The following is a 1,140,280-nucleotide window of genomic DNA, read 5'->3' on the forward strand; positions in this document are numbered from 1 at the left end:
GTACAGTACAGTAGGCCTATCTTGCAGCTCCATGTCACTGCAAGTATCCATTCCATATCTGTGCTGCATTTTTGTGAGCAGTATATACAGTGCTTAAAGTGGTCCTAGAGAGGTGGTGGAACTCACCCCCCTCCCCACGGCGCCCATGAAATAAAGGTATTGCGCGCGCCTACGGCGCGCGCAGCAAAAAGGGGGTGTGGTCTCAAAAAGAAAGGGGCGTGGTCACACAATAGTAATAATGCCCACAGTAGTAGTACCCAAGTGGAAATTTTGAAGTGGGGGTATGGAAAAGTGAAGGGTGCAATTATGTGCGCGCCGAAGGCGCGCGCACTCCTGACAAGGGGGCGTGGCCACGCAAAAGGGGGCGTGCCCTTCAGTGTAGTTTACCACACCATATACCCCTTATACACATTATGCACCACAATAGTAGGACCCCTTTCACATTATAGCTCACAGTATGAGCCGAAATTCACATTTATACCACACAGTATGAGCCACATTCATATTACACCACACAGTATGAGCCAAATTCACATTACACCACATGGTATGAGCCGAAATTCACATTACACCACACAGTATGAGCCGAAATTCACATTATAGCACACGGTATGAGCCGAAATTCACATTATAGCACACAGAATGAGCCAAAATTCACATTATAGCACAGAGAATGAGCCGAAATTCACATTATAGAGTGACAGAGTGACAGGGAGAGTGACAGCAGGGACATGGAAAGTGACAGCAGGGACATGGAAAGTGACAGCAGGGAAATACAGTAGGGACTAGGGAGAGAGAAAGGCAGCAGGGTAAGATTACCTGTTTAGCAGCGGCGGTGGTCTGCGGTGCTGTGGATGAGTAGGCTGTGGTAGGTGTGACGTGGAGGAGGCTGTGGGCCTCGGAGATAGTGCGAAGGAGGAGGCTGTGGGTGCGCAGAGGTCCGAGGGAAGAGCGGCAGAGGAGGCTGAGGGCGGCTGCAGTGGATCTGGAACCAGGCTGGCTTTATTATCCCTGCCGCCGCATCGAGCTCCTGTGACCACGGCGCTAATATTTCAAAACTGCTGCGGACCGGCAGCCAATCAGCGACAGATTTGAACTAGTAGTGCCGCGGTCACAGAAGCTCGATGCAGCGGCAGGGATAATAAAGCCGGCCTGGTCCCAGATCCGCTGCAGCTGGGAGTCTGGAACCTGGGCTTCCAGTGCGGCGGCGATGGTAGGGGCGGAGCGACGAAGGGCGGACCGGGAACGCAGCTTCTTTGTCGGCCCATACAGTAATGCCCCCAGCAGTAGCATCCCTTATACAATGCCCACAGTAGTAGTGCCCCTTATGCAATGCCCCCAACAGTAGTGCCCCTTATGAAGTGCCCCCTTTACAATGCCCTCATTAGCTGTGCACACCATCAGTAATGCCCTTAATGGTAATGCCCCTGTGTAGTATTGCCCCTAGTCGTTTAGCCCCTGTAGTTTAGCCCCAGTAGTCATGCCCATACTGGTAATGCCCCTGCAGTTATGACCCCAGCAATTTACAACCCCCCCTTCCCCCCTCTAGTTTAGCCTCTGAGTGGTAATGCCCCCAGTAGTTTTGCCCTCATGTAGTTTGCCCCATGTAGTTTAGCCCCCAGTGGTAATGCCCCCTGCAGTTGTGCCCCCAGTTGTTTAGCCCCTGTAGTTTAGCCCCCATGTAGTTTGCCAAAGTTAGTAATGTCCCCAGTAGTTTGCCCCCTTGTAGTTATACCCCCAGTAGTTTAGCTCCTGTAATTATGCCCCCTTGTAGTTTAGCCCCCAGTAGTAATGCTGCCAGTAGTTTGCCCCTTCGTAGCTTGCCCCCTTGTAGTAATGCCCCCAGTAGTTTGCCCCAGCAGTAAAGCCCCCCAGTAGTTTGCCCCCAGTACTAGAGCCCCCCAGTAGTTTGCCCCTCTGTAGTTTGCCCCAGTAGTAAAGGCCCCCAGTAGTTTGCCCCCAGTACTAGAGCCCCCCAGTAGTTTGCCCCTCTGTAGTTTGCCCCAGTAGTAAAGGCCCCCAGTAGTTTGCCCCCAGTACTAGAGCCCCCCAGTAGTTTGCCCCTCTGTAGTTTGCCCCAGTAGTTTGCCCCCAGTACTAGAGCACCCCAGTAGTTTGCCCCTTGTAGTTTGCCCCAGCAGTAAAGCCCCCCAGTAGTTTGCCCCCAGTACTAGAGCCCCCCAGTAGTTTGCCCCTCTGTAGTTTGCCCCAGTAGTAAAGGCCCCCAGTAGAAACGCCTGTGGTACACATATAGGAAGGAGGGAGGGAAAGAAAGAACTATACTTACCTAGCCCCGCTCCCGCCGCAGTCCTCTCTCGCCGCCCGCTCCTCTGCACTATGAGAGAGACGTCATGACGTCTCTCCCATAGCGCGCACTGACAGAGCCGGAAGCCGGAGCTCAGTACTGAGCTCCTGCCTCCGGCTGCCGCTGCGGAGAGGGAGACGGGCGCCCGCTGGTAACGCGATCTCAGCGGGCGCCCGGCATCTCCCTGCAGCGCCGCCCGGGACATCGGGTTAGGTGAGCCGAGGGAGGCGGAACTGCGTTCCGTCTCCTGGTGGAACTGACGGAACGCAGTTCCGGCCCGTTCCGGCTCACTTTAACCCCTGAGTATATATAGTAGTTCAGTGCAGCATTTTGGTGACCAACAGTATATAGTTGTACAGTACAGTATTGATATAATATTACTGGCATATAATTCCACACATTAAAAATGGAGAACAAAAATGTGGAGGGTGAAATAGGGAAAGATCAAGATTTACTTCCACCTAGTGCTGAAGCTGCTGCCACTAGTCATGGCAGAGACGATTCAATGCCATCAACGTCGTCTGCCAAGGCCGATGCCCAATTTCATAGTAGAGAGCATGTAAAATCCAAAAAACAAAAGTTCAGTAAAATGACCCGAAAATCTAAATTAAAAGCATCTGAGGAGAAACGTAAACTTGCCAATATGCCATTTACGACATAGAGTGGCAAGGAACGGCTGAGGCCCTGGCCTATGTTCATGGCTAGTGGTTCAGCTTCACATGAGGATGGAAGCACTCATCCTCCCGCTAGAAAACTGAAAAGAGTTAAGATGGCAAAAGCACAGCAGAGAACTGTGCATTCTTCTAAATCACAAATCCCCAAGGAGAGTCCAATTGTGTCGGTTGCGATGCCTGACCTTCCCAACACTGGACGGGAAGAGGTGGCTCCTTCCACCATTTGCATGCCCCCTGGAAGTGCTGGAAGGGGCACCCACAGTCCAGTTCCTGATAGTCAAATTGAAGATGTCACTGTTGAAGTACACCAGGATGAGGATATGGGTGTTGCTGGCGCTGAGGAGGAAATTGACAAGGAGGATTCTAATGGTGAGGTGGTTTGTTTAAGTCAGGCACCCAGGGAGACACCTGTTGTCCGTGGGATGAATATGGCCATTGACATGCCTGGTCAAATTACAAAAAAAATCACCTCTTCGGTGTGGAATTATTTTGCCTTTGTCAAGCTGTAATAAGTAGGGGTAAGGACGTTAACCAACTAGGAACATCCTCCCTTATACGTCACCTGGAGCTCATTCATCAGAAGTCATTGACAAGTTCAAAAACTTTGGGTGACCAGCGGAAGCAGTCCACTGACAACTAAATCTCTTCCTCTTGTACCCAAGCTCCTGCAAGCCACCCCAACTCCATCAGTGTCAATTTCCTCCTTAGACAGGAAAGCCAATAGTCCTGCAGGCCATGTCACTGGCAAGTCTGACGAGTCCTTTCCTGACTGGGATTCCTCCAATGGATCCTTGAGTGTAACGTCTACTGCTGCTGGTGCTGCTGTTGTTGCTGCTGGGAGTCGATCATCATCCCAGAGGGGAAGTCGGAAGACCACTTGTACTACTTCCAGTAAGCAATTGACTGTCCAACAGTCCTTTGCGAGGAAGATGAAATATCACAGCAGTCATCCTGTTGCAAAGCGGATAACTCAGGCCTTGGCAGCTGTGTTGGTGTTAGACGTGCATCCGGTATCCGGCGTTAGTTCACAGGGACTTAGAGAATTTCTTGCGGTAGTGTGTCCCCGGTACCAAATACCATCTAGGTTCCACTTCTCTAGACAGGCGATACCGAGAATGTACACAGAGGTCAGAAAAAGACTCACCAGTGTCCTAAAAAATGCAGTTGTACCCAATGTACACTTAACCACGGACATGTGGACAAGTGGAGCAGGGCAGACTCAGGACTATATGACTGTGACAGCCCACTGGGTAGATGTATTGCCTCCCGCAGCAAGAACAGCAGCGGCGGCACCAGTAGCAGCATCTCGCAAACGCCAACTCGTTCCTAGGCAGGCTACGCTTTGTATCACCGATTTCCATAAGAGGCACACAGCTGACAACCTCTTACGGAAACTGAGGAACATCATCGCAGAATGGCTTACCCCAATTGGACTCTCCTGGGGATTTGTGACATCTGACAACGCCACCAATATTGTACGTGCATTACATGTGGGCAAATTCCAGCATGTCCCATGTTTTGCACATACATTGAATTTGGTGGTGGAGAATTTTTTAAAAAACGTCAGGGGCGTGCAAGAGATGCTGTCGGTGGCCCGAAGAATTGCGGGCCACTTTTGGCATTCAGCCACCGCGTGCCGAAGACTGGAGCACCAGCAAACATTCCTGAACCAACCCCGCCATCATCTGAAGCAAGAGGTGGTAATGAGGTGGAATTCAACCCTCTATATGCTTCAGAGGATGGAGGAGCAGCAAAAGGCCATTCAAGCCTATACATCTGCCTACGATATAGGCAAAGGAGGGGGAATGCACCTGACTCAAGCGCAGTGGAGAATGATTTCAACATTGTGCAAGGTTCTGCAACCCTTTGAACATGCCACACGTGAAGTCAGTTCAGACACTGCCAGCCTGAGTCAGGTCATTCCCCTCATCAGGCTTTTGCATAAGCAGCTGGAGAGATTGAAGGAGGAGCTAAAACGGAGCGATACCGCTAGGCATGTGGGACTTGTGGATGGAGCCCTTAATTCGCTTAACCAGGATTCGCGGGTGGTCAATCTGTTGAAATCAAAGCACTACATTTTGGCCACCGTGCTCGATCCTAGGTTTAAAGCCTACGTTGTATCTCTCTTTCCGGCAGACACAAGTCTGCAGAGGTTCAAAGACCTGCTGCTGAGAAAATTGTCAAGTCAAGCGGAACGTGACCCGTCAACAGCTCGCTCCTCCTTCACATTCTCCCGTAACTGGGGCTGCGAGGAAAAGGCTAAGAATTCCGAGCCCACCCACTGGCGGTGATGCAGGGCAGTCTGGAGCGAGTGCTGACATCTGGTCCGGACTGAAGGACCTGCCAACCATTACTGACATGTCGTCTACTGTCACTGCATATGATTCTGTCACCATTGAAAGAATGGTGGAGGATTATATGAGTGACAGCATCCAAGTAGGCACGTCAGACAGTCCGTATGTATACTGGCAGGAAAAAGAGGCAATTTGGAGGCCCTTGCACAAACTGGTTTTATTTTACCTAAGTTTCCCCCCCCCCTCCGGTGTGTACTCCGAAAGAGTGTTTAGTGCAGCCGGTCACCTTGTCAGCGATCAGCGTACGAGGTTACTTCCACAAAATGTGGAGAAGATGATGTTCATCAAAATGAATTATAATCAATTCCTCCGTGGAGACATCCACGAGCAATTGCCTCCAGAAAGTACACAGGGACCCAGTGCCGTAACTAGGTACAGCGCATGTGCACTGAGGGCGCAGGACCGCCGGCAACACCTGCAGGTCCGCGCTGTCTGCAGAAGCACTGTACCTGCAGCGGCGGATCAGGACGCTGGAAGTGATTGACATATGTCCAGTCCGTCCTGCGCCTCGTCTCCTGTGCCTCCTCTTTGCAGCCTGCCTATCGGTGCTGAAAGGGGGCGTGACCACGGGTCCGCGATTAGGCCACGCCCCCGACTTTGCTGTTTGGTCTCTCACTCAGTCTGCGGCCGTCTCTGCTACAGCTCTCCTGGAGGTAAAGTTGGCGGGAGGGGAGGGGAGGGGGGGAGGATGTGTGTGTGTTGTGACTGGAGGTGACAGGCTGTGTGTGTGGTGTGACTGGAGGTGACAGGCTGTGTGTGAGTGTGTGTAGGGACTGTCTGCCATAATGTGTGTAATATGGGGACGCTGTCTGCCGTAATGTGTAATATGGGGACGCTGTCTGCCGTAATGTGTAATAATGGGACGCTGTCTGCTGTAATGTGTAATAAGGGGACGCTGTCTACCGTAATGTGTAGTAAGGGCACGCTGTCTGCCGTAGTGTGTAAAAAGGGGGGCGCTGTCTACCATAATGTGTAATAAGGGCACGCTGTCTGCCGTAATGTGTATTAAGGGGACGCTGTCTGCCGTAATGTGTAAAACAGGGAACGCCGTCTACCATAATGTGTAATAAGGGGACGCTGTCTGCCGTAATGTGTAAAAAGTGGACGCTGTCTGCCGTAATGTGTAAAAAGTGGACGCCGTCTGCCGTAATGTGTAATAAGGGGACGCTGTCTGCCGTAATGTGTGAAAAAGTGGACGCTGTCTGCCGTAATGTGTAAAAAGTGGACGCTGTCTGCCGTAATGTGTAAAACAGGGGACGCTGTCTACCGTAATGTGTAATAAGAGGACGCTGTCTGCCGTAATGTGTAAAACAGGGGACGTTGTCTGCCGTAATGTGTACAACGGGACGCAGTCTGCCGTAATGTGTAATATGGGGACGCAGTCTGCCGTAATGTGTAAAAAGGGGGACGCTGTCTGCCGTAATGTGTAATAAGGGGACGCTGTCTACCGTAATGTGTAAAAAGGGGGACTCTGTCTGCCACGCCCCTATATATTTTTGGCGCGCCTATGGCGCGCACTGCCCCTGTTTTGCATAGGGGGGGCGCCGAGGCCGTTTCTTGCACACAGCGCTAAAATGTCTAGTTACGGCACTGCAGGGACCTGAGATGGTGGATTCCAGTGGGGACGAATTAATACTCTGTGAGGAGGGGGATGCACACAGTGAAAGGGGTGAGGAATCGGAGGATGATGATGAGGTAGACATCTTGCCTCTGTGGAGCCAGTTTGAGCAAGGAGAGATTGATTGCTTCTTTTTTTGGTGGGGGCCCAAACCAACCAGTCATTTCAGCCACAGTCGTGTGGCAGACCCTGTGGCTGAAATTACGGGTGTGTTAAAGTATGCATGTCCTGTTTATACAACATAAGGGTGGGTGGGAGGGCCCAAGGACAATTCCATCTTGCACCTCTTTTTTTATTTTTTTATTTATCTTTGCATCATGTGATGTTTGGGGCCAATTTTTATAAGTGCCATCCTGTCTGCCACTGCAGTGCCACTCCTAGATGGGCCAGGTGTTTGTGCCGGCCACTTGGGTCGCTTAGCTTAGTCATCCAGCGACGTCGGTGCAAATTTTAGGACTAAAAATAATATTGTGAGGTGTGAGGTGTTCAGAATAGACTGGAAATGAGTGGAAATTATGGTTATTGAGGTTAATAATACTATAGGATCAAAATTACCCCCAAATTCTATGATTTAAGCTGCTTTTGAGGGGGTTTTGAAAAAAAACACCCGAATCCAAAACACACCCGAATCCGGCAAAAAATATTCAGGGAGGTTTTGACAAAACGCACCCGAATCCAAAAAAACGGCCGCGGAACCGAATCTAAAACCAAAACCCGAAAAATTTCCGGTGCACATCTCTAATATAAATATATATAAATTATATCTATATATATATCTATATATATATAAATACAGCAGCAACCGGCACTCCTATGATCTGTACAACGTGCTCAGGTGCCAGGATCAAAATAATAAAGAATCCAATAGAGCACGGCACTCAGAGACAGCAATAGTGAAAGTAGCCAACTACTTGGCTGATACTATGTTGTCCTGACGACGGAGCGTGTTACTCCGAAACAATTGTTGACATTGGAACATAAATTTAAACTTTCACTATTGCTGTCTCTGAGTGCCATGCTCTATTGGATTCTTTATATATATATATATTTATATATATATATATTTGTGCTCATAAGATTACATACCCTAGCAGAATTTGTGATTTTCTGGCCATTTGTCAGAGAATATGAATGATAACTCACAAACTTTTCTTTCACTCATGGTTAGTGGTTGGGTGAAGCCATTTATTGTCAAACAACTGTGTTTACTCTTTTTAAATCATAATGACAACAGAAACTACCCAAATGACCCTGATCAAAAGTTTACATACCCCAGTTCTAAATACTGTGTATTGCCCCCTTTAACATCAATGACAGCTTAAAATATTTAGTGGTAGTTGTGGATGAGGCTCTTTATTTTCTCAGATGGTAAAGCTGCCCATTCTTCTTGGCAAAAAGCCTCCAGTTCCTGTAAATTCTTGGGCTGTCTTGCATGAACTGCACGTTTGAGATCTCCCCAGAGTGGCTCAATGATATTGAGGTCAGGAGACTGAGATGGCCACTCCAGAACCCTCACTTTATTCTGCTGTAGCCAATGACAGGTCGACTTGTCCTTGTGTTTTGGATCATTGTCATGTTGGAACGTCCAAGTACGTCCCATGCGCAGCTTCCGGGCTGATGAGTGCAAATTTTCCTCCAGTATTTTCTGATAACATGCTGCATTCATCTTGCCATCAATTTTGACCAAGTTTCCAGTGCCTTTGCAGCTCACACATCCCCAAAACATCAGCGATCCACCTCGTGTTTCACAGTAGGAATGGTGTACCTTTCATCATAGGCCTTGTTGACTCCTCTCCAAATGTAACGTTTATGGTTGTGGCCAAAAAGTTCAATTTTGGTCTCATCACTCCAAATGACTTTCTTTTACTTACTTCATGGCAGCCATACGATGGGTTAACGACCCATTCCCCTAGCATAGACAGGAGGTTCTTTCTTCTAATACATGCCCACTTTGGCTATATGAGTGCGCCCCTCCCCCTATTCCCTGTCTTTTTTTCCTGTCTCCTAGTAGTATAGACAGAAGTAGGTTTATTATTTTTGTAGTGCGGCGGTGCCGCTGTTTGGGGCTCCTAAATTAGTTTATAGGCCCTTTTTATAGTGAATATGGCAATTCGGAGTACTTACAAGCCTGTGGTATTCAGTTAAGTGAGCAGCGTCAGTGCTGGAAGCTCACTATGGTGACACGGCTTCTGGGGGCGGAAAGCCGTTCGTTACAGATCCTCCAATAGCCGGGCGGAAGTGAGCGGCGTCAGGGCCGTATGCTCACGGGGGTGACGCAGCTTCTGGATGTTACATGGAAGGCTGCATGTAACTTCCTTCCTGTGCCTAGGTGGAAGTGAGCGGCGTCAGGGCCGGGGGCTCACAGCGGCAGCGCAGCTCCCATGGATGGTCCTGATAGTCAGTGCGGCGCCGGTCTGCGCATGTGCGGGGACCAGAGGAGGTAGTGAGCGGCGTCAGTGCCAAGAAAAGCTCACATGTTTTCATCACATGTCAGTTTCAAGTGGGAAGTGATTGATCAGCTGGAGTTTCAGGAAGTGATTGCTCAGCTGGAGTCAGTGGGCTGCAAGCAAGGTAAGATTTTATGTTCCCTGACACTGTGAAAGTGCATGTCAGCATTTTGAAGCATGGATGAGCCTGTGTCCCATAAATCACGTGATAAGGTCCAGCCAAGGTAAGTCCTCATAGAGGACTACTTATGTATATTCTTGCTTTTAGATAGTTAGGTGATAAGGTATTTTTTATTTTCTTTGAATATATTCTCTGCAAAAAAAGAAATTATGCAAGAGAAAGAATGTGGCTAGAAAATGTACTGCATGTGATCAGTTCTTTTCTGGGAATCAGGAGGATGCTATATGTAGTAATTGCATGGAGAAAACTGCACCCAGTGTACCAGTGAAAGCTTCTGATCAGCTCACTGAACTGATGGCGTGGATGAAAAAATCCTTTGTAACTAAGGAAGAATTTATGCACAGGCCTAAACGGTCTGGGTCGCAGTCTAGTCTAGATTTTGATGAAGAGTCCCCATATTTATCACTGCAGGATGATTGGGATAAGGTTTCCAGTGTAGAATCTGGACAGGTTCAGGATGATGACAGGTCATTTAATACCGAGTTGGTGGATGTCATGCTTTAAAACATCTACAAGACAATGAAATATAAGGAATCTGTTCAGGAAGGCGAACAAGATCCTTTATTTGAGGAAAGGACAAAGAAAGCAAGGTCCTTTCCTGTGCACAAGGTGGTAAAGGACCGCATTCGTAAGGAGTGGCTGCAGCTGGATAAAAGGGTTGGCAGTTTTAAGGGAATAAACCATATGTATCCAGTTGTGGATAAGGAGTTCCTTACGTGGTGTGGTATTCCTAAAGTTGATGCGCCGGTGGCGGAGGTAGCAACTGGAACCACGACACCCCTTGAAGATGGCGCGTGTTGAAAGATTCTATAGATAAAAGGATGGAAAATGCTCTGAAAAGGTTGCATATTTCTACATCTGTGTCCTTAAAATCTGGTGTGGCCATAGCCTCTGTGTCCAGAGCCTTGAGGTTATGGTGTTATGCGATTCAGACAGATGTGCAAGATGGTGTTTCTAGATATTGTCTTTCAAAAAATTTGAGTATTATACAGAGAGCAGTGGAGTATATCTGTGAGGCGTCGCTTGATGTTCTGGAATATTCCACAAAATCAGTGACCTCAGGTATTATGACCAGGAGAGCGCTGTGGTTGCGATCTTGGGCAGCTGATGTCCATTCTAAAGATAGGTTAGTTACGCTTCCTTATGAGGGATCATTGTTCGGAAATAAGCTGGAGACTATGATTCAGAGGATGTCAGGTAGAAAGTCAGTGCGATTGCCACAGGATAATCATGGCAGGTATCCAGCTTCGTCTTCAAAGCAGCAATTTAGGCAAGCAAGATCGTACAGGCCTGGCCGTCCTTATGCAGATCGTTTCGAACGTCAGTATGAGGACAGATATCATTCAGGTGTGACACGTCAGTCCTTTCGTAGAGGATATAGAAGAAGTGGTAAGAGGAAATGACGGTGTATGTCCCCTTACATCAACACCGGTATGGGGCAGAATCTCAGAATTCACTGCCCAGTGGCAGGCAAATATTTCCGACAGATGGGTTCTGGATATTGTTCCAGAAGGATACCATCTCGAGTTCATGGCAATTCCAAAAAGGGACAAATTTGTAAAGTCAAGAACACCATCTTTAGTTCAAGAGTTGGCTGCCTTAGAAGAAAGTCTCCAATCACTATGCTCCTCAAAAGCGGTGGAGGAGGTTCCAGTCGTAGAGAGAAAGAGAGGATTCTATTCTCGTCTTTTCCTAGTGAAGAAGTCCTCAGGTAGCTTCAGAACAATTGTAAATTTGAGGGATCTCAATCAAAGAATACAGAAAGGAACATTTTATATGGAGACGCTAAAGTCAGTCCTATTGGGAATAAGGAAGGGAGATTTTTTGGCGTCAATAGATCTCAAGGATGTATATTTCCATATTCCAATCAGGGGAAAAGACAGAAAGTTCCTAAGGTTCTGCATAGGAGGAAGGCATTTCCAGTTTACGTGTCTGCCATTCAGCCTCACGTCGTCACCGAGGGTGTTTACAAAGGTATTGGTAACCCTGATAGCCTGCCTCAGAGAAAGAGGGATAACTATTTGGGCATACCTCGACGATGTTCTTTTAGCGGCGAGTTCAAGAGGAGACGTACAGCAAATGTTAGATCAAGCTTTGGCCTTTTTGCAAATTCACGGTTGGCTAGTGAATTGGAGCAAGAGTCATTTGGAACTGACACAAGTTCTTCAATTTCTGGGTGTCCTAATAGATACGCGGCAGTATGTGATCATGCTTTCAGAGGACAGGCATACGAAGATACAGGAGCTGATCCACTCTGTTCAAAGACAGGACAAGGTTCCTTTTCACACAGCATTGCGTCTATTAGGGATGATATCTTCCACGATAGGCGTTGTGCAGTGGCAAGGTGGAGAATGAGAGTGTTGCAATGGAACACCCTGAAATTTTCAAGAAGATTCACTGTCCTGGTGGAAGACCAGTCAAACATACGAGCAAGGTGTGTCACTGATGGAGCCCCAGTATGTAGTTTTAACTACGGACGCAAGTCTAACAGGTTGGGGTGCTCATCTGCAGAGGCAAAGTTGTCAAGAAGAATGGTCCCTGACAGATGCAGGTTATTCGTCAAATCAGCTCGAAATGAGAGCGGTGTGGTTGGCCATATGCGAATTCCGGGATCAACTTGTAGGGAAACATCTAAGAGTCTTCTCGGACAGTGCGGCAGTAGTGGCTTATTTGAATCACCAAGGTGGGACAAAGAGTCGAGCAATCATGTTGGAAGTCTCGTACATCATGCAGTGGGCACAACAACATTTGAAGTCCCTGACGGCTCTACATGTTCCAGGCGTAGACAACGTGTTGGCAGATTATCTAAGTCGAAATCAAGTTCAGTCCGGGGAGTGGGAGTTAAGTACTCAAGTATTCAAAGGTATAGTAGACAGGTTCGGGCAACCCGATATAGATCTCATGGCTACTGACCTCAACGCAAAGCTGCCTCGATTCTTCTCGAGGTATTACCTTCCAACGTCAGAAGGAGTGCCCTGTCTCTAGTGTGGGAGTTCAGACTGGAGTATGTCTTTCCTCCTTTTCCTCTCATAGCCAGAACACTGAAGAAGATCAGAGAAGAGAAAGCGTAAGTAATTGTAGTAGTCCCTTATTGGCCGAGAAGGACTTGGTTTCCAACAGTACAGAACATGTTGGTGGAAAAAATGTGGAGATTACCGGTAGTCTGGAGGCTGTTGCATCAAGGCCTCTAGAATACCCAAACCCGCAGAGTCTTCAGCTTACGGCTTGGAAATTGAATGGAGTTTACTAAAAGCAAGGGTCTGTCCGAATCGGTTGTTCAGTTACTTTTAAAAGCCAGGAAGAAGGTCTCTTCAGACGCTTATTATAGAATATGGAGAGCTTTTATTGTCTGGTCGGAAGATAAGTTTGATGTGTTGAAGGCTGAAACCGCACAAGTTCTGCAGTTTCTTTATGACGGATTTGTCAAGGGTTTGGCAGTTTTCAACTCTCAAGGTGCATATATCGGCTCTGAGTGTTCTGTTAGACAGAAAATTATTTCAGGATGAGTTAATTAAGAAGTTCTGTCAAGCCATGAAAAGAATAAAACCAAGAGTTAGGTTGATAGTGCCGCCCTGGGATATAAATGTAATTTTAAATGCTTTGACGCAGCATCCATTCGAGCCGTTACAAGAGGTTGGTGTGAAGTTTTTCACTTGGAAGGTAGTTTTCCTTACGGCCGTTACTTCAGCAAGGAGAGTTGGAGAATTGCAAGCTCTGTGGGTAGAAGAGCCATATCTAAGAATATTATCTGATAAGGTTGTGTTGAGAACAAACCCGTCTTTCCTGACAAAGTCGTGTCAACCTTTCACATCAATCAGGAAATCATCTTACCAGCTTTTCTCTGACGTCCTAGTGGATGCTGGGAACTCCGTAAGGACCATGGGGATTAGCGGCTCCGCAGGAGACTGGGCACAAAAGTAAAAGCTTTAGGACTACCTGGTGTGCACTGGCTCCTCCCCCTATGACCCTCCTCCAAGCCTCAGTTAGATTTTTGTGCCCGGCCGAGAAGGGTGCACACTAGGGGCTCTCCTGAGCTTCTTAGTGAAAGTTTTAGTTTTAGGTTTTTATTTTCAGTGAGACCTGCTGGCAACAGGCTCACTGCCTCGAGGGACTAAGGGGAGAAGAAGCGAATTCACCTGAAGTGCAGAGTGGATTGGGCTTCTTAGGCTACTGGACACCATTAGCTCCAGAGGGACCGAACACAGGCCCAGCCTCGGAGCTCGGTCCCAGAGCCGCGCCGCCGGCCCCCTTACAGAGCCAGAAGCAAGAAGAGGTCTGGAAAAATCGGCGGCAGAAGACTTCGGTCTTCAACAAGGTAGCGCACAGCACTGCAGCTGTGCGCCATTGTTACTCAGGCACACTTCACACTCCGGTCACTGAGGGTGCAGGGCGCTAGGGGGGGGCGCCCTGAGCAGCAATGTAAAACACCTTGGCTGGCATAAATACACCACATATAACCCCCAGGGCTATATGGATGTATTTTAACCCCTGCCAGAACTTGCAAAAAAGCGGGAGAAAAGGCCGCCGAGAAGGGGGCGGAGCCTATCTCCTCAGCACACAGGCGCCATTTTCCATCACAGCTCCGCTGGAAGGACGTCTCCCTGACTCTCCCCTGCAGTCCTGCACTACAGAAAAGGGTAAAAAAGAGAGGGGGGGCACTAATTTGGCGCAGTTTTGATAATACAGCAGCTATAAAGGAAAAGCACATTTTATAGTGGTATTCCTGTTTATATATAGCGCTCTGGTGTGTGCTGGCATACTCTCCCTCTGTCTCCCCAAAGGGCTAGTGGGGTCCTGTCCTCTATCAGAGCATTCCCTGTGTGTGTGCGGTGTGTCGGTACGATTGTGTCGACATGTTTGAGGAGGAAAATGAGATGGAGGCGGAGCAATTGCCTATTATACAGTTGTCACCCCCTGGGAAGTCGACACCTGAGTGGATGAGCTTATGGAAGGAATTGCGTGACAGTGTCAGTTCGTTACGACAGACAGTTGACGACATGAGACAGCCGGCTACTCAGCTTGTGCCTGTCCAAGGGTCTCAAACGCCATCAGGGGCTTTAAAACGCCCGTTACCTCAAATGGCAGACACAGACACGGATACTGACTCCAGTGTCGACGATGATGAGACAAACGTGACTTCCACTAGGGCCACACGTTACATGATTGAAGCAATGAAAAATGTATTGCATATCTCTGATAATACAAGTACCACTAAAAAGGGTATTATGTTTGGTGAGAAAAAACTGCCTGTAGTTTTTCCTGTATCCGAGGAATTAAATGAAGTGTGTGATGAGGCGTGGGTTTCCCCCGATAAAAAAACTGATAATTCCTAAAAGGTTATTGGCATCGTACCCTTTCCCGCCAGAGGATAGGGCACGTTGGGAAACACCCCCTAGGGTGGATAAAGCGCTCACACGTTTGTCAAAACAGGTAGCACTACCCTCTCCTGATACGGCCGCCCTAAAGGAACCTGCCGATAGAAAGCTGGAGAATATCCTAAAATGTATATACTCTCACACGGGTGTTATACTGCGACCAGCAATCGCCTCAGCCTGGATGTGCAGTGCGGGCCTCGCGTGGTCGGATTCCCTGACTGAAAATATTGATACCCTAGATAGGGACAGTATATTACTGACTATAGAGCATTTCTATATATGCGTGATGCACAGAGGGATATTTGCCGACTGGCATCAAGAGTTAGCGCGCTGTCCATTTCTGCTAGAAGAGGTTTATGGACGCGGCAGTGGTCAGGTGATGCGGATTCTAAAAGGCACATGGAAGTATTGCCTTATAAGGGGGAGGAGTTATTTGGGGTAGGTCTATCAGACCTGGTAGCCACGGCAACTGCTGGAAAATCCAAATTTTTACCCCAGGTAGCTTCTCAACCTAAGAAGACGCCGTATTATCAGGCGCAGTCCTTTCGGCCCCATAAGGGCAAGCGGGCAAAAGGCGCCTCATTTATGCCCCGTGGCAGAGGGAGAGGAAAAAGGCTGCAACAAACAGCCAGTTCCCAGGAACAAAAGCCCTCTCCCGCCTCCGCAAAGTCCTCAGCATGACGCTGGGGCTTTACAAGCAGACACGGTGGGGGCCCGTCTCAAGAAGTTCAGTGCGCAGTGGGCCCACTCGCAAGTGGACCCCTGGATCCTCCAAGTGGTATCTCAGGGGTACAAATTGGAATTCGAGACGTCTCCCCCTCGCCGTTTTCTAAAGTCTGCTTTACCGACGTCTCCCTCAGACAGGGAGGCAGTATTGGATGCCATTCACAAGCTGTATTCCCAGCAGGTGATAATCAAGGTACCCCTCCTACAACAGGGAAAGGGGTACTATTCCACACTATTTGTGGTACCGAAGCCGGACGGCTCGGTGAGACCAATTTTAAACCTAAAATCCTTGAACACTTACATACAAAGGTTCAAATTCAAGATGGAGTCACTCAGAGCAGTGATTGCAAACCTGGAAGACGGGGACTATATGGTGTCTTTGGACATCAAAGATGCTTACCTACATGTCCCAATTTGCCCTTCTCACCAAGGGTACCTCAGGTTTGTGGTACAGAACTGTCACTATCAGTTTCAGACGCTGCCGTTTGGATTGTCCACGGCACCCCGGGTCTTTACCAAGGTAATGGCCGAAATGATGATACTCCTTCGAAGGAAGGGAGTTTTAGTTATCCCTTACTTGGACGATCTCCTGATAAGGGCAAGATCCAGGGAACAGTTGGAAGTCGGGGTAGCACTATCTGAGTCACGGTTGGATTCTCAATATTCCAAAATCTCAGCTGCTCCCGACTACCCGACTCCTATTCCTAGGGATGATCCTGAAAAAGGTGTTTCTCCCGGAGGAGAAAAGCCAGGGAGTTATCCGAACTAGTCAGAAATCTCCTAAAACCAGGCCAAGTCTCAGTGCATCAATGCAATCCCATTCGGCAGATTCCACGCAAGAACCTTCCAGTGGGATCTGCTAGACAAATGGTCCGGGTCGCATCTTCAGATGCGTCAGCGGATAATCTTGTCACCAAGGACAAGGGTGTCTCTCCTGTGGTGGTTGCAGAGTGCTCATCTTCTAGAGGGCCGCAGATTCGGCATTCAGGACTGGGTCCTGGTGACCACGGATGCCAACCTGAGAGGCTGGGGAGCAGTCACACAGGGACGAAATTTCCAGGGCTTGTGGTCAAGCCTGGAGACATCACTCCACATAAATATCCTGGAGCTAAGGGCCATCTACAATGCTCTAAGCCTAGCAAGACCTCTGCTTCAAGGTCAGCCGGTGCTGATCCAGTCGGACAACATCACGGCAGTCGCCCACGTAAACAGACAGGGCGGCACAAGAAGCAGGAGGGCAATGACAGAAGTTGCAAGGATTCTTCGCTGGGCGGAAAATCATGTGATAGCACTGTCAGCAGTGTTCATTCCGGGAGTGGACAACTGGGAAGCAGACTTCCTCAGCAGACACGACCTCCATCCGGGGGAGTGGGGACTTCACCCAGAAGTCTTCAACATGATTGTGAACCGTTGGGAAAAACCAAAGGTGGACATGATGGCGTCCCGCCTCAACAAAAAACTGGACAGGTATTGCGCCAGGTCAAGGGACCCTCAGGCAATAGCTGTGGACGCTCTGGTAACACCATGGGTGTACCAGTCAGTGTATGTGTTCCCTCCTCTGCCTCTCATACCCAAGGTACTGAGGATCATAAGAAGGAGAGGAGTAAGGACTATACTCGTGGCTCCGGATTGGCCAAGAAGAACTTGGTACCCGGAACTTCAAGAGATGCTCACAGAGAAGTGGCCTCTACCTCTAAGAAAGGACCTGCTTCAGCAGGGACCCTGTCTGTTCCAAGACTTACCGCGGCTGCGTTTGACGGCATGGCGGTTGAACGCCGGATCCTGAAGGAAAAAGGCATTCCGGATGAAGTCATCCCTACCCTGATCAAAGCCAGGAAGGATGTAACCGTGCAACATTATCACCGGATTTGGCGTAAATATGTTGCGTGGTGCGAGGCCAGGAAGGCCCCTACAGAGGAATTTCAACTGGGTCGTTTCCTACATTTCCTGCAAACAGGACTGTCTATGGGCCTAAAATTAGGGTCCATTAAGGTTCAATTTTCGGCCCTGTCGATTTTCTTCCAGAAAGAACTGGCTTCAGTTCCTGAAGTTCAGACTTTTGTCAAGGGGGTACTGCATATACAGCCTCCTTTTGTGCCTCCAGTGGCACCTTGGGATCTCAATGTAGTTTTGGGTTTCCTAAAATCACATTGGTTTGAACCACTCTCCACTGTGGACTTAAAATATCTCACTTGGAAAGTGGTAATGTTGTTAGCCCTGGCTTCAGCCAGGCGTGTGTCAGAATTGGCGGCTTTATCCTATAAAAGCCCTTACCTAATTTTTCATACGGACAGGGCAGAATTGAGGACTCGTCCTCAATTTCTCCCTAAGGTGGTTTCAGCATTTCACTTGAACCAGCCTATCGTGGTGCCTGCGGCTACTAGGGACTTGGAGGACTCCAAGTTGCTGGACGTAGTCAGGGCCCTGAAAATATATGTTTCCAGGACGGCTGGAGTCAGGAAATCTGACTCGCTGTTTATCCTGTATGCACCCAATAAGCTGGGTGCTCCTGCTTCTAAGCAGACTATTGCTCGTTGGATTTGTAGTACAATTCAGCTTGCACATTCTGTGGCAGGCCTGCCACAGCCTAAATCTGTAAAAGCCCATTCCACAAGGAAGGTGGGCTCATCTTGGGCGGCTGCCCGAGGGGTCTCGGCGTTACAACTTTGCCGAGCAGCTACTTGGTCAGGGGCAAACACGTTTGCTAAATTCTACAAATTTGATACCCTGGCTGAGGAGGACCTGGAGTTCTCTCATTCGGTGCTGCAGAGTCATCCGCACTCTCCCGCCCGTTTGGGAGCTTTGGTATAATCCCCATGGTCCTTACGGAGTTCCCAGCATCCACTAGGACGTCAGAGAAAATAAGAATTTACTTACCGATAATTCTATTTCTCATAGTCCGTAGTGGATGCTGGGCGCCCATCCCAAGTGCGGATTGTCTGCAATACTTGTACATAGTTATTGTTACAAAAATCGGGTTATTATTGTTGTGAGCCATCTTTTCAGAGGCTCCTCTGTTATCATGCTGTTAACTGGGTTCAGATCACAGGTTGTACGGTGTGATTGGTGTGGCTGGTATGAGTCTTACCCGGGATTCAAAATCCTTCCTTATTGTGTACGCTCGTCCGGGCACAGTATCCTAACTGAGGCTTGGAGGAGGGTCATAGGGGGAGGAGCCAGTGCACACCAGGTAGTCCTAAAGCTTTTACTTTTGTGCCCAGTCTCCTGCGGAGCCGCTAATCCCCATGGTCCTTACGGAGTTCCCAGCATCCACTACGGACTATGAGAAATAGAATTATCGGTAAGTAAATTCTTATTTTTTCCCTCAACCAAAGAATGATGAGGAATGCAGGTTGCATACTTTAGATCTGGTTAGGGCAATAACCATTTATCTGGACAGAGTAAAATCCTTCAGGAAAGAGAAGAGTTTGTTCCTAGTATCTGTTGGGTCGCGCAAAGGGTGTATGCCGACAAAGCAAACCATTGCGAGATGGATAAGAGAGCTGCTCACGTTCGTATATCAAGGAGATGGTCGTGAAGTTCTGGAGAATATCAAGGCACACTCGACTAGGGCAGTTTCTGTCTCATGGGCTAGGAATGTGCAGGTGGCGATTGAAGACATATGTGCAGCAGCACGTGGTCATCTGTACACACCGTCTCTGGGCATTGTGCTTTGGATATTGTTAAAGCTCATTTTGGTAACCAGGTCCTACAACAGGCCTTGGTCTAATTAAATATTAAGCATCAAATGTTTTGTTTTGTGTTAGTCCCTCCCATAATTCAGCTTTGGTATATCCCATCGTATGGCTGCCATGAAGTAAGTAAAAGAAAGCAGCAAATTATACTTATGATAATTCCATTTCTTTGAAGTACTTCATGGCAGCCCATGAATTACCCACCCTGTGGGAGAGTTTCTCTTCTAGACATAATGGAGACACTCAAAAGACAGGGAATAGGGGGAGGGGCGCACTCATATAGCCAAAGTGGGCATGTATTAGAAGAAAGAACCTCCTGTCTATGCAAGGGGAATGGGTAGTTAACCCATCGTATGGCTGCCATGAAGTACTTCAAAGAAATGGAATTATCGTAAGTATAATTCGCTGCTTTGTTCCAGAAGTTTTGAGGCTTGTCTCTGTGCTGTTTGGAATATTGTAAGTTGAATGCTTTGTGGCATTTGCGTAGTAATGGCTTTCTTCTGGCGACTCGACCATGTGGCCCATTTTTCTTCAAATGCCTCCTTATTATGCATCTTGAAACAACCACACCACTTTTTTTCAGAGAGTCCTGTATTTCAGCTGAAGTTATTTGTGGATTTTTCTTTGCATCCCGAACAATTTTCCTGGCAGTTGTGGTTGAAATTTTTGTTGGTCTACCTGACCGTGATTTGGTTTCCACAGAATCCCTCATTTTCCACTTCTTAATTAGAGTTTGAACACTGCTGATTAGCATTCTCAATTGCTTGGATATCTTTTTATATCCCTTTCCTGTTTTATACAGTTCAATTACCTTTTCCCACAGATCCTTTGACAATACTTTTGCTTTCCCCATGACTCAGAATCCAGATATGTCAGTGCAGCACTGGATGAAAGATGCAAGGGTCTTTCAGGAGTCCAGAAACTCACTGACCTTTTATACACACACACACTGATTACAAGCAAACAGATCACAGGTGAGGATGGTTACCTTTAATAGCCATTCAAATCCGTTTGTGTCAACTTGTGTGCATGTTATCAGGCCAAAATCTCCAGGGTATGTAAACTTTTGATCAGGGTAATGTGGGTAGTTTCTGTTGTCATTATGATTTAAAAAGAGTAAACACAGTTGTTTGACAATAAATGGCATCACCCAACCACTAACCATGAGTGAAAGAAAAGTTTGTGAGTTATCATTCATATTCTCTGACAAATGGCCAGAAAATCACAAATTCTGCTAGCATAGAAACTTATGAGCACAACTGTATATAGTATAGACATATACACACATGATGTTATATACATACTACACTAAAAATCAGAACTTTCTTAAACAAAAAAAATACAATCATAAAGGATTCCCTGACAATCCCCTCACCCCCCCCCCCCCCCCTTTCCCCTTCCTCCCTCTGTAGCATCTCATTGAGCAATTACTTTAAAGCTTTAACCAACTGGCTGGCGTCCGACAGGGAGGAAAGTTTATGCTGTACCTCCTAATGCTCTTTATTAATTGCGAGCCACAAGCAGGTTTAGGAGGAGGGAGCGCACAGTGCGCACCCGGCGTGATGTCTTCACATCACGTGCGGGCGGGTTCCAACTTCGCATTTGTGACTAGGCAGGGATAGGCAGAGCTCATCGGCGGGGGCTGGGAATATTGGCTGTCAATGGGGAGCACAGCGCCGCACCAGAGATCGGTAATAGAGAACCGCCCTGTGGTAGGGGGTCCTTTCAGACAGGGGGGCCTGGGGTACTTACCCCCAGAGGCCCCCCCTTTAATCCGGCTCTGACCTCTAGGAGTCAGAGAGTTGCAATGAAGACATCAACTAGAGCTGATACTGTGCAGCCCAGTCACCAGACTTATGCAATTGTGGATTAAGGGTAACATTAAAATCTCCACCCAAAATATTGGACCAAGCAGCCCAATCCTGTAACTGAACATACAGTATACTGTACATCAGAAAAAAATGCATTATTAGGATCAGTCGGAGCACACATTTTAGAAATTGTATACAAGGTCCCTTCTAAATTTAATTTAACAATAAGCTACTTTCTGAATCACATAGCTTATCTAATATAGGATAATGGAGGGATTTATTAATAAGAAGAACCACTTCTCTTTGCTTGGAATGGAATGAAGCAGAAACATAGTCATTAAACCTGAGTGTATTAGGGTCCCCCTCCTTCCAGTGTGTCTCCTGCAATACAGCTTTATCTGGCTTAAGCCTTTTCAGATGCTGTAACACTTTCCGCCTTTTGAGCGGCGTGTTTAAACCGTCCACATTCTATGTGAGAAACTTAACGTGTTCTTTTTGAGTAACGGGTGTGACCTGAGAGTGTCCATCATCAACCATCACCTTTTTGTGGAAAAAGTTGTATTAACCAGTTAAAGGGAAAAAATAATAGCTCCCCATATCTCAGCAAGTAAGGGAACCATAACGGTGACAGGCGCGCGGCCTCTCAACTCCAGTAACAACCCAATTAGTGACAACAAGAAACATAAATGCAAAGCAGTTCTATCATTTTTCTTAATTTTAAGAACCCAATCCGCAGGCCTATATGACCAATTATAATCAAAATATGAAAACCTGAGTTGGAGAAAAAGGGAGGGAAAAGCAGAATTGAAAAAGGGGAGAAGGAGAAAGACACAGAACCATAGTTTTGTACCTGTACAAAAAGTCATGTTAAGAAGCATGAAGTCAGTTCCAAGAAAAAGCATAATAATGAAATACATCATTGCAGTAATCAATAAGATGTGCAAATGTAATCTGTATACTTTCTACTTGCGAACTAGCAAATAGATCAGTCTACATCTGGAGATGGATCCATGGTCAGTGCAGGAAGAAAATCAAGGAATGACTTCGCTGATGACACCAAATAAAAAAAAATACTGCTTGCAATTATTTTGCACATGTAATTAAGCTGGATAAAGAAGGGCAAAACGACTTGCAGCCTCAAGGAGTGACTTTCACATTGGAGAACACTCCCTGCGTTTCATCGCTACTTGATATGAGACATTTTTAAAGGAGCTGTTTGTCCCCTTGAAAAGCCAGTCCTTGCGACTTTCGATTAGGGATGAGCAGGTTCGGATCTCAGAGATCTGAACTCCCCTGGACTTCAGGATCCGAGCCCAGATCCGAGTCCAGCTCAGTACTTCCCACCAGACTCGGATCCCAGAACTAGGCAAAACGTCATCATCCCGCTGTCAGATTCTCATGGGTTTTGGATTCCATATAAGGAGCCGCGTGTCACCGCCATTTTCACTACGGAGAACTTAGAGAGTGAAGGAGACAGACCTCTGTCTCTCTGTGGGTGGTGGCGTCGGGTGGGGTCAGTGTGTGCTCTGTAGGGGTGTTGCTGTCTTGTGTGATGTTAGGGGTGCTGTACAGGGGTGCTGTTCTGGGGATGTCCTGTGCCGTTTGGGGTGCTGTACAGGGGTGTTGTTGTCCTGTGCTGTACAGGGGTGGTGTCCTGTGCTGTTTGCGGTGCTGTCCTGTGCTGTTAGGGGTGCTGTACAGGGGTTCTGATGTCCTTTACTTTTAGTGGTGCTGTCCTGTGTGCTGTAAAAATAAAGGGGCACTGTCCTGTGTGCTGTAAATGTGCTGTAAAAATAAAGGGGTGCTATAAAAATGAAGGAATGATGTGGCCCTGTCCTGTATGCTGTAAAAATATAGGGGTGCGGTAAAAATAAAGGAACGCTGTGGCCCTCTTGGGTGCTGTAAAAATAAAGGAACGCTTTGACCCTGTTAAGTGCTGTAAAAATAAAGGAACACCGTGGCCCTGTCGGGTACTGTAAAAATAAAGGAACGCTGTGGGCCTGTCCTGTATGCTGTAAAAATATATGGGTGTTGTAAAAATAAAGGACCGCTGTGGTCCTGTCCTGTATGCTGTAAAAAAAATAAAGGGGTTGTGTAAAAATAAAGGAATGCTGTGGTCCTTTCGGGTGCTGTAAAAATAAAGGAATGCTGTGGCCCGGTCCTGTATGCTGTAAAAATATAGGGGTGCGGTAAAAATAAAGGAACGCTGTGGCCCTGTCCTGTATGCTGTAAAAAGATTGGGTGCTGTAAAAATAAAGGAACGCTGTGGCCCTGTCCTGGGTGCTGTAAAAATGTAGGGATTCTGTAAAAATAAAGGAACACTGTGGCCCTGTTGGGTGCTGTAAAAATAAAGGAATGCTGTGGCCCTGTCCTGTATGCTGTAAAAAAGGAGATTTATGGTAGACTTACCATAGTTAAATCTCTTTCTGCGAGGTACCCTGGATTCCACAGGGAATAACATCGGGGTGTAGAGTTGGATCTTGATCCGAGGCACCAACAGGCTAAAGCTTTGATTATTCCCAGGGATCCACTGCACTGCCTCCTCTATAACATCGCACTGGAGCTCAATTTCGTTAACCAGTCCAATGCAGTCGGAGGTAAAAGAGATGGCAGATGTTAGTCACATAGAACCACTTTCTCACAACAGGAGAAGGGACCAGCAGCTAATGCCATACAAACCCAAAGAAGCTAAGTGTGTCAGGGTGGGCTCCCTGTGGAATCCAGTGTACCTCGCAGAAAGAGATTTAACTATGGTAAGTCTACCATAAATCTCCTTTTCTGCAGCGGGGTACACTGGGATTCCACAGGGAATACATCGGGGATGTCCTAAAGCAGTTCCTCATGGGAGGGGACGCACTGTAGCGGGCACAAGAACCCAGCATCAAAAGGAAGCATCCTTGGAGGCGGAAGTATCAAAGGCATAGAACTTAATGAACGTGTTCACTGAGGACCACGTAGCCGCCTTGCACAATCGTTCAGCAGACGCGGCTCAGCGGGCCGCCCAAGAAGGTCCAACAGACCAAGTAGAATGGACTTTGATAGCAGCAGGAGCTGGAAGTCCAGCCTGTGCATAGGCTTGTACAATCACCATTCTAATCCATCTGGCCAAGGTTTGCTTATTCGCAGGCCAGCCACGTTTGTGAAAACCAAAAAGTACAAACAGGGTATCTGACCTCCTGATAGAGGCAGTCCTCTCCACGTAGATACGGAGAGCCCGTACCACATCCAAAGACCGTTCTTTGGAAGACAAACCAGAAGAGATAAAAGCCGGAACCACAATCTCTTGGTTAAGATGGAAAGAAGATAGATACCACTTTAGGTAGATAACTGAGGCGAGTTCTAAGAACTGCCCAGTCACGGTGAAAAATCAAAAAGGGGTGGACGACAGGTCAAAGCGCCTAAGTCTGACACCCTCCTAGCAGAGGCAATAGCCAGCAGAAACACAACCTTAAGTGTAAGGCATTTAAGGTCCACAGACTGAAAAGGTTAAAATGGAGACTCTTGTAGGGCATTTAAGACAACAGACAGATCCCATGGAGCCGCAGGAGGGACATAGGGAGGCTGAATCCGTAAAACACCCTGAGTGAAAGTATGAACATCATGAAGAGACGCAATTTTTCTCTGAAACCACACCAACAAGGCAGATATATGAACCTTGAGGGAGGCCAGACGGTCTGGGTGTTGAGGAAGTAGAAGAGGATGATCTATCGATAGACCCTGCAGGTCTGAGAACCAATGCCGTCTGGACCACGCTGGAGCGACTAGAAGTAGCATTCCTCTTTCTTGCTTGACCTTCCGTAGTATCCTGGGCAGGAGTGATACTGGAGGGAACACATATGGCAGCCGAAAGTTCCATGGAATTGCCAGTGCATCCACGAACACTGCTTGAGGATCCCTTGTCCTTGATCTGAAGACCAGAACCTTGTGATTGTGTCGAGACGCCATCAGGTCTACATCTGGTAGGCCCCACTTGTCCACTAGGAGTTGAAAGACTTCCGGATGAAGACTCCACTATCCTGCGTGAACATCCTGACGACTGAGGAAATCTGCTTCCCAGTTGAGGACTCCAGGAATGAACACTGCCAATTTTGCCGGCAGATGGCGTTCTGCCCAGTGGAGGATTTTTGATACTTCCCGCATTGCCATGTGGATTTGAGTGCTGCCTTGATGATTTATGTACGCCACCATTGTGGCGTTGTCTGATTGTACTTGAACAGGCCTGTTCTGTACCAGAGGCAGGGCCAATGTAAATGCATTGAACAGTGCCCGCAATTCCAGAATGTTTAACGGGAGGAGAGATTCCTCCCTGGTCCACCGACCCTGGAGAGAGTTGCTCCAACACAACGCCCCAACCTTGCAGACTGGCGTCCGTTGTCAGGAGGACCCAGTTGGAGATCCAGAAGAGAAGGCCCTGCTCAACTGTTGGTCCTGTAGCTACCAGCTCAGTGACAGATGGACCTCCGGAGTCAAGGAGATCATTTGAGACCTGATCCGATGAGGCAGGCCATCCCACTTGGAAAGGATTAACCCCTGCAGAGGGCGGGAATGAAATTGAGGGTACTCTACCATGTCGAACGCCAACACGATGAGACCTAGTACTTGCATTGCCGAGTGGACAATATGTGGCTGTAATGGCACAGGAGGTCCCACAGGGGGCATAAGATGCGTCACAAGTGTACTCGGCATACTTGAGAACGCTGCCCAAGGTGGATCCTGATTGGCGACATGTGCTGCAGGTTGACTGGGAGGAGTATGGCACCCAGTGCCTGAACCATCAGCTAAAACTTCCCCCTCAGGTAAATCCTTGGTGCCAGCACTGCATGATGCAGAAGCGTCCGTGGATTTCCTGCCCTGTGTGGCAGACATTATAGGGAATGTAGCCTTAGAGCGTAACAGTACAATATAGCCAGACAAACACAATACCTGCAAATAACCCACTGTGTTATGTGACAGTAAATACAGGGCACAAACAGAGGATTTAAGCGGTATGAGGTGACTGAAATACACAGTAAAAATACCAAACCGTATATCATGTGTAGCACTAATATATATATATATATATATATATATATATATATGAGACCCTGATGCACCTAGCTAGGGTACAGAATATAGTGATAGCAAGTAGTGTGATACATGAAAATTAAATCCACACAGCAGCTACAGGCACACTCAGTCACAGGTACAATGCAGATGTTATAACAGATAAACAATAAAACTACACTGGACTAGTAAAACTACATATAGATAATATGTATGAATATAGATATAACAATGCACAGTAGATACTGGATGTATATCACAGAATACTTGTACTAAATATTCAGATAGCAGTACACTTGTTCTTAACTAACACTGTCTAACATGACATGTAGAATACTTAAATGCCTGTAAATGCACAGTGCTGATGAGAGAGGTGGCTTTACAGAGGAGACCGTGCCCTGCAGTCCCGGAAATCAGCTCAGCTATTTGTGAATATGGCTCCAAATCTCTGTCAGGGAGTGTGAAATGCCACTCCAGGGTGGGAACACCAGCAGTAGATGGCGCCCGGAGCTGGGGGAGGGGCTACAGGTCAGCGCCTTATCCCCTATGCTGGTCCTCACCACCGGGTACTGTGGAGTCTGTGTAATACGGATTTTAGTAAATACGACCTGTGCTCCCTGCCCTGGTGGATATAGTGGGGTCAGCGGTGGTGTGCCTGATGACCGGTGCGCCCTTTGCTACAAGTACCCGGGAACCCGGCCGCAAGAGTATGCAGGGCTTCTGGGGAGGTGATGGAACCGCAGCACAGAATGTCAGAATTACATAAACAGTGCTGCGACCCTTGAAGTCTTCTTAAAAAGCGATTTTCAGGGCTGCCTAGCGCAGCCCCACCTGTTAGTGACCTGCTCTGAAGGCACCAACTTACAAACTGAGCTTCAGGGTTATAGAGGAGGCGGTGCAGTGCATCATGGGAACAGTCAAAGCTTTAGCCTGTTGGTGCCTCGGATCAAGATCCAACTCTACACCCCAATTTATTCTCTGTGGAATCCCAGTGTACCCCGCTGCAGAAATACAGGATGCTGTAAAAATAAAGGAACGCTGTGGCTCTGTCCTGTATGCTGTAAAAATATAGGGCTGCTGTAAAAAGAAAGGAACACTGTGGCCCCGTCGGGTGCTGTAAAAATAAAGGAAAGCTTTGGCCCTGTTCAGTATGCTGTAAAAATACAGGGGTGCTGTAAAAATAAAGGGCACTGTACTGTTTACTGTAAAAATAAAGGGGCACTGTTCTGTGTGCTGTAATAATAAAGGGGTGCTGTCCTGTGAAATGGAGAACAAAAATTTTGGGGGGGAAATTGTGAAAGATCAGGAACCACTTCCTAGTACTAGTGCTGAAGCTGCTGCCACCAGTTATGACATTGACGATGCAATTCCATCAACATCGTCTGCTAAGGACGATGCCTAATGTCATAGAGGGCATGAAAAATCCAAGAAGCAAAAATTAATAACAAAAAAAAAAAAATCTCATGAGAAACGTAAAATTGGCAATATGCCATTCACGACACAAAGTGGCAAGGAAAGGCTAAGGCCTTGATCAGGGGTGGATTTACCGCTAGGCAACCCAGGCATTCGCTTAGGGCCCCATGAGTCTGAGGGGGCCCGGCCACGGCCATGAATTACTATCGGTAGCGGCGCTGCAGAGGAGTTTTTTTTATAACATACAGTATATCGAGGCTGAGCTGGCCTGGCCCCAGCAGGCTGTCAGCGCACGCTGATTGGACAGCTGCCGCTGGGACCAGCACCAGCTCATGCCTACTCACAGTCTGTCTCCGCTCAGCCCGCTGTCCGTCACGGTGTAGCCCCCTCCTCCTCTCCTGCACAGTGGCACACGTGACTGACCAGCAGGGAGCTGGAGCGGGACTCAGGAGAGACTGGAGCCCAGAGGAGAGGACTGTCCGCTGAAAGGGATCAACGGAGGAGAGGAGAGTTGTCAGTGAGTAACTATCGCAGCTGCCTTTACAGTGTGTGTAGCGGCGGCAGGAAGGGAGGGGTTAAGGGGGCGATCGAGCTTGTTGATAAGGGTGGTGGTTGGGGTGCCTGCCAGTGTGTGTGTGTGGGGTATAATCGGGACTTGTTGAAGGGGCCAGGGGTGAGACTGCCAGTGTGCCTGCTGGTGCCAGTACTGCTGGAGCCTGGAGGTGAGGTTGTGAGCTGGTGATGCAGTTTCAAGCATCAGATGCCCACAAGCAGGGTGTGGGGGCAGTGTATGGCAACAACAGAGGCAGCGGTGAGCAGCAGGGGGGGCACAGTGGGGACATGTATATCTTGCACTGAGAACAGTATGTATCTGGCAACATAGGCGTGCGCAGGACATTTTATTAGGGGGTGCACGATTAGAAGGGCATGTCTAACATCACTTAATGGGCGTGTCTAGCACCACCTATCAGGCGTGTCTATCACCACATATTGGCACTCAATGCAAACTAAATAATATAGAGGATTGATGCACAGATAGAGAGATAGAGAGATAGAGAGATAGAGAGATAGATAGATAGATAGATAGATAGATAGATAGACAGATTGTGCATGGGCCGGCACTCATCCCAACTGCTTTCACTTACCCCGGTGCCCTCTGATAAAAATTCTGTAGATTCCCAATAGATAGATAGATAGATAGATATAAAAATCTGTTTAATATATGTTAAATTTGTATATTTTATTACCATACATTATATCCTAATCTCTCGAAATATATATTGATATTGAATTTGAACTTGTCCTCCTCCAAGAGGAACGCTGTATTCTGTGGCGTTGGCACATGATGAGGAGAGAGAGAGCATGGGTGGGAGCATGAGCGGGCATGCACGCGGCATGACATCATCACGACACATCCCACAGGTTAGAGGAACTGGGAGTAGTATTACGTCAGTAATAGCGGAGGGGGTGGCAGTCGCAATGGGCGGGTGGAAATGAGCACACTTGCCGATCGCCGATACTGCAGCAGGTGTGTGTGAGGGGGTGACAGACATTAGGGGGTGCCTGTGCGCACCAGGCACACCCCCTGCGCTCGCCTATGTCTGGCAATGTGGGGCAATGTGTGTCTGGCACTGGGGGGGGCCCCAGTGGCAGATGCACATTGCCCCACAGTGCCAGATACACATTGTCCCACAATGCCAGATACACATTGCTCCACAGTGCCAGATATACATATGCCCCCACTGTGCCAGCAGCGTGTGGGGGCAATGTGGGACAACAACAGAGGCAGCGGTGAGAAGCAGGGGGGTACTGTGGGGCAATGTGTATCTGGCACTGTGGGGCAATGTGTATCTGGCACTGTGGGGGCATATGTATATCTGGCACCATGGGGCAATGTGTATCTGGCACTGTGGGACAATGTGTATCTGGCACTGTGGGGCAACAACAGAGGCAGCGGTGAGCAGCAGGGGGGCACTGTGGGGCAATGTCTATATGGCACTGTGGTAGGGTTGCCACCTCATCCCTTTAATTCTTGACACATATTAATTACACAGGTTCTGTAGGAGCCATGTAGAGACCAGTTCCATCAAATCCTTTTATTTGACCAACTCAGGTAGGCCTATCAGGCATAGGTTATTATGGCTGTTGCACTTCTCAGGATCCTCCGATTTGTTTTGTATGACTAAGAGAGAGGCTTCCTGAGTATCAATTAAATATTTGGCCACAGCGAGGCCATCTTCCAAGTTGGAGATGCGCTATTCAGCTTAATCAAAGCGAGCACTGTGTTCTTTAAGTTAGACTACAGCGAAGTCAATGGCTTTCTTCAGGCCCACAAATTTTTTGTCTAACAGAGATAGGAGGTCAGAAACTTCCTCTGCCATGGCTACAGATGCAGCACTGAATTTAGTGAGGTCTGGGACATCCTACAAAATGTCATCACCAGCACAAGAAGAAGTGGTTCTAGCAGACACAGAAGTCGAGGCCCTGGTCTCTCTCTATATGGCAGCCGCTCCACCTCTGTCACCTCTTTGGGATTTGGCCACAAATGTATCCGTTGGCAGACTTTAGTAATAAAGGGCAGTGTGATATAGTCAAATACAACAGGTATTGTGTAGTCCTGACCAGCAGGTGGAGTGCTAAACGATTAACACGCTATATCCACAATGGAGAAGGGAAGTTATGAGCAGAGAGGCACAGTTATTCCCAGCACGTCTTTCAGATCCTAGAGGAAGTCCCCTAGCAACTGAGAGCAGGATCAGGGGGTGCAGTGTAAAGAGAGGAACAGTATGGTGCTGTGAATGGGAGGCAGGTGAAGTGCCCGAATGAATCCCGAGTTGGCAGCCATAGGCAGTGGCATGGTTACAAACGCCTTGATTCTGGTGTAAAATGGGTGGTGGGGAGCCGAGGAAAGTTCCCACTTACCCACTGATATTTCCCGTCCCCGTGGGTGTCATAGCAGGTCATGGCTTCCAGTGCTAACGGCTGTGAACAGTGCCGTAGACAGAGGGGAGCAGAGAGCTCTGTAAAATGCAGCCAGTTGCGAGGTTCACCCACTGGAAGTCCATAGTTCTGTTTTTGATTGTAATTTTCCCAGGACATTGTTGATAAAGCTTGCACTGTAGTCCTGATAGCCATATTGCTATAAGTGGTATGGGTAGTTCTGGGTGCACATCTTAATTTGTGGAAGTAAGTGAAACTTGTTTGTTCAGAGCTCATATGGCCAGGTGTTTAGAGATACAAACATTGCTCTGTAGTCACAGCTCTTCAAAGGCTTAAGGTCTAGTCAATCATATCTAATGAAATATTATCTTAAGCAATGGCTCACAGTACATAGCTTATTACACTATGACAACATTTTCCTTGGTTGGGCAGTTTTCATATACTGTACTCTTTAATATATAAATGTGATTTAAAATTTTTTTCAAGCTTCCTCAAACCTCTTTTCTCTAACGTCCTAGTGGATGCTGGGGACTCCGTAAGGACCATGGGGAATAGACGGGCTCCGCAGGAGACAGGGCACTTTAAGAAAGAATTTGGATTCTAGTGTGTTCTGGCTCCTCCCTCTATGTCCCTCCTCCAGACCTCAGTTTGAATCTGTGCCCGGACGAGCTGGGTGCTACTTAGTGAGCTCTCCTGAGCTTGCTATAAGAAAGTATTTTGTTAGGTTTTTTATTTTCAGGGAGATCTGCTGGCAACAGACTCCCTGCATCATGGGACTGAGGGGAAAGAAGCAGCCCTACTCTCTGAAGATAGGTCCTGCTTCTTAGGCTACTGGACACCATTAGCTCCAGAGGGACCGTACACAGGATCTCACCCTTGGTCGTCCGATCCCGGAGCCGCGCCACCGTCCCCCTCGCAGAGCCGGAAGACAGAAGCCGGGTGAAAGAAGCAAGAAGACTTCGAAATCGGCGGCAGAAGACTCCAGTCTTCAAACTGAGGTAGCGCACAGCACTGCAGCTGTGCGCCATTGCTCCCACACTACACCCACATACTCCGGTCACTGTAGGGTGCAGGGGGAGGGCGCCCTGGGCAGCAATTAGGACCTCTTGGCAAAAGTGGGCATATATACAGTTGGGCACTGTATATATGCATGAGCCCCCGCCAAAAATTGTACATGAATGCAGGACAGAAGCCCGCCGTCGAGGGGGCGGGGCCTCTTCCTCAGCACTCACCAGCGCCATGTTTTTTTCTCCACAGCACCGCTGAGAGGAAGCTCCCCAGCCTCTCCCCTGCAGTTACACGGTAGAAGAGGGTAAAAAGAGAGGGGGGGCACATAATTAGGCGCAAAAATCAATATAAACAGCAGCTACTGGGTTAACATTAAGTTACTGTGTTATTCCTGGGTTAATAGCGCTGGGGTGTGTGCTGGCATACTCTCTCTCTGTCTCTCCAAAGGGCCTTATCAGGGAATTGTCTTCAGATGAGCATTCCCAGAGTGTGTAGTGTGTCGGTACGTGTGTGTCGACATGTCTGAGGTAAAAGGCTCCCCTAAGGAGGAGATGGAGCAAATATGTGTGTGAGAGGGTGTCTCCGTCGACAACGCCGACACCTGTTTGGATATGTGTAATTAAGTGCTAAGGTGAATTTATTGCACAAAAGATTAGAGATCAGACAGGGAATCTACCCATGTCTGTCCCTATGTCGCAGAGACCTTCAGAGTCTCTTAATGCTCACTATCCAAAATAATAGACACTGATATCGACACGGAGTCTGACTCCAGTGTCGACTACGATAATGCAAAGTTACAGCCAAAATGGCAGAAAAGTATTCAATATATGATTATTGTAATAAAAGATGATTTGCATATCACTGATGACTCATCTGTCCCTGACACAAGGGTACACATGTTTAAGGGGAAGAAAGCTGAGGTAAATTTCCCTCCTCTCATGAGGAAAAAGAGCGGGAATCTCCAGACAAGAGACTGCAGTTTCCCACAAAGAATTTTCAGGGAGTATCCTTTCCCTACTAGGGCCAGGATACGATGGGAATCTTCCCCTAGGGTGTCACGTTTGCCCAAAAGGTAGCCCTGACGTAACAGCTATTCTCAGGGATCCTGCAGATAGCGTGCACATTCTGGTACACTACTCAGACCGGCGATTGTGTCGGCATGGGTTTATAGCGCTGTGGCAGCGTGGACAGGTACCTTATCAGCAGAGATGGAGACCCTAGTATGTATATATATATATATGTATATATATATAGAGATATATATATTAAAGATGCTGTCTTAAGAGATTTATATTTATAAAACATGCCCAAAAAGACATGAGTCTACTGGGTCCTAGAGACAAAGCTATGTCGATTTCTGCTTGACGTGTCCTGTAGAATATGCAATGGACAGATGATGCCGACTTAAGAGGCATATGGAAGGCTGAGGATTGTGTGGAGAAGGGTTCTCGGACCTGGTCTCCACAGCTATAGCTGGTAATTCTGATATTTTGCCTTATATCCCTGCATACGACATTATCAAATGCAGCCTTTCGAACAAAGAAACAAAAAAGTCTGAGGTGCGTCCTTTCTTGCCAGAGGCGGGGGCAGAGGAAAGAAGCTGCACAACACAGCTAGTTCCCAGGAACAGAAGTACTCCCCGGCCTCTACAAAATCCACCGCATGTCGCTGGGGCTCCACAGGCGGAGCTAGGCCCGGTGGGGGCACGCCTTCGTAAGTTCAGCCACAAGTGGGTTCACTCCCTGTTAGATCCCTGGGCAATAGATATTGTGTCTCAGGGATATAAGCTGGACTTTGAGGAGATGCCCCCTCACCAACGGCCCTGCCGGCTTCCCCCCACGAGAGGGAAACAGTGTTAACTGCAATTCACAAATTGTATCTTCAACAGGTGGTGGTCAAGGTTCCCCTCCTTCAACAAGGAGGGGGTTATTATTCGACCATGTTGTAGTCCCGAAACCAGACGGTTCGGTCGGACCCATATTGAATTTAAAATCTCTGAACATATACCTGAAAAGGTTCAAGTTCAAGATGGAATCGCTAAGAGCGGTCATTGCAAGCCTGAAAGGGGGAGATTAGATGAGATTTATGGTGACTCTGGACATAAAGGATGCATACCTTCATGTCCCCATTTATCCACCTCATCAGGCGTACCTCAGAATTGCGGTACGGGATTGTCATTACCAATTTCAGACGTTGCCGTTTGGTCTCTCCACGGCCCCGAGAATATTCACCAAGGTAATGGCGGAAATGATGGTGCTCCTGCGGAAGCAAGGTGTCACTATTATCACGTACTTGGACGATCTCCTCATAAAAGCGAGATCAAGAGAGCAGTTGCTGAACAGCGTATCACTTTCTCTGGAAGTGTAACGGAAATACGGCTGGATTCTATATATTCCAAAGTCGTAGTTGGTTCCTACAGCTCATCTGCCTCTCCTAGGCATGATCCTAGACACAGACCAGAAAAGGGTTTATCTCCCGATAGAGAGAGCTCAGGAGCTCGTGAACTGGTCAGGAATCTATTAAAACCAAAACAGGTGTCAGTGCATCACTGCACTCGAGTCCTGGGAAGGATGGTGGCATCATACGAGGCCATTCCCTTCGGCAGGTTCCATGCGAGGACCTTCCAATGGGACTTACTGGACAAGTGGTCCGGATCACATCTTCAGATGCATCGGTTAATCACCCTATCCCCCAGGGCCAGGGTGTCTCTCCTGTGGTGGCTGCAGAGTGCTCACCTTCTCGAAGGTCGCAGATTCGGCATTCAGGACTGGGTGCTGGTGATTACGGATGCAAGCCTCCGAGGGTGGGGGGCAGTCACACAGGGAAGAAATTTCCAAGGGCTGTGGTCAAGTCAGGAGACTTGCCTTCACATCAACATCCTGGAACTAAGGGCCATATACAACGCCCTACGTCAAGCGGAGTCCCTGCTTCGCGACCAACCGGTTCTGATTCAGTCAGACAACATCACCGCAGTGGCTCATGTAAACCGCCAAGGCGGCACAAGGAGCAGGGTGGCGATGGTAGAAGCCACCAGAGTTCTTCGCTGGGCGGAGAATCACGTAAGCGCACTGTCAGCGGTGTTCATTCCGGGAGTGGACAACTGGGAAGCAGACTTCCTCAGCAGGCACGACCTCCACCCGGGAGAGTGGGGACTTCATCAAAAAGTCTTCACGCAGATTGCAAGTCGGTGGGAACTGCCACAGGTGGACATGATGGCATCCCGCCTCAACAAAAAGCTGCAGAGATATTGCGCCAGGTCAAGAGACCCTCAGGTGATAACTGTGGACGCACTGGTGACACCGTGGGTGTTCCCGTCGGTCTATGTATTTCCTCCTCTTCCTCTCATACCCAAGGTGCTGAGAATTATAAGGAAACGAGGAGTGAGAACAATACTCATTGTTCCGGTTTGGCCAAGAAGGACTTGGTATCCAGATCTGCAAGAAATGCTCACAGAGGACCTGTGGCCTCTGCCTCTAGGACAGGACTTGTGCAACAGGGGCCCTGTCTGTTCCAAGACTTACCGCGGCTGCGTTTGACGGCATGGCGGTTGAACGCCGGATCCTAGCAGAAAAAGGCATTCCGGATGAGGTCATTCCTACGCTGATAAGAGGCTAGGAAGGATGTGACGGCTCAACATTATCACCGTATATGGCGAAAATATGTGGCTTGGTGTGAGGCCAGGAATGCCCCTACGGAGGAATTCCAGCTGGGCCTTTTCCTTCACTTCCTACAGTCGGGAGTGACTTTGGGCCTTAAATTGGGTTCCATTAAGGTTCAGATTTCGGCCTTATCCATTTTCTTTAAAAAAAGAACTGGCTTCTCTGCCTGAAGTTCAGACGTTTGTAAAGGGAGTGCTGCATGTTCAGCCCCCTTTTGTGCCTCCAGTGGCACCTTGGGATCTTAACGTGGTGTTGAGTTTCCTGAAATCACACTGGTTTGAACCACTCAAAACGATGGAAGTAAAATATCTCACGTGGAAGGTGGTCATGCTATTAGCCTTGGCTTCGGCTAGGTGTGTGTCAGAATTGGCGGCTTTGTCACATAAAAGCCCTTATCTGGTTTTCCATGCGGATAGAGCAGGATTGCGGACCGCCCACAATTTCTGCCGAAAGTGGTTTCATCCTTTCATATAAACCAACCTATTGTGGTGCCTGTGGCTACTACTGACTTGGAGGATTCCGAGTCACTGGATGTAGTCAGGGCTTTGAAGGTTTATGTAGCCAGAACGGCTAAGGTCAGGAAAACAGAATCTTTGTTTATCCTGTATGCTTCCAACAAGCTTGGGGCGCCTGCTTCAAAGCAAACCATTGCTCGCTGGATCTGTAACACGATTCAGCAGGCTCATTCTGCGGCTGGGTTGCCACTGCCTAAATCAGTTAAGGCCCATTCCACAAGGAAGGTGGGCTCTTCTTGGGCGGCTGCCCGAGGGGTCTCGGCATTACAGCTTTGCCGAGCAGCTACTTGGTCAGGTTCAAACACCTTTGCAAAGTTCTACAAGTTTGATACCCTGGCTGAGGAGGACCTTGTGTTTGCTCATTCGGTGCTGCAGAGTCATCCGCACTCTCCCGCCCGTTTGGGAGCTTTGGTATAATCCCCATGGTCCTTACGGAGTCCCCAGCATCCACTAGGACGTTAGAGAAAATAAGATTTTACTTACCGGTAAATCTATTTCTCGTAGTCTGTAGTGGATGCTGGGCGCCCGTCCCAAGTGCGGACTTCTTCTGCAATACTTGTATATAGTTATTGCTTAAATAAGGGTTATGTTATGGTTGCATCAGGGTTGATCTGATGCTCCGTTGTTGTTCATACTGTTAACTGGGTATGTTTATCACAAGTTATACGGTGTGATTGGTGTGACTGGTATGAGTCTTGCCCTGGATTCCAAAATCCTTTCCTTGTACTGTCAGCTCTTCCGGGCACAGTTTCTCTAACTGAGGTCTGGAGGAGGGACATAGAGGGAGGAGCCAGAGCACACCAGAATCCAAATTCTTTCTTAAAGTGCCCTGTCTCCTGCGGAGCCCGTCTATTCCCCATGGTCCTTACGGAGTCCCCAGCATCCACTACGGACTACGAGAAATAGATTTACCGGTAAGTAAAATCTTATTTTTACCTTTTTAATGATATTTTTAATTTAATACCAACTTATTATTTTCTGAAGTAATTCTTGGGGCTGTAAAATAATGCCCCATGATATAGGAATGCATTTTGCTTCTAGTGAAAATGCAGTATAATGTTAATGATCTTGAATTACCAGGAGGGGCAACATGCACGCAGCTAATCTGACACAAAACTGTGTAGGATTTGGATTCAGTCTATCAATTGGGATTGGTCGTTCCAAAAGCAGAGACGCGGAGTCTTTGCCAGACCCTTTGCAAAGCCCAAAAGGCATCGCCAAGTATTCATAGTGACAAAAACCTGGTACTGAATGCAGTCTACCATTCTTCACCGTGTTCTGATAAGATTGTAGACATCTCCCAAATAAAATATCCTAAATATAGATGCTAATTTTAAATGGAAATGAATAAGAGCCCTAAAGGTAATGGTGTTTAGTCCTACATAATCAATTCAAGGCCTGAGGCTACCATCTTTCTTTTTGTAGAAAAAAAAATTCCATCTCCAACTGGTAAATATGATTCTCTGATAAATACCCATGCAAGATTTTTCTCTGATGCAGTCTGTCTTGACTATGGGATTCAGCAAATAGAGGGGACTACCATCCATATGGAGGCAATGTCCTCTGTATGAGATTTCTGTGTGAATCCCATTCACTGTGGAAAGGTGGTGTCTCCGCACTTCTTTCCTGATTCAGATGTGGTTGGAGGCGTGGCACATAACACAAAATACCAAGGTCCTGCATTGTTGGACGCACTATGGCAGCAGACTGTCAGTGATTGTCAATCTTCTACTATTTGGGGCTGGGAAGGAGATAGCAATGGCCCCTGTTTTTCAAAACCGAGGCATGCCTCCGGGGATTGCTGAGGCCATTATCTGTTAGAAGATAGAGATTTCCTGGCATCGTGGTAGAAACTGACAGCTGCCTTGCATAACCCCATATGTCACACATCCGGCCGATGCTGCGGTGGATACCAGTTACACTATAGAAGTGGGATGAGTGGGAGATTTAAACGTATACCAGGGTATCCAAATGGGATCATATTTAGCACCTTTACCCTGGAGAAGGTAAATTATGCGCTCCATGGAGGCAATTAACCAAATTTTGTTCTTCACAAGCTGGAGATGAAGTGGGGAAGGATTCTTAAAGAATTTAGCTATGGAGTATTTGGCAGCATTAAGAATATGTGAAATAGGATTAGTTGCAACCAGAGCTGCCATCAAGTGGGGACAGTAGAGAGCATTTTGTCCCTCTTGGAATAGGTCATGTTAGCAGGTATACACAATCTAATATAGACCACTCGCTTCCCCTGGGGCCCCCTGACTTAAGTGCCCCAGGAATCCAAGTCCTAATCCAGCCCTGACTTTAACCTACGGTATGTGCAAACACCCCACAAGTGGGGTTGTATAGCGGTTCCATCGCAAACGTGCACTCCCGGCGTGACTAGGCGATCCGTCCGCCTAGTCACACTGGGAGTGCACAGAGACGCTTCCCATTCTGAGCATCTCTGTCTGGGCGCGTGCCCGCCCGGACGGAGATGCCCTCCATTCAAGTGAATGGGACGCATCTCCATCACGGGCGCATGCGGCCGACCAGACGGAGACGCTCACAGCGTCCAGGCACGCCTAGTCACAAACGGAGCCACAACTAGCGTGGCTCCATCTGTACTTGCAACTCTGAATTGCATGTAGGAACATGTGTACATGTGTACTACACAAAACTAGCAAGATGTGTTTGCAAAATAGACTTGTATGCAACCCCAAAATGTGTAAAAGTAGTATAAGCTAAATATTCCATGGACTTTTTTTCAACTCATCCCTAATAATTATTCCTTGCTGGAATTGCACCAGAAACTGGTTTAACTGAACAATAAGTACACACAGGGCTATTTTGTAGCCGGAACTCACCGGAAAGCTATTCCTGCAGGCATTTTGAAAAATGACATCCTCGGGAACCTCCTATTGTCAGCAAAATTTGCCAACAGTTTTTTATCCTCTAATAATTATAGTCTACACCACAGTGCAACTGCCAGGTGGGTGGGGAGGATCACACCCTGGCCTGAAGCAAGCTCACATTGCTTTTAAGTGGGATGGCGTGAATAGAGCCACCAGTACTGATGGGGAGTTGGGGACGGCAATGGCACAGTGTTGCATTGTGCACTGCCCCTCACTTTTAACCCCAGGACTGTAGAAAATGATGGGCTTCTCCATTCAGAATCTATGTGTACCTGTGCCCCGCCCTGCTTCCTTTACTTCACACTGTACATCTGTCTGCCCAGTCACCAGTATATACTGTATGTCTCCATGTACCCTCTCACGCTGTGCCCCACCCCCAGTCTTCAGTGTGCGTGTCTCCATGTCCCCCCTACTCACCAGCAGTGTGTATGTCTCTATGTCCCCACTCAGGTCCCAGTGTGTATGTATCCATGCTCGGCCTCACCAGTCCCCAGTGTATATGTCTCCCAACCTTTCATCACCTTGCAAATGTCTCCATGTCACCATCCCTATCCCCCCACACCTTCCGAGTCACCATTATATAGGTCTCCATGTCCACCCAGGCCCAGTGTTTCTCTGTATCATCTCTGTAACAGGTGTGTAACTGGCCTTTCTTTTTCTTCTTCTTTGCCTGTGCCTCCTATAACTCCTCTTCATATAGCGGTACCTCACCTACTTCTAAAATTTATCCCCCCAGCACCCATTTTTTCCCTGTGTCCCCACAATCCAGTTTTTCCCTGTACCCCTACCACCCACTTTTCCCTGTGCCCTGCCCACCACCCCTTCCACTTCTCTGTTGTTCACCCCTTACCACTCTGCTCTTCTGTTGAAAGCAACAGACTCCTGCTGGCTAACGATTAATAGCAACAAGGAGAAAACGGAGTATGGCAGGTAAGCACCATCTTCTGATATAAATATTTTTTTCTGTCTAACACTGCTATCACTGAAAAAAAACCCTGATGGCAGTAACATTTGCCAGTTTTCACCAGTGAAGAGTACTTTTATCTGCCACACTGCTGGTTCTCTAAACCTCTTATCACAGCCTCCGCTGCCGATTTACTGGCTGGCATGTTCCTGCAGACCAGTTGTCTCAGGATTGATACTTCAGTATGATGTTGCTGCTGCAGGGGCACAGCCATCTTGTCTGAGGTCAGCTGACACTATTGTAGCCAGTCACTACTCCTCACATGACTCCAGTGTCCAATCCAGGTGCAGAGTGCCCTATATAGACCATTCCCAGGCACCTGGCAATACACTTGTTCTTGGTTGTTGCTCAAAAGTTTGACTACTGACTCATGCTTCAGACTGTACATTCTACTGTACATCATCCTGCCTATACTCTATAGCTCAGCAATGTGTCCCTTTATCAGTTACTCACTGCTGCCTGTTCTGTGCACATTACGTGCAAATGACTTCTCTGGCTCCTAACTTCCTGCATTTCTAATTATGCTCCATGCTTCCAGCTAGACCAGGTGCACATCGTTACAGATCCTAATGCACATCATTACCAGCCTGCAATACCTGTTACTCTGTTCCAAACAGTGTGTCCATGTCCAAGCACTACGCTAGTGCTTCCATGCTATTCTTGCTATGTATACCTCTCCAATAAATATCCTGGGTTTTTGCTAGTGAATGAGCAGCAACCCGATATATTGTGCAGTGTAAAAGCACCCAGCATTTCAATCCAGCTTGCGGTGCAGTGTAAACAGGTAAGCCGGGTCAATGTGACCTGACACCTGTTCACTGCATAGAGAAGAGGCAGCGCTTAAGTGTCATACCCAAACGCGTTGGCAGTGACATCACCAACCTGGCTTATTGCCGGGTCGAGCCGCCTGTTGCACCCAGGAAGGACCCGTGCACAAATCCTGAGTGCAACTCGGAAATGCAGTATAAAAGTGGTAGTAGTCTGATGCTCAGCCTTCCCTAAGCCTACAACATGCCTGCCTGTGGACTTACCTGTACTTGTGTGCACAGTCTCCACCAGTATATTCCTGCATGCACTTCATCACTGTCTGCTGATTATTGGGCAGTCTTTTTCAATGTATTGTATCATGTGGATTTGTCTTTTTCAATGCATTCTGGTTTTCTGTGTGAATGAATCTTCTCTCCTATAGGGGGACATTTACTAAGCAGTGATAAGAGCGGAGAAGTGAGCCAGTGGAGAAGTTGCCCATGGCAACCAATCAGCACTGAAGTAACATCTATAATTTGCATACTATAAAATGATACAGAGCTGCTGATTGGTTGATGGGGCAACTTCTCCACTGGCTCACTTCTCCGCTCTTATCACTGCTTAGTAAATGTTCCCCATAGTTCTCTATTTGTGTAGTTTTATATATTCTATCAGTGGTTCCAAAACTCGGCTCAAGGGTCACTAACAGTCCAGGTTTTAAAGATATCCATCACTCAGCACAGATGGTTAAATCATATTGACTGAGGTACTAATTAAGTCAGCTGTGGGCAAGCATGGATATACTTAAAACCTGGACCATTAGTGCTCCCTGAAGACTGAGTTTGGTAACCACTGTATTATATGATAGATTGACATGTTTTAACAACAGCCACCCCCACAGCCAAACTTTCACCATTTTATAAAGAAAGAAAAAAAGGGTTTATGAACTAATTAATGCCCTACCCACTGTAGCTCCTCCCACATTAAACACAGCTCCACCCACCTCTGCTTTTCTCTCCCCCCCCCCCCTCCCCCCCCCCCCCCCCTTCCCCTTACCTGGCAGCAGCAGCAGGAGCTCTTCTCCTCAGCCCAGTACACGCTGCTGTGTGCTGGGCTGCATTGTGGCCAGGGAGCTTATCTCTGCCTGTGCGGGTAGGGGTAGCGATCACATGACTCCCTCCTGGATGTGGGGCTTAATGCACCCAACCACCACCCCACCCCATCCAGCGTGAGCCCTTAAAATACTTTTTTTTTGTTAATGTTGCCTCCCACGATGAGGCTATTCCCCCTCCCACCCCTCTACCCTTCCCCGAAAAGCATCTGGGCCTGGCCAGGCTCTCTACTGCCCTGAATGTAGTAATCTCCTGGCAACCATTGGAATGACATTCTTCTCTAAGATATACAGGTAAAGAAGTATTTGGAATAAGGAGTAAATGATGATAAAAGTGGACAAACATTCAGAACAGTTTATTTCTGTATAACTTTTAACAGGACAAAGAGAATGCTGACACTTCCAATCATTATGTTTAGAGGGTTATGATGTATACAAACTATGGTCCAAGAAACAGGAGGGCACATATTACTCATAACAATGCAACTGCATTGAAAAGATGTTCAGTTATTTTTGCTTTTCGCTTGGGTGTTTATCCAGTGTTATTTTGTATGACATACAGGTTAAAAACGCAATCATTGCATTATTACTGGTATGGCGTTCCAGTACATATCAGCCACTTTCAGAAATGGTTGTATCTTTATTTTGTTTCCAAAAAACGGTAATGTCTGATCTACAAGGTAAGCGGCCATGTTACTGCTGGTGGTGGGATACATTATCAGAAGATATATAGAGAGTCCTGAAATAGGAAGGAACACTACAAATGGAACACAAAGAACTTCATCCACAGGCTACAAGCCACTCTAATGCCACAGACACCACAATACAGTTACTGCTGGGTTTATTGGCCTTTTAAAACTAAAACACTGTTACTGCAATATACAGAATGCCGGGCATTTGTTGAGAAGCTATTCACAGTTCTTAATAAGGGAAACTTTCACGATCACACATTGTTATCAACATTTTTCCATTACTCTCCAATACGTATTTCAGCTGAATTCAAGATATACATTATCTTAAAAAGGTCAAGGACTTGATATCAGCGTGTACATTCATTGGGCCACAAATCACGCAGGAAATTGTATTGTATCAATGCAACAGATACCAGCATTTTTTTTTGTAGGAGTACATAAAAGACAAAAACATGATAATTTAATTTTATAAAATATGATACATAGATGAAATACAGTGCACTTAAATATCTAAGTGTCAACTTTTTGTTAAATACTGTTTATACTGCGCTTTTCAAATGCTCCAACAAGTCCTTGTGCTTTAATGATGTTTTCATGTTAAACAGAATACATTGCATAACAGAAATACTGCAGAGTACACTGATATTACAACAGATCACAAACTTTTACAGGCACATCAACATTATAACATTTACTGATGAGAAAAGACGTTACTTCTCATTAGTTCACAGTGCGAAAAGTGGATTATGGTCAGTCTTAAAGGAATATTGGTTATTTAAACCAATTACAGGAAAGTCTTGAATCTGGACGTAGTGTTTTGATTGGACACAATGAAAAGCAACACTTCACATGATGGCAGGAATGAAACACATTTCACTTCTTCATGGGTAGTGTGCCAGAGCCCTCCGCCGCCTGTTGTAGAAATGCCTGAGCCCATGTTGCCGTGAAAAATTCATCATGTAATTTTGTTTGCGAGTGCTGCAAAAAGGGATCAAGGAGATAAAATAATGAAACCATGCTGGAGAGGGCATGTCAAAGCTTCGCACAAACTTTTCACTACAACAACTGGTCTATGACATCACAGTAGTTCAGGTATACGTAAATGAAACGTCAGAGCATTAGTGGACATTCTGATTTGTTCACAAACATACAGTAACTGCAATACTTTCCTTTCCTTGAAAAGTGTACTAACGTCGCACATAGAGATGTGACTGACAGTGTTACTTGTAAATGCAAGATTCAGATTGGCCTAATTTGTACAAAATATAATAATAATTCAATGAATTATCTTATACATAAATATAGTCTAGTGGTATATTTACTAAGCATTGTTTTTTCAAAGATACCAATTCTTGGCAGTTATGAGTGCTGGCTTTAAAAAGCCAATAGTAGTAACACATGCATAATCAGGGTTATTTTACATGTACTGCTAATGCCCCTTTAAATCCAGCTCTCACAGCCGCCAAGAATCAGCGATTGTGAAAAAACAATGTTTAGTAAATATATCTCTAGTGTCTTCACAGCTATTAATAAATGCAAAAGTTGCATTTATCATATAAAATATAATTAAATACAAACACAAATAAAATTAAATAAAGCCATCGATTATTTACTTTAAAATCAAATGGGAATATTATTTCGATGAAAAGTCAAAATGGAAATATAATTTAATTAATGCAAATAGACAGCCACAACATCATATAATTATTAAGCAGCCACACTAATGAATTGAGTATTTTTAACGAGAGAGGTCAATCCGCAATAATAAGCAAATAGTGCTGCTGCTGCTGTCATCATCACCATTACTGGATCTTGTCGCATCAGCTCTCCAGCACCCACAAGACACATGTACAATTACATGACACAATTACATGTACACAGCCTTACTGGGTCCGCCAAGTGCTCCCATTCCACCACTCACAAGCATAAGGAGCCAGAAGTATAAAATGTGTCAGGATCGGAATACTGATATATGTGTATGCATTTTTGGTGTACATGTGCATTACAGAATTGGTTATTCTATGATATAAAATGGCAAATGTCCACCACTACATAGGCTCCTTTATTTCTGAGTTAGCTCAGAAACTACCTGAGAGACTTGTCCTGCAGTACATTTCGGAAAGCTAACTCTGGTAGTTATATACTGTATGTGACGTCTGCATTCTAAAACAGACACCTGTACCTTTTGATATCACTTTCCTTAAGCAAGAAGCTATTCTCTCATAAAGAAGGCTCCATCTCATCCTGTTTCACTGTGTACTATTTGAGGTTATAGGAATAATTAGAATACGCACAAGCTTTTTGTTTGCACTCTATTCTTATAAGTTAGCTTGATTGCTTTGCCTTGATAGCCCGCAAGCCGTGTGTGAAACCGATGTGACCTATGTGTAAAGCTTTTATGCGCAGTTAGGAGATCAACTGATCTTTATGCTGCTCTAATTCCTCAGTGGTTTTTGAAAGCAGAGAAAACGAGAGGAAAACAGGAAATTGTGACTTGACTGAAACTGAAAACAGATGACAACTAGGTTTTCTTATATGCTAGCTTTAAACATATATTATAATTTATAGTATTCTCTAAGAGATAAAAATGGAATTCAAAATATTCTTACAAGGTGAGATATTCCTGCTCACATATAGGGGTATATTAAATTAATGTCAGATCCTCTCCGACATGTCAGTATTAAATAGCAGGCCGTTTCCGCACGTTTCCCCTCCCATTCTGACCATTCATTTCCGCCCTCTCTTATGGGTGAAAATGAATGGTCGAAATGGACCGTTTTCGACTGCGGTGGGGTCAGAAACACATGGATTCCGCTCATACATGTGTTTTTTGACTTGTCAGAATTTCTGACATGGCGGAAAAACAGCACTTCAATTGAATATTGAAGTGTCGGAAAGTTACAATTATCAGTGAAAAAATCCATCTTTCCGCCCTGTCGGAACTTCTGGCTGCAATTGCCTATACCCCATAGACCATAGGTCTGCAAACTCGGTCCTCATTACCCCACACAGTGCATGTTCTGCAGGTCTCCTCACAGAATCACAAGTGAAATAATTAACTCCACCTGCGGACCTTTTAAAATGTGTCTGTGAGTCATTAATACACCTGTGCACCTGCTGGGTTACCTGCAAAACACGCACTGTGTGGGGTAATGAGGACCGAGTTTGCAGACCTATGCCATAGATCATAGGTTCTCAAACTCGGTCCTCAGGACCCCACACGGTGCATGTTTTGCAGGTCTCCTCACAGAATCACAAGTGACATAATTAACTCCACCTGTGGACCTTTTAAAATGTGTCAGTGATTAATTAATACACCTGTGCACCTGCTGGGTTACCTGCAAAACATGCACTGTGTGGGGTCCTGAGGACCGAGTTTGAGAACCACTGCCATAGATGGTTCTAAGTAAAATGGCTTTTTTTGTGACTATCACTTCCACCTTTCCCTTTTTGAGTTATCATTTATGTGCTTAACAGTTAGTTTTCAGTAAAAATAATAATTAATTTTAAGTAATAATAAAACACAAATACACAGAGCCGTAACTAGTTGTGTGCGGAGTGGGCACCGCACATATCGCTGCAGGGTAGGAGGCACTGTTGGCAGAACCTGTCAATTATCTTTTAATTACTTTCACTTGAAGCTTCCCCCCTTTTTGAAGACCAGCATCTCCTGACTACCCCTGTCTCCTACCCAGACCACTTCTGTCACTAATACCTATACAGCATATATGAACTCAACTTGAGATTTCTTTGTTATTCAGTCACACTGTCCTTTATTAAATTTCAAAATGCTGACATACCTGGTATTCAAACCCATCGCCTGTGGCATTGCAGTCAGACAATTTATTAATTGAGCTATCTGCCCTTTTCATAGAGAGCTAGAGAATTCTAAGTTAGAGAATTCTAACTATTTGAAGCTTACCTTGTACTTTGTGAAAATGAAAAAAGAGGAGAACCAGAATGTGGTTACTTAGTTAGGCGCACTGAAACAATTTTTTACAAATTATGGAACTGAATAAAACTTAGCTTTTAATGCTTGTTCTTTCTAAAAGTAGAGCCCCATTTTCTGGGGGATACACAGCAAAACTTAGAGGTTAAAAAAATTGAACACATACAGACAAATAAGTGAAAAAGATAGAAATAATGTGCAAATAGATTTAAAAAGCGGTACTTCCACTCATTACTCCTGCCAGGTGTATGATTGAATATATTAATAAAGCCTCTGAGATTTTATAGTGTGTTGTATGGCCTGATCCCCTAACTCTGTTGTGCTCTTTTAAACATATTTTATTATAAAACTGTATATGCAATATACAAAAATCATGAAAGTATCAGACCAAAAACCCAATCAGATACAAAGACAAACTTTGGGATACCAACATGACTAAAATAACATGGTAATAAGAATAATAATTGGGTGATTACACACAACAGAGGAAATGGGTGAATAGTACAACTCACAAAAATCATTTAACTTCCCTAGAAAGGAGGGCGGCCTAGCGTCAAGGTCTCTAAATTATACCAGGATGTCAGGTGTATTGCGGTACGGAGAGTATCCTTCCTACGCAAGGAGAAAGTGTGTATAAACGGTAACCATATACCGAAGAATCTTTCCGCATTGTGTTCCTTATTAATAGAGGTTTCCAACCAGTCCATATGAAATAGGTGTTCTATCCTAGGCATAAGTAGGGTCAAAGACAAGGTGCCCGAGGAGACCCACTGCGACAAGATCGTTTTCTTAGCAGGAGACATGGGCACTGTAAGAAAGACTTTAGGTCTGGGTGTGCACTGGCTCCTCCCTCTATGCCCCTCCTACAACTTAAATTAGTTGATTAGTGGCAATATTTGCATACTGTATCATGTATGACATTATATTGTTAAACAATGTTGGAAATATGACACAAATAATTTATAAGTTTAGGGTGGTCACAGAATGCTATTGTTAATGGCAACACCATGCACAATGATTTTTCACATAAATCATTCAGAGAACTGGGAACAGGCAGGCCATGTTTGTTCCCTTAACACTATCAGGGCTTTTCCATCAAGACTGTTGCTGACATATGTAATTACTTTATTACCCCTAATTTCGGAGGGTGTCAGTAGCGGTCTAGTAATGCTTTCTATGTGCTTTCTTTCTACACCATTGCAAATAACAATAACGGAGCGTGGCAAGCCGCTGAAACGCCAACGAACAGGTGGTTACAATCTCTAAACAGTTGTCAATGAAAATACAACTGCACATGTGTTGCGAGCTGACCACTGGCATTTCATGTAAACCAGTGATTATTATATGCGCAATACAGTACGTGTAGGGCAACTGCCTTTCACTACTACATTTTGTTCCCCATTATGTCAGAATGATCTGATGTAAAAGGACCTTATATTGTGCAAACTATACAAGTGATGTGGGTAGATAATAAGATATAATTCAACAATTATCACACTCATATAAGAATCGGTCGGTATATTCTTTACATGGTTCTTATTGAAACATAGTTGTGGCAACACTAGGAATTTGCACCTGTTGCTCTTCATTTAAAAGAGCACAACAGAGTTAGGGGATCAGGCCATACAACACACTATAAAATCTCAGAGGCTTTATTAATATATTCAATCATATACCTGGCAGGAGTAATGAGTGGAAGTACCGCTTTTTAAATCTATTTGCACATTATTTCTATCTTTTTCACTTATTTGTCTGTATGTGTTCAATTTTTTTAACCTCTAAGTTTTGCTGTGTATCCCCCGGAAAATGGGGCTCTACTTTTAGAAAGAACAAGCATTAAAAGCTAAGTTTTATTCAGTTCCATAATTTGTCAAAAATTGTTTCAGTGCACCTAAGCAACCACATTCTGGTTCTCCTCTTTTTTTCTGGTTCAAATTACGGTTGCAATAGGGCTGCACCACCATACAGTAAGGTCTACTATTAGTATTATGATACCAATTTGGGGTCCAATACGAAAGACATGACTCAATAAGTCTATCAATATTTTTAAGTGTGCAGATATAACTCTCTTTCCTATCCAAAACTTTGTGAAAATGATCAGCATTGTGGCTGAGTAGATTTATGTAGGGTGTGGCGCAAGGAATTGGATGTGTGGCTGCACACTACATAGATCCGCTCAATTGCAATGCTGATTTTTTTTTTTTTACAAAGTACCAGTAGCTTCATATAGTGTTCATAGATTTTATGTAGGATCAAAAAAAAGATTTTAAACCTACCGGTAAATGTTTTTCTCGTAGTCCGTAGAGGATGCTGGGGACTCCGTAAGGACCATGGGGATAGACGGGCTCCGCAGGAGACATGGGCACTGTAAGAAAGACTTTAGGTCTGGGTGTGCACTGGCTCCTCCCTCTATGCCCCTCCTCTAGACCTCAGTTAGAGAAACTGTGCCCAGAGGAGATGGACAGTACGATGAAAGGATTTTTGTTAATCCAAGGGCAAGATTCATACCAGCCACACCAATCACACCGTATAACTTGTGTATCAAGTAAACAGTTAACAGTATGAAAAAATAACGTAGCATCAGTCCAACCTGATGGAACTATAACATAACCCTTATGTAAGCAAAACTATATACAAGTCTCGCAGAAGTAGTCCGCACTTGCGACGGGCGCCCAGCATCCTCTACGGACTACGAGAAAAAGATTTACCGGTAGGTTTAAAATCTTATTTTCTCTAACGTCCTAGAGGATGCTGGGGACTCTGTAAGGACCATGGGGATTATAGCAAAGCTCCCAAACGGGCGGGAGAGTGCGGATGACTCTGCAGCACCGATTGAGCAAACAGGAGGTCCTCCTCAGCCAGGGTATCAAACTTATAGAACTTTGCAAAGGTGTTTGACCCCGACCAAGTAGCAGCTTGGCACAGCTGTAGTGCCGAGACCCCTCGGGCAGCCGCCCAAGACGAGCCCACCTTCCTAGTGGAATGGGCCTTAACCGATTTCGGTAACGGCAAACCTGCCGTAGAATGCGCCTGCTGAATCGTGTTACAGATCCAGCGAGCAATAGTCTGCTTTGAAGCAGGGCCGCCAACGTTGTTGGCTGCATACAGGACAAACAGTGCTTCTGTTTTTCTGATCCCAACCGTTCTGGCCACGTAAATTTTCAAAGCCCTGACCACATCCAGGGACTCGGAATCCTCCAAGTCACGTGTAGCCACAGGCACGACAATAGGTTGCTTCATATGAAAGGATGAGACCACCTTAGGTAGGAATTGAGGACTGGTCCGCAATTCCACTCTATCCATACGGAAAACCAGATAGGGGCTTTTAGCCGCCAATTCCGAAACTCGCCTAGCCGAAGCCAAGGCTAACAACATGACCACCTTCCAAGTGAGATATTTCAACTCCACTGATTTAAGTGGTTCAAACCAATGTGACTTAAGGAAACTTAACACCACGTTAAGGTCCTAAGGCGCCACCGGAGGTACAAAAGGAGGCTGAATATGCAGTACTCCCTTCACAAAAGTCTGTACTTCAGGTAAAGAGGCCAATTCCTTTTGAAAGAAAATGGATAAGGCCGAAATCTGAACTTTAATGGAGCCTAATTTTAGGTCCAAATTCACTCCAGATTGTAGGAAGTGAAGAAAACGGCCTAGATGGAATTCTTCCGTAGGAGCATTCCTGGCCTCACACCAAGAAACATATTTACGCCATATTCGGTGATAATGTTTAGATGTCACGTCCTTCCTAGCCTTTATCAGTGTAGGAATGACCTCATCCGGAATTCCTTTTTCCGCTAGGATCCGGCGTTCAACCGCCATGCCGTCAAACGCAGCAGCGGTAAGTCTTGGAACAGACATGACCCCTGTTGTAACAGGTCCTGTCGTAGAGGAAGAGGCCACGGATCTTCTGTGAGCATTTCCAGCAGATCCGGATACCAGGTCCTTCTTGGCCAATCTGGAACAATGAGAATTGTTCTCACTCCTCTTTTTCTTATTATTCTCAATACCTTGGATATGAGAGGAAGAGGAGGAAACACATAAACCGACTGGAACACCCACGGTGTCACCAGGGCGTCTACTGCTACCGCCTGAGGATCTTTTGATCTGGCGCAATACCTCTGTAGCTTTTTGTTGAGACGGGATGCCATCATGTCTATCTGGGGCAGTCCCCACTGACTTGCAATCTGTGCGAAGACTTCCCGATGAAGTCCCCACTCCCCTGGATGCAGGTCATGTCTACTGAGGAAGTCTGCTTCCCAGTTGTCCACTCCCGGAATGAACACAGCTGACAGCGCGCTTACATGATTTTCCGCCCAGCGAAGAATCTTGGTGGCTTCCGCCATTGCCACCCTGCTCCTTGTGCCGTCTTGGCGGTTTACATGAGCTACTGCGGTGATGTTGTCTGACTGGATCAGAACTGGTTGGTCGCAAAGTAAGTTCTCCGCCTGCCGTAGGGCGTTGTATATGGCCCTCAGTTCCACGATGTTGATGTGAAGACAAGTCTCTTGACTTGTCCAGAGTCCTTGGAAGTTTCTTCCTCTTGTGACTGCTCCCCACCCTCTGAGGCTCGCGTCCGTGGTCACCAGGATCCAATCCTGAATGCCGAACCTGCGTCCTTCCAAAAGGTGAGCACTCTGCAGCCACCACAGGAGAGGTACCCTGGCCCTGGGGGACAGGGTGATCCACTGATGAATTTGTAGATGTGATCCGGACCACTTGTCCAATAGGTCCCATTGGAAGGTCCTTGCATGGAACCTGCCGAAGGGAATGGCCTCGTATGTTGCCACCATTTTTCCCAGGACTTGAGTGCAATGATGCACAGACACATGTTTTGGCTTCAATAGGTTCTTGACTAGAATCATGAGTTCCTGAGCCTTTTCTATCGGGAGAAAAACCTTTTTCTGGTCTGTGTCCAGAACCATGCCCAAGAAGCTCAGACGAGTCGTAGGAACCAGCTGCGACTTCGGGATATTGAGAATCCAGCCGTGTTGCTGTAACACTTTCACTGAAAGTGACACACTGTTCAGTAACTTCTCTCGTGATCTCGCTTTTATGAGGAGATCGTCCAAGTACGGGATAATTGTGACACCCTGCTTGCGCAGGAGCACCATAATTTCCACCATAACCTTTGTGAAAATCCTCGGGGCCGTGGAAAGCCCAAACGGCAACGTCTGAAATTGGTAATGACAATCCTGTACCGCAAATCTCAGGTACGCCTGATGAGGTGGATATATGGGAACATGAAGGTATGCATCCTTTATGTCCAGGGATACCATAAAATCCCCCCCTTCCAGGCTGGCGATGACCGCTCTGAGCGATTCCATTTTGAACTTGAACCGTTTTAAGTATAGGTTCAGGGATTTTAAATTCAATATGGGTCTGACCGAACCGTCCGGTTTCGGAACTACAAACAGGGTGGAGTAGTATCCCTTCCCTCTCTGAAGTAGGGGAACTTCGACCACCACTTGTTGAAGACACAATTTGTGAATAGCATTTAACACTATCTCCCCTTCCAGTGGAGAAGTCGGTAGAGCCTATTTTAAAAATCGGCGAGGAGGCACCTCTTCAAATTCCAGCTTGTATCCCTGAGAAACAATTTCTATGGCCCAGGGATCCACCTGTGAGTGAACCCAGATGTGGCTGAAAAGTCGAAGACGTGACCCCACTGGGGCGGACTCCCCCAGCGAAGCCCCAGCGTCATGCGGTGGATTTTGCAGAGGCCGGGGAGGATTTCTGTTCCTGGGAACTAGCTGTGCTGTGCAGCTTTTTACCTCTGCCCTTACCTCTGGCAAGAAAGGACGATCCACGCACTCTTTTGCTTTTATGTGAACGAAAGGACTGCATTTGATAATGTGGCGCTTTCTTAGGTTGTGAGGGAACATAAGGCAAAAAATTCGATTTACCTGCCGTAGCTGTGGAGACCAGGTCCGAGAGACCTTCCCCAAACAATTCCTCCCCCTTGTAAGGTAAAACCTCCATATGTCTTTTTGAGTCGGCATCACCTGTCCACTGCCGAGTCCAGAGGACTCGTCTAGCAGAGATTGACATAGCGTTTATTCTGGAACCCAGTAAACTAATGTCTCTTTGAGCATCCCTCATATATAAGACGGCATCCTTTATATGGCCTAGGGTCAATAAAATGGTATCCTTATCTAGGGTTTCAATCTCCGCTGATAAGGAATCTGTCCATGCTGCAACCGCGCTACAAACCCAGGCCGACGCAATTGCTGGTCTGAGTAAAGTACCAGAATGTGTGTAAATGGATTTCAAGGTAATCTCCTGCTTGCGGTCTGCAGGATCCTTGAGGGTAGCCGTATCTTGTGATGGCAGCGCTATTTTTTTTGACAAGCGTGTCAACGCTTTGTCCACCTTAGGGGATGATTCCCACTGTACCCTGTCCGTTGGCGGGAAAGGATACGCCATAAGAATCCGTTTGGGAATCTGCAGTTTTTTTGTCTGGAGATTCCCAAGCTTTTTCACATATTTCGTTCAACTCATGTGCGGAGGGAAAAGTTACCTCAGGCTTTTTTCCCTTATACATGTGTACCCCGTGTCAGGGACAGGGGGTTCCTCTGTGATATGCAAAACTTCTTTTATTGCAATAATCATATATCGAATACATTTTGCCACTTTCGGCTGTAACTTTACATCATCGTAGTCGACACTGGAGTCCGAATCCGTGTCGGTATCAGTGTCTGCTATTTGGGATAGTGGGCGCTTCTGAGACCCTGAAGGTCCCGGCGACATAGGGACAGACACGGGTTCACTCCCTGACTGTTCCTTAGCCTCAGCTTTGTCTAATCTCTTGTGCAATTAGTTCACACTAGCACTTAAAACATTCCACATATCCACCCAGTCAGGTGTCTGCACCGCCGACGGAGACCTCACATTCATACGCTCCCCCTCCTCTCTAGGTGAGCCTTCTACCTCAGACATGTCGACACGCGTACCGACACACCCCACACACACAGGGAACCTCTTATCTGAAGACAGTTTCCCCACCAGGCCCTTTGGAGAGACAGAGAGAGAGTATGCCAGCACACACCCCAGCGCGCTGTATGACCCAGGACAAAAACACAATAATATTATGTTTACCCAGATAGCGCTGTTTACATATACAATATGCGCCAATTTTGTGCCACCCCCCCTCTTCTTTAAAACCCTCTGTCTACCGTGGTATAAGCATGGGAGAGTCCGGGGAGCTTCCTCTCAGCGGTGCTGTGGAGAAAAAATGGTGCTGTGAGTGCTGAGGGAGAAGCCCCGCCCCCTCGGCGGCGGGCTTCTGTCCCGCTGAAAATCTCAAAATTTGGCGGGGGCTCTTATATATGTACAGTGCCCAGCTGTACATATACCTATTTTTGCCAAAAGAGGCCTACATGCTGCCCAGGGCACCCCCCCCCCCCCCCGCGCCCTGCACCCTTACAGTGACTGCCGTGTGTGAGGTGTATGTGAGCAATGTCGCACAGCTGCAGTGCTGTGCGTTACCTCAGTGAAGATCATGAAGTCTTCTGCCGCCTCTGAAGTCTTCTTTTCTTGTCATACTCACCCGGCTTCTATCTTCCAGCTCTGCGAGTGGGACGGCGGCGCGGCTCTTGGACGGACGGCGAGGGTGGGACCTGCGTACCAATCCCTCTGGAGCTAATGGTGTCCAGTAGCCTAAGAAGCAGAGCCTTGAAACTCACAGAAGTAGGTCTGCTTCTTTCCCCTCAGTCCCTCGATGCAGGGAGTCTGTTGCCAGCAGGCTCCCTGAAAATAAAAAACCTAACAAATATACTTTCTGAAATATAGATTTGCACCTGGCGCTGTCACTCACCAAAGTGAATGCAGCTGAACTCTGAGGGATGATCCCAACCCCTCCAAAAACGAATATGCAAACAAAATGAGACAGCGCTACCCACTTTGGTTTTTCACTTTTTTATATATATATGTAAAGATGTTCACAAAAATACAAATACAAACATAAAGATACCGGCCAGTATCACACTAATAAATATAATTGAAATTTAATCATAAAATATATGTACCAATTGATTCAAGATCTATCCTAAAAAAGCTTACACTCCAATTGATATTATATCATTTAATACTAGCATTGATATTGTATTAATAATGATTCATGCATAAAAAATGCCCTAACAGTATGATAAGAAGGAGTATCCAGACTTATAATATAAAGTGCAAAAGATGGAAAGTACTGTATTGAAAGTCCAGGGAATTAGCACAATGGATTAGTAAGCACCAGTAAGCAAGCATGCATTCCTTTTATCCAAGCAGCCTTCTAATCATCCATATTTAAGGGATATATGGCAGAGTTAGTATTATTATGTAGCCACACAAAGTTATTTCAGCCCAAATGGATGAAGCAGAAATGATATAAATGATTTCCTGTAAGACTGCAAAGACTGGCAGCCCAATTGCCAAAGGATAGAAGCAGAATTAGTAAAATAGGTTAACCCACATCTTGCATTGATCCAGGATTAGAGCACATTTAGCCAAAGCACTCAACATAGATTATATCCTTTCTGGCTGTACAAGCTAGCAGCATATGATTCAAAGGGTAACCAAAACTTTAAAACACTCATTCCCCTGTGCACTGGGGTATGAATGAAAACAGTTCACCGGCCGGTCAGTGGAGGTTGTGAGCCACACACCCGGTATTGCAGGGGGTGAAAGAGATTCTCTTAACTCACAACACCTGTCGTTGTCCCTCACAAACGCGTTTCTCCGCCTCAGGGTCCGTTTTCAGCGGCTTCATCAGTGTCCGACCTCCACTGACCGGCCGGTGAACTGTTTTCATTCATACCCCAGTGCACAGGGGAATGAGTGTTTTAAAGTACCGGGTGTGTGGCTCACAACCTCCACTGACCGGCCGGTGAACTGTTTTCATTCATACCCCAGTGCACAGGGGAATGAGTGTTTTAAAGTTTTGGTTACCCTTTGAATCATATGCTGCTAGCTTGTACAGCCAGAAAGTATATAATCTATGTTGAGTGCTTTGGCTAAATGTGCTCTAATCCTGGATCAATGCAAGATGTGGGTTAACCTATTTTACTAATTCTGCTTCTATCCTTTGGCAATTGGGCTGCCAGTCTTTGCAGTCTTACAGGAAATCATTTATATCATTTCTGCTTCATCCATTTGGGCTGAAAGAACTTTGTGTGGCTACATAATAATACTAACTGCCATATATCCCTTAAATAGGGATGATTAGAAGGCTGCTTGGATAAAAGGAATGCATGCTTGCTTACTGGTGCTTACTAATCCATTGTGCTAATTCCCTGGACTTTCAATACAGTACTTTCCATCTTTTGCACTTTATATTATAAGTCTGGATACTCCTTCTTATCATACTGTTAGGGCATTTTTTATGCATGAATCATTATTAGTACAATATCAATGCTAGTATTAAATGATATAATATCAATTTGAGTGTAAGCTTTTTTAGGATAGATCTTGAATCAATTGGTACATATATTTTATGATTAAATTTCAATTATATTTATTAGTGTGATACTGGCCGGTATCTTTATGTTTGTATTTGTATTTTTGTGAACATCTTTACATATATATAAAAAAGTGAAAAACCAAAGTGGGTAGCGCTGTCTCATTTTGTTTAAATATACTTTCTGTCAGGAAGCTCAGGAGAGCTCCCTGAAGTGCACCCATCTCCTCTGGGCACAGTATCAAACTGAGGTCTAGAGGAGGGGCATAGAGGGAGGAGCCAGTGCACACCCAGACCTAAAGTATTTCTTAAAGTGCCCATGTCTCCTGCGGAGCCCGTCTATCCCCATGGTCCTTACGGAGTCCCCAGCATCCTCTAGGACGTTAGAGAAAAGCTCAATGAGTATGGTGTTTGATTAGAATTCAACAAGTTATATGGGCATGGCAGTATATTGAAATGTGTTATATAATAAAGGGTATTGTAACTGAATAACAACAACTCTCAAGTTAAGTGCATGAATGTGGTACAAAGAGCATTTGTGTAAAAATCCATCTTGTTGCAGTGGTCTATAAATGTCCCTTATGTCCCTATTGAAAACAATAGGTGGGGTGAAAAAAATGGGGGGGGGGGGGGGGGGCGCAATTCTCTCTCTGGCACAAAGCACCAAAAAGTCTAGTTACAGCTCTGCAAATTCAGTACATGCATCATAAACTCACATGCAATAAAAGATCCAGGCCCCCCAAAGTCACTGTATGTCAGAACCATGAAATATGCTCATTTTGCCTGTACACTGCAATCTGATCTAATATGAAAAATGTTACTTATTCCATAGAGGTTATATAAGGACTACACATAGAGATTTCGCTGGTAAGGTTTTTTTTTCTCACGCAGGAATGCAGAGATGACGGGTGGCGTGGACTTCCACAGTCACTGTACGGTTAGTTAGAGAATGGAAATCACTGTTAAGGGAAGCAGTAATGGCTAAATCACTGTATTGGGTGTGCTGGTATTAGTGGTTACTAAGAGCAAATTTAGCAGCTGGAAGACTGATCGAGACAATGGGGATGATTCTGAGGTGGGAGCAAAGTAAAGAAAAAAAGCAAGTTACTTTGCACCGGGACACACTATGGAGGTGATTCAGAGATGGACACTAATTGCAATACTGCTGTGTCTTTGTACGTAGCAGCAATGCTAATATATGCTAATGTAGCAGGAGCTGTCTGATGGTAAAAGACGCCTACTGCTGGCATCGCAGATCTGAGTGCTGTGTCCAAAGATGCAGCATTGGATCACTGATGTTTGCAGCATCGGCCATCTGAGTAAGCCTAAGGCTTCTCAGATTGGCAGCCTCATATGCGCTAATTAGGCCAATGAATCTGTGTTGGAAGAGGCAGTTCCAGAAAACGGGAATGACACATTTTCGGGAATGCTGCGCCACCTCCTCCCCACTCCCCAAACATGCGCAGTCCACCCAATATCATAGCTGGTTTTGCATACAACTTTGAATTAAACCCTATGTTACAATGCAAGGGATGCAAATACATTGATTGTTTTTGCATGCAGGGTAAATACTGACTGGCTTACCATGTAGTCCACAAAAACTAGACAGTTATTTTTACACTCCAATTCAGATTTCAGTTTGGACACACCCCTCTCTATCTCTATGGTAAAGAACAGCCAGATAGTTGTTTTTTTCCCCCTCTACAATGTGTCGGGAAACAGAGCATTGCTCCGCCTCCCCAACACCCATCCCCAGTTGCTGATTGGCCCGCAGCCCATTCCATAGTAAAGCAGGGATGACCATCAGTGGTAGAAACCATTGATGTTTCCCTAACAGATGGTTTTGTATCATCAATGTTATCTATCAATGGAACCATCGATGGATAACCCACCGATGGCCATCCCTAATCAGAATCAGACCCATGAATCTGACTGCCAGGTCTGGGGTCAGGAAAGTTAAATTGACTGAAGCTTCTGTGGGATTATTTCACCTTAATCTAAATTAACACATCTAAGGGGGTGATTCTCTTAGGCCTGAGGTACGGTAGTAACATTAACTGTTTTGTTTCTTTGCAAATTACAGCAATGATAGAATTGCTAATTTTTTCTTTCAGCCCTTGCGTCTTTTGAATCCCACCCACCTAGAAACTTGCATCTTTTGAATCCCACCCACCTAGAATTTGAAAAGGTTGAACCTGATTAACTTTTCTACCTTCTCTGACAATGTCATCTTTAACAGCCATTATGCAGTTATGCTGATACTAAGCCTGTCACTACATAGTTTATAGTATGCTTTTGCCGAGTTACTGCACAAGTCACGGTTTAAGTATAACCAATAACCCTTAGAGCAGTGGTTCCCAAACTGTGTGCCGTGGCACCCTGGGGTGCAGCGGGACACTTGCAGGGGTGCCTCAGGTTGGTGGTCAAGGACCAATTCAAACTATTTATTGTCAATTTAATAGGCAAAACCAGTGCTGATGGCTTCCAGTTATAAAATATGTGGACAAACAGAAGCAAATCTTGTCCCTCACCACATAACTGACCCTAAGGATGACATATAAACATAATTTACTTAATCTAATATTTTTTTCTAAATTTCTCAATAAGAAACTTGTGGCCTAGGGGTGCCGTGAAAAAAAATCTGACACTCCAGGGTGCCGTGACTCACAAAAGTTTGGGAACCACTGCCTTAGAGGGTTGCAATTTCTTTCATTATTACCAATGTGTACACTGACATCTAGTCTCAATACGCCACGTACCATGAGATGCCTGGTGTGAGTGAGCTGCCAGGTTCCGTGCAACTCTGTAGGGCGTCTTTTCTTTGTGACTCGGAAGCAGGAGGAGACTGTGCTGATCTACGTGATATATGACACCTGTATACTGTGTGTGACTGAGTCTGTACACGGAGCAGAACAGAACTTGCATTGGGAATAAAGCTGCAGCTGCTACATTGTAACACTTTGTGTACAGATTCAGAGACTCAGTCGCTCACAGACATACAAGTGTCAATATATATGAAATTAATCAGCACAGTCGCCTGGTGCACCCTAGTCACAATGCATTGTGACTAAGATGCATTTTCGGCCAAATAGATGACTGACGCTAGAAGATTCTCATGCAGCCTGGCGTGCCAAGACCAGCAAAGATGTATGAGAACATAAATGTATATGTTCTTTTATATATGGCATAAAAACTCTTAAAGCACAGCACTTACCTTACTCTATTGTAGAACCAATGCAAGCAAATAATGAAATATAACACAAGTTAGAAAATGCCTTTCTATGCATGCAGCACTGTGATTACTCATAAAAGACGGATGAGGTTTAGAGGCAATAAACGATGTTTCATCTCTTATGAAAAGAGAAATTAGAGACATTACTATTGTAGTTGAAGACATTGATAATGCTTGTTACATATGCCATGCAGTATTTGCTCACAATACAAAGATGTACTGGACATTCATGAAGTAATGACAGATGTTTGTAGGTGGCAGCAAGTGTCTACTTTATATTTCTATCAATTCTGTGTACAGTAACATTTTACACAGAAGTACTTTCAACGCACATTTTGCAAACAGCCATGTATACACAGACGGCTCTCAAACAGACTGAAGCCGTAAATTATTAGAACTGTCTGGATTCTCACATCATAGCTAAACCATCCACTTTTCTAGTTGAGAACAAGATATACACACATAAGGCCTCATTTAGAGTTGGGACTATTTTACTCTCTGAACACAACATTTTTGTGGGTTTGTTGATTCACTCACACACTGAAGCTACAGGCATCTCAATAACAGTGAGAGTCACTGAGAGGCCAACAGTTTCTGAGGTGTGGTGCTGCGACTATGTCATTGTAACCCCCTCACCCATGCATTTCAATGCTGCGCCATCAAACCTCTGGGCCGTCCACTTCACTAACACCTTGCGGTATATTTACTAAAGTGCAGGTTTTTAGAAGTAGAGATGTTGCATATAGCAACCAATCAGATTACCGTCTAGAAGGTGCTAGATAAATAATAAGTAGAATCTGATTGGTTTCTATGGGCTACATCTCCACTTTAGTAAATATACTCTAGGGTTCCAGTACCTACAGAAGATGCAACTTTAAAAAGAATATATGGGACTGCATCAAAATCCCAAAAGGTTGCATCTCCGTTGGGTGTGCTAATGCACACTTACATGAACACTCCTTTTATGGTACTCCTATTACACTTGCCTGACCCATTCTGCCTCTTCAGGTGTAAGGGCTCTAAGATATGCACAAATCTAAATTCATGTACATTTCAGTGTGCATACAAGTTATGCACATGTGTGAGACCCCTATAATTCATGTACATCCAACTGTAAATGAGGCCCATATTGTACAGACAGGAGTGTGAAAGTGTCACATTTTATAACATAACATTTTCTCATAATTATAATGCCAACATATTGCAATGACTTCCAGATGCGCATGCAGACATTGTGTGTGTGTTTATTATTGCTACTAGTAACAGCTAAAGATGATGTGCAAATGATACATACAGGCAGTTCCAGCAATTTACAAGTGCATATACATAAATAGTGATAGCATCTAAAAGGACCTGAAGAGTGCATCACATCAAGCGTCTGCCCTTTGCCCAGAAGATTGTGCAGGAATATATAAAAGGGGGGAGCAAACTAAAGTTAACTGTTTAAAATAAAAAAGTTCTCTAGATGAAGAGAAAGGCGAACCTACAGATTCTGGCTGAATTGAAGAGATTGTGAAGAGCTAGACATACAGTACTGATCTTTTTATTCACATAGAAATAACAGGGCAATCTAAGGGATGCAGTTAATATCCCGCCTGTTGGGATCCCGGTGTTCAGGAAACCGACAGTCGGTGAAACGCAGCTTGTTAGAATCCTGGTTATTCCACCTCGGTTGGTGGGTCCACGCCACCAACCGAGTGGAAATATAAAATGTTGCGAGCGAAGTGTGCCACCGGGCCCGAAGCGTGGAGGGTGTAGTGAGCCCGTGAGGTGACTCGCTGCCAGGATGAAGACAGATGGGATGCCTCTGTCGGTATAGTGACAGCCAGCATCCTGTCTGCCGGGATATCATATGTAGTCCCAGTCTAAGATCACGGTGAGTATACAAACTGAAGAAGGGGGTGAGGTCTGTGTTAGCCAATACCCAGTTTGTATTGTATAGTAGGCAACAAATATCCCTGATTGGAGTCGTTTTCATAGAGACCATTAGACTGAGAGCTGCATTGATATGCACTGAATAGCGATCACCAGAATGTGCCCTGCATTACATAATGGTAACCAGAAGGATGCTGTATCGTAATCTAATCACTAGAATGTACGTTATATTTGTATTTTGGGTGCTAGATTGCTCTCAGTGTTGCATATTGGTCATAGAATGAGATGGGGTTTTTGTATTAAATTATAGCTCTGAAATAACCATTTTTCATATACTTAATTGGTTGCGTAAACCTACTGTAGGTAAACACAAACAAACCCCACAGTGTTCTTGCCACACAAAGCACCCTACAAAAGTATGCATGATTTTGATCCTTATGAATTGACATCTCTGCTGTTCTGATAACATTGTGGGGTATATTTACTAAGGTCCCGATTTTGACCGAGATGCCGTTTTTTCATCAAAGTGTCATCTCGGTAATTTACTAAGCAATAATCACGGCAGTGATGAGGGCATTCGTAATTTTTTGGAAGTCCAACAAAAAAAATACAAATGAATACACCATCGGTCAAAACGCGGCTGTTTAAGTATGAATCTCGGTAATTTACTAAGAAGTGCAAAGCAAAAAAAAAACAAACACTGCCGTGAAAAATTACAACTCGTAAAAAAGTGCTAAAAAAAAACAGACCTGCTTTTTTAATCCGTGATTGTATAGGCATGCAGGGATCCATGAGATCCGTGCATGTATATCAGTGGGAAGGGGTGGGAAAGTGGTTATTTTCTTAAAAAAAATTGCGTGGGGTCCCCCCTCCTAAGCATAACCAGCCTCGGGCTCTTTGAGCCGATCCTGGTTGCAGAAATACGGGGAAAAAATTGACAGGGGTTCCCCCATATTTAAGCAACCAGCATCGGGCTCTGCGCCTGGTCCTGGTTCCAAAAATACGGGGGACAAAAAGAGTAGGGGTCCCCCGTATTTTTAAAACCAGCACCGGGCTCCACTAGCTGGACAGATAATGCCACAGCCGGGGGTCACTTTTATATAGTGCCCTGCGGCCGTGGCATCAAATATCCAACTAGTCACCCCTGGCCGGGGTACCCTGGGGGAGTGGGGACCCCTTCAATCAAGGGGTCCCCCCCCCCAGCCACCCAAGGGCCAGGGGTGAAGCCCGAGGCTGTCCCCCCCATCCAATTGGCTGCGGATGGGGGGCTGATAGCCTTTTGTGAAAATGAAAATATATTGTTTTTAGTAGCAGTACTACAAGGCCCAGCAAGCCTCCCCCGCATGCTGGTACTTGGAGAACCACAAGTACCAGCATGCGGCGGAAAAACGGGCCCGCTGGTACCTGTAGTACTACTACTAAAAAAATACCCCAAAAAAGACAATACACACACACCTTGAAAGTAAAGTTTTATTACATGCATCCACACAAACATACATACATACTTACCTTATGTTCACACGAGGGTCGGTCCTCTTCTCCAGTAGAATCCATGGGGTACCTGTTGAATAAATTCTACTCACCAGATCCAGGGTCCCAGGCTCCTCGTAGCATCCATTTGTAATCCACGTACTTTAATAAAATAAAAAAACGGAGAGCCGAGCCACGCACTGAAAGGGGACCCATGTTTGCACATGGGCCCCCTTTCCCCGAATGCCAGAAACCCACTCTGACTGATGTCTAAGTGGGTTTCTTCAGCCAATCAGGGAGCGCTACGTTGTAGCACCCTCCTGATCGGCTGTGTGCTCCTGTACTGTCTGACAGGCAGCACACGGCAGTGTTACAATGTAGCGCCTATGCGCTCCATTGTAACCAATGGTGGGAACTTTGTGGTCAGCGGTGAGGTCACTTTCGGTCAACCGCTGACTACAAAGTTCCCACCATTGGTTACAATGGAGCGCATAGGCGCTACATTGTAACACTGCCGTGTGCTGCCTGTCAGACAGTACAGGAGCACACAGCCGATCAGGAGGGTGCTACAACGTGGCGCTCCCTGATTGGCTGAAGAAACCCACTTAGACATCAGTCAGAGTGGGTTTCTGGCATTCGGGGAAAGGGGGCCCATGTGCAAACATGGGTCCCCTTTCAGTGCGTGGCTCGGCTTTCCGTTTTTTTATTTTATTCAAGTACGTGGATTACAAATGGATGCTACGAGGAGCCTGGGACCCTGGATCTGGTGAGTAGAATTTATTCAACAGGTACCCCATGGATTCTACTGGAGAAGAGGACCGACCCTCGTGTGAACATAAGGTAAGTATGTATGTATGTTTGTGTGGATGTATGTAATAAATCTTTACTTTCAAGGTGTGTGTGTCTTGTCTTTTTTTGGGTATTTTTTTAGTAGTAGTACTACAGGTACCAGCGGGCCCGTTTTTCCGTCGCATGCTGGTACTTGTGGTTCTCCAAGTACCAGCATGCGGGGGAGGCTTGCTGGGCCTTGTAGTACTGCTACTAAAAACAATATCTTTTCATTTTCACAAAAGGCTATCAGCCCCCCATCCGCAGCCAATTGGATGGGGGGGGGACAGCCTCGGGCTTCACCCCTGGCCCTTGGGTGGCTGGGGGGGGGACCCCTTGATTGAAGGGGTCCCCACTCCCCCAGGGTACCCTGGCCAGGGGTGACTAGTTGGATTTTTGATGCCACGGCCGCAGGGCACTATATAAAAGTGACCCCCGGCTGTGGCATTATCTGTCCAGCTAGTGGAGCCCGGTGCTGGTTTTAGAAATACGGGGGACCCCTACTCTTTTTGTCCCCCGTATTTTTGGAACCAGGACCAGGCGCAGAGCCCGATGCTGGTTGCTTAAATATGGGGGAACCCCTGTCATTTTCCCCCCCATATTTCTGCAACCTGGGTCGGCTCAAAGAGCCCGAGGCTGGTTATGCTTAGGAGGGGGAACCCCACGCATTTTTTTTCTCAGTTTTACAGTGTTTATTTAAAAAAAAAAAAAAAAAATGAACCCCAGCACGGATCACACAGATCCGGCCGAGATTCATTGTGATAAAGTCGGCAGTGTTTTGCTAATCACTGCCGTAAAAAACGGGAAATAAACACGAATGACATCGACATCGGAACAAATGAAAAATCCGAATACGGCAGCTTAGTAAATTAGGCGTAATAAATTCAAAAAGTTGCAGTTTTACACTTTCGATGTCATTCGTGATTGAACTTTGACCTTTTTCCGAAAATTACGAATGTTAGTAAATATACCCCATTGTTGTAAGAAATGCAGCTGTATCAGGAAGTATCCCATTGTTAAAAGCAAATGTGCAGGGAGCATGAATCAAATTACATATGAGGTCCTGAATTGCAGTACCAGCATCCTAGATAATATATTCCACAGCAATGACTTATCTACATGAAGCCTGATGCCAAGTACAACTTATGCCAATTTGCGAAGCATAGATTGCACAAACTTTGCAGTGCGCATGCTTAGAAAGAGACTGCACCATATGCAAATGTAGCCCGAGAACAGCAAGTGCACGTTCAAGCAGCCACAGACTGTTCATCAGGCCACTGAATCCTCCAGGACAATCAGGCCGCAAATAAAAAAAAAAGAACACCCTCCTAGAAGAAGACAATCATGTGCTGAAAACAATTGGTCTCTTCCCAAATATCACTAAGGAGGTGGGATGTGAGTTACTAAACTTTAAATAGTTAAGTCTATATTTTGGGGGGGAGATCTACAAGCTCCAGCTTGCCTTGGAATCCAAAGCCAACTGGACCTTACAGGCAGGGTAAACATCAGGACGACCGGCAATCGTGCCGATGGTCAGGGTGATTTCCCTTTACCCCAGGCCATCAGAGATTGCTGGTACACATTACATGATTTAATGAACAACGTAATGATCTCTTGTTCTGTCCTTTCTTAATACGCGTAGCCGCACACACGATATCATTTGACTGACCATGCAGCACAGTCAGTCAAACGATCTAGTATGTCATCACGATGTCGATGATTTGTCGTTCCAATAATACAAATCATCCCGATATTGTCCTAGTGTGTACCCGGCCTAAAAAATAAAGCAAAATAATCTCACCCCATTAAAACAAATCCTTCCATATGCCCTTGTTCATCACTTTACTGTAACTCACCTAATTCCTTAAGCAGGATTCTCTTCTGTCTTGCAGCTTGGCAATCCATTTTGGAATAGAAAACAAAACATGTGGCACACTGATGTCAGACTCACTGCCTTTCAGACAAATCAATACAGGGCACCTACACTCTGATTATTCAGAATGTGGGAAAGCTGATCTGTATTGGTTAGTAGTGGGATCTCAAAACTGCTGGCAATGAGCTACACAGATACAATATAGCCAATGTACACATCAATGCATCTTTATGGCTCATTGTGAATAATGGTAAGACCCTACATGGTGATGATGATTACCGGTGTATCAATAACATGATGATATGCTTAACTGCATAAACTCATGCTTCACTCATAGATACACATTAGGGGAAAAAAAATTGGGTTGGGTCATGGTAATGATGTTCCAGACTCCAGTTCCAATGCTCTGCTCTGAAAAGAGCAGAGCGGGGTCTTATTTTTGCCAGACTGGTATGCTCAGAACAGGCTTCTGGACTTTTGAGAGCAGAGCGGGGGAGCCTTGCAGAGGGGTGGAGCAGGGCCTCACCCCGTGTAGTTTACCACTGGATTGATGATTAACTTATGTGTGAAGAACTAGTTTATGTTTGCGTGGAATAGCTTAAAATTATTTTTTATTTGGAAGGCATAACAAACGGAACGCAGGGCTGAACAAAGTGAACAGAGAACATATCTACCAGTATTAAACAATACACATACAACAACAAATAATACATAATTATACAACATAAAATTATACAATGACCAATAAACCACAAATTAAGTTTAAGTAGAACATAAAATTGCTAATTCAGCTAGAAAAGATGGTGAGCATCATTGACAAGTAGGAACTGTGTGAGGTGGTCCAGTGCTCAGGAGCATGGGCTCGAGAAACAGGGCTGCTGAGGCAGGAGTGCAGTGGTACAAAGGAAAACACAAGGGAAGAGGGCCCTGCTCATATGAGCTTACATCCTAGAGGGAAGGAGCTGACACAAATAGGGTGGAACAAAGTAGGGAGTAGAGGTAGTAGCAAAGGCAGATGAGTCACTGTGGCTTGAGTGATGGTGTGAGTGTTTAGGGCAAGTTTGATAACTTGGAAACTAGTGGCTAATCTAATAGAACATGGTGAGTGCCACAGGTCAAGAGTAGCACAGGCAAAATCCTGGAGGCAATCATTGTGGTAGTGAGGCGGCAATTATTGGCAGAGCAGCGGGTGTGAAATGGTATGTACAGTAGGTAGAAATGAGATTAGAGATGCAGGAGTGACTGAGAACTTTGCAGATCAGTATGATGAGTTGGAACTTGATTCTGAGAGAGACAGGGAGCCAGTGTAGCGATTGTCATAGAGGTTCAGCTGAGGTAGAGCTGCGATATAGGAAAATAAGGTGGATTGGGGCATTTAAAATAGACTGAAGAAGGACGAGGTGGGATTTTGGGAAGCCCAGACAGAAGAAGGTTACATAAATTGAGACAAGAGATAATGAGGGAGTGAATTAAATTTTTTGTTGTTTCTAAGGGGAGAAATGGCCTGATCCTGGATATGTTGCAGAGGTAGAAGTGGTAGGAATAGGAGAAAGGAATTTAATACAGAGAGTGAAGGAGTGGGAGGAGTTTAGGTTGATCCCCAGGCATCAGACTGAGTGAAAGTGGAGAGCGTATTGCCTTAAACGGATAGGATGCAGAGAGGAAGTGAGTGGAATTGGGAGGGAGAAGACAATGATGTAAGCTTTAGACATACTACATTTAGAGAGAGCTGGGACATCTAGGATGCAACGTCTAAAAGACAACTGGAAATATGATACAGGAAAAATTGGGAGAAGTCAGGCAAGGAGAAATATACATATATTTGGCAGTCGTTAGCATACAGATGATATTGCAGGCCAAAAAAGCTAATGAGATCACCAAGGGAGGAGGTGTAGAGGGAGAAGAGTAGAGATCCAAGAACAGGTCCTTGTGGGGCTCATATCAGTAAGGGAGGGAGGGGAGGAGCAGTTAGGAGTAGATACAGAAAAGGAACGGTTGGTTAGGTAGAAGGTAAATCAGGAGAGGAAAGTATCATAGAGGCTGATGGTATTGAGGGTTTACAAAAGAGGGTAGTCAACAGTATCTAAGGCAGCAGAGAGGTTGAGAAAGATAAGAACAGAATGTTGACCCTTAGACAATGAGAAAAATATAAAAGTTTAATAACAACAAAATAAGGCTTAAAGATTTGACTTAATGTCTTTATTTTTTCAATAGGTGCATTGTAGTTTTGTTTAAAAGTTCAACTTAGTATACAGTATATAATACATTACTGTGTAATAAATGTAAAATAAGTGCTAGGATATTGCTTACTTAAAATTAGCTTTATGCTTTGGTTTAATTTTTTATTTCTGCTGGTAGTGGGTGTCAAAAACACAAAGGTCTTGGATTTTTCATTCTCTCTTTACTTCCATGACTCACGTGAAAACCGTAACACAGCATTTTGTGCCTACAGAGCCTTGTGTGTCTTATACAACACTTGTGGCTAATTTACCACAGATTAGAATTTGTATCTTTAACTATTGGTCTCTTCTGCACAATATAACCATAGTAGCAGTGGATGCAGCTACTACAAGGTCTACAGCTGAATGGAGCCCTCCTGCCCCATGAGAGGTTCATGGAGAAATCCAAACTCTTACTATGGGGCCCATAAATATCTAGTTATGCCTCTTACACTAAACCTTTTTAATGAATCAATTTTACGCCTATTCTTAATAATGTCTTTGTTCTTCATTATTCTTTTATTTGTTTTAATATGTGCTCTTACAGGATATTATCACACCTTAGGGGGTCATTCCGACCTGATCGCTAGCAGGCTACTTTTTGCACGGCTGCGATCAGGTAGTCGCCACCTAGAGGGGAGGGGGGATTAGCTGTGCAGGGCTGCGATCCGCTGTGCAGAAACTGCAGAAGCAAAAACTTTGTGCAGACTCTGCACAGCTCAAGACTTACTCACCCACTGCGATGATTCTTCCTGGAGCTGACGTCAGGATCTCTCCCTGCATTCGACTGGACACGCCTGCGTTTTCTTCAGCACTCCCAGAAAACGGTCAGTTGCCACCCTCGGCCGGCCTTTTCCTGTCAATCTTCTTGGTTTCGCCGCTGCAAACACTTTCTTAATTATTCTCGTTGCTGCCCGGCGATGGGCGTCGCCAGGCAGCGACGCACCTGCGCATTGCTGCCCACGCGCATGCGCAGTTTTGACCCTGTTCGCACGGCTGCGAAAAACTGCAGCATGTGAACGGGTCGGAATGACCCTCTTAATTCAGTATTATATCACTTTAATGCAGTGGTGGCCAATTCGGGGCTCTCGAGCCGCATGCGTCTTCTTCCTCCGCATGCGGCTCGGAACTCGAGTCCTGCCTTCCACTGCCTCCCGCTACCCGACTGCAGTGCCCGGCGCCGGCACGAGAGCCAATCGGAGCTAGCGGACCAGCAGCCAATCAGGAGTCTTAGCTGCCGGTCCGAAGGCTCTGATTGGCTCACGGACCTGCCTAATTGGAGACAATGCAGCCAGAGACTTAGGGGCAGGAGAGGCGCACGCCTCACAAACAGCAGAGCAGCAGCGCGGTGAGCAGCACGGGGGGGGGGGGGGGGGAGAGCACACTGTGGGGACATGCTTATCTGGCACTGAGGGCATATCTGGCACTGGGGGGTAATGCATATCTGGCACTGGGGGCCAGTGACGTGCGGTGGGGTGAGGCAGGTGAGGCAGAGCCTTTCCTGTCATACTAACGTTTGTGCCAGAGCATTGACTGTATGAAGTATATGAAAAATACAAAGAATATGTTTGAAATATCTTCTTTGCATTATTCTAATAATTTCTCTAGAGGATGCTGGGGACTCCAAAAGGACCATGGGGTATAGACGGGATCGCAGGAGACATGGGCACACTATAAGACTTTGAATGGGTGTGAACTGGCTCCTCCCTCTATGCCCCTCCTCCAGACCTCAGTTAGATTCTGTGCCCAGAGAGACTGGACACACACTAGGGGAGCTCTCCTGAGTTTCTCTGGAAAGACTTTATGTTTTTTATTTTCAGGGAGACCTGCTGGCTACAGGCTCTCTGCTGCGTGGGAGTGAGGGGAGAGAAGTCAGACCTACTTCTTCTGAGTTAAAGGCTCTGCTTCTTAGGCTACTGGACACCATTAGCTCCAGAGGGTTCGATCACTTGGTGCGCCTAGCTGCTTGTTCCCGGAGCCGCGCCGTCAACCCCCTCACAGCAGCCAGAAGAAGCCGGGTGAGTATATAGAAGAACAGAAGACTTCAGTAACGGCAGAAGACTTCAGTAACGGAGGTACAGAGCAGCGGTCGCGCTGCGCGCCATGCTCCCACACATATTTCCAACAGCACTTACAGGGTGCAGGGCGCAGGGGGGGGGGGCGCCCTGGGCAGCATGTTACTGAGGGTCAGACTGGCTAAAAAAGATATGTTATAAGTGCCTAGGCACTAAATATAAGCTCCCGCCAGTATAAAGATTCAAAATTGAGCGGGACTACAGCGCGACGAGGTGGGGGCGTGGCTTAGCCCTCACAGCTTACCAGCGCCATTTTCTCTCTTCACAGACTTGCAGAGACGCTGGCCCGGACCGCCACTCTCCTGATCAAGTACAGGGAGCAAAACGGGGAGGGAGGGGGGGGGGGGCACAGTGATTTGGTGCTATCATTACAGCGCAGACATCTGATATTCTTTCTCAGTATTGTAATTGGCGCTGGGGTGTGAGCTGGTAACTACCTCTGTGTTTCTCTAACAGGCTTCCCTGTGGGTCTGTCCCCTATAGCCAGTGTGAGTGTTTGCGTGTCGGTACGGTGTGTCGACATGTCTGAGGCTGAGTGCTCCTCCCCGGAGGAAGTTAATGGGGGCGCAGAGAAGGATTTGGGAGTGACTCTGTCGGCACCGCCGACTGCTGATTGGACGAATATGTTGAGTACATTGAATGCAAATGTGGCGTTATTGTCTAAAAGGCTGGATAAATCTGATTCTCAGACATAAATGTGGAGAAAATCCATGGAGGACGCCTTGTCCCAGGTACAAGTCCCCTCAGGGTCACAAAAGCGTTCATTTACCCAAATGGCTGATATGGATACCGACACGGACTCTGACTCCAGTGTCGACTATAGTGAGGCTAGTTTACATCCAAAATTGGTTAAGAGTATTCAGTACATGATTGTGTCTATTAAAGATGTTTTACATATTTCTGAGGTACCTGCGGTTCCTGATACAAGGGTTTGTTTGTATAAGGGAAAGAAGCCTGAGGTGACGTTTCCCCCCTCTCATGAACTGAACGCTCTTTGTGAAAAGGCTTGGGAATCTCCTGATAAAAGGTGGCAGATTCCCAAGAGAATTTTTATGGCATATCCTTTCCCCTCTGACGATAGGGAAAAGTGGGAGTCATCACCCAATGTGGACAAAGTTCTGTCACGGCTGTCCAAGAAGGTGGCGCTTCCGTCTCCCGACACTGCTGCCCTCAAGGATCCTGCAGATCGTAAGCAGGAAACAACATTAAAGGCCATTTATGTCACTACGGGTGCACTCCTCAGACCTGCCGTGGCGTCGGCATGGGTAAGTAGTGCTATTGCTAAGTGGGCTGATAATTTGGCATCTGACATGGATACCCTGGATAGGGATAACATTCTTTTGACTCTCGGATATATCAGGGACGCTGCGGCTTACCTAAAGGATGCGGCGAGGGATATTGGCCTCTTGGGATCAAGGGCCAATGCCATGGCAGTCTCGGCCAGGAGAGCGCTGTGGATTCATCAATGGAATGCTGATGCCGACTCCAAGAAAGCTATGGAAGCGCTCCCATTTAAAGGTAGTGTCTTGCACCCCATTATCGGCCTAATAGATACAAAAAAAGGAAGAGGCTCGTCCCTCCTTGCTTCCAAAGGTAGAGGAAGGGGAAAAAGGTTGCCCGGTGTGTCAGGCTCCCAGGACCAAAAGTCCTACCCGGCCTCTGCCAAGTCCACCGCATGACGCTGGGGCTCCCCTACGGAAGTCCGTACCGGTGGGGGCGCGTCTCCGACTCTTCAGTCAGGTCTGGTTTCACTCGGGCCTAGATCCTTGAGTGTTAGACATAGTGGCCCTCATTCCGAGTTGTTCGCTCGGAGTTTTTCATCGCATCGCAGTGAGAATTCTCTTAGTGCGCATGCGCAATGTTCGCACTGCGACTGCGCCAAGTAACTTTACTATGAAGAAAGTAAGTTTACTCACGGCATTTTCATCGCTCCGACGTTCGCATTGTGATTGACAGGAAATGGGTGTTACTGGGCGGATGCACGGCGTTTTAGGGGCGTGTGGCTGGAAACGCTACCGTTTCCGGAAAAAACGCAGGAGTGGCCGGAGAAACGGTGGGAGTGCCTGGGCGAACGCTGGGTGTGTTTATGACGTCAGCCAGGAACCAAAAGCACTGAACTGATCGCACAGGCAGAGTAAGTCTGAAGCTACTCAGAAACTGCTATCTCGTTTGTAATCGCAATATTGCGCGTACGTCGGTCGCAATTTTAAGAAGCTAAGATTCACTCCCAGTAGGCGGCGGCTTAGCGTGTGTAACTCTGCTACATTCGCCTTGCGAGCGAACAACTCGGAATGAGGGCCAGTGTCCCAAGGGTACAAAATGGAGTTTCAAGAGGTGCCCCCCCCCCACCGATTTTTCAAATCAGCTTTGCCAGTTTCTATCCCAGAAAGGGAGGTAGTGAATGCTGCGATACAAAAGCTGTGTCGTCAGAGTGTCATTGTCCTGGTACCCCAGTCCCAACGGGGAGAAGGTTTTTATTCGAGCCTCTTTGTCGTGCCAAAGCCGGACGGCTTGGTCAGACCGATCCTGAACCTAAAATCCCTCAATCTGTATTTGAAAACTTTCAAGTTCAAGATGGAATCTCTTCGTGCAGTGATCTCCAGTCTAGAAGGGGGGATTTTATGCATCAGTCGACATAAAAGATGCCTACTTACACGTCCCAATATATCCTCCACATCAAGCTTTCCTAAGATTTGCGGTGCAGGATTGTCATTACTAATTTCAGACGTTGCCGTTTGGTCTTTCCACGGCCCCGAGGGTCTTCACCAAAGTGATGGCAGAAATGATGGTACTCCTACGCAAGCAGGGTGTCACAATTATCCTGTACTTGGACGATTTCCTGATAAAGGCGAGATCAAAGGAGCAGTTGTTAAGGAATGTGGAACTCTCCCTGACGGTTCTGCAACATCATGGTTGGATTCTAAATTTGCCAAAGTCTCAGTTGATTCCGACAACTCAGCTGCCTTTCTTGGGCATGATCCTGGACACGCAACTGCAGAGAGTGTTTCTTACAGCGGAAAAAGCTCTGGAAATCCAATGCATGGTCAAGGAGATTCTGAAACCGGCAAGAGTGTCGATTCATCAATGCACTCGAGTGCTAGGGAAGATGGTGGCGGCTTACGAAGCCATTCCGTTTGGCAGGTTTCATGCCCGGGTGTTTCAGTGGGACCTGCTGGACAAATGGTCCGGGTCTCACCTACACATGCACCGGAAAATAAGTCTATCTTCCAGGACCAGAATATCTCTCCTGTGGTGGCTGCAAAGTTCTCACCTTCTAGAGGGACGCAGGTTCGGGATCCAGGATTGGGTCCTGCTGACCACGGATGTAAGTCTCCAAGGCTGGGAGGCAGTCACAAAAGGAAGAAGTTTCCAGGGAAAATGGTCAAGCCAGGAAACTTGTCTCCACATAAACGTTCTGGAGTTAAGAGCCATTTACAACGGCCTTCTACAAGCGGAACACCTTCTTCGAGGTCTACCTGTCCTAATTCAGTCGGACAACGTAACAGCAGTGGCGTACGTAAACCGCCAGGGCGGAAAAAAGAGAAGAGCGGCGATGGCGAAGGCCACAAGAGTTCTCCACTGGCCGGAAAAGCACGTGAGCACTCTGTCAGCAGTCTTCCTTCCGGGAGTGGACAACTGGGAAGCAGACTTCCTCAGCAGACACGATCTCCATCCAGGAGAGTGGGCTCTTCATCAAGAGGTATTTGCAGAAGTGACAAGGCGTTGGGGAATTCCTCAAATAGACATGATAGCATCTCGCCTCAACAAGAAGCTTCCAAGGTATTGTTCCAGGTCAAGGGACCCCCAAGCCAGTGCAGTGTACGCCCTGGTGACTCCGTGGGTGTTTCAGTCGGTATATGTGTTCCCTCCACTTCCTCTCATTCCAAAAGTGTTGAGGATCATAAGACGAACAAGGGTTCCGGCAGTACTCATCGTTCCAGATTGGCCACGGAGGGCCTGGTATCCGGATCTTCAGGAATTGCTCATAGAAGATCATTGGCTGCTTCCTCTCAGAGAGGATCTGTTACTGAAGGGGCCATGCGTATTTCAAGACTTACCGCGGCTGCGTTTGACGGCATGGAGGTTGAACGCCAAATCCTAGCTCGAAAGGGTATTCCCGGAGAAGTCATCCCCATTCTCCTTAAGGCTAGAAAGGAGGTCACGGCGAAGCATTATCACCGTATTTGGAGAAAATATATGTCGTGGTGTGAAGCCAAGAAAGCTCCTACGGAGGAGTTTCAGCTTGGTCGTTTCCTCCATTTTTTGCAGGCAGGCGTGGACGCAGGCCTGAAATTGGGTTCCATTAAAGTGCAGATTTCGGCTTTATCTATTTTCTGTCAAAAAGAATTGGCCGCCCTTTCAGAGGTTCAGACTTTCGTGAAGGGAGTGCTGCATATCCATCCTCCGTTTGTGCCACCCGTGGCACCGTGGGATCTTGACGTGGTGTTACAATTTCTTATGTCTCACTGGTTTGAACCTTTGCGAAATGTTGAGTTGAAATTTCTCACTTGGAAGGTGGTCATGCTTTTGGCCTTGGCATCCACCAGACGGGTGTCGGAATTGGCGGCTTTGTCTCACAAGAGCCCATATTTGATTTTCCATGTGGATAGAGTGGAATTGCGGACTCGTCAACAATTTCTGCCGAAGGTGGTTTCTTCGTTTCACATAAATCAACCTATTGTGGTGCCTGTGGCTACGGATACCGTGACGGTGCCAAAATCTCTCAATGTCGTAAGAGCTTTGAAGATTTATGTCGACAGAACGACTCGTGTTAGGAAAACAGAGGCTCTGTTTGTCCTGTATGCTTCTAACAAGATTGGAAATCCTGCTTCCAAGCAGACTATTGCACGCTGGATTTGTAATACGATTCAGCACGCTCATTCTACGGCTGGATTGCCGTTACCAAAGTCACTGAAGGCACATTCTACCAGGAAGGTGGGCTCATCTTGGGCGGCTGCCCGAGGGGTCTCGGCACTTCAACTTTGCCGAGCAGCTACGTGGTCGGGTTCAAACACTTTTGCTAAATTCTACAAGTTTGATACCCTGGCTGATGAGGACCTCGCGTTTGCTCAATCTGTGCTGCAGAGTCGTCCGCACTCTCCTACCCGGTCTGGAGCTTTGGTATAGACCCCATGGTCCTTTTGGAGTCCCCAGCATCCTCTAGGACGTAAGAGAAAATAAGAATTTACTCACCGGTAATTCTATTTCTCGTAGTCCGTAGTGGATGCTGGGAACTCCTTAAGGACCATGGGGGATAGACGGGCTCCGCAGGAGACTGGGCACTCTAAAAGAAAGATTAGGTACTATCTGGTGTGCACTGGCTCCTCCCTCTATGCCCCTCCTCCAGACCTCAGTTAAGGAAACTGTGCCCGGAAGAGCTGACACAACAAGGAAAGGATTTGGAATCAAGGGTAAGACTCATACCAGCCACACCAATCACACCGTACAACTTGTGATAACCATACCCAGTTAACAGTATGAACAACAACTGAGCCTCAGTAACAGATGGCTCATAACAATAACCCTTTAGTTAAGCAATAACTATATACATGTATTGCAGAGAGTCCGCACTTGGGACGGGCGCCCAGCATCCACTACGGACTACGAGAAATAGAATTACCGGTGAGTAAATTCTTATTTTCTCTGACGTCCTAGTGGATGCTGGGAACTCCGTAAGGACCATGGGGATTATACCAAAGCTCCCAAACGGGCGGGAGAGTGCGGATGACTCTGCAGCACCGCATGAGCAAACTCAAGGTCCTCCTCAGCCAGGGTATCAAACTTGTAGAACTTAGCAAACTTGTTTGACCCCGACCAAGTAGCAGCTCGGCAAAGCTGTAAAGCCGAGACCCCCTCGGGCAGCCGCCCAAGAAGAGCCCACCTTCCTTGTGGAATGGGCTTTCACCATTTTGGATGCGGCAATCCAGCCGCAGAGTGAACCAGCTGAATCGTGCTATAGATCCAGCGAACAATAGTCTGCTTCGAAGCAGGAGCGCCAACCTTGTTGGCTGCATACAGAATAAACAGCGAGTCAGACTTTCTGACTCCCGCCTTTCTGGAAACATACATTTTCAAAGCCCGGACTACGTCCAGCAACTTGGAATCCTCCAAGTCCCTAGTAGCCGCAGGCACCACAATAGGCTGGTTCAAATGAAACGATGATACCACCCTAGGAAGACATTGGGGACGAGTCCTCAATTCTGCCCTGTCCATATGGAAGATTAGATAAGGGTTTTTACATGACAAAACCGCCAATACTGACACACGCCTAGCCGAAGCTAAGGCCAATAGCATGACCACTTTCCACGTGAGATATTTTAGCTCCATGGTCTTAAGTAGCTCAAACCAGTGGGATTTCAGGAAATCCAACACAACGTTAAGATCCCAAGGTGCCACCGGTGGCACAAAAGGAGGCTGAATATGCAGCACCCCCGGAACAACGTCTGAACTTCAGGCAGTGAAGCCAGTTCATTTTTAGAGAAAATGTATAGGGCCGAAATCTTGACCTTTATGGATCCTAATTTTAGGCCCATAGTCACTCCTGACTATAGGAAGTGCAGGAATCGACCCCGCAACCTATTTTCGCCATATACAGTGAAAAAGTCTTGCTGTCAAGTCTTTCCTAGCCTTTATCAGCGTAGGAATAACTGCATCCGGAATGCCCTTTTCCGCTAGGATCCGGCGTTCAACCGCCATGCCGTCAAATGCAGCCGCGGTAAATTTTGGAACAGACAGGGCCGCTGTTGCAACATGTCCTGTCTGAGAGGCAGAAGTCCTGAGTCCTCTGAGAGCATTTCCTGCAGCTCCGGGTACCGAGTCCTTCTTGGCCAATTCGGAGCAAAGAATATTGTTTTCACTCCTCCTTTTATTACAATTCTCAGCCCTTGGGTATGAGAGGAAGAGGAGGGAATACAGAGACCGACTGGAACACCCACGGTGTACTAGTGCGACCACAGCTATCACCTGAGGGTCCCTTGACCCGGCGTAAAACCTTTTTTAGCTTTTTATTGAGGTGGGACGCCATCTAGTCCACCTTAGGCAGTTCCCATCAATTTGCAAACTGCGTGAAGACTTCCTGATGAAGTCCCCACTTTCCCGGGTGGAGGTCGTGCCTGCTGAGGAAGTCTGCTTCCCAGATGTCCACTCCCGGAACGAACACTGCTGACAGTGCGCTTACTTGATTCTCCGCCCAGCGAAGAATTCTGGTGGCTTCTACCCTCGCCACCCTGCTCCTTGTGCCGCCTTGGCGGTTTACATGAACCCCTGCGGTCTGACTGGATCAGAACCGGTTGGTCGCGAAGCAGGATCTCCGCTTGACTTAGGGCGTTGTATATGGCCCTTAGTTCCAGGATATTGATGTCAAGGCAAGTCAGTTGACTTGACCACAGACCTTGGAAATTTCTTCCCTGTGTAACTGCCCCCCACCCTCGGAGGCTTGCATCCGTGGTCACCAGGATCCAGTCCTGAATGCCGAATCTGCGGCCCTCGAGAAGGTGAGCACTCTGCAGCCACCACAGGAGAGACACCCTGGCCCTGGGGGATAGGGTGATTAACCGATGCCTCTGAAGAGGTGATCCGGACCACTTGTCCAGTAAGTCCCATTGGAAGGTCCTCGCATGGAACCTGCCTAAGGGGATGGCCTCGTATGATGCCACCATCCTTCCCAGGACTCGAGTGCAGTGATGCACTGACACCTGTTTTGGTTTTAATAGATTCCTGACCAGTGTCACAAGCTCCTGAGCTCTCTCTATCGGGAGATAACCCTTTTCTGGTCTGTGTCTAGGATCGTGCCTAGGAAAGGCAGATGAGCTGTAGGAAACAACTGCGACTTTGGAATATATAGAATACAGCCGTGTTGCCGTTACACTTCCAGAGAAAGTGATACGCTGTTCAGCAACTGCTCTCTTGATCTCGCTTTTATGAGGAGATCGTCCAAGTACGTGATAATAGTGACACCTTGCTTCCGCAGGAGCACAATCATATCCGCCATTACCATGGTGAATATTCTCGGGGCCGTGGAGAGACCAAACGGCAACATCTGAAATTGGTAATGACAATCCCGTACCGCAATTCTGAGGTACGCCTAATGAGGTGGATAAATGGGGACCTGAAGGTATGCATCCCTTATGTCCCGATTCACAATAAAGTCTCCCCCTTTTTAGGCTTGCACTGACCGCTCTTAGCGATTCCATCTTGAACTTGAACCTTCTCAGGTATATGTTCAGGGATTTTTAATTCAATATGGGTCTGACCGAACCGTCTGGTTTCGGGATTACAACATGGTTTAATAATAACACCCTCTTGTTGAAGGAGGGGACCCTTGACTACCACCTGTTAAAGATACAATTTGTGAATTGCAGATAACACTGGCTCCCTCTCTTGGGGGGAAGCCCGCAGGGCCGTCGGTGAGGGGGCATCTTCTCACAGTCCAGCTTGTATCCCTGAGACACAATATCTATTGCCCAGGGATCGAACAGGGAGTGAACCCACTTGTGGCTGAACTTACGAAGGCGTGTCCCCACCGGGCCTAGCTCCGCCTGTGGAGCCCCAGCGACATTGGTGGATTTTTGTAGGGGCCGGGGAGGACTTCTGTTCCTGGGAACTAGCTGCCCGGCTCTGACAAGAAAGGACGCCCCTCAGACTTTCTTGTTTCTTTATACGAAAGGCTGCATTTAATAATGTCGTGCTTTCTTAGGCTGTGCAGGAATATAAGGCAAACTAGCAGAATTACCAGCTATAGCTGTAGAGACCAGGCCCGAGAACCCTTCTCCACACAATCCTCAGCCTTCCATATGCCTCTTAAGTCGGCATCATCTGTCCAATGCATATTCTACAGGACACGTCAAGCAGAGATCGACATAGCTTTGACTCTAGGACCCAGTATACTCATGTCTCTTTGGGCATGCTTTATAACTATATATCTATCACTTAAGACAGCATCTTTAATATATTTATATTGCATACTAGGGTCTCATCTCTGCTGATAAGGTACCTGTCCACGCTGCCACAGCGCTATAAACCCATGCCGACACAATCGCCGGTCTGGGTAGTATACTAGAATGTGCATGCTATCTGCAGGATCCCTGAGAATAGCAAGTGCTACCATCTGTGCAAACAGGACACCCCAGGGGAAGATTCTCAACATATCCTGGCCCTAGTGGGGAAAGGATACAGCCTGAGAATTCTCTTGTGGGAAGCTGCCGTCTCTTGTCTGGAGATTCCCGCTCTTTTTCCTCATGAGAGGAGGGAAATTTACCTCCGCATTCTTCCCCTTAAACATGTGTACTCTCGTGTCAGGGACAGATGAGTCATCAGTGATATGCAAATCATCTATTATTTCAATAATCATATATTGAATATTTTATAGCCATCTTGGCTGTAACTTTGCATTATCGTAGTCGACAGTGGAGTTAAACTCCTTGTCGATACCAGTGTTTGTTATTATGGATAGTGAGCATTGAGAGACTCTGAAGGTCTCTGTGACATAGGGACAGACATGGGTAGATTTCCTGTCTGTTCCCTAACCTTTTGTGCAATAAATTCACCTTAGCACTTACACATATCCAAACAGGTGTCGGCGTTGTCGACGGAGACACCCTCTCACACACATATCCGCTCTATCACCTCCTTAGAGGAGCCTTTTACCTCAGACATGTCGACACACGCGTACCGACACACCACACACACAGGGGATGCTCTATTTGAGGACAGTTCCCCCACAAGGCCCTTTGGAGAGACAGAGAGAGAGTATGCCAGCACACACCCCAGCGCTATATAACCCAGGGATTACACTACAACTCAGTGTTTACCCAGTAGCTGCTGTATATACAAATTTTTGCGCCTAAATTTATGTGCCCCCCCCTCTCTTTTCACCCTTTGTGTACCAGGATACTGCCGGGGAGAGCCTGGGGAGCTTCCTTCCAGCGGAGCTGTGAAGAGAAAATGGCGCTGGTGTGCTGAGGAAGAAGGCCCGGCCCCCTCAGCGGCGGGCTTCTGTCCTGTTTCTGACTAAAAATGGCGGGGGTTTTACACATATACAGTTTTCCAGACTGTATTATGTGTATATATTGCCAAAAGGTATACTTATTGCTGCCCAGGGCGCCCCCCCCCCCCCAGCGCCCTGCACCCTACAGTGACCGGAGTGTGTGGTGTGCAGTGGGAGCAATGGCGCACAGCTGCAGTGCTGTGCGCTACCTTAATGAAGACCGGAGTCTTCTGCTGCCGATTTTATCTCCTTCTTCTGTCTTCTGGCTCTGCAAGGGGGACGGCGGCGCGGCTCCGGGAACGGACGATCGAAGTCAGGCCCTGTGTTCGAACCCTCTGGAGCTAATGGTGTCCAGTAGCCTAAGAAGCACAAGCTAGCTGCACGCAGGTAGGTTTGCTTCTCTCCCCTCAGTCCCACGTAGCAGTGAGTCTGTTGCCAGCAGATCTCACTGAAAATAAAAAACCTAACAAATACTTTCTTTCTAGCAAGCTCAGGAGAGCCCACTAGGTGCATCCAGCTCTGGCCGGGCACAGATTCTAACTGAGGTCTGGAGGAGGGGCATAGAGGGAGGAGCCAGTGCACACCAGATAGTACCTAATCTTTCTTTTAGAGTGCCCAGTCTCCTGCGGAGCCCGTCTATCCCCCATGGTCCTTACGGAGTTCCCAGCATCCACTAGGACGTCAGAGAAAATAGGATTTTAATACCTACCGTTAAATCCTTTTCTCCTAGTCCATAGAGGATGCTGCGCGCCCATCCCAGTGCAGACTGTTACTTGCAGTTGTATTGTTATTTTGGTTTCGGTTACACGAAGGTTGTGTATCAGTTATATTCAGCTTGTTGCTGTCTTTAGTTCATACTGTTATCTGGCATTCCTGGTAATCCAGTTGTACGGTGTGGTGTGGTGTGAGCTGGTATGTATCTCGCCATTAGTTTAACAAAAATCATTTTCCTTGAAATGTCCGTCTCTCTGGGCACAGTTCTTATAACTGAGGTCTGGAGGAGGGGCATAGAGGGAGGAGCCAGTTCACACCCATTCAAAGTCTTATAGTGTGCCCATGTGTCCTACGGATCCCGACTATACCCCATCGTCCTTTTGGAGTCCCCAGCATCCTCTACGGACTAGGAGAAAATGATTTACCGGTAGGTATTAAAATCCTATTTTTTATAGCCAAAACTCTGGAGTAAAAAGTGTATGGCAGGTGAGGCAGTGCCTCACCTGGCTAACTTTTCCACACATCTCTGATCAAAACTCACCAAATTTCCAGGAGTTTATACTGCTGCACCTTTGTGTAATGCCCAGATGTACGCTTTGGCTCATATATTGCATGTTAATCTGGCTCTGGTGCTAGTCAGTGCCTCCTGACCTATTTAGCTCACCGCATGTCCCTGCTGGGGGCATATCTGGTACTGGGGGAACATGTGTATCTGTCACTGGGAGCATATCTTGCACGGGACATGCATATCTGGCACTGGGGGTTTATCAGGCACTGTGGGGACATGCATATCTGGCACTGGGGGCATATCTGGCACTGTGGGGACATGCATATCTGGCACTGGGGGGACATGCATATCTGGCACTGGGGGCATATCTGGTACTGGGGGAACATGTGTATCTGGCACTGGGAGCATATCTGACACTGGGGGGGACATGCATGTCTGGCACGGGGGGCATATCTGGCACTGTGGGGACATGCATATCTGGCACTGGGGGCATATCTGGCACTGTGGGGACATGCATATCTGGCACTGGGGGCATATCTGGCACTGGGAGCATATCTGGCACTGGGGGCATATCTAGCACTGTGGGGACATGCATATCTGGCACTGGGGGCATATCTGGCACTGTGGGGACATGTATATCTGGCACTGGGGGCATATCTGGCACTGGGGGGACTTGTATATCTGGCACTGGTTGCATATCTGGCACTGGGGGGACATGCTTATCTGGCACTGGGGGCATATCTGGCACTGTGGGGACATGTATATCTGGCACTGGGGGCATATCTGGCACTGGGGGGACTTGTATATCTGGCACTGGTTGCATATCTGGCACTGGGGGGACATGCATATCTGGCATTGGGGGTATATCTGGCACTGGGGGGGGGGAATGCATATCTGGCACTGGGGGCATATCTGGCACTGTGGGGACATGCATATCTGGCACTGGGGGCATATCTGGCACTGTGGGACATGCGTATCTGGCACTGGGGGCATATCTGGCACTGTGAGGACATGTGTATCTGGTTCTGGGGCATATCTGGCACTGTGAGGACATGTGTATCTGGTTCTGGGGCATATCTGGCACTGGAGGCATATTTGTATCTGGCACTGGGGGCATATATGTATCTGGCACTGTGGGGACGTGTATCTGGCACTGGGGGCATATATGTATCTGCCAATATGGGGACATGTGTATCTGGCACTGTGGTGACGTGTATCTGGCACTGGGGGCATATATGTATCTGGTACTGTGGGGCATATATGTATCTGGCACTGTGGAGGCACCCATTTTTTGGCGTTTTTATATGTATGTGGCACTGTACTGGGGCATTATTTGTATGTGGCACTGTACAACATGTCTAAAAACGGGGTTATTACACAAGGTCATACTCCTACAAACGTCATACCGAAAGGTGTGTGCACGAAAATGGGGTGTGGCTTTGTGACAACTAGGCTATACTCCCATTTTTGCGAGAACGCGTGCGCCATGATAGTGGCTCTTACCCTTTACTACAAATCTTTTCTGGCTCTTTGCCTCTGACTGGTTGGCCATCCCTGCTTTAATGTATCCAAAATCACTAAAACCCGAACAGTTTGTAGAATACTAAAGCAGATGTACGTCTGTCTGTCTGTCTATCACTGATCAGCAAAGAATGGCTGCTCCAGTCAGTCTTATTTTGCCTTTATGAGTATATTAAGACTGCGGATATCACATATATTGGTATTCTAAGGAAGCAAATATTATTTAAAGGTCATGAAGTCTCAGTAATGTTTAGGTTATATTTTCCAGATAACATAGCACAACATATGGCACAGGAATCCCATGCATTTCCCCCCAGTACTGGTTAGACAACTACGGCATTTGGAAAAGCAGTTTTCAATAGTTAGTGCAACCTGTAGTCAAACATGCTTACATATGTCTCTAGAAGATACAGTAGTAAAAAAGTGTGTGAAAGGTGGATACTTACACATCCACACAGAGATAGATGAATGAGGTTTAACTGTAGTGATGGAGTTGATATGTTTCTATTAAACCAATATGAGTGTAGCAGATACTCACAGTACAACTTCTACATGGTCCAAAGCCCACTGATCATGACCTGTTCCACTATGGCGTGGCTGCCACCAGCGTAATAAGACTCCTTTCATACGTGCTTCCCTATAGTAACACAGCAACATGAGATTCACTGAGTCAAGGAATGTCAAAAAACATATCTATGGCCCTCATTCCGAGTTGTTCGCTCGCTAGCTGCTTTTAGCAGCTTTGCACACGCTGAGCCGCCGCCTACTGGGAGTGAATCTTAGCTTAGCAGAATTGCGAACGAAAGATTTGCATAATTGCGAATAGAAATTTCTTTGCAGTTTCTGAGTAGCTCCAGACTTACTCAGCCACTGCGATCAGTTCAGTCAGTTTCGTTCCTGGTTTGACGTCACAAACACACCCAGCGTTCGCCCAGACACTCCCCCGTTTCTCCAGCCACTCCCGCGTTTTTCCCAGAAACAGCAGCGTTTTTCCGCACACACCCATAAAACGGCCAGTTTCCACCCAGAAACACCCACTTCCTGTCAATCACACTCCGATCACCAGAACGATGAAAAATCCTCGTTATGCCGTGAGTAAAATACCTAACTTTTGAGTAAAATAACTAAGCGCATGCGCTCTGCGAACCTTGCGCATGCGCTGTAAGCGACTAATCGCAACATAGCGAAACTTGGCAACGATCGAACAACTCGGAATGAGGGCCTATATACAATGATTTAACAAGCAGAACAAGTTGCTGTCCATAGCATGGAAACACAACAGAACAATTACAGTGCAGCCGATTAGGTGATCAATGGTTACTTACAGGGGAATGTTATAGGAAACTCTTTGTGCTTGTATAAAGTCTTTAGGCTGGTGCTGTGCAATAACTTGCCATGTTATGCCATTATTGACACTGTACTGTAGCAGCACTGCCTTGTCTACAGTGTTTGGATCACTTAGATTGGTATTACAGCTCTCTGTCTGTGCAATGCTTCCGATCTGAAGCACAAACATGATTTTACTGTAAAGAGAAAAACAAAGAGAAAGATATGTTGATCATAATGCGTGCTTGTCAATAGATATGTCATACTCAGGGCCGGATTAAGGCTGGTGGGGGCCCGGGGCAACAAAGTTGGGGGACCTCACTACAATTTCTGCTAAACACCCCTGAGCACCCCCCCCCCCCCCCCACCCGTGTGTGCACAATCATTAAAAAACACACAAACATATTATCTGGACATTACGGAGCAGCAGAAAAGTGTGCAGTAACAGCAGACGTGGGCGGCTCAGGGTCAGTGTCTCGTGGGATTTCACTTCACTATCCCGCAAAACTGACTGTACATGGAGGAGCTCCCCGGTGGCCCCTGTTATTGAACAGCTGAGCCACCGGAGGGGGACTGCTCCAATTAAAATAGCAGGGTGTGGGGGCCCCTAATGTGTGGGGTCCCGGGACAACCTCCCTTGTCTTCCCTCCTTTAATTCGGCTCTGGTCATACTCATTATTGGGTCATAGGGGTATATTTACTAAAATGGGAGTTCTATTTAAGATGGGATGTTGCCCATAGCAACCAATCAGATTCCAGGTATTATCTTATAGAAGGGGCTAGATAAATGAGAAGTAAAATCTGATTGGTTGCTATGGGCAACATCCCATCTTAAATAGAACCCCCATCTTAGTAAATTTACCCCATAGAATTCTAAAGAAAATGTATGAAGAAGAACCATGATTTACAGTATATACAAACCAATTGTTTTATTTAATAACTCACTTTCTTCATTTCACCCCTTCTTCACTTTACCCTTCTATCCCTCCTTTGATCCATTTACACTATTTTTGAAATGTGTATTAATTTATACCGGCTGAAGGATTAAGTGTGCCTATGATGAGTCAAAGAGAGTAGGTACTATAAAACATCACGTTTATTTTTGGTGGAAGATGAGGAGGGCAATGTAGGGAATGGAATATAAATACAAGCTGTGGCTTTTCAAAATGTCACATTTACAGTACAAAATTATTATCTTGTATACAAAAGAGGAGGGACACCTTATGCAGCAGCCTGGCTAGAAAGTGCGTACTTGAAGTCTCTGACGTTACCTGGCTCTTGTAAGATCGAGCGGCTTTGTTATGGCTTGTCTTATTTGGCAGCCATTAAAGTAAAGGGAGTCTCCGTGAGCATAAGGAGCCAGCTGTCCACATCCATTTCCAATTATACCTCCTTGAATGCTTTCCCAGTTGATGTCTGTCACTTTTTCTGATTCAAAATTATCCTTAATGTAACTTGGAAGGTCATGACTAAAGACGGAGCAGTCATCACCTACAAGCACAAGATCAATTATTGAATCTTAGTTGATCAGAAAATGAAATACATTAGAATATATCATCAGACTTTGCTACACAATATCTCAATTGAATGTGAGTATGTGACAGACTAAGGGTACAGCCCAGGTCCTAAAACACTGACCTCTTTCTGGGTGTCTTTAATAGCTATAATCACACTAGCACTCTGTCATTTGGTTCTTTAAGTACTGACTGTAATGTTCAATATCATCTGCATGTAACCAGGTCACAGATGTACATGCTGTATCCATGGGACACTCTCAAGGCATTTGTTCCTGATATAAAAACCTTATAGATACGTAAGTAAGTGATTTCTGTGTGTATTGTGTATACAGTATGGTATGTAGCCATAATGCTGACATTTACAATGTCAACTTTCATAATGATATCACAATGTCGATACTTAACATGTCTATATTGTTGAAATGTTGACATTAAACATGTCAGCATGTGCAGAATTTGACAAGTTCAAAATGTTGACATGTGAAATGCTGACAATCTGCACAAAGGATTAGGGCTAGGCTGTGGAAGGGAGGTTATAGTTAGGCACTATGGGGGGTTAGGGCTAGGCTCTGGGAGGAGAGGTTACGGTTAGGCACTATGGGGGTTTAGGGCTAGGCACTATGGGGGTGTGTGGGGGGTTAGGGCTAGGCTGTGGGAGGGGAGGTTACGGTTAGGTACTATGGGGGGGTTAGGGCTAGGCTCTGAGCGGAGAGGTTACGGTTAGGCACTATGGGGGGTGGGGGTTTAGGGCTAGGCACTATTGGGCTGTGGGGGGGTTAGGGCTAGGCTGTGGGAGGGGAGGTTATGGTTAGGTACTATAGGGGGGTTAGGGCTAGGCTGTGAGAGGAGAGGTTACGGTTAGGCACTATGGGGGGGGGGGTTACGGTTAGGCTGTGGGAAGGGAGGTTACAGTTAGGCACTATGGGGGGTTAGGGATAGGCTGTGGGAGGGGAGGTTACGGTTAGGCACTATGGGGGGTTAGGGCTAGGCTGTGGGAAGGGAGGTTACGGTTAGGCACTACCGGGGGGTTAGGGCTAGGCTGTGGGAAGGGAGGTTACAGTTAGGCACTATGGGGGGTTAGGGATAGGCTGTGGGAGGGGAGGTTACGGTTAGGCACTATGGGGGGTTAGGGCTAGGCTGTGGGAAGGGAGATTACAGTTAGGCACTATGGGGGGTTAGGGCTAGGCTGTGAGAAGGGAGGTTACAGTTAGGCATTATGGGGGGTTAGGGCTAGGCTGTGGGAAGGGAGGTTACAGTTAGGCATTATGGGGGGTTAGGGCTAGGCTGTGGGAAGAGAGGTTACAGTTAGGCACTATGGGAGGTTAGGGCTAGGCTGTGGAAAGTGAGGCTATGGTTAGGCACTATGGGGAATGGGAAGTTAGGACTAGGCTGTGGGAGGGGACGTTATGGTTAGGAACTATGTATAAGGGGGTTTAGGGCTAGGCTGCATGAGGGGAGGTTACGGTTGGGCACTATGGGGTGGTGGGGGGTTAGAGGTAATGACTAGGATTAGTCATACTTACTGCATACCGAAATACCGACGCCGGAATCCCGACCACACAATCCCGACAGGGGTGGCGAGCGGAACGCAGCCCCTTGCGGGCACGGTGCCTCGTTACGCTCGGCACACTATTATATTCTCCCTCTATGGGTGTCGTGGACACCCACGGAGGGAGAATATGTCGGGATTGTGGCGGTCGGGATTCCGGCGTCGGTATTTCGACTGCCGTGAACCGGTCCAGCGGGATGTTGACCGCATCCCCTCCACCTTGTTCCACTGGTTTACTCAGCTCATCATGTCAAACAAACCTTATTTACTTTTTTGATGGTGTGACTAAATTGATGGATAAAGGTGGAGCCGTAGATATAGCTTATCTAGACTTTAGTAAGGCTTTTGACACTGTTCCACATCGCAGACTGCTAAATAAACTCAAAAGCTTAGGATGGATGCTAAGATTGTTGAATGGATATGATCTTGATTGCAGGATAGAAAACAGAGAGTTGTAGTAAATGGAGTGCATTCACAGGAGAGAAATGTTACCAGTGAAGTACCCCAGGGATCTGTACTTGGAGCAGTGCTTTTTTATATTTTTATTGGTGACACTGCAAATGGCATTAAAGGGAAAGTATGCCTTTTTGCAGATGACACAAAGGTATGCAACAGGGTAGACACACCAGGAGGGGTAAAACAAATGATTGAGGATCTAGGTAGACTAGGGGAATGGTCAAGAGTGTGGCAATTACAGTTTAATGCCAAAAAAATGCAAAATCATGCACTTGGGTCTTAAAAATCCAAAGGTTAAATATAGTATTAATGCTGGCACTATACTGGAAACTACTGAGGAGGATAGGGATCTAGGAATCACTATTTCAGGTGACTTAAAGGCAGGTAAGCAATGTAATAAAGCAATGAGGAAGGCTAGTTGTTAGGGTCTCCTGCCCTGTGCTGCCACGTCGTCATGGCAACCGGGAGACAAGTGCTAGCGGAGTAACCTGAGCGCAGCTGATACTCCGGTTCGGGTCTTTTGCTGTGCAGTGGTTATAGGCTCTGTGCACGGCAGGGGATCCGGTGCTGGTTTTTGTGCTCACAGTCTGTGAGGTCTGAGTGGGGCGTGGACAGCACCTGCTTTATAAGGCCTCTTTTCAGGTTAAGCAGATGCTGCTGAATCTTTGTTGGTTAGTCAGTTCCTGAAAGTTAACCAGTACTGTGTAGCTTTGAATTTGTTTGTTGCTTACTGCAAATAGGCCTGGGGATTTGGTATTACACTCTGCCAATCCAGACCTAGCAGTAAGACTGGAGTCAGTCGTTTAGCTTGCTGGGGTTCTGTTACTACTCTGTGAACTTAGCAAGTTTGCGGCTGTATTCTAAGACTTGCCTGTCTAATCCTGTCTCACTGTGCTAGGTGTCAGGGGTCAGTTTAGTGGCAGTAAGCTGAACCTGTGCACTGCAAGTGAGAATTAGGATTGTGGAGACTCTCCTTGTGTCTATCATTCCATCTCTGACCAAGGAGTTTACTGTCACACCCGTTGGTAACCCTTTAGGGTTTTGCTGTTGCCCTTAGCAACAGCATTTCGGGTTCTCTACGTATTAAAACACAACATCTTGCTTTTCCCATCTGAGCATTTCTAATACAAGGGAGATACCCAGTTCCTTAGCCTCTGGGCTTCTCTGTTCACTTTGTGTGTATTTTGTTACCCTATCACCTTCTGTGTACGTTATGTCATATTCCCCAGTCTGTCTGTGAGTCCATTTGTTTTGCATAACAGTTCAAACACCAGTACATTCCTGCAGGCACTGGAGTGCATAACAGTTCTGACACCAGTACTTTCCTGCAGGCACTGGTGTGCATAACATATTCAGCAGCCTAATACTCCTGTTGAAATTTTGTGGGAATATGGAGCATACCCCTCAAAATACGTTGCAACAGGTGGTCGATCAGGTGCAGGTCCTGACTCGACAATTTAATGATTTTTCCATTAAAATGCACACCTCCCAGGCTGCTGGCGGAGCTCCCGCAGCAGCAGCACCTGCAGGGGTTAAGGAGCCGAAAGTAAATCTCCCGGATCGTTTTTCTGGAGATCGCTCGCAGTTCTTTTGTTTCAAGGAGAGCTGCAAGCTATACTTCCGGCTTAGGCCTCAGTCTTCTGGGTCGGAGATTCAGCGGGTGGGCATAGTGATTTCCTTGCTACAAGGAGACCCACAGGTCTGGGCATATGGGTTGCAGCCTGACTGTCCGTCGCTTAAAAGTGTTGATGCTTTTTTTACGGCACTGGGCATGTTGTATGATGACCCTGACAAGACGGCCTCAGCCGAGGCTCAGATTTCGATCCTTAAGCAAGGGCGAAGGCCAGTTGAGGTTTACTGTACGGAGTTTCGGAGGTTGGCCCATGATACCCAGTGGAATGACCCAGCCCTGAGACACCAGTACCGAAGAGGTCTTTCTAACCAGATAAAGGACCAACTGGTACAATATCCCTTGCCTGATAGCTTGGATCAGCTCATGCAGTTATCCATCCGGGTGGATAGACGGCTGAGAGAGCGTAGGCTTGAAAGGGAGACTGAGATTTCCTTCCTTCCCAAGGGAACCTCAGACTCTGAGGAATTTTCCGAGGAGCCTATGCAGATTGGGGCTACCCGCCTCTCCTCGCGTGAGAAGACGCGGAGGAGACAGCAGGGGTTGTGTTTGTACTGTGGGAATAAAGGTCATGTGGTAGTATCATGCCCAGAAAAGCCGGAAAACTTCAGGGCCTGAGGGTGATGGGAAATATCCTGTCAGGCCAGAAGTCAGAATTTCCCAAGAAGACTTTTATCATTCCGGTGACCTTGAAGATCCTCGGTCAAACTGTCAAGACTGAGGCCTTTGTGGACAGTGGGGCCGACGGGGTTTTTATGGACCGCCAATTCGCCCTGAAACACTCTGTTCCCTTAGTACCCTTGGCATCGGAAATTGAGATTTGTGGGTTAAACGGGGAACCATTATCCCAAGGTAAAATTACCTCTTGCACTAGCCAGATTTCTTTGTTTATTGGAGCCACACACTCTGAAAAATTGTCCTTTTATGTGACTGTCTGTACTTTTGCCCCATTGGTGTTGGGGTTACCCTGGTTAAGGGCCCACAATCCTCAATTTGACTGGGTCTCTGGGGAGATTCTTAGTTGGGGTACTGATTGTTTCAGGAGTTGCTTGAGCCTTCCAGTCAGGCTCTCGCAGCTAAGTTTGCCAGGATTGCCAGGGTGTTATGCAGATTTTGCGGACGTGTTCTCCAAAAAAGTTGCAGAGGTACTACCTCCCCATCGCCCCTATGACTGTGCCATTGAATTGTTGCCAAATGCTAAGCTTCCCAAGAGCAGGTTGTACTCCCTGTCACGTCCTGAGACTCAGGCTATGGCAGAGTACATTCAGGAGAACTTGGCTAAGGGATTTATCAGACCTTCACAGTCTCCAGTTGGGTCGGGGTTCTTCTTCGTGGGTAAAAAGTACGGTTCGTTGCGACCCTGCATCGACTTCAGGGAATTGAACCGTATCACGATTAAAAACTCATACCCACTGCCTCTCATTTCGGTCTTGTTTGACCAGCTTCGTACTGCCACCATTTTTTCTAAGATTGACCTACGCGGTGCGTACAATCTAATCCGAATAAGAGAGGGGGATGAATGGAAGACTGCCTTTAATACCCACTCAGGGCATTATGAATATTTGGTGATGCCTTTTGGGCTCTGTAATGCCCCGGCAGTCTTCCAGGATTTCATGAATGATGTGCTCAGGGAATATTTGGATAGATTCTTAGTTGTATACTTAGATGACATCCTAATCTTCTCCCATTCCCTGGAGGAACATCGGAAGCATGTACGCTTAGTCCTCCAGAAACTCAGAGACCACCGGCTTGGGGCGAAGCTGGAGAAGTGCGAATTTGAAGTTCAGCAAATCGCATTTCTAGGATATATTATCTCCCCAGAAGGTTTCCAAATGGAGGGTTCCAAGGTACAGGCAGTCCTGGATTGGGTGCAGCCCACTAGTTTGAAGGCGCTTCAGCGTTTCCTGGGCTTTGCAAATTTTTATAGACGATTTATCGCTGGATTTTCGTCTATAGTGGCGCCCTTGGTGGCACTCACTAAGAAAGGGGCGGATGTTGCTCACTGGTCTTGTGAGGCTAAAGCGGCTTTTGCCCGTCTCAAAAGGGCATTTGTTTCGGCCAAGGTGCTGCGACACCCAGATCCAGAGCATCCTTTTGTGGTGGAGGTGGATGCCTCTGAGATGGGTATTGGGGCAGTGCTTTCTCAGATGGGAGTGTCTGATAATCGCCTTCATCCCTGTGCTTACTTTTCCCGTAAATTTTCGCCTGCCGAGATGAATTATGACGTGGGTAACCGGGAATTGTTGGCTATTAAGGATGCACTCGAGGAGTGGAGACACTGGCTTGAGGGGGCTAAGTTTGTGGTCTCAATTCTCACTGACCATAAGAATCTGGCATATTTAGAGTCAGCGAAGCGTCTCAATGCCAGGCAGGCACGATGGGCTTTGTTTTTTGCTCGCTTTAATTTTTTGATAACATATCGCCCTGGGTCAAAAAACATCAAGGCTGATGCGCTCTCGCGGAGTTTTGCTCCAATCCAGGAGACCACCGAGGAGCCGTTGCCCATTGTTTCCCCATCATGTATTAAAGTGGGCATTACCCAGGACCTCTTATCATTAGTCCTTAGAGCACAGGAGCAGGCTCCTCCAGACCTTCCGGTAGGTCTTTTGTTTGTGCCTCCTAGGTTAAGACAGCGAGTGTTCCTGGAATTCCATGCCAAGAAGTCGGCAGGTCACCCAGGTATTGCCAGAACTCGGGAGTTGTTATCTAGGGCGGTGTGGTGGCCCTCGGTGGCTAAGGATGTGGATCAGTGGTTTCGGGCATGTGACATCTGTGCCCGAAATAAGACTCCTAGAGGGGTTCCTGTTGGCCCATTACATCCACTCTCTATCCCATCTAAGCCATGGACCCACATTTCAATGGATTTTGTGGTGGACTTGCCCAAATCCTCGGGGATGACAGCCATCTGGGTTGTCGTTGACAGGTTTTCGAAGATGGCGCACTTCGTTCCACTGGTTGGGCTGCCATCGGCCAGACGCCTGTCTGAATTATTTATGCTGCATGTTGTGCGTCTCCACGGGTTACCACTTGATGTGGTCTCTGACCGCGGATCCCAGTTTGTGGCCAAATTCTGGAGGGCATTTTGTTCCGATCTCCAGATTTCTGTCAGCTTGTCGTCAGGCTACCATCCACAGTCTAATGGGCAGACTGAAAGGGTGAACCAGTCCTTGGAGCAGTTCCTCAGGTGTTATGTCTCCAAGTGTCAGACTGACTGGGTTGCTCATCTGTCCATGGCGGAGTTTGCCTATAACAACGCGGCTCACTCTGCTACAGGGATCTCTCCCTTCCTTTGTGTGTATGGGCATCATCCTAAGGCCAATTCTTTTGATCCCCTGGACTCCACGCCTGGTGGTTCCTCTGTGGTTTCGGTCCTTAGAGGTATTTGGCGGAAAGTGAAGAAAGCCCTTGTGTCTGTGTCATTAGTGACCAAAAGGGTTTTTGATAAGCGGAAAAGACCCTGCAGCTTCAAATTAGGAGACTTTGTCTGGTTGTCTACCAAGAATTTGAAGTTGAGACAGCCATCTCATAAGTTAGGCCCCCGGTTCATCGGCCCTTATAAGATCACCAGGGTTATCAATCCGGTGGCATTTCAGTTAGATCTGCCCCGTTCTTTGGGTATCAATAAAACATTTCATTGTTCCCTTTTAAAACGGGCGATTAGTAATCCTTCTTCCAGTGGAAGACCTTCCCCTCTTCTGATACGTGGCCAGAGGGAGTTTGTTGTTGAAAGGATTCTTGACTCCAAGGAGGTTCGGGGTCGGCTGTCATTTTTGGTGCACTGGAAGGGGTATGGCCCGGAGGAGCGGTCGTGGGTGCGCAGTTGTGATCTTCATGCCCCCAGACTGATACGCTCTTTCTTCTCGCAGTTCCCCGATAAACCCGGTGGTAGGGGTTCTTTGACCCCTCGTCAGAGGGGGGGTACTGTTAGGGTCTCCTGCCCTGTGCTGCCACGTCGTCATGGCAACCGGGAGACAAGTGCTAGCGGAGTAACCTGAGCGCAGCTGATACTCCGGTTCGGGTCTTTTGCTGTGCAGTGGTTATAGGCTCTGTGCACGGCAGGGGATCCGGTGCTGGTTTTTGTGCTCACAGTCTGTGAGGTCTGAGTGGGGCGTGGACAGCACCTGCTTTATAAGGCCTCTTTTCAGGTTAAGCAGATGCTGCTGAATCTTTGTTGGTTAGTCAGTTCCTGAAAGTTAACCAGTACTGTGTAGCTTTGTATTTGTTTGTTGCTTACTGCAAATAGGCCTGGGGATTTGGTATTACACTCTGCCAATCCAGACCTAGCAGTAAGACTGGAGTCAGTCGTTTAGCTTGCTGAGGTTCTGTTACTACTCTGTGAACTTAGCAAGTTTGCGGCTGTATTCTAAGACTTGCCTGTCTAATCCTGTCTCACTGTGCTAGGTGTCAGGGGTCAGTTTAGTGGCAGTAAGCTGAACCTGTGCACTGCAAGTGAGAATTAGGATTGTGGAGACTCTCCTTGTGTCTATCATTCCATCTCTGACCAAGGAGTTTACTGCCACACCCGTTGGTAACCCTTTAGGGTTTTGCTGTTGCCCTTAGCAACAGCATTTTGGGTTCTCTACGTATTAAAACACAACATCTTGCTTTTCCCATCTGAGCATTTCTAATACAAGGGAGATACCCAGTTCCTTAGCCTCTGGGCTTCTCTGTTCACTTTGTGTGTATTTTGTTACCCTATCACCTTCTGTGTACGTTATGTCATATTCCCCAGTCTGTCTGTGAGTCCATTTGTTTTGCATAACAGTTCAAACACCAGTACATTCCTGCAGGCACTGGAGTGCATAACAGTTCTCACACAAGTACTTTCCTGCAGGCACTGGTGTGCATAACACTAGTTAGATGCTTGGCTGCATTGGGAGAGGAATCAGCAGCAGAAAGTAGTAATAATGCCACTATACAGTATAGCTCATTGGTACGGCCTCATCTAGAATACTATGTTCAATTCTGGAGGCCATATCTTCAAAAAGATATTAATACATTAGAGACTGTACAAAGAAGGGGAACTAAAATGGTGCATGGCCTAAATCACAAAACATACCAGAAAGACTGAAAAATGTTAAAATGTAGAGTTGGAGCAGAGAAGGGAAAGTGGGGACATGATAGAAACTTTTACATATATCAAGGGTTTTAACAAAGTCCAGGAGGGAAACATTCTTCAAATGAAGAGAAGCAATAGGACACGAGGACACGCACTGAGACTGGAGGGAGATAGGTTCAGGGGAAATTTGATTACAAATTACTTCACAGAAAGGGTAGTGGACAAGTGGAATAGCCTCCCATCAGAGGTGGTAGAGGCTAAGACAGTAGAGCAATTTAAACATGCATGAGACAGACATATGGATATCCTTACAAAGAAAGAAGGATCAAATAAGGTTTGAGATAAAAATATGGTTAAAAAAAAGGGTGAGACTAGATGGGCCAAGTGGTTCTTATCCTTCTATCCAGAACAAAAATTTCTATCAGGGACTGGGGCTCCTTTTTGTATTTAAATTATCACATAAAAATACCTTGATATCCCTCATCACATATACAAACAGATCCGGTTGTACAGTATCCATGTCCACTGCAGAGTTTAGGACAGGCTTCTCCAATGTACACATGATCCACAGCCCAACTCTGCTTCTCAGTCTCATCACCTTTCTGAATCCAGCGGAACTGCGTAGCACTATGGAACAAGAAAAAGTATTATGATTTCACTCAGTTGTTTACCATCTATCTTCAAAGTAGCGTTGTTCATATATACAGTATATATATATATATATATATATATATAAAAGAAACAGGGATTAATATTGCGCCACTTGTGATAAAAACAGATATGTTGTATGAAGGATATTGGCAAATTAAAAATGACACTCCCCTTAAGCTACTACCGGGGCGTCAGCTGGATCCCTCAAATATGTACAGGGATGGTGATTCCCTGAATGGAATTTACGAATAAAAGGGGGAATGAAGGATATATAGCGACCACGGTGTCAATATAATAAGTATAAAATTGCCAAATCTATTCAATAAAAAAGTATTTATTCATGTACAATTAAACATAAAACAAATATAAAAAAATGGGACAATAATAAAACCACAACTGAACTAAAAGCACTTAAATGAATTTGTATAAAACTACAATAAAAACAAGTATAAAGATTTTTCCTTATCTTAAATGAGGTAGGTGAAGGTTACCAACGCGTTTCGTCTGATGAGACTTCTTCAAGGGGTCTTGAAGTCTCATCAGATGAAACGCGTTGGAAACCTTCACCTACCTCATTTAAGATAAGGAAAAATCTTTATACTTGTTTTTATTGTAGTTTTATACAAATTCATTTAAGTGCTTTTAGTTCAGTTGTGGTTTTATTATTGTCCCATTTTTTTTTTAGATTTTTTTTATGTTTAATTGTACATGAATAAATACTTTTTATTGAATAGATTTGGCAATTTTATACTTATTATATTGACACCGTGGTCGCTATATATCCTTCATTCCCCCTTTTATTTATATATATATATATATATATATATATATATATTTATTATTACATGAAATATTATGAAATATACAAAGAAAATATTAGTAACATCTTTGTATTATTCTTATTATTTTTATATTCAAATGTCTATGGTAGGGGTGAGGGCCTAGCTTTTCCACACATCTCTGATCATAACTTGCCATATTTCCAGTGGTATGTACTGCTGCACCTGTGTATAATGCCCACATGAACCCTTGGGCTCATATACTCTGTGTGAATCTGGCTCTAATACTAGCGCCTCCTCAGCCATTTACCTCACCGCACATCCCTGATATAGAGACTAAGAGGGCCCTTGCAGCAGCCATTTCAGTGAGAATTGTGATGTGTGTGTGAAAAAGCTGCAGTATCTACCTGTATTCAGTAAGGGGTCTGCAAATGTCTGCATTAGTCGAATCTCGATCCTTGCATGCGCACAAATCAACAAGTTGGCTTCTAGGGACTGCAGCCCCTACAAGCTAGAGATGGATGCCATAATAGTAGGGGTGTGGCTTTCCACTGGAAGCACTTTCTACCATTGAAGTCCAAACTGGCAGTCCCAGGGATGTTGATGTATGAACCATGTTGATGTATGACAAAGGAATTTGATATGTGTGTTAGCTCTCTTGAAATGTACGGTAGGCTCTCTCAGACACGCAGAAGAATAGCCAAGTCTCTTGGAGGCTGGTGGAGGCCGTCCAAAAATATGCACTTTCCGAGTGAAGTGGGCAGTCTGATTAGCTTAATGATGTTATTCACGATGTATAGCAGGGGTTGGGGCCACGATGACGCAATTGCACTTTTATGTCCCCCACACTGCCCGCTTTACTACATCACCAAGCTGGCTTCCCCCCTCCTGGAGGAGTTGACTCTCTCGTTCTATAAATGTATTTATATACAGATGTGCCCTCCTACATCTTTGCTCCGTGCGCTACAAGTCGCGTTACACATAAGGCGTGAGTGCCATGTGACTCAGTAGCGTTGAGTGTTTTTTTTTGGGGTGTTTTTCCAGCGATAATGCTTATTAGATGCAAAGTAATGTAATAGAATGCACCAAATGATATGCAGCATGCCTATATTTTGTGTGTGACTGTGACTGCCAAAGTACTTGCATAGAAAATGCTATGCTACAGGGTTTTCATGGAAAACACTGTAACTTGGAATTTCGGATGTAGAAAGAGCCGCATTTATAAATAGAATATTGGATTTGGGTATGCGTGACCGGCGGTCAGGAGATTGCTGGCTAGCATACCTACGCCGGCATCCCGGCAGTGGAATGCTGGCGGGGAGGGAGCGAGCGAGCGCAACAAGCACCTTGCGAGCTCGCTGCGCTTGCCACGCTGCGGGCTCTGTGGCGACTTCCCACTCTATATGGATGTCGTGGACTCCTAAGAGTGGAAATAGTCCCTGCTAGTTGGCATGCCGACTGCCGGGATTATCAGGGGGCGGGATGTAGGGTGAGGTGTCCTGACCGCCGGTCAAATAACTAGATCCCGAACATTGGCATGCTGCATATAGGGGGTAATTCCAAGTTGATCGCAGCAGGATTTTTGTTAGCAGTTGGGCAAAACCATGTGCACTGCAGGGGAGGCAGATATAACATGTGCAGAGAGAGTTAGATTTGGGTGGGTTATTTTGTTTCTGTGCAGGGTAAATACTGGCTGCTTTATTTTTACACTGCAATTTAGATTGCAGATTGAACACACCACACCCAAATCTAACTCTCTCTGCACATGTTAAATCTGCCTCCCCTGCAGTGCACATGGTTTTGCCCAACTGCTAACAAAAATCCTGCTGCGATCAACTTGGAATTGCCCCCATAATTTTAATCAACAGAAGCTGCTTGTGTGTCCTATTACATTACTTTGTGTCTAAGATGCATTTTCACAGAAACAAATGCAAAAAAAGATGCTCAGCGCTACTGTGTCCTGCCACGGCAAGGCGCAACGTCAAGGGTTATTTAGCATGACTGCGGCAAGGATGTAAGAAGGACTCATCTGTTGCCTGACACATCCTTGTCATTATGCACATGACATTTAACTGTAGCTGTGGAAACATGAGTCGCTTGCTAATCTGCTTGAAGGAGACTAAGAAATATTATAAAGAGAGTACTCTCTTACATATTATTTTTACACTTTATTTACATAGCGCCACCAATTATACAGCCAGGGGCGTTTTAAGAGAGGAGGAGGCCCGTGTTCAGCCTCCTCCGTTCGGGCCCCCTCCTCTCTGCCCAGAGCACTGTAGAGACTGAGCACTAGAGGGCTCAGACTTTACTGCGCATGCACAGATCTCCGGGAAAATGTTGCGGTGGCCATTTTCCCTGAGATTTCTCTACTGCGCATGCGCAGAACTACATGAAAATGGCCGCTAAGCCATGTTCACGGAGTTCTAATAGCGCTTTGGATGCCGGCGCTGGACTTCGGAGGGGTGAGTATTTTAAAAATGGGTGCAGTGTGTGCGTGGAGGCCCCCTCTGGACTCAGGGGCCCGTGTGCACCACACACACTGCACCCATTATAGAAACGCCAGTGTATACAGCGCTGTACAGTGTAAATTCTCGATTACACAGATATAGTCATATACTGTATAAGAAGAGTTCATAATAGGGTACAGTTTAGACAGCAGTATATCTTTGGAGTGTGGGAAGAAACCAGATGACATGGAAAACAGTTAGAATTTATATACTGCACAAAGATAAAACTGTGGTCTGGAATCTACTGCATGACCAAGCGCTAGGAGTTAGCAATACTACCCACTGTGTCAGCATGCTGCATCCCAGATGCATACCTCCCAACATACCCCCTGGTTTTGTGGTGCTGACAGTTTATACAAGAGATCGCTAGCCTTTGTTCTCTGTTATTATGCTGCTTCTTTGTACCTGCATTTGCAAATTGGACAATATTTGAATGTAAAGGGGGGTACACACGGAGCGATAATCTAAGCAATCTGACTAGATTGCTTAGATTTTCAGCAAGATCGCTCCATGTGTAGCCCTAACAGCGATAGCGATTCGCAGCCCCGCGCATCGCTATCGCTGCTGCTAGATTGGCCTGCATGCAGGCCAATCTAGCGGGTCGCTCACTTCACCCGCTGGGTGAAATGAGCGCCCCCACCGTCTCCCCCCGCACGCTCAGCACAGATCGCGCTGTGCTGAGTGGCGGGAGAGATGTGTGCTGAGCGGTTCGATACTGCCGTATAAATCCAGTCCAGTGGTACTGCTGTATTATTCCAGTGGTACTGGCGTATAAATCCAGTGATACTGCTGTATAAATCTAGTCCAGTGGTACTGCAGTATAAATTTAGTGGTACTGCCGTATAATTCCAGTGATACTGCCGTATAATTCCAATGATACTGGCGTATAAGTCCAGTGATACTGCCGTATAAATCCAGTCCAGTGGTACTGCCGTATAAATCCGGTATCCGGACTCCAGGTCGACAGCACAAAGGTCGACACACCTTAGGTCGACGCCAATTGGTCGACACACCTTAGGTCGACATGGACAAAAGGTCGACAGGAACAAGGTCGACATGGAAAAAGGTCGACATGAGTTTTTCACAATTTTTTTCTTTTTTTGAACCTTTTCATACTTAACGATCCACGTGGACTACGACTGGAACGGTAAAGTGTGCCGAGCGAAGCGGTAGCGGAGCAAAGGCACCATGACCGAAGCATGGCGAGCGAAGCGGTGCACTAATTGGGGTTCCCGGTCACTCTACGAAGAAAACGACACCAAAAAAAACATAAAAACCTCATGTCGACCTTTTTCCATGTCGACCTTGTTCCTGTCGACCTTTTGCCCGTGTCGACCTTTTGCCCATGTCGACCTAAGGTGTGTCGACCAATTGGCGTCGACCTAAGGTGTGTCGACGTTTGTGCTGTCGACCCTCAGTCCCAGACCCATAAATCCAGTGGTACTACCGTATAATTCCAGTGATACTGCCGTATAATTCCAGTGACCCTGGCGTATAATTCCAGTGGTACTGGCATATAAGTCCAGTGATACTGCCATATAAATCCAGTCCAGTGGTACTGCTGTATAAATCCAGTGGTACTGCCGTATAATTCCAGTGATACGGCTGTATAATTCCAGTGATACAGCCGTATAATTCCAGTGGTACTGGCGTATAACTCCAGTGATACTGCCATATAAATCCAGTCCAGTGGTACTGCCGTATAAGTCCAGTGGTACTACTGTATAATTCCAGTGATACTGCCGTATAATTCCAGTGATATTGCTGTATAATACCAGTGGTACTGCCGTATAAGTCCAGTCCAGTGGTGGTGCCTTGTGCTGCATCAGTCCAGTGGTGGTGTCTTGTGCTGTATATTATTTACTCCAAATAAAAGGGTTATATACATTACTTATATTATTATCCAAATAATTTTTACAGGATTTGCCCTGTGTGGTGTAGGGATATGCTCGCCTGTGCTGCATATTATTATAATAGCTCCAAATAAAAGGGTTATTACTATCCAAATTAATTTACAGGCTTTGCCATGTGTGTGTGTGGTTTAGGGGTACGCTCTCCTGTGCCACCAATATTTTGCGTGTATTACATCTGGGCAAATTCCAGTTTGTGCCGCACAATTGTGTCGCTTAGCTTAGCCATCCAGCTACCTCATTGCACCTCTTTTTCTTTTTTGCATCATGTGCTGTTTAGGGACTATTTTTTAAATCTGCCATCCTGTCTGACACTGCAGTGCCACTCCTAGATGGGCCAGGTGTTTGTGCCGCACACTAGTGTCGCTTAGCTTAGTCATACAGCCACCTCGGTGCAACCTTTTGACCTAAAAACAATATTGTGAGGTGTGAGGTGTTCAGAATAGACTGGAAATGAGTGGAAATGAATGTTATTGAGGTTAACAATACCGTAGGATCAAAATTACCCCCAAATTCTGTGATTTTAGCTGTTTTTATTTTTTCCCCAAAAATCATCCAGATCCAAAACCAAAACACAAAAGGGTGGTTTTGGCAAAACCAATCCAGATCCAAAATATGAGCATGGAACCAGAACCAAAACCAAAACACAAAACACGAAAAGTGCCTGCTGCACATCTTTGTGTGAGGACTCCAGCACCTCCACTGGAACAGTAAGGGGATCTTACAGCACACAATCTTAGGGAAAGTCAGGTTTAACAGGTGGCGACTGGCCCCTATTGGTGCAGAGATGCCCTTATTCTGCATCCAATGGGGATGCATCTCTGGATCACACAGCTGCTTTGAGCTGGTAGATAATCACAAGAGTGGCCATGCAGTACAAATAGTCTTCTCCTGAAGAGGACATACTGTAGGTTCAGTGAAACTAAGCAGCAAAATCTTTCTCTAATGGGCAAAACCATGGGGGTAATTCAGACCTGATTGCTCGCTAACTGTTTTTTGCAGTCCTGCGTTCACATAGTCGCCGCCCACCGGGGAGTGTATTTTAGTTTTGCAAGTGTGCGATCACATGTGCAGCCGAGTGGTAAAAAAAGATTTTGTGCAGTTTCTGAGTAGCCCAGGACTTACTCAGCCGCTGCGATCACTTCAGCCCCACGGGACCGGAACTGACGTCAGACATCCACCCTGCAAATGCTTGGGAATGCCTGCATTTTTACAACCACTCACAAATGCCTTCTTCCTGTCAATCACCTTGTGATCGCCAGTGCAAATTGATTTTTCGCACAAACCCATTGCAGAGCAATGAGCCGCTTTGTACCTGTGTGACGCACCTGTGCATTGCGGTGCATACGCATGCACAATTCTGACCTGATCGCAGCGCTACAAAAAAACACTAACGAGCGATCAGGTCTGAATTACCCCCCATATACAGTGCAGGTGGGGCAGATGTAACATGTGCAGAGAGAGTTAGATTTGGGTGGGGTATGTTAAAACTGAAATCTAAATTGCAGTGTAAAAATAAAGCAGCCAGTATTTACCCTGCACAGAAACAATATAACTCACCCAAATCTAACTCTCTCTGCACATGTTATATCTGCCCCCCTGCAGTGCACATGGTTTTGGCCATTAGAGAAAGATTTTACTGCTGCGAACAGGTCTGAATTAGGCCTAGGAAAGACAGCGATGACTGTCGTCAGCGGACTGCCTTAAGAGTTCTACAATGGTGGATTTAATATTGGTGGCTGACAATGCTTCCTTCTTACAGCCGCCACACACTTTCCTCTCTAACCACTAAAGTTGTTATTTCACCTCTTCACTTACACACCTCAGATTCCAAGATAACTTGGCAGGACTATCTTTACCATCTGTTTCATGTTATTTATAGTAAGATCATGGATACACTATGAGGATCCAGTCAACAAGGTATAGGGGTGCCTAAAATAATGAATGAGTGATATCATTCATTCAGTATGTTTATTGTCACCTCAGCATTCCACACTAAGATCCAGGTGCTAACATAGAGGGACAGCAGTTGGCAGTGCCTTACCTGTGGAGTTGTCAGGTGATGATCTTCTATGACTGCAGTGGGCTGGGAGTGTGTGTTGCTTAGATATAATGTCATAGCCAAGCACCACACCCCAAAGTATAGAAGACTCTGTCTACCCCCACTCCATACTAGGTAAGAGAAGGGGAGCGAGTGGCAGTATAAGTGGGGAGAGGGTGATTTGAGCTCTGGGTTTATATAAAGCAAATCAAACGTTTATAATGTAGATCAGGACTAGTCATAGAGACGGGTGGTAATCATGTCCTCCGGCATGCCGACCAACAGGGACTATTTCCACTCGTGGGTGTCCACGACACCCATAGAGTGGGAATAGAACCCGTGGCGACCGCAGGCTTGCTGCACTCGCCCCTCCCCGCCGGGATCCCGGCGTCGGTATGCTGCCGGGATCCCGGCGTCGGTAAGGTGAGCGGCGGTCAGGAGACCGCCGGTCACCCGTACTACACCCATAGAGACGTATTATGTGATCTGTTCAATATGTAAATCTGCTACCGCTACACACTGGTGAAAATGTAAGAAACAAAACCCTTGTTTTTTTTTTTGAGCAATCGAAGAATACAACATTACAGAACAAAAACCATGACAGCTGAATAACAATGATACAGCGTATATCAAGTGCATGTTATGTTACCAAATGATTGAATACCTGGATGAGACATAGTCTGGAAGTTGCAGCGTTACTCTTTTCCACACTGAGCTATTGATGGAGTTATAGATTGTGGCTTCATGGAACTGGAACGGGGAGCAGCCAATGCTGTTTGAGGAGGAAGGAAGGCACTGCGTCTGAATCAGCTGCCATAAATCTGTTCTGTTAAAAAATATATAAACATGGCAAGAGATCACCTAAAGAAACAAAATTCTGATTGGAAGTAATGCAATGTATGTGTCAATTCATAGGGTCAGTAGTTCTGTGTCATGGATAGATTCCATTCTGCAATATCTAGGGTTGATATTCAATTATCACTGATGTTTGTTCATGATGTGCAACAATGCCTAGCACCACAGACTTGGATGGCCACTAATTGAATACCCTCCAGGAAGAAATTGTTTTCCATGTATTACACATTTATATATTGTGCGCAAACAAAATATGGTTGCACAGATTGTTCCTTATTATATGATATATCGTCCTTAAAAAGCCACACCACTTTAGGGGCTGATTTTGAGTTGGACGGAACTGCTTAGGGTCTGATTTTGAGTCGGACTGGCCCACAGGAGTACAGGAGAAATTCCCGGTAGGCCCCACTGCCCAACCCCTCCTCTAATGTCAGGTTCCAGACCGTGCACTGTAATTAAATACAGGTTGAGTATCCCTTATCCAAAATGCTTGAGACCAGACGTGTTTTGAATATTGGATTTTTCCGTATTTTGGAATAATTGCATACCATAATGAGATATCATGGTGATGGGACCTAAATCTAAGCACAAAATGTATTTTTTGTTGCATATACACCTTATACACACAGCCTGAAGGTAATTTTAGCCAATATTTTTTATAACTTTGTGCATTAAACAAAGTGTGTGTACATTCACACAATTCTTTTATGTTTCATATACACCTCATACACACAGCCTGAAGGTCATTTAATACAATATTTTTAATAACTTTGTGTATTAAACAAAGTTTGTGTACATTGAGCCATCAAAAAACAAAGGTTTCACTATCTCACTCTCATTCAAAAAAGTCCGTATTTCGGAATATTCCGTATTTCGGAATATTTGGATATGGGATACTCAACCTATATTATTACTCTGTAAAAGGGTCAGTTACCTGAAGCAGGACCATGGAACATGGGTGCTTGGTCCATTTCTATAGAAACTTCACCAAGATTACCCCCTACTGCCTATCAAAATGAGCAGTTGGGATAACAGATCTAATGTTTTCTTGTGTGAAAATTAAATAACATTTAAAATATAGCATATTGCTAACTACAATGTTGTTGTAAAAATAGCAACCAACACTTAAGTTATCCAAGTAGTAATAACTATAATTGATAACTGAACCTTTACTAGATTAATTCAGTTCCCATTGAGTTGGCTGGTGTGTGCAGGGGCCCCCTATCATATGTAAAGTACATTAATGTGCTATATATAGACAGGATCACCACCATGTGCTTATTATACATATGTTACATTATACAGTACTTCTTTCCCGGGACAATGGTGCATTCACTACAATGCATAATCCGGTAGATTATACTGCATGAGCTATCAGTATTTTCTATATACAGTATATTCATAAAGGGACCAGGACCATGAAGTGTAGTATCCATGTTGTCTGCAGGCTATGTCCTCTTTAGTGGCTGGGCAAGCCTCTGTTGGGGCTGGCTACACCCTCTAACCATGAGCCCATACCACTGCATTCCCTTAATGCCCCAGTCTGATACTCTATCCATCCCTGTGCCTTTTGCCGCTCCAGCGCCTGTGACTTTATGCTAATGCTGCTACAAAGCCTTTTTATGGTGTACAGTGGTGACTCCGAGTGTGCAAGGACCGAGACATCCACTTTGAGCATCTTTAGACACTGAAATACAGCTTGTTGTGTCTTTAGATGTCATTTTCGGATGCACACTCGAAACTTGCACCAGTCTTGTACGCAGCCACTTTCAGCAACACTCCCATAAGGCACAGCATCTCTGTGTGTCTGATTAGCTGTCTCACTGTCACATGCCAGTAAACGCCCAATACATCTGTAATAAAGTCAGAGACCGTGTGTCTGAATCAGTACAGCCACTCTGTGCACTAGCATTCGGCACGCATTTGCAGTGCGACTCAGATGCATGCGCAGTAGATAAACATTGCTCCACTGCGTCCAACATTGGCAGTGCATGCAACTCAGAATCAGGCACTTAAAGTTGAATTTGTTCCAATAATGTGGCCTACAGTAGATATGGAATTTCTGCATGGTAGCAATGTTACAGCAAAAATAAAGATAATGAAAACACTCTTTAGTTTACTCATTAAATCACCATGTAATATTGTATGCTGTGACACTGTAATTACTTGCATCTTACCTGTCATCCTTTGTATACTCAAGCATTACTGAATGAAGATCAATGCATGAATTCACTTCGCAACCAACCACAATCTGAAAAGATCAGACACAAATTACTAGCACAGTACATATTGCATAACTTGCAGTGTTACTGTCAGAATACTTAGGGGTATATTTACTTCGGTACAGGTTTATAGAAGTGCAGGTGCTGCCCATAGCACCTAATCAGATTCTAGCTATTATCTTCTAGAAGGTGCTAGATAAATGATAAGCACAATCTGATTGGTTGCTCTGGGCAACATCTCCACTTCTATAAACCCACACCTTAGTAAATATACCCCTTTATATCTCAAAGAATTGGGAAATAAAGCAGGTGATACAGAAAATAATGATACAGCATATGGCAGTTGGTAGTCATTATATCGATATGAATAGTATATCCATGAGAGGATGCTGTATACTATATTTGACTGACTAGCAATGGTACATGTTGTTTCAGGCAATGAGATGCTTTTATGTTTATACTATTAATTATTGTCTGTGTTTATTATAAAGAAATGTAATGTTTGTGTTGAAAGAACAACATGTGGCTAGCAGCCACATAACATATTAGGCATAGAGAGGACAGCAGTTTCATGGTCCATAATTCTCATTTCCATAGTGTACTCTTATTTTTTTATTTTATGAAATGTACAAGATAAATGACCGCTACAAACAAATTGGTTGTTATTGGCAACTTCTATTGTCACCTAACCAGCCACTGTGCTCCTACATGACTGCAGCAACCACTTGCCTATATGTTATTATACCAGGTTGGGGCTGATATACCCACCCCGGGATCCCAGCCGCCAGAATGCCGGCAGGAAGGTCAAGCACAACGGAGCCCCTTGTAGTGCGAGCCCACGAGTGGGAATAGCCCCTGTTAGTCGTGTGAATGCCAAATTGTTTCCTTAAAAATATTTAAAATGCCCGCTCTAATATATATTGTAGACGTCTTATTACCATTTGCCATGAATGTGCGATGTACATCGCAAAACACTGCATCCGATAAGAGAAAACAATACACCCACACATTATCTGAGTTCCAAAGCTCATTGATGTATATATTTGTTATTAAAAGGATATGGATTCACTATATTACAATGTACAGTATACCTATAGTTACATGGTTTCAACTCACACAGTAAGCAGTTAAAACATACAGTTACAGGCCAGCATACAATACCATTATCCTTAAATTATATAAATTCGTCTCTCCATATCACTCACTCTCTCTCTCTCTCTCTGTAAAATCATGCAGGAACTGGTGTAGAAGCAACTCTAGGGCGCAACTGTAGGATAATGTGTGTCATCTGAATCGCTCTTACAGTGCTGTAGCAATTAATTTGATTACCGAAATAGCACTCAAAGAGGTGTATTTACTAAAGTGTGGGTGTTCAAATGTGGAGATGTTGCGCATAGCAACCAATCAGATTCTACTTATAATTTATCTAGCACCTTCTAGAAGATAATAAACAGAATCTGATTGGTTACTATTGCCAACATCTTTTGTAAACCCACACTGTAGTTAATATACCCCATACACTCCAGAAACACTCTGCACTGTCTATATGCCAGTCGCACAAGTAAATAAATGCCAGGTATAAGCATATATCACATTACCAAGCTCCTGTTACCTAGAAGAAAACACCTTAGTAGGACCCGTCCCATTCACAACATGGAGCTCCACTACCATGGACCAATAAGAGACACTACTGCAGCACTGAATTAAATTTTCCCCCACATCTTTAGCTTGGATTGGAAAATAGTTATATAAACATAGAAATATGGAATTTGACGGGATACAGTTGATATACTGGCGGTCGGGATCCTGGCAGTCAGGATGATACCGACACCAGAATCCCGACCACTGACAATGGCGCAAGCCGGAATGCCGGCTAACAGGAGCTATTCTCACTCGTGGCATGAGCGGGGGGAGCTCCGTTGCGCGGTATGCTGACCTCTGAGATCCCGACCGCCAGCATATCAGCCCCAACCTGAACTCGATTGCAGATAAGAACCACTTGGCCCATTAAGTCTGCCCTAGACACATTTACATGCACACTTACACACTAGGGTTATTTTCTTTTTATATCAGGAGCCAACTGACCTACCAGTATATTTTTGGGCAGAAACCAGAGTACGTGGCGGAAACCCACGCAAGTATGGGGAGAATATAACAACTTAGTTAGGGCCATGGAGGGAATCAAACCCTTGACCACAGTCTGTGAGGCAGTAATGCTAACCATTACACCATCCATACACAGACAGATTTGTGGACCTTATTCAGTAAGGATTGCAGATTCTGCTTTTTAGCAGAATTTGTAATCCTTTCAATTGCATGCTGGGGGATCCCTATCGCAGAGCAAGGCCATCCAGCATGCTACCCACCGCCCACCCACTGCGATCATCATGTAATTGTAGCCTGGCTGCTACGGCAGGAGTCCCGCCACCATTTTTTTAATCAGATCATCTGCGTGTGATGACATGCAGCCACCCCGAAAACACTGCCAACATGCCCCCGTTATCCCGACGTTGCCCCAAAAATGCCTCTGCCACCTGCGGGTTGATACCGGGTTAGTTGTGCGGTGTGAAAGGGGTATTACTGATCCTATATGCCACCAATTGGTACCAGGTAGGGCCTTGCTTCTGAATTGTAGGATATCCAATAGCAACTTTACCTTTATCAATGTATACACTCCAAATAAAGCCCAACTGGCGTTCCTTATAAAGTTCTCAATTTGGCTCAATCTCATATAAAAGTGGCTGTTATCTTTGGTGAGGATCTAAATTGGAATTTGGACCCTCGCTTTGACTCTTCTAACTCTTCACCCTGATACTCAGATAAGCTTCACCGTAGGGTAAGGAAAGTTCTTCATGATTTTCAGCTTATAGACGTATGGCACATTCAACATCCCTCCACGCGGGACTATACTTTCTACTGACACCCTCACAACACTTACACTAGACTTGACTACCTGTTTATCTCACATAGATTTTTTGCAGCTAGCAGCAGCTTCCTCCATAGGCAATCTTTCCTGTGCAGATCACGCCCCTAACTCTTTGAAATTGTGTCTGTGGTCAATTCATTCAAATTCATACAATTGGAAATTGCACAAATTGCTCCTTCAGGATCCTTATTGTCAGCAGCAGATTAGGGAGGCGATTACCGTTTACATCAATGTTAATGATAATGCTGAGGTCTCTAAGCTTATGGATTGGGAGGCGCACAAGTGCATTATAAGAGCCAAACTCACTCAGTTGGGCGCTTACATGAAAAAGCAACGGCTGGCTGCTAGAGATGCCCTAGTAAAGAAAATTCAAGCTCTGGAGCTCTTACATAAAGCAGCTCTTTCAGAAGAGGTACTCCAATCTCTTTTAAAGGCCAGAAAGGAACTTAATTCCTATATGTTGGACAAAATTAAACTAGATTCGCGAAAATGTTGCAGTCACTACTTCCTTTGGAGAAAGAAACCTGGGAAGCTCTTGGCGAAGGCTTTGCGAGCTCAAAGGGCAGCAGCATTCATAACTCAGGTTAAATCACATACGGGGGCTGTTTGTAACACTACAAAAGAGATAGCTGTGGCCTTTCAGCTTTTCTACTCTCAGTTGTATAATTTGCGTGATTCTAATGGGACAGAGGCCCTCATTCCGAGTTGATCGCTCGCTAGCTACTTTTTGCAGTCGTGCAAACGCATAGTCACCGCCCACGGGGGAGTGTATTTTTGCTTTGCAAGTGTGCGATCGCATGTGCAGCCGAGCAGGACGAAAAAGTTTTTTGCAGTTTCTGAGTAGGTCTGAACTTACTCAGCCCTTGTGATCACTTCAGCCTGTTCTGTCCCAGAATTAACATCAGACACCGCCCTGCATTCTTAGTTACCTGCTGCAGGCAACTGCAAAGTTCAATGAGCTCACAGGCTTTAATATGGTAATGTTTGATCCCCTCTACCGAGCTAATATCAAGGAGATCTTTGGGGAAAATCCTGTACAGTTGCTGTATATGTACTGTCTCCAGTTGCTAATTCTGGTAGAAGAGGTCTTGCTGAAGCTTCAGAATGCTTGCAAGGAGAAGAAGAACTGTAGATGAACTGGAGCTGCAGCACGACCTCTTCTGTTGGCCGTACTTGTAGGATTTGCTAATACCCTTAGGAGACGTAGAATATGATGTATCAGTGGTTTTACCAGGGACACCTCCAACTAGGGGGTTTGGGCTTTGCAAGTGGTGGCCCTCCTTTGTACAGGGCTGGTAGACACTGGAGGCAGTTAGTTACACTGGTCGCTATAAGGCGTACTGGAGGGGATATAGTTATGAGACCGGACGTCGGGATCCTGTCGGTCAGCATACCGACGCCAGGATCCCGACCGCCAGAATGCCGTCAGGGGGGCGAGGGTATTCCCACTCCTGGGTGTCCACAACAGAACCAAGTGAATGTTGCGATACCAGGGGACAGGCAGAATCAGTTCAGTCAGAATCAAGAGATTATTAGAAACACTACCAGGGGAGCAGGCAAAGAGAATCACAAAATAGACTAGATCAGAACAATGGAAATACACTGGGAGCTCTAAAAGAACCAGAGGCTGGATCCTAATACTCTGGAACTTGAACAGTGCTCAGAGACTTCCTTTATAGGCAGGAAATTCAAACTTGGTTTCAAATCTGACAACACATTTGCTCACACCTGTGTCTTTAAGGAGAGGGGAGAGTGGCATGTGTGCCCCTATGGGAATGCCTGCCCCCAGGAGAGAGAGAGACGGAACCTGCCACACAGCAGCCTGGAGATAGGAGATGCCGGGCAACCCCTCAGCAACTGCCAGCGGGACTGGAGCCAAAGCCGCCTGCATTGCGGCCAGGGAGGTCTACCATGAAAGTTGCAATGTTAGAGTGACTCAGAGGCTATGCCAGAGTGCAAAGTGTCAATAATCAGATGTCATGACATTCTGCATGTGTTAATTTATTGTTACAGGTGGGAAGCCAATAGGATTTGGAAGAAAGTTAGCTTGTCAAGGTATTCACTTTCTGTAGACATCCTGATGCTGAAGCGTTGGCCTGTTATATCATTTGATCGCTTTGATTAACCACCAGCTTGTCACTATAAACAGTAATTAGATCCAATTTCAGGGAACACAGAGTCTGTTTTCTAAAGATGGAACACAAATATTGGCATAAACAGTCTGAGGAAGCGGGCAGTTTGCCCATGAAACACGTTACAGAAGTTTATGTGCACTTTACTCTGATAAGCTAATGTGAACTGATGTCCGCCTATCCGTGTTATGATGTGATGAACTCACAATAAATTTTGGATTAAAGAAGTGATTGGGAGTTTTTAATTGTTAGGACCAGGGCCATAAAGAATCACTATTACCAAGTTAAAGCCTGTGATCTCATTGAACTTTCCAACTGCCTGCAACAGGTAACTAAGGATAATTTATGATGCGTGTTTCCAGTACAAATCCACTCAGTACTGGGTCAACTCAATACGTAAATAAATAATGTTATTTAAAGAAATCATAAGCACTGTTGCTATTTTACACTTTTAATATACTTGATAGTTTATAATGTGATATACTTGGACCATGAATGTTTACTGCATAAACCATTTAATTTTTTTATTGTTCATCTTACCAGTTTTGATAATTTTTATGTTATACTGTACTGTGCAATGCATTAATTATGCAATTAAAAAAAAGTTTGGTTTATTTACCCAACACGCGTAACCACTATTTATTTAGGCCCTAGCTCTCGCCTAATGTTATGAGTAGTATATAATTCTAAATCAGAGCTACTAATTATAAAGAAAAAAAGACAGACACTTGTACAGAGAAAACTAAATAAAAAAACAATACCTTGAACTGCATCATGTAACCAGGTTGTATAATAAGCTCCCTAGAGGACAATATATTGTGTGTCTTGTCCTTCTTCTTATTCGGCCAGTAGAGGTGAAAGGAGGGGTTACCACAGAAACCTGCTGTCCTTACAGCATTGGGGTAAAAACTCCAGTGCTCATCATGAGACGTACCTTCTAAGAAGAGAGGAAATGTTAATTGCTGTTCAATAAATCACTTTACACTGAGTTGACTTTGTCACACAATGCAATTGGTCATCACCAACTAATGTGGCATTGAACTATCTTGACCTCTCACTTGGCCCCTCATACTGCAGGATGTTTTACCAATTAAAAATGAAGAAAGTGAAACATTTCCGATATTTAGGTATCACATATTTATCAATAGCGCAGTAATGACTATTCACAGATAGCTGAGTGCTGTTGTGTAAAAGGAAAACACAACAGAATGATATAGTGAATAATTTGCATAAGATCATCACTTTGCACAAATACTGTTATTCCATAAACTGGCCAACAGCAGCAGCTCCAGAGGTGGGGCTGGGCTGCAGTATAGTCCAAAATTCAAATAGGGGAGCCACACCAACTGCCACCCCAAATGCTGGTAAACATCACCGTCCAGGGCTAACTGGCAGTTGGTGTGGATCCCTACTTGAATCTAAAGGCCCATACACACTTGACGATAAAATGAGCGACGTCGTTCATTTCAGCCCTCATCAACGACATCGCTCATTATATCGTCAAGTGTGTATGCATCCGACGACCACCGATGCGCGGCCCCGCGGGACGTTAACGACCCTCGCTTATCTGTGGAGCATGTATGCTCAATTTCCACTATGGTCGTTACCGACCAGAGACGTCGTTGAATGTGTATGGTGTGAACGACCAACGACCAAGCCACTGTTCACCAGCCCTGTTCCCAGCTCATTATTTTAATAAACTGTTCAGCTTGGATGCTTCAACGATGAATGGTCTTTGGTCGTTGGTCTTTGGTCGTTGGTCTTTGGTTGTTGGTAGTGTGTATGCTCATGTCGTTTGCTCAGCTGTTCAAGGGAAGTTCAAGGGAAGTTGTTAACGACGGTCGTTAACGACGTGTGCATCGTCAAGTGTGTATGGGCCTTTAGACTGTGCAGCAGCCCCACCCCTGGAGCCACAACTGCTGGCAAATATGGTCTAATTAACCAGAGAAAAAATAAACAAATTTAAAGATGTTCTTAAGACACAATCTACACAGCAGTCACTTGTACACAGTATATAGAGAACCACTAAAAAACCTGCTAAAAAATAATAATAAATAAAATAAAAAAAAACCTTTCACGTATACAAGAGAAGCACATCAGTAGTGCTCCAACACCACTCCAAATATTGGCCGGGATGTAATGGGAGCGGATAACGGCAAAATGTCCGATGTTTCTTCTCAAATGTTGTTAGTAGCTTTCAACATAAAAAAGATACCAAAACATAGCATAGATCTATAATATAAAATGTCCACCATAGTGTCAGCAGGGTAACTCGGTGAGGAAAAGGAGCCCAACCAGGGTGCACACCGCACAGGATGGATACAGAAAACAGGTACTTGTGAAAGATCTGTATTTGGAGAATCTGTTTTTTAGAAATTTCTTTTGAAGTCCCATTGGAACACTACTGTAGCACCGCTCTTTCTTAATTAACCAGAGATGTATGCTACAATATTCATTTTGTGGTCAGTTACAAACATACCATCATCAAACGTGTCTACAAGCTGGCTGGGGTTGATCTCAGCTCCTCCTATTAATAGATTATCCAGGGCCCACTGAGAACGATCTGGGCCTGGGACCACATAACCGTTGTTGATGGTAAAGGGCTGCCACCAACGCAGACGTGTTGTGTTGGTCTGGGCATGCTCTGGAAGAAGTATGTAGTCATATCGCACTGTCATGTATTTCTGGTAATCCATCTCGTGAAGCAAGGTCCAAGAGATACCTGAGACAAGAAGGATAAACATCTAAAATATTTCTCAGTTTATTTCTTTGTAAACTGCACAAAGAATGGTAAATAATATTAAATGCTTGAATTTAGTCAGAGCATACCAGAAGTCTATACAACCAAAACAGTTTTAGTGAAATATAATGAATAAGGACATTAGGGACATATCTGGAAAGCTCCGGTACACAACATTATTTTTATGCAACGTCTTAGGAATTACTATTGCCCTGTGCTGACCACAGCACCAAGTGCATGATGTCATGTGTGAGGGGTGGGGCACCCATCGCCGATAACCCCAGAACTGCACAGGGGCTTGTTTGGCACTGCAGTATGAATTTATGGAGTGTTCAAAGAATGCCTTGGTGGTGGCTGCACCAGTGATTCTGGCTTTGAGCTTGAACATCCCTAGTTACTGCCCTTGTTTTGGCATAGGAAACATTTGTAATATAAAACTGCTAAAGGCAAATATTATAACAAGAACTTTAAATTATATTTAGTATCAAATGCATTTTATGCATTCTACAACCCCCCTCCCCCAATATTTTGTGTCAAGAAAAAAAATTGTAAAACAACATTTCTCTTTGTATACTGTACGTCAAAAATAGACAACTTACCACCATCAGTTGAATAATCTAACAGGACTCCTTCTTTCCTGCATGTAGGTTTACGGCAAGATGTTATATTTTCACTTCCAATCCTTGCCCAGTATTGAACAAACCTGTGAGAAAAATGATTTGTAATCTAATTACTTGCTAACGGTACATTTGTAAATGTATGTGTTTTATTTTTAAAGAAAAATATAATTTTTTTTGTTAGGATATAGTGCGCTCTGTACCTGTCTCCTTCTGTGTACCAGTCTATGGGTGCATCCCCTAGTGTTAGACCTCTAGTGCCAGGAGTCACTGGGAGGCGGAGTTATATGATGTAAGTTACTGTTTCTCCATCTCAGAGAGAGTAAGGAGAGTGTGACACACACAGAGACTGAGAGTCCTGGTGTGCAAGTGTGCAGAGATGAGACTGGGAGCAGATCTACAGAGACTCACAGTGTACCAGTGCATACATCATCTTCTCTACAGTGGGAGTCAGGCTGCATGGCTTTGCAGTCCTCCATGCTTTACCACCACAGACATCTCCTGATAAGTACTGCTACCTAATGCTGTTACCTTGTGTGATATATGGGCTCCTGATTACCGATATCAGTGTTACATCCGAGTCACCTGTGTACACTAAATAAACCTGCAATACTGTTTAAGTCACTAAGGAGTCTATTTACTAATCCTTGGATGGAGATAAAGTCGCTGGAGATGAGGTACCAGCCAATCGGCTCCTAACTGTCATTTTTCAAACACAGCCTGTGGCGTGGCAGTTATGAGCCGATTGATTGGTACCTTATCTCCAGCGACTTTATCTCCATCCAAGGATTAGTAAATAGACCCCTTTGTGTGTGGACTGACGTCACTGCACCAGGTAGCCCAGAACAATCTGCCAACATTTTTGTGGAACACAATTTCAACGTAACACTTTGTAAAGTGAGTAAAAGTCTTTTGCAACACCTGCAGGCTATGACAAAGTGCGGCACATTGGAAAACTAAATACCTTTGTATAAATGTAAGTGTAAGATATTTGGCCTTGTTTTGCATTGAATATTATTTCCATTCTAAATTCCACCAGTAAAATTGCTCAGCGCCTGTGAAGACCCAGCACTTAGTTAATACACCCTATCATAGAGAATCCACATCATGCAGTGAGACACAAGATAATACAATAACAATGTGACCTACTTTGCCCCTCTTAGATCTAGGTCCTGGGTGACTGTTTGACGTACTGTAGATGACCCAAAATAAAGGGCAGTATCCTCAGCCAAGATGCCACAGTCAGTACATGTTTTCCCTCCTTCCATAGATAGCCAGAAGTCTGGTTTTAATTCATCACTATCAAAGCGCTCTTTCAGGAAGGTCTGTCAAACAACACATTCATTTTACCACATACAGAAATAATAAGTAAAATGAGACCACAAGTGATTGTAGAAAGTACATATATATGCCTAGTGATGTAATCACGTCAGTATTTAATAAGATTAAGACAGCATAAGCCAGTGATGGGCAATGTGATACACTTTAAGGGCCTCCAGCCTTAAGAAAGGACTGAATGTTTTTGTTGTTTCTTCAGTAAGAACAACCCCAAAATAACCGCAGTACACCCAAATCACTCCAAAAAATGCCCCTCGCCCACTCAGACATATGGGTGCTCTTGTTCTGTCATATTCTTTGCATTACGATAAAGGAGAGAATAAGACAGACCATTGACAAAAAGGCCAACAGTGATGTGAGCCTATTGGTTTATGCAACTATTCAACTAATGACTTCCTTGATGGCTCCTGAAACCTACCAAAACTCACTGTCTATGAATATTATAATGTATGCAATTACCCCTGTATATAGATTACTCACCTTTAATGGATGTGTCAGATAACAGTTCGGGCCAGAGTATCCTGGATCACAGATACATTGCTCCTTCAAACAATCTCCATGGCCATTACAGTTGTCCAAGCAGCCAGGTCCGATGTAGAAATTGTCAATTGCCCATTGCATATCTGAATATTTTTGGTAAAACCGAAACCTGATAGGGCTATATAGAATGATATGCAACACGTTACAGAAGAGACCAACCTTACAGATAACAATAGTCTGCATCATGATTTTTGATCATTTAATTACTTATTGGTGCTACCACTGTCCTAAATACTAATTAAGATTTAAGTCTGAATATTTTCTATAAAACAACTGGGTGCTTAGAAGGAGCTGCGAAAGTTCTGGATCCCAAAGATCCTCCTCTAAAATTCACATGTAGCACTTCCACCCTATTGATTCTTACACTGGCATGCAAGAAGTGGAGGCAGTATCCTTATTCCTCACAGTAACAGTGTGGTACTTGCTGTATGCCACAGTCCCAACGTAACACTGACATGGAGAATTAGCAGCCAGTAGATTCACAAGTAAGCTGCTGGCTGCTTCACCTTCCTATCAGCAGATGGGACTTGGTATGTGGGCAACGCTGAGCATTGCAAACACTGGGTGTGAGACACAACAGTATGTCATTTGGCGCCCTACACAACTGCCTAGGTTAATCTAATGATAATGCTGGCACTGGTGCGTGTTTAATATTCAGAGCTTAACTACACAAATGTGATGTGAGAATGGACTGCGTGAAGACATGTTTTAGTAAAGCACTTGGGTACACACTATATGATTTTCATCCATGAAAAAAGGAGATTTATGGTAGACTTACCATTCTTAAATCTCTTTCTGCAAAGTACATTGAGTTCCACAGGGAAACATTAGGTGTAGAGTGGTTCTTGATCGAGAGAGGCACCAGCAGGCTAAAGCTTTAGGCTGTCCCAGGATGCATTGTGGGGCCTCCTCTATAACCCCACCTCCAGGCACTGTGAGCTCAGTTATGTTAACCAGTCCAATGCAGGAGCAGGCAAAAGAGAAGGCAGATGTTAGTCACATAGAACCACATTCTCACAACAGGAGAAGGGACCAGCGGCTAATGCCATACAAACCCATAGAAGGTAGATGCGTCAGAGCGGGTGCCCTGGGGAACCCAATGTACTTCGCAGAAAGAGATTTAACAATGGTAAGTCTACCATAAATCTCCTTTTCTGCAGCAGGGTACATTGGTTTCCACAGGGAAACATTGGCTGATGTCCTACAGTAGTTACTCAAGGGAGGGGAGGAGCCTTAGCGGGTATGAGAATCCGGTGTCCAAAGGAAGCAGCCTGGGAGGCGGAAGTATCAAAGGCATAGAACCTAATGAACGTGTTCACTGAGGACCATGTAGCCACCTTGCACAAATGTTCAGTGGACACGCCACGGCAGGCCGCTCGAGAGGGTCCAGCAGACCGAGTAGAATCGGCAATAATAGCAGCAGGAACTGGGAGTCCAGCCTGTGCTTAAGCTTGTGCATTCAACATTCTAATCCATCTGGCCAGGGATTGCTTATTGGCAGGCCAGCCACGTTTGTGAAAACCAAACAGTACAAAAAGGGAATCTGACCTCCAGATAGAGGCATTCCTCTCCACGTATATATACAGAGAGCCGGTATCACATCCAAAGACCGCTTTTTGGAGGACAAACCAGAAGAGATGAAGGTTGGAACCACAATCTCTTGGTTTAGGTGAAAAGATGACACCACCTTAGGTAAATAACCAGGGCGAGTTCTAAGAACTGCCCGGTCATGGTGAAATAACAGTAAGGTTTGACGACAGGACAAGGCACCTAGGTCTGACACCCTCCTAGCAGAAGCAATAGCCAGTAGGAACAGGACCTTGACCGTGAGCTATTTAAGGTCCACAGACTCAAGAGGTTCAAATGGAGACTCTTGCAGGGCATTCAGGACAACAGACACAGGGGGGACATAGGGAGGCTGAATCCGTAAAACACCCTGTGTGAAAGTATGAACGTCAGGAATAGATGCAATTTTTATCTGAAACCACACCGACAAGGCAGATATATGAACCTTGAGGGAGGCCAGACGAAAGCCGAAGTCTAGGCCTTGTTGCAGAAAAGCCAGAAGTCTGCAAGTTCCGAATTTGTATGCATCGTAATTCTTAGCAGCACACCAGGTGAAGTAAGAATTCCAGACCCTGTAATATATCCGTGCAAATGCCGGTTTTCGAGCCTTTAGCATAGTTTGGATAACCGCCTCGGAGAATCCTTTGGCCCTCAGGAATGATGCTTCAAGAGCCAAGCCGTCAAAGCCAGTCTGGCCAGGTCCAGGTAGACACAAGGGCCCTGAACGAGGAGGTGTGGGTGTTGAGGGAGTAGAAGAGGACACTCTATAGATAGACCCTGCAGGTGTGCGAACCAATGCCGTCTGGGCCACACTGGAGCGACTAGAAGTAGTATTCCTCCTTCTTGTTTGAACTTCCATGGTACCCTGGGCAGGAGTGACACTGGAGGGAACACATAGGGCAGCTGAAAGTTCCATGGAATTGCCAGTGCGTCCACGAATGCTGCTTGAGGATCCCTGGTTCTTGATCCGAAGACCAGAACTTTGTGATTGTGTTGAGACGCCATCAGGTCTACATCTGGTAGGTCCCATTTGTCCACTAGGAGTTGAAAGACTTCCTGATGAAGACTCCACTCTCTGGCATGCACATCCTGACGATTGAGGAAATCCACTTCCCAGTTGAGGACTCCCGGAATAAACACTGCCGATATTGCTGGCAGATGGCGTTCTGCCCAACAAAGGATTTTTGACACTTCCATCATTGCCATGCGGCTTCGAGTGCCTCCTTGATGGTTTATGTATGCCACCATGATGGCGTTGTCTGACCGTACTTGAACATGCCTGTTCTTTAACAGAGGCAGGGTGAGAAACAAAGCATTGAACACTGCCCGCAATTCCAGAATGTTTATCGGGAGGAGTGATTCCTCCTGGTCCACCGACCCTGGAAAGAGTGTTGCTCCAACACCGTGCCCCAGCCCCTCAGACTGGCATCCGTAGTCAATAAGACCCATTTGGGGATCCAGAAGGTACGGCCCCTGTTGAACTGCTGGTCCTGTAGCCACCAGGTCAGCGATAGACGAACCTCCGGAGTCAAGGCGATCACGTGAGACCTGATTCGATGAGGTAGGCCATCCCACTTGGAAAGGATTAACCTCTGCAGAGGGCGGGAATGAAATTGAGCGTACTCTACCATGTCGAAAGCCGACACCATCAGGCCTAGTACTTGCATCACCGAGTGTATCAACACTCTTGGGAGAGTGCGGAAGTATCTTATCCTGTCCTGAAGCTTCAGGACCTTCTCTGGAGACAGAAACAGCCATTGACTGTGTGTGCCCAGCATTGCCCCCAAGTGCACCATGCTCCGAGCAGGGACCAGCGAGGACTTCTTCCAGTTGATGAGCCATCCATGGGCTTGTAGGAAGTTTACCGTCAGTTGCAGATGACTGAGGAGGACATCGTGGGAGTTTGCCAGGATCAGCAAGTCGTCCAGATATGGCAGGATCCTTACTCCCTGGCGACGGAGATGAGCCGTCATCATGGCCATAACCTTGGTGAAGATCCGAGCGGCCATGGCCTGTCCAAACAGCAGAGCCTGGAAATGATAGTGAAGGTTGCCAATAGCAAACTGCAGATATTGCTGATGCGATATGGCAATAGGTATATGCAGGTAAGCATCTTGTATATCCAGGGATACCATATAATCTCCGGGTTCCATGGCCAGTACAACTGAGCGCAGTGTTTCCATACGGAATTTGGATACTCTCACAAACTTGTTCAGTGATTTGAGGTTGAGTATAGGCCGGAAAGACCCGTTGGGTTTTGGTACTAGAAACAGGGTCAAGTAGTATCCTCTGCCTCTCTGGGATAGAGGTACCGGCAGCACCACTCCTGTATCCAGAAGGGAACTCACAACCATTTGTAGAGCTTGCGCCTGTAACGGATCCGAAGGGATAACCATTGGCTTGTCCCATCATGCAGCAGGCTTGTGGTGTTTAGAAGCAGGCTGACGGGATGCCCAGGACTGTTTAGCCTTGGGCTTTGTGGTTTTGGAAGCACGCGATTGTCTCAGGTATGCCTGACCTTTTGCTTTCCCTAGAGGCCGAAAGGAGCAAAAAGTGGTACCTTTTGCCTTCTGTGCAGAAGGAGTAGTGATAGGTAGAAAGGCAGTCTTAGCAACCGCCAAGTCAGCCAAAATTTGATTGAGGTCTTCCCCAAACAGGATGTCTCCCTTAAAAGGGAGTACCTCCAAGGTCTTTTTGGAGTCCAGGTCCAACTTCCATGACCTCAACCACAGAATACGGCGAGCCAGGATGGATGTAGTCGATGCCTTGGCCGCCAACACACCTGCCTCAGAGGATGAATGTAATAGGCGGCAGTGGTCACGTGAGACAGGCACTGTCTGGCAATGTCAGATATATCCTGAGGCAGCTCTTCCTCTAATGCCTGAACCCATGCTTCAATAACTTTTTGCATCCCAAGAGGCTGCTATAGTTGGTCTATGTACAGCTCCTGTAAGGGAGTAAACAGACTTCAGGCATCCTTCCACACGCTTATCTGTCGGTTCCTTCAGTGAGGTGACAGTGGTGACAGGCAGAGTAGACAACACCACTAGACGGGTGACATGGGAATCCACCGGTGGTGAATTTTCCCACTCGTTACACAACTCTGTAGGGAGAGGATAGTGAACTACCATCCTTTTAGACAGGGAGAATTTAATTCCTGGAAAAGACCAGGTTCTTGTCGTATGTCCACTAGATGATCAGAAGTATTAAGTTTTAGCTACCTTCTGACGTTCAAACCTATCAGGTTTCTTAGACACCGTAGCGGAATCCTCGTCATCATTAGTGCTTGGTGGGATCTGCTTAATAGCAACCACTAAGTTAGGGACATCAACCCGAATAGTGGACTCCTCGTCAGAAGCAGCTGTTTCAGTGTCTGACGGGACAGTATACTCCCCATCCTCATCAGAAGAATCTCTGAGAGATTAGTGGATTGTGAGGAGGAAGTAGCCCGCTTAGATGACCCCGTGACGCGAGAGTGACTTGGGGCAGTTTTATGTCTAACCAAGGAGTGACTCCATTGCTGCAACTGGGTAGACAAATTATCCGCCCGAGACAGATTTACCATAGGGACAATAAGTGTAATTGCACAGGAGGTCCTATAGGGGGCATAAGGTGTGTCACAAGCGTATTGAGCATAGTTGAGAACGCCGCCCAAGGAGGCTCCTGATTGGTCACAGGAGCCGCGGACTGACTGGGAGATGTATGGCACATAGTACACAGACCGTCATACAAAACTTCTCCCTCAGGCAAATCCTTGGCGCATGCGCTGCAGGATGCAGGAGCGTCCTCGGACTTCCCGCCCTTTGTGTTAGACATTATTAGTGAATGCAACCGCAGAGCGTATTAGTACGATACAGCCAGACAGAGTACAATACCTGCGAATAAATTCCCTAGTATGTGACCACATACACAGTACACAAACACCAGCGAATAAGTCCGGTATTATGTGACTGAGCCCGCAGTACACAACACCAGCGAATAAATCCAGTACTAGGTGACTGAGTCACAGTAGAGTACACTTTAACACGGCGCTGATGTATAGGCGGGTTTACAAAGGAGACCTTGCCCTGCAGTCCAGGAGACCAGTCGCATCTATTTTAGAAAATGGCGCCCAGTGTCTCAGTCAGGGAGTGAGGGAGAGTGTGAGGCAGCTCCAGGGTGGGAACACCAGCAGTAGATGGCACCCTGGGCCAAGTGAGAGGCTACAGGTCAAGCGCCGGTTCTCCTATGCTGGACTTCACTACCTGATACTATGGAGTCTTATTAAAATGGATATTAGTATATCCTACCTGTACTCCTATGCCCTGGTGGAAATAGTGAGGTCAATGTTCGGTTACAGTGTCCATTCCAGCGTCGCAGTCTGTCTCCCTAGACTGTGACAGGAACGCGATTTAGTGGCGGGTCCCACCTGGGGGACCCTCTTACCTCCTCCCCATAGCAGCCACGCGAACCAGGAGAGCGTCTGCGACTGTGTGCCTAGAGCCGGAGCGTCTCCACAGCAAGTACCCGGGAACAGGCCGCGGAAGTATGCGACGCCGCTTGACAACGCTGACAGCCCAGTTTTGAAGACATTTTCTGTCAGAAAAAGCTTTTTCAGGGCTGCCCAGTGCAGCCCTCCTGTTAGTGACTGCTTCTACAGGCACCAACTCAAAACTGAGATCACAGTGCCTGGAGGCGGGGTTATAGAGGAGGCCCCACAATGCATCCTGGGACAGCCTAAAGCTTTAGCCTGTTGGTGCCTCTCTGGATCAAGATCCACTCTACACCCGATGTTTCCCTGTGGAAACCAATGTACCCTGCTGCAGAAATAAAGAGTTCCCTTCAAATTTACCCAGCTGCAGAATGAACGACATAGTGCATACACGGTGAACGATATAGGTAATGATATCGGTCAGTGCGGTCACCCCTCACAGCCCCGAACATGCAGTCTTTAACGATATATCCTAAATTTGGCTGCATGTTCACTTGATAAAGACTGACAATAACGACCTGCGGGAGTGTGCATCGGTATAGTGTGTACATACTAGGCGATATGCACGATAATGTCGTTATCATGCATATCAATCATCGAACTTGCCTAGTGTGTACGCACCTTTCCAGCATTATCCATAATTTTGATCTTATACCAGTACAAACTATTCAATAAAGCAAAAATGGGAATAATCTCATAAGGAACCATCAATAATTTCAGTGCAGTTTTCAGGTCTAATCAGTAGCTGAAAAGTATATTAACAGCGGATATACATGAATAAGCCATTTTAGACATGCTTGGGTGCAAAAAGTTGAGAAACCCTAACATATACTGTACAAATGAAACTGTAGCCACATAACAGAGGCAGTATAAATGTTTAAGATGTGCTTACTTTCCAATGAGATTGTCAGGCAGTGGGTAGAGGACTCGTTTCCATCCTTTAGCTGGAAAGAACACTGATGCTTGGGACACACTTCCAGAACATTTTGGGTCAGCAGGTAAACATTGTGGTACTAAGTAACTCCAGCTCACTCCAAAGTCTGTGGAGTACTGCAAATGTATATGGCTCGGTACAGTCTTCTCAGAGGTCTTACAGCCAACTGCGATCTGTTGTACAAAATGACACAACAATCAGATGTAAAAGTCACTGCTGCTGTGGTGGGGAGATAAAGGGCTATACTGGCTGCCTGATGTACTGTAGCTGAGAGGAAAATAGGGATTAGTGGAGCTGGCAATAAGGTAGTGGAGGGGAAAAGGCATAAAGGGAAATAAGAGGAAGGGGGTGAAGTGTTGATAAGAGGAAGAATGGTCAGAGTAAAGGGAAGGCAGCACATAACTTTCAAAATAGAATGTCAGTATTTTTAATGGCCATAAACCTCAGTTCTGTAAAGTACAGATCAGTGGCAGAACTTTGAGCATACAGTGCTTTAAAGGATTTTGGATGATTTATGTGAGCAGCTCCTATCAATGACATTCATAGAAGGAAGGTTGTAAAATCCATTTATGTGCAATTCAGAACTCACAAAGCAATTTTACACTTCTTATTGACAGTACTAAGTCAACTAACATATATTAGTCCATATATTAATATTATTATATAGAACTGCGATAAATATTGTTTTGCAAATACTAAAATATAAAATCTTTTCCTGTACATTTACCTTGAACTGCATGATCCAGTTTTCTGCAGGTGTTAGGTCATGCGTTACTGTGTACACTTCTCTGCCATCATGGCTGCCACAGATCATCACGCCATCAGGTGACTCACAGAATCTCTCAATGCTGCAGTCATCATGGAAAAGCCAGTGCTCATTCACTTAAAAAAAAAACACATTGAAAGCTTTATAATTCAGAAACTCTTCTTATGAAATTGTATAGTCAGATTATTGTTATTATATTTTGCTTTTATGGCACCACAAAGTGGCTCTGTACAGGCAAATTGCAATCAGACACACAAAGAATATAATTCATTTAAATGGAGCAGTACATGGGGGAAAAAAATCAGTGTGAGATTTCTATACAACTGAGGGACAGAAAAAGCAACAGCAGTCAGAGCTGCGGTGCTCATTGACAGGGGACAAACTTCAGACAAGAGTGATATCACGACTCTCACTGGGATGAAATGAATGCTGACCATACAATTAGGATTAACATAGAACCAGAACAGAGGTGCAAAGTCTAACATATCAGTGGCCTTCACCAGGGAGGGGGTTTAGGCTTCACTGTGCCTAATACACAGGTCAGGCCCTCTGAATGGGTTCCCATCTACAGGCTGGTGGGTATGATGGCAGGCAGTTAGTCTAGTTGCAGTGCTGCGTACTGGAGTGTAGTTGACAGAAACAGGTGAGAAGCAGACTGGAAGTACCAGGGGACAGGCAGAGTTAGGTCAGAAGAATTGTCAAAGTCGGAACCAGGCAGTCACTTGGAGAAGTACCAAGGGAGCGGTCGGACAAGGAAAATCATCAGACGGATCAGAACACAGGTGATTACACTTGGGACTCTAATGGAACAGAGTACAGAATGTGAGCCTAATACTCTGGCACTGAGTATTCCTCAGAGACTTCTTTATATAGGGAGGAGATTTGAATTTTGCACTTAATATGACGTCACATTTTGTCACGCCTATCCCTTTAAATTGTACACAGAGTGGCTTGTGCATTCCTATGACAATGCCTGCTGCTGCCAGGGAAAGGAGCCATCTGCACTGCAGCTGGGTAGAAGGAGTGCCAACCAGCCTCACGGGTGCCAAGCATAGAGGAAACAGAAGGCTGATACAGGTGCCAGAGAGTTGGAAGACTGGTACCTGCCGGCTGCAGCACCACTGCTGCCCAAGAAAAACCAGTGCTGCTGGAACCAGTAAGAAGGAGTCTATCTCCGATGAGCTGTGGCAGGTGAGAATCAAGTGGGAGGAGGGCAGGGTTGGACTGACCCACAGGGGTACAGGGAAAACCCTTGGTGGGCCCCACTGCCTGAAGGCCCACCCACTCCTCTAGGGATCAAGTTTCAAACTGGGCACCTGAATTATATCTATGTTATATTAATCTGCCACAGAACTGTGGTGTATTTTCTAAAGTGCATTGATGTTCTGTCACTAGCAATATTTGCTATATATATTCATTAAAAGGCCCAGACCATGCACTTCCTAATGGTTACCCAAGCCTTTATAGAGGCTAGCCACACACCCCTAGAGGCTGGTCACACCCCTAAGAATGGGCCCCTATAACTGCATCCTCCCAGTGGGCCCATCATCTCCCAGTCTGACACTGGAGGAGGGTACTGTCTGTGAGAGCTTACAGACTAGGGGAGTGGGGGTAAAGTCGGAGGTAAAACTGGAAAGAGATAGTGAAGATTAATAGAGCAGGAGTTAAGACAGTGAGGAAGGCTGGTAGGCTGTTGATCAGGTAGTAGAGTATAGTGGGGGAGTTAGTTCCAGCGGAGGGGAGCAGCACGGGAAAAGTCTTGGATGTACAGTATGAATGAGAGAAAGGGACGAGTGTGGAGAAGAGGTGACAGAGGAAGATCAGAGAGAATGAGTTGATGCACTTTAAAGAAAAACATAGTTGAAACAATGAAAACACTGACACCATGAAAGATATTAAAAATTGCAAGCACCAACTAGAGGCAAAAGAGTGCCCTGATGCTAGTACTAGAGTGCATGACATCACTCACTCACATAATAGTGCAGTCAGTAATATGGTGCCCAGTCGTGCTGGTTTTTAGTCTGCTTTAACATATGTAAATCCATATAAGAAGTAAATGTAATAAATATAATCTAGATGTGTGAGTGGAAAAAGTCTATGATAACTAACATCAATATGATTCTAGTGGTGTTACCTGCAGTTTTGTCTTCACCAAAAAATTCAAACGCTATCCTGCCAGTAGGACCGGCATCAGCCGCTGTGCGCTCATGCTGTAGAAGTGGAGCACTACTGAATGTGTCTAACATCACTGTACTCTGATCCACAGAACCAGATATCAATACATTATCAATGGCCCAATCATTCTGGTCTAATCCATCGTGCTTGGGCTGCCACCAGCGGAATCGAGTCCCCACAGTCTTAGCACTGGGTGGAAGGAGGATATTTACAAAGCTGCAAATATATAACAATAACATTATAGCTTGTACGTGTCATTAAAGAGTCATTTTGCCGTAGTAAAAAAAACTAAAACAATAGAAATACCCAGACCACACCCACATCAACTTAGTTCATTACGGCTCACTAAGCAGAGCATGTACAGTAGCTTGTCTATGCAGTATGCACAGGAAACAATGGGGCATTTGTCAGAAGTGCCAGATGGGCAGTCCGGCCCTGAAGTCAGGGAAAGCCCAGCCTGGTGTGGTTGCAACTGATGCGCCCTCGCCAGGCAGGTGGTTAATACAGCAACATTGGAGGGTTTTCGAGTATGAATTGCCTGTTTAAGGTCCTGCATCTAAACTGGATTAAAGTCAGTACTTTGACTAAAGGGGGGTACACACGGCCCGATTCGGGCTCAGCGTGATGTGTGCTGAGCCCGATGTGGGCTTAGCACACATCGCAGCAGGTGTCTGTACACACGCTGTGGTGTGTGCTAGCCCGATCCTAACTAGACCGTAAGGCTCAATGAGAGCCTTGCGATCTAGCCAGATCTTGACTACATGCAGTGAAGATCTGGGCTAGCGATAGCGCTGTGCGGGGCCGCGCATTGCTATGAGGCATACACACAGAGTGATCCGTGCTTAAGGCCTAATTCAGACCTGATTGCAGTAGCAAATTTGTTAGCTAATGGGCAAAACCATGGTGGTCATTCCACAAATAACGTCACAGATTGCAGATGTTCACACCCCCTGGGATCTTACGGGTCAATGGGTGTATTCGTTATGTTATTACTTCCAAATTAGTTCATGTTGGATGGTAGGTGTCTTGAGGAAGCTTCCTCAAAGGTTACTATTCCTCTTCTTTCCCTCAAATAAACAGAAATGGAGGGATATAGTGAAGTACAGTTTTATTGATAACAATTGAAAGGTAATTAAAATAGTACAAGCAGTTCCACCACCATGTGTGGGGCAAATGTGCGTACCAGAATGTGTGGGGTGACCAATAAAGGCTACCCTGAAGTGCTTGTGGCATTTAGTAAACAGGTACCTCCCGGGAAAACAGCACCGTCTATCCCCTGGCTACCAGACTCCTGGACACTTCCACCAATTTTCTGGTCTGCTGCAGTCTGTCCCAAAACACCAACGCGTTTCTGCTCTTGAAGAGCCTTTTTCAAGGTGTGTGGTGGATTCCAAATTGCTGGGCTATTTAAACCCTGTCCTCTGACGTGATTGGCTCAGACTGCTCAGTCCCAAAAGGTATATCCAGAATAACGACAATTGTTATAAAGCACTGGAACTCCCAAAAAGGACCCACAGTTGTATCACAAAGGATCTCCTAAACGGCAACCATGAGTGTGGAAGTTTCAGGATGACTGAAACCTTTGTGATACAACTGTGGGTCCTTTTTGGGAGTTCCAGTGCTTTATAACAATTGTCATTATTCTGGATATACCTTTTGGGACTGAGCAGTCTGAGCCAATCACGCAAAAGGACAGGGTTTAAATAGCCCAGCAATTTGGAATCCACTACAAACCTTGAAAAAGGCTCTTCAAGAGCAGAAACGCGTTGGTGTTTTGGGACAGACTGCAGCAGACCAGAAAATTGGTGGAAGTGTCCAGGAGTCTGGTAGCCAAGGGATAGACGGTGCTGTTTTCCCAGGAGGTACCTGTTTACTAAATCCCACAAGCGTTTCAGGGTAGCCTTTATTGGTCACCCCACACATTCTGGTACGCACATTTGCCCCACACATGGTGGTGGAACTGCTTGTACTATTTTAATTACCTTTCAATTGTTATCAATAAAACTGTACTTCACTATATCCCTCCATTTCTGTTTATTTGAGGGAAAGAAGAGGAATAGTAACCTTTGAGGAAGCTTCCTCAAGACACCTACCATCCAACACGAACTAATTCGGAAGTAATACCATAACGAATACACCCATTGACCAGTAAGATCCCAAGGGGTGCACACATCTGCAATTTGTGACGTTATTTGTGGACTTTTGGGAAGTGGGGGTGACCACTTCGGCAGAGGGCGCGACATCATTGGCACTGGTTTGGAAAATTTCTGTACTTCCATGGTGGTCATTCCGTTTTTCGCAACGCAGCAATTAGGTGGAAAATGCGCATGCGCATGGTACGCATCGCGCATGCGCTAAGTAATTTAACACAAAACTTTGGATATTTACACAAGCTCGAGCAACATTTTTTTCATCGCTCGGGTGATCGTAGTGTGATTGACAGGAAGTGGGTGTTTCTGGGCGGAAACTGTCCGTTTTCAGGAAGTGTGCTAAAAGACGCAGGCGTGCCAGGTAAAAACGCAGGAGTGGCTGGAGAAACGGGGGAGTGGCTGGCCAAACGCAGGGCGTGTTTGTGACGTCAAACCAGGAACTAAACGGACTGATGTGATCGCAGTCTAGGAGTAGGTCTGGAGCTACTCAGAAACTGCAGTAAATTATTTAGTAGCAGTTCTGCTAATCTTTCATTCGCTATTCTGCTAAGATAAGATACACTCCCAGAGGGCGGCGGCCTAGCGTTTCCAATGCTGCTAAAAGCAGCTAGCGAGCGAACAACTCGGAATGACCACCAATGTGCACTGCAGGGGGGGCAGATATAACGTGCAGAGAGAGTTAGATTTGGGTGGGGTGTGTGCAAACTGAAATCTCAGTTGCAGTGTAAATATCAAGCAGCCAGTATTTACCCTGCACAGAAACAATATAACCCACCCAAATCTAACTCTCTCTGAAAATATTATATCTGCCCCACCTGCAGTGAACATGGTTTTGCCCATTAGCTAACAAATTTGCTGCTGCGACTGAATTAGGCCCTTAATTTCTTAGCAATCTCGTCAGATTGCTTAGAAATTAAGCAAAAATCTCTCCGTGTGTACCACCCTTGTCTTAAGCCACTCCAAAACCTTAATTTTTGTTTCTTTTTAGAAGTGGACTTGCTCTTGTGTTTTGGATTGTTGTCTTGCTGAATAGCCCAATTGCTCATGACTTCAGGACTCACAACACTGCCAATGAAAATACACTGCTCAAAAAAAATAAAGGGAACACTTAAACAACACAGCCTAGATCTGAATGAATGAAATATTCTTATTAAATACTTGTTCTTTACATAGTTGAATGTACTGACAACAAAATCACACAAAAATAATCAATGGAAATCAAATTTATTAACCCATGGAGGTCTGGATTTGGAGTCACACTCAAAATTAAAGTGGAAAAACACACTACAGGCTGATCCAACTTTGATGTAATGTCCTTAAAACAAGTCAAAATGAGGCTCAGTAGTGTGTGTGACCTCCACGTGCCTGTATGACCTCCCTACAACACCTGGGCATACTCCTGATGAGGTGGCGGATGGTCTCCCGAGGGACCTCCTCCCAGACCTGGACTAAAGCATCCGCCAACTCCTGGACAGTCTGTGGTGCAACGTGGCGTTGGTGGATGGAGTGAGACATGATGTCCCAGATGTGCTCAATTGGATTTAGGTCTGGGGAACGGGCGGGCCAGTCCATAACATCAATGCCTTCGTCTTGCAGGAACTGCTGACACACTCCAGCCACATGAGGTCTAGCATTATCTTGCATTAGGAGGAACACAGGGCCAACCGCACCAGCATATGGTCTCACAAGAGGTCTGAGGATCTCATCTCGGTACCTAATGGCAGTCAGGCTACCTCTGTCATGTCTGTCACATGTGCTCAGTGAGAACCTGCTTTCATCTGTGAAGAGCACAGGGCGCCAGTGGCGAATTTGCCAATCTTGGTGTTCTCTGGCAAATGCCAAACGTCCTGCACGGTGTTGGGCTGTAAGCACAACCCCCACCTGTGGACGTTGGGCCCTCATACCACCCTCATGGAGTCTGATTCTGATCGTTTGAGTAGACACATGCACATTTGTGGCTTGCTGGAGGTCATTTTGCAGGGCTCTGGCAGTACTACTCCTGTTCCTCCTTGCACAAAGGCGGAGGCAGCGTTCCTGCTGCTGGGTTGTTGCCCTCCTACGGCCTCCTCCACGTCTCCTGATGTACTGGCCTGTCTCCTGGTAGTGCCTCCATGCTCTGGACACTACACTAACAGACACAGCAAACCTTCTTGCCACAGCTCGCATTGATGTGCCATCCTGGATGAGCTGCACTACCTGAGCCACTTGTGTGGGTTGTAGATTCCGTCTCATGCTATCACTAGAGTGAAAGCACCGCCAGCTTTCAAAGGTGACCAAAACATCAGCCAGAAAGCATAGGAGCTGAGAAGTGGTCTGTGGTCACCACCTGCAGAACAACTCCTTTATTGGAGGTGTCTTGCTAATTGCCTATAATTTCCACCTGTTGTCTATTCCATTTGCACAACAGCATGTGAAATTGATTGTCAATCAGTGTTGCTTCCTAAGTGGACAGTTTGATTTCACAGAAGTGTGATTGACTTGGAGTTACATTGGGTTGCAATTTCCTTTCTAAAATGATCTCCGTTATTGCACATATTGCATCCATAGTGATTAGGTTTAGCTGTGTAAAGGGTTGGGTGCCTCCCTTCTTCGTGGGTAGCGAGCTGAAATAATGATACCATGCCCTTGAGGGAAGAAACAGAACGGGTGTGAAAAGGGGTGAAAATAATTGAATCTCCCCCATTGTGTTGTTTAAGTGTTCCCTTTATTTTTTTGAGCAGTGTATATATGCTCCGAATTCACATACATGCCATAGAACCTAGTTATACCGTCAGCAAAGTACGCCCACAAAAGTTATAGCATTTTTGTCTTGTGTGTGCTGTGTTCATGTTGATGGGGCTACACAGCTCTTTGACCACCGTTAGGATTACCAGTCTACCTTAATTGTACATTGTCAATAGCATGCTTTTTTTTAATCTCATCTAATTTTCATTTACAATTACCAAAAGTGAGCAGCAACTATTTTAGTTAAAGTGATTACATCTGGAAAATGGGAAAATCAGACTGGTGCTACAGGTGTGTGTGCTACAGGTGGGGCAGGAGTGCCGTGGGTGGGGGAGGGGCGTCTGCTGCTGATGGGGGAGGGGCGGGAATGCCGGGGGTGGGGGAGGGGTGGGGGGTGCTGCAGATGTGGGTGCTATGGGTGGGGGAGGGGGTGGGAGTGCCGCAGGTGGGGGAGGGAGTGCCGCGGGTGGGGGAGGGGTGGGGGGTGCTGCAGATGTGGGTGCTATGGGTGGGGGCGGGAGTGCCGCGGGTGGGGGAGGGGCGGGGGGTGCTGCAGATGTGGGTGTTATGGGTGGAGGAGGGGGTGGCGGAGGGGCGGGAGTGCCGCGGGTGGGGGAGGGGTGGGGGGTGCTGCAGATGTGGCTGCTATGGGTGGGGGAGGGGCGGGAGTGCCGCGGGTGGGGGAGGGGTGGGGGGTGCTGCAGATGTGGCTGCTATGGGTGGGGGAGGGGCGGCAGTGCCGCGGGTGGGGGGTGCTGCAGATGTGGCTGCTATGGGTGGGGGAGGGGCGGGAGTGCCGCGGGTGGGGGAGGGGTGGGGGGTGCTGCAGATGTGGGGGAGGGGGTGGGGGAGGAGCGGGAGTGCCGTGGGTGGGGGAGGGTGCTGCAGATGTGGGTGCTATGGGTGGGGGAGGGGCGGGAGTGCCGTGGGTGAGGGAGGGGCGGGGGGTGCTGCAGATGTGGGTGCCATGGGTGGGGGAGTGAGTGCCGTGGGTGTTGGGTGCTGCAGGTGTGGGTGCCGCGGGTGAGAGGGTGCGGGGCGTGTGCCGCGGGTGGGTGGGGGGCGGATGTTGTGGAGGCTGTGGGTGCCGCAGTCAGAGTTCGTCCACGGCATTCTCCTCCGGACTGTGCGGCAGCTGAGCAGTCACCGGCAGCAGTGTCACCAGGGTGCAGGGAGTGTGCAGGGAGGGGGGAGAGAGGGGAGTGGGAGGAGATGGGGAGGGGACTGGGCGGGGATGGGCCGACCGAGGGAGGGGACTGTTCCTGGCCTGCAACCAGCCACCCAGATCTGTGCCTGTGACTCCGCCCAGCGTTCGAAATGCAGGCACAGAGTCACAGGGCTAATATATAGGATATAGATATATATGTATATATATACCCACAAACATACACACACACACACACATATATGGACATATATATATATATATATATATATATATATTTTATTTTTTTATTTTTTTATAAATGTATGTGTGGTTTTTGTATAGCCTTTTGCAAAAGTGATATATTATATACATACCCTGGTTTGCTATACTGGTCATAGAAGATTTCCATTAATAAATTCCAAGTGATGCCTCCATTTACAGAGTACTCCAGCAGAACACCCTGGTTGCGGCTGTGAGGTGTTATCAGGCATCCATACATGAAATAAAACTGAATAAATTCAGCACTAGTAAGGTTCAGATCCACTGAAACTAAGATGCGGCTACAACCCTGTAAATATAACGCAAAAAGCTACTTTAGTTCTGAAAATAAGCGAATAATTAGAAAAGAGACAGTGCACCTGACCAATGTAGCAGGAATCTGCGAGTAAAATGAATTATAATATTTTTGGTGGTGACTCCTTCTAAAGTGCTGTGTGTAGTTTGGTCACAAAGACTTAATCTAGTAACAAATCATTATTACATTTGAACAGAAAGAAAGCATACATACTGTACTTGTAATGTACGGTATTATGTATGATTGTTATCAACAGGAAGACTTCCTGTTTGTATTCAGAGGTATCATCTAATACAGGGGTCAGGGAACTTTTTTACCTTTTACCCCAAAATATATTTAGATACGCCGACTTTACCCCCTTGATTTGAAAGGAAGGAAATCATATATTATTGTGCATAGATACTGGTTATCACTGTTTATATAGCATTTCCGAGATACTGTGCACATATATACATATATATATATATATATATATATATATTATATATATATATATATACAGATGGAGGGTTCCTGCAGGCAAAACAGCGTGTCCCCTAGCTGCAAGAAGGAACCAGGCGGCACTCCAAGGATTTAGTTCAACAAGTGACACTCTGTATTAAATAAATGTGCAAAGCTATTTAAACAGGCATAGTGCAAGCCACCAACGTTTGGCAACACACACATTGCAACCATATATTATACTTACCCCTCCGGAGTCCCGCAGCGGCGGCCCTGCAGTGTGGGCACTAAATCACTTGGAAATTGGCTGCCGCGGCTATTTCCGAGTGATTTGCGCATGCGCACTGGAGATGTCCCCGGGAATAAGGCACAGCCACCATATTCCTGGAGACCTGCGCATGCACAGTAGACTCTGGCATTATGCCAGAGTCTACTAGCTGCCGGAGAGGAGGGGGCCCGCAACGGAGGCCACACGCGGGTCTCCTCCTCTCTTAAAACGCCCCTGCTTGAGGGGCTTTCCTTGTACTTGAAGTAAGGGTATACATACACCTTTAAATGATCTATCTCTCCCTCCACCTAGAAGGAAGATACTTTCACCTAATTATTTTCTTCTTACAACTGGGCGGATTGAGTTACGTTATAATACACAATGGGGGGTATCTAATTAGATCCGATCCATTTTTGGCAGGTGAAAATGAACAGATATCGCGATTAATGACTGATGGGCATTATCGCGGTATCCAATTAGGGTCCGTTTTCATCAGCCAAAAACAGACCCGCGATCATGCAAAAACACATGGGATTGGAGATAAGTCCCCGATCCCATGTGTTATTGTGGCTCCGGCAGCCACTTATTGCAGATTATGCTTCGGGTGCATAATATGCATAATACACAAAAGTGCCAGCATTGGGGTGGGGGTTGGGGGGGGGGGGCGGGATTGAACCCTCCGCACGGTGCTAATAGGATTGCCCCCAGCAATACAATTACCCGGTAATTGGATACCCCCCTATGTATGATTTAATCTTTTTACATGTAATACGGATTCGTTGCTAAATCATTTGTGAGGACAGTACCCACAGCGCTTTAGAAGCCACCCACACCAAAAGGATTATGCATTACATATACGAGTCATTAAACAATGGTGTGTAACAACACCTGATACACAATATACATCTGACACTGCTTTACATGGAATATAGGCTGAGACAATGTACGTTAGCTATGCCAGTACCAGGGGGCACAGTTCCTGACATACGCTCATCGACTCCAGCCCCCTTGCTGGTACCCAGGAACGACTACAGGGAACTGCATGGATCTCCATTCAGTTCCGATCTGCGCCTGTCGGCAGTGACCATCAGTGTGCCACGGACACAGGCACATAAGTTAAACATTGTGTGCTTGCGCCCAATGTATTACTTGTGTATGCCTCTGAATCAGTCTCATTATATCTACAAACATATTTACTTGCATTTATTGCCTTAGATATTTCAGGTTGCTTGTGTTTAACACATTGTCATGTTTACCCTACATCCAGCGAGACCAGAACTAACACACAAGACAGTACTAGGAAGAAATGAAGAAGAAAAATGTCAGACTGACCCCGCTGAAGTGTAGAGCCATTCCTGAGGCTACGGCCCCACAGACACTGCTTAGCTTGCCACCGTTAACAGTCAGCCAGTTCTGGCTAGCTGGGGCTCGGTTAAAGGTGTCCTTAAGTTGAGTTGGTAAAGGCACTTCTGGCTCATCACAGTAAATCCCACCCCAGTAGTCATCACACCTGCAAATCAATAATAATATATAATGTATTAGTAACATAAATGGTTGTTCAAAGTTCTAACCAAGAATAGCATTAACGTGTGCAAATCGTATACATACAAATGTTATAAAAAAACAGGGCTGAGCAAAGCAGTGCTACAGTATGTACTAATTGGTATGTAGTCATTATGTCGACATTCAGAATACTGACATGGTCAAAATGTTGATAGTGAAAATGCCAATATTCACAAAGCTGAAATGAACATAATGTCAACATGCTCATTAAGATAACATTGTGATTGTCAACAGTCACAGTATCGACACGACAGGTCAGTATTAGATGTAGGGTTATGTCGGCATGCACAACCTGCACATTATGATAATGTCCACATAAAGTCAATGTAGACAATCTGAATGCCGACATTTCATATCACACCGCACTAATTATAAACATAACATAGTGATGACTGACAATGACTATATTAAATAAAACGTTGACTAGATTAGGCTAACATAAGGTACTACTCCATTCAATAAATTACCAGAGCATTACTAGTATGGTTATGATAATTATGATCAGAGTCAGGATATCAGTGTACTATCTCAAATCTACTGTTCTTACCAGGTCATGTGTGACATGAACACTAGGATACTACTACACATTCAGCATGATTTGAAAGTATTTTTCTCGCAGTAAAGGTGATCTTATAGTTTTGTTACATATATCTGACTAGATTGCTTAGAATATCAGCATGATCGCTCCGTGTGTAGCCCCCTCAGCGATAGCGATGCGCGGCCCCGCACATCGCTATCGCTGCTGCTAGATTGGCCAGCACACATCTCTTCCTGCATCGCCCCGTCTATATGGGCCTTAACAACTGCTTTTCCATTATATTGAGAAATGAATGTTTATTGAGGTGCTATGCCTACATTATCTACCTTAATTAGCAGAATCTGGCAAATTGCGTTAGGAATTAATTTTTGGAGAAAAATAAGCACATAGCTTTAGGAGTTGAAACAAGACAATTTTTGTGGGGTGTCCTAAAATGAGACATAAGAATGTTACACTGTTCTGGCTACACTGACCAATTTTACAGAGGTGCACTGAACGGGATCAGTATGAGATCCCGGCGGCCAGGAGACAGATGGCGGGATCCCGACAGCCTTGATCCCGGCGGCGAGCACAGCGTGTGGCCTCGCGGGCTCGCTGCGCTCACCACGCTTCGGGCCTTCGGCTGCCACAGGGTTCTATTCCCCTCGGGTGGTGGCGTAGACCACCACCCAAGTGGGACTCTGACCGCCGGTATGGCAGCTTGTGTCGGGATTCCGGCATCGGTATACTGACCGCCGGGATCCCATCCAGCCGTCAAATGACTGCCTCCCCACTGAACACCGGGTTCTTCAACTCTATAAAATGTGGGCTTCTCAAAAGAGAAAACATTTCATTACATGATTCGGCTTACAGGAAAGAGAAAATGTGCTCTTGTCAATGTCATTTTTAATGGTCTAAGAAGATTTAAAAACAACTGTCCACAGATTAAACAACCATTGGATATTTAGGTTAACTATGGGCACTCCAGCTGCTGTGGAACTACATGTTCCAGTATGCCCTGAAACAGTTTTAGCATGCCCTAACAGCAAACCTGTGGCCAGGCATGTTGGGATTTCTAGTTCCACAGCATATGACGTGCCACAGGTTGCTTTGCCCTGATCTAAAATAACATGACAAAGTAGATTCAGTAAGAACAGTATGACCTCAGGATTTTTTCTCCAGTCACATATTTTGAAGTCAGTAACCACTATTCCCAATAATTTTATATAAGATAAAGTAGCACAGAGTTTATACTAGCACAGGACAATCCTGCAACTTGAAACTCGGGAAAGATCAGTGTCCCATTTGACAACACTTGTATGCCATGCACACAGGTTGTCAAACTAGCTTAATTGAGGTTTATTTAGTTCAGGTTGTTAGTGCAGTTGGCGTATGATACTATGCAAAAGGGCAATAGTGGCCATATCTTCTGCTTGCATTTACAATCATGCCCAACAATATCATCACTGATTTCAGTTGAATCATTATAACAGAATATGTTTTCTCCACTTGCAAGACAAGTACACATTGTATCACTAGAACACATTGTATCACTATACAAAGGGCAGTATTCAAATGATATATCACACCCAATCTCCTTTCTAAAGTGATCCCCGTTATCGCTCATATTGCACCCATAGTAATCAGGATTATCTGCATAAAGGGTTGGGCGCACTCGCTACCCCAGAGGTAGTGAGCTGAAATGACTATACCACGCCCGTCAGCATAAACAGAATGGGTGTGGAAGGGGGTGAAAAGAATTGAATATCGCCCAAAGAGTCCAAAAATATGTATGATCACTTTACTAGCCCATAACGCTATAACAGTTTTTATTTATTTTGAGAAATAATTTTATTGAGGTTTTACAGGGAAAAGCAATATGGCCCAGATTTATTAAGCTTTAGAGATTGATAAATTGCACATTGATAAAGTACCAACTAATCAGCTCCTAACTTCCATGTTACAGGCTGTTTTTAAAAAATGACAGTTAGGATCAAATTGGCTGGCACTTTATAACCGTGCAATTTATCACTCTCCAAGGCTTGATATATCTGGGCCACTATTCTCAGCTGAATTTATAATGTTGCAAACAGCATACAAAAGAAGCAGCAAAGCAGTGGCATGAGACATACATGTGTATTTTGAATGGGTGGAGGGAGGGGGAGAATAGGGTAATAGAGAGGACAGAGGGAAAGGAAGGAAAGGGGGTATGTTAGAAAGGGAAATGAGGGGAGAAGAAAGGGAGACTGTTGGCTGGTACTGTGTATAGCGTAGAACTAAAGTTTGCGAGTACAAGACTCAATATACGAAATCCAAGGAGACCAGATTCCCGTGAATTTGTGTGGGTATTTGTGCAAACAGCTAGTAATATGTTCAAGATGGTACTGTAAGTGTGCAAAATTGAGGTGTGCAGAGCAGAGGAGGAGGGGGGTCTACCTTCTTCAAACAAGCTGCTATGGAGCAGTTAGCCACATTGAGGATGTGTTGAATTAAAGTTAGGGTATTTTGGTCACAACTGGGTATAGGCCATAGTAAGAGGAAGAATGAGAGTCAGGGTGGGAGTGAAATGCCCGTGAGGAAGAGGATTAAACAAAAGCACCTTATTTTAAAGCACCTTATTTTAAAGCAGTGCCACAAAGGGTGCCCTTTTCTCCACAGCCACTTCAGTATCTATCTGATGATTGGAGAAATATAGCTAGATGGTACTAGATACCATCGGTATAAATGCTTAAAAGTATTTTCCCAAAACCCGAGAAAGATAAATTATTTAGATGCAAATTCTCTAATTTTAGCCCACTCCTTCAGCTCTAGAGTCTCTCCAAGGTCCCTCTCCCAGGCCAACTTGTAGAGTTCTTGGGAGGTTGGTTGTGGGCAATCAGGAGACTGTAGAGAGTAGCTATGAGATCTTTTGACTCAGAACGGCATAGACAAAATGATTCTAATGGAGTATAGGTCTGACAAGATCGAGTGTCCAAAATCAAGATATAGATGTGATGGATTTGGTGATATTAGTGGAAGCATTTGTGGGGAGACTGAGTCTATCTTGAAGAGTGAAAAACTCAGGGGAGACTTGGAGGAGAGCGATATCTCTGAGAAATGTTATATTGTGATAAGTCCAGTAAGCAAACGGTTTGGGGTCAAGACCAGGTAAGAACCCTCTGCTGTTCCATAGACGGGTCATGGGAAGATGGTTTTGGACCAATAACAAAGCTTTACTACGATAGTCTCAAATTGACAGGGAGAAGTGGAGGGTAGGAGGGAGGCAAGAAGAGTGGGGCTGTATCTGGGCTAAATCCACTAAATTGAGTAAGGGGAGAGGAAATTGACAAGGTGAGCTTCAAGGTCAACCCAGTCTCTGGTTTGTGGGTAACATTTTTAACAATTGAGATAATGCATCATTTAAACAACACATGGAATGCTTTTACATCTAATGTTTATTGCAATGTTTAGTCTTAATTATAAATGGATTGAATTACATTTAAGATAATAAAAATAGCATTTGTTACAATCAAAGTGTGTATACATTTTTTGGGACACCATATATATATTTATATGCAGTATTATATGTATAGAAATATATAAATGTAAACAAATAAATAAATATGTAAGATGAGACATCCTAATAGATTTATTTATTATTTGTTCCCGAATAATCTATGGTGTGTGACCCCACTATATTCTGTTGCACATTGGTACTGAAGCTGTAATGTGTTATTCCAAAAATATTGCTCTATTTTTGTTTTGTTTTTACAGTAAAGATCAAAGAATCCTTTGTGAAAGGTAAAACATGTTATACTCACACACAATTCCCCTGTACACATCGTCCATGCCCGCTGCACATATCTACACATCCATCTCCTATGTAAACATTGTCGATAGCCCAGGTTTGCTGCTTATCAAAAGGTGATGGCTGGTTCCATCGGAATCGAGTAGCCGGAGATCTACAAAAATGAAGATAAACATAAATACGCTAGACCACTTCCTAATGACCACTTCCTAATGACCACTTCCTAATGACCACTTCCTAAAATACATATATGTTTCTGATGAACATTATTCTAAATAAAAAAAGATGACAAATACAAAATGAGTAAAACTTGTCTTGATAGAATGATGAAGGTTTCTCCCTGTTACCAACCTGTAAACAGGTTTCTCTCAGCCAAGCAATATTTTATAAACTCATTTTTAAATGAGCACACTGTAATCTTTAGGTTCCACAAAGACTTACCAACTTTGTTTTTCACAATTGCTTAGTAATCACTTTAAACATGATTTGATATGTTACAGTATGTAGCATAATGATCCCTCTAAGACACCTAGCTGAGGAATGATGATGGCATAATAAAACCTATTACTGGAATCTGCTCAATGATAATGTGCTGTGAAATGGTAAAGAGACTTGATTGAAACTTCTGTAGTGAAGCAAGGGACAGCACCATTTATTTGTAGAAAGGTATCAAGAGTTTATTTGATTAAGCCCAATAGCAATTATATGGCACAAAAAGTCACAGTGAATTAGACACACGCGCAACCAATGTGTCTCATAACCAAACATGCGGACATAGGGTCTAATGCAGCATGGGTTGTAGTTATCGTGCATGCGGGGGGATGCCCAGCACAGGGCAATTTGCCTCGCTGCCGCCTCCCCACCCCCCTTGCTAACATGTGAATGCTTACGAAGGCAGATGGCTACCTACCATGTTTCTGGTCGCAGAGGGTACATGTGAGGTCACGCAGCCGCCATGGCCTGCCCCGTAAACGGTCCGGACACGCTTGCATTGTCCAGACTGCGGCCCCCATCAATGCCGCCCTCAAACACCGCGTTGACGCCCCCTCTCACCCCCCGGGAACGCCTCTGCCTGTCAATCAGGCACAGGCATTCGCATATGTGAGATGCGGTCGCATCTCACTGTGTGTGCACGAGCAGTGCTGCTTCTGCGTGTGCGCACACTGCAGAAGGGCTTCAGCATGCGAACGCATTGTAGATGTGTTCCATGCTGAATCGGGCCCATCTTTCAGTGGCCCTCTGGCCAGAAATTATGTAAGTCTCATGCTCAATAAGGGCACAGCATTCTTTGCAGTACATGAAATGTAAATATCTGGAAACAATTAAAATATTTCGCAGGCACAGGGCAGATCAGCACTATGGCCACTTCAGGAAAAGGCTAAATCTACAAATTTGATAATTATTTCTGTAGCTGTTATGATTAAACTAACTTCATTTAGAATCTGCATGTACAAATATTGCTTTATCTTACTTTAGGCACAGAGGAAAAGTACAAAATAGCTGGGGGGAAAATCACTAACAAGAGCTTCTCTCTGGCAAGATAGCTGCATTATCATTAATCTGATCCGTCATAAAGAAAGAAAGAAAGACTGCGTAATGAATAGAATATGAAAGCAGCAGCATAAACACACAGTCCGTGCTTGCAGAGCGCTGCTCGGTGCATCACTTTGGCCTGCAAGGGGTTAATGTTTTTGTAGTGGGAGGAACGTAGAGGGAGGAACCGGGAGGCCATTGGCCGGATTGTGGATAGGGGCTGTACAGCCTGGATATAGGTGGCTAATCCACCATTTCCTGCCTCTTTCAGTGTCTTCACGTGAGGCAGTGCAAGTATTATCCAGCATTCAGTAATTCATACTTATTTTCCTTCACTTTTTCCATATCTTATCTTTCCTGTCTTTCTACTTCTACATTCATTCCTATTGCTATTGCTAACTTTTTTATTCCTACTGTTTCTCCTCCTTCTCTTAGAGATTATATATCTCTCATTTCCCCCTCCTTGCTGCGAGTGACTCCTCAGCCCCCTCTCCCTGGACCATGCCTCGTCCTTCACGCAGCGCTGGCCTCCCCGCCCGGCTTTTAGATTCTCCTGATGTCCCGCCGGGTCGGGGAAGCCCTGCTGCTGCGGATGCTGTGGCTGCTGTGAGGGAGACGAGGGCTGTGCGCGGCCGAGCTCGGCCGCCCACCCGCGCTCCCCCACGTGCTTCCTCCCCGTCTCCTTCCCCGCTGCACTCAGCGGCGGGGGACGGAGCGCCGGGGAGCAGGAGAAGCCTCAGGCGGCTTGCCAGGGACGGTGTTTTGCCGTCCCTGGCCCCGCCGCTTCTTACAGCGGGTGGCCGCGCGGGTCACGTGGGGCGGGGGCGGAGCTCCCGCCCGGCGGCTCCCACCAGTCCCCAACACGGCTGCCTCTGTTAGTGGGCGGGTGGGGGGTCGCGCGGCAGCTGGACTACTGCCTGCGCGTGCAGCAAACATGGCGCACAGCAGGGGGGCCCACATGAGGCTTACCCCCTCTGTGCCACTACCCCCCCTACCCGTACGGTCAGCGCCCTCTCGCGTTGGGGTGGGGCGTCGCCCCTGCTCCGCGCCAGCGGGGGGGGCATTATCTGTTACAGACAGTGCAGGGCCGGTCGTACGGGGGCGGCCCGCGCCCGTCCGCGGTGTGCCTGCCCACCCGACCTCCCCTCTCGTGGTGGGGCCTGGGGCGTCGGGCCCTTCCAGGCCGCCCGCCTTGGCGAGTGGTTCGGCCGCCGCCCGTGGCCGCGCGCCTCCTGGCAGACAGCGGCCGGGGTCGCGCCTGCCGGCTAATCACCCCACTAGGGGGCGGCGTGCGCGGGCGGCTCACGAACCAGCACCCCCTCCCCGCATCCAATTTTCAACTGCCGACGCTTCTGCGGTCAGCTCTCAGTCCGACGTCGCGCTCCTCCCTTCTAGTGGTGAAGACTCTCCTACTTCTCCTCCTGTGGCTGACGCTCGGGTCGGTAGACGGTCGAGGGGTCGGCGGTCTATACGCGATCTGGCGCAGCCAGACGGTGGTGCCATGATTCCCGACAGTGAGGGATCCTCCGGATCCTTGCTCCCGACGGGAGGTTTGCGTACCTCACGTCGGGCGCGTGACTCGCGGAGGGGGTCCGTTCTTACTTCACCTGCCCCTGCGGCTGCACCCTTGGTGGACGCCACTGTCTTGTCCGCCATTTGTGCCGCTGTGGTGTCAGCGGTGGCTCCCTTGTTATCCTCCGTACCCGGGGGACTGGGGCGACCCACCGCTTCCTTGGCGGATAGCATCGCGCAATCCCTTATCCCACTTCTGTCTCCTGGCGCGACTACCCCCCCTTCTGCCCCGCCCCCGGTGGCTGCGGGACCGGTGGTGGAGCAGGGGAACAATGTCTCTTTTGTCTCCCCAGCCACGGTAGTCGGGTCGGCAATGGAGTCCGCCGGTGTATCCACGAGTCGTTCGGTGGCCGGAGGTGCGGACGGCGTTCCCTCTCGAGCAGGTGAGTCTTCCTCGGACCCTGACTGGTCCAAGGGGAGCGCTAGCGGCTTGGGTTCGGGTACTCGCTCTAGCGCCTCTAGCATAGGTAGCAGCGCGGGTAGGATTTCCGACAAGCGCAGTAGGCGCAGGCGTCGGGGCACAGATTCCTCCCTTGCCTCTACTTCCTCGGAGGGTCTGTCCTCCTCAGATGGTGGCTTGCACAGGGTAAAGCGTCGCAGACGACGGGAGCGTCGGTATTCCACCTCGTCCGCATCCCAAGTATCGGTTGAATCGGACACCGTGCACTGCGCCAATACGGCAGTACAACGTGGACTCAGGCCCCGGCTCCGGGACCGCATCCGTAAGGGCCAATATGTGAACATTTTTGCCCTTACCAGCGACGATCGCAAAGCCTTGCTTTCGGCTAAGAAAAAGGGGCAGGGTAGTGAGGACGCTTTGCGGTCCTACCAGAATTGGGTACGCTGCATGTTGATCTTTGCGGCGTGTTACCTAGAGACGCGCCCGGATGAACATATGAACGTGGTGCGCTATCAATTTCTCATACACGTTCTGTACCATAAGTACAAAGGGTCTGCCTGGCGGCGCTACGACGAGGATTTCCGACGCAAACAACACGGCCGGCAGATCTATAACTTTGGTAAAAAAGACGTGGAATTGTGCTCTGAACTGACACAAGGTTCGGCCGCCACTGATGACGGCGGCACGGCAAGACGATGGGCAAAAAAACCTGCCTCTCGTTCTTCCGGCTTTCGCGGAGGCGCAGGGCGCGCGGGGCATGGGAAATGCTTCGCTTTTAATAATGCACAATGCGACTTGGGGGGGCGATGTCGTTTTCGCCACTCCTGCATCAGATGTGGCGGGGGCCACGGGATTAAGGATTGCCCCAGTCCTGGGACCGGGAGTGCTTTTGGCTCGCAGCCCCGACAGAGTCGCGCTCCCGCGGCCACCGGCGCTAGCCACAGCTCCCACCCCAATTAGACTTAGCGCGCTCATTCCGTGGCTGCGACGATACCCGCGGTCGGGGGACGCCCAATTTTTACACTTGGGTTTCACGTCAGGTTTCCCCTTGCCGATACATGGACGGGTGGGTCCTGGGGCGGGTACTAACCTGCGTTCGGCTCGGGAGTTTCCGGACGTGCTCCGGCACAAGGTAGAGGCAGAGGTGGCCTTAGGGAGGATGATAGGCCCTTTCCGGGAACCCCCCTTGCCAGATTTGGTCTTGTCCCCCGTAGGCGTAGTACCCAAAAAGACAGCGGGCAAATTTCGCCTCATCCAACACCTTTCCTGTCCTGTGGGGTCCTCGGTTAATGATGCTATCCCTGCTGACCAGTGTAGGGTCGTTTACCTGTCCTTTGATTCGGCCATTGACACCGTACGGTCTTTTGGCCCAGGGGCAGTTATGTGTAAGTTGGACATCCAGTCTGCGTTTCGTCTCCTTCCGCTGCACCCTTCCGCCTTCAGGTTTATGGGTTTTAAGTAGTGATGAGCGAGGTTCGGTTTTACTCGGTTTTACTCGGTTTTACTCGGTTCTCAAAACGGCATCTTATTGGCTATCCAAAACACGTGACATCCGAGAGCCAATAAGATGCTGTTTTGAGAACCGAGTAAAACCGAGTAAAACCGAATCCGCTCATCACTAGTTTTAAGCTGGACGATGGCTACTACATAGATCGGTGCCTCCCTATGGGTTGTTCTATCTCTTGCGCCTACTTTGAGAGATTCAGTTCCTTCCTCCACTGGTGTCTCCAGCAGGCAACGGGGGAACGGGGAATTTCCCACTACTTGGACGATTTTCTTTTTATCGGCCCCTCAGACTCCCCTCGCTGCGTCAACCTGCTGCAGGGGGCTCTGGCCCTCTTTGCACGCTTCGGGGTTCCGGTTGCACCAGAAAAGACGGAGGGACCCTCCGCCTCTTTGGTTTACCTCGGGATCCAGATTGATACGGTCGGTGGTCTCTGTAGGCTTCCTGCGGACAAGGTGTTGCGTTTACGTGACGGTATCATATATGCGCTGTCCGCGGGCAAGCTCACTCTCAAACAGGCCCAATCCCTATTGGGCCTGTTTAACTTTGCTTGCAAAGTTATCCCCATGGGCAGGGTTTTCTGTAGAAAATTGGAACGGGCTACCGTGGGGGTTAGACGCCCGCATCATTTCCTCAGGTTGTCCCTCGAAATCCGTCGGGATCTAAGCATTTGGGACGAATTTCTTGTTCGTTTCAACGGCACCTGTATTTGGCAGGAGGCGATCGTGTCTAGCCCGACCCTGGAGCTTTTCACGGACGCCTCCGGCGCGTTCGGGTTCGGCGCTTACTTTGCAGGTCGTTGGTGTGCCTCTCCTTGGCCGCATGCCTGGCTTCGCATGGGCCTCACTACGAACATGCTGTTGTTGGAAATTTTTCCTATTCTGGTCGCTTTAGAATTATGGCGCGATGCCCTGCGTAATAAACATGTTGTCTTCTGGTGCGACAATCTGGGTGTGGTTTTTGCCATCAACCGCCAAAAATCCACGTCCTTGCCGGTATTGCGAGTCATTGCGCAGATAGTTTTGTTATGTTTGGTCAACAACATTACGTTGCGAGCCAAACATGTCCCTGGCATGCGTAATGAAATTGCAGATGCCCTGTCACGCGGCGATTTGCGGCGATTTAGGCGCTTGGCTCCTGCAGCTCTCCTCCATGGGGAATTATGTCCTGCTTCTGTGTGGCAGGTCATCCACCCGGATTGGAGGCGTTAGCCCACAGGTCATTGGCCCCTGCAACTTTTGCGGCCTATCGGGCCGCCTGGGAGCGGTGGTGTTGCTTCCTCCTGGAGAGAGGACAGTGTGGTAAGACCTCTCATGATTTACTTTTAGATTACATCTGGGTTCTGTACTCCGACGGGATTTCGCGGGCGTCTGTTAACAGGGTTCTGGCAGGTATCTCTTACTTTCTGCAGCTGCGGGGGGAAGCGGATTTTACGAAGTCCTTTTTCCTCCGGCGGGTGTTGAAAGGTTGGGCTCGGGCCACCCCGACCCTCCCGGATACTCGCCAGCCGATCACCGGCGCTTTGCTGAGGCGGATTTTGGGATCCCTACAGAGCATTTGCTTTTCGGGATACGAGGTTTGCCTCTTCCGGGCGGCCTTTACTATGGCCTTCCACGGTGCGTTCAGGGTGGGTGAGCTGGTGTCCGTCTCTCGGGCTTCGGTCTCGCCCATGCTGGAGGCCCACGTCGTCATCCGCCCCGACGGTTTATGGTGCAGGATTCAGCGCTCCAAGACTGACGTAGCCGGCAGGGGGCAGTGGGTTCGAATGGGTCCGGCTCGTGCGCGGGGCATTTGTCCAGTTTCCGCGGCCCGGGCATATTCGTCCATACGGCCTCCAACGCCCACCGGGTGGCTCGTCCATAGTGACGGCTCCCCGTTGACCAGATATCAATTCCGGTCGGTTTTGGGGCGTTGTGTCTTGTACCTGGGTCTATCTCCGGCCGACTATGGGACTCACTCTTTCCGCATCGGCGCTGCTTCAGCTGCCGCTGCGGCGGGTTGGTCCGAGGTCGAAGTCCGGGCACTGGGTAGGTGGAGGTCTGGTGCAGTCAGACGCTATATCAGGCCTTTTCCTCCCAGTGCGCCCCTTTGAGGACTAGCCGCTCGTCGCAGTTGCACTTTGTGATTGCGGGGGCCTTGAGGAATTTTTGTTTTATCGTTGGTTTTAATTTCGGCTTTTGCCGGCTAACGAAGTTTTGTTTTTGCCTCAAGTCAAATTGGGCGCCCCCCCCCCCCCCACTCCCTCCCCGTTAGGGATGCAGTCAGGTTTATCATTTACATACCTTATTTATTTCATTCCTAACCTTAGTCACACCTTCTTTTGCAGGGCGGCGATTAGATCCGCACTTTCTATGGTTTGTCGGCCATTCCTACATATATTGGCTGTCCGTGTCGACTCTGGCCTGCGACACCGGCCGGTTTCCGGAGCTGCAGGCTGTGCGCTGGTTGGGGCGTAGAGGCCTCCGCTGGGATAGCCTGCGGGACTGGCTTCGGGCGGCAGTTGGCCGATTTGGGTACCCCCTGATTTTGGTCTTGCATCTGGGGGGCAATGATCTGGTACGCCGCACTGGGCTCGACATTCGCCTCGAAATCAGGCGCCAGCTACTGGAACTCATGGCTGACTGGCCGTTTTGCCTCATCCTCTGGTCGGACATCGTTCCCCGGCGGTCTTGGCGCGGAGCCTTTAACCCCGGGGCGATTGACCTGGTTCGGAGGAGGGTCAATTCGGTCGTTGGGCGTGCTGTCCTCCAGCATGGCGGGCTGGTTGTGCCGCATGGGGGTATTTCCTACCGTGATCCGACACAATACCGGTCTGACGGGGTGCATTTGTCCCCGGCTGGCATGCTGATCTTCCTGGAGGACATTATTCACATTCTTAGGTCCCTTTAGATAGTTCTTTCCTTTTGATAGTTCATTTTGTTTTCTCTTGTGATTTGTTAGGTCTCTCTAGTTAGTTTTGCTGTTTTTGTTCTGTGGGTTTTTTAGTTCGGTGGCGGTGGCAGGTTAGTAACCTGGCAGTTGGCCGGTTTTCTGAACGGTTACTTAAATTTAATGATGAGTTCACAGTTAGTCAGTTTGGGTGTATTTATAGGTAATTTATATCTTTTAGAATTAGTTTACGGGCATCATTTTGACAAGTGGGTCCATATAATTAGTATAAAACATATGTGGATGTCGGGGCCGGTGGCCCAACTTTTATCCCGTAGGGGCGGAGCGTACCTCCGTCCCTGCAACCGTTGGGGGACAGGGGTAGTGGCAGAAGGTCGACCCCTGTCCTTGGATTTTTGATTTTCGATGTCTGGGATGGAGGCAGGAGGCCGATCCCGGAACATCTGGGGCAGGAGGCTCCCTCACACATATGTTTTTTACTGCTTGTTTTTATGTATTATAATGTTTATCACCCATGTTACATTTATTATGTTTAACCGTTCTTCTCCTCGCCACCTTTAGTTAGAGAGGGAAGTCTGCATTTTAGTTTTAGTATTTAATAGGCCTCCCTCTCAGTCAGAAAATAAAAGCTGACCCCTTTCACGCCAACTACAGTTGTGGTGTCTTTATTTCATAAGATAAGTGTGCTTGAGTGGCGCGTGGAAGCATCTGACGTGTGAGGTTTAAGACTTGCGTAATGAATAGAATATGAAAGCAGCAGCATAAACACACAGTCCGTGCTTGCAGAGCGCTGCTCGGTGCATCACTTTGGCCTGCAAGGGGTTAATGTTTTTGTAGTGGGAGGAACGTAGAGGGAGGAACCGGGAGGCCATTGGCCGGATTGTGGATAGGGGCTGTACAGCCTGGATATAGGTGGCTAATCCACCATTTCCTGCCTCTTTCAGTGTCTTCACGTAACCCGCCCTCCCGCCCCAAAAAACAAACAAAACAGAGTTGGTTTTGGTTTTACTGTTGGGTTCATTGTGTCGGCTTTCGGTGGCCGGTTTTCTGAACGGTTACTTAAATTTAATGATGAGTTCACAGTTAGTCAGTTTGGGTGTATTTATAGGTAATTTATATCTTTTAGAATTAGTTTACGGGCATCATTTTGACAAGTGGGTCCATATAATTAGTATAAAACATATGTGGATGTCGGGGCCGGTGGCCCAACTTTTATCCCGTAGGGGCGGAGCGTACCTCCGTCCCTGCAACCGTTGGGGGACAGGGGTAGTGGCAGAAGGTCGACCCCTGTCCTTGGATTTTTGATTTTCGATGTCTGGGATGGAGGCAGGAGGCCGATCCCGGAACATCTGGGGCAGGAGGCTCCCTCACACATATGTTTTTTACTGCTTGTTTTTATGTATTATAATGTTTATCACCCATGTTACATTTATTATGTTTAACCGTTCTTCTCCTCGCCACCTTTAGTTAGAGAGGGAAGTCTGCATTTTAGTTTTAGTATTTAATAGGCCTCCCTCTCAGTCAGAAAATAAAAGCTGACCCCTTTCACGCCAACTACAGTTGTGGTGTCTTTATTTCATAAGATAAGTGTGCTTGAGTGGCGCGTGGAAGCATCTGACGTGTGAGGTTTAATAAAGAAATAAATGCAAAGACCACCCTTCTGTAACATAGTAAGTTAACATAGTTTCTGAGGTTGAAAAAAGACAATTTGTCCATCAAGTTCAACCTGTTAGTGATCTCCTACACTGTAATGTTTTTAAGACTAATTTTAACTGTGGTGAATGTTTAGCTGTTAATTAAAATACTCCTTTTTTTTATTATTACTATAGTACATGATTTACCCACCATAACCCTGTATATCCTTATCCATTAGGGATTTATCTATCCCATTCTTAAAAGTAAGGGCCGAGGGCCTAATTCAGACCTGATCACTGCTGTTCATTTTTGCATGTCAGAGATGCGATCGGTCAGGCAGAGTCGTTCACTGAGTGGGAGGGGATGGGCCGGTGGCATTGGGCCGCCGTTTTGGGGCGCGGTCCGAACAACGCAGGCGTGCCCGGACCGTGCCGCAGCAGCTGCGTGATGTCACACGCAGCCTCTGCGACCTGGAGAGCGACAGGCAGCTCCCTGCCAGCGCGCAGGAGCTGCGCTGGTAGGGAGCTACTCTTCAGATACAAAAGCATCGCCGCCGTGCAATGCTTTTGTACCTTTGCGGTGGGGGGAGGGCCAGACATGCAGGGCGGACTAGCCCTCTGCTGGGAGTCCCCCCGCATGTCAGGGTGGCTGATCGTAAATTTTGCACGGCTACGATCAGGTCTGAATTAGGCCCCGAGTCCGCCATTACTACTCTCTCAGGCAGGAAATTCCAAATATGTATTCCCCTTACTGTGAAGAAACCTTTCCATTTCTGTGGGCGAAATCTCCTCTCCTCTAACCTAAGTGGGTGTCCACATGTCCTTTGTGATGATCTTACCAACAACAAATCCCCTGTGTATTGATCCCTTATGTATTTGTAAATGTTAATCATGTCCCCTCTTAATCTCTTTTCCAGTGTAAACATGCCTAGCCCAGCAAGCCGTTCCTTGAATTCTAGCATCTTCATCCCCTTAATCAATTTGGTCGCCCTTCTCTGAACCTTTTCTAGTTCCAGGATATCCTTTTTGTAGTATGGTGCCCATAATTGTGCACAGTATTCAAGATCTGGCCTCACTAGTGATTTATATAATGGGAATATAACACTCTCATCACTTGCATCAATTCCCCGCTTCATGCATGCTAATACCTTGTTTGCCTTTTTTTGCTGCATTCCTACTTTGGGTACTACTGTTATGTTTGTTATCTGTGAACACCTAAATCTTTTTCCAGTACAGAATCTCCTAGTTTTTCCCCATTTAGTATGTAGGTAGTATTCTTGTTCTTGCTATCGAAGTGCATTACCTTAAATTTGTCTATACTGAACTTCATTCTCCATTTTGCTGCCCATGTTTCCAGTTTAAATAAGTCATTCTGAAGAGACTCAGCATCCTCCACAGAATTTATAACCTTACACAGTTTGGTATTGTCTGCAAAAATTGACACTGTGTTCTCTAGACCTACTTCTAGATCATTTATGAAACTGTGAACAATAGTGGTCCAACTACAGACCCCTGTGGTACACCACTTAGTACTTCAGTCCATTTAGAAAAAGTTCCATTTACCACCACTTGCTGCTCCCTTTTATCCAACCAATTACTAACCCAAGTGCATATTGTGCTCCCTAGCCCAAGTTCTCTTAATTTGTAGATGTCTCATGAGGTACTGTATCAAAAGCTTTAGCAAAGTCTAAAAAAATTACATCCACCTCTTTACTCTGATCTAGGTTTGATCTAGGTTTACACTAACTGTTTCATAAAAGCCTATTAAGTTAGTTTGACATGATCTATCTTTCACAAATCCATGTTGGTTTCTATTAATAACCTTATTGGTTTCAAGGAAACCAATAAGGTTATTAATAGAAACCAACATGGATGAAACCTTTTATCCCTTAAAATACCTTACAGTACTTTCCCCACTATAGATGTAAGACTTACTGGTCTATAACTACCCGGTTCAGATTTACGTCCCTTTTTAAATATCGGCACTATTTACGCTATACGCCAGTCTTTGGGAACCATGCCTGATGTAAGTGAGTCAATAAAAATCAAATAAAGGGGTCTTGCTAATTCAGAGTGTAGCTCCATGAGAACCCTTGGGTGAATTCCGTCGGGACCAGGTGACTTATTAATAGTGATGTGCACCGGAAATTTTTCGGGTTTTGTGTTTTGGGTTTGGGTTCGGTTCCGCGGCCGTGTTTTGGGTTCGAACGCGTTTTGGCAAAACCTCACCGAATTTTTTTTGTCGGATTCGGGTGTGTTTTGGATTCGGGTGTTTTTTTCAAAAAACCCTAAAAAACAGCTTAAATCATAGAATTTGGGGGTCATTTTGATCCCATAGTATTATTAACCTCAATAACCATAATTTCCACTCATTTTCAGTCTATTCTGAACACCTCACAATATTATTTTTAGTCCTAAAATTTGCACCGAGGTAGCTGTGTGACTAAGCTAAGCGACCCAAGTGGCCGACACAAACACCTGGCCCATCTAGGAGTGGCACTGCAGTGTCAGACAGGATGGCACTTGAAAAAAATATTTCCCAAACAGCACATGACGCAAAGAAAAAAAGAGGCGCACCAAGGTCGCTGTGTGACGAAGCTAAGCGGCACAAGTGGCCGACACAAACACCTGGCCCATCTAGGAGTGTCACTGCAGTGTCACGCAGGATGGCCCTTCAAAAAAATACTCCCCAAACAGCACATGACGCAAAGAAAAATGAAAGAAAAAAGAGGTGCAAGATGGAATTGTCCTTGGGCCCTCCCACCCACCCTTATGTTGTATAAACAGGACATGCACACTTTAACGAACCCATCATTTCAGCGACAGGGTCTGCCACACGACTGTGACTGAAATGACTGGTTGGTTTGGGCCCCCACCAAAAAAGAAGCAATCAATCTCTCCTTGCACAAACTGGCTCTACAGAGGCAAGATGTCCACCTCCTCCTCATCGTCCGATTCCTCACCCCTTTCACTGTGTACGTCCCCCTCCTCACAGATTATTAATTCGTCCCCACTGGAATCCACCATCTCAGGTCCCCGTGTACTTTCTGGAGGCAATTGCTGCTGGTGAATGTCTCCATGGAGGAATTGATTATAATTCATTTTAATGAACATCATCTTCTCCACATTTTCTGGAAGTAACCTCGTACGGCGATTGCTGACAAGGTGAGCTGCGGCACTAAGCACTCTTTCGGAGTACACACTGGAGGGAGGGCAACTTAGGTAGAATAAAGCCAGTTTGTGCAAGGGCCTCCAAATTGCCTCTTTTTCCTGCCAGTATACGTACAGACTGTCTGACGTGCCTACTTGGATGCGGTCACTCATATAATCCTCCACCATTCTTTCAATGGTGAGAGAATCATATGCAGTGACAGTAGACGACATGTCAGTAATCGTTGGCAGGTCCTTCAGTCCGGACCAGATGTCAGCATCAGCAGTCGCTCCAGACTGCCCTGCATCACCGCCAGCGGGTCGGCTCGGAATTCGTAGCCTTTTCCTCGCACCCCCAGTTGCGGGAGAATGTGAAGGAGGAGATGTTGATGGGTCGCGTTCCGTTTGACTTGACAATTTTCTCACCAGCAGGTCTTTGAACCTCTGCAGACTTGTGTCTGCCGGAAAGAGAGATCCAACGTAGGTTTTAAATCTAGAATCGAGCACGGTGGCCAAAATGTAGTGCTCTGATTTCAACAGATTGACCACCCGTGAATCCTGGTTAAGCGAATGAAGGGCTCCATCCACAAGTCCCACATGCCTAGCGGAATCGCTCTGTTTTAGCTCCTCCTTCAATGCCTCCAGCTTCTTCTGCAAAAGCCTGATGAGGGGAATGACCTGACTCAGGCTGGCAGTGTCTGAACTGACTTCACGTGTGGCAAGTTCAAAAGGTTGCAGAACCTTGCACAACGTTGAAATCATTCTCCACTGCGTTTGAGACAGGTGCATTCCACCTCCTTTGCCTATATCGTGGGCAGATGTATAGGCTTGAATGGCCTTTTGCTGCTCCTCCATCCTCTGAAGCATATAGAGGGTTGAATTCCACCTCGTTACCACGTCTTGCTTCAGATGATGGCAGGGCAGGTTCAGGTGTTTTTGGTGGTGCTCCAGTCTTCTATACGCGGTGCCTGTACGCCGAAAGTGGCCCGCAATTCTTCTGGCCACCGACAGCATCTCTTGCACGCCCCTGTCGTTTTTTAAATAATTCTGCACCACCAAATTCAAGGTATGTGCAAAACATGGGACGTGCTGGAATTTGCCCAGATGTAATGCACGCACAATATTGCTGGCGTTGTCCGATGCCACAAATCCCCAGGAGAGTCCAATTGGGGTAAGCCATTCTGCGATGATCTTCCTCAGTTGCCGTAAGAGGTTTTCAGCTGTGTGCGTATTCTGGAAAGCGGTGATACAAAGCGTAGCCTGCCTAGGAACGAGTTGGCGTTTGCGAGATGCTGCTACTGGTGCCGCCGCTGCTGTTCTTGCAGCGGGAGGCAGTACATCTACCCAGTGGGCTGTCACAGTCATATAGTCCTGAGTCTGCCCTGCTCCACTTGTCCACATGTCCGTGGTTAAGTGGACATTGGGTACAACTGCATTTTTTAGGACACTGGTGAGTCTTTTTCTGACGTCCGTGTACATTCTCGGTATCACCTGCCTAGAGACGTGGAACCTAGATGGTATTTGGTAACGGGGGCACACTACCTCAAGCAATTCTCTAGTTCCCCGTGAACTAACGGCGGATACTGGATGCACGTCTAACACCAACATAGTTGTCAAGGCCTGAGTTATCCGCTTTGCAACAGGATGACTGCTGTGATATTTCATCTTCCTCGCAAAGGACTGTTGGACAGTCAATTGCTTACTGGGAGTAGTACAAGTGGTCTTCCGACTTCCCCTCTGGGATGACGATCGACTCCCAGCAGCAACAACAGCAGCGCCAGCAGCAGTAGGCGTTACACTCAAGGATGCATCGGAGGAATCCCAGGCAGGAGAGGACTCGTCAGACTTGCCAGTGACATGGCCTGCAGGACTATTGGCTTTCCTGGGTAAGGAGGAAATTGACACTGAGGGAGTTGGTGGTGTGGTTTGCGGGAGCTTGGTTACAAGAGGAAGGGATTTACTGGTCGGTGGACTGCTTCCGCTGTTGCCCAAAGTTTTTGAACTTGTCACTGACTTATTATGAATGCGCTGCAGGTGACGTATAAGGGAGGATGTTCCGAGGTGGTTAACGTCCTTACCCCTACTTATTACAGCTTGACAAAGGCAACACACGGCTTGACACCAGTTGTCCGCATTTCTGTTGAAATAATTCCACACTGAAGAGCTGATTTTTTTTTGTATTTTGACCAGGCATGTCAATGGCCATATTCCTCCCACGGACAACAGGTGTCTCCCCGGGTGCCTGACTTAAACAAACCACATCACCATCAGAATCCTCCTTGTCAATTTCCTCCCCAGCGCCAGCAACACCCATATCCTCATCCTGGTGTACTTCAACACTGACATCTTCAATTTGACTATCAGGAACTGGACTGCGGGTGCTCCTTCCAGCACTTGCAGGGGGCGTGCAAATGGTGGAAGGCGCAAGCTCTTCCCGTCCAGTGTTGGAAGGTCAGGCATCGCAACCAACACAATTGGACTCTCCTTGGGGATTTGTGATTTCGAAGAACGCACAGTTCTTTGCTGTGCTTTTGCCAGCTTAAGTCTTTTCTTTTTTCTAGCGAGAGGATGAGTGCTTCCATCCTCATGTGAAGCTGAACCACTAGCCATGAACATAGGCCAGGGCCTCAGCCGTTCCTTGCCACTCCGTGTCGTAAATGGCATATTGGCAAGTTTACGCTTCTCCTCAGACGCTTTTAATTTTGATTTTTGGGTCATTTTACTGAACTTTTGTGTTTTGGATTTTACATGCTCTGTACTATGACATTGGGCATCGGCCTTGGCAGACGACGTTGATGGCATTTCAGCGTCTCGGCCATGACTAGTGGCAGCAGCTTCAGCACGAGGTGGAAGTGGATCTTGATCTTTCCCTATTTTTTTAACCTCCACATTTTTGTTCTCCATATTTTAATGCGCACAACTAAAAGCCACCACAGGTATACAATGTAGATGGATGGATAGTATAGTATTATATTACTTATGGACGACGAGTGCACTGACGACACAGAGGTAGGTACAGCCGTGGCCTACCGTACTGCTATATGTATATATATATAATATACTGTATTATAATAATAACGGACCTGGTGGACACTGTCAGCAGACTGCTAAACTAGTATGAAGAAAAAAAAAGCCACCACAGGTATACAATGTAGATGGATCGATAGTATAGTATTATATTACTTATGGACGACGAGTGCACTGACGACACAGAGGTAGGTACAGCCGTGGCCTACCGTACTGCTATATATATATATATATATATATATATACTGTATAATAATAACGGACCTGGTGGACACTGTCAGCAGACTGCTAAACTAGTATGAAGGAAAAAAAAGCCACCACAGGTATACAATGTAGATGGATGGATAGTATAGTATTATATTACTTATGGACGACGAGTGCACTGATGACACAGAGGTAGGTACAGTCGTGGCCTACCGTACTGCTATATATAATATACTGTATAATAATAACGGACCTGGTGGACACTGTCAGCAGACTGCTAAACTAGTATGAAGAAAAAAAAAGCCACCACAGGTATACAATGTAGATGGATGGATAGTATAGTATTATATTACTTATGGAGGACGAGTGCACTTGAGACACAGAGGTAGGTACAGCCGTGGCCTACCGTACTGCTATATATATATATATATATAATATACTGTATAATAATAACGGACCTGGTGGACACTGTCAGCAGACTGCTAAACTAGTATGAAGAAAAAAAAAGCCACCACAGGTATACAATGTAGATGGATGGATAGTATAGTATTATATTACTTATGGACGACGAGTGCACTGACGACACAGAGGTAGGTACAGCCGTGGCCTACCGTACTGCTATATATATATATACTGTATAATAATAACGGACCCGGTGGACACTGTCAGCAGACTGCTAAACTAGTATGAAGAAAAAAAAAACCACCACAGGTATACAATGTAGATGGATGGATAGTATAGTATTATATTACTTATGGACGACGAGTGCACTGACGACACAGAGGTAGGTACAGCCGTGGCCTACCGTACTGCTATATATAATATACTGTATAATAATAACGGACCTGGTGGACACTGTCAGCAGACTGCTAAACTAGTATGAAGAAAAAAAAAGCCACCACAGGTATACAATGTAGATGGATGGATAGTATAGTATTATATTACTTATGGAGGACGAGTGCACTGACGACACAGAGGTAGGTACAGCCGTGGCCTACCGTACTGCTATATATATATATATATATAATATACTGTATAATAATAACGGACCTGGTGGACACTGTCAGCAGACTGCTAAACTAGTATGAAGAAAAAAAAAGCCACCACAGGTATACAATGTAGATGGATGGATAGTATAGTATTATATTACTTATGGACGACGAGTGCACTGACGACACAGAGGTAGGTACAGCCGTGGCCTACCGTACTGCTATATATATATAATATACTGTATAATAATAACGGACCTGGTGGACACTGTCAGCAGACTGCTAAACTAGTATAAAGAAAAAAAAAGCCACCACAGGAGTGTTTTTCAGGCAGACAAACGTATACTGGACTGGTGGTCACTGTCAGCAAAACTGTGCACTGTACTCCTGCTATAACTGCTCCCCAGTCCCCACAATTAGGCAGTGTGAGCAGTGCACTCAGCACAGATATATCATGCAGCAGTGCAGCACACTGAGCACAGATATGGTGGAGCGTTTTTTCCAGGAAGAGAAACAACGGATTAAACTCACTGGTGGTATTATAATCAAAACCCTGCACTGTACTCCCTAACAGCTGCTCCCCGTCCCCAATCTTCCCCACAATTATAACTAAGTCACTATTTTCTACTATAACGGAGAGGACGCCAGCCACGTCCTCTCCCTATCAATCTCAATGCACGTGTGAAAATGGCGGCGACGCGCGGCTGCTTATATAGAATCCGAATCTCGCGAGAATCCGACAGCGGGATGATGACGTTCGGGCGCGCTCGGGTCAACCGAGCAAGGCGGGAGGATCCGAGTCTGCCTCGGACCCGTGTAAAAAGGCTGAAGTTCGGGTGGGTCGGTTTCCGAGAAACCGAACCCGCTCATCACTACTTATTAATATTATTATTTTTTTAATCGTTCACAGACTGCTTCCTCACTTAATAAGAACTTAGCAATGGGACATTCTTATTGCTGCTATACATCAATCCCGCCATCTGGTCGTCTCTTGTGAATGCTGACGAGAAAAACTTGTTTAATTTTTCCGCAATGTCATTGTCGTCTTTGGTTAGGATGCCCAACTTGCCTTTAAAAAAATAATAGGCCTGTAATAGGCCTGTGCTACTGTATTCAGCATCTTCCCACCATAAACATAACATCTCAATTCGGAATGGCACAGTGCCCTTCCTAGGATCCCTGGGCGGTGGGCAGGCATGGCGACAAGGGGGGGGGTCAAAGGAGACAGCTATACCAGGCCCTGTGGTTCAGAGAGGCCCCAAGGCAGAGGGGCACAAAAACGGGTGCTGGTGAGTATGTTAATACTTCGCTCCGCCCGCCCAAGTAAGTAAAAAAAAACAATAAACTGCCCCCCCCCCCCCGTCCATTCAGTAACAGCTGACTCCCTGTGATCCCCCCCTACAGTACATTGCAGCTGTAAGCAGCCTCCAATAGTCCATGCGTGTAGCTCCACCCTGCCCAGGCACTAACGTCCCATGGGGCTTTGGCAGCTCCTGGCCGGCCAAGTGACGTATCATGCTGCTATGATTCTCCCTTCACCTCAGTCCCGACTCCTGACAGCCACGGGTAAGCTTGTGTAAGTTACTGCAGCCTCCAGCTCCCCAACCTCAGCCTGCAGTATGGACTCCAACTCCACCCACCTGCAGCCACCCCTGTAGTGTGTTTAGCCCTCTATAGCCAACCTCCTTACCACCTCTCCCCATGCTGTGCTCCCCTGTAGCCAGCCTCCAAACCCACCTCTACATATTGCGCTCCCTTGTAGCCAGCCTCCAGCTCCTCCCCTATAGTGTGCTCCCCTGTAGCCAGCCTTCAAACCCCTTCCCCATAGTGGTCTCCCCTATAGCCAGCCTCCAAACCCCCCACCATATAGTGTGCTCATATTGTAGCCAGTATCCAGCCACCCCCTGTAGCATGAACCCCTGTAACTAGCCTCCAACAATGATCCTATGAGGTGTAGACAGCAACATGCCCCAGCAAGGACAGGGAGACTGGAGTCTGGTGAGAAAGCTAAACATAAGTGTTACTGAAATACATTTTTTAAATTGTTAAATAGCACAGCTCTCTCTCTGTCTGAGTTTCTATCTATCTATCTATCTATCTATCTATCTATCTATCTATCTATCTATCTATCTATCTATCTGTCTGTCTGTCTGTCTGTCTGTCTGTCTGTCTGTCTGTCTGTCTGTCTATCTATCTATCTATCTCTATAGTACCATATAAACAGGAGCCGTAGAGAATCCAACAGTTAAACCATAGGTTTTCTGACGTGTCTGGACTTTAATGTCCTTTCCACAGAGTAGCACAGACATTAAAGTCCAGAAATGTCAGAAAACCTACATCCACACCCGCACATACATACACACATACAGTACATACACACACATACTTACAGATGCGTATACACAGGTGCAGCAGTTATGATCAGATGCCTCAACAACCAGAGACTTTTTACTCCAGAGTTTTGACTATAAAAATGATTAGACTAATACAAAAAATATATTTCAATATATTCTTTGTATTGTTCATACACTTTATATAGTCAAAACTGTGGTGTATACATTAGTATGACAGGAAAGGCTCTGCCTCACCTTACCGTACATCACTGATATACAGATGTGTCCTCTTACATCTTTGCTCCGTGCACTAAAAGTCGCGTTATGACTTGTGAGTGTCGGGTGACTTGGTAGCGCCAAGCATCACTTTCTGCATTTTTTTTCCGAGCAGCTTCTGCTGATTAAAATGATATGCAGTAAGCCTATGTTCTGTGTGTGACTGCGGCTGTATTTACACACAAAATGCTATGCTACAGTGTTTTTCCTGAACGTAGCATTTCGGATGCAGTTACAGCCGCAATTACACACAGAATATAGGTATGCTGAATATTTTAATCAGCAGAAGCTGCTTGTGTGCCCTGTTGCATTACATTGCATCTAAGACGCATTTTCACTGAAAAAATGAAAGAAAGAAAAAAGCACAGTGCTTCCGAATCCCGCCACGGCATGGCGCGACTTGAAGGGCTGTTTAGCATGACTGCAGCTAGGATGTAAGAGGACATATCTGCATGCGAGCGTGTTAAGAATGGTTTATGGGGGGCCCCTTAGAAATACATGTGCTGGGCCAAAATTTATAAAATTCTGTTGCCAGTCCTGGCTGTGGGTACCAAAGTTGCACCTGTTAAAATTAACAATTATCTGATTACTCTTAGAAAATGTTTCATAAAAACTGGGTCCATGCAGTTAAAATCAGGTATCCCGGATAGTTAATAGCTGGCAGTCAATCAGGAGCTACTGTATGTCAATCAGGAAAGAATCAAGACCTCCAGAGCCACAGGTCTATTACAGCCCTATTATAGAGTGGTAGAAGGGGCTAGGCAGGTTTTTTTTTGTGTTATACAAAATGCTGCGATTCCCCAAGTATGTGTATTTTATCCCCCAAAATATTGGGTATTACATCTGGTGATTTAAAGGAAACAAATCACAATTTGCTCCAACCTACAAAAAAAAAACAGTAGTCTATTTTGTATCCCTTTTATTGTCTTAATATGAAGGTCAGAATAGACTAGCCAAACCTCAGGTAAGCAAGCATGTGGCCTCAATCTGCACCAATAGGAATATGAGCAACTTTCCTGAATTTGCGGAAAGGACACATTAGACTGTCAGAGTAGAGAGGCAGAATTGCAGAGATAACTCATTTTATATTAATCTGTAATTCTGTTTTAATGGAGGAATGGGTACATTACATTACATACCTGCCCATATTCTATAATATATAATCATTTTGAAGACCAGTTTCACAAAAGAACAAAAATGACCATGTAATGCAGCAAATGAACACTAGGTGGCAGCATATGTATTACTTTACAGTCAAATAGTATTTTTTATTACTAAAAATAAAAGTTACCTCAATAACTGGGAATAGAGGGTGCAAGTCTAAAAGGATCAACAAAGTGTAACACACTTGGAAATGTGCTTGTAAAGGTTGCAGAGAGCTTTTGATATACAAGCAACCTGTATTTACGCTGCAATGTGCCATAAAGATATCCAAACACAGCTGCAGATCTGACCTGAGTATAATTTGCTGTTATTCTGTCCTGTTGCGTTACAGTGATTACATTTATATTTATACACTATATATGAAATTATGCTTCATAGAATGATCGGAAATGAAGCTACATTTAGATAAATATGAAATGATGCTTTATGGTGTTTTCCATTAAATGTAGAATTTTGATGGCTTGACATTGGGGAGCATTTATGATATTTGTTCTCCTTGCCCACTGCAAACAATGAGACCTATCAGCTACTATTTTAAGTATATCCTACAACTGATCTAAAGTTTAAATCTGATTAGAAAATTATGAAAACCTCCTCAAAACTATTTGATATGACAATGACAACATTGTAAAACTCTCCGTGCTGCCTGACTGTTGTAGCATGATTAATGGCGAGTACAACAGGATAGGAAAACTGCAAATATTTTAAATGCACATATACTGAAGCATAGTGTCAGCCATCAAAAACAGTATACTGTCTTATTTTGTACCTGGTGTATGGAGGCAGAGGCAACGTAATTCTGGTCCATTTGTTGAAAGTGTCAGACACCAACACTCTCTGCAGCTGATATTTATTACATTCCACATTGGTTGGTAGACAGTCTCTAAGCACTGGATTCCACGAGAGCCCCAGATCCACGCTATACTCTAGTTCAATGGCTAAAATGAAGTAGAAATATTTTTTTACACTTGCTGCATATGATATTGAATAATGAATAAAGTATACTAACACATGAATACATATATACATAGTTAATGTGGCCATCTAGAAACATCTGAACGGGGCTATACAGATGCAGTGTGATGGGGCAGCTGGGGCAGTTAACCTTGAACCCAGACATTGGAGACTCCACATAGGGTTGAACAGAAAAGAGACCAGATGCCTAACGTTACTTGTTCCTATATGTGGCATCCTGCAGAACAGCTGACTTGAGCGGCTCCTGAGTCCCTTAAGTGTTATATCACGTCTGTGACACTTAAGGGAGACAATAACCGCTCTATCTGCAAACTCTGTCCACACCTGGACCTCGGATGAGCCTGAGGCTGCCACAAAGTCATCAGGAGCCTACCAGGACTCAGAGGTAAGTAGAAGTAATGAGCATACTGGGAGCACTGAGTGGTATAATGAAGTTACTGTGTGGCATATTGGGGCATTGTGTGGCATACAGGAAGGGTGCTTTGGCATAATGTTTATTCTGGGTGCACTGTGTGGTATAATGGGTACACTGAGACATAATGGGGGTACTTTGTGGCATATTTTTACTGGGGGCTCTGTGTGGCATAATGAGGACACTGTATGTCATAATGGGGCACTGTGGCATAATGAATATACTGGGGGCACTGTGTGGCATTGGCATACAGAGGTCACTGTATGGCATCATTTTTATAGTGGAGCACTGTGTATCATTTGGGGGCACAGTGGCATATGGGGGCATTGCGACAATATTTATACTGGGGGAACTGTGTGGCATAATGTTGATACTGGGGCACTGTGTGGCATAATATAATTTTACTGGGAAATTTTATTTATTGCCTGGAGCCCCCAAAATCTTTAATCCAGCACTGATTCAAGGGGGAAGGTTTCATGCATATGTGCACAAACGGGAGGTTTCTGCGTACCTGAACCCCCCACCTACTGATCCACAGCTGCAGCTGACCAATATTTTTTATTTATGGTAGATGGAGCAGAGCGCAGGCAGTTGTGTCAATAACGCAAAAGCTGCCTGCTCTACACACTGACAAAGAGGCTGGCTGACTGTAGGGGGACTGTAGGGGGGGCAACATGCAGCCCCTCCTAGGCAGTTCACATGGGGCATTGGGGGAGAGCTGACGCCGGAAGACTCACTGTCCTGGAGCCGCAGGAATGTCCTGGAGCCACTCTGTCCCACAGCCGCAGGTGTGTGTCTCGCATGTGGGTAGTGTGGGTACTGGCAGGGGGGGAATCTTTAATAAATTATGCCAGCTATATTTATTTAATTTTTTAAGTGAAAGAGGTGTGTTTCTGTGTGTGCTGTGCTGCTGTATGTATGTATGTATGTAAGTATGTGCAATGTGGGGGGCGTGGCCACGGCAGCAACGGAGTAGGGAGCGGATCTCGGGAGCTCCCCGAATAAACCCATCCTATCACCCATCCTGACCCCTCTGGTGTCCCTGCCCGGGCTACATACCTCCCTCATACTGCTGGGCGCCGGCGGGCATCCTTTCTTGCGGTCTCCGGGACTCGTGGGACGGCGCCGGCTGACTTCCGGCCTTGCGGCCTAGGCCTCCTCCGGATCCCCGGCCTCAATTTCGGCGCCCTCGGCCGCGGAACGCCCGGAGCTCGGGCGACGGGCTGTCACTGCCAACAAGCACCCTGGGACGACTGGGAGGTGGAAGCTGCCTCTCCTCTCTCTGACAGGCTGCGTCCCGGAGCCCTAACACCCGGAGGGGCATAAGAAGCAGGTACTTCTGGGGAAGGGGAAGGGACACTGCGGCCATTTTGGGAGAAGCTATACAGAAGGCCCCACTGCTCTGGGCTAACCTCCATGCTTGGAAGGGCTGCATTCATCTGTTGTGCCCTGTGAACTGTCTCTGCACACAGGATCTTTACTGCATACTGACCTCTCCTATTATTACTCTCCTAATGACTATGCTAATACCCACCTGAGATTGGAGACAAAGTCAGCTATTTACATTGCACGGCCCTTTCCATTATATCACACAGGAGCTGCACATAGATTGGATCTGACTACACTGCTGTGCTGCACTAATATCCTACAGTGTACTGCGTACCATTATCCTACTTTGTTACTCTGACATACAAACCGGACACGGTTGGTTCCCGCCACTGATTATACGCAACCTTGCTGCAGCCGCCTTCTAATTACTATCCTATACTGTAGCCCTACTGTGGGGTGAGTGTGACTGCTCCTGTCCAATATGGTTAAGGGCGGCCAGAGTGCGGCCGCGGCCAAACTAGAAAGATTTACCAGACAACCCAATCCCAGGGCTGCACCGGCTCCTTCTCATGAAGACTCTCCAACACACTCGACCTCCCCTCCCGAGTCAGCGGTTAATTCCCCGGAGGCAGCGGGGGCGCCGTCTATTCAACAAGTGCTGGAGGCTATAGCTGGCAGTGAACAACGTCTCTCCGATAAGATGGAGAAGGTGCAGTGCGATCTCTCCTTGCTCCGCCAAGATGTTCAACGTATCCGAGAGAGAGTGGGTGAGGCGGAGACACGGGTCTCCAATCTGGAAGATTTATGTGGCCCCCTTAAGCAGTCCGTATCCACGGTGACCCAGCAGGTTTCCTCCCTTCAGACCAAGCTCTTAGACATGGAGGGACGGCTGCGTAGAAACAACGTCAGATTTGTAGGCCTGCCTGAAAGAGAAGAGGGTTCGCAGCCGGAGGACTTCCTCGAATCCTGGCTTAAGGAGATGTATGGCGCTGAGTCTTTTACGGCCCATTTCACGGTGGAGCGAGCACATAGGATACCATCTCGGCCGCTACCTCCTGGTGCCCCTCCTCGCACCTTCATCGCTAAATTCCTGCACTATAAAGACCGTGACTCGGTTCTCCGCCTAGGTCGCACGAAGGGCCCGTTGGTCCGCAATGGAGTCAAGGTATCGGCCTTCCCGGACTTTGCCGCAGACGTCCAGAAGGACCGAGCCCAGTTTATGCCCATTAAACGACGGCTGCGAGACCTCAACATTTCATACTCCATGTTGTTTCCCTCAAGGCTCCGAGTTGTGGCGGACGGGGAGACCAAGTTTTTTAACTCCCCTAGAGAGGCGGCCCAATGGTTGGACAGATTTGCACCGGGTGCTCGGCAACTGGCTCCAGACTGATCTCCTATGTGGAAAAGCCCGGGGCCTGGTCTACCGGAGGCTTGATCACAGTTCGGGGAGCCCCCCTTCTTTGCATTGGTGGCTCAAGACTTTTACGTCCAAGTGGTGTTGGTTAGAGAGGGTTAGAGATTCAGCTGAGAATCTAGGCCTTCCTAGCGCTTGGTAGTTTGGGTTGATTGTTCGGGATATAAGTATGCCGGAGTTCGGGGTGGTGTACGGGGAGGGAATGGTTAATTGGGAAGCTGCTAGTTGCGCCTCCTTCTGCTGTTTTTGGGTTTTTTTTTTTCTTTAGTTTGTTATTTTTCTTATTTAAGTATTTTCTGAGGCAAGGATGTTTCATATTTCAGATGCTATGGCTTACAACGCGGGGCTCATATACGTCATGTTTTGCTGGTATTGATAATGCTTATTCTCAAGATGTATTTTGGGAGAGGTCCATCCGGGAGGTGTATAGAGCTTATAGGGGGCCATGATTAATCTGAAAATTCTGGCATGGAATGTTCGAGGTCTGAATAACAAAATCAAACGTTCTTTGATTCTAAATATGATTAAGAAATATGACCCGGATATTGCATGCCTCAGTGAGACCCACCTGGAGGGACATAGGTTACTGTCATTACGACGGGCCTGGGTGGGCTGGGCTTACCATGCCTCTCACTCCTCCTTTTCTAGGGGTGTCTCCGTTCTGATTAAAAAGACAGTGCAATTCGAGTTGTTATCGATTAAAACTGACCCGTATGGAAGATATGTATTTATAGAATGTAAGCTGAACTCCCAGCCCTATTACATTTTAGCGGTGTATGTCCCCCCTCCTTTCTCATATACTGTGCTGCAACAAGCTGCGTCCTTCATAGCTCCTTCCCCTACCACCCCAGTGATTTGCTTGGGAGATTTTAATAACGTCCTGGATCTGTCTATGGACCGATGGCACTCCCCACAGGCTGCGCTGGTGGGAGGTGGTCCTACCAAGTTTGCGGATTTTTTTGAATAGTTTGCAGTGGGTAGATGTGTGGCGGCTTCGTCACCCTGCGGTCCGTCAGTTCTCCTGTTTTTCCAGCACTCACGGCTCCTCCAGAATTGACCTGATGTTGGTGTCCCCCGCCCTCGTCCCTAGGATTATTGACGTCCACTACGAGGCTCGAGGGGTCTCTGACCACTCCCCTCTGATGATGACTCTTGCTGTGGAAAGTCAGAGGGGGCACTCCTATTGGAAACTGCACCCCTCTTGGCTGACCCAGCTGGGGGACTGCGGTGACTTGGAGACTCAGTGGGAGGGTTACTTTAACGACAATGTAGGGTCTGCCCCGGGTACAGTAGTCTGGGATTCGTTTAAGGCGTTCTTGAGAGGTTCATATATTGGACGAATAGCGGCTCATAAAATGTCCTCTAGGGAGAGAGAACAGGCCCTTGAAAGGGACGCTAGGGACCTAGAATCCCAATATCTGTCTGACAGCGCCCCCGCGACAAAGACACGATGGCTGGTGGCTCAGTCAGTTTGGTTGGCCCACCTGTCTGATAAAAACTCTCGTTCCCTCCTTTTTAAAGCTACTAATATATATATGCAGGCTGATAGGACGGGGGGCCTCCTGGCCCATCTTATACATTACGATCGTCCTGGGACCACGATCACCCAAATGTCCGGGGCGGATGGCTCTCTTGTCGACACCACACCGGACATTGCGCTGTTATTCCGATCTTACTTCTCTGAGGTTTATAATTCACAGTTGCAGTGCTCTACTTCAGATCTTTCATATTACATGGGGGGTGTTCCGCTGCCCGCACTCTCCTCTGAAGCCTGTGAGCTGCTGGAGGCGCCCTTAACGCTCGAAGAGGTGACTGCGGCCATTGGTATGTCCCCTAATGGCAAGGCTCCGGGATGTGACGGAATTCCCTCCGAGGTATACAAAAATCATGTTGATTTCTTTGGCCCCAGGCTTCATGCCCTGTACTTAGATATATTTGCCAATAACGAACTCCCCCCCTCCATGTCAGAGGCAGTTATAATAGTGATCCCAAAGCCCGGTAAGGACCCTAGATCTCCGGACTCCTATAGGCCGATATCCCTGATTCCCACCGATGCTAAGATCCTGGCATAGATATTGGCAGTACGGCTTAACACAGTGATCACCTCCCTCATTCACCCGGACCAGACTGGCTTCATGCCAGGAAAGTCCACGTCTATCAATTTACGTAGACTGCATACCATTTTACAACTCCCACACGACTCCCCTTCTGTCTCGGCTGTGGTCTCGTTAGACGCGGCCAAGGCCTTTGACAGCATTGAATGGGCTTATTTATGGGAGGTGATGGCTTGTATGGGCTTTGGACCCAATTTTATAAAATGGATTAAACTACTGTATCAACATCCGAGTGCCAGGATCTTGGTGAACGGTTATGTATCCCCATCTTTTCAATTGACCCGAGGTACTAGACAGGGCTGCCCCCTGTCCCCTACGCTGTTTGCCTTGGCCATCGAGCCCCTGGCCTGCTTGATAAGATCGCACCCAGATATTGTGGGAATTTGTACAGGTTCACGTGAGGATAGAATAGCTCTTTATGCCGATGACATGTTGTTGTTTTTGCAGGATTACACCAAGTCAATGCCCACCCTGTTGCGTGTGATAGAGAACTTTGGAGATCATTCGGGTCTTAGAATTAACTGGCCTAAATCATACATTATGCCAGTCATAGGCCCCCCCTCCTACCGCTTCCAAAATCCCCCTGCCATTATGTTGGACGGTACAATTTAAGTACCTTGGAATCCAAATAACTAACGACCCTTCTGATTTTGTCCCTCTGAATCTGGACCCGACCATGCAGTGGGTCACGGGCAAATCTAAGACTTGGTGTAAGCTTCCACTGACTGTGTCTGGCAGGGTTAATCTCATTAAAATGATTATACTGCCCAAACTCTTATATATTATTCTCCAGTCCCCGGTATATATTTATCCAGTATTCTTTAGGAAATTGAATAGCGTTCTGTCCTCACTGATCTGGGCTAATAAACGACCTAGGATACAGCTAAATACCCTTACCAGACAGCGATCTGACGGCGGCCTGGCTCTACCTAACTTTTAGATGTATTACTTCGCTGCTCAGCTGACTCATATCGCTGTATGGGCACAAAACTCTGGGGCTGACTCTTTGCATTGTGAGTTTATTCGTTGTTACTTTCCCTACCTCTCTCCTATGCAGGTGTTACTGAGTGGGAGCATAGCTAGGTTTCTTCCCCCTATCATTTTTCAGGCCCTAAAGATTTGGCGGGCCCTGAGAGATCTCTTGAGGTATGATGGCCTGGACCCGGATACCCCCTTGTGGTATTCTGACTGGCTCCCTGAATTGCATGCACTTGAGGGGCGGGAGGTCTGGGCCCCTAGATCGGTGATTTCTATCTCTCAACTTTATCTAGATAATGCATTTAAATCCTTTCAACAACTGAGAGATGAGTTTGACCTACCCAATTCTTACTTCTTCAGATACCTCCAGCTTCGTCACGCCCTCCAGTCCCAATTTGCTGAATCACCCCCACGAATCTTCCCATTCCCCATCAAGACTTTTGTGACCACTTTGGGTCGGGCTAAGATGGTCTCCCTTGCGTATGGATATCTTCTTACCAAGCTCCATACGGACCCTATGACACGTCTCCGTGGAAAGTGGGAGGAGGATTTGGGTCTAATAACTGAGGAGGACTGGGTCCTCGCTTTGGAATACCCTGCCAAGGTTACCAAGTCCCTTAGATATCAGCAGATTCAATTCTTCATTTTACACAGAACATATATGACTCCAGCTAGGCTGGCTACGTTTGGGACGGGCAGATCTGGCCTTTGTCCTAAGTGTGGGGGGGCGGTGGGAACATTCTGGCATCTAGTGTGGGACTGCCCGAGGTTGAGGGTGTTCTGGTCGGGGGTCGGGTCAATTCTGGAGAGTACGGGAGTGCCTGGCGGACTGCTTACCCCACAATTCTGTATTTTGGGAATGGGATGCTTTGCTCCTGTGTCTGTTTCAACGGGTCTCTATGCTCTAAATGTATGCGCCTTGGCTAAGGTTTGCATTGCAAGGATGTGGATGGCCCCTAAAGGCCCGTTAATATCTGCACTTAAGACCTTGATTAACGAAACAATAATTAAGGAAAGATATGTTTATATGAAACAAAACGCATCAGCTAGGTTTGAAAGGGTTTGGTCTCCATGGCTAGACTCCTCCCATTCTCATCTGGTTCCCCAAATATAGTGGGCACTGAAGTGCAAGCATATCAATAAATTACTATAACTGATGTATACTGAGATGTTGGCGGTTGGGCCCTGCGTGTCCACCTACTTATCTGTATGACTAATAGAGTCCTGAATCGGATGGCTCCTTCTCACTCTGCCTCCCCCCCCCCCCCCTTTTTTTTGTTTGTTTGTTGTTTTTCTACAGTTTAGGTTACGGGTATAAATATAAAAGGTAATGAAGACTAATATAGTTGGCTACGGATTTTGCAGACCTTAAAGGTCTGAACAATAGGAAATCCTTGTGTATTTCTTTTTGGAAATTGTACTGATATCTCATTGTTGTAAGCTTCGTTTAAAACATGGCTTTGATTCAAGATGAATGGATGTACTGTTTATGCTATGATAATGCTCTGCAATGTCTGTACCTTTTTCGTCAGACTACTGAATAAAAATTACTTTATTAAAAAAAAAGTATGTGCAATGTGTGTTGTGTGCTATGTATATGTGTGCAATGTCTATGCGTGTGTGGAATACTATGTATGTGTGTGTGGTGTACTATATGTGTGTGTGTGTGTGCAATGTGCATGGCGAGCTAGATGTGTGTGTGGTGTGCTGTGTATACATATGTATGCAATGTGTATGTTTGTGTGGTGTGGTGTGCTATGTATGTGTGTATGTTAAGAATGGGTTAGATAAATTCCTAATGGATAAGGATATCCAGGGTTACGGGGCATAGTCACGCACTATGGTTATTATAAAAAAGAGGGGTAAAACGTAACGGCAGTCATCAACTTCAGTCAAAATTTTATACAAAATAATCGTGCATAGGAGACCATAAATAGGTTGAACTCCATGGACAATTGTCTTTTTCAACCTTAGATACTATGTTACTATGTTACTATGTGTGTACAATGTGTTTGTGGTGTGCTGTGTGTGCAATATATGTATGTGTGTGCGTGTGTGGTATACTATGTATGTGTCTGCTGTATACTATGCACATGTGTGTGCAATTTGTGTGATGAACTATACATGTGTGTGTTGTATGTTATGTATATATGTGCGTATAATGTATGGGCAAGGGGGATCCTAGACTGCACAGCCTAATTACATATATAGTGGCAGGTGCTACCATGCTGGGACTTGTATTTCCGCAAAGATAGAAAATACAATGCTGCTGCACACTCCACAATACCAAGAACTGCTAGTCAGAATAAATATAGTCAACTCTGCAGTCTAATACAGAGCAAATACGAGCCTTTTGAAAAAAATTGCTTTCAGAAGGCTAAATCCACCTTGTGAGAATGTGCATTTTTGTTTATTTATCCTATTGTAATTCTCCTTGTATAGTGCTGTGTGCATTTTGGGGCATCTTATAAATAAAAGATAGCAATGATAATATAAATATTATTATTATTATTATTATTATGGAGAAGGAGAAGGAAAAGGAAAAGGAGAAGGATTGAACATTTGATTTCTCTCATATCAGGGCACCATGTGTACCAATTTGAAACTTTAAAAGAAGGTTGGCTGTTACAAGTAGCTACTTGTAACTCAATAAGAATAGTACAAGTGGTTTGAGAATTATTAGCAAAAATATTAGTTATAATAAAACTTCTAAAAAGGTGGAATTAGCCTGTATAACAGTAGCATACATAATTCTGTAGTAATATCAATGACATATAGTGTGTTGTTCCTTTACCATAACAAGAGTCTGTAACAGAGCAGGAAGCAGCAAAATCAATCTGCATGAATGAGTCTTCGTTTACCGCAATGTCTGTGGTCACCACATAACGAGTACTAGCTTTTTCAATGAACACAAGGGCATCTCCAGTAGAACCACACACCGACATCTTAGTTCCACCTGGATGAAGTAACCACTTCCTGTTATCCAGACTTGTAAAATCATCCTCTAGTACCGTATACCCTGAGATATTCCCACCAATCAGGATCTACAAATAGAAAAATACAATTGCCATTACACATATGATTAACAAATGATAACCTTATTCTAGTCCTCATTGTTATTATATTCCATTTTCCATTTTCTGTCATTACTGACAGCTGAAGAAACGTTTTGGAAAAATCCTTGAACTTAGGCTATAACCCAAACATCTAAAAATCTGAAGGGATGTAGTTGGCACCCTGACAGTCAAGATGCTGGCGGTCAAAAGACCAGCGCCAGAATCCCAACAGTTAGCATGCCAAACGTAAGTATGAGGGGAAGGGTTAGGGTTAGGCTGCAGAAAGCAGGTGGGGGGGGGGGGGGGGGGGGGGGAGTTTGGGTTAGGCACTACGGGAAGTGTTAGGTAGTAGGAGTGGAGGGTTAGGCTGCAGAAAGGAGGTGGGGGAGAGTTAGGGTTAGGCACTAAGGGGAGTGTTAGGTAGTAGGAGTGGAGGGTTAGGCTGCAGAAAGGAGGTGGGGGAGAGTTAGTGTTAGGCACTAAGGGGAGTGTTAGGTAGTAGGAGTGGAGGGTTAGGCTGCAGAAAGGAGGTGGGGGAGAGTTAGGGTTAGGCACTAAGGGGAGTGTTAGGTAGTAGGAGTGGAGGGTTAGGCTGCAGAAAGGAGGTGGGGGAGAGTTAGTGTTAGGCACTAAGGGGAGTGTTAGGTAGTAGGAGTGGAGGATTAGGCTGCAGAAAGGAGGTGGGGGGGGGGGAGTTAGTGTTAGGCACTAAGGGGAGTGTTAGGTAGTAGGAGTGGAGGGTTAGGCTGCAGAAAGCAGGTGGGGGGAGTTAGGGTTAGGCACTAAGGGGAGTGTTCGGTAGTAGGAGTGGAGGATTAGGCTGCAGAAAGCAGGTGGGGGGAGTTAGGGTTAGGCACTAAGTGGAGTGTTAGGTAGTAGGAGTGGAGGGTTAGGCTGCAGAAAGGAGGTGGGGGGAGTTAGTCTTAGGCACTAAGGGGAGTGTTAGGTAGTAGGAGTGGAGGGTTAGGCTGCAGAAAGGAGGTGGGGGGAGTTAGTCTTAGGCACTAAGGGGAGTGTTAGGTAGGAGTGGAGGATTAGGCTGCAGAAAGGAGGTGGGGGGGGAGTTAGTGTTAGGCACTAAGTGGAGTGTTAGGTAGTAGGAGTGGAGGGTTAGGCTGCAGAAAGGAGGTTGGGGAGTTAGGGTTAGACACTAAGGGGAGTGTTAGGTAGTAGGAATGGAGGATTAGGCTGCAGAAAGGAGTTGTTGGGGGGAGTTAGGGTTAGGCACTAAGGGGAGTGTTAGGTAGTAGGAGTGGAGGATTAGGCTGCAGAAAGGAGGTGGGGGGGAGTTAGTGTTAGGCACTAAGGGGAGTGTTAGGTAGTAGTAGTGGAGGATTAGGCTGCAGAAAGGAGGTGGGGGGATTTAGGGTTAGGCACTAAGTGGAGTGTTAGGTAGTAGGAGTGGAGGGTTAGGCTGCAGAAAGGAGGTGGGGGGGGAGTTAGTGTTAGGCACTAAGTGGAGTGTTAGGTAGTAGGAGTGGAGGGTTAGGCTGCAGAAAGCAGGTGGGGGGGAGTTAGGGTTAGGCACTAAGGGGAGTGTTAGGTAGTAGGAGTGGAGGATTAGGCTGCAGAAAGGAGGTTGGGGGAGTTAGGGTTAGGAACTAAGAGGAGTGTTAGGTAGTAGGAGTTGAGGGTAAGGCTGCAGAAAGCAGGTGGGGGGGAGTTAGGGTTAGGTGCTAAGGGGAGTGTTAGGTAGTAGGAGTGGAGGGTTAGGCTGCAGAAAGGAGGTGTTGGGGGAGTTAGGGTTAGGCACTAAGGGGAGTGTTAGGTAGTAGGAGTGCAGGGTTAGGCTGCAGAAAGGAGGTGGGGGGGAGTTAGGGTTAGGCACTAAGGGGAGTGTTAGGTAGTAGTAGTGGAGGATTAGGCTGCAGAAAGGAGGTGGGGGGATTTAGGGTTAGGCACTAAGTGGAGTGTTAGGTAGTAGGAGTGGAGGGTTAGGCTGCAGAAAGCAGGTGGGGGGGAGTTAGGGTTAGGCACTAAGGGGAGTGTTAGGTAGTAGGAATGGAGGATTAGGCTGCAGAAAGCAGGTGGGGGGAGTTAGGGTTAGGCACTAAGGGGAGTGTTAGGTAGTAGGAGTGGAGGGTTAGGCTGCAGAAAGGAGGTGGGGGAGAGTTAGTGTTAGGCACTAAGGGGAGTGTTAGGTAGTAGGAGTGGAGGGTTAGGCTGCAGAAAGGAGGTGGGGGAGAGTTAGGGTTAGGCACTAAGGGGAGTGTTAGGTAGTAGGAGTGGAGGGTTAGGCTGCAGAAAGCAGGTGGGGGGGAGTTAGGGTTAGGCACTAAGGGGAGTGTTAGGTAGTAGGAGTGGAGGATTAGGCTGCAGAAAGGAGGTTGGGGGAGTTAGGGTTAGGAACTAAGAGGAGTGTTAGGTAGTAGGAGTTGAGGGTAAGGCTGCAGAAAGCAGGTGGGGGGGAGTTAGGGTTAGGCGCTAAGGGGAGTGTTAGGTAGTAGGAGTGGAGGGTTAGGCTGCAGAAAGGAGGTGTTGGGGGAGTTAGGGTTAGGCACTAAGGGGAGTGTTAGGTAGTAGGAGTGCAGGGTTAGGCTGCAGAAAGGAGGTGGGGGGGAGTTAGGGTTAGGCACTAAGGGGAGTGTTAGGTAGTAGTAGTGGAGGATTAGGCTGCAGAAAGGAGGTGGGGGGATTTAGGGTTAGGCACTAAGTGGAGTGTTAGGTAGTAGGAGTGGAGGGTTAGGCTGCAGAAAGCAGGTGGGGGGGAGTTAGGGTTAGGCACTAAGGGGAGTGTTAGGTAGTAGGAATGGAGGATTAGGCTGCAGAAAGCAGGTGGGGGGAGTTAGGGTTAGGCACTAAGGGGAGTGTTAGGTAGTAGGAGTGGAGGGTTAGGCTGCAGAAAGGAGGTGGGGGAGAGTTAGTGTTAGGCACTAAGGGGAGTGTTAGGTAGTAGGAGTGGAGGGTTAGGCTGCAGAAAGGAGGTGGGGGAGAGTTAGTGTTAGGCACTAAGGGGAGTGTTAGGTAGTAGGAGTGGAGGGTTAGGCTGCAGAAAGCAGGTGGGGGGAGTTAGGGTTAGGCACTAAGGGGAGTGTTCGGTAGTAGGAGTGGAGGATTAGGCTGCAGAAAGCAGGTGGGGGGAGTTAGGGTTAGGCACTAAGTGGAGTGTTAGGTAGTAGGAGTGGAGGGTTAGGCTGCAGAAAGGAGGTGGGGGGAGTTAGTCTTAGGCACTAAGGGGAGTGTTAGGTAGGAGTGGAGGATTAGGCTGCAGAAAGGAGGTGGGGGGGGAGTTAGTGTTAGGCACTAAGTGGAGTGTTAGGTAGTAGGAGTGGAGGGTTAGGCTGCAGAAAGGAGGTTGGGGAGTTAGGGTTAGACACTAAGGGGAGTGTTAGGTAGTAGGAATGGAGGATTAGGCTGCAGAAAGGAGTTGTTGGGGGGAGTTAGGGTTAGGCACTAAGGGGAGTGTTAGGTAGTAGGAGTGGAGGATTAGGCTGCAGAAAGGAGGTGGGGGGGAGTTAGTGTTAGGCACTAAGGGGAGTGTTAGGTAGTAGTAGTGGAGGATTAGGCTGCAGAAAGGAGGTGGGGGGATTTAGGGTTAGGCACTAAGTGGAGTGTTAGGTAGTAGGAGTGGAGGGTTAGGCTGCAGAAAGCAGGTGGGGGGGAGTTAGGGTTAGGCACTAAGGGGAGTGTTAGGTAGTAGGAGTGGAGGATTAGGCTGCAGAAAGGAGGTTGGGGGAGTTAGGGTTAGGAACTAAGAGGAGTGTTAGGTAGTAGGAGTTGAGGGTAAGGCTGCAGAAAGCAGGTGGGGGGGAGTTAGGGTTAGGCGCTAAGGGGAGTGTTAGGTAGTAGGAGTGGAGGGTTAGGCTGCAGAAAGGAGGTGTTGGGGGAGTTAGGGTTAGGCACTAAGGGGAGTGTTAGGTAGTAGGAGTGCAGGGTTAGGCTGCAGAAAGGAGGTGGGGGGGAGTTAGGGTTAGGCACTTAGGGGAGTGTTAGGTAGTAGTAGTGGAGGATTAGGCTGCAGAAAGGAGGTGGGGGGATTTAGGGTTAGGCACTAAGTGGAGTGTTAGGTAGTAGGAGTGGAGGGTTAGGCTGCAGAAAGCAGGTGGGGGGGAGTTTGGGTTAGGCACTAAGGGGAGTGTTCGGTAGTAGGAGTGGAGGATTAGGCTGCAGAAAGCAGGTGGGGGGAGTTAGGGTTAGGCACTAAGGGGAGTGTTAGGTAGTAGGAGTGGAGGGTTAGGCTGCAGAAAGGAGGTGGGGGAGAGTTAGTGTTAGGCACTAAGGGGAGTGTTAGGTAGTAGGAGTGGAGGGTTAGGCTGCAGAAAGCAGGTGGGGGGAGTTAGGGTTAGGCACTAAGGGGAGTGTTAGGTAGTAGGAGTGGAGGGTTAGGCTGCAGAAAGGAGGTGGGGGGAGTTAGTCTTAGGCACTAAGGGGAGTGTTAGGTAGGAGTGGAGGATTAGGCTGCAGAAAGGAGGTGGGGGGGGAGTTAGTGTTAGGCACTAAGTGGAGTGTTAGGTAGTAGGAGTGGAGGGTTAGGCTGCAGAAAGGAGGTTGGGGAGTTAGGGTTAGACACTAAGGGGAGTGTTAGGTAGTAGGAATGGAGGATTAGGCTGCAGAAAGGAGTTGTTGGGGGGAGTTAGGGTTAGGCACTAAGGGGAGTGTTAGGTAGTAGGAGTGGAGGATTAGGCTGCAGAAAGCAGGTGGGGGGAGTTAGGGTTAGGCACTAAGGGGAGTGTTAGGTAGTAGGAGTGGAGGGTTAGGCTGCAGAAAGGAGGTGGGGGAGAGTTAGTGTTAGGCACTAAGGGGAGTGTTAGGTAGTAGGAGTGGAGGGTTAGGCTGCAGAAAGCAGGTGGGGGGAGTTAGGGTTAGGCACTAAGTGGAGTGTTAGGTAGTAGGAGTGGAGGGTTAGGCTGCAGAAAGGAGGTGGGGGGGAGTTAGTCTTAGGCACTAAGGGGAGTGTTAGGTAGGAGTGGAGGATTAGGCTGCAGAAAGGAGGTGGGGGGGGAGTTAGTGTTAGGCACTAAGTGGAGTGTTAGGTAGTAGGAGTGGAGGGTTAGGCTGCAGAAAGGAGGTTGGGGAGTTAGGGTTAGACACTAAGGGGAGTGTTAGGTAGTAGGAATGGAGGATTAGGCTGCAGAAAGGAGTTGTTGGGGGGAGTTAGGGTTAGGCACTAAGGGGAGTGTTAGGTAGTAGGAGTGGAGGATTAGGCTGCAGAAAGGAGGTGGGGGGATTTAGGGTTAGGCACTAAGTGGAGTGTTAGGTAGTAGGAGTTGAGGGTAAGGCTGCAGAAAGCAGGTGGGGGGGAGTTAGGGTTAGGCGCTAAGGGGAGTGTTAGGTAGTAGGAGTGGAGGGTTAGGCTGCAGAAAGGAGGTGTTGGGGGAGTTAGGGTTAGGCACTAAGGGGAGTGTTAGGTAGTAGGAGTGCAGGGTTAGGCTGCAGAAAGGAGGTGGGGGGGAGTTAGGGTTAGGCACTAAGGGGAGTGTTAGGTAGTAGGAGTGGAGGATTATGCTGCAGAAAGGAGGTGGGGGGGAGTTAGGGTTAGGATCTAAGGGGAGTGTTAGGTAGTAGGAGTTGAGGGTTAGGCTGCAGCAAGGAGGTGGGGGGAGTTAGGGTTAGGCACTAAAGGGAGTGTTAGGTAGTAGGAGGGTTAGGGTTAGGCTACAGAAAGGAGGTGGGGGAGTTAGAGTTAGGCACTAAGTGGAGTGTTAGGTAGTAGAAGTGGGGGGTTAGGGTTAGGCTGCCAGATGAGAGGGTTAGGGTTAGGCTGCAGAAAGGAGGTGGGGGGAGTTAGGGTTAGACACTAAGGGGAGTGTTAGGTACTAGGAGTGGAGGGTTAGGCTGCAGAAAGGAGGTGGGGGGAGTTAGGGTTAGGCTGCAGAAATGAGGTGGGGGGGAGTTAGGGTTAGGCACTAAGGGGAGTGTTAGGTAGTAGGAGTGGAGGTTTACGGTTAGGCTGCGGGTAGGGAGGGTTTGAGTTAAGGGGAGGGTAAAGAGGGTTAAGGGGAAGGTAAGGAGAAGCGTTAGCAGACTTACTAAAATGTGTCTGAATGCTGACCGTCAGAATGCCGCCCTTGATATTCTGACCGCCAGCATCTTGACTTTTGGAATCCCACACCCAACCCCATCTGAAGTATATCACATTATTTTCAATGGATTCTTTACTTAGTAAAATATGGCACCTGAAATGCAGGAAAACGATTGTTGGGGGTTTAGTAAATGTATTTTTAAAGTGTATATAAAGTACGTTGCAAGATGACAAACAAGAATCAAAATTCTGTAATATTCCACAATACAGTATTTAGATATGGGATAATACACCCTATACTGCAAGTTATAAAGTGTCCCGTGAGCCGTGACCATATCAGGACGCCAAATAATAAGGGAATACATCAGATCTCACTGTTCTTACATATATTTCAGGAGGCAGTACATATATTAACATCACTTAATGATTAGCATATTTTAGATTGCTAAAAGTGGCTATATACTGTGTAATTATCGGCTGATCAGGCTAATAACTACAAAGTACATGGCTACAACCAAGCACCAATTATCAGTCTGTCAGCCATGAAAAATCTTCCAGCATGGCCTACAGATGCAATCATTTGTGCTCACATATTGGCAGCATTGTAACGTGTATGTGCTCTGCCGACTGCCCCACTGCAGTGCATATAATAATATATCTGACAATGGATAAATACCAATACTCACCATCAGTCAGACATACCATTTCTGACAGTGTAAGGCAAGGATATTGTATGCTTTCAGCATGTCAGATAATTGGTCTATCTGTCTGATGGTTTTTATATGACACTGTATGGCCACCATAACTTCTTCAGAGATCTTAAATGCATTGTCTTGTTCCAACTATACTCAACAGATGCAGCTGCGTGTGTAAATATGATAATGCTGCAAGAGGCGTCTTATTTAAATAGACACCACCTACAAGCTTCTATGATCCACTGCTGTGAAAACATTGCCCATTTGAGTAATCCTAAAGTTATGGAGGCCAGTGTTTTCACTCAATCGGGGCCAAGAAATCTGCGTTGGAAGACACAGGCACTGACACCGGCGCTCCCTGAATGGGGGGGTCAACTCTGCTCAGCATCCCGCCCCCAAATAGATTGACAGTGTGCGGCTCAAGGGGCACTGCGTGTGATGACGCAGGAAATTATCTGCACATGAACACTCCACCCACCATTGGAGTTGTATGCCAACCATCGGGTTAGCGTACAACTCTGAATCAGGCCCATAACCCCTCAAACTGAAAACATTTTGTTTTTTATTCCTTTAAATATTCAGTCTTCTATAAACTCTGGTTTGTTATCCCATATTTACAAATGTGTATAGAGTTTATACACACAGATGTATTTGGACCTGGTATGTGTTCCCAAATAAAATATTGCTCTGATGCATAGTTTTGTAACATGACAACATGGAAAAAGTATACATCCTATAAAAGAAAACATTATGTATTTCTTACTTGATCAATAACCCATGGGCTGTAGAAATGTCCATTCTCTGATGGCTGCCACCAGCGTAATCGGGTAGAACTGGAACGAGCTTTCAGGGGGATTTCCAGTGCAACATACCGTCCGACATTACTGGAATTACTGAAAAGAAATTCTTGGAGAACGCTCCATGATAATCCGCCATCCAATGAAAACTGCAGGAGCACCGGCTGGCTCCTGGGGTCAGGTACTGCTTTCCCACATCCTAACCGCATAAAAAACTGTACAAACCTAGAAAAACACAATTGTAGAGACTACAGGGTTTGTGCTAATGCTTGGTTTGTTTTTTTACAGCAATGTTAATGCCATATTTTTTCTGTTAGTAATAAACTAATATGCTAATGCTGTACATTTATAAACAGTATAAGTGAGCTAGAGACATGTATATCATGTTGGGGTAACTTTAAGTCAATGAAGCATGGGATAGTTGCACTCGTGACATTTTTTATTATATCACAAATCCCCCCTTTTTTTTTTTTTTTTACTTTTCCCTGTTATGAACGAGCGGTTAAATAAAAATCAAAGTATTGTCATTTGGTGACTAATCCAAAACTAAAGCAATTTTAAGTTTTTGGTCACCTCATCCACATTTCTGAAATACATATTAAGTCAAACTTTATTCAGCACAATCATGTTGAAAATAATGCAGGGGCTGATTTAGGGTTGAAGGCGCCCCTAGGCACAATTTACCAGACCCCCCACACCTTATTTTATTATTTACATTGATTGGTTATAATCTCTCATTCAATGATAGCCAATTTAATAAGAGTAATAAAAAAGCAACTACGACATTTTTTTAAATATTTAATTGCTGTATGTATACATACTAAGTAGGACAGCTCACAGGGGCAGTATGTGCATGTCCTACCCATTTACACTCCATTCTAGATGGCATATGGTACAGTACCGCGGAAATATTTTACAGTTACTGGTAAATTTCAGGCCGACAGTACCAACACAACATCCAAATGCTGCCCCCAAACAAGTGCCACCCCTAGGCACGTGCCTCACGTGCCTAATTGGAAATTCGACAAAGCAATACTGGCAAACAATGTGCACATGGCCAGGATTGTTAACGTATCTATAAATTAGACAGTTATTGTGCCCAACAAAACTAGATATGAAGACTGAATTTAATGTGTCAACAGTATGAATTGGGTATGTGTGTTTCAGTAATAAATTAGCAACCATGTGTACCTTCCCTATGAGGTATGCTTTGCTAATTTGAAGCAAACCAATTACTTTTATGTATACATTATATGATTATATACTTTATAGCTGCTTATTATATATATATATATATATATATGTATATATATATTATATACACACACACACAAACACACAACACACTATATGCTTCTACATAGTTCTACACAATTAAGCCGATGGTGTATAATTCTGTATGCTGAATACACTGCAAGACTGTTGCATACAATCACTTTGGTAGTAGCTATCCCACTGGTTACAGATTGCAAAGTGGAATATCTTATGCTTCTCCCTACACTCCCTCATTAATATAAGTATACTGTTAATGTAGCACACTGCCCAGCAGCACAGATCGTTGATTTTAATATCATGACTTTTTGGGTATGCCCATTTCTATGCATAAATGTAAACTGATTTTTTTAAAGAAACAAAATGAGCAATAGATATTTTTAATCATTCATGAGAATAACCCTGCTATGAGGGCTGATTAGACACATTTTAGAGATACATTTTTAACACGTTCTCCATGTGCTGTTCATGCATTGTGCTTTTAACAATAAAAGGTATAGGGGGTAATTCCAAGTTGATCGCAGCAGGAATTTAGTTAGCAATTGGGCAAAACCATGTGCAATGCAGGAGAGGCAGATATAACATGTGCAGAGAGAGTTAGATTTGGGTGGGTTATTTTATTTCTGTGCAGGGTAAATACTGGCTATTTTATTTTTACACTGCAAATTAGATTGCAGATTGAACACACCCCACCCAAATCTAACTCTCTCTGCACATGTTAAATCTGCCTCCCCTGCAGTGCACATGGGGGGTCATTCCGAGTTGTTCGCTCGCAAGCGGATTTTAGCAGATTTGCTCATGCTAAGCCGCCGCCTACTGGGAGTGAATCTTAGCATCTTAAAATTGCGAACGATGTATTCGCAATATTGCGATTACACACCTCGTAGCAGTTTCTGAGTAGCTTCAGACTTACTCGGCATCTGCGATCAGTTCATTGCTTGTCGTTCCTGGTTTGACGTCACAAACACACCCAGCGTTCGCCCAGACACTCCCCCGTTTCTCCGGCCACTCCTGCGTTTTTCCCGGAAACGGTAGCGTTTTTTCCCACACGCCCATAAAACGGCCTGTTTCCGCCCAGTAACACCCATTTCCTGTCAATCACATTACGATCGCCAGAACGATGAAAAAGCCGTGAGTAAAATTCCTAACTGCATAGCAAATTTACTTGGCGCAGTCGCAGTGCGGACATTGCGCATGCGCATTAAGCGAAAAATCGCTGCGATGCGAAGATTTTTACCGAGCGAACAACTCTGAATGACCCCCATGGTTTTGCCCAATTGCTAACTAAATTCCTGCTGCGATCAACTTGGAATTACCCCCATAGTACTAGTAGCATGCGTTAATGCATAATAAACAGGTAATGCACTGTTTTACAATCTTAAACACTGCATTCAAATGTTAAAATGCTATGGCGGGAACAGCACCATTGACTCTAATTATATCATTCTACAATGTGCATTTATATGTAAAATATGAACAAAAAAAGCACAAAAGGTGTGAACAAGCCCTAAACGTTTTCAATATGTTACTCATACCGTGCCAAGGATAAATCTAGCTCTCTCGTCATCAGCATCCTCAAACCTTCATCACTGAAAAAGAGATTGTTTCCACTAGACAGAATCCCACATTTCCTGGATGGCTTTCCACCACTTACAAGCAGGAATCTATCCGATTCTAATTGACCTGAGAAGACAGAAAGAAAACATGTGGTGTGGAGATTGTTTCCCAATTCTGGAGTAATTTCCTCTATAAAAATACATTTACATAAGTAGTACATATGGTCACTGACAGACCTCCTACTTTTTCTTTACATTAAAAATGTCGGAACCATCTAACCACTGCCAGAACCTGGTGATCCAGTAGGTATTTTACTAAATATGATGCCGTACCATAAAGTTATGTTCTTATTTTTAAAATGCTCGTGTAAAAGCTACGTCATGATATAAAAAAAAAATCACTGTTGAACCTCAATAGGGAAATTCAACACAACTGTCATCCTCTCCTTTAACTAGTAACCACAGCTGTAGCGCCGAGACCCCTCTGGCAGCCGCCCAAGAAGAGTCCACCTTCCTAGTGGAATGGGCCTTGACCGATTTAGGTAACGGCAATCCCGCCGTAGAATGCGCCTGCTGAATTGTGTTACAGATCCAGCAAACAATAGTCTACTTTGGAGCAGGGGCACCAATCTTGTTGGTTGCATACATGACAAACAGTGCTTCTGTTTTTCTGACTGTAGCCGAACTGGCCACGTAAATCTTCAAAGCCCTGACCACATAAAGGGACTCGGGATCCTCCAAGTCACGCGTAGCCACAGGCACCACAATAGTTCATATGAAAGGATGAAAACACTTTTGGCAGGAATTGAGGACGTGTCCGCAATTCCGCTCTATCCATATGGAAAACCAGATAGGGGCTTTTATGTGATAAAGCCGCTAATTCCGACACTCGCCTAGCCGAAGCCAAGGCTAATAACATGACCACCTTCCAAGTGAGATTTTTCAACTCCCCCGTTTTAAGTGGTTCAAACCAGTGTGACTTAATGAAACTTAACACCACGTTAAGGTCCCAAGGCGTCACGGAGGTACAAAAGGTGGCTGAATATGCAGTACTCCCTTCACAAAAGTTTGTACTTCAGGGAGAGAGGCCAATTCCTTTTGAAAGAAAATGGATAAGGCCGAAATCTGAACCTTAATAGATCCTAATTTTAGGCCGAAATTCACTCCAGTTTGCAGGAAGTGAAGGAAACGGCCCAGATGGAATTCTTCCGTAGGAGCATTCCTGGCCTCACACCAAGAAACATATTTTCGCCATATACGGTGATAATGTTTAGATGTCATGTCCTTCCTAGCCTTTATTAGCGTAGAAATGACCTCATCTGGAATACCCTTATCCGCTAGGATTCGGCGTTCAACCGCCATGCCGTCCAACGCAGCCGCGGTAAGTCTTGGAATAGACATGGCCCCTGTTGCAACCGGTCCTGTCTTAGAGGAAGAAGCCACTGATCTTCTGTGAGCATTTCCTGCAGATCCAGATACCAGGTCCTTCGTGGCCAATCTGGAACAATGAGGATTGTTCTCATTCCTCTCCCTCCTACCATTCTCAACACCTTGGGTATGAGAGGAAGAGGGGGAAATACATAGACCGACTGGAACACCCACGGTGTCACTAGGGCATCTACAGCTACTGTCTGAGGGTCTCTTGACCTGGTGCAATACCTTTGTAGCTTCTTGTTGAGGCGGGACGCCATCATGTCTATCTGTGGCAGTTCCCACTGACTTGCAATCTGTGTGAAGGCTTCCTAAAGAAGTCCTCTCTTGGATGCAGGTCGTGTTTGCTGAGGAAGTCTGCTTCTCAGTTATCCACTCCTGGAATGAACTGCTGAAAATGCGCTTACATGATTTTCCGCCCCGCGGAGAATCCTGGTGGCTTCTGCCATTTCCACTCTGCTCTTTGTGCCGCCTTGGCAGTTTACATGAGCCACTGCGGTGATGTTGTCTGACTGGATCAGAACCGGTAGGTCGCGAAGCAATGTTTCGGCTTGCCGAAGGGCGTTGTATATGGCCCTCAGCTCCAGGATGTTGATTTGAATACAAGTTTTTTGACTTGACCCAAAGACCTTTGAAGTTTCTTCCCTGTGTGACTGCTCCCCCACCTCGGAGGCTCGTGTCCGTGACTACCAGAATGCAGTCCTGGATGGCGAACCTGCGACCCTGCAGAAGGTGAGCACTCTGCAGCCACCATAGGAGAGACACCCTGGCCCTAGGGGACAGGGTGATTAACTGATGCATCTGTAGATGTGATCCGGACCACTTGTTCTGTAGATCCCATTGGAAAGTCCTCACGTGGAACCTGCCGAAGGAAATGGCCCCGTAAGATGCCACCATCTTTCCCAGGACCCGAGTGCAGTGATGCACTGACACCTGTTTTGGCTTTAATAGGTTTTTTACCAGAGTCATTAGTTCCTGGGCCTTCTCTATCGGAAGATAAACCCATTTCTGGTCCGTAGTCAGAATCATACCCAAGAAGGGCAGACGAGTCATAGGAACCAACTGTGACTTCGGGATATTGAGAATCCAGCCGAGTTGCTGTGACACCTTCAGCGAAAGTGACACGCTGTTCAACAACTGCTCCTTTGATCTCGCCCTTATTAGGAGATCGTCCAAGTATGGGATAATTGTGACTCCTTGCTTGCGTAGGAGCACCATAATTTCCGCCAATTACCCTGAAATTGGTAATGACAATACTGTAAAGTAATTCTCAGGTACGCCTGATGGGGCGGATAAATGGGAACATGAAGGTTTGCAGCCTTTATGTCTAGATACACCATAAACCCCCCCCCCCCTTCCAGGCTGGCGATGATCGCTCTGAGCGATTCCACCTTGAATTTGAACCTTTTCAAGTATAGGTTCAGATATTTTAATTTTAAAATAGGTCTGACCGAACCGTCCAGTTTCGGGACTACAGCCAAGGTTGAGTAATATCCCCTTCCTTGTTGCAGGAGGGGAACCTTGAGCACCACCTGTTGGAGATACAATGTGTGAATTGTATTTAATATTATCTCCCTTTCTGGGGGAGAAGCCGGTAGGGCCGATAAGGAAAACCGGCGAGGAGGCACCTCTTCGAATTCCAGCTTGTAACCCTGAGAAACAATTTCTATTGCCCAGGGATCCACCTGTGAGTGAACTCAGACGTGGCTGAAGAGTCGAAGACGTGCTCCCACTGGGGCGGACTCCCTTAGCGGAGCCCCAGCGTCATGCAGTGGATTTAGTAGAGGCCGGGGAGGACTTCTGTTTCTGGGAACTAGCTGTGCCCTGCGCCCTTACCTCTGGTAAGAAAGGACGCTCCTCGTACTTTCTTGATTTTCTGCGACCGAAAGGACTGCATTTGATAATGTCGTGCTTTCTTAGGTTGTGAGGGAATATAAGGCAAAAGATCAGATTTACCAGCTATAGCTGTGGAGACCAGGTCCGATAGCCCTTCTCCACACAATTCCTCACCCTTGTAAGGTAAAACCTCCATATGCCTCTTTTAGTCGGCATCACCTGTTCATTGCATGTTCCACAGGACACGTCTAGCAGAAATCGACATAGCGTTGACTCTAGAACCCAGTAGACCAATGTCTCTTTGAGCATGTCTTATATATAAGACAGCATCTTTTATATATCCTAGGGTCAATAACATGGTATCCTTATCTAGGGTTTCAATCTCAGCTGATAAGGTATCTGTCCACACTGCTACAGCGCTATAAACCCCTGCCGACACAATTGCCGGTCTGAGTAGTGTACCAGAATGTGTGTAAATGGACTTCAAAGTACTTTTCTGCATGCTATCTGCAGGATCCCTGAGGGTAGCTGTATCTTGGTATGTCAGCGCTACCTTTTGGGTAAACGTGTCAACGCCTTGTCCACCCTAGGGGAGGATTCCCATCGTATCCTGGCCCTAGCAGGGAAAGGATACGCCATGAGAATTCTTTTGGGAAACTGCAGTTTCTTGTCTGGAGATTCCCGCTGTTTTTCACACAATTCATTTGGTTCATGAGAGGGGGGAAATGTTATCTCAGCTTTCTTCCCCTTAAACATGTGTACCCTCGTGTCAGGGACAGATGGGTCATCAGTGATATGCAAAACATCTTTTATTACAATAATCATATATTGAATACTTTTCTGCCAGTTTTGGCTGTAACTTTGCATCATCGTAGTCGACACTGGAGTCAGACTCCGTGTCGGTATCAGTGTCTATTATTTTGGATAGTGGGCGTTTTGAGACTCTGAAGGTCCCTGCGACATAGGGACAGACATGGGTAGATTCCCTGTCTGTTCTCTAATCTTTTGTGCAATAAATTTACCTCAGCACTTAATTCCACATATCCAGTCAGGTGTCGGCGTTGTCGACGGAGACACCACACACACACACATTTGCTCCATCTCCTCCTTAGAAGAGCCTTTTACCTCAGACATGTCGACACACACATACCGACACACCACACACTCAGGGAATCCTCTTATCTGAAGACAGTTCCCCCACAAGGCCCTTTGGAGAGACAGAGAGAGAGTATGCCAGAACCCACCCAGCGCTAATACCCCAGGAAAAACACACAATGTGTTTACCCAGTAGCGCTGTAATACTATTATTTGCTGCCAATTATGTGCCCCCCCTGTTCTCTGAAACCCCCTTTCACCGTGGATAAGCAGGGGAGAGTCCGGGGAGCTTCCTCTCAGCTGTGCTGTGGAGAAAATGGCGCTGGTGAGTGCTGAGGGAGAAGCCCCGCCCCCTCGGCGGCGGGCTTCTGTCCCGCATAAATATAATAAAAACTGGTGGGGGCTCTTTATATATACAGTGCCTAGCTGTATATATATCTCTTTTGCCAGAAATGAGGTTTATATTGCTGCCCAGGGCGCCCCCCCTGCGCCCTGCACCCTTACAGTGACTGCCGTGTGTGAGGTGTGTGGGAGCAATGGCGCACAGCTGCACTGCTGTGCGTTACCTCAGTGAAGATCATGAAGTCTTCTGCCACCTCTGAAGTCTTCTTTTTCTTCTCATACTCACCCGGCTTCTATCTTCCGGCTCTGTGAGGAGGATGGCGGCGAGGCTCCGGGACGAACTCCAGGGTGAGACCTATGTTCTGACTCCCTCTGGAGCTAATGGTGTCCAGTAGCCTAAGAAGCAGAGCCTTGAAACTCACAGAAGTAGGTCTGCTTCTCTCCCCTCAGTTCCTCGATGCAGGGAGTCTGTTGCCAGCAGGCTCCCTGAAAATAAAAAACCTAACAAATATACTTTCTGTCAGGAAGCTCAGGAGAGCTCCCTGAAGTGCACCCATCTCCTCTGGGCACAGTATCAAACTGAGGTCTGGAGGAGGGGCATAGAGGAGCCAGTGCACACCAGATCTAAAGTCTTTCTTAAAGTGCCCATGTCTCCTGCGGAGCCCGTCTATCCCATGGTCCTTACGGAGTCCCCAGCATCCTCTAGGACGTAAGAGAAATAATGTGTCAGTAAATTGAATTGACAAATAGAAGATTTTTTAATACATATTTGACCGCATGATAGTTCATGCATAATCTAAACCTATAATACTGTATGTAACTCTATTAAAATGGTATTATAAGTGTCTCGGTGCTAACACAAGATAAAACGCTCCATCTGGCAGAAACCTATGTTCCCGGTTGACCTTTTAAAGTCATAAACATTATTCTACTGATCATATGAATACCAGGCATCTGATGTGTATTATACCCTCAATCTCTTCCATCTTTCATTCTGCTTCTTAATCATAATCACATAAAATAAATGCAATCATCCAATCTTGTACTATTCCAAAATATTAGGAACAATTATGTGTCGCTACATTAACTATATACTGCTGCAATTAATACCAGTATTAACTAAACACCATAAAAACTATGCACTGCTGCAAAAAAAAGATACAATATGTGAAATAATTGAATTAAATCTCCCAAGCAAGCTGACTGTCCAATTCAAATATAGAAAGGCGATCTCTTTACAAATAAATAATAAAAAAAACATTTTCGTGACAGTAGGGCTTCTCTAACTGCCATCAATGGAGCAAAATGGGTCATCAGCATCTATGTATAGGATTTCTCAAAATTGATAATGGCAATTCACCTTGGGAAAAATAGGTAGGTTCCATTTCCCAAGGTGTAAAGTGCGGAAGGCCTTTTCTTACACGTCTACTCCATGTTTTTATAATATCATTATTACAGTTATTTTTAGTGGTTATCCAGGACAGATCCTAAATGGACCAGATCTCACAAATCGTAAATCAAAAGATGTGAACAAGTTACAAAGCAACCAAAAAATATACTTTAAGATTATTGTGAAGTCAGTACATTGGTGTTCCGGGTGATGAAATGGATTTACTTATTAATACTGACAGCTGAAGTCCACTATACACATTCACTAACTTAGACAACACAGCGATATGACAGACTTATAGTAGTAGTGAGCAGTATTTCTGGAAATTACAGGTTTACCTTCAAAATCATCCTTGAGGAAGTCAGGATTCTTTGTGCTGACTTTGCATGTGGGACCAGAATAGCCTGGGTCACAGATACACTTTGTGCCATTGACGCAGCTTCCATGGCCACTGCACATTTCCTCACACTGAGGGCCAATGTAAATGTTATCAATTGCCCACGTCACAGGCTTCATTGCCGTTGAGTAAAATCCCTGATACCATCTGAATCGAATAGACCTTCAGAAGCACAGGAAAAAACGGTGTTAGCCATGTCTGCTACATGTATTGCACAAACTGATCACAAAATTATTTCAAGAGAGAGCATTTGCAAAGCCAAGTGTTCAAACAAGAATAACATGGTGATATAAGGATTTCTAAAGAGCAAAAATGTCTTTATCTAGGAATAATGGGCCTAATTCAGACCTGGATGCTGCTACAACAGTGGTCGCAGGATAAAGCCGGTGAGGTGTGCGCATGCGCTGCAGCCACACTATGCGTGCGCACATAGTGACACTCAGAGGCATCTCACTTATGCGTTCACCTCTGCGTGACTGATAGGCAGAGGCGGTTGTGGGGCGTGTCGCCGGCGATGCGGCAGCATTGCTAGGCTACGTAGGCAGGGAGCTACTCGGCATGTGCGAAAGCATCGCTGCTGTGCGATGCTTTTGCACGTCTGCAGGGGGTGCAGGACCTGGCATGCGGGGTGGACTAGCTCTGTGCTGGGCGTTCCCCCATGTCACAGATTTTGATTGGATGCACGTTTCGTCGCACATCTATGATCAACTCTGAATTAGGCCCACTGCTCTAGTGGAAAGGCTAGTTTGGGCTGTTACTGGATATTTAGAGATGGTGATTATCAGAACACAAGACACCTAAACAGTGGATTATTAATTTTCAAAAGCAATTGTAAAGCAACCTGTATACAGTAGTATAATAAAGTATACATTGTGAAAAGAGAGCAAATACCCATATGATGTATAATTGTCATGAATTACTATTAACAAATGAATGTGTTCTTTAATGAGTTTAGTCAATCATAATGATGGAGACAACAACAACAACAACAACAACAAAATACTGTTCAGGAAAACAGCTTGTCAGCAGTTTGCTACTTACCCACAAAGATGCAGTTTACCAAAGTTGATGACTTCCCTTCTCCATCCCTGCATTGTCCCAGCATAGTAAGTGCTACTAGGGTGGTGCTCAGTGGAGCACAGTGAGCTGACATGGCTTGTACTGCTGTAGCACAGAGGTAGAAGCAAATGCCATGTGGCACCAAAATCACGGGAAAATTCCAGTCTCACTGGATCATCAGAACTACTGTCCGTTGTGCAGCCCACATTGATCTGAATTAAATTACAAAGTATTTTAAGAAAAGAGAGCAACATCCAGGTCTAGCCATAAGAATGATAGATAGATAGATAGATAGATAGATAGATAGATAGATAGATAGATAGATAGACAGATAGATAGATAGATAATGGAACCATACAGACACATGTAGATAATATGGTAAGCTTTCAAAGAAAACATTAACAACAAAGAAAATGTGTAATTTGGAATTATAGAAAGTTTGTCATTCTCAATATGTATTATTATTATACCTTTAATAGCAGAAACACATTGCACAGCACTGTACAGAGAATGTTTAATCATTCACATCAGTTCATTGCAGTGACACCAAAAATATACATTGAGCCCTCCTGATGCTTAGAGTGTGAATAGCCATGGCTGTCATGAATATGGGTGGTCTTCAGGTTGTCGGCGGCTGGGCTCCCGGCGACCATCATACCGGCGCCGGAATCCCGACTGCCGGCATACCGACATCTTTTCTCCCTCTTGGGGGTCCCCCCTGGAGGGAGATACACAGTGTGATGCATGCCTGCAGCGAGCCCGCAAGGGGCTCATTTGTGCTCGCCCAGCTGTCGGTAGGCCGGCGGTCGGGATTCCGGCGCCGGTATGCTGGTCGCCGGGACGCCGACCGCCGGTAAACCATACTACACCCCATGAATGTGTAGCACTTGAGACACCTGTGCACTGCTCAAGGGGGCATGACCACAATACCTGGGGGTGTGGCTGCTCCTTCCTGGCATTCCAGGCCTCAGACAGGTGCCCCTGGTCTCCACTCCAGTGGTGCTTACAGTCTACATTTTCTACCAAACATTAAAATACCAGAACATTTATGGCATGGCTACACAGGAAGAACATACACATATTTTGGTTGGGATGGAACTCATGGACCCAAGCAGATGTATATACTGTATGTATGATACATACCTCAAACTGGATAATGGTATTCTCATCGACATCGAGATCTCTTGTAGTGATGGAGTGTTCCCCAATTTCATTTGAGACAAACACCATTGCAGAATCTTCCTCGCTGTCACAGAACAAAGAGCTATTACATCAAAAGAACTGCTAATCACTTATTAGATAAATATATAAGATGGGCATTACTTTATAGTATAGCATATGCAACATTTGTATAGTAATGAGAGGTGGTCATGCTTGCAAAGGTTATGTATCAACATCATGTGTTCAGATTATATGTGATTTTACAATTATTGCTATGCATGTGGCACACATAATACCTCCATTTAAATAATCATTCAGAAACGTAATCACACATTTTTGTAGATTTTGATGTTATTTCTTGTAAGCAACTGTATAGCTGGGATCAGTATGATTTCCCGGCAGCCGGGATGATGGCCGTCAGTATACCGACAGCGGTATACCGGCTGCCAGTATGCCAGCATTGGGGCGACTGCAAAAAGTTCCCTTACGGGCTCACTACGCTCGAAACGCTGCGGGCTCGATGGCTTACTGTGCTCACCACAGGTTCGTTTCCCACTCTATGAGTGTTGTGGACACCCACGAGTGGAAAGACACCCAGAGCGACGGGATTCTGGCTGTCGACATTGCCAGCTGTCGGGATTCCGGTGTCGATATCGTGATGTCGGGATCCCGACAGCCAGCAAATTAACTGCATCCCTTATAGCTCTGTGTCTGTGTGCGTGTGTGTGCACATATTGAATGTTCTATTTGCTACGGCTTTAAATACTGTTAAATAAGGAATAAATTATTTTCGCCATTATTCAAGATACATGTAGCTATGTAATTCACTGACCATCATAGAACAACATGTTGCTACAGATAAATAAATAAATCAGACCTCCAATGTGGCATAAAGGTCACTAAATGCTTTCTTTTGGGGGACAAATTAGACAAAATAGTTTTTGAAACATATTCCAACTGGCATTACTTTAATTGTAACTAAAGTGTGAAGTCTGGTAATGTGAAATAAGTTATGCAAATTGAAACTTTCCAATAGTAACAATTGGAATTGTAGTGGGAAAGAGTGAAACATGGAAGTGCTGATCACAATGCTTGCTGGGTGGGAGGGGGAGAGCGAGTATTTTCAGAATAGTGAACCTGAAATGAAGTGTCTTTCTGAAAAACTTCCTGTGCTTTTCTTTTTAAACAAGGATTCTTTACATATGGACGGTCCGGTAATGGGTTGAACACAATGGCCCTCATTCCGAGTTGTTCGCTCTGTAAAAATCTTTGCATCGCAGCGATTTTCTGCTTAATGCGCATGCGCAATGTCCGCACTGCGACTGCGCCAAGTAAATTTGCTATGCAGTTAGGATTTTTACTCACGGCTTTTTCATCGTTCTGGCGATCGTAATGTGATTGACAGGAAATAGGTGTTACTGGGCGGAAACAGGCCGTTTTATGGGCGTGTGAGAAAAAACGCTACCGTTTCCGGAAAAAACGCAGGAGTGGCCGGAGAAACGGGGGAGTGTCTGGGCGAACGCTGGGTGTGTTTGTGACGTCAAACCAGGAACGACAAGCACTGAACTGATCGCAGATGCCGAGTAAGTCTGAAGCTACTCAGAAACTGCTACGAGGTGTGTAATCGCAATATTGCGAATACATCGTTCGCAATTTTAAGATGCTAAGATTCACTCCCAGTAGGCGGCGGCTTAGCATGAGCAAATCTGCTAAAATCCGCTTGCGAGCGAACAACTCGGAATGAGGGCCAATGTCCAGAGCGGTTTAGGCTATTGTTAGTAAACAAAGAACGCACGCACCAAGTGACTGAATTCTTTAATACAGTCAACTGCAGCTTTGCATTCATGACAAAAGGCTGTTCAGTATTAGTGTATAGTGTAACGAATGACAGGTTCCATCAACCAATCGGCAAGCAGCGCAATAGAGGCTTTGTTGGTTTTTTGACGCATGACGCATGTGCTGTGCAGTTTAGGAAAAGTGACATCTGGTGGACAGAAAGTTGTATTACAGTCTCTGTCTTTTCCAGCGCCTCAGGGAGTCATTCCGAGTTGATCGCTCGCTAGCTACTTTTAACAGCCGTGCAAACGCATAGTCGCCGCCCACGGGGGAGTGTATTTTTGCTTTGCAAGTGTGCGTACGCCTTTGCAGCCGAGTGCAGCAAAAACATTTTGTGCAGTTTCTGAGTAGCTCTGGATTTACTCAGCCCATGCAATCACTTCAGTCTTTTTGGTACCGGAACTGACGTCAGACACCCGCCCTGCAAACGCCTGGACACGCCTGCGTTTTTCTAAACACTCCCAGATAACAGTCAGTTAAAACTCATAAACGCCCTCTCTCTGTCAATCACCTTGCGTTCGGCTGTGCGAATGGAATCTTCACTAAATCCATCACCCAGCATCGATCCTCTTTGTACCTGTACGATGCGCCTGCGCATTGCGGTGCATACGCATGCGCAGTTTTGCCATTTTATTTACCTGATCGCTGCGCTGCGAAAATCGTCAGCGAGCGATCAACTCGGAATGACCCCCTCAGTACGTTACGTTACAATGTTCAGTTACAGGCAGGGGCACTGCAAGGCGCAACTAGCAAGGCCTGCTACATGGCGTATGAGGCAAGGATATAGCAGGACACATCTGTAACTGGAAGACACCTATGGAGCCGCCGTATCATGTAAATCATCACTAAACCTCTAGGGATAGCTTGATGATATTCTAATCATGTTGACAACCAGTAGCGGCTCTTGCCACGGGCAAGCAGGCTTTTTGCGCGGGGCGCCCCAGTCCCAAGGGTGACGCCGCCATGGCAAGAGCCACTACTGTAGCGTCTAGTTTCCCTTCGTGGAGAGGACCCTTCTCTGCTACTGGTGCCTGTCGTGCGGTGCACCTGACGTCATTGCGCACCGCACGGCATTGTGGAAGCCGCCGTAGACACTAGAGGTCATAATTGACCTCTAGTGTCTGTGCGGTGCTATGGGAGAGACATCATGACGTCTCTCCCATAGCAAGGAGCGGCAGCAGCGGTCGGGAAGGGCAGCAGCGGTCGGGAAGCAGGAGCGGGGCTGATGAGTATTTTTTTTTTTTGGTAAGCAGCACTACAGGGGCACAGCTGCTGGTGGGCACAGCTACAGAGGGCAAAACTACTGGGGGCAAAGTACTGGGGCAAAACTAATGGAGGCACAACTACTGGGGGCAAAACTAATGGGGGCACTACTACTGGGGGCAAAACTAATGGGGGCACAACTACTGAGGGTACAGTACTGGGGCAAAACTAATGGGGGCACAACTACTGAGGGCACAATATTGGGGGCAAAACTAATGAGGACACAACTACTGAGGGCACAGTACTGGGGGCAAAACTAATGGGGGCACAACTACTGAGGGCACAGTACTGGGGGCAAAACTAATGGGGGCACAACTACTGAGGGCACAATATTGGGGGCAAAACTAATGAGGGCACAACTACTGAGGGCACAGTACTGGGGGCAAAACTACTGGAGGCACAACTACTGAGGGCACAGCTACAGGGGGCACAACTACTGAGGGCACAGTACTGGGGGAAAAAATAATGGGCGTACAACTAATGGGGGCACAACTACTGAGGGCACAGTACTAGGGGCAAAACTAATGGGGGCACAACTACTGGGGGCACAATAATGGGGCACAGTACTAGGGGCACAACTCTACAGGGGGCAAAACTGACCATTCCCCTTCCCTATGTAGCCACGCCCCTTCCCTTTGAAGCCACATCCCTATTTTTGATGCGCGCCTACGGTGCGCACTAACACCGTTTAGCCTGTCGGGGGGGGGGGGGAACTTTCGCCCTGAGCGCCACAAGATCTAGAACCGGCCCTGGTGTCAACATAATGAATGTCAACATGCCACACATGCTGCAGGCTGATATTGTGACCATGTCAACACTCTGCATAATCTCTGATAAGCAACCCTCAGAGCCGGCGATAACAGATGGGTCCAGAATCTTATCCCGGCTCCCATGTGTTATCGCATTAAAACAGCCTTCCATAGACTAGCACTATAATGACCGGTTTTTATTTTCGGGAGAAAAATTATCGGGGCTAATTGAATACCAGCCTAAACAATAAGAACTGGTTGTTGTGACTTTCTGAATATGAAATGGAAACTAATGAATGATCAGTGGCGCAGACTTACGGTGCTCCCTTTGAAGAGTACGGGCAGTAAAGGCCAATATTGCCACCAGGGTAGAAGAACCAATTATCCTCCTTAGGACCCAAATCAAATGTATCCATAAGGAGTGAAGGATTGTTTATGTTATTTCCATCGATGACAAAGTGTTCTATGATCCATATTTCATCTTTCTTCCCTGGGAAATGAGAGTGTGCATTCAGGAGAATAGTACTAAGGAAATGACAACATATTTTCTCAGATTTCTGAGCTGCTTTATATTATCCCATGAATTCTTTCCTTTTCTTTTTGAACCAATGTTTAACATACTTATCATGTACTGAAAAGGGCTCATTTAATAACATGGTGTAATAAGCAATGATGTGTTATAACTTATAATCAAGCAGCTATCAGATTTTAGCAAGTCCTATATTTTCATTGTCATGACTCACCAAGCCTATTTTCTAGCTGTATATAATTTACAAACATTTTCATTCATATAATCTTAGTTCCTGATGAGTTATTATTAAGTATACTTTATAATTCCCTTTATAATCTCCATGTTGACTGACCAGACCTACTTACAATCCTGCTTCTCTGCTAGGCAACCCAGGGAATCATAACGGCTCCCATTACTTTTCTTCCTCTGTTGTAGGTTGAATTGTAAGATTGCTGTTCCCTAATGACTTTTAATGGGCCCATCAAGCCATGTTTTTGTTAGTCATATGTGTTATACAAATTATTTAGGAATATATTATAGCAGAATACTCCCATGCATTCACTGGCGTATCTATAATGGGTGCAGAGTGTGTGGTGCACACGGGCCCCTGGGTCCAGAGGGGGCCCACATCGCACACACTGCACCCATATCTTCTATACTTACCTTTCCAGCGTCCATCGGAGACTGTGTGTGGGCCCCCTCCTCTCCTGTAGCCATCACCGCCACTGCTAGCGCACTGAGTGCTAGAGACTCTGCGCATGCGCTGTAGACTCTGGCATTGTGCCAGAGTCTCTAGTGCTCAGTGCGCTATCAGCGGCGGTGTCGGCTACAGGAGAGGAGGGGGCCCACACACGGAGTCTGCACACGGGTCCCCTCCTCTCTAGAAACGCTGCTGCATACATTCCTATCTACAGTATTGTAATAAATGAAAGTGATTCTGTTCTTTTCTAAAGATTTGCTCGGGTTAGGTGTAATAGCAACTCTCATCTCTTATTGTACACACATTTAGCCTTTCATTGCCAATATACTGTATATATAAAAAACACAAAACAAACATTTTTGCAATAAGAAAAACTAGAACCAAATTACCACTGTGGTACGGCTGCCAGAGCCTAAACTGCGTGGCATTGGTTTGAGCTGCGGGCGGCAGAGGAACATTGACAAATAGTACATCAGTAGTTTGTGTAAAGTAAAATTCATCCATGAGATTCCAGCTGATGCCCCCTGTGATGGAGAACTGGAGAAGAATGGAGTGGGATCTATCTGGAACGCCTAAAATAAGAAAGACATGAGTTTAACAATACAACCAGGCATGAATTATTTATTTTAACAGTGAAAATCACAAAAATAGTTTAAAAAGGTCATGGTTCATAAAAGGGTTTAACAGTGTGCAGTACTCTAGAACCTCACAGTAGGGCTAGCAATAGGGTAATTCTGGAGCCTCTTACTGTGGCTATGGATTGACTACTGTATATTATCTGCAATACACATAATTTATATATCATGCTTGTTATCTCACAACACTTCACAATGGAATCCATTTTCTGTGGCCTGACCAGAGAACATATGGAATAAGATCCCTAAAGACCATGACGCCAAGTTCATTCACAGTCATGAAGTGCACTGAAAACTGGTCCCCAGCAGAGGCTCTATCACATACATTGTGAGCATGACCAAACCTGACATCCAGGTCTTTAGGGATCACACTCTGCACATACTTGGATATCTGAGGGCATGCTCCAGGCTTAACTACATTCTGGTCCAGTTGAACTTAATTAGTTTCCTTTGATGCTTTAAAAATTATTTAAAAACAATCTGCTATCAAAAGACAAAGAAACATTTTAAATAAGTCCACTGTTTCATACTTACGTAGTATTCATTTAATTGGTTCTCACATAACTGCTATTTTCTTGTAAGGAGCAATAGGTTAGAATACAGATATTTACTGTTCTATTGTTAGCCTGTCTGCTTCAACAGAGGAACTGCTGTTGTTCTTTCTCTCGCTAACAATTTCATGTCTTATTACATTATTGGTGAACGTTCAGTTTACTAACTAGAGTACCTGCAGTGAATAAATGAACCACACAGTCTCCGTATGTTCAGGATTTCCAGGGGCAGCCTATATTTTTGTTAACTCTGAAGATTTTGTGCCTCATTTTAATATTTATTATACGCACAATATAACTTCTCATTATGTATTCCTGATACAATTCCCAATTCATATTTTCTACGCTATATTGACTTATGGTATTTACTGAGACTGTAAACCACAATAGCACAAGTATTACGTAAAAGCTTACTGTTCAGCTCTATGCTGTATGTCTAATGCAGCTCTGATAAGAATAGCTACTGCTGTGACCTAGAATCTGCAGACAGTGGTAACAGTAACACATGTGTTGATTAAGGACAAACATTTATTTGGCATGTTGTTACTGTACATTATGACATAGTGACCTCATTTTGCTTAGTGTCTGTCACTATATGGTTTGTTACACAGCAATCTGATTCAGATATACAATATTTTGCTAACTACAGTCCAAACCTAAACTTGCTATAGGAACAAGTGTAAAATGATTTACTTACCTTTGGTAATGAATTTAAATGAAAATTGAATGTATAATGTATGTGTACAGTCTAAATCTCTTGATACAAGCATTCTGGATCCTTCCTGAAATAAATAATATTTATTTATAAATAATAAAGTGATATATTATTAACATCTCATAGGTTTATATTACACATAATTGTAGTTTAGTGTAAGCATTCTAGCTTTTGTAGTATGTTCTAGTGTTATTTATACTGGCACAAAACATTCCAAAGCTTTCTCTTGTTGTTTTATTTTGTATTGGGCTTTGTTGAATAGTTATAATTTATCTACATTACTTCAAACCACAATTTTCCTTCTTACAATACATAGGGTCACGGATTTATAACTCATATGTGGTATATTATTACAGGCAGTGAGAGTTTTCATCCCTCACTTGGGCTTTGTAATACAGGATGCTAAATAAAATAGAAACAGACACCCATACCAATCTTTTCTAAATGATTCAAACCTTTGGTTGAACATAAATATACCTCCCGACAGTACAAAGTTACAGACCCTAAAGTATGCATGATCTACTGGGGGTGTGAGGTGATGCAAATAAATGGGAGTATGATTTAGAGCATGGGTCTTCAACCTGTAGCCCTCCAGCTGCTGTGAAACTACACATCCCAGCATGCCCTGCCACAGTTTTGCTATTAAGGTATGCTAAAACTGAGGAAGGGCATGCTGGGATGTGTAGTTCCACAGCAGCTGGAAGGCCGCAGGTTGAAGACCCATGGTTTAGAGGATTGGTCATAGCTTATTTTGTCCATAATTTTCCTTTTTAAATGTTTGAAGGAACGGTCTAATTTCAAGAAATCAGTGATTTTTACATCAAATATATTTCACAGACACTTTCTGAAAATCTATTTGGAATTTAGAATCTGGAAAAATCAAATTTTTTATATTGTGGTTAGCTTCATCGTATTTACCAGAAGAATATAGGTAAATATGCAGGGCACTGGATAAGTTAAGAGGAATATGATAATAACAAAGACACTACACATAAATACATTTTGCTGCAGACTGTTTTGCTGTATTATACTGAAAATACACATTAGTATTGAAGAATTCTAGTAATTAAGATTAAAAAGAAGTTCTAACCCCTTTAAAGATGAGCGCTGTTCCAGATTTAATTGTTTCTCCGTTCACATTTCCCCTCTCTGCTCCATACACCTCAGGCCAAAGGTCAAGATGCAGGTTACTGTTGAAGTCATCTTTCAGAATGGAAGGTAAAGGAACAATTGGGACACAATATGGACCTCCGAAGCCTTTGTCACACCTATAATAATGCAAATGTTAATTGTACTACTAGATGTTCTTTTGCAACAACAGATACAAGAAATTTACTTTTTTTTTTATTTATTACTTTTATTTTGCAAAACTAGTTCTCAAACAGTGGTTCTAACCAATGTTCCAGCTGATACCTGGCAGCCCACTTGCATTACTTGTACAAGTTGTACTCCCAGCATTTGCCAAGCATTACATGTGTATTGACTATGGGCCTGCAAATGCATTAGGTGCTGCAATTTGTACATGGCAGCTGTGCGACAATATGTAAATGTTGCAGCTGCTGAGTATTATATAGATACACCCATAACAGACCCTCCAACATGACCCACCCCACTAGGTACAAAATGCTCTGCTCCTGGACTTCCCTCTTAATTTATGATTTCCATCACCTGTGCTGAACTAGTTAAATGATAAGAAAGCTGTTTCTTCACAGGTGATGGCAATGATAAATTAAGAGGGAAGTCCAGAAACAGAGCATTTTGTACCTAGTGGGGCGGGTCATGTTGGAGGGTATGCCATAACTGGCGTCTCTGATCTGCCACTTGTGTATAAAGACACAACCAACAGATGCACATTGGGCGAACATTGACCATCTGAGTAATTCTATGGTCGCGCAGCATGGGCTCCTCCTGCTGCATTTGTATTTTAATTGTATGGAATTGCATAGCTGCTTCCCTACGGCTGTGCAATTCTTTACACGTCAGAATCAGGCCCTGAGTCACATCCTTATAGCAGAAACTGGTAGCCTGTGTCCAACACCCATAATCATGATAAGCAACCGACCAGCTGGTCAGAGGGAGGCTTGTAACCATAATCAGAAGAGGTACAAAACAGTTTATTTGTAACAATTATGGCTTGAGGTTCTGGGGAATTGGGACACACTCCTGATGTGGCAACTAATGCTCTCTCTGCACAGTGGATAACACATTTATAAGATCCAAATCATAAATTCTACTAAGAGAATGTTCAATACAACTATTCTGTATACATACTTTATATAGTGAAATTACAGATATGCAAATTGTGCTAGTAACAAAACTATATATGTTCATGGAAACTGCTCCACAGTTAACTTTGCAAAACTGTATTGTTATTGTTACCCATAAAAAAAACAAATCAGTTTGTAGTTCCTGTACTACATTGTAAAATATGATTGTATTGTTAGTCTTGTGTTATATTACTTATTTTGCAGCTACCTGTGTGTGAGCTTTCATAGCCAATCTATACTCTAAACCCCAGCCCCTCCCCCTTCCCTACTTTAAACTACTGCCATACACCTGTTATGCAAACATGATTTATGACTTACATGCAGCGGCCTGAATCACATATCCCGTGTCCTGAACACATCCAAGGACATCCTGATGAAAGAATAACATTATCGATGGCCCAGGCATCAGCGCCAGGCCCATAATTTCTCTGTATCCATCTGAAGCGAGTCCTTGGAGAACTGCAATAAAATCAGATCCAAAAAGCCCATCAAGTTTGCATCACAAAGTGATATCACAATTTACAGCCAGCACAGCATGAGTCAAGACAATGTTTAATATGCAGAGAGAGCAAGTTGTAGTCTTTATGTCATGGCATCTTACAATGAATACAGTCATTTACTGTTTTACATAACATAATTGTTTTGGTGCATTTGAAAATCGTAGAATGTCTTTATATATAATGATCTATGTGCAAATGTGACAGGTGTTCAAACTCAATGTATAAATAAATACAGATATATTCAATTGGCCGCATGATTTTCTTTTTAAAAATTGCCACCGACCATGTGTCCATTTTTCATTGCTGTGGGTAAGCACACTCCTGATACCCGCGGTATCCAATGAAAGAAAAAATGGTTGCAGTAATTTTTACTGCAAAATCCGCGGATCCAATTGGGAGATCAGCAGCCACAAGTGTCAGAAATATAGCAGCAGCCCACCCTCTCTCCCCTGTGTAATTTCAGTCTGCTCGCCGATACCCGAGCACCTCCAACCTCCTAGCAAGAATCAGCATTGAACACCTTCTGCTGGCTGTGCGGGGAGCCAGGGGTACTGATGCACAGTCATGACTGTCGAAGTCGAAAAATATTGCAGTACACACATCACGTACAAACTACACACAGATGGCCTCTGTGCGCGTACTTGTTCTGCCATGCGTGCGCATATTCGCAATTTGCGTATGGTCGCTCCCGCGGTCCTGTGTATTAGCGCGTGGTATGAGTAATTACGGTAGTGTTTGTAATCGCATAAAAAAGTCATAAAAACATATTACACGTTTAATCCAAATAGTGCACAATGTACACATAGTCTCCCTGCACCACACCAGCGAGTTACACTTGTTTAAATGGTATAAGAACAAAGGGATTCACCTTTACAGGATAGGAGGGGACAGAACTAGGTTATAAGGTGGTGTTTGGTATCCAGCTGTAGGGTATTTTAAGAGCAATATTCCGGTGTTAGTTTGCAGAAGATCGCACGCTCCTGATAATAGTTATGCGCAGGAATAGAATATAAATATTAACTGTATTTACTGTACACTTGATATGCGGCGGGAACCCAGAGGAGAACATCTGCAACTGCACCTGGAACAGACATCGCCCACCAATTCAAACTGACCTATGACCTCTCCTGTACTGTAAATGACCATCCCTGTGTCCAATGGACAAAGAGATTACAGTTTCCATTGTGTTAGGTTTTGGACAAATGTATAAATAGCCATCTGCAGGCCAGGTCACTCTCAATCTCTGAAGGTCATCTACCTTGATGACTGAGGACCGGACCGGGAAGCGCAGGCGAAACCAAACGTATGTACCATTGACTGTAGCCATTTTCTTATTGTATTGTATTGTTATTATTGTAACCCCCTGCTAGTAAAGAACCATTGGTGGGTCAGATCCCAACATAGTTTATGAATTACAAATTGGTGTTGTGTTTCTCTCTCGCTGCTAGTGTTATATAAGTGTAATCTAGTCACACGTGTAGCTGCAAAGTGCTCACGGCGTGTCTTTGTGTGTGTACGCACCGCGTGTACTTTGTACGACCATCGCGGCATTTGTACGCAAAGTGCGTACACGGTACGGGGCTTTGTACGCTAACTGTGTAAAAAGTACGTAGGCTAAGGATTGATTACAGCGGCCACAGTGGCTCCATTTTAAAGTGTATTGAATGTATTTTTAAAGTGTTGCTTTTAGTCCTGAAAGTAAATCAACATTTACATGACTAATTAAGCTACTTGGAACCCTCCAATTGTCTCATTTGTCATGAAGTGCGGGTGGTGGTGGTGGTTGTGGTGTGTGTGTGTGTGTGTGTGTGTGTGGGGGGGAGGGGGGGGGTGGGGGGGGGGAAGGGGGGGGGGCAAGGAGTTCTGAAGCTAGTCCCGACAACTTTTTCTATAGAAATTACCGTACCTGATATTCTCTTCTTCAACTGAATAGGAAATACATGTCATTGTGGGGAAAAGAACCACGCCGCAGTTTTTTTTAAAAATATCGTGCCAATTGAATTTGCTTTATAGTGTCTTTTAATATCACTACTGCAATAAATAATTCTGTACTATATGATATACAATATATTTGCAGATTTTCATATAGGGAGAGATTAATCAAAGCTTGGAGACAGATAAAGCGGAAATAGATAAGGTACCAACCAATGAGCTCTTAATGGTCATTAAAAGCTGATTAGGTGGTACAGTACTTTATCTGTCTTCACTTTATCTTTCTCCAAACTTTGATAAATCTCCCTCATAGTTCTGTCCCCAACAAATACAATTTGTTGAGGAGGAATATACAGGAAAATCTTGCAACTTATTCTTACTCTAGTTAAGGCTAAGATAGTTTTATATTCTAAAACTGTTTATTTAGATCAGGGGTTCCCAAACATGGTCCTCAAGGCACACAAACAGTCCAGGTTTTAAAGATAGCCATACTTGAGCACAGGTGACTGAAATAGTACATCAGTTATTGTGACTTTTATGATTGACATATTTCTATGATGTCATTGAGCAGGGCACATATTATCCCAAATTAAAGGTCTTGGTTCGTAGATTTGTATAATTATATTGGTGTTGTAATTGGTTGCTTCGTTTCGGAGTTATGTTGCAAAACATCCACCTACCATTTACAATGCATTAACATTGTGCTCTGGAGAATGTGACAGTTGGTGAACTCTCTCTGTGCACTTGCTGTGTGACCTGGAAACTGGGGCAGTTATTTGCAGCCACCCAGCTAGTTTATTATTATTTCAGGTTTGTCAAGCGAGATACCATGTCTGTTTGGTTAATAATTAATACACCAGGTACCTGCCCGTCAAATTGATGAACATCGTAACAGTAATGTCAGTGCCCCCAAATAGAGAAACACTTGAATTGCATTTGAGCACCATCTAGTGGCCACCGGTGTCCAAAACACTTGAATCCCCCCCCCCATAGAGGTGAGTAGCAAATTTAGCCTTTTATTATATGGGATTATAAACTGTGGTTCACTATTTTACCTAACACAAAAATCAGTCCTTAAATGAATGATACAGTACCTCCAAATAAAAGATGCTTTAAATCTTGGAAGTGGTAAGGGCAGAGGTATAACTAGAACTTGAGCCCCACAGCAAACATTTTACGGGGCCCCCAACTCAGGCCTCCATCAGGGTATTTGGCTAGTGTTGCACAAGAGGCTTGTTTAGTGTTGTTAGACTGAGAGACAGCAGGAACATACAGACAGAGAGTGGCAGCAGGGACAAAGAGACAGATTGGCAGCAGGGACAAAGAGACAGGGGCAGCAGGGATATAGAGACAGAGAGGCAGAAAGCACATAGATAGAGTGGCAGCAGGGACAGAGAAAGACAGCATGTGGATAGATAGAGAGAGTGGTGGCAGGAAGAGAGAGTGGCGGCAGGGACAGAGAGAGAGACAACAGCAGATACATAGAAAGAGTGGTGGCAGGACAAAGAGAGACAGCAGATACATAGAGAAAGTGGCAGCAGTGAAAGAGATAGCAGATACATAGAGAGCGTGGCAACAGAGAGAGAGACAGCAGATACCCAGAGAGATTGATGGCAGGGACAGAGAGATACAGCAGATATATAGAGTGTCAATAGAGAGACAGCAGATACCTAATTCAGACCTGATCGCAGCAGCAAATTTGCTAGCTAATGGGCAAAACCATGTGCACTACAGGGGGGGGGGGGGGGGAGGGCAGATATAACATGTACAGAGAGAATTAGATTTGGGTGGGTTATATTGTTTCTGTGCAGGAAAAATATTGGCTGCTTTATTTTCACATCACAATTTAGACTTCAGTTTGAACACAACCACCCAAATATAATTCTCTCTCCACAAGTTACATCTGCCCAACCTGCAGATGGTTTTGCCTAGGTGTGTGCTTTTCTGCTTTGCTTACAAACCTAAATCAGGCCCTATATTATGATTACTATAATAATAGCAACAACATAACTGAGAAATCATGGAGAATAATTTGAACATACCAATGAAACAACAGGGGGAAGAACCCTGTTTGGTAGCGCTTACAATATAAAGCAGATATGGTAAATGAAACATAATGGAAAAGTGCTTGTTTTGTATAGTGGGCCAAACAAGTATAAATCATAAACATGAACTTTATTAAATGCTAAATACTGTTTGCAGAGAAATACAGTAAAAAAAAACAAGGACAAGAGGGTGTATGTGACTGTTGTAAATAAAAAGGAAATACACTGTGGAGGTCGGGTATGATACAGTATGAAGGTAGCTTCTAACCTAAGAATATAAAAGCTATGCCAGCATACTTGGTACATTTGATAAGCAGATGTCAACTTCAAATGCGTAGATTTACAAACATTACATTTGCAACAAGCTGTTGTTTTTTTTTTTAACTAATTTGCAAAACATGTAGCAATATACTGTATGTATAACATTTTAATAGCATATTTAACTTGTGTAAAAAGTTTTTGCATGTTAATATATTTAAACAATCATGTGTGTTCTGTTTATTGATGTACTAAATAGCGCTGCCTATTCTATTTTACCTTTATCTTCTATGAATACTGAAAATCAGATCTATAATACTCTTCAACTCACATTGTTGATGGTGGAAGATAGACAGTGATTCTTTTCCAGTTCTGGAACCTTTCAGATGAGTAGACTGAGCTCTCTGTATAATGCAAGCAGCCGATACTTGGGGGCACACACTCCTCAGTAACCTGGTGCCAATCTCTTCCATTATTTATTGAGTACTGCAATTGAACTGTGTGGGAATCACTAAATAGTTTACTACAGCCCATGCTCAACTCAAATTGTAGAGAGGTGGAAGGCATCACTTGAAAATCCCACGTCTCAGCATATCGTGGTTTTCCTGTAACCAAAAATAATATATTAGGAGGATAGCAAAGTAAATACTAAGGGCTGGATTCAATTAGCTGCGGTAATTAACAACAGGCTAATAAGTAGGACATGGCTATTCCATTACAGCTCATAGGCTGCACTTAACGCAGATTTCTATTCGATTCTGAGGGAGGTGGGTGTCGCGAACGATTTAACCCATAGATCTGGATACTTGTCCCAGAACCTATGGGTTAAAGCGCATTAGTCACACCTTTACCATGTGTGGAAAAGCGGTTGTCACTGAAGAGCCTAAGGTATAAAAGACAGAGACTACCACCCTTTGCCTCATGCAGTAAATTACCACTGCTAATTTAATTCGACCCTTAGTGTATTTGCCACTGGTGTCTGAAACTTTTTTTTAATCCATTTATTTTATGACTCATTTTGGTGCTGAATCTTAATGTAAAGTGGCTGTAGCTGCGGGCAGCCGCAGAAACCAAATGCAACGGTCTGTACGCCTGTTAGTGGAAAGCTGTGCTGCCTACTGATTTTATGCAAACTGCTGCAACTGTCATCATTAGAAATGGCACCATACCAGGTGCAAGAGATCCATCAGAAACAGGCTTCCCTTCTCCATACACACATCTCAGAATCACACAAAGCTTTAGATACATGCCCAAGTCACTCCTATGACACACCACATGTCTGGAAGGTTCCGTGCCTTCACAATGTTGCTGCCCAGTTCCCACCCCAAAACGCCCGAATTCTTGGAAAGTCTGATCCAGGCAAGCTCAGTGTCCTCATACACTATTGACACAGTTGCTCCAAACAACCCTTCATGGTGTGCCAAGCATCTATTTTGCTCAAATGTGTGCCATAGCTGTAATGCATTGCAACAAAACTACGTCTCAAGACTGCACTCATTTGATGTGCGACATTTGTACATCTGTGTGCAAATGAGTCTGAATCTGTATACGAAGCACTATGTTGCAGCAGCTGCAGTTTTTTTCACGACAATTTCCGTTGTGCTTCATCTGTGACATTGTACATATTTACAATGTATACAAATATATACTTGTAGATATGTACTGCACAGTTGTAGAAAGTCATGTCACTTAGGTTGGTATGTACTGTACCATTATACATGGATACCATATTTTCAGTGATATCCAGCAGCCATTTATACAGATCTGTAATAAGACATACTGTAATCTACTCGCTTTCTACTAAAGTGGGTGAGTATGCCCCAGTAATGTATGTGCAACATATCTTATGAGTAAAGAAAGTCATGTGCTGGGATGATATTATAAAGCAGACTGATATATATTGCTCAGTTAACAGGTTTTGAGAGTTAAGTAAAGAAATGCTTACTGTATTTTATTGCTGTAAGAATTGAAAATACTGAAAGCAATAACTGGCAGATACCATATTACTGACATTGGTAGTTTTTGTCCTGATAGTTTTAGGGGTCAATCCAATTACCTATGAAGGGTGAAAGTTGCTGTTGCAGTGGCTTTGAAATGCCGGCAATGACACCGCACCTCGCACCCCTTGCAGCTCGCTCTCATCCCGGATTCGCACATTTATGCTCACAGCCCTATGGGGCAGTGAGCAGTTTTTTGCTAGTTCAGGCTGTTAATGCGCTAACTCGCACCCGCAAATACATTGGGGGGTATCCAATTAGCCACGTGAATTGGTTCTCCGGAGTCTATCCAATTAGCCTTGATAAGCCGGATCTTATTCCCAAAGCCGGCACTTATTAGGGATTATGCTTCGCATGCCTCGGGCACACGCAACATAATCCACGATAAGTACCCCCTAGGCCCGCGATAAGTGCCACAAAAATACATAAGTCCCCGGCTTTTCAAGGGACCTACGTATTTTCGCAAGAAAAACATGTGTTTTTCATGGGACCTAATTGGATAGGGGTGATTAAAACACCAATTCTTCGCGCCCATGGCACTATCACGGGTAATTGGATACCCCCATTGTGGGTAACTGGTTTGACCCCCCTTATTCAAAATATTTACTTTCTGTGTGTAAGGGGTGAGAGTGACACCATTTCAGTTGGTGCCAGGAGAATGGATAGACACACTAGTGTAAAGTGTAACTGAACATATATTACACATTTTTCAACTGACATTTTATACTAGAATTATTATAGGTAATTATAGGTCATAATCAGGTAGATAAACCCCAGCTTGTTTGATAGTATACAGATCAATGATATAGGTGTAGCAGTTCACAGTGACAATTATTTAGGAATACATACCTATGTTGTCAGTAAACACAAGTGCTGTATCCATGGACAGACAGTCAATGTCTACTTGGCCTCCTTGGATTCTGTACCAGTTTGCTTGCAAATCAACTGAACCGTCAAACCTATCCTGAAAACCCGTCCTAGAGCTGTCATTCATTCCAATAAGGACATCATCTAATGCCCAATGACCTGACTGCGTTCCTGGAATATCATAATAACAATAAAGAGAATAATAAAAGCTCTCATCCAGTATCTGATATGGGCCCTCATTCCGAGTTGTTCGCTCGCTAGCTGCTTTTAGCAGCATTGCACACGCTAAGCCGCCGCCTACTGGGAGTGAACCTTAGCTTAGCAGAATTGCGAACGAAAGATTCTCAAAATTGCGAATAGAAATTTCTTAGCAGTTTCTGAGTAGCTCGACACTTAGTCTGCCACTGCGATCAGTTCAGTCAGTTTCGTTCCTGGTTCAGTGCGAACATTGCGCATGCGCAGTTAGCGGAAAATCGCACCGATGCGAAGAAAAATAACGAGCGAACAACTCGGAATGAGGGCCATTGTGTTGTTTTTGGATGAGTAAATCAATAACACAAGGAAAGTGTTAAGGTGCATACACATAGTGAGATTTTGGCTATCTTTGATTTAGACAAACCTTCTTTAAAGGTCATGTATATAGACAAGCCTTCCTACATTGATTCCTAAAACTACTACACTACAGCAGTCCAGGTGTATATTGGAATGTTTATTTACATATTATATACACATAATAAATGGTTGCAAGCCAGACTCATAAAATAGGCCAGAAAATTGAAGGTATGGATGTTCATAGGGAGAGTGAGGAACACAAGATGAGCCCCAAATTGTACACTATAAACTCCTCTCCACCACCTCTCCTATTATGGATTAATATATTACTGTATACAAGGTCTAGATATTGCATCACTGAAATTAGGAATAAGGCTTTCGTATCACACTACACTTCTCAAGCAAGTGCTGTAACATAACATACCATGCTGCGGCTGCCACCATCGGAAAGCAGTAGCAGACGTCTTGGCATCACGGGGTAAATCTATAGAGATTATTTGAGGATCCAGATAGGACAAGAAATCCAATTCACGCAAGAGGTTCCAGCTAATACCATTATCATTTGTATACTGAACAATAATACCTAAAAAACACAAAAGACAGATCATTTTAGTACTATGGAACATACACTGTATAACATAAGGGACCATGGGGCAGATGAATTAAGCCTGGAGAAGGCATAAAGAAGTGATAAAGCAGTGATAAGCGCAAGGTGATAAACGCACCAGCCAATCAGCTCATAACTGTCAATTTACATACTGGAGTTAATTGGCTGGTGCGTTATCACCTTGCACTTATCACTGCTTTATCACTTCTTTATGCCTTCTCCAGGCTTAACACATTGCGTACCATGTTACCTTGCTATTCTGTAATCTTTAGGTACTGTAACTTCAAATGGCCCATTTATGTGGTTGCAACTTTATGTAATGTGATCCAATGTCACACTACTTTAGTAAAACACTTCACTGTAGATCACAATGACACTATAAATGATTTCTTACAATTTTGTGGCAGAGAAGGTTTGAAACTCACAAATGGGATATAACAATAACTAATTATTAGACAAGAGTATCTGGTGTTCATTTTTCCGAAACTACAATATTTTACACAGTCAGAGGCGTCACCGGGTGTGGTGACACCCGGAGCGCACTCTGTACTATTACACCCCCCCCACCCCCGCTCAGGGCGCCGAAGCCGCGGGCGTCCAAAAAGGGGGCGTGGGCTAATTTAAAAGGGTCATGGCCTCGCGGGTCTTTTCTCCTTCGCTCCGGGGGCATGTCCAGCTTCCCCGAAGAGACTGGACTGTGTGTGTGCTGGCTCTTATCTGTGACAGGAGCCGAGTGCTGCAGGAGATTATCTCACTGCAGCACTCGGCTCCTGTCACTGCAGAAGAGCTGGCACTTTGGTGCCGCACCCGCCTTCTGACGCCACTGTACATAGTCACTATTAGTGCAATTTATTATGTCCTCCTTACTGTATATACAGGGTCCTGCCAAGAGATGTGTGCGGATATTGACTTACTGTAAGATTAATCAGTTTCTTAGCAATTACAAATGTAAGTATATAAAGGATTAGAGTTATCTTGTCGGGATCAGATTATTTTTTGCAGAGTTTAAAATCTATTATATCAGAGGTTCTCAAACGCGGCACTCAAGGCATCCCAACGATCCAGGTTTTAAGATTATTGAAGGCTCAGCACAGACGGTTACTTCAAATTGACTGTGGTACTAATTAAGTCACCTGTGACCAAGCATGGATATACTTAAAACCTGGACTTTTGGGGTGCCTTGAGGACCGCGTTTGAGAACCTCTGTATGATATTATAGTTAAAAGGGTGTATCTGCAGCTCAGATTGTGTGTCAGATTATTGTGTGCCATCTATGTAACTATTAATTCAAATACTACTACAGTATTTACACAACAATTAAAAATGACTGATTGTTTACATTGCACCACAGTTATACATAAGTGTTGGAAATACTGCCTGTTTGCTTTAATGTTTTACATTTTAGCATCCGCTATTTACCAGAAAAAGCAGAGAGATGCCTGTGGGATACAAATTGTGCCTATAACAAAGCATTTGACAGATAGAAGGTTTTGTGTTATATGCGTATCATGCAGTCAGACAAAATATCTGTGGTGTCTTCTTGTGATTGCAAACATCCCTACAACATGTGAGGTCACCCCAGCTCTAAGTAGGGACCCATGCAGAGGTAATCTGTGTCTCTGAGAGCACATTATCAGATCTGAAAGCTAAAAGCATACACCATTTGTTTATTTGATTTCTTACATACATATGTAAGCATTTTTCTATAGTGATTTGTTTTTAACAATGTAGGAGAATAAAACGTTGCATGAGATGTGCTTGTTTTGAAGCACGGATACAGTATTTTTTATAAATGCATTGCATTACAAAAGTAAGCAATTTTAATTTAAAGGAGAAGCCCAATATTTTCAAAATCCATCAAACTACCTGGCCATGTATACTCCTGTGTATTGTTAAAAAGAGTATTACTTATTTATATATAGAGTTCTAGAATAATTGATCCCATTCCACCTCCTGTCCATTACTTTTTATCCAGCTATAGAAGTGGCAAGTTATAGACGTGGAAAATAATGGTGGCCATACGCATGCTACAATTATCTGGCCTGATTTAGGCCGATTGGCCAGATTTTTGCAGAGTGTATGCTGGCGACCGATCTGAAAATATCGATTAGTCGAGTATCAGTCGATCCGTCAGTTGTAAAATGTATCCTCCCCAGAGGAGAGACCGCGATATCCTGTGGCTATACACTGTGACACATATCAGTGTATGTCCACGACATCTGCAAGGTCCGAGGCTAGTATCTGATAAAATGCCTGATGGCCTGACAACCATTTTATCTGCGTATGCATACCCAGCTTTACAAACGTGGCAAGATCTGCCCTGGCGCAGAGACAAGGCCAATGGGGACATTAGAAGATAAACAAAGTTAGTAAGTTATTACAATATAAGCACAATGTAAACTCAGCTTGCTATCTCTATAGCTCTAGTACGGTAATGCAGTCTTAAACAGCTCACCACTGACAAAAATGTCATTTAGCAAAGTAGTAAATTTACAATACGTGGCATTGTGCATCTATTGTGACTGTTATATGGGAAAGAGTACATGGATTTGCCAGCCAAAATGGCATCATATGCAGCAATGCCACCTTTTCTTTGGAAGCCATCCTTTGCTGAATGCAGGCTAGGCACAATTGTGGCTATGTATTGCACCCACAAGCAGGAGATATTGAATTTATAGTGCCATTCCCTGACCTGGAGAGGGAAATGCTGTTGCCAGACAATATTTACCTTCATTTCTTGCCTTTGGTGTTATACAAGAAGAGCCACTATTTTTACTTCCAATCTGTATAAAAAACTGAACTAATCTGTAAAGGAGAAAAAAAAAGATATTATCAATCTTAATAACAATGTCACACAGTTCAATGAGAAGTAATTCATTCCAGAATGGGGCCCTATGATCTGTTACATGCTGAAGAATGTTGTAACTGTTCAAATGAGTGTATAGATTTTATTTTAATTTTTTACAATTTTAATAATAAAAAAAGTAATAAAAAGGAAAGTATAGATTTGAGTGATAAGGTTTCTATGGGGACTATGATATTGCTGAATGTATCCAGCTCTAGCTTAGGTCTCCATAGCCAACGTCCTTGTTTTAGATGACGTTAGCCATTGTAGCCTTTTTAATGGAGAGGGATCCAACCAAGCTCTTCTGGATCCAACCCCATAACCAATCACTTTACTTTTTAGACTTTGCAGGGATAGGCTCCCATCGGAGTTTGTGTCCCTGCATGATTTTCCTAATACATTACCCAATAAATAATATCTTATTGCCATGATTTGCAGCAATAAGAATTAAAATACAGGACTTGATAAACATGCCCCTATGTATTATAGCAAATCTGGATTAAAGAGTGACACATTTGGTGAAATCTGGAGTGACATTTTAAGGTGCATACACACTGGGCATTTTTGTCTAGCGCGTATGCACAGCGATTTTCCCCGCTGCCCAGCGATGTCAGCAGGACGCTATGGAAAGCCGCTCACCCCGCCGTTCATGAAGCGGGGGCACGCATCAGCGCTCATCGCCGAGGCATACACACTGGGTGGTTTTGAGCTGAAAGCAGCTCAACACACCAAAAGTGAGCTGCTTTCAGCTCAAAATCACCCAGTGTGTATCGGCCTTTAAACCTGTGCTGTTTATGATGAATCAGTTTGTATCATTGTATTGGAATTACGAAATATGTAGCAGCTACACAACATTTCTGGAGACTATGTGAACTTAAATTTTGAAGGTAGCAACCACCAGAACATTACTTGTTTTTCTACCAGTACAAAAGGAAACTGATGCGGCAGAGGAATACGTCGTCTAATGGGGATGTAGTTGACATCAGACTGTTCGGGATTCCGGCGGTCAGAATATCGGCGCCGGAATCCTGACACCTGTCAAAATGACTCTCTGTAGTCTATAAAACTTTCTCTGATCCTAGTAATAATTGATTACCACTCTGCATTAATGTTTCATGCTTATGCCTAATTTGTTGCCCATTACTTTCTTTTACACTTCAATTGATCATCAGCATACTGTACATAATAGACACAAGTAGGACTTTACTGTTATGAGTATACACTTATATAATCTATTGGATGTTTAGTCACCTGGTATTTGTAGTGTCCAAAGCAGCAGTTCTTGCTTCTCTCTTTCCAGGCCCATTAAAATACAGAGATTTGCCATCGCTTATCACCCCACAGCCTGTGCCCACCTGGCCTCCAGTGATTTTATACCATAACTGGCTAAGTTTGCCTTCAAATCTGTCTAACATCTCACTTGGATTGGGCCTGTTTGAGACACATGTTCCGTGTTCAGCTAAAAGTAAAAGTAAAGCAATAAATATGACAAAATATATAATACAGGATGCCGACAGTAACTTGAAAAAAAACTTGAATCACATTTTATAATAACTGTTACATAGAACCAAAGTATTAATTGTGTTTTAGGGCCCCTGGTTGTTATATATACTATACAGTCTATTGGGACCAGCTTCTGTTGCGGTCCCTGAACATTGTCAATTCGATGGGCCCAGCGGTGATTTATCTGCTCCCGACGGCTGCAGTAGCTTCATGGGTATATTCTGGGTCCTGGCAGTATTGTGACGTCACTTCCAATCAGACCTCCGATCCTTTGGCATTCCAGTAAGCATTTCTCCGCTATATCTAATAGTAATTTGACTAATACTAATGCCAACATTCTGAAAATGTCAACATTTCACCTGTCTGTTCTGTGTCAATGTCGCCATGCTGTCTGTCGACATTTTAACAATGCTGACATCATAAACTGTTGACATTGTGGTGTTGACATTGATACTGTCGGCCTATTGATTACATCCCTTAATTAGGTATTAATTAAAAATTAGATTTCTAAACATCGCAAAGGTGTTTTAAAAAAAAATGATTTTAGAATCTTCTTAGAAATGTCTTTAAACTAAAAATGACAATGGTTATTTCTATTTATATACAGATACATGAATAATGTAAATGAGTAAATACTGATCTTAACAGGTAGATAAAAAAGGAAAAAAAAAACCCAAAGATCAAAGAAGACAAAAAACAAACCATGGAGCTGTGTTTACTGCACAGACGGCCGCAACATATGCTATATTATGGCCACATGACATCTCAAGTGCACAACACTATTAATCCTCTTGAATTAAATCCAATATTGCCAGCAAACCTTGCTCACATGGATGAATATTTACACTCAGTGATCTGAATTCTGAAAGTTACTAATAGTAACATCACTGGAAACATTAACATCACACCCACAGCTGCTCCTCTCACATGACAAGATGTATATGAGAGACACAGCATTTGTATCACAATGGTTTTCAATCAATTGTTTTGTATATTGTTCTTAATTTTAAATACGGAATGCAGATTTTTACCTGTGTATCCTCGATCACAAAAACATACTCCAGAAACACAGTCCCCGTGACCATTACAGTAGTTGGGACAAGGTTCAGATATATAGACACCATCAAGACCAAAAGCAGGGACATTCTTCAGCGAGCTGCTCTCCTGTATCCAGCGGAATCTGGTTTTACTGAAATGTAAAGTAAGGGCCAAGTATTTCAGTACAAAGTAATATTAACATTGTATATATATATATATATATATATATATACCCATCCACAGTATGCCGGCACTCACTTTACAATGTCCCAACTGCTCAGGTGCCACTCAGAGAAGTAAATATCCAACAGAAAAGAAGGCACTCAGAGACTGTTTCAAAGCGATAAAGAAAGACATCTGTATTTAAGATGTTATGACATCTAACGTTTTCGGAGCGGTTGCCCCGTCCTCAGGATAACATCTACAGCTGTAGATGTTATCCTGAGGACGGGGCAACCGCTCCGAAAACGTTAGATGTCATAACATCTTAAATACAGATGTCTTTCTTTATCGCTTTGAAACAGTCTCTGAGTGCCTTCTTTTCTGTTGTATATATATATATATATATATATATATATATATGTGCTGTAAAGTATCAGGAACAATACAACAAAGATATAATGAATGTTCACTTCTCAGGCAATGATAACATGACGTGTTTTGAATCTGTTAATCTGGGCAATAAACTTGCACTGGTTTGAAAAGAACTCCTATAAAATATCAAGTAGACTAAAGGGGGGTACTCACGGAGCGATCGCTGCTTAAAATCTAAGCAATCTGACTAGATTGCTTAGATTTTAAGCAGCGATCACTCCGTGTGTACCCCTCACAGCGATAGCGATGCGCAGTCCCGCGCATCGCTATCGCTGGTGCTAGATTGGCCTGCATGCAGGTCAATCTAGCAGGTCGCACACTTCACCCGCTGGGTGAAATGAGCGCCCCCCCGTCTCCCCCCGCACGCTCAGCACACATCGCGCTGTGCTGAGCGGGGGTAGAGATGTGTGCTCAGCACACATCTCTCCCCAAATCGGCCCGTGAATACGGCCCTTATCTGTCTATTTGCACAGTGGACAGACTACAATGTGCTCTATAGATAAAGGCCAACTATACCCTCATAGCACAATATTAAAGACACTATCTGTTGAACAATATGCATCGGCATTCCGACTGCCAGAATCTCGACAGTCGGCATCTTAACAGCATCCCGTTATACCAGCCGGCTTCTTTCATTTCTGTTAATTGAACTTGACTTCTGACTTGCTCATTGTATACTGTAGCTACAAGTGTTCTAGGAAACACATCTGGCCTTGTCAAATCTAGGACTCACACAAGTCCTGTATTTTCTCTGGAACCCACAATTTTCTTTTTATAATATGGGTTTAAATGACATATTACTACAGGTACCTGTTATTTAGGATGTTATTTGAAAAATATGCATTTGAACTAGAGATGAGCGGGTTCGGTTCTCAGAGAACCGAATTCCCCTGGACTTTACGTCACGAGCCCGGATCCGAATCAGGCTCAGGTTTTTCCGCCTGACTCAGAAACTAGAACGAGGCAAAACGTCATCATCCCGCTGTTGGATTCTCGAGGGGTTTGGATTACATATAAGGAGCCGCGCGTCCCCGCCATTTTCACTCCGGCATTGGAGAGTGTAGAGAGAGGACGTGTCTCTGTCCTCAGTGGTAGTGTCTTGTGCTGCATCTGTCCAGTCACAGTGGTTGTGTCCTCTGCTGCCATATGTCCAGTGATGCTGTATAAGTCCAGTCCAGTACTACTGTGTTGTGCTACATCAGTCCAGTGGTGGTGTGTTGTCCTGCATCAGTCCAGTGGTGGTGTCCCTGTGCTGCTGTATATGTTCAGTGATACTGCCGTATATGTCCAGTGATACTGCCGTATATGTCCAGCGGTACTGCCGTATAAATCCAGTGATCCTGCCGTATAATTCCAGTGATCCTGCCGTATAATTCCAGTGATCCTGCCGTATAACTCCAGTGATACTGGCGTACAAGTCCAGTGATCCTGCTGTATAATTCCACTGGTACTGGCGTATAAGTCCAGTCCAGTGATACTGCCGTATATGTCCAGTGATACTGCCGTATATGTCCAGCGGTACTGACGTATAAATCCAGTGATCCTGCTGTATAATTCCAGTGATCCTGCCGTATAATTCCAGTAATCCTGGCGTATAAATCCAGTGATCCTGCCGTATAATTCCAGTGATCCTGCCGTATAATTCCAGTAGTACTGGCGTATAAATCCAGTCCAGTGATACTGCCATATATGTCCAGTGATACTGCCGTATATGTCCAGCGGTACTGCCGTATATGTCCAGTGATACTGCCGTATATGTCCATTGATACTGCTATATATGTCCAGTGGTACTGCCGTATAAATCCAGTGATCCTGCCGTATAATTCCAGTGGTACTGGCGTATAAGTCCAGTCCAGTGATCCTGACGTATATGTCCAGTGGTAGTGCCATATAATTCCAGTGATACTGCTGTATATATATATATATATATATGTATATGAAAGCGTGATGGCGGCACTCAGAGATTTGCAAAGTGCTTACAAAATGCTGTTTATTTCAACATTTCGGGCTCCTGCCCGTCGTCAGGAACATACAAACATATGTATATATATATATATATATACCCTGTTGCAAAGTGGATTACTGAGGCCATAACAACTATGCTGGTGTTAGACGTGTGTCTGGTATCCGCCATTAGTGCAGTGGGACTGCAGTGCCAAACCTAGATGGGCCAGGTGTTTGTGCCGCACACTTGTGTCGATTAGCTTAGTCATACAGCTACCTCATTGCCCTCTTTTACTTCTTGGCATGATGCGCTGTTTGGGGCCTTTTTTTTAATATCTGCCCTCCTGTATGACACTGCAGTGCCACTCCTAGATGGGCCAATTGTTTGTGTCTCTTAGCTTAGTAATACAGCTACCTCATTGCACCTCTTTTTCTTCTTTGCATGATGTGCTGTTTGGGGCCTAGTTTTTTTAAGTGCCATCCTGTCTGCCACTGCAGTACCACTCCTAGATGGGCCAGGTGTTTGTGCTGCACACTTGTGTCACTTAGCTTAGTCATACAGCAACCTTGGTGCACCTCTTTTTCATCTTTGCATCATGTGCATGGTTTTTTAAAGTGCCATCCTGTCTGACACTGCCATATAAGTCCAGGGGTACTGATGTATTAGTACACCAATTGCAGAATTTTTAAAAAATGACAGGGGCGTCCATTAGATGCTGTCAGTTGACTGATAAATTGGCGGCCACTTTCGACATTTAGCCACTGAATGCCACTACTAGATGGGCCAGGGGGTTGTATCACTTAGCTTAGTCATACAGCAACCTCGGTGCACTTCTCTTTTTTCTTTGCATCATGTGCTGTTTGGGGACTAGTTTTTTAAAGTGCCATCCTGTCTGACACTGCAGTGCCACTCCTAGATGGGCCAGGTGTTTGTGCCACACACTTGTGTTGCTTAGCTTAGTCATACAGCCACCTCGGTGCAACCTTTTGGCCAAAAAACAATATTGTGAGGTGTTCAGAATAGACTGGAAATGAGTGGAAATGAATGTTATTGAGGTTAATAATATCGTAGGATCAAAATTACCCCCAAATTCTGTGATTTTAGCCTTTTTTATGTTTTTTCAAAAATCATCCAGATCCAAAACCAAAACCAAAACCCGAAAGGGTGGTTTTGGCAAAACCAATCCAAAACCAAAACACGAGCGGGGAATTAGAACCAAAACCAAAACACAAAACACGAAAAGTGCCCGCCGCACAACTCTAATTTGAACCATACTGGAACCAGACTAAAGTAAAAAAAAAATGCTACAAAGGAGCATATTGAGCACTGGTGTCAGTGGAGCCCAGTAAAGTCACTTTATATCTGTCCTTAATCAGTTTATTGATCCCAGCAGCAAAAGTTTATATTGCCAGGATCTGTACCAGTAATGTTCCTGTGCATGCATGCTAAAAATATCTGGAAGAAGCTTAGGTATATGAAGAGACCCATCTTCACACTACAATAGCTCTTTTCATTATAAAAAGCCAGCTAATTACATTTGAGGCAAGTTAAAAAATTTGTTTTCATAGCTTGATATATAACACAATCACTACATCCCCTTCTGTTGTGTGCGAACATAGGTAAACAACGATTCTGTCATTAATACAATCATTTCTCCTGCGTTCAGAGATGATCAATAGACCACACATATAATCATGCAAAAAATGCAGTTGTCCATGATTTTTGGGGACGGTAATCTTGATAAATAGGCCTTAAAGATTTTAATTACCTTTGAGTCCCTGTGCAAACGGAATGGAGAAACTCTTATCATAATCTGCCAAATAATTTACTATCCAAGTATGAGGAAGTCCATAACAAAAATGAAACAAAACCCAACAAAAAATGCCAATCTAGCATTTTTCTTAGTACTATTAAATAGGAAAACCTTTATGAGGTATAGCAGGAACTAACAGAAACAAGAGAAAAGTGAACGCAAAATGTAAGGATGCTTCCAGCTAGTTTGTGTGTTTCTTACATGTATGTATGAATGTACAGTATATCATTTCTGCTGCAACATTTTGCGCTTACCGTCTACAGGAGTATGTTTTCAATTTACATTATATTTGTTAATGTATATATTTGGTTTGCATGTTATCCTGTTAGATAAGTTTATTAGTCCCCTGTTATTCTTTTATTTTGTATACAGTATAACAGTGAATAATACCCCTTTCACACCGCCAATGCCGGATCCCACCCGGGAATTGGAAACGGGTCCTTCCCGAGTGGGATCCGGCATTGGACACTGCTGCTGGCTTCCCCGACCCGCCAATATGCTGGGCGGGTTGCCATAGCAGCGGAGGCGGAGCCGGCGCTGGGAGATGTAGTAAACGGGTCCCGTGTCGCACTGACCCGGGAGCCGGTTTACGCTGCCATTGACCCGGCATTCAACCCAGATATAACACTGCTTTATTCCCGGGTTGAATTGTCGGGTCAGGCGACCCGGAATTTCCGACACGGCGCTTTCACACCGCACACTGACCCGTGTCGACCCGGCAATATGCCAGGCCGATACCGGTTTATTCGTATGGTGAAAGAGGTATTAATGTGTCAGCTATAAGCACATACATAATAACCCTGGTCACCAGATCACAAGCAGAGACATCCAAAAAGCAATTTCCCCAAGCAGTGGAGAAGGCTGAGTAAAAAGTATTATACAGTATACAGCCTTGTCAGAAGCTTTCTATTCCTAATTCTATTCCGAATATGTTAATAAAAAAAAATAGATGTAAGCATAATTTATTTTCATCTAATTTCCTTTATTTAGTCCCATCACCAAGAACTGTCACTCTGCCACATGTACTACTGCCTAATGATAGCGGTGACTTTCAGCATATGACTCTGCAAACAAGCAGCTGAGGAGCGGTGGTAGTGACGGCAAGCTGACATGAATTGCACACGCCAGTCAATCACTTGCTCTCCTTTCCAGTGGAAAGGGAAGAGATTTAAGCAGTATGTCCTTGCTGTGCAGCGCTTTCCAGCCATCTGGAAACATGTCGGTCCAAGTACACTGTATCTGGGAAAGGACAACAAGCCTGAAATCCCAGAAGTGATTATTACCAGGCTAAAAAATATGTTATTTCTGGAGCTTAGCCAGGAAAGATTACAATGTATTTATAGCTTTATTGCACCTTGACCTTAAACACCAGGGACTGTCCACTGACTGACATGTATTTTCATATGCAGGAGTGAAATTGTGGTTTGCACATTCTGATAGCTAGTAATAATTGGTAAAATCTGGGGTCATTTGCAATAAGATAGAACAGTGCTAGGAAGTACTTACTATGGCTCTTTGTCAGTTGTAAAAGATAAATGCTGTTTTTTTAAACCTGAATAGATTAGAGATGAGCGGGTTCGGTTTTACTCGGATTTACTTAGTTCTCAAAATGGCATCTTATTGGCTCACGGATGTCACGTGTTTTGGATAGCCAATAAGAAAAATCCGGATAAAACCAAACTTGGCGTTAATTCTGACGTTACATACATCCAAACCCGCTCCTCTCTAGAATAGATTAGAGCAGCCAGTAGCGGATCCTGCCACCAGCAAGCAGGACTTTTGCCCGGGGCGCTGTTGCCCCGAGGGCGCCGCCACCCTGGCAAGATCCGCTACTGGTGCCGGTGCCAAGCGATGCGTGATGACGTCATCATGCACCGCACGGCATTGTGGGAGCGGCCATACACGCTAGAGGTCATAACTGACCTCTAGTGTCTATGAGGTGCTATGGGAGAGACGTCATGACGTCTCTCCCATAGATCCGAGGAGCGGCGCTGGCGGCCGGAGACGGAGGGCAGCAGTGGTCGGGAAGCAGGAGCGGGATGGTGAGTATTTATTTATTTATTTATTTTTGTAAGCGGCACAGCTACAGGGGGCACAGTACTGGGGGCACAACTACTGAGAGCACAGCTACAGGGGGCACAGTACTGGGGGCACAAATTCTGAGGGCACAGTACTGGGGGCATAACTGACGACGCCCCTTCCCCATGAAGCCACGCCCCTATTTTTTTACACGCACCGTTGGCGTGCACTACCCCTGTTTTGCCTGTCGGGAAGGGGGCGCCAAAGGAAACTTTTGCCCTGGGCGCCAGAAGGTCTAGAACCAGCCCTGAGAGCAGCATGTAGCAAGGTGAAAGTGGAACATCACTTAAATGACATTTTGTTATGCATGAAACATAATTACATAAGTTAGCAGGGGTGGATATAGGTCAAATATTGACTTTTCACCATTGATTTTTTTTTATCATCTCAGGTGGTGGGTATATTTTTTGATGCAAGTTCACCTTTGTTTTGTAATGGGCAGACACACAAAATATTTTGCACATACATCCAAATGTAGATTTTGATCCATTTTGTCCATAGGCCTCCTAATGCTTAGAGAGGTGGAATGGAGAATGGAGGGGTCATGCAAGTGTTTGCAGAGTACAAATAATGGATAAGAGCATGTTCATGCCGACCACAAGAAAAACACATGCACCTGTCAAGAAATGTATAGCTTGTGGTTTTCCACCCCTGGTGCAAAGTACTAACTGTGCCATCACTGGGCACCTAGCACATCTGAAAACATTGCACAACACTCATGTGCTGAAGCTGCAGGACTGGGTGCAATGGACAGTAATGCAGGTAGGTATAAAACTGTAAGAGAAAAAAAAAGAAAAAACAGAAGACTGCTTCTACAGCGCCTCAATTGCAAGAGGCTAATAATCAAATTACCCTGATACATGCGCGGCTGAAAAACACTATGTGGGTGTTTGGTTGGAGAATATAGAAACAGACAAAATCAGCTGCGCAAAGTATCAGGGAAAGGACAGTACAATTTTAGGAGAACCGATGTATGTATATAAATTGATTTATTAATGAAAAAGCATAAAATAGCAGTAAAAGATGACATAAAATTGTTGGATATAAAAAGGCACACCTTGACTAAGTTTATCCGTTTAAACAGACACCAAATTGTGTCGGTTCTCTATATGGAAGTCCACAAAAGGAAATAAAGTCCAGCTGTTTGTTGGAAAGCAACAATTTTATGTCATCTTTTACTGCTATTTTATGCTTTTTCATTAATAAATCAATTTATATACATACATCGGTTCTCCTAAAATTGTACTGTCCTTTCCCTGATACTTTGCGCAGCTGATTTTGTCTGTTTTTAGGTATAAAACTGTACTTCACCTGGCAAAAGTCAGTGGCATCCGTTTGGCAGGTCGACCCTACTTAGGTCTACAGTCACTAAGTCGACCACTATTGGTCGACATTGACATGATCGACATGGGCAAATTGTCGACACAGGGCATGTCGACACATGAAAAGGTTGACATGGCTTTTTTTTTTATTAAATAGATTTTTATCTTTTTCATACTTTACCATCCACGTGGACTACGATTGGGAATAGTAACCTGTGCCGAACGCAGTAAGGCATCTTGCCCGCAGCATGGCGAGGGAAACGAGCCATGCAAGGGGACCCGGTACACTAATTATGGTTCCTGGTCATGTTACGGAAAAAATGACACCAAAAACAGTTCAAAAATACACGTTGACCTTTTCATGTGTCGACCTGCACCATGTCGATCATTTTCATGGGTTGACTATTTATCAATGTCGACCATGTCAATGTCGACCAATAGTGGTCGACCTAATGACTGTCGACCGCAACATGGTTGACCATTCATACCATAACCAAAGTCAGTCCCTGAAAGGTATGAGGCTTAAATGGAAGCAGCTGGAGCTTTTTTCAGAACGTGAAAAGAAATGGGGGCACCTTTTGTGTAGATCAGCATCCTGGCTTTCAGTGTTTGTGAGATTTGTCCATCTCTGCAACCTATACAAAATGCTTGCAGTCTGCACGTTTTTAGTGTGTTCAATTCTACTTATATTGGACACATTAAGGGCCTAATTCATGTTTGGATTGAATTGCACAGCCGCAAGGAAATGCAAATGCAGCGGGAGGTGTCTGTAGGAGATAGATGGCTCCTGTTTGTGTTAGCGAGGATCCGAGTGCTGCATCTCAGATCACCATCACTTACTCAGGCTGGCTGTAGGATCCAGACACCCAGGTCCAGGAAATCTCTGTCCGACGATGCAGACTCTGGACCTATCACGCCTTCAAAACAGGGGCAATCCGTCCTCATTTTGAAGAACAGTTCCGCCCACGCTCCGCACCCCAAATGTTTTAAAGTTGACTGAAATAGGGCAAAGGTCTAAACAACAACAACATAACAAACAAAACTATATAATGGGACAACTGAGCCTATTAGATAACAAAAATGGAAATTAGATACATCTAAGTCTAAATGAATTCCTAGTTATTATAACTTTGAATTGCTCTAGGTGTCAGTAGCATATTATAGAATATATTTCAGAAACCAATTTGCTCATGGTATTCCTGGCCATTTGTGAATACAGTGTAATACTAGTTACTTGTTAGCATATTTATGTACCAACACTGTCAGCTTAATTTCCACAGTATCTATTCTTGTGTGCTTTGTGCAAATTACAATAATGTGCATAACAGCATTTAAACAATAAACAATCTATACATATTTAATGCTAAATGCATGATGTGTTAATGCTAGAAACATACCTTGAAGCAAGTGATCTTGGAATTACAATTGTTATTCTCGTCCAATCTTCATTGTCTCCTTGGTAGTAAGAAGTTGGTTCACCCAATTCCCGAGAACTGCCCTCACAGTCTTTGATGCCAGGGGATGCAGGATAGCATCCCTCCCTCACCAGTGACCAAGACAAGCCTGCATCGTGGGAGTACTGAAGGAAGACTGGGGCAGCATTGCTAAACTCCTTACTGCAGCCTAAATTCAACTGAAGCAGATAAATAAATGAAGTCACCAACAGCAAAATAGATGAAGTCACCCACAGCACCTATATGTATGATGTGCTTAGGCCAGTGGTTCCCAAACTTTTTTGAATCACGGCGCACTAGAGTATCAGAATTTTTTTTGTGGCACCCCTAGGCCAAAGGTTTCTTATTGAGAAATTTAGAAAGAAATATTAAAGTAAGTAAATTGTGTTTATATATGTCATCCTTAGGGTCAGTTCTGTGGTGAGGGGCAGGATTTGCGTGTTTGTCCACATATTCAATGATTGACAGCCACCAGCACTGGTGTTGCATATTATATTAATCATAAATAATTTGAATTGGTCCTGTACAACCAATCCAAGGCACCCCTGTAAGTGTCCCAAAGCACCCCAGGGTGCCTAGGCACACAGTTTGGGAACCACTGGCTTAGGCCATTTTCATGTAGGGTCACAAATATCTTAAAACCATTAACAAAAAAACAAAACAACTTAATGAAAATTACAAGTACACAAAAATTCACCAAAAAAGTACCATAGACTCCACCAAGTGCCTGCTTAAAGCTACTGTATGACCAGAGGGTGCATGTTTTAAAAATGTAAGGTATTAACTTTGGAGAAATACACACTTTATTTGAGGGCAGATCCCTCCCATATCCTCTAATAGGTACACAAATGTTCCTTATACCCTATATTTTCTCCCTGTCTATAACTTGTAATTTTGTAAGGAGCTTCACACATTTGTCAGTTTTTAGAATATTGTTACTATTAGTGTTATAACCATATATTTTATTCTAATACCCATGTTAATAATTTTGCTTGATGGCAGTTCTGAATGAGGACTAATGAGAGATGATTATTTGGAGACTATTTGTTAAAAACTTGTTACTAGGAAGGGCCCTGGTGTTACCATCTGTTATTGGCTCTATAGGGCCCTGGTGTTACCATCTGTCATTGGTTCTATAGGGCCCTGGTGTTACCATATGTCATTGGCTCTATAGGGCCCTGGTGTTACCATCTGTCATTGGCTCTATAGGGCCCTGGTGTTACCATATGTCATTGGCTCTATAGGGCCCTGGTGTTACCATCTGTCATTGGCTCTATAGGGCCCTGGTGTTACCATATGTCATTGGCTCTATAGGGCCCTGGTGTTACCATCTGTCATTGGCTCTATAGGGCCTTGGTGTTACCATCTATCATTGGCTCTATAGGGCCCTGGTGTTACCATATGTCATTGGCTCTATAGGGCCCTGGTGTTACCATCTGTCATTGGCTCTATAGGGCCCTGGTGTTACCATCTGTCATTGGCTCTATGATTTGTGATGATGGTCCTGTGTATGGGATCTATTACCCGAATTCTAGAGATTTGGGTTATCCTTTACATTATCTTTTTCTGTACTTTGGGCTGCCATAGGGTCAGACTGGCCCATAGGAGCATTGGGGAGAACCCCGATGGGCCCCACTGCCAGAGTGTCCACCACCTCCTCTAGGGGTCAGGATCCAGACTGAATTATACATTATACATATGTTATGTTATTTTATACTGAACACGACTTTGTTGTATTTTTCTGGTACATTATCATGCATGTACTAGCAGTATGCACTGTATATACTGTATACTTACAAAGGGGCCAACACCATGCACACTTTAATGGCTAGCCAAGCCTCTGTGCAGGCTGGTCACACTCCCTCTGGAGGCTGGCCACACCCCTAAATGTGGGCCCATATCACTGTATTCCCTGGTGGGCCCTTCATACCCCAGTCTGGCAGTGGTCTGGGGTGTGTGTGTGAGTGTGGGGCGGGGGGGGGGGGGGGTCTGGGTTTGTTCTTCCTACAGTATATGTAAAAAAAATCACTAAAAATGTTGAAATAACTGAAGTAAAAAAGAAAATTGCTAGCATAAAAAAAAAAAAAAACATGCTCAGCCAGTCAGTCTTTTCTAAATCTGACAAAACAGGACTTTGTGCCTCTTTTTGTTCTCTGTGTGATGCAAGGCTATTAGCCCCAGTGATAAAGCACAATGAGCAGCGAGAATGTTTTGTGCTGCAGTTATTTTGGCTGCTGAAACTAGCACATATAACAAGAGGTTTTGCACATATTCCTCAATCAGATGTCTAATTCAAGGTTGAGTTTGGTACATGGTGAAGGTTTAGAAAAAAATAAATGATGAATTACTTCTTTATGTAATCTCTGCTGAGAATCTTTCAGAGTGATAACACCTGCCCAGCTGCTATGTCACAAGCTGCACAGAGAATGTGTTAATAAGAGAGGCGTTGATAATCTTCACAGGACTGTTTAACACTTCTGGAACTAGAAATCCTCACAATAGATTCACTAGTTAAACAAAACCCCTTAAGTGTTGTCACTTTGCAAGTATGCTATGTAGCCTTTTCTGCGATACGATTTCTTATACTGTACATAGGGTTATATGTAATAGGTTGCGATTTCCATCATGAACCAGCAGTGATCTTGTATGATATATATTATATATATATATATATATATATATATGTACAACACACACACTTCAACAAAATAATGAGCAACACGATGGACAGGATGGGTACGTGTTGCCCATGAAATAAACTATTAAATGAAGGGGTGCAGTATCTTATGCCGGCGGTCGGGCTCCCGGCGGCCAGCATACCGGCGCCAGAATCCCGGCCACCGGCATACCGACAGCTGGGCGAGCGCAAATGAGCCCCTTGCGGGCTCGCTGTGGGCACGGTGTCGCGCCACGCGCGCCACGCTATCTATTCTCCCTCCAGGGGGGTCGTGGACCCCCAAGAGGGAGAAAAGCTGTCGGTATGCCGGCGGTCGGGATTCCGGCGCCGGTATGCTGGTCGTCGGGAGCCCGGCCACCGGCAAACTGAAGACCACCCAAATGAAGCTATACAACCCAACCTTGTCGACCTTTACTCTTTCTGGAACATTAAGACTTGCTGAGCTAGATGTTTCTTTGTAGGGCAACCCCAGAATACCTGGTGTACTCATTGTAAATATAGTGCTTGATTCAGCAGGAAAATAAGGATGGTTAATTGGCACATGAAGTCATCAGCTGAATAGAGGTAGTAAGGAAATGTGCGCTCAGTTTGGACTGCAACATGTTTAGATCACTGCAAATTCATCAGTACGTGTGTTGCTAAAACACTTTCAGATCCAACACTTCAACATGGGGGTAATGCCGAGTTGATCGCTTGCTGACGATTATCGCAGCGCATCGATCACTTAAAAAAACCACCAAAACTGCGCATGCATCGCAATGTGCACGCGCGTCGTACAGGTACAAACAGCATCGTTGCTGCGCAATGCTTCTAGCGAAGAATCCATTCGCACAACCGATCGCAAGGAGATTGACAGGAAGAAAGCGTTTATGGGTGTCAACTGACAGTTTTCTGGGAGTGGTAGAGAAAACGCAGGCGTATCCAGGTGTTTGCAGGGCGGGTGTCTGACGTCAATTCCGGGACCGGACAGGCTGAAGTGATCACAAGGGCTGAGTAAGTTCCGACCTACTCAGAAACTGCAAAAACCTTTTTCGTACCACTCGGCTGCACATGTGATCGCACACTTGCAAAGTGAAAATACACTCCCCCGTGGGCGGCGACTATGCATTTGCACGGCTGCAAAAAGTAGCTAGCGAGCGATCAACTCGGAATGAGGGCCCATGTGCGGCTCACAAATCTGTAAAATTATAACTTGTAGTACTCAGGTCATAAACAAGGTCATGTTTACAGTTTCCTAGCTAATCATATATACCACTACAATGAGTAATGTTGCAAATATTTATCTCTGGGTACAGCCCATCCTGTATGATTTTTAATAGGATAGATAAATGGACAATAAAGCCCCAGGCATGTTTGTATAGAAATATATGAAATCTGCTCTTACAACAAGACTATCTAATATTTAGGATTGTTTAAATAATTGGCAGACTTTGTGTACTGTGTTCCAGCTGTACAGGAAACCAATGCATGGTTATATAATAACCCATCTAGAGGAATCCATTAGGGTTGAGTTTACATAAAATGTGGCACCAAGGGGCTAATTCAGACCTGATCGCTAGGCTGCGTTTTCATACAGCAGGCGATCAGGTCTAAACTGCGCATCCGTGTGCACCGCAATACGCAGGCGCGTTGCGGGGGTACAAAGCGGATCGCCGCTCTGCGATGGGTTTGTGCGAAGGATCCGTTCTCACGGGCGTTCGCAAGGAGACTGACAGGGAGAAGGCATTTGTGGGTGTCAACTGACCATTTTTTGGGAGTGTTTGGAAAAACGCACACGTGTCAAATCATTTGCAGGGAGGGTTCCGGACGTCAATTCCGGTCCCGGACAGTCTGAAGTGTTCGCAGCGGCTGAGTAAGTCCTGGGCTGTGCAGAGACTGTACAAGATCTGTTTGTACTGCTCTGCTACACATGCGTTCGCACACTTGCAAAGCACAAATACACTCCCCTATGGGCGGCGACTATGCGAACGCAGGACTACAAAAAAACCCTAGCGAGCGAACTGGTTTGAATTAGCCCCTAAGATAAGCAGTGACTGCAACATTTACTTTCATTAAGTTTACAGTTCAACATAAATAATTGGAAAAAAAATCAGGTGAAATTCTGGAATACAAACACGATAATAAGACAATCACTGTGTAATGGAACAAAAAATGTTGGTTTATGGATATGGATCACCTGTACAGCTAAAACTGTATTTGTAGATTTTGCTTAAAGTAGATCTTACAAGGCAGGCTTTGGCATGTATACTTTGCTTAGTGCATCTCTGTCACTCAATCATCTGTAACCATTTAATATTATGTAGGTGCCATTGTCCCAACAAAATATCTCTAACCAGTCAAGGCTTGGGCTCCACAAGACCTCTGAAGGTATCCTGTGGTATCTGACACCAAGACATTAGCAGCAGGTCTCTAAAGTCCAATAAGTCCTGAGATGGGGCCTCTATGACTCAGACTAGTTTTTGCAGCACATCCCACAGATGCTCGATCAGATTCAGATCTGTGGAATTTGGAAGCCAAGTCAACACCTTGAACTGTTTGTCCTCAAACTATTCCTGGACAATTTTTGCAGTGTGGGCACAAATATCTTGCCATTGTCGTCATGGAATGGTGCCATAAAGGTGGCATGTGTCAAAGTAATATCCAAATGAATGTCAAAGGTTTCTCAGCAGAACATTGCCCAAAGCATCAAATTGCCTATGTAGGCTTGCCTTCTTCCCATAGTGCATACTGGTGAATCTCTTCCCCAGATAAACAAAGCATGTGCACCTGGTCGTCCACATGGTGGAAAAGAAAACCTGATTCATCAGACCGAGCCACCTACATACATAGCTCCATGGGCCAGTTCTGCACTCACATGCCCATTGTAGGAGCTTTTGGCAGTGGACATGGACTCTCTAACTGTTCTATGATGGCTACGCAGCCCCATACACAATCTCTCTATAATAGCCAGCATTGATCTTTTCAGCAATTTGCGCTACAGTAGCTCTTATGTGGGACTGGACCAGACTGGCCAGGCTTCGCTTCTCACAAACATCATTGAGCCAATGACCCTGTAAACTGTTAACTGGTTGTCCTTCCTTGAACAACTTTAGGTAGGTACTAACACGTGCATACCGGGAACACCCCACAAGATCTGTCATTTTGCAGATGCTCTGACACAGTTGTCTAGCCATCACAATTTGGAACTTTTCAAAGCTGCCCAGATCCTTATGATTGGCCAATTTTCCAGCTTCCAACAAATTAACTTCAGTTACGGGTTAGAAAGGGTGTGGAAAATGCATCCATAATCCATAAACTGCTTCCCAGAGAACAGAAGTTTGCTACAGTAGAAAACGAATGTCTAGCAATAAAGGCAGATGCAAGGGCCTTCAGAACTACCTGGTGCTAAGAGAGTTTGCACTGTTCACTGACCATGCACCACTATATTGAGGTAAACAAGAATGTGACTTACTGGTTCTTGGTGCTATCGCCATTCTGCTTTCCAGTGGAACATAGACCTGGTCTGCTACAAAAAGGAGCTAATTAAGACGCCGGAGGACCTGTGTCCTGCTGTGCAAAGTACCGATGTCTGGTACTTTGTGCATCTACAATACCCATTCTGAGCGTATGTGAACAGGTCCTGTGAGAAAGGACACAGTTATTAACAGTCTGATGCCATTTGGGGGTGGAGAGGGAGTAGTGGCGGCCCCCATTTGTGTAAACGGAGTCTTGTCGTCACCATTTATGGGGTGGGAAGAGACCAGGATCTCCGTTGTTGGACAGAGATTTCCTGGCCTCTTACAAGGATCTGCGATGGGTGCCACAAGACGCCTGATGATGTTGCAGTGATCCGATGCTGCGTCCTAGGATGCAGCTCGGATCACTACTGTAGCAGGATGCGTCTACTTTTAAAAGATGTTTCCTACCGCATTTACATACAGAGCTATTGCTGCTGCTTCCTTAGAAGCGATACCTACTCCAACAACATCCGAATTATCCCCAAAATGCAGACCTGCTATCATAGAAATTTGCACTCCCCGCAGAGTATGCGCTGTCTAGTAGGGTGACACTAGTGAGAGCTATATGTGCCAAAGGATGGTAATTAGCACATGCTTAAAGAAAGTCAGCTTTCACTCCTGACAACAGATTGTAGGTTGGGGTGCAGTTAGACAAGTCAAACAGAGCATTTGCAGTTATCAGATTTGTATAGGGAAGGAAAGAGCTCTCGGACTCATGGAGAAACAATATGAGTTTAAAATCAGGCAATTAAAAAGCTATAGTGGAGCTTAGTCGTCTAAATGTGCTGGTTCCTGATGCTGGACCAGCTGGCTGATCTGATAGCCAGTTTGACTGTATTAGCTTAGTGCTAGGGATAGCCAAGAAGAAACAGTTTTGTTTATGAAAGTTGTCTGCCATCCCATTAAATATAGCAGATGGTTAAACCAAAAACTGTTACATTATAAAAGTCCACTTAGAAGTGTCAGTAACAATATATATATATTTCTTTACCAAACCCAGCCAAATCTCATCCTAACCCTCTGTTCCACGCTCTCTATGTACCCCATCTGTGTCACCCCTGTCTGTCTACCCGTCCCCTTAGAATGTAAGCTCTCACGAGCAGGGCCCTCTTTCCTCATGTGCTTATCCTTTTCCTACTTTAATAATCCTCAACTGCCCAAATCTCGCAGTTTTTGGCCACCTGGAACTTATCTCTTTCATTCACTGGTGTAGTTATGCTTAGTTACCCTGTACTTGTCCTATATTGTCTTCAACTGTAAGTCACTGTTTTCCTGTTTTGATTATGTGCTTATGTACTCTGTAATTGGGCGCTGCGGAACCCTTGTGGCGCCATATAAATAAAGGATAATAATAATAATAATAATAATAATAATAATAACAAGTACGTCATAAAATACCAACCTTAACCCTATTACTAAAATAGTGCCCTGCCAGGCTATTACATTTAGGTAATAGTGAAACAGGACAGATTAAACAAAACCAATAGCTAGCATGCAGTTTTAGTAATAAGCAACATTCAGTATTAATTTCAAAGTACGCATATTAATTAATTACTGTTTCTATTTAACTGACTGTACTATATGCCCTTGCGTGTGCATCAGAGATTATACTCTGTGTGTGTGTGTGTGTGTGTGTGTGTGTGTATATATATATATATATATATATACACACATATACATATACATATACATACACATATATATATATATTATCAGGAAGACTCCTTGACTGGTCGATGGTTTAGCACTTTATGGTCAAAGCGGCGTAATTTGAACAACTAGACATTGCCCAAAACCATATACTGCCACCACCGATGGTAACTATTCAAAGGGGCCACCGGTTCCATAGTGCTGCATATAACAATTGTGCGCAGGCCTGGCGACACAAGTCCCACACAGGTACTTGGTCGCCCCTTGCTTCTACCAGTTGATAATGTTATAGTGTAACCCTAGCAGTCTAATCTGCTCCTCAAAAAGACTGGCTTCTGGAGCATATATGAAAGGCTAACAATGAATACTTTATTTACAAATAAGTACAATGCTTATGAAGAAAATTGGATTTTGGTACTTACCAATAATTCCTTTCTCTGATGCCACAGGGGACACTGGAAGTAGATGATGACACTGGAGTATGTCTACACTGGAGGTGGCAATAGGGAGCTGGCACTTTAAATTTATTAAAAAGTGTAATGGCTCCTCCCCCTCTATCCCCCATCAGCCCTCAGAGGGGAGAAACACACACAACAACACAATACAAACCATCGACTTGAACAATGATTAAGGCAGGGAAAAACTGCGCTGGGCGGGCCTCCAGTGTCCCCTGTGGCATGAGTGAAAAGGATTTATCGGTAAGTACCAAAATCGCATTTTCTCATTCAGCCACTAGAGGACACTGGAAGTAGATGATGACACTGGGGATGTCCCAAAGTTTCCCACCTGGGCAGGAGAGCGCTGAGGAACCTGATAAACAAAACTGCCAAATCCAAAAGCTGGAGCCGCAATTGTGTGATATTTATAGGACTTACAGTATAAATCCAAGACGAAGTTGCAGCTCGGCAGAATTGAGGCTTAGTGGCTCACGACTAGCAGCCCACGATGCCCCTACAGAACGTCAGGAGTGAGCCAAAATCGACAGCGGAGGTCATTGCGCCTTGCTAAGGCAAGCCTGATGAATTATCAATTGAATCCATCGTGCCAAAGACTACGAGGTGCATCATAAGAATGAATAAAGCATCAGATTTACCTAAAGGTGCTGTTCGGGCCACATGAATGTTCAAAGCGTGAACCACATCAAGGGTAGAAGGCACACAAGAATAATCCTGTAAAGATGGGACCACAATAGGCTGAATGATAAGAAAACCCAAAATGACTTTTGGAAGAAAAAACAAATGTGTCCTCAATACTGCCCTATCCTTGTGGAAGATAAGGTAGGATGGGTTACAGTATGAATCACTTAACTCAGAACCCTCTGAGCCAAAGCCAAGGCTAGTAAAACACACCATCTTCCATAAAAGGTATTACAGGTCCCCATATTCCAGAGGCTCAAAGAACCCTGACTATAGGAAGTCAAGCACGAGATTCAAATCCCATGGTGCCATGCGCGGTACAAATGGAGGCTGTACTCTGAAAACTCCTTGTAAGAAGGTCTGCACTTTTGGAAGGAGAGTCAATCTGCGCTTGAAGGATACTGACAATGCGGAAACATGTACCTTCAGACACCACAGACGGAGTGCTGAATCTAATCCTGCTTGAGGAAAAAAAAGAAATTGGGACAGGTGAAAAGACCCTGTTGTAAACCTCCGATGTTCTCTCCAGGCCACATAAGATCGCCATGTGCGATAGTGATGAGCTGCTGTAACTGGTTTTCTAGCCCGTATGGAAATAACTGCATCCAGAATCCCTTGACGGCTTAAGATGGTGTCCTCAACAGCCACCCCGTTAAACGTAGCCGCAGGAAATTGGTGTAATAGATACAGACATAGAGGTAGTGGTCACAGATCATCCACCATTAGAGAGTGCATGTCCGAGGAGCAGGCCCTCTGAGGCCAATCTGGTGCTACCAGAATCACTGTGGTCAATTCTCACTTGATTTTCTTGAGGACTCGAGGAAGAAGTGGAAAAGGTGGAAACAGGTAGACTAGGTTGTATAGGCCAGAAGACCATTAGAACATCCACTGTTTCGGGCTGCAGATTCCGTGTCCTGGACACATACTGTGGGAGCTGGTAATTTATGCTGGACGCATGAGTTACACTGGTGGACAACCCCACCACCGAACCAGAGCACTGAACACTTCAAGGTGAAGAGCTCCATCTCTGTGATTTTACGTGGTCTCCCACTTCATGGCATCTCACAGAGTGGGGTCAATGACTGCTAAGCAGCATGGTGCGTAAAAGTCGCCAACACTCTGCTGAAGAGTTCCAAACTACCACTGGCTTTAAAGTAAGCACAAAAACTGTGCAGCGAGAGCTTGATGGAATAAGTTTTGATGGCCGAGCAGCTGCATGTAAACCTCACATCACCTCCAATGCTAAGCATCAGTGGAGTGGTGTAAAGTACACCGACACTGGATTGAGCAGCAGTGGAAACATGTTCTATGAGTGATGAATCACGCTTCTCTGTTTGGCAGTCAGATGGGCGAATCTGGGTTTGGCGGATGCCGGTAGACATTACCTGCCTGACTGCATTATGCCAACTGTGAAGTCTGGTGGAGAAGAGATAATGGTATGGGGCTTACTTTCAGGGTTTACGCTAGGCCCCTTATCTCCAATGAAGGGCAATCTGAATACTGCAGCATACCAAGACATTTTGAACAATGCTATGCTTCCAACTTTGTGGCAACAGTTTGGGGAAGGCCCTTTTTGTTCCAACTGTGCCTCAGAACACAAAGCAGGGACTATAAAGACATGGTTTGATGAGTTCGGTGTGGAAGAACTGGACTGGCCCGCACAGAGCACTGACCTCAACCACATTAAGAACCTTTGGAATGAAGTAGAATGGAAGAATGTCTAACATCAGGTGCCTGACCTCAGAAATATAGAATAAATAAATAAATAAATGTGGTGCAGACTGCGGCTTCTCTACTGTTCCTGCTACTGGTGATCAGGGGAATGGGGGGGGGGGCGCATATGGCCACTGTTCACCCACCTTAGAGTGCCTCAGGAATCCAGCCAGCAATGGGGGCTACGGCAGGAACTTCTCTGATAAACCCTGATAGCCATTCTTCTGCTACTGCAGAATACTTGAGTCCCGTACCCCACTTCTCTTATAAGTGTCTAAGGGCTCTACACTTGAGACCCGGAGTCCACTTCTGTTATATGTGGCGAAGGGCTCTCCTGAGGCAACAATATTATGTGCTCTGTTCCCAGAGAAAAGTAAAAGTAATAGTAAAATAAGATAAAATAAAAACAAATCAATAAAAAGGAATGAGGCTGGATACCCAGTATAAGTGTGCGGCTCCCACGGCACATTTCTAAATACTGAGGGCTGATGGGGAATAGAGGGGGCGGAGCCTTTACACTTCTTAATACATTTAAAGAGCCAGCACCCTATAGCCACCATCTATACACCAGTGTCATCATCTACTTCCAGTGTCCCCTAGTGGCTGAATGAGAAAGATGTGTTACAAACAAAACCAATTACATAGTTCATAAACAGGTTTGCAATTTCCAAATAAAGTAGGAAATAACTTATAGATAACATCCAGAAAAAAGTGCTGAGGGACACAGCGAAAAATGATGGAACAGCCTATCAAAAAGTTTGATTCCCAAGGGTTGAACACTGAACAAGCTCTGCTAATAAAATGCCTGGGCAGTTTATAACACCAAGGATGATGTAATCCAGGTCTCTATTGACCGGATGATTAGTTAATTAGATCTGGGACACTCAGTGGTGTAGAGATCGGGGGAGCAGGTACTATTTACCACGACCTGCTGGAGGGGCCCAGGTCTGCCGCTTCCCCCTTCCGCACACCCACCCATCTTATCTGCCAGCGGCAGCTCTTCTCATATGTTGCTGTGTGCTGGGCTGCAGTGAATCTATGCACTTTGCCTGTGTGGGTGGGGGTAGCAATCACACTGATTGCGTGTCCCCCTACTGGATTTGCTTGCAGCACATATAGTACTTTTTTCTATATTTTTCAAAGGGGCGTGGTCATGCCTCCTGCAACTAGGCCATGCCTCCAGAAAGTACCTGCGCCCAGCCGTGCTCTCTATGGCCTTGGGGACACTCCCCAAACGACTCAAGTCACATTTACCTTAAATTCAAACAAGTGTCCATAATTTTCCATGCGGAATGACTAACGTGGTTGGCTCACACTAATCTTGTGATTTTAGCTGCAATATGAGTATAAATATGATGCATTGTGATGCAGAATTGGACAGATACTTTGTATCTCGAGAAAGACATGTCTGAGTGATGTACAAATCGCACTGGAGATACTCTTCGACCTACTTATTTTTTCTGACTTTTTAAGATTCCAGCTATCATTGAAATATCAATTCTTACATCATAAACCACATGAAAGATTATCTTCTTAATTCTGCCTACTGTAGGTCTACTCACACCTGAGTGGTGAGGCCAAATACACTTGTAGTCTGATTACCCCCCACTGGGTTTCTTCCTTTAGATGCAAACAAAGACAAAAGGGGGTGTAAACTATAGGTTCTGTCAGATTAAGTGGCATTTTCCTGCTAATAGTTTTATCATAATTATTTGTACCTTTAGATTGACAATCTACTGAAAGTCTCATGAGGACTTAATATGTCATGGAAAACCTTGTCCTGACAAAACTTTCCATTTCTGTGTAGACATACTTACTGTATAGAAAGTGTATCAGAGGAACCTAACAACAGCAATCAGGTCACCTGCCCTCTGACTTGGGAGTTCCAGAATCCAATTCATCTTTGACTTTTGATTAACAACCTAGTATCACATGAAAACTGTAACTCTCTACTTAATAGGAGAGTTCAGCAGCCAACTCTGATACCCCTTTCACATCGCACAAATAACCCGGTATCCACACGGCATATTGCCGTGTCGACACGGGTCAGTGTGCGATGTGAAAGCACTTTCCAAGAATTAGCGGGTCGTCTGACCCGGTAATTCAACCCGGTATAAAATAAGAATTTACTTACCGATAATTCTATTTCTCGTAGTCCGTAGTGGATGCTGGGGACTCCGTCAGGACCATGGGGAACAGCGGGCTCCGCAGGAGACAGGGCACATCTAAAAAGCTTTTTAGGTCACATGGTGTGTACTGGCTCCTCCCCCTATGACCCTCCTCCAAGCCTCAGTTAGGTACTGTGCCCGGACGAGCGTACACAATAAGGAAGGATCTTGAATCCCGGGTAAGACTCATACCAGCCACACCAATCACACCGTACAACTTGTGATCTGAACCCAGTTAACAGTATGATAACAAAACGAAGTAGCCTCCGAAAAGATGGCTCACAACAATAGTAATAACCCGATTTTTGTAACAATAACTATGTACAAGCATTGCAGACAATCCGCACTTGGGATGGGCGCCCAGCATCCACTACGGACTACGAGAAATAGAATTATCGGTAAGTAAATTCTTATTTTCTCTAACGTCCTAGTGGATGCTGGGGACTCCGTCAGGACCATGGGGATTATACCAAAGCTCCCAAACGGGCGGGAGAGTGCGGATGACTCTGCAGCACCGAATGAGAGAACTCCAGGTCCTCCTTAGCCAGAGTATCAAAATTTGTAAAATTTTACAAACGTGTTCTCCCCTGACCACGTAGCTGCTCGGCAAAGTTGTAATGCCGAGACTCCTCGGGCAGCCGCCCAGGATGAGCCCACCTTCCTTGTGGAATGGGCATCTAAATATTTCGTCTGTGGCAGGCCTGCCACAGAATGTGCAAGCTGAATTGTACTACAAATCCAGCGTGCACTAGACTGCTTAGAAGCATGAGCACCCAGCTTGTTGGGTGTATACAGTATAAACAGCAAGTCAGACTTTCTGACTCCAGCCGTCCTAACTATATATATATATATATATATTTTTAGGGCCCTGACCACGTCTAGTAACTTGGAGTCCTCCAAGTCCCTAGTAGCCGCAGGCACCACAAGAGGTTGTTTCAGGTGAAAACGCTGACACCCCTTTATGAAGAAACTGGAGACGAGTCCCAGTTCTGTCCTGTTCAAATGGAAAATTTTAATATGGGCTTTTGTAAGACAAAGCCGCCCATTCTGACAATCGCCTGGCCGAGGCCAGGGCTAACAACATGGTCACTTCCCATGTGAGATATTTGTCAACAGCATGGTCACTTTCCATGTGAGATATTTCAAATCCACAGATTTGAGCGGTTCAAACCAATATGATTTTAAGAAATCCCAACACTATGTTGAGATCTCACGGTGCCCCTAGGGGCACAAAAAAGCTGTATATGCAATACATCCTTTACAATCTGGACTTCAGGAACTGAAGTCAATTCTTTCTGGAAGAAAATCTACAGGGCCGAAATTTAAATGTTAATGAACCCCAATTTGAGGTCCAAAACACTCCTGTTTTCAGGAAGTGTAGAAATCGACCTAGTTGAATTTCCGTCGTGGAGCCTTCCTGGCCTCACCCACGCAACATATTTTCACCACATGTGATGATGACGTTGTGCGGTCACCTCCTTCCTGGCTTTGACCAGGGTAGGTATGACCTCTTATGGAATGCCTTTTCCCCTCAGGATCCGGCATTCAACCGCCATGCCGTCAAACGCAGCCGCGGTAAGTCTTGGAATAGACATGGTACTTGCTGAATCAAGTCCCTTCTTAGCTCCCCAGGCCCTTAGTCCTCTGTGAGCATTTCTTGAAGTTCCGGGTACCAAGTCCCTCTTGGCCAATCCGGAGCCACTAGTATAGTTCATACTCCTCTATGTCTTATAATTCTCAATACCCTGGTTATGAGAAACAGAGGAGGGAACACATACACAGACTGGTACACCCACGGTGTTACCAGAACATCCACAGCTATCGCCTGAAGGTCTCATGACCTGGCGGAATACCTGTCCCGTTTTTTGTTCGGGCGGGACGCCATCATGTCCACCTTTGGTCTTTGCCAACGGTCCACAATCATGTTGAAAAACTTCCCTATGAAGTTTCCACTCTCCCGGGTGGAGGTCATGCCTGCTGAGGAAGTCTGCTTCCCAGTCGTCCACTCCCGGAAAGAACACTGCTGACAGTGCTATCACATGATTTTCCGCCTAGCGAAAAATCCTTGCAGTTTTCACTGCCCTCCTGCTTCTTGTGCCGCCCTTCTGTTTACGTGGGCGACTGCCGTGATGTTATCCCACTGGATCAATATCGGCTGACCTTGAAGCAGAGGTCTAGCTAAGTTTAGAGCATTATAAATTTGCTCTAAGCTTATTTATGCGGAGAGAATTCTCCAGACTTAATCACACTTCCCTGGAAATTTTTTCCCTGTGTGACTGTTCCCCAGCCTCTCAGGCTGGCCTCCGTGGTCACCGGCATCCAATCCTGAATGCCGAATCTGCGGCCCTCTAGAAGATGAGCACTCTGTAATCACCACAGGAGAGACACCCTTTTCCTTGGATATAGGGTTATCCGCTGATGCATCTGAGGATGCGATCCGGACCATTTGTCCAGCAGATCCCACTGAAGAGTTCTTGCGGGAAATCTGCCGAATGGAATTGCTTCGTAATAAGCCACCATTTTTACCAGGACTCTTGTGCAATGATGCACTGACACTTTTCCTGGTTTTAGGAGGATCCCGATTAGCTCGGATAACTCCCTGGTTTTCTCCACTGGGAGAAACACGTTTTTCTGGACTGTGTCCAGAATCTTCCCTAGGAACAGTAGACGTGTCGTCGGAAAAAGCTGCGATTTTGGAATATTTAGAATCCACTCGTGCTGTCGTAGAACTACTTAAGATAGTGCTACTCCGACCTCCAACTGTTCTCTGGACCTTGCCCTTATCAGGAAAGCGTCCATGTTTCTTTTAAGAAAAATCATCATTCCGGCCATTACCTTGGTAAAGACCCGGGGCGCCGTGGACAATCCAAACGGCAGCGTCTGAACTGATAGTGACAGTTCTGTACCAGGAACCTGAAGTACCCTTGGTGAGAAGGGCAAATTTGGACCTGTAGGTAAACGTCCCTGATATCCAGTGACATCATATCGTCCCCTTCTTCCTGGTTCGCTATCACTGCTCCGAGTGACTCCATCTTGATTTGAACGCTTGTATGTAAGTGTTCAAATATTTCAGATCTCACCGAGCCGGTTGGCTTCAGTACCACAATATAGTGTGGAATACTACCCCCTTCCTTGTTGTAAGAAGGGTACTTTGATTATCACCTGCTGGGAATACAGCCTGTGAATTGTGTGAGGGGGAGACGTCTCGAATTTCCAATGTACACCTGGGATATTACATGTAGGATCCCGGAGTTCCCTTGCGAGTGTTGCTGAAACTCTTGAGATGACCCCCTACCGCACCTGAGTCCGCTTGTACGGCCCCAGCGTTATGCTGCGGACTTGGCAGAAGCCGTGAGGAGCTTCTGTTCCTGGGAATGAGCTGCTTGCTGCAGTCTTCTTCCCTTTCCTCTCCCCCTGGGCAGATATGACTGGCCTTCGCCCGCCTGCCCGTATGGGGACGAAAGGACTGAGACTGAAAAGACTGTGTCCTTTTCTGCCAATATGTGACTCGGGGTAACAAAAGGTGGATTTTTCAGCTGTTGCCATGGCCACCAGGTCCAATGGACCGCCCCTTTATACGGCAATACTTCCATATGCCGTCTGGAATCTGCCTCACCTGACCACTGTCGTGTCTTCGTCTGGCAGATATGTACATCACATTTACTCTTGATGCCAGAATGCAAATATGCCTCTGCGCATCACACATATATAGAAATGCATCCTTAAAATGCTCTATAGACAATAAAATCCTGTCCCTGTCAAGGGTATCAAAATTTTCAGTCAGGAAATCCGACCAAGCCCCCTCAGCGCTGCACATCCAGGCTGAGGCGATTGCTGGTCGTAGTATAACACCAGTATGTGTGTATATACTGTTATGATATTTTCCAGCTTCCTATCAGCTGGCTCCTTGAGGGCGGCCGTATCTGGAAACGGTAACGCCATGTTTTTTATAAGCGTGTGAGCGCCTTGTCCACCCTAAGGTGTGTTTTCCAACTCGCCCTTACTACTGGCGGGAAAAAGGGTATACCGCCCATAACTTTCTGTCGGAGGAACCCCACGTATCATCACACACTTCATTTAATTTATCTGATTCAGGCAAAACTACAAGTAGTTTATTCCCACCCTACAAAATACCCTTATTTGTGGTACTTGTGGTATCAGAAATACGTAACACCTCCTTCATTGCCCTTAACATGTAACTTGTGGCCCTAAAGGAAAAATACGTTTGTTTCTTCACCGTCGACACTGGGGTCAGTGTCCGTGTCAGTGTCTGTCGACCGACTGAGGTAAATGGGCGTTTTTACAAGCCCCTGACGGTGTCTGAGACGCCTGGACCGATACTAATTTGTCCGCCGGCTGTCTCATGTCGTCAACCGGCTTGCAGCGTGTTGACATTATCACGTAATTCCATAAGTAAGCCATCCATTCTGGTGTCGACTCCCTAGAGAGTGACATCACCATTACAGGCAATTTTCTCCGTCTCCTCACCAACATTTTCCTCATACATGTCGACACACACGTACCGACCTACAGCACACACATACAGGGAATGCTCTGATAGAGGACAGGACCCACTAGCCCTTTGGGGAGACAGAGGGAGAGTTTGCCAGCACACACCAAAAGCGCCATAATCTATATAACAACCCTAGAAGGTGTTGTTTCTATATATGGGCTCTTAATATATAATTATATCGCCAATTTATGCCCCCCTTCTCTTTAACCCTGTTTCTGTAGTGCAGGGGAGAGTGGGAGCCTTCCTCACCAGCGGAGCTGGTCAGGAAAATGGCGCTGAGTGCTGAGGAGAATAAGCTCCGCCCCTTTCACGGCGGGCTTTTCTCCCGGTTATTAGGAAAACTGGCCTGGGTTAAATACATACATATAGCCTTAATGGCTATATGTGATGTATTTATTTGCCAAATAGGTATTTATATTGCTGCCCAGGGCGCCCCCAGCAGCGCCCTGCACCCTCCGTGACCGTGTCAGTGAGCCGTGTAGCAACAATGGCGCACAGCTGCAGTGCTGTGCGCTACCTCTCTGAAGACTGTGAAGTCTTCTGCCGCCTGTTTCCGGACCTCCGTTCCGCCGTCTTTCTTCAGCGTCTGTAAGGGGGATCGGCGGCGCGGCTCCGGGACGAACCCCAGGCTGACCTGTGTTCCGACTCCCTCTGGAGCTCAGTGTCCAGTAGCCTAAAACTTCAATCCTCCTGCACGCAGGTGAGTTGCAAGTCTCTCCCCTAAGTCCCTCGTTGCAGTGATCCTGTCGCCAGCAGGAATCACTGATTAGAAACCTAAAAAAAAACTTTACTAAACAGCTCCTTAAGAGAGCCATCCAGTTTGCACCCTTCTCGGACGGGCACAAAAACCTAACTGAGGCTTGGAGGAGGGTCATAGGGGGAGGAGCCAGTACACACCATGTGACCTAAAAAGCTTTTTAGATGTGCCCTGTCTCCTGCGGAGCCCGCTGTTCCCCATGGTCCTGACGGAGTCCCCAGCATCCACTAGGACGTTAGAGAAAAGAAGGATTATACCCGGGCTGAATACCGGGTCAGGTGCAGTGTGAATGGGAGCCGTGTCGATGCGACACAGTTCCATTTCACAGCATAGGGAGAGGCGGCGCAGGAGATGAGCTCATCTCCCAGCGCCTCCTCCACCCCCGCTCCTGCTGCTGCTGCGCCCCCCCCCCCCTGCTGCTATGGCAACCGACCCGGTATATTGCTGGTTCGGAAAGCCAGCAAAGGAGCGCAAATGCCGGATCCCACCCGGTAAGGACACGTTTCTTTTACCGGGTGGGATCCGGCATTTGCGATCTGAATGCGGTAAGACTTGTTTTAAAAGGGCAATCACTTACAAGGCAAAACCATGCCTTGTAAGTGATTGCCCCTTTAAAAAAATGTCCATCATCCTGCACGGCCTCAGAACTTGGGCGGCATTACATCCGGCCCATATGTATATTCTCACTCATTTCCACAAGTGAAGGTGGAGTATGGTGTGCTCCAGCAAGAACAGGAAGCATATACTGTGGCAAACATACTCTAACGAAAGCGAACTTCTGTATCTTAGGTCTACTACCCTTCATAAAGGTGTAATTTTCTCTTCAAAATACATTACAACTGACCTCATCACCTATACGGTTAAACATAACAAGCCCGTTAAAATTGAAAGGAATCGTCTGATCATGGTACACAAAAATATTTGAAGTTGTTGTCTTTCAGCGCTGAAGAAGTCTCTTTGAGGCGAAACGTGTAGGGTATTGGATAATGGACTACTCCTGGATTTAAAGAATAATGACCACAACAAAGTGGTGAGGTACTGTACACCACTATATGAGTAAATTTTACAAATGTCATTTTAACAAAAATGTATGTAATTTATATTGTGACTGAATTGTTGATGTAAAATCCATATTTGTGGAAATACAGTGAAAATAAATATATTCCCAACGTATTTTAAGTCAAGGGTGTCTAAGCATTTTATAAGAGTCAATTCTAGGAACTATTCTGATTCAAAGTAGCGCCTCCTATAGACATTAACACACACACACACACACACACACACACACACACACACACACACTATATGTACAAAGTATTTGAATGTCTGGCCATTACACTAACAGAGACTGTAATGACATTGCATTTGAATGCATATACCTTAATATGGAGTTGGCCCCTCTTTGTAAAAGCTTGCACTCTTCTTGGAAGACTTTCCACAGGATTTTGGAGTGTTTCTGTGGAAAGTTGTGCCCCTCCATTCTGTAGAGTATTTCTGAGGTCAGGCACCTGATGTTAGACAATCTTCCATTCTAGTTCATTCAAAAGGTTCTTAATGTGGTTAAGGTCAGGGCTCTGTGCGGGCCAGTCCAGTTCTTCCACACTGAACTCATCAAACCATGTCTTTATAGTCCCTGCTTTGTGTTCTGAGGCACAGTTGGAACAAAAAAGGGCCTTCCCCAAACTGTTACCACAAAGTTGGAAGCATAGCATTGTTCAAAATGTCTTGGTATGCTGCAGCATTAAGATTGCCCTTCATTGGAGATAAGGGGCCTAGCGTAAACCCTGAAAGTAAGCCCCATACCATTATCTCTTCTCCACCAGACTTCACAGTTGGCATAATGCAATCAGGCAGGTCTCCGCCAAACCCAGATTCGCCCATCTGACTGCCAGAGAAGCGTGATTCGTCACTCATAGAACATGTTTCCACTGCTGCCCAATCCAGTGTCGGTGTGCTTTACACCACTCCACTGACGCTTAGCATTGGAGGTGATGTGAGGTTTACATGCAGCTGCTCGGCCATCAAAACTTATTCCATCAAGCTCTCGCTGCACGGTTTTTGTGCTTACATTAAAGCCAGTGGAAGTTTGGAACTCTTCAGCTATGGAATCAGCAGAGTGTTGGCGACTTTTACGCACCATGCTGCTTAGCAGTGGTTGACCCCGCTCTGTGATTTTACGTGGTCTCCCGCTTCATGGCAGAGTTGCTATGACTCCTAAATGCTTCCACTTTCGAATAATAGCACTTACACTTGACCATGGAATATCCATCAGGGAGGAAATTTCACAAACTGACTTATTGCAAAGGTGGCATCATCCTATCACAGTACCACGCTTGAAGTCACTGACACATTTTATATCACAAATGTTTGGAAATGGAGACTGCATGGATAGGTGCTTGATTTTATACACCTGTGGCAACACGGCTAATTGAAACACCGGAATCCAAAAATTAACAGGCACGCCAAAATACTTTTGTCCATATAGTGTGTATATGTATGTGTGTTTGTATGTGTATGTGTGGGCAACCACATGTGTATGTGTATATAATATACTGGTATGAACTCTGTATTCATCTTTCAACAAATACTAATAAGAATTGACTCTGATTGTCCTTATATGCCTTGATTATGTGTGTGCATAATGTGCTAAGGCTCATACCGGAAATTGTAACTTGTATTCCAAAATAATTAATTTGATACATTTTTGTAGTAGGGTGTTAACAATCAATATTTGTCAGGGCACTAAATGCCTAGCTATTCCTCTATGTGTTAGTATATGATATTAATAGAATCCCCAAACCCTCACTCCAATGAAAAACTCTAGATCCGCCCCTGCTTCTTAGATCCCTGTCCTATTTTTAGAATGGAGGAAACGATCTTTGAAAGCTCCCCTGTAAACATCTGATCTCTTTAATAATTCCACTTGTAAATTATTCATAATCTGTATATTCACCAATTATGTAAGGACCATGTACTGGTGGCTAACTCATTAAAATTACATTGCAGTCTACCCCTGGAAATTCACAAACGGGAATTCATTATAAACTCAATAAAAATTTGATCAGGGTGTAGAGATAACAGCTTGTCTAACCAAATAAAGCACAATTTCACCTTTAGATTTTGAAATGTTTTCAAACCATGGGAGAAAATTGGGAGACAATGACAACACAGAAAATACAATTCAGCACTAAGAATGTAGCGTGCATTCCTCTAGGGGGGTAATTCCAAGTTGATCGCAGCAGGATTTTTGATAGCAATTGGGCAAAACCATGTGCACTGCAGGGGAGGCAGATATAACATGTGCAGAAAGAGTTAGATTTGGGTGGGTTATTTTATTTCTGTGCAGGGTAAATACTGGCTGCTTTATTTTTACACTGCAAATTAGATTGCAGATTGAACACACCCCACCCAAATCTAACTCTCTCTGCACATGTTATATCTGCCTCCCCTGCAGTGCACATGGTTTTGCCCAATTGCTAACAAAAATCCTGCTGCGATCAACTTGGAATTACCCCTTAGGTTTCTATTAATAATCACATATAATGTGTATGTATATATAAAATATATCTAATAATGTGTGATGAGGATAGGGATCTGGTTTGATAAATGATCTGCACTGCCAGGCTTCAGCAAAATGCACAGTGGAAACATTGTCTCTGAGCTGTCAGTGGATTATCCAGAGATGTCACTGATCAGTATGGCTCATAACAGGTTATTTGTCTAACATTTATAAAGCAAGTTCCTGAGTCATTTACATGGGCATAGAGCCGAATACTGACACACTGGGCTTAATTCAGATGTGGATGGAGTCACGCCCTGTGCCATGAAAAACCAATTATCGGTACACTACAAATGCACAGGACCTGTTCTGTGCATGCGTGAATGGGTCCTGAGAAACAGGACACAGGACGGCAGTAGACTGTCAGTGACTGACAGTCTGCTGCCATCTGGCAGGGCGGGAAGCGAGCGGCGACTGCCTCTGTTTGGGAAAACGGAGGCATGTTGCCGCCGTTTAGGATGAGGGAAGAGGTCAGGAATCTCCATGGTTGCACGTAGATTTCCTGGCCTCTGCGATGGGCAGCTTGCCCGAGTGATCCAATGCCGTAATCTAAGACACAGGTCGCTATTGCAGCAGGAGGTGCCTACTTGTAATGGGTGGCGCTTGATATGCCGACTGTTGGGATTCCGGTGCCGGAATCCCGACAGCCGGCATACCGACAACTGTTTTCCCTCTTGGGGTGTCCACGACACCCCTGGAGGGAGAATAAATAGCGCCGCGCCCGCAAGGGGCTCTTTTGCGCTTGCCCCTCTGCCGGCTTACTGGGGGTCAGGATCCCAGCACCGGAATGCTGGATGCCGGGATCCCGAGCGCCTGCATACCGTAGTATACCCCTTGTAATAGATGCCTGCTGCTGCATTACCATACAGCGCTATCACTGCTGCTTCCAAGGAAGCCACAGTGATACCAATTCTAACCACATTTGAATTAGGCCCACTGTGCTGGGGTCATTGTGAATGTAATAACAGTGGGTACACATTAAGCAATGTGCTCGGTGAGTGATATCGTCTAGTGTGTCCCCCTCCCGGGCCAGGCCATCTGACAGCCAGCATACACACTGAGCGTTACCGCTAGTGATAATGCACAGTGACGTCATGCCGCTGCCGGCTGGAGCATGCAGCTTTGGACGATTAGTCCAAATTAGGCTGCATGCACGGCCGAGATCGGGAGTCGTTAACGACCCACGGAGCCGCACATCGCTCGTCATTTACACACTAGTCGATATAGTAAACAACGTCACTCAGGAAGGGTCAAAATGAGCGACGTCATTTACTTTATCGACCAGTGTGTACAGGCCTATACAAACACCATTTACAAGTCATGTCACATTTAAACTTAATACTTACAATCAATATTTACTTTCTTATAAACATTCACAACATTATTATCACATCATGCTGAAAGTTTTTGAAGATATTAACAAAAGGTTTTTGAACTACTAACAAAACAGTGCGCTAAGCCAAGCCATCACAGAATACCATGCACTTCTGCTGGCTGTGTGCATTTATAACGAGGGCCGTCTGTCTTGTCTTCACCATGCACAAAGAGAGGCAGGGTGGAAATGGGCTGAGGTTATGGGTTATTTGACTGAGGTTGTTAAGTGATTGTGGAGGTAGTGTCATGTGATTGGTGCTTATCCACTGAACAAATAACATGAGATGACAATATTAGAGATATTGTCTATATTATTGTCTACAATTTATCCCTGCTTGTTCTTAATTGTTTTATAATTAAATCTGCATTTTACCATTTTATATCTTATTGGTTCAGTGGATAAGCGCCAATCATGAGACACTACCTCCAAAGTCACTGTCTGTTTCTGTGGTTCCTTTCACATCGCACAAATAACCCGGTATCGACCCACACGGGTCAGTGTGCGGTGTGAAAGGGGCCATGTCCGAATTTCCGAGTCGCCTGACCCAGTAATTCAACCCAGGAATAAAGCAGTGTTATTGAATACCAGGTCAGTGGCAGCGTAAACGGATTTCCGGAGTCGAGGCGACCTGGGACCCGTTTACTAGATAGGGAGAGGCGGCGCGGAGATGAGCTCATCTCCCAGCGCCGCCTCTGCCCCCGCTGTCGGCTCTGCCCCTCACCGCTATAGCAACCGACCCGGCAATTTACCGGGTTGGGAAGCCAGCAGATAGTCTCCAATCCAGTGGGATCCGGCATTGGAGATGTGAAAGGGGTATAGGGGAACCTAAGTGTCACTGAAGGCTCAGCTCGTATCCACAGAAGCGCCAATTTAGTTTCTCAAGCTTTGAGGTTGTTATGTGCAATTTTCAATTAAATCTGCATAGTATCAGATTTCACTGAAGAAACAGGACACAATCCAGCCTACTACTCATCAGCAACATACAGTATATACATATGATGGTGAGGGAGTGCCTTGTGCAGGTTTAAGCAAACACAATGTTCTGGAGAGTTGTGGTGGGCTAGACAGTCTTGTTCTACTTATTTCTATTTTACTACAGCTACAGTTTAGCATTGATCAATATAATTGCACTTCAGAAACTTACTTAATATGATGGGCTTGTGTAATGTCTGCCGTTACCTGAAAGTTAACAGTCTAATTATTTGAAATTGTTACTTTATCTACAGCACAGCCAGATACCTTGAACTGCAGCACGTATCCTGGTTTCAAAGTCAGATCCCGAGTCACAGCGAATCGATCACCATCCGATTTTCCAAATATCATAGCAGAAGGAGTAATAGAGCAGAAACTTTCATTTTTCACCATCCCTTCGTTAGCCAGCATAAGCCAAACACTAAGCTGGTTCATTGGATAGTCAAAAGCAGGCTTCTCATAGAAATTCTAAGGAGAAACAAGATCCAAGAAAATGCACATATATTTTATTGTGGCAGGCTTCATATGGTTTAGTGAGAATAAATTGCATTATAAAGACACATACTCAAATAACAAACTGTAGAAATATGCCTACGGTACAGTATTATGGGCTACATTTACCACTATGTAGATTGGACCTATGAATGAAAAATCATTTTATAGGTTTATGGATCTGCAAAACTGTTTAAGGTCAGACCTGCATTGTATTTGTTTTTATAGATAACCCATGTTTTATAGGTAATCTATTTTATTAAGAACACAGCTGAGATTGGGAATGCAAATTGTCTCATACCAATATTAATCTTACAACATCCAAATCACATCTTAAGTACGTTGCGTCACACATCATTTTACTGTTGACCTACCAAATTATTAATCATATAATGAGCATCACGTAATAGATCTTACAATTCCTAATTTTTGCTTGCACCCTTCATCGATGCATGCACAAATTATTGATCATGAAAATGCGTCTTATTCGCAACACAATGGGTTGCACAAGGAGACTGTGCTGATTAATTTGTTATATGACACTTGTATATTGTGTGTGACTGATTCTGTATATAGAACAGAACTTGTACTGGAAAAAAGCTGTGGCTGCTACATTGTAGCACTTCGTATACAGGGCCTAATTCAGAGTTGATCGCAGCAGAAAATGTGTTAGCAGTTGGGCAAAACCAGGGGGGTCATTCCGAGTTGTTCGCTCGGTAAAAATCTTCGCATCGCAGCGATTTTCCGCTTAATGCGCATGCGCAATGTCCGCACTGCGACTGCGCCAAGTAAATTTGCTATGCACTTAGGAATTTTACTCACGGCATTTTCATCGTTCTGGCGATCGTAATGTGATTGACAGGAAATGGGTGTTACTGGGCGGAAACAGGCCGTTTTATGGGCGTGTGGGAAAAAACGCTACCGTTTCCGGAAAAAACGCAGGAGTGGCCGGAGAAACGGGGGAGTGTCTGGGCGAACGCTGGGTGTGTTTGTGACGTCAAACCAGGAACGACAAGCACTGAAATGATCGCAGATGCCGAGTAAGTCTGGAGCTACTCAGAAACTGCTACGAGGTGTGTAATCGCAATATTGCGAATACTTCGTTCGCAATTTTAAGATGCTAAGATTCACTCCCAGTAGGCGGCGGCTTAGCATGAGCAAATCTGCTAAAATCCGCTTGCGAGCGAACAACTCGGAATGACCCCCCATGTGCACTGCAGGGGGGGGGGGGGGAGGCAGATATAACGTGCAGAGTGAGTTAGATTTGGGTGGGGTGTGTTCAAACTGAAATCTAAGTTGCAGTGTAAAAATAAAGCAGCCAGTATTTACCCTGCACAGAAACAATATAACCTACCCAAATCTAACTCTCTCTGCACATGTTATATCTGCCCCCCCTGCAGTGCACATGGTTTTGTTCAACTGCTAACAAATTTGCTGCTGCAATCAACTCTGAATTACCCCCACAGATTCAGAGACTCATGGTGCGTACACACTATGCAATATTTTCACCCCTCTGAGCGATATCGTTTGTAACATCATTGGTGATATTGTACACTGTGTATGCACTATGGTGGTCATTCTGAGTTGTTCGCTAGCTGCTTTCGGTCGCAGCGCGGCGATTAGGTGAAAAAGCGGCATTTCTGCGCATGCGTATGGTGCGCGGTGCGCACTCACGACGTACTTTCACACAAAACTATGCAGTTTCACACAAGGTCTAGCGACGATTTTCAGTCTGTTCGGTGAGTGATTGACAGGAAGTGGGTGTTTCTGGGCGGTGTCACACGCCATAGGCGGCGTTCACCGCGCTTAACCCTGCATGCCTGCTGGTCTGTGTTGCGGCCTACGCCTTCGGTGGTCCACGGGATCCGGCGCCTGGCTGGCGCGGCTGAAGTGGATGCCAGTGCTCTCGTTCCTGGCGAATCTCTCTGCAGTCGTACCCCAGTGTCTCCGGCACTTCCAGGTGCCAGTTGCTGCACAGTTCCAGCGTATACAGTGGCTGGTGTGTTCCTCTGCAATCCAGTCACCAGTGCTTCTTGGAGTCAGCGTGGGCTGCAGGCTAAACGCCGTTCTCAAATTCTACAAGTCATCAGTGTCTTTAACCACCGCTCCCAATTCTTGCAAGTTACCAGTGTCTTTAACCACCGCTCCCAAGTTTTGCAAGTTACCAGTGTCTTTAACCACCGCTCCCAAGTTCTACAGTGTCTTTAATCATCGCTCTCAAGTCATACAAATCATCAGTGTCTTTAACCACCGTTCTCAAGTTCTACAGTGTCTTTAATCACCGCTCTCAAGTCATACAAATCATCAGTGTCTTTAACCACCGCTCTCAAGTTCTATAAATCATCAGCATCTTTAGTCACCGCTCTCAAGTCATACAAATCATCAGTGTCTTTAACCACCGCTCACAAGTGTTTCAAATCATCAGAGTCTTTAACCACCGTTCACCAGTTCTTCAAATCATCAGTATCTTTAAAAACATCACTCACAAGTTCTTCAGTCACTATTATCTTGTACCAACACTCACAAGTACTTCTTTTCCTGGAATCTTTAACATTGCTTACAAGTTCTCCTATAGGCCTGGACATTCCCTCCATACGTTTCTTCTCTGCTATGTGACATTGTGTTGCTCCCTTCCTGCAATAAAGTTCTTTAATAGTTTCACCAAGCTTTACTGTCAGAGTCCCGTATGAGGAAGACCTATATCAAGCCATCCCTGTTCCGACCCAACTGTGGTTCCTCTCCCCTACCATCGGGAGAACCCCAGAGTTCATAACACCCACAACCTAGGTCAGTGACAGTATACTCAGGCCTCATGGACCCGGGGGATCGGAGCCCAGAGGCAAGTACCATCCAGGACTTGATTTCTCGAGTACAAAGTCAGGTAGCAGCACAGGGCCAGGTGATGCATTATCTCCAGGAATTATCTGGCCGGCTGGATCAAATTCAGACTTCTCTGGCTTCAGGAGTACCCGCTCCAGTGGTTGTCTCTAGTAATGTTCCATCCTCCTCTGGAACCAGGTCACGCCTTCAGCTCCCTACTCCTTCTCGCTATAATGGGAATCCAAAGAATTGCCATGGTTTTCTCAATCAGTGCGAGGTACATTTTGAACTTCTTTCACATAACTTCTCTACTGATCGGTCCAAGGTGGCATACATTATTTCTTTGCTCGAGGGTTCAGCATTGGATTGGGTGTCTCCGTTAAGGGAGCGATCTGATCCATTGGTTTCTAGTTACACCAATTTCATTACGTCATTCCGGAGGATCTTTGATGAGCCCGGCAGGACGACCGCTGCCTCTGCAGACTTGCTTCGTGTCCGACAAGGCTCTCGTTCAGTGGGACAGTATGTGATTAATTTTCAGACCATAGCCTCAGAACTGCGCTGGAATAATGATGCCCTTCGGGCTGCCTTTTAGAACGGGCTCTCCGATCGTCTAAAGGACGAGTTGGTCACTAGAGATTTGCCGGATTCTTTAGAACAGTTGATCTCGCTCTGTGTAAAGGTGGATCTTTGTATGCAGGAACGTAGTGGCGAATGTAGTCGGTCAGATTGATCAAGGGTCCGATCTCTTCCGTCTAAGCAAACGGTTATTCCAAGTCCTGATGAACCCATGCAGATTAATCGATCTCGGCTGTCCCCAGAAGAACGTCAGCGTCGTCGTGAGGGTAGACTCTGCCTCTACTGTGGAGCCGCCGATCACTATCTCAAGTTTTGCAAGTCTCGCCCGGGAAACGGGCAGTCCTAGCTTGTTCCGGAGCAGTCGAGCTAGGGGTTTCTTCTAAACCTTCTCCGCCAGTAGACTGTTTACTCTCCGTGTCTCTGTTCTCCGAGTCAGTAGCCAAACCCGTTAAGGCTCTGCTGGATTCAGGGGCTGCAGGGAATTTTATTTCCCTTTCCTGTGCCCAGGATCTGGGTTTTCAGCTACGGTCGGTCGAACGACCTATTACGTTGACTGCTATCAATGGGACCCAAATTTCTAACGGTCTGATTTCAAGTTGTACAGTACCAATCAAACTACAAGTGGGAGCTCTGCATCAAGAACACCTGGAGTTCCTAGTGATTCGGGAGATGCCCCACGATCTGGTTCTTGGCCTTCCTTGGCTTAAACTTCACAACCCTCACATCGACTGGAGTTCGACACAAATAACATCTTGGAGTTCTTTTTGTCATTCAAATTGTCTCACCCCTGTCTATCCGCTCCGTGTATCTTCCAAGTCAGATGAAGGGCTCATTCCGGAGGCCTATCGGGAGTTTTCTGACGTGTTCTCGGAGCAAGCGGCCGATCAGCTACCACCGCATAGACCCTGAGACTGCCCCATTGAGCTCATTTCCGGGGAAAATGCCACCTCGGGGTTGCACTTATCCCTTATCATTGCCTGAGACCCAAGCTATGTCGGACTATATCAAGTCTAATCTGCAGAAAGGATTCATCCGCCCCTCTACCTCCCCGGCGGGGGCGGGTTTCTTTTTTGTGAAGGACGGAGGGCTGAGACCATGTATTGACTATCGTGGTCTAAATGATGTCACCATTAAGAATAAGTATCCCTTCATGCTCACTACGGAGCTTTTTGATAGAGTTCGCGGAGCCCGAGTTTTCACCAAGCTTGATTTAAGGGGAGCTTATAATTTGATACGTATCCGACAAGGGGACGAATGGAAGACGGCCTTTAATACCAGGGACGGGCATTACAAGTATCTGGTAATGCCGTTTGGCCTCAGCAACGCCCCTGCCGTCTTCCAGGGATTTATTAACGAAGTCTTTCGTGATATGCTATACTTAAGTGTAGTGGTATATTTGGATGACATTCTGATATTTTCTAAAACTCTCACAGAGCACAGAATACAGGTCAAAGAGGTACTTCTTCGATTGCGAGAGAATCATCTTTATGGCAAGATTTCCAAATGTACTTTTGAGGTTCCTTCTATTCCATTTCTTGGTTACATCATTTCGGGCACGGAGCTTCATATGGATCCAGAGAAACTCACTGCCATCCGGGACTGGACTCAGCCTCTTTCCTTGAAAGTGGTACAACGATTTCTGGGTTTTGCAAATTACTACCGGAAATTCATAAAGGGATTCTCTACCATCGTGGCACCTATTACTGCCCTAACCAAGAAGGGTTCTGACCCAAGTCATTGGTCCTCCGAAGCTGTAGCAGCATTCGCTCAGTTAAAGGCAGCCTTTATGTCCGCTCCAGTACTTCAACAACCAAATTTTTCAAAACCATTCTTTTTGGAGGTTGATGCTTCCACGGTAGGCATAGGTGCCATGCTTTCGCAGTACGCTCCAGATGGGAAGTTACATCCATGTGGTTTCCATTCTCGCAAATTCTCTCCTGCGAACAGAATTACACCATTGGAGACAAAGAGCTTTTGGCAATAAAATCTGCCTTGGAGGAATGGAGATATCTTTTGGAAGGTGCTAAACACCTAATTACAATTTTCACTGATCATAAGAATTTGCTGTACCTCAAGACGGCCCAGTGCTTGAATCCCCGTCAAGCTAGATGGGCGCTCTTCTTTACTCGGTTTTCGTTTGTTATTAAGTACCGGCCTGGGACTTTTAACACCAAGGCTGATGCTTTATCCCGTTCCTTAACGGCTTCGGATGAGGAGAATTCCGTTGAGAAGGCTTTGATTCTCAGTCCAGTTTCTATGTCAGGTGCTCCCACCGCTCTGGGTCCTCCTCCTGGGAGAATGTCTGTGCCAGCTAAATTTCGACCAAGGTTGTTGCGGAGGGCTCATATTTCCAAGTTTTCAGGTCATCCTGGAGTTCAAAAGATGTGGGAGTTTCTACGAAGGTCTTACTGGTGGGACACTATGAAGAAGGATATTCAAGATTATGTCAACTCATGTCCTCAGTGTGCTCAGCACAAAATTCTTCGTTTGCCTCCTGCGGGGTTGTTGCATCCACTGTCCATTCCTCAGAGGCCTTGGACCTATATCTCTATGGACTTTGTCACCGAATTGCCCCTCTCCAAGGGTCACAATACTGTCTGGGTAATTATCGACTGTTTCTCTAAGATGGCACATTTTGTACCTTTGACCGGGTTACCATCAGCTCCCAAGTTGCCTTTGTTATTTATCCGAGAACATTTCCGCCTGCACGGCTTACCTCAGGAAATCGTCTCTGACTGGGGGGTACAATTCACTGCAAGATTCTGGAGAGCTCTCTGTACGACCTCACAAATAAAACTCAAGTTTTCATCCGCTTACCATCCACAAACCAATGGGCAAACTGAAAGCGTCAATCAAGATTTAGAGACTTTTCTCCGTGTTTATCTTTGTTCCTCGCAAGATGATTGGGTGGAACTGTTGCCATGGGCCGAGTTTGCCCATAATCATCTGTACCACTCTTCGACTGGTGAGTCCCCATTTTTCATTAATTATGGGTTCCATCCTCAAGTTCCTGAATTACCCATTTGTCCTCCGGAGGATGTTCCTGCCGCAGCCTCTACTCTTCGGCACTTCAGCCAAATTTGGAGTCGAGTTCATGCTAATCTCAAGAGAGTCTCCGGCCGCTATAAGTTCTTTGCGGATAGGAAGCAACGAGCAGCTCCCCAATACAAGGTTGGTGACAGGGTATGGCTTTCCACCCGCAACCTCCGGTTAAGGGTGCCCACTATGAAGTTCGCCCCAAAGTTTATTGGTCCTTAACCTGTGTTACAAGTCCTGAACCCGGTTGTCTGCAAATTGAGATTGCCTTCCCACCTCCGGATACCAAACTCCTTTCATGTTTCTCTCCTTCGCCCCCTTATTTTAAACCGGTTCCATTTAAAGTCCCCGAGGCCAACCTCTGCAGAGTCTGAAGCTGGAACAGACTTTAAATCAAAGCTATTTTTGACTCTCGTTATCTTCACAAGAATCTACAGTATTTGGTGGAGTGGAAAGGTTTTGGCCCCGAGGAGAGGAGCTGGGTCAAGGCTACTGAAGTTATGGCTCCCCGACTGGTGCGGATTTTCCATTCCAGACATCCATCAAAGTCTGGAAAGTGCTCGGGGGCCACTCCTGGAGGAGGGGGTACTGTCACACGCCATAGGCGGCATTCACCGCGCTTACCCCTGCGTGCCTGCTGGTCTGTGTTGCGGCCTCCGCCTTCGGTGGTCCATGGGCTCCGGCGTCTGGCTGGCGCGGCTCCCGGCGGTTCCCCGGGGCAGGGGCGCCGCCATGATACCCGGCATCACGTGGGCGGGGAGCAGGTGACGTCATCAGACTGTTCCGCCAATCCAGCGGAGGCAGGAGATTCAAAGGCAGACGCCGGGCAGAGCCTCGGCGCCTGAGTATCGTCTTTTCCCCTGAAGTGGATGCCAGTGCTCTCGTTCCCGGCGAATCTCTCTGCAGTCATACCGCAGTGTCTCTGGCACTTCCAGGTGCCAGTTGCTGCACAGTTCCAGCGTATACAGCGGCTGGTGTGTTCCTCTGCAATCCAGTCACCGGTGCTTCTTGGAGTCAGCGTGGGCTGCAGGCTAAACGCCGTTCTCAAATTCTACAAGTCATCAGTGTCTTTAACCACCGCTCCCCAGTTTTGCAAGTTACCAGTGTCTTTAACCACTGCTCCCAAGTTTTGCAAGTTACCAGTGTCTTTAACCACCGCACCCAAGTTTTGCAAGTTACCAGTGTCTTTAACCACCGCTCCCAAGTTCTATAGTGTCTTTAATCATCGCTCTCAAGTCATACAAATCAGCAGTGTCTTTAACCACCGTTCTCAAGTCATACAAATCATCAGTGTCTTTAACCACCGCTCTCAAGTTCTATAAATCATCAGCATCTTTAGTCACCGCTCTCAAGTCATACAAATCATCAGTGTCTTTAACCACCGCTCACAAGTGTTTCAAATCATCAGAGTCTTTAACCACCGTTCACCAGTTCTTCAAATCATCAGTATCTTTAAAAACATCACTCACAAGTTCTTCAGTCACTATTATCTTGTACCAACACTCACAAGTACTTCTTTTCCTGGAATCTTTAACATTGCTTACAAGTTCTCCTATAGGCCTGGACATTCCCTCCATACGTTTCTTCTCTGCTATGTGACATTGTGTTGCTCCCTTCCTGCAATAAAGTTCTTTAATAGTTTCACCAAGCTTTACTGTCAGAGTCCTGTATGAGGAAGACCTATATCAAGCCATCCCTGTTCCGACCCAACTGTGGTTCCTCTCCCCTACCATCGGGAGAACCCCCGAGTTCATAACAAGACCCAACCTATTTCAGTGACAGGCGGAAACTAACCGTTTTCGGGGAGTGTGTGTAAAAACACAGGCGTGCCCGATAAAAACGCAGGAGTGGCTGGGGAAACGGGGGAGTGGCTGGCCAAACGCAGGGCGTGTTTGTGACGTCAAAACAGGAACTAAACAGTCTGAAGTGATCGCTAGCTAGGAGTAAGTTTCGAGCTGCTCAGAAACTGCACAATCGCGGACCGGGTAGATAGATTGTTGGGAGGGGCTGGGAAAGACCTGGCGGTCTTGGTGCACGTTGGCACCAACGACAAAGTTAGTGGTAGGTGGGATGTCCTTAAGAAAGATTATAGGGACTTAGGCCAGAAACAAAAAAAAAAGACATCTAAGGTAATTTTCTCTGAAATATTACCAGTGCCACGCGTTAGCCCAGGGAGACAGAGGGAGATTAGGGAGGTAAATGTGTGGCTCAGAGACTGGTGTAGGAAAGAGGGGTTTGTGTTCTTGGAACACTGGGTGGACTACTCAGTCAGGCGCCATCTTTTTTCTCGTGACGGATTGCACCTGAATGAGGAAGGGGCTGCGGTGCTGGGGGGTAGGATGGTTAGTAGGTTGGAGGAGCTTTAAAACTAGGAGCCTGGGGGGAGGGTTTAGCTAGAAACTATGGGTCATGCAGCGAGTATAGTAGGGATGGTGGTAGTGAGATAAATGGGGGTGGAGAAGGGGGGAGGAAAAGTGCAGCCGGTAAGGGTATTTACATGGGTTCTATTAAGGGTGTTAAGAAAGGTATTGCTAAAGCATTAAATAATAACAATTATGTGTCATCATTACAGTCTATAGAAAATGTTGTACGGAACTTAAGGGAAAATACTTATGTCAGGGCGGTGAATTTAGACGGGAACATTGGGTTAACCAAAGAGAAAAGTAAGGTGGGCAATACTAAGTACGGTGAGGTTGGAGAGGCAGCGAGAAGGACAGTCTGTATCAGTAACTCTACGGATGCACTAGTTAACCAGGATGGGAAATCTTTAGGAAAACAAACAAATAAAGGAACCGATAAACTAAAATGTATGCTTGCAAACGCAAGAAGTCTAGCAGGTAAAATGGGGGAATTGGAATTGTTAGCATCAAAGGTTGAGTATGACATTATAGGTATTACGGAAACATGGTGGGATGACTCTCACGACTGGGTTGCTAACTTGGAGGGGTATTCTCTTTTTAGGAGGGAGAGGGCTAACAAAAGAGGAGGAGGTGTATGTCTTTATGTTAAACCATCACTTAAACCATACCTAAAGGAGGTTATCTATGAGGAGACTGGCGATAATGTGGCGTCACAATGGGTAGAAATCTCAAGTGGGGGAATTGATGCAAAAAAACTAGTCATAGGCACATGCTACAAACAGCTGGATATTAGCATACATGAGGAAGAACAACTATTGCAGCAAATCAAAACGGCTGCGGGATTGGGGGACATCCTTGTGATTGGGGATTTTAATTACCCGGATATAAACTGGAGTAACGATTCATGTGCTAAAGCGAGGGGCAGCAGGTTCTTAAATATGTTTAGGGATCACTACTTGTCTCAATTAGTCGAGGACCCAACTAGGGGTAAAACTACCCTGGATCTAGTAAATACTAATAATGTGGACATTATATCAAACACTAAAGTTGGGGAGACTTTGGGTAACAGTGATCACTATATGTTCACATTCGACATCAGTTTCAGGAAACATAGGTACAGGGGTTCCACCAAAACTTTTAACTTTAGGAAGGCTAATTTCAGTATGCTTAGATGTGCACTTAACGACATAGAGTGGGAGGTTCTGTTTAATAACAAGAACACTTCAGAAATGTGGGATGTTTTAAAAGGGTTGCTGGATAGCAATATTCATAACTTTATTCCCATGGGCAGTAAACGCAGGAGTATTAAACTCAAACCGATGTGGCTTAACAAGAAGGTTAAGGCAGAAATGGATAAAAAAAAGCGGGCTTTCAAAGCATTTCAATCTAATGGAAAGGAGGAGTCTTTCAAGTATTACAAGGAGTGTAATAAGAAAACCAAAAAAAGCAATAAGAGCAGCTAAAATGGAAAATAAAAAGCAAATCGCTATATAGAGTAAAACCAATCCTAAAAAGTTTTTTAAATACATAAACGGTAAAAGGTTAAAAAAGGAGAATATAGGTCCATTAAAAGATGAATTAGGAGAATTGATAAATGATGACGAAATAAAAGCGGAAATACTGAATAAATTCTTTTCATCAGTATTCACCAGTGAAGAACTGATGGTGGGAGTAGAGCATAACAATTGTGACAGTAATGATTCATGGTTAGATACTTGTTTAAGCGAAGAAGTAGTCCGGGAGAGACTAAGCAAAATTAAGATTAATAAATCACCTGGTCCTGATGGACTTCACCCGAGGGTTCTTATGGAGCTTAGTTCACAACTAGCACGACCCCTATACTTGATTTTAATAGTTCAATTAGATCAGGCATGGTACCGAAGGATTGGCGTATAGCTGAGGTAGTACCATTATTTAAAAAGGGATCCAAAAATCTTACGGTAAACTACAGACCAGTTAGTTTAACATCTATAGTGGGGAAAATATTGGAAGGAATTCTAAGGGACGTCATACAGGAGTATCTAAAGTCCGCTAGGATTATTAGCAAGAACCAACTGTGTTCAGTTTTGGGCACCATTGTATAAAAAAGACATCAGTGAACTTGAAAGTGTTCAAAGGCGAGCTACTAAATTGATTAAAGGCCTAGAAGGACTGGACTATAAGGAAAGACTTACTAGGCTGAATATGTATACACTAGAAAAGAGGCGCCTAAGAGGAGATATTATTAATATCTTTAAATATGTTAAAGGACATCACAAAGAGTTATCAGAGGAATTATTTATTAAAAGAACACAGTTTAGGACATGTGGGCACACGCTGCGACTGGAGGAGAGAAAGTTCCGAACGCAACGGAGGAAAGGGTTCTTCACTGTTAGGGCAATCAGGATGTGGAATTCCCTGCCAGGGAAGGTGGTAATGGCGGACTCTGTAATTGGATTTAAAAAAGGAATGGATACATTTCTGAATGAAAAAGCTATCCAAGGTTATAATACTTAAAATATCAACATGGTTAATCCGGGGGTAACATGAGTTATTGTAGCTAACTAGTCATAAAACATTAACAAGTATGTATAATCATCACAACTTAAAACAGGTTGAACACGATGGCCAATTTGCATCTATTCAACCTCAAATACTATGTATGTTACTATGGGGGTAATTCCAAGTTGATCGCAGCAGGAATTTTTTTTAGCAGTTGGGCAAAACCATGTGCACTGCAGGGGGGGGGGGGGGGGGGCAGATATAACATTTGCAGAGAAAGATAGATTTGGGTGGGTTATTTTGTTTCTGTGCAGGGTAAATACTGACTGCTTTATTTTTACACTGCAATTTAGATTGCAGATTGAACTCACCACACCCAAATCGATCTCTCTCTGCACATGTTATATCTGCCTCCCCTGCACTGCACATAGGTGGTCATTCCGAGTTGTTCGCTCGGTAATTTTCTTCGCATCGCAGCGATTTTCCGCTAACTGCGCATGCGCAATGTTCGCACTGCGACTGCGCCAAGTAAATTTGCTATGCGGTTAGGTATTTTACTCACGGCATTACGAGGTTTTTTCTTCGTTCTGGTGATCGTAATGTGATTGACAGGAAGTGGGTGTTTCTGGGCGGAAACAGGCCGTTTTATGGGAGTGATTGAAAAAACGCTACCGTTTCTGGGAAAAACGAGGGAGTGGCTGGAGAAACGGAGGAGTGTCTGGGCGAACGCTGGGTGTGTTTGTGACGTCAAACCAGGAACGACAAGCACTGAACTGATCGCACTGGAAGAGTAAGTCTCGAGGTACTCAGAAACTGCACACAGAAGTCTTTTCGCAATATTGCAAATCTTTCGTTCGCAATTTTGCTAAGCTAAGATTCACTCCCAGTAGGCGGCGGCTTAGCGTGTGCAAAGCTGCTAAAAGCAGCTTGCGAGCGAACAACTCCGAATGAGGGCCATAGTTTTGCCCAACTGCTAAAAAAATTTCCTGCTGCGATCAACTTGGAATTACCCCCTATGTAATCTTTTTTTGTAGCAGCGCTGCGATCCTTTCGTTCACACTTCTACTAAGCTAAGATACACTCCCAGAGGGTGGCGGCTTAGCGTTTGCACTGCTGCTAAAAATAGCTAGCGAGCAATCAACTCGAAATGAGGGCCTATATCGGCAGCTTGGGAAGGTAGGGAAGACTAGGCAACATCGCTCATGGAGTGTATTGTCAAGTGTGTACCCAGCTTCAGTCGCACACAATATAAAGTTTCATATATCATATCAAGCAGCACAGTCTAATGCGTCCTACTGTAGTGGCATTGCGTTGTGCATTAGATGCATTTTTGCCAAAAAAGATGCCTGATGCTAGAAGATTCTCACATGACCAGACGTGCCAAGAGGGGCTGTATGGCGTGACTGCAGCAAATATGTATGAGGACACATCTGTAGTGCTTAGTTAAGGCCCTGTTTAGAGGCATTAATGTTAGATAAAATACAATGGTTTTCTATAAAAATACTCATTAAGTACATAGTTCACCATACTGCAGGGAAGCTTTCAGAAGCATTAATTAATGCTGCTTGAATGCTCTGTGAGACGTGAAAACAAAGTACAAGGTATTGTTTATGCTTGAAGTACTGTAGTGCTGTTTCCAGTACTCATGTGTATGCTTTCTTACACCAATTATGGAGACCAGCCGAACTGGCAAACCATGTGACTGTGGAGGGTTCATACTGTAAATGTTTTTAGTTTTGGGTGATGTTAACCTTTAAATAAGTGTATTTAATTTACCGTATGTTAAGCCTCAATCTTACCTAAACTGTACGTCTATATATTTCTCTAGTAACAAATGTAAGATATTATAAAATGCTATTTCTGCATGTGAAATAAATAATAGAGTGCTTCACACATGTTAGTTAAGCGGAGAATGTTCTATACACAGGTGTCTTTCTTTTCCTGCATCAGGTATGGAATGAAATGCTCATGTATTACATTATAATGCATGTTTCCAAAAACTATTATTAAAGATCTCTGCAGAAAATACCCACACAACAATACACCTAAAGAAGATAGTTCTACTGTACACAAATATTATTTATATTTCAACTCCATGGCTGTAATAATAAATCAGCTGGGTAGAGACAGGAAAATAAAAACAACTCCAGAAGGTATATAGGGGGTAATTCCGACCCGTGCGCACGCAGCAGTTTATCGCTGCGGTGCGAACGGGTGCACAGAATGCACATGCGCGGTGGCTGCAGTGCGCGTGTGTGACGTTGCCCGGTGACAGGGGTCACCGGGTTACTTCGCGGCTACCGATGGAAGCGGTTGCAGAGCCGACGGCTAAGGAGATTGACAGGAAGGAGGCGTTCCAGGGCGGATCCGGACCGTTTGGAGCCGTTTTCGGTGAGTGGTGAGTAAAACGCAGGCGTGTCCAGAAGAACGGAGGGCGGAGGAGTGATGTCAAAGCCGGCCCCATCATTGCTGGATCTGTCACACAGGGTAAGTAGGTATAGGCCTAGTCTACATATGCTTGAAAATGTTTTGGCTTAGCAGGGCTGCACAAGCGATTGCAGCCCTGCTAAGCAAAAATACACTGCCCCATAGGCGTGTACTAGTTGATCGCAGCAGCAGCAAAAAGTTGCTGGCTTCGATCAACTTGGAATGACCGCCATAGTATGAATCTCCACCTCTCTGCTGAGTAAAATAAGTGTGTGTAGGTGAGTGTACAGTGTTTAAGTGGCTTAGTTGTACCCAGCGAGGTCAGATGATCCCTGCAACACACCACTGTGAGTACAAGCTGGGACTGGGGGGAGGCCATTCCGAGTTGATCGCTCGCTAGCAACTTTTTGCTATGCTGTGATCAGATAGTCGCCGCCTATGGGGGAGTGTATTTTCGCTTAGCAAGTGTGCGAACGCTATTGCAGCCGACGGCACAAAAAAGTTTGTTGCAGTTTCTGAGTAGCTCTGGACTTACTCAGCTGCTGCGATCACTTCAGATTTTTTGCTCCCGGAATTGACGTCAGACACCCGCCCTGCAAACACTTGGACACGCCTGCGTTTTTCCAAACACTCCCAGAAAATGGTCAGTTGACACCCATAAACGCCCTCTTTCTGTCAATCACCTTGCGATCGGCTGTGCAAATGGATTCTTTGTTAAATCCATCGCCCAGCACCGATCCTCTTTGTACCCATACGATGCGCCTGCGCATTGCGATACATATGCATGTGCAGTTTTGCCGAGTTTTAACCTGATCGCAGTGCTGCAAAAAGTTGCTAGCGAGCGATCAACTTGGAATGACCCCCCGGGGTGGCTCCCTGGGTGTCCTAGTTGCTACTTCCATGTAATAAGCATGGGGTTGGAAATTCAGGTCTCCTCATTATTAGGTGAGTATGCCAGGATGTCATCAACACCCATATGGCATTACTTCCATGTTGCGCTCTGTGCTGTCGCACAAGGAAGCTTCAGATAATGCCTGGAGCTGCTCTGCGGGAAATGCAGTTTAAAATAAGTTTTTGACCGTATGGAGCCTGAACCCACCCCCAAATGCTAAAGAGTCCCCATTCTAGGTAAGCCCCATCTTAGGGGTACTTTGATAAAATGATGTAGATAGCTTAGTTACAGTAGCGGATCTTCCCACGGGTAAGCAGGCTTTTTGCCCGGGGCGCTGCTACCCCGGGGGCACCGCCGTGGCAAGAGCCGCATACTAATCCCCCCCACCCTTTGTCCCCTTGGGCTGTGTGAGCGCCCGCTGCAGCCGGCGTCGCTGACTGACACTACAGGTCATAATTGACCCCTAGTGTCTGTGCGGCGCTACTATGCGAGAGACGTTATGACGTCTCTCCCATAGTAGAGAGGAGCCGGCGGCCGGAGACGGAGGGCAGCGCAGCAGGAGCAGTAAGTATTGTGTGTTTTTTTTGTTTGTTTTTTAATGTGTGTGTGTGTGCGCCGCTACTGGGGCACAACTACTGGGGGCACTGGCACAGCTACAGGGGGCACAACTATTGAGGGCACTGGCACAGCTACAGAGGGCACAACTACTGGGGGCACTGGCACAGCTACAGGGTGCACAACTACTGGGGGCACTGGCACAGCTACAGGGATCACAACTGCTGGGGTCACAACTGCTGGGGGCACAACTACAGGGGGCACAACTACTGGGAGCACAGCTACAAGGGGCACAGCTACAGGGGGCACAGCTACTGGGGGCAAAGCTACAGGGGGCACAACTACTGGGGGCACAGCTACAAAGGGCACAGCTAGGGGGCACAGCTACAGGGGGCAAATCAGCTGGGGCACAGCTACAAGGGGCACATCTACTGGGGGCACAGCTACTGGGGGCACAGCTACTGGGGCACAGCTACTGGGGGTACTGCTACAGGGGGCAAAGCTACTGGGGGCACAGCTACAGGGGTCACAACTACTGGGGGCACTGCTACTGGCGGCACTGCTACAGGAGCAAAGCTACTGGGGGCACAGCTACAGGGGTCACAACTACTGGGGGCACAGTTACTGGGCTCAAAACTATTGGGGCATTGCTACAGGGGGCACAGCTTCTGGGGCACAACTACTGGGGGGCAAATCTACTGGGGGTACAGCTACAGGGGGGCACAAGTACAAGGAGATATCTGTGGCCATGCCCCTTCCCTATGAGGCGCACACCAACTCTATTTTACCTGGAGGGGAAGTGGGCACCGCAGGAAACTTTCGCCCTGGGCGCCACAAGGTCTAGAACCAGCCCTGCTTAGTTAGTAACCCTTTACTTCTCAGTAATCTTACAAGGCAAAAGCATGCCTTGTATGTGATTGTCCCTTTAAAAAAACGCCCAAGTTTGGCCGGCATCCTGCACGGTCGTCAAACTCGGGCGGCATTACATCCGGCCCATGATATGAAAACCCTCTAGAAATCCTGTGTTTTCTTCTGGATGTGATGTCTTCTGCTGATGCTCAGTTCAGAAGGAAAGTTAATATTTTGTTACTATTTCTTTTCAAAATAACTTTGATACATAACCCACCCTCCTTTTTTATATAGACCAGAGAACATTCCATACATTATGGCTGCCACAGAATTGAATCTGTATTGGAAGAATTGTATGCCATTGACATAATGCATGGTATTCCAATATTCCCACGTGTTGTCTGTTTAGGAAGGAGGTATCCCATATGTTATAGCAGTCATTCCATATTTCAAGGAAATAAAATAATCAGTAATAATTATTCCATATCAAGAGCAAGCTTGGATGGGAAACCCTATATTATATTTATTATGATATTAATATTAATATATAATATTATTATTAACAACAACAACAACAACAACAACAACAACAACAACAACAAGTTTCTTATAGTGCAGCAAATTCTGTCAGGCTTTACAATTGGAAACAACAATGATAAAGCAAAGTAATAACAAACAGTCGTGGTAGGAAGCCCTTGCTCACAAGTTTACAATCTACCACTGCCCGACACCCACTTCTAGTCTCCCCCCCCCGGCCCCTCTAAGTGCAGCTCAATGCGCTGCTGCTGTGAGGGGAGGAGAGCACAGGGTGTGTCTCTTCTGCCCCTCAGTGTCTATCTTCAATTCGGCGCCGACCCGTGAGCCAATCAGAGCTCGCGGACTGGCAGCTAAGACTCCTGATTGGCTGCCGGACCGCACTGCCGCCGGAGACTGAGGGGCACTCTGCACTCTCCTCCCCTCACAACAGCAGCACGGTGAGCAGCACACTGACACTGTAGGGACATATGTATCTGGCACTGGGGGCATATCTGGCACTGTTGGGATATGTGTATCTGGCACTGGGGGCATATCTGGCACTGTTGGGATATGTGTATCTGGCACTGGGGGCATATCTGGCACTGTGGGGACATGTGTATCTGGCACTGGGGGCATTTCTGTATCTGGTACGGGTGTGGTATGGAGGGCGACAAGAGTTAGGTCGACAGTAAGTAGGTTGACATGGGTTGTAGGTCGACATGTACTAGGTCGACATGACATAAGGTCGACATGAGTTTTTCCACTTTTTTTGGTGTCGTTTTCTCCATATAGTGATCGGGATCGCCATTCTTTGAGCAAGGTTACCGTTCCCAATTGTAGTCCACGTGGATAGTAAAGTATGAAAAAGTAAAAAAAAATTTTTTTTTTAAACTCATGTCAACCTTTTGACATGTTGACCTAGAGTCCCTGTCGACCAAGAAACCATGTCGACCTACTTACTATCAACCAATAGTGGTCGACCTAGACACTGTTGACCTACGTCTTGTCGACAGAGACCGGATACTATCTGGCAATGGGGGGCATATCTTTATCTGGCACTGGGGGCATATCTGGCACTGTGGGGACATATGTATCTGGCACTGGGGGCATATCTGGCACTAGGGGGAATATCTATATCTGGCACTGTGGGCATATATGTATCTGGCACTGGGGGCATATATGTATCTGGCACTGTGGGGCATATATGTATCTGGCACTGTAGGGACATGTATACTGTGGGGCATATATGTATCTGGCACTGTGGGGACATGTGTATCTGGCACTGTGGGCCTATATGTATCTGGCACTGTGGGGTCAAGTGTATCTGGCACTGTGGGGGCATGTGTATCTGGCACTGTGGGGCATATATGTATCTGGCACTGTGGGGTCAAGTGTATCTGGCACTGTGGGGGCATGTGTATCTGGCACTGTGGGGGCATGTGTATCTGGCACTGTGGGGACATGTGTATCTGGCACTGTGGGCCTATATGTATCTGGCACTGTGGGGTCAAGTGTATCTGGCACTGTGGGGGCATGTGTATCTGGCACTGTGGGGACATGTGTATCTGGCACTGTGGGGCATATATGTATCTGGCACTGTGGGGTCAAGTGTATCTGGCACTGTGGGGGCATGTGTATCTGTGGCACTGTGGGGACATGTGTATCTGGCACTGTGGGGACATGTGTATCTGGCACTGTGGGGACATGTGTATCTGGCACTGTGGGCCTATATGTATCTGGCACTGTGGGGTCAAGTGTATCTGGCACTGTGGGGGCATGTGTATCTGGCACTGTGGAGGCATGTGTATCTGGCACTGGGGGATATATGTATCTGGCACTGTGGGGACATATGTGTATATGGCACTGTGGGGGCATATATGTATTTGGCACTGTGGAGGCACCCATTTTTTGGAGTTTTTATATGTATGTGGCACTGTACAACATGACTAAAAACGGGGTTATGACACAAGGTCATACTCCTACAAATGTCATACCGAAAGGTGTGCGCACAAAAACGGGGTGTGGCTTTGTGACAAATAGGCCACGCCTCCATTGTTGCGCTGGCGCGGAAGATGATAGTGGCTCTTTGCCCTTGACTACAGATCTTTTCTGGCTCTTTGCCTGTGACTGGTTGGCCACCCCTGCTATAGGAATTTAGGTATTGATATACAAGGTTATGTGAGCTGTTCTACAATTTGTATGTTCGTATTATGGATATGTTGTTTAGATGCATGTAACATGATTTTGAGACAGATTGATTGTGGGAGACAAAGCACAGTTTAGATTCAATGATGACACGTAGGCAATGATAAATCTGGGTGGCATAATCAGCAATCAAAATGCAATATTTACCATATGGATGCGACTTACTTGGGGCAATGTTGGGTAAGCAACAGGAATAATCTGCTTCTGGTTTTCTGACAGAATTATGACATCATCAACGGCCCACTGATCGTATCCTTCACCTGAAAACACTGGCTGCCACCAGCGGAACCGAGTACAGGGTGTTCTTGCTGCATTAGGAAGTTCAAGATATACGAACCTGATATAAGAGACACTGTGCTGTTAGAATCATTAAAGAAGTGAAAATACTGTAAAGTGAACCCCAACAAAGTCTGTCATCTGGCATTTATGTTGGTATTAATGTCCTGAAATTCATGAAACGTGAGAAATCTGACCACATTTTACAATAAAATCTCTGCTTCATTTTTGTTATTGCTCAACTAATGCTAGATACAAAAATATTACATATATATCCCTGTACATCTTTGATACGCCACCATCAGATTTTGGTTGTATGCAGCTAAAACAATATATGTTGAGGCCTTAACCTTAGCAATACATAAGGCAACAAAACTACTGTAGATAATTCAGTTAGCAGCAAAGTTTTGTTGGAACTTCATGCACAATACAATGCAGACTACCATGCAGGAAAGCCTTGTTTATATGTGCTTATACATCTAAAACTACTAAACAAGCTCAGATTTACTCCACTAACTATTCTATCAGAATAAACTAATCTCTACCAAAACTATATCACAGTATTGGTGATCTCAAAGAAATCAACTGAACATTTGGTTTGTTAAGCTTTGAATAATAATCTGGGACAGCATGACCAGATCTCAGTGGTACTTACTTGGGTTTGGTGAAGTCAGAGAAGTACATTTCTGCCAGAAGGTGCCAGTTGATGCCTCCATTGTTACTATACTGCAGTAGCACACCCTCTTCTCTGCTGTCTGGTTTATTACAAGATGGACTTTCTCCTCCAATTTGTATGTAGAACTGTATAAAATCTACCCATGTTGTGTCCATATCCCAGCTAACCAGTTGCCTTCTGCCATCCTTCAATAAGAAATTGTGAAAAGTGTTACTGAAAATGTAAGAAGTTTATGTAACGAAATACATTAAGAACTAGTGTCGAAAGTATTAATGAGTTCCTAGCTGTGGGACCCTTGACATATATGGTAAGCTTAACAGTTACATGCTTAAAGAACATTCCATTTATATTTTGAACCACATCATCTACTTTTTTATTGGTTCATTTCTGTAGGCAAAGTCTGTATTTTTATTACTTCAAAAGGGAAATAGCTGAAAATAATGTTGGCTATTTATAAAAACACAGTAATCTAGCATGGTTAATAATATCTGCTTAAATGGCAAATGGCACACAAAGACATCTTTGTCCCACTGTCTGCGCACCTTTCCAGGTGTAATGTAATGAGTTTATGCAAGTCACATCGTAGCTTGAAGATCCCTTTAGGGGAAAATCCCAAGAATTCTGCCACTGAATGTTTGGTTTGTACAGCTGGGAATTATTTTTTTGGCAGAGTACAATACAGTTTATTGGCCTTATATGAAAGATGCTCAGAGGATTTGTTATGTATGAGGTTTGAAGATCAGACAGATCTATCTCTTAGAAGTGACATCTTTGTGGTCTGTAAAGGTTCTCTTCTAGTATTGCACTGTGTAAAAAAAGGCCTTTATGTTCTACCAACGCTGGCATAATGTTTGTAAAAATACTATAATAGTACAATGATAGTTAATATATTCTAACTACAAAAAGAAACACAAAGAAAGCATTATGTTCATGTCCCATGTGATAGTGACTCACTTATAGTGCATGTGTAAACATATTTCATGTATTCTTTTTAACACTTGCTATTTTATGTGCTTGTAGAGGTCACTAAAATCCAAGTTTTTATATTACATACATAGCTTGAATCATGTAAAAAACAACAACAACAACAACAACAACAACAACAACAACAACAACAACAACAACAACAACAGGTGTATTAGAGGCTCTGGGTCTACATTCTAACTGTAAACATTTGAACATTCTGAATGTTGACTTTTCATACCACACCCAAACATCTACCCAGTTAGCAGATCACAATTGATCAGTACAATATACTGTATGTGTTGCGAAATACAAAGCCAAAACGCCATTGCTGTTAAACATTGATGACTACAATGTGTTTTATACGGGATGTAGTTATGATCCCTGTGGTTAGGATCCAGGCAGTCAGCATACCGATGCCGGGATCCCGGCCGCCAAAATGCCGGCAGGGGGTCCAGGACTATTCCCAATCGTGGGTGTCCATGACACCCATAGAGTGGGAATAGAACCTGTGGCGAGCGCAGCGAGCCACCGCGCCCATAAGATGCTCCGTTGCGCTCGCCCCATGTTGGCATTCTGGTGGCCGGGATCCCAACGTCGGTATGCTGACCGCAGGGATCCCGATTGCCGGTCACCCATACCATACCCGTTTTACACAGTATACTGTACTTGTGTGCACTTTGCATGCGTCTCATTATACCTGACCCACTGTATAAGCGCAGCCTGTCAGCGACCAATTCATAATACCAATGCATTTTGTATGCTTATATAATAAAGAAAATAAAGTACACGTACATTTGACTAGGACTGTATGGAGTGCAACCTGTAAATTGTAGATATTCACTGCGACAAACATACAGTAAACTGCGAGTGCTTATTCCACTATCATCTGCTGTCCAGAGTCTGTGACCCTTACCTCTATTGTACAGCACAGTATACACTGTAGAAACCCTCCTGTCATTGGTCTGTAAAATGCGGTATGTACTGAATGCCATGAGATTTATTACACCAACAAATGTATACCTGCCGATGCTGTGCATTTATTTCACTATAATCTGCTATATAAGTCAAAATCACGCAAACCTGCACAGACATACACATACATGTCGCTGGATAGCTATACGTATTTTATGCTATATAAACAAATCTCTGCATTAGCCCCTGAGCAAATAACTTGCTGCTCTGTATCAGCAGAAGCCATATTTTCTATAGCAATACCACCTTTTACCTTTTCATTATTTTGAAGTTTAGTTTCAAAATTGTTGTGGTTAGTAAAAATGTTATATTTTAAATGACCTACAGATGTTGCCAGGCTCATCCTGCAGGTAGTGTACACATACGTGGGAACGTCTATAATCGCACATGCGGTCATAGACAGCATTGTGGGATTGCGAGCAAATAGTTGCAGCTTAGGGCGCCTTGTCATTGCTGTGATGCGTGTGCACGTGCGTATGCATTGTGCCAACGATGAAGAGGGCTACATCTGTATGTGACAACATCACAAATTAACAATGATATTTAATTAGGTAAAGTACATAAATAGTATACAAATTGGTAATTACTTTTTGTGTGCTTTTCTTGTAGAAAAACCCTACCTTGGAAAAATATAGAGATGACCCAGATGAAATGATACCACAGCCTTGCTCTGGTTTGACAATTTCTCCTCCTATAACTTCCTGCCAGTCTGTTTCCCAGCCGTTTAGTCCTTCAAAGTCAGACATTACAGTGGATGGAAGTGAATTTTCAGGGAGACACTGGGAACCCTGGTATCCAGAATCACACCTGCAAGTTTACAATAAAATAAGTCTGGAATGTTGTTGTACTCCAGGTAATCGGGAATTTATATAATTGGCTAATTACTTTTTATCTGCAAATTAGGCACAAATGACATGTTGAACAAAACACTTTACAAACTTGTTTACAATTGTATTACAAAATTATGTTAATATTTTATTGCTAATAATTGACAAATTAAATATAAGCATCTCATTTATTTAAAAGTGAACTTATAGTTGGCATAGCGGGAATAAACAAGAGGCTCTAGGTGCCTATGCACGGCTCCAGACACTAGCAGATGGCAGTAATTGGGTAACCAGAGTTTTCTGGAATTACCAAGTATTTCAAGGGGTGTAGTATGGTATGCCGGCGGCCGGGCTCCCGGCGACCAGCATACCGGCGCCGGGAGCCCGACCGCCGGCATATCGACAGCGTGGCGAGCGCAAATGAGCCCCTTGCGGGATCGCTGCGCTCGCCACACTGCGGGCTCAGTGTATTTTCCCTCCAGGGGGGTCGTGGACCCCCACGAGGGAGAAAAAGTGTCGGTATGTCGGCTGTCAGGATTCCGGCGCCGGTATACTGTGCGCCGGGATCCCGACAGTCGGCATACTGAAGACCACCCATTTCAAGCCTATAAGTGTAGATGACCATACTAGGCATCCAAAATGCTAGATGAGCAGCTTAACAGCAATATTTCCCAGTCACGGGTACCTGCATGTTCCATGGTCACACCAGCCATGTCCACTACACATATTAAGGCATTGTTGTCCAATGTAAATATTGTCCAAAGCCCATTCATCTTCTGACGTGTAATAGCGCTGGCTCCAGCGGAAACGAGTTGCACTAGACCTTCAAACATAAGAAAAGAAAGTCAATTTCCTATAACAGAATTTATAGTATGTAATTACTGCTTTGCTAAAGATACAAAATATTTATACAAATTAGAAGCAACAGCACATACGCATCACTATATAGCATTACTCAGGTTCCCAGTAGGTGATGACTTGTTTGTGAAGGTGACAGATGTTACTCATCATTCCTAGATTTTCCTGGAAGGTTTCTTATGAGAGTCATTTCATTTACACTGAAACGATTACAGATCATAAAAACAACCGTTCTGCAACATGTAATCTTCTCTCTAGAGTAAGTAAATGTCTAATGTATCTAGAATGTAACACTGTCACAATGCTAACCATATCTACTGCACACAGAAAAAAGATTTTCATGCAATAAAGTTATGTTTGCTAATACAAAATGTATCTTACTTAATAACCTTAATAACATTTCTGCTGTTACAGTGCACAGTCCCTCTTTTAGATGCCAATACTCCCTATTGTCCCATTCTGGGTCTAGTTTGTTTTGGTTATTATTGCAATGGTAAATGATCTGTAGTGTATATGACTATGAATATGTGAATATGAATATGTGAAGTCCAGCAAGCATGTTTTATATGGGTATGTGATGAGTCAAGCTGTAAGTAAGAAGGTAAGTTGGTACCCAAGTGGAAAATCTGTTTATACTAATTCTACAAATGCTGAGAACCATCAAGGTTTACTGTCAGTTCATCTCATCTAAAGAAAATTGTGCAATGTAAAGACATTTTAGGGGAGGGAAGACTACCTGAAACCACCCAAAGGTTAGAACCGCATGGGGCTAGTTAAGCGCCATGACCGATGATGGTGCAAATGGAAAACACAGGGCAGTGTGACCATATGCATGAAGCCATATGCATACTTGCGTAAGGATAACGTAGTAAATCTGACTGCCGTGGTCTGACTTAGAAACAGGCCTTATATGTCTGCTATGATAATGTTAAAATAATAATTTGTAGCCTATGTTAAATAACATGTGTTGTTGGTGCTGAGCCAAAGAGAATCTTCCACTTGCCCTTGCTAATCATAGAGTCAGCTTAGCTTGTTTATACTGAAATGAAAATGGTATCCAAACAATGTTGTCTGTGTGGCTGATTCTGAGCTGATACTTTGTATCTGAGACAAATTCCTTTATTTTTGCATGCAGGGTAAATACTAGTTGCTATTGTATGTAGCCTACAAATGCTGGACAGCTTTCTATTTACACTACAAGTGAGATGTGAGTATGGACACACCGCTCTGAAATCTAATGCTGGGCAGGCCAAAAAATGTTGAAACCATCAGATATTGGGGGTCATTCCAAGTTGTTCGCTTGCTAGCTACTTTTAGCAGCCGTGCAAACGCATAGTCACCGCCCACAGGCGAGTGTATTTTCACTTTGCAAGTGTGCGAACGCCTGTGCAGCCGAGTGGCAGCAAACACATTTTGTGCAGAACAAGACTAGCCCTGTAGTTACTTATTCTGTGCGATGAATGCAGCGACGAAGGTCCCGGAATTGATGTGAGATACCCGCCCTGCAAACGCCTGGTCAAGCCTGCATTTTTCAAAACACTCCCTGAAAACGGTCAGTTGACACCCAGAAACTCCCACTTCCTGTCAATCTCCTTGCGATCGGCTGTGCGAATGGAATCGTCGCTAGAAGCAGTGCAAAACAATGATGCTCTTTGTACCCATACACCGCGTGTTCGCATTGCGCCCCATATGCATGCGTAGTTTTGCCATTTTTTTAAATGATTGCTACGCAGCGAACATCGGCAGCTAGCGATCAACTCCGAATGACCCCCATTGTCACCATACTCTGGGGGGTGGGGATTTATCAAGGTGTGGGGAGAGATAAAGTGTAGAGAGATAAAGTACCAACAAATCAGCTTCTGTCATTTTACATGTGTGTTTGAAAAATGACAATTAAAAGCTGATTGGTCGGTACTTTATCTCTCGCCATACTTTGATAAACCCCCCCCCTCCTCTGTGAGATATCTGATATCATAGAATTTCATGCTCCATAAATCGGCATCCATTATTTCTGGATTCGCAATGATAAAAACAAAAACATTATTTTTATTACAGATGTTGCATTATTCGAATAAGGAATTACTGTATCAATTTCTATTTTTATGAACTGCTCTATAGTGAAATTAATTGTCCTGAGCACTATGAAGCATCTAAAAGCTATCCAGCAGAGTGTTCCATTAAGTTGGGGTAAGGTAGAACAATTGACAGGGAGCGGTGGGCAATTATTGAATAGTAATCTAAGAAAATTAATTTAGGTTGGCAGTAGGGAAGAAAATTGACACCAGAGGAATTCAATGATATAGCAGGGTATGCATGGAATTAACTGGAGGGGCACAAGAGCTGTGAATAAATGTTGTTTTTTTTCTATTAAAGAACAGAAGTCTTGTGAATTGACTGTAGAATGCACTATGTAAGCATAAAGCAAGGTAACCGAGACAAAATGAATTTGGTCAAGAAGGCCAAAATGAAGAGAGTAGGCGGCAAATCAAAGGAAAGAAGCAAGGACAGAAAACATGCAACTTGGTCTTGTAAATAATGTTTATGGTCATTGTCTTACCAGGTCTTCTGTGGCAATGGTAATGTTATCCTTCGCCAGTGACTGAACTCACTTGAGTGATAGATGCTTGCCGAGGTGAATTCCTGACAGCTAGGCATACTTGGTAGACATTCCTACCAAACACAATGTTTTAAGTGTACATTATTACAATGCTTTAATAAAGAACTTGACAACAATATATTAGTAAGTAATGCAAGGTTCTTATTTTAATGGAGGACCACACAGCCAAGTGCAGGAACTCTTGCAACAGGAAAGGTAACATTACCTGTAATAATCAACTAACTGGAGTATTGCCTGCTAAAGAACTGTCAGTCTGGACATATTAATATTGTGCTGCTAAATTCCGTAGCTAAAGTGTATAACAATATAAATAATTTTCAAACAATTGTAACACCAAGGGCCTGATTCAGAGCTGCACGTAATGCCGATGTTCACGGATAGGAGCAAGATTTTGCTACTGAGCGAAAATCCCTATAAACTCCTACAGAACACGTCACACAGAGTGTACATTGAAAAGCGCTCTTGCAGTTAAGGCGCACGGTATCAGAGATTCCTTGTAAAAGTTCTGGGCATTCCTGGCCGGTTACTAAGCAGACCCCAGAAGATGACCCGTCTTATGGGCGTCTTTGGGAGTGTCATGGACATGTCTCTGAAGTCTTTGAGTACACAGTCCCCTCAATCAGTCACTTTGGAGGTCATACTCTGATTGAAAATCTGCACCTAGCATTGGGCTGGTGGGATCGAAGGTCGCGTATAAAGATGCAGCAGGCGGCATTAAAGCGTCTACAGTGGGAATCTCAGTCCTTGCACATTCATATACATGGATGTACACAAGGAAAGGACTTTGTAGCATCATTTCCATAAAGTTACAGACGGGCAACAGCTAAAAGAGCAAAAGCTAAAAGAAGCAGGAGTGTCTGCGTCCACCAGAGCCATAACACAGGGTGTGCGAGCAGTGCCACCGCATACAGCCCTTTGGGCGTCACCACTGCTCACCCATGGCCCCTGCATCTGGCCAGTTGGATGCCTGTAATGGCACCCTGCAGCCAGAATCGCTACTGCAGTGGCGCCGAAGTATCCTTTGTATGCTCCAGACGTATACACTGCAGCTCTGACAGTGCCCAGAGCATCCTGAGGATGTTCCAAGCAGTGCTGTAATTCCCAGTGCTGGCGGCCCCACCAGTGGCGTAACTAGAAATTTTTACTCCCCCAAGCCAAAAAATTCTCTGGCGCTCCCCCCCATAATTGGCACTAGCAAAGTGATGAATCTGCAAGCGGCGAAGGCGCGCGCCACAAAAAGGGGCGTCGGCTTGCTGAAATGGGTGTGGCTTTGCCTAAAGGGGCGTGGCATTGCAGGAGAATACTACCTTATACCCCAGTATTGCAACCTGCACGCCCAGACGTTGGCCACCAGAGGAAAAAAAAATAATCCTGATTCATGCCCCTTACATTATTGGTCATTTTTCCTCCTTATAGTAATGCCCAGTATACATTATGCCACATACTACAATGGCCCTTAGACATTATGCCACACACCATAATGCCCCCGACACATTATGCCACACACCGTAATGCCTGTGACACATTATGCCACACACCGTAATGCCTGTGACACATTATGACACACACCGCAATGTCCGTGATACATTATGCAACACACTGCAATGTCCGTGATACATTATGCAACACACTGCAATGTCCGTGATACATTATGCTACACACTGCAATTACCCTGAGAGATACCACATACCACAATGCCCGTCATATAGTATACCACACACCGTAATGTCTGTGACACATACCGCAATGCCTGTTATACCCTATGCCACACACCGCAATGCCCGTTATACATTATGCCACACACTGCAATGCCCATGAGACATTATACTACAATGCCCGTGATATAGTATACAACACACCGTAATGCTGTGACACATACCGCAATGCCCATTATACCCTATGCCACACACCGCAAAGCCTGTTATACATTATGCCACACACTGCAATGCCCGAGACATTATACCACATACCACAATGCCCGTGATATAGTATGTCACACACCACAATGCCTGTGACACATTATGACACACACCACAATGTCCGTGATACATTATGCCACACACCACAATGCCCATTACACATTAAGTCCTACAGTAAGGCTTCTAATTACTTTTAAATTACCTGCTCGTTGCCAGGGGTTTCATGCTCTTGGTTCCATGCACAGTGCCAGGGGTTTTCATGCTCAGGGTGTCATGTGGTAGGTGTTATGTTTGTTGCCAGAGGTATCATATGCTGGGTTTCAAGCTTGTTGCCAGGGGGTAAAATTCGTTGCCAGAGGTTTCATGCATTGGGTGTCATGCTCGTTGCTAGGGGGTAATGCTTGTTACCAGGGATTTTATGAGCTGGGTGTTGTGCTCGTAACCAGGGGGTAATGGTTGTTGCTAGGGCTGTGCTCCCAGTGCCACATATGCCCCCAGTGCCAGATATTCCCCCACAGTGCCAGGTATACATATGCCCACAGTGCCAAATATGCCCCCCAGTGCCAGGTACACATATACCCCCAATGCCAAATATGCCCCACCCCCAGTGCCAGGTACACATATACCCCCCAGTGCCAAACATGCTCCCCCAGTTCCAAATATGCCCTCCCGCAGTGCCAAATATGCCCCCCCAGTGCTAAATATGCTCCCCCAGTGCCAAGTACACCCCCCCCTTCCGGGCTCCCCCCTGCTCCCCTGCTGCTGTGCGATTCGAGAAGGAGGGACACGGAGGGCACAGCGCGTGCCTCTCCTGTGTGTCCCTCCTGCGTCTCCGGCGGCTTGTCTATTTAATGCCGGGCACTTAATTTAACAGACACGTCGCTGCCGCCGGAGACCCAGGAGGGACACACAGGAGAGGCGCGCGCTGTGCCCTCCATGTCCCTCCTTCCCAGCAGAAATCAGTGGCGGCTAGGGCGCCCCGCAGCCCTGTGCGCCTCGAATTGCTCGCAGGGGCTGCGGGCCCCTAGTTACGCCACTGGGCCTCACCTCTTCTGCATGACGTCATTGGGTCTAAATCAGATCGCTCCTCTGAGAGTTTGCAGAGGTTTGGGAATCAGATAGTTGCCGCCCAGACAGAGTGTATATCCGTCCCGTGCAAGTCTATGTACGTTAGTCAGCTGCAAATCTGTTCGCAATTCACTCACCATTTAATGTTTTTTTTCCAGTCTGAGCAGTCTGTGCGTAGCCCAGGACCTGCTCCTACAGTGCGATGAGAACAGGCTGATCGGGGCCGGAGCTGATGTCACGCACTCTCCCTGAAAACGCTTGGGAACACCTACGTTTTTACTGGCACTCCCAGAAAACGGCCAGTTACCACCCCCAAACGTCCGCTACCTGTCAATCAACTTTCGTATGCCTAGTGATCAAAAAAGAAGATGGATTCTTTTGCAGTTTGGCCTCGCGCATGCGCACTATGATCTGTACACATGCGCAGTCAATTCATAATCGTCCGCCTTGCAAATTCACACAACAGCGATCAGGTCTGAAGTAGGCCCATAGTGCGCTCAGGCAGCGGTGCTGGCACAGGGCCCAGTAAAGTCATTTCACGATGCTTGTGTCTACGTCTGAATAAAGACCCAATTCACTAAAGTTAGGAATGATTTCCTGTTAATCTATGTATTTATATTAAATATTTTTTTTTTAGTTCACAAATACAATTAATATGCAGTGCAGCTTATTTCTTTTTTTACTTTTGTATTCCAAAAAGTATCTATAGCCCCTCCCCCCGCGTAATGCCATGATTTGCGGTGTCATTTCGGCTCCACCACCTCCCAAGTTGCGGCATTATGTCTTGAGGAGGCAGGGCCTAATGGCGTGATTTACCTGGCCCTGCCCTCAACTCAACAAGAGTTGCTGGCCTGCTGAAATGCATCTGAATGTAAGTTATACATGCACACACAATGGGCCTTATTGAGAGTTGGACGCAGCCACTGAATTCGCACGCATGGCCGCATCCTGGGCATCTGCTACAGTGCACGTGTGCGACCCTTTACTATGCGATCGCATCCTGGAAGGATGCGATTGCATAGTGATTGACAGGTGATGGGCATCCGGGGGTGGCAACATGGTGTTGGGGGGGGACAGCAGGAAACACAGGCATTTCATGGCCATTTTCAGGACGGGCTGATGACATTGCCTGCGTTACCTGTGATAGGAAACATGGTGCCGGACCGCCTGCATGCGCAGTCATGCTGTGTAGGTAGGGGTCAACCTCTATTTGAGGTTTTGGTGATGCGATCGCAATTGAATAGGGATTGCATCGCGGGGTGGCACCACACATGCTGGGCGACCTTGCCCTGTGCTAGGTGTCCCCCAGCATGTGATTTTAGTGGTCGCAAATTTTGCTAAAACTGCATAATCTGCAACCAACTCTGAATAACCCCTAATATACATATATATATATATATATATAGCATTATATATTCAGTTCTTTTTGGGCACCAATAAGTAATGGGTGCCTGATGGACAATATACAGTACATTGTCTTGCCGGTGGGCGCCAGTGCCTATATTACCTGAGTGGACATGTGTAAATACTGTCAGCGTCCGGAGTCTTACCGGTACGCTGGGGCCGCGGGGCTGGCTTCCTTGGCGTTGTGCGGGCAGCAGTAGCGGAGGTGAGGGGGTCCGCTCGTGGCGGCGGGATGCCGCTACAGCGGGTCGCTCTTGCTGAACCGTTGCTTGGAGACCAGGGGCAGTGAGCAATGTGGCTTTGCAAAAAGGTCTGCATTACTGGGCGCCGCCATGTTGGAGACCAAGTTTTAAGCATAGTTCCTGTTTCCTGTTTCTTCCAGCCAATCCAGGGGAAGCTCTCCCTATAAAAGGGGGCTGGTTTAGGACAGGGATGCCAGTGCTTCAAGTTACAACCCTGTTGTAGGTGCTTTAGCCTGTGCTCCCAGGATTCCTGCTGTATCTTGGTTCCTCCTGATCCTGCTTGGTCGGTTCTCTGTTGCTGCTGCAGCCCTGCCGTTTCTTGCCTGCTACTGCCTGTGGAAGCGCTCCTGGAAAACCCGGTCCAGTAAGACTCATTGGGCACAGTCGGCCCCGGGTCTTCTGCCTCGTCTTTCAAGCCACACTCCACAGATCTCCTTCACCAGCCACGCCTTTGTACCACTGACCACAGCCTGCAGATTATTATCTTCAAGCCTCGTTTACCACAGTCCACAGTCCTTGTCTCCAGCCACGTTTTCAACTACCATCCACAGTTCCACAGTTCATCATCTACAGTCTCGCCTTTCAAATCACAGTCCGCAGTTCTTCACCTCCAGCCACGTCTTTAACCATTGTGCTTCAGCCTCAGTTCCCTACCTCAGCCCTGTACATAATAAATACTTTCCACTGACTCTCAAACCCCGCCTACGTTCTTCATTGCTCCGTGTCCCATGCGAAGGAACTATATCCAGCCCCCTCATCTGGTTCATTCATATCCTGCTACCTCCTCGGGCAAATCTCAGCTGCCGGATCCTCAAACCCTGCCAGACGTGACAGTAAGCACTGGCCCAATGGATTCGACGGGTGATCAGGCCTCAGGAGGGGATTCAACTGCAGATATCTGGTCTCGCTTAAGTAAGCAGGAGGCCACACAATCTCAAATCGTGCAGTTCATGCAGAGTATGTCCGAACGTCTCGATTCTCTCTGTGTTGCCATGACGGCACCTCAAGTATCTACAGCTGCTCCCACATTGGCACCTCCGGTCCTGCTTCCTCCTGTACCAGTACCACTTCCACGTTTGCATTTGCCACCTCCCAGTAAATTTGATGGGAATCCAAAACAATGCCGCGGGTTTCTTAACCAGTGCGAAATCCAGTTCGAACTACAGTCGGCCAACTTCCCATCAGCACGAACCAAAGTAGCCTATATAATTTCTTTACTTACCGGGCAAGCGTTGGAATGGGCTTCACCTTTGTGGGAGAGGATGGATCCCATCTTATCTAACTATCCAGAATTCATGGCCACCTTTCGAAGAATCTTCGACGAACCGGGCAGGACTTCTGCCGCCTCATTGGAGATCCTGCGCCTGCGTCAGGGCACGCGTACGGTCAGTCAGTACGTGAACCAGTTTCGCACCCTTTCCTCAGAACTGAACTGGAACGAGGAGGCTCTCATTGCAGCTTTCTGGAGCGGTCTCTCCGAAAAAATCAAAGATGACCTCGCAACTCAGGACGTACCTGATAAGTTGGATAAACTAATTTCTTTATGCAATAAGTTAGATCTGAGGTACAGAGAACGCTGTATGGAGAGGTTGCGGTCAGATCCCCCTAAGCCTAGAGTTGTTCTTCCACCAACACCATCATCACCAACTGTGGAAGAACCCATGCAGATTAATCGCTCCCACCTCTCCAATGAAGAATGTCAGAGACGGCGACAAGGGAACCTCTGCCTGTATTGTGGTGCATCTGATTACTTTGTTAAAACTTGCAGTCTACGTCCGGGAAACGCCCGCTCCTAGTTTGTGCTGGAGAGGTCAAGCTAGGAGAATTCTCAGAATTACATACCAAGAAAGAGTCTGTCCTGTTAACCCAATTGGAGCTCCCTTCTTCTTCTCTTCTCATCCCTGCACTACTCGACTCCGGAGCCGCCGAAAGCTTCATTACGTCAGCTCTGGTCAAACGATCTGGAATACAAACGGTTCCTTTGGATCGTACTATTTCTGTTACCGCAGTGGATGGAAGTTATATCCCAGAGGGTATTATATCCTTTCGTACTATTCCTCTCAAGATGAAGGTCGGAGTTCTCCATTCAGAAAAAATCTCTTTCCTTGTAATTCCTAAAGCCTCTCATGAACTAATCCTAGGGTTTCCATGGTTAATCAGACACAATCCCCACATAGATTGGCAAACTATGGATGTTCTCTCTTGGGGACAAGACTGCTTTCAGGATTGTTTACCTTCAGTTAGACCTCTCTGTTCTTCCAACCCTTCCAGCCTTCCTGACTATAGAGGTCTCAATGACATAACAATTAAGAACAGATATCTGTTACCTCTGATTCCAGAACTGTTCGACCGTGTTAAAGGAGCTACTGTATTTACTAAGTTGGACTTACGGGGGGCCTACAATCTTATACGTATTCGCCCAGGGGACGAATGGAAGACGGCATTTAATACCCGCGACGGCCATTACGAATACCTGGTAATGCCTTTTGGCCTATGCAACGCCCCAGCCGTCTTTCAAGAGTTCGTTAACGAAATCTTCAGAGATCTCCTCTATGACTGCTTGGTAGTGTATCTGGATGACATCCTCATTTTTTCTAGGGATCTGAAGACCAACCGGGAACAAGTCAAAGAAGTGTTAACTCGTTTACGAAGGAATCAGTTATTCTGTAAATTAGAGAAGTGCACCTTTGAAGTACCCACGATTCCATTCCTCGGTTACATTCTTTCAGGGCAGAGGTTACAGATGGACCCCGCTAAAGTCCAGGCGATTCAGGATTGGGCACTTCCAGCTACCCTTAAAGGAATTCAACGTTTCCTGGGGTTTGCTAACTTCTACCGAAGATTCATTCAAAATTATTCTTCTGTCATAGCTCCTATAACCGCATTAACTAGGAAGGGAGCTGATCCTGCCAAGTGGTCTCCGGAGGCTTTGGAAGCTTTTTCATCTTTAAAGGAGGCCTTCACGACTGCTCCAGTTCTTCGACAACCCGATCTCAGCCGTCCGTTCTTGGTGGAGGTTGATGCCTCTACTGTAGGAGTAGGAGCAGTATTATCCCAGCTTTTCGAGGACAAGAAGGTCCATCCTTGTGCATTCTTCTCGCAAAAATTCTCCCCCGCTGAACAGAATTACGCTATTGGGGAACAGGAATTATTGGCAATTAAGTTGGCCTTTGAGGAGTGGAGGTATTTGTTGGAGGGAGCTCAGCATCCAATTTCGGTGACCACGGATCACAAGAACCTCCTGTATCTACAGTCAGCCCGATGTCTGAACCCACGCCAAGCAAGATGGGCACTCTTCTTTACCCGTTTTAATTTTAAACTCAGTTACAGACCAGGTTCCCTCAACAAAAAGGCAGATGCATTATCTCGCTCCCTAAGTTCAGAAGAACCCTCTGACCGTTCAAAAGAGCAATTTATCCTGGAATCCACATCTTTTTCTGCAACTAATACCTCTCCACTTCCTCCTCCAGGGAAGATCTTCGTTGCACCAAATCTTCGCAAAAAACTTCTTACATGGGCTCACTCCTCCTCCTTCATGGGCCATGCGGGCGGTCATAAGACACTTAAATTCATTCAACGCTCCTACTGGTGGCCTCATCTCAGGACTGATGTTCAGGAATTCGTAGCTGCCTGTCCAAAATGTGTCCAGCATAAAAGTCCCAAAGGTCCACCAGCCGGGTTACTCCATCCTTTGCCGGTACCACTAAGACCATGGACGCATATTTCTATGGACTTTATTACAGATTTACCTATGTCTGGTGGGCGGAACACCGTATGGGTCATAGTTGACCGATTCTCTAAAATGGCACACTTTGTTCCTCTGGTTAATCTTCCATCTGCATCCCAGTTGGCAAAATTGTTTATAGCAGAGATCTTTCGACTCCATGGTCTACCCCAGGAGATCGTGTCTGATAGAGGTCCTCAATTTGTGGCCAGGTTTTGGAGATCCCTATGTTCTGCTCTTGGCGTGAAATTAAACTTCTCCTCAGGATATCATCCTCAAACGGATGGTCAAACCCAGAGAGTGAACCAGGATCTGGAGACTTTTCTGCGTTTATTCATGTCCTCCTCACAGGACGACTGGCTGGACTTCCTCCCGTTCGCAGAATTTGCCCATAACAATCTTTATCACTCTGCCACAAAATCTTCTCCATTCTTCATTAATTATGGTTACCATCCAAGAGTTCCTGACTTCCAACTTCTGCCTACGCTCGAGGTTCCGGCCGCAGAGTCAACACTTCGTCAATTTACTGAAGCCTGGAAACAAGTTCACAAGACTTTGCTCAAGACATCCAAGAGATATAAGACCTATACAGATCTGAAACGAAAAGCTGTACCAAGCCTTAAGGTAGGAGATCGGGTTTGGGTTTCCACACGTAACCTAAGATTAAAGGTTCCTACAAAAAAGTTTGCTCCCAGATTTATCGGGCCTTACCCAATCGAAAGAGTGTTGAATCCTGTGGCTTACAAAGTGAAATTACCTCCGCAGTTAAGAATTCCTAATGCATTTCATATTTCTCTCTTAAAACCACTGGTACTTAATCGGTTCAGAGCCGCTCTGCCTAAATCACCCAAGATCCAATCAGCACATGGAGATGAATTTGAGATTCACAAGATCCTCGATTCTCGCAGACGTTATGGTCGCATCCAGTACCTTGTTGATTGGAAAGGGTATGGGCCAGAGGAGAGATCTTGGGTAGATGCAGAGGATGTCCATGCTCCAAGACTTCTTCGGACATTTCATGCCAAGTTTCCAACTAAACCACATAGGTGTCCGGAGTCCACCCGCAAAAGGGGGGGGGGTACTGTCAGCGTCCGGAGTCTTACCGGTACGCTGGGGCCGCGGGGCTGGCTTCCTTGGCGTTGTGCGGGCAGCGGCGGAGGTGGGCTGCTGCGCCGGATCCATGGGCAGCAGTAGCGGAGGTGAGGGGGTCCGCTCGTGGCGGCGGGACGCCGCTACAGCGGGTCGCTCTTGCTGAACCGTTGCTTGGAGACCAGGGGCAGTGAGCAATGTGGCTTTGCAAAAAGGTCTGCATTACTGGGCGCCGCCATGTTGGAGACCAAGTTTTAAGCATAGTTCCTGTTTCCTGTTTCTTCCAGCCAATCCAGGGGAAGCTCTCCCTTTAAAAGGGGGCTGGTTTAGGACAGGGATGCCAGTGCTTCAAGTTACAACCCTGTTGTAGGTGCTTTAGCCTGTGCTCCCAGGATTCCTGCTGTATCTTGGTTCCTCCTGATCCTGCTTGGTCGGTTCTCTGTTGCTGCTGCAGCCCTGCCGTTTCTTGCCTGCTACTGCCTGTGGAAGCGCTCCTGGAAAACCCGGTCCAGTAAAACTCTTTGGGCACAGTCGGCCCCGGGTCTTCTGCCTCGTCTTTCAAGCCACACTCCACAGATCTCCTTCCCCAGCCACGCCTTTGTACCACTGACCACAGCCTGCAGATTATTATCTTCAAGCCTCGTTTACCACAGTCCACAGTCCTGGTCTCCAGCCACGTTTTCAACTACCATCCACAGTTCCACAGTTCATCATCTACAGTCTCGTCTTTCAAATCACAGTCCGCAGTTCTTCACCTCCAGCCACGTCTTTAACCATTGTGCTTCAGCCTCAGTTCCCTACCTCAGCCCTGTACATAATAAATACTTTCCATTGACTCTCAAACCCCGCCTACGTTCTTCATTGCTCCTTGTCCCATGCGAAGGAACTATATCCAGCCCCCTCATCTGGTTCATTCATAGCCTGCTACCTCCTCGGGCAAATCTCAGCTGCCGGATCCTCAAACCCTGCCAGACGTGACAAATACTTCATGCTTACTAGTCAGTTTAGGAATACCCAACCTTTGTTATACATTAGGGCCAAATATTGGCTCTACTTCCTTTTATTCATGCTATTTACACATAAAGAATTGTATGTATTAAAACAGCTAATCAGTGTCGGGCTGGGTTAGTACTCTAGTGGGCGACCATTGAGGAATACCCGGTGTTGTAGAGTTCATATTGGTCCATCACGCTCAGAGTCTAACACTGACAACAGAATCACACTGCCATCTCATTTCCAACTACTCTGTCTTCTGTTTAATAGTGTGAAAATTACTATTCAAAATACACTTCGGCTCTGCACGGATACAGGGCCAGCCTGTATTGGCAGCCTAAGTATTATTAGAAGGATTTATTTCGATTTCCTAAGGCATTCTTATTATATTTAAGCAATCGGGACCTATTATGCTAATTTCAGCACTTATTTGCTATTAATTGAACACTTATTTAGTTCATATTATATGCTTGTGTTATCAAGTACTAATATAATCTTGTGCTAAATATTTCATTATATATTGGATTGTTACCTTATTTGACCACTGTATATTATTTTACTCCATGATGTTAATTAAAGTTACATTTTACATTTATATCTCTCATTAATATTTTACATATTATCAGTATTATTAAAAAGTAAAGAGTGCGCCCACAAAAGAGTCTTTTTTTCTTCACTGTTTGTGTTTATGTATTAAAACAAAAATGCTTATTAATGTTTTGTGTGCTTCATTGATACAGTACATGAAATAGAGAAATATATAATGAAGAGCCGCTGTACAGTACATTGAGGAAACACAGTGTTATTTTGGATGCATTATGCTGGCCAGCATTGGGTGCTTTGGTGCCATGTACTGTAGCATGGGTTTTTTTTAATGTTTTTTTTAATCTGGTATGTTATTCACTTCAATGGTAATAAAAGAGGCAAACCTGCATTTTTTATTACCTATTTTTCAAGGAAAAGCTCCTGAAGCTTGTTATAGAGCCTGTCTATGAGGACACTGAACAATTCAGCAGTTTCTTTCTGATCATGTCAAATCATATGCATCATTTCTTACCACTAGGATTCACAAGGGACTGTAATTCAAGGGCAGAGCTTGCCACAAAGAGAATAAACACAGCTCTTAGCTCTTAATGCTGCCATCCAAATATTTTCAATAATTATATGTCGCTTAATGAGTGTGAACCATTATTAAGATGTAAGCAACATCAAAACCGCTCTTGCTGAAATTTTTTGTTTGCTGATCAAATTGTTCCCAAAAAGTAATTTAGGTTCATTATTATCCTTTTATCGAGAAAACACCTGGTGGTGTGGCAAAAGTAATTAAGTGGTAGGCTTTCTGCTCAGCACTCAGTCATCAGGACCAATTTGAGATAACACGGCACAATGGGAGCAAACATACTGTATTCCTTTCCTGTGTCAGGAGACCCTACCTCTAAAAAGCTTCACTGCAACTGTTTTTACAAGATAATCAGAGGTCTGCCAGTAAGTTCACTGAATGAATCACACAGTACCATAAAATACACATTTACATATCTTGATATGTTTGAACGGATAACAACTTTTGAAGTACAGAGTCAACTGAACACTAAATGCAAATTTGGGGTATTAGGAATGCTGAACACTGCTTCAATCAGTTCTGCACTTTATTTTAAATCAAATATTCCCTTGATGAAGCCCTTGACCATGATTTTTGTACAAGGGCTAATATTTTTCTGTTTATCATAAGCTTGCACTGTTTGTATATCTTCCATTACAGTCAATACAGTGTATATATATAACTAGTTCCAGCTCATCTAAATGACAGAACAACATAACAGTAATGTCAGCGCCAGCGGCTGTGCGCGCCCAAACGGAGCAGCAATTGAACTGCTCCGTTGGACGCCATCTTGTGACCGCTGGTGCGCAAAACACTTGAATTCCCCCATAGAGGTGAGGAGCAGTGTTAGCCTTTTATTATATAGGATGTTACAGACGGTCACTAACTTCCAGGGTTGGTTTCAGGATTAAATGTATGTTGATGCAAATTGTTCAAAATTACCTAACTGCACTAAGCAAGACTTTTTATCTGCTCTTAATCTTCTGGGATAATCACTGAAGTGGAGAACAAAAAACGAAACACAAATAACAAACATACTACATATAGCCAAGTTACATGACCAGTGGCGCACCCAGGGGGGGTTTCCGAGTACCCAGAAACCCCCCTCCACTAAAAAAAAAAAAAAAAAAAAAATTTTTTTTTTTTTTTTTTAGCTGCATGAGTATTATTAATGACTGTCTAGCGTCCTCTGCAGCCTGCTGTCTTCCTGGTGGCACTTGCAAGTGCAATAAAAGTTTACTTTATTTTAATTATAGTACATATATATCCATGTGCCTACATATATACACATGTATATACATACATACATACATATATACATACATATAAACACATACACATATGATATATATATATATATATATACACATGTGTATATATATGTGTACTGTATGTGTGTGTGTGTATATATATATGTATATATGTATGCATGTTTAATATGCTATGTATATGTGTATATGGGTTCACTACGATCTCCCGGCGGCCGGCGGCCGGCCTCCCGGCGACCAGCATACCGGCGCCGGGAGGCCGGCCGCCGGCTTACCAACAGTGTGGCGAGCGCAAATGAGCCCCTTGCGGGCTCGCTGCGCTCGCCACGATACGCGTGCCACACTATTCTATTCCCCCTCCAGGGGGGTCGTGGACCCCCACGAGGTAGAATAAGTGTCGGTATGCCGGCGGTCAGGCTCCCGGCGGGGTATGGTGGTCGCCGGGAGCCCGACCGCCGGCATACTGAAGACCACCCGTGTATATGTGTATGTGTGTGTGTATATATATATATATATATATATATATGTGTGTGTAGATATATATATATATATATATGTGTAGATATATATATATATATATATATATATATATATACACACACACACACACACACACACACAGACACACTAGTTTTACGGACCCAGCATATACTGGGTCACCTCAGTCCCCACCCCCGTGATTGGCTCCGCCCAGTTCTGGAAACCCCCCCATGCAAATCCTGCGTTTGCCACTGATGACCGTATAAGCATGTTAAAACAAAGCTAATCTGTGTGAGGGTGTAAAGTTCCAGTAAGAAAACTAGCTGCAGGACCAAGAAAAACTAAAACCCTTTGTCGCTACCGAAGCCCAGCGCAGCCATCTGATCCCAAATGAATCAAGCAACCGTCTAAAAAGCTCTATGTCATCTGCTAATTGTATCCATAATATCTGGCAGTGTACTAAAACTATAAGTGCACAATCTGGTCACCAACTATCGTCCCCACTAGAGTGCTAGCCTTGCTGACTGTGTTACTTTAGCTAGGAAACTTATTTTACGCAAGTAGCTATGTACAACTGCTTCATCGGTGGAAATGCTAAGTTTAGATTTAGTTATTGTACTTTACTATGACAGGCGTACAACCCTGTTTGCTATCAAAATGAGAATCCGTAAATTTCACAATAAATGGTGGCTGTATCTTGTCTTTTTACCTGCAAAAACCTCCGCTCATATCATGAGGGTTTTAGAGAACACCACATCGTCTTAGTTGCAAAATATTACCCGACTCTGTGTACCTAACGTACAGTTATTTTGATATGACAAGATGAGCTCCACACATGCATGGCTGTTCCCCTACCCCCTGCTCCTCTTCTTTCCTCTTATTTTCCTTCTATTCTTTCTCCTATCTTTTGTATGATAAAACAAATTCATAGGCTATGTCTGCAAAAATTGTAAGATCTGAGCAAGCAAAACTACTCTAGAAATTATTTTTATTATGTTTCAGAGGTTTCCACTTCGATTTTCTCTTTGTCTGTTTTAAACTTCTGATATTGTGTTTTTGTTGTTACTCTGGAACCAGCTATGCTGATTGCTGTTTTGGATCTATGATTTTTGAATTCAATAAAAAAAATATTAAAAAAAATAATAATCCCATTATAGCTGAGGCAGTTTCTATTTTCGTGTAAGGTAATGCTTTAAAACCTTGACAATGCTAAACTATTAGCTTTACATTGCACCTTCTACAAGTAAATTGGGCTACTACAGTTCTATAATTTATAATATACACACATTCCATATTATTGGTCACACACAGTATGCAGTATGCAGTAGCATATGATCAGTTGTTATACCAATACAAACACAGGGCAGTCTTTTCATATGGGCTCAATGGGCAGTTGCCCAAGGACCCCAGGAGTATACGTGTCTAATAGCTGAGGGTCCCCTTTTTCCAGGGGTACCAGATTTTTGAAAATCGGCCCTGGGGAACCGGAGATATCCGACTTCAAAGTAGTGGTCCCACGAGCCTGTTAATTGCTCTTCCCAGCCACATATCTCGGGTTCTGTCTGACTTAGAGTTCTTCTGAGCGGGTGGTCTTCAGTATGCCGAATGTCGGGATCCCGGCGCACAGTATACCGGCGCCGGAATCCCGACACCCGGCATACCGACAGCTATTCTCCCTCGTGGGGGGTCCACGACCCCCATGGAGGGAGAAGAAAATAGTGCGGCGCGCGTATCGCGCCACCGTGCCCGCAAGGGGCTCCTTTGCGCTCGCCACACTGTCGGTATGCCGGCAGTCGGGCTCCCGGCACCGGTATGCTGGTCGCCGGGAGCCCGACCGCCGGCATACCATACTACACCCCTTCTGAGCATATACTCAAAAAGCTGGGACGCTCCCTTTTTTGGTGGACACTTGCAGCTTGTTTCTAATATGCCTAGAACCGGATATATCAGCCTTCCAGCAGCTGGTCCCTGCTCCAGTCCCACACGCCTGTTATGTAGTTTTATATTTTCGGAGGTGGATTGCTCTGGCTCCTGAATTCTGGTCTCCAGTACCTCCTGAAAAGTGTGAGTCTCTAGTTTTTTATCCCACTGAAAGCAAATAAATCTATTTCCAGGAAAGCAAGCTGTCCTCCCACTGGAAAATGATGAAAATTAAGCCCACTCCACTATCCACCCTTCCCTTGCATATTAAATACCCCCTGCCACCCTGGAAGTCATGTACCAGGGCCCCTTCATTCAGCCCAATGCCCCCTTCTACAGTTTAGAGTACTCAGTCCTGCCCCATCTCCCACCATCTGTGCAGTAAAGGAGTAATTATCAGAAATTACTGCTCCAGGTTCTGCATGCTGAGTGGAAGATAGAACATCCCCTACTGCCTGCAGGACATCAGAGCTGCCGCTGATAGCAAACTCTACCACTGGAGAATGGGTAGGGGCCCCAGTGCATTGCTTTGACCAGGGGCCTACACTGCTGTTAAGATGGCCCTGGACATACATGCTCCATTTCACTGAAAACAGAAGTTAGAAAATTGCTGCTAATAATAATAATAATAATAATAATAATATAATTAAGGATATTTGAGATATGAAACAACTGTGTACCACACATGCACATTGGGCTTCACGTAAGCACTAGGCTGAGAAAACATGTAGAAAGGGATTATAGATGTACAGTAGCTCGCTCTGTCTATAACGATCCTTTACAAAGCTCCCTCCAAATCCATTATGAACATCATTCACTTGTCTACCAGCTGCCTAAGCTGTCATACTGAAATCATTTAGGGGTAATACAAGCTCTAAAATCCAGCTATGCTCACAGGAATAATAACATGAGGAGCCTATTTCAGGAAAGATTCACGCACATGAGAGCATAATTAGTGTTTCCCAGCCAGGGTAAAAGTCATTTTAAGTATGGCTGCAAAAGAGTTTTGATTGTAACCACACTATAGGTAATTCACTATAAGATAACTTCAATTACCAAATCAGGTCTGCATGATGACAAATCTGTTACAGTTTTCACAACTTTTCTCTCTGCATTAAGTGTAATCACAGTGATATGCATAATTGCATATATATATTTTAATGCTCACACTCAACTGAGGATCGATGATTCCTGGATCAGGCTGTGAAAATGTTATTATTCTTATTCTTAATAATAATAATAATAATAATAATAATAATAATAACAACAACAACACTGTCTTAACAAAATATTCCAATTGAGATCTGTTTCCTATATATGAAGGAATGCACTTGACCCCCTTTCTCTGACGGTTACTAGTCAGGGAGCTGGCTGTCTCTGTCAAAATCTATAGTTTGCTCAAATTATTATCCTTACTCTGTTCTATATCATATTTGTTCTCTCTAAACTTTCTGAAATGATAGACATGGTTCTAATAATTATCTTCAGAGTTGGCATACAAGCAGAACAAAATGGACATGGTTATTGTATTATTTATTTGTTTTAACTTTAATTTGAGACCATTTAATCTCTAAAATAAAGTGTTACAGCCAGGGCTGGAAGAGTGAGTTTGTGATTAATTCTTGCATGATCGTTCCTCCCCTCACCCACCCATAATGTTACACGTATATACTATGCATTGTGCAGTGGTTATCAGATGTGACACTTCAAGTATTCTGGACCACTGACACTACACAGTATTTGATTAGAACTGCCAGGATCAGGTCTAAGGGGTATGGTATTGGGATCCTGGTACTTGGGATCCTGGCAGTCAAAATACCGACATCAACATCCCGAAGCTCAGGATCCCGAGGTGGTAAGAACACTAGTCCTAATTCCCAACACGCCTAACCCTTCTTATCCGCAGCCTGGACCTAACCCCTCCTCCCTTTTGCAGCCTAACCCTAAACCCTCTCCGGTGGTGCCTATCCCTAACCCCCCCTCCCCACAGCCTAGCCCTAGCAGCCTAACCCTAACCCTCTCCACGCAGCCTAATGCTAACCCTCTCCGGGGGGGCCTAACCCTAAGTCCCCCTCCACTCAGCCTAACCCTAACCCTCCCCGGGGGTGCCTAACCCTAAGTCCCCCTCCACTCAGCCTAACCCTAACTCCCCCTGTAGAATAACCCAATTCTCTCCCCGCAGCATAACCCTTACCCTCCCTGGAGGTGCCTAACCCTAAGTCCCCCTCCACTCAGCCTAACCCTAACTCCCCCTGTAGACTAACCCAATCCTCTCCCCGCAGCATAACCCTTACCCTCCCTGGAGGTGCCTAACCCTAAGTCCCCCTCCCCGCAGCCTAATCCTAACCCTCTCCCCGCAGACTAAACCTAAGGATCCCGACCGCCAGTATCATCTATGGGCTTTATTCAGCTTCAGTTGCAAAATCACAAATCAGGCTATTATCGTCAGGCTGCCCATGCGCTGTGAACGCACTGCATGTGCACGAAGGCTAAAATGTGCTTTAGTGACATGCAATCACAATTTGATTTACATGAAGTGATCATTCGTGGATGTTAACATGGCGTTTGAGGGAAGTGGTTGGAAAAACACAGGGGGATCATGGCTGTTTTAGGGGGGTGTATCTGACATCAGTTGCAATGAATTTGCGACTAAAACATGGGGCAGTGTGACTGCATTCTTATTATCCTAAGTAGCCCTGGGCCAACCGCAACTGTCGATGGTACTCAATTTCTGTGTATGCATCGCAATTATGAGAATGCATACACAATTTGCATCAGTGGGCGTCTTTTACCTTTCTGGGCGGCTCTTCACATGTGATTTTTAGTAGAAGCAGGAATGAGAAAAACTCAATTTCTGTCTCAATAACGATACAACCTGAATAAGGCCCAATATTATGCCTTTTACATGAGCAAGTCCACTTTTCTATGCAGAATAACTTCAGAGTCACCAACTATGCAGAGTTGTCTTTTTGTGTCAGCGAATTTCAGAGTGTGCTCAGTATTTTCACTGTCGGTATGCATAATGCAGCTGGGTGTTTTTCTCCAGAGGCAGCTGCTGCTAATCATTGCAATCACTGGATTCTATACACCCATGACTAACACATTGGCATCTCTGTTTATGTTCCAGCATCACAACAGCCTGCTGATGTTCTTGGTACCTGTGTATTGACTTTAGATTGGACCTCACTATACTGCTCTTTGCTTCCTGACCTCGGCTTCTGTTCTTGAACTTGTGTGTCTGCTACCTGTCCCAATCTCATTGAAAACTGTGCATGTCTCCAATGCCTGGACTTGGCTTGCTTGACAATGCACTTGTCACGATCCGGGTATCTGGACGCCATTACTTACCCTTCAGATGCCTCCTAAGGCTGGCTCAGCGCTCCAGGACCGGATCCCATCTGTTATCCTGATGTTTACATTCCTGCATCCTCTCCTGTCTCTCTGAGACGCGGTCACAGTAAACGCCATATTACATCTGGCATGGCATCTCCCGCGGCCTCCGCCGCCGTCCCTGAGTTTCTGCATGCAAAGTGTCAGAGTGGCGATTACGTCAGCCGCGGCCTCCGCTGTGCCCGCGTGGTTTGGATGTGCATTCATCAGTCTGGCGTCTCCTGTCTCCTGTGGCCGGCGCCGCCATTGCTGCTTCAATTCTCACATGGATTACAAACCAAACTTCCCTCCAAGTGTCTGCATGGGCGCAGCCATCTTGGATTTTGTCATCTGATCATTTCCACCAATCTGCTGTCTGTAATTTTGATTTGCATAATTGCCTAGCCAACCCCTTCCTTGCTGCAGGTATAAGTAAGCTGTGCCTGAGCAAGGAAGGCGTCAGTGCTTTGGTTGTCTAACCTAGTTCCAGTTTGTCTCTCTCCTGTGGTTGTCTTCCAGGTTCCAGCTCCTGTCTCCAGACTTCTGCTATAGAGACCCGCACCAGCATTCCATCTGCGGTGTAGCCTGACTCTCTGATCCATTCTGGACTCACCTGTTTCCAGCTACAACAATCACCTGCTTCCAGCCCAGCTTCCAGCAGTGTACAGCTTCTCTTAAAGGGCCGGTGTCCTTTCTGCAGTTTACCACTCTCCACCGGTATTATTATTTCACCGCTCTCAAACAATCACCTGCTTCCAGCCCAGCTTCCAGCAGTGTATAGCTTCTCTTAAAGGGCCGGTGTCCTTTTCTGCAGTTTACCACTCTCCACCGGTATTATTATTTCACCGCTCTCAAACTCCAAACTTCATTATTATTTCATCGCTCTCAAGTTCGTTTATTATTTAACTGGTTCCAGCCAGTATCCACTCCGTACCAACAACAGTCTGGTTCCAGCCAGTATCCACAGCAGCCGTTTTACCTTCAGCAGCCCAGCCTTTCCTGGAACATCAGCTGGTACGATCCTGGGTTCTCTCCATTGCTACAGTCAGGCCTGGTAAGGACTTTCCAACTAGAAGATTATAAGAACTGTCTCACACTACCAGTGCCTGTGGCCCTTGCCACCCTGTAGTACCCAGGAATTGTATTTATCCTCTGTTGACTTTTATGTTTCCTTTTACTGCTGCTGTGTTACGGAGTTTGTCATAATAAACATCATTGACTTTTATCCTGGTTGTCGTGGTCACGCCTTCGGGCAGTTATTCTACATGTTACTTACATGTCTAGGGGTCTGATACAACCTCCCAGGTTCCGTTACATCTCAGCCCCTACAACTGAGGCTGCCTCCCGTCAGCTCAGGCCCTCAGTTGTGACAGCACTGCTTTGTCTGCACTTGAAATCCAACTTGCATGCGTCTGTTAGGAACCTTGGACTCGCTTGGTAACGAGACTTTTGGACTTGCTTAAAATTGTGGTTCTTGGACTTGATGAGCGTGGAAACACTTGGACTTGATAGATGTGAAGATACTTGGACTTGCTTGATGTTATAGGGAATTCAGTACTATTAGGGAGAGACTTCTAGAGCCTCTAGAGGGTTTTCACCAATAGCATCCCCCCGCTATTCCCTTAGTGCTAGTTGCGCACAACGGTACTTATGGGGCCCCTTGTACTTGATACCTCCAGCAGTAGGAGCTCACCCAATAGACTGATGACCCTGAGTGCACTGGGTAGCTGATGAGAATGAGGTACATGACTGCCCAAGGTACAATGCACAAGTCAGATTAACCTCCATCTAGGCAGGTGTTTGAACAGTGCACATGGTATGCAAGCTCCCAGCTGGGGAGCTAGGGTTGGCAGATGGAGAATGCCACATAACGGCAGGTAATGGCAAGCAGAGCAGGATACAGGACACTGACAAGCAGAGATTCCGTCAGAGTATCCACAGGACAATGATCAGTGTAGATAGCAGGGACCAGCGGTTTACACGGCAAGGGAAAACTATAACAAGCACAGAGGGAGTGGTGAGTAAGGTACATGAAGGGTATCCCAACCAATCAGTAATCAGGTAGTGAGGAGGAGATAGCAGTCAGTAATGTCGTGCAGCTGCACTGGTGCACCTCCCCCTACTCCCGGCACACAGCTGGAAGCTGTTCAGTCTAAATTGCCTAGCACAATGCGTCTTCCAGCGGGCATAGTGGCCGCCGCGTCATTGTTGCCAAGTGTCGGGCTGGGACTGTCAGGCCGGGCGGCCGGAAGAGACGCAGCATCCCGGTCATCTGGCAACGAGCAGGACCTGCGTCTAACACAACCCACCTGTCTTCCTGGTGGCACTTGTAAATGCTTAATAAAAGTTTACTTTATTTTAATTATAGTACATATATACCCATGTGCATACATATATACACATGTATATACATACATATAAACACACACATATATGATATATATATACCATGTGTATATATACGTGTACTGTATGTATATATGTATATATATATATATGTATGCATGTTTCAAATGCTATGTATATGTATATATGTATGTATGTGTATATATGTATGTATGTATATATATAGATTGCAGAAGGCCCGGCACTCCACGAGGTAACAGCAGCTGGGTTTGGTGCCCTTACACAAGGAAAGTATAGCAGCGCAGACGTACGGCACTCACAACCACTTGTAAAAAATGACAACAGCTTGTTTGCTTATAACAACGTTTCAAACTCTAATTTGAGTTTTTCTTCAGGTTGACATACAGAACATATAACCAACTCACCTTAAATGCCAAATGACGTCACCACGTATGAACGCGGCGCACGTCGTACAAACAGCTCATCGTCCCAGCTCTCTAGTGAGAACACAGCGTGATGTTACTATAGCAACCTTGTAATACAAGGCGCTTTAGCCATAATGTTACTGACATCCCAGCATAGTGATATCACATTAATAAATTGACAATTATAGACACACATACATTTTACATCGGAAGGCATATAGGTATATTACAATATTAATTCTCTTCCAAAACATGAACAAATATGCATTGTGGATAAATAGAATGAATCCTAATATACAATTAGAGACTGAGCACAGCTTGGTCATAATCAAGTTCAATACTCACAGACCACTTAATACCGTTATCCAGGTCAAAACAAATAGTGTCAAATTGGCAATAAAATCTTACTACACCATCAAAGATCATCAACATTAAGGTCAAACATTTGCCAGAACACTCATTAATTAAAAAGAGCTACAACTATTTAACCACATTAGACCTGTATTAATAAAGGTAAACCAACATGAGGAAACCCCCCCAAAAGAGACAACAGGCTACTACTATATTTAACTGTAGTTCAAAAATGACTGTCAAACCAATCCCCACTAGTATAGATTAAGGCTATCACACATCCTAGCCTTACATAAAGCTGGAAAATGAATTAATCTCATTGAGGCCCCTTGGATGGACCACATCAAGTCTGTGGATCCACTCTGTCTCCCGTTTAAGAAGTCTCAAATTACGATCCCCACCTCTACGGTCAGCGGGGATGTGATCTATCATTCTATATTTGAGACTATAGAGAGGGTGGCGTGCTTCTACAAAATGACGTGCCACCGGTTGCTCACTGGTACCTTTATTAAGGGCTAACCGGATAGACGAGCGGTGTGCTGTCATCCACTCCTTAAATTTGCGTTGAGTCTTCCCTACATATGATAACCCACAAGGGCAAATCAGTTGGTAGATCACATGTGTGCTCTCACATGTGAGGTGGTGTCTAATTTTATATTGCGTGCCCAAGTGAGGGTGACAAAAGGTATCTCCTGAAATCATGAAGTTGCATGTCGTACATGGACATTTAAAGCAACCTTTACGGATAGAAGAAAGGAAGTGTTGCTTAGTATTTACATCAACAGTGGAGATATCAGTTTTAACTAATAAATCCCGCAAGTTTTTAGATCGGGAATAACAGGTTCTAAGGGTGCTATCTTTGAGGCCAGTCTCAACATCAGAGGAAACAACCGGCCACAATTTCTTAGATACTGAATTAATCACTGGAGAAGCCGTATTGTACCTATTAACACAATTAAATTTATTTTGATTAATTTTGGATCTTTGTTTTTGTAATAAAGAGGCTCTATTCAAAGACATTGCTCTATCTTTTGCACTGACTAAATCACGCAGAAATTAGCCCCTTTTTAGAATTTTTTTTATCAGATCATCAATTTGAACTAAAGCAACATTGTCATTACTATTAATCCTTCTAATCCGTAACATCTGTGAGAATGGAAGACTCTTTTTAACATGTACTGGATGACAACTCTGGAAATGTAAAATCGTATTTCTATCTGTCTCCTTTGTGTACACAGTGGTAGATAAATTACCATTATCATTGATAATTTTTACATCAAGAAACGGAATCTCATGCTGACTCATCATAAATGTCAACTTCACCGGGGAATCAGAGCAATTATGTAACAATGTCAATTCTTCCAACTCAACTTTTGAACCAATCCAAATCAGAAACAAATCGTCTATAAATCTAGTATAGAACAAGACTTTAGACAAAATAACAGGATCATCAAAAAATAATTTTTGTTCGACACCAAACATAAATGAATTAGCGTAGCTAGGGGCCACAGAGGACCCCATAGCACAGCCTGTGGATTGTAAATAAATTTTGTTGTCGAACAAAAAAAAGTTGCAAGTCAACACAATTTCCAACAAGTTGAGCAAAATCTCAATATGGGAGATGTCATACTCCCCTTGGGACATCAGAAGCCTCCTAACAGCACTCACCCCCTCATCATGAGGGATTATTGTGTATAAACTAGACACATCTGCTGTGACCAGCCATGCACCCGTAGGAATAGTACCAAGTAGTAGCAATTTATTAAGTAGAGCAGCAGTGTCTAGCAAAAAGTTTTCATGTCTCTGTACTAGTGGTTGTAGAATAGAATCCAAAAATATGGACGTTGGTTGTAAAAGAGACCCCGTGCGGACACAATTGGGCGTCCTGGTGGTGGTAACACCCCTTTGCGCACTTTCGGGAGTGTATATAGAACAGGTAGAATGGGATGTTTCGGTAACAAGATAGAGAGAATCTTCTCATCAATAATATGTGCGTCCAATGCTAAGAGCAATGCATCTCGTAGTTTCTTTTGAACTTGAGCAGTGGGATCCCCACTCAGTAGTTGGTACACTGACGTGTCGCTCAATTGACGTATAATTTCATCGCGATAGTCACATAAATCCTGCAGCACAATTCCGCCACCTTTATCCGCCGGGTGGATGATCAATTGATCATTTTGTGACAGAGATTTAATAGCCTCTTTTTCAAGAGCAGTCACATTTGAATGTTGGCGCGGAAGCTTTTTGACATTTAACTGAGTTTCAGCCTCAATCATGCGCATGAACGTTCTAATTGATGCATTGATTGAAGGTGGATCAAACATAGATTTTTCCTGGACTTTTTTTAATTGTGGCGGTATCACCATAGCGTCCATATTGCTCACACTGGACTCAGGCTTGTGAAAAAATTCCTTGATTTTCAATTGTCTATACAGGCAATGTTTTTCAATTTGCCATTGAAAATCATCAAAATATGTGCTTGGAATGAAGGAAAGACCTTTAGAAAGAAGACTGGTCTCACTTGCACTTAGAATATAAGATGATAAATTGAAGATTATTTGGTCTTTTTCTGAACCGGTAGTTTTTTGGACATATTTTTGTCTCCTGTTTTGGCCACCTCTTCTGTTAAACCTTCTAGATCTTGTCTGACGCGATTCCGTGTCTCCACCGCTAAAGGGATGACAGCCTTATTTCTGCGGGTGGTGTTAATCCTCTCACTATCACTTGTTGCGCTGCTACCTTCATGAGAGGAATCCGTCTCAAATTTGGATTTCTGCAATCGGTTTCTTCTAAAAAAAGGTTTTTTATATTCAAATGCTTTAGATTCTCTATTACCAGTTAACCACCTGTAAACCTGATGTTGTTCATAGTCAAGCTGTACCTCTCTCAATTTTTCACGTTTAAATTTTAATAAATCTTTCTTGTAGATAGTTAATTGATTATTGAGTTTGCCCAACCAATCTGCCTCTAAATCAGTCTGTAGGCAGGACAGATGAGATGCTTCAAATTCCGTGATTTTAGAACAGATAGAGACTACTTCCTTTTTAGATTGTTCAATGACCAGAAGCATTAGGTCAAATGAACATTTATTTAGGATATTGATCCATTTTCTGCAAAAAGCCGGATCAAAACGTCCAATAGTTGGACAATTCCGGACTCTGAAGCCTCTTGGTATTTGTTTTGACCTAAAGTAGTCACTCAAAGAGACACCATGAAGGTGGAAATCAATCTCTTTTTTCTTTAGGTCAAGCAAATCACGGAAAATAATATCATTGGGCAAACCCTCCACCTGATCAGTCATATGTTCATGATGCAAAATCGCTTCAGTCTCAGATACAGAGTAGCTAAATATATCATGCAGTGGGACCAGCAAAGGGTTAAACAATTCACTGTTGTTCTCAAGAGACTCAGCCATCATAAAGTCACTTATAGGATAGAGAATATTGCCACAATCCCTTAAAGTGCTAGTGCCCAAAAACAGTTAGTGCAAAATTGTACATAAAGTGCAAGTGAGAAACCAATAAAAACAATGAGCATCCAAAGCACATACCACCTCCACTAAAACAATGGGATTTGGTAAGCAGCAGAATATTGTTAGACCTGATCCAATAAATTCTCAGGTGCCCTGGTCCGATCCAGTATGACTGTGATCCATATAGATTGCAGAAGGCTCGGCACTCCACGAGGTAACAGCAGCTGGGTTTGGTGCCCTTACACAAGGAAAGTATAGCAGCGCAGACGTACGGCACTCACAACCACTTGTAAAAAATGACAACAGCTTGTTTGCTTATAACAACGTTTCAAACTATAATTTGAGTTTTTCTTCAGGTTGACATACAGAACATATAACCAACTCACCTTAAATCCCCTCTAACAAACATACTGCAGCCCAGTGATTGGTGGCGCTTCCGGGCGCGGGAGTCCCGGCCCGAGTCTCTGTCGCCGACAAATGACGTCACCGCGTATGAACGCGGCGCACGTCGTACAAATAGCTCATCGTCCCAGCTCTCTAGTGAGAACACAGCGTGATGTTACACATGTGCAAAAGAGAAAGTGAAACCTTGATTTTCAACCTATCTAGTAGAGTGCTACAGGAATCAGAAATCAGCGTTTTGAACCATGGCCTTAGTTTTGTCCCCACAAATTTTTTCGATGAATTTAGTTGGCGCAGAGACTTACACAGTTTTTCCCGCAAATTACGACTTAAAGAATTTTTTTACAATAAAGAGCCAGTGGGTAGTAGGAGCCCTATAGATTCTTTTTTGATGCAATCCTCTAGGTCGACTTTTGATCCAGTGTCGACCAATCCGTCGTTGAGGACATTTGGGCGCCTTCTAGATCCGGTGCAACTTGTCTAAATTGGAGAGAGATGCCCTTAAACAACTTGAGACCTATCAGGACATTGTTATACGTCCAGCAGACAAGGGCGGAGCGATAGTCATCCAGGACCTGGTTGACTATCGCTCAGAAATTTGTTCACAACTGTCTGAATCCAAGGTATACAGTAGACTTCACTGTGATCCTACTACACAATATCAGAAAGAATTGGTGGACATTCTGAAAATTGCCATGGATTCCAAAACTATTTCTAAAAAATGCTTTGAAGCCTTGTGTGTGCTGCACCCTAGGGTGCCAGTGCTGTACACACTACCTAAGCTTCATAAAAATTGTGTGAAACCGCCAGGCAGGCCCATCATCTCCGCGCGGGACTCTCTATACTCCCCTGTGTCTCAGCTATTGGATTTCGTCCTTCAACCCCATCTAAGTAGACAGGATACGTTCCTGAAGGACACTTCTACTTTCTTAAATATCCTGAAGGACTTTGGCAGTGTGCCGGAAGGCACGTTAATGTGTTGTCTGGACATCTGCAGCCTATATACGTGCATCCCACACGAGGGTGGTTTGCTGGCTATGAAATGCTTTATAGAGAAATTTGTTCCTATGTCTGTTTTTAATCATGAGTTATTTTTGACACTTCTGAATTTGACACTTACTCGTAATTACTTTCTGTTCGACGGCAAGTATTATTTGCAACAACGGGGGTGTGCTATGGGGTCTTCTGTAGCCCCTAGTTATGCAAATATATACATGTTCGAACAGGAATGGCAAATGTTCTTCAACACCCCTGAGAGAAGTAATAATATATTACTATTCAAGCGATACATAGATGATGTATTTTTGCTTTGGTCGGGGGGCACTGCAGCATTCGAGGGTATGATGGAGGAGATTAACAACTTGCAGTCACCCATTAAGTTCACTTATACTTATAGTACTACTGAGGCAAATTTCCTTGACGTACATGTTATAATAAAAGATGGTGTGTTCGAAACAGGGGTGTACACTAAGCCCACGGACCGGAATACCCTACTTATGGCATCTAGCCACCATCCAGAAGCACTGAAAAAAGGCTTACCGGTATCACAAATGGTACGGGTAGCCAGGATTACTAGTGCTCCTGAAAAAGTTCCTACTGAATTGGACAAAATGGTGGACAAATTCTGTAGTAGAGGTTATGACCTAGAAACCTTGATCCTACAGAAAGAAAGAGTTCTTAACATGCCTAGGGATCAATTATTAAACCCAGTCCGTAGGGACCCTGACACCATCCTTCCTTGGAGCAGTGATTACACTACAGCTAGTCCCATTATCAAGAGAGCTTCTAAAGCGCTATGGCCAATTGTGCGCTCAGATAGGGAATTGCCCATGTTACATAACCTGAGACCTGTGGCAGCTTTTAGACGTGGTAGGAACTTGCGGGATAGACTGGTTATGGCGGATATCTCGGGGCGTAATGAGTTACCTCCTCCTAATGTTTATAGGAAACCACCCGGTTGCTATAGTTGCAGTAATTGCACCACCTGCAAGTTCTTAATACAGTGTAAAAATTTCAAGCACCCACATACAGATAAGGTCTATGACATTAGGTATGTACTGACTTGCAATACCTCCTTCGTTGTGTACGTGGTGGTCTGCCCATGTGGTCTGTACTACGTTGGGCAGACCTCACGGAAGTTTAAAGAACGTATGAATGCACACAGATCTGCATTGAAATTGATTTTCAATGGCAGAGACGTGGACCAACCTGTGGCACGTCATTTCCTCGAATGTAATCACCCCCAGGAATCGATCAAATATTTCATGATCGATCATGTGCCTGCTTCCTTGAGAGGTGGAGATAGGGCTAAGGCTTTACTTATTAAGGAGTCCAGGTGGATAGTGAGACTGGGCACTATTAAACCAGCAGGTCTCAACGATAAAATAAATTGGAACTCCTTAGTATAGGTGCTCTGTGTTTATGTACTGATCCTCTGCCTGCAGCACCATTTTTGCATTATTTGTTTTTCACTGCTGTATGTCTTTATTATTACGTTTATTTTTATTTTTATTCATGTATTTATGATTTATACTCTGCCACACAGATCGTGCGCCTGGCCTGCTGATCACCCTGACGCCATGGCAACTGCTGTTTGGGAGGAGGAGGCAGTGTGAAGTGCACTCGTGGCCTCTGTGGAACGCAAATCAGCGGTTGCTGGGGCAACGCTGATCACGCCCACAGGAAGCAGGTCACGATGACGCACTTCCGGCCATTGGATCCCGGAGTCCGGCGTCGTCAGGCAGCGTGACTGTGGAGGGAGATTTAAGTGGGGTAAGTCTTGTATTGTTTTGTGGCTGTAATTTGTTATGATGTGGTCCTGATGACGGGGTGCTGACCTCGAAAGTACTTGACCTTATTTGAATACATCATTTTTCTACATGTTGCTGACTCTGAGTGCCTCCTCTGTTTTGCATTATATATATATGCATGCATGTTTAAAATGCTATGTATATGTATATATGTATGTGTATATATATATATTATGTATGTATATATATATATATATAGGTGTATATACGGAATATATATGTGTAGATATGTGTGTGTGTATATATATATATATATATATATATATATATATATATATATAAAGATCCAATTCAGCCGGCACTCACATACATAAGGCAAATGCTCCGGTGTCCAGTTCAGCAAAACATCATATATCTCCAATATGAACGGCACTCAGAGACTGGTATAATGAATCAATGTATTAAAGTCACGACTTTAATACATTGATTCATTATACCAGTCTCTGAGTGCCGTTCATATTGGAGATATATATATATATATATATATATATATATATATATAGTCCAGAAAATGAACCCACACTCGTTGCAATCATACATGCAGCATGATGGGTGCCTTCAGTGAATGAATAAATAAAATGAAACACAGGAAACTGCGGCACTCCAATGGTAAACCATGTATTAGTTTACATCATCATAATAGCAAAGGTGGCGGCAACGTTTCGGTACACGCAGGTACCGTTGTCAAGCCGCTTGCTAACAGGCTGAGAAAAACAGCCTGTTAGCAAGCGGCTTGACAACGGTACCTGCATGTACCGAAACGTTGCCGCCACCTTTGCTATTATGATGATGTAAACTAATACATGGTTTACCATTGGAGTGCCGCAGTTTACTGTGTTTCATTTTATATATATATATATATATATATATATATACACACACACACACACACAGACACACTAGTTTTACGGACCCAGCATATACTGGGTCACCTCAGTCCCCACCCCAGTGATTGGCTCCACCCAGTTCTGGAAACCCCCCCACGCAAATCCTGCGTTTGCCACTGGTGTAAAACAACCGTCAAAACTTTTGACCATGCCTATTTTGATGTTTTGAAAGGTCTCAGTAATAGATCAGCTCCACTTATACTCTGGCACTTATACTATACCCTTTGTTTACAATTGACTGTTGATAATCTCTCACCAGGAGTATAAGGAAATACCTATCTACACATGCACATTAAATAAATACCTAAAGATGTACATAATATTATAAGATTTAAAAGTATCATATGTACAGACAATAATAAAAATACACTTACATGGATTTAAAGTCAATAACAATAAACTGTGAAATTTGCAGCAACATATTTTTGCTTGAACCTTGCATGAACATATAGTACATTTCAGGATGGATTGAAAATGGAGTTTTCTGGGCTGTAGTTCGGGTTTCTTAGACCTTACCTCTTGCACTAAGTGCCATGTGAGACCATGATTAGTTGAATATTCCAACTTCACTTGATTGTCCATATGCGGAGTGAACATCTCACCACATCCCATCACTAAATTAAATTGTATCATATAAGATGCTCCAATCTGCATAGACTGGGTCTCCACATAACGTGTGCTGGTGGCTTGCTTTGAATCTCCTGTGAAACTGTAAATAATAAAAATAATAATAATAATTATTATAATAAATACCAATAATAAAACAACACTATTTAAATGGACATTTATTTACTTAAACAGTTTCCCTTATGACTTTCTTCATAGTTTAATAATTTATTACATTCATTCAGTGTTACACAAGGGGATTGCTATAAAGGAATGGCTGTCTGTTTATATGACCACAACAAAATGGTGCTGCTATTGACAGTGATCATTGTATCAGAAAATGGATATGTAAAACTATTTTAGGGACTGTTGATACAGTATGTTACCAAAGTATGTAGGTTTAAGGCCATATCAGACAATAATGGTACTTTTGCTGGACACCATTCTCAAAACATCAAACATAGAAGGATTGATACTGTCAAAGTCAGAAAAATATCTCTATGCACGCTACCATATTTGCACCTCACACAGGTCCGTGCTGCGCATGCGTACGCTCTCCCGTACGTGCGCATACTCACAGTCGCGGGCACCCGCAGGCGCACGGTATGCGTATTTACGGTAGAGTTTATGTGATCGTAGCGTGCGACTCAATCGTTACATATTTTCACTATATAATGTATTTTGTAGATCATGGTCCCTTTGATAGATTCTGAAAGTTTGGTTAATGTAGAATGTTCGTGAACAGAGAAATCCCTCTTTGTTTGATACGAACGGACAGACAGGAGTAATACAGTGGTGTTTAGTACCCATCGGAAGAGTATTTAATTAGCAATATTCCGGTGTTAGTTTGAAGCGGATTAATCGCTCGTGCGAATAGTTATGGACATAAGAAGTTTATGAACATTTACTGTATTTGCACTTACTTATCCATGCGGCGGGAAACCCAGTTTCCCTCCCACCTGAGCTGTTGGAAATAGTCACGGCCCACCTGTATGAATCAACCTATGACCTTTTGTTATAATGCGAAGAGGAATTCCTGTGTCCAATGAACAATGAGATTGTAGGGACCATTGAATTGTATTGTGTGTGGGGCATAAATAGACAAGCCGATCACATCCAGCACTCACTCTTCAACGGTTATCATTGCTGAAAATCGGGAGCTGGATGTCCAGAGGCGCATGCGATCGTTTCCTTTGTGCGTAAGTTTTTCTCCGCAACTATATTGATCTTCTTGTTATTGTGGGCCAATTTCTCTCTCTCTCTCTCTTCTCCTCTTTCTCTCTTATTTACCCTTAAAACGTAATTGTATTGTATTGTATTTCCTGTGTAGTTATCTGGTTAGGTAGTCTATGTTATATTGTAGTGTATGATTTGTATTTGTATTAATTCTTTTGCAAGTATATCATTCATAATATATATATATTAGGCGTTGGACCCTAAGCCCAGGTATCTGTGTATTTCTTATAGTGTTAAGTATTCTCAGAGCGTCGGTGACGCTCAAACAGCTTTTGAGTTAATAAGGTTACACTGTGTTGCATCTACACCCTATCTCTACGCTAAGGTTTTACAGCATATTACATTGTTTATGGTTTAGATTTAAAGGTTTAACATTGTGAGCGTCAGCGCCGCTGGTGATCACCTCGTGGTCCCGAGCGTCCGCTACGCTATAGCGAACCATTACGTTAGTCAGCAGCCAATAGCGTGCCTGCCTGTGATCTCTTGGCCGTGAGCGAACGTGACGCTTGAGCGTCTCGACCACGGCTAAGCGATTGTTACGCAGCGAGCGTACCCTTACGGTACTTCATACGTAAATAGCGTACAGTGTTCTTAGACCTCATAAAGGGTTTTATATAAGATAAATATTTAGCTTTATCAATTGGCGGCTCGCCCGTCCTTCACATATCTGCACTAGGTAATTTCAGCAGACATTATCCAGCAGCAAAGGGCGGGAGATCATATTCCTCGTAGTGCTGTTTGGATAAGCGTCTGCTTCGCTTAGTAAAGGGTGCTGAAGGAATCTGGGACCGGAGGTAAGAACAAAACGATAGTGTCCTTTTAAAACTGTTTATTTCTGTCTTGCGTACACACGCACGCATATCTGCATTTCTTTTCATTCGTGTATTTTCATATATCACTCTCCTGTTTGCCATTGTATAATTGATAAACGTACTAAGAGAGATTTGCCGCTATTCCATAGTTAAAGAGTAAAGGTAATACAGTTAAGGTATAGAAAAACACGCAACTCTACCTAAAGGTATAAAGAGAGATTGGTGTGGTGCTTGGTAGATGATCAAGGATCATCTACATTGATAAAACGTGTTAGTTGTGTTACGGTGGACATTGGTTTTGTGTACACGTGTCTCTAACAAAGGGCTGAGACTCGCGTACGCAAAGGCCGACGCACGCAGCGTAAATTACGCAACGGAGCGTCTGGGTACGCCCACGTAACTCAAGTCACGCGATAGTGTTGATTTTACAGGCGATAAATAGCGCAACAGGCGATAAATAGCACAATAGGTGATAAATAGCGCAAGTTTATTTTAGTATTCGAAATTTAAATTAATAGATCCTTCTCCTAATTTGTAACACATCTGGTCTAAAGAGAAATTTCTGCGCAGAAATAGAAATAGAAACAAAAGTGTACATGTGGTGAGTGAGTGTTTTTACATACAATTTTGAGGTTGAACCAAAAGAAATCATCGAGTTCTCGTGAGGTACATACGTGTAAGTGACATGCACGGTGGCTAGGGAGGCATCCTTGGTTAAACATAAAATTTGAGCATTAGAGTATAGCAGACCAGGAGGTCATACTGTAGCAGACCAGGAGGTCATAGCAGACCAGCAGGTTCAGGTACAGCAGACAAGGAAGTCCGCTATACAGTCCACAGGCACAACACCTAAAAGGGTTGGTGCAACACCCATATAGGCCATACAAGCTCTTGCTGAAGGAATTCGCAGCCGCAATTTTCGATTCCACTGGTCGCTCCGTACATAAGATTAGTTGCTTATGTGCTGAACGATTGTACCGCACGTAATTGTGTGCATTAGTAAACCTGACCGGTACTATTTGTGTACGAAGGTCATAAACGCTATTTGTACATTCTGACGTGATTTGTGTAATTTTTTATTTTTACAAAGGGAAGTTCGCTGGTCACTCAGGAATTATCCAACAACCTCACCTTTACTGGAAAGAGTAAGTGTTCTGCGGATATCCCTCGCATGTTCCAGTAAACAAAGGTTAAATAGGTGCCCTGGGTCGAGTACGCCAGCACCATATCGGTGTGATCAGGTCGTATTGGTCGGCGTGGGCAGAGTGAGTAAGGTGCTCGGTAAACCTTACCGTCAACCTATCGTGAATATCTTGGTTTTTTGTAAGGGTCCGTAACACCTGCAAATTATGGGGGCCAGTTGTTCAGGAAGGGGGCGATCAACCTCGGTTCGGGTTGATTCCATAAACCGTCCAGTCGGGTCGGCAAGGTACGTAATGTGTGAAAAGTACGGAAGTCACACAGAAGCTTTATGTGATGAATGGGAGAGAATGACAGTACATGACGGGGAGAAATTCCCAAGAGTAGGTAGCTTCAGCACAGAAGTGTTAACGAATTTAAGGAGAAGGATATGTCTCATTAAATCAGCCAAGAGACGAATCAAGCATTATGATTATTTGCAGTTGTGGCAACAGGAGGGTGACATACAGAGAGGATTGGCTCAGGCGGCGGGATCTGGCTCGATCAGAAAACTGATAGCCACGGCCCCACCGCCACCATACATATCAGGAGAGAAATTGGTTGCGGAGAATGACGCACTAAGGTGTAACAAACAAACACTTAGCAACTGTGTAAATGTTAAAGATAATGTTAACCAATTAACCAATGCAAGTATTAACCCGTGCAAGTTGTACCCTGTTTTGAACTTTCCTCAGGAGTGTGATCAAGAGGACGAATCGGCAACAATTTCAGCGCTCTCTCTAGCAGCCACCATAGCAGAGACCACAGTAGGCACAGCTCCACCCCCGAGATTAGTAACAAAGGCCCCTAGCGGAGGGATAGGTGAGGTCGTATCAACGGGTAATTACGGCACCATACACTATGCTGAAACTATTTCACCACAGCCTGTAGAATCTACACAGAATGAGGTTGTTAGAGTTAATCCTGTTAAGGTAATAGTAGTTCCAAATGGGAAAACAGACACTTCAGGAGTCACTCCTGTTAGGAACATTGCCATGTATAGCCCATTTTCCCGAATGGAATTAAGGACCATAGTGTCTGAATTCCCTGACCCTAGAAAAGACTTAGTTGCCAGCCAAAAATACATCAGAGACCTAGGTAACACGGTAGAGCCCAACAACAAAGACTGGCAGATATTGCTGAGAGCATGTTTACCCTCCAATGTTGACGCAACTCAATTTTTAGCTGACTGTGGATTAGATCAGGATGTACCTCTTACAGATGTGTACAACAAAGACAATGTAAAAAGAATAAGCTTACAGTTAAAAGAGTATTTCCCAGCGGTAGTTAAATGGAACAAGATTTTCTCCATTAGACAGAAAGAGTCAGAAACTGCTGCAGAATATTTTCACAGGGCATTATTAGAAATGGCAAAATACACAGGCATAGAGGACATTAAAACAAACATAAACCATCGAGAAGTAGCAGTATCGGTACTGATGGATGGTTTAAAAGAATCATTAAAGACTAGGGTACAGACCACACAACCATGTTGGCGAGGTCTGTCTGTGGCTACTTTGAGAGAGGCTGCTATTGATCACGACCGGAATATCACCAGACACAGGGAACAACAAGGTGATAAGTTAATGGCAGTAAGTATACAGGCCTTGACCACAAAACAGCCTGTGTTAATATCACCAAACCCTGTGGGTAAGTCAAATGTGGTAACATGTTATTCTTGTCACAAACAGGGACACTTTGCACGAGACTGTAGATCGAGAAATATACAAAAATCTTATCAACCCCCTAGACAACGACACGACACACGACATTGGGATCAGGGTCCGCAGAAACGGAGTTATGAGCCACATGCAGGGGAAACAAAAAGATATCCCCCGAACAGAGACTGGCAAGCCTCTGGTAGCTCCCAATTAACTCCATCACAAGTAGTTGCTGCCAGCGGGATTCAGGGAGGTCACCATACCCAATAGGGGTGTGGCCATACCTGTAATCTGCAGCCAGTAAAATTGATTGCAAGCCTTGGAAGTCAACCAGAAATTGCAATCAATGTAGCTGGTAAATCATTAAACTTTCTTGTAGACACAGGGGCGGCCAAATCAGTGATAAATTCGACAGTGGGCATGAGAACCACTGGTAAGACAATTCCAGCCATAGGGGTAACGGGAGTAGTCCAGCACTACCCTGTTAGCAAACCAGCCGAGATTACAGTAGGGCCTTTACATACCAAGCATTCCTTTTTGCTGGCTGCATCGGCACCGACTAATCTCCTGGGAAGAGACTTACTGTGTAAAATGGGGTGCGTCATTTATTGTACTCCTGAAGGTGTATTCTTGGACATACCTGAGAATCACGCTCAGGAAGTGCGAGACCTGTTAGACTCCCCGTCAAAATTAATGTCACATACCATTATGACAAATAGGACTCCCTCCCAAGTAGAAGAAATGACATCTCAGATACCAGAGTCACTTTGGACTAAAGACGAACAGGACACTGGAGTAATGGCAAACGTAGCTCCGGTAGTTGTACAAGTAAAAGATGGTAGGATAGCTCCAAAAATCCCACAGTACCCTCTGAAGCCAGAGGTGGAGTTAGGAGTGTATCCCGTAATAGAGCGCTTGCTACAACAGGGCATTCTGGTAAGAACGTCCAGCACTGCCAATAGTCCCATCTTCCCTGTTAAAAAGAGTGGGGGGAGGGGTTACCGGCTAGTGCAGGATCTAAGGGGGATTAACAAAATAGTTGAGAGTCAGTTCCCCGTAGTGCCAAATCCAGCTGTCATCCTAATGCAAATCCCTCCCACTGCGAAATTTTTCACTGTTATTGACCTCTGCTCCGCTTTCTTTTCGGTACCTCTGCACCCTGACAGTCAATATTTGTTTGCATTTACATACAGAGGAGTCCAATACACATGGACTCGATTACCACAAGGATTCATAGATAGTCCAAGTATATTTTCCCAGGCTTTGCATGATTGTTTACAGTCTTTCCAACCAGTGAGTGGATCAGTATTAATACAGTACGTGGATGATCTACTACTGTGTTCTGATTCATTGGAAGCATCCCTGAAGGATACGAAACAGCTCCTGTTTCATCTTTCAGACACAGGACACAAGGTTTCCAAAGACAAGTTGCAATTATGCCAAACTAAGGTAAAATATTTGGGACACTGTCTAACACAAGGACTGAGACACCTGACCGCTGATAGAATTCAAGCAATTAGAGACATGACTCTGCCACAAACCCAGCAACAGATCAGAACATTTTTAGGAATGTGTGGGTATTGCCGTAACTGGATCCCAGGGTTTTCCATCCTAGCGTTACCCTTGCAGGAGATGGTCTCCTCAAACAAACCTGATCGGATTTCGCATACAGACGAGTCTGAGACAGCATTTGAGAGACTTAAACAGTGCCTAATGCAGGCACCAGCATTAGGTATGCCAGACTATGGGAAACCCTTTGAACTATACGGAACAGAAAGTGCTGGTTGCGCGGCAGGCGTACTAACCCAAAAGCACGGTGATGCCAGCAGGCCAGTAGCATATTACAGCGCTCAGCTAGATACGGTAGCGCGATCCCTCCCCACATGCTTGCGAAGCGTTGCTGCGATAGCATTGCTAGTAACGAAAAGCGAAGACGTCGTGCTAGGTCACAACCTCACAATTCATACACCACATGCAGTGTCAGCCTTGTTAAATTCTGCCCAAACCAGACACGTCTCATCAGCGCGGTTTACAAGATGGGAATTGGCACTAATGGCCCCCGTAAACATCACCATAAGGAGATGCAGTGCATTAAATCCTGCAACATATCTCCCAGGTGTGCCTGGACAGGCACAAAGGGTGGAGGATGAGAGTGGTGGGGAAGGAGAATTTAATACAAAGGAAGACACACATGATTGTATGGAATATTTGACCCAAAATTTTACCGCAAGGCCTGACATCAGTGACAACCCACTGGAAGATGTAGAACTTACGTTCTACACGGACGGTAGTTGTCATAGACAGTCAGACTCGGGAGACTTGTGTACTGGATACGCAGTCGTAGATGACCAAGGCACCATAGAAGCGGAACCGCTAGGCCCACCTCACTCAGCCCAGGTTGCTGAACTGGTCGCCCTAACCAGAGCATGTGAATTGGCTAAGGGCAAATCAGCCAATATCTACACCGATTCTAGATATGCATTCGGGGTAGTCCATGATTTCGGAGCCCTATGGCGCCTCAGAAATTTCATGACGGCAGCTGGTACACCGGTAGCGCATGCAGCTCACATAAAAAGGCTTCTAACAGCGATACAGGAACCCGACAGAGTGGCTGTTATCAAATGTAAAGCACACACATATAGCCAAGACCCAGTATCACTTGGTAACAGCCGAGCAGACGAAGCTGCTAAGTTAGCAGCTGCTACCCCCAGACAGACAGACACCACACAACTGATGGTATTTAATACCATCAACACACAGAAGTTGTGTGAGATGCAAAATTTGTGTTCCACACAGGAAAAGGCAGTCTGGAGGGCAAAAGGATATGGCCAGGAGTCCTCAGGACTCTGGACGGATGGACACGGTAAACCAGTGGCCCCCAGAGCATACCTTCCATGTTTAGCTGAGGCAGCTCACGGGCTGACTCATCTGGGCAAGGAAGGGATGTGCAAGTTGGTAAGAGCATATTGGTGTGCCCCAGGATTTTCATCTCATGCGAGTAAAAGAGCAATGTCATGCCTTACCTGTCTGAGAAAGAACATCGGAAAGGCAATACCTACAGAACCATCTCATATCCCACCTGCCGGCGGCCCTTTCCAGGTAATACAGATTGACTTTATTCAATTACCCCCTTGTCGAAATTTGAAATATGTACTTGTTTGTATAGATGTTTTCTCAAATTGGGTCGAAGCATTTCCAGCGGCCACAAATACCGCTATGTTTACTGCTAAGAAAATTGTGCAGGAATTTGTATGTAGATATGGTATCCCTAGAATTATCGAAAGTGATAGGGGTACCCATTTTACAGGTGATGTCTTTCAAGGAATGTGTAAATTGATGGGAATTGATAGCAAGCTGCACACTCCATACCGTCCACAGGCGAGTGCGAAAGTGGAAAGAGTGAACAGCACTATTAAAAATAAACTGAGTAAAGTGATGACAGAGACAGGATTGACATGGCCAGAAGCTTTACCCATTGTACTGTACAGCATCAGAACCACTCCCAGGTCCCCTCTTAATCTATCTCCCTTTGAAATCTTGTTTGGTCGACAACCGCATGTTATGATTAACCCTCAGGATGATTTGAAGTGTAACAATGAAGTGACTGTAAAATACTTGATTAACATGAGTAAACAGTTAAGGAATCAAAATGATAATCTGAAGTTAGTGATTCCTGATTTACCAGATAGTAATTGTCATGACATTGAACCTGGGGATTATGTAATGATACAGAATTTTCTACGCTCAGGTTGCCTTATTGACAGATGGGAAGGACCATACCAGGTCTTATTGACTAGCACTACAGCATTGAAGGTTGCTGAGAGAGAGACTTGGGTTCATTCGTCCCACTGTAAGAAGGTTGCTGATCCAGAGAGGCCCCGTGATAAGGAACAGACGGTAGAGGTTGTATCACTGGAGTGTCTGTTCCAGGAGGATTGAGGCGGCACCTGAGCATTGAAAATCACAAGACCAAAAGCAGTTGTCGATCCCCTGTTCCCTTTTATTGTTTTTCTCCAACTTCCCATCCCCTCTCCCTCAAATTATTTTTCCCCCCTTCTCATTCTTCTCCGTTTCCTCCTACAAGATGGACTTGCCCCAAGAGACTGTGATCCGGATTTTCCTGTTGACCATGATGTTGACCAGAGCAGTCTGTTCCGGCGAGAGTACCATGGAGGTCGAGAGAGGTTCTGGAATGGGTTCTGATGATAAAGATGGAGGCGTAGTTTTCCAAGAACAACTTAACCAACAAGTAAAGGCGAGTATCAGAAAACGATCCGATAGCATTGACCATAGAAGGAATTGTGAAGGATTGTTAGCTGAAGAAAACTGTATCTGTCGGCTCTGTAACAATGTCATTGAGGATGGGTGCATAAAGAAATGCCAATCCAGTTTTAATATCCATATGGACCGGCATCCATTGAGTGACTATCACTCCTTAGTGGGTAGTGTGTTAAATAAAACAGATTGTTGGGTATGCTCTCAAGTACCTCAAGGTCATAGCAAATCAGGGCTAGTACCATTTCCTTTAACGTTAGGGGAGGTACTTGAGTTAAGTGGTGGGAGACCGGTGGACAGGAGGTTTAATATCTCCAGCCCTCCTAGTTTGAAGCTCCACCAATACCATGTGGATAGGTCCCTATTATGTTTTAACATCTCCAATCCCCGAAAGCCGGGAAATTGGGAAGTGTCATGGAGTAATCAAACCATGACCTTTTCGCATAGAGCAGATAGAATGCCTACAGATACAGAGCTTATACGCCACATAGCCAGTAGAGGAAAATCTTTCCGGTATAGGTATACCTTAGGAAATAGGATTACGAGAGTTGGAGAGGTATCACCAGGATACTGTGCACATATCGTACAACCTGATACGTGTACTAAGCAGATGGAAGAATTAGGGTTAGGAGATTTCACATGGAAGGTGTGTAATATGGTTATGTCCTACTCCGTCCCATATGTTCTCCCCGATGATGCATATTTCATATGCGGGAGAAAGGCGTATAAGTGGCTTGCCCCAAACTCTGAAGGATTGTGTTATATTGGAAAAGTACTGCCTGAAGTAATGACTGTATCACATGACAAAATGAAAGACATACACCGTGTTGCCCAAACTCCTTGTACTCACACCCATTACGAGCACGTAGTTAAACGGCACCTGATAGAAAGAACAGAGCATCCGGCCTCTGACATGATCCATGAATCCACCGGGATTCAGTTTCTAATCGCGTTAGATATCACTCGCACCGCTAGAGGAGTGTTGAATTATAAATACATATCTGCGCTCGCCAACTTGTTAGATAATATCACTGAAATGTATGATGACACGTTTAGGTATACTGGAAGAGAACTTCAGGCTTATAAAACAGAACTGGTACAGCATAGAATGGTTCTTAATTACCTCACAGCAGTGACAGGCGGATATTGTGTCACACTGGCAACACAATACGGCGTGAAATGTTGCACATATATTACGAATAGCACCGAGGACCCGGTCGAGGTCATAGACCAAAAGATGGACGATATTCTCCAACTGAAGTGGGAATTTCGCAGGAGACACAATCTCACTCTTGCTGCTGTAGGTAATGAGCTGACTGGTTGGGTGTCATGGTTGAACCCGCGAAATTGGTTCTCTGGTTTAGGAGACTGGGCTCAAGGAGTCATAATGGATGTTGGGAAGTTTCTCCTATGTATCTTAGGTGTTGTCATATCAATTGGTTTGATATTTAGATGCGGTCAGGCTTTAATGAAGTGCAATCGTCGTACTAGGGTAATGAGTTTAAGGAGTGAGGAAACTGTAATTCCAATGGACTTGATTTATGACCCAACGGTAGAAACAATGATGTGATGAAAATGCGATTTCTACGGTCCGTTTCTTTCACCTGTTTTTCCGTTTTCTCCAAGGTAAAAAGACCCACTTGGACGAGGAGTTTGATGAGCCGATATACAGACAACAGATGGATTAAAGAAGAAGTTTTGACAACCTGATACACAGATTTTTGATGAACTATGCCATGCATCCCCAGTTTCCCTAGAAATTTTAAAATTACGCTAGCCCAACACTTTTGTAAATCTATGGACATTGACAGCTTTTGCTCGCACCTTATGGGCAAAAGCACAAAGAAGACTGCATTCAACAGACACCAAACAAGACCTCAATCGACGAATGTACATTCACCTGACATAGAATACCACTGCATTTACCATAATTATGTCTTTTCTTCATTTCTACAACCCTCAGGTAATGACACACATAGTCGATAGGGAATACAGGCACAGATATCAGCAATCACATATCTCCCCCATTCATGTATCATCAACTAAAATGTGCTCCCCCATTTTGTTACAACCAAAGCCGAAAAGAGCTCGGTAAAGTTTGACAGCCCATCCACAGACCCGTACCACGGGATAAGAAGGAATTCAAATGTATACTACGCAATACCTCGAAGCTTGATTTAAAACACGTACGGCACGATGATACATGACCCCCAAGCACGGATTCATACACACATGCTTCTGCTATCTCACTAGGTCATACCCTTTTCCTACCTTCTCCTCTCCTCCCCTACCCAACCATGTAAATGTATTAACCCCTGACATATATTTTTCTCTTTTTGAAATGTTTTAGAAGGTGGCAGTTATTGTTGACTGCCAAAGGGTGGACTGTCAAAGTCAGAAAAATATCTCTATGCACGCTACCATATTTGCACCTCACACAGGTCCGTGCTGCGCATGCGTACGCGCTCCCGTACGTGCGCATACTCACAGTCGCGGGCACCCGCAGGCGCACGGTATGCGTATTTACGGTAGAGTTTATGTGATCGTAGCGTGCGACTCAATCGTTACATATTTTCACTATATAATGTATTTTGTAGATCATGGTCCCTTTGATAGATTCTGAAAGTTTGGTTAATGTAGAATGTTCGTGAACAGAGAAATCCCTCTTTGTTTGATACGAAGGGACAGACAGGAGTAATACAGTGGTGTTTAGTACCCATCGGAAGAGTATTTAATTAGCAATATTCCGGTGTTGGTTTGAAGCGGATTAATCGCTCGTGCGAATAGTTATGGACATAAGAAGTTTATGAACATTTACTGTATTTGCACTTACTTATCCATGCGGCGGGAAACCCAGTTTCCCTCCCACCTGAGCTGTTGGAAATAGTCACGGCCCACCTGTATGAATCAACCTATGACCTTTTGTTATAATGCGAAGAGGAATTCCTGTGTCCAATGAACAATGAGATTGTAGGGACCATTGAATTGTATTGTGTGTGGGGCATAAATAGACAAGCCGATCACATCCAGCACTCACTCTTCAACGGTTATCATTGCTGAAAATCGGGAGCTGGATGTCCAGAGGCGCATGCGATCGTTTCCTTTGTGCGTAAGTTTTTCTCCGCAACTATATTGATCTTCTTGTTATTGTGGGCCAATTTCTCTCTCTCTCTCTCTTCTCCTCTTTCTCTCTTATTTACCCTTAAAACGTAATTGTATTGTATTGTATTTCCTGTGTAGTTATCTGGTTAGGTAGTCTATGTTATATTGTAGTGTATGATTTGTATTTGTATTAATTCTTTTGCAAGTATATCATTCATAATATATATATATTAGGCGTTGGACCCTAAGCCCAGGTATCTGTGTATTTCTTATAGTGTTAAGTATTCTCAGAGCGTCGGTGACGCTCAAACAGCTTTTGAGTTAATAAGGTTACACTGTGTTGCATCTACACCCTATCTCTACGCTAAGGTTTTACAGCATATTACATTGTTTATGGTTTAGATTTAAAGGTTTAACATTGTGAGCGTCAGCGCCGCTGGTGATCACCTCGTGGTCCCGAGCGTCCGCTACGCTATAGCGAACCATTACGTTAGTCAGCAGCCAATAGCGTGCCTGCCTGTGATCTCTTGGCCGTGAGCGAACGTGACGCTTGAGCGTCTCGACCACGGCTAAGCGATTGTTACGCAGCGAGCGTACCCTTACGGTACTTCATACGTAAATAGCGTACAGTGTTCTTAGACCTCATAAAGGGTTTTATATAAGATAAATATTTAGCTTTATCAATATGATGATGTTTAACCCGATAACTTTAAAAGACTGAGTTAAAAAATCTTGCATTATAGTAAGAGAAACCCAGATGACAAGTTTAAAGACTAATATAAGATAAGTACAGCCTGTGTTATGATTAGATATTCATTTAACTCATAGGTGCTAGTCTGCTGACAATGTTTTCGCACATCACCATGAATGTATGTATGCAATGGCACACATACAGAACAGCTGAAAGGTTGGTGTGATCTACATAAAATTACATCTAATAAATGAAAACATTAGGGGAAAGATTTAATTCACATTAATCTGCAGATGCAATGTTCAGATGTGCACATTCCCGAGAATTACAGTGCCTGAAGTCTGCTCATTTTGCTATGCTCCTCTATGTGGTGCAAGGAATAATTGGTGATGTTGGTGAGGGGTTACTTAAAGCTGCAGTATGCCATACTTACCTACTCTCCCGGAATATCAGGGAGACTCCAGAGTTTCTGGGAGCTCCCATGGACTCCTGCATGCCTCTAACATTGGTTTGATGACACGATCTGCATTAAATTGCATCATCATGACCCCACCAAATATGCTGTACAATGCCCAAATTGCGGCTTTGTATGATGGGAGACAGGGCGACTATGATGTGATTGTGGTGTCATGTCCCCCGCCTCATTCCTCCCTCCTTCTTGCCCCCTACAGGACTCTCCCACACCAGAACTCTTACTTTCTGACCACCAGAGCTATACAGCAGCCGTCCACATAGTTTTCTATAGGGGCAGTATTTAATAAGTAGCTTTGCGGATCTTCTCTACATGGGCTAACACCATCTTCAGATGGCATTAGTCCACTGACTGCAACGAGGACAGCCAAGACTGGAGAGGGATCTTGCAATCCCTCTCTGGTGGGCTGCAGGAGGGTCGACTTCTCACTGTGGCTTTTCCCGCATTTCACGTGTACAGCTGGAAAACACAGTAGACCTAAGGGGGTCCATGGGTGGAAATAAAGTGATAACAGATGCGATCATGTTACTTCTTTCTGATTGTTGGGATGAGCTCTTTTCGGAGCATGTGTCCCTGCAATTTATATTAATACATTTAAGTGAATAAAGAATCTTTAATGCTACGATATGCAGCAATAATGATTCTTAATATTTGGAACTTGCTGTAAATTAGAAGAAATATGTCACTTAGGATTACAACCCTAAAAGATGCAAAATATATATTTTTTAAATAAAACGACTTTTAATGAAGCAGATGGTTGCCTGCAGTGGCTGCTGCAGAGGTGGGACTGCAGCACGACCAAAATACAAATAGGGGAGCCACACCAACTGCCACCCCAAACACTGCCAGACATCACCAGGCAGGACTCAATGGCAGTAGGTGTTTCTCCCCTATTTTAAATTTGGAGCCCCTACTGGTTCCCTGTATTAATGAAACTGAATCTCATTTTTAGCAAACATATATCTTGCCATTTCAAACTAGACAAATATAGGTTTATTCTATGAGGGTCTATATAAGGAGGTTGCTGTCTATTGTCTATGATTTAGAAAATCCTAATTTAGTCAAACCTTAGTGAATCATTATAAAACCTCTATGTCTTTTTCATACAAGCGTCAACTTACACTTTGGAAGTAACACCTGTCTCAAGAACAATTAATAATTATCCCAAATGTAGAGAAAAGAATGCACTTAAAGATGGCACGATGCACAGTGATTTATAGACCAGCAGTGTTAGTTATTCTAATGAAAAAGCAATTGTCATGGTTCCCTAGTGAGAATATTTTTCAGGCACATAAATCTATATCCACCTAAGAGCCAGGGGTAAAGAAATGAGAAGCAAATGGACATGCAGCTGGGGAGAGTATGTAAGAATACAGCTACCGGCAATCTGCTGGAGACCTAGAGTGACCTTGGAACAATCCCGAGAGAAGAGCAATGTCAAATATGGGTATGTTTTTCACCTTTCAGATATGCTGAGGAATAATGTTCTTGGAGAGAATCATATACATATATATTACTGCTGATGTGATTTAATGTCTATTTGAGTATCTCTGGGGATAAGAAAAGCTCCTTTTAAGATTAAAACATACAAAGAAATACAATGGAGTAAGATAATGAAATAAAGCACAATAAAATGAAAATGTTTGAGATTTTGATTCTTTGATTAAGGAAATGCAAGCAGTATGAGGCGAGCCATGTTGATTCACTTTAACGAGCTGTGAGAACTTCCCGTGTCCTTGTTAAAGTGGATAATGCTGCTTCTATAGCCTCATTATCACTGCTAGAGCACATTCTCTGCAGCATGCACAGCCGACCCCCTTCAGATAGACAGATGATCACAAAGTGGAATCAGATTGCCGTAATGTGCTGGGCGATAAAACTGCTCTGCGGTTGCTCTTCGTGCCCATGGGTATATGACTATTATTTTGGCTTCCTAAGGTGTGCTGCAGTAGTTCTGATTATACTTCCTACAAATCAAGATGCATGACAATTAAGCATGTGAATGGTCTTGAATGTTTATTCAGCACAATCAAAAGTTTATAATCAATTAACGCATAATTCATAACAGGAACAAAAAGTTTGGAACAAACATCTTCATTTGGTTTCATTTATAAATGGCCTGTTCTGTTGATCACATTCCCTTATGTGTACTCCTTCTGTGGTCATGACACACTAAGTGTAAGTCTGCCTGCTGTAAGCCACAAACAAATAATGCGCCCTAGTAACCACATGTCTACCACACAAAAAGCACTCAATCACCTTTGGGGGGGTTAGCCACAAATATTAGGTATCACCCGAAAGTATGTAGGAGGAACTGCAGCAGATATCTCTGATACCTGCTCTGATCCCTCCATTCCCACCTGCAGATGCATCCCCCATAGGTTTCTATGGGGGATGCAATGCTGCCAGATTTACCAATATCCAGAATGTGAAGCATTCCTGATATTGGCCCCCACAGCTACTGCCATCTGAAGTTGGCGGTCGCCCATTGGAGCCTATGGGCTACAGATCACAGTCGTAGTCGGTGGAGGGTTCAGCCGGAACTCTCTATGGAAGTTGCATCTGTGCCTGTGCTCTCTGGCTGACCACGCATGCGCAGTACCTCTAGCAGCCGTCACAGCACATCGCAAGGATGGGCTCTTTTCGGAGCTCTTGTTCCTACATGTGCTGATTAATACATCAGCTCGATGTGATCGCATATTACAATTCGATCCTAGATGGTAATATCCCACCCAGATCACACTGAATATACGATCTATGATAAATGGCCCCATTGGTCTAAAAACAAGTGCTCATGTTCCTGATCAAACACACTGCACAATAGATAATTCACTGGTTGTTACAAGGCAAATGCAGTCATAATGTTGACCTTCAAATGTTGACAATCATAATGTCTCAACATTTATGATGTTGACATTGTTGAAATGTCAACATGGAACATGTCAGCATCTGTAGAATGTCAGCATGTTCACAATGTCAACATTGTGGCTTGTGGCTTACGGCCTACAGGAGACTCATCCAGGCACCTCAGATCTGGGTGCCTCCCAGATGTTTCGTGAGAGTAAGCCCTGCTAGTTGATGTAAGGTAGAACTAGCTCTCTAGTTGTATGATACCCTGGAAGTTACCTTAAGGCAGAACTATAGGGATACAAATATCTTGTTATGATACATCTGAATAATTATACAAGAGATCTCTAGAGTCATGTTAGAGAGGTCTTCTGCCTATAACAACCGCCAGTTGTTTCCTTAGAGTTAGATACACTCACTGCTACTTACTGTAGGATGCCACCAGGTCTAAAACTCTGGACAGTAGGGGCTTATATAATCAACGGATGATCACAGAAATAAGCTGGGAGCAGATAGATGCTGGATAATATGAAGCAGGACAAAGGTCTTGCAATTGCAATTGACAATGGTAATACAGCAGGTGGGGTTACCACAGAGCACAGAGACACTGATAGTAATGTGTAATGTTATAGAACTAGCCACAGGGCTGGAGCCGCTAAATTATGATTAGTTGAGAGGAAAAGTCAGAGAAAGACGGTGAGCTCTCAATAAAAGTAATTATGAGTAAAAACACATAATCTGACATATGGGCCCTACACACTCGGCGATCCGCTGCTGAGGTGCCCGACAGCGGATACGGCCGACAGGCGACCTGGTGACGGGGAAGAGGTGACATGGGGAGTGAAGTTTATTCACCCCCCCCCCCCATCACCCGGCTCCATAGCAGTGCATGCTAATATGGATGAGATTGTCCATATTGGCCTGCATGCATAAGTGACCCAGCACCAACGATTAACGAGCGCGGGGCCGTGCATCGTTAATCGTTGGTGCATACATACTGCACGATATGAACGCGTTCTTGTTCATTAATGAACAAGAATGTTCATATCGTGCAGTGAGATCTGTATGTGTGTAGGGCCCTATAGTTTACACAACTGCATGACATTTTTTAGGAAGGTAATATCTGAGAATCAACTTGGAACTATTTGTTTCAGATCAAATCAAGTTAATAGAGGCATAGTGCAATATGCATATTTTGGATTATTTTGACATGCCATGCTATATTTTACATATATTCTCTTATTTTTGCTTCTTTTTTCATATTTAAAAAGTTTATGAAATGTATTTAACATAAAAAGCTTTTCATCTTGTGCCGACTGCATTTTTCCCAGAAAACGTGTGCATGCTAGTTGAAACCCCGACCCATCCATATCCCCCAATGGGTTGGGGTTGGATGACTGGCGCTCGGGATCCCGGCAGTCAGTATACCGATGCTGGAATCCCGGCCCGAGCGCAACAAAGCCCCTTGCAGGCTCGCTGCACTCACCACACTGCGAGCTCGGTGGCTCACTGCACTCGCCCCAGGTTCTATTCCCACTCTGTAGGTGTCGTGAACACCCATGAGTGGGAATAGCCCTGGCCCCCTTGCCGGCATCGAAGCGGTCAGCATACCAACGCCAGGATCCCGGCCGCATGGATGCCAGCAGGGGGCCCAGGGCTATTCCCACTCATGGGTGTCCACAACATCCATAGAATGGGAATAGAACCTGTGGCGAGCGCTGGTCACCTGACTACATCCCCCACCCAATAAGAAAGTAGCTGAATGTGGTGTATTACTGATTGTTTTTGCTGTTCCTACAATAATTTTGAACAAAAAATTTTTTTCCGAATTTTTCTTTTTTTATCTGAATCATTAAGTGAAGTAAATGAACCTTAAATATCAGTAAATAGAATATATATAATTTAGTTTGGAGGACAGAGGAAGGATCGTAAAGAAATACACTGCTAGGAGCCAACTTTTCTTTGATGTTCGGTATGCATATCTTTGATCACTTATAAGGATTTACATTGTGAAAACACACAGATCACTGTTGATGCACTGAAAGCACAGAAGTTTTACCATTCACGAATAAATATATATATATATATATATATTGACGCTTAGTAATGTCAATCACAAAAACTCATTATGAGAATGAAAAGAAACCTTAAAAATAATAATCCCAAAATTTGTATGCCTAGTGAGCCCTCTTATATTGGAACAGCAGCACATCTTCAGAAAACACCACATGACATGATTTGCAAGTCTCAAAAAAAAAAAAATAGATAGAAAAGGGCACCTCCTAGTGCAGTAAACAACACAAAGCGTGCTGTATATATAGAAAATGGTGTACAATGGCTCCGTACCAAAATCTGAAAAAAAATACGGCTTATCTGAACCAGATGAAGAGCTGCATCAGTTCATAAACAGATAGTGTAATACAGTTTGCACATGTGCTTAAATCCTTGCAAGGATAATAAAATGTACGTAAAAGGTTAAAAACAATAATAGTCATACAGGAAACATCCACTCAACAAGTTTCGTTGGATCCCCAATATGGTGAATCCAATAAAGCACCAGTGAGATATATAAAAGTGGAATAAATATCATGTTCCACAACACTGGTGATATACAGTATAACTGCAAGTATCTTGTAAAATGGTGGAAAATTAACACTTGGGTGGGAGACAATATTGTGGGGACTAGAAGATTATGGCTAGTACTATAACCGGCAGGGTTGGAATATTGCTGAGGAACTTTATAATGCGTGTGCAACCATTATGGTTGGCTATAAAGACGCATTAGAGTCTCCATACTACACTTTAACATATTTTGTGGACAGTATATATCTGGTGGGTAGTAAAGTAAATAGGAAGGGATTATTGGATAACATCAACGAGCTATGACAAAGTCACTACAGCAACTGAAAGAAAATTCTCACCATAGAGTCCAGTCATGTCCACAATATGGCTGCACATTTCCCAAGTAAAAGCCAAGAGACTGAGTGACATCCACTAGATTTGTGAAGTCCAGGCTGATGCTGTTGAAGAGTACAGATGTCATGATAATCTCATCAATGGCCCACACATCTTCTCCCTGTCCAGAATGGTATGGCTGCCACCACCTAAACTGAATTCCAAACTGCTTGGCTTCCTCAGGGAGCGCCACTGATATTATTCTGAAATACAAAACAATCTCTTAAAACAATATTAAACCACTGCACATTAACCTCAAATAATTAATTACCACAGCTAATAGGATACCGCCCTAGGGCCCTCATTCTGAGTTGTTCGCTCGCTAGCTTCTTTTAGCAGCATTGCACACGCTAGGCCGCCGCCCTCTGGGAGTGTATCTTAGCTTAGCAGAATTGCTAACGAAAGATTAGCAGAACTGCTACTAAATAATTTGCTGCAGTTTCTGAGTAGCTCCAGACCTACTCCTAGACTGCGATCACCTCAGTCCGTTTAGTTCCTGGTTTGACATCACAAACACGCCCTGCGTTCGGCCAGCCACTCCCCCGTTTCCCTCCTGGATTTTTACCTGGCACGCCTGCATTTTTAGCACACTCCCTGAAAACGGCCAGTTTCCGCCCAGAAACACCCACTCCCTGTCAATCACACTACGATCACTCGGGCGACTAAAAAAAAACGCCGCTCGAGCTTGAGTAAAACTACAAACTTTTGTGTGAAAGTACTTAGCGCATGCGCGCTGCGTACCATGCACATGTGCAGAATTGCCGTTTTTTCTCTTGATCGCTGCGCTGCGAAAATCGGCAACGAGCGATCAACTCGGAATGACCACCTAAGTGCGCAAAGCACAGGGGAAAATATATGCATGATGTAGTTTGGTTGATCCCTCTATGCACAAGAACAAACTTGGTTGTTATGCCCGCCTCCTTTTTGCCTGCTCTCTGTCACATGGCTGTGACCCAATCTATTGTATTTTGAGAAGATAACTCTCAGTCTGAGAAGTAATAAAAATATCAAGGAGAAGAGAAACCAAATAATGTAATTGTACAAACTTTTATATGCAAGTGAGCATACTAGCACCACAATTAAAATGTGGTAGTCTTATAACTACAGTACATAACGTTATATAGACAATCCATAACAATGTTATTAGACAAATACAACGGGGGGGGGGGGGGGGGACACGTATACTTAGAGTTCCTATCAGGGGCATAACTAGTCATTTGTGGGCCTCATAGCAAGGGCCTCATGCAGGGGCGTTTCTAGAGAGGAGGAGGCCCATGTGCAGGCTCCGGCTGGGCCCCCACCTCCCTAGCCATCAGCGCTGTTTAGACTCTGGGCAATAGGGTCCCTAGTGGACCCTAGCGCTGTCCCAGAGTCTACAGCACATGCGTAGATCTATGGGAAAATGGCGTGGTGGCCATTTTCCTAGTGATTTTCCTACTGCGCATGCGCAAATCACAGGGAAAATGGTGCCAAGCCATTTTCCCAGTGATTTCGGCAGCGCTGGTGCTGCGCCGCGGGCCTCCGGGGGGTGAGCATTTCAATTATTGGGTGCAGGGTGTGCGGTCTGGCCCCCCCTGGACACCCGGGGGCCCGTGTGCACCGCACACACTGCACCCATTATAAATACGCTAGTGGCCTCATGTACAGTCAAATGGCAAAAGAACTCACATAGAAACACAGACATATAAGGTCTCCCTCAACTGTGGGACCCATAGCAGCTACACCCGCAACCTGCACCTATGGTCTGCATAGATGACATACCTGTGGTTCATAACAGTACCCTTCCCTTAAGGGTGAACTCCGAACACCCCATGACACCCACGGGGAACATGAACAGAAGTATAACATAAAATACATAACCAAAAATGCAAAACAGGAATGAGCCACAGCCGTGGCTCATAACATTACCCCCCCCCCCCCCCTTGAGGAGTGGTCAAAGGACCCCAAAATTCAGACTTTCCAAAACAAGGGATACAAAAAAAACCTGACACACTGGTCTAACAGAAACAAGCTGTGACAACAGCTTGTAACGGTGCCCCCCCCTTGACGGTGGCCACGGGACACAAGACAAGGGGGAAAAAAAAATCTTTTTTTTTTTTTTTTTTTTTATATCTCAAGACAAGAGTCAATAACCATTTATTTTTCTTCTTCTTTTTACAAAGTTATTGAGGTCTGACCAAGGTAATTCCCCAAACATTGTCTGAACTGATGGTACCTCCCAGCAAGGCTGGGTTCAAATCAGAGATTGGTTTCTTAACCTTGGGAGCTGAACTTTCAGGCAAAGTACTACTATTAGAAGAAGAGAGAAAAGCACATCCTGCAGTCAAAACAACGGGCTGAGACTCTTGTGCCGAATTTACAGAATACGGTGAACTCTCAGCAGATAAGACGGGTGACCTAGAGGAACCTGAACCAATTTCTTTGGAACCATATCTCTTAATAACTGCATCACTGAATGCCGGGGGATCCTGAAGAATGGGATCTTCAGCTTTCATTAGGCTGGTTGCCCACTCAAAAGGCTCTCCTCTAAAGGAATATATCAGATAGAGCACAAGGTTCTCTGAAGTGATGCCCAGAAATGGTCTAAACAACAAAATGGTGTAATAGTGTTTGTAAAGCGCCAGAAATTGGACTAAGTCCCCATCAAAGATTATAGATGTTGAGATATCAACAGAGTCAGGATCTGCTTCCTTCCCATCTGACTGACTAGAGTGCTTTGCTAGGACCTGGTCACTATTGACCTTACTCGAGGCTAAGACTTTCTGAACCCCACCTGGGGCAGTGACTTTCTAAACCTCACCTGGGGCAGTGACCCTCGGAACCCCACCTGGGGCAGTGGCCCTCGGAACCTCACCTGGGGCAGTGGCCCTCGGAACGCCACCCGGGGTAGTGACTTTCTGAATCCCACCCGGGGCAGTGACTTTCTGAACCCCACCCGGGGCAGTGACTTTCTGAACCCCACCCGGGGCAGTGGCTTTCTGAACCCCACCCGGGGCAGTGGCCTTCGGGAACCCCGCTGGGGCAGTGGCCTCCGGGAACCCCGCTGGGGCAGTAGCCTCCGGGAACCCCGCTGGGGCAGTGGCCTCCGGGAACCCCGCTGGGGCCAGAACCTCGGATTCTTTTACTGGGACCGGGCCGTCGGCCTCCCTCACTGGGACCGGGCCGTCGTCCTCCCTCACTGGGACCGAGCCGTCGGCCTCCCTCACTGGGAACGAGCCGTCGGCCTCCCTCACTGGGACCGAGCCGTCGGCCTCCCTCACTGGGACCGAGCCGTCGGCCTCCCTCTCTGAGTCGATAATTATCGAAACTTCTCCCGGGACTATGACTTCCGGGACTTTTGCTGAAGCTATAACCTTCAGAACCTCCACTAACGCTATGCCTCTTGAGTCCTTTCCTGGGGAAGCGACTTCTAGACCCTTCTTTGGGGCTTTGTCTCTCGAGACCCCACTTGGGGATATTACTTCAAAGATCCCTTCTGGGGTTTTGCTTCTCGAGTTCCCTTCTAGAACTATGGTTTTAGACACCTTCTCTGGAGTTGCGCTTTTCAAGTCTCTACCTGGGGTAACAGCTTCTGAGACCCCTTCTGGTATTGACACCTGAGCTATAATATTCAATGTCCCTCTATAACCTAGAGCATCAGGTACCGCTCCAGGACTCTGGGCATCGGGTACCACTCCAGGACTCTGGGCATCGGGTACCGCTCCAGGACTCTGGGCACCGGGCACCGCTCCAGGACCCTGGGCACCGGGCACCGCTCCAGGACCCTGGGCACCGCTCCAGGACCCTGGGCACCGGGCACCGCTCCAGGACCCTGGGCACCGGGCACCACTCCAGGACCCTGGGCATCAGGCACCACTTCAGGACCCTGGGCATCGGGCACCACTCCAGGACCCTGGACATTGGGCACCACTCCAGGACCCTGGGCATCGGGCACCACTCCAGGACCCTGGGCATCGGGCACCGCCCCAGGGGCTTGCAACTCTGCTTCAACAGGAAAATCAAGAGAGGAGAGAAACATTCTCCTTTGGTTCCTGAATCTATAATGGGGCTCCCTAGCCCAAGGACCCCAATTATAGGACAGAGTACTTTTTAGTGTAGGTTTTGTGACAAGTATCTCTGCCACAGTAGAGACAGGAGTAGGTCTTGTATCCTGACTAAACTTGGCCAGAGGGCAGGACTTGTTGCCACACTTTGGCTTGCGCAACTCACAGGTCTGCAGAGAGTGGCCTAAACCCCCACAATATAGGCATAAATCTAAGTTTCTGCGACGCAGACGCTCCTCTTCTGAGAGCCTGGGCCGCAGAAAACTTTTAAACCTTTTCTCTTTAATTAAACCTGAGGATTCACTTGTCACCATACTGTGAGCAAGAGTCTCTTTATAGGATGAACTCTCAACAACTTCTGGCAAAATAAGCAAAATTTTGGTCAGAAGGTTTTGCAGTTGCTTTAAGGATTGCTGCAAAACTTCCAGCCGCTCAGGTTTCAAAGCACTGAAAGCTGAGTTCAGGGCTGAGAGAGATGCTTGCAGGGCTTGCATAGTAGGCATAGGAGGATTTCAAACTAGACAAGACAAGACACGATTCTAGACACAATTCTAAGACAAGATTCTAGACAAGATTCTTAGACAAGATTCTTAGACAATGTTCTTAGACAAGATTCTAGACATGATTCCAGACATGATTCTAAGACAAGATTCTAAGACAAGATTCTAGACAAGATTCTTAGACAAGACAAGACTGGACTGGATTTTTAAACTAGACAAGACAAGACTGGGCTGGATTTTTAAACACCGGACTGGATTCTGCACACTGAATTCTAGACAGGACTGGATTTTTAAACACCGGACTGGATTCCGCACACTGAATTCTAGACAGGACTGGATTCTAAACACCGGACTGGATTCTGCACACTGAATTCTAGACAGGACTGGATTCTAGACAAGACACTGGACTGGGCCAAAAAAGAAAAAGCTTTATTTCTTTTTTGTTGTAGGGCTGGTGATAATGTTAGGTTCCTGGTGCTCAGAACAAGGGAGATGTTGCGTAGTGAGTCCTGAGAACCAGAACGTGACGCTGAAATAAGGTGTGGTGTGGAAATAGCCACTAGCACCCTACCTCCGTTGTTTTACCCGTGTGGTCAGTTCACGCCTGAGTGACTATGGTTTCTTGGGCCCACGGCAGCCGCGTTTGAAGGGCGGATTATGTCTGCCCAACTCTGATGCCCCCAGGTCTTAGCGTGAGACAAGGCGTGAACCGAGACAGGATAATAACAAGGGGACCTCTGACTAAAACAACAGAAAGCTAGGGGCTACTAACTACCCTAAAACTAAATATATGTGCGGCACGCCGCCAAAGGAAAAGAACAACCAAGGAAATGCTGTCCACTCGCCGACACAATACTGTTGTGTACCGGCGGTGACAGCATAAGCAGAACCCTCTGCAAAACACCAGTAACAAAATATAACAATAGAATACTGCGGCCTAGGCCGACGGACGCGGCAAAGCCGCTACTCACGGAACCGGTACAAACACTGGCAAAAGGACAGGAACCCCCAATATAGCCGACACAGACTCTCAGAACCGGAGGACAGGCAGAATCCCAACGACAGACCGGTGGACACCAAGAAGCCAGAAACTTGACTAGGCACAGACAAAGCCACAGGACTTCTGGACAGGAACACTTCACGGCAGGACACAGGAACCAACACAGGAATCGACACAGGAACCAACACTGGAAGCAGCTAGACAGACACTGCTAGACAGGAGCTCAGGAACTGGCAGGGACTAGCTCAGAACGCAAGAACTCTGGAAGTCTAGAAACCTGGAAATATCACCAGCGTCTGTGAATTGCACTGAGCCAGCATATAACAGAGAGTCTTAATTAATTATGTCGTGCAGCTACCCTGCTGCACAACTGAGAGGTGCAATCAACAGACAGGTGAGGCTGAACACATGGGAACAAGCTGCAATTACACAGACTCACCACTGTGTTATGAGCCACGGCTGTGGCTCATTCCTGTTTTGCATTTTTGTTATGTATTTTATGTTATACTTCTGTTTATGTTCCCCGTGGGTGTCATGGGGTGCTCGGAGCTCACCCTTAAGGAGGGGATACTGTTATGAACCACAGGTAGTGGTTCATTTCTATTTTATGTTTATTTAGTTGTCTTGCATGCCAGGATTTCCCATTGCTCTGTTTTAGATTACTCTTGTCTGCTGCCGCTGGTGAGTCTGTGCAATTGCAGCTTGTTCCCATGTGTTCAGCCTCATCTGGCTGCTAATTGCATCTTGTCAGCTTGGAGTCCTGCAATAGGCCAGCTGCACTGGATTATTAATTAGGCCTCTCTGTTATATGCTGGCTGATTGCAGTTCGCAGATGCTGGTGATATTTCTGGGTTTTCAGTCTGCTTGAGTTCTGAGCTTGGTTCCTGCTAGTTCCTGAGCTTCCTGAATGCTGAATCTGTTTGCTGAAAGTGTTTCCAGTCCTGCTGTATCCGGTCGTTCCTGTTCTCAGTTGTCCTGTACTCGGAAGTCGTCATCTGTTCCTGGAGTCCTGACTGAGCACCTTTGAACATCCAGTGGTGTTCGTGAGTCACGGCGTAGCCGTGTGTTGCGGCTTGGGCCGCTTAATTATTTATCTTTTATTATTTGTGTTCCGGAGCTTTTGCGGAGGATTCCGCTCCCACAGATCCACTCTGGTATCCAGCGGTGCTGGGTAGGAGTACGGACTAGTGGATTTTGGTTGTCCTTTTCCCTGGCGGGTTACCGCACATACCTCAGGTTTAGTCAGTTAGCTTGTAGCCCCTGGCCTGGTTGTTTAGTCAGAGGGCCCCTTGTTATCACCCTGTCTCGGATTTCCCTTTGTCTCCCATTAAGACCTGAGGGGGCATCGGAGTTGGGCAGACATAATCCGCCCTTCAAACGCGGCTGCCATGGGCTCAAGCAACCATAGTCTCGCAGGGGATTTCTGAACACACGGGCGAGACAACGGAGTTAGGGCGCCAGGGGCTATTCCCTTTCCATTCCCCTTTCCCAGCATTACGTCCTGGTGCTCTGGACTCGCTTCATAACATCTCCCTTGTTCTGAGCACCAGGAACCTAACATTATCACCAGCCATACCACAAAAAAGAAATAAAACTTTTTTTTCTTTTTTGGCCCAGTCCAGTGTCTAGTCTAGAATCCAGTCCGGTGTTTTGAATCCAGTCCGGTGTTTAGAATCCAGTCCGGTGTTTAGAATCCAGTCCGGTGTTTAGAATCCAGTCTGGTGTTTAGAATCCAGTCTGGTGTTTAGAATCCAGTCCGGTGTTTAGAATCCAGTCCGGTGTTTAGAATCCAGTCCGGTGTTTAAAAAAAAAAAAAAAAAAGTCTTGTTTTGTTTAGCAAAATTTAGTCTTGCCTTGCCTTGTCTTGCCTTGCCTTGTCTTGCCTTGTCTTGTCTCGTCTAGTTTTAAATCCTCCTATGTCTACTATGCAAGCCCTGCAGGCATCTCTCGCAGCTCTGAACTCTGTATTCAGTGCTTTGAGACCAGAGCGACTAGAAGTTTTGCAGCAATCCCTAAAGCAACTGCAAAACCTTCTGACTAAAATCTTGCTCATTTTGCCAGAAGTCGTTGAGAGTACATCTATCTCTAAAGAGACTCTTGCTCACAGTATGGTGACAAGAGAATCCTCTGGTCTAATTGAAGAGAAAAGGTTTAAAAGTTTTCTGCGGCCCAGGCTCTCAGAAGAGGAGCGTCTGCGTCGCAGAAACTTAAACTTATGCCTATATTGTGGGGGTTTAGGCCATTATCTGCAGACCTGTGAGTTGCGCAAGCCAAAGTGTGGTGACGAGTCTTGCCCTCTGGCCAAGTTGAGTCATGATACAAGACCTACTCCTGTCTCTACTGTGGCAGAGGCACTTGTCACACAACCCACACAAAAAAGCTCTCTGTCCTATAATTGGGGTCCTTGGGCAAGGGAGCCCCATTATAGATTCAGGAATCAAAAGAGAATGTTTCTCTCCTCTCTTGAGGTTCCTGTGGAAGCGGAGTTGCAAGTCCCTGGAGTGATGCCTGATGCCCAGGTTCCTGGAGTGGTGCCTGATGCCCAGGTTCCTGGAGTGGTGCCCGATGCCCAGGGTCCTGGAGTGGTGCCCGATGCCCAGGGTCCTGGAGTGGTGCCCGTAGCCCAGGGTCCTGGAGTGGTGCCCGTAGCCCAGGGTCCTGGAGTGGTGCCCGTAGCCCAGGGTCCTGGAGTGGTGCCCGTAGCCCAGGGTCCTGGAGTGGTGCCCGTAGCCCAGGGTCCTGGAGTGGTGCCCGTAGCCCAGGGTCCTGGAGTGGTGCCCGTAGCCCAGGGTCCTGGAGTGGTGCCCGATGCCCAGAGTGCTGGAGCGGTACCCGATGCCCAGAGTGCTGGAGCGGTACCCGATGCCCAGAGTGCTGGAGCGGTACCCGATGCCCAGAGTGCTGGAGCGGTACCCGATGCCCAGAGTGCTGGAGCGGTACCCGATGCCCAGAGTGCTGGAGCGGTACCCGATGCCCAGAGTGCTGGAGCGGTACCTGATGCCCTAGCTTATAGAGGGACATCAAATATTTTAGTTCAGGTGTCCATATCGGAAGGGGTCTCAGAAGCTGTTACCCCAGGTAGGGACTTGAAAAGCGCAACCCTAGAAAGGGTCTCTAAAACCATAGTTCTTGAGGGGAACTCGAGAAGCAAAACCCCAGAAGGGATCTTTAAAGTAATATCCCCAAGTGGGGTCTCGAGAGACGCAGCCCCAAAGAAGGGTCTAGAAGTCGCTTCCCCAGGAAAGAACTTAAGAAGCATAGCATTAGTGGAGGATCTGAACGTTATTGCTTCAGCAAAAGTCCCGGAAGTCATAGTCCCGGGAGAACTTTCGATAATTATCGACTCAGAGAGGGAGGCCGATGGCCCGATCCCAGTCAGGGAGGCCAACGGCCCGGTCCCAGTAAAAGAATCCGAGGTGCTGGCCCCAGCGGGGTTCTCGGAGGCCACTGCCCCAGCGGGGTTCTCGGAGGCCACTGCCCCAGCGGGGTTCCCGGACGCCACTGTCCCAGCGGGGTTCTCGGAGGCCACTGTCCCAGCGGGGTTCCCGGAGGCCACTGCCCCAGCGGGGTTCCCGGAGGCCACTGCCCCAGCGGGGTTCCCGGAGGCCACTGCCCCAGCGGGGTCCCCGGAGGCCACTGCCCCAGCGGGGTCCCCGGAAGTCACTGCCCCGGGTGGGGTTCAGAAAGTCACTGCCCCGGGTGGGGTTCAGAAAGTCACTGCCCCGGGTGGGGTTCAGAAAGTCACTGCCCCGGGTGGGGTTCAGAAAGTCACTGCCCCGGGTGGGGTTCAGAAAGTCTCAGCCCCCGGGTGGGGTTCAGAGAGTCTCAGCCTCGAGTAAGGTCAATAGTGACCAGGTCCTAGCAAAGCACTCCAGTCAGTCAGATGAGAAGGAAACAGATCCTGACTCTGATATCTCAACATCCATAACCTTTGATGGGGACTTCGCCCAATTTCTGGCGCTTTTCAAACACTATTACACTATTATGTTGTCTAGACCATTTCTGGGCATCACTTCAGAAAACCTTGGGCTCTATCTGATTTATTCTTTTAGAGGAGAGCCTTCTGAGTGGGCAACCAGCCTAATGAAAGCTGAAGATCCCATTCTTCAGGATCCCCTAGCATTCTGTGATGCAATTGTTAAAAGATACGGTTCCAAAGAAATTGGTTCAGGTTCCTCTAAGTCACCCGTCTTGTCTGCTGAGAGTCCACCAAATACTGTAAACTCTGCAAAAGAGTCCCAGCCCGATGTTTTGACTGCAGGATGTGTTTTTTTGACTTCTTCTTCTAATAGTACTTTACCAGAAAGTTCAGCTCCCAAGGGTAAGAAACCTGTCTCTGATTTGAACGCAGCCTTGCTGGGTGGTACCATCAGTTCAGACAATGTTTGGGGAATTACCTTGGTCAGACCTAAAGAGCTTTGTAAAAAGAAGAAGAAGAAAAAGAAATAATTTTTTGACTCTTGCCTTGATTTAAAAAAAAAAAAAAAAAAAAAGAGATTTTTTTTTCTCCTTGTCTTGTGTCCTGTGGCCACCGTTAGGGGGAGGGCACTGTTACAAGTTGTTGCTACAGCTTGTTTTTGTTTTCTTGTCTGTTAGACCAGTGTGTCAGGTTTTTTTTTTTGTATCCCTTGTTCTGGATAGTCTGAGTTTTGGGGTCTTTTGACCCCTCCTCAAGGGGGGGGGGTAATGTTATGAGCCACGGCTGTGGCTCATTCCTGTTTTGCATTTTTGTTATGTATTTTATGTTATACTTCTGTTTATGTTCCCCGTGGGTGTCATGGGGTGCTCGGAGCTCACCCTTAAGGAGGGGATACTGTTATGAACCACAGGTAGTGGTTCATTTCTATTTTATGTTTATTTAGTTGTCTTGCATGCCAGGATTTCCCATTGCTCTGTTTTAGATTACTCTTGTCTGCTGCCGCTGGTGAGTCTGTGCAATTGCAGCTTGTTCCCATGTGTTCAGCCTCATCTGGCTGCTAATTGCATCTTGTCAGCTTGGAGTCCTGCAATAGGCCAGCTGCACTGGATTATTAATTAGGCCTCTCTGTTATATGCTGGCTGATTGCAGTTCGCAGATGCTGGTGATATTTCTGGGTTTTCAGTCTGCTTGAGTTCTGAGCTTGGTTCCTGCTAGTTCCTGAGCTTCCTGAATGCTGAATCTGTTTGCTGAAAGTGTTTCCAGTCCTGCTGTATCCGGTCGTTCCTGTTCTCAGTTGTCCTGTACTCGGAAGTCGTCATCTGTTCCTGGAGTCCTGACTGAGCACCTTTGAACATCCAGTGGTGTTCGTGAGTCACGGCGTAGCCGTGTGTTGCGGCTTGGGCCGCTTAATTATTTATCTTTTATTATTTGTGTTCCGGAGCTTTTGCGGAGGATTCCGCTCCCACAGATCCACTCTGGTATCCAGCGGTGCTGGGTAGGAGTACGGACTAGTGGATTTTGGTTGTCCTTTTCCCTGGCGGGTTACCGCACATACCTCAGGTTTAGTCAGTTAGCTTGTAGCCCCTGGCCTGGTTGTTTAGTCAGAGGGCCCCTTGTTATCACCCTGTCTCGGATTTCCCTTTGTCTCCCATTAAGACCTGAGGGGGCATCGGAGTTGGGCAGACATAATCCGCCCTTCAAACGCGGCTGCCATGGGCTCAAGCAACCATAGTCTCGCAGGGGATTTCTGAACACACGGGCGAGACAACGGAGTTAGGGCGCCAGGGGCTATTCCCTTTCCATTCCCCTTTCCCAGCATTACGTCCTGGTGCTCTGGACTCGCTTCATAACATCTCCCTTGTTCTGAGCACCAGGAACCTAACACACTGGCAGCAAACAAGAATATTCTTAAACCAGAGCAACGGGAAAACCTGGCCAGCAAGACAACTATAAACATAAAATAGGAATGAACCACTACCTGTGGTTCATAACAGTACCCTTTCCTTAAGGGTGAACTCCGAACACCCCATGACACCCACGGGGAACATGAACAGAAGTATAACATAAAATACATAACCAAAAATGCAAAACAGGAATGAGCCACAGCCGTGGCTCATAACAGATGGAGCACATTAATTTGTATTATTCTACAAACCTAATCTTATCAAAAAGAGGTTACGGACTCCAGCAAGGAAGAAACATTTGCTTTTATTGTATGGAAATCATACCCAAACACATTCCTAAGGGTGTTGCAGAATGCGCAGGGTCATGTGATTTGCTGTGGCAGCTATGACAACAAACATGCACTTGACAAACGGCAAAGAAAATTAAGAATAATATCTAATCTCCTGCAGCAATTACATTATATGGGAGTAGAGCAACCACACCGCATTGTTGAAGCAATGTCACCTGCTTTAATATTCACTAAATCACACATCGGTGTGCTTTCGCCCAGACCTGGCTGCAGGTGACGTGTAATGCATTTGTCATATTATGACATGCAATTAAGGTCCTCTGCTAATGGAAAGTTAAATTATAGAAAATGGTTTCAGAGGAACTCTCCTAAACATGAATTTAAGTAATAGCACAATATTATAAATGGCTATTTAATACACCACTATAATAGCAGGTATAAATTGGTAAATTACATATGCTGGCGCCTTTATTCTACTTTCATAACATTGTGATCAAAGAACAACAAATCATATTGTTACTGGCAGGTTACTATAGCTCTTGCTGTTTGACATCTGAATGACTGCTTATTTTTATTTTCTAATGCCCTATTTTCAATGCCACCTATCTGTATGAAAAAGGCAAGAATGAAACTCATTCTTGATATAATGATATTCTACCTGCATTTATCATTCACTCAACCATTATTATTATTAATATCTTCATCGCCACAACCAGCACCACCACAGAGGCAGTACTGCAATGTTTCTAAAACTGAAGATTGGACCTTTCCTCCATATAAAGTTTTCTAATAACTGATACCCAGAATTTTGAATGACCAATACAGCAATCTTTAATCTTTTAACCATGAATCTTGAAATCTGTAACTATTAGACCAAATCCTGGAAAAAGCACAGCGCAGTAGGAAAGTAAACAATAGGAAAATATTTTGGAAATCTGGGACACATGTAATACCACAATCTAAACTGAACTTAACTTAACTGGCAAACAAGGTATTAGCATGCATTAAGCGGAAATGATGTAAGGGATGAAAGTGTTATACTCCCATTATATAAATCACTAGTGAGGCCACATCTTGAATACTGTGTACAATTTTGGGCACCATACTACAAAAAGGATATCCTGGAACTAGTAAAGGTTCAGAGGAGGGCTACCAAGCTGATTAGGGGAATGGAGACGCTGGATTACGAGGAAAAGCTTGCAAGGCCAGGCATGTTTACACTGGAAAAGAGGAGATTAAGAGGGGACATGATTAACATTTACAAATATATAAGGGGACAATACACAGAGCTTGGGGGGGATCTGTTTCCATGATTAACATTTACAAATATATAAGGGGACAATACACAGAGCTTGCGGGGGATCTGTTTTTGGTAAGATCAACTCAAAGGACACATGGTCATCTGCTTAGGTTAGAAGAGAGGAGATTTCGCACACAGAGGCGAAAAGGTTTCTTCACAGTAAGGACAATACGTGTTTGGAATTCCCTGTCAGATAGATGTCACAACGGGGTGTTTCTGTGGATCCGTTGAACTTTGACCAACCGAAAGAGCAGATGCCCCAGAGTGCTGGAAGCAAGGAGGACGAAGATAATTCCTTCTCATATATTTATTAAAGATAACGAATAAGAATGAGACTTGTAGGAAGACTGAGACTAAAAAGTTTTGGACTGGTAAACTGCCGGAAAGGAAGTCACTGAATGATGCGAGGCCGAGACTGAAGAAGAATGATGAATATCCCTGTTGGTACAAGACGTGGCTAAAGAATCGTGGTGTTGAGTTGTTAAGTGATACGAAGGCGAAGCTGAAGAACTGAGAAGATTGTGTGCCGGATAATATGAAGACGTGGATGTGGAACTTGCGAAGACTGGTTGCTGGACGGTGCGAGGACGTGAATGAAGAACTATGAAGATTGGTTACTGGATGATGCGAAGACGTGGAAGAAGGACTGTGAGGACTGGTTGCTGGATGATGCGAAGACGTGGATGAAGGACTGGTTGCTGTATGATGCGTAGTTGTGGATGAAGGACTGTGAGGACTGGTTGCTGAATGAGGCGAAGACGTGGATGAAGAGCACAGGCTGAAACGAGAGAACCAAAACTGGGAATCCTATGGTATCCGAAGGCACCTGGTGGGCGAGCAGGTGACCGTGCCGCGCTCTGGGGACCCAGCGAGATCCTTGCAGCGGGAGACGGCGGGCAATCATTGAGAGCGGAGATAGGACCAAATAGCTGGAGAAGCACAGAGCTAGGGTACAGAGTATCTACAACAAAGCACTGGCACAGAATGCAACATTCCCAGCCTATTTATAGGCCACTAGAACACAGGATTGGCTGATACTCACCCATAGACGCTAATTGGTGCACACTTGGTCTCCAACATGGCCGCCCCCATGCCACAGACACACAGGAGCGCTGCAGGCCACCAGATCCCCACACTCCCGGCTCCCCCGAAACCGTATCATCAACACCAACGATCGTGCCGCACCCCCCCGCGGGCGCACAGGATACCAAGCAGCCGCACCGGCAGTGGACGGACCCGGGGACCCGCAGCGGTAAGCGACTGCTCCATGACAGTACCCCCCCCCCCCCCTATTTATAGGTGAGCTCCGAGCACCTTTGAGCTTTAATAGGATTTTTGGAGTACAAATTCCGAATCAATCTTGGAGCGTGGACATCGTCAGTGAAGAACCCAGAACCTCTCCTCTGGGCCGTACCGCTTCCAGTCAAGAAGATATTGAAGACGTCCATATCAGCGACGGGAATCTAAAATCCTTTTAACCTCAAATTCCTGCCCTGCAAGGTGTGAATTTTAGGAGGCTTAGGCAAAGCAGCACGGAACTTGTTGAGGACCAAGGATTTAAGAAGAGATGTGTGAAAAGCATTAGGAATCTTGAAAGAGGAAGGCAGTTTAACTTTATATGCCACAGGGTTGAGAACCTTTTCTATATGAAAGGGACCAATAAACTTGGGCGCAAACTTCTTGGAAGGAACTTTAAACTTGAAATTACTTGTAGATATCCACACATGATCCCCCACCTTGTAGCTAGGAACTGCTTTCCATTTCTTATCCGCAAAAAAATTATAGCATTCGGAGGACTTAATCAAAGACTTACATACTTGACTCCAAATTTTAGATAATTGCTTGAGAGCTAGATCTGCTGCTGGGACCTCTTGGGTTGGAAGAGGTTGGAATTCCGGAACCCGAGGATGAAAGCCAAAGTTAGTGTAGAATGGTGTGATTTTTGAAGATGAGTGAAAGAGGTTATTATGGGTGAACTCAGCTAGCGGAAGAAAGTCTAGCCAATCCTCTTGTGACGAAGACATGAACAAACGAAGAAAAGTCTCAAGATCTTGATTTACTCTTTCTGTTTGCCCATCCATCTGCGGATGATATGCGGAGGAGAAATTTAATTTGATGTTAAGTGAAGAACAGAGCGACTTCCAAAACTTGGCAACAAATTGCGTTCCATGGTCTGAAACAATCTCCTGAGGGAGGCCATGCAACCTAAAGATTTTGGAAATGAACAATTAAAGGAAAAAAGTGAGCCATTTTTGAGAAATGATCCACCACAACCCAGATGGTATTTCATTCTTTAGATGGAAGTAAGTCAGTCACAAAATCCATAGAAATATGAGTCCAGGGTTGCATGGGTATGGATAATGGATGTAGTAGACCTGGTGGAGAACCTTTGGGCTTCTTGTGCTGGGCGCACTTAAGACAAGCGGCAATGAAATTCTGAACATCTGTTCTAAGCCGTGGCCACCAGTAGGACCGTTGAATGAATTTGAGGGTGTTAGGCGCCGAGGGTCCGCTCGTCAGTGCGGCCCGGCGCCTAGCAACTAGGGACGCCGCATGCGGACAGCCGTCGGCTCCCTAGCAACGCTAGACGCCGGGCGCACGGAGCCGCACAGACCCTAGCAACGGGGACGCCACTGTCGGACCGCGTTCCCCGTTGCTGGGTCTAAGTTAATCACCTCACTGGTTCCTGGCCGTGCAGCATGCAGCTGCACGGCATGTTGTAATTAGCCCTGTCTGGCTCCTGATTGGAGGGCTTCCATTTAAAGGCACTCTCAGGACTTCTCACAGACGCCGGTTATAGCTTCCTGTTTGCTGTGTCAGTTGCAGAGAGTTTTCCAGTCCTGTTCTATCCGGTCGTTCCTGTCCTCAGTGATCCAGTACTCGGAAGTTGTCATCCTTTCCTGGAGTCCAGACCGAGCACCTTTAACATCCTGTGGTGTTCGTGAGTCGCGGCGTAGCCGTGTGTTGCGGCTTGACCGCTTACTATTTATTATTTGGTTATATTGTGTTTCGGAGCCTTTTGCGGAGGATTCCGCTCCCACAAATCCACTCTGGTATCCAGCGGTGCTGGATAGGAGTAACGGATTAGTGGATTTTTGGTTGTCCTTTTCCCTGGCGGTTTGTCCGCACATACTTCTGGTTTAAGTTAGTTAGCTTGTAGCCCCTGGCCTGGTTGCTGAGTCAGAGGGCCCCTTGTTATCACCCTGTCTCGGATTTCCCTTTGTCTCCCATTAAGACCTGAGGGGGCATCGGAGTTGGGCAGACATAATCCGCCCTTCAAACGCGGCTGCCATGGGCTCAAGCAACCATAGTCTCGCAGGGGATTTCTGATTACACGGGCGAGACAACGGAGTTAGGGCGCCAGGGGTTACTAGGCTTTCCCGCTCCCGTAACCAGCATTTCCTTCCAGTACTCTGGCCTCTGTCATAAGATCTCCTCTGGTCAGAAGTACTGGAATCATAACATTATAACCGGCCAGACCAAAACTTAAAATTTAACAGGGTTTGATTTTTTCCCTTATTCAGTTTAGAAGATTTGTCGGCCTCATGAATCCCACTGGTTTAGGGCCAAATCCTGGCCAGCTTCTAGTTAGCCAGATTCAAGAACTTACTCAGATGGTTCAGGATCTTTCCCTTCGGGTGAGGTCACAGGAAGATCTTTTACGGACTTCCCCGAGGGTCGTTCCTGAACCGAAAATGCATTTGCCTGACCGTTTTTCTGGTGATAGGAAGCAGTTTTTTAATTTTAAAGAGTCTTGTAAACTTTATTTTCGTTTAAGACCAGTCTCCTCAGGTACGGAATCTCAGCGGGTCGGAATTATTATTTCTTTACTTCAGGGGGATCCCCAGACCTGGGCTTTTGGTTTAAGAACAGAGGATCCGGCATTGTTGTCTGTAGACGCCTTTCTGGGGTCTTTAGGGCTATTGTATGATGACCCTGATAGAGAGGCATCCGCCGAGAGTCAGTTACGTGCTCTCAGACAGGGTAGGAATCCCGCAGAGATTTATTGTACGGAGTTTCGCCGTTGGTCGAACGACTGTGGATGGAATGACCCAGCCCTGCGCAGTCAGTTTCGCCTCGGCTTATCTGAGTCTATAAAAGACAGTCTCCTTCAGTATCCCGCTCCTGAGACTCTCGATAAACTCATGGAGCTTTCTATTAAGATTGATCGTCGTCTCAGAGAGCGGAGGGCTGAAAAAGGAGCACCTGTCGGGTCTACCCCTTGTGTTTTTTCCATTCCTGTGGACATAGAGGAGCCCATGCAGATGGGTCTCTCCAAGCTGTCTCCTGAAGAAAGAACCAGAAGGCAAAATTCTGGTCTTTGTTTGTACTATGGGGGTAAAGGACATTTTGCCCGTAATTGTCCGAGCAAGTCGGGAAACGCCTCGACCAAGTGAATTGTGAGGGGGTTCACTTTGGTCTGCAGCTTATCTCCTCGAATAATTCCCTGTTAGTCCCAGCTAAAGTTTCCTTTGGCAGCCTCTGTTCTTCGGTGTCGGCTTTCGTTGACAGTGGAGCTGCAGGGAACTTTATGGACTTAACGTGGGCCAAGGCCTTAGGTATTCCTCAGTTAACCTTGGGTAGGCATATCACCATGCATGGTTTAGATGGGAGTCCCTTATCCAATGGGGTTATTTCTCTCTGTACACCCCCTGTTCTACTTTCGGTTGGAGCTCTTCATTCCGAAAAAATTGAATTTTTCCTTACCCATTGCCCAGCAGTTCCAGTGGTTCTGGGTCACCCTTGGCTGGCCTTTCATAATCCCATCATTGATTGGCAGTCGGGGGAGATCTCACAATGGGGTACCATCTGTAATAAGGAATGTATTACGCTTCCCCTCAGAATTGCTGCTGTCATTCCCGCACCCATTCCTGTGGAATACCAGGATTTTGTTGATGTATTTTCCAAGGGCAATGCGGACATTCTGCCTCCCCATCGGCCTTATGATTGTGCTATTGAGCTAATTCCTGGTGCCACATTGCCAAAGGGAAGGTTATATGCATTGTCCGGACCAGAAACTGTGGCCATGAATGAGTATGTTAAAGAGAGCCTAGGGAAAGGATTTATCAGGCCATCTAAATCCCCTTTAAGTGCAGGCTTCTTCTTTGTGGAGAAGAAAGATGGATCACTCAGACCCTGCATTGACTTTAGAGCCTTGAATAAGATCTCAGTAAAAAATACTTACCCTTTGCCGCTGATTTCTGTCCTCTTTGATCAGCTACGTTCGGCTGTGATTTTTTCTAAGATTGACCTGAGAGGAGCGTATAACCTCATCCGAATCAAGTCAGGAGATGAGTGGAAAACGGCATTCAGTACTCAATCGGGTCACTACGAGTATCTGGTTATGCCATTCGGCCTGTCTAACGCTCCGGCAGTTTTCCAGGATCTCATTAACGATGTGCTCCGTGATTCTCTTGGAAGATTCGTAGTCGTCTACTTAGACGATATTTTGATCTATTCTGACTCTATTGAACAACATGTTACCCAGGTGCGTCAGGTTCTTCAAAAATTACGTGAAAATCACCTATATGCCAAGCTGGAGAAGTGTGAATTTCATGTCACGGAGGTATCCTTTTTAGGGTACATTATTTCCCCTCGGGGATTCTGTATGGAACCAAAGAAGCTCCAAGCCATCCTTAGTTGGGCGCAACCCACCAACTTAAAAGCAATTCAGCGCTTTTTAGGGTTTGCGAATTATTATAGAAGATTTATTCATTCTTTCTCCGACCTGGTTGCTCCCATTGTGGCACTGACTAAGAAGGGAGCGGATCCAACCAACTGGTCACGTGAAGCTGAAGTATCTTTTCAGGCCTTGAAACAAGCCTTCATCTCAGCCCCAGTCCTCAGACATCCCAACCCAGAATTGCCTTTCATTGTTGAGGTTGATGCCTCGGAGGTTGGAGTAGGGGCTATCCTGTCTCAGAAGGATCCGGACTCTCTAGAATTACATCCTTGTGCCTTTATGTCCAGGAAATTCTCTTCTGCTGAATCCAACTACGATGTTGGTAACCGGGAATTACTGGCTATTAAATGGGCTTTCGAGGAGTGGAGGCATTGGCTTGAGGGAGCAACACATACCATTTCAGTTTTGACTGATCACAAAAATCTTCAGTACATCGAATCAGCTAAACGGCTGAATGCCCGGCAGGCTCGTTGGGCTTTATTTTTTACTCGTTTCAAGTTTTTTATCACCTTCAGGCCAGGTTCCAAGAATACCAAGGCGGATGCCCTGTCACGCAGTTTTCTTCCAGTTCATGATAACAGTCCTGTTACTCCCATACTTCCGTCTTCAGTCATTAGGGCAGGTCTCACACAAGATTTATTCACCCAGTTAAAGCAGCTTCAACATCAAGCTCCTGGAAATACTCCTGCTGGTCGTCTTTATGTCCCTGAGTTTTTGAGAGCAACTGTTTTGACTGAGTTTCATGATAGCAAAGTTGCCGGGCATCCGGGGATCTCTAAGACTTTGGAATTAGTCTCCCGCTCAGTATGGTGGCCTGGTCTTTCCAAAGACATTAAGGAGTTTGTTTTTTCTTGTCAAATCTGTGCACAGCATAAAGTTCCCCGTTCCTTGCCTATCGGTCAACTTATGCCCTTAAATGTTCCTCTCAGGCCATGGTCTCATATTTCCATGGATTTTGTGGTAGACCTCCCTCTGTCAGCCGGATGCCGAGTCATATGGGTAGTAGTGGACCGTTTTAGCAAGATGGCCCATTTCATTGCTCTTCCCCGACTGCCATCTGCCCAGGGATTGGCAGTTTTGTTCCTCCGCCATGTTTTCAGACTCCATGGATTACCCACTGATATTGTTTCTGATCGGGGTCCACAATTCATTGCACAATTTTGGAAGTCTTTTTGTGCCTCATTAAAGATGAAATTGTCTTTAACGTCCGGCTACCATCCCCAATCCAACGGGCAGACTGAGCGAGTTAATCAATCATTAAAACAGTATTTGCGTTTGTACTCGGCCAAACTCCAAAATGATTGGTCCGAGTTTCTTCCTTTGGCGGAGTTTGCTTACAACAATGCCTGTCATTCCTCCACCAATGTGTCTCCATTTTTTACAGTTTTCGGTTTTCACCCCAGGGCTAATTCCTTTTTTCAACATTCTTCTGTCTCCTCGCTGACCTTGACCTCTCATCTCAGACTCATTTGGAGAAAAGTGCACCTTGCTCTCAGAAAAGCGGCATTTCGGGAGAAAAATTTTTCTGACAGGCTCCGGCGGCCTTGCACTTTTAAAGTAGGAGATAGGGTATGGTTGTCGACTCGCAACATTAAACTTCGACAAACCTCAGCCAGATTGGGCCCCAAATTTATTGGACCATTTCATATTATAAAAAAAATCAATCCAGTTGCTTTCCGGTTACGTTTACCAAGATCTCTCCGGATCGGAAATACGTTTCATTGCTCCTTGTTGAAACCATACGTTTCTTCCAGTAGATTTCCTCGAAAGGTCTCTCAGGGGAAATCACCAGTAGATGTACAGGGTCAGCAGGAGTTCTTGGTGGAGAAGGTTCTCGATTCCAAGTTGTCCCGGGGTCGGCTTTATTTTCTGGTACATTGGAGAGGTTATGGTCCAGAAGAAAGGTCTTGGGTCCTGGATAAGGATCTCCATGCCCCGAGGCTCAAGAGGGCATTTTTTCGAGAATTTCCTCAGAAACCTGGCCTTAGGGGTTCCTTGACCCCTCCTCAAGGGGGGGGTACTGTTAGGCACCGAGGGTCCGCTCGTCAGTGCGGCCCGGCGCCTAGCAACTAGGGACGCCGCATGCGGACAGCCGCCGGCTCCCTAGCAACGCTAGACGCCGGGCGCACGGAGCCGCACAGACCCTAGCAACGGGGACGCCACTGTCGGACCGCGTTCCCCGTTGCTGGGTCTAAGTTAATCACCTCACTGGTTCCTGGCCGTGCAGCATGCAGCTGCACGGCATGTTGTAATTAGCCCTGTCTGGCTCCTGATTGGAGGGCTTCCATTTAAAGGCACTCTCAGGACTTCTCACAGACGCCGGTTATAGCTTCCTGTTTGCTGTGTCAGTTGCAGAGAGTTTTCCAGTCCTGTTCTATCCGGTCGTTCCTGTCCTCAGTGATCCAGTACTCGGAAGTTGTCATCCTTTCCTGGAGTCCAGACCGAGCACCTTTAACATCCTGTGGTGTTCGTGAGTCGCGGCGTAGCCGTGTGTTGCGGCTTGACCGCTTACTATTTATTATTTGGTTATATTGTGTTTCGGAGCCTTTTGCGGAGGATTCCGCTCCCACAAATCCACTCTGGTATCCAGCGGTGCTGGATAGGAGTAACGGATTAGTGGATTTTTGGTTGTCCTTTTCCCTGGCGGTTTGTCCGCACATACTTCTGGTTTAAGTTAGTTAGCTTGTAGCCCCTGGCCTGGTTGCTGAGTCAGAGGGCCCCTTGTTATCACCCTGTCTCGGATTTCCCTTTGTCTCCCATTAAGACCTGAGGGGGCATCAGAGTTGGGCAGACATAATCCGCCCTTCAAACGCGGCTGCCATGGGCTCAAGCAACCATAGTCTCGCAGGGGATTTCTGATTACACGGGCGAGACAACGGAGTTAGGGCGCCAGGGGTTACTAGGCTTTCCCGCTCCCGTAACCAGCATTTCCTTCCAGTACTCTGGCCTCTGTCATAAGATCTCCTCTGGTCAGAAGTACTGGAATCATAACAGAGGGTCTTGAGAACTCCGGGCTGACCCATAAAGGATGAGGAATGGGCCCACGAAAGTAGTAGTTTTCGAAGACTTGGAGTAACAAAGGTCTTACCAGGCAGAGGTATGAGAGCTGAAGAGATTTGAGTCGCTGAAAAGGATGTTGGACTCACAATGACTTGTTTACTCGCTTGGTCATCGGATTCAGTGGAACAGAAGGATCGAAAGAGAGTGTCCGCTTTCTTATTCTGGGACCCTGGGTGATAGGTGAGTCTGAAATTGAATCGGGTGAAGAAGAGAGCCCATCTTGCTTGCCAAAGATTGAGACATTGAGCGGTTTGAAGGTACAGAAGGTTCTCATGGTCGGTGTATACTATGATGGTAGGTTGAGCTCCCTCCAAAAGATATCTCCATTCTTCAAATGCTAATTTAGTGGCAAGCAATAATTCCATTCAGCAGGTAGGAATCTCCGGGAAAAATACCCACATGGGTGGACTTTCTTATCCTCGTAGACTTGTGATAATACTGCCCCTACTGCTCTGGAGGAGGCGTCCACCTCTACTTGGAATGGGCGATTCAAATCGGGTTGACGAATAATATGTGCAGACGTAAAGGCTCATTTCAAATCGGAGAAGGCTTTGGATGCCTCGAAAGACCAATTAGAAGGATCTGCACCTTTGCGAGTTAAGGCTGTGATGGGGGGCGACAATCGAGGAATAATTCTTAATAAATCTCCTGTAGAAATTGGCAAAGCCAAGGAAGCGCTGAATTCCCTTGAGAGTCGAAGGAGCTGACCAGTCCCGAATGGCTTGGACTTTAGCGGGATCCATCTGTAGCTCAGATGCAGAGATGATGTAACCGAGGAACGGAATAGATGATACTTCATAGGTGCATTTTCCAATTTACAATATAAACGATTCCTTCTTAGGCGGGCTAAAACTTTTTTAAATTGGACGTGATGGGACTCCAGATCTTTAGAGAATATTAGGATATCATCCAAGTATACCACCAAACAGTTATAAAGTAAATCTCGAAAAAGCTCGTCCACATAGCTTTGAAAGACAGCAGGAGCATTGCATAGGCCGAACGGCATCACAAGATACTCGTAGTGCCCGTCTCGAGTATTAAAGGCCATTTTCCACTCGTCTCCCGAACGAATGCGAATTAAATTGTAAGCTCCACGTAGATCTAGTTTCGTGAAAATTGTGGCCCCTTTCACTCGATCGAACAATTCAGGAATTAACGGGAGTGGGTACCGGTTCTTGACTGCGATTTCAACTCTGCAGTAATCTATGCACGGTTGCAGACCACCGTCTTTCTTTTTGATAAAAAACCCCCCAGCTCCCGCAGGCGAGGAAGGAGGTCTTATAAAGCCCTTGGACAAGTTCTCCTGTATATACTCTGACATGGCCTGAGTCTTGGGGATGGACAATGGGTAAATACGACCCCTGGGAGGAGTATTACCTGGTAATAAGTCAATTGGACAGTCCCATTCTCGATGAGGAGGCAAGGAATCGGCTCCTTGCTTACTGAAGACATCCTCGAAAGGTTGATAAACCGAAGGTAACTCGGAGACATGAACTGAACATAGAGGTTTGACAGAAACTAAACAATCTTCAAAACAGGATTCTCCCCAGGAGAGGATCTCCATGGTTCGCCATCTGAGCTGTAGATTATGCCTTTGCAACCACAGTTACCCAAGGATTACTTCATGAGAGGCTTTGGGAATCACGAGAAAGGAGATATATTTGGAATGTAATGCGCCCACTTTCATCTTGATAGGTACAGTACAACGAGTGATTATGCCTTCGGGAATTCGACTTCCATCCACCGCCGTAACGGAAACCACTAATTCCAAAGGCACAGTTTGACTTTTTACTGTTTAATGAAAGTGGAAGTAATAAAGTGCTCAGCTGCACCAGAATCGAGTAGAGCAGCAATGATGACCATAGAAGACGGAACTTCCAAACAAATGGGTAACGTTGGCTCCTTCCTGGAACATGATTCTAGAGTAACTTCTAGCTTAACCTCTCTACAGTAAGCTAGGAGCGGGAGTGTTTACAAGACTTGAAGTGTTTGGAGGAACCGCAATACATACAGAGGTTCCCCTGCCGGCGCCGAGTACGTTCCTCATCCGTAAGACAAGAGCGACCAATCTGCATTGGTTCCACCGTTGACAAAGGGGATTGTAACGGAGTGGGATCTTGTCGAGGTCTGGAATGAAAGCAAAGGCCAGGTCGCTCGAACTTGGACTTTTGCAAACAGCGTTCTCTATACCGTAAGTCAAGTTTGTTACAAATGGAAATCAATTCGTCCAGCTTTGTTGGTACATCCCAAACCGTCAAATCATCCTTAATCTTGTCGGAGAGCCCGTTCCAGAATGCAGCGACTAAGGCCTCCTCGTTCCAATTTAGCTTGGAGGACAAGGTACGGAACTGGATCACATACTGACTGACAGGACGCGAGCCCTGCCGAAGACAGAAGGATCTCCAGGGATGCTGAGGTGGTTCGGCCCGGCTCGTCAAAGATCTTCCTGCATGAAGAAATAAATCCAGCATAACTGGAGAGGATCGGGTCCCCTCTCTCCCAAAGCGGAGATGCCCACTCCAATGCTTGGCCGGTGAAGAGAGGAATAATATATACGATCTTCATGCGGGCCAATGGGAAATTGGCCAACTGAAGCTCAAACTGGATTTCACACTGGTTAAGGAATCCCCTACAAAGATTCAGAGGAGGTAGCTGCAGACGTGACGTTGAGATTGTCGCTGGAGGAACTACTGCAGAAGAGGAGACTACCAGATCCGAATACTGTGGAGCCCTAATGGCCGCATGAAGAGCCTCTAGCCGATCAGACATGGTTTGCATGAATTGAACAATGTGCGACTGAGTGGATTCCTGAATCTCCAGGCGAGAGAGAATGTTGGTCGTAGCATCGCCTTCGTAGGCCTGGTCACCTGTCGGATCCATGTAGCCAGTGCTTACTGTCACAACGGGGTGTTTCTGTGGATCCGTGTGGATTCATTTCTTCTTACAGCCTTTCAACTTCCCGTCCTAGAAAGCTAAAGTAGCATATATTGTTTCTCTTCTGGCTGGTGCAGCTCTGGATTGGGTGTCACCCCTGTGGGAAAGAGCCGATTCCCTACTCGATAATTATTCAGAGTACCTTGTTTCCTTTCGGAAGATTTTTGATGAGCCCGGAAGGACCATATTAGCGTCAATAGAGATAATGCATCTCCAGCAAGGGAACCGGACAGTTGGCCAATATGCAGTACAGTTTTAGACCTATGCCTCTAAGCTTCGGTGGAATGAAGAAGCGTTATTAGCTGCTTTTTGGAATGGTCTGTCCGAAAAAATTAAGAGTTGGCTACTCGGGATCTACCCCCCAAGCTGGACGATCTGATTTCCCTTTGTACCAAGGTGGATCTGCGTTTTCGAGAGCGACAGTCGGAAAAGAATCATGGGGGACGTCCGAGATTCTGTCCTACTCCACCTTCATCCTTCAGCTCTCCACCTGAGGTGATCCAAGACGAGTCTATGCAAATTAATAGGGCTCGCCTCACTCCAGAGGAATGTCAGAGGAGATGCAGGGATAACTTATGTCTGTATTGCGGGGCTTCGGTACACTTGGTAGCTTCCTGCACTCAGCGTCCGGGAAACTAATCCTCCTAACCAGCAGTGGAGACACTAGGTTAGGAGTGTTGAATTCGTCTCCATCTCCCCCTGAACCATTCCTAGAGGTTACCTTGGAGTTGTCACAGGGTTCTAAAGATTTTCTCTCTCTCCTAGATTCAGGAGCCACTGAGAACTTTATCATGGCAGATGTGGTGCAACAGTTACAGATTCCTACAGTTGAGCTTCCTTGTCCGATTTCACTCTTCGCTGTGGATGGCAGTCGAATTTCCAGCGGAGTCATCACTCAACAGGCTCTCCCTCTCTGGTTATGTATCGGAGCACTCAATAAGGAGTTACTTGATTTCTTAGTTATTCTGAGGGCTACTCATAAAATTGTTTTAGGGCTTCCTTGGCTCCAGAAGCACAACCCAAGAATCGATTGGGGAAGTATGCAAGTTTTGGCTTGGGGAGAGTCCTGTGCCATTTCCTGTTTCCCCTGTGTTAAACCTTTGAATAAAAGTCTATTGGAAATTCACCCGCAAATATCGCTTCAGTATTCTTCCTATTCTGATGTCTTTAGCAAGCAAGCAGCAGAGGTTCTACCTCCCCAGAGACCCTGGGATTGCCCCATAGATCTAATACCAGGGAAAAGTCCACCAAGGGGGCAGATATATCCTCTTTCGGCACCCGAGACAGAGTACATGTCAGAATATATCAAGGAGAATCTTGCCAGGGGTTTCATTCGGCCCTCCACGTCCCTGGCCGGTGCAAGGTTTTTCTTTGTTCAGAAAAAATATGGAGGTTTTCACCCCTGCATCGACTACCGGGGCCTGAACGAGATTACGATCAAAAATCGTTACCTGCTACCCCTGATCTCCGAGTTATTCGATCGGGTTAAGGGAGCTTCAGTCTTCACCAATTTAGACCTCAGGGGAGCGTATAATCTGATCCGGATTAAAACGTGTGATGAATGGAAAACGCCGTTCAACACTCGGAATGGACACTTCGAGTATCAAGTCATGCCCTTCGGGCTCAGTAACGCGCCAGCCGCTTTCCAGAACTTTGTACACAAAATCTTCAGGGATCTACTTTATAAATCAGTCGTAGTCTACTTAGATGACATCTTGAATTTCTCAGCCAATCTGGAAGACCACCGTTTACAAGTTCAAGAGGTGCTAAAGAGACTCCGTCAACATCACTTATACTGCAAGTTTGAAAAATATGTTTTCGAACAACCTTCTATGCCTTTCCTGGGTTACATAATCTCTGGCTCAGGTTTAGAGATGGACCCAGCCAAAGTACAAGCGGTTCTTGACTGGCCCAAACCCACTACACTCAAGTCTATACAACGTTTCTTGGGTTTTGCGAATTTCTATCAAAGATTTATCAAAGGGTTCTCCTCTACAGTGGCTCCTATCACCGCTCTCACTCAAAAGGAGGCTAACCCAAAGGAGTGGTAACCATCTGCTTACGCAGCATTCCAACATTTGAAACAGGCGTTCACTACAGCTCCGGTACTAAGGCAACTTCTGCCAACGCTGTGGGAGCAGTCCTCTCCTAATGTTCGGAGAATTACAAGCTTCATCCATGCAGGTTCTTTTCCAAGAAATTTCTTCCGTCAGAAAGAAACTATATGATAGGGGAGCTAGAGCTTCTAGCGGTCAAATTAGCCTTAGAGGAGTGGCGGTATCTCTTGGAGGGGGCCTAATTCCCTATCTCTATTTTCACTGATCACAAGAACCTGATTTTCCTCAAGAATATTCAGTGTTTGAATCCTCGCTTAGCCCGGTGGGCCATGTTTTTTTCAAGAGTCAACTTCATCCTAACTTACCGACCTGGATCCCAAAACCAAAAAGCTGATGCTCTCACAATACTACTATTCAGATGATTCTAAGGACCCTCTTCCACTTCAGCCAGTTCTCGAGACTCTGAATTCTGCCTTAACAAAGATTCAGCCCCCAGAGGGGAAAGTTTTAGTTCCTCTTCCTCTTTGGAAAAAGTTACTATCCTGGGCTCATACTTCACGGTTTTCCGGTCATGCTGGAGTCCACAAGACAACCAAATTTGTCCAACGCTCTTATTGGTGGCCTTCATTAAATTCAGATGTCTCTACTTTCATAGCTTCCTGTACCAAATGTGCGCAACATAAAACCCTTTATCAATGGCCCACTGGGGAATTAACTACGCTGACTGCTCCCAGGTTGTCTTGGACACATCTCTCCATGGACTTCATTACGGATTATCCTCTTCTAAGGGGTTCACTACCATTTAGGTAATTGTCGATCGCTTTTCCAAGATGGTTTGTTTTGTGCCCCCCCCAAGGGTCTCCCAACTGTACTCAAATTAGCTCAGCTCTTTGTCTCAGAAGTCTTCAAATTCCATGGTCTTCCAACTGAAATCATTTCAGATCGCAGAGTTTAGTTTGTGGCTAGATTTTGGAGGGCTCTCTGTGCAGCTTTACAAATCCAATTAAAGTTTTAGACGGCATATCACCCACAGACCAATGGAAGCATGGAGAGAGTCAATCAAGACTTGGAGACGTTCCTCAGAATCTACATCTCCTCCTCTCAAGACGACTGGATTGAACAACTATCAAGGGTGGAGTTTGCTCACAACAACTCCTATCACTCTTCCACAGGCTATACTCCCTTCTTCACAGTATACGGTTTACATCCCCAGGTTCCTCAGTTTTTGGATCTACCTACTTTAGATCTTCCTGCAGTACAAAATTAATTCAAGGGACTTTCTAGAATCTGGAAGACAGTTCATCAGAATCTGCAAAAGGCTTCTGCTCGTTATAAGTTTGTGCGGATAAAAAAAGAAGAATGGTGCCTAAATTAACAGTTGGTCTGGCTCTCAACTCGCAACTTGAGGTTACATGTTTCGTCCATGAAATTTGCTCCTCGCTATATTGGGCCCTTCCCTGTGGAACAGGTGATCAACTCCGTAACTTACAAACTTAAGTTACCTCCTTATCTGAGAGTTTTCCCAACCTTCCATGTCTCACTCTTGAAGCCTTTAGTATTAAATATGTTTTGTGATGTCCTTCTTCGTTCTCCAAAAGTTGTCACGGAACGTGGTGTAGAATTTGAGATTAAAAAAAATCCTTAATTCCCGGATAAGACATGGTCATCTAAAATATCTTCTAGATTGGAAGGGTTATGGTCCGGAAGAATGTTCCTGGGAAGATTCTTCAGATGTGCATGCTCCTGCATTGCTTCGCAAGTTTCATGAAGAGAATCCCAGCAAACCTGGTGGCTGTCCAGTGGCCATCCTTAAAAGGGGGGGTAATGTCACGGTCCGGTGGATTGGGTCCTGGGAGTCCCGGTACTTACGTGTCCGGACATTCTGGCACGGGGGGGGGGGGGGGGGGGGGCAGGCTGTTGGCGCTGGTCTCAGCTTGCAGGGAGGTCTGGGAGGCCAGGGGGCAGAGGCAGCAGCATGTGTAAGTGCAGCTTCCAGCTGCAGAGTTACAGTATGGGCGCAGCCATCTTGGAAGGGTCACCTGACCCAAATTGTCCAGTGACCAGTGTGACTTGCAAAGCCAATGGGAAACAGCCTGCTGGTATAAACCTGAGGCTTTCTGGGTGAAAAATCATCAGTGCAACGTCTCTCACACAGCCTTGTGTGTACTAGTTAATCTGTGCTTCACAGCCTTGCTCCTGTAGCATCCTGTTCCTGGAATTCTTCTTATTCACTGGATTTCCTGGTCATTTCGGCACACTAGCTGATCCTCCGGATACCTTCACTCCCTGAAACCTCAGTTCATTCCAGTCATCAGCCAATCTACCTCCGAGTACTGCCAGGTGTTCACGCTCGGGCAGCCGGGCTCTGCCGATCCATTCGCTTCTACAGAATTTCCTAGTTACAGCTCCAGCAGTACCTTCATAGGAGACCTATGAAAAAGACCTTTATTCAGCCTGCCCGGCTTATCCTGTCGAAGGTTACCGACACCGAGTCTCAAGCCACAACTCCGGATTCCCAAAATCCAAGCAGTGTGACAATTACACTCTTACTTTTATCTGTGATTATCAGACACCTCTTAAGGGAGTACACACGGAGACATCTGTTCTTAAAATCTAAGCAATCGCACTAGATTTCTGAGATTTTAAGTACGGATCTCTCGTGTGTATGCCCCACTGCGATAGCGATGCACGGCCCCACGCTTTGCTATCGCCAGTGCTAGATTGGCGTACATGCAGACACAATCTAGCACATCGCCCCCTGTCCCGTCCCCCCCCTCTCTCAGCACACATCGCGCTGTGCTGAGCGGGGGGAGAGATGTGTGCTGAGCGGTCACTGATAGATCGCTCAGCACACATCTCTGGGGAAATAAGAATGTGTGCACTGACCTTTACACCCTTACTGCAGTATATGGGCTGGATGGTTCCTGTTCCTTCTGATGATTTGGGATGAACTGTACTTTGTTAAACTTTCTCAGAATAGCACTTAATTACTCATTGCCAAGTATTCTACATAACATATAGTATGTAGAAACCATTGTCGAACCATATAAAAGTGTACATTAGATTATAATTTACAATATGTATAGGGCAGAGGTTCTCAAACTCGGTCCTCGGGGGCCCACACAGTGCATGTTTTGCAGGTCTCCCTACAGAATCGCAAGTGAAATAATTAGCTCCACCTGTGGACCTTTTAAAATGTGTCAGTGAGTAATTAATACGCCTGTGCACCTGCTGGGTTACCTGCAAAACATGCACTGTGTGGGCCCCCGAGGACCGAGTTTGAGAACCTCTGGTATAGGGAGTAATGGTAATTGAAGAAAATGTTATGCTGAGTGAATTGCAAATGTCATTCATATTTATCTTTCTCTTGTTATGTACAGATTCCTCTAAATGACAGAATATACTGGAGACATTTCTAGCAAACCTTTATGAAAGCAAATATTGAAAAGCAGATTTGTTTTACAGATGGGTCCACGTTTATCTTGACCTTTAATAGGATTAACTGAGACTGGCCAGTTGTACTTAATCCCCTGCTGTGATGATTTAATCTCCTGCTGTATTGTTCTCTGTATTGTATTGCAGCTGAGAACAATAGATGAAGGGTTTATGCTAATAAATCATGTTGTGCCTAGGTGCAGAAAACTAGTCAAGATAACCATGTACCCATCTGTAGGTGACAATATGCTATATGTGATATGCACATAGAGTAGGAGCAACAATAAAGTGTGTGTCCAGTTATTGTATTATAAAGTCTTTACTTTCTATCAAATGGAATCATTTAAAAAAGTAATAATATTGTTTCACACTAAGGAGCTGATGCTGAGTGGGATGCAGAGTGGCTGTATTTGTAAGCAGCTGCGGAAGAGTGATTTATTATATTATGCTAGTGCGAATGTTCATAAGCATAATGCGAAGATCCGTGCCCCTGCAAGCAGACAGCCACGATGAAATGCACAGCTCGCCATTTGTTTCCATGAATCAGAATCAGCACCTAAGAGTTCCTCAAATGCATCAATCAAAATGTAAATATATAATGGTGTTATCTTTCTCATACATTATTGCTGCACTCATTAAAAATACATATTTTATTATATATTTAAAAACTGGAATTGAAATGTTCCATCCACTTAATATTGATGCAATGTTAATAGAACACTTAAGATAAATAGCTATTCTTTAATTATGACTGTGATCTCCAGAAATGTGGCTGTGAGCTTATAGTATTAAATGTCAGACTTTCAGTGTAGGAATTTCATCATACTGATGGCAGATTTATGAATGAGGCCACAGTACTTTGTAATACCAAACATAACCTACAAACAGACGTGTGTGATCTGAATGATGCATAATGCATGTCTCGCTCCTTTTCATTATGGGAAATATATGGATCCTCTGCTGAAAGCCGTACATAATGAATCCCCTTAGTACTCTACGATATGGGACATAAATCCCAAGCAGACTCATCAGTACTTTAAAAGTACATTGGGAGGATTGCTTGACTTATTGTGGTTTGTGGTCCAGATTACTGAACAGGTGCTTCCCTGGGTCTATACTAAACAAATCTACTTTTTCATATTCAAAGAATAGAAAGACTTGCAATATTTTCAGCAAGACCTACATTTTATTTTAAAGCCTTAGAAAAAAGTATTGTAACAATTGACATAATATTACTCTCTTGGAAAATGTTTATATTGAGTTTGTTTTTGGAGAATCTTTTTATTGACATAAATTAGATTTTAGTAGATTAGAATTTGACCTGCTTTTCAAAAGATGCACTAACTACATTTTACTAAGCCAACAGTTAGTGGGCCACCAAAACAGAATGCAATAATAATGTCACATGCTTAAGTATTTTTTTCAAAGGTTAACAGCAGGCATTTTTTAGTTTAACAGTGTTCTTATTAGAATGCAAGCATTAAATGAGTTGTGCCATGGCAATTGAAGAAATAATTCAATCTTCAAAGCAAAATCAATTGAATCTATTTAGCAAAAACCATCTAAACTAAAGGAGTGTATGATAGGGGCAGACATTCCAAGAACCCCTGTAACCCAACAAGGTTGAACAGTTACAGCTGAATCCATTTACAGAGGTATCTTCTTTTGAACAACTTCTCAGAGAGCTGCAGTCCAATCTCTGGTTTACAGAAGTATGTGTTGCTAATTAAGGGACAAAACAATATAAATTGTAGCAACATTTATGTAGAGGTGACAGTTGTCAAATGGATCCGTAAGAGACAGTTTGGACCCATAGATAAAAGCAGTTGAAGAAACGAAAGAGAAAATATGAGCTGAGCTGGAATCCACTGAAGTTCAGATAATAGTTTGAGGTCTCTATGCTGTAGCCAGTTGAGCACATGAAAAAACTCAATGTCTTGAAAAAGACAAATCTCATCACTAGGTAAGATAAAAGGCCCTTCCAATATAAGTTAAGCATTCCATAGCATATAATAAAGGTTATGTATGCAGAAACTTGAAAGTGTCCATTAGTGAAAAAGTTCACAGGCAAGCCGAAAAGAGGACTACATTGTGTTCATGCATCAAAAGAAGTAGCAGCATGCTTTAACAGTTATACATACCTTCTCATGACTAATACCCCAATGAGAGCAGGAAAATTCCATATATACATCAGAAGTTCACTCATTTAAACCTATGGTCTAATAGAGAAAATTCAAAGGGATCATGTCAACATTTATCTTGACATTGAGGAAGTGTCGGACTCATGTGGATGCTAGCAGCATGATTCGAAGTGAAGGAATGGAGTGTTAAAAAGACAGATAATAGCTCTTACAGTTCAATATGTATTAAAAGGATCAACCAAGTTTTGACTCTAGCACTTGTCAAACTTAACTGAGACCTCAGTGGGACCCCATCTTTTCAGACGTACTCATAACATTGCCTAGAAAAGTTACATATAAGGAATGAGCGGTCCAGTTTTGCTTACTGTATATCCAAACACACCCGAACTTTATAGTCGAACAGAGTCTGGCTCAGGTCCTCCCACCAAGTTTCAGATTTCAAAACTGGATTTTGCATGTACTACATACTAGCAGCCAAGTTTCATGATTCAAGCATTTGTGGGTATGTAATTCTACTAAACATTTTTTTAGTGGGGTGCCTTGTACTAATTGTTCTTCATGCGACCTTGGTGAAATGGAATGGAGCAGTATGGTGCAAGAGCAAAAGTATTATCTGTATAGCACTGATACTACAGTGAAGTAGCAGACTGGAACAGAAATGAGAAAGCAGGCTGGGACTACACAGAAAATTCAAGAGTAACTTGCTGATGATAACAGTCCGGAAACAGCAGAGGATAGCAGTGATTAACTGCACAGGCTTTGCAGGCTGGAGCTGGAGATGATTAGCAGTCTGGAACTGCAGTAGTAACTGAGCAAGGTTTTCAGGCTGGAACCTAGTCAGGAAAAGCTGAGCTGAGCAGACATGCCGGGGCCTCTCTCCTGGGAGCTCTCTCCATGGTGTCCAGTATACCATCATCTGGAACCCTCAAAGCTCCATTCGGAGCGGCCCCCACACCAGCTCCTGCTTTACCTCTGTGGGTGCCCCCTGCTAAACTCCTTGACCCATCTCCAGACCTGCTAGTCTCCCGCTGGTGTGCTGCACACTGCAAGTGCCATTTTAGGAATCCCAGAGGATGGGCTGCTGACACTATGCCAGACTACCGCTGCTCCCACTGGCTGACCACCCATTCCCCTGCTGGCTGCACTCCACTGCCCACTGTCACCTTGCCGCTTTACCTGACAACCCCTGCCTGGATGACTGCAGCTGCAGCTGGCCACTAATCGTCTCCCTGCTGGTCTTCTCTGCCTGCTGTGGCAGCTCCAGGACTTTAGACTCTCAGAGCTGTCACTGCATGTGTGGCATTAGCACCATTGTTCAGAGCTGCCCACCGACTTCAACATTGTGAGCCCCCCCACCTCATTGTGAGTCCAAGCTATGCCCGCCATTACCACCTCCCAAAATGTGTGCCTGAACAGCCAAGATATGTGCACAATTGCCGTGCTGGAGACCACAACCACGAGCCTTCCCATATGCCCTTTGCCGGAGGACACAGAGGAGCCTACTTTACGATTATGGACATCTCCACAACAGCCGTTCTCAAATGTGGGCCTTCTCCTCCAGGTGAGCTTGGAGCAGAGGGGGAAATGTGTTGCAGCCGCCATCTTGCCATCTGCCTTTTGCCCTGCTGCTGAGGGGCTACCATTTTTCCACCCACTCCCCTACTCGACAGCTTTCCTGCTCCTGGGCCATTTCACCTGCTCGGACATTGGCAGGTCCCCTCTCCATTTGTGGCCAGATGACCCCACCTTCACTGCACACAGCTGAGAATAGTACTGGTCATGCTAGTGTTATACATATTGATGTTGGACAGGGGATTCTTGAGGCCACAGCAGGCCCTCTATTCTTTGATTTTTCTTTAATATGTTTTGTTTTTGTTTGCTCTGGCTCTTGGGTCCATATATGGCTTCCCTACCGCAGTGTAACCTTTGTAGTATGCCCAACATGGCTGCCTCAACTGGTACGCTCCTAGATCAAATGAAAAATACATGGACATGACTGTTGATGCTCCAACCACCCATTTTGTGTCATCTGTTCTGGTTGCAACCTATTCTAACCTGGGCAATCCTACATAGTGCGACCAACACGGTTGCCTCATTTGGTACCTTTCATGGTTGGAATATACAACTCCATGGAAGGATTGACCAAATCTCTGTACCAACCCAGCAGAATACTTACTATGCTCTATAGGTTTTCGTTTTAATTTTTTACAATTTCTGTGTTTGTTTATTGCTGTAATACTTAAATCTTTTGTAGTATGTGCTTTTTTCTTAATGCTTGTAAAGGGCCTTGAATCCTACGAGAGAAAGATTGCTATGTAAATAAAATTATTATAAACAACACAGGAAATGCTAGAGCAAAGCAGTCTGTCCACTAGGGAGATAAGTTGTACTGGCAGATGCAGAGTCATATAGGGTGCCTTAACAGATGATTGGTGTGCTTGCTTAAGTACCCGGGAACTGCCTGTTGCTGGTTGGCTGGATGACTTGGATGGTGTTATATCAAGATGGTGGCACCCATGGAGTGGAGTGAATCATTAGACGAGATGTATAGTAGACAGCTCAGGTCAGATTTGGGGAAATGCTAGAGGCAAGATAAGGAACTTAGGGAACTGGTAACGGGTCCTTGGATCTGGCTCAGTACAGTAGCCAACATGCTTTACTCCTCTCCTTGGGCACATTAGATTTATGTTCAAAGAATATGCCTTAAAGGTAATACACAGTCGAGTCACATTATTATGACCATCTCCAACATTTGTCTTGCACTTGCTTTGTGGGTATAAAAGGTGTGCATTAGGTCATCTGCATACATATCACTCATTGCTGTCATGGGTAAAAAGGGTGATTTATCCGAGTTGCAAAAAGGGATGACAGTATTTCCTGAAACAGTGCAGTTTGTGAACTGTTCGCGTGCTGCTGTTGTGAAGGAGTATTGTGACTGGACAAATGGCACCATTGAGAATAACATAGAAACATAGAATTTGACGGCAGATAATAACCACTTGGCCCATCTAGTCTGCCCCTTTTTTTATACCATATTGTTATAAACCCTATTTAAGCCTTATGTCTATCTAATGCATGTTTAAATTGCTCTTTAGTCATAGCCTCTACCACCTCTTATTGGAGGCTATTCCACTTACCTCCCTCCAGTTTCAGTGCATGTCCTCGTGTTTTAATACTGCTCTTCATTTGAAGAATGTTTCCCAGTCCTGGACCTTGTTAAAACCCTTGATATATTTAAAAGTTTCTATCATGTCCCCCATTTCCCTTCTATGCTCCAGACTACGCATATTGAGATTTTTTAGTCTTTCTGGATAAGTTTTGTGATGTAGGCCATGCACCATTTTAGTTGCACTTCTTTTTACAGTCTCTAATGTAGTAATATCCTTCTGAATATATGGCCTCCAGAATTGAACACAGTATTCTAGATGAGGTTGTACCATTATTACTTATTTCTGCTACTGATTACTCTCCCTATGCAACCAAGCATCTGACAAGCCTTCCTTATTGCTTTGTTACATTACTTACCTGCCTTTACGTCACCTGAAATAGAGACTCCTAGATCCCTTTCCTCCTCAATAGTTTCCAATATAGTACCATTAATACTATATTTAGCCTCTGGATTTTTGAGACCCAAGTGCATGATTTTGCATTTTTTGGTACAAACTGTAATTGCTATACTTTTGACTATTTCTCTAGTCTACCTAGATCATCAATCATTTGTTTTACCCCTCTTGGTGTGTCTACCCTGTTGCATACCTTTGTATCATCTGCAAAAATGTATACTTTCCCTTCAATACCATTTGCTATGTCACCAATAAAGCTATTAACAAACACTGGTAAAAGTACAGATCCCTGGGTTACTCCACTGGTAAGATTTCCCTCCTGTGAATGCACTCCATTTACTACAACTGTCTGTTTTCTATCCTGCAACCAAGATTTTATCCACTCAACTATCTTCGTATCCAATCCCAAGCTTTCGAGTTTATTTAGTAGTCTGCAATGTGGGACAGTGTCAAAAGTCTTACTAAATTCTAGATAAGCTACATACAGTATATGACCCCCCTTTATCCACTACTTCAATCATCCAGACAACAAAATCAATAAGGTTTGTTTGACATGATCTCGCCCCAGTGAATCCTTGCTATAATTTGCTGGATTTGAGATAAGCTGCAACTCATTCTTTTAAGAGTGTTTCCATCAATTCCCTACTACTGATGTAAGGCTCACTGGTTGGTAGTTGCTTGCCTGTTCCTTGCTTCCACTTTTGTGCCGTGGTACTATCTGGAAACTGTGAAGCACCACGTGCCATTGATGTGAGAGGTGAACGGCAGCTACAAAGGTGTGTGAGGGCCGACAGACATGCTACAGTGGAGCAGCTCACCGTCAAAATGAACCTGGGGCCTACCAGAAGTAAAAAAAGAGTCTGAAAGCGCTGGTATTCAGTTAATTTTTTAGTTTTTATTTTTATATTTAAATGTAAAAATTAAAAATTAACTGAATACCAGCGCTTTCAGACTCTTCTTTTCTTTTTGGGCATATCTAAGGAAGACGAGTAACTCCCTCAATTGCGAACTGCAGGTACTCAGTTAAAACGAATATTTAATCAGCGCCAGGCATATATAAATTATTATTATTTTTTGTCTACCAGAAGTGTATCTAAAATGACAGTTAAGCCCATCTAGCCGCTGTCCATGCTGCACATGGCGGTTACTCTGGCTATTAGCTGGTGGTCATAATAATGTGACTCAACAGTGTATATCGAAAGAAATTTTAACTTGACATTCAAATGTGTATTTACAAGTGAATACAAGTGAACAAGTGAAATTTAACAAACCATTGTTCCCTACATGCACGTCTCCCCTTCTACATGCAGCACTGTTGCTAGAGACATCAGTAAGCAATGACATCATACATTAGTCTTTGCAATTGTCACTCTGAGATGTAATTACCATGTGTATATGATATTACACCAAATAGTACTTTCACCAGACTATATTAGGCACCTGTTCTCAGTACTACTTCTTAAAGCCAGGTATTAGCACTGAGTATTATCTCAGGAGTCCTTTACATGTGTTTACTCAGATTACACATTTGCCTGCTTGAGCACTTTGCTTTCACCAACCCCTGACATTGTGACATATTGTAAAATATTCTGCTCTCTTCAATCTTGATCTTGGGTTGTGACTGATTATCCTAGCTCATTTAATCCTTCACCTTGCCAATTCTGCCTGGATCTATTTCCTGGATCATCATACAGAACACTGGGACAGATGTATTAACCTGGAGAAGGCATAAGGAAGTGATAAACCAGCGATAAGTGCAAGGTGATAACGCACCAGCCAATCAGCTCCAATATGTAAACTAACAGTTAGGAGCTGATTGGCTGATGTGTTTAACACCTTGCACTTATCACTGGTTTATCACGTCCTTATGCCGTCTCCAGGCTTAATACATCTGCCCCACAGTTTCCAAAGTGTGTTAGCCCTTACCTGAGCATGGCGGTCATATTCCTTTCAGTTACAAACACTGTTATAAGGGTTACCTCAACACTTAAAACCAATTTATACACCAATACCCTAATAGGATCTGACACAGGACTGCTCTGAGTTATACCCCTATCAGACTGCCAGCTTTGAACACGGGTTATTGCACATGAGAACGAATAACCCTTGTTGCTGTGCGATCTGAAAGGGACCAGTTGAAATTATCCGGCTCGAGCAAACCGGTATTTCAACTCGGGTAGCGATCAGGGTTGAGCACGTGTTCAACCCGATTCGCTGTGTTGTGTGAATGGGAAAGCCAGGTCGATGCGACCCATTTCCCATTCACACTATAGGGACAGGCGGCACTTTGGAGATCATGTGATCTCCAAGCGCCACCCCCGCATCACCGCTGACGTCACCCACCCGCCAATATGCTGGGTTGGGGATATCGGCAAATAGGGGCTCAGGCGGGTTGCACCCGGGAAGCACCAAAGCAAGCCTGGACACATTTGAGAAACACACTGCACTGCCCCTCCCCCCAATATTGCAATGCTGCAGAGTGTAATACAAAACATAGAAAATAGTAGTTATTACCAGATGTTTTCTACAGTTAAGCAGACAGTTCTAAAAATAATAAAATAATGAATTTTCTATACTTTTTGTTATTTACATGAAGCCTTACACTGCTCAGGAACATGAAAAACATTTTTCTTGTAAAGATATTTGCTCGTTGTTGTTTTGATAAGGAGCGGACAGCGCACACATTTGCAAATCTTGAAAGAATTGCATTTATAAATCTTTGATTAATGTAGTAACAGAACTACTGTAGATAAAGCTGTTTAGAGGCTGTTATAGAAACAAATGCACAATTTTTCCAGTTGTATATTGTTTAACGCACTGTAGTAACTAGAGATGAAATAACATTGTTACTTATAAACATGTTGCATCATGATCTTGTAAGCCTTAGACGAGCTAAATTCTACCGGTAGAAAAGCAATTTTCACTGTTTAACATTTAAATTATATTCGGCCCTAGCCATTCTGTCAGACTCATTTTGTATGCTAATCCTCTAGCAATACGGAGGAGGTAGGACAGTGGCAGGGAACAAGCCTTACAGCTCTGGGGGCGTAGCAAGATTTAGTTGAGGGTGTGTGGCCTGGTCTGAGGGATCCAACCAAACAAGAAAGCAGGTAAACACAAAAATAAAATAACCTACAGTGACTATTCACACAACTTGTACAGACAGATAACAAAAAATGATTTTATGGAAAATACATAGTCCCATTCCAACCACAGCTGTACCTCTTCATATAACTTAGAATGTGATTAAGATAATTGATTAATGTAGGCATTTAATTTAATAATATAGGCATAAATGTGGTGTCATCTGTATACCTTGTTATTTTTCTGATGCTTTAATAGAAATAGAATGCATTACCACTAAATACATTTTATTCATAAAAGTCATCTTTAAAATGCCTATTATATCACTCAAGCTCATAAGATGATTAGTTAAGAATAAGGAAACATAAGTAACTGTCTGCCAGTTTATATATATTGATATTAATAATTTAAGTTTCAATAAAAATGTTCTTGTCGTCTACTGCAGCACATTTCAAGCTTATAATGAATCACAATTTAATAATCTTCTTGTGCTCCACCAATAAATAGCAGATTCCTCAAACAGCTGCATACATCAGAATGACATAAATACCCTCTACATACCTTGGCTCGTGATAGTTGAGATAAAAATAATGCTCCATCAGTTTCCAAGTAACGCCATTGTCATGAGAGTAGTGGAGTAAGACACCTTCTCCAGGCTTGTCAGGGGCTTTGCATGTACTCAGAACAGATTTACTTCCAATCCGTAAAGTAAATTGAAGAAATCTGTGGATAAAATGTATAAATACTTTGATCTTAAAAGACCAAATTGTAACATTTCTTTAGGATTTCTCATACTGATACTATGAAAATAAACTGCAGTTCACAGAACAATGTGTTTTATCTTCTAAAAATAATCCTATTAAAGATAGATGTGTCACTCTTAATGTCGTCCATGGTTGTTTTAATAACATTGCATTTAGTGGATATAATGAAAGGACTTACAATTGTCCACAATATATCAAATATAATTGTTATTGGCTCTGATACACATTTGTCTGGCTTGGCTAAGCTATATCATACAGTATAATACACTGTATTGACAAACATTTACAGTGGAACATAAGAACATACTACATTGACAGAGCAAGTCTTGCAGTGTATGTGATTATAAATAGAGCAATGCAGGTCCTGTGCAAATTTTCCACTTAGGAACCTCCCTGTGGAAATTATTGTATGAAATACGAAAACTAGTATGTAAGTGCCAGGGGATATCATAGGGCATATTGCTTTGTGCTACATTACTTATAAGAGGAAAATAAATTAATTGGCTTATGATATTGTAAATCAAATATTTATGACCTGTTACTTATCCATTCACATATCCTGTATGTATGGTAGTTAAAGGTACGGTAGTATACCTACTTTCTCAAAGTAAACTTTTAATATCTATGCTTATTTATTGAACTATAAATAGCATGGGCTTCAACAACTGCTTACCTCAGGATAAGTATTATTATTCCCCTCACCTTTTCTGTACTCCTCTGATTAGCTGAACTATTGCAGACAGACAGAGCAACATGGAATTGGCAAAGTACTTTATCAAAACTATCTTGTAACTCACCTGGACTGTGAGCTGTCAAGGAAGGTAGTTGTCAGCTGTCGCCTCCCTTCCTTGTTAAAAATCAAAGCTTTGCCACTTGCAAGCACACCGCAACCAAAGCTAACTTCAGCACCACGGATAGAGTAAAAGTTGTGGTAGGAAGAGAGTCTGGAACTTGTAAAGCTTTCTGATATAAACACAGGGAAGGTATGTGAAGCCATTTCACAAGCTGGTCCAGAAAAACCAGGCTCACACCTAAAATGTAAAAAAAATACATAAAATACATAACATAAACCATCTAGAAAATTAGGTAAACCAAGAAAAAATAAAGGACATGTGGTCTCGGGAAGAACTTGACAGCATAGCCCCCAATACTGGTCAAAAGCAATGCATTTGGCTCTGTGAGCTCACAATACAAACACACATGAAAAAACACCAATTTCAATGTATAGATGACATCAGGAATAAAATAGTTTTAGGTAATACCCTTAACTGTTCAACATAAAAGATGTTTGTTCTAAGCTTTCACAATTACTTGGGTCTCTTTTTTTTAGCATGGTATAACGCAAACTGATGTATCACATTTATACACACACACGTATACAACAGATCAAATAGCTAACAACTTGACACAAAGGATAAGCAGTAAGCTACTACACAGATATACGTACATTCCATTACATCAGTAGATTCAAAGGAAAACACACAGAAAGCAAAGTAACCATATTAGGAGTGCACAACAGCAGTTTTTAAGAAATATAGCCCTTCATATTTTCAAAGTGATTGAAACATAGAATATGACAAGAATGATTAGACAATAAAGAACATTGCTAAAAATCAATACAGTGAAATCTCATCACTCCCAGATAAAGTGTCATGTGGGAGGCCTGACAGACTATAGTAATGAGTACAACCAGCACCAGATGAGGCATTTGCAAGATATATGTGACACTCACTTGCAGCCAGTTCTTGTGCATTGTCCTCGACCAGAGCAGAATTTCAGGCAGGAAGGTCCAATATAAACTGTAACAGAAAATTCATTTAGAAGCCAGTTGATTTGTGGAGAGATAAACATCTGTACTCTGATTACAATTGGGAAACTCATGTCATGAGAGTAAGGATATGATAAGCCTACTGAGTGTAAAGGATCCACATTGCCTTTCAGATTAACAGGGACGCTCTAACATAGGGCCAATAAATCTGTTTAGCACACCACTGACCCTTATAACACCCTAAATTACTGACGATCAAAGACACTCATCCCCACTGGCAAGTTATTTTGTAGAGGTTACTGAACTACATTACAAATCAGTATATCTGATCTAAGGTCCTATGTAATATAGAAAATCATTCTGTGAGCACAACAAATGCTTACTGCTTAACTAATAACAGGCAGCTAAATTGCCTTTCTCATTATTAAAATAATACTTGGTAATAAGAATATTAAATGTTTTTATTTAATAAAGAAGTAATACTTCACAATATAAATTTCTCCATTATTATACATGTGTCCCTAACAGTTCGTATTCTGTTTCTGACATTACACCTGGTATTAAATATTTTATTATTTTATTTTTAAGGGTTCCAAAGCACCATATATATATAAACAACAATTTACAGGATATCATGGCTATATAGTGCACAGCATGTACTACCTACAGAATGCATAATTATGTAACAAGACATTAGAATGTAAGCTCTCACGAGCAGGGCCCTCTTCCCTCATGTGCTTATCCTTTCTCTTACTTTAATAATCCTCAACTGACCAAATCCAGCAGTCTTCTGCCACCTGATACTTATGTCAGTGCTATCTGCTGATGTAGCTACAGTATGTTTATTTACCCTGTACTTGTCCTATATTGTCTTCAACTGTAAGTCACTGTTTTCCTGTTTTGATTATTTATTTATGTACTCTGTAATTGGGCGCTGCGGAACCCTTATGGTGCCATATAAATAAAGGATAATAATAATAATAATGAGGAGAGAGGGCTCTACTTTCAAGAGCTTACACTCTAAAAGGACAGTGGAGGGACACAGAGTGGGTGTCGGGAGCAGAACAGTTGAATGCAAAATCTGCAGAGTTAAGAGGAGGTGTGGTAGGCGTCAGTGGAAAAGTGAGCCCTTAGGGCACGTATAAAGCCTGGCAGGCTAGGCAAAAGTCTGACTGACCAACTGCTTAGTTTTACTCTCCTTATCTTACTTGAAATATGTATATCTAAAGGTGGGTACCCACTACCCGATTGTGGAATGCCAGCGATGGACAACAATATTGTTGAACTATACAGCGTTCAACAATATAGGGGGTCATTCCGAGTTGTTCGCTCGTTGCCGATTTTCGCTATATTGCGATTAGTCGCTTACTGCGCATGCGCAAGGTTCGCAGAGCGCATGCGCTTAGTTATTTTACACAAAAGTTAGGTATTTTACTCACGGCATAACAAGGTTTTTTCATTGTTCTGGTAATCGCACTGTGATTGACAGGAAGTGGGTGTTTCTGGGCGGAAACTTGCCGTTTTCTGGGCATGTGCGAAAAAACGCTGGCGTTTCTGGGGAAAACGCGGGAGTGTCTGAAGAAACGGGGGAGTGTCTGGGCGAACGCTGGGTGTGTTTGTGATGTCAAACCAGGAACGAAACTGACTGAACTGATCGCAATGGCTGAGTAAGTCTGGAGCTACTCAGAAACTGCTAAGAAATTTCTATTCGCAATTCTGCTAATCTTTCGTTCGCAATTCTGCTAAGCTAAGATACACTCCCAGAGGGCGGCGGCTTAGCGTGTGCAATGCTGCTAAAAGCAGCTAGCGAGCGAACAACTCGGAATGAGGGCCATAGTGCGTACACACTGAAAATTATCATTCAACAATAACGTTCAGTGACATCACCGCTGGCATTCCCGAACATGCAGCTCAGCCCGACATTGACGGGTTGAGCTGCATTCAGCTCAATATTGGTGATCGTTGAACGGTGTGCGGGCACACGCATCGTTCATCGGTCATCAATATTGCCCCCATACACACTGGACAATTTCAGCGTAAAAATAAACGTTTATTTTTTAGGCTGAAATCGCCTAGTGTGTATCCCCCTTAAGTATATGTATGCTCTTCCAATTTCCATGTATGTTAAAACTACAATAGAAATATCTAATGATTAAGCATACCATGCGACCCTTTAACATCCCAGAAGTACAAAGATACACTGGATGCATAGGTGGATTTAGACCTCATTGGGCCCTAAGCAAGATACCGATTTGGGGCCCCCTCCCTCAAACAATCCATAGCACTTCTGATTTATGCCCCTTACATTATTTGTTGGTTTTCCTTCTTATATTCTATTACAGTATATTACTTTCCCCTTTCACTGAATGCACCATGTCCCTATACCTCTAATTTCCATTATTACATTATTACTGAGTGTAGCAGGTCCCATACCCCATTATTACACCCTCACTCACTGACTGCATTGTATACCACCCCTTACTGATTGTAGCAACCTAGCATGTCGCCCATCCCTATAATATCCATTATTATACCCCTCAGTCAGTGTGACTGTATTGATTATATATCAGTGCCCCACTGATTGTAGCAGGCATCTCCTATACATAGTAGTACTTAAAATAGAATATAATAGCATATTGATATACTACCAGTCATTGTGTGCCTCCCCTCAGCCATGACTGTAGCAGGTGGATGTTATACATTGTGCTTAAAATTGCACTGTACATCCGCCCACCCCTGCCTGATTGGAATTTGCAGAATGAGGATGTTATACAAAATTATAAAAATACTATACTAAAGTACACTGGAAAACCTCATGTTTCTCGGCTTCTCTCTGTGCGAGTCTGTCGTCATACACACGTGTGTCATGACAGGTCACACGCACAATACTGCAGGACAGGAGACACAGCCATGCACTGGAGCCGCCACCCAACAGCTGTCTGTCGAAGTTGAAAATATTACACCCACACTTCACGTGCAAACACCATACAGAGTGGCCTCTGTGCATGTGCGTTTTCGCCGTACGTACGCATACACGCACGCTACGTACACTGGTTCATGAGCCTTGCGTATTGGTGTGTGGTATGAGTATATACGGTATCATGCGCATTTGCACAGAAAAGCTACAAAGACATATTCAATATACAATTCATATAGTGCACAAGTTACACATAGTCTCCACACACATTGCCAGCAAGTTACATTTACTCAAAGGGCAGAACAATAGAGATATCCAGCTTTACAGGATGTGAGGGGACAGAACCAGGTTAGGACTTAGTATTTGGTATCCAGATGTGCAGTATTTTGAGATCTACATTCCGGTTGTTATGTGCAGTTAATCGCATGTTTCTGCGCATAGATACTGTATGCGCAGAATTGTAATATTCACAAATACTGTAAATACTGTACTCTTGATATTCGGCAGGAACCCGGTGGTGGAGACCTGCAAGCACACCTGGACCAAGCATCGCCCGCTCATTCAAACCAACCTATGACCCCTCATGGTACTGTAAATGACCTGCCCCTTGACCTATGGAAGAAGAGCTTACATTCCCATTGTATTGAATTTGGACCCATTGTATAAAAGAAAGGCTTCCTGACCAGGCTCAGTCTATTCTCTGAAGGTCATCTTGCTAAGACTGACTGAGGCCTGGATCCGGGAGCGCTCGCGAACAAACGTATGTACTATTAGTTGTAGCTCTTCTCTGTAATATTGTTGTATTTTCTGTTTATATCTTTTGAGTAAATACTGTTGATGCGCTGGACCACAACATCACATTTAACTACTGGTGTCGCATTCCATTCTTGTTTGGTGTATAAGGTGTATTCAGCCACGCGTGTCGCTGCATTGCGCGCATAGCGTGTCGGCGTGTTTACGCAACGTGTATACATATCTTAGAGGTTATAAGCGTATGCTTAGCGGCCGCAGCGGCCCGAACCCTAGTGAAACCAATACTGCTTTTCCTTGTAAATTAATCGAATTTCACATGTCTAATCACTGACAACCTACCAGGAGTATTCAGCTAGCCCCTCAGAGCGGAGCTCATGGTCCACTAGAAATGCTCATTATACAGCGTTGTCAGCGGGCCACCTGGGACCCACATGGCTCTAAGCAACTACTTTGGTTGCCTTGTGGTAAATCCCCTACTGACTGGCAGTACAACTGCGTTCATCTCTGAATTAGGCCCTATGTTCCATATGGCAGATACAATTACAGTCCACACATATCCTCACATGTCTTCTCATTCTTCACTTTCCATTCCTCCTGACCCCGGTTCATCATTGCAGTGTAACCATATCATACAGCCCACCAAGAACCTTTGCAATCTGGCGTACAACTATGCAATAGATAGCACCTATCCTTGTGTATCAATGCCTATTTCCCTATAGATTGTAAGCTTGTGAGCAGGGCCTTCCTACCTCTATGACTGTTTTTTATCACCCAGTTTTGTTATATAATTTCCAATTGTAAAGCGCAACGGAATTTGCTGTGCTATATAAGAAACTGTTAATACATAAATAAATAATAATAATAACCCTTGCAATGACTATTATTACAATTTGGCATGAAGTTACAAAGTATCATCTCTCAAATTAAAAATAGGGCCACAAAAAGTCAAAATACCTGCCTGGTCTCACACACCAAGTAAGGCTGAGCGGATTATAGGCCATATATAATACTATGCATAACATGGATTGTTGCAGACAGATACTATAGGACATAATGTATATTCAGGTGTCTAAAACAACATGCCACAGTACTCACATGACTGTAAAGCACTTATCTAATAAACTGCACAAAGCGTTCCATGGCTGTATGTATATCAAAAGAGCAGATGCCTTTTATTGAATTCACACACCACCTCCGTAATCAGCAGCTCAGCTGGCAGTATGATATCAGAAGCTGGCAACAGACACACTGTTGCTTCGCCTCCTGTTGTTACATTCGCCTCAAACTACTGAAGTATAAAACTGTGTTGCAACACAATTTATTAATTTTGCGCAGCCTGTCATGAAGTTATTTTCTATAGTACAGCCTTCTAAACTGTGTCTCTTATCCAAGGTACAGTAGTATAAATATGTGATACAGGGGGGCAGCTAAATAATCTATAGCTAGGACAGAAAAACAGGTTGGAAGCTCTTATGCTAAGTGTACAGATGATGAGGTTTTGACATAATACAGAATTAAACAGTGCACAATCTAAACTATGTCTCTACAAATATACATGTATTTATTATTACAGTGTCTACACTATTTAAATGATAACATTGCTGTAACTGTCATTATTGGAAACTGTATAACAAGTGGTATCCTTTTCTGCATATCAAGAAATAAAAAATGCTTTTCTTGCTTTTGGGTTGGAATGTGAATACTAACTGTTGTCAAGTGCCCACATGTTTCCCGTAACTGGTCCGTTCTGTCGCCACCGTATTCTTGTGTCTCTAGTCAGAGCTGCATTGGGAAGAGGAATAGTAATTCTACTCCACCTGCATAAAAAGATGATGTGTATGTTAACATGGAATAATATATGACGACTTTATTAAACAAGGTAATATAGAGTCAGACGCAATGTGCAGTATTATAAATAGTAAGATTCTGATCATCAGAATGTGAGACCATGCTAATGTCTGATGAGGTCTAATGTGGCCACAGTCATTTCTATCAAGTGGGAACAATCTTACAATGTGAAATAAGGGTAACAGGCGCTATAACTTAAGGCCCTATGTTCTCATGCTCAGGAGTAAATGCTGGATTTCAGGAAGGGGGTTTCCAAAGTTTGGATTTTAGAGCGATTGTCGCCAGTCCATGAAGGATGCATAATTAGCATGTAACAAGCTATAGCCTGCCCCAAACAAAGCGTAGTGTATGTAAAACAGTACATATGCAGCCCAATGATGATGGTCAGAGGTGGATTTAGGGGTGAGAGCTCCCCTAGGCACAACAATAACAGCCACCCTCCGCCTGCCTAATTTTATAATTTTTATTGATTGGTTATAAGGTCTCATTTGATGATAGCCAATTTAATAGACTATGACATTATGACATTTTTTTATTTTTAATTATGTAAGTATATTTACTAAGTGGGACAGCTTACAGATGCATGTCCTACCCGTTTACAGTCCATTCAAGATGGCATATGGTACAGTACAGTAGAAATATTTTGCAATTAATGGTACTTTTTGGCTGAAGTTACCAACACAAGCATCCTAATGCTGCCGCCAAACAAGTGCCGAAATTCACCACTGATCATGGTAAGCCACTTACCTATGATTGAGCACTCAGATCCATAGATACACACAACAAACTTGATAGGAAAATCTGCTGCCACTGGGCATGTGCAGCAGCTCCATTCCATCCTTTATACTGCATGCGGTGGCCACTGGCCAGGCTCTGGAGTAGGGGGTTTCTGGCCACATGGAACCCCCCTGCATTTGCCTATGATACTAGCTATATAGTATAAGTAGCACAATAAGTTCCTTTGTAGCTTGAAACTAACTTGCACTGGAAATAAGGCTATGGTTGAATATTATAAGAACAACTATTTTCCTGTGATTGGATTGATTTAGCGACCATTAGAATGTATACTTCTGCTCTCATTAAATAGAAGTTAATCATTATTTCAACAGTGTCCCATCCTGAATATTAGTTTAGTTACTAGATTGTAATAATCCACAATTAGAACTGGAAACCAACTTACTTAGGGTCTGCTGATTTGTGCTATGATGTAAAACTATTCTGCAAATCAAATTTAGTATGAATTACACAGATGTCAGAAGAAATCTGTCTAAATGATTGGCTTATCTCTACCCACCATTATCGCATGGTAAAAGTCCACAGGTTGCTCTTACCCACTGTAGTTATCAGATGAGTAGATAGTGCTATGTGGGAGATGAGGTCCAGCACAAAGCTCAGGCAGACATTCAGAATGAAGCAGAGACCAGGTCCGGCCATGGTTAGTCGAAAATTCCAAGCTAACACTGTAGACATTTAATGTAAATTAAAATACATCTTTAAATTGTTTATTATTAGTTGTTATTATTATTATTATTATTATTATTATTATTATCATAAACAAATACTAGAGATGTACGGGTTCATATTTACTCAGTTCTTAACGCCAGAATTAATGCAAGTTTGGCTTTATCCGGATTTTTTTTTATTGACTTTCCAAAATACGTGACATCCGAAAGCCAATGAGATGTCATTTTGAGATCTGGGTAAATCCGAACCCGCACATCTTTAACAAATAGGCAAATAACAATCTCTAACAATGTTTCGGATAACATCTTAATGCATTCAAGATTTTAAAATTGATTTTGACATTTCCAAAGCATAACAAAGCATTCATTACTATCTATCTGCAAAAAATGAAAAGGAAAATTGGAAGAATTTGATCAACCAATCACCTGTTGTATATTTTGCACTGAAAATAAAACATTTGAAAAATAGATCAAAGCCACAAGAAAATCTAAAATAACGGATGTGAAATGTCACCAACATATTTTCACACGGCAGACCCGTAAATCAGTTTGGATGAACTTCAACACATATGCCAACATATCATTGGTGTCATATAACAACAGTGTGCCCACGGTGAAGTTTGCCACATTTAATGTGTTCCTATATGATCTGACCACAACACGTGAACATGGACATCGCCTCTCTCAAAAAATCTAAAGGAGCACATTGCACAAATGTCTACATGTCACATTAAAAGTCCAACACCATATACCAAGTTTTGTGAATCTAATTTTGTGCTGAACAAGGTATGGTATAGAGGTGAGTTGTTCTGATGATACAATCTTTGAGATACACCTTTGCTTCACCATTCAGGAATATAAGTGTGAATTGACATAAATAGACTATAACCAGAGCTGGGGTGACTGTCAGTTCATTCTGTGGTCATCAAATTACACAACAAAATTCAGTGGCCAAACTTGGAATGAGCCCTAATATCTCACAGAATGGTTTACTGCATTTTGACCCCTTTACTCTGTGTAAAACTATTTTGAGAAAGCACTCCTAGAAATGAGCTTTAGGGGCAGATTTTTCCAAAAGTATTTGCAGCATATCCCATTTATAGGGGGATACCTGAAAATACTAAGCATCATTTGGATGTATGTTCTGGGGACCACAACAGATATTGTGATATCTGCTGCAGCCCCCATTTGCAATTGAAAAGGCAGCCCCATGGGCTCCTATATAGGGCTGCAAACATTCTGTAGCTTGGTCCCGTAGCTAACGTCACCTGAAAATAGCATTAGCCATTGTAGCGGGATGCGGTTACGTTGCCGGCGCCCGGGATTCCGGTGGTCAGCATACCGACGCTGGGATCCCGAACACTCACAATGCCGCCAGCCGGAATCCCAGCTAACGAGGGCTTTTCCCACTCGTGGGTGTCCACGACACCCACAGAGTGGGAATAGAACCTGTGGCGAGCGCAGTGAGCCACCGAGCCTGTAGCGTGGTGAGCGCAGTGAGCCCGCAAGGGGCTCCATTGTGCTTGCCCCCCTCCTGGCATTCAGGTAGCCAGGATCCCGGCGTCGCTATGCTGACCCCCAGGATCCCAGCCGCCGGCAACGTATACCCAACCCAATGCAGCCTATAAACTAGCTTCTGCAGATTTTTTCAGGAGAGGATACAAATGATCCTTTCCATGGCAATGGCCGCTCACACTTGCACAGTCTGATGACCACGCATGAGCAGTAGCACGGCCAGGTCCCAAACCCAGAAGTAAAGTGATTGCATTAGCGATCACTTTACTTCTAACACACTGAAGGGATGGGACCCTGTCCCTACATGTGTTTAATGGTACATTGTGGTGATACTTAATTTTTTATCGCCACATAAGTATATAGCCCTTATTGCTAAAGTTCATCTGGACTGCAGAAGTATAAGAAGAGATCCAATTACTCTCACTATACAAATTACATTTCATTGTCATATTGCTCTATTTTTTTTTTCTTTCTGTGCCATATTTTAAGCATGAACATAGATTGTACATGAGGTAATGGTGGTGTCTCTGGATCTGCATCATTTTGCACGTTATATACACACACGAGATAGAGATGCTGCTTTTAGAGTGACATTCCATAGCCTCTGAGGATTTTTTTTTACCTTACAAAAAGCTTTGAGTTTTATGTGTTCTCGAAACTGGTGGGACCAATCATTGGACTATACTGTACTTTAAATTGAATGCCTTTTGTACTTCGAGACATACTAAAGCTGGGCACACACTTTACGATGATCTGCCCAATCTGGCTGGTTGGACCGAAAATCTGGTAATGTACAGTATGGTAGCAAAATGACAATCAGCCATTTGATCCCAAATGCTGGAAAAAACGGATAAAAATATTATTTTGGATAAAATGGTTAAATCGAACGGATTTAACCAATTTATCTGAACAACCATTTTTGTCTGTTCTTCTTACTTTGCAATAATCCAATAAAGAGGGCTATTGTCATGTTAGGAGATTCTTGTGTTCCCGGCAGTGACACCAGTGTGTTAGTGGTCATGACTGAGTGTAGGAATCTGGAAGGTTCTTTCGCGTGAGGGAGTGCTGGAGTTGAGAACGGTGGATGTGCTAACAGGAGAGCAGACGAGGCACAGGAGGAGACTAGCAGAGCCACAGCAGATAGGACTGCTACTGAATAATATTCCTGTACCAAACTGGAACCAACTTGAATGCAGTCATGGCTGAATAAACTGACTTTGCAAATTTAGTTGGACTGGAACCAACAGGAATGGAATTTTAGAAAGGCTAGGACTAACTATGCTTATGTTAGGGTCTCCTGCTCTGCGCTGCCACGTCGTCATGGCAACCGGGAGACAAGTGCTAGCGGAGTAACCTGAGCGTAGCTGATACTCCGGTTCGGGTCTTTTGCTGTGCAGTGGTTACAGGCTCTGTGCACGGCAGGGGATCCGGTGCTGGTTTTTGTGCTCACAGTCTGTGAGGTCTGAGTGGGGCGTGGACAGCACCTGCTATATAAACCCTCTTCTCAGGTTAGGCAGATGCTGCTGAATCTTTGTTGGTTAGTCAGTTCCTGAAAGCTAGCTAGTACTGTGTAAACTTTGTATTTGTTTGTTGCTTACTGCAAATAGGCCTTGGGATTTGGTATTACACTCTGCCAATCCAGACCTAGCAGTAAGACTGGAGTCAGTCATTTAACCTGCTGGGGTTCTTTTGCTACTCTGTGAACCTAGCAAGTTTGCGGCTGTATTCTCAGACGTGCCTGCCAAAATCCTTTCTCACTGTGCAAGGTGTTCAGGTGTCAGTTTAGTGGCAGTAAGCTGAACCAGTGCACTGCAAGTGAGGACTAGGATTGTGGAGACTCTCCTTGTGTCTATTATTCCATCTCTGACCAAGGAGTTTACTGCCACACCCGTTGGTAACCCTTTAGGGTTTTGCTGTTGCCCTTAGCAACAGCATTTCGGGTTCTCTACGTATTAAATCACTACATCTCGCTTCTTTCCATCTGAGCATTCCTAATACTAGGGAGACACCCAGTTTCTTAGCCTTTGGGCTTCTCTGTTCACTTTGTGTTTATTTTGTTACCCTATCACCTTCTGTGTATGTAATGTCATATTCCCCAGTCTGTCTGTGAGTTCATTTGTTTTGCATCCCTCACCGTTCAGACACCAGTACATTCCTGCTGGCACTGGTTTGCATAACATATTCAGCAGCCCAATACTCCTGTTGAAATTTTGTGGGAATATGGAGCATACCCCTCAAAATACTTTGCAACAGGTGGTCGATCAGCTGCAGGTCCTGACTCGACAATTTAATGATTTGTCCATTAAAATGCACACCTCACAGGCCGCTGGCGGAGCTCCCGCAGCAGCAGTACCTTCAGGGGTTAAAGAGCCGAAAGTAAATCTCCCGGATCGTTTTTCTGGAGATCGCTCGCAGTTCTTTTGTTTCAAGGAGAGCTGCAAGCTATATTTCCAGCTTAGGCCTCAGTCTTCTGGGTCGGAGATTCAGTGGGTGGGCATAGGGATTTCCTTGCTACAAGGAGACCCACAGGTCTGGGCATATGGGTTGCAGCCTGACTGTCCTTCGCTTAAAAGTGTTGATGCTTTTTTTACGGCACTGGGCATGTTGTATGATGACCCTGACAAGACGGCCTCAGCCAAGGCTCATATTTCGATCCTTAAGCAAGGGCGAAGGCCAGTTGAGGTTTATTGTACGGAGTTTCGGAGGTTGGCCCATGATACCCAGTGGAATGACCCAGCCCTGAGACACCAGTACCGAAGAGGTCTTTCTAACCAGTTAAAAGACCAACTGGTACAATATCCCTTGCCTGATAGCTTGGATCAGCTCATGCAGTTATCCATTCGGGTGGATAGACGGCTGAGAGAGCGCAGGCTTGAAAGGGAGACCAAGGTTTCCTTCTTTCCCAAGGGAACCTCAGACTCTGAGGAATTTTCCGAGGAGCCTATGCAGATTGGGGCTACCCGCCTCTCCTCGCGTGAGAAGACGCGGAGGAGACAGCAGGGGTTATGTTTGTACTGTGGGAATAAAGGTCATGTGGTAGTATCATGCCCAGAAAAGCCGGAAAACTTCAGGGCCTGAGGGTGATGGGAAATATCCTGTCAGGCCAGAAGTCAGAATTTCCCAAGAAGACTTTTATCATTCCGGTGACCTTGAAGATCCTCGGTCAAACTGTCAAGACTGAGGCCTTTGTGGACAGTGGGGCCGACTGGGTTTTTATGGACCGCCAATTCGCCCTGAAACACTCTGTTCCCTTAGTACCCTTGGCATCGGAAATTGAGATTTGTGGGTTAAACGGGGAACCATTATCCCAGGGTAAAATTACCTCTTGCACTAGCCAGATTTCTTTGTTTATTGGAGCCACACACTCTGAAAAATTGTCCTTTTATGTGACTGTCTGTACTTTTGCCCCATTGGTGTTGGGGTTACCCTGGTTAAGGGCCCACAATCCTCAATTTGACTGGGTCTCTGGGGAGATTCTTAGTTGGGGTACTGATTGTTTCAGGAGTTGCTTGAGCCTTCCAGTCAGGCTTTCGCAGCTAAGTTTGCCAGGATTGCCAGGATGTTATGCAGATTTTGCGGACGTGTTCTCCAAAAGAGTTGCAGAGGTACTACCTCCCCATCGCCCCTATGACTGTGCCATTGATTTGTTGCCGAATGCTAAGCTTCCCAAGAGCAGGTTGTACTCCCTGTCACGTCCTGAGACTCAGGCTATGGCAGAGTACATTCAGGAGGACTTGGCTAAGGGATTTATCAGACCTTCACAGTCTCCAGTTGGGTCGGGATTCTTCTTCGTGGGTAAAAAGGACGGTTCGTTGCGACCCTGCATCGACTTCAGGGAATTGAACCGTATCACGATTAAAAACTCAGACCCACTGCCTCTCATTTCGGTCTTGTTTGACCAGCTTCGTACTGCCACCATTTTTCTAAGATTGACCTACGCGGTGCGTACAATCTAATCCGAATAAGAGAGGGGGATGAATGGAAGACTGCCTTTAATACCCACTCAGGGCATTATGAATATTTGGTGATGCCTTTTGGGCTCTGTAATGCCCCGGCAGTCTTCCAGGACTTCATCAACGATGTGCTCAAGGAATATTTGGATAGATTCTTAGTTGTATACTTAGTTGACATCCTAATCTTCTCCCATTCCCTGGAGGAACATCGGAAGCATGTACGCTTAGTCCTCCAGAAACTCAGAGACCACCGGCTTGGGGCGAAGCTGGAGAAGTGCGAATTTGAAGTTCAGCAAATCGCATTTCTAGGATATATTATCTCCCCAGAAGGTTTCCAAATGGAGGGTTCCAAGGTACAGGCAGACCTGGATTGGGTGCAGCCCACTAGTTTGAAGGCGCTTCAGCGTTTTCTGGGCTGTGCGAATTTTTATAGACGATTTATCGCTGGATTTTCGTCTATAGTGGCGCCCTTGGTGGCACTCACTAAGAAAGGGGCGGATGTTGCTCACTGGTCTTGTGAGGCCAAAGTGGCTTTTGCCCGTCTCAAAAGGGCATTTGTCTCGGCCAAGGTGCTGCGACACCCAGATCCAGAGCGCCCTTTTGTGGTGGAGGTGGATGCCTCTGAGATGGGTATTGGGGCAGTGCTCTCTCAGATGGGGGTGTCTGATAATCGCCTTCATCCCTGTGCTTACTTTTCCCGTAAATTTTCGCCTGCCGAGATGAATTATGACGTGGGTAACCGGGAATTGTTGGCTATTAAGGATGCACTCGAGGAGTGGAGACACTGGCTTGAGGGGGCTAAGTTTGTGGTCTCAATTCTCACCGACCATAAGAATTTGGCATATTTAGAGTCAGAGAAGCGCCTCAATGCCAGGCAGGCACGATGGGCTTTGTTTTTTGCTCGCTTTAATTTTTTGATAACATATCGCCCTGGGTCAAAAAACATCAAGGCTGATGCGCTCTCGCAGAGTTTTGCTCCAATCCAGGAGACCACCGAGGAGCCATTGCCCATTGTGTCCCCATCATGTATTAAAGTGGGCATTACCCAGGACCTCTTGTCATTAGTCCTTAGAGCACAGGAGCAGGCTCCTCCAGACCTTCCGGTAGGTCTTTTGTTTGTGCCTCCTAGGTTAAGACAGCGAGTGTTCCTGGAATTCCATGCCAAGAAGTCGGCAGGTCACCCGGGTATTGCCAGAACTCGGGAGTTGCTATCTAGGGCGGTGTGGTGGCCCTCGTGGCTAGGGATGTGGATCAGTGGGTTCGGGCATGTGACATCTGTGCCCGAAATAAGACTCCTAGAGGGGTTCCTGTTGGCCCATTACATCCACTCTCTATTCCATCTAAGCCATGGACCCACATTTCAATGGATTTTGTGGTGGACTTGCCCAAATCCTCGGGGATGACAGCCATCTGGGTTGTCGTTGACAGGTTTTCGAAGATGGCGCACTTCGTTCCATTGGTTGGGCTGCCATCGGCCAGACGCCTGTATGAATTATTTATGCTGCATGTTGTGCGCCTCCACGGGTTGCCACTTGATGTGGTCTCTGACCGCGGATCCCAGTTTGTGGCCAAATTCTGGAGGGCATTTTGTTCCGATCTCCAGATTTCTGTCAGCTTCTCGTCAGGCTACCATCCGCAGTCTAATGGGCAGACTGAAAGGGTGAACCAGTCCTTGGAGCAGTTCCTCAGGTGTTATGTCTCCAAGTGTCAGACTGACTAGGTTGCTCATCTGTCCATGGCGGAGTTTGCCTATAACAACGCGGCTCACTCTGCTACAGGGATCTCTCCCTTCCTTTGTGTGTATGGGCATCATCCTAAGGCCAATTCTTTTGACCCCCTGGACTCCACGCCTGGTGGTTCCTCTGTGGTTTCGGTCCTTAGCGGTATTTGGAGGAAAGTGAAGAAAGCCCTTGTGTCTGTGTCATTAGTGACCAAAAGGGTTTTTGATAAGCGGAAAAGACCCTGCAGCTTCAAATTAGGAGACTTCGTCTGGTTGTCTACCAAGAATTTGAAGTTGAGACAGCCATCTCATAAGTTAGGCCCCCGGTTCATCAGTCCTTATAAGATCACTAGGGTCATCAATCCGGTGGCATTTCAGTTAGATCTACCCCGTTCTTTGGGTATCAATAAAACATTTCATTGTTCCCTTTTAAAACGGGCGATTAGTAATCCTTCTTCCAGTGGAAGACCTTCCCCTCTTCTGATACGTGGCCAGAGGGAGTTTGTTGTTGAAAGGATTCTTGACTCCAAGATGGTTCGGGTCGGCTGTCATTTTTGGTGCACTGGAAGGGGTATGGCCCGGAGGAGCGGTCGTGGGTGCGCAGTTGTGATCTTCATGCCCCCAGACTGTTACGCTCTTTCTTCTCGCAGTTCCCCGATAAACCCGGTGGTAGGGGTTCTTTGACCCCTCGTCAGAGGGGGGGTACTGTTAGGGTCTCCTGCTCTGTGCTGCCACGTCGTCATGGCAACCGGGAGACAAGTGCTAGCGGAGTAACCTGAGCGTAGCTGATACTCCGGTTCGGGTTTGTTGCTGTGCAGTGGTTACAGGCTCTGTGCACGGCAGGGGATCCGGTGCTGGTTTTTGTGCTCACAGTCTGTGAGGTCTGAGTGGGGCATGGACAGCACCTGCTATATAAACCCTCTTCTCAGGTTAGGCAGATGCTGCTGAATCTTTGTTGGTTAGTCAGTTCCTGAAAGCTAGCTAGTACTGTGTAAACTTTGTATTTGTTTGTTGCTCACTGCAAATAGGCCTTGGGATTTGGTATTACACTCTGCCAATCCAGACCTAGCAGTAAGACTGGAGTCAGTCGTTTAACCTGCTGGGGTTCTTTTGCTACTCTGTGAACCTAGCAAGTTTGCGGCTGTATTCTCAGACTTGCCTGCCAAAATCCTTTCTCACTGTGCAAGGTGTTCAGGTGTCAGTTTAGTGGTAGTAAGCTGAACCAGTGCACTGCAAGTGAGGACTAGGATTGTGGAGACTCTCCTTGTGTCTATTATTCCATCTCTGACCAAGGAGTTTACTGCCACACCCGTTGGTAACCCTTTAGGGTTTTGCTGTTGCCCTTAGCAACAGCATTTCGGGTTCTCTACGTATTAAATCACTACATTTCGCTTCTTTCCATCTGAGCATTCCTAATACTAGGGAGACACCCAGTTTCTTAGCCTTTGGGCTTCTCTGTTCACTTTGTGTTTATTTTGTTACCCTATCACCTTCTGTGTATGTAATGTCATATTCCCCAGTCTGTCTGTGAGTTCATTTGTTTTGCATCCCTCACCGTTCAGACACCAGTACATTCCTGCTGGCACTGGTGTGCATAACAGCTTATTGGCTGGACTGGAACCAACTGGAATGGAGTATTAGTCAGGTTGGGACTGACTATGCTTCTTGGCTGGAGTGGAACCAGCAGGAATGGAGTTTTAGTCAGGCTGGAACCATCAGGCATGATATTAACTACAGACTGCGGACAGGAACACTGAAGATTCAGCAGTACTAATACAGGATGGGGCCCACAGTAGGAGATTAGAGCTTTCATACCTGTAGTTCTGCTATTCAGAAGACCAGAGCTTCTGGACCGGACTGGAACCAGCTTGAGCGGATTATTTGGAACCCACTGTCTTGCTGATTACTGAGATGAATTGACTATTGGAAACTGCAAGTGAATGCATGGAAACTTAGTGGTATAGAGCAGACTGGAACCTGTAGTTTCACAATACAAGAGTACAGTACAAAGCTTCTGCAGACAGGAATTGAGACACAGGAGTCTGGAGATATGGGTGCAGCGTGGAAAACAAAGTTGTTCTGGATGCCGTCCACTTATCCAGACTGGCCTTTTATCTCCCTTGCCCAGTGGTGATTGGAGGTCTGAACCAGCTGACTGCTGCAGTCTTGGGATTGGAAGATTATGAGTAAATTGACCGCAAGTATCATGGCGGTGCTCACCCCTGGATCCAGTGGGGAACCTGTGGGGGGCACACAGGTACAAATGAGGTGTACTGGGTACCCTGGAACTGGCTGCAGGTACACCTACATGATCTCGGCAGGGCTGCAACTTTAACGTGCTGGTAAGTGCCGACGCATGATAGCCGAGTCCTGACAACTATTATTTGATACATTTATTATACAAAATTGTTTCAAATTATTGATAGCGTTAATTCACAGCTGTTAAATAATAAAGGTTTGTTTAACTGTAATGGGAATAAAACCAGTTCACAATTTGGAATTTCATTTCTGCTACTTAATTTTTTATTATTTTTTTACTTTTTTTCTTATATTTTGTTTAACACATATCCATATATTTTGGGGGGAAAAATTCTTAGTTTTTTTTAATTACTTCTAGCATGTTAGCACTATTTTTCCTGCTATTTCTAGGTGCATTTTGAGCAATTTAATAAAACCAAACACACAAAAGTGAGACACGTAATACAATGTATCTGCACTTTCATGATTAATTGAACACTTAAATGAGGTTAACATAACAACCAAATTTAATTGTTAAATAATGAGGAGTTCATGATTACATGTTTGCAGGGTGAACATAAAAAGAAAGAATAAATATAGTAAATAAAGGAAGCTATAAAATAGGTCTGTGTTGTAATATCAATCCTTTTATTCTAAGTAGCTAACTATACTAATTAATCTCATGAATGTACTGTAGAAATAACATGTTTTCATGAGATGCAAATCAAAAACAGCTTTTAAGCAGTAAATTATTGTATTGCATATCATTGATTGTTTCACTAATTGTTTGCTTTTATCAAAGAGTAAGTCACACAAAAAGCCACCAGGATAAGTGTGTATATAATGTGTGTGGCTCCACACACTGCTAAAGGTTACTGATGTGTTTCAGTACTCTGCAACAGTGTCATTGTGTGCAATAAATCCAAGCAATTGAAAGGGATTACTGACATCAAGCTATGCCTATTGTATAAATAAGAATGTACCAGTATGCTGAAGGAGAACATACACTATTACACTTTCACATGTGGCGCACTCTATATAGAAAATGACCATGGCCCTCATTCCGAGTTGTTCGCTCGTTCTTTTTCATCGCATCGCAGTGAAAATCCGCTTAGTACGCATGCGCAAAGTTCGCACTGCGACTGCGCCAAGTAACTTTACTATGAAGAAAGTATTTTTACTCACGGCTTTTTCTTCGCTCCGGCGATCGTAATGTGATTGACAGGAAATGGGTGTTACTGGGCGGAAACACGGCGTTTCAGGGGCGTGTGGCTGAAAACGCTACCGTTTCCGGAAAAAACGCAGGAGTGGCCGGAGAAACGGTGGGAGTGCCTGGGCGAACGCTGGGTGTGTTTGTGACGTCAACCAGGAACGACAAGCACTGAACTGATCGCACAGGCAGAGTAAGTCTGGAGCTACTCTGAAACTGCTAAGTAGTTAGTAATCGCAATATTGCGAATACATCGGTCGCAATTTTAAGAAGCTAAGATTCACTCCCAGTAGGCGGCGGCTTAGCGTGTGTAACTCTGCTAAATTCGCCTTGCGACCGATCAACTCGGAATGAGGGCCCATGTTCTTAACCAACTTCTTTCAGAATACTTATTTGAAGAATACTTATTTTATTTGTCCTATTAGAAGTAATTGGTAATAGCCCAAATAGTTTTAAGGTTAGTAAATTTCCTTGTTTTGTTCATGAAGTCATCTACTATTGTTCATCATACTTTGGAAATAATTAAAAATGATACATTTCATATACACACACACACACACACACACACACACACACACACACACACACACACACACACTATTATAATTAGATATTTATATACAAAGCTGTATATATTTTATATATTTTTACATATCCTGTTGCATTGCAAGGGAAAAATTAACTTTTATTGCATACTGATTTGCAATACTGCGGATACAAAAATGACAATTGTGTACCTGTTAAGTGTATGTACATTATATGCACTGTCTGCAAATAAGGTACCATTTAAATGGAAAAAAATAATCAAAGTAGGTAATGTTCTCTCCCTATGGCTACGGACTTCTCTGTAGGAATAACATTCAATTATGTTCATATAACTGTATTAAATAGGTGTCTTATTAAAACATATCATTTAACAGCATATACTTTAATGCAAACTTCTTTGCAGATAAAATATCCACCATCCGGGCCGGAATCTCCACAGTGCCATCAAAGGAGTGCCAAACTACAAAGCCTGCCAATATAAGCCACCTGCCTTCATGGACAAGCTTTAACTCAGTGGATATAAAGGACATTGCTGAAATTGCTCGGATTTTGCGTCCCACCACCTGTGATCTAGACCCTGCCTCAACCAAGCTTCTAATAGGTTGTATGGATATAATTGGTCCTGTCTTTGCAAAAATTGTTCAATGCTCTTTGCAGACAGGCATTTTTCCTGGACCCCTAAAGGAAGCAATTGTTAGACCTCTTCTTAAAAAACCCAATTTAGATCCCGACTGCATGACCAACTACAGACCGGTATCAAACCTTCCTTTTCTAGGAAAGGTTATTGAGAAAGTGGTTGCAAATCAACTGGAAACCCGCCTGACAACCCATGATATCTATAATCCATTCCAATCAGGATTCAGGAGAAGACATAGCACTGAAACAGCCATGTGTGTGTGTGTGTGTGTGTGTGTGTGTGTGTGTGTGTGTGTGTGTGTGTGTGTGTGTGTTAAATTATCTTCTGATGGCAAGAGACAGAGGTGACTGTTCAATATTAATCCTTCTGGATCTCTCTGCAGCATTTGATACCATGGACCATAGGCTTCTGATTGAGCGACTGATACATTTTTGTGGACTGGATGGCACAGTCCTAAGCTGGTTCAAATAATTTCTCACAGGCAGGTCACAGAGGGTACCATCTGGATTATACTCATCACCATCAGTGCCATTGCCATGTGGACTCCCACAAGGTTCCATACTATCCCCCATGCTTTTTGCAGTATACATGCTCCCACTGGGTGAAATAATCAGGTGCCATGGGCTAGTCTACCACTGCTATGAAGATGATACACAACTGTTCTTGTCCTTTGCTCCGGGCACTGATAACCCAATAGCAACCCTAAATGGCTGTCTAGCTGAACTCCAGGAGTGGATGAGTGCCAGTTGGTTGTGACTGAACCCGAATAAAACAGAGGTCCTTATGATAGAACCACAACATCAAAGGACAAGGCTGCAGCATAGCCAACCAACTGGACTTACTCTCGGGGATTCAGAAATACAAACCACTGATCGTGTGCAGAATCTTGGTGTTGTCCTGGATGGTGGCTTGACACTTAAACATCAGATATCAGCCACAATGAAATCCTCATTCTTTCACCTGAGGAACATAGCCAGAATCAAGCATTTAATTCCCTCAGATGATCTGTCAAAAGTCATCCATGCATTTGTATCATCTCGATTAGACTACTGTAATGCCCTCTACCTTAGTCTCCCAGCAAAAGAATTGCACCGCTTACAGCTGGTGCAAAACACAGCTGCCAGGCTGTTAACCGACCAGCCCCGTTCTAGCCACATAACACCCATACTCTACTAACTTCACTGGCTGCCTCTAAGATGGCGAATCGTCTTCAAGATTGGCTTACTGAGTTTCAAAGCACTACATGACCAGGGCCCAAGGTACCTGAAGCAGCTTCTGACCCCATACTGCTCCACTCGATTACTGCGATCTGTAGATGAAGGACTTTTAGCAGTACCTAGAATCTGCCGTAATTCATCTGGTGGTCGAGCTTTTAGTCATGCGGCTCCAACTCTATGGAACTCACTTCCCCGCACAGTGCGAGAGGCCCCAACTATAGAATCCTTCAAAAGTAGACTCAAGACTTTCCTGTTTACTCAAGCATTTCCATAATGTCCCTTTAGTATCTACATGCTTCTGTATTTTATGGAAAGCTTTTCTGTACTTCATTATTTTCTGTACTATATTATGCTATGTATCTGTTAAGCGCCTTGAGTCCTATTGGAGAAAGAGCGCTATATAAATAAAATTATTATTATTATTATTATTATTATTATTATTATTATACTGTAATACAACCACGATGAAATGTAAAGGAAAAATAAAACTGGTTGAAAACAGTTACTAACAATTAGGCTATATTGTTCAACACAAATTGAGCACCAGTAAGTACACATGTAATTGGTTTATGGGTGCATGTCATAAACTTCTTATATAGTAGTGCTAAAAATGAACCAATTACTTTCAGTCGGTGCAATCCAAATGTTTGTAACTAGGGATTACAATAGCAGGATTCTGAATATTATGGGATTCTGAACAGCAATGGCTGGGCCAGTCTTGCCAGCAGTAGGGAATGTGCACACAAGGCAGAGCTAGATTACGGGGACCAGGTCTCTCCAATCTTGTTGGCAGGCATGTTGTCTAGTCCTCTGCCAGCTGTAATTTAAGTATTGGCATCTCTGTAACAGACCATGTGATACAGAGCAGCTCTCAGTCACTGTTAGACTGGGTGTACCATGTAGTGATGAAGTTACTGCACTCATGCTCTCAGCCTGTTAGTCACTTGCATACACTGCTTTATGTGATCTAGATCTACTACTTGCAGCTGGGTCTAGGAAAGGACCAGACAACGCACCAACCAACATGAATGAGACTGTGAGAGAGAAACGTCAGGACAGGAAGAGGATGAGTCAGCATATCTCTTCTGAGCACCACCACTGTGTGATTAAGGCAAGGGGAAAGGGGAGGTGATGGATAGTAGGCAAGGCAAGATATAGGTAGAACAGAGTAGGACAAGCATTTAACAAAAAAAACAAAAAAAACCCACAAAAACTGAATTGCTATTTTGTTGTGTCCAAAAAATAAATATATACTTTAAATTTTTATTTTTTTTTACCCATTTTTCATTTAATCCAGCGCTTTGAGATTGGATTACAGTAACCCTGGGATTTCACAATATTTCTGGCATTGGAATCCCTATTTGTAACACTTTAGGTTGCAAGTTAATGAGTGCCAGTGCCGTAACTAGGCATTTTAGCACTGTGTGCAAGGAACGGCATTGGCGCCCTCCCCCCCCCCCCCTCCTATGCAAGATAGGAGCAGTGCACGCCGTAGGAGCAGTGCGCGCCATAGGCGCACGAAAAATATATAGGGTGTGGCTTTGTGGGAAAGGGGCGTGGCCACAAAATAATACCAATTCATACTACGGTGCACAGTAGTCTACATTATTAAAATTACGCTGCACAGTAGCGCCACTACACCAGGTAGAGCCCCTTTTACACATTACGGCAGACAGTCCTTTTTACACATTGCGGCAGACAGCATCCCCCTTTTACACATTATGGCAGACAGCGTTCCCCTTTTTACACATTACGGCAGACAGCGTCTGCTTTTTACACATTACGGCACACAGCGTCTCCTTTTTACACATTACGGCAGACAGCGTCTCCTTTTTACACATTACGGCAGACAGCGTCCCCTTTTTACACATTACGGCAGACAGCGTCCCCCTTTTTACACATTATGGCAGACAGCGTCTCCTTTTTACACATTATGGCAGACAGCGTCCCCCTTTTACACACTACGGCAGACAGCGTCCCCCTTTTTACACATTACGGCAGAAAGCGTCCCCTTTTTACACATTAAGGCAGACAGAGTCCTCTTTTTACACATTACAGCAGACAGCGTAGAGCGCAGAGTAGGGAGCAATGTTGGTGGGTGAGTGAGGGTAACAGAGAGAGTGGGTGTAGGGATCAGTAAGGGTGAGAGTAGGGAGCAATGTTGGTGGGTGAGTGAGGGTAACAGAGAGAGTGGGCGTAGGGATCAGTGAGGGTGAGAGTAAGGAGTAGTGAGGGGAGCAGAGAGTGGGTGGACTGTGCAGGCGCTGATCAAAGTGTGTGTTCCCAACTTCCAGCTGTAACCACCCCCACCCCGCTCTCTGACTCACCCCACGCTGCCTCTGCTCCTGCGCTGGACTCTTCCTCTGGCAGGCCATGTGTGCGACACTGCCGAGTACAAGGTTACACAGCAGTCAGGAAGGAGGGGATGCAGCACCGCGGTGTTTGTGGCCACTCCAACGCCGAGATGCACTGCTGCAGTGAGCTGCTGGCTGCTCCTCTATTCCATTCTCCCGCTGCCGCTCCCAGAATGCCATGCACATTCCCGGCTTGAAACGCTGGGTGGGAGCGCAGTGCAGCGCGGCACTGCTGTTTCCAAATCTGGCTGACAGAGATGGGGGACGGCGGAGCCTACAGGGTAAATACTAATACCCTGCTTGCCCGCTTCCTGTGTGTGCTAGCGGGTGCGCCCCCAGAGCACACACCTAGTTACGGCACTGGGTCACAATCACAGCTTGGGAAAGGGGGGGAAATGGTGACACACTGGTGGGGCCTGGAGGGTACAGGGTCACACACACACACAGCTTGGGAAGGGGGGGGATGGTGACACACTTGTGGGGCCTGGAGGGTACAGGATCACACACATAGCTTGAGGAGGGGGGGGGAATGGTGACACACTGGTGGGGCTTGGAGGGTACAGGGTCACACACACACACACACACACACACACACACACACACACACACACATAGCTTGTGAAGGTGGAGGAGGGGAAATGGTGACACACTGGGGCCTGGAGGCGACAGTGTCACACACACAGAGTGGGGAGAGTGAGGGGGTATAGTGACACATGTGTGTAAAGAAGAGACAGCTGTACAGTGACGTACCATATAGGAGCAGAGGGTACAGCAGCGTCTCAGCCTCTATAGAGCAGCCAGCAAGGAGCTTAGAACGCGCACAGCTTGTTCTCCGAGTCCTGACTTCTGAACGGGGTGGGTGCTATCTTTGGCTCCACCCATCCTTTTCTGTCTACACTGCAGTGCCAGCATCCCAGACCCGGTCAGTGAGTGTGCAGCAGCGCTGAGAGGAGAGAAGGTACGGGCAGCAGTGTAATCCATCACTGCTGGAGCCCGCCGACACTCTCCATCAACATTCATGGCTCCCGCTCCTCTCACCCACCATGCCTCCACCCCACATGATCACCATGGTGATCGGATGCACTGCCCCCCCCCCCCCCCGCGTATGACGCGTGCCATTTAGCGTACTGGATCCCCACGCTGGCTCTGTAATAAAGGGATGCACTGCGCTGTCCGCCGCTGCTCCCACTGTCTCCTCTCTGAGTAGCGCAGCTGTGGGGAGAAGGGTGGCTGCGGAGATTTCTCCGCCTCACAGCGCATTGCGCTGTGTGCAATGCCCCTCTCGCCCATAGCTAGTTACGGCTCTGATGAGTGCACTTGTATTACACGTGTTTTTTTTTTTTTTAAAGAAACAACCAAATCCCCCATTGTTTGGTCCAATTAACATGTACAGTACATGCTGATATGCTGATAAATTGACTAAATTGTTCAGTTCTCACACTGTGATGGGAACCCCTATTATTGTAAAACACAAATGACAGTTCTGGTGCAGTGGACATTTAGGAGCAGATTGATCTTAAAGGTGAAAATCAGCACCAGGACAACCCTTTTCTTTTTAATTATTTTCTTTTGCATGCAGGGTAAATGATTTATTTTATAGAACTTAAACACTGGCCAGATGTGTTTTTACACTGCGACTTAAAAAAGGAGCGTAAATCGAAGTGTAAATCTATCTCCACATTTTAAATTTCTGCAAAAACAACATAGTTTTGCCAAAGGCCAAAATTGCACCTTGGATTTAGGGGCTATAGGAAGGCAGCATTAGGGGGGTGACGGTGTAATTGAGTCATCATGGCACTGCCCCCGCTATACAAACAGAGGACATGGCTACGATGATGCAATGTAGCGTGAATCGTAGGATCGGTTGCCCAGACTACCCACTTTACTTGGGAAGTGGGTGGTGCCTGGCAGCTGTGGAAGACTTGAATGGCACCGCCCCAAATTCGTGGGCATCCTGGCAATTCCAGGAGAGCAGGCAAGTATGGTTCAGAGCAAAGCAAAAAAAATCAACTAAATTTGAATCTGGAACAAACCATTTTGCATTGGTGGGGGTGCAAACACATTTATGTAGCCCACAAATACTGGACAGTTTTATTTTTACACTGCAATTTAGATTTGAGTTTGGACCATACTAGCCAACTCTCATGCAAGTTGTGAGTGACTCACAATTTTTTGGGCAGCCACCGGAACCCGCAGAAGAGTGGTCAGATCTCCTGCATCCCGTCTGCTTCCTAGTGAAGCTGGCAGGATGAGGAAATCATACATGGAATTGTGGTGCCGTATGGAGAAGCTAAATTATGTAAATTTGCATAATTTAGCTCTACCCCTACCCGCTGTCCTGCGAATCATTGCATTTTGGGGGCAGATCCTAGTGATGTACAGCCCCGCCCCCCCCCCCCCCCCACAGCAGCATCTCCTCTCTGGTCTTTTTAACTTTTAATGTAGACAAGTATGGTTTGGGCCCCTCTCAAATCTAAATCTCTCAGCACATTTTAAACCTGCCCCACCCGCAGTACAACACGGTTTTACCAAAGTACAAAGTTACTTGCTCTTTTCTATTTTGCTCCCAACTCAGAATCAGCACCTAAATGAGACACATATTAAATATAATTTAGTTTTTTGGGAAATTATTATATAGTACATAGAATTACTGCCTTCAGCCCAACCCTGAAAAGAACACTCAGTCACATTAAATGGCTGAATGATGCATGAACATAAAGCCGCACAGATATTCACATAGATGGATGGATACTTGTCACACGGTCCTGCGCTGTCACTTGTGGCCACCCATGCCCCTGCTGGCTTCTTGCAGCACCCTCAAAATGTTTAGTCACTGTTTGTAAATGTGTATGGCGTTCCACTCCTAGCAGTTTCCACTGTTCTGTATCATGGGCACCACTGCAATTCTACTATATAACATGATCTGCTCTGTGTAACTAGCTCCCAGCAACTCCACTCACATGTTTCACCCAGCCTATCAGTGCTTAGAGTGCCCTAATTAAAGATGGAAATTCTGGCAGCACATTGCCAGTACAATATCTCTCTAAGAAGATCAGTACCCTGGCTCCTGGTTCAGTACCTGTTCCAGTTTTGCTTCACAGCATTACTGACTCTGTCTTCTAGCAAACCTGCTTCAGCATTTTCTTCATAGCATTCTGCCTCAGTTTGTTCCAGAAAACCTGCTTCAGCATTTGCTTCACAGCATTCTGCCTCAGTGTGTTTCAGCAATGTGATTTACGACATTCTTCTGCAATGTAATCCAGCAAACCTGCTTCAGTATTTCTTCTCAGCATTTTCATTGCCATCGGCTCCTTTAGTGCTCCAGCCTCCGGTTCCAGGGTTTCCAGAGGTCTGCTTTAGCTGTGCTTCCAAGCACCCAGTTCCAGTTTATTCTTGCAGCCTGCTTCGGTCGTGCTTCCGGCACCCAGTACCAGTGTTTTCTGTTGCCTGCTTCAGTTGTAACCCCAGCACCCAGTTCTAGTGTTTCCTGTAGCCTATAAATTGCAGTCTGCTCCAAGATATCTGGATATGCCAGCACTTTGAGCCCGACTTGGAATTAGTCCCACAATGCAGAGCTCAGAACATGTTGGTCCACATAGCCAACACCAAGGTGCATAAAAAATCCCTGCTCTAGAGATATACCTCTACAACCTAGAGATATGCTTACAGTAGGTGTGCAGAAAATTCTGAAATTGTGTACTATGCAAAAGTGTAAAAAAAATTATATATATATATATATATATATATATATATATATATATAGTACTGTCCATACACTAAGGAACCCCACAGGAACCAAGCTCAGGATAGACCAGCACACTGTTCAATCATATGTATAGTATATCTTTCTGTGTTTTAATAAAGTGCAAAAGTTTCAATGCAAACAGGCAGCACAGGTAATTTAGCAGCAAAGTATCATATGCAGTGATATACTCAACATCCCAACAGCCGTTTCGTATGCCTTCATCAGGGGTATAGTAAGTTCAGCATATTTGCCAAAGCACTGCTCGTCCTGCAGTGCAACAGAATAAAGTGCCAAGTGCCCAAACGCTGCAATGCAAAAGCAGCCTATTTAAACCCGGTGTATAATTACCTGATGATCATCTGTTGCCGCCGACCACACGTGTGGAACAGTCCGACGTCACCCGGAAGCGCCGCAATGAGCCGCGCTCCGGTCACGACGTCAGAGGACTGGCGTGCCCACACTTCCCTGCACACAAGATGCCGGGCCGCGTCACACCACCACTCCCCCCAGAAAGACTAAGCCCACCAGGTCCTTCCCTGGATGAAACCGTCCCATCAGCGCGTCAAATGACGCACGAGAGGCGGTGCCAATACCAAGACAGGCTAGTTGTCACTGACAACCCGTGACAAGAAGCGCGTCACACTGTGGCCGGACGGAACAATGATGCACAGGTACAGCAAATATACATCTAATCAATAAAACAAAAAATACATATACAACAGCTACAGCATCCCAATCAGTGACTTCTATGCCCAAATGAGGGTACATATATAATACTCAATTAACCCTTGATCGTGCCCATATTAGGGGGGAGTGGTGGTGTGACACGGCCCAGCATCTTGTGTGCAGGGAAGTGTGGGCACGCCAGTCCTCTGACGTCGTGACCGGAGCGCGGCTCATTGCGGCGCTTCCGGGTGAAGTCGGACTGTTCCACACGTGTGGCCGGCGGCAACAGATGATCATCAGGTAATTATACACCGGGTTTAAATAGGCTGCGTTTGCATTGCAGCGTTTGGGCACTTGGCACTTTATTCTGTTGCACTGCAGGACGAGCAGTGCTTTGGCAAATATGCTGAACTTACTATTCCCCTGATGAAGGCATACAAAACGGCTGTTGGGATGTTGAGTATATCACTGCATATGATACTTTGCTGCTAAATTACCTGTGCTGCCTGTTTGCATTGAAACTTTTGCACTTTATTAAAACACAGAAAGATATTCATATGATTGAACAGTGTGCTGGTCTATCCTGAGCTTGGTTCCTGTGGGGTTCCTTAGTGTAGGGACAGTACTGTGTTATTTATCTGACCTGGCACCTATATATATATATATAATATATAATGGTGGTTGTGATCCTGTGAGGGTGTGCATGTCCCAGTAAGAAGGTACAGTACTGTTCAGGATTGGGAATTTATTAAAACCCTTTTGGTGATACTTATTGAAGCCGAGGTGGACTGTAGAGTTTCATTACCCCTGATGAGATTAGGGAATATAACATCACCTAACTTCGACCTAAAATGTCATTCTCTGTTATGATGAAATCTATTTAGATACCAAATTAATTGAAAACATACTTGTGATTGGATATAACATTGAGAACCCTAGCCGGTCATAACCAGTGGTAATCCAATCTATTGTAAGAACTGATTGTTAACCCCTGATGAAGTCCTAACGGACGAAACGCGTTGGGTTTCGCGATTTCGGATTCATAAAGCCTTCACCACAGATTTCTGGTTGGAGATATATCTCTTCAAAATTCTGATTGTGATCACCTGATTGTAAAATCCTCACATCAACTGAAATATGTGTTTATAAAAGATTGTTATATCATTTTACTGAATTTTTAGTAATTTGTACCAAAGGCGAATGTTTAGGTTGTAAATGTCGTCTGTTTGTGTATGAATAAAAACTTTTAAACATAGTTATTCTAAAGGCGTATTGGCTCCCACTAGAACCTTTTTCCTTTTCATATCTATTCTTTATACCTCATCTGACAGAAGGTATTTCTCAGTGGTTTGAGACTAGTGGTATAGCGCAGAAAAAAGGTTACTTTTTATTTTAATATATATATATATATATATATATATATAAAAATTATATATATATATATATATACTTCCCAAATAGGACTGGCACTCTCCTGTCGGGCGTCTCAGACCTCGGTGCCTTCTGTGGTGATAATGCAGGCTTACAGAAAGAAACAGCGGCACTCGAGGATTTTATGAAAAGTAAAAAGTGTATTCAAAAATGATTACATGAAGCCGACGTTTCGGGGCTCACATGCCCCTTTGTCAAGGTGTGTAACAGTGACTGAGTGTGTGAGCTTACCTTATATCCCAGTGGAACCCGCCAGTGCACGGTGTGCGGCCGGAGACACGACGAAGCCGCCGAACTTCCGGTCGCGGCTTGGTGACGTCACTGTGAAGGCGTCCGTTGCGATGGCAACCGAGACGCCAATAGACCAATGTGTACAGTGGTGACGTGTCGTGAATGACAACAGTGCCTAGTGTAGATAGAAGTGCAATTAAAAGATCCAGGAACCTCAACACATGAGAAACCCATTCCCTCCATGAGACCCGTGGTGACAAATGTGTGGGGGAGCCAGGGTGATGTGTGGTAATTGGATGAACTTTGGCAATAGAGGATGCTGGTCTCTCCGTAACTGATAAATAAGCGTGATCCGGGAGCCTGTTAGAGGCCGCTGACTTGTCAGTCAGACTGTGTGCCCGGGCCGTGGCTGCTATTTGTGTCATATTGACTTGATGATTGTAAAGCCCGCCAGTGTTCCACCTCTGAAACAAAGGCTGCGCTAATAATGTGGGACTCTGGGTGGAAAGTCCAGTTCCCTAGGGTAAGTATAAAGACTGGGCAATAGAAACAAAAATAAAGAAATAAAAAAATATGACCAGTATCCGTTGTGCCAAAGATCACCCCACCGCATATGAGTGACGGATACTGGTCATATTTTTTTATTTCTTTATTTTTGTTTCTATTGCCCAGTCTTTATACTTACCCTAGGGAACTGGACTTTCCACCCAGAGTCCCACATTATTAGCGCAGCCTTTGTTTCAGAGGTGGAACACTGGCGGGCTTTACAATCATCAAGCCAATATGACACAAATAGCAGCCACGGCCCGGGCACACAGTCTGACTGACAAGTCAGCGGCCTCTAACAGGCTCCCGGATCACGCTTATTTATCAGTTATGGAGAGACCAGCATCCTCTATTGCCAAAGTTCATCCAATTACCACACATCACCCTGGCTCCCCCACACATTTGTCACCACGGGTCTCATGGAGGGAATGGGTTTCTCATGTGTTGAGGTTCCTGGATCTTTTAATTGCACTTCTATCTACACTTGGCACTGTTGTCATTCACGACACGTCACCACTGTACACATTGGTCTATTGGCGTCTCGGTTGCCATCGCAACGGACGCCTTCACAGTGACGTCACCAAGCCGCGACCGGAAGTTCGGCGGCTTCGTCGTGTCTCCGGCCGCACACCGTGCATTGGCGGGTTCCACTGGGATATAAGGTAAGCTCACACACTCAGTCACTGTTACACACCTTGACAAAGGGGCATGTGAGCCCCGAAACGTCGGCTTCATGTAATCATTTTTTAATACACTTTTTACTTTTCATAAAATCCTCGAGTGCCGCTGTTTCTTTCTGTAAGCCTATATATATATATATATATATATATATATAAATGCACACTGGCTTATAATGTGTGACACTTTTGTAAAGGCTTAACTTTACACTGGACAAAGTACACTTAGTAATTGCGCTTGTCATTCAATTACAAATAAAAGATGCATGATGCATCCCATTAAAACAAGATGATCCCTACCAGTTTAGAAGAGATAGTGAGAGCAAAAGTCATGTCTACGTGTAAAATTAAACTGTTTATGTGTTTCTTCATATATCAAAGACTTCCCCTAAAAATGCTTTACATCCCTATAACTGATTTATTTCCACTTATATGCAAAAACAGATGCACCAATGTACATACTCCATGATTTACAGGGCTGGCCACACTTCACCCAGCTCCTACCATCAGACAGTCCAAACTTCAGCTTCTCCGCAAATGGTGACATCTTGCTAAGTAAAACTTTGGTGGTCATTCCGAGTTGATCGCATGTAGTAACTTTTTGCTGCTCGTGCGATCAACTAGATGCCGCCTATGGGGTAGTGTATTTTAGCATAGCAAGGCCGCGATCGCTTGTGCAGCCCTGCTATGCTAAAAAAGTTTTGTGCAGAACAAGACAAGCCCTGCAGTAACTTACCCTGTGCGATGGATCCAGCGATGAAGGTCCCAGCTGTGACATCAGACATCCGCAGTCCAAACGCCTGGACATGCCTGCGTTCGCCATACCCCATCCGGGAAACAGTGAGTAGAAGCCCCAATCCTCCTTCCTGCTGTCAATCTTCTTACGATCACGCCTGCGATCGCTTTCTTCGGTCCTGGCGTCGTTGTCCAGCGACTGCCGTCACTGGGCAACGACGCGCGTGCACAATGCGGGTGCCGTGCAGCTGCATTTCCAACCTGTTCTCACCGCGGCGTAAAACCGCTGCGTGCGAACGGGTCAGAATGACCCCCTTTGTGCTTTCTCTAAAATCTTGGCGCACTTAAGTGATTTTTGTGCTACACCTCAGTCATCTTGCACTCAGTACTATAAATGAGGTCCATTGTGTTTAGTTGGGTATGTCAACACCTCAGAGTGTCAATTAAATAGTACAGTGTATTACAAGCAAGAAGACCACATTGGCAAATATGCACAAAATCATGCTGTATGATGGGCATTTTACGAGTGTTTGCCTTGCGCTTGGCACCGTCCAATCTGGGGATGTCAGTTACTGTTTGCCAACATAATTCTGTAATTGTATAGTGCCAAAAATAAGAATTTACTCACCGGTAATTCTATTTCTCGTAGTCCGTAGTGGATGCTGGGAACTCCGTAAGGACCATGGGGAATAGACGGCTCCGCAGGAGACTGGGCACATCTAAAGAAAGAAATAGGACTATCTGGTGTGCACTGGCTCCTCCCCCTATGACCCTCCTCCAAGCCTCAGTTAGGACACTGTGCCCGGAAGAGCTGACACAATAAGGAAGGATTTTGAATCCCGGGTAAGACTCATACCAGCCACACCAATCACACCGTATAACTCGTGATAGGAACCCCGGTTAACAGTATGATAACAAAAGGAGCCTCTGAACAGATGGCTCGCAATAATAACCCGATTTGTATAACAATAACTATTTACAAGTATTGCAGACAATCCGCACTTGGGATGGGCGCCCAGCATCCACTACGGACTACGAGAAATAGAATTACCGGTGAGTAAATTCGTATTTTCTCTGACGTCCTAGTGGATGCTGGGAACTCCGTAAGGACCATGGGGATTATACCAAAGCTCCCAAACGGGCGGGAGAGTGCGGACGACTCTGCAACACCGAATGAGAGAACTCCAGGTCCTCCTCAGCCAGGGTATCAAATTTGTAGAATTTTGCAAACGTGTTTGCCCCTGACCAAGTAGCAGCTCGGCAAAGTTGTAAAGCCGAGACCCCTCGGGCAGCCGCCCAAGATGAGCCCACCTTCCTTGTGGAATGGGCTATTACAGATTTAGGCTGCGGTAGTCCTACCGCAGAATGCGCCAGCTGAATAGTGCTACAAATCCAGCGCGCAATAGTCTGCTTAGAAGCAGGAGCACCCAGTTTGTTGGGTGCATACAGGATAAACAGCGAGTCAGTTTTCCTGACTCCAGCCGTCCTGGAAACATAAATTTTCAGGGCCCTGACTACGTCCAGTAACTTGGAATCCTCCAAGTTCCCAGTAGCCGCAGGCACCACAATAGGCTGGTTCAAGTGAAACGCTGATACCACCTTCGGGAGAAACTGAGGACGAGTCCTCAATTCTGCCCTATCCATATGGAAAATCAGATAAGGGCTTTTATAGGACAAAGCCGCCAATTCTGACACACGCCTGGCCGAAGCCAGGGCCAACAGCATGACCACTTTCCACGTGAGATATTTCAAATCCACAGTCTTAAGTGGTTCAAACCAATGTGATTTCAGGAACTCCAAAACCACATTGAGATCCCAAGGTGCCACTGGGGGCACAAAAGGAGGCTGAACATGCAGAACTCCCTTGACAAAAGTCTGAACTTCAGGCAGGGAAGCCAGTTCTTTCTGGAAGAAAATCGACAGGGCCGAAATCTGGACCTTAATGGACCCCAATTTGAGGCCCAACGTCACCCCTGTTTGCAGGAAATGCAGGAATCGACCCAGTTGAAATTCCTCCGTTGGGGCCTTCCTGGCCTCACACCACGCAACATATTTTCGCCAAATGCGGTGATAATGGTTTGCGGTGACATCCTTCCTGGCTTTGATCAGGGTAGGAATGACTTCCTCCGGAATACCCTTTTCCTTCAGGATCCGGTGTTCAACCGCCATGCCGTCAAACGCAGCCGCGGTAAGTCTTGGAACAGACAGGGCCCCTGCTGCAGCAGGTCCTGTCTGAGCGGCAGAGGCCAAGGGTCCTCTGAAAGCATCTCTTGAAGTTCCGGGTACCAAGCTCTTCTTGGCCAATCCGGAACCACGAGTATAGTTTTCACTCCTCGCCTTCGTATTATTCTCAGTACCTTGGGAATGAGAGGCAGAGGAGGAAACACATAAACCGACTGGTACACCCACGGTGTTACTAGAGCGTCCACAGCGATCGCCTGAGGGTCCCTTGACCTGGCGCAATATCTTTTTAGCTTTTTGTTGAGGCGGGACGCCATCATGTCCACCTGTGGTCTTTCCCACCGGTTTACCAGCATTTGGAAAACTTCTGGATGAAGTCCCCATTCTCCCGGGTGGAGGTCGTGCCTGCTGAGGAAGTCTGCTTCCCAGTTGTCCACTCCCGGAATGAACACTGCTGTCAGTGCTAACACATGATTTTCCGCCCATCGGAGAATCCTTGTGGCTTCTGCCATTGCCCTCCTGCTTCTTGTGCCGCCCTGTCTGTTTACATGGGCGACCGCCGTGATGTTGTCTGATTGGATCAGTACCGACTGGTTCTGAAGCAGGGACCTTGCTTGGCTTAGGGCATTGTAGATGGCCCTTAGCTCCAGAATATTTATGTGAAGCGAAATCTCCTGATCTGACCACAGTCCTTGGAAATTTCTTCCCTGTGTGATTGCCCCCCAGCCCCGAAGGCTGGCATCCGTGGTCACCAGGACCCAGTCCTGTATTCCGAATCTGCGGCCCTCTAGTAGATGAGCCCTCTGCAGCCACCACAGCAGCGACACCCTGGTCCTTGCCGACAGGGTTATCCGCTGTTGCATCTGGAGATGGGACCCGGACCATTTGTCCAACAGGTCCCACTGGAAAGTCCTTGCGTGGAACCTTCCGAATGGAATTGCTTCGTACGAAGCTACCATTTTTCCCAGGACTCGTGTGCATTGATGTACCGACACCTGTCTTGGTTTTAGGAGGTCTCTGACTAGAGATGACAACTCCTCGGCTTTTTCCACTGGAAGAAACACTTTTTTCTGGTCTGTGTCCAGAATCATTCCCAGGAACAGAAGACGTGTCGTCGGGACCAGCTGTGACTTTGGAATATTGAGAATCCAGCCGTACTGTTGTAGCACTTCCCGAGAAAGTGCTACCCCCACTACCAACTGTTCTTTGGACCTCGCCTTTATCAGGAGATCGTCCAAGTACGGGATAATTAAAACTCCCTTCTTGCGAAGGAGTATCATCATTTCGGCCATTACCTTGGTAAAGACCCTCGGCGCCGTGGATTACCCAAATGGCAGCGTCTGGAACTGATAGTGACAGTCCTGTACCACAAATCTGAGGTACTCCTGGTGAGGGGGGTAAATGGGGACATGTAGGTACGCATCCTTGATGTCCAGGGAGACCATGTAATCCCCCTCGTCCAGGCTCGCAATAACCGCCCTGAGCGATTCCATCTTGAACTTGAACCTTTTGATATAAGTGTTCAAGGCTTTTAAATTTAAGATGGGTCTCACCGAACCGTCCGGTTTCGGTACCACAAACATTGTGGAATAGTAACCCTTTCCTTGCTGAAGGAGGGGTACCTTGACAATCACTTGCTGTGAATACAGTTTTTGGATAGCCACCAACACTGCCTCCCTGGCAGAGAGAGTTGCTGGTAAGGCAGATTTTAGAAAACGGCGGGGGGGGGGGGGGGGGGGGGGGGGGACACGTCTCGAATTCCACCCTGTACCCCGACTACTTGAAGGGTCCAGGGATCCACCTGTGAGAGAGCCCACTGTGTGCTGAAATTTCTGAGACGGGCCCCCACCGTACCCGGGTCCGCCTGTGAAGCCCCAGCGTCATGCTGTGGACTTACCGGACGCGGGGGAGGACTTTTGCTCTTGGGAACTGGCTGTATGCTGCAGCTTTTTCCCTCTACCTTTGCCTCTCGGCAGAAAGGACGCGCCTCGAGCCCTCTTGTGTTTTTGGGGCCGAAAGGACTGTACTTGATAATACGGTGCTTTCTTTTGCTGTGGGGTAGCTTGTGGCAAAAATGTCGATTTCCCAGCCGTAGCTGTGGAAACGAGGTCTGAAAGACCATCCCCAAACAGTTCCACCCCCTTATAAGGCAAAACTTCCATGTGCCTTTTTGAATCGGCATCACCTGACCATTGCCGAGTCCATAACCCCCTTCTGGCGGCAATGGACATTGCACTTATTTTTGATGCCAGCCGGCAAATATCCCTCTGTGCATCACGCATGTATAAGACAGCGTCTTTTATATGCTCTACTGTCAGCAAAATATTGTCCCTATCCAGGGTATCAATATTATCCAACAGGGAATCTGACCACGCGGCAGCAGCACTGCACATCCATGCTGATGCAATCGCTGGTCGCAATATAATGCCCGTGTGTGTATATATAGCTTTTAGGGTAGCTTCCTGCTTTCTATCGGCAGGATCCTTTAGGGCGGCCGTATCTGTAAGCGCTTTATCTACCCTAGGGGATGTTTCCCAACGTGACCTATCCTCTGGCGGGAAAGGGTACGCTGCCAATAACCGTTTAGAAATTATCAATTTCTTATCGGGGGAAGTCCAGGCTTCCGCACACACCTCATTTAATTCCTCAGATGCAGGAAAAACTACTGGGAGTTTTTTCTCACTGAACATAATACCCTTTTTTGTGGTACCTGGGGTACTATCAGAAATGTGTAATACATTTTTCATTGCCTCAATCATGTAACGGGTGGACCTATTGGAGGGTACATTAGTCTCATCGTCGTCGACACTGGAGTCGGTATCCGTGTCGACATCTGTGTCTGCCATCTGAGGTAGCGGGCGTTTTAAAGCCCCTGATGACATTTGAGACGCTGGAACAGTCACAAGCTGAGTAGCCGGCTGTCCTATGTCATCAAACCTTTTATGTAAGGAGCTGACACTGTCACGTAATTCCTTCCATAAGTCCATCCACACAGGTGTCGACCCTTCAGGGGGTGACAACACACTTACAGGCATTTGCTCTGCCTCCACATCATTTTCCTCATCATACATGTCGACACAGCGGTACCGACACACAGCACACACACAGGGAATGCTCTGACAGAGGACAGGACCCCACAAAGCCCTTTGGGGAGACAGAGGGAGAGTATGCCAGCACACACCAGAGCGCTATATACCACAGGGATATCACCTATAAAGTGTGTTTTCCTCTTATAGCTGCATATATATTATACTGCGCCTAAATTTGTGCTCCCCCTCTCTTTTTTACCCTTTCTGTAGTGCAGGACTGCAGGGGAGAGCCAGGGAGCGATCCTTCCAGCGGAGCTGTGAGGGACAATGGCGCCAGTGTGCGGAGGGAGATGGCTCCGCCCCTTTTTCAGCGGGCTTTCTCCCGCAATTTTAAGATTTCTGGCAGGGGTTAATATACACCTATATAGCCTCTGGGGCTATATATGGTGTCAGTTTGCCAGCCAAGGTGTTATTTATTGCTGCTCAGGGCGCCCCCCCCCTAGCGCCCTGCACCCATCAGTGACCGCAGTGTGTGGTGTGCATGAGGAGCAATGGCGCACAGCTGCAGTGCTGTGCGCTACCTTGGAGAAGACAGAAGTCTTCAGCCGCCGATTTTCCGGACCTTCTTGCTTCTGGCTCTCTAAGGGGGACGGCGGCGCGGCTCCGGGAACGGACGACGAGGTCGGGTCCTGTGTGCGATCCCTCTGGAGCTAATGGTGTCCAGTAGCCTAAGAAGCCCAAGCTACCACCACTTAGGTAGGTTCGCTTCTTCTCCCCTTAGTCCCTCGGTGCAGTGAGCCTGTTGCCAGCAGGTCTCACTGTAAAATAAAAAACCTAAATTATACTTTCTTCTAGGAGCTCAGGAGAGCCCCTAGTGTGCATCCAGCTCAGCCGGGCACAGAAATCTAACTGAGGCTTGGAGGTGGGTCATAGGGGGAGGAGCCAGTGCACACCAGATAGTCCTAATTCTTTCTTTAGATGTGCCCAGTCTCCTGCGGAGCCGTCTATTCCCCATGGTCCTTACGGAGTTCCCAGCATCCACTAGGACGTCAGAGAAATATGCACACAAAAAATAAAATAATATTACATATGAATGTCATATAAAATCATATCAAATGACATCCCTTGGGATGTGCAAGATTAGATTTGGGATAGTCATCATTCAATGAGTAGCATGTGAGATAGAGGTATATAGTGTATAAACACAAACCAAGGGAACTGTACATCTCCATAGAATAGAAGCCAGGACCAGCAGCTTCAAACCTTGCTATTACTACTGTAGGAAGAGGAGTGTGTATGGGCAAACATGAACACACTGGCGCTCACACAGAGACTCACACTTCAGACTTGCGCTGCACTTTCTACATGGCTCGAATTGCTTTCAAGTTTCAACTGAGGTAGCATTCCCAGATTTGCGTAAGCAGTCACAAATGTATTCAGAATATTAAAATATTTCACTGACTATTGAAGTTCATTAATGTTTTTCCCATCACTAACATTCTTTATCATACATTCAGTCTACAGACAGACTGTGCCCTTTTACACCATGTATCCCTGACAGGAAAGCCTTCTGCCCACCATGGGAGTTCCTAGGATGTTTAAAGGGCATCGGTCAAAAGAAGCCAGCAGGATTAATTAGTAGGACACTTTCGCTTTCATCCATTTCTGCGAATAGCAGAAATGTCAGCTGATCTGTAGCAAATGTGCATTGATATTGCTGGTGGACACATTTATACTACAATTCTAGGAGTGACTTAAACGACTAAAGCAGTATGTGCCTATGTATCATAGATGTACCTGTTTCCATGCTGATGGGATCCACAACCAAGATTGATAGAAAACTGTATCATGTGGGATTCCGTGGTAGGCAGAACAGGAAGTGTATGGAAAAAGTCCACAGCCCAAACATTTAAATTTTGTCCTCGGTGACTATTTTGCTTGAGACAAAATTTAGTGGCTGGAGTTTGCAGTTCTGGACTTATGACAGTAGAAACCAGAGATGGAACCTTAAAAGAACAAGGAATAGTAATAGTAATAGTAATAGAAAGACTAATACATAAATCCAATAACAGCAATACATCAACAGCAATGTACACAGATGTATGATAATTGCTAATTTATCTCCTACTGTTTAACATGTTAGATCAATAATAGTAATTGATATTAAGATGTACATAAAACAGTATGACAAAATATGACGTTCTTGCTTGGTGGTCTTATCCTTTGCTCTGTGTAATAAAAAAGGTTTTACCTACAACATAGTAAAAGGTCAGCCAGTGGTATTCTATCAGTTTTAACATAGGTTACTGTAGCTGGAATACAGATATTCCTGGGTTTTCCACATGTGTGTTCTAGGTACAGATATGCATACATTTATTAAGACCTGTTTGTGCACTTAACACACGGAAGTGTGCAGCAGATGAAAAAACAGTAACATCTGAGCCTAGTTTATTGTGGATGTGTATGGATACACTAAGGGGTCTATTCAGACCTGAACGTAGAAGTGTGTCTGTACACAGCAGCTGCATTCAGAGGATCTACGCACGCGCAACGGCCACAGTGCGCGTGCATGACCCTACACCTTGCGGCCCGCATCTTGGAAGAGCACTGCAGGGTCGTGGTGGGCAACAGGGCAAGTCGGGAGTGTTTTCGGGGTGGCTGTGTGACATCACACGCAGCTGCTCTGAAAAAAAGGCGCCAGATAGCCTTCTGGCACAGCCAGGCTGAGAACACAGGGGTCAACCTCAAATCGATGTGTCTCCAATTAAATTGCGGACACATCATGAGGCGGCACCACACACATGCTGGGCAGCCTTGCCCTGTGTTAGGCAGCCTCCGGCATGCGAGTAGATGGATGCCGATCTTGCTGCGGGAAGCAAGATCTGCGTCCATCTCTGAATAACCTCCTAAGACTTCTACTTCTATGTTTATTTGAGAAAAATTGGTAGCGAAGTTCGATTTATGTTCGCCACGGTAGCAGAATATCTAGGGCAGCATGTTATAATAGCCACAACACTGTTATTCTGGTAAGAGTATTACCGTAGCACAGAGGTTCCCAAACTCAGTTCTCAAGAACCCCCAACAGTTCATGTTTTGCAGGTCAACTGGCAGGTGCACAGGTGTATTTATTACTCACTGACACAGCAGGTGCACAGGTGTATTTATTACTCACTGACACAGCAGGTGCACAGGTGTATTTATTACTCACTGACAGCATGTGCACAGGTGGATTTATTACTCACTGACACAGCAGGTGCACAGGTGGATTTATTACTCACTGACACAGCAGGTGCACAGGTGTATTTATTACTCACTGACACAGCAGGTGCACAGGTGTATTTATTACTCACTGACAGCATGTGCACAGGTGTATTTATTACTCACTGACACAGCAGGTGCACAGGTGTATTTATTACTCACTGACACAGCAGGTGCACAGGTGTATTTATTACTCACTGACAGCATGTGCACAAGTGTATTTATTACTCACTGACACAGCAGGTGCACAGGTGTATTTATTACGCACTGACACAGCAGGTGCACAGGTGTATTTATTACTCACTGACAGCATGTGCACAGGTGTATTTATTACTCACTGACACAGCAGGTGCACAGGTGTATTTATTACTCACTGACATAGCAGGTGCACAGGTGTATTTATTACTCACTGACACAGCATGTGCACAGGTGTATTTATTACTCACTGACACAGCAGGTGCACAGGTGTATTTATTACTCACTGACACAGCAGGTGCACAGGTGGATTTATTACTCACTGACAGCATGTGCACAGGTGTGTTTATTACTCACTGACACAGCAGGTGCACAGGTGTATTTATTACTCACTGACACAGCAGGTGCACAGGTGTATTTATTACTCACTGACACAGCATGTGCACAGGTGGATTTATTACTCACTGACACAGCAGGTGCACAGGTGTATTTATTACTCACTGACACGCAGGTGCACAGGTGTATTTATTACTCACTGACACAGCAGGTGCACAGGTGTATTTATTACTCACTGACACATTTTAATACACAAGTGGAGCTAATTATTTTTCTTAACATTCTGTGAGGAGACCTGGAAAACGTGAACTGTCCTTCAGGACTGAGTTTGGGAACCACTGCTGTAGCATTTGAAAAAGCTCGACTGAGGCAGTCCTGACTAGGAATGAGGTATCACTGGATGTTGTCATTAACAGTAATGTGCATGTTAATAATACAAAATCATTACAATAGAACCTCTCACAATACAGTTGCAGAATGGGCAGCAATGCTTTGTCACATATTTAACACCCTCTTACTCAGGGGCTGATTTAGGGGTGAGGGCGCTCCTAGGCACAACAGTAACGGCCGCCCTCCGCCTGCCTAATATTATTATTTTTATAGTTTGGTTATAAGCTCTCATTTGATGATAGCCAATTTAATAGAATTAAACCCTTCCCCCCCACTAACTATGACATTTTAATTATTTAGACATATTTACTAAGTTGGACAGCTTACAGTATGTGCATGTCTTACCTATTTACACTCCATTCAAGATGGCATATGGTACAGTACAGCGGAAATATTTTGCAGTTACTGGTACTTTTTGGGCTGCCAACACAAGTATCAAAGTGTCGCCCCGAAACAAGTGCCGCCCCTAGGCATGTGCCTCACATGCCTAATGGGAAATTCGCCACAGCTCTTACTACCCCACCACCACTTTCCACATACAGGCTGAGATTTAATGAAGTCCGAGTTCGGTGGCCGTATGGGATGCCAGTCGAACTCGGACATTTTTGTAAAGTGGCAATCATGTACAAGGCTAAACCATCCCGCACGGCCGCTTCATTACATCCCAGCCACTGTCTGTATCTGAAATTTAAGATGTGCTATACCTGGTATTAAGCTATTATTTCCAACACATCACTAAAGATGTCTATTATCTGTATTATGGGGGTCATTCTAACCCATTCGATCGCTGCTTTTTATCGCAGCCAAGCGAACGGGTACCCACTGCGCATACGCCGTGCCGTAGTGCGCCGGCGTATGGCAGACGGCCGAAGGCCGTAGCTGGGCTGTGATCGCCTCTGCCTGATTGACAGGAAGAGGTGGTCGCTGGGCGGGAGGGAGCGGAACAGCAGGCGTGGCCGGACCGTGCGGGGAGCATCCCACAGTGGCTGCGTGACATCATACGCAGCCGCTGCGGGCCAGGGAGCGACGAGTAGCTCCCGGACAGCACGCTAAAGCTGCGCTGGTCGGGAGCTACTCTTGAAGTGCAAAGGCATCGCCTCTGTGCGATGCCTTTGCACTTCTGCGGGTGTGTGTGTGTGTGTGTGGGGGGGGGGGCGGCACTGACATGCGGGGCGGACTAGCCCTGTGCTGGGCGCCCACCCGCATGTCAGTGTGAGTGATCGTAGCTGTGCTAAATTTAGCACATCTATGATCATCTCGGAATGAGGACCTATGTACCATGTTCAGTCTAGGGGGCAGTATTATGTGTTCATTTTATATTGATATAAAAAAGCCCACAGTATTATTTCAGAAATAATTCAACATCCTTTCTTGCACAATTACCTTGTAGGATGAATAGGAAAGTGTATCCATAACAATATGTTCCTTTTTCCCATCAATCTGTGCATAAAGGATGACATCATTCTCATGGGATTCCCCTGGACTGCACAGCCCACCTACACATAGCAAAATACAGCAAGTTAGATAAAAATTTCCCAGCAAAACAATGTAATAGTCATACATAACACATTTACACACGTAACCCAACTGTGGCACTGATGAAGTCTTCATACAGATAATTGATATTCTACAGTAAGCATTTTATTTCCCATACCCAGCATGTGGCTGTACAGACACTCTTGTGATATGCAGTGATATCTGCACATACGTAAACCCGATGGTTTGTGTACAAATATGAGGTTCGGGGGTCTGCACAGGCGCAAGACCTGTTCTGTGCATGTGCACAGGGGCGTAGGGAGGGCGGTTTCGGTGGAGCTCGAGCTCCAGGCGCCCAAGACAGTACAAGGCGCTACAGCTCGACTCCGCCGGAACCTCCGCATGGCTGCACGGAGCTTGCAGCTGTCAGTTACTGACAGCTGTGAGCCTGAGCAGCGTCAGCTCTCTGCCACCCTCCCTCCTCCCCTCCGCGCTCCGTGATGCACGGGTGTCTGACGTCATGATGTCAGATGCCAGACGGGTGAAGACGTGGCCAGACTCTACAGGACTGCGGAGACGGAGCAGCAGCAAGGCAAGCAGGAGCGGGGCAGGTACTGTTTTTTTGTTGTTTTTCTTTAGTGTGTATAAGCGGCGCTACCAGGGGGCACAAACCAGGGGGCACAATTACTCTGGACACAGCTGCAGTGGGCACAACTACTGGGGGCAAATCTACAGGGGGCACAGCTACAGGGGGCACAACTACTGGGGGCAAATCTACTGAGGGCACAACTACTGGGGGCAAATCTACTGATGGTACAGCTACAGGGGGCACAGCTACAGGGGGCACAACTACTGGGTGCACAACTACTTGGGGGCAAATCTATAGGGGGCATAGCTACAAGGGACACAACTACTGGGGGCAATTCTACAGGGGGCACAGCTACAGGGGGCACAACTACTGGGGGCAAATCTACTGAGGGCACAGCTACAAGGGCATGACTACAGGGGGCAAATTTACAGGGGGCACAACTACTGGGGGCAAATCTACTGAGGGAACAGCTTCAGGGGCACAACTACAGGGGGCAAACCTACTGAGGGCACAGCTACAGGGGCACAACTACAGGGGGCAAATCTACAGGGGGCACAGCTACAGGGGGCACAACTACTGGGGGCAAATCTACAGGGGGCACAGCTACAGGGGGCACAACTACTGGGGGCAAATCTACTGAGGGCACAGCTACAAGGGCATGACTACAGGGGGCAAATTTACAGGGGGCACAACTACTGGGGGCAAATCTACTGAGGGAACAGCTTCAGGGGCACAACTACAGGGGGCAAACCTACTGAGGGCACAGCTACAGGGGCACAACTACAGGGGGCAAATCTACAGGGGGCACAGCTACAGGGGGCACAACTACTGGGGGCAAATCTACTGAGGGCACAACTACTGGGGGCAAATCTACTGATGGTACAGCTACAGGGGGCACAGCTACAGGGGGCACAACTACTGGGTGCACAACTACTTGGGGGCAAATCTATAGGGGGCATAGCTACAAGGGACACAACTACTGGGGGCAATTCTACAGGGGGCACAGCTACAGGGGACACAACTACTGGGGGCAAATCTACTGAGGGCACAGCTACAAGGGCATGACTACAGGGGGCAAATTTACAGGGGGCACAACTACTGGGGGCAAATCTACTGAGGGAACAGCTTCAGGGGCACAACTACAGGGGGCAAACCTACTGAGGGCACAGCTACAGGGGCACAACTACAGGGGGCAAATCTACAGGGGGCACAGCTACAGGGGGCACAGCTACAGGGGGCAAATCTACAGGGGGCACAGCTACAGGGGGCACAACTACTGGGGGCAAATCTACTGAGGGCACAGCTACAAGGGCATGACTACAGGGGGCAAATTTACAGGGGGCACAACTACTGGGGGCAAATCTACTGAGGGAACAGCTTCAGGGGCACAACTACAGGGGGCAAACCTACTGAGGGCACAGCTACAGGGGCACAACTACAGGGGGCAAATCTACAGGGGGCACAGCTACAGGGGGCACAACTACTGGGGGCAAATCTACAGGGGGCACAGCTACAGGGGGAACAACTACTGGGGGCAAATCTACTGAGGGCACAGCTACAGGGGGAACAACTACTGGGGGCAAATCTACTGAGGGCACAGCTACAGGGGCACAACTACAGGGGGCACAGGTACAGGGTCACAACTACTGGGGCAAATCTACAGGGGGCACAGCTACAGGGGCACAGCTACAGGGGGCACAACTACTGGGGCAAATCTACAGGGGGCACAGCTACAGGGGGGCACAACTACTGGGGGCAAATCTACAGGGAACAAATCTACTGGGGGCTCAGCTACAGGGGCACAACTACTGGGGGCAAATATACAAGGGCACAGCTACAGGGGGCACAACTACAGGGGGCAATCATACATTAAGAGAAAAGTCCAGAAACAGAGCATTTTGTCCCTCCTGGAGAGGGTCATGTTGGGAGGTATGACTTGGGTAGTAGGAGAAGGCAGAGAAGAGAGTTTAGTAAGAAGGAGAGGGGATTCAGTTCAGCAATCCCAGCTCCCTACACTCACCAAGGTAATACTAATTCCCCCCTGGATTGAAAGGTGGTCAGAATCCTTCCCACTATTCCTGTGAAGTCGGTGTGGTGCAAGCATGATGACGCGATACACTATGAATTACATCACCCTTCCATACAAGACCGCCGCTCCCACACATATCCCAGGATAAAAGTAAGTAGGTGTGGTAGAATTCTTCAAGTAGTGTCATCTATATATTTAACAATGCCACCATTTCTGACCCCATCACTTTCCATTTGTCTTTTCAAAGAATTGCGTGACATTGCCATTGTGACAATAATGTATTTTGTATTTAATATCTCCTTTGTCTACCAATATTTACATTGTAGGATTACATATGTGATATTCCATATTTGTAAAAACTGTATTTTATTGAATATAATCACCTTCTGATAATTATACTATTGTATGTATCGTATTTCACTGCACTATAATATAATAATATCAAATTGTATATCTATTGAACATTATTTGAGAGTATGGTTTCTTAAGAGGAGGAAATGTGTACTGCTTTTTAATGTATACCAATAAATATTTAATGTTTTAATAGAATTATCAGTTAAAAGAGTGCCTCTTTCCTTCTTTCTGCCTCTTCAATAAAAAAATAGATCAATTTGTAGCACATTTGACAGTTCATATGAAGTAAATATTATTGGAATCTAAAGGTGAAACTTGTATCAAATTAGATGTGTAGAAAGCAAAGAATGACTTTGTGCTGAACTAAATAATGATTCTCTGAGTTAACAGTTTCCATTAACAGATTCACAAGGTTAGGAAACCCTTTTCCTGTTGTTCTTCCAGGTGCTTAACAAACTAAGTAGACCTGGAGTTCATATGAGCTTCTTTTCCTGTGGTCTGCTCTAGCCAAACAAGGTCCTGGAACTAATCTCCCTACTGACAAGCGCCTTTCCCCAGCATGTGCTGCAGATGAATTGCCAGCGTTTTAATAGGTAAACATGTTTTCACAGTCACTGTAGCAGATAAAAAAATAAACCCGGACTAGCACTTTACATGTGGCCAAAAGTATTAACTCAAAATTAAGCTGACATATTAACATAAATAAAGAACTATTAAACCCATTGTAGATTTTTTTTTTCTCAGGTAATTAACAAAATCTTAAATGAATGCTTTCCTGCAAGTTACATTTTTCATCTTTGGTCCTATCAAAAAATGCAGTGCATTACTATGCAATCATTTCTACAATTTACACCACAAAGGGTAGATGCATTTAACCCTGGCAAACCATCAGAATCCTGCAATAACAGTAAAACGGACCCTCTGATATTCACTAATAACTCATGTTCCTTTTAAGTCACAAATACTGTACAGTGCTAGTGTTTGCAGCCTGTTGCATTCTCTGCTTTTTCCTCTGCAATATTTCCATGGAGCTGCAAACACTTATGTGAGAGGTGGTCTAGGGTCAAGTGCTGGGGACATGATAACCTACTGATCAGTACCATGCCCCTTCTGAAAAAGCTGAGACTTCGGACTTCTGGCACCAAGCTGCCTGGGCTGGGCTGTGATGATATTAATCATTGGAGAAGCGGACTAGATTCTGGAGGAACATCTACTCTCCCAGGAGTCCAGGAGAACTCTTTTAAATTCTGGAGTCTCCTGTACATTCCTGGTGAGAAGAGAATATACTAAGGGCATTGTCACACAGCACTACAAACTGGCAGCAATTTGTAGCTGAAGAAATGCTTGTTTTTATTATCATGTAGATCAGTGGTTCCCAAAATCAGTCCTCAAGGACCCCCAACAGTCACCCAGAAGAGCACAGGTGCATTTATTACTCACTAACCCATTTTGAAAGATCCTCAGGTGGAGCTGATTATTTCACTTGTAATTCACTTGTGATTCTGTGAGGAGCCCTGGAAAATATGAACTGTTGGGGGTCCTTGGGGACTGAGGTTGGGAACCATTGATGTAGATTCTGGGTTCCTCTCACAGAATTTATCCAGTAGGCAGCAATTTATAGGATTAGCAATATACTAAGCTTGGGGTAACACCATTGTTAGCTTTAACATTAATAGTGTTCATTCCTATGAGGGCAGGTTACCTGTAGAGGGTACAAGAAAACAGGTGGGTATACCAGCGTTGGCTGAATTACATAAATAATATATGGACGGTTGGTTTAAAATTAAAATAATCTGATTTTATTATCTAAAATAACTAAGAGAATAAAATCCCTTCTCTAAAATATGCAGATGCAAAAATAATAAACAGTACATGGATAATTGCCACCAATTCAGTTAATCCCTGATTAACTGATTGCTGAATAGTTCAGACCTTCGCCCGGCATTTCCAGAACACTCGGCACCTGTTACCAGCAAACCGTGGAAGTTACCATCACTCAGTGCCGGAGAGAACAGTGTTTCCTGGAAGCCAGAGCGGCTGTGCGGCTGACCACTCGAGCGGGTTTTAGCAACAGTTTTAGCCCGCTCGTTGGAACTGTCGGGCTGCCCGTACGGAAACCTCCCATCAGCGTGATTCATCCTGCCATACGGACAGAAGCCGCCAACTCATTTGCACCACACCGCTACGATTCACAGGTAACAGTTGTTGATTACATCGTGCAATCCCGGGGACGCTCGGGCCACACTTAAAGCTCCTCAAACTGGCAAACAGGTCCCGTATTATAAGCACAAGGGACAGAGTGAGCAAAGGTACCTGTGACTCTTTATATTTGCGGTGCACAGTCTTTGGACAAAAATATCAGTGTCCTCTGGACTCTATTATTGGGTGCAATTTAACACGGAGGATCCTATTACGGACTGAACTTGTGGCATAATTTATTGCCAGTCTGGACACTTTACTATTCAGCACACTTATTTTTATGAATGAGAACCATCTTTTTTTAATTGTTATGTAGTTGAGGGTGTTGTGACCACACCAGATCTTAATATCACAAAAATAATATATATATATTTTATATGGTTATATGTTTTAAATAAATATTTACAATTGAGAATGGTGTGGAACAATTAATTGGCTCTATAGCGCGACCTCTTTCTTATTCAATCGTAGATTTTAGAAATGCTGACTTCGCAAAAATGGGGAGAGGTTTAAGTGATTCATTGGTGGACTGGAGGAACTTAGGTGGAGTGCAGGAGAGGTGGGAAAAACTGAAAAGCGCAATACTAAGGGAAACAGACTTTTGTATCAAAAGGGTTAGGAAAAGCAAGCCAGTGTGGTTCACAAAAGAAGTATCAACTAGTGTGAAAGCAAAAAAGATGGCTTTTAGGAAATACAAACAGACTCAAAATAATAACGATAAAGAGGTGTATCTTGACAGACGGCAGGATGCTAAGAAAGTGATCAGACGTGCAAAGGCAGAAGCTGAGGAGAAAATGGCCCAGTCAGTAGATAAAGGGGGCAAAACTTTTTTTTAAGTATGTAAGTGAAAGGAGAAAATCAAATGGAGGAATAATAAGACTTAAGACAGAGAGTGAGCATTTGGTGGTGGGAGACAAAGCAATAGCAGATCACCTAAATAATTATTTTTGCTCAGTATTTACTACAGAAGGAGAAGGGATGGGGCCACAGTTAAGTTGCAAGGACATTCATAAAAATAAGGTAGCTGAAAGTACATTTACAGAGGAGAAGGTCTTAACAGAACTTTCAAAACTAAAAGTGGATAAATCAATGGGGCCAGATGGGATACATTCAAGGATACTCAAAATGCTAAAAGATGTGCTGGTTACACCTTTAACAGAATTATTTAACCAGTCACTAAATACAGGTGCCATCTCAGAGGACTGGAAAAGAGCAAATATAGTTCCACTGCACAAAAGTGGAAGCAAGGAAGATACAAGTAACCACAGACCAGTAAGCCTTACATCAGTAGTAGGGAAAGTAATGGAAAAACTATTAAAAGAAAGAGTTGTGGAATATCTTAAATCAAGCAACTTACAGGATCCAAAGAAGCATGGATTTACTGGTGGGAGATCATGCCAAACCAATCTTATTGACTTTTTTGACTCTGTGACAAAAATAATAGCTCAAGGGGGAGCTGTTGATGTAGCATATCTAGACTTTAGTAAGGCATTTGACACTGGCCCACATTGCAGAATGCTAAATAAACTTGAAAGCGTGGGGGTGGATTATGAAACAGTTATATGGATAAGAACCTGGTTGCAGGATAGGCAACAGACAGCTGTAGTAAATGGAGTGCAATCTATGGAGTAATATGTTACCAGTGGAGTACCCCAGGGATCTGTACTTGGTCCAGTTCTCCTTAATATCTTTGTTGGTGACATTGCAAATGGTATTGAAGGAAAAGTATGCCTTTTTGCAGAAGATAGACAGATATGCAACAGGGTAGACACACAGGGAGGGGTAAAACAAATGATTGATGACCTAGGTAGGCTTCAGAAATGGTCAAGAACATGGCAACTACAGTTTAATGCTAAAAAATGCAAAATCATGCACTTGGGTCTCAAAAACCCAAAGGCTAAATATAGTGTCAAGGGTACTATAATGGAAACTACTGAGAAGGAAAGGGATTTAGGAGTCATTATTTCAAGTGACTTGAAGGCAGGAAGCAATGAGAAAGGCAAGTCAGATGCTTGGTTGCATAGGGAGAGGAATCAGTAGCAGGAAAAAAAAAAAAGGATTTTACTCACCGGTAAATCTATTTCTCGTAGTACGTAGTGGATGCTGGGACTCCGTAAGGACCACAGGGGGATAGCGGCTCCGCAGGAGACTGGGCACAACTAAAGAAAGCTTTAGGACTACCTGGTGTGCACTGGCTCCTCCCTCTATGACCCTCCTCCAAACCTCAGTTAGGATACTGTGCCCGGAAGAGCTGACACAATAAGGAAGGATTTTGAATCCCAGGTCAGACTCATACCAGCCACACCAATCACACCGTATAACTCGTGATACTATACCCAGTTAACAGTATGAACAATAACTGAGCCTCTCAACAGATGGCTCAACAATAACCCTTTAGTTAAACAATAACTATATACAATTATTGCAGACAATCCGCACTTGGGATGGGCGCCCAGCATCCACTACGGACTACGAGAAATAGATTTACCGGTGAGTAAAATCCTATTTTCTCTGACGTCCTAAGTGGATGCTGGGACTCCGTAAGGACCATGGGGATTATACCAAAGCTCCCAAACGGGCGGGAGAGTGCGGATGACTCTGCAGCACCGAATGGGCAAACTCTAGGTCCTCCTCAGCCAGGGTGTCAAACTTGTAGAATTTAGCAAATGTGTTTGACCCCGACCAAGTAGCTGCTCGGCAAAGTTGTAGAGCCGAGACCCCTCGGGCAGCCGCCCAAGAAGAGCCCACCTTCCTCGTGGAATGGGCTTTCACTGATTTAGGATGCGGCAGTGCAGCCGCAGAATGTGCAAGCTGAATCGTACTACAGATCCAGCGAGCAATAGTCTGCTTTGAAGCAGGAGCACCCAGCTTGTTGGGTGCATACAGGATAAACAACGAGTCAGTTTTCCTGACACTAGCTGTCCTGGAAACATAAATTCTCAGGGCCCTGACTACGTCCAACAACTTGGAAGCCTCCAAGTCTTCAGTAGCCGCAGGCACCACGATAGGTTGGTTCAAATGAAAAGCTGATACCACCTTAGGGAGAAACTGGGGACGAGTCCTCAATTCTGCCCTATCCATATGGAAAATCAGATAAGGGCTTTTACATGACAAAGCCGCCAATTCTGACACACGCCTGGCCGAAGCCAAGGCCAACAGCATGACCACTTTCCACGTGAGATATTTTAATTCCACGGTTTTTAGTGGCTCAAACCAATGTGACTTTAGGAAATCCAACACCACGTTGAGATCCCACGGTGCCACTGGAGGCACAAAAGAGGGCTGAATATGCAGCACTCCCTTAACAAAAGTCTGAACTTCAGGTAGTGAAGCCAGTTCTCTCTGGAAGAAAATCGATAGAGCCGAAATCTGGACCTTAATGGAACCCAATTTTAGGCCCATAGTCACCCCTGACTGTAGGAAGTGCAGAAAACGGCCCAGCTGAAATTCCTCCATTGGGGCCTTCCTGGCCTCACACCACGCAACATATTTTCGCCAAATGCGGTGATAATGGTTTGCGGTCACTTCTTTCCTAGCTTTAATCAGCGTAGGAATTACTTCCTCCGGAATGCCCTTTTCCTTCAGGATCCGGTGTTCAACCGCCATGCCGTCAAACGCAGCCGCGGTAAGTCTTGGAACAGACAGGGCCCCTGCTGCAGCAGGTCCTGTCTGAGCGGCAGAGGCTATGGGTCCTCTGAGATCATTTCTTGAAGTTCCGGGTACCAAGCTCTTCTTGGCCAATCCGGAACAATGAGTATAGTTCTTACTCCTCTTCTCCTTATTATCCTCAGTACCTTGGGTATGAGAGGAAGAGGAGGGAACACATAAACCGACCGGTACACCCACGGTGTCACTAGAGCGTCCACAGCTATCGCCTGAGCGTCTCTTGACCTGGCACAATATCTTTCTAGCTTTTTGTTTAGGTGGGATGCCATCATGTCCACCTGTGGCCTTTCCCAACGGTTTACAATCAGTTGGAAGACTTCTGGATGAAGTCCCCACTCTCCCGGGTGGAGGTCGTGCCTGCTGAGGAAGTCTGCTTCCCAGTTGTCCACTCCCAGAATGAACACTGCTGACAGTGCTAACACGTGATTTTCCGCCCATCGGAGAATCCTTGTGGCTTCTGCCATCGCCGTCCTGCTTCTTGTGCCGCCCTGTCGGTTTACATGGGCGACTGCCGTGATGTTGTCTGACTGGATCAGTACCGGCTGGTTTTGAAGCAGGGGTTTTGCCTGACTTAGGGCATTGTAAATGGCCCTCAGTTCCAGAATATTTATGTGTAGGGAAGTCTCCTGACTTGACCATAGTCCTTGGAAGTTTCTTCCCTGTGTGACTGCCCCCCAGCCTCGAAGGCTGGCATCCGTGGTCACCAGGACCCAGTCCTGTATGCCGAATCTGCGGCCCTCTTGAAGATGAGCACTTTGCAGCCACCACAGCAGAGACACCCTGGTCCTTGGAGACAGGGTTATCAGCCGATGCATCTGAAGATGCGATCCGGACCACTTGTCCAACAGGTCCCACTGAAAAGTCCTTGCATGGAACCTGCCGAATGGAATTGCTTCGTAGGAAGCTACCATTTTTCCCAGGACTCGCGTGCAGTGATGCACCGACACCTGTTTTGGTTTCAGGAGGCCTCTGACTAGAGATGACAGCTCCTTGGCTTTCTCCTCTGGGAGAAACACTTTTTTCTGTTCTGTGTCCAGAACCATCCCCAGGAACAGTAGGCGTGTCGTAGGGACCAGCTGTGACTTTGGAATATTTAGAATCCAACCGTGCTGTTGTAGCACCTCCCGAGACAGTGCTACCCCGAACAACAACTGCTCCCTGGACCTCGCCTTTATCAGGAGATCGTCCAAGTACGGGATAATTAAAACTCCCTTTTTTCGAAGGAGTATCATCATTTCGGCCATTACCTTGGTAAATACCCTCGGTGCCGTGGACAGACCAAACGGCAACGTCTGGAATTGGTAATGACAATCCTGTACCACAAATCTGAGGTACTCCTGGTGATGATGGTAAATGGGGACATGCAGGTAAGCATCCTTGATGTCCAGTGATACCATGTAATCCCCCTCCTCCAGGCTTGAAATAACCGCCCTGAGCGATTCCATCTTGAACTTGAATTTTTTTATATATGTGTTCAAGGATTTCAAATTTAAAATGGGTCTCACCGAACCGTCCGGTTTCGGTACCACAAACATTGTGGAATAGTAACCCCGTCCTTGTTGAAGGAGGGGCACCTTGACTATCACCTGCTGGGAATACAGCTTGTGAATTGCCTCTAGCACTGCCTCCCTGCCTGAGGGAGTTGTTGGCAAGGCAGATTTGAGGAAACGGCGGGGGGGAAACGTCTCGAATTCCAGCTTGTACCCCTGAGATACTACTTGAAAGATCCAGGGATCCACCCGTGAGCGAGCCCACTGATTGCTGAAGTTTTTGAGACGGGCCCCCACCGTACCTGGCTCCGCCTGTGGAGCCCCAGCGTCATGCGGTGGACTTGGAGGAAGTGGGGGAGGACTTTTGTTCCTGGGAACTGGCTGTATGCTGCAGCTTTTTCCCTCTACCTCTGCCTCTGGGCAGAAATGACGCGCCTTTAACCCGCTTGCCTTTCTGGGGCCGAAAGGACTGTACCTGATAATACGGTGCTTTCTTTGGCTGTGAGGGAACATGGGGTAAAAATGCTGACTTCCCAGCTGTTGCTGTGGAAACGAGGTCCGAGAGACCATCCCCGAACAACTCCTCACCCTTATAAGGCAAAACTTCCATGTGCCTTTTAGAATCTGCATCACCCGTCCACTGCCGAGTCCATAATCCTCTCCTGGCAGAAATGGACATTGCACTTATTTTAGATGCCAGCCGGCAAATATCAGTCTGTGCATCTCTCATGTATAAGACTGCGTCTTTAATATGCTCTATGGTTAACAATATAGTGTCCCTGTCTAGGGTATCAATATTTTCCGACAGGGAATCTGACCACGCAGCTGCAGCACTGCACATCCATGCTGAAGCAATAGCTGGTCTCAGTATAATACCTGTGTGAGTATATACAGACTTCAGGATAGCCTCCTGCTTTCTATCAGCAGGCTCCTTTAGGGCGGCCGTATCCGGAGACGGTAGTTCCACCTTCTTTGACAGGCGTGTGAGCGCTTTATCCACCCTAGGGGATGTTTCCCAATGTGACCTATCCTCTGGCGGGAAAGGGTACGTCATTAGTAACCTTTTAGAAATTACCAGTTTCTTATCGGGGGAAGCCCACGCTTCTTCACACACTTCATTTAATTCCTCAGATGGGGGAAAAACCACTGGTAGTTTTTTCTCCCCAAACATAATACCCTTTATTGTGGTACCTGGGGTAACATCAGAAATGTGCAACACATTTTTCATTGCCTCAATCATGTAACGTGTGGCCCTATTGGAAGTTACATTAGTCTCATCGTCATCGACACTGGATTCAGTATCCGTGTCGACATCTGTGTCTGCCATCTGAGGTAGCGGGCGTTTTAGAGCCCCTGATGGCTTCTGAGACAGCTGGGCAGGCACGAGCTGAGAAGCCGGCTGTCCCACATCTGCTATGTCGTCAAACCTTTTATGTAAGGAGTTGACACTTTCACGTAAATTCCTTCCACAAGTCCATCCACTCAGGTGTCGGCCCCGCAGGGGGTGACATCACATTTATCGGCATCTGCTCCGCCTCCACATAAGCCTCCTCATCAAACATGTCGAGACAGCCGTACCGACACACCGCACACACACAGGGAATGCTCTGACTGAGGACAGGACCCCACAAAGTCCTTTGGGGAGACAGACAGAGAGAGAGTATGCCAGCACACACCAGAGCGCTATATATACACAGGGATTAACACTATAACTGAGTGATTTTCCCTTATAGCTGCTTATATGTATACTACTGCGCCTAAATTTAGTGCCCCCCCTCTCTTTTTTACCCTTTGTAGTCTTGAAACTGCAGGGGAGAGCCTGGGAGCGATCCTTCCAGCGGAGCTGTGAGGTAAAAATGGCGCCAGTGTGCTGAGGGAGATAGCTCCGCCCCTTTTCCGGCGGACTTCTCCCGCTTTTTTATATATATCTGGCAGGGGTATTTTTCACATATATAGCCTCTAGGACTATATTATGTGATTTTTATGCCAGCAAGGTGTTTAATATTGCTGCTCAGGGCGCCCCCCCCCAGCGCCCTGCACCCATCAGTGACCGGAGTGTGAGGTGTGCATGAGGAGCAATGGCGCACGGCTGCAGTGCTGTGCGCTACCTTGTTGAAGACAAGTCTTCTGCCGCCGATTTCCAGGACCATCTTCTTGTTTCTGGCTCTGTAAGGGGGACGGCGGCGCGGCTCCGGGACCGGACGATCGAGGTCGGGCCCTGTGTTCGATCCCTCTGGAGCTAATGGTGTCCAGTAGCCTAAGAAGCCCAAGCTAGCTGCAAGCAGGTAGGTTCGCTTCTTCTCCCCTTAGTCCCTCGTAGCAGTGAGTCTGTTGCCAGCAGATCTCACTGAAAATTAAAAAAAAACCTAAAATTATACTTTCTTTTCTAGGAGCTCAGGAGAGCCCCTAGTGTGCAACCAGCTCAGCCGGGCACAAGATTCTAACTGAGGTCTGGAGGAGGGTCATAGAGGGAGGAGCCAGTGCACACCAGGTAGTCCTAAAGCTTTCTTTAGTTGTGCCTGGTCTCCTGCGGAGCCGCTATCCCCCTGTGGTCCTTACGGAGTCCCAGCATCCACTTAGGATGTCAGAGAAAGTGATAATGCCACTGTATAGGTCCTTGGTACGGCCCCATCTGGAATACTGTGTCCAGTTCTGGAGACCATATCTCCGGAAGTATATAAATACATTAGAGAGTGTACAAAGAAGGGCAACTAAAATTGTGCACGGCCTTCATCACAAAACTTACCTGGAAAGGCTAAAAGATCTTAACATGTATGGTTTGGAGGACAGAAGGGAAAGAGGACAGAAGGGATATAAACTTTCAAATATATCAAGGTTCTTAACAAAATTCAGGAGGGAAACATTCTTCAAAGGAAGAGAAGTATTAGAACTCGAGGACATACACTGAGACTGGAGGGGGGAGGTTCAGGGGAAATTTAAGGAAAAATTACTTCACAGAAAAGGATAGTGGACAAGTGGAATAGCCTCTCATCAGAGGTGGTAGGAGGCTAAGACTGTAGAGCAATTTAAACATGCTTGGGATAGGCATATGAATATCCTTACAAAGAATTAAGGTTCAAAAAGGGTTGAGATTGCCTAAAGGATAAAAAGGGGCAGACTAGATGGGCCAAGTGGTTTTTATCTGCCGTCAAATTCTATGTTTCTATGTAATATGGCAGTACACTCAAGGTGCATACACACTGAGTTTTGCCCGGTTTGTATGCAGAGAGAAATCGCTGGCTGGAAAATTGCACAGTGCGTACACAATGAGCGATTTTCACATGGCCCAGCAATTTTCGCGGGGTGAACCACTTTCAACAGTAGGAGACGGTAAAACAGGCCGACGTTCCGACGATGATGCGGGTGCGTGCATCAGCGCTCATCACCCGGCCATACACACTAGGCGATTTTAAGCTCAATGTAGTGCAATACACCAAAAGTGTGCTACTTTAGGCGCAAAATCACCTAGTGTGAATGGGCCTTTAGAAATGTCTTCAGAGCTTAAAGGAGCATTCCTCTTTAACTTTCCACCATTATACCCTTTATTAATTTAGAAATTATTATTATTATTATTATTATTATGAATTGTCACCCAAACTTGACCTACAGATCTATTGTGAGGTATTTCATGTTTCAGTCTTTACACCCGTGCTTTTTTTTTCAGATATCTGTAAATCCTGGGAATTTAGCTCCTGATTGATTTACTGTCAGCAATTTCAAGGATCATTAAGCAGCCATGCACCTGGAAATGTACTAGTAGGCACACATGTCCACAAAAAGAAGCATGAATGGTCTGTATTTACTGCAAACTGTAAATGATGGTTAACTTGTTTAATTGATAACTTGAGAAGGAGGAAATTAGCCTTCTTAAAGTGTTTCTGTCACATTAAAATGGAGCGGTACTAAACTATGTATTGTTCCGATAGAGGGCCCGATTCAGTCCTGATCACTGTGCTGCAAATTACACTGTCCTGCGATCAGATAGTCACCACCCAGGGGGGAGTGAAAATCCGCCCCATGCAAGTGTGTGACTGCATGTGTACACTGTGCGAAAATTCCCCTCAGTCTGCGCACAGCTGCAAGACTGTTCGCATCACACTCACCATCAAATGTTTTCCCCATTCAGGTCAGTGTGTGCAGTGTGTGCGTAGCTCAATACTTAATCCTCCAGTGTGATGCGAAGGAATCAGGCTGTTTGGGTCCAGAGCTGATGTCACACACCCGCCCAGAAAGCACTTGGGAACGCCTGCGTTTTTCCTGACACTCCCAGAAAACTGCCATTTACCACCCACAAACTTTAATTACCTTGCGAACGCCCGTGCATTCGAAATTTTCACACCATCCTGTTGTTGTTTGGCGACGCGCATGCATATGCAAGCACAATAGTTCGATAATCGCTCGCTGTGTGATAACGCTCAGTAGCAATCAGGACTGAATCGGGCCCCAAGAACCTTTCCTCACAGGGGCTTCTACTAAATTGTGTAAATTAGCTAAGAACGTTGCAGCCCTTGTACTAGTAGTTCTATTACACCAACCGATAATTTGCAGGTTTTTTATATAAGTGATCGCACCTTTTCTTTATCATAATCCATTAGGGATTGATGTACAGGCTGAAAAGTTATCACACATTTTAAAGAAGGCTAAAGTTATCACACATTTTAAAGAAGGCTAATGAACAGCTCATAGATTAGTATTAGTTTAGTGTGCCTGTGATAGGTTAGACCCAGCTGGAGCTATATTTCAGGAAGTGCTATTTTAGACATACTAAAGTAACTACCCAAATTGGACCACCAGGGATGAACAATGTTCAAGTGAATTCATCTTTTGGATGACTCTGAATGCTTTAAACTTAAAAAGACCAACACAAACTGAAAAGAGCAGCATCTCTGGTGAGTTTTGAAACTAACTGAAGGAAAACACTCAGTAGAACAGTCCACCAGTTGGACTGTAGACAGTACAGATTGTGACACTCAGTGACTAGTTTACAGATACCTGATCTGTGACCAATCAGAGAAATCACTTTGCTATTTAACCCCAGCAGCTTACTTGCCTTGCCTGATTATTGTGGATAGTAACTGCGATACCATGTTGATACTCCTACTATTCCATTTCTACCTTCACTAGTCTTGATTTGATCTTTACTCCATTTACTCTGACTCACCCTCTGATAATAAACGACAACATTATTCCATGATACACATAACTAAATATGCATGCACCAGACAGAAACTGCCTTTACTTCAGAAGAATGACATACTGTATTTAAGTCCTTGTGACAGTTACAGAGCATGCTCAATACACTAAGCTACAGTTCCCTAGTAGTCCACTGACACCAGGTGTAGATTGTAATTGCTGACCAGTGTAGTAGAAAATGACCAACACAAAAACAAGAAGTTACATAAGCAATGTCAAATACAGCGGACAAATGCATATAATAAAACAGGCACTAACGTCAGGGCAGATGGTAAGAAACAGTGTTTAGATTATTTTGTAAAAATTATTCCCCATGTACAGACTTAAATGGTATATGTAATGTTGCTCCTATCAGACAGGAGTAGTACCCATCAGGCACAGGTAGGGACTAAAGTAACTAACTTGGACCTAGGAACTGTCTCCTGTCTGAAGATTCAGGAAGTAGATTCAGACAGCAGAATGGTTATGGCTAAAAGCAAGTTGGAGAAAGGACCCCTGACATCACCAGGGGGAGGAGCAAGGCCTGAACAAGGTACCCAAAATGTACCCTCACGGGCTCGCTTTGCCTGCCATGCTTCGGGTTTGGTGGCTCGCTCCACTCGCCACCAGGTTACTAAAGGGAGTAGTTGGTAGCGTGGTTAGTGAAAGTACTATTCCACAGGCCTTGATCCTCCCCTGACGTCAGAGGTCCTTTCTCCAACTTAGTTCTAGCATCTACCACAGCAGAATAGCTACCGTGCATACTAACAACCAAGGTCAAGGGTTGCACAGGCAAACGCAGGGGGGATTTCTGGTTGCCCGGAACCCCCCTCGGCAATTGGCTCAAATTTTGACAATAGCAACGGTATATAATACGATTACTAGAGCTGCTGCCACATCATGCAAGTTAAGAGACAGAGCAGAGCTGCTACACATGCCCAGTGGTAGCAGCTTCTTCTACCAAGTTTGCTGTGTGTGGATCTGAGCACTCAATCAGTGCACTGGACCAGAGAGTAGCTACCAGGAAGAAGAGTCAGGAGCCTTATCATGAGGTGGAAGAATGTGTGCTTAGAAAGTGTAGTACTGGTTCTATTGTGTTGGCATATTTATTTATTATTTTTCATGACCGCTTATCTTATTTATATTATTTAAATATTTGATACAGTCTATACTATAGACCATCTATAGTGTTACATATTAATACTGTATTCCATGTTCTGCAGAGTTGTAGACTGTGGATTACATTTGGAAACCCCCCTCTAGAAATCCTGCGTTTGCCACTGGGTTGGAGAAAACAGGGTGGCTGAGTAGAAGGAACTGCATAAATACAGGAAAAATGAGTCCTCGAAACTTATTCAAAGCTACTAATACCTTGTTCAGGCAAGAAGCTGAGAGCAGATGCCTTAAACAGGAGGAATGCAGAAGCAGGTACTATGGGGGTCATTCAGATGTACTTGGAGTTGCTATCATTTGGAAGCAACAGGGATAGCGCTGTATGGTGATGCAGCAGGAGGCATCTATTACAAGCAGACACCCCCTGCTGCAGCAGTGATCCGAGCTGCATTCTAGTATGCAGCATCGGATCTCTTTCCCACCATCAGGTAGCTTATGGCAACTATGTTGCCATGCAAGACGCCTGTCACAGAGGCCAGAGTCCTACGACCGAGAGCACTGACCTCTTCCCACCCCCTAAACGGCGGCAACATGCCTCCATTTTCACAAATGGAGGCTATCGCAGCCCCCCGCCCCACAGATGGCAGCATACTGTCAATCACTGACAGTCTGTTGCTGCTCTGTGTCCTATGTCAATGGATCCATTTGCATACGCACAGAATTGGCCCTGCGCATGTGTAAAGTACCGAAAATCTGTATTATGCTCCGATAGGCGCTGTTACAACCGGACCTAAACAATTGAAAAAACAGAGGCATGAAATTATCACTCACTGACACTTATGCACATGAAACATAATGCCAGGGATTTAGAAATGATTACATGTCTACAATAAAGTAGAGTTGATCATGCTTGTGCAGACTGAGCAACTTTTTCGTTAGATATTATAATATATGTTACAGTACAGTATATTTATTCTGTAACAGAATTTCCCAGTTTCCTGGGACAGACTCAAATCAGGTAATATGTATTAACACAGTAAGGGTCTGATTCAGAGAAGTATGCAAAGCCGATGTCAAGCAAAGTGTTTGACAGGAAGTGACCGTTTCGGGATGTTAACATGGTGTTAGCAGGCAAGTGGCTGTTAAAACGCACGTGTGCCATGGCGTGTATCTGACATCAGATGTGAGCCCTAACGTACAAAAACAAGGTACCTGCTTGACTACTGCTGTGTCCAGTCTGCGTAGCCATAGGTCTACCCTTCAACCCGATGTTCCTTGTTCTTGCGTATATGGGTTATACGAAGCCAGATCTGCATTCATCCCTGCACATGCTGAGGGCCGCCCAGCATGTGTGAGGCCACATCCTGATACGTCCGCAATCTAATTGCGAACGCATTGGATCTAGGGTTGACCCCTGGCTGCACTGCCAAATGGTCAGTGGCCATGTTTTTTATCAGAGCAGCTACATGTGATGTCATGCAGCCACCAGAAAAGCAATCCCGCCCCGAAAACACCCGCCGCTGTTAATCACATTGCGGTCGCATCCATCGGGGATGCAACTGCAATGTGTATGCCCACGTAGCCGCTGTACAGCCACCGCCTTTACCGGCAAACTGCGCTATGGGCCGCATTAGCTGCGGGGTCTAAATGACACCCATAGGCTGTATATGTGTATGCAATTGCGAAAGAGTTGTGGTAGCTCCTGTGGGCAGCAGCTTCACTTGCTGATATGAATACATCTTGTCGCTGTCCCTTCCTGCTTCGCCTCGGTAATGAGGCAAAGCAGGAAGTATGGGCAGCACGGATGGTGTAATGGTTAGCATTACTGCCTCACAGTACTGAGGTCATGGGTTCGGTTCCGTTAAAAGCTCGAGCGTTGAAAAAATGTCGCTCGAGCTTCTGTAAATCTCCAAAGTTTTGTGTTAAATTACTAAGCGCATGCGCATTTTCCACCCAATCGCTGCGTTGCGAAAAACGGCAACGAGCGAACAACTCGGAATGACCACCTAAATTGTTATATTAACTTTACATATTTGGTTAATTGTATCAGGTTTGAGTTTAGCGCAGTCCCCACTTTTTTCTTTTTGTTTACTTCAGTCATGTACTGATTTGTACCTCCTGACAAAGACAGCTGCTACACAGAACCAGTCTTGTACCCTATATAGGTATATCTGCTCTATATTCTATATTTATATGCATTAAAACCTACTAACTATGTAATGGTACCCACTTGACAACACACTATTTGTCTAGAGTGTTCTAAACAACAGTTGATGTATAGTGTAGCACAATAGCACCATGTTACCACCACAGACATGTGATAATGAAATACTTCCTTTATGGTACTATAAACTAGAGGATTGGAGGCCCCTGGTAAACTCTCTTTTTAATTTCTATAAACCCTTAGGTCTACATGTTTTATTATATCCCCGTAATTTCTATATCATGCATATTAGAAATACATGAGGCGGTGCAGCAAGATAGTGTCAAAGCTTTGTGTATTGGCTCCAATTACCCAGCTGCTAGTTATTATCAGTGGTGGCTGCTGCCCCTGGTCTACAGCACAGACCACACAAAGCATGGGTGGGACGGTTAAATCATATAAACATACCTTTAATGTTACATGTAATATGTGTGACGGCTGCCTGAGCATTGGATTTGGCAGCACTGTTTCACAACTGCCGCAGCACCCGGGATGCAGTACTCCCATTGGCTAGATACACAGGAGTCTGGGGGCGGGCTTATACAGGAAGAAGAAGCTGAGTGCTGTTGCATCCCGAGTGCAGCTGAGACTGTAAAACACACAGCACTGCTAATTCCTGAGGCCATTATATCTAATTTTGGGGAATGTCCCCTTCACCTTGTGGGACATTTGCCAGTCTAGCCACCCTGAAGTTGTGCCACTCCTATCACGTGCATGAGGGCCACACTGTCACAGAATGCACACAAACTGTATTTTGTGTCCTGTCGAATTTGGCCACTACCTGCTGTATGTAGAGTATGAACATGCTTTGTCTTATGCTTTGGTGCAAAATCTCTCATTCTGAAAATGGAATGAACAATAAGCAAGGCAGACAAATAATCCTAGCTGTGAGGATCATCTGATGCAAGCAAAATATTTTTAACATTTTAAATTTTAATGTAACAAAATAGAGAATCGAAAACTTTTCCCAACTTACCCATGCTGAAATAAAAGCGTAGGTTCCCATATCCTGTGGTATCCATGTATGGAGTACATACTTTTCTCTCTCCATCTTTCAGAAATACAAGAGACGAGCCTGATTCTATTGTTCCACACTCTGTACCAATGACAGCTCCGAGAATTTCCCACCTGGTAAAAGAAAGGATTCACCATGGGACATGAATTTGCAGTTTATTTATAGCAAACGTTTACATAATTATATTTGCATATGAATGGGACTCAGAATAACAAACATGTTACAATTAAAGTTATTACCTATTTATTTCCAATGGAATAAAAGGGTACAAATTACAATTTTATTCTTACATTTAAGTGAGACAAATTGCATTTATATTTATACATCTCATATGAGATCAGATACAAATATAAATCGCACAACACAGCATGCCATAAACAGTATATTTATTGAGAACTAAACAATGAATTTGATGGCATACAAGAGCAATTTGGCCCACCAAGTTGCCCATTTTTGATTGTTTTTTAAACGTTCTTATTTACAGTTTCACACATAAAGAAAATGCAGGGATGTGTGCATGGATGTACAAATCAACGGTAATATACAGTTTACCACATTGAAGGCTACACATGAACGTGTGTAAACATGGGTTATAAGGAGCTAGGCTGAGGCAAAAATGAAAACAGGGTGAAAGCAAATTATTAGAAATGAACACACATAGCCAGGAAATAAAAAAGACAAAAACTTCACCAAAACACACGATTGAAATGCAGAGGAAGCAAGGGGAGAAAGGAAAAGGACAACAAGAGTATAGAAGGAGGGAATAAGGGGGGGGGAAAGAAAGTTAGAAAAAATTAAAGGAAGAGGCCTAGTCCGGGTGTGTAATACTGAAATAGGGGAAAAAGGTGAAGGGTGTACAAAAAAAGACTCATAACAATAGTAACAGAGGAGAAATGTCTACATCATAACAAGAGGTCTGAAAAGCCAGAGGGAAGAGCTCAGTGAGGAGTGGTGTTATTGTACATATACCAGTCACATTAGATCATGAGGAACATATGGAAGGCACTGTGAAGGTAGGCAGATATTTTCTCCAAGACTGCCACATGCCAAATTATATTCATAAGCTGCTGCCGAGAAGGATCAACACATTTCCATTGTCAAGCAATTAGACAGTGAGCGGCATTTAGAATAGGTAGAGAAAGCTTATCAGCATATGTATTGAGGCCTTCTATTGGTCAGCCAAGAAGAAAAGACCATGGCAACTTAATTATTGGTGCATTGAGAGTAAATGGGAGATGTCGTCCCAAAATTGGGTTATCTTAGGGCATGGCCACCAGATATGTAAGTAGGTGCCCTCCTCACCACATCCCCTCCAGCAGCGATCTGAGGCAGAGCTGTACATTTTGCATAAATGAACAGGTACCAGGTACCATCTATAATAGACCTTCTAAACATTTACCTTGATTGAGGAAGAAATAGAAGCTTTAGAGACCCTATTGCGTATCATGGACCATGACTCTTCGTCATGGCCAGGTCCTTTTGCTATTGAAGCTCATGGCTCGGGGTGGCTGGGAGTTTGACATGAAGCAGATAGTTATAAAGGGCAGAGATGATTCCCTTAAGGAGAAGCTGAGTTATGCAGATGGACTTGATCATGGTTAATGGTCTAGTGATCGAACTAAGGGGAGAGAGTCATAAAAGTGGCAGATCTGTATATGTGAAACAGTTAACAGTAGGCAAATTATATTTACTCTGCAAAGAACCCAGAGAGGTGCAGCAACCCAACTTGAAAAGATCAGAAACAACCCTAACTCTACCCTCAGACTACAGAGGAGTGATGGAGATCTCAAATCAAGCAAGTAAAAGCAATGACTGGGTGTGTCCACGCAGGGTCGGGCCTGTGTGAGGGAGCTATTCACACAATGGAAGACACTGAAGGAACATTAGCCTCTACTAAGAACCGGTCTTAAGTGCGTTGCATAGTAGAAAAGGTTAACATCAGGGTATCCATTACCACTATTGGGAATGAGGAGCTGAAGGGTCTGTAAACTATTTTATTTTTATTTTTTGCCTGATAACTAAACTCAATTAGTTTTTTTTTCTTCCCATTTAGGATAGCCTTACATTTATTGCACATGTTTAAATATCCTACTATATTATGCTTTACCACCTCTTTTGGGAGGCTATTCTACCAATCCACTACCCTTACACTGCCCTATTTAGCCTAAACCTATTATAATGTCTACTTTCTCTACTAGTTCTCTTCCTTGGAAGAATGCTTAATTGTGTACAAAGAACCCACAATCTTTGCACAATCTGTAATTTTGGAATCTGTAATTTTGGAATATGGTGTCCAAAAAAAAAGGTAAATGTATAATAGGTAAAGTCTCAATAACTTATAAACTGGCATCACTACTATCTTTCAAATACTACTAGACTTACTCTCCATATGGCTAGCATCTGACTGGCCTTCCCATTTCTTTGTTATAATGTTAACTTAGTTTAGACCAGTAGTTCCCAAGCTGGGTGTGGTATCTTGAGGCACTTGTCGGGGTGCCACGGGTTGGTGGTCAAGGACCAAATCAAATTATTCTTGGTCAAAACCAGAGCTGATGGCTGCCAATCATAACATATGTGTACAAACAGAATCACAGCACTGTGCACCACTACATAACTGGACCTAACGGTGACACTTAAGCTCTGTTCACTCAATGTTTTCCGTTTTGCTGAATTTCTCAATGAGAAATTTTGGCCTAAGGGTGCCATGAAAACTTGATGATACTGTAGGGTGCTGTAATTTAAGAAAGTTTGGGAATCACTGGCTTACGCTATACCATCTTATGCCCCTTTCCATCTCTATATGTGCTATTTTAGTGCCACTAATGACGTATACAGCATGTGGATTCTTGCCTTATGTTGACATTAATTACATTTGCACACTCCGTCTTGACTATTTATTCAGACTACCAAGAGCAACAATTATTGTGTTTATATACTGGGTGTGCCTACATTTTTCATATATTTGTGTCATTTGTAAAAAAAAGCATTTTAGCCTTAATAATGTCAACAATAAAGATGAAGAGCTTTGACCCAAACATAAATCCCTGGATTATACTTAATAGCTAATCTTCCTCTTCTACTTCGCACTTCATTTACCACAACTCTACCTTTTAAACAAAATTGTATTCAATTCCCAAATACCTAAATCATTTAGCAGTCTTTAGTGCAGTACAATGTCTAATGCCTTATGAAACTCTAGATATTCTACATACACAAATCTAACTTGGTCAATATTGTAGACTCCAGTCAAAAGAGTCATTCAGATTTGTTTGACATGATCTTCCCCCAAGTGAGTCCATCCTACAGCTGTCATCCCCACTACTGATGTCAGTGTCACTGTATTGTAGTTGCCAGCCTCATCATTAATTACATTTTTTGAAAAGGGGCTACATTTGCTCTTTTTCAGTCTTCTTGAACTACTCCGGTTCAAAGTGACTCTTTTAGCAATTCTATTATGGTGGTATCAACACCCCGTTAATAGTATCTTTCGGTATATCTGTCAGTCCACACTGTCTTATCCTCTTTCAGTTTTAAGAGCTCTGTTAACATCTTCTCTTTTGTAAAAGGTCTTCTACTTTTTTCAGTGATCTTGCTACTTAAATGTGGGCCACTCCTTTCTGCTATAAATACTTTGCAAAAATATTAAGATAATTTGTCAAACATTTTTCTTCCACAACAAGACTATCTCCCTCTCTAGACCTCCTTAGGTCTACAATTCTTCATTATGGTTTTCTTCTTGCACTTATATGGTATGTTAAAAAATAATGTAGGTTGACCTCTGTCTACACAGCGTTGCTGCGTACGCAGGAGTACTGCCGCCATGTTTCTGACCTCAGAAAACGCAGGCAACATCATTGTCCAGCCCCGAAAATGGCCATGACACACCTGCATTCCCCGAGACACACACCCCCAATGCCGCATCGCCACCCCCCGAACTCCCGTCGCCTGTCAATCATGATGCGATTGCAGCCTTTCGGGATCCCGAGTTATTGCTTCCTGAAACAGACACGTCAAATGTTAAAATAATGACCATTTTAAAATTTTCACGTTGACATTAGAAATGCTGACCCAATATACTGAACCCTCTAAAGAATAATAATGAACTATTTATTATTAACACTATTAAAGTTGGTGATATTTTTTTTTACATATTTCTTCTTTACGTTTTCAAGAAATTAGAGGGCAAGTGGACAGACCACATTTACAGGCCTCAAGCCCTCTTGCAAAATACAAGGAATAACTTGCAAATGCATCCTAAAAAGTATCTAGTTTATACATTTTTCAAACAGACCAACTCCAGACATAAGATTAAAAGTGTTTGTGTATTTTACTATTGTTACAGTACAAGTTTTTTTAATTTTTTATTATTAAATGTATTTTTTAAGCTAAGGCAAGATAAGAGACCTTTTAGTACTTGAGAAAGCTTTAGTTCCTGATTAAGGACTTCCACTAATATTATACTTATATGAAAGGGTAAGACTTTGATTAGTTAGTATTTGTTTTTGTTTTTCACTTTTATTTAAGACTAAAGCTAGGTACACACTATACAATTGTTGGAATGAAAAACTGGTAATGGATGAGAGCAAATGACAATCGACCATTTGCTCCCAAACACTGGAAAAATAGGATTTTAATACCTACCGGTGAATCCTTTTCTCTTAGTCCGTAGAGGATGCTGGGGATGCTTCATGAACCATGGGGTATAGACGGGATCCGCAGGAGACATGTGCACACTATAAGACTTGGAATGGGTGTGAACTGGCTCCTCCCTCTATGCCCCTCCTCCATACTCCAGTTATAGGAACTGTGCCCAGGGAGACGGACATTTCGAGGAAAATAATTTATTTAATTATTTTAAACTAAGGTGAGATACATACCAGCTCACACCACTAACACGCCGTACAACATGGCATTCAACAACAACGCATGTAACGGCATGACCAACAACAGTCACAGACTGACTGAACTCAACGCAACATGAGCGTAACCATAACCAAACTGCAGATACAGTCCGCACTGGGACGGGCGCCCAGCATCCTCTACGGACTAAGAGAAAAGGATTTACCGGTAGGTATTAAAATCCTATTTTCTCATATGTCCGAGAGGATGCTGGGGATGCTTCAAGAACCATAGGGTTTATATCAAAGCTCTAGAACGGGCGGTAGAGTGCGGATGACTCTGCAGCACCGATTGACCAAACAAGAGGTCCTCCTCAGCCAGGGAATCAAACCTGTAAAACTTTGCAAAGGTGTTTGAACCCGACCAAGTAGCAGCTTGGCAAAGTTGTAACGCCGAGACTCCACGGGCAGCCGCCCAGGATGAGCCCACCTTTCTGGTAGAATGGCCTTTCACCGATTTCGGTAACGGCAATCCTGCCATAGAATGAGCCTGCAGAATCGTATTACAAATCCAGCGCGCAATAGTCTGCTTAGAAGCAGGAGTCCCAATCTTGTTGGGAGCCCACAGGACAAAAAGAGCCTCTGTTTTCCTAATCTGCGCCGTTCTGGCGACATAGATCTTCAAAGCTCTGACCACATCGAGAGACTTTGACTCCGCCAAGGCATCAGTAGCCACTGGCACCACAATTGGCTGGTTCACATGAAATTATGAAACCACTTTTGGCAGAAATTGCTGACGAGTTCTCAACTCTGCTCTATCAGCATGGAAAATCAAATAGGGGCTTTTGTGAGACAAAGCCGCCAACTCAGACACTCAACTTGCAGACGCCAAGGCCAACAACATGACCACTTTCCAAGTAAGGAATTTTAACTCAACCTTGCGCAAAGGTTCAAACCAATGTGATTGCAAGAATTGCAACACCACATTAAGGTCCCATGGTGCCACTGGGGGCACAAAGGGAAGTTGGATGTGCAGCACGCCTTTTATGAAGGTCTGAACTTCTGGAAGGGAGGCCAATTATTTTTGAAAAAAGATCGACAAGGCCGAAATCTGTACTTTAATAGAGCCTAACTTTAGGCCCGCATCCACACCTGCTTGTAGGAAATGGAGAAAATGCCCCAGGTGAAATTCTTCCGTAGGAGCCTTCTTCGATTCACACCAAGAAACATATTTTCTCCAAATACGGTGGTAATGCTTTGCCGTTACTTCTTTTCTAGCCTGAAAAAGTGTAGGAATGACTTAACTGGGAATACCCTTTCGGGCTAGGATTTGGCGTTCAACCGCCACGCCGTCGAACGCAGCCGCGGTAAGTCCTGATACACGCACGGCCCCTGTTGTAATAGGTCCTCCCAAAGAGGAAGAGGCCAGGGATCTTCTATGAGCAACTCCTGAAGATCTGGATACCAGGCCCTTTTTGGCCAATCCGGAAAAATGAGGATCGCCTGAACCCTTGTTCTTCTTATAATTTTTATCACCTTTGGAATGAGTGGAAGTGGAGGGAACACATAGACCGACTGAAATACCCACGGTGTCACTAGAGCGTCCACCGCTATCGCTTGAGGGTCCCTTGACCTGGAACAGTATCTCTGAAGTTTTTTGTTGAGGCGGGACGCCATCATGTCCACTTGAGGAACTCCCCAACGACTTGTCACTTCTGCAAAGACCTCTTGATGAAGACCCCACTCTCCTGGATGGAGATCGTGTCTGCTGAGGAAGTCTGCTTCCCAGTTGTCCACTCCTGGAATGAAGACCGCTGACAGAGCGCTGGCATGTCTTTCCGCCCAGCGAAGAATCTTTGTGGCCTCGGCCATCGCCGCTCTGCTTTTTGTTCCGCCTTGGCGGGTTATGTACGCCACTGCTGTCACGTTGTCTGACTGAATCAAGACAGGCAGACCTCGAAGATGTTCTGCTTGCAGTATGCCGTTGTAGATGACTCTTACTTCCAGAATGTTTATATGTAGACAAGCTTCCTGGCTTGACCACTTGCCCTGAAAGTTTCTTCCCTGTGTGACTGCTCCCCAGCCTCGGAGGCATGCATCTGTGGTCACTAGGATCCAATCCTGAATCCCGAACCTGCGTCCCTCCAGAAGGTGAGAACTGTGCAGCCACCACAGAAGGGAAATTCTGGTCCTGGGAGATAGAATTATTTTCCGGTGCATATCCAGGTGAGACCCGGTCCACTGGTCCAGCAGGTTCCATTGAAACACCCTGGCATGGAACCTGCCATACGGAATGGCCTCGTAGGCCGCCACCATCTTCCCCAGCAACCGAGTGCAGTGAAGAACTGACACCTTTGCCGGTTTCAGAATCTGTTTTACCATGTTCTGTATTTCCACAGCTTTTTCCACTGGAAGAAAAACTCTCTGCAATTCTGTATCCAGAATCATACCCAGGAACGACAGCCATGTCGTTGGATCTAACTGTGATTTTGGCAAATTTAGGAGCCAACCGTGTTGTTGCAGAATCGTCAGTGAAAGGCCAACATTCTTCAACAATTGCTCCTTGGACCTCGCCTTTATGAGGAGATCGTCCAAGTATGGGATAATTGTGATTCCCTGCTTGCGCAGGAGAACCATCATTTCCGCCATTACTTTGGTGAAAATCCTCGGAGCCGTGGACAGACCAAACGGCAACGTCTGAAACTGTTAATGACAATCCTGCACAGCAAACCTCAGGTAAGCCTTATGTGGAGGATATATGGGGACACGTAAGTAGGCATCTTTTATGTCGACCGACACCATAAAATCCTCCTCCTCCAGACTGGAGGTCACTGCTCGCAGAAACTCCATCTTAAACTTTAATTTTTTCAGAAAGAAATTGAAGTATTTTAGGTTTAGAATTGGTCTGACTGAGCCAACCGGCTTCGGGACCACGAACAGGCTTGAATAAAAACCTTCCCCCTGTTGAGACAGGGGTACTGTGACAATCACTTGATTTTAGTATCGCAGCGCTTACTATCTCCCTTTCTGGAAGAGAAGCTGCCAAGGCCGATTTGAAAAATCGGTGAGGGGGCACGTCTTCAAACTCTAACTTGTACCCCTGGGTTACTATGTCTACTATTCATGGATCCAGGTCCGAGTGCACCCAGACCTGACTGAAGAGTTTGAGACGTGCCCCCACTGGTGCGGACTCCCGCAAAGGAGCCCCAGCGTCATGCAGTGGATTTGGTAGAAGCCGGAGAGGACTTCTGCTCCTGGGAACTTGCCACAGCCTGTGACCTTTTTCCCCTTCCTCTCCCCCTCGCAGCAAGGAAGGAGGACCCACGTCCTTTTTTGAATTTATTGGGCCGAAAGGACTGCATCTGATAGTGAGGCGATTTCTTCTGCTGTGCAGGAACATAAGGTAAAAATGAAGACTTACCCGCGGTGGCCGTAGACACCAGGTCAGTGAGGCCGTCACCAAACAAGACCTTACCGTTAAACAGTAGAGACTCCATCGCCTTCTTAGAGTCAGCATCAGCATTCCATTCCAATGCTCTCCTTGCTGAGACTGCCATGGCATTGGCCCTTGATCCCAAAAGGCCAATAACCCTTACAGCTTCTCTTAAATATTCTGCAGCGTCCCTGATGTGAACCAAAGTCAAAAGCACACTATCCCTGTCTAGGGTATCTACCTCAGATGACAAGTTATCTGCCCACTTTTCAATAGCGCTACTCACGCATGCCGAAGCAACGGCAGGCCTGAGTAGCGACCCTGTAGTGACATAAATGGATTTTAAGGTATTTTCCTGCTTACGATCCGCAGGATCCTTTAGGGCTGCCGTGTCAGGGGACGGAAGCACCACCTTTTTGGATAGACGCGATAAAGCTTTGTCTACCATGGGGACTGACTCCCACCTTTCCCTGTCCCCAGAGGGGAACGGATATGCAACTGGAATTCTTTTGGGAACATGTATCTTTTTATCAGGATTTTCCCAAGCCTTTTCAAAAAGAGCGTTCAGTTCATGAGAGGGAGGAAACGTTACCTCAGGTTTCTTTCCTTTAAACATACAGACCCTAGTATCAGGAACAGCAGGGTCCTCAGTGATATGTAATACGTCTTTTATCGCCACAATCATGTACTGAACACTCTAAGCCAGTTTTGGATGTAATCTGGCATCACTATAGTCGACACTGGAATCAGAGTCCGTGTCGGTATCTGTATCTGATATCTGGGTAAATGCACGTTTCTGTGACCCCGAAGGAGTCTGGGCCTGTGACAAAGCATCTTCCATGGATTTCCTCCATGTCTGGTTCTTAGACTCAGATTTATCAAATCTCTTAGTCAACTTAGTCACATTTGTGTTTAAAACACTCAACATATTCACCCAATCATCCGTCGGCGGTGCAGACACAGTCACTCTCACAGTATTTTTTGTCCCCACTCCAGCCTTCTCCTGGGAAGAGCATTCAGCCTCAGACATGTCGACACACACGTACCGACACCCACAACCACACTGGGGCTATAGGAGACAGACCCACAATAAAGCCTGCAAGAGAGACACAGAGAGAGTTCTGCCAGCGCCTATCCCGGTACTGAGGCCAGTAAAATGACTGCCCAGACCTGTTAGCGCTTTGTATATATACAAATCAGCACCAAATTATTTGTGCCCCCTTCTCCGTTTTGCACCCTGTTACTTGTACAGCAGTGTGGAGGACAGGGCCAGCGTCTCTGCAGCTTCTGAGGAGAGAAAATGGCACTGGTCAGAGTTGTGTGGGCTAAGCCCCGCCCACTACATGGCGCGCTTCAGTCCCGTATATGTTTATACTGGCGGGGGTCCCTTAACTAGTGCCCGGGGCACTGTTATAACTCATGCCAGTCTGATTTGAGGTGTTCATGCTGCCCAGGGCACCCCCCCTGCACCCAGCAGTGCTGTGTTGTGTGGGAGCATGGCGCGCAGTGCGGCCGCTGCGCGGTACCTCTTCTGCCATCACTGAATCTTCTGATCTTCTCATACTCACCCGGCTTCTATCTTCCTGCTTTGTGAGGGGGGTGACGGCGCGGCTCCGGGAATGAGCAGCTAGGCGTACCGTAGTGATCGAACCCTCTGGAGCTAATGGTGTCCAGTAGCCTAAGAAACAGAGCCCTTGAACTCTTAAGAAGTAGGTCTGCTTCTCTCCCCTCACTCCCACGATGCAGGGAGCCTGTAGCCAGCAGGTCTCCCTGAAAATAACAAACCTAATAAAGTATTTTTCAGAGAAACTCTGGAGAGCTCCTCAGTGTGCATCCAGTCTCACTGGGCACAGAATCTAACTGGAGTCTGGAGGAGGGACATAGAGGGAGGAGCCAGTTCACACCCATTCAAAGTCTTATAGTGTGCCCATGTCTCCTGCGGATCCCGTCTATACCCCATGGTTCTTGAAGCATCCCCAGCATCCTCTAGGACGTATGAGGAATTAACAATACCTGTCGTTCATACAAATTGGTTAAACACAAATTTAACTAACTTAATGACTGTTTTTGTACATTTTGCAGTTTTTGCGAGCAAATGGTCGATTGCCATTTGCTCTCATCCATTACCAAATTTTCATTCCTAACAGCTAATTGTATAGTGTGCACATAGGCTTAGGCCCAGATTTATCAATCCTTGGAGAGTGATACATTGCAAGGTGATAAAGTACCAACCAGGGACGTGCAGTCAGGGGATTAAAATAATACAAAGAAGATATTTATAACACAGATTCTCTTCTATGAATTATTCTAATCATTTCCCCTCTATGAATATGCCTGAACATGGGGATGGGAGGCAGCGGGAGAGGTGCCTCCCACTGACAATGTAAAGTTTGGGTATCAGGGGATGGGCAGGGGACAGGGCCAAGCCATGAGCTGTAAAAGCCCATTAAAAAAGCAGCACCTATAGATGTGCCTCAATGACAGGGGTATGCATTTAGCCCACATGAATGCACACCCCTGTCAGTCCCACAAATGTGATTGGAACAGTGGTTCCGCTGGCCTGCGGGCACATGCTGCAGCGTGACACGGCGGGTGTTGTGGACATTCGTGGCGTCGGAACCCGGCAGAGAAAGTGTGGCTGGCGGCGGACCTGGATTTGAAAGAATCCAGTCCTTGCCAGCCATTCTGCAGAGTTCGGCAGTGTGAGCGGATAGCCAGATACCCATTTAAAAAATGGCGCCTTAGTGTAATTTTTTCATTTAAAGATGGCTGCCGCGAGCCAATCACGGCTCGTCGCGTCATGACCCCGCCCCCTCAACTGGCTGATATAAGTCAGCGACGAGGCAGCGGCTGTCAGTCCACCGGCGGGGAGGGAGCAGGCAAGAGCTCCCGAAGATAGAAGACCCTGGAAGCCCTGGGGAAGCGGCAGCCATGAAAAAGAGCTTAAAGGCCGCCACCCCCAGGTGAAGACGCCGGAAGCCCTGGAGAGGCGGCGGCCATAAAAAAAGAGCTTCAAGGCCGCAGCCCCCAGGTGAAGATGCAGTATAATAAACTATTCAAACATCAGGTGTTGTGTTTTTATTTTATTATTTTCTTTACAGGTGGACTACGGGTGCCAGCGGGCGCCTTAGTGTCCGAGCATGCTGGCACTTGTGGTTCTCCAAGTGTCGGCATGCTGGCACAAGCTTGCTTGGTCCTGTAGGCCGCCTGTAAAGAACAATATTGTCCTACTATGAACCCCACACCCACCGCCACCAGGGGTGTGGGGCGGGTGTGGGTTGATAGATAGACAGTGTCTAGTTAGGCAGTCAATAGATAAACACAATGGGGGAGATTCAAATGTTTGAAAAGTCAGTTGGGACTCTGTTTTTTCCTATTTAATAGACAGGAAAAAACAGACACCCAACCGACTTTTCAAACATTTGAATTTCCCCCAATATGTTAGACAGACATTAGGTTGGCATGAAAAAGGTCGACATGAAAATGGCCGACACAAAAAAGGTAGACACCATGTTTTTTTCATTTTTGTGGGTTGTGTGGATAGTTTTGTCATCTGGGACCCCCAATTGTAGAAAGGCATCCCTTCGCGGGGCTCACTTCGCGTGCCATGATTCAGGCTCAGTGGCTTGCCACAAGGTTTATAACCAACTCTATGCCGACATGGGGGGTAATTCCAAGTTGATCGCAGCAGGAATTTTGGTAGCAATTGGACAAAACCATGTGCACTGCAGGGGGGGGGGGGGGTCAGATATAACATGTGCAGAGAGAGTTAGATTTGGGTGGGGTGTGTTCAATCTGCAATCTAATTTGCAGTGTAAAAATAAAGCAGCCAGTATTTACCCTGCACAGAAACAAAATAACCCACCCAAATCTAACTCTCTCTGCAAATGTTATATCTGCCTCTCTGCAAATGTTATATCTGCCCCCCCTGCAGTGCACATGGTTTTGCCCAACTGCTAAAAAAATTCCTTCTGTGATCAACTTGGAATTACCCCCATGGATAGAGAAGGTATGAAATAGTCAAAACATTTGTTAATTTTTTTTTTTTAAATTGTCTATCTTTTTTATGCCGACCATTTTCATGCCAACCTTTTGACCCTGTCGACCTTTTATACTGTCTATATTTTTCATGTCGACCTTTTGACCCTGTCGACCTTATGTCTGTATAACTTATGGTGTCTATCTATTGACTGTTTAACTAGACACTGTCTATCTATCAACCGGATACCGTGTGGGGCATAGCTGGTTGTTGCTCATGAGGGGGGCATGTTCATTTTTGTGGTCCTCACTTTCTGAGGAATTCCAGCTCTAGGCTGACTGGTTTTGGGGGTGTTCAATGTTATGGAAGGGGGACCCCATACTGAGTGTCTCCTCTGCTATAACGTTACTCCCCCTGGCTGGGTCTGCCTGGTGATGGTTTTGCTTAAATAAGGTGAACCTTATACTTTGTGTGTGTGTGTGTGTGTGTGTGTGTGTGTGTGTGTGTGTGTTTGTTTGTTTGTTTGTTTGTGTGTGTTGGGGGGGGGGTGTTGTCCGCTATAGGCCAGTGCCTCACCAGTCACTGACCTCACCGCACGCCACTGGTACCACCCAAACAGCTCCTAGCTGCCGTTGTACAGGTTGTGTTTGAAAAATGACAGTTATGAGCTGATTGGTTTGTACTTTATCACCATGCAATTTCCAAGGCTTGATAAATCTGGGCCAGAATATTTTAGGCAGTGACACTAATTTCAAAGAGTGTCTGCTTTTACTGAAGTTGTTTGCTCTATTACTGTAGATATTGTCTTCTTTAGTATTGTACAATATGTTTGATGAGAAGTGTAGTTGGCAGTGGAAGGAGATCTGCAAATTTACTGCTGCCACCTCTTCGCCTTCTTTATCTTAGATAATGTGTCCTCTGACTTAGAGTGGCAGGTATTGTTGTGACTTACTGTGAATCTTTGCAGTAGTCTACTGAATATTATTAGAACCTATGGGTCAATGACATCCAATGCTTTATGCACATTACTACTTTATAATTTGGAAGACACAACTCTAAGTGGCATTTAAATCCCACAGTGGAAGAAAAGAAACGTCCATTGGGGAAAGAAGCTCTTCAAGTATAGCATGGTTAAAATAAAGGCTTGATTTACTTAGCAGTCAATTATGATTGCCACACACTCTATGGTTCACTGGTTTTAAATATGCTCCATTTACTTTAACTGAAGTATATGTCTCTCCATTGACCCAAGCACTAACCTAGAATTTAAATGTAGGCCATGTAAGATCCATCCAGAATAAAAGCAAATGATTAAATAATAAAAATAAGCTTCATTGAATTTAATGCACCATGTTTTGCAACACTTATCACAGATGCTACAAAGCACTCACAATTCATTGCTACACAAATAAAAATGGAAACAACAACCTTGTTTTCTGTTATGTCATTGGCGTGTTTAGTTTAGGCTTGCTATGTTTTTATTTTAATCTTTTATTGCTAAATACATTTTATAAATTTGTGTCTTGATTTCTGTATCTTGATTTTCATTTCTATGCGACAATTAGGTGTGTTAATTTAAAATAGAATTATGACTATATTGTAACTTTTAGATATAATTTCTTTCTCTGCATTAACAAAATGGCACCATGCCCTGTGCCCTCATCACTAGTTTTTACCTTTGTAATAAAAAAAGTAAAAATAAAATGACAGTGAAAAATGATGGGGGGGGGGTTAGAAGAATATATTGCTGTGCCAGCGACACCCATTTAACGTTCTGCCCAACCTCTGGCACTGCTCTCAAAGTTTTAAAATAATGTTTATTTAGGTTTTCTGAATTAATTTACTGTATCTATATATTAATAGCAGAAGTATGACTTTTACTAGTGACATATTTCTATGATGCAATCGTCTGAGCAGGGCACATCATATACCAAATCAAAGGTCTTAGTTTGTAGATGTGCAGAAAAATATTAATGTTGTAATTGTTTGCTTTGTTTCAGAGTTATGTGGCAGAATGTCTGCCTGCCATTTACAATGCATCACCATTGTGCTCTGAAAAATGTGACAGTTGGAGAATGCTCCCTGTGCACCTGCTGGGTGACCTGGAACATGTGACCTGATGGGTTGTCTGGAAACTGGGACAGTTATTTGCAGCAATCCAATGAACAGGGATTTTTCTAGAATTCGACTCCTAAGGAGGGCAAAAAGTGGTAAAATGTTCTGCCAGGAAACCTTAGCCCGGCTTAATCTGGGCACATCAGCTGGTTATATATTAATTCTGTTAAACTTATATTGCTTAGATCTCCCTTATATGATCTTCTAGACTAGTGGTTCTCAAACTCCGTCCTCAGGACCCCACACGGTTCACGTTTTCCATGTCACCTAGCAGGTGCACTGTGTTATCACCAACTGTCACATTTTAAAAATCTACAGGTGACCTGCAAAACATGAACTGTGTGGGCTCCTGAGGACCGAGTTTGAGAACCTGTGTTCTAGACCCTTTGCCGTTTCAAACTAAGGGCTAAGATCTCTGCAGACAATTTGTAGGACTTGCATATTGGCTTATGGTGCAACTGAGGAGAAGCACTTACCAACAATAATAGAAACATCACAAGGCCCAATTACTATGGATGGCCTCTTTAATTATGTTTTTGCCTTTCTTGACTAAAATACTTAAATCTAAAAATTTTACTTATGACTCATTTATATTGTAAATAAGCATTGTCAGTAAGGGAATAGCATTGGGTATTGAGTTATTATTGTGCATTATAATTGCATTGATTAATGTATGATACCAAGCTGGCTCCAAAGACTGCCTGAGTCTAATCATTACCATCTCAGAGAATGTATAAAAATAACATGATTTCTGGAGCTAAAAACACACTGTGGGCATCCTTTATTCCAGGGCACTTCTTCAAATGTGCATTTTCCACTCATTATATTTCAGCACAATATGTTCTACCACTATACATAAGCTGGTGTTTGTGTTTGGTGGCACAATCAGGTGCTGTACTTGGCTAGCTGACATTTAACATCGAACAATCCTATATGTTCAGCTCCTCTCATCAGAAGGAGCAGAAATTTAAGCTACCCTATGTTAACAAATACAAAGAGACACAATATGAGGCATAACATCACAAAAGAGAAATTACATTAACACGTTTGTCATTTAACTGTAATGTCCTCCTCTGTTTACATATGGTGTCTTCCTGAACTCTGCAGTATAATAGCATTTACTAAATAAGTTGTAGAGAAGCACTCACCCAGGGGGCTGGCTCTCAAATTCTTCCGACCACTGATCCTGGATGTCCTCAGTAGACAGATCAACATCTCTTGTTGTGGCAAAGTTGAATTCACTACCCTCTGTACCATGGAAATAAATGGTATTCCCATCTGATTGACAGCTATGCTACAGTATGGAGACAAAAAACAACACCTGATCATCTACAAAGACAGCATGGAAAGGAATTATGTGTACATGCATAACATTTTTCACAATTTACCTTTAAATTTACACATCATTTTTTATTAAATTTAATTATCCCAAATTCACATAACTATCGTAATAGAAATTACAACGTCTACGTGGAATCCACTGATATTATATGCAAGATAACAACAAAACAAATTCCCTCAGCATACTGCAATAAGCCAGAAAAAGAGACATACATCTTACATGATACAAACATGCAGAGATCTCCGTTACATACATCTGCACACATATGGTAAGCCACCAGCCACGGCAAGGCATCTCTGCTCTGGTGGTCCTGCACTACATGATAACAACCCCTACTTTGGGTCATATATTTATGTACTGTATTTCTAAATTGAGAGCAAACTTACCTGTGAGTTTAGATACTTTAGCTCACATTACCATAGTCATAAACTAAATAATTCCTGAAAGTATATTGGTACTGCATATCAATGGACCCCTAGAGTTTCTGTAATAAGGGGAGCAATGTTTTCAGACTGCAATCAAATAAATATAAAAAATATGTCCTATTGATAGCTATAGAAAATACCTACTTCTGGTGGAATCAGTGAGTTAACGAATCCCACAATTATACACAGGAATAAATATTTCTCAAAATCAAGGTTTACAATTTTCCAGATTACCTGTACAAAGAACCCCCTCAACTCCACAAATGTGTACCATATATGCTCATATGATTAGATAAGTGCAGCAGACTGAAATACCACTGATTTAGTTTGCGGTAATACATTTACTACAGCTTGAAAACACCTGTTCTACAAAAAAAAAAAAAAAATGAACATTACTTATTTTTGTCTTGCCCACTGTCAGTCACATTATTTTACAGTGTGTGTGAACAGACATTGTGTCACGTCCTAGGAATTAATGATCCTCTTCAGTACTTCCATTCACCATCTGTTCACTGTAAAAGGCAATGGAGCTTGGACAGAAAATCTTTGATGGTGTGCCCTAACCCTATCTTTGGGGATAACTGGATTTTAGACTACAGCTTTTTGTTTTTTTGGGCCATTCATTTTTTAAGTGCACCCTATTTCTTTTCAATTTTTTCTTTTATTATAATATTGTATACTTTTTGTATGTTATTTGATGTAACCAATGACACAAATCTTATTGATGTCATTTCACGCTACAGCAAGTATGTTCTCATTCTACGTAATACTATATTTATACCACTTGGGAGAAGTCTGGGTCATTATTTTAACAGATATAAAAGTATCTTAAAAAAAAAACCTTTTAATGTTAATACACCTCAATATTCATCTCTCTCAATTTTAGTAGTTTAAGATTATGAAAATAAAGATCAACATAAATTTACAGCACAGTACAATCCTTTACCTTAAATTATGATAACTTTTTCATGGGATTTATTATAAAAGTGATTTTAATTAACCTAAATTAACTGGAGAAAGCAACATAAAATACTGGTAATGTCTCTGAAGCTAATCTTCAAGAAGGAAGAATTATGTATTATAGAATTGGTCATCTCTTCTTCCATTTACCTAAAAAGGATTACCATTCAATGTGAAGAATGACGAATCTCATATTTGTATTCATATATCTCTTGTGTATAAATTTAAAATAGTAGAGAGCAAAGGTCAAATCAATTACCCAGAGACACATGAACAGTGAAAGGTCAGTAGATAGCAGAATTTTACAGGGAAAGGCACAAACATTTATGACTTGGCCAATATTAAACTTATGCATTGTGGCATATACATGTTCTATTTAATTATTGTATCTTATCAGAACATGTACTCCACCATGTTTCAGCATTTTCTTGATTTAGACTCGACAATGCACCCTAGAATTGTACTTTAAGATTACCTATAAAATGATTCATAGTAAATAGACCCTGCAGTCTCTGAACACTGAACTAATGTAGAGTTGTCCTTATACACCTAGCCTCAATATGCCATGTGGAGCGAGTGAACTGCACTGAGCGGTGTAGCATCTTTTTCACCTGAATGTGCTTCCACAATGTGATGCAACAAAACTGGTCCACGATATTTGATATCCAACACTTGTATATCTGTGTGCAAATCTGTATATGAAGCACAAAGGAACTTGGCATGAGAAAAATACGCATTCGCTACATCATAGAACTGTGATTACATATTCAAGTTGCACAGCGATATATCCAAATGTCACATAGCAAACTGATCAGTGCAGTCTCGTGAAGTGGTTTTGTCACATCACATTGTGATTAAGATGCACAATCAGGTGAAAAAGACACTCGGGACCTGGAGATCTCAGATGAGATGTTTAGCGCGACTGCAGCAACAGTGTATTGGAAATCATCTGTAACAGGCTGTTCTGTCTTATTAGCAACAGAGCAGATTATAACAGAAAAGATGGTAATGGTTTTATCCAGAATTTCACAAACTCCCCCATTATAGTCTAGGTTTTAGGAATATCCATGCTTCAGTCCTGATGATTAGATCAAATTGACTGAGGTACTAATTAAGTCACCTGTGATCAAGCATGGATATCCCTAAAACATAAACTGTAATGGCAGAGACTGGGAAACTCTGGACTAATCTGTAAACCAGTGTTTCACAACTCCAGTCCATAGAGACCCCCAACAGTGCATGTTTTACATACAGTGCACCTGGAAAGTATTCACAGCGCTACACTTTTTCCACATTTTGTTGTGTTACAGCCTTAATCCTACCTGGAATAAATGATTTTTTCTCTGACGTCCTAGTGGATGCTGGGACTCCGTAAGGACCATGGGGAATAGCGGCTCCGCGGGAGACAGGGCACAAGAATAAAAGCTTTAGGATCAGGTGGTGTGCACTGGCTCCTCCCCCTATGACCCTCCTCCAAGCCTCAGTTAGATTTTTGTGCCCGAACGAGAAGGGTGCAGGCTAGGTGGCTCTCCTGAGCTGCTTAGAATAAAAGTTTAATTTAGGTTTTTTATTTTCAGTGAGTCCTGCTGGCAACAGGCTCACTGCATCGTGGGACTAAGGGGAGAAGAAGCGAACTCACCTGCGTGCAGAGTGGATTGGGCTTCTTAGGCTACTGGACATTAGCTCCAGAGGGACGATCACAGGTACAGCCTGGATGGGTCACCGGAGCCGCGCCGCCGTCCCCCTTACAGAGCCAGACAAAGAGGTCCGGTGAAATCGGCGGCAGAAGACAATCCTGTCTTCAGACTAAGGTAGCGCACAGCACCGCAGCTGTGCGCCATTGCTCTCAGCACACTTCACACTCCGGTCACTGAGGGTGCAGGGCGCTTGGGGGGGGAGCGCCCTGAGACGCAATATAAATGATAATACCTTAGGTGGCAAAAGAATACATCACATATAGCTCCTGGGCTATATGGATGTATTTTAACCCCTGCCATTTTTACACAAAAGAGCGGGAGATAAGGACGTCGTGAAGGGGCGGAGCCTATCTCCTCAGCACACAAGCGCCATTTTCCCTCACAGTTCCGCTGGAAGGACGGCTCCCTGACTCTCCCCTGCAGTCCTGCTTCAGAATCAGGGTAAAAAAGAGAAGGGGGGGCACTATTGGCAGCAAATGACAATATAAACAGCAGCTATAAGGGAATAACACTTATATAAGGTTATCCCTGTATATATATATATATAGCGCTGGGTGTGTGCTGGCAGACTCTCCCTCTGTCTCTCCAAAGGGCTCGTGGGGTCCTGTCCTCTATCAGAGCATTCCCGGTGTGTGTGCTGTGTGTCGGTACGTGTGTGTCGACATGTATGAGGAGGAAAATGATGTGGAGGCGGAGCAATTGCCTGCGTTAGTGATGTCACCCCCTAGGGAGTCGACACCTGACTGGATGATCGTGTTCAAACAATTAAGTGATAATGTCAACACTTTGCAAAAAACTGTTGACGACATGAGACAGCCGGCAAATCAATTAGTGCCTGTCCAGGCGTCTCAGACACCGTCAGGGGCCCTAAAACGCCCGTTACCTCAGTGGGTCGACACAGACCCAGACACAGATACTGAGTCTAGTGTCGACGGTGATGAGTCGAACGTAATGTCCAGTAGGGCCACACGTTACATGATCACGGCAATGAAGGAAGCATTGCACATTTCTGACACTACAAATACCACTAAGAAGGGTATTATGTGGGGGGTGAAAAAACTACCAATAGTTTTTCCTGAGTCAGATGAATTGAATGAGGTTTGTGATAAAGCGTGGGTTTCTCCCGACAAAAAACTGCTAATTTCTAATAAATTATTGGCACTATATCCTTTCCCATCAGAGGTTAGGACACGTTGGGAAACACCCCCTAGGGTAGATAAGGCGCTCACACGTTTATCTAAACAAGTAGCGTTACCGTCTCCTGATACGGCCACCCTCAAAGAACCAGCTGATAGAAGGCTGGAAAATATCCTAAAAAGTATATACACACATACTGGTGTTATACTGCGACCAGCAATCGCTTCAGCCTGGATGTGCAGTGCTGGAGTCGCGTGGTCGGATTCCCTGACTGAAAATATTGATACCCTGGATAGGGACAATATATTGTTAACTATAGAGCATTTGAAAGATGCATTACTATATATGCGTGATGCACAGAGGGATATTTGCACCCTGGCATCAAGAGTAAGTGCTATGTCCATCTCTGCCAGAAGAACGTTATGGACGCGTCAGTGGTCAGGGGATGCGGATTCCAAACGACATATGGAAGTATTGCCGTATAAAGGGGAAGAGTTATTTGGGGCTGGTCTTTCGGACCTGGTGGCCACGGCAACGGCTGGAAAGTCCACCTTCTTACCCCAGGTCACTTCACATCAACAGAAAAAGACACCGTCTTTTCAAACTCAGTCCTTTCGTTCCCATAAATACAAGCGAGCAAAAGGCCATTCCTTTCTGCCCCGGGGCAGAGGAAGGGGAAAAAGACTGCACCATGCAGCCGCTTCCCAGGATCAGAAGCCTTCCCCTGCTTCTGCCAAGTCTTCAGCATGACGCTGGGGCTTTACAAGCAGACTCAGACTTGGTGGGGGCCCGTCTCAAGAATTTCAACGCGCAGTGGGCTCACTCGCAAGTGGATCCCTGGATTCTAGAGGTAGTATCGCAGGGGTACAAACAGGAATTCGAGGCGTTTCCCCCTCTCCGGTTCCTGAAGTCTGCTCTGCCAAAGTCTCCCTCCGACAGGGAGGCAGTTCTGGAAGCCATTCACAAGCTGTATTCCCAGCAGGTGATAATCAAGGTACCCCTCCTACAACAAGGAAAGGGGTATTATTCCACGCTGTTTGTGGTACCGAAGCCGGACGGCTCGGTGAGACCAATTTTAAATCTGAAATCCTTGAACACTTACATAAAAAGGTTCAAATTCAAGATGGAATCACTCAGAGCGGTGATAGCGAACCTGGAAGAAGGGGACTATATGGTGTCTCTGGACATCAAAGATGCTTATCTCCACGTCCCAATCTACCCTTCTCACCAAGGGTATCTCAGGTTTGTAGTACAAGACTGTCATTATCAGTTTCAGACGCTGCCGTTTGGGTTGTCCACGGCACCTCGGGTCTTTACCAAGGTAATGGCCGAAATGATGATTCTTCTTCGAAGAAAAGGCGTATTAATTATCCCTTACTTGGACGATCTCCTGATAAGGGCAAGGTCCAGGGAACAGTTAGAAGTCGGAGTAGCACTATCTCAGATAGTGTTACGTCAGCACAGGTGGATCCTAAATATTCCAAAATCGCAGCTGATTCCAACGACACGTCTTCTGTTCCTAGGAATGATTCTGGACACAGTCCAGAAGAAGGTTTTTCTCCCGGAGGAGAAGGCCAAGGAGTTATCCGAGCTAGTCAGGAACCTCCTAAAACCAGGCCAGGTGTCAGTGCATCAGTGCACGAGGGTCCTGGGAAAAATGGTGGCTTCTTACGAAGCAATTCCATTCGGAAGATTCCATGCAAGAACGTTTCAGTGGGATCTACTGGACAAATGGTCCGGTTCGCATCTTCAGATGCAGCAGCGGATAACCCTGTCACCAAAGACAAGGGTGTCCCTCCTGTGGTGGTTGCAGAGTGCTCATCTTCTAGAGGGCCGCAGATTCGGCATTCTGGATTGGATCCTGGTGACCACGGATGCAAGCCTGAGAGGCTGGGGAGCAGTCACACAGGGAAAAAACTTCCAGGGCTTGTGGTCAAGCATGGAAACATCTCTTCATATAAACATTCTGGAACTACGGGCCATTTACAATGCCCTAAGTCAAGCGAGACCCCTGCTTCAGGGTCAGGCGGTATTGATCCAATCGGACAACATCACGTCAGTCGCCCACGTAAACAGACAGGGCGGCACGAGAAGCAGGAGGGCAATGGCAGAAGCTGCAAGGATTCTTCGCTGGGCGGAAAATCATGTGATAGCTCTGTCAGCAGTGTTCATTCCGGGAGTGGACAACTGGGAAGCAGACTTCCTCAGCAGACACGACCTTCACCCGGGAGAGTGGGGACTTCACCCAGAAGTCTTCCACCTGATTGTAAACCGTTGGGAAAAACCAAAGGTGGACATGATGGCGTCACGTCTAAACAAAAAACTAGACAGATATTGCGCCAGGTCAAGGGACCCTCAGGCAATAGCGGTGGACGCTCTGGTGACACCGTGGGTGTACCAGTCAGTGTATGTGTTCCCTCCTCTGCCTCTCATACCAAAAGTACTGAGAATCATAAGAAGGAGAGGAGTAAGAACGATACTCGTGGTTCCGGATTGGCCAAGAAGGACTTGGTACCCGGAACTTCAAGAGATGCTCACGGAAGACCCGTGGCCTCTACCTCTAAGACAGGACCTGCTCCAGCAGGGGCCTTGTCTGTTCCAAGACTTACCGCGGCTGCGTTTGACGGCATGGCGGTTGAACGCCGGATCCTGAAGGAAAAAGGCATTCCAGATGAAGTCATCCCTACCCTGGTCAAAGCCAGGAAGGATGTAACCGCAAAACATTATCACCGCATTTGGCGAAAATATGTTGCGTGATGTGAGGCCAAGAAGGCCCCTACAGAGGAATTTCAACTGGGTCGTTTCCTCCATTTCCTGCAAACAGGACTGTCTATGGGCCTAAAATTAGGGTCCATTAAGGTTCAAATTTCGGCCCTGTCGATTTTCTTCCAGAAAGAACTGGCTTCAGTACCTGAAGTTCAGACATTTGTAAAAGGGGTACTGCATATACAACCTCCTTTTGTGCCTCCAGTGGCACCTTGGGATCTCAATGTTGTTTTGAGGTTCCTTAAGTCACATTGGTTTGAACCACTCACCACGGTGGACTTAAAATATCTCACATGGAAGGTGACGATGCTGTTAGCCCTGGCTTCAGCCAGACGTGTGTCAGAATTGGCGGCTTTATCATATAAAATCCCTTACTTAATTTTTCATTCTGACAGGGCAGAATTGAGGACTCGTCCTCAATTTCTCCCTAAGGTGGTTTCTGCTTTTCACATGAACCAACCTATTGTGGTGCCTGCGGCTACTAGGGACTTGGAGGACTCCAAGTTACTTGACGTTGTCAGGGCCCTGAAAATATATGTTTCCAGGACGGCTGGAGTCAGAAAGTCTGACTCGCTGTTTATCCTGTATGCACCCAACAAGCTGGGTGCTCCTGCTTCTAAGCAGACTATTGCTCGTTGGATTTGTAGTACAATTCAGCTTGCACATTCTGTGGCAGGCCTGCCACAGCCAAAATCTGTAAAAGCCCATTCCACAAGGAAAGTGGGCTCATCTTGGGCGGCTGCCCGAGGGGTCTCGGCTTTACAACTTTGCCGAGCAGCTACTTGGTCAGGGGCAAACACGTTTGCTAAATTCTACAAATTTGATACCCTGGCTGAGGAGGACCTGGAGTTCTCTCATTCGGTGCTGCAGAGTCATCCGCACTCTCCCGCCCGTTTGGGAGCTTTGGTATAATCCCCATGGTCCTTACGGAGTCCCAGCATCCACTAGGACGTCAGAGAAAATAAGATTTTACTTACCGATAAATCTATTTCTCGTAGTCCGTAGTGGATGCTGGGCGCCCATCCCAAGTGCGGATTGTCTGCAATACTTGTACATAGTTATTGTTAACTAAATCGGGTTATTGTTGTTGTGAGCCATCTTTTCAGAGGCTCCTTCGTTGTTATCATACTGTTAACCGGGTTCAGATCACAAGTTGTACGGTGTGATTGGTGTGGCTGGTATGAGTCTTACCCGGGATTCAATATCCTTCCTTATTATGTACGCTCGTCCGGGCACAGTATCCTAACTGAGGCTTGGAGGAGGGTCATAGGGGGAGGAGCCAGTGCACACCACCTGATCCTAAAGCTTTTATTCTTGTGCCCTGTCTCCTGCGGAGCCGCTATTCCCCATGGTCCTTACGGAGTCCCAGCATCCACTACGGACTACGAGAAATAGATTTATCGGTAAGTAAAATCTTATTTTTCCCTCCAAATTCTACACACAATACCCCATAATGACAACGTGAAAAAGTTTTCAGATTTTTGCAAATTTATTAAACATAAAAAACTAAGAAATCACATATACAAAAGTATTCACAGCCTTTGTTAAATACTTTGTTGATGCACCTCTGGCAGCAATTACAGCCTCCAGTCTATTTGAATCTGATGCCATAAGCTTGGCACACCTATCTTTGGGCAGTTTTGACCATTCCTCTTTGAAGCACCTCTCAAGCTCCATCAGGTTGGATGGGAAGCGCCGGTGCACAGCCATTTTCAGATCTCTCCAGAGATGTTCAATCGGATTAAAGTCTGGGCTCTGGCTGGGCCACTCAAGGACATTCCCAGAGTTGTCCTGAAGCCACTCCTTTGCTATCTTGGCTGTGTGCTAAGGGTCGCTGTCCTGCTGAAAGATGTACCATAGCGCCAGTCTGAGGTCAAGAGCACTCTGGAGCAGGTTTTCATCCAGGATGTCTCTGTACATTGCTACATTCATCTTTCCCTCCATCATGACTTTTCTCCAGTTCCTGCCGCTGATAAACATCCCCACAGCATGATGCTACCACCACCATGCTTCACTGTAGGGATGGTATTGGCCTGGTGATGAACGGTGCCTGGTTTCCTCCAAACATGACACCTGGCATTCAAACCAAAGAGTCCAATCTTTGTCTCATCAGACCAGAGAATTTTGTTTTCATGGTCTGAGAGTCCTTCAGGTGCATTCTGGTAAACTCCAGGCGGGCTGCCATGTGCTTTTTTACTAAGGAGTGGCTTCCGTCTGGCCACTCTACCATACAGGCCTGATTGGTGGATTGCTGCAGAGATGGTTGTCCTTCTGGAAGGTTCTCCTGTGTGACCATTGGGTTCCTGGCTGCCTCCCTGACTAGGGCCCTTCTCCACCGATGGCTCAGTTTAAACGGCCGGCCAGCTCCTCGAGTCCTGGTGGTTCTGAACTTCTTCCATTTACGGATGATGGAGGTCACTGTGCTCATTGGGACCTTCAAAACAGCAGATATTTTTCTGTACCCTTCACCAGATTTGTGCTTCAGACTGGTCTCAGAGTTCTACAGACAATTCATTTGACTTCATGCTTGGTTTGTGCTCAGACATGCACTGTCAAGTGTGGGACCTTGTATAGACAGGTGTGTGCCTTTCCAAATCATGTCCAATCAACTGAATTTACCACAGGTGGACTCTAATTAAGCTGTAGGAATATCTCAAGGATGATCAGTGGAAAAAGGATGCACCTCAGCTCAATTTTGAGCTTCATGGCAAAGGCTATGAATACTTATGTACATGTGATTTCTTAGTTTTTTATTTTTAATACATTTGCAAAAATCTCAAAAAAAGTCAGATTGCTTAGAATGTAAGCACAGATCTCTCCATGTGTACCCCCCTTAACAGTTTAGGTGTTAGTGATATCAAGGCTTGAGCACAGGTGACAAAATTAGTAACTCAATTATTTTGATTTAACCATCTATTCTGATTAGTAGTGCAACAGGAGCTTATAGTAACCCTTCAGAGAAGCAGGCAGGAGCACACTGATGTTTTGGAATAGCTGAAGCACCACAGATGAGAAGCACAATGAGAGTTCCTGCAGCGCTGAGAATACAGGGTACTCAGAGTGATACGGTAGAATAGCTGCAGATCAGGAACCAGGGAGTCAGTATTGGCTTGTTGATCTGGCAATGCATTGGTAAATTGGAAGGGTTTAAATAAGCTGAACTGGGAGCATATAGGCTGCAGTGATCACGTGGAATAATGCAGGAACCAGATAGGTGCAGGAATTATCACATGATAAGAGATAAGAGGCTGCGCCCATGCTGTGCTGGGCTTAGTAACAGTCAAACTGAAAACAGAGGCAATGCAGAGAATGGCATTCACATGGTGAGCCATAAGACATGACAGGCACAGGGATGCACAGGACACGCCAGGGTACCAAATTAATGAGGTGAGCTGATCCAGAGGAGCCGATCATGACAGCATCCTCCTAATGGTGAACCAATCTGGTATTTTATACACCAATCATTATATACACTTGACAGACTGACCGCCATCTGTACACAGTAAACTTGGGTTAAAGTAGTTGTGGCACATTTAGATGTGGATGCATTCATAGATATGCCTTTTAGGAAGTGTATTTGTGTGGGGGCTAGTGCAATAATATGCTATGAGAATGAGAGCTATTTTACCACTGCAAGTTGAATTTTGTGCAGCATGGTGGTAAAGTTAGTATTGCTACCTCACAGAGCTGGGGTCATGGGACCTATATGTGTTGAGCAAGTTATCACTGTATTTACATGGGTTTCCTTCAAGTGCTTTGGCCTTCTCCGAAAGTACAAAAATCATGTTGGTGGTTTAATTGGCATTTGACAAACTCGGCCCAGACTATAAACTCCAATGATTTAGGGCTGCATAATAATGTATGATTGAAGCAATACAAATGAATTGTAATAAATAATCTAAATATTAACAGCGCTATCTAGCTGCTTCTGACTGGCTGATAGATCCAGGTGATCATTAGTCACAGCTATAGTCTACATTCACAGGACTTAACTGACATTTCCATTTAGAGTCCTACAGATTCCAATTTGATTTTTACAGCAGGAAAACCAATACTATTTATTTGAACTTAATTTATATTTATTTTCTAATTAGTTTAACATAATCTAATTTGTATTTGGGGTTATTTTAAATATATTATATATTGATAATGTGACATATTACTAAATCAATACACTATTCTCTCTTGTTTAAATTATACTTTGCTACATTATTATATTGTGCACATATATGGCAGTGCAACTTAGTATTTACTACCAACATTTTCAAGCCCCAGCTCTGCATTCTCTACACGATCAAGGAGTGTAAGTAGATATATGTACAATCCTAATGTACAGTTAGCTCAAATTATACTGTTTTTACATTAACGCATACACAGGTAAATTTGTATTCAGTACGTCTTTTCCTTGTGTACGATGTGAGCATCCACCTCTAGAGAGAAAAACACAAATAAATCTGGAACTAAAACTGTAATATGACTAACTACAGCTCCTAAAACAAGGGAATATTTGAACCCTCCTTAAATATAATTACACCTCTAGAGAGCCCTTTGTGAAACATTACAGATCTGTTAGCTACATTCAATAAGCTGCAACTACAGTAGTTTTAATCATTTTCCTCCTAATTCTTCCACTTACCTCCTACATTTAATTCTAGTATTTGAAGATTATAGACCAGTTTGCTCATCAAATGTACTCTGATCAGGGCTGAAACTACGATTTTCATCACCCGGGGCAAGGAAGTAATTTTGCACGATCCCAGGTACTGGAGCTCACTCACACAGTGTCGGAGCCAGCTGCGAGCAGACATGTGGGTCAGATACATTGCCCTGGGAGCTGTCTGCTGTCTCACTGGAGCAGCACAGCACTGCCGGTAAAAAAAACCCTGCTCCTCTGTAACTCCTTGGTGGCCCCCCTCAAATCTTGCATCCAGGGCGCATGCCCCCTTGCCCCCCGATCCCCCCCCCCCCGCCCCCCTAGTTACGGCCCTGCTCTGATCACCAGTAAATACAATAAACTATGCGGATAATAAATAATGAGTATGAGAGCCTATGACAATCGACCATTTTCTCCCAAATGCCAAAACACAGTCAACAGTTGTTCAGACAAACTGGGAAAATCAAATGGTCAATTGTCATTTGCTCCCACATAATACTAGATTTTCCCTCCAACCAGACAATCTTTAGGTGTATGGCCAGCTTAACAAGTATGGTGTATCCATTATGCTTCCCATAAGAAAATGCAATGATTTTCAAAGCTTTTAGATACTTGCTAATTGAACCATCCACACAAATTTAGTAAGCATGCCATATAACCCTGTCCCATCTTTCTCTGATACCTCCTGGCATCACTAAGCCACCCCACCCCCTTCCTCTGGAGAGCTCTGCCGCTCATCAGCTAGCTGTTTAAATACATCATGATCAAGGGAGTCAGAGAGTATGTGGAGGTTGGTACTGAGATAAATGGAGAGGATCCTGCCAGAGATAATTAACCCCTGACTTCAGCATTGAGGTCTGGACTGGGGTATAAGACTCGGGGACACTATGTTCTTGCACAGATCATCCTACTGTATTCATTGACATGCTCTGTTTGACATAACATTGAAACATATCAGCTTTGATGCAACACAAAGGTTTAAATGTTTTGCAATATTGGCCCTCATTCCGAGTTGTTCGCTCGCTAGCAGATTTTAGCAGCATTGCACACGCTAGGCCGCCGCCCTCTGGGAGTGTATCTTAGCATAGCAGAATAGCGAACGAAAGATTAGCAATTCTGCTATTAAGTATTTCCTTGCAGTTTACCTACTCCTAGACTGCGATCACCTCAGTCCGTTTACTTCCTGGTTTGACGTCACAAACACGCCCTGCGTCCGGCCAGCCACTCCTGCGTTTTTACCTGGCACACCTGCGTTTTTTAGCACACTCCCTGAAAACGGCCAGTTTCCGCCCAGAAACACCCACTTCCTGTCAATCACATTACAATCAGCAGAGCGATTGAAAAGCTTTGTTCGCCCGTGAGTAAAATAGCATAGTTTTGTGTAAAATTATTAGCGCGTGCGCCCTGCTGTGCATACGCATGCGCAGAACTGTCGGATTTTAGCCGATTAGCAATTCTGCTCAAATTAGCAGCGAGCGAACAACTCGGAATGACCACCATTGTTACAAGTAAAAACCCACAGACCATTATTGTGATTGATAAACATGCCCTGTCATACAGAAGTGAGAGCTCATGAGCCTGTCTTTTCAAACTCACTTTATCAAATCAGCTGAAATAAGCAGTTAAAAAGCAAAAAAACACTTTGGCATATGTTTATTTTGCAGTGGGAAAGGTAATAGCAGGAATTATTTATTTAGTTTCTTATATAGCACAGCATATTCTGTTGCGCTTTACAATTGGAATTGCAAATTAACCAAATATGAATTGTGGATTTTTGCAGCTCTAGGGCTTTAATCCTCCAAAAAATTGTACAATTCAATTATTTATACTGAGGAGCCCTCATTGGACATTTAATGCCAGTGGCACATGTTCAACAGTAGAATCCCACTGAGAGGCTCATTTTAAATCTTTTTGTTGTCAATATTTTGTATATACATATAATCACTGTATTTCTGTATATTGGAGTTTATTATTTACCCTTTGTATACAGTATACATATAAGTGCTGCATTTTGTGATATTGGATGATTTATTCTATATTGAGTTAATAATGTTTCAACTTTTTTTGAAGATTAATCATCACTATATACTGAGGTTAGCATTCTTATCTGGCAGTACAGATTAAGATCCTGCGGCATATACAGTATTACAGCGATCTCAAATTTTTTCTCTCTATAAGCATGTTTTATTATATATGTGTTGTATGTGATTTTAGACTGTGTTTTTTTAAATTTGATGTACTAAGAGTGTCCAAAAGAGTCGTCTTCTCTCCCTTACCTATATATGCCCAATGCTGTCAGCATGGTACACTACATTAAATGCTTCACAAACACAAACCAAAATAGTAATACCATTGTTAGAAATATTGCAAACCTACATAATAGACATAGGTGAAATGTAGACAGAAGCATCATGAACTGCAACATAACGCTTTGTATAGTGTGAACTGTGTATTATTAGTTATATACTTATCAATTTTGGGAGTAATTAAAACAAAATTGCATTACAGTATTTCTATGTTTCCATTTGACTGTGCAACTACAGTACCTGCTGCCCCTTTCAGTATGACCTAACCTAGCATAATTCTGCTCCGTGTCAGGACATTGTTATTTTTACAATGAGATGTGTACAGCCAAAATTACTGATCTCTGTGGTTGGCACATATTCAAGAGCCTGAGTATCCTGCTAAAAGCAGATAAGTTGAATTGTGTATTGATGATTATAATCCACACATAATTCCTTGCCGGTGCATTTGCTATCTAAGCCAATTTTGTCTGTATGCCATCGGAGTATCTGAAAAACGCTTAACTAAAAGCTTTCTGCTGGAGACTTGGTGTAAGCTTTTACTTCAATCCATTGCTTTAAAGATTGCTTGTTCTATGCCAAGTACTCTCTAATGCCTTCTGCTCTCATACAGCAGTTTATCCTTGAGGGCTCAGAATCCTCTTTGCCTTTGTAGTGGCTCATCACTGTGACCCATTGTTGGCGGGGCCCACTCACTTGTGATAATACAATTTTGATGTTCTTGTGACAAAGGTTAATGTTTCACACCCTTCTATTCTCACCCTGCATCTGTACAGTATGCAGTAGCATCATTGAGCATTCAACATTTCTCTTTTAACTCTGTACTTAGTAAAGAAATAAAAGTGACTAGTCCCTATTGTGACATTATTACCTAAAGTCAATATCTCATCTTGCCCTAATCAGCCAACCACAGAACCTGTGTAATGCATGTATCCCTTATTGATGGGTTAAAACAGGAATCCAATTAATCCTGTTTTCCACCCCAAACCTCATAAACTGCTGCAAGGTTAGTCCCCAGACAGACAATATAAAGATGCAACAAAAGGAAACATTTGCTTTCTTTTGCTGCATCATATATATTTATGATCCTATTTTTTTACGTGATTTAAAATCTCAGTTTTTCACAGAATTATGGAAAGTTTAAGTTAAGCTGTTATTAATTGCTCCTCTAAGTCTGAAGATACTTGTTATATCTGTTTTTACTAAATGATACTGGACTTACTAAAGGACTGCTGTTCCCAAAGTTAATAAGCCCAGTGAGAATAGTGAAACCTTTCAGTCCCCCGCGTATCAGTTGCAGATTATGTAAACTTGTTTTGCAAATTCATTTGTTTACGTTGGAAGTTCAGTTTTCTAAATAAAACTTCATTGTTGTCACTCAAAACTTTTGTAGGTATTTAAAATGTCCCTGCTGATCTGATGCTGTCTTTTTCCCTGTACTCTTCCTTTAACTGTACACCATATTGGAAAATTCTGACCAAGCTGTCTAAATAGGCCTCCGTTTGGATGGTCGACCATGTTATGGTCGACAGTCATTAGGTCGACCACTATTGGTCGACATTAACATGGTAGACATGGTCGACACATGAAAGGTCAACATGAGATTTTCCCCTTTTTTTTCTTTTGTGGAACTTTTTCATACTTTACGATCCACGTGGACTACGATTGGGAACGGTAATCTGTGCCAAGCGCAGCGAGGCACTTTGCACAAAACATGGCGAGTGAAGCGAGCCATGCGAGGGGACGTGGTGCACTAATTGGGGTACCCGTCACTTTACGCAGAAAACGACACCAAAAAAAGTAAAAAAAACCTCATGTCGACCTTTTCATATGTTGACCATTCGTGTATCGACCATTTATCCACATCGACCATGACAATGTCGACCAATAGTGGTCGACCTAATGACTGTCGACCATAACATGGTCGACCATTCATACCAGAACCGTCTAAATAGGATGCATACCTGGTTGCGTCTTTGGTAGAAGAACTGGGATGAAATCTGGGATAATTCAACTAAAAGTGTTACATCATTAGTTGATATGTGTATACTAGATGTTATTTGTAGAGACCAGCATATAATCATTCAGTAAACACGGCAGGAGGATAGAATTAACCAGGAACTAGTGTTTATTGTAGTGCTCAGTGACAGTACAGCTGTACTCACAGTTCTGTCATACAGGTAATGGTCATGGAGCGAGTATATAATGGAGGTGGTACAGAGCATACAGAGGACCAGCTGTCATGCAGTGATGTATGGTGATGTCAAAGACTGGGGAGTCACTGGCTAATATCAGAGCCAGATTTACACACACATATATGAACCCAATATACAGGGCCAGAATGCCCATCTAGCAGTTCTGGCAAATGCAAGAAGGGTTGGTGGGCCGCTCTGGTCACACAGAGAACCATGAAGGCCGCACACAGCTTCCAGCTCACTGCTTGTTCCCCCTACTGCCTGAAATGCTCGTTTCTATGAAATGTGGGGGCATGCCACAAGTCTATGCCCCCCCTGACTCACAGCATGCCCCTGTGAATAGTGCCCGAGTGCCCCCTTTCACGGCACGTGCACACACACATGCCAGGGCTGATTTTCGGACCCAGACTGACCCTGCCAAAATACTGTATATGTATATTTTCAGCCCCAGCAGCCACTCCCCAGCACATTAACCTGTACTTTAGCTGACTTGATCGTCAGCTTCTCCTTCATGTTGGCTATTCCTGGTTCTGTGCTGGGGAACATCCTGGATAAGTCACCTGATGCTGCATCAAGTCACGCCCCCCTCACTGAGGCAGATCTGATAGCTGCCTTCCCTTGTGTTCCAGGCAGTTTCTGAGTATCACATAGGGGATGCTGAGCTCATAGCTGCCTCACCTCTGGTCTCTCCTTGACAGTCCCTGTATTTCCAGTGGAGCTCTGCAAATTTGTTTAGTTCTGACTATAAAAATTATTAGAATAATACAAAAATAATATGTCTAAGTTATAAATATCTTCTTTGTATTATTCTAATAATTGTTATAGTTAAGTTCTGCCTCACATGCATCCCCTTACTGCATATCACTGAGGTCATGTACTGTATGTAGGCAGGATCGCAGGACTTACAAGTATTGTAGGACCCTCACGGAGCTGAGTAGTACATGCGTGTACCACTGCGGGGCTCAAACACAGTGACAAGATGGTACAGACTAAAGAATGATGGCCATCTTGGTGAAGGTAAATGCTTCATCTAATGGAGCATTATGGAGGAAGTGCTGTAGCACACTTAATACAGCAACAAGTAGTAATTTATTTATTACCCCACTGTGTGCTTTTCCTGTAATGTTTACCTCCACTGATTGCACACCCTGCCATTGCGTCCTACATACAGGGTACATCATACTACTACACTTGTGTCAGTTCTCCCATATATGCACTGGGCCCTTGTATGGCTCACCACCCACAGTGTAACCTTCGAAGTGCGCCCAACATGGCTTTCTCATCTGGTACACTTGTGGATGGGATGAAAAATACCTGGTGGTTTTGTTGGAACCCTACTCTGAACTTTAGGACTCTGAATTCACCCCCATTTTGTGTCATCTCTTCTAGGGGTAGACTATTCCACCTTGGTTAATCCTACGCTGTGCGCCCAAGATGGCTGCCGCACCTGGTACCTTGTGAGGTTGGAATACACAACCCTTGGAAGTTATTACCCAAAATGCCTACACCAATCATGCATTATGCTTCTGTGTGCTTAAGGTTTTCTTTTTTTATCTGTGTGGCTTATCTATTGCTGTATTACTTAAATCTTCTGTATTATGTGCATTGTTTTTGATGTCTGTAAAGCGCCTTGAGTTAGAGAAAGAGCGTTATGTAAATAAAATTATTATTATTATTTACATAGTGCCCTTCAGAAGCGTACATGTTTCCCATGATATTTCACAGCATGCTTGTGGGGTCATCAGAATTCAGGACAAGAAAGGTCTATGGGTTATATTCAACTAAGGTCGAAACTGCCGTCTTGTCGAAAAGACGTCAGTTTTCAACTTTTTCAGGTCGGAAGGGGTTCCGACCTATTCAGTCCGCAGCTTTTTTATTCGACAAGTCAGGGAATTTGACTTGTCGAATAGTACGTGAATCGGTGGTATAGCTACCTATTCATGTACTTCTGTGGGAAACGGGGCCAAATTCGACAGGTTTTGGCCCCATTTCCGACCATCTCAGTTCAACTTAAAAAAAAGTCGAACTGAGATGGGGGATCTGAGAGGAGGAGAGGGGGAAGACCCTTGGGCAGACGGGGGGGGGGAGCAGCGGGGAGACAGGGGACAGCAGCGCTACAGCACAGCACTGCAGGAGGATGTGTAATAGCCGCCGCTCACGGCAGCGTCCACCCAGCTCCAGCAAGTGAGGTCCCGCTTGCTGGAGCTGGGTGGACGCTGCCATGAGGTCTGGCGGCTATGCCACATCCTCCTGCAGCGCTGCTGTCCCCCGTCTGCCTGCTGGTCTCCCCCCTCTCCGGTCCCTCATCTCAATTCAACCTTTTTAAAGTCGAATTGAGATGGGCATTGAATAGCCCGTGTCGGAACCATTCCGACAACTGCATGTCGGAATGGATCCGACCTTAATTGAATATACCCCTATTTCTTGTGAAGTTTCCTGATATAAAAAAACATTGGGGTAAATTTACTAAAGATCGATTTTCATCAATTTTAAATTGATCAATATTATTGTTGTGGTTCAGGGTCTAAATTACACGTGCTAACAGACGATATGTGACATCATTTGTAAAGAACGATGCAAGCAAATCATCTGTTAGTAAATGTGTGATTTAGGCCCTGGAACATAACATCAATGTTGATCAATTTAAAACTGATGAAAATCGATTTTTAGTAAATTTGTCCTTTTGTGTTATTAACCTTAATATAAGTTAAACTGAATGGAAATACCACCAAACCCTAAAATTTTAATTTTAAAATGAACCATGAGGGTAAAATACTTTTTTTTTTAAATGTTTACTTGATTTTACACCGTAGCTCTGTTAAACATTATTCATTTATCAACAGTTATTTATATAATGCATATTACGCAGCATTATGTCCATGTACCGAACCCTGTATATACTGAATATACAGTATGTAGAAGCCAATGAACCTACCAGTATGTTTTATAGTGTAGGAGGAAACTGGAGTCCCAGGGAATCCCACATAAATACGAAGAGAACATACAAAACTCCATGCTTTGAATCAAACACGTGACCCTTGTGCTGTAAGACAGCAAATCTAACCACTACACTACACCACCATGCTGCCAATTACAGACATCTCCATCTCCTCCCATATCTTTTGGAGAAGGATGGGGTCCAGTGTTGAGAATTGCTATGCTGATTATTATTATCATCCTTTATTTATGTGGTACCAGAAGGGTTCCATAGTGCCTAACAAAGTACATAAAAAAATGAGCAAACAAGAAAACAGTGATTTACAGCTCAAGACAATGCGGGGCACAAAAAATAAGAATTTACTTACCGATAATTCTATTTCTCATAGTCCGTAGTGGATGCTGGGGACTCCGTAAGGACCATGGGGAATAGCGGCTCCGCAGGAGACTGGGCACATCTAAAGAAAGCTTTAGGACTATCTGGTGTGCACTGGCTCCTCCCCCTATGACCCTCCTCCAAGCCTCAGTTAGGATACTGTGCCCGGACGAGCGTACACAATAAGGAAGGATTTTGAATCCCGGGTAAGACTCATACCAGCCACACCAATCACACCGTATAACCTGTGATCTGAACCCAGTTAACAGCATGATAACAGAGGAGCCTCTGAAAGATGGCTCACAACAATAATAACCCGATTTTTGTAACAATAACTATGTACAAGTATTGCAGACAATCCGCACTTGGGATGGGCGCCCAGCATCCACTACGGACTATGAGAAATAGAATTATCGGTAAGTAAATTCTTATTTTCTCTAACGTCCTAAGTGGATGCTGGGGACTCCGTAAGGACCATGGGGATTATACCAAAGCTCCCAAACGGGCGGGAGAGTGCGGATGACTCTGCAGCACCAAATGAGAGAACTCCAGGTCCTCCTCAGCCAGGATATCAATTTTGTAGAATTTTACAAACGTATTTGCTCCTGACCAAGTAGCTGCTCGGCAAAGTTGTAAAGCCGAGACCCCTCGGGCAGCCGCCCAAGATGAGCCCACCTTCCTTGTGGAGTGGGCATTTACAGATTTTTGGCTGTGGCAGGCCTGCCACAGAATGTGCAAGCTGAATTGTACTACAAATCCAACGAGCAATAGTCTGCTTAGAAGCAGGAGCACCCAGCTTGTTGGGTGCACACAGGATAAACAGCGAGTCAGATTTCCTGACTCCAGCCGTCCTGGAAACATATATTTTCAGGGCACTGACAACGTCTAGCAACTTGGAGGCCTCCAAGTCCCTAGTAGCCGCAGGCACCACCAATAGGTTGGTTCAGGTGAGACGCTGAAACCACCTTGGGGAGAAACTGAGGACGAGTCCTCAATTCCGCCCTGTCCGAATGGAAAATCAGATAAGGGCTTTTTCAGGATAAAGCCGCCAATTCTGACACGCGCCTGGCCCAGGCCAGGGCCAACAGCATGACCACTTTCCATGTGAGATATTTTAACTCCACAGATTTAAGTGGTTCAAACCAATGTGACTTTTGGAACCCAAAACTACATTGAGATCCCAAAGTGCCACTGGAGGCACAAAAGGAGGCTGTATATGCAGTACCCCTTTTACAACGTCTGAACTTCAGGGACTGAAGCTAGTTCTTTTTGGAAAAAAATTGACAGGGCCGAAATTTGAACCTTAATGGACCCCAATTTCAGGCCCATAGACACTCCTGTTTGCAGGAAATGTAGGAATCGACCCAGTTGAATTTCCTCCGTCGGGCCTTACTGGCCTCGCACCACGCAACATATTTACGCCAATTGCGGTGATAATGTTTTTGCGGTTACATCCTTCCTGACTTTGATCAGGATAGGGATGACTTCATCCGGAATGCCTTTTTTCCTTCAGGATCCGGCGTTCAACCGCCATGCCGTCAAACGCAGCCGCGGTAAGTCTTGGAACAGACAGGGTCCTTGCTGGAGCAGGTCCCTTCTTAGAGGTAGAGGCCACGGATCCTCCGTGAGCATCTCTTGAAGTTCCGGTTACCAAGTCCTTCTTGGCCAATCCGGAACCACGAATATAGTGCTTACTCCTCTCCATCTTATCAATCTCAGTACCTTGGGTATGAGAGGCAGAGGAGGGAACACATACCCTGACTGGTACACCCACGGTGTTACCAGAGCGTCTACAGCTTATTGCCTGAGGGTCCCTGGACCTGGCGCAATACCTGTCGAGTTTTTAATCATGTGGAAGACTTCTGGGTGAAGTCCCCACTCTCCCGGGTGGAGGTCGTGCTGAGGAAGTCTGCTTCCCAGTTGTCCACTCCCGGAATGAATACTGCTGACAGTGCTATCACATGATTTTCCGCCCAGCGAAGAATCCTTGCAGCTTCTGCCATTGCCCTCCTGCTTCTTGTGCCACCCTGTCTGTTTACGTGGGTGACTGCCGTGATGTTGTCCGACTGGATCAACACCGGCTGACCTTGAAGCAGAGGTCTTGCTAAGCTTAGAGCATTGTAAATGTCCCTTAGCTTCAGGATATTTATGTGAAGTGATGTCTCCAGGCTTGACCATAAGCCCTGGATATTCCTTCCCTGTGTGACTGCTCCCCAGCCTCGCAGGCTGGCATCCGTGGTCACCAGGACCCAGTCCTGAATGCCTAATCTGCGGCCCTCTAGAAGATGAGCACTCTGCAACCACCACAGGAGGGACGCCCTTGTCCTTGGTGACAGGGTTATCCGCTGATGCATCTGAAGATGCGATCCGGACCATTTGTCCAGCAGGTCCCACTGGAAAGCTCTTGCGTGGAATCTGCCGAATGGGATTGCTTCGTAGGAAGCCACCATTTTACCCAGAACCCTTGTGCATTGATGCACTGAGACTTGGCTCGGTTTTAGGAGGTTCCTGACTAGCTCGGATAACTCCCTGGCTTTCTCCTCCGGGAGAAACACCTTTTTCTGGACTGTGTCCAGGATCATCCCTAGGAACAGAAGACACGTCGTCGGAATAAGGTGCGATTTTGGAATATTGAGAATCCAATCGTGCTGCCGCAACACTACCTGAGATAGTGCTACACCGACCTCCAACTGTTCCCTGGATCTTACCCTTATCAGGGAATTGTCCAAGGAAGGGATAACTAAAATTCACTTCCTTCGAAGGAATATCATCATTTCGGCCATTACCTTGGTAAAGACCCGGGGTGCCGTGTACCATCCATACGGCAGCGTCTGAACTGATAGTGACAGTTCTGTACCATAAACCTGAGGTACCCTTGGTGAGAAGGGTAAATTTTGACATGAAGGTAAGCATCCTTGATGTCCCGAGACATCATGTAGTCCCCTTCTTCCAGGTTCGCAATCACTGCTCTGAGTGACTCAATCTTGAATTTGAACCTCTGTACGTAAGTGTTCAAAGATTTTAGATTTAGAATCGGTCTCACCGAGCCGTCCGGCTTCGGTACCACAACAGTGTGGAATAATACCCCGTTCCCTGTTGCAGGAGGGGTATCTTGATTATCACCTGCTGGGAATACAGCTTGTGAATGGCTTCCAAAACTGTCTCCCTGTCAGAAGGAGACATCGGTAAAGCCGACTTTAGGAAACGGCGAAGGGGAGACGTCTCGAATTCTAATTTGTACCCCTGAGATATCACCTGAAGGATCCAGGGGTCTACTTGCGAGTGAGCCCACTGCGCGCTGAAATTCATTGAGACGGGCCCCCCACCGTGCCTGATTCTGCTTGTAAAGCCCCAGCGTATACTGAGGGCTTGGCAGAGGCGGGAGAGGGTTTCTGTTCCTGGGAACTGGCTGATTTCTGCAGCCTTTTTCCTCTCCCTCTGTCACGGGGCAGAAATGAGGAACCTTTTGCCAGCTTGTCCACGAAAAGACTGCGCCTGATAATACGGCGTCTTCTCATGTTGAGAGGCGACCTGGGGTACAAACGTGGAATTCCCAGCTGTTGCCGTGGCCACCAGGTCTGAAAGACCGACCCCAAATAACTCCTCCCTTAATAAAGCAATACTTCCAAATGCCGTTTGGAATACGCATCACCTGACCACTGACGTTTCCATAACCCTCTACTGGTAGAAATGGACAACGCGCTTAGACTTGATGCCAGTCGGCAAATATTCCGCTGTGCATCACGCATATATAAAAATGCATCTTTTAAATGCTCTATAGGCAAAAATATACTGTCCCTATCTAGGGTATCAATATTTTCAGTCAGGGAATCCGACCACGCCAACCCAGCACTGCACATCCAGGCTGAGGCGATTGCTGGTCGCAGTATAACACCAGTATGTGTGTAAATACCTTTTAGGATACCCTCCTGCTTTCTATCAGCAGGATCCTTAAGGGCGGCCATCTCAGGCGAAGGTAGAGCCCTTACAAGCGTGTGAGCGCTTTATCCCCCCTAGGGGGTGTTTCCCAACGCACCCTAACCTCTGGCGGGAAAGGATATAATGCCAATAACATTTTAGCAATTATCCGTTGTTATCGGGGGAAACCCACGCATCATCACACACCTCATTTAATTTCTCAGATTCAGGAAAACTACAGGTAGTTTTTCCTCACCGAACATAATACCCCTTTTTTGGTGGTACTCGTATTATCAGAAATGTGTAAAACATTTTTCATTGCCTCAATCATGTAACGTGTGGCCCTACTGGAAGTCACATTCGTCTCTTCACCGTCGACACTGGAGTCAGTATCCGTGTCGGCGTCTATATCTGCCATCTGAGGTAACGGGCGCTTTAGAGCCCCTGACGGCCTATGAGACGTCTGGACAGGCACAAGCTGAGTAGCCGGCTGTCTCATGTCAACCACTGTCTTTTATACAGAGCTGACACTGTCACGTAATTCCTTCCAACAGTTCATCCACTCAGGTGTCGACCCCCTAGGGGGTGACATCACTATTACAGGCAATCTGCTCCGTCTCCACATCATTTTTCTCCTCATACATGTCGACACAAAAGTACCGACATACAGCACACACACAGGGAATGCTCTGATAGAGGACAGGACCCCACTAGCCCTTTGGGGAGACAGAGGGAGAGTTTGCCAGCACACACCAGAGCGCTATATATATACAGGGATAACCTTATATAAGTGTTTTTCCCCTTATAGCTGCTGTATAGTTAATACTGCGCCTAATTAGTGCCCCCCTCTCTTTTTTTAACCCTTTCTGTAGTGTAGTGACTGCAGGGGAGAGACAGGGAGCTTCCCTCCAACGGAGCTGTGAGGGAAAATGGCGCCAGTGTGCTGAGGAGATAGGCTCCGCCCCTTTTTCGCGGACTTTTCTCCTGCTTTTTTATGTATTCTGGCAGGGGTTAAATGCATCCATATAGCCCAGGAGCTATATGTGGTGCATTTTTTTTGCCATCCAAGGTGTTCAGCTGTGTGCGTATTCTGGAAAGCGGTGATACAAAGCGTAGCCTGCCTAGGAAAGAGTTGGCGTTTGCGAGATGCTGCTACTGGTGCCGCCGCTGCTGTTCTTGCGGCGGGAGTCCATACATCTACCCAGTGGGCTGTCACAGTCATATAGTCCTGACCCTGCCCTGCTCCACTTGTCCACATGTCCGTGGTTAAGTGGACATTGGGTACAACTGCATTTTTTAGGACACTGGTGAGTCTTTTTCTGACGTCCGTGTACATTCTCGGTATCGCCTGCCTAGAGAAGTGGAACCTAGATGGTATTTGGTAACGGGGGCACACTGCCTCAATAAATTGTCTAGTTCCCTGTGAACTAACGGCGGATACCGGACGCACGTCTAACACCAACATAGTTGTCAAGGCCTCAGTTATCCGCTTTGCAGCAGGATGACTGCTGTGATATTTCATCTTCCTCGCAAAGGACTGTTGGACAGTCAATTGCTTACTGGAAGTAGTACAAGTGGGCTTACGACTTCCCCTCTGGGATGACGATTGACTCCCAGCAGCAACAACAGCAGCGCCAGCAGCAGTAGGCATTACACTCAAGGATGCATCGGAGGAATCCCAGGCAGGAGAGGACTCGTCAGAATTGCCAGTGACATGGCCTGCAGGACTATTGGCATTCCTGGGTAAGGAGGAAATTGACACTGAGGGAGTTGGTGGGGTGGTTTGCGTGAGCTTGGTTACAAGAGGAAGGGATTTACTGGTCAGTGGACTGCTTCCGCTGTCACCCAAAGTTTTTGAACTTGTCACTGACTTATTATGAATGCGCTGCAGGTGACGTATAAGGGAGGATGTTCCGAGGTGGTTAACGTCCTTACCCCTACTTATTACAGCTTGACAAAGGCAACACACGGCTTGACAAATGTTGTCCGCATTTCTGGTGAAATACCTCCACACCGAAGAGCTGATTTTTTTTGTATTTTGACCAGGCATGTCAATGGCCCTATTCCTCCCACGGACAACAGGTGTCTCCCCGGGTGCCTGACTTAAACAAACCACCTCACCATCAGAATCCTCCTGGTCAATTTCCTCCCCAGCGCCAGCAACACCCATATCCTCCTCATCCTGGTGTACTTCAACACTGACATCTTCAATCTGACTATCAGGAACTGGACTGCGGGTGCTCCTTCCAGCACTTGCAGGGGGCGTGCAAATGGTGGAAGGCGCATGCTCTTCACGTCCAGTGTTGGGAAGGTCAGGCATCGCAACCGACACAATTGGACTCTCCTTGTGGATTTGGGATTTCGAAGAACGCACAGTTCTTTGCGGTGCTTTTGCCAGCTTGAGTCTTTTCAGTTTTCTAGCGAGAGGCTGAGTGCTTCCATCCTCATGTGAAGCTGAACCACTAGCCATGAACATAGGCCAGGGCCTCAGCCGTTCCTTGCCACTCCGTGTGGTAAATGGCATATTGGCAAGTTTACGCTTCTCCTCCGACAATTTTATTTTAGGTTTTGGAGTCCTTTTTTTACTGATATTTGGTGTTTTGGATTTGACATGCTCTGTACTATGACATTGGGCATCGGCCTTGGCAGACGACGTTGCTGGCATTTCATCGTCTCGGCCATGACTAGTGGCAGCAGCTTCAGCACGAGGTGGAAGTGGATCTTGATCTTTCCCTAATTTTGGAACCTCAACATTTTTGTTCTCCATATTTTAATAGGCACAACTAAAAGGCACCTCAGGTAAACAATGGAGATGGATGGATACTAGTATACTTATGGATGGACTGCCGAGTGCCGACACAGAGGTAGCTACAGCCGTGGACTACCGTACTGTACTGTGTCTGCTGCTAATATAGACTGGATGATAATGAGATGTAGTATGTATAAAGAAGAAAGAAAAAAAAAACCACGGGTAGGTGGTATACAATTATGGATGGACTGCCGAGTGCCGACACAGAGGTAGCTACAGCCGTGGACTACCGTACTGTACTGTGTCTGCTGCTAATATAGACTGGATGATAATGAGATGTAGTATGTATAAAGAAGAAAGAAAAAAAAACCACGGGTAGGTGGTATACAATTATGGATGGACTGCCGAGTGCCGACACAGAGGTAGCTACAGCCGTGGACTACCGTACTGTGTCTGCTGCTAATATAGACTGGATGATAATGAGATGTAGTATGTAATGTATAAAGAAGAAAGAAAAAAAAAACCACGGGTAGGTGGTATACAATTATGGATGGACTGCCGAGTGCCGACACAGAGGTAGCTACAGCCGTGGACTACCGTACTGTACTGTGTCTGCTGCTAATATAGACTGGATGATAATGAGATGTAGTATGTATAAAGAAGAAAGAAAAAAAAAACCACGGGTAGGTGGTATACAATTATGGATGGACTGCCGAGTGCCGACACAGAGGTAGCTACAGCCGTGGACTACCGTACTGTACTGTGTCTGCTGCTAATATAGACTGGATGATAATGAGATGTAGTATGTATAAAGAAGAAAGAAAAAAAAAACCACGGGTAGGTGGTATACAATTATGGATGGACTGCCGAGTGCCGACACAGAGGTAGCTACAGCCGTGGACTACCGTACTGTACTGTGTCTGCTGCTAATATAGACTGGATGATAATGAGATGTAGTATGTATAAAGAAGAAAGAAAAAAAAACCACGGGTAGGTGGTATACAATTATGGATGGACTGCCGAGTGCCGACACAGAGGTAGCTACAGCCGTGGACTACCGTACTGTGTCTGCTGCTAATATAGACTGGTTGATAATGAGATGTAGTATGTATAAAGAAGAAAGAAAAAAAAACCACGGGTAGGTGGTATACAATTATGGATGGACTGCCGAGTGCCGACACAGAGGTAGCTACAGCCGTGGACTACCGTACTGTGTCTGCTGCTAATATAGACTGGATGATAATGAGATGTAGTATGTAATGTATAAAGAAGAAAGAAAAAAAAAACCACGGGTAGGTGGTATACAATTATGGATGGACTGCCGAGTGCCGACACAGAGGTAGCTACAGCCGTGGACTACCGTACTGTACTGTGTCTGCTGCTAATATAGACTGGATGATAATGAGATGTAGTATGTATAAAGAAGAAAGAAAAAAAAAACACGGGTAGGTGGTATACAATTATGGATGGACTGCCGAGTGCCGACACAGAGGTAGCTACAGCCGTGGACTACCGTACTGTTCTGTGTCTGCTGCTAATATAGACTGGATGATAATGAGATGTAGTATGTATAAAGAAGAAAGAAAAAAAAAAACCACGGGTAGGTGGTATACAATTATGGATGGACTGCCGAGTGCCGACACAGAGGTAGCTACAGCCGTGGACTACCGTACTGTACTGTGTCTGCTGCTAATATAGACTGGATGATAATGAGATGTAGTATGTATAAAGAAGAAAGAAAAAAAAAACCACGGGTAGGTGGTATACAATTATGGATGGACTGCCGAGTGCCGACACAGAGGTAGCTACAGCCGTGGACTACCGTACTGTGTCTGCTGCTAATATAGACTGGATGATAATGAGATGTAGTATGTATAAAGAAAGAAAAAAAAAACCACGGGTAGGTGGTATACAATTATGGATGGACTGCCGAGTGCCGACACAGAGGTAGCTACAGCCGTGGACTACCGTACTGTACTGTGTCTGCTGCTAATATAGACTGGATGATAATGGGATGTAGTATGTATAAAGAAGAAAGAAAAAAAAACCACGGGTAGGTGGTATACAATTATGGATGGACTGCCGAGTGCCGACACAGAGGTAGCTACAGCCGTGAACTACCGTACTGTGTCTGCTGCTAGTATAGACTGGATGATAAATAATGATATAAAAAATATATATATATCACTACTGCAGCCGGACAGGTATATATTATATAATGACGGACCTGCGGGACACTGTCTGTCAGCAGAATGAGTTTTTTAATTTTTATAGAATAAAAAAACACCACACAAGTCACACGACGAGTGTACTTTTTCAGGCAGACAATCACAATATACTATACTGGTGGTCAGTGTGGTCAGGTCACTGGTCACAGTGGTCAGTGGTCAGTCACACTGGCAGTGGCACTCTGGCAGCAAAAGTGTGCACTGTTTAATATGTACTCCTGGCTCCTGCTATAACCTATAACTGCTCCCCAGTCTCCCCCACAATTAAGCTGTGTGAGCACAGTCAGATATTATACATAGATGATGCAGCACACTGGGCTGAGCACAGATATGGTATGTGAGTGTGACTGAGTCACTGTGTATCGTTTTTTTCAGGCAGAGAACAAGAACAGAACGGATTATTAAATAATAATAAATTATAAAACTGCACTGGTGGTCAGGTCACTGGTCATCAGTCACTAGTATAACTCCTCCTAAGCTCCAGTAAGTAAATGAAGTGTCTCACTCTCACTCTCCTATCTATTTTAATTTCTAAACGGAGAGGACGCCAGCCACGTCCTCTCCCTATCAATCTCAATGCACGTGTGAAAATGGCCGCGACGCGCGGCTCCTTATATAGAATCCGAGTCTTGCGATAGAATCCGAGCCTCGCGAGAATCCAACAGCGTGATGATGACGTTCGGGCGCGCTCGGGTTAACCGAGCAAGGCGGGAAGATCCGAGTCGCTCGGACCCGTGTAAAAAAACATGAAGTTCGGGCGGGTTCGGATTCAGAGAAACCGAACCCGCTCATCTCTACTAACAGTCCAAGTTAAAGTATATCCATGTTTGAGTACAGATGGTTAAATCAAAGTAACTGAGGTAACAATTAAGTCGCCAGTGCTCAAATATGGCTATCCTTAAACCTGGACTGTTAGTGTGCCTTAAGGACTGATTTTGGCAATCACTGATCTAATTCATACTCCCTACAATGGCACGTAACTCTCTGCTTCTGCCACCCTGATAATTTTTTCAGTGTTATTATGCTTCTAGATTTAAGGCTCACCATGTTCAAATAACTCTTGAAAAAAGTAGCTGCTCTTCTAGAACACTAGCTGACTCTCCAACACAGGCTCCATGGGCTAGCACTGTGGTTCCCAAACTTTCTTAAAATCACAGCACCCTTGTGGGTCTTGCCATCACATGTGCTGAAACACCTTTCTTATCAATTAACTACTTGAACACAGGTGATGGCAATCATAAATTAGGAGACAAGTTCAGGAACAGAGCATTTGGAATGGGTCATGTTGGGAGGTGCACAGTTTTAATTCTGATTGTCCACATGTTTTATGATTGGCAGTCACTAGCACTGGTTTTACCTATCACTTTAACCATAAATAATTTTATTTGCACCCCTGCTTCGGGAAACACAGTTTGGGAACCACTGTGCTAGCATGTTTAAAGGTGGGCCATGGACAGAAGATCCTTTTGTTATTCAACTATATTAAAGAAGATCTGAACCATACTGCATTTCATTTAAAATGCAATTTTGGCTACATATTGTAATGTAATAAATCGATTTCTTAAAGTTAATGGCAGTGTGTCACAAAAAAAAAAAAGTCATGTAAACTAAAAAAGATTACGATGAAAAGGCTCACTAGCGAACAAGAATTTAAATACCAATTACACTTCCATGTTAGGACAAGTAGTAACATTTCAAGTACACATTCGCGCATTCATAGTTTCATTCCCCATTACATGTTGTCTGTACTTCACAGACCAGTATGATTATTTACCACTGTAGCTTCAGTGTCTTTAAAACCACTGCCAGCTTACAAAGAAATGAACACTGAAGCTTCTTCATCATTTTTCCTTTGGGCCCAATGGGCCTATAATTCTTAGAGACAGCTGTAGCCTCACAATTTATTTTTTGGCGACATCACTTTGATTGGAATGAATACGCTGGTATTTGGGGACAGAAAGCTTGCAACGGGCTGGTGGCAGATGGAAAGAAATCTGTCCACGTTGCCTTCACCTCTACATGAGCATACAGTCATCAATTTGCTCCATTAAGGAGTTGTCACTCAGCCTATCCAGGGTTTCTGGTAACCAGATTAGCTGAAAAACAATGTGGACGCAAGAACACTTTGGAGGCAATAGAAAATATAGATTACGGGCAAATTGAAAATCCAACAGCCAATTTCTGTAATGACTGTAATATTTTAAGTGATTATGTTTGCCACTTCTGATTTCTCCTTAGAGAGGACAATTTTTAATTAAAATTTAAGCAATGAGAGCAGCTGAGATAGGAGAGATAGAGGGAAAACAGGAAAGAGATTAATAGGGAAACACTGTTGAATATTACAACATATCTACATTGTGATTAATTATATAGTAATTGAAATAGCTTAGTCTCAAGTGTATACATTGAACATTTATGTTTGTGTATAGACAATAATAATACACAATACCAATCTGCCTTATGAATAAGCCCTGCAGACGTGTGCAATGTATTAAGTGTTAATAAACTGTGAAAGATACAGCTTAGAAACAAATTAGCTATGTAACTGGAGACAGAGGTATACTTTGCATTCTCTTTACAAGAATTGGGAGTAGAACTTAGAAGATACAGTAAGTGTATAGGATAGTACTCACATATTTAGAGATGGATATTAAATTCAACTGCAGGCCAAAAATAACTTTTATGATGCGTTGCGCATTTGTGCTAAAATGGAGCTGGATTTAGAGTTTAGCAGAATTTCAACTTGTGGCACCCTTCGCTCCATGGACATGCAAGTGGGAGATAAGTCCAGTAATGGTGTGCACCTGTAAGAGTATTACAGACCAATAAGGGGTATATTCAATTAGGGTCGGATCCATCCTGATATGCATTTGTCGGAATGGATCCGACAACCCCCATTCAATCTCATCTCAATTCGACTTTTAAAAAGTCGAATTGAGATGTGGGACCCAGAGGAGGAGAGGGGGGGGAGCCGCGGGGAGACGGAGGAGAGCAGTGCTACAGTAGCGCTGCAGGAGGTTGTCTCACAGCCACCGGACCTCACGGCAGTGTCCACCCGGCTCTAGCAAGCATGACTTCATTTGCTGTAGCCGGGTGGACGCTGCCGTGAGCGGCTGTGAGACATCCTGCTGCAGTGCTGTGCTGTAGCGCTTCTCTCCCCTGTATGTCCACGACTGTCCCCCGTCTCCCCGCGGCTCCCCCCCCCCATCTCCCTCTCCTCCTCTGGGTCCCACATCTCAGTCTGACATTTTTTTATGTTGGACTGAGATGGTCGGAAACGGGGCCAAATCCTGACGAATTTGGCCCCATTTCACTCAGTCTGAAAGGTATTAAAATCCTTCCGCTCCATACAGGTAACACTGGATTACCAAAGTATTTCATATGGACAATATGTGATGTGAGCAGAGGCAGAACTCTGGGAGGCAACGGAGTCATCTGCCGCCGGGCTCCTGCTCTGAAGGGGGGCACCTCTCCTCCCATTCTGTGACTTCATTGAATTAAGTTAATTGATACAGTAGCTGCCGCTATCTTTTCAGTGGCCGATTTCCTCACTGGACCCTGCACCTTACAAATCACACCCTCTTTATTATACTGAATATACACATTTTACAAGTGTCATAGCCAGGATTAGAAACCACAACCTATTACATTGGAAGCAGACACCTTACTGATGAAGTGGTTTGCTCCTGTATAGGAAATATTTGAATTTTAACTATATGAAGAAACTTCTCTGACAATTACACATAACTTCATATAGTTAGAATTCTCATGCTTCCTCGACAGAAGCAAATAGCTCCATCAGTAAAGTGTCTGCTGTCAGCGTAACAGGTCATGGGTTCTAATCCTGGGTATGACTGCTAAGAATTGTGTGATTTAAAATAAAAGACAATTAAATGTATAAATACAGTATATACATTTTTTTCAGAACACTACACACACACACACACACACACACACACACACACACACACACACACACACTCACACACACTTGTCTTAATATAGGAAATAGGGGGGCACCAACATTTATCTTGCCTGCGGGCAACTGGGACAAACTTACGCCACTGGATGTGAGTAACCTCACTAATGTTTTAAAGTGTCAACCATAAGCAATATAAAATCAATGAAATCACTTTTATTCACATATAATAAAAATAAAAATAACAAATTTTAATAATTTATAAAATAATAATAATAATAATAATATAATAATAAAAATGATTTCATAAAAAAACTATAGCAATTGCATATAAATAATCTTATATACAGTGTGACCATTATAGACGCCAAAGATTGTCCTTATATAACTCCACTTAGAGTATCTATAATGCATTCACACTAAGGGCGGGATATACAGTAATGACGCCCGAAACCGCCGAAATTGCGGGTTCCCGGTCGATCTCGGATGTTTATTTAAAGGGCCAGTCACTTACAAGGCAAAACCATGCCTTGTAAGTAACTGCCCCTTTAAAAACACGTCCAAGACTGGCTGTGACCCTGCACCTCCATTAGCATGGGATCTGTCGCTAAAGTAGCAACTAACACCAGATTTTTAGATGCTGGACTGGTCGTACTACAACAGGGATATCTGCAGCATTAAGTCTGCCTTGGTCAGGTCAGTGTGATGCAGAAAAACCCTAAAGGAATCTATCCCGCACAGCAAATTTTGCCCAAGGAGTACAAGTAGAATTACCACTAGTCCAGGATTGTTCTGGACAGTTCAGAAATCAAGATATTTTTATCCTGAGAGTTAGCAATTCCAGTCAGGTAGTATCGGGAATTGACATCAGCCAGCACTCTCTGCTCTGCCACACCTACTTACTCAGTGCCACCTCATTCCACTCATGATATCTACTCCCCATACTGCTTCCTCCTCCTTCTCTACATACTATCTCCTCCCCTCCACTCTTCTTCCTACTCACTCTACTGCCTTCTACTCCCCTTGCTACTTCCACTACTCAGACGCAGTTAGTGACTGATCTTTGGGGCAGCATCATGCCCCTTTATGGCATATAATGAGGCATGTGTAGGCCTGAAATATGAGAAATTACACAGTTATAACCCTACTGCAGCTTTGACCACACCCCCTTGTCACTCCCCCTGTCTAGGAATTAGCATCACTGTCCCCAGCAGCATGATTTCACCAGTCTGACGTTCGCACAGTGGATCTAATTCTGTTTCCTTGGTAGCAGAAGCGGATGTGCTATTTGCGTACAACTATGAATCAGCACCATAGTGTGAAAATGTGTGAATGTGATAACTAGTAAATATGAATAATAGCTGCTGGGGTGGATGGGGGTGGAGTGCTTTCTCTAGCCCAGGGCACCAATGATATCTAGCTATGGCTCTGCATAATATGTGCTCAAGAAACCAAGAAGCACCAGTCAGCATCACTCACAAACAGCCAATCACAAGTGTTCATCTACTATTTGCACCTACCCTTGATCATTCGCAAATAATGTTTTTCTCTGTGCCCCAGTCTGCATGTGTTGGAAGTTGTATAAAACCACCTTTGCTGTACCCAGACGACGTTACAACACCCCTTCCTTCCCCTGTACTGCCTCTCCAAATGCATGCTGGAGTATTTTATTTATCTTATATTCTTTATTCAAGCGTTACAAAGCAAACAAGGGTACAATACAATAATATATTCTAGAAACAATGAAGCACTAGAAGAGTATTGGACATATATAACATCATATATTGTCATAGACGACATAGTGAAGACTGGAAGATTGTCCTATGTACTGTTTAATCAAAATATGCAGCAGCAAAGGAACGGGACAAACAGGGGAGTGACGGGTGGAGCAGCTAAAAAAAGGAGCTGTGGCCACACAGAGTGGAATAAAATCATACAATAAATATAAAAATGAAAAATAAGTATGCCACTCTTTAAACCCAGAAAAATACAATAAATGAAAAACATTATTACCAGGCAAAGCGACCAAAGTCTTGAAAAACACCTCAGTGGATTGTTCTCATTGAGTCCCCTTGGGCTGACTGCATCAAGAGTAAATATCCACCTTGTCACTCACTACTTGTAAGACTAATTTACCCCAATCGCCACCTCTGGCCATGCATTTTAAGGTGCTAATAAATGTTATTTACGTAAGAAATGTTTTGCCAGTGGTTAGCCATCCTTTCTCTGAAGGTGCATATGTTTTTGCCCACATACTGTACTCCAATCCACAAGGACAAATTCATATACTGTATAAATCACAAAGCTAGATATACATGTCACTCTGTGGTGAATGTTAATATTCTCCCCAGTATGTCTAAAGTGAGTGCCTTTTTGCATGGAATGACAGACAATGCACCCATTGCTCCTTAAAGCATCCTGTCTTGGTGTCACATAACTATGTTGAAATTAAGCATTGGTCAGCAGATTCATAAGCTCTGAATTCTTCTAAAGGACAACATGAGTTTGTAGTCACCCAATTTCAACTTGAGATTTGTTCGTACAATGACCCAATGTTTCATAATAGTTTTGCAAAAAAACTGCTGAATTTGTATTAAATTGTGTTGTAAAGGCCATCCTTTTGCTGACATTTTGCAGACAGTTATAGCCTGACCAGCTTATTTGCTTGTTTGGCTCTTGCTCTGGATAAGCATTGTTTTTATATCAGCTGATTAATACCCCCTCTCAAGGAATTTTGATGTCATCTCCTGTAGTTGTATCTTGGTGTTATTAGTATTCTTGTTAATTCTTAGCACCCTTAAAAGCTGAGAGACAGGTGACCCAAACTTCATGGCTAGAGGATGGTGGCTGGTGGAGTACAAAGTTGTGTTCTGTACTTTGGTTTCTTAAATAGGGTAAATTACATATGATCTCCAGAGCGATATACAGTCTTTCGTGCTCCACCATACCAAAAAAAATATTAACAATGAAACAAAAATAACACAGAATGCTGAGACGGTTTGGGATAGATGTACAGTATGTTTCCTCATATTGAGCCATATATAAGTGTTATGATTCCAGCACTCTGGTCTGAGGAGATCTTTTTGCGAGGACCGGAGCACTGGAACGAAATGCTGGGGAAGGAAGCGGGAATGGAAAATAGCCCCTGGCGCCCTAACTCCGTTGTCTCACCCGTGCTGTCGGAAATCCCCTGCGAGACTATGGTTGCTTGAGCCCATGGCAGCTGCGTTTGAAGGGCGGATTATGTCTGCCCAACTCCGATGCCCCCCCAGGTCTTAATGAGAGACAAAGGGAAATCCGAGACAGGGTGATAACAAGGGGCCCTCTGACTATACAAACCAGGCCAGGGGCTACAAGCTAACTTAAAACTAGAATATGTGCGGAAACACCGCCAGGGAAAAGGACAACCAAAATATCCACTTGTCCACTTCTCCTACCCGGCACCGCCGAGTTCCAGAGAGGACTTGTGGAAGCGGAACCCTCCGCAAATGCTCCAAAAACAGAATATATAAAGATAAAGCGGCTGAGCCGCAACACACGGCAGAGCCGCAACTCACGGAACACCACTCGATATACAAAGGTGATCAGTCAGGACAACTGGGGACCAAACGACTTCCTGGGATGAGATGACAACTCCCGAATACAGGACTTCTGAGGACAGGAATGACCGGATACAGCAGGACTGGAACAGACTCTCAGCAAACCAAGGCAGCATGCAGGAAGCTATTACCGGCGTCTGTGAGAAGTACTGGGAAGGTATTTAACAGGGAGTCCTCCAATCAGCTGCTTAGAGCCTGATTGGGAATAAATGCCGTGCAGCTGCCTTGCTGCACGGCCAGAGGACAAGTGTGTGTGCTTGTTAATTAGGCCCTGCAACGGGGAACGCGGTCCGCCCGTGGCATCCCCGTTGCTAGGGTCCGTGCGGCTCAGCGCGCCCGGCGTCTAGCTTAGCCAGGGAGCCGGCGGCTGAACGCGCACAGCGTCCCTAGTTGCTAGGCGCCGGGCGGACATGCGGACCCCGGCGCCTAACAGTACCCCCCCTTGAGGAGGGGTCAAGGAACCCCTAAAGCCAGGCTTCTGAGGAAATTCCCGAAAAAATGCCCTCTTGAGCCTAGGGGCATGAAGATCCTTATCTAGGACCCAAGACCTTTCCTCCGGACCATAGCCTTTCCAGTGAACTAAAAAATAAAAGCCGACCCCGGGACAATTTGGAATCAAGAACTTTCTCTACCAAGAACTCCTGTTGTCCCTGTACATCCACTGGAGATCTACCCTGAGAGATGATCCTCCGAGGAAATCTACTGGAAGAAACGTATTGTTTCAACAGGGAACAATGAAACGTATTTCCAATCTTGAGAGATCTTGGTAAACGTAGCCGAAAGGCAACTGGGTTGACTCTTTTAATAATAAGAAATGGTCCAATAAATTTGGGTCCCAGTCTAGCCGAGGATTGTCGAAGCCTGATGTTGCGAGTTGACAACCACACCTTGTCTCCCACCTTAAAAGTGCAAGGACGTCGGAGCCTGTCAGAAAATTTCTTTTCTCGAAAGGCCGCTTTTCTGAGAGCAAGGTGCACTTTTTTCCAAATTGCTCTGAGATGGGAGGTCAATGCCAGCGAGGAGACTGGAGAATTATGAAAAAAAGAATTAGCTCTGGGGTGAAAACCAAAAACTGAAAAGAATGGAGACTCTTTAGTGGAGGAATGACAGGAATTATTGTAAGCAAATTCAGCCAAAGGAAGAAACTCGGACCAATCATTCTGGAGTTTGGCTGAATACAAGCGCAGATATTGTTTTAATGACTGGTTAACTCGTTCGGTTTGCCCGTTGGATTGTGGGTGATAACCGGATGTTAATGACAGTTTCATCTTTAATGAAGCACAAAAACATCTCCAGAATTGTGCGATGAATTGTGGACCCCGATCAGAAACAATATCAGTGGGTAACCCATGAAGCCTAAACACATGGCGGAGGAACAAAACTGCCAACCCTTGAGCAGAAGGCAATCGGGGAAGAGCAATAAAATGAGCCATTTTACTAAAACGGTCCACTACCACCCATATGACTCGGAATCCGGCTGAAAGGGGAAGGTCAACCACAAAATCCATGGAAATATGAGACCATGGCCTGAGAGGGACACTTAAGGGCATAAGCTGCCCGATAGGCAAGGAACGGGGAACCTTATGCTGTGCACAAACCTGACATGAAAAAACAAATTCCCTAACGTCTTTAGACATACTAGGCCACCATACGGAGCGAGAGACTAACTCCAATGTCTTAGTGATTCCCGGATGCCCTGAAACCTTGTTGTCATGGAATTCAGTTAAAACAGTAGCTCTCAAAAATTCAGGAACGTAAAGACGACCAGCAGGAGTAAATCTAGGAGCTTGGTGTTGAAGCTGGTTTAACTGGGTAAATAAATCCTGTGTGAGGCCTGCCCGGATGACCGAAGATGGAAGTATTGGGGTAACAACAGGATTGTTATTGTGAACCGGAAGAAAACTACGTGACAGGGCATCAGCTTTAGTATTCTTGGAACCAGGCCTGAAAGTGATTATAAATTTGAAACGAGTAAAAAATAATGCCCAACGTGCCTGCCGGGCATTAAGCCGTTTAGCCGATTCAATGTATTGCAGGTTCTTATGGTCAGTCAATACCGAAATAGTATGCTTTGCTCCTTCCAGCCAATGCCTCCACTCCTCAAAAGCCCACTTTACCGCCAGTAACTCCCGATTACCAACGTCATAATTGGATTCAGCGGAGGAGAACTTCCTGGACATAAAGGCACAAGGATGTAAGTCCAAGGACACCGGATCCTTTTGAGAAAGGACAGCCCCCACTCCAACCTCTGAGGCATCAACCTCCACAACAAAGGGCAATTCCGGATTAGGATGTCTGAGGACTGGAGCTGAGACAAAGGCTTGTTTCGGGGCCCGGAAGGACAACTCAGCTTCATGCGACCAGTTGGTAGGATCCTCTCCTTTCTTTGTCAGAGCCACAATGGGAGCAACCAGGTCAGAAAAAGAATGAATGAACCTTCTATAATAATTCGCAAACCCTAAAAAGCGCTGAATTGCTTTTAAATTGGTGGGTTGCGCCCAATTAAGGATGGCCTGAAGCTTCTTAGGTTCCATGGAAAATCCCTGAGGAGAAATTATGTACCCTAAAAAAGATACTTTCGTGACGTGAAATTCACACTTCTCCAGTTTGACATATAAATGATTCTCACGTAACTTTTGAAGAACCAGACGCACCTGGGTGATATGTTGTTCCATCGATTCAGAAAAAATCAAGATGTCGTCTAAATAAACGACCACGAATTTCCCTAGGAAGTCACGGAGCACATCGTTAATGAGGTCTTGAAAAACTGCTGGAGCATTAGACAGGCCGAACGGCATCACCAGGTATTCGTAGTGACCCGACTGAGTACTGAAAGCCGTCTTCCACTCATCTCCAGATTTAATTCGGATGAGGTTGTAAGCTCCTCTCAGGTCAATTTTAGAAAAAATCACAGCAGAACGTAACTGATCAAAGAGTACAGAAATCAACGGCAAAGGATAGGTGTTTTTGACTGAGATTTTATTCAAGGCTCTAAAATCTATGCATGGTCTAAGCGAGCCATCCTTTTTCTCCACAAAGAAAAAACCAGCACTTAAAGGGGATTTTGATGGTCTAATAAAACCTTTCTGTAAGCTCTCCTGAACATAGTCATTCATAGCCGAAGTTTCTGGCCCGGACAATGCATGTAATCTCCCCTTTGGCAATGCGGCACCAGGGATTAGCTCAATAGCACAATCATAAGGCCGATGAGGAGGCAGAATGTCCGCATTGCCTTTGGAGAATACATTGGCAAACTCCTGGTATTCCACAGGAATGAGTTCTGGAATGATAGCTGCTACTCTAACTGGAAACGAAATACATTCCTTAGCACAAAAAGTACCCCATTGTGAAATCTCCCTGGACCGCCAATCAATGGTGGGATTATGAAAGGCCAGCCAAGGGTGACCCAGAACAACTGGAACTGCTGGGCAATGTGTTAGATAGAACTCGATCTTTTCGGAATGTAAAGCTCCTACTGTAAGTACTACGGGAGGTGTACGGTGAGTAATAACCCCGTTGGAAAGCGGACTCCCATCTAAGCCATGCATGGTGACACACCTACCCAATGGTAACTGAGGAATGCCTAAGGCCTTAGCCCAAGTTAAATCCATAAAGTTTCCTGCAGTTCCACTGTCAACAAAAGCCGACACCAAAGAACTGAGGCTGCCAAAGGAAACCTTAACTGGGACTAAAAGAGAGTTATTCGAGGAGATAAGCTGCAGACCTAGGTGAACCCCCTCACAATTCACCTGGTCAAAGCGTTTCCCGACTTGTTCGGACAGTTACGAGCAAAATGTCCCTTACCACCACAGTACAAACAAAGACCGGAATTTTGCCTTCTGGCCCTTTCCTCAGGAGACAGCCGGGAGAGACCCATCTGCATGGGCTCCTCTACGTCTTCTGGAATGGAATAAACACAAGGACTTGACCTTACAGGTGTTCCTCTTTCAGCCCTCCGCTCTCTGAGACGACGATCAATCTTAATAGAAAGCTCCATGAGTTTATCGAGAGTCTCAGGAGCGGGGTACTGGAGGAGACTGTCTTTAATAGACTCTGATAAGCCGAGGCGAAACTGACTGCGCAGGGCTGGGTCATTCCAGCCACAGTCGTTCGACCAACGGCGAAACTCAGTACAATAAACCTCTGCAGGATTTCTTCCTTGTTTGAGAGCGCGCAGCTGACTTTCAGCGGACGCCTCTCTATCTGGGTCATCATACAAAAGCCCTAAAGACTTAAAGAAAGCGTCTACTGACAACAACGCAGGATCCTCTACCCTTAAACCGAACGCCCAGGTCTGAGGATCCCCCTGGAGTAAAGAAATAATAATCCCAACCCGCTGAGATTCAGAACCAGAGGAAGTAGGTCTTAAACGGAAATAAAGTTTACAGGATTCTTTAAAATGAAAAAATTATTTTCTATCGCCAGAAAAACGGTCAGGCAAATGCATCTTTGGTTCAGGGACTACCTTTGGGGAGGCTCGCAAAAGATCTTCCTGCGACCTCACCCGAAGGGAAAGATCCTGAACCATCTGAGTAAGTTCTTGAATCTGATTGACTAAGAGCTGGCCAGGGTTTGGCCCTAAACCTGTCGGATTCATGAGGCCAAAAATTTTTAACAAAAACTAAATGAGAGGAAAAAATTAAAGCCCTGTTTAATTTTAATTTTTTGGTATGGCCGGTAATAATGTTATGATTCCAGCACTCTGGTCTGAGGAGATCTTTTTGCGAGGACCGGAGCACTGGAACGAAATGCTGGGGAAGGGAGCGGGAATGGAAAATAGCCCCTGGCGCCCTAACTCCGTTGTCTCACCCGTGCTGTCGGAAATCCCCTGCGAGACTATGGTTGCTTGAGCCCATGGCAGCCGCGTTTGAAGGGCGGATTATGTCTGCCCAACTCCGAAGCCCCCCCAGGTCTTAATGAGAGACAAAGGGAAATCCGAGACAGGGTGATAACAAGGGGCCCTCTGACTAAACAACCAGGCCAGGGGCTACAAGCTAACTTAAAACTAGAATATGTGCGGAAACACCGCCAGGGAAAAGGACAACCAAAATATCCACTTGTCCACTTCTCCTACCCGGCACCGCCGAGTTCCAGAGAGGACTTGTGGAAGCGGAACCCTCCGCAAATGCTCCAAAAACAGAATATATAAAGATAAAGCGGCTGAGCCGCAACACACGGCAGAGCCGCAACTCACGGAACACCACTCGATATACAAAGGTGATCAGTCAGGACAACTGGGGACCAAACGACTTCCTGGGATGAGATGACAACTCCCGAATACAGGACTTCTGAGGACAGGAATGACCGGATACAGCAGGACTGGAACAGACTCTCAGCAAACCAAGGTAGCATGCAGGAAGCTATTACCGGCGTCTGTGAGAAGTACTGGGAAGGTATTTAACAGGGAGTCCTCCAATCAGCTGCTTAGAGCCTGATTGGGAATAAATGCCGTGCAGCTGCCTTGCTGCACGGCCAGAGGACAAGTGTGTGTGCTTGTTAATTAGGCCCTGCAACGGGGAACGCGGTCCGCCCGTGGCATCCCCGTTGCTAGGGTCCGTGCGGCTCAGCGCGCCCGGCGTCTAGCGTTGCCAGGGAGCCGGCGGCTGAACGCGCACAGCGTCCCTAGTTGCTAGGCGCCGGGCGGACATGCGGACCCCGGCGCCTAACAGTACCCCCCCTTGAGGAGGGGTCAAGGAACCCCTAAAGCCAGGCTTCTGAGGAAATTCCCGAAAAAATGCCCTCTTGAGCCTAGGGGCATGAAGATCCTTATCTAGGACCCAAGACCTTTCCTCCGGACCATAGCCTTTCCAGTGAACTAAAAAATAAAGCCGACCCCGGGACAATTTGGAATCAAGAACTTTCTCTACCAAGAACTCCTGTTGTCCCTGTACATCCACTGGAGATCTACCCTGAGAGATCCTCCGAGGAAATCTACTGGAAGAAACGTATTGTTTCAACAGGGAACAATGAAACGTATTTCCAATCTTGAGAGATCTTGGTAAACGTAGCCGAAAGGCAACTGGGTTGACTCTTTTAATAATAAGAAATGGTCCAATAAATTTGGGTCCCAGTCTAGCCGAGGATTGTCGAAGCCTGATGTTGCGCGTTGACAACCACACCTTGTCTCCCACCTTAAAAGTGCAAGGACGTCGGAGCTTGTCAGAAATTTTTTTTCTCGAAAGGCCGCTTTTCTGAGAGCAAGGTGCACTTTTTTCCAAATTGCTCTGAGATGGGAGGTCAATGCCAGCGAGGAGACTGGAGAATGATGAAAAAAAGAATTAGCTCTGGGGTGAAAACCAAAAACTGAAAAGAATGGAGACTCTTTAGTGAAGGAATTTGTAACCAGCTTTTGCCAACTTATTGTTAGGCGCCGGGCCGCGCGGACATGCGGACCCCGGCGCCTAACAATAAGTTGGCAAAAGCTGGTTACAAATTAGATCCAATTGCAATGCCAGCATTCTGTGTGTTGAAGTAGTTGGCATACTGAAAGTTGTTATGGTAAGGACGGTTTCCACAAGTGATTAAATGAATTTGATAGATTAGCCTAAATAAGAAGAACTAAGTAACCTTTGTCGTACACAATATATACCCTCTTTGTGTGGAATAACAGTGTGCAATGAAGATACATCCATTGCTACAAAGAATGTGTTAACAGGAATATGTGATAACATTTTTATTAAACTGAGAAAATGCGTAGTGTTCCTTACATAACTGGGGATTTGTTTCACAACAGGTTGTGAAATAACATTGATTAATAAGGACAGACCCCCTGGCAGAAAATATAGATCTTGAAGAAGTAAACACTGTTGTTTTACCATTTATTCAGCTTGTGGGTGCTGCCATTACTGCTCTCTACAATTGGAGTGCAACAGCTGATAAGGAGGGCACCAGAGCATGCAAAACTTATATTAAGCCACTTGCATGCTGGATTTCTCTGCTTGCAGGACTTCGCAGTCCTAAAAGAGAAGCCAGTAGCAGTGAGTGGGCATCCCTGAGAATCACTGCTGCAGTGATGCCTGGGAGAGGGGCTGCTGTGTGGGGTGACACTTTACCAAATGCTCAGTGTTGCCAGCAGTGATTGGGACTCTCTGAGGGCAGATACTAGACTGCTGTACTTCTAGTGAAGCCAGCAGGTGGAGGTGCCACTGGGATGATTGATCACTGCTGGCCACAGTGATTGAGACACACTGGAAGAGAAGCCATGACTGCTCTCTTTACAGAACAGTCTGCAGCTGCCGAGTGGGGGTGTCACTGGGTTGCCCAATCACTGTGGCCAGCATTGATCGGGACACACTAGGCATGGAGCCATGGATTTACAGTAGTATGATTTGGAGATACCTCTAAGATTGTCAGCTGCTGGAACATAATCTTCCGGCAGCCACTCAGTGGGCATTTCAGAAAGGTCTCATCAGATGAAACTATATCAGTGAAAGCCCAGCTTGACACGGTCCCCAACTGATACGACCATGTGAGGCAAGTGGTTAAACATGCTGGGAAGTAGCGGCAGCACACGTAGTAAATAAAACCCTGTGATGTCAACTTTTTAAGAATTGTGATGGTCTAGAATTCTTTTGCTTGATCCTGAGTCAGTGGCTTACACCCTGAACCAAATAGCTTAACACACCATTTTTCAGCACCATGTAATACCTTCTGGTCTATGCCTAGTTGGTGAGCGGTTCAACCTACAAGATAATGACCGATCCAAAACATGCCTTCAGGCTATGTCTCATGTCAGAACTACATTAAAGGAAAAGATCATGATGGTAGGCTTCAAATCATGGAATGGCCAGCACACTCCCCCGACTAAAACACCACTGTGCTGGTTTGAGTTGAACTTTAGAGAAGGGTGAAAGCAATGCAACCAGAAAGCACGACCTGTTTGCGGGAACTTTTGCAACCATGCTGGAAACTTCCCAAATAATATTTGATTTCCATTGAAGATAGAGTGCCAGAGCTAACTGAACAGGAAAATGGTAGTGTTCTAAAACTAAAACGTCTGATATATATATATATATATATGTATATATAAAAGTGACCTTGAAATAAACCCTACCCATTTGATTCTGTATTTAAAGGTCTACACTTTATCTGAGGTTATGAAAACGAGTTTTATGGTAAGAACTTACCCTTGTTAAAACTCTTTCTGCGAGGTACACAGGGCTCCACAAGTCTGGACAATGGGGTGTAGAGTAGGATCTTGATCCGAGGCACCAACAGGCTCAAAGCTTTGACTGTTCCCAGAATGCACAGCGCCGCCTCCTATATCACCCGCCTCCCAGCACAGGAGCTCAGTTTAGTTAACCAGCCCAATGCAGTAGCAGGAAAAGAGACGACAACGGTTAGTAGCCACATACACCACACTCTCACGACAAGAGAAGTGTCAGCGGCTAATGCCATATCAACCCAAAGAAGCTAAGTGCGTCAGGGTGGGCGCCTTGTGGAGCCCAGTGTACCTCGCAGAAAGAGTTTTAACAAGGGTAAGTTCTTACCATAAAACTCGTTTTCTGCTGCTGGGTACACTGGGCTCCACAAGTCTGGACAATGGGGATGTCCTAAAGCAGTTCTTTATGGGAGGGGACGCACTGTAGCGGGCACAAGAACCCGGCGTCCAAAGGAAGCATCCTGGGAAGCAGCAGTATCGAAGGCATAGAACCTTATGAACGTGGTCCCGGAGGACCACATAGCCGCCTTGCACAATTGATCAAGGGTCGCACCACGTTGGGCCGCCCAAGAAGGTCCAACAGACCGAGTAGAATGGGCCATAATATGAACAGGAGCTGACAGACCAGCCTTCGCATAAGCATTTGCAATCACCATTCTAATCCACCTGGCCAGGGTCTGCTTGGGAGCAGGCCAGCCACGTTTGTGAAATCCAAACAAATCAAAGAGAGAATCAGACTTTCGAATAGAAGCAGTTCTCTTCACATAGATACGGAGAGCCCGTACCACATCCAAAGACCGCTCTTTGGGAGACAAACCAGTAGAGACAACAGCTGGAACCACAATCTCCTGATTAAGGTGGAATGAAGAAACCACCTTAGGTAAATATCCGGGACGAGTCCTAAGAACCGCCCGGTCACGGTGAAAAATCAGATATGGGGAACTACAAGACAAGGCACCCAAATCCAACACTCTTCTAGCAGAGGCAATAGCCAGCAAGAACACCACCTTAAGGGAAAGCCACTTAAGGTCAGCTGAACCAAGAGGTTCAAATGGAGGTTCCTGCAATGCCTCCAAAACCACGACAAGTCCCAAGGAGCCACAGGCGGGACATAGGGAGGTTGGATACGCAACACACCCTGAGTGAAAGTATGAACATCAGGTAAAGTCGCAATTTTTCTCTGAAACCATACTGACAAGGCAGAAATATGAACCTTGAGGGAGGCCAGACGCAGGCCTAAATCTAGGCCCTGCTGTAGAAAAGCCAAAAGTTTGGCTGTACTAAACTTGGAAGCGTCATAATGGTTAGATGCGCACCAAACAAAGTAGGAATGCCAGACCCGATGGTAAATCCGAGCAGAGGCCGATTTCAGGGCCCGTAACATAGTTTTAATGACCTCTTCAGAAAAACCCTTAGCTCTTAAGACGGAAGCTTCAAGAGCCACGCCGTCAAAGACAGCCGGGCTAGGTCCTGGTAGACACAGGGGCCCTGAACGAGGAGGTCTGGGCGTTGTGGAAGTAGAAGTGGACGCTCTGACGATAGGCCTTGCAGGTCTGAGAACCAGTGTCGTCTGGGCCACGCCGGAGCTATGAGAAGCAGATTTACTTTTTCTTGCTTGAACTTCCGAATTACCCTGGGCAGGAGTGACACCGGAGGGAACACGTGCGGCAGCCGAAACCTCCACGGCACTGCCAGCGCATCCACGAATGCTGCTTGAGGATCCCTTGTCCTTACTCCAAAGACCGGAACCTTGTGATTGTGTCGAGACGCCATCAGATCCACATCTGGAAGACCCCACCTTTCCACGAGGAGTTGAAACACTTCTGGATGGAGGCCCCACTCGCCGGCATGCACGTCCTGACGACTGAGAAAGTCCGCTTCCCAATTCAGGACTCCCGGAATGAATATTGCCGATATTGCCGGTAGATGGCGTTCTGCCCAATGTAGAATCCGTGAGGCTTCCTTCATTGCCAAACGACTTCGAGTGCCGCCTTGATGATTTATGTAAGCCACTGTGGTGGCGTTGTCCGACTGTACTTGAACAGGACGGTTCTGAATCAAATGCTGGGCTAGGTGCAATGCATTGAAGACCTCCCGCAATTCCAGAATGTTGATCGAGAGGAGAGATTCCTCCTTGGTCCACCGACCCTGCAAGGAGTGCTGCTCCAGCACCGCGCCCCAACCTCTTAGACTGGCATCTGTCGTCAACAGGACCCAGTTGGATATCCAGAAGGGACGGCCTCTGCACAATTGTCGGTCCTGGGGCCACCAGAGCAGCGACAGACGGACCTCCGGAGTCAAAGAGATCATTTGAGACCTGATCCGGTGAGGCAGGCCGTCCCACTTGGCTAGAATCAGCTTCTGGAGGGGGCGAGAATGGAATTGAGCATACTCCACCATGTCGAATGCTGATACCATGAGGCCCAGCACCTGCATTGCCGAATGTATCGAAACTCGTGGACGAGAAAGGAAGCAATGAATCCTGTCCTGAAGTTTCAGGTCTTTCTCCTGAGACAAGAACAACCTCTGGTTGTGAGTGTCCAACAGCGCTCCCAGATGCACCATGCTCTGAGCAGGGACCAGGGAGGATTTCTTCCAGTTGATGAGCCACCCATGGGCTTGTAGAAACCGGACCGTCATATCCAGATGACGCAGGAGAAGATCAGGAGAATTTGCCAGGATTAACAAGTCGTCCAGATACAGCCGTATCCTGACCCCTTGACGGCGGAGTACCACCGTAATCACCGCCATAACTTTGGTGAAGACTCTCGGAGCCGTTGTTAAACCAAAAGGTAACGCCCGAAACTGGTAATGGAGGTTGCCAATAGCGAACCTCAGGTATTGTTGATGTGACACTGCTATAGGAATATGCAGGTAAGCATCCTGTATGTCCAGGGAGACCATGTAGTCCCCAGGTTCCAAGGCCAGAACTATAGAGCGAAGGGTTTCCATACGGAACTTGGAAACCTTCACAAACTTGTTCAGTGCCTTGAGGTTGAGAATGGGCCGGGAGGACCCATTCGGTTTCGGGACTAGAAACAGCGGAGAATAGTACCCACGGCCCCTCTGAGCAAGAGGCACCTGTACTACAACTCCTGTATCCAGGAGGGTCTGTACCACCGAATGCAGAGTGTTTTCATTTGTCTGGTCCGACGGGACGTCTGTCTGGCAAAATCGATGAGGGGGTCGGCTTTTGAAGGCTATGGCGTAACCTCGAGTGATGACTTCCCGTACCCAGGCATCTGAAGTGGTCTTCAACCATTCCTGGGTATACCCTAGAAGCCGGCCCCTCACCCTGGGATCCCCCAGGGGGAGGCCCGCCCCATCATGCGGCAGGCTTATAGGTCTTGGCTGCTGGCTGAAGGGCAGCCCAGGCTCTTTTGGGCTTCAGCTTACCAGGTTTGGAAATGCGGGCCTGCTTATGGTACGCCTGACCTTTTGCTTTAGGACGTGCCTTTGGCCTTCGACACAGAAGGAGATGTATTAGGCAGACAGGCAGTTTTGGCAGTAGCCAAGTCAGCCACTATCTTATTTAAGTCCTCCCCAAACAGAATATCCCCCTTGAAAGGGAGTACCTCCAGGGTTTTTCTAGAGTCCAGATCCACAGACCAGGATCTCAGCCACAATATCCTGCGAGCCAGGACTGACGTAGTAGAGGCCTTGGCTGCTAGGATACCGGCATCAGAAGCCGCCTCTTTAATATAGCGAGAAGCTGTGACAATATATGACAAGCATTGTCTAGCATGGTCAGAGGAGATTTCAGCTTCTAACTCCAAGGCCCATGCTTCAATAGCCTCTGCCACCCATGTAGCTGCAATAGTGGGCCTATGTGCAGCACCCGTGAGGGTGTAAATCGCTTTCAGACAACCCTCCACACGTTTATCCGTAGGCTCTTTTAGAGACGTGACGGTAGTGACAGGTAGAGCTGAGGAAACCACCACCCTAGCCACATGTGAGTCTACTGGAGGAGCCGTTTCCCAATTCTTAGACAGCTCTGGCGCGAGGGGATAGCGAGCCAGCATCTTCTTTAGAGGCACAAACTTCGTACCTGGGCTTTGCCAGGGTTCCTGACGTATATCCACTAGGTGGTCAGAGTGAGGTAAAACTTGTTTAATCACCTTCTGACGCTTGAACCTATCTGGTTTCTTAGGAGGAACGGATGGCTCGGGATCATCCGTAATCTGCAGAATTAACTTAATAGCCTCCAAAAGATCAGGAACATCCACATGTGAACTACCCTCCCCATCAGCCGTATCTGAGTCAGAACCTGTGGGGTCAGTGTATGTGCTGTGTTCATCAGACGAGGTGTCAGTGACAGCAGTGGATTGTGAGGAGACGAGCGATCGCTTAGAGGACCTCTTGGACTTAGGCGAGCGATGGTCAGACTTTTTAGTGGTCAGGGACTGGTTCAACTTCTTTAATTGAGCAGATAAATCGTCCGCCCACGGCGGGTTAGACTTTTTAGTAGTCAGGGACTGGTTCAACTTCTTTAATTGAGCAGATAAATTGTCCGCCCACGGCGGGTTAGCTGCAGGGACCACATACGGTTGTACTGGCATTGGGGGTCCCATAGGGGGTGTTAGTTTATGAACTAGCGTATGCAGAAGCGTGGAAAAAGCGTCCCACGGAGGGTCAGTATGTGCCTCCGTTGCCACAGTCCCACTGGGGGGGCAAGGAGCCCCAGAACCAGAGCCCACAGCTGCTATATTCACCCCATATGTGCCTGTGGCTTCAGCAACACCAGCAGTGTGTTCCGCCCCAGAACCATTACCCTCAGAAGCAGACATGATATAACTTGCAGTATGAGGTAACACAGTACAATTAATAGCAGCACTATATCCCTAAACCCAAACCCCTGCGCAGTGTAGTCAGCACCAGCAGAGATACAGGAGAGATATGGTGACTAAATCACAGAGAAAAATACGTAATACAGTATATCTTTGTGAAAATCCTATATTAAATAACACCTGACGCACCAAGCAAGTTGAGTGAAAGACACGAGATGGACACCACTCAGCTATCAATGCACACACAAATAGTCACAGTTTGTACAATGCAGAGGTTATTACAGACAATAATACTGCAATGGACTAGCTTACACAGCTATATAGTCAATAGATATAACACTACACAGTAAGAAACTGGATGTGTATATCACAGGGTAATTGTACTAGGAAACCCTGACTAAGTGCACTCTTTCTTAACTATCACTGTCTAAAAAGGCAGGTAGAATACTTAAGTGTCATGTAAAGGCACAGCGCTGACAACCAGGCGGCTTTACAAAGGAGGATTTGCCCAAGCAGTCCCAGGAACAGTGAGCTGAGGAGTAATGGCGCCGCAGACACTGACAGGGAGTGAGGAAAAGACAGAGATGCAGCTCCAGGGCACACTTGCTTGAAATGGCGCCCTGGGGCTGGGGGAGGGGCTTCAGGTCTAAGCCTTATCCCCCTTGCTGGCAAAACCACCGGGTACTGTGGGCGATATTAAAATTGGTTTTAAGAGAAAACCTGACCTGCGCCCATGCCCTGGTGATCTAGTGGGATCACCTGTATCCACAGTGTCCACCGCCAGCGCGCGCGGCCCACCTCCCACTGACCGCGCCGGATCGCGATAAAGACCGGGTCCCGCGAGCGGGACACACTTACCACCTCCCGAAGCGCGGCCACGCGATCCTGGAGAGCCCCAGCCGTGTGTGTCTAACATGAAGAAAACCGGAGCCTCCGCTGTAGGTACCCGGCAACCAGGGCTCGGGAGTGTACAGCGCCGCTGGGGAGAGCTGGAGCTGCAGCAGTGAATGTCACAAGCCATTTACCACCGCTGCTGCCCTTGAAGACTTCACTTTTTACCTCATAAAAAGCTTTTCTCAGGGCTGCTTGGAGCAGCCCCTCTGTTAAGTGCCTGCTTACTGCAGCACCAACTGACAAACTGAGCTCCTGTGCTGGGAGGCGGGGTGATATAGGAGGTGGCGCTGTGCATTCTGGGAACAGTCAAAGCTTTGAGATTGTTGGTGCCTCGGATCAAGATCCTACTCTACACCCCATTGTCCAGACTTGTGGAACCCAGTGTACCCCGCAGTAGAAAATAAGAATTTACTTACCGATAATTCTATTTCTCGTAGTCCGTAGTGGATGCTGGGAACTCCGTAAGGACCATGGGGAATAGCGGCTCCGCAGGAGACTGGGCACAAAAGAAAAGCTTTAGGACTACCTGGTGTGCACTGGCTCCTCCCCCTATGACCCTCCTCCAAGCCTCAGTTAGGATACTGTGCCCGGACGAGCGTACACAATAAGGAAGGATTTTGAATCCCGGGTAAGACTCATACCAGCCACACCAATCACACCGTACAACTTGTGATCTGAACCCAGTTAACAGCATGATAACAGAGGAGCCTCTGGATAGATGGCTCACAACAACAATAACCCGATTTGTTAACAATAACTATGTACAAGTATTGCAGATAATCCGCACTTGGGATGGGCGCCCAGCATCCACTACGGACTACGAGAAATAGAATTATCGGTAAGTAAATTCTTATTTTCTCTGACGTCCTAGTGGATGCTGGGAACTCCGTAAGGACCATGGGGATTATACCAAAGCTCCCAAACGGGCGGTAGAGTGCGGATGACTCTGCAGCACCGAGTGAGAAAATTCCAGGTCCTCCTCAGCCAGAGTGTCAAATTTGTAAAATTTCACAAAAGTATTTGACCCCGACCAAGTAGCAGCTCGGCAAAGTTGTAAAGCAGAGACCCCTCGGGCAGCCGCCCAAGATGAGCCCACCTTCCTTGTGGAGTGGGCTTTTACAGATTTTGGCTGTGGCAGGCCTGCCACAGAATGCGCAAGCTGAATTGTACTACAAATCCAGCGAGCAATAGTCTGCTTAGAAGCAGGAGCACCCAGCTTGTTGGGTGCGTACAGGATAAATAGCGAGTCAGATTTTCTGACTCCAGCCGTCCTGGAAACATATATTTTCAGGGCCCTGACAACGTCCAGCAACTTGGAGTCCTCCAAGTCCTTAGTAGCCGCAGGTACCACAATAGGTTGGTTCAGATGAAACGCTGAAACCACCTTTGGGAGAAATTGAGGACGAGTCCTCAATTCTGCCCTGTCCGCATGGAAAATCAGGTAAGGGCTTTTACAGGATAAAGCCGCCAATTCTGACACACGCCTGGCTGAAGCCAGGGCCAACAGCATGACCACTTTCCATGTGAGATATTTTAAGTCCACAGTGTTGAGTGGTTCAAACCAATGTGATTTTAGGAAACCCAAAACAACATTCAGATCCCAGGGTGCCACTGGAGGCACAAAAGGAGGCTGTATATGTAGCACTCCCTTAACAAACGTCTGGACTTCAGGCACTGAAGCCAGTTCTCTCTGAAAGAAAATCGACAGGGCCGAAATCTGGACCTTAATGGATCCTAATTTTAGGCCCATAGACACTCCTGCTTGCAGGAAATGCAGGAATCGACCCAGTTGAAATTCCTCCGTCGGGGCCTTTTTGGCCTCGCACCACGCAACATATTTCCGCCAGATACGGTGATAATGCTTTGCGGTTACATCCTTTCTGGCTTTTATCAAAGTAGGGATGACTTCGTCTGGAATGCCTTTTTCCTTTAGGATCCGGCGTTCAACCGCCATGCCGTCAAACGCAGTCGCGGTAAGTCTTGGAACAGACAGGGTCCCTGCTGGAGCAGGTCCCTTCTCAGAGGTAGAGGCCACGGGTCCTCTGTGAGCATTTCTTGAAGTTCCGGGTACCAAGTCCTTCTTGGCCAATCCGGAGCCACAAGAATAGTTCTTACTCCTCCCCGCCGTATAATTCTCAGCACCTTGGGTATGAGAGGCAGAGGAGGGAACACATACACTGACTGGTACACCCACGGTGTTACCAGAGCGTCCACAGCTATTGCTTGAGGGTCCCTTGACCTGGCGCAATACCTGTCCAGTTTTTTGTTGAGGCGGGACGCCATCATGTCCACCTTTGGTTTTTCCCAACGGTTTACAATCATGTGGAAGACTTCTGGGTGAAGTCCCCACTCTCCCGGGTGGAGGTCGTGCCTGCTGAGGAAGTCTGCTTCCCAGTTGTCCACTCCCGGAATGAACACTGCCGACAGTGCTATCACATGATTTTCCGCCCAGCGAAGAATCCTTGCAGCTTCTGCCATTGCCCTCCTGCTTCTTGTGCCGCCCTGTCTGTTTACGTGGGCGACTGCCGTGATGTTGTCCGACTGGATCAGCACCGGCTGACCTTGAAGCAGAGGTCTTGCTTGGCTTAGAGCATTGTAAATGGCTCTTAACTCCAGGATATTTATGTGAAGTGATGTCTCCAGGCTTGACCAGAAGCCCTGGAAGTTTCTTCCCTGTGTGACTGCTCCCCAGCCTCGCAGGCTGGCATCTGTGGTCACCAGGACCCAGTCCTGAATGCCGAATCTGCGGCCCTCTAGAAGATGAGCACTCTGCAACCACCACAGGAGAGACACCCTTGTCCTTGGGGACAGGGTTATCCGCTGATGCATCTGAAGATGCGATCCGGACCATTTGTCCAGCAGGTCCCACTGGAATGTTCCTGCGTGGAATCTGCCGAATGGGATTGCTTCGTAGGAAGCCACCATTTTTCCCAGGACCCTTGTGCATTGATGCACTGATACTTGGCCTGGTTTTAGGAGGTTTCTGACTAGCTCGGATAACTCTCTGGCTTTCTATTCCGGGAGAAACACCTTTTTCTGGACTGTGTCCAGGATCATCCCTAGGAATAGAAGACGTGTCGTCGGATTCAGCTGCGATTTTGGGATATTGAGAATCCAACCGTGCTGCCGCAGCACTACTTGAGATAGTGCTACTCCGACTACCAACTGTTCCTTGGATCTTGCCCTTATCAGGAGATCGTCCAAGTAAGGGATAATTAAAACTCCTTTCCTTCGAAGGAGTATCATCATTTCGGCCATTACTTTGGTAAAGACCCGGGGTGCCGTGGACAATCCAAACGGCAGCGTCTGAAACTGATAGTGGCAGTTCTGTACCACAAACCTGAGGTACCCTTGGTGAGAAGGGTAAATTGGGACATGGAGGTAAGCATCCTTGATGTCCAGAGACACCATATAATCCCCTTCTTCCAGGTTCGCGATCACCGCTCTGAGTGACTCCATCTTGAATTTGAACCTCTGTATGTAAGTGTTCAAAGATTTTAGATTTAAAATAGGTCTCACCGAGCCATCCGGCTTCGGTACCACAAACAGCGTGGAATAATACCCCTTTCCCTGTTGCAGGAGGGGTACCTTGATTATCACCTGCTGAGAATACAGCTTGTGAATGGCTTCCAATACCGCCTCCCTGTCGGAGGGAGACGTCGGTAAGGCAGACTTTAGGAAACGGCGAGGGGGAGACGTCTCGAATTCCAATTTGTACCCCTGAGATACCACCTGAAGGATCCAGGGGTCCACTTGTGAGTGAGCCCACTGCGCGCTGAAATTCTTGAGACGGGCCCCCACCGTGCCTGAGTCCGCTTGTAGAGCCCCAGCGTCATGCTGAGGACTTGGCAGAAGCGGGAGAGGGCTTCTGTTCCTGGGAACTGGCTGTTTGCTGCAGCCTTTTTCCTCTCCCTCTGCCACGGGGCAGAAATGAGGAGCCTTTTGCCCGCTTGCCCTTATGGGGCCGAAAGGACTGCGTCTGATAATACGGCGTCTTCTTATGTTGAGAGGCTACCTGGGGTAAAAATGTGGATTTCCCAGCAGTTGCCGTGGACACCAGGTCCGATAGACCTACCCCAAATAACTCCTCCCCTTTATAATGCAATACTTCCATATGCCTTTTGGAATCAGCATCACCTGACCACTGCCGCGTCCATAACCCTCTTCTGGCAGATATGGACAGCGCACTTACTCTTGATGCCAGTCGGCAAATATCCCTCTGTGCATCACGCATATATAAAAATGCATCTTTTAAATGCTCTATAGTCAGTAATATACTGTCCCTATCCAGGGTATCAATATTTTCAGTCAGGGAATCCGACCAAGCCACCCCAGCACTGCACATCCAGGCTGAGGCGATTGCTGGTCGCAGTATAACACCCGTGTGAGTGTATATACATTTTAGGATATTCTCCTGCTTTCTGTCAGCAGGTTCCTTAAGGGCGGCCGTATCAGGAGACGGTAGTGCCACTTGTTTAGACAAGCGTGTGAGCGCTTTATCCACCCTAGGGGGTGTTTCCCAACGTGCCCTATCCTCTGGCGGGAAGGGGTATGATGCCAATAACTTTTTAGGAATTATCAGTTTTTTATCGGGAGAAACCCACGCTTCATCACACACTTCATTTAATTCCTCAGATGCAGGAAAAACTACAGGTAGTTTTTTCTCACCAAACATAATACCCTTTTTAGTGGTACTTGTACTATCAGAAATGTGTAAAACATTTTTCATTGCCTCAATCATGTAACGTGTGGCCCTACTGGAAGTCACATTCGTCTCTTCATCGTCGACACTGGAGTCAGTATCCGTGTCGGCGTCTGTATCTGCCATCTGAGGTAGCGGGCGTTTTAGAGCCCCTGATGGTCTTTGAGACGCCTGGACAGGCACAAGCTGAGTAGCCGGCTGTCTCATGTCATCAACCGTCTTTTGTAAAGAGCTGACACTTTCACGTAATTCCTTCCATAAGCTCATCCACTCAGGTGTCGACTCCCTAGGGGGTGACATCTCCATTACAGGCAATTGCTCCGCCTCCACATCATTTTCCTCCTCATACATGTCGACACAGTCGTACCGACACACAGCACACACACAGGGAATGCTCTGATAGAGGACAGGACCCCACTAGCCCTTTGGGGAGACAGAGGGAGAGTATGCCAGCACACACCAGAGCGCTATATATATGTTGGGATAACACTATACAGAGTGTTTTTCCCCTTATAGCTGCTGTTTATATTATACTGCGCCTAATTAGTGCCCCCCCCCCCCCCCCCCCCCCTCTTGTTTTACCCTTTTCTGTAGTGCAGGACTGCAGGGGAGAGTCAGGGAGACGTCCTTCCAGCGGAGCTGTGAGGGAAAATGGCGCCAGTGTGCTGAGGAGATAGGCCCCGCCCCCTTCTCGGCTGACTTTTCTCCCGCTTTTTTCAGGAATCTGGCAGGGGTTAATATACATCCATATAGCCCTGGGGGTTATATGTGATGTATTTTAGCCAGCCAAGGTGTTTATATTGCTGCTCAGGGCGCCCCCCCTAGCGCCCTGCACCCATCAGTGACCGGAGCGTGTGGTGTGCATGAGGAGCAATGGCGCACAGCTGCAGTGCTGTGCGCTACCTTGGTGAAGACTGATGTCTTCTGCCGCCGATTTTCCGGACTTCTTCTTGCTTCTGGCTCTGTAAGGGGGCCGGCGGCGCGGCTCTGGGACCGGACTCCGAGGCTGGGCCTGTGTTCGGTCCCTCTGGAGCTAATGGTGTCCAGTAGCCTAAGAAGCCCAAGCTGGCTGCAAGCAGGCAGGTTCGCTTCTTCTCCCCTTAGTCCCTCGATGCAGTGAGCCTGTTGCCAGCAGGTCTCACTGAAAATAAAAAAACCTAAAACTAACTTTTCCTAAGAAGCTCAGGAGAGCCCCCTAGATTGCACCCAGCTCGGTCGGGCACAAAAATCTAACTGAGGCTTGGAGGAGGTTCATAGGGGGAGGAGCCAGTGCACACCAGGTAGTCCTAAAGCTTTTCTTTTGTGCCCAGTCTCCTGCGGAGCCGCTATTCCCCATGGTCCTTACGGAGTTCCCAGCATCCACTAGGACGTCAGAGAAATTATGTTTAATTATTTCACCCAGTGGTGGAACAGATACTGCTAATAGCATGGGAGATAGGACAGAACCCTGTGGAATACAGTGTGGTAGTTGCAGTGGCGCTGATAAGTATACTCCTGATGACACACACTGTGATCTGCTGGTGAGAAATGTTTTGAACTTAGGACTGTGCCATCCAGTCTATAAAATATCACAGAATATGCTGCGTAATATGGGACTATTTATAAGCACTATAATTATTAAGCAATGTGTGTTACCTACTTGTGAATAATATTGAATTATATGACATACCAGGTTTACAGATCATGTCAGGTAACCGTAAGCACTCTGGAGACAAGAGAGGATACTGGTTATTTATTTGCCTGCCTTCAAGCCCTCTATTGTATTTATCAGCCACAGCAATATAAAGTAATAACTTAAAGTTGCCTGCAAGTAGAAAATCCCCTTACTGAAGGACTATGTTGAACCAGTCCAAATAAATATGTAACAACTAGTATGAATACAAATTAAAAGTTGAGGTACAAGATGAAATGTTAAAACAGAGTGCATCCAAATAGAAAGTTTTGGATATGTAGAGCATATAACAAATGTATCTATAATCAGAAGCTGATGCCAGTAAGAAAGACTGTACTTTTTATTGCCTTTTAAAAGAGGCAAAAGATACCCATCAAAGTATTGGACCAAACTCAGGGTGTCAAGACAGATAGAAACTGGAGAGTTTACAGAGATCCCAAATGATATAAGAAAGAATGTAAAGACAGTGCAAGTGTCAACCACGAGATTGCCTGAGTATCATTGAACTTATCTGTATGTGAGTCTACTGTTTACTATGAGTTACTACTCAGAGATACTACTCTAACTGTGTTCAAACTGTATTAAAGTTGAGTGATTAAGATACGACAGCAACAATGCAACCATGTGAGTGTGTCAGATCTGAAGTCAAGTGAAGTGTTCAGGGCCTTTAAGTCTGAGTCATGGGGACACAGCCATGAGATGTTGGTTAGCATAGTTATGCCTTTCTGGCGAGCCAGGGTTGATGTCCAGCCTAACGGAGCCCCTGGATGTGCTACAAAAAAAGGGCTGAATACTACAGTGTGCTGTTGTGTTTATGTGATTACTACTGAAGAAGTTAATGACTGTAAATGACTGAAAATATAATGTCAAAGATATGATATAAAATAAATAAAACAACCTTATTTATATATTTTTATAACGATGACCTGGTGCCCATTACTTTCATCAAAGTAAACTGGATACTTCTACACCTACAGCATCTGCATATACCAGTTCTAAAGTTATCCAACCTGCAGGCGATCATTTTAACACACAAGATCCTAAGGCGGCATATACCGTGCTACAGCTAGGTGGTTGAACCAGTTGTGCACAAGGGAAGAAGTTATGCCTATTACACCCAACCTGACTATATTACTTACAGTATATGAGACTGCTTGAAAATTCCACCCCTAGTTGCAAACATACATATTATGGTACTTTACCTTGTATAGAAAGCCTATATACTATATAATACTGTAGTAGGGATATTTTAAACCATATAACATTGCCCCATATACTTTCACATTTCAGTGTTATTTTACAGTTCATTAAAAAGAAACTACAAGTCAAATAAAATAATTCCAATCCAACTGCATTAATCATTAGCGGTTTCCATATTAAAAAAAACCCAACAACCAAAAAACAGGAATTTGACAAACACGAGACAGGATGCAAAGCACCGAGTGTGTGTTATTATGTCAGACTTCCAACATGTCAGCATAATATTTAATTGGCCCGTCTTCAAACCCTCACACTACAATCATATAGCTGATTGTGACAAGTACATTGGAAAGCAACATATAAAAGAAACACTGTTCCGTTAGTCCCTGTCAGTCTGCAAGGGGAATTGTAGATGTCTGAACAATTATAATGAATAAAAAAAAACCCTGAAATGCTGTCAATTATGCTGCCTTTCTTTCATCCTCACAATTTGCATTATAACTTTCACATTAATAAAATAAAATACGCATTCAGTGATTAAATACAGAAGACCTATTTTTCTATTTAAATTATATCTTTTGATGCACAACAATAATAAAATAAAATGTGCATAATCCAAGCCATCACAGATAAGACACTACAGCACACTTGCCTCTCAATAAGACAAACATAAATAAAATGTGTTCTTTACATTCACACATTTGGCATCTAACTGTATTTAGCAAAAGTACAAGCTGTATGAAGAATGTGTACTCGGCAAATCTGTGATTGTTATTTCATTTATATGTACTGTATATATTTTTATTATGCTTTGTGTTTACCCATTACATCTGGCAGCAGTAAGCATACAGCCACAAAGATGTCTTTCCCAGGTGTTTTGACTACAGTATTGTCTATGTAGTTGTTATCCCATATAATTTCCATGCACACTCTTAAGTAGTAAGCATGCTTGAGACAAATCCCATGGGGAGGAAAGAAGCATAGAGATCCATTTGTCTCCATGACCTTTACATACATGATAAAAGTTGGAAACACCTACTGTAGACAAACCTATAGCGGCGATTCTGAGTATATTCCTGAAGCAGCTGCATCTTTTGCCGCAGCGGTGTCTGTATCTTTATGCAAATGCTGCCAGAAAGTCCTTCCATGGTGTACCTTTATTATGTCTGAATGTGCAAGGACTGAGATGCTCACGATCAGCGATTGTAGATGAAATACTGCTTGGTGCATCTTAGATACACTATCGGTCACATTTTCTAAACTTGCACCAACTCAATGGCAGGTGCAGTTTCTTCCGAATATGACCCCCTATGTGAACTGTAGAGTGTCTATGTACAGAACCACTATCAGTGACACACCTGCAACACGCCCATAAGATGGGACATAATTGTGCATCATTTAAGCAACCCCCCTTATAACTCTGCTACTATGTGTCCAAATGGGTATGGGTCATTAGGTTGACCACACTTACGTCGACAGTCATTAGGTCGACATGCATTAGGTCAACATGGTCATTAGGTCGACCTGAACATGGTGGACATGGGAAAAGGTCGACATGAGTTTTTTACTTTTTTTAGTGTCGTTTACTTCGTAAAGTGACCGGGAACCCCAATTGGTGCACCATGTCCCCTCGCATGGATCACTTTGCTCGCCATGCTTCGGGCAGGTTACTATTCCCAATGAGGTCACCTGGTCGCGGTGGGCAAGCCGTTACTTATGGCCATAACTATGCGAAGAACCTCGCTTAAAATGCAAAATTTTATTGCAATGATTATTATTAATAAATTGGTAATGTTTGAATTGTGCACCTGCAACCTTTTTCTTTGTATGCAGTTCTACTGAAAGGTCTCCGCAGGGTCGCACCTCTCATTACCGGTGTGCACCCCAGGACCCCTCCCCTGTATACCTAATGCTGTGTATTCACATACACAATAGAAGGCCAGAGACCCCTTCTGCCTGGTGGTAGCACCCACTCCCACCTGTCCTATATATTGGTTTTAATTAGGTTCCTGACATTTCTTAGACTGCATGCAGAGCAAGGTGAGTCCTGCACAAATGTATATTGGATTATCAGATGGGGGTGCATTTCCGGGGTGTGGGTCCTCCTGGACCGTTGTGGCTGTTTTGCCTCAGGAGCAACACACATTAACACTTATTCTCATATTAACTTTCATCCCTATCGTGTGTTTTGTTTCAATGTAATTAATTTCTTACCTTCACTTTTCACTACTTTACCTCTCACTACTTTATCTCCCCCTTCATTACCTCTCACTAATTTACCCCGCTCTTTTCAGCAGCCTCCGTCACTAACCTATTTTCACTATATATTTTTTCACCTTTGTGTTGCCCTGGGGTCGCTCAGCTGCTTCATTTTGGGGGGTCCCGCGCCCTAGATTTGTACCCCCCAAAATGTTAGGGACTTGCCCGACTAATGAGGTCACCTGGACGCGGTGGGCAAGCCGTTACTTATGGCCATAACTATGCGAAGAACCTCGCTTAAAATCCTAAATTTTATTGCAATGATTATTATTAATAAATTGGTAATGTTTGAATTGTGCACCTGCAACCTTTTTCTTTGTATGCAGTTCTACTGAAAGGTCTCCGCAGGGTCGCACCTCTCATTACCGGTGTGCACCCCAGGACCCCTTCCCTGTATACTATTCCCAATCGTAGTCCACGTGGATCGTATGAGTATGAAAAAGTTCAAAAAATGAAAACTATTTTGAAAAACGCATGACAACCTTTTCCACGTCGACCTAGTACATGTCGACCTAGTGACCATGTTGCCCTAGTGACCATGTCAACCTAATGCATGTCGACCAATAGTGGTCAACCTATTGACTGTCGACCCAAGTGTGGTCGACCTAATGACCGCATCACGTCCAAAGCTGCACTGCGACTCTGTACAAATTTGTGACGCATGTGTGAAGTGACTCAGCTGCATGTCCAGGCTAATATATATTGGACATTTGCGAAAATATAAAAATAGTGTCTAACATTCAGCAAATAACATCCCAGAATATTCAGGGATGTACACAAAAGTGATGGACTTCTCTGGGTGCTATAAAGTTGGGGCATGCTTGGCAGGAGTTTCTGTAACCAAGACAGCTCAACCTATTAATGCTTCAAGAGTAAGAGTTGTATCTGAAATGATATCGCCATGGATCCCAGAGGGAAGACAACAATCAGCAAAAGGTATACTCAGAGGCGTAACTAGGGTTTTTGAAGCCCAGGGCAAGATGAAGAACGGCGCCCCTACCACCAAAAAAAAAACCACACCAAAAGTAGTATGTGCGCGCGCCCTCGATGCGCTGAATACAATGGGCGTGGCCACGCACCAGAAGGGGTGTGGCCATGCACCAGAAGTGGTGTGGCCACTGAAAATGGGACGTGCCAACATGACTGTCACCTACCCCGTGTCGCCTCTCAGCACACTATCACCTACCCCACAATTGCCCCACAGTGCCAGATACACAGTGCCCCACAGTGCCAGATACACAGTGCCCCACAGTGTCAGATCCACAGTGACAGATACAGCGCCCCACAGTGCCAGATACAATGCCCCACAGTGCCAGATACAATGCCCTACAGTGCCAGTTACAAGCCCCACAGTGCCAGTTACAAGCCCCACAGTGCCAGTTACAATGCCCCACAGTGCCAGTTACAATGCCCCACAGTGCCAGTTACAATACCCCACAGTGCCAGTTACAATGCCCCACGGTGCCAGATACATGCCCCACGGTGCCAGTTATATGCCCCACGGTGCCAGTTACACTGCCCCACGGTGCCAGTTACACTGCCCCACGGTGCCAGTTACACTACCCCACGGTGCCAGATACATGCCCCACACAGTGCCAGATACATGCCCCACACAGTGCCAGATACAATGCCCCACAGTGCCAGTTACATTCCCCACAGTGCCATACATGCCCCACAGTGCCAGATACATGCCCCACAGTGCCAGATATAAGACCCCCCCCCCCTGTCACTCACCGTTTCCTTCCCTCTGCTATGTGAGGGGAAGAGAGCGCAGCACCTCTCCTGCCCCTCAACGCTCCAGGTCTCCGGCGGCGTCTATGTCGCACCGGTTCGTTAGCCAATCAGAGCTTGCGGACCGGCAGCCAGTCAGGAGCCGGTCTGCAAGCTCTGATTGGCTAACACCGCCGGAGACTGGACACACGCAGCGCTGCGCGGCAGTGAGGATATTGAGGGGCAGGAGAGACGCTGCGCTCTCCTCCCCTCACATTGCAGCGTGACGGGGCGAGTGGGGCATGATGCCCTGGCCGCCGGCTGCGCCCCCCTCTGCTGGGCCTTCCAACGAGCCCCACTCACCCTGCCCTAGTTACGCCTCTGGGTATACTCAAGAACCATGCTGTTCGTGCATTCATTTGAAGTGCAAGATAAACTAGGTGAAAACAGGGATGTAACACGGGTGGTATTGTGCCCTGTGCCGACCAGCCCACTGAGTGTATGATGTCATGATGTTGCATCAAGGATGCTCAAGGTGGCTGTACAGGCTGGAATGTATGTTCCCACAGCATCCAAAGGAGAGATTGAGCTGGAAATTTATAGCAGTACTCACATTCAGTGAAAAGTCTGGTATGACTTACACTGAAAGTGATTTCCAGTTCTAAGTCGCCACTTGTAAATATAGCTGTCAGTGTCAATATTGCCCCTTTATCCCTCCCCTTCAGTGACTCTGACCCTGTTCACCCATGGAGTGGGTGCAGATTCAAAGAGGGGGAATTTAAATGTTATCGCCCCTGATCTCCCGTCTAAAGTGACAGGAGATTGCAGGGAGCGATATTCATTTGATGCCCCCTATTGCACTGATCGCGCCCATTCGTGTCGGGTTTAGCCACGTAAAGCGGCTAAACACTACTAAACTAATGGGCGCGATCGTGAAAAGTGGCGTTCGGGTGCCCAAACAGATCACTTTTCACACATTTCAGCTTGCCACCCCTTGTGGGTGTGAACTGCAATGTAGGCGAGGCAGCCGATCGCACCCGAACAGTGCTATATTTGAATATCTCTGTTGGGCGCTATCTAGTGGCTGCCAGCGTCAATAACATTAGAATCTCGTCTAATAGGTACTAAATTGAAAATTCAAACCGACTCGCCACTGTGAGCTCCTGCTAACTTCCGTGAGCTGCCCTACCCTTGCAACTGTTATTTGTCCTATAGTACATAGTCTGTGGCATGATAATAATATTTGGTATTTATGCTATGGTCTACCATTGTGTATTGTACTTATGCTCCTATACCTGGTTACTGTTTTCTATGTACACCCTTGCTTGGAGCTGAGTATGCTTTGTTGTGGAAGATTAATGAAAGTTAATAATATTACTTGTAGTAATACCATGAAGCCACATAATGCTGTGTGCTGGTAGTTCCTTCATGCCGTGGGGTGCATTTTCCCCCTATGGTTTCGGTGAATTAATTTCCTTAGAAGGCTAGGTCAATGTTAATGGTTACTCAATGATACCAAGTGACAACTTTTTTTTTTAATAAGGCTGAATGATGTATACACTTAATATTGCAGGCATTTTTGAAGGAAGTACGTCTTCTAGATTGACGGGTCCCCTACTCACAGAGTACACATGGTTGCCTAATGGCAAAGTCTGAAAATGATGTTACCTATATGTCATGGCCTTCTCAGCTGCTAGATCTTGATTGAATTATTTACTTTATGGAATATTCTGGAAGTTAGCCTTAGACAGCAATTTCCACTACCATGAAATGAGTGGCTTAATTTAAATAATGTTGCTGCATAATATTTTAGACATTGGTAGACTCAATGCCATAGCTCACACAAGTCACCGTGGCTGCACAAGGTGGCCCAACTGCCTATTAGGTCTCTTACAGTATATTGATTCTTCTTATTTTATATCAAGTACCTGTACTTTCTATGAACTAGTAATTAATCTGAGAGCAAATATTGGTATATTAAAATAACTGTCAAATATCAGCTATTTCAAGAGTTATTCCTAAGAGCTGTATATAAAAATTTGTAATTGTTTAGAATGAGATGGAGATGACTCTCTTACCTATCAGTCTGACACCTTAATATATACATCTTCTATGGTTTAATACACTGATTTTTTTTCTGTAATTGTTAAAACTGACTTGAGACGCTATAGACAAGGTACACTGAAGTGCCACAGGCCATAGGACAGCAGTATGTAAAGATAATGGTAGTTGGCGCCCCCATATTGTGACATCTTGGAAATGGCTAGACCCGTAATCTGACATCTTGTGAGTCAGTTTGTACACTGGCTAGGCTGCTCATGGTAAGATGATGTAAATTTTCAGAGTGTAAATGGGGCATGAAAGTGCATGCCTGACAGACAGGACATTGCATTTCTGAAGTTGTGTGGACATTCAAAATTCCTCAATCAATGGTGGCATGTGTGTACCAGGAATACCTAAAGGAAGGCATTACCACCCACTGTGGACAGAGCAGTGGCCGACCATGGGTGCTTAATGATCGTGACCAGCGGCATCTGGCCAGAATGGTCCGAAGTAACAGATAAGCGACAGTGGCTCAAATCAAATCCATATTCAATGCAAGAGGTACCAGACACATATCCAGGTCAGTGCAGCATTCTTTAGATTCCATGGGATATGGTAGCAGAAGACCCACCAGAATGCCCCTGTTAACACTATGACACTGGACACAGTGCCTCACCTGTGCTCAAGACATCGCTAATTGGACCTGGAGGATGGGCAATCTGTGGCGTGGTCCGATGAGTCACGGTTCCAGTTGTTTTAGGCAGGTGGTAGAGTTCAAGTGTGGAGCAGACCCCACGAGGCCATGGACCCCAGTTGTCAACAAGGCACTGTGCAGGCTGGTGGTGGTTCCATAATGATGTGGGGTGTGTTCATGTAGCATGGGTTGGGTCCACTGGTCCATCTTAACATGTCATTGACCGGTAACTGCTATGTTGCATTGTTTCATGACCACTTGCAGCCCTTCATGGACTTCATGTACCCCCACAAGGGTGTAATATTCCAGTAGGATAATGCACCATGTCATCAGTCCCAAGTTGTCCAAAGCTGGTTCAAGGAGTATTCTTCAGATGAAGTGTGTTCCCACCATGTTTGCCAGACATGAACCCAATCAAGCATTTGTGGGACATGGTAGAGAGGTTCATTTGACCTACAAATATCAGGGAGTTGCGGGACGCCATCCAAATGGCATGGGTCAACATCTCTCCAGAGGTCTTCCGTCCACTTGTGAAATCGATGCCACATTAAGTTGCTGCATTTCACCAGGCTACTAGGCACCTATTCCATGATGTTTTTGCACTTCAGTGTATGTTTTGTAGGCAAAGTTAGGAAGGTGATTTTAACACTTCTTAAAAATTGGAGCAGCGATTTCTTATGGAGGTCTTTGAATAAAGGTGTCCTTTGATAGAGGACAAAAATAAAAAATACAGTGTATACTTTTTTATTGTTATTTAAGGGTGCATTAAACTCACCCTTTGGCTGTTGTAAATAGGCATTGGATTTATCTTTTTTTGTGTACCACCAAATCTTTTTTTTATGTATTCTACTAAATTAATTGGGATTTTACAGATTTATTTAAAATATATTATTTCATTACTATCCACACAATTAAGTATTTGTATACAGTATGTTATTTTATTCCATATGGTTAATTTTTCCCAATTATTATAAACCTCATTATATTTTCCAGTGACCATGAATCTATGGACATTGGGTCATTAAATGAATGTCCATTGTGCAGAAATTAAAAAGGTAAGCATAACTGACAAATCTTTTTTTTTTTTTTTCAATATTAATTTTTATTATTTTGTAGTTGAACAAGAGCTAATGAGAGTGGGGTACGGAATAGAAAAAAAAAGGGGGGGGGGGGGTTGGGGGGTACACAGACTATTCAACAAGTACATAATTGCGCATAGATTATTAAGAAAATCAACAAACAGTAAAACCACGTGAAGCCAAATCCATCCAACGTCAGTTACGTGTTATTTTGTCAAACTAGTTTCTATGTGTCTCTCGTCCCCCTCCTCGGACCTTGGCCGTCAGTACAGGCGATCAGGTAGCGATGGGGAGCGGCGGGTCAGGCGCCAACAGGGAGCGCAGCAGGAGACACGGTCGCAGGAATTCCGCGCACGGCTCCGTCGCGCCTCCCGGCACTTCTCCAGACTCGAGGCCCCGGCTCAGTGGACGTGGGAAGTCTGCAAGCCGCGGAGTCGGCTAAGCCTTCTCCCGATTCCGCGGCACTTACCCACAGGGGTGAGCTCAGTTAGGTGGGGATTGGGGTACTGATGTAGTGGGGACAAGGCTGCTAATATGCCAATAATATGCCTTTTTGCAAGTCAACAGGCCAGAGCACATATGAAAGGCAGCCTCCTCAGTTGCCAGCCAGGCCACGCCCCCCCGACAAATCTTTTTTGGAAGAACCTTATACCTCGTACCCATACTATGGCGTAAATTTACTAAGGTGGCATTTTTTTTAGAATTGGTGATGTTGCCCATAGCAACCAATCAGAGTCTATCTATTATCTTCTAGTAGCAGCTAGATAAATGTTAAGTAGAATCTGATTGATTGCTATGAGCAACATCACAAGTTCTAAAAAACTCCCACCTGAGATGCAGGAAAACCCAAAAAGCAATTATTATTGCAATCATCCTAGGTGTGAGATTGTCCAAAAATTTTTCAACAGAGAAATGGTGAGTTTGATATTTAACTGCTAAAATGAAATCTCAGTGAATTAAAAACCTTGCACACACACTGTATATAGGGCCTATCGCCCATCGCTGGGCAAGGCCGCCCAGAATGCTGACCGGAGCCTCTCCCCGTTGCACAAGCAGAAATTGAGAATGCATCGCAATTTCTGCTTGTTAGCAGAAACTAAGGAAGCCTCCTGTCGATCGCGGCGGCTGTGTGTGATGTCATGCAGTCGCCGTGATCACGCCCCCAACACTCCCCTGTTTGGCCGCCTCCGCCCCCCCCCCACATTCATGCCGCACTGATCAAGCAACGCACCGTCTCCTCCCTGGAAACAGAGTGTTGCCCACCCCACCGCCCATGTGATTGACAGGCAGTGGCGATCAAATTTTCTGTGGCCCCTTGCAGGAAATGCGGGCACATGCGCATTACGGGCGCTGCGCATGCGTCCGTATCTTTGTTTTAGAATTTGCGGTTGGATCGCTTTTTGCGATCCAACCTGAATCAGGCCCATAATCCTTTACATTCTTTTGGGGTACTGGTTCTTAAAAAAAACAATACAAAAAAAAAAAACAAGATAGACTTAGGGGGTCTATTTACTAAGCCTTAGATGGAGATAAAGTCGCTGGAGATAAAGGGGTATATTTACTAAGCAGCGATAAGAGCGGAGAAGTGACCCAGTGGAGAAGTTGCCCCATCAACCAATCAGCAGCTCTGTATAATTTTATAGTATGCAAATTATAGATGTTACTTGTCATGACTGAGGTTTTGTGAACCCGGTGTTAGTGAAGTCTGTGCGGGCGACTGGAGGATTATATGAATACTACCACTGATCTGGTTTGGGAATGTTGTGGACTCGGGGTTTCTTCCGGTGACTGGGAAGAGGAACCGCGGCAGAGATGGCCGAATCTAGGTTCTACTCATGCAGGATTAGGTCGGCAGACAGGAAGCACGTGTGGGCGCTGAAGGTCTCCTGAAAGACAGAACTGGAAAGGCGCTGATGAATCAGTGAAGAATACCAGGTACAACTGCGCTAAAGTGCACTGGATGCTTGGAGACACTGAGGTGCTAGGAGGCACAGAAGTGCTTGGAGACACTGGGGTGCGTAGAGACACTGGGGTGCATAGAGACACTGGGGTGCTGAAGCACGGAGACGCTGGAGGCACGAGGTGCTGAGGCACGAGGTGCTGGAAGCACGGAGGCGCTGAGGCACGGAGGTACTGGAGGCACGAGGTGCTGAGACACAGAGATGCTGGAAGCACGGAGATGCTGGAGGCACGAGGTGCTGAGGCACGGAGGTGCTGGGAGGTACTGAGGCACGGAGGTACTGAGGCACGGAGGTGCTGAGGCATGGAGGTGCTGAGGCACAGAGGTGCTGAGGCACGGAGGTGCTGGGAGGCACGGAGGTGCTGAGGCACGGAGGTGCTGAGGCACGGAGATACTGAGGCACGGAGATACTGAGGCACGGAGGTGCTGAGGCACTGAGATGCTGAGGCACGGAGGTACTGAGGCACGGAGGCACTGAGGTGCTGAGGCACTGAGGTACTGAGGCACAGAGATGCTGAGGCACGGAGATGCTGAGGCACGGAGATGCTGCAGGGATACGGGAGCTCTGGAGATCACAACTACAACAGCAGTATAGATGAACCACGGCAGCTGTGGTTTTCAGTTGAGACTATGGAATATAATACTGTGCCTTTAAGATGAACCACTGCAGCTGTGCCTTTACTTTGAGACTCGAGGAAATAGTGATCATCAGTGGCAACACAAAAGTAAACCAAACAGGGTAACAAGGAACAGAGTTTTCACAGGAACCAGAGTATAAAGGTTACCTTTAGGGAGCTCAGCTTGAAGACTCACACATAGCTGTGAGTATGACACAAGGAACTGGCACAGTTTCTAACTCAGCCTCCTGATTTATACTTCCTGGTCCTTGGTGATTGGTGAGCAGGATTAGGTGATGCAGAGAGTCTCAGGCTGGCAGAGGATTGAACAACTCTGGGTCAGGTGAACAGTCACTGTCATGTGACTACTCTAGCAAAGGCTGTGATGTAGAATGAGGCCTAGCAGGCCGAGAGAACACTGAAGCCTGAACTTCTGCAAAACATAGGATGCTGGCTTTTAGGCCTAAACTTCAGATTACTGAATTCAGCCTCACACAGGAGATCACCACAGATGGAGCTAATTAAATATTACCTTTCAGGCAGAGAACTCAGGAAAACTCAGAGCTGACAACCTGTTTAAAAAAGACACAGGATCCGGGACAGATGGCAGGGGTAAGTCACCAAATATGAAACCTACAGTCAGGATTGTGACAGTATCCCCCTCTTCAAGGGTGGACTCCGGACACCCATCTTGAATCTTAGAGGAACTTGAGAAATTCATACAGAAGAATTTAGGACCTTCGTTGATGCCTCTTCTTCTTACGGGAATATTTGGTTTTAACCAAGGACAGCGGAATGTCCGAAGGAGATTCTTAGATTATCCCTGGGAGGACAGCACAAACTTCCTTCTGCATTCCCTTTAGAGCATGATTTTTTACTGAGTCAGATTCCAAAGGTTTAGGACCAAATTCTTTAACCACAGCATTACTAAAAGTCTGTAAGTCATGGAACACAGGATCATTACTCTCAAAAAGCATGTAGAGAGAAATATATAACAAGTATATATTGGACAGGCGCAGAAATGGGTGGTTCCTCCTAGCTGCTGTAGGTTGGAGGTGGTCAGTCTCCGTAAGGTATATGCAAAAAGGATAAGATAACAGCGCTAACACAAGTGATACTAAATAAGCAAATTTATTAATTTTAAAATAAACTGGTAGTCTAAAATTACATATGAAATAATGATAATAATTGCTCTTAGACCAATTGGTAGATGTAAATGGCATGCATCAATAAATGACCTTATAGAGACAGTCTAAAGTCCATAAACGTGGTGACTGATATTATACCAGGTTCAAATAGTCAATTACCCATCAAGTGTTCCAATGCATGGATCCTGATCCAGGTCTTTATTTGTGTGATGGATTCTGGTTCACAGTTCTTTCAGATTGACACTCTTATGTCCAATTCGCTGTGTTCCTTAAAAAATGAATCCTGTAGAATGTGTTTAAAAGACCAAAGCTGTGATCGGGGTCCTGGTTCACCAGTTGCATACAGATGGTAATGTCCTGGATGTAGGTCTGATGAATTCAATTTGATGTCATCCAATGGTCAAGAGCAATATTCCCTGACGCGTTTCGCCGCTCCTGGCAGCTTTCTCAGAGAAAGCTGCCAGGAGCGGCGAAACGCGTCAGGGAATATTGCTCTTGACCATTGGATGACATCAAATTGAATTCATCAGACCTACATCCAGGACATTACCATCTGTATGCAACTGGTGAACCAGGACCCCGATCACAGCTTTGGTCTTTTAAACACATTCTACAGGATTCATTTTTTAAGGAACACAGCGAATTGGACATAAGAGTGTCAATCTGAAAGAACTGTGAACCAGAATCCATCACACAAATAAAGACCTGGATCAGGATCCATGCATTGGAACACTTGATGGGTAATTGACTATTTGAACCTGGTATAATATCAGTCACCACGTTTATGGACTTTAGACTGTCTCTATAAGGTCATTTATTGATGCATGCCATTTACATCTACCAATTGGTCTAAGAGCAATTATTATCATTATTTCATATGTAATTTTAGACTACCAGTTTATTTTAAAATTAATAAATTTGCTTATTTAGTATCACTTGTGTTAGCGCTGTTATCTTATCCTTTTTACTCTCAAAAAGCATGTTGGCCCACTCCAAAGCTCTTCCTCTGAATGCCAGGAACAGATATCGAGTAACGTTGGAAGGAGTTACTGCACCTAAAGGATCAGACTCCATCCGAGAGAGAAATTGTTCAACCAGAGCGGCATATTGCAATAAATCTCCATCAAAGTAAATAGGTGGAAAACCATCAGACGAAAGCTTAGAGGCTGAAGCTGAAGAAAGCTTTGGCTGGACGAGTAGGACTGGATTGGATCCGAGGATACTTGAATTGGCTGGAGCCAACGAAGACTGACCAGACTGGTCCTGGAGTATCGCTGGACCAGATGGAACTGGGACGGACTGACCAGGCAGGGCCTGGAGTATTGCTGGACCGGCTGGAACCGGGACGGACTGACCCCGGCGCCGCTTTTCTATCACTTCTCAAAGTTCACCACCAGCGGGACTCTGGATGCAGCAATCTCCTCAGACATCTCCAGACTGCCGCCGGGCCATGCACTGCCCGGAGTCCTGGACCTTCTCCACACAGCACGGCTCTCTGATTCCTCACATTGGCAGCTTCTCTGTCTGACAGGAGACCTGGGCAGTGCAGCTACACTCCATGGCAATCCCCTCAGGACCCCATAATGGTCAGTGTATCAACTTCTATAAACTCACCTCTGGGGTCTCAAATGTCTAATGCCTCAGTGATGGGGTACCCAGGTGTTGCTTTTACCAAGTCACAGCTGGAGCAGGTGGGCGAAGCTGGAGGGGGGAATAACTTACCCTCCTGCGGTCCCACACCATCTTTCCAAATTCTTATATATATATATCTATAAAACTTTGATAATTTTATTAATAGGGGCCCCCACAAGTGTGCTGCCCAGGAGCCCACACACACCTTAATCCGGCCCTGCCTAGAGCCCACAAGTGGGTCTTCTGCTATGACAGCCACCCGCTGTTCCCTTTTGATATACTGTACACACCGGTACGTAGGTGGCCACCAGTATGTAAACCTCTAGCAGTAGGGGATTACTCAATTGGCTGGAGACCTCAGGATTATTATCCTGAGTGCAGACAAATGCAGATTGTTACAGAAACAGTTAACCGGAGGCCTGACTGTGTAATACCAGAAGTGTTCAGGATAATGGAGCTAGGTGTGGCAGGGTTCTCTCAGCATAGTGATAAGCAGACTGTAGGGGTGGTCTTCAGTATGCCGACTGACGGGATCCCGACAGCCGGCATACCGACACTTAGTCTCCCTCGTGGGGTCCACGACCCCCCTAAGGGAAGAATAAAATAGCGTTGCGCTCGTAGCGCGCCACCGTGCCCGCAGCATGGCGAGCGCAGCGAGCCCGCAAGGGGCTCATTTGCACTCGCCACACTGTCGGTAAGCCGGCGGTCAGGCTCCCGGCGCCGGTATGCTGGTCGCCGGGAGCCCGACCGCTGGCATACCATACTGAACCCGACTGTAGATGTGGATTTAACCATAAGAGAGAAAATTGAGGTTTGGAGTGCAGCACAATACTTTAGCACAGATGAGAAGTAGCTGATGAATACACAGACCAGAACCAGGACTTGAATGCAGAGTATAGCACAATGACTATCAGGGCTGCCATCAGAAATTGTGGGGCCCAGGACTGACAAAACAGGCAGCTCCCCCCTCCTCCTCCTCAGACACCCCTCTACCTTATCTTTACATACAAACACAAATAAAAACAATATAAAATAAACAATTCCTGTGCACATGCTCTGAGCAATTTGATTTTCATATGTTCACTTTTAAAATAACAGGGCACTGTTAATTCTATATACAGTTTCATAAATCAAAGGAGCAATGAGGGGCCTTTTAACTGAAAAAGGGGAAAAAAACAGAACAGTATACACAGACACAACAACTGCAAACCCGCCAACATTTTACACATATAAATCGGTACAAATTCGGAAAAGGGGTGAGGCAACGGGCAAAGGGGGCGTGGCCATGTTCCCTTTCCTATACTTTCAATGGAAGTTTGGCGAGTCAAAAATCGGTACAGACCATTAAAAAAATAGGTACTGTGCCTGCCAAAAAGGTACAGTTGGAGGGTATGCCACTGTTTGTAACTCTTCACAGCCCGAGCTCTACACACACAGTCACACTATTTGCACACAGAGCCACAGACTATTGTTCCAGCTCCTGGCCCCCTTCTGCCTCAAAAACTTACCATTCTTCTATCCCACGTGGCTCCTCTCTGATTCAATGACGCATCATGACATCACGTGAGCCGTACAATAAACTTTATTGATCAGCGGCAGGGCACCCTACCTACAGCAGTAGATTACTGCATGAGCAGTGGTCAGTGGGCGATGGGAGAACGGGCGGCCCACCATCAACTTACTGCTGGGCAGTGGCGGAAAAACGTCACGTGGCATCCCGGTCCCCTAGCAACAACCAGGATCCGATACAACGATGAGCTGCAGCGGTGGCTCATAACAGTTTCTCACTGAATATGTTATCCTGTCACACCCAGAGAAGCCCCTGGCGCAAGCCATCTTACATTTTTGTATGGCAAGAGCACAGCTTTACTGCAATACATGTTAAAAGAAATAGAGCAGAACATTTGTCCATTATCACAGACGATTGGTCACAGGTGATGAGGTATTTAATATAATGATCAATAAAACATGTACAGTAGTAATGGCTTATGAAAGTAGAGAAAGCTTCTAATAGCCTTTCTTTCAGCCTCATTTACGTGTAACAAGGTAAGTGATGGACATGCTTAAAAAACATTCAGTGGGATCAAAGATATTTAGCGGCATAGAATGACCAAATGCTATTTGAATTATAAAGTATTAACCTGATAAACTATAATATTTTACAAAATAATATTGATCGTATAACTCATTTCAACCAAGTCCATTAGTAACACAGCTCTTTTTGTTGTTTACCAGAAAAATATCACATCAAAAGTTACTAGGAGCCTGAAAGCATAACCCGGTGACTGTGCATGGACAGTCTATCATCCACATTTCCGGATTTACAAGAGGAGATCGTCAGCTTCAAGCTGAAAAGACACTAACGCCTTACACATAATGGCAATTCTGAAAACCAATCATTTGTCCCTGCATTGCATCAGTTTTGTCACTGCCTACAGCCCCACAATCATTAACACTCAGTGTTGGAGTTCTTTGTGAACGTTCAGTAAGTGCATAGTACACTATGCTGCAAGGGAGCTTTCAGCACAAGCTATGAATGCTTTGCTCAAAGGGAGGACAAAGTACATGGCTTTGTCTAAGATTTTTACAGTGTTATTCAGCACCATTGTATACGAGGCCTAAGGGTAATTAGGAGAGAGGGGCAAGAGTGTTTTTCTTATATCACTATCATTAACAATATTGTACAACAATTAACCTCAATAAAATGCAATGTATCATAAAACGTAAAAAAAAAACCCAAAAAATACAAAAGGAAAGTATGTGCACATGCCACCGGTGTCACTGTATATAAAGATGTCAGGGTGTGTATGTATAGATGTAGGTGCAGTGGTCGAAGTTGAATTTTTGAAGGGGGAATGAAAGAGTGTAGACAGCAATTAGGGAGCGTGTCCTTCAGTGTAGTAGGACCCCTTATACTATCTAGTACTGGTGCCCCTTTCACATTATAGCACACGGTATAAGCCGAAATTCACATTACCCCACACAGTATGAGCCAAAATTCACATTATAGCACACAGTATGAGCCGAAATTCACATTACTCCACATGGTATGAGCCAAAATTCACATTACCCCACATGGTATGAGACGAAATTCACATTATAGCACACGGTATGAGCCGAAATTCACATTACAGCACACGGTATGAGCCAAAATTCACATTATAGCACACGGTATGAGCCAAAATTCACATTATAGCACACAGTATAAGCCGAAATTCACATTATAGCACACGGTATGAGCCAAAATTCACATTATAGAGTGAGGGGATCCTACCCCCTTAATTAACAAGGCCTGTGGAGCACTGTGGTGAGGGGAGCCTACCCCCTTAACTAACTAATCATGCGGGGCACTGTGGTGAGGGGAGCCTACCCCCTTAATTAAGTATTCCTGCGGGGCACTGTGGTGAGGGGAGCCTACCCCCTTAATTGACTAATTGCAGAGTTTAGCAGCGGAAGGGTTGTAGCGGTTTCTCACCCCAAGCTGCAGCGCTTCTGCCACCTCCGACACTCCACATCTTTGGCGCCAGCAGAGCACCGCACCGGGGATGCACCCTTTTCAGTGTGGTCTGCTGCGCTCTGAAGGGGTTCTTCTCTCCAGCTGCAGGATCCCGATGTGCGCTGTCCTCCCTGCTGTTACTGCCACGGTAAGCATTAGTATCGTTTACCGCAGATTCCATTTACTTAGGCATATGTATTAAACCTCGGGAACGGAGATGCCCTTCTCAGTGTACAGCTGTGTGGCCAAGCCGGGCGGGGGGACAGCCAGCAGCAGCAGCAGCATGCCGGATATCAGCAGCCGAGGGTGCGGGCTGTACATACTTGAGGCAGCTGGATATTCAACAGTGCTGAGAGCCTCCGGAGCCCGCACCCCCGGAGCTGCAGTACACCGGCAGAGGACACCCATCCCCCGAACCCTGCGTAGCCCAAAGCCGGAGATCGGCAGCATGTTGAACACGGAAGCAGAAGCCGCTTGTTGCCGGTCAACATGCTGCCATCTCCGGCTTTGGGCTCCGTACATGCCTTACAGCCTGCACCCTGGGCTGCTGATATCCGGCATGCTGCCCTGCTGCTGGCTTTCCACCCGCCCGGCTCGGCCACCCAGCTGGATGGTGAATGAGAAGGACATCTCAGTGCCCGTGATCCCTCTTAGGTAAATGGCCATTAGTACATCCCGCCCACACACACAGACTGCCCCACCCCCTTACACACACACACACACACACACACACACACACACACACACACACACACACACACACTGTAGATTACACACACACACAGACTGGCCACCCCTAAATCCCACACACACCCACTCAGACTACACACACATTCTCATACTTTCCCCTCCCCCAGATACACTGGACTGCAAAAATTTACACACACTGTCCCACACACACACAATTAACACACATGCACACTGTCCCACACACACACACACACACACACACACACAATTAACACACAAGCACACTGTCTCGCACTGTCCCGCACCCCCCCCCCCCCCCTCCTCTCTCCCCCCTCTCTCCCCTGACAGGAAAGTTTGAACAGTGGCGGCCTGCTCACCTGCACCTCCAGGCCGCGCACCTCCGAGGTCGCGCACGCGCTATGTAGTCTGTGCAGGGGGGGAGTAGGGGTAGGCTCCTGGCTGCCGCTGCCTGTACAGTGTGACAGGCACAGCAGCCGGAGCCGGGGAGACAGGGAGAGCGCCGCGGGTAGCGCTTGCGGCTCCAAACCCTGTCGCATGGGGCGAGCGGGCCGTGCAGGTGCCGGTGGCGCCCCCCTCTGCTGGGGCTGCCACGGCACCCAGGGCGCGTGCCCTGCTTGCCCCATGCTAGATACGCCTCTGTGTCAAACACAGAATTTTAGTCGCAGAGTCACCATATTTTATTTATGCCAGTAACTGATATGGGTATGCGGTCAATTTGCCGGCTATCGGGATCCTGTCGGTCAGGATGCAGATGCCGGAATCCCGACATCCGGTGAAATGTTGACGGATGAAATCCCAACAGCCGTCCGGAATCCCCACTTGGGTGGTGGTCCACGCCACAACCCCAAGGGGGAACAGATTAGTGGTCGCCACTGGGCCCAATGCGTGCTGAGCGCAGCGAGCCCGTGGGGGAACATGCTGCGCTTGCTGCCGGTATTCCACCTGTCAGGATTCCGGCGTCAGCCTGCTAACCGCTGGGATCCTGACAGCCGGGAGGGGAGGGGAGGGGGGGGGGGGGATAGAGCAGGTAGCATAGCAGCATCCTATAGGTAAGAGGGGGAGGAGAGTTACCTGGGAGGTACAAAAGAGCAGGAGTGCCAGGCAGGCTCCCTCTTTCAGGCTGATCAAGGATACAAGAAGGCACCCACCCGCCCGCCCAGTTGGTAGGGCAATTTGGCCCTGGTATTTAGGAATTGAACGTTTGTTAATTTCGGTGGTGGCACCGATAGGCAATCCAGAGTTTTCGCTATCACCAGGGCGAAGGTGAGGTAACTGGAATTTGAATTGAAGTTTACGTCCGGTGGTGGCAACGTCAGGCCAATTCGGTCTTTAATTATGGTCTGGCAAAAGAGGTCCAGCAGGCGCGGCAAGCAGTGCTCCTCGGCAGTCTGTAGTAGCGCAACGTCGGTTGGCGGCACTTCCCCCAGATCCTCGGCGAGTTTGTCGTGGCCTCAAGGGCCGACACGGTCGTCATCTTAAGGGTGGACCGGTGCTATGCCAATGGTGGGAAGTGGTACCGCTCAGCTAACTTGCGCAAGGGCGGGACTTAGGTTCCGCCCCGTTGTTTAATTTAGGAAGAAATTAAAATGGAGGCTGTAGCCGGGGGTATGCACTGCTTTCTCGCCACCCACTTATAGAGTACCAATTCTAATTTGATCAATAAATTTGGCTGTGACCTTTTAAATCGCAATTCAGTTGTCCGAGTGTTTATTGGGGAGAAAAGAAGGTAGGGGGGTGGACGGCGAGGCCTTTAATAAAATCAATGGACGGCTTAACTCCGAAACCACTGAACCATTTGCAATGTGGTTTTCACCTATGTGTAAATAATTTTCCCTGGCAGGTTTAGGCTCATCACAATCGGTCGTCACGAGGGCTGTGGACGTGGCTCCGTGGGGAGGGGTCCCTGCATTGCTTACCAGTTTGTTTTTGTTGAGATTTCACTATGCCTAGGATAAAATATTCAGGGGTCTATTCATGAAGCAGTGAAAAGTGTGGAGAAGTGAGCCGGTGGAGAAGTTGGCCATGGCGACCAATCAGCATTGATATAACATTTATAATTTGCATACTATAAAATTATACAGAGCAGCCAATTGGTTGCCGTGGGCAACTTCTCCACTGGATCACTTTTCCACTCTTTTAACTGCTTCATGAATAGACCCCTTAATTGGTTGTAACCAGGGCCGGCTCCAGGCATGTTCGAATAGAGCGACCGCGCAGGGTGTCACCCTTAATGGGCACCGCCATATTCGTTCCTGGAGCCAGCCTGAAGCGCTACCCGGCCTAAACTGTTTCGCGCTATGCGCGCTGTGCGGCGCCGGCGTCTGACGTCAGATGCCGGTGCCGCGCAGCGCGCATAGCGCGCACACAACCGTTGTGGAAGAGTCCGCCCACGCCCTCAGCAGCACTCCCCCTCCCAGCACCGCAGGTATTGTGGGGGACATTTATGGATCGGGCACTGTGTGGGGGCATTTATGTACTGGGCAGGGCACTGTGGGGTCATATCTGCACTGTGGGGGCATTTATGTATCTGGCACTGTGGGGGCATTTATGTATCTGGCACTGGGGGCATTTATGTATCTGGAACTGTGGGGGCATTTATATATCTGGCACTGTGGGGGCATATCTGCACTGTCGGGGCATTTATGTATCTGGCACTGTGGGAGCATTTATGTATCTGGCACTGTGGGGGCATTTATGTATCTGCACTGTGGGGGCATTTATGTATCTGCACTGTGGGGGCATTTATGTATCTGCCACATGGGGTCATTTATGTATCTGGCACTGTGGGGTCATTTATGTATCTGGCACCTTGGGGGCATTTATGTATCTGGCACTGTGGGGGCATTTATGTATCTGGAACTGTGGGGGCATTTATGTATCTGGCACTGTGGGGGCATTTATGTATCTGGCACTGTGGGGCATATCTGCACTGTGGGGGCATTTATGTATCTGGCAATGTAGGGGCATTTATGTATCTGGAACTGTGGGGACATATCTGGCACTGTGTGGCCATTTATGTATCTGCCACTGCTGGGGGGCATGTCATGTGTATCTGGCACTGCTGGGGGGCATGTCATGTGTATCTGGCACTGCTGGGGGGCATGTCATGTGTTGCTGGCACTGCTGGGGGGCATGTCATGTGTTGCTGGCACTGCTGGGGGGCATGTCACACGTTGCTGGCACTGCTGGGGGGCATGTCATATGTAGCTGGCACGGCTGGGGAGCATACCATGTAGTGTTCCCGCTAGGCGTCTGTGGCTAGGCAATGTGTCTCAGTGCTCTGCCTGGCGCAAAGTGTCTAACGTGCTCTGCCTGGCGCAAAGTGTCTAACGTGCTCTACCTGGCGCAAAGTGTCTAACGTGCTCTGCCTGGCGCAAAGTGTCTAACGTGCTCTGCCTGGCGCAAAGAGTCTAACGTGCTCTGCCTGGCGCAAAGTGTATAGGAGGTTCTACCTGGTGCAATGTGCATTAGCTGCACTACTGTGTGGTGTAATGCGAATTGCCACTATTATGTGGCCACGCACCTTCCCCACGAAGCAACGCCCCTAAATTTTTGCTTCGGCGCGCACTGTCCATGCTTTGGCATGTAGGTAGGGGAGCACCAAGCATTACAGTTTGTACATCATTTTGTCCTCCTAACTTAAAAATGTGCCCTCCCTGTGATCAGCACCCTGCCCTAAAAAGTGAACACTATTATGTGTAGCTGGCACTGCTGGGGGGCATGTCATGTGTAGCTGGCACGGCTGCGGGGCATGTCATGTGTAGCTGACACTACTGCGGGGCATGTCATGTGTAGCTGACACTGATGGGGGGCATATCATGTCTATTTGGCACTGCACATTATGTGTATCTGGCACTATACTGGAGATATTATGTGTATCTGACACTATACTGGATACATTGTGTGTAAGGAACACTACTGTGGCTGTTATGTGTAAGGCTGCTAATTGTGTGCGTAGAGGGGGTGTGAAAATATATTTATTTATAGTCTGGCACTATACTGGAGATATTATGTGTATCTGACACTATACTGGAGACATTGTGTGTAAGGAACACTACTGTGGCTGTTATGTGTAAGGCTGCTAATTGTGTGCGTAGAGGGGGTGTGAAAATACATTTATTTATAGTTTGATAATCCGAATTTACGAGGCCACGCCCACTTTTCCAGGAGGCCACACCCACTTTTCCAGGAGTGCGTGCATAGGGGTTAGGGGTGGGGGCGCTTTTACATTTCCTTGCTCAGGGGGCTAGTAGGCCTGGAGCCGGCCCTGGTTGTGACAATGCTGCAGGTAAAAAGGGCTCCTGAGTACAGTCGGGCACAACAGCTAGTATTGAATAGGCCAAAGTATTCTTTTTGCAGAGCATCTTTTTGTGCAACCTTTTCCATTAAAATGCATCTTATTAAAATGATATGCCTATATTCTGTGTGCGACCGCGCCTGTATCTGTATCCGAAACTTACAATTTTGGATGCAGATACAACCGCACACAGAATATAGGCATGCTGCCATATATCATCTTGATCAGCAGAGTTTGCTAGTGGTAGTATTCACATAGCGATGTGAATAAGATGTATTTTTGGCTAATAAAGATGCCTAACACTTATGGAGTTTCACATTTCATGCTGCATGGCATATTGAGGCAAGATGTATGCGGACTCATCTGTAGTAGGCACAATAATGGAAGAGGGGGAATACAGTGCAAAGATATATTCATATGGGAGAAGGACTCCAAAAATCTAATGATCAGAATCGGAGAAGGAAGACTCATTTAGGTTAAATGGACAAAAAGATCAGGAAAACTCCATGATTTTGAAGGGGCAACCTTTCCCTCAGTAACATACAAGTGCCATGGATACCATTTCACAAAAGGGAGATGAGGGATTCATATAACAGATCATTTCCTGAGTCTCCATCTTGTAATGAAATTGAGTTTTGGTAATAACATCCCTAGGGAGTGGGGTGAGGAGGACTTCCATTGCTGAATAATGCTAGCTTTAGCAGATATGAGAATGTGTTCAAGGACATAACGATCAGACTTAGGGCCTGCAATAGGGTACCAATGTAGCAATGCCAAGGCATGCTCCAGGGTAAGTGTGAGAACTAGCACTACATTAATGAGGTTGAACACCTTCAACCAAAATGGACGTAATGCAGGACAGTCCCATAAATATGCATGATTGTACCCTCCATGAAACAGAGATGCCAACAGAGTTTAGAACACGAGGGCCAAAATTTATGGAGTTACTAGGGGTCAGGTAAAGTCTATTTAGAAGCTTGATATGCATCTCAACGCGATAAGTGCATTTTGATAGGGAGAAGGAAGAAAGGTAAATAGATTCCAATTGTTTAAATATGAATGAACGATGGAGATCTATTTTCTATTGTACCTGAATAGGATATTTGTCTAAAACAGGGGTGGGGAACCTTTTTTCTACCGAGGGCCATTTGGATATTTATAAAATCCTTCGGGGGCCATACAAAAATTCTCAACTTAAAAAATTACCATGCCCCCCAGTAGGTCTGCCCCTTAGAGGTACTGTGTGTGCGTGCCAAAAAATGGGTGTGGCCAGTAAAAATGGGACGTGATACACATATGCCCCCAATAGTGCGGTGCCAGATCCACAATTGCCCCCACAGTGCCAGGTATACAAATGCCCCTCACAGTGCCAGGTATACAGATGTCCCCACAGTGCCAGGTATACAGATGCCCCCACAGTGCCAGGTATACAGATGCCCCCACAGTGCCAGGTATACAGATGCCCCCACAGTGCCAGGTATACAAATGCCCCTCACAGTGCCAGTTATACAGATGCCCCCCACAATGCCAGGTATACAAATGCCCCCACAGTGCCAGATATACAAATGCCCCCCACAGTGCCAGGTATACAGATGCCCCCACAGTGCCAGGTATACAGATGCCCCCACAGTGCCAGGTATACAAATGCCCCTCACAGTGCCAGGTATACAAATGTCCCCACAGTGCCAGGTATACAGATGCCCCCACAGTGCCAGGTATACAGATGCCCCCACAGTGCCAGGTATACAAATGCCCCTCACAGTGCCAGGTATACAGATGTCCCCACAGTGCCAGGTATACAGATGCCCCCACAGTGCCAGGTATACAAATGCCCCTCACAGTGCCAGTTATACAGATGCCCCCACAGTGCCAGGTATACAAATGCCCCCCACAGTGCCAGGTATACAAATGCCCCCCACAGTGCCAGGTATACAGATGCCCCCACAGTGCCAGGTATACAGATGCCCCCACAGTGCCAGGTATACAAATGCCCCTCACAGTGCCAGTTATACAGATGCCCCCACAGTGCCAGGTATACAGATGTCCCCACAGTGCCAGGTATACAGATGCCCCCACAGTGCCAGGTATACAGATGCCCCCACAGTGCCAGGTATACAGATGCCCCTCACAGTGCCAGGTATACAGATGTCCCCACAGTGCCAGGTATACAGATGCCCCCACAGTGCCAGGTATACAGATGCCCCCACAGTGCCAGGTATACAGATGCCCCCACAGTGCCAGGTATACAAATGCCCCTCACAGTACCAGGTATACAGATGTCCCCACAGTGCCAGGTATACAGATGCCCCCACAGTGCCAGGTATACAGATGTCCCCACAGTGCCAGGTATACAGATGTCCCGACAGTGCCAGGTATACAGATGCCCCCACAGTGCCAGGTATACAAATGCCCCTCACAGTGCCAGTTATACAGATGCCCCCACAGTGCCAGGTATACAAATGCCCCCACAGTGCCAGGTATACAGATGCCCCCACAGTGCCAGGAATACAGATGTCCCCACAGTGCCAGGTATACAGATGCCCCCACAGTGCCAGGTATACAAATGCCCCTCACAGTGCCAGTTATACAAATGCCCCCCACAGTGCCAGGTATACAAATGCCCCCCACAGTGCCAGGTATCCCCCACAGTGCCAGGTATACAAATGCCCCCCACAGTGCCAGGTATACAGATGCCCCCACAGTGCCAGGTATACAGATGCCCCCACAGTGCCAGGTATACAGATGCCCCCACAGTGCCAGGTATACAAATGCCCCTCACAGTACCAGGTATACAGATGTCCCCACAGTGCCAGGTACACAGATGCCCCCACAGTGCCAGGTATACAGATGCCCACACAGTGCCAGGTATACAAATGCCCCTCACAGTGCCAGGTATACAAATGCCCCTTACAGTGCCAGTTATACAGATGCCCCCACAGTGCCAGGTATACAAATGCCCCCACAGTGCCAGGTATACAAATGCCCCCCACAGTGCCAGGTATACAGATGCCCCCACAGTGCCAGGTATTCAGATGCCCCCACAGTGCCAGGTATACAGATGCCCCCACAGTGCCAGGTATACAAATGCCCCCCACAGTGCCAGTTATACAGATGCCCCCACAGTGCCAGGTATACAAATGCCCCCACAGTGCCAGGTATACAAATGCCCCCCACAGTGCCAGGTATACAGATGCCCCCACAGTGCCAGGTATACAGATGCCCCCACAATGCCAGGTATACAAATGCCCCCCACAGTGCCAGGTATACAAATGCCCCCCCACAGTGCCAGGTATACAGATGCCCCCACAGTGCCAGGTATACAGATGTCCCTCACAGTGCCAGGTATACAGATGTCCCCACAGTGCCAGGTATACAGATGTCCCCACAGTGCCAGGTATACAGATGCCCCCACAGTGCCAGGTATACAAATGCCCCTCACAGTGCCAGTTATACAGATGCCCCCACAGTGCCAGGTATACAAATGCCCCCACAGTGCCAGGTATACAGATGCCCTCCCCCCCTCCCCTCTCCCCTCCGTGCTGCTTACCGTGCTCCTTTCGGCGGGACACGGAGGAGAGCGCGGCTGTCGGGTGGGAGCGGCGGCGTGTAGTACTTCAAACCAGCTGCCGGTTCGAGAGCCAATCAGAGCTCGCGGACCGGCAGCCGCGGCTCCTGATTGGCTGCCGGTCCGCGAGCTCTGATTGGCTCACAGACCGGCGGCTGGTTTGAAGTACTACACGCCGCCGCTCCCACCCGACAGCCGCGCTCTCCTCCCTGTTCTGACAGCTGAGACACGCTGCCGCCGGACTGAGCGGCAGCGTGTCTCACTGACACAAGCTGGTGGGCCGGACCAAACGGCTTTGCGGGCCGTATACGGCCCGCGGGCCGGAGGTTCCCCACCCCTGGTCTAAAAGGTCCAGTGACACACTTCTGCATAACATACATCTAATGCACATGTATGGGAACCCCCCCCCCCCATACAAATCCTGCATTTGCCCCTGCAATCCACCCTATTTTCAAACAGATACAGCAAAAGCAGGATTGTGGCATATTTACAATAGTTTCCAATCTGTAATTAGACAATATTTCCCATAAGTATACTTTTATTTTTCCTACTAAAGTATTGGTGGCTATGGGCAGCTTCTCATCTTTGCCACTCTCTACAACAGGGGTGGGGAACATTTTTTCTACCGAGGGCCATTTGGATATTTATAAAATCCTTCGGGGGCCATACAAAAATTCTCAACTTAAAAAATTACCCTGCCCCCCAGTAGGTCTGCCCCTTAGAGGTACTGTGTGTGCGCGCCAAAAAAATGGGTGTGGCAAGTTAAAATGGGACGTGATACACATATGCCCCCAATAGTGCGGTGCCAGATCCACAATTGCCCCCACAGTGCCAGGTATACAAATGCCCCCACAGTGCCAGGTATACAAATGCCCCTCACAGTGCCAGGTATACAGATGCCCCCACAGTGCCAGGTATACAAATGCCCCTCACAGTGCCAGTTATACAGATGCCCCCACAGTGCCAGGTATACAAATGCCCCCCACAGTGCCAGGTATACAAATGCCCTCCACAGTGCCAGGTACACAGATGCCCCCACAGTGCCAGGTATACAGATGCCCCCACAGTGCCAGGTATACAGATGCCCCCACAGTGCCAGGTATACAGATGTCCCCACAGTGCCAGGTATACAGATGCCCCCACAGTGCCAGGTATACAAATGCCCCTCACAGTGCCAGGTATACAGATGCCCCCACAGTGCCAGGTATACAGATGTCCCCACAGTGCCAGGTATACAGATGCCCCCACAGTGCCAGGTATACAAATGCCCCTCACAGTGCCAGTTATACAGATGCCCCCACAGTGCCAGGTATACAAATGCCCCCCACAGTGCCAGGTATACAGATGCCCCCACAGTGCCAGGTATACAAATGCCCCCACAGTGCCAGGTATACAAATGCCCCTCACAGTGCCAGGTATACAGATGTCCCCACAGTGCCAGGTATACAGATGCCCCCACAGTGCCAGGTATACAGATGCCCCCACAGTGCCAGGTATACAAATGCCCCTCACAGTGCCAGTTATACAGATGCCCCCACAGTGCCAGTTATACAGATGCCCCCACAGTGCCAGGTATACAGATGTCCCCACAGTGCCAGGTATACAGATGCCCCCACAGTGCCAGGTATACAAATGCCCCTCACAGTGCCAGTTATACAGATGCCCCCACAGTGCCAGGTATACAAATGCCCCCCACAGTGCCAGGTATACAAATGCCCCCCACAGTGCCAGGTATACAGATGCCCCCACAGTGCCAGGTATACAGATGCCCCCACAGTGCCAGGTATACAAATGCCCCTCACAGTGCCAGGTATACAGATGTCCCCACAGTGCCAGGTATACAGATGCCCCCACAGTGCCAGGTATACAGATGCCCACACAGTGCCAGGTATACAAATGCCCCTCACAGTGCCAGTTATACAGATGCCCCCACAGTGCCAGGTATACAAATGCCCCCACAGTGCCAGGTATACAGATGCCCTCCCCCCCTCCCCTCTCCCCTCCGTGCTGCTTACCGTGCTCCTTTCAGCGGGACACGGAGGAGAGCGCGGCTGTCGGGTGGGAGCGGCGGCGTGTAGTACTTCAAACCAGTCGCCGGTTCGAGAGCCAATCAGAGCTCGCGGACCGGCAGCCGCGGCTCCTGATTGGCTGCCGGTCCGGACTGAGCGGCAGCGTGTCTCACTGACACAAGCTGGTGGGCCAGACCAAACGGCTTTGCGGGCCGTATACGGCCCGCGGGCCGGAGGTTCCCCACCCCTGCTCTACAAGGCTTGATACATCTCCCCTCTAGTATCTATGAACCAGCTTATTTCAACCTGCGATATGAAAACCTTCATGGACTGTTTATTTTTTTTATTTTTGCTTGACCTATGACTATGTATAACTACCCTTCTGCCCCTTCTGCCTCTTATTCATTTTGGCTACCAACCACTACCCAGCTGGCTACCATTGGGACCTTTCTGCTGGTCACATACTACACAACCTCTACAGCAGTTCAGTGGACATTCTAGTACCCAAGATACAAAGACTTATACGTATACATGTTGTTGAAGAAGTCGTATACCCATCAAGGGGGTTCTGAGGGTAATTTTGTCCCGGGCCCGGACAGAAATGGTGCCCGTGTGGCAGCATTGTATATAGTGCTGGCCCACCAGTGTTGCAGACAGGTCACCAGCAAGCAGCAGCCATAATGTGACTAGAGATAGCGCCAGCGGCATTACTATCGTGGCACTGGCCGTGAATCAATGGGAGCTGAAGGCTCATAGATTGGAAGCCAATCAAGAGCCGCTTTCTCTAGTTACTTCATTCTGCTGCTTGCCGTTGCGCTAGTGCAACACTGGCAGCCCGGCGTTTTCTACACAGCTGCCACCAGGGCCCTGAAGCGGTGGATGAAGATGATCAGCGGCGCACTCCCCAATCACGCGTCTCCAATCCGCTGGCAGCATTCACAGGCACTGCTGCGTCGTCCACTCTGTGTTAGGCTGCAGAGCCTTGATGCTGATTAGTGAATGGCTCTGTCCATCCACCAATCACAGTGGTGGAATGCTACCACACACTGATTGGTGGATGGCTGGAGCTGTCCACCAATCTGAACGCATGAAGCTGTAAGCAGGACAGAAGGCAGCTCAGCTGGTGAGTATAGTAATCACCTTATTCGGTCGCCCCATAATGATCTGAGGTCTGCTGATTACACTTTTTTTTATGGTATAGGAACATATAAAATAAATATATTTTTGCTGAACATAAAATAAAACAAACATGGTTGGCAACAGCAGTCATGGAGCACAATATATTGTGCTTACAGCAGTTAGCCTATTGCCACGTCTATGTTTCCTTCATTTTGTGTGTATATATATATATATATATATATATATATATATATATACAGGTTGAGTATCCCTTATCCAAAATGCTTGGGACCAGAAGTATTTTGGATATCGGATTTTTCCGTATTTTGGAATAATTGCATACCATAATGAGATATCATGGCGATGGGACCCAAGTCTAAGCACAGAATGCATTTATGTTTCATATACACCTTATACACACAGCCTGAAGGTGATTTGAACCAATATTTTAATAACTTTGTGCATTAAACAATGTGTGTGTACATTCACGCAAATCATTTATGTTTCATATACACCTTATACACGCAGCTTGAAGGTCATTTAATAAAATATTTTTAATAACTGTGTATTAAACAAAGTTTGTGTACATTGAGCCATCATAAAACAAAGGTTTCATTATATCACTCTAACTCCAAAAATTCCGTATTTCGGAATATTCCGTATTTCGGAATATTTGGATATGGGATACCCAACCTGTATATATATATATATATATATATATATATATGCATAAGTATTTACTTATATATTTTGATGTCTCACTCCTGCTATAGCTCCACCCATGTTATCCACAGCCCCGCCCACATCTGCATTCCACCTTTCTCCTCATGGGGGTCCTGCCCATTTTGGCGGTACCGGGCCCCACAATTTCTGATGGCAGCCCTGCGTATACCTGTCTGTACTAAATTTTATTACAGGTTGAGTCTCCAATATACAAAATTCTACGGACCAGAGGTATTTTGGATATCGGATTTTCCGTATTTTGGAACATTTGTATGCCATAATAAGATATCTAAATAGAGAATGCATTAATGTTTCACATACACCTTTTACACATATGGGTGTATTCAATACCTTTCGGATCCTTTCCGACGGAAAGGATCCGTCAGGTCAGTATTCAATGCCGCAGCCAAACCCAACAGGTTTGTCCCGTTCCGACAATGCCAATCCGACCTTTTTTTAAGTCGGACTGACATTGTCGTAATCGGGGCTAAAACCTGTCGGGTTTGGCCGCGCTTCTGACAGAACACGTGGATTCCGACGATCCACGTGTTTTCTGACAAATCGGGAATTCCCAACTTGTCGTAAAAAAACAGCTGGCATTGAATAGTTCGGAACCCCTTCCGACCTAAACTTGTCGGAAACTGCCGTCTTTCTGACAAGACAGCAGTTTCTGACAGGTATTGCATATACCCCATAGCCTATAAGTAATCTAATACAATATTTTCAATTATTTTGTGCATGAATGAAAATTAATTTATGTCTCATATATACCTTATAGTACACAGAGCCTGTTCAAAGATAATTTCATTCAATAGTGTTAATAATTTTGTATATTAAACAAAGTGTGTGTACATTAAACCATCAGAAAGCAACATCTCAGACATGCTCAAAAAATTCTGGATTACAGAAAATTCCGTATTTTCAGAACCTACTCAACCTGTAGTAAATATTTGTATACCATAAGTGTACTGGAATCTACCAGTTATATTGATCAAAACTTTAAAGAAAGAAAGTGACTGCACAAGAAGGACCTGGCTTTAAGGATTAAATCAGGGGTGGGGAACCTTTGGCCCTCCAGCTGTTGTGGAACTACACATACCAGCATTCCTTTCTACAGTTTTGCTATTTGGCCATGCTAAAACTGTTGCAGGGCATGCTGGGATGTGCATCCCTGGATTAAATGAACCATAAACAGGTAATATTTTTTTTTTAGCAACTACACAACTGTTTACTTTACAATTGAGTTTTTAAAGCATAACTGGTTGGGTCAAAAGAGGATAGATATTAGACATTCTGCTCTGTTATCAGAGTAGGAATTCAACAAATGCATCTTCCATATGAACTAGATTGCTGTCAATATTTCATGTTAGGTGCTGTGATCACACATGGAATGCTGGTATAAACTATGTTGGGTATTTTAGAGGCGGTGAGTTGGCTATTATGACCCAGACCACTGACCCTAGACCACTATTGTTGCTGGTAGAAGAAAAAATAAAATAAATACAGAACAAACCTTTATAGTAGCGCCAGGAAAGAAAAGCCAATTTCCAGTGTCCATTGGATCAAGATTATCTTCTAAAACAATTTGCTTATGAGCAGCATTGATGATCAGTATATTGTCCAGAGCCCAACATGCCTCATACACATCTCCAGGCTGTGTGCTCTCCTGTGCCCAGCGGAACCTCACATTTTCACCTTTGGCTTCATACGGAAGGTAGATAATGTGGATGATTGTGCTGACATTTGAAGGAGCACTGGGAAGAGTCAAACACAAAAATATATCTATACATGTTTATAGCCCTGTACATTTTACCAGAAAATGTCATAGAGACCAACATGAGATGTGAAATATATTTATCAAATAGTGTTCGGGTTTTTATATACAAGTCTAGTGGATTTAGAAAAGGTACATTTGCAGGGATGGCTCAAAAATGGGGAGAGCCTCAAACAACTATCTTGTACTGGGCCTCATAAGATGGGAAGGGGGAGGGGGGGTATTTACCAAAGTTTGGAGAGAGATAAAGCACCAAGCCATCAGCCCCTGTCATTTTTCAAACAACCTGTAACATGGAAGAAGCTGATCGGTTAGTACTTTATCACTCTCCACTCTTTCTCTCCACGCTTTGATAAATCTCCCCCAAGGTTTTAATCCAACTCCTTAATAGCCAGTCTGTATCACTGGGGAATTGAAGAGTACTCTGTCATGACATAAGAGTTCTATAATTGTAATAAGTGGCGATAAAACCTATTGCCATATCTTGGTAAATAGACCCCTGAATGTTAAATAATGTAACGTTGCTTCTGAAGAAAAGATGTCCATAAACACACCTGATTCTCTCAAGTGGCATCCAGCTGGTAGCATTGTTCTTGGTGTAAGACACCACAATGGCTGGATCGGAGTAGCTAAATCGACATAGCCCAGACCCTGTAAGATAAAACCATATTAAGAAAACATTATATTGTGACAAAGGCATTTGTTATACCTTAATAGCCCCAAATGGCAAGTGACCCCTACATACCACACTCATTTTTTCATATGTTAAATTACTAAATCAATAATGAAATGACATTAAAGCTGTTGCTGAACGTAAGCAGCAGATTTATCCATGCTAAAGATGCCAGAATTAATATAAAAGTGATAAATCACAGCTGAGCAGCATAATGTGTTGAAGATTTCCCTGGGGAGCAATATGAGTTATGTGCATACCATAAAGATATGCTACTGACATACAATCTAAATAATGCAGACCGGAATCAATACTTTGTACATATTTGCTTTACACACATACATGCACTCCCTCTCACTCACACACACACACACACTCACATGTATATAATTCAAATATTCAAATTTAGATACTAACTTACAATAATAAGAATATAACTAAGCCACACCATGGTAATGAAGCATGATTAACCGCAGAACAAGACAAAAACATTTAATTATAGACAGTAGGTACAACTGATGAACCACCAACATAATACAGTGATAAATATGATGCTATTTATAGCCTTCTGATAGTTAGCAGAGTTGGTACCATGTGCATCCATGTGTATCTTCTAATGTTTATTTTGCGGACAATGATTTAGAGTTTTTTTTAGCTAACTGGGGGTGACGTGATCGTGATTCATTCTAGAACACATTGGTACAGGGCAGATGTTTGCATAGTTATATTGAGAGTTTATCATAGTGACTTTTTCAAAGTCAGAAATCTGCCACATTACACATACAAGTAGTGCTGAGATAAAAAATAATAAAATGAAAAGCACCACACAAAAAAATAAGAATTTACTTACCGATAATTCTATTTCTCGGAGTCCGTAGTGGATGCTGGGGTTCCTGAAAGGACCATGGGGAATAGCGGCTCCGCAGGAGACAGGGCACAAAAAGTAAAGCTTTAGGATCAGGTGGTGTGCACTGGCTCCTCCCCCTATGACCCTCCTCCAAGCCAGTTAGGTACTGTGCCCGGACGAGCGTACACAATAAGGGAGGAATTTTGAATCCCGGGTAAGACTCATACCAGCCACACCAATCACACCGTACAACTTGTGATCTAAACCCAGTTAACAGTATGATAACAGCGGAGCCTCTGAAAAGATGGCTCACAACAATAATAACCCGATTTTTGTAACTATGTACAAGTATTGCAGATAATCCGCACTTGGGATGGGCGCCCAGCATCCACTACGGACTCCGAGAAATAGAATTATCGGTAAGTAAATTCTTATTTTCTCTATCGTCCTAGTGGATGCTGGGGTTCCTGAAAGGACCATGGGGATTATACCAAAGCTCCCAAACGGGCGGGAGAGTGCGGATGACTCTGCAGCACCGAATGAGAGAACTCCAGGTCCTCTTTTGCCAGGATATCAAATTTGTAGAATTTTACAAACGTGTTCTCCCCTGACCACGTAGCTGCTCGGCAGAGTTGTAATGCCGAGACCTCTCGGGCAGCCGCCCAAGATGAGCCCACCTTCCTTGTGGAATGGGCCTTAACCGATTTAGACTGTGGCAGGCCTGCCTCAGAATGTGCAAGTTGAATTGTGTTACAAATCCAACGAGCAATCGACTGCTTAGAAGCAGGCGCACCCAACTTGTTGGGTGCATACAGTATAAACAGCGAGTCAGATTTTCTGACTCCAGCTGTCCTGGAACATATTTTCAGGGCCCTGACAACTTCTAGCAACTTGGAGTCCTCCAAGTCCCTAGTAGGTGCAAGGCACCACAATAAGCTGGTTCAGGTGAAACACTGACACCACCTTAGGGAGAGAACTGGGGACGAGTCCGCAGCTCTGCCCTGTCCGAATGGACAAACAGATATGGGCTTTTTTGAGAAAAAACCACCAATTTGACACTCGCCTGGTCCAGGCCAGGGCCAAGAGCATGGTCACTTTTTATGTGAGATGCTTCAAATCCACATATTTGACTGGTTTTAAACCAATGTGATTTGAGGAATCCCAGAACTACGTTGAGATCCCACAGTGCCACTGGAGGCACAAAAAAGGGGTTTGTATATGCAATACTCCCTTGACAAACTTCTGGACTTCAGGAACTGAAGCCAATTCTTTCTGGAAGAAAATTTACAGGGCCGAATTTGAACCTTAATGGACCCCAATTTGAGGCCCATAGACACTCCTGTTTGCAGGAAATGCAGGAAACGACCGAGTTGAAATTTCTTTGTGGGGCCTTCCTGGCCTCACACCACGCAACATATTTTCGCCACACGTGGTGATAATGTTGTGCGGTCACCTCCTTTCTGGCTTTGACCAGGGTAGGAATGACCTCTTCCGGAATGCCTTTTTTCCCTTAGGATCCGGCTTTCCATCGCCATGCCGACAAACGCAGCTGCGGTAAGTCTTGGAACAGACATGGTACTTGCTGAAGCAAGTCCCTTCTTAGCGGCAGAGGCCATAAGACCTCTGTAAGCATCTCTTGAAGTTCCGGGTACCAAGTCCTTCTTGGCCAATCCGGAGCCATGAGTATAGTTCTTACTCCTCTACGTCTTATAATTCTCAGCACCTTAGGTATGAGAAGCAGAGGAGGGAACACATACACCGACTGGTACACCCACGGTGTTACCAGAACGTCCACATCTATTGCCTGAGGGTCTCTTGACCTGGCGCAATACCTGTCCCGTTTTTTGTTCAGACGGGACGCCATCATGTCCACCTTTGGTATTTCCCAACGGTTTACAATCATGTGGAAAAAACTTCTCAATGAAGTTTCCACTCTCCCGGGTGGAGGTCGTGCTGAGGAAGTCTGCTTCCCAGTTTCCATTCCCGGGATGAAAAACTGCTGACAGTGTTATCACATGATTTTCCGCCCAGCGAAAAATCCTTGCAGTTTCTGCCATTGCCCTCCTGCTTCTTGTGTCGCCCTGTCTGTTTACGTGGGCGACTGCCGTGATGTTTTTCCCACTGGATCAATACCGGCTGACCTTGAAGCAGAGGTCTTGCTAAGCTTAGAGCATTATAAATTTACCCTTAGCTCCAGTATATTTATGTGGAGAAAAGTCTCCATACTTGATCACACTCCCTGGAAATTTTTCCCTTGTGTGACTGCTCCCCAGCCTCTCAGGCTGGGCTCCGTGGTTACCAGCATCCAATCCTGAATGCCGAATCTGCGGCCCTCTAGAAGATGAGCACTCTATAACCACCACAGGAGAGACACCCTTGTCCTTGGATATTGGGTTATCCGCTGATGCATCTGAAGATGCGATCCGGACCATTTGTCCAGCAGATCCCACTGAAAAGTTCTTACGTGAAATCTGCCGAATGGAATTGCTTCGTAGGAAGCCACCATCTTTACCAGGACCCTTGTGCAATGATGCACTGTTTTTAGGAGGTTCCTGACTTGCTCGGATAACTCCCTGGCTTTCTCTTCCGGGAGAAACACCTTTTTCTGGACTGTGTCCAGAATCATCCCTAGGCACAGCAGACGTGTCGTCGGGATCAGCTGCGATTTTGGAATATTTAGAATCCACCCGTGCTGATTGTAGCAGTATCCGAGATAGTGCTACTCCGACCTCCAACTGTTCCCTGGACTATGCCCCTATCAGGAGATCGTCCAAGTAAGGGATAATTAAGACGCCTTTTCTTCGAAGAAGAATCATCAATTCGGCCATTACCTTGGTAAAGACCCCGGGGTGCCGTGGACAATCCAAACGGCAGCGTCTGAAACTGATAGTGACAGTTCTGCACCACGAACCTGAGGTACCCTTAGTGAGAAGGGCAAATTTGGGACATAGAGGTAAGCATCCCTGATGTCCCGGGACACTATATAGTCCCCTTCTTCCTGGTTCGTTATCACTGCTCTGAGTGACTTCATCTTAATTTGAACCTTTGTAAGTGTTCAAAAAAAATTTTTTAGAATAAGTCTCACCTAGCCTTCTGGCTTCAGTACCACAATATAGTGTGGAATAATACCCCTTTTCTGTAGTAGGAGGGGTAATTTAATTATCACCTGCTGGGAATACAGCTTGTGAATTTTTTCCCATACTACCTCCTTGTCGGAGGGAGACTTGGTAAAGCAGACTTCAGGAGCCTGCGAAGGGGAAACGTCTCGACATTCCCATCTGTACCCCCGGGATACTACTTGTAGGATCCAGGGGTCCTGTACGGTCTCAGCGCCATGCTGAGAACTTGTCAGACGCGGTGGAACGCTTCTGTTCCTGGGAATGGGCTGCCTGCTGCAGTCTTCTTCCCTTTCCTCTATCCCTGGGCAGATATGATCTTATAGGGACGAGAGGACTGAGGCTGAAAAGACGGTGTCTTTTTCTGCAGAGATGTGACTTAGGGTAAAAAACGGTGGATTTTCCAGCAGTTGCCGTGACCACCAGGTCCGATGGACCGACCCCAAACAAGTCCTCTTCCTTTATACGGCCATACTGTGCCGTTTGGAATCTGCATCACCTGACCACTGTCGTGTCCATAACATCTTCTGGCAGTTATGGACATCGCGTTTATTCATGATGCCAGAGTGCAAATATCCCTCTGTGCATCTCGCATATATAGAAATGCGCTATAGTCAATAAAATACTGTCCCTGTCAAGGGTATCAATATTTTTAGTCAGGGAATCCGACCAAGCCACCCTAGCTCTGCACATCCAGGCTGAGGCGATCGCTGGCCGCAGTATAACACCAGTATGTGTGCATATACTTTTTATTATATTTTCCAGCCTTGTCAGCTGGTCCTTGAGGACGGCCCTATCTATAGACGGTACCGCCACTTGTTTTGATAAGCGTGTGAGCGCCTTATCCACCTTAAGGGGTGTTTCCCAACGCGCCCTAACTTCTGGCGGGAAAGGGTATACCGCCCATAATTTTCTATCGGGGGGAACCCACGCATCATCACACACTTTATTTAATTTATCTGATTCAGGAAAAACTATGGTAGTTTTTTCACATCCCACATAATACCCTCTTTTGTGGTACTTGTAGTATCAGAAATACGTAACACCTCCTTCATTGCCTTTAACGTGTGGCCCTAATAAGGAATACGTTTGCTTATTCACCGTCGACACTGGATTCAGTGTCCCTGTCTGTGTCTGTGTCGACCGACTAAAGTAAACGGGCGTTTTAAAACCCTTGACGGTGTTTTTGAGACGTCTGGACCGTACTAATTGTTTGTCGGCCGTCTCATGTCGTCAACCGACTTTGCAGCGTGTTGACATTATCACGTAATTTCCTAAATAAGCCATCCATTCCGGTGTCGACTCCCTAGAGAGTGACATCACCATTACAGGCAATTGCTCCGCCTCCTCACCAACATCGTCCTCCTACCTGTCGACACACACGTACCGACACACAGCACACACACAGGGAATGCTCTGATAGAGGACAGGACCCACTAGCCCTTTGGAGAGACAGAGGGAGAGTTTGCCAGCACACACCAAAAACGCTATAATTATATAGGGACAACCTTATATAAGTGTTTTCCCTTATAGCATCTTAATATATATATAAGCATATCGCCAAATTAGTGCCCCCCCTCTCTGTTTTAACCCTGTTTCTGTAGTGCAGTGCAGGGGAGAGCCTGGGAGCCTTCCCTCCAGCCTTTCTGTGAGGGAAAATGGCGCTGTGTGCTGAGGAGATAGGCCCCGCCCCTTTTTCGGCGGCCTCGTCTCCCGCTCTTAACGGATTCTGGCAGGGGTTAAATATCTCCATATAGCCTCCGGAGGCTATATGTGAGGTATTTTTAGCCAAAATAGGTATTCATTTGCCTCCCAGGGCGCCCCCCTCCCAGCGCCCTGCACCCTCAGTGACTGCCGTGTGAAGTGTGCTGAGAGGAAAATGGCGCACAGCTGCAGTGCTGTGCGCTACCTTTAGAAGACTGAGGAGTCTTCTGCCGCCGATTCTGGACCTCTTCTTACTTCAGCATCTGCAAGGGGGCCGGCGGCAAGGCTCCGGTGACCATCCAGGCTGTACCTGTGATCGTCCCTCTGGAGCTGATGTCCAGTAGCCAAGAAGCCAATCCATCCTGCACGCAGGTGAGTTCACTTCTTCTCCCCTAAGTCCCTCGTTGCAGTGATCCTGTTGCCAGCAGGACTCACTGTAAAATAAAAAACCTAAGCTAAACTTTCCTAAGCAGCTCTTTAGGAGAGCCACCTAGATTGCACCCTTCTCGGCCGGGCACAAAAATCTAACTTGCTTGGAGGAGGGTCATAGGGGGAGGAGCCAGTGCACACCACCTGATCCTAAAGCTTTACTTTTTGTGCCCTGTCTCCTGCGGAGCCGCTATTCCCCATGGTCCTTTCAGGAACCCCAGCATCCACTAGGACGATAGAGAAATAATAATAAAATAAAGTCCATCCTTTAAAATAATTTTCGAATCAGGGCGAAATTAAGAAAAAAACAAACTAAAGCTAAAAGACCATCAAATACTGACGGCACACTGCTATATATACTCAGTGGTGTTGAAGGTGACTTTAACACGTGGATAAAAAAAAAAACAATGACTGGCCATTAATATTGAACTGAAAAGTACAACAACTTGATGACAACTGATGTGAGTCAAAATTTGGTCAGCTAACAGACCATTATAATATACCTCAGAAGTGTAAATACAGTAAGAATGCAAGTGCAGCCCTCAGCATTTAATTCATAAAGTGCCACATAATAACCAAAAGTAATAGTTTGAACATAAGGGGTTATTCAGGTCTGTTGGCAAACAAGAAAAGTACACTAATGGGCAAAACCATGTTGCCCTGCAGGTGGGGTAGATGTAACATGTGCAGAGAGATTTAGATTTGGGTGGGCTATAATGTTTCTGTGCAGGATAAATACAGGCTGCTTTAGTTTTACACTGCAATTTAGAATTCAGTTTGAACACACCCCATCCAAATCTAAATCTCTCTGCACGTTACATCGGACTGCCCCACCTGCAGTCAGTAGCGGATTTCCCAGTAGGCACGTGCCTAGGGGCGGCACATTTGGCTGATAAGGGCCAGATGATTAAAAAAAAATTCTGTCATTACATTTTATATATTTTATATATATATATATATATATATATATATATATATATATATATATATAAAAAATCTTTTTTTATTTATTTAGCAAATGAGGGGTGTAGGACAATGGGCAGCAAATTGTGGTCCACGAGTTGGTAGTAGGGTGAGGTTGGGGCTGCTTTGGTGGTCTTGAGGCATCCAGACTGGCACCCGAAATGAAGGGGGCAATGACGTGATGAAGGGGAAGGGGGGGCGGCCAATTCGACCCCTAAATTCGGCCCTGCCTGCAGTGCAGCATGGTTTTACCCATTAGTGTGCTTTTTTGATTTGCTAACAAACCTGAATAAGGCCCATAGTAAATACATGCAACCAGAGGCGCTTTAAGAGAGGAGGGGGCCGGTGTTCACCCAGAGAAATCTCTATTGCGCAGCATATAACCCAAAAATGGCCGCTGCAGCCTTTTTCTGAGTGATATTTGCAGCTCTGCAGACAATACGGGCCAGCGGAGCATTGAGTATAATTAAATGAGTGCAGAGTGAGGTGTGCGGGCCCCCCTGGACCCTGGGGCACGTGTGCTCTGCACAACTTACACCCATTATAAGTACACCAGCAGGAGATTTGGAAACATCTGCTTTTCAAACAACAGAGCTCGCAGCAGTATTCCCTATAGTTTTCTAAGGGAGTGGCAGATCCAATAGGTGTTCCTGAGCGATGACAGGGTGTGTGTGGGGGTTCTCAAGCTTTTTCCATGTAAATGATTGCCACTTCAAAAAAAAACAGGAGAATTTTACCAAAATCTCTCACTTTCTGATTCTCACACCCTATTTCATTTCCCCCATGTATCTAAAATACGTACACACATATAATGTACATTACTACCGTATATAACATATATATATATATATATATATATATATATATATAAATAGGTAGACTGGCACTCCACACAAAAGTTAATGATGCTCTGGTGCCCTCCAAAGAAAACATGAATGCAGAAACTTAGAAAGAAAGGCAGCACTCAGACGGCGTAGCTGAAAAATCGTGTATTAAATACTCATGGGATCCATGAGTACGTAATACATGGTTTTTCAGCTACACCGTCTCTGAGTGCTGCCTTTCTTTCTAAGTATAATAAATATATATATATATATATATATTACACACACACGCGCACACACACACACACACACACACACACACACACACACTATACACTGTGCAGCAACAACAACTGAAGGACACTGAAGATGACAATTTATGATTATTTTGAGCCCATCTGCCTCATCTGCCTGTGTTACGCAGAATGAACATCTGCCGTCCATCTTTGTACTATACACCACTGTAGGGTTCCAAATTTTAATCATATTCATTTATTTTACTTAGAAGAGTCACGTTCAGAACCAATCAACCTCATCTTTAGTTTGTCAAATACATTCATACAGCATGAAAGATGAAACTAAACATGATTCTATACAGTAGAATGAATAGACACATAATGAGAGGAAGATTAACACATCTCCCGCTATTTTAATTAGCAAAAATCTGCACCACTGCAAAATCACCATTAGTTCTTTGAAGCAATGTATTATTTTACATTTATTTAAACACTATAGCTAAAAGACATAAATAAAAGTGACCAGTGCATTAACACACAATTTTAGCAGACTTTTTTTTGTTTGTTTGTTTGTTTTTCTGTTGTTTTTAGTACAGGATATTTAAGAAACATGCAAAGTAACTAAGCACAATGCCACATTAGCACTACAGCTGAAATGCTATCTGCTTTATTTGTCAGAGAACTAGTACAGCACACTTGTAAATGCTTTCACATCATTTCAGCTACACTTTCCTGCTGAGCTGGTGCATCGATGTATGAAAACATATCATGGCACCACCATTGAATTTGGAGCACAACAGTCCGTATCATACAAAATTTCATTCTAATATCTTTCTTTTTGAGGTTATCAAAAGAATATGCAAAGACAAGAGAATAAACATTTCATATAACATGCAGGCAAAAACAGAAATGTTATTGTGATCTCAGGTGCTCATTCAGCGTTCAACAGAATTACATTTGCAAAGCATGTCTTGCGTGTTTTCATTGCTCCAGGCCAACATATCAAAATAGGCCTATCAGTTCAACCACCAGCTTTGTGCCCCTTTCCAGGGGCGGATTGGCCATAGGGCTCATCAGGAAGATTCATGGTAGGCTGATGTGTCTGTGGGGCGTGTTTTGTCAAGTGGCCCCACCCTCCACATGATAGGCAGCCCACCGCACTCAGTACACTGCATTGTCCCCATTCATTCTGTTATTCCATCTCTGCAGTACCGCGATTTCTGCCATCCAGTGATGCTGCCATGGCTACACGGTGTGTTATACCTCTTTTATACCCCTTTTCCTCTAGCTAAATTTACCTGTGTTTTTGCACGGGGGCGCGCATCAACACAAGTTTTTAGTAAGTGGAAACAGCTCAAAACGGGCTGAGTGACTCTGGAATCCTACCTAGGTAGCTACCTGGGTTGAATACGGTAACACAGTAATGACCCGGGTATTGTGCAGTGGAAACGGTAATTACCCGTGTTTCAGAAACGAGTGACATCAATAGGCTTTTAGAGAGCTTACCCGGGTTAAGTGGAAACAGATCCGACCCGGGAATAACCCGTGTCAAAGTGCAGTGGAAACGGCGGGGCCGATAGGGTTGTAGCCGGGTTAAACATCCTGGATCGGACCCGGTACACAGGTGGAAAAGGGGTATTAGTTCCCAATCTGCTACTGGTCTCAGACACAACTGCAGCAAAAGATGTAAGGAAGGAAACAACTGCATACAATCAGATTCTATGAGGAGGGATCCTGCCCCCCTCAGCAGACCCCACCCCCTCATCAGACCGCACCCCCATTAGGGCTGCTTCCATAAATTTCCTGGGCTGGTTTTCCATCCTAATCCGCTCCTGCCCCTCTCTGACATTCTCCGCTTTCTAATAAAGTAGAGATTAGTCTCAGTAGGAGCCGCTGGTTTTCGTGTCATGGGACCTTTTCTTCAGGAGGTTGCTTTAGCATGTGGGGTGGCCTGAGTAGCGTTTGAGGAATTGTCTGGAGCATGTGTGGTCTGAATAACATTTGGGGAGGTCTGTGGCATGTAAGGAGGTATGGGAGCATGTAGGATGCAATGGGTAGCATGTGAGGCCACATAGAGAAGTGTGGGGAGCATATTGGGAATATGTGCACAGCTTTAGTTTTGCACTGGTATTTAGCTCAATCTATGAACATTTCTATTGCACAACATTTGTAGACACTATCCCCTATACAAACTCATGTCCAGATTAAGGCTTATGGGGGCCCTGTTACTAAATTTGTCAAAATGATATACAGTATTGGTGATGTATACTGTGTAAATACTCCCAGCACCACAAATGTGTGGAACACACTATTGTACCCCAGTGCACACTACACCACACATTTCCTCCAGTTTATATTATGCCCCAGTGCAACCAATTTACTACTAATGCTAATGCTACTGTGCCATCAAAGCACATTAGGCCACAGTGACCCTAGCTCACATCATGCCACACAGTGCCCCTGGTTAACTTCATGCCACATGGTGACCTTATGCTAAAAGACAGTGCCTCCTGTTATGCATTGCAGTGTCGCTAGTTCACATTATGCATCTTCACTGATATTCACCTCCATGTGATATTTGAACCTGGGGGCTGTGTCATGATCTTTAAGGAGCATCTGCTATGCTATAGCAGGAGTGTAACCAGAACTTTGTGGGCCCCATAGCAACATTTTGAAGAGGCCCCTGTCCCATTGCTTCTAGACACCTTTCTCCACAGTGGCACAGTCGTTCATTATATGCCCCATAACCCTAGTTCATTATATGCATTATAGGCACCACAGTAGTACCCTAGCTAATACTGCTCCCAGTTCAGCCCGTGGGCAGCAGTGTCCCACAGTCTGTGTGTGTGTGTGTGTGTGTGTGGGGGGGGGGGGGGGGCAGTTGGGAGGCTCCTGTCACTCAATGCCCTGCTTAGCATTTAAGCTCCTGTCACTCAATGCGCATGTGCACAGCATCTATTCACAGGAGACAGAGACAGGGGGCATGCCAGCAGCTCACAGAGCGCTGGCCATGTCCACATAGTGACTGAAAACAGGGGCATGGCTCGCAGCAGCAGCATTCCCGTGGAGCCATGCCCTTTCCTCTTCCGGCGGGCGCAGCCACAGCGTGCAAAAGGGTCCCGTCTGGTAGTTGAAAGAAGTTGGAAGGTACTGTATGCTACAGTAGCTGGTGATGTGCAGCAGTATCAAAACCTCTAAATCACATCCAGTTTAGCACAAATGAGACACCGTACCTGATTAGCTGCCAATCTATTAAGTAGGTGGGTTTACAAGACTAAAGGGCCCTAGACACTGTGCGATTTGAACGATGAACGATATGAACAACATGAACAATGAACGATTTTTCTGTAATGATTTTTTTGCATATACACTAAACGATTTGAGTGAACAATTTGAATGATTTGACATTGCAAACATTGATATCGTCCAAATTGGCTTGCAATGATAAACGATGATAGACCAATGATGAACGAATGTGAGGACACGCATCGTTCATCGTCGGTGCCTCCACACTAAACATTTTTGAACGATATTGTCCATATCGTTATTAAATATCTACAAGTGTGTAATGCCCTTTATTCATTTCATGTTGGGAGCTCCTCCATGTGAACTGTGAGGTTTTTTTTTTTATCCAAATGGATTACATTGAATCAAGACCAAAGAAGGTATCAGATCAGAAGATATTAATACCACTATACTACAGAAAGGTTTGGGGAACAATGATTTTAATTATGCACAAAAACAATATTATTTATTTTATGGGGCCCATATTTATTTATTTATTTATTTATTTATTTATTAAAGCAACATTATTTATTTATTTATTTATTTATTTATGAATGATGGCATTATTGATCTCTGGATTATAGATTATTCATTTAATTATTGTAAAGGGCATTACTGATTTCTGTGGGCATTATTTAATAAACAGGACATAATTTGTTTTAATTAAACACAGTGGGGGAGATGTATGAAGCAGTCAAAAGAGTGTAGAAGTGAACCAGTAGAGAAGTTGCCCATGGCTAACAATTAGCTGCTACCTATCATTTTATAAGGTACAACTCGCATTGGGATTGTAGTAACTTGTAACTGGTTATATCTGTAATCACACTCACACAGAGGCACCGCATGCTGCACAACACATTTTTTATTTTAACAATATAGACTTACCAATAGAGAACTGGAGAACAGATGCAGTAGTTGTGTTAAGACTGGTTGTTGTCTACAAACGAAAAAAAAAAGGCATGTGTTAATAAACTGTCACAATTCAGTGTAAAAATATTTATTATAGTCATGACACAAGGCATCACAGGGTGTACATTTCTATTTCACATTACCGACGACGGAATCACGGCATTTAGAGAGGGGGAAGGGGGTGTGTGATTTCAACGAAGCCCCTTGCTATGCTCGCCACGCTGCGGGCTCAGTGGCAGTGCCGTTTCTTGTGGCGGGCGAGCCAAGCAACCGTACGGGGAGCCCGCCGCGGCACTTTGCTGGTCCTTGTTTCCCCCTCCTCCCTCTTCCCGAGTACTCCTGCTCGGGGGGCGGAGTTTCGTGGAATGACGCGGTTGTGTCGTGACGTCACGACACTTGCCTGCGTAATGTGTAAAATGGGGACACTTGCCTGCCGTAATGTGTAAAATGGGGACACTTGCCTGCCGTAATGTGTAAAATGGGGACACTTGCCTGCCGTACTGTGTAAAATGGGGACACTTGCCTGCCATAATGTGTAAAATGGGGACACTTGCCTGCCGTAATGTGTAAAATGGGGACACTTGCCTGCCGTACTGTGTAAAATGGGGACACTTGCCTGCCGTAATGTGTAAAATGGGGACACTTGCCTGCCGTACTGTGTAAAATGGGGACACTTGCCTGCCGTAATGTGTAAAATGGGGACACTTGCCTGCTGTACTGTGTAAAATGGGGACTTTTTTTTTTCCTGCGGTGGCCATGATGATGAGATCAGATGAGGCCACGCCCATTTTTATGAGACCATGCCCATTTTAACAAGGCCACGCACCCTTGCCGGGAGCGTGCGCATGCGTTTTCTTTTTATATCTATGGGGGGGTGCATTTTTTTTCTATGTCAATGGGGGGGAGGGGCGCATTTTGAAATCTCTAACTGGGAGCTAGAAACAGCCCTGCTCGGTGGCTATGGACGTCGTGGACACCCATGAGTGGGAATAGTCCCTGTTGGTCGGCATGCCGACTGTCAGGATAGTGAGGTTTGTGATGTAGGTCTCCTGACCGGCGGTCACATAACTACATTCCTGTATATCTATTCACCAACAATTAGTGCAAAACACATGATTTCAAACCAATAAAACCAACTCAATTATTCTGTATTCATCTGATGTAAACATTTGCATGACTTTTCATGTATCTATCAGTTCATTTAGTGTGCAGTTCAAGCTAAGAGTACATAGGGCATCACAGCCACCAAAATTATATACCCACTGATTTGTAATCATAATTCTCACCTTTAACTAACCGGACATGAAATTACAGCCAATATAAATTCAATTGTAGTAATTAAATTGCATAACTAGTGCGGGCAAGAGGTGCCATTGCTATGGGTTCCAGAGGCCTAGGGGGTCTTGGGTCCAGGTTTTAAAGTTACATACAAAATTTCCAGATTTGCCTGCTAAGCAATTGGGTCTGATTCATTGCCAAACCTGAATTAAGTAACATTACATTTTCGTTGAGAGGAGTGCGTGGTGGATGTTTACTGGTAAGGGGGCACTGTAATGTGGCATCATTTCAACTGGAGTCCGGAACTAGAGAGTGGTGGGCTCAGGTGCAACAATATCCCCCTCACCCCCCCATATTATTAAAATATGATCGTGGCCATACAATAGTACCCCCAATTCAAATTACACCACACAGTAGTGCTCCTTATACATGTTACGCCACAACATAGTGCTCCTTATACATGTTACGCCACAACATAGTGCTCCTTATACATGTTACGCCACAACATAGTGCTCCTTATACATGTTACGCCACAATACAGTGCTCCTAATACACATTACACCACACAGCAGAGCTGCTTATTCAAGTTATACCACACAGTTAAACACATTATGCAGGTGTCAATGTGATAGCCTGGAATCTGAGGGTTTAATGGTTGTGGTATCTAGAACCCTGCAGATTCCTTGGAGATCGTCCTGCCAGCCAAGGAGGGAAACTTAAAAGAGGCTGTTTGGGGTGGAGCTTGTGAAGCCCAGAGAGTCTGAGGAGCTTGCTGACAGGAGTGAGCATCACACTGAGATGATAGCTGTGTGAGAGGAAGCTACTGGGGGTGTGCTGCTAGTGAGAGCGCTAGAAGTGGTGACCAGCAGCTGAGAGAAGCTGCTGCACCATTTGAGGACTGCTGACAGCAGTTGTGTGAGCAGCATGACAGTACTGGCAGCTGTAAACGGAGGAGGACCCGGGCTCTTCCCCTCCACGGGTGAGCAGGCGGCTGAGGCACCTTCCGGTCAGTGAGAGAGCTGCTCTGCCAGTACCTGGGTGAGTCTGTGAGAGAATGGAAGCCAGCTCCAGGCAGTGTGAGTGGCAGTAAGACTGCTCAAGCCCAGCCAGTATAAAGGAGAGAGACACAGGGGGACATGTAGTAAGCAGTGATAAAAGTGGAGAAGTGAGCCAGTGGAGAAGTTGCCCATGGCAACCAATTAGCATTGCTGTAACATTTATCATTTGCATACTATAAAAGTATACAGAGCGGCTGGCTCGCTTCTCCACTTTTATCACTGCTTAGTACATGTCCCCTACAGTCTGTACCTGAGCTAGAGCGAACCAATACAAGTCTCCAGCAGGAAAGAGAGCAGCAGTGAAAGAGACTACTTCAGCCAGGGCAAACCCAGCCTATCCCAGCTACAGAGTGACAGCTTCAGAGACAACTAATTTGGTGAGATCTGCATTGTTTACATAACACAACATTTCATAGGCAGTGAAACAAAAAGGTCAATACTGATCCCCAGCAGTAAGACTGCCTAGAACAGTCCCTTAGGGGTTAATTTACTTAGATACGTATTTCACTCATTTTTGACTGAGATCAGACATGGGTGCTTTTTTAAAACTAAAACATAGGAGTTTACTATGTACCAGTTAATCATGTTTTCTGATGGTGTATGTGCTCGTGTTTGGCTACCGTGTTTGCCAACAGCCGAACACTCCTGTACATGAAACCTGCATAGATCAGTGAGAACTGTGCAGTGCTTCTTTGTTAAAATGTGTAAAAGACAAGGTTAAAAATAGAAAAAAAAAAACCCTGCACTGGGTCCCTTCCCCCCACAAGCATAACCAGCCCCGAACTATTTGAGCTGGTCCTGCTTCTAAAAATACAGGGGGACAAAGACGTAGGGGTCGCCTGTATTTTTGTAACCAGTACCGGGCTCCACTAGCCAGGAAGGTAATGCCACAGCCGGGGAATACAGTTATATTGGTTCCTGCAGCCGTACCATTACCCCGCCAACTAGTCAACCCTGGCCGGGTGTTTTCCTGGGGGATTGGGAATCCCCCCCAATAAAGGGGTCCTACCCATCCAGGGCACCCAAGGCCAAGGCTGAAGCCTGGGACTATCCTTGGCATCCTTGGACTTTCAAGTGTAAAAATAAGATTTAATTTTGTTTTACAGGTGGAACTACATGTCCCAGCGAGCCTCTCCTGCATGCTGGTAGTTGGAGCATACGGGCATTAAAGGGCCCACTGGTACCTGTAGTCCCCCTGTAAAAGAAATATGAAAATAAAGACAGGACACACACCGTACAAAGTAAAATTTTAGTAGACACACTTTCACACTCACATACATACTCACACTCACAAATACTTACCTACAGTACATCCCCTGTAGCCTTTTGGTCCTCTTCTCCAATAGAATTCACTATAAAAGTATAAATAAATATTCATCTATTCCAGTGTAGCTCGGTCCTCTTTGTTCCACGTAGGCATCCAGGGGTTAAAAAAATGATATATCCGCACCAACGGACGTAAGGGATCTATGTGTGCCCACATTCAGATGTAGCTATGCTCATTGTGGCTACATCTGCCATCTACATGCACTCCCGGCATGAGCCTAGTCACGCCGAGCTGCATCTTTTGCCGCTCCCATTCATGCAAATGGGACGCATATGCATCTAAGGCGCGCTCGCGCCTTAGATGGTCATGCAGCCGTGGCAAACGAGGTACGAATGTGCCTAGATGTAGTCATGATGAGCCTGGCTACATATGTAGATCTCCTTTCCCGAATGCCTGCCTCCACGTGAATTGTGTCACTAGGAGACCTGCCAGCCAATCAGGGAGTGCCACGTAGTGCCGCTCCGATGTTTCACTATGTGCTCTTCTGATGTCAATCATCAGTCCCCATATGCTTCTATGGTTACCCACAAGGGCAATAGAGGTCCCCACTCCTTCTGGCATCCAATGCCAGGGCTGACTAGTTGGGGGGGAAGGGGAGATGCTACGGCCACAGGCCACATGTGTTCCCTGGCAGTGGCATTACCTTCCTGGCTAGTGAAGCCCAGTGCTGGTTACAAAAATAAGTCTTTCCCCCCATATTTATGGAACCAGGACCGGTCCTAGAGCCCAGTGCTGGTTCTTAAATACAGTGGGACCTCAGTCATTTTTCCCCCTGTATTTTTAGTAAAGTGCCAATCATTTGCAATGCAAAACGTAGTTTTTGCCTTGCAAATGATTGCAGATTTAAAAATGTGGCCATTCTCAGCCGATATCCTGCACCTCCGGCAAACTCGTGACCTATTACATATACAGTACCTCTAAGTCACTGTCCTAACGCGAGGTGACTATGCTGGGGTTCTAGAGTGCACTATTTCTCTATCTATCTATCTATCTATCTATCTATCTATCTATCTATCTATCTATCTAATTTTAAAAAGATAATGTACTTTATGATTTTAAAAAGATAATGCACTTTATGTAAAATAAACATCTGTGGCCTTTTGATTTGATTTTAAAAAGATAATTTACTTTATGTAAAATAAACATCTGTGGCCATATTCTGTTCACTGCATTTGTGTTGTGTTAGTTCAGGGGACATTTTGGTTCATGGTTGAGGTCAGAAAACGTCCCCATCTAAGCACAGTGAAAGCATGGCTAAGTCCGGGTGCAATGAGACATGATGGTGGTATGCATTATAAGTTTAATGGAGGGATCTATAGAATATTTGCGTAAGCTCTATCCTGTCTCCAACATTCATGCACAGTGGAAGCTGGGGAGCGTACCCCAATGGCTTCCACTGCTAGGAAGACGGGACAGTCTAGGAGAGAAGGATCCAGCCTTCGGAAATGGTATAGGTATAGGAGCAGGTTGGCAGGACAGGACAGAGTGGGGAGGCTGAGGGAAGGGAGGTGCCAGGGGGGACAAAGCAGAGGGAGAGGGAGGGACGAGGGAATGGCAGTCAGAGCAGTGGAGAAGCAGCAGAAAGAGGGCAGGCCAGACAGAATGAGGGCAGGGTAGATCGAGGAGGGGGGGGGGGGGGGCATAGTGGGTTGACCCTGGATATGCCGGGCCTCTTTACTAGTGCATCATATAGAGTGAAAGAAGTAAATGGGAAGGCACATAAGAACTAAGTATAGACAGAAGGAATTTACAATTCTGTAAGCCACTATTTATCTGCTTTTGGAAAATCTTCTCACTGAGTTTCATTGTTTTTAAGATAGGCAAGACCTTGTTATGAGTGCCAATAAGTATAGGATAGTGGACAATACCAAAATAAAATGTTGAGAACCACTACTAATAGGCAAATATATAACTTTAGCACACCATTGAAAATAATATTACCTCAGTACATGACCATAATGCAATACGTTTATACATCATTTTAGGTACTCTCCTTAAATGTAAAAGTAGACATTAAGCTATGGACAAATGTATCTACATGCATACACAAAATCATACAGCAATTGTTTGAAAATTATGATAACAATAACAAAATATGTGTTACTAGAAAGCATTGCAAAGATGAGATATTAACTTACCAGTTCTCGTAACCCATAAGGGTCACAAAATGTGACAGATCCGCCATGCATAATAACACCACACAGCTCTCCAACTTCACAGTTACTGCATGGCAACCTGCATAATAGAAAAGAGAAAGAAACAAAGTAATACTTGAAATATGAACCCACTCTGGTCAATGTGATAAACATAGTAAAGATTCTGCATACAGTACATGTTGGCTTATTCTTTCTTGGCTATTGATCCTCCCATACAATCTTGGATTCTCTGGGGTTTAAGTTCAATGAGTAAGTTATAAATGCTCTCCATTTATTGTTAGTCTTGATAACATTTGTATCTCTTACCCTGCAATGCTATCATGTATAAAAATAAACACCTCCAAGACTGTTATAAAGTCCTTTGTAATTTTAAGAGAAAGGCCATTTAGATGAACGAGGTGCAGTTTCATAGGTTTACAATATGAAAGGGTCCTGTTTTTGTTTTTTTTCCCTTCGGTGATTGGTTGAGTAATACAGCTTTGTTACTAGGCAGATTATGAGTTTCAATTATGGTGTCAGTCAGAGGAGAAGGTCAATATGATGCTTAAGGAGGAGTGTCTTTGGATAGGAGTATTTAAGGTATGGTGGAGTATACACAGCCTCTTTTCCATTTCTATGTCCCACCCTCTATCCATGTATGTCCCGCTTTCTATCCCAAAAACCTTGCTCTCCTTTTATATTTTGTTTGTGTAGCTAATTTAAATTCCTTTAGAATTCAAGCGGAGGCGCAGCCTGGCAGCAAGACGCTACATCTCAGCACTTCTTTGATTTATGGTGAGCTTGTCCTGCTTTATGCAGGGGGATCTGGGCGATTCTGTGCGGAAGCATGAGGACTGTGCCCAAATTAAGGGAGGTAAGTATTCCACAACGCAAGTGCATCAAGGTAGAACATTTTAGTTATTAGATAGTTGTTATTATTATTTATGGGTTAGAGGCTAGAGCTGAGATTTGTAGCACCTTCTTTGCCTTCTTTAGTTATTTACTTACCAAACAATAAAACCTGGGACCTTTTTGCCGAAGCTGTGATTTCCGCATTTTTATTTCAGTTATAGGGTTAAATTTCAGGGATTATAATTAGCAATATTCTAGTGAACGTCTTCATGGAATAGTTGAAAAACCATGTCTGAGGCTATATCCAGACCTGTATTCTGTACTGTCATTCTTACTTACCATGAACTCATGCAAATGTATTTTAAGAGTAGAGTAGCAGATAGGACATCAAACAATGTGCTTATTTTACTGGAGCATTTATTACCTGAGCAGAGGTAGGGGTAATCGTATTAAACCAGTCTGACACACTCTGATACCAGTACTGAAATAGAAGCACTGCTCCTTTATTGTAGGCTCTAATGTGGGGGAAGGGGGGGTGGGGTTAGATGTCGCTTTAGTTAGGCTTTTGACAGAGTCCCACATTGCGGGGGAAGGGGGGTAGATGTCGTTTTAGTTAGGCTTTTGACAGAGTCCCACATTGCGGGGGAAGGGGGGTAGATGTCGCTTTAGTTAGGCTTTTGACTTTGTCCAACATTGCAGACTGTTAAATAAACTTGAATTCTTGGGATTGGATTCTAAGACGGTTGAATGATTAAGATCATGATTTCAGGAGAGAAAAAAGAGACTTGTAGTAAATGGAGTGCATTCACAGGAGGGAAAGGCTACCAGTGGAGTACCCCAGGGATTTTAACTTGGACTAGTGCTTTTTAATATTTTTATAGGTGACATTGGAAATTGAATTTAAAGGCTAAATAAAGTATTAATGGCATTATAATGGAAACTACAGAGGAGGAAAGGGATTTACAGTAGGTTTCACTATTTCAGGTGATTTAAAAGCAGGTATGCAATGTATTGTGGACAGGTCGAATAATCGCAAAACAGTCAAAAGCAAGTGGGTCTTCTAAAGAAACTGAACACTGATTGAAGACAAGGTCTCCCTTGTCACCAATGGTTACACCCAGAAAAAAAGACACCAAATATGGGAAAGTATTCTCCACTGTTGCAAGGTGGAAGGAGAAAAGTTTGTTCATCATAGTGTTGTATAGAGATGATCTACTACTTGCAGGACAGGAAAGCCAGATTGCCAAAGTAAAACTGATGCTGTATGACAAATTCATACTAAAAGACCTTGGGCTGGTGCACCAATGTTGGAACTCTTTAGTGGTGACCAACAAGGATACATTGAGGCAGTGCTCATCAAACTTGTTATAGCAGATGCCAAACCTGTCAGCACACTAATAGACAAAAATAACAAAAGCTATGTGTCCAGCGAAGAAAAGGACAGAGGGGTCTATTTACTAAGCCTTGGATGGAGATAAAGCAGACGGAGCTAAAGTACCAGCCAACCAGCTCCTAACTGCCATGTCACAGGCTGGGTTTAAAAAATGATACTAGCTGTTACTTTAGCTTTGCCCACTTTACCTCAATCCAAGGCTTAGTACATAGACCACAGAGATGGGATTAACGAGGAGAATTTATTTATTTTTAATCAAAGTGTCATTGGAACTTTAGTTCATGTAAAGCTGGGTACACACTTAGCAATATATATCGGTCGATATTTCATTCCGCTGCGGATCAGAATGATATATTGGCCTTATCAGTAAGTGTGTACACTCTATTTGCCCGCCCCGTGATCGACAGCGAAGTCTTCTGGTCAACCCTGCTGCAGGGCTGACAGAAGACATCACTAACGAGGGCCATGCTGCCATTCCATCGCTCCCAGCAACAGCAAGTGTGTATGCACCTGCCGATTCTGGCGCCCATCGCACATTGTTTTTTGCTGGGTACACACACTGCATAGTGTGTACCCAGCTTAAGTGTTGGCACTTGTCTAGACATTGTGCATGCAGTCAGTCTTGTTAGCCAATTTGCAGTCAATCCTGTAATTTAGCTTTGAACTCCCATTAAACGTATTCTTAGATGCCTGAAGGACCCAAGCTCCTTAAAAGTAGTTTTCAAAAGCTGGATGTTTCAAATAAGAATCAGCTTGGTTGCTATGGGCAACTTCTTCATCTGTGCTCTTTAGAAGGTTTGATACATCTACCTGAAAATACTGTAGGTCAGGTTGAAAAGTTGCCCATAGCAACCAATTAGCTTCTAGCTATATGTTACAGAATGCACTTGATAAATAATAGCTAGAAGCTGATTGGTATTTATGGGCAAATTCTCTACATGTGCTCTTTAGCATGTTTGATACATCATGCCAAGTTGTAGCCAAGTTGTTTCATCTACTTTCAGGGGCACATTTACTAAGCAGTGATAAGAGCGGAGGAGAGAGCCAGTGGAGAAGTTGCCCCATCAACCAATCAGCAGCTCTGTATCATTTTATAGTATGCAAATTATAGATGGTACTTCAGTACTGATTGGTAGCCATGGGCAACTTCTCCACTGGCTCACTTTTCCGCTCTTACCACTGCTTATTAAATGTCCCCCTCAGTGTAGTGTCTTTATTGGGGGATCCGGTCTGAAGATCGACAGTGTCTAGGTCGACAATGTTTAGGTCGACCACTATAGGTCGACAGTCACTAGGTCGACATGGATGGAAGGTCGACAGTGTTTCTAGGTCGACATGTGCTAGGTCGACAGGTCTAAAGGTCGACATGAGTTTTTTTTTTTAATTTTTCATACTTAACGATCCACGTGGAATACGATTGGAACGGTAAAGTGTGCCGAGCGAAGCGGTAGCGGAGCGAAGGCACCATGCGAGGGGACACGGTGCACTAATTTGGGATCCCGGTCACTCTACGAAGAAAACGACACCAAAAAAAATAAAAAATCCTCATGTCGACCTTTAGACCTGTCGACCTAGCACATGTCGACCTAGAAACCCTGTCGACCTTCCATCCATGTCGACCTAGTGACTGTCGACCTATAGTGGTCGACCTAAACATTGTCGACCTAGACACTGTCGATTTGATGAACCACACCCCTTTATTGGACATATAGATCCAAAGAATGTACAATAATTGGGTCAGTACTGTATCTTCATGTAATTGTGTAATGCAATTAAGATCTTAGCATATGTATCACCATTAAGACTGAACATTACAAAGTATTGGCACTTGCATTTTTACACTGATACTTCCACTACAAAAAGGTGGTTCCAAAAGCTCTGAATTGTGACCTATTACCTGGGAAAAAATTGTACTCCTCCTCTTCTATGCTCTGATATTGTTAAATATACTGTCCAGACTTATTACGTTTGAAAGTTTTAGTTTTATGCACCTTTGTGCAGCCTTTAAAAACAAACTCCCAGACATGGTATCATTCTCTACACAAACTTATCAAATCTGAATAAAAGCTAAATTCATCCAAGTCAAATAGAAGTGTCAATTGCTGCAGTCATGCCAAACAGCCCTTCTTGGCATGCCAGGTCGGGTGAGTATCTTCTAGTTTTGGGCGCCAATGTGACTGTGACACACGAAGAGACTGTGCTGATTAATATATGTGACACTTGCATATCTGTGTGTGACTGAGTCTCTGAATCTGTACACAAAGTGTTACAATGTAACAGCTGCAGCTTTTTTCCCAATACTAGGGATCAAAGGTAGACATGTGGAGTTGGTGGGAGAGCGGCAGATGGAGCAAGTGGTAGAAGATGCATTATAAGAGCTGTGGGCCTGCATGGAGGATTGAATGTTGTGAAAGAGCTGATTAGGCAGGATAGTGAATTTCATAGGTGGGCAGCAGTATTGGAAAAGCCTTGGATATGGAAGTGTGAGCTGGTTACCAGTGTGGAGGAGAGGCATAGATCACAGAATGATCAAGAAGATGTTGAAAGGGTAGGTTTCTCAAGACAAGGCCATAGGTATGGAAGAGGAGCTGTTGAGGGCTTAGAAGATAAGGATTAAGACTTTGGTTTTGGCAGCGATGGAGAGCCAGTGGTGAGATTTAGAATGCAGAGTGAAAAAGATCTTGCTACATATTTAGGATGGATTCTAGGGGCAAATATCAGCAGTGGGGAATGCTAGCTAGCAGGAGGTTGCAGTAATTTAGTAGGCACTGTATTAGTAAACATTTGAATACTATAAACACTCAATGATGAACTTACCATATATTAGGATTCAATTCATGCTGTTTGTATGAGTCAAAATCATCTCTCAAAATAACACTTTCACTATGAATTTCAGCTGAAAATAAAGTTAAAATGCAAGTTAATATAAATAAAAACAACATGGTACTGTAACCACTTAACTGACGATTTATTTAGCCGAAAACCGCTCCGAAATTGTCGTGTTTTTTTTTTAATGAGTGAATTAAGTGAAGAACATGACAATAACCCTATCCCAAATGATTTTAGTTAAAAAAAGGAAAAAAAAATATTTTTTATTTTTTTTAAATAATAATTTCCCCCAAACATCGAAACATTGTTCGGTAACATCGCGACCATCGAAACATCGGGAACATCGCGACTATCGCGGCTTTCATTTTGAAAGCCGGGATAGCCTGCAGGTATGTCTGGGGGTGGCTTAGGAGGGTTCATTTACTCTCCCCAGCGGCTGCCATTGTCTGCAGCTGCTGGAGGGGGGGGATCCTGCCGTGCTGACTGATCAGTAGTTTATCTTCCCTGCCGCTGCTAACACTCTCTATCTGACTGGTCGCATCCTGTGCGACCAGGTCAGATAGAGCACTTGCAGGCATGGTCCCATCTGATGCGACCATGCCAGGCAAGTGGTTAATATTAGGATGTTATATATGTCAATTGTCGCACTCTGATCAGATACATTTAAACAGATGGGGCAAATTAAATTCCAGTGAAGTCTTAAAAAGTTGTCGCAAAAGCACATATATGAAAATTTAAAAAAAAACTGATGCAAAATTGCATAATAAAAAAATCAAAGTGGATATCAGTGAGAGAGAAAATGTGAGTCTAAGATGTCCCTTTAATGTGAGTCTAAAGGCCCATACACATTAGACGATGTCGCTCTGTGAGCGGCATCGTCTAACGTCTCCCCCTCCCGGGCCGGCCGGTCGGCGGCCGTCTGTACGCACTGAGCGATATGACCGCTCATATCGCTCAGTGACGTCACGCCCCCGCCAGCCCTGCATGAAGGTCGTGGACGACAGTCCACATCCTTCATGCATGCCCTACCGACAGCGACGATCGTTGCCGACCCGCGGGGCCGCGCATCGGTCGTCGCTGGCGGCATACACACTTAACGATATAATGAGCGACGTCGCTCAAGGAGGGGGAAAATGAGCGACGTCGCTCATTATATCGTTAAGTGTGTATGGACCTTAAGATGTCCCTTTAATGGATCCAAGACAAAGGTAATGAATAAAAGCTGATGCTACTTCAAAAGCCAAACATCCTTCCCATCTCCAGCTGTCTCTCTGCTATCTGTTCCTGGATGTCACAGCTTTTTTTTTAAACGAAACATATCTAACACTGAGCTGATCACTTTCCCACCCTACCGTGTAACCTATCTATTAACTGCAAAACTATCTCCTCTAGCCACCAAGTGCTGTGTCTTGGAGTTATCCTTGACTCCTCCCTCTCCTTCAAACCACACATTCAGTCCCTTTCCATCCTAACAATATTTTCCTTTTTCACCCTGGATGCTGTTAAAAGCCTCATCCACTCACTGGTCATCTCCAGATTAGACTGCTGTATCCTCTTCCTATTTGGCCTCTCTTACTACAGGTGAAACTCAGAAAATTAGAATATCGTGCAAAAGTTCTTTTATTTCAGTAATTCAAATTAAAAGGTGAAACTAATATATTATATAGACTCATTACATGCAAAGTGAGATATTTCAAGCCTTTATTTGTTATAATTTTGATGATTGTGGCTTAAAGCTTAAGAAAACCCAAAATCCAAAATCTCAGAAATAAGAAAAGGATTTTACATACAGAAATGTCGGCCCTCTGTAAAGTATAATCATGCATATGTACTCAGTACTTGGTTTGGGCCCCTTTGCATGAATTACTGCCTCAATGCGGTGTGGCATGGATTCTATCAGCCTGTGGCACTGCTGAGGTGGTATGGAAGACCAGGATGCTTCAATAGCGGCCTTCAGCTCTACTGCATTGTTTGGTCTCATGTCTCTCATCTTTCTCTTGCCAATGTCCCATAGATTCTCTATGGGGTTCAGGTCAGGCGAGTTTACATAGAGCCCTATGATTAAGCTGTAAATGCAAAACGGTCGTTAGGCAGTGCAGTACACGTTAAATTGTGTTCGTTCTTTTAATAGCTAAGCCACTGCTCTATGGATATTAAAGCCCTCTAAATGTTTAAGTGTATGTCATATGGAATTAATTGTGTATTTTAGACAAGTCAAGTATATGCAGCCGCGAACAGCGGAGCGTGTATATTAGAAAAGCTCATTGATACTATGTCCAGCCTGACGTATGTGGAGATCCTGTAGAACCACACGCATCAGGAGAGATACAAATCAGCATAAGTGCTAATAACACTGTGAGATATAAGTGTGCATTATCCGGAATCAATTTCACATCAGAGACTATCTGGCGGGTGTGGGCTACAGACAGTGGGATACGTGTGGAAGCCGTTCCCGCTGTCAGTATATACACCCCCGTACACACGTGTGGAGATCTTTTGGACTCACATACACAGAGAGGGTCAACATATTATATGTTATATTACATCTATCGAGTACAGGAAACGGTCAGCTATGTCAGCGGAATACCGCTGGATGAAGATGTACACTTTTGGAACCATTCCTACATTGTAGATCTCCCGGCGGATGGGAGCTGTGAATAGTGAGACACGTGTGTGAGCGGATTCCACTATTAATGCACATGACCCCACATATAGTGTACATGTGGAAACCTCTCACATTATTATATACACTAAGAAGGGTAATGCACTGTATACTATACTACATCTAATAATCATAGGAGACGTCCAGTTATAATAGCAAAGTGATGCTGGATAAACTGTCAATTGGGATCATGTATTCATTGATGGGGAATATTCAGTGAGTATTCATATAGATAAACAGATATACTGTATCATATACATATGTGTGATTGTGGTATATACATCAGAACTTTGATAGGGAGTACACATGAGTAGACTCCAGCGTTCTACTGATAAATAATATATGAGATATGAAATATACAGTGTGGCTGACTACCCATCAGTGTGTACATAGAAGTACCATCAGGATATATCCATATGATATTAATGATTAATGTCGAGTGGGACACCTGATCACACTGTTGGGTGAGATACCTATTGGGGATTTAGAAAAACCATCGACAGTCAACACTGGGAGATGTGACATTGTATTATACACTGAAATATATGAGCTGATATACACATAATTATATAATATAGCCAAATTAAACTATCAAGAATTTCTAATATGATAAGCTGACATGACTTTGTCTAATACTGTAATAACTATATACTAGGGCTATTTGACTTATAGTTAATTGATAATGCAATTGATGGAATGCTCATTTTTTATTATCGGTATGCATTATCTATCACAGAAATGGATATAAGATAGGCCTGACAATAGTTATTTGCCATTGGTGATGCGCACACTATTTAACACAATGTTTTTGTGGCAATAGAGTACAGGCTTAAAAATAATATTATGATTTTCTCATAATAAATACAGAGTGTTAAATAGGCACAATCTTACCCTTTCTGGTAATTGATATTGTTACAGTAGCCGATATTGTTACAGTAGCCAAATGTATACCTTACTTTAGAAACATATGAGATACATCCCAATATGGGAGAATAAATACAAAGCACACAACTACAGTGGTTTAGCCTTTTAATACCACTTTATTTATATACACTTTTTATTTTTCACTTGCACATATTTCGCCAACCTATTAATGAATATTTAATAAAAGTTATATTTTAATAATTAGTGGTCATCTACCTATGAGGATGAATGTAGGTGTGCAATAGTCTGTGTGTGCCCTAATCAAGGAATACTTTCTCTTCTTGATAAATACTGTGTTCTTTCTTAAATGTGCTCAGGCTTTCCCAATAAAAAAAAAAAAGATGATAAAGTTTAATCTCCAAATATTCATATAACTCTTAGGGGGAATTCAATCACCTGTGGTAAATTACCACAAGTAAAAACGAGAGGTAGCCTCAAGCTTTAAAGAACAAGGCTATTGAATTGCACTCCTAATTTCCCAGATAGCCTTGTTAACACCCATTAAAGTAGCTTGCTAATGGGTGTTAACGCACAGAATCTGTGAAAATTATGTGCATAAACAGGGCTGTAGCACCTGCTCAGGATGGCAGGTGAAAAAAAAAATACCAAAAAAGAGAATAGATTATCCTGGCACCAATAGCACTATAATCCCAAAAGACAAATGTAAAAATTGCTGTTGCACACCTCTTGAGAGTACTGCCAATTCTCTCAAGCAAACATATGAAAAAAAAGAAAAGTAGTAGGTGGCGCAGCACACAAAAATAAGATTTTACACCTACCGGTAAATCTTTTTCTCCTAGTCCGTAGATGATGCTGGGGACTCCGTAAGGACCATGGGGGTATAGACGGGCTCCGCAGGAGACATGGGCACTATAAAGAACTTTAGATGGGTGTGCACTGGCTCCTCCCTCTATGCCCCTCCTCCAGACCTCAGTTAGTGAACTGTGCCCAGAGGAGACGGACAGTACGAGGAAAGGATTTTTGTTAATCTAAGGGCAAGATTCATACCAGCCCACACCATCCACACCGTATAATCTGGAATATACGCAACCAGTCAACAGTATGAACAAATACAGCATCAGCCAAAGACTGATCTCAACTGTAACATAACCCTTATGTAAGCAAAAACTATATACAAGCCTTGCAGAAATACGTCCGCACTGGGACGGGCACCCAGCATCCTCTACGGACTAGGAGAAAAAGATTTACCGGTAGGTTTAAAATCTTATTTTCTCTTACGTCCTAGAGGATGCTGGGGACTCCGTAAGGACCATGGGGATTATACCAAAGCTCCAGACCGGGCGGAAGAGTGCGGATGACTCTGCAGCACCGATTGAGCAAACATGAGGTCCTCATCAGCCAGGGTATCAAACTTGTAGAATTTTGCAAAAGTGTTTGAACCCGACCAAGTCGCCGCTCGGCAAAGCTGTAATGCCGAGACGCCTCGGGCAGCCGCCCAAGAAGAGCCCACCTTCCTAGTGGAATGGGCCTTTACCAAATTTGGTAACGGCAATCCAGCCGTAGAATGAGCCTGCTGAAGCGTGTTACAGATCCAGCGAGCCATAGTCTGCTTAGAAGCAGGAGCGCCAAACTTGTTGGCTGCATACAGGATAAACAGTGCCTCTGTTTTCCTAACCCGAGCTGTCCTGGCTACATAAATTATTAAGGCCCTGACTACATAAAGGGACTTGTAAATCCTCCAAGTCATCCGTAGCCACAGGTACCACAATAGGTTGGTTCATATGAAACGATGAAACCACTTTAGGTAAAAATTGAGGACGAGTCCTTAATTCCGCTCTATCCACATGGAAAATCAGATAGGGGCTTTAGTGAGACAAAGCCGCCAATTCGGACACCCGCCTTGCAGATGCCAAGGCCAACAACATGACCACCTTCCAAGTGAGAAATTTTAATTCAACCGTTTGAAGAGGTTCAAACCAGTGAGATTTTAGGACCTTAACACCACGTTAAGGTCCCATGGTGCCACTGGAGGCACAAAAGGAGGCTGTATGTGCAGCACTCCCTTTACAAAAGTCTGGACTTCTGGGAGAGAAGCCAATTCCTTCTGAAAGAAAATTGATAGGGCCGAAATCTGTACCTTAATGGAGCCTAATTTTAGACCCATATCCACTCCTGTCTTTAGAAAGTGGAGAAAACGGCCCAGATGGAATTCCTCAGTAGGAGCATTGTTGGCTTCACACCAAGATACATACTATCTCCAGATACGGTGATAATGTTTCGCCGTCACCTCCTTCCTAGCCTTTATCAGAGTAGGGATGACTTCTTCTGGAATGCCATTCCCAGCTAGGATTCGGTGTTCAACCGCCATGCCGTCAAACTTAACCGCGGTAAGTCTTGGAACACGCAGGGCCCCTGTTGCAACAGGTCCTCTCTGAGAGGAAGAGGCCACGGATCTTCTGTGAGCATTTCCTGAAGATCTGAATACCAGGCCCTTCGAGGCCAATCTGGAACAATGAGTATTGTCCGCACGCTTTTTCATCTTATGATTCTCAATATCTTTGAGATGAGTGGAAGAGGAGGGAACACATAGACCGACTGAAACACCCACGGTGTCACCAGGGCGTCTACTGCTACAGCCTGAGGGTCCCTTGACTTGGCACAATACCTCCGAAGCTTCTTGTTGAGGCGTGACACCATCATGTCTATTTTAGGAAGTCCCCAATGACTTGTTATCTCTGCAAAAACTTCTTGATGAAGTCCCCACTCTCCTGGATGGAGATCGTATCTGCTGAGGAAGTCTGCTTCCCAGTTGTCCACTCCCAGAATGAAGACTGCTGCCAAAGCGCTTATGTGATTTTCTGCCCAGCGAAGAATCCTGATGGCTTCCGCCATTGCCGCTCTGCTCCTTGTCCCGCCTTGGCGGTTTACATGAGCCACGGCTGTGACGTTGTCTGATTGAATCAGAACCGGTAGGTCGCGAAGAAGATTCTCCGATTGACGTAGGCCGTTGTATATGGCCCTCAATTCCAGTACGTTGATGTGTAGACAAGCCTCCTGGCTTGACCATAGTCCCTGAAAGTTTCTTCCTTGTGTGACTGCTCCCCATCCTCGGAGGCTCGCGTCCGTGGTCACCAGAACCCAGTCCTGAATGCCGAACCTGCGACCTCTAGAAGGTGAGCACTCCGTAGCCACCACAGGAGAGACACCCTGACCCTGGGGGACAGGCTTATTTTCTGATGAATTTGAAGATGAGACCCGGACCACTTGTCCAGAAGGTCCCACTGAAACATCCTCGCATGAAACCTGCCGAAGGGGATGGCCTCGTAGGTCGCCACCATTTTCCCCAGTACTCGAGTGCATTGATGGACTGACACTCTTTTCGGTTTTAACAGGTCTCTGACCATGTTCTGGAGTTCCTGGGCTTTTTCCATTGGGAGAAAAACCCTCTTTTGTTCCGTGTCCAGAATCATGCCTAAGAAAGATAGCCGAGTTGTTGGAACCAACTGTGACTTTGGTAGATTCAGAATCCATCCATGTTGCTGCAGCACTCTCAGGGAGAGCGCCACGCTTTTCAGCAACTGATCTCTCGATCTCGCTTTTATCAGGAGATCGTCCAAGTACGGGATAACTGTGACTCCCTGCCGGCGCAGGAGCACCATCATTTCCGCCATTACCTTGGTGAAAATCCTCGGGGCCGTGGAAAGCCCAAACGGCAACGTCTGAAACTGGTAATGACAGTCCTGTACAGCGAATCTCAGGTACGCCTGATGAGGGGGATATATGGGGACATGAAGGTATGCATCCTTTATGTCCAGTGACACCATAAAATCCCCCACTTCCAGGCTGGAGATAATTGCCCGGAGCGATTCCATCTTGAATTTGAACTTTTTCAAGTACAGGTTTAGGGATTTTAAATTTAGAATGGGTCTGACCGAGCTATCCGGTTTCGGGACCACAGATAGGGTTGAATAGTACCCCTTCCCCTGTTGAACTAGGGGAACCTCGACAACCACTTGTTGTTGACACAGTTTTTGAATTGCAGCTAAAACTATCTCCCTTTCTGTGGAAGAAGCTGGTAAAGCCTGATTTGAAAAACCGGCGAGGCACGTCTTCGAATTCCAGCTTGTAACCTTGGGATACAATTTCCATTGCCCAAGGATCCACTTCTGACTGAACTCAGATGTGGCTGAAGAGTCGAAGACGTGCCCCCACCGGCGCGGACTCCCTCAGTGGAGCCCCAGCGTCATGCGGTGGATTTAGTAGAAGCCGGGGAGGACTTCTGCTCCTGGGAACTAGCCGTAGCATGCAGTCTTTTCCCTCTACCCTTACCTCTGGCGAGGAAGGAAGAGCCCCGACCTCTTCTGGACTTATGCGACCGAAAGGAGTGCATCTGATATTGCAGCGTTTTCTTTTGCTGTGGGGAAACATAAGGTAAAAAAGTAGATTTACCCGTGGTAGCTGTGGAAACCAGGTCCGTGAGACCTTCCCCAAATAAATCCTCACCTTTGTAAGGCAAAACTTCCATATGCCTCTTTGAGTCGGCATCACCCGTCCATTGGCGGGTCCACAGGGCTCGCCTAGCAGAAATCGCCATGGCGTTGGCTCTTGAACCTAGCAGCCAACGTCTCTCTGAGCGTCTCTCATATATAAGACTGCGTCTTTAATGTGACCTAAGGTCAATAAAATGGTATCCCTATCCAAGGTATCAATGTCAGCTGACCAAGTATCCGTCCAAGCCGCAACAGCGCTACAAACCCAAGCCGACGCTATTCCCGGTCTGAGCAAGGCACCCGTATGTGTATAAATTGATTTTAAGGTAGTTTCCTGTCTGCGATCAGCAGCATCCTTGAGGGCTGCCGTGTCTGGAGACGGTAGCTCGACCTTTTTGGACAAGCGCGTTAATGCCTTGTCCACCCTGGGCGAGGATTCCCACCGTAACCTGTCCTGCGCAGGGAAAGGATACGCCATAAGAATTCTCTTGGGAATCTGCAGTTTCTTGTCTGGAGTTTCCCAAGCCTTTTCAAATAACGCGTTCAGCTCATGAGATGGTGGAAATGTTACCTCAGGTTTCTTTTCCTTAAACATGTGTACCCTCTTGTCAGGGACAGAGGGGTCATCTGTGATATGTAAAACATTCTTTATTGCAATAATCATATAATGAATACTTTTGGCCACCCTTGGGTGTAACCTCGCATCATCGTAGTCGACACTGGAGTCAGAATCCGTGTCGGTACCAGTGTCTGCTACTTGGGACAGGGGACGTTTCTGAGACCCTGAAGGGCCCTGTGACACAGTCAAAGACATGGATTGACTCCCTGTTCTATCCCTGGACTCTGCTTTGTCCAATCTCTGATGTAATAAAGACACATTTGTATTTAAAACATTCAACATATCCAACCAATCAGGTGTCGGCGTTGCCGACGGAGACACCACAATCATCTGCTCCATCTCCTCCTTAGATGAGCCTTCTGCTTCAGACATGCCGACACACGCTTACCGACACCCACACACACTAAGGGATATATCTATATGGAGACAGTTCCCCAATAAGGCCCTTTGAAGAGACAGAGAGAGAGTATGCCAGCACACACCCAGTGCCACCTGACACTGGAAACAAAATTCCCAGTTAAAACAACACTTTTATATAAATATATATATATATATATATACACTCACTGCGCCAATTAAATGTGCCCCCCCTCCTCTTTTTTGCCCTCTGTCACCGTGTTCAGCAGGGTAGAGTCCGGGGAGCCAGCTTCTCTGCAGTGTGCTGTGGAGAAAATGGCGCTGGTTAGTGCTGGAGGATCAAGCTCCGCCCCCTCAGCGGCGGGCTTCGGTCCCGCTCAAATTTCCAATACTGGCGGGGGATTATTTACTATACTGCCTCCGCAGCATATATATATGTTAGCCAGTCCCTAGAGGTTTATTATTGCTGCCCAGGGCGCCCCCCCTGCGCCCTGCACCCTTCAGTGCCCGCTGTGTGTGTGGGTTACCTCAGAGAAGATCTGAAGTCTTCTGCCGCCTTTGAAGTCTTCTTTCTTCTTATGCTCACCCGGCTTCTATCTTCCGGCTCTGTGAGGAGGACCGCGGCGCGGCTCCGGGACGAACGGTGAGGGTGAGACCTACGTTCCGACCCTCTGGAGCTAATGGTGTCCAGTAGCCTAAGAAGCAGAGCCTATCATTTAAGTAGGTCTGCTTCTCTCCCCTCAGTCCCACGATGCAGGGAGCCTGTTGCCAGCAGTGCTTCCTGAAAATAAAAAACCTAACAAAAGTCTTTTTCAGAGAAACTCAGGAGAGCTCCCCTGTAGTGCACCCAGTCTCCTCTGGGCACAGGATCTAACTGAGGTCTGGAGGAGGGGCATAGAGGGAGGCACCAGTGCACACCCATCTAAAGTTCTTTATAGTGCCCATGTCTCCTGCGGAGCCCGTCTATACCCCCATGGTCCTTACGGAGTCCCCAGCATCCTCTAGGACGTAAGAGAAAGTACATTAACCATTAAAGATCAAATATCTTATTTATTAAAAAGTCTATCTATCTATCTATCTATCTATCTATCTATCTATCTATCTATCTATCGATATATAAATGTCAATTTAGATATCAAAATACAATTACATAAAATCTAAGAACACTCCCAGGAGTGTGTGCATGAAATTATATACGAGTTGCAGATTGCATATACAGTAGATTGTATGTATGAATACACCATGATAAAAACATCTTCTGTCTAATAGATAGACTGAATCTCAACCACTGTGCAGTATAAAGTCACACAGTAGTAATTACTGCACTACAGAGAATCCTGTTAAACAATGTTGCTCTGTCCCAGATATGTTTATGGGCTATACTTGCGGCTGAGACACCTCAGTGTCAGTGCAGTGCGAACCCTGCTTATATGATCAGGTGAATATGCAGCTTGTGCAAAGAAATACAGGAAAACTCAGTAGGGAATATGATAATTAGGCCTAAATGCATTAAGCCTTAAAAAGTGATAAAGGGGAGAGTGATAAAGTATCAATAAATCAGCTCCTATCATTTTACAAACACATCCTGTAACATGGCAGTTAGGAAGCTGATCGGCTGGTTCAATAAGCTGTAACAGGGCAGTGTTTCAGGATGTCAGGGAACAGGTAACAGCCATCCAGTTCAGTGTAGTCACAAAAGTCGCAGGACCACTGCCAAGGTCGCAGACAGTCCTGTAGATCAGGGGACCGGTGATGCTGCTGACAGCTGGTTCAGGCTGTTATTCTGGTCCGGCTGGTGCGCAGTCAGCCCCGTGTGTTGGGGGGAGGTCATCGTAACCTTTATCAGGTGCAACACAGCCCTGTGCTGAGTACTAATGTGTATGCACAATGTAAAGCCAGGTAGATGGTGCAATAATAAGGAAAATATTTTTTTTCTTGGTGTAGAAATAAAAAGGCTTAAAGTGGTGGACATAAGCAACAATCCCAGGAGAGTGAATGTTTGTATTCCTCAAAGCATTCTTCAGGAGGCTTCTTCTGAAGAAGCTGCAGTTTGCAGTGAAATGCATTGAGGGTACAGACTTTCAGTTTTGTGTGCTGCGCCACCTACTACTTTTCTTTCTTTCCTAGGTGAACAAAAATCCTGACAACTCTTATTTTTTTGTCTAACTGGATAGCCCCGGGAGGGTCAATCAGTCCGCGGTAATTTACTGTGGCTAATTTAATTCTGCCCTTACATAGTAATTATAGCTCACCTGATTATAGTATCTATCTATATTATTTCTTGTTCTCCTGCATACTTTACTCTTGGAGACTCTCCTCTCTCCTTTTTTTGATGGTAACTACTCATGTTTATGACTTTGAGGTAGGAAAGAATGATCATTGGGCCTGATTCATATTTGTACGATGTTTGGGGGCCTGCACAGGCGCAGAACGGGTCTTGCGCCTGTGCAGGCCCCCAAACATCGTACAAATATGAATCAGGCCCAATGAACAGGTCTTGTGATGTTTTTTGCAGCCCCTTGTCAGACGACATATGATTGACATGCTGTTGTGTTTGGGGGGCAGAGCAGGGGTGGCACCCGGCACTGCTCTTCGACACAGGGACGTGACACCCCCCCCCCCCCCCCCCGATTTGAAGGTATGATGGATACAGAGTCTGCGTGTTGGACGCAGACTTACTGGACCCCGGTGTCCGGATCCTAGAGTGAGCCAGTGTAAGCTTTAGGTTATGCAGATTGGCCGGTGCCTGTAACCATCGTGAATTGTGACCAATGGTCGCGATAAGGATCCGAGGCTGCGTCTATCTCCTGCAGACATCTCCTGCTGCATTAGAATTTTAATTAGACGGAATTGCCAGTCACTTCCTTGCAGTTGTGCAATTCCATATAAACATGAATCTGGCCCCTTTATAATTTTGAAATTGAGGTGAAAATTTATAAACTTGGCCAATCTTTTTATTAGAATTTCATTTTGGGTCGTCCCCCCCCCCCTTTTTTTTGTGTTTAGAGTAATTTTGATGTGAATGGAAATAGATTTCTCTATCAATTTTTTCCCCTCATCAACTGATTGCTGTTTCTGATAATTTTATTTTCTATCTTATTGTCAAGCTGTTTGTAATTTCAGTCAGCTCAACAAAAAGAAAATAGAATTATTTGTGATAGAGAAATCTAACTCCATTGTTTTGCAGATGATGTCCTTTTTATTTGGCAAGATACAGCTTGAATAATTTTTCTTAATTGTAGGGAACTAAATATACGGTTCACGTAATGAACTAAACATATTATTCACATTTCGGTACAATAATGTAAGAGTAATATTCTAGACTTAGAAATACATATAAAGAATAATAAAACTAATATTAAGATTTATAGGAACTGATTCTAAAAAATTTATTGATGCAACAAGTGAGCATTACTGTAGTGCTCGAATGGCATGCACCTACGACAATTTAAAAAGGTTAAATGTAATTGAACTAAGATGGAATAAATGACCAGTCGGTTTAGAAAAAAAAAAAAAAAAAGATATAATAACAAATAGAGAAAGCAAAAGATTACATCATAAGTACCAGCCATGAGGAATTACCAAGAAGAGAGTAAAAATAAGATTTTAAACCTACCGGTAAATCTATTTCTCCTAGTCCGTAGAGGATGCTGGGGACTCCGTAAGGACCATGGGGTATAGACGGGCTCCGCAGGAGATAGGGCACCTAAAAAGAACTTTGACTATGGGTGTGCACTGGCTCCTCCCTCTATGCCCCTCCTCCAGACCTCAGTTAGAGAACTGTGCCCAGAGGAGATGGACAATACAAGGCAGGATTTAGCAATCCAAGGGCAAGATTCATACCAGCCCACACCAATCATACCATGTAACCTGGAACATACGTAACCAGTTAACAGTATGAACAAACGACAGTAACGGTCCAAGACCGATGTCAACTGTAACATAACCCTTATGTAAGCAACAACTATATACAAGTCTTGCAGAGTTTCCGCACTGGGACGGGCGCCCAGCATCCTCTACGGACTAGGAGAAATAGATTTACCGGTAGGTTTAAAATCTTATTTTCTCTTACGTCCTAGAGGATGCTGGGGACTCCGTAAGGACCATGGGGTTTATACCAAAGCATCCAATCGGGCGGGAGAGTGCGTATGACTCTGCAGCACCGACTGAGCAAACGCTAGGTCCTCATAAGCCAGGGTATCAAACTTGTAGAATTTAGCAAAAGTGTTTGACCCCGACCAAGTCGCCGCTCGGCAAAGTTGTAAAGCCGAGACGCCTCGGGCAGCCGCCCAAGAAGAGCCCACCTTCCTAGTGGAATGGGCCTTAACCGAATTTGGTACCGGCAATCCAGCCGTAGAGTGAGCCTGCTGAATCGTATTACAGATCCAGCGAGCAATAGTCTGCTTTGAAGCAGGAGCGCCAATCTTATTGGCCGCATACAGGACAAACAGGGCCTCTGTTTTCCTAATTCTAGCCGTCCTGGCTACATAAATCTTTAAGGCCCTGACTACATCCAGGGATCTGGAATCCTCCAGGTCACCAGTAGCCACAGGCACCACAATAGGTTGATTCATATGGAAAGAAGAAACTACTTTAGGCAAAAATTGCAGACATGTCCTCAATTCAGCTCGATCCACATGAAAAATCAAGTAGGGGCTATGTGTGACAGAGCCGCCAATTCTGACACTCGCCTTGCTGATGCTAAGGCCAACAACATGACCACCTTCCAGGTAAGAAATTTCAACTCAACCTTGTTAAGCGGTTCAAACCAGTGTGAATTTAGGAACTGCAACACCACGTTCAGGTCCCATGGTGCCACTGGAGGCACAAAAGGGGGCTGGATGTGCAGCACTCCCTTTACAAATGTCTGGACTTCTGGAAGAGATGCCAATTCCTTCTGAAAGAAAATCGAGAGGGACGAAATCTGTACCTTAACGGAGCCTAATTTCAGGCCCATATCCACTCCTGTCTGTAGGAAGTGGAGAAAACGACCCAGATGAAAATCTTCCGTAGGTGCATTCTTGGTCTCACACCAAGACACATACTTTCGCCAGATACGGTAATAATGTTTTACCGTCACCTCCTTCCTAGCCTTTATTAAAGTAGGGATGACCTCTTCCGGAATCCCCTTTTTTGCTAGGATTCGGCGTTCAACCGCCATGCCGTCAAACGTAACCGCGGTAAGTCTTGAAATACACAGGACCCCTGCTGCAACAGGTCTTCCCTCAGAGGAAGAGGCCAGGGGTCTCCTGTGAGCATCTCTTGTAGATCCGAGTACCAGGCCCTTCGAGGCCAGTCTGGGACAACGAGTATCGTCTGTACTCTTCTTCGTCTTATGATCCTCAACACTTTCGTGATGAGAGGAAGAGGAGGAAACACGTAGACCGATTCGAACACCCACGGTGTTACCAGTGCGTCTACTGCTACTGCCTGAGGGTCCCGAGACCTGGTGCAATACCTCCGAAGTTTTTTGTTGAGGCGTGACGCCATCATGTCTATTTGAGGAGTTCCCCAAAGACGTGTTACGTCTGCAAAGACTTCTTGATGAAGTCCCCACTCTCCTGGATGGAGATCGTGTCTGCTGAGGAAGTCTGCTTCCCAGTTGTCCACTCCAGGAATGAAGACAGCCGACAGAGCGCTTACATGATTTTCCGCCCAGCGAAGTATCCTTGTGGCTTCCGCCATCGCGACTCTGCTTCTTGTCCCGCCTTGGCGGTTCACATGAGCCACTGCTGTGACATTGTCTGATTGAATCAGAACTGGTAGGTTTCGAAGAAAACTCTCCGCTTGTCGAAGGCCATTGTAAATGGCCCTGAGTTCCAACACATTGATGTGTAGACAGGACTCCTGGTCTGACCAAAGACCCTGAAAGGTCTTTCCCTGTGTGACCGCTCCCCATCCTCGGAGGCTCGCGTCCGTGGTAACCAGGATCCAGTCCTGAATCCCGAACCGGCGACCCTCCAGCAGGTGAGCACTTTGCAACCACCACAGGAGGGACACTCTGGTTCCTGGGGACAGAGTTATTTTCCGATGTAAGTGCAGATGGGACCCGGACCACTTGTCCAGAAGGTCCCATTGAAAAGTCCTTGCATGGAACCTTCCGATAGGAATGGCCTCGTAGGCCGCCACCATTTTCCCCAGAACTCGAGTGCAATGGTGAACTGACACCCTTTTCGGTTTTAGCAGTTCTCTGACCATGTTCTGGATGTCTTGGGCTTTCTCTATTGGGAGAAAGACCTTCATTTGTTCCGTATCCAGTATCATACCTAGGAACGGTAGTCGAGTTGTCGGAATAAACTGTCACTTTGGTAGATTTAGAATCCAACCGTGTTGCTGGAGCACTCTCAGAGAGAGCGCCACACTGCTCAGCAATTTCTCCCTTGATCTTGCTTTTATCAGGAGATCGTCCAAGTATGGGATAATTGTGACTCCATGCTTGCGCAGGACCACCATCAGTTCCGCCATTATCTTGGTGAAAATCCTCGGGGCCGTGGAAAGTCCAAACGGCAACGTCTGAAATTGGTAATGACAATCCTGTACAGCGAATCTCAGGTATTCCTGATGGGGGGCATATATGGGGACATGAAGGTACGCATCCTTTATGTCCAGAGACACCATAAACTCCCCCTCCTCCATGTTGGCTATTATTGCTCTGAAAGATTCCATTTTGAATTTGAATCTTTTTATGTACAGGTTTAGGGATTTCAGATTCAAAATCGGTCTGACCGTACCGTCCGGTTTCGGGACCACAAATAGCGTTGAATAGTAACCTCTTCCCTGCTGGTGCAGGGGAACCCTGATTATCACTTGCTGTATACACAGCGTTTGAATTGCACCTAACACTACTTCCCTTTCCGATGTGGAAGCTGGTAGGGCCGATTTGAAAAATCGGCTCGGGGGCACATCCTCCAATTCCAATTTGTAATCCTGGGAAACTATTTCCAACACCCAGGGATTCAGGTCCGAACTGACCCAGGCCTGACTGAAAAGTCGAAGACGTGCCCTCACCGGTGCGGACTCCCTCAGGGGAGTCCCAGCGTCATGCTGTGGTTTTTGGAGCAGCCAGGGAGGACTTTTGTTCCTGGGCACCTACCGAAGCAGGTGCTCTCTTGCCTCTGCCCTTACCTCTGGCGAGGAAAGAGGATCCCCGACCTCTTTTGGACTTGTGCGACCGAAAGGACTGCATCTGATAGGGTGTTGCTTTCTTTTGCTGTTGGGGAATATATGGTAAAAAATTTGATTTACCTGCTGTAGCTGTGGAAACCAGGTCCGTCAGCCCATCCCCAAACAATACATCACCCTTATAGGGTAGCACTTCCATATGTTTTTTGGAATCCGCATCACCCGTCCATTGGCGAGTCCATAAGGATCTTCTCGCTGAGATAGACATGGCATTGGCCCTAGAAGCTAGCAATCCAATGTCCCTTTGAGCATCCCTCATAAATAAGACTGCGTCTTTTATATGGGCTAGAGTTAGGAATACAGTATCCTTATCCATAGTATCAAATTGATCTGTCAGCTCATCTGTCCAAGCAGCAATTGCGCTACACACCCATGCCGACGCAATCGTCGGTCTTAACACAGCACCCGTATGAGAATAAATAATACCCTTTAAGGTAGTTTCTTGCCTGCGATCTGCAGGGTCCTTAAGGGCCGCTGTGTCAGGAGACGGTAGCGCCACTTTCTTGGACAAGCGCGTCAGGGCCTTGTCCACAGTGGGGGGTGATTCCCAAATCTCCCTGTCCTGCTTAGGGAAGGGGTATGCCATAAAAATTCTTTTGGGTATCTGCGGTCTCTTATCCGGAGTCTCCCAAGCTTTTCCAAAGAACTCATTTAATTCATGAGATGTGGGAAAATTAATAATCTGTTTCTTTTCCTTAAACATGTGTACCCTTGGGTCAGGGACCGAGGGTTCATCCACAATATGCAAAACATCCCTTATTGCCACAATCATACACTGAATGGTTTTAGTCACTCTAGGGTGCAATTTTACTTCGTCATAGTCGACACTGGAATCAGAATCCGTGCCGGTAGTAGTGTCTTGTGTTAAGGGACGCTTTTGAGACCCCGACGGGCCCTGTGAGTCGGTCCAATCTGAGGATTGACCGCCTGATGTCCCCCCTAAACCAGCCTTATCTAGCCTTTTATGTAAAGATGCCACACTTGCATGCAACGTATGCCACATGTCCATCAAATCTGGAGTCGGCACAACCGACGGGTACACACCACTCATTTGCTCCACCTCCTCCTTGGAGAAGCCTTCCGCCTGAGACATGTCGACACACACGTACCGACACCCCACACACACAGGGATTAACCTATAAGGGGACAAAACCCCAACCAGGTCCTAAGGAGAGACAGAGAAAGAGTATGCCAGCACACACCAGCGCTTAAAAACACTGGAAGAAATCTATATATCCAGATAGCGCTTTTTTATATATATTATGTCAATTCCCACTCACTGCGTCGCCAAAGTGCCCCCCTCCTCTTTTTTCCAGCCTGTGTTCAGCAGGGGAGAGACCAGGGAGCCAGCGTTTTCTTTCACATGCAGCGTCTGTGGAGAAAATGGCGCTGGTTAGTGCTGAGGATCAAGCCCCGCCCATCCGACGGCGGTCTTCGGTCCCAGTGATTTTTCAATAAAATGGCGGGGGATCAGCGATTTACTGCCTCCGCAGTATAATGCCACTGTTTTGTGCCAAAATGTGAGGTTTATTGCTGCCCAGGGCGCCCCCCCCTGCGCCCTGCACCCTTCAGTGCTGCTCTGTGTGTGTGTGACTGGGAGCAATGGCGCGCAGCTTACCGCTGCGCGCCTTACCTCATGAAGATCTGATGTCTTCTGCCGCCTAAGATGTCTTCTGCCTTCTCTATCCGGCTTCTATCTTCGGCATCTGTGAGGAGGACGGCGGCGCGGCTCCGGGACGAACCCCAGGTGAGACCTGTGTTCCGACTCCCTCTGGAGCTAATGGTGTCCAGTAGCCTTAGAAGCAGTGCCCAACTTGACAAGCCAGCTCTGCTTCTCTCTCCTCAGTCCCACGTTGCAGGGAGCCTGTTGCCAACAGGACTTCCTGAAAATAAAAAACCTAACAAAATTATTTTTCCACAGAAAACGCTGGAGAGCTCTCTGCAGTGCACCCATTCTCCTCTGGGCACAAGATCTAACTGAGGTCTGGAGGAGGGGCATAGAGGGAGGAGCCAGTGCACACCCATAGTCAAAGTTCTTTTTAGGTGCCCTATCTCCTGCGGAGCCCGTCTATACCCCATGGTCCTTACGGAGTCCCCAGCATCCTCTAGGACGTAAGAGAAAAAACAATAAGAAAACTTATAATAATAATTGGGCCTTTTTATACTGTATATAGGAGTTATATACAGTTGTGCTCATAAGTTTACATGGGTGTAGTACGGCTGACCGCCGGTCTCCTGACCGCCGGTCAGCTTACCGACGCCGGGATCCCGGCAGCATACCGACGCCGGGATCCCGGCGGGGAGGGGCGAGTGCAGCAAGCCCCTTGCGGGCTCGGTGGCGACCTGCGGTCGCCACGGGTTCTATTCCCACTCTATGGGTGTCGTGGACACCCACGAGTGGAAATAGTCCCTGTTGGTCGGCATGCCGACCATCGGGACAGTGACCCGTCGGGCTGGTGGAGGAGGTCATGTGACTGTCGGTCAGCTGACCGGCGGTCACATGAATACCAACCGTTTACATACCCTAGCAGAATTTGTGATTTTCTGGCCCTTTGTCAGAGAATATGAATGATAACTCACAAACTTTTCTTTCACTCATGGTTAGTGGTTGGGTGAAGCCATTTATTGTCAAACAACTGTGTTTACTCTTTTTAAATCATAATGACAACAGAAACTACCCAAATGACCCTGATCAAAAGTTTACATACCCCAGTTCTTAATACCGTGTATTGCCCCCTTTAACATCAATGACAGCTTGAAGTCTTTTGTGGTAGTTGTGGATGAGGCTCTTTATTTTCTCAGATGGTAAAGCTGCCCATTCTTCTTGGCAAAAAGCCTTCAGTTCCTGTAAATTCTTGGGCTGTCTTGCATGAACTGCACGTTTTAGATCTCCCCAGAGTGGCTCAAAAAATATTGAGGTCAGGAGACTGAGATGGCCACTCCAGAACCTTCACTTTATTCTGCTGTAGCCAATGACAGGTCGACTTGGCCTTGTGTTTTGGATCATTGTCATGTTGTAACGTCCAAATACGTCCCATCAGCTTCTGGGATGATGAGTGCAAATTTTCCTCCAGTATTTTCTGATAACATGCTGCATTCATCTTGCCATCAATTTTGACCAAGTTTCCTGTGCCTTTGTAGCTCACACATCCCCAAAACATCAGCGATCCACCTCCATGTTTCACAGTAGGAATGGTGTACCTTTCATCATAGGCCTTGTTGACTCCTCTCCAAATGTAACGTTTATGGTTGAGGCCAAAAAGTTCAATTTTGGTCTCATCACTCCAAATGACTTTGTTCCAGAAGTTTTGAGGCTTGTCTCTGTGCTGTTTGGAGTATTGTAAGCGGGATGCTTTGTGGCATTTGCGTAGTAATGGCTTTCTTCTGGCGACTCGACCATGCAGCCCATTTTTCTTCAAATGCCTCCTTATTGTGCATCTTGAAACAACCACACCACTTTTTTTCAGAGAGTCCTGTATTTCAGCTGAACACGTCAGTGCAGCACTGGATGAAAGATGCAAGGGTCTTTCAGGAGTCCAGAAACTCACTGACCTTTTATACACACACACTGATTACAAGCAAACAGATCACAGGTGAGGATGGTTACCTTTAGTAGCCATTCAAACCCGTTTGTGTCAACTTGTGTGCATGTTATCAGGCCAAAATCTCCAGGGTATGTAAACTTTTGATCAGGGTCATTTGGGTAGTTTCTGTTGCCATTATGATTTAAAAAAGAGTAAACACAGTCGTTTGACAATAAATCGCATCACCCAACCACTAACCATGAGTGAAAGAAAAGTTTGTGAGTTATCATTCATATTCTCTGACAAATGGCCAGAAAATCACAAATTCTGCTGGGGGATGTAAACTTATGAGCACAACTGTATATATATATATATATATATGTGTTATTTATGACTGAATATGGTTCACGAAAACTTGAGAATACATTCCTAAGGTACTGAACTTTATTTATCGTAAGACAAATAACTTCAAGAATAATTTCGTTAGTAAGTCCCTGGTCCAGTAAAATAAGAACTAAACACATTAATACGAAGGGATTTTATAGATTTATTGCTATAGATTTAAGTGCCTATTTATTGCTTGTAGAGACAAGGAAGACAAGTATTTACTAAATTCACAGTACCAGAGTTATGATTTAATAACATGTATTATGAGCAATGGCCCTCATTCCGAGTTGATCGCTAAGATTCATCGCATCGCAAATGTACGAAAACTAAGTGTCTGCGCATGCGCAAAAGCGTAAATACGCATGCGCGAGTACATACGTACGACATTAGTGCAAAACTGCCAAATTTAAACCAACACGTAACTGGCAAACGAAAACGAGGAGTGGCGGAGGCGTGGCGGAGGCAAGACTTCGCAATGCTCCGACATGGGCGTGAAAGTGGGCGTACAATGTGGGAGTATGCAACTCGCAATGGGCGTGTTTTTCGCAATTATACCTTGTCGCTGTTAAATCTAACATAGGAAACCGTAGCAACCTTCACGCAGCAGCCGAGTAGGTCTGCAGTTACTCTACATTTGCGAAGTACTGTTACCAAGTGTGTATGCAGTAATTAGCTGTTAATTGGAGAGCACATTCATCTGATGGCCAATTACTAGCTAATTACTGCGCAGATGAAAGTTAGCAAATAGCAATTGTCTGAACCCACATTACATGTTTATTCTACTCACATATAAATCACACACACTGCCAAATAAGGTTGTTTGTAGTGTTATTGTTGGTGTGTAAACATTTTAAATTATTTTTTAAATGTTTGTAAGAATAACAAATACAAACAAGTGAAATAAAAATTTAAATGTAAAGCAGCAACATTTTTGCTAAAGAAACCGACAACCAAATAATGCAGCATACCCTTTCATTTTGTCAGAAATGTAACATTAATTTTGGTTTATAATATTTGACAATGTTTTAAATGATGTCCTGTTGATCAATACATAAATCTAAAAAGTGTTGTGTCAGTTTACTTAATATGGACATTAAAGTGTGGTGCAAAGCATACCTGTATTTGTTGGATGATGCAATTTTGTTTGTGAAATTGCAGATTGGTCCACAAGTGTCTATATGCTGACCTAATTTTTCGGGAACTAACATTTACCTAATGCATTACCTTGAATAAATAGCACAATTTTTATAATTTTTTTTTTTTATTAATGTAGTAAGATTTCACAACATGAAAACAACATGGCTACACGTGAGTCTCACAGGCAGAGATGGACCAAGCAGCAAGCATATGGCACTGACACAAATGATAGAGCAGAACTTAGTACTCTGCAAAAATCAGCTTCTGACTAAATTATAATTTGTAATCATAAATAATACATATTACACACCCTGCCACACAAACATTTTGACACAACTGAGAAAGAATTAGGATCCACCACACAAACACAACAATACATAGCACACTAGTAAGAGGAAGATGGCTCAGGTGTTTATACCCAAAAACTCACAGGCTACAATACCTCCAAACATAAATAATACATTTCACTAAGAGGGAGTTATCCATTCTGGCCACACAAGCCAAATCCAAAATAACATAGAGGCAACATCAAAAACATGGGTGCTGGCCATCTGGAGAGACATCACTTTCTTTTTTTTCTCCCCGCCTGAGGCTGTTCTTCTTGGCTTGGTCTGCGGAGCGACCTTCGTTGGGCCTGCCCAGTGGCCTGTTCTTCCTGGGCAGGGGCAGGGGAGGGAGCCGATGTGGGTGGCTCTCTGCCACTGTGGGCAAGGGAGACAGCGATGGCCTGGAGCCCTTGCAAGATGTTATTTGCAAGGCTTTGGAATGAGGAGGCAAGTTGTTCTTGGCCCTGCCTGATCTCTGCCAGACCTTGGCAGAGTTGAGCAACACCTTGCTCAACACTGGTTCGGTGCTCAGTGAGCCGGACAGCTATCTGGCTTACCTCCCGGAGGATCCCGTCTTGAAACGCATTTAGGCTCTCACCATACCTAGCGATTTCAAGCAGGATCTCCGGGATAGCAGAGGGTTGGGTGGGGGGGCCAGTAGGAACCTGCAGAGGTGGGATTTGGGTCCCCACACTGCCAGACCCACTAGGTCCCTCCACCTCAGCCTCAGCCACATAACCCTCCTGTGACTCAAACTGATCATCCCCCTGTGCTGTGTTTAGTGGCAAGCAAATAGAAGAATGTGTGGGAAAAGAGTACAATAAAAAATTAGATTTAAGTTTATAAATACTGTTTAAATTGCAGACAAATACATGTGTAAACTTACCTGGCAAGTCATGTCCCGTCAGGATCTCAGGCAGGTCCGTGTCCATATTAGACACCCCTTGGCCCTCCTCATAACTGACACAGGCCATCGCCATCTCCTCCAAGTCTGTAAACTCCACAGCGACAGATGGTCCTCCCCCTGTAGCCCTTGAGGCATTCCACTCCGCAGACCTCTTTGCCTTCAGGCGGGATTTGAAGTCGGCCCACCTACATATGTATTGTGAAAGAGGGGCAAAGTAGAGTATTATTATTTGTGTATGTAAATATCTAGGACACATGTTCTGCTTCTGTTTGCTATACATAACATCACATGTCACTACATTTTTAAGACAACTTAGCACCGAAAAAGGACTGGCAAGATTCACTTACCGTCGTCTAACTTCCTGCGATGTTCTGACGACAGAGCCAACTTCATTCACAGAATGTGTGATGTCCCTCCAGATGCGATCTTTTGTAGCAGCACCCATGTTTTTGGGGCCTCTATGTACTTTGGACATGGCTTGCGTGACCAAGACACGCAACTCCCTCTTAGTGAATGCTGGCTGTCTTTTCTTACGTCTGGAGGTAGCCTGTGAGGTTTCTTCCTGCTGCTCCTCACCATCTTCCTCCTCACTAGCAGCTTCTGTCTGTTGTGTTTGTGTGGCTAATGCTGATTCCTCCTCAGTTTGTCCAGTATGTGTGTGTGGCAGGGTATCCCCACTCAATTGTTGGGGCTCAGAAGCAGACATTTGCAGAGTACTAGGTCCTGCCTGTTCAGAATCCGCAGAGGCGTATTCCAACAGCCGTTTCTGGCACTCTAGGCGTTTTTTAGCCAATGCCATCTGCTGCTCTGCAATGCGGGCCATCTCTGCTGCTATTTCCTCACGAGAAGCCATGTTTGCGATGACGTGTGTACGCCGAGGTGTGTGCTTATTTATACCTACGGGCGGGGCGTTCATTCACACAGGTGTACAGTGTTAATCTTGGTAATGATTGCACTGCTTATTTAAGGGCCTACTTTGCACGCTGTGAGTGTTGGTAGTTTGGAGTTTGTATTTGTCAGTTTGGAGTTTGTTGTGCTGTGCGTTAAGGTGCTATTGTGCTTTTCAGAGTGAGTAATTGTCAAGCATACATTTGTCCGTTTGTTCGCGTTTAGAATATAGACGGTATAGCATTATTTTTGCGAAAATCCGTTTGTGAGTATTCGTGCATTCGTCTTGTTCATAATGTTTTTTACTAATTATATTTTTGATGATTATTTGTAATTATTTTTAACACATATATATTTGGTTTCTCCATTTTTTAAACTAAACCTGTGCTTCAGTGTTGCTGTTGTGTGGACTAATGTTACTATGTTGATCTTACTGTAATTGTTGTTCTCTTGTAGGTGTATTTTTCTGGGTGAAGTAACCCCTTTTTGTTGTTTTCAAGGAGTGTGATTTTGAACTCAAATTTGACTGTTGTTTCCTTTGGAGCAGGTAAGTGCCCTTGGCCTGTGTTGGTGCCTGTTTGTGTTAATGGTCTCTATGTTGTTTTTAATGTCTTTTTTGTTCTCTTGTAGGTGTATTTTTCTGGGTGAAGTAACCCCTTTTTGTTGTTTTCAAGGAGTGTGATTTTGAACTCAAATTTGACTGTTGTTTTCTTTGGAGCAGGTAAGTGCCCTTGGCCTGTGTTGGTGCCTGTTTGTTCAAAGTGTTTTGCTTATGTTTGTCTGCCATCTTGATAAGAAATGTTAAATGTATTTCAAGGATTGTTGTGCAAAGTAGTGCTGTTCTTGCCTGTACTAGCTACTAAAGGGATAACTTTGGTTGTTGTGTTGTAATGTTTTTTTTGCCTATTTTGCTTAATTTTTTTGAAGGTGTTTGTGATGTGTTTGATGCTCTGAGTATATTTTTTTTTTAGATTTATATTAAAATGTTTTTTAAATATGTAGCTTTCTAACTTTTAATTTTTTTATACCCTTTTTGGTATCATTTTCATTTGGATACGGAATTGAACACAGAAAATATGTCTTATGCTCCTGCAGTAAGTTGACACACCCTTTTTTAAAAAATGTTTTGATGTATATTTTTGGAGGTTTGCTTGTGTCTTATTCAACATATCTGTTATATTTTTTTAAAGTGTGTGATGTCAGTGTTTATCGCAGCAGAAGCCCTACCTCCCCAACCCACGGCAGCACTCCCACCCCAACCGCCAGCCCCACAACCACAACCGGCTCCTCATCAACCAAGGCAACGGAGGCGTGCTAGGCCACCAATTTTCCAACCCCGTGTCCTACTTTTTGGGATGCCAGATGATGTTGTTGTGCGTAGATACAGGCTGCCACCACATCTAATCCTAGACACTCTCTCCATAATAGAGAGTGATCTGGAGTCTTCAATTCGGTATCCTACAGCAATACCACCATTGACACAATTCCTTGCTGTGTTACATTTTTTGGCTACAGGCTCTTATCAGCATGTGGTTGGAGACCTGGCTGGCATGTCGCAGGGCCAGTTCAGTAAGGTCCTGCGGCGTGTCTGCCAGGCTTTCCTAAAGCGTGTGAAGCAATTTATTGCTATGCCTTTGGATGTTGGTGCCCTAGATGTGGTGAAGCGGCAATTTGAGGAAGGTGGTAGTCGCTTCCCACATGTTATTGGGGTTGTGGATGGCACACATGTAGCTATTCAGCCACCAAGACATAATGAAGAAATTTTTAGAAACAGGAAACTGTTTCATTCTCTGAATGTAATGGTTGTTTGTGGGCCATCCCTCCAGATCCTTTCCCTGAATGCAAAGTTTCCCGGAAACTCCCATGATGCGTATGTCATTAGACAATCAGGGATATGGCACAGATTAAGATCAAGTCAACGAGCAGACATGTGGTTATTGGGTGAGTTGGCCCACTTTTTTTGACATGAAATTACTAATTTTGAAAAAATATACTCTTTCTAATTTGTTATTCTCATCAAACAGGAGACCGTGGATATCCTTGCACCCCCTGGCTCATGACTCCTTACCGTAATCCCAGGCCAGGACCACAGACGGTATTTAACTCCGCGCTTACTGCCACTAGGCAGCTGGTGGAGCGCACAATTGGGGTCCTTAAAGGGCGGTTTCGTGTGCTCCACCGCACTGGTGGCGACATCATGTATTCGCCGGAGATGGCAAGTAAACTAGTGGTCCTGTGCGCTATACTACACAACATCGCGGTAAGGAGTAGCGTAGAGCTTCCTCAGACAGAGGAATTGCCTGATGAGGAGCCAGGGGTTGTCCGACACTTCGGTGGGGGGAGTGTTACACGGAGGGGGAGCCAAGTCAGGGCAAGCATTGTTGCGGAATATTTCAGGTATAGTGTTTTAAGATTCTATTTTTTAATCAAAATAAAAACACAGTATGCTTTTGTTTTTTGAATAATTTTGTCATTTTGTTTGCTATTGTAAAGCCATTGTGTAATTAATTTGTTGCGTTGGAATATGTAATATTTATGTTGTAAAAAATCCGTTAACACGTTAAGCTTACAATGTGTTATTTGCAAAAACAATACTGTGATGTTGCTAAATAGTGTCCTTATTTGTTTTCTATCCTAAAATCCTGTTTATTTCAACAAACACACAAACAAATGAAACTGAATGTTGTCCACTTTGTGACTGTCCAGCTGAATGATCACACAAACTGTGGTGAGTACACAGATATGTATCTAAATTTACCCAAAACTGTGTGTGTGTCTGTGTCTGTTTATTTTGTTTTATGTTTTAATTTTTTAAAAATTACTTCTGCGAATGCGTATTTCCGCTCGTGCTAATTAACACTCTGCTCTTCCCAGCATTGCAAAGATCAATAAAGTTATTAGAAATGACTGCATAGATTTTGGACCAATCACATGCTAGCAGACACTATAAATATATGCCCAAATAAGGAAAACGCCATTGCCATGATGCGTGCGGCACCTTTCACCAGGCGGGAGCTCCGCGTCCTGGTTGCGGTGATGGACCGCCGCGTAGGCCGCGTTGGGCGATTCATCCCAAATCGGGTTAAGCGCGAGGCCTATGCGGAGGTCCGCCACCTACTGCGTTCTCGCGTCCGCAGCAGGCGGACAATCATCCAGCTTGAGAGGAGATGGAGTGATCTCCGCAGGAGGACTCCAGAGCTGTTGGCGGAGATCCGCCAGCAAATCCGGGAAATGCATGCACGCAGTAAGTTAATTACATAAGATTATTAGCATAATTTGTGCAAATTTACACTAAGTGGTAGGCTAATTGCAACACTGAGTGAACAAATTAAAAAAATAGGACAGTGTGTGTGGTTAGGGCAAACAGTACTGACTGTAGCAAAGTGTCACCAAACAAGTGCATGTTGTCCTGAATTAATACCCAGGCAGGAAACTGAACACAAAAACTTGATTAGTGGTGTCTAGATAATAGGGTGGATTGAAGAGTGATCTGGTGATGTTGCCTAGACCAATCAATATGACTCTATGGAATAGATTAAGGAATGAGCGTCCAAAAAATTGTTTGAACTCATTTTGGTTGCTCTGGCCAACATGAAGAGGTTTTTAAAATGTATTTTGTAAAAAAATTAAAAAAAAAAAACACAGTGTCTTTTACATGGAACAGAACAGTGAATTTTACATTTGTTTAGTATGTAATTTAACATGCAAAGTAAAATTTGTCTTAAATATCATTATAGGACGACCACAACGGCAACGAAAAACAACAGGCACCTTCTCAGCCCCCTTCCCCTTCTCACTCCCCCACCACTTCCCAGTCCCCCTCCCATTCTCACTCCACCTCCACTTCCCAATCCCCCTCAGCTTCCCAGTCCCCCTCAGCTTCCCAATCCCCCTCAGCTTCCCAGTCCCCCTCAGCTTCCCAGTCCCCCTCAGCTTCCCAGGCACCCTCAGCTTCCCAGTCCCCCTCAGCTTCCCAGGCACCCTCAGCTTCCCAGGCCCCCTCAGCTTCCCAGGCCCACTCCACTTTCCACTCCCCTTCTCAGGCCACCTCTCCTTCTCTTTCTGTGACCCCTTCTCCTCCTTCCCATTCCCCTTCTCCTTCTACTTCCAACTCCCCTTCTCAGCCCCCTCACCCTCTAATGGCCTAACATTCTCTCCGCCCCCCTCGCCCTCTCAATCAGACCCTCCCTCAGAAATTAGATTACCAAACCCTCCTCCTTACCCCATCTCTCCTCCTTCCCCAAACCCTCCTCCTTCACTCATCCAGCCTCCTTCCCCCATCCCTCCTCCTTCCCCAATCCCTACTCCTTCCCCCATCCAGCTGCCTTCACCACCCACAGAATGGGCAGAAGAAGCCCCTGATGGGGCCAGTGGTGACCCTAATGTTGCTTTGGAAAGTAAGTGTTTTTAATTTTCAAATCAAAATATGACCTACTTACACTTACAATGTACAAACATGCACTGCTGTACTGTTGCAAATCATCTAGCAAGGTACACATTTTGAGCTCTTATTGCTGGTGTTCATGTTGCCTTGATAATTTTGAGAGTATCATTATATGTAGTGTTTATGTGTGCAATGTGTTGTGTGTCCACTCTAGGTCGACACTAATTCGTTGGACAGGGTTGCCAGGACTACATAGTTTAATCTGTTTATTTAAATTTCTAAAAAATTTAGAGATGAGTGCAGTTTAGTATGTTGTTAGTCTTTTACAATTGTGCCTCTCTATTCATAATGTTTGCACTTTCAAAACACATGCTTCACTTTGTTAGCCAGCAGAACAACACAATGATTTGTGGTGTTAAAGTAACACTCAGAAAATGCAAAATTACAAAGAATAAACCTGTTTGACCTTATTTTTGGAACTGGATTTACATGGATTGTGGGCATGCTAGGATATGTAGTCCTTCGGAAGATGTTGATATGCTGTGTGATCATGCAGGAACAAACCTCCTTAAAATTAATTTTCCACAGTCCAGATGTGAATGAATGACAACATAGTGTTACATTTACTAAGATGGAAGTTATGTTTAACATGGGATGTTGACCATAGCAACCAATCAGATTAACTATTAAATTATGTCCACTTTTACAAGATAACATGTTTAATTTGTTTGTTTGCTATGGTCTACTTCCCATCTTAAATTTAACTCCCGTAGTAGGAAATGGACAACATGGTGTGGTTCACTTTCTAGTGAAATTAAAAAACATTGCTGAGCAGGATTGTGTATTATGCTACTGATTTAGCCTTAAAGCAGCCATGATGTAGTCACTTAGGCATTAAAGCAGGCCTGTCCAAACTGCGTCCCTCATGCTGGAGAAATAATAAACATCCCAGCATGCCCTGACACACATTTTGCATTCTCTGACCACAAAACAGGGAAAAGACATGCTGGTAGATGTAGTTTCACAACAGCTGGAGGCCAGCTGTTTTGACATGCCTGCATTTAAGTGTGCTTTGTGCCTTTCTTGGATAATAAGTAATGTAATTCAGTTATTAATGTTTCTGTTGCATCTTAATTTCAGATGTTGCAGTTGGAGATCCTGGAAGTTTCCGAGGCATTATTGGCACAATGCGTCAACACCTTGCTGGATTAATACGGTGTTTGGACGAATTAGAAAAATTTGCATGAATTACTTTTATTGTAAATAATTATTAATGTTTAAAAAATAAAATAAAAATAAAAACAAATGTTTCAAGTTAACCGGGGGTTGTGCTTATTAATGCAAAAAATGATCAGCAAAATGGCAGGCCAAAATAGTTTTCATTAAACATTACTCACATGTAACATTAGTTTTTTATAAAACAAACAGTTAGGAGATTATTGTGTTAATAAACATGTAAACACCTTCATTCACAAACAACATCTTTTAAAAAAGGAAAAAGTTTTTAGAAAATGTTCAAAAATTATTCATACAACACTTTTACATGTTGATGGGCAATTATGGCAACAAAGTGTTAATCAGGTTCTTTGGCCTGACTTAATTGTTTAGGAACATTAACAATCATTACACTAATTGGATTCGTAATTGACAAGGGCTTGTTGACTATAAAATGAAAGGGGTAAGTTCACTTAATGGGCCTTAAAAAAAAAAAAAATGCGTTTTACCCGAAAAGTGTGCAATTTAAAGGAAAAATGAGTAAATGTACTACAACTTAGTATTTTTACAATGAAATATGTGTTTTTGCGAAGGCTTCGCAATGCTGCGATGGTTTCGCATTACTGCGATGTCATTTGGCGTACGCCCACTTTGTGTAATACTGCGTACGAATGTGCAAAAATACGTTGGGGGCGGATGTTCGCAAATTTACTACACTAACGCAACTTTGCGAATATGTTGTGCGACCGAAAAAATGAGCGATCAACTCGGAATGAGGGCCAATATTGTTTATTTAATCACCTTCCTGGCGTTACCACGTAACATGAGACCACCCCTGGCTGACTTTCATTGATATGGTCACATCTGATGTGACCATGGCAGCCACCAATATCAGATGGTCCTTCTGTCCCCCTGCACCAGCATCTCCGCCCCCCAGAGGCCAGTAGTTATCAGGCAGGTGGACTGCAAAGTAGACAAAGCAGCTACTGCTCACATTAGCTGCGGCTTCTCTCCCAGTTTGTTCCGATCACTGTGGCCAGCAGTGGCAGCCCGGCAGTAGCTCCTCTTGGTGTCTTCAGTGCTGTTAAGTCTGCATATGAACAAAGCAGTAGAGCAGGACACCGGAAGCCAATGTTTAGCAACCACTGATGTTCCAGACTCGATGGAAGTACTTTTTCCATCGAATTGCGGGTAAACGATAGTTTCCAGCCATTGGATGCTGCTTTCAAATGTCCATCCAATGGCTGTCAGCTTCTATACAGAAGTGGACACCCAGAAGTGGTGTCAGCAGCTCAGCAAATATAAGTATGCACAAAGCTATGAATGCTTCTACGCATACACACAGTATAACTATTGATGGTTATACCATTGCAGGGTTTTTGATGGGATGGCTAGTAGCTCTGCCCACAATGTGTCCCCATCAATGCTGCCCATGGATTCAGTGTGAAATCCCGACTGTTGGGATCCCGGCAGTCGGAATCCCGACAGTAGAAATCTTGACCTCGAGCACTGCATGTCCCCTCATGGGCTTGCTGCGCTCGCTATGCTTTTCTCACCACACTATTATATTTCCCCTTCGGTGGTGGCGTGGACCACCACCCTATAGGGAATACCGGGCGGCTGTTGGGATTTTGATCGCCATCACTTTCCCTGATGTCAGGATTCCGGCGTTGGTATTTTGACCTCCGGGATCCCGGTATTTGGGAAATAAACTGCATCCCCTGGACACATTGATCAGCCAGTCAAGTGCCACTCAGCAGCCCACTTCACAGACATCACCTAAGCAGTGATGGGCGATCCTAGGGAATGCCCACTCACTACTGCTGGTTACTTATGCAGGTGTGTGTGAAGTCTTCCAATAAGTAGTTTTATAGTAAAAAATAAAAAGCAAACAATTCCACTCCACTCTGCACACAGTCCATTCCACTCTGCACACTGCTCCATTCAGATCCACTCCTGCTCCTCTCCATCCTGTCCACCACCCCTTCTATGTCATATACATCATTGTTCTGAAAAAAATTAGTTTGGGGGTATCTAACACATACAAAACAACTGGAAAAATGGGAATTCAGAAATAAGGCTAGCCAAACGTGAAATGAAATGGATTTATAATCTGAAAACTGTATCACTAAAAAGGCTTCAATTTAGAGTTTGAATTGAAATGGGTTTTAGAAACTTTAGAATCTGTTACATAATGATTTTTTTAAATATGTCATTCCTATCTTTCTTAGTTATGATTCACATCACCTCTGGCTATGTCATCACATTATTTAATTCAACTTGATCGTAAATAGGGAAGTTCATTTTGGAACATAGAATACTATTGAACATAACGTAATTTCTGCAGATTTGTCGTGACATGCATGATGTTTAATGCGGCACAACACTTTGATTTAGTATAAATGGAATTGCTGGTGATGATTTGAATCTTCTGTGTTTTTAATGAACTCTTTGGGTATAACATGCACCTGAAAAAGACCATATATTAGATGGTCAAAAAGTATTTGAAAAGAGAACTCTCTCTCTACTGGAGGACTTTATAACATAAGGATCTCCAGGGTGGTTGCTGGCGACCATTCTGTTGGTCTTTATTCTGTTCATAGTACATCTGTTCTACAGCTAGAGCTGAGGCACACTATAAATTCTCCATACATACAGAATATGTGATATGCTTGTTTTGTTTACTGTGTATACTGTAAGAATTATTATTATATCAAAATCTTTTTTTTTTTCTTCAGAATAATACGCTATATGTGTTTTTTCCATTTTTTTTAAATGCTATTTTCATTTGGTATGAATAAAAGGAAGAATATGGTACATCTTCAGCTGACTTCAGGAAAGATATTCTGAGAGGCATTGACACAAGTTTAGAAAGTGTAAGCAGAATACTAATACCCCTTTTCCCCTGCCGCAATAACTCATCTTATTGCTGGGTCATCCCTGGTCGCGCCTCTGTGAAAAAGGGTCCCTAAATAATAATCCGGGAATCCGAACAGGGTATACACCAGGATCGGACCTGGAAAGGACCCAGGTAAATATGCATCATGCGACCCAGGTCCCGTTAAAACCATTTGGAGAGCCGCTGACCAGCACTTGGAGATGATGTCTTCACCAAGCACCGGCAGAGGGAATCTCCGGCAATAACTTGTGTCCAGCCTACTGTGTGAACATGGTTTCAAGCCGCTGTGACAAGGCATGAATCCCGTGTTTTGTAATCTGAGTCAGACCTGGATTTTAGATGGAAAAATGGCATTAGAGTGACCTAAACCCCTCCTACACTACAAGGTGTTTTCAGCTTTTATTCACTGACTTTTTCTTGGATCCATTAAAGGGGCCTCACATTTACTAGCTCAGCTCTTTGATATCTACTTGGTCTGTGAATTCCTGACAGGGTGGATTTTTTTATTATACATTTTACACCATACTGTATGATTTTTCTTGTTGTTTTTCATAAATATGCTGTTGAGACGACTTTTGAAGACATAATTCAATCTGTTCCATCTGTTTAAGTATGTGAACAATCAAGGTGTTTTGGATACTCATTCAGTTTATATTGTATCTATTTTATATATGTTTATATTGTATCTATTTTTGTTGTCATTTTGTTTATTAGTGAGTGTGCACCTATGCTACATGTTATTGCTTAGTGTTACCTCCATCCAGTGTCGAACTGGGGCATGAAGGGCCCGCCGGGGGAATGCAGTGGTAGGGGCCCATGTTTAGGGGTGTGGCCAATCTCCAGAGGGGGTGTGGTCATCCACTACAGAGGTTTGGTTAACTATTAGAGAGTGCATGTTCTGGGCACCTTGATAAATATATATTTATAATACTGTAGTACATGCATAATAATGTACCAGATTAATAACAGCAATGCAATGTAGAAAATAGTCAATATTACTGTGCAGTATAACGTAACATATGTATAATGTATAATTCAAGTGCACAGTCTGGAGCCAGATTCCTAGAGGAGGAGGTGGGCCCCTAGGCAGTGGGGTCCGTACCTCTTTCGGCCAGTCCAAACCTGCCTCCATCCATTAATATATTACTGTATATCTATTGTGTTTGCATTTATTCTAAGTTATTAATAATGTTCTGTACTTACTGCAGAATAAACATATGAGATTTGTATGTTTGTTTCTCAATCTCTTACAATAAATAAAATTCATAATAAATGTCTGGCATATTGAGATGGTAAGGACGCACTTGTCCTCTTTCCTTCATCAAAGCTTTGTTGTAATCACTCATCTGAATTCATGGATACAGTACTGTAGCATTAACAGAGGATATTCAAGTATTGTATGGACAGCTGAGGTTAGATTGGGACCACAGTAAATGTGTCTACTGTTTACAGTGTAATAAATCGATAATATGCAACAGAAAAAAATAGACACTCAAAGAGTAAATCAGTTTGGTATTAAATGTCAGTGGTTCTCAAACTGTGTGCCGTGACACCTGGGGTGCCTCGGGGTACTTGCTGGGGTGCCTTGGATTGGTGGTCTAGAACCAATTCAAATTATTTATAGTCAATGTAATAGGCAAAATCAGTAATCATAAAATGTGTGTAACATTTTTTTCACGCCACCTAGGGGTGCCGTGAAAAAAATTCTGATACTCTAGGGCACCGTGATTTTAAAAAGTTTGGTAATCACTGGTCTAATTTGATATTTGTGAAAACATGTATTTCCCAAATTGTTAAATATTTTAAATAAAAAGGATAAAATGTACTTACCTAATTTTGGACGTAAAGGCGCTTCAGTAGGAGCTAAAACGAAAACACATATTTAAGTGATTAAACAGTTTTTGATTGTATAGAACTGTTGAGTAAAGAGATATTTTTAGAGAAAAAAATATTCTCAGACAATAGTCTACAAATCCACAAATTATCTGTGTCCCTTACTCATCGATGGCTAGACTGTAGCAAATTGTGCACTCCCCTGAAATTGGAGGTTTACCAAAATAGTGACCAGTAGATTTTAAACATGATGAATGGTATGTGCCGCAAACTTGCCTACTGTCCTGAATTGCATGGACCTCTCCTAGTTTTCCAGGAGAACAGGCCAACCTCCCAGACTAGCCTCCCAGACAAAAGGTATGTGCCGCAAACTTGCCTACTGTCCTGAATTTCAAAGACCTCTCCCAGTCTTCCAGGAAAACAGACCAACCTCCCAGATAAAAGGTATGTGCTGCAAACTTGCCTACTGTTCTGAATTGTAAAGACCTCTCCCAGTCTTACAGGAGAACAGATCAACCTCCCAGGCCAGCCTCCCAGATACAGCAATTGGTGTTGAATAGTGTGACCTTCCCCACTAGGTCATAATGTGATTAATTATATCACTGTACAGTGGGGGCAGGGATACGATGACGCAATTCACTGTGCCCTGTCCCCTAAACCTCGCACATGAACTTTTCCCTCTGGGACTTTATGGAATTCTACCTCTGAAGCCCACACTGGTGTCCCCTCTCTTTTCTGGCATGACTGAGATGTTGTGTTTCCACTTCCATGTTCTATATCAGAATATGACAATCCACTTGGGTGTTTTAGTTACAACGGATAGAGTTTATTTTACAGCACTTGTAGTATTAAAATTTACATATAATAATAATAATAATAATAATAATAATAATGCTATGCAATGCAAATGCATGTGTATATGTGTACACTGCATGCTGTACAGTTAAATTCTTGATCCCCAAGCTTGTGCTTCTGTCCTCCTACAGTATTTGTATATAATTTAATATAACACATGTCAGAGCAGGAATGAATGGTAGACAGAGCCAACTGTATGTATATTGATGGACGAAACGCGTTACCTCCAATTTGACACTAAGATAAGTCCTATACTATACTTGCGTTGATTTTATAATAAGTCTTTCCTTCACTCATTTTTTATTATTATATACTATCTACTGCTATTTTTATAGTATTTTTTTATCCGATATTTATATTATAATTGAGTGCCGCCAACAGCTGCTGTATGTACCTGGGAACCACTGTCGTTACCCATGGAGGGCACCGGCCATTATAGTGTTTCTTTTATATATGGAAAGGAGTGCAGCTGACAGCTTGTGTGTGTGTGTATATAATATATATATATATATATATATATATATATATATATACACATTCATACATACATATATATATACATACATACATATATATATATATATATATATATATATATAGATAATGTTTTAATAATTTAAGTAAATGCATTTTTTACTTAAAATTGGTGACTTAGGGGGTAATTCAGAGTTGATCGTAGATGTGCTAAATTTAGCACATCTACAATCATTTACTCTGACATGCGGTGGGGATGCCCAGCACTGGGCTGGTCCGCCCCACATGTCAGGCCCAAAACCCGCCACCCCTCTCCCACCCACCCGCACAGGTACAAAAGCATTGCACAGCGGCAATGCTTTTGTACCTGGCGAGTAGCTTCTTACCTGCGCAGTTCATGCATGCTGGCAGTGAGCTACACGCCGCGTTCCGAGTCATAGCGGCTGCTTGTGACGTCATGCAGCCGCTGAAGCCTGCTCCCCCAACTTTCTAACGCCATTGGCACGCCCACTCCTGCCCAGCGACTGCCTCTGTCTGTCAATCAGGCAGAGGCCAATTTAGCCAGTGAGATACTGGTAGCATCTCACTGGGCTCCCGGGGTGTGCATGCGCAGTGCGGCTGCTGCGCGTGCGCACTCCACAAAATAATTCAGACTGTGATCGCTGCAGCGATGCAGTCTGAATTACCCCCAAAATGTCACAGCTCTGTGTGTCAGGTACAGTAGGTGCGTAGAGTCTCCCTGTGCCCAGAATAGCTACACTACTACTGTATAATTTTAATGTATGAGGGGTATGCATTTGGTTTCCAGATGTGCAGGGCATAGGTAGAAGAGACAAAATCTGACTTTCTGGTCAGGTACAGTAGGTGCGTAGATTCTCCCTATACCCAGAATAGCTACACTACTACTGTATCATTTTAATGTATGAGGGGTATGCATTTGGTTTCCAGATGTGCAGGGCATAGGTAGAAGAGACAAAATCTGACTTTCTGGTCAGGTACAGTAGGTGCGTAGAGTCTCCCTGTACCCAGAATAGCTACAGTACTACTGTATAATTTTAATGTATGAGGGGTATGCATTAGGTTTCCAGATGTGCAGGGCATAGGTAGAAGAGACAAAATCTGACTTTCTGGTCAGGTACAGTAGGTGCGTAGAGTCTCCCTGTGCCCAGAATAGCTACACTACTACTGTATCATTTTAATGTATGAGGGGTATGCATTAGGTTTCCAGATGTGCAGGGCATAGGTAGAAGAGACAAAATCTGACTTTCTGGTCAGGTACAGTAGGTGCGTAGAGTCTCCCTGTACCCAGAATAGCTACAGTACTACTGTATAATTTTAATGTATGAGGTGTCAAAGTCAGAAAAATATCACGATGCACACTGCCATATTTGCACCTCATACAGGTCCGCGCTGCGCATGCGTGCGCTCTCCCGTGCGTGCGCATACTCGCTGTTGCGGGCACCCGCAGGCGCACGGTATGTGCATTTACGGTAGAGTTTATGTGTTCGTAGCGTGCGACTCAATCGTTACATATTTTCACTATATAATGTATTTTGTAGATTATGGTCCCTTTGATAGAATCTGAAAGTTTAGTTAATGTAGCATGTTCATGGACAGAGAAATCCCTCTTTGTTTGATACGAAGGGTCAGACAGGAGTAATACAGTGGTGTTTAGTATCCATCGGAAGAATATTTAATTAGCAATATTCCGGTGTTGGTTTGAAGCGAATTAATCGCTCGTGCGAATAGTTATGGACATAAGAAGTTTATGTCCATTTACTATTATTTGCACTTACTTATCCATGCGGCGGGAAACCTAGTTTCCCACCCACCTGAGCAGTTGGAAATTGTCACAGCCCACCTGTATGAATCAACCTATGACCTATTGTTATAATGCGAGGAGGAATTCCTGTGTCCAATGAACAATGAGATTGTAGGGACCATTGAATTGTATTGTGTGTGGGGCATAAATAGACAAGCCGATCACATCCAGCTCTCACTCTTCAACGGTTCTCATTGCTGATAATCGGGAGCTGGATTTCCAGAGGCGCATGCGATCGTTCCCCTTTGTGCGTAAGTTTTCTCCGCAATCATATTGTCTTTCTTGTTATTATGGGCCATATTTCTCTCTCTCTCTCTTCTCCTCTTTCTCTCATTTTCCCTTAAATGTAATTATATTGTATTTACTGTATAGTTATCTGGTTAGTTAGTCTATGTTATATTGTAGTGTATGACTTGTATTGTATTATTCCTTTTCTCAAGTATAACAATCATATAAGGCGTTAGACCCTAAGCCCGGTAGTTGTGTATTTATTATAGTGTTAAGTATTCTCAGAGCGTCGGTGACGCTCGAACAGCTTTTAAGTTAATAAGGTTACACTGTGTTGCATCTACACCCTATCTCTACACTAAGGTTTTACTGCATATTACATTGTTTATGGTTTAGATATAAAGGTTCAACATTGTGAGCGTCTGCGCCGCTCGTGATCTCCTCGTGGTCTCGAGCGTCCGCTACGCTGATAGCGTAGCATTACGGTAGTCGCTCACCTATAAGTGTGCCTGATACCAACAGCGTATTCTCGCGAGCGTTTGTGTCGCTCGAGCGGCCCGCTCCCGATACAGCGTCCGCTACGCTATAGCAAACCATTACGTTAGTAAGCAGCCAATAGCGTGCCAGCCTGTGATCTCTTGGCCGTGAGCGAACGTGACGCTTGAGCGTCTCGACCACGGCTAAGCGATTGTTACGAAACGTGCGTACCCTTACGGTACTCCATACGTCAATAGCGTACAGTGTTCTTAGGCCTCTTAAAGGGTTTTAAATAAGATAAATATTTAGCTTTATCAATTGGCGGCTCGTCCTGTCCTTCACATATCTCTGCTAGGTAATTTCAGCAGACATTATCCATCAGCAAAGGGCGGGAGATCATATTCTTCGCAGTGCTGACGGGATAAGCGTCTGCTTCGCTTAGTAAAGGGTGCTGAGGGAATCCGGAACCGGAGGTAAGAACAACACGCTAGTGTCTTTTAAAACTGTTCATTTCTATCTTGCGTACGCACACACGCATATCTGCATTTCTTTTTCGTGTATTTTCACATATCACTCTCCTGTTTGCCATTTTATAATTGATAAAACGTGCTAAGAGAGATTTGTCGCTATTTCATAGTTAAAAGTGTAAAAGTAATGCATTAAGGGATAAAGTGTAAAGCGCACATGTAACTCTACCTAAAAATACAAGGAGAGATTGGAGTGGTGTTCAGTAGAGGATCGAGGATCATCTACATTGATAAACGTGTTAGTTGTGTTACGGTGGACATTGGTTTTGTGTACACGTGTCTCTAACAAAGGGCTGAGACTCGCGTACGCAAAGGCCGACGCACGCAGCGTAAATTACGCAACGGAGCGTCTGGGTACGCCCACGTAACTCAAGTCACACGATAGTGTTGATTTTTTTAACAGGCGATAAATAGCGCAACAGGCGATAAATAGCGCAACAGGCGATAAATAGCGCAAATCTATTTTAATATCCGAAATTTAAATTAACAGATCCTTCTCCGAATTTACAACACATCTGGTTTAAAGAAAATTTCTGCGCAGAAATAGAAATAGAAACAAAAGTGTACATGTGGTGAGTGAGTGTTTGCAATTATACAATTTTGAGGTTGAACCACAAGAAAAGTATCGAGTTCTCGTGGAGGTACATACATGTAAGTGACGTGCATGGTGGCTAGGGAGGCATCCCTGGTTAAACATAAAATTTGAGCATTAGAGTGTAGCAGACCAGGAGGTCATACTGTAACAGACCAGGAGGTCAGACCAGGAGGTCGCATAACAGACCAGGAGGTCCAGGTACAGCAGACAAGGAAGTCCGCTATAGAGACGAGTAGCACAACACCAAGAAGGGTTGGTGCGGAACCCATATAGGCCATAAAGCTCTGGCTGAAGGAATTCGCAGCCGAAATTTTCGATTCCACTGGTCGCTCTGCACATAAGATTAGTTGCTTATGTGCTGAACGATTGTACCGCACGTAATTGTGTGCATTAGTAAACCTGACCGGTACCATTTTGCGTACGAAGGTCATAAACGCTATTTGTACATTTTAACGTGATTTGTGAAATTTTTTTTATTTTAAGGGAAGTTCGCTGGTCACTCAGGAACTATCCAACAACCGATACTTGCTGGGGAACGCGCCCCAGTAAATAAAGGTTCACAGGGGCCCTAGGTTGGGTACAACAGCTCTGGATACAGTGATTGTGTTACTGGCCAACGTGGGCGAGAAGTGAGTGGAGTACTCGGTAAACTTCACCGCCAGCCTGCCCCGGACATCTTGGTTTTTGTAAGGGTTCGCTGAAGAAAAGCAACACCTGCAAGTAATGGGGGCCAGTTGTTCAGGTAGGGGGCGATCAACCTCGGTTCGGGTTGATTTAGTAAACCGACCAATCGGGTCGGCAAGGTATGTAATGTGTGAAAAATACGGTTCACACACAGAGGTTTTATGTGATGAATGGGAAAGAATGACTGTACATGACGGGGAGAAATTCCCAAGAATAGGTAGCTTTAGCCCAGAAGTGTTACTAAATCTAAGGAGAAGGATAGGTCTTATTAAACCAGCAAAGAGACGGATCAAACATTATGATTATTTGCAGTTATGGCAACAGGAAAGTGAAATGCAAAGAGAGCTAACTGACATATCTGACTCTCATCTTGGGAGGAGAGATGTGGCAATGGAGAGGATTATGGTTGCGGAGAAAGGCACAATGTTGAACAATAAAAACGCACTTAGCAACTGTAGTATAGATGATAAGAATAAGTGTAATAAACATAACAATGATAATTGTAATGCTGTTAAATGTACAACTATTAACCCGTGCAAGTTGCACCCCATGTCAAACTTCCCTCAGGAATACGAGCAAGAAAGTGAACCCAACACGATGTCGGCACCTCTTCCAGCAGCCATCACACAAGACATCCAGGTGGACGCGACCAAATCGGTAAAGGCAATAATCAAACCCCCTAACGGAGGGTCAGGTGAGGTCGTGTCCACAGGTACGTACAATGTTTTATATCACGCACAAACAAATGTACCCCATATTGTAAGACCAAAACAAGGTGATGTAATTGAGTTTAGTCCTGTCAGGGTGATCACAGTCCCCAATGGGAAGACTGACGATCAGGGAACCATTCCCGTCCAGGACAGTGCAATGCGCTGTCCCTGGTCCCGGACCGAATTGAGATCAATTATGTCCGAATTTCCTGATCCAAGGAAAAATCTAGTCGCATGTCAAAAGTTCATTAAAGAACTAGGAAACTCAACAGAACCCACCAACAAAGATTGGCGGACAGTGCTGAGGGCATGTTTGCCCTCCGGTGTTGACCCTGCGAAATTTATTACTGATTGCCAATTAGACACAGAAGTACCTCAAACGGAGGAACACAATCAGGAATGTATTAAGCAGATAAACCAACAGTTGGAAGTATATTTCCCTGCCGTTGTCAAGTGGAATGAAATCTTCTCCACAAGACAAAACGAAAGGGAAAGTATTTCCAATTATTTCAATCGAGCACTGCAAGTAATGGCTAGGAACACTGGGATCACAGACATCAAAACATGCGCACAACATAGAGAAATAGCGGTTAAGGTATTAATGAATGGTTTAAAGGAGGTATTGAGAACAAGGGTACAGACCACCAACCCAAACTGGAGAAATATCTCAGTGGCCGCATTAAGAGAGGCCGCTATTGATATTGATCGAAATATCACCAGATACAGAGAGTCACAAAGTGATAAATTAATGGCCGCAAGTATACAGGCCCTAACCACAAGACCACTCCAGCATAAGCCCCAAACCCCTGCGAGAAATTTAAATGTGGAAATCTGTTACAATTGCCAGAAGGAAGGTCATTTTGCAAGAGATTGTAGATCAGGAAGTAGACAAAAGTCACATCAGCCCCCTAGACAACGACATAATCATGGTATCCAAGGAATCAGGGAAGTACAGGGAAAACGGTTGATGGCGATGAGCATCCGAGCGTTTGAGGAGGCATCAAATCAACCAAGACCTCAGGTCATTGACACTTGGAGGAAACCCAGGGTTTGTTACCTTTGTAAAAGAGAAGGGCATTATCCCAGCAACTGCAACAGCCCACGTAAAGTCAGACCCCCTAGACATGAAAATGAGCAAAAGTTAGGACACACCAAGTTATAATCAGGGATCAGATAGGAAAATTTTGGCCCACACTCATGATATGTAGTCAGGAAAGGTGATCATTAGGACCCATGGTAAGCCTGAGGTTATAGTTAATAAATTGGGAGGTCATTCCCTGAAGACACAGGAATGACCGGGTGAAACGTTGTAAATGTATCTGTGGAATGTTTCTTTTTCTCTCCCCATCTCTGACAATTATTGGTAGGACTCAAACATTGCATGTCTGCTTGGTCTTTGCAGAAGTCTACCAAACCCCAGCATGACCTATCCGCATCAATGTATCCTGGCCAGATACAGAGGGAGGAGTATGGAGGTGCTGGGGGGAGGGACTGCGCAAGGAAACCATTGGACATGTAGATATGACAGCCTGATGATCTGACAATGTTTTAAAAATGTTTATGTTTGAAAAATGTTTTTTTTTCTTTTCTTTATTGATGTGTTATGTTATATATATATATATATATATACATATGTGAACGGTTCTCTCTCTCTTGTTGTTTTTTTTTTTCTCCTCTCCCTCTTCTCACTCATGTTTTCATGTTTTAAAGATGGTATGTCACACCTCAGTTAGACAAATGGTAATGCAAGATTTTTTTGCTCCTTACAGAAAGATCGCTGGTTGGGAAGGAATATTGCATCACCAGAATGTTCGTTTGGAAGACTAAGAGACAGCACCTTTGAGATGACAGCAGAACAAGAGGAACAACAAGACTAGAGAACTTAATTATCGTAGCAAGTTTCTCTCCCCCTCAAACTGTTTTTCTGTACCCCCATTACAAATTTCTTCTTTTCTCCTCCTGTAAGATGGACTTGCCCCAAGAGACTGTGATATGGATTTTCCTGTTGACCATGATGTTGACCAGAGCAGTCTGTTTCGGTGAGAGTACCAGTGAGGTCGAGAAAGGATCCAGAAAGGTTCCGATGACTGAGACAGAGGTGTAAATTTCCAATAGCAACACAACCACCAAGCAAAAGGCGAGTACCGGAAACGATCTAGCAGCCATGTTATTTGTAAACATTGTTAGCTGAAAAGAAAACTGTATCTGTAGGCTCTGTGACAATGTGGTTGAGGATGGGTGCATCAAGAAATGCCAATCCAGTTTTAATATCCACATGGACCGGCATCCATTGAGTGACTATCACTCCTTAGTGGGTAGTGTGTTAAATCAAACAGATTGTTGGGTATGCTCTCAAGTACCTCAAGGTCATAGCAAATCAGGACTAGTACCATTTCCTTTAACGATAGGGGAGGTACTTGAGCTAAGTGGTGGGAGGCCGGTGGACAGGAGGTTTAATATCTCCAGTCCTCCTAGTTTGAAGCTCCACCAATATCATGTGGATAGATCCCTAATATGTTTTAACATTTCCAATCCCCGAAAGCCGGGAAATTGGGAAGTGTCATGGAGTAACCAAACCATGACCTTTTCATATAGAGCAGATAGAATGCCGACAGATACAGAGCTTATACGCCACATAGCCAGTAGTGGAAAATATTTCCGATATAGGTATACTCTAGGAAGTAGGATTATGAGAGTTGGAGAGGTATCACCAGGATACTGTGCACATATCGTACAAACTGGTACGTGTATTAGACAGATGGGAGAATTAGGGTTAGGAGATTTCACATGGAAGATGTGTAATATGGTTATGTCCTACTCCGTCCCATATGTTCTCCCCGATGATGCATATTTCATATGCGGGAGGAAGGCGTATAAGTGGCTTGCCCCAAACTCTGAAGGATTGTGTTATATTGGAAAAGTACTGCCTGAAGTAATGACTGTATCACATGCCAAAATGAAAGATATACACCGTGTTGCCCAAGCTCCTTATACTCACACCCATTACGAGCACGTAGTTAAACGGCACCTGATAGAAAGAACAGAGCATCCGGCCTCTGACATGATCCATGAATCCACCGGGATTCAGTTTCTAATCGCGTTAGATATCACTCGCACCGCTAGAGGAGTGCTGAACTATAAATACATATCTGCGCTCGCAAATTTGTTAGACAATATCACAGAAATGTATGATGACACTTTTAGGTATACTGGAAGAGAGCTTCAAGCTTATAAAACAGAACTGGTTCAGCATAGAATGGGTCTCAATTATCTCACGGCAGTAACAGGTGGATATTGTGTCACACTGGCAACGCAGTACGGCGTGAAATGCTGCACATATATAACGAATAGTACCGAGGACCCGGTCGAGGTCATAGACCAAAAGATGGACGATATTCTCCAATTGAAGTGGGAATTTCGCAGGAGACACAATCTCACCCTTGCTGCTGTAGGTAATGAGCTGACTAGTTGGGTGTCATGGTTGAACCCGCGAAATTGGTTCTCTGGTTTAGGAGAATGGGCTCAAGGAGTCATAATGGATGTTGGGAAGTTTCTTCTATGTATCTTAGGTGTTGTCATAACGATTGGCTTGATATTTAGATGCGGTCAGGCTTTAACGAAGTGTAAACGAAGTACCAGGGTGATGAGTTTAAGGAGTGAGGAAATTGTAATTCCAATGGATTTGATTTATGACCCAACTGTAGAAACAATGATGTGATGAAAAATGCGATTTCTACGGTCCGTTTCTTTCACCTGTTTTTCTGGTTTTTCCAAGGTAAAAAGACCCACTTTTGATGAGGAATTTGATGATCCTGTATACAGACAACTGATGGATTAAAGAAGAAGTTTTGACAAACTTATACACAGATATTTGATGAACTTTGCCATAGACCCCCAGTTTCCCTAGAAATTTTAAAATTACGCTAGCCCAACACTTTTGTAAGTCTATGGACATTGACAAAGCTTTTTGCCCACACGCCTTTTGGCAAAAGCACAAAGAAGACTGCATTCAACAGACACCGAACAAGACTTCAACCGACAAATGTTCATTAACCTGACATAGAATACCACTGCATTTACCGTAATTATGTCTTTTCTTCATCTCTGCAACCTTCAGGTAATGACACACATAGTCGATAGGGAATACAGGCACAGATATCAGCAACCACATATCCCCCCCATTCATGTATCATCAACTAAAATGTGCTCCCCATTTTGTTACAACCACAGCCGAAAAGAGCTCGGTAAAGTTTGACAGCCCATCCACAGACCCGTACCACGGGATAAGAAGGAATTCAAATGTATACTTCGCAATACCTCGAAGCTTGATTTAAAACACGTACGGCACGATGATACATGACCCCCAAACACGGATTCATACACACATGCTTCTGCTATCTCACTAGGTCATACCCTTTTCCTACCTTCTCCTCTCCTCCCCTACCCAACCATGTAAATGTATTAACCCCTGACATATATTTTTCTCGTTTTGAAATGTTTTAGGAAGTGGCAGTTATTGTTGACTGCCAAAGGGTGGACTGTCAAAGTCAGAAAAATATCACGATGCACACTGCCATATTTGCACCTCATACAGGTCCGCGCTGCGCATGCGTGCGCTCTCCCGTGCGTGCGCATACTCGCTGTTGCGGGCACCCGCAGGCGCACGGTATGTGCATTTACGGTAGAGTTTATGTGTTCGTAGCGTGCGACTCAATCGTTACATATTTTCACTATATAATGTATTTTGTAGATTATGGTCCCTTTGATAGAATCTGAAAGTTTAGTTAATGTAGCATGTTCATGGACAGAGAAATCCCTCTTTGTTTGATACGAAGGGTCAGACAGGAGTAATACAGTGGTGTTTAGTATCCATCGGAAGAGTATTTAATTAGCAATATTCCGGTGTTGGTTTGAAGCGAATTAATCGCTCGTGCGAATAGTTATGGACATAAGAAGTTTATGTCCATTTACTATTATTTGCACTTACTTATCCATGCGGCGGGAAACCTAGTTTCCCACCCACCTGAGCAGTTGGAAATTGTCACAGCCCACCTGTATGAATCAACCTATGACCTATTGTTATAATGCGAGGAGGAATTCCTGTGTCCAATGAACAATGAGATTGTAGGGACCATTGAATTGTATTGTGTGTGGGGCATAAATAGACAAGCCGATCACATCCAGCTCTCACTCTTCAACGGTTCTCATTGCTGATAATCGGGAGCTGGATGTCCAGAGGCGCATGCGATCGTTCCCCTTTGTGCGTAAGTTTTCTCCGCAATCATATTGTCTTTCTTGTTATTATGGGCCATATTTCTCTCTCTCTTCTCCTCTTTCTCTCATTTTCCCTTAAACGTAATTATATTGTATTTACTGTATAGTTATCTGGTTAGTTAGTCTATGTTATATTGTAGTGTATGACTTGTATTGTATTATTCCTTTTCTCAAGTATAACAATCATATAAGGCGTTAGACCCTAAGCCCGGTAGTTGTGTATTTATTATAGTGTTAAGTATTCTCAGAGCGTCGGTGACGCTCGAACAGCTTTTAAGTTAATAAGGTTACACTGTGTTGCATCTACACCCTATCTCTACACTAAGGTTTTACTGCATATTACATTGTTTATGGTTTAGATATAAAGGTTCAACATTGTGAGCGTCTGCGCCGCTCGTGATCTCCTCGTGGTCTCGAGCGTCCGCTACGCTGATAGCGTAGCATTACGGTAGTCGCTCACCTATAAGTGTGCCCGATACCAACAGCGTATTCTCGCGAGCGTTTGTGTCGCTCGAGCGGCCCGCTCCCGATACAGCGTCCGCTACGCTATAGCAAACCATTACGTTAGTCAGCAGCCAATAGCGTGCCTGCCTGTGATCTCTTGGCCGTGAGCGAACGTGACGCTTGAGCGTCTCGACCACGGCTAAGCGATTGTTACGAAACGTGTGTACCCTTACGGTACTCCATACGTCAATAGCGTACAGTGTTCTTAGGCCTCTTAAAGGGTTTTAAATAAGATAAATATTTAGCTTTATCAGAGGGGTATGCATTAGGTTTCCAGATGTGCAGGGCATAGGTAGAAGAGACAAAATCTGACTTTCTGGTTGTGAACCGTATTCTCGGACTAAAGTTCTTGGTTCTTGTAAAATCTCAAGGCACAGAACCGTATATAAGCAACACTCAGCATGTTTACTTCCTTCACACACTTGTTATGGAGCTCAACAGTGGTCAGAGCCATGATCTTCTACGACTACAAGAGTGGTCTGTGACAGCAGGAGAGTTTTGACCGACTGTTTTTGGGGAGGAAGCACGGTCTCAAACCACTGTGTTTGAATGCTTTGCAAAATTTAGGTGATGGAGACAGTCCCTGGAAGACGAGGAGTGCTGCGGCCGACCTGTGTCTGCTATAACCGAGGACATAGTTGCTGCTGTGCGGGCCATAGTTGAGGTGGACGCCATGGCCGTAGCCCAGTTAGAAAAGGAGATAGGTATCACATCGGGATCCATACTCTTGATACTCTATGAAAAGATAGGCCTGAGCAAGGTTTCTGCACTCTGGGTGCCCCATCAGTTGACATGAGAGCATAAGAAGCTTTGAGTGACTTGGTGCTGCAACAAGCTGGCCAGCTCTGATGGCGGTCGCTAAAACCCTGGCTGGGAGATCATCAGTGGCGCTGAATCCTGGATCTACAATTTTGACCCGCGACCAATCAACAAGCAGCCCAGTGGACCTCAGTTGGAGGTGCAATGCCACAGAAGTTCCGACGTGAGCACAGTGGGGCCACGCAGATGGTGGCTGTTTTTGTGGCCAAGACTGGTCATGTAGCTACTGTACCACTTGTGCAGCAGCGCACTGGGGACTGGTATGCTAACCAATGACTGACACATGTCCTGGAAGCCATTTCCAGGCACCATCCAGGAACTTGCGCTCGTAGTGCCCTTCTACATCATGACATGAACCTGCTCACAAGTTAAGGAAAGTGGTGGATTTCTGAGCCATGAATGCATCCAGGAGCTTGGTCTTTCACCACACAGAAGAAAAAAGTATTCCCTATTGTGGGCACACTCGGACTAGGTGACGATATTCTTGAAGTTAAATATCCTCGGTGATATTTGACCACTAATGTTAAAATATAGCTTTTATTTGTAAACTTAAAACATCTGCGAAAATATTGTGCACGTGAAAAAAAGGGTGCTGTAAAAATAATAAACAAATCTGAAATAAACATTCAGTCACTGCAGCCTTTAAATCCTCATTCTCCCAAGTGTTCAGAATGTATCCATGTATGTTATAATATTTTCTATCTTGGTGTCCACATGGAAACAATTGTATCCTTTGAGTCTCACTTTGTGAGATGACTAATTAGACTGTAACTCAGTTGTCTTTTCTATTTATTTGACAGTCTCTCTCAATCTTGGCAGTGTGCACATCACTGTCTCCAAGAAGATACTATATAGTTAATCAAACAATATCATGCTCTAATCAATACATTTATTGTGAATGTCTATCTCACAGAAAAAATCTTTGTAGCCTTCCTATAAGAATATTCTTGGGGATAACTAATGTAACTATGCTTCGAATTCTTATTGGGGATCACCCAAGCCAGTTCAGCATGTACTGTGTAGCAGAAATATATTGTTTAACATGTATGTGAAATATCTCTAAGGACACTGATGATATAGTGTCCTTCTACTTCGTGTCCCAGCTTATATCTACTATCAACAAATGTTAAATAGCAGAGAGGTGTTGTCAGATAGTGTAGCCACAAACACACCCCACTTTTGGATCCCACCAATTACATTGGAGATATATATGGCAGTGACGTCTTACTATCACTATACAGTGGGGGGAGAATAGTATACTATATTCCTGACACGTGTCCCAACTAGTCGTGGCTAAAATCTACACCTTCACACATATAATGAAAAGATCTAAATATCTGAATGTTGTTCCCATCCAGGAAAATGACAGTGTGTCTCACACGCTATTAAATATTTACCGCTCAGATTGAGCTCTTGCGATAGAGTGCTGCTAATAGTGGTACTGATACAGGAAAGTGACGGCTACAAATTTGTGACACTTATACACCGTCCTTACTGGTACTTTTCAACGGAAGTTATACCACTAATGATCCTGAACAAATATGTATGTACTAGTATGAAGATGCAGTGCATCTAAATCTGCACCCATGTACCTTGACCCCCGGCTTTCAGATTTTACCCAATGTGGTCACCGTCTGTCAATACAGGACCATCTATAATACAGCTCGTCAGGGCCGCGGTCTATTACCGCATACAGCTGCCAGCCGCCGCCTACCGTTTCACAGGCCACACATATTTTCGCAGATAAGTTTACAAATAAAAGCTATATTTTAACATTAGTGGTCAAATATCACCGAGGATATTTAACTTCAAGAATATCGTCGCCTAGTCCGAGTGTGCCCACAATAGGGAATACTTTTTTCTTCTAGTTTCTACATGTCCATAATTTATTCCCAGGAGCACCTTCCATGTAACAAATTCGATAATAATCAGATTAATTTATGGAAAAGGACTATATGTGACTTACTGAAATTATTGATGTAATGTATATATGTGTTTGTGCGAACCTCCCTCTCTTCTTCTAATCTTTCACCACACAGTCCAGACCGGCCCCCTGTGACTTCTACATGTTCCCACAAATCTAGTGCATGATGCATTGGATTCATTTTCAGTCAACGGAAGCTGCAGTGGAGACCTTCATCCAGCATGTAGAAGACCATACTTGTTTCGAACTGGTCCAGTGCTTCACCAAGTAGTTTGAGTGCATGCAACGTTGCAAAGACTCCCCTGGTGAATACTTTGAAAAAATTTAATGTTCACTTTGTTTGTAAATATAATAAAATTTTTTGCATCTGGAAACTTATTGCACACCTCTCGTACAGTTTCAAGGTATATCACATTTTAACACTAAATATGTGTACTGCAAATTCCTTGTTTTTATATTAGAAATAAATAGTACGTTTTTTATCCATGAGGCCAATACCCAAAGCCCTGACACTAAATGAATGGCGAATAATATTATTCTTTGATATTTGCTTCAGGACTTTTTCTTGACATGTTTGTGCCTTCCATTAGCCTTAAATCTGAGGTCCCTGGGTCCCTCATTAGTTAAGATAAAAGGTAACAGATCCAATGATTGTGAGATGACAACTGCCTTAAGCGTATACAAAAAGCTGAGCTATGGTCGTCTTTGATCAATAAACTAATCCCCTACAATGAATAACAGAGATATGAAAAAAAATTGCAAAAACATGTACATAAAAATGTAATACTCAACATCTCTTACCTCCTTGCTCACACAACTGCTGTGCCAGGGCATCTTTGAATATAACCTGACCTCTGTGTGTAGCTGTAGCCCTGAGGACAGAAAGGAGAATATACTGCAGTCCATGATTGGGAAACATTTTCTTATATACAATACAGAAATATTATTGCATATTATCATTTATCCTTTTAACCCCATGTAAAAAGCTGATCTTTAAAAGTAGAATGATAAGAATCTTTATCCAAGTCAACATATGGTTTGACCTTTGATATGGAAGAAGACAACAATAATGTTTATAAATATGTCGATTATTAATCTATCAGTTAACATTACTGACTTATGCTGTAATACAAGGTAAACATTTATGGATGTGTGCTTTGAACTTAATACCAAGCCAACATTATTGACATATTACTATTAGCTGAGTCAGCATGTTCACAACTTAACCATGATCCTGGTGAATTTTTATAGATGCATGTTAACATACAGATTAATGTGAATTAAAGTGATTTATTGTATACTGCTGTCTGAGGGAACATATATTAATGTATGTGTACCCATACATTTTCCTCCTTATATTGTCTGCTCCCATTCCACACCACTGCCAAGCTCCACAGTCAGAACGTGCACAATGTACAGTACCATGCCGCAAGTGTGGAAAGAATATAAATTAGTGCAATTTACAAAAAGAGGCCACTGAAGTCAGACACATATTGCTTTATAGACACATGCAGCAGCTTATACACACAAGTATCAGGACTTGATACATTACAGTGGGAAGTTAGTAAACATCAGGTGCATATAGAAAGCACAATCTGGGTTTTAACTCTTTTACAGTATAAGGAATATATAGGTTGAAAATATGATGTGAATATTTAACTACTGATACAGAGTAGGGATGCCATCAACCATTGATTGCTAGCAACCATTGTTGGTCAACCACCGATGGCCAATGATTTTGCCATTAATGGGGCATATCCAATGGACATCTGCCATAGATAGCACAGAACTTTGTGTTGTTGTTCTTTTCTCCCGACGCCTAGCTCCACCCCAACATGATCCCTGAAGCCCTGCCCCCACCTCCGAGTGGCCCACTGCCCGGTGAGTAATACAGCAAGGATGGCAAACAGTGGGTGAAACCACTGGTAGTATACATGCACGCCTGCTAACCTGCTTTCACTCTTAGAGAGACAGTATTTTGCCATCTTCTGTAAATAGATTTTTGTTCAATGGCTCTCTTTTGCATACAAAATATACTCTTATTGTTGAAGTGCATTACTGTTTTATGTACTGAACAGAAAACTGTGGACTTTATAAGTATATTACAGTATGATTATTTGCTGGTAGTACACAGGGCAGCCAAAAACTTTTTTGGTTGGGGGGGCTAGACATAATTTAATTTTGGTGCCCCTAAATCGCTGAGTGTTGCCCCCTCAAGGGCAGCTAAACTTACCCGCCATACCACCTACCTGATGACAGAGCTATCTATCTATCTATCTATCTATCTATCTATCTATCTATCTATCTATCTATCTATCTATCTATATCATATGCCATATCTATAGCAATGGCAAACAGGGAAAGCTCAGCAGATATCTTTGAATTCTGCTGCAGAATCAGTGTAATACTTCGTAATACTTACTTTTTAAAGGTATCCTGATTTTTCATGTTATTTACCATAAAAGCTGTGTAAATATGCCCCCAAAACATAACTGTAAACAGCGAGTGACTTTATGTAGAAGATAGGATTCATTCATGGAAAGTAAGGAGACTTTACAGGGTACATGAGAGTAATGAGATTCATTCATGGAAAGTAATGAGACTTTACAGGGTACATTTTGGAAATGGAGGGAGGTCATGGGGTGCTGCAAGGGAAGGGGTGGGAGAACAAAGGGGAGCTGAGGGGGATGAGAGAAGGAACATATGAAGTGAGAGATGTAAAGGGCACAGGGAGCTATTACCTTCGCCCTGACACTGCCCATATTAACTGTAGATGGCAGCCGCACCGTGCCACGTGACCCAGTACTTTGACTAGCACCTCTCAAATATTTGGGTGAAGGGAGTTGCCCCCTTGCACCCCCTGTTCCAGTCAGGGCCGGATCCAGGGGGGGGGGTGGCGAATGGGGTGAACGCCCACCCTAACAGCCATAGCCACGCCCACTTACATGAGGTGGGGGCTGCTGCCAGGTGATGGTGTTTGGCTGCACTGACATCCCTCCCCATCCTCCGTGTCCCTGGGGCCCCAAGCCCCATCTGCCATCATCACATGCCATCACCCCCACCTTGGGCAGTGTGTGCCGCCCATCAGTGTGTTAGTAGTTACATGTGCCCGGTTGTGTGTGATACATAAGAAGCACATGTGCCGCCTGGCAATGCTTTATATGCTCTTTAGAGCATTAATGGACAGTTGGTATGGGAAGTGGGAGGAGTAATGAGTGTAGGGGAGGAGTCAGAAATAAATAAACCGCCCCCTAAAAGAAAAGTCTAGATCCGTCCTTGGTTCCAGTGCCTATGGTAGTGCACAATAGGTTTACAAAAGGAGGTTCTTGATGTTCATCATAAATAACCTGGTGACATATTTTAGATACCAGCCCCTAAGTTCTAATTGTAAAGCGCAACGGAATATGCTGCGCTATATAAGACATTGTTAATAAATAATAAATAATAATAAATAAGTTAAGAGCCCCTAATTAATTCCTCATATAGTTTTATAGAGATAAGTGCAGGATATTTTTTACATGGGTCATTATTTTTCATTTCTCAATTATCTGTTCATACTTACTATACACATTTTACATACTACAAAAGGAAAACATCTCCTATACAATAATATGTTTTGCCACTAAGGAAGAAACCGCTAACTGAATGTACAGCAGGAAAAGAAATGAACGTTTTCTAAACTGATTTCAAATATGTTGCTGTTCAACACATTTTGTTGTTTAAGCAAAAAATTCTCTCTGCCTAAAGGCAGACATGTGATCTGTACAAAAAGTAACATGAGCAGTAATCTTACACTGGAACCCAGAACCAGAAATGTAATTCTCATACTGACACCAGGAATTGTTAAAATACTACGTATACAATTTTTAAAGCTTCACATAACTGCATTAAAAAAAAATATTAATAAAACATACAGTCTGAAGTTGATTACAAAGCAAAACAAAATATTTAATAAAATATCTTGTTCTGTGGATCTGAAAACATATTTGTATGTAAAAATGTAACCGGATGAATTATTCCCTACTGGACATAGTAACAAATGCATGCTTGTTCTAGCTTTTGAAGACTATGCATTGAAAGGCTTATTTTAATATCTGCTAGAACCAGTGTGCTCTTTTAACGGTACCGACTTCTAATACATTATACCCTCTTGTATTCCGCTTTGGAGATATCAGCCTCAAGGAGTTTGATTTTTCCAACCCACAGCTGTCAACTTCATACCATACCAGCTGTAGACTGTACTCCTTTGAGGCACTAAACCTTGTTTTATCCCCCTTGTACAAAGCTCCCCAGAGAATTATACTTTTGCCCAAATTCATAGCTTTGAGCCACATTCCACATTGACTCCAGTCTCCTGCACTTTCACTGAATTGCTAATAGCCAGGAAGCTGCCTCTTCTCCCACTTCATTAACATTATTTGAACAGATGTAAGACAACAACATGCACACATTGACAGCTGAAGGAAAATAACGACTCAGATTATTTTCCTATGTATGTATGTATGTATGTATGTATGTATGTATGTAAGATAAATGAAGGTAAATATCGTCATTTTGATATTCTATTAAAGTTCAGCATTTTCAGTAGGGCTCCAATAATTCTAACATATATTTGCTTAAGCAATGAAATCTACCCCACACAATGCTGGGTTAGAAATAATAAATCCAATTGAAACCTATCCTTACTTATTTGGAACAGCTAGGTGCATCTGGAGTACATATTATTGGCAAATAAGATTAATTAGAATTTTCAATGTGGAAAAAGGGTCCATCCTGGAAAACTCAGGACACATTGGAGTGCTGATTTTTTAAGATTAGCTATAAGAATGTAAAGATATATAGTCTTAACTAGAAATTATGTTTTTAGTGATTATTCTCTATTCAAAGGTCCAGCACAGCATTCTTTGTTACCCCCTGTAAATCAGACCAATGACCAAGCTCTTTCCCTCAGCGTGATTGTCTTACTGATATCACTGAGAGCTCACAGAAAAATATAGCTGCCACTCCAGCTTACAAGAGGTAGTCCTGGGGGAGTAAATCCAATCCTACATGCACGTGGGGACAGACCACAAAAAAGGCTATTTAACTAAAAGTGAGCAACACCATTACATATATACTATACAATAAATAAGCCCAATATTAAACACATTCATATATGACAAGATATGCAACACTGAAAAAAAGCTGATGCAGGACCACAAACAAACTCAATCTGAAAAACACAGAAAGCATTAAGACATTCAAAATAATGCAAGATAGAGAAGCTCCACCCTGCTTCAGTGCCAAGATATAGGTTGAGCAAAATAGAGCTTGAACAACTTATTTATATATAGAAGCACTATTATTCAGTTCACTCAAAACAATCAACCAACAAACAAATAAATAAATAAATAAATACATACATAAATAATCCCGCATATTAATGTCTAAATATTGGCTTTACTAATGCTGGGCATACACTCTACAATTATCTGGCCGATCTGCCTGATATCAGCAGATCGTCCAGATAATCGTAGCGTGTATGCAGGTGATCGATCCGGTAATATTGATCGGTCAGACATGCTGGATCGTCCAGCACAGGGCCGGACTGCCCATCTGGCACTTCTGGCAAATGGCAGAAGGGCCGAAGGTCTGAAATGGTCTGGTGGGCCGGGCCGGTTACACAGAGAACCAGTAGAACCGGCTTCCTGTTTTGCTCTCCACCACGCCCGAAGTGCCCATTTCAAAGAAATAAGGGGGTGTGCCACGAGTTTACGCCCCCCTGACTCACGGCACTACCCATGTGAGCTGTTTCCTTGTGCCCTTTTCACGTTGCGCACACCCCCTTTCAAATCGTGCGTGCGCCCTTTCACCTGCATGCACACAAATGCTAGGACCGAAAAGCATTCCCAGTCAATCACTGGTCCAGCATGTCCCTCTGATTCGATATTTTTAATGTGTCATGTCTGCTGCATCGAGCAGTGTATGCCCACCCCTGCCGCAGCCAACTGACAGGCATTTCCCCTGTTCCTTAACATGGGAAGGAGCGGGGTAATGTCTCCTCCTCGGAGCGGAGCAACGATATCATGGCCAATACACTGTGAGACACCTAACAGCAGGCTTTTTCAACCAGTGTGCTGTGGCACACAAGTGTGCCGCGACCAGTTGCAAGGTGTGTCGCGGAGCCAGAGCAGATTCCTGTACCTTCAGAGTGAACTGTTGGCTCGGGCTCTTCTTAGAGGATCAGTACTGCTCCGGCTGTGACCTATGCCTTGATGATGCAGCAGTGTGATATCATAGGTCACGGCCGCCGTGTCTCACCACCCAGCCAGCTCACCTACCTATATACACATCTTCCAGTTCCCGCCTGCATCCACAGATTTCCTTGCCCACCCACATCCACACCTGCCCGACCGCCCGTTGCTCAGTATTCGCAGCACTCCACTATGAACAACCCCTGCCACTAAGGGACAGGGAGGAGGACAGCTGACCAGTAGGGGCTAATATTTGTTATGTTATTTCTCCTGTGGGAAGCAACAGGATTTATGGATTTATGGGGGGAACAATGTGAATTATTCATGTGGGGAGCAATAGGATTTATGTGGGAAGAAATGTGATTGATTTACGTGTAAGCAACATGATTTATGTGGGGAGCAATGTAATTGTTTTTCCTGTGTAGGCCAATGTATGTGTGGATTCTTATTTTACTGTGAGGGCCAATGTGTGTTTTTTTGTTTTTTTCTGTGGGGAACTGATGGTGTGCCTTGGCAATTTTAAAAATATTGCTTGGTGTGCCGCGAGTAAAAAAAGGTTGAAAATCACTGACTTACAGTGTACTGTGGCCCTCATTCCGAGTTGTTCGCTTGCAAGGCGATTTTAGCAGAGTTACACACGCTAAGCCGCCGCCTACTGGGAGTGAATCTTAGCTTCTTAAAATTGCGAACGATGTATTCGCAATATTGCGATTACAAACTACTTAGCAGTTTCTGAGTAGCTTCAACCTTACTCGGCATCTGCGATCAGTTCAGTGCTTGTCGTTCCTGGTTTGACGTCACAAACACACCCAGCGTTCGCCCAGACACTCCCCCGTTTCTCCAGCCACTCCCGCGTTTTTTCCGGAAACGGTAGCGTTTTTATCCACACGCCCATAAAACGCCGTGTTTCCGCCCAGTAACACCCATTTCCTGTCAATCACACTACGATCGCCGGAGCGAAGAAAAAGCCGTGAGTAAAAATACTATCTTCATAGCAAAATTACTTGGCGCAGTCGCAGTGCGAACATTGCGCATGCGTACTAAGCAGAAAAACGCTGCGATGCGAAGAAAAATACAGAGCGAACGACTCGGAATGAGGGCCTGTATGTCCCGAATAACTGCAGTGTCAGATAAAATTCCTGTCGGTCTGACAGGCATTTTTTCTGCCTGTGTATGCCCAGCATTACTTTTAAGATACCTCTAAACCAAGTCATTAGAAGTGCATCAATCTGAATTTAAATAATTTAGGTTATTAAAAATATCAAACTAAAATGATACACTGGTAGTAAAACCTTATAACTTTCAATAAGGGTGACTAAAATATAGGGTAAATTTACAAGATAAAATGTGCCTTCACTTAACCAGTTATGTTTTGGAACCTTATCAATGAAATAGTGTAATTTTTATTTTTTGTGAAATAAATAATTGAGGGCGAAATCTAGAAATGTAAGGACCTACTATGATAGTGTACAGTAAATATGAGCAGTAAAATTGCTATGGTTTACTCTAAGGCAAATCTCAAGTTAGAAGTTAATTAATCTGATAAATGTACATTTAATGCATCTTGTCAGGTCACATTAATCCACAGATTAGCTATCAGCTAAATGTTGTTGAATCAAATTACCTTTATCATCTCTTAATTCACTGTCAAAAACTGTTTAATTAAATTAGCATAAAAATTGTCAATTATTTGCATGAATCTGTAACTTTCATCAAGAAGCTACCGGCCTCGTCAACTCCACAAAAGCCAACGACACACTTTTGCCACAGGCTGTGTAAAATAAACTACAGCATATAACCATAGTGGAATGTTGAACACCCAACACAAATGTAATGCAAATATTAAATAAAAAGTAGATGAATTCATAATTTAAACACTCTAAGGCCTTATTCAGAGTCAGAAATCTCAAGCTCAAATGAATTTCTTAGTCATGTGCAAATGTTCAATCCACTATTTTATCAGTCACCAACATCATGGATCGTATTTGTGTACAGGTATGGGGGGCTAAGAGCACGGCTAGAGTGGTTGTGGGCATAAAGTTGTATCCACAGTACAGTAAGGGTGTGGCCTGGGCAAGTAGCCATGAGGGACACTTAAAATCGCCACTGAAAAGTCTTAAGCGCAGCGTGGAGTGGTCTGCGTTGCATATGCTCTTACCCTGGTGTAAATGTAATGCTGATAATGATGGCGGTGTGTGCTTTGTCGTACATGGTGAAAACGCTCCCATTTATGTAAACCCCCTAAAACTACTGCAACACTGTTTTAAAAGAGATTTTACACTGCAGAGCATACTCTTTACACACAAATAAAGAATGCCTCATATCATTTAGTAAGGAAGTCTGCATACACATTTTTTATTTTTATTAAATAACATTTCCTATTTGCATCTTCTACAGGCTCCAATCCACGTGGGTATCTGCTCTATCCGGACATTAATTATACTTACTTTGCATTGTGTACTGGAATTTTTAGCAATTGCGGAACTCACAGTGAAACCAGATCTCCAGTCAGAATCCAGCCGCAGCAGACCCAGGTATGACAAGGTACTGTACAAGGAGCTACAGCCAAAGTGAGAGAGTCACAGCTTGATACTTTCTTATACAACTGACTCGGCCGCAAAGATGCTGTGGCAGAGCGGAAGTCTCCCACATTTGAGGAAGGGTTAACCTTCTCTGCTTTAGAAAGAACCACACCTATTCCAGTAGTGCACGTACCCAGAACCCCCCGACAGAGGTGAGAAAGTAGGCTAGGTAGGATATTACTAAGCCCTAATATAACGCAATTCCATTACAATCATGTCATTTTGGCCCCTCACGAAAGACCCACGAATCGCAGCATTTTGCCAGCTCTCTCTCATCCCCATCTACAACACGCAGCTCCTGTAGGTAAGAGGTGTGTGTGTGAGTTTTTGCAATGTATGTGTGACTGTGACATACATGTGTGCGTATGTATATGTTTGTATGTGTGTGTGTACAGTATATGTTTATATATATGTAATGTACTCTTGTCACATATACGTGTGTGTCTTTATCTATCTGTCAAAACTGCCCCCCTCAATTATGATGAGCTTTGTCAGTTTCCCAAATTCTGCCATTACAGTCCAGGTTTTTAGGATATACATGCTTTAGCACAGGTGATTAATTAGTACCTCAGTCAATTTGAATTAGCCATGTAGACTGAAGCATGGATATCCTTAAAACCTGAACTGTAATGGCAGAGTTTGGGAAACCTCTGATCTGAGGTATAAAAAGCTGATTTTGGGGCTAATTCAGTAAGGATCGCATGCATTTCCCTGATATATGCGTCCAGCGCACATGGTCCTGCAGTCACGTGGGGAGAGATGGGGGTGGCCAGCATTCAGGAAAATGGGATCGTGTCACCCCAGTTTTCCGTGAGTGGTGAGGCCAAGGACTCTGTCGCGAGACGCAGTTTCCTTTGCCCCGCAAGCTGCAATGCGACGGCAGGGCTGAGTAAGCTGAAGGTGACAATGGTCAGGGCCATCTTAACAGCAGTTTGGGCCCCTGGGCACAGAAATGCACCGGGCCCCCTACCCGTCCTCCAGCGGTAGGGGTGGGGGGTGCTATCAATGGCAGCTTTGATGTCCAACAGGCGGTAGGGAACGTTCTATCTTCCGCTCAGCATGTAGGACCTGGAGCAGTAATTTCTGCTAATTACTACTTTACTGCACAGATGGGGTCAGAGGGAGAACACTAAACTGTAAAATTGGGCATTGGGCTCAATGAAGGTGCCCTGGTACATGACTTTCAGGGTGGTAGGGGGTGTTTAATACATAGGGGAGTGGTGGATAGTGGAGTGGGATTAATATTCATAATTTTCTGGTGAGAGTGCAGCTTGCTTGACAGCACATATCCCAAGTTCCTGAAAATATATTTCTTCCCTTTGAATGGTATAAAGAAAACTAGAGAGTCCCACTTTTCAGGAGGTACAGAGAATTGGGGAACAGAGTTCAGGAGCCAGAGCAATCCACCAATGAAAATGTAAAACTGCATACCAGGCGTGTGGAGCTGGAGTAGGGACCAGCTGCTTGAAGGCTGATATCTCTGGTTCTGGGCATAGGAGAAACAAGCTGTCAGTGTCCACCAAAAGGAGAGAGGCCCAGCATTTGGAGTATATACTCAGAAATACTCTAAGTAATACAGAACCTGAGATATCTGGCTCTGAAGAGCAATTAACAGGCTTGGATGGGGTCCACTGCTTTGAAGTAGGATATCTCCGGTTCCCCAGGGCCGATTTTCAAAAATCTGATACCAATGGAAAGAGGGGACCCTCAGCTATCAGCCAAGGGCCCTTATACTCCTGGGGCCCTTGGGCAAGTGCCCATTGAGCCCATACGAAAAGACGGCCCTGACAATGGTGACGATGTTCATCTGATATGCAGTCTCACCACAAATGCAGGGAGGAGGTGATATGCACCGCCTCCTCCATTTGCATTACTAAGGTGAATCAGGCCCTAATTGAGCTAGTCAGGCTAAGAGATGGGAGAGAGTGCACCTTTTGCACCTTGATCTGTGCTGGATATTACAAACCCTGACTTGCCTGTGAACAGAGCCGCAACTAGGGGGGGCTAAGGGGTCACGTGACCCAGGTGCTGGAATGAGGGGGGCACTATTAGGGAGGCAGGACCCTGTGCTGCTTATGTGAGGGCACTGTGCGCACAGACTCTAACAAGGCAGCAGTTGTCTAATAGCTGACTGCCTGTCGGGTGCCGGCTACAAGGGATCGCGTTTCCGTGTTCGGAAGCCTTCCGCGTTATGCGTGTGCCGTCACTGCACCAAGAAGGGAGAGAGAGAGAAGGTGCCAGTGGGTGTCCGAGAGGGGGCATAGCGTGCTGCTAGATAGTGGCCCAGTTTCAGCTTTTGACTCGCTAAACTTCAGTATAGAGCCGCTGCCAAAGCTGCATTCAAAATACTATTTGCTGCAATAACCCGGAATTACAGTTGATCACTTTAACTCAATTACCGGGGAGCAGTAATTACATACAGCCGCCTGACTAGTTAGAACACGGCAGTGGCGGGGATTACACACAGCCGCCTCACAGACCCTGCACATTACTGAGCGGACATCACCGCATAAAGCCCGTAGCATACCAAAATCTATTTGCCACCCAAATCATCCATGCAAATTAAAAGCAGGAAATTACTTTACAAAAACAGTTGTAAACTGCAACTATTTCAGGCATATAGATTATATTTTTGACATATCTTTGTTTTATATTAGGGATGAGCGGGTTCGGTTTTACTCGTATTTACTCGGGTATTTCGGGTTTTGCTTATTGGCTATCCAAAACGCGTGACATCCGTGATCCAATAAGATGCCGATTCGAGCCCCAAGTAAAACCGAACCCGCACATCTCTATTATATATATACATATATATATATATATATATATATATATATATATATATACTGGATTTGTGAGTAAACATATATACAGTATCATTACAAATAGGGACTCACTGTGCAATAATATAGTGTGTGTATATATATACATATATATATATATATATATATATTTCACATCAAACGGCGGCACTCCATTCAAATAACAGACTGTACAGAATTTGCCACAGTGCAACATTTCAGTGCTTTTAATGCACTTTTTTTAAGCATAAAAAAAAAGTGCGAGGCACATATGGAAACCGTTGTAATTCCTACACCGTCCACCTGATTCGGATGTAAATACCCTCAAATTAAAGCGCAAAGTTTGCAGTTAAAGCACATCTTGTATGTTTCATTTCAAATCCATTGTGTCGATGTCCCAATATTTACGGACCTGACTGTATATATATATATATATATATATAGAGAGAGAGAGAGAGAGAGAGAGAGAATTTTGCTTTGAAGTGATATAATAAACTCACTGTTTTGCTTGCATCACGTTTTCGAGTGCAACTGCTTGGTTGATACAACTATATATATATATATATATATATATATATATATATATATATATAGTGAAAAGCAAGAGACTTGCGGCACCGAAACGTTGGCTGCTATAGGCATGTGAGCACTATAGATATGATTCAGTAAAACATTCTTCAATTTCGGGAGTGCCACAGTCTCTTGCTTTTCACTATCCATATTCTACTGAAGGCACCCACCAGATGTATTCCAGCAACGAGTGACGGTTCTACTTCGCGTCTCTCTCTCTCTCTCTCTCTCTCTCTCTATATATATATATACCGTATATATATATATATATATATATATATACCGTATAGTCTTATATATATATACAGATACATATGTATATATATATACTATTTATTATTTATGTATTTATTTTATTTCATTTATTTAAATTATGTGGGGGCTCAAAATTACTACCTTGCGCCGGGTGACGGAATCCTCCTTTCGGCCTTGCTGTGGATACTATGCTCCTGTGATTGCTATTCCATGTAAGCTGTACTTTCTATTCCTCAATGACTTTTGGCATTCCTGTGTAAGAGCCAATGCCCTGGCTTTGCCATTGTCCTGGAATAAAGCTTACTTATATTGAAATACCCGCTACAGATGCATATTATTGTGGATACATTTTGCAAGTCCATATGTGTCTGACTGAATAAGGCCCATGTTTTTACCACAAGTGACCGTTTAATCATGAGCATGCCCTGAATAGGAACATTTGTAGCAAAGATGTGGATACAACAGATGTGAAATATGAAACATACAATCAAGAATGTAGGGCAATACATAACACACGCAAGCCTGAAGCAAAATCTCCATTAACAATTACAAAATGTGATTTAAAAATAAACAATTTTAGTATACAGTGCGTAATCCATCTTTAGCAGAATTATTTATCTTGCTCTTATTTTATTAATGCTGTATAATAGTTATGAGCAGACCATATTCTGCATGGTTTGTTTCTGTGTATGGAAGTATGGGGCCGGATGTAATGGAGTGCCATTTCTTTTACACATTCCAACTTGCACCTTCTTGCACTTTGAGAAGGTGTGAGTTGGCGGCGCAACTCGCAAATGTAATGCAGGGCAAGTTTTTAGTAAAAAACCCAACCTGCATACAGGTCTGGCGAAAAAACAGACCTGAAACCTATTGGTTAAATTCGCACCTTGTAATGCGAGATGCATTACAAGGTGCAAATTTAGACAGAACCATGCACAGATCAGTGAGAGCCATGCATGCTTCTGTATGGAAAAGTAAAGAAAGAGTTAAAAAAAAAAAAAAAAGATGTGTAGGTACCCCCCAAAATCATAATCAGCCCCGGGCTCTTTGAGCCGGTCCTGGTTGCTAAAATATGGCAAAAAAAAATGTGTAGGGGTTACCCGTATTTCAACAACTAGCACCAGGCTCTTGGACTGGTCCTGATTCCAAAGATACGGGGGACAAAAGAAGTAGGGGTCCGTCGTATTTTTGGAATCAGCACCAGGCTACACTAGCCAGGGAGGTAATTCCGCAGTGGGGGGACACATTTATATAGGTCCCTGCGCCTGCAGCATCACCCCCCCCCCCAACTAGTCACCCCTGGCCGGGGTTCCCTGGGGGAGTCGGGACCTCTACAATAAAGGGGTCCCCCCTCTCAAGGCACCCAAGGGCTAAGGATGAAGCTCATGGCTGTCTCCGTAATCCGTGGGCTGTGTTAAAAAAAATAATAATAATACTGTCTTTTGCTGTGGAACTACAGGTCCCAGCAAGCCTCCTCCACATGATGGTACTTGGAGAACCACATGTACCAGCATGTGAGACATTAAAGGGTGCGCTGGTACCTCTAGTTCCACAATAAAAGAAATATTCAAATAAAGACACAGACACCGTGAAAGTATAATTTTATTAAAACACACTTACACACACTTACCTACATCCTACGCCGCCATTCACGTCCACTTGTCCTACTGTCAATCCACAGGCTATTGTAAAAAAAAAAAAAAAATATATATATATATATATATATATATATATAGAAAAAAAGTAGAGGCACTCTCCAGATTTTATAAACATGCAAAAAAAGTTCTCATTTATTGTGATATACGTTACATGATCCGGCTAATATCCATATAGTATCCTCAAGCGCTTTCGGCCCTCAATGGGCCTTCCTCAGGAGGCAATGTACAGCAATTGCAATAAGTAATGAGACCAAAACATCAGGTCAGTCCAGGCATCCAGCAGTACAATAGGCAATGCCTGACAGGCTCTATATACACCTATCTCCAATTAAAATTGGCGCCAAAAACGCCCATATTGTGACCTCATCTCAGTGACTCATCAAAAAGTCGGTGTAGATTGGTCCTTTTCTTTCCATGTAGGCATCCACAGTTTAAAAAAAACAAAAAACGAAAAAACCCGAACCACGCAACTAAAGGGGATCCATGTTTACACATGGATCCCCTTTCCCCGAATGCAGGGACCCCTTGTGACTTCTGTCAGTTGGGGCCACACCAGCCAATCAGGGAGCACCATGTCATTGCCCTCTACTGATTGGTTGTGTGCTCCTGACCTGCCAATCAAGCGGAGCGCATAGGTAGTAATGGGGAGAGAAATCCCATTATTCCCTATGGTGGGAACCTTGCATACGCGGGAGACCACAAGGTTAATTGAGGTCATATCCCATGGCTTTTGTCTGGGGCTGTAAGAGCAACAAGACACATTAGTAAAATCTTTTCTGTGCCTGGTAGTGCAGCTTTAAATAAAAACACCTGCCATTGTGGGTAGTCTATAGTAGACATTTAGATGAGCATTCCCATTGAAAATGGTCTGATCATGTCATTGAAAATGGTCTGATCATGTAACACTTTAAGATATTAATGTTGTAATTGATATGTGTGATATTACAGAGTTATATAGGAACACACTAGCAGATGACTCAATCTATGAACAGCCCAGCTACTTAACCAGGGGTGTTGGTTTTTGATAGATAGCAGGTACAGACGTACTCACTGTTACATGTACACTGGGTATGGAGTAGAGCTTGACTGGAGTGGGGTTTTTATACAGCTCATCAGACGGTGAGTATATGTTGCAAACAGGTAGCAGTGCTGGGATGCTGGAACAGCTTTAAGGCAGGTATTAACCAGGTTTATCATAGGAGCTAAGCAGGAGACATACAGATGTGTCCTTAAACAACTTCCTTTTTTTGTTTCATTTGGGATATTCAGCTGAAAGCCTTGGCTGATATAGGCAGGGTGATGAAATCAAAGTGAGGAAAATAAGAATTTACTTACCGATAATTCTATTTCTCGTAGTCCGTAGTGGATGCTGGGAACTCCGTAAGGACCATGGGGAATAGCGGCTCCGCAGGAGACTGGGCACAAAAAGAAAAGCTTTAGGACTACCTGGTGTGCACTGGCTCCTCCCCCTATGACCCTCCTCCAAGCCTCAGTTAGGATACTGTGCCCGGACGAGCGTACACAATAAGGAAGGATTTTAAATCCCGGGTAAGACTCATACCAGCCACACCAATCACACCGTACAACTTGTGATATGAAACCCAGTTAACAGCATGATAACAGAGGAGCCTCTGAATAGATGGCTCACAACAAGAACCCGATTAGTTAACAATAACTATGTACAAGTATTGCAGACAATCCGCACTTGGGATGGGCGCCCAGCATCCACTACGGACTACGAGAAATAGAATTATCGGTAAGTAAATTCTTATTTTCTCTGACGTCCTAGTGGATGCTGGGAACTCCGTAAGGACCATGGGGATTATACCAAAGCTCCCAAACGGGCGGGAGAGTGCGGATGACTCTGCAGCACCGAATGAGAGAACTCCAGGTCCTCCTCAGCCAGGGTATCAAATTCATAGAATTTTGCAAACGTGTTTGCCCCTGACCAAGTAGCTGCTCGGCAAAGTTGTAAAGCCGAGACCCCTCGGGCAGCCGCCCAAGATGAGCCCACCGTCCTTGTGGAATGGGCTTTTATTGATTTAGGCTGCGGTAATCCTACCGCAGAATGCGCCAGCTGAATAGTGCTACAAATCCAGCGCGCAATAGACTGCTTAGAAGCAGGAGCACCCAGCTTGTTGGGTGCCATCAGGATAAACAGTGAGTCAGTTTTCCTGACTCCAGCCGTCCTGGAAAAATAAAATTTTCAGGGCCCTGACTACGTCTAGCAACTTGGAATCCTCCAAGTCCCCAGTAGCCGCAGGCACCACAATAGGTTGGTTCAAGTGAAAACCTGAGACCACCTTCGGGAGAAACTGAGGACGAGTCCTCAACTCTGCCCTATCCATATAGAAAATCAGATAAGGCCTTTTACATGACAAAACCGCCAATTCTGACACACGCCTGGCCAAGGCCAAGGCCAACAGCATGACCACTTTCCACGCGAGATACTTTAGCTCCATGGTTTTAAGTGGCTCTACCCATGCGACTTTAGGAAATCCAACACCACGTTGAGATCCAAAAAAGTGCCACAGGAGGCACAAAAAGGAGGCTGAATATGTAGTACTCCTTTAACCAAAGTCTGAACTTCAGGCAGTGAAGCCAGTTCTTTCTGGAAGAAATTCGACAGAGCCGAAATCTGGACCTTGATGGACCCCAATTTGAGGCCCAAACGTCACCCCTGCTTGCAGGAAGTGCAGGAATCAACATAGTTGAAATTCCTCTGTCGGGGCCTTCATGGCCTCCCACCAAGCAACAAATTTTCGCCAAACGCGGCGATAATGTCTTGCGGTGACATCCTTCCTGGCTATGATCAGGGTAGGGATGACTTCCTTCGGAATACCCTTTTCCTTTAGGATCCGGTGTTCTACCGCCATGCCGTCAAACGCAGCCGCGGTAAGTCTTGGAACAGACAGGGTCCCTGCTGCAGCAGGTCTTGTCTGAGCGGCAGAGGCCAAGGGTCCTCTGCCAGCATCTCTTGAAGTTCCGGGTACCAAGCTCTTCATGGCCAATCCGGAACCCCGAGTATGGTTTTCACTCCTCGCCTTCTTATTATTCTCAGTACCTTGGGTATGAGAGGTAGAGGAGGAGACACATAAACCGACTGGTACACCCATGGTGTCACTAGAGCGTCCCCAGCGATCGCCTGAGGGTCCCTTGACCTGGCGCCATATCTTTTCAACTTCTTGTTGAGGCGGGACGCCATCATGTCCACCCGTGGTCATTCCCAACGGTTTACCCGCATTTGGAAAACTTCTGGATGAAGTCCCCATTCTCCTGGGTGTAGGTCGCCCATCGGAGAATCCTTGTGGCTTCTGCCATCGCCATCCTGCTTCTTGTGCCGCCCTGTCTGTTTACATGGGCGACCGCCGTGATGTCGTCTGATTGGATCAGTACCGGCTGGTTCTGAAGCAGGGGCCTTGCTTGGCTTAGGGTATTGTAAATGGCCCTTAGCTGCAGAATATTTATGTGAAGCGAAATCTCCTTGGAAATTTCTTCCCTGTGTGACTGCACCCCAGCCCCGAAGGCTAGCATCCGTGGTCACCAGGACCCAGTCCTGTATTCCGAATCTGCGGCCCTCTAGTAGATGAGCCCTCTGCAGCCACCACAGCAGCGACACCCTGTTTCTTGCTGACAGGGTTATCCGCTGTTGTATCTGTAGATGGGACCCGGACCATTAGTCCCACAGGTCCCACTGGAACGTCCTTGCGTGGAGTCTTCCGAATGGAATTATGCTTCGTACGAAGCTACCATTTTCCCCAGGCCTCGTGTGTGATGTACCGACACCTGTCCTGGTTTTAGGATGTCTCTGACTAGAGATGACAACTCCTCGGCTTTTTCCACTGGAAGAAACACTCTTTTCTGGTCTGCGTTCAGAAACATTCCCAGGAACAGAAGATGTGTCGTCGGGACCAGCTGTGACTTTGGAATATTGAGAATCCAGTCGTGCTGTTGTAGCACTTCTGCTACCCCCACTACCAACTGTTCTTTGGACCTTGCCTTTATCAGGAGATCGTCCAAGTACGGGATAATAAAAACTTCGTTCTTGCGAAGGAGTATCGTCACTTCGGCCATTACCTAGGTAAAGACCTTCGGTGCCGTGGACAACTCCAACGGCCGCGTCTGGAACTGATAGTGACAGTCCTGTACCACATATCTGAGGTACTCCTGGTGAGGGGGGTAAATGGGGACATGCAGGTACGCATCCTTGATGTCCAGGGAGACCCTGTAATCCCCCTCGTCCAGGTTCGTAATAACCGCCCTGAGCGATTCCATCTTGAACTTGAATCTTCTGATATAAAAGTTCAAGTATTTTAATTTCAAGATGGGTCTCACCGAACCGTTTCGGTACCACAACCACTATGGAATAGTAACCCCTTCCTTGCTGAAGGAGGGGTACCTTGACAATCACTTGTTGTGATTATAGTGTTGAATATCCACCAACACCGTCTCCCTGGCAGAGGGAGGTGCCGGTAAGGCAGATTTTAGGAAACGGCGGGGGGAAGAACGTCTCGAACTCCAGCCTGTACCCCTGAGATCCTGCTTGAAGGACCCAGGGATCCATGTGAGAGAGCCCACTGTCCGCTGAAATATCTGAGACGGGCCCCCACCGTACCCGGGTCCGCCTGAGCAGCCTCAGCACCATGCTGTGGACCTACTGGACGCAGGGAGGACTTCTGCTCTTGGGAACTAGCTGTGTGTTGCAGCTTTTTCCTCTACCTTTGCCTCTCGGCAGAAAAGATGAGCCTCTAGCCCTCTTGCTTTTCTGGGGCCGAAAGGACTGTACTTGATGATACGGTGCTTTCTTTTGTTGTGGGGTAGCCTGTGGCAAAAAAATCGATTTCCCAGCAGTAGCTGTGGAAACGAGGTCTGAAAAACTATCCCCGAACAGTTTTACCCCGTTATAGGGCAACTTCCATGTGCCGATTCGAGTCGGCATCGCCTGACCATTGTCAAGTCCATAACCCCCGTCTGGCGGCAATGGACCTAGCGCTTATTTTTGATGCCAGCCGGCAAATATCCCTCTGTGCATCACGCATGTATAAGACCACGTCTTTTATATGCTCTATTTTCAGCAAAATATTGTCCCTATCCATAGTTATTTTCCGACAGGGAATCTGACCACGCAGCGGGAGCACTGCACATCCATGCCGAAGCAACGGCTGGTCGCAATATAATGCCCTAGTGTGTGACCATATCTTATAGGGTAACCTCCTGCTTTCTATCAGCAGGTTCCTTCAGGGTGGCCGTATCCGGAGACGGTAGTGCCACCTTTTCTGATAAGCGTGTAAGCGCTGTATCTACCCTATGGGGTGTTTCCCCGCGTGACCTATCCTCTGGCGGGAAAGGGTACGCTGCCAATAACTGTTGTAGAAATTATCAATTTCTTACCGGGGGAAGACCACTCTTCCTCACACACCTCATTTAATTTCTCAGATGCAGGAAAAACTACTAATAGTTTTCTCTCACCAAACACAATACCCTTTTATGTGGTACCTGGGGTATAATCATAAATGTGTAATACATTTTTCATTGCCTCAATCCTGTAACGGGTGGACCTATTTGGAGGGTACACCAGTCTCATCGATGTCGACACTGGAGTCAGTATCCGTGTCGACATCTGTGTCTGTTATCTGAGGTAGCGGGCGATTTTAAAGCCCCCCATGACATTTGAGACGCTGGAACAGGCACAAGCTGAGTAGCCGGCTGTTACGTGTCGTCGACCTTTTATGTAAGGAGTTGACACTTTCACGTAATCCTTCCATAAATCCAACCACCCCGGTGTCGACCCCGCAGGGGGTGACAACATATTTACAGGCATTCGCTCCGCCTCCACCTCATTATCCTCCACATACCTGTCGACACAGCCGTACCGACACACAGCACACACACAGGGAATGCTCTGATAGAGGACAGGACCCCACAAAGCCCTTTGGGGAGACAGAGGGAGAGTATGCCAGCACACACCAGGGCGCTATATATCACAGGGATAGCACCTATAAAAAAGTGTTTTCCCTTATAGCTGCATATATTTGTATACTGCGCCTAAATTGTGCCCCCCCTCTCTTTTTAACCCTTTCTGTAGTGTATTAACTGCAGGGGACAGCCAGGGAGCTTCCCTCCAACGGAGCTGTGAGGGAAAATGGCGCCAGTGTGCTGAGGAGATAGGCTCCGCCCCCTTCTCGGCTGACTTTTCTCACGCTTTTTTCTGGAATCTGGCAGGGGTTAATATACATCCATATAGCCAGGGGTGTATCTAGGGGTCCGAGCACCCCTGGCAAAGTAAGGGACTGGCGCCCCCCCCCCCCCTCATAGTTAAAATATGGAAGTCGCGTGTGCCAAAGAAGGTGCATGGCCACACAATTGTACCCTTATTTCATATTACACCACACAGTAGTGTCCCTTACTAACATTACAACGCACAATAATGTCCGTTATTCACATTATGCTATGCCTCCAAAGAAAAAAAATATTTGACCCCCACAGAAAAAAAAAACACACACACCATTGGTCCTACAGAAAAGAAAACATCAAACAACACAGAAAAAAATTAAATAAAAACACTGGCTTTCACAAGAAAACAAACAAACAACAAATTGACCACCAACATGAAAAAAAATGAACATACTGACCCCCGTAGGAAATAAAAAAAAAGACATTGGCCCCAACATAAAAAAAACATATTGGCATCCACAGAAAAAATAAACACATTGGCCCCCACATAAAAAAAACCCCATATATTGGCACCCACAGAAAACAAACACACACATTGGCTTCTACAAAAAACAATCAAACACATTGGCCCCCACAGGAAAAAAAACAATATGACCCCAAACAGGAATAATAAAAACTTATCCCCCACAGAAAAAATAAATAAAAAATTGTCTCCCACATTTAAAATATTAAAACACATTGGCCTACAAAAATAAATATAAAATGGGGTGGACTGTGTATGTTCTTGCATTCGGGGGTGGGGGGTACTTTGTCTAGGGGGCTGACGCACACAGCTGACACACTGAGACACAAAAAGATGCTAACACACTGATGCTGACAGAGACACACAGAGAGATGCTGACATGCTGATGCTTACACACTGACACAGATGTTGACACACAGACCCTGACATGCAAACAGACAATGACACACTGACACACAGTCAGATGCTGACACTGACACACAGAAACATGCTGACACACTGATGCTGACACAGACAGATACTGATACACTTGTAGATGCTGACACACTGATGCTGACAAAGACACACAGAAAGATGCTGACACGCTGATGCTTACACACTGACACAGATGTTGACACACAGACTCTGACATGCAAACAGACAATGACACACTGACACACAGACAGATGCTGGCTAACTTATGCTGACACAGACACACAGACAGACACTGACACACAGACAGATGCTGACACTGACACACAGAAACATGCTGACACACTGATGCTGACACAGACAGATGCTGATACACTTGTAGATGCTGACACACTGACAGATGTTAACACAGACCCTGACTTACTGACATACAGAAACTGACACTGACACACAAACAGATGTTGACACACAAGCTATTTCACCTTCCCATGATGTGTGTCCCTTGCCTCCACGCATGCATCTGCCAAGTGGGAGGGGGAGGATACAGTGCAAGCCACAGCCGCCAGGTGGGAGTTGGGGGGGCAAAGTGTAAGCCACTGCCGCCGGGTGAAAGGGGGACACGGTAGACCTGAGAGTCACTGCTAGAGATGAGGTAGACCTGAGAGTCACTGCTAGAGATGAGGTAGACCTGAGAGTCACTGCTAGAGATTGGGGAGAGAGGTTGTATGTAGTGTGGCCGTGAGGAGAGCGAGGATCCCACATGCTGCTGCTGCTATTAAATGCCCATCTCTGCTAACTGCAGCTGAACAGCTCCTTAAACTGAACTTTTAACACCTCCCACACTCTGTCTGTGTGACCTGCCCAAGGCTGGAAGCTGACTGATTCAGGAATAACTTTCCTGATACTGTAGCTCTCCTAGGCATCCAACCCCCGACCTCCTATCACAGCACTTGACCATGCAGCTGAAAAATATAGATAAGGGGAAGGGAACTTGGGAGGGCGCATTGCAGTCAGACACAATCTCATAGCTCACTTGCCTCAGCACACACTAGTTTCACTGCCGCCGCGGCTCAAGTTTGAATGAGCTTCTGTTCTGCGCATGCGCAGAAGCTCATATCGCCGAAGCCGCGGATATAGGAATCGGCCAAAGTCGGGCGGAGCACGGCCATTGAAGTCAACGGGAGGGGAGGGGGTCATCCCAATACGCTGCTGCTGACCTGTGTTGTCGTCGTCCGATGCCCGACAAAAATTACAGAAGGCAGCAGCGGCAGACACCGTTCTTCTCCCCAGAGTCCGGCACCGCTCCGCAGTCCATGCTACAATCAAGTAACTCTGCAAAACTACAGCTCCCAGCAGCCATTGCTGCCGGGAACTCACAGCAGCAATGGCTGCTGGGAGCTGTAGTTTTAAAGTGTTACTTGATTGTAGTGCAGACTGCGGAGCGGTGCCGGACTCTGGGGAGAAGAACGGTGTCTGCCGCTGCTGCCTTCTGTGGTCTTTGCCGGGCATCCATGCAGGTGGGCGACACAGGGGCATAGTGAATCTGCCCCTTGGCCACGGGTGGCACCACCAGGCGGCGCCCCTCCTCAGCTGGCGCCCCTGGCGAGTGCCATCCTGGCCAATGGCTAGATACGCCCCTGCATATAGCCCTGGGGGTTATATGTGATGTATTTTTGCCAGCCAAGGTGTTTATATTGCTGCTCAGGGCGCCCCCCCCCCCAGCGCCCTGCACCCATCAGTGACCGGAGTGTGTGGTGCGCATGAGGAGCAATGGCGCACAGCTGCAGTGCTGTGCGCTACCTTGGTGAAGACTGATGTCTTCTGCCGCCGATTTTCCGGACCTCTTCTTGCTTCTGGCTCTGTAAGGGGGCCGGCGGCGCGGCTCTGGGACCGGACTCCGAGGCTGGGCCTGTGTTCGGTCCCTCTGGAGCTAATGGTGTCCAGTAGCCTAAGAAGCCCAAGCTGGCTGCAAGCAGGCAGGTTCGCTTCTTCTCCCCTTAGTCCCTCGATGCAGTGAGCCTGTTGCCAGCAGGTCTCACTGAAAATAAAGAACCTAAAACTAACTTTTTCTAAGAAGCTCAGGAGAGCCCCCTAGATTGCACCCAGCTCGGTCGGGCACAAAAATCTAACTGAGGCTTGGAGGAGGGTCATAGGGGGAGGAGCCAGTGCACACCAGGTAGTCCTAAAGCTTTTCTTTTTGTGCCCAGTCTCCTGCGGAGCCGCTATTCCCCATGGTCCTTACGGAGTTCCCAGCATCCACTAGGACGTCAGAGAAATATAAGTGTACTTACACTGCACTTATTATCAATCATATGCAACCCGCGCAAAGACTGTGATCTATCCTCTATCATCATCTTCATTTCATCTACAGGTAATTTAAACTACTGCGCCCAGCAGACATTGATGCATTGGACTTACTTAATATCACTACATTCTTAGGTAATTTGCAATTATTTTATAAACAGTCTGATCTCTGTTAGTGTTTTTGTGATTCTGTGATTGTATCTCCCGCCCTCTGCATTTGGTTGTTTACATTTATTGCTCCCCTCCTTAATTGGTGATGGGCAGTGAGGTGTGGTCTCAGTCAGGGAACATTCAACAATTCATTCTGTACTTAAACTGGACGAAAACTGAAAGAAAACATCAAACAACTACAGATAAACTCCATTACAACTTCTAATATATGTATAACTATCACGCTGCAATCCTCAATCTGTGACCACTGTGCAACCAATTTATGTTTAGCAACATTTGTAATACTATGATATGCATGCAATTGTTAATACTTGTACTTCAAATTATTTTACTCTGCAACACATAGTTAAGGAAGGTATATTGGGCTGTTTGCATAGTCAAATACAGTGTAATCTATCACATTTCATCAGCATAACATTTATCTCACTGGTAACCTGTTTTATTTAGCCATAGTATTCATAACATGCAATCTAGAATCAGCTGTGCTGGGTGACGCGCATTCACCTACATAGCACTAAGTGTTTGTAAATGAATACCTGAACAACACCAGTAAACAAGTACTTGAATGTTTAACTTAGAAACGGCAAATTCATTATACCCTAGCCTAAATACCTTCTTTCGCAAACACACCGAGGGGGTAATTCAGAGTTGATCGCAGCAGCAAATCTGTTAGCAGTTGTGCAAAACCATGTGCACTGCAGGGGGGGCAGATATAACATTTGCAGAGAGAGTTAGATTTGGGTGGGTTATTTTGTTTCTGTGCAGGGTAAATACTGGCTGCTTTATTTTTACACTGCAATTTAGATTTCAGTTTGAACACACCCCACCCAAATCTAACTCTCTCTGCACATGTTATATCTGCTTTCCCTGCAGTGCACATGGGCCCTCATTCCGAGTTGTTCGCTCGTTATTTTTCTTCGCATCGCAGCGATTTTCCGCAAACTGCGCATGCGCAATGTTCGCACCGCGCCTGCGCCAAGTAAATTTGCTAAGAAGTTTGGTATTTTACTCACGGCTTAACGAAGAAATTTCTTCGTTCTGGTGATCGGAGTGTGATTGACAGGAAGTGGGTGTTTCTGGGCGGAAACTGGCCGTTTTATGGGTGTGTGTGAAAAAACGCTGCCGTTTCTGGGAAAAACGCGGGAGTGGCTGGAGAAACGGGGGAGTGTCTGGACGAACGCTGGGTGTGTTTGTGACGTCAAATCAGGAACGAAACTGACTGAACTGATCGCAGTGGCAGAGTAAGTCTCGAGCTACTCGGAAACTGCAAGAAATTTCTGATCGCTATTCTATTCGCTATTTTGCAAATCTTTCGTTCGCTATTCTGCAAAGCTAAGATTCACTCCCAGTAAGCAGCTAGCGAGTGAACAACTCGGAATGAGGGCCATGGTTTTGCCCAACTGCTAACAAATTTGCTGCTGCGATCAACTCTGAATTACCCCCCCATGTACCTCAAATTGTACTTCATTACAATCCATGGTATTCTCTACAAAGCAAATACAGCCTTCATTATCCCTACAACCCACTCCTCTGTACACATTGCCGCATCAATTATCCACTCACCTCTTATTAACACTCATGAGCTTTTTACTTTCTAAACAGCATCCAAAACCTGTCACCATAAAAAACATTAACAGACCTCCTACAACTATATTTATTTCTCTCTCTTGCTTATATTAGCTGGTGACATTTCACCAAATCCAGGTCCCAACCACTTGCCCCACTCATAGTCATCTGATTCACAGCAATGCAAAAATCCAGCTAACCTCATAAACATCACCTGTCTCCCATCAGCCTGCAAATCACTAAAATGTGCATTATGGAATGCACGCTCTGTTTGTAACAAATCAACATCCGTTCATGACCTCTTCATATCTATCAACTTCAATTTGATGGCTATAACAGAAACATGGCTCACACAAAGAGACAAAGCCTCCCCTGCAGTACTGTCACACGGTGGTCTCCACTTCACACACACCTCCAGGCCTGGTAACAGTAAAGGTGGGTAGGGTTGGTTTACTACTATCCCAATCTTTCGCATATATGGTTTTACAACAGGTTCCATCACTCACATTTACATAAGTTGAAGTACATTCTATTAGGATTTACACTCCTTTCTCTCTGCATATTGGAGCTATCTATTGTCCATCTGGGCAACCCAAACAATTTCCAGAAGAATTTTCTGCCTGGTTCCCTCACTTCCTATATACTAACATCTCCACCATCATCATGGGTGATTTCAATATTACTATTGATAGTCCAAAAATCTGCTGCTCATGCCTCCAAACTACTCTCTCTAACCTCCTCTCTTGGCCTCTCCCAATGGGCCGACTACTTTAATCATGAGGGCCACTGTCTTGATCTAGTATTCACCAGACTATGTTCAATTTCTGAATTCTTTTACACTAATTTCCCTCTCTCAAATTACAACCTTATCAACTGCATGCTCTCCTCCATTACTTCAAACTCAGTGTCACTGAAGTCCTCCAATCCTCCTCAAACCCACAGAAATATAAACGCAATTAATTTTCAAGAACTTTCTACCTCACTTCAACAACTGCTTTCACCTATGTCTGCATTCACTTCCCATGAGATGGCTGTATCACACCTGAACCAGTGAATGGCGTAAATCTTGCATTCCAAGCGACTTCCTCACATATAAGACTGTCTACCACTCTTATCGTAATGTCCTGGACACTGCCAAACAAACATATTTCTAAACTCTCATTTCTGCTCAAGCCTCTAACCAAAAATTACTTTTTAACACATTTAAATCACTTATCAACCCTCCCTCACTGAACCCACCAGCCAATATCAAGGCGCAAGATCTTGCTTCCTACTTCAAGGACAAGATTGATAAGACCCGAGATGGAATGGTATGCACTTCCTCAGCCAGTGACCTCTCAATTCCTTACCTGAACCCTCTGGCACTTTCTCTTCATTTGATCCCACAAATGAAGATGAAGGGGTAAATTTACTAAGATGGGAGTTCTATTTAAAATGGGATGTTGCCCATAGCAACCAATCAGATTCCAGGTATTATCTTCTAGAAGGTTCTAGATAAACGAAAAGTAGAATCTGATTGGTTGCTATGGGCAACATCCCATCTTAAATAGAACTCCCATCTTAGTAAATTTACCTCTTAGTATCAACACCTTTCTCATCCTGCTACTCTACCTCTCCTCTTTATCCTGTACCCTTACAAAAGGAAATCGCTGTCTCCTGTGCTCATCCCAACCTTAACTAACATCTGTAATATCTCTCTCTCTCTCTCTCTCTCTCTCTCTCTCTCTAATGGTATATTTCCTTCACTGTTCAAGCATGCAATAATTACTCCCATTCTAAAAAAAACTAAATTCTGACCCTAACTCTCTCAGCTCGCTTGCCTCTCCAAGTACTTGAGAGACTTGCCTATACTCACCTCACACACTTTCTTAACTCCCACAAATTATTGGACCTACTTCAATCAGGCTTTCATTCCCAACACTTCACAGAGACAGCACTGACTACAGTAGTGAATGATCTGGTCACTGCGAAGTCTAAAGGCCATTACTCACTTCTAATTCTTCTAGATATCTCTGCTGCTTTTGACACTTTTGACCACTCTTCTCATACAAACACTACAATCCCTAGGTCTTCAGGACTACCTATCTAATCACTCTTTCAGTGTCCATTGTCCATTTCTCTAAATTTACCTCCTCTTCGCTATCTCTTTTAGTTGGAGTACCGCAGGGCTCGGTATTGGGTCCTCTGCTTTTCTCAATCTATACCTCACCTCTTGGTAAACTAATCAGCTTTTTAGGATTCCATTATCATCTGTACGCAGATGATACTCAAGTCTACCTGTTCTCCCCAGAGTTGTCACCATCTGTTTTGGGCCGTGTCACTGAATGCCTTTCTGCCATTTCATCTTGGATGTCATCTCACCACCTCAAACGTAATATTTCCAAAGCAGAGTTAATTATATTTCCACCGTCCAATAGTAGTTACCAAACGGATATCTCTATCACTGTTGAGAACTTGACAATCAATCCTAACCCACAAGCTCGCTGCTAGGTTTAATCCTTGACTCTGAACTGTCCTTTGCTTCCCACATTCAATCTGTCTCAAAGTCAGGAGGATACAGAGGATATTCCCCACACACCAGAATTCCATAAGGTGGATTGCGCTTTACTCGTTGAACATTTAATCTACAATACCATCCATGTAGAGAGGAGAGTCAGCCTTCCCAACAATACACTTACCACAGCATCGCGGCCTACACCAAAGGGCCTGAACTGGCCGGTGCCGCGCTGATCGGGAGAGCGAGGTGAGCCGTGATTGAATACATTGCAGCTGGTAAGAGCCTAACACTTCATGCGCTGGTTTATCCGCGACGGGACGCATTGCGGCTGATAACAGCTTAACGCTCCATGCGCTGGGTAGTGTCTGGTGTATATGCAGCCCCACTACCTTGCCTGGACAAACCTCCCATTTTATTATTCATAAATGGGATAAGGGCATTTTACTATAAATTACATTGATCCAGCGTAGAGATAGACTGTGACAACTGAATGTCTCCACTGTTCAATTTCCACACTTACCGATTGGGAGGAGTTTCATTAGTTTAGCGTTGAGATAGACTGTGACAACTGAGTGTCTCCACTATTAACATCACTATTGTCCAGCATTTATCAATCTACACCAATGGATGGTAACATTTTCAGGTTATTTATTCAAGTATAAGCGCAAAGGAAAAACTATGCCCACCTGTGGATATATAGAGTTATATGTGTACGATCTGTATTTTATGTGAATATATTGTTGTTATTAATTTTTATTAAAGTATGTTTTATTAACTAAATGTTGTGTATAGGTTAAGCGCCAGCTGGAACTGTAATATATACTTTTAGCTATAGAGACTGGCAAATCTCTCCCTAGCCGGCTGCTGACTATAGACACTTTAGACACTGCAAAAACGGTACTCCATGCTCTTGTTATCTCCTGCATTGATTATTGCAATAGTTTTTCTTACTGGTCTTACCAAGAAGAGACTCTCACCACTACAATCCATTCTGAATGCAGCTGCGAGGCTAATCTTCCTTGCCAGACATTCATCGTCTGCCGATCCACTCTGTCAGTCCCTCCATTGATTACCTGTATTCTACCGTAATCAATATAAAATACTTTTACTCGCACACAAGGCCATTAACCAAACTACACCAATGTACTGTACATCTCTTTGCTTATCTCAAAATATATCCCAACCCGACCTCTTCGCTCTACACAAGATCTACGTCTCTCATCCACACTCATTACTCATTCCCATGCAGGATTGCAGGACTTCCTTCAGGCTGCACCCACTCTGTGGAATGGCCTACCATGCACAATAAGACTCTCCTCTAGTCTCCAAACATTCAAGCGTTCCCTGAAAACTCACCTACTGTATTCATGCAAGCTTATCAAATCCCAGAACCACTCACATAACCTTCATAAGTTTTCCTATCTGGGCCTAATTCAGACCTGATCGCAGCAGCAAACTTGTTAGCTAATGGGCAAAACCATGTTCACTGCAGGGGGGGGGGGGGGGAGCAGATGTAACATGTGAAGAGAGAGTTAGATTTGGGTGGAGTGTGTTCAAACTGAAATCTAAATTGCAGTGTAAAAATAATGCGAGTATGTACCCTGCACAGAAACAATATAACCCCCCCAAGTCTAACTCTCTCTGTAAATGTTTATATCTGACCCACCAACAGTGCGCATGGTTTTGCCCATTAGCGAACAAATTTGTTGCTGCGGTCAGATCTGACTTAAACCCAATATCCCCACTGTACAGTCCACACATATCCTCACATATTTTCTCTTCCTTCACTTTCCCTTCCTCATAACCTCGGTTCATCATTGCTGTGTGGCCATATCATGTAGCACCAAGAACCTTTGCAATCTGGTGGACAGCTATGCAATAGACGGCACCTATCCATGTATATTAATACCTATTTCCCTGTAAATTGCAAGCTTGCAAGCAGGGTCTTCCTACCTCTATGACTATTTTATCATTGTTTTCAATTGTAAAGCGCAACAGAATTTGCTGCGCTATATAAGAAACTGTTAAATAAATAAATAATTGGTACAAAATGCTTAACATGGCTAAGACGCATCACTACAAGTAGCGATTAGATGGATTCCCATTTTTTATTGCCACAAAAGAATTTGTATAAAGTAGCAAATTAAAGTAACATATCTTAAGAAAAATCACAAGGCATGGCTAAATCATAGATTCCATTGCATGGCTAATTTGGCCATATGGATTAAATGGGGAAAGGTGTATGTGGACACATTTGTACATCTACCACCATGTCACTCTTCAGACAAGATGGCCCTGCACATGATCAGTAAAGATCACAGTGGCCATCTTGGAATAGGGCATGAAGTCTTCTTGGAGAAGAGGAAGACTGGAGTCTGTGCAGTAGTGCACTCCTCTTTCAACAATGTATAGGAAGATGATTCTTTAAATCTTAGCTAAAAATAATTTATACATTTTCTGTTCATTAGTTTCTTTGTTTTGGGCATAGCAGATACACAACTAGGTTTCTTCTTTAAACATAGACAGGCAAGTATATTTCAGCAGCTAATACTTGGGTACATATTTTAGGCACTAACCGTGCATCATTTGGAATAACTATGTGATGTGTGTTGGCCAAGAAAATTGCACCATCTGGCATATCAGTGTATATATTTACTTTATTAAATAAAGTGTTTAATACACAATTACGATATGAGTTGTTTATTGGAAGCCATATACAATTAATTTATATTAATGAACAGTTTCTGGGGCTGACTGCACCACCACATAGATCTTTTAATACTAGCAATAGCAATGCAGTCTATGGAGGCTTTTCAGAGATGGACGCAGCTGTTGTGTTCACATGCAGTGGCCACGTCCATCGGGTCTGCGCACACTCACTGGCCATAGTGCGTGTCTGCGACCCATCACCATAGTAATTTACAGCCGTCGACAGTGGGGAAGGGGAGGCGGCGCAATTAGTGGCCGTGGTCTGGACAACACAGACGTGTCCAAACCGTTCTCAAGGGGGCGGCTGCATGATGTCACACATAGCTACTAGTACTCAGAGAAAAAAAATTATGCTGGACTGCCTGCAAGTGCAGCCAGGGGTCATCCTCAAATTGATGCATGCGCAATTAAATTGTGAACATATTGCGGAGAGATGCAACACACATGCTGGGCGACCTTGCCCTGTGCTGGCCGGCCCCCAGCATGTGAGTAAATGGACACAGATCTTGCTGCAGAAGCAAGAACTGCATCCATCTCTGAATAACCCCCTATGTCCAAAATGAAATTATTATTTAAAAGCTTAAAATGGTAATGTAAATAAGGCTGGCAGTCTGTTCTTTTGTATTTTAATGCTCCCATGTGTCTTTTATTTCTTGTGGAAGTGGATATGTACATTTGTGAGTACTGGTTCCCATTATCTTATTTGTACACAATATAGGCCCTCATTCCGAATTGTTCGCTCGTTAGTGGTTTTCGCAACGGAGCGATATGTCGCAAACTGCGCATGCGCAATGTACGCAGTGCGTCTGCGCCAAGTAAATTTGCCAAAAAGTTAGGTATTTTACTCACGGCTTTACGCATGCATTTTTTATGATGTATTCATTTCCAAACTGAAGTACATATTATTGTTTTTAGGAATAAAATGTGTTTTTACTAAATATAATATTAGTGTTGTTACATTGATCAAATACAGCGCAGCCTCAACCCTGTTTTCTAAGGCTTGGGGGCACTATGTGTGAGGATGCAGGACCCATTCTGCACATGTTCAAAACAAGTCCTGCACAATATGCAGCACAATAGATTATGTGAGTGACTCTGCTGTCTGTAAATCCAGGAATGAGGTTGGAGCACTGGCGTTTTTACAGTGTAGGGGGCCCGTGTGCAGACTCTCGGTGGGCCCACTCCTCTTTTTTTTGTAAGGGGGGACAGGGCAAGGGGAATTTTCACTTTGAACTCCACTTTGTCTAGATCTGCCCTCATCTTTGCATTGGTAATTTGACTACACTTGCCTTACCCATGCCTGCCACTGTTTGCCTTGTTTTTAGACGGCATTTTGGACTTTGGTTTGGACTAAGCTTTGCCTCATCCCTGTCTGCTATTGTTGCCTGGCTGTGTACTGACTTTGGACTGTCTGACAATTCCCCTGACACTTCTAGACAGGTAAGCCACATTACTTACTTTTTATATTATTTATGGTTGTTCACCTCATGCTACCATATTTGAGAGTGGATAAGCATTTTAGCTCAACTGTAGCATTAAGGCTATATCACACTATTGTGACACTAACCACAAACTTGTATTTTTTAGTGACAACTTAACTGTGTATAATGTCACGATTCTAGATTTAATCTACCGTACGCTGTCCTTTACATTTAGTTTGTCATGCTTTTAGTCAGATGTATATAAAAATAAAATAACATTTTATTATGGCAATTTATTTATAGTGCTAAGGGTTATTGAAGATAAAGTTAAGGTGAGTTCTGGTTTTCCTTTTAACATGAAAGGTAGTAAATCAGAGAGTGTGATGTATATGTGGGCATAATTGCTTGTACCTTAAAGCATGCTGCCTATCCTTATTTATGAAAGTACATAAGTTCAGGACCAAGCAAACACAGTGAATGCAGCCAGAGCGCTGATTGATGGTCTGGATTGCAGCCCAGAAGCCTCTGCTGCTTCCCTGTGTTCTTTAGTTTCCAGCAAACAAAACCAGTAAGGCATAATAAAATAAAAATAATACTTCCGACTGATGACAAATTAGTCACAGAATTTTCACACAGCAATTAAAACAAACTTTTTGTGTGCGTTATACTTTTGGCATAGAGCCCAATATAAATTCATTAAGTGTATCTTTATGACCACAGTAAGCAGATGAGACCTGTATGCTTGGTCACCAAAATGCATCACACATACATGGAAATACTGCACAATTACTCATTGCATGAATAATAATTTCAGTACTGCCTAATGCAGCAATCACAATGGCTCTGTGCTTACCTCCTTACATTTATTTTCTTGTGCAGAGCATTATAAAAAGCATATCCACTTTATACTGTAATTATTAAATATTAAATCTATCACCAAGCTAAGAATCAGGATCTCTGCTTTTCTTCCCATAAACTCTGCTGGGATTGCTACTCTGTGCCTCATTATAGGGCAACCCATCACCCAATTCTTAGCCGTAACTAGAGAAATCTGCAACCTAAATATTTCTAATGACCTTTTCTTATCAGCCTGTCTCCCAGTGGTGAAATTCACTACTGTATTGGGATAAATACTACGCTAGGTTATGGGTCAATGGGTCAGTAGTCACAAGATCGACACCAAATGGTCAACATGCACAAGGCCGACATGGTGAAAAGGTTGACAGGTTGACATGGAAATGGTCAACATATGAATTAGTTTTTAATGTTTTATTGATGTCAAAATGTTCCTTTCAGCACTAGACCCCCAATTAGTGCACCACGTCCCCGCGCATGCTTCCGCTCAACACAGGTTACTATTACCAATTGTAGTCCACGTGTGGCATACTGGAATGTTAGGAGACAAGAGATATTGGAAAGTTCTAAAAGCCATTTAATTCTTATCAGTGAGTGGGGGAGTTTTATGGCCCCAAAACCAGTTCTGGCAGACCCTGCCACATCTAGGGGGTTAGGACAGCAAGTGCAGGGGAATTTTAGCAAAAGGAACAAAGCACAGGACAGTGCAGTATGAGCTGAGGACTGAAGTGGAGGGCACAGGCTAATGTCCAGGAGAAACGCAATCTGGGACTGTGGAACAAGCATCTATAACTCCACAGTCCCTGGCATTATGGAACAGCATGTAGGTGCTGCTAGGAAGAGCAAGAGATATCCAGATTTGCAGTGTGAGAGAAGTTACAGCATGAACAATCAGTGGAAGAAATAATGGGGATCCTCACCTTCAGGGGTACCCAAGAAGCAGGACGGGAGGTGTGAGTCTGCGGGAGAGGACGAGCTGGGTGAGTGATAGGAAATCATGTGTGGCGGAAGGCCCCCAGTAACGTGTCCATGAGAGATCCCGATTAGATAGAGCCCCTAGCGAATGGGGGAGAGCACACTGAAATGAATCTCAGTTTGCGGAAGCCGCACTACTGATTCCCAGAGACTGCGCTGGTATGTACTGTACTGTAATGCTGCCACATCACTGTAAATGCTGTTATTGCCAGTGAAGCAAATGAAAGGAGATGTAACCTGATGTAACCCATATGAATATTGTGCTGGAGAGAAGAAAAAGAAGTTAAATGTTACTGTCGTGATAACCCTGTCTGAACTGTGAATAAACTTATGTGATAAAACGGCCTGGTGTGCAATGCTTTTTAATATGACTGACGGACCGGCCGCTGCCCGGCTATCACACACGTGGATAGCAAAGTATGAAAAAGTCCTGAAAATAAAAAAAAATCCAAAAAACTCATGCCTTTTCATGTGTTGACCATGGTCATGTCAAACTTTTGTCCATGTCGACCATATGCATGTCGACCATCTGGTGTCTAACTATTGACTATCGACCTTATCACTGTTGACCTATCATCCGGATAGCTTATGCTATAGGTCTTTTGCTTTACAAATTCAAAAAGTTCTGAAGACTAGAACTAGAAAATAATTCAGATCATTTTTATAAAAACATAATTTCCATAAAATATCCACATTTTAAATAAGATACGATTATTCATAAAATTGCCAAGATTAGATTTGTTGGATATTGATATTTCAAAAAAATGTAAATATTGTATCGTTTTATCCACTGATCATACCATGGTAGGTGGGTTATGAGCAGGGTAACATGTTTGGTTTTCTCTCAAACAGAGAAACAAAGTTCTGGGAAGTTTATAATAATATGTATACACTGCAGCCACATATACAGTACAATCAAAATGTATTATTCATAATTACATTTTAAAAAAAAATATCACATTTAAAATAAAAGTAATTTCTTAAAGCATGGCTGATCAATTGATCAGGCAAAATATAAAAGCCAAATAGCTGGGAAACAGCAGCAGATGTGTTGGATGTTGGTATTTTGAAATATGGAAATTTTATCAACACAACTCAAAATAATGTTAACATCTCATAATTAATTAGTGCACTTCTAACAGGTAGTACGCAAAAATATAATGATTTTGGGCACATATTTTGGGTCCTTGCATTAATTAACTTCCATTGCACAACAGTGATTGATAACTCCGTCCAAATCTGATAATTTAGTTGTATATTTTTTCAAGAATGGTGAACTCTAACATACAGGCTGGGATAAAAAAAAAAAAAAAAGCTGAACAGACCATAAACATCAACACCTGATATCTGATGAAAAAGCATGTAAAAATTGTTGTTATTTTCTATTGTAGCTTTTTATTAGGTCTCTTAAAATGTTAGACATTGGTGTATGCATGTTTCATGACAAAAGGGTGTTTTTTTTTTTTATGTCTTTAAAATGGAGCAAGTTCTGTTTAAGCTTTTTATTACAGGACATTATAACTGTGGTTGTGTTAGTCCTAATGAATACACTTGATGAATGAAGTGCTCTCTAGGAGAGTGCAGACTATTTTTGCAACATTCTAACTACAGCAGATGTGGTGGAAGCTGACAGCTTTGAAGTGATTTATCATCTCTTGAGAAGTGGGGGCTGGTTCTAGGACAGTGTGTTGCTGTCACTGTGTGTTGCTAACTTTAAACCAAATTCACAAAAGTGGATATTCTCAACAATCCTGGCCTTTTAGTTTTGCATTCTAATAAAATAATTTTAATTCTGTATTTCTTAATGTTTAAGTTATAATTAAGACTACCAGTCAAAACAACAATAGTGATCTTAAAACTTAAAGGTTAACTTCTGTTTTAACTGTAACGTTTGGTACAGTGAACTTGAAGTACACCATTCTTAAGAATACATTGTGGTATGTTCATTTAAATTTGCTGCTATCAACATTAAATTCACAAGTTGTTTGAAGGATATGTAAACTTTGCTATAAAATCATAGTTTTTTAAAATAAATGTCACATAGTTTTAGCAAAAGTTTTGGCGAATGTGGCCTACTGAGTCCAACAGTAGTGGTACTAAAAATAAAATATAGACCTCAGGGTACAAACATCAGCAATGTCATAGTAATCACATGAGTGTCAAAATGACAAAAAATAAATAAATATGCAAATGAGGAAATAACAGCTGACATGTCCTGTGATGATTCCACTGTGCATAAATTGAGGCTTTAGGAAGGTACAGTACTGGATGTGAACAAAACTGTTTAGCTTGAAAGCAACAGCACCAGGGGCGCAGCTACAAAAGGTGCAGGGATGGCAGCTGCTATGGGGTCCAGAGCTGAGAGGAGCCCACCTTCCCTGTCACAGTTACATGTGTTATATACAAGGGCATAGCTACTATAAGTGCAGGGAGAGCAGCTGCTATGCGGTCCATAGCTGAGAGGGGCCCACCTTCCTTGTCACAGTTACATGTGTTATATATAAGGGTATAGCTACCATAGGTGCAGGGAGTGCAGCTGCTATGGGGCCCAGATCTGAGAGGGGCCCACCTTCCTTGTCACAGTTACATGTGTTATATACAAGGGTGTAGCTACCATAGGTGCAGAGAATGCAGCTCCCATGGTCCCAGAGCTGAGAGGGGCCCACTTTCCCTGCCACAGTTACATATGTTGTATACAAGGGCTTAGCTACCATAGGCGCAAGGAGTGCAGCTGCTAAGGGGCCCAGAACTGTGAGGGGCCCACCTCCCCTGTCACAGTTAAATGTGTTGTATACAAGGGCGTATCTACCATAGGTGCAGGGAGAGCAGCTGGTATGGGGCCCACAGTTAAAAGGGGTCCACCAATCCCTGTCACAGTTACATGTGTTATATCCAAGGCTATAGCTACCATAGGTGCAGAGAGTGCAGCTGCTATGGGTCCCAGAGTTGAGAGGGGCCCACCTTCCCTGTCACAGTTACATGTGTTATATACAAGAGTGTAGCTACCATAGGTGCAGGGAGAACAGCTGCTATGGGGCCCAGAGCAGAGTGGGGCTTACTCTCCCTGACACAGTTATATGTGTTGTATACCTTATTCACCATTGGATAGTACATAGGGGCCTACAATATCTCTAGGTATGCCCCTGGGCCTGCTCATTGTAATGTGGTATAAAATAAACTAGAGGGCATTACAATGTTACATAAAGGTAACTGGGGTGCTGTGATGTGGCACAATATGAACTGGAGGCACTGTAATGTGACATAATATTAACTAGGGACAGTGTACTGTATGTCATAATGTAAACTGGGGATACTGTGTTGCATAATGTGTACTGGCAGTCCTACAATATGATATAATGTGAAGTAGGGCACTACTTAGGTTCATAAAATAAACTAGGGCACTACTATGGGACACAATATTAACAACTGCTGTGGAGAGGTGTCTCTCTAGAAGAATTGGGACAGGGGCCCCTTCAAAATGTTGCTATAGGGCCCACAAAGTTCTGGCTATGCCCCTGAACAGCACCAAATACAGTAACTTATCTATGCATGTATGTCCACCTGTAACAGGCACCTTTGAACTCTACAAAATCACATAAATCAATGTCACCAGTATTTAGATGTCCATCATCTGGGAGGTACAGGGAAGAAGTGTGGACAGGGCCAAAGAGATCATAAAAACAAAGAAATGTAATCTCAGTTTTGCTGCCCCTCTAGACACTTATGGATATTTAATAAACACGTAATTATCTCATAAAAGCTGGAAAATGTTATATTTATGTTTTTGCCATATTTACATGTAGTGACGGGACTTCATATGGCAGTAGTGTTTATCGGGACCACTGGCAGATAACCATGGATGGAGGGACCAAGCCGTTATCGGTATTTTGAATCTTGTGCCGGATGCCAGCCAATCGACACTTGCGGACCGGGAACCAATAAGGAGCTAATGCTTGGCAGCTCCTCATTGGCTACCAGTCCATGAGCTCTGATTGTCACACAGCCATCAGCAAATTTGAAATACTATCACCGGCTCTATACCTCCATGGTTGTCTGCTGGTGGACCCGATCAACACTGCTGCCACCCGGTCCCCTTCTCAATGCAAAACCTTTGCGAACTCCACCTTCTGACAACCCGCACCCACAGAATGGTAAGCTGTGGGGCTGCAGGGGAAACGGAAGGTGATGCTGTAGATGCAAAGGGGCGGTGCAGGGTATGTGTGTGTATGGCTGGCTATGGTGCAGCGTGTGTGTGTGGCTATGGGCAGTGTGTGGGTGGGGATGCTGATGTTGATATTGTCCTGATTATTATCAGACAATATCGACACAATACATTCACAAGAACAGTGGTTGCGGTAGCACGCTGTTCCTGCGAGGTTCTAGAAAGCTTTGCTTTCAGAAATCCGAAAACAAAACCTTCTGTTTTTGGTTCTGCGCATGCTTTTACTTAAGAATGCAAATAGTTTCCTATTAGCATTGTTGTCTGCAGTGTGACAAGTGGCAATTATAAGCCCAGCTCCAGCCTCCCAAAGCGTCAAAATTAATTAAAATGTGTACAGTATATAGGCTTTATATTAGTTTGTATATATTTATGTGGTTCATATATAAAAAAATGTATATAAAATGTATATACTGTATAAACCACATAAATATAAATGTATACAGACTAATATCAAGCTAAAAATTCCCTCTGTCCCTGCAGTTTTCGAGAAAATTAAGGATTTTCTTTATATAACGCCATCCTGAAATGGCGTTTTATAAAGTGAAGATTTAGATTTTTTGGACAGTTGTAAAGTTTTTATGATTGCTGAATAGCATAAAACGTTAAACCACAGTAGAGGTCAATGAAGTGATCACTTTTGTGCAATAGTCAGCGAAAACGGTATGAACGGACAAGATAATTGCGTTATTTTCTCCGTTAACCTTATGCTGAATAGCGGGGTTCCATTAAAAATGCAAAAACACTCCTTTCCACTTTTTAATGGAAAAGAGAACGCCCTGACTAGAGCCCAAAAGCTTGAAAGTGTGATATTTAAGTGTAGTGATACGTATGGAGAAATCACCCAGTGGCAGTTGCAGAGGTGAAGCTGCAGCACAGTCCAAAAATCAAATAGGGGGGGTGCACTAACTGACACCCCAAACACTGCCAAACATCACCGTCCGGGACTCACTGGCAGTTGGTATGGTTCTCCTATTTGAATTTTTAACTGCGCTGCATCCCCACCTCTGCAACTGCCACTGGGTGATTTCTCCATACTTATCACTACACTTAAATATTACAAAAACATAACTATCAAATTTTCCAGCTTTTATGAGATAATTATATTTATTAAATATCCGCCTTTGTACCCAATGGAATGGGTCTTGTTGGAGGGTTTGGAAACTCGAGAAGAGAAATATTTATCTCCTTTTTTTTTGTTAAAACAAACATCTCCATCTCCAGAAATCATAAATATCAAATTTTCCTCCTTTTATGAGAAAATTATTTTTATTACATACCCACCCCCATGTCCTATTTGCAGTACCATGTATTAAAGTTGTTGTTTTTTTTATTTATTTATTTCATAAATAGCAAATCAACCCTCAACTTTCCTTATTCCAATTACTGTATATTCTAAACAGGGAATAACAGGGATTAATTAAATCCCAGTCACAGAGCCACAAGATGTAAACAATTACTGCACAAGACTGAAATCAGTTCAGGGAGCCTATTTAATAAACACTAAGCATTTTTGCATATATCATTTAAATTAAAACTATACAGCTTTTCCTTCATCTTCTGCCATTACCAATACACGTTCATCACTTTTAGGGAGACAGAGAATCATACCCCCCTTAAGTAATTAAAATAACCATTAATAAAACATCCTAGTACTAAGATACTTAACATACAGTCTCTTTTGAAAATAAAATAAAAAGTCCTAATTGCAGCACTTTTTTAACATATTATTTAGTATCTGATACAAAGCATGCTATATTCCTCCTTCTTATAAACTGTGTAAAGGACTGAAGAAAATCACAAACCATAGCCAAAGGTTATAGGGCAGCTCACATGTCAATTGGGTTGATGCAAGAATCAAATGCATGCACTGAAACTAAGGATTATACACCAAGGCTTAGTTAATCAGCAAGTACTGTAGGTGCAGTCAGGAAGAACAGATAAAACTAAGAAAACAAAAAATGCTACCTTATAAACAAATACTAAAAACACTGTCCGGCCTGAGTGGTAAAAAATACAAAAGTCACAATGGGTGCATAGATGTGCACAATAGCATTTCAGGACCTGCTCAATTAAGGATTCAGAGGCCTTTCAGATTCAAGTTTGTCCAATCAGGGGCCAGAGTGGGTGAAATGATCAGAGTGAGCTGCTGGTCTCTTAAATTTTGGCACCACTTCTATTAACCAGGCCAAAGCGAGCAGAATTGAGTAGCGGTAGTTCAATGAGGAAGAGCTGTCAAAGGCTGAGGAAAACTCTATGCCAAATAGGTTTCTCATCAAGAGAAGAAGTCATCAAAGTCCTGGTGGCAAGGGGGCGAATAGCTCTCCCTCCCCGAAAAAATGGCTAAATATAGTCCATTAGCCAATAAGTTATGGGGTCATGTTCCGAAAAGCTGAGTTTTACTGAACATGGTAAATGCATACTGTACCTCCCAACATTGGGAGATGATAACGCCACACTCCTTGGCGCGGGAGTGTCAAACTCAGGGACCAAATGTTCTTCTTGTGTCTTTTATAGGGTATAGCTAGGGAGAACATTTCAGTTGCTAGTCCTTTTTGGAACAGACTACTGTAACTATGCTATTTTCTGGTTAAAGACTTGGTAGTATAATACAAAGAACATTTATATTATGCACTGGGCAGATTTAAATAGTCTTTATTTGTCTTAAAATGACCAGGGGATAAAGAAACTGCAATTGACTCACAGCTACAATTCAGAGCGACTGAGATATTCATATTTCAAACCATGTGGGACTTGGGACCTGTCATAGAAATGTTCTCATTTTTATCTTAGGACAAGTTGTGACCGGACAATCCATTAGTCACTTCATTATCTTTTCCTCTGTTAAATGTTGTAGGAATTTAGAGCATGAAAGTGCTTTTCCTTTCCACAGGTGACCGTGTGCCATGTTCCATGGTGGGTACTACTGTAAATCCTGAATCAATTGTGTGTTAATGGTGTGGCTGATCAATTACAGTGCTTATTACAATTTTATTAAACTGATGTTATTAATACAAATATTATTATAACTACTACTTCTATTATATATTTATTAGATTTATCAAATTTACAATATATGATTTAGAGATATGGATTAATAAATGTGCATTTTAATATTTTATACACATTTGTAATTGAAATGTTATTTTTGTAGTGCAAAGCCCTTAAAAGCTGCAATTTCAATGCTTTCAGCAGAATCCACATGAAAAAGATTATTGTTTAATCACACAAGGTGCAATAAGATGTATTTATAGCACCTTTTAACCTAACCTCCACCTACTCCAGATATTACACCATATGAATTAAACATACATTTTTATTTATGTTCTCAGCATCTTCTTTATCCAGACAAGGATTGCCGACTGGTGTCACTGAATTCATTTAAAGATATTGATGTTTCAAATCAAACACAGCATTTGAGGCAATATGTACTATATCCCTGGACATATAAATCACTGCTCTGTGATAGGAAATGTAGAATATTAAAGAAAAATAGTAATGTTCAAATGTAGAACACAAATGTTCCTAAACCATACTGATGATTTTAAAAAAAAAGAAAATAAAGGCAGTTAACAGGAAGATGGCAAGTGCACAAATCTCTGGATGTTGCTTACAATAGCAACACAAATTTAGATTTGCAGTAATGTGCCTATCTAGACCATCGCAGTGCATGTTAAGGTGCACCCACTCAGAGCTGGGTTAAGCTTTGTGGGGCCGGGGCACTTAAGACTGAGGGGTCCTAAAGAGCAACATTTTGGACACGGGGTTCGGGTTCTTGTGCGCTATCCATCAGTGCATACATGAAAAGAGGGCATGGTCATACATCACGTCCCCATTTCATGTCACGCAGGGTGTGTGTAGATCACTTCCCCAGCTAACCCTCCCCGTTGGTGCCTAACCCTAACCCTTCCTTCCCCGCTGCCTAAACCTAACCCTCCCCGCTTAGTGCCTAACCCTCCCCCCCACCTTCCCGGTACCTAACCATAGCCTTCCCGTGCCTGCACCCTAACCCCCTTTCTAATGCCCAAACCTAATCCCCCCCAACCCCCGAGGCAGGACGCAAGCACGTCCCACTGTAACAACGATCGGGATTCTGGGTGTCGGTATTTTGATGCTGGGATACCAATCTCTGTCGCGATTTTGATGCCGGTTTTATGCCGTCGTCCGTGACTCTGGTGTCGGGATATTTTGAATGCTGGGATTCTGTCCGAAGGCATATTAACTGCATCCCATATAGATAATGCCCCTTCCCTGAGTCTTTCGTACCTTATAGACTAGCTGCTGGATAGTCTTTATCACTCTGGGATCTGGGTCTGCAACAGCTCCTCCCCCTTCTCTCTCCTGTGCTGCTGCTGGCTAGGGATGGCCATCGACCATTGATGATTCATAATCATGATTTATGGCTGATGTTGAATACTTTTGCCATTGATGGGAGAGAACCAGATGGTTTCCCTCCATCGATGGCACAGCATAACTCAATTTTTTTCAGGGTGTCGATCACAGAGCATAGCCCCTCCCCCGACACTGTGAAACCCCACCCCCAGGTTCTGATTGGCCCAAGGGCCAGGCAGTGAAAGAACAGGGATAACCATCGGTCATAGTTGACAACCTTCGATGGTCACTTGCCATATCACCATCGATGGTAACCACACCGATGGAGATCACTACTGCTGGCACAGTGCCGTGTAGCCCTGCCCATTGCCTGGACTCCACCTCCCACTTCTCTTTTTCAGCTGCCAGTGCAGCCACTTACAGCCAATATGCAATACTGTAAAACCTGAACATGTTCATTGTGCAAAAAAAACCCACTTTGCAACAAATTCCAACGTCACAATATTTTAGACTCATCTCAAGGGGCTAACAAAGCCTGTCTGTCGCAAAATGAAAATACAAAACACTTCAAGAGGCCCCTTTCGGTCAATATGCCCCTGATTCCAACTTCCTCTGCAGCCCCACAAGTAGCATTTAAAAGCCATAACTACGCTGGCTACAAATAACTCAGAAGCTGAGTCAGAGTAGGTGAGGGTTTAAACAACTTAAGACACACACACACACACACACACACACACACACACACACACACACACACACACACACACACACAAAGTTTTCTTCATGGCCCTTTCAGGCAAAACAATTACCTGGCCCACTACGATAGAGGACAGTGCTATCATTCAGTGGGGCCCAATGGGGATATCCCCAGCCTTCAGGGGCATAAATAGAAATTTGTGGGCCCCACAGCAACAATAGAACATTGTTTGTGTGTGGACTCAATTTGTTATACATCAGATGGAAGAGGAGGGTGTTAGGTCAGACCAGGTAGGATAGTGTCACGATCCGGGTTATTGGACATCATTATTTACCTTCCAAGTGTCTCCTGAGACTGGCCCAGCGTTCCAAAACGGGATTCCATTTGCGCTGTCTGCGTGCAGTGCGATGTATATCATTACCTCAAGTCTCTTCCCTGTGATCCCACAGCGCTGTCATGACAGTCCTACAGTTTAGTTCCACTGTTTGTAAGAATGGCGTCTCCTGCCCTCCACGGCCTCCGCCGCCATTACTGCTGTTTACCACATGGAATATACAAACAGACTTTCCCTCCAAATGCAAACATGGGCGCAGCCATGTTTTTCCTCATCACATGTCATTTCACAACCTATCCGCTGCACTCTGGACTCTGCCTAATTATCTAGCCAATGCCTGCTTCCCAGCTGGTATAAATATCCTGCTCCTGGGCTGGATAATCGTCAGTGCTTTGGTTGTCTAACCTATACACATGTCTCTCCTGCTTGTGGATTCTACTGCTTGTTTCTCCAGGTACTCCAGCTCCTGTGATTCAGCTCCACTAAGATACCCGCACCTGTTTCCATCCTGCGGTGCAGCCTGACTTCTGCAGTGTTCCAGCATTGCTCCTGATTACTTTCCACGATCAGACACCGGCTTCCTGCTTCCAGCGTTGGTCCTGCTTCGCTTCCAGCCTCCAGCAGTGTCCTGGTATCGTTTTCAACTTCTCCTCTCTGCTACACCACTTTCCATACTTCATAGCGTACTTACCACAGCCTACCAGCTTTCCACAGTGCGCCTGAGTCGCTGGTATTCTGCCAGCGGTGCTTCACAGTTTTCTTCAGTTTATTTCCACGTTATCAGCGGTATTCCTATATCGCCTGCAATCTGTGACTATTCCACCATTGAACCACAGCGTCCATCAATGCTCATCATTGGACTCTGAATCTACAGTGGTGAGTTCTGCACACCTTTTTACTCATACCGGTTCCATCCGGCACTCTCTGCAATTATACCAAGTACCATCTACTTCTGTGCATCTGCGTTACTCCAGCTTCTGTGTACCATCTGCTGGGCAGTAGCAGTTCATACCTCTCCTCAGCGGTTAGCTGTGGCATACGGACTTACCATCTCCAGTTCTGGCAAGGACTCTGTAACATTCTGTTCTGCAAGCCACAACACTAATTACCTCTGCGCTTCTGGGAACTGTACTGTAACTTATCACTGCACTTCTACTGTGACGTTATTGCATACTCCAGGTGTCTAAAGCTGTGTGTTCAATAAACTGACTTTACCTTTTTACAACTTTGTTGTCATGGTCACGCCTTCGGGCAAATGGTACTAAATCTCCTGTATGTCTGGGAACCCAATACTACCTTCCCATTCACCTACACGCCAGCCCCTACATTTGAGGCTTCCCCAGGTCAGCCTCAGCCCTCAGTTGTGACAGATAGCACATAAAAGTGTATAACGACATTCCCTAACATTTATATCATGTCATGTAGATAGACAAATTGCACAAATTAGCAAGCATCGAAAAAAGGGATACAAATATATAGGATGATCGAGCAATTGAGTAATCATGTGAGTAGCCGGCCGCTATACCTAAAGACAGATAATCTATCATAATAAACAATATACACAACATTTCCCCAACAAAAGGCAGTACGAAACTTGCGGATTCAAAGATCAGTCCCGCCGATATGCCGAGTAAGGAGACTCAAACCATCTACCCCAAATATCATAATATTTATTTAGCACTTTCCTGGCCAGGTATACAAATTTCACATGTGCTGCCGTGTCATTGACAAGTGTCATCCAAGAGTGTAACGCTGGGGCTCCACAGTAACATTTTGAAAGCCCCCCCCCCCCCCTTCATCTTCTAGGGAGACACTTCTCTACACAGCACTCTGCTGAAGTGGGCATGCCTAGTGCTGCTGGTTCACCTGTATATTAGCTCCTTGTGCTGTTGGTAATGTAATATATACTGGGAGAGAGCTCCCTATAATATTCGTGTCAGTCCTCCTGTGTTATTAGTGTGCATTATATAGTGTGCAGACAGGGGGCGCTGAAGTCATGTTGTTATGTGGGTGGGCGGCATGGGTGGATACTTCATGTAGCCAGTAGTGACTGGCTCTCTGCCGTGAAGGATTTAGTATGATTTGCTGGCACACGGAATGCCGGCGATCAAAATACAGACACCGGCATCCCGATAGTTGAAATACCGACAAGGGGCAGCTATCCCCGCAGCCTAACCCAAACCCTCCCCCTTACTGCTTAAACCTAACCTCCCCCCGGTGGTGCCTAACCCTAACTCCCCCTCGCCTAAGGTACACTAGGCATTTCTCAGGAGCTCTGTCCCGTCAGTCCGAGCCTGCACATACCTGCCCACCTGTAAATCTGACTCTGCTGCAGTGCTGCCTATGCCTACCATGCTGGACATCCAAGCCTCCTCCCAGTGGGAGGAGTAGCATGCTATATTTCCAAAAATTAAAACTGGGACACAACACACAATAATGAGGATCCCACTGGCACAGTCAAACCGCACCGCACCCAATTACAAAAACCTGCCTATCCCCTGGCTTTCTGACAGGTGGATTCATACACATCTCTCCTCTTGAGGCTGGAATTGTGTTTTTTTCATCTAGCTGGCGAGTGCCGTTTTCGGCCGATGGCCTACCAGTTGTTACACTTTTCACCCCTGAGTTGTATGTGGGGTCCCCTGTATGTATTTTAAATAAAGTGTTTTATTTTAATTTACTACCACCCGTCCATTCATTTGTGGAGCAGCGTGAAAAGAAACCGTTATATGAGGATCAGCGCCCATTCTTGAGTGAGTAATGGTACGCATTTATCGTTACGGCTCTTTTGTGTGATAGAGGCAAAGATACCTTTATATGCGGAGATATGCTATATTTACTGTGAGTGGGGTACGCCATTTATTTCACAGTGGATTTATTGCTACCAGAAATGACATCACCTTTCATCATATAAGGATATATTGCACCATGATGTTTTATTTCTGTTTTCATTGTATATCATCCTGAGTCAATTTGCGGAGCAGAAGTTTCCCTTTGGATCAATATTACAGCAGCAGGACCCATTTGGAAGTTGGACTCCTACCACAGTCTTATATGGACATTAAGTATACCATTTGTATAGAATAACACTGAGCGCTTGTATTCGAGTATTCACTTTTGTATTTTGTTCTTATATGAGGGTGAAGTGGCCCTCACATTCTCGGGTAGCTGCATAAGTGTTTTGCGCCTTGGGTCTCTGATTATTTTTTTTGACAATTACAAACACCTGCCTATCCCCTGACTTTCTCTTTTCAATCCCCTCATATAGTCACTGTGTGCTGTGGCTCATACAGCTCTCTAACTGTCTCTCTATCCAATCCTCAGTAGTAGTCTCTGTGTCCTGTGTCTACCCCAGCCTCTCTGACTGTCTCTCTGTCCCATCACTCCCCCAGCAGTCTCTGGCTGGCTCTTTGTCCCATCACTCCCCCAGCTCCCTCTATCTCTGTCAGTAGCAGTCTCTGTGTCCTGACTCCGCCAACTCTCTCTGACTGTCTCATCACTCCCCCAGGTCTCTCTGACTGTCTCTCTGTCCCATCACTCCCCCAGCTGCCTCTGGCTGTTTCTCTGTCCCATCACTCCCCCAGCTCTCTCTATGTCTGTCAGCAGCAGTCTCTGTGTCCTGACTCCACCAACTCTCTCTGTCTCATCACTCCCCCAGCTCTACCTGACTGTCTCTCTCCAATTACGCCCCAGCTCTCTCTCTCAGCAGCAGTCTCTGTGTCCTGACTCCACCAACTCTCACTGATTGTCTAATCACTCCCCCAGCTCTCTCTGATTGTCTCTCTGTCCCATCAGTCCCCCAGCTCTGTCTGACTGTCTCTCTGTCCCATCGCTCCCCCAGCAGTCTCTGGCTGGCTCTCTGTCCCATCACTCCCCCAGCTCCCTCTATCTCTGTCAGTAGCAGTCTCTGTGTCCTGACTCCGCCAACTCTCTCTGACTGTCTCATCACTCCCCCAGGTCTCTCTGTCCCATCACTCCCCCAGCTGCCTCTGGCTGTTTCTCTGTCCCATCACTCCCCCAGCTCTCTCTATCTCTGTCAGCAGCAGTCCCTGTGTCCTGACTCCACCAACTCTCTCTGTCTCATCACTCCCCCAGCTCTACCTGACTGTCTCTGTCAGCAACAGTCTCTGTGTCATGACTCCAACTCTCTCTGCCACATTACTTCCCCCAACTTTCACTGACTGTCTCTGCCCCATCCCCAGTCTCTCTACTATGACTGCCCCAACTCTCTTTATTTCCTTGCCCCATCCTCAACAGCAGTCTGAGTGTCTCACCAGATTCTATTCACCTCTGTTGGCAGTCGGCACTTCCTAGTTCCTGCTCTCTAAGACTACGTGCATGCTGCTGTCTGAGGGATCTTCCTGCCCGCCCAATCTATGTACAGGCTGTTCTAGCTGAGGTCATCTTTATGTTACGCCACTGGATCCTAGTGCCCTGTAGATGTCTTCCTGCGCTATGTAGTCAGTGTCTGAGGCCGTTCAGAATGCGGTGCAGGGGGAGCTGTGGGCCCTGAGGACAGCCCAGGCCCCATAGCAGCCGCATCCCCTGCACCCATGGTAGTTATGTCACTGCCAGCCTCCCACCAGGCCAATCCAACCCTGATTAAGAGTATTATAAGGTAATCACTTATAAATACACAGTATTTTCCCACCCATACTGTAGATATGTACTAACACTTGCATAATTAATTTACACAATACCTTATATGTTGTTATGAGTGAAGAATAAAGGCTTATTTATTGTTATGATCACAACTGCAGCAATTGGGCTGATTTTTTTTATTGCAGTGATTAAAAAAATCAGTGATTGTTGCAATGTAACAAAATAATATTGCTGGGACATTTGAGCATAAATACTTGACTGTGGCAGTTTTGGCAAGGAGTGGTAAGGGTTAACTTACTGCTCCACTGGGTCAGTCTATTTGGTTTAGCTTATTTGGTTATTGCTAGTGGTAGCACTACTTTTTTCTTTTTATGCAGAAAAAAAAGCCCTAAATAATAAAATTAAAAAAGTCCTATCGCTGGCACGCTATCCTTTCACAGCTGAACAGAGAAGCGACAGAAACACACACAGAGGTTACTGATGTCTATGGAAAGACACAAGTGCAGTACAAAAGTTATTTTTGCAAGATGGGTGGCAGAAGAAGGACAGCAGAGAGCAGAACCCCCTATCTATAGCTGAACCACAAGAGGGACACAGAAAAATAACAAGGCGATTGGGTCCAGAAGAGGGGTCGCCTGTCAGGTGCTCTAAAATGATTCTTACTTCTTTACTTCTTAAAAAGGTACATTTGTATCTTTATTATTTAACACATTTGTTAGTTGTCAGTATATAGAATGTTGAAAAAAGAAACCATTTTCCTTTACTTTAATCAACATTGTCATAGTCGTAGTCTGATCAGCTAAGTGCATTAATAAACTAGAGTATGTGTATGTGAACAGTGTGGAGACTCATAAGTAATGGACGAGCCAATCCCAGCAGCAAACCAATTATGATGTGGAAAAAAGGAATAAAATCAGAAGTTAATATTGTATCTCTGCGGGATTACTACTTGCTTCTTTCAATGCGATGTCAGAAAACCCACTGTGTGTGTGATTTAACAATCTATTATGGCCCATCCAAGAAAGTACCAGGTAAATACCTCATACTGTACTTAAATAGTTGTGTTCATACATTTCATACAGGCATTATATTACACTGTTAGAAAATGTACATTATTAAAGGAAAGCTGCAAATGTAATATTCTCACAGGTCTAAATACAGTAATAATTACTGCGCTTACTGTTTTTTTATGTGTATATAAAGCGATATTTTAAAAAAAATAATAAATGCATAGAGTTGCTCTCTATTAATAGACTGGAGATTGTTTATTAAGGAATAAAGGGAGTAATTCAGATCTGATCGCTGCTGGGCATTTTCGCACAGTGTGCGATCAGATCTGATCTGTGCATGGGTGTGTGCCGCAATGCGCTGGCGCGTCGCACAACGGCACCGGGCATCGGTGCCTATCGACGGGATGGTGCGATAAATCGGAATGCACAGGTATTCACAAGGTGATTGACAGGAAGAGGCCATTTGTGGGTGGCAACTGACCATTTTACAGGGGTCTGGAAAAACGCAGGCGGGATCAGGTGTTTTCAGGGAGGGTGTCTGACGTCAGCACCGGTCCTGATCAGCAGCAAACAATCACAGTGGCTGATTAAGTCCTGGGCTTCGCAAAAGCGAATGCACACCTGCACTGACCTTATACCCTCCCCCTGTAGGCGGCGACTATCTGATCGCATCCCAGCGATCAGATCTGAATTATCCCCCAAAATCTATTTATTTACACATTTAAGACGTAGTGATATCACACAAAAAAACAACTAGTTTAAAAATCAATAAATAAATGAATGGTTCAGTTAAAAGTCCACACTCCTAAACTCCAATTTAGTGAATCATAGAATTGCAACAAAGGTATTACATTGTTATATGTTCGTAAAGCAGTTGCCACATATGTTGCCAAATTCACAGAACTTTGAAACTCTTTAAGCCAGATATAGGGCCTCATTCATGTTTATTAGCAAGCCAAAAAAGTACAGTAATGGGCAAAACCATGCTGCACTGCAGGTGGGGCAGATGTAACGTGCAGAAAGAGTTAGATTTGAGTGGGTTATACTGTTACCGTGCAGGGTAAATACTGGCTGCTTTATTTTTACACTGCAATTTAGATTTCAGTTTGAACACACCCTACCCAAATCTAACTCTCTCTGCACATGTTATATACATACAGTGCACATACAGTGCAGCATGGTCTTGCCCATGAGTGTGCTTTTTTGGTTTGCTAACATACCTCAATAAACCCCATAGAGCGATTAGTTAGCAAGCAGTTATGTAAAGTTAGTGCTTAACTGGTGTAGTCTCTGTACTCACACCCTACTCCCATTTATGAAGAGTAATATGTGTAAAAAAAAAAAGAAAGAATCTACTAATATTAAAGATCTAGTACTAGTAACACTTCCCTACCTACATCTGTTTAATGATGCGCCTTGTATCTCATTTGAAACAGACAACAGACCTAATTCGTGTTAGTACACAATGCCGATGTTCACGCAACTAAGTGATTATCAGCAGACTGTGCATATGCCACAATCGCACTTTGCATGTGCCAAGGTATCTTTGTGATGCCGCTCACGGTAAGAGTCTTAACACAGAATAATTGACAGGAAGGGACTCTTTGGGGGAGATAACAGGGAGTGACTGCAACAATGCACAAGCGTCATGGCCATTTTCAGAGCACGTATCTATCTTCAGATGCTATCATTTACGCAGAGAGACATAGCACCAGCGTTGCTGCTGCTGCAGCAGCCAGTCTGCCTGACCATAAACTCGGGGAGTTGATGTTCCTACTTATTGTGTCCAAGCTGCATATGCGTATGCAGCTGCTGAGAACTTTGGCGTCTATATTCTTTTCTGGGTGTCCACTTCACTTGCAATGAAAAATCACAGCTGTAGAGCAGTCACCACTATTATGAGTGACCACTAGGCATAGTGAATATAGGAAGTGAGAATTTGTGTTAATCTTCCATGCACTACATGTGCCAAATGTAATTGAGTGAGAGTTTAAAAAAAGTGAGAGATTTGGTAAGGTTTCGCAGTTTTTTTTAAAAAGTGGCAATCATTTACGCAGCAAGAAGGTTTTGCAGTGTAAATGATTGCGACTTTAAAAAAAACCTGAAAAACCTTACCAAATCTCTCACTTTCTGAAATTCTCACTCTATTACATTTGGCCCCATCACTGGTTCCCAAACTTTTTTTTAATCATGGCGCCCTAGAGTATCAGAATTTCTTTTTTACGACACCCCTAGGCCAAATGTTTCTTATTGAGAAATGTAGAAAGAAATATTAAATTAAGTAAATTGTGTTTATATATCATCCTTAGGTTCAATTGTGTGGTGAGGGACAAGATTTGCTTCTGTTTGTCCACATAGTTTATGACTGACAGCCACCAGCACTGGATTTGCCTATCACATTGACCATAAATAATTTGAATTGGTCCTGGACCACCAATCCAAGGCACCCCAGCAAGTGTCCTGAGGCACCTCAGGGTGCCACGCCACACAGTTTGAGTACCACTGCCCTAGATGTTATATTTATATACTGTAACTCATTATTATAATTTTGCAACTGTTGCAATGAATTGCAGATCCACATCGACTTTGTTTATAATACTTACTAATTTCCACATCACTAGTCTAAAAACTTGCACTGGTTTTATTACTCTGTTAGACAAAACAGTGACCCTAGTATATGTATAAAGTCATGTAAATAATATCTGCATTAATTGTGATTTCTGATATAAAATGTATATTATGAAGAACAGAAACTTAATTATTTCTGTACAAATATTTAAATGGTCACAGAACTCTTTGATAATTTTAAATATTTTTACCGCAGGTGCATTAATTTATCTTATATTTGACATATTTAAGCTGGGTACACAACTATACAATCATGGGACCGTTCTTTTGATTCCCGCATTCATGCCATATCTTAAAAGTGTGTATGTATATTCCATTATGTTTTATCGGGTGAAAACATGTCACATCTGAAGATGTTTATTTTTCAGCAAATACAATGGTACAGTATTAGTCAAAAAGTGTGTTTCCACCTTTCACTGTTCTGTCCGATGTTTCTCCAGCAGCAACACCGCCTAGGTGTTTTTCAGCAGATATTTTAGACAGATGAGTTTCATGGATCAAAAGTAGATTGTAAAGAGAATGATAACTATGGTCTGTTGGTTTTCTATATAGCGATATCTCCAAACCAGCCACAGATACAACAAAACATCCAGAAAAGTACTAGAACTTTTATGTATGGTTGATGTGAACAGAATAGGTGTTCCAGTTCATTTAAATCTGTAACCAGGATTTCAGTTTAAGTCCAAGAGGACATTTATTGCTCCAAAAGTGTTGAGGTTTGAATATTAACAAGTGTACTCACTACATGACCCTCTATTTAACAGTGAAAATTCAAAAAAAATAAGTATTTAACTGTCTTAATAAAAATGTGATATTTTACTAAAATACCCAGGGGTAAATTTACTAAGATGGGAGTTCTATTTAAGATGGGATGTTGCCATAGCAACCAATCAGATTCCATGTATTATCTTCTAGAAGGTGCTAGATAAATGAGAAGTAGAATCTGATAGGTTGCATCTTAGTAAATTTACCACCCAGTGTCTGAATGGGCTGGGTCTGAAATTCTGGCAGTTGAGATCCCGACAGTCAGAATACTGACAGTGGCATTCCCGATGGCCAGAATCCCAACACATTCCGGTAAGTATTTTTACCCTACCCTTAACTCACCCCTCCGCAGCCTAACCCTAACCCACCTCTCCTGCAGCTTAATCCTTACCCCTCCCCCCGCAGTCTAACCCTAACCGCCCCCCACCAGCCGTCCTAACCCTAACCTCACCCATACCTGTAGCCTAACCTTAATCCTCCTCCTAGTGTTTAAGTATAATCCCAACCCCAGTATTTCCTCTGGGATGTGTCAGGATTCTGAACTTTGGGATCCCACTGTTGGACTTCTGACTGTCGGGATCCCAAATGTCGTGATTTAGACCGCATCTTGAGTGACCAGCATTAAGATCTCTATGGCTTTTATGGTCCTCTGCAGGTCAAGTACTAATGTCTTGGAAGAGTGGCGGTGGAACTGGTGGATGAGTCGCATAGGCTTGGTTGGCGGTTAGAAACTAGTTGGAAAAGATGCCATCGTAATATGTGAGTTTTCCTGCAATCATTCATATACACCCGCTTCATTATCATGATTTAAGGATTGCACTCCTTTTGTCATAGTGGGCCATGGACAACTGCACTTTTACCCATGAATGAAAAAACAGACATTCCTAGGAGAAACGTAGAGAGGCACAAGGCATCCTGTGTATTGTGGCTGCATAGTGTTTTAATTTGGCAAATATTACAAAGTATATAATAAGTGAGATAATTTACAAAGGCGCATCACCTTTCTAATGTATGTATGTAATTCCATGAATACCTTGAAAAAAATAATACAATAATTAAATGACAATAATTGCATTTTTAGCGCCTAACTAGATGCTACTGTAGCTGTACATCTGTCGTGCTTGTGCTCTATACGTAACTTTGATTTGTGTGTTGTAATGTGAATGAGACTACCTCTCATTTAGTGCTAAGATATTCTCTAGGGATCACTTGCAAGAAATAGGACATTGAGTCCATAATTAAAGTAATCTCTTTCTAAACAGATGCTTCCATTGGCTCTGTTATCACATATTACAGACGGCAGACTGAAGCCTATAAAATCTGAAGCAAATGGTTTTAGTGATGGGAAGCATCATTTTTCCAACTAATTCTTATCCAAGTGCCTGCAAATATTGTATTGCTACTATTTGATTATAGGCCAAGTATCCATTGTGACTGATGAAATGAAAATAAGCCTGACAGCTACCAAAACAAGTCTGCATGCTCAGAGTACGAAAGCCCTGTGTTACCACATTAACAAATGTGCATAAACAGCCTACGTGTTTATACCTAGTGAAAACCCTGCCAACATGAACATCACTATTTTATTAAAGAAACTAACAGTCAAACATATACACAAGCCAATAACAAAGCACTATGGATGTACGAGGTATCTGTTACCTATTTCAGGTGTCGACCAATAGTGGTTGACACCTGAATGACTGTGTCAACCTATTTCAGGTGTCGACCAATAGTGGTCAACCTAAAGACTGTCCACCTAAGTGTGGTCGACCCTATGATCCACACCCATATAATCATTCCCCAAGCCAGTGATAGTGGGGTAACAATCACAAAGCTGGGACTGTCAGTACTATGGAAAGTAAATTCCTCCTGGCTAAAGAAAGATATAAGCTTTCATAAATTAATGCAAGCAAAATATGAATATATTAACATAAATCGGTGATTAACAAGCATACGTGCCATTAGGCCATACCCCGTTCTGAGGAGAAGGACTGATTAGACTAGGCAAATAAATGGAACTGTAAATGTGACACTTCAGTTCATCAGACAGGTAAATATATCTCGATGTGCAATTACCTATGACCTTTACTGTTTCTTATAAGGAGCTACACATGTACAGTATTCACACTATGCAATACATGAAATTTAATATGACTGGTTTAGATATAATAAATTAATATAACATGTGTTTTAAGGTTTAACCTTTAATGTTATTGGTAGTTAATAGTATGTTATGCAAATTCTGTTTAAATATATCACTCTTATGGTGTGTACACACGGTGAGATTTTTTTGTTACAATTTTGACTATATAGTCAAAATCGTAAGAAAAGTTAGTGCAGATCGCAAGGTGAAAGTCACTTTGCGATCCCGATTCGATGCCGATGAGCGGTCCCGCGCGGCCGGCATCGCAAGAATAGATAGACTGTGCAGGCAAGTCAATTTTGGCTATCTCTATAGAAGAGATAGTCAAAATCGACACTTAGCCAAAATCGCCCATAGTCAGTATCACAAGCACACTGATTATGTGCTTGCGATACTGACTATGTGCCGATCTAGCCCCTGTCGCATAGTGAGAATCGGGCATAGCCAGAATCTCACCGTGTACATGGGCCATAAGTTAGAGCTGTTTTCAGAACTGTCTGAAGCCAATTATGGGTCTATTTCAGATGCGTTTGCAATGCTGCTATTGTAAGCATATTAGTCCATGTTTTCCTACCGTGCATGCGTGTGAGCCTCAGTGTGCATACACAGGGAGTGAGATGCAATTGTGATTACACCAAGGAATTAGTCCCAAAGTGAGTGACAGGAAGACAGCTTTTGTGGGTGGGAAAGGAAAGTGGTATACCTAACACAGGCATGACATGGCCGGCGTTTTTCTGGGCGTGTATAAATTAGCATTTGCGATCTTACTTGCTACTGGAGAGCTCCCTGGGTTCTAGGAAAGCAGCTCAGCCTGTGCCTCTTCAGAGGCACTCAGACTCTGCAACATGTTCCAATTTGCAACGATGGTACCAATATATCAGCAATTATATGCAGTGGCCGCTAAGCACATATAAACATATATGTAAAGATGTATGAAATCTCGTATGTGCTGGCAGTGTATCCAGATCGCAGCGGCTCTGTATACCACAGCCATCGTGGTGAACCGACTACCTAGTGGGGGGAGAGGGTGTTGGGGGCACTAAGCACATATAAAGGTGTATGCAATATACAGTATGTGCTGGCATTGTGTCCACACTGTCATCGACTCTGTATACCACAGCCACCATGGTGAACCCGCGACTCAACATTATGCTTCACTCTCCAAAGCACACCCCCAGACTCTCATTGGCTAGTTTCATAGGAGTCTGGGGCAAGCTTAAGAGAGTGAAGCCTAGTGCTGAGTCTCACGTTTTCCATGGCGGTTGTGGTACACAGCGCCGAGGCCGATCCGGATACACTGTCAGCACATATATTACATACATCTTCACATGTATATTTATATGGGCTTAGCGCCCCCTCCCCCAGCACTAGGTAGTTGGCACTGCAGGGCTGCTGCAGCCGCTGATTATACGCTATTAGACAGAAATGATGCGACTGCAGTGGGTATCCCTATGCACAGGTTAGCTTCTGCCCATATTACCAGTGCCGTAACTAGGTGTGTGCCGATGGTGCCTTGCCCACAGCGTAACTGCACTGAAGGCGCACCATCGGCAGCACCCCCCCACATACAGGCGTTGTAGTCAGTGGTAGTCCCGCTGTGTCGGCTCCTGTCTCCCGCCGCCGCCTCTGTAATGGACGGGGAGCTGTGTGGCAGGTGCCATTTGTTGGTAGAGACTGAGTCTCCGTGCAGTGATGCTGTCAGACCCGCTTGCGGCTCTGCAATAGGGAGGCAGTGGGAGCGGTAGTGCGGGCGGCAGGTCCGTTACTTGATCCGCCGCTGAAGCTCTGCTTAGACTGAGACCGCCCCTGTCAATGGAGAGAGCGGGAGCGCTACTACAGGCGGTACCTCGGATCAGTGATCCGCCGCTGCTCAGCCTGTGTGAGCCGGCGATGGGGAGAGGCAGGGAGCGCCAGTATATGAGGGACAGCACCTGTGAAGCCTGGATGCCGGAGTGACCACACAGGTGACTGAAGAAAGCAATCTCTATTTCTTACCCCTCCCGTTCAGAGGGTCAAAACCCTGCAGGTCTTATTGGACTGAATGTAAATCCCTGAGCACCATATTCCTGAATCCCAGGGGTATTATCGCAGCATGTGCCCTGTGCAGCAACTCTCTCCAAGAAGAGCATCCCAATAGCAGAGAGGAGCCTGCGTCGCCGCCTCTGCAGGGGACTCGGGAGCGCAGCAACAGCCGCCAGCTCCCGGGTCTCTCCCTTCACACTGAACCGCCTCTCTCTGCCCTGGATGCCGGATCGCTACCCCCGCATCTCGGGAGCCTGTCCCGGATTACTCGGTCTCCCTGCGCACCGCCAAGTGCTGCGAGGAGCTGGCCTGCTACAGGAGCTTTGAGAGGAGGAGAACGCACTCGGGCAGGCTGCAGTTTTCCATCCCCTTTGACTTGTGAGTAGCAGCACTGCAGTGCCACATACAGTATGTATATTTTATCACCAATTGTGAAAGGAGAGTGCTTCTCATGTCTGCCGTAATGTGTAAAAAGGGGGACGCTGTCTGCTGTAATGTGTAAAAAGGGGGACGCTGTCTGCCGTAATGTGTAAAAAGGGGACGCTGTCTGCCGTAATGTGTAAAAACGGGACGCTGTCTGTCGTAATGTGTAAATAGGGGACGCTGTTTGCCGTAATGTGTAAAAAGGGGGACGCTGTCTGCCGTAATGTGTAAAAGGGGGACGCTGTCTGCCGTAATGTGTAAAAGGGAGACACTGTCTGCCGTAATGTGTAAAAACGGGACGCTGTCTGCCGTAATGTGTAAATAGGGGACGCTGTCTGCCGTAATGTGTAAAAAGGGGGACGCTGTCTGCCGTAATGTGTAAAAAGGGGGACGCTGTCTGCCGTAATGTGTAAAAGGGGGACGCTGTCTGCCGTAATGTGTAAAAACGGGATGCTGTCTGCCGTAATGTGTAAATAGGGGACGCTGTCTGCCGTAATGTGTAAAAACGGGACGCTGTCTGCCGTAATGTGTAAATAGGGGACGCTGTCTGCCGTAATGTGTAAAAAGGGGGAAGCTGTCTGCCGTAATGTGTAAAAAGGGGGATGCTATCTGCCGTAATGTGTAAAAAGGGGACGCTGTCTGCCGTAATGTGTAAAAAGGGGACGCTGCCTGCTGTCATGTGTAAAAAGGGGGACTGGCTGCCGTAAAGTGTAAAAGGGGCTCTACCTGGTGTAGTGGCGCTACTGTGCAGCGTAATTTGAATAATGGAGACTACTGTGCACCGTAGTATGAATTGGTATTATTTTGTGGCCATGCCCCTTCCCCATGAAGCCACGCTTCTAAATATTTTCCGCGCGCACTGCCCCTATCTTGCATGGGGGGTGGGGGGGGGGGCGCGCCAATTACATTTCTTGCACACAGCGCTAAAATGCCTAGTTACGGCACTCCATATTACCATATACTGTAATCACAATTGTGTACGGCAAATGATAGCAACAGCAGCACAAGAACAACAACACCAATAGGTTTGCAGCACATGACCTACTTACAATTAGGTATAATATTAAGCTGTTATTATCAATTTAATTTTCTCAAAACTATTGTAATACATTTTACACATAGTTGTGTTCTTGTGCTGCTTACGCTTTAAATGCTCTGAAATGTTTCTTGCAAACTGATTCAAAAAGGTTTGATCACAATGGGCCTGATTCAGGTTTGTAAACAACGCGCACACCTGGGCGGAGAGAGTTAGATTTGGGTGGGATGCGCACAAACTGTAATCTAAATTGCAGTGTAAAAATATAGCAGCCAGTATTTACCCTGCACACAAACAAAATACTGTAACCCACCCAAATCTGTCTCTCGATGCACATGTTATATCTGCCCCCCCCCCCCCCCCCTGCAGTGCACATGGTTTTGCCCAGTTGTGTGCCTTTTGCTCTGTTTAAAAACCTCAATCAGGCCCTATTTGCTATTGCATTTATTGTATTAAGTGGTTTATATCATAGTTCTAATTTAATTCATACAATACATACTGTAGATACGAAGGCACATACACAGTGCCTCTCTAATAGCATAGAGTATATTATGCACATGATTCCCAGTGTTTTATGGGCTGCATTCTGTAAACTGCGGAGGGTGCTGTGATCACACCCCTGGTAAAGTACATATGTACATAAAATAACTTCTAACAAATGCCCTAAACCTACAGAAATAAAAGATTTACACAATAACAAATTTCCAGTTATCCAGAGCAACATTTTACAAAAGCTGCATGCTATTTTAGGCTAAATACTTTGTTCAAATGTCATAATCTGCTTACACATTGATGTAGCTAAAAGCAGCCAGACTAGGAAAAAACACTTTTGCTTCCAAGCCTGATTTATAGGTTTCCAGAAACATTAACCTTAGATCTGAAACTGTAATAATAGGGATAACAGATTGCCTTCTACTGCGTTATTCATTCCTTCCTACATATCTATACAAAACTGCTAATTGGTCGTTTGTTTCACAAAGATTTTTTTATTGTGCTATTTAGGAATGGGTGGTAATTAATGCAAAAATGTTTGTTAACTGTGTTCTGTAAAAATTCACAGACAATGTGGCAAGTGCCCACATTCTGTCACTGTTTCTGTCTCTCCCACTCCTTATTAAAAATGTCAGTAAAATATGTCAGAAACTGAAAAATCAGACTCAGGGCTTTGAAAATAATAAGTCCCTCTCTGTTGTATTTACAGTAGAAGGTAGAGCAGGTCAATCTCAGACCTCCGGAACTTTACCAAATAATAGCCTAAGCTTTTATTGATGCTTTTGGTACAGTACCATCTGCTTTGTGGCATAGTACTTTGGAGGCACACATCACAATACCACAATACTGCAGAAAATGTAATGCACTTATGTCAGTACAACGTAATGCTTTACAAGCTGAATAGAGTTCGGATTCTATTTAAAATAACACATTACAACCCATTTTGTATTCTCTTCATCTAACAGCACATTAATAGAGCTTTCTGCAGCAAATGTAGGAAAAACACATAAATTATACAAATATAACATCACAAGGGCAACCATAGACTTGTTTTATTTATATACAGAAGTGTTTTACATGTGCCTGAAAATGCAGAAACATAATACAAAGGATTTCATTTGCAGAGGATACAGAAACAAATAACACAGTAGCTTATCCTGCACATGACAAACAGCTATAAAACCACAGCACTCGCCGCCCCAGAAGCGGAGTACATGACTGCACTTACAGTACCACTCATAGGGTGGTGTGCACGCAGCCCATGACCACATACTTAAATATATACAAACAGAAAATTCAGCACTCACCATAGCAAGCTCACTTATCCTCACAACATCAATAAATATGATGTGGTGAGGATAAGTGAGTTTGCTATGGTGAGTGCTGAATTTTCTGTTTGTATTTATCCTGCACATGAACATACCAGACGAGACTGGCAACTAAGGTGCACTACATAGTTTACACTTAGTGGAATAGGCAATGCCCGGAAGAGATGACACTTAGTGGAGGAGATACAGAATAGAACAGCAAGATATGAAATGCTAAATTCTTATAGAATTATCGAATCCACGCAATGTTCTTCCTACCCATGAGAATACCAGGTGATGCAGACATCTTGGGCAGACTACACAGGTTACAGTTGATGAGATTTATTTATACATTGTGTCAATACCAGAAATTTTATTGCTGTGATTAGGGCCTATAAAAAGATAAATAATGTTTATAGCCGTTTGTCAGTAAATAGCAGCATTAGGGGGTTATCCAATTAGACCCGAAAACATTTTGGACGCAAAAATGAGGTTTTGCAATTTTTTTAATTGTGCTGATTTTTATTTTGGGATATCCAATTAGCCTTCGTTAGCCTTTTTCATGCAAAAACTCATAGGATCCATGAAAAATCACTGACCTATGTATTTTCGCGCCCACGATCAGCAAAATTGGATGCCTGAGGAAGGTGAAACAAAATCCCTGATAAGTGCCAGCATAGGGGCTAATTGGATAGCACCGGGTGCAGTAAATTACTGCGGCTTACAAGATACCGTCCTTTTTAAGTGTACAAAGAAAACGTACTTGTAGACATACCCATTGAATTTACACAATTGAGCAAAACAAGGATAAGCAAGTTCTCTGTAAACACCTGGATCCTGCCTAGAAAAACATTCAGCAGACCATTCTTATGTTTTTATACAGCTTTGTAGTAACAGTAACACGCCACACAGATAAACTATAGCTCCGGTTATTTGATAAATCATTGTGTTCTATGTCACGTAGTTGCACACAACACAATAAAAATGCTGTCTAATGCCATCACCTTTCTATTATGATGTTAGATGTATGGATGTTCTGATAATACACATAAATTACATGTACATTATTTGCATCCTTGAGCAATGTCCACTTATACCCTTCCCCATAACCTTCTCTTTTTCTTCACAGTAATCCTATGTACATGTTTCATAAATTTGTGTCGTACCACACCAGACCTTGACACGCCAGCTTTTTATCTGTTTGCCCTGCTGTGTGTTGACTGTCTAGATGAATGGAAGAAGAGCAAAGTGTATGCACTGACACAGGTGGCCAATAAAACGCTACTGTTGCCTGCCAGGAAGAAAACCAGCCAAGGCCCTAGCAAGATATTGTTTCATGTCCTTTATGAATGAAATAAGGTCACTGCTTCCCTAGAAGACGTTCTATCATCTTTCCGGTACTACTTGTTACTCAGCCAGTGCCATAGTTTGTGGGGTCTTTTTAAGAGATATTTTTTACTTTTATTTGCGATCACAAGACATTACATTTGCATAAGTAGGGTTAACGGTAAGTTCAGGTGCCTATAATTCCCCTTCTAGAGCAGCATGATGGTTTAAATATGAAAAAAGTTGTTTCAATGCAAGTCTTAGGACTGCAGAAGCACATGCAAATTCATCCACTTTGCACAGCAGTAGTTTTCCAGACCAAAATGTTTTATTGGTGTTTGTTATGTATACTCTTGATTTGTAAAAGAATGTATGTACATAAAATAGGTAAACTTTATCGAAAGTTTTTTTTTTTTTATAGACACAAACAAACAAACAAGCCAGATACATCAGTACATGACGAGTCCAAGCCACGCAGGAGTTGACTGTAATGAGTGTCAGGCATATATATGTCGGTATTTTATCAGTACAACAGTTTATGCATTTGTCTTAATCATGTCCTTCTGAATCCGGCTTTAAACAGATATAGACCAACAGTTAAAGAAAGAAAAGATAGATTAGGACTTAAAGAGAGACAACACAGAGAGACACATAGGGGCTAACCAAGACATGGGTCAAGTTCCTCTAGTGGGAACGTTCCAAATACAGCAGACCAAATATCGCTTAGCAGTATAAACAGTGTGTCTAGAATATAACAGTATTACTTAGTTATCCTCCGATTGTGGGGAAGGTAGATGTGTCAAGTCTATGGGGCAAGTATCAACCATAGGCAGCTCTTTCCTCTCTCGGAATTCTTTCCACTTCAACCAAGAACTCAACACAGACGATGATGAGGTTGAATAGTCCACTCCCGCTGATTCAAACGGATAGTGTTTATGCGTACTGGCGACTATGGATTGAATAGTGGGTAGATTTGTTGTTTTCCAATGCTGTCCTATTGCAGCCTTAGTCGAAATGAGAATATGACCGGCAATATATCTATCACATTGTAAGAGGTCAGGTGATGTGTAGTGGAATAACGCAAACATAGGGTTCATAGGTATCTCCCCCCCCAACACCTCCCGGAGAAGGGAGAATACTTCGGTCCACAGCGGTCTCACAGCGGGGCATTCCCAAAAGACGTGTAAGATGTTGCCTACGTGGCCACAACTCCTCCAGCACATCCTGGAGACCGAGGGCCAAATGGTATGTAGCCGCTGCGGAGTGAAGTACGCCCTTTGGCACAGTTTAAAATACATTTCAGAGTGTTGAAGACACCTCGAGATTTTAAAGCATTTCGAAGAAATACAATCCCACTCCTCCTCCCGCAGATCAACAGAGAGATCCCTTTCCCACTTTAACTGCGAGGGAGTCTTTCCTTGTTTAGAAAGGAGAATTATGTAGTGATACCATTTAGATATCCCACCTCCATGCTCTGGGGCGGACAGTCTGAGGCGGAGGGAGGCCGGAAGGGGGACGGGAGCTACTCCTTCCCTCCCGCAGGATTGCAACCAGTGTCGGATCTGAAGATATTTAAAAAAGTCTTGCCTCCGAATGCCCGCTTGGCTTACTAACCTAGAGAAGGGCACCAGAACTCCCTCTAGGTATAGATCCCCTAAATGTTCGACCCCCGCCGTGATCCAAGCCTCCAACCCAAGGTTGGGTATGAGACTTGAGATAGTCCTAGTTTGTAAATCAGCTGAGGGGAGTAGGATCATCGGGTCTAGCGCAGCAATCGCATGCCAAGCTTTCAAAGTGCATCTAACCGATTCCCCTGGGCCCAACTGTTTTGGAACACACTGAGAGGGCACCAAAAATAGGTCTCTCAGATCGGTTAATCCTAAAAAGGATCGTTCTATAATGACCCACGGTTTGGGGCTGTGTAAATTGAACCAATCTCGAGCCTGACTAAGAAGGCAAGCGGAGTGGTATGCCTCCAAATTTGGGTAGGCCACTCCCCCCAGCGTCTTGGGCAATACTAGGACCTGTCTAGCTATGCGGGGTCTAGACCCCTTCCATATGTACTGGGAGAAGATCGAATTAACCTTTGCCAGAAGAGGCCTGGGGAAGCTACGAGGTATAGCCCGGAACAAGTAAAGGAGTTTGGGGAGTAATATCATCTTGGTCGCATTAATTCGACCTAACCAAGATATTTCATGGAGGGACCACTCCTTTATTAATTGTTCGAAGGCGGAGTAGAGGGGTAAATAGTTACATTCATATAGATCTCTATCTAATGAGAGGTGAATTCCTAAATATTTAATGGATCTGACCTGCCAAGCGTATCGGTATTGGTCTTTAAGTCGAGTCACAGTCCGTGGTGGTATGTGGAGCGGGAGGGCTTCCGTTTTGGTTGTATTCAGCTTATAATATGAGATTCTGGAGTACCACTCCAGAATAGTGTGGAGTGCAGTTAGTGAAGTTTCTGGGTGTGTTAAACATAACAAGATGTCGTCAGCAAATAGGCTGATCTTATGAGTCAGACCTCCTATCTCCGGGCCTGTTATATTCGGATCAGATCTAATGATCTCGGCCAACGGTTCAATAGCTAAAGCAAAAATAAGGGGTGACATGGGGCAGCCCTGTCTAGTTCCGTTAGTAATTTTAAAATTCCTTGACAAGCATCCGTTAACAAACACCCTTGCAGAGGGGGCAGAGTACAGGGCGAAAATGGAATCCAAGAACCTTCCAGCCAACCCAAATTTGTTTAGAACAGCTCTCAGATATCTCCAGTGGAGTCTATCAAATGCCTTTTCGGCGTCGAGTGAGATTATAAGAAGGGCATTTTTATTCACATCGCAGTGTTCTATTATGTTAAACACCCTGCGAGTGTTGTCCGGCGCCTGCCTCCCCGGTACAAATCCCACCTGGTCGGCAGCTATTAGGGAAGGGAGCAGGGGGGAAAGGCGATTAGCTACCAGTTTTGCGAAGAGCTTTATGTCTGTGTTCAATAGGGCTATAGGACGGTAATTTTGCACCGCCGTGGGGGGCTTGCCTGGTTTTGGGATAGCAACTATCTGTGCCTCTAGCATTTTTCTGGGGAGCTCCCCCACGTCCGATGCCTCATTGAAAACAGACAGTAATAAAGGGGCTAGTTCATTCTTATATGATTTATAAAAATTGGAAGGGAAGCCATCAGGACCGGGGGCCTTGTCCCTTGGGAGAGCCGCGATAGCTGCATCTAGCTCTTCCGCAGTCCAGGGGGAGCCAAGGGACAGGCAGGTCGCCGGATCCAATGCCGGTAGGGAAATTTCTCTCAAGAATAACTGGATATCAACCTCCCCGGGCTGGGGGGTGTTCGGGTCGGACCTTAAATTATAAAGTTGGGAGTAGTACTCTGCAAAGGTGTTTGCAATATCATAGGGGTCAGACACCCTAGATCCCGTAGCAGAACAGACATAGTGTATCCTGGCCCTAGCTCGCTTGTTCTGGAGTTTCCTAGCCAGTAGGCGTCCCGCTTTATTGCCGAGTACATAGAACCTCTGGTTCAATCTAGCAATATTACGCTGTACCTCTCTAAGTGAAAATAGGTTTACTCTTTCCCGGGCAGCTAATAATAGCTTATGAGTGGCCTTGTTTAAAGGGTCTGCTTTATGTAATAACTCTAGTCTAGCAGCCTCTGTATCTGCAAGTAGGCGTTCCGCCTGTTGAGAGCGTTTAAGTCTGGCGGCAGTCTGAATGACCGAGCCTCAGATCACCGCTTTAAGAGAACACCAATTATTGAAAATCGAGGTGTCCTCTGATTTGTTGGTATCGAGGTATAATTGTATGGCATTACGAATAGTGAGAAGCGCTTCAGGGTTATTTAGAAAGAGTCTTCCCAATCTCCAGGGCCCTGGAGGGACTCCACCCTTCCCCAACTCCCAGTCTACCTCTACCGGGGAGTGATCAGACCAAGTCATAGGTAGGATTTTAATTTCCCGTATGGCCGTTAGGGTCTCCTTATTCGTCAAGGCGAGGTCTATCCTGGAGTAGGAAGAGTGAACATGTGAGTAGTAGGAGTAGTCCCGTTCAGTGGGATGCTTAGTTCTCCATGCGTCATACAAATCGAACTCTCCTAACACCTGGCGGAGGTTAGGCCTTCCGTCCCGTGTACTTCGACTCCCCCTCAAAGTGCTTCTATTAGGATTAGATCTATCTAGTAAAGGGTCTACCACTAGATTGAAATCCCCCAATATCATAATTGCCCCCTTAGTGTGTTTTTGTATCAGGGAACAGAGTCTCCTGCAGAAGCTAAGCTGACCAGCATTCGGGGCATAGCAGGACACTAAGGTGACCAATGTGTTTTCCAATTGTCCTATTAATATGAGATATCTGCCCTCAGGGTCTTTTATTTGGGATTCAAGTGTAAAAGAGCAGTGCATGGAAAAGAGTATCGCTACCCCCGCTTTTTTTGTAGGGCCATTTGCCATATAACAAGTAGGGAACCGGTTGTCGTAAAATTTTGCGGGATCCGCTTTCCTAAAGTGAGTTTCTTGAACCGCAACCACATTCGCTTTCATTTTATGGAAGGAGGACAATGCTAATTTGCGTTTTTGTGGGGAATTTAATCCCTTAACATTTAGTGAGACTAACCTGACCATATCTGGAACGTGAGGTAGCATGTCAACCGCTGAATCAGATAGCTAGGAACATTTCCCTGGGGAAGACAAGACACATGAGGGAGACAAACAGGGGAAGACAAGAGAGAAATGCAAAAGAGAGAAAGGAAACAGGTCCCATAAAGATATGGGGCCACAGTAAGGCGCCACAACATCCAGCGCCTCACCATATGAAAGAGAGGTTGGTGGCCAACCTCGCCGCAACCTAACAACTGTGGATTATAAAACTCTATGTATATACGCCCACACGGCCTACTACACCAATAACCGGGGAATGCAGGGCCGCAGAGATCTACAATACATTACTGATAATTGAGAATTAGTGCATTTGTCTTAGCGTATGTAAACTTAGTGAGAAAAAGAAACCAGAACATGCAATATATAAACTTTGTGCTTCTCATACGTAATCTCACGCTGAGGTGGGATAATTACCAGCCAATAATAATCAAACATACTTGCAGTGGCCGACTTAAACCTTAATCTAAATGGAACGGTCTCTGCAGTTGAGTCAATGTTCTGGGACTCCAATCCCATCAGAGGCAGTAATAGTAGGTAGGTGTCAACAGAATACCTCTACTTCTCAGCTATCGACCAGTCCTGCTGGAGTCGGTGATCAGGGGAACTGGGCTTGCGTTCTTCCCCCAGATTCCATTTACGTAGAAGCTTCATACCTTCATCTAGAGACGCAACCGCTATGGTTGAGCCATCTCTGGAGATCAACAGACGTGTGGGGAAACCCCATCTATAAAGGATGCCTGCCTTCCGAAGTGCAGCAGTAATCGGTTGAAGAGAACGTCTTTTGCTGAGGGTGTATTGCGACAGGTCTCCATACAATTGAAGGTTCCCCAAGGCATCCGCTTTATCCGAGGAGGGTCTGACCGCCTTAAGCAGAGCTTCCTTTATATGATAAAAGTGGACCCGCATCAATACATCTCTGGTCGAACCCTCTTTAGCACCCCGGGCCTTCGGGATTCTATGTATACGATCTAGCAGGAGATCTGAGGAGCTGGCGGAAGGCAACAATTTTTTGAATATCTCCAGAGTATAATCATGGAGGCTGCTGTTTGAGATCGAGTCGGGGACCCCTCTAAGTTTTAAATTGTTCCTGCGCGAGCGATCTTCCAAATCCGCCACTTTATCACGTAGAAAATTCACTTCACCCTCCAAGGTGTCATGAGAGTCTATCAGTGAGTTATGGGAGCCGACTACTTCGCTCATCTTCGTTTCCAGCTGACCTGTTCTCTCCCCCAGATCGTCGATGGAGTTCTGGCAGGATTTCAACATGTTTCTGAACTCAGATGTCACGTCCTCTTTGAACTGATGTAGCAAGAGTTTCATACTGCCCACCGTCAGAGCCTCACTGTTTTCGAGGTGTATCGGTGAGGGTGCATCCCCGGCAGGGGGCTCAGAGGTCGAGGGATGAGACCGCATGAGTTGGGGAGAGGGGCCTACTGTCGGAGTCCCAGTCTCTGAAGGTTTGTTTCGGAACGGAGAAGGCTTAAAGAAGGGGACTTGTTTAATCTGCTTGGAGGCTTTATGCTTCTTTGGAGGCATGGCTTCAGAAATCACAGAGAAGTGCCTAATTCGGTATATGAGGAGTATCGGTTTCTCCACTCCAGCAGGTTCACGGCACCGTGTGGGTATGTATCAGCTAAAACGGTTGCGAGGAGGTATTAGGAGAACATCTTGAGTGAAGATCACATTTCAGCACAGCACAAACAGGGCCATTGCCCAGGTACACGCATCAATTCAATTTTTGCCCCTTTACGGAGGTTATCAGTCGTGGATTCCGCCCCTTGGGCACAGATATATAAAGTATATATTTGGGTGCCCTCAGGTGCCCAGCTATGTATGGACTGGTACAGCAGGCTCACAGCCGCGAGCTTCTGCTGAAGAGGAGACTTCAGGGCCCCCCCCTCCTTCTCAGGGCAGCAGTCGGTCTTAATGATGCAGAGAGGCAGATCAGGTGTGCGTATTTGTAGGGCCGCCGGGCTCTGGTGTATAGTGCGGGCCACGGGAAGAGGGATCCGGCCCGACACTCAGCTCACCTCTCCAGGGACAACGGGCTTCGGGACACGCGTTCCACGCGCTTGCAAGCGGATTTTAAGTTTTAAGATGGCCGCCGCCTCCGGAGCTCCGGGCCGTCCGCTCTCAAGTGCTCCGCTTTGGCCGCCGCTCGTCTCTCCCCCACAGCGCGTCCTGAACAAGCCGCTCGGGGAGGGTGTCCGGTCCCGGAGTTTTAGGTATGGGCAGATAATGAACCGCTGCACTCCTCGGCGCCCCGCACAGCCTCAGGCGTTTCCTTCAAAATCGAGGCCCCGGCTTCAGTGTGGTTGCTAGGCCGCAATCCGCGGGAGCCAGTAAACCGGCTCCCCGATTCCGCAGCACTAGACCACTTCTGAGGGTGCTACACACAATCACAAGGGCTTGATTTGGGGAGGTTTTGCCGAGCAGGGGACAGCTTAAATGGATTTTATTCCACTATTAAAGAGGAGCTCCCTGTTCGTGCTTCCTCCTTGTTCAGGCTCCAGGCCACGCCCTATAAATGTGTTTTGACACTATGAATGTGTAAAACCAAATTACTTACAATTACACACATCTTGCATGTGTTCCCTTTGGGTGGATCAGGAGTGTTCATGTGCTCCTGTACTGTACAGTAAAGGCATAGAGCTGAATCCTATCTACAGTATCTTAAGGAGTGTCTTTCAGGAGGGTGTGGTATGCAAGGTCGACTACACTTTGGTCGACCACTATTGGTCGACAGTAAGTAGGTTGACATGATTTATAGGTCGACAGGGTCTCTAGGTCGACATGACAGAAGGTCGACATGAGTTTTTGCACTTTTTTTGATGTTGTTTTCTTAGTTAGTGCACCGTGTCCCCTCGCATGGTTCGCTTGGCTTGTCATGCTTCGGGCAAGGCTACCGTTCCTAGTTTTAGTCCACGTGGATAGTAAAGTATGAAAAAGTTTAAAAAAAGGAAAAAAATGTGGAAAAACTCATGTCGACCTTTTCTCATGTCGACCTACAATCCCTTTCGACATAGAAACCATGTCGACCTACTTACTGTGGACCAATAGTGGTTGACCTAGACAGTGTTGACCTAAGTGTGGTCGACCTAGAGACCAGATACCCTTTCAGGAAGTGTATGTTTTGAGCAGTCATAAACCTAGAGCAAATGTACAGTATGTGCTGAGCTGATGGTAATTATCACTAGCATACTGTATACTATATTATTACTATATTTTAATGTTATAAAATATAATACTAAAAAACAAACAAAACTACACACATTCAGCCTCATCCCAAATGGCATAACTTTGCACTAAAACACAGAAACCCAGAGTGCAGGAAGGCCCATTGTTAGTGGGGTACAATCCGCACAGTTGTACCAGGATTCGAGGTTCCAAGTAGTCCCAGCTACTCAGGAGGCCACATATAAATCAATCTGCCTCCGATAAATTTGTTTTTAACCTGCAGTGATCCGCAGGGTGCAGGCATGTACAGGGTCCAGGAACTCCTGTCACTTTATCCTCCGCAATAAAGTTTTTTATTTGTAGTGCGTGCCATCATTACATCACACAGTGCTGTTTAAAGACAGAGGGGCCGCAGCGCACAAAGGGGAAGCCATAAACCACAGGCAAAGGTAAGTGACTATGCGCTGGAGCCCAAGGGATGCAGGGGGCTGGAACTGGGGAGACATTGGGGTGCTGGTGAGACACAAGGGACTAGAGCTGGAGAGGCACTGGGGAGGGCGCTTGGGAGACACTGGGGGTCTGGTGAGACAGATAGGAGCTGGAGAGGCAGTGGGGGTCTGGAAAGACACAAGGAAGCTGAAGAGACACTGAGGGCTGGAAAGACACAGTGGGGATGGAGAAACACAGGCAGGCCGGTGCTGAAGAGACACTGGCTGGCTGACACTTGGGAGGCTTCAGAGACAGAAGAGGTCTGTAGTTGGAGAGACACTGGGTGGGGCTGGAGAGGACAGCCACTGAGGCTGGAGAACATTTCTTACTATTTTTTTCATAAAATCACAATATTTTTTTTACCCTAGTACAAACAGTACAGTGATCTCAGGAAGAGCCTTGACATTTTTCAGCATCGGGCTTGTCGTATTTGAGAGGGTTGTCCTTGTGGGTCACTACCCTATAGAGCAGACCAGACTCATGCTAGTTCCCACTATATCAGGTTAACCCAACACTGCAGATTTTTTTACCTTATAGTTTGGCCAGCACAACCTGTCTAGCTTAGTGCTGATTTCCAATTTAGTAAGAGGACCGCAGGCTCACTATCATCTTTTTTTTTTTTTTTTTTTTTGGGGGGGGGGGAGTAGCCGACGGGGTATACTGAATGTTCTTCTCACATGGGTTACGTACATCTCTAAGCACTCTACTTATAAAATTAGGAGTTGTATTGCTTTGCTTTATATTATAAACAATACATCTCTAATTACTCTCAAGAACAGTCATTTTTCACTGCCTGCTGACTTTGGTAATGGCATGGCATTAATAATACCAACCATTGTAGAGAATGAAGAAAGTACTTATGAAGGCAGAACTACGTGTCAATATAATTATTTGCTGGGACACTTCATATAGTATTCCAGGAGCTGCTTTGAATATATACTACAGTGGATAGAGATTTCTACTGTATCCTGGAGAGTGAACCAAGACTAGCTGTAGTAATGTCTCTCATAGTGTGAGCAAATACAAAAAAAGAGATAATGGGGTCTATTCAATTAGTGTCAGAATTTCCGACAAGTCGGAAAAACTGCACTTTTCGACTTTTTTAGGTTCAATTCCAGTGGCATTTTTCCGACTTGTTGAAATATCCGACTTGTCGGAAAACACACGGATAGGCGGATTAGCCGTGGATCTATGTTTTTTGCCGATTTGCAGGTGTTTCCAACAAGTTTTTTCCCGTTTTCGACTATGCCGATTCGACTTAAAAAAAGTCGGATCGACAATGTCGAAAACGGGCAAAAACCTGTCGGAAATGCCCGCAAATTGAAGTGAAGTGTCAAATCCTTTCCGTCGGAGAGGATCCGACACTAGTGTGCAGGGCAGCCATCAGAAATTGTGGGTCCAGGGACTTACAAAATAGGCAGCGACCCCTCCTCCCCCCAAAAAAAATATATATAATAAGTAAAAAAATAAAATAAATATACAGTATATTTAAAATATAAAAAAAACAAATCCTGTGCACATACGGAGTAACACTATATTAATGCACCTTGCACCATATTAATGCCCCCAGTAGCGCCGCTTACACGTAATGACCACATACACACACACAGATACACACATACCCATACACCATACCTCCCAACATGACCCTCTCCAGGAGGGACACAAAGCTCTGCTTCTGGACTTTTCTCTTAATTTAAGATTGCTGGCACCTGTGTTGAACAGGTTAATGGATAAGAAAGGTGTTTCAGGACAGGTGATGGCAATCATAAATGAAGAGAAAAGTCCAGGAGCAGAGCATTGTGTCCCTCCTGGAGAGGGTCATGTTGGGAGGTATGACACACACACACACACGCACGCACGCACGCACGCACGCACGCACACACACACACACACACACACTCTTTCTCTTACTCTCCCTTAAGTTACCTATCACAGGTTGGCAGGAGCTTTTACAGATAATCCTCCTGTGGTAGCAGCCAGCCTGGTCCAGTGTAGCCTCGCCCCCTTTTCATGCTCGAGTTCTGACACTGTCACAGGAGGGGGGAGGGGACTCAGCAAGCTTCAATTGAAAATGTCCCCGCCAAAATGGCCACCGCCTCAAAGGAGACAGTTATTGAAGATACTAGAGGAGCCTCCTCTAGCATCTTTAATAAGTGTCTCCTATGAGGCGGCGGCCATTTTGGGAGGGACGCTTACAATTGATGCTTGCAGCGTCCTCTCCCACTCCTGTGATAGAGTCAGATCTCGGGCATGAAAAGGGGGCGGAGCAGAGCGGCGGCTGTACTGCGGCATGAGCGGCCTTGGCTCTCTCCTTTCTGTTAGAAAGGCCCGGTCCGGGACTACTGTGCCCGCAGCACCCCCCTGATGGCGGCCCTGCTAGTGTGGAAATCAATATATTTAAATGCATTTCAAGGGTTGGTGAGTGCATATGTAGTAGTGATGAGCGGGTTCGGTTCCTCGGAATCCGAACCCCCCCGAACTTCACCCATTTTACACGGGTCCGAGGCATACTCGGATACTCCAGTATTGCTCGGTTAACCCGAGCGCGCCCGAACGTCATCATCCCGCTGTCGGATTCTCGCGAGATTCGGATTCTATATAAGGAGCCGCGCGTTGCCGCTATTTTTCACTCGTGCATTGGAAATGATAGTGAGAGGACGTGGCTGGCGTCCTCTCACTTTGTTTCAGAACTTTCAGGGGGCTGCAAATATCTTTATTCTGGGGACCAGCAGTATTATAGGAGGAGTACAGTGCAGAGTTTTGCTGACCAGTGACCACCAGTATTATACGTTCTCTGCCTGAAAAATGCTCCATATCTGTGCTCAGTGTGCTGCATATATCTGTGCTCACACTGCTTTATTGCGGGGACTGGGGACCAACAGTATTATATAGGAGGAGTACAGTGCAGAGTTTTGCTGACCAGTGACCACCAGTATTATACGTTCTCTGCCTGAAAAACGCTCCATATCTGTGCTCAGTGTGCTGCATATATCTGTGCTCACACTGCTTTATTGTGGGGACTGGGGACCAGCAGTATTATATAGGAGGAGTACAGTGCAGAGTTTTGCTGACCAGTGACCACCAGTATTATACGTTCTCTGCCTGAAAAACGCTCCATATCTGTGCTCAGTGTGCTGCATATATCTGTGCTCACACTGCTTTATTGTGGGGACTGGGGACCAGCAGTATTATAAAGGAGGAGTACAGTGCAGAGTTTTGCTGACCAGTGACCACCAGTATTATACGTTCTCTGCCTGAAAAACGCTCCATATCTGTGCTGCATTGTAGTATATAGTAGGAGTACAGTGCATAATTTTGCTGACCACCAGTATATAATATATAGGAGTACGGTACAGAAGGCCACTGCTCTACCTACCTCTGTGTCGTCAAGTATACTATCCATCCATACCTGTGGTGCATTTCAGTTTTGCACAGTTTGCTGACCACCAGTATATAATATATAGCAGTACGGTACAGTAGGCCACTGCGCTACCTACCTTTGTGTCGTCAAGTATACTATCCATCCATACCTGTGGTGCATTTCAGTTGTGCGCAGTATATATAGTAGTAGGCCATTGCTATTGATACTGGCATATAATTCCACACATTAAAAAATGGAAAACAAAAATGTGGAGTGTAAAATAGGGAAAGATAAAGATCCACTTCCACCTCGTGCTGAAGCTGCTGCCACTAGTCATGGCCGAGACGATGAAATGCCATCAACGTCATCTGCCAAGGCCGATGCCCAATGTCATAGTAGAGAGCATGTAAAATCCAAAACACAAAAGTTCAGTAAAATGACCCAAAAATCAAAATTAAAAGCGTCTGAGGAGAAGCGTAAACTTGCCAATATGCCATTTACGACACGGAGTGGCAAGGAACGGCTGAGGCCCTGGCCTATGTTCATGTCTAGTGGTTCAGCTTCACATGAGGATGGAAGCACTCATCCTCTCGCTAGAAAAATGAAAAGACTTAAGCTGGCAAAAGCACAGCAAAGAACTGTGCGTTCTTCTAAATCACAAATCCCCAAGGAGAGTCCAATTGTGTCGGCTGCGATGCCTGACCTTCCCAACACTGGACGGGAAGAGGTGGCGCCTTCCACCATTTGCATGCCCCCTGCAAGTGCTGGAAGGAGCACCCGCAGTCCAGTTCCTGATAGTCAAATTGAAGATGTCACTGTTGAAGTACACCAGGATGAGGATATGGGTGTTGCTGGCGCTGAGGAGGAAATTGACAAGGAGGATTCTGATGGTGAGGTGGTTTGTTTAAGTCAGGCACCCGGGGAGACACCTGTTGTCCGTGGGACGAATATGGCCATTGACATGCCTGGTCAAATTACAAAAAAAATCACCTCTTCGTGTGGAATTATTTTAACACAAATGCGGACAACAGGTGTCAAGCCATGTGTTGCCTTTGTCAAGCTGTAATAAGTAGGGGTAAGGACGTTAACCACCTCGGAACATCCTCCCTTATACGTCACCTGCAGCGCATTCATCATAAGTCAATGACAAGTTCAAAAACTTTGGATGACAGCGGAAGCAGTCCACTGACCACTAAATCCCTTCCTCTTGTAACCAAGCTCCTGCAAACCACACCACCAACTCCCTCAGTGTCAATTTCCTCCTTACACAGGAAAGCCAATAGTCCTGCAGGCCATGTCACTGTCAAGTCTGACGAGTCCTCTCCTGCCTGGGATTCCTCCGATGCATCCTTGAGTGTAACGCCTACTGCTGCTGGCGCTGCTGTTGTTGCTGCTGGGAGTCGATTGTCATCCCAGAGGGGAAGTCGGAAGACCACTTGTACTACTTCCAGTAAGCAATTGACTGTCCAACAGTCCTTTGCGAGGAAGATAAAATATCACAGCAGTCATCCTGCTGCAAAGTGGATAACTCAGGCCTTGGCAGCCTGGGCGGTGAGAAACGTGTTTCCGTTATCCACCATTAATTCACAGGCAACTACAGACTTGATTGAGGTACTGTGTCCCCGGTACCAAATACCATCTAGGTTCCATTTCTCTAGGCAGGCGATACCGAAAATGTACACAGACCTCAGAAAAAGAGTCACCAGTGTCCTAAAAAATGCAGTTGTACCCAATGTCCACTTAACCACGGACATGTGGACAAGTGGAGCAGGGCAGACTCAGGACTATATGACTGTGACAGCCCACTGGGTAGATGTATTGCCTCCCGCAGCAAGAACAGCAGCGGCGGCACCAGTAGCAGCATCTCACAAACGCCAACTCGTTCCTAGGCAGGCTACGCTTTGTATCACCACTTTCCAGAAGAGGCACACAGCTGACAACCTCTTACGGAAACTGAGGAACATCATCGCAGAATGGCTTACCCCAAATGGACTCTCCTGGGGATTTGTGACATCGGACAACGCCAGCAATATTGTGCGTGCATGACATCTGGGCAAATTCCAGCACGCCCCATGTTTTGCACATACATTGAATTTGGTGGTGCAGAATTATTTAAAAAACGACAGGGGCGTGCAAGAGATGCTGTCGGTGGCCCGAAGAATTGCGGGCCACTTTCGTCATTCAGCCACAGCATGCCGAAGACTGGAGCACCAGCAAACAGTCCTGAACCTGCCCTGCCATCATCTGAAGCAAGAGGTGGTAACGAGGTGGAATTCAACCCTCTATATGCTTCAGAGGATGGAGGAGCGGCAAAAGGCCATTCAAGCCTATACATCTGCCTACGATATAGGTAAAGGAGGGGGAATGCACCTGACTCAAGCGCAGTGGAGAATGATTTCAACGTTGTGCAAGGTTCTGCAACCCTTTGAACTTGCCACACGTGAAGTCAGTTTAGACACTGCCAGCCTGAGTCAGGTCATTCCCCTCATCAGGCTTTTGCAGAAGAAGCTGGAGACATTGAAGGAGGAGCTAAAACAGAGCAATTCCGCTAGGCACGTGGGACTTGTGGATGGAGCCCTTAATTCGCTTAACCAGGATTCACGGGTGGTCAATCTGTTGAAATCAGAGCACTACATTTTGGCCACCGTGCTCGATCCTAGATTTAAAACCTACGTTGGATCTCTCTTTCCGGCAGACACAAGTCTGCAGAGGTTCAAAGACCTGCTGGTGAGAAAATTGTCAAGTCAATCGGAACGTGACCCGTCAACAGCTCCTCCTTCACATTCTCCCGCAACTGGGGGTGCGAGGAAAAGGCTAAGAATTCCGAGCCCACACGCTGGCGGTGATGCAGGGCAGTCTGGAGCGAGTGCTGACATCTGGTCCGGACTGAAGGACCTGCCAACGATTACTGACATGTCGTCTACTGTCACTGCATATGATTCTCTCACCATTGAAAGAATGGTGGAGGATTATATGAGTGACCGCATCCAAGTAGGCACGTCAGACAGTCCGTACGTATACTGGCAGGAAAAAGAGGCAATTTGGAGGCCCTTGCAGAAACTGGCTTTATTTTACCTAAGTTGCCCACCCTCCAGTGTGTACTCCGAAAGAGTGTTTAGTGCAGCCGCTCACCTTGTCAGCAATCGGCGTACAAGGTTACTTCCAGAAAATGTGGAGAAGATGATGTTCATCAAAATGAATTATAATCAATTCACCAGCAATTGCCTCCAGATAGTACACGGGGACCTGAGATGGTGGATTCCAGTGGGGACGAATTAATAATCTGTGAGGAGGGGGATGTACACAGTGAAAGGGGTGAGGTATCGGACGCTGAGGAGGAGGTGGACATCTTGCCTCTGTAGAGCCAGTTTGTGCAAGGAGAGATTGATTGCTTCTTTTTTGGTGGGGGCCCAAACCAACCAGTCATTTCAGTCACAGTCGTGTGGCAGACCCTGTCGCTGAAATTATGGGTTTGTTAAAGTGTGCATGTCCTGTTTATACAACATAAGGGTGGGTGGGAGGGCCCAAGGACAATTCCATCTTGCACCTCTTTTTTCTTTCATTTTTCTTTGCATCATGTGCTGTTTGGGGACAATTTTTTGAAGTGCCATCCTGCCTGACACTGCAGTGCCACTCTTAGATGGGCCAGGTGTTTGTGTCGGCCACTTGTGTCGCTTAGCTTAGCCATCCAGCGAACTTGGTGCACCTCTTTTTTTCTTTGCATCATGTGCTGTTTGGGGACTATTTTTTTGAAGTGCCATCCTGTCTGACACTGCAGTGCCACTCCTAGATGGGCCAGGTGTTTGTGTCGGCCACTTGGGTCGCTTAGCTTAGTCACACAGCTACCTCATTGCGCCTCTTTTTTTCTTTGCATCATGTGCTGTTTGGGGACTATTTTTTTGAAGTGCCATCCTGTCTGACACTGCAGTGCCACCCTTAGATGGGCCAGGTGTTTGTGTCAGCCACTTGGGTCGCTTAGCTTAGTCATCCAGCGACCTCGGTGCAAATTTTAGGACTAAAAATAATATTGTTAGGTGTGAGGTGTTCAGAATAGACTGAAAATGAGTGGAAATTATGGTTATTGAGGTTAATAATACTATGGGATCAAAATGACCCCCAAATTCTATGATTTAAGCTGTTTTTGAGGTTTTTTTGTAAAAAACACACCCGAATCCGACAAAAAATTTTCAGGGAGGCTTTGCCAAAACGCGTACGAATACAAAACACGGCCGCGGAACCGAATCCAAAACCAAAACACAAAACCCGAAAATTGTCCGGTGCACATCACTAATATTTAGGGCGTGTTGCCAGTTTGCCAGGTAATGCAGAGGCAAACAGAGGTGGTAAAGAAGAAGGACAAGTTTCAGACTATCCTTTCAGTGGGACGGTTTTTGCACCATCATCACTTTATATGGGAATACAGATTTTGGTGCACAAGTAGTAACAGGGCTGTAGGTAGGGGTGCGTGACTGATCAGTACTCTGGGAGCATGTGGCTCATAGGGTGCTTGGAACAGCACCCTGCAGTTGGTGGTGCTACTGCAGAGCCAGCACGAGCACCAAAGGGATGCTCTTGCGTGCACCCTGCAGTAGCACCACCAGGCCATGCTCTACTTCCTAGTGAAAGGTGACCCACCCTCTATGCGTGATGCCACAACATTACAGGTTCCGGGGTGGGGCCGGCACAGGGTAGTATAGAGCCCTGCTCCAGGCCTTTGTAGCAATGTAAACACTTGAAAGTATACAAATGTCATAGTATCATACCTCCCAACTGTCCCGATTTCAGCGGTACAGTCCCGCTATTCGGACACTGTCCCGCTGTCCCTTCCCCGAGTCGCAGTGTCCCCCGGGCGGGGGGGGGGGGCAGTTGGGGGAGGCTTTGATCACCCGCTGCTTTGCTCTGCAAAGCAGCCGGTGATCACTGAATAGATACTGTGCACACCCGCACGGCATCTATTCAATGCTAAGGGGGGAGCAGGGGGCTGCCAGCTGCTCGGGTAGCACTGGGCACGCCCCCAAAATGCAAAAAAAAACGGGTCAGTGACACTCGGCCACACCCACTCAGCCGAGGCCACGCCCTCCCACATTAAGCCACGCCCCTTTCGGGACGCGCACGGCTTCGCCGCGCAGGGGTCCCGGTTTCTCCCTCATCAAAGTTGGGAGGTATGTAGTATGAGTACAGTAATCCTTGTCTACTTGAACACATCAATGATTGTGATATGCAACGTGTAACCACATAACTTCTTTGACAACGACTTTAATAGTGTTATGGTTATTTATCTATTATAGGGCTATACAACATATGTAGACCTGTACTGTAAGACCTGTATGCATAGTACAGTACTTATGGCTTTGTTTAAATAACAATTTGTAATGTAAAATATACAGAATACATTTACAATCAATGAGATTTTCCTACAGGAAATATATAAAACATACACCTATTAAAGATATATTAAATTCAAATTTCAAATTAGTGCAGAAGGATACAATGAACACACCATGCTCCTTGTGCTTCATTACACTGTTCAGTTCATAGAATCATACTCCATCTGTCCATCATAAAAGTACTACTAACAACATTCTATAACAACATACAATTACTGAATTAACTGGTACCATACATATAAATATGGTTTGCTGTCTGTTCCAAATAGGTTGAATTGCTTACTTTTTAACCATAAGCCTTATGTTATTTCCATTCATTGCTCTACTTTGAAATTAATTGCAAACTACTGAATTATCTCTTTTATGCCATATTACTATATTACATGTATTAAATCTCCCTTGTTGTAGCACAAAGTGATGAAATAAAATTATTTACATTTATGTACTTACATAAAGTTGACACATCCTGTACCTGCCGGCGGCGCTATCCATACAAAACTGAGGTTTGTTGTTGGCAGATGGCTTACATGTGAAGCAACAACGCTGCACATGAACTGGGTTCCAAACTGGTGGTCAGACATTATACCTGAGGAAATAAAAAAGGCAGCCATGGTAAGTGAGGATAATACACATATTCCAGTTCCAGTCATCTTAGTTTATACTATACACACAATAAGAGTGATCACTAGTACTAACATTGTTTCATAGCAATACAGTAGGAAGAGCCCCTGAAGTTTATCACAGCAAATTCACCCCACAATGTGCTACGAAAAGTCCACCGCGTGCAAGTTCTTTGTGAGCCTTCACCAGAGATTTGATTCTCTGGTGAATTACTTTTCAATGTTGAAGACTCTAATGCTGGCCATACATCAGGACGACGTGCATCCGATGCGAGTCGTATCACAATTTCCCTTCAACCTCCCCGTCAGCTTCCTGTCAGTCCCGGACACACGAGTGACACACAATGTGCTAACGACCCGTTGCAATTACCTTTGGCCCATAGTGACCAGAAGCATGTATAACATAGTATACTGACCTTGCATTAAAAGCTGCAGTTTTCAAACGAACGTGGTACTTGGCTGCAGTGAAGAAAATCACAGTTTACCTCAACTCCAAATCACCACAATTCCTTTGGGTTTGGTGCCCTTGGTACAGTATACCTACGCTAGATCATTCTCCAATCCTACTTCACATATGGCCTATGAAACCTTTTGTTTTGACCCCTCGCTCTGTTTCACCCTCCGTCGCAGGCACCCTCCTCTCCGGCAGCAGTAGACTCTGGCATAATGCTACTGCGCATGCGCAGGTCTCCGGGAACATGACGCTCGTACCTTGTTTACCGGGAACATCTCCAGTGCGCATGCACAAATCACTCAATGGCAGCGGCGGCAATTTTCCAAGTAATTCCTGTCCGCAGTGCAGGGCTGCCATCGCGGGACTCGGGAGGGGTAAGTATAATACATATGTGCAGTGTGTGCGGTGTGGGTCCCCCTGTACCCAGGGGCCTGTGTCTCCTTTACTTCAATTGGTTTTCTTTTCTGTAATGTACTGTTTTATTTTTTCTCTGTTCATCTTTGAAACTATAAATAGAATTCTATCTATCTATCTATCTATCTATCTATCTATCTATCTATCTATCTATCTAATAAATTTATGGAGAGAGAGAGAGAACAGAATAGGATGGCACTCCGAAAAGGAATATAAACAACCACTCAGCATGGTGTCATAGCCAATGTTTCAGGGAATGTATCCCTTTTATCAAGACATGATATATAATAAATATTCCCTTGATGTTGGGCTACAAGCTTAAATGCATTGTACAATCCATGAACTAAAACCCCATTATATATTGATGTACTGATGTATTAAGGTGAGTGACCTTACTATGGTGAGTGCTGGGCTTTCGGTACAATATTTAAACAATGTGGTCACAGGCCACTGCACCCCTGTCTGGGGGTGGTGAGTGCAGGTCTGCACCCATTGTACATATTTAAATTTAATAGATTGCAGTTATTCAACTTTCATTTTGTTCAACGTGGTGATTGCTCTCACTTGCATTAAAAGTGCAGGGCACAGTCAGTCCAGGAGAGGACAAAAGGTAGATGCTTATTCTTTTTACTACTGAAATTGTCTGTTGGATATTATAATATATGGTAAAGATTATGATGGAAGAAGATGGTGGTATGAGGGGATGTGAAGATGACGAAGATGCTTGAGGATATTAATGGATTCCAATAACAGGCGGCAGACAGTACACCCCGGGCAACCCTAGGAGGCATGCCTGCTCCAGTGGAAAGCCTTGGACAGAGTAGACTCTCTAGAAGTATTGGGGACCCTTTCAAAATGTGCCCTTGCTTGTGACTTTCCATTTGTGTATAACAGTATGTCAAGCTGATTGTTGGATATGTACAGTATATGGAAGCACTACTACAATTGTGACTAAACAGTGAAGCAGCCATTTTATTTTTACTGTTTTTGGAGTTTTCTAATCATTGCTATTTTTGATTAGTTGTATATTGTCCTGTCATTATATGATAACTATCCCTTACTCCCGGGAGTTTAAAGTAAGGTTTATACATTAATAAATGTTTATATATTTTAATATATTTTTTATTGTATTATCTCTATATGTGCATAGTGCCACAACATCTTAGGGTAGTTATGGTACAGTGAGAAACAGGTATTAGGTATATATTATAGAAGGTAATATTAAGTATAAGTTGGTAAGGAGTCTGGGCAGCCATCAGGGGGGGACTGTGAGGACTGGTGTCCCAGGCCCTTACAGAAAGGTGGGCCCACCCCTTGGTCCTACCGCCAATACCTGTAGAACTGCACCAGTCTGTGAATCAGCAGAAGGCTGATGTGCAGGGAGGACTTCCTAAAACAAGCCTTATCTGCACATCAGCACCCTGGAAAACATTTCTGTAGGTCCGCAACACTCCACCTATATGTAACGTCACAATTTACACAGAGGTGGAGCAGTGCTGCACAATCGTTTTTTGAGGAGCGAGGGGCCCTGTCTATTTTGTCAGTCCTGGGCCCCACAATTTCTGATGGCAGCCCTGAAAGGAGTTAATGCTTTATTAGGGTTAACTAAGATGTTTTTTTTTTTTTTTTAAATGAGACTGAGGGAAGTAATTAGAGGGTTAATGTTCATAAATGGAATTATTTGATGATGTTGGAACTAATTAATAACGGGAAATATGAAGGTATAAAGGTAATTATTGTAAAGGGGTTACTTATATTCATTTCATGGGGAGGGCTTATTTATTGATGAGACAATGATATTGTAAAGCAATCAGATATACTCTGTATTATATGGTGGTCACAATTGTTCTCTGTATTGTATGGCAGTCACTGATGCTCTCTGAATTGTATGGCAGTCACTGATGCTCTGTATTATATTGTGGTCACTGATTCTCTCTGATTGTATGGTGGTCACTAATGCTGTCTCTATTATATGACAGTCACAACTAATCTCTGCACTGTATGATACTTTCTGCATTATATGACAGTCACAGTAATGTTGACTGCGTTATATGGCAGTCACTGTGATGTTTTCTGTGAGAGGTAGTGAATTTATTGGCATGCACAATGTCGACAGCCATATTTCCAACAGCATTTAACTACTGTATGTCAGCATTATAACTTTAAACGTGATCATAAAACAGCATGTTTAAATTTATAATGCTAACACATTTACAATGCTTGAAATGACATTTCTACCGTGCTGCCTTTCTTTGTAACACATTACACTATCTATATTGTGACTGTTGACATTGCAAATATCAATGAAACATACTGTACCTATTTTCTGCTTTATCTAGTTAGTGGTCAATAAAGTGATACTGCATTATAGGATGCAGGTGGAGTTGAATATTTGCCTCAAGTGACAGAAACCCTAACTTAACCCATGGTCAGCAGGTAATATAACCAACGCTGCGCGTGTGTTGACTTCCTGATTTAAATACAAACATCCTGTATGAGATTGGCTGTTGCCTGGAATAGACAGAGGACCAGTACATTGCAGTATTTTTAAGAATATTAAACAAACTTTGTTAACCTACATTGCTGTGGCTCAACTGGCAGGAATGCTGGTTTGCAGTTCCAAAAGTCCAAGGATGAGATCCTTTGGAGCACATTTGTGCTTTTTTATTGCAGGATAGTGACACCATGCCTCTGACACTGTTTCATGATAATAATAATTACTACTACTACTTTATATACTAAATCACTAAGGTTTTAATTGAGAGTCAAATAAATTAGTAAATCAATATACATAATGTATATTCTCTGCACAAAATTACACTATAATGTAGTATTTCCATTCCTCTCCATCTTTATTATAGCACCCTCACTATCACAGCAGCTTTAGTTTAGGATTATGATTTTTATTTTTAGATTATTTTAAACAGGCTGTGTGAAGCATAATTCAGCTCTGCATTCATTTTATTTTATTTACAGTGAATGTCATCATTTACTCGGTATGTTAGTCAGCCTGACACAGTTTGCAATGGCATTTATGGAGGGGTAGCATTTAAAGGGCCTCATACACTAGGACGATAATGCCCGATTTAATCCGATTTCGGGCATTTGGCCCGATATATCGGATTAAATCGGGCATTTTGGAGGTGTTTCCGATCCGATCCGATGCACGTTCCTGTGAGCATCGGATCGGATCCCCCAGATTGAATGTGCTGCACATTCACTCACGTCCAACCCCGTAGGCATGGATGGGATCACCCTGGATCGCCCAAGATACATCATATGCAAAAAGACAGCATACGATGAATCTTGGGCGATCCTGCCCCCCGGGAGGCTGCCAGGGTGATCGCCGGCGACATGTCAGACGGACATGTTGCATTAGTGTATGGGGCCCTTAAGACTAATGCTTACCACAGACAACAGCATAATATGCAAATTTGCACAAACAGACATTTAAAATGAGTAGAGATGAGCGGATTCAGTTTCCTGGAAACCTAAACCACCCGAATTTAGGGGTTCCGACTCCCGAGTGGACTCGAGTCCCAACTCGGATCTTCCTGCCAGGCTCAAATCTGAAACAGAAGCTAGACATCCTCTTCCTAGCGTCTGATATGGTTTTGAAAGCTGTGTTCTGTCAGATCCAATCAGCGGCTGCTACCATGGTAACAGGCCGCTGGTTGGCTGAGAATGGCTGTCTCTCATCCATCCAGGGGCAGGTTAAAACGGTAGCTGCTGCTGTGGGATGTAATGGGGAGGACTAGCAGCATGTCACTTACCCATAAGCAGCCAATTGGAGCCACCAGACATTACGACTCGGAGCCAAGGAATGTCAGCATATCTCCCATGTGCTGGCTGCAGCATGGAACACTCAGCAGGTGAGAGAGAGGGAACGTGGCACCTCAGAGCAGGTAATGCAGTAAACAGCAGCAGTCAGCATTACACATTGCAGCGCACGCAGCTTACTTTCTTATGGGACCTTCCGCAGAATGCTGCTGCTGCTTCCTCACTGCCTGCCTCTCTTGTTGCAGGGACCCGGCCAGCAGCATGTGTCTGTGTGTGAAATACATGACAGTAGCCTCTCGTGCGGCTGCTATGTATGCAGCGCGCTGTGCTGTGATTGTGCTATGGTATCCAGATGATAGGTCGACAGTAAGAAGGTTGACATGGACAAAATGTTGACATTGTCAAAAGGTCGACATGGCAATGGTCGACACAAGAAAAGGCTGGCACACATAAGCTGGTTTAAATACTTCACAAACTTTTGCAAACTCTTGCATTCCAGCAGTAACTTTTGGACCCCCCCCCCTCCTCAGCAATTGTATTACGAGGAGTGGATGAAATTAACCCATTCCTGCCTATCAATGCTGCATGGTGTTCAGATCATAGCCGTAGTTGTAGAATAAAAGAAGCTTTGATTTAACACATTTCATTATTTGGGGTCATTCCGAGTTGTTCGCTCGCAAGGTGCTTTTAGCAGCTTTACACACGCTAAGCCGCCGCCTACTGGGAGTGAATCTTAGCTTATCAAAATTGCGAACGAAAGATTAGCAAAATTGCGAATAGACACTTCTTAGCAGTTTCTGAGTAGCTCCACACTTACTCGGCATCTGCGATCAGTTCAGTGCTTGTCGTTCCTGGTTTGACGTCACAAACACACCCAGCGTTCGCCCAAACACTCCTCCGTTTCTCCAGCCACTCCCGCGTTTTTCCCAGAAACTGTAGCGTTTTTTCGCACACACCCATAAAACGGCCTGTTTCCGCCCAGAAACACCCACTTCCTGTCAATCACATTACGATCACCAGAACGAAGAAAAAACCTTGTAATGCCGTGAGTAAAATACCTAATTGCATAGCAAATTTACTTGGCGCAGTCGCACTGCGGACATTGCGCATGCGCATTAGCGACTAATCGCTCCATTGCGAGAAAAAAATAACGAGCGAACAACTCGGAATGATCCCCATTGTCATTATCTAGTAAGAACTTGTTAGTATACCAATCATTTACACTGTGTTCTATCCAGTCAGTTAACATTTACAGTATATAGTAACATTACAAAATGTATAATTATATGACAAAGGTATACACACCCCATCCACAATAAACAGCTGATATAAGGGCTGAGCGCTGGAAACGTGTTTGCTTATTCGAATTGCACAAGGGGGACCACCTTGTAATCTCAGCTGCACACCCTGCTAAAATAAGAACTTGGTGCGCGGCCCGCATCCGCATTATGGCCCTCATTCCGAGTTGTTCGCTCGCATTGCACACGCTAGGCCGCCGCCCTCTGGGAGTTTAGACCCTTCCAAGTGTACCAGATGTTCTGCACTGTGTCTGACATGTTCTGCACTGTGTCTATCGCATGGTTCGCACCTGAACTGCCGGTGTGATGCCCCGCGTTGTTGCGGCGCGGGGCATCGCACAAGTGTATGGGCACCATTACAGCAAAGGCTGAATAATATACATGAAAGCGTCCCCAAATACACACCAAATTCCAGGGCAGACCCGGTTTAAGTCACATCTGACCCAGAAATTTCCCAGATGTGTGGTGTATTGTGAATGGGGGACTCAGAGTGAGACCCGGGAAATTCCTACGCTGATAGGCTTGGGTCATACCCGTGTATTTCCCGGCTCTTACATCTGAAAGGGGTATTACTCAGTAATTTGAAAATCATCACAGGTCCTTTTTCTGTGTGATAGGGTCAGCGTGGGTCGAAATTCCTGGGACTTCGACTTCGGATTTTACCAGGGTCAAAGTATTGTCAATTTCAACCCAGGGTTGACCCTTTCACACAGAGGAAATACCCGTGTTAATCTGCAAATTACCAAGTAGAAATGCTTGACTCTGTGAATTGCTTTTCCCGGGTTTTAGGGACATTTCTGTCTGAAAGTGGTATAATACTGTTTTTTTCCCAAATTTGTAAAACTTGTACATAACCACAAAAAAAAATCACTTTACAGTATTGTGGGATACAGATTTCTTTTTTCATTTGCTGAAAAACATTTATTGTCACCTTGGGAGGGGGGGGGGATTCAAATGTTTGAAAAGTCATTTGGGTGTCTGTTTTTTCCTATCTAATAGACAGGGGAAAAACAGACGCCCAACCGACTGTTCAAACATTTAATTTCCCCCTAAGAGTCTTCTAGACTGTCCTGCTATCTTAGTTGACAGTTTTTTGGGACCAGTATGATTTTCCCAGTTTTTCATGTTCTTCTGTCAGGTCCCTTATTGTAAAAAAGTTGCATGACCTCGCTCCTTAAAACATTGTTTCTTTATATTGAATTCTGTAATAAAAAGACAATTTGAATTTGTTTTTAGCTTCATGTTGCCTTTAATTCAAAATATAAGTGGTCTAATGCAGCAGAGTGAGTATTATGCTAGTAGAGTAACTTACTTTGGATGAAATTGCTTGGCACATGGAAAAAACATGGAGACACATTAAAGTGCCTGTGTAGACTTGTGATTCTGGCACTTATATCCACTTGTGTTTGAATAGAAGTGGGACAAAGTAAGGCAATCTAATGTAGATACAGTAGAGTGCAGTATGGAAATATTAGTGTAACACAAAGGCAGAACAGTAGCTACATGTGGGACATCCGAGTAGTCAGAGCCAGGTGCAAATTTCTTTAGAAAGCCACCTTTGATTGGCTGATTGTGAATACACCACTGATGCTGATAGGTGTTTTCACTGCTGTTCAAACGTGTATATATTATGATTTTGGCTTCGTGTTTTAGAAAAATAAACTTTCTCCATACACAAGATAAAGGGGCTTTTTAAGTGATTTCTGATTTAATACTATGGTCAGACTTGCTGGAATTCCTGCACAGCCTGCACCTCACAGGCTATAACATCAGCCCCAGAGAGTTATTTCTGCTGTATTAGTGAGTTTTTATTTTTAAGTCATATTGAAGTCTAAGCGTGTATGTGTAATTCCCAAACAAAATGTATGAATTGTGGGTGCATATGCTGTCTGCCATGGCTTAGGGTGCCTCAGACCCAGATCTCGTTGCTTACCAGTTTGAGTTCTAACACGGTGGTTGTGGGGGTCCACAGTCCTCCGGCCGTCTGCATGTGAAACTGCACTGGTGTCTCACAAGCTGTGGCTACTGACCAGCTTAGCTGGTCCCAGCCTGGCATCCAGCTCAGCCGGTCCCAATCCGCTATTCAGCACAGCTGGTTCCAGCCCGGCATCCAGCTCAGCTGATCCCAGCCCAGCATCAAATACAGCTGGTTCCAGCCCCGCCTCTGGCACAGCCGGTTCCAACCCGGTCTCCAGGACAGTCAGATCTGGTCCAGTCTCCAGCATGGCTGGTTCCAGCCTCATTGCCAGCACATGCGGTTCCAGTCTGGCCCCCAACACAGCCGTTTCCAGCCCGGTCTCCAGCAAGTCTGATTCCAGCCCGGTCTCCAGCTCAGCTAGTTTCAGCTTGTTGTTCAGCCCAACCAGTTCCAGTCTGGACAGCAAGTCCAGTTCCATCCAAACTACCAGAACCACAGATCCTTCAAGACATTGTTTTCAACTTGGCTCTAGTATCACGTTTTACTGTTCTAAGCCAAGTTCCAGAGATGTGCATCACCAGTTTCAGCCCAGTTCCAGAGATATTCACTACTGGTCATGGTCCAACTCTTACCTCTCTATACTAGCACCTAGTTCTCCTGCATCCAAGGTCTTCTGAGTCTACGTTTCTTAACAGGGTCTACCTTTTGCCAGTATTCTTTATCCACATGCATCTTCCATGCACAGGAACTTTATTAAGCCACCCAGCTTTCTGCATACAGTCTCTACTCCAACTAGTTCACTCGGCCACATTCCAGGAACACAGACTAACCCTGAACTGATACTGTCAATGCAGAATCATACACGGATGGAAATACATTCTTTGTTAAGGAGAGCGTCCTCTCTTGAGCCTCTATGAACCGCAAACACAGACGAGTACTAACCTGACCATGTGTCTTCTCTCCATCAACCATGGCAGAGGATGTGTCCGTGAGTGTCTCAGTCCTGTATGGAAACTGTTTATTACACTAAAGAACCTGATTTTACTATTGTGTCACCACTGTATCATATGGACCAAGCCACCATTAGCAGCACACACCTACACACACGTAAAACTAAATATTTATGAACCTCTGTTAGTTTCCCAACTGATATATTTGTCACATGCAGTTATTCCCTTTCTATGTTCCATAAAAGTATATAAACTTTGCAAATTTCTGGTGATCAACACAAGTTCATAATTTCAAATACAGTAGAATCCAATTGAAGCAATTTAATACAGCTTTGGTATCTTTTTACGATTACATGTTAGCAACATATTTTTTAAGAAAGATGTATCCGCATAATGATGCACGTTATGTAAATTAATAGGTTCCTGTAATGGTGGGCCTTCTATAATGTTTTTGAAAACATTTCTGCATTTTGGTAGACAATAAAAATTGGGATAACTGGATTATGGACAAATATGTAACAACATTAATTTTTGTTTATATTACCTTTAAAGCTTCAACAACTGAAAGCCAATTAATAAACCCTTGTGTGGTCCTAATTAGTAATTTCGTATAATTTTGCACCCAATGGTCCATTCAATATAGTAATCCCCATTTAAAGGGCTAATCCCCCTCCCTTATGTACTTGTTTCATAATAATGTTCTGATTATCTATTAGTTGCTTAAAAATGATTGCTCTTGGAATGTTCTATTCTTTTCTTTATTTGTATTCATCCTTTCTAATTCAGAAAACTATGTTTAAGCAATTCATATTAAATAGCAATATACCTTCCTTTGATTCTAATGAAAATAATTTGGATGATTAAGACCTGATTTCAAAACATCCTAATCCTTTATGTAGTCCTATTTTTTATGGAGGAGAATATCTCAAAGAGTGTATAAAAATATATGTTTAAAGTAAGTTTTCTAATAGCTTTGGCTAAGATCAAAAATAAAGTAAAATAATTGCTCCTATTAGTTGGGGTGAAATATAGACCTTTCTTAAGTAATGACATTTCACTACTGGCAAGAACATTATTGGACAAGTGTAATGTTTCATAAGTTCCTAGTTCTATTATTTCTGGTATATGTGTATTCCTCTTGCCTTTTTGTATTTTCTTCTTGTTCCAGTTTTTGGGAACACCTGTCTTCATAGGAGAAGCTAAGGTTTTTTTTTTTCCTTTTAGATTTCTGTGAGGTGAATCTTTTGGTTCATTCAAATGAGCTCTTCTTGAAAAATGACTTTTGCTTGGTGAATCTATATCATATTCTAAAGGTGGAGAACAGATGCCCAAAGTAATGGATCTGTAGATACTGTAAATTGATGTTTTATTTGTATCTCTCCATTATGTACTAAAAATAAAGTTCTCCATGTTTTATAGGCCATCTAGATATTTTGGACTAGAACATAGATTTGGTTAACTTCGAAATCTACTCCCATTTTCAACTGTATTCAGATCGTAATTTTTTTTATCTCTTTGAATTTTGTTTGCCTCTTTACACATGCACATACCTAATGGATACAATGTTATTAATTGATTTATCACAGCAAATTGTAACCATGCCCAGTTAACACACAATATTCAGTTTAACACAAAAATATCATCATTAGCTTTTTATTGAGTCACTGTAATGTATTGCAATCATACTGTACATACAGCATTGTATTTTATTCACTTGTGCAAGGTAATTATTGCATGTGCTCCCTTTAAATCAATATGATACATCACATATTATTAGCCATAATCATTACCAACTGTTAGGCTAATGTTAAAAGCCAGTTTACAGAATCAGCATTTTAAAACTTAAAAAATATGTGCTTATTTATATGTGACTCTAGATCTAATACAGAATAGGAATAATAATTCATTCAGTTGTTTCATTTAGAAAAAAAATAAATCCCCCAGCACACCATAATGGACCAGCAAAAGAAACAGCCATCATAAATCCTACATGATAATAGTAATGCATGCAGATATCTCAGTTACATACAGTTGGAAACATATGGTAAGCCATCAGCCACGGCAAGGTGTCTCTGCTCTAGTAAAACTTCATGCCAGATTAATAATGGTAAAAATCCATATATAATGTGGTATTGATACAGCATGCTTTTTCATAAAAATCTGTGCACACTAACCATTAGGTTCTGCTGAATAAGAGTCAAGTTCATAAATGATTGAACACATTGCTTTAAAGTACGATAAATACAGCTCACACAAACTGTGTCTAGTTGAAACATGTAATTTATGTAATAGTAAAAGTGAGGGCTTATTGAGAAAAGAGCTCAGTAGACTTCTGTCTCCCCTCACATACTGTAAATGCCTCTTATAAACACTAGTGACAAGTTTAGTTACAAGGCTGCGGATTCTGTGTTTTCAGAATTTGTGGTACTAATGTTTACCGATCTGGAGCCTTCTTAAATCCACTGATTAGTACAAATAGTACTGTACATATATAGCTACAGTATAATTTAGCCCATGCACTTCATCGAAACGGAAACATACAGTATGAAGGATGCGTGCGTAGTGACAGCTGCTGGTAGACTATTATACCTAGGAAGAATTTGTTATAATAACCTTTAGACTAGGGAGAAATTAATCAACTCATCTAAAGGGTGAAGAAGTGGACAAGTTAAGAAGTTGCTCATAGCAACCAATCATTTTCTATCTAGAATTTATCAAGTATATTCTATAAACTGATGGCTTGGGGCCACCTGTTGCCCATCACTGCTTTAGAATGTTTGATATATCTCCCCCAAAGAACAGCAAGAAAGTGGAAAGACCTACACAGTAGATCAGAACAGTGATGACAGCATCTGCCTGCTTACTGCAATAACAGGCAACGAGAAGGAATGTCCAATAGAGAGAGCTGTGCAACAGACTGACTAGCAAATTGACTTTTAACATATACTGTACACTCCATCTATTCAATTTGCAGTCTTCTTTTTTTCCAGATCTATGAAATCCCAAGATATAACTTCATGTGACACACAGGATTGGAATAAAAATATACCACTGCCATGTTACTAGAAAATATGAAACCAATCACTCCAATAAAATTATACCCCTTTTCACATACCCACGTCTACTCAGAAATGTTGTATGCTGATTTTGCTCATCCTTCAACCCTTGGGGGCAGATGTACTAACCTGGAGAAGGCATAAGGAAGTGATAAACCAGTGATATGTGCAAGGCGATAAAGGCACCAGCCAATAAGATCCTAACTGATAATTTACATAATGGAGCTGATTGGCTGGTGCCTTTATCACCTTGCACATATCACTGCTTTATCACTTCCTTATGCCTTCTCCAGGTTAATACATCTGCCCCTTGGTCCCTTACCAACATTCACATTTTACAGTTACACAATGGCTTGTGATACCAATGACTGACCTCTGAGTCTTGGTTTTACAACCATCTTAGACTTTGCTCAGAATTAACAATCAAATGGATTATTTACAAGTAATTAAAACTGTTAATTAAGTGGCAAGGTCTTCTTTAACAGGAAGATGGCTGCTATGCATTCCAGTGTATGTACACTGTGCTTAGACAGCAGCACAGACATAACACTTGGGCTCTGCTGCGCAATAATTGATGCATTGAAACGTCATGTCGGACATGGAAGAGAGGATGATTAATGATACAAAATGTGTTAAGAGTCATTCACTGAAAACCATTCTAGATTTTCAACTATTGAAAATGTATAAAGGAAGCCCAGATGTTAGTCAACAAAGAGCACCATAAATGCCACTTGTTCATTTCACACCATTCACGTTAAACTGTTTCCTTTCGAGAAGGATCCTTGCAAGACATGTTTATAACACAATAAGGTGAACAGAATTAGTGAGCCTTGTCCCTAGTCTGCCAAGATGTTCGTGTCTGCACTGATGCTAAGAGTACAGAAGGGGCACAATGGAGTTCTTTTACAAGGCAATAAATATCAGATACAGTACTTTATAATAATACCAATAATCTTCAATTACACCAAAACCATGCTTGGTATCTGTCATGATAATGGCCTAATTTGAAATTAAGAAAATAATATATTAACATGATCATGAGCTTCTCAAAGGTTGGTTTTCAAAAAATGTAAGCAAATTCCTGTTAAGTATTCTAGTGGTTAATTAGTATGCGTATTTACTTTATAGATTTGCTGTGTGTTACCTGTTTTAAAAGGAAAACCGTACAGTATATTTGTAAGAGGTGTAAGATGTGATAAAGCTAAATATTTATCTTATTTAAAACCCTTTAAGAGGCCTAAGAACACTGTACGCTGTTTACGTATGGAGTACCGTAAGGGTACGCACGTTGCGTAGCGATCGCTTAGCCGAGGTCGAGACGCTCAAGCGTCACGTTCGCTCACGGCCAAGAGATCACAGGCAGGCACGCTATTGGCTGCCGACTAACATAATGGTTCGCTATAGCGTAGCGGACGCTCGGGACTACGAGGAGATCACCAGCGGCGCAGACGCTCACAATGTTAAACCTTTAAATCTAAACCATAAACAATGTAATATGCAGTAAAACCTTAGTGTAGAGATAGGGTGTAGATGCAACACAGTATAACCTTATTAACTTAAAAGCTGTTTGAGCGTCACCGACGCTCTGTGAATACTTAACACTATAAGAAATACACAGATACCGTGCTTAGGGTCTAACGCCTTATATGAATGTTATACTTGCAAAAAGAATAATACAATACAAGTCACACACTACAATATAACATAGACTAACTAACCAGGTAACTACACAGGAAATACAATACAATACTATTACGTTTAAGAGAATACGAGAGAAAGAGAAGAGAGAGAGAGAGAGATATGGCCCATAATAACAAGAAAGACAATATGATTGCGGAGAAAACTTACGCACAAGGGGAACGATCGCATGCGCCTCTGGACATCCAGCTCCCGATTTTCAGCAATGAGAACCGTTGAAGAGTGAGAGCTGGATGTGATCGGCTTGTCTATTTATGCCCCACACACAATACAATTCAATGGTCCCTACAATCTCATTGTTCATTGGACACAGGAATTCCTCCCCGCATTATAACAAAAGGTCATAGGTTGATTCATACAGGTGGGCTGTGACGATTTCCAACTGCTCAGGTGGGTGGGAAACTGGGTTTCCCGCCGCATGGATAAGTAAGTGCAAATAATAGTAAATGGACATAAACTTCTTATGTCCATAACTATTCGCACGAGCGATTAATCCGCTTCAAACCAACACCGGAATATTGCTAATTAAATACTCTTCCGATGGATACTAAACACCACTGTATTACTCCTGTCTGACCCTTCGTATCAAACAAAGAGGGATTTCTCTGTCCATGAACATGCTACATTAACTAAACTTTCAGATTCTATCAAAGGGACCATAATCTACAAAATACATTATATAGTGAAAATATGTAACGATTGAGTCGCACGCTACGAACACATGAACTCTACCGTAAATGCACACACTGCGCGCCCGCGGGTGCCCGCAACAGCGAGTATGCGCACGCATGGGAGAGCGCACGCATGCGCAGCGCGGACCTGTATGAGGTGCAGATATGGCAGTGTGCATCGTGATATTTTTCTGACTTTGACAGATGTTCAGATATTCTTTCAAGAGCCAGAACACGATATATGAGCAGAATGGAATGGCACTCTGGAAACAGCTATACAAAACAAGGTACAGGTTTTCAAAAATATATTACACTTCTATTTTTGGAAGCATTCTTACTTTGCAGAATTTTTTCCACACCTGCCTGAAACTTTTGCATAGCACTATATATATATATATATGTATATATAGTACCTGAAGTACCCAGCGTTGCCTGGGTTTAAATTTTCCAGTTTTTAAGTTGTCACTGAGTTCGATGTGACTGTCAACATATTAAAAATAATTAGTAGCTTAGTAGCTCTTCCAGCACACCTATGGGGTGGCTGCCCAGTGTTGTTTTATATTTTGGGGCGTCGCCAGTAGTCCTGATCCTCAGCTTTTCTTTCTGTTCAGTTTTATAATCACTTTTCCATTGCGAGATGGGGTACACAACAACAACATTTGTTGTCTTCCCACCTCAGTTTCTGTCATTTATTTTAGTTCATTGATTTATAGTTGTCACAATCTTGGCTGAGTTTCTTATGTTACCTCAGCATATTCTGCAAACATGCATCTGCTTCACATACTAACTGCAGCCTTGATTGCTTACTGATCAGCACCTGAGTAGAAATCCCTCTGTGTAATTGCCAAGATCCTATGTTTAGCAACTGGGCTCTCTGTTCATCACACCCAGCTGGCAGTAAAGTCTGTACATGCTGTTCCTGCATAGCTCTCTCAGCATAATGTGTATACATTTTAAATGTGTTTATTCATATTGGGGTATATTCAATAAGTGTCGGATCCTTTCCGACAAGCATTGTCGGAAAGGATCCGACAATGACCTATTCAATATGCTCCCAAATCCGACTGTCGAATTTGAACCAAATCCAACTATCGGATTTGGCCATTGCTGCTGCTGCTCACCCTGATTCCCGGTGCAGTGGCTGCTGCTGCTCCCCTCCCCGGGCCCGGAGCAGCTGCCCTTCATCAGGAAGTGGGGGACCCCCCAGATGACACCTATCCCCCTGTGCGCTGACAGCGGCAGGGGGAACTGATAGCGGCAGCGGGCGGGGAGCTGACTGACGCCCTGCTCAATCCGACTTTTTTAAAGTCGGATTGAGATTATCGGAAAGGGGGCCAAAATCTGTCGGATTTGGCCCTATTTCCGACAAAAGCACGCGGATCGGCGCCTATTCCACCGATCCACGTGTTTTCCGACAAGTCGGGAATTCCCGACTTGTCGGAAAAAAAGTGCCCTCTTTGAATAGGTTGGAATCCCTTCCAACAGAAATCTGTCTGAAGCTGCCATCTTTCCGACATGACGGCAGCTTCCGACAGCTATTGAATACAGCCCATAGTCTGCTTCCTAGTGTTTGGGCCTACTAGGCCTCAATCCACATCAGCGCCTAAGCCTGGAGTACTGCTGTGACAAGTCCAGATCACCTGATTGCAGCACTTCCCTGTACCACCTGATCAGGGCCGGTTCCGGGGCTTCTTGTGCCCCGGGCGGCATTAGGGGCGTGGCTTCATACAGGGGGCGTGGTCAGTTACGCCCCCTGTACTGTAGTAGGATGTGCGGTGCGCGATGACGTCATCGCGCACCGCACAGCAAAGGTCCTCTCCACGAAGGAAAACTAGACGCTAAGCATCTAGTTCCCTTCGTGGAGAGGACCTTTGCTGTGCGGTGCGCGATGACGTCAACGCGCACCGCACATCATTACAGTAAATGTCCTCTCCACGAAGGGAAACTAGACGCGTAGCGTCTAGTTTCCCTTCACAACGGGCAGCCGACGAAGGGAAACTAGATGCGTAGCGTCTAGTTTCCCTTCACAGCGGGCAGCGGCACTGGGGCACAGCAGCAGCGGATCTTGCCATGGTGCGGCGCCCTCCGGATGGCGCCGGCGCCCTCCGGAAGGCGGCGCCCCTGGCAAAAGTACTGCTTGCCCGTGGCAAGATCCGCTACTGCACCTGATTCAGCCTATCCCAGTTAACCCAGGAGTTTATCTTCCAGTCTCTCGCTCTCAGGAATCGTCAGTACAACAGTTTTTATCCAGGAAGTAACAGCTCTGTGCTGAGCTCCTCATTCCAGTGACTTTGAATGATCCAGTTTGTTCCGATTCCACTCCGGCTACCATTGTTATTTGGACTCTGCCTTTCTTCAATGCTAACATTCTGGATCCAGCCTGGTAAGCATTCCAGTCTGTTCCGATTCCACTCCGGCTACCATTGTTATTTGGACTCTGCCTTTCTTCAATGCTAACATTCCAGATCCAGCCTGGTGAGCATTCCAGTCTGTTCTGATTCCACTCCGGCCAGGGCCGGCGCTACCACTAGGCAGCTTTAGGCAGCTGCCTATGGGTGGCAACCACTGGAGGGCGGCACCGCTTAGCCTCAGCCCAGCCAAACTCCTCCTTTTCTTTAAAAAGCCTGAAGTGGGCTTGTGTACAATGGTTTGGTATACCGGCACTTCTTCGAGTACTGTTTCCCGCCGGTCCGCCGCCACATCAAGCTGACCGCAGCGCTACTATTTCAAATCTGCTGCGGACCGGCAGCCAATCAGGAGCGGCTGCTCCTGATTGGCTGCCGGTCCACAGCAGATTTGAAATAGTACAGTGCAGCTCCTGCATGCGGCATGATTATGGCAAGGCTCCGGCTCCCGCCATCCTGACAGCTCGGCTGCCCAGCTCCGGCTTTCTCCTGATGACAACTCGGCTGCCCAGCTCCTGTTCCCATATGCTGATACCCCGGCTACCTGGCAAATGGTGAGCAGAGGGGAACTGATGGAGGAGAGTATCAGGGTGGGGACACTGTGTGTGTGTGTAAATGTGGTTGTGTGTGTATATATGTGGCTGTGTGTGTGTGTGTGTGTGTGTGTGTATATATATATATATATATATATATGTGTGTGGCTGTGTGTGTATATGTGTGTGTGTGTGTGTGTGTGTGTGTGTATACTGTATGTGGCTGTGAGTATGAAGATATGTGGCTATGTGTGTGGCATAATGTGAATTTCGGCTCATTCCACGTGGCATAATGTGAATTTCAGCTCATTCCTCGTGGCATAATGTGAATTTCGGCTCATACCGTGTGCTATGATGTGAATTTTGGCTCATACCGTGTGCTATGATGTGAATTTTCGGCTTATACCATGTGCTCTAATGTGAATTTCGGCTCATACCGTGTGCTATAATGTGAATTTTGGCTCATACCGTGTGCTATAATGTGAATTTTGGCTCATACCGTGTGCTATAATATGATTTTCACCTCATACCGTGTGCTATAATGTGATTTTCGGCTCATACCATGTGCTATAATGTGATTTTTGGCTAATAGCGTGTGCTATAATGTGATTTTCGGCTCATACCATTTGCTATAATGTGATTTTCGGCTCATACCGTGTGCTATAATGTGATTTTCGGCTCATACTGTGTGCTATAATGTGATTTTTGGCTAATAGCGTGTGCTATAATGTGATTTTCGGCTCATACCGTGTGCTATAATGTGATTTTCAGCTCATACTGTGTGCTATAATGTGATTTTTGGCTAATAGCGTGTGCTATAATGTGATTTTCAGCTCATACTGTGTGGTATAATGTGAAAGGGGCACCAGTACTAGAAAGTATAAGGGGTCCTAGTATTGTGGTGCAAAATGTGTATAAGGGGTGGTAAACTACACTGAAGGGCACACCCCCTTTTAAGTGGCCACGCACCCTTTTTCGGTCGGCACGCGCATAATTACAACCTTCACTTTTCCATACCCCTACTTAAAAATTTCCACTTCGCCCACTGTGTGTGAAAAAAAAAATATATATATATACACTCACACACACCACACCTCTCCATAATAATAACCCCTAATCTGAACACCTTCACCCAAACTGCTAAAACAACACTGATATCTTATCCCTAAATTTTACCTGAGGGCTCGGTATTTTGCCGGGGGGGGGGGGGGGGGGCGGATGCTGACTATTTGCCTAGGGTGCTGAGAAACCTTGCACCGGCCCTGACTCCGGCTACCATTGTTATTTGGATTCTGCCTTTCTTCAATGCTGACATTCCAGATCCAGCCCAGTGAGCATTCCAGTCTTTTCCGATTCCACTCCGGCTACCATTGTTATTTGGACTCTGCCTTTCTTCAGTGTTAACATTCCGGATCAAGCCTGGTGAGCATTTCAGTCTGTTCCGATTCCACTCCGGCTACCATTGTTATTTGGACTCTGCCTTTCTTCAATCCTAACATTCCGGATCAAGCCCGGTGAGCATTCCAGTCTGTTCCGATTCCACTCCGGCTACAATTGTTATTTGGACTCTGCCTTTTTCCAATGCTAACATTCCGGATCAAGCCCGGTGAGCATTTCGGTCTGTTCCGATTCCACTCCAGCTACCATTGTTATTTGGACTCTGCCTTTCTTCAATCCTAACATTCTGGATCAAGGTGGTCATTCCGAGTTGATCGATAGCTGCATTCGTTCGCTGTGCAGCGATGAGGCAAAAAAAAGGCACTTCTGCGCATGCGTATGTGGCGCAATGCGCATGCGCGACGTACTATTACAAAGAACGATGTACTTTCACACAAGGTCTAGCGAATCTTTTCAGTCGCACTGCTGGCCGCAGAGTGATTGACATGAAGTGGGCGTTTCTGGGTTTCAACTGACCGTTTTCAGGGAGTGTTTGAAAAAACGCAAGTGTGCCAGGAAAAACGCAGGCATGACTGGGCGATCGCAGGGCGTGTTTGTGACGTCAATACAGGAACTGAACAGTCTGAAGTGATCGCAAGCGCTGAGTAAGTTTTGAGCTACTCTAAAACTGCACAAAAAAACTTTGTAGCCGCTCTGCGATCCTTTCGTTCGCACTACTGCTAAGCTAAAATACACTCCCAGTGGGAGGCGGCATAGCGTTTGCACGGCTGCTAAAAATTGCTAGCGAGCGAACAACTCGGAATGACCACCCAAGCCTGGTGAGCATTCCAGTCTGTTCCTATTCCACACCGGCTACCATTGTGTTTTGATTGAACTGTGTTTTTCTAAATGCTATCACTGTTAATATTCCGGATCAAGCGCGGTGAGCACTCCAGTCCGTGCTGGTTCCATTTCGGATGCTATTATATATGAACTGTGTCGATCTACAATACTACCAGTGTTAAGATTACGGATCAAGCCCGATGATCACTCCAGTCCATTCCGGTTCTATTCCGGATGCCATTGTTATTTGAACTGTGTCATTCTTCAATACTACCAGTGTTAAGATTCCGGATCAAGACCGGTGAGCACTCCAGTCCGTGTTGGTTCCATTCCAGATGCTATTATATTTGAACTGTGTCGTTCGTCAATACTACCAGTGTTAAGATTCCGGATGAAGCCCGATGATCACTCCAGTCCGTTCCGGTTCTATTCCGGATGCCATTGTTATTTGAACTGTGTCATTCTTCAATACTACCAGTGTTAAGATCCCGGATCAAGCTCGGCGAGCACTTTAGTCCGTTACGGTTCCATTCCAGATACTACTGTTATTGAACTGTGTCTTTCTTCAATACTGCCTGTGTCAAGATTCCGGATGAAGCCCGGTCAGCACTACAGTCCGTTCCGGATTCATTCCGGATATTATAGTTATTTGAGCTTTGTCTTCTTCAGTCCAATCTAGTTTCATTTTGGATATTATTGTTATTTGAACTGTGTCTTTTCAGTCCACTCCAGTTTCATTCCAGTTATCATTTCTGTCGCTAACCTGGTATCTTCTGTCATCATACAGTATCTACAGTGAATCATGGATGTTGTTCTTTAACAAAAGCTTCATTTATTATTATATCTACCTCTGTGTTTGTCACTGCTAGAACACCAACGATTCTTTCAAGTACATACATCGTACCTGGTTAAAGTCTCCTCAATTCATTTACGCTCCTTCTGTGTTAGCTCCATCCACAAACGCCTGGCCAAACCAAATCAATCCTCAGACGTGACAATAGTTATTTCAGTCAGTTATTTCAGGTCACTGAATTATGGTTATTTCTGTCAGTTATTACAGTTCACTAAAGTTTTCATCCAAATAGTTCTAGTGACAGGCCCAGAAAAGGCTCCCTGGCCCAAAGTTCTGCCCAGCGTACACAAATGGGAGGTCCGACTGGGACCCCAGCCCCTTAGTATGTCTTCTGGCATCCAATGTTGCCACTCTGTGAAGTTTTCCTTAAAATCTATCCAGTGGAAGGCACAGAGCAGGCTCCTTGGATCAAAGTTCTGGCCAGCGTACATCAACAGGAGGTTCAACTGGGACCACAACCTCCTAGTATGTCTTCTGGGATCCAATATGCATCCAATATGATGCATACTATTATGCATGATGGCACTGCATCTGTGCCCCGTCTTACTTTCATCAAATGATTCAGTTTGTGCCCTGTTGCTGAGGACTGGATTGCACATGCTCTGTGTATCCAGTCCCTGTCCAAACTGCCCTATTTAACCCTTTCATTCATGAATTATAACCTAATATTTTTTTCATGTATTTTGTTAGCTTATAAAAAACACCAAAAGTTTTATATTTAAACTATAAAACTAAAGAAGGTATACCATTGTCTACTTGAGTGATTAGCATGCATCTGCAACATAAAAATCTTTTGTACCTTATAATATATCAAGTGGATTTATTGTCTGTATGTTTATACTAGCTGTTCTACCCATTCTTCGCATGGGAGTTTCTGATTTTCATGGTTGTAAATATAAATGACTAAAAAATTTGGTACATCTATAGAAATGTAAATTTGAGATGTCTTAACGAAAGTAAATATTAATCCACAGTTCTTGGCATTACCCGAGGAGCACCTGTAGCAGATACGGTAAGAAGTGACAGGACCATTTTTGTAGTTTATTAAATTCTTCCCACTGGAGGTGCAATACAAATTTTGATCCGACTGTCCGTTTGGGCGCTATCAGTCAAACAACGCAATCCACGCATCCGTAATGATGTCATTATGTCAACCCCCTTTTCATCCCCTTAGGGGAGGTTTATTCAAATTCTAATTAAGTAATTTTCCTATTTCCCACCTGCAGAATACATATGTTACATTTCATTTTCCTAACATATCGGGAAGTTTGAGAATTAGTAATAAGTGAGTGAGGGCTTTCGCATTTATATACAGGTTGAGTATCCCATATCCAAATATCCGAAATACAGAATATTCCGAAATACGGACTTTTTGGAGGGAGAGTGAGATAGTGAAACTTTTGTTTTTTGATGGCTCAATGTACACAAACTTTGTTTAATACACAAAGTTATTAAAAATATTGTATTAAATGACCTTCAGGCTGTGTGTATAAGGTGTATAGGAAACATAAATGAATTGTATGAATGTACACACACTTTGTTTAATGCACAAAGTTATAAAAAATATTGGCTAAAATTACCTTCAGGCTGTGTGTATACGGTGTATATGAAACATAAATGCATTCTGTGCTTAGATTTAGGTCCATCACCATGATATCTCATTATGGTATGCAATTATTCCAAAATATGGAAAAATCCCATATCCAAAATACCTCCGGTCCCAAGCATTTTGGATAAGGGATACTCAACCTGTATATATATATATATATATATATATATTGTATTTATTTATTTTTTATTTATATTAAACAATTTTAAATTGAACCACCGGTATGGTAACATCACAGGCGCGGCCTCGTTTCTACTTAATTGCATTCTCCTTTTGAAACCTTTACAGAGGATTTTTTTTGGGTTCACTGCAGTGAAGTTTCAAAAACCATATTTATTGGCCTATGTTGAACAAATAGTACATACAGGGTCTAATTCAGTAAGTATAGCAAACTCTGGGGTAAGGATAGCAAACTCTGCTAATTAGCAGAGTTTGCTATCCTTTGGATCGCATGCTGGGGGCTGCCCATCACTGCATGCTGACTGGAGTCTCCCCCACTTCAACAAGCAGAAAATGCGAACGCTTCGCAATTTCTGCTTGTTAGCAGAAACTGTGGAAGCCTCCTGCCGGCCGCAGGAGACTCGCCGCCATCTTCCTGATCGCGGCGGCTGCATGTGATGTCACACAGCTGCCGTGATCATGCTTCTGACACGCCCCTGTTCGGCCGCCTCCGCCCCGCATCGCTCCTTCTCCTCCCTGGAAACAGAGCGTTGCCCCCGCCCCCTGATTAACAGGCAGAGGCGATTGCATTTTCTGCGGCCGCCCCTTGTTTTTTAAGTAAGATAAAAAGGAAAAAACAAATGTCGGTGTGGTTCCAATATGTTGTTATCGTGTTGCATACTGTATGTTTTCTCCAGAAGCAAAAAATCCTCCAAATTGAAAACAACACATTTTTTATGTGTATTTAATGGATACATTCATCCAGAAACAAAAATGCCCTCCGAATTAATAATATTTTGATTTACTTCTGAGTTTGCTTCATACGTAGAAACTTTGGCTTTTTCACAGTCTGAATTTGACTGATTTTAGGGCTTGGTGTAAAAGTTGGAGAAAATAAGATTTTACTCACCGGTAAATCTATTTCTCGTAGTCCGTAGTGGATGCTGGGAACTCCGTAAGGACCATGGGGAATAGCGGGCTCCGAAGGAGGCTGGGCACTCTAGAAAGATTTATGACTACCTGGTGTGCACTGGCTCCTCCCACTATGACCCTCCTCCAAGCCTCAGTTAGGACACTGTGCCCGGACGAGCTGACATAATAAGGAAGGATTTTGAATCCCGGGTAAGACTCATACCAGCCACACCAATCACACCGTATAACTCGTGATACTATACCCAGTTAACAGTATGAATATAACTGAGCCTCTCAACAGATGGCTCAACAATAACCCTTTAGTTAGGCAATAACTATATACAAGTATTGCAGACAATCCGCACTTGGGATGGGCGCCCAGCATCCACTACGGACTACGAGAAATAGATTTACCGGTGAGTAAAATCTTATTTTCTCTGACGTCCTAGTGGATGCTGGGAACTCCGTAAGGACCATGGGGATTATACCAAAGCTCCCAAACGGGCGGGAGAGTGCGGGTGACTCTGCAGCACCGAATGAGAGAACTCCAGGTCCTCCTCAGCCAGGGTATCAATTTTGTAGAATTTTGCAAACGTGTTTGCCCCTGACCAAGTAACAGCTCGGCAAAGTTGTAAAGCCGAGACCCCTCGGGCAGCCGCCCAAGATGAGCCCACCTTCCCTGTGGAATGGGCTTTCACTGATTTAAGATGCGGCAGTCCAGCCGCAGAATGCGCCTGCTGAATCGTGTCACAGATCCAGCGAGCGATAGTCTGCTTAGAAGCAGGAGCACCCAGCCTGTTGGGTGCATACAGGATAAATAGCGAGTCAATTTTTCTGACTCTAGCCGTCCTGGAAACATAATGTTTCAAGGCCCTGACTACGTCCAGTAACTTGGAATCCTCCAAGTCCCTAGTAGCCGCAGGCACCACAATAGGTTGGTTCAAGTGAAAAGCTGATACCACCTTAGGGAGAAACTGGGGACGAGTCCTCAATTCTGCCCTATCCATATGGAAAATCAGATAAGGACTTTTATATGACAAAGCCGCCAATTCTGATACACGCCTGGCCGAAACCAAGGCCAATAACATGGCCACTTTCAACGTGAGATATTTTCGATTCACGGTTTTTAGTGGTTCAAACCAATGGGATTTTAAGAAACTCAACACCACGTTGAGATCCCAAGGTGCCACTGGAGGCACAACCGGGGGCTGAATATGCAGCCCTCCTTTTACAATGTCTGAACTTCAGGTACTGAAGCTAATGCTTTCTGGAAGAATATCGACAGAGCCGAGATCTGTATCTTAATGGAGCCTAATTTTAGGCCCATAGACACTCCTGCTTGTAGGAAATGCAGAAATCGACCTAGTTGAAATTCCTCTGTTGGGGCCTTTTTTGGCCTCACACCAAGCAACATATTTCCGCCATATGCCGTGATAATGTTTTGCAGTTACATCTTTCCTGGCTTGAATCAGCGTAGGAATGACTTCCTCCGGAATGCCCTTTTCCTTTAGGATCCGGCGTTCAACCGCCATGCCCTCAAAACGTAGCCGCGGTAAGTCTTGGAACAGACAGGGCCCCTGCTGCAGCAGGTTCTGTCTGAGCGGCAGAGGCCATGGGTCCTCTGATACATTTTCTTGAAGTTCTGGGTACCAGGCTCTTCTTGGCCAATCCGGAACCACGAGTATCGTTCTTACTCCTCGCCTTCTTATTATTCTCAGTACCTTTGGTATGAGAGGCAGAGGGGGGAACACATAAAACGACTGGTACACCCACGGTGTTACCAGAGCGTCCACAGCTATCGCCTGAAGGTCCCTTGACCTGGCGCAATATCTTTTATAGCTTTTTGTTGAGGCGGGACGCCTTCATGTCCACCTGTGGCCTTTCCCAATGGTGTACAATTCTTTGGAAGACTTCTGGATGAAGTCCCCACACTCTCGGGTGGAAGTCGTGTCTGCTGAGAAGATCTGCTTCCCAGTTGTCCACTCCGGGAATGAACACTGCTGACAGTGCTAACACATGATTTTCCGCCCATCGGAGAATCCTTGTGGCTTCTGCCATCGCCATCCTGCTTCCTGTGCCGCCCTGTTGGTTTACATGGGCGACTGCCGTGATGTTGCCTGATTGGATCAGGACCGGCTGGTTTTGAAGCAGAGGCCTTGCCTGACTCAGGGCATTGTAAATGGCCCTCTGTTCCAGAATATTTATGTAGGGAAGTCACCTGACTTGACCAAAGTCCCTGGAAGTTTCTTCCCTGTGTGACTGCCCCCCAGCCTCAAAGGCTGGCATCCATGGTCACTAGGACCTAGTCCTGTATGTCGAACCTGCGGCCCTCTTGAAGATGGGCACTCTGCAGCCACTACAGTAGAGATACCCTGGTCCTTGGAGACAGGGTTATCAGCCTAATGCATCTGAAGATGCGACCCGGACCACTTGTCCAACAGGTCCCCCTGAAAAGTTCTTGCATGGAACCTGCCGAATGGGATTGTTTCGTAGGAAGCTAACATTTTTCCCAGGACTCGCGTGCAATGATGCACCGATAACTGTTTTGGCTTCAGGAGGTCTCTGACTAGAGATGACAGCTCCTTGGCTTTCTCCACCGGGAGAAACACTTATTTCTGGTCTGTGTCCAGAACCATCCCCAGGAACAGTAGACGTGTCGTAGGAACCAGCTGTGACTCTGGACTGTTTAGAATCCAACCGTGCTGTTGTAGCACTTTCCAAAATAGTGCTACCCCGACTAGCAACTGCTCCTTGGACCTCGCCCTTATAAGGAGATTGTCCAAGTACGGGATAATTAAAACTCCCCTTTTTCGAAGGAGTATCATCATTCCGGCCATTACCTTGGTAACACCCTCGGTGCCATGTACAGTCCAAACGGCAGAGTCTGGACTTGGTAATGGTAATCCTGTACCACAAATCTGAGGTACTCCTGACGAGGATAGTAAATAGGGACATGCAGGTAAGCATCCTTGATGTCCCGGGATACCATGTAATCCCCCTCGTCCAGGCTTGCAATAACCGCCCTGAGCGATTCCATCTTGAACTTGAACTTTTTATGCATGTGTTCAAGGATTTTAAATATAAAGAAGGGTCACACCGAACCACGCGGTTTCGGTACCCCAACCGTGTGGAATAGTAACCCCGTCCTTGTTGAAGTAGGGGCACCTTAAGTATTACCTGCTGGGAATACAGCTTATTAATTGCCTCTAGCACAGCCTCCCTGCCTGAGGGAGTTGTCGGCAAGGCATATTTGAGGAAACGGCGGGGGGAAGACATCTCGAATTCCAGCTTGTACCCCTGAAATACTACTTGAATGAAACAGGGATCCACCAGTGAGCAAGCCCACTGATCGCTGAAACTTTTGAGACGGCCCCCCACCGTACCTGGCTACACCTGTGGAGCCCCCGCGTCATGCTGTGGACTCAGAGGAAGCGAGAGAAGAATTATGATTCTGGGAACAGGCTGACTGGTGCAGCTTTTTCCCTCTTCCCTTGTCTTTGTACAGAAAGGAAGCGCCTTTGACCCGCTTGCTTTTCTGAAGCCGAAAGGACTGTACCTGATAATACAGTGCTTTCTTAGTCTGTGAGGAAAACTGAGGTAAAAATATTTCTTCCCAGCTGTTGCTGCGGATACGAGGTCCCAGAGACCATCCCCAAATAATTCCTCACCCTTATAAGGCAGAATCTCTATGCGCCTTTTAAGGTCAGCATCACCTGTCCTGACAGAATGGACATTACATTCATTTTGGATGCCAGCCGGCAAAATATCCCTCTGTGCATCCCTCATATATAAGACGACGTCTTTAATATGTTCTCATGTTAGCAAACTAGTATGTTTGACAGGGTCACCGACCACGCTGCAGCAGCACGCTCTGCAGGTTTCAGTCTAGTACCTGAGTGTGTAAATACAGACTTCAGGATAGCCTCCTGCTTTTTATCAACAGGTACCTTCAAAGTGGCCGTTCCTAAAACGGCAGTGCCACCTATTTTGACAACCGTGTGAGCGCCTTATCCACCCAGGGGATATCTCCCAGCGTAACTTATCCTCTGGCGGGAAAAGGTACGCCATCAGTAACTTTTTAGAAATTACCAGTTTCTTATCAGGGGGAACCCACGCTTTTCACACACTTCATTCATTCATCTGATGGGGGAACAAAACACTGCCTGCTTTTTCTCCCCAAACATAAAAACCCCCTTTTTTAGAGGTTAATGTCAGAAATGTGTAACACATTATTTTTATTGCCGGGATCAAGTCACGGATGTTCCTAGTGGATTGTGTATATGTCTCAACCTTGTCGACACTGGAGTCAGACTCCGTGTCGACATCTGTGTCTGCCATCTGAATGAGCGGGCGTTTTTGAGCCCCTGATGGCCTTTAAGACGCCTGGGCAGGCACGGGCTGAGAAGCCGGCTGTCCCACAGCTGTTACGTCATCCACCCTTTTATGTAAGGAGTTGACACTGTTGGTTAATACCTTTTACCTAACCATCCACTCTGGTGTCGGCCCCACATTTATCGGCATCTGCTCCGTCACTTTATAAGCCTCCTCCTCAAACATGTCGACATAGCTGTACCGACACACCGCACACACACAGGGAATGCTCTGACTGAGGACAGGACCCACAAAGCCCTTTGGGGAGACAGAGAGAGAGTATGCCAGCACACACCAGAGCGCTATATAATGAGGGGATTAACACTATAACTGAGTGAATTTTCCCCCATAGCTGCTTGTATATACAATATTGCGCCTAAATTTAGTGCCCCCCCTCTCTTTTTTACCCTTGAGCCTGAAAACTACAGGGGAGAGCCTGGGGAGCTTTCTTCCAGTTGCACTGTGAAGAGAAAATGGCGCCAGTGTGTCTGAGGGAGATAGCTCCGCCCCTTTTCCGCGGCCTATTCTCCCGCTTTTTTTCAGGATTCTGGCAGGGGTATTTACCACATATATAGCCTCTGGGGCTATATATTGTGGTATTTTTGCCAGCCAAGGTGTTTTTATTGCTGCTCAGGGCGCCCCCCCCAAGCGCCCTGCACCCTCAGTGACCGGAGTGTGAAGTGTGTATGAGGAGCAATGGCGCACAGCTGCAGTGACTGATGTCTTCTGCCGCCGTTTTTCCGGACCTCTTCTTGCTTCTGGCTCTGTAAGGGGAACGGCGGCGCGGCTCCGGGACCGAACACCAAGGACTGGGCCTGCGGTCGATCCCTCTGGAGCTAATGGTGTCCAGTAGCCTAAGAAGCCCAATCCGGCTGCAAGCAGGCGAGTTCGCTTCTTCTCCCCTTAGTCCCTCGCTGCAGTGAGCCTGTTGCCAGCAGGTCTCACTGAAAATAAAAAACCTAAATCTATACTTTCTTTCTAAGGGCTCAGGAGAGCCCCTAGTGTGCATCCAACCTCGGCCGGGCACAAGATCTAACTGAGGCTTGGAGGAGGGTCATAGTGGGAGGAGCCAGTGCACACCAGGTAGTCATAAATCTTTCTAGAGTGCCCAGCCTCCTTCGGAGCCCGCTATTCCCCATGGTCCTTACGGAGTTCCCAGCATCCACTAGGACGTCAGAGAAACACCCTGAACACGAAGGCTGAAGACACTGCTTGAATATGTACTTAGTTTTACATTAACAAGCTGCTTCATGGCACCTGTTAGCATGCTTTGGCGAGTGATTTTCCACACTGGTGCCTTTGACACAGCCATGCGCTTCAACGGAGGTGGTGTTTTCCACTTCAACGTTGCTCCATAGAGTCAGTGTTTATCAGTGCATGGGCAATGAATGATTTATAATCCAACGGATTCTCGTCATTCAATGCAGACATTCAATACAGCAGCCATGTGTTTACACAAGTCACTACAAGAAAGTGAAAGAACACCCAAATGTACCATCTCCTGTGTCTGTGTTTGTATATCGCCACACACTGATCCATGAGATCCACTCTCTCCATGTGCGTGTTATACTGATCTGTACCTAACACTGTTATTAGATGCTCTTGATGTCTTGATAAAATAAAAAAATACTAACAAAGCATCTACAACTACTACCACAGCTGCTACTAATGGTAATAATTTTAAATCATTTACTATTTAAAAAAGTTAAGATAACCTATAATGGTAAATATAAGGCTATAAGCCAGAGGTGGGCAATTATTTAAGCTGGGGGTCCGCTTAACACTTCCAGCGAATATTCGAGGGCCACACACAAAATACTCAAAAAGAGTCCCCTTTTTTACACATTACGGCAGACAGCGTCCCCCTTTTTACACATTACGGCAGACAGCGTCCCCTTTTTTACACATTCCGGCAGACCGCGTCCCCTTTTTTACACATTACGGCAGACAGCGTGCCCTTTTTACACATTACAGCAGACAGCGCCCCTGAAAAGAAAGAAAGAAAGAAAGAAAGAAAGAAAGAAAGAAAGAAAGAAAGAAATTATACTTACTCTCTCCGCTGGCTCAGGCTCCTCGGTGCAGCTTCTGCAGAGATCCCGGGCAAGGAGGAGGAGGGAGGTGGAGGAGGGAGTCGCAGCAGCACTGTTTAATTGGTGGAGGCGCTGCTGCTGTCCCTCTGCTTCACCATAGGCTGTTCTCCGCCGCTGTGAATGCTGGGATGCGCTTCCCAGCATTCACAGCGGCGGAGGGCAGCCTATGGTGAAGCAGAGGGACAGCAGCAGCAGCAGCACCTCTACCAATTACACAGCGCTGCTGCGGCTCCCTCCTCCCCCTCCTTCTCCCCCGTGTGCTCTTCTCCTCAGTCACTGGCCGCTGCCAGGGCTGGCAACAGAAATATTGGGGCCCGGTACACTGATATATCTGTGGGCCCCCCTTGTCATACCCCCCTTACCCTTGACCCCCAACCTTAGCAGTAAGCAAACCCCACCATCGCACACAGCAGCCGTCCTACACAACCCCCGTCTTCCAAACTCACAGCAGTGGCCAACATTACCTCCCCCTCCAATACAGAGCAGTGGCTGGAGTCACAATCACAATACACCCCCCTTCCTCTCCCCCACAGCACACAACAGGCAGCATCCAGCACCCCAATCCATCATCCCTCCAGTACATAACATTGGCCAAAGAGATACCCCCTGTCAGTATAGCTGCAGCCAGAGAAACCCCCCACCCACTGCATTTGACAGCCCCCTCTCCAACTCCACATACAACAGCCAGCATCCGACACCCCCTCCCCCACTCCACACACAGCTGCCGGCATCCGACACCCCCCTATACACACAGCAGCCGGCATCCGACACCCCCTCCACATACAGCAGCTGGCATCCGACACCCCCCTCCACACACACAGCAGTCGGCATCTGACACTCCCTCCCCACACACAGCAGCCGGCATCCAACACCTGCCTCCCGCACTCCACACACAGCAGCCATCCACAAACCCCCTCTTGCCCATCCCACCCCACAGTAGCAGCTGCCGGCTGCAGATACATCCATATGTGCCCGCAGCCTGCCCCAAACAAACTCCTGGAGAAAAGAGCGCGCCTGCAGCGCACATACTTACCAGCAACACACAGCCGCTGCTAATCAGGCTCCTTGTGACGTCTAAGAAACAAGCTGCCAGCCTGCCTGAGTCCCGCTCCTCCTTGGCCACTCATGCTCCTCACACTGAAGGGGAGGACTCGGAGAGGTCAGGATGCAGGGTCGCGAGTGACTAGAGCTCCGTCACACGGGGACTGGCTGTCAGCCTACCAGAGTTCCGGACAGCTGACCCCAGCGCATAACAACAGAGGAAATCCCGGTCAGCTGACCCTGTGACGTGACCGGGATTTCCTTAGCGGCGCCGCGTCTGGGAGCAGGGTAGCGCAATGACAAGCGGCTCAGCCTGTCGGGCTGCTTGTCATTGCACTCTGATGGGGCACAGCGGGCCAGGCAAAATCGGTCCGCGGGCCGCATGTTGCCCACCCCTACTATAAGCTGTCAAAACTGGCATATATGTTGAAAATATGAGGAAAATACTTAGGTTAGGCCTATATGCCAGTGTACGCATTGCCTGTAGTAAGGACCTTTGTATTGCACAACGCCCAATGAATTAGATATATGATTTTCCAGAAACTGTGAAAATAATAAATTGAGTATTTGATCAAGACATCTACTATATTACTCTATCTACCATATTATGCCCTAACCCTTACTTTTCTTAAAAAGATTTTTACCTGCTTTGCTATCTTTGATTAAAAATATTTTACAGAAATTACAAAAGAGATCATTGTTTTTTGAAGGAATTAAAAGCTAAAAAGTAAAAGTAAATGTCCAAAGAAGAGGACACTATGAATTAGTGATGTCAAAAGAGAATTTCTATAGGAGATAATGGGCGGTATTCAAATGATATATCACGCCCAATGTCCTTTCTAAAGTGATCCCCGTAATCGCGCATATTCTGTCCGTAGTAATCATGTTTAGCTGCATAAAGGGTTGGGCGCCCTCGCTACGGGTGTGGAAGGGAGTGGAAGGCAGGGAAGGGAGGGAAAAGAATTGAATACCGTCCAATGACTCAAAAACAACTGTCCACTGTAATGACCCCTATGCATGAAAAGGTTATACTGTTCACACTCATTCCAAGTAGAACATGTCTTCTCTAGTTCCTGGGTCCAGCGTCAGCAATTAAATTCTGATGCCTGTGTTCTCCCCAGCGGTGCAAGTAGAAAAAATGTCTTACGGGCACTGTGTGTGCGCGCCAAAGGCGCGCGTGCAAAAAATGGGTGTGGCCAAATGCCACATGGGGCGTGGCCAATGAAAATGGGGGCGGGCCAGATACACGTATGACCCCAATAGTGTCAGATACACGTTGCCCCACAGTGCCAGATATACATTGCCCCACAGTGCCAGATACACATAGCCCCACAGTGCCAGATACACATTGCCCCACAGTGCCAGATACACAAATGTCCCCAGAGTGCCAGATACACAAATGTCCCCAGAGTGTCAGATACACATTGCCTCACAGTGCCAGATACACATTGCCCCACAGTGCCAGATGCACATTGCCCCACAGTGCCAGATACACATTGCCCCACAATGCCAGATACACATTGCCCCACAGTGCCAGATACACAAATGTCCCCAGAGTGCCAGATACACATTGCCCCACTGTGCCAGATACACATTGCCCCACAGTGCCAGATACAGAAATGCCCCCAGAGTGCCATACATTGCCTCACAGTGTCAGATACACATTGCCCCACAGTGCCAGATACACAAATGCCCCCACTGTGTCAGATATACATTGCCCCCCGTGCCAGATACAGAAATGCCTCTACAGTGCCAGATATGCCCCCAGTGCCAGATATCCCCCAGTACCAGGTATACATGCCCCCCTGTGCCAGATATCCCCAGTGCCAGGTATATATGCCCCCCTGTGCCAGATATGCCCCCAGTGCCAGATATCCCCCCGTGCCAGGTATACATGCCCCCCCAGTGCCAGATATCCCCCAGTGCCAGGTATAACATGCCCCCCCAGTGCCAGATATCCCCCAGTGCCAGGTATACATGCCCCCCTGTGCCAGATATCCCCCAGTGCCAGGTATATATGCCCCCCTGTGCCAGATATGCCCCCAGTGCCAGGTATACATGCCCCCCTGTGCCAGATATCCCCCAGTGCCAGGTATATATACCCCCCCTGTGCCAGATATGCCCCCAGTGCCAGATATCCCCCAGTGCCAGGTATAATATGCCCCCCCAGTGCCAGATATCCCCCAGTGCCAGGTATAACATGCCCCCCTGTGCCAGATATCCCCCAGTGCCAGGTATAACATGCCCCCCTGTGCCAGATATCCCCCAGTGCCAGGTATAACATGCCCCCCTGTGCCAGATATCCCCCAGTGCCAGGTATATATGCCCCCCTGTGCCAGATATGCCCCCAGTGCCAGGTATACATGCCCCCCCAGTGCCAGGTATAACATGCCCCCCCCAGTGCCAGGTAAACATGCCCCCCTCCCCTACTCACCGCTGCCGCTGCCGTCGCCGTCCTGTCTGTCATGTGAGGGAAGGAGAGCGCAGCCTGCGCCTCTCGTTCCCCTCAGTCTCCGGCGGGTGTCTCAGTTTAATTCAGCGCTGATCCGTGAGCTAATCAGAGCTCGCGGACGCGAGCTCTGATTGGCTCACGGATCGGCGCTGAAGTATACTGAGACACCCGCCGGAGACTGAGGGGAACGAGATGCGCAGGCTGCGCTCTCCTTCCCTCACATCAGCGGCGGGGACGGCGGGTGCGGCGGGGACGGCGGGTGCGGCGTGGAGCAGGGGAGGGAAGGAAGAGGAGCGGCGGCCCGTCGGTGTGGGTACGGCGTACCCACGGCTAAATTCTTACGGGTACGCCGTACCCACCCGTACCCGCCCACTTGCACCACTGGTTCTCCCACTGTACAATATGGCTCCTGTGCTCTTTGGTTCTCAGCAGTGTGCTTCATATCCGGTTACTCTTTACCTTCAGTCCTGTGCTCAGCCCTATTTCATTTCAGCAGCACTGCTCCCTTACACCAGTGTGCTCTCTGCCTTTAGCCTGCAATTTCCAACATGTGCTTCCAGCTACTGGGGTCTATTCATGAAGCAGTAAAAAGTGTGGAGAAGTGAGCCAGTGGAGAAGTTGCCCATGGCAGCCAATCAGCTGCTCTGTATAATTTTATGGTATGCAAATGATGTTACTTCAATGCTAATTGGTTGCCATGGACAACTTCTCCACTGGCTCGCTTTTCCATACTTTTCACTGCTTCATAAATAGACCCCAGTGGACTGTCTGTTATATTAACGTGCAGTACCCACAGCCTGCATATAAAATTCTATGTATCTATCACTGACTTCATTAATCAGTGTGAAGTTCCAGCTATAGGGCCGAATTCAGACTGGATTGCTGCAGCGGCAGCGATCGCAGTCTGAAGCCTTTTGGGGAGTGCGCACACACCGGTAGGCCCAGTGAGATGCAGAGGTGGTCGCGGGGTGGGAGGGGGCGTGCCAACAGCATTAGAACATTGTTGGTGGGGCGCGGTCCGGACAACTGAGACCATTGCGGGGGCCGGCCACAGCACACCCAGCCGCTGCGACCCGGGATGCGGCGGGTAGCCGCCTGCCGGAGAGGGGGGCAGGGCCTGACATGCGGGGTGGACTAGCCCTGTGCTGGACGTACCCCTGCATGTCTGAGTAACTTATCATAGATATGCTAAATTTAGCACATCTACAATCAGGTCTGAATCACCCCCACAGTCCGTAGTTGCCTGTGTGCAGTGCCTGTCACTACCAGCAGTCCTCAGTTACCATTCATTGCTATAACTCTAGTGTGTACAGATGGAGCCACACCCATCTATTGCGGCTCCATCTAAAACGTGCATAGAGACGCTCCCACTGTAGTGAATGGGGTGCGCCCAGGCACAGACGGAGCCACGATTAGTATTTCAAGACTGATTTCATTGTGTCACTGTCACGCTTTCTGCTCATAGAGTAGTGTGTTCTAGGCATCAGATATGAAGGGTGACACGCAGGTGCTGCCTGCACCCCTCTTGTGACACCTGTGCATAAATTGTAAGCTCTACTGGGGCAGGGACTGATGTGAATAAGTGAAATATTGTCTAAAGCGCTGAAGTATATGTGTGTGGTATATAAATGGTAATAAATAATATATAATAAAAACCAAAAACAGAGAAACCAATAGTGTGGGTTCCTCCAGTTATAGTGGGACACAGGCCCAGCCTATTGAGCAGATGACGAACTTTACTGTATAAATAAGGTTCATTGAAACTTTCATGAATGAACATCATTGATAAAATAAACTTCATTCATAACCCATGTGGGGTTTATAAGCAATTAGCCAATCAGCTTTCTACCACTCTATTCAATCTGAACAACACAGCTGACTTGAGTGCTTGCAGACATGCCCATGGCTTGCAAATAAAACCCCAATAGTATTAGGATATAATCTCAGGCGCAATAATAGACAATATATTAGTATATCAGTAAGGATTGCCAACACTGTTAAATGAAATAATATACTGCTCCCATATGACAATCTACGTTTATCACAAAAAGACTAAGGTGGTCATTCCGAGTTGATCGCTCGCTGCCGTTTTTCCGCTGTGCAGCGATCAAGTGAAAAAGCGGCAAATCTGCGCATGCGCATGGTACGCAGCGCGCATGCGCTAAGTACTTTCACACAAAGCTTTGTCGTTTTACCCAAGCTCGAGCGACGTTTTTCAGTCACTCGAGTGTTCGTAGTATGATTGACAGGAAGTGGGTGTTTCTGGGCGGCAACTCAGCGTTTTCAGGGAGTGTGCTAAAAAACGCAGGCGTGCCAGGAAAAAACGCAGGAGTGGCTGGAGAAACGGGGGAGTGGCTGGCCGAACGCAGGGCGTGTTTGTGACGTCAAACCAGGAACTAAACAGCTTGCACTCATCGCAAGACAGAAGTAGGTCTGGGGCTACTCAGAAACGGCATGAAATTTTTCCTGTGCAGTTCTGCTAATCTTTCGTTCGCACTTCTGCTAAGCTAAGATACACTCCCAGAGGGCGGTGGCCTAGCGTTTGCATTGCTGCTAAAAGCAGCTAGCGAGCGATCAACTCGGAATGACCACCTAAGAACTAATAAAAGAGAGAGAGCACAAATGTAGCTTTGTAAAGAGAATAAAAATAACAATTTAATAATGGTACATGGCTTGTAATTTGCTTTGCTGCTCCACACGAAGCAAGACCTCATCATATGTTAGGGTTTGTTATTTTTGTTGATTTTTAAAAACTGAGGCAATGACAACATGACAACATATGTGCACACTAGGAACTGTACAACGATGTACTATTGCACATTAGCTGGTGATCTTCTAGATTTTTGGCTAAAGCCTCATACAACAGTTTAATAATGTGTGTACTCTTTATAAATATATATTTTAATGCATTAAGTTGATTTACCTATATGCTAGGCTTCTCTTAATAAAATAGATGCCTTACTTAAGAAGATTTTTTATTTACTCCAAACACACAGTAGTCTACACTCTCATCATTAATTGCAGGAACTACCTATAAAGGTCATTGTAAGTAACAAACTTAAAGAAGTAAACAACAGCGTTAGGATATTTTGCGTGGTCATACTCTCAGGCAAATGTTACTAAACTGTAATTAAAGAAGTGCATTCCCACTGAGTATTTACATTGTGAAGATCAGAGGAAAGGAATAATTACAGTCTGCTACATTCCAGTTGAAGAGCAAAAAATAAATGTAACCACTGTGTCCTGTAACACAAAGAAAATGACACATAACCAAGTTTGAGGCCATGGCGCTGGACTTGAGGGGGCGCTGTCCAGCTGAGTCTATTGTTACTGCCACTGTGGGACTGAATCAGACAGTCTACAGTGTGTTTAAGCACTTTGACCCTGGGCTCACTGAAGGAGCTGCTGCAGAGACAGCAGCAGCACCTGTCACACAGGTGGGTTGGGGGAGCTGATGTTACCGGAGGACACCATGGGGTGGGGGAGTGTTACACAGTGATATCCGCCCTCACTCCTCCTCACCCCCTCTCCTCTCTCCAGCAGCAGCCAGAGGTGGCAGGAATCTCCTCCCTTCTGTCTCTCCTCCTCTCCTGCTGTTTTCTGTCTCGCTCTTCCGTCTGTGGGTGGGGCGGAAAGACGCAGTTTCCCCCTTCCCTATCATCTGATTTGCGAGTGGTGCTGCTACCCTGGAGTCCCACTGTGCAGCCTCTTCTCATTTTACCACATATACCACAAACCGCAATGCCCGTGATACAGTATAGCACACACCATAATGCCTGTGACACGTTATGCGACACACCACAATACCCGTTATACATTATGCCACACACCGCATTGTCCGTGATACATTATGTCACACACCGCAATGCCGATTACACATTATGCCTTACAGTAAGGCTTCTACTTACTTTTAAATTACCTGTTCATTGCCAGTGGTTTCATGATCTGGGTGTCATGCTCTTTGCCAGTGATTTCATGTGCTGGGTGTCATGCTCGTTGCCAAGGGGTAATGCTTGTGCCAGGGGTTTAATGCACTGGGTGTGTAATGCTCGTTGCCAATGTGTAATGCTTGTTGCCAGGGGATTCATGCACTGGGTGTGTAATGCTCATTGCCAAGGGGTTTTCATGCTCGTTGACATGGGCTAATGCTTGTTTCAAGGGGTTTCATGCGCTGGGTGTGTAATGCTCATTGCCAAGGGGTAATGCTTGTTGCTTGTTGTCCCCCTGCCATTGTCTCTGCAATGGCCTTGGGAGAGCAGAAGAAATAGACAAAAAGAGTGTAAGGGGGAGAGAGAAAGAGAGGAGAGTGTGGGGGGTCAGGGAAAGGGAAGTCAGAAATAAGGAAAGGAATGAGAGGGGGGAGAAAGAGAAGGCATCAGTGAGAGAGAGGGTGTCGGAGAGAGAGAAAAAGTGTGTCAGGGAGAGAAGGTAGAGGAGCAAGAAAGGGAGGGGAGCGAGAGGGAGCGAGAGATAGAGAGTCTCAAAGAGGGAGAAAGAAGAGCGGGGAGCAATAGAGAGTAAGAGAGAGTGTCAGGGAGAGACAAAGGGAGAAAGAGAATGAGAGAGAAGGTGTGAGGGAGAAAGAGAGTGTCAGAAAGAGAGAGTATGTCAGGGAGAGAGAGTCAGGGAAAGAGGGAGAGAGAGAGAGAGACAGTGTCAGGGGAAGAGAGGGAGGGATAGAGTGGATCAGGGAGAGGGAGAGAGAGAGTGTCACGGAGAGAATGAGAGAGACAATGTCAGGTAGAGAGATAGCGACAGTATCAGGGAGAGAGAAAGGGAGAGAAAGTGTGTGTGAGAGAGAGAGAGAGAGTGTCAGGGAGAAAGAGACATGTTGAGGAGAGACACAGTGGTATAGACGGAGAGGAAAAGAAAGACTGTGTGGGGGCACACTTGATATGATGAAAATATTAAAACTTAACTTTTAATTACAGTATGTCAAGTAAAAGGAATTTATACACAGAAGGACACAAAAGTTAAAAAGTTTTAACCTCCACATTCAGTGTAATGAGTTATTGAGCTAATTTTAACAATTCCGTTCTGAAAATTCATTAGAGGAAATGTATGGAGACAGAAGCACAAATAATGTAATAGGGACTATAGTATTGTCCAATATGTGATGCTTTCGAAAGCACCACATACAGTATTGGACAAGACTATAGTCCCTATTACTTTATTTGTGCTTCTGTCTCCATACATTTCCTCTGGATATCCACGGATATTCCAGGTCTAATATTTTTCACCTCAATGTACTGTATATGTTTTGACTAATGAATTTTCAGAACGGAATTGTTAAAATTGGCTCAAAATTAGCTTTAGTTTTCAAATCATGACCACAATCGCAAAAGTATATATAGATTATGAAGTGAGACACAAGCCAAGAGAAGGGGGAGATTCTGGCTTAATGGACTTCCTTCTGTGTAATTGCCTGCACATCCCCATCCATTCTGTGTTTGCCTACGCGAGGGATATGTTCAATTACTTTTTTTATTCTCCCCAATTCAACAGTACCTACCATAGCGATTGTGGATACAATAGCAACGTGGTCAAATATAAAGAGTCAGACTATTTGGACACTGGACACACCAGTGAAGTGAGAGCTGTGCTGATGATTTTCGTGAATACTTTGTGTGTGATGTGTGATGAGACCTGACGAGCATGTGGGAAATTGAGTGGCAGTTTGTAGGGCATGTAAGTGGATATAAAGAGGTCTGATGACATGTGGTGAGGCTTACCCTTTCTAAGGGCTGGGTCTTTGTCCTGTGTGAAAGACAGTCTAGCTTTTCCCCTGATACCTTGAAATGTACTAGATATGTTACTGATTTTCTGAAAGGCATATTTATTGTACATCTGTATTCCATAAACAGATTAAATGAACCATACAATATTTTTTCTAAAGCAAATCAGTGAGAAGCATGCATTTGACACTTGGACAACAAGTGAATCTGAGTGACAATGGACATCTTTAACCGTATACAGAAAAGATAATATTGTCTCAAAATGATTTTCCATTCTTCTGGTCATCCAGACAATGTTAGTATTTAAAAATAAATACTACAAATGATATAAAAATAGACTATTCGGCATACTTTCTATTTAGTGCACAGATTCTTGGAACTGAAATATAGTATAGCTACTTTTACCATCTATATATAATTAATAATCACTCAGAGCAGTACCATGCTGTACATGCAACTTAATCTGAAACAATTGCAATTTATTTGTCAAAACAAAGTCTAAGGAGTGTGTTTATGAAAAGGGTGACAATCCCTATTGTCTGCTTTGCACAGTGAAGGCTACCCCATACTTCTGCATTGAAAAGTCTCCACATCAAGACTCGTGGCAGTACTTAAAATGTTGCAATACCTGTTCTACCCTCACCATATATGTTACACTATTTTTTTTTAATGTTACTGAAAGGCTGAATTTGCTGGTGAAACTACAGTATGAAACTATGAAAACTGGTCCAGTGAATTGGTTAACTGCTCTGGGTCACTATTACCATAGAAGCAGACTATTGATCCAATACCTCTTTGGTATTTTGTTCTATAAATTATACTACTTATAATGTATAACAATAATTACAATAATTTTATTTATATATTTCTTTCAATAGCACTCAAAGCATTTTACAAAAACATGATTCAATAAACAAGATAATAATACATAAACTCAAAACAAAACATAGATACAGGTTGAGTCTCCCTTATCCAAAATGCTTGGGACCAGAGGTACTTTGGATATGGGATTTTTCCGTATTTTGGAATAATTACATACCATAGTGAGATATCATGGTGATGGGACCTAAATCTAAGCACAGAATGCATTTATGTTTCATATACACCTTATACACACAGCCTGAAGGTCATTTTAGCCAATATTTTTTATAACTTTGTGCATTAAACAAAGTGTGTCTACATTCACACAATTCATTTATGTTTCATATACACCTTATACACACAGCCTGAAGGTAATTTAATACAATATTTTTAATAACTTTGTGTATTAAACAAAGTTTGTGTACATTGAGCCATCAGAAAACAAAGGTTTCACTATCTCACTCTCACTCAAAAAAGTCCGTATTTCGGAATATTCCGTATTTCGGAATATATGGATATGGGATACTCAACCTGTATTTACTTTCCAAAACACGTGATACAAAGAAGGTAAGGCAGCCAAAACACATGGAACTATGGTCGTGATTTTGAGCAGTACTTATCTGCAGCTGCTTTTCTATATGACAGTGGCATCCTACTTACCATGATATGCTAATGCGGGAATCTGCACGCGTGAAAATATGCGCAAAGACTATTATGTCCACTGTTCTTATTCCGCAGATGTCATCATTAGTATGGGGACTTACAGGAAGAGTACAGGTTGGAGAGACATGTCGGGGCAAAGTGATAGAAGGTGCAGAATTGAAGGAATTACGAGGTCTTGGTAGAGCAGAGAGCTTTGCTGGAGCAGAAGTCTAATTGTAGTGGAGACCCTGATAAAGCAGAAACCTAGGTGTACATGTGTTTCCAGCTGTGAGGCTCCATCTCAGCAAATAAAGCTGCCTTGGACTGAGTAACCTCCAAAGTGAAGCAAAGAAGATAATCGCCACATCTACTAGATAGGTTACAATTAAGTCCAAGTATTAAAGAAACTACCAGTAGTGGTCTCCATGCAAGGGAAATCAAAATTACTTATGCCGCCAAGGATAGCAGAGGAGATATGTGAGGTTGCAGCAGTAATCTATATAACCTAGCAGGATGTCTTCTTTTTGATATTAACAATGACTTCTTTATGTTCCTGTGGTAATGGAGAGATTGTACTTGTGAGAAAAAGGTCTGATGAGGAGAGTTGGCTGTATCAAAAAGAGGCTGATTCAGCATAATCTCCCTTTGTTTACGAGCACAGATCCAGCACTTCGAGGTTGGCCACAAATGCTGGTGGATCCAGGAGCAGGATTAAAGACACTCAACAGAGCCCAATACTGTAGATTAACTAGGCCTTGAGTTTTAAGACCCAGACCTTGTAGCACCCAAAAGAAACAACTGTCTCCGGTCCAAGCCCCATCCAAAACTGAAATTCACCCTCAAGTCTGTAACTTACCTCATTGTTAACTTACTATTATATTTATCTATCTAATTATCTACCTATAGTACATCTGCAATTCATGAAAGGCAAACAATCCTCAATATTTCTCAAATGACCGTGTAATGATGTTCGAGCTTCAAAAACACTACAGAAACTTACAGGAAATGTAATTTAATTGTTTTACTAAAGTATAAGGCCTGTGAATATTATGAAGATCTACATTTGGGAGACAGCAACACCAAAATGTATTTTCTAATGAAAATTTGATTAGACAGATAAAAGTATTATTGATATGTCACTTCCAGGACCAGCTCCATGTTAATTAATAACACCATGACTGTTCACAGATAATTTTAATTATTCTTAATTAGTGATAATTTCCTGGCAAGAAAATATATATCTCTTTATGACTTCAGCTTAATATAAGCCAATTAAGAGTGCAGGGTTAGTACATGTTGTGAGTAAAATGTGTTTGCTAAACCCTTTTAAAAAATACATGATGGTTGTTGACTTGAAACAAAAACACTAGTTCAAAGGGTAGAATATAAATAAGCAAAAATGGGGTCTGTTACAATTTCCCTATAGTACTAATGAGAAGGCTGACGGTTCCTACTTGTTTACCATCTGCTGGTTTCTGGCATGCATTTGTGGTAAAGCCAAGGGACTTGCAGCTTATTCTACCAGTCACAAAGCAAAAAAGAAATTGTAAACAAATAAATATTTTCTTGAGGCCATTTTCGCAAATCAGACTACACATGAATATTTACAAAAAAAATAAGCATTCCTGATTATTCACATGAGCATTGACAGGGTTAATATATTTGTATTAAAACAGATTATTTTGTTAGCTTTTATGACTTGTAGGGCACAGTAGCGTGCGGTGAGGTCAGTGGCTGGTGAGGCATGCCCGATAAGGCCGCCCCTATGGCTGCCGCCGAGGCGGATTTAGCCCACATGGTGCCCTAAGCAAGAAACCAATTTAGGGCCCCCTTCCTCATAGAATCCATAGCACTATATACTGTCATCAGCCCCTGGCTGTGCCTGCTGTGCTTTTGGCTTCTTCTACCTGCACTACTGCAGTAGGGGCAGATTCCGGAGCCTCCTCTCGGACAGCATGGGGACAGACTCTGCTCGCCTTCATCCTCCGCCAGCAGCAGCAGGGAGAGCTGCTGCATGTGGTGGAAGCTGGAGATTAGCAGAATAATACCTGAACAGCAGCACCAGCAGGGGCATATCTAGACACTTATTTTATGGGGAGCTTGCTGTGGACATAAGCCTGCTGTCAGAGGTTTGTGTTGCAGTTTTGAAGGGAAGAAAGCCAAAAGGACCAAGAACAGGGTCAGGCTGCAGGCAGAGTGGGTTAGGGGGGTTGGAGATTAGGGTTAGGGCAATAACCTAACAGTTGTCGGGATCCTGCACATCGGGATGGCACTGTCGGTATTCGGACCGTCGGCATCTCAAGCGCCAGGATCCCGATACCATCCCTCACAGTGGCAGAAAAAGAGAGTGGTGGGCCCAGGTGCAACAATATGCATTGGGCCGCCTGCCCCCCTCCCATCTTCAAAATAGGGACAGCACGCGCCACCCAAAAAATGGGGTCTTGTCTTATTAAGAAGGGTCATCGCCACACAATAATACCAACAATTTAAACTTCCCCACACAGCAGTGCTTCTTATGCACGTTACGCCTACACAGCTCATTATACACCTTACGCCTACACAACAGCGCTCCTTATACACCTTACACCTTCACAGCAGCGCTCCTTATACACCTTACACCTACACAGCTCCTTATACACCTTACGCCTACGCAGCAGCGCTCCTTATACACCTTACACCTACACAGCAGCGCTCCTTATACACCTTACACCTACACAGCTCCTTATACACCTTACGCCTACACAGCAGCGCTCCTTATACACCCTCCATGTCTACACTGCAGCGCTCCTTATACACCTTCCACGCCTACAAAGCAGCGCTCCTTATACACCTTCCACGCCTATACAGCAGCGCTCCTTATACACGTCACGCCACACAGCACCTTACGCCTATAGATAAACAGGGTGTAGTGTGTGCTGCCGGCGGTCGGGCTCCCGGCGACCAGCATACCGGCGCCGGGAGCCCGACCGGCGGCATACTGACAGCGTGGTGAGCGCAAATGAGCCCCTTGCGGGCTCGCTGCACTCGCCACGCTGCAGGCACAGTGGCGCGCTACACGTGCCACGCAATTTGTTCTCCCTCCATGGGGGTCGCGGACCCCCAAGAGGGAGAAAAAGTGTCGGTATGCCGGCTGTCGGGATTCCAGCGCCGGTATACTGTGCGCCGGGATCCCGACAGACGGCAAACTGAAGACCACCCGATAAACATATACACACACAGCAAAATACCTATAGTAAAACACACACACAGCTAAATCCACACACTGCAAAATAAACACACACACAGACAGCAAAACAAATAAACATACAGCTAAACAGACATATATATATATATATATATATATATATATTCTCTATATCTCTCGTATTTACATTTTTTTTGTCAAAATCCCCCCCTCCCCCCCCCAACATACTGTGGCTGGCAGCGCTCTTCAGTGGGTCTGATGCGTCCATCCGTATTCCACAGTGACAGCGCGCTCCTGAGGACCGAGGCTCTCCCTCCCTCTTCTCCCAGCATGTTGCAGTGGTGGGCTCGGCCAGCAGGGAGACACAGAGCTGGTCAGAGGAGTGTGAACTGTGTGACGGCCCGCAGCAGCGTGGACGCGGTGCACAGTTCAAAGAAGGGTGATGAATGATCTCATCACCCTTCTCTCTTCATGTCGCCGGGGACTGCATTCAGGCTACCTTCTCTGTTAGGGGTAGGGTTAGGGTTGAGGAGAGCAGCCGAGGGTGGAAGGAGTAAAGCTGCTGCAAGCCGGGGTGATCGCGAGTCGCGACACCGTAAGTAGGCTGGACCCCAAGGAGAGATTAGAATCAGCTGCCCAATGATATTTGCCACAATGACAGGGGCGTGCTTTCATATGGGATGAAAACACGCCCCTGTCACTGAGGCACTTATGCTAGTGCCGCTTGCACTGCTTTATTTAATGGGCTTTTACAGCCCTCCGCTTGGCCACGCCCCCCGCTTCCTGCACTTTATCATTAGCCGCGGGAGGCACCGCTGTCTGTGCCTCCAATACACACTTAAACTTGTTTTATAATGTCAAAATGATTACAATAATAGAAAGCAGATACTTATAGCACAGAATATGTGTCATACGTATCTTCTTTGTATTATTGTAATCATTAATGACAGGGGAGGCACTGCCTCCCCTGACTGCACGTTCCTGGTAGGGCATGATTCAGAGGTGTACACACATTTTTGCTACTGCAAATGTGTCTATGGTACACACTGCATGCACCCCAATTGTATCCTTGCAGAGTTGCATGTTCTGGTTTCAGGCACACGCAGGGAGAAGTGTATTGAAAATGTAGTTGGTGTTCCTGGGCGGTTATAGGGAGGTGTCTTAGCGCACACACAGAGATGGTCCGTGATATAGGAGTGTCGCAGGCATGTTGGTGAAAGTGTTTGTGTACAAAGACGCTCAACCGCTCACATATGAGGCCATACTCGGATGGAGAAATCAGGGGCGTAGAGAGTCATGCCAGGCCCCAGTAAAGGGGGCGTGATGACGCCCATCACAATATATTATTTATAGAGGGGCAGGGAGGGGTGCGGGGGAGGACACCCACTTCCTACTTTACTTGAGCAGGTAGCGGGTCCCTCCTTCCCCAGTGATATTTGGTAAGATGACACTGGCTACTAGAGAGCAAAGACTGTGGCACAGTGTCAGAGTCTTTGCTTTCTAGTTGCAGCCCCATCTTCCCGAAGAGATCACCGGGATGATGGCGCTGCCACCAGTCACAGCACAGGTATACTGGAGGGGGGTAGCGGACCCAGGCCTCTCCAGCAGCCCAGGTAATTTGTTCCCGCTCCCCCACACTCAGCGCCACTGGGAGAAATTGCACCTGCCAATGGTTGGTGCAAATTTCGATGGTGCGACCAATAGTGGCGTTTAAAGATGCACCAATTGGTATTACTGTGTGTATGGACACTTATAGTGGGTGTCTCAGTCCTTGAACTTTGAAATACGTAGGTATATGCATAGGAAGGACTTTCTTAACCGCATTTGTATAAAGTCACACAAGGGTGACCACCAATAGAGGCAGCTGCTGGTACTTCTGCATCCATCTCCAAATCAGGTCCATATACTTTCTGCAATAAACACACTACTTTATACAAGACTTATTTATCTCAAAATGCACTACAGCATTTCACACACAAATTAAATGCCAGCTACTATACAATATAAAAGTTCTGTCCTCCACTGTCACTCTATCATTCCTCCACCATTCCTCATGTATCTGTGGAATCACATGTATCCCTCTCTGCTTCTCTAACTATAGTAGTAGCCACCTAAATATTACTCCTACACTTCCTGTGGTTGCTGTTGGTCACCCCACCCTCTCATTCCCCGTGTTTACTAAAGTACCCTCCCTCAACAGACCTGTGAGGAGCTGAAGAGCAAGGAAAGGTGCACAAGTGGTATTACTGTAGGATGACAGGGACTACTGCATGCACCTGTTGTGTGGGGATGCAGTTAAATTGACAGCAGTCGGGATCTCAGCAGTCAGGATACCGATGCCAGAATCCCGACAGCTGACAATACTGACAGCCGGAATCACGGTACACAGAGTCTATTCCCACTCGTGGGTGTCCACGACACCCATAGAGAGGGAACAGAACCTGTGGCAAGTGCATTGAGCCTCCGAACCCTCAGCATGGCGAGTGCAGCGATGCTGTTGTCTGTATATGGATGCACAGCATCCCGATCATCGGTAATACATACTGAACCCGTTGTGTGCTTCATATACTGCTACTTGTGTAACTTGTCTGCTGCTTTGAAATTGAACAGTGCATAGAAGAGCCTTATATTAGCACTGGGCTCCAGAAGATCCTTGCTAAAGCAAGTAGACCCTATTGGAATCGAATCCCAAATGGAGCTTGTGCCAGCTGACTGTGAAAGATCCCAATAGTTTCCTGGGAATCCACTACAGGTGAGCATGTTAAAACACTCCTGCACAATACAGAGATCCTCTGATGACCATTTTACAATATAAAACAAAATCAGGTCACTATGCTATGTAGATCCCTTGGTGACTATGGCCCTCATTCCAAGTTGATCGCTAGCTGCTTTCGGTCGCAGCACAGCGATCAGGCCAAAAACCGGGACTTCTGCATATGCGTATGGTGCGCAATGCGCACGCGCGACGTACTTTCACAAAAGCCGACGTAGTTTCACACAAGGTCTAGCAACGCTTTTCAGTCGCAGTGCTGACCGCAGAGTGATTGACAGGAAATGGGTGTTTCTGGGTGGTAACAGACCGTTTTCGGGGAGTGTGTGTAAAAACGCAGGCATGCCAGATACAAACGCGGGCGTGCCTGGAAAAACGCAGGCGTGGCTGGCCGAACGCAGGGCGTGTTCGTGACGTCAAAACAGGAACTAAACAGTCTGAAGTGACCGCTAGCTAGGAGTAAGTCTCGAGCTACTCAGAAACTGCACAATCTTTTTCTGTAGCAGTGCTGCGATCCTTTCGTTCGCACTTCTGCTAAGCTAAGATACACTCCCAGAGGGCGAACAACTCGGAATAAGGGCCTATGTACTAAACCCCATAATATCTGGTTGCTTTACAATACAGATCTCCGTACCAATGACAGTATTACAGTGCAGACTTCTGGAGGCCCCAGATCCATATACTCACCATAATCCTTTGCAATGCTTGTCACAACCACTAGAGCAGTCCCAGCACTCTGGTATTACCAGGCATTTATCGTGCCAGTAATTCTCTTACTGCTTTGCATTATGGGACACTTACAGGTATAGTTACTAAGGTGAGGGGTTTTAGAAGTGGAGATGTTGCCCATAGCAACCAATCAGATTCTACTTATCATTTGTCTATCACTTTCTAGAAGACAATAGCTAGAATCTAATTGGTTGCTATATGCAACATTTCCACTTCTAAAAACCCGCACTTTAGTAAATATACCCCTTACTGAGCAACGAAAAGCTGAGCATTTCATCATTTGTCTCCATTGTTTGTCTGGTTTTCTTTGTTTGCAGCAGCTGAGCATGAGTTCTCTGTCTCAGCCGTCTCAGTCATCATTTAGTCAGTAGCAGGGCCATCTCCAGGCCTACTAGCACCCTGAGTGAGAAAGTTTGAAGCGCCCCCACCCAATAGCGGGCGTGGCCTTGCAACTTTATATTATCAAACTATAAATATATATTTTCCCACCCCCTCTACACACACAGGTGGTCATTCCGAGTTGTTCGCTCGGTAATTTTCTTCGCATCGCAGCGATTTTCCGCTAACTGCGCATGCGCAATGTTCGCAGTGCGACTGCGCCAAGTAAATTTGCTATGCAGTTAGGTATTTTACTCACGGCATTACGAGGTTTTTTCTTCGTTCTGGTGATCGTAATGTGATTGACAGGAAGTGGGTGTTTCTGGGCAGAAACAGGCCGTTTTATGGGAGTGTTTGTAAAAACGCTACCGTTTCTGGGAAAAACGCGGGAGTGGCTGGAGAAACGGAGGAGTGTCTGGGCGAACGCTGGGTGTGTTTGTGACGTCAAACCAGGAACGACAAGCACTGAACTGATCGCACTGGAAGAGTAAGTCTCGAGCTACTCAGAAACTGCACAGAGAAGTCTTTTCGCAATATTGCGAATCTTTCGTTCGCAATTTTGATAAGCTAAGATTCACTCCCAGTAGGCGGCTGCTTAGCGTGTGCAAAGCTGCTAAAAGCAGCTTGCGAGCGAACAACTCGGAATGAGGGCCACAATTAGCAGCTGTACACATAAAACACATAACGCCCACAGCGGTGTTCCTTACACATAACATTCCAATATAGTGACAGATACACATAATGATGCCAGTAGAGTGCCAGATACACATAATGACCCCAGTAGAGTGCCAGATACACATAATGACCCCAGTAGTGCAGTGACAGATACACATACGCCCCCAGTAGTGCAGTGCCAGATACACATATTCCCCCAGTAGTGCAGTGCCAGATACACATATGCCTCCAATAGTGCCAGATACACATATGCCCCAATAATGCCAGATACACATATGCCCCCAGCAGTGCCAGATACACATATGCCCCGAGCAGTGCCAGATACACATATGCCCCCAGTAGTGCCAGATACACATATGCCCCCAGCAGTGCCAGATACACATATGCCCCCAGTAGTGCAGTGCCAGATACACATATGCCAATAGTGCAGTGCCAGATACACATAATGACCCCAGTAGTGCAGTGGCAGATACACATATGCCCCCAGTATTGAAGTGCCAGATACACATATTCCCCCAGTAGTGCAGTGCCAGATACACATATGCCTCCAATAGTGCCAGATACACATATGCCCCAATAGTGCCAGATACACATATGCCCCCAGCAGTGCCAGATACACATATGCCCGAGCAGTGCCAGATACACATATGCCCCCAGTAGTGCCAGATACACATATGCCCCCAGCAGTGCCAGATACACATATGCCCCCAGTAGTGCAGTGCCAGATACACATATGCCAATAGTGCAGTGCCAGATAAACATATTCCCCCAGTAGTGCTGTGCCAGATACACATATGCATCCAATAGTGCCAGATACACATATGCCCTCAATAGTGCAGTGCCAGATACACATATGCCCCCAGTAGTGCCGTACCAGATACACATATGCCTCCAATAGTGCCAGATACACATAAGCCCCCAATAGTGCCAGATACACATATGCCCCCAGCAGTGCCAGGTACACATATGCCCCCAGAAGTGCCAGATACACATATGCCCTCAGCAATGCCAGATACACATATGCCCCCAATAGGGCAGAGCCAGATACACATATGCCCCCAGTAGTGCAGTGACAGATACACATATGCCCCCAATAGTGCAGTGCCAGATACACATATTCCTCGAGTAGTGCAGTGCCGGATACACATGTGCCCCCAGTAGTGCAGTGCCAGATACACATATGCCCCCAGTAGTACAGTGCCAGATACACATATGCATCCAATAGTGCCAGATACTCATTTGCCCCCAATAGTGCCAGCTATACATATGCCCCCAGAAGTGCCAGATACACATATGCCCCCAATAGTGCTGTGCCAGATACACATATTCCCCCAGTAGTGCAGTGCCAGATACACATATGCCCCCAATAGTGCAGTGCCAGATACACATATGCCCCCAATAGTGCAGTGCCAGATACACATATTCCCCCAGTAGTGCAGTGCCAGATACACATATACCCCCAATAGTGCCAGATACACATATGCCACCAATAGTGCAAGATACACATATGACCCCAGCAGTGCCAGATACACATATGCCCCAGAAGTGCCAGATACACATATTCCCCCAATATTGCAGTGCCAGGTACACATATGCCCCCAGTAGTGCAGTGCCAGAAACACATATGACCCCAATGGTGCAGTGCCAGATACACAAATTCCTCCAGTAGTGCAGTGCTAGATGCACGTATGCCTCCACAGTGCCAAATACACATGTGCCCCTAGTAGTGCAGTGCCAGATACACACATGCCCCCACAGTGCAAGATACACATAATTTGACCCCACAGAGCCAGATACACATAATATGCCTCCATAGTGCCAGATACACATAATGACCCCACAGTGCCAGATACTCATATGCCCCCATAGTGCCAGATACACATAATATGCCTCCAGAGTTCCAGATACACATGATATGCCCCCAGTGCCAAACACACATATGCCCCAACAGTGCCAGATACAAATATGCCCTCAGAGTGCCAGATACACACAATATACCCCCACAAAGCCCCCAGTAGTGCAGCTCACCGCCAGGCTCTGCTCTGCCTCTGAGAAAGGCAAACTAATCAAAGTCACTGCTATAATTATCACTGTGACCTAGGAATGAACAACCATTGCTGCAAGCATTATTCTATATTAAGACTCAAGAAATGAAACATTTCATTTAAGGGGTATGGTAAAAAATGTATTATACCCAGATACACACACTACACACAACCAAGTGAAAATCAGACTTTGCATTGATAACAAAAACACATTTGCTAGTATGCCTTATTTATATTAAACTTTTTTTATTTAAATCATTTATATCTAATATCTATTTTTGAGTATGTAAAATCATAATATACTGTATTCATGAAGAACGAAGCTTCATAAGTGAAAATCCAATCAGCCAATAAGAAGTGGCTAGCTAGTGTTGGCCATCAACAACGTCAGCATGTATTTGCTCCAGGCCACAGGCACTCATAATTGATATCCTTAATGTAGTCAACCACCACTTGTTTACCCTATGCTGAATCTCCATTCACAAGCAGAAACAAAGTTGGCAATTCAGAGTTGATCGCAGATGTGCGATCAGTTTGCTCTGACATGCGGAGGGACGCCCAGCACGGAGCTAGTCCGCCCCGCATGTCAGGCACCCCCCCATCCCTGCACAGGTACAAAAGCATTGAACGACGGCGATGCTTTTTTACCTGATGAGTAGCTCCCTGCCAGCGCAGCTCCTGCGCACTGGCAGGGAGCTACTGGCCGCATCCCAGATCGCAGCAGCTGCGTGTGACATCACACAGCCGCCACGGCCTGCCCCCCTCCCCAACGGTCCGGTTTTCAATTAGCTTAATTGGGCCAATAATTACATGTTATTATTGGGGTTAAAAAATTGTTCTTCAAATCACCCCAAAATCAACTTTTTTCATTTTTTATGCACATCAAATTAAATGAATGTATTTAAATGAAAAATAACAGCTTTTTTAAAAAAAATTGTATTTTTTAGCCTTAAACCCTTAAATTACCCCTAAATCACTATATTTTTCTACTTTTTCTGCATTTTTTAAATTTAATTAATTTGTATTTATACGAACATCTTTTGTTTTTAATTAGAGATGAGCGGGTTCGGATTTACTCGGTTCTTAACGCCACAATTATCGCAGTTCTTTTTTTCTGGATTTTTTTTTATTGGCAAACCAAAACACGTGACGTCCGTGAGCCAATAAGGAGATTCGGGTAAATCCGAGTAAAACCGAACCCGCTCATCTCATAAAAATTGCACAAATTAGCCATATGACACTTTTTAAGAACCTCCAGTAGTTTCCTTATATATTGTCCTACTATCTCATTTGCCACTTTTTGGGGTTCCAGGATTTTTCAAGCACTTCTCCCAGTTTGCATTTTGAAGAAAATTCAAGCAACCTCACCACAAAATGGCATTTCTAATTAAATCTTGCATTTGTAGGTGTACACGTTCATGTGATATATTTGAGTTTCATGAAACTTTCTCCCTGACACTATCACTCTCTCTCTCTGTCTCTGATACTGTCTCTCTCTCTGACACTATCTCTCTCTCTGACACACTCTCTCTCCCTCCCTGACTCATTCTCTCTCTCCCCCTCTCATTCTCTCCTTGACACTCTTACTCTCTTTTGCTGCCCACTCTCTTTCTCCCTCCCTGACACTCTCACTTGCTCCCCTCACTCTCTCTCTCTTCCTCCTCCCCGTCCTCTCTTTCTCTGACACACTCTCACTCACTCTCTGAGACTGTCTCTCTCCCTGATACTGTCCCTCCCTTTCTCCCTGATACTGTTCCTCTCTCTCTCTTTTCCTGACATTGTCGCTCTCTCCCTCTTCTCCCTCTTTCGCTGAGTCATTCTCTTTCTCTCTCACACTATCTCTCCTGCTCTCTTTGATAATTCTCCCTCTCTCTCTCGCTGACACTCTCTCTGTAACACTCTCTCCCTCTCTCTCCATGATACTGCCTTCCCCCTTCTCTCTCTTCCTGACAGTGCCACTCTATCTCTCTCTCCCTGACACTTTCGCTCTCTCTCCAACACAGTCTCTCTCCTTTACTCTCTCCCTAACACTGTCACTCTCTCCCTGACACTCTCTCTCTCCCCCTCTCTGACACTGTCTCTCTCTCCCTCCCTGACACCTATCTCTCTCGTTCTCTCTCTCCATCTCTTTCTCTCCCTGACACTCTTACTCTCTTTTGCTCCCCTCTCTTTCTCCCTCTCTCCCATCCTGACACTCTCACTCACTCACCTCACTCTCTTCCTCCTCCCTATTCTCTCTCTCTGACACCCTCTATCCCTGATGCCCTCTCCCTTCTCCCATCCATTTCTCTCACTTTCTCCCTGACACCCTCTCTCTCACACTCCTGTCTCTTTTTCTCATTCCCTCTTTTTTCATGAAACGCTCTCTCTACCTGACTTCCCTCTCTATTTCTTGCTCCTTTCTCTCTCTCTCTCCCCCAAACCCCCCTATGTGTGTGTCTCTCACTCTCACTCCCCTTACTCACTCTCTCTCTCTCCTGCTACCATAAGGGGTATTGTAGTGAAATTGGCGAGGAGGAGCCCTTTCAAGATTTTGCTATGGGGACCCCAAAGTTCTAGTTATGCCCCTGATTAAAACCTAATAATGCTAAGTACTGTTTGCCGTATATCAAATCTCTCTCTCTCTCTCTCTCTATTTATATATATATATTTTATACCTTATATATTGAGTGATTTAATATTAAATTAGACTGCAATAAGAAGGCTGCAGACTTTACAGTTAATATTCTCACTTTAAGTGAGTCTATGCCCTAAGTCCAAACTGTCTGCAATGTAAATATTTTATTACTTTCCATAAACTTGAGAAATTGTGAGCAATCCACATTTAATAAGACAAGCAATATAAAAATATAATTATATAAATATTATAACCTCATATGACATTTTAAAAGAACAGTAAAATGCAACATATCTGATGTTAGAGATCAATTTGCAAACCTCACGTATAAGTTATATAAATGTTGCACTATAAAAAATATATGAGATTTGATTAAGGAAAAAAATGTTATGTTTATTTTTCTGTTAGAATTGTAGCACAATGTGAAACATTACAGCACTGGTGAAACTATAGGACTAATTAACCTCTACTGTGATCATGCAGGCAGTAGGTCATGCTAATTACGTTGCTTCAGGGGTTTGTTCAAAGATGCCCCTGATGATGTTTCTGAGCTGCCGCTTGTGTACAAAGACGCCCGATCGATTTCACAATTGATCATCTGGGCAACCTATGGTCCTTGATAGTCTATAGATAGGAACTTGAGAGCAGGGTACTCCTATTTCCTTATCTATTTACACGGGTGCTGAAAGAGGAGAGGTGGGTACTAATTACTGAGTCTGCTGGAGGGCCCAACAAGGACACGAGCTAGCTGCTGAGGTGGACAAATGACTACTTTTGCAGCACGCAGCGCAACAAAGTGAATAATATTTTACAATGTTATCAATAATATTAATAATATGGACTCCTCTCTTTATTGAAGCAAATCTGTAAATTATATAAAGTATATAACATGGTTATGCAATGTGTCAATTTTCTTGTGTACATTAAGTGTACTGTGTAGCATGTCCACTGGAGTTGAGACCTAAATAGATTCTACATATACACTTCATATGAGGCTTAAGCTTTGAGGGTGCGTAAGGCTTGGTATTTAATTAGGGGCTGCTGCTGGTGATGACGATGACACAACCAACTCTGTCTAGCTGCTTTTGATTGGCCACTTGCTTATTGACCCTTTCAGCTGATTGGGCTTTTTTCATTAGTATTGTGGGCATATTATATAGTGTTGCGGAATTCCTTAATGCAGATTAGTTATTTGTCTTTCATTACTTTTATATGAAAAAATTGACTTTTGCATATATTACTATCACTGTAAATATAATTTTATATAATTTTATTTTAAATATTATTTTATTGCGGCATGACTATATTCTGTGTGTGGCCGTGGCTGTATCTGCAAACAAAATTGTACGTTACAGTGTTTTCCTAGAAACACTGAAATGTACCTTTTCGTATGCAGATACAGCCGCAGATGCACAGATAATATGGGCAGATGGGATCATTCATGCTTCTAAAACAATAGTCCCTACAACTGAAACTAAAAGTAGTATACAGTACTTGAAGGGCAGCTGCAACCAGTACATACAATAGCTACTGTATACCTAATTGGAAGACAGATAAAGATGGCGATTCCAGTTAGACATGTAGCTATGCATTATCCATGGAGTAGGTCTGAGCATAATCAAGGGAATATTAGTCATGTATTTTCGGGTGGTTGTTAATTGGCATAAAATCTTTTCCATAAAACAAAAAGATACTGAGAATGCATCATATTATTTTCACAGTCCCTTGTTAACAATGGCTAAATATTCAGGCGTATAAGATATAAAATATATTGTGAATCACAGGGCGGTTGCAGTTACAGTCTTAATGGATGGCCTTAATTAAATTTAAAAACAAGGGTTCAGACCTCAATCCCAAATTGTAAAGGAGTCACGGTACATGCTCTTAGATAATCAGTGTTTGATCATGACAAAAAACTTGCAAAGTCAAAAATGAATGACTGTAAGTACACAGGCAATGCAGGAACAGTGTCCATAGCAGCAAACATATAGTGTTATGTTCTCTGTACTTGGAATCCAGGAGATAGGGTGGCAGCAAAAGAGTTCCAAGTACAGATGCGTGAAGCTGCGACAAAACTGGGGTACGCAGCAATACCTAACGGAAAACCCTGACTCCGTTGTCCATCCCTAGTGGTCGGTTAACGCCTGCGAAACTATGGTCTCTTGGGCCCACGGCAGCCGCGTTTGAACGGGCGGCTTAGGTCTGCCCGAACTCCGATGCCCCCCGGTCTTAGTAGGTGACAAGCGTTAACCGAGACAGAGAGAGAACAAGGGGAAAACTAACTAAGACAGACACAAAAGCGAAAGGGGAAACCACAGAAAATAATAAACTAATTTATGTGCGGAGCGGGCGTCAAGATAAACCGTAACCAAACTAACGCTGCCCAAATGCCAAATACGAATCCGTCGTACTTCGGCAAAGACAACCATGCGGAAGCCTCCGCCAAAATGACTCGACCAAAAACAGATAACGAGAACACGGCTTCAGCCGTAAGGTGTGGCAGAACCGCTACTCACGACACCACTGAAGGTGCGCGCAGGAAACGACCGGAACCCTAAGACTTTGGACACCAGACCACTCCACTGGAAGACAAACTCAGAGGACAACAGGAAACGATCCCTCAGACCGTACTCTGGAAACTGGACACAGGAAACTGGAGTACACAAGCTGGAAGACAGGCTCCACTGGAAGCTGCTGACAGTGACTGTGAACAGGCTTGCAGGAAGCTAACCAAGAACTGGAACATACAGGTATCATAACAAACTTCTATCACCAGCGCCGGACTGCAGGGCTAGCTGGGTAATAAGGAAAGCACGCCCCAATCAGGGTGGCTGGAAGCCAGGCACAAGGTATGGCCAAAATACTGGCAGGTGAGGTTACACAGACAAGACCCAGACTGCAGTACACAGACTCACCACATAATGACCAAATATCTGACAGATGAGGCTTAACACATAGAAAACAGGCTGCAGTTACAAAGACTCACCACCGGCGGCCAAGAGTCTTCTAAACAAGTACAAGATAAATCCTGGCATGCAAAACGATCTTTAACATAAAATTCATGAACAGAAAGCAAACAGGAATGAACCACTGCTAGTGGTTCATAACATATAGTGAACATCATGGGGCGGTAAGGCAGCCACATTCAGGTAAGTGTTACACATGTGGACAGACAGGACACCAAGCATGTAGATCAGGACAGTAGCACAGTGGAAACAGAGGTTCAGTCTATTCCTATGCACATGGGGGAAATTATCCTACACATAACCAGAATCAGTATGATTGATCTAGAAGGAATCAAGGGCTAGAAGTGGGTCCACATCACAGGACTTATTCAGAGCATGTACAGGCTCCTGATGCCTCATATCAGAGGCTTACGTAGATAATAACCCAAATGCCATACATGAATATGCTAATAACTCCTGAAGTTTAGGTCATAACTGTACACTACAGTCAGTTAGATTGACCGCTAACCTCAATGGTGAACCCAATGTAAAAATGTATGTTTCTTGAAATAATCAAACTTTTATTGTACAGAGTTAATCAGATCTGTATTAACTTCTCTAAATTTGTCAATCACCAGGAAAACCATTCCGCCTGTAGGAGTAACAGTAAAAAGTTCAACATTACCCTTTGACTGCACCAGTGGAGGTTACAATTGGGCCATCGCAAACTAAGCATTTTTTTTTCTCCTAGTAACTTGCTTGGGCAGGACTTTTTATGCAAATTGGGATGTGTGGTTTATTTTACCCCTGATGGTGCGATTTTAGATATTTCCAGAAATCATGTGCAGGACATCCCACAAAGGCTAATGTTGCACTCTATTGTTATAGAAACATATCCATCACAGGTACAACAAATGTTATCCCAAATACCGGGTTCTTTATGGACTAATGGACTAAAGATGGACAGGACACTGGATTAATGGCTAATATAGACCCCATGATGATACATCTAAAACAAAACAGGCAAGCTAATAAAAAAACAAAGTATCCTTTAATACAGGAAGTGGAATTAGGGGTGTATCCTGTCCTTGAATGGCTGCTGCAACAAAGAATAATAATCTGTAGCTCTAGTGCAGCCGACAGTCCCATATTTCCCGTGAAATATTTGTGGGAGGGGCTAGAGAATCATCCAAGACCTAAGGAAGTAAATAAAGTTGTTGAAAGTCAAATCCCCATAGCGCCTAATCCAGCTCTCATTCTTTTGCAAATTCCTCCTTCTGCCACATATTTCACTGTCATCGATCTTTGTTCTGCTTTCTTCTCTGTCTCTTTTCCTCTTGACAGTCGGTATCTCTTTGCTTTCACTTACAAAGGTGTACAGTATACTTGGACAAGACTCAAGGCTTCATTGATAGTCCAAGTATCTTTTCATAAGCACTGCATGACTGCTTACGCACTTTCCAACCTGACAATGGAACAGTCTTGATCCAATAGGTGGATAATTTGTTGTTGTGTTCTGATTCATTCATGTCATCACAGTCTGATACTAAACAATTGTTGCTTCACCTTTCACAAACAGGACACAAAGTTTCTAAACCTTAAGGAGAGTTTGACTAAGGCCTTGACTTAACAGTCTACGCACCACATGCAGTGTCTGCTCTGCTAAACTAAGCCCAGACTAGACATGTCTCATCAGCAAGGTTTATAAGGTGGGAGTTAGCACTAATGGCATCAGCAAACATCACAATCAAAAGGTGCAATACGCTAAATTCGGTCACTTATCTACCTCATGTATTGTGTGATGCACAAAAGGTGGATGAGACTAGTTGAAGGAGGATTTAGCAGGTATACAGATGAGCATAAATGCATGGATTACCTGTGTCAAACCTTTACTGCAAGGCCTGAAATACGTGACACCCACTTAGACAATGCAGATTTGACTTTTTACACAGATAGGTGTTGTCATAGACAGACTGACACTGAGAGCAATGCATAGGATGCTGTGAAAGATGATGAAGAGATAATAGAAGCTGAACCCCTCTGGCAACCTCACTCAGCACAAATAGTGAAACTAATAGCACTGATGAGAGCATGTGAGTTCGCAGAAGGTAAATCAGCTAATAATTATACTGATTCAAGGTATGCTTTTGTGTGAAAAAAGAGAATACCAACCTAGGTTGGAAGGGCGCTACTGGGGTGTGTTTCCAATAAATATATAAATAAAGCAGCTGCCTAAATTAGGTTAGTCACACCTACAGGATAGATATATACAAAAAGCAAGAGAGGCAGCGCTATACCAGATGGATTGTCATATAACAACATGTTTAATACAATTAAACAACAATGATTAATATAAATTACAACAGGTTCAAAATTACTTCATAAATGATACACTCTAACCATAATGCTTCTAGTCACCAATAATTACATACTGCATCACGCAGGTTCCAAATACATCTCATAGGACAAGGTAAACTTTGCAGGTGGACATAAATGGTTTCTTAGGGTTGACAGCACAGTCCCAGGAACGGTATATCTCACTTCCAATGCTGGAGGAATATCAGTCCCAGATTATTGAAATTCAGAAACATGGGGAATCCTCACCAGAATTGCATTGGCTTTAGGAGAGTCCGATCCTTTAAATGAAAATCAGTCCAACAGTTATTGCTTTACTAGTCCAATGATGGTTCAGGCAACGGTCTTTTTTTCCAATGAATTAAGGTGACATAGAAGCATACACAGCCAGAACTGCTGCTTTTTGAAAGGTGACTAGAGTTGTGAACTGACAGTGTATTTATACCTACATTTATACCATATTTCAAGATAATGCGGAGTTCCAGACGAAATGGGATGCATTATTGGATAAATGTTCGTTATCACTGATGGAACTTGTTACTGAATTCAGAACCAGCAAAGTTAAAACTTTGGAATGTGAGATTGAACGTCTTAAAGCCAAACTAGAACCGTTTAGTCAAGTCAAGCAATACAAAGAAAGGGATTCTTTTATAACTGAAAAAGTTATTACAATTGAACAGTCCTTGATCGATTCTAAATGTAAGAAATTCCAACAAGATCTAGATGATTATAAATTAGGGAATGTTAGGTCATACAGACAACAGAAAAATAACACTAGGAATAAACCTTTGAATCCAGTGAAGAATACCAGTAGGGACATAGATCCCGTCCATGATAGAAATTAAGATGCACAACTAAATAGCTCTAGGAACTATAGGAAAGGACGAAGGCAACAAAATTGTCCTCAATACCCCAACTGCTATACTTATAGAGAGCAAGCCCCAGAAAGAGGAAGGAAAGTAGATCCTATGGATCAGAGAAAAACCATTTCAGAATTAGGAGCTAGACCCAAACTAAGAGAGGAAGTTTCCTCAACCTCCACAGAGAATGTTTTAGAACAGCGACAGACGGGATTTTGAGACAGGGACAGGGAGGGGCTAAAAGATCCCCAAAAGAGAAGTGGAAATTCAAGTTTAGAGGAAGGAGAGGAGGGAAGAAAGAGGTACTTAAGAGATTGAAAATAATGAGACAAAAGATTCAAACAAAGAATATATTTAATTTATCATCTAAAAAATTTACAGAAAGTGACATTCAAGTATTAGCGAAAGGCCTAAAATTTTCCCCTACCTCAGCCCCCAATATTTTCGATCTGTTTATAGAATTAAATAATTTTGTGAGGACTCTATGCAGGAAAAATATTTAGCAAAACAAAATGTAAATAAAAATGCAGAAGTAGCCTATCCAAGTTTGCTTGATACAGGAGATATAATGGCTCTACAAATGCTTACGGAATTTTGGAAGAAGTCCCAGCAGATCTTTCTCCTAAGGCAACCAAGATCTATGATATTAAAAGTGATCCCAAATGATTTAATAATAGATCTATGATTTATCCCAATTTCAAAGGGACTAGTATAGTGCAGTGCAGATAATACTAAAATTTCCAAGAAAAAAGAGAATCTGAATAAATGGGAAAAGTGAGCTTTGTACAAACTCACTAAAGACAGTTCGACTATCATCAAAGCTGCTGATAAGGGGGAGGGCTCATAATACAGGATCGTATATAGACTATGTAATGGAAGCAAATAGACAGTTGGGAAACACAGCTTTTTGTACAGTGCTACTGAGAGATCCAACAGAAAGTTCCTTGTTAGAACTTAATGATCTTCTTTCAAAAGCGGTGAATGATGACATTATCACAAAAGAAGAATTTCGGTTTCTTTTTTTTTCACACCCCACTGTTCCCATTTATTATCATCAACATCCCAAAAATCACAAATCCCTCACCTCACCCCCGGGTCTTCCTATTATTTCTGGTATCAATTCCCTCACATCTAATTTATCTTTTTATGTCAATTAATTTCTTCAGCCACATGTCTCTTCCCTGAGGTCACACATCAAAGATACCACTCATTTTCGTAATATGATAAAGGAATTAGAATGGAATATTATGCATTCCTTACATTAGACATACAAAGTCTATATTCTAATATCCCTCATGATTTGGGGGTTCGCACAATTGCGAACAGACTATCAGCTGATGGTGACCTCAGGGAGAACCATAGACAGTTCATCCTGGATTCTATTTCTTTTATTTTAAAACACAATTACTTTTTATTTTTTAACACTTATTTATAGGTGATGGGTATGGCCATGGGGACCGGGTTCGCGCCGAGTTACGCCATCCTCTACATAGGTGAGGTTGAGGACCGACTCGTGGAGGGGGGGGGGGGCGATTTCGGTGCGCACCTGGTCCTCTATGGCCGTTATATTGATTTATTTATTATTTGGGATGGGGATAGCACCTCCACTCTTTCTTTTGTCACTTATCTCAATCAAAATCCATTTAATCTCACATTCACCGATCAATTTAATACTTATTGTATCGACTTTTTGGATGTCTCGGTGGTAATTAAAGAAAATAAAATTTCTACTTGTAATTATGTAAAAGAAACAGGTTCCAATGCTCATCTGCACTTTAATAGCGCACACCACTTACCTTGGAAAAAAAGTATTCCAAAAAGCCAACTACTCTGTTTGAGGAGGAACTGTTCTCACCTAATCTCATTTGACAAACAAGCAGAAATGATGGTTGATTCCTTTCTAGCTAGAGGCTACCCTAGTCATTTAGTACAAAAGGAATTTAAAGAGGTAAGATAGAAAAAGAAGAACTTTTGAGTTCTTCTAAGAACAAATTGAATAGTAAAGACAAAGATCTCGATAATGATTTATCTTTTATCTCAACATATAATAGTTGTCATTCGGAGATTAGAGAAATCGTATCAAAAAACTACAATATTCTAAAACAGGACAGTCTATTGGTTAATATTCTCCCTAAAGAACCCACTTTCATTTTTCGCAGAAATAAGTCTCTTACAAATGTATTGGCACAGAGTTATCTTAAAAGTATTGAAGAAAATCCAGTCAATACATCTCCAAAAAATGAAATTGGCTCACACAACAAAGTGCTAAAATAAAAGATTTCCACAAGTGCGGAAAGAATAGATGTCTAACTTGTAACCACACAGCTGACCATACACTAAGGGTCACTATAGATGGGGGAGAGAGTTCATATGAGATAAAGACTCATATAAATAGTGATACCTCCTATGTAATCTATATGTTAGTTTGTGGGTGCAATTTAAAGTATATAGGAAGCACAACCCGCCCACTCAAAATGAGAATTCTTGAACACTGCAGGAATATACTGAAAAAAGTTCAACTACATAGCGTGTCCAAACACTATGAAGATCATAACGGGAACCCCAAATGTTTGAAAGTGTTGGGTTTGTAATTTATTGCAAAAACAACATGAGGGGGTGACCATTATAAGAAACTGTGTAAAGAAGAGGTATGTTGGATGCTTAAAATTAATAGCATATTCCCTGCGGGTCTCAATGAGTCAGTAGAACTGAATTGTGTTATATAAAATTGTTTATTGGATTTTTCGGATATATTTCATTCCCTATATATGTTGTAATGCTAACCATCATTTGCCGAGCGCCAGCTGATCACTTTCTGGTTCTTCATTCCCATGTTTTTCTTTTTTTACTAAAACTAACTAAAACTAGCTAGAACAGTTATATTGGGTCACTGTAGTTTATTTGAAATATGGGGTATGCATACTAATTATTAGTGCACGATTCAATACTTGAGCTATATGTACGAAATAACATTATATAATCTAAATGATAGTGGTTATACATTTCTGTGTAATTATAATTAATTCAGTGTGAAATCATTGCTAAATAAACGGTTTAGATAATGAATAAACTGAATTGGCGATCACGTTACTTTCTGTGTACTAAATCACATGACTTTATTTAGGTTCCACCTCTTCAGAAATCCTGCGAGGTGCATGAATGACGAATGAAATCCTGCGAGGTCACGTGCTATGGTGTTCACATTATGTACCCTCATCCAGACCCTCGTAAAGGAGGCAGTACAGTCTGGGCGCCATGGAACACAGGCTGCAGGTCATGGAATGGAAGTCACGTGACCCAGCTCACATCCACTGGCCGGCAGGGGAATTGGGATGTACTAATAGGAGAGACTAATGGCTGCAGTTCTCGGACCGGAAACCCGGTCACTCGGTGTGCATTCCAGCACCCGTAGTCCGGAAGAGTTTTAAGTTTATAGTTAGCGAACTGGTTTTTAATACCAAAAAATTAGATTTACACATTTCTTTTGCCTATGAGTCTAATTTTATTAAAGACCTAAATAAACACTAAGGGTTTTATTTATTATTAAAGTAACAGATGGATTGTCTAATCATGTGTGCGTAATTGGGATAATTAATTTAGGTATAAATACACTGTCAGTTCACAAATCTAGTTACCTTTGAAAAAGCAGCAGTTCTGGCTGTGAAACGCATTAGGTATATGCTTCTATGTCACCTTAATTCATTGGAAAAAGAGACCGTCACCTGAACCATCATTGGACCGGTAAAGCAACAACTGTTGGACTGATTTCCATTTAAAGGATTGGACTCTCCTAAAGCCATCGCAATTCTGGTGAGGACTCCCCATGTTTCTGAATTTCATCAATCTGGGACTGATATTCCTCCAGCATTGGAAGTGAGATATACCATTCCTGGGACTGTGCTGTTAGCCCTAAGAAACCATTTATGGCCACCTGCAAAGTTTACCTTGTCCTATGAGATGTATTTGGAACAGACGTGATGCGGTATGCAATTATATGGTGACTAGAAGCATTATGGTTACAGTGTATAATTTATGAAGTAATTTTTAACCTGTTGTAATTTATATTAATCATTTTTATTTAATTGTATTAAACGTGTTGTTATACGACAATACATCTGGTATAGCGCTGCCTCTATTGCTTTTTGTATATATCTCTGCTTTTGGAGTTATACATGATTTTGGCACCTTGTGGATCCTTAGAAATTTTATGACAGTAGCAGGCACACCAGTGGCAGATGCACAACACATACAAGGACTTTTGACAGCTATACAATTACCAAGAGAAGTAGCAGTCATCAAGTGTAAGGCACACACACGACAAAGACTCTGTGTCACTTGGTAACAGTACAGCAGATGACACTGCTAAGTGGGCATCTAGCCTACCTGTAAATGCAAGTGCTACTAAAATAATGACTTTTGAAGTTCTTAGTGTACACAAATTAATCGATTACAAAATGTACAATTTGTGTTCCCAAAAGGAGAAGCCCATCTGGAAGTTGAAGGAATATGGTCAGGAGTCTTTATGGTCCTGGCACGATGGACAAGTTAGACCAGTGACTCCCAAGGCATATTTTCCAAGCCTAGAGGAGGCTGCACATGGTTTGACTCATTTGGATAAGGAAGGTTTTGCCTAAACTTGTAAGAGCATACTGGTGTGTGCCTGGCTTCTCCTCACAGGCTTGTAAGACAGCAATGTCTGACTTGTTTGAGAAAGAATATTGGGACAATTATACCATCAGAGCCATCCCATATTCCTCCTACAGGTGGACCTTTCCAGGTCATACAAATTGACTTCATCCAATGACAACCCTGCAGGAATTTGTATGTGTTAGTGTGTATTGACATTTTCTCTAACTGGACAGAAGCCTATCCATATGCTTCTAAGACTACTGTTTTTACTGCTAAGAAAATTGTTAAAGAATTTGTCTGTCAGTTAGGTATCCCCAAAGTAATGGAGAGTGATTTGAGGTACTCATTTCACTGGTGAGGTCTTTAAAATCATGTGTAAACTGGGTGTGGATTATTAGAGCTACACAAAAAAGGTCTACAGTCAATACGTAGATCAATAATGGTCAACATGCTTTAGGTCAACAGGGTCAGAAGGTCAACAAGTTCAAAAGGCCGACATGGAATAGATAGACAGCAGAAAAGGTCAACAGGGTCAAAAGGTTAACATGTATAGTTGACACAAAAAAAGGTAGACACAATTATTTTTTTGTGGCACTTTTCTGCCACAAATAAGCCCCATTAGTGTACCACGTTCCCTCAAATGGCATACCGCTGAACTTGGCACAGGTTACTATTCCCAATCGTATTCCACATGGATGGTAAAGTATAAAAAAATCAGGGGGAAAAATAAAAATAATAAAAAAACACTTGTGTTGACCATATGAGTGTCGACCATTGTCATATCATCCTTTTGACTCTGTTGACCTTTTGAACTGTCAAAATTTTACATGTCGACCCTTTGACCCTGTTGACACTTTGACCCCGTTGACCTAATGCATGTTGACCATTAGTGGTCTACCTTTTGACTGTAAACCTGTTTAGTGTTGCTCTATAGACTAGATACCATGTAAACTTATGATATTTGATAGCAGATTACATACTCCCAATACACCACAGACCAGTGAGAAAGTGGAGAGGGATTAACAGTACTATCAAGAAAAAATTGAGCAAAGTGATGGATCAGACTAGGTTAGCATGGCCAGAAGCTTTGCCCTTACTGTAACACAGCATAAGGACAACTACTAATAGGTTGAACTCGATGGACAATTGTCTTTTTTCAACCTCAGATACTATGTTACTATGTTACTAGACCACCTCTTAGCCTGTCAACCTTTGAAACACTTGTTGGTAAAAAAAAACATTTGATGATAAATCCCCACGATAATTTGAAGTGCAACAATGAAGTGACTGTTCAGTACCTCATAAAAATGAGTAAGCGCTTAAGGCAACAACAGAAGAACTTAAAATTGCTGTCTCCAAAGATGCCTGAAACAAAGTGCCATGATATCAAGCCTGGAGAATATGTTATGATCCACAATTTCTCAGGCTCAGGGTGTTTGGTAGACAGGTGGGAAGGAACATACCAAGTTTAATGACCAGCACTACATCCTGTGAAGTAGCCGAAAGGGATACTTGGATGCGCTGCGGAATATGTGTGCGCTATATAAATAACTGGTAATAAATAATAAATAAATAATGCACACCAATCATTGCAAGAAAGTCAGTAAGATTCCAGACAAGGCAGAGACTGATCTTATTTCATCGTCACTTGTGAATCTTTTCTGTGAGACATAAGGGAGCAATTGTCATTGAACACCTGAGCCAAAACCCAGAAAAAGATTTACTTCCACAGTATGAAGCAACAGTTTGTTGGATTTTTTTCTCAAAAAAAGTTTATTTTTGCAGAGAAAACCAGGTGATGGAGAATGGTCCTGGTAGTGGCACTGAGGTTGTGGAATCGGAGAAGAACATTTATAGCATATTCGGTCCAAGATTTGGGGTTGAGAGATACTGTGAACAATATTGTAATTATAGATACAGTGACCCCATAATTAAAGGTGGAATGTATACTGCCATGTCAGGCTAATGGAAATATTGAATATTGGCAGACATCCTTTAGAAATATTATTGTCATAGGCAGGGAGCGGCGGCTGCCGTGCTTACCACTCCGCTGCGTGTGGGGACCCCTGAGGCGGTGGTGTGGTTTGTCAGATGGGCGAGGTGACGGCGGGAGCTCCCGCTGTCTCCAGTCCATGGGTGTCGCTATTTCTCCCAGTGGTCACATGACAATAAGGGACCAATTGCAGGACTCTGGACATCACATGACTCCTTCAAACAGTAGGATCAGAGCAGGAGGTTTAAAAGGAAGTGCCAGGCAAAGCCTTGGCGCCTGAATATTGTCACTTTCCAGAAATGTTGCAGGCTCCCTTCCAGGAGGTTTTTCCTAGCCCTTGCATCCACAGCCGGTCCATAGTGCTCTGTTAACCAGCCCGGTCCAGGCACGTTGGTAACCAGCCCAGTTAGCAGTCACACTGGTAACTAGCCGGGTCCTCGGTCACACCAGTAACCAGCCTGGTTCAAAGTCTCACCATTACCAGTCCGGTCCATAGTGCTCCAGTAACCAGCCCGGTTATAACTATTACACACTTCTGGCAAGTCTGGTTAAAATGGGTTTCAATTGAGCTGTTTAACTTAATTTAGTATGGGTTCATGCCCTGACTGTATTAGCCATCAATTGTCATCCCTACTGTATATCTACTTCCCTGGTATCACCTGCTGGTTGCCAGAGAATCAGACCTTGGGTTTAGGTTTCCTTGTGTGCACTCACACTGTCAACCTTCATCTCTGGTATTCTCTGCTTGAGTTCTATGTATAACTTCTGCTGGCTTCTGACTGTGCTGCTGCATTACTCATCATGTATCCTGCTGATCACCTGCCGCCAACACTTCTTGTTCCTGACTACATTGCTGTTTGATCCTCATGGTTCCTAGCGGTCTTCTAGGTTCAAGCATTCCTCCTGTACTGATCCTCTTCCTTCCTGTCTACCGAGCATGCACAGGTCTCCAGGAACATGGCACTCATCCCTTGATCCCAGGGACAACTCCAGTGCGCATGCGCAAATGACTTGGAAATGGCCGCAGTGGACATATTCCATGTGATTTGCACCCACATCGCAGGACTCTAGAGGGGAAAGTATACACACACGCAGCACCTATTATAGAATGTCTGTTTGAGCTTTCCTGTATTTACATGTTGTATTTGTTGCCTGGACACTAGGGCCATGAACTGATGGAGGCATGTCCACTAACCTAGCTGAGTATGTTACTTTGCCTGTAACAGCTGTATACTATTTAACTTCATGTTATTCTGCACCTGCTTCATACTGGTTAATAAAGTGAACACTGGTTAAGTTATCTAGTATGTGGGTTAACCTCCATTGCACACTGCTGACACCTATTATCATCATAGAGGATCCAATAGTATTATGTTCATCATTCTTTTCCACTCTGCAGAGTGATCTCCACACTCTGCTTATTTTGTTACTTGCAGTCTCCCTACTTTAGCTGGGTGTTAGGCAGTTTAGATTGGGTATTTATAAGTTAGACTAGATTAGCTTCTGTTAGACAGTTTAGACTAGGTAGTGATAAGTCCTCATCCCTTACAGTACATTTGCTACAAAAGAAATGCCAGGAAACAGGCATATTTACTCTTACAACCAAGTATGTGACTCACAGTTCCACCAACATGTAATCACTGAAGTTTATCTATTAGATTGCCCGTACACATCTTCAGTCATAAGGGAAGATGTTCTTAAAATGCATATGACTGTGCATTACTTGTACTTGCAAATGCTTTGTTCACGACCATTTTCTAATATCATATGCCAGTAGAAAAACTAGGGTCACTTTCTTGCATCTGACCCCCAGGCTAAATGTTGCCAACCAATCCCTGACATTTACCTTTAGAGCATGATGTGCTCATTGGGAACCAATTGTCCGCAGTGTCATGATCCGGGCTATTTCAAGTAGGAACAGGCCTGTTAAAAAGTAGTGTGATATCAATGTATGTGATATCAGGATATCTGAGTGGTGTATCAATGGCGGTGATGCTAATGCATCTGGATTATATCGAAATGGGCATGATTTAAAACATTTTATTATTCTGATTGATGTATCAATGTACCATTGTATTATACCAGTCAAATGGTAGAAACTTAATTGCTGGTATTTCATTATAGCCACAGAACGTCAGAGACAAGATGCTAATCAACCCTAACATCCTGTGTATACAGGAATCTGTGATTACGCACCACAGGGGTCACACCTGCAATTTTATGGAGGCACCCTGTCCACTTAGGTGTTAAGCCCTTCCTTACTAAATTGTAAATGATATTCATACAGGCCTCATCCTGCAGTTGTAAACCCTCACCCAGAGCTTTAAACAGACAATTAACAGATAAGGCCAACCAGCCTGGTCGTATTTCTAAAGGGGGGTACTCACAGAGAGATCCATGCTTAAAATCGAAGCAATCTGACTAGATTGCTTAGATTTTAAGCAAAGACCACTCGTGTGTACCCCCCACAGCGATAGTGATGCGCGGCCCCCCGCATCGCTATCGCCGGTGCTAGACTGGCCTGCATGCAGGCTCAATCTAGCACATTGATCATTTCAACCGCTGGGTGAAAAGAGCGGCCCCCCATACGGTTCGCTCAGCACACATCTCTCCCGTGTATAGGGCCCTTAAGAGACATTACAGTACAAGCTGAGAATTAATTAACTCTGGCTTGGAGAGGGTGAAAGGATTCCCAAGAGGAAGGGAGACTTGGGAGGAGTGGCAGAATGTAGTTAAATTTGTCATTTTATCATGAGGCAAACAGGTCAGGAAGACTTAGTTTTATGAAGTGCACCCGTGCATCAAGGATAGGCCTCAATCCGCCAGCACAACTTCAGGTGAAGCTTTATTTATTACTATTTTTATTTTATCAGAAACTGTAATCGCTTGTGTGACTATCTATTATATTCTTTTAACTATCTTTTTTCTTTAACAATAAGCTTTGAAGTTTTGACTTGGATTAAAAAGATCTTAATCTTAGATCTGTTGTCTGTGCTTTCACACCCAAAACCTCGAGAGGTTAATGTCACCTACTTTTTAAGTATTAATAATTTTGTGTGCGGGTGAGAGTAGAAGCTCGACCTGGGCATGGTCCCTCAACGTCGCTTAGCCTGGCTGGCGCAGTGACTGATACTTCTTCTGGTGGCAGTTACTGCATTGGGACTGCTGACCAATGTATGCTGGCAGCATGGCGGCACTCAGAGACTTCCAATGGCTGCAAAACATGCCTTTTATTATCAACGTTTCGGGCCCATGCCCGTCGACAGATTGTTATCCATATATATATCTGTATGAAAAGAGGAAGAAAAGGTCGCTCTATCGTGCATGAAAACGTCTTTTTTTAATTATTATTTAAATACATTGGGCCAGATGTACTAAGCTTGAAAAGTGATAAATATCACTGTGATAAAGCACCAGCCAATCAGCTCCTAACTGTCATTTTCCAAACACAGCCTGTGACATGGCAGTTAGGAGCCGATTGGCTGGTGCTTTATCACAGTGATATTTATCACTTTTCTGGCTTAGTAAATCTCCCCCACAGAGCCAAATAAAGTACAATGCTAGTACAGGTTGAGTATCCCATATCCAAATATTCCGAAATACGGACTATTCCGAAATACGGACTTTTTTGAGTGTGAGTGAGATAGTGAAACCTTTGTTTTTTGATGGCTCAATGTACACAAACTTTGTTTAATATTGTATTAAATTACCTTCAGGCTGTGTGTATAAGGTGTATATGAAACATTAATGAACTGTGTGAATGTACACACACTTTGTTTAATGCACAAAGTTATAAAAAAATATTGGCTAAAATTGACTTCAAGCTGTGTGTATAAGGTGTATATGAAATATATATGCATTCTGTGCTTAGACTTAGGTCCCATCACCATGATATCTCATTATGATATGCAATTATTCCAAAATACGGAAAAATCCGATATCCAAAATACCTCTGGTCCCAAGCATTTTGGATAAGGGATGCTCAACCTGTACCTATAACAATAGCTCTGTGGGCTTAAAACCACCTGGTATAGACATAAAACATCATCTCGGTTTAACATCCAGTTTACCGCCTGCACCCGCTGCAGGTCCTTGACCGCATGCACCTTATCACTAGCCGGCAGCATGCCAGAGCCGGGAGCCGGGGGCCGCAGGAGACGGAGAGGAAGAGACACTGGGTGAAGATCGCGTCAGCACACCAAGGGCATGTAAATAGTAGAGATGAGCGCCTGAAATTTTTCGGGTTTTGTGTTTTGGTTTTGGGTTCGGTTCCGCGGCCGTGTTTTGGGTTCGAACGCGTTTTGGCAAAACCTCACCGAATTATTTTTGTCGGATTCGGGTGTGTTTTGGATTCGGGTGTTTTTTTCCAAAAACACTAAAAAACAGCTTAAATCATAGAATTTGGGGGTCATTTTGATCCCAAAGTATTATTAACCTCAAAAACCATAATTTACACTCATTTTCAGTCTATTCTGAATACCTCACACCTCACAATATTATTTTTAGTCCTAAAATTTGCACCGAGGTCGCTGTGTGAGTAAGATAAGCGACCCTAGTGGCCGACACAAACACCGGGCCCATCTAGGAGTGGCACTGCAGTGTCACGCAGGATGTCCCTTCCAAAAAACCCTCCCCAAACAGCACATGACGCAAAGAAAAAAAGAGGCGCAATGAGGTAGCTGTGTGAGTAAGATTAGCCACCCTAGTGGCCGACACAAACACCGGGCCCATCTAGGAGAGGCACTGCAGTGTCACGCAGGATGTCCCTTCCAAAAAACCCTCCCCAAACAGCACATGACGCAAAGAAAAAAAGAGGCTTTTTACTGATATTTGGTGTTTTGGATTTGACATGCTCTGTACTATGACATTGGGCATCGGCCTTGGCAGACGACGTTGCTGGCATTTCATCGTCTCGGCCATGACTAGTGGCAGCAGCTTCAGCACGAGGTGGAAGTGGATCTTGATCTTTCCCTAATTTTGGAACCTCAACTTTTTTGTTCTCCATATTTTATAGGCAGAACTAAAAGGCACCTCAGGTAAACAATGGAGATGGATGGATTGGATACTAGTATACAATTATGGACGGACTGCCACGGTTAGGTGGTATAAAAAAACCACGGATAGGTGGTATATATTATAATAATAATGCAATTATGGATGGACGGACTGCCTGCCAACTGCCGACACAGAGGTAGCCACAGCCGTGAACTACCGCACTGTACACTGGTTGATAAAGAGATAGTAGTATACTCGTAACAACTAGTATGACACTATGACGACGGTATAAAGAATGAAAAAAAAACCACGGTTAGGTGGTATATATTATAATAATAATACAATTATGGATGGACGGACTGCCTGCCGACTGCCGACACAGAGGTAGCCACAGCCGTGAACTACCGCACTGTACACTGGTTGATAAAGAGATAGTAGTATACTCGTAACAACTAGTATGACACTATGACGACGGTATAAAGAATGAAAAAAAAACCACGGTTAGGTGGTATATATTATAATAATAATACAATTATGGATGGACGGACTGCCTGCCGACTGCCGACACAGAGGTAGCCACAGCCGTGAACTACCGCACTGTACACTGGTTGATAAAGAGATAGTAGTATACTCGTAACAACTAGTATGACACTATGACGACGGTATAAAGAATGAAAAAAAAACCACGGTTAGGTGGTATATATTATAATAATAATACAATTATGGATGGACGGACTGCCTGCCGACTGCCGACACAGAGGTAGCCACAGCCGTGAACTACCGCACTGTACACTGGTTGATAAAGAGATAGTAGTATACTCGTAACAACTAGTATGACACTATGACGACGGTATAAAGAATGAAAAAAAAACCACGGTTAGGTGGTATATATTATAATAATAATACAATTATGGATGGACGGACTGCCTGCCGACTGCCGACACAGAGGTAGCCACAGCCGTGAACTACCGCACTGTACACTGGTTGATAAAGAGATAGTAGTATACTCGTAACAACTAGTATGACACTATGACGACGGTATAAAGAATGAAAAAAAAACCACGGTTAGGTGGTATATATTATAATAATAATACAATTATGGATGGACGGACTGCCTGCCGACTGCCGACACAGAGGTAGCCACAGCCGTGAACTACCGCACTGTACACTGGTTGATAAAGAGATAGTAGTATACTCGTAACAACTAGTATGACACTATGACGACGGTATAAAGAATGAAAAAAAAAACACGGTTAGGTGGTATATATTATAATAATAATACAATTATGGATGGACGGACTGCCTGCCGACTGCCGACACAGAGGTAGCCACAGCCGTGAACTACCGCACTGTACACTGGTTGATAAAGAGATAGTAGTATACTCGTAACAACTAGTATGACACTATGACGACGGTATAAAGAATGAAAAAAAAACCACGGTTAGGTGGTATATATTATAATAATAATACAATTATGGATGGACGGACTGCCTGCCGACTGCCGACACAGAGGTAGCCACAGCCGTGAACTACCGCACTGTACACTGGTTGATAAAGAGATAGTAGTATACTCGTAACAATTAGGATGACACTATGACGGTATAAAGAATGAAAAAAAAACCACGGTTAGGTGGTAGGTATATAATAATAAATAATACAATTCTGGTCGGACGGACTGCCTGCCGTGTGCCGACACAGAGGTAGCCACAGCCGTGAACTACCGCACTGTACACTGGTTGATAAAGAGATAGTAGTATACTCGTAACAATTAGGATGACACTATGACGGTATAAAGAATGAAAAAAAAACCACGGTTAGGTGGTAGGTATATAATAATAAATAATACAATTCTGGTCGGACGGACTGCCTGCCGTGTGCCGACACAGAGGTAGCCACAGCCGTGAACTACCGCACTGTACACTGGTTGATAAAGAGATAGTAGTATACTCGTAACAATTAGGATGACACTATGACGGTATAAAGAATGAAAAAAAAACCACGGTTAGGTGGTAGGTATATAATAATAAATAATACAATTCTGGTCGGACAGACTGCCTGCCGTGTGCCGACACAGAGGTAGCCACAGCCGTGAACTACCGCACTGTACACTGGTTGATAAAGAGATAGTAGTATACTCGTAACAATTAGGATGACACTATGACGGTATAAAGAATGAAAAAAAAACCACGGTTAGGTGGTAGGTATATAATAATAAATAATACAATTCTGGTCGGACGGACTGCCTGCCGTGTGCCGACACAGAGGTAGCCACAGCCGTGAACTACCGCACTGTACACTGGTTGATAAAGAGATAGTAGTATACTCGTAACAATTAGGATGACACTATGACGGTATAAAGAATGAAAAAAAAACCACGGTTAGGTGGTAGGTATATAATAATAAATAATACAATTCTGGTCGGACGGACTGCCTGCCGTGTGCCGACACAGAGGTAGCCACAGCCGTGAACTACCGCACTGTACTGTGTCTGCTGCTAATATAGACTGGTTGATATTTAAAGAGATATTAGTAGTATACAACAATACTATACTGGTGGTCAGGCACTGGTCACCACTCCTGCAGCAAAAGTGTGCACTGTTAATTAATATAATTGTACTCCTGGCTCCTGCTAACAACCTGCAGTGCTCCCCAGTCTCCCCCACAATTAATTATAAGCTTTTAATTTATACATTGATGACTGTGCAGCACACTGGGCTGAGCTGAGTGCACACAGACTGAGTCACACTGTGTGACTGACTGTGCTGTGTATCGTTTTTTTTTTCAGGCAGAGAACGAATATAGCAGAGAGAAGTGAACGGATATATTATATTAAATAAAAGTTAACTAGCAACTGCACTGGTCACTGACTGTGGTAAACTAACTCTGTCTGCGACTCTGCACAATCTCTCTCTATCTAATCTATCTATCTCTATTCTAATGGAGAGGACGCCAGACACGTCCTCTCCCTATCAATCTCAATGCACGAGTGAAAATGGCGGCGACGCGCGGCTCCTTATATAGAATCCGAGTCTCGCGATAGAATCCGAGCCTCGCGAGAATCCGACAGCGTCATGATGACGTTCGGGCGCGCTCGGGTTAACCGAGCAAGGCGGGAAGATCCGAGTCGCTCGGACCCGTGGAAAAAAAAGTGAAGTTCGTGCGGGTTCGGATTCAAAGAAACCGAACCCGCTCATCTCTAGTAAATAGCTCATATCCTCAAATACATGCAGATGCTGAAATTAAATTGTCAAAAATTTTTATAAAAATAGGTTTCAGTATGACCAGAGTTTTATTTGGATCGTCAAGTTCAGTCCCAAATGATGTTCCTGAAGTTTGTTTATTGGATTAACAAGAATAAGAATTATTTTCTTCATAGAGCATAGCATTCTTCTCCAGAAGGACTCCAGATGCTTTACATAAATCATGAAAATAATACAGAATCTTAGATTTGCAGGAAATACAGAAACCAATGAACATTAATACAGAGTTGACAAAGTCATTTTGGATAATAAATTCCAAGGATAATTTATCCTACCCACGAAGGTTCCAGAAGAGGGAGCTACCTTGGGTGCACTACATAGGTTACACTGAGTGGAACAGGGGGTTCAGTATGAATGACTGGCTGTCAGTATACCGACAGCGGCATCCCGGCCACCAGTATGCCGGCAGCGTGGCGGGCGCTAGTAAGCCCCTTACAGGCTTGCTACGCTCGCCAAGCTGCGGGCGCGGTGGCTCACTGCGCTCGCCACAGGTTATATTCTCCCTCTATGGGTGTCGTGGACACCCACAGAGGGAGAATCATCTACCACGCCGGTATTCCGACGGTGGCATTTAACCGCACGTCAGGATTCCGGCATCAGCATTGTGACCGCCGGGATCCCAACTAACGGTATTTTAACTGCTTCCCTTACAAAATCATCAGATCCATGCATTGCTCATCCTACCCATGAGAGTACCTGGCAAGGCAGACATTTGGGCGCATTACATAGGTTGCAATATGAGAGATAAGCAATACATAGACCTAAGACGCATACAGGTAAATTAAAGTGCCTAATACAATATGCACTGCTTGAAAAGTTCCACATGTTGTTCCACAACGCCGTTGACACGCTTCTGAATGACAGGCAGAGGCGATCACACCACTGAGAAGCCTTCGCATCTCACTGTGTGCGCATGCGTAGAGCGGCTGCTGCCCGTGCACACACAGAGTCCAGGTCTGAATTAGGCCCTTCATTCCAACCAGCCAGATCTGGCAGATGATCTGTCAGATAATTGTATGTCCAGCTTTGGGATCAGTGTACTTGTGGGTCTGGGACTCAGGGTCGACAGCAAAAAGGTCGACACACCTTAGGTCGACGCCAATTGGTCGACACACCTTAGGTCGACATGGACAAAAGGTCGACAGGAACAAGGTCGACATGGAAAAGGGTCGACGTGAGTTTTTTATGTTTTTTTGGTGTCGTTTTCTTCGTAGAGTGACCGGGCTCGGCACAGATTACCGTTCCAATCGTAGTCCACGTGGATCGTTAAGTATGAAAAGGTTCCAAAAAAGAAAAAAATCGTGAAAAACTCATGTCGACCTTGTTCCTGTCGACCTTTTGTCCATGTCGACCTTTTGTCCATGTCGACCTAAGGTATGTCGACCTTTTTGCTGTCGACCTGGAGTCCGGATACCTGTACTTGTATGGCCAAGATATCTGATGCTTTTTGCATGTCGGAAAATTGGTCTGTCGATCTGACAGATATTTTTATCAGGAAATTTTACAAGAAAAGAAGACTCTTGTGTGGGCACACTCTTGTATGGATTATGATAAACAAATTAGTATGTGTGATCTAAAATATAACTTTTATTCATTGTACCTTAAGGTACAATTATATGCTGCAAAATGCAGAATGTAACGTGGCCCTCCCCCCCTTCCCATCTGAAGCGGCATCGGCAAGTGTGTTATGCACTTGGCCCATGCTGGGTCCCGTCGGTGGCAATGTCGGGCTGGATACACAACTCTTATGCTGCTTTCACATCGCAAAACCTGCTTTTCAAACGGTTCTTTAAACGGTTCTTAAAACGGGTCTGAGCAGTTAAACCCCCTTCACATTGCATGTTGTAACCAGTATATTACCATTTCATTACCGTTTTGGTACCTTTCACACTGAACCCGTTTAACCCATACAAAACAGTGGTTGTCATTTTAAATGTTTATTTCCTGCTTCTGCCTGGTGAGATCACACATGGAGACAGCCGATCACCTTCTGGGGCTTGCAAATACCGTTTCAGACCCTTTCACACTGCCCAATTAAACGGGTCTGAAACGGGTAGGACCCTGCTTTTTTACCGTTTCAAAATACCGGTATTTTGTAAACCGTAATTGAAGGGGACCCTTTCACATCGCAGCTCAAACCGTTTAGGAAGCCAGTAAAAACGGCAAATTACCGGGTACAAGCTGCGGTGTGAAAGGGGTATAAGTCTGTACCCAGCTTTAAAGAGATAAAGTTGAGAAGTTGCACCCTAGCAACCAGTCAGCAACTGTAATTTTATAGACTGTGAACAATAAGTGATAGCTAGAAGCTGACTGATATGGGCAACTTCCCCACTTTACTATTCTCAATATTAATGGCTTATTTGGTGGCAAAGTTATAATGTCTCAGGGTACACTTCCGGGCTATCCTCTCTCACCTTAACGCTTTCATTTAGTCTTTGATGTATGATTTCCCATGTACCATTCTCAATATTAATTACTCATTCTGCAGCAAAGTTATGTCTCCGAGTACATGTTAGGGCTAACCTCTCTCACCTTAACTCTTTAATTTCGTCTTTGAACCCCCTTTTTCAAGGATGGCATCCTGACGAAGCCTCTTGCAGGTGAAACGCGTAGAGCGCAGAACGCATCGATCCTATACAACGCCGTCTAGGGCTAAGAGCGGCGTGTACGGGAATCCGCCGGTGGAATCTGGACCTTATTCACTTCAGGGACAGTCTTCTCTTTGGACACTGCACATTGAAAGGTCTGTGGAGAGACCACTATGAGGTACTCTACAGCCTGAATTACATTCATACTTTTGGAGGCTGGGCTCATAGAGACAAATCACGGATCACCAGACGTGGAATATTCACTGACTTTAGGGGAAGGATAAAATACCCTTGTTGAAACTGAGTTACATAGAGACCTTTAGGGTATCAGCACAGCTTCAACCATACTAATTGCACACAGCATCCATAGTGGTTTTGAAAAATCAACAGCTGTGAAATATCCACTTCCCTTCTGTTTAAGATCACCAGACGTGGAATATTCAGTGCTACTAGCTCATTGATTACTTCTAGGGGAAGGAGTAAGTCGCTGAGAAGCGCATCCTCACCGCATTTAATTATATAGAGACTGTAAAAGTATTTGAAAGAACTGAGCAATAATTGGTGAAAATCCATCCTTTATGTTATATGTAGTTTGTCTTTTGTATATGTTTACCGGTAATAGGTTGTTTCACTAGTGTAATAATTTACGCTGTTTTAGAATAGATATCAATTCTTCCTTTTTCAAAATAAACATATGTTTTTAAAAATTTGATTCATAGTTTTGATTACCCTATGATTTGCACTGGGGAAACTTTGTTTTCTATATTGTGGGGCATTGTATCTGGCACTGTGGGGCATGTATCTGACACTGTGGGGCATTGTAACTGGCACTGTGGGGCATTGTAACTGGCACTGTGGGGCATTGTATCTGGCACTGTGGGGCATTGTAACTGGCACTGTGGGGCAATGCATCTGGCACTGTGGGGCATTGCATCTGGCACTGTGGGGCATGTACCTGACACTGTGGGGCATTGTAACTGGCACTGTGGGGCATTGTATCTGGCACTGTGGGGCATTGCATCTGGCACTGTGGGGCATATATCTGGCACTGTGGGCAATATGTATCTGGCACTGTGGGGTGCTGTATCTGTCACTGTGGATCTGACACTGTGGGGCACTGTGTATCTGGCACTGTGGGGCACTGTGTATCTGGCACTGTGGGGCAATTGTGTATCTGGCACTGTGTAAAAAGGGGACTCTGCATGCGTACTGTGCAAAAATTGAATGACGGTGTGCTGAGAGACGTCACAAGGGGTAGGTGATAGTGTGCTGAGAGGCGACACATGGGGTAGGATATAGTCATGTTGGTACACCCCATTTTCAGTGGCCACACCCCTTCTGGTGCGTGACCACGCCCATTTTTCAGCGCACGCACATACTTCTTTTTTGTGTGTGTGTTTTTGGTTTTGTTTTTTGTTTTTTTTTGGGGGGGGGGGCGCTGCCACTCTTCATCTTGCCCTGGGCTCCGAAAACCCTAGTTACGCCTCTGCTCGTCTACCTCCTTCAAATTCTGCCCATAGTCTTGAAGAATGATAAACTCATTAACACAGCGTTCGCAGCATTCCATACTATCATCTGGTGTAACAAACGCCTCAGATTCAGCCACCTCAAACTTTAGTAGCCAAATGCAGTACTAATTTATCTAATCTGTATATTTTAGATAGTAATCCTTGTACTGTTAAGAATTTGACTTCACCTCGCTCATGTTTACACATACACAAGTGTTACACATACACAAATGTTACACATACACAAATGTTGGCAAGTACTTTTTCTTTTACTTTATTTCCTTTTCCACTCACATAAAACCAAATTATCTTCGGATACTCTTGACAACATCCTTTTGATTTCTTCATAAACCACGTGGCAGGCGAATCGCAAGAAATTTGAACTTTACATTTATTGTTTCTGCCCCTTCTCCATAACTCCAGAGTTTCAGTGTGGTCAGGCAATGTACCCAGTTCAGCCCTGAAGGGCAGAGGTGTAGCTAGGCGCCATGGTGCCCGGAGCAAGGGTATGTTTTGGCGCCCCTTCCACTTTACTGAATTGGGTGAATGTTATATTTGAAAATATATATATATATATATATAGATTTGTTTAGAACCGTCACTCCTTTGCTGCCAAAAGTGGATGTTCGGTGCCTTCAGTGAAAATAATAGATAATGCACATGGAGACTGCGGCACTCAATTTTCTGAAGTTGAAGAGTTTTTACTGAAGCATAATTTCAAAAGTTACAAGATGCCTTTACAAGGCCGACGTTTCGGTGCTGCAAGCACCGTCTTCAAGGCAGGCATGGATGGTATTACAGGTACAAGAAACTATATTTTTTTTTTTTTTTTAAATCTTAAATTGGTGATAGGGCTGGTTCTACACTTTGTGGAGCTCAGAGTGAAAGTTTCATTTGGGCGTCCATATGTTAATCAAAAATATAGGGGTGTGGCTTTATGGGGAAGGGGTGTGGCCACATAATAGTTCCAATTCAGATTACACAGCACAGTATTGTCTTTTTTCACATTACACCGCACAGTAGTACTCCTCTCATACGCTTTACGCCACAGAGTAAAGCCCCTTATAGAAGTTACACAACACAGTAGAGCCCCTTATATATGTTATGCCACACTAGAGACGCTTATACATGTTACTAAGCAGCTTCTAATGCAAAGAAAGGTGCTGCAACAGCCGGGCCAGAGATATGTGCTGCAGCAGCCGGGACACAGAGATATGTGCTGCAGCAGCCGGGACACAGAGAGAGGTGCTGCAGCAGCTGGGGCATAAAGAGGTGCTGCAGTATTGGGGGCAGAGAGTGGTGCTGCAGGACAGAAGTAACTCTGCTGCACAGCTACAAGCAGACAGTGAGACATATAAAGAGGGTGGCAGAGCTCCAGCATGTGCTGATGGCAGTGTGTCCTGCTGTCGCCTCTGACCTACCCTGTTCCTTATTGAGTCTCCGAGTTGAGTCAGTGTGCACCACCTCTGCTTCTCCTCCTCCTTCCATGTGGCTGCCTGTACAGCGGCACACGGTATAGCGGGCGAAGGGAGGGGGGAGTCAGTCGGCAGCGCGCCATCTAACTTTTCCAGCGCCCGGAGCTTGTGCTCCACCGGAGCCACTCTCGCTACACTCCTGCTGAAGGGTCTACTGAGGGGCAGATTTATTAAGCCTGTGAAGTGATAAAGTGGAAGGTGATAAAGGACCAGCCAGTCAGCTCCTAACTGTCATTTTTCAAACCCAGCCTGTTACATGTCAGTTAAGATCTGATTGGCTGGTCCTTTATCAGCTTCCACTTTATCACTTCACCGAACTTAATAAATCTGCCCCTGAATTACCTCTTTGAGGGTCCTAGTGAACATTCCCAATGGAGGTGCTTCAAGCTGAGTGAGATTATACAAATCTTTACTCTTACCTTTACCCATATATTTGCAGTTTATCTGGCTTCTCACTATGGGCATACCTCCCAACTGTCCCAATTTGGGAGGGAGAGCAGTTGGAAGGCTCCTGTCACTGCTGCTCTGCTACAGCGGAGAATAGATGCTGTGTGCATGCGTACAGCGTCTATTCAGTGGAGACAGGGGGACTGGGGGCATGCCAGCAGCTCACAGAGTGCTGGCCATGCCCCCTTACTGACAACAACGGGGCGTGGCTGGCAATCGCGGTGCTACCATGAAGCCATGCCCACTTTTCCGCAGGCCACGCCCCTTTTGGAACGCACACGCTTCGCGCGCGCAGAAGACCCTCTTTGATAATTTCAAAGGTTGGGACAAATGCTATGGTGTATAGTCATCATGAAAATATTGTGCAATGAGAATTTTTAGCTTTCAATTCTCATTGTATTCGCTCACAATTTTTTCATACTTTTCCGGAGTATGATGAATGTCACAATTTCTACATCCCATGGGGAGTGTATACATTGTGACATTTAAAGGTGAATGGATATGCTAATTTTTGAAAACTGCTTAACTCTTTTTAAAGAAAAATAGTCTCTTAAAATAATTATTTTCTTTAATGAAGAAGTCAAAGTTCATTAAATTGTGGATTATAGAAGCCTGAAAAAAGGGAAATGGGAAGTGGATATCTGCTGCACTAGTAGGTAGATCTAATGTTCTAATTTATTACTTTATGTTTAAATATTTACAAAGAATCCCCAATCTTCATCAAGAATCAGATTTTTATTCACCAACAGGGGGTGCCGCCATGGACAATAAAAGTATGAAATAGCAATGTACAGAGAAAGATTGTCTCTTAGTTGGCACACTTATAGAGAAATATATATAAAATATAACTTTTATTAATATTGTTAAAATTGCCCTGAAATGTGAAAAATACATTTCCTGGATGGCACATATGATAAACCCTTAGACAATACACTGGTCTCACTGTTTGTCAGTTCGAAACTGGACAGATTCAAAATTATTTCCTTTTCTCTGTTACAGGTGGCTTCTTTCCATGTGCTGAGGCGTTTGTATTGGACTCCTCGTCTAGTGGGTCCACTTTTTGAGGGTTTTTGTGCATGTTGTTACCCCTAAAGGGAGTTCTGTAATTTTGCGGCGAGTGCCTGTGCGTTCTTGTTCGCTCCCAGTGCTGGTGTTATCTGCTGATGTATCAGCGTCTAAGGTAGTTTTAGGGTGCTGGCGACATCTGAAAAAGGGTCATCTGTTGTCATTGGCTTTATTCCCAGAGAGCCATCTATAAACCTGATGGTTGTCATAGTCCTTCTCTACTTTGATGAATTTTTCTTTTTTAAATTGGATAAGGTCTCTCTTGTATGCTGACAGCTGAGTGCCTAGTCTCGTGATCATTGGCACCTAATAAAATCTGACCAAATCTTACCATTAAACCAAACAGAACTCATGCACTGTTATAAAAGATCTAGGAATCTACGCGATAAGTTAAATCAGACATCTCTGGTCTATCAAAGATCTCTGAGACTGGTTTCCGTTTCCCACAAAAAAAAGGTTGCTTTAAATCTGCCCGTGTAACTTATAAATATTTGATAACAGGTGATACCTTCTTTCATCCCCACAACAACAGGTGACACTTTCTTTCATCCCCAGAAAGGCACTAAATTCCAGATCAGACATCACTTAACATGTGAAACCACGCACCCGGTATATCAAATTATTTGCCCCTCACCTATGTGGGTAAAACAATGTGTAAATTTAAAGAACGGATGTCGGCCCATAGATCATCTGTCAGAATAACCTTACAAAAAGGCGTTAGTGACCAACCGGTAGCTCGACATTTTTTGCAAGCCAAGCATAATTTGGCAAGCATTAGATACCATATGATAAATCACATGCCACCCTCACTTAAAGGGGGGGACAGAGGGGGGGGGGGGGGGGGGCCTTCTCAGATGTGAATCCAGATGGATTCACAAACTTGCTGTTATAACACCCCGCGGATTAAACGATATGATTTCTCTAACACGTTTCATGTAATGTTCCATCTATATCACGGGTTACTATTCTTGTTATCTCATTTGTTTAGATGTAGTAACTGAATATTACAGTATATTATATGTCTATCATGTTTCCTGTCAATATATGTTGTATCTCTATCTCTCATGTACATTTATTGCTATTGCTCCATGTTATTATTTAGACCGGGCTACCATGGAAACACTATACATCATGTGCATCACGCTAAACGCGATAACGTCACTCTACAGCACCACAGCCGGAAGGCGGTCGCCGCTTGGCAAGCGCACATCGCACATGTGTGAGGGATATAAAGTGAGTGTTTTTGCTACTCTGTATGATTGTCCTGATGAAAATGTGTTGCATTGAAACGTTGACCTTTGTCACACTGTATATATATATATATATATATATGTATATGATATATATATATATATATATATATATATATATCACAAGTCTATCTCCTGCCTGAGTCAGAAGTCAGAAATAAAATTCCGGCCACAAAAACACATGGGTCCGGGTCCATACCCCATTCCTGTGTGTTTCTGCGCACTAATGGGTCCTTTTTGTGCTAAAGAAAGAAATGGGATCAAATTGAATAGCTCCATACTGACAATCAGGCAACAAATGCTATAAAAACACATTTATTTTGTTTTGTGTTACATTTTTTTTGTGGCTAATAGGAAACCAGCCTTAGTATTCAACGTATTCTGAAATTACATCAATATGATTTCTGGATGGTAAAAATGCACATGCAAATATGTCTACTTCTTTTATAAAAAACTTGCAGTTCTGCCCTTCGCCTTTCTCTATAGCCTGAATCTTTACATACATACAATCTGTATTTTTATTATATGATGAGCAGCCCTCCCTCCTTATTAATATCCTACATGAATACAATGAAATTTGCATGCATGCAGTGAGTGTTACATGAAAAAATTATTTTGTGCTGCTAAATCCAGGTAATCCACCGATGAATAAAGACAGATTCTCTAGAAATAGTAAATCATTCCCATTATCAGAGGACACAATCATGCATTGTAGTTTATCATCTTCTTGTGGGTTGCTAAACCTCATGAACAGTCAGATCACAGGTATAGCCACGTCTAGGTCAAACCCACCGTCTTTGATGTTCACAGCCTAGTGCACACGCCCAGATACATCCTGTCAAACCGCACAATTTGGTGTGCCTTGAGATTTAATTCCATGAACACTGGATTTCTTATCAGCAGGGAATGATTACAGTGCAATGCCTCTGGTAAATTATCCCCACCTCTATACTTTCCATCTTCATCATAGCATATAGATATTTATAAGGAGAACTTATGTACAGAATAACTTCTTATTGTTTCCATATTAATAAAACATTTTTACAACACCAGTATAATCATGCGTTGTTATCGATTTTAAACTAGGATTACAGGTGCACAGTTGAATTTGATGATTATCTATCTATCTATCTATCTATCTATCTATCTATCTATCTATCTATCTATCTATCTATCTATCTTAACAAATACACATATATACCAGACATTTTCTGATTACATATTTTGTCTAACTTGCAGCTAGTAAAAGTCTCAATGCTCATAAATATGAAGAGGTGGCAATGAGACAAGCATGCAAGAGCAATGTAAATCACACTGGCTTGTGTCTCATTTGTCAAGGACTCTGACACCAGCTACAGTTCTTACTTGACATTATGGAGGGATTGGAAGCAGAGGTACTGGAAGATTAAAATCCTTAACTAAGATTTACAGAGTCATTTTCATAACACTGCTAGCAGTCCCTTTAATGGAAGTTATCATTCCTGTGTTTTTGCTTTAAGAAAAAAGAGAAATGAGCTTAACATTAGATTACTCTAATGATTGCATTTCTTTCACAATCATCTAAATGAAAATGCATTAACATTATTCAAAGTCTCCTCTATTCCATGTTTTAAGCTAGATACTGTAGACAGACAGACAGACAGACAGACAGACAGACAGACAGACAGACAGATAGATAGATAGATAGATAGATAGATAGATAGATAGATAGATAGATAGATAGATAGATAGAGGAAAGTAGAGACGACACAGGGGGTCATTCAGACCCGATCGAACGCTAGCTTTTTTCGCAGCGGTGCAATCAGGTCTGAACTGCGCATGCATATGCACCGCAATGCGCAGGTGCTTCGGCTGCCGGCGACGGGCATCGCTGGACAGCAACGTTTTTTACGAAGAAAGATCACAGCGGCGATCGCAAGAAGATTGACAGGAAGAGGCCGTTTGTGGATGTCAACTGACCGTTTCTAGGGAAAATTTGGAAAACCGCAGACGTTCCCAGCTGTTTGGAGGGAGGATTCCTGACGTCAGCTCCTGGCCGGATCATTGCAGCGGCTGAGTAAGACTGAGTTGTTCAGAGACTGCACAAACTTTTGTTTGTGCAGCTCTCTGCACAAGCGTTTGCACTCCTGCACATCATCTACTTGATCGCAGCAACTACTTGATCGCGGCAACTACTTGATCGCAGCACTGCAAAAAAAACGCCTGCATGCGATCAGGTATGAATCACCCGGGCCCCACAGTGTATTGAACCATAAGCAGTACCTAAGTAATATACACTAAATGCATCAAGTAACCATAGTGCATAGTTTTAGCTGTTACGTAATATATCACAAGCACTAAACATAAAAATGAATTAGCATATAAAAATGATATGGTGAAAAAAATGTGAGTGCATAGATCGCAATGTAATCAGTCACAGGGAGAGTATCTGCAGGTTCATATATAAAGAGATTAAAAAAAAATAATACTAATACAGAAATATAAAAAACAATTGGTATAATCTAATGGAGCCCCAGAGGATACAGAAACTTCTACTAGGTGTCACTCCAATTAGCCGCAAAGGGTACGATGTGCCACTTCAACACCGACAACGGCACCTGATCTCACACCCTTCGCAGGCTGAATTCACATAAAACTGCTCGGACCTCAATGGGGTGGCAAGCACTTTTGTACGAATTTAGGCCACAGTAAAGTGCAGCCGCTGCTGCGATGACTCGCACCTGCGTGATCATCGCGGACAATTGGCTTGAACCCTCGAAGTGAGTCTCCCTGGATTGAATATGTTACCAGATCTGATGTGAGGTATGGGATCCTTCCTGGGTGACCATTTGTGGCACAATAATAAAATCCGAATGTGTGCTGGCCTCTTGACTGCAGCCTGTGCAGTCCGGTGTTTGGGAGGTGGGCATCACAATGGAAAACCCAAGAGCCTTTAGTGTAAGGCAGGGCCAGACTGGCCATCCAACACTTCTGGCAATTGCCAGAAGGGCTGATCCAGCCTAAATGCCTGGACAAGCAGCTCTGCACAGACGCACAGCCAGGGCCGATGCAAAGTCTCTTGGCACCCTAGGCAAAACTTCAGCCTACTTCAGCATACTGCCCCCAACCACCACCAATACTCACTTCCCAGACCTTCAGATGAAAGTGTGACTTTCTGACTCCACAACCACCACTTGCATTAAGTAAAACAAGGATGTTTCTTTCAGAGACATCTGTAATTTTGTGATAGGCAGACTCAGTAGGTGTGTATGTAGTTGTATGTATGAAGCACATACAGTACATACATACATACATACATACATACATACAATATATGATATACAGATGGGTCCACAGTTATCTTGGCTAGTTTTCTGCGCCTAGGCACAACATGGTTTATTAACATAAACCCATCATCTATTGTTCTCAGCTGCAATACAATACACAGAACAATACAGCAGGGTATTAAGTCATTACAGCAGGGGATTAAGTCCGACTGCCCAGTCTCAGTTAATCCTATTAAAGGTCAAGATGGACCCATCTGTATGTGTGTGTGAGTGCATAATATATATATAATTTATTTATATATATATATGTATATATATATATATATATATATAAATATATGTAAACGGTTTTTATTTTATATCTATCCATATACATGGGGTGCGGTTATGTGTAGTGTGTGTATATATATATATATATATGTATACAAATAGAGAATTCAGCACTCACCATAGCAAGCTCACTTGTCCTCACAACACCCATGTTGTGAGGACAAGTGAGCTTGCTATGGTGAGTGCTGAATTCTCTATTTGTATGTATTTAGGTAGGTGGCCATGGGCTGCATGCACCCCACCCTATGAGTGGTGAGTGCAGGCACTGCACCCCGCTTCTGGGGTGGTGAGTGCTGTGGTTTTCTATATTTGTTTGTATATATATATGTATATATATTATATTTATATATATAATTATAATTATATATATGTTTTTATTAATTTTTTTTTTTGCACTTACCTGTAAACCCCCCCTTACAAATCCTGCGTTTGCCACTGATTTGAGGTACACCTGAGAAGAGTTATGTTGGATTTTTACCTGCTCAGACAACATATATATATTTTATTTCTTTTGGTTCAACGTGAAATGAAAATATATGTGCATAAGAAAATAATAACACATAGGGGCATATTCATTAAAACCTGCAGTAAGTGTCACTAGAATTTAAGAAGGGGGCTCTCCAATTTTTACTTGCAAAAGCAATCCCCATAGATTTGTATAAGGGCTGCTATATTGTGTAATTTACCAAGCTACACTTTCTAGAACTTGGCCTGAAAAATGTTGTGCTGTGCAACCAATAGACTGCAGTGATTAATGCTATCTTCAGAAGTAAAGTGATCGTGTTAGTATTGGGATCCGGTCTGAAGATCGACAGTGTCTAGGTTGACAATGTTTAGGTCGACCACTATAGGTCGACAGTCACTAGGTCGACAGGGTCAGAAGGTCGACATGTTCTAGGTAGAGATGTGCACTTGAAATTTTTCGGGTTTTGTGTTTTGGTTTTGGGTTCGGTTCCGCGGCCGTGTTTTGGGTTCGACCGCGTTTTTGGCAAAACCTCACCGAATTTTTTTTGTCGGATTCGGGTGTGTTTTGGATTCGGGTGTTTTTTTCAAAAAACACTAAAAAACAGCTTAAATCATAGAATTTGGGGGTCATTTTGATCCCAAAGTATTATTAACCTCAAAAACCATAATTTCCACTCATTTTCAGTCTATTCTGAACACCTCACACCTCACAATATTATTTTTAGTCCTAAAATTTGCACCGAGGTCGCTGTGTGAGTAAGATAAGCGACCCTAGTGGCCGACACAAACACCTGGCCCATCTAGGAGTGGCACTGCAGTGTCACGCAGGATGGCCCTTCCAAAAAACACTCCCCAAACAGCACATGACGCAAAGAAGAAAAAAAGAGGCGCAATGAGGTAGCTGTGTGAGTAAGATAAGCGACCCTAGTGGCCGACACAAACACCTGGCCCATCTAGGAGTGGCACTGCAGTGTCACGCAGGATGGCCCTTCCAAAAAACACTCCCAAAACAGCACATGACGCAAAGAAGAAAAAAAGAGGCGCAATGAGGTAGCTGTGTGAGTAAGATAAGCGACCCTAGTGGCCGACACAAACACCTGGCCCATCTAGGAGTGGCACTGCAGTGTCACGCAGGATGGCCCTTCCAAAAAACACTCCCCAAACAGCACATGACGCAAAGAAGAAAAAAAGAGGCGCAATGAGGTAGCTGTGTGAGTAAGATAAGCGACCCTAGTGGCCGACACAAACACCTGGCCCATCTAGGAGTGGCACTGCAGTGGCACGCAGGATGGCCCTTCCAAAAAACACTCCCCAAACAGCACATGACGCAAAGAAAAAAAGAGGCGCAATGAGGTAGCTGTGTGAGTAAGATAAGCGACCCTAGTGGCCGACACAAACACCTGGCCCATCTAGGAGTGGCACTGCAGTGTCACGCAGGATGGCCCTTCCAAAACACACTCCCCAAACAGCACATGACGCAAAGAAGAAAAAAAGAGGCGCAATGAGGTAGCTGTGTGAGTAAGATAAGCGACCCTAGTGGCCGACACAAACACCTGGCCCATCTAGGAGTGGCACTGCAGTGGCACGCAGGATGGCCCTTCCAAAAAACACTCCCCAAACAGCACATGACGCAAAGAAGAAAAAAAGAGGCGCAATGAGGTAGCTGTGTGAGTAAGATAAGCGACCCTAGTGGCCGACACAAACACCTGGCCCATCTAGGAGTGGCACTGCAGTGGCACGCAGGATGGCCCTTCCAAAAAACACTCCCCAAACAGCACATGACGCAAAGAAAAATGAAAGAAAAAAGAGGTGCAAGATGGAATTGTCCTTGGGCCCTCCCACCCACCCTTATGTTGTATAAACAGGACATGCACACTTTAACCAACCCATCATTTCAGTGACAGGGTCTGCCACACGACTGTGACTGAAATGACGGGTTGGTTTGGACCCCCACCGAAAAAGAAGCAATTAATCTCTCCTTGCACAAACTGGCTCTACAGAGGCAAGATGTCCACCTCATCATCATCCTCCGATATATCACCGTGTACATCCCGCTCCTCACAGATTATCAATTCGTCCCCACTGGAATCCACCATCTCAGCTCCCTGTGTACTACTTTGTGGAGGCAATTGCTGCTGGTCAATGTCTCCACGGAGGAATTGATTATAATTCATTTTAATGAACATCATCTTCTCCACATTTTCTGGAAGTAACCTCGTACGCCGATTGCTGACAAGGTGAGCGGCGGCACTAAACACTCTTTCGGAGTACACACTTGTGGGAGGGCAACTTAGGTAGAATAAAGCCAGTTTGTGCAAGGGCCTCCAAATTGCCTCTTTTTCCTGCCAGTATAAGTACGGACTGTCTGACGTGCCTACTTGGATGCGGTCACTCATATAATCCTCCACCATTCTTTCAATGGGGAGAGAATCATATGCAGTGACAGTAGACGACATGTCCGTAATCGTTGTCAGGTCCTTCAGTCCGGACCAGATGTCAGCATCAGCAGTCGCTCCAGACTGCCCTGCATCACCGCCAGCGGGTGGGCTCGGAATTCTGAGCCTTTTCCTCGCACCCCCAGTTGCGGGAGAATGTGAAGGAGGAGATGTTGACAGGTCGTGTTCCGCTTGACTTGACAATTTTGTCACCAGCAGGTCTTTGAACCCAAGCAGACTTGTGTCTGCCGGAAAGAGAGATCCAAGGTAGGTTTTAAATCTAGGATCGAGCACGGTGGCCAAAATGTAGTGCTCTGATTTCAACAGATTGACCACCAGTGAATCCTTGTTAAGCGAATTAAGGGCTCCATCCACAAGTCCCACATGCCTAGCGGAATCGCTCCCTTTTAGCTCCTCCTTCAATGCCTCCAGCTTCTTCTGCAAAAGCCTGATGAGGGGAATGACCTGACTCAGGCTGGCAGTGTCTGAACTGACTTCACGTGTGGCAAGTTCAAAAGGTTGCAGAACCTTGCACAACGTTGAAATCATTCTCCACTGCGCTTGAGACAGGTACATTCCACCTCCTATATCGTGCTCAATTGTATAGGCTTGAATGGCCTTTTGCTGCTCCTCCAACCTCTGAAGCATATATAGGGTTGAATTCCACCTCGTTACCACTTCTTGCTTCAGATGATGGCAGGGCAGGTTCAGGCGTTTTTGGTGGTGCTCCAGTCTTCTGTACGTGGTGCCTGTCCTCCGAAAGTGTCCCGCAATTCTTCTGGCCACCGACAGCATCTCTTGCACGCCCCTGTCGTTTTTTTAAAAATTCTGCACCACCAAATTCAAGGTATGTGCAAAACATGGGACGTGCTGGAATTTGCCCATATTTAATGCACACACAATATTGCTGGCGTTGTCCGATGCCACAAATCCACAGGAGAGTCCAATTGGGGTAAGCCATTCCGCGATGATCTTCCTCAGTTGCCGTAAGAGGTTTTCAGCTGTGTGCGTATTCTGGAAACCGGTGATACAAAGCGTAGCCTGCCTAGGAAAGAGTTGGCGTTTGCGAGATGCTGCTACTGGTGCCGCCGCTGCTGTTCTTGCGGCAGGCGTCCATACATCTACCCAGTGGGCTGTCACAGTCATATAGTCCTGACCCTGCCCTGCTCCACTTGTCCACATGTCCGTGGTTAAGTGGACATTGGGTACAACTGCATTTTTTAGGACACTGGTGAGTCTTTTTCTGACGTCCGTGTACATTCTCGGTATCGCCTGCCTAGAGAAGTGGAACCTAGATGGTATTTGGTAACGGGGGCACACTACCTCAACAAATTGTCTAGTTCCCTGTGAACTAACGGCGGATACCGGACGCACGTCTAACACCAACATAGTTGTCAAGGCCTCAGTTATCCGCTTTGCAACAGGATGACTGCTGTGATATTTCATCTTCCTCGCAAAGGACTGTTGGACAGTCAATTGCTTGGTGGAAGTAGTAAAAGTGGGCTTACGACCTCCCCTCTGGGATGACCATCGACTCCCAGCAGCAACAACAGCAGCGCCAGCAGCAGTAGGCGTTACACGCAAGGATGCATCGGAGGAATCCCAGGCAGGAGAGGACTCTTCAGAATTGCCAGTGACATGGCCTGCAGGACTATTGGCATTCCTGGGGAAGGAGGAAATTGACACTGAGGGAGCTGGTGGGGTGGTTTGCGTGAGCTTGGTTACAAGAGGAAGGGATTTACTGGTCAGTGGACTGCTTCCGCTGTCGCCCAAAGTTTTTGAACTTGTCACTGACTTATGATGAATGCGCTGCAGGTGACGTATAAGGGAGGATGTTCCGAGGTGGTTAACGTCCTTACCCCTACTTATTACAGCTTGACAAAGGCAACACACGGCTTGACAAATGTTGTCCGCATTTCTGGTGAAATACTTCCACACCGAAGAGCTGATTTTTTTTTTATTTTGACCAGGCGTGTCAATGGCCCTATTCCTCCCACGGACAACAGGTGTCTCCCCGGGTGCCTGACTTAAACAAACCACCTCACCATCAGAATCCTCCTGGTCAATTTCCTCCCCAGCGCCAGCAACACCCATATCCTCCTCATCCTGGTGTACTTCAACACTGACATCTTCAATCTGACTATCAGGAACTGGACTGCGGGTGCTCCTTCCAGCACTTGCAGGGGGCGTGCAAATGGTGGAAGGCGCATGCTCTTCACGTCCAGTGTTGGGAAGGTCAGGCATCGCAACCGACACAATTGGACTCTCCTTGTGGATTTGGGATTTCGAAGAACGCACAGTTCTTTGCGGTGCTTTTGCCAGCTTGAGTCTTTTCAGTTTTCTAGCGAGAGGCTGAGTGCTTCCATCCTCATGTGAAGCTGAACCACTAGCCATGAACATAGGCCAGGGCCTCAGCCGTTCCTTGCCACTCCGTGTGGTAAATGGCATATTGGCAAGTTTACGCTTCTCCTCCGACAATTTTATTTTAGATTTTGGAGTCCTTTTTTTACTGATATTTGGTGTTTTGGATTTTACATGCTCTGTACTATGACATTGGGCATCGGCCTTGGCAGACGACGTTGCTGGCATTTCATCGTCTCGGCCATGACTAGTGGCAGCAGCTTCAGCACGAGGTGGAAGTGGATCTTGATCTTTCCCTAATTTTGGAACCTCAAAATTTTTGTTCTCCATATTTTAATAGGCACAACTAAAAGGCACCTCAGGTAAACAATGGAGATGGATGGATACTAGTATACTTATGGATGGACCAGCGACTGCCGACACAGAGGTAGCTACAGCCGTGGACTACCGTACTGTGTCTGCTGCTAATATAGACTGGATGATAATGAGATGAAATTAATATATATATATATATATATATATATATATAATATCACTAGTACTGCAGCCGGACAGGTATATATATTTATTATGTAATGACTGATGACGGACCTGCTGGACACTGTCAGCTCAGCAGCACCGCAGACTGCTACAGTAAGCTACTATAGTAGTATGTATAAAGAAGAAGAAAGAAAAAAAAAAACACAGGTAGGTGGTATACAATTATGGATGGATCAGCGACTGCCGACACAGAGGTAGCTACAGCCGTGGACTACCGTACTGTGTCTGCTGCTAATATAGACTGGATGATAATGAGATGAAATTAATATATAAATATATATATATATATATATATATATATATATAATATCACTAGTACTGCAGCCGGACAGGTATATATATTTATTATGTAATGACTGATGACGGACCTGCTGGACACTGTCAGCTCAGCAGCACCGCAGACTGCTACAGTAAGCTACTATAGTAGTATGTATAAAGAAGAAGAAAGAAAAAAAAAAAAAACACGGGTAGGTGGTATACAATTATGGATGGACCAGCGACTGCCGACACAGAGGTAGCTACAGCCGTGGACTACCGTACTGTGTCTGCTGCTAATATAGACTGGATGATAATGAGATGAAATTAATATATATATATATATATATATATATATATAATATCACTAGTACTGCAGCCGGACAGGTATATATATTTATTATGTAATGACTGATGACGGACCTGCTGGACACTGTCACCTCAGCAGCACCGCAGACTGCTCCAGTAAGCTACTATAGTAGTATGTATAAAGAAGAAGAAGAAAAAAAAAAAAAAAAACACGGGTAGGTGGTATACAATTATGGATGGACCAGCGACTGCCGACACAGAGGTAGCTACAGCCGTGGACTACCGTACTGTGTCTGCTGCTAATATAGACTGGATGATAATGAGATGAAATTAATATATATATATATATATATAATATCACTAGTACTGCAGCTGGACAGGTATATATATTTATTATGTAATGACTGATGACGGACCTGCTGGACACTGTCAGCTCAGCAGCACCGCAGACTGCTACAGTAAGCTACTATAGTAGTATGTATAAAGAAGAAGAAAGAAAAAAGAAAAAAACACGGGTAGGTGGTATACAATTATGGATGGACCAGCGACTGCCGACACAGAGGTAGCTACAGCCGTGGACTACCGTACTGTGTCTGCTGCTAATATAGACTGGATGATAATGAGATGAAATTAATATATATATATATATATATATATATATATAATATCACTAGTACTGCAGCCGGACAGGTATATATATTTATTATGTAATGACTGATGACGGACCTGCTGGACACTGTCAGCTCAGCAGCACCGCAGACTGCTACAGTAAGCTACTATAGTAGTATGTATAAAGAAGAAGAAAGAAAAGAAAAAAAACGGGTAGGTGGTATACAATATTATATATATATTATATACAATTATATATATATAGCAATGGCAATGAGAGCGGCACTGGGAGTCGTGATCAGCAAGATGAAAAAATCAAGTGCTTTTATTCAGTCTACGTTTCGGGGACGCAGCCTCTTCGTCAGGATATATATATATTAAACTGGTGGTGATTATTAAACTGGTGGTCAGGTCACTGGTCACACTATCAGCAACTTGCAAGTAGTACTCCTAAGCAGACAATCACAATATATATTATACTGGTGGTCAGTGTGGTCACAATGGCAGTGTGGCACTCTGGCAGCAAAAGTGTGCACTGTACGTTATATGTAGTACTCCTGAGTCCTGCTCTCAGACTCTAACTGCTCCCCACTGTCAGTGTCTCCCCCACAAGTCAGATATACATTATACAGTCACACTATCTATCTATCTATCACTTCAGCAAGTAGTAGTACTCCTCCTAATGCTCCCCAAAATTACTACTGTGTCTCTCTCTACTCTAGTCTCACTCTCTTCTTCTCTTCTCTATAAACGGAGAGGACGCCAGCCACGTCCTCTCCCTATGAATCTCAATGCACGTGTGAAAATGGCGGCGACGCGCGGCTCCTTATATAGAATCCGAGTCTCGCGATAGAATCCGAGCCTCGCGAGAATCCGACAGCGGGATGATGACGTTCGGGCGCGCTCGGGTTAACCGAGCAAGGCGGGAAGATCCGAGTCGCTCGGACCCGTGTAAAAAAACATGAAGTTCGGGCGGGTTCGGTTTCCGAGGAACCGAACCCGCTCATCTCTAGTTCTAGGTCGACAGGTCAAAAGTTCGACATGAGTTTTTAAAAAAATGTTTCTTTTTTTAACTTTTTCACACTTAACGATCCACGTGGACTACGATTGGAACGGTAATCTGTGCCAAGCGAAGCGGTAGCGGAGTGAGGCACCTTGCCCGAAGCATGGCGAGCTAAGCGAGCCATGCGGGGGGACACGGTGCACTAATTGGGGTTCCCAGTCACTCTACGAAGAAAACGACACCAAAAAAACATAAAAAACTCATGTCAACCTTTTGACCTGTCGACCTAGAACATGTCGACCTTCTGACTCTTACGACCTTCTGACCCTGTCGACCTAGTGACTGTCGACCTATAGTGGTCGACCTAAACATTGTCGACCTAGACATTGTCGATCCAATGATCCACACCCATTAGTATTACTTTTTACACATCATAGGGATGACTTCTTATCGGAGCCCATATCCCTTCATGTGATTATTGGTATATTCAGGCAATACTTTTGTATCTATAATGAGTGCAGAGTGTGCGACTATATCCGTTCACAATACTTACCTTTCTGTTGACATAGAAGATATCATTGGGAACATGGCATGGGCTCAGTGTTTCCTGAGATCTGCACAAGCGCACTACAGATTTCACAGGGAAAATGGTACCAAAGATCAGCATATGCACAGTGGACTCTAGCACAGTGCCACAGTCTACTGGGGATATATATGTGTGGGCAAGGCGGGGACGGACATGGAGACTGCACATGCCCCTCCTTTCTTGAACAGCCCCCAGGTCCAGGTTTAGCATAGACTGCAATTCTGCAACCCAACTACAGGCATAATAAGCAGCACGTATTTTAGAGAACATACAGTATATGTAACTGGAGTATAGGCATGTATAACTATTGTTAACAGTTATTTATAGCTCATCTACGTATTATTATTATTATTATTATTATTATTATTATTATTATATGTATTAGATGGCCACTGATTCTAGTCAGTATGAACAGTAGTGTAATATGGCCATCTAGGTTCACTAATTAAGTCACCACAGCTAGTCCATGGGGTCCTGGCCCAAATCTCAATCCTTATATTACCGAGATAATCAGTCAATCTATATAGATTGCGCCTGATTGGCTGGATTTAGGGAAACTGTATTAATGTGCTGGCTGCGTTATGACTTCTTGAAGTTAGTTATATCATTTACTTCTCAATCCAGCTCAATTGCTCTATTATGACTGTCACGGCTGTAGGTATTTGTGAACCCGGACTAACAGGGATATTCAATTTGTCCCGGGGGTGCCAGGTGATAAGTATCGGAGCCGAAGGCTATTTAATTGGCCCCGATAAGCCGGCGCGTGCCGCGGCTTATCGGGGGTTTTGCTTCGCCTGCCGGAGGCAGGCGAAGCAAAATGCCCGATAACAGCCCTGTTTTCATCCGAAAACAGGGCTATTTCACCCGAAAACACACAGGTTTCACTGAACCTGTGTGTTTTCGGGTGTAAGAAGACTTGTTACCGGCCGAGCAAATTTAATAGCCCGACCGCAGCACCCGAAGAAACATCGGGGGTTTTAACTCCCGATGTCTCTTCGGGCCAAATTGAATATCCCCCTAGGACTGGGTACTGGGTCTGGTCTTCAGAGTTGTGGACAGAACTGAGCAGGTTTTATGAATGATCTTCTCATGCAGACGTGGCAGTTAGCTGAGAGGAGTAGGAGTGAAGGTGACCAGCTATATGGGAACTGGAACACTGATGGGGAGACCCACCAGTGCAATGGATAGCTGGGGTATCACCAATAACGGATAGTCTCTGAGAAGACTGAAATGTTCAGGAGTTAAATGACGGAATGCTGACTGGAGCCAGCAATGCAGGTTTCCAGAATGCTGGACGGAACCAACAAGGCAGGAGTTCAGAATACTGGATGGAACCAGCAAAGCAGGTTTTCTGAATGCTGGATGGAACCAACAAGGCAGGAGTTCGGAATGCTGGACGGAACCAGAAAAGGCAAGTTTTCTGAATGCTGGATGGATCCAGCAAGGCAGGAGTTCAAAATGCTGGATGGAACCAACGAGTCAGGAGTTCGGAATGCTGGACGGAACCAGCAAGGCAGGTTTTCTGAATGCTGGATGGGACCAGCAAGGCAAGAGTTTAGAATGCTGGACGGAACCAACAAGGCAGAAGTTCGGAATACTGGATGGAACCAGCAAGCAGGTTTTCTGAAGCTGGACGGAACCAGCAAGGCAGGTATGCAGGATGCTGGATGGGCTGAACCAGCAAAGCAGGTTTCAGGAATGCTGGATGGAACCTGCAAGACACTAATGCCGCAATAATATGCAGCACAGTCCCTTGGGAACATTGGGATGGCACACCAGTGAATCTGGATATGCTGCGGTGTTATTGCAGTAGCGGCCCTTTAATCTTAGAGAACATATAGGGAATCCAGGGAGTCATGTAGTGCTGGAGATGGATACTGCACTTTGTCTATACCAGTAGGAGATACTGAAGCTCACAACAGGCTGAGAGACAACAAAGCACTGACAGTTTGCCAGTGCTGGGACTAAGAACTTATACCCCTTGCTCACTGCTGACTGGATGACGGATGAGGTAGTGATTTCGGATTGGCCCCAGGAAGATCAGCTGACCAGGAACTATCACGGCGCTGTCCATGGAGATCACTGGTGGGAACACTGACGTGGCATGGCCATGGAGGTCCGCTATGGCCGCCGGTCCTGTGAACGCTGATATGGGGTCTTCAGCGCAGTGGATGACTGCGCAAGGCACAAAGAGACAGCACAGATGACGGGCAGTGCCCAGGTTGCGGTGGAAGTAAGACAGAGAGTGGCTGGGGAGCGCTGAAAGCCTCCATTTTGTGACAATGCTACCATGCCTAAGCAGCCAGTGGTTGTCTTTACCACAGCAGTTTTTAAAACAGTTTTGACTTTACATTATGATCATGGCACCCACTGCTCCAGCAATGCCAGGGTGAGCTCCAGTGTTGTTCAGCACAGGGCTGTTTGTTCCTGGGGAGGTAGTGAAGGAGGCACATGCTGACTGGGCTGGGGCTAATTTCAAATTAGGAGGTCTGTTTAGAAATGTTACCCTACTAACAGCTGTACTTAACTTTCTATATCACTCTTATGATACCAAATATTGTATCTCCATATTTTAATAACATAAAACTCCAAAATAGGAGTCAAATTTAAAACTCTGGTAATATTCTAATACGATTCTTGTACCTCCCTTTTTTATACAATGATAGCTTGGGAAAACCTCTGATGTCTGTAAGGGAGGGGCAGCAGTGCTGTTAACCAAGAGGTGCTGTTTGCTGTTCAGTGCGTTTTTGTGAGGTTCCCGTTATTTTAGTTGGTTACGTCAGATTATTGTCACTCCATTTGAGTCAGCACCAGATAAGCAAATAGTAGTTCAGGAGTGTGGGCTAAGAAACCCAACACTAGGGGCTGAGCTGCTGTACAATCAACTGTTCATGTCAGACTGGCTGTGGGTGATGAGGTTGTAGCAGAGAAAGGTGTGGGCAAACAGTGCATTAAAAGAGGCATTTCAATGCCATGCAGGAGCTTACTCCGGGTGCATGCAGAGGAAGCACTGATGTCTAGTGTCACTGACCTAGGTTGGGGGTGTTGTGAACTCGGGGGTTCTCCCGATGGTAGGGGAGAGGAACCACAGTTGGGTCGGAACAGGGATGGCTTGATATAGGTCTTCCTCATACAGGACTCTGACAGTAAAGCTTGGTGAAAATATTAAAGAACTTTATTGCAGGAAGGGAGTAACACAATGTCACACAGCAGAGAAGGAACGTATCGGGGGAATGTCCAGGTCTATAGGAGAACTTGTAAGCAATGTTAAAGATTCCAGGAAAAGAAGTACTTGTGAGTGTTTTGGTACAAGATAATAGTGACTGAAGAACTTGTGAGTGATGTTTTTAAAGATACTGATGATTTGAAGAACTGGTAAACGGTGGTTAAAGACTCTGATGATTTGAAACACTTGTGAGCGGTGGTTAAAGACACTGATGATTTGTATGACTTGAGAGCGGTGACTGAAGATACTGATGATTTATAGAACTTGAGAGCGGTGGTTAAAGACACTGATGATTTGTATGACTTGAGAGCGGTGATTAAAGACACTGTAGAACTTTGGAGCGGTGGTTAAAGACTCTGATGATTTGTATGACTTGAGAGCGGTGTTTAAAGACACTGATGACTTGTAGAACTTGAGAGCGGCGTTTAGCGCGCAGCCCACGCTGACTCCAAGAAGCACTGGTGACTGGATTGCAGAGGAACACACCAGCCGCTGTATACGCTGGAACTGTGCAGCAACTGGCACCTGGAAGTGCCGGAGACACTGGGATACGACTGCAGAGAGATTCGCCGGGAACAAGAGCACTGGCATCCACTTCAGGGGAAAAGACGATACTCAGGCGCCGAGGCTCTGCCCGGCGTCTGCCTTTGAATCTCCCGCCTCCGCTGGATTGGCGGAACAGTCTGATGACGTCACCCGCTCCCCGCCCACATGATGCCGGGTGTCATGGCAGCGCCCCTGCCCCGGGGAACCGCCGGGAGCCGCGCCAGCCAGACGCCGGAGCTCGTGGACCATCGAAGGCGGAGGCCGCAACACAGACCAGCAGGCACGCAGGGGTAAGCGCGGTGAACGCCGCCTATGGTGTGTGACAGTACCCCCTCCTCCAGGAGTGGCCCCCGGACACTTTCCAGGTTTTGTTGGATGTCTGGAATGGAAGATCTGCACCAGTCGGGGAGCCATAACTTCAGTAGCCTTGACCCAGCTCCTCTCCTCGGGGCCAAAACCTTTCCACTCCACCAAATACTGTAGATTCTTGTGAAGATAACGAGAGTCAAGAATAGCTTTGATTTCAAAGTCCGTTCCATTTTCAGACTCTGCAAAGGTTGGCCTCGGGGACTTTAAATGGAACCGGTTTAAAACAAGGGGGTGAAGGAGAGAGACATGAAAGAAGTTCGGTATCCGGAGGTGGGAAGGCAATCCCAATTTGCAGACAACCGGGTTCAGGACTTGTAACACGGGGTAAGGACCAATAAACTTTGGGGCGAACTTCTTAGTGGGCACCCTTAACCGGAGGTTGCGGGTGGAAAGCCAAACCCTGTCACCAACCTTGTATTGGGGAGCTGCTCGTCGCTTTCTATCCGCAAAGAACTTATAGCAGCCGGAGACTCTCTTGAGATTAGCATGAACTCGACTCCAAATTTGGCTGAAGTGCCGAAGAGTAGAGGCTGCAGCAGGAACATCCTCCGGAGGACAAATTGGTAATTGAGGAACTTGAGGATGGAACCCATAATTAATGAAAAATGGGGACTCACCAGTCGAAGAGTGGTACAGATGATTGCGAGGGAGAAAGATAAACACAGAGAAAAGTCTCTAAATCTTGATTAACGCGTTCAGTTTGCCCATTGGTTTGTGGATGGTAAGCGGATGAAAACTTGAGTTTTATTTGTAAGGCCGTACAGAGAGCTCTCCAGAATCTTGCAGTGAATTGTACCCCCCGGTCAGAGACGATTTCCTGAGGTAAGCCGTGCAGGCGGAAATGTTCTCGGATAAATAACAAAGCCAACTTGGGAGCTGGTGGTAACCCGGTCAAAGGTACAAAATGTGCCATCTTAGAGAAACGGTCGATAATTACCCAGACAGTATTGTGACCCTTGGAGAGGGGCAATTCGGTGACAAAGTCCATAGAGATATGGGTCCAAGGCCTCCGAGGAATGGACAGTTGATGCAACAACCCCGCAGGAGGCAAACAAGGAATTTTGTGCTGAGTACACTGAGTACATGAGTTGAGTTAATCTTGAATATTCTTCTTCATAGTGTCCCACCAGTAAGACCTTCATAGAAACTCCCACATCTTTTGAACTCCAGGATGACCGGAAAACTTGGAAATATGATCCCACTGCAACAACCTTGGTCGAAATTTAGCTGGCACAGACATTCTCCCAGGAGGAGGACCCAGAGCGGTGGAAGCCGCTGACATAGAAACTGGACTGAGAAACAAAGCCTTCTCAACGGAATTCTCCTCATACGAAGCTGTTAAGGAACGGGATAAAGCATCAGCTTTGGTGTTAAAAGTCCCAGCCCGGTACTTATTAACAAACGAAAACCGAGTAAAGAAGAGCGCCCATCTAGCTTGACGGGGATTCAAGCACTGGGCCGTCTTGAGGTACAGCAAATTCTTATGATCAGTGAAAATTGTAATTAGGTGTTTAGCACCTTCCAAAAGATATCTCCATTCCTCCAAGGCAGATTTTATTGCCAAAAGCTCTTTGTCTCCAATGGTGTAATTCTGTTCCGCAGGAGAGAATTTGCGAGAATGGAAACCACATGGATGTAACTTCCCATCTGGAGCGTACTGCGAAAGCACGGCACCTATGCCTACCGTGGAAGCATCAACCTCCAAAAAGAATGGTTTTGAAAAATTTGGTTGTTGAAGTACTGGAGCGGACATAAAGGCTGCCTTTAACTGAGCAAACGCTGCTACAGCTTCGGAGGACCAATGACTTGGGTCAGAACCCTTCGTGGTTAGGGCAGTAATAGGTGCCACGATGGTAGAGAATCCCTTTATGAATTTCCGGTAGTAATTTGCAAAACCCAGAAATCGTTGTACCGCTTTCAAGGAAAGAGGCTGAGTCCAGTCCCGGATGGCAGTGAGTTTCTCTGGATCCATACGAAGCTCCGTGCCCGAAATGATGTAACCAAGAAATGGAATAGAAGGAACCTCAAAAGTACATTTGGAAATCTTGCCATAAAGATGATTCTCTCGCAATCGAAGAAGTACCTCTTTGACCTGTATTCTGTACTTTGTGAGATTTTTAGAAAATATCAGAATGTCATCCAAATATACCACTACACTTAGGTATAGCATATCCCGAAAGACTTCGTTAATGAATCCCTGGAAGACGGCAGGGGCGTTGCTGAGGCCAAACGGCATTACCAGATACTCGTAATGCCCATCCCTGATATTAAAAGGCCGTCTTCCATTCGTCCCCCTGTCGGATACGTATCAAATTATAAGCTCCCCTTAAATCAAGCTTGGTGAAAACTCGGGCTCCGCGAACTCTATCAAAAAGCTCCGTAATGAGCGGCAAAGGATACTTATTCTTAATGGTGACATCATTTAGACCACGATAGTCAATACATGGTCTCAGCCCTCTGTCCTTCTTCTTCACAAAAAAGAAACCCGCCTCGGCCGGGGAGGTAGAGGGGCGGATGAATCCTTTCTGCAGATTAGACTTGATATAGTCCGACATAGCTTGGGTCTCGGGCAGTGATAAGGGATAAGTGCGACCCCGAGGTGGCATTTTCCCCGGAATGAGCTCAATGGGGCAGTCCCAGGGTCTATGCGGTGGTATCTGATCGGCCACTTGCTCCGAGAACACATCAGAAAACTCCCGATAGGCCTCCGGAATGAGCCCTTCATCTGACTTGGAAGATACACGGAGCGGATAGACAGGGGTGAGACAATTTGAATGACAAAAAGAACTCCAAGATGTTATTTGTGTCGAACTCCAGTCGACGTGAGGGTTGTGAAGTTTAAGCCAAGGAAGGCCAAGAACCAGATCGTGGGGCATCTCCCGAATCACTAGGAACTCCAGGTGTTCTTGATGCAGAGCTCCCACTTGCAGTTTGATTGGTACTGTGCAACTTGAAATCAGACCGTTAGAAATTTGGGTACCATTGATATCAGTCAACGTAATAGGTCGTTCGACCGACCGTAGCTGAAAACCCAGATCCTGGGCACAGGAAAGGGAAATAAAATTCCCTGCAGCCCCTGAGTCCAGCAGAGCCTTAACGGGTTTGGCTATTGACTCAGAGAACAGAGACAGGGAGAGTAAACAGTCCACTGGCGGAGAAGGTTTAGAAGAAACCCCTAGCTCGACTCCTCCGGAACAAGCTAGGACTGCCCATTTCCCGGGCGAGACTTGCAAAACTTGAGAAAGTGATCCGCAGCTCCACAGTAGAGCCAGAGTCTACCCTCACGACGACGCTGACGTTCTTCTGGGGACAGCCGAGATCGATTAATCTGCATGGGTTCATCAGGACTTGGAATAACCGTTTGCTTAGATGGAAGAGATCGGACCCTTGATCGATCTGACCGACTACGTTCACCACCTCGTTCCTGCATGCGAAGATCCACCTTTACACAGAGCGAGATCAACTGTTCTAAAGAATCCGGCAAATCTCTAGTGACCAACTCGTCCTTTAGACGATCGGAGAGCCCGTTCCAAAAGGCAGCCCGAAGAGCATCATTATTCCAGCTCAGTTCTGAGGCTATGGTCTGAAAATTAATCACATACTGTCCCACTGAACGAGAGCCTTGTCGGACACGAAGCAAGTCTGCAGAGGCAGCGGTCGTCCTGCCGGGCTCATCAAAGATCCTCCAGAATGACGTAATGAAATTGGTGTAACTAGAAACCAATGGATCAGATCGCTCCCATAACGGAGACACCCAATCCAACGCTGAACCCTCGAGCAAAGAAATAATGTATGCCACCTTGGACCGATCAGTAGGGAAGTTATGTGAAAGAAGTTCAAAATGTACCTCGCACTGATTGAGAAAACCACGGCAATTTTTTGGATTCCCATTATAGCGAGAAGGAGTAGGGAGCTGAAGGCGTGACCTGGTTCCAGAGGAGGATGGAACATTACTAGAGACAACCACTGGAGTGGGTACTGGAGCTGGGGCCGGTACTACTGAATCCAGATAAGTCTGAATTTGATCCAGCCGGCCAGATAATTCCTGGAGATAATGCATCAACTGGCCCTGTGCTGCTTCCTGACTTTGTACTCGAGAAATCAAGTCCTGGATGGTACTTGCCTCTGGGCTCCGATCCCCCGGGTCCATGAGGCCTGAGTATACTGTCACTGACCTAGGTTGGGGGTGTTATGAACTCGGGGGTTCTCCCGATGGTAGGGGAGAGGAAACACAGTTGGGTCGGAACAGGGATGGCTTGATATAGGTCTTCCTCATACAGGACTCTGACAGTAAAGCTTGGTGAAAATATTAAAGAACTTTATTGCAGGAAGGGAGCAACACAATGTCACATAGCAGAGAAGGAACGTATGGAGGGAATGTCCAGGCTTATAGGAGAACTTGTAAGCAATCTTAAAGATTCCAGGAAAAGAAGTACTTGTGAGTGTTGGTACAAGATAATAGTGACTGAAGAACTTGTGAGTGATGTTTTTAAAGATACTGATGATTTGAAGAACTGGTAAACGGTGGTTAAAGACTCTGATGGTTTGAAACACTTGTGTGCGATGGTTAAAGACACTGATGATTTGTATGACTTGAGAGCGGTGATTAAAGACACTGTAAAACTTGAGAACGGTGGTTTAAAGACACTGATGATTTGTATGACTTGAGAGCGATGATTAAAGACACTGTAGAACTTGGGAGCGGTGGTTAAAGACACTGGTAACTTGCAAAACTTGAGAGCGGTGGTTAAAGACACTGATGACTTGTAGAATTTGAGAACGGTGTTTAAAGACACAGATGACTTGTAGAACTTGAGAGCGGTGTTTAAAGACACAGATGACTTGCAGAACTTGAGAGCGGTGTTTAAAGACACTGATGACTTGTAGAGCTTGAGAGCGGCGTTTAGCCCGCAGCCCACGCTGACTCCAAGAAGCACTGGTGACTGGATTGCAGAGGAACACACCAGCCGCTGTATACGCTGGAACTGTGCAGCAACTGGCACCTGGAAGTGCCGGAGACACTGGGGTACGACTGCAGAGAGATTCGCCGGGAACAAGAGCACTGGCATCCACTTCAGGGGAAAAGACGATACTCAGGCACCGAGGCTCTGCCCGGCGTCTGCCTTTGAATCTCCCGCCTCCGCTGGATTGGCGGAACAGTCTGATGACGTCACCGGCTCCCCGCCCACGTGATGCCGGGTGTCATGGCGGCGCCCCTGCCCCGGGGAACCACCGGGAGCAGCGCCAGCCAGGCGCCGGAGCCCGTGGACCATCGAAGGCGTAGGCCGCAACACAGACCAGCAGGCACGCAGGGGTAAGCGCGGTGAACGCCGCCTATGGCGTGTGACATCTAGCTTATCGTCTGTTGAGGGAAGCATTTCTAAAAGATCACCCTTCTCCAACTTTTTATCTTTATCCACTTCCTAAAATGGGTTTGCTGTAGCCCTGCAATTCTTTGATCATTATCACTGAATACACTCCAGATGACTGCCAAGGCTCTGAACTTTGCACCGTTTTGCATCATGTGCAAGTTAATCCTGACACTGCCCAGTCAGTCAAGTTTGTATTAATGTCATATTTCTGTTGCACAGTATTCCTGAGTTTGATGAATGTGTATCCCTTAATTTTTATGCTATGATACATACTATGATCTGTAATATATCTGCCTCTACTCAGATAACCGAGTAGCAGTAATACACAGTTGCACTGGGTCTTTTTCATTGAGACAGTTATACATAAAGATACAATGGGGTAAATCCAATTAGGTGTGAGTCAGTGAGTGTGAATTTGCGAATGCGCGCACCCAAATATTCTCCAATCAAAGTAGAAATGCATATTTGCAGTACTTGCAGCAGGGGTGTGCTAATTTTCTACACTATGCGATGTGGAAGAAGTGCATGACAAAGTGGGGAGACCTTCCTGGACCCTAGAAAAGTGGTAATTTCATTAGCAAAATCATATAGAAGGATGTTAGTGGGCGAAAGGAAAATACTGGACACTTTTAAATGTGTCAAATGGCTGATTTGTGCTTTTTTTAAAAAGTAAAAGAACGTAAAAAGCTAATAAATGTTGTTTAATTACAAGGGAATGTAAAAAATGTTTAAAAAAATTGATCCAAAGCAATTATTTTTGGCTGAAATAAATCCTTAGATTAAATTTGGGGTGCATAGTCTAATAAAAAAGTAGATTTTGGGATAATTTGAGGCCATTTATATTTTTTAACCCTCTAAAAGGACATGAAATTATTGGCCCAAATACTGCTAATTGAAAACCTCTAAATGCCTAATTAGATATTAGGAGGGAAGGGGTTTTGCTGTAAGTCCAGACCTTTTTACCTTGAAATCAAGGTGCTTCGATGTATGTAATTAATTAGCATTCCGAATTTTCCATGAAAATGGCAACTCGCAGCTCAGACAAGGCAACTGGCACCAATCAGACTTACCCCAATTTATGAGAAAGCTGGCTGCTACTCTGATCCTGAGAAGCTGTTATGTTTCTTGCTAAGGATGCTGTCATGTTTCTTACTAAGGAACATATTTATCAAGCAATAATGCCCTTAAAATATATGAAATCTGCTATCTCCGCATGTATAAAAGCAAAATTCATTGCATCTGTAATAGAAATCATGAGTTATCGAAGATATCTCCTGGCAACCCTCTTCTCAGCCATCATGGTTTTTCTTTGAGTCAGCGGTCAGGTATGCAACAGTGGCATCACCAGAATTGGTGTAAACCAGTGCGCACTCCTCACACGCAACTTTGGTGAATACAAAAGGGGGCATAACCATAAGTTCATGATGCCACTCCACAAGATTTACAACATTTTGTTGATATGACCGAGTGTCATGCCCCATTATCGTCATGCTGGGGACTTGCCCAGTGCTCATGAAGCTCAGCCTCTCCCAGCACGCGTACGTCATCCATCAGTGCCGCTCTGCTATTTCAGTGTCAATCCCCCCCCCCCTCCCCCCGGGCGTTATGTAACAAGATCCGGAAAGCGTACCTTCCTGTATCTTGCATATGTGGCATTAGTCTGGCAATGGGGCAGACCTGCTGGAAAGTTATCTAGGGCTGGAGACGTTTGCGAATTCTAACCGCAACATGTTTTTACATTGTGCATGCTTATCTGGATAGTTGTGTACGCAGAAATGCATGGCTGGGGTCCAAACCTGCATATGTCCCAACATCTAAGGATGCATCTCTAGGGGTCATGTTGCACTTGTTTGTGTTCATACTTCTATTGTACACAGCTTACATGTCCCCCCAGCCCCCTGCTCCAGGAATAAATGAGCATGTTTCTATGCATGCACATACAGCAATGCACATTTTTACAGTTTTACACTTGTCTTACATTCAACTCGAATTTTGGTTCATATTGTGTAACTAGACATTATGCAAAATTAACTGCACTATCTGCATACTTTTGTCCCACTGGCAATAGTTCACACTGTGTAACTCACTATTCTACATACATACATACATACATACATACATACATACATAAAGTGGCGTAAGTTCGCCCGGAGGCAAGATAAATATTGGTGCCCCCCTATTTCCTATATTAAGATAAATATATGTATGTTTGTGTGCGTGTGTATGTGTGTGTATGCAGTGTTCTGAAAAAAAATTATATACTGTATTTATACATTTAATTGTCTTTTATTTTAAATCACAAATTTCTTAGCAGTCATACCCAGGATTAGAACCCATGACCTGTTACACTGACAGCAGACACTTTACTGATGGAGTTATTTGCTCCTGTAGGGGAAGCATGAGAATTCTTACTATATGAAGTTACGTGTAATTGTCAGAGAAGTATCTTCATATAATTAAAATTCTCATATTTCCTATACAGGAGCAAATAGCTTCATCAGTATGGTGTCTGCTTCCAGTGTAATAGGTTGTGGTTTCTAATCCTGGGTGTGATACTTGTAAAATATGTATATTCAGTATAATAAAGAGGGTGTGATTTGTAAGGTGCAGGGACCAGTGAGGAAGTCGGCCACTGAAAAGACAGCGACAGCTATCAATTAACTTAATTCAATGGTGTCACAGAATGGGAGGTGAGGTGCCCCCCTTCAGAGCAGGAGCCGGGCTGCGGATGACTCTGTTGCCTCCCAGAGTTCTGCCTCTGCATACATACACACACACACACACACACACACACACACACACACACACACACACACACACACACACACACACACACACACTTGTACACTGATACATACAGTTTCATTACAGAAATGGAGGTAAAAAAATAATTGGGTGGTTCAAAAAGATTTAATCAGTCTAGAGACAACGGCTGATGGTTAGCTGAATTTTAAAAACTGAGTTACAGTGTAGTCTTGTTTTATAATGCATAAAGGAAAATTCATAATTAATCAGTATAGCACCCTAAGGCTACATGTTTTCAGGATTCTATTTACAAGCACAATAAGCCATTGAGTATGCATGGCTAAGCCTCCATTTTGTGTACCTGCTAACCGCTGTGTTTATCATGTCTTGTGGCATCTTTCATTTCTGCCCAATGGGGCATTCATTATTTAAAATTTTGCAATGATTTTGTTCTCTTTTCTGAGTATGCCAATATTCGTGAAAGTTATATTATTTCTAGGTGAAAATCACTTCATGCACTTTGTTTGTACATAAACCAGAGGTTCCCAAACGCGGTCCTCAAGGCACCCCAACAGTCCAGGTTTAGGTATATCCATGGCTCAGCACAGATAGTTAAATCAAATTGACTAAGGTGCTAATAATTAAGTCACCTGAGGCCAACATTTAAAACCAGGATCGTTGGGGTGAATTGAGGACTGCGTTTGGGAACCTCTGACATAAACAATGTTTCAAAAATGCAAAAAGATTTCTCATACTTGCCAACTTTTGAAAAAGCATTTCTGGGTGACTGAAAAAAAAACACTTATATGTACTAAAGAGGGCATTTGCTACATCTGAGACTCGAATAATAAAACTGACTTACGTCACCTGTAAATGAGCCCCAAAGCAGTTACATAGTTTGATATATACTGTAGAAGGTGACACTTTCAATAAGAAACAAATCCTGTATATTACAACATTTTCTATTTTATTTATTTTTTACCTTTCTTCAGGCAACAATATTACAACCATATGTCTTAACTTAAGTACTTCCTGAAGTGTCAGTATAGTATGGTCTGCGTCGGGCTGACTGTACAGACACTTTACAAATAATTTCTAATATTTTAAATGACCCCCTTTAACATTTCACTTCCATAGGGTTGGACTGACCCACAAGGGTACAGGTGAAACCACCCCAGTGGGCTCCACCTGCTTTTTTAGGGATCAGGTTCCAGACTGTGCACTTATTATACATTATACATATGTTACATTATACTGCACAGGACTCTGGTGTATTTTTTACAGTGCATTTCTGCATTAATCTGGTACATTGCATACACATACGTCTTGACAGACGGAAGGATGCTAAGAAAGTGATCAGACGTGCAAAGGCAGAAGCTGAGGAGACAATGGCCCAGTCGGTAGATAAAGGGGGCAAAACTTTTTTTATGTATATAAATGAAAGGAGAAAATCAAATGGAGGAATAATAAGACTTAAGACAGAGAGTGAGAATTTGGTGGAGGGAGACAAGGCAATAGCAGATCACCTAAATAATTATTTTTGCTCAGTATTTACTACAGAAGGAGAAGGGAAGGGGCCACAGTTATGTTGCAAGGACATTCATAAAAATAAGGTAGATGAAAGTACATTTACAGAGGAGAAGGTCCTAACTGAACTTTCAAAACTAAAAGTGGTTAAATCAATGGGGCCAGATGGGATACACCCAAGGATACTAAAAGAACTAAAAGATGTGCTGGTGGCACCATTAGCAGAATTATTTAACCAGTCACTAAATACAGGTGCCATTCCAGAGGACTGGAAAAGAGCAAATGTAGTTCCATTGTACAAAAGTGGAAGCAAGGAAGAAGCAAGTAACTACAGACCAGTAAGCCTTACATCAGTAGTAGGGAAAGTAATGGAAAAACTACTAAAAGAAAGAGTTGTGGAATATCTTAAATCAAACAACTTACAGGATCCAAAACAGCATGGATTTACTGGTGGGAGATCATGCCAAACAAATCTTATTGACTTTTTTGACTCTGTGATGAAAATAATAGATCAAGGGGGAGCTGTAGATGTAGCATATCTAGACTTTAGTAAGGCATTTGACACTGTCCCACGTCGCAGACTGCTAAATAAACTTGAAAGTGTGGGGATGGATTATAGAATAGTTAAATGGATAAGAACCTGGTTGCAGGATAGGAAACAGACAGTTGTAGTAAATGGAGTGCAATCTATGGAGGGAAATGTTACCAGTGGAGTACCCCAGGGATCTGTACTCTCACCAGTTCTCTTTAATATCTTTGTTGGTGACATTGCAAATGGTATTGAAGGGAAAGTATGCCTTTTTGCAGATGATACAAAGATATGCAACAGGGTAGACACACCAGTAGGGGTAAAACAAATGATTAATGACCTAGCTAGGCTTGAAAAATGGTCAAGAACATGGCAACTACAGTTTAATGCTAAAAAATGCAAAATCATGCACTTGGGTCTCAAAAACCCAAAGGCTAAATATAGTATCAAGGGTACTATAATGGAAACTACTGAGGAGGAAAGGGATTTAGGAGTCACTATTTCAAGTGACTTAAAGGCAGGAAAGCAATGCAACAAAGCAATGAGAAAGGCAAGTCAGATGCTTGGTTGCATAGGGAGAGGAATCAGTAGCAGGAAAAGGGAAGTAATAATGCCACTGTATAGGTCATTGGTGCGGCCTCATCTGGAATACTGTGTCCAGTTCTGGAGACCATATCTCCAAAAGGATATAAATACATTAGAGAGTGTACAAAGAAGGGCAACTAAAATGGTGCATGGCCTACATCACAAAACTTGCCCGGAAAGGCTAAAAGATCTTAACATGTATAGTATGGAGGAGAGAAGGGAAAGGGGAGACATGATAGAAACTTTCAAATATACCAAAGGTTTTAACAAAGTTCAGGAGGGAAACATTTTTTCAAAGGAAGAGAAGTATTAGAACTCGAGGACATACACTGAAACTGGAGGGAGGCAGGTTCAGGGGAAATTTAAGGAAAAATTATTTCACAGAAAGGGTATTGGATAAGTGGAATAGCCTCCCATCAGAGGTGGTAGAGGCTAAGACTATGGAGCAGTTTAAACATGCTTGGGATAGGCATGTGAATATCCTTACAAGGAATTAAGGTTCAAAGAAGGTTGCGATTACCTAAAGGATAAAAAAAATGGGCAGACTAGATGGGCCAAGTGGTTCTTATCTGCCGTCAAATTCTATGTTTCTATGTTTCTATGTTACACTAGCAGTATATATACAGGGTGATTCAAAAGTTGCAGTACACCCTTTTGTTTTAAAAACTGTGCAGGAAATGGGAAAATGAATACTTCACTAAGCTATGTCAGGCAGCGTGTGCTTACCGCCGCGGGTCCCGCTGTTCGGCCGTTGCCGGTGGGCTGTCTGCGGCGGCTCCGTGGCTGCACAGGGATGCGGCTGGGTCTGGCAGCGTGAGTGCGGCTTCCTGGAGGCTGGAGGAGGACCTAGTGGCCAGCAGCTCCCTGGCGTGTCTGCAGTGCTGGGAGCGGCCATGTTGGAGACCAAGGGTAGCATCAATTAGCGTGAAGGGTGACTGCCAGCCAATCCTGTTTTCCTGTTGCCTATAAATAGGCTGGGATTATTGCATTCTGTGCCAGTGCTTTGTTGTGGTTATTCTGTACCTAGCTCTGTGCTCCCGCAGTTGTTCTGTGCGTCTCTTGTAATTGGTTCTGTCAGGATCTCCGAATTTTCAGCCGACTCTCGCTGTACAACGCCCGCCAGCTCTCCACGGTGCAGTCACGGTCAACCGCTCTCCCACCGGTGCCTTCGGGTTTCGCAGGCGGTTCACTAGCTCCAGCATCCAGCTTTTACAGTCCTTCATCCACATCTTCATATCATTCTGCATCCAGCTCTCACAGTCCTTCATCCACGTCTTCATGTCATCCAGCTTTCACAGTTCTTAATCCACGTCTTCATATCATCAGTGCTGTGGTAATTATAAGGCAGTCCTTGATTCAGCTATAATCATCCCAAAAAGTATAATATACCCATATATGTGCACAGCTATAAAAACGGACCCTGTCTACTTAATATCTCAGGAACCAGCACATGGGTAATTATACATCAATATCTGTAGAAGCTCTTCATTATAAGGCTGTGATTATTCCTTGCGGGACATTTTAATAATCACTGGGACGCCAGTGTGTGTTAATTTTATGTATTAAATATAACTAAATAGCCTTAATACATTGTGTGCTATACCGATTGTGGTTAATACTTAATAGCTATTTGTTGCAAACTACATGCTGCTTGTTCGTTTAAATTTTTTCATTTTTAAAGATTATTGAATATAAATTGATTTATACGTATCTTTGATGTTTAACCGAGTCAATTATTCTACATGACAGACTGCACACTATAGTTTGATATAATTTGATACAGTGTACATAAAGCGCGGAGTATATTTTTTCTTTTTGTTTTCCATCTTGAATCTAAGTCAGTTTTTTTCAAACGGAAAGGGGGTCATGTAACATCACATCACAACAACATCAGAATTTGCTGAAAAGTTTAATGCTGCAAACAGATATGAAATAGCAGTTATGGTTCAATAGTTACAACACTTTTTTTGTTCCAGGTAACAGAAGATGGCATTGAGAAAAGAGGAGAGAAATGAGGTCATTTTGATGTCTGGAGAACGAAGTTTCTGTGTCATAGCTGCAGATTTTAACAACTGGCACCCAGAAAGACCTCCAATTTCACATAACACAGTCAGGTGCCCTATTTCCAAATTCCGAGAAACTAGGACTGTGGCTGACAAGTCACGGAGTTACCATCCAAAAAGTGCTACTGATGAGACAACCTCAACAATGGTTTTGGCATCCTTCGTGAAGAGCCCACAATGCAGCACACGACATTTGTCAGCAGAATGTGGAATCAGCCAGTCATCGATCGTACGAATCCTTCATGCCCATCAATGGCATCCATTCAAGATCCAGCTACTCCAGTACCTAGCAGAGGATAACCCTGACAGACATATGCAGTTTTGCTTGTGGGCCTTAGATCAACATGCACAAGGCATCTTGTTCAGTGATGAGGCAAACTTTTATGTCAGTGGTGAACTTAACCGTCACAACCACAGGTACTGGAGTGAACAGAATCCACACTGGATGGAACCGTCCAAGGTTGTTGGTAACGTAAAGGTTATGGTGTGGTGTGGGATATGGGGTACCTGTGTAATTGGACCCATTTTCATTGACCAGAACCTAAATGCCCAATGCTACCATATAATGCTGCAAGAAGTGGCGTTCCCCTCAGTTCTGAATGAAGATAGCAGCTTTCCCTGTTACTTTCAACAGGATGGGGCTCTACCACACTATGGAGCAGATGTTCGTAAGTGGTTAGGTGGTCAATTTCATGGTCATTGCACTGACCGATGTGGTTCTGTGGAATGGCCACCTGACTTCACACCACTTGACATTTATCTGTGGGGTCTTTGAAACTCATGTATGCAGAGAAAATAAGAAACAGACATCATCTCCAGCAACGCACTGAAGAAGCGTGTGCCAGCATTTCTTTGGAAATCCTTCTGCGAGTTAATGACGATTGGATCCAGCGCCTTCGAATTTGTGTTGACCAAGAGGGACAACATGTTGAACACATTAAATGACTGTCCTTTATGGAGAACAGTTCAGCCTGTAACTCCAACAAAAAAAGTGTTGTAACTTTTGAACCATAACTGCTATTTCAAACCTGTTTGCAGCAATAAACTTTTCAGCAAATGCTAATGTTGTTTGACAGGTTACATGATCCCCTTTCCATTTGAAAAAACTGACTTAGATTCAAGATGGCACCCATGTTCTGTACATACCCTAAAAGATAGCCCACCTCACCCATACCTTACTGTATTATTCAGTTTTCCCAATTCTTGCACTGTTTTTGAAACAAAAGGGTGTACTGCGACTTTTGAATCGCCTTTTATATATATATATATATATATATATATATTGATAATGCCGATATTATCTTAGACCGCAAAGCTATACCCCTAAATACACTTTTACCGTGGAGCCGCTATGGCCGCTAGACTGAATACACGTGCTACGCACTTTGTACGCTATTTGCGTACAGAGTCCCGCACGTGGTACGTACTTGGCGTACTCACGCCGCGCTGAGTGTACAGAGTACGCTCAGCGTGCGCACACACAATGGGTAACCTTTAAACCTTAAGTAGCGCTGGCGGTATAAAGTATCCGCAGTGCGTACACCTTATCAATGCTTATACACCTTATACAGATAAATCTACTTTAAAACCCTTGCAGGAAAGTGAAAACACAACACTAATTTGTAGTTGCAACCACAGGGTTCTAAGGCCACAGTGGATTAATTCCAAAAGGTAAAACAGTACAAATCATACTCTACAGGCTAACAAGTAAATCTAAACAGAATAATGGCTACAGAGAATGTACATACGTGAGAATGTTCGCAAGCGCAACCCGGCCGATCCTCCGCTGGTCATACAGATAGCGTTCAGAGTCTTCTGACCGGCCAGGCAACAATGGTCTTTTTATACACAACATGCATACACAATACAATGGTCACTGTAATCTCATTGTCCATTGGACACAGGGATGTGTCCTTACATTACAGAAGAGGTCATAGGTGGATTTGAAAGGGTGGGCGATGTCTTTCCCCAACTGCTCTTGTGGGTGGTATCCTCTGGATTCCCGCCGCATACATAATGTACAGTAAGTACAGTTAATGTTCATATTCTGCTTCTGCACATAACTATACGCAGGAACATGCACTCTTTCTCTAACCAACACCGGAATGTTACCCTCAAAATACCCTACAGCTGGATACTAGACATCACCTTCCAACCTTTATCTGACCCTTCCTATCATGCAAAGGCGAATCCCTTAGTCCAGGAACTGTTTAAACTATTAATACTCGCTGACATGGTCTAGGGGAGCTATATCTACAATGTACACTATAAGGGTTAAATATGTAATGTTCTAATAACCCTCTATGCGTTCACAAACTCTAGCGTAAATGCGCATACCACGCGCTAAGGCGCATGGCCGTGAAAAGCTCGGTTACGCAAATTGCGGATATGCGCACGCACGGCAGAGCGAGTGCACGCGCAGCGGGCATGTGCATGGGGTTAGTACAAGGCATATGCATTACAATATTTTTCGACTTTAACAGTATATATATATATATATATAGATAGATAGATAGATATAGATATAGATATATATACATATTTATATATCAAGGAGCCCAGACGATGCACCCTGTGAGGGTCAGACAAACCTCTGTGGTGGCTGGACACTGACACAAACCTCTGTTGTGGCTGGAGACTGACACACCCCTAAACATGGGTGACACCCACTGCATTCACCCAGGGGGGCCCTTCATGCCCCAGTCAGACACTCCCCTTCCACAGTGCCATTTCTAATGGTGGATGAGCCGTGCCACGACACCTACTGTCTGCTATCCTGCTCCCCCTCCTCCCGCCCATAGTACTCAGCTCGGGAGGGGCAGGTTGCGTTGTGACAATACGATGCAAATGCATCATTTTGTGAAACTCCACCCCACGGCAGAGTACTATGGGTGGAAGGAGGGGGAGCAGGATAGCAGCGCTGGCGCCAACAAGCATTACACCCATGCAAAAGAGCATTATACACCCCTGGCAACAAGCATGACTCCGAGACCATAAAACCCCTGGCAACAAGCATTACACCCAGATCATAAAAACCCCTGGCAATGAGCATTACACACCCTGGCAACAAGCATGACACCCAGAGCATAAAACCCTGTGGCAACAAGTATGGAACCCAAAGCATAAAAACCCCTGGCAATGAGCATTATAGCAACAATCATTACACCCAGAGCATAAAAATTCCTAGCAATGAGCATTACACACCCCCATGCAGCAAGCATGACACCCAGAGCATAAAAACCCCTGGCAATGAGCCTTACACCGAGAGCATAAAAATTCCTAGCAATGAGCATTACACACCCTTGCAACAAGCATGACACCCAGAGCATAAAAACCACTGGCAACAAGCATTACACACCCCTGGCAACAAGCATGACACCCAGAGCATGAAACCCCTAGCAAAAAGTATGGAACTCAGACCATGAAACCCCTCTGAACGAGCAAGAATCCCAGACCATGAAACCACTGGCAATGAGCAGGTAATTTAATAGTAATTAGAAGCCTTACTGTAGGGCATAATGTATCATGGGCATTGCGGTGTGTGGCATAATGTATCATGGGCATTGCGGTGTGCGACATAATGTATCACAGGCATTGCAGTGTGGGGCTTAATATGGTGGATTTTTTTCCTTTCCTGTGATGGCCGTGGTCTGTTGGTGCAGGGTCAAAAACTGGGATGTAAGGTAGTCTTTTCCTGCGAGGCAACGCCCATTTTAAGGAGCCTGCAACCATTTTAGTGAGGCCCCGCCCCCTCATGTGGAGCATGTGCTGCAGGCAGGTTTTTTATGTCTTTTTGGGGGGGGGGGGGCATTTTAGAAAGTCTATGTGGGGAGGGGGGCACATTTTTTTTACTGTTCGCACTGGGAGCCAAATTGTCTAGAAACATTCCTGATCTTCCACCAGGTCACACACCCTCTGCAATATGCAGATCCCCTTTCATGCAACAGACATGTCCTATAATGGATTACACATCTCCAGTAATTCAGCAAACATCCTTGGGCACACCTTGCATTTCCATACCTCTAATGGGAAAAGCGATCATTCTGGATTTACCAAGCTTATGCATAACCTGCAGCATACGTTTTCTGCAAGATTAACATATAGATTGTTCAAAGCCATTCGTGGAAGGTGTGGGGTAGTATCTTCTGCTCATCAGACCCACACCATCGCTGTATCATATACACCAAAGTGTAGCAGCTAGCAACTTCACAGGTATAGATCTGCTATCTGCTGCTTCTCCGCATCCAGCTTTAGTTGCCACCATGGACACATAAAAAACATACTTCTCCTAGACACTCAAGGCAAACACTCAGGTTTGCTAATGAGTGGCACCAGCCTTTCAATTGCTGCTGCATTATATCCTCTTGCGGAACCACTATGGACTTGGACCCCTACCCATGCACTGTCTGTCTCTACTTAAACCTGTTTTCTATATTGACATATAAAGTGATTTGTGTTAATTTTGCAAAAGGAAAATACAATACAGTATTGATTCATAAACAGAGGCGTATCTAGGGTAGGGCGAGTAGGGCACGTGCCCTGGGCGCCTTGGCAGGCCCAGGAGAGGGAGGCGCCGCCGGCGGCCAGGGCATCATGCCCCACTCGCCCCCGTCAACCCTAAATGTGAGGGGAGGAGAGCGCAGCGTCTCTCCCTCCCCTCACCGCTGCTGCCAGCACTAGCAGCGCTGCCAGCAGCGCTGCTGTGTCCGGTCTCCGGCGTTAGCCAATCAGAGCTTGCGGACTGGCTCCTGATTGGCTGCCGGTCCGCGAGCTCTCATTGGCTAGCGAACCGGCGCCAGACACAGCCGCCGGAGACGGGAGACCTGGACGGAGCGGTGAGGGGAAGGAGAGGCGCTGCGCTCTCCTCCCCTCACATAAGCGGCCGGTGAGTGAACGGGGGGGGGGCACGGGCACAGTGGGGCATGGGGGCATGTATCTGGCACCAAATGGGGCATGTAACTGGCACTGAATGGGGCCTGGCACTGTGGGGCATGTATCTGGCACTGTGGGGCATGTATCTGGCACTGTGGGGCATGTAACTGGCACTGTGGGGCATGTAACTGGCACTGTGGAGCATGTATCTGGCACAGTGGGGCAATGTAACTGGTACTGTGGGGCATGTATCTGACACAGTGGGGCAATGTAACTGGCACTGTGGGGCATGTATCTGGCACAGTGGGGCAATGTAACTGGCACTGTGGGGCATGTATCCGGCACTGTGGGGCATTGTATCTGGCACTGTGGGGCAATGTAACTGGCACTGTGGGGCAATGTAACTGGCACTGTGGGGCATGTATCTGGCACAGTGGGGCAATGTAACTGGCACTGTGGGGCATGTATCCGGCACTGTGGGGCATTGTATCTGGCACTGTGGGGCAATGTAACTGGCACTGTGGGGCAATGTAACTGGCACTGTGGGGCAATGTAACTGGCACTGTGGGGCATGTATCCGGCACTGTGGGGCATGTATCCGGCACTGTGGGGCATTGTATCTGGCACTGTGGGGCAATGTAACTGGCACTGTGGGGCAATGTAATTGGCACTGTGGGGCATGTATCCGGCACTGTGGGGCAATGTAACTGGCACTGTGGGGCAATGTAATTGGCACTGTGGGGCAATGTAACTGGCACTGTGGGGCATGTATCCGGCACTGTGGGGCAATGTAACTGGTACTGTGGGGCAATGTATCTGGCACTGTGGGGCAATGTAACTGGCACTGTGGGGCATGTATCCGGCACTGTGGGGCATGTATCCGGCACTGTGGGGCATTGTATCTGGCACTGTGGGGCAATGTAACTGGCACTGTGGGCAATTTTCAGTGGCCACACCCATTCTGGAGCGTGGCCACACCCCTTCTGGTGTGTGGCCATGCACGTTTTTTCGGCGCGCGCACATGCTTCTTTTTTGGTGCTTTTTTTTGGGGGGGGGGGGGGGGCGCCATTTTACATTTTCCCCTGGGCTCCAAAAACCCTAGCTACGCCTCTGTTCATAAATGAATGTGGAATGTGAGTGGCAGTTAGAGATAGCATCAATTTATATCAGCTCCCATATAATCATCTCCTCCCAAATATAGGGAAAAAACAACCAATAAACAAACTTGTGAAGTCAGTGGAAAATTACAGAGCAGTGCTGTAGAATGCAATCACACCAAGGGCATAGTGTTTCTATTGGAATATCATCTCAATTCAGATGCTGTCATCACGGTTTTTTCTCTGGTGATCTCTGCAGCCTTCTTGTTGGCAGCAGCTGCCACCACAACTTCTGACACTATGGGGAACAAGTGTCCTTGTTCTGTGTCCAGCAGTGAGCATAATGCCAAAAACATATACTGGGCACACAGCAACTCTGAGCTGGCAGATTATCACAAGAATGCCCATGCAGCACACATTAAAAAGATTTCTCTAGACTAGAACAAGGAATATAAGTTAATGTAATATGGAGAAGGATGATCAATGTAGTCAGCAGCAGATACAGATTTTTATGTTCAAGTCACATTTCATGTCTCCACCATCCACTCACTGTCTCTCTTCTTTCTAGATGTACCACATCACTGGTAGTTACACAAATACGCCAGTGGACAATGGCTGTTTTAATATTGGTGGCTGATAATGCTGCTGCCTGGCAGAAGGCACTTGCACTTTCACCACCAGTAGCTACAGTTGTTACCTTTAATATTCAGTGTCTGTATTGCCTTCTTATGGTGGGTACATGCTGATGGATATAGCTGCAGATCAATTGATCGGCAGATATATCTATGGACGGATCGGGCAGTGTGTTGAGCATACACACTGCCCGCTCCGTCGGGCACTGACGTCATGAACTGGGCGGGTGTGTACCCAGTTCAGCTGTCAATCACTGCCGGCTGCTGCAGTATGTGTACGGGCGGTCGGCTCGTTCGCCCGTACAGTACACACACAGCGATGCGCCAATATATCTGTAGATATATTAGCTGTCGGTTGTGCTGCAGGGCCGACGCGATATGTCTGTGAACGATGGAGTTCACAGACATATCGCCCGTACACTGGCCGACAGACCCGCGATATATATCGACCGTTCAATAGGCCAGTGTGTATGTGCCTTAAGATTGTAAGAATATATTGGCAGGACATTTTTGCGTTCTTTCAGCCATTGTACTCGTACATGTAATCTGTGGGTTATATATAAATTACAGATACTAACTAACTCATCAAACATTATGCGGGTGTCTCTCCACTTTATCTCTCTCCATGCTTTGATAAATACCCCCCTTCCCCTATGGGGGTGTGGGCTTACAGAAGTGGACAAGCTGCCCAAAGAAACCAATCAGGATCTGGCTATTATCTTCTTGAAGGTGATATATAAATGATAATTAGAATTTAATTTGTTGCAATGGGCATTATCTCCACATTAGAAAACCCACATTTTAGTAAATATACCCTTATGTCCTTATTTACACCTATTCTCAAAAGTGAAAGCATTTCCCAGTTGATGTTTATGGTGGTTGACATCCTGGCAGTGGAACTGTAGCATATGCTTTGGGGGCCTATTTATCAATTACTATTTGCAGGATATACCCAGAAAACAGGGGTCTCCACAAATAATATCTCAAATGTATCTACATGGGACTGTAGTAGATATCGACGCAAAAGCAGCGGCTCTCTAGGCTGCATGATGCAGTTTCAGACACCCTGCATGCCAAATACAGATGCCACAAGGCAGTGAGCAGTCCCCTCCCACCCTTCCTCCCCATGGCTCTGCATCCTGGACGGCTGCACCAATTGCACACCCTTAGTTATGGCTCTCAATACTAAGGAGAAACCCTTCCCATCACTACAAGGTATGAAATCCTATAAAAAGCCGTAAGCAGTGTACTACTGCTACACTGTGTGATTTCGTTGCTGGACAGATTGAATTACCAATGGTGGATTCTGCAAGAACCCACAGCCTGAATAGTGAAACTGACTCGAATGAAGGAACTGAATCAAGAACAAGGCCTGGAAAAGATGAGATGACTTTAACTGAAGAATGCTTATTTTCATGCTTTATTGTGTTTTTGTACAGCTAGATTACAAAACTATTACAGTTCCTAATAAGTAGCTCAGCTGCATGTAGCATTCTCTTCTACCAACAAACTGGATATTATGGCACTTTGACAGTATTTTCACATTTATTTTATTATAAACTCACCAAATCCAAAAGCTTTGGAGCCTCCAATGCTTTGAGAAGCTTGTACACTGGTAGATGTGTATAATCCAGTCACCAATAGTCCATCAAAGTAGGTGCTTGTTGAAATAGTCACTGTAAGAAAACAATATATAATTATTACATACCTTTTATTTTATTTTGTTAAATACCGATTAGAACACACACCAACATTCTTTCCCCAATTCAAAATAAAATCAAAACTGTAACTTTCTCTGAAAGTTTAACCCTAAAAAGGACCTTAACTGAAACAAGGGCTATCTATCAAAACAAACCCCTAGTTCTACGTGGTCCTCTACCCTGATATATGCCAAATTTCAGCTCATTACATCCAATATATTTTGATCTGTGGCACCTCAAACACCATGCGGGGGGGGGGGGGGGGGGGATGTAATAGGGTGTGAGAATCAGAAAGTGAGAGATTTTGTGAGACTTCTACAGCTTTCTAGTGGCAATCATCTACATAGCTAAACCAGGTTGATTTTGGAATGTAAATGATTGCCACTTTAAAAACACAGGAGAACTCTTTATAAAATCTCTCACTTTCTGATTCTCACACCCTATGACATTCCCACCCATGTCCCCACCTTTAAAAGATTAACATGGCAGAATGCTGGTTGTTGTATTTAATAGAATATATATGTATATATATAACAGCGGCATCCCGTCTGTTGGAATCCCATCAGCGAGTCAGCGAGTGCGCTCGCCCATGCTTCGCTCACCACAGGTTATATTTAGAGATGAGCGGGTTCGGTTTCTCTGAATCCGAACCCGCCAGAACTTCATGTTTTTTTTCACGGGTCCGAGCGACTCGGATCTGCCCGCCTTGCTCGGTTAACCCGAGCGCGCCCGAACGTCATCATGACGCTGTCGGATTCTCGCGAGGCTCGGATTCTATCGCGAGACTCGGATTCTATATAAGGAGCCGCGCGTCGCCGCCATTTTCACACGTGCATTGAGATTGATAGGGAGAGGACGTGGCTGGCGTCCTCTCCGTTTAGAATTAGAATAGATTAGAGAGACACTTGATTTACTAATTTTGGGGAGCATTAGGAGTACTCAGTAGTGTACAGTGCAGAGTTTTGCTGATAGTGACCAGTGACCACCACTTTTATTTATAATCCGTTCTCTGCCTGAAAAAAGCGATACACAGCACACAGTGACTCAGTCACATACCATATCTGTGTGCACTGCTCAGGCTCAGGCCAGTGTGCTGCATCATCTATATATATTATATATCTGTCTGACTGCTCAGCTCACACAGCTTATAATTGTGGGGGAGACTGGGGAGCACTACTGCAGTGCCAGTTATAGGTTATAGCAGGAGCCAGGAGTACATAATATTATATTAAAATTAAACAGTGCACACTTTTGCTGCAGGAGTGCCACTGCCAGTGTGACTAGTGACCAGTGACCTGACCACCAGTATATAATATTAGTAGTATACTATCTCTTTATCAACCAGTCTATATTAGCAGCAGACACAGTACAGTGCGGTAGTTCACGGCTGTGGCTACCTCTGTGTCGGCACTCGGCAGCCCGTCCATAATTGTATATACCAGTGACCTAACCGTGGTTTTTTTTTCTTTCTTTATACATACATACTAGTTACGAGTATACTATCTCTTTATCAACCAGTCTATATATTAGCAGCAGACACAGTACAGTGCGGTAGTTCACGGCTGTGGCTACCTCTGTGTCGGCACTCGGCAGCCCGTCCATAATTGTATATACCACCTAACCGTGGTTTTTTTTTCTTTCTTTATACATACATACTAGTTACGAGTATACTATCTCTTTATCAACCAGTCTATATATTAGCAGCAGACACAGTACAGTGCGGTAGTTCACGGCTGTGGCTACCTCTGTGTCGGCACTCGGCAGCCCGTCCATAATTGTATATACCACCTAACCGTGGTTTTTTTTTCTTTCTTTATACATACATACTAGTTACGAGTATACTATCTCTTTATCAACCAGTCTATATATTAGCAGCAGACACAGTACAGTGCGGTAGTTCACGGCTGTGGCTACCTCTGTGTCGGCACTCGGCAGCCCGTCCATAATTGTATATACCACCTAACCGTGGTTTTTTTTTCTTTCTTTATACATACATACTAGTTACGAGTATACTATCTCTTTATCAACCAGTCTATATATTAGCAGCAGACACAGTACAGTGCGGTAGTTCACGGCTGTGGCTACCTCTGTGTCGGCACTCGGCAGCCCGTCCATAATTGTATATACCACCTAACCGTGGTTTTTTTTTCTTTCTTTATACATACATACTAGTTACGAGTATACTATCTCTTTATCAACCAGTCTATATATTAGCAGCAGACACAGTACAGTGCGGTAGTTCACGGCTGTGGCTACCTCTGTGTCGGCACTCGGCAGCCCGTCCATAATTGTATATACCACCTAACCGTGGTTTTTTTTTCTTTCTTTATACATACATACTAGTTACGAGTATACTATCTCTTTATCAACCAGTCTATATATTAGCAGCAGACACAGTACAGTGCGGTAGTTCACGGCTGTGGCTACCTCTGTGTCGGCACTCGGCAGCCCGTCCATAATTGTATATACCACCTAACCATGTTTTTTTTTTCTTTCTTTATACATACATACTAGTTACGAGTATACTATCTCTTTATCAACCAGTCTATATATTAGCAGCAGACACAGTACAGTGCGGTAGTTCACGGCTGTGGCTACCTCTGTGTCGGCACTCGGCAGCCCGTCCATAATTGTATATACCACCTAACCGTGGTTTTTTTTTCTTTCTTTATACATACATACTAGTTACGAGTATACTATCTCTTTATCAACCAGTCTATATATTAGCAGCAGACACAGTACAGTGCGGTAGTTCACGGCTGTGGCTACCTCTGTGTCGGCACTCGGCAGCCCGTCCATAATTGTATATACCACCTAACCGTGGTTTTTTTTTCTTTCTTTATACATACATACTAGTTACGAGTATACTATCTCTTTATCAACCAGTCTATATATTAGCAGCAGACACAGTACAGTGCGGTAGTTCACGGCTGTGGCTACCTCTGTGTCGGCACTCGGCAGCCCGTCCATAATTGTATATACCACCTAACCGTGGTTTTTTTTCTTTCTTTATACATACATACTAGTTACGAGTATACTATCTCTTTATCAACCAGTCTATATATTAGCAGCAGACACAGTACAGTGCGGTAGTTCACGGCTGTGGCTACCTCTGTGTCGGCACTCGGCAGCCCGTCCATAATTGTATATACCACCTAACCGTGGTTTTTTTTTCTTTCTTTATACATACATACTAGTTACGAGTATACTATCTCTTTATCAACCAGTCTATATATTAGCAGCAGACACAGTACAGTGCGGTAGTTCACGGCTGTGGCTACCTCTGTGTCGGCACTCGGCAGCCCGTCCATAATTGTATATACCACCTAACCGTGGTTTTTTTTTCTTTCTTTATACATACATACTAGTTACGAGTATACTATCTCTTTATCAACCAGTCTATATATTAGCAGCAGACACAGTACAGTGCGGTAGTTCACGGCTGTGGCTACCTCTGTGTCGGCACTCGGCAGCCCGTCCATAATTGTATACTAGTATCCAATCCATCCATCTCCATTGTTTACCTGAGGTGCCTTTTAGTTGTGCCTATTAAAATATGGAGAACAAAAATGTTGAGGTTCCAAAATTAGGGAAAGATCAAGATCCACTTCCACCTCGTGCTGAAGCTGCTGCCACTAGTCATGGCCGAGACGATGAAATGCCAGCAACGTCGTCTGCCAAGGCCGATGCCCAATGGCATAGTACAGAGCATGTCAAAACCAAAACACCAAATATCAGTAAAAAAAGGACTCCAAAACCTAAAATAAAATTGTCGGAGGAGAAGCGTAAACTTGCCAATATGCCATTTACCACACGGAGTGGCAAGGAACGGCTGAGGCCCTGGCCTATGTTCATGGCTAGTGGTTCAGCTTCACATGAGGATGGAAGCACTCAGCCTCTCGCTAGAAAACTGAAAAGACTCAAGCTGGCAAAAGCACCGCAAAGAACTGTGTGTTCTTTGAAATCCCAAATCCACAAGGAGAGTCCAATTGTGTCGGTTGCGATGCCTGACCTTCCCAACACTGGACGTGAAGAGCATGCGCCTTCCACCATTTGCACGCCCCCTGCAAGTGCTGGAAGGAGCACCCGCAGTCCAGTTCCTGATAGTCAGATTGAAGATGTCAGTGTTGAAGTACACCAGGATGAGGAGGATATGGGTGTTGCTGGCGCTGGGGAGGAAATTGACCAGGAGGATTCTGATGGTGAGGTGGTTTGTTTAAGTCAGGCACCCGGGGAGACACCTGTTGTCCATGGGAGGAATATGGCCGTTGACATGCCAGGTGAAAATACCAAAAAAATCAGCTCTTCGGTGTGGAGGTATTTCACCAGAAATGCGGACAACAGGTGTCAAGCCGTGTGTTCCCTTTGTCAAGCTGTAATAAGTAGGGGTAAGGACGTTAACCACCTCGGAACATCCTCCCTTATACGTCACCTGCAGCGCATTCATAATAAGTCAGTGACAAGTTCAAAAACTTTGGGTGACAGCGGAAGCAGTCCACTGACCAGTAAATCCCTTCCTCTTGTAACCAAGCTCACGCAAACCACCCCACCAACTCCCTCAGTGTCAATTTCCTCCTTCCCCAGGAATGCCAATAGTCCTGCAGGCCATGTCACTGGCAAGTCTGACGAGTCCTCTCCTGCCTGGGATTCCTCCGATGCATCCTTGCGTGTAACGCCTACTGCTGCTGGCGCTGCTGTTGTTGCCGCTGGGAGTCGATGGTCATCCCAGAGGGGAAGTCGTAAGCCCACTTGTACTACTTCCAGTAAGCAATTGACTGTTCAACAGTCCTTTGCGAGGAAGATGAAATATCACAGCAGTCATCCTACTGCAAAGCGGATAACTGAGTCCTTGACAACTATGTTGGTGTTAGACGTGCGTCCGGTATCCGCCGTTAGTTCACAGGGAACTAGACAATTTATTGAGGCAGTGTGCCCCCGTTACCAAATACCATCTAGGTTCCACTTCTCTAGGCAGGCGATACCGAGAATGTACACGGACGTCAGAAAAAGACTCACCAGTCTCCTAAAAAATGCAGTTGTACCCAATGTCCACTTAACCACGGACATGTGGACAAGTGGAGCAGGGCAGGGTCAGGACTATATGACTGTGACAGCCCACTGGGTAGATGTATGGACTCCCGCCGCAAGAACAGCAGCGGCGGCACCAGTAGCAGCATCTCGCAAACGCCAACTCTTTCCTAGGCAGGCTACGCTTTGTATCACCGCTTTCCAGAATACGCACACAGCTGAAAACCTCTTACGGCAACTGAGGAAGATCATCGCGGAATGGCTTACCCCAATTGGACTCTCCTGTGGATTTGTGGCATCGGACAACGCCAGCAATATTGTGTGTGCATTAAATATGGGCAAATTCCAGCACGTCCCATGTTTTGCACATACCTTGAATTTGGTGGTGCAGAATTTTTTAAAAAAACGACAGGGGCGTGCAAGAGATGCTGTCGGTGGCCAGAAAAATTGCGGGACACTTTCGGCGTACAGGCACCACGTACAGAAGACTGGAGCACCACCAAAAACTACTGAACCTGCCCTGCCATCATCTGAAGCAAGAAGTGGTAACGAGGTGGAATTCAACCCTCTATATGCTTCAGAGGTTGGAGGAGCAGCAAAAGGCCATTCAAGCCTATACAATTGAGCACGATATAGGAGATGGAATGCACCTGTCTCAAGTGCAGTGGAGAATGATTTCAACGTTGTGCAAGGTTCTGATGCCCTTTGAACTTGCCACACGTGAAGTCAGTTCAGACACTGCCAGCCTGAGTCAGGTCATTCCCCTCATCAGGCTTTTGCAGAAGAAGCTGGAGGCATTGAAGAAGGAGCTAAAAGGGAGCGATTCCGCTAGGCATGTGGGACTTGTGGATGCAGCCCTTAATTCGCTTAACAAGGATTCACGGGTGGTCAATCTGTTGAAATCAGAGCACTACATTTTGGCCACCGTGCTCGATCCTAGATTTAAAGCCTACCTTGGATCTCTCTTTCCGGCAGACACAGGTCTGCTGGGGTTGAAAGACCTGCTGGTGACAAAATTGTCAAGTCAAGCGGAACGCGACCTGTCAACATCTCCTCCTTCACATTCTCCCGCAACTGGGGGTGCGAGGAAAAGGCTCAGAATTCCGAGCCCACCCGCTGGCGGTGATGCAGGGCAGTCTGGAGCGACTGCTGATGCTGACATCTGGTCCGGACTGAAGGACCTGACAACGATTACGGACATGTCGTCTACTGTCACTGCATATGATTCTCTCAACATTGATAGAATGGTGGAGGATTATATGAGTGACCGCATCCAAGTAGGCACGTCACACAGTCCGTACTTATACTGGCAGGAAAAAGAGGCAATTTGGAGGCCCTTGCACAAACTGGCTTTATTCTACCTAAGTTGCCCTCCCACAAGTGTGTACTCCGAAAGAGTGTTTAGTGCCGCCGCTCACCTTGTCAGCAATCGGCGTACGAGGTTACATCCAGAAAATGTGGAGAAGATGATGTTCATTAAAATGAATTATAATCAATTCCTCCGCGGAGACATTGACCAGCAGCAATTGCCTCCACAAAGTACACAGGGAGCTGAGATGGTGGATTCCAGTGGGGACGAATTGATAATCTGTGAGGAGGGGGATGTACACGGTGATATATCGGAGGGTGAAGATGAGGTGGACATCTTGCCTCTGTAGAGCCAGTTTGTGCAAGGAGAGATTAATTGCTTCTTTTTTGGGGGGGGTCCAAACCAACCCGTCATATCAGTCACAGTCGTGTGGCAGACCCTGTCACTGAAATGATGGGTTGGTTAAAGTGTGCATGTCCTGTTTTGTTTATACAACATAAGGGTGGGTGGGAGGGCCCAAGGACAATTCCATCTTGCACCTCTTTTTTCTTTTCTTTTTCTTTGCATCATGTGCTGATTGGGGAGGGTTTTTTGGAAGGGACATCCTGCGTGACACTGCAGTGCCACTCCTAGATGGGCCCGGTGTTTGTGTCGGCCACTAGGGTCGCTAATCTTACTCACACAGTCAGCTACCTCATTGCGCCTCTTTTTTTCTTTGCGTCATGTGCTGTTTGGGGAGGGTTTTTTGGAAGGGACATCCTGCGTGACACTGCAGTGCCACTCCTAGATGTGCCCGGTGTTTGTGTCGGCCACTAGGGTCGCTAATCTTACTCACACAGCTACCTCATTGCGCCTCTTTTTTTCTTTGCGTCATGTGCTGTTTGGGGAGGGTTTTTTGGAAGGGCCATCCTGCGTGACACTGCAGTGCCACTCCTAGATGGGCCCGGTGTTTGTGTCGGCCACTAGGGTCGCTAATCTTACTCACACAGCTACCTCATTGCGCCTCTTTTTTTCTTTGCGTCATGTGCTGTTTGGGGAGGGTTTTTTGGAAGGGACATCCTGCGTGACACTGCAGTGCCACTCCTAGATGGGCCCGGTGTTTGTGTCGGCCACTAGGGTCGCTAATCTTACTCACACAGTCAGCTACCTCATTGCGCCTCTTTTTTTCTTTGCGTCATGTGCTGTTTGGGGAGGGTTTTTTGGAAGGGCCATCCTGCGTGACACTGCAGTGCCACTCCTAGATGGGCCCGGTGTTTGTGTCGGCCACTAGGGTCGCTAATCTTACTCACACAGCTACCTCATTGCGCCTCTTTTTTTCTTTGCGTCATGTGCTGTTTGGGGAGGGTTTTTTGGAAGGGCCATCCTGCGTGACACTGCAGTGCCACTCCTAGATGGGCCCGGTGTTTGTGTCGGCCACTAGGGTCGCTAATCTTACTCACACAGCTACCTCATTGCGCCTCTTTTTTTCTTTGCGTCATGTGCTGTTTGGGGAGGGTTTTTTGGAAGGGACATCCTGCGTGACACTGCAGTGCCACTCCTAGATGGGCCCGGTGTTTGTGTCGGCCACTAGGGTCGCTTATCTTACTCACACAGCGACCTCGGTGCAAATTTTAGGACTAAAAATAATATTGTGAGGTGTGAGGTATTCAGAATAGACTGAAAATGAGTGTAAATTATGGTTTTTGAGGTTAGTAATACTTTGGGATCAAAATGACCCCCAAATTCTATGATTTAAGCTGTTTTTTAGTGTTTTTGGAAAAAAACACCCGAATCCAAAACACACCCGAATCCGACAAAAAAAATTCGGTGAGGTTTTGCCAAAACGCGTTCGAACCCAAAACACGGCCGCGGAACCGAACCCAAAACCAAAACACAAAACCCGAAAAATTTCAGGCGCTCATCTCTAGTTATATTCCTACTTGGTTGGTAGCGTGGACCCACCAACCGAGTGGGAATAACCTGCAGTGGACTGGATTTCTGGATTCCGTCCGTTGGTATTTTACCAGCCGTCAAGATTTTGGCGTTGGTCTCCTCATTGCCGGGATACCGACGGCCGGTATTTTAACTGCATCCCGTATTTTATATATATATTGAGACAATTACTAGTATCCTACTTTGTTATTTAGGTAATGTGACTGTAAGATTAATCTGTGATTTGAGTCTAGTTGTACATCTCTATTCATGTGCTCCATCCCTTCCCACCTCTATAATCACCATTTCCCAATCATCTTCCCCCCTCCTATCTCATCGTCTCCATTCTTTAGCACATACTCTTTCTTCTTTCAGTGCCTTCAACACCCCCTATTATTATCATGCCTACCTTAATTAGCCCTTTATCATTATCCTTCTATTTCAGAATGTCCCGCCCCTCCCACTGCCATGCATACAGTACACAGTGGAATAGCAATGTCACAGCTTGTTTGCAGACAATTGATCAGATCCTCTGAGCATAATGTATTTATTACAGTCTTGTGCACATATAGAAGTTTTTAAGTAATGTAGCACCTTGCTTAAACAACTCAGGAAACACTCATACTAGCTAAAATTGTTATATATTTCATGCTATATGTTGATTTTGCATACCTCCCAACCATCCTATTTTTGTCAGAACAGTCCCACTGTCCCACATGCGGACCCCAGTGACTGAGGCAGGGAGGGTGCATAATACAGCTGTGACTGAATAGCTGATATTCGGAATTTGTTCACAGTGTGGGGAGAGACTGGGGACAGCTCAGCATCCCTGGGAGTGATTAAAATTGTGTGTGTGGGGGGGGGGGGGGGGACTAGCGCAGAAGTGCAGTGCGCTGGGTGTCATGATGTCGTGACATTGATGAATACATGTTTACGTTAGTCAAGGCACTTTTCCGGTAGTGTCCAGCCTCTTGATAAGGTACTTGTGCGTGCTCTATGTCTGCCCCTTGACTTGGCGTTGGCAAGCTCTGAAACCTTCAAGTTGTGGATACTGATAGGCTGGGAGCTACTGCATCAATTGAACTGATACAAGGACTCCAGGATTCTTTTAGAGGAATGGAGAGGGAGATTATTGGCATCAGCAGCAGGAGGAAACCAGATATGGCAGAGAAAATAGTCAGAGGGAGAGAGATAATAAAGTATTCAGATGGGCAACCAAAGAGCATACTTACTTTCCTAATCTGCTCTCTGGAAGATCAGGGAAGGAGGAGGCCCAGCTGGGTGGCCCGGGATAGAGTACTGTCCCACAATGTTTTGGCGCAATTCCAAGTATTGCAAAGCAGCAGGTGTAACCACAATGAAGTGGTTTAAAGCAAAATGCATCATCACGCCCCACCACTTTATATATAGAAGTGCACACAGTAGCAAGGCAGTGGGATTGATGTAAACCGGTAATGGAGGGCAAAGTAGAGCAGAAACCGGAAAGTGTCAAGGCAGGATAAGCATCAAAGGAAAGAGGCAAGGCCGGGGATACGCAGGTCGTGGCCCTCTCACTGACCCCCAGAAGTGACTTGGTGGGAGAGCTGCCACAGTACAGAAACAGCAGCTAGAAGGATGCAGAATGAGAAAACAGGCCGAGGTACACAATGAAGATATCAGTCAGGTCAGCAGGGCCGTAACTAGGTGTGTGCGAGTGGGGCCTCGCACACAGCGCAGAGTCCTGGGGAGTGCACAGTCACGGCCCTGTTTAACACTGTACGGAGCATCAGAGCCCCGTACAGCTCCATTGCCCAGCCGCAGTCCGCCCCAGCATAGCAAGCCGCCTCAGCTCCACTGTACGGAGCTTCAGAGCGGGGAGGACCCGCCAACATGCCCCAGCCGCAAGCCCCTTCAGCTCCACTGTACGGGGCATCAGAGCGGGGAGGACCCGCGAGGTGCCAGCATTTCCCCGCTACAGGCCGTCTCAGCTTCACTGTACAGAGCGAGGAGGACCCGCAAGCATGCTCCAGCCACAGGCGTCGCTCAGCTCCATTGCCCAGCCGCAGCCTGCCCCGGCACAGCACGGCAGCACCAGCCAGTGTCACAGAGGACAGCGGGGAGAGATGGTGTCTGTCTGTCTGTCTCTGTCTCTTTCTCTTGATCTATCGACGCTGTCTGCCGTAATGTGTAAAAAGGGGGACTGACAGCCGTAATGTGTAAAAAGGGGACGCTGTCTGCCGTAATGTGTAAAAAGGGGGACACTGTCTGCCGTAATGTGTAAAAAGGGGACGCTGTCTGCCGTAATGTGTAAAAAGGGGACGCTGTCTGTTGTCCTGTGTAAAAAGGGGGACTGTCTGCCGTAATGTGTAAAAAGGGGACGCTGTCTGCCGTAATATGTAAGAAGGGGACACCGTCTGCCGTAATGTGTAAGAAGGGGGACGCCGTCTGCAGTAATGTGTAAAAAGGGGGGGATGCTGTCTGCCATAATGTGTAAGAAGGGGGACGCTGTCTGCCGTAATGTGTAAAAAGGGGGATGCTGTCTGCCGGTAATGTGTAAAAAGAGGGACTGTCTGCTGTAATGTGTAAAAAGGGGATGCTGTCTGCCATAATGTGTAAAAAGGGGGACGCTGTCTGCCGTAATATGTAAGAAGGGGACACTGTCTGCCGTAATGTGTAAGAAGGGGGACGCCGTCTGCAGTAATGTGTAAAAAGGGGGGGATGCTGTCTGCCATAATGTGTAAGAAGGGGGACGCTGTCTGCCGTAATGTGTAAAAAGGGGGACGCTGTCTGTCGTAATGTGTAAAAAGAGGGACTGTCTGCTGTAATGTGTAAAAAGGGGATGCTGTCTGCCATAATGTGTAAAAAGGGGGACGCTGTCTGCCGTAATATGTAAGAAGGGGACACTGTCTGTCGTATTGTGTAAGAAGGGGGATGCCGTCTTCCGTAATGTGTAAAAAGGGGGGGATGCTGTCTGCCGTAATGTGTAAAAAGGGGACGCTGTCTGCCGTAATGTGTAAAAAGGGGACACTGTCTGTCGTAATGTGTAAAAAGGGGGACTGTCTGCCGTAATGTGTAAAAAGGGGACGCTGTCTGCCGTAATGTGTAAAAAGGGGGACGCTGTCTGCCATAATATGTAAGAAGAGGACACTGTCTGCCGTAATGTGTAAGAAGGGGGACGCCGTCTGCCGTAATGTGTAAAAAGGGGGGGGATGCTGTCTGCCGTGATGTGTAAAAAGGGGGACGCTGTCTGCCGTAATGTGTAAAAAGGGGACGCTGTCTGCTGTAATGTGTAATAAGGGGGATGCTGTCTGACGTAATGTGTAAAAAGGGGACACTGTCTGCCGTAATGTGTAAAAAGGGGGACGCTGTCTGCCATAATGTGTAGAAAGGGGACGCTGTCTGCCGTAATGTGTAAAAAGAGGGACGCTGTCTGTCGTAATGTGTAAAAAGGGAGACGCTGTCTGTCGTAATGTGTAAAAAGAGGGACGCTGTCTGCCATAATGTGTAAAAAGGGGACGCTGTCTGTCGTAATGTGTAAAAAGGAGGACGCTGTCTGTCGTAATGTGTAAAAAGGGAGACGCTGTCTGTCGTAATGTGTAAAAAGGGGGGCTGTCTGCCGTAATGTGTAAAAGGGGCTCTACCTGGTGTAGTGGCGCTACTGTGCGGTGTAATTTGAATAATGGAGACTACTGCGCACCGTAGTATGAATTGGTATTATTTTGTGACCACACCCTTTCCCCGTGAAGCCACGCCCCTATTTTTTTTTTTGCGCGTGCCTACAGCACGTGCTGCCCATCATTTCCATAAGGTGGGGGGAGGGGGGGCACCAATGCCGTTTCTTGCACACAGCACTAAAATGCCTAGTTACGGCACTGCAGGTCAGTACACTGGAATCAATTAGACAAGCACAGGAGCAATACTCGAACACAAGCAGGAAAACCAATACCAGCAGGGGGTATAAATACAGAGCCGGCCTTAGGCATAGGCAAACTAGGCAAATGCCTAGGGCATTTGGTATGCTTAGGGGCACCAGCAGCTTCTGCTGATTAAAATGATATGTGGCATGCCTATATTCTGTGCATGACTGCGGCTGTATCTGCATACGAAATGCTACGTTGCAGTGTATTCCTGGAAATCACTTTAATGTAGCATTTCGTATGCAGATACAGCCACAGTCGCACACAGAATATAGGCATGCAACATATAATTTTAATCAGCAGAAGGTGCTTGTGCATCCTAGCCACATAGTAATGCAAATAATATGATGCATTTTCATGAACAAAAGGCACCCGATGTTAGCAGAGCTGCCAGCTGACTCATGCCAGGCATCTCCTGCAGAACTAGCGGTGGTGCTAGGGGGCACCAGCCAAAATATTGCCTAGGGCATCATATTGGTTAGGGCCGGCTCTGTATAAATAGACAGGTCTGTTTGAATCAGGCACCAAACAGACATCATAACAAAAGCTGTAATTCTGTACACTGACTACTAGTAGGTGCTTCATCTACCAGTACATACAGATGTGTCCTCATACATCTAGCCTTAGTACACCACGCAACATGAGATGCCTGGCGTAAGTGAGCCACCAGGTCTCGTGCAACTCTGTTAGCATTGGACGCCTTTTTTTGCCAAAAATGCATCTTACTCAATGCGACTAGGACGCACGAGGAGTCTGTGCTGATTAATTCGATAAGCGACTAAGATGCATTTTCAGTAAGAAAAAAAATGAAAAAGACACTGTTATTCAATAGCCCTGGCACTTTACCCCACAGCAGAGTACAGTACAGTACAACGTGTGGCTGAGTCTCCCACATAGACTCCTATATTATTATATTCATTGAGGAGGAATGGGAATATTATGTTGTAATGTTTGAAAGCACAGCAGTATCACAGAGGAATTGTAAATACTGTAGCCATTACTTTTTTATAGGAGATAAAACAAATGTTTTAAACCATATACATAATATATCTCCCGTGACACAGTGAAACATGGAATCCTATCTAATAAAAGGCTAACGCTGCTCCTCATCTCTATAGGGGGAATTAAAGTGTTTTGTTCACTGTCGGCAACTAGATGGCGGCCGATGAAGCAATTCAAGCTTTGCTCTGTTTGGGATACTCAAAGCCAATGGTGCTGATACTACTGTTATGTTGTTCTGTCATTTTGACGGCCTGGTTACTCGTCATTAATAATAAAAATACGCAGAGTATTTGTTTTGTTTAGTCCTCAAAAGGAAAGCTTATCTTGCTTGTTTGCAGACATACAGTACCTATGTGACCTTTTTGGAGTCTCACATTTTGTTAACACAGTCTGAAGGCTCTTGACCCAAAGAAGGCAGACCATGCTGAAATACTGTAGTCTCCGTATTTACTGTGTGCAGAGCTGAGCTAGTAAAAACCCTTCTGAATAAACATACTTGTTTGACACTGATCAAAGGATGAAGGAAGCATAAGGGATTATACAAACTATCACATTAAAATAAACTAAGTTGCTTATCTTTTTTTCAGGGGAAAAGTATCCAAACGTGGTTTCCATAATATGCATTTATTATGACCTGAAGTATAATAAATAAATATTTCTGAAAAATGATTAAGAAGAAAGACTGTTATTCTATATGTTGGAATATATATTTATTTGTTGTACATCTTACAAAGTATCTACATCACAAAGTAAATAAGAGAGATAATCTTCTCTATTTTGTGAGCTCAAAAAACAAAGCTGACTAAATTAATGATCGTGCAGCTGAACAGTTCATGGCTACCAGCCTCCTCCATCAATCAGTGTTGACCCAAGGTATTAAAAATGGTATGTGCCAAGGTGGACTGGATTAACATCTGCTGAAAATGTCGAAAGCAACACAATCAAATTTGTTAGCTTGCAAATTGTTTTTCTTTCAACCCTTTAATAGGGCATATAAACTACACACTGTAATTTTCTCTATAGACATGTAATGGTGGACCTTCAAAAGGTACAAAACTTTTATTTATCCCTAAGAAAAAATAAAACATGTGGCATATTTATCAAACAGTAACTGGTGAAATTATTTATTTTCTAACGCATGCACAGCTAACAGCGGATACCTCTATCCCTATAGATCTCAAATGGGACTGTCAGATTACTTCATTTACAAAGCTCCAAAGAGTTTAGCACCTGGCAAATACTTGGATCAACATAGGCAGGGGGAGGGGGTTTTCCAGTTGCCTGGAAACCCCCCTTCCCCACAGCCTGGCCAGCGGCCACTACATGAAGAATAAAGGGCAGAATAGAGCTGATGCACATGCCCAGTGGTGGCAAATATTCTTACCAAGTCTGTTCTGTGTTTGAGTGTATCTGAGTGCTCAATCATCACACCAGGGAGAGAAGCTGGTAAGTGACTTACCGTAATGACTGGGACTGCATACGTCTGAAGTACTGTATTACGTAAACTGCATTTTATTTGGGGCAGGCTATAGCTTGTTACAGGCTATTATTATTATTATTATTATTATTATATAAAAACGACAACACTTCTTTCAAATGTTAATAGAAATGAATTACACATGCACACATGTGAGGTAATAAGCTGTATAAAAGGTGAAGTAAGCAGCACAGAAGATATTCAATAAGCAAAATATGGGTATTAAATTTTCATGAGATGCTCACAAATATTCTGAATTAATCAGCTACTGCACATTTATTGTTTAATATTTAATGGCCCTGCTTCTACAATCCTCCAGAAGAATTCTGCATTATCATACCCTTTACTAATGAAAACCAGCAATCCTAATTCCAGAAAAAAAACAATACTGAATCTCTGGAAATGTATAAGGATAATACATAGCTATGTATAATGTTGGTATAGGAAATTGTGTTGATTCTTATATATCAAGAATATAGTAATGGTATCTATACTAGTACAGATGTCTGTAGCTCATTACAGGTATATAACATGCCATATACATTGACTTAGTAAATGTACACTTGCTAGTTGCTACACTCCCTAAGGTCACAAGAAATCACAAACCAGATACTCTGACTGCAATGTTGTCACAGTTCATAATTTCTAACATTTTTTACAATTACTGTACAATAATCATTTTGTGCATGTATACAGAATTATATGCAAAAGTTAGACTACCCTTGTCTACCACAGCAATTTTAGGATTGTATAATAACAGGTAAAGCTTTCCTGATTTGTTGTGTAACACAGCTCAAATATCATTCACCTGCTTCACAAAGGCAGTATATTATATGCTTGGCAGCGAAGTAAAATAAACCAAGGTGGCAGTTTCAAGTTTTAAATAGGTGATATTTAATGATACTGAAATCTCACAATTACTAACACATCCTAAGCATTACAACAGAAGCAGCACTTGTCAGCTGTGCATAAGAGATGATCTCCTCTGTGTGCTTATCTTCTCCTCAGAACAAGATATGAACAAGTCCATATCACAGTTGAAACTGTTGGGGGGAAAAGACAGCAACGACTGGCAATTATGCTACATTTCCCAAGCGTATCTGCAGGGGCGCTTTAAGAGAGGAGGAGGCCCGTGTGCTGCCTCCTTTATTCGGGCCCCCTCCTTCTGCCAACAGCGCTGGAGAGTCTGAGACCTAGAGGGCTCAGACTCTACGTCGCATGCGCAGATCACCATGAAAATGACACGGCAGCCATTTTCACAATGATTTTTCTACTGCGCAAGCGCAGAACACTGTGAAAATGGCCGCAGCTCCATGTTCACTGTGATTTCAGAGTGCTGCTGATATCGGCGCAGGACTCCGGAGGGATAAGTATTTAAAAACTGGGTGCAGCATGTGGTGGGGGCCCCCTTTGGACTCAGGACATCCATTACAGATACGCCAGTGTTTATATGGTATTGTTGAAGATAAACTAAAAAATTTTTTTTATCATTTGCACTTATAATAAAGTTCTTCTACAAATACTTATCACTGCGATGAAAAAAATCTATGTAGCAATTTACCATTAAAATAACTCTAGGGCAGCTGAGCGATATTCAGCTCCCTGGCGATTCTGGCTAGCAGCAGTAAAGGTGGGTAAACACGAGTAGATATATCTGCAGATCAACTGATCTGCAGATATATCTATGGACGATCCGTGTGTTGAGCATACACACTGCCCGATCCGTCGGGGACTGACGTCAGGACACGCCCGCCCAGTTCAGCTGTCAATCACCGTCGGCCGCCGCAGCATGTGTACGGGCGGTCGGCGGACCGCCGTACACACACAGCGATGCGCCAATATATCGGTAGATATATTGGCCGTCGGCTGTGCTTCGGGGCCGACGCGATACGTCTGTGAACGACGGACTTCACAGACGTATCGGCCATCAGGGCCAGCTCCAGGCACGTTCGACCAGAGCGGCCGCGCGGGGCGCCACCCTTAATGGCGCCGCCATCTTTGTGCCTGGAGCCAGCCTGCAGTGCTTCCTGGCCTGAACTTTAACTCCTGTGTACGCGGCTGTGCGGTGCCGGCGTCTGACGTTAGACGCCGGCGCCGGGCAGCGCGCATAGCGCGCACACAGGAGTTTTAGAAGAGCCGCCCGCGTCCTCGGCGGCACTCACCCTCCCGCCACCACCGCAGGTATAAAGGAGTACTTTATGGATCGGGCACATTGTTGGGGTATATCTTGCACTGTGGGGGCATATCTTGCACTGAGGGGGCATATCTTGCACTGTGGGGGCATATCTTGCACTGTGGGGGTATATCTTGCACTGCATATCTTGCACTGTGGTGGCATATCTTGCACTGTGGGGGTATATCTTGCACTGTGGGAGTAATTATGTATCTGAAATTGTGGGTGCATATCTGCACTGTGGGTGCATTTATGTATCTGGCACCGTGGGGGCATTTATGTATCAGGCACTGTGGGGGCATTTATGTATCTGGCACTGTGGGGGAATTTATGTATCTGGCACCGTGGGGGCATTTATGTATCTGGCACCATGGGGGCATTTATGTATCTGGCACCATGGGGGCATTTATGTATCTGGCACCGTGCGGGCATTTATGTATCTGGCACTGTGGGGGCAGATATGTATCTGGCACCATGGGGGCATTTATGTATCTGGCACCGTGGGGGCATTTATGTATCTGGCACCGTTGGGGCATTTATGTATCTGGCACCGTTTGGGCATTTATGTATCTGGCACCGTTGGGGCATTTATGTATCTGGCACCGTGGGGGCATTTATGTATCTGGCACTGTGGGGGTATATCTGCACTGTGAGGGCATTAATGTATCTGGCACTGTGGGGGCATATCTGCACTGTGGGGGCATTTATGTATCTGGCATTGTGGGGGCATATCTGACACTGAGGGGGTGAGTTTTAGAAGAGCCGCCCGCGTACTCGGCGGCACTCCCCCTCCCGCCACCACCACCGCAGGTATCGTGGAGTAATCTTGCACTGTGGGGGTAATTATGTATCTGGAATTTTGGGTGCATATCTGCACTGTGGGGGCATTTATGTATCTGGCACTGTGGGGGCATATCTGCACTGTGAGGGCATTAATGTATCTGGCACCGTGGGGGCATTTATATATCTGGCACCATGGGGGCATTTATGTATCTGGCACCATGGGGGCATTTATGTATCTGGCACCGTGGGGGCATTTATGTATCTGGCACCGTTGGGGCATTTATGTATCTGGCACCGTGGGGGCATTTATGTATCTGGCACTGTGAGGGCATATCTGCACTGTGAGGGCATTAATGTATCTGGCACTGTGGGGGCATATCTGCGCTGTGGGGGCATTTATCCATCTGGAACTGTGTGGCCATTTATGTAGCTGGCACTGCTAGGGGGCATGTCACGTGTAGCTGGCACTTCTGGGGGGCATGTCACGTGTAGCTGGCACTGCTGGGGGGCATGTCATGTGTAGCTGGCACTGCTGGGGGGCATATCATGTAGTGTTCCCGCTAGGCGTCTGTGGCTGGGCAGTGTGTCTCAGTGCTCTACCTGGCGCCATGTGTCTAACGTGCTCTGCCTGGCGCAAAGTGTATAGGAGGTTCTACCTGGTGCAATGTGTATTAGCTGCACTACTGTGTGGTGTAATGTGAATTGCCACTATAATGTGGCCACGCACCTTCCCCACGAAGTAACTCCCCTAAATTTTTGCTGCGCGCCTTCGGCGCGCACTGTCCATGCTTTAGCGTGTGGAAATGGGAACAACAAGCATTACAGTATGTACATCATTTTGCCCCCCTAACTTAAAAATGTGCTCTCCCTGTGATCAGCAACCTGCCCTAAAAAGTGAACACTATCATGTGTAGCTGGCACTGCTGGGAGTCATGTCGCGTGTAGCTGGCACTGCTGGGGGGCATGTCATGTGTAGCTGGCACTGCTGTGGGGCATGTCATGTGTAGCTGGCACTGCTGGGGGGCATGTCATGTGTAGCTGGCACTGCTGGGGGGCATATCATGTCTATCTGGCACTGCTGGAGGGCACATCATGTCTGTCTGGCACTGCACATTATGTGTATCTGGCACTATACTGGAGACATTGTGTGTATCTGGCACTATACTGGAGACATTGTGTGTATCTGGCACTATACTGGAGAGATTATGTGTAGCTGACACTATACTGGAGACATTGTGTGTAAGGAAGACTACTGTGGGTGTTATGTGTAAGGCTGCTAATTGTGTGCGTAGAGGGGGTGTGAAAATATTAGTTTATAGTTTGATGATATGAAGTTACGCCCACTTTTCCATGAGGCCACGCCCACTTTCCCAGGAGGCCACGCCCACTATTCCAGGAACGACAGGCATTTTATCTGGCAGCCTCGGACACTGCAGATGTTGTGGTCATATGCTGTGAGGAGATATTTCTCCATTCCTTTCCATGTGAAGGAAGAGGGAAAATGTCTAGTCGGTCAGCCATGGCAGGACATACACTGCCCGATGCGGGCAACTTTCAGCTTATAAAATATTGCATAGGATGGAATGCAGGACGATCTGACATGCATGAACAATCAATATTTTCAGATTGGTCATCTGCATATCGGCCAGATAATCATAGCGTGTATGCCCTACATAAGCAGATAGGAACCTGGCAGCAAACTGATAGCAAAAGCTGTGTCTTTACTATTCACTCTTTGCAAGGATAAGCTGTCGTCAAAATCACTTCAAACCACGTGTTTTTAAATATGTTTCTTAGTACATTGCATATTCTTTTCTATTGAAAGTACTTGTGAGTTGGTTCAATTGTGTCTTGATTTCTATTTGCAGATTTGTCCATGTTTTGTGGTTCAAATGGTGATTTACTTCCGCGATTGACTTTTGTAAACCTCAGAGTTTGAAAAAAGGCTAAATACTCATGAGAATGCTATCTCTGGCAAACACGATTTAAAGTAAATTTTGCCTGTAATTTAGTTTTAGCATGCCTTAATAGCAAAACTGTGGCAGGGCATGCTGGAATGTGTAGTTCCACAGCAGCTGGAGGGCCGAAAGTTGAAGACCCATTCCCTAGTATGTCTTCTGGGATTCAGTGTTATTACTCTGTGAAATTTTCTTCCAAATCCATCCTGTAGAAGGCCCAAAACAGGCTCCATGCATCAAAGTTCTTTCCAGCGTATTCCACTGTGAGGTCCGACTGACCCAAACCCCCTAGTATGTCTTCTGGGATCCAATGTTACCACTCTGTGAAGTTTTCCTCCAAATCCATCCAGTGGAAAACCAGAACAGGCTCCCTGGGTCAAAGTTCTGGCCAGAGATGAGGAGTGGTGGTGACATAAGAAGGATGAAAGGCTGTAAATTAATTTTCAGATATGTCAGGGAATACTGTATATCAATACTTTCTAAGAGTGTCATATCTCAATTCTTATGGCTAAATGTAATTGCCTCTGAGATTCGGAGGTGAGGGAATGTTGTGCGAGTCTGCCCGTTTTTTAAAGCAGCAATCATTTACAAGGCAAAACCAGGTTAGTTTTGCCTTGTAAATGATTGCTGCGTTAAAAAAATGGCCAGACTCGCACAAAATTCCTGCACTTCTGGAACTCGGAGGCTATTATATTTAGATGCTGGATTTTTAGACATATGTAGCCTTCAAGCTTTCAAATAAGTAGTTGTACATGATTGACAATGTTTACATACCAATGTTGCAATGTTGTCCTTGGAAAATGGAGTTGGAAAATGAAGGTATATACATACTAATAAATTAGCCATATATATGCTGATAAATATATATGGCTAAATTAATTATGATATCCTGATATTACACTACAGCTCTGTAAAAGTTAAGCATTATCTGTTCTCACTGTTACAGGCTGCTGAACTTTTTTCAGACTGTGTGGTAATAGTATTGCTATCACCAACATCCATTGAGGCTCCCTCAGTAGTCCAGCCAGATGTGCAGTCTTCAGTCCAGCATTTTGCTGGCTCCCCTCGATTTCTTTACTGTAGATCTAGGCAGCAGCTAGCTACTCCCCCTTTTTGAAAACTCTGGTCTAGTTTTCTCTAGGTCTCTGCTCCTTGAATTTAGATACCCTAGTTAAACTAACTAGTGCTCACAATCATTGCCAGAACTTCTGTTCCTCTTAGGATGTAGATATCTGGCTGCAAGCAGGGGTGCAAGTAAAAATATTTTCTTAGTGGTACTCAGTGTGCCGAAAAACGGGCATCTTCATGTGTCATGATGGGGCATGGCCACAAGACACTAAGGGGAGTGGCTACATTGCATTAGGGTGTGGCCACACAGCACAGTCCCTTTTCTTTGTACTCTGGAGGCAAGGCTAGAAATACATAGTAATAACCCCAGTATAATAGAAATATATTGTAATACCCCCAATTTAATAAAAATACATAGTAATGTCCTCATTTATAACAGGAATATATACTGCAGTAGTGCCCCTGGTATAACAGAAATATATAGTAGTGTCCACATTACAATAGAAATATATAGTAATACCCCCATAATAATAGACATATATAGTAGTGTCCACATTACAATAGAAAATAAGATTTTAAACCTACCGGTAAATCTTTTTCTCCTAGTCCGTAGAGGATGCTGGGGACTCAGTAAGGACCATGGGGTATAGACGGGCTCCGCAGGAGACATGGACACTTTAAGACCTTTAATGGGCGTGAACTGGCTCCTCCCTCTATGCCCCTCCTCCAGACTCCAGTTATAGGAAGTGTGCCCAGAGGAGACGGACATTTAGAGGAAAAGGATTTTGTTAATCAAGGGTGAGACACATACCAGCTCACACCACAAACACACCGTACAACATGGTATATAAGTAAACCAGTTAACAGTATGAACAACAACAGAAAACAGCAACAGCCTGATTTCAACAGTAACACAACCTGTGTGTAATCTTATCAATAACTATGTACAATTATTGCAGATTTCAGTCCGCACTGGGATGGGCGCCCAGCATCCTCTACGGACTAGGAGAAAAAGATTTACCGGTAGGTTTAAAATCTTATTTTCTCTTACGTCCTAGAGGATGCTGGGGACTCCGTAAGGACCATGGGGTTTATACCAAAGCTCCAGACCGGGCGGGAGAGTGCGGATGACTCTGCAGCACCGATTGAGCAAACATGAGATCCTCATCAGCCAGGGTATCAAACTCACAGAATTTTGCAAAAGTGTTTGAACCCGACCAAGTAGCCGCTCGGCAAAGCTGTTACGCCGAGACACCACGGGCAGCCGCCCAAGAAGAACCCACCTTCCTAGTGGAATGGGCCTTTACCAATTTTGGTAACGGCAATCCAGCCGTAGAATGAGCCTGCTGAATCGTGTTACAGATCCAGCATGCAATAGTCTGCTTGGAAGCAGGCGCGCCAATCTTGTTGGCCGCATACAGGACAAACAGTGCCTCTGTTTTCCTAATACGAGCCGTTCTGGCTACATAGATTTTAAAGCCCTGACCACATCAAGGGACTTGGAATCCACCAAGACATCCGTAGCCACCAGCACCACAATAGGTTGGTTCATGTGAAACGACGAAACCACCTTGGGTAGAAATTGAGGACGAGTCCTCAATTCCGCTCTATCTACATGGAAAATCAGATTTGGGCTCTTGTGAGACAAAGCCGCCAATTCTGACACCCGCCTTGCAGATGCCAAGGCCAATAACATGACCACTTTCCAAGTGAGAAATTTCAAGTCAACAGTTTGAAGAGGTTCAAACCAATGTGATTTAAGGAACTGTAACACCACGTTAAGGTCCCACGGTGCCATTGGGGGCACAAAAGGAGGCTGGATGTGTAGTACTCCCTTCACAAAAGTCTGCACTTCTGGAAGAGAAGCCAATTCCTTCTGAAAGAATATAGATAAGGCCGAAATCTGCACCTTAATGGAGCCTAACTTCAGGCCCATATCCACTCCTGTCTGTAGAAAATGGAGAAAATGACTCAGCTGGAAATCCTCCGTAGGAGCATTCTTGGATTCACACCAAGACACATACTTCCTCCAGATACGGTGATAGTGCTTCCTAGCTTTAAGTAGAGTAGGGATGACTTCCCCTGGAATACCTTTCCTAGCTAGGATCTGGTGTTCAACCGCCATGCCGTCAAAGGTAATTGCGGTAAGTCCTGGAACACACACGGCCCCTGTTGTAACAGGTCCTCTCTGAGTGGAAGAGGCCAAGGATCTTCTGTGAGCATTTCCTGAAGATCTGAATACCAGGCCCTTCGAGGCCAATCTGGAACAATGAGTATCGTCTGAACTTTTGTTCTTCTTATGATTCTCAATATTTTTGAGATGAGTGGAAGCGGAGGGAACACATACACCGCCTGATACACCAATGGTGTTACCAGCACGTCCACCGCTATCGCCTGAGGGTCCCTTGACCTTGAGCAATACATCCGAAGCTTCTTGTTGAGGCGTGACACCATCATGTCTATTTGAGGGAGTCCCCAGCAACTTGTCACTTCTGCAAAGACCTCTTGATGAAGTCCCCACTCTCCTGGATTTAGATCGTGTCTGCTGAGGAAGTCTGCTTCCCAGTTGTCCACTCCCGGAATGAATACTGCTGACAGGGCGCTCACGTGATTTTCCGCCCAGCGAAGAATCCTGGTGGCCTCTGCCATTGCTCCTTGTTCCGCCTTGTCGGTTTACATGCGCCACGGCTGTGACGTCTGACTGGATCAGAACCGGTAGGTTGCGAAGAAGGTGCTCCGCCTGCCTCAGGCCGTTGTATATGGCCCTTAATTCCAGCACATTTATGTGCAGACAACCCTCCTGGCTTGACCATATTCCCTGAAAGTTTATTCCCTGTGTGACCGCTCCCCATCCTTGGAGGCTCGCGTCCGTGGTCACGAGAACCCAATCTTGAATTCCAAACCTGCGACCCTCTAGAAGCTGAGCCCCCTGTAGCCACCACAGGAGAGAGATCCTGGCCCTGGGGGACAGGCATATCAACCGATGCATGTGGAGATGGGACCCTGACCACTTGTTCAGTAGGTCCCACTGAAAAGCTCTTGCATGAGACCTGCCAAACGGAATGGCCTCGTAGGCCGCCACCATCTTTCCCAACACTCGAGTGCATTGATGAATCGATACTCTTTTTGGTTTTAGCAGAGCCTTGACCATGTTCTGGATTTCCTGAGCTTTTTCCACTGGAAGAAGAACCCTCTGTTTTTCTGTATCCAGAATCATGCCCAAGAACGACAGCCGAGTTGTCGGAACCAACTGCAACTTTTGCAAATTTAGAAACCAGCCGTGTTGACGTAGCACCTTCAGAGAGTGCTCCAAATTTTTCAGTAATTGTTCTCTTGATCTCGCTTTTATCAGGAGATCGACCAAGTACGGGGTAATTGTGACACCCTGCTTGCGCAGGAGCACCATCATTTCTGCCATTACCTTGGTGAAAATTCTCGGGGCCGTGGAAAGCCCAAACAGCAACGTCTGAAATTGGTAATGACAATCCTGCACAGCGAATCTCAGGAATTCCTGATGAGGAGGGTATATGAGGACATGAAGGTATGCATCCTTTATGTCCAGTGAGACCATAAACTCCCCCCCGTCCAGACTGGAGATCACCGCTCGGAGAGATTCCATCTTGAATTTGAATCTCAAATACAGGTTTTGGGATTTTAGGTTTAGAATCGGTCTGACCGAGCCGTCCGGCTTCGGGACCAAGAATAGAGTTGAATAAAACCCCTTCCCTTGTTGTAACCGGGGAACCATGATAATCACTTGCTGTTGACACAGCTTTTGTATTGCCGCTGCAACTATTGTTCTCTCTGGGAGAGAAGCTGGTAAGGCCAATTTGAAAAATCGGTGTGGAGGCACGTCTTCGAACTCCAGTTTGTACCCTTGGGTCACAATTCCTAGCACCCAAGGATCCAGGTCCGACTGAACCCAGACCTGGCTGAAAAGCCGAAGACGTGCCCCCACCGGTGCGGACTCCCGCAGGGGAGCCCCAGCGTCATGCGGTGGATTTGGCAGAAGCTGGAGAGGACTTTTGCTCCTGGGAACTAGCCGTTGCTGGTGTTCTTTTCCCTCTTCCTCTACCTCTGGCGAGGAAAGACGATCCACGCCCCTTTCTGAATTTATGAGACCGAAAGGGGCGTTTTCTTTTGCAGTGGGGGAACAAAAGGCAAAAAAGAAGACTTACCCATGGTAGCTGTGGAAACCAGGTCCGCGAGGCCATCCCCAAACAACACTTCACCTTTATAAGGCAGTGCCTCCATAAGTTTCTTGGAGTCAGCATCACCAGTCCATTGACGGGTCCACAGCGACCTCCTAGCTGAAATTGCCATTGCATTGGCTCTTGATCCCAAGAGGCCAATATCCCTCGCAGCCTCCCTTAGGTATAACGCTGCGTCTTTTATGTGACCCAAAGTTAACAGAACAGTATCCCTGTCGAGGGTGTCCATGCCAGATAACAAGTTATCTGCCCAAGCTACAATAGCGCTACTCACCCATGCCGACGCAACTGCCGGTCTGAGGAGGGCTCACGTAGTCGCATAAATTGATTTTAAAGTGGTTTCCTGCTTGCGGTCCGCAGGATCCTTTAGTGTCGCCGTGTCCAGGGACGGTAGGGCCACTTTTTTGGATAACCGCGTCAAGGCTTTATCCACCGAGGGAGAGGATTCCCACCGTAACCTGTCCGGTGAGGGGAAAGGATACGCCATAATAATTCTCTTGGGAAGCTGCAGCCTCTTGTCTGGAGTTTTCCAAGCCTTTTCAAATAGAGCGTTCAGTTCATGAGATGGGGGAAACGTTTCCTCACGTTTCTTCTCTTTAAACATACAGACCCTTGTGTCAGGGACAGAAGGGTCCTCTGTGAGATGTAATACATCCCTTATTGCTACAATCATGTACTGAATACTCTTGGCCACCCGTGGGTGTAATCTCGCCTCATCATAGTCGACACTGGAGGCGGAATCCGTGTTGGTATCAGTGTCTGCTATGTGGGTAAAGGGACGTTTCTGTGACCCTGGTGGGTTCTGAGACACAGCAATATCCATGGATTGACTCCATGCTTGGTTCTGAGACTCAACTTTGTCCAATCTTTTATGCAATAAAAGCCACACTTGCATTCAAAACATTCCACATGTCTACCCAATCAGCAGTCGGCGGTGCCGACGCAGTCACTATCACATTTTGCTCCTTTTCCTCCCTCGAATAGCCTTCCGCCTCAGACATGTCGACACACATGTACTGACACCCCCACACCCTGAATTATAGGGGACAGATCCACAAGGAGGTCCTTTGGAGAGACAGAGAGTAAGTTTGCCAGCTCACACCCAACGCCGCCACAGTCTGAAATATAACAATACCCGAGACCTGTATAGCGCGTTTTATATATAATATATATATATATATCAAATCAGCACTAAATAATGTGCCCTCCCCTCGTTTTGCACGATGTTACTTGTAGATATCAGGGCAGGGTCCGGAAGCAGCGTCTCTGCAGCCAAGCTGTGGAGAAAAATGGTGCTGGTTAGAGCTGAGGGACGAAGCCCCATCCCCTCAACGGCGGGCTTCAGTCCCGCTAATATTTATACTGGCGGGGGTCTTAAATACCCTGCAATGCAGTGTATATAGCTTGCCAGTCGTTTTTATGAGGTAATCTTTGCTGCCCAGGGCGCCCCCCCTGCTCCTTGTACCCTTGCAGTGCCTCGTGTGTGTGCGGGAGCAAAGGCGCACAGCGCGACCGCTGCGCGGTACCTTCCGAAGCTCTGATGTCTTCTGCCGCCTGTGAAGTCTTCTTTCTTCCTATACTCACCCGGCTTCTATCTTCCGGCTCTGTGAGGAGGACGGCGGCGCGGCTCTGGGAACGAACAGCTAGACGACACCAGTGTTCAGACCCTCTGGAGCTAATGGTGTCCAGTAGCCTAAGAAGCAGAGCCCATCCGTCCAGGAAAGTGGGTCTGCTTCTCTCCCCTCAGTCCCACAAAGCAGGGAGTCTGTTGCCAGCAGTGCTCCCTGAACATAAAAAACCTAACAAAGTCTATTTTCTAGAGAAACTCGGTAGAGCTCCCGTAGTGTGTGACAAAATCTAACTGGAGTCTGGAGGAGGGGCATAGAGGGAGGAGCCAGTTCACGCCCATTAAAAGTCTTAAAGTGCCCATGTCTCCTGCGGAGCCCGTCTATACCCAATGGTCCTTACGGAGTCCCCAGCATCCTCTAGGACGTAAGAGAAATATATAGTAATGTCCCCATAATTATAGACATATATAGTAGTGTCCCACATTACAATAGAAATATATAGTAATGCCCCATAATAATAGACATATATAGTACTGTCCACATTACAATAGAAATATATAGTAATGCCCCATAATAATAGAAATATATAGTACTGTCCACACTACAATAGAAATATATAGTAATGCCCCATAATAATAGAAATATATAGTAGTGTCCATATTACAATAGAAATATATGGTAATGACCCATAATAATAGAAATATATAGTGGTGTCCCACATTACAATAGAATTATACAGTTATGCCCCATAATAGAAATATATAGTAGTGTCTATACTACTATATATTTAAAATAGAAATATATAGTAATGCCCCATAATAACAGACATATATAGTAGTATCCCACATTAAAATAGAAATATATAGTAACGCCCCATAATAATAGACATATATGGTACTGTCCACATTACAATAGAAATATATAGTAATGCCCCATAATAATAGATATATAGTAGTGTCCACATTACAATAGAAATATATGGTAATGCCCCATAATAATAGAAATATATAGTAGTGTCCCACATTACAATAGAAATATATACCGTATTTGCCGGCGTATAAAACGACTTTTTAGCCCTGCAAAACATGCCACCAAGTGGGGGGTCGTCTTATACGCCGGGGGTCGTCTTATACGCTGGGGGTCGTCTTATACGCCGCAGTGCCTCCCGATGCACTGCGGCCGCGGCGGGTCATCAGCGTGGCTGCGGCGATACAGGGGTGCCAGCCTTTTCGGCGTGACCGGCCCGTTCTGCTCGGGAAGCAGCGTCGCTCCGGCCCGCCCCTTGCGGTCATAATATAGTAATGTCACTTGGTATTAATAGACTGCTGCTAGTGACAGGGAGACAGGGAGGGCAGACAGGGAGCAGGGACCAATCCAATTAGGCTTTGTATACAGCCAACAGCCAACCACAGTACTGCACCATTGTACAGTACAATACAGTACAATACAGCATAGAAAATGTCCAGCAGTCAAACCCCTATCAACCCTATCATGGCAACAGCAAAAAGAAAGAAATATGATGCAAGTTTTAAACTTAAAGTTGTAGTCTGATGTTCTTTTACGTTTTATTTGATGTGTGGAAGGTGTGCGGAAGAGGGGGTAGTCTTATACAGTGAGTATATAACAAACTCTATATTTTGAGTGGAAATGTTGGGGGTCGTCTTATACACCCAGTCGTCTTATACGCCGGCAAATACGGTAGTAATGTCCCATAATAGAAATATATAGTAGTGTCCCATATTACAATATAAATATATAGTAATACCCCCATAATAATAGACTTATTTAGTAGTATCCCACATTACAATAGAAATATATAGTAATGCCCCATAACAGTAGACATATATAGTAGTGTCCTACATTACAATAGAAATATATAGTAATGCATCATAATAATAGACATATATAGTAGTGTCCCATATTACAATAGACATATATAGTAATGCCCCATAATAACAGACATACATAGTAGTGTCCCACATTACAATAGAAATATATAGTAATGTCCCCATAATAATAGAAATATATAGTAGTGTCCCACATTACAATAGAAATATATGGTAATGCCCCATAATAATAGAAATATATAGTGGTGCCCCACATTACAATAGAAATATATAGTAGTGTCCCACATTACAATAGAATTATACAGTAATGCCCCATAATAATAGAAATATATAGTAGTGTCTCACATTACAATAGAAATATATAGTAATGCCCCATAATAACAGATATATATAGTAGTGTCCCACATTACAATAGAAATATATAGTAATGTCCCATAACAATAGAAATATATAGTAGTGTCCCGTATTACAATATAAATATATAGTTATACCCCCATAATAATAGACATATATAGTAGTATCCCCCATTACAATAGAAATATATAGTAATGCCCCATAATAATAGACATATATAGTAGTGTCCACATTACAATAGAAATATATAGTAATGCCCCATAATAATAGACATATATAGTAGTGTCCACATTACAATAGAAATATATAGTAATGCCCCATAATAATAGACATATATAGTAGTGTCCCATATTACAATAGAAATATATAGTAAACCAAGAAAATATGTGGGGGATGTGTGGACTATACTGTGAGGATATAATTGGATAGTAGTGCTATGAAGGTAATGTGAGTGGTTCTATAATTTGATAAGCTTGTCTGAATAGGTGAGTTTTCAGGGAACGCTTGAAGATTTGAAGACTAGAGGGGAGTCTTATTCTACTTTGTAGGGCATTCCACAGAGTGGGTGCAGCCTGAATAAAGTCCTGTAATCGTGCATGGGAGCAAGTAATGAGTGTGGAGAGAAGTAGATCTTGTGAAGAGCGAAGGGGCCGGGTTGGGAGATATTTTGAGATAAGTGAAGTGAGGTACGTTGGTGTAGTTTGGTTAATATCCTTGTGTGTAAATAACAGTATTTTATATTGAATACGGTAGAATACAGGTAAAAAATGGAGGGACTGACAGTGGATCTGCAGATGATGAACGTCTAACAAGGAATATTAGCCTCGCAGCTGCATTCATAATGGATTGTAATGGTGAGAGTCTCTTCTTAGTAAGAACAGTAAGAAGACTATTGCAATAAACAATGCGGGAGTTAATGAGAGCATGGATTAGGGGTTTAGCAGCGTCTTGTGTAAGGTATGATCGTATTTTGGATATGTTTGTTAGATGCATGTAACATGATTTTGAGACAGACCGAATGTGGGGAACAAAGGACAGTTCTGAGTCAAGTATGACACCTAGGCAGCGAGCTTGTCGTGTAGGGCTGATTGTAGCGTTCTCAACAGTGATAGAAATATCAGGTTGGTAACTGCTATTGGCCAGTGGAAATATAATTAACTCTGTTTTGGAAATATTAAGTTTGAGGTGGCATGATGACAACCAAGATGAAATGGCAGAGAGGCATTCAGTGACACGGCCCAATACAGATAGAGGCAAATCAGAGGAGGATAGGTAGATTATAATGCCCCTTAATAATAGACATATATAGTAGTGTCCCACATTACAATAGAAATATATAGTAATGCTCATAATAATAGACATATATAGTATTACATTACATATTACATTACATAAAAAAATTAATTACTCCACACAGTGAAGCCAGAGACATGCCCGGTAGCCCAGTCTGTGAAGAACAAAAGCCACTCAGTGCCGATGTGTCACTTGTAGTGTGATCTCATGACGTCACCATTGTGCTCCCTGTAGCCTAACAAAGTGGGAGGCACTGTCAATGCTACCGAACACCATGGTCTTGTTGCTCGGCAGCACATTATATTTGCGGTAATGGCAGTCATGGGTGCAAAGTGTGCAGTGGATGGTACTGCATACCTGCTGCCAAATTCTTAACGGTACTCCGTACCTGAGTGTACCTGCTTACTTGCACCACTAGCTGCAAGTGTCCTAGTGTCTACAATTCCCTACTGGCTCTTCAGCATTCCAGTATGAGTATTCCAGTATCTCCAGCATCAGTTCAGATCATCAGTGCTTTGTGACTCATGTCTCGCTGGTCTATTCAGCTCCAGGGAATCTTTGTAATTCCTCAGCATTCCCGCCTGTCTCCTAGTATTACAGTTGCTCCCATGTCAGCTCTTGTCTACAGTGCCCAATATCTTGTGCCTTTCACCTCGCTACTTCATTCAGCTGCATGAAGTCTTCTTGTGTCACCTTGTACCGCACTAGTCTCACCCTGTGCTAACTTGGAGAGCAGAACCAGCAAGCTCTCGGTAGTGAAGTCCATCCCACCTTGTGGTGGTTCTTAGTGAAAAACAGCAAGTCTGTTAGACTCTGCATTTCCAGGTTAGTAGTGTGTAATGGGGTAGACTGGGTCAATCCATAGTGAAGCATGACAACTGGATACTGAGACTACAGTTATTTGAGTTGTCTCCATCAAATCTAAATCTACAGTATAGTCTGCCAAGATACTAGTCATCTGGAGCTGATACATAGTTGACTGCAACTGCACCTTAAAACACAGATGCAATTTTATTTTAGTTACTAAAAAAATCAGCAATTGCAGGTATACTGTATGCAAGCAACAACTATTACAGGATACATGCAGGTTGACAACAGTAGTATATGTGCCTGCTTATGCCCATGTTTGTAGTCATTTCCTTTTCTAAATATACATTATGCATCAATAAAACTTCAGATGCATCTCTGATACAGACCTCCCTGAATCACATTAGAGAAAAACGGCAACATTTTTTGTTAAACACATACATAAAATAATTCTATATTCCATAGCAACAAAGTGAGCACCAATCAGCATCAGCGGTGCACTGACAAAAAGGCAATCAAAAGTAGTTTGCTAGTCTCGTCAACAGTCATCATCATCATTCACTATTTCCACCTGCCCTTAACCACCAGCAAATAAAACTTTCCCAAACATACAGTATATGCATTTATGTCCATGTTTGCATTTGTTCACCATTGCGCAAAAACCATCCATCAGTACAATTAGGTTAGAACAACCCTCCCCTCTTTAGATGCAGGCTGTTATAAGTGGTACAATCACACATATTTGCACTGCCATCCTCCACCCCCGTCCTGCTGAAATTGTGATATTTATAGTAGGAGGTTTGGTTAATTTAAACTGAATTTAGAAGTATAGAGGTACCAAGCCCTTGAATCTAAAACAAGGACTATTTAACAAAAATGAAGTGTGCATATAAAAAGGGCACAATAAAGATGATAGCCGTTACCTCAAGCATCATTAATTTACAAAACTATCCAAACTATATTAATCATATTATTCAACAGCTAATGCAGCATACTTGCCTACTTGTGAAAAAAGAATTTCAGGGAGATTGTGAAAGTTACACCTAGAAGTGCGGCTGTGTACTACTATATCTGAGAAGTGTCATACAAATGACGTACATCCAAATGTAAATGAGCCCACACCCCTTTTTCCTCTGTATTTGTGTATGTATTGTACGCTTGAAGGTGAGACTCCTTCTGTCGGTCTGAACTAGCATCCCTCCCACTTGCCCTTGATGATTTTAATTAGTCTATGGTCCTTACATAGCAGTCTACACATTAGAATGACACTATAAAAGGTAAGTCCAGATAAAGGATCACCTTGCTGTGGTAAGTGGGCCTACATTTTTGGCCAAACATGTCTGTAAAACTCCATGTAAAACTGTACAGTATATTATAATTGTTCTGATTAGTATTCTTAGTATTCTTAGCACTTGAAGTGTGCACCTACTTTTTTCATTCTTATTGCAGCATACTTGCCCTCTTTTGTAAAAAGCATTTCCGGGAGATTGTGAAAGTAACATCTACAAGTGCAGATATGTGCTGCTACATCTGAAAGGCATAACATAAAAATGACTGACATCCAAGGACATAACCAGGTGTGTGTGGAGGGGGCACCACACACAGTGCTGCAGGCTAGGGGGCGCTGTTGGTGACACTTGTCAATTATCTGTTTTAATTACTTTCACTTGCAGCTTCCCCCCTTTTTGAAGCCCAGCATCTCCTGTCTGCTGCTGTCTCCTACCCTGGCCCCTTCTGTCGCTAATACCTATACAACATTCATGAACTCAACTTGAGATTTCTTTGTTATTCAGTCACACTGTCCTTTATTACATCTAAAGATGCTAACATACCCGGGATTCGTACCCATTGCCTGTGGCATTGCAGTCAGACAATCTATTCATTGAGCTATCTGCCCTTGCATAGAAAGCTAGAGAATTCTAAGCAATTTGAAGCTTACCTTGTACTTTGTGAAAAAATGATCAGCATTGCAGCTGAGCAGATCTATGTAGTATATGGCTACAAGGGATCGGGTGTGTGGCTGCACACTACATAGATATGCTTAATTGCAATGCTGGTTATTTTTTTACAAAGTACCAGCTTCATATAGTGTTCATTGGGGGTCACCCTGAGTTGATCGCTCGCTAGCTATTTTTTGCAGCGCAGCGATCAGATAGTCGTCGCCTATGGGGGAGTGTATTTTCGCTTTGCAAGTGTGCGAATGCTTGTGCAGCCGAGTGGTACAAAAAAGTTTTGTGCAGTTTCTGAGTAGGTCTGAACTTACTCAGCCACTGCGATCACTTCAGCCTGTCCGGTCCCGGAACTGATGTCAGACACCCGCCCTGCAAACGCTTGGACACGCCTGCATTTTCCAACCACTCCCTGAAAATGGTCAGTTGACACCCATAAACGCCTTCTTCCTGTCAATCTTCTTGCGATTGGCTGTGAGAATGGATTCTTCGTTAAATCCATTGCCCAGCACCGATCCACTTTGTACCCATACAACACACCTGCGCAATGCGGTGCATGTGCAGTTTTGCCGTGTTTTGACCTGATCGCAGCGCTGTAAAAAATAGCTAGCGTGCGAACAGGTCTGAATGACCCCCATAGTTTTTATGCAGGACCAGATAGCTCAATAAGTAGGATGTTTAATTAGAATTCAACAGGTTATAGGATTAAATCCTGGGTATGGCAGTATATTGAAATGTGTTATTTAATAAAGTATATTGTAACTGAATAACAACGAGCTCACAAGTTAAGTGCATGGATATGTTATAAAGAGGATTTGTGTCCAAATCCATTTTCTTTCAGTGGTCCCTAAATGTGTGAGTATTATATATATATATGTATATATATATATAAACCAAAACAAGGACCGGCACTCCTATATTCCATCCGGTATATGATGGCCAGGTGCCAGTAAATGATATTGCACAGTCCAAGAAAAAGATACGGCACTCTAGGACTTAGTAAAACATGCCTATGGCAACTTAAAGCAAAGCTGACAGCGCAGCATAGTTGTGTCGCAACTATGCTGCGCTGTCAGCTTTGCTTTAAGTTGCCATAGGCATGTTTTACTAAGTCCTAGAGTGCCGTATCTTTTTCTTGGACTATATATATATATATATATATATATATATATATATTAGGGCTGGGCAAGTTAACGCGTTAATATCGCGTTAACGCATTAACTAATTAATGCCAATAATTATTTTAACGCCGACAATCAACCTCTGAAGAAACGACCGGGCTTTGTGGTCGAGAACCGCGTCAGGATACGGGGACGTCATTCCCCTTTCAGTCACCACACAGTCAGGATCTACCAGCTACCACCGAGTGGTTTGAATAATCCATCCCAGAGCTGGCTGCACCGACCGGTAAGACGGAGATTGCGGTACTGCAGAATGCTCATCACCGCAAAGCATTCACAGCACGTCCACCAGAGCCGCTTGCCTTGGCTCTCCTGTTTCACAGAGCCGCTTGCACCGGCTTCATAAAACGGCTTACGGAAATTAGGATCACTTACTCATCGGGAGGCTGTTACAGCACCTCCATCTGAGCCACCTGCACTGGTTCTCCTGCTATAGGGGACGTTTGTGCTAATCATTGTTCTACAACTCGGAGGACGGAAGCAGCTGCACTATAGGTATCTATGTGGCACCATTTAAAGCACTGTGAGCCTATGTGTCATCTCCCCATTAAGGGAGTCTATATTGCTGGCCGGCATTTGTGAACATTATATTTATTTTTTACCAGGAACAGTATATATCAATTATATTTGTTTAGATCAATTATATTGGCATCATTGGGTATATATCAATTCACAGTATATATCAATTATATTTGCATCATTGGGCTTTTCAGGGCTGAGATACTATCTTACTTAAATGTTACATATTGTTACACCATTCGGAAACATTGTAACAATTTATGTGTAAAGCTACTTTGCTGATCCAGTTTTGCACATAACAATGTGATTAATCGCGATTAATCTGAGAAAATCATGCGATTAATCGCGATTAGAAATTTTAATCGTTGCCCACCACTAATATATATATATATATATATATATATATATATATATACTGCTCAAAAAAATAAAGGGAACACTAAAATAACACATCCTAGATCTGAATGAATGAAATATTCTTATTAAATACTTTGTTCTTTACATAGTTGAATGTGCTGACAACAAAATCACACAAAAATTATCAATGGAAATCAAATTTATTAACCCATGGAGGTCTGGATTTGGAGTCACACTCAAAATTAAAGTGGAAAAACACACTACAGGCTGATCCAACTTTGATGTAATGTCCTTAAAACAAGTCAAAATGAGGCTCAGTAGTGTGTGTGGCCTCCACGTGCCCGTATGACCTCCCTACAACGCCTGGGCATGCTCCTGATGAGGTGGCGAATGGTCTCCTGAGGGATCTCCTCCCAGACCTGGACTAAAGCATCTGCCAACTCCTGGACAGTCTGTGGTGCAACGTGGTGTTGGTGGATGGAGCGAGACATGATGTCCCAGATGTGCTCAATTGGATTCAGGTCTTGGGAACGGGCGGGCCAGTCCATAGCATCAATGCCTTCGTCTTGCAGGAACTGCTGACACACTCCAGCCACATGAGGTCTAGCACTGTCTTGTATTAGGAGCAACCCAGGGCCAACCGCACCAGCATATGGTCTCACAAGGGGTCTGAGGATCTCATCTCAGTACCTAATGGCAGTCAGGCTACCTCTGGCGAGCACATGGAGGGCTGTGCGGCCCCCCAAAGAAATGCCACCCCACACCATTACTGACCCACTACCAAACCGGTCATGCTGGAGGATGTTGCAGGCAGCAGAACGTTCTCCTTGGCGTCTCCAGACTGTCACGTCTGTCACATGTGCTCAGCGAGAACCTGCTTTCATCTGTGAAGAGCACAGGGCGCCAGTGGCGAATTTGCCAATCTTGGTGTTCACTGGCAAATGCCAAACGTCCTGCACGCTTCCTAAGTGGACAGTTTGATTTCACAGAAGTGTGATTGACTTGGAGTTACATTGTGTTGTTTAAGTGTTCCCTTTATTTTTTTGAGCAGTGTATATATACTGTATATATATATATATATATATATATATCAGAGGCGGAACTACCGCCAGTGCAACCAGTGCGTTGCACTGGGGCCCGCCACTGTCCAGGGGCCCAAAGCATGTAATGAGTCAAACTGACTCATTACATGCCGCTGTGTGCTGCGGGCAACCGCTGCCCGCAGCACACAGCCACCCAGAGAGGAGCGCAGCGGACACGGGGGGAAGGAGGAGGAGGTAGGTGGAGGAGGGAGCCTCAGCAGCGCTTTGTGCTGCTGCTGCCCCTCTGCTTCACTATAGGCTGTCTTCCGCCGCTGTGAAGCGCATCCCGCAATTCACAGCGGCGGAGAACAGGCTATGGTGAAGGACTGGGACAGCAGCAGCAGCACCTCCACCAATAACACAGTGCTGCTGTGGCTCCCTCCTCCACCTCCATCCTCCTCCTTCTCTCCTGCCCGGGAATCGTGATCTCTGCTAGAAGCTGCACCGAGGAGCCTGAGCCAGCGGCGAAAGTAAGTATAATTCTTTCTTTCTTTCTTCCTTAATGTGCAAAAATGAGGACTGTCTGCCGTAATGTGTAAAAAGAGGACGCTGTCTGCCGTAATGTGTAACGAGGGCACGCTGTCTGCTGTAATGTGTAAAAAGGGCACGCTGTCTGCCGTAATGTGTAACAAGGGCACGCTGTCTGCCGTTATGTGTAAAAAGTGCACGCTGTCTGCCACTATGTGTAATAAGGGTACGCTGTCTGCCGTTATGTGTAAAAAGTGCACGCTGTCTGCTGCTATGTGTAACAAGGGCACGCTGTCTGCCATTATGTGTAAAAAGGGGATGCTGTCTGCAGTTATGTGTAAAAAGTGCACGCTGTCTGCCGCTATGTCTAACAAGGGCACGCTGTCTGCCGTTATGTGTAAAAAGGGGGACGCTGTCTGCCGTATTGTGTAAAAAGGGGGACGCTGTCTGCTGTTATGTGCAAAAAGGGGTCGCTGTCTGCCGTTATGTGTAAAAAGGGGACGCTGTCTGCCGCTATGTGTAACAAGGGCACGCTGTCTGCCGTTATAGGTAAAAAGGGGGACGCCGTCTGCCTTAATGTGTAAAAAGGGGACGCTATCTGCCGTAATGTGTAAAAAGGGGCCGCTGTCTGCAGTAATGTGTAAAAAGGGGAATCTGTCCGCCGTAAGGTGTAAAAGGGTCTCTACCTGGTGTAATGGCGCTACTGTGCGGCGTAATTTGAATAATGGAGACTACTGTGCACCGTTTTATGAATTGGTATTATTTTGTGACCAAACCCCTTCCCACGAAGCCACGCCCCTATGTATTTTTGCACGCGCCTGCGGCGCGCACTGCCCCTGTTTTGCATGCAGGGGTGGGGTTCCGATGCCGTTTCTTGCACACAGTGCTAAAATGTCTAGTTACGGCACTGTTGCTAGGTATCCATTTCTCTGGCCCTGAGCAGGTCCCCCTCACCAGATCCTCTCCAGGGGTGAGGGGGTGGACTTGGATGGGATGGGGGGCGGGGGGTGGGGGAAAGCATTTTGTCGCACCTGGGCCCACCGCTCGCTAGTTCCGCCACTGATATATATATATATACATACACACACAGCAGCAGGTTTAATTTTATGCCCCATAATAGTGCCCTAGTTAATTTTTTGAGCCATAGTAGTGTACCGGTTCATGTTGTAGGGCTGCCACTACACATTATGCAACACAGTACCCCCAATTCACAATATGACATAGGTTCCCCAGTTCTTATTATGCCACATTACAGTGCCCCCTGTTCATATTATGCCATGCTACAGTGCCTCCATTTGATATTGTGCCACATAACAGTGCCCCAGTTCATATTATGCCACACTATAGTGCCTCAACATCATATTGTGCCACATAACAGTGCCCCAGGTTATATTATGAAACATTATAATTCCCTCCAGTTCATTTTATAACACCTTACAATTAGCAGTTCCAGGGGAATACCTAGCTGTATTGCAGACCACAAGGCAAAAATTTGTAAGGGCCCCTTTGTACCACCCAATGGTGAAAAATATATATAACGCATGACAGGGAAAGTGGGCCCTTCCAGCTCTGGGCCCCATAGCAGCTGCATTCCCTGAACCTATGGTAGCTACGCCCTTGGCCTTATGTCCCTTAATGGAAAAAGAAAAGGGGGGGGGGGTGCCGACAATTCTCTCTCTGGCACAGGGCACCAAAAAGTCTAGTTACAGCTCTGCTGACATCCAATTGTAAATGACCCCTAAAGCAGTTATTAAGACCAACTTGTTGTTTAAAAGACACTGGTACTTTTCAAGACTTTCTCATGTATTGTGTTTTACAGGTGGTTCCATACTCTTGGCCTTTAGAAACTTTATCATTGATGATCCCATTTGAATATATATCTCTCTGATTTCTTTTTTTTATTCCCAAGTATAATACGGCTACATAATGGGGTAATGTGCAATCAGGGAGATTTCTAGACTCTTCATGGAGTCAGGGAGATTGCTACTATTTCAGGGAGCCTCCCTGACAATTAGCGAGAGATAGCAAGTGTACACTACAGTGATTTTCAAGTCTACACACATTGATCAGCATTGATCAGCATTGGTTTTGTAGATAGCACTATCTAATGAGCTGATGAAGAAGAAATGAAACAGCAGGTGGACGTAGCTATGGAATTTTTTTTCCGAATAGGGCAATTACAATATACAAAAATATGGTAATTACAGAAAACAATGTGATTGCTTAACATTTTTTATTGGTAAGAAACAAACTACGTACAACATATTGTAATGGTTTGCAGTGCACAAATATGGGGTCCTAAATGCATGAGAAACAGATCTTTGGTACAGGCGTAGATATTAAGCACAGCACCAAAGAAATCTTCCATATTATTATACCAGTGTTCAGCAATATTAAATGAAAAAGCAGTGAAACATGTAAATTATTATATTACATTTTCATGAGACTTAAGACTGGTATTTTAAAACATGAATTATGAGCTTAATTTAATGTATTCCATCTCTGCCTATTCTAGGTTATCTGTTATTGGTAACATTTCAGCAGCATAATATTAGAAATCAGCAGGGAAGAAATGACAGAATAATTACCAGACTGCAGCACAGCATCAGCAGATTAGACGGAATTGTTACAAAAACTTGAGGTGTATAGACTTCGTGTACTACTAATATTGATTTTGAAAAATAATAGATGCCATTTGCTTTACTTTTGTTATGTTAAAGTGTAAAGTATTCAAAGATTCAAAATAGGGTAAAATGAGGGACATAGGGTGGATTAAGCATCTGCAACAGGAAAGGGGCTCATTCATCAACGAGTGATAAAACTAATTGTGAATGAAAAAACTTGTTGCATATGATAAATGGTGCTCCAGCCAATTATCTCCCAATTGTCATTTGTTTAAAAAATTGTAGTTAGAATTGATTGGCTGGAGCACCATTTATCATACGCAACAAATGTTATTATTCACAGCGAGTTTTATCACTCGTTGATAAATGAGCCCTTAAGAGCTTTCCTGCTCACTCTGAAGAATATGTCCAAGGTGACCTCTGCATTCTGTGGGAGTCACAGCGGTGACCTCTGCAATCTACAGTAGTCGTAAGGGTGACTTCTGTATTCTGTGGTGGTCACATGGGTAATCTCTATATTTTATTTACCTATTTTCCAAAAAAGGCCCTAACATTCTATGATCCAGACAAGAAACCAGTAGCAGGTTGTGCAAGCTGTAGGAGAGAACATCACAGTCCACCAACAGCCTTGTCCTTTAGCCCTGTAGCTAAAGGACAAGGCTGTTGGTGGACTGTGATGTTCTCTCCTACAGCTTGCACAACCTGCTACTGGTTTCTTGTCTGGATCATAGAATGTTAGGGCCTTTTTTGGAAAATAGGTAAATAAAATATAGAGATTACCCATGTGACCACCACAGAATACAGAAGTCACCCTTACGACTACTGTAGATTGGTTGTGCAAGCTGTAGGAGAGAACATCACAGTCCACCAACAGCCTTGTCCTTTAGCCCTGTAGCTGGATAATCCATTGCACAAACTAGGCTCCAACCTAGGAAACAGTGTTTGATCAGGTACATAGTGTTGGCCAAGTACACTCAGCAGGTTATATGGACCAGTGTGCGGGTATGTGTCAGCAGAGACGGCTTGTATTTTTCTTCTATAGATTTTTTTTTGTATTCATTTGCTCTCAATTAATTTATGTTGGGGGCCCTGATCTAACGGAGAGAACCATGGCAATAAGGCATGTGTGAGAGGCAACCTAGAAGCCTAGAAGCAAATTGAGCCACAAAGCTTCCCTACTCACTCCACAGAAATTTTTTACCTGAAGGGATTTTCTGTTAGCAGAACAGGAATTTACTAGGGGCATTTATTGACTTGGTGGGGGGCATAAAATGGATGACTAAGGGGTCATAAATTTACTGGTAGAGAGGGCATTACGTATATGGCTGCAATTATGAGAGTGCTCTCTGTATTTTGTTGTGGACACAAGGTGCTCTCTGTATCCTGTGGCAGACAAAATGGTTTTCACTGTGTTCTGTAGAAGCCTAAGGGTGCTCTTTGTATTTCATATATTTGTATTTTCCAAAATCACCCCAACATTCCATGATACAGGCAAGAAACCACCAGCCCATTGTGCAAGCTACATTAACAGGTAAGCTAGAACAAAGCAGTCTACCAACAACCTTGTCCTTTAGCCCCATAGCTGGATTATCCATAATACAAACTTGGTTTCCACATAGGTCCAAGTGCTATGGAGAGACTCACATTATCTGCTTTTTAAGTTTTGTTTATTGCCAAACAAAAGTGTAAAGTTGACCAAATCAGTATGCTGCCTTGGGGCTGACAGTGCCTTTATCTGGGTCACTTTAACTGTTCCAATTTTGTTTCTTAGCCATTCTTGCTCTCTTTCAATTTGTCTTTTCCTCTTTTTTCATTCCCTCTCTCTCTTCCTGACCTCTGTATCTCGCCTTGCTCAAAATCCTGTCCACCCACTTCCTGTATTTTCCCCCCAGTGCAAAACAGTCTCTCACCCTATTCTACTGTTATTACAGGTATGTCTGAAAAATAAATCTTTAGGAATTTTAAATTAAACATCCTATTCTTAAATTACACAATATTTAAGAGGTCTATAATATGGTTCATTTATATTTGTTAATACATTTCTAATATCTCTACACTTCCACTTCAATTACAATATCTCTGAGGGACTCTTGATTGAAATCCTATCAGGAGCTAAGTTTTATAAGATGGCCAATCTTGCAATATCCTGATTGGTTATTGGGGGTCATTCAGAGGCAGAGGCGGTCGCTGGGCAGGAGGGGGCTGGACAGCGGCATTAAGCCGCCGTTTAGGGGGCGCGGTCCGGCCAACGCAGGCATGGCCGGACCGAACGGGGGGTGGGCCGCAGCGGCTGCGTGACATCACACGCAGCCGCTGCGGGCCGAGGAGCGATGAGTAGTTCCCGGCCAGCACGCTAAAGCTGCGCTGGTCAAGAGCTACTCTTGAAGTGCAAAGGCTGTGCGATGCCTTTGCACTTCTGCGGGGGGGGGGGGGGGGGGGGCGGCACTGACATGCGAGGCGGGATAGCCCTGTGCTGGGCGTCCACCCGCATGTCAGTGTGAATGATCGTAGCTGTGCTAAATTTAGCACAGCTACAATCATCTCGGAATGACCCCCATTGTCAATATCATTTTCTATGGTGTGTTTTCAATGTTCTTTGATTTTTATGATGGAGCTATAAAGGCAGATGTACTAAGCCTTCAAGAGTGATAAAGGGAAAAGAGAAAAGTACCAACCAATCATCTCCTAAATGTAATTTTTCAAACATAGGGGCAGATGTATTAACCTGGAGAAGGCATAAGGAAGTGATAAACCAGTGATATGTGCAAGGTGATAAAGGCACCAGCCAATCAGCTCCAATATGTAAATTAACAGTTAGGATCTGATTGGCTGGTGCCTTTATCACCTGGCACATATCACTGGTTTATCACTTCCTTATGCCTTCTCCAGGTTAATACATCTGCCCCATAGTGCTGAACCCTAACATTTCCTCCCCGCAGCCTAAACCTAACTCATCCTTCCCCACAGCCTAACCCTCCCGGGGGTGCCTAAACCTAACCTTCCCTCTATGCAGCTTAACCCTAACCCTGTTCCCGCAGCCTATATCTGACACCCCCCCCCCCCTCCCCCACACACTCCACCCAACTTCCCTACTCCGCACCCCCCACTGTGGCTTACCTCTCCGGTGGCCCATGCAAACATCGTTCGGTATAGTGTTCAGTGTCAAAATCCTGAAGCCAGCATTCCGAGTATCTGGATTCCAGCGTGTGTATTTTGATTGCCGGGATCCCGACAGGAATTCAACAGCACAGTGGTTGATTTTTTTGGTGTGTGTATTTTAGCAAAATGGTGGTCATTCAGATCTGATTGCTAGGCAGTGATTTTTGCTGTCCTGCGATCAGATAGTCGCCGCCTACAGGGGGAATGTATTTTCGCTGTGCAAGTGTGCAAACGTATGTGTAGCAGAGATGTACAAACAGATTTTGTGCAGTCTCTGCACAGCCCAGGACTCACTCAGCGGCTGCAATCACATCAGCCTGTCCGGGACTGGATTTTATGTCAGACACCCTCTCTTCAAACGCTTGGGCACGCCTGCGTTTTTCCAGACACTCCCTGAAAACGGTCAGTTGCCACCCACAAACGCCCTCTTCCTGTCAATCTCCTTGCAAATGCCTGTGCAAAGGGATCCTTCGCACAAACCCGTCGCTGACCGGCGATCTCCTTTGCAGCCGTCCATCGCGCCTGAGCATTGCAGTGCATACGCATGTGCAGTTCGGATCTGATCGCCCGCTGTGAGAAAACGCACAGTAGCAATCAGATCTGAATGACCCCCAATGTTATTATGCTCATGTAGCAATGAAGATTCACTTTTTCACTTGTAATTCTTTTTTTTTTAACTTTAAAGCTATACTTCAGAGTATCAATTACTAATCCATGATGTAAGAATATAAATAGTACTAAATGAATACACAATTTTTATAACCACTGAATAAAGAAGGTTTGTAATGCTGTATTCAAATATAAATGTTAAAGCATAGCATGCAATGAACAAAAAAGTCATAAACATATTTAAAACTATATAGAAATGAACCTTTAATGAGTTACAGATTAAAATCTAACTGTGATAAACTAATGGTAGACAAAATGCCTTAGATAATTTCAGTTTCCTGTCGCAATTATGTGAGTGCTTTCCAATGTTCACCCAAATGAGAGCCTGGGAACACTAAGGAATAATAAAAGCGCGCATTATTTATAATATGCTTCTGTGAAATGATCACTTAATCTATCTGGAGGGAATCAATTTTTAATTTTTTTTTATATATTTTGTTTATGTTTTCTTTTTTTATTGAAAGCATCAGTATTTTTTTGTAAAACAATTTTAACACAAATTTATAACATTATTCTGAAGGAATAATTGACTACACATTGTAAGAGTGTTAAGGTGCACACACGGTGAGATATTAACTATCTCCGATTTTGACTTTGCGATTTCCGCTGAACTCCCCGGAGCCCTGAACCACCGATATTGACTATATTTACTTGAGATTTTGACTAAGTGCCAATTTTGACTATACTATGTCCTAGATTGTACACAATATAGTCAAGATTGACTTGATTGCACAGTCTATCTTTTCTTGCGATACCGACCCCACGGGAGCGCGCATCGGTATCGCAAGCTGTGAACATATTGTCAAAATTGGAAAGGTTACATTGCACCGAGTGTATGCACCTTTACTCTTATCAATAGTTAGGCTCTATAGCCTGTGTGAGTGGAGCTGAAGATATCAGCATTTCAGACTTAGGGCGAGATGTACTAAAGGTAAAATGCGATAAAACGCCCGTTTTCGGGGGTTTTATCGCATTTTTGTATGTACTATCACCCGACCGCTGCGTTTTTGCCGATGAGGGTATCGCCATCTCTGTATGGCAATACCCTATAGAAGCCTATGGGCTTCTTTTCGCCAGCTGCCGCAACCTGCCACAGTTGCCGACCCCAGCCGCAGACGCCTCCCCCCGACATACCTTCCTCCAGGAAGCCTGGACCCGGAAGGTAATCTCCTCCTCCCCCTAGCAACGAAGTTGGAGGTCCTTCCGGCTGCAGGGGAAAGGAGGAGGCACCGGGGACAGCCTGCTGCCTGATTCCCGGCAGGGGAGCAGGTGAAGATCCCGGGGAGGTGACGGAGACCCCCCGCACACCACCTCACAGGTATCGCAATATTGATTTCATATGTTAGTACATATGTGATTAACTGCGCTGCGATAGGTTGGCGAGGGCGGCGATGTATGTTGATACATCCCACCCTTATTGCTCTGCAGAGAAACGGTGGACCTGCGCACACAGTGGGCTGGAAGTAATAAAGTCCAAGTTGGCTGGAGGTGCAGGTTCCTGACCGAACTTGGACTTTTTTAATGCGGCAATCATTTACAAGGCATGGTTTTGCCTTGTACATGATTGACTCTTTAAAAAAAAACATCCGAGATCGGCCGGCAAACTCGTACTTCATTACATTAGTCCAACTAAGTCCAAATTGGGGAAGCAAAGAAAATACCACATAAACTGCATTTTTTTTAAAGTTACTGAAAGACCCTGATTTTAAAACCACAGGCAATTATTTAGTCTTAATGACTATGGGCCTGATTGCATTGTGGTTGGTATTGCACAGCCGCAGGGTAGCAGTTGTGGAATACTGCACAATAAATATTCTAATGCTGTAGGAGATGTCTATAGGAAACAGACACCAACTACCAGCAGCCGAGATGCAAGTGCTCCATCTGAAGACTTAGGACAGCTACACATCAGAACGTCCAGCAATTGGGCCAACGGCCAGGGCGATTTCCCTTCGCCCCGAACCACGCTAGATTGCCGGTACACACCAGGAAGATTTACTAAACGATGGATCGATCACTTTTCTGTCCTCAATTAATATGCAAGGCACCGCATGCGATAACGTCCAGTTGGTAGTGCAGCGCGGCTACAGGAACGCGCAATTGTGCATACACACTAGAAGATGTAGACGATTTGTCATTCAAATAAGGTAAATCTTCCCGATATTGTTCTAGTGTGTACCCAACCTTACTCAGACTGGATGTTAGAACTGTTCAGCTGGGTCAGGAAGTCTGCATCCAACTATGGAGACCCTGGGCTCAGCATGCCTACAAAATAGGGTGAAATGCCCCCATTTTGTAAAACGGACCCAGTAGTACAGTGAAGATTTATTAGCAAAGTGACAAGCAGGGAGCATTTGCGGGTGGTAATGGGGAGTGGCAACTCAAATGCTGGCGTGTCGCAACCATTTTGGGGGGTGTCACAGCTTGCAATTGTTATCTCATACACAGTTAAAATGTCTCTGCGTCTTACTTTTAACGGCTATGCTGCGCATCCATAGGGTGACGCAGAATGTCAGTGATGGACTAATGTGTGTCTTCTGGATGCATCTTCATACACAAGCTGCACCTCAGATGCCTCCAGTGGGCTTATCAATACAAATCCCGGTGGCTGCGACATTCACATGTGGTCACACAGCCACTGCGGACTGAACTGCAGCTGCAAAGGCATTTGCTTCCACCTCTGAATCAGGACCTGTGCTCGGATGTACTAGCCAGCAGCAGTAGCAAAGTTAGACAGTATCTGCCTACTTTTGTTAAAATTGTTCAGTTGAATTATCATTATCATTCTGTTGGGTTGGTTAAATGAAACATGTTTCATTTAACCAACTTGTCCATTTTCCTTGTGTGGAAAACTGTAGATTATCATCTGCTCCTGTATATTATCAGATAACATGTGACCAAGTTGAGACTGCCCCATGACATTAATAATATAGTAATATGGCATCCAATGCAGAAACAATAATTTATTTATTAGCACTTTCTTATATAGCGCAGCATATTCCGTTGCGCTTTACAATTAGAACAACAGTTAAAGAACAAAACTGGGCAAAAACAGACAGACATAGAGGTAGGAAGGCTTACAAACTATAATAATCAATAATGCAGTTGCTACACAGCAGTATAAAGTTGATGTTGTAAATAAATATGAAATGATGAGAACATTGGAGTAAATGAATAACCAGGAAAAATCGCGCAAAATTCTTAAAAATATTTCCTATCTCAACTACAAGGTATTGAAACATATACTGCCTAGTATAGTGATACATTCATGTTTTCTGACTCTCTAAAATACTAATAAGATTATGCTTTTACAGGGACAGCTGTTTCCGTATAAGCTTTATGATGTTCTTATACAATTACTGTGCTGCTTCCTTCCTATTTAATAATGTCTACTCTAAACTCAAAGTTTCCGAATTGTCTCTTTGCACACATACTGTAGGTTGTTTGAAAAACTTTACCCTCTGGATAAAAGGGTACATTTCATCAAATGTCCCATTACTATTCGTAGTATTTTATAGAATTTAAAACAAATGTTTATGCATTTTAAAATGAAACCTAATAGTTTGCATTTCTACATTTTCATTATTACTTAACATTTATTTTCTTGTTGTTTTCTCCTTCAAGATTTTAATACATCACAATACATCATAATAATGTTCTAATTAAGAAAACTGATTAAAGTTTAATATTGTAGTTAAAGGGCCACAACCAAAAACAGTCTAATTGAATTCTTCAAATGATACAGATCAATGGAAAAGAGAAGAGTTAGGGAATCAGAAAAAAGGACATTTAGGGGTATATTCAATTAGGGTCGAAAGCTACTGTTTGTTGAAAAGACGTCAGTTTCGACTTTTTAAGGTTGAATCATGATTCGACCTATTCAATCCCAGCTAATTTTATTCGACAAGTCAGGGAATTCGGCGGTATAGCTGCCGATTCACATACTTTTGAGGGAAACGGGGCCAAATTCGACAGGATTTGGCCCCGTTTCTGACCATCTCAGTCCGACATAAAAAAATGTCGGACTGAGATGAGGGAGAGTCGCGGGGAGACGGGGGAGCCGTGGGCGGCCAGACGGGGAGAGCCGCGGGCAGCCAGACGGGGGGACAGCAGTGCTGGAGGATGTCACAGCCGCCGCTCACAGCAGCGTCCACCCGGCTCCAGCAAGCGAGACCTCACTTGCTGGAGCTGGGTGGATGCTGCCATGAGTGGCGGCTGTGATGCGGGGATGGGGAGCGGAGGGACGTGGAGACATGAGATGGGGGAGGGGGCGGGGGGCTGCAGAGCACTACCTCTGATGGGCAACCGGCAGCGCAGCCCGGCCGCCGCTGACAGGTCCCCCACTGCCGCTTACAGGTACTCCGCCGCCGCTGATGTGTCCCCCGCCGCCGCTGACAGCGTCCCCCGCCGCCTGACAGGTACCCCCGGCCACTGCAGTTACCTCTCCCTGGCCGCCGCTGACGGGGAGAGGCAGAGAGACGGGGGGGATGGGGAAGAGCCACGGGCAGACAGGAGAAAGCAGCGCTAGAGCAGCGACTATATAGCCGCTGCTGTAGCGCTGCTCTCCCCCTTCCGCCCGCGGCTCTAAGCTTCTGCATCTCAATTCGACTTTTTTGAAAGTCGAATTGATAATGCATTGAATAGCCCAGGTCGGATCCATTCCGACAAATGAATGTCGGAATGGATCCGACTTCAATTGAATATACCCCTTAGAAGGATTTTGATGGTAAGCTTACAAGATAAAGGCATTTTACAGACTTATATGACACTTAACGGTTGAGACAATATAAACTTTAAGGTGTGAGATATGATTTTTGAAAATTCCTGATGGAAGTGAAAACTGGTAAAATCATAAATAACACTGGACCCTATTCAGCGACAGTTGCAGTTTGTCTAAATTAGAAAAAACGTAATTGCTGACGATCACATGCTGGGGACCGCCCAGCACAGGGAAAGGCCGTCCAGCATGCTAATGGCTGTCAGCGATGCAATCGGAATTGAATTATGATCGCATCACTGTCCCCGCTAAATAAGTGATGAACCCCGCCTGAGCGACCATGTTTCCGGTTGCAGCGGATGTTTGTGTGTCGTCACGTCGCTTCCCCAAAAATGGCCCGGACCTGTCCGCGTTCTGGACGCAGCGTCCCTGCAACGCTATGTTGCTACCCTCAACCACCCCACAAAAGTCTCTGCCTGTGCATCAATGCAATGTGATCGCAATGCCGGGCCGCGCACGTGCAGATCGGGACCTGTGCGCAGGGCCGGCGCTACCACTAGGCAGCTTTAGGCAGCTGCCTAGAGCGCCAGCCAATGGAGGGCGGCACTGATCCCCTTAACAAACAACACAGAAGGATGTCTCTTGTCTGAGAGACATCGAGACATCCTTCCATTTAGATAATGCCGGCAGCAGCTGCAGGCCGCGGGACTTATCAACCCTCCCTCACAAACCCCCCAACCCCTTCCCCACAGGCTAGCATTGTTTTTCATGCAATTAAGTCGCCAGCCCAGACCCGCTATTTAAGCCCCGTCCCTCTCGGCATTTGACTCCGCCCCCTTTCTACTGACCAGAACACATTGCAAGGGGCAGGGCTTCATTAAGTAAGGCACCCGGCCGGCTCCTGTTCCAGTAGTGAACTACTGTACTAGGCTTTCTGCTGTGCTGTTCCTGCTGCTGACTTCAGTGGTAAGTTAAGCATGATGGACGGGGTGTGTGTACAGTCTGACTTGTAATTATTGCTGCCAGTGTACTTATGGGGGTGTATATATATATATATATATATATATAAATAAAATACATACACACAAACACTAACAAACCCAGCATATAGATGATCACCTCAGTCTCTGGAGTTCTCCATCCCATCTTTGGAAACACCCTGGCACGAATTCTGCGTTTGCCCTGCACACAGAGCCGTAACTACGCGACAGCGCAGTCGCCCTGAGGGCGCAACTGCCCACTTTCCCTAAAATCATCAGCAGCTTGTAATGTGTAATAAGGGGGACGCTGTCTGCCGTAACGTGTAAAAAGCGGGACGCTGTCTGCCGTAATGAGTAAAGAGGGGGTCGCTGTCTGCCGTAATGTGTAATAAGGGGACGCTGTCTGCTGTAATGTGTAACAACGGGACGCTGTGTCCCGTAATGTGTAAAAAGGGGACACTGTCTGCTGTAATGTGTAATAAGGGGGACGCTGTCTGCCGTAATGTGTAAAAAGGGGACACTGTCTGCTGTAATGTGTAATAAGGGGGACGCTGTCTCCCGTAATGTGTAATAAGGGGACTCTGTCCGCCGTAATGTGTAAAAGGGTCTCTACATGGTGTAACAACGGGACGCTGTGTCCCGTAATGTGTAAAAAGGGGACACTGTCTGCTGTAATGTGTAATAAGGGGGACGCTGTCTGCCGTAATGTGTAAAAAGGGGACACTGTCTGCTGTAATGTGTAATAAGGGGGACGCTGTCTCCCGTAATGTGTAATAAGGGGACTCTGTCCGCCGTAATGTGTAAAAGGGTCTCTACATGGTGTAGTGGCGCTACTGTGTGGCGTAATTTGAATAATGGAGCCTACTGTGCACCGTAATAGGAATTGGTATTATTTTGTGGCCACACCCCTTCCCCATGAAGCCACGCCCCTATATATTTTTTCGCATGCCTGCGGCGCGCACTGCCCTTATATTACGTAAGGGGTTGCCAATGCTGTTTTTTGCACACAGCGCTAAAATGTCTAGTTACGGCACTGCCTGCACATATGACTAAACTGCCATCCTGGCTCTAGGTGCTGGTCTCAGCGTGGATACAGCATCGGCACTGACAGTCACATGACTGTCATGTGCTGTGATGTCACCTGCCCGTACAGCACCTGTTCTCGGGTGGCTCCTCCCTGGCTGTAGTCTCTCCATTTCCTCCTGGTCAGCAATGAATTATCCCACCCCTTTTGTTTCTGGTGCATGTCACCACATTTGGCAACTACAGCTGCGGATAATGGGAATTTTGTGAATCCCGTATTAATACCCCTAACTGACTGCCATGCCTATGCCCAGCTAGCAGAGGGACCACAAGTATCCAGCAGTAGAGGTACTACAAGTCCCAGCACACATTGTACTCAGTGGACTGTATTGCAGTATTACAATCCCAAAGGTGTCGTCTGTATGGTATGGTGGTCACTGATACCGTGTGCAGTCTGTGCAATACGGCAGATGATAGAATGTTCTCTGGGGGTAATTCAGATCTGATCGCTGCTGGACCTGCGATCAGGTCCAAACTGCGCATGCACCGCAATACGCAGGCGCGTCGGACAGCCGGTCAGCGATGGGATGGTGCAAAGGATCCGTTCGCACAGGTGATTGACAGGAAGAGGCCGTTTGTGGGTGGCAACTGACCGTATACAGGGAGTGTCCGGAAAAATGTAGGCGTGTCCAAGCGTTTTGAGGGAGGGTGTCTGACGTCAGCTTCGGCTCCGATCAGCCTGATTCAATCGCATTGGAAGAGTAAGTCCCGGGCTGCGCAGAGACTGCACAAAGTGATTTTTAGCAGCTCTGCTACACATAGGAATGCACACTTGTACAGCGAAAATGCACTCCCCCTGAAGGTGGCGACTATCTGATCGCAGGACAGCAAAAAACGCAGCCCAGCGTGTGTGGTACGGCAATTACTGGCATACTGTCTATGTGGTATGGTAGTCGTTGGGACAGTGAATGTGCAGCACTGCGGTCACTGCAGTGATATCAGTATTGTATGGTCTGTCACTGCATTGATGCCTATAATCATGGGTGTAACTGTTGTGGGTGCAGGGGGTGCCATTGTTATGGGGCACAGAGGCTTAGGGGGGCCTGGACCCAAGTTATAAAGTTGCATAGCAATTTCCCTAGTTATGGCTGCTAAGTAATAGGGTCTGATCCATTCCCAGTCTGAGCTGTGTGACACTGTCAGTGAGAGCAGTGTGTAGTGGATGTTATAATGGTAGGGGGGCGCTGTAAATGTAATGTGACATAATATGAAGTGAGGGCACTGTAATGTGGCATAATTTGATCTGCTCATCATAATGAGCAAAGAGGATCGGTATGAGATCCCCGGCGGTCAGAAGACCGACGCCGGGATCCCGACAGGCGAAATCCCAGCAGCGAGCACAGCGAATCCCCTCTTGCTCGCTGCGGTTGCCACTCGTCGGCTCCGGTGGCGACCTTTAGCCACACTATTATATTCCCTCTTGGGTGGTGACGTGGACCACCACCCAAGGGTGAATTCTGGGCTTGTGTCGGTATTCCGCCAAGTGTTTGGATTCCGACATCAGTATCCTGACCACGGGATCCCAACAGTCGGGATGTTAACCGCATTCCGAGCAAAGAAGCCTCCCTCCCCCACCCCCAACTATAGTCCATATGCTGTATATCTCCTGCCTGTGTTGTCCCCCTTTCCTACAATACAGCCTACATGGGGTCCCCGCAAAAGTCGTGCTTAGCATTTTTTATTTTTTTTGTAGGTGGCGTTCTCTATTTAACAATATCAGCTGTGGAACTTCTGAGACGCCACCTCCACATTTTCACCTGAGGGAGAGGAGTGGGGGGAGAGTGCGCAGATTTTTTGCCTAGGGTGCCGAGAAACCTTGCACCGGCCCTGCCTGTGCGTGCGTACTGGGCCTATAAATGGCATAATGCGATCGCAACAAACAATCTTCTACAAAAGTATCATCAATTAGGCTGCAAAGTGTCAATCCTTTTTGACTCAAATCTGTAGAATTTCTTATACAGGTTGAGTATCCCTTATCCAAAATGCTTGGGACCAGAAGTATTTTGGATAAGGGATTTTCCCATATTTTGGAATAATTGCATACCATAATGAGATATCATGGCGATGGGACCTAAGTCTAAGCACAGAATGCATTTATGTTACACATACACCTTATACACACAGCCTGAAGGTCATTTTAGCCAATATTTTTTATAACTTTGTGCATTAAACAAAGTGTGTCTACATTCACACAATTCATTTATGTTTCATATACACCTTATACACACAGCCTGAAGGTCATTTAATAAAAATTTTTAACAACTTTGTGTATTAAACAAAGTTTGTTTACATTGTGCCATCTGAAAACAAAGATTTCACTATCTCACTCTCACTCAAAAAAATTCTGTATTTCGAATATTCCGTATTTCGGAATATTTGGATATGGGATACTCAACCTGTATTGCAAATGACATCTCTTATCAGTAGAGCTGTCCTTTGTGATTTCAGCTGAAACTGCACAAGTATACGGTGTTACTAAACGCTGCTATGCTTATGATTAGTGGTGGGATGCTTCCCATGCAAAATGTGATGCGTGATGCATCCCACCCCTGGACTTCTTCCCTGACAACTGCGGTGCAATGAATGACAAATGTGGTGAGCGATTCCACCAAGTCATATCTGCAATGTAACGAAGATTTCATAGTAGGTGGAACGCTTCTATGCTTGCTCACTACTGTCAGACAGTGACAAGAGATGTCCCAGAAGAGGAGTACAAGCGACCTGCAAAGAGAAAGTGCTCTCTTGCATAGGCCACTATTTGAGACAGATTTTAAAGTTGCTGTATGTTGTTTTGTTTAGTGTTCTTATTTGTGATAGATTGAATTGAAACAACTGTTATTTATGTTGTAACAAGAAAATATCACATTATTTTAAAATTGCTTTTCACTATGACTATTTTATACCCCTTTCACATCGCACAAATAACCCGGTATCGACACGGCATATTGCCGTGTCGACACGGGTCAGTGTGCGATGTGAAAGCACTTTCTGAGAATTAGCGGGTCGCCTGACCCGCTAATTCAACCCGGTATAAAAGAAGGATTATACCCGGGTTGAATACCGGGTCAGGTGCAGTGTGAATGGGAGCCGCGTCGATGCGACACGGTTCCCATTCACAGCATAGGGAGAGGCGGCGCAAGAGATGAGCTCATCTCCCAGCGCCGCCTCCACCACCGCCCCTGCTGCTGCTGCGCCCCCCCCCCCCCCCCCCCGCTGCTATGGCAACCGACCAGGTATATTGCTGGGTCGGAAAGCCAGCAGAGGGGAGCAAATGCCGGATCCCACCCGGTAAGGACACGTTTCTTTTACCGGGTGGGATCCGGCATTAGCGATGTGAAAGCGGTATAACTGAAGTACACATAGCGCTCGTAGTGTAGCTAAAAAAACTGGATCTAATAAAACCTTCTGAAGTCATATTTGTTTTTTTTTAGAATGGAAACAAATGAAAAGTATTTCTTTGTTGTACAGTGTAATAAGAAATGGTGGGGAATATAATCACGTTTAAAAATAGAAATGTGTCCTTTGGGAGTGCTACACTTTCTAATGCCAGAAGTGCGCTACCTTGGCATGACATCATAGGTTCGGGGATAGGGTTAGCACAGGATGACATGGAGCCCTGCTACTCTACTACTGTAAGTACTGAAAGCAGGATGGTAGCTCTGGAAGATAACTTAATGCATCTTAAGATAATCACAAATAAATAGAATGAGAGTATTTTCACCCAAATGTTGAAAGTCCTGAACCAGATGCCAAAGATGAATGTACCTCACAAATCCCCTCTAGAGATTAACTGTATATTGAAAGTTATGCTCTTTTGATGTTCTGTCATAATTCTGCCCACACAGATAAGCAGAAATTTTAATCACTCAGAAAGTCTCCTCATTTCACACCCTTCTCGCTCCCATCTGACCCAGAATTGTCGATTTATTGTTATATACTGTAATGTCTCTGTGTAATCTGTGTATCCATTGCCCCCCTACTTTTTCCTTTACATTTTTCCTATTCTGTAGACCAGCGTTTTTCAACCCATGTGTGCCGCGGCTGGTTGACAAGAGTGCCGCAGAGTCAGAGCCGCCGTCACTAACTGTGGACCCGGACACGCGGGCAGCGCTGGGCCCTTCTGGGAGCACCTGAGCCATGACCTATAGCGATGCGGCGGCGTGACATCATAGGTCACATATGCCACATAGCATGGCTGGCAGCATGCCCGCCCGCCATCCAGCCCATACGACCGTCTGCCATCCAGCCCGCACGCCGGCGCCACTCACCAGCTAGCCAGGCAGCTAGTCAGCCTGCATGCCTGTCTACCGCTCACAGCTCTGTACTGTGAGTGTGACTCCAGCCGATGAGGGACCTGAGCTCCTTTCTCTTCTACCAGCTGGTAGCGACCAATGTATTTTATTTATTTTTATTTTGGGAGCAAATGTGTGTTTTAATACTATGGTGGTTAGTGTGTATTTTTTTTTGTTCTTGAGGAGGCAAATGTTTGTTTTTATTTCTGAGGGTGCAAATGTTTGTTTGTTTCTATTCTGAGGGGGAAAATGTTTATTTTATTACTGTGGGAGCCAAATATGTGTGTGTTTTTTTTGTGGGGGCTAATGTATTTCTTTTATTACTGTGAGTGCCCGTGTGTTTCTTTTTCTTTTATTACCGTGGGGGCCAATATGTGTGTTTTTCCCCATTGAAGACTGGTGGTGTGCCTTGGCAATTTAAAAATATTGTTCGGTGTGCCGCGAGTTGAAAAAGGTTGAAAATCACTGCTGTAGCCCCTTTTTCTTTTATCTTGATGTCTGTTTTTGATTAAAATAAATAAATATGAAAGTTTTCCTCTCTTTTTTTTAAATATATGTTAAAATGTAGCAAGCACAAACCCCCAAACAATGGAGTCGGCACAGGACTGAGTATGCCCTCATAAGTGAATGGGTTAAAGGGGAAGTTATAGGTTGTACTATTCTGGTCTTCATGGTGCAAGTGTGTGTGTAAATTGTATATCTATGGGTGGTGGGCAGCAATATATGTATCATCACAGTCATGCCCCCTGCTTCAAAATGCCAGAATTTGCAGAATCACACAGCAAAGAGCAATGCTATGATGATGCCATTCTCTGCAAAGTGCTATCACTCAATACACACCTGTTGGCGACTGATTCTGACTAAAGAGTAGCACATTGTTATTTATACTGCTGAATTTTTAATTAGCTTTTTAATTGTGCTATAATTATGATATTGTAGAGAATGCCGGCCGACTGATGCTCATCTCTATATACTTATATACAGTATTGTATAAATTTTGTAGACAGTATGTCTGTTTGACAAAATAACAGTAAAATATTTTTACCATATACCAGCGCTTTTCTTCTCTGTACATATATTTCTTGCTATCAGGAGGCTCGTCTACTGTCCCAGGAGAACTACAGTATGCGACATTTGTGAGTCTCCCACAAATGGAGAGCAGGAAATTATGTCATATAATGAGTAAAATTAATTTACACAAATAGTTTAATGTTAGATTACAACATAGGTTACTATTGTTCTAAAATCAATTACATGTGAATATATATTATATATATATATATATATATATATATATAAACACAGTATATTAATATATATGCCTTAGGACAAGTTTTCTGAACTTCTGAACATTAGGATCAGCCCTTGTCATGTCATTCATGTCATATCTGTAGAAACCAAGCCTCTAGCCTAGATCTAATGTCAGATCGGCTGATCATTATAATTTTTAATTGTATTTCTCCTTAATGTCACTTCAAATTCCTGTTCGCTCCTGCCTATGATTTGCTGCTGTCAACCTGCTGTGTCAGTCTACAAGGTTGTGCTGATAAAATCTTGTGCATAATACTGATGATTACGGCTGCCAACTGACATAATGTCAGCTTGTGATGTGAGGTAAACTAGCCTGTTTTACAATAGATTCAAGTGCCCAACCTCTATATTTCATGGACAAAAACTAACTATGATGTGTGAGAGAGAGGGATACAATAGATAAATTCATTAAGTATATAACTGCAAAATATCTCCATCACTGAAGAAATCAGGGGATTGTTTCTGATTAAAAATATAGGCAGAGTTATACACTTTAGAATTCAATATTTTGTTTAATTTCTACATATTAGGATCAAGAAAGAGTTTTAAAACTGTATATACAAATTTCCTCTCTGGTGAAGTATAGTAAAACATGCTTGGGCTAATGCAGAGGTATATGCAATGCGGTTTTGCAATCATATTTTGTATGTTTTCGTACTGCGTATGCTTCAGAGCAGAGCAATACAGAGTCATAGTCAACTCTCACCTTTCCACCTATGGACAATATGATGAGCATGTTCAGTTTCCTAGAAACCAAACCCTCCCGAATTTACCGATTCCATGTAAAAATGAGTCCTGGCTCGGCTCTTCCCACCATCTTCGGGTCCAAAATTTAGGCAAAACTTAATCTTCCCGGCATCAGATCTTGTGGGTTTTGGATTCCCATTGAAGTCTATGGGCTGCCCACTGATTGGCTGAGAGAGATGATTTGAAGACTCTCTGCTAATAGCTCCCTGTATTCCCATCCAGTCCAGGGGCTGCTACAGCCATACACAAGCCAGTAACTGCTCATGTGAGGCACAGAGAGCGGTGTTACTGCAGCGCTCAGACCATCATCGTCCTCACAGACACCACCACTGGGGTATTTACCATCATGGGGCCTCCCTCCCACCTGCTGTCACAGTAAGTGCACTGCTACTTCTAGGCTACAGCAGGCATGTCTACCTGCACTGGATCCAGCCAGCACTGCATCCGACTCGTGCACTGTAACCCATAGTGTATTGATGGCACTACTATCTCCTTTAGCCCCCAAGTGCACTGTCTTGGAGTAATCCTTGACTCTTCCCTCTCCTTCAAACCACACATTCAGTACCTCTCAAAAACCTGTTGTTTTCCAGGATGAGACCCTTTCTCGTCCAGGATGCAACTAAGACCCTTATCCACTCACTGATCATCTCCACACTGGACTACTATAATATCCTCCTATGTGTCATCCCTGACAAATGCCTCTCTCCACTCCCTATCCTCAATGCTGCTCATCTTCCTTACCAAACGTACTAAGTCCACCTCTCCTCTCTTACAAGCCCTTCACTGGCTCCCCTTCCCTTTCAAAATCTAATTCAAGCTTCTCACACTGACTTACAAAGCCCTCACCCACTCTTCTCCCATTTACATCTCTGACATGATCTCCCTTTACACTCCTGCACGTACTCTTTGCTCCGCTAATGCACACCACCTCTCTTGCCTACTGATTACTTCCTCCCACTCCTCTCCTACCTCCCCTTTAGAATGTAAGCTCTCACAACCAGAGCCCTCTTCCCTCATGTGCTTTTCCTTCTCTTACTTAAACTATCTTCTATTCCATACTCCCTTTGACAGCACCAAATCCCTCGGTTTTCAGCCACCCTGATACTTATTTTTGTGTCTTCTGCTGATGCAGAAATGTTTCTATACTGTATACTTGTCCTTTATTGTCTTGAACTACAAGTCACTGTTTTCTAGTTTTGCTTGTTTATGTACTCTGTAATTGGGCTCTATGGACCCCTTGTGGCGCCATATAAAGGATAATAATAATAATATACATCCTGCACTGTATACAACCCTTACTGTATCCAACCCGTGCTGTAACTCACACTGTATCCAGCCCGCACTTTATCCGACCCACACTGTATCCATCCCGCACTGTATCCAGCACACACTGTATCCAACTCGCACTGTGTCCAACTCGCACTGTACGTCCCACACTGTAACCGCTCAATATTTACAGTAACGGTGTGTCCCAAAGTATTCCGCACTGTACCCTGCACTGTATCCCACACAGTATCCCGCAGGTACAAAACGCTCTTTTTATGGTTGGGGAAATTTTGGGAAGCCGCTGGACTAAGGTGGCTGGGATCAAGAGCTGGCACTGATCACATGGCTGTGGGGGGCATGATGGCCAGGATACACTACACTTGCTGTCTGTTGATGCCCGAAGCACTGCTGGCTGCCACATATTGGTCTATGCGCTCCTCCAGGGGGAAGACGGGCAGCCTTAACAATAAAGGCTGGTTGATCGGGGCTTTACATGGTCACAGTGTGCCAGTCATCAGTGGCCGGGGCCCCCTGTAGGGTGGTAAAGATTGGGCACTGAGAGCAGGAATGTGCTGCCAGGGGGCATGTGGACACATGGTATAGGGTTTTTTTCTTTGCTGTTTGTTAACTACTACTACTTTTGAGCAATGACATTCCACACACGATTCTTAGTAAACTTCTGTGTATTGTTCTCTATTTAAAGTACTTGCGAGTTGGTTCGATTGTTTATTGCTAATACCAGAGGTGAATTTAGGGGTCTAGGCACTACATTATTGGCCACCACCCCTCCAAAAATACAATACATTACGTATCTTACTGTTACCTCCCTCCATATCGTCCCATTGCCTTCTTATTACCTCTTTCATACAGATGTGTCCTCATACAACTAGCCTCAATACGCCATGCAACATGAAATGCCTGGCATTAGTGAGCCGGCAGGTCCTGTGCAACTCTGCTAATGTCAGGCGTTTGTTTTGCGACTAAATGCATCTTAGTCACAATGACTACGATGCACAAGGAGACTGTGCTGATTAATTTGATATATGACACTTGTATATTGTGTGTGACTGCGTCTGTATACAGAGCACAATGGAATTTGTATTTTAAAAAAAAAAGCTGCAGCTGCTACATTATACCACTACGTATACAGATTCACAGACTCAGTGGCAAAGTGTCATATATCAAATTAATCAGCAGCATCTCCTCTTGCATCCTAATTGCATTACATTGTGACTAAGATGCATTTCTGGCAAAAAAAGTTGCAAAACAGATGCCGGGTAATAAAAGATTCACACTTGACCTAGCGTGCCAAGAGGGGTTGTTTGGCGTGACTGCAGCAAAGATGAATGAGGACATATTTTTCAGTTCCCTGCATATCTCATTGCACTCCTCCCTTCCACAGCTCACACTGCTCTCCTCAAACCTCATTGTCCCCCACAGCTCACACTTTCCCCCTCACACCTTACTGGTCTCCCCACCCAGCATATGACCCCATCACACCTCACTGCCCACATAACTGCTCCCCCACCCCTTACTGCCCCCTACTGCTCCCATTGCTCCCATCACCAGATGTCCCCTATGATGCTCACTGATACTGTGCTGCTGATGTACCCAGTACTGTGCAGGTTATTAATGCTGCTTACTTGCCATGCAGCCGCCAGCACCTTATTACCACATGACAGACTGTCTATGTGGATATTAACAGTGTGAAAAGCTGTAATGGAGTGGCTGTCCCCGGCAGCTCCTGCTGGAGGTATAATTATTATAATCCACATACAAGTGGGAGAACTGGATAATGGCTATAGAGCATAGAGCATTTTAATACTGTATATTCCAGATAGAGAGTCAGTGCAGGGAGAAGCAGCAGATTTGGAGGCCGTCAGACAATAGACAACCACAGCAATAAACGCTCACACTACCCTCCCCCCAGCCGGCATTTGCTATCCAGAGGAGCTGGGCTGGCCATGGTAGAACCCGGTAATTATTACACCAGAGTGATGTTGTAGCACAAAGGAGGGGGTGAAGCAGCGATCACAGGGGGTGAGGGGTGCAGGCGGGAGGACCCAGTTGGCTGATGGTGACTTAGTGCATACATCTGGGCTGCATCATCAGTGGCTCAGGAGTTGAGTGCAGGTGGAACTGCGGTCATCTGAGGAGGAGGGGGGTTGCCAGAGCTGGGGTAAGCAGTATGGGCCCACTACAGGCAGCATGCCAGTGCCAGCATAATGAAGGGCAGAGAGAGAGAGAGTGAGAGGAGACCCTAAAATGACATGCAGATCAGGCTGCCCTATACATTACCTCTAATAAGGGGCACCTGGCACAGGGCACTCACACTAGTGCCAGCAGAGCCCTCTAATTGGCATTGCCAGTCACACTGTGCCCAGAGGCTGATTTGCCTCCTCCCCTTCAGGATACCAGAAGGAGATGCAGGAACATTGGCGCACAAAGATATCCAGGAACCAGGAGCTATAGATCCACTGACCATAAAGGAAAGATGAAATTCAGGCAAAGAGAGAGTCTGCAGGAGCCATTAAAATAGGCCACCTCTAAAATGCCTAGCCAGGATTGGCTGGTACCACTCAACAGATTGCAGGTCTAGGATTGGGACTGGCCCACTGCAAATGAGAAGTAAATCCAAGATTGTGGCGCCCATGAAAAGGTGCTCCCATGTGGGACGCTGAGGCAGCTGCCACTTATCAGCGGTGTAGGAGCGGAGCCACAGATTGGCAAACCCTACTGTGAGAAAGTAGAGACCAATGACTGACTGGACCTGTTAATAAGGTCATCCTTATGTATAGGCACACTGGGCAGCTGCTCATGCCCACACTATTCTAGGGGCCTTCGAGCAGGGGCAGGCTGGGGGTCATCTGCTCCCAAGGCTGGTGCCTACATAGCTTCTGAGGATACAGGAAGAGAATGCTGCCCAACCACTCTGATAGTGAATTAAATTACCTCTGGTTGCAGCCTACCTCCCAGTCTGCAACCAATCATCTTCCTGACTGGTGGATGGCTGGAGCTATCCACAAAGTGCCGACAGTCATTCACTGTATGGAAGCATGTGAAGAGACAGCGCAGGATTGCAAGAAGGGTATGATTTTTATTTCTTTCTTTGTTTATTTATTTCCATGGATGGGTGGATAGGGGTCCCAGTACACTGCTTTGCCCAGGGTCTACAATACTGTTAAGATGGCTCTGCCTGTTACATAGGAGCTGCGGTACAGCATTTTGTGACGTGTAAATATGAAAGCAGTTGAGAATTTCTCTGCATTTGTTGGTATTATTTGTTGTCTATAACATTACTCGATTTCTTTAAAGACAACTAATAATACCAACAAATGCAGAGAAATTCTCAACTACTTTCATGGAAAAAGTCACGTTAGTAGATCTGATGCCCGCTTGCAACCCAGAAGAGATTATTAGTAAAGTATAAATCCACTAAATCTATCATGTGCTACATTTTTTTACAAGATAGAATAATAACAACATACTGTAGTATGTTTCACAAAGCACAAATTTTGGGCCTAATTCAGCAATCTCATAACTACAACCCTTTACACTAACATGCGGGGATACGCCTAGCACAGGGCACGTCTGTCTCGCATAGCAGGTCCTATCCCCCCCCCCCCAGGGCCGGTGCAAGATAATTTGGCACCCTAGGCAAAACTTATATCCACCCCCCCCCCCTCCCTTTTCCCAAAACACACTCATACCCTTAGGTGAATAAGTGTGGAGCTGATAGATATGTGTCAGGGTTCAGCTCCACCTTACTATGCTGGCACTGCCAGTTGGCTTGTCCCTGTATATGGTGCGGGACCTCCCACAGCTGCTGCCACTGTGATTGGTTAGTAGATGTGGGGGAGTGGTAGTGTATCTGCAAGGTGCAGTGTGTACAGTGGGCGCTGCTGCTGACTCGGGTTCCAGGCGTGTCGCAGGGGACCATTGTGGACAGTGGGGGTGGCGGTTGAGGGGCTCCAGGATCACTATGGGGATGGCCGAACAGCTCTGGTCTGGCATTACTACATCAGTGACAAGTGAAGTCACATCGATGAGTATGGCTCATAGATCTTGTCCCTGTTCCAGAAGCATGGCTGCCAGACAATGCTGGACGTTGCCTGTGGCACAGGTTGAGCTCAGTGGGGAAGTGTTGTACCCAGGGCAAGGACGGCTTCCCAATCACTGCTACAGACTGATAGTCCGGACCATCTGTACAATATACACATTAGTGATAGCCCGATCCTAGAACACACAGAGCTGTCACTAATATCAATGATCGTCCAATCACACTGACAGCATGGTCCATCCTATAACATATTGAGCTGTCACACATTTCTTTTCACTGCCACTAAGATGCCACTAAGATATTGCTTCATTGCTAATCTACTGCTACCAGTGGTGGAATTAGAGAGCGGTGGGCCCAGGTGCATAATTACGCTTTGGGCCCTCCCCTTCATCAGCCTCCCACATGACAGTACTACACACATATATATATATATATATATATAGTGGAAAATGCGGCACTCTCAGCTTGAAATAAATGAACAGCCAGACCTTACGATGATCTCAACATTTCAATTTCATTTAGAAATTGCTCCTGATGAAAATTTGTAAATGAAATTGAAACGTTGAGATCATCGTAAGGTCTGGCTGTTCATTTATTTCAAGCTGAGAGTGCCGCATTTTCCACATTCTATATAATATATTTATGAGGGCACCCGGCATTGCTGCTGTGTTGGAAAAGGAGAGTGCCGAATCTCCGAACTTGGTGTGTGTGTGTGTGTGTGTGTGTGTGTGTGTGTGTGTGTGTGTGTGTGTGTATGTGTATATGTATATGTATGTATGTATGTGTGTGTATATATATATATATATATATATATCTATATATATATCAAACAATTAAGTCGGCACTCGCATAACTGACCAGCCAGTATGTCGCTCGGGTGCCCTCCATGAAGCAAAACTCCAGCATGCACACAAATAGAAGGGCGGCACTCACGAGACCTTTAAACGAGGAATAAATCAGACAGACAGAGTCACAGTGTTCAACGTTTCAGTCTCTTTACAGACTTTTTTCAAGAACAAATGTACAACATAAGTGAACATACCTTAAATAGGGTGGTCCGCTCAGTACGCCATGCCCAGCTCCCGGCCGCCGCCAGTCCCCACTGTGCCGCGTCATCACGAGGCGCGCTCCTACCTTCCCGCCCGCCGGACGGGCCATACGTCATCCGACGTCATCTCCACTTCCGGCATAAGCGGTTGGAACGCAGCGCATGAGACGCGTCGTGCTGGGGAGAGAGATACCTGCTGGTTGCCATGGCGCCGAGTAAATAGACCACACAACATGCTAACACACGTGTAAAAAAAGTGATTGAATCCTAGTCCTTCACTAGAGGAAGAAGATGTGGAAAAATGTTGCATATTGACACTCAAATGAACATGGGCAACATGTTAGTGTACATGTAGGTGCTATTAAAAACCACGCTACCAGAGCGTGCAAAGTGTACTGTGTAAATAATTATACGACCCTGTGAGGGAATGTGCAAACTTAAACTACACGAATATAAAAACAAACATAATGCATTCAACTGTTGCTGGTATTATTAAAATTATATATCATAAAGCATAGAGCTATTGTTATCACTCATTGCCAGGGCACCAGATAATAATTTGCCCCATAGTAAAGACCTGATTGTCATGGCTGCGAGGTACAATTCCAATTATATCTGCACCTGCACAACTATATTCAACATGTGCACACGCACAAAGCCTTATTTAAAGGACCAGTGTGAATGTCACATACCATGTGCTGAAATGGCCATCAAAAAATGACCCTACCATCTAATGCCTCAACGTATGGCCCGTCCGGCGGGCAGGAAGGTGGGAGCGCGCCTCGTGATGAAGCGGCACAGTAGGGACTGGCGGCGGCCGGGAGCTGGGCATGGCGTACTGAGCGGACCACCCTATTTAAGGTATGTTTACTTATGTTGTACACTTGTTCTTGAAAAAAGTCTGTAAAGAGACTGAAACGTTAAACACCGTGACGCTGTCCGTCTGATTTATTCCTCGTTTAAAGGTCTCGTGAGTGCCGCCATTCTATTTGTGTATATATATATATATAATATATAATGACCACGTAACCACAAAATATATTAGTATACAACCCTCTACAATACATTACTACACCCCCCATCCCACCTCCCCTACCAGTTAACATAAATATACAACCACACAGATACATTACACCCCTCAACCTATTTCTCTCCCCAGATAATATATGTAAAACCCACTGATAAATTGCTATAGCCCCCCAGATACATTGTACCCCTCAACCCACCTGCCCAAGCAATATAAGTATACACCCTCCACTTCACCCATATAACATAAATAAGTACACAGACCTTTTCAGGTACTTACCTCTGTGCAGGAGGCTCTGTGTTCCCTCACACCTCAGTTGCAGCAGCATCCAGACCAGGCAGTGCAGGAGGGACGGGGACTCTGTAATAGGGGCTAGGAGATGGGACCTTCTGCCTGCAGGGAACGACATTCTGCGCAAAGCATGAGAGAGGGCGGGGGGAGGAGGTAGTGATAGGAGGGGTTCTCAGGATAGGCTGTGCAGAGCAGGAGGGGGGGAGGAAGGATAGGTTGTGCAGAGAAGGAGAAAGGGAGGGGGCATCGGGACAGGCTTTGTGCAGAGCAGTAGATAGGGAGGGCGGAGTTGCTTGCTGTGCAGAGCAGGAGAGGGAGAGAGTCCGTGTCAGACTGTGTGCAGGAGGGAGGGGGGGATTGCTGTGCAGAGCAGGAGAGGGGGGGGACTCGGGACAGGCTGTGTGCACTTCAGAGCAGGAGGAGAGTGCGAGGGGGGACTTGATGTGCAAAATGCAGAGCTGGAGGTGGGACTGAGGAAGGGGGTGGGGAAAGGGGATATCACTCATTCTCTGCAGGAGAGGACAGGTTGTGCAGAGGCAGAGCCTGTAAATGTGGAGCAGTGCGGCGCCTGGCCAGTAGAAGCAGGGGGAGAAAAGAGGGGAGGAGATCTGAAGGGCAGATCACATCCCCCTGCCGCCGGACCACTGTTTATCTTTTCACGCTGGGGGACAGATCCACTATAGAGAGGAGCAGGGGAGATACGTGGACTGATCGTGCTCCCCCTACTCTTCTCCAGCCGGACAAACTCCTCCTTGTTCTTTAGGGCCTGAGACCAGCTGTGACATACAGTATTGTAATGAGTCTACGTGACTCATTATTAGTACTGCTGATGCCAGGGGCTGGCTACGGGCCGCCCCTTGAGGTCCCCCGCCCATAGGCAGCTGCCTAATGCTGCCTAATGGAAGCGCCGGCCCTGCCCCCCCCCCCCCCCCCCCGCTAGCGTGTGAGCGCTTCGCGAATCGCTCGCAGGATTAGGGTTGCCCCCTGCCTACACAGCCTAACTGGCAGTCGGCAGGCAGCCATTTTTTGGGTTGCACCTGCTGTATGTGACATCACGCAGTTGCCACGGACCGTCCCATAAATGGTTCATACATACCTCCGTTGCCCCGACTGCGCCCCCCCCAAATGGTGCATCGATGCCCACAAAGCGCTGTGTTGATGCCCCGTCACCACCCCTGCCAGGACTTACACTGCATTCTGAAGAGAACGCAGATTAAGAACTTGTACATGCGTGCACGCACTAATGTGCTAATATCAGCAAATAGTGATTTTAGCACTTCAGAGTATGATGCTGCAGTAGCCCCTATACTTTGTATGTAATATGGCTCTATTTAAAAGACTGTGAAAGCCCTTTATCAGTGATAAAATGCTTTCTCGCTAGTTTCTAGCTTTCATGTAGTGGTATACAGAAGGAACATCTAAAGGGCCCCATATACTACAGCGACATGTCGGACCCTCATTTCGCATACGATTTCCCTTGATCCGCGTAGGATACATCGTATGCAGTCCTTTTGCATACAATGTATCTTATGCGATCCCAGCCATGCCTGCGGGAACCGACATATCACTAGTGCAGCACTAACGATCTAGGGGCTTCGATCTGATGCTCACGGGACCATGCATCGGATCGGATGTAAAACACATCCGATTTGCCACTTTCCATCTGATTTATTGACTCGAAAGGTCGTAATCAGAGGAAATCGGGCATTATCGTTCTAGTGTATGGGGCCCTTTAGACTTCCTCTGCAGTCTCCAAATTTTTGGCAAATTAGCTTCCTATTCACAAGTATGAGGAAATCTGATCAGCCAACAATTCAATATACTGTTGTAAGCTACATAGTTTTAGATAAATCATAACACCATCACAGGATGGCATTATGCTATACTTGCCCAACTGTGATATGAGATACTGTGCAAAAGTGGTACTGCACATGTACAATTTTTGTTTCGCACTAGCATTGAAAATTGAAGAATTGACTGGGCATACGTGACCTTATTGGCTCACACAAGCACAGCGTGAAGGAAAATGTCAAGTGCGCATACGCAGGCTTTCCTGCCCATACTCCAATGACACACTGTCCAGGACATGTGAAAAGTACTACTAAGAGTTTTTTAGAACTCTGCCAGGGGACTAGGATACCACAACACATCGGAAGACCACAATAGGTATTTCTCTTACATCCATAGTGGATACTGACGTGCAGGTGCTTGGCGCCTGGGTCCCAGGCTGCTGGGACACTGGTAACGGGATATACTCAAAGCCAGTCAAACACCACACTCTCACAAAAGCCATGTTGAAGTTGAGAGGATCTTCACCACACTAGGCCAGACGTTTCCCCGGATATAGGGTCGGCCTGTTCAAGTTCAGTCCGGCAATGCCATGACCGTGGCATACGTCACCCGCCGTCCAGTTACCAGAGATCGAGTGGCTATGAGAGTGGAGGCCAGGATCCTTTACCTGCCAGAGAGGTACGCCGCTCCTATTTTGGTCATCTTCATTCCGTGAGTTGACACCTAGAAGGCTAATTGCTTTAAAAAAAACAAAAAAGTTAGACCCAGGGGTGTAGCGTCTCCACCCTCGGGGTTCCAACAGGTGGTTTCCAGGCGGGGATGGCCAAAAGCTTGGCTTGATAGAGTCCCCGATCATCAGGAAACTTCAGATACTACTCCAGGACAAGCATCCCAGAGACAATGGCGGTGGATACTTTACCGCCTCCCTGGACCTTTCAGGGAGTTTTCGCCATTTTCTCTTATTCCACGAGTGTTCAAGTGGCTAACTAGGAGGAGAGTTGTAGTACACAGCCTTCACTCCATTTCACATCCAGCATCCCCTGTCCTTTACCGCCTTGAGAGGACCTGCTTCAGTGGGTCCCTTTCGTTATCCGGTCTTCTAGGGCTGCGTATAACTACCTAGCTGTTAACAGGGTTGTAGCAGCTACTGGCAACAGAGAACGCCATACGTCTGGTTCCTATTCCAGTGAAATAGGGCTAGGGTTTACCCATGGGTAGGCGATCTGTGACAGGATGGAGGTCACTTCCAGGCACTACTATAGGATTGGACACAGTTTGTCTTCTGATGGAACACCTTGTTCTTTGATTCAAATTCTGATGGAACTGCCTGTATCCTCCGCCTGTTTTGGTGGGGAGGTCTTTCTAATTCCTGCAGGCAGGGCTGGATAGACAACCAGATGTTCCTACAGGGGGTTCTACACCTGCAGCCTCCATACATTTCTCCAGCCGCACTTTTGGGTTGAATGTCTTTCTACAGTTCTCCAATATTCCGACTTGGGAACTGTCGGAAACTATGTTTGTTTTTTTTTGTTTTTTTCACATATCTCTCCTGGAAGACAGTTATTCTTCTGGTTTTGGCATCTGCGGGGAACTTATTGGCTTTGTCGTATACGCCTCCATGTCTCCTTTGCATGCCTCGCCAGGTTTTTCTTCAGAAGGTTGTCCCATCAATTCACACTTGTGGTGCCTGTTCTTACAGATGCCTCGTCAGTCTCATAGCCACTAAATATGGTGCAGATTCAGGGGCGTAGTCTAGTGGGGAATGGAGTAGGTAGCGTGTGTGCTGCTGTCCCCAGCTAATTAATCCTGATCTTTCTCCTGTGACCGGGTGTGCCTGCTCAGCTGCCTTGTGGCTGAAGGATCCCCGCTTGGTCTGTGAGGGGTCTGGTGAAGCATTTGTCCCTCCTTACCCTGTGTTCCTGGTGACTGCGGGTCCCGGCCTGGTGTTCCTGGAGGTGTCGGACTCCATCTTGGAGTTGGCACGGCTGGCTCCATCTCTCCCCTGCTCCTCCGCTGATCGGCCCGCGCTCCCTGCTGGTGATGCTGGGGTGTCCGTTGCGACAGTGCGCCGGGTCTCCGTCCTTGGAGAGCTCTGTCTCATGGTCTGTGCCCGTCTCCGGTGCTGGGGTCTAGACGCTGCAGAGTATCTCCTGCGGGCTGCCTCCTGTGTACTGCTGATGCGGCTGCGAGGCTCCCGGGCGTGATCCCTCTGGCCCTACGCTGAACCTCCTTCCTGGTCCCTGCTGTTCCTGGAGGCTGTAGGTCTGGGAGTGACACAGTCCACCACTTTCATTACAGTGTTTGTTTCTGGAACTTGTTCGGGGCAGGGAGGGAATAGCTGACTGCTCCCCTTCTCCTCCAGTATCTTGTGCCTTGAGCTATGGGAATAAATATACAGGGTTCCTGCCTACATATTGCTCTCTAGTTTTATCCTTACCTCCTTTTGAAATACAACAGTTTTCTATGGAATATCCTGCCAGCAGTGTGTTATTGTTGTTGCTGCTCCTTTTTTTATTATTATTATTATTTTTTTAGTAATATTACTGGGTTGCCGCCTCTGTGAGTCCCTGATGGTCCGCACACACAACTGTTCTGCTGCAGATCACTTGGCAAGATTTGCCTGAGACAGTCAGACACCGGCTTCTTCGACGCCTCATCTCCTTTTCACACCGATTCCTGTCCCTCGTCTCCTGCTATGGCTGAATCTTCTGAAGTTACCATGTCTCAGCTTTTGCAGGCTATCACTGATTCTGAGAAACGCCTTGTCGACAGAGTGGCAGAGGTACATGTCGACATCTCATTTATTCGCCAGGATATGCAAAAGCTTCGGGATAGGATAGGTGAGACAGAAAACCGCATTTCCACTCTGGAGGATTCCTATACGCCCATTCCGTCTCGTCTTTCCTCTCTGGAGTCCCAAATGTCGGCTTATAAACTTAAGCTTATATATTTAGGGTCGCCTCAGGAGAAATAATGTTCGTTTTGTGGGTCTTCCGGAAAAGGCTGATGGCTCTCAGCCTGAACAATTTTTTGGAATCCTGGTTAATATCCTCGTTTGACAAAGACTCCTTTACTCCGCAATTCGCCGTTGAAAGGGCCACAGGGTGCCTACCTGTCCTCACCCTCCTGGTGCACCACCTCAGACTTTGATTGCAAAATTCCTACATTATAAGGACAGAGACGCTGTTCTTCACCTTGCCAGACTTCAGGGGCCTTTGGAGCCAGGGCCGGTGCAAGGTTTCTCAGCACCCTAGGCAAATCTTCAGCGCCCCCCCCCCCTCCCCCCATGAGGGGGAGGCAGAGACGGGCCCCAGACATAGAGAGTCAGGGAGAGAGCGACAGTGTCAGGGAGAGAGGGAGAGAGAGCCAGTGTCAGGGAGAGAGTGACAGTTTCAGGCAGGGAGGGACAGTGTCACAGAGTGAGATAGAGTGTCATGGAGACAGAGGGGGTCATTCCGAGTTGATCACTAGATAAAAATGTTCGCAGCGCAGCGATTAAGTGAAAAACCGGCACTTCTGACATGAAGTGGGCGTTTCTGGGTGGCAACTGACCGTTTTCAGGGAGTGTTCGGAAAAACGCAGGCGTGCCAGGAAAAACACAGGCATGGCTGGGAGAAAGCAGGGAGTGTTTGTGACGTCAAATCCGGAACTGAACAGTCTGAAGTGATCGCAAGCGCTGAGTAGGTCTGCAGCTACTCAGAAAATGCACAATATTTTTTTGTAGCTGCTCTGAGATGCATTCGTTCGCACTTCTGCTAAGCTAAAATACACTCCCAGAGGGCGGCGGCATAGCGTTTGCACGGCTGCTAAAAACTGCTAGTGAGCGATCAACTTGGAATGACTCCCAGTGTCAGGAAGAGAGCAAGAGAGAGACAGTGGGGGGGGGGGCAGTGAGACAATGTTAGGGAGCTAGAGAAAACAGGCAGAGATGAGCAAGAGAGAGAGTGTCAGGGAAAGACAGAGAGAGAGAGAGAGAGAGAGAGAGAGAGAGAGAGAGGAGAGGGAGAGCCAGCAGGAGATACAGTACACTACCTGAGTACAGCACAACACAGTAGGGATGGCCATCGACCATCGATGATTCTGAATCATTGATTATTTATCCTTGATGTTGAATATTTTTGCCATCTATGGCAGAGAACCAGATGGGCTTCCACCAATGGTATTGCACAGTACAGTATACACAGTATATGGCACACATATACCATATATAGTACAGTGTGTGATATGTATACACCACATAATACACACATAATACGCACAGTACATATAGTATAATGTACACTTACAGTTTGCTGGGTAAGAGATATATATATATATATATATATGCTCCTATGGGTGCCCGGCACTCCTGCAACTGATAGCAACGTCCCCGAGTGCGGAATACTTTCTGGGATATATATATATATATATATATATATATATATATATATAAAATATCTATCCGAGAAATGTCCACACACACACACATTAAATCCAACAATGTGCTGGGGTGCTTCTTACCATGTTCAGAAGATAAACTCCTCATTCCAGGTGCATAAGTAATATGAAGGGGTGCACTCTCCAGGCTTTCATTAGAATCCAAATCACAGTGAGGACCGAAACGTCAGTAATACTGATTGTATCTATGTCTTAATTAAAGATTTTGATTCTAATGAGAGCCTGGAGAGTGCACCCCTTCATATTACTTATACATATAATACACACAGTATATAACACAGCGGACACATAGCGTAATCACACTGCTGTGTATATAATATACACAGTACAGTATATAAGATATAATGCACACATATAGTGCACTGGGTGATATATACATCCTGTATATAGTATAAGTCAGTGGGACACATGATGTAATCATACTGCAGGCCAGGCTGCAGCACATATATAAATAGAGACTCACAGTCACAGCTGTAAAGGAGGATACCGACCAGAGGGGAACAGGTCTATGATGGGGGCGGGACTTCGCGGCATTAGTCCCCGCCCCCTAAATACCCGCGAATTGGGATCCAGCCTGGGCAGAGCAGGCGGGGCAGGGATATGTCCTCCCCTCCCATCCTCCGTGGTTGAAAGCTGCAGCGTTACACAGCTTTCACTGTAGCAGCTTCAGCTCCTCCAGACCTCCACACAAAAAAACATGACACCGGGTGAGCAGGCGCCATACATCCCTCGCGGTGAGCGCAGTGCAGATCCTGTGAGTCTGTGACATCATTGATTTTGTTGCTTCACTCAGCGCCGCCCTCCAAGTGCCGGCGCCCATAGGCAGTTGCCTAAAGCTGCCTAGTGGTGGCGCCGGCCTGTTTGGAGCATGGAGGTCAATGGATTGCTGCGTTTCAGGATTTCTCTGCTGATGTTCAAAAGTCACGGTCGCAGTTCACACGAGTGAAGCAAAGGCTACGTGACCGGCAATTGCAGTATTCAATCTTATTTCCGGCCCGTCTCCATGTGGTGGCTGGTAATCGCATTCACTTTTTTGATACTCCCCAATCTGCCTCGGCCTGGATTGATTTGCAGCCGGTACCACAGGCTGCTCCATCATGATGGGACCTATGCTTCAGTTCATAGCTTTGCTTATTTACTGTTGTACTCTGGTACTTCTACTGAGTGCTTTATTAATGTTTTTTGTGCTGCTTAACAGTATCTTTATTTAGACTATCTCCTGTGTTGTTATACCCATGTTATCCGCTCTCTCCATGGTTTTTTATGCTGGATAGTTATGTGTGGTGATGTGGTCCCCCACAATCTCAAGCAAGGCTGTTCAATGATGGCACAGCCTCACTGTTTTTTTTAGTTGGTAGCTGGGGACTCCTTGCCCATAGGTTATGGGTTTAGCTGCCCGGGTTTAAGTGTAGTTTACATTGTTCTTGACTCTATATTGGAGTCTTGTTATAACTTAATTATGCCAGACTCTTTATTGGAGTCTGGTTGTTTTGGTTTCGGGAAAAGGCATACCTATGTTTGGGTGGGTACGCAGGGTGGTATGTGTTGGAGTTTTGTTATTTTTCTTACCTATGTTTGTCTGTATTTTTTTTACTTTGCTGCATTTCTTGATTGGTTTTTGGTCTGTAATTTTAATGGGAGAAGGGTGTTCGGCTATGTGATAGGGCGCTATAGGCGCTGGCCCACCTCTTTATTGTGTTTCTTGCTTTACAATGGTTCACATTGTCTCATGGAACGTTAGAGGCCTTAATGACACGGTTAAGTGCTCCCTGGTTTTAAAACAACTTAAGGCGCATTCTCCGGGTGTACTGTGTTTACTGGAAACCCACTTGGTAGGTAGCCGTGTACTTTCCTTAAAAAAACCATGGGTGGGATGGACCTTTCATTCTACCTTACATTCTACCACAAGGGGGTGTCAGTTTTGATCAATAAAAATATGGGCTTCTTTTGTAAGAGGGTACAGATTGATCTGTTGGGTTGTTATGTTTTTTTAGCTGGCACCATCCATAATGCCCTGTTTATCTTCTGACTGTGTACATTCCCCCTACATATAATTCTGGTATTTTAGTTAAAGCTTGTGCATTTATACAGGATTCCCCCTCAATACCTTGTCATCTGGATTGGTGACTTTAATGCTGTTATGCACGAAGATATGGATAGATGGAGGCTTGGTTCTCAGACTGTGCGGGTGGGCAATACTGCCTTTGCCCGTTTCGTTGCTGAAATGGGTCTCCTAGAATTTTGGTGTTTACGCTTTCCCTCGGTTCAACGCTACTCATGCTTTTCTAGCTTGTTTGGTGTATTCTCCCATATTGAAATGGCCCTTTTATCCTGCTCCCTCATTCCATCTGTCTCCTTTGTGGACTATTTGGCTCGAGAGATTTCGGATCACTCCCCCCTACTTCTTTCTTTAGACTTCCATATCCCTAGGGGAGCGTCCTTCTGGAGATTTAACCCCTTTTGGTTGTCCCAGATGGGGGCTGCCTCCGAGTTACTGGTGCTATGGGAAGAATTTTTGTGACTAACCCAGTGTGTGATAATGCCCCTCTGACATGGGACGCTTTTAAGGCCTTTCTGCTGGGCTCTTTAATCTCCAGGGTCGCCCAAATTAAAGTATTTACTAAAAAGTCTGAGGAGGAGTTGGAGAGATGGAGTCTGGAGTTGGAGCAAGTTTATCTGCATAGCGGTTTAATGGCTGATCGTGTGGAATGGTTGGTCGTCCATAAGCAGTGGACTGACCTGTTCCTGGATAAATCTAAATGAAGTTTGCTTTTCCGGGCGCATGATTTCTATGTTCAGGGTGGTAGGACGGGAACATTTTTGGCTTATTTAGCAAGAGAGCAGCTTTCCCTTACTACTGTGCATGACAAGAGGCGAGTGGATGGTACTATGTGTGCTGATACTCCTTCCATTGCGGATAGTTTTTATGCTCATTTTGTTGATGTATATAAGTGTAAAGTGCGATACTCTACTTTACAGCTGTCTACGTATTTGGATGAGGTAGTACTTCCAGTGCTTTATTCTGACTGTCAGCTATTTTTGGATAGTTCCTTTACTCTGGAGGAAGTGGAGATTGCGCTTCAGTCCTTTCCTAACAATAAGGCCCCTGGGGTGGAATGCATTCCCATTGAATTGTTTAAAACCCATATAGGTTTTTTTGCGCCTAAACTTCTGGAAATGTTTAACTCTTTGATGGCTGCTGGTTCTCATCCCCCCTCTATGGCGGAAGCATTAGTGGTCTTGATTCCGTAGCCAGGTAAGGATTCTTTTTTCAAAAATATTTTACTGAAGAACTGCACATGTATACAAAAGGAATTCGTCAAAACAGTTGTACATCAGAGATCCATTTAAACCTCAAAGAAATAGCTGGGACACAATAATATGAACAATATTATCAGGTAATCTGAACAATGTTGTATGGGTCAGATAAAGATTCATAAAAATTCATAAAACACATAGAGCAGGCATCGTTACATAATTCGTCAGGAGGAACACACCGGCCAGAACTAGAGATAGTTAGAAAGGCTGAGTAACATTTGTGAGCACTTCAAGATTGTGCCAGGAAGTCAATAATATAGCTGTACGTAATGTATTTTTTAGCGATGGAGGGAGAGATTTCACATGGGGTAACCATATAGAAAAAAACTTATCAGCACATTTCTCCTTATTGAGTGACATTTCTAGCCGATCCATTGATAATAAGTATGAGACCCTAGGTAGAAATAATGACAGTGTTAATGTGTCAGACATAATCCACTGTGACAGTATAGTTTTCCATCCCGCTGCCGCTAGTTTAGCCAATAATAATCTCTGTCCCAATGGTGGCCTGTTCCTAGTGGGGGTAAGGTATATGTCCCATAAAGCCCATGCTGGGGTGGGAGTAATGGTGATGTCATAAGTGTTTGTTATACTGTATAGTGGCCTAGCAATATCCAGAATTTATGAACCTCAGGGCAGCTCCACAAGCAATGATACAAATCTGATCTGGAGCCGCACATTTGAAACATTTAGAGTCTGTGGAGGCATCCATGAGCAGATGTCTTTTCGGGGTGTAATACGCACAATGCAGCAACTTATATTATATCTCTATATATGAGGCTGAGATTAACGTTTTATTCAATCATGTAAACGCAGAGAGAATGGCCTCAAGGGGGACATTAGGTAAATCCGTGGTCCATTTTGTCATTCCACCCTATGAACCTTCTGGAGTAAGCTGTCAGAATGTTGTGGAAATGAGTTATGAGTATTAGTAGTATGGTAAAGCGGTAAGAATATCGTGTTATGAGAGGAGAGCTTTAGTTTGGAGCGAGATAACCGTCAGGCGGCACAAGTGGTTGTAAGTAAGGGATTACCAGCAACGGCAGTGGGGTATTCAGAAGGTTTCAAATGTAACAAACCTGGTAAAGTTATGTCTGGACAGAAGGCTTGTTCTAGGACAGTGTTTGCATAATGACTGGTATTATTTATCCAGTCTACTGCTTATCGATAATTCGCTGCCAATGCATAGCTTCGTATGCAGGGTAAGTTAATGCCACCCAGAGAAGGGGATTGAGTTAGTTTGAACATCGATATCCTGTTTTTTTTATCCTCCCAGATGAACGTGCCGCGCGCCTTATTCAAAAGTTGTAAGTCCGAGTCTTTTAACAAGATCAGAAGCATTTGTATGGCATATAGCAGTTGGGGTAATACTACCATCTTGATTAGGTGGCATCTGCCTATATAAGACAGTGGTAAATATCTCCAAGATTGGAGGTCTGAGAGCGTGCGAGTAATCAGTTCATGGTAATTAGCTGCATATAGGTCCGCTGGTTTCACAGGTATGTTTAGGCCTAGGTATACAAGTGAAATATCTGCCCTCAAAAAAGGAAAGCCTTCTGTTGAGTTTTCTCTAGCACCTACATGTAAAGCTAATGCTTTGGAAAGCCAGAGACACATTCAAAATCAGATAATATCCACATAAAACCTGGGAATGCTTCCTGAGGATTCTTAAAATATAAAAGGAAATCGGCATAAGCCAAAACTTTCAATACATTCGGTCCTATGTCTATTCCGTGCCAAAGGGTATGAAGATGAAACAACCGGATTAGAGGGTCTATTACTAAGTTAAATGTGCCCTCGATACCCTGTCAAAGGCCTTATCTACATCACAGCTAATGAGGAGGGAATGGACGTCAGGTTCAGACATGGACCGGGTCAGGGAGGCTACCACCTGTCGTATATTATGGACTGAGGAACGACCTTTTATAAATCCTGTCTGGGAGGGGTGCAGCAATTTAAGCAGCATGAAGCCGTTTTGCTATGATAGATGTCAGTAATTTAAGATCTTGATTTAATAGGGATATAGGACGATATGATGTAATCAGCATTGAGTCCTTACCAGGTTTAGGTAAAAATTATAATCCTGGCCTGATTAAAATCAGGAGGACGGTTTTCTCCTGAAAGTATACAATTATACAGGCTCAACAGATGGGGCAGCGGGTGTGGGGATAACATTTTGTAATATTCTGTGCTCAACGCGTCAGGACCTGGGGCTTTACCATTAGCCAAGTTATGGCTAGCGGAACTAAGTTCTTGTTCCGAGATAGGATCTCCATCAAAAACTAAAATAAATCTGCACACTTGATTTATATATTTGAATGTCCCATTTTATTAGAGTATAAACCCCAATTTTACAAAATATATTGGTGCATAGCTACATCATAACGACACACAGTAATTCAAGTTAATATTGGTATAAGGTGCCGTATCAAGCAGGGACCAGCTATCAGTATTATTCACTGGTAAAAAGAAGGGTGACCATGCTGCAACGGCATAGAACTAATCAGCATTTGTCCGATTAGCGGGTATTCTCATACTGGCCGTGCAGCGATTAGTCATCCCTCCTGGCACACACAGACCATGAAGTATAGGAGCTGCTGCAACTGCTTACTATTAGCTTGTGGGGAAAAGTAACCCCACTTTAGTCATTAATAACTATTGGCAAGCGTCTGGTCATTGATCACTAGTCAAGCTCTGTTGGCGGGCTAAATGTATTGTTGTATGGTCAGGAACGAGAGTGTCCAATATCATAATAATATTTAACTGATATACAGTAGATTTCAGTAGTGGGATCACTCTCCCCCCAATTGATTACAGCAGTTGGCGTGGCTCTTGTTACATATGGTTACAAATAATTTATCTGACCAGACAAACCCGTGTCAATATATTACGGCTGCCCCACTCGCCAATAATTATTACAACTAGGCGAGAATAGTGTACCCAAGTCTCAATTACAGTGGTCATGATCCCTGGTGGGTACCCATTGTGATACTATATAATGGGAATATTGGAAAATGTATTATAGTAATACCAATTTTCCGCCAGTAGTAATGAACAGACTGAACTATTCATATCATGCACTTTACAATTAAAAGGGAATAGAAACCGAGGGTGACCGTAGTAACATTATTTTTCAATTACACCGCTTCCCCCAGCAGTACCACGTGAAAGTTTATGTACTTGATGCCCGAACCCTACAACATAAGGGGCAGTAAATAAAAGAACTGTAATTAGTTCAAAAAACTGCAGCGCTATGTATCACAGGTACAGCCTGAATTATTAAAATCAGGCCCTACACTAAGAGGCTGATACATTGTGGCACATTGTGTTCAACTGTTTTATTACATTGTATCAAGATCTCTCTCAATACTATTGATGCACTCAGTACTCATGCACTGATAAATAAGAACATATATACCTCATACATGAGAACTCACAATGGTTTATTCTGACAGCACTTAAGTTGGAGGGATATGTAGATATCAAACACAGGGACAACAATAAGTAGGAACAATTGAATTTAACATCATAGGTGCATTTATTCAATTTAAAGCACACACAGATTCATATAACAGGATACATGAAATTTTTTGAATATTACACACATATATATATATATATATATATAACAATCCAAGTCAGCCGGCACTCCTCGCTTCACACCACCCGGTCCAGGTGCACGCATAAAGGTATCAATATTTCTCCAACAATCACGCGGCACTCCCGGGACTCTTCTTATATATTTTATTTGTGGTTAAAACATCAACATGTTTCGAAGCCGCAGCTTCTTCATCAGGACTCACCAACAAACAACTGACACAAATACAGACACACATTTAAATACCTGCTGGTCTCCATGTCCTCCCCCGCCAGAACCGCTCACAGCTGCAGCCGCCGAGTGTCCTCCCGTACCTCACTTCCGGGTGCACGCAAGTAGGTGTTGCTAGGCAACACCAATGCTTGCGTTCCAGTGTCTGAGATTCTTCCGGCGTCGAACGGCGCTGTCAGTGAACGGGACTAGGAGGCAACACACAGATGACACAGTTACAGATCATATTAAAAAACAGCGCTTGTTAATCATCACCCACCAATCTTTAAACAGTTAAACCTATTCCTTTTAGATAAGCCCAAGTATCCACCATATCTAGTGAGTAACCACGCTATTAACCCTCGATTAACTCTGCATTTCTATGAATACTGCAGTATACTATAATCGTTAAGTACTTACTTCCCAATAGATCCCCATGGACCAAATTATAAAAGAGTATTCCAATTAACCTTATCGTTTAATCCTTTTGGGATAATTGTATCTAAGCGCACAATCCACCGTGCCTCTGTCACCGTTAAAGATTTTATACGGTCTCCACCTCTTGGGGAATCTAGTACATGGTCAATCATAAAATATTTCAAATCACTCAAAGAGTGGCCCATCATTTTAAAATGGCGGGCCACCGGTTGGTCATTTGCTTTTCCTCCTGGAGATAAATGGATTGCCGACCTATGAAGGGCCATCCTCTCACGAAATTTACGTGAGGTCTGCCCCACGTAATATAAGCCACAAGGGCATGTAATTACATACACCACAAATGATGACGTACAAGTAAGTACGTGTCGGATATCATAAATTCTTTGGGAGTGTGGATGTTTAAAGGTTTTGCATGTTATCATAAATCTGCAGGTCGTGCAGTTGTGGCAGCTGTAGCACCCAGGAGGTTTCACATATACATTAGGCATCCGAGGGATGCCTCTCCCTGTAATGTCCGTGATCATCAATCTATCTTTAAGGTTCCGGCCCCTCCTAAATGCTGCTAATGGACGTACCTCACTGAAACATGGCAAATCTTTATCAGTGGCTACAATTGGCCACAACGCCTTGGTGGCATGTTTAATCACTGGACTAGCTGTGGAGAAACTACTAACCCAGGGTAAAACTTTACCTGATTTGCTGCTGCGTGATTGCATTAGTCTTGACTCTGGCATGTTTAGTACTTGCAGTTTATTATCAAGCAACATTTTAGGATCATAACCTCTAGCTGTGAATTTAGTGATTAATTTATCAATGATACCAGACACTTTTGTTTTATCACTGGTAATCCTAGCCACCCGCATCATTTGAGACAGCGGTAAACCGTGCTTCAATGGTAACGGGTGATGACTAGAGGCCAGAAGGAAAGTATTCCTATCAACATCTTTGCTAAATATTTCTGTTTCAATAATCCCCTCATGAATTGTCACCTGCACATCCAAAAATTGTATTTGTTCTTCACTACACACATATGTAAATTTAATAGCTGACATGCTCCCATTAATCTCATCCACTATCTCCACAAACTTATCTTTGCCACCTGACCATAGTAAGAAAATGTCATCGATGTATCTGGTGTATAATTGAATACAGCCAGATACCATCGGATGATTCAAAAACAACTTTTCCTCCTGTTCGAACATATATACGTTGGCGTACGATGGGGCCACAGGGGACCCCATCGCACACCCCCGTTGCTGCAGATAATAATGCCCATCATACAAGAAGTAATTTCTCTGTAAAGTTAACTCAAGCAATTTAAGAAATAAATCATGGTCAAATACAGTGGGATCAAGAAACTCAGTAAGGAAATTACGCATAGCTAACAACCCTCCATCATGGGGTATTGATGTATATAAACTACATACGTCCAGGCAACACATCAGTGTGCCACTAGGTACCCTAGGAATATTCCGCAGTAGTTTCAGAAATGCAGTCGTGTCCTTCAAGAAAGCGTCTTTTTGTAGTAATAGAGGTTGTAGAAGATGGTCTAACAACTGTGACATCGGATGATATAGGGATCCACGAGCCGATATAATAGGACGACCTGGCGGGGTCTTACTGTCCTTATGAAGTTTAGGAAGTTTAGTGAAGAACAAATACAATTTTTGGATGTGCAGGTGACAATTCATGAGGGGATTATTGAAACAGAAATATTTAGCAAAGATGTTGATAGGAATACTTTCCTTCTGGCCTCTAGTCATCACCCGTTACCATTGAAGCACGGTTTACCGCTGTCTCAAATGATGCGGGTGGCTAGGATTACCAGTGATAAAACAAAAGTGTCTGGTATCATTGATAAATTAATCACTAAATTCACAGCTAGAGGTTATGATCCTAAAATGTTGCTTGATAATAAACTGCAAGTACTAAACATGCCAGAGTCAAGACTAATGCAATCACGCAGCAGCAAATCAGGTAAAGTTTTACCCTGGGTTAGTAGTTTCTCCACAGCTAGTCCAGTGATTAAACATGCCACCAAGGCGTTGTGGCCAATTGTAGCCACTGATAAAGATTTGCCATGTTTCAGTGAGGTACGTCCATTAGCAGCATTTAGGAGGGGCCGGAACCTTAAAGATAGATTGATGATCACGGACATTACAGGGAGAGGCATCCCTCGGATGCCTAATGTATATGTGAAACCTCCTGGGTGCTACAGCTGCCACAACTGCACGACCTGCAGATTTATGATAACATGCAAAACCTTTAAACATCCACACTCCCAAAGAATTTATGATATCCGACACGTACTTACTTGTACGTCATCATTTGTGGTGTATGTAATTACATGCCCTTGTGGCTTATATTACGTGGGGCAGACCTCACGTAAATTTCGTGAGAGGATGGCCCTTCATAGGTCGGCAATCCATTTATCTCCAGGAGGAAAAGCAAATGACCAACCGGTGGCCCGCCATTTTAAAATGATGGGCCACTCTTTGAGTGATTTGAAATATTTTATGATTGACCATGTACTAGATTCCCCAAGAGGTGGAGACCGTATAAAATCTTTAACGGTGACAGAGGCACGGTGGATTGTGCGCTTAGATACAATTATCCCAAAAGGATTAAACGATAAGGTTAATTGGAATACTCTTTTATAATTTGGTCCATGGGGATCTATTGGGAAGTAAGTACTTAACGATTATAGTATACTGCAGTATTCATAGAAATGCAGAGTTAATCGAGGGTTAATAGCGTGGTTACTCACTAGATATGGTGAATACTTGGGCTTATCTAAAAGGAATAGGTTTAACTGTTTAAAGATTGGTGGGTGATGATTAACAAGCGCTGTTTTTTAATATGATCTGTAACTGTGTCATCTGTGTGTTGCCTCCTAGTCCCGTTCACTGACAGCGCCGTTCGACGCCGGAAGAATCTCAGACACTGGAACGCAAGCATTGGTGTTGCCTAGCAACACCTACTTGCGTGCACCCGGAAGTGAGGTACGGGAGGACACTCGGCGGCTGCAGCTGTGAGCGGTTCTGGCGGGGGAGGACATGGAGACCAGCAGGTATTTAAATGTGTGTCTGTATTTGTGTCAGTTGTTTGTTGGTGAGTCCTGATGAAGAAGCTGCAGCTTCGAAACATGTTGATGTTTTAACCACAAATAAAATATATAAGAAGAGTCCCGGGAGTGCCGCGTGATTGTTGGAGAAATATATATATATATACATATATATATATATATATAATAAAAATTTGTATTGTTGCAGTCAACGGAGCAGTTATTTTTAATCCTTTTCACCTTTTCTATCTTTGAGCACATTCATTTGAATTCTGAATTGGTTTTAACATATATTTCGCTTTCAGGTTGGCCAATTGATGGCCTCTTAATATAGCAATAAAAGTTATATTTTAACATATACAGTGTGCACCTTAATAGTACAACCCCATTCTTTTTTTTACAATATCTCTGAGATAGGATCTTCGCTTTCGGCTTCAGTTAAAGTCTGAACTTCGGCTTTCCTAATGAAATCCATGCCTAGGGAAGGACTATCAGGGGGAGCAGTGTAGAGGCGTTTATAGTAATCTAAAAAGGAATTTGCTATGTCGGGAACCGATGTTAACTGTCCCGTGTCTGAGATCATTTTCGGTATGTGTACCCGCAGCCGTTGACTTCGAATTACAGACGCTAATAATTTGGCAGCTTTATTACCCCACCTAAAATAACGATTCTTTTGATGATCCAAGGAATACTGCGCCTTCTCAGTACATAAGGAATCATACACTGATTTTGTATCGACATATAGCCGGTGATTCTCTGGGGTGTCTTGTGCAGAACACGGGAGAAAGACTTAGAAACTGCCAAGCTAAGTTCCTGCAGCCTCTTATTCATAGCTTTACGTTTAGCCGTGACATATGCGATTATGTGGCCCCTTAGCACCGGTTTGGACGCTGCCCAAAACAGATTAATATCGTCTAAATGTTAGTTTAGAAAGTGTTGTTCTAGGGACAATTTGAAATCTGAGGAGTCTACTAAATATGATGGGAACCTCCAATTGAAGGAGAGTAGCTTGGGAGAGGGAAGTTGTAATGAGAACCACGTTGGGGCGTGGTCTGAGATAGCAATATTCTAAATTTTTGAACGATGTGCCGTGTTTAACAGGGAAGTAGGAATGAGCCAATCATCAATTCTGGTAGAAGTGTGGTGCGGATGGGACTAATAGGTGTATTCTCTTCCTACTGGGTGTTGAAACCTCCAAGGGTCACCGCGATTCAATGTGTTCATCAATAGGGCAAGAGCTGCCGGTGGTGTGTTACGAGTAGCATTATCTGATTTATTCAAAGACTGATTGAGGGTGGTATTGAAATCCCTTTCAATAACTATATATCCTGCCGCCCAGTCTTGTAATCTGGCATAAACATCTGTAAAAAAAGCATTATTTGGGCCAGTAGGAGCATACAACGTGACTATCGTGTATACTTCCCCCCTCCATTCTCAGTTTTACAATGATAAAGCCTGAGTCACACAACTTACCTACAATTGTATACTGTAGAGATTTGTTGATAATAAGGAGTACCCCACACCGTTTGGTGGTATAAGAGGCTGAAATATAATCAGAGAACCAAACATCTCTAAGAGTATTAGGGTTTCAGTCTCTCCAATGTGTTTCCTGCAATACCGCAATATCCGGTTTAAACCAATTTAAATGTTGCAGTACTTTCTTCTGCTTCAGTGGGGTATTAAGGCCTTCTACTGTATATTCCAGGTGAGGAACTTTATGTGTTCCCATTTAGTGAGCACCGCAGATTGTGTGTGTGTCATATTAACCAATGCCTAATCTCGGAAACACAAAACATGCAGAAAAAAGACGATTCCCCCCATCCCAGCTTCCAGGGGAATCATCCAAAAAGAAAACACGTGTATCTTGAGTAAAAATGGAAAGGGCACACAAATACATGATGCAGTCCTAAATAATTTAGCAATTTTTACGAACCCAGATGGACAGCCGGAAAGGCCGAACATGTACACCAATAAATGTACTGAATTAAGATAGAAAATGGGGAAGGAGAAAAGGGAATAGTAGAGCCTTCAACAAAAGGGCAGTAGGGAGAAAAAAGAGGAAAACATTTGAACCTTATTAATTCAAACCCACAGCAACATGGCAATAACAAAGAAACAATCAGCTGTAAGGAAAGAGTCACCAATATTATCAGTCGCATATGCATTACAGTTCACAGAATGGAGGTTATCCTTGCGAGCTTCGAACTTTGTCAGTCCATGTCATCAGATGGAGTAGTCGGCCCGCCGGAGAGTGAAGCAACAAATGACTTGGCAGGAGAGACAGACTTAAAGAAATACTGCTTGCCATCATGTTGAACTCTCAATTTGGCCGGATAGAGGAGTGCAAAGCGAACACCTGCTTCAAAGAGGGATTTACAAACAGGGGAGAACTCTTTCCTTTTCATCGTCACCTGGTAAGAGAAGCCCTGAAACAAGAGGAGCCGGTCCCCTTCATAATTCAAATCATGGGACCTTCTGTAAGCTTCTAGCATGCAGACTTTATCAGCATAATTTAAGAACTTAAAGATGACAGGTCTGGGCCTGCGACGATCGGTCTGGCGGTCTGGACCGATGCGATGCATTCTTTCAATTAGCATGGAGCCAGAAGGAGGTAAACATTTCAATTCCCTTGGAAGCCACGTAGAAACTAAGTCCTTCAGATCTCTCTGTTTGACCGACTCGGGAAGACCAATCAGACTAAGGTTGTTACGATAAATCCTGTTCTCGATATCTTCCAATTTTATCCTGTATGGCTACAAGAGAGGCTTCTTGGGAAGCGATGGTGGCTTTAGTGGCAATGAGGTCATCCTCAACATTGGAGATGCGTTGTTCTGCCTCCTCGAAGCGAGTGCCATGCTCCTTAAAATGGGCCACTGCCGATTCAATGGCATCCATTAAGCCAGCCAGTTTCTTGTCAAGTAAGGGCGACAATATATCAGAGATCTCCTGGGCTTTAGCCAGTAATGCCGTACTATACACAGAAGGATCCGGCACCCCTTGGGACACATCATCTCCAACAGGAGAGGGCGGCGGGCTTGATGACGCTGTAATAGTAGCTCTCGTTTCTCATGTTTTGGCAGCTGTCCCACTTTTGCCCCCCCTCTGAGGCTTGGCTACAAATTTATCCATATCAACAATAGAGAAGTGAGGTGTTATGGGTGTGTTATGAGGTGTTATGGGTGTAGGATGGTCTCCTGTGTGAAATCCGCACTTCAAGGAAAACAGCTATATTGAACAGGTAATGTCAAGACCTGACCAGCAGGAGGTAGTGTGCAGTTGTTGAGAGCTGAGATGTAGCAGGAGCAGGCAACAAAAAAATGGGTATGTGGGAAATAGAGAATGAGGGGACTAGAGAAGAGGAGGTGATCTTTAAAGGACTTGTAATAGAAGTTTTCCTCAACAGGTCGAGGGCAGAGAAAGCACCTCCTCAGTTATTGGAATTGTAGTTACTGCAGGGTTGACAGCACAATCACTTATTATGCTGTCTCAATGTTGGACAGTAAAGATAGATTCAGTGGAGCGACAAAGCAACTGAGCATCACCCGCAGCGTGGATTGTCAGCCCAGGTTAAAGTAATCTGGTAGCTGCCAGCTCAGGAGTGTGGGGTGAGGGGGTGTCCAAGGCTACTGCCGTGAGGTACCCAGCTGCAAACACCACCAACACCTGTAAGTGGAGAAGCAGGGGGTTGTGTCACAGCCTCTATTACAGTGGTGTCGTGGCGCTATAGAGAGGGATAGAGGCTGTATGACGGCACCCGACACGGTTTTACACAGGTGCCGTGGGACCACAGCAGTCAGAGCAGCGAGGAGCCGGAGGGGTGCAGAAGCCCGTGGCAGTGACAGCGGGACACCGGACTGCCGTGTCACTCACCTCTGTCTGGGGAAAGATAAGGTGCGGCACTGTTAGTCCCAAAGTCGCGGGTAAGTAGCGGGAGGGTGGGGGAGACGGGTGCCGCGGGACCAGAGCAGTCAGAGCAGCAGGGAGCCTGAGGGGAGCGGAAGTCCGGAGCAGTGACAGCGGGATGCCGGACCGCCGTGTCACTCCCCACTGCCCAGGGGAAAGGTAAGGTGCGGCTCTGTGAGTCCCGAAATCACGGCTGAGTAGCGGGAGCGTGGGGGGAGACGGGTCTAGAAGCTATCGTCCAGTGCGCGGTGTCTCTCCAGACTCCTGGATTCCGGTGTATACGGGGCGGTGGGGAAACTGCAGCCTCTTGCCCACCACTATCTCCGGTGCCCTTGAATAGGAAATGCGGGCACTGATCCCTGCGGTGACAGGCAGAATTACCAGTTGGTCAGTGGGAGCGGAGAGCTCGGCTAAAATGTGGCCATTTGCTAGGTCCACCCACCGGAAGTCAGGTAAGGATTCTTGTTTGCATGATTTGTATTGTCCTATCTCCTTACTTTCCACTGATGTTAAGATACTGGAGAAATTACTGGCTCTATGTCTCAATACTGTGGTACTTGAAATAGTACATAGAGACCAAATGGGTTTTATGCCAGGCAGATCTACTGCCCTTAATTTACGCCGTCTTTATACCTATATGCAGTTGACTGGTGAGGAGATGGACGATGCGGTCATTGTTTCCCTGGATGCTGCTCGCGCCTTTGATTCCGTAGAATGGATATATTTATGGGATGTATTGGCTAGGTTTGGCTTGGGCCCGAACTTATTAGCTTGGGTTAAACTTCTATATGCTTCCCCGGTTGCTAGGGTAAATGTCAATTGTTTTACCACAGACTCCTTACTCCTGGAGAGAGGAACATGCCAGGGCTGCCCCTTTGCACTGGCTATAGAGCCCATGGCATGTAAAATTAGAGCATCCTCAGCCATCATGGGTATCGAGGTTGTAGATTGTGAGGAAAAAATTGGTCTGTACGCTGATGACATGATTCTTTTCCTGTCTAGTATGTCTCATTCCTTGCCACTGCTCCATGAGCTGTTTGAAGAGTTTGGCTTTTATTCAGGAATCCACATCAACTGGGACAAGTCAGTGGTGTTCCCATTTCTTCCATCTACCCTGCAGCCCACTACTTATGACTTTCCCTTGAAATGGTGCTCCCAATTTAAGTATTTAGGCATTCAGATTTCTCATTCTCCGGCTGATTTTATTACACTGAACTTAACTCCCCAAATTGTGCGATTGTGAGAAAAATCACGCGTTTGGCAGAAACTCCCACTATCTGTTACAAAATGACTGTTCAGCCAAAGTTCTTATATATATTGCACAATGACCCACTCTACATTCCCCTCTCCCAATTTCATCTGATTACTCGTCACATTACCGCTTTTATTTGGGGGCGGGAAGCAGGCCCGTATTTCTGTCAAGACATTGTATAGACCTCGACGTGAGGGGGCTTGTCCCTGCCGAATTTGTATCTTTACTATGTGGCCACTTAGGTAGCTCAATTGGGGGAATGGGTTTTTCCTGGGGATTATGGCGATCTCCCTGTGGCCCTTTTGGATAAAGCTGGCATAGCATTTTCTCTGCTGCAATTCCTTTTGGCTCGCTCTTCCATTGCCTGTCTTCCCCCCATATTGCAACAGGCTTGGCGGGTATGGCTTGCAGTGGAGAAACTACTGGGGGATGGTATTGTTGACCCTTGCTCTCCTTTGTGGGATAATTTGGCTTTTCCCAAAATTCAGTTGTTAGACAGTGGCCTGGGGTGGTCCTTCATATGTTTGAATACCTCTCAACCACATATGCTGTTCGTAGACACTATTTTTATTGTTACTTGCAGCTCAGACATGCCTTATCTGCACAGTGGGGTAATGCTCCTCCGCAATTCTTAGACTCTCCCGTTCATGCGCTAGTTCGTAACATGCCTGAGCGTAAGGTTGTGTCGGCTCTACTCCTCTTTCCTCTCCTCCTCTGGGCGTGATGGCTTAGGATCATTAAGAGATAAATGGGTGTCTGGCCTGGGTGCTCTCGAAGATGAGGACTGGGATTGTATGCTCGGTTCTCCTAGAACTGCTACTGCCTATGTTAGGTTCCATCAAATCCAGTTCTATATTCTGCACAGAATTTATTGGACCCCAAGTAGGCTATACCGCATAGGTGGATTACAATCCGATGCCTGTCCTAAATGCAGGGCTATGGATGCTGGCTTCTGGCATCCGCTCTGGCTCTGTCCACATGTTTGTACTTACTGGGAGGAGGTGACAAACTGTATCCGTGATACGGGTATTCAGTTCCCTATTCTGACTCCTTGCATATGTATGTTTGGGCTGGATTTAGGGGACTCTCTCAGTGGCCCTCTTAAAATGTACCTTCCTAACCTACTTACCTTGGCACGAGTCTGCATCGCCCGTACCTGGATGGCACGGGACCCTCCCACCTTTCCTGCTTGGAAGGCGCTTGTTAATACTACGCTATCTCATGAGCGTTTTATGTATACTAAACGTAAATGTCCGGGTAATATGAAAAAATCTGGGGCCTGTGGGTAAAGTCTAGATACTCCATTGATTCCCCAACCCCATTGTAAGGAATTGGTTACTTGTTATCTCCCTGCCTTTGACACCTGCCGAATTACCCTCCCCATACATTAATGTTTTATTTGCCAATCTCTGCACTCTCTCTGCTATATGTTGTTTGCTCAAATTCTGTATGTTAGACTGTGCGGTGCACTTCTTTTTTTGTATTTTTTTTTCTGTTCGCCTGTGACTGAGATCTATAGCTGCTGATTCCCTTCAAGAAATGCAAAGTTTTTTCTTTTTCTTTGTTATTTCAATGTTATTTGTATTTGTTTATTTGTTTGTATGTCTATTTTTTGAAAAACTAATAAAAAAAATACATGATTTAAAAAAAATTACAAATATGGTGCGGATTCTTCGCATCTCCGTAGAGGGTACGCTCTTACAAAGTCGACTCCCTCATCATTCTGGATGCTGAACCCTTGATAGGCAGCCTAGTTTCCAAGCAAGTTCCTTGACATCAGCTGCGCTCAGTGGAGCCTTTTGGCTTGCAGGGATCACAGCACACTCCCGCCCGTAATGGGAGCTTTGGGACATCCCCACAGTACACTGCACTCCAGTATCCCCTATGGATGTAAGAGAAAATGGGATTATGGTACTTAACGATAAATCCTTTTCTCGGAGTCCATAGGGGATACTGGACGCCCACCCTGCGCTATTCTTCCTGCACGCATGTTGACGTGGTGTCTTGGTTCGCTGTCGGCTATTGCCATTTGACTACAGTTTTATTCTGGTTCTATTCCAGTTTCTCTGTTATGAGGTTTTCATTTACTTCTCCTCTCCAGTTATGTTCCATCTCTCTTCGGGCACAGTTTTTCTTAACTGGTCTGATTGGGAGGGGCATAGAGGGGAGAAGCCAGCACACACACACCTTTCTAAAGAATTTATTGTGCACCAGCTCACGGACCCAATCTATACCCCTGCACTCAAGTATCCCCTATGGACTCAGAGAAAAGGATTTATCGGTAAGTACCAAAATCCCATTTTCAAGAACAAAATGTACAATTTTTAACACAAAGTAATATGTACCACTCAGTGGTGGTTCTAGGGGTGGACAAGCAGTGCCATCGCCCAGGGCTCTACTGTGTGGCGTAATATGTATAATGTGAATAACAGACACTACTGTGAGGTGTAATATAAATTGGTACTATTATGTGGCTGCGCCCTTTCCCCATGAAGCCATGCCTGTATATTTTTGTCCCTATTTTAAATATGGCGGAGGTGGATTCCTAACATTTTATATGAATGAGCTGTACATGTGATATTATGATAGTTTATTTATAAAGTTCTAAGAAGTCTATGGGGTCTATTAAATAAACTAATCGTGTATTTCAGTGGTTTCCTAACTTTTTTGAGTCATGGCACCCTAGAGTATCAGAATTTTTTGCACTGCACCCCTAAGCCAATAGTTTCTTATTGAAAAATGTAGAAAGAAATATTAAATTATGTTAATTGTCTTTATAGGCCATCCTTAGGGTAACTTATGTGGTGAGGGATAAGATTTGCTTCTGATTGTCAATATATTTTATGATTGGCAGCCATTAAGACTGGTTTTGCTTTTTACATTGTCCATGCAGAATTTGAATTGGTTCTGGACCACCAACCCGAGGCACCCCTGCAAGTGTCCCAAGGCACCCCAGGGTGCCACGGCACAGTTTGGGAACCACTGGTGTATTTAATAAATGAGAAATTGCTTTTCTACAGCATTTTGGCAGGAAAAATCCATACTTTTTATATTATATTTAAAAAATCGAAAAAATTGGTGATTTAGCCATCTTTTTATGGTATCTGGACTCTAGGTCGACACTGTCTAGGTCGACACACATTAGGTCGACATACATTAGGTCAACACGACCATTAGGTCGACATGAACAAGGTTGACATGGAAAAAGGTTGACCTGAGTTTTTAAATTGTTTTAATTTTTTCATACTTTACGATCCACGTGGATTACAATTGGGAAAGGTAACCTGTGCTGTGCACGGCTGTAAAGGAGCGAGGCTCCTTGCCCGAAGCATGGCGAGCTAAGCGAGCCATGCGATGGGACACAGTGCACTAATTGTGGTATCCCGTCACTTTACGAAGAAAACACACAAAAAACCCATTAATAACTCATGTCAACCTTTTTTTCATGTCGACCTAATGGCCATGTCGACCTATTTCCTGTGTTGGCCCTGTCACTGTCGACCAATAGGTGTCAACCTAATGTGTGTCGACCTAGACACTGTCGGTCCCGAGTCCCATACCCCTTTTCATTTCTCCATTATGAGCCAGCATTCTTCCATCGGTTTTATTGCGGGCTGCCTGGGAATGTTATTTATATACATGAGAGAAGCAAAGCTTCTGAAATATTTTTTGACAAATATAACTCCATCTCTGGAAAGTGTTATGTGTCTTTTTTTGCTTGCTGAAATGGAATGGACACTCTCTCTGCTTTCTTAAAGACAGGTCCATGCAGAAACAACAGTTTCTGTATAGTTTAAGTATTTCTGTAATTTAATAAAGGCTGACCGCAGGAAATACCAGAGATACACTATATGGACAAAAGTATTTGGACGCCTGACCATTACACCAACAGGGACTATAATGACATTGTATTCAAATACATATACTTTAATATGGAGTTGGTGCCCCTTTTGCAGATATAAGAGCTTCCACTCTTCTTGAAAGGCTTTCCACAGGATTTTGGTGTTTCTGTGGGAACTTGTGCCCATTCATTATGTAGAACATTTATGTGGTCAGGCACTGATGTGGGACGAGTAGGCCTGGCTCACAATCGCCGTTCCAGTTTATCCCAAAGGTGCTTGATGGGGTTTCGTTCAGGGCTCTGTGCGGGACAATAAAGTTCTTCCACACAAAAATCATCAAACCATGTCTTTATAGTCCTTACTTGGTGCTCTGGTGCACAGTAATGTTGGAATAGAAAAGGCTCTTCCCCAAACTGTCACAAAGTTGGAAGCATAGCATTGTCCAAAATGTTTTGGCATGCTGAAGCATTAAGATTACCCTTCACTGGAGATAAGGTGCCTAGCCCAAACCATGAAAACAGCCCCATACTATTATCCCTCCTCCACCAAACTTCACAGTTGGCATAATGCAGTCAGTCAGGTAACGTTCTCCCGGCATCCGCCAAATCCAGACACATCCATCTGACTGCCAAACAGAGAAGCATGATTCATCACACCACAGAACACGTTTCTACTGCTCCACAGTCCAGTGTCAATGTGCTTTACACCACACCATCTGACGTTTGGCATTGGAGTTGGTGATGTGAGGATTGCATGCAGCTGCTCGGCCATGGAAACACATTCCATTAAGCTCCCGCCACACGGTTTTTGTGCTTACATTAATGCCAGTGGGAGTTCGGAACTCTTCAGCTATGGAATCAGCAGGGAGCTAGCGACTTTTACGTACCATGCACCTTAGCAGTCGTTGACCCAGCTCTGTGATTTTACATCATCTTCTGCTATCTTAATGCTTCCACTTTTTAATAATATCACTTAGAGTTGACTGTGTCATATCCAGCAGGGATGACATTTCACTCACCGGTCTTATTGCAAAGGTGGCATCCTATCACAGTACCAGGCTTGAAGTCACTGAGCTCTTCAGAACAACCCATTTTGTATCATAAATGTTTGCATATGGACACTGCATGGCTAGGTGCTTGATTTTATACATTTGTGGCAACGGGTCTGATTAAAACATCTGAACAGGTGTATCTGTACCTTTTATTCTCAACGGGGACTATGATTTGGCCCAATTTACCCAGCTCCAAAAACCTTTCAGGAGTCTGGTGCTGTCAGTGAAAGTATCTTCAGATGGTGCTAACTGCTTTGTTCATATGGGACTGACATCGCCAGAGAGGGACCTTCTAAATTACATAGTTACATAGTTTATGAGGTTGAAAAAAGACAATTTATCCATTGAGTTCAACCTGTTAGTGATCTCCTATACTGTAATATATTTAAAACTAATTTTAACTGTGGTGAGTGTTTAGCCGAATATGTCTAGTCCTCATTTTTTTTTCATAGTGCATGATTTACCCACCATAACCCTGTATATCTTTATCTGTTTTTATACGTATTGTCCTTACTGTGAAGAACCCTTTCTGTCTCTGGGTGTGAATTCTCCTCTCCTCTAATCGTAGTGGGTGTCCGTGTGTCCTTTGTGTTGCTCTTACCAAAAACAAATCCCCCGCTAGCTCTGTGTATTGTCCCCTTATACATTTGTAAATGTTAATCATGTCCCCTCTTAATCTCTTTTTTTCCAGTATAACCATGCCGAGCCTAGCAAGCTTTTCTTCGTATTCTAGCATCTCCATCCTCTTAATCAATTTTGTTGCCTGTCTCTGAAACTTTTCTAGTTTCAGGATATCCTTCTTATAGTATGGTGCCCATAATTGTGCACAGTATTCGAGATGTGGCCTCACTAGTGATCTATATAATGGGAGTATAACACTCTCATCCCTTGCATCAATTCCCCGCTTTATGCATGCTAATACCTTGTTTGGCTTATATGCTGCATTCCTACGTTGGGTAATGCTGCTTAGTTTGCTATCTATGTGAACATCTAAATCTTTTTCCAATACAGAAACCCCAAGTTTTACCCCATTTAGTATGTAGGTAGTATATTTGTTCTTGTTACCAAAGTGCATTACCTTACATTTGTCTGTATTGAACCGTGGGGGTCATTCCGACCCGATCGCACGCTCCCCTTTTTCGCAGCCGTGCGATGGGGTCGGAACTGCGCATGCGCTGCGGGTGCAATGCGCAGGCACGTCATTACCCGGCAACGGCCGTCGCTGGGCAACAACGAGAACTACAAAGAAAGACTTTGCAGCGGTGAATGCAAGCAGATTGACAGGCAGAAGGTGGATCCGGGCGTCAACTGACTATTTTCGGGGAGTGGGGAGTCCAATGCAGGCGTGGCGAGGCGTTTGGAGGGCGGATGTCTGACATCAATTCTGAGACCTGACAGGCTGAAGTGATCGCAGTGGGTAAGTAAGTCCAGACCTACTCCTAAACTGTACAAAATGTTTTTGCATAGCTCGGCTGCACAAGCGAACGCAGCCTTGCTATGCAAAAATACACTCCCCCATAGGTGGCAACTATCTGATCACACGGCAACTAAAAACAGCTACCGTGCGATCAACTCAGAATGAGGGCCCGTATTCTCTATTTTACTGCCCATGATTCCAGTTTAAATAAGTTGTTCTGAAGAGACTCAGCATCCCCTACGAATTTATAACCTTACACAGTTTGGTATCGTCTGCAAAAATTTACACCATGCTCTCTAGACCTGCATCTAGATCATTTATGAAAATGTTGAACAGTAGTGGTCCAAATACAGACCCTTGTGGGATACAACTTAGTACTTCAGCCCATTTTGAAAAATCCATAGTTACATAGTTAGCTAGTTAAATCCCTCCCCAAAAGCCTGCATGCACCTCCCCTTCTGTCAAACACATTTTCTTATGCACATGTCAGATGGCCTCGCATGTGTGTGTCCTACTTGGTAGTAACTTGATAGAGATGGCTATCACTTTATTATAAAGTTATTCAAAGAGTGGGTCAGTGTTTCTTCCTGTGATGCATTATATATATATACACATCGGGAGAACATGCATCAAAAAAAGCATGTGATAGCGACAACTGTCTAATGGGCCCTACACACTGACAGATCCGCCGCCGAGCTGCCTGACAGTGACGGGGGAAGTGAAGTTTCTTCCCTCCCCCATCACCCGGCTCCATAGCAGTGCAGGCAAATATGGACGAGACGGGGCATAAATATGGACGAGACGGGGCGACGGGGCACCAGCAATGAACGAACGCGGTGCCGCGCATCGTTCATCGCTGGTGCCTCCACACTGAAAGATATGAACGGTATCTCGTTCATTTATGAACGAGATCATTCATATCTTTCAGTATTATCGCCCAGTGTGTAGGGCCCATTATGGCAAAACCATGGCCATTGCATTGGAAACATTGTTAAGTAAGAAAATCATTTGAACTTTCCTTTTTGCTCACAGAGCTCTGAAATTTCAGAATCTTATAATCCTCTCCCAGTTACTAGTAGCAGTAAATGTATGTAGGTTTTAATCAAGCAAATGTTGAAAATATACTACACTATCATGCTTCGGTCAGTACAATGGCAACACAACATTCACCTCTAGGGGGTGACAAAGTTAGTTTTGATTAATACCCAGTATGAAGTAACAGAAAAAGACTCAGTGGAGTATCCTCTCAATAACATAATATGACTATTCTCTTCCTAGAGTATTATAGGGCAATGAAAGACATTACTAGGGAATGTACTGGCAGACCTCTTATCCATGAAGGCGCACTATAGGCCTAATTCATGTTTGTATGCAATGACCACTTATAACACAGTGGGGTGATTATCGGGAGACTGACCCTGTACCGCGATTGCAATGTGCATGTGAATGCGCATTGAGGATTTCATGGAAAAGTGTTTCACAGGGAGTTACTGGAGGTGGTAACGGGGAGTTTACAGGAAGTGGTTGGGAAAACGCAGGCATGTCATGGCCGTTTTCAGGGCGCGTATCTACTGATGGCTGCACGCTCATACGTGCAAAACGAGAGCACCTGCACCGCTACTGCTGTGTCCTGTCTGCACAGTCAGACAGACCCTTAGCCTCGATGTTCCTCATTTTTGCATATAGATCGCAAATATGAGCGCAATTGCGAATGACTTTGTGAAGTCTCTATTCATTCCAGAGCAGCAGCTTCACTTGCTAACAATAGGAGTTCTGTAGCCTAGAAAATCGCAGTTGCATTCTCGTACAAACACGAATTATGCCCTATATGTCCCTTTAATAATGAGGTACAGAAAACCTTATCTAATCTTCAACCGGATGTTACAAATTGCCTGGTTTGTGAATGTGGATATCCGCTGGCCAAAAAGATTAGGATATTTAGCAAGTTTTTGTAGCTATGCGGAAACAACTCCATAGCATTTAAAATAAGAATTTACTCACCGATAATTCTATTTCTCGTAGTCCGTAGTGGATGCTGGGGACTCCGTAAGGACCATGGGGAATAGACGGCTCCGCAGGAGACTGGGCACACTAAAAGAAAGATTTGGTACTACCTGGTGTGCACTGGCTCCTCCCTCTATGCCCCTCCTCCAGACCTCAGTTAGGATACTGTGCCCGGAAGAGCTGACACAATAAGGAAGGATTTTGAATCCCGGGTAAGACTCATACCAGCCACACCAATCACACCGTATAACTCGTGATATTTTACTCAGTTAACAGTATGAATAACAACTGAGCCTCTCAACAGATGGCTAAACAATAACCCTTTAGTTAGGCAATAACTATATACAAGTATTGCAGACAATCCGCACTTGGGATGGGCGCCCAGCATCCACTACGGACTACGAGAAATAGAATTATCGGTGAGTAAATTCTTATTTTCTCTAACGTCCTAGTGGATGCTGGGGACTCCGTAAGGACCATGGGGATTATACCAGAGCTCCCAAACGGGCGGGAGAGTGCGGATGACTCTGCAGCACCGAATGAGAGAACTCAAGGTCCTCCTCAGCCAGGGTATCAAATTTGTAGAATTTAGCAAACGTGTTTGCCCCTGACCAAGTAGCAGCTCGGCAAAGTTGTAAAGCCGAGACCCCTCGGGCAGCCGCCCAAGATGAGCCCACCTTCCTCGTGGAATGGGCTTTCACTGATTTAGGATGCGGCAAACCAGCCGCAGAATGCGCCAGCTGAATTGTGCTACAAATCCAGCGAGCAACAGTCTGCTTAGAAGCAGGAGCACCTATTTTGTTGGGTGCATACAGGATAAAAAGCGAGTCAGTTTTCCTGACTCCAGCCGTCCTGGAAACATAAATTTTCAAGGCCCTGACTACGTCCAGTAACTTGGAATCCTCCAAGTCCTTAGTAGCCGCAGGCACTACAATAGGTTGGTTCAAGTGAAAAGCTGATACCACCTTAGGGAGAAACTGGGGACGAGTCCTCAATTCTGCCCTATCCATATGGAAAATCAGATAAGGGCTTTTACACGACAAAGCCGCCAATTCTGACACACACCTGGCCGAAGCCAAGGCCAATAACATGACCACTTTCCACGTGAGATATTTGAGATCCACGGTTTTAAGTGGTTCAAACCAATGTGATTTTAGGAAACTCAACACCACATTGAGATCCCAAGGTGCCACAGGAGGCACAAAAGGGGGTTGAATATGAAGCACTCCCTTTACAAAAGTCTGAACTTCAGGCAGTGAAGCCAGTTCTTTCTGGAAGAAAATCGACAGAGCCGAAATCTGGACCTTAATGGAACCCAATTTTAGGCCCATAGTCACTCCTGACTGTAGGAAGTGCAGAAAACGACCCAGCTGAAATTCCTCCGTGGGGGCCTTCCTGGCCTCACACCACGCAACATATTTTCGCCAAATGCGGTGATAATGGTTTGCGGTTACTTCTTTCCTGGCTTTTATCAGCGTAGGAATGACTTCCTCCGGAATGCCCTTTTCCTTTAGGATCCGGAATTCAACCGCCATGCCGTCAAACGCAGCCGCGGTAAGTCTTGGAACAGACAGGGCCCCTGTTGTAGCAGATCCTGTCTGAGCGGTAGAGGCCATGGGTCCTCTGATAACATTTCTTGAAGTTCCGGGTACCAAGCTCTTCTTGGCCAATCCGGAACCACGAGTATCGTTCTTACTCCTCGCCTTCTTATTATTCTCAGTACCTTTGGTATGAGGGGCAGAGGAGGGAACACATAAACCGACTGGTACACCCACGGTGTCACTAGCGCGTCCACAGCTATCGCCTGAGGGTCCCTTGACCTGGCGCAATATCTCTTTAGCTTTTTGTTGAGGCGGGACGCCATCATGTCCACCTGTGGCCTTTCCCAACGGTTTACCAACAGTAGGAAGACTTCTGGATGAAGTCCCCACTCTCCCGGGTGTAGGTCGTGTCTGCTGAGGAAGTCTGCTTCCCAGTTGTCCACTCCCGGAATGAACACTGCCGACAGTGCTATTATGTGATTTTCCGCCCATCGGAGAATCCTTGCGGCTTCTGCCATCGCCATCCTGCTTTTTGTGCCGCTCTGTCGGTTTACATGGGCGACTGCCGTGATGTTGTCTGACTGGATCAGTACCGGCTGGTTTTGAAGCAGGGGTTTTGCCTGACTTAGGGCATTGTAAATGGCCCTTAGTTCCAGAATATTTATGTGCAGGGAGGTCTCCTGACTTGACCATAGTCCTTGGAAGTTTCTTCCCTGTGTGACTGCTCCCCAGCCTCGAAGGCTGGCATCCGTGGTCACCAGGACCCAGTCCTGTATGCCGAATCTGCGGCCCTCTAGAAGATGAGCACTCTGCAGCCACCACAGTAGAGACACCCTGGTCCTTGGAGACAGGGTTATCAGACGATGCATCTGAAGATGCGATCCCGACCACTTGTCCAAGAGGTCCCACTGGAAGGTCCTTGCATGGAACCTGCCGAATGGAATTGCTTCGTATGAAGCCACCATTTTTCCCAGGACTCGTGTGCAGTGATGCACCGATACCCGTTTTGGTTTTAGGAGGTCTCTGACTAGAGATGACAGCTCCTTGGCTTTCTCCTGCGGGAGAAACACTTTTTTCTGTTCTGTGTCCAGAATCATCCCCAGGAACAGTAAGCGTGTGGAAGGAACCAGTTGTGACTTTGGGATGTTTAGAATCCAGCCATGCTGTTGTAGCACTTCCCGAGATAGTGCTACTCCGACCAGTAACTGCTCCCTGGACCTCGCCTTTATTAGGAGATCGTCCAAGTACGGGATAATTAAAACTCCCTTTTTTCGAAGGAGTATCATCATTTCTGCCATTACCTTGGTAAACACCCTCGGTGCCGTGGACAGTCCAAACGGTAGTGTCTGGAATTGGTAATGACAATCCTGTACCACAAATCTGAGGTACTCCTGGTGAGGAAGGAAAATTGGGACATGCAGGTAAGCATCCTTGATGTCCAGGGATACCATGTAATCCCCCTCGTCCAGGCTTGCAATAACCGCCCTGAGCGATTCCATCTTGAACTTTGATTTTTTTATGTATGCGTTCAAGGATTTCAAATTTGTAGACTGCAGGGGAGAATCAGGGAGCTTCCTTCCAGCGGAACTGTGAGGGAATAATGGCGCCGGTGTGCTGAGGGAGATGGCTCCGCCCCTTTTTCAGCGGACTTTTCTCCCGCTTTTTTCTGTATTCTGGCAGGGGTAATTACCACATATATAGCCTCTGGGGCTATATGTTGTGGTTATTTTGCCAGCCAAGGTGATATTATTGCTGCTCAGGGCGCCCCCCCCAGCGCCCTGCACCCTCAGTGACCGGAGTGTGAAGTGTGTATGAGGAGCAATGGCGCACAGCTGCAGTGCTGTGCGCTACCTTGGTGAAGACTGAAGTCTTCTGCCGCCGCTTTTCCGGACCATCTTCTTGTTTCTGGCTCTGTAAGGGGGACGGCGGCGCGGCTCCGGGAACGAACACCAAGGACTGGGCCTGCGGTCGATCCCTCTGGAGCTAATGGTGTCCAGTAGCCTAAGAAGCCCAAGCTAGCTGCAAGCAGGTAGGTTCGCTTCTTCTCCCCTTAGTCCCTCGTTGCAGTGAGCCTGTTGCCAGCAGGTCTCACTGTAAAATAAAAAACCTAACATATACTTTCTTTCTAGGAGCTCAGGAGAGCCCCTAGTGTGCATCCAGCTCGGCCGGGCACAGAAATCTAACTGAGGTCTGGAGGAGGGGCATAGAGGGAGGAGCCAGTGCACACCAGGTAGTACCAAATCTTTCTTTTAGTGTGCCCAGTCTCCTGCGGAGCCGTCTATTCCCCATGGTCCTTACGGAGTCCCCAGCATCCACTAGGACGTTAGAGAAAAATAATTAAGTGGAACTTAGATTTGTGCATAGGTACTTGGTATATCAAATTACAATACCATGCAAATAATAAACAGCACATACATACAAAGAGAAATGAAATCTCAAAGCAGTATCTGTAGTAAGCAATTTACTATTCCTACATTGTCAAATGTCTGTGTGACATTGTGAGGAATACACTTAGTAAGCAGGTGATCAGCTCATTGTCAGATGTTAAAACATGACCTGCTATTTTGCAACTACAACATTTACATGTAACATCTAACCCCAGCCTTATCCTTTTGAAAGTGATAATGATCACCAGCCCTAGCAAAGCCAAAAGCAACCCTAATAAGAAGGCGTTTCAGTTTTCCATCTGGTGGGGTAGCATTCGAAGCAGGTGTTAAGTTTACTTAGTGTAAAACAATGTAATGATCCCTTCCCACACACCCAAATTGCACTGATGACATAAATTAGATAAATTGCCAGATATCCCAGCTTCTATTGAAATGTGAAAAGGGTTAGCTGCACTGCCTGATAGATAACAAGACACAATGCCTGAAGCTTCAGTCTGTGTAGAAATTAATCAAACCAGAATGTAATAATGAACACCATAGTCAGCCCACATCATTGCAGATTTGTGGCAGTTATTGTGGCAATTGAAGATGGTACCGATCTATATATGTTTATAAATATTTTTCCAACATACTGTATATGAATTATATATGCTTTAGTTTATATACATTTCTAAAGACATTCAGAGAAATTTCAGGAGCGCTCTATGGGTGGAATTCAAAAATGTTTGATAAGTCGGTTGGGTGTCTATTTTATCCTGTCTATTAGATAGGAAAAAACAGACACTCAACCGACTTTTCAAACATTTGAATCTCCCCCTATGTATTTTAAAAGGTTCCACCAGTTTAACTATAACATATTAAGATTAATATTGATATAATAGCAGTGGTATTTTATAAACATCTTTTTAGGGAAATGTACAGCTCCTAATTAGAATGAAGCAACTATTATTCTCATATATATGCACACAGCAGGTGCCTTTTTTATGTGATGTACTCTAAAAGTAACTATATGTTAAGCGTTATTATGCTATAAAAGACATGTTTATAAGTATACACATACTGTAGTTAAAAATAAACTAGTACAGTTTAAAAATATTTATCATTAAACATGTATGTATTATTTTGTTACTATGCTCTTCTATAGTAAATTGCTATCTGTGGAGAACTTTCCTTCCCTGGCCAAACCTTTACATGGACAACATAAAATACCCCCCAGAGAATAGATAATGCATGTTTTTACAAATAACACTTTTTTTTTTGGCAGACACAGGCGTAGTGTGTGGATTGAAAAAAATTATCCATAATGAGTAAAAGCAAAAATGCCTCCTTCAAAAATGTAAAAAATGCAACACTGCTTTAATGTAGATCTAATTTGCAGCAAGTTTTGAATGAAGCAAGTCGCAGCAATAAAAGTACTTCCAATTTACTGTCAAAAAAGGTGTGCAATTTATCATTTGAAATTTTCTGCTGTTTATTGCCACCTTCTACTATAACTATCAAATAGTTGTCTATTATCCAGTGCATACTTTAAATTGGATGGTTTGAACAGCACACAAAAACTGTTTCCCTCATAAAAAAAGGAATAAAGAAATGGAATATAACTTGACAAATAGATACAACAATTCATGGCAGGTGAAATAAATCTGCTGAATTTACATATCTATAGTACACACATACCCTGATGCATGCGTACATAATTAGAAATTTTTATATTTTCTGTATCTTTGATTTATGGTTCAGAGTTCATGTGTCAATACCCAAGTACATAGTATGTATGTTTATTATTTAAAGATAGCTTGAAATAATATATTTAATAGATATGAATTGTCATGTATCAATTTTACTTAATACTTAATCAATTTTACTTGAATTTGCATGTGCTGAAACTGTACTGTAAACCCATAGTAACCCATATATAAAAATAAATTAGTCCCACAGTTCTAATAACAATAGCACAGAATAATACATTAAATGACTGTTTGGGGAGATTACTGTAAACTACTTGGAACAACATGTTCAGCTGTGATATGGGTTTTGCTCCGCTTCCAAACAAAGACACTGCAATTTTGTAGACAAAGAAAATCTAAAATCTCACTATATCTTCCATGGTTTCTACAGGTCAGCTGGTCCCAGAGGCCTAATGGTAAACTGAGTATTCTAGCAAATTAAGTGGGTAAACAATAAATGCAAGCCCATTGATCTAGAAATACTATTCATTTATACAACACTAAATGCACAAGCGTCACATTGACACTATATTATAACTAAAAACAATGACTTAAGTGGACATAATATTTAAACTCAAAGTGACTTGCTACTAAAACAGCAGTAGTGGTAGTAATAGTAGGATTAGTACAGACAGTGATAAGCTGTCACCATCTCAGCGATGCATTCAGAACTTCGGCCAAATGTGACTAATACCTGGCATAAAAATGGATTAGGGAATCATTGGTGAATGTGATTGTGCTGTATTATACAGATCTAGGGGGATTTTAAATGTATTTCGATAGCTTAAGGAAAAATGTATATTGTAGTTACCAAATGATGTTTTATAAATTTGTGTAACACATTGTGGGTGGGTGGGTGGGTACCCATTGTGGGTACACATCAAGGAAAATAACAAACCACATTACATTGCAGTGACAATGCTCTAGTGACAAATCTCATTCTGTGAAGTTAAAGATATGTATATTCCTTTCTTAATCCTCTCACGTTTTATTCTGTACAATCTATATGAAACCAGGAAAAATGCAGTATTGAAACTACCTAATTTACTTCAACTGAGAGTTTTGATAACATCACAATGGAAATGTGTGTAACTGTCACACAGATGCTGCATATTTGCATAACATGCTAACTAACACAAGTGTACTATTGCATATCTGGTTATCATGCATGCTAACACAAGTATACTTTTGCATATCTGGTTATCATGCAATGCGTACATGATAATAAGTAACTACTTTTAAATTGATCCTCTGCGGTCAGGTTAGAAATGACTCTATATATTATAGTTCAATGCAAACTGTTAATAAATGACATCCCATTTTGAAGCAGGAACCCAAGATCAGTGATGAATAAATTATATAATCAGTGTCAAGAACACATAGTAACAAGATGACAGTATAGTTTTAATGCTTGATGTAAAAATTGTTCAGGACTAACATCATTAAGAACTGTCTCAAATACACATAGGTGGTATCAGGGGTCTGTGTGCAAGGCACCTTTTATCTCATGTACAAAGCAAGTGAACAAATACTACGGTCTTAAAGAAAAAATTCCAGGTGACTGTAGACTTTGTGGCTGAATGGCAAAGAGCCCAGGTAAATAAATGTACAGCAACTTCCAAATAGTGAGTATGTGCACCAACTTATGGCGTGTAACTGGCACAGTATGGGGGGAAGATAGCATGCTGATATGTCCAATCTATGTACTGTAGAACATGTTGGTGCAATCCATCACAACACTAAGGAAAGGATCATTACAGTACATTACAATGACTATCACATACAAAATCATCACGTATATGTAACTGTGTGACTGACATTTATTTTTTCCACAGCTACCCCACAGTGAGAGACTTTTCTATACGGTCTGTTGTGGTCACCTATATAGCAGGACGCTGCACAGGAAGCAGCAACCCCTGTGGAACTGGAATCATTACCCCTTATCATGTAATCAGCCCAAGCACCTAGCGACCGGCATGACCCCTAGGACATCGGGAAGACATGACCATCCGCTGGTTTAGGAGAGCCCATTACTCACAAATACAGCTGCTAGTCTCAGTGTGTCACCGTGCAGCTGCGCTGCTGGTTGCGCCACTTACCGTGGTACTCCTGCCCAGGTATGTAGTAGCTGGGGTTCCCGGCGAGGTGCAGCGAGATGAGCACCTCTCCTTGGTCGCCGTCTCCTTCCAACTCGCCGTGGTGGGTGCACAGGAAAAAGAAGGGCGAGAACCTGGGGTAATACCCCACTGCTGCCCGTACCGCGGCCACGTACAGGATCCCCAGAAACACCAGCACCACCAATCGCCTGCTACTCATCTCATCCATTGCTGGGCTCCCCCTAAGGCTCCTGTACCTATTCTGTATTCTGCATAGGTGGGGACGAGGAACGTGGGCTCAGCAAAAAGTTTGGAGGAATAAAAGTAAATAAACTTTATCTTCTCTGTAAGGAGAGCTCTCAGGCAGCGGTGTCAGGTGTGCCAGGCAGGACCGGGGCCAATAGGCAGGCTGCAGACAGGAGACCGAGCCTAGGAAGAGGGTCTCCGAGACAGGAGCTGGCAGCCAGATAATAACACATGCCTCATATGCAGATGGTGCTGGCAGAGGCAGAGGGCCCTCCCCCGGCCGCTCATTGGTCCGCTGCCTGTTTATTATCTAGTACTAGGAGGGGGCTATGGAAAAGGTGAATAGTTTCTGAGATTCCGAATCCTCGGCACAGAGCGTATTGTGCGATAGTACATGTATCAGTGATTCTACACTCTGCAGACACAGATCTTTGCTCCTAGGGGTTATGCTGACTGTTGTAATATGTAAATGCTATCTAGTATCCCCTCAGGTACACACCTTGGTTTAGTATAAGACGAACCTAATAGTAATAGGACTTTAGCATGTAATGGAGCAGATAATACCCGCGCACAGATGCAGGACGCTGCTCTATACAGGACACGAGCGTGTCATCATATACAACCATCCGACTGTACAGACACCTGTCTCACACCAGGTGCTGGCTATTGCACAGCATAGGATACTGCTATGGGGGAAGTAGAAGTACAATGGCACCGCCCCTGTCCACTATCCGCGGCGTAGTGTAACGTTATTTGTTTCCATACAAATGACTGTTTCTACTGCCTCGGAGAAAGTGGAGTCACTGGATACCATTAGCGGTGTTGCTAGTGATCTGCCGCCAGTCCCTTTCCGTACGGCACAAGGGAAGCAGAGGTGATTCATTTGTTATGGGGCTTTCATGTAAAGGACAGTTCGGGTCGGATCTTCTATTCCTGCTCTCCCAAATCTTCTTCTCACCTGTGCAGCGTGACTTGGCCTATTGTTATCAGAAATCTGCTTGTCCAAAAAAGAACAGTTTTAGCATCAGTACTGTGTGTATATGATGATGCCACTTTGGTTACATCCATTTTCTTAATGAAATAACTAGAGCTCTATTAGAGCTGCAATATCATCAATTACAGACCATGGGAAGTAAAAAAAGACCAGTTTTCAGTTAATTAATCTGTACATACTGTATCATACACAATGTAGTTTTACTGATAAAGCAGAGAAAATTAGGTCTGTTTAATATCGCAGAGAAAAAGACCTGCCTGGACAGATCAAGGGGCCAATTTATCATAAAATTATGCAGAAACAGTGATTTTATTAGTTATTAGTAACAATGTATTGCATTGTGTATGAATAGCATTTTCTACTACCACTGTGAAGCGGGTTCCAATGTATAGATTGTGTCTAGATCAGTGATTTTCAACCTTTTTTTACTCGCGGCACACTGAACAATATTTTAGAATTTGCCAAAGCACACCATCAGTTCCCCACAGAAAAATACAAAAAACACACATTGGCCCTCATAGTAAAAAAAAAAATCCACACATACATTCGCTTACACAGAAAAAAACAAACACAGTGCCACCCACATAAAACACATTGCTCAATACATAAATCAATCACATTTCTCCCCACATAAATCCTATTGCTCCCCACATGATTTATTCACATTGTCGTTGTCCCCTCCCCCCCCTCCCCCATAAATCCTTATTCCCCCCACATAAATCCTATTGTTCCCCACAGGAGAAATAAAATAAATATTAGCCCCTACCGGTCAGCTGTCCTCCTTCCTGTCCCTCAGTGTTGGGGGTTGTTCATAGTGGAGTCCTGTGAATACTGAGCAGCGGGCAGTTGGGCAGGTGTGGATGTGGGTGGGCAAGGAAAGCTGTGGATGCAGACAGTAACTGGAAGATGTGTATGCAGGCGGGGGGGCTGGCTGGGTGGTGAGACGCAGCATCCGTGACCTATGATATCACACCGCCGCGTCTTTAAGGCATAGGTCATAGCCGGAGCATGACTGAGCCTGGGCCAACAGTTCACTCTGAAGGTGCAGTAAGCTGCGCTGGCTCCGTGGCACACCTTGCAAATGGTCACGGCACACTGGTGGAAAAAGTCTGGTCTAGATAGTCAATAGGCCAATACCATTTGGTGGACATTCATTAGGTGGACTGGTTCAAAAGGACGACATGACAATGATCGACACACATATGGTTGACACGTTTTGGGGGGATTCACATGTTTTTCAACTTTTGCTTCATTTATCATCCACGTGGACTGCGATTGGGAATAATAACCTTTGCCAAACACAGCGGTAGTGAAGTAAGACACCTACCCCGAAGCGTGGCAAGCAAAGAGAGTCCACAAGGGTGTATGTTTGCAATAATTGTGGTCACATATGATGAAAAATAGAAAATGACACTGAAAAAACTTGTGTTGACCTTTTTTGTCCCTCTTTGCCCCCAGCTATCCCTTTTTAAGTTCTGCCCCTGCTTGGTGCCCACGGTCACTTGGATGCAGTCACTTGGTCACTTCAGCTGCCAGCATCTTCCTCACAGTTATTTTGATCATTAAAGCTGCAAGCATCTTACTCCATGGGCAGTGGCGCAGAGAGGGAGGGTGGGGGGGGGGGGGGGTGGCAAGTACAAATTACCTTGGCCTGGACTGCTGGAGGGGCATGGGGGGGGGCTTGGATTAGAGTGGCTGTGCTGTGGGTGGCAGGCGGTGGCATCATTTTCCTGGTGATAACCTTAGGAGGATAGTGCCACAAATAGAAAGCAAAGACTCTGGCACTGTGCGCTCTAGTGGCCAGTGTCCTTCCCAAATATCACTGGGAAGATGGTGCTGGACGGGGAGGAGGGACCCACTTCAAGATCAAGTAAGGTAGGAAGCGGGTGCCCTTCCCTGCCCTCTGTGTTAAAATGGCACCTCCCCTTGTGGAGTGCATGGTGCCACTTTGTGGCCCTGCAATAAGTTTATTATTCAAATATTTTTATATTAAAGGCATAGTCTCCTCCAGTATATTAAGCCACACCACATATAAAGGGGCTGGCATGGCTCTCTATGGCCCTGCCCATGGATCAGTGGTCCCGGCACTTCCAGGTACCACTGTTCACGCCTGTGCCTTTCCCTGTTTCTAGAGGTACAACTGGTGCTTTAGCATCTGCCAAAACTGTCTCTTCTGAGGCAGTGGCCATTTTGGGAGGGACATTTTCAACAGAATTCCATGTGGACAGCCAGCTCCAGAGACAGTGACCGCAGATTGCATGGCTCGCCCAGCCTTAGAAACAGCCTGGCTCTCTCTTCCTGTATCTCCGCCCCCACTACTCATACAACCCGCCCTTTCTCCTTGTCTGTCCACCCAACGGCTAGTCCAGCCTGCCCCCTCTCCCCGTCTGGCCCTCCCCCTTTCCCCCACATCTAACTCACCCTCTCTCTATGGAGGTCACTCCGAGTTAATCGTAGCTGTCCTAAATTTAGCACAGCTATGATCATGTTCCCAGACATGCGGCGGGACGCCCAGCACAGGGTTAGCCTGCCCCGCATGTCTATCCGCCCCCTTCTGTCCTGCGGCTTGACGGGAGTTACCCGTTGCTGCCCCTGGTTGCAGTGGCTGCGTGTGACGTCACGCAGCCGCTGCGGCCTGCCCCCCGCACAGTCCGGCCACGCCAGCGTTGGCCGGACCGCGACCCCAAAATGGTGGCCAAACGCGCCGTGCCGCCCCCTCCTGCCCAGCGACCGTCTCTGCATGTCAATCAGGCAGAGGCGATCGCCAGGGAACAATGGCCTTTGGCCGTCCGGCATGCGCCGGCGTACTGCGGCACTGGCACATGCGCAATTCCGACCCGAACGCTGTGCTGCGAACAACTGCAGCAAGCGATTGGGTCGGAATGACCCCTTATGTCCAGCAAGCTCATCTCCTGATACTGTCAGTTTTCTGGTTGTCTCTCACCCTAGGGGGGGATTGTGCTAAAGCCTAAAATGTGATAAAAACCCTGAAAATCCTGGATGCGATGCTTAGTACATCCCGCTCCCTGTGCTGTTTACAATAGTTGTTTTTTTACATGTGGCGCCCATCACCACAGCAGGGACATGGGCACCACTATCTTGATCTTGACTTCAGTATCTATCCATCCAGTTCTGTACCTGATTCCTGCACATGACACCTGTGCTGTGGCTACCAGCAATAGCATTCTCTCTCAGCATGCATTACATCTGAGTCTCTAAGTACCAGCACTATACTGGACACAAGTGACTTGCGGTAAGATAAATGGCTGAGGAGGTGCTGGCTAGTACAAGAGACAGATTTACACATAATATATGAACTTTCCTGTCATAGACTTTTTACTCCAGAGTTTTGACTATAAAAATGATTAAATTAATACAAAGAAGATAGATATAATAAATGCTTTGCATTTTTTTCATTTACTTTATATAGTCAAAACTCAGGCGTATACTGGAATATGACAAGAAAGGCTCTGCCTCACCGGCCTTACTTTACCGCATGTCACAGCTGGGCACTCTCTCCGCAGTTCCGTTGTAATTAATATAACCAGCCTCCACTGGTAACTCAGTTACACGGTATATTATCACTGATACCTAATAAAAATATGGATTTTACAAGAGGCAAAAGGGCAAATATTCAATAAACCTGGACTGACCCTGGAAATAAATAACAGCTTAGGGTTACAAGCACCATATGTTAATTATCCTCACATTCAACCATGTTAACTAAGAGAGTCACACACATTTTAATTGAATCACAGTTCTAGTGGAAATTACACCTCTAATGCTATTTACACTGACTTACTCTATTATATTAACCCTTCAGAATAATATATTTACACGTTCAATGCAGAAGGTTTATTGACTGATTTTACACTCATGGTTTTGTTCTCAAATCTATTTGCTCATATTTATAAATGTGATTATGGCACATGGATGCTATGAAAGGAAATTAGCCTGACTTTACACTAATACTTTTTGGGCCTAATTCAGACCTGATAGTAGCTGAAAATTTGTTAGCAGATGGGCAAAACCATGTGCACTGCAGAGGGGGAAGGGGGTTCGGGGGAGGGGGGGGGGGCAGTTATAACATGTGCAGAGAGAGAGAGAGTTAGATTTGGGTGGGGTGTGTTAAAACTGAATTCTACATTGCAGTGTAAAAATAAAGCAGCCAGTATTTACCCTGCACAGAAACAATATAACCCACTCAAATCTAACTCTCTCTGCATATGTTATATCTGCCCCCCCCCCCCCCCCCCCCCTCCCTGCAGTGCACATGGTTTTGCCCATCTGCTAACAAATTTGCCCTCCGGTAATACAGAGCAAACAACAGCAGGAATATGATCAACGTTTCGATGGTCTTTAATCCATCGTCACCGTCGTCATCAGGATAAAAAAAAAGCAAAACACTCACCATTTAAAGTCCATCACCAACCACGTGTAACGGCTGGATCCGGAAGCTGAAGCATAGCGCCCACTGATGACGACATGCCCCACCATCTATTTCCACAGTAACCGGCTAAAAACAAACAAGTGAAAATATAAACATAGGCATTAGAGCAGAGTCCAGCTGACTGAGGATAGCAAGGATGTGTTACACTTTAGTGGATACAAAATCTCGTAACACAATGTAACAGTTTATAATGAGCAAGGATTAAAATACATTACATTATCTCACAGTTACACATTATCCATTTTTGCCATGTATATCACAACAGTATTCAAAGAAAGCAGTGGAGACCCAAATATTCATTGAGACCATAAGGGGACAAAGTCCCTAATCTATATATCCATCTGGACTCTGCTTTTAATAATTTCTATGACTGCTCTCCCTCCCTCTCCGGTTCCAAGGTATATGGTCGATGATGATTCTGTACATTAGGGTTGCCAGACTGTGGCCGGCTAGAAAAAAATGTCCGGTCACAGGCTGATCACGTTGGCCCATTTCTAATTCGGCTCTAATAGCATGGCGATGTGCTGCCATTCTCTCTATTAAGGTGCGATCTGTTTTGCCCACATAACTTTTGCCACATGGGCATGTAATCATGTAAATTATATACTTAGTAGAACATGTCACTTTATGTCTGATAAAATATTTCTCTATCGTCCTAGTGGATGCTGGGGTTCCTGAAAGGACCATGGGGAATAGCGGCTCCGCAGGAGACAGGGCACAAAAAGTAAAGCTTTAGGATCAGGTGGTGTGCACTGGCTCCTCCCCCTATGACCCTCCTCCAAGCCTCAGTTAGATTTTTGTGCCCGGCCGAGAAGGGTGCAATCTAGGTGGCTCTTCTAAAGAGCTGCTTAGAAAAGTTTAGCTTAGGTTTTTTATTTTACAGTGAGTCCTGCTGGCAACAGGATCACTGCAACGAGGGACTTAGGGGAGAAGAAGTGAACTCACCTGCGTGCAGGATGGATTGGCTTCTTTGGCTACTGGACATTAGCTCCAGAGGGACGATCACAGGTACAGCCTGGATGGTCACCGGAGCCTCGCCGCCGGCCCCCTTGCAGATGCTGAAACAAGAAGAAGGTCCAGAATCGGCGGCATGAAGACTCCTCAGTCTTCTTAAGGTAGCGCACAGCACTGCAGCTGTGCGCCATTTCCTCTCAGCACACTTCACACGGCAGTCACTGAGGGTGCAGGGCGCTGGGAGGGGGGCGCCCTGGGAGGCAATGAAAACCTATTTTTGGCTAAAAATACCTCACATATAGCCTCCGGGGGCTATATGGAGATATTTAACCCCTGCCAGAATCCGTTAAGAGCGGGAGACGAGGCCGCCGAAAAAGGGGCGGGGCCTATCTCCTCAGCACACAGCGCCATTTTCCCTCACAGAAAGGCTGGAGGGAAGGCTCCCAGGCTCTCCCCTGCACTGCACTACAGAAACAGGGTTAAAACAGAGAGGGGGGGCACTAATTTGGCGTTAGAAATATATAAAAAAGATGCTATAAGGGAAAACACTTATATAAGGTTGTCCCTATATAATTATAGCGTTTTTGGTGTGTGCTGGCAAACTCTCCCTCTGTCTCTCCAAAGGGCTAGTAGGTCCTGTCCTCTATCAGAGCATTCCCTGTGTGTGTGCTGTGTGTCGGTACGTGTGTGTCGACATGTATGAGGACGATGTTGGTGAGGAGGCGGAGAAATTGCCTGTAATGGTGATGTCACTCTCTAGGGAGTCGACACCGGAATGGATGGCTTATTTAGGGAATTACGTGATAATGTCAACACGCGGCAAGGTCGGTTGACGACATGAGACGGCCGACGAACAATTAGTACCGGTCCAGACGTCTCAAAAACACCGTCAGGGGTTTTAAAACGCCCGTTTACTTTAGTCGGTCGACACAGACACAGACAGGGACACTGAATCCAGTGTCGACGGTGAATAAACAAACGTATTCCTTATTAGGGCCACACGTTAAGGGCAATGAAGGAGGTGTTACATATTTCTGATACTACAAGTACCACAAAAGAGGGTATTATGTGGGATGTGAAAAAACTACCGTAGTTTTTCCTGAATCAGATAAATTAAATGAAGTGTGTGATGATGCGTGGGTTCCCCCCGATAGAAAATATGGGCGGTATACCCTTTCCCGCCAGAAGTTAGGGCGCGTTGGGAAACACCCCTTAGGGTGGATAAGGCGCTCACACGCTTATCAGAACAAGTGGCGGTACCGTCTATAGATAGGGCCGTCCTCAAGGAGCCAGCTGACAGGAGGCTGGAAAATATCATAAAAAGTATACACACACATACTGGTGTTATACTGCGACCAGCGATCGCCTCAGCCTGGATGTGCAGAGCTGGGGTGGCTTGGTCGGATTCCCTGACTAAAAATATTGATACCCTTGACAGGGACAGTATTTTATTGACTATAGAGCATTTAAAGGATGCATTTCTATATATGCGAGATGCACAGAGGGATATTTGCACTCTGGCATCAAGAGTAAGTGCGATGTCCATATCTGCCAGAAGATGTTTATGGACACGACAGTGGTCAGGTGATGCAGATTCCAAACGGCACAAAGGTGTATTGCCGTATAAAGGAAGAGGAGTTATTTGGGGTCGGTCCATCGGACCTGGTGGCCACGGCAACTGCTGGAAAATCCACCGTTTTTACCCTAAGTCAAATCTCTGCAGAAAAAGACACCGTCTTTTCAGCTTCAGTCCTTTCGTCCCTATAAGAGTCATATCTGCCCAGGGATAGAGGAAAGGGAAGAAGACTGCAGCAGGCAGCCCATTCCCAGGAACAGAAGCGTTCCACCGCTTCTGACAAGCTCTCAGCAGGACGCTGAGACCGTACAGGACCCCTGGATCCTACAAGTAGTATCCCAGGGGTACAGATTGGAATGTCGAGACGTTTCCCCTGCGCAGGCTCCTGAAGTCTGCTTTACCAAGGTCTCCCTCCGACAAGGAGGCAGTATGGGAAACAATTCACGAGCTGTATTCCCAGCAGGTGATAATTAAATTACCCCTCCTACAACAAGAAAAGGGGTATTATTCCACACTATATTGTGGTACTGAAGCCAGAAGGCTAGGTGAGACCTATTCTAAATCTAAAAAAATTTGAACACTTACAAAGGTTCAAATCAAGATGGAGTCACTCAGAGCAGTGATAACGAACCGGGAAGAAGGGGACTATATGGTGTCCCGAGACATCAGGGATGCTTACCTCCATGTCCCAAATTTGCCCTTATCACTAAGGGTACCTCAGGTTCGTGGTACAGAACTGTCACTATCAGTTTCAGACGCTGCCGTTTGGATTGTCCACGGCACCCCGGGTCTTTACCAAGGTAATGGCCGAAATGATGGTTCTTCTTCGAAGAAAAGGCGTCTTAATTATCCCTTACTTGGACGATCTCCTGATAAGGGCAAAGTCCAGGGAACAGTTGGAGGTCGGAGTAGCACTATCTCGGATACTGTTACAACAGCGGGGGTGGATTCTAAATATTCCAAATTCGCAGCTGATCCCGACAACAAGTCTCCTGTGCTTAGGGATGATTCTGGACACAGTCCAGAAAAAGGTGTTTCTCCCGGAAGAGAAAGCCAGGGAGTTATCCGAGCTAGTCAGGAACCTCCTAAAATCAGTGCATCATTGCACAAGGGCCATGGTAAAAAAATGGTGACTTCCTTCGAAGCAATTCCAGTCGGCAGATTTCATGCAAGAACTTTTCAGTGGGATCTGCTGGACAAATGGTCCGGATCGCATCTTCAGATGCATCAGCGGATAACCCTATATCCAAGGACAAGGGTGTCTCTCCTGTGGTGGTTACAGAGTGCTCATCTTCTAGAGGGCCGCAGATTCGGCATTCAGTTTTGGATGTTGGTGACCACGGAGGCCAGCCCGAGAGGCTGGGGAGCAGTCACACAAGGAAAAAATTTCCAGGGAGTGTGATCAAGTCTGGAGACTTTTCTCCACATAAATATAGCTAAGGGTAAATTTATAATGCTCTACGCTTAGCAAGACCTCTGCTTCAAGGTCAGCCGGTATTGATCCAGTGGGATAAAACATCACGGCAGTCGCCCACGTAAATAGACTGGGCGGCACAAGAAGCAGGAGGGCAGTGGCAAAAACTGCAAGGACTTTTCGCTGGGCGGAAAATCATGTGATAGCACTGTCAGCAGTGTTTCATTCCGGGAATGGAAACTGGGAAGCAGACTTCCTCAGTAGGCACGACCTCCACCCGGCAGAGTGGGAACTTCATGGGGAAGTTTTCCACATGATTGTAAACCGTTGGGAATTACCAAAGGTGGACATGATGGCGTCCCGTCTGAACAAAAAACGGGACAGGTATTGCGCCAGGTTAAGAGACCCTCAGGCAATAGCTGTGGACGTTCTGGTAACACCGTGGGTGTACCAGTCGGTGTATGTGTTCCATCCTCTGCTTTTCATACCTAAGGTACTGAGAATTATAAGACGTAGAGGAGTAAGAACTATACTCATGGCTCCGGATTGGCCAAGAAGGACTTGGTACCCGGAACTTCAAGAGATGCTCACAGAGGACTTATGGCCTCTGCCGCTAAGAAGGGACTTGTTTCAGCAAGTACCATGTCTGTTCCAAGACTTACCGCAGCTGCGTTTGACGGCATGGCGGTGGAACGCCGGATCCTAAGGGAAAAGGCATTCAGGAAGAGGTCATTCCTACCCTGGTCAAAGCCAGAAAGGAGGTGACCGCACAACATTATCACCACATGTGGCGAAAATATGTTGCGTGGTGTGAGGCCAGGAAGGCCCCACGAAGAAATTTCAACTCGGTCGATTCCTGCATTTCCTGCAAACAGGGGTGTCTATGGGCCTCAAATTGGGGTCCATTAAGGTTCAAATTTCGGCCCTGTCGATTTTTCTTCCAGAAAGAATTGGCTTCAGTTCCTGAAGTCCAGAAGTTTGTCAAGGGAGTATTGCATATACAACCCCCTTTTGTGCCTCCAGTGGCACTGTGGGATCTCAACGTAGTTCTGGGATTCCTCAAAACACATTGGTTTAAAACCAGTCAAATCTGTGGATTTGAAGCATCTCACATGAAAAGTGAACATGCTCTTGGACCTGGCCTGGACCAGGCGAGTGTAAAATTGGTGGTTTTTTTCTCAAAAAAGCCCATATCTGTTTGTCCATTCGGACAGGGCAGAGCTGCGGACTCGTCCCCAGTTCTCTCCCTAAGGTGGTGTCAGTGTTTCACCTGAACCAGCTTATTGTGGTGTCTTGCGCCTACTAGGGACTTGGAGGACTCCAAGTTGCTAGATGTGGTCAGGGCCCTGAAAATATAGGTTCCAGGACGGCTGGAGTCAGGAAAACTGACTTGCTGTTATCCTGTATGCACCCAACAAACTGGGTGCTCTTGCTTCTAAGCAGACTTTTGCTAGTTGGATGTGTAATACAATTCAGCTTGCACATTCTGTGGCAGGCCTGCCACAGCCAAAATATGTAAATGCCCATTCCACAAGGAAGGTGGGCTCATCTTGGGCGGCTGCCCGAGGGGTCTCGGCTTTACAACTTTGCCGAGCGGCTATTTAGTCAGGGGCAAACACGTTTGTAAACTCCTACAAATTTGATAACCTGGCTAAGGAGGACCTGGAGTTCTCTCATTCGGTGCTGCAGAGTCATCCGCACTCTCCCGCCCGTTTGGGAGCTTTGGTATAATCCCCATGGTCCTTTCAGGAACCGCAGCATCCACTAGGACGATAGAGAAAATAAGAATTTACTTACCGATAATTCTATTTCTCGGAGTCCGTAGTGGATGCTGGGCGCCCATCCCAAGTGCGGATTATCTGCAATACTTGTACATAGTTACAAAAATCGGGTTATTATTGTTGTGAGCCATCTTTCAGAGGCTCCGCTGTTATCATACTGTTAACTGGGTTCAGATCACAGGTTGTACAGTGTGATTGGTGTGGCTGGTATGAGTCTTACCCGGGATTCATAAATCCTTCCTTATTGTGTACGCTCGTCCGGGCACAGTATCCTAACTGAGGCTTGGAGGAGGGTCATAGGGGGAGGAGCCAGTGCACACCACCTGATCCTAAAGCTTTACTTTTTGTGCCCTGTCTCCTGCGGAGCCGCTATTCCCCATGGTCCTTTCAGGAACCCCAGCATCCACTACGGACTCCGAGAAATAGAATTATCGGTAAGTAAATTCTTATTTTTTTCCTACTGTGCGGGTGAGAAAAACTGAAACCAGCTATCATATTCCTACATGCAGTGCAATTTAGACATTTAAAGCATCTATTTTTCTTAGAGAGGAAATGGTCATGTGGTCTTTTACCCAAGTTGGTAATATCGGTTTTAACAACCCCATCTTGTATGTTCTTTCCACGAGTATTACAAGGCATGATATTCATATCATTAAGATTTAATTCCTTGTCGACCTAACTATTGGCCATAAATTCCTACTTACATATCTGATGTTATCACTGGCCGTATTGAAGTGGTTGACCCAGGGCATACATTGTTTTTTCTGTGTCTCAACTCTATGGCGCAACAAAGCCTCCCTAGTTTTTTTCATAGCTCTATTTTTAGCCTTGATTAGTAATTCGTATTTGTATCCCCTATGTAGGAATTTAGAGATCATCTGGTCAATGTTCTCACTAGCCACATCTCTATCACTACAGATATGTATAGCCCGAATAAATTGTGAGTATAGTAAACCGTATTTAAGAGGTTTTGGATGGAAACTTCGCGAATGCAGGATTGTGTTGCAATCCGTAGGTTTATTATAGAGATTTGTTGTAATATGACCATTACGTACACACACCTGTACATCCAGGAACTTAATCTTCTCAAAATCGATGTCATACATGAATTTCACAGGGCTTGTGGAGCTATTATGCTCATCCATAAATGATCTAAACTGTTGTTCTATCCCTGTCCATATTAAGAACAGATCATCTATGTACCGTGCATAAAACCTGACATTTTCAGCTATATCAGGCGTACTAAAGAAAATATCGTTCTCCACACAAAACATATATGCATTGGCATACGATGGGGCCACATTGGACCACATCGCACAGCTGGAGACCTGGAGGTAAAACCTACCATGATATAGGAAGAAGCTTCTAGTCAACACCAACTCCAGTAGTTCAATACTTAGGTCCACATTAGGGTTTGAATAATTCAGGTTGTCAACAATCAATTTGCGTATAGCTGCTAGACCATCAATATAAGGAATAATCGTATACAAATTTGTTACATCGATGCTGCACAATAAACTTCCCTCAGGAATAACACCAATAGTTTTCAATTAATTTAAAAAAGAGGTTGTTTCCAATGTGTAATTGGGATGATTTACCACACACAGTTGTAGCAAGGAATCTAGATATATCGAAGTGAATTGAAAAAGAGAACCCCGAGACAAAATAATCGGGCATCCCAGTGCGAATCTAACTGCTTGTGAATTTTTGGTAATATATAGAGCAGGGGTATAACTGGACATTTCGGAACTAATGTATCTCTTAATTTAGGGGAAGTTAATCCCTCCACCACTGCTCTAGCCAAACATTCACACAACTCCTTACAGAACTGTTTGGTATGGTCTACAGACAATAATTTGTAAACATTCATGTCAGACAATTGTCTTTCAATCTCCTTTTTTGTAATCAACTAAATCCTGTATTACTATTGCCCCGCCCTTATCAGCAGGGCGAATAGTGATATCAGAATATGAAGCTAGTTGTTTTAAAGCATAAAATTCTTCTCTGGACATATTACCATGATGTAACTGTGATTTAGATAGAATAATATCACTCTCCTGACTGAGCATGCGTGAAAATGTTTTGATTCCAATATTATTTGAAACTGGATCAAATAATGTGGTTTTATGTCAACTTTTTCAACTGGATAGGTATATCCTGCAGTTCTGTTACAGTAGTCCGTTGTTCCTGTGGTTTATGAAAATATTCATGGAGGCGTAATTGTCTATTTTTTTATTATTTTTTTTTTTTAATAAAGTCATTTTTTTATTGAAGAGAAGGCAGTACATGCACAGAATAACCATGTAAAAGAGACAAATGACAGAACAACAGATGATGTCATGTAGCATATACAGAATCACGGTCGAAGAATATTAACATGTTGTATGCGCATACTCATATTCTCTTCAATACAATTTTATGACTCACCTAAACCGGCAACAAAACAATAAACAAGTTGCTGTCCCCCCCCCCCCTTCCCAAAAAAAAAGCCCCTCAAATGCTCCGCAACATTCTAAACCGTCTACACATCAAGGATCGGTAAACAATATCTCCATATAACAGGAGTGTAAAGTTATGCAGGGAACTCAGGTGTAGAATGAGTACTATCAAGCCAGAAAGACCACATTTTCCCGTCTCTAACATAGTAACTAAGGTTGAAAAAAGACAATTGTCCATCGAGTTCAACCTGTTTGTGGTCTCCTATGCAGTTTTATATTAGGACTAGTTATTTTTATGTTGGACTAGTTATATTTACTTTAATGCGTGACTACGCACCATAACCCTGAATATCTTTATCCAATAGGAATTTATCTAACCCATTCTTAAAGGTGTTGACTGAGTCCTTTGTTATTACTCTATCAGGCAGGGAATTCCAAACACGTATTGTCCTTACTGTGAAAAAACCTTTTCGCCTCAATGTGCGGAAACTCCTCTAACCTAAGCGAGTGACCACGTGTCCTCTGTGCTGGTCTTATTGAAAACAGGTCCCCCGCAAGTTCTGTGTATTGACCCCTAATATATTTGTAGATGTTGACCATATCCCCTCTTAGTCTCCTCTTTTCCAATGTAAACATGCCTAGCCTTGCAAGCCTTTCCTCATATTCCAGCATCTCCATGCCCTTAATTAGTTTGGTCGCCCACCTCTGAACCTTTTCTAGCTCCAGGATAACCTTTTTGTAGTATGGTGCCCAAAGTTGCACACAGTATTCAAGATGTGGCCTTACTAGTGATTTATATAATTGGAGTATAATACTCTCGTCCCTTGCATCAATTCCCCGTTTTATGCATGCTATTATCTTATTAACCTTCTTTGCTGCACTCTTACTCTGGGTGCTGCTGCTTAATTTGTTAGCTATGCGAACCCCTAAGTCTTTTTCCAGTACAGTATCCCCTAATATTACCCCATTTAGTATGTAGGTGTTATTTTTCGTCTTACCACCACAGTGCATTACCTTACACTTGTCTGTGTTGAATCTCATTCTCCATTTTGTTGCCCATGCTTCCAGTTTAATTAAGTCGTTCTGAAGAGACTCAGCATCCCCTTCCGTATTTATAACCTTACACAATTTGGTATCGTCTGCGAAAATTGACACCATGCTCTCTAGACCTACTGTTAGGTAGGTGATGAAAATGTTGAACAAAAGTGGTCCAAGTACAGACTCTTGTGGCACACCACTCTTAGCACTTTAGTCCAATTTGAAAATGATACATTGACCACAACACGCTGTTCCCTATTATCTAACCAATTCCTGACCCAAGTGCATATTATGCTCCCTAGCCCTATTTCTTGTAGCTTATAGATAAGTCGCGTGTGTGGTACTGTGTCGAAAGCTTTGGCAAAGTCTAAAAAGAGTACATCAGCTCCTTACCCTGATCAAGGTTTGCACTTACTGTTTCATAAAAGCCAAGTAAGTTGGTTTGACATGATCTGTCCTTCACAAATCCATGTTGGTTCCTTTTAATGACCTTATTGGCTTCAAGGAACTTTTGAATACTGTCCCTTAGAATACCTTCCAATACTTTCCCCACGATAGATGTAAAACTAACTGGTCTATAATTACTCGGTTCAGCTTTGCTCCCCTTTTTGAATATCAGCACTACCTCTGCTATACGCCAGTCTTTGGGAACCATACCCGATTTAACTGAATCCATGAAGATCAAAAATAATGGTCTTGCTAGTTCAGCGTGCAGCTCCATAAGAACCCTCGGGTGAATTCCATCGGGACCAGGTGACTTATTAATCTTTAACATTTTTTAATCGGTCACAGGCTACCTCCTCACATAAATAAGCTTTTAGCAGTGGGACATTATCTTTGTGGAGATTTTTTGTGTTAGACCCAGTATTTGGTCCTCTCTGGTAAATACTGTTGAAAAAAAATAATTTAGGTTGTTTGCTATGTCATTATCAGTTTTGATTAAGACTCCCATCTTATCCTTTAAAGGGCCTATACTCTCCTTCTTTAGTCTCTTGCTGTTGATGTACTTACGTTATTTTTCATATGAACATAACGTTCCTTAAGCACAGTATCATTAACTAGGGATTTAAAAGAGGATAACGTGGGTCCAGCAGGCGCCATCCACTTCCTGGCAATACACACTTTAGCTAAAGCACATATTATATAAATATAATTCCTCCCATTTATACCCCTTTTCCACCTACGTACCGTGTCCGATCCGGGATGTTTAACACGGCTACAACCCGTGTCGGCTGCCCCGTTTCCACTACACTTCGACACGGGTTATTCCCGTGTCTGATCTGTTTCCACCTAACCTGGGTAAGCTCTGTAAAAGCCTATTGCTGTCATTACAAATGGACTTTTTACGGTCTCATCAAGATGATGTCATCAAAAGGACCAAAACGGAGGGGTGGGGCCTGCTCACAGCATTGCAGCAATGGACGCAGGTGCAGTAGCTGTGTCTAGCATGGAGTCGCAGACTGTTTGCAGTGTACTGCTGCTTTCTGCTACAGACAGCTTGATGCAGCTTTTCACCTCGTGCTACCTACTGCAGAGCTGGAGAAGGAGAGCTCAATTCTTTGCAGAGAGGGCTACCTATCGACGCAAATATTTGAAAAGGAGGAGAGCGCGTATATCATCCACTGTTGTTATTTCTCTCATAACGATAGTGCTATGGGATTTGTTATCGCAGTTTTGCCGAAGACACTATAGCATAGGTCATAATATGCCCATTCCATACGCCCAGCACCACTTTTCTTGCGGTTATGGTCGTGTATTTTGGTGAATTGTCTGCGTAGTGCCTTCAATTTGTTAACGACTTGTTGCTGGGTTTTTTGGATGCCCCTTTCTGCCAGCATAAGGGATATGTTCTTGTAGACGATAGCATCCTTAACTGTTCCAGTCACCTGCCTTCTAATTTCTTCCTCTCCCCGAATATTAAGTAGCTCTTTGATCTCTGTGTCTGACCAGGTATGGCTAGCCATGTTGCTGTGCTGGAGCTTCTGCTGCTGTATAATGTCTGTTTGTTTGGAAGCTGCTGCAATAAAAATATCTGTATGTACCCAGCGTTACTTCAGAGTGTTTTGTTTGCAAGCTGCCTCAATGCCTGCATGTGCCCAGCGTAGTGTTGTTTGCTGCTGCGGTGCCTGCATGTGCCCAGCGTGTCTCCCAGGGATGACATCATCTTCCAGTGCCCCAGAAGCACCAATCAGCGTCTCAGAGCGTTACTCGGGTCTGAAAACACGTGTAATGACCGTTTCCACTGCACCGCTATCCGTGTCATTACCGTGTTCTACCCAGGTAAATAGCCGGGTTGGTTTCCCGGGTCACTCAACCCCTGTTGACCCGTTTCCACCTACTAAAAACCCGCATCGATGCGCGCCCCCGTGCAAAAACACGGGTAAAAACAGCTAGTGGAAAATGGGAATCAGAGACACCCATGCCAAGGATGCAGACCCTCGAAGTGAGCACCACCGAAGGGATACCGGTATCCTCTAGAATCGACCCGACACCCCTCCAAAAGACTTGTAAGATACCACATTCCCAAACTAAATGCCAGAAGGTTCCCTGGGGAGCATTACATTTAGGGCATACTGTGGGGTGTCCATTCCCAATCTTGCTCAGTCTCATAGGGGTCATATAGGTTCTGTGAAGAATATAAAACTGAATTTGTTGGAATCTGAGGGATTTTGTAACTGTACGTATATACTCTCTACTCTCATCATTGTCTATAGGACCCAAATCAGCCTCCCAACGCACTCAGAGATAGGAGAGAGGGTCAATGTGAAGCTGAGCAAGAAGAAAGGAGTACACCATAGAGACAGTCCTATGGCTTCCAAGGTTAAGGAGAAAATAAGAATTTACTTACCGATAATTCTATTTCTCATAGTCCGTAGTGGATGCTGGGGACTCCGTAAGGACCATGGGGAATAGCGGCTCCGCAGGAGACTGGGCACATCTAAAGAAAGCTTTAGGACTAACTGGTGTGCACTGGCTCCTCCCCCTATGACCCTCCTCCAAGCCTCAGTTAGGATACTGTGCCCGGACGAGCGTACACAATAAGGAAGGATTTTGAATCCCGGGTAAGACTCATACCAGCCACACCAATCACACCGTATAACTTGTGATCTGAACCCAGTTAACAGTATGATAACAGAGGAGCCTCTGAAAAGATGGCTCCCAACAATAATAACCCGATTTTTGTAACAATAACTTTGTACAAGTATTGCAGACAATCCGCACTTGGGATGGGCGCCCAGCATCCACTACGGACTATGAGAAATAGAATTATCGGTAAGTAAATTCTTATTTTCTCTAACGTCCTAAGTGGATGCTGGGGACTCCGTAAGGACCATGGGGATTATACCAAAGCTCCCAAACGGGCGGGAGAGTGCGGATGACTCTGCAGCACCGAATGAGAGAACTCCAGGTCCTCCTCAGCCAGGGTATCAAATTTGTAGAATTTAGCAAACGTGTTTGCCCCTGACCAAGTAGCTGCTCGGCAAAGTTGTAAAGCCGAGACCCCTCGGGCAGCCGCCCAAGATGAGCCCACTTTCCTTGTGGAACGGGCTTTTACAGATTTTAGCTGTGGCAGGCCTGCCACAGAATGTGCAAGCTGAATTGTACTACAAATCCAACGAGCAATAGTCTGCTTAGAAGCAGGAGCACCCAGCTTGTTGGGTGCATACAGGATAAACAGCGAGTCAGATTTCCTGACTCCAGCCGTCCTGGAAACATATTTTCAGGACCCTGACAACATCCAGCAACTTGGATTCCTCCAAGTCTCTAGTAGCCGCAGGCACCACAATAGGTTGGTTCAGGTGAAAACGCTGGAACCACCTTAGGGAGAAACTGAGGACGAGTCCTCAATTCCGCCCTGTCCGAATGGAAAATCAGATAAGGGCTTTTACAGGATAAAGCCGCCAATTCTGACACGCGCCTGGCCCAGGCCAGGGTCAACAGCATGACCACTTTCCATGTGAGATATTTTAACTCCACAGATTTAAGTGGTTCAAACCAATGTGACTTTTGGAACCCAAACTACATTGAGAACCCAAATTGCCACTGGAGGCACAAAAGGAGGCTGTATATGCAGTACCCCTTTTACAAACGTCTAAACTTCAGGGACTGAAGCTAGTTCTTTTTTGGAAGAGAATTGACAGGGCCGAAATCTGAACCTTAATGGACTCCAATTTCAGGCCCATAGACACTCCTGTTTGCAGGAAATGTAGGAATCGACCCAGTTGAATTTCCTCCGTCGGGCCTTACTGGCCTCGCACTACGCAACATATTTTCGCCAATTGCGGTGATAATGTTTTTGCGGTTACATCCTTCCTGGCTTTAGATCAGGATATGGATGACTTCATCCGGAATGCCTTTTTTCCTTCAGGATCCGGTGTTCAACCGGCATGCCGTCAAACGCAGCCGCGGTAAGACTTGGAACAGACAGGGTCCTTGCTGGAGCAGGTCCCTTCTTAGAGGTAGAGGCCACGGATCCTCCGTGAGCATCTCTTGAAGTTCCGGTTACCAAGTCCTTCTTGGCCAATCCGGAGCCACGAATATAGTGCTTTCTCCTCTCCATCTTATCAATCTCAGTACCTTGGGTATGAGAGGCAGAGGAGGGAACACATACACTGACTGGTACACCCACGGTGTTACCAGAGCGTCTACAACTATTGCCTGAGGGTCTCTTGACCTGGCGCAATACCTGTCGAGTTTTTTAATCATGTGGACGACTTCTGGGTGAAGTCCCCACTCTCCCGGGTGGAGGTCGTGCTGAGGAAGTCTGCTTCCCAGTTGTCCACTCCCGGAATGAATACTGTTGACAGTGCTATCACATGATTTTCCGCCCAGCGAAGAATCCCTGCAGCTTCTGCCATTGCCCTCCTGCTTCTTGTGCCACCCTGTCTGTTTACGTGGGTGACTGCCATGATGTTGTCCGACTGGATCAACACCGGCTGACCTTGAAGCAGAGGTCTTGCTAAGCTTAGAGCATTGTAAATGGCCCTTAGCTTCAGGATATTTATGTGAAGTGATGTATCCAGGCTTGACCCTAAGCCCTGGATATTCCTTCCCTGTGTGACTGCTCCCCAGCCTCGCAGGCTGGCATCCGTGGTCACCAGGACCCAGTCCTGAATGCCGAATCTGCGGCCCTCTAGAAGATGAGCACTCTGCAACCACCACAGGATGGATACCCTTGTCCTTGGTGACAGGGTTATCCGCTGATGCATCTGAAAATGCGACCCGGACCATTTGTCCAGTAGGTTCCACTGGAAAGTTCTTGCGTGGAATCTAACGAATGGGATTGCTTCGTAGGAAGCCACCATTTTTACCCAGAACCCTTGTGCATTGATGCACTGAGACTTGGTTCGGTTTTAGGAGGTTCCTGACTAGCTCGGATAACTCCCTGGCTTTCTCTTCCGGGAGAAACACCTTTTTTCTGGACTGTGTCCAGGAACATCCCTAGGAAATAGAAGACAAGTCGTCGGAACCAGCTGCGATTTTGGAATATTGAGAATCCAATCGTGCTGCCGCAACACTACCTGAGATAGTGCTACACCGACTTCCAACTGTTCCCTGGATCTTACCCTTATCAGGGAATCGTCCAAGTAAGGGATAACTAAAATTTCCTTCCTTCGAAGGGATATCATTTCGGCCATTACCTTGGTAAAGACCCGGGGTGCCGTGGACCTTCCCTACGGCAGCGTCTGAACTGATAGTGACAGTTCTGTACCATAACCTGAGGTGCCCTTGGTGAGAAGGGTAAATTTTGACATGAAGGTAAGCATCCTTGATGTCCCGAGACATCATGTAGTCCCCTTCTTCCAGGTTCGCAATCACTGCTCTGAGTGACTCAATCTTGAATTTGAACCTCTGTATGTAAGTGTTCAGAGATTTTAGATTTTAGATTTAGAATCGGTCTCACCGAGCCGTCTGGCTTCGGTACCACAATAGTGTGGAATAATACCCCGTTCCCTGTTGCAGGAGGGGTACCTTGATTATCACCTGCTGGGAATACAGCTTGTGAATGGCTTTCAAAACTGCCTCCCTGTCAGAGGGAGACGTCGGTAAAGCCGACTTTTGGAAACGGCGAGGGGGAGACGTCTCGAATTTCAATATGTACCCTTGAGATATTACCTGAAGGATCCAGGGGTCTACTTGCGAGTGAGCCCACTGCGCACTGAAATTCATTGAGAACGGGCCCCCACCATGCCTGAGCTTGTAAGGCCCTAGCGTCATACTGAGGGCTTTGCAGAGGCGGGAAAGGGTTTCTGTTCCTGGGAACTGGGTAATCTCTTCAGCCTTTTTCCTCTCCCTCTGTCACGAGCAGAAAAGAGGAACCTTTTGTCCGCTTGCCAACAAAAGACTGCGCCTGATAATACGGCGTCTTATTTTGAGAGGCGACCTGGGGTACAAACGTGGATTTCCCAGTTGTTGCCGTGGCCACCAGGTCTAAAAGACCGACCCCAAATGTCCCCTTTCAAAGGCAATACTTCCAAATGCCGTTTGGAATCCGCATCACCTGACCATTTTACTGGTAGAATTGGACAACGCACTTATACTTGATGCCAGTCGGCAAATATTCCGCTGTGCATCATGCATATATAGAAATGCATCTTTTAAATGCTCTATAGGCAATAATATACTATCCTTATCTAGGATATCAATATTTCCAGTCAGGGAATCCGACCATGCCAACCCAGCACTGCACCTCCAGGCTGAGGCGATTGCTGGTCGCAGTATAACACCAGTATGTGTGTGAATACATTTTTGGATACCCTCCTGCTTTCTATCAGCAGGATCCTTAAGGGCGGCCATCTCATGAGAGGGTAGAGCCCTTGTTCTTACAAGCGTGTGAGCGCCTTATCCCCCCTAGGGGGTGTTTCCCAACGCACCCTAACCTCTGGCGGGAAAGGGTATACAGCCAATACTTTTTAAGAAATTATCAATTGTTATCGGGGGGAAACCCACGCATCATCACACACCTCATTTTATCTCTCAGATTCAGGAAAACTACAGGTAGTTTTTCCCTCACCGAACATAATACCCCTTTTTGGTGGTACTCGTATTATCAGACATGTATAAAACATTTTCCATTGTCTCAATCATGTAACGTGTGGCCCTACTGGAAATCACGGTTGTCTCTTCACCGTCGACACAGGAGTCAGTATCCGTGTCGGCGTCTGTATCTGCCATCTGAGGTAACGGGCGCTTTAGAGCCCCTGACGGCCTATGAGACGTCTGGACAGGCACAAGCTGAGTAGCCGGCTGTCTCATGTCAACCACTGTTTTTTTATATAGAGCTGACACTGTCACGTAATTTTCAACAGTACATCCACTCAGGTGTCGACCCCCTAGGTGGTGACATCACTGTTACAGACACTCTGCTCCGTCTCCACATCATTTTTCTCCTCATACATGTCGACACAAACGTACCGACACACAGCACACACACAGGGAATGCTCTGATAGAGGACAGGACCCCACTAGCCCTTTGGGGAGACAGAGGGAGAGTATGCCAGCACACACCAGAGCGCTATATATATATATACAGGGATAACCTTATATAAGTGTTTTTCCCCTTATAGCTGCTGTATGTTTTAATACTGCGCCTAATTAGTGCCCCCCTCTCTTTTTTTAACCCTTTCTGTAGTGTAGTGACTGCAGGGAAGAGACCGGGAGCTTCCCTCCAACTGAGCTGTGAGGGAAAATGGCGCCAGTGTGCTGAGGAGATAGGCTCCGCCCCCTTTTCGGCTGCCTTATCACCCGTTTTTCTGTATATTCTGGCAGGGGTTAAATGCATCCATATAGCCCAGGAGCTATATGTGATGCATTTTTTGCCATGTAAGGTATTTTTATCCTGTTTTATTGCGTCTCAGGGCGCCCCCCCCAGCGCCCTGCACCCTCGGTGACCGGAGTATGAAGTGTGCTGAGAGCAATGGCGCACAGCTGCAGTGCTGTGCGCTACCTTATTGAAGACAGGAACGTCTTCTGCCGCCGATTTTTCCGGAACTCTTCGCTCTTCTGGCTCTGTAAGGGGGCCGGCGGCGCGGCTCCGGGACCCATCCAGGCTGGGCCTGTGATCGTCCCTCTGGAGCTAATGTCCAGTAGCCAAGAAGCCCAATCCACTCTGCACTCAGGTGAGTTCGCTTCTTCTCCCCTTAGTCCCTCGATGCAGTGAGCCTGTTGCCAGCAGGTCTCACTGAAAATAGCAAACCTAAACTAAAACTTTCACTAAGAAGCTCAGGAGAGCCCCTAGTGTGCACCCTTCTCGTCGGGCACAGAAATCTAACTGAGGCTTGGAGGAGGGTCATAGGGGGAGGAGCCAGTGCACACCAGTTAGTCCTAAAGCTTTCTTTAGATGTGCCCAGTCTCCTGCGGAGCCGCTATTCCCCATGGTCCTTACGGAGTCCCCAGCATCCACTTAGGACGATAGAGAAAGGCTTTAATAGGGAAAGCATTAATGGAAGGTGGGAAGAACCCAAAACTGTGCTTGCAGAGCATGCCCTTAGTTGAAGGTATTTATTGAAAAAAGAGTTGGGTAAACTAAACTCCTCCTTAAGTTGTTGGAATTACTTCACTACCCCATTACAATACACATGGGATAGGGACACAACAGCCCTAGGGGCCCAAGCCAACTGTCCATCAAAAGAGGTCAACTCAGGAAGCCAACGTGAGTGCCAGAGGGAGGTGTCTGGGTCAAAGTCCTCAAACCCAGTTAATTTACGGAGCGCCTGCCAAATTTTAACAGATTGGAAAACTATAGGGGGAGAGTAGGTAGATACAGACAGACCCACTAAGCAAAACCTGCATGGGGGTCAGTGCAGGATAGTAACAGCGAATAAACTCACAATGCAGTGAGCAAGCATCCATATCCTGCAACCAAACCCGTAAATGCCATAGTTGAGCAGCATAATAATACTGCATTAAGGGATCCAAGTTCAAAGGGATAAACTCAGAAGGATTATTTGTAACTTGAATTCCCAGGTACTTAAACTGAGATGTCCAACATAGGGGTAAAGGATTCTTGGGGGTAACGGGAGGAGGACCCAATACAGGTATAATATAAGACTTATTCCAGTTTATGCGGAGACCCGAGTAATTACCAAAATTATCAATAACCTGCAAGACCAATGGCATGGAAAGCGCATAATCATGTAAGAACAAAAGGAGGTCATCCGCATAAAGGGCCAACTTGTCAGATCTGTTTAATGTACTCAATCCCACCATATCTGGGTGGGACCGAAGCAGACATGCAAGGGGCTCAATGGCCAAGGCAAACAATGCAGGAGAGGGCAGCCCTGTCTGGTGCCATGGGACAACATAAAGGGAGGGGAGACAAACCCATTCACCGAGATCCTGGCACAAGGATGTTGATATAGCAGTTGAACCCATTTAATATACCCAGGACCGAAGCCCATGGCTCTCATAACCCCCCAAAAGGTACAGTCACTCCACACTGTCGAAGGCCTTGGCCGCATCCAGGGAGACCAAGACAGAGTCAGACAGATACACATGTGGAGACTAAAGCAAGGTATACATACATCGTAGATTAATAGAGGTAGACATACCAGGCATAAAACCAGATTGGTCCGGATGTATAATAGTAGATATGACTGCGTTGAGTCTAATAGCTAAAACCTTTGCCAGGATCTTGTCGTCAGTAGGGATAAGGGAATTTGGCCTGTATGAATCTGGGAAGGTGGGATCCTTCCTGGGCTTAGGAAGTACAATGATAATTGCCTCCGCCATGGAAACAGGCAGCCTCTCTGTCGCAAAGAACTCTGAATATAATGCAGAGAGTTTGGGAGCAAATATATCTATATATTGTTCATACAGCTCTATTGGAATACCATCACTACCGGGAGCCTTACCGTTAGGAAAAGCCCTGATAGCAGCAGAAACTTCCTCAGTAGTGACAGAACCATCTAGGAAAGCACACAGTTGAGGCAGAGGAACTGCAGCCAAATTACTGGACAGCTCCTGCGCTGGGCAACAAAGCGTAGATCTATACAGCTCCTTATAAAAAGAAAGAAATATCCATGCTATACCAGGTGTCGTAGTTATATTAGTACCGGCAGGGTCAAGTAATTGCATAACAACAGTCCCCGGACGATCACAGTGAACTAAATGGGCTAGTAGGCTATCAGGCCTATCAGCATGCATATATAGGAACTGTGCTCGAAACATAAGGCTCCGAGAATTTTTTTCTGCCAGGTGGGCCAGCCAGGCTGACTGGGCCACCTGCCAGCGAGTCTTAGTAACAGGAGAACCATCTCTCAGATACTGCATCTCCAAGTCTTGAAAGGCAATTTCTAAATCCAACTCAGTATGTCGTCGGGAGGACTTAAGGATGGCTATATGTCTAATATAAGTTCCACGTAAAAAGGCTTTAAAGGAATCCCAAACAACTGCCACATGCGCAGAACCAAGGTTAACATTAAAATATCCGTCTCATTGCTCCACCAAACCAGTGCTAACCCCAATTTGAGCCAACCATGATGGATGTAGTTTCCAATAAGAATGACCCCTCTTTCATTCAACACTGAGTGATAGTAGTAAAGGGGAGTGGTCAGAGATACCCCTGGCTTCATAGTGAATATCAGTAATCCTGGGGAGGAGCGAAGGGGAAACTAAGGACGGGTCGAATCTGGAGAAAGAACCATGCATCCTAGAAAAACAAGAAAACTGCTGCAGAACCAGATTACGGGTCCTCCATGCATCCACCCAACCCAAACTGTCGACATAGCCTGCAAACTTCGAGGGACCACTGCCAAGTACAGGAGAAAGTGGGAGCCTCCATTTATCAAGGGAGATATCTAGCAGGTTATTAAAATCACCCAAGCAGATGACAGGAGCATTTGGAGAGGAAGCCACAAAAATAGCCGCCTTTTGTAAAACATCATATAAAAAAGGGGGGCGGGGGGGTAATGTAAACTGCTAAAATAAAATAATGTTGCGAGTATAGTTTACCGTCAATAAAAACAAATCTGCCTTGGGGATCAGTCTGTAAGGATAGTAATTCAAACAATACCGTCTTCTTTATCAATACAGACACACCCCTCGAGTAAGACGAGTGCAAGGCATGATACACCCATCCAACCCATGGTCTACGAAGAGAAAGTAGTCTGCTACCCTCTAAATGTGTTTCGTTAAGGCAGGCTATGTCTGGACTAAACTTTTTTTTTTTTTTTTTAAATTGTTTATTTTAATTTTTAGGTTATGAATAACACCACAGCTCCCCACCACACGTGGGGTGAGCTGTCGTCATGTAACAAATACAATCAAAAACAGAGATATAGCTCTAGAACATAAATCATGCGATTCCCAACTTGTGACAGGAAAGAAAGGAGGTAAATAAGAGGAATAGGGTACCATGTGAGTCGTTAATCATACATTTGTTGAGATGAAAAACAGTTGTGGATTATACCTCTGGGTGAGAGTAAAGAGAAGACCCTACTGCCGGGTGGGAACCGGATATTACGCACTTAGCATATAGCATTAGAAAGATGAATTCTAGGGAAAGAAAGAGAGAGCAAGAAGAGAGAGAAGAGGGAGCGGGACAAGACGGGAAGGGAATAGGATAGGGGGGGGGGGGGAAGACCCAGGTTTGGGGGGGCCGCTAGTGCGCCTCCTCTGTCCGCTGATCACGGGTAGGGCGTTAGTATAAGAAGGGAAGAATGCTACCTGAGGGACACGAAGAGGTCACATTTGGGGGCGGGTTTGTAACTACTTGTCAGGATAGGTGGACACCGAACTCAAAGCAGGAGAGCCAACGAGCTTCCGGGGGAACGCAATCCACTTGCGGGAGCCTGTGAATCGAACCAAAGTTCCCAGCTCAGAAGAAACTGGAAAGATCTATTATGGAGATATGCAGTGATTTTTTCCATGCTTGCGAGATACCATATCTTGTTGATGACCTGTCTAATAGGGGGGGGCTCCCTCTGTTTCCATTGAAGGGCAATTGAGCATCTAGCTGCGTTTAGGATCTGTGTCAGTAGTTTACCAGAGTTTGGGGGTGCGTTAGCAATGGGGAGTCCTAGTAGGAAGGACCAAGGGGCTTTTTGTATTTGAGTCTGGAGTACTGTACTCAACAGGTGTGCGATTGCATCCCAGAATTTTGTGATTTTAGGGCACGTCCACCAAATATGGAGGAAAGAGCCGTGTTCCCCGCATTCTCTCCAGCACATGGGTGATGAGGATGGAAACATTTTGTGGAGTCTTGAGGGGACAAGATACCACCTGTATAAGATTTTGTATGCGTTTTCCTTTACCAGGGTTGAGATAGAGGACTTCGCTACCGCAGCGAAGATGTCCGACCAATCGTAGTCATCAGGTACCGGCCCTAAATCCCGTTCCCACTGGAGCACGAAGGCCGGGGACTTCTTCTGATCCCGATTCTGGAGAAGGGAATATAGCAGAGAGATGATTCCTCGCTCGAGTGGTTTGTGATAACAGTAGGACTCCAGCGTGGTGAGAGGTTGGAACGGGGACGTGTTTGATAAAGAGGTGATGAAATGTCTCAGCTGGAAATAGGTGAAGGGGTTTGCCTCCGGGAAGTCAAATTTCGTCATGATGTCCGATAGAGGAGCGCAATTTCCATCGGTGAGCATGTCCAGAGCAAAGCGTATGTTCCGTTCCGCCCATGGACCCGAGCGGGAAAATGACTGACCTGGTGCAAATGAGGGGTTGTCCCATAAGGGGGTAAGCGCCGAGGGAGATGTCAGTAAGTGAAAGCGACGTGTGCCATAGTCCCATATCTGACAAGTGAACTCTAGCACCGGGTGCAATTGTAGGTGGGGAGATCTGGATCTAGGGGGGGATAGGAGTAGGGATGACAAAGATGGGATGGGGCTAAGTGCCGACTCCAGCTGGAGCCAGCGTAGGGTCTGTGTAGGGGCGAACCAGGTTACCGCCTGGCTAAGGTGGGAGGCCAAATAATATAGGCGGATGTCTGGGAAACCTCTACCTCCTTCCTGCACTGGTTTGCGCAGGGTTGAGAAGCCTATTCTGGGCACCTTGTTTCTCCACACAAATCGAAGCAACCATGAGTGGACTTGTGCTAAAACAGATTCCGGAACCTTCACCGGTAGAGTCTGAAACAGGTAAAGTAGACGGGGAATAATGTTCATTTTCAGAGCTACAATGCGCCCCAGCCAGGAGATAATTAGTGATTGCCATTTATGGAGGTCGGCTTTGAGGTTTTTGAACAGTGGCGAAAAGTTTTCCTTATATAGGTCTCCGTGGCAGCGTGTAATAAAGATCCCCAGATAACGTATTTTAGAAGCGCACCAGGTGAATTTAAAGTTGCTTTGCATGTGGGATAATCGGGGAGGGGGGATGTGGAAGGGGAGAGCCTCCGTTTTGGACCAGTTTACTTTGTACCCCGAGATTTGGCCATATTCAAGGAGGAGGTCAAAGAGGTTCGGTAAAGAAGTGTGTGGCGAGGAAAGCGAAAGGAGGACATCGTCTGCAAACAGAGAAATTTTGTAAGTGGAGCCCCCTACCTTCAGTCCCCCGATGTCAGGCGAGGCTCGGATGCGGGCTGCTAGGGGCTCTATAACTAGGGCAAAGATCAGAGGCGAGAGTGGGCAGCCCTGTCTGGTGCCGTTGGAGATAACTAGAGGGTCCGACTGCACTCCGTTCACAGATACTCTGGCGGAGGGGCACGAGTACAAGGCCTGAATTCCTGTGAGAAACTCCCCCTGAAAACCGAAGTGGGCAAGTGTTTCGAATAGAAAGGGCCACCCTATCCTGTCAAACGCCTTCTCTGCGTCCAGAGAAAGCAAAAGAGCAGGAGTGTGCGTGAGGTTGATGTGGTGAGCAAGGCTAATAATGCGTCTTGTGTTGTCTCGGGCTTGGCGACCGGGAATAAATCCTACCTGATCATTATGGACGAGGTGTGGTAATACACTATTTAATCGTAGGGCTAAAATTTTTGCGTAGATCTTGATATCCGAATTAAGTAGCGAAATAGGTCTATAGTTAGCGCAATTAGAAGCGTCTTTGCCGTCCTTGTGGATAACTATAATTTTAGCCTCCAGAGCCGATTTGGAGAAAGAAGCACCCTGTAAAACTGCGTTGAAGAGGGATGAAAGGTGGGGTGCAAGTTGGGGAAGAAAAGTCTTGTAATAGGCGGCCGTGAAGCCGTCTGGGCCCGGCGCCTTGGTAAGTTTTAGGGCTTTAACCACGGTGGCTATTTCTTCATTGGAGATCTTTGAGTTTAATCCTGCGGCGTCCGATGGGCTCAGACAAGGCAGCCGGCATTGGGACAGGAAGGCGCGAATGGCCTCATGAAAGTCCGGTTTCGATTGAGTGGGCCCATGGGCGTTGTATAGTTTTTCGTAGAAGCGAGAGAAAGCTTCAGTAATACCTTTAGGGTCAGCTGTTTTCTTGCCTGAGGAGGACTGGATAGATAGGACATTGTTCCTAGCAAGTTTAGCCCGAAGTCTAGAAGCTAGTAGTCGGTCAGCTTTATCCCCTTTTTCGTAAAAGGACTGATTAAGCCATTTCAGGCTAGCCTCTGCCTTCGCCGTCAGGAGCATATTTAATTCTCCCCTGGCCGCGGACAAGGACGAACGATCTGCTTCGGAACCAGTTTTTTTGTGTTTTTGTGAGAGGGACGTCACCAAGTCCGAGAGCTCCCGTATGCGTTTGGATCTGGTCCTCTTATTATGAGATGAGGCACTAATCAGGTTTCCGCGTATTACTGCTTTGTGGGCGTCCCATAATAACATAGGGGAAATAGATGGGGATATATTTGTATCAAAGTAGTGTGAAATTTCGGCGGCTATGCGGGTTTTTGTTTGAGGGTTCAGGAGGAGTCTGTCATTCAGCCTCCAAACAGGGTGCCGAACGGGGGGGTGCGGGCCAGGGACGTCCACAGAAACCGGGCCGTGGTCTGACCACGTGCTCGGGTGGATGGAGGCGTCAAGAATGCATTGGGCTGGTTCCGCACTTAAAAATATCATGTCCAGTCTTGTGTAGACATCGAAAATGGGGGAATAAGGGCCCTCATTCCGAGTTGTTCGCTCGGTATTTTTCATCGCATCGCAGTGAAAATCCGCTTAGTACGCATGCGCAATGTTCGCACTGCGACTGCGCCAAGTAACTTTACTATGAAGAAAGTATTTTTACTCACGGCTTTTTCTTCGCTCCGGCGATCGTAATGTGATTGACAGGAAATGGGTGTTACTGGGCGGATACACGGCGTTTCAGGGGCGTGTGGCTGAAAACGCTACCGTTTCCGGAAAAAACGCAGGAGTGGCCGGGGAAACGGTGGGAGTGCCTGGGCGAACGCTGGGTGTGTTTGTGACGTCAACCAGGAACGACAAGCACTGAAATGATCGCACAGGCAGAGTAAGTCTGGAGCTACTCTGAAACTGCTAACTCGTTTGTAATCGCAATATTGCGCGTACGTCGGTCGCAATTTTAAGAAGCTAAGATTCACTCCCAGTAGGCGGCGGCTTAGCGTGTGTAACTCTGCTACATTCGCCTTGCGAGCGAACAACTCGGAATGAGGGCCAATATGTGTAATCCCTAGCATTTGACTCCTTCGTTCTCCAGGTGTCGAAGAGGAGGTGCTGTGACAGCAGGTGGTTTAGAGCGGCTGCGTTGCGCGAGTGTAAGGAGCGCATGGAACTGGGCAAAGGTTTTGATCTGTCCAAGTCGCTATCCAGAGTTATGTTAAAGTCTCCCCCCAACACCACGCTGCCGTTTCTGTGCAAGGCTAAGAGGCTATTTAGGGAGCGAAAGAAAGGGGCCTGAAGCTGGTTTGGAGCATATACGTTCAAGAACGTATAGGGGGATCCGTTTAATAACCCTACTAATAGCAAGTATCTGCCTTCTGGGTCCCGCAGTATTTCAGAGGGGGTAAAATCTAGATGTCTGGCAAATAGTATAGAGACCCCTTTCTTCTTGCGCATGGGGTCGCAAGCATGGAAAGATTGTGGGAATGATTTTGATCTAAGTTCGGGGTGCGACTTACCCGAGAAGTGAGTCTCCTGTAAGAATACGATGTCACCACTGAGTTGTTTAAGGGACTGGAACAAAAAAGAGCGTTTACGTGGGCTGTTTAATCCCTTCGTGTTCAGGGTAATTATTCTAAGAACCATGGCGTTGAGGTGGAGCACAGTTCGTATGGGAGCGCATCAGCGGGACCCCTGGGGAGAGAGGGGAAAGGAAAGGGGAGGAAATCAGAGAAAGAGGGGGAGAAAGAGTAAGAGAACAGAAGGAGCATAGGCAAAAATTAGTATCCATAACTTGATAACAGGGAAATTCCATTCTCACTAGTCGGACCCAAGGAAGAAGGAGACCCGCAGGTCCAGTTCGTCCGACGTCGACCTCGGAGGTCGAGTGGGGGGTGGATGAACCCGGCCGGTTGAAGAGAAAACCGGGTCCCGTGTGTGTACAAACTCAATTTAAATATATGTATTGCGGCTTATAAGCCAAAGGAGCTAACGGGGAAGGGAGGGGAAGGAGGGGAGTGGGGAGAGGAAGGGGGTGAGTCGCATATTGCGGTTGGTAGGCCGAAGAAGCCAACAGGGGGGGGGGGGGAAAGCAAGTTCGAGGGGACTAAAGGTACTTGTGATATGTCTGTTACGAAGCAACAGTAGTAGCATTGGAATCAGTTTGGATTAAGAAAAGGAGAATCTGCCCCGTCGGGCCGCTCGCGGCAGGAGCCCGCGCGGCCAGGCGCGCGGGACCCTGTCCCAAGGGCCCGGGAAGGCCCACCCAAAACGCATTCGCCAAGGCAACAAGCGGTCAACAGCAGTTATCTAGTGGGCTCCGCGCCATTGAATGGGGGGTGAGTGGAGGCGAGGGGGGGGGGGGGGAGGGAGGAAGGGGAGCACAAGGGGACCAAGGGTAAACACGGCATGGCAATCGCAAAGCAACAATAACAACACTTAGAGTAGTATGATATAATAAGAGAGAGGCGGCGGCCCAGTCGGGTCGCCAGGGACAGTAGCCCCCACGGCCAGCCGCGGGGAGCCCCTGCCCCGGGGGCCCGAGAAGGTCCACTCGTCAGATATGCAGCAGTGACATAAACAGTGAATAATTGTTATATAGAGGGCCTTGTACCCCATGCGGGCCTCAGCAAGGCGCACCGGGATCTTCCGTGGTACTCTGAAGGCCCGTTCGGGCATCATTGCCCTGTAAGGCCCCTAACATATAACGGCTCATGTATCTAAAGAGGTACGTGTTGTCGGTCCAACTGTGTTCCATTCTGGAGATGGGGCCGTGAGGGAAGGGGAGGTGTTGACTGGTAGAGGTCGTTGAGAGGCGGCCGGGGGGGCGGAGATGTTCAGTTGACGGAGTAGTTGTAGGGCTTCGTCCGGTGATCTGGCAGAGAGGAATTTACCATCCGCCCTGACCTGGAGGGCAAAGGGGAAGCCCCATCTATATCTGATGTTGCTGTCTCTCAGGGCTTTGGTTATGTCCTTTAATTCCCGCCTCCTATTCAGCGTGACTGGCGACAGGTCCTGGAAGATTGAAAGATCTGAGCCTTCGAAAGAGGTAACCGGAGACCTCCTAGCTTTGGCGAAGACTTGGTCTTTGGCCGCAAAGTAGTGAAATCGTAGGATCACATCTCTCGGTGTTGTTGCATCCTGGGATCTAGGACGCAGGGCTCTGTGAGCTCTATCTAGGAGTAACATGTCGTCTGGAACGGAGGGGGCGAGAGTGCGGAAGAGGCGGAACAGGTAATCCATGAGGTGGGATTGTTCCACCGTTTCGGGAACGTTACGGATTCGAAGATTGTTCCGACGGCCTCTGTTGTCTAAATCTTCTTGTTTATCTGCCATCAGCATAACGTCGGTACGCATTTGGGTCATCTCCTGTTCCGATTCTTGTTGGAAGGCTATTAGCTCTTCTTGTTTTCTCTCGATGGCGTCGACTCTGGAGCCCAGATTGTCCACATCGCTTTTCAGGCCCGATATCGCCTCCTGTACCTCCGCGCGGATTGATTTCTTAATGTTGCGCATTTCGGACAGGAGAAGGGCGACGTCTGCTTTTGTGGCGGGTGTAGAGGAAGAGTCATCATCTGAGTCCCGGTCAGAGGTGGGTGGGGGTGAGGCAGTTTTCCGGGTGGAGGATGGGGTAGAATTCTTGAAGTAGCCCACCAAGTTATGGGCGTTCGTCTTTTTCCCCCCTTTAGGCATCGTGGTGGTGAGGGGTGAGAAAAATTGGTAGTCAACACCTAGGCAGGTATGGGGGGAGCTCCTAGGGCATTAGGATCGCACACGGGACCTGGAGCGCAGTATGACAAGATCACATGGTGAACGGTTCACGGGAGGATGACCCGCCGAGCCCGGTCGGGTATGCTGAGGTGGGAGGGTACACTCTTAAGCCCCCTGTTAGTTTAAGATCTCCCAGGGACACTGCTGGGGTCGTCCAATGGGCCGCGTCGGTTGTCTATGTGGGCGTAAGAGATGGCGCCCTGAGGGTGCCCCCGGTGGTGTCAGTGTTCGTGGGCCCACGTTTGTGTGTCAGCCAGCAGTGGCGAATGAATAGGAGGGTGAGAGCACGCGTCGGGCAGTGTGTCCCCTCAGGTGCTGTGCGCAGCGGTACCCCGTCGTCTGTGCGTGGGAGGCGGTGCAGCCAGATGGGGGGACGGCGACTGTGGGGTGAGCTTGGACCATAAAGGTCTGTTCTGATGGAGCTCAGACCTGATGCAGCACTGCGAGTCTGGGGAGGGCAGGTGAAGGGACACTCAGTCACTCAGGATCCGGGCTGCGAGCTCATCTATCCCCAGCTGCAATGCAGGGCTATGTTGTGTGTCTATGCCCACTGGCCCCGGAGTGTGGCCCTGAGCGAGGGCACCTGCGGCGTTTCCAGGGGATCTATTGCTGAGCTATGCCTCTACCAAGATGGCCGCCGCTGCTCCCTCCGTCTCGTCTGGCAGGCTGGGGATGTGAGCAGGGCCAGGTCAAAGCCTCCACAAGGGCCGGCGATGTGATGTCCCGTGGGCAAAGAAAGCAACTTTCTTTCCGTTTGTCGGGGCAGCGGGGAGAGACCGCCGCGGTGAGTTGCTGGGAAACACCAGCGTGTGACTCACCCGCCGCACGAGGCCGCCTCCGTCCGCCGCTCAGAGCTCCGTCCTCCCGCTCCACTTGCCGAGGACCCCTGGGAGCTCCGGTTCAGAGGGTATCTCTCTCCGGCCGCCGGTATTCTTCGACGGGGTAAGTAGTAGCCGTCTCCTGGGCAATGCCGTCCGCAGGCCGCAGGGCTGTACTGAGTAGGGGAGGGGAAGCCGTACTCCAGCCCCCGGCTTCTGATGGAGGGGAAGGCCGCAACCCGCGGGAACCCTTAAAAGGGCTCCCCGGCTCCGCAACCGATGCCCCTCGCCCTGGGTGATAAAGGGCACAGGAATCTGTGTCTGTGCTCCCGTGGGGTACAGCAAGTCCCTGCAAATAGACTATTTATATGTGGGGCTGCAGGAGCTCATAAGAAATGCTTCCTCACAGCACACCAGCCAGGCCACGCCCCTGGACTAAACTTTTTAATCTCTTTGAGAACCAGGGATCGCTTTACTCTATCATTGAGTCCCCAAATATTCCATGTTAAAATTTGGAGAGTAGACATGTATCACATAGGACCAAATAAATACAGTGGAAGGATATCAATACATGAGAAAAATAAAAAAAAGTATGAGGAGAGACATAGACACATAAACTTACACAATATAAAATAAACAGACGGCCGCAGAGCATGAGTACAAAATCAGCAATAAAAACAAAACAAAAAAACAGCAGCAACAATAAAGGTACAAAAACAGTCCCGAACCCCACCTACCCCCCACCCGGTACACCTCCCCGAACTTTGGCATACTTTACTCCCTAAACCAAGCCCAAAATACCACCAAAAGAAATATACACTACTCTATCACAGCAGGAAGCAAATAGCTAACGTATATCTGAAAAATAAGAAACCAAACACACACCACCACCAACGCATGGTGACTCCCCAGGTCAATATGTGTATGTCCAGAAAAAATAAGTTATATAACCAAACATTCAGTCCGGAGCCATATGTCGGTCACCCAGTGCATAGCGGTCAAGCCAAGCAGCGGCCTCCCGTGGAGCGTTAAAGAACAGAGATTCCCCCTCCGCCACCACCCGAAGCCTGGATGGAAACAACATGGAGTAGGAGAGGTTAAGATCTCGAAGGCGTCTCTTAATAGGCATGAATTGAGCCATGTGCTTTTGGACGTCAGCTGCAAAGTCCGGGAAAGCGGACATAGTGACACCATTCCTGGTGAGTGGGCCCTGAGTACGTCCGAGTCGAAGAACTGTATCTCTATCTTTATAATGTAAAAACTTCACGATAAACGTGAGCGGAGAGGCTCCAGGTGATAAAGGTCGAAAAGGGATCCTGTGTGCACGTTTAACCGCAAAGTGGGGGGTAAAAGAGGCTGCACCATACAATTTTTTAAGCCAGGTTTCAAGAAAGTCCTCCGGGTGCGAACCCTCTTCCCTCTCCAAGAGGCCAACAAACCTGACATTATTCCTATGTAGGCGTCCCTCCATGTCCAGTAATTTAGATTGGATAGACGAAACTTGCAGAGATAAGGAGGAGACAGTCTGTCTCATAGGACCACTCGCATCTTCCAGCGTAGATCAACGGTTCCTGACCTCCCCAACACGCTATCGAATACATTGCACATCATGCCTGAGTAGAGAGAGGTCACACTGCACCTTTTCCATTTTGTCAGACAAACGTTTCTCACTACCCGCAATAGCCTCAAGCACTTGTTGGATAGAAGGTGGGGAGGGGAAGCTGGTGCCCGCTGCCATGGAAGGATCAGGAGGAGCATGGTGGTCAGACACGGGCAGTGAGACAGGACCTGTGAGGCAAACTACCTGGCAAATTTTTCAAGCTGTTTAGTAGCAGCAGCAGAGCCTCCTTTCACCATAATTTATATGAAAAGCAGGCCAATAATAAGTGAATAGATGCAAGTAATCCCAGGATAGGAAAACAAGTGTTCTCAAATGAAGGCACAGCAGCACCAGGTATCAATCAGGCAGGTCAACAGACCACCAGGTCTATAATAGGAAGATATAATATACGACAGCTGAGGGGTCAGTACGGAGGCTGATTCATAGCCCACTTATATTGCAAAACACAGTACATTGCATCCAGGAGATCCACACCCCAGGAAGGGTAAGTACAGAGCCACAATCCGGACCAGCAGGCTGAACTTGTAGGCATAGGAGAGAGAGGCACACTTCCACAAGATGGCCACCACGCGCTCACTGGGCGGCACACCACACAGGCATCCAGGTGGAGGAGAAGGAGGCAGGCTAAGTGGGATCGGATCGCGCCAGCACTGAGGGCCAGGAGCACAGTGAGGGGACAGAGAGAGCAACAGCAGCGTCACTGGAAGCAGGAGCCAGGTAGGCGGCGGGTGCGCGACCGGAAGTCCGCCACGGAGGGACCTGGAGCTCTAGGCTGCGGACACGGAGCTCAGTGATGCCGCCAGTCAGTAGGATCAGAGCAGGCTTGCAGCACTCCAGCAGGAGCACAGAGCCTATGGAGACCGACACGGCGCGGACCGAAGCCTGGACACACCGCAGGATTTGATACAGGATGAAGTTGCTGGGGTGCTTCAGACAAACGCATCCTACTCCCTTGCTGCCGTGGCCACGCCCCCGCGTAATTGTCTAATTAACCTATACTTTTCAGTTTCCCAGGTGAAGCCATCCTTGTGTGTTGTTGGTACATAAGATAGTCCAGGTTCCAAAACTCGGATTTCCAGCTCAGACAATAGGTGTGTAGACAGATTAATTACCGTTTCTGGTTGCGGGGAAGGGGTGGACGGCCGACCCTATGTCCTCATGTTCTGCCCCCCTCTCCTTGTGAATTTCCTCTTGCGCCGTACAGTTGATTGCGTGTATGCACCCCTAAAGGGGCCACTGTATTATTACTGTGTCCCATACTGGGAACCTGATCCGAGTCACTGGTGTTAGGATGTCCAAAAGGTAAATCAGTGTCAGAATTAAATTTAGGGGCTGTTCGTCTCTGTGTCTGATTAAGCTCTCTCAGATTCCCCCCTATCCACTAATACACTTTATTTTGTTCATAGTCTGCAATAACTTTGGAGAGCTTGAATTTTTAAAACTGGATAAGGTCTCTTTTGCAAATGGCAATCTGTTTAGCTAATTTCTCAATCCAGTTAACTTCTGTATCTGTCTCCAATATCGGTATGTTGATAGATTCAAAAGCAGCTATTTTCTCCCGAGTGTTGGTTAACTCTTTACCTGCCTCCTCTATTACGAGGAGCATAAGGTCGTAGCTGCATTTGTTAAGTACCACAATCCATCTTTTACAGAAAGATACATTATGTCTCCCAATAGTTCGACAATTTTTGTCACGGAAGCCCCGCGGGATGCGTTTCTCCTTGTAAATAATCCATCAGGGTTACCCCATGATAGAAAAAATCCAGTTCCCGTTGTTTAAGTTTTAATAATTAATGGTACAATTGTTGTGACGATTTGTTATCCATTTCCATATCAAAGTGTTCCTTAAAGAGCATAGATTCCCTTCAGATTCTGAAAAGGATAATGCTATACCTTGAGTGATTTTGCCAAGTTAAACACCTCACATGTTTCCTCGTCAATGGCATTCCGCCCTTCTGCTATATTAAAACAACTGTGCTGACAATACCGTGATGTCAATGAACATATACAAAATACTGTGGGTGCTATTGCCTAAGATAAGTCTGATACCTGCGTTAGTCCTTCCATGTACATGCGTCCCGATAGGCAGGACAACCAATACCAATAAGGGGAAAGTTCCCGGTGCCTTCCCTAGGTGATCCTAGATGCACAGAGCCCAAATATATTTCAAATGTAGCGGTGGCACTCCGGTAATAAAGAGCCAACAACAGCAGGAATATGATCAACGTTTCAATGGTCTTTAATGAGTCATCATCAGGACAAAAAAACAATGCGAAACACACACCATTTAAAGTCCATCACCACCCCACGTGTAACGGCTGGATCCGGAAGCTGAAGAATAGCGCCCACTGATGGCGACATGCCCCATTTCCACAGTAACCGGCTAAAAACAAGTGAAAATATAAACATAGGCATTAGAGCAGAGTCCAGCTGACTGAGGATAGCAAGGATGTGTTACACTTTAGTGGATGCAAAATCTCGTAATACAATGTAACAGTGTATAATGAGCAAGGAATAAAATACATTACATTATCTTACAATACTTTAAATGGTGAGTGTATTGCATTTTTGTTTTATCCTGATGACGATGGATTAAAGACCATCGAAACGTTGATCATATTCCTGCTGTGGTTGGCTCTTTATTACTGGAGTGCCTCCGCTACATTTGAAATATCTATCTATCCACGCACGCACGCACGCACACACACACACAATAAACCCATTCACACTGTGAAAAACAGAAACGCAAGGCCGACACTGTAGAGAATAGAGGAAACTTTGAATCCAACAAAGAGATGTATAATGGGACATGTTTTCAAGATCATGCCATGTGCTGGAAATAATAATGAAGGAAATACAAGATATATGTGTTTTGTGGATTTTTTTGTCTGTGTTGATTGATCTTTTCCCCTGCACCTGACTTCTACATTTTTCTCTTTGGTATTTGTATTGTTTGCTCTGCGCCAACAACTCTGGTTGACTCTTCATTTCCTGCCAGCGAAAAGAGACTAAGATAACTGTATAGAAGTGCAAGCATCACTGTAATCAGTCTCTAAATATGTGCAACAAACTAGGGATGTTTTTAAGCAAAATATTGTGCTGCATCCGAGGCAGAAAGTATGACTATGAAAACCTATATTAATATACATAAGTTTATTTACATGGAATATGAGAAAATCACCCACAGTATACTGTATTATTAGCGGTGCCTCTATTAATCTAAATATGTATAGTTTGTAGGAAATGTGTTATCAAATATAAAATTCAATTGTAGATTTTAATTAAAAGCACCACACAAAGTACATTATATTATGATTATAGATTAAACACATTACATAATTATACTAATATTATAGGAATCATTGTTTTTATTTGTATTGCTTTATAAGTACTAATTATTTTGGGAAGCTTTAGTTGTGACATCCCACACAATAGAAGGTTCTATCAGCTTGTTCCAAAAGAGACAAAAGACTATGGCCTGGTGCTATTGATTTCTAAAGGTGGATACAAGTTATAAAGAAAAAGATTACTCAGCAGCAAAAAAACACTACACATATGCTTGTGAACATATGATAGTTAAATAAATTGGTCACACAAAAAAAACAACAAATAAAAAAGGATCCACTTAATATTAAGAGATTTGCACTATTATAATTCATCGTAGTCTGATATGGGGAAAAAATACAATGTACCACTCTTCATACTCTATATCAGTGGTTCTCAAACTGTGTGCCTCAGGACACTTGCAAGGGTGCCTTGGATTGGTGGTCCAGGACCAATTAAAATTATCGGATGTAAACTCAGGTTAATTTAAATATTAAATATCAATTATTTTAAACTGTTATTGTGGATTTTTTATCTGGACTGTGCTTTGGATCAATAAACATTGTGATACATCGCTATTATAACCTACAAAACTTGTATCACTTCATGTTTGGAAATACAATAATTGAATTGTGGATATACCAATGGATACCCACTGCCTTTACCAGAGACTTCATGCGTTGTAATTATTATACAGATATAATATTAATTTCCTCATACATGATCTTTTGCATATTTGTTAGTAAAAGTTTTTGCATGTGTATGTAAATTTTTTAAGTTCACAGGCGATTGTGTCATTTTCTAAATATTCTTATTAAATATACTATATATTGTTTAAAAATAAATATTATATAGAGTATGAACAGTGGTACATTTGTATTTTTTCCCCATCTCGGACTACATATATGATGAATTATAATAGTGCAAATCTTTAAATATTAAGCTGTTTCTATCAGCTTGTTCGCATTGTCTCATGTGAAAGCGTACACTTCTATTCCATTGAAATATTTTATGTGAGGAATTCTTTGATGAAATGAAGGATAATTACATAAAATAAAGCTTGCTAAATATAGATTAACAATTATAGCTTGCAATTGACCTGGGGGATATTTAATTTGATTTAATGTATTGTCTTATTCAATACAACATATGTCCAACATGTCACAAGGGGATATAGCACATTCTTGTGTCTCAGTCACAAGAGTTAATTATGTGAAGAAGAAAACCTGTCAATCATTGAAGCAATACAATCACACAGCTACAGTAACATATTTTATGTATCTTTCAGGACACATTAGTAACAATAGATACAAGAAAACATAGCGTGTATTTCCAAATGATGTCATAAATATCAGTTGTTAATTTATTTTTACTTACATAGCTATAAAAGACAACAATGAAATATAACACAATATTCATATACCATATTTGGGGAAGCAGATGGCTTCCCTAACAGACGGGATATCGGTGGTCGATATATCAACGTGAGGATACCGAAGTAGGAGGTAATGCCATTGTCGAGATACCGACGCTGCATGGGATGCCGGCATCAAATTACCAACTGTCGGCATCCTGATCGGACAGCGGGATGCGCTGGCTTCCTGCCGCGCACGAGGTGGGGCGTGTATGTGTTAGGTTTAGGCAGAAGAAGGGGGGTTAGGGTTAGGCTGCAGGGCCGGGAAAGAAAGTGTTAGGGACCGGGGAGGGAGGGTTAGGGTTAGGCACATAGAAGCTGAGGTTAGGGTTAGGCATCAAGCGGGGAGCAAGGGCGTAGCTACCATAGGTGCAGGCAGTGCAACTGCTATGGGGCCCAGAGCTGAGAGGGGCCCACTTTCCCTGTCACATGTGTTATATAAATTTTTCGCCATTGGGTGGTACGTAGGGATCCTTTCAAACTTTTTCTTTGGGGCCTGCAATATATCTAGGTATGCCCCTGGACCTGCTCATTGTAATGTGGTATGAAATGAACTGGAGGGCATTTTAATGATATATAATATGAACCAGGGCACTATAATGAGGCACAATATGAACGGGGAGCACTATATATCATAACGTAAATTGGGGATACTGTGTGGTATAATATGTGCTGGCAGCTCTGAAATGTGACATAATGTGAACTTAAGAACTACTGCGATTTATAAAAGAAACTAGGGCACTACTATGGGGCATAACATTAAATAAGGCTCTACAATGGTTCAGAAAATTAACTAGGGCACTATTATAGGGCATACAATGAACAACTGCTGCAGAGAAGTTTCTCTCTAGAAGCATTGGGACGGGGGCCCCTTCAAAATGTTGCTATGGGGCCCACAAAGTTCTGGCTACGCCCCTGGCGAGGAGGGATAGGTTTAGACAGCGGGGAAGGGAGGGTTAGGCAAACAGCAGGGAGGGTTAGGGTTAGGCACCCACAAGGGAGAGTTGGGTAGAGGGCAGAGGAGGGTTAGGGGGTTTACTGGGGGGCTATCAGGATTCTGATGGATTGGATGCTGCTATCGGTATTCTAACCACCGGCATCATGTCCATCGGTAAATCATACTTATCCCCATATTTGCATTGCATTTGTTCACACATAGGGACTTATTTCATACAGAATATTTAAGGGATATATGCCGAAAACACCTGTGGAGTACCCACAAATATTATGGATTTCCTGAATATAAAAAGGAGGGACTACAGCAGATATCGCCAATATCTGCCCCTTGTCCCTTCATATCCCATATGTTTTAAGCAGCTAAAGTTACTAATATCTGGAATTCAAAGCATTTCAGAACTTGGCACCAGCAGCTGCCACTATCTCAAGGTGTTAGCCAATAGGCTAACCAACGCAGATTTTTTCAGGAGAAGAATCATGACCCCAAGTGCATCCTGCTCGCACATGCGCAGTGCAGGTACAAGACAGGTAGTAAAGTAATCCATACTTCCTGATTTTGTAGGTCTCCTCTTTGGGAGAAACCCAGAGAGGGAATGCTGCAGGAAACTTTGGAGGGCAGGGCCAGGTTAACACATCATTAGGCCCCGTCCTCATATCGGCAAAATTCCGCAATTCCTTGGTCAATGAGGAAAGGAGTGTGGCTGAATTATGCTGTTTTGTATCATTTAGCCCCACCACCCCAGAACATAACTGCGATTCACCCCCATAGGAAAGCAGACATGATGTGGGAGATACAGAGATTCGGGGGGTGCAGGGGACTATCCAAAAAATTGTGAGTCTCCTATAAAAGGACTTCATATACAACCACTTTACTTCTTACTGATCACTGACATGGGCTCATGTTAGAGCTCCGGTACTGATGACTCAAAGTTGACACATTTAGGTGAGTAAAGATTGCTTATTAAATAAAATTGCAGTGATATGGCTACGATAGGTGGGTGGGGTCACAACTGGTGTCACTGTGGTGGACGCACCGGACGCCCCTGATCCACGGAGGGTCGTTTGGATCCCATCCAGCCGAGTAGAGAGATCCTGGAGACAGCGGATGATGTGGCCTTGTGCAGCCTCCTGATGTTCGAGTCTGGTTGCCAGTTCTTGCATTGGCCTGGCCGCTTGATCCTGGTCTCTGGCTGGATTCATATGGTCAGTGCTTACTGACACAACTGAGGGCCTGAGCTGACAGGAGGAAGCCTCAGTTGTAGGGGCTGAGGTGAAGCTAAACTTCGGAGGTTTAATCAGACCCCTGGACATATGAGTAAGCTGTAGAAAGGTTGCCCGAAGGCATGACCACGACAACCAGGATTAAAAGTCAATAAAAGTTTATTACCAGAACTCCATGTATTCACAGCAGTGATAAATGAATGAAGATATATAGCAGATATGATAAAACAGTTCCTGGATAACTATGGGTTTGGCAATGGCCACAGGGTACTGGTAGCAGTAGGTACAGTTCTTAATGTCCCAGAGATGGAATGTCCTTACCAGACCCGTCCGTAGTATTAAATGTAGCCAAGGAACACACCAGCAGATGTATCACTGGAAGCCGGTAACACTGTAGTTGAGGTAGCTGCTGTGGACGCTGGATGGAACCAGCCAGGTGTTAGAACATGGAGTGGATGCTGGATGGAACCAGCCAAATAGTAGAATGAAGCTAGGGAGCGAGGACATAGGAACCGATGGTTTGCGGGTACCGATGGTATGCAGGTAACCGCTGGAGACGCACCGGCTCTTTAAGGAAGCTGATCACTGCTGGAAGCTGACCACTGGAAGCAGATGAAACTGTAGCTGGAAGCTGGAGCAAACACAGAAGACTGCAGAGTCAGGCTGCACCGCAAGGTGGTAAGCTGGTGCGGGTCTGTTAGTGGTAACTGGAAACAGGAGCTGGAAACCTGGAATGAAAACAACCACAGGAGAGAGAGACTGGAAACAAGGTTTGACAACCAAAGCACTGACGATTTCCTGGTGCAGGCTCAATCCCTTTATACCCTTAGGTATGCAGGGATTGGATGAGCAATTAGGCAGACTTCAGCGGAGCTATGGATTGGAGGTCAGGATCATGTGACTAGAACTAAGATGGCTGCGTCCATACCGGCCAGTGGAGGGAAACCTTGTTTGTAACACCACATGGAGATTCCTCTGTAATGGCGGCGGTGAACACAGAGAACGCCGACTTGCGTCTCAAACCTCCAGCATGGACGGCCGTGGCCGCAGTAGGTGAAGAGTGCCACATACCCTGTAGTGCATTGAGAATAGGAGACGATGCCCGAGGCCCCGCCGGCAGGTGACGCCATGCCAGTCGCCCGGGCATTGGAAGGACAATATCCACGGATCAGCAAAGATGAGACATGACATATGAATGCTAGCAACATAGCTGGGAATCGGGCCTAGGATGCTGAGCCAGCCCCAGGAGACACCTGAAAGGTTAATAATGGCGTCCAGATACCCGGATCGTGACAGCACCCCCCCCCTTTAGGAGTGGCCCCAGGACACTTCTTAGGCTTCTGAGGAAATCTGGAGTGGAAATTCCGGACCAAGGTAGGAGCATGGACATCTGAAGCATGGGTCCAAGAGCATTCCTCAGGGCCATAGCCCTTCCAATCAATAAGATATTGTAACTGACCATAACGGAATCGTGAATCCAGAATCTTGGCAACTTCATACTCAACTCCCCGTTGAGTCTGGACTTTAGGAGCCAAAGGTAGTGCAGAATGGAATCGATTCAGTATCAGCGGTTTTAGAAGGGAAACATGGAATGTCCTAGGAATTTTCAAGAATGGGGGTAACTGGAGTTTGTAAGCAACAGGATTGATAACTTGTTCAATTTGAAAAGGACCGATGTAACGGGGCGCAAACTTCATGCTTGGAACTCTCAATCTCAAATTATTTGTAGACAACCACACACGATCACCCACTTTGAGGGCAGGAACTGCCCTACGCTTCTTATCTGCAAACTTCTTGTATCTAAATGATGCTTTGAGCAGGGCCGCTCGAACATTTTTCCAGTTGTTTGAAAACTGGCGCAAGGTGATATCAACTGCTGGTACAGAAGTCGCTGGAAGCGGCTGGAATTCTGGAACTTTAGGGTGAAATCCGTAGTTGATGAAGAATGGTGTTGAAAAAGATGAGGAATGATATTGGTTATTATGGCTGAACTCGGCCCAGGGAAGAAGTTGAACCCAGTCATCTTGAGAGGAAGATACATAGATACGGAGGAAGGCCTCCAAGTCCTGATTCACCCTCTCAGTTTGACCATTGGTCTGAGGATGGTAAGCTGTAGAGAACTTTAATTTGACTTGGAGGGCTTGACACAAACTTCGCCAGAATTTGGCTACAAATTGTACTCCTCTATCAGAGATGATCTCCTCGGGAAGACCGTGTAGTTGGAAGATTTCCTGAATGAATACTTGAGCCAACTTGGAAGCTGACGGAAGACCGGTGAGGGGAATGAAATGTGCCATCTTGGTAAACCGGTCTACCACTACCCAGATGGTATTAAACTTGTTGCACATAGGCAGGTCTGTGACGAAGTCCATCGACAAATGGGTCCACGGTCGACGGGGAACAGATAATGGAACCAGTTGCCCCGCAGGCGACTGGCGGGATACTTTGTGTTGGGCACACTTTGGGCAAGATGCAATAAACTCCATAACGTCCTTCTTCAGAGTTGGCCACCAATAAGACCTAGAGATGAACTCAAGGGTTTTCTGAATGCATGTATGTCCGGCAAAACGGGAAGCATGTGCCCAATGCATGAGCTTCTTCCTTAACACCGACTTCACAAAGCTTTTCCCTGGTGGGGGCGTAGAGTCCATCCTTACCATGGAGAATGTCAACGGATTGATAATAGGATGCTTGTCAGAAGACTCCGACTCATTTTCTTGCTCCCAAGAGCGGGAAAGGGCATCGGCCTTGCGATTCTGAGAGCCCGGACAAAACTGGAGTTTAAAGTTGAACCTAGAAAAGAAAAGTGCCCATCTGGCCTGACGAGGATTAAGACATTGTGCGCCTTTCAAATACAAAAGATTCTTGTGATCGGTAAGTATGGTAACAGAATGAGAAGCTCTCTCCAGCAGGTATCTCCACTCCTCCAGAGCGAGTTTGATTGCCAGCAACTCCTGATCGCCAATGGCATAGTTGCGCTCAGCTGGAGAAAACTTCCGGGAGAAGAAGCTGCAAGGATGTAGATGACCATCTTTAGCTCTCTGGGATAGCACCGCCCCTACTCCAATGGAAGAGGCATCCACCTCAAGGATGAAAGGTGAGTTGATGTTGGGCTGTTTCAAAACCGGAGCAGAGATGAATCGTTGCTTTAATAGATGAAAGGCTTGCATAGCTTCTTCAGACCACTTGGACGGGTTAGCACCCTTCTTGGTTAACGCAGTGATAGGTGCCACAATGGTGGAAAAGTCTCGTATAAACTTTCTGTAATAATTGGCGAAACCTAAAAATCTCTGGACCCCTTTGAGGGTTAAAGGTATCGGCCAATTCTGGATTGCTTGTAGAATCTCAGGATCCATCTCTAGTCCGGAACCGGACACAATGTAGCCTAGAAACGGAATGGATTTAACTTCAAAAACACACTTCTCCAATTTGCAATAGAGATGATTGACACGGAGTCGGGACAGAACTTCCTTTACCCAGAAACAATGTTCTTCCAGATTGTTGGCAAAGATAAGTATATCATCTAGATAAACCACGACATGGCGATATAAGATGTCTCTGAAGATCTCGTTCACGAAATGCTGGAAGACAGCTGGAGCATTACTTAATCCGAAAGGCATGACGAGGTATTCATAATGTCCATCACGGGTGTTAAATGCGGTCTTCCACTCGTCACCCTCTCGGATCCGGATGAGGTTGTAGGCAACCTTCAAATCTAATTTCGTGAAGATGGTTGCTCCGCTAACTCGATCGAAGAGTTCTGTAATCAAGGGTAAAGGATATCGGTTCTTGACAGTGATGTCGTTCAAGCCTCTGTAGTCGATGCATGGCCGCAGGCCACCGTCTTTCTTCTTAACGAAGAAGAAACCTGCGCCAGCTGGGGAGGAAGAAGGTCGAATGAAACCCTTCGCCAGATTCTCCTTAATATATTCTTCCATAGAATGCGTTTCTGGTAAAGACAACGGATAGGTTCGGCCTCGAGGTGGAACCTTCCCCGGGATGAGATCGATTGGACAGTCCCATTCCCTATGAGGAGGAAGGATATCGGCAGAAGCTTTACTGAACACGTCCGTGTAATCTTGATACGGAGGAGGTGGAACATCAAACGACTTGGAGGAGGAAGAACATACAGGAAGCACTTTGGACAAACAGGTCTCAGTACAGGAAGGACCCCATGCCAGGATTTGAGTAGTCGTCCAGTCAATCGATGGGTTATGGAGACGAAGCCATGGAAGGCCCAAAACCACTGGATGTGTGGCTCTTGGAATAACTAGAAAATAAATTAATTCTGAGTGAAGAATTCCTACTCTCAGACGAACTGGTAGAGTTCTTAAAGAAATAACTGTATCAAAAATCTTACTGCCATCCACGGCAGTCAAAGATATAGACGAGGAAAGTCTCTCAGTGGGTAGGGACCACCGTTTAACATATGCTTCAGTTATGAAATTCCCAGCTGCTCCGGAATCTAGGAGGGCAATGACGTTCCTATAATGTTGAGCAATTTGAAGCGAGACTGGGAGATTACAATCCTGAGGAGATGAAGAGGAGAGCATTACTCCTAGCCGGCCCGCTCCTTGGCGGGCTAGGACTTGAAGTTTCCCGGACGTTTGGGACAGGCATTGATTGCATGAGACGGAGCTGCACAGTAAAGACAGAGGGACTCAGAAAGACGTCTTCGACGCTCATCTGAAGATAGACGGGAACGACCAATTTGCATGGGCTCATCTTTAGATGGAGACGGTTGACGAGGAGGAGGAGCAGAAGATTTTTTGGATAGATGACCTTCCCCGCTCAGTTGCTCTTTCTCTGAACCGTAGATCAACTTTTGTACATAGAGATTTTAGCTCATCCAACTTAGAGGGCAAGTTTCTGGTAGCTAATTCGTCCTTGATGCGTTCAGATAAGCCATGCCAGAATGTAGCATACAGGGCTTCGTCGTTCCATGCCAGTTCAGATGCCAGGATCTTGAACTGTATTAGGTACTGTCCCACAGTACGCGTTCCTTGGCGTAAACGAAGAATCTCAGAAGAAGCTGAAGTTACACGGCCTGGCTCATCGAAGATGCACCTGAATGTCATTACAAAGTTAGTATATGAGGACAACAGGGTGTCGGATTTCTTCCATAAAGGTGATGCCCAATCAAAGGCTGAGCCACTAAGGAGGTAAATAATATAAGCAATTTTAGTGCGTTCACTAGGGAAACTGCAAGGTTGTAGCTCGAAATGTATTTCACATTGATTGAGAAATCTCCTGCAAGATCTTGGAGATCCATCAAATTTTGCTGGCGTTGGAAGATGAAGACGTGGAGCAGAAATGGGCAAGGTGGGTGGAGTCACAACTGGTGTCACTGTGGTGGACGCACCGGACGCCCCTGATCCACGGAGGGTCGTTTGGATCCCATCCAGCCGAGTAGAGAGATCCTGGAGACAGCGGATGATGTGGCCTTGTGCAGCCTCCTGATGTTCGAGTCTGGCTGCCAGTTCTTGCATTGGCCTGGCCGATTGATCCTGGTCTCTGGCTGGATTCATATGGTCAGTGCTTACTGTCACAACTGAGGGCCTGAGCTGACAGGAGGAAGCCTCAGTTGTAGGGGCTGAGGTGAAGCTAAACTTCGGAGGTTTAATCAGACCCCTGGACATATGAGTAAGCTGTAGAAAGGTTGCCCGAAGGCGTGACCACGACAACCAGGATTAAAAGTCAATAAAAGTTTATTAACAGAACTCCATGTATTCACAGCAGTGATAAATGAATGAAGATATACAGCAGATATGATAAAACAGTTCCTGGATAACTATGGGTTTGGCAATGGCCACAGGGTACTGGTAGCAGTAGGTACAGTTCTTAATGTCCCAGAGATGGAATGTCCTTACCAGACCCGTCCGTAGTATTAAATGTAGCCAAGGAACACACCAGCAGATGTATCACTGGAAGCCGGTAACACTGTAGTTGAGGTAGCTGCTGTGGACGCTGGATGGAACCAGCCAGGTGTGAGACATGGAGTGGATGCTGTATGGAACCAGCCAAATAGTAGAATGAAGCTAGGGAGCAAGGATATAGGAACCGATGGTGTGCGGGTACCGATGGTTTGCGGGTACCGATGGTATGCAGGTAACCGCTGGAGACGCACAGGCTCTTTAAGGAAGCTGATCACTGCTGGGAGCTGACCGCTGGAAGCAGATGAAACTGTAGCTGGAAGCTGGAGCAAACACAGAAGACTGCAGAGTCAGGCTGCACCGCAAGGTGGTAAGCTGGTGCAGGTCTCTTAGTGGTAACTGGAAACAGGAGCTGGTAACCTGGAATGAAAACAACCACAGGAGAGAGAGACTGGAAACAAGGTTTGACAACCAAAGCACTGACGATTTCCTGGTGCAGGCTCAATCCCTTTATACCCTTAGGTATGCAGGGATTGGATGAGCAATTAGGCAGACTTCAGCGGAGCTATGGATTGGAGGTCAGGATCATGTGACTAGAACTAAGATGGCTGCGCCCATACCGGCCAGTGGAGGGAAACCTTGTTTGTAACACCACATGGAGATTCCTCTGTAATGGCGGCGGTGAACACAGAGAACGCTGACTTGCGTCTCAAACCTCCAGCATGGACGGCCGCAGCCGCTGTAGGGGAAGAGTGCCACATACCCTGTAGTGCATTGAGAATAGGAGACGATGCCCGAGGCCCCGCCGGCAGGTGACGCCATGCCAGTCGCCCGGGCATTGGAAGGACAATATCCACGGATCAGCAAAGATGAGACATGACATATGAATGCTAGCAACATAGCTGGGAACCGGGCCTAGGACGCTGAGCCAGCCCCAGGAGACACCTGAAAGGTAAATAATGGCGTCCAGATACCCGGATCGTGACACACATGTGGAAATACTAGTTTTTGCATGTTTTTTGTAATGGGCCAATTCATTATTTGGGGCTGATAAGGCCACCTAGTATTCAGCAAACTTTGAAAACTGAAAGTTTTTGGAGTTTGTTTGTGAGAAGCAGCGCCATGATGGCGTTGGTTGCTGGTGCACTTCCTATGGGATGGAGGTCCGGATTTGCAAAGAGGGATCCGAGCGGCTCCTTCCACCCTCATCGCACTGCAAGAGCATCAGCCATGCCCATGCTTGACCTCAGGTCACACATGTGCAGTCATCCAGCCCCATCATGGTAAGTAACACTGCTATTTCAATACTGCTTTTTGGAGTAGCTTTCCCTGCACTTGAACAATATGAAAATGCTCAGGTACTTAAGTATTTACCACTACAATGATGAATAGACATTTTGTAACTTAAATATGTGTTTTAACGGTGGCCAGGACGGGCATGGAGTAGCACTCAGATTGTGCAGCTCTCCAGCCACTTCATCCTGTAACTTTATCCTGTACCCCCATCTGGGTCCCACACTGCAGCCACCGCTTTATGAGTGCCCCCTGCCCCCCCCTGGAGCAATCTAGTACTTGCCACTGCTGTCCCTGGTGGTCCGGGAGCTCTGGACGCCAGCGGGCCCTGATCTGTGCCTGGAGCAGCCGCCTCGTGCCGGGACCGGAAGTTCGGCTCCTGTGTGCTCGCCGCTCGCTGCGGCCGCCTGAAGTGCAGGGAGATCGCGGGCGCTGTGATCTCCTCCACCGCCCCGCTGGTCTTCTGTGGAGCCCGGGGGAGGCCGCGGCTGAAGCTCCGTCTGCCGTCTCAGTTGCTGCCGGGACGCGCTGCCCGCGATGCCGGAAGTGCGGCTCCGCTATCCGCCGCCGCCTGCACCAGCCGGCCGAAATATACTTGCGGGGACCTGCAGGACATAAGTGATTCGCCTCTAAGCCTGTAAGAGGAATCTAGAGGGGTGTTGGGTCGCTCTGAGTACTTGTGGAGCTACTGCCTTGGCGGCCATTACCTGGACCTCCTTTACCACACTGTGATCCGGGTGCTGGGGAAGCACTTTGCAAATATATCCTGAGGTTGTGACCCTGCTGGCGATATATACATACCTGCAGCTGTCTGATGCCCGACGACCGGTTGGGGCAGGCAACCCCCCTCTCTCTGCTTATATTTACTTTGATATCACCTGCACTGACACCGTGTTGTCCAAAATGGTGAAAGGCCGCCAGACCGGCGCGTCGGCGGGAGCGATGGATAAGTTTGTTCGTGACCAGGGCCTTCAGCTGCGGAGAGGGGAGGCTACAAGATCTGAGGTATCACCTCCTTCTCCTGCCTACAGCTCCGTCTCCTCTGATCCTCCTGATGCTGCACTGCAGAGAGTTCTGGATGCGGTAAATGCCAGTGAAGTGCGTCTGGCTGATAAAATCGGGCAAGTACAGTCCGACCTCTCCATTATTCATCAAGATCTACAGCGGGTGAGAGAGAGAGTGGGAGAAGCGGAGACCCGTATTTCCAATATAGAAGATTCCGTCGGCCCGCTGGGTCGCCGCACTGATGCTTTGGAATCTCAGATGAATGATGTTCGCAAAAAGCTTACGGACGTGGAAGGGCGTCTGTGGCGCAATAACGTCCGCTTCATTGGCCTGCCTGAGAAAGAAGAAGGCTCCGCTCCTGAGGAGTTTCTCATAAAATGGCTCCGGGATTTTTTTGGATCTGAGGAATTCTCACCGTATTTCACTATAGAGTGGGCTCATAGAGTTCCAATGCGCCCACTGCCACCGGGGGCTCCACCCCGTACCTTCATTGCTAAGTTCCTCCATTTCCGTTATCGGGACACAATCCTGAGGCTGGCTCGTACTAAGGGCCCTTTGAAATGGAATGGATCGTCAATATCGGTATTTCCGGATTTTGCGGTGGATGTACAAAAAGATAGGGCTCAGTTTCTACCTGTCAAGAGGCGGCTCCGTGAACTTGAACTGCCGTATGCCATGCTCTTCCCATCTAGATTGCGGGTGGTGGCTGATGGGGAAACAAAGTTTTTCACAACTCCTCGTGAGGCCATGGTGTGGCTGGATAGACGATTCCCGGCGAGACGTGCGCTAGCAGAATAGTGAATATCCGGCTGATCCTGAAGGCTGATTTTCTCCTGTATCTCCCCCCCCTTTTTTTCCCCTCTTAATTACTTATCTTGTCTTTTCTAGATATATGTGCTAGCTATGGCGAGGCGACAGGATGCGGGAATATTTGATAGCTGTCACTGTTCCCTTTAGTCCCCGCTACCTTGCTCTCGCAGTTCAGACAGGATATATGTATACTTTTTATATCACCCACGCTAGCCCTGGTATGCTTTTGTTTATGACTTCCTGCGGTTCTGCTCCTTTTTCTTTGCTCTATTCTCGGTCTATGTGTGAGGGGCGGTGGGGGGGGGGGGGGGGTGGATTGTTAGTTATTTATTTGGCCCGATATGGGTGGTTCAAGATATCCGAGTATGGTCTATCCGGGTAATTGATGGACCTAGAGGGTGGGCCTTTATGATTCCCCCTCATTTGTTTTTGATTTTGAGGGAGGAATGGTTGGTGGCTGGGAGCTGCCTCCTAATTCCCCCCCCCCTTTTTTTTTTCTAGTTGTTCTCCATTTCCAAGAGTCATTACATTCTTGGCCCCTATCAAGGAGAGGTCGCACTGGTTGATGGTGCGACAAAGTTTGGTTTATTTATCTTTTTAGGTATGTACACTCAGTTTTGGGATCCAAGTATGCTACATGTTGGGGGTGGTATACGGGGAGGGGGGTGGGGGAGGATGTTACGCTATATTTGGGTTCTGAAGGGTAATGTATGTTGTGAAAGTATATGGTTTGTTTCTGTGCAGTATAAGCAACGGTGTCTGGTTACTGAATTCGTAAGTGGCGGAATTGGCTGGCCGCGGGGTGATGCTCCTATTATACTCTTGTTATACTATGGCAGGGCTTAAGGTGTTATCGTGGAATGTGAGGGGGCTCAATGATAAAATTAAGAGGTCTCTCGTACTCCGACAGATTAAACACTACGCCGCTGATATTGTCTGCCTTATGGAAACACACTTGGTGGGGAGTAAGGTTCTCTCATTGAAGAAACCCTGGGTGGGATGGGCATACCATTCTATGCACACGTCTGCCTCACGGGGGGTTTCGGTCCTTATTAGGCGGACCGTCCCCTTTGTAATGGAATCTATACAGACGGACCCCTGGGGGAGATATGTGTTTTTGAAATGTAGATTATTCTATGTCCGTGTCCTCCTACTAGCTGTTTATGTGCCCCCTCCATACTCTCCCGATGTTCTTAAGAAGGTTGCTGGGTTCATGGCCTCGTCCCCTGGGATATCTGTCATCTGCCTCGGGGACTTCAATAATGTGCTAGATGTGGCAAAAGATAGGCTCTCTATGTCTCCGTCTGCTGCATGTCCTGGGAGATCCGGTTTTGCAAATGTGGTGTCGGGGCTGGGCCTGGTCGATCCATGGAGACTGAGACACCCTTTTCTTAAACAATACTCGTGTTTCTCACACTCTCATTCCTCGTTCTCTAGGATTGACCTGGCCCTCCTCTCGAGCGACATGGTCCCCCGCGTCTGTAATATTAGATATGAGACTAGGGGTATATCAGACCACTCCCCTTTAACCTTTAACTTAGACTTTAATTGTGACAGGGGCCAAGCTGTGTGGAAGTTTAATCCATTTTGGCTTGTTCACATGGGGACGGCTCTGATCTGGTGGCCGCATGGCGGGAATTCTTTGAGCTGAATAGTGCCGGCCAAGCAATCTCTAATTTATGGGACACATTTAAGGCCTTTTTAAGGGGGAGTTTGATTAAACGGGTGTCTAATTTGAAATCCTTCTATAAGCGAAGGGAGGCTGAGTTGGAGGTCCGCAGTGTCGCAGCAGAGCTGCAATACTTGCAAGATTCTTTGGACAGTTCCAGGGTGACCTGGCTGTCGGCTCAGAGGGACTGGAGAGATTACTTAATGGAAAAGACTCAGCATAGACTCCTTTTCTCTTCCCATACCTTTTACGCTACTGGGGACAGACCGGGGACATACCTGGCCTCTTTGGCTCGGGGTGACAGACCTACTAGTGTGTAGTGGTAGAGATTGTGAGCGCTGAGGGCGTTCCCCTAACCCAGACCCCACAAATGACGGCTGAATTTGTATCCTTCTACAGCCACTTGTATGAACCTAAAATGGACTGCACCTCATCGCAATTGAACGATTATTTAGACGGGGTCTGCTTCCCCACCCTATCTAGTGAGGCTTGTGACCTTCTAGAGGCACCTATTTCCTCCGATGAAGTTAGGGCAGCGATTTCGGCCTCCCCTAGCGGCAAAGCCCCGGGCTTGGATGGAATACCCTCTGAGGTCTATAAACATAACTTGGATTTTTTTGTCCCGCGTCTACTTGAGTTGTACGGCCAGATATTTACACAGGAGTCTCTTCCCCCGTCTATGGCGGAGGCAATGATTGTAGTTCTCCCTAAACCTGACAAGGATCTTAGGAAAGTGGAGTCCTACCGCCCTATATCCCTCCTACCTACTGACATTAAAATATTGGCTAAGGTGTTGGCTGGCAGATTAAATACAGTTATTTCTCACATTATACACCCGGATCAGATGGGATTTATGCCCAATAAATCGACCTCCATAAACCTCAGACGTCTGTTTACCCACCTACAGATACCCCGCGCGGACCCTTCCTCCTCCATAGTCGTTTCGTTGGATGCCGCTAAGGCATTCGACTCTGTGGAATGGGAATATTTATGGGAAGTTATGCGTAGATTTGGCATTGGCCCGAACTTTATTAAATATGTTCGGCTGATGTATTCCTCTCCCTCGGCAAGGGTGGCGGTTAATGGATTTGTATCTCATTCCTTTCCCTTATCTAGAGGCACGCGACAGGGTTATCCCTTGTCTCCTACCCTGTTTGCTATGGCCATTGAGCCCCTTGCGTGTCTTCTAAGGGCAGATGCGGGGATATATGGACTTAAGGTGGGCGCTCGGGAGGACAGGGTGGCCCTATACGCTGATGACGTTCTGATGTTTGTGGATCGATATGCTGAGTCTATGCCTAGGATCTTGGAAATTATTGTTGGGTTCGGGCGTTATTCTGGTCTCCTAATTAACTGGGAGAAATCCTTTATTATCCCACTTAAAGGTGAAGTCCCTGCCTCCCCGTTGGTGGCTCTCCCATTAAGGTGGGTGGAATCCTTTAAATATTTGGGTATTTGGGTGTCTAACGACCCTCAAAAATTTTCCTCTCTTAATATTACCCCTCAAATAATGTATCTCCGCGGCCGAGTACAAACGTGGGGTAAGCTGCCTTTGACAGTCACGGGGAGGGTTAATATGGTTAAAATGGTTTTCCAGCCCAAACTTCTCTAAATATTGCAGCAATCTCCTGTTTATATTCCACAGAAGGTTTTTAAGCAAATAGATGGGTTGCTTTCCTCTCTGGTGTGGGCCAGTAAACGGGCACGTTTAAAACTAGATACCATGACCAGATCACGAGAAATGGGGGGTCTGGCCCTCCCCAACTTCCGTTTCTACTATTACGCGGCACAACTGACGCATATATGGGAATGGGTTAATGACCTCGATGCCCTGGCTCTGCACTCGCTGATGCTGCACCATGACTACGCGGGGGGCTCCCCACTGCAACTACTTCTTTGCGGTAGCATTAAAATGTCCACATTACCACTTATTAAGCAATCCATACTAATATGGAAAATGGTGCACTCTGTGATGCGGGGCCATGGTGTTGACCCTGATACCCCACTGGATAACATATATGGGTTGCCAGAGCTGTGTCATCTTCAGGCCCGAGAAGTTTGGGGAAAATGGGGAGTATCATCTTTGGGCCATTTATATAGTGATGGGATTCTTAACTCATTCCAACAGCTTCAGCGTGCACACGACATTCCCTCAAGGTTCTTCTTTCATTTCCTGCAGTTGAGACATGCGCTGGCAGCCCAGTTCCCAAATGGCCCTCCAGTCCTGGCTGACTCCCCGGTTAAATTAATGTTGCAAACGCTAGATTCAGAGCACTTAGTCTCTAGGATATATGGTCGTATCCTGCAATTGCACCACAATGACCCTCTTACAGCTCTTCGGGGTAGGTGGGAGACAGATGTGGGTATGCTATCGGACGAGGCATGGAATGCTGCTATGGGAGCCCATCGGATATCCACTTCTTCTGTCAGATACCAGCAAATACAATTATATATCCTGCACAGAGTGTATATGACCCCGGTGAGGTTAGCACATATTGGGGGTTCCCACAGCTCGCAGTGCCCTAGGTGTGGAGCCATGGATGCAGACTTCTGGCACTTACTGTGGTTGTGCCCTGGCGTGTCTTTGTTTTGGACGGCTGTTATACGTACCTTGTGTGATACAGGTATTCCCTCATTCGTCTGTACTCCTGCACTCAGTACACTGCTGATTGTGGACGAGGAAGCTTTGGATCCACCTAGTAGGCGATATGTTATTAATTTATGCGCACTAGCTAGGGTTTGTATTGCCCGGCTATGGCTGGCTAGTGAGGCCCCGACACTTAAGGCGTGGATATCCCTGGTCAACGAAACGATTGCGCACGAAAAATTTGTATTTTTGGCTAGGAAGGTGGAGAGGAAATGGTCCACAATATGGGGCAGATGGATAGACTCTAAATATTACAAAGATAGGGAATAGATAGTTCTGTGTCCCTCCCCGTATATCAATATGGGATTTCTGGGGGGGTATGCACCCCCGCGGCTGGCCATGCCTTGCTATGATATATGTAATGCAATGCGCCATTTCTGCTATGTTTACGAGTATTATGGACGTGTTATGTTTAGGATGCGTTGATCCAGGACACCGTTGCTAAGTGATTATATGTTATATGTGAAAGAATATCTACTGGTTATATTATGTACTGTACACATGTACCCTTGTTCCTGCACATACTGTGTGCGGGCAGTTCTATGTGTGCTGTTTGTGTGAAGTGTTAAAGCAAATTTGAAAAATTTCAATAAAAAACATTGAATTTAAAAAAAAAATGTGTTTTAACTAATTTTAACTGATACCATGGGCAATATTTACTAATATTCGTGTTTGAGTCCGTTTGTGTAGTGTTTAAACTCGTTTTGTATCGGGTGCATTTTCATGCAACTTTTTGAATCCATATACGCAAAGTTACGAAGCAGTCGACTTTCTGGTTGTCGTGTTTTCCGATGTCGATGCCAGTCGTTTTTTTTTTTGGCACATTTACGGCCGTCATTGTCGTTTGCGTATGTGTTTTTGTTGTATTTGCTGTTTTTTTCCCTAAGTTAAACGCGGCAGGGTTTTTTTTTTCCCGCGGTCGCATTTTCACTTTCAGTTTCGATTTTCATCCCCGTTCGTGATTGGTTGTGTTTCAGATGGTAGGAGTGTCTGTGCGCAACCATATAAATACGCCCCAAACCGTCCGCACCTCGTGGGTTTAGTTAGTGGTGAGGAGGAGGGAGGTTGTGCTGTGGAGGTAGGTGAATTTGTGGTTTGGTGAGTAGTGTTGGTAGCGATTTCTGAGTGTGGTATTGTGTTTGAAAGTCGTCTTGTCATTCTTGTTGTCTTGTATTTTGTGGTTTTGTCTCATTTTTAGTCCAAGTTATTTTTCTTTATAGTCGCTTGTCAGTGTTTGTGTGTGTGTGTGTGTGTGTGTGTGTGTGTGTGTGTGTGTGTGAGTTGTGTAGTGGTAGTGGAGGAGTGTGTTGTTTGTCATTTTTTTTTTCTGTGTTAACTGTTTAGACACACTATTATGTGTGACTCAGAGGTGGGTGAGGTGGAGGGTGTGAGTGAGGGGGAGGAGGTCGGTCAGGTGGAGGAGGTGAGTGTTAGTGAGGTTAGTGAGGTGGAGGAGGTGGGTGAGGTTGCTGCAGCAGCCTCAAGTGATAGTGACAGTCAGAGTGCTCCGCAGCCACGCACCACTACTAAGACTGGGCGGAATGTTAAGTTTAGTTTTGCTGAAAATGTGGCATTGCTGCATGAGCTGATGAAGTATCAGAGGCAGCTATTTGGCCCTGAGTCCGCCAAGGTGCCAACACGGAGGAAGACGGTGTTGTGGGCGAAAGTTGTTGCTGCTGTCAATAGTGAGGGGGTGGTGAAGCGGACGGAGGACACGTGCCGCAAATGGTACTATGACATAAAGCGACGTGTCAAGTCCAAAATGGCCAAGGAGGCCAAGGAGGCTCGGAAAACCAGTGGTGGCAGCCCTATATTGCAAGATATCTGGAGTATGAGGAGCCCATGCGGAATGTAATCCCTCCAGAAGTTGTCTCTGCAACCCATGTCAGGGATTCAGATAGGCCCAGGAAGAATGGTGAGCATGTGTATTTGCATTTACATTCTATGGTTGTTGTTTTTTTAAATGTGTGTCATGTGACGTTGCATATTACTCCCATCTTCAAGTGTGTGTCAACAAATACATTGTTTTGGTTAATGTTTTATACAATAGCCAATGTAACATCTTACTGTATTGTATGTCATGTGTTTTTCTGACAGATATTTTGCATGTGTAGTTTGGACTTGGTGTGTCTCTGAATTGTCCTGCAATAATGTTTTCCTTTTGGACGATTTTTGAATTAAAATTGTGACTATGTTTTATATTTAAGTGATCCATGTGCAATGTTTTAAAAACAGTGGTTGTCATGTTAGAGGCTGGAGTACTGGAAAGTGGTTTGGAATCCACTTACATGTGTAGTGTCATTATTAGATAATGTTAATTATTTTATTAAATTAACAATATATTTTATTTTTTTTGCTTGTATTTGTACCGTGACACCACACTGCAGTGTAATTTTTGAGAAAAATTGCTACATTTTGTTTTGGCTCATATAGTGGTAATGTGTCTTTGGAGTGCCACATCACAGAGCAATTTATATATTGCATCTGTAATATTTTTCCTTTCAATACAAAATGTAGATGCGTGTGTCTATTTTTGTGTTTTTTTTTTTCTTTAACTTGTGGCCTATGTCAGTGTCCTGTACATGTTTTCCTGTGTTGATGTTGCCATAGTGCATATGTGTTTTGGTCAATGTTTTTAGCTTTTATTTTTTTATTTTTGTATTTCCGGTCCTTATGTTTTTTATAAATAAAAACCAAGCATTTCTTCAAGAATAAATGTTTTTAAGCATAATGGGTGGATGTATACACAATAGCATGATTAAATTTTTTTTTTTTAATACAGTGTTAGAAAAAAGCAGTACTACTCGTCGGCCAGTAACTCCTATCACATCTGATGATGATGACGCTGCGGAAGCAGGTAAAGTGTCCATTGTAGTATAGGGTATGCTTGTAAAGGAATGGCCATAACAAAATTGCACTTTCATTAAAAGGTCCATCAAAAGAAGTATGGAGCAGCAGAAGTGGCACTTCTGAAAGACATCACCACAAAAAACCTGTGGCCGAAAAGAAAGCAAGGTCGTATGTCCCGGCCCAAACACAGCAGGCTACCCCGCCACGAAGATTATCGTCCGTATGTTCTGTCCCCCCACTCCAAATTTTGGACACACCTCCAAGACGTCATCCACACTCCCTTCACCTTGATTGTGAGTATCAAACTGAAAAAAATGTGTTAAATTTCAGTACGTAATCAAAATATTTCATAACCGCATTAAGTCAAAACACATCAAAAACGTAAATACTTACCGCAGTAAGTAAAAGCTGAAATGTAATCCAAGCTAAATGTCCTTGTCCACATCCAGTAAAGATATGTATGTCCACTTGAGCCATACAGTATGACATTGTGTGTAAGATGCTGCAACAAAAAAGCATGTTGGTTTTCTTGCAAAAAGTAAGGTTGTTTTTCCACATTTCACATGTGTGTTTGAGGTAACATTGCAAAATACATATAAAAACATTACTATGTTTGTTTGAACAAAGCTATAAGGTAACACATTATGTATTCCAATGTGTTTTTATGGTGGAGTATGTGTGAGCTACAATAAAACTGAAGTGTTTGCTTTCACAATTTTGTAACCAGACACATTTGCCACAAACAGGCATATGTATGTATTTAAGCTATGAGTGATGATGTTGCTAGGCAGAATAGTTGTAAGCAACAGTGAATCGCATGTGTTCCATGTGTAGTGATTTGTTTACATTTCTCAAACATATGGATAGCTAACGGAGATTTGTTTAACATTTCAGCTTCTAGTCCTGGGAACAGCATCCCTCCGCAACAACAGCAACACAGTGACATGGAGGAGACAAACATCTTAGAAATGCAGCCATTAATGCAAGGAATGAGCCCCCCAGCACCTGTGAGTACACCACCACAGCAAAGCACACCACTACCTCAAAACAGCCCAACAACACCAGGAACACAAGGCCCTGATCAGGTGTTTTGGACCATTTGGGCTAGACAGCAGGCCACTAATGAAAATTGCCTGCGTAAGAAGACACAAATGTTTGCAAGCCTACCATCTCACCTCAGAAGAATTTCAAGAAATCTGAGTAGACAAAATGAACAAACAACCAGAATAGGCAATACCATGGAACTCATGCGTACAGACATTACACAGGTCATGGGCAACTTACAGCGCATAATGGAAGAACAGCACAGACAACAGCAAAGTTATATGAGCATTTTTCAAAACAATCAAAAGATGAATGAAAGTTTATTCCGAATAGTAGACAATCAAAATGCTGCTACACGTGAACTCAATGCCACCCTCACTAACCTGAAGGAAACACTCAGATGCATGCACCAACAGCAAACAAGCAGCAGTTCTGGTACGACTACTCCAAATATCACGCCAGTCTCATCACCACCAAGATGCTCCACCAGAGCACGACAACATGACAGTGCTAAAGGCAAAGGGCAGGACAAGCAGCCACCAAAAAAAACGTGAAAAAAATACAAGTTAGACATTTGGGATAAGTAACTCAAAATAGTTAGTAAGTGTATTTTTGGCAAAATATATATAACACTTAGCTCCTTGACACTTTTTTCAACATCATTAATTATAAGTGCTACAAACAAAAACAAAAAATTTGTACGCACATTTATTCTTTACCATTTTTTTTGCTATTGGAGGAGGAAAATGTTGATGGAGCCACACATACATGTTAGCAGGAAGTAAACTGACCCCTTGATTTTTTTCTAATCATTACTCTTTCTAGATTCCAATCATTCTCTTTTCCTGCAGACACAATAATTGGCAGCCAGGCAGAATATCTTTAGCAGGAAGTAAACTGACCACTTGATTTTTTTCTAATCATTACTCTTTCTAGATTACAATCATTCTCTTTTCCTGCAGACACAATAATTGGCAGCCAGGCAGAATGTCTTTAGCAGGAAGTAAACTGACCACTTGATTTTTTTTCTAATCATTACTCTTTCTAGATTCCAATCATTCTCTTTTCCTGCAGACACAATAATTGGTAGCCAGGCAGAATGTCTTTAGCAGGAAGTAAACTGACCACTTGATTTTTTTCTAATCATTACTCTTTCTAGATTCCAATCATTCTCTTTGCCTGCAGACAATCCAAATTACAATGTTATTGATACATATTTTAGCTTTCTTCTCTATACAACATTACAAGAAGAACACAATTGAGTTGCGTAAAAAGCTTGTAATATGTTGGCTTTGTTTTGTTTTAAAAACATTGACAACATGAATGTCAGTATTGTTGGGACATGTTTGTGTGTGTTAAAAATTAGTAAGAATGTTTTTACACATGATGCTGAAACAAACACATATGTACTTTTACATCAAAAATCAAAGAATGTGTATAATAATGTATATGTGTGGCAAACTGTGTATTTACTTACACATCATCAAGTTTACAGCATCAAACATTAGGAAATAAATTATTCCTGATTACAGTAAGTTTGTGTGTCTTAAATATGATGGTGCATTACACATAGGGACACATGTATTCCTCAAGGCTAACATATTATATGTTGAGGAGTGTTTTTTGGGAACACAGGTTCTCAAACTCGGCCCTCAGGAACCCACACAGTGCATGTTTTGCAGGTCTCCTCATAGAATCACAAGTGACATAATTAGCTCCACCTGTGAACCTTTTAACATATGTCTGTGAGTAATTCATACACCTGTGCTTCTACTGGGTTACGTGAAAAACATGCACTGTGTGTGGTCCTGAGGGCTGAGTTTGTGAACCTGTGCATTAGGACGTTACACACAATGATAAAGTGATATACTAAATTGATTATGTGGGCTTGTGATAAATGAGCACTGCAAGTTTACGATCACTTATCCAGACTTAATGCATGCCACTCATAATCTGTTGTTTGAGAATAAAAATACACACAATACACATGCGACATGTGTTTTTTCATAAAGCGAGGGTATGTTTGTATGTGTCAAGGAGACAGACACATTCTGAGTAATGGTTTTGGGGAAAAAAAGGCAAAACATCTATTTATGATTACACAACAAATGAAATATGCAAACCAAGCTTACCTTAGAAATAGCGATTGATGATCTCTTGCCTAACCTGCCTCCCTACATCTGTACTCCAAGTATCACCAGATGTCTCTAATTCCTCTGCTTGCTGGCTGCTTTCTTCCTCCTCCTCCTCCTACTCCTCAACATGTGGCAGATGTTGTTGCAAACACATGTTATGAAGAAAGCAGCAGCAGAACACAATTTGAGTCACCTTGGAGGGACTATACAACATTAGGCCACCAGACTTATCCAGACACAGAAACCTAGATTTCAGCACACCAAAACATCTTTCTATCACATTCCGCGTGGACTTATGTGCATGATTGTAATTGTGTTCAGCAGGGATATCAGGTCGGGACAATGGAGTTAGAAGCCAAGAGAAACAGCCATATCCTCCATCAACTAAAAGACAGATATAGTAACGTGATTCATGTTAAGATACAGCAACACATAAGTAACACACTGTGGGGCAGATGTATTAACCTGTAGAAGGCATTAGGAAGTGAAAAACCAGTGATATGTGCAAGGTAATAAAGGCAGCAGACAATCTGTTCCTAAATGTTCATTTACATATTGGAGCTGATTGGCTGGTGCCTTTATCACCTTGCACAGATCACTGGTTTCTCACTTCCTTATGCCTTCTACAGGTTAATACATCTGCACCTGTATTTGGACAAAGTATACGCAGGCCTACACATATCAAATTACATACCCAGCAGCCATCCATCTGGCATTTGTCCATCCTCAAACTTATCAAAGAGAGATGACTGACTGAGGATGAAGGAGTCATGGCAGCCCCCAGGGTAACCAGCAACAACACTCATTATTTTGAGATTTGCATCACAAACCACCTGCACATTTGTGGAGTGTTCGAAATGGCGGTTTGTATATATGTGCTGCCTGCCCCTAGGTGGTCTCAGCTGAATGTGTGTGCAAGCTCATAGAAATCTACCCTGACGGCATGCCACTGAGACTCCTGGGTAGGGAAGCAGATTGAGGCCTCGATGTGGGGCTGCAAAACAGCCAACACCTGTGTGTATATTTTAAAGAACAATAAACATGAGATTTTAGGACAGAACTGGCCACCGAGAAATTACAACAAACACAAAACAGAAGAGGTAGTTAGGTATACATCACCTGTGTTAAGATTCTGGAAAATGAGGGCTGTGAGATTCCTATGACATCCCCAGACACAGCCTGAAAGCTGCCAGTAGCCAGAAAGTGCAACACAGCCAGGAGTTTGTGCAGGCCTGAGACAGAGCGAGAGCGTGCTGTCTCAGGGTCTAGGCCCAGTTTGACAAGGTCATACAGACGGAAAATGTTGTTACAATTTAGACGGAACATCTGTATGACCTTATCATCGGACAATGCGTTCAAGTTTAAACGCCCCCTAAAAAAACGAGGCCTGCGCAGCCTCCGCGGAACCTGTACAACCTGCTGACCATGTTCAGTTTCTTGGCCCTGGTTACTTACAGGCTGATGTCTGAGTCTGAGGAATCTCACAGCACACAAAAGATCACTGGCACACAGTCCTGCTGCCATTTCTGAGTGTAGGTGTATTGAAATGGGCCTAACATCCTTTTATAGGCATCCTAATACAGGTGTGAGTGATTTTTTATTTGCAACACATGTAAACACGACTGAAAAAAGCAGGTCTATTTTTTTGCCGCTTTTTTTAACGAATCGCAAAAAAATACTACCGCATTTGAGCACTCAGAGACTAACACCCAAATACGAATGAATAGTGAATTCCCGTATTCTATGTAATAACAGCCGCGTTTGACCGATGGTCTATTCATTCGTATTTGTGAACGTTGTCATTCAAACCATTACGAATAGTCCAAACACTGCCGAGATTGGTGCTTAGTGAATTCCCGGATTGGGACTTAGAAAAAAAAACACAAAGCGGACAAACTCGATTTTTTAGTAAATATTGGCCCATGTCTTTATTAAAGTTTCCCTAAACCAGCGTCTCTAATTTGAACAAAAACACATATATCTAAAACTGTAATGCACAAAAAACGAGTTTTATGGTAAGAACTTACCTTTGTTAAAACTCTTTCTGAAAAGTACACTGGGCTCCACAAGTCTGGACAATGGGGTGTAGAGTAGGATCTTGATCCGAGGCACCAACAGACTCAAAGCTTTGACTGTTCCCAGAATGCACAGCGCCGCCTCCTATATCACCCCGCCTCCCAGCACAGGAGCTCAGTTTTAGTTAACCAGCCCAATGCAGTAGCAGGAAAAGAGACGACAACGGTTAGTAGCCACATACACCACACTCTCACGACAAGAGAAGTGTCAGCGGCTAATGCCATATCAACCCAAAAAAGCTAAGTGCGTCAGGGTGGGCGCCTTGTGGAGCGCAGTGTACCTCGCAGAAAGAGTTTTAACAAAGGTAAGTTCTTACCATAAAACTCGTTTTCTGCTGCGGGGTCCACTGGGCTCCACAAGTCTGGACAATGGGGATGTCCTAAAGCAGTTCCTTATGGGAGGGGACGCACTGTAGCGGGCACAAGAACCCTGCGTCCAAAGGAAGCATCCTGGGAAGCGGCAGTATCGAAGGCATAGAACCTTATGAACGTGTTCCCGGAGGACCACGTAGCCGCCTTGCACAATTGATCAAGGGTCGCACCACGGTGGGCCGCCCAAGAAGGTCCAACAGACCGAGCAGAATGGGCCATAATGTGAGCAGGAGCTTACATACTAGCCTTCACATAAGCATGTGCAATCACCATTCTAATCCATCTGGCCAGGGTCTGCTTGTGAGCAGGCCAGCCACATTTGTGAAATCCAAACAAAACAAAAAGAGAATCAGGTTTTCGAATAGAAGCAGTTCTCTTCACATAGATACGGAGAGCCCGTACCACATCCAAAGACCGCTCTTTGGGAGACAAATCAGGAGAGACAAAGGCTGGAACCACAATCTCCTGATTAAGGTGGAACGAAGAAACCACCTTAGGTAAATATCCGGGACTAGTCCTAAGAACCGCCCGGTCACGGTGAAAAATCAGATATGGGGAACTACAAGACAAGGCACCCAGATCCGACACCCTTCTAGCAGAGGCAATAGCCAGCAAGAACACCACCTTAAGGGAAAGCCACTTAAGGTCAGCTGAACCAAGAGGTTCAAATGGAGGCTCCTGCAACGCCTCCAAAACCACCGACAAGTCCCAAGGAGCCACAGGCGGGACATAGGGAGGTTGGATACGCAACACACCCTGAGTGAAAGTATGAACATCAGGTAAATCTCAATTTTTCTCTGAAACCACACCGACAAGGCAGAAATATGAACCTTGAGGGAGGCCAGACGCAGGCCTAAATCTAGGCCCTGCTGCAGAAAAGCCAAAAGTTTGGCTGAACTAAACTTGGAAGAGTCATAATTGTTAGATGCGCACCAAACAAAGTATGAATGCCAGACCCTATGGTAAATCCGAGCAGAAGCCGGTTTCTGGGCCCGCAACATAGTTTTAATGACCTCTTCAGAAAAACCCTTAGCCCTCAAGACGGAAGCTTCAAGAGCCACGCCGTCAAAGATAGCCGGGCTAGGTCCTGGTAGACACAAGGGCACTGAACAAGGAGGTCTGGGTGTTGTGGAAGTTGAAGTGGACGCTCTGACGATAGGCCTTGCAGGTCTGAGAACCAGTGCCGTCTGGACCACGCCGGAGATATGAGAAGCAGATTTCCTTTTTCTTGCTTGAACTTCCAAATTACCCTGGGCAGGAGTGACACCGGAGGGAACACGTACAGCAGCCGAAACCTCCACGGCACCGCCTGCGCATCCACGAATGCTGCTTGAGGATCCCTTGTCCTTGCTCCGAAGACCGGAACCTTGTGATTGTGTCGAGACGCCATCAGATCCACATCTGGAAGACCACACCCTTCCACGAGGAGTTGAAACACTTCTGGATGGAGGCCCCACTCGCCGGCATGCACGTCCTGACGACTGAGAAAGTCAGCTTCCCAATTCAGGACTCCCGGAATGAATATTCCCGATATTGCCGGTAGATGGCGTTCTGCCCACTGTAGAATCCGTGAGGCTTCCTTCATTGCAAAACGGCTTCGAGTGCCGCCTTGATGATTTATGTAAGCCACTGTGGTGGCGTTGTCCGACTGTACTTGAACAGGACGGTCCTGAATTAAATGCTGGGCCAGGTTCAACGCATGGAAGACCGCCCGCAACTCCAGAATGTTGATCGAGAGGAGAGATTCCTCCTTGGTCCACCGACCCTGTAAGGAGTGCTGCTCCAGCACCGCGCCCCAACTTCTTAGACTGGCATCTGTCGTCAACAGGACTCAGTTGGATATCCAGAAGGGACGGCCCCTGCACAATTGTTGGTCCTGGAGCCACCAGAGCAGCGACAGACAGACCTCCGGAGTCAATGCGATAATTTGAGACCTGATCCGGTGAGGCAGGCTGTCCCACTTGACTAGAATCAGCTTCTGGAGGGGGCGAGAATGGACTTGAGCATACTCCACTATGTCGAATGCTGACACCATGAGGCCCAGCACCTGCATCGCCGAATGTATCGACACTTGCGGACGAGAAAGGAAGCAACGAATCCTTTCCTGAAGCTTCAAGACTTTCTCCTGAGACAAGAACAACCTTTGGTTGTGAGTGTCTAACAGCGCTCCCAGGTGCACCATGCTCTGAGCAGGGACCAGGGAGGATTTCGTCCAGTTGATGAGCCACCCGTGGGCTTGTAGAAACCGGACCGTCATATCCAGATGACACAGGAGAAGATCTGGGGAATTTGCCAGGATTAACAAGTCGTCCAGATACGGCAGTATCCTGACCCCTTGACGGCGGAGTACCACCGTAATCACCGCCATAACTTTGGTGAAGTCTCGCGGAGCTGTTGTTAGACCAAAAGGTAACGCCCGAAACTGGTAATGGATGTTGCCAATAGCAAACCTCAGGTATTGTTGATGTGACACTGCTATAGGAATATGCAGGTAAGCATCCTGTATGTCCAAGGAGACCATGTAGTCCCCAGGTTCCAAGGCCAGAACTATAGAGCGAAGGGTTTCCATACGGAACTTGGAAATCTTCACAAACCTGTTCAATGCCTTGAGGTTGAGAATGGGCCGGGAGGATCCATTCGGTTTCGGGACTAGAAACAGCGGAGAATATCTGCGCAAGAGGCACCTGTACTACGACTCCTGTATCCAGGAGGGTCTGTACCACCGAGTGTAGAGTTTTTGCCTTTGTCCGGTCCAAAGGGACGTCTGTCTGGCAAAATCGATGAGGGGGTCGGTTTTCGAAGGCAATGGCGTAACCTCGAGTGACGACTTCCCGTACCCAGGCATCTGAAGTGGTCTTCAACCATTCCTGGGTATACCCTAGAAGCCGGCCCCCCACCCTGGGATCCCCCAGGGGGAGGCCCGCCCTGTCATGCGGCAGGCTTATCGGTCTTGGCAGCTGGCTGACGGGCAGCCCAGGCTCTTTTGGGCTTCGGCTTACCAGGTTTGGAAGTGCGGGCCTGCTTATGGTACGCCCGACCTTTTGCTTTACCTGAAGGACGAAAGGGGCGAAAGGACGTACCTTTAGCCTTCGACACAGAAGGAGCGGTATTAGGTAGACAGGCAGTTTTGGCAGTAGCCAAGTCAGCCACTATGTTATTTAAGTCCTCCCCAAACAGAATATCTCTCTTGAAAGGGAGTACCTCCAGGGTTTTTCTAGAGTCCAGATCCACAGACCAGGATCTCAGCCACAATATCCGGCGAGCCAGGACTGACGTAGTAGAGGCCTTGGCTGCCAGGATACCGGCATCAGAAGCCGCCTCTTTAATATATCGAGAAGCTGTGACAATATATGACAAGCATTGTCTAGCATGGTCAGAGGAGATTTCAGCTTCTAACTCCAAGGCCCATGCTTCAATAGCCTCAGCAGCACATGAAGCAGCAATAGTAGGCCTTTGTGCAGCACCCGTGAAGGTGTAAATCACTTTTAGACAACCCTCCACACGTTTATCCGTAGGCTCTTTCAGAGACGTGACGGTAGTGACAGGTAGAGCTGAGGAAACCACCATCCTAGCCACATGTGAGTCTACTGGAGGAGGTATTTCCCAATTCTTAGACAGCTCTGGCGCGAGGGGATAGCGAGCCAGCATCTTCTTTTGAGGCACAAACTTCGTACCCGGGTTTTCCCAGGGTTCCTGACGTATATCCACTAGGTGATCAGAGTGAGGTAAAACCTGTTTAACCACCTTCTGATGCTTGAACCTATATGGTTTCGTAGGAGGCACGGATGGCTCGGGATCATCTGTAATCTGCAGAATTAACTTAATAGCCTCCAAAAGGCCAGGAACATCCACATGTGAACTACCCTCCCCATCAGCCGTATCTGAGTCAGAACCTGTGGGGTCAGTGTAAGTGCCGTCCTCATCAGACGAGGTGTCAATGACAGCAGTGGATTGTGAGGAGACGAGCGCTCGCTTAGAGGACCTCTTGGACTTAGGCAAGCGTTGGTCAGACTTTTTAGTAGTCAAGGACTGGTTCAACTTCTTTAATTTAGCAGATAAATCGTCCGCCCACGGCGGGTTAGCTGCAGGGCCCACATACGGTTGTACCGGCATTGGGGGTCCCATAGGGGGTGTTAGTTTATTAACTAGCGTATGCAGAAGCGTGGAAAAAGCGGCCGACGGTGGGTCAGTATGTGCCTCCGTTGCCACAGTCCCACTGGGGGGCAAGAAGCCCCCAGAACCAGAGCCCACAGCTGCTATAGTCTCCTCATATGTGCCTGTGGCTTCAGCAACACCAGCAGTGTGTTCCGCCCCAGAACCGTTACCCTCAGAAGCAGACATGATATAACTTGCAGTATGAGGTAACACAGTACAATTATCAGCAGCACAATATCCCAAACCCAAACCCCTGCGCAGTGTAGTCAGCACTAGCAGAGATAAAGGAGAGATATGGTGACCAAATCACAGAGAAAAATACGTAATACAGTATATCTTTGTGAAAATCCTATATTAGATAACACCTGACGCACCAAGCCCCCTCAGGTTATAGAATATAGGGATAGCAAGTTGAGTGAAAGACACGAGATGAACAACACTCAGCTATCAAATGCACACACAGAAGGTCACAGTTTGTACAATGCAGAGGTTATTACAAACAATAATACTGCACTGGACTAGCTTACACAGCTATATAACAATAGATATAACAGTACACAGTAAGAACTGGATGTATACCACAGGGTAATTGTACTAGGAAACCCTGACTAAGTGCACTCTTTCTTAACTATCACTGTCTAAAAAGGCAGGTAGAATACTTAAGTGTCATGTAAAGGCACAGCGCTGACAACCAGGCGGCTTTACATAGGAGGATTTGCCCAAGCAGTCCCAGTAACAGTGAGCTGAGGGATAATGGTGCCGCAGACACTGACTGGGAGTGAGGAAAAGACAGATATGCAGCTCCAGGGCGGGAACATTTGCGGGAAATGGCGCCCTGGGGCTGGGGGAGGGGCTTCAGGTCTAAGCCTTATCCCCCTTGCTGGTAAAACCACCGGGTACTGTGGGTGATATAAGAAGTGGTTTAGAGAGAAAACCCGACCTGCGCCCATGCCCTGGTGATCTAGTGGGATCGCCTGTACTGCCATAGTGTCCACCGCCAGCGCACGTGGCCCGCCTCCCACTGACCGCGCCGGATCGCGAGCGGGACCCACTTACCACCTCCCGAAGCGCGGCCACACGATCCTGGAGAGCCCCAGCCGTGTGTGTCTAACATGAAGAAAACCGGAGCCTCCGCTGTAGGTACCCCGGCAACCAGGGAGTCGGGAGTGTACAGCGCCGCTGGGGAGAGCTGGAGCTGCAGCAGTGAATGTCTCCTGACATTTACCACCGCTGCTGCCCTTGAAGTCTTCACTTTTTACCTCATAAAAAGCTTTTCTCAGGGCTGCTTGGAGCAGCCCCTCTGTTATGTGCCTGCTTACTGCAGCACCAACTTACAAACTGAGCTCCTGTGCTGGGAGGCGGGGTGATATAGGAGGCGGCGCTGTGCATTCTGGGAACAGTCAAAGCTTTGAGCCTGTTGGTGCCTCGGATCAAGATCCTACTCTACACCCCATTGTCCAGACTTGTGGAGCCCAGTGTACCCCGCAGCAGAAACAGTAGTAATAAAGCGGTATAAATCTCTTACATTTAAATTGGAAAGCTCAGCTACATACAGAAATCTCCTTTGGGATGAGCATTCATTCTGCATAATCACTACAGGAACTTCTGTAATGCAGAATTATTTTGCAGTAGTGCCTAGAGGGGGGGCGGGGGGTACGGACTATATAACCAGACCTAGGCTTGATGAAGGTGCCCAAGTCTCCCCACTGCCCCTTACCTGGCAGCAGCTCCTCTTCTCCTCAGCCCAGGGCTGCAGTGTGGCCAGGGAGGCGCTAAAGTACTATTTTTTCTGTATTTTTTCCTAAGTGTGCAGGGTCATGCCTCCTGTGATTAGGCCACGCCCCCTGAAAAGTACCTGAGCCCAGACAGGCTCTCTACTACCCTGTTATTAAGCTCTACTGTATCATGCTCTCCAGCATGCATTTCCTTTTGATAAATGACATGGACTCCTTAGGGGATCAGTACGAAATCCCGCTAGACGGGATCCCGGTGGTCGAAATACCAACACCAGAATCCCGACCAGCACAATCCCGACAGGGGTGGCGAGCGAAACGCAGCCCCTAGCGGGCTCGCTGCGCTCGCTACGCTCGGCAAACTAATTTATTCTCCCTCTATGGGTGTCGTGGACACCCACGGAGGGAAAATATGTCGGGATTGTGCCGGTCGGGATTCCGGTGTCGGTGTCGGTTTTTCGACCACCGGGATTCCGTCCGACGGAATGTTGAACGCATTCCCTCCTTAGTGCTACAGCACAGCTACAAATGGGTAGTCACAATACCTCTGCCTCTGAAGCTCCTGTTATACCCCCTTTCACGCCGTCGGGTTATTTCTGTTTTAATCTGGGATCAGTGGCGTCACATGCCGGGTGCTAGGGGTTGCGGCCCTGTCACACATGAAGAGTCGGCGCTGCACTCAGCCCAGTCTCTGGGGGTAGCCAGCATCTCCAGGGACGCTGGACATGCCCCTGGAGTGAATAACCGGAAACCCAGAGAGGCCACACCCACTTTTGTTAGCCCCCCCCCCTTTTGGGCGCCCGCGCGCGCGGGGGAAGGGGAGTGCAGAGTGGTGACACCTGGTGACACCTCCGCCTGGAATGACCTCTTCTCCAAGCGCCAGCAGAGGAGAAGCCCCAGCAGTAATCCAAGTCCAGCTTTCGGTGTGAACAGGTTTTAAGTTGCTGTGACACGGCTTTAAACACATGTTCAGTGACCGGGCTGGACCAGGGTATTTGGTATGGAAGGAGTATAATTAAGCAAACATTTAATATTATACAGTATGTGCTGGAGTACACACACAGACCCACAAATGTAGATACATTTTCCAGGACTTTCCTAAAGATCAGAAACTGGTCATGCAACTTGAAATGTGCTTTCCAGACTAATAGGATGAGTAAAGCAAACATAGAGTGGCATGCATTTGTTTTACAGCTCATAAGTTAATTGCAACAACTTGGCAGACTTGTTTTACATAAATATACTTTGGTTGCTTCATAAACCGGGTAAAGGCTGGGATGGGGATGTTCCCGCAGTTTTAGATGCTGTGGAAGGAACTTCAGCTGACTGGAGTCAGGAGATAACATTTTATTTGTTAACATAGATGCAGTGGAATATAAGGTTATCAAAATATAATTGATTTTTCCTTCATATTTTAAAATGTGGGTAAGTTAAACTTTTACTGTGGGTTTCATTCAAAGTTACACGTAAAGCAGTGGTGGACCTAACAAGAGGTAGGCCTAGGTGCAGAAATATTATTTGGGGATCCCCACGCTAAAAAAACCTGAAGCAGTTAGTACCTTGCCTGTGCCACTCCAGAGCAGCATTTTTTGCACGTTCTCCTTTGTGTGTTCCAAATGTCTGCAGTATATCCCTGATATGTTCACTCCACAGGGGCAAGCTCCCCACATGCCCCACATGCCCTAAGCATCTCCGTCACATGTCCCCATATGCTGCACTACATCACTACATTACATCCCCCTATACCGTGCACTACATCACTGCACTGTGGGGGTCATTCCGAGTTAATCGCAACCAGCAACTTTTTGCTGCTGGTGCGATCAACTAATCCCTGCCTATGGGGAAGTGTATTTTAGCTTAGCAGGGCTGCGATCGCTTGTGCAGCCCTGCTTTGCTAAAAAAGTTTTGTGCAGCTGAAACGTAAGCCTGGATCTAATTACCCTGTGCGACGGATCCAGCGACGTTCCACCCGGCTTTGGCGTCAGACATCCGCCCTCCGTTTACCTGGACACACCTGCGTTCAGATGACCACTCCTCAAAAACAGCCTCCAACACCTCTCCGCTGTCAATCTTCTTCTGTCCAGCGCTGCATCTTTTTTTTTTCGCTGGGTGCTCCGTTGCTCGGCAATGCAATGACGCGCGTGCACAATGCGCACGCCGCACATGTGCAGTTCCAACCTATTCACACGGCAGCGTGCGAACGGGTCGGAATGACCCCCTATATCCCCTTACATGCTGCATTACATCACAACACTACATCGTCTATGTGCTTCAATACATCCCCCTATACAGAGACAGAGTGGCCATAGGGCACACCAGGAAGATTCCTGGTAGGCCGACGTGTCTGTGGGGCCTGTTTTGTGTGCTGTCATGTGGCCCCACACCCCACTCAGTACACTGCATTGTCCCAATTCATTCTGTTATTCCATCTCTGCAGTACAGCAACTCCACCATCCAATGATGCTACCAGGGCTACACGGTATGTATTACCTTTTGTGCTGTCCATGTTGGGACACTTCTACAAAATTTTTATAGCTCCACTTTTAGTTCCCAAACCGCCCCTGGTCTAAGACACAACTGCAGCAAAAGACACAAGGAAGGCCGCAATTCCATACAAATCAGGCCCTATGAGGAGGGATCCCGCCACCGTCAGCAGACTGCACCTCCATTAGGGCTGCTCCCAGAAATTTGCCGGGCTGATTTTCCATCTCAATCCACTCCTGACCCTATATGCTGCACTACATTCCCCACAATAACGTCAGAGCATCCCAGTGCCTCCATCCACATGAACTTACTATGAGGAAGATCTCCCAGCTCCTCTGTCCTACGGAGCACCAGATGAGGCTGTCAGGGTAGAGTGGAAGGTGGACAGCAAGGTAGAGGGAAAGAAGGGAGTGGGTCTGGTTCTCTGGACAGGAGGGAGCAGGAGAATTAGAGGGAAATGAGCAGGGGAAGCTGACCTGGTCCTACAGAAGGAAGGGAATTTTTGCAATGGTACAGCTGTAGGAGGGACCAGCCACCATGATCACATTTTGAAGAGGAGATGGAAGCAGCAGCAATTGGATGTGCTGGTGTTCAGAAATAAATGCAGATTTACATGTGTATTCAGACTCGTCCACATCTATGTAACCACACTGCTCCCCTCCATCCACTGATGAAAATAGTCATCAGCAGCAGCACACATCTGAACCAGCCTCATATCAAGAGCAAGACATTTAACAATCAGATGGTAGTTAGTTGGACAGATATATACAGTCACCTCTGAATAACCTGCAATTCCCTCAACATGTCCGCATTAAACTTATTCTGCATTTTCCACCCAGCTACACAAATGCCATAAGGCATAAGTAGAGATGGGACTGAGAAACGTATGACAGTGAATTATCCTAAGTTGCATATATACAGACCCTGATGCATGCTCAGTTTTCTAAAAATGGCAAGATGCGTAAGCCTACAGAACTATGGGCCTGAGTCATACCTGATTGCTGCTATGCGTTTTCGCACAGTGAGCGATCAGGTACTGACTGCGCATGCGTATGCACCGCAATGCGCATGCGTGTCTGACAACAACAAAGGGCATCGCCGGTCAGCGAAGGGATGGTGTGAAAAATCTGATCGCACGGGCATTGGCAAGGTCATTGACAGGAGGAGGCCGTTTGTGGGTGGTAACTGAACATTTATTGAAAGTGTCTGGAAAAACCCAGGCGTTCCCAAGATTTTTCAGGGAGGGTGTCTGACGTCAGCTCCGGACCCAATCAGCCCGTTCTCGTCAAACTGTAGGAGTAAGTCCTGGGCTGCGCAGAGACTGCACACAGTGGATTTTTGCAGCTCGGCGTACACATGGGATCGCACACTTTCACAGTGAATTTACACTCCCCCTGGAGGCGGCGACTATCTGAGCTCAGGACAGCAAAGTTAGCACCCCAGAGATCAGGTCTGAATCACCCCCTGAGTGCATCTCTGAATCTGGTATTGTATTACCAACAAACAGAAATTGTGTGTTTTAAAATTGTACAGAAAGAAACATGCAAATAATTATTTAAACACTGTGCTTAACATGCATTTTAACACATTTATTTCTGCAAATTTCTGTAATTCTGCAAATTAATTGGAACAAAGTAGGTTTTCTGCTTTGTAGTTTTAAATGTGGGGTCTAGGTAGACAGCACACATCAGCATGGGTGTAGCGAGGGTGGTTCTGGTGGAGCTCGAGCTCCGGGCACCGGAAAAGTTAGAGGGCGCCGCCGCCTGACCCCCCTCCAAACAATATACCACAGCCCGCTGTACAGGCAGCCACAGAGCAGGAGGAGGAGATGCAGAGGGGTGCACACTGACTCAGACTTGGAGACTAGGTAGGGAACAGGGCAGGCTAGAGGTGACAGCAGAAGACACTGACAGCCGGCACATGCTGGAGCTCTGCCCGCCCTCTTTATATGTCTCACTGCTTGTAGCTGTGCAGCAGGGTTACTTCTGTCCTACTACACAACTCTCTGCCCCCCGCTGCTGCAGCACCTCTTTCTGCCCAGGCTGCTGCAGCACCTCTCTCTGTCCCAGCTGCTCCAGCACCTCGGATACTGCAGCACCTTTCTCTGCCTCGGATACTGCAGAACCCCTCTCTGCCTCAGCTGTTACAGCTCCTCTCTCTACATTGATGCTGCAGCACCTCTCTGCCCCAGCTGCTGAAGCACCTCTCTCTGCTTTAGAAGCTGCAAAGTAACATGTATAAGCGGCTCTACTGTGACATGTAGGGGGCTATACTCAGGGGTGTATCTTCCTATTGGCCAGGATGGTACTTGCCAGGGGCGCCAGCCAAAGGGGGAGGGGGGGGGGAGGCGCTGCCTGGCAAGTGCCACACGCGCAGAGCCGGCCTTAGCTATAGGCAGGCTAGGCATTTGCCTAGGGCATTCAAGCATGTCTAGGGGCATCCAAGCATGTCCCTGCAGTATCTCATGCTGAGAAGGACAGTCCGCAAACTAACAGTTACTTTCCAAATGTATTCAATCAGTACTTGTATACACTGCTGTTTACATTTGTCAAAAAAAATGCACACTGTGCCTTAAACTTCCTCTGACATGCTTGAATGCCCCTGACTTGTGAGACCTCAGACAGACAGCAGAAGCCCAGTAAATGCAATTCCTGTACCTGTGACATTTTTACTGACTATATAAGGTTATTACTGGATGGCTTCTTATGATAACACATGTGTATTTTGGAAGACTGCTTCACAGAAACCTGACATCACCTATACTGCTTGTGCACATGGGGGAGGGGGACCCTGACATCCTGTGTGTGTGTCCCTTATCCCTGTGCAAACCCCAGGTGTCTGCAGGGACATAACATGGGCAGTGTTCTCCCCACACTTTATTTCCTAGTCAGTCCATACCGTAAAATTCCCCTGCCATCTAGCACTGTAACGTGGTCAGTAAGTTGCGTTGTGCTATTTCTATATGAAACATCAGTGCAGCGTGACTTTTGGACACATCAGACTGGAGGGCAGAGCATTTAGCTCCCACAGTATAAAGTAAAGTGCATGCAGTTAACGGGAGTAACAGACACCAGCAAACACACTGAATAGTGAAGAGAATGGACAGTTTCTACATGTTTAATACTGATCTTTTTGTATAACCAGCAAGTGTGGCAGTATCTGTGGCAGTATATGTGTATTATGGGCATTACTAATGTGGGGCATATGTGTAAGGTGCATTACTGTGTGGCATTATGTGTATTATGGGCATTACTAATGTGGGGCATATGTGTAAGGTTCCTTTACTGTGTGAAATTATATGTATTATGGTCATTACTGTGTGGCATTGTGCAGAGTTGAACTGGCCCACAGGGTAACCCCCCAGTGGGCCCCACTACCTGAGCGTTGCAGGTACAGATGCAGAACTAGCAGCGGAGCTAGGGGGCACCAGACAAAATTTTGCCTAGGGCATCAAATTGGCTAGGGCCGGCTCTGCACACGCGCCAGGGGGTAGAATGACATAGTAGTTCTCACTGAGTACATCCCTTAGCAGTACTCATCCACAGCTGAACTCTTAAAAGTGTATTGCACTCTGACACTCTCTGTGACTACAGTCACAATGATGGTAAATATAGCCGGGGAGCGGGGCACTTCCAGGTATGGGGAGGGGTGAGGCACCTCCTCTTCCTCATCTGGTCCCCTTCTCATTGGTCCCACGCGGTCTGTCACCAAACACCAGCCACTACAATCAGCACCAGTCAGCAGTGCAGCCTGAGCATACCTGTACATTTTCTGCGGTACCGTAGCTGCACTGCATGGTATATCCTGGCAGTCTGGATCACAGCTTACAAAGAGCTCTGTATGGAGAGGTATCTAGACCAGTGACTGCCTGTCCAGCTGTGTTGAGACTACAAGTCCCAGCACACCTTGTCAACTGGATTTTCTGGGACATGTAGTGCCACTACACCTAGAGAGGAGTTTTTAACTGTATGTATGTGTGCATATTTCCCCTCGATGTCCCTGTCTGCACCCTCCTTGTAATTCCCCCTCAGTGTCCCTGCCCGCACCATCCCTGTAACTGCCGCCCCAGTGACCCTGCCCATACACTCCTGTAATTCCCTCTCAGTGTCCCTGCCTGCAGTGTTCCTGCCCACACCCTTCCCATAATTTCCCCTCAGTATCCCTCCCCGCACCCTCCCTGTAATTCCCTCTCAGTGTCCCTACCCGTAACCTCCCTGTAATTCCCTCTGTGTCCCTACCCACACCCTAACCGTAATTCCCCCTCAGTATCCCTGCCCGTACCCTCCCTGTAATTCCCTCTCAGTGTCCCTACCCGCACCCTAACCGTAATTTCCTCTCAGTGTCCCTGCCTGCACACTCCTCGTAATTACCCCTCAGTCTCCCTGCCTGCACCCTCTCCATAATTCCCTCTCAGTGTCCCTACCCGCACCCTCCTCGTAATTTCCCCTCAGTCTACCCTGCCTGCACCCTCCCCATAATTCCATCTCAGTGTCCCTGCCCGCACCCTCCTCGTAATTCCTCCTCAGTGTCCCTGCCTGCACCCTCCCTGTAATTCTCCCAGTGTTCCTAACCTCAGCCTCCCTGTGACTCCCCCCTCAGTGTCCCTGCCCGCACACTCCTGTATTCCCTCTCAGTGTCTCTTCCCGCACCCTCCCTGTAATTGCCCCTCAGTGTCCCTGACCTCAGCCTCCCTGTAAGCCCTCCACCTCATTGTCCCTACCATATAGGTAAACGCAGGGGGGGCATCCGGTTGCCCAGAAACCCCCCTCCTCTTGGCAAGTGGCTCAATTTTTTAAAACAATAGCAATGGTATATAATACGATAACTAGAGCTACCACCACATTATGCAGTTTAAGGGACAGAGCAGAGCTGCTGCACATGCCCAGTGGTAGAATCTACCAAGTTTGCTGTGTGAATCCTCAATTAGTACACTGGACAAGAGAGTAGCTACTAGGAAGAAGACAGGAGCCTTACAATGACGTGGGAGAATGTGTGCTTAAAAAGTGCAGGACTGGTTCAATTATGTTTGTAATATTTATTTATTATGGTATGTCTAATCTTTTCCTGACCACTTATTTATATTATTTAAATGTGTGATAAAGCCTATACTATAGACCATCTATAGTGTTAAATATTAATACTGTATTCCATACAGTATACATTAATGTCCAGGGTCTTTACTAGGTTCTTCTACCGCTCCCCCAGACTCCCACAATTGCTCCAACATTTGCATTGCATTTGGAAACCCCCCTCTCGAAATCCTGCGCTTGCCACTGTACCCGCACCCTCCCTGTAATTCTCCCTCAGTGTCCCTGACCTCAGCCTTTCTGTAACTACCCCCTATGTATCTCTGGGTGAGGGAGGTGGGGTGCGACAGTTCCTTACTTTGCCAGGGGCGCTCAGACCCCTAGATACACCCCTGGCTATACTGTGTGGCAGAATGTGTATAAGGGCTTTACTGTGTGGCGTAACGTGTATAATGGGTACTACTGTGTGGTGTAATGTGAATAACGGACAATAATGTGCAGTGTAATCTGAATTGGTACTATTCTGTGGCCACACCCCTTATCCATGAAGCCCCTTAGCCATGAAGCCACAACCCTATATTTTTGTTGCGTGCCTTCATGCGCACTGTCCCTATTTTAGACATGGGGGGTGCCCAAAGGAAACTTTCACCCTGAGCTCCACAAGGTCTAGAACCGTCCCTGTCACCAATTTAGGATTTTTAAATATTTTTTGTATTCAAATGTAACATGCACCCAATTACGTAAAAGGGGAGGGGGCGCCGAAACATAATCCTTGCACCAGGCACCATGGCACCTAGCTACACCTCTGCACATCAGTGACTGTTTCTTATAATGACCACTCTGCTAGTGTATGTAAATCTAGTGCTTAAAACTCGCAGCAATACTGGATTTGTGTCACCCAAATAGAAGGGAAGTGTGGCCAAAAATGTAAAACAAAATGCAAGACAAACTATCGCTTAGTAAAGTGTTATTTGTCCAGAGAAAACAAGCAGACTTACAAAGATACTTAGCAACTAGTAAGGCAGTGTTTTTCAACAGGTGTGCCGCGGCACACTAGTGTGCCGCGAGGGATTGCCAGGTGTGCCGCCATCGCCCGCCCGTGATGCCCGCCGCCGCCCACCAGAGACCCGCTGCTGCCGCCGGCCAGAGGTGCCCTCCACAGCCATTAGAGACCTGCCGCTGCCGCCGGCCCCAGATGACTTCAACTGCCCTTACTAACCAGTGCACGGGTAGCACAGCGCTACACTTCGGTGAGAGCAGGCCTGTTTTCACGGAAGTGCAGCGCTATGCTACCCAGGCCGTCACATTCATGTCTGCCTGCCCACTGCTGCTCCTCGCTCCGTGCTGCCTGCTTTCACTTCTCCCCACTGAGAGGGAAATATTTCAGGTTCTCTTTGTACAGGTACTGTGTAACTGTATATCAAAATATATATATTAATCAGTGTAATTACAGTGGGTGGGGGCAGGCAGGCAATGTGTGGAATTACGGGGGGGGGGGGGGGGCAGGTGTGTAGCATTACTATGGGGGGCAGGTGTGTGGTGTGCGGCATTACTGGGGGGCAGGTGTGTGTCATTATTATGGGGGCAGGTGTGTATAATTACTATGGGGCAGGTGTGTATAATTACTATGGGGGCAGGTGTGTATAATTAATATGGGGGCAGGTGTGTGGCATTACTATAAATCTGTTTTATTACAGTGGGAGCTAATGTGTGGTATTACTGTGGGGGCAAATGTGTGGCACCACGGGGGGGGGGGGGGGGCAATGTGTTCAATTACTGCGGGGACCAATGTGTATGTTTTATCCCCGTGTGGGCCAATGTGTGTTTTTTTTTTTTTGGGGGGGGTGTTACTGGTGGTGTGCCTTGGCAATTTTAAGATCTTGGCTGGTGTGCCGCAACTTGAAAAAGGTTGAAAATCACTGTAGTAAGGTATTGATTGATCTTCAGCAAAACGGAACAGGCATGTAGAAGTGGGAAGAAGAAAGTATGAGAGCCAATAAAAAAGCAGCTCATTGAGGAGGCTAGTGTAAAATAAGTTATTAAATAAGGGTGGTTATATTAATTATTAATAATACAGTAATATGCCAGATTACCTCAGCCCCATCCCTGCCCCTATACTTTCTCTGTGCCAGAGCTGACGCTGCAGGGTTCGTTTCTCTCTGTCCCATCTCAGTCACGGCAGGGAATGGGTGCGCACACGAGATTCCATCTGGCGGGATCTTGACCGCATCCCGCTCACGCTGCACATTTCCACCTAATGGCATGCTTTAGCAGCTTATTTTCTAGATAGATAAATAGAGAGATAGATATAAATAATTAAATGTATTTTTAATTTAAAAAAAACAACCCCCCCATAAAGCAAGTTTTGTTAAAATTTACTTGCACACTGCTTTAAAAATAAATCTATTTCAATTCAATTTCATATTAATTTGCTTAGCTATGTCTGCCAGTGTTTGCATTGTGACACTTTGTTACAATTTAATAAATTCAAAGCATTCATATATGTATAGAAACTTATTATGCACATACTTACAGGGACCAATGAGCAGTTGCACCAGCATTGGGGATAATTCCAAGTTGATCGCAGCAGGAAATTTTTTAGCAGTTGGGCAAAACCATGTGCACTGCAGGGGGGGCAGATATAACATGTGCAGAGAGAGTTAGATTTGGGTGGGTTATTTTATTTCTGTGCCGGGTAAATACTGGCTGCTTTATTTTTACACTGTAAATTAGATTGCAGATTGAACACACCACACCCAAATCTAACTCTCTCTGCACATGTTACATCTGCCCCCCCTGCAGTGCACATGGTTTTGCCCAACTGCTAAAAAAATTTCCTGCTGCGATCAACTTGGAATTACCCCCATTGTGCTGAATATTTTTCCATTCATTTCATTGACCCATACATTCCAGTGAAGTTATATGTTATGTGTACACACGCCTTCAAAATTGAATGACAATTGAAACTAATGGTCCATTGAATGAATTAAGGCCCTCATTCCGAGTTGATCGCTAGCTGCCGTTGTTCGCAGCGCAGCGATCAGGCTAAAAATCGGCACTTCTGTGCATGCGTATGGGCCGCAATGCGCACGCGCGGCGTACTTTCACAACAAATGATGCAGTTTCACACAAGGTCTAGCGACGCTTTTCAGTCGCACTGCTGGCCGCAGAGTGATTAACAGGAAGTGGGTGTTTCTGGGAGGTAACTGACCGTTTTCGGGGAGTGTATGTAAAAAACGCATGCGTGTCAGATACAAACGCAGGCGTGCCTGGGAAAACGCGGGCGTGGCTGGCCGAACGCAGGGCGTGTTTGTGACGTCAAACCAGGAACTAAACAGTCTGAAGTGATCGCAAGCTAGGAGTAGGTCTGGAGCTACTCAGAAACTGCTCGAAAATATTTTGCAGCAGCGCTGCGATCCTTTCGTTCAAACTTCTGCTAAGCTAAGCTAAGATACACTCCCAGAGGGCGGCGGCTTAGCGTTTGCACGGCTGCTAAAAGCGGCTAGTGAGCGATCAACTCGGAATGAGGGCCTAAGCCTCATAGCTTTGTCAGTTGTTTGCCTCGCATAAACAGATTAATTAATTTGTCCTATCAAGCACATTCACAAATGTATAGTGGTTGTACCTCAAAACACCTGTGTTCAGGGCCTACAAGATGCTCACAGCGTGGTAAGCAGTGCAGGGAGGTTCTGGGCTACACAGGCACCTTCCCCCGCTCTGGTGCTATCCACCGTGGATGCGCCTGTCAAACTGTGGCAGAGCAGCAGTGTCAAGATGCTTCAGCACTGACCCTCCAGTGCTGCTTTTGTAGATAGGATTTTTTTCCCTGCAACAGCAGCCATCCCACAGGCCCTGCCCTCTCCCACGGCCCGTAGCTCCCCCTGGGCAGGTGGTATAGATAGGGAAAGTTTGTACTTTGGGCATTATAGGCACTACTATTGTGAGTATTACTGTATGTGTATAAGCGGCACTACTACTGTGGGTATTATTTGTAAGTGGCACTACCACTGTGGGCATTATGTGTAAGGGGCACTACTACTGTGGCCATTATGTGTAAGGGGCACTACTGCTCTGGGCATTGAGTAAGTGGACCTACTACTGTGGGCATTATGTTAATAAGTGGCACTTCTGTGCGCATTATGAATAAGGGGCAATACTATTGTGGGCATTATGTATAAGCAGCACTACTACTGGGGGCATTATATATATATATATATATATATATATATAAGTGGCACTACTACTGTGGGCATTTTGTATAATGGGCACTACTACTGTGAACATTATGTATATGGGGCAACTACTGTGGGCATTATATGTATAAGTGATGCTACTACTGTGGACATTATGTGTATAAGTGGCACTACTATTGTGGGCATTATGTGTGTAAGTGTCACTACTGTGGGCATTATGTATAAGGGGCACTACTGCTGTGGGCATTATGTGTATAAGTGGCACTACTGTGGGCATTATGTATTAGGGGCACTACTACTGTGGTCATTATGTGTGTAAGTGACACTATTACTGTGGGTATTACAGTATGTGTATAAGTGGCATTACTATTCGGAGCATTATGTGTATAAGTGGCACTATTACTATGGGCATTACAGTATGTGTATAAGTGGCACTATTATTCGGAGCATTATGTGTATAAGTGGCACAACTACTGGGGGCATTGCATGTATAAGTAGCACTACTATGTGCAGTGTAATTTGACATGGGGTACTTTGTGTGGTCATGCCCCTTCCTTCCACTACTACTGTGGGTATTATTTGTATAAGCAGCACTACTACTGTGGACATTATGTGTAAGGGGCACAGTTACTGTGGGCATTATGTGTATAAGCGGCACTACTACTGTGGACATTATGTGTAAAGGCACTACTACTGTGAGCATTATGTCTGTAAGGGGCACCACTACTGTGGGCATTATGTCTGTAAGTAGCAGTACTACTGTGGGCATTATGTGTATAAGGGGCACTACTACTGTGGGCATTATTTGTATAAGCAGCACTACTACTGTGGACATTATGTGTAAGGGGCACAGTTACTGTGGGGATTATGTGTATAAGCGGCACTACTACTGTGGACATTATGTGTAAATGCACTACTACTGTGAGCATTATGTCTGTAAGTGGCACTACTACTGTGGGCATTATGTGTATAAGGGGCACTACTACTGTGGGCATTATGTGTAAGGGGCATCCCCCTGCTGGAATCCACCATCACAGGTCTCTCTGTACTTTTTGGAGGTAATTGCTGGTAAAGGTCTTACTCGTTGAATTTGTAATTCATTTTGATGAACATCATCTTTTCCACATTTTGGGAAAGCAACCTCCTATGCCAATCGCTGACAAGGTTCCCGGCTGCGCTGAAAACTCATTCTGAGTACACACTGGAGGGTGGGCAAATTAAGTAAAACAAAGCCAGTTTGTGCAAGGGCCTTCAAATTGCCTTTTTTTTTTTTTTTTTGCCAGTATTGAAACGAACTGTCTGACATGCCTATTTGGATGTTATCACTGAACTAGTCATCAACCATTCTTTCAATTGTGACAGCATCATATGCAGTGACAGTAGACATGTCAATAATTGTAGGCCGCTCCTTCAGTCCAGACCAGATGTCAAAACTTGTTCCTGACTGATCTGCGGGTCTCTTCGGAATTTTTTTTTCCCCCTCGCAGCCACAGTACTAGTAGTCACTGAGTGACGCACCAATAGAAATATATTTTTGCTCTAGATTACACACAGATATATAGCAGTAGTGTACGGCAGTACTGGTAATCGTCACTGAGTGACGCACCAATAAAAATATTTTGTTTGCTCTGTATCACACACAGATACATAGAGGTAGTATATGGCAGTACAGAGTCATCACTGAGTGACAAACCAATAGAAATATATTTTTTGCTCTGTATCACACACAGATATATAACAGTAGTGTATGGCAGTACTGGTAGTCATCACTGAGTGACGCACCAATAGAAATATCTTTTTTGCTTTGGACCACACAGAGATATATAACAGTAGTGTACGGCAGTACTAGTAGTTAGAGTGACGCACTGATAGAAATATATTTTTTGCTCTGGATCACAGACAGATATATAGCAGTAGTGTATGGCAGCCACGGTACTAGTAATCAGAGTGATGCACAAATAAAAATATATTTTTTGCTTTGAATCACACACATATATATAGCAGTAGTGTAAAGCAGTAGTGGTATTCGTCACTGAGTGATGCACCAATAGAAATATATTTTTTGCTCTGGATCACACACAGATATATTGCATTAGTGCGCAGCAGCCGCAGCACTAGTAGTCAGAGTGACGCACTAATAGAAATATTTATTTTTGCATTGGATCACACACAGAGGCTATAGCAGTAGTACACAGCAGTACACAGCTCCTTATAGACAGAGAGCAACACCATGTCCCATATACTGCCACAGTATGCTATATGCAGTGCACTGACTACCATGCAGAGCCCTAACACAGTAACAGTCACAGCACACCTACACAAGCAGCACCCCAGGTTTACTCAGCCGTCCTGCTGCAACCCCTCTGATCTCTCCTGCCCCCCTTCCCTAACCTGCCTATTCGATTACAGCACAGAATACAGCACAGAAGGACCACGTCCTTACTGCGCACTCTCCAAGTCAAGATTGAAGATGGCGCTGATCACCGGGACTATATATAGAATCCAAAACCCGAGAGATCAGACAGCAGTATGACGACGTTCTGCCTCATTTTTGGATCCTGGTTAGGCACACAAAACCGAACCTGACTCGGATTCGGATCTCAAAGTTCAGGGGGGGTGGGTTTCAGTTCTCAAAGAACCGAGCCCGCTCATCCCTAGACATAAGCAAATGTTATTTTCATTCTAAAACTCACTTGTGCACCCTCCATTTGTACTTTCTAATATAGTTATACACTTTTGCAGCATACTTGCCTACTTTCCAGTTCTCTCCTCATGAAGAAGCCCAGAGGAGAGATGCCGCTGCTTTGAGGTGTGGGCGGGACCCGGCACTATGTGTCATTAGACCCCGTTCACTGGGAATGCATCGATTTGCAGGTCACTCATGAGGGGGGGGGCAATATTATTTGATTTGCATAGAAACATGTCATATTGGCCCCATTCTCTTCCTGTTTATCCATGATTCACAGCATTATCCTCACTGTAGTGCCCACTTCATTAGGAAGAAAGCAGGTTGTCGGGGGACCGCTTATTCTACCAGGGGTTTGGGGGACTGCCCACAAATTTGGGAGCCTCCTGCAACTTCTGGGAGAGTAGGCAAATATGATGTACAGCTATGATACTGTATTAATATCAGAATTGACATTGCAGTAGTGACTGCTGTGATCTCTTTATAAGTATGATTCCCCATACTAGCATTTGGACCCCCCACCCTGCAGACATCCTGTGTTTCAACCCTGCAGTAACATGTGTTGCATATAGAGATGAGCGGGTTCGGTTCCTCGGAAACCGAACCCGCCCGAACTTCATGTTTTTTTTACACGGGTCCGAACGACTCGGATCTTCCCGCCTTGCTCGGTTAACCCGAGCGCGCCCGAACGTCATCATCCCGCTGTCGGATTCTCGCGAGGCTCGGATTCTATCGCGAGACTCGGATTCTATATAAGGAGCCGCGCGTCGCCGCCATTTTCACACGTGCATTGAGATTCATAGGGAGAGGACGTGGCTGGCGTCCTCTCCGTTTATAGAGAAGAGAGTGAGACTAGAGTAGAGAGAGACACAGTAGTAATTTTGGGGAGCATTAGGAGGAGTACTTTAGGAGGAGTACTACTACTTGCTGAAGTGATAGATAGATAGATAGATAGATAGATAGATAGATAGATAGATAGATAGATAGATAGATAGATAGATAGATAGTGTGACCGTATAATGTATATCTGACTTGTGGGGGAGACACTGACAGTGGGGAGCAGTTAGAGTCTGAGAGCAGGACTTGCTGCCAGAGTGCCACACTGCCATTATGACTACACTGACCACCAGTATAATATATATTGTGATTGTCTGCTTAGGAGTACTACTTGCAAGTTGCTGATAGTGTGACCAGTGACCTGACCACCAGTTTAATAATCACCACCAGTTTAATATATATAATATATATATATAATTGTATATAATATATATATAATATTGTATACCACCTACCCGTTTTTTTTTTTCTTTCTTCTTCTTTATACATACTACTATAGTAGCTTACTGTAGCAGTCTGCGGTGCTGCTGAGCTGACAGTGTCCAGCAGGTCCGTCATCAGTCATTACATAATAAATATATATTATATACCTGTCCGGCTGCAGTACTAGTGATATTATATATATATATATATATATTGATTTCATCTCATTATCATCCAGTCTATATTAGCAGCAGACACAGTACGGTAGTCCACGGCTGTAGCTACCTCTGTGTCGGCAGTCGCTGGTCCATCCATAATTGTATACCACCTACCCGTGGTTTTTTTTTTCTTTCTTCTTTATACATACTACTATAGTAGCTTACTGTAGCAGTCTGCGGTGCTGCTGAGCTGACAGTGTCCAGCAGGTCCGTCATCAGTCATTACATAATAAATATATATTATATACCTGTCCGGCTGCAGTACTAGTGCTATTATATATATATATATTGATTTCATCTCATTATCATCCAGTCTATATTAGCAGCAGACACAGTACGGTAGTCCACGGCTGTAGCTACCTCTGTGTCGGCAGTCGCTGGTCCATCCATAATTGTATACCACCTACCCGTGGTTTTTTTTTTTTCTTTCTTCTTTATACATACTACTATAGTAGCTTACTGTAGCAGTCTGCGGTGCTGCTGAGCTGACAGTGTCCAGCAGGTCCGTCATCAGTCATTACATAATAAATATATATACCTGTCCGGCTGCAGTACTAGTGTGATATTATATATATATATATATATATATATATATATATAGATTTCATCTCATTATCATCCAGTCTATATTAGCAGCAGACACAGTACGGTAGTCCACGGCTGTAGCTACCTCTGTGTCGGCAGTCGCTGGTCCATCCATAATTGTATACCACCTACCCGTGGTTTTTCTTTTTCTTTCTTCTTTATACATACTACTATAGTAGCTTACTGTAGCAGTCTGCGGTGCTGCTGAGCTGACAGTGTCCAGCAGGTCCGTCATCAGTCATTACATAATAAATATATCTACCTGTCCGGCTGCAGTACTAGTGTGATATTATATATATATATATTGATTTCATCTCATTATCATCCAGTCTATATTAGCAGCAGACACAGTACGGTAGTCCACGGCTGTAGCTACCTCTGTGTCGGCAGTCGCTGGTCCATCCATAATTGTATACCACCTACCCGTGGTTTTTTTTTACTTTCTTCTTTATACATACTACTATAGTAGCTTACTGTAGCAGTCTGCGGTGCTGCTGAGCTGACAGTGTCCAGCAGGTCCGTCATCAGTCATTACATAATAAATATATATTATATACCTGTCCGGCTGCAGTACTAGTGATATTATATATATATATTGATTTCATCTCATTATCATCCAGTCTATATTAGCAGCAGACACAGTACGGTAGTCCACGGCTGTAGCTACCTCTGTGTCGGCAGTCGCTGGTCCATCCATAATTGTATACCACCTACCCGTGCTTTTTTTTTTTCTTTCTTCTTTATACATACTACTATAGTAGCTTACTGTAGCAGTCTGCGGTGCTGCTGAGCTGACAGTGTCCAGCAGGTCCGTCATCAGTCATTACATAATAAATATATCTACCTGTCCGGCTGCAGTACTAGTGTGATATTATATATATATATATATATATATATTGATTTCATCTCATTATCATCCAGTCTATATTAGCAGCAGACACAGTACGGTAGTCCACGGCTGTAGCTACCTCTGTGTCGGCAGTCGCTGGTCCATCCATAATTGTATACCACCTACCCGTGGGTTTTTTTTTCTTTCTTCTTTATACATACTACTATAGTAGCTTACTGTAGCAGTCTGCGGTGCTGCTGAGCTGACAGTGTCCAGCAGGTCCGTCATCAGTCATTACATAATAAATATATATTATATACCTGTCCGGCTGCAGTACTAGTGATATTATATATATATTGATTTCATCTCATTATCATCCAGTCTATATTAGCAGCAGACACAGTACGGTAGTCCACGGCTGTAGCTACCTCTGTGTCGGCAGTCGCTCGTCCATCCATAAGTATACTAGTATCCATCCATCTCCATTATTTACCTGAGGTGCCTTTTAGTTGTGCCTATTAAAATATGGAGAACAAAAATGTTGAGGTTCCAAAATTAGGGAAAGATCAAGATCCACTTCCACCTCGTGCTGAAGCTGCTGCCAGTAGTCATGGCCGAGACGATGAAATGCCAGCAACGTCGTCTGCCAAGGTCGATGCCCAATGTCATAGTACAGAGCATGTAAAATCCAAAACACCAAATATCAGTAAAAAAAGGACTCCAAAATCTAAAATAAAATTGTCGGAGGAGAAGCGTAAACTTGCCAATATGCCATTTACCACACGGAGTGGCAAGGAACGGCTGAGGCCCTGGCCTATGTTCATGGCTAGTGGTTCAGCTTCACATGAGGATGGAAGCACTCAGCCTCTTGCTAGAAAAATGAAAAGACTCAAGCTGGCAAAAGCACCGCAAAGAACTGTGCGTTCTTCGAAATCCCAAATCCACAAGGAGAGTCCAATTGTGTCGGTTGCGATGCCTGACCTTCCCAACACTGGACGTGAAGAGCATGCGCCTTCCACCATTTGCACGCCCCCTGCAAGTGCTGGAAGGAGCACCCGCAGTCCAGTTCCTGATAGTCAGATTGAAGATGTCAGTGTTGAAGTACACCAGGATGAGGAGGATATGGGTGTTGCTGGCGCTGGGGAGGAAATTGACAAGGAGGATTCTGATGGTGAGGTGGTTTGTTTAAGTCAGGCACCCGGGGAGACACCTGTTGTCCGTGGGAGGAATATGGCCGTTGACATGCCTGGTGAAAATACCAAAAAAATCAGCTCTTCGGTGTGGAAGTATTTCAACAGAAATGCGGACAACATTTGTCAAGCTGTGTGTTGCCTTTGTCAAGCTGTAATAAGTAGGGGTAAGGACGTTAACCACCTCGGAACATCCTCCCTTATACGTCACCTGCAGCGCATTCATAATAAGTCAGTGACAAGTTCAAAAACTTTGGGCGACAGCGGAAGCAGTCCACTGACCAGTAAATCCCTTCCTCTTGTAACCAAGCTCACGCAAACCACCCCACCAACTCCCTCAGTGTCAATTTCCTCCTTCCCCAGGAATGCCAATAGTCCTGCAGGCCATGTCACTGGCAATTCTGACGAGTCCTCTCCTGCCTGGGATTCCTCCAATGCATCCTTGCGTGTAACGCCTACTGCTGCTGGGGCTGCTGTTGTTGCTGCTGGGAGTCGATGGTCATCCCAGAGGGGAAGTCGTACTCGTAAGCCCACTTTTACTACTTCCACCAAGCAATTGACTGTCCAACAGTCCTTTGCGAGGAAGATGAAATATCACAGCAGTCATCCTGCTGCAAAGCGGATAACTGAGGCCTTGGCATCCTGGGTGGTGAGAAACGTGGTTCCGGTATCCATCATTACTGCAGAGCCAACTAGAGACTTGTTGGAGGTACTGTGTCCCCGGTACCAAATACCATCTAGGTTCCATTTCTCTAGGCAGGCGATACCGAAAATGTACACAGACCTCAGAAAAAAGAGTCACCAGTGTCCTAAAAAATGCAGCTGTACCCAATGTCCACTTAACCACGGACATGTGGACAAGTGGAGCAGGGCAGGGTCAGGACTATATGACTGTGACAGCCCACTGGGTAGATGTATGGACTCCCGCCGCAAGAACAGCAGCGGCGGCACCAGTAGCAGCATCTCGCAAACGCCAACTCTTTCCTAGGCAGGCTACGCTTTGTATCACCGGTTTCCAGAATACGCACACAGCTGAAAACCTCTTACGGCAACTGAGGAAGATCATCGCGGAATGGCTTACCCCAATTGGACTCTCCTGTGGATTTGTGGCATCGGACAACGCCAGCAATATTGTGTGCGCATTAAATCTGGGCAAATTCCAGCACGTCCCATGTTTTGCACATACCTTGAATTTGGTGGTGCAGAATTTTTTTAAAAACGACAGGGGCGTGCAAGAGATGCTGTCGGTGGCCAGAAGAATTGCAGGACACTTTCGGCGTACAGGCACCACGTACAGAAGACTGGAGCAACACCAAAAACGCCTGAACCTGCCCTGCCATCATCTGAAGCAAGAAGTGGTAACGAGGTGGAATTCAACCCTATATATGCTTCAGAGGTTGGAGGAGCAGCAAAAGGCCATTCAAGCCTATACAATTCAGCACGATATAGGAGGTGGAATGCACCTGTCTCAAGCGCAGTGGAGAATGATTTCAACGTTGTGCAAGGTTCTGCTGCCCTTTGAACTTGCCACACGTGAAGTCAGTTCAGACACTGCCAGCCTGAGTCAGGTCATTCCCCTCATCAGGCTTTTGCAGAAGAAGCTGGAGACATTGAAGGAGGAGCTAACACGGAGCGATTCCGCTAGGCATGTGGGACTTGTGGATGGAGCCCTTAACTCGCTTAACAAGGATTCACGGGTGGTCAATCTGTTGAAATCAGAGCACTACATTTTGGCCACCGTGCTCGATCCTAGATTTAAAACCTACCTTGGATCTCTCTTTCCGGCAGACACAAGTCTGCAGGGGTTCAAAGACCTGCTGGTGAGAAAATTGTCAAGTCAAGCGGAACGCGACCTGTCAACATCTCCTCCTTCACATTCTCCCGCAACTGGGGGTGCGAGGAAAAGGCTCAGAATTCCGAGCCCACCCGCTGGCGGTGATGCAGGGCAGTCTGGAGCGACTGCTGATGCTGACATCTGGTCCGGACTGAAGGACCTGTCAACGATTACGGACATGTCGTCTACTGTCACTGCATATGATTCTCTCCCCATTGAAAGAATGGTGGAGGATTATATGAGTGACCGCATCCAAGTAGGCACGTCACACAGTCCGTACTTATACTGGCAGGAAAAAGAGGCAATTTGGAGGCCCTTGCACAAACTGGCTTTATTCTACCTAAGTTGCCCTCCCACAAGTGTGTACTCCGAAAGAGTGTTTAGTGCCGCCGCTCACCTTGTCAGCAATCGGCGTACGAGGTTACTTCCAGAAAATGTGGAGAAGATGATGTTCATTAAAATGAATTATAATCAATAACTCCGTGGAGACATTGACCAGCAGCAATTGCCTCCACAAAGTACACAGGGAGCTGAGATGGTGGATTCCAGTGGGGACGAATTGATAATCTGAGAGGAGGGGGATGTACACGGTGATATATCGGAGGATGATGATGAGGTGGACATCTTGCCTCTGTAGAGCCAGTTTGTGCAAGGAGAGATTAATTGCTTCTTTTTTGGTGGGGGTCCAAACCAACCCGTCATTTCAGTCACAGTCGTGTGGCAGACCCTGTCACTGAAATGATGGGTTGGTTAAAGTGTGCATGTCCTGTTTATACAACATAAGGGTGGGTGGGAGGGCCCAAGGACAATTCCATCTTGCACCTCTTTTTTCTTTAATTTTTCTTTGCGTCATGTGCTGTTTGGGGAGTGTTTTTTGGAAGGGCCATCCTGCGTGACACTGCAGTGCCACTCCTAGATGGGCCCGGTGTTTGTGTCGGCCACTAGGGTCGCTTATCTTACTCACACAGCTACCTCATTGCGCCTCTTTTTTTCTTTGCGTCATGTGCTGTTTGGGGAGTGTTTTTTGGAAGGGCCATCCTGCGTGACACTGCAGTGCCACTCCTAGATGGGCCCGGTGTTTGTGTCGGCCACTAGGGTCGCTTATCTTACTCACACAGCTACCTCATTGCGCCTCTTTTTTTCTTTGCGTCATGTGCTGTTTGGGGAGTGTTTTTTGGAAGGGCCATCCTGCGTGACACTGCAGTGCCACTCCTAGATGGGCCCGGTGTTTGTGTCGGCCACCAGGGTCGCTTAGCTTAGTCATCCAGCGACCTCGGTGCAAATTTTAGGACTAAAAATAATATTGTGAGGTGTGAGGTATTCAGAATAGACTGAAAATGAGTGGAAATAATGGTTATTGAGGTTAATAATACTTTGGGATCAAAATGACCCCCAAATTCTATGATTTAAGCTGTTTTTTAGGGTTTTTTGAAAAAAACACCCGAATCCAAAACACACCCGAATCCGACAAAAAAAAATCGGTGAGGTTTTGCCAAAACGCGGTCGAACCCAAAACACGGCCGCGGAACCGAACCCAAAACCAAAACACAAAACCCGAAAAATTTCAAGTGCACATCTCTAGTTGCATATGCTGAATGGACTTAGACTTCCAGAGGGGTATGGGTCGTTGGGTAGACGAAACTTAGGTCGACAGTCATTAGGTCGACCATGGAAGGTCGACATGCATTAGGTTGACAGGGACAATAGGTCGACATGGTCATTAGGTTGACATGTACTAGGTAGACCGGTCAAAAGGTCGACATGTTTTTTTAAAAACTTTTTTGGCGTTGTTTTCTTTGTATAGTTACGGGGTACCCCAATTAGTGCACCGTGTCCCCTCACATGGCGAGCGGCTTCTACCGCTTCGCTCTGCACAGGTTACCATTCCAATCATAGTCCACGTGGATCGTTAAGTATGAAAAAATCCAAAGAATGAAAAAAAAAAGTGAAAAACTCTTTTGACCTGTCGACCTAGTACATGTCAACCTATTGACCATGTCAACCTAATGCATGCCGACCTTCAGTGGTCGGCCTAATGACTCAACCTAAGCTGTGTCGACCTATCGACCGTATCCCCTTCCAGAGTCAGGCAGAGAAATAGTTGTACATGCCAGATATTGGAGTTTATTCATACTGGTGATGGAAGGCAAGTAAGCCAAGGCAAGGACATGAGACAGTTCTTAAGGTGCCCACACACTGAGCGATTCACAAACGATGCAATATCGTTTGAGATTTCCCTTGAACTCCCCCAGGAGCTCCCTGGCAGTCCCTGACTCACAATTTTGTTAAAAATGAAAAGTGTTCTTTTATCAAAATGATTTATCATACGATCTACATCATTAGATCGTTAACGATGTATCATACCTAACACAAGACACTGCTAAACCCCTAATCCATGCTCTCATTATCTCCCGCATTGTTTATTGCAATAGTCTTCTTACTGGTCTTACTAAGAAGAGACTCTCACCATTACAATCCATTCTGAATGCAGCTGCGAGACTAATATTCCTCATTAGACGTTCATCATCTGCAGACCCACTTTGTCAGTCCCTCCATTGGTTACCTGTATTCTACCGTATTCAATATAAAATACTGTTACTTATATACAAGGCTATTAACCAAACTACAGCAACATACATCTCTTCGCTTATCTCAGAATATCTCCCAACCAGGCCCCTTCGCTCTTAACAAGACCTACGTCTCTCATCCACACTCATTGGCCCTCATTCCGAGTCGTTCGCTCGGTATTTTTCATCGCATCGCAGTGAAATTCCGCTTAGTACGCATGCGCAATATTCGCACTGCGACTGCGCCAAGTAATTTTACAATGGAGATAGTATTTTTACTCACTGCTTTTTCATCGCTCCGGCGATCGTAGTGTGATTGACAGGAAATGGGTGTTACTGGGCGGAAACAGGCCGTTTTATGGGCGTGCGGGAAAAAACGCTACAGTTTCCGGAAAAAACGCAGGAGTGTCTGGGCGAACGCTGGGTGTGTTTGTGACGTCAAACCAGGAACGACAAGCACTGAACTGATCGCAGATGCCGAGTAAGTGTGGAGCTACTCTGAAACTGCTAAGTAGTTTGTAATCGCAATATTGCGAATACATCGTTCGCAATTTTAAGATGCTAAGATACACTCCCAGTAGGCGGCGGCTTAGCGTGAGCAACTCTGCTAAAATCGCCTTGCGAACGATCAACTCGGAATGAGGGCCATTACTTACTCCCATGCACGATTACAGGACTTTCTGCGGGCTGCACCCATTCTGTGGAATGCCCTACAATAAGGCTCTCCTCTAGTCTTCAAACCTTCAAGCGTTCCCTGAAAACTCACCTATTCAGACAAGCTTATCAAATTCCAGAACCAATCACATTACCTTCATAGCTTTCCTATCCAATGATATCCCCACAGTACAGTACGCACATATCCCCCACATATTTTCTTTCTTCACGCTCCCGTCCTCCTGACCCTGGTTCATCACTGCTGTGATGTGATATCATGCAGCCCACCAAGAACCTTTGCAATCTGGTGGACAACTACTGTATGCAATAGATAGCACCTATCCTCGTGTATCAATTCCTATTTCCCCATAGATTGTAAGCTTGTGAGCAAGGCCCTCCTACCTCTATGACTGTTTGTTTTTACCTGGTTTTGTCTTCTAATTGTGTCCAGTTGTAAAGCGCAACAGAATTTGCTGCGCTATATAACAAACTGTTAATAAATAATAAAAAATCTTTTGCTACAAACACGGCTAAATTATCATGTAGATTTCTTAAAAATGGAAATAATAATAAAAAATTGGATTTTGATAACCTACCGGTAAATCCTTTTCTCCTAGTCCGTTGAGGATGCTGGGGACGACATCAAGACCATGGGGTATAGACGGGATCCGCAGGAGACATGGGCACTCCAAAGACTTTTCATTGGGTGTGAACTGGCTCCTCCCTCTATACCCCTCCTCCAGACCTCAGTTGTAGGAACTGTGTCCAGGGAGACTGACATTTCGAGGAAAGGAATTACTAAACTAGTGGTGAGATATCTACCAACTCACACCCTCAACCATGCCGCACACATGGCATTCAACATAACACACGCCAACAGGCATGAACTAATTGCAGCAACATGCTGAAACCAAGATAACACAACTTGTGTAACTGTAATAACTAAACTGCAGGTAAAGTACGTACCGGGACGGGCGCCCAGCATCCTCTACGGACTAGGAGAAAAGGATTTACCGGTAGGTTATCAAAATCCTATTTTCTCATACGTCCAAGAGGATGCTAGGGACGACATCAAGACCATGGGGTCTATACCAAAGCTCCAGTACAGGCGGGAGAGGGCGGATGACCCTGCAGCACCGATTGACCAAACTTGAGGTCCTCATCGGCCAAGGTGTCAAACTTATAAAATTTTGCAAATGTGTTTGACCCTGACCAAGTAGCTGCTCGGCAAAGTTGTAAAGCCGAGATAACCCGGCAGCCGCCCAGGATGAGCCCACTTTCCTAGTAGAATGGGCCTTCACCGACTTCGGTACCGGCAAGCCTGCCGTAGAATGAGCGTGCTGAATTGTCCCTCTGATCCAGCGCGCAATAGTCTGCTTAGAAGCAGGACACCCAATCTTGTTGGGAGCATACAGGACAAACAGAGCCTCTGTTTTCCGTAACCGAGCTGCTCTTGTGACATAAATCTTCAAAGCTCTAACCACATCTAGAGACTGTGACTCAGTGAAAGTGTCAGTAGCTACTGGCACCACAATAGGTTGGTTTATGTGGAAGGACGAAACCACCTTTGGAAGAACTTGTTGACGAGTTCTTAACTCTGCCCTATCTTCATGGAAGATCAGGTAAGGGCTCTTGTGAGACAAGGCCCCCAACTCATACACCCGCCTTAGGTCCTAGAGGATGCTGGGGACTCCAAAAGGACCATGGGGTCTATACCAAAGCTCCAGAACGGGCGGGAGAGTGCGGACGACTCTGCAGCACCGACTGAGCAAACATGAGGTCCTCATCAGCCAGGGTATCAAACTTGTAAAACTTAGCAAAGGTGTTTGAGCCCGACCACGTAGCTGCTTGGCAAAGCTGAAGTGCCGAGACCCCTCGGGCAGCCGCCCAAGATGAGCCCACCTTTCTGGTAGAATGGGCCTTTACTGACTTCGGCAACGGTAGCCCAGCCGAAGAATGAGCTTGCTGAATCGTATTACAAATCCAGCGTGCAATAGTTTGCTTAGAAGCCGGATTTCCAATCTTGTTGGAAGCATACAGGACCAACAAAGCCCCCGTTTTCCTGGTAATAGCCGTTCTGGCGACGTAAATTTTCAAAGCTCTTACAACATCAAGAGACTTTGGAACCGCCACAGCATCTGTAGCCACAGGTACCACGATAGGTTGGTTAATGTGAAACGAAGAAACCACCTTCGGCAGAAATTGTTGACGAGTCCTCAATTCCGCTCTATCCGAATGGAAGATCAAATAAGGGCTCTTGTGAGACAAGGCCGCCAACTCTGACACTCGCCTGGCAGATGCCAGAGCCAAAAGCATGACCACTTTCCAAGTGAGAAACTTTAACTCAACCTTACGCAAAGGTTCAAACCAGTGAGACATAAGGAACTGCAAGACCACTTCAAGATCCCACGGCGCCACCGGCGGCACAAAAGGAGGATGGATATGCAGCACTCCCTTTATGAAAGTCTGAACCTCTGGAAGGACGGCCAATTCTTTCTGAAAGAAAATAGATAAAGCCGAAATCTGCACTTTGATGGAACACAATTTCAGGCCTGCATCGACACCTGCCTGCAAAAAATGGAGAAACCGACCCAAGTGAAACTCCTCCGCAGGAGCTGCTTTGGTTTCACACCACGAAACATACTTCCTCCAAATACGGTGATAATGTTTCGCCGTAACCTCCTCCCTAGCTTTAAGGAGAGTGGGGATGACCTCCCCGGGAATACCTTTCCGAGCTAAGATTTGGCGCTCAACTTCCACGCCGTCAAACGCAACAGCTGTAAGTCCGAAAACATGCAGGGCCCCTGCCGTAACAGGTCCTCTCTTAGAGGAAGCGGCCAGGGATCTTCCACTAGTAATTTCTGAAGATCCGGATACCAGGCCCTCCGTGGCCAATCTGGAACGACGAGTATCGCCTGAACCCCTGTTCGTCGTACGATCCTCAGCACCTTTGGAATGAGAGGAAGTGGAGGGAACACATACACCGACTGAAACACCCACGGAGTCACCAGGGCGTCCACTGCACTGGCCTGGGGGTCCCTTGACCTGGAACAATACCTCGGAAGCTTCTTGTTGAGGCGAGACGCCATCATGTCTATCAGAGGAATTCCCCAACGCCTTGTCACTTCTGCAAATACCTCTTGATGAAGAGCCCACTCTCCCGGATGGAGATCGTGTCTGCTGAGGAAGTCTGCTTCCCAGTTGTCCACGCCCGGGAGGGAGACTGCTGACAGAGCGCTCACGTGCTGTTCCACCCAGCGAAGGATTCTTGTGGCCTCCGCCATAGCCGCCCTGCTCCTTGTTCCGCCTTGGCGGTTTACATACGCCACCGCTGTTATGTTGTCCGACTGGATCAGGACAGGGAGACCTTGAAGAAGGTTCTTTGCTTGCAGCAGGCCATTGTAAATGGCTCTCAACTCGAGAACATTTATGTGGAGACAAGATTCCTGGCTTGACCATTTTCCCTGGAAATTTCTTCCTTGCGTGACATCTCCCCAGCCTCGGAGACTTGCATCTGTTGTCATGAGGACCCAGTCCTGGATTCCAAATCGGCGTCCTTCTAGAAGGTGAGAGCCTTGCAGCCACCACAGGAGAGAAATCCGGGCCCTGGAAGATAGACATATTTTCAGGTGCATGTGCAGGTGAGACCCGGACCATTTTTTCAGCAGATCCCACTGAAACACCCGGGCATGAAACCTGCCAAACGGAATGGCTTTGTAAGTCGCAACCATCTTCCCTAGTACCCAAGTGCATTGATGAATCAACACACTTGTCAGCCTCAGAAGCTCCCTGACCATGGTCTGGATTTCCAGAGCTTTGTCCTCCGGCAGAAACACTCTCTGAATCTCCTTGTCTAGGATCATGCCCAGGAAGGGCAGCCGAGTGGCCGGTGTTACGATTCCTGTACTCCAGACTGGAGAAGATCTTATGGCAGAGATCTGAGTACAGGAATGAAATACAGGTTGTGGGAGCTGGAGAGCCTAGTAACCCCTGGCGCCCTAACTCCGTTGTCTCGCCCGTGTTATCAGAAATCCCCTGCGAGACTATGGTTGCTTGAGCCCATGGCAGCCGCGTTCGAAGGGCGGATTATGTCTGCCCAACCCCGATGCCCCCGCAGGTCTTAATGGGAGACAAGGGGAAGTCCGAGACAGGGAGATAACAAGGGGCCCTCTGACTAAGCAACCAAGCCAGGGGTTACAAGCTAACTTAACTAAATCAAAAGGTATGTGCGGACTAGCCGCCAGGGAAAAGGACAACCAAGGATCCACAGATCCGACACTCCTATCCGGCACCGCTGGACACCAGAGTGGATCTTGTGGAAGCGGAATCCTCCGCAAAGCTCCAGAACTCAAAATAAACACAATAATAAATAGTAGCGGACAAGCCGCAACACACGGCTGTGCCGCGACTCACGAACACCACCAGATGTTAAAGGTGCTCGGTCAGACTCCAGGAACAGATGGTAACTTCCGAGTACTGGATCACTGAGAACAGGAACAAACGAACAGACCGGGACTGGGAACTCTCTCTGCAGCAGAATCAGGCAAACAGGAAGCTATCACCGGCGTCTGTGAGGAGTCCTGGGAGTGCTTTTAACAGAGAGTCTTCCAATCAGCTGTTTGGAGGCTGATTGGATTAAATGCCATGCAGCTGACAAGCTGCATGGCCAGGGAAACAGATGAGTGATAATTACAACATGCCGTGCAGCTGCATGCTACACAGCCAGGAAACCAGTGATGATATAAACTTAGACCCAGCAACGGGGAACACGATCCGACAGTGGCGTCCCCGTTGCTAGGCGCCGGCCGCACTGACGAGCGGACCCTCAGCGCCTAACAGTACCCCCCCCTTGAGGAGGGGTCAAGGAACCCCTAAATCCGGGTTTCTGAGGAAATTCTTGAAAAAATGCCCTTTTGAGCCTTGGGGCATGAAGGTCCTCATCTAGGACCCACGACCTTTCCTCAGGACCATAACCTTTCCAATGCACCAAAAAATAAAGCCGACCCCGGGACAGCTTGGAATCGAGAACCTTCTCAACCACGAACTCCTGCTGACCCTGTACATTAACTGGTGATCTCCCCTGAGGTTTTTTACGAGGAAATCTGCTAGATGAAACATATGGTTTGAGCAAAGAGCAATGGAAGGTATTTCCGATTCGTAACGTTTTTGGTAGCTGTAACCGGAAAGCAACTGGATTGACTTTTTTGATAATGAGAAATGGTCCAATAAATCTAGGACCCAATCTGGCTGAGGTTTGTCGAAGTTTGATATTGCGAGTCGACAGCCACACCCTGTCTCCTACTCTAAAAGTGCACGGCCGCCGGAACCTGTCCGAAAAATCTTTTTCCTTGAAAGCTGCTTTTCTAAGAGCTATGTGCACTTTTTTCCAAATAAGTTTAAGATGAGAGGTCAGGGCCAGAGAGGAGACAGAGGAATGTTGGAAAAATGAATTAGCTCTGGGGTGGAAACCAAAAACTGCAAAAAATGGAGACACATTGGTGGAGGAATGACAGGCATTATTATAAGCAAACTCTGCCAATGGAAGAAACTCAGACCAGTCATTTTGGAGTTTGTCCGAGTACAAACGCAAATATTGTTTTAAGGATTGGTTCACTCGCTCAGTCTGTCCATTTGATTGTGGATGATAACCGGAGGTTAATGATAATTTCATTTTTAACGAAGCACAAAAAGACTTCCAAAACTGTGCAATGAATTGTGGACCCCTGTCAGAAACAATATCAGTGGGTAACCCATGGAGTCTGAAAACATGACGGAGGAACAAGACTGCCAATCCCTGGGCAGATGGCAATCGGGGAAGACCAATAAAATGAGCCATCTTACTAAAACGGTCCACTACCACCCATATGACTGTGCATCCAGCTGACAGAGGGAGATCCACCACAAAATCCATGGAGATATGCGACCATGGTCTAAGAGGAACATTCAATGGCATAAGTTGACCAATAGGCAAAGAACGGGGAACTTTATGCTGTGCACAGACCTGACACGAAAAAACAAACTCTTTAATGTCTTTAGAAAGACCAGGCCACCACACTGAGCGGGATACCAATTCAAAAGTTTTAGCGACTCCCAGATGCCCTGCAACTTTGCTATCATGAAATTCCTCCAAAACAGTTGCTCTCAAAAACTCAGGAACAAAAAGACGACCAGCAGGAGTATTTCCCGGAGCTTGATGTTGAAGCAGCTTCAATTGAGAAAAAACATCCTGTGTGAGACCTGCCTGAATGACTGAAGGCGGAAGTATGAGAGTAACAGGACTGTTGTCTTGAGCGGGAAGAAAACTGCGTGAGAGGGCATCTGCCTTGGTATTCTTGGAACCAGGTCTGAAGGTGATAATGAATTTGAAACGAGTGAAAAATAAAGCCCAACGAGCCTGTCGGGCATTCAGTCGCTTAGCTGATTCAATGTATTGAAGATTTTTGTGATCTGTCAAAACAGAAATGGTATGGGTCGCTCCTTCAAGCCAATGTCTCCACTCCTCAAAAGCCCATTTAATAGCCAGCAACTCCCGATTACCAACATCGTAGTTGGATTCAGCAGATGAGAATTTCCTGGACATAAAGGCACAAGGATGTAACTCAAGGGAATCTGGATCCTTCTGAGAAAGGATAGCCCCTACACCAACCTCCGAGGCATCTACCTCAACGATGAAAGGCAATTCTGGGTTGGGATGTCTAAGGACAGGGGCTGAGACAAAGGCTTGTTTCAAGGCCTGAAAAGATACTTTAGCTTCACATGACCAATTGGTAGGATCTGCTCCCTTCTTAGTGAGTGCCACAATGGGAGCAACTATGTCAGAGAAAGAGTGAATAAACCTTCTGTAGTAGTTCGCAAACCCTAAAAAGCGCTGAATTGCTTTTAAGTTGGTGGGTTGCGCCCAACTCAGGATGGCTTGGAGCTTCTTAGGTTCCATTCGGAATCCCCGAGGGGAAATAATGTACCCTAAAAAGGATACCTCCGTGACGTGAAATTCACACTTCTCCGGTTTGGCATACAAGTGATTTTCACGTAATTTCTTAAGTACCTGACGCACCTGGGTAACATGTTGTTCTATAGAGTCAGAATAAATCAAAATGTCGTCTAAATAGACCACAACGAATCTTCCCAGAAACTCACGGAGCACATCATTAATGAGATCCTGAAAGACTGCCGGAGCGTTAGATAGGCCGAAAGGCATGACCAGATACTCATAGTGACCTGATTGAGTACTGAATGCCGTTTTCCACTCATCCCCCGATCTGATTCTAATGAGATTATATGCTCCTCTCAGGTCAATCTTGGAAAAAATAACAGCCGAACGTAGCTGATCAAAGAGGACAGAGATCAGAGGCAGAGGGTAAGTATTCTTTACTGAGATTTTATTCAGGGCTCGAAAGTCAATGCAGGGTCTGAGGGAACCATCCTTCTTCTCTACGAAGAAAAAACCTGCACTTAAAGGGGATTTAGATGGCCTGATAAACCCTTTCTCAAGACTTTCTTTCACATACTCATTCATGGCCACAGTTTCAGGACCAGACAATGCATATAACCTTCCTTTAGGCAACGTGGCACCAGGAATTAACTCAATGGTACAATCATAAGGCCTATGGGGAGGCAAAATATCCGCATTGCCCTTGGAAAACACATCCAAAAAATCTTGGTATTCTCCAGGAATATGTGCGGACCTGGCAGCAGCTACTCGGATAGGAAGTGTAATACATTCTTTATCACAGATGGTACTCCATTGTAGAATCTCCCCAGACTGCCAATCTATGATGGGATTATGAAAGGCCAGCCAAGGGTGACCCAGAACCACAGGAACTGCTGGACAATGGGTAAGAAAAAACTCAATCTTTTCAGAATGTAGAGCTCCCACCGAGAGCAAAACCGGAGGTGTACATAGAGAAATAACCCCATTGGATAAGGGACTCCCATCTAAACCATGCATGGTGATACACCTACTTAAGGTTAACTGAGGAATACCTAAGGCCTTGGCCCATGTTAAGTCCATAAAGTTTCCTGCAGCTCCACTGTCCACAAAAGCAGAGACCGAGGAACAGAGGCTGTCATAAGAAACTTTAGCAGGAACCAATAGTGAATTATTTGAGGAGATGAGCTGTAGACCAAAGTGAACCCCCTCACTATTCACTTGGTCAGGAAGTTTCCCGACTTGTTTGGGCAACTACGGGCAAAATGTCCCTTACCTCCGCAGTACAAACACAGACCAGAATTTTGCCTCCTGGTTCTTTCTTCCGGAGACAATTTGGAGAGACCAATCTGCATAGGCTCCTCCATGTCTATCGGAACGGAAGAAACACAGGGAAAAGAAACTACAGATGCCCCTTTCTCAGTCCTCCGCTCTCTGAGCCGACGATCTATTTTAATAGAGAGCTCCATGAGTTTATCAAGGTTCTCAGGAGCGGGATACTGAAGGAGGCTGTCTTTTATAGATTCAGATAAGCCGAGGCGAAACTGACTGCGCAGGGCAGGATCATTCCAGCCACAGTCGTTCGACCAACGGCGAAACTCCGTACAATAATTCTCTGCAGGATTCCTACCCTGTCTTAGAGCACGCAACTGACTTTCTGCGGATGCCTCTCTATCAGGGTCGTCATACAATAGCCCAAAAGATTTCAAAAAAGCGTCTACAGACGATAAGGCCGGATCGTCTGTCTTTAAACCAAAAGCCCAGGTCTGAGGATCCCCCTGAAGCAGAGAAATAATAATTCCAACCCGCTGAGCCTCCGTACCTGAGGAAACTGGTCTTAAACGAAAATACAGTTTACAAGACTCTTTAAAATTAAAAAACTGTTTTCTATCCCCAGAAAAACGGTCAGGCAGATGCATTTTTGGTTCAGGGATGACCCTCGGCGAAGTCCGTAACAGATCTTCCTGTGAGCTCACCCGGAGGGACAGATCCTGAACCATCTGGGTAAGTTCCTGAATCTGACTAACCAAAAACTGGCCAGGATTTGGCCCAACACCGGTGGGATTCATGAGGCCGACAAAATTCTCCCTACTGGATAAGTGAAAAAATTAACTCCTGTTGAAATTTTTTCTTTTGTCTGGCCGGTGATAATGTTACGATTCCTGTACTCCAGACTGGAGAAGATCTTATGGCAGAGATCTGAGTACAGGAATGAAATACAGGTTGTGGGAGCTGGAGAGCCTAGTAACCCCTGGCGCCCTAACTCCGTTGTCTCGCCCGTGTTATCAGAAATCCCCTGCGAGACTATGGTTGCTTGAGCCCATGGCAGCCGCGTTCGAAGGGCGGATTATGTCTGCCCAACCCCGATGCCCCCGCAGGTCTTAATGGGAGACAAGGGGAAGTCCGAGACAGGGAGATAACAAGGGGCCCTCTGACTAAGCAACCAAGCCAGGGGTTACAAGCTAACTTAACTAAATCAAAAGGTATGTGCGGACTAGCCGCCAGGGAAAAGGACAACCAAGGATCCACAGATCCGACACTCCTATCCGGCACCGCTGGACACCAGAGTGGATCTTGTGGAAGCGGAATCCTCCGCAAAGCTCCAGAACTCAAAATAAACACAATAATAAATAGTAGCGGACAAGCCGCAACACACGGCTGCGCCGCGACTCACGAACACCACCAGATGTTAAAGGTGCTCGGTCAGACTCCAGGAACAGATGGTAACTTCCGAGTACTGGATCACTGAGAACAGGAACAAACGAACAGACCGGGACTGGGAACTCTCTCTGCAGCAGAATCAGGCAAACAGGAAGCTATCACCGGCGTCTGTGAGGAGTCCTGGGAGTGCTTTTAACAGAGAGTCTTCCAATCAGCTGTTTGGAGGCTGATTGGATTAAATGCCATGCAGCTGACAAGCTGCATGGCCAGGGAAACAGATGAGTGATAATTACAACATGCCGTGCAGCTGCATGCTACACAGCCAGGAAACCAGTGATGATATAAACTTAGACCCAGCAACGGGGAACACGATCCGACAGTGGCGTCCCCGTTGCTAGGCGCCGGCCGCACTGACGAGCGGACCCTCGGCGCCTAACAGCCGGGATCAACTGAGACTTTGGCAAATTTAGAATCCAACCGTGATGACGCAGAACCGACAGGGAGAGATCCACATTTCTTAACAACTGTTCCTTGGACCTCACCTTTATCAGGAGATCATCCAAGTACGGGATAATTGTGACCCCTTGCTTGCGAAGGAGGACCATCATTTCCGCCATTACCTTGGTGAAAACCCTCGGAGCCGTGGAAAGCCCAAACGGCAACGCCTGAAATTGGTAATGACAATCCTGCACCGGAAACCTCAGGAAGGCCTGATGAGGAGGGTATATCGGGATGTGTAAGTAAGCATCCTTTATGTTGACTGACGCCATAAAATCCCCCCCCTTCAAAGCTGGAGATCACCACTCAAAGAGACTCCATCTTGAACTTGAAAATTTTCAAGTATGGATTGAGGGATTTCAGGTTCAGAATCGGTCTGACCGAGCCGTCCGGCTTCGGTACGACAAAGAGGCTCGAATAGAAGCCTTCCCCCCGTTGGGACGGGGAAACCAGCACAACAACCCTCTGCTGACACAGCTTTTGTATTGCAGCAGTTACCACTTCTCTTTCCGGAAGAGAGGCTGGCAAGGCCGACTTGAAATAGCGGGGGGGGGGGGGGCATCTCCTGAAACTCCAGTTGTACCCCTGGGACACTATGTCTCACTGGTACGAACTCCCGCAGGGGAGCCCCAGCGTCATGCAGTGGATTTGGTAGAGGCGGGCAACTTCTTTCCCCTTCCTCTACCTTTTGAAGCGAGGAATGACGAGCCCTTTCCTTTTTTGTATCTATAAGGCCGAAAGGACTGCATCTGATGATGGGGTGCCTTTTTCTGTTGTGTGGGGACATAAGGAAGGAAAGATGACTTAGGGCTGTAACACACTGGCCGGTTTCTCCCGGATGGCAAAAAGCCGGATAAACTTTGTCCGGCTTTTTGCCATCCGGGAGAAACCGGCAGAGTCTCGCACACAGGACGGCTTTGAGCCGTGTGTATTGCTGTGCGCATGCGCAGCATCAGACACGGCTTCAGAAAAAAAACGTTGTGTGTGAAAGCTCCCCTTCACACACACGGTTCACTGGCTGCAAAGACGGCCCAGCGGCCGCCCGGCCGCCGGACCTTCCAGTGGTGAGACCTGGCTGCAACCCGGCAGCCGGGCCGGGGCCGTGCAGTGTGAAGGGACCCTAGCCCTCACACTGTTAACTACAATGCCGGCACGGGAAAAAGCCGTCCGGCTTTTTCCCGGCCAGCAAATGCCGGGTAGTGTGTTTTAGCCCTTACCCACAGCCGCGGTAGACACCAGGTCAGCAAGGCCATCACCAAACAAGACACTACCTTTAAAAGGGAGAGCTTCCATATTCTTCTCGGAGTCGGCATCAGCATTCCATTGATGAGTCCACAGCGCCCTCCTAGCCGAGACCGCCATGGCATTGGCTCTTGATCCCAAGAGGCCAACATCCCTTGCCGCATCTTTCAGGTAATCTGCCGCGTCCTTGATATAACCAAGAGTCAAATGAATGTTATCCCTATCAAGGGTATCCATATCAGAATCCAAATTCTCAGCCCACTCGGCTCACCCATACCGACGCTACCGCAGGCCTGAGCAATGCACCAGTATTAACGAAATGGACTCCAATGTCGTCTCCAGCTTGCGATCCGCTGGATCCTTAAGAGCAGCCGTGTCAGGGGATGGAAGCGCCACCTTCTTGGACAATCGGGATAAAGCCTTGTCGACATTTGGAGACGACTCCCATTTTTCCCTGTCATCAGAGGGGAAAGGATATGCCATGAAAAATCGCTTGGGAATCTGCCATCTCTTGTCCGGTGACTCCCAAGCCTTTTCACAAAGAGCATTCATTTCATGAGAGGGGGGGAAACTTCACCTCAGGTTTTTTCCCTTTAAATAAGCAAATCCTTGTTTCCTGCACAGCAGGTTCGTCAGATACGTAAAACATCTTTAATAGCCACAATCATGTACTGAATACTCTTAACTACCCTTGGGTGTAAAGTAGCCTCATTAAAATCGACATCGGAATCAGAGTCCATGTCGGTATCCGTATCTACCATCTGGGTAAACGAACGTTTTTGTGACCCTGAAGGGGTCTGCACCTGAGCCAAAGCATCCTCCATGGATTTCCTCCATACTTGTGTCTGAGACTCAGATTTGTCCAGCCTCTTAGACAATAAGGCCACATTTGCATTAAGCGTACCTAACATAGTAACCAAATCAGGTGTCGGCTGTGCCGACAGAGTCATATCCAACTGCTTTTCTGCGCCCCCCAGTACCTTCGGGGAGGAACACTCAGCCTCAGACATGCCGACACGTAGTACTGACACACCCACACTGCCCAAAATTAGGGGACAGACCCACAGGGAAGTCTAGAGAGAGAGAAACACAGGGGGAGTATGCCAGCTCACACCCCAGCGCCCATAGATCACACCACAATAATCTATGATGCTAGCGCTGCTCTTAATGATAAAAAAGCACCAATTTATCTGTGCCCCCCCCCCCCTCCCGTTTTGCTCCCTTTTACTTGCAAGGAGCTTGGAGGTCCCGGGCCAGCAACTCTGCAGCGGCTGTGGATGAGAGAAATGGCGCTGGTGAGCTGTGTGGCTAAGCCCCGGCGCACTTCAGACCCACTAAAATTCAAATATTTTATGCTGGCGGGGGTATGACTATGCCTATATGCCAGCTCAAATGACCCCAGTAACGTGCTGCCCAGGGCGCTCCCCCCCCAGCGCCCTGCACCCTGTGAGTGCCGTTGGTGAAGTGTGTGGGAGCATGGAGCGCAGCGTTACCGCTGCGCTGTATCTTGTTACTGAAGTCTTCTGCCGTCTGATGTCTTCGGATCTTCTCATACTCACCCGGCTTCTTTCTTCTGGCTTCTGTGAGGGGGTGACTGCGCGGCTCCGGGAACAAGCAGCTAGGCGAACCAAGTGATCGAACCCTCTGGAGCTAATGGTGTCCAGTAACCTAAGAAGCAGAGCCTTTAACTAAGAAGAAGTAGGTCTGACTTCTCTCCCCTCAGTCCCACGATGCAGGGAGCCTGTAGCCAGCAGGTCTCCCTGAAAATAAAAAACCTAACAAAAGTATTTTCTAGAGAAACTATTTTAATTTTCTGTATGAGATTCAGTCCAACTTCTTACTGATATGATTCACACTATCATGTAACCTTTCACCCAGTCAGGCTCTTGGTGTCATATTACACCTCTGTGTCCCTAACATGTCTCCACAGAGTTCCCTGCCACAGACATGTCACACACGTGCAGAACCACACCACAGACAATCCGGGATTTATAGGGGACAGACCCAAAGTAAAATCTGTCAGAGGGACACAGATAGGATTTTGCCAGTTCACAACCCAGCGCCAGTAACACAATGGGGTAAATTTACTAAGATTCGTATTTTCCAGATTCAGGTCAAAGTTCAATCACGAATGACATCGAAAGTGTAAAACTGCAACTTTTTGAATTGATTACGACTAATTTACTAAGCTGTCGTATTCGGGTTTTTCTTTTGTTCCGATGTCGATGTCATTCGTGGTTTTTTTTTTCTATTTTTACGGCAGTGATTAGCAAAACACTGCCGACTTTTTTTACAATCAATCTCGGCCGGATCTGTGTGATCCGTGCTGGGGTTTATTTTTTTTTTTAATTAAACACTGTAAAATAATAAAAAAAAATGCGTGGGGTCCACCCTCCTAAGCATAACCAGCCTCGGGCTCTCTGAGCCGATCCTGGTTGCAAAAATATGTGGAAAAAAATGACAGGGGTTCCCCCATATTTAAGCAACCAGCATCGGGCTCTGCGCCTGGTCCTGGTCCCAAAAATACGGGGGACAAAAAGAGTAGGGGTCCCCCGTATTTTTAAAACCAGCACCGGGCTCCACTAGCTGGACAGATAATGCCACAGCCGGGGGTCACTTTTATATAGTGCCCTGCGGCCGTGGCATCAAAAATCCAACTAGTCACTCCTGGCCGGGGTACCCTGGGGGAGTGGGGACCCCTTCAATCAAGGGGTCCCCCCCCCCCAGCCACCCAAGGGCCAGGGGTGAAGCCCGAGGCTGTCCCCCCCCCATCCAATGGGCTGCGGATGGGGAGGCTGATAGCCTTTGTTGTAAAAGAAAAGATATTGTTTTTAGTAGCAGTACTACAAGGCCCAGCAAGCCTCCCCCGCATGCTGGTACTTGGAGAACCACAAGTACCAGCATGCGACGGAAAAACGGGCCCGCTGGTACCTGTAGTACTACTACTAAAAAAATACCCAAAAAAAGACAAGACACACACACCGTGAAAGTATAATTTTATTACATACATACACACATACATACATACTTACCTTAAGTTCCCACGCAGGTCGGTCCTCTTCTCCAGTAGAATCCAAGGGGTACCTGTTGAAGAAATTATACTCACGAGATCCAGGGGTCCAGGCTCCTCGGGAAATCCAGGGGTAATCCACGTACTTGCATAAAATAAGAAAACGGAAAGCCGAGCCACGAACTGAAAGGGGCCCCATGTTTTCACATGGGACTCCTTTCCACGAATGCCAGAAACCCACTCTGACTGATGTCTAAGTGGGTTTCTTCAGCCAATCAGGGAGTGCCACGTTGTAGCACTCTCCTGATCGGCTGTGTGCTCCTGTCCTCACTGACAGGCAGCACACGGCAGTGTTACAATGTAGCGCCTATGCGCTACATTGTAACCAATGATGGGAACTTTCTGCCCTGCGGTTGACCTAAAGTGACGTCACCGCTGAGCGTGGTCGGGACACCGTTTTTTTTTTTTTTTCAAGTACGTGGATTACCCCTGGATTTCCCGAGGAGCCTGGACCCCTGGATCTCGTGAGTATAATTTCTTCAACAGGTACCCCTTGGATTTCTTTTACAACAAAGGCTATCAGCCTCCCCATCCGCAGCCCATTGGATGGGGGGGGACAGCCTCGGGCTTCACCCCTGGCCCTTGGGTGGCTGGGGGGGGGACCCCTTGATTGAAGGGGTCCCCACTCCCCCAGGGTACCCCGGCCAGGAGTGACTAGTTGGATTTTTGATGCCACGGCCGCAGGGCACTATATAAAAGTGACCCCCGGCTGTGGCATTATCTGTCCAGCTAGTGGAGCCCGGTGCTGGTTTCAAAAATACGGGGGACCCCTACTCTTTTTGTCCCCCGTATTTTTGGGACCAGGACCAGGCGCAGAGCCCGATGCTGGTTGCTTAAATATGGGGGAACCCCTGTCATTTTTTTCCACATATTTTTGCAACCAGGATCGGCTCAAAGAGCCCGAGGCTGGTTATGCTTAGGAGGGTGGACCCCACGCATTTTTATTTATTATTTTACAGTGTTTAATTAAAAAAAAAAATAAACCCCAGCACGGATCACACAGATCCGGCCGAGATTGATTGTAAAAAAAGTCGGCAGTGTTTTGCTAATCACTGCCGTAAAAATAGAAAAAAAACCACGAATGACATCGACATCGGAACAAAAGAAAAACCCGAATACGACAGCTTAGTAAATTAGTCGTAATCAATTCAAAAAGCCCGAGGCTGGTTATGCTTAGGAGGGGGGACCCCACGCAATTTTTTTTGAAAAAATAAGCACTTTCCCACCCCTTCCCACTGATATACATGCACGGATCTCATGGATCCGTGCATGCCTATCCAATCACGAATAAAAAATAAAGGTCTGTTTTTTTTTTAGCACTTTTTTACGAGTTGTAATTTTTCACGGCAGTGTTTGTTTGTTTTTTGCTTTGCACTTCTTAGTAAATGACCGAGATTCATACTTAAACAGCCGCGTTTTGACCGATGGTGTATTCATTCGTAATTTTTTACTTGGACTTGCAAAAAATTACGAATGCCCTCATCTCTGCCGTGATTAGTGTTTAGTAAATTACCGAGATGACACTTTGATGAAAAAACGGCATCTCGGTCAAAATCGGGAGCTTAGTAAATTTCCCCCAATGTCTGTGAACACAAAATGCTCACTAACATTCAGCGCTTTTATAATGTTAATCACACAATTATATAGCATCAAATGCACTGTGGCCCCCCCTGTTTTGCACCCTGATACTTGTTCAGTAGTGGAGGAGGACCAGTGTTGTCTCTGCAGCCTGAGGAGAGAGAGAAAATGGCGCTGAGCAGTGTGCTGGATGACTGAGGAGGAAGTTCCACTCTTCAATAGTGTGTTTCTCCTCAGCTTTTATGAGGTAATTTTTTTATACTGGCGGGGGTAGGACTGTGCCTCAGCAACTTATGCCCCTTATTTATGCCAGTTTCCATAGGTTTCATGCTGCCCAGGGCGTCCCCCGCACCCTGCACCCTGCAGTGCCTGTGTATGTGTGGGCAACATGGCGCGCTGCGCTCCCGCCAGCCGCGCGGTACCTTTAGCCATTACTTTCTTGATTGAAAATCTGTCTTCTAACACTCACCTGTCTTCTGACTTCTGGCTCTGTGAGGGGGGTGACGGCATGCTGTGGGAGTGAGCATCTAGGCACGGCTAGCGTTCAGTTCCCTTCAGGAGCTAATGGTGTCCTGTCAGCCAGAAGCAGAGCCATGAAATTCTTTAGGAAGTTGGTTCCTACTTCTGCCCCCTCAATCCCACGAAGCAGGGAGTCTGATGCCAGCAGATCTCCCTAAAAATAAAAAACCTATCATAAGTCTTTTCAGAGAACCTCAGAAGAGCTCCTCAGAGTGCATTAAGTCGACCTGGGCACTAGAGATGAGCGGGTTCGGTTTCTCTGAATCCGAACCCGCCAGAACTTCATGTTTTTTTTCACGGGTCCGAGCGACTCGGATCTTCCCGCCTTGCTCGGTTAACCCGAGCGCGCCCGAACGTCATCATGACGCTGTCGGATTCTCGCGAGGCTCGGATTCTATCGCGAGACTCGGATTCTATATAAGGAGCCGCGCGTCGCCGCCATTTTCACACGTGCATTGAGATTGATAGGGAGAGGACGTGGCTGGCGTCCTCTCCGTTTAGAATAGATTAGAGAGACACTTGATTTACTAATTTTGGGGAGCATTAGGAGTACTCAGTACAGTGCAGAGTTTTGCTGATAGTGACCACCAGTTTTATTTATAATCCGTTCTCTGCCTGAAAAAAGCGATACACAGCACACAGTGACTCAGTCACATACCATATCTGTGTGCACTGCTCAGGCTCAGGCCAGTGTGCTGCATCATCTATTATCTATATATAATATTATATATATCTGTCTGACTGCTCAGCTCACACAGCTTATAATTGTGGGGGAGACTGGGGAGCACTACTGCAGTGCCAGTTATAGGTTATAGCAGGAGCCAGGAGTACATAATATATTATATAGTGAGTGACCACCAGACACACAGTGCAGTTTATTTAATATATCCGTTCTCTGCCTGAAAAAAGCGATACACACAGTGACTCAGTCAGTCACATACCATATCTGTGTGCACTGCTCAGGCTCAGGCCAGTGTGCTGCATCATCTATATATATTATATATCTGTCTGACTGCTCAGCTCACACAGCTTATAATTGTGGGGGAGACTGGGGAGCACTACTGCAGTGCCAGTTATAGGTTATAGCAGGAGCCAGGAGTACATAATATTATATTAAAACAGTGCACACTTTTGCTGCAGGAGTGCCACTGCCAGTGTGACTAGTGACCAGTGACCTGACCACCAGTATATATAATATTAGTAGTAGTATACTATCTCTTTATCAACCAGTCTATATTAGCAGCAGACACAGTACAGTGCGGTAGTTCACGGCTGTGGCTACCTCTGTGTCGGCACTCGGCAGCCCGTCCATAATTGTATATACCACCTAACCGTGGTTTTTTTTTCTTTCTTTATACATACATACTAGTTACGAGTATACTATCTCTTTATCAACCAGTCTATATTAGCAGCAGACACAGTACAGTGCGGTAGTTCACGGCTGTGGCTACCTCTGTGTCGGCACTCGGCAGCCCGTCCATAATTGTATATACCACCTAACCGTGGTTTTTTTTTCTTTCTTTATACATACATACTAGTTACGAGTATACTATCTCTTTATCAACCAGTCTATATATTAGCAGCAGACACAGTACAGTGCGGTAGTTCACGGCTGTGGCTACCTCTGTGTCGGCACTCGGCAGCCCGTCCATAATTGTATATACCACCTAACCGTGGTTTTTTTTTCTTTCTTTATACATACATACTAGTTACGAGTATACTATCTCTTTATCAACCAGTCTATATATTAGCAGCAGACACAGTACAGTGCGGTAGTTCACGGCTGTGGCTACCTCTGTGTCGGCACTCGGCAGCCCGTCCATAATTGTATATACCACCTAACCGTGGTTTTTTTTTCTTTCTTTATACATACATACTAGTTACGAGTATACTATCTCTTTATCAACCAGTCTATATATTAGCAGCAGACACAGTACAGTGCGGTAGTTCACGGCTGTGGCTACCTCTGTGTCGGCACTCGGCAGCCCGTCCATAATTGTATATACCACCTAACCGTGGTTTTTTTTTCTTTCTTTATACATACATACTAGTTACGAGTATACTATCTCTTTATCAACCAGTCTATATTAGCAGCAGACACAGTACAGTGCGGTAGTTCACGGCTGTGGCTACCTCTGTGTCGGCACTCGGCAGCCCGTCCATAATTGTATATACCACCTAACCGAGGTTTTTTTTTCTTTCTTTATACATACATACTAGTTACGAGTATACTATCTCTTTATCAACCAGTCTATATATTAGCAGCAGACACAGTACAGTGCGGTAGTTCACGGCTGTGGCTACCTCTGTGTCGGCACTCGGCAGCCCGTCCATAATTGTATATACCACCTAACCGTGGTTTTTTTTTCTTTCTTTATACATACATACTAGTTACGAGTATACTATCTCTTTATCAACCAGTCTATATATTAGCAGCAGACACAGTACAGTGCGGTAGTTCACGGCTGTGGCTACCTCTGTGTCGGCACTCGGCAGCCCGTCCATAATTGTATATACCACCTAACCGTGGTTTTTTTTTCTTTCTTTATACATACATACTAGTTACGAGTATACTATCTCTTTATCAACCAGTCTATATATTAGCTGCAGACACAGTACAGTGCGGTAGTTCACGGCTGTGGCTACCTCTGTGTCGGCACTCGGCAGCCCGTCCATAATTGTATATACCACCTAACCGTGGTTTTTTTTTCTTTCTTTATACATACATACTAGTTACGAGTATACTATCTCTTTATCAACCAGTCTATATATTAGCAGCAGACACAGTACAGTGCGGTAGTTCACGGCTGTGGCTACCTCTGTGTCGGCACTCGGCAGCCCGTCCATAATTGTATATACCACCTAACCGTGGTTTTTTTTTCTTTCTTTATACATACATACTAGTTACGAGTATACTATCTCTTTATCAACCAGTCTATATATTAGCAGCAGACACAGTACAGTGCGGTAGTTCACGGCTGTGGCTACCTCTGTGTCGGCACTCGGCAGCCCGTCCATAATTGTATATACCACCTAACCGTGGTTTTTTTTTCTTTCTTTATACATACATACTAGTTACGAGTATACTATCTCTTTATCAACCAGTCTATATATTAGCAGCAGACACAGTACAGTGCGGTAGTTCACGGCTGTGGCTACCTCTGTGTCGGCACTCGGCAGCCCGTCCATAATTGTATATACCACCTAACCGTGGTTTTTTTTTCTTTCTTTATACATACATACTAGTTACGAGTATACTATCTCTTTATCAACCAGTCTATATATTAGCAGCAGACACAGTACAGTGCGGTAGTTCACGGCTGTGGCTACCTCTGTGTCGGCACTCGGCAGCCCGTCCATAATTGTATATACCACCTAACCGTGGTTTTTTTTTCTTTCTTTATACATACATACTAGTTACGAGTATACTATCTCTTTATCAACCAGTCTATATATTAGCAGCAGACACAGTACAGTGCGGTAGTTCACGGCTGTGGCTACCTCTGTGTCGGCACTCGGCAGCCCGTCCATAATTGTATATACCACCTAACCGTGGTTTTTTTTTCTTTCTTTATACATACATACTAGTTACGAGTATACTATCTCTTTATCAACCAGTCTATATATTAGCAGCAGACACAGTACAGTGCGGTAGTTCACGGCTGTGGCTACCTCTGTGTCGGCACTCGGCAGCCCGTCCATAATTGTATATACCACCTAACCGTGGTTTTTTTTTCTTTCTTTATACATACATACTAGTTACGAGTATACTATCTCTTTATCAACCAGTCTATATATTAGCAGCAGACACAGTACAGTGCGGTAGTTCACGGCTGTGGCTACCTCTGTGTCGGCACTCGGCAGCCCGTCCATAATTGTATATACCACCTAACCGTGGTTTTTTTTTCTTTCTTTATACATACATACTAGTTACGAGTATACTATCTCTTTATCAACCAGTCTATATATTAGCAGCAGACACAGTACAGTGCGGTAGTTCACGGCTGTGGCTACCTCTGTGTCGGCACTCGGCAGCCCGTCCATAATTGTATACTAGTATCCAATCCATCCATCTCCATTGTTTACCTGAGGTGCCTTTTAGTTGTGCCTATTAAAATATGGAGAACAAAAATGTTGAGGTTCCAAAATTAGGGAAAGATCAAGATCCACTTCCACCTCGTGCTGAAGCTGCTGCCACTAGTCATGGCCGAGACGATGAAATGCCAGCAACGTCGTCTGCCAAGGCCGATGCCCAATGGCATAGTACAGAGCATGTCAAAACCAAAACACCAAATATCAGTAAAAAAAGGACTCCAAAACCTAAAATAAAATTGTCGGAGGAGAAGCGTAAACTTGCCAATATGCCATTTACCACACGGAGTGGCAAGGAACGGCTGAGGCCCTGGCCTATGTTCATGGCTAGTGGTTCAGCTTCACATGAGGATGGAAGCACTCAGCCTCTCGCTAGAAAACTGAAAAGACTCAAGCTGGCAAAAGCACAGCAAAGAACTGTGCGTTCTTTGAAATCCCAAATCCACAAGGAGAGTCCAATTGTGTCGGTTGCGATGCCTGACCTTCCCAACACTGGACGTGAAGAGCATGCGCCTTCCACCATTTGCACGCCCCCTGCAAGTGCTGGAAGGAGCACCCGCAGTCCAGTTCCTGATAGTCAGATTGAAGATGTCAGTGTTGAAGTACACCAGGATGAGGAGGATATGGGTGTTGCTGGCGCTGGGGAGGAAATTGACCAGGAGGATTCTGATGGTGAGGTGGTTTGTTTAAGTCAGGCACCCGGGGAGACACCTGTTGTCCGTGGGAGGAATATGGCCGTTGACATGCCAGGTGAAAATACCAAAAAAATCAGCTCTTCGGTGTGGAGGTATTTCACCAGAAATGCGGACAACAGGTGTCAAGCCGTGTGTTCCCTTTGTCAAGCTGTAATAAGTAGGGGTAAGGACGTTAACCACCTCGGAACATCCTCCCTTATACGTCACCTGCAGCGCATTCATAATAAGTCAGTGACAAGTTCAAAAACTTTGGGTGACAGCGGAAGCAGTCCACTGACCAGTAAATCCCTTCCTCTTGTAACCAAGCTCACGCAAACCACCCCACCAACTCCCTCAGTGTCAATTTCCTCCTTCCCCAGGAATGCCAATAGTCCTGCAGGCCATGTCACTGGCAATTCTGACGAGTCCTCTCCTGCCTGGGATTCCTCCGATGCATCCTTGCGTGTAACGCCTACTGCTGCTGGCGCTGCTGTTGTTGCCGCTGGGAGTCGATGGTCATCCCAGAGGGGAAGTCGTAAGCCCACTTGTACTACTTCCAGTAAGCAATTGACTGTTCAACAGTCCTTTGCGAGGAAGATGAAATATCACAGCAGTCATCCTACTGCAAAGCGGATAACTGAGTCCTTGACAACTATGTTGGTGTTAGACGTGCGTCCGGTATCCGCCGTTAGTTCACAGGGAACTAGACAATTTATTGAGGCAGTGTGCCCCCGTTACCAAATACCATCTAGGTTCCACTTCTCTAGGCAGGCGATACCGAGAATGTACACGGACGTCAGAAAAAGACTCACCAGTGTCCTAAAAAATGCAGTTGTACCCAATGTCCACTTAACCACGGACATGTGGACAAGTGGAGCAGGGCAGGGTCAGGACTATATGACTGTGACAGCCCACTGGGTAGATGTATGGACTCCCGCCGCAAGAACAGCAGCGGCGGCACCAGTAGCAGCATCTCGCAAACGCCAACTCTTTCCTAGGCAGGCTACGCTTTGTATCACCGCTTTCCAGAATACGCACACAGCTGAAAACCTCTTACGGCAACTGAGGAAGATCATCGCGGAATGGCTTACCCCAATTGGACTCTCCTGTGGATTTGTGGCATCGGACAACGCCAGCAATATTGTGTGTGCATTAAATCTGGGCAAATTCCAGCACGTCCCATGTTTTGCACATACCTTGAATTTGGTGGTGCAGAATTTTTTAAAAAACGACAGGGGCGTGCAAGAGATGCTGTCGGTGGCCAGAAGAATTGCGGGACACTTTCGGCGTACAGGCACCACGTACAGAAGACTGGAGCACCACCAAAAACTACTGAACCTGCCCTGCCATCATCTGAAGCAAGAAGTGGTAACGAGGTGGAATTCAACCCTCTATATGCTTCAGAGGTTGGAGGAGCAGCAAAAGGCCATTCAAGCCTATACAATTGAGCACGATATAGTAGGTGGAATGCACCTGTCTCAAGTGCAGTGGAGAATGATTTCAACGTTGTGCAAGGTTCTGATGCCCTTTGAACTTGCCACACGTGAAGTCAGTTCAGACACTGCCAGCCTGAGTCAGGTCATTCCCCTCATCAGGCTTTTGCAGAAGAAGCTGGAGGCATTGAAGAAGGAGCTAAAAGGGAGCGATTCCGCTAGGCATGTGGGACTTGTGGATGCAGCCCTTAATTCGCTTAACAAGGATTCACGGGTGGTCAATCTGTTGAAATCAGAGCACTACATTTTGGCCACCGTGCTCGATCCTAGATTTAAAGCCTACCTTGGATCTCTCTTTCCGGCAGACACAGGTCTGCTGGGGTTGAAAGACCTGCTGGTGACAAAATTGTCAAGTCAAGCGGAACGCGACCTGTCAACATCTCCTCCTTCACATTCTCCCGCAACTGGGGGTGCGAGGAAAAGGCTCAGAATTCCGAGCCCACCCGCTGGCGGTGATGCAGGGCAGTCTGGAGCGACTGCTGATGCTGACATCTGGTCCGGACTGAAGGACCTGACAACGATTACGGACATGTCGTCTACTGTCACTGCATATGATTCTCTCAACATTGATAGAATGGTGGAGGATTATATGAGTGACCGCATCCAAGTAGGCACGTCACACAGTCCGTACTTATACTGGCAGGAAAAAGAGGCAATTTGGAGGCCCTTGCACAAACTGGCTTTATTCTACCTAAGTTGCCCTCCCACAAGTGTGTACTCCGAAAGAGTGTTTAGTGCCGCCGCTCACCTTGTCAGCAATCGGCGTACGAGGTTACATCCAGAAAATGTGGAGAAGATGATGTTCATTAAAATGAATTATAATCAATTCCTCCGCGGAGACATTGACCAGCAGCAATATATATCGGAGGGTGAAGATGAGGTGGACATCTTGCCTCTGTAGAGCCAGTTTGTGCAAGGAGAGATTAATTGCTTCTTTTTTGGGGGGGGTCCAAACCAACCCGTCATATCAGTCACAGTCGTGTGGCAGACCCTGTCACTGAAATGATGGGTTGGTTAAAGTGTGCATGTCCTGTTTTGTTTATACAACATAAGGGTGGGTGGGAGGGCCCAAGGACAATTCCATCTTGCACCTCTTTTTTCTTTTCTTTTTCTTTGCATCATGTGCTGATTGGGGAGGGTTTTTTGGAAGGGACATCCTGCGTGACACTGCAGTGCCACTCCTAGATGGGCCCGGTGTTTGTGTCGGCCACTAGGGTCGCTAATCTTACTCACACAGCTACCTCATTGCGCCTCTTTTTTTCTTTGCGTCATGTGCTGTTTGGGGAGGGTTTTTTGGAAGGGACATCCTGCGTGACACTGCAGTGCCACTCCTAGATGGGCCCGGTGTTTGTGTCGGCCACTAGGGTCGCTAATCTTACTCACACAGCTACCTCATTGCGCCTCTTTTTTTCTTTGCGTCATGTGCTGTTTGGGGAGGGTTTTTTGGAAGGGACATCCTGCGTGACACTGCAGTGCCACTCCTAGATGGGCCCGGTGTTTGTGTCGGCCACTAGGGTCGCTTATCTTACTCACACAGCGACCTCGGTGCAAATTTTAGGACTAAAAATAATATTGTGAGGTGTGAGGTATTCAGAATAGACTGAAAATGAGTGTAAATTATGGTTTTTGAGGTTAATAATACTTTGGGATCAAAATGACCCCCAAATTCTATGATTTAAGCTGTTTTTTAGTGTTTTTTGAAAAAAACACCCGAATCCAAAACACACCCGAATCCGACAAAAAAAATTCGGTGAGGTTTTGCCAAAACGCGTTCGAACCCAAAACACGGCCGCGGAACCGAACCCAAAACCAAAACACAAAACCCGAAAAATTTCAGGCGCTCATCTCTACAGTGGGCACATTTCTAAAACTGAGGTCTGGAGGAGGGGCATAGAGGGAGGAGCCAGTTCACACCCAATGAAAAGTCTTTAGAGTGCCCATGTCTCCTGCGGATCCTGTCTATACCCCATGGTCTTGATGTCATCCCCTGCATCCTCTAGGACGTATGAGAAATAATAATAATAATAATAATAATAATAATAATAATGTACAGGAAATGTCATTCAAATGACGCAGATCGTACGATACATCGTAAGTGCAAAAAGGAAATGATCTGCATCCAATTCACTAATGACATTGCCAGATCTTGACTGCAGCAGGCAAGATCAGAGGATACATCATACAAGCTGCGGGGACGCGTATCGGATCGTTATCGTTTGAGTAGAACATACGATTTGCACTTTTGTGAACAATATATCGTTACGATTTATCGTTTTCTTCCAAATTGACCGCAAAATCGCTCAGTGTGTGAGCACCTTTAGCTGCCATATAAAGATACATGACTGAGGGGGCACTGAGGATGCCTTATAAAAGTACATGACTAAGAGCGCTTAGTGAATAAAAAGGGATATGAGAGGGCTCTTTATTACAGTGGTAAGTTACCTGAAATATGACAATATTGTGGGTACCCTAATGTGGCCACGCCCTGGACATATCCCTTAGTCACACCCCCTGTCCAGGAATCTGAAATTGAAACGGTGGTAACCCTACAGTATGTACAGCATTTGTGGGCTACATCCAACAGCAGGCAGTATTTACCCTGCATATAAGGCGCCCATAACTTTATTGTGATTACATAAACCTTTCTTAAGCTAGCTTATCACTAAAATAAAACGACACCACACTGAAATAAAGACACGGACACGGTAGCTGGAGTTAAAGGTCAGACGATATTTATTGATCGCTGACCATCTCTTTAAACTATAATTGTAATTGAATTGGAATTAATTTAGATTGTAAAATTAAATTTAGATTGGAGGATGGCAACGGAAAAGTCGCTACCAGACACCAGCTCCAGTCACTTAGATGAAAACCAACAAACCAAGGAGGGGAGTACCCAAACCCCGCCTCCTTCCTGCATAACCCGCATTGTGCTGGCCTCACCACTCTTTTCTCTGGCAAACGTTCGGTTCCCGCAGGGGAACGTCTAAATGTCCAACCGCAAGAGAAGGACACACCTGCCGTCCTTCTAAAGAGGGTGCCCCACAATGACCACTTATGCCTGTTTGACCGCTGGTTGGTAGCGACTTCCCGCCACCAAAGGTTTACAAAACCGCCACCGCCATCCGAACAAACAAATAAGAACAAACTAAGAACAAACTAAAGAGCCCTAACGAAAAGGACCAAAAACATCCTCCAGGAAAACCTGCACTCCGTCCGGAGAAAGATGAACCCTATCCTCCTTGTAGAACTGCCGATTACGCAGCACAAGTAAAGGATGCCTGACAGCTACCCCACCTATGGCCCTAACAAACAGACACCGCTGAATTCACCTTCTTGCGAGCCTTCTCCAGAGCCGAGAAACGCACCGCACCACGCCAATAAAAAAGCGGAACTATCTCCGACCACACAATACGGACTCCCAGCCAGTGACAACGAATCGCCACCAAATCCGCCTTAATGGACAAAATTAAATCTATGCCCTTAACTCGGCCCAAATCATTGCCACCTAAATGCAGGACAATACAACTGGGGCGACCCCAGCGGCGCTCACGGTGAAAAAGGAGCCGCAACAAATCACCCCAAAGCATGCCCCTGACACCTAACCAACGCAACTCCCTAGACCCAAAAACATCAGCCGCCCTAAGTGCCTTGGGATGCCTCGCCACCCAAAAAATATAAGAATGGCCAACCAGCCACACATGCTCCCCAAAATCAACGACAGCTGAAAAAGAAAAACACTCTAACGTCAGAAATTTGAACACAAACATAAATAATGCAATAAACAGAAATAACCCAAGTGAAGGAGAAAACTCAAAAAACCTCCCGTGGACCTTAAGAGAACAGCCAATTGAAATTAGGCCCCCTCGGAGGAAAATTTAAAAATTCACTTCACACCCTCGATCCCTGAACGGAAACGCTCAAAAACCGACGAGTAAACAAGTTTTTGGGTTAGCGCAACAGGCGCACCTACATCTTATCAAAACGGACATAAGACTTATAGGAGGCAGACTTCCAACGGCCCAGCTCCCGAATAGCCGCCGGGGATGAGCCCGTAGCCGCGGCATGGGTAGCCGCCCCAATCCGAAGGGAATGGGTACCGAAGTCCGCCCCGCGCAAGCCTAGCGCCTCCAAACATTTCCTAAACACTGCAGCAAATTGAAACTTCGTCAGCGGGCCAGCGTGAGCGTGCACCAGCAACTGGTCGCCCCCCGAAGGCCTCAACCGGAGATACTCCTGCGCCAACCGCAGCGGCCAAACACTCGCTTCCTCCTGGGCCTCCAAGGACACCCAGCAACCCCGACCTGTTTGATCTGTCTTGGACCGCACAATCCTATAGAGCAACAGGCCATCCTGCAGGCGCACATTCTCGTAAAGCATACTGGACACACGAGATGCCTTACTGCACGCCCCTTTCTCGCTCACCCGGAAATCCCCAAAGAAAGCTAGGGCAAAAGCACATCTAAATAGAGTCACCTGGAACTCCGAGGTCGCAATTTGAAGCAGCACACGCAGCAACTCCGTTAGAAGCTGCAACGTCACGGGCCTACGGCAGTCCGCGGGCACCGGTCGCATCCTAGCCCATCCTTTAAGCACTCTGGAAAGGACAAAAGACCCGGTGGGATCCATCATCCCGCGGAGCCGAGAGTGAAAAGAAATGCCCGCAAGGGCAGAAGACATGGCCGCCTTTGACCTACCCTTCTGATAATGTTCCCAAACAAAGGCCATCAAAACGTCAGCCGGGGACTCACCTGCCACACCGTACCTGCTTTGAAAGGCCGACCAATCACGCCAGGCCGCATCATACGCCCTGAGCGTGGAAGGACCCAACGCACACCTGGCCAGAGCAGCTAACCCGACTCGACAATCTGCCAGACATAAGGCGGGCACGGTAAACCCTCCGCCGCCGCTCCCGGAACCAACGCCTGGAATTTATCAAACTGGAACCGAGACAACGCATCCGCAATTCCGTTGTCGATTCCGGGAATGTGACGGGCCCTGAAATTAATATTGCGCCGCAAGCAAACTAACACTAGATGACGCAAAAGCCGCAAAGCCTGTGGAGAGGAAGAACGCTGGTTATTGATAGCGTGCACCACTCCCAAGTTGTCGCAACGGAACGAGATGTCCCGATTCGAGAACTGGCAGGCCCACAACTCAAGGGCAACGATGATCGGGAACAACTCCAGCAAAAAGAGGTTCTTGGTGAAACCCCGTGCCACCCAAGAGGATGGCCAAGCAGCAGCACACCATGCCCCGGCAAAAAATGCCCCAAAGCCCTGACTGCCCGAAGCATCAGTGAACAACTGGAGCCAACTGTTGGAACAACAAGGGGGAGGCCACAAAACCTCCCTGTTGAAGGATACCAGGAAAGAAACCCAAATCCGCAAATCATCCCTGATCTCGCGGGAAAGGTACACGGTGTGATGCTGCCGGACCGTCCCCGCCGTGGCCTGTTCAAGTTTGCTACAGAAAACCCTACCCATGGGGATAATCCGACATGCAAAGTTGAAAGAACCCAGCAAAGACTGTACCTGCTTAAGCCGAACCCTGCGCTTGCCTAAACAATCGTGAATTAAACCCAACAGCTTCTGCACTTTATCCTCGGGGAGGCGACAGACGGAACCCTTGGATTTCAAGTCCATGTCATGCACCAAAAACAGATATTTGATCAACTGGGGATACTCTGCGGTCCGCGATTCGGTGTAGCAAGCCGTAAAAACCAAGAAACCCCGCAACCACTGGTGAAAATTACGGAAAGCACTCTCCCCAATGCCCCCCGGTTTCTTAGCTGCGTCAAAAGCCTGCCGCATCTCATCCGTAAGGGTGAAGATGTCAACGTACTTCCCCTTCCTGATTTTTCCACGCATCCGCTTGCGAACCCCCCGGGTAACGGCCGTGTTGACGCAATGCACCATCTCCGTATACCGGGGGGGCAGGGGGAACCGCCGCCATCGTTATTGCCTTACGCGATTCCTTAGCCACGCTCCGCGCGATAAGTCTAGCTAGTTTACGGAGAACCGGAAGAAACACTGCTAGAAGAGGTGGAAGAAGTGCTAGAAGAACAATGGGAAGTAATAGCGTGCTCACCAGCGCCTGAAGGACCTGGAACAGCCTCGTCTGTTGCACTCGACTCCGGTGGCGGCGGAACATCTCCCGCCGGCCCCTCCGCGACGACGACCCAGGAACCAGCCAGCACCTGAGAGGAGGAAAAAGAAGGCACAACAGGCGCCGGAGAAACCAGCGCATCAACGATCAACGGAAATGGGGGTAACAGGCGGGGGGGGGGGCAAAGCACAATCGCTCGGCAGAGGGGGGCCAGCGGGCAGCGTCAAAAGAGGACCCACCAGGGAGGGGGACGAAACGGCGTGGGGGAAGGCAGACCCGACCCCCACCGTGCCGCCAACGGTGTAGGCAGGAAGCCACGCGGGAGGCGGGAGGTGCACGGCCGACCCGGAAAATGCAGACGAAACAGGTTGGAACGAAGTAGGAGCAGGGGGTGGCTGCCAAAACTGGGCCAACGAGTTCGCCCCAGCCGGGGAGGACCCGCCATACGAGCCCGCCAAGGCAGGGGGGGGATCGCAACCCGGGGGCCACCGGCCGACCACGTGGGGTGGACGTCAGCGGCCGAACTTGCAAAATACGGGTAAAAGGACAAAACCAGGGGGCCTGTTAAAGGCGCTCCGGAGGCCGCGGGCAACGCCTGCGCAACTGGCCAGGGAAAGCCACCGGAAAGGGCACAGGAGCTCCCTGCAACCCCCCAAAATCAATAACCCCCATCAGTGAGTGCCCCCCCTCACCCCCGCGGACGCCAGGCACCACGTGGGCGCCGCGCCGCTGGCCAGAGCCGCCGGCGGGAGGGGAAGGGGAGATGCGCTGCAGCTAGACGCGCCGGGCGAGGGAGCCGCCCGGCGCACGGAGGCCTCCCGGGACGCCAATGGCCGGGGCCCAGCCGAGACGTCCTCCGCAGCAGCATGGGCCGAGCGGCCGCCGGCCGCACCACCACCGCTGGCTGGGGCACGGGCCGCAGCGGCCCGAACCCGCCGCGATACAACCGCCGCCGGGACCAACCTGCGGGGGGCCGCACTCCGTGATCGCGGGCGTGGGGTGCCCGCGGCTTCCACGAAGCGGCGGGAGGGGGGGGGGGCGGATCGGGGGGGGGGGGGGGGGGGGGGCAGCATGGTAGGGAAGCAGGACCAAGGCACAGCACAGGGGAATGAAATGCAGGGATGCCTAGATAAGGGAAGCAGCAACCAAATTCACCACAAGGAGAGCAAATAAAACAAAGCACAATGTATGAGAGGAAAATATACTCAGCTGTCCTGGGCCATACAATAAATGGCAAGAGGAAGTCTAAGGCACATGACCCTGCCCTATATACTATCCTGAGACCAACCCTTAAAGCTTGACGGACAACCCTCTGATCCTATAAGAAAAAACCACCGGAAACATGATCTACCTAGCAACTGCTTAGTCATAAAACAACCAATTACCAAAAGTTGGGCTCTTATATGGCCTCAGGCTTATGCAGCCTTCAGCTAATCGAATAAAAAAACATGTATTTGCACAGCCTGCACTGCAACGTCATACCTCCCAACATGACTTTTTTCTTAATTTATGATTGACGGATCCTGTTTTGAACAGGCTAATGGATAAAAAAATAAGATTTTACTCACCGGTAAATCTATTTCTCGTAGTCCGTAGTGGATGCTGGGAACTCCGTAAGGACCATGGGGAATAGCGGCTCCGCAGGAGACTGGGCACAACTAAAAAAAGCTTTAGGACTACCTGGTGTGCACTGGCTCCTCCCTCTATGACCCTCCTCTAGACCTCAGTTAGGATACTGTGCCCGGAAGAGCTGACACAATAAGGAAAGGATTTGGAATCCCGGGTAAGACTCATACCAGCCACACCAATCACACCGTATAACTCGTGATATTATACCCAGTTAACAGTATGAAATATATCTGAGCCTCACTAACAGATGGCTCATAACAATAACCTTTAGTTAGGCAATAACTATATACAAGTATTGCAGACAATCCGCACTTGGGACGGGCGCCCAGCATCCACTACGGACTACGAGAAATAGATTTACCGGTGAATAAAATCTTATTTTCTCTGACGTCCTAGTGGATGCTGGGAACTCCGTAAGGACAATGGGGATTATACCAAAGCTCCCAAACGGGCGGGAGAGTGCGGATGACTCTGCAGCACCGAATGAGCAAACTCAAGGTCCTCCTCAGCCAGTGTATCAAACTTGTAGACTTTTGCAAAAATGTTTGAACCCGACCAAGTAACAGCTCGGCAAAGTTGTAAAGCCGAGACCCCTCGGGTAGCCGCCCAAGAAGAGCCCACTTTCCTCGTGGAATGGGCTTTTACAGATTTAGGGTGCGGCAGTCCAGCCGCAGAATGTGCAAGTTGAATCGTGCTACAGATCCAGCGAGCAATAGTCTGCTTAGAAGCAGGAGCACCCAGCTTTCTGGGCCCTGACTACGTCCAGTAACTTGGAGTCCTCCAAGTCCCACGTAGTCGCAGGCACCACAATAGGTTGGTTCACATGAAAAGCTGATACCACCTTAGGAAGAAATTGGGAACGAGTCCTCAATTCCGCCCTATCCATATGAAAATCAGATAAGGGCTTTTGCATGACAACACCGCCAATTCTGATACACGCCTGGCCGACGCCAAGGCCAACCGCATGACCACTTTCCACGTGAGGTATTTTAGCTCTACGGATTTAAGTGGCTCAACCCAATGCGACTTCAGGAAATCCAACACCACGTTGAGATCCCACGGTGCCACTAGAGGCACAAACGGGGGCTGAATATGCAGCACTCCCTTAACAAAAGTCTGAACTTCAGGCAGTGAAGCCAGTTCTTTTTGGAAGAAAATGTACAGAGCCGAAATCTGGACCTTAACGTAACCCAATTTTAGGCCCGTAGTCACTCCTGACTGTAGGAAGTGCAGAAATCGACCCAGTTGAAATTCCTCCGTTGGGGCCTTCCTGGCCTCACACCAAGCAACATATTTTTGCCATATGCGGTGATAATATTTTTCAATCACATCTTTCCTAGCCTTAATCAGCGTAGGAATGACTTGTTCCGGAATGCCTTTTTCCTTTAGGATCTGGTGTTCAACCGCCATGCCGTCAAACACAGCCGTGGTAAGTCTTGGAACAGGCAGGGCCCCTGCTGCAGCAGGTCCTGTCTGAGCGGCAGAGGCCATGGGTCCTCTGAGATCATTTCTTGAAGTTCTAGGTACCAAGCTCTTCTTGGCCAATCCGGAACCACGAGTATAGTTTTTACTCCTCTCCTTCTTGGTATTCTCAATACCTTGGGTATGAGAGGCAAAGGAAGGAACACATACACCGACTGGTACACCCACGGTGTTACCAGAGCGTCCACAGCTATCGCCTGAGGGTCCCTTGACCTGGCGCAATATCTTTTTAGCTTTTTCTTGAGGCGGGACGCCATCATGTCCACCTGTGGCCTTTCCCAATGGTGTACAATCATTTTGAAGACTTCTGGATGAAGTCCCCACTCTCCCGGGTGGAGGTCGTGCCTGCTGAGAAAGTCTGCTTCCCAGTTGTCCACTCCGGGAATGAACACTGCTGACAGTGCTAACACATGATTTTCCGCCCATCGGAAAATCCTTGTGGCTTCTGCCATCACCATCCTGCTTCTTGTGCCGCCCTGCTGGTTTACATGGGCGACCACCGTGATGTTGTCTGACTGGATCAGCACCGGCTGGTGTTTAATCAGGGGTCTAGCCAGACTTAGGGCTTTGTGAATGGCCCTTAGTCCCAGAATATTTATGTGTAGGGAAGTCTCCTGACTTGACCATAGTCCTTGGAAGTTTCTTCCCTGTGTGACTGCCCCCCAGCCTCGAAGGCTGGCATCTGTGGTCACCAGGACCCAGTCCTGTATGCCGAATCTGCGGCCCTCTAGAAGATGAGCACTCTGCAGCCACCACAACAGCGACACCCTGGCCCTTGGAGACAGGGTTATCAGCCGATGCATCTGAAGATGCGACCCGGACCACTTGTCCAACAGATCCCACTGGAAGATCCTTGCATGGAACCTACCGAATGGAATTTCTTCGTAAGAAGCTACCATCTTTCCCAGGACTCGCATGCATTGATGCACCGACACCTGTATTTGTATTAGGAGGTCTCTGACTAGAGATGACAACTCCTTGGCCTTCTCCTCCGGGAGAAACCCTTTTTCCTGTTCTGTGTCCAGAACCATACCCAGGAACAGTAGACGCGTTGTAGGAACCAGCTGCGACTTTGGACTATTCAGAATCCAGCCGTGCTGTTGTAGCACTTCCCGAGATAGTGCTACTCCGACGAACAACTGCTCCCTGGACCTCGCCTTTATAAGGAGATCGTCCAAGTACGGGATAATTATAACTCCCTTTTTTCGAAGGAGTATCATCATTTCGGCCATTACCTTGGTAAATACCCTCGGTGCCGGGGACAGACCAACGGCAACGTCTGGAATTGGTAATGACAGTCCTGTACCACAATTTTGAGGTACTCCTGGTGAGGAGGGTAAATGGGGACATGCAGGTAAGCATCTTTGATGTCCAGTGATACCATGTAATCCCCTTCGTCCAGGCTTGCAATAACCGCCCTGAGCGATTCCATTTTGAACTTGAACCTTCGTATATAAGTGTTCAAGGATTTCAATTTTAGAATGGGTCTCACCGAACCGTCTGGTTTCGGTACCACAAACATTGTGGAATAGTAACCCCGGCCTTGTTTGAGGAGGGGTACCGTGATTATCACCTGCTGGAAGTACAGCTTGTGAATTGCCGCCAGTACTACCTCTCCTCGAGGGCAGCAGGCAATGCTAATTTGAGGTAACGGCGAGGGGGAGTCGCCCGAAACTCCAGCTTGTATCCCTGTGATACTACTTGCAGAACCCAGGGATCCACCTGTGAGCGAGCCCACTGGTTGCTGAAGTTCCCGAGACGCGCCCCCACTGCACCTGGCTCCACCTGTGGAGCCCCAGCGTCATGCGGTGGACTCAGAGGAAGCGGGGGAAGATTTTTGATCCTGGGAACTGGCTGTCTGGTGCAGCTTTTTCCCTCTTCCCTTGTCTCTGTGCAGAAAGGAAGCGCCTTTAACCCGCTTGCTTTTCTGAAGCCGAAAGGACTGTATCTTATAATACGGTGCTTTCTTAGGCTGTGAGGAAACTTGAGGTAAATTTTTTCCTTCCCAGCTGTTGCTGTGGATACGAGGTCCCAGAGACCATCCCCAACAATTCCTCACCCTTATAAGGCAGAATCTTCATGTGCCTTCTAAAGTCAGCATCGCCTGTCCACTGCCGGGTCCCTAATACCCTCCTGGCAGAATGGACATTGCATTAATTCTGGATGCCAGCCGGCAAATATCCCTCTGTGCATCCCTCATATATAAGACGACATCTTTAATATGCTCTATGGTTAGCAAATAGTATCCCTGTCCTGACAGGGTAATAGACCACGCTGCAGCAGCACTATCCATGCTGAGGCAATTGCAGGTCTCAGTATAGTACCTGAGTGTGTATATACAGACTTCAGGATAGCCTCCTGCTTTTTATCAGCAGGCTCCTTCAAAGTGGCCGTATTCTAAGACGGCAGTGCCACCTTTTTTGACAAACGTGTGAGCGCCTTATCCACCCTAGGGGATATCTCCCAACGTGACCTATCCTCTGGCGGGAAAGGGTACGCCATCAGTAACTTTTTAGAAATTACCAGTTTCTTATCGGGGGAACCCACGCTTCTTCACACACTTCATTCACTCATCTGATGGGGGAACAAAACACTGTCTGCTTTTTCTCCCCAAACATAAAACCCTTTTTTTTGTGGTACCTGGGTTAATGTCAGAAATGTGTAACACATTTTTCATTGCCGAGATCATGCAACGGATGTTCCTAGTGGATTGTGTATATGTCTCAACCTCGTCGACACTGGAGTCAGACTCCGTGTCGACATCTGTGTCTGCCATCTGAGGTAGCGGGTGTTTTTGAGCCCCTGATGGCCTTTGAGACGCCTGGGCAGGCGCAAGCTGAGAAGCCGGCTGTCCCACAGCTGTTACGTCATCCAGCCTTTTATGTAAGGAGTTGACACTGTCGGTTAATACCTTCCACCTATCCATCCACTCTGGTGTCGGCCCCACAGGGAGCGACATCACATTTATCGGCATCTGCTCCGCCTCCACATAAGCCTCCTCATCAACCATGTCGACACAGCCGTACCGACACACCGCACACACACAGGGAATGCTCTGACTGAGGACAGGACCCCACAAAGTCCTTTGGGGAGACAGAGTGAGAGTATGCCAGCACACACCAGAGCGCTATATAATGCAGGGATTCACACTACCCACAGTGATTTTTCCCTTATAGCTGCTATAATACACAGATTTGCGCCTAAATTTAGTGCCCCCCTCTCTTTTTAACCCTTTGAGCTTGAAAACTACAGGGGAGAGCCTGGGGAGCTGTCTTCCAGCTGCACTGTGAAGAGAAAATGGCGCCAGTGTGCTGAGGGAGATAGCCCCGCCCCTTTTTCTGTGGACTTTCTCCCGCTTTTTTATGGATCCTGGCAGGGGTATTTTTCACATATATAGCCTCTGGGACTATATGTTGTGATTATTTTGCCAGCCAACGTGTTAATATTGCTGCTCAGTGCGCCCCTCCCCAGCGCCCTGCACCCATCAGTGACCGGAGTGTGAGGTGTGCATGAGGAACAATGGCGCACATCTGCAGTGCTGTGCGCTACCTTGTTGAAGATCGAAGTCTACTGCCGCCGATTTTCAGGTCCATCTTCATGCTTCTGGCTCTGTAAGGGGGACGGCGGCGCGGCTCCGGGACCGGACGATCGAGGTCGGGCCCTGTGTTCGATCCCTCTGGAGCTAATGGTGTCCAGTAGCCTAAGATGCCCAAGCTAGCTGCAAGCAGGTAGGTTCGCTTCTTCTCCCCTTAGTCCCTCGTAGCAGTGAGTCTGTTGCCAGCAGATCTCACTGAAAATAAAAAACCTAAAATATACTTTCTTTTCTAGGAGCTCAGGAGAGCCCCTAGTGTGCATCCAGCTCAGCCGGGCACAAGATTCTAACTGAGGTCTGGAGGAGGGTCATAGAGGGAGGAGCCAGTGCACACCAGATAGTCCTAAAGCTTTCTTTAGTTGTGCCCAGTCTCCTGCGGAGCCGCTATTCCCCATGGTCCTTACGGAGTTCCCAGCATCCACTAGGACGTCAGAGAAAGGTATTTCATGGCAGGTGAGGGCTCAGGGCAACCAGAAATTAAGAGGTAAGTCCAGTAGCAGAGAATTCTGTCCCTCCTGGAGAGGATCATGGGCCTAATTCAGACCTGATCACAGCAGCAAATTTGTTAGCTAATGGACAAAAACATGTGCACTGCAGGGGGGGCAGATATAACATGATTTGGGTGGGGTGTGTTCAAACTGAAATCTAAATTGCAGTGTAAAACTAAAGCAGCCAGTATTTACCCTGCACAGAAACAATGTAACCCACCAAAATCTAACACTCTCTGCAAATGTTATATCTGCCACACCTACAGTGCACATGGTTGTTAGGAAACACCTGTATACTAGAAGCAGACATCAGGTGGTTGGCACGACCCAGAACAGGGTCTCGGAGTCTAAAACACCGGGGGGTGTTCACCAGGGAACCCCGCAAGAGAATTTGGGCTTCGCTGCCCCCAATGTGCAGGTCGCAGCTTCCTCCCTGGGTCACCTGGTATCAGCACAGCAGTCCACAAGGTATTAACAGAATAATTTGCCTGGAGAATTGCAGCTGAAAAAGCAGGGGTTAATTGCAGAGTGACTGACACAGCAGGGCTAATGGCAGGCAGGTTTGATGAGAGCTGAGCTGGAATACAAAGGGAAACTTGCAGGCTGTAAGTTCTGGATATCAGAGCTGGAATTTGGCAGGATTCACAGGAGTTTGTTTGGAGTCTGGATACAGAATTGCAGGTACTGAATGGAGATGAACTTGCAGAAAGATCTGTGTGATTAGACTGCCGTTTGCAAAACTGGAGAGGTGCTGAATTACTGAGGCAAGGTGCAGTACTGGCTGGAATGGTGCACTGATAACTTGAAGCAGGGATTCAAAGGCAGAAGGACACACTGGATATAGAATTGCAGATACAGGCCCAAGATGAACTGGGTGCAGGACTGGCAGGAATACTGGGTCCAGTTACCAGGACACAGGAGACTGGGAACTTGCAGAGCGAGCAATGGCCACATGCTGAGATCACAGAAACAGGCTCTAAGGAGTCCAGACTAGATACTGACTCTCTCTGAAACAGAAACTTTATCACTGGCACAGTGGTATGTGGATACGCCTTAGTTAAAGGGAGACAGACCAATCACATGATAGTCAGGCTGGAGTTGCAAGTAATGAGGTCCAGGAGATCAGTTGCTAGGGAACAAGAACAACAGAAGGGAGCAGCCAGATCGAGGTGCTAATCAATTCTGAAAACAGAACTGACAGATTTGCAGCTGCTGCACACAAAACAGTACCCCCCCCCCCCCCCCCCCACACTTCAAAGGTGGACTCTGGACACCCCACCTGGACCAAGGGGAACTGAAAACTAAACAAGAACAAGGATTGACAAGACAGACTTCTTCTTCTGCTTTTTCCCTGGTTGTTTAGATGTGAACACAGTATTGCCAAATACATTATCTGAACTAATGGTACCTTCAACCAAAGGAATTTCATCGGCTTCAGAGTTGTAATCCGAGTTGGAGACCACATCCAAAGAAAGGATTACGATTTTCTTCTTAGGCACAGATGGTACTGAAAAAGAAGAAGCATTGCAAGACTGAGCACAGGCAGGGCTCTTGACAGATTGGATGGACACTGGATATTGGGGGTCATGCTTATTCATGCACAGCCGACAGTTAATTTCCAGACTTCTGGTCTTGGTGAAGATGTTAATTTACTGTGATCTACCTGTATCTGCATATCCGTAGACACTTGGTTCTTATGAACTCAATTTTTCCTATTGGAGACTGAATTCTTGGCCAAAGACATAGAACCCTCAGGGGATCCAGAAGAAAGTAACTCCGACCCTCCAAACATCTTGAACACTGCTTGACAGAAGGCATTCAGGTCCTGTAGAATTGAATCACTGGACTTGATTAACTGGTTAGCCTATCTCCTAGCCTCCCCTCTGAAAGACATGAGAAACAAGCACAACTTCTGCCCGACAGGAACAGAGTGTAGCCGTATGCTTAGTTTGCGACATTAACTTGTAAAACTCTTCCAGTTCACCATAGACGAATACTAGATCTGGGTCTTGGTCTTCAGAAGGAGACTGTGAGCTTTGCAGTTTCAGTTTCTTCTCTGATTTTACTGGTTCGGAAGTTGGATCGGAAGTCTTTTCAGAAGTCTTTTCTAAGGATAAAGCATGGACCATCCCTCCTGGGGTCACAGCTGGAATATCCCCTTCAAGGGACATGATAGGATTAACTTCCCCCTGGGTCACAACTGAAGTTCCTCCCTCTGGAGTTACAACAGGAATCTCTTCTCCTTGGGTCTCAATAGGACTTTCCTCTTCAAGGGTCAAGACAGGAATTCCCCTTTCAGGGGTCTCGATTGGAATTCTCTCTTCATAGACTTTGGCTGGAATGATTTCTTCAGAGGTATCGACTTGAATCACCCTTCTTGGGGTCTCAGCTGGAGCCTCCCTGCCTGGTGTCATGACAGGAATTATCTCTTCAAGGGTCCCGACTTGAATCCTCTCTTCAGAGGTCTGGACAGATATTTTCCCTTCAAAGATCTCAGCTGGATTCACCCCTTTTGAGGTCTCAGCTGGAAATTCCCTGCTGGAGTCACGACAGGAACCACATCTTCAAGGGTCACGACTAGAATCCTCTCTTCCGAGGCCTTGACTGGAATCGCCCCCTCTGGGATCTTGATTAGAACTCCCTCCTTCAGAGGAACCTTCCTTCCATGGGTTTCAGGAGTATCTGATGAACATTCAGGAACTGCAGAATCCGATGCCTTTTCTAGAACTATGCAATCATATGCCTCCTCAGGGGCTCCAGGCTTGACTGCTCCTGCCAGAGTCTGACCATCACACATCCCCTCTGGAGTCTTAACATTGGACTTCCCTTCTGGAGTCAAGATATCAGCTACCTTTTCTGGGGTCAAGCTAAAAGCAAGAACATCGAGTACTTCTCCTAAGGCCTGGATATCGACTTCCCCTCCAGGGATCAAATCATTAATCACGAATTTGGATGCCTTGCTTGAGGATAAAGAAAGGGGTTAATCTTCTTTGGCGGGAACATCGTTCTCCCCATCTGGGGTCTGAACATCAGACGGGACATCAGATATTTCCTCTAGGGCTGGCGAGACAGATGCCCTTCCTGAGGCTGGACACTTGGATCCCCCACCTGGGGCTGGAGTGTTGGATGCACTTCCTAGGGCTGAAGAACCAGGGTTTACCCTGGAGTAGAAGGATTTATATAGCGTCAATTGGTTCCCAAGTCTTAACTTGGGGCTTTGGGTCAATGGACCCCAGTCGTAGGCTGGACTCTCCTTTTGGGAACCTTTGGCACCTTCATTGGAAGTTAGGGAGTTTGAAATGACCGTTAGAGAGAACTTATCGGCCTGAACCGTAATTAGTCAAGAGTGGTCACTTTTTCCTGACCTGCGGAGGGAGCAGTCCTTTATGAAGTGACAAGCGTTCATGTAGTATATGCAAAGCAGGAGCTCCTTTCATTGCTGGTGGTCAGCGTCAGAAAGTTTGGGGTGCCAAAAACTCTGGAATCTCCTTTCCATCACCTCTGGAGGAGTCACACCGCAACTAGGGGAACCAGAGTAGGCAGCCTCTTCTGCTTCATTAAGTACGGAAGCGGCTCTCATGTGTCCAAAGAACTTACAATCATTTCTGAAAGTAAACTATTTAATTCAGAACATGGTTTAAACAATTGCTGTAAAAGAGACTGGAACATCCTCAGTTGTTCAGGACTCCCACTGCTGGCAAACTGAGGAGATAATGAACAGTAATCTTGAGAGGTGCCCTTTACTCTTTGTCCACAAGACTGACAAAGATTGGAGTTTATAGAAATTTTTTTGCATGCAGGAATCTGTTGCTGCAGAGCATCTACATGAACTGTGAGCCTTAGGAAGGCTTGTGACAAAAGATTAAGCATATCTTCACAGACTTTCACTTTGCTGTGCAGAATCTTACCGGATTCACTTCCTGGATTCTGGATTGAAGTGGAAGACTGGACTGGATTCGACATGAATGGACTGGACTTGAGCTTGCCTGGACCAGAGTGGATTTGCCCGGACCGGAGTGGATTTGCCTGGACCAGAGTGGATGTGCTTAGACCAGAGCAAGACCCCTCTTGCCATCTTCCAGTTAATGGCCAGTAATAATGTTAGAAAACACCTGTATACTAGAAGCAGACACCAGGTGGTTGGCACGACCCAGAACAGGGGCGCGGAGTCCAACACACTGGGGGGTGTTAACCAGTGAACCCCGCAAATGCATTTGGGCTTCGCTGCCCCCTGTCTGGGTCACCTAGTATCAGCATAGGAGTCCACATGGTATTAACAGAATAATTTACCTGGAGAAATGCAGCTGAAAAGGCAGGGGTAAATTGCAGAGTGACTGACACAGCAGGGCTAATGGCAGGCAGGTTTGATGAGAGCTGAGCTGGAATACAGAGGGAAACTTGCAGGCTGTAAGTTCTGGATATCAGAGCTGGAATTTGGCAGGATTCACAGGAGTTTGTTTGGAGTCTGGATACAGAATTGCAGGTACTGAATGGAGATGAACTTGCAGAAAGATCTGTGTGATTAGACTGCTGTTTGCAAAACTGGAAAGGTGCTGGACTACTGAGGCAAGGTGCAGTACTGGCTGGAATGGTGTACTGATAACTTGAAGCAGGGATTCCAAGGCAGAAGGACACACTGGATATAGAATTGCAGATACAGGCCCAAGATGAACTGGGTGCAGGACTGGCAGGAATACTGGGACCAATTACCAGGACACAGGAGACTGGGAACTTGCAGAGTGTGCAATGGCCACATGCTGAGCTCACAGAAACAGGCTCTAAGGAGTCCAGACTAGATACGGACTCTCTCTGAAACTGAAACTCTATCACTGGCACAGTGGTATGTGGATACTCCCTAGTTAAAGGGAGACAGACCAATCACATGATAGTCAGGCTGGAGTTGCAAGTAATGAGGTCCAGGTGATCAGTTGCTAGGAAACGAGAACAACAGAAGGGAGCAGCCGAATCCAGGTGCTAATCAATGCTGAAAACAGAACTGACAGATTTGCAGCTGCTGCACACATAACAATGGTTTTGCCCATTAGCTAACCAATTTGCTGCTGTAATCAGATCTGAATTACCCCCAATGTTAAGATGTATGTAACATGGTTTATTTCAGATGCATAGCTGTTTGCTTTTCTTTGGTTTGATTCCAGCTCAAACTTAGGGCCTAATTCAGACCTGATCGTAGACGATCAGTTACACAGACATGCCCGGGGACTCCCAGCACAGGGCTAGTCTGCCCCGCATGTCAGTCTCTACCTCCCGCCCCCCCCCCCACACACACACACAAGTACAAAAGCATCGCACAGCGGTGATGCTTTTGTACATCATGAGTAGTTCCCTACCAGCGCAGCTCCTGAGCGCTGGCAGGGAGCTACCCATCGCTGACCGGTTCACAGTGGCTGCGTGTGACGTTATGCAGGTGTCGTGGTCTGCACCTGCGCGGTTTGGGCACACCTGCATTGCATGGACCGTGCCCCTAAAACAGTGGCCAAACGCCGTCAGCCCACCCCCTCCTGCACAGCGAACACCTCTGCCTGTCAATGACAGAAAACGCACAGCAGCGATCAGGTCTGAATTAGGCCCTTAGTCCCATTACTGGCAATGCAGAGAGGTTTGGGAGCATATTACTATGTATACGAATATAGAAGGAAAGCACAGTAATGGCAATATACTGTAGAAGATATGGGGAAAAAGCACATTAATTACCAATACAGTGGTGGTTCATTAATGGCAATACAGAGGACTGTGAAGCACAATGATAGCCATAAAGAGGATGAGGGGAACAATAATGGCCATACAGAGAGGGAATGGGAATCACATTACATAACATACAGATTGGGGGAGCACAATACTAGACATACAGATGAGGAGGGAGGACAATACAAGACACATAGAGGAGAGGAGAACACAATATAAATATTCTTACCATACTATCCCTGACTTCAAGCCTGCATCTCATCTGGTTTTAATCAGCTAGAGAATCTGTGTAATTCATAAGTGTTCCGGTTTAAAGGGATAGTATGGTAAGCCTAAATCAGGGCCGGTTCTGGCGCCCTGGGCGGCAATAGGGGGCATGGCTTCGTACAGGGGGCATGGTCATTTACACCCCCTGTACAGACTGAAATTATGTGCGGTGCGCAATGACGTCATCGCGCACCGCACAGCAAAGGTCCTCTCCACGAAGGGAAACTAGACGCGTACGCTTCTAGTTTCCCTTCACAGCGGCAGCGGGGGGGGGGGGGCAGCGGCCAGCGGCAGCAGGGGGGCAGCGGGCAGCGGGGGGCACACAGCAGCAGCGGATCTTGCCCTGGTGCGGCGCCCTCCGGATGGCGCCCTGCGCCCTCCGGGGAAGGCGGCGCCCCGGGCAAAAGTCCTGCTACTGGCCTAAATATGCAGGACAGGACATATAGATGAAGAGGGTTTTTGTATGTTATCCCGGCAGTGGGGATGCCTGCGGTCACATGACTGACAGTGGCATCCTGACACTGATGATCCCTACACTGGATGGTGTAAGTAGTCTATCCCTCCCCCATCCCTCCCCCTAACCCTCCTGGGGTGGCGGCTATGGCTAGCCCATGGGATGGGGGGGTGGCTATAGCTAACCACCCCCGTAGTGCCTAACCCTAGCCCCCCTAGTGCCTAACCACAACCCTCCTTCCTTGTACCTCAATACTCATCTTTGGGATGTCGACTGTTGGTGTTCCAGCGCCGGTCTCCTTAGTGGTGTCAGAATTCCAGTGTCGGTCACATGACTGCCAGCTTCCCGACCGCCGGGATGCTAAACGCATCCCAGTGAGGAGGTATGGTTACACAATACAGAGAGAATATAGACAGGGGTAGCATAATACAGAACACACAGATGAGGGTGTAACATAATACAGAACATATTTCAGATTGTAAGCTTGCAAGAGCATAGACTTCTTTCCTCATGTGCCTTTCCTTTTCTTACTTACACTCTTATACTTCATATATGATGGCACCTAAACCCCGGGTTTTCTATACCTGTCCTATATTGTCTTGAACTGTAAGTGCTGTTTTCTTGTTTGCTCATTTGATTATGTACTGTGTAATGGGCGCTGCAGATCCCTTATAAAGGATAATAATAATAATAATAATAATAATAATAATAATAACAACAATAATAAATAGCTGAGTGTGTTTGTGGGAGGGCATAGTGTAAAACATACAGATATTGGTGGATCGAAAACACACAGACATTGAGGGGCACATACACATATAGAAAGTGGAGGTCCAATGAAATGAATTTGTCTCACCTTTATAGGGTAAAATTGTTTTTGCATTCATTGGTCTAATAAACTTAACTTAAGGTGCCCACACATGGCACAATATTTGAAAAAATGTGGGACTTTACAACCAATCGGAACATCATATCGTTAAAAAAGTGCCGTGTATGGACGAAAATGACAGTGATGCGCGCACCTGCAGGTCGTTCATTGCCTCCTTAGATCTATTCAACATGCAGAAAGATCTGAGGAGGTGGCGAACGATGCCATGCTGCTATATGCGCGTACCATGCGCATTTAGCAACAAATCGCAGCATAGCGAAAATCGGCAACGAGCGAACAACTCGGAATGACCGCCTTTGATTTGATTTCAGTTGCTTATATCGAATCATAAAATCGAATACCAGATCGAACTTTAGTCAATTTACCCCCTTATATAAAGAATGAGTCCTATTTTCTATTGGAATGCTTGTGTTTACACATTAAAAATGTAAGTCAGGTGCAGCGTCTAAACATCAGTGGGTAACTGATCTCTGGCTGCTTATCTCATTGTCAGAGTGATATGAACATCAAATGTTTCTTACAAATAATCCATTACTGAGAGTCAGCAGAGATTTAGAGGCTAAATAATCTTTAGATATATATATATATATATATATATATATTCACTTTCATCTTATTTAAATATCTTTTAAACATACAGAATATCCAACAAACAGGGTGGCAGTGTGTTGTGCTGTCAATCAATGACAAGATAATAATTAACTGCCAGGTAAACAGAACGTTGAACTTTCCCGTTAGAGGAACTGCAATATTGATATAGGTTTTGCAATTAGTAAGTACCATTTTAATGATGAATCTAATGAGTTAATTCACAAATTGCCATTTACAACAATAGATGAGCTTTAGCTGGGATTCAGGAAAAGATAAAATCATGCTGTACGGTGGATGGCCAAAACGAGACAATAGTAAATATATAAATAGGATTACCATACTATCCCTTTCAACTGGGACACTCATGAATTACACAGGTTCTATGGCTTTAAAACCAGGTGAAATGTAGGCTTGAATTAAGGCAGCCACAGAACCTGTGTAATTCATGAGTGTCCTGATTTAGGGGGATAATATGGTAAGGAGATCCGGTCGGGATCCCAGCTGTCAAAAGACAGACGCCGGAATCCCGACACTGATCAGAATGCCAGCATCCCAAATAGTATCACAATGCCAACGCCGTCATCCTGACAGCCGGGATCCTGATTGATGACTGCCGGGACGTTGGAGAGGCCACTGGGGGGGGGGGGGGAGTAAGATTAGGCTGCGGGGAGGGGGGGGATAGGGTTAGGCACCCCCGGACAGGGTTAAGGTTAGGCTGCAGGGGGTGTGGGGTGTGGGGGGGGGGGGCTTTGGTTAGGTTTAGGCAGCGGTGAGGGGGGGATGGGGAATGGCACCACTGGGGAGGGTTAGGGTTAGGCTGCTAGGGGGCAGAGTTAGAGTTAGGATGCAGTAAAGGAGGGTTAGAGGGTAAGGGGTACCTTTCAGGATTCTAAACAGCAGGATGCTGCTGTCAGTATTCTGACCGCCGGCATCCCGCCTCTGGCATTTCAACCTCAACCCTATGGTAAGCCTATGAATAACTTACTAAATAAATATAAATAAATGTATTAGCTACCTCATTTAAACTGGGTACACACTTGTCCAATCCTCTGGAGATCCTACTCCTGACCAACCAGTTTGCCAGACATTGGACAAGTGTGTACCCACCGCCGATTGACCCGCACATCCAATCCTGGTCGCCTGTCAGGTCTTCTGGTTTTTAAAATGCTAAAAAACTAGGATATTCGACCACCGACCAGGCGACCGATATTGCAGTGTGTAGACTGCTGAGACTGGAGCAGCATGATGGTGCAGGATCTGGAGGTAGCCTAAATCTTCAAGGACCCTGGCACTATCTGCCACTGCTGCGGGATTTAGCAGTGAGGCAGCAAAGGACAAGGTGGGAAGTGGCAAGGGTATGGTGGTGGAGGGCATGGTGGAAGGCAAGGCTAGAGCTAGGGTGTTCAGTACCCCCCTGCAAACTATAAATTTGTGCCCTTCCATACCTTACAAAGGGACAGTGAATGTTGAAAAAAGGGGTGTGGTCTCACAAGGAAGATGTTTAGCTGCACAATAGTACCCCCATGTCACTAGATAGTAGTGCCATTTATACACATGATTCCCACAGTAGTAGTGCCTTTTATACACATAATGCCCCTAGTAGTAGTGCTGCTTATAGACATAATACCCACAGTAGTGGTGCCCTTTATACATAATGCCCACAGAAGTGCCACTTATACACATAATGCCCACAGTAGTAGTGCTGCTTATACACATAATGTCAAAAGTAGTAGCGCTGCTTATACACATAACTCCCACAGCAGTAGTGCCCCTTATACATAATGGCTACAGTAGTGTCACTTACACACATAATGCCCACTGTAGTAGTACCACTTATACACATAATGCCCACAGTAGTAGCGTTTCTTATACATAATGTCCACAGTAGTAGTGCCGCTTATATACATAATGCTCCCAGTAGCAGTGCCACTTATACATAATGCCCACAGTGGTAGCGTCCATTATACAAAATGCCCACAGAAGTGGCACTTATACACATAGTGCCCACAGTAGTAGTGCCTCTTATACATAATGCCCACAGTAGTAGTACCCCTTATACATAATGCCCACAGTAGTAGTGCCATTTATATACATAATGCCCCAGTAATAGTGCCCCTTATACATAATGCCCACAGAAGTGCCACTTATGCACATAATGCCCACAGTAGTAGTGCCCCTTATACATAATGCCCACAATAGTAGTGCCATTTATATACATAATGCCCCAGTAATAGTGCCCCTTATACATAATACCCACAGAAGTGCCACTTATGCATATAATGCCCACAGTAGTAGTGCCGCTTATACACATACCCGCTTATACACTTAATGCCCACAGTAGTAGCATTGCTTATACACATAATGCCTACTGTAGTAGCACCCCTTTTACATGATGCCTACTTTACTAGTGCCCCATATACATAATGCCCACAGTAGTAATGCCACTTATATGTCTAATTCCCAAAGTAGTAGAGCCGCTTATACACATAATGCCCACAATAGTAGCACCCCTTATACATAATGCCCACAGAAGTTCTACTTATACACATAATGCCAAAACACACACACTTTCTCTCTCTCTCTCTCTCTTTACCTCCACTTACCTACCAAAGTCTGGCTGGATCTGTAATAGCTGAAACTCTCCCTCTGACATACAGCAGCACTGATCCAATGCAGCTCCACCCCCTTAGTCCAATGTAGATCCACCCCCTCATTCCTGTTTAGTTCCACCCTCTTTTCAGGCCCTGAACACTGACGCTTTCACAGGGGAGTGGGAGGATGCTTCAAGCTGCCGACGCCACTGCCTGTCATACAGTTTGACAGGTGCAGTGACAGCCAGCAGCAGCAATGGGCAACAGCAGGGTTGCAGAGCAGGGAGAGTGTCTCTCTAGCCTGGCATCTCTCTGCTTTGCATCTTTTTACAGAGCAGGTTGAGTCAGACCTGGAGGCGGGACTGTGGATTTCACATGTGCAGAGTTCGGCAGTGGATGGAGCACATAATAGTGGTGGGCGCGGGATCCCATTACAAAAATCTCACCACAGTACCATTTTTAAAATTCAAGATGTCAACGGCAATCCAATTGCGGTGAGCCATGTCATTGACCCTTTACCTAGTGCCGGCAATATTAGCCACCACAAGGCAGCAGGTGTCAGTCCGACAGTGGAGGAGAAGCGATGAAGAGCTCCTGATGACTGAAGATGCTGAAAAAGTCCTGGATGGATGGCCATGCTAAAGAGCTTAAAGATGGCTACCCTCCAGGTGAAGACGCTGGGAAAGTCCTGGATGAGTGGCGGCCATGTAAAAGAGCTAAAAGGCCACTGCCCTGCAGGTGAAGGTGCTGGCTAATAAAAACGAGATTTATGGTAAGAACTTACCGTTGTTATATCTCTTTCTGCAAGGTAAACTGGGAGGTGCTGGCTAATAAAAACGAGATTTATGGTAAGAACTTACCGTTGTTAAATCTCTCCCTGTGAGGACACTAGGCTCCACAGGGAATGACATTGGGGGTGTAGAGTAGGATCTTGATCCGAGGCACCAACAGGATCAAAGCTTTGACTGTTCCCAGAATGCATAACACCGCCTCCTCTTTAACCCCGCCTCTGTGCACAGGAGCTCAGTTTTTGTTAACCAGTCCAATGCAGAAGCAGGCAAAAGAGACGACAACTGTTAGTAGCCGCAAACACCACATTCTCACGACAGAAGAAAGTGTCAGCCGCTAATGGCATACCAACCCAAAGAAGCTAAGTGCGTCAGGGTGGGCACCCTCTGGAGCCCAGTGTACCTCACAGAAAGAGATTTAACAACGGTAAGTTCTTACCATAAATCTTGTTTTCTGCTGCAGAGTACATTGGACTCCACAGGGAATGACATTGGGGATGTCCTAAAGCAGTTCTTTATGGGAGGGGACGCACTGTAGCGGGCACAAGAACCCGGCGTCCAAAGTTGGCATCCTGGGAGGCGGAAGTATCTAAGGCATAGAACCTTATGAACGTGTTCACTGAGGACCACGTAGCCCCCTTGCACAATTGTTCAAGGGTCGCACCACAGCGGGCCACCCAAGAAGGTCCAACAGACCGAGTAGAAGGTCTGCTTGTGAGCAGGCCAGCCACGTTTGTGAAAACCAAACAGTACAAAGAGAGAATCAGACTTCCTGACGGGAGCTGTCCTCTTCACATAGATACGGAGAGCACGTACCACATCCAAAGACCACTCTTTGGAAGACAATTCAGGGAGGCAAATGCCGGAACCACAATCTCCTAATTACGGTGGAAAGAAGACACCACCTTAGGTAGTTAGCCGGGATGTGTTCTAAGAACCGCCCGGTCACGGTGAAAAATCAGATATGGTGACTTACAGGACAAAGCACTCAAATCCGACACCCGTCTGGCAGAGGCAATAGCCAGCAGAAACAACACCTTAAGAGAAAGCCACTTAAGGTCTGCCGATTCAAGAGACCCTTGCAACGCCTCCAGAACCACCGACAAGTCCCAAGGACCCACCGGCGGGACGTAAGGAGGTTGAATCCGCAACACACCCTGAGTAAATGTATGAACATCAGGAAAGTTGCAATTTTTCTCTGGAACCAAACCGACAAGGCAGAAATATGAACCTTGATGGAGGCCAGACGAAGGCACAAGTCCAGGCCCTGTTGTAGAAAGGCCAAAAGTTTGGCCGTACTAAACTTGTAAGCGTCATGATTATTAGATGCGCACCAAGCAAAGTAAGCATTCCAGACCCTATGGTAAATCCGAGCAGAAGCCGGTCTCCGGGCCTTCAACATGGTTTGAAAGACCGCCTCAGAAAATCCTTTGGCCCTTAAGACAGAAGCTTCAAGAGCCACGCCATCAAAGCCAATCGGGCTAAATCCTGATATACACAGGGGCCCTGAACGAGGAGATCTGGGCGCTGTGGAAGTAGAAGGGGACGCTCTATTGGGAGACCCTGAAGTTCTGAGAACCAATGCCGTCTGGGCCACGCTGGAGCGATCAGAAGTAGGATTCCTCCATCTTGCTTGAACTTCCTTATTACTCTGGGCAGGAGTGACACCGGAGGGAACACGTATGGTAGCCAAAAGTCCCATGGAATTGCCAGTGTGTCCACGAACGCTGCTTGAGGATCCCTTGTCCTTGCTCCGAACACCGGAACCTTGTGATTGTGTCGGGATGCCATCAGGTCCACATCTGGAAGCCCCACTTGTCCATGAGGAGTTGAAACACATCTGGATGGAGGCTCCATTCTCCGGCATGTACGTCCTGATGACTGAGAAAGTCCACTTCCCAGTTTAAGACCCCCGGAATGAACACTGCCGATATGGCTGGCAGATGGCGTTCCGCAAACTGAAGAATCCGTGATACTTCCCTCATTACCATGCGGCTTCGAGTGCCGCCTTGATGATTGATGTACGCCACCATGGTGGTGTTGTCCGACCTGTACTTGAACAGGTCTGTTCTGTATTAAATGCTGGGCCAAGTTCAAAGAGTTGAACACCGCCCGCAATTCCAGAATGTTTATCGGGAGGAGAGACTCCTCCTTGGTCCACCGACCCTGAAGGGACTGTTGCTCCAACACCACGCCCCAACCTCTCAGTCTGGCATCCGTCATCAGAAGAACCCAGTCGGAGATCCAGAAGGGACAACTCCTTCTGTTCAATCATTGGTCCTGAAGCCATCAGCTCAGTGACAGACGGACCTCTGGAGACAAGGAGATCATTTGAGACCTGATCCGGTGAGGCAGGTGGTCCCACTTGGTAGCTTCTACAGAAGGCAGGAATGAAATTGAGCGTACTCCACCATGTCGAAAGCCGACACCATGAGACCTAGCACTTGCATTGCCGAATGTATCGACACTTGTGGACGAGATAGGAAGCATCAAATCCTGTCCTGAAGCTTCAGGACTTTCTCCTGAGACGAGAACAACCATTGGTTGTGAGTGTCCAACAACGCCCCCAGGTGCACCATGTTCTGAGCAGGGACCTGGGAAGATTTCTTCCAGTTGATGAGCCACCCGTGGGCTTGCAGAAACTGGATAGCCAGATTCAGATGGCGTAGAAGAATTTCTGGGGAATTTGCCAGTATCAACAAGTTGTCCAGGTAAGGTAGGATCCTGACCCCTTGACAGCGGAGCACAGCCGTCATTACCATGACCTTGGTGAAGACTCGCGGAGCCGTGGTCAAACCAAAAGGTAACGCCCGAAATTGGTAATGAAGGTTGCCAACCACAAACCTCAGGTACTGCTGATGCGACACTGCAATGGGAATATGCAGGTAAGCATCCTGTATGTCCAGGGAGACCATATAATCCCCAGGTTCCAAGTCCAGAACAATAGAGCGAAGAGTTTCCATACGAAACTTGGAGACCTTCACAAATCTGCTCAAGGACTTGAGGTTGAGAATGGGCCGGGAGGACCCATTCGGTTTCGGGACTAGGAACAGTGGTGAATAGTACCCCTTGCCTCTCTGAGCCAAAGGTACCTGTACTACCACTCCTGTGTCCAGGAGGGACTGTACCACTGAATGAAGAGTTTTTTCCTTCACCTGATCCGAAGGGACGTCTGTCAGGCAAAATCGATGACTGGGACGATTCTTGAAGGAAACGGCGTAACCTCGAGTGACGACTTCCCGTACCCAGGCATCAGAAGTCTTCAACCATTCCTGGGTATACCCTAGAAGTCGGCCCCCCACCCTGGGATCCCCCAGAGGGAGGCCCGCTCCGTCATGCGGCAGGCTTGTCAGTTTTGGAAGCAGGCTGATGGGCAGCCCAGGCCCGTTTGGGTTTGGGCTTATTGGGTTTGGAAGTGCGAACCTGTTTCAGGTACGCCTGACCTTTTGCTTTCCCAGAAGGACGAAAGGAGCTAAATGGAGTACTCTTAGCCGTACTAGGCAGACATGCTGTTTTAGCAGAAGCTAAGTCCGCCACTATCTTGTTGAGGTCTTCTCCGAAAAGAATGTCTCCCTTACAAGGGAGTACCTCCAGGGTTTTCTTAGAGTCCATATCCACAGACCAGGACCGTAACCAGAGAATTCGTCGAGCCAAAATGGACATAGTAGAAGCCTTGGCCACCAGAATACTGGCATCAGAAGCCATCTCCTTAATGTAATGAGACGATGTGACAATATATGACAAGCATTGTCTAGCATGATCAGAAGCATTGGAAGGCAACTCCGCCTCCAGCTCCTGAGCCCACGCTTCCACAGCTTCTGCAGTCCATGTCGCTGCAATGTTGGGCCTATGCGCAGCACCGGTTAGGGTGTAAATTGTCTTTAAACAACCCTCCACACGCTTATCCGTCGGCTCTCTCAGGGACGTGACAGTACTTACAGGCAGAGCTGAGAATACCACCAGACGCACCACCTGCGATTCCGCTGGCGGGGGTGTTTCCAAATTTTTACTTAGCTCTGCAGCGAGAGGGTAGCAAGCCAGCATCATCTTGTGAGGCGTGAATTTCTTTCCTGGATTTCCCCAGGACTCCTGACGTATGTCAACTAAATGGTCAGAGCGAGGTAAAACTTATTTAACCACTTTCTGAAGTTTAAACCTGTCCGGTTTCTTAGGGGCAGCGACAGGCTCCGGTACATCATCAACTTGAAGAATGAGCCTGATAGCCTCCAACAAGTCAGGAATATCCTCCTGTGAAACAGCTTCCCCATCAGAAGCATCGGGATCAGAATCTGTGGGGTCAGTATAAACGCCATCCTCATCAGACGCGGTGTCTGGGACGTTGGTGGATTGTGAGGAAGTAATTGCCCGCTTAGAGGACCCCTTGGTCTTAGGCGGGCAAGGGTTAGACTTCTGAGTAGTCAGTGATTGGTTCAATTGCTGTAACTGATTGGACAGTTGATCTGCCCACGGCGGGTTAACCGCGGGGACCATAAGCGGTTGTACCGGCACATAAGGTCCCATAGGGGACATTAGTCTAGTTACCAGCGTATTCAATAGCGTGGAGTATGTAGCCCAAGGTGGGTCATTTTGAACCCCCGTTGCTACAGTCCCACTGGGGGGGTAAGGAACCCTCAGCTGAACCTGAACCCTCAGCTGCTATGTTATCCTCAAATGTGTCTGCAGCATCAACACCACGCAATGTGGGATCAGCCCCAGCTCCGTTGCCCTTTGTAGCTGACATAATCAAAAGCTCAATGCAAGGCAACACAGTACAATATCAGCAGCACAGTACCTGACAAGAACCCCCTGTGCAGTGTATTTCAGCACAAACAGGGAATTCTAGAGGTATATGGTGACTAAAATCACAGAGAAAAATACACACTGAGTATATCCTGTGAACTACCTATATTAATGATAAACCTGATGCACGTAGCCCCCTCAGGTTATAGAATATAGGGATAGCAATCTGAGTGAGATACACGAAATGGAGGTCACACAGCAGCTATATGCACACATACAGTCACATTGTACAATGCAGAAATTATGGGGGTCATTCCGACCCGATCGCTTGCTGCAGTTTCTCGCAGCGCAGCGATCGGGTCAGAACTGCGCATCGTTGCCTAGCAATCGCCTCTGAGGCAGAGGCAGTCGCTGGGCGGGAGGGGGCTGGATGGCGGCGTTAAGCCGCCGTTCATGGGGGCGTGGTCCGGCCAATGCAGGCATGGCCGGACCGTTGGTGGGCGGGCCACAGCGGCTGCGTAAAGTCACACGGGGGAGCGACGAGTTGCTCTCGGCCAGCACGCTAAAGCTGCCCTGGTCGGGAGCTACTCTTGAAGTTCAAAGGCATCGCCGCTGTGTGACGTCTTTGCACTTCTGCGGGGGGGTGGGGGCGGCACTGACATGCGGGGCGACTAGCCCTGTCCTGGGCGTCCCCCTGCATGTCAGTGTGAATGATCATAGCTGTGCTAATTCAGAATGACCTCCTATGACATGCAATAAAACTGCACTGGACTAGCAATACAATAGTAGTACTAAGTATAGCTATACACTTAATAGATATAACATTGCACAGTAAAGACTGGATGTATATCACAGGGTACTTGTACTATATAACCTTGACTAAATGCACTTTTTCTTAACTAACACTGTCAGCAGACATGTAGAATACTTAAGTGTCCTGTAAAATGCACAGCACTGACAGGCAGGCGGCTTTACAGAGGAGGATTTGCCCAAACAGTCCCAGGATTAGCTCAGCTTGTCCAAATGGCGCCCAAAAGCTGACAAGGAGTGAGGGAGAGAGATATGCAGCTCCAGGTCGGTCACATTTACTCTAAATGGCGCCCTGGGGCTGGGAGAGGGGCTACAGGTCAAAGCCTTATCCCCCTGCTGGACTTCACCACTGGGTACTAGGGGATTAAATAAACAATTTTATGAGAGAAAACTGACCTGTGCCCATGCCTTGGTGGTCTAGTGGGGTCCCTGTACTGCCACAGTGTCCGCACCAGCGTGCGCAGCCCGCCTCCCACCCGGCGCGCGGGATCACGATTTACAGCGGGTCCCGCCGGGGGGACCCACTTACCTCCTCCCTGAGTGCGGCCATGCAATCCAGGAGAACAGCGTTCATGTGTGTGACTAATTGGAAGAAAACCGGAGCCTCTGCTGTAGGTACCCGGCAACCAGGGCGCGAGAGTGTGCAGCGCCGCTGGGGGAGGTGATGGAGCTGCAGCAGGAGATGTCTGACTGACATCTAACACAGTCAGTGTCTCTGCTGCAGCCCTTGAAGTTTTCATTTTTCTTAAAAAGCTTCTTCTCAGGGCTGCAGGAGCAGCTCCCCTGTTGTATGCCTGCTTACTGCATGGCACCAACTACAAAACTGAGCTCCTGTGCATGGAGGCGGGGTTATAGAGAAGGCGGCGCTATGCATTCTGGGAACAGTCAAAGCTTTGAACCTGTTGGTGCCTCGGATCAAGATCCGAATCTACACCCCCAATGTGATTCCCTGCGGAGTCCAGTGTACCCCGCAGCAGAAATATTAAAATATTTGGTGTCCTGTTTTTATTTTAATTTTTCTTTAACAGGGGCACTATAGGTACCAGTGGGTCCTTAATGTCCCACCTGCTGGTACTTGTAGCACTCCAAGTACCAGCAAGCAGGAGAGGCTTGCTGGAACCTGTAGCCCTCCTGTAATAGACATTGGGCCCGATTCAGACCTGATCGCTGTGCTGCAAATTGCAATGTCCTGCGATCAGATAGTTGCTGCCCAGGGGGAGTGAAAATTTGCGCTGTGCAAGTGTGCGAATGCATGTATACGCTTTGCGAAAATTCCAGTCAGTCAGAAGACAGCTGCAAAACCGTTCACATCAGACTCACCATCACATTTTTTCCCCATTCTGTGCAGTGTGCACTCTGTGCATAGCTCAATACTTACACCTCCAGTGCAAAGAAATCAGGCAGATCGGGGCCGGAGCTGACGTCACACACCCGCCCTGAAAATGCTTGGAAACATCTGTGTTTTTCCTGACACTCCCTGAAAACGTCCAGTTACCACCCACATACATCCTCTTTCTGTCAATCACCTTGCGACCGACCCTGCGATCGAAACTTTCGCACCAAACTGTTGCTGTTTGGCGATGCGCATGCACATTGCAGTGCATACGCATGTGCAGCAGCGCGATAATCGCCCACTGTGCAAAAACACACAGCAGCGATAAGATCTTTCAGGTCTAGAATAAAATGCCCAATATTATTCTATCTTTCACTAATGGACTATCAACTCTGCCTTGGGTGCCCTAGAGAGGGGGGACCCCCTTATTGGGGACTAGTTAGTGGGGGTTGAATGTTTTGACCATGGGACCCCGTCAAGTATGTCGCCTGTCTGTGGCATTACCCCCTTGCTAGTGGAATCTGGTACTGGTTCAAAAAATATTGGGGACCCGTACTTATTTTGTTCCTGGTATTTTTAGAATCAGGCTGTCTCAAAGAGCCCAGGGCTGTTTTTAAAGGAGGAATGGTAAAATTCTGTTCCTATCCCCACTTCACCATTATATTAATTAATTTCCTTATTGATAAATTCACCTTCCCCCAGCCAAAATTATATTTTGTCAGCAGAATGTTTCAACAGACACAGATTGGTCTGCTGAAAAACTGGACAAGTGTGTAGCGAGGATTGGATGTAGAATCTGCAAGCAGGTACCCATCTTTAGACGTATGGCTAGGTTGGATAGATGTAAAGGTTACATTAGCTGAAATGCAAATAATGATTTAGTTCTATGTCAGCTTTAAGTTAACTAAATTTTATTTATAGTAAATGATGCTAAACTGTCTTAAATTCTTAAATGATGTTTCATAAATACATTTAGTTTTGTCTATATTACAGTATGTATCACAAAGAAAAAAAATGAAGACACAGTAGGCTGATTAATAAGAGCCTATGCATATTATTATTGTAGTAACACAGGACTCCTATTCCCCCTTAATAGTAAATTTCTAAATCATTTGAGGACTCCTCTCCCCCTCTCTCAGCCAAACCTGTGCAGCTCTTACCCTCTCCTGGGTGTTACATCGTGGAGACCTCACTGGGCTCCTCACACTGAAGGCTTCCGGCTGCAGACTTCCCAGCTCTTTCTCCAGGTCTGTCTTCCAGCCTGTCTCTGGGTCTCTCTCCAGACTTTATTATCTTTGTGGTATCTCTCCAGACCTCTTTCCTGGCCTCTCCTTTGCTTGGGTTTTAGATGGTCATCATGGCAGCTGTCATAACCCTACCCTTCTACCATACAGGGGGAGTGCAGGAGCTACCTCCTTCTCCCCAGCTCCAAGATGTCTCTCCTAAAGGCGCAAAAACATCTCCCCTTAATAGGCTAATGTTTTACCCCTCCCCTTTAAGGATTTTTTCAACTTGGCCATGCCCTTTTTTGGGTCCCACATATTGGAGACTGTCTACATCCCTAAGCATGGGCTCCTACCACTGCATTACCCCGGTAGGCCCTTCATGCCCCTTCCGACACTGCTTGCAGGCATGTAGCATAACTGGTTGCGAAGTCAGACAATAAGGGCCTAATTCAGATCTTATCGTAGACATGCTAGATTTTGCACATCTTCGATCATTTACTCTGACATGCGCTGGGACACCCAGCACAGGGCTAGTCTGCTCCGCGTGTTAGGCCCCCCCCCCCCTCGCCCTCCCCACACAGGTACAAAAGCATCACACGGCGGCGATGGTATTGTACCTGACGAGTAGCTCCCTGCCAGCGCAGCTCCTACGCGGGTCACAGCAGCTGCGTGTGACATCACGCAGCTGCCGTGAGCTGGCCCCCTAACGTTACGGACATGCCTCCATTGTCTGGACCACGCCCTGCCAATGGCATTCTAATGCCGTTGGCACACCCCCTCCCGCCCCGCCTCTGCCTGTCAATCAGGCAGAGGTGATTGCACCAGTGAGATGCTGATAGCATCTCACTGGGCTCCCAGGGTGCACACGCGCAATGTGTGCACACTCCACAAAGTAATAAAGACTGTGATCACTGCCGTCTGCATTACCCTCTTAATTGCTTACGTTGGAGCCCATACTCTGATTCAGAATCTGCACCTAGCATGGGCTGGTGCAAGTTTCAATGGTACAGCTGAAGAGTGTATCTAAAGAAGCACCAGGTGGGATTGTTGTGTCCCAGTCCTTGCAGATTCAAACTCGAATGTGTACACCAGGGGAAGGGCTTTTGAAATGATATTGTTCAAGTGTATGGACATGTAATATGAAAAATGTACACTGACAGTAAGGAAAATGGAAGGTCCAAGAAGGAGAGGGGGTATGGTGTGTCCAGGCAGCTTCGGCTTGGTGCGCTTGTAACACTGCAGTGAGCTCGCCACAGGTTCTATTCCCACTCTGTGGGTGTCAAGCTGACGTCACACACCCTTCCTAAAAATGCTTGGGAACGCCTGCGTTTTTCCTGACACTCACAGAAAACGGGCAATTACCACCTCCAAACATCCGCTTCCTGTCAATCAAACTGTGTTCGCCTAGCGATAAAAAAAGACGCTGATTTATTTTGCAGTTTGGCCTCGTGTGTGCACATTATGATCCGTACGCATGCACAATCATTCGCTAATCATCCGCCTTGCGAATTCACACAACAGCGATCAAGTCTGAATTACCCCCTGAATTTTTGCCCATTTTTGAAGATAGTGGGCAGAATGTAAAGAGATGCGATTTGTCAAAAAAATGCAATTTAGCGCTAACCATGTAATGTCAAATGTAATGGGGTGCGCAAACATGCAAACTCGCATATTTCCTGCAATCCCAAAACTCGCAATGGCAAAGCCTGCATCCAGATGTTTTGCCATTGCAAACATACAACTCGGGCAATGTAATAGGATGAAAGTTTACAATGCGCACCTAAAACATTACCAAAACTCGCGAAAACACTAGCTTCTGTTTAGCGAGTTTGACAGAAGCATGCACAAATCAGCGAGATCCCTGCATGCTTCTGTCAGGAAAAGTGTTCAAATAGTAAAATAAAAATGGTGCAGTCCACCCCCTTACCCCCCCCCCCCCCCCCCCCCCCAAAAAAAAAAAAAGCATAACCAGCCTTGGGCTGTTTGTGCCGGTCCTGGTTGCTAAAATCAAGGGGAAAAAGTAGAGTAAAGGTCCCCCTAATTTTAACAACCAGCACCCGGCACTTGGACCAGTCCTGGTTCCAAAAATAAGGGAGGGGGGGGGAGACGTAGGGGTCCCCCATATTTTTGTAACCAGCACTGGGCTTGTCTAGTCAAGGAGGTAATTCCACAGCAAGGGGACACATACATGCCGGTCCCTGTGGCCGTAGCATTACAACCTCAACTAGTCAGCCCTGGCCAGGTTTCCCTGGAGGAGTGTTGCATTTTAGAGTAGGTGATGGGGAACCTTTGGCACTCCAGCTGTTGTTGAACTACACATCCCAGCATGCCCTGCTGCAGTTTTGCTATTTGGCCATGCTAAAACTGTAGCAGGGTATGCTGGGATGTGTAGTTCAACAATAGTTGGAGTGCCAAAGGTTCCCTATCACTGGTGTAGTGTGAGACTTGTTACAACATTACATCTGTCATATTTTATTGTGTTAGTGCAGTCATTGTAGTTCTAATGGTAAAATGTGTTCTAATAAACTGCTGACAGTAATACTGCTTTTCCACTGGCTTGAAAATCCTAGGTTATTACATATGAATGCACAACAATCTGGGATTTTTGTCAGTGGAAATGGCTTCACCCAGGTCCAGTCACCCAGGAATCCTTCTCAGGTACCAAACAGGATTTTACATGAGAACCCAGGTGAGGTGCAACGTAAATTTAATTGGTCCCATTTAGAGCATTGGGAGAGCCGCATTCCAGTGCAGGATATGGTGTCAGCACCTGCATGTGCAGTGTGAATGGCGCCAATCTGGGAATAACCCGGATCGACACCGCTGTGGAAAGGGGAATGTCCGGTGCTGACATGGTTTCGAACTGTGTTCCAACTGTGAATACGGGTGAAGATTCTATTTATTTCCGAGCATGCAATGTGGTCAGTAGAGAAAGACCACCTTTCTGTCAAACTGACAGTTGCTCCACCCCTTTCTCCAGTGGCACGCCCCCTTTAATATTAAATGATAGTGTTTGATATCGCTTTTATATAAAATGTAATATAAAATTTATAGAGTTCGATATTAAACTGTATTAAAAGATAATTGCTTTGAAAAGAGTGTCACGTAACACCAGTCGCAGAATAAGCAATAAAGCTGTATCACAAACCAGCTTGTGATGAAAAAATTCACCATTTGAAACTTCATGCATGGCACATATGGTACTATTTAAAAATCACACTATGTCATACATGGTACAGGTTTAAAAAGCATAATGACTAATGACCATGTCCATTTTCTTAGATGCACGGAAGCATCACACATGGCACTGATTTAAAAAGCATATTGATTATAATGACCATGCATGATTAATGATGACAGCACAATTTCAAAATCCTTAGATCTACGGACTACCCATGACCGCACAATTTCAAAATCCTTAGATCTACGAACTACCATGCTTGTAACAAAAACATCTGGTTATTAATGTACACAACGTGTTAATCTCTGCAAAAGAACATTAGCACCACCTACAGGTCTATGTATTGACTCAAAACAACATCTTAATTTTAAACTATCGTGCTTTTAAATAAAAAGATATATATATATATATATATATCTTTTTATTTAAAAGCACAATAGTTTGAATAGAATCAGCAACATGTAGGTTGGGAATACATGACATAAGAAGTTTGGGTGCTGTGTAAATTAAAAGTATTTGGTATATTTTTGATGTGCTGAGTACAACGTTTAAGAACCCGCTAACAGATTATATTTTCATTGTAACTGAAAAGAATTATCACAATTACTAAATTATACACCAAAGTTTATATGTTTAAAAACCCCACCCCAGCATCTTGGAAATGTGGGACGGCATACCACAGGTTGGTGGGGGCCATTTGGCTCACATCCATGACTATAAGAATGGGACACAGCTCTGAAGTGGGACACAGCTCTGAGAAGGAATTTCAACTGAAGTTACATTGCTATACACACGCAAAGGCATCATGGTAAGTGTTATTATTATTATTATTATTATTATTATTATTATGTATCTAATGCTTGGGCTGTGAGGGGTTAAAATTATTATTATTATTATTATTATTATTATTATCATTATGTATCTAATGCTTGGGCTGTGAGGGGTTAAAATTATTATTATTATTATTATTATTATTATTATTATCGCTCTAATTTGGGCTGTGAGGGGTTAAAATTATTATTATTATTATTATTATTATTATCATCATTATGGCTCTAATGATTGTGTTGCAGGGATGCAGATTAAATATGTGGTAATAGTGCCATCTAGCGGCGCATTTTGGAAATACATTTAAATATATATATATATATATATATATATATATCAACAATAGGGGGGGAAAATATTGCGCCACTTGTGTACAACACCAAATGATCTAGGATCCACGTATAGTTAAAGTAAACGACACTCCCTAGGGATTAGCAAGGGCGTCAGCTGTCCCCCAAAAACACAGGGATGGTAGTTCCCTGAAACAACGAATAATACACACAGGGGGGTGGGGGATATAGTGACCGTCGGTGTCTTAAAATAGTTCAGTAAATGTGGATCTAAAAAATGTATCTAAAATGAGTAACCAGATCAAAAATGAATTTAAAAAAGGGAGATATTTATTTAAACACTAAAACAGACAATAGTTATATGCAATTACTAAAATTTAAGCAGCAACAATTCTTAAGCCCAACGCGTTTCGTCATTTAGACCCCTTGATGAAGTCTAAATGACGAAACGCGTTGGGCTACCTGGCAGTGACCTCATACCAAGTTAAGTTAAAATTGTTTTACATTTTTAACATATATTTTAACTGGTATTTATAGCATTGTGTTTATTGTTTTTATCCCATTTTTTAAGAATTGTTGCTGCTTAAATTTTAGTAATTGCATATAACTATTGTCTGTTTTAGTGTTTAAATAAATATCTCCCTTTTTTAAATTCATTTTTGATCTGGTTACTCATTTTAGATACATTTTTTAGATCCACATTTACTGAACTATTTTAAGACACCGACGGTCGCTATATCCCCCACCCCCCTGTGTATATATATATATATATATATATATATATATATATATATATATATTATGGATCTAATGCTTGGGCTGTGAGGATGTAAAATTATTATTATTATTATTATTATTATTATTATTAATCTAATGCTTGGGCTGTGATGGGGTTAAAATTATTATTATTATTATTATTATTATTATTATTATTATCATTATGGCTCTAATGATTGTGTTGCAGGGAGGTAGTGCAGATGCAATAGGCTGTCTCATAATATACAAATGTTATATTTTTTATTTTACAAATATGGCTGTGAATTAGGTATAATTGTGACTCACTGAAGGATGTTTAAATATGTGGTAATAGTGCCATCTAGCGGCGCATTTTGGGAATGCACCGGCACTGTATTATTTAATGTAAATCGTTTGAAGACAGATGTTATAGGCTGTCTCATATTATACAAATGTTATATTTTAAAGCAAACACATTTAATGTGTGCATCGTTTAATAGAACACTGATATTAATCATATCTCATTTTCATTATTGGTTCAGCGACAGACAATGCAGAACATCAACAACAAAGATAATCACATGTGCACATCTGAATCCGAAGATGATGATTTGCCAAGTTATCAAATGAACCATGGTAAGCTAAGTCTATAAATACCATTGACACGTTTTTATTTATTTTTAAAAGTTTAAATAGTACGAAATTATAGCCAAGGTCTACAATTTGTTAATTTTTACTTATTTTTAAAAGTTTAAATAGTATGAACGTACAACAGTCTGGATACAACGTTGATAAGTAATTAAAAAAATTATTTCTCATTTTAATTTCTCACAATTAAATGACAGATACCACAAACACAGAGAATTTCAATGATGTTGGAGAAAGTCCGTTTGGTTCAGATTTCAGCATCATACCAGATTTTACTAATATTTTGGAATTGGCTCCTGCCTGTGAGTAACATGTAATAGCTTATAATAATAATAATAATAATAAAATAATAATTAAAAAGATTTATATTTTTAAATAAATTAAAAATAAATGATGTTAAACGCCTGTAATTATTTAATTTTTATTTATTTTTTTATTTTATTTTTCCACCGGCTAAAGAATTAAAAATAAACCTTGTACCGTTGTGCTGATTTGTTGTCACCTGTACACACTTTATATTCTCAATAATACAACTCTTTTTCATGTTATTCTAATTTTATACCGTATGTAATAATTATTTTTCATTTTTTCACCGGCTAAAGATTCCACAAAAATGGATGATGCGACGGCTGACAGTATTCTGCAGGACATATTGAACAAACCTGAATATTGTCACAACACAGCTATACAGACCGGCAATGCTGTTGATGAGCGACCGTTTTTCCCCCACTCGACAGGGGGCCGGGCTCAAACATTCGAATATAAAGCAGGTGTGTAATCAAACACGGTTATATGGTATATTGTTATGCAGTAATTTAAATGTTAATTTACGTGCATCGGAATATAAAGCAGGTGTGTAATCAAACACTGTTATATGGTATATTGTTATGCAGTAATTTAAATGCTAATTTACGTGCATCGGTGTTTATATTTATTTTATAATATATGTATTACAGATGATGCTGTAGCAAGATGATATGATCCTACGATACCAGTAGGTCATGATACAGTCGCGCAAATACACAGGCCTAGTACAAGCGGGAAAGCAACAAAATGCACAACCGCCGCTGAAATGGAGAACCATCAATTCGCAACAGCAGGTGTGTAATCAAACACTGTTATATGGTATATTGTTATGCAGTGATTTAAATGCTGATTTGCGTGCATCAATGTTTATATTTATTTTATAATATATGTATTACAGATGATGCTGTAGTAAGACGATATGATCCTACGATACCAGTAGGTCATGATACAGTCGCGCAAATACACAGGCCTAGTACAAGCGGGAAAACAACAAAATGCACAACAGCCGCTGAAACGGAGAACCATCAATTTGCAACGCCGTCGATCGTACATAACAGCCTAAAGGAGCATGCTAGGTCATCGGTTATGGGGGTGCATAACGGCTGTATCAACCCGAACAAACGAAGGCCGGCTCGACCAAGAACGAATGAGAGAAGTCATAATTCAGCATTTACCGATCTTAAAAGAAAATTGTCGTATTCCGAAAATGATACGCCACAACGGAGAAGGATCGCGTTACAAACTGTATCAAGCGTAAGTAACGATGGTGCTGTAACATCAAAACACACATCATTTAACACTGCAGACCGGGATGTCGCTGGTAATACAAAGACTTTAAAGGTTAAGAGGGCATCGCGTCTCTCAAGAAGTAATGTTAAGCAATTGTCGCAATCAGCTGTAATCACAATTCCTGATACACAGGGTTGCTCTGAAACAGAAACAAGACACATAGCAGGCATTGGTGTGTTATCAAATGTTGACTCAAGAAGTAATGTTAAGCAATTGTCGCAATCTGATGTAATCACTATTCCTGATACACAGGATTGCTCTGAAACAGAAACAAGACACATAGCTGGTAATCCTGTGATTTCAGATATTGATGACATAAATGGGCAAGAGCTTATTACACCCTGTGTAGAGTCAACGACACAAGAACCGCAGAATAGTTCTGATGAAGTATTATCAGCCGTTGCAGGAATTCCTGGTAATACTACAACGGTTGATTGGGTAACATCAATGCACAATATTTTTACAACGGCCGCCGTGGTACACGCATAGGCAGATGCGTGTGCACCGGCGCACGGGATAGCGCCCGACATAGTTGATGGAAGTCAAAATACAGAACAATTAGGCCAAGATGCTGAAATACAATTTAACGCGTTGTTGGGTAAGATACGGGAAGATGTTGAGAACATGAGCGTAAAAGCCGGATATTTGTTAAAACACATTAAAGGTGTGAGCCACGGGGTAAATTTAAACAAGACATTGTTAAAGAAGTTGTTGAGACGTATATGAATGTCATGTCAAAATACATAGATCGGTCATTTAAGACAACTGAATTTATTAAAGCCAACATACATAATTTTGCAGAAATAAATGAAACTGAGCCGTGACTAGGCATGTTAGGCAATGGTTTGAAATGTGTTTTAAATGTAAATGCCTGTAAAAAAAAATCCACGAATTAAACCTTGTGTAACATACAAGATCTCACAGTTATTCCGACGTGCAAAGGTGAAACAGGCTGTAACAACATTTACCAGATTGAGAAAGCGCAAGCGGCACAGGGAACATGTGGAAGGCGGGGAGCAGAGCGCGATGCATGTAGATTTAGATCAATCGCCACCCCAAGCATTACTGATTGACGAATCACAGCCTGACAATATTGAGCGCATTGCAAGCCCCATATATAATGAGGCACGCGGTGTTGAGTCACCCGGTAATGACGAAGGTCGGCAACATGTATACTTAGAAGCAATTAACAGTTATGAACGACAACGACCGAATTTCAGAGCCGTTGAGTACCACAACCACTATTGGTTTGTTAATTTGGACAGGGTTACATCATTTGTAGAGGGAGTTCGAGACGTTCATACTGCTATACAGGCCATGCTCGATGGCGTCCTTGCGGGCGTGGATCCTGCCGACCGCGTTCAGCTTAGATTGGAGGGGGGTGGGTTACACAACGCCATCTATTCGCATCGTAAGCCGCAAGAAACATTAGACGCTGCCAGTTTTTTTAACCAGATTACAAACGCACTTCAAAGTAACGCTGAATTCTTATTATCCACAGGTTTAAGGTTTGTGATCAGTATTTTTAGGAACAGGTCGGAAGGGGGGTTGACCGGTAGAAGTTTACACCGCTTACCCTATAGTTTAATAATTAATAAACGTAAAAGATACCTCTATGATTTCAGAAATATTGGTAATAACCTGTGTTTGGCCGCTAGCGTCTGTAAACTTCAGGATAAAGGTAACAATGTCAATGACCATGTAATACAGGAGAGAGCGATTCAACTACATAAAGCTTTGAATCTGCCGCTTGATAAAGCGGTCAGCTTTAGCGATGTTGCATTTTTTGAAAATTATTTAAATGTTTCGATCAATCTCCTCTATTATAATCAAGGGGATTGGAAATATTACTGTACGGACAGCCGTTACACAGACACGCTGTTTGTGCTATATCACGATTGTCACTTTTATGGGATACTCGATATCAAAGCGTTTCTTGGAGCCCGATATTATTGCATCCGTTGTCATAGCGCTTATCATCATAGAAATAATCACAATTGTCTTTTCTTTTGTAAGGCTTGTCACAGGCCGGATTGTATTGACGACGGTGTGACTGCGTTAAGGTGTTCGGTGTGTAGGGTATTTTGTCGATCAAACGAATGTTTAGAGCTACACAAAGCTTTAGCTCTTGATCACAAATTATCCTGTCTTGAACATGTATATTGTGACAGGTGTTGTCTCTACCGGCGAACAGATCATTCCCGAGGCCTAAAGTGTCCCATCTGTAAGGTGTTCGTTGATGGGTTTTCGAACCATTTGTGCTATATACAAACCATCCAGCCGGAAGGGCCCACAAAGAAATACATCTTTTATGATTTTGAGTCTATGCAGGAGACGGGTGTGCACATACCAAACTACTGCTACGCTTTAACATTAACGGGGGAGAAAGACTGGGAGTTTAAGGGTGTTGCGTGTATCGAAGACTTTGTAAAGTTGTTCATGAAACCAAAATTTGCACATTACACATTCATAGCCCATAATGCAGGTCGCTATGATGCGTATTTTGTGCTGCGCCAGCTGATTAAGGAGAAATTAAAGATGGAATTATTATCTAGAGGCGGCAACCTAATGTGTATCACGGTAAAAGATTTGAAGATAAGATTTATCGACTCTTTAAATTTTTTACCCATGCGGCTTAGCAAGTTACCAAAGGCGATGGGGTTTGACGGTACCAAAGGTTATTTCCCACATTTTTTTAACACAGCTGATAACCAAAATTACATAGGGACTATGCCGTCAATAGAGTATTTTGGTCCACAATACATGATGCCTGATGAATTATCTGAGTTTACAGCCTGGTATAAACAGTGTGTACACAAACCGTTTAACATTCAAAAAGAGCTCGTATGATATTGTAAAGACGATGTGAAAATATTACAAAAAGCTTGTGATGCTTTGAGATCGGCTGTTATAGCCATGACAGGACAGGAGTTTCTAATAATAAAGGAAAAAAAAAAGGTTGTGGTTAAACGTCACATCGAGGCTTTTCAATTAGTCACGTTGGCATACGTATGCATGTCCATGTACCGTTGTAAATTTTTACAGGAAAAGACACTGGCCCTTGTACCGGGTGATAACTATCACAAGACTCAGAAGCGTTACTCAACGCCAGCCATACAGTGGTTAATGTACATAGAGCACAAAGAAGGTGTGAGTATAAGACACGCTTTACAAGGGGGCGAGAAGAAAGTTGGTAAATACAGCCTGGATGGTTACGCCGTGATTAACGGCACACCCACTGCTTTTGAATTCCAAGGTTGTTTTTATCACGGCTGTGGTGCTTGTTACAACGCCGATGATAAAAACAAACTGACTAAAACGACCTACGGTCAATTACACCACAAGACGCTGGTAAAGTTGCACTACCTTAAACGATGTGGATTTCAGATACGTGAAATCTGGGGTTGTGAATGGAAGTCTATGCTAGAGTCTGATGCGGATCTACAGGCTTTTCTGAAGGGTAAAGAATTACCCGAACCCTTGGAGCCACGTGATGCTCTTTATGGCGGGCGCACAAACGCCATAAAGCTGTATCACAAAACAGGTTGTGATGAAAAAATGCACTATTTTGACTTTACCAGCCTGTACCCTTTTGTTAACAAAACCAAAACGTATCCTATACAGCACCCACGCATCATTTGTAAGGATTTTGGTGATGTCACAAAGTATTTCGGTTTTGCCAGGGTTAAAGTTTACCCGCCTCGTGGTCTATTCTTTCCGGTTCTGCCGGTTAAAATGGGCTGCAAGTTAATGTTTCCATTATGTCGCACATGCGCCGAGTCTGGACAGACTGAGCTGTGCGTTCATGATTCAGAAAAACGTGCACTCATCGGTACATGGTGTACCGTGGAACTAAACTTGGCTGTAGAAATGGGGTACATGGTGTGTAAAATCTATGAGGTGTGGCATTTTGATGAGAGATCTGACAAATTGTTTTCAGGTTACATTAAAACGCACCTCAGGGATAAACAAGAGGCCTCTGGTTATCCCGAATGGTGTACAGACGCCGTGAAACGCCAAGAGTATATAGACGCCTATCAAAAAAATGAAGGCGTGTCTTTAAGACCCGATCACATAGAAATCAACCCCGCTAAAAGACAAATTTCAAAATTGTTTTTAAATTCCTTATGGGGTAAATTTGGCCAACATAGCAACATGCCCAATACGTGTCTAGTGACCGATCCCGACAAACTTTTTGAATACGCGTTCTTACCGTACTATGATGTGTCCGCTTTGGACTTTGTTGACGATGATACCGTTATGGTAAATTGGAAGTATGCCAAAGACCATTACACCAGGGGCGCAATTTCAAATGTAACTATAGCCATCTTTACAACTGCTTATGCACGTGTTGAACTGTACAAAGTACTGTATAGATTACAAGATAGATGTCTTTATCACAACACAGATTCTGTAATTTTTGTCAGTAGACCCGGTGACTGGTGTCCGCCATTGGGTGATTATTTAGGCGAGTTGACCAGCGAACTACCCACATGCACCCATATAACAGAATTTGTCTCAGCCGGTCCCAAGTCATACGGCTATCGACTAAACAACGGAAAGACCTGTTTAAAAGTTAAAGGTATAACGCTCAATGTTGATAATGCGCAGCACGTTAACTTTGACAGCCTGAAAGAACTGGTCTTAGATTATCCTTTAAACCCCGAAGGCGACGACCAGAAAAAGGTTGTCATCCGTCAACCCGGTATAGTACGTGTGAAAAAGTGCTGGCAGATAGAGACGCGTACTTTGCATAAGACGCAAAGGTGTGTTTATACTAAACGATCTCTTACGGACAACTTCACAACACTGCCGTTCGGCTATTAAGATGGACACCAGATTTCAGCACCCTTTCTCATGTATTTTAGCGGGTCCGTCCAATTCGGGTAAAAGTTATTTTGTGAAAACGCTGTTGCAGCTCATGTACCTGATAATGTTGTTTGGTTTTACACCTGTTGGCAGCCTATATACGACCAACTTCTGTGTGATTACCCCGGTACGCGTTTTATAGAGGGTTTACCAGTGTCTTTTAGTGATGATCAACTTTTTCCCCCTGATAAGATTAATTTAACAGTGATTGATGATCTGATGGACGCAGCTAGTAATAATTCTGAGGTTGAGAAGGCTTTCACAAAGTATGTACACCATCGTAATCTCAGTATCCTGTACCTTGTCCAAAACATATTTTGTCAAGGTAAAAAGAGCAGAACTATACATTTAAACACAAAATATATGGTCCTGTTCAAAAACCCCCAGGGATAAAATGCAGATGGGCATTCTGGCTAGACAAATGTACCCATCGAAACATCGTTTTTTTCTCGAATCCTATGAATCAGCGACGGAGGCCCCTTATGGGTATTTACTGGTTGATTTAAGAAACAACGCTCTTGACGATTATCGTTTACGAAGTGGCTTATTCCCACCAGATACACCTGTCGCTTTTGTCATTAAGAAGCGCGGTTCTATAAAGCTATAACCGTACAACCTTTAGTCATTCGTTGTCATTCTAACAACGGTGAACATTTCAGGACGGATAAGACGTAATTGGGTGCTTTTAAAAATGTTAATTAAAGCAACACCAACCCAAAGAAACGCTATTTTATCCAACGCTTCAAACGATTTAGTCACGGCTATTTGTGAGATAGCGCTCAACACGCTTAAAGGTAAAATGCCGCTGTCTCAACGACAGTTGAACTACCTTAAAAAGAAGTGAGAGCTTATAAAATCACTTTGTAATAAGAAATGTGCCATTGGAAAAAAGAAGAGGTTGATTAAACAGTCGGGTGGTTTTATCGGTTCGCTGCTTGGTTTTGCTATACTGCTAATTACAGGACTATTGTCTAATCGCTGATGGAGTATGCTGAGAAAATGTATCTGGTGCCTCAGAATCAGATAGACCGTTTACATAACAAACCGAACAGCGACGACATAAGTAAAACAGCCACGCACGGTCTAGATGTAGAGATCGTGAAAATACTACAGAATAATGATTTATCAGAATATGAAAAAGCAAAGCGATATACAATGTTGTTGCAGAGATATCTGGTGTTGAGTAAACAGGCTGATAGTGAAATGTCAACTTTAGCTCTTTTATCCCCCGTTGCAAAATCTGTTGATGAATCAAATAACACGACACAACCTGTTGCGCCCGATGCTGTTTATCATGAGCTTTTGAGCGGTGTTAATGCCCGGTATAAAAAAACCTGTGAAATACTATTGAGTAAAATGACACGCTCTAAACACATCACAGACTGGAACAGTAAAGGGGAGTTTCTGTACAAAGGCATCGCTGTGCCAGGTTCCAACATGTTAGATTTAATAAGAAGCATCACGCAAAGCCACGGTGCGTCGAGCCGTAATATACCGAACGGCTGGCCTGAATTTATGTGGGCTATGTCTGAATTAAATATTCCCTCAACCATCATAGCCAATGCTGCAAATAGAATGTGCTTAGAACGCTTAAAAGCTAAGAAGCAGGAGGACTCTGATGGCGCTGTGACATCGCCCATGTCGCTACAAACCCTTAACAAAGGTCGAATAAATGTTTTAAGTCCCCCAGGGTTAACAACGCCGCACGGTTACTTACTGCCTAGGAAAAGATCCGTAAATCTATTTCAGGATTCACAGTGGCTGAAACTATAACATATAACTAATTTATACTATTTTTATACACTGTATTTTGTGTTGGCATTTTGCGCCACAATGTTTAACTTATGTCAATAATATTTTATGTAATGTTTTAAATGTGTCTTTACCGTGTTATTTATATATATATCAATAAAATATGCTTATGATTTATAAAACAACGTTTTGTTCTTTGTTTCTATTGCTGTAAACGGAAGAAATTTCAAGCACGCGATATAAAGTTTAATAAACAACGTTGTTTATTAGAAAAACATCATAGATATGATATGTTGTACATAAAACGCATCAAACAGAATGTTGATTACAAGTTACACAAACAATACAGCGTTGTACGTAACACGCTTCACACACAACGTTGTGTGTGAAAGGTTTTATGTACAACGTGCCATAGTTATGCCGCGTTGTACATAAAACGCTTCACACACAACGTTGGTTACAAGTTAAACAATTCTGTATATATCCATCTGCATAATGACTCAGACAATGGCTTCTTGGGAGCCGTCTTACAAAATTTGAAACAAAACAATCATTACGTTTTGTGTCATCACTAAAACGGGCCAGTACATCCACATATTTGTATTTTTTACACATGTAAAATATAAAGTATACGCAATATTGACTGCAAACGGTGCTGTTAAAATTTTGCAACTGCTTATTTTGGTGATAAACACTTTTTGAATTCAAGTTTAAAAAATGGTTTATAGCTTTTGGGAATAGGGGGCTGTCAGGGGCTAACCCGTAAGAATCAAAAAAGTAACATTCACACTGTTCGTTAAAATAAGCGGCCAACCAGTGCTCACCCGGCTGCCCGCTGCTATGCGTATTGATTACAAACGCGCAGGGGTATTGCGCCAGTTTACTGACCGGTAACATATCGCACGGATACGTTCCTTTAAAAATATGCCGTGTGCTTTGCACAGCGTACAGAATACAGTTTATCTGTAATGTGTTCATTTTTTCAGCAGCGTAGTGTTAGTTTATTTAATTTATAGATAATCGTACAGCAAATCGCGCCTTTGATTAATCTCGATGATGTTATCAAATAGGGTGTATATTATCACATTGACTGTCCGGTCCAACGCTTCTGCAAAGCGGAATTCGGCACGTAGATTGCCAGTTCTTATCAGGGAAAGGTGTTCTCCACACTCCTGTTCTGGTGAAAGGTCAAAAGCAAATAGCGTGTAGCCTCTGAGGTACTCTTCGCGGTCAATCAGTATACCATTGTCAGATTTCTGCTTATTTGTGATCTGTATGAGTGACATATACTCTCTTACAGCATTTCCGCGTTCAAAGTCGCGTTGAAATGGTTTGGCGGGGTGCGGTGTTCCATCCAGATAAAGGGACGCAAAACTTACATTTTTATGTTCAAAGCAAAGGGGATTCCGGTTATGGATTCCTGAAAATGATTCGTTATCCACAAAACAGGCTATAACTGTTTTCGGCACTTGACCTAAAAATAGATTTTCTAGATTAAATACTCTACTACCTGTTGGTACGCTGTAGATTTTCATCCCAACGCGGTCAATCGCGTATTTCGCGTTACCGTTTAACAGGGCCTGGGCGTGCCCAATCCGCACGGCTGGTGAGACCTGAACTCTTTTCACGAACAGGGATGCCGCTGTGATCTGTATTTTAAAGGCATCCGCTTCAGACGACATTAAGCAGAATGCGTCTTTGTTTCTGGTTAGTTTAATCTTCAGATCAACGGCGTTTAAAATTAGTTTATGTTGATGGAAAAGGTCGCAGTGTAGCGGTCCTAGCAATTCAACCGTGCGACTCTGCTCTGTTGCTCCTGCTCGTTTTTTGAACCCCGTATTCGGACCGTCCAGCGCCGTGTTGTTAAATTCACCAGCCGAATCTTTGTAAAATAATCCTGTTGTGTGTTTTGTTGACAATGCATCCGAGCTGTAATTCAATATAGTCTCAATGTATGCGCGGTATGCGTAAAGATTGTTGGATTGTGATATGAGCCTGTCGCCCAAAGTTACATCCACTTGGTTGAATAAAGTCGCTATTGGGTAATTAATAAGTGCGACCCGCGCACGTTGCGGTATTGGTGTGTTATCGGTTTGTACGATCTTGCATGTCACGTACAACAGCGTGTTGTTCAGATCGTAGTAGTGTTCACCGCTGGCTGCTATATAAAATTCAAACGGAGCTGTGTCGGATAACGCCGCTAAAGGTTGAACTTCGATGTATAGACTTTTCTCTATGCTAGTTTGTGTCGGGGGCACGTCAAAAAGATCCAGCTCTGTTTTTGCACATTCAACGGACTCGTGGTGTATGAAAGACATGTTTAAAAAATATCACCAACGGAGCGCTTCGGCTTTCTCTTCTTCTTTGAGTTGCGTCGTCTCTGTTTTTTATTTAAAAAGGGTATGTCCCAAGGCGGAAGCGCTATCATACGCTTCCGTTTTCTTTTAGACACGCCTTTTCTTGTATATATTAGTCCTGAACCGTCTTGCTTTGCTTGGTTCGCCTCGTGTATCTTATTCACCACGGCCGTTGTGGCTTGCCCAATAACATCTTTTGCTATATTATGTGCCGCAGTCTTCATATGCAGTTTAGCTAACTCTAAACCTCTCCGGAAAAGAGGAACAGCTTTTCTGAAAAGACTTCGAAAAATACCGCCTAAACCGCAGCCGTACATGTATGCGCTGCCGTGAAAACCTGGTAATCCATTACCGGCTTGAGATTTATAATATTGCGCGTAGAGGCCCGGATCGCCATAATTTTTAACAGCGACCATTCTGCTTAGTTAATAAAATTCAGTTTTGCGGCGTCTGAAGTGTAGCTTCACGATCGCTTTCCCAAACTTATATGCCATGTTCTCGTTCTGGTCGTTCTTTATCTCTATGGCTATCGTGTCAAAATGTGTTTTGCACAATGGTACATAATCGGGCTTCTCGTATCGTATTGTGACCACCTCATTGTTATAACCCTTCATTTCAACAGTGCGAAGTAGCGGTACATAACTATCCCCGACCCGTTGGTGTTCGATAATGTCTGTGTACACGTACATCGTATATTGGCCGCCTTTGATGTCAGCGCATGGTTTAGAAATCTTAGTTTTAGGTTGTAAACCCAGTCTCCATGTCAGCTTAGAACCGGCGTGGATTTGATACAACAGCTTACTGTCGAATGTTACAACGCGTGCAAACGGATCGTACGTTAGTCTTAATCCAACGTCCAGTTTCAGTTGTACAATTTCAGCGTTGATTACGTTCAGTAACGCTTCGATTGTTTCATAAAAACCCGGTTTAATGCACAAACTCGCGACTCTCACCACCGGCTGATCCGCCGTTCCATCCCATGAAAATTGCAGTCTACAATCTTGTAAATCCAATGTATTCCACGTGTGCGGATATTGTATCTCAGTAAGTGCTACTTCCCATTCGCCATTTAAGTCTATCGGTTTAGCCAACTTTGTCGTATAGTTAGAAATCTTATTTTGCGGGAAGTAACCGCTGAGGCGTTGCTGGGTAAGGTTATGTAGAACGACATGTCATCCATCGCTCGTCTTGTTTAGATAGTGATGAGCTTTATATGTCTTTTATCACCGATGCCGCGACCCAACTGTTAAATTTTGCGGGGTACCCGCGCCACTTGACTAACGCGTATTTTCGGCCTCTGACCGTCTTATTTTTTAAAATCTTTTCCACTTTGTAAACCCTGTTATAGTTTTTTGGTATGCTTTGAAGCTCTTCGGGGTAAAAACTACCTGTTATAACTTCACCGTACAGATCTGCCAACTTATAAAGCGGCTTAAGCCCTTTAGTGTTCACACTATGTACAACAAATCTCTCCTCAGAAAAACTGTGTTCGTAACCTTTCTGAAATATGTCCTTATATTTAGAAATACGGACGTGGTCACCGATTCCTAAACAAACGGGGGCTTTCTTACTTCTAAAGTAATCACCGTAGGTCGTTTTGAAGATACTCAAAGCGTTAGAGTCATTCACATCGTTTGGAGCGCACTTAATCGTTCTATGGTATGTGTTATTATAGCTGCGTATGAAGTATTGTAAAACGTCTATATATCTGTAGGTATTCTTTGCCGTGAAATAGCGCCACATGCGTGTTTTTAAAGTCCTATTGAAGCGCTCTATAACAGCCGCTTTCACATCGTTATTTGTCGTGAAATGCTTTATACCGTATTTTTCTAACACCTTTTTTAGGTTTCTGTTTAGAAACTCTTTACCATTATCGGTTTGTAGCTTCATCGGCACAGCACCCCGCTGGAATATTTTTTCAAAAGCATTAGCGACTGTTGCAGCGTTTTTATTACATGACACTCTTTTCAAAGCAATTATCTTTTAATACAGTTTAATATTGAACTCTATAAATTTTATATTACATTTTATATAAAAGCGATATCAAACACTATCATTTAATATTAAAGGGGGCGTGCCACTGGAGAAAGGGGTGGAGCAACTGTCAGTTTGACAGAAAGGTGGTCTTTCTATTGTGTGGTCATGGGTAGTCCGTAGATCTAAGGATTTTGAAATTGTGCTGTCATCATTAATCATGCATGGTCATTAAAATCAATATGCTTTTTAAATCAGTGCCATGTGTGATGCTTCCGTGCATCTAAAAAATGGACATGGTCATTAGTCATTATGCTTTTTAAACCTGTACCATGTATGACATAGTGTGATTTTTAAATAGTACCATATGTGCCATGCATGAAGTTTCAAATGGTGAATTTTTTCATCACAAGCTGGTTTGTGATACAGCTTTATTGCGTATTCTGTGACTGGTGTTACGTGACACTCTTTTCAAAGCAATTATCTTTTAATACAGTTTAATATCGAACTCTATAAATTTTATATTACATTTTATATAAAAGCGATATCAAACACTATCATTTAATATTAAAGGGGGCGTGCCACTGGAGAAAGGGGTGGAGCAACTGTCAGTTTGACAGAAAGGTGGTCTTTCTCTACTGTGGTCACAGTTGTTTTAGACCCATCCACGTTAGGCTACTTCCAGATATTGTTCCAAGGCCATTGTAAATTCCCTATATACCTCTATAAAACAAAAACTATCCTGGAAACAAAACAAGGGTTGGTGGTTTTGCAATATTATTCAGGTCTAGCATCATCTCGTTGTAGTATACAGTCCCTAGACCAACAGACAGACTGAATAGATGAATCAAGGTTTTGAATAGTATAAAAATTAGTGGACGCTAGGAAGTGGGTTCTATAAAAGTGTAGGAACCTAGCAATTGCAAACCTAATATAAACCAATATCTAATCACTGGAGTCTGAACAAGCCAACAATTTAGAAAAACTTGCTTCTTCCTAAATATGACATTAGTCTACCTTAAACAGGAATGAAATTTAAAGTATGGGCCTTCTGCAAAGTTATGCACAATTGTGGCTTTTTTTTAGTGTATACATATACAAAGTGGCAACAGTAGCATATTTGGCTGGTTAAGCCAGTTACAGTCACTTACTGTACTGTAGGTCCCACTTATGCACATTTTTAAAGCAATTTCTCTTGTGCAACAAATACAGTGCATCCGGAAAGTATTCAAAGCGCTTCATTTTTTCCACATTTTGTTATGTTACAGCCTTATTCCAAAATGGAATAAATTCATTTTCCCCCTCAAAATTCTGCACCAATACCCCATTATAACTTCATGAAAAAAAGTTTTATTTATATTTTTGCAAATTTATTAAAAATAAAAAACTAAGAAATCACATGTACATAAGTATTCACAGCCTTTGCTCAATACTTTGTTGATGCACCTTTGGCAGCAATTACAGCCTTAAGTCTATTTGAATATGATGCCACAAGCTTGGCACACCTATCTTTGGGCAGTTTCGCCCATTCCTCTTTGCAGCACCTCTCAAGCTCCATCAGGTTGGATCAATCGGATTCAACTCTGGCCTCTGGCTGGGCCACTCAATGACATTTACAGAGTTGTCCTTAAGCCATTCCTTTGATATCTTGGCTGTGTGTTTAGGGTCGTTGTCCTGCTGAAAGATGAACTGTCGCCCCAGACTGAGGTCAAGAGCGCTCTGGAGCAGGTTTTCATCCAGAATGTCTATGTACATTGCTGCATTCATCTTTCCCTCTATCCTGACTAATCTCCCAGTTCCTACTGTCGAAGTCGGAAAATATTGCAATACACACTCCACATGCAAACACTACACAGATGGCATCCATGCATGTACTCAGTCTGCCGTGCGTGCGCATACTCGCAAATTGCGTACAATCGCCTCCCATGGGAGTGCGCGTACGGGCGTTGTATGAGCAATTACAGAAAGATTCTTACTTGCAATGGAAAATGATTACAGACACATGCCACAGTCCCCAGCCTGTGTCGAGTCACTGTTCACACACACACTAATCTAACCAAACATGCACATCCTTCCAACACAATGTCTTGTTCACTCCAATGTTTGAACAGACCCCCTGGTCTGTGAAGAAAGACAAACACAAACCGAACAAGTCATCGTTTGGTAGGGGCCAGAACAATGGGAGACAAATATCCCAATAGATACACACAAGCCTACATTTTCAAATTATTAACTACAGGCAGCCTGCAGTCTAGAAAACCTTTGAAAGATAATAGCAGGGAAACACTTATAAATATATATATATATATATATATATATATTTGTGTGTATCTTGAGAATGGTTGGTCATTTCATGTGTGTTAGGTTCCTGGTGCTCAGAACAAGGGAGATGTTATGAAGTGAGTCCAGAGCACCAGGACGTAATACTGGATTTGGTGAAATGGAACGGGAATAGCCCCTGGCACCCTACCTCCGTTGTTTTACCCGTGTTGTCAATTCACACTTGCAGGACTATGGTTTCTTGGGCCCATGGCAGCCGCGTTTGAAGGGCGGATTAGGTCTGCCCAACTCCGATGCCCCCTCAGCTCTTAAAGAGAGACAAAGCGTGTGGTATCCTGACGAAGGGGCTACGGGCCCCGAAACGTTGATAATGTCATAATTTTGCAGTGTTTTCACTAAAACGTTTTTTTGCTACCGAAAGTCTCTGAGTGCCTCCTTCCTGACTGGGTATATTCATGGAGGTGGAAACCTCAGAGGAGGGCACCTGAGCCAGAAAGCCCACGGAGGCTCTCCGAGTGCCGGCCACCTGTGACGATTGTATATATATATATATATATATATATATTTGTGTGTATCTTGAGAATGGTTGGTCATTTCATGTGTAGGATCATGTTGCCTGGAGATAACATAACAAAGTAACCTAATGAACATTTAAAATATCTGTCACACATTACATATTTCCCAAACTTAGTACACACATTACACATAATCTCCCCTTTCCCCTCATGCAACTTTTACTTATTTACGAGGCACAACAAGGGAATTATACACCTTTACAGTATGCGAGGGGACAGTAACTGATCAGAGCATCATGCATGGTATCTACGATATAGTTATTCGCAAAGGCAGATTAAAGGTATATTTGTGTTTATTATGTACTTGGTATGCGGTGGGAATCCAGAGCTGACCAGCTGTACACACCCCTGGATCAAGGCATCGCCCATCTCTTCAAACCGACCAATGACCTCTCCTGTACTGTAAACGACCATCCCTCCAACCAATCAGTGGAGAGCATACAACCCCATTGTATTGTATTTTGGGCAAGGGTATATAAACCTTGCACCTGGGCCGGTCACTCTCTCTCTCTGCTTTTTAAAGACTCATAGGTCGTCTCGCCAGACAACTGGGGACCGGATCCGGGTGGCGCAAGCGACAAAGCGTACGTATCATTAGGTGTGACTCTCTATCTGTGATTGAATTGTAAGGTGTTGTACCATTTATATTGTCATTTATTATAATCCCCTTTTTCAAATATATTATTACTTGTTGCTGCTTTGGACCACAACTTACAATAAAATACTGGTGTTGCATTCAGTTTCTGTTGAGCGTTTATATCAGGGGTGGGGAACCTTTTTTCTACCGAGGGCCATTTGGATATTTATAAAATCCTTCGGGGGCCATACAAGTCTGCCCCCGCGCGCGCCAAAAAAATGGGTGTGGCCAGTTAAAATGGGACGTGATACACATATGCCCCCAATAGTGCAGTGCCAGATCCACAATTGCCCCCACAGTGCCAGGTATACAAATTCCCCCACAGTGCCAGGTATACAAATGCCCCCACAGTGCCAGGTATACAAATGCCCCTCACAGTGCCAGGTATACAGATGCCTCCACAGTGCCAGGTATACAAATGCCCCCACAGTGCCAGGTATACAAATGCCCCCACAGTGCCAGGTATACAGATGTCCACACAGGGCCAGGTATACAGATGCCCCCACAGTGCCAGGTATACAAATGCCCCTCACAGTGCCAGGTATACAGATGTCCCCACAGTGCCAGGTATACAGATGTCCCCACAGTGCCAGGTATACAGATGCTCCCACAGTGCCAGGTATACAAATGCCCCCACAGTGTCAGGTATACAGATGTCCCCACAGTGCCAGGTATACAGATGCCCCCACAGTGCCAGGTATACAAATGCCCCTCACAGTGCCAGGTATACAGATGTCCCCACAGTGCCAGGTATACAGATGCCCCCACAGTGCCAGGTATACAGATGCCCCCACAGTGCCAGGTATACAAATGCCCCTCACAGTGCCAGGTATACAGATGCCCCCCCACAGTGCCAGGTATACAGATGCCCCCCCATCCCGCTTACCGCTCCATTCGGCGGGGACATGGAGGAGAGCGCGGCTATGTTGGGCGGCGGCGTGTAAGACTTGAAACCAGCCGCCGGTTCGAGAGCCAATCAGAGCTCGCGGACCGGCAGCCGCGGCTTCCTGATTGGCTGCCGGTCCACGAGCTCTGATTGGCTCACAAGTCCTACACGCCGCCGCCGCTGCCCGACAATAGCCGCGCTCTCCTCCGTGTGGTGACAGCTGAGACACGCTGCCGCCGGACTGTGCGGTGGCGTGTCTCACTGAGAGGTGCGGGTGGGCCAGACCAAACGGCCGGAGGTTCCCCACCCCTGGTTTATATAGTGTAATTGCCACACCTAGAGCTGCCTCGTGCTCTCAGCGTGTTGGTCTGTGTGTATGCACTGAGTGTAAGCTGCACGGCTATTCCAGCGTGTATACGCAAAGTGTGTGCACAGTACGGGACTGTGTACGCTAACTGGGGACAGACTACGAAGGTAAAGGATTTATTACAGCGGCCGCAGCGGCTTCAGTTACAGTGTGCAATAGGGGTTAGTGGCTGCTTTCCAAGAAGTCTATCGAACTTCTCAGTGGGGGGTATCGTCCGGCTCGTCTCATACCCGGCTTTTGCACAACATTGCAGGCGCTTGCCAGCAGCAAAGGGTGGATTAGCATTATTATATTGTGTTGAGCTATCTTGTGCTGCTGAACCGCGCCTGTACTGCATTGGTTAGGGATGCTGGCGTGAACCGCAAGGACAAAGGGAAAAAAAGCCATTTAAAAGTTTTTTGTTTTTTTTCTTTTGCACATGTTACCTTGCGTAAAGGCGCACACAGCGTACCCATACTTTGCATCCATCCCACATATTGTTGCCATTGGTTATAACGGTCATTTATAGGTTTGTGTGAAACCGGATACATCTGTGTTGCTATATACATTTGAAGTAACTGTGTTAATGATATAATTGTAAGAACACAAAACGCAGCTCTGGCCTAGTCCTTTAGGCTAAACAGAGCAATTGTGGGGTGTGTTCGTGAGCGACAATAGTTTATATCGCTCACATTTATACTGTGTGATTTGTTTTAGTGCTGGCGCACTTTTGTACACGTGGCCCGGACAAAGTACGTGAGCGCGCACAAGCGTGAAAAGGCACGTGCGGTTGCGTAATTACGCAAGTTGCGTAAGATCGCTAACGCCAAGGACAAACCACACAATAGTTCAATTTAAAGCGGAGTAGTAGATGTTTATCTACAAATAGCACATAACTATCCGGTTTCAAACGCAGATTAGAATAACATTGATAAAGTGTGTTACCTCTGGGGAAAGCTATCAGTTAACAGGAAAGGATATTTTTCTGATCAGAAAACTATAGAGTGTTAGTGCGGGCTGAAAAAGGTGTGAATGTATTGAACCCCGCTTGGTGGACTTGGGGAACTCGGTGAACTCGGTGAACTTGGTGAGCACGGTCTAGGTGAACACGTGCAACGGAGTGTGATAAAGCTTTGTGAAGTTGTTGTTTTAAAGGTTTTTTTTTCTTGGTATTACACTCCGGCTGTTTTGGAGCACAGTGTGAAGACTCCAGTGATCCTACAACTTATAGATAGCAAGTGTCTATAAGCGGTACGATTGGACCGCACGATTGTGTGAGCGATACGTGGCACAACGTGATACGAAGTTTTGCATATTTGTGCGTAAATCTCGTCATCATACGCATTGTGTAAAGCACATGCAAGCGTGATTTGTGTAAAAATTGTCTTTTAGGTAGATATTCACTGGGTACGGTAAGCTACTCCTAAAGGCCCAGGGGATATAGGCTGAAGTAGGGCCTGCACTGGCTACGCGTGTCTGCTAAGTAGGGCGGATCCGTGGTACTTGAAGCAGAAGAAGTTAGTGGAAGAACTTTGAGGACTTCCACCGTTAGACTACTGTGTTTGGAGCATTTTAGGAAGTTTTCCCGTGTTAAAAGGGTCCACAATGGGAGCCAAGTGCACAACACAGGGACGTACCTCAGTCAGGGTTCAGACAGCAGAATTGAGACCCAGGGGGTCAGCTCGGTTGGTAATGTGGGGAAAGTATGGTCCCCACACTGAGACCTTTTGTGATGAATGGACACGAATGACTGTGGGGGATAAAGCATCATTTCCTGGGATAGGTAGTTTTGATCCAGAGGTACTACAAAATGTAAGGATTAGAATATGCCTGCTCAAATCCAGAAAGCAAAGGGTAAGGCATACAGATTGTTTAAACTTGTGGCAACAAGAGGGGGATGTGCAAAGGGAGCTTGCTCGCACAGCAAGTTCCAAACCAGGCAGAAGCGTGAATGCGACAGCACCACCACCACCATATGTTGATGGAGAGAAGAGTGTCACCACCAATGATACAAAGGTAGAGGTCAGGGAAATGCGCAGCGCATGTATTAAAACTAACGCTTGTACCTTGTACCCTGTTTTACCTTCTCCCCAAGATTACAGCAACGTAGAGGATGAGCCTAGCATGATCTCAGCCCTTGCCCTGGCTGCCACCATACACGACACAAGGGTGGGCATTGCCCAACCACCAAGGGCAGTGGCCGCATCAGCCAGTGAGGGGGCAGATGAGATCGTGGCGACTGGTAAGTATGGTACCGTCCATTATGCAGAAACAGTGACTCCCCGTATTGTAGAGACAAACAAGAAAGATGTGGTTGAGTTGCATCCAGTTAGGGTGATTGCAGTCCCTAACGGGAGAACTGACACTCAGGGGGTGACCCCAATCAGGAACATTGCAATGTACTGTCCCTGGTCCCGTATGGAGCTGAGGTCAATTATGGCAGAATTCCCTGACCCCAGAAAGGATTTAGTCGGATGCCAGAAATATATAAAAGATTTAGGACTTTTCCAAGAACCCACAAACAAAGATTGGTGGACGGTGTTGCGAGCGAGTCTCCCCTCTAACATTGACATCCCAAAATTTATTACAGACTGCAACCTAGATGCAGAGGTGCCACTCACTGATGCTTTCAATCAGGAGAATGTCAGGCAAATCAATATACAACTAGGTTTGTATTTCCCAGCCGTAGTTAGATGGAAAGAGAATGAACTGGCATCCGAATATTTCCACAGAGCTTTGATGGAAATGGCTAAATTCACTGGGGTTGAGGATATTAGAGACAATGTCAACCACAGGGAAGTAGCTGTCTCTGTATTAATGGAGGGATTGAAGGAGGCACTGAAAACCAGGGTGCAAACTTCTCTGCCAAACTGGAGGGGTATTACAGTGACTGCACTTAGGGAATCAGCACTGGAGCACGACCGTAATATCCAGAAAACCAGGGAGGCACAAGGGGAGCAGTTGATGGTGATGAGCATCCAAGCACTGGAAGGAGCACCAACTCGACCAAAACCCCAGGCCCCTGACACATGGAAAAAGTCAAGAGTTTGTTATCTGTGTAAAAGGGAAGGGCATTATGCCAGCAATTGTAACAGCACACAAAAATTCAGACCCCCTAGACAAGAACACGAGCAAAGTAATTATAGATAGAGGAGGTCAGGGATCATACAGGAGAGAGTACGAGCCGCATAGAGGGGAAACAAGGAGGTACCCACCACGGGAGGACTGGCGAGCCCCCGAAGACTTACCGTTATCCCCCTCACATATCATAGCCACCAATGCCCAAAGGGTGGGTCCACGGCCCCAATAGACGTTAGGCCACACCTGTAGTCTGCAGCCTGTGAAGCTGATCGCTGGCCCTGGGAATGAACCTGAGGTCTTGGTCAAAGTAGCAGGAACACTACAACCATTTCTTGTAGATACAGGGGCGGCCAGATCTGTACTCAAAGCTCCAACCAATTTACTGACCACGGGCAAAACCATATCGGCTATGGGAGTGACGGGAAGAGTGCAGCAGTATCCTTTGTCTAGACCTGCAGAGATTACGATTGGGCCCTTGCAAACCAGACATTCATTTTTGTTGGCTGCGTCGGCTCCGACTAATCTACTAGGCAGAGACCTACTGTGCAAAATGCGATGTGTCATATATTGTACACCTGAAGGCGTGTTTTTAGATATCCCTGAAAACCATGCGCAGAAAGTGCAAGATATGCTAGACACACCACAACGGCTAATGTTGCACTCTACTGTCCTAGACGCATGTCCATCGCAGGTAGAGGAAATGATCTCACAAATACCGGGTTCCCTATGGACCAAAGATGTACAAGACACTGGATTGATGGCGAATGTAGCCCCAATAGTGGTACAATTAAAAGATGGCAGGATAGCTCCAAAAAAATCCCCCAATACCCTCTGAAGCCAGAGGTAGAACTAGGAATTTTCCCTGTCATAGAACGGCTGCTACAGCAGGGCATCCTAGTCAGGACGTCCAGCACAGCCAATAGTCCCATTTTCCCTGTCAAAAAGAGCGGGAGGAGGGGTTACCGGCTAGTGCAGGATTTAAGAGGGGTGAACAAAATAGTTGAGTCAATTCCCCGTAGTGCCCAATCCAGCTGTCATCTTGATGCAGATCCCCGCAACCTCTTCATACTTCACTGTCATTGATCTCTGTTCTGCCTTCTTTTCTGTCCCTCTCCACCCCGACAGTCAGTACCTTTTCGTCTTCTCTTACAGGGGACTACAGTACACCTGGACTCGTCTCCCCCAGCAGCTATTCCGGGAGAACTAAAAAGGCAAGACTGTTGAGCGGCACCCGAGCGTAGGGAGCAGAAAGAGCAAAGACGGTTGGTGCAGCCAGAGACGGTTAACAAAGATCAAGGAAGGTTGTCGCACCAGTTTTTCTTTTTTCACCTCCCCACTACTTTCTCTTTGTTTTTGTTTTCCCCCTCATCTTCCTATTTTTGTCCCTAATGAAATGGATCCATCCCAAGAGACTGTATTCTGGCTTTTTCTGGTGGTTTTGTTTTTGTGCAGGACAATTTGTTTTTGTGAGGGCCCCCGAGACGTTGAACAAGGATCTGGAGTGAGTTCTAATGGAGAGTACGGGTTGGTAGGACCCCAGGATCAGCGTATCACTTTCGCCAAGGAAATCCACAAACCGGAACCCAACTCATCAATCACCAAAAATGTAATTTTATTGTTGTATGTACCGTTACATGTCTTCTGTTCATCTCTGTAGGGCTAGGTTAGTGAAACACACATAGTCATTAGATAATAGGGACACATAATTGCTCACACATATGGATCCCCACGATGTATCATCAGATAAATGTGCTTCCCATTTATCATATAGCTCGGTGGAGTTTGTTGGACCATGTACAGACCCTTAATACGGGATGAGAAGGAATATAATTAATACTTTGCAAAGCCTAGAAGCTAGTGTTGCACGATGATACATCCCCCTCAGGCAGTTACTCATACATACACGTTTTTCCTATCACACTAGGCCATCCATTTCTCACCTATGACATTTTCTCCCTCTTCCAAGGTACATACTCGCCCATTGTAATGTATAGCATGTAAATATTTTTTTCTGTTGTTAATATTAGTGGCAGTTATTGTTGACTGCCAAAGAGTGGACTGTCGAAGTCGGAAACTATTGCAATACACACACCACATGCAAACACCACACAGATGGCATCCATGCATGTACTCAGTCTACCGTGCGTGCGCATACTCGCAAATTGCGTACAATCGCCTCCCATGGGAGTGCGCGTACGGGCGTGGTTAGAGCAATTACAGAAAGATTCTTACTTGCAATGGAAAATTATTACGGACACATGCCACAGTGGCCAGCCTGTGTCGAGTCACTGTTCACACACACACTAATCTAACCAAACATGCACATCCTTCCAACACAATGTCTTGTCCACTCCAATGTTTGAACAGACCCCCTGGTCTCTGAAGAAAGACAAACACAAACCGAACAAGTCATCGTTTGGTAGGGGCCAGAACAATGGGAGACAAATATCCCAAAAGATACACACAAGCCTACGTTTTCAAATTATTAACTACAGGCAGCCTGCAGTCTAGAAAACCTTTGAAAGATAATAGCAGGGAAACACTTATAAATATATATATATATATATATATATATTTGTGTGTATCTTGAGAATGGTTGGTCATTTCATGTGTGTTAGGTTCCTGGTGCTCAGAACAAGGGAGATGTTATGAAGTGAGTCCAGAGCACCAGGACGTAATACTGGATTTGGTGAAATGGAACGGGAATAGCCCCTGGCACCCTACCTCCGTTGTTTTACCCGTGTTGTCAATTCACACTTGCAGGACTATGGTTTCTTGGGCCCATGGCAGCCGCGTTTGAAGGGCGGATTAGGTCTGCCCAACTCCGATGCCCCCTCAGCTCTTAAAGAGAGACAAAGCGTGAACTGAGACAGGGTAATAACAAGGGGCCCTCTAACTGAAACAACCAAAGCCAGGGGCTACTAACTAGGCTAAGACTAAATGTATGTGCGGCTTGCCGCCAAAGGAAAAGAACAACAAAGGAAATGCTGACCACACGCCGACACAATACTTTTGTGTACCGGTGGTGACAGCATAAGCAGAACCCTCTGCAAAACACCAGTGACAGATACAACCAAGGAATACAGCGGCCTAGGCCGACGGACGCAGCAAAGCCGCTACTCACGGAACCGGTACAAATACTGGCAAACGGACAGGAACCCCCAATGCTGCCAACACAGACTCTCAGAACTGGAGGACAGGCAGAATCCCAAACGACAGACCGGTGGACACCAAGAAGCCAGAAACTCGACCAGGCATAGGCAAATCCACAGGACTCTTGGACTGGAACGCTTCACGGCAGGACACGGGATCAGACACAGGAATCGACACAGGGACTGACACAGGAATCGACACAGGAAGCAGCTAGACAGACACTGCTAGACAGGAGCTCAGGAACTGGCAGGAACAAGCTCAGAACTCAAGCACTCTGGAAGACTGGAAACCTAGAAATATCACCAGCGTCTGTGAATTGCACTCAGCCAGCATATAACAGAGAGGCCTAATTAATTATGTCATGCAGCTGCCCTGTTGCATGACTCCAAACTGACAAGATGCAATTAGCAGCCAGGTGAGGCTGAACACATAGGAACAAGCTGCAATTACACAGACTCACCACCGGCAGCAAACAAGAGTATTCTAAAACAGAGCAATGGGAAATCCTGGCCTGCAAGACAACTTATAAACATAAAATAGGAATGAACCACTACCTGTGGTTCATAACAGCATCCTCTCCTTAAGGGTGAGATCCGAGCACCCCATGACACTAACGGGGAACATCAACAGAAGTATAACATAAAATACATAACCAAAATGAAACATAGGAATGAGCCACAGCCGTGGCTCATAACATTACCCCCCCCCCTTGAGGAGGGGTCAAAGGACCCCAAAATTCAAATTATCCAAAACAAGGGATACAAAAAAAAAACCCTGACACACAAGAAAACAGAAACAAGCTGTAACAACAGCTTGTAACAGTGCCCTCCCCTTGACGGTGGCCACTGGACACAAGACAAGGGAAAAAAATCTTTTTTTTTTTTTTATCAAGGCAAGAGTCAAAAATTATTTCTTTTTCTTCTTCTTCTTCTTCTTCTTCTTCTTCTTCTTCTTCTTCTTTTTACAAAGCTCTTTAGGTCTGACCAAGGTAATTCCCCAAACATTGTCTGAACTGATGGTACCACCCAGCAAGGCTGCGTTCAAATCAGAAATGGGTTTCTTACCCTTGGGAACTGAACTTTCAGGCAAAGTACTATTATTAGAAGAAGAGAGAAAAGCACATCCTGCAGTCAAAACAACGGGCTGAGACTCTTGTGCCAAGTCTACAGTATCCGGTGAACTCTCAGCAGATAAGATGAGTGACCTAGAGAAACCTGAACCAATTTCTTTGGAACCATATCTTTTAATAATTGCATCACTGAATGCTGGGGGATCCTGAAGAATGGGATCTTCAGCTTTCATTAGGCTGGTCGCCCACTCAAAAGGCTCTCCTCTAAAGGAATAAATCAGATAGAGCACAAGGTTCTCTGAAGTGATGCCCAGAAATGGTCTAGACAACATAATGATGTAATAGTGTTTGTAAAGCGCCAGAAATTGGACTAAGTCCCCATCAAAGATTATGGATGTTGAGATATCAACAGAGTCAGGTTCTGTTTCCTTCCCATCTGACTGACTGGAGTGCTTTGCTAGGACCTGGTCACTATTGACCTTACTCGAGGCTGAGATTCTCTGAACCCCACCTGGGGCAGTGACTTTCTGAACCCCACCCGGGGCAGTGACTTTCTGAACCCCACCCGGGGCAGTGACTTTCTGAACCCCACCCGGGGCAGTTACTTTCTGAACCCCACCCGGGGCAGTAACTTTCTGAACCCCACCCGGGGCAGTAACTTTCTGAACCCCACCCGGGGCAGTGACTTTCTGAACCCCACCCGGGGTAGTGACTTTCTGAACCCCACCCGGGGCAGTGACCTTTGGGAACCCCGCTGGGGTCAGCACCTCGGATTCTTTTACTGGGATCGAGCCGTCGGCCTCCCCCACTGGGACCGAGCCATCGGCCTCCCTCACTGGGACCGAGCCATCGGCTTCCCTCACTGGGACTGAGCCATTGGCCTCCCTCTCTGAGTCGATAATTATCGAAACTTCTCCCGGGACTATGACTTCCGGGACTTTTGCTGAAGCTATAACCTTCAGAACCTCCACAAATGCTATGCCTCTTAAGTTCTTTCCTGGGGAAGCGACCTCTAGACCCTTCTTTGAGGCTGCGTCTCTCGAGACCCCACTTGGGGATATTACTTCAAAGATCCCTTCTGGGGTTTTGCTTCTCGAGTTCCCTTCTAGAACTATGGTTTTAGACACCTTCTCTGGAGTTGCGCTTTTCAAGTCTCTACCTGGGGTAACAGCTTCTGAGACCCCTTCTGGTATTGACACCTGAGCTATAATATTCGATGTCCCTCTATAACCTAGAGCATCGGGTACCACTGCAGAACTCTGGGCATCGGGTACCGCTCCAGGACTCTGGGCATCGGGTACCGCTCCAGGACTCTGGGCATCGGGTACCGCTCCAGGACTCTGGGCATCGGGTACCGCTCCAGGACTCTGGGCATCGGGTACCGCTCCAGGACTCTGGGCATCGGGTACCGCTCCAGGACTCTGGGCACCGGGCACCGCTCCAGGACCCTGGGCACCAGGCACCGCTCCAGGAACCTGGGCATCGGGCACCGCTCCAGGAACCTGGGCATCGGGCACCGCTCCAGGAACCTGGGCATTGGGCACCACTCCAGGAACCTGGGCATCAGGCACCACTCCAGGAACCTGGGCATCGGGCACCACTCCAGGAACCTGGGCATCGGGCACCACTCCAGGGGCTTGCAACTCTGCTTCAACAGGAACCTCAAGAGAGGAGAGAAACATTCTCCTTTGGTTCCTGAATCTATAATGGGGCTCCCTAGCCCAAGGACCCCAATTATAGGACAGAGTGCTTTTTAGTGTGGGTTGTGTGACAAGTACCTCTGCCACAGTAGAGATAGGAGTAGGTCTTGTGTCCTGACTAAACTTGGCCAGAGGGCAGGACTTGTCACCACACTTTGGCTTGCGCAACTCACAGGTCTGCAGATAGTGGCCTAAACCCCCACAATATAGGCATTAGTTTAAGTTTCTGCGACGCAGACGCTCCTCTTCTGAGAGCCTGGGCCGCAGAAAACTTTTAAACCTTTTCTCTTCAATTAAACCAGAGGATTCTCTTGTCACCATACTATGAACAAGAGTTTCTTTAGAGATAGATGTACTCTCAACGATTTCTGGCAAGATGAGCAAGATTTTAGTCAGAAGGTTTTGCAGTTGCTTTAAGGATTGCTGCAAAACTTCTAGTCGCTCAGGTCTCAAAGCACTGAAAGCAGAGTTCAGGGCTGAGAGAGATGCCTGCAGGGCTTGCATAGTAGACATAGGAGGATTTAAAACTAGACAAGACAAGACAAGGCAAGACTAGACAAGGCAAGACTAGACAAGGCAAGACTGATTTTTTTTTTTTTTTTTTAAATACCGGATTGGATTCTGCACTCTGAGTTCTAGACAGGACTGGATTTCTAAACACTGGACTGGATTCTGCACACTGAATTCTAGACAGGACTGGATTCTAAACACCGGACTGGATTCTGCACACTGAATTCTAGACAGGACTGGATTCTAAACACCGGACTGGATTCTAGACTAGACACTGGACTGGGCCAAAAAAGAAAAAAGTTTTATTTCTTTTTTGTGGTATGGCTGGTGATAATGTTAGGTTCCTGGTGCTCAGAACAAGGGAGATGTTATGAAGTGAGTCCAGAGCACCAGGACATAATATTGGATTTGGTGAAATGGAACGGGAATAGCCCCTGGCACCCTACCTCCGTTGTTTTACCCGTGTTGTCAATTCACGCTTGCAGGACTATGGTTTATTGGGCCCATGGCAGCCGCGTTTGAAGGGCGGATTAGGTCTGCCCAACTCTGATGCCCCCTCAGGTCTCAAAGAGAGACAAAGCGTGAACTGAGACAGGGTAAGGGGCCCTCTAACTGAAACAACCAAAGCCAGGGGCTACTAACTAGGCTAAGACTAAATGTATGTGCGGTTTGCCGCCAAAGGAAAAGAACAACAAAGGAAATGCTGACCACACGCCGACACAATACTTTTGTGTACCGGCGGTGACAGCATAAGCAGAACCCTCTGCAAAACACCAGTGACAGATACAACCAAGGAATACAGCGGCCTAGGCCGACGGACGCAGCAAAGCCGCTACTCACGGAGCCGGTACAAATACTGGCAAACGGACAGGAACCCCCAATGCTGCCGACACAGACTCTCAGAACTGGAGGACAGGCAGAATCCCAAACGACAGACCGGTGGACACCAAGAAGCCAGAAATTCGACCAGGCATAGGCAAAGCCACAGGACTCTTGGACAGGAACGCTTCACGGCAGGACACGGGATCAGACACAGGAATCGACACAGGGACTGACACAGGAATCGACACAGGAAGCAGCTAGACAGACACTGCTAGACAGGAGCTCAGGAACTGGCAGGAACAAGCTCAGAACTCAAGCACTCTGGAAGACTGGAAACCTAGAAATATCACCAGCGTCTGTGAATTGCACTCAGCCAGCATATAACAGAGAGGCCTAATTAATTATGTCATGCATCTGCCCTGTTGCATGACTCCAAACTGACAAGATGCAATTAGCAGCCAGGTGAGGCTGAACACATGGGAACAAGCTGCAATTACACAGACTCACCACCGGTACAGTATGCGAGGGGACAGTAACTGATCAGAGCATCATGCATGGTATCTACGATATAGTTATTCGCAAAGGCAGATTAAAGGTATATTTGTGTTTATTATGTACTTGGTATGCGGTGGGAATCCAGAGCTGACCAGCTGTACACACCCCTGGATCAAGGCATCGCCCATCTCTTCAAACCGACCAATGACCTCTCCTGTACTGTAAACGACTATCCCTCCAACCAATCAGTGGAGAGCATACAACCCCATTGTATTGTATTTTGGGCAAGGGTATATAAACCTTGCACCTGGGCCGGTCATTCTCTCTCTCTGCCCTTTAAAGACTCATAGGTCGTCTCGCCAGACGACTGGGGACCGGATCCGGGTGGCGCAAGCAACAAATCGTACGTATCATTAGGTGTGACTCTCTCTCTGTGATTGAATTGTAAGGTGTTGTACCATTTATATTGTAATTTATTGTAATCCCCTTTTTCAAATATATTATTACTTGTTGCTGCTTTGGACCACAACTTACAATCAAATACTGGTGTCGCATTCAGTTTCTGTTGAGCCTTGTATAGTGTAATTGCCACACCTAGAGCTGCCTCGTGCTCTCAGCGTGTCAGTCTGTGTGTATGCACTGAGTGTAAGCTGCACGGCTATTCCGGCTTGTGTACGCAAAGTGCGTGCACAGTACGGGACTGTGTACGCCTACTGGGGACAGAGTACGAAGGTTTATTACAGCGGCCGCAGCGGCTTCAGTTACAGTGTGCAATAGGGGTTAGTGGCTGCTTTCCAAGAAGTCTATCGAACTTCTCACTACCATTGAAAAACATCCCCACAGCATGATGCTGCCACCCCCATGCTTCACTGTATGGATGGTATTGGCCTAGTGATGAGCAGTGCCTGGTTTCCTCCAAACATGACGCCTACATTCACATCAAAGAGTTAAATTTGTGTCTCATCAGATCAGAGAATTTTGTTTCTCGTGGTCTGAAAGTCCTTCAGGTGCATTTTGGCAAACTCCAGGTGGGCTGCCGTGTGCTTTTTACTAATGAGTGGCTTCCGTCTGACCACTCTACCATACAGGCCTGATTTGTGGATTGCTGCAGAGATGGGTGTCCTTCTGGAAGGTTCTCCTCTCTTATTAGAGGAATGCTGTAGCTCTGACAGAGTGACCAACGGGTTCTTGATCACCTCCCTGACTAGGGCCCTTCTACCCCGATCAGTTTAGACAGATGGCCAGCTCTAGGAAGCGTCCTGGTGGTTCCGAACGTCTTCCATTTATGAATGATGGAGGCCACTGTGCTCAATGGGGCCTTCAAAGCAGCAGATGTTTTTCTGTACCCTTCCCCAGATTTGTGCCTCGAGACAATCCTGTCTCGGAGGTCTACAGACAATTTATTTGACTTTATGACTGGTTTGTGCTCAGACATGCACTGTCAAGTGTGTGACCTTATATAGACAGGTGTGTGCCTTTCCAAATCATGTCCAATCAACTGAATTTACCACAGGTAGACTCCAATTAAGCTATTGGAACATCTCAAGGATGATTAATGGAAACAGGATGAACCTGAGCTCAATTTTGAGCTTCATGGCAAAGGCCGTGAATTCTTATGTACAGGTGATTTCTTAGTTTTTTATTTTTAATAAATTTGCAAAAATCTCAAAAAAACTTTTTTTCACATTGTCATTATGGGGTATTGTGTGTAGAATTTTGAGGGGGAAAAAATAATTTATTCCATTTTGGAATAAGGCTGTAACATAACAAAATGTGGAAAAAGTGAAGCGCTGTGAATACTTTCCAAATGCACTGTACATTTGCTATTGTGCATTAAGTAAACTATCAATATTTTTTTCACTTAAGCATGTGGGGGAGGCTTGCTGGAACTTGTAGTTCCACAGCAAAAAATATTCTTTTTTTACACTTTTATGGATAACAGCCCACCATCCACAGTCCATGGATGGTGGGGACAGTCTTGGGCTTCATCCCTGGCCCTTGGGTGCCTGGAGGGGTGGACCCCTTTATTTAAGGGGTCCCCACTCCCCCAGGGAACCCCAGCCAGGGGTAACTAGTTGGGGTGTGTGATGCTGCGGCCGTAGGGACCTATATAAAAGAGTCCAAGGCTGCGGGATCACCTCCCTGGCTATTGGAGCCCAGTGCTGGTTTTTAAAATACGGGGGACCCCTACTTCTTTTGTCCCCTGTATTTTTGTAACCAGGACTTGTCCAAGAGCCTGGTGCTGGTTGTTTAAATATGAGGAACCCTAGTCACTTTTCCCCCTGTAATTTTGCAACCAGGACCCGGCTCAAGGAGCCCAGGGCTGGTTATGCTTTTACGGCAGACCTGCACGTAATTTTATTTTTTATTTTTAACTATTTCTTTACTTTTCCAGACAGAAGCATACACAGATCTCACTGATCTGTGCATGCTTTTGTCAAACTTGCCAGCCAGAAAGTTTTTGGTAATGTTTTGTGTGCGAGTTACAAACTTGCATTGCATTACATTGCTCGATATCTATCTGTTGTATTTGGAAAACATGCGAGTTGTCATGTCTGAGTTTGTAGTAAGGTCTGAAATGTGTGCGTTTACTCACATTCGCATTCCATTACCTTGGTTGAGATTGCAAAATATGCAAGTTTAGCGCTAAACTCACAAATGTGTGCAAACTCGCACTCCATTACTTTTGGCCCAAGATGTGATATAAACAGATTGGATTATGTAGGTCAAAATGTTATCACTACTTAAAAGTGTATGTGTAAATAAGCCTAGGATCTCCCATAAATGTGAAGTGGTATGAACATTTTATTCAGATGAAATTGATGAATATATATTACAGGTTGAGTATCCCATATCCAAATATTCCGAAATACGGAATATTCCGAAATACGGACTTTTTTGAGTGAGAGTGAGATAGTGAAACCTTTGTTTTTTGATGGCTCAATGTACACAAACTTTGTTTAATACACAAAGTTATTAATAATACTGTATTAAATGACCTTCAGGCTGTGTATATAAGGTGTATATGAAACATAAATGAATTGTGTGAATGTAGACACACTTTGTTTAATGCAAAAAGTTATAAAAAATATTGGCTAAAATTACCTTTAGGCTAGGTGTATAAGGTGTACATGTAACATAAATGCATTCTGTGCTTAGACTTGGGTCCCATCACCATGATATCTCATTATGGTATGCAATTATTCCAAAATACGGAAAAATCCCATATCCAAAATACCTCTGGTCCCAAGCATTTTGGATAAGGGATACTCAACCTGTATTATGCAGCCTTTTAATGGAATATATATAACATTCTACATCAGTTTTGAAGTCAAAATGACCCTTTATGGATATTTCGTGCAAACATGAAATTAATTGGCAAATATCCTTACAAAATCTGTCTACTAGCACATGATTCAAAAACATGGCACAATAAACACATGTGCTGAATTGCCCAACAGCTGTATTGTGTGAGCAGTGTTTTTCAAAGGGATCAGTCATCACACAGTACAAAGCATAAGCTGATAAATATGTATGATGATGGAACTGTTTACAGACCCTGCTCTCAATGTAAAAAGTTTGTACAAATATAATCAAACACTGTCAACATTTAATGTCATTAAAAGCCATCAAAAAACTCACATTCGAACTGGGATGGTTTACACACTTTGTACATTATTTATTAGCATTGACATTTCAAACGGATCTAATAAGTAGGCATCGTGCATACTAGAAACTCCTGACAACTGATTTTTAGTATTGGTTTACCAATGACTAATTTATTATTATTTTACAGTCTCAACAGTATTATGTATTCCAAAAGTTCTAAATGTTTAATTAAAGCGCATTTACTGACTGCAAATAATGCATACCAACACTTACTAATTTATGCATGTCCACTAAATTATCTACCCAATACTTTTCAAATGCTCACTTCCCAGGCCTTAGAAACAGTGCCTGGAAGCACAGTAACTGTGCAACTCATTTCTAGAGTTTGTGGATCAATCTCAAAATATTCACAATGGAAAGAGTAACATGTCACTTAAAAGTCCATGTGCTGATACCAGGGTCGGACTGGCCCATAGGGGTACAGGGGAAACCCCCACCCCCTCTTCTGGAATGCTCCAGATCGTTCACTTGAATTCTACATTATGCATATGTTACTGCACAGGACTGTGGTGTATTCTATACAGTACATTGCTGTTATTAATCTGGTACATTACCTGGCATGCGCTAGCAGTATCTACTATATATATGTTATTCATCAAGGGACCAGACCATGTACTAATGGTTAGCCAAGCCTCTAAGAATTGACCTCTACCACTACCTTTCACCGGTGGGCCCTTCATGCCACAGTCCGACACTGACTGACATCATTATTCACTTACATTTTTGTTTTTCCCCTAAAAATACTGATTGGTTTACCATCAATTTTGCCTTCATTTAATCATGAATCTATGAAGACATTGAGGTTACCAGTAAAAAAAAAAAAGGTACTACAGTATGTGGTGAAGCAGCTTACAGACAAAGCACACCTCATTGCCTCACCAGCTGGCAGTACTAGTGTTAATTTCAGAGGTCTCCATGAGGCAAATGGGGATCTGCTGGTTTATATTAATAAATTGCCTCTTTGGGTTGGTTAGAGTGGCTCTGATGAGGGCTTATAGTTTACAGGTAAAAGACATTAGGGATGAACTCCAGTGAAGAGGATGATCAGATCACAATCAATGTGAATCATGGTTCCAGATAGGTTTAGGATGTTTATCATCTGCTTTGATTCTGGAAAAAAAAAGGTCAGTGAAAGGCTCAAATGCTGCTCTATGGTCCATATGTGGGTCCAAAAGTCCAATCATGTAGAAAGTTGCTTCTCACGCCGCCTACAATGTGGAGAGGAAAGCTTTGTGGAATCTTTAGAACAAAGCTGGACCAAATAGACAGTACAGTGGGGAGAGAAGTGTAAGTGTGGCAAGAGAGGAATCAGCAAGTTGAGACTGCAAAGTTTGTGACACAAAGAATAGGCTGCAGGAAGTAGACCAGGAGCACCATTGTAGGATGAGGCATCCACATGAAGAAGAGTGACGTGTGCCATCATGGGAACCGTGATGTGTATCACAATGATTAGTCTGTTAAGAACCGATTATCCAAAAAGCTATACCAGAAAAGCTTTATAATGGTAGCCTTTGAGAGCAACTAAGAAAATTGGAAGGGTGCAGATTGAGAAATAAGGAGGGGGAATTAATAGGCCATATGGGTCCATGGAACAGGCAGAGTCGGAAATGTGCTACCAGCTTTAAAAAGGCACATAAGTAACCACTGTATAAGCAGTACTAGGGTTTGAAGTGAAAACTTTATTACAGAGGGAAAGGGTTAATAGACTGGATGAAGGTTTCTTGTTGACATGAGCATGGGAATTCTGAGTGTGAGCAAGAATTTGAAGAATGTGAAAGATACAGTATGGGTATGCATTGTTTCGAGTTTTGTACAAAGGTGGCTACTTTACTATCTATTGCATATGGGTTATTCCATATCTAGTGATCCAATGCAAATTATCATTCACTTTTACATGTATGCATTGCACACATATAATACTATAAGACAGTGTCTCAAATATAAAATAAAAATAAAATATTATATATATATTATATACTGTATACTGTGTATATATATATATATATATATATATATATATATAATATTTTATTTTTATTTTATATATGTATATACACACACACACACACACACACACACATACACACTGTATACTGTGTGTGTGTGTGTGTGTGTGTGTGTGTGTGTGTGTGTGTGTGTGTGTATATATATATATATATATATGTAATTATTATTATTTTTATTTTATTCTTTGAGCATACAAAAATCTAAGGACAGGATCAAGTAATTTTCATAAAACAAAAAAAAAAGCTTTGTTCAGAACATAACAAGCCTCAATTTGAAATATTGAATGTCTAGGTTTAAGGAAATAACATATACACAGACTTAAACATTTAAATACAGACCCCCCCCCCCCCCCCCCACACCAAAAAACAGAGACTCAAAAGCATACTTTTCTGATTTTACACTATATTGCTGTTAAATATCAATAAGTAAAACAGATATGTTAACAATTTTTTGGGGTCTTTTAATTTGTAAATCTTATTACAGGTTGAGTATCCCATATCCAAATATTCCGAAATACAGAATATTCCGAAATACGGATTTTTTTGAGTGAGACTCATATAATGAAAACTTTGTTTTCTGATGGCTCAATGTACACGAACTTTGTTTAATACACAAACTTATTAAAAATACTGTATTAAATGACCTTCAGGCTGTGTGTACAAGGTGTATATGAAACGTAAATGAATTGTGTGTATGTACACATACTTTGTTTAATGCACAAAGTTATTAAAAATATTGGCTAAAATTACCTTCAGGCTGTGTGTATAAGGTGTATATGAAACATAAATGCATTCTGTGCTTAGACTTGGGTCCCATCTCCATGATATCTCATTATGGTATGCAATTATTCTAAAATACGGAAAAATCCAATATCCAAAATACTTCTGGTCCCAAGCATTTTGAATATTGGAGACTCAACCTGTAGTAGTTTTCTGTCATACTGTAAATGCGTGTCATTAACTTTTTTACATATTCAAACTAGTGATGAGCGGGTTCGGTTCCTCGGAAACCGAACACCCCCCCCCCCCGAACTTCACCAATTTTACACGGGTCCGAGGCATACTCGGATTCTCCCGTATGGCTCGGTTAATCCGAGCGCGCCCGAACGTCATCATCCTGCTGTCGGATTCTATATAAGGAGCCGCGCGTCGCCGCCATTTTCACTCGTGCATTGGAAATGTTAGAGAGAGGACGTGGCTGGCGTCCTCTCCGTTTATTAATGTTGCTGCAAATATTTGTGCTTATTGCTTAATTGTGGGGACTGGGGAGCAGCTGTATTATATAGGAGGAGTACAGTGCAGAGTTTTGCTGATCAGTGACCACCAGTTTTATCCGTTCTCTGCCTGAAAAACGCTCCATATCTGTGCTCAGTGTGCTGCATATATCTGTGCTCACACTGCTTTATTGTGGGGACTAGGGACCAGCAGTATTATATAGGAGGAGTACAGTGCAGAGTTTTGCTGACCAGTGACCACCAGTATTATACGTTGTCTGCCTGAAAAACGCTCCATATCTGTGCTCAGTGTGCTGCATATATCTGTGCTCACACTGCTTTATTGTGGGGACTGGGGACCAGCAGTATTATATAGGAGGAGTACAGTGCAGAGTTTTGCTGACAGTGACCACCAGTATATATAGCAGTACGGTACGGAAGGCCACTGCTCTACCTACCTCTGTGTCGTCAAGTATACTATCCATCTAGATTCTATACCTGTGGTGCATTTTAGTTTTGCAGTTTGCTGACAGTGACCACCAGTATATATAGCAGTACGGTACGGAAAGCCACTGCTTTACCTACCTCTGTGTCGTCAAGTATACTATCCATCTAGATTCTATACCTGTGGTGCATTTTAGTTTTGCAGTTTGCTGACAGTGACCACCAGTATATATAGCAGTACGGTACGGAAGGCCACTGCTCTACCTACCTCTGTGTCGTCAAGTATACTATCCATCTAGATTCTATATCTGTGGTGCATTTTAGTTTTGCAGTTTGCTGACAGTGACCACCAGTATATATAGCAGTACAGTACGGAAGGCCACTGCTCTACCTACCTCTGTGTCGTCAAGTATACTATCCATCTAGATTCTGTACCTGTGGTGCATTTTAGTTTTGCAGTTTGCTGACAGTGACCACCAGTATATATAGCAGTATGGTACGGAAGGCCACTGCTCTACCTACCTCTGTGTCGTCAAGTATACTATCCATCTAGATTCTATACCTGTGATGCATTTTAGTTTTGCAGTTTGCTGACAGTGACCACCAGTATATATAGCAGTACAGTACGGAAGGCCACTGCTCTACCTACCTCTGTGTCGTCAAGTATACTATCCATCTAGATTCTATACCTGTGATGCATTTTAGTTTTGCAGTTTGCTGACAGTGACCACCAGTATATATAGCAGTACGGTACGGAAGGCCACTGCTCTACCTACCTCTGTGTCGTCAAGTATACTATCCATCTAGATTCTATACCTGTTGTGCATTTTAGTTTTGCAGTTTGCTGACAGTGACCACCAGTATATATAGCAGTACGGTACGGAAGGCCACTGCTCTACCTACCTCTGTGTCATCAAGTATACTATCCATCTAGATTCTATACCTGTGGTGCATTTTAGTTTTGCAGTTTGCTGACAGTAACCACCAGTATATATAGCAGTACGGAACGGAAGGCCACTGCTCTACATACCTCTGTGTCATCAAGTATACTATCCATCTAGATGCTGTACCTGTGGTGCATTTTAGTTTTGCAGTTTGCTGACAGTGACCACCAGTATATATAGCAGTACGGTACGGAAGGCCACTGCTCTACTTACCTCTGTGTCGTCAAGTATACTATCCATCTAGATTCTATACCTGTGGTGCATTTTAGTTTTGCAGTTTGCTGACAGTGACCACCAGTATATATAGCAGTACGGTACGGAAGGCCACTGCTCTACCTACCTCTGTGTCGTCAAGTATACTATCCATCTAGATTCTATATCTGTGGTGCATTTTAGTTTTGCAGTTTGCTGACAGTGACCACCAGTATATATAGCAGTACGGTACGGAAGGCCACTGCTCTACCTACCTCTGTGTCGTCAAGTATACTATCCATCTAGATTCTATACCTGTGGTGCATTTTAGTTTTGCAGTTTGCTGACAGTGACCACCAGTATATATAGCAGTACGGTACGGAAGGCCACTGCTCTACCTACCTCTGTGTCGTCAAGTATACTATCCATCTAGATTCTATACCTGTGGTGCATTTTAGTTTTGCAGTTTGCTGACAGTGACCACCAGTATATATAGCAGTACGGTACGGAAGGCCACTGCTCTACCTACTTCTGTGTCGTCAAGTATACTATCCATCCATACCTGTGGTGCATTTCAGTTGTGCGCAGTATATATAGTAGTAGGCCATTGCTATTGATACTGGCATATAATTCCACACATTAAAAAATGGAGAACAAAAATGTGGAGGTTAAAATAGGGAAAGATCAAGATCCACTTCCACCTCGTGCTGAAGCTGCTGCCACTAGTCATGGCCGAGACGATGAAATGCCATCAATGTCGTCTGCCAAGGCCGATGCCCAATGTCATAGTAGAGAGCATGTAAAATCCAAAAAACAAAAGTTCAGTAAAATGACCCAAAAATCAAAATTGAAAGCGTCTGATGAGAAGCGTAAACTTGCCAATATGACATTTACGACACGGAGTGGCAAGGAATGGCTGAGGCCCTGGCCTATGTTCATGGCTAGTGGTTCAGATTCACATGAGGATGGAAGCACTCATCCTCTCGCTAGAAAAATGAAAAGACTTAAGCTGGCAAAAGCACAGCAAAGAACTGTGCGTTCTTCTAAATCACAAATCCCCAAGGAGAGTCCAATTGTGTCGGTTGCGATGCCTGACCTTCCCAACACTGGACGGGAAGAGCTTGCGCTTTCCACCATTTGCACGCCCCCTGCAAGTGCTGGAAGGAGCACCCGCAGTCCAGTTCCTGATAGTGAAATTGAAGATGTCACTGTTGAAGTACACCAGGATGAGGATATGGGTGTTGCTGGCGCTGGGGAGGAAATTGACAAGGAGGATTCTGATGGTGAGGTGGTTTGTTTAAGTCAGGCACCCGGGGAGACACCTGTTGCCCGTGGGACGAATATGGCCATTGACATGCCTGGTCAAAATACAAAAAAAATCACCTCTTCGGTGTGGAATTATTTAAACACAAATGCGGACAACAGGTGTCAAGCCATGTGTTGCCTTTGTCAAGCTGTAATAAGTAGGGGTAAGGACGTTAACCACCTAGGAACATCCTCCCTTATACGTCACCTGGACCGCATTCATCAGAAGTCAGTGACAAGTTCAAAAACTTTGGATGACAGCGGAAGCAGTCCACTGACCACTAAATCCCTTCCTCTTGTAACCAAGCTCCTGCAAACCACACCACCAACTCCCTCAGTGTCAATTTCCACCTTACACAGGAAAGCCAATAGTCCTGCAGGCCATGTCACTGGCAAGTCTGACGAGTCCTCTCCTGCCTGGGATTCCTCCGATGCATCCTTGAGTGTAACGCCTACTGCTGCTGGCGCTGCTGTTGTTGCTGATGGGAGTCGATCGTCATCCCAGAGGGGAAGTCAGAAGACCACTTGTACTACTTCCAGTAAGCAATTGACTGTCCAACAGTCCTTTGCGAGGAAGATGAAATATCACAGCAGTCATCCTGCTGCAAAGCGGATAACTCAGGTCTTGTCAGCCTGGGTGGTGAGAAACGTGTGTCCGGTATCCACCGTGAATTCACAGGCAACTAGAGCCTCGATTGAGGTACTGTGTACCAGGTACCAAATACCATCTAGGTTCCATTTCTCTAGGCAGGCGATACCGAAAATGTACACAGACCTCAGAAAAAGAGTCACCAGTGTCCTAAAAAATGCAGTTGTACCCAATGTCCACTTAACCACGGACATGTGGACAAGTGGAGCAGGGCAGACTCAGGACTATATTACTGTGACAGCCCACTGGGTAGATGTATTGCCTCCCGCAGCAAGAACAGCAGCGGCGGCACTAGTAGCAGCATCTCGCAAACGCCAACTCGTTCCTAGGCAGGCTACGCTTTGTATCACCGCTTTCCATAAGAGGCACACAGCTGACAACCTCTTACGGAAACTGAGGAACATCATCGCAGAATGGCTTACCCCAATTGGACTCTCCTGGGGATTTGTGACATAGGACAACGCCACCAATATTGTGCGTGCATTACATCTGGGCAAATTCCAGCATGTCCCATGTTTTGCACATACATTGAATTTGGTGGTGCAGAATTATTTAAAAAACGACAGGGGCGTGCAAGAGATGCTGTCGGTGGCCCGAAGAATTGCGGGCCACTTTCGGCATTCAGCCACCGCGTGCCGAAGACTGGAGCACCAGTAAACAGTCCTGAACCTGCCCTGCCATCATCTGAAGCAAGATGTGGTAACGAGGTGGAATTCAACCCTCTATATGCTTCAGAGGATGGAGGAGCAGCAAAAGGCCATTCAAGCCTATACATCTGCCCACGATATAGGCAAAGGAGGGGGAATGCACCTGACTCAAGCGCAGTGGAGAATGATTTCAACGTTGTGCAAGGTTCTGCAACCCTTTGAACTTGCCACGCGTGAAGTCAGTTTAGACACTGCCAGCCTGAGTCAGGTCATTCCCCTCATCAGGCTTTTGCAGAAGAAGCTGGAGACATTGAAGGAGGAGCTAAAACAGAGCAATTCCGCTAGGCATGTGGGACTTGTGGATGGAGCCCTTAATTCGCTTAACCAGGATTCACGGGTGGTCAATCTGTTGAAATCAGAGCACTACATTTTGGCCACCGTGCTCGATCCTAGATTTAAAACCTACGTTGTATCTCTCTTTCCAGCAGACACAAGTCTGCAGAGGTTCAAAGACCTGCTGGTGAGAAAATTGTCAAGTCAAGCGGAATGTGACCCGTCAGCAGCTCCTCCTTCACATTCTCCCGCAACTGGGGGTGCGAGGAAAAGGCTAAGAATTCCGAGCCCACCCGCTGGCGGTTATGCAGAGCAGTCTGGAGCGAGTGCTGACATCTGGTCCGGACTGAAGGACCTACCAACGATTACTGACATGTCGTCTACTGTCACTGCATATGATTCTCTCACCATTGAAAGAATGGTGGAGGATTATATGAGTGACCGCATCCAAGTAGGCACATCAGACAGTCCGTACGTATACTGGCAGGAAAAAGAGGCAATTTGGAGGCCCTTGCACAAACTGGCTTTATTCTACCTAAGTTGCCCTCCCTCCAGTGTGTACTCCGAAAGAGTGTTTAGTGCAGCTGCTCACCTTGTCAGCAATCGGCATACGAGGTTACTTCCAGAAAATGTGGAGAAGATGATGTTCATCAAAATGAATTATAACCAATTCCTCCGTGGAGACATTCACCAGCAATTGCCTCCAGAAAGTACACAGGGATCTGAGATGGTGGATTCCAGTGGGGACGAATTAATAATCTGTGAGGAGGGGGATGTACACAGTGAAAGGGGTGAGGAATCGGAGGATGATGATGAGGTGGACATCTTGCCTCTGTAGAGCCAGTTTGTGCAAGGAGAGATTGATTGCTTCTTTATTGGTGGGGGCCCAAACCAACCAGTCATTTCAGTCACAGTCGTGTGGCAGACCCTGTCGCTGAAATGATGGGTTCGTTAAAGTGTAAATGTCCTGTTTATACAACATAAGGGTGGGTGGGAGGGCCCAAGGACAATTCCATCTTGCACCTCTTTTTTCTTTCATTTTTCTTTGCATCATGTGCTGTTTGGGGACTATTTTTTTTTTTTTAAACACATTTTATTGGGTGGATCACAATAAGATTGCATTGGTAACAAAACACCCAGACAATTTGGGTATTAACTGAACAAATGTAGTTACAATAAATTGTTACAACAACAAAATAATTGATCCTTTTTTGTTTTTGTTTTCCCCTAATTTTGAGAGATTAAAGTTAAAATTTATACGGTGGGGAACTCTCGGCAACGGAATGGCCTTCCGTCATAGAGAGTCAGTGGAGGCAATGAGAAGAAAAGAATACTCAGAAATCGAGTAAAAGGGGACAGGAAAGCAGGTGAGGCTGAGCGCCTCCAATCGGAGAAAGAAGCTAGGGGAGTAGAGGGGGGCTGGAGGGGTGGCCCTCTGGGGGTTGGACCGTGGCATACCGCGTCAGGTTACAAATGGGGAGGAGGCCTGTTGTAGGTTTAGCCACGGAGACCATACTTTGTCAAATTGTTTCGAGGTGTTACGTATGACTGCGGTCATATATTCCATTTTGTGGACATACCAAATCCGGGAGATTATCACCGGTATTGGTGAGGGGGTCGGGTTCTTCCAGTCTGTGGCAATTTGGCACGTCATTGCCGAAACTACATGTCGGAATAGTTTGTTTTGGTGTCTATTAAGGGTAGGAAGAGACATGGGGAGCAAGAAGTATTGGGGGTCAGGGGGGATGGAGATGTCAAATAAGCGCGAAAGCAATGTAATGAGTTCACCCCATATTTTGTGAATTTTGGGGCAGGCCCACCATATATGTAAGAACGAACCACTGTCCGAGCAACCCCTCCAGCAACAATCTGGCGTGTCGGGGAACATAGTATGTAGACGGGCAGGGACATAGTACCAACGGTAGAGTAATTTATAGATGTTTTCTTTAATTCTCACACAGATAGAACTGGAAGCCGCGTTGTCCCATATATCTACCCAATCCTCATTGTCTATAGTTACTCCCAGTTCCTCCTCCCACGCCGCTTCGTGAGGGGCCTGGGATGTATTGGGGTGGTCGTCAAGTAAGGTGTAAATATCTGATATGAGGCCCTTAGTGTTGGTGCGTTTCCAGCTAATGTATTCGAAGGGGGATAAATGTCTGTGGAGGAGGGTAGTGGTAATGGTGGAGTGGAAGTGTCTGATTTGCAGATAGCGGAAGAAGTCCGAAGATGGGATTACTGTTCCTTCACGGATATCTGCGAATTGTGGGAAAGTAGCATTGGAGGTGATATCGTTAACATATAGTATACCATTCGAGCGCCAAGATATATGCGAGGCTTTACTCATGCCTGGAGGGAAGGCTGGGTTATGAAATAATGGAATTAGCGGGGACGGGTATGGGGCTAAACTGAACCGTCTATTTGTCAGGTCCCATGTCGCTAGTGAGCGACTTACTACGGGATGCGAGAGGGCCGCGCGCGGGCGCTGGTTCCGGTGAAGCCACAATAGGGAAGATAATGTAGCTAGGCCCGACTCCTCTGCCTCTATCCCCACCCAGAGCTTTCGTGTCCCACCCTCGTTACACCATTGTGCGCATTGAGCAAGTTGTGCAGCATAGAAATATTTCTTAAAGTCCGGAATACCCAGGCCTCCACCTCTGGAGGGGCGTTGAAGCAGTTTAAGTCTAACGCGGGGACGCTTATGGTTCCAGATAAAAAGGGAGGATTGGCGTTGCAGAGTCTTAAACACATAGGTAGGGACATAAATCGGGAGGGTCTGAAATAAGTACAGAAGTCGGGGAGTACGCTCATCTTGACGGAGTTAATTCTGCCTATCCATGATATAAAGTAGCTGGACCATTCCACCAAATCCTCCTTAATTGTCTGCAATAAACGGGGATAATTTGCTTGGAAAAGTTGGTGGTGATGTTGGGTCAGGTACACACCGAGGTATTTGATTTTCTTTGTATACCAGTTACAGGGGAGGGTATTTTGAAGGTCTTGTTTGAGAGCTGCTGGGATATAAAAGTTGAGGACCTCTGTTTTGTTAACATTTATCTTATATCCAGAGAACTGGGAATATAAGCTGATCTCGGATAAGAGGGCGGGGAGAGATTGGGCTGGGTCTGTGAGGGAGATCAGGACATCGTCGGCGTATAACGCTATCTTGTGTTCGGATAGACCTGTGGATATTCCACGGATAGTATTGTTATTACGGATTCTTGCTGCTAGGGGCTCCATGACTAGTGCGAAGATTAAAGGGGAGAGGGGGCATCCCTGCCTGGTACCATTGGCAATCCCAAAACTGGAGGAGGAGATACCGTTAACCATAACCTGGGCCGATGGGGAGCGGTAAAGTGCTCTGATCCCTTCCAAGAATTCTCCAGAGAATCCCATTTTTTCAAGGACTGCAAAGGCAAAAGACCACGATATACGGTCAAAGGCCTTTTCCGCATCGAGAGCTAGAATGAGAGAGGGAGATTTCCTTTTTTGAATTGAGTATATTAGATCTATGGCCCTTCTAGTGTTGTCAGGTGCTTGGCGTCCAGGGATGAAGCCGACCTGGTCCGGATGGACCAGACCGGGCATCAAGGGACCCAGACGGTTAGCTAATATTTTCGCGTATATCTTCAGGTCGACATTCAATAGTGAGATCGGTCTGTAGTTTAGGCAACTAGTCGGGTCTTTGTCGGGCTTTGGGATTACCACTATGTCGGCCCAGGTGGTCTCTGGCAGGAAGGAGGCTCCCTCAAGAATACCGTTAAATAGGGAGGTTAGGTGTGGGGTCAGCTCCTTCGCGAATAGTTTATAATATTGAGCTGTGAAACCATCCGGACCTGGAGCGGCCGATGAACGCATAGATCGTATGGCGGCTATTGTCTCCTCCTCCGAGATTCGACAATTAAGGGCTTCTAACTGGGTGTCCGAAAGGGTTGGGAGGGGGGTATCAGACAAGTATGAGCGCACTCCCCCAGTCTTGTCATGGGACTGCTGGGGTGGGACAGGTAGGTTATAAAGGGAGCTATAAAACAGACGGAAGTCTTCGGCCATCACTTCAGGGTCATATGTATAGGTTCCCCTTCGTGACGAATACAATTTGTCTATGGCCCCCAACGCTTGCTTGCGACGTAATTTGTTGGCCAGTAGGGAATCTATTTTATCCATTTTATCATAAAAACGTTGTTGCAGTTTCCGGAGGATTAGTGCCGCGCGGTTGGAAAGAAGGGTGTTAAGTTGTCCCCGAAGGGAATCTATCTGGGTGAGCAGGGAAGGATTGGGGGATGCTTTATGTTTGGATAGTAGGGTGGCTATTTCTGATTCGAGGGAGGATATCTCCTGCGCGGCTTTTTTCCTAAGTGCTGACGATTTTGCCAGTAAGGCTCCACGAATCGTAGCTTTATGGGCTTCCCAGAGAACATTAAGTGAGATGTCGGGAGATGTGTTTTCGGTGAAGTAGTGTGTGATTGCTAGTCTAGTTTCCTCTAGTGCTGAGGGGTGTTGTAGAAGCGAGTCGTCCAGACGCCATTTATATCTCCTACGCGGCGCGCGGTATATATCTATAAGGAGAAAAACCCCAGCGTGGTCCATCCATGACAGAGGTGTAATGCCAGTGTCCGAAATCAGTGGTACAAGGGCAGAGGAGATGTGGATCATATCAATCCTGGAGTAGTGTTGGTGTGGAGCTGAAAAATGCGTGAAATCTTTGGTGTGAGGGTGTTGGGAACGCCAGGTGTCACAGAGGCCGTGATGTTTCATGATGGCGGTTAGTGTGCGGGAGGCCCGAGGAAGGGTCGTTATGGAAGCATGAGGGGGGGGGCGGATCTATCTAGCAACGGGTCGATGATAGTGTTAAAATCGCCACCCATGATAATGCTTCCCTGTGCTTCTCGTGATAAGCGTTTAGAGAGAGAGTCGAAAAACAGAGACTGGTCTTGGTTGGGGGCATAGGTGGAGACCAGAGTGAGGGCCATAGAGCGGAGGGTACCCATTACCATAAGGAACCGTCCTTCTGGATCTGTCACTGTCCTAGAGTGAGTAAACGGGATGTTACGGCGAACTAATATGGCCACACCCCGTTTTTTACAGTCTGCCGAGGCGAAGTAAGACTGGGAGAACCATTTGCCTTTAAGCTGGGTATGGGGACCGGTGAGGTGTGTTTCCTGGAGGAATGCTATGTCGACTTTCTCAAGTCTGCAGGCGCTCAGGAACATGGTACGTTTTCTAGGGGAATTGAGGCCATTTACATTGGCCGAGAATATTTTAAGGGACATGGCTATTTACGTGGGGGAATATGGCATGTTGCCCAAAAGGTCCAGTAGCGTACCATCCGCGCCAGGGGAGGGCCACCCCTCTGGGCCGAGCAAGAAAAGGAGCGGAAAATTCAAGCAGGGGCCACCAGGAAAGAGAGAAAAGGAAAAACATAGAGAAGAAGAAGAAATACCCCAAACGGGGAAACATCCCTAAGATTGTGGGTCCCATTCGGGGGCCGCCAGGGAAAAAGCACTGCATCAATAACATTATATGCAACAGTAAGGGATTATGGGGGGGTAACCATGGTACCATGTGGGAGGGCGTAGGGTGCCCGGGCCACAAGGGTTGAGAATGGCCTCGGACATATTACCATTTAGGACATTAAGAACTGTGTCCAGACAACAAGAACTTCAAACATAAATTCAAGGGGGAAAAAGGGGGGGGGGAAGGGGGGAGAAGAAGGGGGCTGGGAAAGAGGGAAAAGAGAGAAGAAGAGAGTAGAGAAAAAAATTTTTATAGGGGTGGGGGGGGGGGGGAGAGAGGGAGAAACCACAGGGGTGCAAACAAGTATGACTTAATTATAACAACAATAACAGAGGATAGTTACGACATTGGCATATGAATGGAGGTCGAATCCTCCACGTCTCTGGCTCAGTTCGAGGCGCGGAGATGTTGCGCTAGCATTACGCATATAATCCACAGCGGGGAGCTCCCCAGGTCAGGGAGGGTCTTTGTCCACATTGCGCTGTCGGGTCACCCTCGTCCAGTCGGGAAGGGGTGGCTGAGGGCGCGGTGATTTAGATGAGGAAGTCGCTGTGTCGACTACGGATGATACTGGGAGGAGATCTAACTTTGCCAACAGTTCCTGTCCTTGGCTTAAGGTCTTGACTGAGTGAACAAAGTTATTGACCGAGACGTGAAGTTGAAAGGGGAATCCCCATCTGTATCTGATCTGATGCTGACGCAGGACCCGGGTGACCGGCTGGAGGTCCCGCCGCTTCTGAATCATGGACGGGGCCAGGTCCTGATAAATCTGCAGTTGCATACCCTTAAACAGAATCTCCGATGAGTTTCGAACGGAGGACAAAATTTTCTCTTTCGAACGGAAATAATGGAAACGGATAATAACATCCCTGGGCGGTTGGGCGGGAGACGGTTTTGCACGGAGTGCTCTATGTGCCCTGTCGCAGAGGCATTCTTCGTCCGTGAGGTCTGGTACTATGTGTGTGAAGAATTCTCTCAGAAATGACGGCAGCGATGGACCGAGGACCGATTCTGGAACGCCGCGTATGCGTAGATTATTTCTATGCGAGCGATTTTCTTGGTCCTCTTGTCGCTCTTTGAGGGTCTCCATTTCCTCGTGTAATCTGGTGAGCTCACTGTCAAGGCGGAGTTGGGAGCGGCAGAGATCGTCCGTCTTAGTTTCCAATGTGTCCGTTCGATTGCCGAGGGCTGTAAGGTCCGATTTAAAATCAGCTATGGCGTTCGAGAGTTCCTGCTTGAACGCAGATTGTACCCCCTCCAGTAGGCTCGACATGACCGCCTGTATCTGAGGGTCAATACCTGCTTCCGATGAACACGGAGAGGGGGGGAGCCTGCGGACATGTTGGGGTTCTGCGGGCCCTTAGATTTGGAGCCAAAGAAGTTAGTCGGGACTTGTGTTGCTTTTTTGTTTTTGGACATAGTGGCTTATATGTACAAAAAAAGGGGGGAGGATGACGGTGGAGGTGTAAAAGAAAAGGGAATGAAAAATTATTGACGAATGGACACAGGTCAGGGTCCGTATAGTGAGCGGATAGTCCGGGGGGGTCAGGCTGCTGTTAGGAAGGTGTCTTATCAGGTTCGTAGAAGTTGATCGGTATTCAAGATTATAACGTGTTCCTGACTTCTGTTATTGTAGGTCAAATAGCTCACCGTAGCGGCCTCCAGAGGGGGATAAATTTGTCATCTTCAGGTGTGCTAGCCGCGGAGTTGAGGATAATGTGCCAGAGTGTTATAAATAGAGTCCATTTACTTAGTTATGGCACTTGTAGCATTTTATTATTTTGCGTTAACTCATCTTGAGGATGGGTCGGGGACGTGTGGATCCGAGTGTCATAACGCGGAGGCCGTGACCCTCCTAGGCGCCGATCCCGCAGTCGGGGTAGAATGCGGCTTAACCCTTCATCCTGTGGCCCTGGCACACATGGTGGATATTAAAGCACTTTCATGGTTGTCGCCACTGCGGGCAGTGATGCGGGCAGAATCTATAAACCTGCACGGGTGAGGAGTGTGTGGTATAATGCGGCTTATCTTCACCCTGGCTGCGTGCCAGAAAGCAAAATGGCGGCTCTGGGCTCGTGTCACAGGATTCTATGTAGCAGGGGTACAGATCAGGAATGGTAGCTATGACAGCAGCAGGTACTCACCACACTCCAGGTGGATTGGACCCTGAAGACAATCCAGCTTACTTGACGTTTTATAAAGCCTTTCAGGGCTGCCTGCAGGTATGCACAACTCTCTCCAGTCAGTGTCCCAGGGATCCAAAATGGCCGCCGCAGCACACACAGGGCTGCTTGCACTCCTCTTTAATCTCCTGTGGGACCTGTTGAGACGTGGAGGCTCTCTCCCGGCGTCAGGGGGTGTCCAGCCACACTATGGGGAGAAGATCCGAGGTCCTGGAGGGTCCGTCGCAGCCGCGCTCCGGTCCCGGAGCTCCCGGCCGGGGTATCCCCAAACTCCAGGTCCCGGCTGCAGGGCGCGTAGTAGGCCGCGGCGGCCGGAGGTAGCTGGAGGCCGCAGGCCCGGCTCGTCAGCCGCACAGCTCCGCTGGAGGGACCCACGGGGGGGACGAGGTCGCCGCAGCCAGGAACGGGTGGTCCGGAAGGGGGGGAGAGAGAGTCCCGGCTCCCGCGGACAGCTCCGGAGCCCAGCCCCGCAGGGCACCAAAATCGAGGCCCCGGCTTCACGAGGGGGGGAAGGCCGCAGTCTGCAAAGGCAGCCGAGGCCGCCTCCCAACTCCGCAGCGCGCTTTCCCGGGTCAGGCCACTGAAGGGAGAGGCGATGAGGCAAGTGCAGGGGGCACCAGGGCACTTTTTGGAGGGTAATTCCGAGTTTTAATCACTTGGGTAGCAGGAGCTCGTGTGAAGTGCAGCTTCTCCCACTGCTAGCCAGGCCACGCCCCCTGGGGACTATTTTTTTAAGTGCCATCCTGTCTGACACTGCAGTGCCACTCCTGGTTGGGCCAGGTGGTTTATGTCGGCCACTTGTGTCGCTTAGCTTAGTCACACAGCGACCTTGGTGCGCCTCTTTTTTTCTTTGCATCATGTGCTGTTTGGGGACAATTTTTTGAAGTGCCATCCTGTCTGACACTGCAGTGCCACTCCCAGATGGGCCAGGTGTTTGTGTCGGCCACTTGTGTCGCTTAGCTTAGTCACACAGCGACCTTGGTGCGCCTCTTTTTTTCTTTGCATCATGTGCTGTTTGGGGACTATTTTTTTGAAGTGCCATCCTGCCTGACACTGCAGTGCCACTCCTAGATGGGCCAGGTGTTTGTGTCGGCCACTTGTGTCGCTTAGCTTAGCCATCCAGAGACCTCGGTGCAAATTTTAGGACTAAAAATAATATTGTGAGGTGTGAGGTGTTCAGAATAGACTGGAAATTAGTGTAAATTATGGTTATTGAGGTTAATAATACTATGGGATCAAAATGACCCCCAAATTCTATGATTTAAGCTGTTTTTGAGGGTTTTTTGTAAAAAAACACCCGAATCCAAAACACACCCGAATCCGACAAAAAAATTTCAGGGAGGTTTTGGCAAAACGCGTCCGAATCCAAAACACGGCCGCGAAACCTAATCTAAAACCAAAACACAAAACCCGAAAAATTTCCGGTGCACATCTCTAATTCAAACCCTTATAACAGAAAAACCACAGGAGATAAAAATGTAAAACTCAAGATTTGTAGTCAGCTTTGAGGTCCCATTTAGTATACAGAGTGCAATACAATTTGGGTAATCTAAGGTTAGAACAATAAGTAAAAACTGACTCAGTTGATATGGAAAGACCCATGTATAGACATTTATCTATAAGGTACTCTCACCCACAAAATGCTGTTTTGCAGAATTGTGCATAAAACATCACTCAAAAAGTCTTGCCTAGAAAAACATTAAGATAACCCTCTACATTAATTTAAAACTTGCATTTTTCTCCTAAAATAATACTTTATAATTTACGTTTCAAACAATATAAGGGTAAATGTGCATTACATGTGTCACTTTCATATATTTAAGAAGCGTTTATGGGGCCCATTTATTAATAATCACATTTGCAAATCCATAGACGCCCTTCCCCAATGCTTTCTGCAAACTAGCCAATAGGCTTCAACATTCTAATGCATTAGTTAAGGGGACAAATTCCGTAATGCTTTGAGTTCTGGAGCTTGAGAAATCTTACAGCATCCCATCCGCCATAGAAACCTATGGGGGCTGCAACTGCTGTCGGAAATGGAGGGATCGCAGCAGCGGTCCTTCCTTTATACATGCAGGTAATACTAAATATTTGCAGATATCAGATATCACTCAAAAAAGGGTGTTTTCGGGGAATATGCTGCAAATAGTTATTGATATATGGGCCTCTATATATTAATAGAACTAAGATTTTAAATGTACATTGCCACATCAAGTGCAATTTTAAATGAAAGCTTCAATTTAACATATATGCTAATACCATATCTCAGGTCATTTACAAGGTATGAATAAACATTTAGGAGTATATTTACCATAGATTTACCATAGCGCAGCAACAGAACAGATATTCTATCTCCACAATTTAGCCAAAAAAAGCTTGTTTGGGGTAGCTTAGCGATACTAGGCTCTATAATGATTGTGGATGACAGTGGTAGACACTTATTGCTTTGTCCTCTCTCCATTGCTGGGTCACATCACACATGCACTCTGCAATGGAAGTCCAAAGCTTTCAGTAGCATATTAAAAAATACAAAATACAAATTATAATGGAAAAAAAATTGTGTCATTGTAGCCACACCCTCTGCTGTATTTGCCAGTAATCTCGACATTGTAGGACAGGGGGCATAGCTATGGTGAAGTGATCACGGCCACCACGCCCCCTGCTCGGCCTCATTTGCATAACCACACCCCAGCCCTGCCCCTGTGTTATGAAATTAGCCTGCACCACTCCCCTGCTATGCTGACCTGGCTTCTCTCTCCCGGAGAGAGCAGCCAGGATGTTGGCAACGGGTGGTCTTCAGGTTGCCAACTGTCGGGATCACGGCGCCCAGTATACAGGCGCCGGCATACCGACAGATTTTCTCCCTCGTGGGGGTCCACGACCCCCCTGGAGGGAGAATAAATAGCGTGGCGTGCGTAGCACGCCACCGTGCCTACAGCATGGCGAGTGCAGTGAGCCCGCAAGGGGCTCATTTGCACTCGCCACGCTGTCGGTATACTGGCAGTCGGGCTCCCGGCGCCGGTATGCTGGTCGCCGGGAGCCCGGCCGCCGGCATACCATACTACACCCTTGGCAACTATAGGTTATGGTTAGGGATAAGGGAAGAATACTTATCAGAATGTCACATGACCACCAGAACCCAGTGAGCCACGCTGGAGCTGCAGCAGCCATCGGAAGCAAGTAGGTGACTGCTGGGCCACCATGGATATGTCATCATTCTAACATGTCAGCATTCCACCAGTCAGTGTAAAGATTTACATATAGATAGATATGTGTGTGTGTTCTTTGATAAATACAATTTTTTATTTCATGGTCAATAATGTAAAAGGTGGTGGAGCATTCTTCATATAAGCCAAAAAGGGGGGAAGACTGAGGTGATGGATGGTAAATGGTAGCTATGCACTCCATGGAGTTAGCCATGGCACAGACAACACCCTCTGTGTAGACTACAGCCCACCATGCTAGTCTCACTCCCTTTAGCAGCATGAATTAGGCCCTCCATAAATTTTCAGCTACAGGCTCAAGTGGACTTTAAGTGGACTTTATTCTGGCACTGTATACAGTCGGTACAGGAATTACCTTGGAAATATAATATCCTCCTGAATAGTTCCCAAAATGTCAAAATATTTGGTGCTGGTCCAGTACATTTATATATTGACACTGTCATGGTGAAATTTGTAGCATTATAATCCCCATCATGCATACTTGCCGACTTTCTGAGCGCCTCCTCCAGGGCTCATCCATGTCCAATAAGTGGGGAGCATGGTGCCATTGTTCAAAACCATGATTTGCTGCATTTCACAGTTGGGGGTGGACCTTTCAAGAAAGATGTAAAGTATGGTATATCATTTTCTAGGTATGAAGCAAATTCAAAGGTAAATTAGAATATGTGTTATAAAGATTGAGGATATTTTTGAATCAATCCATAAATAGTTATAAAAATGTATTGTTTTCAATTTAGAGTTTTTTTTTGTTTCTGAAGAAAAAAATATAGGGCCTAATACAGACCTAGTCACTGCAGCAATTGCATGTCGTCTTCTGACTCTGTTTAGGTCATTAAATTTGCGACATAGCAGTCATGGGACTGATTACTGAAGATGATGAGACCCAATATAGACATGATCATAATCAACTGATCTTAAATGAATCAAAGACCAAAGAGTTGGTGGTAAATTTCAGAAGGAGAGCCTTGGAGCCTAAACTGCCTGTATCCATCAATAGTTTGGATGTCGAGGTTGTTGATTCATTCAGATTTTTGGGTACTTTGGTCTTCTCTTATCTGACCTGGTCTACAAACTCAATGTGCTTAATGAAGAAAGCACAGCAGCTGCTTTTCTTTTTGCTGCGTCTAAGGGCTGCAGTGGTGACCAAATCAACCATGCTAAATTTTTACAGATGCTCTATTGAGAGCATTATGGCTTTTAGTATCACAGTTTGGTATGGCAGCTGCACTTCAAGTTAGCGGGGTGCTTTGGAATGCATGGTAAGGACCGCTGGTAGGATCTGGAACCAGATTGTGACTGGAATGGAAACAGATGGTGACTGGACTGGAACCAGATCATGACTGGACTGGAACCAGATGATGACCAGACTGGAACCAGATGATGACAGGACTGGATCCAGCAGGTGACTGTACTGGAAGCGGAATGCTGACCAGACTGGAACCAGCAGGTGACCGGACTGTAAGCGGAATGGCGACTGAACTGGAACCGGAATACTAGCTGGAATGGAACTGGAATGTTAGCCGGACTGGAACCGGAATGCTAGCCGGACTGGAACCGGAATGCTAGCCGGACTGGAACCGGAGCGTTGATGAGGCTGGAACCAGAGTAATGAAACCGAATAGTCTCTTGTAGATGCAGATGGTTTTGCAGATACTACCATAGACTTGGCATGGAACTGGAGTGGTTAGGAACCAGATAGCTGCAATGTACCTGGGAGCTCAGTACAGAGCATTTACATCAGGAGAAGAGACAGTTGTACTGGCAGTTTGAGCCAGTCAGGAAGTGGAACTTAAAGGACTGCTCATGAGGTGATTGGATACTGTGGTCAGTTGATATTAGAGCAGCGTCCAGATTCGCTATGAAGAATCAGCTGACTAAATCCAACATGGCTGTGTGCCTGTCTGGGTTTGGAGGTAACTCTCGCATTCAGACTGTGAGTCTGGACACTGAGTGGGAGTGGAGCTCTGTGGAGAGACACACCTAGGATCATACACAGAATGCTGAGAGCACTTTACAGAGACAGCATGTATAGACTTTACTGACAGCTGGGCAAAAAGAGCAGAGAGAGACCAGCTGCTGAACACAGGATCCTGCAGATTACTCAGACAGTAATTCTCACATAGGTGGCTAATCAGCAAGTAACACAGACTACAGCTTGTATGCGGAACTGCAGGAGTGATAGCAGAGGTAAGACACAAGACAGGAGGAATTTAGTCAGGACTGTCACATGTATTTACTGATTACATTTTTTTGCCTTTCATAAGAGACTTGTTTATTATCAAACATTGTGCATTTCTTATCAGATTTATTTACATTTTTCAAATTGTTTGCACAAACTTTCTTTCAAAGGGTGAGCTGCATCACAGTTTTGTTTTTGGTGACACATGTGGTAACTGTTTTCTATTGATTACTGTATGGATATGGATGATATCTTTCTGTTGGGTGGGGACAAGTTGGGGAATTCAGCGCTGGTTGGGGCACTTGGCTACGGTTCCAAGAGTCCCGAAGATATGCTATCTCATGCAGCTGGGAGATGGCCAGCTGTGATTCTACTGTATGCATAGTAAGATATATCCTTTGGTACATATGTTACACGGTTACCACTAAGCTTTTAGCCCCCTTTTCCTTGGATTAGTCTCCTTCCCCCAACTTCCCCTCTTTCCTATGTATCCTTTTCCCCATGTTTTGTCTTTTTCTCTCTCAAAAACTGACTCGGGTAGCTTTGGCCTCTGGACATTAGAAGGCTAATTCAGACCTGATCGCTGCTGTGCGTTTTCGCACAGCAGCATTCAGGTCTGAACTGCTCATGCGCCGGTGCATGCCAGACAGCCGACGGCTGTCTTAGCCCTGCGAACGTCTCTGCCTGATTGACAGTCAGAGCGGTCGCTGGGCGGGAGGGGGCGGTCTGGCGATGTTTGGCCGCCGTTAAGGGGGCACAGTCCGAGCAACGCAGGCATGCCCAGACCGTTGGGGGGTGGGCCGCGGGAGCTGCGCTGGCTGGGAGCTACTCTTGAAGTACAAAAGCATTGCCACTGTGTGATGCTTTTGTACTTGTGTGGCGGGGTAGGGCCTGACATGCGGGTCGGACTAGCCCTGTGCTGGGTGTCCCTACGATCAGGGAAGCTGATCGTAGATGTACTAAATTTAGCACATCTACGATTAGGTCTGAATCACCCCCTTAGTCGACTTTAGGTGTTAGCAGGTTTATCCACTCTTTATACAGCTTTTAGACATGCAACTAAATCCTGAGTTTATGGAATGACCAGGGTCATGTGGCTGATTTGATGGCTGCTAGACCCGGCAAATTACTGGGTCACGTGTCTGAAAGGGGTATTACTGACCACAGCCATTGTTCTGGAGATCCACTATTGGGGCGGTTCAATTGTCTCCCCCCTGCAGCTACCACTAGTGGGCACAAAATGGAGCAATTCAATTGTTGCTCCATTTAGACGTCTGTTAGCTGCAGGGGTGGCATTTCTTCTCGCAGCCTCCTGAGGTGCGAGAAGAAATATGCACTAATTCAGCACCTTGGGCATCCAAATGGGAGTTTGGAATCCCAAAGCGAGCCCTTAGGCAGGTTAGCAGCTTTGTGCGATTAAACCCAGATCTGATCGGAGCAACAATTGAATAGGTCCAATAGACACCAATTCCTATAGACGCCCAGCAGACGCACACGGACCCCTATATGTCTTGAAAAATGTGGTTTTTTTTTTTACATGTATATTTATTTTTTACAGGTATTTTTTTGACATTCATATAATTTTTTTATATGTATATTTATAGATATGCATAAAGACATACCTATAAATAAGCACATCTTAAATTTATTTCACACTATCAAAATCCCTTAAGTTTAAGGGTGCCCAGGCGGTCCTAGTTGTTCACTTTAGATGTACATTGCACAACAGCACCTTTGTGTACATGGTGGCCCTCATTCCGAGTTGTTCGCTCGTTGCCGATTTTCTCTATTTTGCGATTAGTCGCTTACTGCGCATGCGCAATGTTCGCAGAGCGCATGCGCTTAGTTATTTTACTCAACAGTTAGGTATTTTACTCACGACATTACGAGGAATTTTCTTCGTTCTGGTGATCGGAGTGTGATTGACAGGAAGTGGGTGTTTCTGGACGGAAACTGACCATTTTATGGGTGTGTGTGAAAAAACGCTGCCGTTTCTGGGAAAAACGCGGGAGTGGCTGGAGAAACGGGGGAGTAGCTGGGCGAACGCTGGGTGTGTTTGTGACGTCAAACCAGGAACGAAACTGACTGAAGTGATCGCAGTGGCAGAGTAAGTGTCGAGCTACTCAGAAACTGCTAAGAAATTTCTATTCACAATTTTGAGAATCTTTCCTTCGCAATTCTGCTAAGCTAAGATTCACTCCCAGTAGGTGGCGGCTTAGCGTGTGCAATGCTGCTAAAAGCAGCTTGCGAGCGAACAACTCGGAATGAGGGCCGGTATTCGTTGGTGTAATTTAAATGTCTTGCCTTCTTCTCACTCTTCCCAAATTAGTGTTTCTATTATATGTATATTTGAGTACCAATAAAAGAATTTTAAGTTTTCAAGGGATGTCATGTTCTTATTTTCCATCAAACCTAGGGGCTAATTCAGACCTGATCGGTGCTGTGCGTTTTTGCACAGTGGGCGATCAGGTCTGAACTGCACATGCGTATGCACAGCAAATGCTCAGGCACGACGGTCCGCAGTGATGGGATGATGGGATGGTGCGAAAAATCCCATTGCACCGGTGATCGCAAGAAGATTGACAGGAAGAGGGCATTTGTGGGTGGCAACTGACTATTTTCAGGGAGTGTCCGGAAAACCGCAGGAGGGACCCGGCGTTTTGTGGGAGGAATCGTAACATCAGCTCCGGCCCTGATCATCGCAGCGGCTGAGTAAGTCCTGGGCTGTGCAGAGATTGCACAAACTTCTGTTTGTGCAGCTCTTCTGCACATGCGATCGCACATTTGCACAGCGAACTCTCCCTCCCCCTGTAGGCGGAGACTACCTGATCGCAGGGATGCAAAAAACGCACCCTAGCGATCAGGTCTGAATTACCCCCCTAGTTACATCTCTGTTGTCTTCCCTGGGTAAATTAACACAATGTGACCAGAGGTGGCTGTAGTGCTCTAGAGGTAGTTAGTATCCCTATTCTGATGAAGCCTCATAGGCTAAATGTAAAGGTTGTGATATTATACAGTAGGTGTCTAAAAAAATCGCACCAAATTGCACGTTTGTACAGTAATTTGCGATTTTTTACAAAAAAATCGCAAATGTAATAGGGTGCGAATTTTAAGGTTAAAATGGAATTCACATGTGATTATTTGTGGTTTTTAGTAAAGGAAACATGCGATTTTTAGTAATAAAAACATGCAGATTGTAGATCATGTTTTTATTACTTAGTTAGAAACATACACAGATCAGTGAGATCCGTGCAAGCTTCTGTCTGTAAAAGTAAAGAAAGTGTTAAAAAAATGGGAAAAAATGACGTGCAGGTCCTCCCCCAAGAGTATAACCAGCTTCGGGCTCTTTGAGCCGGTTGTAATTGCAAAAATACAGGGAAAAAATTGATTGGGGGTTCCCCGTATTTAAACAACCAGCAGCGGACTCTTGGACCGGTCCTGGTTCCAAAAATACAGGGGACAAAAGAAGTAGGGTTCCCCTGTATTTTTGAAACCAGCACCGGGCTTCACTAGCCAGGGAGGTGATGCCGCAGCCGGGGGACACTTTTATATAGGTCCCTGCGGCCAAAGCATCACTCCCCCCAACTAGTCACCCTGCCCGGGGTTCCCAGGGGAAGTGGGGACCCCTAAAATAAAGAGGTCCCCCCCTCCAGGCACCCAAGGGCCAGGGATGAAGCCCAAGACTGTCCCCGCCCTCCGTGGACTGTGGATGGCGGGTTGATAGCCATAAAAGTATAAAAAAAGAATATTGAAGAATATATCCACAAGAGTGCTCTCAATTAACCCTGCAGTCTACCGTAGACCGCAGTATTCCCACCATAGAGTATAATGGAGAGTGCACTTCTCCATTATACACTATGGCCTCCGCATGACTGACAGGCCGGGACCCGCCAGCCAATCAGGAGAGCGCTATGACTTGGAGCTCCCTGATTGGCTGGTGGCTCCTGAAGTGACAGGAGTCACGGGGGGTCCTGGCATTCGCATAAAGGGGATCCATGTGTAAACATGGATCCCCTTTATAAAAGTAGAAAATAGAAACCGACAATGTGTCACGAACCGGTCTCTCACCTTTGCGGGTTCTGGGGTTCATCCGTTGCCAGTGCGGTTGCTCGCGGTGCTGTGCGCCCGTGTGGGGACACGGCGTGATCAATGGCACAGGTAATGCAGAGTCTGGGAACTGTGAGTGCGGGGACCAAATGGCCTAAGGCACTGCGGGTGTCTGCTGTATAGGAGGTGGCCATGTTGGAGACCAAATAGCTAATACTGAGCACTTGTGAAAACACCTGTGGGCAGGTGTAAGCCAATCCCGTGCTTGTGCTGCCTTTAAGTAGGCGGGGATTATGTCACTCTGGGCCAGTGCTTTGTTGTATCAAAGCTGTGCTCTAGCTCTGTACTCTCTCCGTGCATTCCTGTGTGATTCCCGTGGTCCAGATATCGCCTCCGTTCCCAGAGGTCCGTTTGCAGCCTTCACTGCCAAAGATCCGCTGGCTCTCCATTGTGCTATCAGTCAATTGCACACCTATTGGAAATACTTGGATTCCCAGTGTCCTGCATGAGGTTACCTTGTCTGTCTGCCTATCATACAAAGTCTGGAAGATTCCAATTCCTTCAGCTGTTCGTTTGTTCAACTCTGCATTTAACCCATTCATCACCTTGCCACCTACTACAGTTTCACAGTGATCTCCGGAACCCGCAAGTAACCCAATTCAGTACTTTTATTTTCTATGTTGTCATTACAAGGATAATTCTTCACAGTCTCTCAGTTAACTCCTAAAACTCCATTGCAAATTCTTACAGTTGATTCTCCATGTCTGCATTAACCAGTTAAACACAATCTGCAGTTCAGCATCAAAGCTTGTTTATATTTGGACAATTCAACATTCATTCTTCAGCTTGTTTTTGCATATGTTTCCATGAACATTTCTTTTATTTATTTCTGAGTTTTCTCTTGCATATTATTTCTGCCATTCCTGCAATACTACAGTATAATGATGATTAACAACTAGTCATTTAACTCCTTACTGAATTGTTACTTTAATAAATATATGAAACGGAACTTCCTTCGTCCTCCCTGTTTTCTTCATACCCCAGCACCTACACCTGTGGTTGGTTCCAGGTTAACGGATTCACAAAAACACCCGGACCTGACAGTAAGCACTGGCCACATGGATCCGTCAAGTGACCAATTCGCAGGAGGCGGTGCTACGTCAAATATCCTTTCCCGTCTGGAAAACCAGGAGTCTATACAGACACAAATAGTGCAGTTTATGCAAACTATGGCAGACCGTTTAGAGACTCTTCATACAGCAATTAAAACGTCTCAAGTCCAGATTCCAACTCCGGTTGTCCCAGTTACCACTACAGCTTCTCCTGTGATGCTGCCTACGTCCCGCTTGCAGTTACCCTCTCCGAGTAAGTTTGACGGAACTCCAAAACTTTGCAGGGGATTCCTGAATCAATGCGAGATCCAGTTCGAACTGATGTCCGCCAGTTTCCCATCAGCTCGTTCTAAGGTCGCATATATTATTGCCCTCCTCTCCGGTCAGGCTCTGGAGTGGGCATCACCATTATGGGAGAGAAGTGATCCTATCCTCTCTAATTACAAAGAGTTTGTATCTTCTTTCCGGAGAATCTTTGACGAACCCGGCAGGACCACCTCAGCATCTTTGGAGATTCTCCGTCTACGTCAAGGTTTACGTCCTGTCAATCAATATATTGTTCAGTTTCGCACGTTGTCTTCAGAGTTAAACTGGAATGAGGAGGCCCTGATCGCCGCGTTTTGGAATGGACTTTCTGAGAGAATCAAGGACGATTTAACTATCCGGGATGTGCCAACTTGACCTACGCTACAGGGAGCGATGTTTAGAGAAATCCAGGGCAGAGCGATCCAGTCCACGTTATCATCCTAGGCCTCGACAAGATTCTTCATCACAGTCTCCGGTAACGACAGACGAACCTATGCAGATTGGGCGCTCTCGCCTCCCAGAAGAGGAACGACTTCGTCGTCGACAGGGTAACCTCTGCATGTACTGTGGGTCCTCTGAACACTTAGTTAAATTCTGCAAACTCCGACCGGGAAACTCTCGCTCCTAGCTTATTCAAGAGAGGTTAAGCTAGGAGTTACTCTAGAATCACGTTCTGGGAAAGAGCCGACCTTGTCTATTCAATTAGAAGTTCCAAGTTCTACAGTGAAAGTTTCAGCTCTCCTAGATTCTGGGGCAGCCGAGAACTTCATCTCCTCAGCCTTTGTCATGCGGTCTAAAGTTCAAACCATGCCTCTGGAAGCAGCAGTTGCCGTTACAGCAGTGGATGGAAGTCGAATTCCAGATGGTATAATTACTCATCGAACCGTATGTCTCAAGATGAAAGTTGGTGTGCTCCATTCCGAATACCTCTCCTTCTACGTGATTCCCAAAGCCTCTCAAGATGTGATACTTGGTTTACCTTGGCTGCAGAAACATAACCCTCAACTTAATTGGCAAACCATGGAAGTCCTTTCATGGGGTAAATCTTGTACCAAGGACTGTTTAGCCTCAATTGTACCTCTCCGGTCAATTAGCCTTCCCGACCTACCTCCGGTGTATCAATCCTTTGCGGATGTTTTCAGTAAACAAGCAGCAGACTCTCTACCTCCTCATCGCGAATGGGACTGCCCAATTGTCCTGGTTCCGGGTAAAACACCTCCTAGGGGACGAATTTATCCGCTATCCATCCCAGAGACGCAAGCTATGTCTGATTATATACAGGAAAATCTAACCAAAGGATTTATCAGACCATCTTCTTCACCTGCAGGAGCCGGATTCTTTTTCGTTAAGAAGAAGGACGGTGGGTTACGACCATGCATAGATTACCGTGGACTCAATGAGATCACTGTGAAAAACAAGTATCCATTACCCTTAATTCCAGAATTATTTGACCGGGTAAAAGGAGCTACTGTGTTTACAAAACTGGATCTCCGAGGGGCCTACAATTTAATCCGCATCCGAGAAGGGGACGAGTGGAAAACTGCTTTTAATACCCGGGATGGGCATTACGAATACCTTGTAATGCCTTTCGGTCTTTGTAATGCACCTGCAGTTTTTCAAAGCTATGTGAATGAACTTTTTCGTGATCTTCTCTACAAGTGTCTAGTAGTGTACTTGGATGATATCCTAATATTCTCTAGGGATATAAAGTCTCACCGTCACCAAGTTAAAGAGGTACTGACACGTCTGAGGAAAAATCAACTTTATTGTAAGTTAGAGAAGTGCACTTTTGAAGTATCCTCCATACCGTTCCTTGGTTACATCATTTCTGGATCAGAGCTATGTATGGATCCCGGTAAGGTACAAGCTATCCGAGATTGGTCCACTCCTACAACTCTCAAGGGGATTCAGCGATTTCTCGGCTTTGCTAATTTCTATAGGAGATTCATTAAGAATTATTCTACGTTAGCTGCTCCCATCACAGCCCTAACTCGTAAGGGAGCAAATCCTACGAACTGGTCTTCAGAAGCAATCAAAGCCTTCTCTGATTTAAAGCAAGCCTTTGTGTCAGCCCCCATTCTTCGACAGCCTGATCTGAATCGTCCCTTTCTACTAGAGGTGGATGCATCTACAGAAGCAGTAGGAGCTGTGTTGTCACAAGTCTTTGAAGATAAAAAGGTCCATCCCTGCGGATATTTCTCCCGTAAGTTCCTCCCGGCAGAACGTAATTATGCAATCGGTGAGCAAGAGTTACTTGCCATCAAGTTGGCATTTGAGGAGTGGAGATACCTTCTAGAAGGAGCTCAACATCGCATTACAGTTTATACTGATCATAAGAATCTTCTGTATCTGCAGTCAGCTCAGTGTTTGAATCCACGACAAGCTCGATGGGCGCTTTTCTTCTCACGATTTGATTTCAAACTCACCTATCGTCCAGGGTCTCAGAACAAAAAGGCAGATGCCCTTTCCCGGTCCTTTGCTTCTTCTGAATTAAATGATGCTACCACGAATCAAGCCATTGTGAATCCTAAGTCCTTTTTAATGACTCGAACCTCTCCAGTTCCTCCGCCTGGCAAGACCTTTGTCGCCACAAGTCTTCGAAAACGGCTGCTTACCTGGGCTCACTCCTCTTCCTTCATGGGTCATCCTGGGGTTCTAAAGACTCTCAAGTTTATTCAACAGTCTTATTGGTGGCCACGTCTCAAAGCCGATGTCCAAGAGTTTATAGCAGCATGTCCTAAATGTGCCCAACATAAGAGTCCAAGAAGTTCTCCACCAGGTCTACTACATCCACTATCCATACCCAAACAGCCATGGACTCATATCTCAATGGATTTCGTGACCGATCTACCTCCATCAAAAGGGCGAAATACCATTTGGGTGATAGTGGATCGATTTTCGAAAATGGCACATTTCATTTCATTAACTGGGTTACCATCAGCCCCTTTACTAGCCAGATTGTTCATCTCTGAAATCTTCAAGTTGCATGGCCTTCCTCGAGAAATTATCTCTGATCGGGGAACACAGTTTGTGGCCAAGTTTTGGAGGTCGCTTTGTTCATCTTTAAATGTCAAGTTGAACTTTTCTTCTGCATATCATCCTCAGACAGATGGACAAACTGAGAGAGTTAACCAAGACCTTGAAACATTTCTCCGGCTATATATATCGTCCTCACAGGATGACTGGGTTGACTACCTTCCATTGGCAGAATTTGCTCATAATAATCTCTTCCATTCATCTTCAGAATCTACGCCCTTTTATATTAACTTCGGCTTTCATCCTCGTGTGCCAGAGTTTCATCCATTGCCAGCCCTAGAGGTCCCAGCGGCAGATCAAGAGCTTCAACGTCTATCTAGCATCTGGAGTTGTGTACGTAAGTCCTTGGTCAAAACTTCCGCTCGTTATAAATCTTTTGCAGATAGAAAACGTAAAGCTGTACCGAATTACAAAGTGGGAGACCAAGTTTGGATTTCTACGCGCAATCTCAAGTTCAAAGTTCCTTCTAAGAAATTTGCTCCCAGGTTTATTGGTCCATTTCCCATTGTAAAGGTACTCAACCCTGTGTCATACAAAGTCAAGCTGCCACCGTCTTTGAGAATTCCTAACGCCTTTCATACATCTTTACTGAAACCTTTGATTCTCAATAAGTTCCGTACTACCCAGTCCAAATCTCCTAAAGTTCACTCTTTGCAGAATGAGGAATTTGAAGTTAAAGAGATTGTGGACTCACGTTCCCGATATGGACGTTTACAGTTTCTGGTCGACTGGAAGGGTTACGGTCCGGAGGAGAGATCCTGGGTTTTCTCTGAAGATGTTCATGCTCCAAGACTAGTACAGAAATACTTCTCCAAAAATCCTGACAAGGTTCAAAGGTGTTCGGAGACCACCCGTAGAAGAGGGGGTACTGTCACGAACCGGTCTCTCACCTTTGCGGGTTCTGGGGTTCATCCGTTGCCAGTGCGGTTGCTCGCGGTGCTGTGCGCCCGTGTGGGGACACGGCGTGATCAATGGCACAGGTAATGCAGAGTCTGGGAACTGTGAGTGCGGGGACCAAATGGCCTAAGGCACTGCGGGTGTCTGCTGTATAGGAGGTGGCCATGTTGGAGACCAAATAGCTAATACTGAGCACTTGTGAAAACACCTGTGGGCAGGTGTAAGCCAATCCCGTGCTTGTGCTGCCTTTAAGTAGGCGGGGATTATGTCACTCTGGGCCAGTGCTTTGTTGTATCAAAGCTGTGCTCTAGCTCTGTACTCTCTCCGTGCATTCCTGTGTGATTCCCGTGGTCCAGATATCGCCTCCGTTCCCAGAGGTCCGTTTGCAGCCTTCACTGCCAAAGATCCGCTGGCTCTCCATTGTGTTATCAGTCAATTGCACACCTATTGGAAATACTTGGATTCCCAGTGTCCTGCATGAGGTTACCTTGTATGTCTGCCTATCATACAAAGTCTGGAAGATTCCAATTCCTTCAGCTGTTCGTTTGTTCAACTCTGCATTTAACCCATTCATCACCTTGCCACCTACTACAGTTTCACAGTGATCTCCGGAACCCGCAAGTAACCCAATTCAGTACTTTTATTTTCTATGTTGTCATTACAAGGATAATTCTTCACAGTCTCTCAGTTAACTCCTAAAACTCCATTGCAAATTCTTACAGTTGATTCTCCATGTCTGCATTAACCAGTTAAACACAATCTGCAGTTCAGCATCAAAGCTTGTTTATATTTGGACAATTCAACATTCATTCTTCAGCTTGTTTTTGCATATGTTTCCATGAACATTTCTTTTATTTATTTCTGAGTTTTCTCTTGCATATTATTTCTGCCATTCCTGCAATACTACAGTATAATGATGATTAACAACTAGTCATTTAACTCCTTACTGAATTGTTACTTTAATAAATATATGAAACGGAACTTCCTTCGTCCTCCCTGTTTTCTTCATACCCCAGCACCTACACCTGTGGTTGGTTCCAGGTTAACGGATTCACAAAAACACCCGGACCTGACACAATGGCGCTAAATGGTTAAAGCTGCCCAAGCGTTATTCTGGTGGAACCCACCCGCCCAAATATAAGATATATGTAAAAAAGAATTTGAAAACACCTGTGGCTCTACCATATAGCTCATTTGCGCTCGCCCAGATGTCGGTATGCCAGTGGTCAGGATTCCGGTGCCGGCATGCTGGCCGCCGGGAGCCCGGCCACCGGCATACCCTACTACACCCCTGTGTCTAGCTCCTGGCAAGGAGCAATTAAGTGAGTTATAATGGGATGCTCGAGAACCTTCCCTCCTCCCTCCACGCTAATCACCAGACTCCAGACACAATGCACCCCTTCAAAGTAGTAAGATGCAGGTAGGTAATCACTCGTGTCTGCCAATGCGTTTCGAGTTATCAGCAACTCTTTAAGACACTGCCTTGAAGAAGAGTTGCTGATAACTTGAAACACGTTGGCAGTGGATACTTTTTTCATTGTGGAACTATTACATTTGTAAAAGCCATTTCAAAAGTCTTTTTGCACTTATAAAGAAAAGTCATACACTATATTCCTCCATTTGCTGTGTTTTAATTTTCTATGGAGAGTCTACTATCAACTTTATGAGGATCTTCGAGAGATAAATTCGGTGTGAAAACTGCGACATATTTGAAGTTTGAGGACTACTTACTCTTCTTGATTGCTCCAGGATTATATTAATATACAGACCATCAGATGACCTATTCCTGCCTGTAATGAACTAAGACATCACGTGACAGTTGACTTCTATTATACACCAATTGTTATATGGTAGCACCACAGGTGTTTTCAAATTCTTTTTTACATGGATCCCCTTTAGTTCGAGCATCCAGGTTTTTTGCGCTTTATTTTTTTTAACCCATGGATGCCTATTGGAATGAAGCGGACTAGACACAAGGGGTAGGTGAGTATTTTATTTTTATTTACAGCGATCGTGGATGCTACGGGACAAGTGGATGTGAATGGTTGTGTTGGATGTAGGTAAGTGTGTGTATTGTCGAAGTCGGAAAATATTACAGTACACACATCACGTACAAACTCCACACAGATGGCCTCCGTGCGCGTACTTGTTCTGCTGTGCGTGCGCATATTCGCAAGTTGCATATGACCGCTCACGCGGTCCTGCGTATTAGCGCGTGGTATGAGTAATTACGGTAGCATTTGTATTCGCATGGAAAAAGCCTCAAAAACCATATCTCATATTTAATCCACATAGTGCACAATATACACATAGCCCACACGCACCACACCAGCAAGTTATACTTGTTTAAAAGGTACAACAACAAAGGGATTCACCTTTGCAGGATATGAGGGGACAACATTAGGTTATGAGGTGGTGTTTGGTATCCAACTATAGGGTATTTTAAGGGCAACATTCCGGTAGCAGTTTGCAGAAGATAGCACGCTCCTGCGCATAATTATGCGCAGGAACAGCGTATTAATATTATACTGTGTTTACTGTACTCTGATATTCGGCGGGAACCCAGTGGAGACCAACTGCAAGCACACCTGGACCAGACATCACCCACCTATTCAAACCAACCTATGACCCCTCCTGTACTGTAAATGAGTAGCCCTTTGTACTATAGATAAAGAGGTTACAGTTTCTATTGTATTGTGTTTTGACCTACTGTATAAAAGCCAAGCTGCCTAGCTGGTCATTCATCTCTCTCTGAAGGTCATCTTGCTTGATTGACTGAGCACCACACCGTGTGGCGCTGGCGAAACCAAACGTATGTACCATTGATTGTAGCCTCTTTTCTGTTATTGTGATTGTATGTCCGTTGTAACCCCCTTTCAGCAATTATACGTTGGTGGGTCGGATCCCAACATCTTAAATACAATTGGTGTCGTGTCTCCTTCCTGCTAAGGTTTAAAGTGTATTTCAGCCACATATGCAGCTGCATTGTGCTCTCAGTGTGTCGGTGTGTGTGTGTATGCACTGCATGTACTTTGTACGTCCGTTGCGGCGTGTGTACGCAAAGTGCGTACATGGTATCTGCCTTTGTACGCTAACTGAGTAAAAAGTACGTAGGTTAAGGATTACATACAGTGGCCGTAGCGGCTCGAATTTAAGTGTATTAAGGTATTGCTTTTAGTCCTGTAAGTAAATCAGCATTTACAATTGGGGGCTCGATCCGGTTTTTCACACGCTCGTAGGCTTGCAGATCATAGCAGACTTTAATCTATCAGCAAAGGGTGGAGATACGTCTTTAAGTAAAACCTTTTCCTGGTTGCTTGGATGTTTTAAAACTCTATTTTGTGCTGTTAGATTGAGTCTACTATGTCTAGTCTGCAGAGGTGCTGATAGAACCCGGAGGTAAACAGGAAAAAAGCTATTTAAAAAAATCTGTGTAATTTTTTTGGCGCCAAAAAGCGTATACAAAGCGTACCAATACTTTACATACCCTCTCACATACTGCTGCCATAGGTTCATAGGTTATTACAGTCATTATAGACCTGTGTGAAATCGGATACATCTGTTTGCTATATAGATAATTTTGAAATAAGTATTAAGGTTGTAAATCATAAAACATTATAACGCAGTTCTGGCCTAGTCGTTAAAGGTTTATACAGAACAAGTGTGGGTTGTGTTAGTGAGTGATAATAGTTTGTATTGCTCACATTTATAGATTGTGTGATTTGTTGAATTGCGGACGTACGTTTGTACACGTGGGACGGACAAAGTACAGGAGCACGCACGTGGCGCAGGGTCGCACACGTGGCGTAAAAGGCATGCATGGTCGCGTGTTTATGCAAGGTTGCGTAGGAATACGGACGCTAAGTACAAATCACACAATAGTTTGTTCAATTAAAGGCTGGATAGTATACATTTAATACAATAGCACATAACTATCCAATTTCAAAAGCAGGTTACCTTAAATATTTTGTTTAAAACTGTAAGTACCTCTGGGGTAAAGTAACCAACCTAAGGAGTGGTATTTTCTGTACAGAAAAGAAAAACTAGGTGTATCTGAGTGAGTGAAAGCAGGAGTGAGTGGAGCTGAACCCCGGAAATTGGGGTCCCATGGAACACTGGGTTAGTAGAGGCCCGGTGGCATAATGTTCGCTACCTTACATGAACATAAAGAGAGAAATACGCAAGTCGTGAGGAAATTTGCACAGGAGCGTAATAAGGAATTGTGCATTGAGAAGTATAGAAATTGTAAATTGAAGTAAAGGTGAATCCCAAACGTATAGATTTTTTTTTGTTACGCTCCGGCTAAGGAGCGCAGCTTGTAAATTTGACTCCCGCGATCTTAGGGCATATAGATAACTAGTATCTATAGGCTATGCGATTGAACCGCACGTCCGTGTGTTTTACACAATGCAAAGTGATATTATTGTGTCATATGCGCTGTGGAGAGCATACGCAGACGTGTGTAAAAGGAAAGAGAAAGGGTTTTTTCTTTGATATTGTTGGGAAATCTCCCTGGTGGGCTTCCACTGGAAAGGGTGAGCAATAGTTATTAGGCAACTGTTTTTTTCACCCTTCAAAAATTCCAGTGGAAAGATACCGAAAAGGAATTTTTCACTGCCTCTCTCAGGAAAATATTCCAACAGAGCCTCCCCCGAAAGAAATTGCGGTGCTGTAAGGTCTTATAGGAGCCCTAGGTTGGGTACATTGCGATCCACTATCGACAGTGTATCATTGTACTGGTCAACGTGGGCGAGAGCGGGTGAAGTGAACTTTCACCGTCTGCTTGCATTGAGTATTTTGGTGTTTGTGGGAAAAGGCCCACAATTATGGGAGCCAGTTGCTCAAGTGAGAGACGTTCAGTATGCAGGGTTCAGGCTGGAGAATTGCGGCCAAGAGGGTCAGCGAGGTTTATTATGTGTGAGAAATATGGTTCACACAAGGAGGCTTTTTGCAATGAATGGGTACGTATGACTGCTGAAGAAAGGGCCTCATTCCCCAGGGTGGGCAGCTTTGAATCAGAGGTACTGCAGAACGTAAAGATTAGAATATGTCTTATCAAATCTAGAAAACAAAGGATCAGACATAACGACTGTTTAAATCTGTGGCAGCAGGAGGGGGAGGTACAAAGGGAACTGACTCGCACAGCAGGTTCCATACCTGGCAGGAATGTGAGTACAAACACACCATTACCGACACAGGTCGAAGGGGAGAAAATGGCTACAATCAATGGTGCATTGGAAAACGATAGAGACATTCATGAAAAGTGTGTTAACCCTAACCCTTGCAAGTTGTATCCTGTTTTGAATTCTCTCCAAGGTTATAGGTCACAGGAAGATGAAGGATCCAGCCTAATCTCAGCTCTCATACAGGCAGTCGCCTTACAGGAAATTTAGGTGGGCCCTGCCCAACCAGTAAGAGCAGTGACGGTGTCCCCTACTGAAAGGACTGGTGAGATCACAGCCACCGGTAAGTGTGAGACTGTTCATTACACAGAGACAATAACACCTTACAGTGAGCAGATTAGGAATGGAATGGTAGGGTTACATCCTGTCTTGGAAATAATAACTTCCAATAGGAGGGCCGATAGTCAGGGAATAACCCTCACCAAACCCTCACCAGGAATAATGCAATGTATTGCCCGTGGTCCAGATCAGAGCTGCGGTCAATCATTTCAGAATTCCCCGATCCCCAGAAGCATTTAGCCAGATGTCAGAAGTTTATCAGGGATCTGGGTAATACCCATGAACCGACAAACAAAGATTGACACCCAAAAATGTATTACGGATTGTAAATTAGAGTCGGATGGTCCTATGACTGACGAACACAATAAGGAGAACGTGGAACGAATTAACATACAACTAGGATTGTATTTCCCCACTGCTGTTAAGTGGAGCAAAATTTTCTCCACAAGACAGAAGGACAGTGAAATGACATCTGAATATTTCCATAGGGCTTTGCAAATAATGGCTAGATACACTGGGGTATCGGATATAGGGAACGATGCGAATTACAGGGAGGTAGCTGTCTCTGTGCTAATGGACGGGCTCAATAAGGCATTGAGGGTCAGGGTGCAGACTTCTTTGCCAAATTGGAGAGGGGTCACAGTAGCTAATCTTAGAGAGTGCGCTATTGAACCTCACAAGAATATCGCTAGGCGCAGAGAACAACAGGAGGAGAGGTTGAGGACGTTAAGTATACAGGCACAGACAGGAAAGACTCATCAGCCTAAATCCCAGATCCCTAATGGTAAGCCAAGATCAATAATATGCTATACTTGTAGAAAGAAATGAAATTTTTCCAGGGATTGTAGGAGTAACGGGACACATAATAAATATAGACCCCCTAGACAAAGAACACAAGCCACATTATTAAACACATAGACGGGACCAAGGGACATATAGTAAGGAATTACAAGCCATATAGAAAACACAGATTCGGCTAATGGGAAGAACAAAATAAACGCAACATTACCCTTTGACAAAACTTGCTGGGGTTAAGATGGGCCTCTAAACTTTTGCTTCTTTTTCCTAGCACAAATGGCCCCAGATTAACTTAACAGGAGCTTTGTTAGATATGATATACATATAATGTGCTCCCGTTCAGGAAGTACAAAGTATGTTAGACACCCACCAAGACTAATGTTGCATTTCACTGTTCTAGATTCATGTCCATCACAGGTAGAGGAAAATGTCTCGCTAAAATACCAGGTTCCCTATGAACTTAGGATGGACAGGACACTGGATTGATGGCTGGGATAGTCCCAGTACAGATACAACACACATAGATTTTTTTTAAGGGGAGTAGACCAAGTAGAAAGTCATTCCCCATAGTGCCCAATCCAGTTGTCAAATTTTATGGAATCCTCTTTGCCTCTACAAACTTATCTGTTACTAACCTCTATGTGATTTTTCTTCACAGTTTCCTCTTCATTTCTTACGTTCACCTACAGGAGGGTGCAATACATGGACCCGATTACAGTTCAAACACCACATGCCTAATTGGTCCTTCAGAGTTCTGCCCAAACCCAGTATATCTCACCAGCACAATGACACCAGTATTACTACAATGTGCCTGGTCATGCACAAAAGGTGGAGAATAAGAATACTCGTAAAAGGGAAACTGTGTACAGACAATGATATGCATGATGGTGTGACAACCTGATGGTGAACGCAAACCTGACATTTTCTTTTTATTTCCCCTCTTTTCTCTTTTCCACAGATGGTTTTACTGGGATCCGGTCTGAAGATCGACAGTGTCTAGGTCGACAATGTTTAGGTCGACCACTATAGGTCGACAGTCACTAGGTCGACATGGATGGAAGGTCAACAGGGTTTCTAGGTCGACATGTGCTAGGACGACAGGTCTAAAGGTCGACATGAGTTTTTCACATTTTTTTCTTTTTTTTTTCTTTTTTCATACTTAACGATCCACGTGGACTACGATTGGAACGGTAAAGTGTGCCGAACGAAGCGGTAGCGGAGTGAAGGCACCATGCCCGAAGCATGGCGAGCGAAGCGAGCCATGCGAGGGGACGCGGTGCACTAATTTGGGATCCCGGTCACTCTACGAAGAAAACGACACCAAAAAAAAAAAATCCTCATGTCGACCTTTAGACCTGTCGACCTAGCACATGTCGACCTAGAAACCCTGTCGACCTTCCATCCATGTCGACCTAGTGACTGTCGACCTATAGTGGTCGACCTAAACATTGTCGACCTAGACACTGTCGATTTGATGAACCACACACGGTTTTACTCCACACAACAAATACACAACATTCAAAACATACAAAAACATTTTTTTTTTGTGTTCCCTACAGGAAAGGGCAGTCTGGAAGGCGAAGGGATATGGTCAGGAGTCCTCAGGACTTTGGACAGATGGACATGGTAAGCCAGTGGCCCCCAGAACATATCTTCCAAGTCTAGCTGAGGCGGCACACGGTCTGACTCATCTGGGCAAGGAGGGTATGTGCAAGATGGTAAGAGCCTACTGGAGTGCGCCAGGATTCTCTTCTCATGCAGGTAAGAAAGCAATGACATGTCTTACTTGCTTGAGGAAGAATATTGGTAAGGCAATACCAACGGAGCCATCCCATATCTCCTACAGATGGACCTTTTCAGGTAATACAAATCGACTTCATACAGTTACCACCCTGTAGAAATTTGAAATATGTGTTAGTATGTACTGATGTGTTTTCCAACTGGGTAGAAGCATTCCCCGCTGCCACAAATACAGCTGTGTTCGTGCAGGAATTTGCGTGCAGATATGGATATGGTATCCCTAGAATGATTGAAAGTGATAGGGGTACCCATTTTACACGTGAAGCCTTTCAGGTCATGTGCAAACTGATAGGAATTAATAGCAAGCTGCATACTCCGTACCGGCCACAGGCGAGTGCGAAGGTGGAGGGAATGAATAGCACTATTAAGAATAAGCTGAGCAAAGTGATGGCTGAAACTGGATTGCTGTGGCCAGAAGCTTTGCCACTAGTGTTGTACAGCATCAGAACCACTCCCAGGTCACCGCTTAACCTATCACCCTTTGAAATTCTTTTTGGTCGACAACCCCATGTAATGACAGACCCCCAGGATGATTTGAAATGCAATAATGAAATAACTGTGAAATATTTGGTTAGGATGAGCCAGCAGCTGAGAAGTCAACAAAGGAATCTAAAGCTGGTGATTCCTGACCTACCGAACAGTAATTGTCATAACATTGAGCCTGGGGATTATATGATGATTCGAAATTTTTTACGCTCAGGTTGCCTCATAGACAGGTGGGAAGGACCGTATCAAGTCTTGTTGACCAGCACAACAGCACTAGAGGTCTAGAAAGAGAGACTTGGGTCCACTCGTCCCACTGCAAGAAGGTCGCTGACCCGGAGAAAACTCGTGACAAAGAGCAAGGTGAAGAGAACCTCGTATCACTAGAGTGTTTGTTCCGGGAAAGCTGAGAGACAGGACTGTTGAAACGGCACCTGAGCGCGGAGAACAACAAGATCAAAGATGGTTGTCGTACCAGTTTTCTTTTTTCACCTCCCACTGCCCTTTTCTCTCTCTCCCCCTTCTTATTTCCCTTTTCTTTCCCTAACAAAATGGATCTACCTCAAGAGACTGCGTTTCGGGTTTTTCTGGTAATTCTGTTTTTACCCAGGTCAATCTGTTTTGGTGAGGGTCCCAGAGAAGTCGAGCAAGGATCTGGAATGGGTTCTGATGGCGAGTACGGATTTGTAGGATCTCAGGAGCAGCACATCACTCTAGTAAAACCATGTGAGTTGGAAAGGTATCGCAGGGGTATTGTGCCCATGTCATCCAGACCGATACTTGGACTGAACAAATGAGAGAACTAGGGATTGGATTCTTTACATGGAAGATTTGCAATATGGTGTTGTTACATTTTGTCCCCTATGTTCTCCCAGATGATGCCTATTTCATATGTGGGAGGAAAGCGTACAAGTGGCTTACTCCGAGCTCTGAGGAATTGTGTTATATTGGGAGAGTACTTCTTACTTACTTGTTCTGCCGTACGTGCGCATATTCGCAAGTTGCGTATATGACCGCTCACGCGGTCCTGCGTATTAGCGCGTGGTATGAGTAATTATGGTAGCATTGGTACTCGCATGGAAAAGCCACAAAGACATATCTCATATTTAATCCACATAGTGCACAATGTACACATAGCCCACACGCACCACACCAGCAAGTTATACTTGTTTAAAAGGAACAACAACAAAGGGATTCACCTTTACCGGATATGAGGAGACAGCATTAGGTTATGAGGTGGTGTTTGGTATCCAACTATAGGGTATTTTAAGGGCAACATTCCGGTAGCAGTTTGCAGAAGATAGCACGCTCCTGCGCATAATTATGCGCAGGAACAGGATATTAATATTATACTGTGTTTACTGTACTCTGATATTCGGCGGGTACGCAGTGGAGACCAACTGCAAGCACACCTGGACCAGACATCGCCCACCTATTCAAACCAACCTATGACCCCTCCTGTACTGTAAATGAGTAGCCCTTTGTACTATAGATGAAGAGGTTACAGTTTCTATTGTATTGTGTTTTGACCTACTGTATAAAAGCTAAGCTGCCTAGCTGGTCATTCATCTCTCTCTGAAGGTCATCTTGCTTGATTGACTGAGCACCACACCGTGTGGCGCTGGCGAATCCAAACGTATGGCACATTGATTGTAGCCTCTTTTTTGTTATTGTGATTGTATATCTGTTGTAACCCCCTTTCAGCAATTATACGTTGGTGGGTCGGATCCCAACATCTTAAATACAATTGGTGTCGTGTATCCTTCCTGCTAAGGTTTAAAGTGTATTTCAGCCACATGTGCAGCTGCATTGTGCTCTCAGTGTGTCGGTGTGTGTGTGTATGCACTGCGTGTACTTTGTACGTCTGTCGCGGCGTGTGTACGCAAAGTGCGTACATGGTACCGGCCTTTGTACGCTAACTGAGTAAAAAGTACGTAGGTTAAGGATTACATACAGTGGCTGTAGCGGCTCGAATTTAAGTGTATTAAGGTATTGCTTTTAGTCCTGTAAGTAAATCAGCATTTACAGTATGTATGCGAGTGTGAGTGTGCAAGTATGTTTTATTAAAGTTTTACTGTCACGGTGTCTGTGTGTTTATTTGTTTATTTTAATATTTCTTTTGTTGTAGATCTACAGGTACCAGCGTGCCCGTTAATTCCCTGCATGCTGGTACTTGTGGTTCTCCAAGTACCAGCATGCGGGGAGGCCTGCTGGGACTTGTAGTTCCATAGCAAAAGATAATATTCTGTTTTTTACACTTTTAAAGGCTCTTCATCCCCTCCATCCACTGCCCAGGGATGGGGGGGGGGGGGGGGCAGTCTGGGGCTTCATCCCTGGCCCTTGGGTGTCTGGGGGACCTCTTTATTTTAGGGGTCCCCACTTCCCCAGGGAACCCCAGCCAGGGGTGACTAGTTGGGGGGAGTGATGCTTTGGCTGCAGGGACTTCTTTAAAAGTGTCCCCCGGCTGCGGCATCACCTCCCTGGCTAGTGGAGCCCGGTGCAGGTTTTAAAAATACAGGGGACCCCTACTTCTTTTGTCCCCCATATTTTTGGAACCAGGACCAGTCCAAGAGTCCAGTGCTGGTTGTTTAAATACGGGGGAACCCCCAATCAATTTTTTCCCCTGTATTTTTGCAACCAGGACTGGCTCAAAGAGCCCAGAGCTGGTTATGCTTTTGGGGGGGATCTGCACTTTTTTTTAATTTAACTAATTAAACACTTTTAAAGATAGAAGCATGCACAGATATCACTGATCTGTGCATGCATAACCAAAAATCACCAGTGTAAACCTGGTCTATTATTCTGGCGATTTTTGGTAAGGTTTTCTGTCTAAGTGTCAGAATCGCATCCTATTACATTTGCGATTTTCAATGTTTTCAATGGGAAAACATCTGGATGTGATTTTGACACTTGCGATTCTTAGAATAAGTAAAAAGATGCAAATTTGTCCAAAATCTCATACTATTACATCTGCGACTTTCGTAAAAACGTGCAAATTTGTGGTAAAAATCGCACATTTTCCGAAATCGCACCCTATTACATTTAGCCTATGAGATGAAGCAGAGAGAACCTCAATTTCAACCAAATTGAAATTAGAATTGCACTAGGGGGACACGTCTGTCAACTTCACTGATTTAGCTACACCCCCAAACAATAATATTTTCTATGAAATGATTTAGATTCCAGAGATAGGTTTGACAAAACAGAAAGATATCTAGCAATCTAGCAATATTGGTTTAGTGCTTATTGTAATCATTTTCAGCTCTGTGATGCTCCCATGTTCCTAATATTAAGGTGGCATGCACAGAACATTTTCATATGATCACATTTAGTTCAACTAATGGAATCATGTAAGTGAGCATACATTTTTTATATGCATTTAATGTACTTGAAATTAATGAAGGTACCTTTCTCATCCTTGCTTAACTTAATTGATCTGTATTGCATGCACGGGTGCATAACATTGGTGCCACATGCCTCTATTTTGAACAATTTTTAGCTCAGATTTTGGCAGGATTGTTTAACAGTCTATGATCAGGACAGTTTCACTGTTTCATGTCATGTTTCTATGTTGTCATCAATGTATGTTTGCCTTATTTCCCTAGTGTATACTTCTACAGAATATGTTGATGCTTTATAAACATATAATAATGATAATATAAGTCTAATGGGAAATCAAGTCAGAATATTATTTATTAACATTCTATCATGAAAGCTTTCACTATAATAAAATGTTTGTTTACTCAGGAATTTGTATATTAATTGCTTACTATGTACATCCATATTTGTGAGTCCACAGAATTACAGAAACCAAGACTTTGAGTGTATAAAGCCTTGTTGTTTGCAGCTATGTATAATAATGCATACCTTTAAACAGTCCCAATTTTGTTGCGATTGTCCCGATTTGCGGGAAGATGAGCAATATTTCTACTGCCACAGGCATGTGAGGTGCAGGTGCTTCCAGTGCCTATAAAAATAAAATGGTGTTTTGTGCTAAGCACACTGGCTGGGGCGTGGCCACTACCACACTGATGCAGTCATGCATCTACTTTAGGCCGCAGTCATACCCTTGTGTTCAGATTCAAATATACCAATGTTGGAAGGCAGGACGGCTTGGGATTTAAAATCAGCCCGGGAAATTTCTGGAAGCAGCCCTAATGGGGGTGGGATCTGTTGAGTGGGCGTGATCAGCCATAGGGGGGGATACTCCCTCCTCAATCCTGTATTTATTACACTATGTCACGATCCGGGTATCTGGACGCCATTTCTTACCCATCAGATGCCTCCTAAGACTGGCTCAGCGCTCCAGGACCGGATCCCATCTGTTATCCTGATGTGTACATTCCTGTATCCTCTCCTGTCACTCTGGGACGCTGTCACAGTAAACGCCATATTACACCTGGCATGGCGTCTCCCGCGGCCTCCGCCGCCGTCCCTGAACTTCTGCATGCAGAGTGTCTGAGTGGCGATTACATCAGCCGCGGCCTCCGCTGTGTCCGCGTGGTTGGATGTGCATCTGTCAGCCTGGCGCCTCCTGTCTCCGGTGGCCGGCGCCGCCATTACTGTTTTCATTACCACATGGATTACAAACCAAACTTCCCTCCAAGTGTCTGCATGGGCGCAGCCATCTTGGATTCTGTCAGCTGATCATTTCCACCAATCTGTTCTTAGTATTGATAATCTGCATAATTGCCTAGCCAATCCCTTCCTTGCTGCAGGTATAAATACACTGTGCCTGAGCAAGGAAGGCGTCAGTGCTTTGGTTGTCAAACCTAGTTCCTGTTTGTCTCTCTCCTGTGATTGTCTTCCAGGTTCCAGCTCCTGTCTCAAGACTTCCACCATAGAGACCCGCACCAGCATTCCACCTGCGGTGTAGCCTGACTCTCCAATCCATTGTGGATTCATCTGTTTCCAGCTACAACATTACCTGCTTCCAGCTCAGCTTCCAGCAGAGTACAGCTTCCCTTAAAGGGCCGGTGTCCTTTCTACACTTTACCACTCTCCACCGGTATTATTATTTCTCCGCTCTCAAGTTCTACATTTCAGTTCATATTTCATCGCTCCCAAGTTCATTTATTATTTAACTGGTTCCAGCCAGTATCCACTCCGTGCTAACAACAGTCTGGTTCCAGCCAGTATCCACAGCAGCTGTTTTATCTTCAGCAACCCAGCTTTTCCTGGAACACCAGCTGGCACAATCCTGGGTTATCTCCATTGCTACAGTCGGGCCTGGTAAGGACTTTCCATCTAGAAGATCATAAGAACTATCTCACACTACCAGTGCCCTGTGGCTCCTGCCATCCTGTAGTACCCAGGAACTGTATTTATTCTTTGCTGACTTTTACGTTTTCTTTTACTGCTGCTGTGTTGCGGAGTTGTCATAATAAACATCATTGACTTTTATCCAAGTTGTCGTGGTCACGCCTTCGGGCAGTTATTATTCATGTTACTTACATGTCCAGGGGTCTGATACAACCTCCCAGGTTCCGGTACATCTCAGCCCCTACAACTGAGGCTGCCTCCCGTCAGCTCAGGCCCTCAGTTGTGACAGTAAGCACTGACCTAATGAATCCAGCCGGAGACCAGGATCAAGCGGCCAGGCCGATGCAAGAACTGGCAGCCCGACTAGAACATCAGGAGGCTGCACAGGGCCACATCATCCGCTGTCTCCAGGATCTCTCTACTCGGCTGGATGGGATTCAGACAACTCTCCGTGGATCAGGCGCGTCTGGTGCGTCAACCACAGTGACTCCAGCTATAACCCCACCCACCTTACCCATTTCTGCTCCACGTCTTCATCTTCCAACGCCAGCAAAATTTGACGGATCTCCAAGATTCTGCAGGGGATTTCTCAACCAGTGTGAGATTCAGTTTGAGCTACAACCTGGCAATTTTCCCAGTGACCGTACAAAAATTGCCTACATTATTTCTCTTCTCAGTGGCTCAGCCCTTGATTGGGCATCACCGTTATGGGAGAGGTCCGACACCCTGCTATCTTCCTACACTGCCTTCGTGTCAACATTCAGGCGCATCTTCGACGAGCCAGGCCGGGTAACCTCAGCTTCATCCGAGATTCTCCGTTTACGCCAGGGGTCACGTACTGTAGGACAATATCTGATACAGTTCCAGATCCTGGCATCCGAACTGGCATGGAACGACGAGGCCCTGTATGCTGCATTCTGGCATGGCTTATCTGAGCGTATTAAAGATGAGTTAGCTACCAGAGACTTACCTTCTAAGTTAGATGAGCTAATCTCACTCTGCACGAAAGTTGATTTACGTTTCAGAGAGAGAGAAACTGAGCGTGGAAGATCATCTGCTCCAAAATCTTCTGCTCCTCCTCCTCGTCAACTGTCACCATCTAAAGATGAGCCCATGCAACTTGGCCGTTCCCGTTTAACTCCTGCTGAGCGCCGAAGACGTCTCTCCGAGTTTCTCTGTCTCTATTGTGCAGCTCCGTCTCACACCATTAATGCCTGTCCCAAACGTCCGGGAAACTCCAAATCCTAGCTCGCCAAGGAGAGGGCCGGCTAGGAGTAATGATCTCCTCTCCATCTCCTCAAGATTGTAATCTCCCAGTCTCGCTTCAAGTTGCTCAACGTTATCGGAACGTCATTGCCCTCCTTGATTCCGGAGCAGCTGGGAACTTTATTACCGAAGCCTATGTTAAACGGTGGTCCCTACCCACCGAGAGACTTCCTTCGTCCATTTCTTTAACTGCCGTGGATGGCAGCAAAATTTTTGATGCAGTTATTTCTTTAAGGATTCTACCAGTTCGTCTGAGAGTGGGAGTTCTTCATTCCGAACTTATTTCTTTTTTAGTGATTCCAAGAGCCACACATCCTGTGGTCCTGGGCCTTCCATGGCTCCGTCTTCACAATCCTACAATTGATTGGACGACTACGCAAATCCTGGCATGGGGTTCCTCCTGTGCTGAGACATGTTTGTTTAAAGTATTGCCTGTCTGTTCTTCCTCCCCCAGGTCGTCTGATGTTCCACCTCCTCCATATCAAGATTTCACGGATGTGTTCAGTAAAGCTTCTGCTGATATCCTTCCTCCTCATAGAGAATGGGACTGTCCGATTGATCTCGTTCCAGGGAAGGTTCCACCTCGAGGCCGAACTTATCCGTTGTCTCTGCCTGAGACGTATTCTATGGAGGAATATATTAAAGAGAACCTAGCAAAGGGGTTCATTCGACCTTCTTCTTCTCCAGCCGGCGCAGGCTTCTTTTTTGTAAAAAAGAAAGATGGTGGTCTGCGGCCGTGCATCGACTACAGAGGTTTGAACGACATTACCATCAAGAACCGTTATCCTTTACCCCTGATTACTGAGCTCTTTGACAGAGTTAGCGGAGCTACCATCTTTACAAAGCTGGACTTGCGAGGTGCATACAATCTCATCCGGATCCGTGAGGGTGACGAGTGGAAGACCGCCTTTAACACCCATGACGGACATTATGAGTACCTCGTCATGCCCTTCGGATTGAGCAATGCTCCAGCTGTCTTCCAGCATTTTGTCAATGAGATCTTCAGAGACATTCTATACCGTCATGTCGTGGTCTATCTAGACGATATCCTCATTTTTGCCAACGATTTAGAGGAACATCGTTTTTGGGTTAAAGAGGTTCTGTCCCGTCTCCGTGTCAATCATCTCTATTGCAAATTAGAAAAATGCGTCTTTGAAGTCAAGTCCATTCCGTTTCTAGGGTACATTGTGTCCGGTTCCGGACTAGAGATGGATCCTGAGAAACTACAAGCAATCCAAAATTGGCCGGTACCCTTAACCCTCAAAGGGGTCCAGAGGTTCTTAGGGTTCGCCAACTATTACCGAAAGTTTATACGAGACTTTTCCACCATTGTGGCGCCTATTACTGCTTTCACTAAGAAGGGTGCTAACCCGTCCAAGTGGTCTGAAGAAGCCATGCAAGCATTTCATCTTTTAAAACAAAGGTTCATCTCTGCGCCTGTTCTGAAACAGCCTGACATCGACTCTCCTTTCATCTTAGAGGTGGATGCCTCCTCCGTTGGAGTAGGAGCGGTGTTATCTCAGAGGGCTAAAGATGGCCATTTACACCCTTGCAGTTTCTTCTCCCGGAAGTTCTCCCCAGCTGAGCGCAACTATGCCATTGGCGACCAGGAGTTGCTAGCCATCAAGCTCGCTCTAGAAGAGTGGAGGTATCTGTTGGAGGGAGCTTCTCATTTAATCACCATACTTACAGACCACAAGAACCTTTTATACCTGAAGGGCGCACAATGTCTCAACCCTCGTCAGGCCAGATGGGCACTTTTCTTTTCCAGGTTCGACTTTAAACTCCAGTTCTGTCCGGGCTCTCAGAATCGCAAGGCCGATGCCCTTTCCCGCTCATGGGAGCAAGAAAATGAGTCAGAGTCTTCAGACAAGCATCCTATTATAAATCCGTTGGCATTCTCCACGGTAGGGATGGACTCTACGCCCCCATCAGGGAAAAGTTTTGTGAAGCCGATGCTAAGGAAGAAGCTCATGCATTGGGCCCATGCTTCCCGTTTTGCCGGACATACAGGTATCCAAAAAACCCTGGAGTTTATCTCTAGGTCCTATTGGTGGCCAACTCTGAAAAAGGACGTCTTGGAGTTTATTGCATCTTGCCCAAAGTGTGCCCAACATAAAGTATCCCGCCAGTCGCCTGCGGGGCAACTGGTTCCACTATCCGTTCCCCGTCGACCATGGACCCACTTGTCGATGGATTTCATTACAGACTTACCCATGTGCAACAAGTTCAATACCATCTGGGTGGTAGTTGACCGGTTCACCAAGATGGCACACTTCATTCCTCTCACCGGTCTTCCGTCAGCTTCCAAGTTGGCTCAAGTATTCATACAAGAGATCTTCCGACTCCACGGTCTTCCTGAAGAAATTATCTCAGATCGAGGAGTTCAATTCACAGCCAAATTCTGGCGAAGTTTATGTCAAGTCCTCCAAGTCAAGCTAAAGTTTTCCACGGCTTACCATCCTCAGACCAATGGTCAAACCGAGAGGGTGAATCAGGACTTGGAGGCCTTCCTCCGCATCTATGTGTCCTCCTCTCAAGATGACTGGGTTCAATTACTTCCCTGGGCCGAGTTCTGTCATAACAACCAGTATCATTCTTCATCTGCTTCAACACCATTCTTCACTAACTTTGGATTCCACCCTAAAGTCCCTGAGTTCCAACCGCTTCCAGCAACTTCTGTCCCCGCAGTGGATATCACCTTGCATCAGTTTGCCAATATCTGGAAGAGCGTACGATCAGCTCTGCTCAAGGCATCGTTCAGGTACAAGAAGTTTGCGGATAAGAAGCGTCGAGCAGTTCCTGCTCTCAAGGTGGGTGATCGGGTATGGTTATCCACGAAGAATTTGAGGTTAAGAGTTCCCAGTATGAAGTTTGCACCTCGCTATATCGGTCCTTTCAAGATTGAACAAGTCATCAATCCTGTTGCTTACAGACTCCAGTTGCCTCCCTTCTTAAAAATACCCAGGACATTCCATGTTTCCCTGTTGAAACCGCTGATCTTGAATCGGTTTCATTCCTCACTTCCTCCAACTCCGAAAGTCCAAACTCAACGAGGCGTTGAGTATGAAGTGGCCAAGATCCTGGACTCATGTCACCGTTACGGCCAACTACAATATCTTATTGACTGGAAGGGTTATGGTCCTGAGGAACGTTCATGGACCAATGCTTCTGATGTCCATGCTCCTGCCTTGGTCCGGAGATTCCATTCCAAGTTTCCTCAAAAGCCAAAGAAGTGTCCTGGGGCCACTCCTAAAGGGGGGGTGCTGTCACGATCCGGGTATCTGGACGCCATTTCTTACCCATCAGATGCCTCCTAAGGCTGGCTCAGCGCTCCAGGACCGGATCCCATCTGTTATCCTGATGTGTACATTCCTGTATCCTCTCCTGTCACTCTGGGACGCTGTCACAGTAAACGCCATATTACACCTGGCATGGCGTCTCCCGCGGCCTCCGCCGCCGTCCCTGAACTTCTGCATGCAGAGTGTCTGAGTGGCGATTACGTCAGCCGCGGCCTCTGCTGTGTCCGCGTGGTTGGATGTGCATCTGTCAGCCTGGCGCCTCCTGTCTCCGGTGGCCGGCGCCGCCATTACTGTTTTCATTACCACATGGATTACAAACCAAACTTCCCTCCAAGTGTCTGCATGGGCGCAGCCATCTTGGATTCTGTCAGCTGATCATTTCCACCAATCTGTTCTCAGTATTGATAATCTGCATAATTGCCTAGCCAATCCCTTCCTTGCTGCAGGTATAAATACACTGTGCCTGAGCAAGGAAGGCATCAGTGCTTTGGTTGTCAAACCTAGTTCCTGTTTGTCTCTCTCCTGTGATTGTCTTCCAGGTTCCAGCTCCTGTCTCAAGACTTCCACCATAGAGACCCGCACCAGCATTCCACCTGCGGTGTAGCCTGACTCTCCAATCCATTGTGGATTCATCTGTTTCCAGCTACAACATTACCTGCTTCCAGCTCAGCTTCCAGCAGAGTACAGCTTCCCTTAAAGGGCCGGTGTCCTTTCTACACTTTACCACTCTCCACCGGTATTATTATTTCTCCGCTCTCAAGTTCTACATTTCAGTTCATATTTCATCGCTCCCAAGTTCATTTATTGTTTAACTGGTTCCAGCCAGTATCCACTCCGTGCTAACAACAGTCTGGTTCCAGCCAGTATCCACAGCAGCTGTTTTATCTTCAGCAACCCAGCTTTTCCTGGAACACCAGCTGGCACAATCCTGGGTTATCTCCATTGCTACAGTCGGGCCTGGTAAGGACTTTCCATCTAGAAGATCATAAGAACTATCTCACACTACCAGTGCCCTGTGGCTCCTGCCATCCTGTAGTACCCAGGAACTGTATTTATTCTTTGCTGACTTTTACGTTTTCTTTTACTGCTGCTGTGTTGCGGAGTTGTCATAATAAACATCATTGACTTTTATCCAAGTTGTCGTGGTCACGCCTTCGGGCAGTTATTATTCATGTTACTTACATGTCCAGGGGTCTGATACAACCTCCCAGGTTCCGGTACATCTCAGCCCCTACAACTGAGGCTGCCTCCCGTCAGCTCAGGCCCTCAGTTGTGACACACTAGAACACAGTATGCACCATTTTTCCCTACCTTGTATTTGCCACAGTACTTCCCTTTTTACTCTTTAATACTGTATATTTCTAAACTAATTCTGCACTACATTACTTCTTTCTAATTTAACACTTGCCTCATTTGCACCTCTCCAGCTCCTACTGATCCTTAGCTTTTCTGCTGCTGTCTCTTTCTACAACAACCCTAGGCTGTGGCCCTACATAATCACAGCGAAGAGACATACAGACATGCAGTCAGAATGGAATGAATAGTAAAATACGTGGGTGTTTCCCCCATTACCAAAAAGCAAAGGGGCAACTATAATAACAAAAGGAAATGCAAAATAAAGCTTCTTAAATGGGCACTGAGCCACTATAATAGCTTTAATGCAACTTACAGTAGTGCAGATTCTTCTGTTGACTAGCTGGGTGTGGCTTGCGACTATTCTGGATGGCAGCAGATAGAAGAGTAGATTCTAATGGGCTTAAGGACTTCTGATGTCACAACCATGTGACCACAACCCGCCTCTTCACGAGGGGCCAGATTCAACGCATCGGTGGGGGACGAATAGGATTAGGCTGCGGGAGCATGTATGGTTAGAGTTGGGCTTGGAGACGATATGGTAGGGCTGCAGTGTACAGTAAGGGTTAGGCTGCGGGGAAGGGAGTACAGTTAGATTTAGGATGCATCGATGTGTGAATGGTTAGGGTAATGCTGTGTGGGGGGGTTGATTAGGGTTAGGCTGTTGGAAAGGGAGGGTTAAGGTAAGGGGAGGAGCAAGGTCCTTTAGCCTACTTGAATGTAGACTCAAACCAGATAGAAGTGGCTCCTTATACCCCTTAAAGTTTAAGCACCTTTACGGCACTGTAGTGGGGGTATACATTTAATTTGTCGGCTGTCGGGATCCTGCCGTTCAGGATACAAATGCCAGAATTCCGACAACTGTCAATGCCGGCAGCCGGAATACCGGCCCCCGAGAACTATTCCCACTCTTGGGTATCCACGACACCCATTGAATAGAACCTGTGCCGGCATCCCATCCGCCAGTAAATCATACTGAAACCATAGTGGCTACTCCTGTGCTTGAAAAGAGGCTGCTTGTGAGGGAGATGCTTTGGAACCGATTCGCCCCACCACACTTAAGGGAACTTGGACTAGGAAATACTATTTGTACATGGATAGGAAATTGGCTGGATAACAGGGTGCAACGAGTAGTGGTTAATGGGATGTTCTCCAGCTGGGCACCAGTAGTCAGCGGAATACCACAAGGGTCCGTAATTGGCCCGCTACTGTTCAATATATTTATTAATGATCTAGGAATAGGCCTGGGAAGTACAGTGTCAATCTTTGCAGTTACTAAACTGTGTAAGGTAATTAATTCAGAAATCAATGTGGAGTCTCTACAGAATGACTTACTTAAACTTGAAACTTGGGCGTCTAAATGGGGAATGAGATTCAATATTGAAAAATGCAAAGTTATGCATTTTGGTATTAGAAACAAACTTGCATCATACACTCTTAATGTGGAAAATATAGGGGTATCAGCAGTGGAAAAGGATGTGGGGGTGCTCATAGATAATAGGCTTAATAACAGTACCCAATGTCAAAATGCAGCAAAGAAGGCAAGTAAAGTCCTTGGGCAGAATTCAAATCTTCTGTTGCCCCCCTCCCGCCCCAATCTCGCCCACCGGCAGTATTCAAATGTTACTGCCGATGGGTGCGATATCAGCATTTCAGCTCACCACCTCTAGGGAATTTTCATGATCGCGCCACTGTGTTTAGTCAGGTTTAGCTGCTTTATGTGGCTAAACCCGTCTTTTATTGGCGCGATCAGCGCGATAACGGGGGGGCCATAGAATATCGCACCGCCATCTCCCGTCACTTTAGACGGGAGATCGGGGGTACTAAAAGATTTGAATCCCGCCCCTTGTGTGCATAAAACGGGGTATTGAGTCAAGGGACGAGGATGTAATCCTGCCTCTGTATAAATCATTGGTACGTCCACATCTGGAATATTGTGTTCAATTTTGGGCACCATATTATAAAAAAGATATCGGGGAGCTTGAAAGAGTTCAAAGGCGCGCTACTAAACTGACTAAAGGGTTAGAGACACTGGAGTATGAGGAAAGGCTTACTATGTTAAATTTATATTCCCTTGAAAAGAGGAGACTAATAGGAGACATTAGTATTAATATCTTCAAATATGTGAAGGGTTAATACAAAGAGTTAGCAGGGGATTTGTTTATTAATAAAACTCTGTAGAGGACACGTGGGCACTCACTGAGGCTAGAGGAGAGAAAATTCCGTACACAACGTAGGAAAGGGTTCTTCACCATAAGGGCAATAAGGATTTGGAACTCCCTGCCAGAGAAGATAATAATGGCGGACTCTCTACATGCATTTAAAAACGGATTGGACGTTTTTCTAACTGAAAAAGGTATACAAGGCTATAGCATTTAATATATTGACATTATGTATATGGGAGTGATACGAAATATAGTTATTAATAGATACGAAACCATTATTTTGGCTGGTGCATTATAATATGCACTGTTTAATACGGATACAGGTTGAACCCGATGGGCATTTTGCCTCTTTTCAACCTCACTAACTACGTATGTAACTATGTAACTCCAGCTGGGACGGATACGGCCTTCTCGATCCCTCCAGCGGGAAGCACCGGAACCATCTCATCATGGACTTGTTCTTTTTCCTTCTCGCTCTCATGAGCTTCCATTATATGGCTGGGAGTCCCATCTGTCGCTGACCTACGGTTGTGGCAGAAGACGCCGGGACCAGCGGTACTTCAGGTCCCGGGGCTGGCGCTGATGCCGAGCTACTCTGTCCTGATGTCCTGGGTCAGCATACATCCATCCACTCCAGAAGCCCCAGTTGGATGGCGCAGCCGACACAGAGACAAGGGGTGGATAGGTGGTGGAGAGCCCGGAGCGCACTGAGACTACAGTGAGCTGGGCGCTTCGAGCAGGGGTGGCATTTGACCGGTCAAGCGGGAACTTACCCAGTATCCAGGTGGGCCAATTTGCCCCAGTTGGAAGATATGAATAATTACTCTTGTACAGTACCTGTTGCTTGTTTATCTATTACACTGTACAGAGGAAGCAAGCATACTGTAGAAATTAAGATTAAAATCTTTCAACAGATCAATTGTTCTTAGATAGTACTGTAGATACCAGGGGTAGAACCAGAACTTTGTGGGCCCCATGGCATCATTTTGAAGGGGCCTTTGAGAGACATTTCTCTGCAGCAGTTATTAATTTTACACCCCATAATAGGGTCTACTTCATTTTCTGAACCATAGTACAGGTTGAGTATCCCTTATCCAAAATTTAGAAGTATTTTGGATATCGGATTTTTCCGTATTTTGGAATAATTGCATACCATAATGAGATATCATGGCTATGGGACCTAAGTCTAAGCACAGAATGCATTTATGTTTCATACACACCTTATACACACAGCCTGAAGGTTATTTTAGCCAATATTTTTAATAACTTTGTGCATTAAACAAAGTGTGTGTACATTCACACAATTCATTTATGTTTCATATACACCTTATACACACAGCCTGAAGGTCATTTAATACAATATTTTTAAAAACTCTGTGTATTAAACAAAGTTTGTGTATATTGAGCCATCAGAAAACAAAGGTTTCACTGTCTCACTCTCACTCAAAATATTCCGTATTTTGGAATGTTTGGATATGGGATTCTCAACCTGTAGTGCCCTAGTTACTGTAATGCCCCATAGTAGTGCCCTAGTTTATTTTATGAACAATCGTATTTCCCAAGTTTACATGATGTCACACTGTAGGGCTGCCAGTACACATTGTGCCACACAGTATCCCCAATTCACATTAAGACACACAATGCCCCAATTCATATTATGCCACACTATAGTGCCCTCCACATTACAATAAGCGGATCAGATGATTACACATTATAGTGCCCTCTAGTTCATATTTTGTCACATTACAATGCCCCCTTATAATTATAACTTTCACTAAATACTCCTCTCACTGAAAATGTAATATCACACAGTTCAAGCTGGGTATCAGGAGGTAAATATGGGAAATTGGTAAGCAACTTTATAACCTAGGTAATGGCCGCCCTGCGCCTCTGGAACCCATAGCAATTGAACCCCTTGCACCCACTATAGTTACGCCCATGTCAGATATGCTAGGTATTTCACTCTCCCCCCCCCCCCCCCCTCCCTCTTCCCTTACTCCCCGTTCTCCTGTTTTTTGTTTATAGTCATGATTTATTTCTTGATCATTTCGGGAGCTCACATTTCATATTTACCCTAGATCATAGTGTTACTGTATATATGTTGTTTCTTTATGGCGCTATACTGTTAATGGACATTTATTCTTGACTACTGTATGTTTGTTTTCAAAATGTAATAAAAATGTATTGCCAGACAAAGAAATAGCAAGTAATAGCAATATGTAATGATGTTGCCCTATTATTGTTTATAACATTACTGTACCTACAATCTTTTCTGTAGCGTAGATACCTGGATAGTACATGCTCACCTGGAATTTTCTTCTTGAGTTTATCTAATGTAATATATATATATATATATATATATATATATATACACACACTATATTTTTTTATATACAGGTTGAGTATCCCTTATCCAAAATGCTTGGGACCAGAGGTATTTTGGATATCGGATTTTTCCGTATTTTGGAATAATTGCATACCATAAGGAGATATCATGGCGATGGGACCTAAGTCTAAGCACAGGATGCATTTATGTTTCATATACACCTTATACACACAGCCTGAAGGGAATTTCAGACAATATTTTTAATAACTTTGTACATTAAACAAAGTGTGTGTACATTCACACAATGTATTTATGTTTCATATACACCTTATACATACAGCCTGAAGGTCATTTAATACAATATTTTTAATAACTTTGTGTATTAAACAAAGTTTGTGTACATTGAAACATCAGAAAACAAAGTTTCCACTATCTCACTCTCGCTCAAAAAATTCCGTATGTCGGAATATTCCGTATTTCGGAATATTTGGATATGGGATACTCAACCTGTATATATATATATATATATATATATATACATACACACAAAAAAATATATATATATATATAGAGAGAGAGAGAGAGCAAGAGAGTATATGCTACTTGATAAAGTCTCCCTGTTGTGCAGAGAAATGCATTGAGGAAGCAAAGCACCTGGATACTGTTTTGGTGACTTTTTAACCTTGTACATGTGGATTTACTTCTTACCGATTATCAGCCTCTTTATCATTTGCCTACAGTTGAACCAACTTCAACATCTATCCCCGCACATTGCCATTTTTGATCCAGTGACCCACAGCGCACCCAGCATCAATGCCAAGCAGGGTTTGGCTCTGAGGACACACAGACCACACCTTAGCCACGGTACCTGCGAGGACCCATAATGCACCATCCATCAACACCGCATAAGGTCCGTCAGCGGTCATATGTAGCCCATCTGTTCCCAGCTGCACTGTTGGTCCAGGCAGGCTGCCGGAGGGACATAACAAGTTGAGCTGCTTAAACAGGGGCAGTGGCAACAACAGTGGTTTACCTGGCTCC

The 1,140,280-nt window shown here is 45.2% G+C and overlaps 1 protein-coding gene across 4 annotated transcripts; it reads right to left on the reverse strand.

The window, feature by feature from the left end:
• Nucleotides 1-41,821: 41,821 nt before the first annotated feature.
• On the reverse strand, nucleotides 41,822-898,714 carry RELN (reelin). 4 transcript variants are annotated; one of them, XM_063927012.1, is made up of 65 exons: nucleotides 898,243-898,714; nucleotides 796,514-796,624; nucleotides 677,167-677,302; nucleotides 599,402-599,472; nucleotides 583,705-583,737; nucleotides 550,001-550,079; nucleotides 544,942-545,038; nucleotides 539,117-539,168; nucleotides 526,709-526,805; nucleotides 525,894-526,134; nucleotides 437,846-437,991; nucleotides 422,294-422,445; nucleotides 402,410-402,522; nucleotides 398,645-398,853; nucleotides 368,085-368,213; nucleotides 366,613-366,722; nucleotides 361,200-361,266; nucleotides 360,265-360,498; nucleotides 359,265-359,426; nucleotides 319,757-319,993; nucleotides 300,471-300,663; nucleotides 270,627-270,739; nucleotides 267,897-268,034; nucleotides 267,005-267,191; nucleotides 264,426-264,631; nucleotides 263,660-263,831; nucleotides 244,550-244,750; nucleotides 220,209-220,444; nucleotides 211,052-211,209; nucleotides 209,769-209,976; nucleotides 208,401-208,477; nucleotides 205,490-205,648; nucleotides 204,496-204,684; nucleotides 201,981-202,254; nucleotides 197,233-197,373; nucleotides 195,738-195,915; nucleotides 194,630-194,714; nucleotides 193,136-193,318; nucleotides 191,854-192,025; nucleotides 187,670-187,772; nucleotides 186,509-186,738; nucleotides 185,409-185,629; nucleotides 178,956-179,103; nucleotides 176,115-176,373; nucleotides 168,433-168,682; nucleotides 159,186-159,354; nucleotides 137,755-137,895; nucleotides 133,207-133,384; nucleotides 130,966-131,159; nucleotides 124,530-124,786; nucleotides 122,357-122,511; nucleotides 121,588-121,802; nucleotides 114,599-114,776; nucleotides 113,930-114,105; nucleotides 112,763-112,866; nucleotides 111,903-112,145; nucleotides 110,185-110,357; nucleotides 104,321-104,394; nucleotides 101,953-102,114; nucleotides 93,870-94,027; nucleotides 84,461-84,680; nucleotides 83,189-83,386; nucleotides 82,402-82,500; nucleotides 58,778-58,913; nucleotides 43,062-43,150 (listed from the first exon to the last, which is right to left on the reverse strand). In XM_063927012.1, the coding sequence occupies exons 1-64, from the start codon at nucleotides 898,466-898,468 to the stop codon at nucleotides 58,784-58,786; spliced, it is 10,407 nt and encodes a 3,468-aa protein (XP_063783082.1). In that variant the 5' UTR covers nucleotides 898,469-898,714; the 3' UTR covers nucleotides 43,062-43,150; nucleotides 58,778-58,783. The 4 variants fall into 4 exon arrangements, with proteins under 4 accessions (XP_063783084.1, XP_063783083.1, XP_063783082.1 ...); XM_063927011.1 differs by having other exon boundaries at nucleotides 110,185-110,360; XM_063927014.1 differs by lacking the exon at nucleotides 58,778-58,913 and having other exon boundaries at nucleotides 41,822-43,150; nucleotides 898,243-898,713.
• Nucleotides 898,715-1,140,280: the final 241,566 nt, after the last annotated feature.

The sequence above is a fragment of the Pseudophryne corroboree genome, chromosome 6 (assembly GCF_028390025.1).
Source record: "Pseudophryne corroboree isolate aPseCor3 chromosome 6, aPseCor3.hap2, whole genome shotgun sequence".
Taxonomy (NCBI): domain Eukaryota; kingdom Metazoa; phylum Chordata; class Amphibia; order Anura; family Myobatrachidae; genus Pseudophryne; species Pseudophryne corroboree.

What these genes read in the sequence shown, in the direction of transcription:
- RELN (XM_063927011.1), bottom strand. Translation starts at nt 898,468, where the DNA reads ATGGATGAGATGAGTAGCAGGCGATTGGTGGTGCTGGTGTTTCTGGGG. An exon ending in CATGGCACTTAGTGCAAGAG is followed by an intron (nt 270,740 to 300,470) that starts GTAAGGTCTAAG and finishes TGTGTTTGGTAG; the next exon opens with GAATGTCTACCAAGTATGCC. An exon ending in ATGGTGGCAGCCGCAGCATG is followed by an intron (nt 204,685 to 205,489) that starts GTATGTTATGTT and finishes ATGATATTCCAG; the next exon opens with GAACGCAGTCAGGTCATTGG.